Genomic DNA, 1,040,674 nt, shown 5'->3' with positions numbered 1-1,040,674 from the left:
AAATGAGGCTGCTGTGAATTCCCTCTTCAGGGTGGCTTTTATTACCAGGAAGGAAACCAGGAGTAAATTCCCTCTCTGTGGGAATTTTATGGCCAAGAAGATGGAAAGACCCCTTGCGCCTTAATTTGCAATTATTATCACATACTTTTTTTTTTTTTTTTTTTTTTTGCCGTACGCGGGCCTCTCACTGTTGTGGCCTCTCCCGCTGCGGAGCACAGGCTCCGGAAGCGCAGGCTCAGCGGCCATGGCTCACGGGCCCAGCTGCTCCGCGGCATGTGGGATCTTCCCGGACCGGGGCACGAACCCGTGTCCCGTGCATCGGCAGGCGGACTCTCAACCACTGCGCCACCAGGGAAGCCCATCACAGACTTTCTTATCTCCCATTTGCTCTTCTAGAAACCCATTTGCTTTTCCCTAACAGCCATTTCTACCCCCTTTCTTTTCCCTGCTAAATTAGGTGTATAAATCTCTAACTTTAACCACTTACCTAGCTGCTTCTTTTATAAACTACAATATGTATATGAATAATTTCTTCTGTTAATCTGTCTTTTGTCAGTTTAATTCACAGGGCCCTAGGGACTCAACCTAAGAGGGTAGAGGAAAAGGTTTTCCTCTCCAACAGCAGAAAGTATAGATGACTCTTTCAAGAGGTTTAGCAGTGAAGGAGAACAGACAGGTAGGGCAGAACTAAAGGGGGAAGTGGGGTTAAGAGTATTGTTATTTAACAAATTGTTGGAGAGGGTGTGGAGAGAAGGGAACCCTCCTACACTGTTGGTGGGAATGTAAGTTGGTGTAACCATTATGGAAAACAGTGTGGAGGTTCCTTAAAAAACTAGAGTTACGGGAATTCCTTGGTGGTCCAGTGGTTAGGACTCCGCATTTCCACTGCAGGGGGCCCAGGTTTGATCCCTGGTCTGGGAACTAAGATCCTGCATGCCCCGCAACATGGTCAAAAATCCCATAAGCTGCATGGGGCAGCCAAAAAAAATCAAAAAACAAACCCCCAAAAACAAAAAACAAACTAAATATTGGAACTTCCCTAGTGGCGCAGTGGTTAAGAATCTGCCTGCCAATGCAGGGGACATGGGTTCAAGCCCTGGTCCAGGAAGATCTCACATGCCACAGAGCAACTAAGCCTGTGCGCCACAACTACTGAGCCTGAGCTCTAGAGCCTGCGAGCCACAACTACTGAGCTCACGTGCCACAGCTACTGAAGCCCACATGCCTAGAGCCCATGCTCTGCAACAAGAGAAGCCACTGCAATGAGAAGCCCATGCACCACAATGAAGAGTAGCCCCCGCTCGACACAACTAAAGAAAGCCTGTGCGCAGCAACGAGGACCCAATGCAGCCAAAAATAAATAAATAAATAAATTTATAAAAAATGAAAAACTAGAATTACCATATGATCCAGCAATCCCACTCCTAGGTGTATATCCAGAGAAAACCATAATTTGAAAAGATACATGCACCCCAACGTTCACAACAGCCAAGATATGGAAACAACCTAACAATCCATTGATGGATGAATGGATAAAGAAGATGTGGTACATATATACAATGGAATACTACTCAGCCATAAAAAAGAATGAAATAATGCCATTTGCAGCAACATGGATGGGTCTAGAGATTATCATACTAAGTGAAGTTAAGTCAGAAAGACAAATACTGTATGATATCACTTATATGTAGAATCTAAAATGTGGCACAAATGAACTTATCTAAGAAACAGAAACAGACCCACAGATATAGAGAACAGACTTGTGGTTGCCTAGTTGGAGATGGGTGGGGGAGGGAAGGACTGGGGATGTGCGATTAGCAGATACAAACTACTATATATAGGACGGATATATAACAAGGTCCTACTCTATAGCACAGGGAACTATAGTCAATATCCTGTGATAAACCATAATAGAAAAGCATATAAAAAAAGAATGTCTATATGTGTATAACTGGGTCACTTTGCTGTACAGCAGAGATTGGCACAGCATTGGAAATCAACTATACTTCAATAAAAAAATAAAATAGAATAGAAGAAAAGAAAAGAGAATACCAAAGACAGGAGTGGAGGGGTGTAGGGAGGCAGAGAGAGAGTGTGGTCTGGAAGGGGCAATGAGCAGCAAGGGCATCTAATCCATCCACCTCCAGGCCAAATGAAGACTGGGGGAAAAACAAAACAGAAAACTGTCACCATTTGAAAAAGCTGCTGAAGAAGCCATGTCCTCGGGGGGAAAAAAAAGACAGGGAGTATTACCAGAGAAAGAGATCATTTTATAAAGTTAAAAGGGTCAGTCATGAGGAAGACATAAAAATCATAAATCGTTGTTTCTAATAACAGGGCTTCAAAATACAGGAAGCAAAAACTGACACATCAAAGGAATAGACAAATGCACAATCATAGAGATTTTAATATCTTTCTCTAATTGGTAGAATTAGACCCCCCTTCCCCCCCAAAAGTAAGGATATAGAATAACTGAACAGAACTATCAAAGCTCTGGACTCATTGAAATACAGAGCTCTATGTGTACCTGTAGAGCACATATTTTTTCCTTTTCCCAGTGGTATAAGTTTAATAATTCTGAAACTGCTTCTTATATCATCTAGAAGCAAATGAATAAATATACTGAAGACAATGGGAGTAAGATTTCTTACTGTTGGAAAAGGTGTTACAAGTACGGAAAGAATGAAACTAGAATATAATGTGCTGTGGTACTGGATTAGAATTGGAGGTATTGATATGAACCCATGCATGAAATACATCACACACACACACACAGACACACACACACAGTTTCCCGGCTCTGTCTTTTAATTGGACCTAGTAGCAACAGTAGCAGTGAGCATACCTAACACCTAGACCTTTTGTTTCAAAATACCATTCTCCACTAAGAGGAGCCAGGGTTCCTTGGAAAAATGGCCAAATCCAGGAAAAGTACAGGATAAAGCCTGGGATGTTTTGTAGCACCACAAAGGAAGGAAGTGCTCAAAGAATGATGGGGACCTATCATGACCCAGGAATCACCTTGAAGGGCCTTCCACTGTAAAGTCAGGGACAACTGGAACATCAAAAGTGATAAGAAAGGATTATAAACATTAAATAATATAGAAACCTGAGTCTATACTGATATAAATAAATGAGAAGAGAAAGTTCTTCCTTGCAGTAGAATGTCAATAGATACAGAAGAAATGATGGGAGTTAGAAAATCATCAGTGGACACTCAAATTTGTGAGTGAAAGTTTGGTGAGAAGCAGGGTATTTACAGTATCTCCATCAGTGGACACTCAAATTTGTGAGTGAAAGTTTGGTGAGGAGCAGGGTATTTACAGTATCTCCACTATAAATTACTAATTATTAAAAAGAAAAGATAACTTTATAGTGGGAAAGCCTGACATCACTTTAACAAACTAATCATTTTCCTCACCAGCTTCACTGGGACAAATGGATATCAAACCTCTGTTGATGAGATACTACAGACACATCACTGCTATGGTTTTCTTGCCAAAAATGCTAACCTGAATCTAATCATCAGAAAACAGACAAATCCAATTTTGAGGGACATTCTATAAAATAACTGGCCTGTATACTTGAAAAATGTTACAGTTAAGAAAGACAAAGGCTCAGGAACTGTTCCAGATTACTAGAAGCTAGAGATGTAACAACTAAATACGAGTGACCTTGGAATGACCCTGCACTGGGGAAAAGCACTATAAAGGATGTTATTGGGACAACTGACAAATTTGAATATGGACGGTGGATTGGATAACTGCACTGTGTCAATGTTAAATTTCCTGATTTTGGTGATTATACTGTGGTTATATATAAGTGATTATTCTTATTCTTAGGAAATACATAATGATGTATTTAGAGGTAAAGGTCCATGATGTCTTCAACTTACTCTCAAACTGTTCAGAAAAAGAAAGAATAATAAAGCCAATGGGGCTAAATTTATTGGAATTTTCCTGGAACTTTAAAATATCAAAATTTAAAGCTAATTAAGGGACTTCCCTGGTGGCACAGTGGTTAAGAATCTGCTTGACAATGCAGGGGACATGGGTTTGAGCCCAGGTCCAGGAAGATCCCACATGCTGCGGAGCAGCTAAGCCTGTGCGCCACAACTACTGAGCCTGTGCTCTAGAGCCCGCAAGCCACAACTACTGAGCCTGCAAGTCGTAACTACTGAAGCCCACACTCCTAGAGCCCGTGCTTCACAACAAGAGAAGCTACGGCAATGAGAAGCCCACACACCGCAACGAAGAGTAGCCCCTGCTTGCCGCAGCTAGAGAAAGCCCGCACACAGCAACGAAGACCCAACGCAGCCAAAAAAATTAATTAAAAGCTAATTAAAAACGATACAGAAAATAAACACATACCAAAATGCTCAATCCCATTAGTAGAGAAACATAAATTAAAACCACACAGATTCATCGTATTATTCCTACCAGAAAAGCAAAAAAATTTTTAATTACCCCCAAGTGCTGACAAAGATATGATTAAGCGCAAATTTGTACGACTTTGAGAAACAATGCCACGTTATCTTTTGGACTTCCTAGCCAGCAATTCTAAAGTACCTTAGAGGCTAGAGCTTACACTAGCACTGTGATGTTCAAATGGGATTATTCATAATAGTGTAAAACTGGAAACAAATGTCTTCAAGAGAATGGTTAAATAAAACTGTAGTATGTTCATACAATACTATGCAGCAGTGAAAATGAATGAATAGGATTATGGATAAATTTGAGGGATGTCAACAGAGAAAAAGCAACCTATCGATATAATATTCTATTTTCATAAAATTCACATATTAGGAAAATTAAACAATGCATTGACTATGGATATGTGACTATATGGTAAAATACAACAAATGCAAAGGAATGATAAATGTGAAATTCAGAACTGTGGTAATTCTTTACCTCTTTACACAGACGAGTGAAGCAGACAGTGCATTGTTTTGTTTTTAGGTAAAAGGTGATTTCACAGATGTTCTATTGTGCTTCTAATTTATATAGAAAATGAAATGTATGTAAATATTCTACCAGAATACACACTTCATAAAGTTAGGAACTGTTATCTGTTTCGTTCAGTTATAACCCTGGTACCTACAATAGTGTCTGGCACAAATCAAATATTTAGAATGAATATAATCTTTATATCAAATGTGATATTAAAGCAGCAAATGGATTGATATATCTCACCCAGATGTGGGGGGAAAATGTGGAGATAAGTGACTTTACTCTGCAAGTATCAAACTTGGACAGATAAAAATGAATCATCGCTCCAGGATCAACATCTGATCCTGACAGATTATCATAAACAAATAATCATTACGAGTTTGGGATTAAAATATACACACTACTATATATAAAACAGATAACTAACAAGGACCTACTCTATAGCACAGGGAACTATACTCAGTATTTTGTAATAACCTATAATGGAAGAGAGTGTAAAAATATATATATATATATATATATATATATACACACACACACATATACGTAACTGAATCACTTTGCTGTACATCTGAAACCAACACAACACTGTAAATGAACTATATTCCAAGAAGTTAAAAAAATAATAATCAAGGGAAAGAGAACTAAGCTAGCCATGAGTGGGAACTGGAAAACTGTTTTTTGTTTTGTTTTGTTTAAATATTTATTTATTTATATGGCTGCATCAGGTCTTAGTTGTGGCACGCGGGATCTTCGGCTGCAGCATGTGGGATCTAGTTCCCTGACTGGGATCAAACCCGGGTCCCCTGTAGGGAGCGCGGAGTCTTAGCCACTGGACCACCAGGGAAGTCCCCAAACTGTTTTTAGGAAGAAAATACCAACTCCTAGGGTCACTCCAATCACCACTAAAAATCCTGACACTTTCACTAAGGCTAGAGGGAGACCAGGTGGTTACTCCAACTGTTTTGTTTAGAAGACAAAGGCACAGTAGGGGAGAGAACTGTGTCCTGAATAAGACCTGAAACAAATGACAGTTCAGTACTGACTGGGGCACCCTGAGGGGCCAGCTTCTTTGTCAGCAGGACCGCAGATCACAAACCTCCAGGCTCCTGACGACTGTGACTGTCCCTTCGTTATTGCTTCAGCTTCAGCTTTGTTCTCATCCTCTACCCACATAAGGCTTAAGACATTTCTACCAAGAGCATAACGTGAGGGCTTCCCTGGTGGTGCAGTGGTTGAGAACCCGCCTGCCAGTGCAGGGGACACGGGTTCGATCCCTGGTCCGGGAAGATCCCACATGCCATGGAGCAACTAAGCCCTTGCGCCACAACTACTGAGCCTGCACTCTAGAGCCCATGAGCCACAACTACTGAGCCCATGAGCCACAACTACTGAGCCCACGTGCCACAACTACTGAAGCCTGCACGCCTAGAGCCCGTGCTCCACAAGAGAAGCCACAATGAGAAGCCTGTGCACCGCAACAAAGAGTAGCCCCCGCTCGCCACAACCAGAGAAAAAGCCTGTGCACAGCAACAAAGACCCAACGCCGCCAGAAACAATAAATAAATAAAATAAAATAATAAAATAAAATTTTTAAAAAAGCATAATGTGAGACCCTGTCAGACAAAAGGTGGTCTTCCCTGGGTGGGAGGTTGAGACAGGGAGCACCCGGTGGTCGTGGAAGGCTCCAAGGACCGCCAGTCTGTCCTCCCAGCAAGCTCACCTCCTCTCACGGCCGAATCACCCCCATCCTCCTGCATCTGACGGGGACAAGACTCCCCGGCCTCCGCGAGCCTCTGCTCACATGACATGAGATCACTTCCTAAGGGGAAGAATGTAAGACACACGCATGGAAATCCCACTGTTCTGTGAAAGGATGACAGGGCAGTGGGAGAAGAAAATCAAGGCCTCTTGAAGACACGTGAGGACCTCTGCTGTGGACAGCTGGCTGTGATGGGGTTTCCAGCATGCAGGCCCGCCCCCTCACCAGCTGGGCCTGGGGTGGGCACACCGTGGGGAGGGTCTGGGAAGAGAGGTCCCGCCACATACCCAGATGAAGGTTTGCTCTTCTCAAACATCTCCATCCATGCAAAGAAAAGTTCTCAAAAATTTTATTACAAAAAAGAACAATGACAGAATATAAGCTTACATGTTACTATTTACATTATATGCAAAATCTATTACAGCTTTAATTTATGAACAGAAATATACTGTTTTTTCTCCTTTTTCTTCTCTGTTCTCTTTGCATCATTTATTTGCATTTTTACTTGATCTTGTAATTTAGAAAAGAATGCTTGTGATGATTTTAAGGCTTTGTCTTTACCTTCATCCTGCAATTAAAAAAATACAAGTTCACGTTGTAAGATGTGCTTAAAGATGAAAAAAACCAAATGATTAGAACAGGGCATCAAAGTATAAATATGAAAAAGAACTAGACAAGAACATGAAAACTTACATCAGTTAGTGCAGAGATATTATATACATTTTACGCTGCAACAATGGTCTCACAATGTCAGGTGACCGTGAGGACCCTGCATTAGAAAGCCGGCCAGTCCCCACGGCCTCTCCCGTCCCCTTCCCTCCGCAGGTGGGCAGCGGTGGCTGGCTCGGCTACTCCGCCACCCGGATCACCTAAAGCTTGCCATCCGCTCCCCTTCCCCCTCCAGCAGCTTTCCTGCCCCATCCTCACCTTTAACAGTGAAGCTCTGCCTGTCTTGGTTAGCTGCTTTAACTTCTCGGAAGCTACTGCTTTGGTGTATTTCCCTGCTCGGTCTGGGTTGCTCTTTTCAAGAAGTCTTCTCCGCTTTTCTTTCTCCTTTATTTTCAAATGCTTTTGATATTTCTTTTTCCTCCTTTCTCGTTTCTTGTCTGTAGCTGTTTTCTCAGCAGCTGTTTTTGTATCTCCAGCTTTATTTTTCTCCTATTGAAAAACAACCACAAACACACTCATTCATCTAAACTAACAACTCAGGAAATTAGAAGAGAAGCAACTCTATGGAATGTGGCTGATGGGCTGTACACCGATGGCCAAGCGAGAAGCAGAGCATCCCTGCCTACACTCTGAAGGGCTCTGGTCACTCAGCTCTCTAAGACCCAGGATGCGTTCTCTGACAGCGACAGTTCAGTCCCAACACTCCTTCACAAAGGCAGCCTGGAGAGCAGGGGTGTCAGGCTGTCCCTCCTGGAGAAGCATGGAGACCCCAGCCGGGGCTGCAGTCACCTGCCCGCAGCAGCCCAGCTCTGAGCTGCTGGCAGCCATGGGGGGCTGACGGCAGGAAACCTAGCTGGTGAGGGTCCATTTCCTCCCTTTTCTCTTCTGCTGCCAGCCCAGCCTAGCAGAGGTGGCAGAGGCTCTGAAGGGGTGAGTGTGGGTGGAGCAAAGCAAATGAGCACAAAAAAGGAGGGCCGTGCTGCCAGGTACCAGGAGGCCGAGGCCTCGGCAGAAGCCACCATTACTGTGCAAGGCGAGAGCTCCCACGCTCACAAGGCAGGGACAGCCTGCATGTGGTATGTCCAACTCCTCCCAAGATCCAAATGCTATTACTGATAAGCATTACATGGATACAACACAAAGGGGGAAATGCTGATTAATATCAAAGGATTGCTAAATATATGCAGTTTGTTTTAAACCTAACACCTAAGCTAACAACCTCAAACTTCTAATATTCAAACTGAATTATAACAATATACTGATGTTGGATATTTACAATTAGCTTTTACAATATTTCTCAATCTGTATCTCACAATAATACCTGATTACAGAAGACTTGTATTTGAATATTCTATATTATTCATGTGATTACACTTGGAAACTGCTGAGCTATGTTAGAATAAAGACTACAAGCTCAAGGAAAACGAGCTTAAATGGAGATCTGACTAGAAACGACCAACTTATAGACAGAGATTTGAAGCTTCAACACTGGCTTCTCACCTTGACTTCCTCTGGGGCCAGGAGGGCTGCATCGCTGACACTCACTGGGGCGACCTCCTCCATGGTGACGGCTGGCAGATTCGACACAACTTTAATCTCTGGGACAGGCTAGAAAAGAGACAACACACTTAACAGGAAGTCAGAAGTGGTCCTCACATAAAATATTTAAATTGTGAACCTACTGAAATACATAATACATACAATACTTCATGGAGATTATTTCTATACTTTTTCAGGACCTGTCTGCCATATTCAAACACACGTTCTTTCATCTGTTAGTAAATCATTTCCACCTGCCATGTAGGTGTATATTCTCAAACAATCCTATCCACCGTTTAACAGAATCTATTGGTGTCTGTAAGTGTTATCTTGCCTTTGGGTATAGGAAAAAAGCTCACTATAAGAAATACAGGGAAAACGCTGCAAGGAAAGGTGCTTATTGGAACAACATGTTCCAGCAACTAAAAACAGATGTTATAAAGAGAAATATGAAATGATACTAAGTTGTTTTGGAAAATGAAGACAGTACTGAAATAAACACAACCTACAAATTATAAAAACAAGAGGAAAGAATGCAACACTAACTGAAGGGCCATTTGTTTGTCCTTTAGTTTTTTTTTTTATTCTTGAAAGAACTGCTCAAGGGATTCAGAAGTTACAATGGTTGCACCCCACTCACGGTAGTAAAAGGGCAATGGTCATGGAAGACTTACACTACTGCTCTGTACACTAGTCCTGCCCATCTTGACGCAGGGATAACGGGGTCCGCAGTGGAGTAAAGGATGAAGTGGGAAAGAGTAGGTGTCCTGAGCGAACACGAGACTGAGCCCCAGGAGACAGGGCTCTGTCCCAAAGCACAGTGCTGTCCACCTCACCAGCTCATTTCCTATCACAGTCCTGCCCACGTTCCAGTTAACTAGGCAGATATGCACCCCAGGATCCTTCATAAGGAACAAAAACAAGCCCTGAAGACAACAGGGTCCTGGACTCTAAATAAGAGAAGAATGTCAGAGTGTGAAAGAAATCATCTCTTCCCCTGGACCGCTGTTCATTTATTTATTGGGAGCACTGTATTCCATTCTACAATTTAAAGAGAAATATACAGAAAATGGAGACAACCCAAAAAATAACAGAAACTGATGACTGGTTAACAGTCATGGAGATGACTTGTGAAATACCAACCTGAATATGAAAAAAGCAATATCAAGAGGAAGCTAGACCAGAAATGACATTTCTGACAAGGAAAAAAATAAGAAAGGCTTTTATACTGTGGCCCAAGATTCCAAGGGATGTCTGAGGACTTCCCCATAGCCGGCTCCAGGCTGGTGTGAAAACACAGCCGCAAAAAAAAAAAACACAACTATGGGCTTCCCTGGTGGTGCAGTGGTTGAGAGTCCACCTGCCGATGCAGGGGACATGCGTTCGAGCCCCGTTCCGGGAGGATCCCACGTGCCGCGGAGCGGCTGGGCCCGTGAGCCATGGCCGCTGAGCCTGCGCATCCGGAGCCTGTGCTCCACAACGGGAGAGGCCACAGCAGTGAGAGGTCCGCGTACCAGAAAAAAAAAAACAAAAAAACCCCACACAACTGTGGGGCTTGAAGATGAGTAGTGAGCAATGAACCATCCACCAATGAGTGCACCTGTGCCATGGGGCTATGAGGGAGAAGGGCAGAGACAGACGCGGGAAGAGGAGGTGTCAAACCTGAGACCCTACAGATGGAAGAGCCCGGAGGGAAGGAAGGAGACCAGGGTGGCTGGGGAGCAAACCACGGGGACCAGAGGGATGGGAAGGAGTCATGTCCCGCGGGGCCTTGTAAGCAGGGAAGGGATCGCATTCTCCACATGAGTAAGACCTTTCCACAGCAGGACCTGCTGGCCAAGAAGGTGGAGACATCCCTCTCCTCTCTTCACCTGCTCACTATACACGGTCAGACCAAGCACTCTGAGACTCTCAAGATGGGCCCCACCACCAAAAACGTACCATCATGTAAAGGACACCAAGATTAAACAAAAACAAAGAAGCAGGTGATGACCAAATACTCACATAGGAAAAGTTCCGATCAAAGGATCGGAAAGGACCTCGGAGGTCAGCACCTCCTCTGTACAGACAGAACGTTAGGCAATTTGCCTACATCACGAAGCCACTGAGGGGCAGACAGACTCAGGTCTGACTCTGGACTAGCCCTTGATGCTCGACATCCCACTTCCAGACAACACAAGTGACCCCCGGGGGCACCAGGCGAGCAAGTACCAGGAGGCTGGTGCAGCATGTTCTGCAGGCTCACAGAAGTTGGTGAGCAGGAGGGAGCTGCGGAGCAGATGGGCACTGAGCTGTCCGGGCGGGAGTCGCAGAGGCAGAGGAGGAACAGCACGCAGTGCGGAGAGCAAGGGCCCAGGAGTTAGGGCTCACCTCCCGCCCCGAAGCCTTGCTGTCCTCATCTGCAAAGTGGAAGGAGTAGTATCTGCCTCAGGTTCTGTGGGTTAAGAGTTAGTGGACATGACGGACCTAATCTGACAGGTGGCAGATGCTCAATAACCGCCAGGTACAGACACCACACACGCTCCCAAGACCATCACACAAGCAACCAGAGACCAGACAAGGAAGAAGGGTGGGAACTGAGGAGACCCTGTGGCTAAGGTCAAGGGTCTGGCAGGGACCAGCAGGGTAGAGCCAGAACTGTCATGGGACCAGACACGAGCCTTCCTCATGGGAGGCCCTGCCTGTAATTTATGGGGAATTCCCGCAGGTTTGTATCCTGAAACCAAATAAAGCACGAGTCTCACAAAAGCTCAAAGAGGAATTACAATCACATCTGCTCTGTCTGTTCACTGAGATGTAAACACACTTACCGGCTTAGGGATGAAATGGAAGTTGGAGAGGGCATCCAATTTTAAGAAGAGGGAATCCATCATCTTCTGAATTTCTACGTGCTCTGGATTTTCTTCCTCTGCTGATTTTTGCTTAGGAAATAAGTTCAATGTTATCAGACTAAGCAGCGTCACAGGCATCATAGGACAAAACACTCAAGGCCGATAAGGGTATCACCAGTTTCTCGTCGCCAGGCTTCAGCTCCAAAGAAACATTCCAAGGCAAGATCGAAGTCACCAATACCAGGGCGGCACTAGCAGCCACCCGAGAAGAAACATGACGTGCACTTGAGAAGCTGTCGCAACTGTATCACTAACATTTAGAACGTACAGTTTAGTTCCCTTGATGTTTACTTCTGTCAGTAACTAAACTACTCCCACTAGGATGGCTATTTAAAAAGAAACAAAACAGAAAATAAAAAGTATTGGCCAGGTTGTGGAAGGACCGGAACCCTTAGGCAGTGTGGTGGGAACGTAAGATGGTGCAGGCACGGTGGAAACGAGTCTGGCAGTGCCTCCAAACGTTACACAGAGAATCGCCACAGGAGCAGCAATTCCACTTTTAGGTACATGCCCAGGGGAATTAAAGCAGGTACTCAAACAAGTACATGCACACACATGTGCATAGCTGCATTATTCACGAAAGGCAGAAACAGCCCAAATGCTCATCAACCGGTGACTGGATCAGTAAATCGTGGTACACACACAACAGAATACTATTCAGCTATAAAAAAGGGGACAAATTACAGACACGTCACAATCCTGAAACATTAAGCTAAATAAAAGGCATCAGACACAAAAGGTCACAGGTTGTATGACTCCATTTACATGAAATATCTAGAGTAAGTAAATCCACAGGGAATGAATGCAGATTGGTGGCTGTCAGGGGAGGGGTGACGAAAATGTTTTTGAATTAGATACAGGTAGTGGTTGCACGACACCATGAATGCCCCTGAACTGCTCTCTTTAAAATGGTTAATTTGTTATGTGAATCTCAACTCAATTAAAAACAAGAAACAAAGCAAAAAACAAAACTAAGGAGTTAATGAAGATTTTGTAAAATTATCCAAATATTCATTTGGATTGCAGGGACAAACGTATATGTAATTTGTTAAAGATTTTTCTGATTAAATCACATTGGAAAAAATTGACAGCAGTTTTCATTCCACTAAGAAAAGGTAAATTTCACACTTCTCTTTCCCCATGCCCCAAATGCTATTCTAAGAAGCCAAAAGTTTTTGTTTGGTTACTTATTGATGAACCCATGAAAAACCACTATCACCACTACCACTCATCACTGGGAAGCAACTGGCTCTTTACCCCGGTTGCCCTAATGCCACAGCACACCCAGGTCTGTGTGTCCAGTGTCTGTCAGTGCCCCCTTCCAGCCATGCCCAAGCACATACTACTGCTTTTTACTCCTTAAACTTAACACCTGTTTTAAAATCCTAACCACGTCCTTTGCCCTCATCCCAGGTTGTATCTGTGAAACAATGCATCTGACATCCAGCATCTTCCTGACACACACAGATCTAAGGGTTAAGGTTCATTCACATGCTGTTTATCAGCACTCTGCTTATTACCTCCAGGGTAGCTGCTAAACTTCAGGAAATTCAGATCATCCTTCCTTGCCAGACTAACTCTTAATGGAATGAATGAGGCTAGGATTAGCCTAAATTGAGTCCACACTCAAAAACTTGTGAACTGGCTGCTGATGTCCAAGACAGAAATAAAATTAACATTTAAAGACCTGATACGAGCTACATAATTTCATTTTTACCTCTCATGGTTACCAAATACTTTCTGTATTTACTGAATCTCCTCATAGTAGCTGGATTTTCACTAAGCATTGACTGAGGTTGTACACATCTCCCTTCAACTACCACCTTGGGCGGCAAGGCAGCCGGGAAAAATTTTAATTCAAATCCTTCCAGTTCTTCAGCTTCACAGTGGCATTAGGGCCCTATCTGCTGTTGCTGCCTAAGTGGCATTAATTAACACAATCTGGATGGAATCTTAAATGCTCTTGCAGGATAAAAATGCCACTTCATCCCCAGGCACATACTGACCACATTCCCAGCAAATCAAATGTGAAGGAATAATTCAATTTGTCATATTGGGAATACAACATTTTTGGAAATATGACTTTGTCCTATTTAACTAAAAGTATTTTTTTAACACTCTAAGTAAAAAGAAACAACAACCAAAAACTCACCAGACCTAAATACATGAAGGAATTCACAAATAATCTTATAAAATTTAACAACTTCTAAAGTACAAATGAGAAATGGTTTCTAAATTGTAGCATAATTGCTGAAAAGTTAATAATTAGCTGTGAAAGTATCAGGTGACCAATGAGTAACTGCAAAACAAATCCCCTCTGCCCCTGACACTCAGTGGGAACACTGCAGCCCCTCTATTCCTAGCATGCTCTGTCTCACACTAAACAAGGTGACCCCAAAGTTCAAGACTTCGGTATTTCACACATTTCAACGAGCAGGTAGAACCTGCAGAGGTGGCTCTCCACCTCTCCTCCCTGAATGACAACGGCTTCGCCTTAGCAGTGTCCTTACCTGGTTGAGTTTGATGTACTCCTGTTCATAAATTTCAGCAAGGCTCAACTTACTCTTCTCATGGTCCAGTGTTAAACGCTTTTTATACTCATATGCATCCTCTTTAGGTTTTTCTTTACGTACGACATCATCCCAAGCCTAAAATATGAAAGACACACAGAACACAAACTGACAGATAAAATCGGTAACTTCTTTCTAGGCTCCCTTAAGAATCTTCCTCTGGAGGGACTTCCCTGGTGGTGCAGTGGTTAAGAATCCGCCTGCCAGGACACAGGTTCGACCCCTGGTCAGGGAAGATCCCATATGCTGCGGATCAACTAAGCCCGTGTGCCACAACTACTGAGCCCACACTCTAGAGCCCGCAAGCCACAACTACTGAGCCCATGCGCCCAAACTACTGAAGCCCGCGGGCTTAGAGCCTGTGCTCCACAACAAGAGAAGCCACCGCAATGAAGAGTAGCCCCAGCTGGCCGCAACTAGAGAAAACCTGCGTGCAGCAACGAAGACCCAACACAGCCAAAAATAAATAAATAAATAATAAAATAAAATAAATTTAAAAAAAAAGAATCCGCCTGCCAATACAGGGGACATGGGTTCGATCCCTGGTCTGGGAAGAACCCACATGCCACAGAGCAACTAAGCCCGTGCGCCACAAGTACTGAAGCCCACACGCCTAGAGCCTGTGCTCCACAACAAGAGAAGCCACCACAGTGAGAAGCCCGTGCGCTGCAACAAAGACCCAACGCAGCCAAAAATAAATAAATAATTTTTTTTTAAAAAAAGAATCCTCCGCTGGAATATTATCTTTCCAGAGTAAGCAAAAGCAAACTGCAGCAAAAAGGAAATCATTTTCACCATTTGAAATGACTACTCAAGTCACAGGAGGTATTATGCAGAAAGGGCATCACTCAAGTACCCTTTTTTGTTTTAAACACGTCTCTCTCCTGGTAACCAACTTGAACTCCACAATTCCTTATCGTGGTTTGCTCAACAGTTAAGACAAGAGTTTGCTTCATTTCAACTTTAAAGATTTTCTGCATATAGTACCCATCTTTCAAACCCTTCCTATTTTAAACAAACAAACACATGTTATAAAGCCATCTCGGGACTTCCGTTGTGGTCCAGTGGTTAAGACCCCTTGCTCCCAGTGCAGGGGGCCCGGGTTCGATCCCTGTTTAGGGAACTAGATCCTGCATGCCACAACTAAGACCCAATGCAGCCAAATAAATAAATAAATAGTAAAAAAAAAAAAAAAAAAAAGCCATCTCTTGGTGCACGTGTCACGTACCCAAGTTTTACTCTAAGTTTACAAAATAAGATCAAGTTTTAAACAAAAACTGTTTGGTCACCCCATTCTCCTCAGGCACGACACCCGTCTTTGTTGTGTGTCGGCAGTGCCTCACACAACAAAGGGCAAGGACACTTCTGGTGTAGACTTAGGGCTTTTAAATGAAGAACTGATAGAACAAATATTCTATGAAAATAAAGTGTTATTCCTACTCCCAAAATATTCTTACATATTTCTAAACATTTCAGTGAATTTTGAATTAAGTTAAATTTCATTGTTACTGACCTGATCTTTTATCCTCTGCTTAATGATATCTTCTAGTTGAACAGTGGTTTCCTCTGTGATCACAGGTGCTAAAGGAAACAGGACATGTGCTCATTAGGTATATAGAAACTAAGCAGTGGTTCGAAAAGGGTGGTCCTTGAACCGCAGCATCACCCCCATCTGGGAACGTGTTAGAAATGCGAATTCTTGGGCCCACCCCACACCTCCTAAATCAGAAAGTGAGGAAGAAAAAGGGATACCTCTGTGTGTTTTAACTAGCCTTTCTGATGCTCCCTGCAATTTGAGAACCACAAAACTACAAAATACATACGGTAGCAAATGCTAACACTTTTAACCCATGCACCTGGGGACTTGCCCCCTCTTTTCCATTCTCTAGCACTAAATAAAATAGAAATTCATCATGACTTAACGGGTACAAGAAAGAATTCAATGAGGTAATCAGGGTTCTGGCTGGAATCACAATTTAATCACTGGACAATGACAGCAGGTACTGTAAGCAGATCACTAGCAGGACTGATTATGGACTATACATTAGGCATCGCTAGGATATTAGTAATTCTTGGGTGGATTAATGGTATTGTGGCTGTACAGGGGAATGTCTTAGTTCTTAGAAAAAAATAAAAGTACTCAGGACTAAAGTGTCATGATATTGGCTACTTACTTTCAAATGACTCGGGAAAAAAAGTGCACACACACAGTCACACACATAAATGGGGGGAGAAAGCCAAATATAGCCAAAACTTAACAACTGTTGAATCCAGCTGAATGGCATACATATGTCCACTGTACTGTTTTTTCAACTTTTCTATATGTTTACAAGTTTTTAAAATAAAAAGTTTGGGGAAAAGAAATATTACTCCAAATCTATGAGAACCATAGAAAAGGCACAGACACGAACAGTTGCAGGAGCCCGGTGGCCACACGCACCCATACGGATGGCGTGGTCAAAGTGCAGGGTCTCTTCTAGGAGGCTGTTCTCAGGCCGCTTCTGTGCTGTCACTTCCCCTTGAAGTTGCCAAGGTTTCTTTTCCAACAACTGTTTTTCCAAAGATGCAATTTTTTCATTCATCTAAGAGACAAAAAGAGTTACTACGTGTTTAGGGAAGAAAACTAGACTTACAGTTGAGTAAAAGCAACTAATATTTTTAATAGTGGGAGAGCAAGAAATGTACTGTTCCTGAACACAATTCTGTTTTGTCCTTGCCATCTTTTAATGATGCCAGTAGTGACCTCCTATTCCCGTCCCCTGCGGTGGGATGAGGAGAGGTGGATGACCTCTTTCCCCCACTGATTTGGAATGCCATGTTTATAATTTACTTACTTCTCCCAGCAGCATTTGGGTATATTTCTGGGCTCTGTTCTAGTCAAACGACCTATGTATTCACAAGCCACTATCAATTTTAATTATTAGAGCATTCCAAGACTAAGTAATTTTTTATTAGAACATCAATATTTGATGGAGCCTGACCCTCCTGACTCCACACCCACAATCCAAATTATGTCTTACTTCTGAAAAGGCAGCCATCTATAATGACTTCACAGTGTATAAAATGCCAGCCTTTTCAGCTACCTTACTGAATTATTGTTCCTAATAGCTTTTCAATTCATCTGCTTGGTTTTTCTAGTATTCTCTGCAAATATTAATGCTTTCACTTCAGTTTTTCTCACCTCTTATCATTTTCTTTTGTAGCTGTCCTGGCTAAATAACACTCCTACAAGAATCTTAAGTAACAGTGGAAATAGTTATAGTGGTAGTGGGAATAGTCTTATTCTTGATTTTAAAGGGATGTTTCTAGAATTCTACCATTAAGCATGATGGCATCTTTTGGCTAGATGTGTTTGTATTTCACTAGAAGTTAAAAAAAAAAATTAGGAATGGATATTGAATTTTATTAAATGTCATTTTTGACATATACGGAGGTGACCATATGGTTTTTCTCCTTAACCTATTATAACAAGTATTAAATTAATAGATTCCCTAATCCTGAATCAAGAGGATGAGGCCCACTTGGTTGTGGCAGCATTGCTCTTTCATTGAGCTATTTTGGATTTTTGCATGAATATTCATAAGTGAGACTGTGTGTGTTTTAATGTTACCTTTATCAGGTTTGGGTATTCATGTTACAATAGCTTCACAAGAAAAGTTTGGAAGCTTTACTCTTTATACATAGGAACTGATCAAACAGCACTAAATTATCTACTTCTTGAAGGTTTGATATAATTCCCCAGTAAAACTAAACCTGCTTCTCTTTTTTTTTTTTTTTGCAGGGGTGTGGGGAGGGAAGGACACTAACCCAAGAACAAAGTTCATATCTTCTTTCCATTTTTTTTTTTCTTCTGGGAACAATCTGACCATCATGTGTTTAACTCAGATTCTCTTTTTTTCTTGGCTGCACCATGCAGCATGTGGGATCTTAGTTCCCCAAGCAGGGATCAAACCCGCAACCCCTGCAGTGGAACTGTGGAGTCTTAACTGCTGGACCACCACGGAAGTCCCCCTAGATTCTCTTTTTAAAATGATTCTTTTGATATCCTTGGTATCTTTGGTTATTTGCCTAGTCTCACTTCGAACTGTGTAATCTAATTTTAAGATAGTTAAATGATAAAAGCCAAATATTTGGAGTCAGGCTGTACCTATTATTTTCAAATAACACTTTGTTCGCCTGAAATTGTCACAAGGAAATAATTTTTATCGACTTTGGAAGATGTGTTTGAGATGGTATTAGTTAAAATTCTGGCTACCTGGCAACTCGCAGAAGCCATCTGAGATAGGCAGTATCCTTAAAAGCAGGTGAAACAGTTACCAGGAGAGGCTCACAGGACAGCTAGTTAGGAAAAACATGCCCCAGGTATAAAGACAGCACGGAGAAAGAAAAGAAACAAGTTTTACAGACGGGCCCCAGATTGAAAGCCACAGCTTGGGAAATGCAGCATTGATTTTTGCAAATTAGTTGCTTCCCACATGGTTATCTCTATACAGGGTGCTACAGAAAGCGGCTGCAAGTTTTTTTTTTTTTTTTAAGGACAGTTAAGTGTTCCACCAAAAAAACACAAAAAACAAAACAGGGTAGATTAGTTAGTAGTCTGTGATTTCCAGTCATGTCAAGCATATGAAAAAATCCCTTAAAATTCCTAATTATTACCTTTTCCTGTCTTATTTCAAAAGAGGATTTGACTTCATCAGAGTCTTTCTGTACATTTAAGACATTTGTATCTTCAGTTTCCTCATCATCTGGCAAAGCAAAGGTCACTCTTTTCAAGGTTTCTTTGTGTTGTTTACTGTCTCCACTTTCTTCAAGGTCATTATCTTCATCCCTGTAATACCAAAACACTTATGAAAGGAAACACACCACTTTCTGTTAGAAAAACAAAAAGAAACAAACTTAGTAATTTAAGTTCTTCTTTTGTAGACTTAATGCAATTAAATATTCAGAACTTCTATAGTCATTCAGTTACTAAGGAACAGAAGGAATTATTTAGGTGAAACAGAACGAAGTGTCCAATATATAGAAAACAAATTTTTCATCAATCTATAATACAAACTTATCTCACCAAAGTAACAACAGGGTATTTTTACTGACACAAAAAAACAAATCAGAGCTCCTGGTAAGAAGGGTTTGCGTGCTAGTGCCAGTGACACTTAACTGCACTAGATCATCTCTGACGTCCCTTCAAATTTGGAGACTTTCCTCTGGCTATCCTGAGGTTCTCTGATCTTAGAGAATCTACTCTCTGATCTTAGAGAATCCCAATTCTTAGGACAATCACAGCTGACAACCAGGAGTACACAAATAGGATGGGGTACCTCCAGCTTACAGTGTAAAGGATTCAAAATACTCACATCTCAGAAAAGCTTTCTTCTCCTTCTTCAGCAATTTCTTCCTCTTCACTTGAAGCCAGTTCATCACCATCATCATGGACACTTGCTATGTCTTCATCACTTTCAACTGGATCAAAGAAATCTTTGTATTTCAGGTTTCTGGAACTTTTACCTGACTAAAACATAAATACTTTTAAGACCTTAAATCAAGGATAGAAAAATACATTAAATCATGCATAAATGTGTATGCATACTATACAGGGGAAATTGGCAACTAAAAACACTACCATAAACCGTAAGAACTATTAGACCACAACAAACTGAACGGCAGTATAGATTGATTTATGACTGATTAGATAGAGCACGATATTCTTTTCTCTAAATCTTCTAACTACAATTATTTCCAAAATATCCCTGCCTAAATAAAATATACAAATGCCTTCCTTTCACTCTTATTTCTAGTGTTTCATGAAAATCCATGTTTGAGGGAAAATTCTGAATCTAACATGTGTGACTGTGATTCTGAAGCTACAAAACAAGTGTTCTGTGATAAGGAAACAATGGCTTTGGTTTAATTTTTCCAGTCTTTTTTTTTCAACTGATCTAAATATTTCACTTAAGCCCTGGTGAGTTTTGAAGTATTTTAAACCTCTTCTGGAGAAACAGAACCCCATCTAATTTGAGGAGGCAGAAAGAATGCTCTGTCCTCTCCCAAAACTTTACCTTAAGATCCTGACTTCCAAACAGTCCTCCGTCTTCATCGGAATCGACATCTTCAAAAAAATCAATATCCTCCTCCTCTTCATCACCTTTTTGTTCCTCTTCCTTTTCTATGTTTTCTAAAAAGCTCTCCATTTCAGAGAGTTTGAAGAATTTATCATCTACTATGGACTTTTCTGTTGGTTTCCTAGGCACTTTGTTTTGCACCTTGCTCTGCTGTTCCAATTTGCTGATATCAAAGTCAAGATCAGAGTTCTCATCACTGAAATCTGGGCTTTTCCTCAGATCCAATTTGCTTGTGTTTATAGCTCTCTCATCCTCTTCAGGATCATCACCACTCAGGTCTGACACTTTCTCTTCCTCCTCTTCCAAATCTTGCTCTAGGTCCTCCTCACCACCGGCCTCCATCTCTGAGGCATCCTCTTCACACTCCTGCATCTCATTCTCTGAGAGAAGACTGATGTCTTCATCTTTAATGGCTTCACTGACTGCATTCTGGAAGTACTGTAAAATTGGTTCATTCTGCAATTCCAGTTGTTGCCAAATCTGCTCATCATCAAAATTATTTATCATCAGTCTTTGTAAAGGACTTCCACGTTTCCTGTCATTCTCTAGTATTTTATTAAAGTCATAAAGTACTTTTGTTAAAGAAGTAAACTTTGATGCCAGTTCATCTTGAATGCTATTAAGGGGACAGGGAGGAGTTAAATTAGATTTATAATTATAGGTAACAATTTCACAGCACTCAGAATTTTAAAAAAAAGCCCAACTCTTGGGCAAAATCAAATTTTAAAAAAACTGAAGTATGGCTGATTTACAATATTATATTAGTTTCAGTGATTCAGTATTTTTACTGATTATACTCCATTAAAAGTTATTTCAAGATAATGGCCAAGACAATTCCATTGCTATACAATATATTCTTGTTGCTTATCTATTTTATGCATAGTGGTTGGTATTTCTTAATCCCACACCCCTAACTTGCTCCCCCGCACAACTGGTAACTACCATTTTGTTTTCTATATCTGTAAGTCTGTTTCTGTTCTGCTATATAAATTCATTTGTATTACTTTTTAGATCCCACATGTAAGTGATAACACACAGTATTTGTCTTCCTCTGTCTGTCTGACTGACTTCACCAAGCATAATATTCTCTAGGTCCATCCAGGTTGCTGCACATGAAATGTCAATTTTAAGTATGTATAGATTCTGGCCCCCAACAGTGTATTATCTTGCCAAAGAACCACATTAGTATATAAAAGGTGTCAACCAAGTATCTGTGAATCTGCTATCTGGATTTCAGACGGGGAAACCGTGACAGATCTATTTGCCTAAAGATAGAGAGTGAATCTTAACCTTAAATTCTCAACTCTGCTAGATTACAGGCCACTCCATTCAGTCAGCCCATAGTCAACACTTGCTTTGGTAAGAGGGGTCAGAGAATACCTCTCTGAGGATGTGACATCTGAGATGATACCTATTTATAAGGAGACAGTCTTACAAAGCTGTGAAAACATGTACTCCAGGCAGAAGAAACAGCAAGAGCAAATTTCCTAAGAGAAACGCACTAGTTGAGTTTGAGGAGCAGAAAAATGATTTAAATTTATGCTTTGGAAAGAAGCCTGTCGAGGAAAAGGAATGAAATTAGCGTAATCAGGAGGCTGATGCAGGCATCCGGGCAAAGGATGCAGAGCTGCGCTGGGATTACAACTGTGAATACGGTGAGAAATAATCAAATTCAGAATAGTATAGTTCGGAGAACTAACTGACAGGATTTGCTAATAACTGGATGTAGAATTGAGAAAAAGGGAGACATCAAGGAAGTAGCTTAGTTTCGTGTCTGGACTGGAAAGACAGAGGTGCTGCTCACTGTGATAGGGAAGGCAGGTGGTGAGCATGGGGAAAGGATCTCAGGGAGGGCAGAGGACAGGGAGCAAACAGAACCAACAGTTCATTTTGGATATACTAAATCTGCGATGCTTAGAGTGTATGGCTGTAGTTTCTGTGAACCTCAAGGTCGGGTTTCAAATATAAATCTGAGAGCCATAATTTCCTAGATCTTTTCACAGTCTTTGAACAAAATACCACGAGCTCGTGCTGGGAAGGGAGATGAAAGACAGCCTTAACTCTCGAGAAGCTCAAGTCGTGAGGCAGATAGATAAGCGAAAAGTTAATACTTTCAATTAAGTCTGATGAGTAAGTAAGCACTGGGTGCTCTGGGAGCACATGGAGAAAAGAGCAATCCACCCGGTGCGTCTGGCGGGGGCGGGGGGCGGTGCGGCAACTGAGGCCTCGAAACAGTAATAACCCAGTTAGTTTGATTTCAACAGCACACGACTGGGAGATCCACACTCCACAGCTCTTAACCATCTAACAAAGTGTGATAGGCTAGGGGAGCGTAAACTACCTGAAATCTGAGGAAAAGGGAGCTCCCCTTCCCTTTGCCTTCCCCCTACTCTGGAACTTGCCGGGGGTCCGCAGCCCGCGTCCATGCGAGTCCTGAGCTGCACCAGAGCCCGGGCTCCGAGCACTTACGTGAGGAAGCATTCCGGGCGGTCGGTGGCTTTACCGACCTCCCTCAGGCACCGCTCCAGGGTCCGCCGACGCCACACCCGCGGGGCCATGGCTGACTGCCGCTACGAACACAGCGCCGCATGCAGAGGAGGAGAGCCGCCCGGAAACCACGCCACAAAGACGCGCCCCGCCCAACTACAGCCGCTAGCCGAAGGTTCCGCGGCAAACAGGTTCCGGATCCACCCCCAGCCACAGCCAATGGCAGCCCGAGAACTTTCACCAATGGGTGCGGGGGGCGGCCGAAGGGGGCGGGGCAGGAAACCGAAAATCGCCATTGGTCAGCTTGATGAACTTTCTCCAAACTTTTTGTTTTATATTTCTGAGGGGCCCACAGGAGGTGTCGCGTCCTCCTTTTAAGTTTCTGCTTTAGATGCACTCGGTGACTTCAATACGTTGTGTAGTAAAAGAGAGGACCCGCTCCCAACACCCACGGGAACGCAGCACCACTTGTCACGTCCCCTAGCCTCGTCTGCCCCGCCCCCAGGATCTCGCCCCGCCCCCTAGTGTTGTCTGCCCCGCCCCTTCGGGCTCTTGTCCCGCCCCCCGCCGCGCCTTCGCCCTTCCGACGCATGTGTACGTCAGGAATTAGCTAACGCTTTCCAAGATGGCGCGTGTGCTGAAGGCGGTGATTTCGAGCGCCGTAGGTGAATACTCCGCGCTCGGGGCTGTCCGAGGGTGGGGTGTGCGGGACGGGACGCCAGGGCCAGAGGAGGCCGCTCCGTGGCCAGCGCTCCTGGGTCTGCTGCGCTCTGCCCTCGAGATGCGTTCCTTGGCCGCTGTCAGCACCTTTAGACAGAGCCAGCCTTCCAGGCACGACTGGGTTAGCGTGGGGTTTTCCTTGTGTGTTTGCGTGTCACAGTCACCACTTCTCTGAGTGACCGCGGAGGCGAGGGCACCCGGCTAAGGGGCAGCAAGGCTGGACCAGAAGTAAATGCAGTAAATGGCAGAGGGACAGTGAGGTTGTGTTTACCGCACCCCGTGAGAGACGGGGGAGAAACCAGAGGAAGGACACGCCTTGTGAAAACGCAGGCTGAACTCTGGGCTCGGCCAGCATCCTGCTGAGAACTCTGGAAGGTCAGTTGTGTAAAGAATACGGAAGGAGCGTTTTTTCCCACATGGCCTAAGATATTCCTTATTTTGTATAAAATCAGGGAAAAAAGCAGTAGACTGATTGGAAGGTTCCTTGAGTTTTCTACACCACCATTAAAAAAAGTAGCCTCAGGCTTCCCTGGTGGCGCAGTGGTTGAGAGTCCGCCTGCCGATGCAGGGGACACGGGTTCGTGCCCAGGCCCAGGAAGATCCCACATGCTGCGGAGCGGCTGGGTCCGTGAGCCATGGCCACTGAGCCTGCGCGTCCGGAGCCTGTGCTCCGCAACGGGATAGGCCACAACAGTGAGAGACCCGCGTACCGCAAAAAAGCAAAAACCAAACCAAACCAAAACAAACAAACAAAAAAGTAGCCTCAAGTTTTCTGTCACCCCAGTCCATCTACTTTCTTCTCTTTCTCTTTTTCTTTTCTTCATCCTTCATCAGAGGGGCAACTATTTCCCTTAATCTGAAATTCCCTGTTAGGAAAGAAGTGCCGAGTGGTGACGTCTCTGAGTTACTCCTGAACGTCCGTGACAAATCCTTCAGCCGAGCACCTTAAGAAAGTGTTTAAGGGGATGAACTTTCAATAATGTTAGGTTTCTCTCCTAGAAAGAGCTGTATGTTCCCCCTATTCAAACTGACAGTTCAAGTCGTCTTTCGAAGTCCCGTCTCAAACGGAACATGTTCTTTATCAATCTCTTTAATCTTTCTTACCAGGCACAAAATGTCTTATGCATCTATCATTGCAAGTCACCAGGACTAAGTGATGAGAACCACGCAAAATGTGCCGTAATAGTTGTAGCTGTCTCAGCTGTGGATCCGTTTAGAGAGGTGATATGTATACAGGAAAAAATATAACAATAGGCTGAGCACAACTTATTAAAAATTAATCTCTAATTAATAGGTGATACTCAAGGTTTGATAATAACATGCCCTCCTGGCCCCTCTTTCCTCTCCTTGGTAAAATACAAGGCATCATCTGAGCTCACATACCGTTGCAATAGCCCTTTTCAAAAGAACTCATAAAACAGTCATCTCATCTCTTAGAAAGCTGTCTCTTAGAAAATAGACATTGCTCATAGAACATACACTGAAGATATTAAAAACTGAGAACCAAAGAATGGTAAAGAATGTCAGAGGGATGAGAAAATTAAATATCATGGTTGCACAACATCAACTTTGTTGTCAGACAGACCTAGGCTTAAGGCCCAGCTTTGCCACTCAGTGTGACCTGCAAGGAAATTAATCAGGTCTATTTTTTTTCTCTAAGTGGGAAAAATCTGAAGTACTCACTGAACTTTTACTATGCTCTCTAATTTATGGCCATTGAGACTAATAGGCAGAGCTGGGCCACCCCATGATACACTCCTGCTTCAGAATTTGTGATCACAGTTTGTATAGGCAAGATTGTGTGGTAGCATTGTTGCGTAAAAGTAATGACAAAATTAACCTGTGCGTCTTTATTGGGAGAGGTCAGATCAGCGAGGTGTTATGCCATGGGATCTGTCCTACACCGATGAAAGATCCCAGCAGTATGGAGAATGCCTAGAGACTGGGCCATATCTGCATTGGGGGTAATAGGTTCTATAAGATATTAAAAAGAGTTTCCAAGATGAAACAACAGTCATGAGCAGTGTGGGCGAATTAGAGGGTTACTAAAGCAACTGATTTCAACTTAGAAAAATTGTAAATCAGTATTCCTGTATCAAAAAGTGAAAAGAATACTATGCTTATAATAGCTTCCAGCAGCATTATTCCATGAGGATGTCAGTAGTCACTAAATATTGAAATACTGTCAACAATGTTCTAAAATCAGAGCCCACACGAGTAGATTTTCAAGAGTGAAAGAAGAGTAATCTCCTTGTCATAAAAAGTAGTAAGTTATGGATTGATGAAATGAAACAGTGACTATAGGAGCACTATGTGTGCCAAAACATTCTCCAAATACAAACAATTCTTTAGTTATTAAATAAGAGTTTGAACGTAAGAGCAGTACTGTGTATAGGGTAGGTGCACAATCAACTTTTTCCTTTAAAAACATAAAATGCATTAGAAGTCAGAGATGCTTACATTTATAAGCAAGTTATTGATATAACCTTTTTAAAAGTGACAGTAATGATAATCCTTGGAACTTATAATGTACTTTGTGCCGGGCACTTTTCTAAACCTTTTGTGTGTAATATTCGTTTTAGTCTCATGACAATATTATGAGGTAGGTATTATCTTCCTATATGAGAAACAGAGGCACTGAGAGGGTAAGTAACTAGCCCAAGGTACACACCAATGGTAGCGTCAAGATCTGAACCAGAGCAGTCTAGCACAAGAGCCCACATTCTTAACCATAAGGCGTGCTACCTCTTATACTTACACACAAAACCTGAAGGTGAACATATAAATAATAATTTGAATATTAGAGAAGAGGCATTTTTACATGTGTATTTTTAGAAATACTTTTCTTCAGTAGTTGTTGGGGGGAAATTAAGGGGAAGGGAATATAACTTCCAAGTCATATATTTATTGCAAGAACTGAATACTAATAAAGATGCATGTTTCTTTTGTAACTTTTATGCACATCTTTGCATAAAGGAAAAGCAAAATGAAAATAGTGTATTCCAAAGGCTGGCTTTGATCTATCCTATTTTAGAGGCTTGAACCTTAGATGACTCCACTTTTTATTTCATTGTGGTTGAATATATCTAACTTAAAATTTACAGTTTTAACCATATTTAGGTATACAGGTCAGTGGCATTAAGTACCTTCATATTGTGCAACCATCATCATCTCCAGAACTTTTTCATCATTCCAAGTTGAACCTCTCTGTACCCATTCAACAATAACTCTCCCATTATCCCAAACCCTAGCCCCTGGTAACCACTATTCTACTTTCTCTCTCAGAGTGTGACTACCCTAGGTGCCTGTTATAGGTGGAATGTGTATACAATTTATATACAATGTGTATCCTTTTGTGACTGGCTTGTTTCCCTTAGCTTAATGTTTTCAAGGTTCACCCATGTTGTGTTATATGTCAGAACTTCATTCCTTTTTAAGATTGACTAATATTCCATTGTATGCGTAGACCATATTTTAGTTATCTTTTCATCTGTTGATGGATACGGGTTATTTCCACCTTTTGGCTTTTGTGAATATGCACTTAGGAAATGGGTATATAAATATCTCTTCAAATTCCTGCTTTCAGTTCTTTTGGGTATATATCCAGAGGTGGGTTGCTGGGTCAAATGGTAATTTTATGTTATGACCCCACTTTTAAGGAACATGAAACTAGCAGAAAAACAGGAGAAGCTCAGAAAAAGAAATCAGGTTAAACACACACAATTCGTTCCAGTTTGGCTTGCAAAGGATTGGCTTTGTGAAAAAAGTTAGTTTTGAAAATGTAAACTGAACCTGTTAAAGACAAGAGTGGCCAAGTTACATGACTGTGAGGATAGATCTATGATGGAGTCATATGGAAGTGGGGTAACAGAACTGTTGTCTATTTAGTAACTGCAATGAGTAAAAAATTATTCCTAATCATAGTTTTAAACAGGATGAAAATACGTGTATGGTGCCTCTGGTTGAATGCTGAAAATGAATGGGTTTCTTACCAAACTAACTTGAAGGCACTTGTGATGAACGACTTTCGAAGTATGTCTGTCTCCTCAAACCAGATGTGCAAAAATTCAAACTTAAAAACTTATTACAGGGGCCTCCCTGGTGGCGCAGTGGTTAAGAATCCGCCTGCCGACGTAGGGGACACGGGTTTGAGCCCTGGTCCGGGAAGATCCCACATGCCGCGGAGCAGGTAAGCCCGTGCGCCACAACTACTGAGCCTGCGCTCTAGAGTCCGTGAGCCACAGCTACTGAAGCCCGTGCGCCTAGAGCCCATGCTCCGCGACAAGAGAAGCCACCGTCATGAGAAGCCCGCGCACCCCCCACCCGCTGCAACTAGAGAAGCCCACGTGTAGCAAGGAAGACCCCACGCAGCGATAAATAAATAAATAAATTCATTAAAAAAACCCACTTATTACATGTTCTAAAATTAGATTATGTGAAGTCTGTACAACTTAGCAAATATACAAAAAAAAGAATTGGACACTTCAATTGGGTAAACTTTATAGTATATAAATTATATCTCAATATAATATCTCAATATTTATGTTAAGAAAACCTCATTACAAATGATTATTCACATTCTATGACACTTTATGTACAAATTTAACATATAATTTCTTTAAACAGTAAGTACCCTTAATGTGTTTGAGTATAGACCCTTGCAGCTAAACCTTTTCTTACTTGGAGTCGATGTCGAGAAAGCCTGGTCTGAAATAAAAACAATCTGAATGGAAAGGAATGCAATGTTATTTTTAAGTCAAGGCACTAAAAGTATTTAGCAAGAAACAATATTGAAAGAAAGTTGAAATTAGAGTTAATCTACATCCAGATTTGGTAACATATCCATTTCTTGTACATCAGATTCCTGATGTGAGTGAAAGTCACTGTTGTTCATCTTTACAATCCTGTTGTTTGGTTTTTTTAACACTCCTATTTTTAAGTATCTCATACCTTTATTCACACCTATGTATACATTGTAGTTTATTCATGGGAAGTAATTCTTTTTGGAATAGTCACGAATTACACATTATGGAGTTCAAAGTAATGTAGTTCTATTGTACTTTCTGAGAGAAACCTAAAACTAAGAAGCTGTGGATTCCTATAGTTGGGGTGCAATCTGAAATAAAAATATCTTTTAAAAGTTGGCAAAAGTCAAAGGAGAAACTAATTTTTTTTTTTTTATAAATTTATTTATTCATTTATTTATTTTTGGCTGTGTTGGGTCTTCGTTTCTGTGCGAGGGCTTTCTCTAGTTGTGGCAAGCGGGGGCCACTCTTCATCGCGGTGCGCGGGCCTCTCACTGTCGCGGCCTCTCTTGCTGCGGAGCACAGGCTCCAGACGCACAGAGCTCAGTATTTGCGGCTCACGGGCCCAGTTGCTCCGTGGCACGTGGGATCTTCCCAGACCAGGGCTCGAACCCGTGTCCCCTGCATTGGCAGGCAGACTCTCAACCACTGCGCCACCAGGGAAGCCCCGAAACTAATATTTTTAAAGTTCAGTTCACAACAAATTCTTCAGCAACACAATTTTTAAAGTATCTGTAAGGATCTATATCACTGTAACCCCTTTATTCTGTTTCTTACCCCAATTTGCTTGGTCTGTAGGATTTCACATTTCACTCATAGACTCCTCACTAACACTTTTTTTTGTGGGTGTAAAATAATATCTAATTGTTGTTTTGATTTGCTTTTCACTAATGGCAAATGATGTTGAATATCTTATGTGCTTTTTGGCCATTTTTATATCCTTTACCCTTCATTTTATAATTTATTTTATTTATTTATTTTTGGCTGTGTTGGGTCTTCGTTGGTGTGTGCGGGCTTTCTCTAGTTGCGGTGCGGGGGGGCTACTCTTCGTTGCAGTGCGCGGGCTTCTGATCGCAGTGGCTTCTCTTGTTATGGAGCACGGGCTCTAAGCCTGCGGGCTTCAGCAGTTGTGGCTCGCGGGCTCTAGAGCACAGGCTCAGTAGTTGTGGCTTAGTTGCTCCACGGCATGTGGGGTCTTCCCGGACCAGGGCTCAAACCTGTGTCCCCTGCATTGGCAGGAGGATTCTTAACCACTGTGCCACCAGCGAAGTCCCCTACCCTTCATTTTAAAGAAGTGGAATTATTGAATTCTCACCAGTATCACCATATTTATTTTGTCCTATTCCTAGAATATATGCTTTAGGGACCAAATAAAACCAATAAAGTGATGTTTCCTTTCACAAACTAGTTTACACTTCTAGAAGTAAGATCAACTAAAATATGGCCATAAAATCTTGATTTTTACATTATATAAAGATGTTATTATCTTTCTATTTTCCTAACATACAAAGAAGATTTTGTGTTCTGTTAAAAGGAAAAAGTATCAGTCATTCTTGTAAACTGTTCCCTCCTCTCATTTCCAAATGATAAGGAAGTTATGGAGAAAGACTGTAGTGAGGCTTCTAATAGCATGAGTTGCTTGAGCTTCCTTTTCAGTGCCAGAGTTTTTGGAATGTTCCGAAAGCAAACCGGCATAGGGTATAAAGCTTCACCTTCACTTGGACGTATTGTAATCTACTCCTTGACAATTGCCATATGTTCCATTGCTGGCAATAGAATGCCTGCCAGAGAACCTCCCGCTGCCCCATCTCTTGTAAAGTTATCACTGGTAAGGAGAATTCAGAAATACCCAGATTCACTGTTTGATATACTCTTAAAGTTTCACAGAGCAAACAACACTAGCGTATGTATTACTCTACAGCTCGTTGACTGTATCTCCAGTTTTTTTTTTTACTACAGATATGTTCTGTATTGAACTTTCATTGCAAATTGCACACAGAGATGCAAGGAAGGAAGGGAAGAGCAGTCTGACTGATGGTTTTGTTGGTTGTTAGCATTTTTAAAATTCACTGCCACCATGCCCTTCAAATGGTTTCTTGGTCTGCACAGAACCCTGCATACCACTCAACCAGCAAACAGTCCCTGTGTGTCATTAACAATAAGAATGGCTGAATTTACTGTACACCTGTTACAAATGTCTTGCACTGTAGTATTATATTTTTTACATCAAATGTCTAATTTTCACAACAAACCAGCAAGGTAGATATTTAGTGGGTAGTACCAGTATTTTTTAAAAAGCTAAAATAAAATACAATAGAACAGAAAATATTAGAGCACATCACATCTAGTAAGGATTAGGTATTCTTTTTATAAAATTTGATTTCAATGGTACCTTTATGTATGTGTGTACTGGTTTGGAGTACACTTGAATTTCATGATGACACAATGAGTCCAAAGAACTGGAGTCACCAAGGAGAACACAAGACCAGGTGGGACAGTGCGTAGAGAAGAGACAGAGCTGGATGACCTTAGTGTTGGGTGTCAGCCCCCGCCAGCCAGCGGGCCTCTCCCAGTGGCCAGAGCAGGACAATTGGCCTGTACACGCTCCCCTTTGCCACAGTCCAAGGAACCCTGTCCCCTCCCTGTGGAGGACAGGTGTGACAATGGAGTTGGCCTTGTGACAGTCATGCTCTAAGCAGAGACAAAGGAGCATTTATTGATTCTGAAAGAGGGAGAGTCCCCACAAGGTGATAAGAGCCACTCAGGCTGTGGGCTCTTTATCTCTTGGTAAGGAAGCATTCCAGGCCCGAGGCCCATCTTCCTGCGGCTGAGGAGACTGCCCTCCCGACAAGGTATATGGTCTTAAATCAGATCGAATAGTGCCACTTTAATTTCCCTGTTAACAAAAATTTTAGTAAAGGGGAATTAATTTTATGTTAGCTGAAGCTCTGTAATACTAGGTACTATTTAAAGTGTTATTTCATTAAGAGCTAATAACCCTTTGTTTAAAATATGTATTCTTCAATTTGCTGTTTCATACTTTTTTATTAAGTGATGTAGTTTTGCAGGATTATATTTAGACCTCGTACACATATATAGTTTTCATTCTGGGGAGAACCTGGCTCTTAAAGTCCAGTATTTTGGGGACTGAAGAAATAGTAGTACATGGGGAGAACACATTGCAGGCTGCGTCAGTTTCCAAATGAAAGGTTTCTTCACGTTAGAAGCAGTTCTGCTTCTAATCCTTCAAAATTATAAAAACAATTTAAAAAAATCGCTCAGAGGAAACTCTCATAAGTTTAAGTACCCTCTTGATCTTTGCTTGTTTTTCCCCCAATAATGAGATATTTTCCTTAGTTGGTAATCATCCAAATAAAGTACACATTAAAAGGTATTTATAGGGCTTCCCTGGTGGCTCAGTGGTTGAGAGTCTGCCTGCCGATGCAGGGGACACGGGTTCGTGCCCTGGTCCGGGAAGATCCCACATGCCGCGGAGCGGCTGGGCCCGTGAGCCATGGCCGCTGAGCCTGCGCGTCCGGAGCCTGTGCTCCCCAACGGGAGAGGCCACAACAGTGAGAGGCCCGCGTACCGCAAAAAAAAAATAAAAACAAAAAAAAGGTATTTATGGTTCTAACTTCAATGAACTTACTGCAGAACGTAAGACAAAAAATTGGTTCTAGGTAGAGAAAAAAATTGCTTGCTATCATCATTAAATGTATGTCGTTTCACCATCACATTCAAACTTACCCTTTATAAAATGCAGAGAATAGCAAATAATCCTTAATGATATGCAGCTATCCTTTAAGTGTTATTGGTAAATATAAGTTATTATGAAAAATGTCATCCTTTGTCCTGAATTTAGAAAGCTCAGAATTAGTTTTTTAATTCCAGACAGTTATTTCAGAGCAGAGTGAGTAATTCTGACATAAGTTTTTTCATTTATGTACTCCGATTTAATTTCACTAATTAAAAAGAAAAGGTATGGAAATAATTTTTACATATATGATTATATTTTGTTTTTTCAAAAATTAATTTTAGAAGGGCATCAATTCTCAGAAGAAGGATCTCAATGCCTGCTCCATTTTTCAGGGCTTTTTCCCAGACTTCAAACTCCAGTTCCAACAGTAAGAACTTTTTCCATGTCCCTGTCGTCGCATCGAGCGGCTGGTCCTGTATGGAACCTCGGTCGACTCAATCATGTCGCAGTAGCAGTGCCAGACTTGGAAAAGGCCAAGGCATTTTATAAGAATGTTCTCAGGGCCCAGGTGGGTGAGACGGTCCCTCTTCCTGAGCATGGAGTATCCGTTGTTTTTGTCAACCTGGGAAATACCAAGATGGAGCTGCTTCATCCGCTGGGAAATGACAGTCCAGTTGCAGGTTTTCTGCAGAAAAACAAGGCTGGAGGAATGCATCACATCTGCATTGAGGTATTTTAATTAGTTTAATCCTTGGTATTGTAAATATCTCTTTTAAAATGTCTTTTACTTTTGAAGGCTACATATTGCCGCTGTCATCAGAAACTTCCATTAAGTTCTTTCAGGGAAATGGTAAAATTGGTTCTCTTCGAGGATGGATCTATAGATATATTCTCTTTCCCTCTAGAAAACTACAAATAATAATGAAAATATGTTTTATTGAAGTCTGGGTTCAACTATACAAAGGCCACTGAAGTTGGCCAAAACAGATTTGCGTCTTTGCTGTAGTATTTATTGACCACGTATGACCTTCCATGCAATAGGAACACACTGCTTTCGCTGTCACAAGGCAATTAGAAGAAACAAGTGACAAGACTTTATAAAGTAAGAATTTCCATATACATGCCTATTATTATAATTATTTTCTATCTTTAAAATTCTAATAACTTGTTCCTTATTACAAAGGCAATACATTTTCAATTGCTGACTGTGATTTCTCAGATCTTCTCAGTTGCATCTGCTAACAATTCCTGAAGAAAACCACGAAGTGTTAGACAAGAACATTCTCATTAGAGAGCCTTTATCTGTAGATGTTCATGTTCAGATAACTGCTTTTGGAATATCAGCATTACCAATTATGCTTCAATTTAAATTATTTTGGTAGGACAAATCTCTTGATAGAAGGAATGACATAATTCATAGTTAGGCCTCATTCCCAATCCAGGAGAGAGGGGGGGTTTGGTTCCAGCATGAACCCAAGGATTTATTCAGTTTACATTGCAAATATATTTGAGAACCTACCGCGTGTACTCCACTGAGGGCTTGGATTCAGCAGTGAGTAAGAAAGGCATGGCCGTGCCCACCGTCAGGAGGGGCAGCTGCTTACAGTGCACTGGGATAAGCAGAATTAACGTGTCTTTTTAGTTGTGCAATGAAGGAAAGATTGATTGCTTCTGGCAGGCCAAGGAGGTGGTAAGGTATCGCAGGGCATGAGTTACAATGAATGTGAAGGAATCCCCAGGTGGACAAGGGGAGGAAGGTATTCTAGGCAGAAGGAAAGCACATAGAAAGGCATCAGGTTATCATAACTACCAGCATTGTGTCCTCTGGCAGGAGACGAAATACTAGACGTGCCTTATTTAATTCTCGTAGCTACCCTTGAGGGCTATATTAACCCCATTTGACAGGTGAGTAGTTAGAATAGTTAACTTGCCTGCAGTCACATGTGTAGGACATGGCAAAGGTGGGGTTCAAACCCAGGTTTGTTCTGATTCCAGGGTCTGCACTGTTAGCCATGGCGCCAGATTGCCTTCATTGGATTAGCTGAGATTAAAATTTCAGGTGGGGAAGCCATAAGGTAGTAGACAAAGGAGCTAAACAAGGCCTAATATTTAACCTTTATCCCTTTTTTAGGAGGTTAATTTTGGCTGCAAGTCTTTGTTTCAGTGGACTTGAGGGCTTGTCTAAGTCTCCCCAGGATGAGAAGCAGGATCCTCAGCCCTTGCATGCACTCATCTCTCTCCCACACTGTACTGTCTGTGTTCTACATCAGAGAACCCAGGCCTTCAAAGGAAGCCACTGTGAGTTAGAAGTTCAGTTAAGTAAAAAATAGTGGAAGTTGAGTAATGTAAAAGTGAATTCAAAAGTCCAGATTAAAGGGGGGAAATGAAAATGTTTGTCAGTATAAAATGAAGGTAGGTGATAGGAGGAGTTGTGCCGAGTGGTTAGTTAGCTGCTGCATTAGTATGCCACACACCCCATCATTAGTCTCTGCTCTCTGTAAAAAATAACATGTCTTGACTGGGTAGATTTTATTTTTCTATTCTCGGTCTAAGATGAGCTGTCCCAGGCTGATGGCTGCTGTCAGTAACATACGACTTACAGGGTAGCTCCAGGCCTCACCAAAGGCAGAGAGAGAATACAGGGCAGGTATCTTCAGGGGGTGATCTCGAAACCAAACATATCACTCCTGTTCCTGTCGTTGGTTTGGTCACATGGCACACTCGACCTCAAGTGTCGTCTGTATTCAGGCACTTACATGCCTTGCTAAAACCTGGGGCCTGGTATAATTAAAAGGAGGAAATGGAAAGTGGGTACTGGAGGCCACCAGTTTATGCTAGTTGGTAATTTTTAAAAGTGGTATTGCAGGGATAGCATGACACTTTTTTCTGAATGAAGATATGCTTTAAGGTGGAGTCATTTGAGAATCATTGTCACCTGCTGTGGAAACCTGTGAAATGAAGTTGTTACCACACGCAGGGGCTTGGTTCCCGAACTCACCAGAGAGAGCAGAATTCCTCACCGATCCTTGAACAGGAAAAACATTTTTGTTGAATGAACCTGCAGAGATTTCAGAGTTAATTATTTTACCATAGTGTGACCTAGTCTCTCCTGCTGATACAGCTGAGGTCTGAAATTGTCTTCCACTGGCAGTACAAAGGTGATAGAACTCGTCAGAAAATATTTCCTTGGTCATTCCAGGTTCTGTGGCCACGTAATACATTATCCCTACACTTCAGGGTGTGATGACAACTATTGTATCTTGCTGGGGATTTTGTGGGTTGGGAGTTTGGGGGAGGGTTCTGCTGGGCAGTTCTTGCTTGGGGTCTGTCCTGCGGCTGTGGTCAAACACGGAAGTGAGGCTCCGCCGGGCCGGGTGTCCCACTCACGTGCTGGTGGCTGCTGCTGGCTGGGCACCGGGTGCAGCTGGGCCTCCCAGCAGAGCACATGTGTGTGATCCCTGCAGCTCCACAAGCTGAGGGCGCTTCTCAGGACAGTCGGACTTCTTACCAGGCAGTGGCCTTGCGACTCCTTACCGGCCAGAGTGAATGTCCAAGAAGGCCAGGTGGGACTGTGTGGCATTTCCGTCCTGGCCTCGGAAGTCCCACAGCAGCACTTCCGCTGTCTGTTGGTCATAAACAAGTCCTCGAGGCTGACCAGATGCAGGGGGAGAGGAGAAGCTGAGAGGCTATGGCCGCGTCTTACAAGTGCTACAGCCATCCATGTAGTGATGTGTTCTAAACAGAAGGAATGTGTGTGAAACTTCTAGAAGGTCTAGAACGATTTTATTTTCAAATAGCCAGAAGTGGGAACCAGGACCATTCCCTCTGCAAGAGGAGGCAACCTGTCTAGCCTTTGTGAATAGACGGAGACTCAAGAGAGGGGTACTTGAAAGGTGGAAGGTGATAAATACACGCGTGTTTGGCTTTCCCTAGAGGAAGTTTGTTCCGTCTTTTTCTTGCTGACGTGCGCACCGAGCAGCCTCAGTTGTCTGGCACAGCTGTGCTGACGTGCATGTGTGCTTCTGACCTTTCGCAGGCCTCTCCCTGAGGAGAAGTTTCTGGTATCGAATAGAACTACCCCTGCTTTCGCTAAATAACTTAGACAGCAAGGTATGTCACAGTGAAAACCTTAAAGGCCACTGAAAATATTTACTTATTCAACAAATTAGTACTGTTGTAAAAATATTTAAGTGCTTCTGTGCTGGTTGGTAAATAGCTGCTGCTCTAAACCTTCTGAGTAACATCCTCCTTCCAGAAGGACCCTTCTCTAAGACCCCTCAGACATCTCCCCCTGCCACACACACACAATTCAGCAACTGAAGGCTTACTACTCAGCACAGCGGAGGTCCTCCAGGACCCTGGATAAGGTGCCTTCTGTTCTGTTTGGTTGCTGTCTTTGTTATGTTCCTGGTCGTTAAGCATTTTCAGAGTCACTGTGACTTTCACTGCATTAGGTGCCGGGATGTGTAGCTACACAAAAAAGTCCCGGTCCTCTCAGGATGGCCCGCTGCTTCACGTTTTTATGTGTGCCCTGCACTTCCCACAGAGGATTAGAGGTGACTGGCCAAAACACAGCCTATGAGATACCAAAGGATAAACCTAAGTAACAGTGCGAGTTAGAACAAAGAGGAAAATGAATCAAGAGAAAACTCAAGGTAAGGTTAGTGTACCCACTCGTTCTGTCAAATATTTCCTTCTAGTTGCCAAAACAAAAGGGAAAATAAATACTATTAAAAACAGTCGTGGCCCCTTCCCCTTCTTCCCCGCCCTTCGTGCCATCCTGGAGACTTTAGGTAGAGCAGAGGCAAACACTAGTGCACGCTGCTGGGGAGAGCGGGGGAGCCCAGAGCGGGGTGCGGGGCCATGTGGGTTGAGGGGCCCCCGCGAGCAGAGCTGCCTGCTGTGGGAAAGCTGGAGGCCGAGTAGGGTACCCACGCGTAGGGAGCTTCCAGCTCAGGGTGTCCGAGTCTGAGCAGAGGATGCCGCCAGGTTTGGGGCGTCAGAGTGAGAAGGGCAGCAGTGCTGGGGGCCAGCCCGATGCAGGGAGTGGGGTCCCAAGCATGTTGGGAGCATAGAGTGTGAGAGCCTCAGCAGAACGTGTGCGCGTGTGCATGCACGTGCAGGGGGCACCTGGCGTGGGGAGGCGGGGCCTGAGCTGTGTGTGGAGTGTGTCAATGCCGGGGGAGACGATGACTCATGGGGAGGTGAAGCCAAGCGGGCTTGCGGATGGGGTGACCGCCATGGGCAGTCAGGGCCTGAGCAGGGTGAGGAAGGTGTACACACGTTGGGGCCACTCTGTGCAGGAGGGGGGCACCCAAGCAAGGTGGCGAGGACTTGAGTACGGGGAGTGGGGTGGGAGGCCCTGATGCAGGGGGCCAGGCCCAGCGAATGGGAGCTTAGGTGGGGTGAGGAAGCAACCAGATGGGGTAGGGGGAGGACACGTGGGGTGAAGCGAGCGTTGCTGAGGGAGGGGCAGCAACAGGGTAAGGACTGGTTACGGGGGAGGTGTATCAGGTGAGCGGGTATAGCTCCCCAGTGTCGGAGATGGTGGTACAAATACACAAAGGATGTTAGATTATGAAAGAAAAAAACTTTAAGGTGAGAGACTAGCAAGGTAACTTATTTCCTGCGTGCTGGGAAATGTCTGTTCTCCAATGAAGAAGAGAGAAAATTCTACTTTTTGAAAAACTCCATTCTCATTTCGGCTTTACAAGTAAACCCTAGGGAATTGCTAAGCTCTACAAGTGATCTGTGTATCACGGGTTCCCAGACGTGGGGCTTTTGTAGAATGATAACATTTCCAGAGAACAAAAGAAGTGGGCAGTTTGATCAGGTTTTTTAACTTTCTCTGTTATTTAATAAGGAAAAATTTTAAAAATTCTGTCTCTTGCTTACATCATTTTGGAAAAGAAAGGGCATTTTATTACCAAGAAAAAACAGAGGAGAAGAAAAAGGAGAAATCCTCTTGGAATAAAAGAGTTCTGTCAATTAAGATATTTAGTTTTTTTAATGTTTTATTATCAACTGGTGAAAATTGCAGAGCAGCATTTGGGAAACTTTCTATATAGCCACCACCAGACCACATAGCAAGTATGGAAGCTAATGTGTGCCCTTCTACAATAATCCCCAGGACTACTCAGGAACCTTCTGAACACGATACAAAGTGAGAACAGTGTTAGGTTTGCATAATTCACTTAGTTTTTTGTTTTTTGGGAAAAGACAGTTGAAACAGAAATGTTTTATTCAGACTTTTAATTTTAACTTCCATGGATTTATATCAATTTGAAGATTAAATTCATTCATTATTGGTATCAATAAGCACTATAATAATTTTATATAAAATAAAAAGCCTATATTTTTAAGATTAATCAAAATATGCACCATTAAAAGTAGCACATTATTACTTATTCATAAATTTCGGTCACTGTGAATTACATACCTTAAGGTTTTTAAAAAGATGTTATTTAGTCCAACTTCTTGTCTTTCAACAAACAAGATTGCATTGCCAGTTTCAGATGAGGCAGCTGAGGACCAAAGAGAGTATAAGATTTACCTGAAGGTTCTGAATTCTGATTGTGACAATCCAAACATTTTTTTATGTGGAGTACTGTCACTCTTAATTTCCAAATTACAGGAGAAAATCAAAATAAATTCCCAGACACAGATACAATACCCCCTGCTGCCTGTCCCCACCCTACCATACCCCCCAAAACTGATAAGAAGTTGAAATGAATAGCCCGGATATTCACTAGTGACATTTAAGGTCTTACAGAGCTATATGATACACAATTGTAATTGTACAAAGGACTATAAAAGCAGATTTTTTTAGATGCGTTATTATTGACTATGTTATTTATATTACTTAGGGGGACAGACTTAATTTCCCAAATCAAATTACTTCGCATTTTTTCTAAGCATTCTTTATACCCTTAGAGTAGATAATGCATCTACTTTCAATTCAGAAAAATTAAAACGTTTTTATTTCATTCTTTTTGTTATTGCCAAACAGCACATTAGGAGCACTCTTAGAAAATTGTTAATTTTATGGCAGTACTCTAAACAGAAGGATGGACATGATACAAGATCTTTAAAATCAAAGTCAATGATAGAAAGAGTAACAGAAATAGAAATAAATGCTAGTACAATGTCAATTAGGCATTTCCTCCAAAATCTAAGTTATTAAATCTTAGAAGTATTTCTTGGACTAAGGGATACTGAAGAAGCAGTATACTAAAAATTAAGATGCGATATCAGGGGACTTTCCTGGTGGCGCAGTGGTTAAGAATTGCCTGACCAATGCAGGGGACACGGGTTCGATCCCTGGTCCGGGAAGATCCCACATGCCACAGAGCAATTAAGCCCATGCACCACAACTACTGAGCCTGTGCTCTAGAGCCCACGAGCCACAACTACTGAGCCCGTGTGCTGCAACTACTGAAGCCCGTGCGTGCCTAGAGCTCATGCTCCACAACAAAAGAAGCCACCACAATGAGAAGCCCATGCACTGCAACGAAGAGTAGCCCCTGTTCGCCGTAACTAGAGAAAGCCCACGTGCAGCAATGAAGACCCAATGCAGCCAAAAAAATATATGTATATAAGACGCAATATCAGAAATGTGGATATTTATAATTGAGTAGAATGTTCTATAATGAAAATATCCATGATCATATGTAGAGTAGAAGTTATCAAAAGGGCACTGTGAAAACAGTCATGATTCTATTATGAAAAATTTCAAACATACAAGAAGTAGAAAAAAATGTAGTGAACTCCCATAATCCCATCACCCAGATTCAACAGTTTTCAAGATCTTGTCACACTTTATCGTTTCTTCCTTTGTTAAACTGTTTAAAAGTAATTCACAGGTCATTTTACCTTTATGTAGTTTGTGTCTCTAAAAAATAAATAACCACAATGACGTTATCATATTGATCAAAATTGACAAAAATACATCTTTTGTCACCATCATATACACAGTTATAAATCACATTTACTAGATTGATTCATGAATGTCCTTATAGTTGATGTGTTCTAATCAGGACCCAAACAAGGTCCACTTATTACAAATGTTGTTAATCTCTTTAGGTTCTTTTTAAAAAAAATATTATTAACATCTTACTAGTGCAGTACATTTGTCACAATTAATGAGCCAAATCGATACATTATTATTAACTAAAATGTATACTTCATTCAGATTTCCTTAGTTTTTACCCAGTGTCCTCCAGTGTCCTTTTTCTGTTCCAGGATCCCATCCAGGTACCACATTACGTTTAGTTATCATGTCTTTTTAGGCTCCTCGTGCCTGTGACGTTTTCTCAGACATTACTTGTTCTGGATGGCCTAGATATGTTTGAGGATTACTGGTTGGTTTTTTTTATAGAATGTCCCTCAGTTGAGATTTGTCTGATGTTTTTCTCATGATTAGACTAGGGTTATTGATTTTGGGGAGGAAGACCACAAAGGTAAAGCGCCATTCTCATTACATCATGTCAGGGGTACATACTGTCCACATGACTTATCACTGCTGATGTCGGCCTCAAGCTCCCGGCTGAAGAAGTGTCATCATGTTTCTCCACTGTAAAGATATGATTTTTTTTCTTTTTCTCCGTATTATAATCTTTAGGAGGAAGTCACAGTGTGAAGCCAACACTGAAGGAATGGACAGTTATGCTCCTTGAGCATTCCGTAAATCATTTGGAATTTTTCTGTATGGAAGATTTCTCTGTTTTCCCCCATTTATTTATTCAGTCATTTATTCTTCAATCACTTATTTATTCAGTCATTTATTTTATATTAGTAATGAGTTATACACATTTATTTTATACTTTAGACTATAATCCAATACTACTTTATTTTGTTGCTCAAATTGTTCCAGCTTTGCCAGTAGGGCATTTTGGTTGACTCCTGTGTCCCTTTGACATACCCTATCTTTTTTATTTTTCCTCCCATGCTTCCTTATTTTCTGGCACTGCAAGATGCTCCAGACACATCATCTGTGTTCCCTCTGCTAATCTTGAACTGGCCATCTCCCCAAGAAGCCCTGGCTTCTTTCACTAGAGAATGGTATTAGAAACCAAGATCTGGGCTCAAGATGTGCTTGTTGCTACTGGGGTGTCATTGCTTCTAGGCCTTCTCAGCTAACAGAGCAATGACCTATGTGTGTGTATGCTGTATATATACATATATCTGTAAGCATGCCTGTATTCAACCATAACTCATAAGATGTCTGTTTGACATGCTCATGAACTCATGAGTTCATACTGATGTCTCTGACCTTAATCCATTACTACATGGACCACTCTAGCCTTCTCCCTTGCTTGTCTATAACCCCTCATTCCAATAGGGAGAAACTTGGCTCCTACCATGTGCCATCCCTTTACTTAATTGTTCAATTTCCGTATGGATATATAGTGATTGTATTAATTTCCTAGGGCTGCCGTAATAAGTTACCACAAACTTGGTGGCTTAAAACAATAGAAATTTGTCCTCAAGTTCCAGAGGCCAGAGTCTAAAATCAAGAGGAAAAAATACAGAAGGAACAAAAAGACAGAATAGAGCATAAGAGAGATGTAGAACATGGTCAAAAGTTTTAGCAGAGTATACTTGGAGCCCCAGAAAGAGAGAAGAGAGAAAATAGAACAGAAGCAATCATTGAAGAAATAGTCGACAAGGACATTACCAATCAGAGGTAAGACATCAACCCACAGATTCAAGCCCAGCAACCCAAAGCAGGGCAAATACAAATGACACCACCTGAGCGCCCCACAGTCATGCTGAAAAGCAAAGATAAAAAGAAAATCTTAAAAGCAGTCAGAGAAAAACAAGACAACAGAAGTTATGAAATGACACAATATGTAGTGACATTTTTTAGGTACTGAAAAGAAACTGCCAATTTAGAATTCTGTCAATAAATCCAGCCAAGATGGTGTAACAGAGACCAGATTTATCCTTTAGCCTCAAAGAAAAAAATTTAGACAAAATATATGAAATAACAATTTTTGGCATTGGACATCTGGCAGCACAACACATTGATTTCTCAGAGAAAGAAAACAACCAAGGTAACCCTACAATTGCCCAGCTTACTGGCTGGAGAGAGTGTTTCCAGGCTGCAGTGCAGGAAGGGAGGATCCAAGCGAAGTTCAGCAGTCTCCCTGCGTTGAGGAGGTGGGAGCAGAAAGGATGGGGAGGCTGTGGTGGTCTCAGTTTGCCGTATAAAGGACTGGAAAGGAGAGAGCTGCATGGAGAGTATTCTCCAGAGGTCAGCAATGCCTCTCACCTCTTCATCTGAATAGTGAACAGTGCATGCGTGTGAGGATGCTGCCTGAAGCTGGGAATAGAACTCCTTGAAAGGATTAGAGGGGACAATCCTTACACAGAGGTTGAAAAAGCCATGTTCTTACCAACCATAGTGGAGAGACCTTGTAATTCATGAGACATTGGGTAGAGTATTCAGAAGAGCTTTGCATTAGTTGTGAGGAAAATTAGTCCTAGACTTTGGGCTGCTCTGATCCTTCAGTAGGTGAGTGGATAAATAAGCTGGTACATCCAGACAGTGGAATATTCTTAGCACTAAAGAGAAATGAGCTATCAAGCCATGAAAGGACATGGAGGGATCTTAAATGCATATATTACTGAGTAAAAAAAGCCAATCTGTAAAGACTGTATATTGTATGATTCCAACTATATGGCATTCTGGAAAAGGCAAAACTATGGAGACAGTGAAAAGATCAGGGGTTGTGAGGGTGGGGAGAAATGATGACTAGGCAGAGCAGAGAGGATTTTTAGGGCCGTGAAAGTACTCTGTATGATACCAAAATAATGGATACATGTCATTATACATTTGTCCAAACCCGTAGAATGTACAACACCAATAGTGATCCCTAAGGTAGACTGTGCACTTTCGGTGATAACGCTGTGTCAGTGTAGGTTCATCAGTTGTAGCAAATGTACCATCTGGTGGGGGATGCTGATAATGATGGAGGCTGTGCATGCTCTTGGGGCAGGGACTGTGTGGGAACTCTCTACTTCTCAATTCTGCTGTGAACTTAAAATTGCTCGAAAAAAATAGTCTTTGGGACTTCCCTGGCGGTCCAGTGGTAAGGATTCTGTGCTTTCACTGCCAAGGGCATGGGTTCGATCCCTGGTCGGGGAACTAAGATCCTGCAAGCCACGTGGCGTGGCCAAAAAAAAAAAATACTCTTTTAAAAAATAACATAACCCCCTGTCACCCTAGAATTCTAACCTTGATGAAAATATCCTTTAAAAATGAAAGTGAACTGAAAACATTTTTAATTAAACAAAAATGAGAAGATTATGCCCAGCAGACCTGTGCTACAAGAAATACCAAAGAAGTTCTTCAGGATGAAGGGAAATGATACTAGGTAAAAACTCAGATCTTTAGAAGAAATGAGGGGCACCAGAAATGGTAAATATGTAGGTTAAAATAATAACGTTTTTATTACCTTAAATTATGTATGAGACAACTGACAATTGAAAATTTTTAAATGCATTGTAGGGTTTATAACATAGAAGTAAAATTTATGACAGTAGTATAAAGGATGGGAGTTGGGCAAATGGAAGTATACTATTGTAAGTTTCATATATTATACATGCAATGGTAGACTCAGATAAGATCAAAATATACATTGTAAACTCTAGAGCAATCAATAAGAAAATTAAGAGATAACTAAAATATAATTAAGGAGATAAAATCAAACACTATGAAAATACATGTTTAAACAAGAGGTCAGGAGAGGAGGCACAAAGTATTAATGAGACAGAAAAAAAGTAAGATGATAGACTTCAATTTAACTATATGAGTATTACATTAAGTTTCATTGGATTAAACAGTAATTAAAATGCAAATATTATGTATCTGGATTAATAAAACAAGACACATCTGAAAATGAAATTAAAGCAATTTCATTTACAATAGCATCAAAAAGAACAAAATACTAAGGAATAAATTTAACAAGAGAACAGTCAAAATTGCACTCTGAAGACTATGAAACCTTGTTGAAAGAAATTAAAGAAGGCCTGAATAAATGGAAAGATATTCTGTGTTCGTGGATCAGAGGACTGAGTATTGTTAAGACGTCAATATTCCCTAAATTAATCTACGGTTTCAGTGCAGTTGCTATCAGATTCTCAGCTGGCATCTTTGCAGAAACGGACAAACTACTTGTAGAATTCACATGGAAATGCAAGGGATCCCAAATAGCCAAAGCAATCTTGAAAGAGAAAAACAAAGTTGGAGGATTCACACTTATTGACTTTAAAACTTACTACCATCAAAGGTAATCAAAATGGTGTGGTACCAGCATAAGGATAGAAACAGAGATCAATGGATTACTCTAGAATTAAGAGTCAGACATAAACCCTCATACTTGATTTGCAGTGAGCGTACCAACACCCTCCAGTGGGGGAAGAATAGTCTTTTCAACAAATGGCATTGGGACAACTGGATATCCACATGCAAAAGAATGTATTGGAACCCTTACCTCACACCATATGAAGATTCTTTTTATAGCTGGACACAACACAGTGACACTTGGATAGGTGAAAGGCAGAACTCTTTGTTACAGCTCCAAAAGAGAGAAGGCTACCAGGTAGGGCACGTGGGGTTGTACTGGGGACAGGGTAACAGCAACTGGAGCTGTAGAAGGTAGCTGAGTGGGACAAGTGGAGGGGGGTTAGCTAGGTTTCATGGGCTCCCTGTAGATTAGCTAATTTGAGTAATTCTGTGGGCTCTGGGGCATGGGGACTGTACCCAGTTGTCTGGTACCTGTCTCTGCAGCAACTAAGGTGGGCACATACTGGCCCCAGGATATGAGAGCCTGATAAGGGAGGTGATTGGCATGCGGGGTTAACCAGTTGCTCCAGAATGAGAACTGACCAGCCTCTACCAGGGCCTCAAAACTGGGTTAAGACAGCATTTCAAAAAAAATCCCCCAAAGTTATATAATACCATATAAAAATTAACCAAAAATGGATCAAAGACCTAAACGTAAGAGCTAAAACTATAAAACTCAGAAAAAAACATAGGTGTACATTTTCATGACCTTGGATTAGGCAATGGTTTCTTAGATATGACACCAAAAGCTCATGATAAACAAGAAGGTTGATAAGTTTGGCTTCATCCAAATTAAAAACCTTTGTGTAACGACAACTCATAGAATGGGGGAGAATATTTGCAAATCATATATCTGATAAAGGACATATCCAGAATATTCAAAGAACTATTACAACTTGTCTTTACCCTTAATAATCTTTATCTGCTTGATGTGTCAGATACTGAGAGGTATGCATGCTTAGTTTGTTTTTTATTTTTCAAGGCAATACTGTTAGGTACATGAAGATTCAAGATTGTTTTATCATCTTGGTCGATTGTTTTTAGGTTGTATATGTTTTTACTTCTGTTAGTATGTTTCATTTTAAGTTCTGTTTTATCTGATATTAGTGTTGCTATATCAACTTTCTTGTGGTTAATATTTATCTGATACATCTTTTATCCATCCCTTTACTCTTTTCTTGTGTGTGTGGTTTTCTTTAGGTCTATTTCTAGAAGACATTTATATTCTAAAAAGGAGCATATAGCTAATTTTTTTTTGTTGTTTTAGTATATTTCTCTCAATCAACAAATATATTTAAATATTTTTATATTCGTATAATCTCATTTTATAATTCATAAATTTAACCTGTCTCCATTTATAATAACTACTAATGTACTTGAACTTTTTAACTTTTTTTGGTTTTTATTTCTTTTCTCCTTTTTGCCTTCTATTGAATTGAGAAACTTTTTTTTTTTAATTCTTTCTTCCTCTGCTATTTTAGAGATTACAAATTCTAGTTTGATTTGTTTAGTAGTTAGCCTTAATTCTTTTAACTTACAGAAAACTTCAAACACAAAAAATGACAGTAATATAATGAACTCTCATGTACCTAAACCCAATTTCAACAGTTATCAATTCATGGATAATCTTATTCCATTTTTACTCCCTCCATCACATTATCACACTTCCCTTTTCTTATGGTAATGTGAAGACATTTCTAGACGTTATGTAATTTCATCCATAAATATTTTAGTTGTGTGTATGTGTTTATTGCATTTTTATGTATTTATACAAATTCATAATGGCACCTAAAACAAAATTAATGGTAATCCTCTAATATCATGAAATACCTAGTAGGTATTCAAATTTGTTCTTCTATAACTTTTTATAGTGTGATTGAATTAAAATCCCAATAATGGGCACACAATTGCTGCTGGTTGGTATATCTCCTTTGAGCCTTTTTGTTGTCATTTAGTTGTGTGTGTGTGTGTGTGTGTGTGTGTGTGCGCGTGTGTGTGTAAGCAGGGGTCTTGAATGATAACTTAGCTAGTTTAAAATTCTAGATTGACATAATTTTACCTCAGTACTTTGACATCACTCCCGTATCTTCTGGTCTCTGTTCCTACTAGTAAGAATTTGTTCAGTTCAATTGTAGGGAGTTGTTGTTTTTCCCTGAGAGCTCTTCAGATATTCTCTGTATCACTGATGTTATTCAGTTTCTCTATTATATGTATAGGTATTGGTTTGTCTTTATTTATCCTGCTTTATTCTCAGGTGTACTTTTAATTTGAGGACTCAAGTCTTTCTTCAGTTATGGAAAATTATCAGTTATCTATTCAAATATTGCTGTTGTCACTCCATCTGGTCTCTCTTTCTTTAGCTCAGTTTTACTAGAATATCTGAATCTGTCTTCCATATCTTTTAATATTGCTTTAACATATTTTTATCTATCTTCACCAGTCCCTGCTATGTGCATATGCCTTCAAATGCCAGTGCAATCTTGTCCATGAACTGTCACCAAACTCTTTTGTTCAATAGGCAACACTAGAGAAGGACAAGTTATCGTCTAACCATTAAGAAGAGTCCAGATTTCCCTTCTTATAACCTAAATGTTTATTAGTAGGGGAATGATTAGGTCACCTTTCGTATTTCTATAAAGTAATTAGTTAGGACACTATGTAGTAGGTTAAAAGTTGTTGACCTATATGTACTAACATGAAAAAATTGCTAAGATATATTACATAAAAAAGCAAATACACCAATAAAGATGTTAAAAAAAAAAAAGCAAATACAAATAATGCATACAGAAAGCATCATGTACCCCTGTACACACGTGCACACACACACAATGTATGTGTGTATGTGTGTGTGTGTATATATATAAACTTTAATTGATATACATGTTAGTTAGTCAGACTGCAAAGTTCAGAGCCAACTATCAAGTTTAGAGGACACACGGTCCTCCAGAAGACCGCCCTTACTCGGTATCATCTGCAAACTTAGGGTTTTCCAAAACCACCCTCATGCTCAATAACATCCTAGAAATGCTCACAGAGCTCCCCAAAAGCTATTACGCTCATTCTTATGGTTGATTACAGAGAAATGATACAGACCAAAACAGCCAAAGGAAGAAACACAGAGGGCAGCGTCTGGGAGGGCTCTAAATGCAAAGCTCCCATTTTCGTCAGGACACGTGACCGTTCTGGCATTGATGTGTGACAGTATGCCTTGACTATTGCCAACCAGGGGAGCTCACACAAACTGAAATGTTGAATTTTTCTTGGGGCTTTACTACTTAGGCATGGTCGATAGATTGATTGCCCACACGGTTCAACTCAGTCTCCAGATCAGCTGATATCGTGTGACCCATAGCTCCTACCTTAAATCACATGGTTTCTGGCATGGCCAGCCCCTACCCTAAGACTATGATGGCCAGCTCTACTTTAAGATCCAGATTGGTCAGCTTCTACCCTAAACAGAGACTCTCCTATCAGGTTATATAGGTTATCTCCCACAAGTCAAGGGCAAAGACACTCCTATCAAGGTTACAAAAATTATCTCCCAGAAGTCAAGGCCAGATCCCTCGTAGACAAAACCAGATTCTTCACTACTTCATACATATGTAAGGATTATAAATATATTTTAAGATTTGGAAGAGCATACATCAAACTGAGGACAGTAGTTACCTCTGGAGCGGGAAGTATTATTAGTGGTAGTCAAGGGGTTCTTAGCTCTACCTGTATGTTTAAATTTTCATGTACTGTATAATTTTTAAATTATCTTTAAATGGAAAGACTGAATTTAGACTAACTTTGGGAAAATGGAAAAAAGTCAAATTCAGTAGAATGAAATTCATTATATGCAGATACAAAAAGGGAAGCTATCAGGAATCCTACTGTTCTGAGAAAGATGAGACTACACCAGCTATTTCAAAATAGCATGAAATGACCATCATAGTCTGGGCATGACTTTGAAATAGCTATCAGGTTTAAAAAGAAACATTGTCAGGAATGTACAAGTAGAATGTACTCTGAAGAAATTATAGTTTATTTATAGTAACATTTAGTATCCTTATCAGTGGTTTGACCAGTTTTAGAATCCAGTATGTAATCCTGGGCTCTTTGAAAGTAAGATTGTACAAATATGAACATTTGTTAAATCTATATTTGGGTACATGGGTGTTATTCTCTGGATTTTTTAAATTATTGTTTGTAATGCTATTAGATCATTAAACTCCAGGGTGATGTATGACTGCCTAGGAATACAGGGATTCTTACTATCCCTTTCTATCCACTTACTGGGCTCCAAGTCTAGGAGGATGATTTTCCAAGACAGGAGAATTACTCTTCCATCAGGTATTTAGAAACAGATTTGCTCCTTTCCTAGACTGCTAATAAGGATGAAGAAAATAGAAATGTTTTAGAAAAGACTTGCAAAATTATAAATGTTTGCATTTTTTTAGAATGGAGAAAAACATTTTGGTGACAGTTTAATAGTGATTTTCATGTATATGAAGTTCTAATCTCAAAAGTAATAACCAGACAGTTTGTCAGGTGAGAGGTTTGGAGATCAGGGAAGCACTCATATTTGCTGAGTACCTTCTATAAACTGTGCTCAAAGCTTCTTATCTGTTATTTTAGTCTCTTGGCCATTTATATGGCAGGCCTCATGTCCCTCTTATAAATGAAGAACCCAAAGCTCTTAGGAAAAACAATTTATGCAGTATCGTCAACAATACTGCTAGACGAACATGCTATGAAGTGTAGCATACATTATTTAGGTTGTAAGAAATGTTTACTAATGGTGAAAACTCTTAAGCATTGTGCTTGCTTACCTAGGAAAATTTAGCAACTTCTTTTCCGTCTCTAGAAGTATTAAGCTTATTTCTGTGCTGGTTTAAGAATGGTTCTGCCCAAAGGCAGAGAGCTCGCAGTTTCTTCTAAGCCTTACGGTATTATAATTTGGTATTTTTATGATCTCAAATGTGTTCTTATTTATTTCCTTTTCTCAAGGTGGATAATATAAATGCAGCTGTGATGGATTTGAAAGAAAAGAAGATTCGTATTCTAAGTGAAGAGGCCAAAATAGGAGCACACGGAAAACCAGTGATTTTTCTCCATCCTAAAGACTGTGGTGGAGTCCTTGTGGAACTGGAGCAAGTGTGACTTTTATTCTCAAGAAACTAAATTAATTGCCCTGAAAAAGCCTTATCAAAATGTGCTTTGGCATTGAGTTCTTCACTGCTTCCATCACTTAAAAGTTAAATCTAATCACAGAAAGAGATTTTTAAAAATTATATGTGTGTATATATATATATACACACACATAAAATATTTGCTAATTACTTTGTTTTTTTTCCTGATTTGGAGAAAACTTTGATTACTAAGTACTTATGGAATATTATTAAAATCATATTCATAGAAATAAATTATTCCTGTTCTAAAACGGGGTAATTGAGTACTGTGTGTGTGTGTGTGTGTGTGTGTGTGTGTGTGTAAGAATGGATGCACAGAGGACACCTGATGGCTGTGCATGGCTACATATCTGGGACAAAGTGATTTCTAAGGATGTTACAGAGAGTTTTTTAGAGCAAACTGTTTAAGGTTAAGGAGTTTTTACCTCAGAATTTTTGCTCTTCTGGAGCAGCTCAAGTTCCTTATGGGCCAGTATTTTGGGTGCTAGTGCTAGATGTATGAACAAGAAGTTCTGTGGAAAATTGGTGCCTGATCTAGTGGATGCATAGATAGATGAATTTTTTTTTAAATCAGTAAACATGGAAAGGGCAGTGAATTTGTAGTTATCTGTCAAGTACTAGGATACCACAGCAGGTCCTAGAAGAATATACAAAATGAATAGAAACCCACTGCTATGAAATTTATGGTCCAGTTGGGAAAAATACTTCATGAACTAAATGTACTTATAAAACAACATGAATGAGTTGAAAAGGAAAGGGAAAGGAATATAGATCTCAGAGATTGTGCTAAGTTAGAGGCATATCAGGTTTTTGGTCAGACTCCCAAAGAGAAACAAGTATCAGATGAATTTCAGGGATCACAGATGTATGTATGGAATGCACAATGTATGGGAAAGTGGTTGGTCTTAAATTCATGGATGATTAGATGTTGAGTGATGAGTAGTGTGCGCACGTTGAGCTTGTGGTTATGGAAGACAGGTATAACATCTAGTTATACTTGTTTAGAAGTTACAATAAAAAATTATAGCATTATCTGACATTCTCAATGCTTGTAGAGGTAATATTTAAGATAACTGTATCATGGGGAGACGGGGATAAAGGGACTTAAATGGCGGTTAAGTTTCAACATTCCACCTGAAGAGATAAATGCTAATACTAGTAGACTGTAATAAACGTCATATGTATATTGCAATCCCTAGAGTTACCATTGAAAATATTAAACAAAGAGATATACTCATAAATATAGATAATTCAGAATGGAATATTGAAGAATGTCCAAATAACCCACTTGAAGACAGATAAGGGGAAACAGGAAAAAACAATAAAATGACAGACTTACATCCTAACATATCAATAATTACATTAAATGTAAGTAGCATTAACATTTAAAACAAGTAAGACCAGGGAATTCCCTGGTGATCCAGTGGTTAGGACTCTGCGCTTCCACTGCAAGGGACCCGGGTTCAATCTCTGGTCAGGGAACTAAGATCCCACAAGCCATGTGGCGCGGCCAAAAAAATGAAATAAAAAATAAAAAGACCATGTAAAATATGCTTTGCGATCATAACTGAATCAAACTAGAAATCGATAACCGATAACAGGAAAATCTCCAAAAACTTGTAAATTAAGCAACATGCTTCTAAATAACCCATGGGTCAAAGAGGGAGTTTCAGGGAAATAACAAACATTGAGCTGAATGACAATATGTAATCTGTTTTATAAAGTTCACTTTGTGAATTTAATTCATAAATTGACAATAAAATTATCTCATAAGCAGAATAAAATTTGGTAGCAATGTTTGCAAAATATGACGTGTAGTAGATTCTATCGATAGCCTCCTAGCCTCTATTCACCATTTTCTCCCTAATAGAGTCCTGACTTTGTTAGATAGCAGTGCTTAGTCCCTCTCCACACACAGATAAGGCCTCAGGTAAAGTCCCCAAGTTGGACTTACATTCCATCACCCTTCCAGTGACGGGTTCACAGTGTGTGATCTGTATCTGCACAAAGAGTGTGAATAAAGGTTTCTAGAGGCTTCTGGGAATGTTCTTTCCCACTTTTCAGTGAGAGTCATGAGAGATCAGTCTGTCCAGATGTGAACAAGCAAACAGGAACCAGAACTATGGAAAAAACACTTAGGTCAGGATGACTCTGGTTGGCAGAGCAGAGAAACAAAAAAAACCTTTTCAATGACATTTTCAAAGAAATTATTATTGAGTAACAAGTTGAATCTATTATAATGGTGGGGGGGGTTTTAGTTAAGAAAAAACTATTTTCATGGAAAAGTTATTTCTGAAAACTAAAAATATTTATCCACTACATCTACATAATTTTAAAACCTTTATATGGCTTTTACAAACATTAAAAACAAAATAAGCAAACTAATTACTCTTATTACAATACTTATTCAGATATTTTAATAAATGCCTTAGCCATATCTATCTGCAAGACCTCATTACTGTATTTTTCTGAAAAATTCAATTTTTTTCAGTATGATAATATTTTAAAATACATGATTGCCTTAAGTTTTCATCAAAATTATAATTTAGAGTTTATATATTAGAAATTGTTGACATATCCAATTGACCCTTCTGTGTAGAACATTTATGTTTTTTCCTTTTAAATAGTCTTTATTATTTTTTAGAGCAGCTTTAAGTTCACAGCAATATTGAGCAGAAAGCACAGAGTTCCCATATAACCCCTGCCCCACAAATGCATATGTAGCCTCCCCCACTATCAACACCCACACAAGCATGGTACATTTGTTACAGTTGATGAACTTAGACTGACATCATTATCATCCAACATTCATAGTTTACCTTAGGGTTCACTCTTGGTGTTATACATTCTCTGGGTTTTGGCAAATGTAAAATGACATGTATCCATCATTACATATTATACAGAATAGCTTTGTTACCCCACAAATCCTCTGTTCTCTCTATATTCACCTTTCCCAGCAACCACTGATCTTTCTACTGTCTCCATAGTTCTGCCTTTTCCAAAATGTCATATAATTGGAATTATGTAGTATTTAGCCTTCTTAGATTGGCTTCATTTCACTTGAGAGCTCATTTCTTTTTAGTGCTGAGTAATATTCCATCATTTGGATGTACCACAGTTTATCCATTCACCTACTGAAGGACACCTTGGTTGCTTCCACTTTTTGGCAATTATAAGTAAAACTACTGTAAATACAGTGTGCAGTTTTTTTGTGTGGACATATTTTTCAGCTCATTTGGGTAAATATCAAGGATTTGTTTCATTTTGTAAGAAATTACCAAACTGTCTTCCAAAGTGGCTGCACCATTTTGCATTCCCAACAGCAACGAAAGAGAGTTCCTATTACTCTACATCCTTGCCAGTATTTGGTGTTGTCCGTGTTCTGGATGTTGGCCATTTTAATAGGTATGTAGTGATGTCTTGCTGTTTTAGTTTGCATTGCCCTGAGGACATAGGATGTGGAGCATCTTTTCATATGCTAATTTCCCATCTGTATGTATGTATGTATGTGTATATATATATATATATATATATATGTATATATGTTCTTTGGTGAGGGACCAGCCATGCCTTTTTCCCATTTTTTAAATTGAGTTTTTGTCGTTGTTGAGTTTTAAATGTTCTTTGTATATTTTGAACAACAATCCTTTATGTTTATCCTTTTTGTCTTTTGCTAATATTTCAGTCTGTGGCTTGTCTTCTCATTTTCTTGACATTCTCTTTCACAGAGCAGACGTTTTTAAGTTTCATAAAGTCAAACTTATCAATTCTTTCTTCAGCTTAGCAGTTCTTTTTTTTTTTTTTCCCATGGATCATGCCTTTGGTGTTGTATTTTAAAAATCACCACCATGACCAGTGTCACCTAGGTGTTCTCTTCTAGGAATTTTATAGTTTTACATTTAGGTCTATAGTCTATTTTGAGTTAATTTTTGTGAAGGGTACAAAATCTGTGTCTGGATTAATTTTTTTGCATGTAAATGTCCAGTTGTTCCAGCATCCTTTGTTGAAAAGATTATCTTTGCTCCATTGTATTGCCTTTCCTCTTTTGTCAAAAATCAGTTGACTGTCTTTATGTGGGTCTATTTCTAGGCTTTCTATTCTGTTTCATTGATTTGTCTGTTCTTTCACCAGTATCACACTGTCTTGAGTACTATAGTTTTATAGTAAGTCTTAAAGTCAGGTAGTGTCAGTCCTCTGATTTTGTTCTCCTTCAATATTGAGTTCTCTATTCTGAGTCTTTTGCCTCAGCACATAAACTTTAAAATCCCTTTGTTGATTTCCACAAAATAACTTTCTTGAATTTTGATTGGGATTGTATTGAATGTATAGATTAAGTTGGGAAGAACTGACATCTTGACAATATTTTTTCCTCTCCATGAATATGGAATATCTCTCTGTTTATTTAGGTCATCTTTGATTTCTTTCACTAGAGTTTTGTAGTTTTCTTCATATCCATCTTGTACATATTATGCTAGGTTTATACCTAAGTATTTCATTTTGGGAGGTGCTAATGTAAATGTTAATGTGTTTTTATTTTCAAATTCTACTTGTTTATTACTGCTATAGTAAAGCAATTGACTTTTGAATATTAACCTTGTGTACGGCAGCCTTGCTATAATCATTTAGTAGTTCCAGGAGGGTTTTTTGGTCAATTCTTTTGGATTTTCTACATAGATGATTATATCATCTGTGAACAAAGACAGTTGTATTTCTTCCTTCCCAATCCGTATACCTTTTATTTCCTTTTCTTGTATAATGGCATAATTGGAATTTCCAATACAATGTTTAAAAGAAGTGGTGAGAGGGGACATCCTTGTCTCCTTCCTGATCTTAGTAGGAAAGCTTTGAGTTTCTAACCATTAAGTATGAGGTTAGTGGTAAATTTTTTTTATCAAGTTGAGGAACTTATGCTTTATACTTTGCTTGCTAAGATGTTTTTTAAATCATGGATAAGTGAATTAATTAGTCAGGGTTCTCCAGAACCCATATATATATATATATATGTATATACATGTTTATGGAGGCCAAGAAGTACCAAGATATTCTGTCTGCAAGGTGGAGAACCAGGAAAGACTGGTATAATTCAGCCTAAGTCCAAAGGCCTGAGAATTGGGAGGCTAGTGTTATAAGTCCCGATCTGAGTGTAAAAGTTCAAGAAGCAGGAGTGTGGATATCTGAGGGCAGGAGAAGACGGATGTCTCAGCTCAAGCAGAGAGAGTGAATTTTTCCTCCCTCCACCTTTTTGTTCTATTTGGGCCCTCAAAGGATTTGATAACGCCCACCCACACTGGGGAGGGTCATCTTCTTTCCTCAGTTCACCAATGCAAATATTAAGCTCTTCCAGAAACACCCTCACAGACACACTCAGAAATAATGTTTTACCAGCCAACTTAATTTGTAGTACTTATGATAAACTCTCTCTCTATTACTCTTTCATTAAAGTCTATTTTGATATTAATATAGTTACACTTGTTTTCATTTAGTTAGTCTTTGCTTGGTCAGTCCTTTTACTATCAATTTTTTTGTTTCCAAGCAGTTTGGTTTTTTGTTTGCTTATTATTGAAGTATAGTTGATTTACAATATTGTGTTAGTTTCAGACGTACAGCAAAGTGATTCAGTTATACATATATATTCTTTTTCATTTTAGGTTATTACAAGGTATTGAATATAGTTCCCTGTGCTATACAGTAGGACCTTGTTGTTTACCTATTTTATATATAGTGTATTCAAGCATTTTGAGCATGTGTCTTTTACAAGCAGAATATAACTAAATTTGTTTTTTTTTCTTTGTGTCCAATTTGAAAATAATTTTCAGTTGGAAAAGGACATGTGCACACACACAGACACACACACATACACACACACATGTTTATGTATCTTCCCATACTGTGGCTGAGGATCAGAGAAGTCTCCTTTACTTGAAATAGATTTCATATTTCTGTTTCCTGACGTTTTACTTTTGCAGGGTGATTTATAATAGGAGGAGGCAAATAAATCTGAACTCCATCCTCTTAATACCGGCAATGCATCTCTTACGTATTATGATTTTTAAAAGTATCTTGTGTATATAGTCATAATCTCTCATCCCTTTTTGTCCCTAATGTTGATCTTTCTTATCATAATTGCAAAAGGTTTATTTTCCTTTCAAATAATTAGTGTTGATAAACTCTTTTCAAATTACCCAGTTTGAGTGGGTCATCAACTTCCTAACAGATATATAATCGTTGTATAAATGTATTTTATCATTGAATAAATGATAAATGTTTTTCTTTTTAAACTTTATTTTCCCGCCCATAGCAGAACATTTTCATCTTTTGGGAGGGGCTACTCTTCTTAACACCTTTCCTAAGTTCCTAAGTTTGGAGGAACTTCTTATCTTTTGAGCTCATGTCTCCCCAAGGCAGAAACCAGAAACTCACATTCTCAGCCTCCCTTGCATCCAGGGCACATGCGTGTGATCAGTCAGACCCCATAAGATTTTATTCAAGGAAGGGAGCTCAAGAAGTAAGCACCATGAAACCCCTTCCAGCCGCAGTAGTGGTAGACATCCAGCTTGAAATACAGAGAGCTGACATGCCAGTGACTAACAGAGGTGGCAACAGGCATCACAGGAATTCTCCTGTGTGGGGTCCTGCAGTGTTGTCTGTGCACTGCTTCTGCCATATAGCCTCAAGCACGAGCCTCTGGCCCACCTGCAGTTTCTGCGATTTATCCTATGTCATTTAATAGATTCCTTTTCTACTTCAAGTAGCCAGAAGAGGTTCTGTTGTTCCTCTCCCAGAGGATTTTACTCCCAGCTTGCTGTTCAGAGACACTCTCCCAACTCCACAAAATCAAAGCTTATTTAAATTTACCAAAGTTTTTTTTCTTTATAAATTTATTTATTTTTGGCTGCGTTGGGTCTTCGTTCCTGCGCGCGGGCTTTCTATGGTTGCGGTGAGCAGGGGTTACTCTTGGTTGCAGTGTGCGGGCTTCTCACTGTGGTGGCTTCTCTTGTTGCGGAGCACGGGCTCTAGGTGTGCGGGCTTCAGTAGTTGTGGCTCGTGGGCTTAGTTGCTCTACAGCATGTGGGATCTTCGCAGACTAGGGCTCAAACCCGTGTTCCCTGCATTGGCAGGTGGATTCTTAACCACTGCACCACCAAGGAAGTCCCTACTAAAGTGTTTTATTGACTTATCTTCATTAATGTTTCTGGCATTTTATTACTTCCTCCTGGATTCACTTTTCTCCTTATATTATCCTTTAGTAATTCTTTCTGCAAAGGTGGAAAATTCTCTAAGTGTGTCTGAAAATTTCTTTGTTCCATTCTCTCTCTCAAAAGATAATTTTCCTGGGTATGGAATTCAGTGCTTAAATTACACAGGTATTTTCCTTCAGCACATTAAAGCTCTTATTCATTATCTTTGTGTACCAAAGGCTGCTAACAAGAAATCCGACGTAGTCTAATTTTTATTTATGTATAAGTAATTTGTGATGTATCTGTTTTCTCTGGCAGCTTGTCCTGTTCTTCTTTTTCTTTCTTTCTTTCTTTTTTATTTTATTTTATTTTACTTATTTTTTTGGTAGCACAGCATGTGGGATCTTAGTTCCCCAACCAGGGATCAAAGCCATGCCCCCTGCAGTGGAAGCACGGAGTCTTAACCACTGGACCGCCATGGAAGTCCCACTTGTCTCTTTTTTCTTTATCCTTGATGTGCTGAAGTTTCACTCTTTGTGTGTGTGTGTGTGAGAGAGAGAGAGATGAACGTGCATGCATGCACACACATCACTCTTTGCAATTTCTGTTCAACACCTTGTATATTCAGCCCATGTATTGAATTGTTAATTTCGGTAATTACTTTTTTTTATTTCCAAGTATTGAAATTGTTCTTGTAACAATTCCTTCTTTATTTCTCTGAGGTATATGTGTTTTAAAGTAATTTTCAGATGCTCTATTATCACTGTTCCCTTGGTTCTTCCATTAATTGTATTGTCTTACATTCGTGGTATAAAATTTCCTCAGGTATATGCTAATTTCTGGTTCTGCACTGACCTTCCATGAGAGAATTCTCCCCAGTGTGTTCTGAGTTGTAAACTACTCCCTGCAGGCAGACAGCGAGCTGGAGGCAACACTGTGCAGCCAACATCAGACCTGGGCCTCAGCCTCCAAATGGCAACAGCCCCTCCTGCTTCTCCTGTGCATTTTCTTTCCTTTTCTTTTTAAAGAAAAGATTTACCATTTCAAGTCCAAGGAGTTTCTCTTTTTTGACTCCAGTCTTAGCTATGAATGGATTACTTTGCTTTAACAATATTTTCTACACAGATGTTACATAGAAGGGAAAGATTTCAGCACGTGGTCAAGCTGCTCTCTTGACAGTAGCTTTTTGTCTGTTGAAACCACTAAATAGTGAGACTTCAGAGGCCAGGAGCCAAACCTGGCTGCAGACTGCCGTGGGGATGGCAGTGTGGGAGCAGCATCGGGGCCTCATTTGGGCGGGGCGGTCCTCTGTCTCAGGCTGGCAGCACCGTGAGGGTCTCCTCTCCTGCCTGCTCAGCCCTCCCTGCTGGCATCTGCTGAGGTGCCTGTGATTCCTGGATCTCTGGTCAACCTCCAGGTCTCAGCTCAGTTTGTCCTGGGCCGGGGCCCCTAGCTGGGGGCGCCGTCTGCCTTCCCCAGCCCTGCTCCCTGGGAGCTCTGCGAGGCTGCCGCCCCAGGCCCCTCCGCCCAGGAAGCCCCTGGCCTGTCCTTCCTCCACTGCTGCACATTGAGGCCTGGGGAGCCCCTCAGCTGGTGGTTCTCAAACTTCCACGTGCAGCAGAATCACCTGTAGGGTGTTAAAATATAGGTTTCTGGGCTCTGCCCCCAAGAAACTCCAATTCTGGAGGTCTGGGGTGAGGTCTGAGAATTTCCACTTCTAACCAGGTCAGACTGGTGAGGAACCACAATTTGAGAGTCACAGCCCCAGACAGACAGCAGGGACTGTGCTCCCCTTTCTCTCCTAGCCCCAGATCTTGCCTTTGAAGTATCAAAGCCAGGAATGTGGCCGACCTCTTCTCTGATTTTCCTGGCTTGGGGACAATACTCACAGCTAGGAATCACAGCTGGAGGGCTGAGGGAAGTCTGGGGTCACGGAATGAAAACAGCATGGATCGGCACGAAATCATCCGTCCAGTTTAGTTAGTATTTTAAAGTGCTGGTCTTTTTCTCTTCAAGAAGCCATGTACATACATAACTTTAAAAATCACACTTTTTTTCTTTTTCAGTTATTCCCTCCTCCACTTGGAATAAGAGACTCTGAGAACCGGATGGGACCACAGCCACCTGGAGAACATTCATATTACACAAATCGGGGGCTTATCTTGTTAATCACTGATGCTGTACCTGCTCCTCAGCAGGAAGCTGTCCTAAGCCATCCCTTGCCGAGGGGGTTCAGATCCCTTCCAAATGCTCTCCTTGACACACACGGTGAGCTTTCAAGACAGGTCCAGACAGCCCTCCTGGCTCCGCTGTGATGGAGTTCCACAGTGGGCTCTGCCCCCTGCCTGCCCACCGGTTCCCAAACACACCCTCTCTGGCCGTGCCCAAAGCAGACCCCTCTGGAATTCTCAGGTTGGGTCCTGCAGTCCTGCCTAGATGCCTCCTTCCCCTGGGGAATTGTTATGTCCCCAGCCCCTCTGTGCTCCTGCCCCTCCAGGCTTTGATCTTGTTCATCCGGGTCCCCACGAGTCTGCCTTCATGTTGTGTCTTGGAGAACAGCATTTGGAGTCTTGGCCCGTCCCTCCCAAGAAGTCTGACCTCCGTGTGAAGAATGACCCACCTCCAACACCCTCCCCACTTGACCCAAGTTACATAATAAGGGGTGTCGAGGAGTAGCCTCACACCTGTCACAATCTGCCCACACTCTGTCCCCCACTCACATTGGTGGTGATGCCACGTCCCACTCCTTGTCATCAGACTTGCTCAAGGTACTGTCCTATGACGTCAACCCAGCTGTCTCCACCATGTCATCTACTTACCATCCATCCCTCACATACGAGCTACATCCTCACCTTACGGCCTGTACTACTTCCCCTCTATCATCTACACAACAGAGTCTCTAGAATAAAGGAGGTCTGCCCTGCGGTGAAATTTTTGTCCCCACCTTTATCAAAATGCAGTGGGTAACTTCTCTCACAAGAACAACAAACCTCTGCTTTTTCTAGACATGCCAGCACCTGCGTGGTGGACCCCTCTTCAGAGGCCCACCCGAGGGTGAGGCCCTTGCTCCACGTTGCTCCGCAGATACCTGTGTCCTGCAGCCCATTCTGTGTGGTCACTGAAGGTCTGAATCTGGAGGGTCAGGAGCCAGAAGATTCATAGTTATAATCATCCACCTATTGCTATAAAGCCTGAATTTGGGGGCAGAATCTACGTCCTGAAGTTGGTCAAAAAAATCAACAGTATTTACTTTGGGGGAAGGTCCTTTGCTTCCGTGGTTGGCAAAGGCATTTCCATACTACCTCCCTCTGTGTCTGCTAAAGTAAAGGAAAAACCTGTTAGAATGGGATATAAGTCTAACAGGTTAGAGTTCACTCAAATTCACTCTAGTGAATTTCCCCAGTGACTTAAGTCCTGAGGGTAAAAGAATCAAAGACCTCCATGGGGGTGGTTCCATCCTGGACCTTGGGGATTTTCGAGGTCAACTCGCTCACCTGAACAGAGGAGGAAACCATACGAAGGAAGCCCCAGGTGACCTACTTGGAGCCCTGTCCTGGCTGGTGTCTTAGCTGGGGCTGGAATACAGGACCCCTGGCTCCTGGTTCAAGGCACTTCGACTGCACAGGATGAAGGGGTAAGGAAGATGAGCACAAGTGCTTGGTGTTGACGAGAGGTGAGACCCAATGAGGCTTGTGCCGAGGGGTGACTTATGGAGAGCGGTTCTGCTGACCCCACAGAGAGAGGGCATGTGTGTGTCAATCAAATCCACTAACATACTCAGGGGGGGAATGAAAGAAAAATTAACCTTCTGCCTTTTGGGAATGTCCTCCCCAGCCTATGAGGCAGAGCATTAGTCTTCTGCCCTATATGGGGAAGGTGTGCATTATTTGTAAAACCTAAGTTATGCCAAGTGCTGAGGAATTGACAGGTTTTTGGCTCCACTTTCCTGCCTTGTGGGAATTCTTGCCTAGCTGGGGAGCTTCTCTTGGCTGAAGGGGACGGGCACCAAGCCTGCAATTCAAGAATACTGCCACTAGGTGGCGACAGGGAGCAAGACCAGTGGTTCAACCCTACAGCCAGGGAGGTATCTATTGGGTTGGACAAAAAGTTTGTTTGGATTAAGATGCTATGGAAGATACCACTTTAGTGGCATCAGATGGGGTCTATTTCCTTCCCTTGGGGAAAGGACCAGGGATTTCAGATGTCTGTTATTCTCCAAAGGGTTAAGAACCAGGGTTTTGAATGATAATTTAAAAATTTTGCTTTGGGATAGATAATAATATTATATACTTCAAAAATAGAAGAGGTAATCAGTGAAAAGTCTTCCTGTGACTCCTGCCCTAGCCACCAGTTTCCTTCCCACAGGCGACCAATATTTATGAGTTTCTTGTGATCCTTCCAGAGAGGCTGTATGATGGCACACAAGCAGGTGTATGCTCGCTCTTTTTTCCCTTTTCTGTTTTTACACACGTTGGTACATTGATCACATCTTCTGCTCTTTGTGCTTTCACTTAACAAACTATCTTGAAACTTCCATGTTAATTCATCATATGGTTCCTTGTTCTCTCCTTGTATTTCAGGGTTTGAATGTGCCCTCACGTTTTTAACAGTCCCCCAGTCAAGAATACTGAGGCTGTTTGCAGTTATTTGTGACACAATAATGCAGTGAATAACTCTGAAAAATAATATGGCTAGCTTGCACATGTGTGGTATACATGTTTAAAAACTCCTAGATGGGCTTCCCTGGTGGCACAGTGGTTAAGAATCTGCCTGTCAATGCAGGGGACACGGGTTCGAGCCCTGGTCCTGGAAGATCCCTCATGCTATGGAGCAACTAAGCCTGTGCACCACAACTACTGAGCCTGTGCTCTACAGCCCGTGAGCCACAACTACTGAGCCCGCATGCCACAACTACTGAAGCCCTCGCTCCTAGAGCCTATGCTCCGCAACAAGAGAAGCCACTGCAATGAGAGGCCCGCACACCACAATGAGGAGTAGCCCCCGGTTGCCGCAACTAGAGGAAACCCATGCACAGCAATGAACACCCAATACAGCCAAAAAAAAAAAAAAACCTCCTAGAAATAGAGTTCTTAGGTCAAAGGGCTTGTACATTTGTAATTTTGATAGAAGTGATCTAATATTCCTCCATAGAAGTTGTGCTGATTTACACTTCCCAGAAGTGCTGAAGTTCGTGTTTCCCCTTGCCCTCTGGAACATATTGTGTTATTGCACTTCTGGGTCTCTAACAGGCAAAAACCATGGCATTCTAGGTATAGTGTTACTTTGCATTTATTATTCTGAATAAGGAGGACATCTTTTCAGATGTATAAAAGTCATCTGTATTTCCTTTCCTGTGAACTCTCTGCTCCTTACCTTTGTCTATTTTTTCTTTTGAGTTGTCCTTTTTTCTATTTTTAGATGCTATCGACATATTAGGGAAGTTGACTGTTGGTGAAATGAGTTGCAAATATTTTGCTTCCGGTTTGTTGTTGACTTTGCTTATGGTGGTGATTGCCAGGCAGGGATTTTTATGAAGTCAAATTTAACAATCTTTTATGTTACAGCTTTTCAGTTTCGTGGAATACGGAGAAGAGCCTTCCCTACTCCAAAATTCTCTAAAAATCCTCTGAAAAGAGATGGTTGGCTGGAGCCCGGCAGACTCAGGAGTCCTGAGTGAGGCTGGGGCGGGCCTGTGCCTTTGACCCCGTGGACTGTGAACATCAGCCACTGGGGCTCCTGTGTGCAGCGCTGGGGTCTCACCCTGTTGGTTGGCCCAGAGCTTGCCCATGGGAAGAGGGGACCACAAACAGCAAAGACAGCTTACCTCAGGGGCCAGAGGGATGGGTCAGGAACCTGCCCTTGGCCTGCTTCTGGGCTCTGCCTTTGTGGCCTTCTTTTGGCACTTGAGCTGCAAAGCTGCCCTACCTGGACACACCTCTGCCCCCCTCCCACCCAACTGGAGGCCCAGGCCCTCTGGGTCACTGTGAGCTGCTGGGGCTGCCAGAGGGAGCTGGGGAGCAGGGAGGGAGACAGGCCCACAGGGCCCATTCACAGCAAGTCCACACCAAGTCTGCGCTGGTCCGGCTGGGGACTCAGCCTGTCCCAGGCCTTCTGCTCAGGGCAGCAGGATGAGGCCCACGCAGGTCTCCTCTTCCCTCTTCAGAATTGCCCCCACCGCAGTGGCACCCCAATCCAGCCAAAAGAAGAGACAACAGAAGGCAAATAATCAGGATTTGAGCGAGGGAGTCACCAGAGCCCGGCTCGGACCGACAAGGCACCCTGCGCACTACTCCAGGTGGAGCCCTCAGGTTACACGACTGTGTGGGACCGAATGAATGGCCAGAGGGGTCAAAGGTGACACCAGCGTCTCCAACATATCCTTCAGGGGGTTCCAGGGGGATTATTCCCACTGTGGGGTGGATCACCTCCTCTCCTTGGGATGTGTGTGGGGAGCTGGAAGTGGACAGGGTTTGGGTCCTCCCCGTTCAGGACTGCAAGGAGGGAAAGGGCTGGGGCGAGGCCCTGGGGGAGCGGAGGCCAGTGGTCGAGGCCAAGGCAGCACAGGACATTGGAAACGGGGTGATGGGATGGTTCCCAGGGATCTGGCATGCAACCAGCGACTGGGGGATCTGCGGCAGGTAGGCAGCAGGGGTCCTCCAGTCCGGAAGGGGCTCTCCGTGGCCGAGATCCCCCCAGGGCTTCTGGCCTAGGGCTCCCTCTCGCCACGCCTCCGCGCGGGGCCGAGCGCTCGGGCGCGGTCGCCGGGGCCCCTCCGCCGAACGCGCTCGGGAGCTCGCCAGGGGGCAGCGCGGCGCCCAGGGCAGGTGCGGGCGCAAGAAAGCCTCGCTGTCACCTGTTCCACCCGCCGGAGGATCAGACCCCAACGGCTCCCTATCCCGCAGGTCCTGGGCGCGCCCGAGAATTTGTGTGCTCCCCAGGACCCGGGGCGGTTGGGGGGCCGCGGCTTCCAGAGCTGGGCTCGGGCCCCCAGCCCCGAAGCCGGCCCCGCAGCATCCGGACCCCAGGTGCGCGCTCCTGCCCTCTGACTGTCCCGGCGCAGGCTCAGGGGAAGGGGCTGGGCACGCACGCATCTTTGTCCTCCTCCCTGTCTTCCCGCCGCGCGCTCTCGCCGGGCTGGGGGCGCGGGCGAGGCCGGGGCGGGGCGGGGCGGGGCGGGGCGGGGCGCGGGCTGCCAGCCGCAGGCCGGTGCGGGGTGCACCCGCGGGCCGCGCCGCGTGCGCCGGGCAGGGGCGGCCCTGCGTGCCGTACGCCGCGTCCGGGGCGCGCCCGCTGCTATCCAGCTTCCCGGGCTCCGCAGCATCTCGGTGCGCGGCTCACAAAGAGCTGCGGCGGCGGCCCGGCGCTCGGCCTCGCTGACGGAGCGGCGGCGGCCGGCCGGGGCGGCAGTGCACCCGGGCGGCCCCGCGCCCGCACCAGGTAAGCGGGAGTCCGGGCCGCCCGACCCGCCCACGGCCGCAGTCTGAGGGCGCCCGGGCGGGAGCGGGGGGCTGGGGCGCGGGGGGCGCCGGGGGGTCGGGGGGAGCAGACTGGCGTCCCCTGGACCGGCGGGCGGGCGCGGCGGCGCCGAGCCGGCGGCTCGCGCATCCCGGGCTGGGGGTGCCGCGGCGAGGGGCGACCCGGCGCGGAGCCGGGGCGCGGGCCGGCGGTGGCTGCCCGCTTGGGTCCCGCCGGGCTGGCCGGGCCGTTGGAGCGTTCCGCGGCCCCGCTGGGCGCTGGCACAGAGTCCCCGTGCCAGGCGGCAACTCCCCAGTTTAGGGTCGTTTCTGGGTTCCCTGCCTCCTGGGAAGCCGAGCTCCGGTCTTCCAGCCCTCCCCGTTTTCCCTTTATAACGAGGCCCAGCTGGAGAAACTCCTCAATTAAAAATTCCACGGCCAGGTTCCCCTGGGCGGCCGGCGCGGGGCTGGGGGCGAGGCGCGGACCTGCCCCACCGTCCTAGCCCCTTCACTTCCCACCCCTCCACCACCCCGGCCAGGCTGCTGCTGGGAGGTTGGGCTTCTGATGGTCAAGGCGAACGGCGAGCCCCCCCCGCCCCCGAGCTGGGCTGTGCGCCGGGCGGGCCTCGGTGTGCCAAAGCCGGGGACGTACTTGCCCTGGAGCCGGTGCCGGTGCCGAGGGAGGGTCTCGAGGGGCCCACCCAGCCGGGGCCTCGCGGAGCGAGGAGGCTGAGATTAGCATGTTGGTCTCAACTTAGTATTTACTTGCAAAAGGAAGACTTGATTTTTTTCAAAGCTATTCGGATACGGCCAGGCAGGGGCCAGCCTCAGATCTGGTTAAGCGAACTCACAAATGGCCGTGGGGACGGTCAGGTACCCCAAACCGGGCATCTCCTTTGTTCCCTTCATCCTGTGGGCTGAGCTGTCCCTGACCTCTTCAGGCTCTGTCCCCTTTCTGAGAATTCCACCCCCTACTGCCTTTGAGATAAACAGTGGGTTTAGAAATAATGACCTGAAAGCTTCGAGGGTGGGAACAGGACAGCTTTTCCTGGGGTTCACATTTGATGTGCTCTGTGGGTACCCAGCACCTGCTGGGCAGCTCCTTCCTTAGGCCTCTGGGTTAGTGGTCTTTCTGGTGAGGTGAGGTGGGGCGTCTCTCGCCTTCTTGTGGGTGGTGTCCATCCTGCAGGGGACACGGGGATTTCCCAGTCCACAGCTGCCAGGACCCCCTGCCCTGTGCCCTCACTCCTGGGGGGCTGTCCATACTGCCTCCACTTGCACTCAGGAGGGGGGCCTCCTGAGCGGAGAATGACCGCGGCTTGTAGCCTCCTGGGACTCTGGGTGGTGTCCAGGGCGAGTTGGAGCTGGCTGGGGGTCAACTTGCTGAGCGGCAGCCTCCCTGGTGGGCACCACAGGACTGGCAGAGAGACCCTTGGAGTGGTCTCCAGGCTGGGCCAGGTCTGCATGGTGGCACAAGTTGTGGGGTGCCCTGTCTCTCCAGACCTCTGCTCATGGGTTGGGGAGCAGGGTGGTGTCCCTCCCCCAGTGCCTGCCTTTCTGTCTCCAGGGTACTGGGCTTCTTTGCCTGGGAGAAGTGTGGGCTGAACCAGATGGGGTGTGTGTGTGAGTGTGTGTGTGTGTGTGTGTGTGTGTGTGTGTGTGTGTGCGCGCGCGCGCATGGGAGCCGGGGTGGGCTCTGGCAGGCTGGTCAGTTTCTTACTCTTTTGCACCTTGCTTGCTTTCTCGAGCACCCCGGGCTCAAGCTGTGGCTTGTTAACTTGTCTGCATGACTCTCTCTTGATTACTTCTAACCCTTTTTTTTAAAAAAAAAAAAAAAATTCGTTTCACAGGAATAATTGGTGGGGATGGATTGTGAAATGGAGGCGCATAAATAATCCAATTTGCCAACTGAGCTAAGAAATGCTGGATAAAAATAAAAGATAATTGTCAAAGACACCAGTCGCACCCCTGAAACTGAGAGGGAGTGCTAAAACACCTTGATGTTTCCTAGACACAGCTGAGGAATTCAGAGGAGAAGCACGTGTGGTGGTAGCCAGGCTTTGTTGATTGGGTGTCCCCTGCGGCCTGTTGGGGGAGGGTGGGGGCAGAGCCTGGAGGCACAAGCCCCCTCCAGGCCTCAGCGCCTCCAGGGCGCCCCGCCTTCCCATCCTTGACCCCCCCCACACCTGACCCAGAGCCTCAACAGGTCAGCGCCTCTGCTAACACTAGGGTCTGAAGTCGTGGAGAATCCTTTATTGTCAGGGGAGTCAGGAGGGCTAGGAGCAGGTGGGCACAGAGGCCCTGAGCTCGCCTCAAGGCCTTGCGGAACAAGTGGCAGAGAGCAGCATGCCTGCCTTGCAGCCTGGCCTTGAGAGAGTGGGCGAGAGCCTGGGCTCACGTAGCCCTGACCTTGCTGGGGTGGGGAGTGGCGTGGGCACTGACCGCCATGCGGCTCCATCCCCAGCATAGGTCATGTTTGAGATGACTGCCTGCCAAGTGGGGGCTCTGGTGCCCGGTTGATGGTCGGTGGTCGGGCGTGTGCCCACAGAGGGGATTCTCTGGCCCCTTCCTCTCCCGGGACCCCGCCCACCCCCTGGGTCGGGTCCAGCAGAGCACAGGCTGAGTCAGCCGTTGTGGGCGCCGTCTTCGCTGCCTCTCCAGCAGCCAGTCCTCCGCTCTCCCTGTCCTCCTGGATGACAAGGGAGCCCGGGGAGGGCAGTGACCTCAGTGTCACGCAGCTGGGCTCTCTCTGTGGGGCTCGAGGTTCCTGAGTCTGCTTGGGAACCCCCTCCGTTTTGGCGGGTGCTGTTGCTGCGTGACTTGTGATTTCCGTGCCAGCTGCAGGGCGTCCCAGGGTGGGCTGGGCTGGTGTTTGTCACTCAAGCCCGCGGTGGCTGCCCAGTGCCCACTCCATACCCACATTCCTCAGCCTGATTGTTTTTCAAGTTCCCTTCCTCACTCCCTACCATACTGTCCAGGCTCTGGTCAGGCAGACTCACTGCCCAGGCTTGCTTTGCGTTGTCCCCACTCCATCCCCACCTGCCACCTTAGCCTGGGGCCCTGTGTCCATCCTTGATCATCCCAGATGAATATGGGCTCTTTCCCTCTTATCCCTTGGTCACCAAGTTTGCCAAGCTCCTGCCTACCTCAGGGCCTTTGCACCTGCCCTTCCCCTCCCTGGCACATGCCTCCTCCAGATGTCCACCTGGCTTGCTGTCTCACTTCCTTCTCTGTCTGTACTTCAGCTCCCAGACCACCCTACATAAATTAGCATCACTTCCCCCTTTCATGTTAACCTTGCTTTGTGTTTCTTCTGAGTACCAAATACAGTTTGTTATTTATATACTTTGTTTATTCTGTCTCTTACTGCTCCAACACAGAGACTTTGTTGGCCTCTGTATCCCCGGAGGAAAAATAGTGCCTGGCACCTCGTACATCCTCAGTGGTACTTGTTGGATGAATGAGTGAACAAATGAATGAAATCCCAGGAGCATCATGCTTCCTTCCAGCACAAGCCTGGCACCCTGCTGCTCCCTTCCCAAGACCCAGCACCGGAACCAAGCTGGATTCACTGCCAGAGCCTAGAACAGAGCCTTGCCCACAGTGGACAGGCAGGAGAGAGCCGTGGAATGGTGGGGGGCAGGTCAGATGTCGCAAAGGTCAGAAAACAGCGTGGCCAGGAAGGCCATCCAGCCCCGGGAGTGCGCATTCTGATCCTTCACAGAAACTCCCTTTAGGATTTTTCGGTTGTCTGGATGTTCTGCACTCGGGCTGTCCCTGCAGTCAGCTGGGTTATGGATGTGCTGGGAATGATGCCCCCTCTTTTTTTTTTAAATATTTTATTTTCTTTTTATTTATTTGTTTGGCAGCGTTGGGTCTTTGTTGCTGCATGCGGGCTTTCTCTAATTGTGTCAAGTGGGGGCTACTGTTCGTTGCAGTGCGTGGGCTTCTCATTGCGGTGGCTTCTCTTTGTTGCGGAGCACAGGCCCTAGGTGTGCGGGCTTCAGTAGTTGTGGCTCTTGGGCTCAGTAGTTGTGGCTCGCGGGCTCTAGAGTGCGGGCTCAGTAGTTGTGGTGCACGGGCTTAGTTGCTTTGCGGCACGTGGGATCTTCCCGGACCAGGGCTTAAACCCATATCCCCTACATTGGCAGGCGGATTCTTAACCACTGTGCCACCAGGGAAGTCTGATGCCCCACTTGGCCAGGTTCCCTTTCTCCTCCATCTGGAGGTTTCTAAACTGGTCTTTTCCCTTATGTCAGACCCGACGTCTCCAGGCTTCCGGCCGCTCTGCCTGACCCTTTTTGCCAGTCTTCCCCCACCTGATTCTCCCTGCCTGTGTTCTGGCCCTGCTGGGGAAGGCGCTCTGGTTTTATAAAGAGAAAGGCTCTGCCACTAATCCCGGAGGGCCTTGGGCGAGTCACTGGCTTCGGGAGCCTTTCTCAGCATCTGTCACATGTGCATGACAGCTCTCGCCGAGATAGTTTTGAGGTCCAGACGAGATCCAGCATTGAACTGATTTGAGATACTGGTACGTGATGACCAGAGCTTTGTGGGGTGCTGGTGGCCCTAGGCCTGCTGTGGCTTCTCCTATTCTACTGAGAGTTTGAAGGGTCAGCTCTGCTAGCTTCATGCACAACCTAGTGAGAGCATGTAGTGCTTTCTGGAGTGTAAAGTGCCATTCTGGTGTAAGGGGCTACACCTGTGCTTTTGCATCTAAAGGATCAAAATTAAGAAAGAAAAAATACGGGGTTGAGATGCCGGCGTCTCCTGACCACAGAGATGTTTGCATCTTGTGGTTTTTCTGAAAACGGAAGCATGCTGGCATTCGAAGGTGGTTTTGGATGGAGAAACCAACTGGAATTAAACACACGTCATTGGGCACTTCTGTTGCCTTCTCTCCCTCTGCATGAGCTGTTTTAAATAGTTTCCCGCCAAGCCCGAGAGACAGGTCTTCACCTGGCAGTGAGGAGGCTGAGAACCAGGCAGCTGTGACTTGCCCGAGGGGGCTGCTGTTTCAGGGCAGCGCTGGTATTGGATGGAGAGCACAAAGCCCCATGACCACCCCCCGCCCGACTCCCCCATCTCCTCCATCCTCCCTACCCCCCCCCCCGTGTCCCACTGGGGCCCAGTTTGCATCAGATTTGGTTTTTTTTAATTAATTAATTAATTTTTGGCTGCCTTGGGTCTTCGTTGCTGCGCGTGGGCTTTTCTCGAGTTGCAGCGAGCGGGGCCTGCTCTTTGTTGTGGTGCGCGGGCTTCTCATTGCGGTGGCTTCTCTTGTCGCGGAGCACAGACTCTAGGTGAGTGGGCTTCAGTAGTTGTGGCTCACGGGCTCTAGAGCACAGGCTCAGTAGTTGTGGCACACGGGCTTAGTTGCCCTGCGGCACGTGGGATCTTCCCGGACCAGGGCTCGAACCCGTGTTCCCTGCATTGGCAGGCGGACTGTCAACCACTGCACCACCAGGGAAGGCCCCTCAGATTTGTTTTTAAACTGGGTGGGCGTGACTAGGACTTGTGACGACTTATATCATGGGTACAGGGGTTCATTTTCAACCTGTGCCTAGAAAATCTGATGGTGGTGACCTGTTGCCCTGAGCTCTGGTTGGCGGTTGGAGAATAATGGACATGTCGCAGGTGACCCAGAGCTCTTCCTGGGGACAGCGAGAGGGCTTGGGAGCTTGCCACCCAGGGCAATAGCTAACATTGTTGGTGGATTGGTAGGTGTTTTCCTTTTTTCACTCGGAGGTACCATGGATTCTTTGCACTTCCTGCCCCTGAAATCAACTCTGAAATGTTCAGGCACTTGTTCTGGACAAATTTTAATTAGCCAACAGTCAGTGAGTAGGAGCATACTATTGGCATTTAGAATTTTCAGTTGGGAGATATACACATATATATGTATAATTGTATTTAAAAAATATATATATATATTTATTTCTCATTGGATTGGTTTTACATTCGCAGAATGGATTCTCAAGCAAGGCAGCTCTAAATATGTGTTTCTCTGGGCTTCCCTGGTGGCGCAGTGGTTGAGAGTCCTCCTGCTGATGCAGGGCACATGGGTTCGTGCCCCGGTCTGGGAAGATCCCACATGCCGCGGAGCGGCTGGGCCCGTGAGCCATGGCCGCTGAGCCTGCGCGTCCGGAGCCTGTGCTCCGCAACGGGAGAGGCCACAACAGTGAGAGGCCCACATACTGCAAAAAAAAAAAAACAACAAAAAAAAACCACACAAAAAATAAATATGTGTTTCTCTGAACTGTTGTGGGCCCCGCTAATTTTCATTTAAAAATGGAGTGTATAGTTTTTCCCAGTTTGTCTATCAGTTGACTTGGAAAAATCCATTGTTTCGAAACTAGGAGACCCGTTTGCTGAGTGAGTGCCTACATTAAGGATGATGGATTTCTCAGGCCCCTCTGGCAGCCAGCGTGCACGTTGCTTAAATAAAACACGGTTTACGTTCCTCAGTCTTTTGGTGTTATGAGCGGGCCATGTGCTCTGACATATGTCCATGTTATCCAGAGCTGGTGACAGCTGTCAGGGGTGGGGAATCGGAAGTTCCAGAAAGCCTCCAGCAGCTGGCCAGCCAGCCAGCGTGGCTGTTGGGAGTTCAAATGACTCCTTCTAAGACGGGCACCCGGAGGCCTGCGCTTCCTTCCTTGCCAGCCACCAGCTGTGGTGAGGATGGAGCGCGACCAGATGTGTGTGTGTGAGCGTTTGTTATAGTAGAGTGCCTGGGTGGTGCCAGTCACCAGGCTTGGTGTGTGTGTGTGTGTGTGTGTCCCCAACTCGCCTGCCAGGCCTCAGACACCAGGTGCTACCTTGGGTCTCTGGCTGGTCCCCACTGGTCGCAGTGAGAGCTGGTGGCTGACTGCTGGACAGTGGGTCTTGGCCCCGGGTCCCAGCCCTGCCTGCCTGGCCTTGACCGCTAGATCGTGAATCCCTGAGGCAGGCCTGACCTACGGCCCCTCCTGGACATGCCTTTATCCGTGTACGTGTGCTGTGAAGATTCTGCCTGTGACCTTTCCCTGCCCTTCGGGTGGCGGACAGGAGCGAGCCAGTGTGTGGTAGGGTGGACGTGCCGTCTGCTTCCTGCTCTTGGGGGGATATCTCTGTGCTGTTTCTTGGGTTGGAAACTCTGACAGCAAAAGCCCCTCCAGACCAAGAACTCTTGATTGTGTCTCTCCTTCGGGCTTTAAGAGATTTCAGCTTTTCAGTTAATTGCATTTCATTAAATAACGGTTTTCTTCGTGATCACAGGCTGGTTTGTGCTTAATCAGCAGTGAGGACTGTGTGGCTTCAGTGGCTGTGACCGCGCCCAGAGGCAGAGGCGCCTCTCGCTTGCATCAACTTCATGGGGGAGCTGCTGTGGGGGCCCCTGCATGTGGCATCGTGCTCCCCACTCCTCGCTTTGGGAACCCTTGCCTTCACTCTGCGTGTGTTGCTACTTTCATGCGTCATATAAGATGACTTGTCTAATAATGGAAATAAAGGGGCGCCAGGCACTTAAATGGCAACCCCTTCCCCACCCCCGGCATTCACCTCCCGGCCCTCTGATCTCTTGGGTCACTGCAATGCTAGCCCCCGAGCCCCTTTGCTGGGAGCTCCATCTGTCCGTCCATCCAACAGGTATTTCCTGAGCGCCCGCTCTGTTCCATCACTCCCAGTCCCTGTCAAGAGCTGACTGGAGTAAGGAGAGAAGAGCCGAGAGGGGGGCTGCCGTAGAATGCGGGCGGGCATCGGAGCCCAAGGCTGCCTCTGGCTCTAAAGTGCTCCCGGAGCAGCCCAGGCTGGAAGGTTTGAGTGCCCGGCATGGGGGGTGCGGGTCAGGAACCCCATCCTGGAAGAGTGAGTGGGTTTGCCCGTCCAGAGCTCAGGCCAGAAGAGCCTCCAGGCAGAAGGGCCAGCCTGGAGTGGGGGACCCGGTATGGGGGTGGAGCTGAGTGTCTGGCAGCAGGATAATGTGGTTTGGGCAGGTCAGCAGGAGATGGCGGGTCCTGACCGTCAGGGGCTTGAGCTGCCTTGGAGGCCTGGGGGAGTCTTGCTGTGGTTGGGGGCAGAGCAGGTGGGGTGACACGCACTCTACCCGCCCTTGTCCAGCTGAATCTAGGAGGTGTTTGCATCACCCAGCTTCAGGACCAGTTGGGCCGCCGGAGGGGTGGTGAAGGATGAGAAGGAGGCTGTGATGAGAACGGGGGGAGGGCGTGGGGACTGGGCGGGGGAGGTACATGGAGGGGTGCCTTGAGGCTCGAGGGGGGCTCTAGGAGGGGTGCTGCCAGGAGGCGTGGGGAGGGAGGAAGGATGGAGCCCGACACCTTCTGTGGGAGGAGGCTGCTGCCGCCACGTCCCGGCCTTGCTAGCTCGGATGTTTAATTTTACCCTTTAGAGATTTACAGGCTTTCTAGATTAAATTGCCACTATTCCTCTGTAAGAGCGACAAAGTCCATGACAGACCATAAATCACATTATTAATTTGCTTACATGGAGTTAACCTCTGTGGCCCCACTGACTTACTCGGAAGGATGCAGGACGCCTGGGAGACAGGGAGGCCTCTGTCCAGTTGTCAGCGAGCGTGAAAGGCTAGAGGGACCCAGGTCGCGGTGGCCGGGCCGCCCTGCCCACCAGGTGGCCGCCCTCATCCCGTTGCCAGGGCTCCTGGTGGCTTCCTGGCCTCTGTAGGGAGGGGGACCGACTTCTGCACCAGCCGTGCAGAGGGCAGGGGGCGTGGGGAAGCCGGGCTGCAGGTCAGGAGGCTGGGCTCCAGTGGCCTCTGCAGGGGTTCTTGGAGGGCTCCTCTCAGGAGCCCCGAAAGCCTGGGCACGGAGATCCTGCCCAGTCTTCCCCTTTCAGGCTCTGGTGGGCTGTTCATCCTCCGAGTAATGATGGGTCAGAAAACATGTCTTACAGTTGCTCCCCTTTCCGGACCTATGGACAGCCTGCTCTTTGCGTTGGCACAGGTGGGGGTGGGCACCATTCCCTCTCCGTGGCCCGAGGCTCGGCCTCTGCGGGGAGCTGGCTAGGACGCTGGTGATTGCGTCTTTCACAGCTTACTGCCGTGCGCTGGAGCTGGAAACTGCCTGCTAATTGTGGGGCAGTTAGAAGTCATGATTTGTTGGGAGAAAGATGCATTTGTTGGGGTGGGGGACTCTCCCTGTGTGTTGACCTCTCTGCCTCCAAGGGCCAAGTGGCTGCTCCAGGTGGGGACGGGTGGGGATTGCGTGCTGCAGGGGGGCAGGCCTGGGGCTCGCTCCCCTGACGGTTTTCATCAAACCCCTAATATTACGCTGCAGTTCGTGTTGACTGGTAGCCCAAACCGGCTTTCTTCCTTTACAGTGAAGTAGAGAAGCCAGATTTGGTGTATTTAATATCCGATATTTCATGGCAGAAAGCCAGTGGTCACGCTGGTGGCGTGGCTGCCTCTCTGTGCTCACGTGTGTTACCCACAGCCGTAGGTGGGCCGTCCCGTGCAGCCTTGATTAGCAGCTGCTGCCGACTGACTCAGGAGATTCTGTAAAATCCACATGTATTTGTAGAAATACAAATAGAGTTTAATGTCCCAATGTAATGGTCACTTCCTTGAAGTGAAATTAGCTCTGGTTTCAAGGAAGAAAATGGAAGCATAACACATTAATTTCGGGCTGAATTGTGTCTCGCTCACCTGAGTTTCCAACTACAAAAAAGTTGTGCATTTTCCTTATGGAAACCGTCTGGGCTGACAGAGTCCTGGAGGCTGTGGTGGGTGTTCATCATCCAGAATTCACGGCAACGCATCACTCACATCCATCTGGACCTCACATCTCAGGCCCTGACACCAAAAACACATGTTCCCCTCCACACTGTGTGCTTCGTGGAAGATGTTCTAACAAATTACTCATCTTAAAATAAAGCACTGTCCAAGAAAAAGGCAAACAACTGAGTAGAAAAAGGGACCAAAGACATTTCACCAAAAAGAAGGCCCAGTAGCCGTATGGAAAGGTCCTCAACTCCATTAGTCATCAGGGAGGGAAATGAAAAATAAATTGTAAATGTTTTAGGGTTCTCCATAGAAACAGACCATAGTGTGTGAGTGTGTGTGTGTGTGTGTGTGTGTGTGTGTGTGTGTGTGTGTGTGTTATATTTTTTTGTTCTTTTTGGCTGCACTATACGTGGCTTGTGGGATCTTAGTTCCCCGACTGGGAATTAAACCCGGGCCATGGCAGTGAAAGCACCGAGTCCTAACCACTGGACCGCCAGGGAATTCCCTAATGTGGAGATTTATTATGAGGACTCACATGATTATGGAGGCTGAGAAGTCCACAGATCTGTGGTCAGCAGCTGGAGGCCAAGAAAGCTGGTGTGTAGTTCCGTTTGAGACTTGAAGGCCTGAGGACCCAGGGGGCCCATGATGTGAATCCCAGCCCAAGGGCAGAAGATGAGGTGAGAGGTCCCAGCTCAACAGTGAGGCAGAAAAAGGGGCAAATCCCTCCTTCCTCCATCTGTTGTTCTGTTCACGCCCTTAGTGGGTTGGGTGCCCACCCACATTGGGGAGAGTGTCTGCTTTACCGAGTCCACTGATGCAAACGCTCACCTCATCCAGAGACACACAGACACGCCCAGAAATAATGTTTAATCTGGGCGCCCTGTGGCCAGTCAAGTTGACACATAAAATTACCCACCCCAATTTGATACCGTTACACACCACCAGAAGGGCTAAACTTGAAAAGAGCAGAAACTAGGCATTGAAGAGGTTGTGGAGCGGCTAGAACTCTGATGGTTGATCGGGGTGTAAGTTTATACAGCTGCTTTAGGAAGCGGTTTTGCAGTGTCGCCTAAAGTTAAAAATGCACGTACTCTGTGACCAGCAGTCCCGCTCTGAGTGAAACTGGGTGCAGGGTGCATACGGCCACTGTCGTGGGCTGCATGGTGGCCCCTAAAGATGGCAGGTCCCCATCCCTGGAACCTGTGAATGTGACCTTACATGGTGAAGCCTTTGCAGACGTGAGTTGGGACACTGAGATGAGGAGATGATCCTGGCTTATCTGGGTGGGCCTTGCATGCCATCACAAGGGTCCTTTTTTCTTTTTTCGGCGCGCCCCAACCAGGGATCGAACCCGGGGCCCAGTCCTAACCAGTGGACCGCCAGGGAAGTCCCCACAAAGGTCCTTCTAAGAGAGAGGCAGAGGGAATGTAGACACAGAGGAGAAGACAGTGACCACGGAGGCAGAGATCGGAGTGATGTGGCTACAAGGCAGGGAATGCCGGCAGCATCGGCAACTGGAAGAGATGATTCTCCCCTGGAGCCTCCAGAGGGAGGGGGGTCCTGCGAACACCTAGATTTCAGCCACTGAAACTGCTTTCAGGTTCCCGGTCTCCTGAACTTGAGTTGGTCAAAGGCACGTGTTTGTGGTGATTTGCTCCAGGGGCCACAGGAAACTAACAGAGCCCTCCAGACGCATGCACCAGAGCATCTGTAGAAGCGTGGTTGTCAAACTACAGATGACCCAAGGTCCACCAGCCGTAGACTGCTCTGTACACTGGGACTTATCGCACATGGAAACCATCCAGCAGGCACTGCAAGTGTGTGCAGTGGCCTGGATGAGTCCTGCCATGTGCTGTTGAACCCAAAACCCAAACCCTAGAGTCCCTAGTCCCTACCGCATGGCTCCACTGATGGGAAGGGCAACAGGCAACTCTCCCATGTAGGGTGGGAAGTCAGGGTGCCCTTGGGAGATGGTGATTAGAGGGGGCACCAGGAGGGCACCGGGCTTCTGGAGGAACTGACAATGTCCCATTTATTTCTTTTGTTCTTTTTAAAGATTTTATTGATGTAAATTAAAACAATGTTGTTTTAATTTCTGCTGTTCAGCAAAGTGACTCAGTTATACATACATATTCTTTTTCATATTATTTTCCATTATGGTTTGTCACGGGGATATTGAATATAGTTCCCTGTGCAATACAGTAGGACCTTGTTGTTTATCCATTCTATATGTAATAGTTTGCATCTGCTAATCCCAAACTCTCAATCCTTCCCTCTCCCACCTCCCTCCCCCTTGGCAACCACAAGTCTGTTCTCTATGTCTGTGAGTCTGTTTCTGTTTTGTAGATATGTTCATTTGTGTTGTATTTTAGATTCCACATATAAGTGATATCATGATATTTGTCTTTCTTTGATTTACTTCACTCAGTATGATAATCTCTAGGTCCATCCATGTTGCTGCAAAGACAATGTCACATTTTTTTAAAATTAATTAATTTAATTTTATTTTATTTTTGGCTACGTTGGGTCTTTGTTGCTGCACGCGGGCTTTCTGTAGTTGCGGTGAGCAGGGGCTACTCTTCGTTGTGGTGCGTGGGCTTCTCATTGCAGTGGCTTCTCTTGTTGCGGAGCACGGGCTCTAGGCACGCGGGCTTCAGTAGTTGTGGCACGTGGGCTCAGTAGTGTGGCTCTCGGGCTCTAGAATGCAGGCTCAGTAGTTGTGGCGCATGGGCCTAGGTGCTTCGCAGCATGTGGGAGCTTCCTGGACCAGGGCTCGAACCCATGTCCCCTGCATTGGCAGGCGGATTCTTAACCACTGCACCACCAGGGAAGTCCCAATGTCCCATTCTTGATCTGTGTGAGGTTTGCCTGGGTGGGTTCCACTTTATGATAAGGAACTTTTCAGTGTCTATATTAAACTTCAATAAAAACTGAAAAAGAAAAAAAAAAGAGCAGTACAGCATCTTGGAATCTTCAGGGAGAACTTCCAATTGACTGACTCATGGCTTATTTTCCTGCTGGAACAATAATATCAAAATCAAGATTACATTTAATTTAATGTGAGATGATTAAATGTGGCCATTCCACCAAGTGCTTATTAATATTCAGAGGCACATTGTATTTTCTAAATGAAATCAGAGTCCATAAACCCAAGTAGGATGCTGAGATCTATACACAGGTAATTGATATGGATAAGTTCTCTCCATGAGAGTTTTTCTTCCTGCACAAGGGCAGAGCTGTGCACTTAAGGAAAACCAGACACAAACAGCCCGAGCCCTTGAGGGTCACAGGCTCTGTGGTTTCAGGTGAGTGGGAAGCCAGAGAGCTGTAAGAAGAGATAACGGAGCGAGATGATGTGTATGAACAGCTCCTTTGGGGCGGCCCAGAAACTGGGTGGGGATTCCGAGGGGCCCCCTGTCCGGCGCTCTCCAGGCCACCCTGCCCATCACACTGAGATCCTAGAGGTCCCTGCTGTCTGTGTCCACAGCGCCCCCTGGCAGCCTTCCCGGCCCCTCCCACCCCTCCAGTTGTGCTGGGAGACTGTCCATCAGCCGTCCAGCTTTGGGCTGGGTCCCACGTGTGGTCATTGCATCCAAGCTTGCGCACACGTGGTCTGTGTCCTGCGCCGTCTGAAATAGACAAGACCCACAGCATAGTCGTCCCCTCTGAGGTGGTCCACAGAGATGCGAGGGAGACCGGGAGGTGACACCTGGCCTCAGTGGTCCTAGGCATGCTCCTGGCTCCACTCTGCTGGACTCCTGGCCCAGTCCTGGTGCTGGGATAGCACGGAGGCTTCAGAACGGGGGTCTGAGGATCTGAGGTCTGAGGATCAGAACGGGGGTCTGAGGGCTGTGCCTGGACAGGCGGAGGCTGGGGCCTGGGTGGCGCTGCACCCACCCTCCGGGGCCCATGGGGAGCCAGCCTGGAGCAGCGGGCCCTGCAGCTCTGCTCAGCCTCTCCCCAGGGTCCTGTGGCTGCTGTTTGTGATATGGAGAGCACCTCTGCTTGAGTGTGTGGGGTCCCAGTACGTTGTCCGTGGTTGGGATTTTAGGAGGGGGTCATATCTGTGGGTGGTGTGGTTCAGAAGTCTAGAAACGCAAATTCGCTGAGCCCGGTGAGTACCCTCCAGCTGCACCTCCTGCAGCCTCCCTGGCCGCACCGTCTGCAGTGCATCTCCCCGGCTCCCCTCTTACGTGGCCAGTGGGTGGAGGAGGGTGTGGGCCTGGGCCAGGAGCAGCTTTGCCCTGGATGGTTAGCTAGGGAGCTGGACTTCCGCCAGGGACCTGCCCGCCTCTTGCTGGCCTGAGGGCTGCTCCTGGCAGCCTGGCCACCCCGGGGACATTGGGACAGCTCAGAAGGAGACATTTCAGCGCGTGCAGAGGGAAAAGCACCACGCTGGGTTCTTGTACACAGGAAACGGGGCGGAGGAGATTGGACCCTCAGGGAGCTTTTGATTTGTGTGAGTTAAGAAGAAAGGGCCAGTTACCGGAAAGGGATTGAAGCCGGGTCACCTTTAAGGAGCTTGGAAGGAAGTGTTTGGCCTTGGTAACGGTGTCGCGATGTGGTTCGAGATTCTCCCCAGGATCGCCATCATGGCCGCGTGCTTATTCATTCCGGGAATGGCCACTGCACGCATCCACAGGTTCACTAACGGGGGCAAGGCAAAAAGGGTTGCCCATTATTCATATCAGTGGAATTTGATGGAAAGAGATAGGCGCATCTCTGGAGTTAATCGTTACTATGTGTCAAAGGGTTTGGAGAACATTGATTAAGGAAGCATTTTCTTGATTGATGAAAAATAACTCAGTTATGCTTGTCTACCCCTGCTAGAAGGTTATGCAGTGTATTTTGTAGTGTGTAATAAAAATAAAACAAAAAAGTAAAATAAAAAAAAAAAGAAGAAAGGGCCAAGTGGGGCTTCTGTGGGGTGTGGCCACAAAGGGAGATTCGGGTCTGCAGGAGGTGGTCCCTGCTGGTGTTGACTAACAGAAATGAGGGGGGACGGAACTCCCCCCTCTTCAAGTGTGGGCTGTACCTGGTAACGTCCTTCCAAAGAGCACAGCTTGGAAAAGGGGAAACAGAGGAACTTGACAGTGGAGGAACCTGATAACCCTGCCTCGGCCACGGGATCCAGGTCCACCAGCAGTGATGCGTCACCTTGATGGTGTGCCCCTGCATGGGATGTGATGGGGATGGCCCTTCAGCTCTGTGGCCTTTCTGCCCAAACCCCAAAACTTCTATCTAATCACAAGGAAAACAGCAGTTCAATGCCAGCAGAGGGGCGTTCTATCAAATACCTGAGCAGCACTCCTTAGAACAGATGAAACCGTAGTTTCACCAAACTCTGAGAATCTGTCACAGCCAGGAGAAGCCGAAGGAGACAGGATGTTTAAATAGAATGGGTGGGATCCTGGAGCAGATAAAGGACACTGGGTTAAAACCAGGGAAACGTCAGTAGAACGTAACCTTGGTTAGCAGTAACACACTGATATTGGTTCATTAACTGTAACAAATGTGCGACTTGGATGTAAGATTTAATGGCTGGGTAAATCAGATGTGAGGGTATTCTATGGGAACTCTGTACTATCTGCACAATTTGTTTGTAGGTCTACAACTATTTAGGAAAAAAATGTCTTTTGAAAGAAATTGGAGGGCAGTTTGAGTCCCGTCACCCCGGGGTTCCTGGCGGTGGGACCTGGGCTCGGAGCCTTGCTGTCCATCCCCCTGCCCCCGTCCAGCTCCAGACCCTTGGCTTTGTCGTCCCTGTTGGTCTTCCTTCTTTCCTCTCCACCTGGAACCTGAGGGAAAGTTCAGTCCAGTATTTAGAATAGATTTTTTTAATGCCCCAGATTTCTGGGTGCTTGGAAAGAACCAGCTTCTCAGATGCAGTCTGGTGGGTGCTGGGGGCCATCCCCAGGTGAGATAAGCTCCCCGGTAAGCTTGCGGGCACCCTGCCCAGGTTTCCTCTGTCTGACAACTCCAGAAAGCAGCGCCCTGGGCCTCTGCCTCCTTCTTTTTTTAAAAAAAAATTTTTTTTAAATAAAAATTGAAGTATAGTTGAGTTACAGTGTTGTGTTAATTTCTGCTGTACAGCTCAGTGCTTTGTGACCACCTAGAGGGGTGGGATAGGGAGGGTGGGACGGAGGGAGACGCAAGAGGGAAGAGATATGGGAACATATGTATATGTATAACTGATTCACTTTGTTATGAAGCAGAAACTAACACACCATTGTAAAGCAATTATACTCTGATAAAGATGTTAAAAAAATTTCTGCTGTACAACACAGTGATTCATATATATATATATATATATATATATATACACGTTCTTTTCTTTATATTCTTTTCCATTATGGTTTATCACTGGGTACTGAATATAGTTCTCTGTGCTGTTCAGTAGGACCCTGTTGTTTATCCATATGTAATAGTTTGCCTCTGCTAATCCCAAACTCCCACTCCACCCATCCCCCAACTCCCTCCCCCTTGTCAACCACAAGTCTGTTCTCTATGTCCATGAGTCTGTTTCTGTTTCATAGATAAGTTCATCTGTGTCATGTTATAGATTCCAAGTATAAGTGACATCATATGGTAATTGTCTTTCTGACTTATTTTGCTTAGTATGATCATCTCTAGTTGCATTCATGTTGCTGCAAATGGTATTATTCCTTTCTTTTTTATGGTATTCCTTTGTATATATGTACCACGTCTTCATTATCCATTCATCTGTCGACAGACATTTAAGTTGTTTCCATGTCTTGACTATTGTAAATAGTGCTGCTATGAACATAGGGGTGCATGTATCTTTTCGAATCAGAGTTTTCTCTGGATATATGCCCAGGAATGGGATCACTGGATCATGTGGCAACTCTATTTTTATTTTTTTGAGGAACCTCCATACTGTTCTCCATAGGGGCTGTATCAATTGACATTCCCACCAACAGTGCAGGAGGGTTCCCTTTTCTCCACACCCTCTCCAGCATTTATTGTTTGTAAATTTTGGGGCGATGGCCATTCTGACCTGTGTGAGGTGATACCTCATTGTAGTTTTGCTTTGCATTTCTCTCATGATTTCTGCTCCCTTCTTATGTGTTGAGGTCCTGAGATGGCTGCCCTCCCCTGATCAGCCCTGGGTCACTTCTGTGAGTGACCAGTGACCATTTTTTTGGGGGTGACATTGCTCACAGCCGACATCATGGACACCGCTGATGTGTGTGTGGTTGGCAGTTCAGCCAGGAGGCAAAAGGGAGCTGAGCATCTGTGTTTCTGGGCCGGCTGGGGCTTCATGGCCAGCGCTGAGTAGGTGGTCGGGACAGCTGTGTTTCCACAGGAAGGGTGGCCTGGTGGGGACACGGGAAAACAGGTCCAGCCGGCAGCTGGAACCCTGGTTTGGGGTAATTACATCTTCTTTAACTTTTGTAATGGTCACTTCCAGTATTTTTGGAGGAGGTGCAGGATTCAGAGGAAGGAGTGGGCCCCGCAGGGGAGGAGAAGCCCAGTCAGGACCCCGTTTTGTAAATGAGCCCAAACAGTGAGGATGGAGGGTGGGAAGGGCTTGTCTGGACCCGGCCTGCCTCCCGAAGCCCCCCGCACGCTTTGCAAGATGACGTGAGTTACAGATGAGATGATCCTCGCACAGGGTTACGGTGGCATTGGGCACGTGGGAGGCGCTCGGCGTGGTGGGGCTGGTGTCTCCTGGGGGAACGGGGGACCTGCACCGAGAGGGTCAGTCAGTCACGGCTCCTCACAAGTCCCTGAGAGGAAATGATTCCTGTGGGTCTCACGGCTCATCTGGATTTTAGGACAAGATCATGTTGAACCCTATGAAACGGCTGTTTTTGTTAAGTCAGAAGTGGTCAAATATAAGCAGCGTCATACGGCTTAATGCAGTTGTTTAGTATTAAAGCAGTTTTGGGCAAGAGAGAACACTTTTTCTTTTAACAACTTTAGTTATCGCAAGCCTCCCAGTTCATTGTATTAGAAAATAGAGATCAGCAAACAGGAACCTTAGACATCCTGGATTTTTCCTGCAGTGGGGGGTGGGGGGAGGCATTGTTCACGCGGGTTCTTCTGTGTGCTTGGCACGTGCACAGCTGCCCACACGCCTCCCTCTCCGCTGCGCCGGGGGCCTCTTTCTTCGACCCGCAGCGATGGGAGTTTGTCCGTCGTGCACTGACCCATGCCCCTTGCTTGGACATTGGGCTTGTTTAGAATGTTTTTCTGCCCTGAACGATGCTGTCATAAACACCCGGTAGCTCTGTTTTTCTTTTTTCTAAAGTTTATTTATTTATTTTTGGCTGTGTTGAGTCTTAGTTGCTGCGTGCCGGCTTTCTCTAGCTGCGGCGAGCGGGGGCTATTCTTTGTTTCGGTGCACGGGCTTCTCATTGCCGTGGCTTCTCTTGTTGCGGAGCACAGGCTCTAGGCACGCGGGCTTCAGTAGTTGTGGCACGTGGGCTCAGTAGTTGTGGCTGGCGGGCTCTAGGAGTGCAGGCTCAGTAGTTGTGGCCCACGGGCTTAGTTGCTCCGCGGCATGTGGGATCTTCCTGGACCAGGGCTTGAACCAGTGTCCCCTGCCTTGGCAGGCGGATTCTTAACCACTGTGCCACCAGGGAAGCCTTTTTCTTTTTCAGCAGATCCCCATGATTCTTTCCTTAAGGTATATTTCCAGAAGTAGAATGGCAGGGCCTAATGTGAAGGCTGCAGATTGACCTCCAGAAAGGCTCCATCGCCCACAGACCCTGTGTGAGGGGGAGGGCCTGCCTTGCTTCTCTCCCTTCCCCTTTCCTGTCCTCTGCCTCCTCCCTCCCCTCTCTCCCCAGCCCTCCCTTCTCTCTCCCTCTCTTGTCCTCCGCAGGAACATTCTCTCTCTCCTCCTCCCCTCCCTCTCCCCCTCCCCTCCCCCTGCTCCTCCCCCTCCCTCCCTGCTCCCCCATCCCCTCCCCTCCCCCATTCCTCCCCTCCCCTTCCTTTCCCTCCCTCTCCCCCCCTCCCCCGCCCCTCCCCCTCCCTCTCCCTCCTTTGATGCTGCACCACTGAGCAGGGGTCCAGCAAATAGCATTCCAGCTGACCACCCTGGGGGGCCTCCCAGCACACAGGCTCCCTAGGGCCCCTGGTCTGGGGTTTGCTTTTGGGGTTTTGAGGGGAAACCAAGAACCCATGGGGGAGCCTGCGGGGAGCTTCAAGGCTTCCCTGTGACACACAGGCTGATCCTGAGGTGTGATAACATTCTTCTAGGGAGACATCCCTTCCCTGAGAGCACCCCACCCCCATGCTGGGGGTGCTGGGGCGCTGACCCCATGGGCGGGGACCCGAACCCTGGGCTCACAAGCCATTATTTATTTTAAAAATACCTTATTTCCCTGACGATTTGGCAAATGGATTGACGCCAGGCCCTCTTCCTGAACCACCTGGGACCACCCGGTGCATGAGTCAGGCTGGTCGCCACCATGGGGCCCTTGGCCTGGTGTCCTGTTCCCCCGACGCCGTTGGCTGCCCTGAGAATCCAGGGAGAAGCTGCTGCCAGATCCGGCGGCCCCAGGAGGGTCTTTGTCCTCCTTTCACAGAAGCAGTAGATTCGTGGATTCGCTCTGTTGAGCTGGAAGGAAGAATTTTTAAATTTCCTCCGGTTGAAAAACCCAAAATGGAACAATCTGCATCAATTCCCCCAAATTGGACTTGTAGGCAAGTACTTGGAGAAATGGACTATTTCCTATGCATGGAAGCAAAGTCTGTGGGAACCTCCTGGTAATGAATTTTAAAGTGCTTGTCTACTCAGTCTCATTCCCAAATCCTGAGAGTCTTAAAAACCAGAAGCTGGAGGCCTGAGGGGTGGGGGGAAGGGCTCCCCACTCTGAATGGTGGGGAGGGGGCAGCTGGGGAGGCCCACCCTTCTCTGCTGCGGTTCCCTTCCTCCAGGTCAGCAGCACTGTTTGTCAACAAGCGAGACCGTCTCTTCTACCCGAAGATTCTGAAATTTAGGAGTGGTTTTGAGCCCTCTTTACGTAGATGCCGTGTTCTGACATGCAGAGTTTCCACGTATTATTTCATTACCAAACAGTGAAAGAGCTCATAATTAACATGGAGATATGCCATCTCTGTGTTTAAATATGGCCTTCTAATAGTGATCTCGTGTCTGTAGAGGAGAGAGCCATCTTCTGGCCGCAGAGCGTGGGGTCGAGGGACCCTGGCCTCGTGGGTGGGATCTGCAGCCTGTGGGTTGGGGGAGCCTGCCCCGGGCTGTGGGCTGCAGATGGGGTGTTTTGATTATTGCCGCCCCATCTTCCAGGAACCCCTTCCCCTCTGAGGTTCCCTGACACCCCATTTCTGGCCTCGTTCAGGCTCACTTTCTCCACTCACACGAGGGTGCCCAGCGGGAGGAAGCGGCAGGGCTTTCTGTGCCATCTTCAGAGCTGATGGAAGTGGAACGAGACCAGCCGTGTCAGAGTTTCGTGGGGGAGCAACTGGCAAGAAAACCCACTCTTTCCCTGTGGCACCAGCACCTCTGGGTAGAGGGATGGCCAAGAGTAGGGACGGGACGTCCACCGTGGACAGGAAGTGGCTCCCAGCATGCGGGAGATGGAGGCCAAGTCCAAGGGCCCCGGACGGGAGACCAGGATGAGTGAGGTCTGATGCCAGGGGGCGGGTGGGGCTCGGTTATTTGAGAAGAGTGTATTTCCCTGATCAGCGGGACGGGAGTTCCATTTCATTGGGGTCCTTCCTTCCAGTTTGGGATGGGTTCTGGAATGGTGGTGGTTGTTTTTTTCTTTTTTTGGCCATGCTACACGGCTTGCAGGATCTTAGTTCCCCCGGCTGGGGATTGAACCCGGGCCCCCTGCATTGAAAGCGCAGAGTCCTAACCACTGCACCGCCAGGGAAGTCCCTGGAATTTGTATTCTAAGTGATAAAAAGGGGCAGGCGACTTTTCATGGCGGTGGCGTTAGCTTTGTCAGGTCCCCCTGACCTGGAGAGGTAGTGTCATTAAAAGCCGGTAACTCAAGCAGTGCAGTATGATTAAGGACTTATTTATGTCATTGTGTTTTACTCGGAAGTTTGAAATCTGTTAAGGTGACTTTTAGGATTCTTGGTGTGGGTTGGGGACAAGTCTTTCTGTGGGTGGGTTTAATACTTTCTGTGTGCCCCTCGTTTCCTGGGAATCACTGAGGAACCGCTCTTTGATTTTCAATTTTAAACCCTTATCTTCCGACAGTCGGCCTCATCCGGAGCAGAATGGGCTGCAATTACAGTCGTCCTAATGGGATGGGTTTTATTTCGAGTGAGTGGACTGCGACAGCATTTCACTTCGTTCGTATGACTGCTCACCATCGCCCATTTTTCTTTCGTTTAATGGAAAATGTGTCGCTGAAGCTGCTTCACAGTCCTGGCCCCATGGTGGCCTGGGCGGATCCTGGCTCAGATCTGAGGCCACCTGTGTGCATCATCGGACGGGCCAGCCGTGGCCCAGGGAGGGAGGGCGAAGGAGGGGCCTATGTGGCTTTTATTTTGCTGCATTTTGTCCAGAAACATTTCGTATGCTGGGCCGAGTGGTTTTGATTTGGCCTTCAGCGGGAGCAAGGCATAGCAGGATTTCACGGGCTTCTGTGATGGCCAGAGATGCTGGCCAGGATGCAGAGGCAGGCGGGTGCCAGGTGGGATGGAGGTGCAGGTCCCAGAGAGCCTGGCAGGGCCTGGCCATTCTCTGCAACAAAACTGTTTGCTTTCACTGACATTGGAGCGCTGGGATCAGGGTCCCACCGTCGACACGACCACTCACCGCCTCTCCCCATAGCTGGCTCGTGAAACGTTCCAGAGTCAGAGAGTATCTGAGCTGTTTGTTGTACTGTCTCAACTTGGGAGAGCTCGGTCACCCTTTCAGCGTTAAAGTCTGCCTTTCCCCAGAGGAGTAGATGCCAGAGAAGGTGTGTTTTCTATTTGAATCAACCCTGATGCAGCCTCGGAAGTACCAGAAAGGGGATCTCGCCTTGACACATACAGCTGGGAACCCTTTCATTTCCAAAGTCTTAAAAAATCTTAATGCTTGTTAAAAAAAAATCCACTTTACCATTGGTAAAAATATCCTCTTGTGTGTTTGCAAATGATACCTCTGCCTCTGTCAGGTGCCCCGTGAGTGTGGGGTGGTGCTCCTGAACGAGGCTGGAGCCCCTGGATTTTCCGGAGCCCCCGGCCTGGCGCCTCCTGTGAGCTGCTTGTGCCGTAGAAAGGGCACCTCTCCCCGATTTTGATAAGAAGGGCCTCTGGGCTCCTCACCATTCGGAGAAGCAGTGGAGTATCTTCTCTGTCTCCCACCTCATCCTCCCGGAGTGAGTCTTGCTCCTTGTCCCTTGACAGTCATTCCACCAAAGTTATTTTTTATTAATTTTTAAAATTTAAAAAAATTTTTTTTTTTTTTCTGGTACGCGGGCCTCTCACTGTTGTGGCCTCTTCCGTTGCGGAGCACAGGCTCCGGACGCGCAGGCTCAGCGGCCATGGCTCACGGGCCCAGCCGCTCCGCGGCATGTGGGATCTTCCCGGACTGGGGCACGAACCCGTGTCCCCTGAATCGGTGGGCGGACTCTCAACCACTGCGCCACCAGGGAAGCCCTACCAAAGTTATTTTTTAGACAGAGGCTTCTCTTTCGGTTGCCCCAGGCCCGGGGCCCCTCCACGGGGAGAGGAAACATCTGGGAACATCAGCTGATGAGACGGCTGTTGCACCCCCCACTCTGTCTTCTGGCTCAAGGATGTCTTAATTTTTTTAAGTTTTTAAAATTGTGGTAAAATATACATAGCATGAAATGTACCACTTTAATCATTTTTATGTGTACAGTTCAGTGGTATTAAGTACAGTCACTTTGTGGTGCAACCGTTACCACCATCCACCTCCAAAACTTTTTCATCTTCCCAAACTGAAACTCTGTCCGCATAAACACAAACTCCCCATTTCCCCCTCCCCCAGCCCCTGGAAACCACAGTTCCACGTCTGAGTGAGATCACGTGTGTATTTGTCTGTCTCTGTCTTATTTCACTTAGCATAATGCCTTCCAGGTTCATCCACAACATCACAAATGATAGGATTTCCTTCTTCTTTTATCTATCTATCTATCTATCTATCTATCCATCTGCCTATCTTGTTTGGCCACGGCTTGCGGCCTGTAGGATCTTAGTTCCCCAACCAGGGATCGAACCCATGTCCCCTGCAGTGGAAGCACAGAGTCCTAATCACTGGACTGCCAGGGAATTCCCTCCTTTTTTAATACTATATAGTAATCCACTGTGTGTACGTGTGCGTGTATACATATATGTATATATATATGTGATATATTCTTTATCCATTCATCTGTCTATGGACCCATATTGCTTCCATATCTTTTGCGGCGAGCGGGGGCTACTCTTCGTTGCTGTGCTCGGGCTTCTCATTGCGGTGGCTTCTCTTGTTGCGGAGCACGGGCTCTAGGTGCACGGGCTTTAGTAGTTGTGGCTCGCGGGCTCTAGAGCGCAGGCTCAGTAGTTGTGGCGCACCGGCTTAGTAGCTCCGCGGCATGTGGGATCTTCCTGGACCAGGGCTCGAACCCGTGTCCCCTGCATTGGCAGGCGGATTCTTAACCACTGCATCACTAGGGAAGTCCCCTGCTTCCATATCTTGGCTATTGTAAATAATGCTGTAATGAACATTTTAGTGCAGATACCTCTTTGAGATAGTGATTTCATGTTTTTTTGGATATATACCCAGAAGCAGAATTGCTGGATCATATGGTAGTTGTATTTAAAATTTTTTGAGGAACCTCCACACTGTTTTCCATAGTGGCTGCACCAATTTACATTCCCGCCAACAGAGCCCGAGGGCTCCCTTTTCTCCACGTGCTCATCAGCGCTTGTTATTTGTTGTCTTTTTGGTGATGGCCATCCTAACAGGTGTGAGGTGATACTTCACTGTGGTTTTGATTGGCGTTTCCCTGATGATCGGTGATGTTGAGCACCTTTTCATGTGCCCGTGGCTATTTGTATGTCTTTGGAAAAATCTGTTTAGGTCCTTTGCCCATGAAAAAAATTGTTTTTTTCAGAGTTGTATGAGTTCCTTACGTATTTAGGGGTTCCTTCTTTTTTAAGGCCGAGTCGCATTCCGTTGTATGTACATGCCACATTTTGTTTATCCGTTCATCCGTTGCACATGAAGAATACGTTGTGTAGTAGAAAGAACAAAGCGGTGAGACCTCGGTCTCTGCGGTTCACAGCCTCTGTGCGTTGGCAGGTGGGGGCTGACCACACTGGTGCTCGCTCGCTTCTGCTCTCAGCAGGCACACACGTAGTCTCCACGGGCGCCTGGGCCTGCTGCTGGGACTGGAGGGTGCAGATGGGTGTGGGAGCCAGTCCCTACCCCCAAAGAGCAGCGGGGACAGGCCAAGTGAATGACACCTCCTATCTAGGGCTTTAACAAGTTCAAAAAGAGAAAAGAGCTTGTATTCATCCTGAGGGCTACATGGTCACAGGCCACCCAAAGGATGTGCCTCTGTTCCCAGAATTGGTGGGAGATTCTCTGGCAGATGTGTTTCTCCCAGAGCCCTTCGTCAGGGTGGGAGCACCTGCCATGGCTACTGTGATCACAGTCAGCGGCACAAGAGCCCAGGAGGTCCTGCAACGTGTCGCCTCTCGTATAAGGATGTCAGTACATTTTATCTGAAGTTGATAATATATCCAGAAATAGAGGTGTAAAAATATTATTTAGAGAGATGGAAATAGCCACCAGAAGAATTAAAATCTGAACTAAGGAAGAGGATTGGCAGTGGCGTGGGGAAGTTGGGGTCAGGGAATATGGCTTTTCATTAGAAGCCCCTCCAGTATGGGATTATTCAGCCTGAGTGAAAGAATCGTCTCGTTTCTTCAGGTCTTTGTGGTAGCCAATGACTGATCTGTGTAGTTACGTGGTAGATGGGGTCAGAGGTGTCTGTCCTCAGGTATGATGGCAGTCACAGTGTAAGGTGTCCAGTAGCACCAGGCAGGAAATGGGAAGAGCTCAGGGACTGGTGGGTTAACAGTGTCTGGCCCAGTAATTCCTGCTGAAACCTTAAGGGTGGGCAATAAATGAAAGAGCTGCCCCGGCAGATGTGACTTGCATCCTAACAGCAGTCTTCGATGTCTTCTGTCAGAGGCATGACGGTTGGGCCATTTCTCATCCGTGGAGACGGCTGATGAAGGAGGTTTCAATCCAGGGCACCTGGACAATGCTTCAGTCCTCTACAGCACACCACCCGCGTTGGTTGAGAAAGACAGTTAACAGTTTTTGGTTTTTTTTTTGGTTCTGGCTTTTAAAAAAATATAATTTTATTTTTTTAGTTGAAGTATCGTTGTTTTACAGTGCTGTGTTAGTTTCAGGTATACAGCACAGTGATTCAGTTATATATATAGGAGAATATATGTATATTGGATTGGCCAAAAAGTTCGTTCGGGAACGTACGGAAAAACCGAACGAACTTTTCGGCCAACCCAATATACATAAATAGGAGAAATGTTTCTGCTATATTCTGTTCTCCCACGGTTATTTTCTTATAGCCCTTGTCCCAGTGCACCACAGTGATTTGTTTTCATAGATGTCAAAACCATGGCTGGTTTCCAGAACATCATCTTTGGAAATCCTATATAGCAATGAAGCAGGTTTTCTCTTGCCATTTTTATATAGCTGCGTCTATTTGAAATTTTAGTTTCATATCACATTTATCTAACAGTGTGTCCGCTCGAGACAGTTTGCATTCTATTGAATGGGCTTGATAGGAAATTATTAAAAAATTCAAATATTAGAGTTTCAAGGATCATAAGTGTTGATTTTTAGAGAATGTACCAATTTTCATCTAAGTGATTCTTTTCCAAAAGGGAGGGTCACGAAATGGATAACTATATTTTCTGGTTTTTCAGTAAGAAGCACTGATTGTGTTTTTTAAAGAAAGAACCATAAGAATATGTGATTTTAATTTTGACTTCATATTAATACCTTCGGAAACAGGAAGTTCTCTGTGCCTGGGTTGTGCATCTTTGAGTTTCCAGGAGTTAGTGCACTGAGGCCTGATCCAGGGAGCTGGACGGTTTAGGTTCTGCTGGCTGCCTTCCCGCTCTGTCCAGGGAGACCAGATCCCAGAGGAGGACAGCAGCAATTAGGCCTTGTTGGGAAGAAAGAACACAGCCACCAGCACTGGACCGTTTTGCTTCCCCTGAACAAATAAGATAGTGCATTGCTGGCATCTGTAGCTCCCGTAGGGCCGTGTGGCAGGGGTTGGCCTGCGGGCTTGCTTGGCAGAGACAAGATGCCCACACCCAGGGCTGCTCTGCATGGTCAGGGAAGGAGTTTAATTCATTGACAGTTTAGGGGCTAATGATATTCACTTGTTCTGTATGGAGCTGGGGATGGATTCTTTCTCTTTCTTCAATTTAATAGAGCTTTACAAATCAAAATACATCCTGCTTAAGCCATTCAGAACTGTTTCCCATTAAAAAAAAAAACCCAAAAGGTAGCCCCTGTGATGATCCCCTCGCCCACCCCACACCATGGTGGCTTTGTGGGCAGTCTGCTCGCTGCCCCGAGCCCATCTGGACACGTTTCTGCTTCTCATCAGAAAGGGAGCTGTCACCAGTGCAGATGGGAGACTCACGTTAGCTTTAGTGATGGAAAGACGGAAATAGAAGTTTCCTTGATACCACCATGCCAAGTGAGATAATGAGGCTGCATCTTTGCTGCTAGCCGCTGAAGGCAGACATCGCTAGAGTAATTTGGATTAGTGGGAAGTTGGAACATATTGTTTTCAAAGAGATTTCAAGAGCATCATCTTTGGAAATCCTCTACAGCTATGAAGTGATATTTCCCCCTCAATTCTACTTATATAGTAGTATCTGTTTGAATTTTTCATTGGTTATCTGTTCCCTCTAATAGTGTATTTGCCTGAGCTGTCTCGAATTCTATTAAATGGCCTTGGCATTAAATTGTCTTAAGTAGTTTTTATCGCTATTTGGAAGACCCGGAAGTATTTCCAGTGTTCGTATTTGGGTCACGGAGATGCCACTTTGCATCATTTTATCCTATGTAAGGGCCAGGCTATTTCAAGGAAGGTCCAGAGAAGAGACTTGCTATTTCTGAGAATATCCGATGGATTAGGAAGCATGGATTATGCAAAGATCTGTCCTTTGCGCTTTGAAATCTGAAATGGAAAAGCTGTGCTCAGGGGCAGGGGGATTTGGAACCTGGGAGGGAGCGGGTCAGGCTCCCGGCTTCATTCAGAACCCACATCCTGCCCTACCTGGCCCAGCATCACAGCATCATGGAAGTGAAGATGCATAAAAAGCCCGAGTTCCAGCTGCCGGATCCTAACTTGGGCGGGCGTGGGTGAGGAGGCTGGGTGGCTGGTGGGTGGGGTGCTCCATCCAGCCTGGCACCCTCTGGAGGCTGATTCTCTTTATTCTGCAGATTTCCCTGGGGACTGTGGGGATGGCCTCGTTTCACCGGGGCGCCCTCATACGGTTATGGGACAGTCCCACCAGGCTGCAGGGTTGTGAGAGGATGTGCCCCTGGCCCCAGTGTCACCTGATTTTTATCCTTTGCTCCCTGGGCCTTTTGCTTGAAGGTACCTTGAGTATCTTGTGTGTGCATTTACTTCTAAAATGTGCATTAGGGACATCCCTGGTGGTCCAGTGGGTAAGACTCTGCGCTCCCAATGCAAGGGGCCCGGGTTCGATCCCTGGTCTGGGAACTAGATCCCGCGTGCACGCTGCAACTAAGAAGTCCGCATGCCGCAACTAAGAAGCCCTTATGCTGCAACTGAAAGATCCCGCATGTCGCAACGAAGATCCCATGTGACTCAACTAAGACCCGGTGCAGCGAAAATAAATAAATAAATAAATAAATATTAAAAAAAATAAAATAAAATGTGCATTAAGCGTTTTGTAAGATTTCAGAGACATAACATCCATCAGTGTATCCATTCACTCATCATTCAGCAAGTGCTTGTGGAACACCTACTGTGCACCGTGCTGCGTGGTGGCCTGGCCATGGGCTGCCACGCCCTGGGGAGATCATGTTCTGGTACTGAGCACATCCGCACTGTCCAGGGCAGGGACCACTGAGTTTTGTCCCGTGTAAATCGGATGCCTCGCACCGTGGTTTGCTGTGTTACAGGCAAGGGCAGAAGGCAAGAACTTCCAGACAGATGTGGCGGGCTCGGCCTACCTGCCCAGTGGCCGAGCTTAAAGCCCATGGGTCCACACCTCCCAAGACAACATCCCTGCCATTTGTGGGGGACGCCGAGGGGCGGGCAGGGTGGCAGGGTGATGGGCCCCGTGTGTGCAGGGTGCTGGGTCAGGTGATGGACTTACTGCAGCCGAGGAGACATCAGCCCCCACCTCGTGGGGCTTCGGTTTGCAGAATTTTAGCCGTTATCAATATTTAAAAAAATTTCTCCTGGTTGTAGCATAAAATCCCTTAGCTTCTTGCAGCGTGTTCTGAGGCTTTAATGCCATTCCGCAGATGTCCTTTCGTGATGCAAGAGGGCTTCCTGAGAAGGGGCTGGAAAGTGGTTTTCATCCAGCACTTTTGGCAGCACTGTCTGGCAGGTTAGGGTGGAAAAAGGGTGGGAGGTGGCAGGGGGGCGCTCACACCTGCTGTTTCGTGGTTTCAGATCCTGGGAAAGCTGCTCACTCCCAAGCATGGTTTATAGGAGAATCTAAATTTCCTCAAGCGACTTCTGAAAGGAAGCAGGCTTTATTTTCATTCATTAATTAATTTGTTTTTTTATTTAATTTTTTATTGAAGTGTAGTTGATTTACAATGTTGTGTTAGTTTTTGGTGTACAGTAAAGTGATTCAGTTATACATACATGTACATATTCTTTTTCAGATCCTTTTCCATTATGGTTTATTACAGGATATTGAATATAGTTCCCTGTGCTATACAGTAGGACCTTGTTGTTGATCTATTTTATATATAATAGTTTGTATCTTTTAATCCCAAACTCCTAATGTATACCTCCCCCACTTTCCACGTTGGTAACCATAAGGTTGTTTTCTTTTTTAAAAAAATAGCATACAGATATTGCTACTTCTTTTTTTAAAAATTAATTAATTTTTGGCTGCATTGGGTCTTTGTTGCTGCGCGACCTTTCTCTAGTTGCTGGGAGTGGGGGCTACTCTTCGCTGTGGTGCACGGGCTTCTCATTGTGGTGGCTTCTCTTGTTGCGGAGCACGGACTCTAGGCCCATGGGCTCTGTGGGCTCCAGAGCGCACGGGCTTCAGTAGTTGCGGCGCACGGGCTTAGTTGCTCCGTGGCATGTGGGATCTTCCTGGACCAGGGCTCGAACCCGTGTCCCCTGCACTGGCAGGCGGATTCTTAACCACTGCACCACCAGGGAATTCCCATAAGTTTGTTTTCTATGTTTGTGGGTCTGTTTCTGTTTCATAAATAAGTTCGTTTGTGCCATATTTTAGATTCCACAAAAAAGAAGATATGAAAATGCTGTCTGCTTGATTTTTTGTCTGTGAAGGGTTTTCTGGTTTATTTTAACGTCTTTATTGGAGTATAATTGCTTTACAATGGTGTGTTAGTTTCTGCTTTATAACAAAGTGAATCAGTTATACATATACATATGTTCCCGTATCCCTTCCCTCTTGCGTCTCTCTCCCTCCCACCCTCCCTATCCCACCCCTCTAGGTGGTCACATAGCACTGAGCTGATCTCCCTGTGCTATGCGGCTGCTTCCCACTAGCTATCTATTTTACGTTTGGTAGTGTATATATGTCCATGCCACTCTCTCACTTTGTCCCAGCTTACCCTTCCCCCTCCCCGTGTCCTCAAGTCCATGTTCTAGTAGGTCTGTGTCTTTATTCCAGTCTTACCCCTAGGTTCTTCATGACCTTTTTTTTTTCTTAGATTCCATATATATGTGTTAGCATATGGTGTTTGTTTTTTTCTTTCTGACTTACTTCACTCTGTATGACAGACTTTAGGTCCATCCACCTCACTACAAATAACTCAATTTCGTTTCTTTTTATGGCTGAGTAATATTCCATTGTATATATGTGCCACATCTTCTTTATCCATTCATCCGAAGGGGTTGACATTGCAGTGGAATATTTAAGCGGGGTTGGGGCTTGGGCCATTTCGCGGTAGGATCTCCTTTTGGAGGCCCATCATTCTTCTGAGGATGCCCCTGGCCGGCCCCTGGGATTTGATGTCCCCCAGATTTCAGGAGGGGGCTGTTGTCACCAGCTGCTTCTCTTCCTGGGTGGGCACTCACGGGGCCTATGCCACCTGTGCTCCCTGCACCCCTCAGCACAACCCCCTGCTGGAGTGACCCCACTGCCCCCAGAGAGGGGTCAGGGAACGCGTCCCGCCCTGACCCTGACCACCCTCTGTGGGTGCTGCTCCAGGGGAGGATGTGCGTCTCACCCTCTTCGTCCAGGCGCTCCTGGGCCTGAGTGTGGCTTCTGCCTGCTGCTCCTGCTGTTCGTCCTCAGCAGCCGGCGCCGTCCTCCCTGGGGCGTGTGTGTGCGCACGCACACACTCGCCACACACACACACACCCACCCCATACACACACATACACACACACACCATACACCCCCCCACACAGACACCCCATACACACACTTGCCATACACACACACACACACACACACACACACACACCATACATACCCACCCCACAGACACCCCATACACACACACACACACCCCATACACACACACACCCCATGCACACACACACACACACCATACACCCCATACACACACACCATACACCCCCCCCCACAGACACCCCATATACACACTCGCCATACACACACACACCATACACACACCCCACACACAGACACCCCATGCACACACACACACCCACCATACACCCCATACACACACACACCACACACACACACACACCATACACACACACACCCCATGCACACACACACTCATACCATACACCCCCACACACAGACACCCCATACACACACACACCATACACCCCATACACACACACACCACACACACACACCATACACACACCCCATACACACATACACACCTCATACACACATCGTACACATACATCACATACATACATGCATGCACATGCATCACACTTACATGTATCACATACCACACCATGCACCACACACACACACACACACACATATACCCATACCATACACATACATCATGCACACACCACACACACATACACACATGTGAACCCCTCAGTGAGTGAAACTAAATTCTCAGTTTCCCCCAGATCAACACAGCACCGCCTCCCCTCCCCTGGTCCAGTGCAGCCCTGGGCCCAGGTTCTGGCCCCCATCACCTCCTTGTTTCTGGTCCCCGCCTGCCTGCGTGTTTCCGTTTCCCCAGCCACCCTATGCTGTGTGTGTTCTGATCCCCTCTGCCAGGGGTGACCTTCCTTCCCGAGGGGCCTTGGGCCCCTGTACTCTCCACACACGCCCCCTCCCTCCTGACCGCCGTTCCCCACTGTGGGTTTTCTCAGTGCTGACACCTCCCAGCTAGAATGTGACACCCTCAAAGGCACAGACTATGGGTTTCAGCTTAATACTGCTGAATAAGAAACACATTTTGGTAAAAGACCCAACCAGTACGCGCGTATTTAATAGAGTCAAAGTGATGCCCCCTTGGCCTCCTCTCTCATCTGCGTGCCGTCCACAGAGGAAGCACTGGCGGGCATTGGTGGGAGCTCTTCCGGTCTGTTCTGTTTGCCTTTGCATTCATACATGGACTTGCACATGTGTATACATTGTCTAGCTGGCTTGCCGTGTCTGTAACTGGGATCTACAGACACACACTCACAGACATGCACACATGCACATACTTCAGCTAACTTGCCGTTTTCACTCAGTCCCAGGCTTGTAAGATTTCTGTCAGTACATATTGGCCTACCTCTTTAAAAAAAGTCTCAGAGTATTCCAGCCTGTGGACTCTGCCCTAATTTATTTAACCATTGTCCTATTGATGGGCACTTAGGTTGCTTCCAGTTTTTAAAAAGATTGCTGCAGTGAAAATCCCTATACTCACATCATTTCATATACATGTGACTCCTGGAAATGCAGTTGCTGGGTAAAAGGATATGCGTGTTTAAATTTTTGATAGAGAAGGTGGACTTGCTTTTCTGAAAGGCGTCACTGGGACTCCTTCTAAAGAAATAAATTTTTTTTAAAAGGAGAAAACCAAAGAAGTTATTCACCACCAATAGCTAAATAAAGAGAGAGTGGTTCTCCCTCAGGCCATGAACTGTGAAATGCCACAGCCAGGGAGAGGCAGAGGATCTAGGCAAAGGTTGACATAGTTCCTAAGGTTTTCTGTGCTGTCCCCCTCACCCCGCAAAGCAGTCCTGGGGAAAGATGTGATGAACAACCAAAAGCCTGAGAATCTACTAATGCCCCACAGTTTGGAGAGAGGAACACTGTGTGTGTGGTGGGGTTGGGGATGGATGCTCTCGGAGCCCAGTGACTCTCATTAAAGTCAGGAAAAACCTGTCCTCCAGGGGTGCTGCCCAAGGTCCGTTTGCACTGCATTCTGGGAGAATCCCTTAGTTCCATCTATCAGTTTACCCATCAGCTCCTCAATTATACCATTCTTACATTCAGCCTTCTGAATATCAACCACCATATTTTTTTTGGGGGGTGTGGTTTATCCCAGAAAGGCAAGGTTTATTCAACATTTGAAAATCAATCAACGCAATTTACCGTGTTAGTAGAATAAAGGTGAAAAAAACCCGATCTTCACAATAAATGCAGATAAAGCATTGGTCAAATTCAGCACCAAGTTTTTTTACTATTATGAATAAAGCTGCTATAAACACACATGTACAAGTTTTATGTGACCGTAAGTTTTCGTCTCATTTAGGTAAATATGAGAAATGGGATGGCTGGGTCTTATGATAAGTGTTTGTACAACTTTGTAGGAAGCTGCCAACATGTTTCCTAAAGTGGCTGCATCATTTTGCACCCTCATCAGCAAGGTATGAGTTATAGCTGTCGCATTTCCTCATCAGGATTTGGTTTTGTCAATGGTTTTTTTTGTTTGTTTGTTTTTTGTTTTGTTTTGTTTTTTTAAGCCCTTCTAGTAGAGGAATGTTGTTATGATTCTTTTTTTTTTAAACATCTTTATTGGAGTATAATTGCTTTACAGTGTTATGTTAGTTTCTGCTGTATAACAAAGTGAATCAGCTATATGCATACGTATATCCCCATATCTCCTCCCTCTTGCGTCTCCCTCCCACCCTCCTTATCCCACCTCTCTAGGTGGTCCCAAAGCACAGAGCTGATCTCCCTGTGCTATGCGGCTGCTTCCCACTAGCCATCTATTTTACATTTGGTAGTGTATATATGTCCATGCCACTCTCTCACTTCGTCCCAGCTTACCCTTCCCCCTCCCTGTGTCCTCAAGTCCATTCTGTGTGTCTGTGTCTTTATTCCTGTCCTACCCCTAGGTTCATTAGAACCATTTTTTTAATAGATTCCATATATACATGTTAGCATACGGTATTTGTTTTTCTCTTTCTGACTTATTTCACTCTTATGACAGACTCTAGGTCCATCCACCTCAGTACAAATAACTCAATTTCATTTCCTTTTATGGCTGAGTAATATTCCATTGTATATATGTGCCACATCTTCTTTATCCATTCATCTGTCAAACCACCATATTTTTTAAAATTTGGAAGCATAATTATTTCAGCAGTTTTAGGTTTACAGAAAAGTTGAGCAGAAAGTTCCCATATGGCCTGTAACCCCCATACCCCCTAATTTCCCCTGTTATTAACATCTTGTGTTAGTATGGTACATTAGTTACCACTGATGAGCCAATATTGATACACAACCGTGGGGATTTATGAGCTGCTGCAAACCCTTTTTCAGGGCACACCATGTGAGTGGCTGGGCACAGGGAGGGAGGCACTGTGTCACCTGAGTCCTGCCGGACGTCACAGCAGATGGAGCCGAGGGCCTGAGCCTGACATGCACTGGGGTGGCCCCACTGGTGGCTGTTGAACGGAGGGTGGGTGGACCATTGACGGAAGACGTCCTGGTTCCCAGGCAGCCACCCCTACCCACTGTGGCTGGCCTGTGGAGCAGGAGCGTGGCTGAGAAGCTGGCGGCATTTTTAGCCTCAGGGACACGTTGCGCGTGGCAGCCTGCAGCCCGTGGCAGGTGACGGGGTGGGTGGGTTCAAGGCGGTTTTGCAGCATGGGGAGCGTGCAGCTTCAGGGGCTGGCAGGCACTCAGTGTGATCTCAGCGCTCTCAGTGGCGTGCTCCATTGCTTCCCGTCCGCTGTAGCTGGTGCCTTTGACCCCAGCCTGATGCTCCATCCTCGTCTCTCGGAGTCGCTTCCCCATCTTTGCTGCTTTTTGCATTTATCCTCCCCTTTCCTTAAGGCTGGGATTGAGGCCCATGTCCTCGGCTTGCTGGCTGCAGTGGCATGTGAAGTCTCTGGAAAGCTGTGCCTTTGGCAGGCCGGGAGCCTAGAGGGAGCAAGGAGATGTGGCTGGGAATGATTGTGAAACCTGCAGAGACAAGACAGGCTGAGAAGATTGTGGTTACAGCTGGAGTTCAGGGACGCCTCTCCCAGTTGGGTTTTGAAGGATGAATAGTAGTTTGTCAGTAAGATTCTAGAGGCGTGAAAAGGGAATGGTTGAAACACTGGCCTGGAAGGTGTGAGACCCCGACAGCACTGGGTCTTGGGGGTGTGACGGGGGTGAGGCTGCAGGGATGGGCAGAACACAGACCCGGGAGCTCATGGTCCAGAGCTGATCACCGCGTGGTGCAGCACCGTGCTTCCAGACCCCACTAGCGTCCCTGGCTGTAGGTGGGGGCAGGCACGGTGTGACTTGGGCCGGGTGTCATCTGCATGGAGGGTGGAGGGGGTCCGTGATTGGATTTAGGAGGCCCCCAGCTGGGTAGCCTGCTCTGTGGGCAGGAAGCGTGGCAGGAGCCCTGCACGTCAGAGCTCAAGGACTCTCGTAAGTTAATGCGGGTCTGTGCCCTCACTGGACAGGCAGGGAGACCAGGCTGCCGGAGCTGGAGTGGGGCCTGATCTCCACATCTCAGCGCCCCTGGCATCCTCCGAGATGAGGAAACGGAGCCCCAGGAGGTTCTGGAGCCTTCACAGGCTGTAAGGGCAGAGCTAGGTCTGAGCCAAGGTCTCTCTGTGGCCCAGCTGTACGCAGAGATGCAGGTGCCGCCCCTGCCAGGGTGGCTCCCCCACGTGTCAGGGAGCAGACGGTGGCCCTTGCACACGGGGTGGCTTGTGCTGCACACCCGCACATGCACACACTCACCCATTCTTTGACGAGACTTTGTTTAGTGCATTTTGTAAAATTCCTACCCCCACTGCGCCGTGTGCAATGCACACAATTTTAAGATAACCCAGACATCACCAGGCTCTATCTTGTGTAGCATTTTGGTTTTTTTGGGAAAACAAGTTGGGGACAGAACCTTGAAGAATATGCTTCCTTTCCTGTCAGAGCAAAAGGAACCTGTAGTCTTAAGGCCACGGGGTTTCCTGCATCTTCCTCCAAAAGGGTTAGAGAAATGCGTCCCCAGGAGACCGGGGCCAGTGGCTGCGTCCTGAGTGCCCGCTGGCCTTTGGGAGTAGAGGGAGGGCTCCCCTGAAAACTTGGGGAGACTCATGATCACCTTGCCACTCTTTGATTTTCAAACTGTTGGGTGGCTCTGTGGACCCCGGGAGCTCTGCTCACAGAGTCCTGAGCTGCTTTGACGTCAGGCACAGGGAGCTTTATGGAGCCTGTGGTCCGGCACTGCATCGGAGAACTTCCTTCTGCTCGTCCAGGAGCAGCCTGTGTGCTCAGCCCGCTGACGCCAACCTGTGTCCTCTTTCATTTCAGCCTCTGGAGCATCCGAGCGTCGCTGCATCTCGTCTGCATCTCGTCGGGGGAGCCGACGGCCGGGCCAGGACCGATCTGCGGATGGCCCAGGGTCCCCAGGCGCCTGCAGCTTCCCGGTGAGTAGGACCTGCGGGGTCACCACGCTGTCCGCCCTGCGTGCCTGGTCATCTGAGCATCTGCACTCACAGGCTGCCCGGGGGCTGGGGGACAACTGGGCTCGCCCCCCTCATCTTTCTCCAGCAGAAGCTCCAATGCAGCTACACTCACGTGTTTCGCCGTTTTCTGTTTTGACAAATTGATAAGGAGAAAGACGAGTTTGGGGCGTCCCCAGAGGACAAGCCACGCAGAGCAGACGTGGTTTCCTGTCACCCTTCTTCTCTCCTTTCAGACCCACCTTGTCCCCTTCTGCCGCTGGGGATGCTCCAATCTGAGTGGCGCCGTTGCCCGCTTCCCGCTAGGGTGCTGTTAGGCCAGATTGTGATATTAGGGGAATGCTGGCCTCATAGAATGTGTTAGGAAGTGTTCCTTCCTCTTCTAATTTCTGAAATAGATTATAGAGAATCGGTATCATTTCTTCCTTAAATGTTTGGTACAATTCAGCAGAGAAACCATCTGGGCCTGGTGATTTCTTTTGGGAAAGTTATTAATTATTGATTCAATTTTTAAGATACATATAGTTATTCTGTTTGTCTATTTCTCCTTGTGTGAGTGAGTTTTGGTAGTACATGTCTTTTAAGGAGTTGGTCTGTTTTATCCAAATTATCAAATTTGGGGGCATGGAATTCTTTGTAGTACTCCTTTATTATTATCCTTTTAATGGGCTATTATTATCTTTTTCTATGGGATCGGTGTTGATGACTCCTCTCTCTCTTTTGGTGTTGGTAGTTTGTGTCTTCTTTTTCTTGGCTAGCCTGGTCAGCAAAACAGATTTTGGGTTCATTGATTTTCTGTATTTCCTCTTCGTTTTCAATTTAATTGATTTATGCTCTAATTTTTATTATATTTCTTCTGCTTGTTTTAGGCTTCAGTTTCTCTTCATTTTATTTCCCAAGGTACACGCTTAGGTTATTGATTGGATATCTTTCTTCTTTTCTAATGTATACATTTAATGCTATATATTTCTAAGCACTGCTTTTGTTAAATACATTGTAGAAATTCTGACAAGTGGTATTTTTGTTTTCATTTAGTTAAAAAAACTTTTCTTTTGATAGTTCCTCATTGACCCATGTGTTGTTTAGAATTATGTTGTTTAATTTCCAGATATTTGGGGATTTCACCCATTTTCCTTTATTGATTTTTAGTTTAATTCCATTCTGGTCTGAGAATGTACTTTGAGTGATTTCAACTTTTAAAAAACTTGTTCATGTGTGCTTTATGGCCCAAAATGTGTTCTGCCTTGGTGCTATGGTCTGAATGTTTGTGTCCCCCCCCAAACCCCGCCCCAAATGCATATGTTGAAATCGTAACTCCCAAGGTGATGGTATTAGGAGGTGGGGCCTTTGGAGGGTGACTAGGTCATGAGGGTGGCATGCTCATGAATGGGATTAGTGCCATTATGAAAGGGACCCTGAAGAGCTCCTCACGCCTTCTGCCATGTGAGGACACAACAGGAAGTCTGAGATCCAGAAAGGGGCCCTCATCTGACCAGGCTGGCCCCTGATCTCGGACTTCCAGCCTCCCGAACTGTGAGAAATAAAGTTTTGTTGTTTGTATGGCACTGTAGTATTAATATTTCGTTATAGCAACCCATACGGATTAAGGCACTTGGTAACTGTTCCATGCAAGCTTGAGAAGAATGTGTATTTTGCCATTGTCGGATGGAATATTGCATGCATGTCAGTGAGACCCAGGTGATGGATAGTGCTGTCCAGGTGAACCATCCTTCTGATTTTCTGCCTGCTTGTTCTATCAGTTACTGACGGGATGTTAACGTTGTCAGTTATAATAGTGGATTTGTCCTTCTCTCTTCGCAGTTCTATCAGTTTTGCCTCATATATTTTGATGCTCTGTTAGGTACATAGCCATTTACGATTGCGATCTCCTGTTGGAGAATTGAATTACGTATCATGCGGTAATGCCCCCTCTTTATCCCTGACAGTTTTCCTTATTCTAAAGTGTGCTTTGTCTGAAATGAGTATTGGTACCCCAGTTTTCTTTTCTTTTTTTTTTTTTTTTGAGGTAGGCGGGCCTCTGACTGCTGTGGCCTTTCCCATTGCGGAGCACAGGCTCCGGACGTGCAGGCTCAGTGGCCATGGCTCTCGGGCCCAGCCGCTCCGCGGCATGTGGGATCTTCCCGGACCGGGGCACGAACCCGTGTCTTCTGCATCGGCAGGCGGATTCTCAACCACTACGCCACCAGGGAAGCCCTTTTTTTTTTTTTAATTTTGAAATGAGATTATTGTTTGTTTATTTTTTATTGGAGTATAATTGCTTTACAATGTTATGTTAGTTTCTGCTGTACAATGAAGTGAATCAGCTATATGCATACATATATCCCCTCCCTCTTGGACCTCCTTCCCCCTCATCCCACCCATCTAGGTCATCACAGAGCACCAAGCTGAGCTCCCTGTGCTTCAGGTTCCCACTAGCTACCTATTTTATACATGGTAATGTATTTATGTCAAACCTAATCTCCCAGTTCATCCCACCCTCCCCTTCCCCCACTGTGTCCACATGTCCATTCTCTACGTCTGCGTCTCTATTCCTGCCCTGCAAATAGGTTCATCTGTTGGTACTACAGTTTTCTTTTGGAATTAGCACGGTATATCTTTCTCCATACCTTTACTTTCAACCTAAAAGTGTCTTTATATTTTAAATGGGCTTCTTGTAGACAGCATGTGGTTGGGTCTTGTGTTTTTATCCACTCTGACAAACTCTGTCTTTTAATTGGTGCATTTAGACCATTTACATTTTAAATGATTATTGATGTATTTAGATTGATGTCAAACTTTTCTTTTTTTAAATTAATTTTTATCGGAGTATAGTTGATTTACAATGTTGTGTTAGTTTCTGCTGTACAGCAAAGTGAATCAGTTATACATATACATATATCCACTCTTTTTTAGAGTCTATTCCCATGTAGGTCATTACAGAGTATTGAGTAGAGTTCCCTGTGCTATACAGTAGCTTCTTATTAGTTGTATATAGTAGTGTGTCAATTCCAATCTCCCAATTTATCCCTCCCCCCACTTCCCCCTTGGTAACCATAAGTTTGTTTTCTGCATCTGTGACTCTATTTCTGTTTTGTAAATAAGTTCATTTGTACCATTTTTTAGATTCCACATATAAGTGGATAGCAAACTTTTCATTCACTGTCTTCTGTTCTTGCCACTTCCTTTTCTCACTTCTCTGGTTTTCATTGACCATTTTATAGGAATCAACTATATCTCTCTTAGCTTATCATTTTTAATTCTTTGAAAATTTTTTATTGTTTGACTCAGAGTTTACAATATACATTTTTAAGTAATCTAAAGTCCATCTTCAAATAACACAATACTTCTTCAGATTTAGTGCAAGTACCTTAAAACAGACTATTCCCAGTTCCTCCTTCCCGTCCGTTGGGACACTGCTGTCATTCATTTCCCTTACCCATAGCTAGAATCATCACAATACATTGTTACTATTAGAGTTTTAAATAAACAGTCATCTTTTAGATCAAATAAGAGTCAGAAAAGTATAAGATTTTATTTTACCTTCATTTATTCCTCCTCACACACTCTTTCTTCATATAGATTCAGGTTTCCAACGTATATAGTTTTCCTTCCATTTGAAGAAGAATCTTTTAATATTTCTTTCAGGGTATGTCTGCTGGTGACAGATTCCTTTAGTATTTGTCTGTCTGAGAAAGTATTTATTTCTCCTTCACTTTTGATAGCTAGTTTTGCTGGATGTAGAAGTACAGGTTAGTGGAGTTTTTTTTTCTTTTTCTTTTAAAGCTTTGAAGATTTTCACCTATTCCCTTCTTGATTGTGTAGTTTCTCACAAGAAGTCTGATGTAATTCTTATCTTTGTTCCTTTATAGATAAAATGTTTCCCCACCTGCCTCTAGCTTATTTCTTGATTTTCTCTTTGTCTTCAGTTTGCTACAGTTTGAGTATGATATGCCCAGGTGTAGTTTTTGTTGTTGTTTTTTGTTATTGCAGTATAGGATTTACAGCATTGTGTTAATTTCTACTGTACAGCAAGGTGATTCAGCTAAACATATGTATACATTCTTTTTCATATTCTTTTCCATTATGGTTTATCACAGGATATTGAGTCTAGTTCCTCGTGCTATACAGTAGGACCTTGTTGTTTATCCATCCTATATATAATAGTTTGCATCTGCTAATCCCATGTTGTTGTTTTTTAAAGTATTTATTCTGCTTGGTGTTCCTTGAGATTCCTGGATCTGTGGTTTGATGGTGTCTGTTGTTAATTTTAGAATAAATGTTGGCCATTATTAGCTCGAATATGTTTTCTTCCTCATTATCTCTTTTGTTTCCTTTGGGTCTTCAGTTATACGTATGCTGTATCTTTCAATATTGTCCCATGGTCCTTGGATGCTCTGTTCTATCTCTGCTTTCCCCCCCCACACTGGCCTTCTTTTTTATTTTGCATTTCAGTTTGGGAAGTTTCTATTGGCCTATCTTCCAGCTCCCTGATTTTCCCCTCAGCCGTGTTGAGTCTACTGATGAGCCCATCAAAGGCATTCTTCCTTTCTATTACCAGTTTTTAAAAAATTTCTAGCATCTCTTTTGGATTCTTTCTTAGACTTTCCATCGCTCTGCTCATGTTACCCTTCTGTTCTTGTATGCTGTCTACTTTTCCCATTAGGGCCCTTAGCATATGAATCATAGTTCCTTTAAATTCCCAGTCTGATAATTCCAAAGTCTGTGTCATATCTGAGTCCAGTTAGGATGCTTGCTTTATTATCTCTTTAGAATATGGGTTTTAAAAAAATTGTTTATTTTTTTGCCTTTGATATGCTTTCTAATTTGTTGTTCAAAGTCAGATATGTTATATTGTGAAATAGGAACCGAGGTAACATGCCTTCTTGTGGGAATTTGTGTAAATCCCATTAGGAGCTGGGCTGTGTGTCGTGTCTGCTGAAGCTGTAGGTTCCAGAGGCCTCAGACTCCTCCAGTGGCCTTGGTTTGGCCTCCCCTCTGGACACTGGGCTTCCCTCAGTCCTGCTCCTCAGAGAGGGTCTGGTCTTGGAGCTCCTTCAGCTGGAATCCACTGTTATCAGACAGGAGCCCTGTTGGTGTGGTGGGAAGGTGTGGGGGAGGGCATGTGTTACCTGAAAACTGGGTTCGCCTCTTGGTGGGTTTCGAGCCAAGAGACACAACTAAGCGGAGATCCGGAGAAAGAAGGATTTATTAGTTGCAGCAAGTAAGGAGAACACCAGGGATCTTTCCCAAAGCAGCGTCTCCCCAGCAGCAAAATTGGGGAAGTTTTAAGCTTAAGGGTACATGCATATTCATGAGGGGGCTTGAGAAGAGCAGAATTCAGCATAGAACTTCAATCAACAGAGTCCAAGCTTTAGTTGATTGAAGTCATGACGGCCAGCATCATCATTCCATCCTCCACCTGGGTGGGGGCCTTAGTTTCTGCAGAACTCAAAGGCATGTTATTATGTGTATCCCCTGAGGACCCAGGACCCTGCCCCAAGGCTGCACTATTGTTTCTTGACTGTTCCTCCCTTGTCTCTGGATCCCCTCCCTTCCCTGATTAGCAACTGTTTGAACCTGCCCGTTGGAACTCAGGGAAGGTCATGGGGGCTGAATGAAGCCTATTTCCTGTAATCAAGAAATGGGGGACACAGAAAGGCTTTTGTGCCCAGGAGCCCCACAGGGTCCTGTTCCCTTTCAGCAGGTTCTGAATGAATAAACTAAAAGTGATAAATAAAGAAGCCAAGCCACTTGGTCACGGTGACAGCTAGTTTGTAGGATTTCTCTTGTGCGTTGTGGTTTTGGTGAATTTGAAGCACAGATGAGGGAGCCGGTATCCGGGAGGCTCCGGAAGTCCGCAGTGAATGGAGGAAGTGGCCCACAGCTGCCACGGGAAATGCAGGATGATGATGGTGCTGGCGGTGGTGCTGGGGCCGTGGCCACACCAGGCAGCTGGGCGGGCCCAGCCACACAGAGGCAGGTGGGCTCTCCTGCTGTCACTTCTAAATTACTAGCTGTTTTGCCCTCTCACTGTGGATGAACCTTCCATCCCACCCCTTTCCCTATGCCTGCAGTACTTTGTTTTGGGGATCGCAATAGCGGGCCTTCCGCGCGTCAAGAAAAACAGAATCGCCCCCGTCCTCCATGTCTTGTCAGCGATCCCTCCGCCAGCATCGAGTCTCATGAACAGATTTTTACACCATTGCCATCTGTTCTGCTCTTAATTGCAAGTGTAAAAAATATTATTTTCCCAATTGCATCAGGGGAAGGGGAAAAATATGTATTCCTAAAGACCAGAGTTCTTGAATGAGGCAGCCTGGCTCTGCTGCCCACTCGCTAAAGATGATGTTGCTTCTTTGCTCAGATGGAAGCATTTTATAGCGGTGGTTTACTTACAGGGTAGTATTGGCCCACTTACATCTATAGAACAAGAAGTCAGGAGAAGGGAGAAAGTGGCCGATTTGCCATGGAGGCGCAAAGATCCTGTCCCCCCACCTCTCAGAGGGCCCAGCCCCCTGCTCTACCAGCAGTGTGCTGTCAGGGGTACGTCCTTGTGACCCCTCCTGCTGCTGGGGGTGTTTCCAGATGCAGGCCAAGTGTCAGGGCTGTTTTCACCCTCAGAAGCTGGTAAATTCGGTCTGGGCTGGTGCTGGGCTAGTAGTGCTAACGCCAACCTCGGGGCCGGTGTCCGAGCCGTGCATCCTACCCAGAGGACGGACATGGCAGCATTTTCTGTGGTTCTGAACTGGGTTTGGGGTGACAGAGAACAGAGTGCACGTGTGCACGGCACTTGTGTGCGGAGTCTTGCGGCCGGAGGACACCAGGTCCAGCCTATTGGAGGAGGGCGTGTCCTGGCTCGGACCCCCTGTGGAGCTGACGCTGGTGTCCCCCAGAGACTTCAGAGCCTGAGGCCGCTGTCCCCACTACATCCAGTCACCTGGACTGCCAAGAAACGAGTGAGGCATAGCTTTAACTTTGCCCCCACTGTCCCTCCGAACCTGCTCCAGGGGCTACTTCTTTCCTGGCCCAAATGACCCTTCAGGGAGGCCCTGGAACTTTCTGTTGTTCTAAGTCAATAACATGTTCTCTGGTGACTTTCAATCCCAGGAAGAGTCTCATTTCAGGAATACAGGTGAGCCATCGTGGACCCTCTGGAGCTTCTCCTGTCTGGCTGGAGCCTCACCCGTCTTGGGAGTGGGCAGTGGAGGGAGGGCTGTGTGTGTGCTCTTTTCCCGTTGCTGTAGGAAGGGGGACCCCTTCCAGGGTCCGAGAGTGGGGTCTTGTCAAACACTCAGAAGTGAATTGTTGGGACTTCCCTGGTGGCACAGTGGTTAAGAATCCGCCTGCCAATGCAGGGGACACAGGTTCAAGCCCTGGTCCGGGAAGATCCCACATGCCGTGGAGCAACTGAGCCCGTGCACCACAGCTACTGAAGCCCACGTGCCTAGAGCCCGTGCTCCACAGCAAGAGGAGCCGCTGCAGTGAGAAGCCCGCTCACCGCAACGAAAAGCAGACGCCACTGGCCACAGCTAGAGAAAGCCCGGGCACAGGAACGAAGACCTAACGCAGCCATAAATAAATAAATTAATGAATTGTCTGAAGAGACACATGTGCTGACAAAGCAAGAGACTTATTGGGAAGGGGCGCCCGGGCGGAGAGCAGTAGGGTAAGGGAACCCAGGAGGACTGCTCTCCACGTGGCTTGAAATCTCGGGTTTTATGGTGACGCGGTTAGTTTCTGGGTTGTCTCTGGCCAGTCATCTTGCCTGGCCCATATTTGGTGACTCAGGGTCCTTCCCGGTGGTGGGTGCATCTCTCAGCCAAGATGGATTCCAGTGCAAAGGACTCTGGGAGGTTGTCAGGGCATATTATGGGCTGGCATCTCTTCGCTCCTTTCAGCCCCTCCTGAATTCCCCCGGTTAGTTTTCGGTGGCAGCACCATGTTCCTTATTGGGACATCGTGCTGTGAGACAGCTCAGGCAAGCGCTCATCATTGTTCCTGGCCAAGGCGGGTGGTTTTGGTCAGTGGTTCCCTAACACCATCTCTTGCCTCTGGTGGCCAGAGTTGGGCCACGAGGGTCAGAGCATCTGGGTAAAGGGTGGTCTTACCCCTCAAGGGGCTGGGTGGCACTCTCAGGGGCCAGCAGATGTTACTTCTGCATTGTCCTCTCCAGGGGCACTTCTGTCAGAATGTCCTTCTTCTTCTTATTATTATTTTTTTGGCGGTACGTGGGCCTCTCACTGTTGTGGCCTCTCCCGTTGCAGAGCACAGGCTCCAGACGTGCAGGCTCAGCGGCCATGGCTCACGGGCCCAGCCGCTCCGCGGCATGTGGGATCTTCCCGGACCAGGGCACGAACCCGTGTCCCCTGCGTTGGCAGACGGACTGTCAACCACTGCGCCACCAGGGAAGCCCTGTCCTTCCTTTTTAAGACTGAATAATATTCCCTTGTATGTATAGACCACATCTTCTTTCTTTATTCATCTGTTGATGGACACTTGGGTTGTTTCCACCTTCTGGCTATTGTGAATTGTGCTGCTATAAACGTGGGAATGCAGATGTCTCGTTGAGTCCCCGCTTTCAGTTCTTTTAGGTGTATACTCAGTGGAATTTCTGGATCAGATGGTAGTTCTGTGTTTATTTTTTTGAGGAACCTCCATACTGTTCTCCATAGTGGCCGCACCATTTTACATTCCCACCGACAGTGCAGAAATGTTCCAATTTCTCATATCCTCAACAACACGTGTTATTTTCTGAGGGTCATTATTATTATTCTTTTTGCTTTGTTTCTTTGTGTCAGCCATGCTAATGGGTGAATGGGTATAAGGTGGTAGGTACTTGCTTTGTATGGCGGCATTCGCTGGCTTCACGAGATGTCTTGGAGCGGATGCAGTGTGATCTAATGCTGAAGCCATGAGTCAGCTCAAGGCAGTGGTGCATGAGTGTGGGCAGAGGCTGAGCTCTGCTGCATCTCCCTAGGAAATCTGGGCTCTCTTGTGATGCCCTGCAGGTGCAGCCAGGGTCCTGGGGTGCTGCGGGGTGCAGTTTGGAAACCACTGTCCTCGAAAATGAGCTTCAAACAAGTGAAGGATGGGAGAGAGTGACATAAAGAGTGGGGGAGGGACTTCCTTGGTGGTCCAGTGGGTAAGACTCTGTGCTCCCAATGCAGGGGGCACGGGTTCGATCCCTCGTCTGGGAACTAGATCCCACGTGCATGCCGCAACTAAGAGTCCACGTGCCCCAACTAAGACTTGGAGCAGCCAAAGTAAATAAATAAATATTTAAAAAAAAGAGTGGGGGAAACGTAAAACACGTAGTTATGTGTGGAATTAAGATGAACTGAGGGGACTAAGTGTGGTGTAAATGGCTCCATGCTCCATCCCTGTATTTACAGCCCTAAAAAGTGAGGAGAGACTTCGACAGAATGTAGGTAAACATTTTGGGTGGTTTTCTGGAATCATTTTAGTGGTACTGTTAGCACTGCTATTCTGAGCAGGTTTTGTGTGTCATGTGAGATGAAGCAAATGCATAATCATGTGATCTCAGTTTGAGGACTCTGAGGACCAGTTTTCAGTGGGGAGGAGAAAGGAGTTACAGAGGAAAAATAGTGAGGAAAAGGAAACCCTTGTAATCCTGAACTTGAATGAACTTGAATGACAAGGTCAATGTGAACTCTTGAACCCACTGTGTTCCCCAGAGAGGCCTGGAAATGGTGGCCTCACCAACAGCAAGAAGATAGCCAGGCCCCTGATGGTGGTCTTGAAATACAGTTTTCTACTAAAAGAAACTAGGACTCCTTGGACAAACAGCAGATTCTGTGTTGAGAATAGGAACTGTACAAGTTGTACCTGGAACATTTTGTCAGAGCAGAGAGGAGAGGAACCATCAGACCCACTAGAATGGTATTAAAAGGACCTGGGACTTGAAGAGGCCAAAGATGGGACAATTTGAACATCAGTAAGAGGAAAAACTGCAATGTATTGAAATGCATCTAATATGCTTAAATCCATGAGTTCTTTCTTTTTTTTTTAAATTGGAGTATAGTTGATTTACAATGTTGTGTTAGTTTCAGGTGTACAGCAAAGTGATTCAGTTTTATATATATATATATATATATATATACACACACACACACATAAGAATATATATATTCTTTTTCAGATTCTTTTCCATTATGGTTTATTACAATATATTGAATATAGTTTCCTGTGTTATACAATAGGTCCTTGTTGTTTATCTATTTTATAAATAGTAGTGTGTATCTGCTAATCCCAAAGTCCTAATTTATCCCTCTACCCTGCTTTTCCCCTTTGGTAGCCATAAATTTGTTTTCTATGTCTGAGTCTGTTTCTGTTTTGTAAATAAGTTCATTTGTATCATTTTTTTAGATTCCACATATAAGTGATATCATATGGTATTTGTCTTTCTCTTTCTGACTTACTTCACTTAGTATGATAATCTCTAGGTCCATCCATGTTGCTGCAAATGGCATTATTTCATTCTTTTTTATGGCTGAGTAATATTCCACTGTATATATGTACCACATCTTCTTTATCCATTCATCTGTGGAGGGACATTTAGGTGGTTTCCATGTCTTGGCTATTGTAAATAGTGTTGCTATGAACATTGGGGTGCATGGATCTTTTCTAATTAGAGTTTTCTCCAGTAAATCCATGAGTTCTGAATGATACCAAGGAAGACAAAATGAAACAAAAAAGCCTAATTGGTCACCTCATCTTGTTTCCCTATGCACGTGGCACCAGTGGGCAGCCTAGTGGCAGGTGATGGGGTTTCTGTGTATAGAAGGGGTCCAGCACGTGGATGCATGAATGGACACCCTGGGTTGTGCTGATGCCAGCTGACATTGCAGAGAGGGAGGCATCCGGACCTCACGGCCTCTGGAGGAGGAAGGACGCCACGTTGCCCTGGAAGTTGTTTGCCTCCAAATTCTAATCTGAAACACATTCAGCCTCCAGATCTCACCACCAATTTGCTGGTACACAGAGGACAGGGGACGGTATTCTGCTAGGCTGTGGGGACAGTCATCAAAATCCCAGCCAAGGGAAGTGCTCTCCGACAAATGATTCGGTGTCTTCAGTGGATTGAAGGAGATGTGTAGGGCTGGGCACTCGGTGGGAAATGGTTAAGGAAAGGTGAGATGGTGATACCCCCAGAATTGGGGGTGGTCATGGGGCACATGGCAGGGGCTTTGTCTCAGAGCGGCGCGGGGGATGCCTCTGGGGCGGCCGGCACGGTCTGTCTCCTTATCTGGTTGAGGTTCCAGGGTATTTAATAGTCATTTATTAGGCTAAATATTTGCCTTATGCTGTTGCTGTTGTTTTGTATGTGGGTTGTTTTTTAATTGAAATACAGTTAATCTACAATGTTGTGTAAGTTTCAGGTGTACAGCACAGCGATTCAGTTATGTATGTGTGTTTTGTTTTTTAAAAAAATTAATTTATTTTTGGCTTGTTGGGTCTTCGTTGCTGTGTGGGCTTTTCTCTGGTTGTGGCGAGCGAGGACTACTCTCTGTTGCTGTGCACAGGCTTCTCACTGCGGTGGCTTCTCTTGTTGCGGAACACGGGCTCTAGGTGCACGGGCTTTAGTAGTTGTGGCTCACGGGCTTAGACGCTCCACAGCATGTGGGATCTTCCCGGACCAGGGCTCAAACTTGTGTCCCCTGCATTGGCAGGTGGATTCCTAACCTCTGCGCCACCAGGGAAGCCCTGTATGTGGGTTATTTTGACAATAAAAACATTAAAAGAAGACATTTAGGAAACCGGATCACGAGGGTGAACATCCAGCCTGGTCCTGGGAGTGTGACGTATCCAGTCACTCTGACCTTCTCCCCTTCCTGCAACACACGGCTGACTGCGTTATTTCTCATATTTTCTACCTTAGACCTTTTATTGTAAACTTACCCATAAATATACTTGTGTCTTTGGTTCTGAGATTTCCAAAGGGTGTATGGAGTTGTGTTTTCATTTTTTCTGTGATTCTTATTCCATTTTCTTTCCTGTAAGGAGCTGTGTTAGGTCAGGTCCTCTGAGAAGCAGGATTAGATACGTGTGGATTTTGTTGGGGGAGCAGCCTGCGAGGAAGCTGGGGAAGGGGTGTCAGACAGGAGGCGGGGGGGTGGGAGGAGGCTTCAGGTGCAGCCCAAGGAAGGCAGAGCTGCCTGGAGGCACCTACGCAGGGTCCATGTCTCCCAGGGAGGGTGGGGTCTGCGTCAGGGCCTCCGCTGCGCTCAGCCCGTGGGACCTGCTGTGGCGTCTCAACCTTGTGGAGTGAGTCCCCCAACATTGATTTGGGTGGATCGCCTTTTGCTTGCAGTCAGGTTTTTCAGGAAACGCCCATGAGTGGTGGGTAGTATGGGTGGCCGTGTTGGGATCCTGGCCAACACGGCTGGCTGGGTGCCCCGGGGCACGTCAGGTGGCCGCGCTGGGCCTCGGTGGGCTCACCTGTAGCGCAGGAATGCTGATGGACCGGTCCAGAGCACAGGGAGCAACACGGGCCCATCACATGGGGCTGGTGCTGGAGCATCTCTGTGGTGTTCTTAGCTCTCAAATGTAAATACTGCGACCCACCCAGAATTACAGGGCAAAGCTGATGGAATCAAGAACGTAAAAATTCCCTGCTCCCTCATGCAGCTCCTCGAGTTTTGGGATGTTTCAGTTCAAAGGAGACGGGCCTCCCTGACTGCTGGCAGCATCGCCAGGTGAGCTCTTGGAGGCTGTAACACGAAAGCCTTATCTCCTGCCCCTGGTCTTGGTTCCGGTTCAGGCGCCTCTCCATCTCCTGGGTGGTCCCAGTGTCTTCCAGGGAGCGCTGGTCCTGCAAACCCTCCAGATGAGCCCTTTTTGGGTGGCACTGTTGATCTCGTCTGATGGATTAGGAAACTGGAGCTCAGAGGGGGACTGTCGGGGCCACAGCTGGGAGGTGAGTGTTCAGGGCTGCAAACAGCCCACTGCATCCTGGGTGGAGGGAAGCTGGTCGCCGGTCACACGTGTGAGGCCCCCGCCATCGTGAGTCAGGGGCTTTTCCGGGGGCGCTCATCTGCTGCCCTGCCTCCTTCACCCCCCCCGGGCGTGGCTGCACGCCTCGCTCCATCCGTCTCTCGCTTTCCACTCCAGACCCGAAGGCCCCGCTTGGCAGGGCTCTTTATGGATCCGTCGGCCCCCTTCTGCTGGCCTCACTTGCCTGCTTGGGGGCTGTAGTGGCCCTCACGATGGGACATCGCAGCCTGCAGCCGGCTCCCTCTGCAGGAGCTCCCCTGGACCCCGGGACAGCCTCCCAACTAACCCTCGAATCCTGCTGCCTCCAGTCCCTCTCCACTGCGCCGCTGACTGGTCTGTCCGAGGAGTGTGTCTGACCGGGTGTTGGTACCGGCTGCCACTGCTCTCGGGATCCAGGGAAAACCTCTTGTCTTGGGGAGCACAAGCCTGGCTCCTTGTCTCACCCACCCCTGTCACCCTCCACGCTCTAGGCTTCAGTCCCCCAGAACTTTGTTTTCTGGTCCTTGAGTTTACCTCCAAACCATCGGCCATACTTACTGTGCCTTCTCCCGGGGACGCCTCCAGGTCCCGATGTCCTAACTCTTCCTTCTCCTCTGCACGTGGTGTCTACTTACAGAAACAGGACCCCGTGGCGCCCTTCCTGGTGCGAAGCCTTTCCATGTTCTCCACTTCTTGTTTGTAAGGAATAGGCTTCACTCAGCCTCCTTGACCTTCCCTGAGTTCCCAAGGGCAGCTTCAACCAGTTTCGAATCAGGGAAGGGAGGAGAGGCAGAGATAAGGGAGGAGCAGTCAAGAAACAATAGTGCAGCCTTGGAGCAGGGTCCTCGGTCCTCCTCGAGGAATATACATAACAATGTATCTTTGAGTTCTTCTGCAGGACCCAAGGCCCCCACCCAGATGGCAGATGGTAACTTCAGGCTGAGCACAAGATGCCTGGAGCACTGCCCTGTTACCTTGCTACCAACCAATCAGAAGAAAGTCACACACCCTGCGGCCCTCACCCCAAATTTTGCCTATAAAAACTTCTCCTGGAAAACCCTCAGGGAGTTCGGGGTTTTTGAGCACAAGCCACCCTTTCTCCTTGCTTGGCCCTGCAGTAAACCTTTCTCGGCTCCAACTCTAACGTTTTGATTTATTTGGCCTCACTGTGCGTTGGGCTCACAGACTTGCATCAGCAATGTTAACTCCTCCCCAGGAGGGCTTCCTGGGGCTAGGGGTGCCCCGTGTACCACCCCTCATAGGACAGGTCACACATCTGTTCCTTGGATGTGATGTCCCCTAGGGTGTAAGCTCTTGGCGGGCAGGACCTGTGCATTTTGTAACGTCACGTCGAGCTTCCTGTTTGAGGAGTGAATGGAAGGGCTTTAAAGTGTGTAGATCTGTGCAGGGAAGGGGCAGGAAGGAGCCTCTGCTTCACACTTAAGTTGTGAAAAAGAGATGCTAGAGAGGAACATGAGAGGGGGTTGCCGGGAGCCCCCTCCTGCAGGGGGGATGGCGCGTGGAGAAAGGTCTAGGCATTGTAGCCCTGCCATGTTGCTTGCCTCCAGTAGGTTTTGGAGTTTTGTGGAGCCTGGAAGAGCGGCCAGAAGGGAGGCTGGCAGGAAGGTTGGGGTGTAAGGCCCCCGGGCTGGGGTGGAGGACCCTCCCCGCCTCTCCAGGCAAATGGTGGGCTTCCTCCTTCACTCAGACGTTGCCCTGGAGAATGGAGCCCTGTCTTAGGGCCATCTTGGGGAGCACCAAAGCCGTGCAGGAAAAACGTATGGATCCACAGGGTACCTGGTAACCTCGCCATCCTGTGATTATTGGAACTTGAGGAAAAGTGAAGTTTTGTTTGGAGTGGAGAGGGCCTGCAGTAAGGAGACTAGTAGAGCATGAATATTTATCTCAGTAATCAGAAGTTTAAAGCAGGAAGCAATATAAGTAATACCTCAGAGTGTCTCGGGGTAATCCTGGCCGCTGACGGTTGTTAAAGTTTATAGTCGCATGGATCCTTGGAGCTTTCCCGAAGTATCCATGCTGGGTGATGTTGTCAGGATTGTTTTGTTGGCATTAAGGATATGGGGGCTTGATGTGAAACTTTCACACTGCAGAAAGAGGGAGAAGTGACGTTTTCAGTGTGTTGGCCAGAAATCTTAAAGTAATGACCTACACTCATTGTTTTTTTGTTGTTTCGCTTTCCCCAGGAAGACTGATGGAGAAAGAGCGCTAGCTCAGAAGGTTGGTACTTTATTTACAGAGCATGTTAAATTTAACATAAGAGTCACAATGAAGAGAAGGACTCTGGGTCTACAGTGTATAAGAAGTCTTCACCTAACAAGTCTGCGTGGCTCTCTGTGTCCACACTTGGTGTGACTTGTTGTGGTAGATGGATAACAAGCTTATTACTGTTATGTGCATGGGGAGACATAGCTTCACTCTCCGTGCGTGTGTTTCTGCCTCATGAGTTTTGCTTTTTTTTAATCCACTTAATTAAGATCTTGGTTTTGTTACAGATAGGATTCTAATGTAAATAGAGTTGAATGGTTCCCCCAAGATGTCCACACCGTGGTCCTTGGAGCCTGTCAGTCTGTTTCTTTACATGGCAAAAGGGACTTTGCAGATATGACTGAGTTAAGGGGATTGAGATGGGGAGATACCATGGATTATCCCGGTGTCATCCAGGCCTGATGTAATCATGGGGTCCTTGTAAGAGGGAGGCAGGAAGAGTCAGAGGAGGTGCTACGATGATGTGCCTTTGGAAGCAGAGGTTGGAGGGATGCACTTTGCAGATGGAGGAAGGGACCACAAGCCACGCAATGGGGTGGCTTCTAGAAGCTGGAAAAGACAAGGAAACAGATTCTCCCCTAGACCCTCCAGAAGGAACCAGCCTAGTCAACACCTCATCTTTGACCCAGTGAGACACATGTAAGATGGTAAATTTATGTTGTTTTAAGTCACTGAATTTACAGTAAGTTTTTGCAGCAGCCGTAGGAGAAAGTACAACAGAGACCTACTGACTGACTGAGCTTTAAAAGGGTGTCAAGGTCAGCCAGTTGTTCTCTCCCTTCACCGCGCTTTTTTTGCTATCGTCTGTGTAGCATTCCCCTGCCTTTCGTGAAAAATGGGAGAATGTCTTGGGCACCAAATCTTCTTTTCCCTGCCTCAGTGCACTGGCAGCTTTTGGGAGGTGAACATTCTGCCTGCTGCTCTTCTGGAATGATCCACATGGGGCCATTAGTGGGAAACATCTGCTGAAATGTGTGGCAGCTCCCCGGGGAGTGATGAATAGGCACAGAAGTGTGCTCGCCCCGCTGGGGATGTGACTGCCCATCCGTCCTTGTGGGCGTGGCCAGGTGTGTGTGTGCAGGGAGCAGAGAGGATCCAGCTGTTCTTGAGGGGCGGTGCCTTCTCCCCAGAGCCATCAGGGGGTGGTCATCCTCCCATCTTTCCTGCCACCAGCCCCAGGTCCCTGGAGCTGCCACTCAGCCTCCAGGGGTGAGAAGGTGAGCTGGTTGCCCCTAGCCCGGGCTCCGCAGGCTTCTCTGCTTCTTCTGACCGGTTCTACTTCCATGGTGGGCAGCAAGGGGCCTGGTAGCCTGGCCCCATCACCACGGATGGAACGGCTCAGCTGCACAGCCACCGTGGGACCAGACCTCCCAAGGTCTGGGATGGCTCCGGATGGCTCTGTGTCATCATAAAATCTGTCTTAAAATCAGCACTGCTTTAGCCTCAAAAAATGCACCTCCAGAGGTTAGGAAAGCTCAGTTGTAAATATCGCTGGGAGCTAATGATGGATTTATTATTCAGTATTGGGATTATACTCTAGTCTGTTTATGGGTTTTTCCTCTAAATTGCTGATGTTTTTTTTTTTAATTTATTTATTCATTTATTTATTTTTGGCTGTGTTGGGTCTTCGTTTCTGTGTGAGGGCTTTCTCTAGTTGTGGCAAGCGGGGGCTGCTCTTCATCGTGGTGCGCGGGCCTCTCACTGTCGCGGCCTCTCTTGCTGCGGAGCACAGGCTCCAGATGCACAGAGCTCAGTATTTGTGGCTCACGGGCCCAGTTGCTCCGTGGCACGTGGGATCTTCCCAGACCAGGGCTCGAACCCATGTCCCCTGCATTAGCAGGCAGACTCTCAACCACTGCGCCACCAGGGAAGCCCTAAATTGCTGATGTTTGAAGTGGAAGCTTTCGACGCTGACTAATGCTTCTACTCCAAGATTGGCTTTCGGGCAACTTATTTATAAATAAAGCAGCTTTTTAAGGAACACCCGCGAATTTAAACAATAATTAGTATAATGAGTCGCACAGCCAAATGAGGTGGTGGGGAGCACAGTTCTCCAGATGGGGGCATGGGAATCTGGGTCCCTGTACCCTGGGGAGAGAGACGATAGCATGGTTATTTCCACATGTAGAGTTGTCCTGGGTTCAGGGGGCATTTGTGTATGTGGATCCATTCGATTTTCAGAATAGCCCAGGGTTGGTTTGTGTAGAACAGAAGCCTGAGGCAGGACTTTGCCTAGTGACCCCACTCATCAGAGGGGCCGCTCACGTTTGCCCCGACCCCGGTGCTCTGTGTTTCGAGCTCTTCTGGTACTTACGTTTCTTTCTTTGCCTTAGTGGCCATTTCCCCTCCTCCGTCCCCCAGTATCCTTGTTCTCTTTGACTAGTGGGGAGATCCGATTATTTTTGAGAAAAGCATTACAGTTCTTGGAGAAGTCTGCTCTCTGTTTGGAGATGGTTGGCGTAACTCTTAAGAGGGCTTCCTGCGCTGGATAACTTCAGAACCGGGCAGATGCGGGGGTGGGGGGAGTGGTCTGCCTGAGAGCACTGGGTCCCCAGTTCTGTCCCTCCAGCCCCCCAGCCGTCAGGAGCTTGTTTCTGTTTTCCAGCAGCCGCCTCTGTTCTCTTATTAGAGGCGTACGTTATAAACGCGGACACGAGCTGTACCACGTGGGCTGGGGGTCCCAGGGGGCTGCTGCAGGTTGATGATATTCATTCCGCTCGGGCGGAGGACTGAGCAGTGTGGGAATGAGACACATCACGGGGGACAGCTTGAGTCCCTCATGCCCCGTGCAGTGCTCTGAAACCTTCAGGAAAGCTGCCACACCTACAGAGGGGCGTGGGCCTGGCGTGTGTGTGTGTGTGTGTGTGTGTGTGCGCGCGCATGTGTGCAGAGAGAAGAGAGGAAGGCATGTTTGCAAGGAGGAGAGTGTCTAAAAGATCAACATTCAGTAGAGGCAGCAGGTCACAGCCCAAAGAGCTTCAGGGGAATCAGCGGACGTCTTGAGGGGTTTCTCGCGGTGCGTGGAAAGGTGTGCACCAGCCAGACCACGAGGCTTGTGAGGACAGGTGCCTGCCTTCCTTGGAGCCGTGCCTTTCTGTTGCTTTTCGTTGGTAGAAATGTAAATTGGTTCAGCCACTGAGGGAAACAGTATGGAGGTTCCTCAAAAAACTAAAAGGAGAATTACCATATGACCCAGCAATTCCACTCCTGGGTATTTATCCAAAGGAAATGAAAACAATAATTCATAAAGACATATGCACCCCAGTGTTCATAGAAGCATTATTTACAGTAGTCAAGATGAACACAGCCTAAGCACCCATCAGTAGATGAATGGATAAAGAAGATATGGTATATACGTGTGTGTGTGTGTGTGTGTGTGTGTGTGTGTGTGTGTGTGTGTGTGTAGTAGAGTATTACTCTGCCATAAAAAAGAATGAAATTTTGCCATTTGCAGCAACGTGGATGGGCCTGGAGGGCATTATGCTTAGTGAAATAAGTCAGACAGAGAAAGACAAATACTTATATGTGGAATCTGAAAAATAAAACAAACTAATGAATATAACAAAAAAGAAACAGACTCACAGATACAGAGAAACTAGCGGTTACCAGTGGGGAAAGGGAAGGGAGGAGGGGCAAGATAGGGGTAGGGGGTTGAAAGGTACAAATTACTACGTGTAAAACAACCTACAAGGATATATTGTACAGTTAAGGGAAATATAGGCATTATTTTGTAGTAACTTTAAGCAAAGTAAAATCTATAAAAATATTGAATCACTATGTTGTACACCTGAAACTTATATAATATTGTATATTAACTATACCTAAATTTAAAAAAAAACTTTGAACTTTAGGATGGTTTTAGATTTATGGAAAAGTTTCACAGATTGTACAGAGAGCCCCCATGTACCCCTCACCCAGCTTCCATATCATTATTATTATTATTATTTTTGCGGTACGCGGGCCTCTTACTGCCGTGGCCTCTCCCATTGTGGAGCATAGGCTCCGGATGCGCAGGCTCAGCGGCCATGGCTCACGGGCCCAGCCGCTCCGCGACATGTGGGATCTTCCCGGACCGGGGCACGAACCCGTGTCCCCCGCATCGGCAGGCGGACTCTCAACCACTGCGCCACCAGGGAAGCCCTGTGGTCTTTTTTTTGATGTAGATGTTGAGGTTCATTGGGGAAGGGGAGGTAAAACTGGTCTCCTTGGTCACTTCATGACCCTGTTGCTTCCTCTGGCCTGGACGACCTGACATCTCCGTCAGCCTGGAATCCCAGCCTCCATTCGGGTTTTGTAGGCTCCAGAATTTCTGAAGAAATGAGGATTCGTATGGTTGGTTCAGACTCCCACCCCCTCATCACATCACTCCCTGCCAGCATCTGTGCCTGCATCCTTTGAGCTCCTCCTGAGACTGGAAAAAATGTATCCGGCTCCAAGCCACCCCCTCCTTATTTTAGCACCAGGTGCTACCCCTGGAGCTTCCCCTGCCCTCCAGCGCCGTTTCCTCCTCTCTACTGGATCCTTGGCTGCACGCACATAACGGCTTTTATCTCCCATCTGAGAAAAGAGAAAAGTCTCTTGGTCCCACTTCCTCCTCCTGCTTCTGTCCTATTTTTCTGCTTTGTTTTGCTGTAGAACTTCTGGGAGGAGTTGTCTCTACTGGCTTTTTCCAGTTCCTCCCCGCCCTTTCTCTCTGAAACCCGCTCCAGTCAGACGTTCCCCCTTCCTACTGAGGCGTCTACCGACTCTGCTGAAACTGCCCATCGAGGTCGCCAAGGACCTGCAAGTCCTCCTCTCCCTTGACTTGTAATTTGTCCTCTCCCTCCCCCCGAACTGCTTCTTCCCTTGGCTCCCAGGGCTCCATATGCCTGGGATTTTCTTCCCACTTTGGTCAGTCCCCCTACTGACCTCTGAGGGTCGGAGGGCCCCTGCCTCAACCTGTGGACCTCTCCTCTGCTTCATCCACACTCACACCCTGTTGACCTCACCCAGTCTCATGGCACTAAACCCATCACATGCTGAAACTTATGTTTTCACTCTGACTTCTCTCCTGAATGCTAGACTTGTGTATCCAACTGCCCATGAAACATCTCCTCTTGAAGTCTAAGAGACCCCAACTCGACAGGTGCCAAGCTATCCCCCACCATCCCTCCTAACCCCCGTCTCTCGTTGTAATACATGGCAGCTCCATCCTTCCTGATGCCTGCATCATAGGCTTGGAGTCAACTTTGTTTCTTGTCTTCCTCTCAGATCCTACATCTCATCAGTCCTAGAATCCCATCCCTGGTCACCACCTGCACCGCCCCATCATCTCTCCACTGGGCTGTTGCCCTCGCCTCCAGCCTTCCCATTTCTACCCTGACCCACAGCTTTCCACCCAGGTGTATCTCTATATGGCAGCCAGGTTACTGCTTTTGTTTTTTTTTTTTTTAGTTTTATGGAGTATGGTTGATGTACAATGTTGTATTAATTTCAGGTGTACAGCAAAGTGATTCAGTTATACATATACATGTATTCATTTTTTTTTCAGATTCTTTTCTCATAAAGGTACAACATCTACAGAATATTGAGTAGAGTTCCCTGTGCTATACAGGAGGTCCTTATTAGTTATCTATTTTATGTATAGTAGTGTGTGTGTTAATCCCAAGCTCCTGATTTATCCCTCCCTCCCCTTTCTCCTTTGGTAACCATAAGTTTGTTTACTATGTCTGTAACTCTGTTTCTATTTTGTAAATAAGTCCACTTACATCATTTTTTAAAAATTAGATTCCACATATAAGTGATATCATATGATATTTGTCTTTCTCTGTCTGACTTACTTCACTTACTATGATAATCTCTAGGTCCATCCTTTTATTTTATTTTTAAAAAATTTAATAGAGTATAGTTGATTTACAATGACTGCTTTAAAACTTAAATCAGATCATGTCACTTTTCATTCCAGAACCCTCCAGCCTGCCCCCATCCCCCTCTCACTGAGTAAAAACCAGAGGCCCCTCCTTGACTGTTTCTTCTCTGACTTCACTTCCTAAAACTCTGCTGCAGAAACCCACATGGTCAGCAGCGTCACCTTCTTCCCATGTTGGTCCACACGTTCCCCTGTCCACGAGGCCTCTGCAGACGGCCCCCTTAGTACTGGCTCTAGTCCCAGCCCCACCAGGAGCAAAGTCAGGCAACTTCCTGCCCCCCCTGCTCCCCACGTCCTCAGGACCCCGGGACCTTTCTAAGTCTAGATTGCTTGGCCTCTGTGGGTTTCTACGTGGGGAGGGTCCCCGACTCTGGCCATCAGGGTTGCGTGCATGTAGACACTGACTGCTGGGCTTGGTTTTCTCCAGACATTTTACATCACCACCCAAGATATATATCAATTATAGGTCTCAAACAGAAGTTTCAGGAAACGATTTTTACACTCATTTGAGGTGCTGCATCCTGTACAGTATTGTACTTCATTTTTTTTTTTTTTTTTGTGGTACGCGGGCCTCTCACTGTTGTGGCTTCTCCCGTTGCGGAGCACAGGCTCCGGACGCGCAGGCTCAGCGGCCATGGCTCACGGGCTCAGTCGCTCCGCGGCATGTGGGATCTTCCCGGACTGGGGCACGAACCCGTGTCCCCTGCATCGGCAGGCGGACTCTCAACCACTGTGCCACCAGGGAAGCCCTGTACTTCATTTTTAAAATTCTGGTTGCTGCTCAACCAGTGGACCTCATGGTCTGCCCGTGGGTCCCCGCAGTGTGTAAGCCACAGCTCTTTCCAACACACTCATCATCTTACAGGTGAGAAGCCTGGGCCGCAGAGAGTTACAGGTTTAGCCAAAGTCACATCAGTTAACTCACCGAAGAGCCAGGACTAGCACCTGGTCCTCTGATTCCTGTCCTGGCTCATTTTTTGGATCTTGTAATTAATTTTAATGATTGTCCCATTACGGCTTATTTAAATTACCCCAGGGAGGAGCATCAGCTCTATTAGAGAAGTTTTATTGTAGCTGCCCACCTGCTCTATTCAAGGAAGTGCATCTTTTGTGGAATTTCTTCTGGGTAATTAAGAGGGTCTAAGAAGCCAGTCTTATAGTCATTGATTTAACTGTAGATAACAATGAAGTTAAATTTAAAAGCTGGTTCCATCTGCAGGGGCATATGAGCGATTTAAATTAGAAAAGGTGTTCACCAAAGCACTACCTAGGTGCCTGGGGAGGCATGCCTGCCCTTGTGTGACTCTGGACCAGCTCCCATGTGGCACCCCGAGGGCAGGGCTATGGTGGGGGGCAGGGGTCACCATCCCATTCCACTGGGCGTGCTTAGGACAGAGCCTTGCGGGTTCTGGTTCTGTCTCTTGGCTACTTGTGTGTTGATAGGGATTCTGTGCCCATCAGGGTTGGAGCAGCTCTGATCTGAGGATGATTGGTTTTTGGTTTATAGTTTTTATCATTAAGTTGGTCATCCTCAGCGACCAAGGGTTCATAGCATTTGGTTGCCTGTTTAGGGCACCATGCTAGGTTCTAGTATAATACAGTTATGGCAGCGCTCTCTGGGGATTTGCTGTCTGGTGGGAGGGAGGGGTGAGGCACACAGCATTAATCATGGTTTTAGAAAGTGGAGGTGCTGCGGGCACCCCGAGGCAGGCAGGATTTAGATGCATGAAGGGGGAGGGGGAACTGGTAGGGAGGGCGTCATCAGCAGGAGGAACTGCGTGAAGAAAGGTGTAGAGGCAGGAGGATGCTGGATATAGTTGGGGACACCTTGCACCTGAATGGAGGCAGGTGACAGCCAGATTTTGGAAGGCCTTAAATCACATTGTAAGCTATTTGGACTTTATCCAGTGGGTCATGGGAGCCATTGTAAACTTAAAAAAAATACTTGTTTTTACAAAGTTTTATAAATTGTGGCATGTTTAGTCCATTTGAGCTACTGTAACAAAATACCATAGACTAGGTACTTAGAAACGACAGACATTTATTTCCCATGCTTCTGGAGGCTGGGAAATCCAGGATCCTGGCACCAGCAGATTCGGTGTTTAGTGAGAGCTTCCTGATTTATAGATGATGTCATCTTATGGTGGAAGGGGTGAGCTAGCTCTCTGGACACAAATCTTTATGAGGGTCAGAGCCCTCATGACCTATCACCTTCCAAATGTCCCACCTCCTAATACTGTCACCATTGGGGATTAGGTTATCAACATAGAAAATTTGGGGGGGACACAAACATTCAGACCATAGCCTGGTAAAAGACACAAAACATAAAATTTACCATTTTAACCATTTTTAAGGGTATAGTTCAGCAGCATTAAGTACATTCACATTGCTGGGCTATCATCGCCACCATCTCTCTCCAGAATTCTTTTCCTCTCGCAAAACTGAAACTCTGTCCCCACTGAAAACTAACTCCCCATCCCCCAGCCCCACCCCTACCACTATTCTGCGTTCTCTGATTTTGACTCTCTTAGGTGCCTCATATAAATGGAATCACACAGTTGTCCTTCTGCACTGGCTTACTTCACTTGGCATAATGTCCTCAAGGTTCATCCACGTTGTAACAGGTGTCAGAATGTCCTTCCTTTTTGAGGCTGAATAGCATTCCCTTTTATGCATGTACCACATTTTGTTTATCTGTTCATCTATCAATGGACATGTGAGATGCTTCCACCTTTTGGCTATTGTGAATAATGTTGCTAAAAACATGAGTGTATGCATACCTCTTCTAGTTCCTGCTTTCATTTATTTTGGGTATATACTCAGAAGTGGAATTGCTGGATCATAGGGTAGTTCTAGTTTCAGTTTTTTGAGGAACCTTCGTACTGTTTTCCATTGCTTGCACCATTTTCCATTCCCACCACCAGTGCACAGGGTTCCAGTTTCTCCACATCCTCGCCAACACTTGTTTTCTGTTTTTTGGATAGTAACCGTCCTAGTGGGAGTGAGGTGATATCCCCCTGTGGCTTTGATGTGCATTTCCCTGATGGTCGGGTATGTGGCATGTCTTCTCACCTGTGGGAGCACTGTGCCCTCTGAGCGGGAGTTCTGTGGTGGGGAGGTTTGGGGTGGGGGTGACGTTGTCCCTGGTACTGCAGATCAAGCCCCCAGCTCACGGCTTTGGTGGCCTCTGTGGGAACGTGGGGGGTCCAGGATGCCCCCCCCCCAAGCCCAGAGGGAGCACTGTTGGGTTTGGCCACATGCCTGTCTGCACCAAGCCCACGCCCTTTGCCCTGGGACTGTGTTCCCGCTACTTTGGGTTGCAGTCAGAGGAGCAGGGCAGGCTAGGGGAGTATTGAAGCCGGTGCCTCTGCAGGACTGTTGATCATTAGTGAGGCTCCTCCTCCTGGGCACATGGGAGGACTGTGCTCCTCCACTTCCTGTGGGGTAGCGGTGACCACATGACTGCTTTGGCCAATGAAACATGAGCAGAAGTAGCAGATGCTTTAAGAGCAGGTCCTTGCTCTCTCCCCAGTCACATCCATCTGAGAAGCACATGTTGAGATAGAAGTGGCTGACCTGCCCTGGAGAGTAAACCAGAGCCACAGCAGACATTGAGTCAGCAAGGTAGAAACTCTTATTAGAATAGGGCACTGTGATTTAGGAGCTATTTGTTACCGCAACACAACCTAGCCTGTTCTGACTGACGTAGGAGGAACCTGAAAACTGTTTTCAGTGCAAAGATAGGTTAAGATAAAAATGTTTCATTTAGAGGTAACTCCCTATGCTCCTTGATACCTCGAAGTATGGAACCCCTCAGATGCAGCAGAACAGTTTCCCAACAGGTAGTGGGCTGCATTTTCCTGTAGGTGAGTCCCAGACGTCAATTATCAGACGTTAATGGTTTCATTTGCCAGCAACACGGAGCTCTGGCCTGACTGCCCACAGCCCTCCCTGTGTGGGGCTGGGAGCTGGTGAGAACTCACAGAATGACTTCTGTATTTTCCAGTGTTTTGCAAATCCAGATTTAGCCAATTTAGATTTTAGGAGACAATGCCAAACTCCGTGGACCTCATTACACTTCCAAAGCAGGAGGGTCATTCTCGTTAGTAGTTATTCTCCAGTGTTTTTGAAAACAGAAATGCCTTTTTAATAACAGAACATTTTCCACACCTTCCCTACTTGGCTGTAGTCATGTTTTTAGTACGATTTTGGTCATTCAGTAACTATTCCTCTAACAGATCTTTTTGTTTTAAGTTTAACTTTCTGTTTTAGAACTTCTCAGATACTTACAAAAGAAGAGAATTGTATCATTGGTCTTTGTCATGGGATTGTGTCCCTCCAAAATACATAGGTTGAAGTCCTAACCCCTGGTACCTCAGAATGTGACCGTATTTGGAGATAGAGTCTTTAGAGAGGTAGTTAGGTTATAATGAAGTCATTAGGGTGGGTCCTGATCCAATATGACTGGTATCCTTATAAGAAGAGTTTAGGACACAGACATGCACAGAGGGAAGATCATATGAAGACACAGGGAGAAGACAGCCACCTAAAAGATAAGCACAGAAACCTCAAGAGAGAGCAGCCCTGCCCACACCTAGATCTTGGACTTCTAGCCTCCAGAATTATGAAAAAATGAAATTTCCAGGCAGTGGTCCTTTGGTGTGGCAGCCCTAGCAGACTGATACAGTCCCATGTACTCTTCTCCACCTTCAGTATTTAAACAGTCTTCATGACTGCCTCTGATGTGCCAGGAGTGTGGGGCAGACAGCTGAGAATTAGAGACGGCGCCTGCCCTTGTGAAACCTACCGTCTGTGGAAATTGGAAAAGTTCACAAGGAAAAGCTGTAATTGACTATAAATACACGACATCTGTAAACCTTAGAAATCATCGCTGGAACACATAACGCAGTTGGTCTCCCAGCAGCGCCAGGCAGGTGGATGAATTCTCCGAGCCCTTGGAGCCCTATTGTGTGCTCCTGGGACCAAGGCTTCAGGCAGGAGATGGGTTTGTGGTGTAAGTGGAGGAAGATAGAGTGAGCAGTATGGCCTCAGTCAAGCCAAACCCGTTATGTGGATGGGATTCAGGCCACTTCGGAGCAAGCCCGGCCGGCGAGGACCAAGAGGCAAACACCATTCTTACAAGATAAAGAAGTGAGGGGATGAGCAGTCACGATGAGAAGTGATTCATTTGCTTATGGATGGATTCATCCAGCATTCCTTTAAATACCAAATCCCCATGTACGTTTAAAAATACCCATTTGGCTCAGAAACAGTCGGCTGAGTGAAAGATGCCAGATACAGAAGAACACATATTGTACGGTTCCATTTATATGCTGCTTCCAGAAAACGCCTAATTATAGGGAGAGAAAGCAGCTTCGTGGTTGCCTAGGGTTGGGGATGTAAGCAGGGATGGGCCAGGAGGGAGTGTTGGCTGGGGATGGTGGAGATGTTCTAAGACTGCGTTGTGGCCAGGGCTGAGCATCTGAATACATTCCCTGAAAATCGTCACCGCTTATAATAGGCAAGTTGTGTGGTATGTAAATTATACCTCGATGAAGCTGTAAAAAACACTCATTTTAGCCCTGTGGAAAATCATGGGAGTCCTCTCAGAGGAAGTAGGCTCTGAGCTGGATGTGAAGGACAGAGTGCCTTCGGGTAAGGAGAGACCACCGGAGGGAATTTCAGCTGGAGGGACACCATCCTGGGGGAGGGGGCTGGCCGGTGGCTGAGATGGAGGGAAGAAGATTGTCACAGGTGAGAGCATCAGGTCACAGAAGGGATACGCAGCAATTCTCAAACCTGGTTGCACATTCCCACCTCCTGGAGAGCGTTTCTAAAGCACAGATGCCTGGGACCCATCCCTGAGGATTTGGATATAATTGGTCTTGGGCGGATCCCAGATGTAAATTAAAAAAAATTTTTTTTAATGAAATGATAATTCGTTTCTAATTCTGTCATTTCTTTTCTCACTTCCCAGCTGGAGTGCTTCTATAGATGCCTCCTTCATCTGCTATATATATGGTTTACCAGGGGGACATTTCATAGAGAAAAGGCAGGGCAAACACGTCATTCTTTTACTTCATTTACCACTTTCAAAGATGAATGTGTTTCCCATGATCCTCCAGTACGCTTTTTAAAATTTAAACTATCATTGTGAACTCATGGGCTTGGACATATTTGATAGGTTTCAAACCCTTGCAGTCATTATCCTTATTGAAGTTCAAATTGTCCTACCTTTGGCCAGTGGGAGTGTTTTCAACTTGGTCCTTGAGACCTTTGGACACACCCCTACTCAGCTTTTTTTTTTTTGGCCGTGCTGTGCGGCATGCGGGATCTTATTTCCCCAACTGGGGATCGAACCTGTGCCCCTTGCCGTGGAAGTGTGGAGTCTTAACCACTGGACTGCCAGGGAAGTCCCCCTACTCATCTTTGATAGCTTCCTTGCCTTTTGCTAATGAAGTAGTTTTATTTTTTCATCCCTCTCTCACAAGCTTGTGAGGTATGCCTTCCTTTTTCATTCTTTCAGTGGTTGTCCTAGAGGTTATGATATGCAGCCTTGACTCATAGACTCTAGTGATTATAGAGTCATCTTTAAATCGGTACTTGAACCACTTCCTGGACAATACAGAGTCTTTACATCCAGACATCAGTATTTTTTGAAAGCTGCGCAGGAGCTCTTTGTCTCATCCAGGATTGAAAAGTCTGGATGGATGGATGAGGATGTATTGAGGACATTGACAGCTTGTAGGGGTAGAGCAAAGGCCAGACCTGAAGTCTTCAGTGAATAAGGAACAGTGTGAGTTTCTTAGTTGGTTATCAGGTTCATACTTTAAGGAACAGTTTTCTAATTCTGTTTTTGTTTGTTTGTCTGGCCTGATGTGGCTGTAGTGACATTTTCAATTTATGGATCCTTTTAGAGCTGGGAAAGAGGGATGCCCTTTTGCAGAGATGCTTACGTCAGTCAGGTGCTATAGGAATTGAAATTAACATTACTCAGCCCAGGCCTGACAGGGGGATGCCTTTAAGATTCTCAGCATGAGAGTTTGAATGTTCACAGGCCCCAACTCCTCCCCAGATGAGGGGTCTCCCCTCCGCGAGGCGCATCGTTGAGGGCCTTGGTGATGAGATGAGATGTCGTCTGGGTCTTCCATTACCATCTGACAGGTGAGGGGGTGGAGGATTGATGAGAGCCTTCCAGACATATGCTCAGAGCCGCATGGCTGGTGTCCTTGCACAGTATCTGTTGAAGATGCTGGGATGTCTGACCTGTGGCATGTCTCAGTCTTTAGATGGTTCCACTCATGGTGCACTTCAGCGGGTCCTTTGGTCCTCTGTCTCCCGCACGTTGGCAGTTGTACCACTGGACCGTCAGATTCAGGTTGCAGCTCCTCTGCCGAGATTAGAGGAGGCGCACCATGTCTGTGTGTTCCTCTTTCTGCGAGTTTGAGGCACCCTGTGTGGTCCTCTGTTACGGCCCCCCTGGCAGACTAACAGCCACCAATGCTTATGTTAGTGCCTTGCTGGTCATTTCAGTCCTGGGATAGATTCCTCAGGAAGACCTCGTGAGACCAAGATCCTTAAGTCCTTGCATTTTGGTGTCAGGTTGCTCATGCCCTTCATACGTGAAAGTCAGTTTTCCCGGATAGTAAATCCTTGAATGTCTTAAATATGCTAGTACACTTTCTTCTGGAGGTAATCATTGTTGTCAGAACGTCTGATGACTGTCTCATTTTCTTATGAATGATGTGCTCTTTTGCTCTTGGAAATTCAATGGATACTCCCCCCCTCCTCTTTTTTCTTGGTGTTTGTAGTTATTTTACAGATGTGTCTTTTTTAACTTGAAGTGTAGTTGACTTACATTAACTTGACACTACATTACATTGACTTATGTTACTTATGTTAATTTCAGGTGTAGAACATAGTAATTCTGTATTTTTATAGATTACACTCCATATGAAGTTATTATAAAATATTGACCATATTCCTTGTTCTGTACATTACATCCTTATAACTTATTTATTTTATACCTAGTAGTTTGTACGTCTTAAATTCCTTCACCTATTTTGCCCCTCTCCCCAACCCAACCCACTCCCCTCTGGTAACCTCTAGTTTGTTCTCTGTATCTGTGAGTCTGTTTCTGTTTTGTTGTATTTGTTCATCAGTTTTATTTTTAGATTCCACGTATAATCGAAAACATGCAGTATTTATCTTTCTCTGCCTGACTTATTTCACTAAGTATATACTCTCCTGGTCCGTCTACATTTTTGCAAATGGGAAAATTTCATTCTTTTTTATGACTATTTGTGTGTGTATATATATATATATTTTTTTTTTGATGACTATTGTAAATAATGCTTCTGTGAACATTGAGATACATATGTCTTTATGAATTAGTGTGTTTATTTTCTTTGGATAAATACCGAGGAGTGGAATTGCTGGATGGTATGGTAGTTCTATTTTTTATTTTTGAGGAACCTACATACTGTTTTCCATAGTGACTTCACGAATTTACATTCCCACCAACAGTGCACGAGGGTTGCCTTTTCTCCATATCCTTGCCAACATTTGTTATTTGTGGGTTTTTTTTTTTTTGCAGTACGTGGGCCTCTCACTGTTGTGGTCTCTCCTGTTGCGGAGCCCAGGCTCCGGATATGCAGGTTCAGTGGCCATGGCTCACGGGCCCACCCTCTCTGCGGCATGTGGGATCTTCCCAGACCGGGGCACAAACCCGTGTCCCCTGCATCGGCAGGCGGACTCTCAACCACTGCGCCACCAGGGAAGCCCTGTGGTCTTTTTGATGATAGCCATTCTGATGGGTGTGAGGTGATATCTCATTGTGGTTTTGATTTGCATTTCTTTGATGATTAGTAATGTTGAGCGTCTTTTCATGTGCCTGTTGGTCATCTGTATGTCTTCTTTGGAAAAATGTCTACTTAGGTCTTCTGCCCATTTTTTGATCGGGTTTTTTCACTGTTGAGTTGTATAAGCTGTTTATATATTTTGGATATTAAACCTTATTGGTCATATCATTTGCAGATATTTTTTCCCATTCATTAGGTTGTCTTTTTGTATTGTCAATGGTTTTCTTTTCTGTGCAAAACCTTTTAATTTTAATTAGGTCCCATTTGTTTATTTTTGCTTTTGTTTCCTTTGCCTTAAGAGAGAGATCCCCCCCAAAATATTGCTACGATTTAGTCAGAGTATTCTGCCTGTGTTTTCTTCTATGAGCTTCATGGTTACCATTCTATTCTTTCATTTCTAATTTTATTTATTTGGGCCCCCTCTCTTTTTTTCTTGATGATATGGCTAAGTGTTTATCAATTTTATTTATCTTTTCAAAAAACTGGCTCTTAGTTTCATTGATCTTTTCTGTTTCTTTTCTATTTCTGCTCTGATCTTTATTATTTGTTTCTTTTTGCTGACTTTGGACTTTGTTTAGTTTTCTTCTAACTCCTTTAGGTGGAAAGTTAGGGTGTTTATTTGAGATTTTTGTTGTTTCTTAAGAAAGGTATGTATTGCTATAAACGCCCCTCTTAGAACTACTTTTGCTCTGTCCAGTAGATTTTGGAAAGTTGTGTTTCTGTTTTCATTTATCTCAAGGTATTTTTAAATTTTGTCTTTGACTTCTTTGTTGACTCATTAGTTTTTTATTAGGCTGTTGTTTTGTCTCCATGTGTTAGTGTTTTTCTAGTTTTCTTCCTGTAATTGATTTCTATCTTCAAAATGTGATTGGAAAAGGTGCTTGATATACTTTTAATTTTCTTATAGTTATTGAAAGTTGTTTTGTGGCCTAGCATGTGATCTATCCTGGAGAAAGGTCTGTGTACTCTTGAAAAGAATGTGTATTCTTCTATTTGGGGATGGAATGTACTGTATATATCTATTCAGTTCATCTGATCTAATGCTCATTTAAACCCACTGTTTCCTTATTGATTTTCTGTCTAGATGTTTTATCCATGGATGTAAGTGGGGTATTAAAGTCTCCTACTATTATTGTATTACTCTCAATTTCTCCCTTTATGTCTATTAATATTTGGTTTATATATTTATGTGCTCCTATATTATGTGCATATGTATTTAGGAATGTTACATCCTCTTCTCTGACTAACCCCTATATCATTACATAGTGCTCTTCTTTGTCTCTCATTATAGACTTTGTTTTAAAGTCTGTTTCATCTGATATGAGTATTGCTACCCCAGGTTTCTTTTCATTTCCATTTGTATGGAATATCTGTTTCCATCCCTTCACTTTCATTCTGTGTGTGTCTTTTGCTCTGAAGTGAGTCTCTTGTAGGCAGCATATAGATGGGTCTTTTTATTCATTCAGCCTCCCTATGTCTTTTGATTGAAAAATTTAGTCATTGACATTTAAAGTGATTATTGATAGGTATGTACTTAGTGCCATTTTGTTACTTGTTTTCTGGTTGTTTTTGTAGTTTTTCTCTTCTTTTCTTCTTTTTTTAGTCTCTTTCCTTTTGGTTTGATGATTTTCTTTAGTTTTGTGTTCGGGTTCCTTTCTCTTTGTTCTTTGTGTCTCAGTTGGAAGGTTTTGATTTGTGGTGATCATGAGCTACATCTATATCTACTTGTACTTATATCTACTTGTTTAACCTGATAGTCATTTAAGTTCAAACACATACTAAAAGCTGTCCATTTTTTACTACTTAACCCCCTATGTTTTATATTTTGGTGTCCTGTTTTACATCTGTCTATGTATCCCTTAACCGTTTATTGTAATTAGGCCAGTTTAGTGGTGATGTTTAGTTTTTAGTTTTAGTTTTAGTTTTTGCTTATTGAGGCAACTCTCTCTCTCTTTCAGTTCTGAATAATAACTTTGCTGGGTAGACTATCCTTGGTTGTAGGTTTTTTCCTCTAAGTACTTTAAACATGTCACAGCACTCGCTTCTGGCTGGCAAAGTTTCTGTTGAAAAATCAGCTGATAGCCTTAGGGGAGTTTCCTTGTATGTGACCCTTTGTTTTTCTCTCTTTTTCTTTAACTTTTGCCATTTTAATTATGATATGTCTTGGTGTAGGTCTCTTTGGGTTCATCTATTTTAAGCCTCTCTGTGCTTCTTGGATGTGTGTTTCCTTCTTCAAGATAGGGACATTTTCATTCATAATTTCATCAAATACATTTTCTGCCCCCTTCTCTCTTCTCTTTCTAGAACCCTTATCACATTATACAAGTGTATGTTTGTACACTTGATATTGTCCCAGAGGTCCCTTAAACTATCCTCATTAAAGCAATTTTTTTTCTTTTTGCCGTTCTGATTGGGTGATTTCCATTAATCTGTCTTCCAGGTCACTTAGACATTCTTCTCTGATACCTACTCTGCTGTTAATTCCTTCTAATATATTTTTCATTTCACTTATTGTATTCTTCAGCTATGGTATCTGATTGGTTCTTTTTTTATATTTTCTAGTTCTTAATTGAACTTCTCACTGTGTTCCTCTGTTCTTCTCCTGAGCTCAGTGAGCAGTTTTATGACCACTGCTTTGAATTCTTTATTAGGTAAATTACTTATCTTTGTTTCATTAGGGTTTTTCTCTGAGGTTTTATCTTATTCTTTCACCTGGAACATATTCCTCTGTCTTCTCATTTTGTTTGTCTTTATCAGTTTGTCTCTATTAAATCAGGTGAAACAGTTGTCTGTCTCAGTCTTGAAGGCGTGTTATTATGGTGGACCATCCCTGTGTAGTCTGCATGTGTCCAGTGGCTTGGCAGAAGAGCTGGCACGAGTCATGTCTGTTACTGGGGTGCACTGGCGGCCATCACCCCAGAGTGGGTAGGCGTGGGTAGAGGCGGAGGGGCCAGATCCTGAGCCTGGTGTGAGCCAAGGCTTTTCACCCCATGCAATGGAGGTCACCCCCTTGGTGGGGGATGGGGTTGGAGCCAGAGCAGTTGGAGCCAAAGGCTGGCACCAGCTGTGTCTCCTCATGTGGCATGGTGGTGGTTGCTGCCTTGGTGGTGAGTGGGGACGGGGTCAGAGGGGTTGGAGCCTAAGCCCTTCCTGAGCTGCTGCTTTTCTACAGTGGTGGTGGTTGCTGCCTTGTTGGGGGATGTGGTCAGGCTATGAGAGGCTGGAGTTGCAGTCCAGAGCGAGCCCTGGATTTTTTCTGGTGCAATTGCCTTGGTCCCTTGGAGTGGGACCAGAGCAGGAGGGGCTGGAACCAGAACCTGCTGCAGGCTGGGGGTGGTCCTTACAGGCTGGCCAGAGCCTCAGGCAGTTTTCAGCCTGCTGCCTATGCCCTGGGACTGGGAGCAAGCAGGTCTCTCCATGCGCCCTTGAGCAGAGTCTCGGTTTCCTGTGGCTCTCTGGAAGGACCTATGGGTTTTTAAACCAGTCAGAGAGGCTCGTCTTCCTGATGCCAGACCCCAGGGCTGGGATGCCGAATGTGGGGTGTGACCCCTCACTCCCCAGGAAGGGTTCCCAGCCTGTGATATCCCCTCCTCTTCTTGGTTGCCCACCAGGGATATAGGTCCTGAAGAGATCACTTCTTCTCCCTCCATGCAGATTCTGTGTGTCTCTTTCTTCATATCCTTGGTTGTAGAAGATCTGTTCTGTAAATCTTCAGAGAGAGTTGCTCTCTATATAGCTGTATTTTTAAAAAATATTTATTTATTTATTTGGCTGCATCGGGTCTTAGTTGTGGCGTGCGGGACCTTCGTTGTGGCATGCAGGGTCTTTAGTTGCGGCATGTGGGCTCTTTAAGTTGCGGCACGCATGCGGGATCTAGTTCCCTGACCAGGGATCAAACCTGGGCCCTCTGCATTGGGAGCATAGAGTCTTAACCACTGGACCACCAGGGAAGTCCCTGTAGATATGGTTTTGATGTGTTCATGGTGGGGGGGCAAGCTCAGATCTTCCTACTCTGCCATCTTGATCCTGCCTCTAAAATATGTCTTAATGCTGGTCATTCTGGGTCAGTATTCTCAGGTACATGGTGGGCTCTTTCAATAGGTAACTTAAAGTTTCTTAAGTTAAAGTTTTTGTTATTTGTTCTTACCCTTTGCTTTGGTTTTCTTCTTTATGAACTCATCAATGTCCTGGATCTTCTTTGCTTACCTTCAGTAACTGTCACTTTCTCTAGACTTCTCTTTTACCTCTTTATTTATTTTTGGCTTTCAACACTTTCCTCTTCTTCATCATCTTTTTTTTTTTTTTTTCGATACGCGGGCCTCTCACTGTTGTGGCCTCTCTCGTTGTGGAGCACAGGCTCTGGACACGCAACTTCAGCGGCCATGGCTTACGGGCCCAGCCGCTCCACGGCATGTGGGATCTTCCCGGACCGGGGTATGAACCCGTGTCCCCTGCATCGGCAGGCAGACTCTCAACCACTGCGCCACCTGGGAAGCCCCGATCATCTATTTTTTTATGGTATTATCTGTTCTTTTTATTTGCTCTTGGGTTCCTTCTAGTTTAATCTTAATCTCTGAAATAATTGTCTTCATTTCTGATGAAAACATCTCTAATTCTTTCCTGAGTTCTATCGTCTAATTTCTGAGTATGTCTAATTTTGTGTCATGGTGTTATTTCATGCCTTTTCTTAATTTCTTTTAGTTCAATTTGGAACAAAGATTACATTTTTATCTTCTCTGTGAGCATACATTTTTGACATGCTTTCATTGTCTGGAGGAATGTTATTTTGCTCCTTGCTCTCTCTCTCTCTCTCTCTCTCTCTTTTTTTCTTACAATAGTCTCTTATAATGGTATTTGATGTTAGTGTTTTTCTGTTGATCTTTTTGGTGTGAAATTAGTTTTCCTGAACTTTTGGAAGGAGACATGGTTCAGGACAGCTCTTCTATGTGCACAGAGCTTTCTCTTCTGTTATTTATGTGTAGTGCTACAAAAAAATATGACCTTCTGAGATTTCCTGAGCCCTGTTCCCTTCCCCACTTGTACTTGGCCTTCCCCTCTCCTTCATCTCTGTAATCTCTGTCCTGCTAAATTTTGATGCCACTCCCAGTGGTTTTCCTCACCATGGAAGGGAGCCCTTGTTCCAATTCAGAGAGGTCACAGCACCTTGGTCCCCACTGTAGACGATTTATCCCACTATTGCTGCAGAGAAAGCCCATCCTGCTCTCCGCACCTGGCTTTCCCGCAAACATCAGTCGTGGCTCTTCCGGGCTCTCCTGTTGTCAGGTTTCCTGGTCACCCCGCTACTTCCCGTTTCTTTTGCAGATGTCAAGACCACACAGGTCTTGAGACTGTTAGTACTCGATTCCTACCTGCTTGTGTTTTCAGGTTTGTGGGGAAACATTGTCACCTAGTTTTGTTGTAAATGTTGTCTGTGGGTTTGGGGTTTTAATCTATAGTTGCTATGTTTGTTTTAGGTGGGCATTCAGGGAGGTTTCAAAACCCTGCTGCTGACCATGCTTCCCTCCCCACGCTCTGCCTTGAGGCTTGCTTACCGCCTGTTTTTTTTGGTACCATGCTGCCGATCACCTGACCCCTCGGAGCACATCTGTTCTTTTCTGTGGTTCTGCCAAGTTGCTAGTTCAGATCCAAACAAGCACCAGAAGGTGGATTTGGAAGGGAAGAGATGCTGTCTATGAGTTCCCGGCGGGAGTGCGTCCTGGGGGAGGCAGTATCCTCCCCAGTAGGGGAGGCAGTATCATTCCCCTACTTCTATCACAGAGGAGTGTGGTTTGGGCAAAAAAGGGAGAAAGGGAAGCAGCATGTGACAGTATGAAGTGCTGCTCTGATCCAAGTGGCTGCTCTCGACACCACAGCAAAGAAGAGGCCGTATTGGATCTGGGGGCACAGGCGCTGGGGACCCATCCACCCTGGTTCTAGCTGACGCCACTGGCTAAAGGAGTGGGTGGCCGTGTGGACACCCTGTCCCCAGGCAGTGCTGTGGGGGCTTCCTTCCCACCTGCATGCTCACTCACTCTCCCAGTCTGCCTGATGGGTAGATTTCCCATGCGACCAGAAGGAAAAGACTAAACATGGCTGAAGATTGAAAGGACCAAAAGCTTACAACATTCCAAGTGAGGGCAGGATGAGGAGCTCAGGTCTGAATCATCCCGTAGTTCCTGGAATGTTCCCACTTGGGTGTCTCAGCCAGAGTTGGGGAGAGCACAGCGCTTCCTCCCCTGGCCCATCTGGGGTGTGGTGACTGCCCAGGAAATGCCAGCATCTCTCAAGCGGGGTGAGATCAGAGGAAGCTCCTAGCGGCTCGCCTGGCTTTGTCAATCCTGAGTCTCAGAAACACAGCAGCGCTCTTCACTGCTTGTTCAAGCTGAATTGTTTTTTCAGAGCAGGCAGCTTCACTTCCCGTTTCTTCCTATGTTTCCCTTTATGTGGCAGAATAATATTAAACCCTCCCCATTATTCTGTAAAACCCAAATAATACAACACACCCTACACAGCCTGGCGTAAAACAACTACAAACTCATGTGCCGATGGTTTTGAAAGCGATACACAGATACATGTATTTTCCGATCTCCATTATGGCGACGGCTACTACATCTTGGGAACACGCTTTGCTTTTTCTGTGTCCTAAAGTCCAGGACTACATCCTGTCACGTTTAGAGGAGCCTGCAAAACCATCCTAATGTCTTATGGTTCTAAGTCATCAGGAAGGCTGCTTTCAGAAAACTTCATACGATATGGGGGGTAGGGGGGTGGCGCCCCGCCCTCAGTGGGGAAATGCTGAGAACAGGTCTGAGATATAGTAACTCAAGTATTGGCTATTGAGGGAGTTAAAAAGAGGGGCTTGGAAAGCGTGTGGGATCAGAGGTTCTGCTTCTGGGAGAGCAGAATGTTCCCTGGAGGCCTGGTGTGAAAGGGAGGAGGGATTAGCTGGAGGAAGGGTCTCAGTGAAAGGACAGAGCATCACGGGGTAAGAATGAGAAAGACCAGAGAAGGGGGGAGGGGTGGAGGAGGAACATCTCTATTACTTAGCGAAGAAGTTAGTCTTCAGAGCAGAATGGGAAGAGGGCAGGGCTGAGCTAGGACCCTGAGCAAAGCCACACAAATCCCACCCTATGTACTGCACCCCCTGCCCCAGTCTCCTGCTGTTGCTGGTCCAGGCAAACCAGAGAGTCTAACTGAAATAAGTATAAATTCAAGCCAACCTAGACTCCATACAAGGTAAGGAAAATAGAAGTGAGTCACAAAATGTGCAGGCCTGTGAAAACAGTCAAGAAATAAAGGGCCACGAGTAACATATCAGTAACAAGCCATTGCAACTGTGAAAAAAGCACCACGAGTGCCTCCAAACTGGACCACTTGATGCAAGTGGACACGGGCCAGGAGGGATGCAGTTAGCCCACCTGGCCAGGGCGTGGTCCTCCCAGCATCATTCAGTTCATCCACTGAAGTGCTGTGCTTCCCGCCCCTGAGGGGCTTACAGGAGTCAGCTTTGAAGGACCACCAGCCATTCCTTCTCAGGGCAGCCTGGCTTCTCTGGGGATGTGGGGGGGAAGCTGTGAGGACTCTGACCTTGAGCTGGAACCCCGTTTCTCTCTCTCAAGTCCCCTGGGACCCCCCACCCCGGGTGTCGTCAGGCGTGTGTCCTTCATAGGCTGCCACTTGGCAGTCTCAGGCGTGACCCCCCTCGCTACCCTGGGTCAGTTCTTGGAGCAGGTCCTGTGTCGTTGGTCTGTCCATTTGTCCATCAGATATGAGTGGGCGGGCATGAGCTCTGCTGGGGTGGCCCGCCCATCCCGCCCCCAGCTGGGCCTCTGAGGGCGCTGGGCCACCCAAGGGCTCTGCCGGGCTGCGGTGTGACGCAGCCTCGGCATCCGGGGTCCCGGCTGGCGCAAGGTACCCTGCAGGCAGGAGGGGGCAGGGCAGACCTCACCCTCGCTCCTGGGGGTCTTGGGGGTCCCGGGGGTGGTAAGATATTTGCTCTTCACTCGGGAGACCACCTCTGCTCCCCAGCAGCCGCGTCGCCTTCCGACGCAGCCAAGTAAGAAAGCGAGGGGCCTTTTCCTGTTAGAAACAGGGTGAACGTCTTTCCGAGGCCTCGCCTGGGAGAAGCTAGGACACGGTGTGGGGGGGCACCCTGTCCTTGTGCCACTCACGGCAGGGTTTGGAGGAATCGTACACAGCGCTGCAGGGCCCTGGGAGGAGGGGCACTGTGCTGGGTGACCCAGGAGGACCTGGCGTGCAGGCGGGGGAGGGGTGGGCTTGGGTGGCGGGGTGGGCAGGGATGCGGCCGGAGCTGGGCCGGGCCCCACCTGCCAGTTTGGACACGTGGGGCAGACGGGGTGGGGGCAGGTCTGAGACAGAGTGTAGGCGGGATGCTCTGCGATGGGGGACACAGCTCCCCGAGGCCCGGGTGACTCTTGTTGGTTTCCGGAGTGTTCAGCATTGCTGCTGGTGGGCTTCTCCTCTTGGGCAGTTGTAAAGCAGAAAACCCGTCCGGAGCCAGCCTCCCCCTGCCCAGCACTACGTGTGTCCCAAGTATGGACTCCTCTCGGTGTGGGTGCTGCCCTGCCGTGGCCTGTGGGGGGCCGGGGGCAGCTGGACGCCTCACTTCCCTGATGTCCCCCAGGTCCCGGGGGGGAGTCTGGAATTGCTGGTATCACCAGGCCTGTGTGAGTAGGTAGTGCCCTGCGAGGTACAGTCTCTCGGGGGAGGGAGGGGGGAGGGGGGCTTAGCGCGTGGTAAAGTGAACCCGGGGCCTCTGACCCTGCAGGTTTGGCCCCGACTGTGACTTGAGCTGGTCACCTACCTCTGGGTCCTCAGATCCTCGGGCGTAAGACAGGTGGACAGCGGAGTTCAGAACTGATTTGCTGAGCCTTCCTTGGGTCTTCGTATCCGTCATAGAAAGAAAGGAAAGGAAGGGAGGGAGGGAGGGAGGGGGGAAGAGGGGGCGGGCAGGGGATGGAGGGAGAGGGCAAGCCAACACAACTGTAGCCTGCTAGTCATAGCAGTGCCTATGTATGAGGCTAATGAAGAGAACATTTCATTGTAAAGCAACTACTATTTTAAAAACATCAAATTCAAAAAAAAAAAAAGAGTACATTTCTGTCTGAAAGCCGCCTTGAGGTTTTCCGTAAACACGGAAACGTGAGCCGGGGTCAGAGCTATCTTTCAGAGGGAGGGAGGTGGTGCAGACATGTTTGATGTAAATTGTGCCCTTTAGCCCTCACATTGGGTAGCATCTCCACGGACCACTTAGGCTTGCCCTGTTGCTTTTGGAGAAGTTAAAAAAAAAAAATCTGATTGAGTTAAATCTAATTCCTGCTAGATTATGATTGTCGTAAGGCTTGAATGGTGGGCCTGCCTCCATACTGTAAAGAATTCAGGATTTTGTGTAAAAACCACAATGAGCACAGCCTAGGATTTTGACACAAGGCAGGATTTAGTGCAACATAATAGAGCTTTCATTCTGTTGCTCTCCGGGCTGACAAAGTCATGGTATCTCCTTGGGCCTCAGTTTCCTCATTTATTAAGACACCTGAGGTAACAGAAAACCCGTGCCATGTTGACATAAACTTTTCTTGTGTAATTGAAAAGTCCGGATGGATGGTTTCAGGCAAGGCTTGATCTAGTAGCTTGACCTCTTTTTCCTGGGTTCAATTTCCTTATCTCAGTCCTGTCTTCTATTATATCAGCTTCATCCTAAGGCTGGTTTAGTAAGAATATTCTGACTGTGTATATTTCTGCTTTGGCAGTAGAGGGTTTGTATTTGGTCCCAAAGTATTTGTGTCTTATTTAAAGTCTAGTCATTGGAAAAGATATTGATAAGGATGGACCCAAACAAAGTTAAACAAAACAGCAGATTGTCATGATAAAGCAAGACTGGAAAGAGGCCTTTGACAACCATGACCACCTGAAGGACACACTGATGATGTCCTGAGAGCAGCTGCCTCCCTGGGCCTAGCGGGAGCATCGCATGCCTGCCTGCGGGGCTGGCATCCAGCCTGCTCTGGCATCCGGAAGTGTAATTAGAGACCTCAGTAATCGGCCAGCTTTGGTGATGAGGCCAGGTTGGAATAACCTCTGTGGAAAAGTGAAAGCTCTCATGAGATACATCTTTAAAACCAAAGGCAGCCTGGCACTTGGGTTAAGGTCCTGGCACGTACAAAGTCACAGGTGTATCAGGGAGGGGAGTACCTTGGGGAAACAGGAAGTCATCGCAGGCCGGCTGTGGGATTCGCTGGAGAGCAGACCCTGCAGCAACAACAACGTCCCCCTCTTTTGGGGGGCTTGGATTACCCCAAGAAGCCTGAGGTTTGGCAGGTGTAAGCACTTCGGCTTACAACTCCAGCCCTGCTACCCTCTCCCTGTGTGTTTCACAGGCATGTGTGGGGAGGGATACGCAGGGTGACCCTTGCCTGAGTCCAGCCCTACTTTGAGAGTGAAATTCATTTCCTTGTCCTCCTTTTCCAGATGAGATGCTGCGTATTGGTGGTGTGTGTGGTGAGTCACTGGCCTGGATGACGCTGCTAGGATCCTGTTCTTAACATACAGTTTGGGGGCCTGACGTGGCAATTTAGTTTCTTGTCAGCTTTTGCCAGTACGTTATCTTCTAGCATCTCTGTTAGTGTGCTTTAAAAAACCCAAACCTGGCTTTCACTTTTCTCCTGGAGGCTGGTGTGGGATGTGGAAGCCCCCAACTTGTGTGGTGTAGTAAACAGGTGGCCTCCAGGAGGGGTGTCACCTCCCTGACCCATCCCCCCGCAGCCTGTGAGGGGGTGTCAATGAAAAATCCGATAACAGTCATGCTAAGACAAAAGAAAAGAGAATTTTATTCAAGCCAAATTGAGGATTATAAACCGGGAAAAAGACTCTCAGAAGCTCTGAGAACACCAATGATCAGGAGTTAGAGACACAGTTTTATATACATTTTTGAGACAAAGAAATTATGTATCATATTGACAGGTTAGCACTGTGCACATAATTCAACAAAGTTGTTTTATTTTTCAATTATGCATGTACAGACAAGCCTTTGGTCAATGTGACCCCTTGTACCCTTGTATGAGATGAAAAAGAAGTATATTAATCGTACAGTTACAATATTACAATGCTGGCATCTAAAGGAAGAGGCCAACTTTTCTCAAAGGTTGATTTCATCCTCCTGCTTTGAGGAGGTCTGCATACTGTTTCATGTACGGATAGATGCACGTTGCACGTTGGGAAAGGCCTGCCACAAAGGGGGCATGTCGTTTGTTTTTTTATTTTCTTTCTGTCTTAGTTTGACTGTCCTGCCCTAGAATATTTACGATTTTCCTCATCAGGAACCACCACACACCACATCGCTCCCAGGATGGGCTGGAGAGGCCCGGGGACAGCTCTGCACAGCTCAGCCCCTTTATCCACCAGGTGGAGGTGCCCCTGCATGACCCTCAAGGTAGAATCCTTCTTGGAAGGATTGGTAGAATCTTGGTAGAATCTTCTCCTGGAACACTCATGATTCGGGAGAGAGTGGGCCTGGGGAATGTGTAGGAAGGGGTTTCAGAGTAGTTTAATGGGGTATAAGTGGTGCTGGGTGGCCCCTGACTTGCCCCAGGAACCTGCCTCCCTCTGTGCTTACAATCTTCCTCTTGAACATGCAGCATCCTCGAAGGGCATCCAGACCCTCATGATGAGGTGAGGAAGCTCCCGGTGGACTAGGGCTGGCTGCTGTGGGTACAAAGGGGACAAGCCAGGGGATTCTGGAATCTGGGAGTAAGAACCCTTCCTGTGAGCCAGGTGCTGTCGATGAGGCCCTGGGTGTGGAGTCGCCCTCTGAGGGGCTCCCAGAGGCTGACGAACAAGCACTTCTTGGGGCGATGAGTGCTGGGGAGAGGTAGCTGCAGGGCAGCAGGCTCTGGTGGCTTTATAACAAGAGCCATGTGTGTCTCCCTTAGTACCCGTGGACACCTCACTGAAGCCACAGGGCCATCCTGTTACCGACCAGGGTTCTTGGCTTCCTTACTCAATAGAAATTGATAAGAGACCAGACGAGAAATTCAGGCAAGGCTTTATTGGGGCCCCTGCTGCAGCAGCGGGGAGCGGGAACAAACAACAGGTTCCCTTGCTTGTTCCTTATATGGGGTGAGGGTAGGGGTGTGTCCAGGGGTCAGGCCAGAGGGGCAGCTTAGGTGTTCTGTCTGCTCCTTAGACGGTGGTGTGTGCAGGGGGCATGCGCAGTACCTGGCTTTTGCTCCCAACACCCTAGTTTTGCTCCAGCCCTTCAAGAGTGGCAGTTGGGATTTTTGGTCTCTTTGTATCTTTTTGTCCAGAATTTGCCCCAACTGCGCATGCACGTAGTTATTTTCAGTCCCATATAGTTTCTTTGTATTTCGTTGCTTGCGGAGAGGTGTGTCCAGGTGCAAGCACTGCAGCAGAGGGTCCCAAGTCCCAGCCTGTCTCAATCCCATGACATCAGTTTACAGGAGAATGGTATTATCCCCATTTCACATCTGAGGAAACAGAGCTGCTGAGTCCTGAGCTAGCATCCACCCTCAGCCCCCCGACTTGGCCCCTCTGCCTTGATTTCCTCCAAAGGAGGGTCCACCATTGTCCTGAAAGCTGTGGAGGGACTGGGGGACCCCCAGAATCCCGGGGGTCTCCTCTGTTTCTGAGGCAGAGCCCGAGGTTCAGGGTGTTGGAGGAATGGTTGTGGTCACAGCTCATGGGCAGAGAGGTGGGAGCTGAAGTCCAGCCTTGGTCTCACTGCCTTCCGCCGTCTCTGGGTCTGGGCGAGCTGCTGGGGGTGCCGTCCAGCTCCATGCTGCCTGCTGCCCTGGCTCTCCAGGACCTGTCTCGGGCTGAGCTCGAGGTGGCCACTGCAGGCAAGTTTGGGGACATCATGCCCTTTGGGCTCTTGTCTGAGCCGGGTCCTGACTGGCTGGGAGATGAGGAGACAGTCAGGCATCCTGGTCCCCAGCAGCTGAGCATGGCTGTCTGGGCCCCGCCCTTCAAGGTGAGGGCAGAGCATCACTGGGGGCGGGACTTCTTCCTCACCTGCACCACCTTTGGTGCTGTCAGAGCGCCCTGATAACACACACGGTCCCCTCCACCATTTGCATTTCTCACCACATCTTTTTCCTCCTCTTGTCCTCGGGGTGCCAGCCGGAGAGCGTGAATAATGAGAACAAACACAAATGATCCAAATTCTCAGTGGTCATTTTCCCGACAAGTCGGGGTCAAAAAGACACTAAAGGAGTGGCTTAACCTCCTCTGTCACCTCGTCTGAGTGCTTTTCTACAAAAGGAAAGCAAGCTCGGAATATCTGAGGCATTACTGTTGCTTCAGCTGTCGCTTTATGGCAAGGAAAGTGGTTGTTTCACTTAAAATGGATTTGGACGTAGTTCTTGGAACGAGTAAATTGAGGAAAAGAGCCCGTGTGAGATTTTGGATTTAAGCCCTTAAGTATGAGGATTTAAAGTAAGTGGTCTTGCGTCGTGCTGTGGTGGTCCTTCAGGACTGGCAGAATGGGTCTGCTGGGTGTGACTGGTGTGGCTGCTTTAACTGGACCAGTTGACTCTGACCAGCCCAACTGCTTCTCAGGAGTGAAGTGTCCTTCTGCTCTCTGGGACCTGCAGGAGAGGGAGGGGCGTGTTGATGACCAGATCCCGGCTTCTGGGCAGCCCTGCCGCGAGGCTAGGGAGAACAGGTAAGGGGGTGGGCCACGCTGAGTGCTGCCACCCCTCCTCACCCGCACAAGACCCACCCGGGGATCTGCTGCCTGCCTCTTGGGCTCAGGCACATACTCTCTTAGCCTGAAAAAGTCTCCCTATTTTTTTTTTTTTTCTTTTGGCCACACGGAGTGGCATGCAGGATCTTAGTTCCCCAACCAGGGATCGAACCCGTGCCCTCTGCAGTGGAAGTGCAGAGTCTTAACCACTGGACCACCAGGGAAGTCCCAAAGTCTCCCTATTTTAATATGTTAACAGAGCACATCCTTCGGCCCCCTCCTGCCCTACCCAGTCACAACTTCCCATGACTCTCCACCCCTTTGTTGGGGCTTTTCTAAGTTCTTTATGTCCCCAGGAGGGAGGTCATTCCTCAGTCACCCAAAAGGATGAAGTGCGTGCCTATCGCGGCTTCCTGCCTTTTACGATCCACCATTTGCGATTATTAATCAGTGTGAGTTAATTCAAGTCTTTTGCATTAAATTTTTGTCATAAGATATTCAGCATACAAAAAGGTAAAAAGAATCGTGATGAACACCTGTGTACCCACCACCTGCTTAAGGTGGAGAGTATTACTGTGTTGGTTATCTATTTCTGTGAAACCATTTATGCCAAAGTGTAAGTGGTGTAAAACAATAAACATTTATTATCTTCTACATAGAGTCTGTGGGTCAGGGATCTGGGAGCAGCTCAGACCCCAGGGTCAGCTCCCTGGGCTCAGGGTCAAGATGTGGGGCTGGGGCTGCAGTCATCGGGGGCTTGGAGGATCCACATGGCTGTTGGCAGGAGGCCTCAGTTCTCAGCCGTGTGGACCTCTCCATGGTACTGCTTGGGTGTCCTCACGGCATGGTGGCCAGCTTTCCTCAGAGTGAGTGATCTAAGAATAGCATATGCCTTTCGTGGTCTGTTCACTAGAGGCAAGTTACTAAGTCCAGCCCACACTTAGAGAAAGGAGAGGTAGGCTCCACCTTTTGAGGGGAATATCCAAGAGTCTGTGGACATGTTTGAAACCATCACAATGACTAACACAGCTAGAGCCTCTCCCTGCCGGCACCCCCTTGTCTCCCACACAGAGGTCCCTGCTGTGAGAGTTCGATGTTCACACTCACTACGTTTGTCAGCATACCTGCTGCGCCTGTGATTTTTGCATGTCTTGAAGCGTGATGTAAATGATATCTAATTGTGTGTTTTTTCTGTAGCTTGCCTTTTTTGCTTCACCTTATGTTTGTGAGATTCATCCATAGGCAAATGTGTAGCTGTCATTCAGACCTTTTCCCTGCTGTGGGGTTCATTGTAGGAATGTGATGTAATCTGTCTGTTTAGGGGCTCCCCAGTTTCTTGCTGTTAAGACAAGGCTGTTAGGAATATGCAGTGCGTCTCTGTGTGACCATGAGCCAGATTTGTCTAGAATATTTAGCAAGGATGGGAATTGTTGCAGGAGAGAGTACACGAGTCTTCAAATTTTCTCAAAGCAGCTAAATTTGTTTTCCAAAGTGGGTCTCCTGATGAGCACTCCTGCCAGCTGCGTGTGTGAGTCCCCCTTGTCCTATGCAGTGACAACACTTGGTATTGTCAGATTTTTTTTTTAAGATATATATATTTTTAGTGCTTTTCTTTTTAAAAAAAATTTATTTATTTTTGGCTGCATTGGATCTTCGTTGCTGTGCGTGGCCTTTCTCTAGTTGTGGAGGGCGGGGGCTACTCTTCGTTGCCATGCGCGGGTTTCTCATTGCGGTGGCTTCTCTTGTTGCGGAGCAGGGGCTCTAGAGCGCAGGCTCAGTAGTTGTGGGGCACGGGCTTAGTTGCTCCACGGCATGTGGGATCTTCCTGGACCAGGGCTCGAACTCATGTCCCCTGCATTGGCAGGCGGATTCTTAACCACTGAGTCACCAGGGAAGCCCTTGTCAGATGTTTTTAATGTTTGGTGGGGGAAGCGTGTCTATAAGGGGTCTTAGTTTGCATTTCTCTGTCTGCCAGGGAGGTTGAACATCTTTTCATATATATATATATTTATTTTATGTATTTATTATTCTGTGAATTACTAGTTCATGCCTTTTGCTCAATTTTTGATTTTCTTATTGATTTCTTAATGATCCTTCATTTGGTTTACATATTACAAATATCTTTCCCCATTTCTTCCTACCAGCATAATGTGGGAGCTAAGAGCATGGACTCGGGGGCAAGTGCCAGGATTAAATCTCAGCCCTAGCACTTCCTGTGTGGCCTCAATACCTTATATGAGCCTGTTTCCCCATCTGTAAAATTGGGATGATGACCACCCTCACTACCTCGCAGTGGTGCCGGGAGGATTAAAAGTTCCCACCTGTGAAGCATGAGTGCCTGTCGTGGCGAGCACAGGATGGACTGAATAACCTTTACTGCACCAGGCCCTGAGTGGCCCCCCAGACTGCGTGCCTGCCCTGTCATTTTGCCCAGAGCTGTCCAGAGCGCTGCGTCCTCTTTTGATACGATTGGCAGGCAGTGCTTCTCTCTGGCTCCCAGTCTCCTGGATGACCCTCCCTTCAGCATCCCTGAGCTGCCTGAATAGAAAATGAAATCCCAGCCTCTCTCCAGGAGATGGCAGGGGGATTGGAAGGCATCCGGCGCCTTGCAGCAAAAATAGAAGCCTCACTTGCTTAGGAAGGAATAATAATGAGGAGAACCAGACAGACCCAGGCTGGGAGGGTTCATCTCGACCCCCGCTTCCCTCCTGGCGTCTTTGCAGACCTGGTGGATCGCTTTCAGCCTTGGCACTGAGTTCTGGTTTTTTATACCTTAGTGTCGCACTGTCCTTTCCTTCCACAAAGCCAGGGAAGGAGTCCAGAACACAAGACTGGTTTAATATCAAGAACCACTGGAGAAACGTGTCAGGATTGCACTGTAAACACCCCTGCCACAAAGAGCAGGGGGAACCGTGCTTCTGTCCTCAGGTCACCATCTGCTGCTCAAGGTCAAGTTTATGGAGGATTAAGGCCCGGTTGAGTCAGGACACCTTTCATTGATTCAGCCCCAATGTTAATTAGCTCAACACTGTGTAAGGAGCTCCCAGGTTTATTTAGTAGAACCCCAGAGGATTTTACATAAAAGCAAAACATGGAGGGACTTCCCTGGTGGTCCAGTGGTTAAGAACACACCTTCCAATGCAGGGGACGCCGGTTCAATCCCTGGTTGGGGAGCTAGGATCCCACATGCCATGGGGCAACTAAGCCCGTGCACCACAACTACTGATCCCTGGTGCCTCAAATAGAGAGAAGCCCAGGCACCACAATGAAAGATCCCTTAACTAAGACCCGATGCAGCCCCCAAAATAAATAAAAATAAAAACAAACATGGAAAAAGTAAATTAGAGATATTGCACATTATAGCTGGTTTGGGTTATAGCAAATTTCTGGGCTTTGAAACAGATGGAGCTACCCCACATCTCTGTTGCCAGCTGTGCCTTCAGGGTGGCCTCACAGGCCCCATGAGGGGAGCAAAGACCCCCTTGAAAGAGGAGTCCCTACTCAGTAAACTAATCACAGAGAACGTCTCCCTATTGGAATCTGGAGCAGGAAGTGAGGAATCTGGGGGCAGAAGGTTAGCATCCCCAGTGGCCCGTCGCCTCCAGACTTGGAAAGCTAAACTTCCAAGAATGGAGGGTTTTGACCATTTTAATGGTAGCGATTTGTATGTTATCCTTAATTCAATATTTTAAGAGCGTGTTTAGAAGCCACCTTCTCAAACAAAACAACTGCTTTTTGAGACCTTTGAAGTTGGATTTGAAAGCCAGTCTGTGCCCCAAACATTTGCACAAATGAGATTCTCAAGGTTTGAACTTTTGATTCTAAAGACACAACTTCTAAAACTAAAACAAAAACAAAACACAACTTCTTGCCCAGAAGGAGCGAAATAATACAGGCAGGTGTTTATAAGTGGAGTTATTAGCATTTGAAGGCTTTCCTTGCTAGGGGACTCCGTTATTTAGAATTTAAGATTTTTACTTATAAACAGCCCATTGGTGCCCATCAGTGGAGCATCTCAACTTTACCATCACTGTCTCCCAACACCGAGCCCCTTTCTTACCATGATCTGGGCTGCGTCGTCCACGTCCATCGGGCTCTGAGGACCTGGAGCCCCTCCCTGAGTTCAGCCCCTGTTTCCCCATGGTCACTGGTCTGTGGCCGGTTCTTGGGGCCCCAGTTCTTTCCCCGCCCTGTTATGACCCTGCTATACCCATCTGACATTGTCCCTGTGTGTCCCCTCAGGAAGCAGCAGACCCCCTGCCCCACAATAAACCACATATATCCCAACCTGGGGGAGCATCCGCGCCACCTCCGCAGTTCCACCCTGTGGTCCCAGCCACACCTGAGGGGACACTGGGCCACCTCACTGCATCCCCTGGGGCAGCTTGGCTGAGCTGCAGAGCCAGGTCCCACAAGCCACCTCGAGTAGCGGCTTACCTGCCAGATGCTGACCTTTGCCAACTGACTGTCCCCTCTGCGAGGCAGCCTGTGCAGGCGAGTCCCGTGTCACCCGGGCTGGGCTGAGAAGACCGTGCAAGCATGAACCCTCGTTCCAAGCTTTCCCTTGCGATAGTCCCACAGATGCCTGGCTCTCAGTGCTGGCTGCGGCCACCAGGCTAGGACTAGCAGGAGCCACATCTGAGCTGGCTGTGATGTGCTGATGATGTCTGCCTTTGATGCGCCCTGACCATGGCCGTGGTGCTCTGCACACACCCCGCCCAGCCCCCGCTGAGGGCTTCTGCTCAGTGGGGCCCCATCTTCCATCAGGAAGTGCTTCATGGAACCTGGGATATTGCTGCTCATCAGATCATACCTGTTCTACACCACAGCTTCCCAGGTATCCCCACACCTGTGTGCCCAGGGGCCAGCCCCTTACAAAGGCCAGCATTGCCCATTTAACTCAAGGAGATTCAGCCGTAGCTCTCGGGTCAGCTGGAGGAAGAAATCTGATTTTGGACAGTGGGGTGGTGGTTCTGCTGGGTGTGCCCCCGGCCGCTCTGTAAGACCGGGAGGTCAGCGCACCATCTGCAGGCAGACTTTCCGCCTCTGCTGTGGACAAGTGACCTCTGTCCCCTGCTCCTTGAACCCAGGTGCCCCTCAGGACAGCTCCCAGGACTGGGAGTCCTTGAAGCTGTGGATGTTGCCTTAACTTTGCGAGAAAATGCTTATGAAGATTGGTTCTGAGCCCTCTCCCACCAGCACTGCCCCTTCCTGGGCTCCCTGGGCAACATCTCCTGCTCTGGGTGAGGGGCCCTGTGATCTGGCCTGTCTGGGGCCATTGCCATTTTCCTGGTCCCCTTTCCCAAACCCCCTGGGCCACCGTGGAGCCTCAAGGATCTTTCTGAATCTGGGACTTCCCACTGATTCCCCTGCCATAACATCAAAGGCGCTGAGTACCTTCATCAGCAAAGCTGTAAACCACCAACTCTAAGGAATATTTGGAATCTCTGTTTATTTCCCGAGTGTCTGGAAACATGGCACTTCAAAGGCTCTATTTGATCATAGATCCAATTTATTGCCAGAAATGTGCATGTGGGGCTTCCCTGGTGGCGCAGTGGTTGAGAGTCCGCCTGCCGATGCAGGGGATGCGGGTTCATGGCCCGGTCCGGGAAGATCCCACATGCCGTGGAGCGGCTGGGCCCGTGAGCCATGGCCGCTGAGCCTGTGCGTCCGGAGCCTGTGCTCCGCAACGGGAGAGGCCACAACAGTGAGAGGCCCGCGTACCGCAAAAAAAAAAAAAAAAAAGAAATGTGCATGTGGAATAACGGGAACCCTCCAGTGGCAGTGGAGGTGGCATCCTGTGAGAAAATGAATTTCTCCCGGGACCGAACGCCAGCTGCCTCAGCAACAGTATTCGCAGGAGAACCGAACCTGGTGGTGTTTGAAGTCAGGCAGCTGAAAGGCTCTTCGTGGAAGTGTTCTCTGTGCCTGGATTCAGCTGTGGGGTCAGCGCCCAGGGCCAGGGCCTGCCTTTCGTTCTGCACTCGTTCTGAGGGCTGGGGGCCCTGGACCCTGGAGAATCCAGTTGTCAGCATGTGGGGCAGACGCAGTCTCCTGGGCTCCTGGGACTTCCTGTTTCCTGTCTCACCAGGGAAGTTGGGCTGCAGGGTAGCCTAAAAACCAACCAACCTACCTGTGAATGGACCAACAACTTAGACAGTGGCTTGTTCTAATCTTGTGGGGAGAGACCTGTGTGCTTAATTTCCAGCCTGGAGGTTGATGAGGGATTATTCAAGGAGTGGCTGTGAGTTACCAGAAGATCAGGCTCTTGGATTTCTGTCTAGTCACAAGTGGCCGAGAGGGACAGAGGAGGTGACCTGGCCATGGCTGCCCCCAGAGGGGGTAGGAAGAGACCCGGGACGTGTGTTTGGTACAAAGAGGAGTGACTGGGCCACACATGGCTGAGAAGAGCCTGAATGTTCCAAACCGTATTTGAATCTCCAGGTTCATCCTGGCCTCTTGACGGCGTGGGCCTCCCGGCTGTGCCTGGCCAGGTGGCGGGTGGACTCAGAGCCAACCAGGGAGGCGACAGCGGACCCCCAAGGACTTCCTGGATCTCCCCACTCACGACTTCGTTGGACTTGTCTTTGAGATGAACCATCTATCTGGAGTTGCAGGTCATCAAAAAACACAGCCCTGCTGTAGACAGTGCAAGCCAGGGGTCCCCAGAGCGGGGGAGAGGGCACCGCTGAGGGAAAAGAAAATTCATATTTTTCTTTAGAGAAAATGAAAAGTGGCACTGGGTCCAAGTGGTAGGTGACCTTGCTGTTGAGCTAAAATGCTGCTGGGAAAATGAGAGAAGACAGACATGAAAAAAATGCTAATGAATAGCGGTGGACGGGAGCCCGGAGCCCTGACTCCCCGCCATCCACAACGGGTGCTCGCGTGTAGCCTATTAATAGACACTTAAAAACCAATTCTAAATTGAGCTAAGATGTGGGCCTGTTTTCTGCTGGTGGAAGAGCCTTACGTAAGGCGCCGGGTGCCGCTGGTTGTCCTTCCAGAGTGCTTTGATGGTTGCACACCTTGGTTGGGAACCCGCGGGGAGCAGGCGGGATGTTCAGGCTCCAGGTGGACGACACTGTCCTTTTGAGCGGCTCGAAGACAGTGGGGTGGCAGGGAAGCCTGCAGACCAGCTCCGGGGTCCCCCAGGTGCTTCTGGGCCTGGAGGGGTGGGAGGTGCTGGACTTCTGAGTGGATGGGCCCCTCCACGGCCCACGGTGTTGGGGGTGGTGGTGGCTGGAGGGCCAGGAGGGAGGGAGGGACAAGTGCGGAGGACTCCAGCCTGTGCTGGAGGCTTCCAGGCCTCTCCCTGCTGTCCTTCTTGGTCACTACTGGTCAGAGCTGGGGTGGGGGATGCCCAGGCAGGACAGTGACCTTTCTGAGCAACCTGCTTGAGGCCACAGAGCGAATCTGGGACAGAGTGAGGAATTGAGCCCGCCCTCCCAACGCCCCGCTGCCCAGGGAAGGGTTCTTGCCACTGGATGTGACATTTAGTATGAGCGCCAGCCTCCTGGAGGCGCTGTGGTGGTGGGGTTTGGCGGAAGAAGGGGCAGGCTGTAGATTCTGGTGACCCCAGGCAGTGTTCTAGAGGTGAGGTTTCACCTTCCCATCCTCCTTTAAGGTGGTTCCCACTGTCCACATTTTACACATGATGGAGCCGAGGCGGACGCCATGAAGGGATTTGAGAGGCAGCAGAAGCACGTACCCGTGGAAAGAAATTGAACAGCGATGCAAACATCCAGCTCCCCCTGAGTAGAGCCAAGCAGGTTACGGTGCTGTGGCTTGATCAGAATGGAAGCGTCTGCAGCCTTCTAAGGGTTAGAGCATCATTTTCCCCTTATATATGGACCTGAGGCATCTGCACCGGGCCAGTTTTGGGTGGCTCCCAAATTTCCTCATTAAACCCCACTGCTAGGAATGTCTGTCCAGGGAAATGAGAGCGGCTGTCGGGCTCCCTTAGAAAAGTGACAACACTGAGTCTAGAGTGGACCTTTGTGATGAAGTTGAAGCCGTTGGCTGCCAGTGCCGCTAGCAAGACCCTGTTGTCTTCCCCGAAGAATGACGCCATCCCCTATGACTTCAGACCCCAGGGCCAGATTGAAGGTGGACTTCCCGACCCGACCAGCACAGCTGTTCATGAAATGCTCCCAGTTCTTCCATTCCCAGCAGATGGGATGACGGTGGGGTTGGGGGGGGGGGACGCGGCCATTGCCATGGTTTTGAAAGGAACCAAGAAATTCCTTTATCACTTATCCTGTCTTCAGCCATATTGGAGGGAGGAAAGGAATTTGGATGTGATATTTCAGACCCAGAAACCCCGTCCTCTTGCACTACCCTGGGCTCCCTGTCCCTGCAGAGGGACGGGCTGGGGCTTCTCCTGCCCCGCCATGAATTCCTGATCCAACCCATGGCTCTTGCCATCCTGATGCCCTTGACTCTGGCTTTCCTCTCCAGCCCGAGTTTGCAAAGCATCCTCTGTTCAAGGGGACTGTGAAACCCAATGTCCTCTTTTCTGTTCTCTTTATAAAACTGCACCCCCCAGGAGGAAGGGTGGGCTGGGAACCTGGGCAGAGGAAACGAGAGGTGGTCTGCCTCCTCTCTGTCTCCTTTAATCTCTTTTCATCCCCCTGCAGTCCCCACACGCACACCCACCTCTTCTGAAAGTGTCCCAGAATACCGGTTCTGCCAACTAGCGGGGTCAAGCTTTGTTGTGGGAAAATACATATTCATGAGGGCTTTGAGGCGCTTCATTGAAATGCTGAGAGTCTCTGCAGCCAGAGTGATACATAAGCCATCGCTTTATTTGTCCAACACAATGTGAAGGCAATAATCGTGTGATGAATGGCTAAAGAAACATTTTAAGTATTTGTTTCGGCGTGATTTCTGATCATCTCATTAGAATTACAATCGGTTCACTTTCCCAGGTATTCAAAGCCTCTCACTCATTTAAATCTCTATGCTCTATAGGAGCACCCTTATCATTCCTGAAACCAAAGTAAATTCCTCTCTCTTCTTCTGTTTTATTCCAGAAAGATTTCATCATCAGGAGGGTTTTCGGGACCTTACCAAACGGCTAGTTTTCGGTAAGAAATAAGAGGTAACCTTGCATGGCGTGAGGTTTTGCTTCTGACGTGTGTGAAACGGGGCTGTTTTACTGGAGGGACGCTGCCCTGCGGGTGGGGCTGGGCAGCTGTCCTAGTTCTTTACCTCCTGGGGAGCTGGGTCTGTATAATCAGTACTAATCTGAGCACAGAGCATCTGAAGCTGGGGTCTGATTCACAGTCCAGGGCCGTTGAGCCCTGGGCCCACTGCTGGGCACTTATGTTGTGTCCACGAAAAAATTAATCAGTCATTCTAAGAAAGAAATGGAAAATTTTATTCAAGCCCAATTTGAGGATTATAACCCAGGAAGCGCATCTCAGAAAGCGCTGAGAACTGTTCTGTCCATTGCAAGTCAAGGCATAGTTATATAAGTTTCTTGAGACGGAGGGCTACACATCAAATGACTTCTTATTGACAGTTTACATGATCCAGATCTAAGCGTCATTGTGACCCCTTACGAGATCAAGAAGAGTGTTATCTTTTAAGGCCTTGTCCCATTGATGCTCGGGGAGTGTTGCCTTTCATGCTTGAGCAGGTATTTCTGTGATGGGGGAGGTTTGGTCGATGCACAGTGCAGACACACAGTGCACAGTGAGGGGAGAGAGGAGGCCACAGGGCAGAGAAAATGTTTTGTGTAGATTTTTCTGGTCTTGCCATAAATATGTATTTTCTTTCTCAGTTGCCCGGAAGTGATGCCTCCCCCAGGCTCCCCAGTGCACACACGACATCCCCTCCTCATTATACTATGCTTCTGTAAACCACAGTCCTCATGGTGTTACCAAACTCCGGTTCGGGTGCTCACCACTCAAAAGCCAGTCATTCGGGAGGCAAGTGTCAGTAGAAAGGAAAGGTGCAATCTGAGGAGATCGTGGACTCATGTCCAGAGACCAACTCCGAAGATTCTAATCAGCCAGGACAATTTTTAAAGGGAAAAATGGGGGAAAGAATCTTAGTGAATCATCGAGGCAAGAGGTTGCGTTCTGCATCATTCTCCATTATGTGTGGTCTGGCGACTCTTCAGATGTTGCCTTGCCCACGTGATCTGCCTGCAGGGCTACTGCGGGGGTAGAGGGCTAGTTATTCTTTTTTTTTTAAAAGATCTTTTTAATGTGGACCATTTTTAAAGTCTTCATTGAATTTGTTACAATATTGCTTCTGTTTTATGTTTTGTTTTTTTGGCTGTGAGGCATGTGGGATCTTAGCTGCCTGACCAGGGACGAAACCTGCACCCCCTGCATTGGAAGGGGAAGTCTTAACCACTGGCCTGCAAGGGAGGTCCCAGCTAGTCATTCTTTAACTACTTCATTCTTCATTCTTACTTCTTTCTATCTAGGAAAAAATCGACAGGTTAGGCAAGGCATGGTACGCATTCAGGAGAGCCTAAGTCAGGAGTTAATTTCAATTGCTTCGTGATCTCATTCCTATAATTAGGTTTTTAAGGTTTGAGGGGGACAGAAATGGGTAAACAGGAAAGGGGCAAAGTGCTGCTTTCAATGGATTCCATCATTTATTTGTGTAACTCCCACCAGATTCCTGTTCAGATTGAAAGTAGATACACATCACCAACAGTGCATACTGTTTGAAACCTTCCTCTATTACTGGTCTACGAGAAGTCCACCATTTTGAAATGCCAGGATGCCGAGTAGAAGACTTTAACTCTGATTACAAAGAGCACTCTTTTTTTAAAATAATTAATTAATTAATTAACTTATTTTTGGCTGCATTGGGTCTTCATTGCTGCGCACGGGCTTTTCTCTAGTTGCGGTGAGCGGGGTCTACTCTTTGTTGTGGTGCGCAGGCTTCTCATTGCGGTGGCTTTTCTTGTTGCGGAGCATGGGCTCTAGGCGCATGGGCTTAGTAGTTGTGGCACACAGGCTCTGTAGTTGTGGCTCGTGAGCTCTAGAGCACAGGCTCAGTAGTTGTGGCACATGGGCTTAGTTGCTCTGTGGCACGTGGGATCTTCCCAGACCCGGGCTTGAACCCATGTCTCCTGCATTGGCAGGTGGCTTCTTAACCACTGCGCCACCAGAGAAGCCCACAAAGAGCCCTCTTAAGCTTACCAGGGGTGAGGGGCGGCCCCGAGTCGCTGCCACCCTGTGGGTGAAGCTGTCCTGTGGCCCTCATCCCACTGACCCACGGTGGGCTCTTGCCTTCCTCTTGCCCTGGAGGGCCTGTACGAGCAGATTTGCACAGGTCTGTAGGCCAGGTGCCAGGCAAGCACCTGGTACAGGGGAGGTTTATAGGATATGGGTTCTGGGCTGAAGGTGCTGGCCTCTTCTTCTGGGGCCAAAGACACGCCGGTGGCTGGGTAGCAGGGAAGCTGGTGTATGGTTTGGAGTATGTCTGAAGAAGAGAACATCATTAGGGGTTAGGAGGCCGAGCCAGGCGTGGTGAGCATGATGACTAGAGCAGGTCCCAGGTTCTGGTGGATTCCATGGGTTCTTATGCATTCATGGTGTTGACTGAAAAAAAAAAAAGCACAACCTAAAGGTTAAGAATTATGTTTCATTTGGTGGACTTTCTGAGGACTTCAAGCCCAGGCACAGCATCTCAGGTAGCTCTAAGTGACTGCCCTGAAGAGGCAAGGGAGGGGGAGCCAGGACATATAGAAGTTTTTGCAACAAAATCATGTAGTCGGAACATCAAAAGATTACTCTTAACCAAAGAAAACCAGATATGTCAAGTTAAGGAATTCAGTGCTTTTCTATGTGAGAAGATGCAAGAGTCTGGGCTCACTGAAATCCTTCCTTTGATGTGCACCTCAGCTCTCTGGGGCCAGTATCCTGTGTTTTCTCATCCTGAGTTCCCTCAGGGCTGACAGTTGGGGCTATGGTAATGGCCGATGGCTTGATGGCTGCAGCATCCTTTGTTTGCTCATACTGCAGGCAACATTTTTCATCCACAGTGGGAAGGAGCATTTGCTAGTCGCATGGAGCAGCGCTGGGCAGCCGTCCAGAGTGTCGTGTGTAGGGTGGCTTTGGGACAACCAAAGGAGAGGGAAACTGCATTCCCCAACGGGGAAGCTCTGTGTGAATTCTGAGGATGACGACGACCACCAGTGGAGATGGGATACTGGAGTGTCTAGACAGTGGTTCAAAGCCATCGTTTTGCCCCTGGGGTAGCAGAAGAACACAGGCCTCCGCTACTTGGAGCTGCTGAGAGATCATTGTTTTGTAAAGCAAGGCAGCTTCATTTATTCCACTCGCTAATCCAGCATCTACCCTGCATCTGCGGTGCTAATCACCGTGTTGTGCTTGGGCAGGAATTCCCTCACGTCAAATTGGGGAGCATTCTTGTCCCAAATGTCCTAGATGGATTCCATGGTGGCTTTGAAACCTCACACCTCAGATTGGGACTTGAACCCAGTCACACCTCGGGTGGGTCTTGAACCCACAATTTCCCAGCTGAAACTGCACACCTGGTCTCAGGACTTAAGGAGGCTCAGGTTCTTTATGTCTCGATGCAGAAAGACTTCAGCAAGAGGCAAAGTGATAGGTAAGAAGTATACTTATTAATGTAGGACGCTTGTGAAGGCTACAAGCAGACAGGCAAGAGGGCTCTGCCCTGGGAACTAAGTGGGAAAGCGGGTTTATTTAGAGAGATACACACCCCATAGACAGAGTGTGGTTCATCTCAGAAGGTGAGAGGCCCTGAAATATGGGGTGATTCGTTTTTATGGGCTGGGTAATTTCATAGCTAACGAGTGGGAAAAGAAGGGGCAGTGATTTCCAGGAATCAGACCACCACCCACTTTTCGGCCTTTTATGGTCGGCCTCAGAACTTTCATGGCACCTGTGGATGTGTCATTTAACTAGTGTATTACAGTGAGCATGTAACGAGGCCCAAGGTCCACCAGAAGTCGAACCTTCTGCCATCTTGGGCCTAGTCGGTTCTAACTGGTTTATGTCATGTCCTCCACGGCGCTGTCATTCTTTTAATGGTTGTGCCCTGCCCCCTCCCCCATCTCAGCTTTGAGAGTGTGCGAGTGGGGCACAGCCACAAGGCATTTAAGGGACATAGAACAATCAGCCCCCCTCCAAGGCAGCGGAGGGTGAAACCTCAGAGGAGTTGTATGATTTTTAATGGGTTTGGGCATAGGAATCAATGAGTATTTTTCTGAACATTTCCTCAGCTGTCAGTCTTCAAAGCGTGTGAATTTACTTTTGTGCTCTCAGCAAAGCCTTTTCCTTCCGGTTTGATTTTCCACTTAGAGTTGTAAACATGCTTCAGCCTTAAATAGAGTAGATGCGTCAACCGCCCTCCGCTGCGAAAATGCTAAAGAATTTTGGGGGATTCTGGAAGGGGAGGAGATTTTTATTATAATTGACAGTAGGGATAGCTTGTGAAGGTGTTGCAGGAAGGGTGACCCCTTCCGGGGCCCAAGAGTGGGCTCTTGTCTAACACTCGCAGATGAACTGTCCGAGGAGACACACGTGCTGACAAAGCAGGAGACTTTATTGGGAAGGGGCGCCCGGGCAGAGAGCAGAGGGTAAGGGAACCCAGGAGGACTGCTCTCCACGTGGCTCGCAGTCTCAGGTTTATGGTGATGGGGTTAGTTTCCGGCTTGTCTCTGGCCAATCACTCTGACTCAGGGTCCTTCCTGGTGGTGCGTGCATCTCTCAGCCAAGATGGATTCCAGCGCGAGGGTTTCTGGGAGGTTGTCAGGACATATTATGGGCTGGCGTCTCCTGCTTCCTTTCAGCCACTCCCGAATTCTCCCTTTAGTTTTCCGTGGCAGCACCGTGTTCTTTATCGGCACCTCCTGTTGTGAGACAACTCAGGCAAGCGGTTATCATCGTTCCTGGCCAAGGTGGGAGGCTTTGGTCATCGGTTCCCTAACAGAGGTGTTACTGATGGAGAAGTAGTCTCACAAATGGCAGTGAAATTCTGGCCTCCTGGGAGCCCAGGGTCTAGCAGCCACCACACTCCATCTGCTTTCTAGGGACTTTCCACCATGAAATTGGCTTCTTGAGGATTTTCTTAACGAAATTGGAATTGTCATTGCATTCTGATGGATACCATGGGGCAGTTCTGTTTGTGCCTCTAGGGTATAAGGTATTTCCTTCTTCTGAGCCCAAAAAAGACCTAGTGGAATATTTATGCATCCCAAAATATCATTAGAGTATCAAAATCAGCTGCAAATGATGAGAGGCCAAGCTCTCTTGCCAGTTGCACTCACCCATCTGCAGTGTGGCGGGACCGTCATTTAAGTGAATATACTCATCAGGGTTCTCTGCAGAAAAGCATATTTCTTCTGTGAGAGAAAAGTGGCAATGAGATGGATATTTTTAACTGACAGTTTTGCCAGAATGAATCTCTGGGAGGAGAGATCTTCGGAGAGAAGAGACCTGGGTATATTTATTTTTCTACCACGAGGGAACCGTTCTGTAACTTCAGAATACTAATCCTCGGAGTGTGCCGGCTGTCCTTCCACAGGATAACTTTGTGAATATGCTTCCACTCATAGTAAAATTTGGGGGCTGTGTTCTAGTTTTTTCCCCCTGGGAGAATTAAATTCTAGGCCTCACTATTGCTATGATATCTATCCACCAGGCCCTTGATCTGTAAAATGCGTGAGTCATAATTATAGAAATTCAGTGATCATCCTGAAGGAATGTTGGAAAGATTAATAAGCTGTGTTTAAATCATGGGCAAGTCTCAGAAAATACATGAAGTTAGAAGATGTTGCATTTGTGAAAATGGCTGGCTCTCAGGATGGCAGCATGCCCTTGCCCAGGTACAAACACATGCCAGTGCTGTGTAAAATCTGGCCAAGAATGGTCCTAAAACATAAGATCCTAAGAAAGACAGAGATATTCCCAGTCACCAGACAGTAAAATAAAACACGAAGTGGAGCTGCTGTAAGAGTGGGGGAGTGAGGTTCCTGATGGAAAGTGACGGTTCAGGTTTGTGATATCTTAGTAGGAGAGACAGAATCGGATGGGTGGACAGGGTAGTGAGCCTTGTAAAAGATGCTTCCCTGTCTGGGAACCCAGGTGATGGCAGAGGTGTGTTATTGACCAGGTGGGAAAGGATGCAGGACAGCGGTTGTCCACATGGGAAAAGAGCAAATGAGATCCCTACCTCACAGCATACACACAGGTCAATGCCAATAGGACTCAAGAGGTAAATGAAGGGCATGATGTTAAAATACATAGAAGAGATTTTCTGTATGCCCTTGAGGTAGGAAAAGGTAAGACATACACTTGCGCGCAGACACATCATAAAAGACCATTAATATTGGCAACTTCCTTAAGAGAAGGGGCACTAAAGTTTAAAGCAAACTACTAGCTGGAATAAATATCTGTGATGCATTCTCTGTAAGAGAGTGGTATTCTGTCTGTATAAAGAACTCTTTCAGGGCTTCCCTGGTGGCGCAGTGGTTGAGAGTCCCCCTGCCGATGCAGGGGACACGGGTTCGTGTCCCGGTCTGGGAAGATCCCACGTGTTGCGGAGCGGTTGGGCCCGTGAGCCATGGCCGTTGAGCCTGCACGTCCAGAGCCTGTGCTCCGCAACAGGAGAGGCCACAACAGTGAGAGGCCCACGTAACGCAAAAAAAAAAAAAAAAAAAAAAAGGACTCTTTCAGATCAATAAGGAAAAAACAACATAATTGAAAAAAGTGGGCCAATAAGAAGAAGAAGAAGGTGTTAAGGTTTTCAAGCCTGAACAGTGTGTTCATGGCTGTTGGTGAGCTTGCTCTCTACCCCTGCTTCTCTTGTGTTTGAAAAGTTGATAAAAGAAGAGGTTCTGTTGAACACCTCAGTGTAATTGAATGGGGTCCTACTGCTCTCCGCTTACAAAATCAGACTCACAAATGTTGGTAGAAAAAAAAAGTTGTCTTTAATCAGAATGCCGGCAATCTGGGGAGATGGTGGACTCAGTGTCCCCCAGAAACCACCTCCGAAGATTCTGCTTGGCCACGAAAGTTTTTAAAGAGGAAAAAGGGGAAGTAATCTCGGTTAATCATGGAGATGGGAGGGTCAGACTTGTCGCCCTCCCCGCCATGTGCAGGCTTGTCAGTCCTCGTGATCTTTCTTTAGATGCCAACTTGTTCGCGTGATTACTGAAGGGGAAGCTAGGGAAGAGATCTGGTCATCTGTTAATTCCTTATTCTTCATTTCTACGTCTTTGATCTACAGAAAGAACTGACAAGTTAGGCAAGGTATTGTGTGATCAAAAGATTTGAAAGCTGTGCTTGGGCTGGAGATGAGTAGAGCCTGGGGGTGCCTGGTTTAAGGTTAGTGACAGTGTAGCTCTGCTAAAGTGACAAGGAAAGGGGCTTCCTGCTAAAGGTGGTTTCCTGCAAAGAACTGCTTACATCACGTGTGTGCTCCACACAGCCTCACTGCTCCCGTGTCCCTCTGGCAGGGCTGTCTTGCTCCTTTGCATTGGCTAATAATCCTCTAACACACTGTAATTGCTGACTTCCTGGGCTGACCATTTTACAGGCAGTTCTGCATTCCTCTCTTCATTGAAATGCTCAGGACTTCTTTTTTCTCCCCCAGCTTTATCGAGGTATAACTGGTCTACCAAAAACCTGCACGTCATTCATGTATACATCTTGCTGAGTTTGGACAGATGTATCCACTTGTGTGACCTTCACCACAATCTAGGCAATAAACATACCCATTGTGTCCGAAGGTTTCCTTGTATCCCTTTGTTTTTTTGTTTGTTTTGTAGTAAAAACACTTCGCATGAGATCTACCTTCTTAAAATTTTTTTTAGAAACATAGCATCCCTTACTGTTAACTAGGCGCTGTGCTGTGTGGCATCTCTCTAGAACTGATTCATCTCGCAAACTTGACACTTTATACCCCCCTGCACTCCCCCCCATTTTATTGTCTACCTCTGTCCCATTGACTGTTTCAGATGCCCCACATAAGAGGAATAATGCAGGCTCCATCCTTCTCTGACTGATGTATTTCACTTAGCATAATGTCTTCCAGATCCCTCCATGTTGCTGCAAATGGTAAGGTCTCCTTCGTTTTAAAGGCTGGGTCCTGTTCCATTGTCTGTGTAGACTGCATTGTCTCTATCCCATCATCTGTCGGTGGACATGGGTTGTTTCCATGTCTCAGCTGAGTGAGCCAGGCTTTGCACAGTGGTCTGACTGGGTTCCTTCAACAGCAGCGTCCGTGCAGGTGGTCTTTTCGGCGCTCTTTCTGGCTCTCTTTTCTACGTGCTTCTCTCCATCTCGATGGACAGGGCTCACAGGCTCCCTTTTCAGAAGCTTTAGTTGGGCATTTAAGCCACATTTAAGCCTGCCCTGTGCTCTCCTGCCTGAACGCTGATCTCTTTGTGGGCTTGTTCACCCACTTGTTCTGACCCTTCACCGTGTCCACCATGGATCGTCGGTGCTCAGGGAACCTGTGATCGCTGTGTAGCTCTGACTTCTCACACTTTCAGAAGCTCATTTTCCTCATCTGTCAAGTGGGGACTCATGGTTTGGGGGCGTGGTCGTGAGAACGAACCACATCACAGATGGGGAGGGAGTAGCACATAAAAGCTCCCCACTGCTGTCATTTCCTTCCTTGGAGGAAGCAGAGAGCAGCCATTGCGATCTGCTTTCCAGCCTTTGTGTGTATGTTCTCAAGTACTTGGAAACGTCTGCTCTGACACCATTTTTTTTTTTTTTAAGTTGCATGTTAGGAGAGAAAAATTTCATCAACACCTTTTTTAAAAAATGAAAAATGTGTCAAGAAAATAGCACTCCGAGCTGCCACTCTGTTGAGCCCAACATAATTTGTGTGATTAAATGAAAGGAAGTTAGCCATTTCTGTATGTAATTTTTTATTAATGATATTCAGATCCAGTTAATTATATCCAGTTCTAATTAATTACATGAGTGTGTACATTGGTCTTCTCCAACTGTGCTCTGTGGAGTCCCAGGAGATGTTTCCGAAAATAGCAGCCCACATTCAGGTCGGGCTGGGACACACTGTGTGTACTGCCCCCACTTGGGTCCCAGAGTGCCGTATTAAAGGCCTTGACAAGTCCTGCAAGAAAGCAACTCATTTAATTCACTTAACACATCATTTTCCAAACTTATTTTTACCATACGTGCTTCTAGATCCACCAGGAAATGCTACTTGAAGTCAGAGCAGTTCTTATACCCTAGCTTGGTCTTGGACTGCTTGATAAACAGCGTTTATGTTTATGGAGACATTCCTGAAGTCTCCCCCCCGAGCAACACAGCTGGGGTCTCCCCCATTGTGACAGATTGTCCTGCAAAGAGTTGTGTTTTCATACAGTCTGTGGTTACTGCAGACTCATCTTGGACCAGTCACGTGATCTCCTTCAGTCAGTTTACACATCTGTAGGGAAAAATGGGGATGGCATGCCAGCCCTTCAGGGGGGCTGTCAAGGTGAAGGTTAGTCCTTGGAAGTGCCCCCGCCACTCCTGCCTGTGCCCGTCTGTGGCAGAGACCCTCATTCACAAGAAAGGCCAAATCGTCGACCGTGTCCTGGCCTCAGGGCTCAGATCTGAGACTCAGCTCCTGGCAAGGTCCTCCTAGGAGGTGTGAAAGGCAGCACCTGACCTCTGCTTTGGTGATCAGCCTCCAGGGGATGTGTCCAGTGCTTCGGCGGCCGTGCACCCTGAGTGTTAAGGGAGGTGACGAGTGGACCCTGGGGGAAGGTGGCCCGTCAGTGTAGTTGGTTGTGCAGAAGGAGGTGACACTTGACCGCACATCTCGAAAGGTGAGTGTGCTTTCCTGGGAGAGAGAAGGACGGAGGCGGGGCAGGACCGGGGTGGGGGGCCTGATGCAGGAGCCAGAGGATGAGGTAGCAGGGGCCAGACTGTCCTGTTTTTTTTGTTGTTGTTGTTTTTTGTTTTGTTTTGTTTTTTGCGGTACGCGGGCCCCTCACGGCTGTGGCCTCTCCCGTTGCGGAGCACAGGCTCCGGATGTGCAGGCTCAGCGGCCATGGCTCACGGGCCCAGCCACTCCGCGGCATGTGGGATCTTCCCGGACCGGGGCACGAACCCATGTCCCCTGCATTGGCAGGCGGACTCTCAACTACTGCGCCACCAGGGAAGCCCCAGACTGTCCTGTTTAGGCGGACACGCAGAACGTCAGGCAGGGCTTCACCAGGGGGCTGATGCCAGAGATGAATGTGGAAGTGGGGTGCAGGGGTGAAGCCCTGAGCCCTGGTGACACCTCGTGTGGCACTGGGGAGAGATGATGCATTGAAGGCTGTGGGGTGGAGGAGGGCCCCAAGGAGAGACCCTGGGGGAAGAGTGTGGGGAGGGTCCCTCCTGGAGAGGGAGTGGTTGGCGGGGGGCAGGAGGTGGGAACTCAGGAGAGAGAAGAACTTCTTTGAGGTGGGGAAGAATTGTTGGATCCCCGCTTCAGGAGGGGTGGAGGCGCTTTTGAGGGGTGGGTAGAAGCAGGGAGTCAGGCCGTGGTTGGGGGTGGACTCGGTGAGGAGCTGCAGGGGCCTGAAAGTGGGCAGAAACCAGGGCAGGCAGACTCGGGACTCTCAGTGACCATGGCCGGGTGGTGGCAGGTGGGAGACAGAGAAGGATTTTACAAATTTATTTATTTATTTTTGGCCACGTTGGGTCTTCGTTGCTGGGCGCGGGCTTTCTCTAGTTGCGGCGAGCGGGGGCTGCTCTTCCTTGTGGTGCGCGGGCTTCTCACAGCAGTGGCTTGTCTTGTTGCGGAGCACGGGCTCTAGGCGCACGGGCTTCAGTAGTTGTGGCTCTTGGGCTCAGTAGTTGTGGCTCACGGGCTCTAGAGCACAGGCTCAGTAGTTGTGATGCACAGGCTTAGTTGCTCCGCGGCATGTGGAATCTTCCCAGACCAGGACTCGAACCCATGTCCCCTGAACTGGCAGGCGGATTCTTAACCACTGCGCCACCAGGAAAGTCCCAAGAGGAGGATTTTAAAAGACAAAGTGTATGTAGTCTTTTTCTTTTGCATGAAAACTGTCCAAGCAGGGCTGGGGGCGGGGGAGAGGAGAAAGGGTGTGAACAGAGGGAACAAGGTATTTTTCGGTGAGGATGGAAAATGGATGTTGGGTGTGGGTCAGGGATGTGGGGAGAAGCGGTAGGTGTGAGGTTGCAGCGAGGAGGGAGAGGGGCTTGGGTGCTGGTGGAGAGAGCTTCTGATTTTCTGGAGGGAGAAGATGAATCCAGAAGATGAATCGGATGAATCCAGGCATTTCCAGCTGTGACTCTCTTCTCTCTGGGAGGCAGCGTTAAGCTTGTGATAGCAGAAAGGAATCCCCGTGATGGAAATACATCTGGCACCTGCATTAATCTTTTGAACGAATATCTCCAGTCGTGGCCACTGTGCTTTGGGACGGTGGATATGGTTCATCTTAGGTCGATTCTGAGAGTCGTCCCCAAGGACGACCCCCAACATTGTTTTCAGCCATGACGGTGCTGGCGTATCTGTGTGGCTTCCCCAAGTCCTGGCTGAGGAAAAGCGGTGCTCCTTGGGATGTGTGTCTGGTTTTTTTGTCGCTACTCTGTCTTGCCAGCCCTGCTTTGGGTCCTGCAGCCCAGAGTGTGGTGGGAGAGCTCGGGAGCTGTTCCAGGCTGAGACCTGGCAGTTGCCAAAGAAAATTTACTCTCTCCTCTGATGCCGTGAGATTTCACATCAGAAAAATCAAACAGCTTTGGGGACCGATTAGCTTAGAGATAAATCCTAACTTCCTCCCCTTCCCTCAAGCCTCTGGGGGGTTGGAGTGGGTATGCAAGCCGGGCTGGAGTTTGCAGCATCCTGGCTGTGCCCAAGTTCATTGCAAGGACTCTGTCGGGCTCTGGAAGCCCCGCTGGCCTCTGTTCCTCCGTGAGGTTCTGTGTGGGCACAGGGCAGCCTGGGAGGCAGGCCCCCTTTGCCTGTGATTTCCCTTCTCTCTGCCAGCTCATTCCTCCCTCCCCTCCCCCTCCCCAGCTGATCCAGAAGCAGCAGTAGCATCCCTCTTCTGCCCTGTGCCAGACAGCCGTAGAAGCAGGCTGAATCAGAGCTCCTTCAACTCTGAAGATAGATGTCCTGATTCCTGCTTTCCAGAGAGGAAGATAGATGTCCTGATTCCTGCTTTCCAGAGAGGAAGATAGGCTCGTGGACATGAGGTCTTAGACACGCAGAGCTGAGCTGGGCTCTGCCGGGCACAGTGTAGTGAGGGGAGCATGCATCATGCCTCCCCGGTGGACCCGGAGGCATCCCACCTCCTGCAGCTGTGGTTGCCCAAGGTCATTATTACTCCTCCAAGGCAGGAAGATACCCAGAGAGCCCCTGAGGCCCAGCCCTGCTTTGATGGAAGATTGCTTTGTGATGTGAAGCTTCTTTGTTCTCTCATCCAATAAAGGACTTGGGGTGGGGGGCAATGGGGAGTACTTAAGGAGTACAGGGTTCAGTTTTGCAAGATGGGGGATGGATGGGGGTGATGGTAGCATAGCAGTGTGAATGTACTTAATGAAGTATATGCGTAACAGTGGTCTAGATGGTAAGTTTTATGTAGTGTTTATTTGACCACAATTAAAAAACAAAAGAGAAAGAAACACAGCACCTATCTGGTAAACACTGACTCTTACTATGGGGACAACCAAGGAGACACTGAGCGCATATAGGTTCTCCCTATAGGGTTATTCTCCACGCTCTGAGTTTCCGCCTTCCCACCATTCTGGGACTTGGTTTCCAGGCTCTCCTGTTTATCTCCCCCAAATGTCATTGTCACTGTCTCTGTCCTTCTTCCAGTCTCGCCCAGGTGGGAGGCTGCTCTCTAGGGTGGTTTTACCAGGATGGGGTGTGTTTTGTGTACGTGTGTATGTCTCTGTGTGTATGTGTATGTGTGTGTGTATTTGTGTGTATGCGTGTGTGTATGTCTCTGTGTGTACGTGTGTATGCACGTGTGTGTGTATGTATGTGTGTATGTGTGTTGTGTGTGTCTCTGTGTGTATGTCTCTGTGTATGCATGTGCGTGCGTGTGTTGGGAAAGCTGGCTGATCCTCCTCCCAGATGCTGGGCTACCTAAAGTGACCCAGCCTGGGGACCCTCCCCAAGTGCCCTTCACCCCGCAGTGCACCAGGGGCTCTAGAGCAGGCACTGGGAAGCCTGACCCACAGAAGTTAGGGCAGCAGGCAGAGCCCCAGGTGGAAAGAAAAACCTTGAAAGACCTGCCCCTGCCCATAATATGGTGCCTTCTCTAGTCTCATCCCGATTGTGTCCCCTCCTTCACTATGACGGTCCACACCCTGTAACGACCAACTGGACTTATTAACAGAAATGACTGAAAGTGGGGAGGGGGAGGCTTTGGAGATTCACCTTTTTAAAGCGTTTGTTTTGAATTGCGTAGTGTGCATGTTATAGGCCATAACATATTTTAAAAAGTAGGCACTAGTAGATTTTATTCCATTTGCAATTTCAGGACAAAAAAAGCTGTATTACAATATGGTACAGTTTCTGTGAAGAGATTGTTCCCTAGTGTCTGTCATACTGGAGGCTAGTTTTCTGCCCTTCAGAACATGTTTTTGTTTTTTTATTTTTTAAATTTATGTATTGAAATATAGTTGATTTACAGTGTTGTGTTAGTTTCAGGTGTACAGCAAAGTGATTCAGCCATATATAAATATATATATATTCTTTTTCATATTCCTTTTCATTATAGGTTATTCCAAGATATCGACTGTAGTTCCCTGTGCTATACAGTAGGTCCTTGTGTTTTATCTGTTTTATATATAAAACATTTTTTTTTAAATAAGCTCTTTAGTTGAAATAAAACAGACAGAAAAGTACAAACATTCTAAGTGTTTATTGCCATGAATTTTCTCAAACTGAACACATCTGGGTAACTACCACCCAGACAAAGAGGTAAAGCGTCACCAGAACTCAAGAGCCGCCCCCACCCCAGTGTCCCCTTCCAGCCACAACCTCCAACACCCAAAGGGAACTGACTCCTATCACCAAATATTTTTGCTAATTTTTTTAGTTTTCATAAATGAATTTCTACCACACGTACTCCTTTGTGGTAGCTTCTTTCACTCAACGACAATCATTCATAGTTGTTGCATGTGCAGTAGTTCCTTGATTGTCACTGTCAGATAGTTTTACATTGTATAAATATATAAAAATGTATCCATTCTGCTTTTGCTGACATTTGGATCTTTCCCACGTTTTGGTCATCGTTGTTGCTGAGAACATTCTTACACGTTTGGTGTGCATCTGGTTGCATTTCTGTTGCGTATCTACCCGGGCTGGAATTGGTGGATCAGAGGACGTGGATTATGTTTATATTTTAGTGAGCACTACCAGTCAGATTTCCCAAGTGGTTGGAACAAATACACTCACACCAGCAAGGCTAAGAGTTTCATTTGTTCCACATCCTTGCTAATCACTGGGTTGTCAGTCATCTTAATTTTAATTCTGGTGGATGTAGAGTGGTTTTCTTTGGTTTTCATTTGCATTTGACTGAAGACTAATTTCAGTACCCTTTTTTGAATATTTTTATTGTTCTTTTGGATGTCTTCTTTTGCGAAGCTCCTGTCTTTTGCTCGTTTTCCTGTTGGGTTTTCTTTATCTTTGTGCTGTGTAGGATTCTTTATGTGTTCGATACTTGAGACCTTTGTTGGATGTATGTATGAAATGCAAATGTTTTCTCACACTGTTTCTCACCTTCAGAGGTATCTTTCGATAAAGAGGAGTAGCTTATGAATCTTTGCCTTTAAGATAATTGCTTTTTGTGCTCTGTTTATGGAATCTATTTGTACCCCCAAAGCATGAAGACATTCTCCTGTTAGCTTCTAGAAGCTTTATTGTTTGAACTTTCCCTTTTAGGTCTGCAGTCCACCTGGAGTCCATTTTTTATGGTGTGAGGTAGATGTCCCGATTCATTTTCCTCCTAATGGGTACCTGGTTAATCTGGCACCATTAATTACCTCACTGCTCTCTCTAATAAAGGTCTGATTCCATTTCTGGTGTTTGCCTACTGACAGCTCTCAAACCCCATCTCCTCCCTTTCCTTCTGCCCTACATCTGGGCAAGCTGATAACGAAGCTTGCCCACAGCCTTGTGTGCTGCTGGTGGGAGGTTCAAACCACAGAAGCCTCAGCCCCTGTGTGCAGACTCTTCATGGCCTCGCTCCCTAACCACCAGGGCACTCCATCCCACTTTCTGTCAAGCCACTCACGCCATTTTTGGACAGGCTTGTTCCTGCCACGTTCTCCCCAGAAAGACCAGTATGTAAGTAATTAATCTCTTCATACCTTCTTTTCTGTAAAAATTGAAGTACAGTTGATTTACAGTGTCATGTTAGTTTCAGGTGTACAGCACAGTGATTCAGTTTTATATATATATTCTTTTTCAGATTCTTTTCCCTTATAGGTTATTACAAAATATTGAGTGTAGTTCCCTGTGCTATATAGTAGGTCCTTGTTGGTTATCTGTTTTATATATAGCAGTGTGTATATGTTAATCCCAAATTCCTAATTGATCCCCTGCCCCTGTTTCCTCTTTGGTAACAATAAGTTTGTTTTCTATGTCTGTGGGTCTGTTTTGTATCATTTGTATCATTTTTTTTGAGATTCCACATATAAGTATATCATATCTTATTTGTCTTTCTCTGTCTGACTTGCTTCACTTAATATGACAATCTCTGTGTCTATCCATGTTGCTGCAGATGGCATTATTTCATTCTTTTTCATGGCTGAGTAATATTCTATAATATATATAATATAGAATAGAATAGAATATATATGTCTCACATCTTCTTTATCCATTCATCTGTCAATGGACATTTAGGTTCCTTCCATGTCTTGGCTATTGTAAATAATGCTGCTGTGAACATTGGGGTGCATGTATCTTGTTAAATTTGAGTATTCTCTGGATGTATGTCCTGGAATGGGATTGTAGGATCATATGGTAACTCTGTTTTTAGTTCATATGTTGATATGTGTGTGGTGTCAACAGTCTCTACATCTGAACCAATTTTAGGTGGGGAGATAGATTCCACCTTCCATGGCATGATCACAGCACACTTCAGTGTCACTTTTTTTTTTTTTAATTTTTATTTATTTATTTATTTATTATTTTTGGCTGTATTGGGTCTTCGTTTCTGTGCGAGGGCTTTCTCTAGTTGTGGCAAGTGTGGGCCACTCTTCATTGCGGTGCGTGGGCCTCTCACTGTCGCGGCCTCTCTTGTTGCGGACCACAGGCTCCAGTCGCGCAGGCTCAGTAGTTGTGGCTCACGGGTCCAGTTGCTTCGCGGCATGTGGGATCTTCCCAGACCAGGGCTCGAACCCGTGTCCCCTGCATTGGCAGGCAGATTCTCAACCACTGCGCCACCAGGGAAGCCCCTCAGTGTCACTTTTTTGTAAATGAAATTACTGTATGTATGTGAGTTTCTATTCAATTCCACTGTTTGTCTGTCCTGGTACCAATACCACAATACTTGAATTACTGTGCTTTTATAATAAGTGTTACTTCTGCTGATTTTAAGTTCTTCAGTTTTGTTATTCAAGATTCTCCTGCTTTGTTTGGTTCTTTGCATTTCCGTATAAAATTTGGAATCTTTCTGTCAATTTCCGTGTAGACATTTGCACATAGAACCCTGTTGAGATTTTGATGTGAGTCCTTTGAATCATAGATCTATTGAGAGGGAGGTGAAATCTTTATAATATTAGGTCTTCCCATACATGAACATGTAACTTCCCTCTCTTTTGGTCTATTTTAATTTCTCTTGATACATTTTGTAGTTTTGAATATACATCTTTTGTTAGATTTCTTCCAGGGTATTTGAGTATTGTTTTGGTATTTCCTGTTGTTGCTATTATAAGTGGAATTTAAACTTTTTTTTCTGTTGTAATTGCTTTTCATGGGTGTGTATAAACATGATTGTTTCTTATATATTTTCCTTGGATCCAGCAACTTTGTTAAATTCAGTTATTCTAATAATTAATTTGCAGTTTCTTTTACATTTTTCAGATGCATAATCATGTTGACTATGAATAATGAGAGTGTATTTTTCCCTCTTTGCACTGATTGCAAACCCCACTTCAGTGATTCCCCACTTTGGGGCAGATCTTTCAGTATCTTACTTTAAGTTATGCTAATTTCTGTCAGCTTTTTGGTGAATACTCTATATGAGTCAGAACATTCCCTTTTATTTTTAGTTTGCTGCAAGTTTTTATCATGAGTGGGTATTGAATTTATCAAATACTTTTTCTGCATCTTATTAAATAATCATAGAATATTTTCCTTTTATTTCAGTAATATGTTCAGTTATATGGTGGGTTTTTTTAATGTTAAACCATCCTTGCATTCTGGACTAAATTCAACTGAATTGTCATACGACTTAATTTTTATATATAACTTGTTTGATTTGATAATTTTTTATAGCTTCTTTGCAACTGTGTTTAAAAGTGATTTGCCTTTAATTTTATTTTCATATAAAACCTGACCATATTTCAAGGTCAGGTTTTGATATCAAGGTATCTGGTGGCCATTTAAAGTGTCCTCTTTTTATGTTCCCTGGAAGATTTTGGGTAATACTGGTGTTTTGTTGTTGCTGTTTGTTTTCGTTTTTGGTTTTGCTTCTGTATTTGGAAGAATTCAGTTGGGAAGCCACTGGGGTCTGAAGTTATTTGAGAAGAGGAAAGAGAATTTTAAATTACAGATTCAATTTCTTTAGTAGATACATGACAACTTGGACATTTTCTTTCTTCTAGTGTCAGTTTTGCTAAATTGTGTTTCAGTAATTTGTTCATTTTGTAAAAATTGTCACAATTATTAGTGTTAAGTTGTTCATAATATCCATTATTATATTTTACAAGTGATATCCACCTTTTCATTTCTGATACTGTAATCTGTGTACTTTCCCTCTCCCTCACCTTTTATCAGTATTTATTTATTTATTTATTTGATTTTTGGCTCTGTCAGGTCTTAATTGTGGCACGCGGCATCTTCATTGCAGTACTTGGGCTCTTTGTTGCAGCACGTGGGCTTCTCTCTCTAGTTGTGGTACATGGGCTCAGTAGTTGCGGCATGCAGGCTTAGTTGCCCTGCGACATGTGCGATCTTAGTTCCCTGACCAAGGGTCAAACCCACGTCCCCTGCATTGGAAGGCGTATTCTTTTTTTTTTTAACTTATTTTTTATTTTTATTTTTGGCTGCTTTGGGTGTTTGTTGCTGTGCGTGGGCTTTCTCTGGTTGTGGCGAGCAAGGTCTACTCTTTGTTGCGGTGCACGGGCTCCTCATTGCTGTGGCTTCTCTTGTTGCAGAGCATGGGCTCTAGACGCACGGACTTCAGTAGTTGTGGCAGGCGGGCTCAGTAGTTGTGGCACGTGAGCTCTAGGGTGCAGGCTCAGTAGAGGTGCACAGGCTTAGTTGCTGTGCAGCGTGTGGGATCTTTCCGGACCAGGGCTCGAACTCATGTCCCCTGCATTGGCAGGCGGATTCTTAACCACTGCGCCACCAGGGAAACCCCAGAAGCTGAATTCTTAACCACTGGACCACCAGGAAAGTCCCATCACCTTTTGTCAGTCTTGCTAGTGATTTACATATTTAATCCCCCCACTCAATAATCAACAATTGGGTTTGTTGATTTTTCTCTACTGTACATTTGTTTTCTGTTGTTTTTTTCCCTGCCCTTATATTTCTTATTTCCTTGCTTTATCTTTATTTGGGTTTAATTTGCTGTTGTTTTCAAAGTACTTGAGAGTAAATGGATATCTAGATTATTTATTTGTCCAGCATTTCTTGTTTGCTAGTAAAGGAATTTAAGATTGTAAATTTCCTTGTAAGCCTGCTTTAACAGTAATCTACTTTTAAAAAAAATTGTGGTAAAAAACACATAACACTAAAATTTACCATCTTAACCATTTATAAGTGTACAGTTCAACAGTATAAACTGTCTTCACATGTTGGGAAACTTATCTCTAGGACTTTTTCATCTTGCAGACCTGAAACTCTATACCCATTAAAAACTAGCTCCCCTTTTCCCCCTTATCCCAGCCACCGGCAACCACCATTCTTTCTGTTTCTATGAATTTGACTGTTTTAGATGCCCCATATGAGTGGAATTGTACAGTATTTGTTCTTTAGTGATTAACTTATCTCACTTAGCATGATGTCCTCAAAGTTCATCCATATTGTAGCTTGGGTTAGAATTTCCTTCCTTTTTAAGGCTGAATAATATTCCGTTGTAAGGATATGACACATTTTCTTTATCCATTTATCCATCGATGGACGTTTGGGTTGTTTCCCTTTTGGATATTGTGAATAGTCCAGCTATGAATATGAATGTGTAACACTATTTTTTGACATGTTGTATTTCCATTATTAACCAGTACAAAATGTTTTTGTTTTGTTTGGTTTCTTTTGCGGTACGCGGGCCTCCCACTGCCACTGCCTCTCCCGTTGCGGAGCACAGGCTCCGGACGCACAGGCCCAGCGGCCATGGCCCACGGGCCCAGCCGCTCTGTGGCACGCGGGATCCTCCCGGACCGGGGTATGAACCCGCGCCCCCAGCATCGGCAGGCAGACTCTCAACCGCTGCGCCACCAGGGAAGCCCAGTACAGAATGCTTTTAATTTTTGTATTTATGTTATTTTGTGTTCTATCTATTATGTTGTATATGTGGGTTATTTTGAAGTGGTTCATTTCCAAACGTCTGCATATTTTCTAATTATATTTTTGTTATTTATTTCTAGCGTAATTACACTGTAGTCAGAAACATATTCTTCATGATTTTAACATTTTGAAATTTGTTTAGATTTGTTTTGGACTTGTCTACCATATGATTAATTTTGACAAAGTTTTCTATGTGCACTTGTGTGTAGTTCCTCAGTGCGGTAATTTTTCTCTGTTAATGAGGAAATTTTTGGTAACTATGGTGTTCAGACCTTCTAATTCCATTCTGAGTTTTGTCTGCTTGTTATAAATCATTCACTGAGAGAAGTGTGTTAAAAAAGTATTGCAGTGTGATTTCAGTTGTCTTTTTGCGATTCGGTTTTTTTCTCCCCTTATAAAGTTTGAGAGTATATAACTAAGTACATATACACTTAGAATTTAAATTTACAATTTATTCCTAGCAGGTTGCCCTTTTTTATCATGAGTTTTTTCTTTTTTCCTTTAATAATGCCCCTTTTCCTAAAGCCTACTTTGTCTAAATAGTAATATAACTACACCAACTTTCTTTTTTTAAGTAAATTTTTTACTTTAGAATAGTTTTAGATTTACAGAGAAGTTGAAAAGATAGTAGGGAGAGTGCCCATATATCCTGCACTGACTTTGCCCTGTTGCTAACATCTTACATTCACGTGGTACATTTGTAGCAAGTAATGAAACAGTATCAATACATTATTATTAACCACAGTCCAAATTTCATTCAAATTTTCTTAGTTTTTACTTAATGTCCTTTTTCTGTCCCAGGATTCCATTTAAGATACCACATTAAACTTAATCTTCACATCTCTTTAGGTGCTTTTAGAGTGTGGTAGCTTCTTAGACTTACCTTGTTTTTGATGACGTTGACAGTTGAGGAGTACCGATCAGGTGTTTTATAGACTGTTGTTCAATTTAGGTTTGTCTGATATTTTTCTCCTGGTTAGACAGGGCTTATGGGCTTTTGGTCAGGAGACTGCATGGGGAAGACTGCCATTCTCGTCATATTAAATCAGGGTGCAACTGACCACTGTTGATATTAACCTTGATCACCTGGGAGTTATGCCCCATCTCCATGAGGCAGTGTCTGCACAAAGTATTAATATATGGAGGAATTCTGCATGGGAGATTTTCCTCTTCTCCCTAGTTTATTGTTTACATCATACGAACTCAGCGATATTTATTTTATACTTCGGGTTATGCAGTACTATTTTATTTATTGTTCAGATTGTTTCAACTTTCACCCTTTTTTTTTTTTTTTTCTGTACGTGGGCCTCTCACCGCGGCGGCCTCTCCCGTCGCGGAGCACAGGCTCTGGACACACAGGCCCAGCGGCCATGGCTCACGGGCCCAGCCACTCCGCGGCACGTGGGATCCTCCCGGACCGGGGCACAAACCCGCGTCCCCAGCATCGGCCGGCGGACTCCCAACCACTGCGCCACCAGGGAAGCCCCACCCTTCTTTAATATATCCAAATTCAGACTCTGTTTCCCTTCTCTCCAGAAATTTGGCACCTCAAGTTCTCACTGCTTTAGTAGCTCTAAACTATAATTTCTTGTTTTCCCAGTCTCCTAAGATTGGGGGGAAAGTTCTGCTTAGTCCTGTTGCCTGGTAACCACCACTTTCTGCTTGTTTTCAACCTCTTGGCCGACCGTTTTGGCTTCCAAGGAGATTGCATTAAAATACAGAATGGATAAACAACAAGGTCCTACTGTATAGCACAGGGAACTATATTCAGTATCCTGGGATAAACCATAATGGAAAAGAATCTGAAAAAGAATGTATAAATATATGAATAAGTGAGTCACTTTGCTGTACAGCAGCCATTCACACAACATTGTAAATCAACTATACTTCAATTAAAAAAATGAAACTAAGCCACGTTTGGTGTTCAAGGATTCATGACTGAAGAACAGCCCTGTCTGTCTCACTGATGTTTATGTGACTGTTATTACTGTTAAGGGAAAAGAAGGCCAAGGATGTCTGTTTCCAAGCGCGATTAGAGAGAGATGAGAGTTGTGCTGTCGAAGAATCAGCTGTCACGTTGTCTTACTCCTTAACTGGATGCCATAAGCCAATTACAGTGAGCGAGACCCTGGAAGATGAGTGAGGTCCCTCACTTGTGTCTTTTACAGCCTCTTTAGTAGATGAGATTTTCCCATTTTAAAAGACAGACTGTCCCCAGATCTCCTGGGGTGACGACCCCAACTGCTAGTGGGTGGCGCCCCTCCTGTCTTGTGCCTGGCTGCCACCCTGGGATCTGCACTCACCAGTTTGGTTTGCTGGTGGATCATAAGGGGAGGAGGGGCAGATGGAAATATCTTAGGACCCAGACCCTGGACAGCATTATCAGTGGGAGAGCTTATCATGCCAGGAATACATTTTGTAAGAAAAGGACTCATGGTACCTCCCTGGTGGTCCGTGGATAAGACTCCGAGCTCCCAATGCAGGGGGCCTGGGTTCAATCCCTGGTCAGGGAACTAGATTCTGCATGCCGCTACTAAAGAGTTCGCATGCTGCAACAAAGACCCGACACAGCCACGTAAATAAATATATTTTTTAAAAGGGCTCATCAGGAACTTGGGATATTATGCTAATGGGAGTTCTTTTTAAATTAATTAATTAATTTGACTGTGCAGCACTCAGTTGCAGCACTCGGGATCTTCCTTGCGTCATGCATGGGGAATCTAGTTCCCTGACCAGGGATTGAACCCGGGCCCCCTGCATTGGGAGTGCAGAGTCTCACCCACTGAACCATCAGGGAGGTCCCATCACTTATACATACATACATATATATATATATATATATATATATATATATATATGTTCTTTTTCATATTCTTTTCCATTATGGTTTATCACAAGATTTTTTTTTTTTTTTTTTTTTTTTTTGCGGCACGCGGGCCTCTCACTGTTGTGGTCTCTCCCGTTGCGGAGCACAGGCTCCGGACGTGCAGGCTCAGCGGCCATGGCTCACGGGCCCAGCCAGTCTGCGGCACGTGGGATCTTCCTGGACCGGGGCACGAACCCGTGTCCCCTGCATCGGCAGGCAACTCTCAACCACTGTGCCACCAGGGAAGCCCCTGTATTTTTTTAAATTAATTAATTTATGGCTGCACTGGATCTTCGTTGCTGCACACGGGTTTTCTCTTTTTGCTGCGAAGGGGGGCTACTCTTCGTTGTGGTGCGTGGGTTTCTCATTGTCGTGGCTTCTCTTGTTGTGGAGCATGGGTTATAGGTGTGCGGGCTTCAGTAGTTGTGGCTCACGGGCTCTAGAACACAGGCTCAGTAGTTGCGGCGTACAGGCTTAGTTGCTCCGTGGCATGTGGGATCTTCCCAGCCTAGGGATTGAACCCATGTCTCCTGCATTGGTAGGTGAATTCTTAACTACTGTGCCACCAGGGAAGTCCCCAGGCTGTTGTATTTTTGTTACATCAGCACAAATAGACTAAGACATCATGGTTGAAATTTCTAACAGAATCTGAAAATCTATGTTTTTCAAACAGATGGACTAAAAAGAGTATGAAGAGCATGGTATATCAGTAGGCTCAGGCTGCCATACAAAATACCACAGCCTACGTGGCTTAGACAAATGAAATTTATTCTGCACAGGTCTGGAGGCTGGACATCCAAGATCAGAGTGTCAGCAGGGTTGGTTTCTTCTGAGGTCTCTCTCGACTTGCAGACGCCCACCCTCTCGCTCCCTCATTACATGGTCATACCTCTGTGTATTTGCACGTCTGGGGTCTCTCTGTCTGTCCAGATTTATCTTCTTATGAGTACAGCTGTCAGATTGAATTAGGGCCCACATTAACAGCCTCATTTTGATTGAATTACCTCTTTAAAGGCCCTGTCTCCAAAGAGAGTCATATTCTGAGATACTGGGGGTTAGGATTTAAAGATATGAATTTGGGGGGTATACAATTCAACCCAAAACAAGCACAGGACTGAATTTTGTTTTTGTAGTCTAATCTGAAAATCTATTTGATTAGGTATATTTAATCCAGTGATGCTGATATGTTTGGGCTATTTTTGAGATATTTGTTGGTTAATATTTTCTTATTGCTTCTGTTTTGTTGTGTGGATTGCGTTTTCTGTGTTCCTTTTGTTTTCCTCTAGTGATTTAGAAATTATGCATCCTATTCCTTTTATAGAGATAACTCAGAGATAAACTTGTATTTTTCTGTTGCCACCTGGACTTGATGAATGTGCCCTCCTTCCTTAGAAAACAAAAATATTGGCATGATCTTACTTCCCTCTGCTTGCTGCCTCAACCTCTCCGCCCACATTGATGGTATCATTTCTAATTTTAGTCCTAGAATTCCAGATTGTTGAAATATTTTACAGTCATTAGTAATAAATTTTACTTTTTTCCTCCTCCTCATCACTGTTCCTTTTGTATTTGTGATTCCTCCTTGTAACAGTACATTCATCATTTACTTATATTCTACTTGAATGTCTGAAAGTGTTGACATCTTGACTTCTCACGTGAAGGACAGTTTGGCTGGGTATAAATTCTGACCAATGTCTTTTCCTTGGAACTTTGGAGATACTCTCCCATTGTCTTCCTGCGTCCAGTGTTGCCCATGAGAAGTGTGACGTCAATCCAATAATCTGGTTCTCGTTGCTTTGTGTGTAACCCCCACCCCTGCCTTCTGAAGCATGGAGGATTTTCTCTATCCTTGTTCTGAACGTTCACTGTGATGCGTGCAGCAGAACTGTTGGCTAGTCTCTAACAGGCATCCTCCCTACCTTCTCTTTTCCTTGCTGACAAGACCCCCAGTGCTGTGTGACTGCCTGGCCCTAGAGATGGAGGATGGGTGGTGTGCACCTGCCAGCTGATCCTACTCTCAGACTCCTCCAGTCACCCTTGCTTGCTTGGGGCCCTTCCATCCTGGAATCTGTCATTTTGGAACAACCTTGGAGTCTCACCCACTTTCCCCAGCTGTCCTTCCACCTGGGGCTGTGGTTTCATTCTTCCGTCTGAGTCTATCTGCCTTCCTGTTCAGTGATTTGTAAAGTTTCTGACCCACCAGAGTCACCCTTCTTTTCTTATCCAGCACAGTTTTATGATTACTGTTGAGGGGGCTCACCATATCTAAAAGGGATCCTTAGGGAAGTCATTTTTAAACTCTTGGGCACATAATGATCCGAGGTGCTTCATACAAAGATAGATTTCCAGGCCCACCTCTCAGCAGGTTCTGATCCAGGAATCTGTTTGAACCGTATTTTGAGAAATAGTGGTTTCATCATTACCTTGGGTTTCTGTCTATTTCTGAGTCATTTTCAGAAAAAGTGGCTTTAGTTGCTCTGGGAAGGTGGGGAACTCCAGAGGGCTTGAGATAGATGGAAAAGGCCTTGAGGTTTATACCCAAAAGCCAATAAATGGTTTTATTTTTATAATTGCGAGACCCATCCCCTAAATTACACAGTATGTGCTCCTTTAGATGCTCTGGTGAACTAGTCTTAGCATATGGGTGGCAAGAATTTCTGAGTACAGAAGATAGGGTGAGTACATGAATGTCTGAGGAAGATCCCAAGGCTGGTGTGAGGAAGGTCTGTCACTTGTAAGAAATATCTGAATGAGACCCTACTCCTTAGTTAGCAGGTATGAAGGACAGCTGAGCTTGGGACAGCATAGCTGCACAGAATTCTGCCATGCAGACTACATTATACCTAAATTCTGAATCCCAGGATGGCCAGGGGATCACCAGGGAAGGCTGTAGGCTGTACGTAGAATGGTATTTTTTTTTTTTTTTTTTTTGGCCGGTACGCGGGCTTCTCACTGCTGGGGCCCCTCCCGTCGTGGAGCACAGGCTCCGGACGTGCAGGCTCAGCGGCCATGGCTCACAGACCCAGCCACTCCGCGGCATGTGGGATCTTCCCAGAACGGGGCATGAACCCGTGTCCCCTGCATCGGCAGGCGGACTCTCAACCACTGCGCCACCAGGGAAGCCCCAGAACGCTATCTTAATACCGAGGAAAGGAAGTGGTGTTAGCAGGAGGAGACTGTGGGTAGAGGCCAAAGGTATGTGGTAAAGGGGACTTCTTTGAGAAGGGCCATTGAGAGTAAGAATGCCCAACTCTTGGCAGCAGGGGAATAGGTATCATCTCCGTGAGAGCAGGAACTTTGTCTTGTTTGCCTCTGCCTCCCCAGTACCCGTGGTTGGTGTGTGTTGAAGGACCGGAGTAATATCTGTGCAGCTGTGATGGGTACATTTATGTGTCAACTTGGCTATCGTGTCCAGTCGCTCGGTCGAACACCAGTCTAGATGTTGCTGTGAAGTTGTGTTTTACACACGATTAACATTTAAATCACATGTAAGGCAGATGACCCTCCATGATGTGGGTGGGCCTCATCCAATGGCTTGAAGGTGTTTTGAGAAAAGACTGAAGTCGCCAGAGAGGAAGCAATTCTGCCTTCAGATCCAAGGCTGCCACATCAGCTCCTGCCATAAGTCCCAGGCTGCCCTGCAAATTTCAGGCTTACCAGAATCCTGTGAACCAATCCCTTGAAATAAATCTCTCCGTCTACCTCCTGGTTCTCATTTTCTGAAGAAGGCTGACTAAGGCAAAGTTTCCTCATCTGATCTGGTCACCGTCCACCTGGCTGTCTCACTGACTTCTGACGTGGGACAACCTCAGATTCAGGGACGAGCCATCTGTCTCTTCATCTCTTCATCCCCAAAGTCATCCCTCACTGTCCAGACCAAATCTGCCATCGCATTAGTGGCACCGACTGGTCCTGTTCTGTCCTCCGTGCTCTGGCTTCAGATCCCGAGCCCCGAGGTCAGGGGCCCTGGGGTGGTAGCCTGCTCCACCCCGAGGTGGGCCTCGCGGAGAGGGTGGGCAACACCCACAGAGAGATGCCTGGCCACAGCATGGGCAGCGGGAACTCCGCAGCTGCCAGGACGAGGTGGGGCCGTGAGGAGGTCCCACTCTCCTGATCACAGTGGGAGGGGAGCATTTCCATCTTTATCCAAGCTGTCCTGCCCAGATATGGCCTTGAAATCCTCTTTTCTCTTTCATGTTCAGGAAGGACATGTGACTGGGGGCAGGGACCAGGGGGGCCTCGGCACAGCTGTGATGACTGCATTTAGCTTCTCAAATCTGAAACCTGCGAATCTGTTTTCCCGAGAAGTCCTGGCATTTTTATCCTTGATTCCAAAGATATGACCACTGGAGGGTGGGCAGGTGGCCTGGCGTCCCATCCAATGTGGTGTTAGACGAGTGGCATCAGCCCCACCTGGGCACCTGTTAGAAAAGCACACCCTCAGCTCCACCCAGATCTCCTGACTCAGAAGCTCCGAGGGCGGGGCCCAGTGTTCTGAGCTTTAACAAGCCCTTGGGTGACTCCCGGTCTCTAAAGTGTGGGGACCACTGGGTGAAGGAGCTGTCGGATGCAAAGCTGGCCAGAGATGGCACGAGGGGACAAAAGAGCCAGGGCCTTGGGACTGAACACGGACAGACAGGGCCCTGAGTGGGACTCTAGAGCCCCCCGACCCAGGACAGCTCTGGGGTCTTTGTCCCCAGTTGGAGGCTGAGCCCAGAGGCTGCTGGCGACAACATCTCCCCCCACCTCCCCCCACCCCAAAACTGGCGCTGGCTGCACCCTCTGCGGCAGGTGATGGACCAGGCGGCTGGAGAAGTGTCCGGGGTCCTCGCCAGAGCCGGCTCCGCCCCTCATCCCTGACTCACTCTGCACAGGGGGAGCCCCGCCCCCCGACTTCTCCATCACCTGGCAGCCCTGTCACCTGCCAGCCACACATTCTGCTTTGCCTCCCCCTCACAACCGCCAGCAGACAGCCTAGGTATCTTTTTGAATATTTATCTTGAAAAGCCACAGGCAGGGACCTAATTTGTAACTACCCACAGCCTCTCCCCTCCCCAGACTTTTCTAGGGTCACAAGGTGTTACTTAGGAGACAGGGCAGCCCAGGTCTCCTGTGGGGAGGATCAGAATCATTGTGCAGACATCAGCCAAGAGTGGGGATGACACAGCTGAGCCCAAAGGTCGTGGGAGGCAGCTCTGGAGAAGCCTGGGGAGCTGCCCGTCAGTAGACCCCCAAAACTGGGGTATGGGTGGAGCTGGCTCTTCCCCAGCAAAGGACGAGGGCCCGCCCCACTTAGGGCTAGGGAGCCTGTGTGTGGGGAGTTTGGGGGTGCAGATACCCCAGGTGCCCTCCAGAGGGGAGGCGGCCCGGCAGGTGACTCCTGCATCTTCTTCTCTTTTGCAAACTCCCCCCACTGCCCACCCCACTCAATACCCCAGAGTTCCCTGCTTCCCACAGAGGAAACGTGTAAGAAAGTTACACATAAGTAGAGTTAAATTATTTAAAATGAGCCAGGAGAAGCTGGCTATTTAAAGAAATCCCGAGGGAGATCTTTTATTCAGAAGATCATCATGTGATGGAGTATCCTGCCGTCCTGCCGTTTTTCTCCACCCTGGGAGTTTTGTTTCAGCATTTTGCGTTTCCTTTACACCCTTCCAGCAGCCATTGCTGGTGGATGTGCTGGCCCCCACCTCTGCAGAAAGTTACAGAATGTTCCGGGGGGCCGGCAGACAGCCTGGGAGAATTGCGGGAAGGATGGCGTGAATGAATGATTGTGTGACATTCAGGTTGGCCATCGCCTGGGTGGTGCTTCCAGGGCGTTTGTTGGGATGGGGTGGGGGGCTCGCAGGAGAGGAGGGTCTACAGGTGTCCGTGTGTTCCACGAGGCGGGCAGGGAGAGACAGCTCTCCGGCCTGGCTATTTCCGGCCAGAGTTTCCTGGGACCGGGGACAAATCAGTGCCAGAGTGAGGCGGACGCTTGACTGTTCTTGTTAGAGGGGCCATTCCCCTCCCCACCCCCATGGACCCTGCCTCCTGCATCCTGAGCCAGGTCCACACTCCAGCTGCCACCTCTGGGTGAGCTGCTGGGGCTCTGCGCTCTGACGGTGCTGCTGGCATGGTGACAGCTGGCTCTTGCTTTGGTAACAACCTCTGCCCCCCCACCCTTGCCCTCCACTGTCTGAGTGAAGCACCCGCTCTCTGTTCTGGAGTTGGTGAACCGTGGCTTCTCAAAGAGCTGTTCCCTGGGCACGTCCCTCCCCAGCCCTCCCGGGAAACTCCCTTTTCTGGCCCCAAGTGGCCTCAGCCTCAGAGGGATACTTGAGAACTAATGGGATCCTGGCTGTGGAGGGGCCGAGGCCTGACACATTTGTTGCTACGGCAAAGCATGTGGTGACACCAAGTGGCCCCTCCATGAGGATGTAACACGACAAAGAGAGCCTGGTAGGGAAGTAGGAGAACTGGTCCCAGCCCTCATGCTGAATGGACACTTCTGAAATGAGCTGAGAGACAGAAATTCTCAGAAGAGAAATATAAACTAAAAAAAGAATACTGTAGAAAATTTAGACCTGAAAATATAATATCTGAAATAAAAATTTCCCTAGATGGGGTCAGAAGCAAAATGACTATGACACAGGAGAGAATCAGTGAAATTTAAGCAGATCGATAGAAATTATCCTGAATAACAAAGAGAAATAATGACTCTAAGAAATGAGCAAAGCTTTGGGGACTTATAGAACATTATAAAATACTCCAACATTTATACCATTAGAATCCTTTAATGAAAGAAGAAAGAGCTAGTTACACAAAAATATGCGACAGTATCGTGCCTGAAAACATCCCATTTTGGTGAAAGACATAAATTTACAGATTTAAGAACCTCAAAACTGCCAACAGGATAGACCAAAAGAAAATCACACCTAGATATACCATAATCAAACTGCTGAAAACCAAAGATAAGGGAAGAGTCTTGAAAGGAGCTAAATTAAAAATGACACATTGAATATAGGAGAACAATGAGTTGAGTAGCTGTGGATTTCTCATTGGTAACCATGGAGGCCAGAGACAATGGAACATCTTTAACATTCTAAAAACAAAACTATCAACCATAAATTCTGAATTCAGTGAATAAATCCTTCAGGAATGAAGGTGAAATAAAGACATTCTCAGATGAAGGAAAACTAAAAGGATTTGTTGTCAGCAAACCTGTTTACATGAGTTGCTAAAGAAAGTTCTTTAGGATGAAGGGAAATGATACCAAAGGGACTGGGGAGTTCAGGAATGGAGGAAGAGCAACAGAAATGAAAAAGTATCTGAGTAATTATAATAGACTATTTTTCACCTCTAAAGTTCTTTAAAATACTTATGAGGGTTTTAAGCAAACATTATGACACTGAGGGTATGTGTGTGTTAATGTATATAGATATAATACATATGACAACTATATCATAAATCCTGTGGATAAAGGGACCTATATGGTTGTAAGACTCCTCCATTTTACTTGAAGTGGCAAAATGTTAACTCAAAGTAGAACATGAAAAGATATATATGTATTATATATATATATGTATATATATACATATATGCACAATATAATATATATATTAATCAATAGAGCAAGCATTAAAAAAGATACAAAGAATTATAGCCAAAAAGATAATAGATAAATGAAATACTAAAAAAAATTTAAACAATCCAAAAGTAGGCAGGAAGTGGGAAACAGAAAAACAAGAAACAAAGGAAACAAACAGAAAAATAATAAAAGAGTGGACCAAATCCAACCATATCAATAAATACATTAAATATAAATGGCCTAAACACACCATTTAAAAATACACATTAATAGATTAGATTAAGAAACAAGACCTATCAGTATATGCTTTCTACAAGGAATCCACTTTAAGTATGATGACACAGAGATATTACAAATAAAAGGATGGAAAAAAGATACACCATTCAAACACTAAAGAAAGCTGGAGTGGTTATTTTAACACTGGAGAAATTCTACCTTAGAACAAGGAAATTTGCCAGGGATAAAGAGGACCACTACACATGATAAAAGGTTTTGTTCATCAAGAAGACATAAAAACCCTAAACCTGTATGCTGCTAGCAATAGAACTCCTCAGTACATAAAGCAGAAACTGATAGAACTAAATGGAGAAAAATGGTTAAATCCATAATTAGAGACTTCAACATTACCATCTCTATAGCTGATAGAACAAGTAGATAAAAAAGCAACAAAGATACAGAAAATCTGAGTAACAGTATCAATGAATATGTCCTAGTGGGCAGTTATGGAACACTCTACCTCACAACAGCAAAATACACATTCTTTTTCAAGTGCACATGGGGCCTTCACCAAGATAGACCATATTCTAGGCCAAAAACCAAACCTTAACAAATTTAAAATAAGCAAAATCCTGCAAAGTATGTTCTTTGACCATAATGTAATTAAACTAGAAATTGCTGATAAGAAGATATTGGGGGACATCCCCAACCATTTAGAAATTAAACAACATATTTCTGAACAATCCATGGGTCAAAGAAGAAGTCGCAAGGGAAATTAAATATTTTTAACTGAATGAAAATGAAAATATATTAATTTGTGGGATGCAGCCAAAGCAGTGCTTACAGAAAAGTATATAGCATTAAATGCTCATATTAGGAAAGAAGAAAGGTCTCATCAATCTGGGCTTCCATCTTAAGAAATGGACCAATTTCTCGAAATAATTCCCAGAACTCATTCAAGAAGAATTGGAGAACCTGAATTTTTCTATTTCTATTACAGATGTGAAATTTGTGGTTAAAAAACCTTCCAAAAAAGAAAATCACAGGCCCAGATGGTTTCACTGCTGAATTCTCCAAAACATTTAAGAGAAAAATAATACCAATTCTGCACAGTCTTTTTCAGAAAATAGAATAGGCAAGAATAATTCCATATTCACTTAATGAGGCCAGCGTTGCTCTCATATGAGGAGATAAAGATATTGCAAGTTAATTACAGGCCATATCCCTTATGAACATAGATGTAAACAAATTCTTAACAGTGTATTAGCAAAGTTAATCCAGCATTGCCTAAGGACAGTACATTATGGCCAGGTGAGGATTTCCCAGGAATGCAAGGCTGCTTCAAAATTCAAGCTTCAGTCAACACGTTCCACCATGTTAACAGGGTAAAGAAGGAAAACCATGCAAGCCTCTTAACACGGGTGGAAGAAGCATTTGACAAAGTGCAATCCATTCATGATTTAAAAAAAAACCAAAAACCTCTTAGCACACAGGAATGGAAACATCTTCAACCTGAAAGAGGGCGTCTACAAAAAATTTACAGCTAAGATCATAGTAGTGGTAAAAGATTGTTTTCCACCCAAGATCAAGGACAAGGTAAGGTCTTGTGGCTCTCATCACTCCTGTTCAACACCATCCAGGACGTCCTAGCCAGTGTGCTAAGGCAAAGAAAAGAAATAAATGGCGTGTGGATTGCAAAGAAATACATAAAACCAACTCTTAATTGCAGACTACATCATCGTCTGCAAAATCCCTTGGCATCTACAAAAAGCTCCTAGAATTAATAAATGAATTTAGCAAGGTCACTATACAACAATCAGTTATATTTCTGTATTATATCAATAACGCAATTTTAAGAAAACATGAACATTTACAATACACCAAAAAAAGAGAAAAGGAATATGTTTATATTTAACAAAACATGTGTAAGATTTGTATGCTGAAAACTACAAATACCGATGAGAGAAATCAAAGAACACCTAAGGAAATGGAAAGATAGATCATGTTTCTGCTTTGGAAGGTTCAGTATCATTAAGATGTTAATTCTCCCCAAATTGATGTATAGATTTGATGCACTCCCAATCAAATTCCCAGCAGGCTTAAAAAAAAAAAAAGAAAAAAGGATATCAACCAGATGATTCTAGAATTTATATGGAAAGCCAAGGAAACTTGAATAGCTTAAACAATGGTTAGAGCCAGGGTGCAAACACACCCTGATTACATGCTGGAGAATTCTCCAGAAGATGAAAAACAAGGGAACTCCTTTGAGTGGTGTACTTTGAATCCTTAGGGATTGTATCAGTTTGCTAGGGCTGCTGTAACAAAGTACCACAAACTGGGTGGCATAAACTACAGGAATGCATCGTTTCACAGCTCTGGAGGCCAGAAGTCTGAGATAAGGTGTCATCAGGGTTGGTTCCTTCTCGGGGTTGTGAGGGAGGGTCTGTCCTGTGTCTCTTCCCCAGCTTCTGGCATTGCCCATCTTTCCCTACCCTGTAGATTTCTGCCTTCCTCGTCACATGCGTTCTTTCTCCCTGTGTCTGTCTTCAAAATTCCCCTTTTTATAAGAACATCAGTCATATTGCATTAGAGCCCAACCTAATGATCTTATCTTTGCTAGGTCTTCAATGACCCTATTTCCTCACAAGATCACATTCTGAGGTCCTGGGGGTTAAGGGATTCAACATATGAATTTGTGGGAGACACAAATCAGCCCATAAATAAAATGAGATTTATTTGAAATCTTCACAGTGATGTTTGCACTTGCAAGTGACTAGAAAAATATGAAAATAGCAGGACAGCCAGCAGAAATAAATCCACTTTTCCCTGGAGTCTTGTCTGCCTTCCCTGGAGGCTGTCTGTTTCCTTGTACCAGGATGGAGCTGGCAAAGGGCACTTGGCAGTGTCCCTCTTAGCACAAGGCCTTGGCATGTGCAAAAGTTGGGCCCCTTCTCAAGCATGTTGAGAAAAAGGTCAGTGATGGTAATGTTTTGTTTAATTGCCTTCTTGTCTGGACCCTTGCTTTTTTCCTAAAGGCGACTGGGAACAGGGGCTGACTTTGGTTAAGTCACCACTATCTCCAGCTGTTCTCATGGGAGAGAATTAACTTATTACTATTAGGAGTAACTAATGAGAACAGCAAATGTCTGCCATCCCAGAAGTTCCTTGGGTGCCAAATTGCTATACGTTACAGCATGAACATGGGTGACAGGTGTAGATTACATTGTGGGATGTTGAAAATACCAGCTCCTGGAGACTTGCTATTGGTAAAGGGCTGACCTATATACACTACCAAACGTAAGGTAGATAGCTAGTGGGAAGCAGCCGCATAGCACAGGGAGATCAGCTCGGTGCTTTGTGACCGCCTGGAGGGGTGGGATAGGGAGGGTGGGAGGGAGGGAGATGCAAGAGGGAGGAGATATGGGAATATATGTATGTATATAACTGATTCATTTTGTTGTGAAGCTGAAGCTAACATACCATTGTAAAGCAATTATACTCCAATAAAGATGTTAAAAATAAATATATAAAAAAAAAAAGAGATCCAGAAAAAAAAAATTGTATTTAAGGGACGGATCATTCCATTTTGCTCATTCTGAGAGTAGGACATGGTGGGACAGATAGCCTGGCATATCGAAAGCCCAGATGGAACAAATCATGCCCACCCATGCCCTGGGACTCTTTCAAGGGATGCTAAGACCCCCATCCTTCCTCTGAAGAAAAGCCCGCTGACAGGTGTGGCTGCAGAGGGCTCACACTCCACGGCACTTGTCTTTTTATTTATTATTTGTCTGTAGAAATAACACACTCAGAAATGAAGAAAGGAGGGAAGTGAATAACAGTGTCCCATCACTCAAAGGCACCCCTTTGCTGGGATTTTAATGTATTTCTTCACAGTTTGTTCTGTGTTTATTTGGTTGTGAATAAATTATAACAGCACATTTTATACAATACACTCTTTGTAAATATTTTAATCACTGCATAATTGTCTTACGGATGTGCTAATAACATTGGCTTAGCTGGGATCCGGCTCCTGGAGATTTGGTGTGTGCTCAACATTTTTGCCATTCTTACTGACATTTTGCAAAAAAGAAGCACACCCCTCTGTGACCCCAAGCTAGGTGGTATGGTCTTGTGTGACAGTGTTGGATATCAGCCTGGTTTCTGAAGATTAATTCATTAACTCTTGTAGAATTCTGAAGATTAGTTAATTTCAGAGCTCGTGGTTGTCTGTGACCTTGCAGCAAGATCCTTATTCAAGGTCTCCTGTCTGGGATGTTTGAGCTGATTGTACAGGTGTACTCCAGGACTGTTTAAACCCATATTGTGTGTAGTCCAAGCAACTGTGTTATATTTGGAAGGAAAAAAAGAATATTATCTTTACAACATGGGAGACCCAACTGGGAACAAGATTGGGGGCAGCGACGGTTTGGCCGAGTCCATAGCTCATTTGTAAGATAGCGTTTTAACGCAGCCTGTGTTGTGGCCCCTGCATCACTATGTTTCACCTTGGTCTGCTGTCTTTCAGCTCTTCTAAGAGCTGGCTAATGCTGTTTCCTCTTACAGAAGAAAAATGTGGCTTAGAATAAGGACAGTGGAACCCTTTATTGTTGACAATGAGCCTTTATTTCCCACATCTCATGAGGATGTTCCAGGAGGAGAGTGGTGAGCACCGAGGCAGGGGCTGCATTTTTATTGATTCATGAGCCGTTCTAGAATTGAGTGTGGACACAGGGCCTCATTTCTTTGGATGCATAGCAGATAATCATGCTTCTCCTGAACATTTGAATTGCTTTCCAGGTGGTCTTTTCTGAAGGATTTATCTTTAATATGATTAATCAGAAGCAGAGGACCTCCTGGGAATGTAAATTGGTGCAGCCACTATGGAAAACAGTATGGAGAGTCCTCAAAAAATTAAAAGTAGAGTTGCCGTATGATCCTGCAATCCCAATACTGCATATATATCCAGAGAAAACTCTAATTCGAAAAGGTACGTGCACCCCAATGTTCATAGCAGCACTGTTTACAACAGCCAAGACATGGAAGCAACCTAAGTGTCCATCAACAGAGGAATGGATAAAGAAGATGTGGTGGATATATACAGTGGAATATTACTCAGCCATAAAAAGGAATGAAATAGTGCCATTTGCAGCAACATGGTTGGACCTAGAGATGATCATACTAAGTGAAGTAAATAAATCAGACAGAGAAAGGCAAATATCATATGACATCACTTATATGTGGAATCTAAAATATGACACAAATGAACTTATCCACAAAACAGAAACAGACTCACAGACGTAGAGAACAGACTTGTGGTTGCCAAGAGAGAGGGGGCGTGGGGGAGAGATGGATTGGGAGTTTGGGATTAACAGAGGTAAACCATTATATATAGGATGGATAAACAACAAGGTCCTACAGTATAGCACAGGGAACTATATTCAATATCCTGTGATAAACCATAATGGAAAAGAATATAAAAAAGAATGTATATATGTGTATAATGAGTCACTTTGCTGTACACCAGAAATTAACACATTATAAATCAAATAGACTTCAATAAAATTTAAAAAGAAGTATATATAAAGAAGCAGAGTTCCTCAATATGTTTGCCGACACCCCCCCCCCCCCCACTGTCGGGGTGGTGAATGCTCTGATGGCCACACCCCTCCTGGGCCTTTTCTGAGGACCTGGACGTTGGATTGAAAAAAAAGTTTTAAAGGGTCCTGGGTAAAAGGCCTGGAGTGAGGAAAATGGTGTAGAGCATATCCTTAGGGAAACATCAAGACATTATTTATTATACAGAAATAAAACACAGTTTGTGTGTTCAATAGGGGAAGAGTTAGATAATGTCCATTGGGCCAGGAAATATCATGTAGCCATTAAATAATACTTCATAGAGAGTTTCTACTGCATTCTCTCCCTTCAAATGTCATTTAAAATGTTCCTCAACTCCCTGTATGTAGTAGGAAAAAAAAGTGTTCATGGAAGTGAGGCCAGTGTGGGTTACTCTCTTATTTAACCCGCTTCAAGCCCCGCAGGCAGGGCCATCATTTCCAGTTTCCCAGGAGGGGAAGGCCATTCATCCATTAAATATCTTGCCAAAGGCCTGACAGTAAGTGGAGGTCTGAATTTAAACAAGGACTTTCTGTCTTCATCTTTAATAGGAGGCTCTTTCTCTTACACCAGAAGTGCCCCTGTAGGTTTGATGTAATTCTGCAGACCCTTCAAAGATGCGGCTGCCCTCCTGGGAGGCCACCGCAGGTCCTTCCATTTGTATCCACGGAAGACAGAACTGTTTGCACCATCAAACTCTGGAAAAGCCAACAACAGCATTGTATTTAATGGGGAAAACTTTTCAAAAACTAGATCATTCACAGGGACCTGCTAAGCCCTATTGGAGGCTGAGGCAAAAAGAAAAAAGTCAGTCATACCGATCTTTATTTAAAATTTTGATATTTTGTTCATTGTGGATTTTTTTCCATTAAATTTTGATTTTTTTTTAAGTATTCCGTTAAAGTCGTATCTGTTTTGATTCCTGAGTTTTTTTGGCGCCCTGTTAAATTTTGCACCCGAGGTGAGTGCCATGACTGCCTTACCCTGGACCAGCCCTGGTTAAAAAGTAAAGGCATTTTCATTACAATTGGGAATAAGTCAGGGGTGCCTCAGCCCCACTGTCATGTAACTGTGGAAGGGCAGTACAGCCAGACAAAATGCTGGAAAAGAATAAAATTATCAACTAAAACTATTGGAATTTAAAAATGGACTTACAATACAAAAGCAGTAGGGATTTTTTTTGTATGTACCAACAATAGTCAGATATATATGATAGGAGAGAATATCCATTCCCCATGGCTACAAAAACTAATATGTCTTAGAATCAGCTTCCTCTGACATGTCTACAGCTATGAAGAAACCCACAGTGCTGTTGACATTTAAGACTTGAATAAATGGGGAGATATTTCTTGAGTGAAAGGACTCAGTGTTGTGTGTATAAAATTTCATCATTGTTGGGCAGTAGAAAATAGAGTGGGAGATGATTTTGCAGCGAGCTGGCAGCAGTGACTTGGCCACCTGGATTTTTTTGTTGAGGCGAGAAAAGGAAGGATCCTCTATTTTTTAAGAGTGGACAGAGGTGGGTTGTCCTCGGCCAAATCTGCTTGCTTCAAGGGACAACGTGCATGCCACCTGGAGCCAGAGGAAATGTGTTCTCTCTGACATTGCCTGGGCCTGTGAGCTGCACCCCATCCCCAGCTGCAAGGAGTGCAGATTTCCCATGAGGGGGGCCAAACATCTCGCCTTGAAGCAGGCAAATCTGGCCACTATCTGGAACCCTTTATTATCTTGAAATATTTAGCCCATATGAAAAGCATACATGCGGAAGGTAGGGAGCAGCTTAGTTTCCTCCCAAACGATCGCCCCAGTGGTTTTCAAATTTTGTACACATGAAAAACCTGGATGCCGGATCATGGCTCTACCAATGAACTTGGAATGTCAGGCATGAGTACCCGTAAAATTCCCCAGGTGGTTCCAGTGTGCAGCCCAAGTATCCCAATACCCCTCCCCAAATAGACTATTCTTTTCCACACGCCTTAGGGTGACCAGCCATCCTGGTTTTAGCACTGAAAGTGCTGTGTCCTCGGAAACTGTGTTCAGTCCCAGAAAACCGGGATGGCTGATCACCCTACATGGCAGAGACTACATTCCTACGTGAACATATGTCTGTTTCTGGACTTTCTCATCTATACCATTTCTGTCTGTCCAGCAACATTACCATGCCATTTTAATTACCATGACTTTAGAGTATAGTTAAATGCTTGATAAGGCAAATTCTCCTCACAGTCTCATTTTTTAGATCTTTCCCAGCTATTTTCACAAGTTTGTTCTTCTAAATGAACATAAGAATTACTAGGTCAAGGTTTCCCCAGTATTCCACTGAGATTTTGGCTGGGACAGCCTTAAATTATAGATTACTTTGGACAAAACTCTAATTCGAAAAGATACATGCACCCCTATGTTCATAGCAGCACTGTGCACAATAGCCAAGACATGGAAACAACCTAAATGTCCATTGACAGAGGAATAGATAAAGAAGGTGTGGTACATATATACAATGGAATATTACTCAGCCATAAAAAAACAATGAAATAATGCCATTTGCAGCAACATGGATGGACATAGATATTATACTAAGTGAAGTAAGTCAGAAAGAGAGAGACAAATGCCATATGATATCACATATGTGGAATCTAAAATATGACACAAATGAACTTACCTATGAAACAAAAACAGACTCACGGACATAGAGAACAGACTTGTGGTTGCCAAGGGGGAGAGGGGGTGGGGGAGGGATGGATTGGGAGTTTGGGATTAACAGATGCAAACCATTATATATAGAATGGATAAACAAGGTCCTGCTGTTGAATATAGCACAGGGAACTATAGTTGATATCCTGTGATGAACCATAATGGAAAAGAAAATGATAAAGAATGTGTGTGCATGTGTGTGTGTGTGCATATATATATATGTATATATATATGCATGTGTATATATATACACATATATATATACACACACATATACATATATATGTATAAAACTGAGTCACTTTGCTGTATAACAAAGATTAACACAACATTGTAACTCAACTATACTTCAATAAAATAAATTTTAAAATTATAGATTACTTGGGTAACATTAATAGGATCAGGATCTGCTCTATGTTACCATATACTTTAGTCCTTGAGTCTTACATTGGCCAGTAGGGTGTTGTATATAGGTGTGGGCATACACATCTAGGTGTGCGTAAGATGTTGTCCCCCCCAGATGACATAGAATTCAAAGTTAAGATAGTAAGAGATACTGTGTACCTTGGTTTATCCTTTGACAAGGATGTGAATACCTGCAGTGTGCATGGCCTGGTGTCAGACCCTGGGGAGCTACAGAGACGCTACAGAGATGGTGCCCTGCCCTCTGCAAAGAAAAGGGACCCGTGTGCTCCTGTGCAAGTAACCACTAGCCCCATTGGCCCTCCACCATCCTGGTTTCCAAGGCATAGGGATCTGGTCACACCTTAGCCATCACATTCCATACACACTTTAGGGACCATTTTGAGGAAGGCTTTTCCTGGAGATTGTGTCCAAAAGAGTGTTTGCCAAGTGCCTTGTATCATTCCTACAGCAGGTGGCACATCTGTTGCGGTTGGCTGTACTTTGTGGGAAATCTGCTGTACAGCAATGCTTGGTACTCCTGATGCCTCCTCTCTGATCAGCTGTATTTTAGGGACCACTGGACACCTTGCTCTCTACCAGGAACAGATCTCTGGAATGGGCCCGTCAGTTTCAGGGTTTGGGGATGGGGTGACTCGGGAGGACGCTCAGACCCTGCAGGGTCCATCTCAGTGACGGTTTTCCTGGTGTGGGACCACTTTCAGGAGTGTGGGCTGCTCTGGGGAAGTGATGTGGATCTTTTAGTGTCTAGCGATGCTGTGGAGACACGGCCACGTGTGAGCCTCTCACTTCCCTAGAGGACGGGAAGGGTGTTTCCATTGGTCTCCATTCCTCCAGCCGCCTGTCCCCCAGTGTCTCCCGAAGGGGCTGAAAGAGAAATCTTGTGTCACGTGCCTGCTGAAAATTGCCCAATGATGCTGCATGGTTTGTGGGATAAAATGCAGGGTCCTGGGTGGTGGGGTACAGGACCCTCCCAGTTTGGGCTTTGCGGTGCCTGGTGGTGCCGTGACCCACATCCCGTAAGCAGCAGCCACGTCCTTTGCATCGCGTCCTGGGTGTCCCCCTTCTCCTGGTGGTCCTCCCTCTGGAGTCCCCCTTCCTGGGCCCCCACCCCATCGAGCCGTGAGGCTCAGGCTCACGTCCCGTGTCTCTCTGTGGCACTCGGCCTGGATGGCTCCTGGCAAATCTGGTCAGTGCTGTCGTTTGGAGTAAGGAGGAAGCAGAGGCTTGTGTGTGCCGGGGAGGGGGGCGGACTTGAGATGGGCTTCGAGGGGCAGCCGATTTCAACTTGAAAGGGGTAGGGCACCTCCTCATTGGCTTCATCATGTCTTTGGAATGAAAGCTTCTCTTTTTCTTTTTGAGAGCAACTAACCTGATCTTATGACCATTTGTCTTGGTCTCTTGGGCTTCTCAATCAGTGAGCATCTTCACAAAGTCATGAGTGAGACGGCCGACAGGCACACGAAAAGATGCTCAACATCGCTAATTATTAGAGAAATGCAAACCAAAACCACAGTGAGGTACCACCTGGCACCAGTCAGAATGGCCATCATTAAAAAGTCTACAAACAGTAAATGCTGGAAAGGGTGTGGAGAAAAGGGAACCGTGTTTCACTCTTGGTGGGAATGTAAATTGGTGCAGCCACAATGGAGAACAGTATGGAGGTTCCTTAAAAAACTAAAAATAGAATTACCATATGACTCAGCAATCCCACTACTGGGCATATACCCTGAGAAAACCATAATTCAAAAAGACACATGCACCCCAGTGTTCATTGCAGCACTATTTACAATAGCCAGGTCACGGAAGCAACCCAAATGCCCATCGACAGACGAATGGATAAAGAAGATGTGGTACATATATACAATGGAACATTACTCAGCCATAAGAAAGAATGAAATAATGCAATTTGCAGCAACATGGATGGCCCTAGAGATAATCATACCAAGTGAAGTAAGTCAGAGAAAGACAAATATCATATGATATCACTTATATGTGGAATCTAAAAAAAATGGTATAAATGAACTTATTTACAAAACGAAAACATACAGACAGACATAGAAAAGAAACTAATGATTATCAAAGGGGAAAGGGTGGGGGAGGGATAAATTAGGAGTTTGGGATTAAAAGATACACACTAGGGCTTCCCTGGTGGCGCGGTGGTTGAGAGTCCGCCTGCTGATGCAGGGGACACGGGTTCATGCCCCGGTCCGGGAAGATTCCACATGCCGCAGGGCGGCTGGGCCCGTGGGCCGTGGCCGCTGAGCCTGCGCTCCGCAACGGGAGAGGCCATGGCGATGAGAGGCCCGCGTACCGCAAAGAAAAAAAAAAAGATACATACTACTTTATATAAAATAGGTAAACAACAAGGATCTAATCTATAGTTCAGGAGACTATATTCAATATCTTATAATAACCTGTTGTGGAAAAGACTCTGAAAAAGAATATATATATAAAACTGAATCGGGCTTCCCTAGTGGCGCAGTGGTTGAGAGTCCGCCTGCCGATGCAGGGGACACGGGTTCGTGCCCCGGTCTGGGAGGATCCCACATGCCGCGGAGCGGCTGGGCCCGTGAGCCATGGCCGCTGAGCCTGCGGTCCGGAGCCTGTGCTCTGCAACAGGAGAGGCCACAGCAGTGAGAGGCCCGCGTACAGCAAAAAAAAAAAAAAAAAAAAAAAAAACTGACTCACTGTGCTGTACACCTAAAAGTAACACAATGTTGTAAATCCACTATACTTCAAATAAAAAGAAAACAAAAAAGAGGGAAGTCTCGAAAGAGCGGGGAGTTGGGGGGAAAGCAGCAGGCGTCCTGGGGGTCGTTGGGGCCTCCTCCTCTAGCCCCAGTGTCCTCCTCTCTCTTTGGCAGGTGTGTGCGCCGGTCCTGACACACCAGTCAGCTGGGGTGGGGGCGTCACGTCATTTGAACAGACTCGCGTTACATCGCTCTGGTGTAAACCATGCTGGCGGGGCGTGCTTCTCGGGCTCTGACTGTCCTGTCCCCTCTTCCTCCCCACAGTGGCTGCCCGTTGGTGACAATGGCCGCGTGACTGCCCGCCATGGCCCACCGGAAGCGTCCGAACACGGCGAGCAGCATGCTGGACCACAGGGCGAGGCTGGGCCCGGAGCCCGAGAGCGAGGATGCTGAGCTGCCCCTGGAGGAGTACGTGCCCAAGGGCCTGGAGCTGGCGGCCCTGCGGCCCGAGAGCCCTGTGCCCGCCGAGCAGGGCGGCCACGACCACAGCCCCGACGGGGACTCCAGCTCCGACTACGTGAACAACACCTCCGAGGAGGAGGACTATGACGAGGGCCTCCCCGAGGAAGAGGAGGGCATCACCTACTATATCCGCTACTGCCCCGAGGACGACAGCTACCTGCAGGGCATGGACTGCAACGGGGACGGCTACCTGGCCCACGACGCGCACCACCTGGAGACGGACGAGTGCCAGGAGGCGGTGGAGGAGTGGACGGATCCGGCAGGCCCGCAACCGCACGGCCACGGGGACCAGGACAGCCCCGGCTACCGGGACGGCCACCTCCCTACCCCAGAGGTTGAGGCCTCTATGCTGGAGGCCCAGGACCAGGAAGAGGGCGTCCACTACTGTCCCGGCGAAGAGGCCTACCAGGACTACTACCCCACTGAGGCCAACGGGAACGAGGGCAGCGCATCCCCCTACCGCCCGAGGCGCGGGGACGGGGACCTGGAGGACCAGGAAGAGGACATCGACCAGATCGTGGCCGAGATCAAGATGAGCTTGAGCACGAGCAGCATCGCCGGTGCCGGCGAGGCCAGCCCTGAGCACGCGCCGCTGCGGGCACCCGAGCTGGGGCCCGGGGGCCCCTCGGAGGCCTGCCCGCCTGCCGAGGCCCGCCGCGGCCCCAGCAGACACGAGGGCCGGCCCAAGTCCCTGAACCTGCCTCCTGAGGCCAAGCACCCCGCAGACCCCCAGAGAAGCTTCAAGACCAAGACCAGGACCCCCGAGGAGAGGCCCAAGTGGCCCCAAGAGCAGGTAGGACGCTGGCTGTCCCCAGGGAAGGGGATGGAGGGGCCCGGAGAGCAAAGGTGCTGCTGTAACCTGTAGATCAGAATGTGGGCCTAGCTCTCCATTCCCTCAGTTATGTGTGGATGGCCCAGCCGCTCCTGTTCACCCATCAGGTGCCTTAGTTAAATGTCAAGAAAATCTGGTGGAAGGCAGACTGGCAACCAGGGCTCCCAGGAGACACCCAGCCCACCCAGAAGAGGTTGGGTCTTAGTGTGCCTGCCCTGGATCTGCTCACGTGGGGGTGGTCCCTGTGACGGTTGCCCCTCACCAGGGGGTTTCTTCAGGCTGGCCGGACTTCGGCAAGGATGCGGGGCTACTGGCGAGCGCAGGCAGCTGCGGCCGGTGGTTGGGGGTAGCCTAGCGTCGAGGGGCAGCGACCTGAGTGCATTTCACTGGGGATGGTTTTATTGGGTGACACTTCTCTGAAAGCCTGGGGGCCTTGGCATGATGGCCGATTAGCTGTAAAAAACCGTTTTGCAAATGATTATTTGAAGGTTTGACGAAGTCTTGGAGAAGAGATGTATGCTAATGAGGCCAGTGGGTTTAAGCGTAACTATTTTCTTTTAATTATAGCAAAGTGAGTGTGTATTCTAATGAACACTCTTGACAAGCTGCCTTTCAAAAAAAACTTACGTATATATAAAAAGAAGATGTGAATATTAGACGCATGTAAAGGAACTTGTGTTTAGCTAAATCTGTGGACAAATGAGAACGAACTGCTTTCATATTTTTTAAAGGCTTCATTAATATTATTTTTTTCCCAGAAGAGTTCATGCATTTGAGAAGTATAGATAGTGAGAGCTCGTGTTTGGGCAACAAGTCCTATCGACTCACTGTAGGTTTCTGGAACTTCCCTTTGATGCTTTTTTTTTTTTAAAGATCGTTAAGCATAAATTGACTTCACTTTCGGGGTGTTCCTGTCATTTGAGGCCGTTCTGTGTGTGCTGGGGGCTCTGGGGTATAAAGAAACTGCTGTGCGCTAGCAGATGTGGAGGGGCCCCCCAACAATAGCGGCGGCTCTGGGGTCAAGGTCTGGACTTTAGGGAACAGTACTGCTGTCCTTCTGCAGTCCTGGCAGGGCTGGACTCACCACCCCGCAGCGGCGATGGTGCCGCAGGTCAATGTGGACCACGCGAGGCAGATGACGTGCTGAGCCTCGCCAGGACAAGTGATGCCTGGACAAAGTTCTAGTCAAGAGAAATGATCTCTAGGGCATATGGTGGGGAGTGCACGAGACCTGATGTTGGCCTTTACTTAAACCACATGCCAGTTTGAGTGAAAATGCAGCCCTTTGGGTTGGAGGGCTGGAGGTGGATGAGGGTGGAGGTGGGGGCCCAGAGGAGGTCTGTTCTTCAGACGTGGCATTGGTTGGAAGGGCAGGTACCTTTTCTCCCCAAATAGAGTGTTTCCTTGAAACAAATGCTCTCTTCCAAGACCCCGGAAAGGCTCATTTATGCTGGTTTATTATTGCCTAGCTTTTCTGGCTTTATTCACTCATTCATTCACAAGTTAATTCCATCAAGGGGAGAGGCTGGCGATTCCCAGCTCGGGGCGGACAAGGGCCCTCGAAGAAACTGGCCTCCTCTTGAGGGCTCTGCCCTGGCTGGGTCGTCATGTCTTGTAGACCCGAATGGCCCATCCAGATGAAGAACACTTTGAAATTTGATCAAGTTGAGCCGCTGGTGACAGGAACCGTCTTGAAAGCAAGATGTGTGTGTGTGTGTGTGTGTGTGTCTGTGTGTGTGTGTGTGTCTGTGTGTAAAGAAGGAAGTTCCCTGGGAAGTTTGGCAATTCCTTGCTTCAGACCACAGCCTGCCTTTCTAAAAGGAACCCCCTTCTACCCTGGGAATATCCAGGCCGTGTGGCCAGCAAAGTCCTGGCCCCCAACAGGTGCACAGGGTGCTCCTGGGTCCCACGCCAGCACCCCCAGTACTGTGCACACAGTGAAGGCTGTGGTGGAAATCACCTGAGGGAGAAATGGACAGCATCAGCCATCTAGGTGCTTAGACTGTTGGTTTGTAAAGCATGGTCCACGGCCCAGCACCACCGGCGGCGAGGACTGCCAGTGCCAAGCCTGCATTTTGTTTTGTTTTTTTAATTAGTTTTTACTGGAGTATAGTTGGTTTACAATGTTGTGTTAGTTTCTGATGTACAGCCAAGTGACTCAGTTATACGTATACATATATCCACTGATTTTTACATTATTTTCCCATATCGGTCATTACAGAGTATTGAGTAGAGTTCCTTGTGCTATACAGTAGGTCCTTATTAGTTAAGGCTGCATTTTAGCAAGATGCCACATGCAGTTTGAGAAGCAATTCTTGGAGGGCTCCTGTTGGAGGAGAAGTACATAGATAGCATCCCTCCTTTCTTCCCCTCATTTCAAAGCTCGAAAAGTTATGTCGTGGGTGCTTCTAAGAGTGCTGAATAGCACTTCACTCAGTCGCTGTACGGACAACAATATTACAATAGAATTAGAAAGGGGACTGTGGTTCCCACCTTCTCAGAGTCTGGCACTGAGCATAAACAATGTCTCTAGCTGCCATCGTGGTCCCACGTGTGATTCTGCCATCCTGCTTTTAAAATCTGACATGTTGTAAATGTCGCTCTGTGTTGTCATATCATTTTCATGATCCTTTTTGCCAACCTTTGAAGTTCAGGCAATGGGCCATCTAATTGATTTGTCCATACATATCCTGCCCTGGAGTGTGCAGGTTGCGGGTGGCATTTTCTTTTATATGCGAGACTATACAGACCTCTTTGTATGAGGGAGGCAGGTTTTCCTCCTTTGGATTTATTACTTGAGGATGAATTCCCAGGCTATGCATGAATGCTGACCCCATGATCCTCTTGTCTGATACTTTATTTTTCTTCTATGAATGGTTGGTGCCTTTTATCTTTTGGGGTCTTGATGCTTTTCCATTTCCTAGCAGCACTTTATGCGTGCACCACAGATGTTACTTTTTGCTGCAGATGTTTTTCTTTAGCCTCTTTTCTTTTTTTTTTTTTTTTTTTTTTTGCGGTACGCGGGCCTCTCACTGTTGTGGCCTCTCCCGTTGCAGAGCACAGGCTCCGGACGCGCAGGCTCAGCGGCCATGGTTCACGGGCCCAGCCGCTCTGCGGCATGTGGGATCTTCCCGGACCGGGGCGCGAACCCGTGTCCTCTGCACCGGCAGGCGGACTCGCAACCACAGCGCCACCAGGGAAGCCCTAGCCTCTTTTCTTTTGAAAAGGCTCCAGTTTGCAGTTAGAGCTGCCCGCATGCAGCTCTGAGGAGACTGAGAGGTCTGCACAGGGGCACGCAGGTCTGGAGAACCTGAAGGAGGTGTACTTGGCGTTGTGGGAAGCTAGAGTGTGATCGTGGGGAAAAGAGGAGACCCACGTGTGAGTATTTTTATAGGAAAAAAGTTTTTTCAAATCAGTGAAAGTTTATTGAGGACATTTTGGAAAATAGAGGCAAAAAATATTTTGCCCTGTGACATTGTAGAATTCCAGCATCGAGTTTTCATTTTGTAGTAGCCTACATGGGGAAAGAATCTGAAAAGGAATATATCTATAACTCAGGTGACTTTGCTGTACACCTGAAATAACACAACATGGTAAATCAACTATACTTCAATAAAAAATAAATTAATGAAAAAACAAAACAGGGCTTCCCTGGTGGCGCAGTGGTTGAGAGTCCGCCTGCCGATGCAGGGGACACGGGTTCGTGCCCCGGTCCGGGAAGATCCCACATGCCGCGGAGCGGCTGGGCCCGTGAGCCATGGCCGCTGAGCTTCCGCGTCCGGAGCCTGTGCTCCGCAATGGGAGAGGCCACAACAGTGAGAGGTCCGCGTACCGAAAAAAAAAAAAAAAAAAGTTTTCAAATCAAAGACACAAATTGCCTCTCAGGATTTCCCCGAAGCATCCGCTTAGAGGTGTTCTGTAAACAAGGTGTGCCTCATCCTTATTTTTCATGGATTCGGTATTTGTGAATTTGCCTACTCACTAGAGTTTATCTGTAACCTTAAAAATCTATACCCATGGCACTTATGCAGTCCTTTTCGGACATGCACAGACAGGCAAAAAAATTGAGTCATTCAACACGCCCGTTCCCAGATAAGTTTGAACAAGGAGACGCCCTGCCCTCTTTCAGCTCATACTATGAAAAAGTGTCCTTTTTGTGGTCCTTTTAGTGCCGTGTCTTCTGCATTTGTGTGCTTGTTACTGGTGATAGAATGACCCCCAAGTGCAGTGCTGAAGTGCTGTCTAGTGTTCCTAAGCGCAAGAAGGCTGAGACGTGCCTTTTGGAGAAAAACATGTGTGTTGGGTGTTTCATTCAGGTGTGAATGACAGAGCTGTTGGCCGTGAGTTCAGTGTTCACAAGTAACAACATGGTACATTCAGAAAAAGGAAGAAGAATTTGCCGATCTGTACCTGGGGCTGCTCCACGGAGTGCTGGAGTAACATCTACAGTGTGTGAGGGAGTGATGGAAAAGTGGCTAACTTGTGGATTTGTGAGATGACCACCCATTCAAAAACATCTTGTTATAAGGCTGAAACCCTAACTCTGACCCTAGCCAATGAAATTGACAGTCTTGTTATCCCGGGTCAGGAAAATGGGAAACTCTTCTCAGCTAGTGTTTTATTATATATACTGGATATAATTAATTATTTGTGAGTAATACATGGTAAATAAGGTGTCTTTAAATAGAAACATACATAGAACAAGGTCATGTATGGATCGGTTGATGAAATGTGGGGACCAGAGGCTCAGGGGAAGCTCACCCTGTATTTCCTCTGGGAACGGTGGTCCAGGATCCCCTCATTCAGGGTTCACGGCAACTTTATTGAACATAACAGCCACGAACAAGGAGAGCTGACCGTATCGGGTTGGCAGATGACTTTGAGAAACGCTGCTGCAAAGCCTTCCCCTTCCTAGAGATCCCCTCCGTGCTCACATGGGTGCTGCCTGCATCCCAGACTCCCAGCGACGAGGACTCCGCAGCCCTGCTCCGCCCGCCCCTCCCGAACACTCTGGAGCCTCGAGCCCTTTTCTCTGCCCACAGGAATACACCAACCGAAGATGCACAACCTTGGGGCAGAGGGCCAGACCATGGGACATCCCAAGACCTGTCCCCGTATGGCTCAGTCCCAGGATGGTCACCGTCAACCCACAGTGGTGGGAAAGCTGTCACCTCTGTCACCTGTGGGACCCGTGGCTTCTGAGGATTTAATGTTTCTTGTTTTGCCATTTGTGGAGAATCCCTGGGTGACGGTGGAGGTGACGCCGGTGTGGGTAGTGACGGCCAGCACCGTGCTGGGGCTTTATGTATATGATCTCAGTGAGTCTTAGAGCAACTGGAAGAGGTAGGGACTGGGTTATTCCCATTTTACAGACGGCCTTTGAGACCTGTGTGGCGTCAGTACCGCATTCATGGTTACACAGTATGAGGCCTGAACAGTTTGTTAGGGCAAGGCTCGTACCTGTGGCCCTGGGCAGCTCTAGAAGAGGTGATGCCGAGCTCAGCGAGGGGGTGAGTGTGGGTGAGTTTCCTCTGCCCTGTCATCTGTTTACTCGTTATCCGTTATCACGAGACCTGACGGGCTCTACCGTTCGCGGCGAGTGTGTCCCGGCACCAGCAAGGTGACCGGCAGACACCAGACCTCCGGCCTGTAAAACTGTCGCAACGTCCTGACTTCATGAGGGCTCAGGCCATAGATGAAATCAATCAAGTAGAGGTTTTTCATGGGGCATTTTTCTTAATTTTGTTGAGCTTTGGTGATATGAAATATTGATTTTTTTTTTACATACAGCAATTAAAGGATGCATGAGTTGGGTCCAGCCAGATGCATATTGAATATCCAGATAGAATGGCCGTTTCTGCATCTGCCAGGGTGGTCCTCTGCCCTTTGGCAGCGAGGCCGGGAGTGTGGAGGGAGGACCCCACCCGGGCTGGTGTCACAGCTTAGGAGGACCGGGCAAGTCCTCAGTGCACCTCCTGTGAAGAGGGGTGCCCCCCATGCTCCTGGGGGCACGGTAAGAGCATGTTTGTCCCGCACCAGAGATCGTGGTTCCGTGGGTCTTTGGGGTGCCTGGGGTGACAGGCTCTTGTGGTCCCTGCTGTGCGTCTGTGTTTGGCAAGGACTCGCTTGTGACAGCTGTTGTGAGATCAGGTCCTCCAGAAACACCTGCTCTGTGCCCGAACTTCTTTCAGAGACTCTCCATCCTCTGCGCCTTGTAGATTCCTAGGGTTGCAGCCTTCCCTGGCCCTCCGTGCCCCTGTGGGCTGGGTACACATCAGGGCTTCAGTGATCGTAGAGATGGAGGCTTCAGATTCATGTGACCACCACGTGGAACAGCTCCGCACGTCTGGAGGGCAAACCAAAGGCGTGTTTTGATTCTTTGGGGTTTTCATGATTTCTGTTTATTATCAGCCCAGCCAGTGCTTTCTAGAAAGAGCCCTCTGACAATAGAAAAAAAGAAAGACCAATACATCGTAGTCAACTTAGTACAGCAGTTAGAGGGAGGTGTGATCCAGGGCCCCGAGGCCACATCACACACACGAGTGTTCAGCGTTGCTCCCTGTGCGGGCGCCTTTGCTGTGATTGGCGTTCAGTCAAGACTTGCTTCATGCAGGACCTTTGGAGATGGTGGCAGGAATGCTGACACCAAATAGGGAGGGGGAATATTAGGGGCAGGGGCAACCTTGGTCTGCCCTGTGTAGGGGGTGATGCTCCCACTGGGCTCACATGTGCCTTGTTCAGCGACGTATGAAGCAAGTATGAGCACCTGCTTTTTGTAGAGGACCCCCTGGCCCTGAGAGGCCAAGAGAAGAGCATCCTGGGGTCGCTGGTGCCCAGGTGGAAGCAGGTGTGCCAGGGACCCTGGTGCTTGCAACAGTGCCCAGGTGGGAACAGTCTGCCCAGACCTGGCCCCCAGGCCGGACCAAGCTGGATAAAGAGCCCTCGGGCAGGTGCTGAGGACAGGGATTGCGGGGGGGGGGGTGTCCAGGAGCATGGCGGGACAGCGGAAGGTCGTCAACACCCCCGAGGCCTCCGTGGAGCGCAGCTGGCCTCTTCCTTCCTGCAGCCCTGCTCCAGTTCTGCAGCCATCCCCACACCTCTGCCTGCCTGCCCGGGCATCAGTCCTGGACGTCCCTTTGCTCATGGGGAGGGTGCATGGAAGGGTCCCCGGGCTCCTGTGCTCCTCCCCAGCCTCGTCCCCGCCCGGTATGCCTGCTGTCACTAATTCCCGGGACCGCCCTGGAAAACGAAATCCAGGCCTCGGCATCCTCAGCCCCTCGCTTGATCTGCCCGAGCTCCCAAACTTGACTTCTTGGAGCCCATTTGCCGAGTCAGCGCAATGCCCTGATGTGATTTTTATGAAGCCTCTTGAGGACCTGTGACTAGAGGTGGCTGTTACTTTCATGGAACAGTTCATCTGGCAGGAATCTGGGCTTGCGTCAGGGCTTTTAAAATCTAGTTAAAGCGGGGCTTCTAAAACACTGTCTTTATTGTTTGGGAAAATCACGTGAAGCCCCTCCCCTAACAGTAATCTAGAAAGTTCCTTCCCTGCCCCCCTCCTCCACCCTCGAGAGAGTTGGGGCTAGTGGTTAAGAGCACAGATGGCAGAGCCAGGAAGCCTGGACCTCCCTCCGCTGCACCAGCTCCTGGTTCGGGAATGTTCTGGACATGCCACCTGGGGCTGTGGGAGCAGAGCTGATTGGGTCAGTATCTGGCAACGGATGGTGAGGGGCATGGAGCGCTTGCCGTCAGGATGAGGGTGCGGGTCTTACATCCGTGGGAATCTCAGGAGGTGGGGGAGGCAGTCAGGTGAGGCTCTGCACGCAGCCTGGACCGTGCTGGGCCAGGCAGGGAGCAAGACGATGTCCCCATTTTCTGGGGTGACATCAAGGGAGGGACGAAGCCAGCAGGGTGAGGCAGGATGAGAGGAGGCATGGGACTGGCCAGGGACACCGTGGAGACGGGTGGGACCTGATGGGCGGGGCTGACAGGTGGGGTGGGAGCAGCTCCCCAGGTGCCCTCAGGCTCTCCCCTCTCTGCAGGCCCTCTTCAGGTGCCCCCTCTCCCCACAGGGATTTCTTGGGGGGCGGTCCTCACATCCTCCTGGTGGCATGCTCAGCCCCTTTCTGCTCTGGATTCCCTGATCTGGGGGGCCGTGTGGCAGCCACATATCTCCAAGGGTGCCCTGATTTTCTCACACTCGATTCTGAATTGAAAGTTAACTGAGATCCCCGCTTTCCAGGCAGATGAGCTGGGCTCCAGACCACCGGTCTCTCTCTAATTCCAAACGCCATCCCTCCTTTACCCGGGGTTTCTGAATGTAATTCCCACTCCCCACCTCCTGGGCTGGCTGGCGTCTGCGAGCCCTCCCACGCAGTCCGTGCGAACTGCACTTACGATGTGCCAGGCCCTGGGGATACAGAGATGAAAGAGACTTAAGCCTGCATCGAGAAGCTCGTTCTAGAGGGAGGGAGACAGGCAGAGACTCACCATCCATCCGGGTGGGGCTGGGTGATCAGCAGAGACCCCGCTGCCCAGCCCATGAGTCCCTTGCCGGCTTCCTGGGGACGGGCTCCCACGTGGGTGATAAGCAGAGAGGTCTCGGGACTTTGAGGGGGGGCTTTGGGAAGTCAGCTGACCAGGCGGGCTGAACGTGGAGGTCACGGGTGTCCTTAGCATGCAGTGGGGTTGGGGATTGTGACGGGGGCCAGAGCCCTGGAGGAGGACAGGTGGAAGGTGAAGGACTGGATTGAGGATTCTGACGAGAGAGGGACAGAGCAGGGCCATCAGGGGGATGGGGAAGTGGGAGGACCCTGAGCATCTCTGGTGGATGGCCAGGGCAGAGGCTCCCATGTGGGAGCACAGGGGATGGGTGGGGAGCGTCTGTAAGGGCAGGCAGGGAGGGATCTGAGGGGATGCCAGCAGGGAGAGGGTGCCCACCACGTGTGGAGCTGGGATTGCGTTGCTTTGACTCGAATTGCACTGCTCGGCCAGTGGTGTGTGTCCAGGGCAGGTTTCGGGGAAGGAGAGAGGTGGGTGGGGGACTGAGGCAGGGCGCTGCCCCACCTGCATCTCCCGTCCTCGGGCCCCTGCAGCACCGCCACCATCCCCCACATGTGCCAGGGGCTCAAGATACATCCCACAGTATCAGTCACATGACGTTCCCCAGGAAGTGCAGGGCTCCATGGGAGAATATATAGTAACAACTTCTGTTCGGGGAGAAAGACCACATTGCTGAGCACGAGATTCGGAGATGAAACAGCATGGCGATGGCAGTCACGGGGTTTGCACCCCAAAGCGCTCAGATAGCGGTCAATGCTAATCAGTTACTAAAAAAGACACGGCACTGTGTCTTTAATAGGAGGCTAACCAAGAATAGCTCCCAACCCTACATCAGATAATACCATGGACAGCTCAGGAAAACTGAGCACAGCTCAGAAAGGCTGAGAAGGGGGTGAGGCACAGGATGGCACCCCGGGGCCTAGCGTGGACTCCAGACCCTGCCAAGACCACAGTCAGCCTTCGCGGAAGAAAAGCTGGTCTCTCCACCTGAGACCAAGCCAAGGCCCAGACTACTGGAGCTGAAGGATGCTTGGATCTGGGCTTGCGGAACCTCATTGCCCGGCTGCTCAGGTTGGTTTCAACAGCCAGCAGATGGTCGGTCCTCTTAAGAGCTGGCGGTGTGCTGTCCTTGGTGCTGAGGCACTGCCGGGTCTGCCCCACGGTTGGCCACCCTGCCGCGCTCTGGGTGCAGTCAGGCCAGCAGGTCAGCGAGCCTGCGCTAGACTTTGGCCGAGGGATTACTTCTCAGGCCAGTGCTCGGGGCACCATGTCAGGTAGGAGGGAGGTTGTTGTTCGGGGCGTTGCCTGTTTGCCCTCCTTGGTCAGTCCTCCTCTTCATTGGCCCTGACACTTGCAAATGGCCTCTGATTCTGCCTCTGGGACCCATTGGCCCACTCTGACCTCTGGTGCAGCCCTATCCCTCCCCTCACCCTTCCCACTTCGACTTTGGATCTCACGCTTCCCCTCAGAGCAGCCCTTGGTGCCGGCTGGGAGACCTCTGTTCCTGACCTTCACTTCCAGAGCTCCTGGGTCTCTGGCTGTGGAGGGGTATGCACTGACACAGACTCACCCACCCAAGTGTCCTTCTCAGAAGGGCTCAGACCCAGAGCACCCCACACCCAAGCCAGGTCTCTGGGTACTTCTGCTGCTTTCTTCTCTAGTCATTGAAAATAGATGCTCTCCCTTGCTGTCATCTATTCCCTTCTACATTCATTCATTCGTTTATTCATTCACGGGGACCCAAGTATATAAAAGATAGCATACTGGTCACTTTTAGAAACATGAATGTTAATTTCAAGAAAGGAGGGATAGTCTAGCCATTCACCAGTCCTCAAAACCTGCTCCAGACACAAGAGTAGTGGCGGGTCAGGGTGCTTCTTGCTACATTGGATTTGCAAATCACAGGAGATGTCATGAAGTGGAATTGCTGCCCGAGGTTTTTCTTGCCTAATATCTTATTAATATTTCATCTCCAACCCTCTTTTAAATGCCAAGAAAAATGAAATCGGATGAATTAAGCCAAAGGTTTCCAAGTCACCTAAAATATGGGCCATTTGGCCCATACTCAGAGATCATGGCCTGGTAATTTTTACAGTATTTGTGGGAAGATTGATCTCTCTTCTGCGCCACAGTTATAAGGATCAAGTTCCAAAAAAAGACTTTTACATACAAAGCACTATTGTTCAGCCCTTAACGAAAAGGAAATTCTGACACCTGCTACAACGGGGATATACCTTGAGGCCACTATGCTGAGTGAAATTAGCCAGTCACAAAAGGACAAATCCTGTATGATTCCACCCAAGTGAGGTACCTACATTAATTAAATCCATAGAGGCGGAAGTGGGCTGATGGTTGACAGGATAGGGGTGGGGGGAACGGGGGTTAGTGTTTAAAGGGGACGGAGCTTCCATTGGGGGTGATGAAAAGTTCTGTGGCCGGATGGTGGTGATGATGGTACATCAGTGTGAATGAACTTAATGCCACTTAATTGTCCACTTAAAATTGGTTAAAACGATACATTTTATCATATGTATATTTGCCACAATAAAAAAAAAGAAGAAAGAAAAGGCTCTTGTCTCATTAACTGGCCTGAGCCAATTTGAATCATCTAAAACTAAGTCGAGCCAGTCTGAGCCCATGAAGGGGCAGAGGAGGGGTGGACGCCAGATTATGAATCCTGCTGGGCCTTCACATGGCTCATGCAGACCACTGGGGTATGTAAAATGGTTGAGCTCATACCATGTTAGTATCATCAAAAGAAGAATATGGGGCTTCCCTGGTGGCGCAGTGGTTGAGAGTCCGCCTGCCGATGCAGGGGACACGGGTTCGTGCCCCGGTCCGGGAAGATCCCACATGCCGCGGAGCGGCTGGGGCCGTGAGCCATGGCCGCTGAGCCTGCGCGTCCGGAGCCTGTGCTCCGCAACGGGAGAGGCCACAACAGTGAGAGGCCTGCGTACTGCAACAACAACAACAAAAGATGCGATCATCCCCAGAGGGATAACTATGATAAGAATAAAGACTTTATCCAAGCTCTCCTCCTCCTGCAGATAAATATCACAGAGTGGCCTGAATCGTAAGAGGAATGGGAGCAAAAGAACAAAATCGTCATTTTCCGGAGCCACCTATTTGTCAGGGGATGGATTGGAGGGCCTTTGAGAGGAGACCTGGAGGGCGCTGATCAGACCGTCAGTGGCCCCGTGGGTTATGCTCTCAGCTTGGCCCCACGGGAGCATCCTCAGTGTCGCTGCCCCAGCTGCCCCTCCTGAGCTGGAATGTCCGCTGAGTCGGGCTGACCGATGCCTTGGAGAACAGAGCAAGAAACGACTCCTGGAGAAGACTCCCGCAGCACTTGGGGTTTCTCTGACTCGGAGTTGTGTCTGGGGGCAGATAGGACAGTCCAGCGGCTTCCTTGGCTTTGCTGTCTGTCCCTCACTGAGCTCCCTTCCATGTCACTCACGTGCTTGTCATTCAGGACAGCGCTCGGAAACACGCAGCTTTTGTTCCAGATGGTGTGAGCGGGCGTGCGCTTGTTTGCTGTTATTCCATCTGAAGCCATGTGGGGTATATTGCCAGATTTTCAGTTTAATCCAGCAGACACAATCAGAATTGACACGTTAAAAAATCCTAGCTTTAGTTTCCCTAACTAGAGCCAAGATATTTATTCGAACAGTTTATTCAAATTAGTGTATTTTTCTTACAAGCAAGTCATCTCTGCCCTGAACAGCCGTCCCTGGTCCTGGCATTATTGTGACCAGCCTGTGCCATCACATCGTGCTCTGGTCTCCGGGCTCCATGGAGTGGGGTTTGGGGGGGTCCCCACTGCATTAGCATATTTCAGGTCACATCTTTCACTCACCCCTCCCCCCCAGCAATGGCTGATGGGGGTTCCAGTGGGTGGCACTGAGAACGCCCCACTACAGGTACTTGATGAGGGATGTGGCTCTCCCATCCCTGTTGGCATCTTATTTTGAGGTGTACCTGGCTGCTGTACCATGGGGAGGGCACAGAAGGATTTAAACAGCAACTCCCTCTGAGATCCATATGGGCCTCTAACCATGTTCATTTCAGATCCTGTGTCCCCTGCTGCCAAGCCCCCCACCCTGGCCCCTGAGATGAAAATTTGAGCACCAGATGGGCTCTCCCAAGGAGAAGCAGTGCAAGCCGTCCTCCTGCCTCTCTGGAAACAACCCCGGCTGTTTATTATGAGATGCAGTTGTCATGGTGATGAGTGGTCGGAGGGAGTTAGAGAAAATGTTGGCCTGGAGGGAAGGGTCGAGCCTGTGGAAGCTTTGGGGAGAAGCTGCCCTTGTACGTGGACCTGAGACCTTGTGTTGCCTGTGGTCACCACGTGCTGTGGCCCCACACTGAGTTGTCTGGGAGATGGTGTAGGGCACTGACTTCCAGCCTGGATTCCCCTGGCCAAGCCCGAACTGTGTCCCCCAGAAGGGATACCTCTTCCATTTGCCAGGGACACCCAACACAAGGCCAGTGGCGGTCCTGGTGTTGCCGTTTCCCACTATGTATTCAGCACCTTGATGACAGTCTGTTGCCCCATATGATGGTCCTCTTTCTGCCAGAAAAATTAGGTCCTAGCCCCATCTGTAACATTTGTAGAAGGAGTGTTATCTTAGTACTTTTGGGCTGCTAAAACAGAATACCATAAACTGGGGGACTTAGAAACAACAGACATTTACTTCTTAGTTCTGGAGGCTGGAAGTCCAAGATCAAGGCACTGGCAGATTTGGTGTCTGGTGAGAACCCACTTCCCTAAACAGCCATCTTCTTTTACATCCTCACGTGGCAGGGGGGGCGAGGGAGCTCTCTGAGATCCCCTTTATAAGGGCACTAATCCCATTCATGAGGACCCCACCCTCATGAGCTCATCTAATCCTAATCACCTCCTAACAGCCCACCTCATAATACCATTGCCCTGGGGGTTAGGTTTCAACATATGAATTTTGGCGGTGGAGGGTGGGGGACACAAATACTCAGTGTGTACTAGGTGTGGTTGACCCTGTTTTCATTTTTCAGTTGATTGGTTGGTTTCTTTGGGGTTTTTGGAGATTCCTGGTGCCTGTTCGGCTCCTTGTAAGGCAGTGCAGGCCTTCAGGAAATGAAGTTTGTGAACTCAGCCTAGGGACGGTCACCAGGTTAGAAATTTCGCAAACAAGAAGGTAAAATACTGATGTGCTGTAAGTGGATCTTGAAATTGGGAGGGGTACAGGACAGCAGAGGGTTGTCTGGGGCATGTCCCACATTAGAGCCTTACTTAAGGCAGACGGGAGCACCCTTTGAGGTGAGAGACCCCTTTGGACATTACAGGAGGTTTCTCCTTGTGTGTCTTGTCCACAGCGGGAGGTGCAGAGCCAGTAGGGCTGTGGCAGGAGCCCATTAGGAGTTCGGGAAGAAGCCTGGCTCCAGTGGGACCCTGGCAGGAGTGACCCCTTCAGGCTCAGCCCTGCAGGAAGGGGCGCTGTCTGCTCAGCTCGGGTAGCATGGATCCATGGGGGATAGATGACACCTGATAGGAGAAGGATGGGGCCAGACCTGAAAGGAGGGCTGTGATGGGTGGAGCAGGGGGCCCCAGAGCCCTGCCTCGGGACAGACCAGAACAGCGGGGCCAGGTCAGGGCCCACCGGCGCCATCTGGGGGCTCACGGGGCTTTGGGGTAGGGGCAGTCCTTTGGGCTTCCAGCAAAGAAGAGGGGACAAAGCAGACATCTGACCCTCCTGGCCCCAGCTGTGCCCTGCACCCCCTCTGCTCCGGGAAGGCCTCATTTCTTCCTGTGGGTTGAGCGAGCCCAGATTGCTCTCGGGATGTGGCACAAATCTGCCCGGTCCTTAATACCCAGCCAGCTTTGTCCACCTCCTGTCTGAGCCTCCCCTCCATGCCCGTGGCCTCTGAAGCCCAGTGGTACCTGCAGTCATGGAGAGGATGCTCAGCTAGAATCCCTGGTCTGCCTGGTGCACAACCCCCCTGTTCCCTTCAGGGCTAGGACGGTGGGCCTGGGTCTTTTCATTTTTCTCTAACCCCCGCATGGAGATCTAATGAAGTCACAGGCCATGACAGTGACAGTCTAGGGCAGGGAAGACTCGACACATGGCTGTGCTGCCTGAGCCTATGGGTACCTGGCCATTCCTGTCCACACCTGGAGCCTCAGTCCTCTTACCTGTAAAGCAGGAATGGGCACATCCATCTCATATGGGAAAGGATGCGATCAATAATGTTACTTATTTATAAATAAACATAATGTAAATTTAAGTATAATGTATAATACGTATGTTCATAATTTATTTATTTGTAAATAAAACTTATTAATGTCATTGGCATCATCATATTGTTACTGCTTGATGATTTATTTCCAGAAAGTTCTGGAACTTGACTTAAGATGCTGGCTCACCAGAGCCTCCTTTGGGGTTTGGACAGTGATTTCAGTGCTTGGATCTGGAGAGATCTTCTGTATAGTACAGGGCACTAAGTAGAGAAAATATACCTAAACTTTAAATTTTGTTCATTGAAGTAAGAAGAATTTTGGGTTGATGTCTTCCTTAAGAGAAGACTTATGATATGTCCTTGGGGCATTTTTCCTCTAGTAGTAGACTGACTAATTTGCATTAACTAAGGAATTTAGATTTTTGAATTTGCATTGAACTGAGAATTTAAGTTTGTTAGAAATATAATTTTAACCCTTGGACACTGTTGTTGGGAATGTAAAATGGCTTAGCTGCTGTGGAAAACAGTATGGTGGTTCCTCAAAAGATAAAAAATAAAATGACCATAGGATCCTGCAGTCCTACTCCTGGGTATATATATATATATATATATATATGTATATATACCCCAAGAATTGAAAGCAGGAACTCTGAGAGATATTTGTACACCGGTGTTTGTAGCAGCATTATTCACAACAGCCAAAAGGTGGACGCAACCCAGGTGTGCGTGGACTGATGAATGGATAAACAAAAGAGTGGTCTGTATATATGGTGGAATATTATTCAGCCTTAAAATGGAAAGACATTCTGACACCTGCTACAACAGGGATGAACCTTGAGGACATTATGCTCAGTGAAGTAAGCCAGTCACAAAAAGACAAATCTTGTATGACCCCACTTGTACGCACTCCTTAGAGTAAATTGATAGCGGGAACTGGTGGTTGCCGGGGGCTGGCGGTGGGGTGGGAATAGGGAGTTAGTGTTTGATGGGGACAGAGTTTCCGTTTTGTAAGATGAACAGAGCTCTGGAGATGGATGGTGATCGTTGCATAATAATGTGAGCGTACTTAATGCCACTGAACTGTACACTTACGAATGGGTAAGATGGCAAACTTTCTGTTATATGTATTTTACCACAATTAAAAATAATAATAAACAAGAAATTAGAAAATATGATTCAAGTAACTTTTTAGAAGTATAAAAGTATACATATTATTGGCAGAAAAGTTAAATTATATCTGTATGCACACACACATACCTATATACACATGCATTTTACAAAATTGTATCATATTGTATCTCCAGTTTTGTGTCTCGGTTTATTTTTCTTTTTTTAAATTTAAATTTTTATTTATTTTTGTATTTTTATTTATTCTCACGTGTGAAAACACCATCTTTGTCTTTAACTTCCCGGTTTCCAGGTTTGCAATGGTTTGGAGCAGCCGAGGAAGCAGCAGCGCTCTGATCTCAATGGCCCTGTTGACAATAACAACATTCTAGAGGTAATTTTTCCAAGGAAGAGAGTTCTGGCCCAGGGCCCTGATGTGGGAGCTGCCCACCCTGTCTTCATGGGCTCACCCTCTCCACCATGTTCTTGTCCCACCCAGTGCCTGGGGGAGGGGGGGGTCCCATCAAGCAAAGCCCGGTGGCCCTGCAGGACGAGGAAGGGAAGACCCTTTCCTGTTGACTCAGACCCACACCACAGTGTGCCCATGTGTTGCCTTTGGTGCGTGGGGGTCATTGGTGCTCCCTGATTTGACAGAAACTCATTCTATCCCATTATCTGACAGTCATGTTCTAAAACAGGATTACTCAGGGGTGGCACCATTGACATTCGGGGCCAGATCCTTCTTTGTTGTGAAGGGCTGTTCTTTGCACTGCAGGGTGTTTAGACACATCCCTGGCCTCTACCCACTAGATGCTAGTAGCAGCCCTCCTCCCCCAGTTGTGACAACCAAAAATGTCTACAGAAATTGCCGTATGTCCCCTTGGGGACAAAAATCACTTGGGTTGAGAACCACAGTTCTAAACCAACAATGTGGTTTTAAAAAACAATCCCATGTAAACTTTCACTGCCATGATGGGGAGGTTATTAGAATGAGGCCTTAAGCAAGTTATTTCCCTTTTCTGGATAACATGGTTTGGATGAGATTTTCTAACTTGGATGAAATAACTGTGGCCACCCATGCAGTGGCGTCTGGTCTCCTTCCTTGCTTTTAAAGATGTGCCTGGAAATTCTCATGCCCACCAGTTAGGGAACCACTGGGTATATTCCTTCTAGCAGTGACATGCTAATCTGGGTTTAGCTGATGGCCTTTTGTACCCCAGGTTTTCCATGAGAATTGGTTACATGTACCCCATCCAAACATCATGGCGCCAGAAAGACACTGGTTTGCTGTAAGGAGCTGACTTCTTGGGAAGACCAGTCATGATTAATTAATTACCATAATTAATTACCACCATTAATTATGGTAATTAATCATCTTAACCTAGATCTTATGGGCCAACTACTTAAACCTATTGTGTGTGTGTTTTCATATTTCCTAACAGACGAAGAAGGTGGCATCATTTCCAAGTTTTGTGGCTGGTAAGTGACTGAATTTTCTCTCTTAGGGGGCAGCTGACATATTTTTATGTCAAAGCAAATGGGACTTTGACTTTTGGTTTTCTCCCACAAAGCTTGTGTAGAAAACACACCTTCAAGGGGAAGGCAGTTCTACAATAAGGCAAGGTGCTCGGCCCCACGTCTTCAATGGGAGGGGAGAAGATCCAATTGATTAGGGAACAGGAGACCATCCCATTTAATTATACTTTCAGTAATGGCCTCACACATGACACGATGATTGAATTAATAGATTGAAATGTCTCTGTATAAGCTGCTAATTATGATCTAACACTTTTGATTGGGGTGGATATAATTGCATCCAAATTTAGACTGCTAGTTTTTTTTTTTTAAGACTCTTCATTTCCTTCCACTCTCCTGTCTCTTTTGAGGAGGTTAATATTGTATTTTAACACTCAATTAAAAAAAAAAACAACCCAGGGCTTCCCAGGCGGCGCAGTGGTTGAAAGTCCGCCTGCCGATGCAGGGGACACGGGTTCGTGCCCCGGTCTGGGAAGATCCCACATGCCGTGGAGCGGCTGGGCCCGTGAGCCATGGCCGCTGAGTCTGTGCGTCTGGAGCCTGTGCTCCGCAACGGGAGAGGCCACAACAGTGAGAGGCCCGCGTACCGCAAAAAAAAAACACAAAAAAACCCAGCTGATCTGTTCTGTGTCACTTTTGGTGTGGGGAGCACTCCTGCTTGGCTGTTGTCTGAAGGGCATCAGGGAACCCCCGGCAACTCCTTTAGGATGCCCTCCAACCACACGGTAAAGAGCCTCTTAAAAGTAGAATCTTTGCTTTGCCAGGAGGCTGATTCCTGCTCTTGCTAGTGGGTCACAATAAACAATGTGAAGTTTATTAATTCTTTCAATAAGCTGGTAATTGATTTTTATGAATATTTATGCGAGCAAGGTAAATTAATCTTCGGAAGTAAATGACTTCAGACTTTCGCTACCCTGGTTTTCTTTTTCAGTAAAGAACTAAAAAAACCCGGGAAACTGAAGCCCTCAAATCCCCTTTCAAGGGACTGACTGGTTTAAATCAGGCTAGCCCAACTCAAACTGGTTAAAAGTGAATTCACTGGCTCAACCCGGTTGCAACTGGTTCCACGTTATACTGGCTCGGTGTTGTTCCAGCTGGATAAAAACCAGTTTTGAACTGTCGGAACCAACATTACACAATTCCAATAGCCTTGACCCCACTTTGACCGATTCCAGTAGGCTCAGATGGATTTCGCTCAGCAGTTTACATGTGGTTTGGGGTACATTTTAGCTGGTTCAGACTGGATCACACTGGTTTTCATCAGGTCACAGTAGATGATGATGATCCCAGTCCAGCCTGCTAGTGTGGTTGTTCCAGGACCCGGGGACTGGCAGGACCCAGCATCTCCTTCATAGGGGAGGATGTGGTACATCCCAGCTCCAGTCTCCTTGGTGATCAGGATGCCAGGATGGGGCTGTCCCAGTCCACTGGTCTGGCGATGGAGGCTCTTGTGGATCCAAGAAGCTCACTTGTCTTTTGTTTTGTTTGCCTGCTCCGCGCGGCTTGTGGGATCTTAGTTCCCCGATCAGGGATTGAACCCGGGCCCCCCACAGTGAAAGTGCCGCGCTCTAACCACTGGACCTCCAGGGAAGTCCCGAAGCTCACTTTTCGATGTATTTCATGGCGCCATTTGGGCAGGACTCCCTCAAACTGTCTGGGGGGATGGTTTGCACATGAAGCTCCCCTGGCTTCAATCGGCCTCACACCTGCAGGGAGGGGCGGGGGAGGGACCGGGAAGCAGAGCGTGTGCCTGGGTGCCCCGAGTCGGACTTCCAGAAGACTCCCCGCTCTGTACCAGCTGACTGTTCTAGACCAAATCAAAACAGCTGCCTCCAACCAACCCAGACTGGCTAAGGCTGCTTGTGACCAGCTCAAACCAGTGTGGACCGCCTTACTTGAGAGTGTCCTATAGAAGAGAAGCCCTTCGACTGTTACGAAAACGTAGCGATCTTAAAGCAAACACACACCCCTTCATAGCAGAGGATTCATATTCAACAAAGACTTGAAGGACCAAAAGGCTGACTCAGGAACAGGAAGAGATAATGATGAAACACCCTAGGATGGAATGAATGTGGGGAAACCACCCCCAAATTAGACACCTTGATCAGTTAAGAAGGCATTTCCGTGCACCTACTGGGAGCTTGTCCAAACAGGGAAGCTTGTTGTGTACTGAGGTCCAGAGACGAGTGGCTCCTGGCTCCATGGGTTTGTGACCTGTTGAAGGGGATCGGCCTTCTCCTCGGGTGGGTCAGCTCAGCCCCAGCCGGTGTCCGTATCCTTCCGGACACCACTTCCTGTTCCGGGCAGGAAGCAGAGAGAAAAGGGCAAAAGTCCACACCAGCCATGGTAGAGATGGGAGAGATGGTGACTGCGTCTCGATGGAAGATGCATCTTTGCGGGGTACAAAGCTTTGGACTTCCCATGGAGGGTACCTTGTAACCGGGTGTATCCCTCGAGGGGCCCCTGGAAGCTGTACCCATGGAGTGAGTGTAAGAGGTGTTGTCTCCTGGGACACTGGGACGGCTCCACACACCCTCCCTGATGGGCGTTTCTTACCCTCGTGCTCGAGGCGAGCGCTTGGGCGGCTGTGTGGACGCCGTGTGGACTCTCGGAAGAATCCAGCCGACAGACTGTGCTTCCTGCCTTATTCCCTCTGAGGAAGCAGCCCCACGTCTGGTTGAACTTAGGAGCCCTCATGACTCTGAGTGTTTAGTTGAACCTTAAAGTCCCTGATGACCTCTTTGTCTCCCATCGGCCAGAGATGTGCCGGTGACTGCACCCTGAACCTCAGGCTTGCCTGGACCACTGGGCCTCCAGGAAGGAGGGGAGCAGGTCTGGAGAGGGGGCTGGAGGGGATGTGCCCTCGGTGTCGGCCACACCCCGTCTGGCAGGCGAGCATTCCAAGTGCGGGGGAGTCTTCAGGCATGTTGGGCCTTGAGGCCCGAGGTCTCAAGGGCTGAGAAGACCCACTGTGACCTTGAGGAGGAGTGGGCCTTCTGCCAGCTCTTCACTGCGGGAAACCTTCCTGGAGCCTTGATGAGGGCGAGCCTTCAGTCCCAACTCATGCCTTACTTCGCATCCTGTGTTGTTAATAATAATGAAAGATGATCGTTGACAGTTCCAGTGATGCCGTCTTCACGTGTCTCAGGCGCTGGGTGTGTGGCAGTCCCTGTGCTGGGCCCTGTGCATCTCATTCACGTCAGCCTAACTCACAGGTTAGGAAGCAGTGAGGCTCCTCCGAGCCCCCATGGCTGCCGAAGGGCGGAGCCTGGCCTTGGACGCACGTCTGGGTACTTGACAGCCCGCCTTCCTTGCCGAGCTGGTTTCCTGACTCCCTGATACGCCTTCATTCAACACCGTCAGTAACGGGCCAGATAGTCCTTGTCAGCGCTACTCGGGCCCGGCACGGCACTGATGCCTTAACCATGCTGACTCGGTGGCCTCCTAACAACCCCCAGGGACGGTGCTGCCACAGATGAGTAAACCGAGGCTCAGAGAGGGCGCATGGCCAGGTGGTCCCTGCACAGCCGGGATGGGAACCGGGCTGGGGTCTGAACTCGCCGCGCCCTGCTGTACTGTCCGAGCAGCCCGCCGGGTGCAGCAGGAGTGGGGCTGCCTTCACCTGGTGCAGATGCACAGCTCCAGTTCTGGGGAGCCCACTGAGGATAACCTTCCAGATATCAGAGCTGCTGGCCCCCCTCAGGCTCGGAGTCACCAAGTCATTGAGGGAAGAGCCCCCCCGGTGACCACCGTCTGTGGGAAGACGCTGGCCCTTCGGACCCTCTTGGTTTGGAAGGTTGACACTGCAGGGTACCTGTGGAGGGTGGACCCCTGCACAGAGCTCTCCCACCGTCCCGTGGGGAGGCATCCCAGGCGGCAAGGAGTAGCAGGAACGCCAGGATGTTCCCTTCCGCGGGCCGTGGAGGTGGCAGCGTGCGTCCACGTGGGCCAGAGGGTCACCTGCTTCTGAACGAGTATATGTGAAAGTCTAGCTTTTCTATCAAACCAGACATGTGCTTATTAAAACCCAAAGTCTGGTGCTGGTCTCGGGCAATGGAGCCCCACAGCAGCAGCTTCAGCACCAAACAAAGGCTGATAGATGGTGTTCTGTTCCTCACACTGCTCTCCCCCGGTCCAGCAGCCAAGGCTCCCGTGAGGTGTCCTGGACCACCCACACCCCACCAAGACCCTGGGCTTGTGCTCAGATGCCGCTGGTCCTCCAGTCCGGGGCCCCTTAAAGGGGTCCTTACACCCTGTTGTCTGAACCTGTCAATGTCCCACCGTGGGTGCTGGGAGATCACGGGGGCCTCATTCCCCGACTTCCAGACCTTGGGATGCGCTCACCTCACACCTTCCCTCTCTAAGGGGTCCTCACAGTGGTGATGAAGCCACTTGGCTATATTCATACACTGGGCACTTCAGACCTGAGCCTTGGTTTGCTCTTAAAGTAAGCAATTGGGGTGAACCTGTCCACATAAGACTCCTGAGTTGAAGGCAGCTCTCACCTCCTCCTTGTCAGCCCGTGACAGGGGCAGGGCTCCGGAGCCCAGAGCAGGCCTGGGTGGACACGTGGGCCCCCTGGGTCCAGGGTGCTATTGGCCGGAGGGTGGGAGTCAGAAGAGAGCGGAGCGTTCCATAGATGGCTTAGGAAAACCAAAAAGACTCCTCCTTGTTAGAAACAAACAAAACCATGTGAGATCTTGTCTCCAGTATTCTATTTGCTCAGCATGAATAGGGCTTGGACCTGTTTTTAAATGGGAACATTTATTCACCAATAGAGGTTTGTTAAACTTTCTGTGAATAGTGCTTGGATCAATCCAAGAGCCATAAGATTGAAAAATGATCTCTACCCTGGAAATCCCTGTGGTACCTTCCTCTTTTCTGTCTGCACATCCCAGACCCCTAATCCCTCTCTGCAGTAGGAGCCGTTGTTAAATTTCCTGTGAATCCTGCCAGAAATTTCCTGGACATATATAAGACTATACATAGAGCTTTTTATTTATTTTTTAATATTTTATTGAAGTATAGTTGATTGTAGACCTTTTTCTTAAAATAGATACGGGCCACATGGGTCTGCACGTAGTTCTCTCACTTCTTGGTAGATTCCACTTCTTGATAGATTTCTTGGTAGAGACAACAACTATAAATTCACCTAATTATTCAAGTGCTAACACAGGAGTCAGTGACGTGGCCCTAGGATGCCCTACGATGGGGTATTATTAATCAGCCCCCTCTGGACTGATGGTTACATGGTTTCCACTCTGTGTAGCGCTGAGCAGCCTCGTGGGTGCTTGTGATCAGGTGTGAGTTGAGTTCTTTTCTTTTCTTTCTTCCTTTTTTTTTTTGGTTGCATTGGGTCTTTGTTGCTGTGTGCAGACTTTCTCTAGTTGTGTCGGGCTAGTCTTCGTTGCGGTGCACGGGCTTCTCATTGCGGTGGCTTCTCTTGTTGTGGAGCACGGGCTCTAGGGGCGCGGGCTTCAGTAGTTGTGGCGCATGGGCTCAGTAGTTGTGGCTCGCAGGCTCTAGAGCGCAGGCTCAGTAGTTGTGGCACATGGGCATAGTTGCTCCACGGCATGTGGGATCTTCCCGGACCAGGGCTCGAACCCGTGTCCCCTGCATTGGCAGGCAGATTCTTAACCACTGCTCCACCAGGAAAGTCCCATGGTGTGAGTTGTTTTGGATAGAGCGGGGATACAGGTTCCTGGATACTTCCTGGATAGAGCGGGGTTACAGGTTAGCATCACGCCTGCTTGGATAAAGATGACCAGATTGCTTTCCCAAGAGGCAGAGAGAGGTCACATGGCTCTCCGTCATGTGTGAGCATGTGGGTCACCTGTACTGTGTGCCATCCCCCTGTTTGCTCTTAGCCCCAGGCTGATGGGTGGAAAGAGGTATCTTGGTAGTTTCACGTGCATATTTTCCATCAGAAGTGAATCCCAGATACCATTTTCCTATGCTTATAAGCTGTTTGTGTTTCTTTCCCTGTGCATTGCATGTTTATTTCCCTTGCCCATCCCTCTATCAGATTTTTGGTATTTCTTATTTATTTGTGCTGTTCTTTACATATAAAGGAAATTAGCCCTTTGATTTATATTGCAAAAGTTTCCCCCAGGTTACAGTTGTCTTTTGAATTTCTTTTTGTACATTTTAAAATTTGCTGAACATTTTATGTAGTCAAGTGTATTCATCTTTTTCCTTTGAGGTTACTGAGTTTTTGAGATTAGTATGACCTTCACAGTCCTAAGATATTTTGAAGATAAAGTTTTCTTCTAGAGCTCTTATGATTTTATTTTGAATTAATTAAATATTTGATTTATTTGGAATTTACTTTTGTATATGGATCCAGGAAAAGTTACATTGCAAATGAGACAACTAACCAGTTGTGCCAAAGCTATTCAATGAATCTTTTTTTCCACTGGTTTGAAATGCAGCCTTCATCATACATGAAATTTGCCACGTACGTGTAGGGCTGTTTCTGAATCTGTTACACTGATTTGCCCACTCAGGTTCCCGAACCAGGCTGCTTGCTTTCCTGGATTTATACTGCATTTTATTCCCTGGTACAGCTAGTTCTTCCCCTTGCCACCATCATTCCTGATCACAAATTCCCTGGATCCTCTCGCGTATTTATTTTTCCATAGGAACTTTAGAATCAGTTTATCTAGGTATGCAATAAAAATTCCTATTGTTTTTTTACTTTGGCATGCCATGCATTAAATTTATCTATATAGGGGAAGTGTCAGCTTTACAATATAGAATCTTAGCCAGAAAAGGACTTATCTTTCCATTTATTCAAGCTTGTTTATCTTCATCAATACAATTTTTTTTCGTAAAAATCCAACACACATGTTGTTAGTTTATTCCTTGGTGTTTTATCCCTTTTATTGCTTTTGTAAATCTTAGCTCTTGTTTCGTTATTTTTTCTAACCTATTACTATTTGTAGCTACAAAGAAAGCTATTGATTTTTTAATATATTAAATTTGGAACAGCTGCCTTAATGAATTCTTTTCTTTTTTGAGTAGATGTTTAGTTGTTTTCTTGGATTTTTCTTGGTACACAGTCATGCCGTCTGCAAATAAGAATGATTTTTGCTGCTTCCACTCTTGTTTTCTGTTACTTTTTCCTCTTGTCTAATTTATTGGGTAGAATACAAGGAACAATGCTCTAGAATAGTGATTCCTTTTAAAATGATGCCTTTTGGGGAGATACATCCTTTTAATTTTTTATCATAAAAAGTTTCAAACGTATACAAAAGAAGAGAGAATACTATGATGAGCTTCCTGTGTCCTCAGCTTCAGTCTCGACCTGCTCACGGCCAGTCTTGCTTCCTCTACATCCCCACCCTCTCCTAGATTATTCTAAAGCAAACCTCAGATCTCACTATCCTCTTTAAATGTTTCGAATATGTATCTCTAAAAGATAGGAAGTTTGTGTTTAAAGATACTGCAATACTATTACCACAACTAAAATCAAATAATCATTTCTTTGTATCATTAAATCCCCAGGCCGTGTTTGCCTTCCCCCAGATTACAGTGTGCTTATCTGTATGAGGTTCAGACAAGGGCCATGCATTGAGATCAGCTACGTGTCCCATTCTCTTATGCGTCTTATTTTATAGGTTCTCTATCCATCTCTCTTTTTTCTCATTTACAATATTTTTGTTGCTGCTCTTGTAGAAGAATCTGTATCATTTGTTTCATGGAGCGCCCTGCAGCCTGGATTTTGCTGATTGCATCCTCCTGGGGTTATTGCTGTAAAATGTTGGGTGTTTAGATAAAGAGGCTTGATCAGATTTAGTCTGGTTGTTTTGGGCAAAAAACCCCAACCGTCATAGGTATTGTGTTTTTCCATCAGGCGGCACAGGCTGGTTCTTTGTTTCTCTCTTTGTAATATTAGCAACCATTAATGATCATTGTCTGGATCCAGTAATTGATTAGAGGTTGCAAAATGATGGTGTTCTAGTTCCATCCTTTCTCATTTCTTCTTGATTATCTGGAGTTTTCCTCTGCAGAGAAACTTGCCCTCGTCAAATATTCAGTTACCCAGAGTACAGTTCATATAGGAAAAGCTAGTTAACTACTTGATTCCTTCTCTTTATTTAAACAATTTTAAATTAATAAGTTTCCCTAACAGCCTCTACAGATCAGCACCATCAGGCACTCTGGGGTCGAAGCACGGTTGGCGTGTCACACTGCGTCGTGGATGTTATCCTTATTGGCGTTGAGGTTGTCCTGTCTTTGGCCAGTGGGAGCCTCCCGAGGTTGCTTCCCGAGTCCTGTCAACATGACCCCTGTCGTCTTTGGTAGCTTCCTGGCTTTCTGGTTTGACTAGATATTCCAGGCTCATCTTAAACACCTCTCGATTGAGGACTAGGACAAGTTGTTTCTAACAGGAGCCCTGGGAACTCGTACTAAGAGACTATAATCTGCTCACTGTGGGTGCTCATTGCGACTGATTTGGTCAGAAGGGTAAGAAATGTATCTGTGGTGGGATGGCTCCCAGCCCCACCTGCTGGTATTTGTGGCCTTGGGTAACCTCTCCCCTTGAGAGCAGGTTGGACTTATTGACTCACTTCTAGTGGACAGAATATGACAGAAGGGATGTCCTTCCCAAGATTAGGTTACCGAAAGCCTGTGACTTCTTTTCTGCTCTCTCTTGCTTGCCTACTCTGCCACGTCGTGAGTGGCTCTGTCAGATAGATGCCCACGTGGGGTCTCTGGCCAGCAGCCCTATAAGTGAACTTGGAAGTGGATCCTCTCCTATTAAGATGGCTACAGCCCTGATTGTCATGGTGACTCCAGCCTTGAGAGCGACCTTGACCAGAGGCACCCAGTTAAGCCACACCCAGATTCCCCACCCACAGAAACTGAGATAATAAATGTGTATCATTTTAGCTGCTAACTTTGGGGATAATTAATTACCCATATGTATATATAAGTAACTAATATTCTGTATATTTTTAAGATAAAATACATCATGATTCATACTGATGCTTTGCTAGCACTATAGGGTTTTTTACATTTGTATCTTCCTTTTCCTAGGTCCCAAATCCCCAGTCTCAAGGTCACCAACATAATTCCGCATTTGTTTTATTCCACTAATCATACAGCAGTCACAGAATAGCAATACCAGTGTCACCGAGGACACTGGATTACAGTATAGATACAGTAAAGATTTGTTTGCACTGACTTTTGTCTTTAGAGTATAGCTCACAAGGGATGTACCAGCAAATCACTGCATTTGACAATCATTGGGAATGGTTCTTCTCTTTGTGATTAGGTCATAACTGGATACACATTTAGATTCATTTTTCTTTTACATCTTAGGAATTTACTTTTTAAAATTTAATCTCGTTTTGTAATTATATAAAGTACTTACATGGTTCAAAAATCAAACATACAGGGCTTCCCTGGTGGCGCAGTGGTTGAGAGTCCGCCTGCCGATGCAGGGGACACGGGTTCGTGCCCCAGTCCGGGAAGATTCCACATGCCGCGGAGCGGCTGGGCCCGTGAGCCATGGCCGCTGAGCCTGTGCATCCGGAGCCTGTGCTCCGCAACGGGGGAGAGGCCACAACAGTGAGAGGCCCGCTTACCGCAAAAAAAAAAAAAATCAAACATACATAACAGCGTATATGCACAGATATTCAGTTCCTTTCCCTATTACCCCTCTCCCCTCAGTCCTTTCCTCCCACTGCAGATGAGCATTTTTGACATTTCACATACTTTTCTTATAAGCATATCTTCCCCTTTCTTGGATAATGAGTTGGGTAACCCCCGTCTCTCCATCCTGCTTTTTTAACTTAATCCTGAATCCTGGATGTGATGAGTTCCACGCTACGCAGGGCAGGGCAGTGTGTGGAGGACTCTGCTGCTCCAGAGACCCGCCCGACCCCCGTGCAGTTGGATGTTCCCTCTGCAGGAACATTGGGGTGGTTTCCAGTTTTTTTGCTGTTACAAATAGGGCTGCAGGAAACGACCTCATGCATACGCCTTTTCCTATTTTTGCCAGTTTTTGTATTCATCCTGCTTTTTCTGGGAAGGAGTTCTCGTGGGCAGATTTATGCACTGTATCAGGTTTGGCTTTGACTTTGGCTTTTTTTCCCTTGACTCCCTGTTTTTGAGTCGCTTCCTCCCAGTGGTCAGTGACTTTATCTCCAGCCAGTGTCTAATGCTCCGCCCTGTGCATCCCTCAGCCCTTTCCTCAGTGATGCTGCCCCCTGCCTGCAGACCCAGGCGTGGCCTCTCCCCGGGAGTGTCCCATGGTCTGGCTTTCAGACAGCGTCTTCTCTTTTACATCAGCCTTACAGGATCACCTTTACCCTTGCACGGCTTCTCAGAGGCACCGCCCTGGCTGTGTTGGGGCGTCTGGCTCTGGAACAGGCTGATGTGGTGGGCAAGGTATTGGGGGCAGGCAGAGCCCACTCGGGGCCAGACACCACCCCCGGGTCTGCCCAGTCTCATGTTCCTCCCTCTTGCCTCCTCTCCCTGTTCCAGGCCCTTCCCAGGCCGGCTCTTCTATGATCTGGGTGCTTCCTGGACATGGTCTCCGTGCCCCGCCTGCTCCCTGTCTGTCCTTCCCGCCCTGTCCAGTCAGGGCTATGCCCCTCCTCCCAGTGCAGTCAGGTCCCCCTCTGCCTTTTGGATCCCCAGCCCATCTGACATCTTTCCTCCCCTGTATCTTCCACGCTCCTGGCCACTGGCTTCTGAACACAGTATCCTTCCCTGCGTCTGCCCACACCTCCATGCTCACTTCCTCTGCTTCTTAACTGGGACTTGGGACTGGCTGCCTCCTTCTCTGTTCCTCCCTCACACCCCTCAACCCATATGCAAGGTCACTGCCCCATAAGCACTGGGGCACCTTTCTCCTCCCACCAGTGCTGCACAGCTGGGCATGCCTCCCTGACTAAGGCCCTTCTTTTCCTGGCTGCCCTCCACCTTCTCTGTCTGTGTGCCCTTCTTTGTCTGTTTTGCCGGTCACCTTCCACCACCTGGACAGAGAGCGTCGGAGCTCAGCAGAGCCCTGCCCCCACCCGGCTCCCTCCTCCCCTTGGTGATTCTCCCATGCCTGCAGCTTTACTTGGCACCGACATGCAGTTCCCTGGGACTCCTGAGTCCAGCTGCCCCCTGAGCTTCTTTTGGGGGACTCCAGGCTCCTGCCACTAAACTTGCTCAGAATCTTCCCCACCCCCTAAGCTCAGAACTCTCCCAGGGTCCTCTTCTCAGTGAGTAGCAGCTGTATCCATCCAGCCCTGCAGTGAGCTCTCTAGCTCTCCATCCTTCCTCCTCCAAGCCCCCTCCAGGTCCTACTGATTGAACCTGCAGGGTGAATCAGTCTGTCGCTGTCTGTTCATCACCCTGTTCCACATCATCATCATCATCATGACCATCACCATCATCGTCATCACCATCATCATCATCATCATCACCATCACCATCACCATCATGATCATCATCACCACCATCATCACCACCATCACCACCATCACCATCATCACCATCATCACCATCATCACCATGATCACCATGATCATCACAATCATTATCACCACCACCATCGTCATTACCGTTGTCACCATCATCATCACCACCATCATCACCATCATCACCATGATCATCACAATCATTATCACCACCACCATCGTCATCATCACCGTCATCACCATAATCATCACCAGCACCATCATCATCACCACCATCATCACCATCACCATCATCACCATCACCAGGACCATCATCATCACCATCACCATCACCGTCACCATCAGCATCATCACCGTCATCATCATCATCATCACCATCATTATCACCACCATCATTATCACCATTATCAGCATGACCATCACCACCACCATCATCATCACCATCATCACCATCACCATCACCATCATTACCACCATCATCACCATGACCACCATCATCCTCACCATCACTTGCTTGCTAGGACTCCTTCAGTAGCCTCCCAGCTTTTTTCCCTCCCTCCCCTATGTTGTTCGCCTGTCTGCAGCCTGAGTTACTTTCTAAAGGCAGAGAGCTTGGGCTCCTTCCCTGACTGATACCCTGGAGCGACAGTCCTGGATGTGGCCCCAGGATCCTCACATCTGGCTGGCACTTGCTCTGCAACCTCAGTTTATCCTAACTGCTGGCCCACCCCCTGCATCCAGCAGTTTGCACATCTCCCTGCCACACCAGGGTCTTTGCACCTGTTCTTGCCTCAGCCTGAGAAGCTCTCTCCTCCTCTCCCTCTGTGGCTTGTTGATTCCCTTTCACCCTCCAGAGCTCAGCTCAGAGGGCAGCCGCCCCAGATCCCTCCCAAGGGCGGGCTTCCCTGCTGCTCCTCCCCGGCCACTGTGTTCTGTCTGTGCCACTCACCATGGGCCATCCTGATGCATCTACTTTGTGACTGTGGGCTCCGTGTCTTTGGTCACACAGGGCCTCGTGGAAAGAACTTAGAAATGCTTTGTGCCTGAGTCGGTGACTGATCTTGGGCAAAATTATTTGACTCCACGTAGACCGTGCTTCTTTGTAAAATGAGGACACTGAGGTCTGCTTCATCAGCTTGTTGCAGGCCGGATGGAATGGAGGTTGCCCAGGAGTCTGGTGTGTTGGGGTGGGGCTGCACTTGGAGGCTTTCTGGACTCACACCCACAGTTCCATCCAAGGCTGTGCCCTGGCTCCACCTTGCCACCCCGTCCAAGACCCCAGGGAGCAGCAGGCACAGCTGAATTCCACTGGCTGGAAGCCTTGTCCACCCCCCACCTTCAGGATAATCCCCCCAAAGGTGGCAGGGCCGGGGGCTCCAAGGCATGGCCCTGGGGACCTCCCACCCCTTCCCTGTTCAGAGAAGCCAATGGGGCATCCGGTTCTCCAACGGGTGTTTCAGACGAAGGCTTCCTCCAGCGGGGAACACACTGAGCGCCTTACTTTTTCTTATCCAGGCTGTGCAGGGACATTCTGATACATGCACGTACAGGTATTGTCATGCAAAGATAGTTAATGGAGAAATCAGCCTCTGGGGAGACCGAATCTCTTTCAAACCTCTCTCTCTTCTTTTGTTGTTCTGTCTCAGCTTAGGGTTCTTTCAGGAGTTGAGCAAAATAAGGACAGTTTATACCCAAACATGCAGGGCCAGCTGCTTTAGTCTTAGAATGAAGCCGTTTGATCCTTGGTTCTGCATTTGGTGATTGGAGTTGAGAGCTGTGTCTGTGGAGCTGAAGTACCCCCTCCGCTCCCCGCCGCCCGTGCTGGCCACTACTCTCTGCGTCCTGATGCGAGTGGGGCTGGGTGGGAGTCTGAGGGGCAGGAAGGTGCTGGAGGCACTGTCATGTGTATTGTTTCCTCTTTGAAGAAAGATCAAAGCAGGAGTGAGAAGACCCCCCTGCCCCATGGAGGGCGGCCTCTGCGGGAGTTGTAACAAAGCCCCCAGTCCCTCCCTGGCCTCTTCCCTAGGAGCAGGTGTCCACGGGTGCGCGTGGTGGACCCCACTGCCCGGGATGGGGCGCCCTTCACAACAGGAGTCTGTGCCTCCAGGTGAGCCCCAGATCTGGTGGGGACATGGGGCCAGCCTTTAGTAAGGCTACTCTGGGGCGTGGAGTGAGACAGAATGGTCCAGGGAGCTGACCAAGGCCCCCCTGGGGAATTGGCAAGGGAAGCATTAGAAGACAGAGGCCTCAGAAGGTCTACCCTCACCCCTAGGGATGGGGGGGCACGGAGCGTCATGTGACCCCCCACCCCACAGACAGGGGATGGGGACACTTGCTGAGGACCAGGCCCTGGGTGCTGGCTAGGGGTGTGCAGCGGGCGGTGACCCCAGGGCTCCTGGGACCACCTGGACTTTCCCCCAGAACAGAGTGACGCCATCTACTGGTCAGTAATGGTCACTGCAGGGAGGGCGGGTGACTCGAGAGGGTCGGGCAGGTGACCCTCTGCCAGAGATGGACCCTGGGACCATATTCACCAGGGGAGCAGATGGCATGAGATGGTAGAGACGCAAGTACCCTGCTCAGGAGCCCTGAGGGGCAGGGTGGAGGCTGCTGCCTTGTGCTAGACGCCCTGTTCCCTCTGTTGGGCGTGGCTTCTGCCTCTCCCTGGCTGGTGACAGTCCCCGATGCGTCCACGTGTGGACCACAGCTGCTGATGGACTGACAGGGAGGGGTCCCCTCCCGGTGCCTCCCCTCTCCCATTATCCCCTCCCCTCCTCTGGCACCCCTAGCCCTGCCCACCTGGGAGAAGGTTGCTCATCTGCTGAGCAACGACCAAGGTGCCTGAGATGGAAGGGACAGCCTGATTTGACCCTGGCCGTGGAGCCCCTCTAGGGTCAGCCAGCTTTCTCTCCCTTGTCGGGAGCAGAGTCCCTGGACAGCCGCCTGTCAGCCCCTGAGTGCGAAGCGGGTGCTGGCCTGTGCCTGGCAGAGGGGTTGCTCCTGAGATGAACGTGGGAGGGGAGCTCTTGTCCGCTGGAGGTCAGGTGCTTCCAAACAGGCTGCCCGGAGTGGGACCCAGTATGCGGGCATCAAGTTCAGATTCCAGGTCCCCCCCTCCGGCTTCCCTGAAGGGGCATCTCCGAGGCAGGGGAGGGACTCTGCAGGCTCCTGGGGCTCTGCAGGTGATTCTGGGCTCGGTGGGGGCTGCCTGGGGTCTTCCCCTCTCCCTCCTTCCCTCCTCAAATGACTTCAGCTTCAGCTGTTTTTAAATGACCTGCCACCTCCCACCACCCCATCAGGTACGGGAGGTTCTGGGTGTTGGGTGATGGTGGAGGCTGTCACCCAGCATGTGGCTGCTTTGGGTCTGGTCTCGGCTCTGTCACTTACATCTGCGTGACCCCCCCCATCCCTTTGCCCTCTGAGCCTTTTGAGCTGGATGCAAATGAAAGCTAGAATTCATCAATTAAGGCTTTGCATTTTATATGCTTTTAGCATTTAGGAAACTCAGACTTTTAATCTTATCTTTGCAAAAACCCTGTCAAGATAGAAATCAGGAATGCTCTCCCTCCACCCATTTTGCTGGCGAGGAAATTGAGAGAAAAACAATTAGACGGCTGTCCCCAGGGCACAAAGCCTGGTCCATGGTCCAGCAGGGCTGGTGGGGGAGCCCAGACTCAGCCGGGTCTCTGGACCCCCAGCCCAGCTCCGTGTGTCCCCTTAGAGCTGACCCTGCTCCCCTGCAGACATCTGGGACCTGCGAGGATGTCACTTGATCATAACACCCAGAAAACACATCCCTTGTCACTGTCCCCCATCCCATCATTTGGGTCTCGCTTACCTGTTGCTCCTAAGATGAGCCTTTTCCATCATCAGATCCAGACAGTGTCAGTGTCTCTTCACCCTGGGTTTGGCTTCCTGCACACTGGTTCTCAGCCTCTGAAAAGACCTTGCTTCTGAGTTTGCTTTGTTCACGAGACTCTAGGTGTTCAGAGACAGGGCACCTCCCTGCCTGGCCCCCCTTGCTGTCCCAGCACCCAGGACATGGCCTGGCCCTCAGCGCGGATGGGCGGCAGGGGGCGGGGGTGCCTTCCCTGTGCTGCAGAGTTGGGGGGGGCGGGTCCCGTGCCCCACCCCCCCGGCACAGTCCCCGTGCTGCTTTCATTACTAAAGTACTTGGGCAGCCCTTCTCTGTGCCCGGCCCACTGCTAAGCCCTGGCCCTGCCTCCCTGCGCCCTGGGCCCTGGGGCGAGCTGGTGCCCAGGCCAGAGGCCTGGGGAGTCACTGGTTCTGTATCGGCGCCCCGTCCCGGGTGGCTCTTCCTGTCTTGGGTTGTCCGAGAGGCTGAGCACAGCCGCAGGCTCCCCTGTTGCTCTCCCAGCAGGGGGGTCTAGAAGCGGGCACAGAGCAGGGCTGCCTTGCAGCTGCCCGCAGCCAGGATCACACCCTCTTGGCCTCAATGCTGCCTTGAAGCGTGACTCTCTCCAGTCCGGGTTGGGCTTGTGGTGATGACGGTGCTTTGTGACCTTGATAATTTGAAGTACCTGCCCCACAGAAATCATTTCTTCCTGCTCTGCCCCAGAAAGGGCATGTTGTATCTGCGAGCCCAGCTACAGAAAAATAGGATGGGAAACCCTCGATTTGAACATTCATCGGGGGACATTGTGACTTTCTTGGGTTGCCTTTTTAAACACTGAAAGGGTGAGATTATAAACCTGCCAGGAGCTAGGTCCCCACCAGGCCCTCCAGCTCTCTCCCCACACTCCCCACCCCTCCCCCTCCCCCCCTGGAGCCCAAAGCCCACTGCCCCAAGGCTGCGGAGCGCTTTGACCTCCTCCAGATGCAGCCAGGTCAGCTGCTTGCGAAGAACCTTCCCACAGAGACGGATGTGGTGGGGAGACCACGCTGAGGGGGCTGTGAGCTCAGCGGGGACCCCCCTGAGCAGGTTGTCACCTGAGAACGAAGGTGCGGCTTCACTGACGCGACCCCAGGCCGACACTGGATCTGGGGCAGGTGTCTACACTTACTCTCTGAAATGTTCCTTCTCTTGAAACCTCAGGAGAAGATATGTATCTGGGGTGCCTGCAGGAAACCTGTACGTTATGCTTTCACTCGAACAAACCAGCTCCGTGGGCTGGAGGTGGGGGAGAGGAAGGGTCCTGGAGGGGAGGGATGGGGTGGCAGGTGATCCTCAGGCCCCAGGTGGGGACCCCACTGCTGCACAGGAAGGTGGAAGGAGGGCTGGTCGGATGCCCACCGCACAGGACGTGGGTGTGTCTGGGAGCAGAGGTGATGCTCTGTCCAGGACACACAGGAGGGGCAGCAGGAAGTGCAGGAGGATGGAGAAAGGTATGAAATAGCCGTGCACAGATGGGGAGGGAGCGCTTCCTAGAGGAGCCCGTTAAGGTTGCCAAGGAGTTCTGAGGGCATCCAGGGCCATGAATTTGTAATGGAACCACTTTGGCTTGCTGGGGACTTTTTCCAGCCAGAGGAAGCCTGGGTAGAGTTTTGCTAAATCTCCAGGGCAGGCAGACAGGATGTAAGTGAGGAAGCTGAGGGCTCGGGGCAGGTGGTTTTGAACTGGTGAATGGTGCCGTCCACTCTGGGTGAGTGGGTGGTGTCAGAAACAGTGGTTGAAGGTGAGACTGCAGAACACTGGTGGAGGGAAGGGTCAGGAGGGGACTGCTGGCCCTGAGGGCTTGGGGATGCAGCATAGCCAGCCCTGTGGACACTGGCATGGCTTTGGGTGGCCTAGCTCAGGAAGGAGGGGAGCTGAGAGCCAGGGCCATGGTCCCCAAAAGAAGGGCTCTGGCTGGAGGTGGGCAGTGAGAGGGAAGAGGCAGGGAAGTGAAAAACGTGGTCGTGGGCCCGCGAGCAGGGCTGAGCAATGGCCTCCAGGTTGGCAGACTGTGGACTCAGGGCCACATCCTTTGGCCACCAGTTGCGTGTGTGAAGCTTGGCGGGGGTGCAGCAGGCTTGCTCACACACACGCTGCCTGGGCCTGCTTTGGTGCTCCAGATGCTGAGGTGACTAGTTGCAAAGAGATAGCAAAGCCTAAGATCTTTGTCGTCTGGCCTTTTACAGAAAAGGTTTACTGGCTCCTACCTAGAGGGGCCTGTCCAGGAGACAGGAGCCACTAGCCACGTGTGGCTGTTGACATGTCAGCTAATTAGGATTGCGTACAAATTTTAAATTCAGTTCCTCTGTTGCACTAGCCGACATGTTCAAATTCTCAAAAGCCACATGAGGCCAGTGGTTCTCGTATTAAACAGCTCAGAGATGGAATGTTCCGGATCATGCTGTTGGCACCTCCGGTCTCAAGACAGCTGATGGAACAGGGACCACGTCACCCAGCCTGGACCTGGGGTGCATGGCATGGGAGGAGCCGGACAGGCCTTGTGAGGGGTCTGCAGGCTCGCGGGAGCCCCAGGGCACAGAACTGGAGCGCGGTGGGCAGTTCCCATCACCGTCCGGAGTCGCCGAGGGCTCTGGGGCAGGCATGGAAATGTTGGGGAAAGGGCGCCTCTGGGGTTGCAGCACACGGTTGTCCCCTCGGAGGCCCAGGTGCCTTCAGTGACAGCTGCCTGGCTCCGGAATTATCCTCCTGACACCATGGGTGCAGGGTTTCCTGGCCGGGTGTTGATCTGTGCAGTTACTTGTACGGTGCGCCGTTGGTAACGGGGGCAGGAGCCCCGCTCCCCCTACTGCCTGCAGACGGGACAACCGTTCGGCCTCCTCCTGTGGCCCCCGGCCCCGCTGCCTGGCCTTTGTCGTCCAGGGCTGAGAACTGTGCCCCCTTCAGTTCCAGGGCCCTGTGAGCCAGAAGACCTCATCGACGGGATCATCTTTGCTGCCAACTACCTGGGCTCCACCCAGCTGCTCTCGGAGCGGAACCCATCCAAAAACATCAGAATGATGCAGGCACAGGAGGCCGTCAGCCGGGTCAAGGTAGGGGCGGCCCAGGAGCGCCCGGGTTCCCTGCAGGGAGCACTGGAGCGGGATGGGTGACACGGCCCGCTGTCCAGCGCTGACCCCACAGCCCTGTGCACGAGAGTGGGAATGTCTGAGGTGCCTGTCGGGGCCGAGGGAGAGTTTGCCTCGGATGAGAGGACGCAGGCTGGGGACAGAGAGGCTCCATAATGAGGAACTGCCACTGGGCCCCCAGGACACGTGATTTTTAAAATGTAATGTTCCGAAGCATTCTAGTCATGTGTTTGTATAGAGCCTCTCATCCCATTTTGACTGTCTCTGTATCTTTACTGCCAAAGGACTTGCAGAAAGGGAAGCAAAAAAAATCATACGTTTTATTTAAATCTATGACCTCAAGAAAAACTCTGACGCACTTGCAGCTCTCGGTGCCCGTCATTCGGATCACCTGGGTTTGAAGGGTGGGTGCAGCCGGGCAGGGGGAGGATAGGACCAAGTCAGCAAAGCTGATGGGGTCAGGAGGGAGGGACGGTGGTCTGAGGAGGTGCCCCTCTGGGCAGTCGGGGGTCTCCCTGCGGGGTGAGGAAGGATGTCAGCCCTCCCTCCCCCATCCTCACTGTACTCTGACCTCCTCGACGGAGGGGGAGGGGCTCCAGGCATGAGCCCCGCGCGGTAGTCGGGAGAGGGCAAAGCAACCTGTCCTTCCTTCGCTTTGCGTCCACCTGTTTTTCTTTTCTCTTTCACGCTGCTCAGAGGATGCAAAAGGCTGCTAAAATCAAGAAGAAAGCGGTGTGTAGGATGTGGGGTTTGCTTGTGTTTCTGTGGCATGTCCTGTGCAGGGGGAGGGGGCTGGGGGAAGCCCCAGGAACAGAGACGCTGTGGCAGATGGGTTTTTCTCTTCCTTTGGTAGGTCAATGCTAGACTGTTGAATGAAATCACAGACACTTTTTTTCTTTAAGCCGCCCACTTACGGAAGCATTTAATCGTTGCCCTTTTTTTCATTTTTCTTTTTTAGAGTCTCCATGAGCTAGAGCATGGTTACTGCCGTGATGTGGCCGTTTTGTGTAGACGTTTTTAAATGTGGCATTTGATGCGACCATGTGATGCGTTCAGTGCCTAGGGCCCCTGTACAGAATTAATTAAATCGCTCTGACATTTAGACTCATTAAGTTTAATTTACTGAATCGGGATGATGAGAAATGCAGTCTGCCCAAGGGATGCTTTCTCTATTGAGAAGTTTCTGGAGCATGGGCAGACTTTTAAAAATCTCGGGTCGACCTTCAGTTGTTTGCTCATCAACCTGGTCGTTTAGTAAATGCTGGGCACGTTTTAACTGGAAGTATCCAGTGCTCTGTGTCCGAGGGGCTGTCCTGGCACTGGATTTTGCTTGGGCAGAAGGAGAGCTAGTCCTCTGTGCCCGCCTGGAACACCAGGTTCCGGCAGTGCGGCCAGAGGACCCTGCCCGGGGTCTCCCCTCCCGCTGCAGTGAGGCCTCCCTCCCTGTGATGCTTGCTCTTTGCCCAGCGGCCTCTCCTGGGATGCCTTCAGCTGCGGGCAAGGAAGGGACTCACGCATCTCCCTCTGCCCAAGCCACCTTGTGCTGGGTGTCTCCAGGCACAATGGAACGAGCCTGGCTTTGCAGACCTGCAGTGGGGTGTGCTTCCCCCAAGGCGATGGACCCCACCCACAGTCACCCCGTGCCCCCCTGACAGCTGGAGCAGGACAGTGCGGACCACGGCCTGCTCCTTGGGTCTGTAGTCCGGAGAGCTCAGAGGGGTCGGTGTAGGCAGACCAGACCTTGGTGCCAGCCAGGGCCAGCGGTTACCTCCATGAAGAATTGTTCTTTCTCTCGGCCAGGAAGATGCTCAGGGTCATTGCCAAGGGCCCCTTCACTGATCTGCCCGCAGCTGGCCAGGCAAACAATGATAAGAGGATCTCCGTGAGGGACCAGCGTTCCCGGCATAGAGTCCCCACCCCAGGGATTTGCTGGTGACCGTAGGGCTATGGACCCCCATCCACAAGTGACTACAAAGTGACCAGAAAGGAGTATTTATCTCGGTGGAGAAACCCAAGAACTCGCATGTCACTGCCACTGCACAGTAGTATTTAGGATCCCCTGTGACAGGCTGTCCCAGTTTAGGGCAGACCCCGAGCAGTGCATTCAGCTTCCAGAACATTCTTTTGCACATTGCTCCAGCCGTATGATGGGTGTACCCGGGAGATGACAAAACGGGCATCTGTGGGATGGCTTCTCCAGTGTCCTGTGAGGGCAGCGCCCCGTCTGGTTGAGGTCTTGCTTCCCTAGGGTTTTTGGAAGCTGGACCGATGCTGCTGGGAGTTGACATGACTGTGGCTTTAAACTAGAAGAAAATGCAGATATGCTAATCCACCTTCTTGGAAAAATTCCTTCCCCTTTACCTGGGGCTACTTGGAATCCCAAATCCAAGAAATGTAGCTCTAATCCACAGACCCTGTGTAGCCGCCGTGTTCCGGAGGGTGGGCAGGCGGCTGCAGTCTGGATGCTGCGACACGAGCCCCCAGCGTCCAGCCCCCTCCGGGCTCAGCCTCCTGGAAGCAGTCCCCCCTCCCACTCCTGTGCCAAGTGCCCTGAGCGAGCTCACTCAGCTGGGATGTGCTGGGGAGGCCTGTGTTTAGACTCCCATGGCTGCTTCTGCTAGGAGCTTCTTCCTCTAGGGGCGCTCAGGGTCCTTCGTGAGATTGTCAGGCCTTTGTTTGAGTTAGTTTTTTTAAAGGTTTGTAACAGTCTCCACCATCCTTTCTTAGAATTCTGAGGGGGATGCTCAGACGCTCACTGAAGTGGACCTCTTCATCTCCACCCAGAGGATCAAGGTGTTAAACGCAGACACACAGGTGAGCTTTGGAAGACGGCGCTTTAAAATCGTGCGCAGGAGCTCCCAGGAGAGCCAGGTTGAGCTGCAGACCCCCTCTGCGGGGGTGACATGGCGTCCCCGGGACAGTCCCCCCCCGGCCCCTGCTGTGAAACGTAGAGTAAGCTGGGGGTGGGCAGCAGCCTCGGGCCTAGTGGGGTGAAGCTGGCGATCAGGTGTGCACAGCAGCAGGGATGAAATAGAGACACCATGAAGGGGAGCCGGGTAGCGGGGGGAGGGCGTGTGCTCACCATCGGGATTCTGGAACGGCCCTCTCGAGGCCTATGCGTGCGTGCGGGGCTGGGAGATGGAGCTGGAGGGTGGAGATCCCCGTGGCCCTCCGCAACCCACCCCCGCCCCGCCCTGCCCCAGCCCCAGCGGCGGCGCTCCAGAGGGGAGGGTCCTACGATTTCCTGCCTGTAAACCACGTGCCTAGCTCGTGTCTGACCTCAGTTCTTCTTGTCTTCCTGTGCCTGGATCCGTGCACAAGCCTGCCATTGTGGGGAGACAGGCAAGCAGACACAGGAGCCAGGTGGAGGGGGCTGGGAGCTGGGTGTGGGCAGGGGCACGGGTGGATGAGCTTTGCAGTACAGGAGGGAGGGAGGTGGCCGAGGACAGAGATGGGGAAGGGCCCCACTCGTTCTGGGGATGCGTGAGGCCGGCCAGACGCTGGGGTGACGGCCCCTTACTTCTTGCTGTTGGCAAGTGGTCCATATCGCGACGCTGAGTATGTGGGCAGCCAGTTCCCCAGGACCCTCTGCCCGATGGTGTCACGTCCAGCAGTGACCTTGTCAGACTCAGTTACAACGTCAGAAATGCAAACTGGTGATTTTCTCTTCTGTTCTGCTTCCAAGTTTTACTGTCTAAAGTGCTTCTGTGCAGAAGAGCTTCTTTTTTTTCTTTTCTCCTCTTTTTTTCTCTCCCTTTTCACTGTGGACTCCCAGATTTTTTCTTTTTAAACTTGTGTTATAATCCCTTACCATCGTTATTCTCTTGGGTGCTCAAATCACCCAGATCTGGCCAGGGCCTTCCCACTGGGCCCTGTGCCGTCCTGGCAGTCTGCCCGTGGTCTCGGAACACGTTCCTGAGACAATGAGATGTTCTCCGCCCTCCTTGCACTCCCTGCCCGACACCTGGAACCGGCCATTCTTCAAGGAGCCGTGGTACAGAAGCAGAGACCTGGGTTGCTGGCTCTGCCCATCGTTGCTGGGGGGCCGTGGATCCTGGGCCCTAAAGATGAACCGAGCTGGACAGTATCTGTTTTTAAAAGCCAGGAGTTCATACACGTGCCTCCTATTTGAGACCAGCTCCAGAGGGTCCTGCTCACCTGCCCCCTACTCCGTACGCACCCTGGTCCCACAGTGTAGATCGTGGCTCCTGACTCCCTCAGTGTGTTTTCTCGCTTGGTCTCTCCTGGGGTGGACCATGCCCATCGCTGGGCTGCTGGGAGGAGCACAGCTTGGCTCTCAGGTAGTGGATGAGCTGGCTGTCACCCCTCAGGACCCCGTGGGTGGGAAGACCTGACATGTGGGGACAGAGGAGGCTGCAGGGCGTGTCTTGGAGTCGGAGTGGCGCCGTGACGTGGCTCCCTCCCAGCCCCGTGCCCTGCTGTCCGGCCACCGTCTTGGCCCTCTGATCTTTGTGTCCAGCTGCCCTGTCCCCCGTGGGGCCTTGAACTTGGCGAGAACTGAGGGAGCCGCCCAACCAGGCCAGGCGTAGGACACTTCACAGCCTCGGGCTTTGTTTCCCGATCTTTCGTGGGCAAACTGTCTGGATTAGATCCTCCCTCCCGCGCCCCCAGCCCTCATCCACCCACCTGTCAGGGTCCCCGAGGCCACCCCAGGTTCCATAAGTGGATAAGAGGCCTCAAGGGATTCAGCATATAGTTGTACTCAAGGCTGTGATTTACTACGGCACCAGGATACAGAGCAAAACCAGCGAAGGAGAAGATGCCTGGGGCTGAGCCCAGGGAAACCCAGGGTCCTCGCCTGATGGGGTCACGCAGGATGAGCTGAACTTCCCAGCCGCGAGCTGCGACGGCACGTGTGAGACGTGGGCCATTGGTAAGCTCGAGAGCGTCAGCGCCCAAGGTCTTTACTGGGGGCTGGTCACATAGGCACCTGTGCTGTCTGCCATGCGTCAAAGTCCCAGGCTCCTGAAAGCAAGCGGGGCTCAGGCTGGAGCACGCTGCTTGCCCAAATGCCTCAGGCAAGGTGAGCCAGTCTTATCATGTCGGGTGGCATGTCGGGAACCCTCCTGAAATCCAGGTTCCCAGACGGGCCGAAGGCCACCTGCGGGCAGGCTTTCTGCGGACAGTGTCAGGCCTGTTCTGTCAGCCCTTCTCTGATGCTCCTGCATCAGCGGAGACTGGAAACCGGGCCCATCCCTGTGAACTTGAGGACTTGGACAAGTTTCCGGACATCTCGGAGCCCTGTTGATTCTCAGAGGAGAGTCCGGCGCCGGGCCTCTTGAAGGACAGATGAGGCGACTCAGAGCAGGGCTCACATATGCCAGCCCCTTCCCCTCACTCCTCCCTTCCCTCCTCTGGGTCTTTGGTGTCTGAACAGGGCCCGGGGACAGGGCGTCCGTTCCCAAGAGTGGGCAGAGCCAGAAGCCACAATTTCCTTTGCTTTGCTCGTTCAAGGTCGGTCCTTAACACACGTGGGCTTTCCATCCCGCCAGCCGCAGCATCGTGGCCAAGTCACGCATAGCCGCTGCCCAGACCAGCATCTGTTGGCCGGTGCTCACCTCCCGGCTACAGAGCAGGGCTGTGCTGTGGTTTTGACCATCTGTCTGTGCTGGCTCTTGGCCCTGTTGTGTTCTTCCTGAAGCTTTGCTTTCTCCACGTCGCTTCTTGGGTTCTCTCCAAGAGTCCTGACTGCCACCGTAGACCTCCTGGCATCTTCTCCTTCTCCCACATGCTGTTCCCTGCCCACATCCTCTGCGGAGGGCTGGCTGAGCCCCCGTAGTCACAGCTCCTGCCCTGGGGAGCCTCTGGTGGCTGCTGGAGGTGCCCGTGGCTCCCCGGGTCTCTGTGGACAGGAATGTTTCAGAACCACAGAGCAGGAGACCTCGGAGTTTTCAGCCTATGCGGGCTGCCCCAGGGACGTGCTACTGATGACTGGGATCTGGTGTGGAGGAGGATGTGCCCCTGATCTCCAGCGGGTCAGGTGTCCTGGGGAAGCCAGAGGCTCCCTAGGGCTCAGGTTCATGGCCACTGGGTTGGCCGAGCTGTGCCAGGCCAGGGGAAGGGCAAAGTGAGGACGGCATCCAGGACCACCAGGACAGGGTCCTCGACGGGCAGCATCTCGCTAGAGGTTCCGGGCAGGAGGCAGGCTGGTCATGGTCCTTCTTACTGCCCCTCCAGTGGTCTTTGAAGTTCAACTTTAAGAGTCCTCCCCCTTCTCTGGTTGAGCTTCACCTCTGCTCGTCGGAGGTATTTAAAGAGTGTTTTCATTTCCCGTTTTCCAGCGGAAAGCCCCCGTCGCTCTGTCCCATCAGGCTCTCCTCACTGTGGCAGTTTGCGGTGTGGTCGGTGCCCGGCATCTTGCTCTCTCATTGTTCATCTCCTCCTCCCGGCGTTCCTGTGCATCCTCACAGCCGGGTCTCCCCACGTGGGGAGTCCTCGTTCTTCAGGGGAAGCAGCTCCCTCCTGGGTCTGCTCCCCACCAGCAGGGAGAGTCTGCTCCCCCGTCCGTGCCCACCCACCTCCTCTGCGGAGCCTGGTGGGGAGTGAGGACTGGTGGCCTCATCCTGCATCTGCTTTGCAGGGAGCAGGTCTCCTGTGGGTTGGTAAGCAAAGCCCTACCATTGATGGGGCCCTGTCCCCCTCACATGAAGAGGCCCTGGGGGAGAGAGAGAACTCGGGGTATTTGCACACACGGTTGAGAACTAGATCTGGTGGGATTGCTCTCTGTTCTCTTCCATGATGGAGACGTCAATGACTTTTCTTGCTGGAGTACAGCGGGTGTCTGGGTCATTGCTCGTAGCGTTCTTGCCTGGGAGGTCAGGGCTGGTGGCAGAAGCAGAGGTGCCCGGCTCCCGAGGAGCCCCCATCTCACTGGGAAGACGGGACACACCTGGTTCCCTGTGTGCTCAGGAGAAAATGCTGGCCGCCCTGAATAAGACAGGCCGGGTTCCCTGTCTACACACCCTGGAACCTTGGAACTGGCCTTGGGGAGAGGGAAGGTCATGCAGGGTTAGCTGGGGGTGGGGGGTGGACGGTGCTTCCTAAAGATGAACTAACTGAGCACTGGCCCCTGCAGGCTTTGGGGTCACCGAGAGCGAGGAGAACAGGAGCTGGGAAGGTGGGTCAGAAAGGTTCCATGAGCCGTGGCCTGGCTGCCTGGCCGAGGTGTTTGGGGTAGCCTGGCCAGTCGTGGGCACCGTGGATCGTTTGAGAGTTTGCTCCGAGGTCGCTGAGGAGGAACTGGAAGTGTGGTGGTAGGAAACTGGTTTGACTATAAAATAAGAAATGTTAGCAGAGAAGCTGGGAGGCAGGAACAGATGCAGAGACTGTGGGAACTCGAGTGGCCGGTTGGGGCAGGAAGGGGACGAGGCCACGTGGCGGGCGGCCTTGTCTGGGAGGAAGCGGGCTCTGCCACTGACAGGTGCTCGGAGATGGGGAGAAGCTCATTTCTGACACCTGGGGGTTGAGTCAGGTGTTTCTGAAAGTGGCTGGAGATCATGAGATGCTGAAGAGCCACCTCCACTGTCCCCTTTCCAGCGGCCCCTCCTGGAAGGGGCTCCTTGTGGTTATAAACCGCACCCCCCCACCCCGAGCTGGCCAGAAAACACAGCAGCTCCAGGAAGTGTGCAGAAGTGGCTTCTGTGACGAAGACAGGGGCTGCAGAGGTTGCAGAAATGCCCCATTTTCTTTTCTGGAAAGAGGACAAAGGCCTAAAGGACCAGCTGATTAGTTTCTCAGAGCCTCTGTGTGCAGCCTTGTTAGGTAGGGGCCCCGGGAATGATGCTTGGTAGAGATTTCTGCCAGATGACAAAAGCCATCGAGAGGGATGGGCCCGCCAGGGCCCTGGGGGGATTGAAAGACTGCGGAGACCCATCCGTCAGAGTCAGGCGGCTGCCTCGGGACCCCCTGCCCAGGCCCATGCTGCTTGAGCTCCTGGGATGAGCTCATCCCTGGGAAACACTGGCTCTGGAGCCTTCCTCCTCTGCTTGGCAGGAAGTCTGAGCCAGGCGCCCTCCTTGCAGGGAGAGGCGCCTTCTCCACAGCCACAGATGGCCTCCGATCGGGTGGGGACGGGCCTCAGCTGCTGCCCCTCCCCCACAGGACCGGGAGCCCCACCCAGCATCATGCCCCCACGAGCATCATTTTGGAAGCTGCAGGGCTAAGGTGAAGGCACATCACCTTGACTGGGAATCACCGCCCTAAAATGCTCTTTTCGCTGGGGCAGTGGCTGTCTACCCAGGAGACTCTGTCCCTCAGGGCAGATCTGGCCACAGCTGGAGATCTTTGTGGTCGTCACAACTTGGGACAGAGGAGGTGCCACTGGCGTCTAGTGGGTGGAGGCTAGGGATGCTGCTAAACGTCCTACTGTGCCCAGGACACCCTCACAGTATGGAATGGTCCAGCCCCAAACGTCAGGAGTGTCGAGACTGAGAGCCCCCAAACTTGGGTGTTTTTTAGGGCTTGTTCCCTGTAACGCAGGCCCTCTCATGCCTCTCCCGCCAGGAGACCATGATGGACCACGCCCTTCGCACCATCTCCTACATCGCGGACATTGGGAACATCGTGGTGCTGATGGCCAGGCGCCGCATGCCGCGCTCAGCCTCCCAGGACTGCATCGAGACCACCCCCGGGGCCCAGGAGGGGAAGAAGCAGTATAAGATGATCTGCCACGTGTTTGAGTCCGAGGATGTAAGTAAACGCTCGGGCGTGATGTTCCCCTCCTGACGGCCCAGGCCCCATGGGCTCTGTGGTCCCAGGAAAGCACATATAGGATGGGGATTCTGTGCTCCATCATGGACGCTTCCAGTGGAAGTGGTGATTTTTCTAACATTCTGAGTTTGCAGAGACCATGAACACAGCTCTGTTTCGCTTCATGAAATCAGTTTTTCAGGAGCTGTTTGTAAATGGAACCGTACTTAAATATGCCGAGGAGCTCTTTGACAAGGTCCTTTAACAAAACCTTGTTCTCCCCAAATAAAGTAGCCCTTGACTAACTTTTCTGTTGAGATGCACGCCCCACACTCCAGGGTTGCAAATGGGGAAGCGCCTCTGCTTCTGCTCATGGCCATTTCAGGCCATAAGAAGTTGGAAAATCCAGTGCACCCTTGGACAACATGGGTTTGAACTTCGAGGGCCCACTTACCCATGGACCTTTGTCAGTAGTAGATGCTACAGCGCTACACCATCCGCCTTGGTTGACTCCGCGATCATGAACCGCGGACACGGAGGAATTGCGGGTACGGAGGGCTGACTGTAAGTTAGACACAGATTTTTTATAGACTGTACAGAGGGTCACAGCCCCTAATCCCCATTTTGTTCACGGGTCAACTGTAATTCTGACGTTTAAAATACCGCAGACTCGCTAAGAGACCATAAGCCCTTTGACTCCTTCCTTGGATGGGATGAGAGCATCTTTCTGAGCCTGGAAGAGGGAGAAAGGGACCGGGGAAGGGAGCTGCAGGGCAGGAGGTGAGCGGGGTCTCTGGGCTGCCCCCCCAGGGCAGGTCTGATTCAGGATCACCCAGGGGGCAGCAGCTGAGCTGTTCTTGGGGCTGTTGCCAGAGCAGGATTTTAAAACATTCTCTCTCCTCCACGGATGCTTGGAAAGGGCATTCTCGGTTACCAAGGGCCTTGAGGGCGTGTCAGGGACCCGGAGCAGTGGGGAAGGGTCCCAGTGTTTTCATGTTTGAATGCAGGGTGGGTGGAGGCAGTGACCTTTTTGCTGAGAAATTGAAGTCACCTACAAGTGCTCTGAAGCAATGACACATTTATAGGAGAGGAAGTTTACCTACAGACTCACCAGTGCACACACGTGTTCCTCTCACCATTATGCAGATGTCTGTGGACACCTGCATGGGAATTTTTGTTTGGCTCATGGCTCGAGGAATCTCTGAGACCCGGCCTGGGGGCATGTGATGGGCCCTGGAGAAGGGCTGTGGTGATGGGCAGGGGAGGCAAGAAACAGGCCAAGTGGCAGGGGGTGAACAGTCTGCTGGCTCGGGGAGCAGGAAGGGGCTCCGAGGTGCCCACCGTGCCCCGGGTGCTGCTGCGGCCTGGGTTTCTCTATTCCGTGGGAGAGAAGGCTGAGAGCACAGGTGGGGGCGGGGCTCCAGGTGGTCCTTGAAGGCATATGGGAAGGATGGGCTGGGAGGGGCGTGAGGGGGTGCAGCAGCCATCCTGAGAGTCGGGCCCTGATGGTGGCCCCATGCAGGTCCGACTGCTGCTGGGGTGAGTGGAGGATCCAAGGGTCCAGTGAGAACAGAGGGGGACACCTGGAGAAAATGGAAGGTGGCCCTAAGGACCCTGGTGGCCCTCTCAGAGTTTCCGTTTCCCTTCTGTAAAGTGGAGGGCAGTGCAGGTGAGCCGAAGAAGTGAAAGGGCTGGGGGGGCAGGGCAGCCTCCCTCGCTATTCGCCCACCTGCAGGAGGCCCCCTCTGGGTCCCAGCCTCCAATGCCAGCCCCTCGGGGAGGCCCCCGTGACGCTCCCTACCTTTCTGGGCTCACAGCCTTGGCTGTGACCTGGGGGCAGGGGCGATTCTCCATGACTGGCCCCAGCTCAGGTGGCAGGGATGCCAGGACGCAGGGCAGATGGGGGATGGGACACTGCAGCCAGCCGCTGGTGGGAAGACGCCGAGGTTCCCGGAGTGTGCCCCATGGAGCCCAGGCATGGACCACCTTGCCCTCCCAGGTGCTCCCCCAGGTGATGGGCGCCTACCAGGCAGAGCTCAGAGGGGAGGCTCAGGGCAGTGGGCAGGGGGAACGAAGTGATGCTCTCACACCCCATTCCCAGCCAGGGGACCCCAGTCAGAGGAAGATGGACCCAGAGGCCTGGGGGCAGCTGGTGTCAGCAAGCCTGAGACCCCGGGGGGGCAGGGCACATCCAGGCCTCCGGGTGGCCCTCGGCCCTCCACCCTCCATCCTGGGACCAGCCTCCTCCTGGAGGCCCCATTGGATCCTCAGCTTGGCCTGAGCCTCGGGCCAGGCGCCCTCCAGGACCTGCCACCGCGGGGCTCCCTCCACCGTCTCCATACACGTCTGGGCCAGTGGCGCCACCTGGTGGTCCCGGGGCTCCGTGCCTGTGGCTGGTTCTCCCTCTGAGCAGAGCCGCCAGACTGCCAGGACACTGCTCCTGGGGGCGGGCAGGGCTTGGTCCTGCCTAGTGGACCCGGGCTTCGCTCCTGCAGACCGTTCGGGGCCCAATTTGGGAGGGCCGTCTGGTCTAGAATCTAAGGGCTCCGAGCTCTCCCTCTGTTATGCAGCCCAGCCCGCTTTCTTCAAAGGCTTATTCATTTGCAGCCCGAGAATCATGCAGCGTGTAGAGCAAGAATGGGATTCAGGCCGAACCCCTCAATTCCACGTGTTTTCAGGCCCTGTTGACCCGAGGTTTGCTGAGGGGTCCCACTGCTCTCCCCCGGCTGCCTGGCTGCCAGGGTGCTTGACGTGGCCCAGGAACTGGGTCCTTAGCCCTCACTTCCCATGGTCCTTTATCTGCACACCGGCAGGTGGCATGTAAGCTTTGACAGTGACTGTTCAGAGTCCAGGCTTCTGCAGTATCAGATACAGTCCAGTCCATAGAAGTGGTCCTGCTGAAGTAGAAAGAAGTGATTTGCTCCACGATTTGCCCTGTGCTGGTGTCCCCAGGGCCGCATGCTTCTCGTTGGCCTCAGCCTGACACGTCCACACGCCCCACGAGAGCAGCTGGGCACCCATCCTGCCCGCACCACCCCCCCGTGGCTGGACTGGGTCCTGTTGCTCCAGAGAAGTAAATACTGGGTGGGTGACTGACAGTCTCTGTGACGTTCCCCAGAGGATGCACCGCCCAGTCAGTGTTTGGAATAGGATGGGTGGGGGACTGCCCTGGCGGTCCAGTGGTTAGGAGTCCACGCTTCCACTGCACAGGGCAAGGAACTAAGATCCCGCATGGGCCAAGTAAATATATTTATTTAATAAATATTAATTTAATTTTAAATAAATTAATTTAAATTTCATTAAATTAATTTAATAACAATTAACAAATATTTAAATAAAACACACTTGTTAAAAAACTATGGGTGAAAAGAAAATATAGTACAGTCGCCAGTGAAAACAATGAAACTATGATCATTAGCAAATAATTCATAATTTCCCCAGACGTTATTGGAAACTGTGCTTTGTCTTAGGATGTCTGGGATGTAAGGGAGCTCGGGTGGGGGCAGGCAGGGCACCAGCAGCAGAAGGGCTCCCCCGACAGAGACCCGGGCCACGGTCTCTCTGTGGCTCCTCAGAGCCCAGGCAGGGGCCCCCGTGCAGGCTGTGCCGTGGTCACCCCTCGGGGCCCGTGCGCCTGCCCGTCTCCATTGGGCGCCCCTCCCCACAGGCTCAGCTCATTGCCCAGTCCATTGGCCAGGCCTTCAGCGTGGCCTACCAGGAGTTCCTGCGGGCCAACGGCATCAATCCCGAGGACCTGAGCCAGAAGGAGTACAGCGACATCATCAACACCCAGGAGATGTACAACGACGACCTCATCCACTTCTCCAACTCGGAGAACTGCAAAGAGGTGGGTGCCCGGGGCGGGGGGCACAGCTGGCAGGCGGGGCGGGGTCGAGCCTTCCTGGTGTGTGGCCCCTGCCTTCGCAGCGAGCACTTGTGTGGGAAACGCGGTGCTGTTGTAGGGAAGAAGCTGACGGTCAGTCTTAAAATGACCTTGAAAATGTGCCTTTTAATGCTGCTATTAGATGTGGGCTCAGCCCCTCGAGGTGTTTCTGGAAAGCGTGCGGGAGGCATCTTGAAAACGGGGAACTTGGGGCTCTGCCCAGGGTGCTGGGAAGCCGCCCGTAGTGAAGCCTTGGCAGGTTCCGGTGGGTTTGCTCAGGGGTCTCTAGAAAGTTCTTCAGAGAAGAGGAGCAAATCCCTGGGGGTGGCCTGTACCCTAACTGCTTGGGAATGAGTGAATGATCCTGGCTTGTTGCTGAATGGATGAATGACAGGCAGCTTTCTGTGAGTGACCCGTGAGGCAGAGAGGAAATAGAAGGACTTTTCCAGACAAGAGCGCCGGCCGGGCTGGGTGTGCATCTGGACTCTGAGAACACGTCCCTCTAGCCTCCGTGTGTTTGGGGGGAGGGGTGGGTGCGGGAGCCGGGACACTGGGGCCGAGCTTGGGGCTAGAGGAGGGGGTCTGTGCTCCTGGTCCCCAGGATGGTTGGGTGGGTCCCAGGAGGCCTTGGGAGCCAGAGCTGGACGAGGCCAGGGAGACAGCAGGCTGGCCGCGAGGAGGTGGCCTCGGTTCTGAAGGCAGGACAGGCACCTGGCCCGGGTCGGCTGGTCCTTCCGGGATGCTGGGCAGAGGCCCAGCCCCCAGCCCCCAGCCCCCAGCCCCCATCTCAGGTGGGCCTCTCTTACCCTACCCATTTCCTTGCAGCTGCAGCTGGAGAAGCACAAGGGTGAGATCCTGGGTGTGGTGGTGGTGGAGTCGGGCTGGGGCTCCATCCTGCCCACCGTGATCCTGGCCAACATGATGAATGGAGGTCCAGCTGCCCGCTCGGGGAAGCTGAGCATCGGTGACCAGATCATGTCCATCAACGGCACCAGCCTGGTGGGGCTGCCGCTCGCCACCTGTCAGGGCATCATCAAGGTGGGTGCGGGGCCCCACCTCGCTATATCCTCGCTGCTTTGTAATCCCCCCTCACCCGCCAGAATGCTGAGCCCAGAGAGACCCACCCAGTGACTTTGAACCCAAGACTGTACCACGGCCCTGACATCAGAGAGGGACCTGGGCTGCCCCAGGTGAGGGCCAAGGACCTGTAGATGTCGGGTGACCAGCTTGTCTTAGTTTGCCTGGGACTTTTCACCTGCTGGGTAAACAGGGAGGTTGGTTCCCCTGCCTGGATCTGAGCTGGGAGGCTGCTCTCACCGTCTGACCCGTGAGCCTGCAGGTTCGGGAGATGCAGACCCTCCCTAGAGAGAGTCACGCTGAGGGGACACAAACAGGTGGCCCCTGCTTGTCTGTGAGAGCCCCCCGGGCTGAAGCGTCAGGCAGCCATCCAAGGGGACCTCGGCATGGCGGTGCCTTTGCTCTGTTCAAGGGTCCAGACAGTGGCTCAGCCTACGGGGGGCCATCTGTCCCGCGGCTCATTCCCTCCAGCCCTGCTGTGGTCTCGGGGCTGGAGGATGGGCCTCTGTTCTCCCTTGTCACTCAGAGATGAAGGCCCTGTGAGGGGGCTCCTGGACCTGGGGACCCAGTCCCAGTGGGTACTGTGTAGCCAGACAGACAGACAGGCACAGAAGAGGCCTTCATCAGAGGTGCCAGAGGCTTGGCCAGCCGGGACCCTCGCTCTGAGGCTGCAGCTCCTGGGGCAGTGTCTAACCTGGGCTGTGATGGGGGTGGGGGTGTGTGTGGGGGGGTGGGGGTGTGGGTGTGTGTGTGGGTGTGGGTGTGTGTGTACGTGCGCACGCGCATACGCACACGTGCACAGGAGCTCCCTGCTGCTGCAGCCACGTTCAGGCCGGGCCCCTTCCCCTCCCCCCACCCAACCCCAGGACCACGGCCGCAGCATCCACTGTCCTCTGGGGCCTGGGGCCTCCCTTGGCCTGTCTCGGCACAGACACCAGAGCCTCCTGCTGACAGGTTTCTGCTCTGCCGGCCGCACCCTGTCCTCGCCCCACCCCCAGCATGAGAGTCCATCACTGGAGGATGCTTTGTTTTGAGGAAGGCGCCCCCACCTTCCCAAACAGGAAGTCCTCCTGCACTCAGCATGGCCAGGGCCCCTCCTGGGCACCACCAAGGGTGACCTAGTGCACAACCCGCCTCTTGGTTGTGCACAGGGGTGCTCGGAGCCTGGCCTTGCCCCCAGGGCAGCTTTTTTTCTCCCAGGTCAAAGGGCACACCAGAGCACAGGGGCCACGGCACGCACTGCCACCTGGGATGCAGTACCCCTGCATCCGGTCAGGGTGATGCCTGCATCCACGCACAGAGGGACACCAGGGCTGAGAGGGGCCTGCCTGACTCGGTCCCCCAGCTCCCGGGGCTCTGCCCTGCCACTGGCTCACCCTCCCAGGCCCCTGAGGTTGTCCTCCCAGTGGCATCTGATACCCACTGGGCCTCCCGTTCCTGCTCCGCAGGGTCTGAAGAACCAGACACAGGTGAAGCTGAACATCGTCAGCTGCCCGCCGGTCACCACCGTCCTCATCAAGCGGCCGGACCTCAAGTACCAGCTGGGCTTCAGCGTGCAGAACGGCATCGTGAGTCCGCTTGGCAGCCTCCACCGTGCACGTGGACGGCCTGGTGCAGGGAGCTGGGGGGCAGCTCTCCGTCCCTCCAGAACCGCTCCTGTCTGAGGGGGCAGGTCCAGGCAGGGCGGGCGGGCCAGCGTGTGGTCACGGCATGGGTCCCTCCAGCCCTGCCCTCGGCACCCTCGTCCCAGTGGTGGCTGTTCTCTGCAGACCCCAGCTCTAGAGTGGAGGGAGGAGTCCTCCCACCCCTGCAGTTGGGACCCGCAGCCGATGGCAGTGTCAGAGTCACTGTGTGCAAGACACCCACCCACTCATTCATTTGTTCATTCATTCATTCGCTCATTCACTCACCCATTCCGAGCCGTGTGTGAGGTTCCTGAGCTGTGTCGGGCGGGGCCCCAGCCACTGAGGAGGCAGGAGGGCCTCCAGGAGGAGGTGATGCTGGGCTTGAATGAGTGCTGGTCTGGCCAAAAGTCTGTGCCTGTTCCTCAGGCTGGAGTTCTTCCCTCCAGAGTTCCCACCTCCTCTCTGACCCGCGTGAGCTCTGTTTCCTGGGTCGTTTCTCCTGCAAAGGTCCCAGTGGGCAGGGAGGGATGTGGCCACAGATGGAGGACAGAAGAGGGAAGGCCGGTCACTTCCAGATTGCTTACGCTAGCGCAGAGTGCTAAAAAGCCAAGGAAGAGATTGTGCGGTGGATGGGGGTGGTGTCAGGTTGAGGGGGAGGACGTGTGTGTCCCTCCATGGTCACAGAGGGGGCACATCGGGAGAACGTTCTAGAAACAGGACTACAAATGAGACAGAATTTCCCCCGTCACTACCTGGCACAGGAGTGTGGAGAGTTTACACGGGGCCGGGGAGAGTCACAGGACATCTCCGTCCCCTCTGGGTTAGGGCGCACTTGCTGCTGTAACAGGTGTTCCGCGGATCTCAGCGGACTGAGAGCTGATCTGTTGTTTGGGTCACAGTCCAGCGTGGGAGGGGCTTCGCGCCACAGGGTCGCTCAGGGGCCCAGGCTCACCCCCCCCCAGGGCGCTCTTTGTCTGACGGGCGCAGATGTGGCTCTGGCCATTTCTGTCTACATCCATCTGGCCAGACAGGGCTCAGTCACATGCCCCACAAACACAGGGCTGGCCGGGAAGGTGGTTCAGCTGGTGCCCAAGACGTAGAAGGAAAGGGTGTGGGTGCATCTGAAGCTGACATTGGCCGTACCTTCCCAGCTGTGTGACACTGGGCAAGTCACTGAAGCTTTCTGGGCAGATTGAGAAAATCCATGAAGTACCGAGACCTCCAAGGAGGGCCCACTGGGCCCAAACTCTGCAGAGAAGGAAGGCCCCTTGGCACCATACCCAAGCATGGGGGCCCAGCCAGGCTGTCTGCACCCCCTGAGAATTTCTTTCCGGAACATGGCATCTGCCCCGGGAGTTGGCCAGTTGGTGGTCCAGCTAGCGCCACCCTGCCTGGCTGCTCTGCACACACATGTGTCCGGGGCCGTGCAGGAGGTTGCCCAGGGTCCCTGCCTGCAGCTTCTATGCGCACCGTGTGGATGGGCCTGGGAGCAGCTGGGCGGGCCTTAGACCTGCCCCTGACACCCTGAGCCACCATGCAGGGCCTGCCTGGGTGCCGTCCGCAGGACCTCTCTCCCTGGGGTGGGGGCAGGTGGGTGGTAGGGAGGACTGTCAGTGACCGGCAGCCCCTGAGATGGCCCTGCTTGTGTGACCCTGAGGGCTGCCCCTGCCCTGCTGGGCAGCCTTGTGGGGCCCAGGCTGTCCCTCCTGCATGGCCCCGGGGAGCTCGCCATCTAGGTGGGCCTGGTTCATGGTCTTTGTAAGATGCAGCCCCTGTCCTGCTGCAAGCCTTGCAGGGGGATGGCGTGATGCATCAGGGCCGGATTTCCCCTCAAGGCCAGGCTCCTGGGGGGTGGCCAAGGGCTTTGCCTGTTCTTGGGGCCCTATGCGCCCCCCCAACCACCAAAAAGCAAAATCCTTCCCCTGCAAATACTCCCTCCAGCCAGTTCATTTTAATCCTCACTACAGCCTAATAAGGAGCATGGGGACTGGTCAGGAAGCTGGGGCACAGAGAGGTTTAGTAACTTGCCCTGGGTCACACAGCTGGGGAGGCCGTAGGGACCGAGGTGGGGAAGGGGGACGAGGAGACACAAGAAAGGGGGCTCTGCCTAGAGTTTTGTGGGGGCTGAATTGAAGCGAGTGGGAGAGGAAGGGGAGGCAGTGGAGAGGACAGGTGTGGGGTGGCCTGAGTGTGGCCTGGCCCTGAGCCTTCCCTCTCAGAGATGGGGGAGGGGAGGCTGGCGGGGGTGCATCCCTGGGGAGTTACAGGAGGGGTCTCTGCGGCGGGGGTGTGTGGGGATGTTCCCAGGTTGGTATGAGTCGCTGGGAGGCTGAGGCCAGGGGGGCTTCCCACAAGGTTTGGGGGTGTCGGGTTCAGGGTCACAGCAGATCTGGGGTCTGGAACTGGGGAAGTATTACCCGCTGATTCTGAAGGCAGCGTTGCCAGGCTGCCCTTCCCGGGTCACAGGTGTGCACACAGGGGTCCTGGTGCTGGCCACTGCTCGGTGCCTCTGCTGCTGGTCCAGGGTCCGAATCCCACGGTGTGTGCGCTTGGGGCCAGCTGTGGACGAGGAGCTGCGTGGCCCCCAGCGCCACCCACCCACCAGCTGGCATCCTGCCTCTGTGAATGGGGGTGCGCGTGCTAGGGGCCAGGAGGCAGGGGCCGTGGTGGCTCCCGGGGGCTTTCCCCGGGGAGGTGGTGGCTGGAGAGCAGGTGGCGGAATGCCAGGCCGGAGGCGGTGTTTGTCGGCCCCAATGCAAACCCGCTGCTGTTTTCTGCCTGATGCCTCCAGAAACGTTGCCTGTGGCAGGTGCCTGTTTCAATGTCTGGGGTGAGCAGTTAGGTGAAGTATGTCCCAGCGCTGGGGCGTCAGGTACGTCTGGGTGTTGTCAGGTGAGAGGTGAGGGGGAGGGGCCCTCTGCATGGCTGTCAGTGTGCACACACCGGTGCGTGTGCGTGCGTGTGTGTGTGCGTGCGCGCGCGCACTCGGGTGTGTGTGTTTGGGGGCTGCCAGCCTGAGCACTGGCCCCGAGGATGTCAGTGTAGCTTGTGTTTTCTTTAAAGCAAGAGGCCCTGTGGCTGAGAAGCTGGATTACCTTGTGAAATCTGCCCCTCTCTCCCCCTTTTCTTTTGGCCCCGACTCTCTCCTAGAACTTCTGCTTTTCCTGGTTTTTTGTTTTCAATTGTGGTAAAATACAATTAACGTGAAATTTACCATCTCAACCATTTTCCAGCGTGCGGTTCAGCAGCGTTAAGAACGTTGACATTGTTGTAGAACCAATCTCGAGAACTGTTTCCATCAGCAAAACTGAAAGTCTGTTCCCGCGAACACTGACTCCCCACCTCCCGCTCCCCCAGCTCCTGGTGACCAGCGTGCTACTTCCCGTCCCTGTGAAGTTGAATATGACATACTTAGGTACCTTATATGAGTAGAATCATACGGTTTTTGTCCATCTGTGACTAGCCTGTTTCACTCAGCAAAATGTCCTCAAGGTTCATCCACGTCGTAGCATGTGTAGCAGGATTTCCTTCCTTTTTAAGGCTGAATCGTGTTCCATTGTGTGGAAACGCCCCATTTTGGTTGTCCGTTCCTCCACTGATGGACGCTTGGGTTGCTTCTATCTCTTGGTTACTGTGAACCGAGCTGCCGTGAACATGGGCGTGCAGGACTTCTGGTTCTCCAGTCTGTCTAGTTCCATTGCTGCAAGACTTGTAGGCCTGCTGGGGCATCTGTCTGGGGTATCAGTCCATCTGTCTGTCAGTTCTAGGAACCGGGAAAGGCCACCATCTGGCCAGCTCTCCCTGCAAACCTGGGGCTTCCCTCTAGAGCCCGTGTCTGTGCGTTGGTCTGGTTAGGGAGGGCATCCCCTGTCCCCGTGCACAGATGAGGACGCAGGAACAGGTAGCTGAAGCGACCTGCCCCAGGCTCCCTTCTGGGCAGTGGCGGGGCAGGCGTTGGCCTGCACGGCTGTCGTGGGGAGCTTGCCCTCTGCCCGTATCAGATGCTGGAGTGTGTGGTCGGCGTCAGTGGGCGAGCGCACGCGTGGACCTGAGCCATCTGTGAGCTGTGCAGGGGCTGTCCTGTTTGCATCTAGGGTCCCGGGTGTCAATAACCAAGTCACAGAGGTGCCTACAAGGCCCTGTCGTGGCCAGCCAGCCGCCTTTCCTCCCACTGGGACTGCAGGGCTCGCAGAGCCCACGGATCACGTGGGCCCCGCAGATAAGTTCCCTGCGTCCCTGGAAAAGTCTGCTGACCCCTGAGTTAGTCCTGCACAAGTGCTTTTCCCATTTTCAGCTTCATTACGTCCAAAGTACAAGGCATTCGTTTGCAGACAGGCCCCAACTGAGCCAGTTAACGCTCCTTCTAAATGGATCCCTCCTCTCTGTTCCCACAACACCATGGAAGAGATCAGGATGTCCGCAGCTGGGAGACACCAGCGTTCCTCCTGAGAGGTGCACCCTGAGAAATTAGAGCAGCCCAAGGCCCTGGGTTCTGGGGGCACGCCTCGTTTCGGAAGGCCTGCCGCCCGCACGCGTGTGTACGTGCATGTGTGTTTGTGTGTGCATGTGTACAGGCGTGTGCCCACATGGCCCTCTCCTCAGCACTTTCTGCTCCCCTCCTGCCCCCTCTGCCAGCCTGGCCCCCCAGGTTCCAGCCGAGGTCCCCTGCCAGGGTCTGAGTCCATTGTCCTGGCAACCCCCTCTTAAGGTGCAAAGCTATTTTCTCCCTCTCCCTGTCCCCTTCCCCTCTTTACCTTCTGTCCCCAAATCTCCACCACGAGGGAAGATGCTACCACTAGGGACTTAGGGAAACAGCGCCTGCTACGGGGTGTCCCAGCTCCCATCAGGAGCACCTGGGCCCTGCCTGACACCTGCCAGGTCTTCCTGAAGCCTGGATCTTCGAAGAGCCAGTTACACTGGGCACAAAATGCCCTTAAATCATCTGGGTGGGGAGCGGAGGGGATAAAAGTTAATCCTTGATACTGACAGGTAGGCAGAGCCTTCACAGCACAGGATGGCTGCTCCCCTTACTGGAAAATGGGTGGTGGGGTCAGCCCGCTTCTCTTTCTCCACCCTGAGTCCGGTCTGGCCCAGGTGCTGCTGTAGGAGTGGCCTTGGGCTGTGACATCAGCCTGCATCTGTGTCTCCTTCTAGAAGAGAGGGGTCCTGAGGACTGGGAGGGACCTCGAGGGCTTCAGGCACCGCACTGGGATTTACACACACCTACGCACAAAGCGGATCTGGAAAGACCACAAAACAGATGACAGGTGGGAGTCCTGCAGGGGTGCCAGGGCCAGCCTGGGGTCAGTGGCCTTTCAGCCTATCTCAGCCTTCAGAAGATGCCAGGCCAGTGCCGAGGGAGAGCACGGGCAGCTGGGCTGGAGGGGTCCTGTCTGGGGGTGGAGAGTCAGCCTCTAGCCGGTGGAGCAGCCCGGCCAGGGCCGGGATGGGCCTGGTAGGGGCCAGGTAGGGGCCCCAGGCGGCGTTCGTCACAGGGCATGGAGGAGGCCTCGCAGCGTTGAGCCTCGCGGTGGGAAGGGAAGAACACCAAGCCTGGGGGAGGCTGGCCGTCCTGCCTGCACCTGCGCCTCCTGCGGGCAGGCCAACCTTGACCTTGTAGGAGGCTGGCCAGAATCATACGAGGACCCCTCAAAAGCCCTAAAAAGCTCCTGGTGGCATTTTTGGGTTGAGGAAACCGTACAGACCAAGGCCTCCGTGGGTACATCGAGGCTGTCAGGTGATGCGGGGTGTCCCCCGGGGCACTCGGGGGACAGGGTCCCACCAGCCTGGGCCTCTCCTCCCACCAGACTCTGGGCTCGGCCTTCCTCATTCTCAAACACGTCTGGTACAGGGCAGCCTTCAGGCAGGACGGCTGGGATACTGCTGCAAGGGCCCAGGGTAGAGGTGCCTGGCGGAGGTGGACAGGGGAGACCTCCAGTGCGGGTGTGGCTGTTCTCGGGCAGCCTTGGCCCCAGGGACGTCGCCGTCTGCCCTCGGCTGGGGGTGGATGAGAGGTCTGGCGCCCTGCCTGTTCCCTCCCGCCCCAGCCTCTCTTGCTGCAGTGCTTTCATCCCACCCCCCTCCCGTGGCTCCCACAGGGCCCCGGGGACCCCCCGGGCGCAGCTGCCCCCCGCTCCACTCTCCATGGGCCCTGGGGCTGCTCGCCCTCCCTGCTGTCTGCGTGGACCCACCTTCTGACACCCAATGTTTAGTGGATCTCACACACATGGGCGCTGCATCATCTCTTTCCATTTGTCGGCTGGTGAAATCACCACCTCCCCGTGCCGGGGGAGCAGTGACCGTCTTCACTGGAAAGAGGAGCAGAGTGGCTGCTGGCGAACCTGCCAGATCGGCTTTACCTGCACACCTCCCGGCCTCCACACCCCTGACCCAGGAACAGAGGCTCCGGGTGGCTGGGGCGGGGTGGGGGGCAGATTCCAACCAGCGAGGGCGGTGGCGGGGGGCGGTGGGGGGACAGGCATTCCAAACCGTAACCTCCCAGTTGGTGAGTCGGCAGACGGCATGTAGGAGCGTCTGCCCTGGGGCTTCATCCTGCGTGTGATGAATTCTCCTCCCCGTCGTTGGGGGCTGGAGGCGACTGGCGAGCGTGGCGGGGACCCTGTGCTGACCCGACCACCCTCCGCCCCCGTGTCGCTTAGATCTGCAGCCTCATGCGCGGGGGCATCGCGGAGCGGGGCGGCGTCCGCGTGGGCCACCGCATCATCGAGATCAACGGGCAGAGCGTGGTGGCCACGGCCCACGAGAAGATCGTCCAGGCGCTGTCCAACTCGGTGGGAGAGGTGAGAGGTCACTGCCCGAAGCCAGAACCGGGCTCTCGGAGCCCAGATGTTTCCATGGCCGACATCTAATCCCCCAGGGCGTGTATAAGGTGCTGGGGAAGCACCCCAGAGCAAAGCCTCCCTTCTGGGCAGAGCCTGTCCCTGCGGGGACCTGGGCACATCTGCTGGCTGGCGTGCCCCCACCCGGACCTTCGTGAGCCTCCTCCGGGGCTGCATCAGCTGAGCACGGCTGTGTCTCCCACGGGGGAGCCTTCTGCAGGCGGGCTCTGGCACCCCCTCCTCACCCCGGGTAACTGTGGCTGATGGGACGGGGGTGGGCATTCGCAGGCCGGCCCTGCTGTGCTCCCCTCTCCCACCCTGCTGGCTGTACCCCGCCTCCTTTTCTGCTTCTTTCTGGCATCAGTGTGATGCCATGCCAGCGTGAGGGTGGACGGGGTACAGAGCGGGGAGCTCAGGAGGGAGCAGGGTACCTCAGCGGGGGACGTAAGATGCTGGGAGTGGGGGTACCAGCCCAGTGCTGGGAAGGAGGCCTCCCCGGTGCGGGTGTGTGTGTGTGTAGGTGTGTGGGAAGCGGGGAGTCAGGGTGAATGGGTGAGTATCTCCCTGGGTGAAGCCTGGGTGACAGCAGCGCAGAAGGGGCAGACAGCGCTGAGTGGCACGTGACACGGGACAGCTGTGGAGGCAGGTGCTGGGCGGGGAGTTTAGGTTTGATTCTGAGGGCGGTGGGGACCCAGGGGCTGTGTGGGGAGAGGGCACGGCTTCCTCTTTGGAGGCTGGTGGGGGGAGCATGGTGCTGTTTCCTGAGGGGCCTTCAGATCATGTCCGGTCAGGACACCTTTCCTGGGGCCACGGTAACCCACTCAGTATTTTGTGAAAGTCCCAAGGCTGGGGGAGGCGGCCTGTTTCCCTGCATGGATGGTGGCAGACAGCAGCTCTCAGGAAGGAGGGGGCCAGGTAGGCGCCGTTAGCCTTCTCTTACAAATGGCTTCAAAGAAAGGAAAATCCAATTGTCCTAAGTAGACGCCTCGAGACAGCCGCCCCGCTGGGGCCATCAGTCGGGCGGGGGAGCTGGGCTGGGAGCGGGAGAAATGCGTCCGACTGTCTGGACCTGAGGTGAATGGGTATCAGTCAGGCTGGGCCTCAGGCCCAGGGTGTTGGAAGCCGGTCCTGGCTGGTCCTGAGAGATGAGCTTGTCTGCCTGTGTTTTCCATCATCCCTGAGCACATTCGGAAAATGGGTCACCGATCACTAGACCTGGTGTTTTGCTGGGCCTTGGGGGTGGGTTTCAGATTGAGGAATTAGAATGAATCTGCTGATGGGAAAAGGCATCGCAGGCTGATGAAGGAGCAAATATCTAAGTGGATCAGACAGATCCTGGTGTTGGGGGCCAGGGGGGGAGCCTGGGTGACAAGAAAACGCTTCGGCCAGACTGGCCATCTGGGTTGGTCAGATAAGGCCCGAGAACGGCTTGCCCGAGGAAGGGCAGGCCTGGGGGGTTGGCTGCACGCCCCTGGGGGTGGCTGCACCTGCGGCCGCCTCTCCCTGGGCGCTGGAGGTCTGCCAGCCCACCCCCTAGAGCCACGGTCACCCACAGGGGCCTGAGCACGGCTGGGTCCCGGGCTAGCCTGCGGAGCAGAGTGCTTAAAGGAAGCAGAAGCAGAGCCCGGGGCCCAGGCGGGATTTAGGGTATGTGCCCCCCACGGTTGGCCTCTCCGGGCAGCCGTCTCTGTGCCTTGCTGGCGTACCCAGCCTCTGTGGTGCCAGGGACTGAGGTCAGGCCCCAAAGGCTCATTTGCTAACTGACCCCCAGGGGCTGGGGGGCTCCAGGCCTCCACCCGCCGCACACGCACTTTGTGTGTGAGCCTCTCGGTCTCATGCCGAGGCAAAGCTTGCCCCTTGCAGTTTCCAAGGAGGCCTGGGCGCCCCAGCCTGCCTTCAGCTCGGTGCACAGTCAAAAGTCCAACTTTTTATGCACCTGGTGTCAGCTTGAGCTGAAGGGAAAACGGCCCTTGACCGCGTGTAAAACCCTCTGAAGACCTGGACGGGGCGCCCAGGTCACAGTCCGCGCAGTCAGGGTACGCTTTCTAAGCCGCCATCGGGGTGGTGACCACGGTGTCGACTTGAACAAATGCACAACGTGAGAGTTGTGAGTTGTTTTATTTGGGGCAAAATGAGGACTGTAGCCCAGGAGACAGCATTTCATATAGTTCTGGTAAACTGCTCCAAAGAGGCAGGGGGGAAGGTCACTATGCATGTGATTTTGGTGAAGGGGAAGGACATGCAATGGAGCACGTATTTTTTGCAGGAGGTTCTGCAAGTCTCCTGAGGGTTACAGCTAGTCATGAGCAGCAGACGTCACCAGGAAGGATCTCGGTGTTTTTCTAGATATGAGGAGATGTAAGAATTGGGCTCATAAAATGGGCTCCTGAAAATATCTCACTATCTGAAGACCTGTTCTCCCAGTTTTCCCCAGAGCACAGAGGGCCTCACTCCTGGTCTCCACCCTGAACTTCTTTCAGGGGGTGTTGAAGGTCAGCAGCTGCAGTGGCACCTGCTTCAATCCTTGTAGAGGTAGATGGCAAGTGCCCAAGACAAGTGCCAATTTGTAGCTGACAGCCCACAGGTCATTCTTCCTCCCCTCTGGACGCTGGTACTTTACACAGGACACGCTCAGGGGACTTGGGCATCGCTGGCCTCGCATGCGGGGGGCGGGGGCGGGAGGCGGAGGCAGGGAGGGCTGGGTCAGCCCCTCTCTCTCATTGGCAGATCCATATGAAGACCATGCCTGCCGCCATGTTCAGGCTCCTCACAGGCCAGGAGACCCCGTTGTACATCTAGGCTGCCCGCCTGCACCCCAAGGAGTGGGAGCCGGACCCAGGACCCGACCCCTGAACCCACAGCCCACCTGATGACACTGGCTCCTCCGAAGGGCATGCCCTCACCACCCACTTTTTTTTTTTTTTGGACCAAAAGGGGTCTTTATCCAAGGAGAGTCACAGGAACCAGTCTTTGTAGAACAGTCAAGTATTTTGCCACATTCTGAATTTTCTCATTGCGACGGACAAGGGTTTGTCTGTACGTCCGTGTGGTGTGGAGCCGTGGAGGGCGAACGTGGGTGCCCCCGGGTGCGGCTGTGCAGGGAGCCCCTCGAGGACAGCGCGCTCCAGGGGGCAGCAGCAGCGTGCCCCCGCCCTCGGCTGGGGCTCGGGTTCCTGCGGGGAGGGCGCCCGACTGCCCGGATGGCTGAGTGTGGGCAGCCAGCTCTCAGGATGGGACTGGTCACTGAAGTTGGGGGACACGTGGTTGTATTTCCCGAGAAAGGAGACATCCCTGAGTTACATAAATGGTGAGATCCACAACCTCAAAACTCCACGCCTATTGAGACAACACCACCATTTTGACTTTCGACAACAAACTGCTCTTCAGACGTTAGGATCTTCCGACGACCCGTGACCACGTCTGCCGCCCGTGCCCGCCTGTCCGCTGGCCCCTGGACGCCCCCGGGCAGCCTCCCACACAGGCCGGCGGCCTCGTTACAATCTCTGTCTACACACACGCATCCACACGTGAGCTCCCCCCTCGGAAACCAGACCCTCCCCGGACACCTGGAGCCTGCTATCCCCGGGGGCCTGCGCGTCCGGGTGCCGTCACCGTGAGCAGTGTTCCAGTGCGTGTAGGTCAAGTGCAGCATAGTCTAGATCCGCCCCGCAGAGCTCAGTGTTCATGATGTCATTTTGTCCGGAAGTCTCTCTCTTTGGCCCAGGCCTTGAAGATACACTGTGACTTAAGAAGCCTTACCATGCAGTAACTAAGCTCTAGGACCACTGGATGAGGGTGACCTGTGTGTTGCATGCAGCTGACCTTGGGAAGACTCGCTAATACCACTAATAAACCTGAGGTCATGATGGAAAGCTGTCCGTGTGGCTGGTTTGTTGACGGAGAAGTGGCCGCCCAGCTTTCCTCTAACTCCTCCCCTCACAGCCCGGCTCCGGGTGGGGGCCTCCCTGCCAGGTCTGAGGGCTCCAGGCACCATCCCCGCAGGAGACAAGCTCCTGACTAATTGGATGAGGGAGAGTGGGAGGCTCGGGCTTCTCCTGGTTCAGATGGGAATCATCTCTGGGAGAGGTGTGTGCGTGTACAGAGCAGAAAGCGGCCCACCTATAGCCTGGCTCCTTCCCGGGGGCCGCCCTGCAGCCCGTCTCACCTGATAGCAGGACTTGGCAGTGCTCCCGTCACTGACTGCATTCTGTGGTCACTGTCCTGGTCCCGGTGTCCCCTGGCATGGGGATCTGGGGTGAGCATGGGCTCTGGTCAGAAGCCCTGGGCGGTGTTCCAGCATGTCATCAAGGGGCACTGGGCAAGCCGGGCCCCTTCTCTGGCTGGGATCTTAGTTCCATGCTGTGAGCCACTAGGCAGGGATGGCCCACACCCTGGGGTGAGAGCTGGAGGGAAGGGGCCTCGGCTCAGGGGGGCCCAGGGGTATGGCCCTGCAGCGCCCAGAATGAGGCAGGTGAAGGGGCTCCGGAGAGGAAACCCACGGCTAGCAGATGACGGGGGGCAGGCGTCCCTTCATGTGCTACACATTTAAAAAAAAAAGAGAGCTTTAAGTCAAGGGCCTGCATTCCTCCCAGAAGCTGGGGACATGTCCCACAGAGGGACAGCTGTGGGCCGGGCGCCTGCCCGCTCCCCTCACACCCCCAGGGTCTGTCTCCAGAAGGATGTTAGGGAACACAGGTGCCAGGGGTGGGTCGTGCTCCGTGGTCGGTCGTCCGGCCTGAGCCCTCGCTTGGCACCTGGTCACCAGCAGTACACACGGCTCTCGGCATCTGTCCCGATCAGACCTCAGAGACAGAGGCCAGAAATAGTTTTTATTAAAACACTGATCATTATGAAAACACCTTGAGGTACATTAAATAAATACAGCCTGCCAGTTGTACAAACAGGCTTGAAAACAATTTCCTATAAATTCTGCCTTAATAGCAGCATCTGTGGATCAATACAGCTGTGGGGGAGAAAACATCCATTCGAAATAAGCTTTCTTTTATGTGGTTTGTTACACGCATTTAATTTGTGTCATTGTCACCAGCTGAAGAAGCCCTTAAGTCCTTGAGAAGGATAAGCGCCCCCGTTTGCCATAGAGTAGGGGTCTGGAGTTCCTCCAGCCCAGCATCCTTGTGGTCCCTGGGTGGGGTCTAATGGCAGTGCCAGACAGGCACTGGCCCTGTGCTGGCCCTCTTTTTGGTGGGGGAGGTCCAGGAGAGCACAGGCCCCGGGCCCCGTGCAGGGGGCATCCTGGGCCTTGGCTTCCAGCGCAGCCCGTGGGGACCTGCCTGCTGACGTGTTAACGAGAGCGGGGAGACCAGGGCCGAGCGGACGAGGACGCACCAGTGACGGGGGGACACTGCCTTTCCCCTTGGCCGTGAGCCGACACAGCCTGGGGCTCAGGGCGCTCGATGCCGGGGCTGCTGGTTCCCAGGTGCCGCCGAGCAGAGCGGGGTTGAAGGCACCCGGGCTGGGGAGTCAGACCCCGGCCCGTTGCCAGGCACCTCTCTCTTCCCGGGACCTTTCCCGGGAGCCAGGTGCCTGGGCCCTGCAGGAGCCGACGTGGGCCCTCAGAAGGTGTCAGCCCAGTGCTGTACAACTGGGTACAGTGTACTCACCCGCAAGATAGAGATGCTGTGAGGACACGTGTGAGGGCCGAGCACTTGAGAACGGCCGGCCGGTGGGCTTCAGGCCAGAGCACCTACCTGCACCCAGGTGGAGGCACAGGCTGTGGCAGGTGCTCGGAGGCAGGAGACATGGCGCCCTGCAGGGAGGGGAAGCAAAAGACACAGAGCAGCAGGCCAGGCCCCCTGGAGGTCACCCAGCCCGCGGCGGGGTAACAATTCTGATGCCCGTGAGGTGGGGGGTGGACGCAAGGGCTGGCCTCACTCGAGAGGCAGCCTGTCTGAGACCTGCAGGCTTGGCCCAGGGCCCTGCCGTGTGAGCCCCCCAAACCTGACGTGAGCCCCCCACCCAGGTGAGACCCCTGCAGCCTGCTAAGCTCTGGTTGCCACCCCAGAGATGCCTTGATGCCGAGGCCGGGGCGCTGGGGCCATCCATGCTTTGCTGGGAGGCTTAGGGGAGGCCCCTTGGAAAAACCATCAATTTACTTTACCTGCAGAGAGATTTACTTTTGGGGACTTCAAAAGCCCTCAGTTGAGAAAAATTAGAGATTTCCCGTTTTATAGTCTGGATAAAGTGCTCATAAGTTCTCCTGTGTGATGTCTCGAGCGGAGAAGTTCCGGCTATCATCACAAGGCCTGATTTATATATTGGTCCAGCTCTCACCTCCGGACGGCAGTGACCGATGATAACATTAGGAAGCAAAGCGTTGGCAGCTGACGAGGGGCTCCTCGGGGTGTCTGGCAGCCACACTCCAGGATGGCACAGGTATCCCCGTGGCTGCAGAAAGTCCTTGAGGACAGCGCTGCTCCACGACCCTGGTTGGGAAGCAGCTGCTGCTGAGGTCGCCAGAACAGGGCGGCCCAGGGGTCCAAGAAGGTCCAGGGCACCCAAGCTGCTGTGGCCGAGGCTTCTGCGCACCCAGCTCGAGGTGGGGGTGGTTCACGGAAAGGAGTGCTCGACAGGTGGCATCTTCCAAAGCAGACGTGGCGGCTGCCGCCCGGCTGGGGAAGGGGCTGCTGTGAGTCATCAGAGACCCCTTGAGGCCAGTCTGGCGAGGGCAGATGTGGGAGAACCCCGGGGGCTCGCCATGGGGCTTATTGTTACGGGGCAAATAACTACTCAAAGTGCTCTGTGCTGAGCTGGCTAAAGAGACAGTGGAGAGACAGCCAGAGAGGAAGCTGGGAAAATGCCCTGGGGCAGGGAGAGGCAGGGAGGGGTTGCCCGGGAGACAAGGTGCGGGGGGGGGGGGGGGGGTGCGGGGTGGGGGTGCGGGGGGGGTGCGGGGTGGGGGTGCGGGGGGGGGTGGGGGTGGGGGGGTGCAGGTCCCTCAAAGCCCCTTGCCACAGGGTGGCCGGGCCCCCCTGGGGAGTCCCTCATCGTATGTTTGTTCACAGGGTGGCCCTGTTGCCCTGCGGGCATAAGGCTGGACCCCCGCTGCCATCTGGGCTAGAATGACTTACTTTCTTAAAAATCAGCCTCTAAGAAAGGGTTGATCATTGATTCAAACTGCAAGGGGAAATGGGCTCATTGCCTGATGGACTCCTCTACCCCTTTAAACACTAAACTAAATCGGGGGGTGGGGGTGGGGACTGGGGTGCAGGAGAATCCTGCTCTTCCACGGCCCCGATTGTGAAGATACTTCAGTTTCTTTAGCTACATGCGTGTCCCCTGCCACTGGATCGCTGTCATGTGGCTAGTTCAAGGTGCTGCCTGCCTGACAACAGGGAAGAATTCACGATGGACACGAGAGAGTCATCCACTGTATCACCGGGACAGGTAGAAGCGTCAGCCCCCAGAAAACAGCCAATGGGGTCCCCCTGGAGGAGGGAAGGGCCTCCGCCGCTTGATCCACCCGGGGAAGCAGCCTCTCCCCACAGGCCCGGCGTCCCCGGCAGGGACTCTGGCACCAGGTCTGTCCATGTCCACATCCAGACGGAGGCGCCTTCACAGCTGGTCCAGGACACGGGCGCTGAGGACGGCCTCCTCCATGTGGCACTCCTCGGAGGGGATGGCCGAGCGAGCGGAGCCCACCACGTGCCTCACCTCCACGGGAAGGGAGCAGCTCGAGTGTTCCAAGAACTTAGCCACCAAAACCCTGGCGTCCGCGTAGGCCTTGCTGTCCACTAAGGAGTGCGGCCGCTCTTTGGAGACTGTCTGTAAGGCCTCTGGCTTTAACCGCTGGTCCGTTTTCCAGGCATCTGGTTCCCTGGGGGGTGAAAGCTGGGGCCGACAGGCACAGGCAACCACGACAGAGTGAGACAAGGAAGCTGAAAACCAAGGGAAAATGCACCATCTGAAAACACCTGACACAAAACAGAAGGCAGCCGTCCACTAACTTCTCTGAAAAGCAAACACGGGGATGCTTGGGACAAGCTTTCCGCTGGGATTTCTGTGTTCCCCAGCTGGCCCTCACTTCGCATGTCCCCTGGCATGGCCTGGCCCCTCGCAGCCCTGAGTTCAGCCTGCAGTAACCTAGAGGGGCCGCAGCCTCCTGGAGCCGAAGGCTGGAGATGGGAGGGCAAGATTCGAAGCCGGCCAGCGAGGGAAGTGCAGGGCGGTGCAGGGGTCTCCATTCCGTGTGCCTCCCTGCTGGAATTCCCGAGCTCGCAGGGGGGCTGCCCCTTCTCAGCCTTCCCCAGCTCAGTGACCTCCGCCCTTGTGGGCTGGGTGGCATTTGGAGACACGTCTGCCTTAAGAGCAGAGCTGGGGGTGGCAGAGGGGCAATGAGAGCGCCCTCCCCACGTCAAGGGCAGAGACAGCAGCCACCTCTCACGAGGCAGCAGAGTCGCCCGAAGCCCAGGGCCTTGTGCTCAATGCTCCCCAGGCCGAGGGCAGGGAGACGGAACCAGCTACCAGCGGGCCCCCGCCACTCCAGATGACCCTCCAGAGAGAGAAGCTCCGGGCGGTCAGCTGTGACCAGCTCGCCAAGCACCAGATTAAGACCCGGTTGCTCAATCTACGTTTCAAGTCACACAAGGAAACACGTTCTGGGTGGCCTGGGGTATTTCTGGTGGCAGCGAGCAAGCCTGGCAATTAAGCATGTGAAACTGTGTAAGATTCACACGGGGCCCGTCTGCCCTCCAAAGAGAATCTCATAACTACAGTGACACAGGCAGCCGTGTGGTGTTAAATCATCTGTGGCCTCCATCTGCCAAGAGAGCAGGGGAGGCAGGGCAGGCCCATCTTCCAAAGCCCAGAGATCTGGGGCATCGCGTGCCTGGGTGACCCTGGGAGGGGCTGTGTTTAGACACAAGGCAGCCGAGGACCTCTGGTCACCCCTGCCCCCCACACTGTGGTTATCAAAGGGTTTCAGAAAAAGAGCGTCTCACCGGTTCCCCGTGCAGCCCGGGACAGTCCTGCTTCAAGGTCCTGGCTGCAGGATGGGGTGTGTGACGAGGCATCACCTTAACCAGAAAGAGAATTCAGTTAACACACAGCCGGGGAAAAGGAATTCCCGATAACACCGTAGTAACCCTCCTGAGGATAAGAAATGGATTTCAGATGCAAGAGCAGCAGAGGAAAACTCCTGAATTTAAGCCAGCCGGCGCCCAGGTGGCTCCCACCCGGGGCAGGTGGCGTCCCCAGGGCCCGTCACTTCCTCACCGTGGCCCCGGGCACAGGTAGCAGGCCAGTGCCACTGACAAACCTAGTGTCCCTCATCCCAATCCCCCTCTGCATCTGGGGGTCCGGGCCCCCAGGAGGCATGTGCACAACACTAACTGTCACGCAGCCGAGAGGAGGCTGAGGCGACAGGGCGGTGAGTAGGATGCAGGGGGACGACTTGTGATCAAGCCACCGCAGCAAGCCTGGTGGGAGCACAGCAGGGGCCCCAGACTGTCCGCCCCCCTTACAGGCTCTGGACATCGAGACCACATTCCCCGTGTGGCCCTGAGGCAGGGCCCAGGGCTGGACTCCACTCCCAGGGGGCACCGAGGCCTGCAGTGTCCGGGCAGAGCCAGGCACGCCCTGGGGACACGGGGCTGGGCCAGCTGTACCTGACGCCCTGGAGGGGCCCCACGAGGTGGGGTCGCTGGCAGAGCGGGCCACGCGCCTGGGACCTGGCCGCGCCCGCGTGCCCTGGGGGGGGCCCTCAGGGGATGTGCGGCGCGGGTGTGCGGCGGGCAGCAGGGTGCCCGTGGGGCCGTCAGAGGGTGGGCGGCTCAGGCCCGGCGTGGCAGTGCCCTCGGGGGCCAGCAGGCTGGAGCTGTCGGCCGGCGCTGCAAGGCAAAGGACAGGGCGTTAGCGCTGGTGCTGGGCAACTACCAAGCCGCCCTCACACGGGACAGCGCCGCCCATGCGCCCGTCCGCCACCCAGGGTCCTCCCAGGGGGTGGGGGCAGCCCAGCCTCCAAACTCCAACCCTGGACAAACCCTGTCATCTTGCGGGCGTGGAAATCCTGCCCAGGCTGATAGTGCTCTGTGTAGAAAGTATGGGGGGACCAGACGATCCCCCAGGAATCATTCCAGGAGGGGTATGGGTCTCCACGAGAGACTCCAAGTCAGAAACCAGCCGCGTCTCCCATCCAGGGCATCCCCTGGGGGGTCTGAAGTACAGGAAGGTGGGGGTCACGTGCTCAATGGGCAGGGCCCATGCAGAGAGAGGTCGGGACCCCAGGGCACCCTAGCCAGGCACCGGTGCCCACCCCACGCAGGGGGTGCAGCTTGGGCCCAGAGTGCAGCCCCTCGTCAGGCAGGTGGGGTAGCCCAGCCCTCTGAGAACAAACCCCCCCCACCCCGCTGCAACTGTGCCAAAGTGCACATCCCCAGTCCAGCCCTGCCCGGCTCCGCGGGTGGGCCCGGCCATCAGGGTGTGAACAAGCCCCAGGGGATTCTGATGCCCGAGTGTGAGAACCGCTGCTCTGGACCGGTCATGTCATGCCGCTTACGCTGGGCTTTACCCCTTGCTTCTCCGCAGGTGGCCCCTGGGGTGGAGGCTGGACCAGAATCTGTCTAAACAGGGTCCCCAGTGGACCTGTATACACATCAGGGCTTGAGGAGCGCTGCCCTCTACCCTCTTCTCTCCCATCACCAGACCACCCCCGGGCGCCCCTCCCTAAGGCTCCTCACTGCCCCCCTCCCCCCACTGAAGTAGACGTTCAAGGCGAGTGGCCCTCGTGGGGAACATATGCTAAGAACCACAGCAGCCTGAACTCTTACAGTGGGGGAGGCTTTGAGATCTGTTCCTTCCTCCCCTTCCTGTGGGTCCTGGGGGAACTTCTCTGCTCCCAGGGGCCCTGCGAGCCCCACATCTGTGCACATGTCCTGTGCCCAGGGCCCACCCAGTCACCCCCAGCCCACAGCCGAGGAAACTCTGCTGAGAGAGGGCGGGGAAGAAGGTGGCAGGCCACCGAGTGGGAGCTGGCGGAAAGCGGACCCATTCCGGAGCACACGGGTTCGGCGCCCCCCATCCCCCACTGTCTGCCGCTGCCCTCCTGAGAGATGCTTTGAGACCATCAGTCCCATGAGTCCACCTGGAACAACAAAGATGAGACAGACCTCACATCTCACATGCAAAACAACAACAACAACAAAAAATTCTTCAGGACGATTAATCCTTTTCTTCTTTAAGATACCATAAGAGTAGAAGAAAATATGGGAGAATAAATCTACTGCCTTGAGGGGGTGAAAGACTTTGTAAACATGATAGAAACCATACAGGAAAAGCTTGATAAATTTGACGAAAACATGGTAAACTTGTGTACGGCAAAGGCCTCATTAACAGGCTTCAAGAAGCAAAGCCTGAACTGGGGAAGCAAACCTGCCATAAATAGAGTCACTCTTACACATTTTCTCACTTCTCTATTTAACAAATATTTTTCTTATAAACCAAAAAAACAAAACAAAAAACAAAAACAACCAGAAATAAATAAATGCAACAGAAATAAATGGACCCAAAACAGACCTACAAGTTGATGATAGATATGTAAAAATGTGCAGAAACTCAATCCTATGTGTGTGTCAAGTTCACCTACAAGGACGGTAAAGGTCCCCAGGAGTGACAATGTCTTGGGGTGTCACAAACACTCTTGGTGGGAACATAAACTCGTCATAAAACCCTTCCAGGACACAGTGTAGTCAATACATCCAAGTCTAAAATACACATTCCCCTGGACTCAGCAATTTCCCTCACTGGAATTTATCCCAAGGAAGTAATTGGTCAAGTGCTCAAGACCAAATGTATAAATGTAGAAAAGAAAATATACTTCCCTGTCTCCTTAGAAAACTTCAAACCTAGACATTGTCATTACTAACACTCTCAAAATCTTTTCAAAAATCACCCAGCAAGTATATTAAAAGTCTTTTGAATAATATTCATTCCTTCACATTCTTTTTGATCCCAATTCCCTCTCTCTCTCTTCCACAGATTTACTGAGGTATAACTGATGTGCAAAACACCTGTGCCTATTTACTGTATATAATTAGATGAGACTGCACATATGTACACACCCTTGATCCCAAGTTTCTTTTTTTTTTTTTAATTTAATTTTTTTTGTGTGGCTGCATTGGGTCTTCATTGCTGTGTGCGGGCTTTCTCTAGTTACGGAGAGTGGGGGCTACTCTTCACTGCGGTGCACGGGCTTCTCATTGGTGGCTTCTCTTGTTGCAGAGCACCGGCTCTAGGTGCATGGGCTTCAGTAGTTGTGGTGCGTGGGCTCAGTTGTTGTGGCTTGTGGGCTCTAGAGCACAGGCTCAGTAGTTGTGGCGCACGGGCTTAGTTGCTGCGTGGCATGTGGGATCTTCCCGGACCAGGGCTGGAACCCATGTACCCTGCATTGGCAGGTGGATTCTTAACCACTGCTCCACCAGGGAAGTCCCCCAGGTTTCTTAATGTCAGTGAAAATCCAGTGGTTGAGTTCCTCAAGGAAATGCAAAGAGTCATGAGTGACAAATGTGACCTAGCTCTGAATATAAGTAATTAATAGAAAACTTATAAAATTAGGACAGCATTACAGGAAAAGCTTATGGCCCAAGGCTGGTCACTCTCATTTCTGCACACCCTCCCCTCCAGGGTTGTGTCATGTGCCTACATTTTTATAGAAGTCATAATCGTGGTGGACCTCCAGGGTTCCACTTAACGGATCGAAAACATTTTTCCTAATAATGTGTAGTGACATATTCAGCTTGTGTAACACACTTTCCTGAACTCTTATTAAAGGACTTCATTGTCCCCCTCAGTTTTTACTGTTATGGAAAAGGCAACAACTTATCTGCATGCTTACTTTTCCTTTTTCTGCATTACTCCCCGGGGGTGATTCTAGAAGTATGAGCACATCTAATGGCATAAATATTTTCATGGCTCTGCATCCCAAACGCTTTGCCAAAGCAGTGGGCTGACTTACAAGCCACCAGTTAGGGCCCCCATGTCCTCATCACTATTTTGTTATTTTATCAAATAGCAAAACAATATTGTTTAAAAAAACAATAACAGAATCTCCAAAAAAACAAAAAAAAAAATTCTAGAGCTAATAAGTGCACTCATCAAGGCTGCAGGATTCAAGGGGAATACATGAGTGAATCCCCTCCTATTGATTCAGAGTCAGTCCCACGTACTGACGATGAACACGCAGAAACCAAAGGTGTAAACCCAGTGCCATCAACAGCTGCTCCAGAGAAAAATGAAACACGAAACACACACACTAAGGAAAGCTGCCCAGGATCTATATGCTGAAAATGATACCGTGAAACCAAAGCTCGAAAACCATGGAGACAGACTGTGTTCACGCCTCGGAAGACTCAGCTTTAGAAAGATGGCGATTCTCTAAAATACGGCACAAATGAACTTATCTATGAAACAGAAACAGACTCACAGACATAGAGGACAGACTTGTGGTTGCCAAGGGGGAGGGGGAAGGGAGAGGGATGGACTGGGAGTTTGGGATTAGCAGACGCAAACTAGTACATATAGGATGGATAAACAACAAGGACCTACTGTATAGCACAGGGAACTATAGTCAATATCCTGTGATAAACCATAATGGAAAAGGATATATATGTATAACTGAGTCACTTTGCTGTACAGCAGCAATCAACATGGCATTGTAACTCAACTCTACTTCAATAAAAAGAGAAAGATGGTGATTCTATCCAAATAGCTGTACAGGTTTAATGCCTGTCAAGATCCCAGCAAGGGAGACTTCCGTGGCAGTCCAGTGGTTAAGACTCCATGTTTCCAACGCGGGGACCATGGGTTCGATCCCTGGTCAGGGAACTAAGATCCCACCGGCCGTATGGCCAAAACAATGATAAAAAAATAAATTAAAAAAATGAAACACAAATACATGGAGGCTAAACAGTGTGCTACTAAGTAACCAAGAGATCCCTGAAGAAATTTAAAAAATACATAGAAACAAATGACAACAAAAACACAATGACCCAAAACCTATGGGATGCAGCAAAAGCAATTCTAAGAGGGAAGTTTATAGCAATTCAATCTCACCTCAAGAAACAAGAAAAATCTTAAATAAACAATCTAACCCTACACCTAAAGCAACTAAAGAAAGAAGAACAAAGAAAACCCAAAGTCAGTAGAAAGAAAGAAATCATAAAGATCAGAGCAGAAATAAATGAAATAGAAACAAATAAAACAATAGCAAAGATCAATAAAACTAAAAGCTGGTTCTTTGAGAAGATAAACAAAATTGATAAACCATTAGCCAGAATCATCAAGAAAAAAAGGGAGAGGATGCAAATCAATAAAATTACAAATGAAAAAGGAGAAATCATAACTGACACTGCAGAAATACAAAGGATTATAAGAGACTACTACAAACAACTATATGCCAATAAAATGGACAACCTGGAAGAAATGGACAAATTCTTGGAAAGATACAATTTTCCAAGACTGAACCAGGAAGAATTAGAAAATATAAACACACCTCTCACAAGTAATGAAGTTGAAACTGTGATTAAAAATCTTCCAACAAACAAAAGCCCAGGACCAGATGGCTTCACCGGTGAATTCTAGCAAACATTTAGAGAAAAGCTAACACCCATCCTTTTTAAACTCTTCCAAAAAATTGCAGAGGGAGGAACACTCCCAAATTTGTTCTACAAAGCCACCATCACCCTGATACCAAACGAGAAAAAGATATCACAAAAAAAGAAAATTACAGACCAATATCACTGATGAACATAGATGCAAAATTCCTGAACAAAATACTAGCAAACAGAATCCAACAACATATTAAAAGGATTATACACCACAATCAAGTGGGATTTATGCCAGGAATGCAGGGATTCTTCAATATAGGCAAATCAATCAATATGATACACTGTATTAACAAATTAAGGAATAAAAACCATATGATCATCTCAATAGATGCAGAAAAAACTTTTGACAAAATTCAACACCCATTTATCTCCAGAAAATGGGCATAGAGGGAACCTACCTCAACATAATAAAGGCCATATATGACAAATCCACAGCAAACATCATACTCAATGATGAAAACCTAAAAGCATTTCCACTAAGATCAGGAACAAGACAAGGACATCCACTCTCACCACTCTTATTCAACATAGTTTTGGAAGTCCTAGCCATGGCAATTAGAGAAGAAAAAGAAATAAAAGGGATACAAATTGGAAAAGAAGAAGTAAAACTGTCACTGTTTGCAGATGACATGATACTATACATAGAAAATCCTAAAGATGCCACTGCAAAACTATTAGAACTAATCAATGAATTTGGTAAGGTTGCAGGATACAAAATTAATGCACAGAAATCTCTGGCATTCCTATACACTAGCAACGAAAAATCAGAAAGAGAAATTAAGGAAACAATCCCATTTACCACTGCAAAAAAAAGAATAAAATACCTAGGAATAAACCTACCTAAGGAGGTGAAAGACTTGTACTTAGAAAACTATAAAACACTGATGAAAGAAATCAAAGATGACATAAACAGATGGAGAAATATACCCTGTTCTTGGATTGGAAAATACAATATTGTGAAAATGACTATACTACCCAAAGCAATCTACAGATTCAATGCAATCCCTATCAAACTACCAATGGCATTCTTCACAGAACGGGAACAAAAAACTTTACAATTTGTATGGAAACACAAAAGACCCCGAATAGCCAAAGCAATCTTGAGAAAGAAAAATGGAGCTGGAGGAATCAGGCTCCCCAACTTCAAACTATACTACAAACTACAGTAATCAAGACAGTATAGGGCCTCCCTGGTGGCACAGTGGTTGAGAGTCCACCTGCCGATGCAGGGGACACGGGTTCGTGCCCCGGTCTGGGAAGATCCCACATGCCGCAGAGCGGCTGGGCCCATGAGCCATGGCCGCTGAGCCTGCGCGTCCGGAGCCTGTGCTCCGCAGCGGGAGAGGCCACGACAGTGAGAGGCCCACGTACCGCAAAACAAAAACAAAAACAAAAAAGACAGTACAGTACTGGCACAAAAATAGAAATATAGATCAACGGTACAGGAGAGAAAGCCCAGAGGTAAACCCACGCACATATGGTCACCTAATTTACAACAAAGGGGGCAAGAACATATAATGGAGAAAAGACAGCCTCTTCAATAAGTGGTGCTGGGAAAACTGAACAGCTACATGCAAAAGAATGAAATTAGAACACTCCCTAACACCATACACAAAAATAAACTCAAAATGGATTAAAGACCTAAATGTAAAATCAGATACTATAAACCTAGGGGAAAACATAGGCAGAACACTCTTTGACATAAATCACAGCAAGATCCTTTTTGACCCATCTCCTAGAGTAATGAAAACAAAAACAAAAATAAACAAATAGGACGTAATTAAACTTAAAAGCTTTTGCACAGCGAAGGAAACCATAAACAAGACGAAAAGACAACCCTCAGAATGGGAGAAAGTATTTGCAAATGAAACAACAGACAAAGGATTAATCTCCAAAATATACAAACAGCTCATGGAGCTCAATATCAAAAAAACAACCCAATTAAAAAATGGGCAGAAGACCTAAATAGACATTTCTCCAAAGAAGACATACAGGTGGCCAAGAGGCACATGAAAAGATGCTCAACGTTACTAATTACTAGAGAAATGCAAATCAAAACTACAATGAGGTATCGCCTCACACTGGTCAGAATGGCCATTATCAAAAAATCTACAAACAGGGGCTTCCCTGGTGGCGCAGTGGTTGGGAGTCCGCCTGCCAATGCAGGGGACGGGTTCGTGCCCCGATCCGGGAGGATCCCACATGCCGCGGAGCGGCTGGGCCCGTGGGCCATGGCCGCTGGGCCTGCGCGTCCGGAGCCTGTGCTCCGTGGCGGGGGAGGCCACGGCGGTGAGAGGCCCACGTACTGCCAAAAAAAAAAAAAAAATCTACAAACAACAAATGCTGGAGAGGGTGTGGTGAAAAGGAAACCCTCCTGCACTGTTGGTGGGAACGTAAATTGATACAGCCACTATGGAGAACAGTATGGAGATTCCTTAAAAAACTAAAAATAGAACTACACATGATCCAGCAATTCCACTACTGGGCATATACCCTGAGAAAACCATAATTCATAGAGTCATGTACCACAATGTTCATTGCAGCTCTATTTACAATAGCCAGGACATGGAAGCAACCTAAGTGTCCATCGACAGATGAATGGATAAGGAAGATGCGGCACATATATACAATGGAATATTACTCAGCCATAAAAAGAAACAAAATTGAGTTATTTGTAGTGAGGTGGATGGACCTGGAGTCTGTGATACAGAGTGAAGTAAGTCAGAAAGAGGAAAACAAATACTGTATGCTAACACATATATATGGAATCTGAAAAAAATGGTACTGATGAACCTAGAGGCAGGGCAGGAATAAAGACGCAGACATAGAGGATGGACTTGAGGTCACAGAGCGGGGAGGGGGAAGCTGGGACAAAGTGAGAGAAGCATCAACATATATACATCACCAAATGTGAAATAGTTAGCTAGTGGGAAGCAGCTGCATAGCACAGGGAGATCAGCTTGGTGCTTTGCGACCACCTAGAGGGGTGGGACAGGGAGGGTGGGAAGGAGGCTCAAAAGGGAGGGGATATGGGGACATATGTATGCATATGGCTGATTCACTTTGTTGTACAACAGAAACTAACACAGCATTGTGAAGCAATTATACTCCAATAAAGATGTATTAAAAAATTGAAAAAAAGATGTATCTTAAAAAAAAAAAAAAGCTTCCAGCAAGGTATTTTGTAGATACAGGTGAGCTGATTCAAAAATGGATATGGAAAGGCACAGGCCCTACAGTAGCTGCAACCTTGACAAAGAAGAATGAAGTGGGAGGCATTCCTTTCCTGATACTGAGGCTTATTACAGAGCGACAGCCATGAAGACAGGGTGGAATTGGCAGAGGGGCTGACACACAGATCAATGGGACAGAACAGAACAGGGACCCAGAAGCAGACCCATGCAACTATGCTTGACTGATTTTTGACAAAGGTACAAAAGCAAGAAACAGCCTGGAACAATTGGACCTATACGGGCAAAAAGAATGACCTTGACCTCAACCCCACACAGAAATTCCGTTACTACCTGCTTGGCCTGCAAGCCCCCTGCCAGAGCTTCTTGTGTGTTCCTGCCTACCCTCAGGGCTGGCCCCTCAGAATCTCTTGGTGGAGCCCAGCTAGCTGCCCAGGGTCGTGAGACAGTGAGGAGGGCCCAGCCCTGCTGAACGCCTCCAGAGGGGCATCTCAGACACCCTGTCCATCTCCACCTGCCCCGAGGCCACAGATAGAAACGGGCCCTGGAGCCGCCATGCTGCCTGGCCTTTCTAACCATGCTTTCCTGGAGAACTGGTGGTTTGTGGGAATCACGTGGCTGGAATGGGGGCCCCGGCTGCAGGCCCTCCCCCTACCCCAAGCTTTAGAAGCCGCTGCGCCCTGGAGTAGCCTCTGGAAAGGTGGTCACTGGATGCCACCTCTTAGACAAGCTCCTGACGGCTGCCTGGACTCACCAAGGGAAGGGCAAGGTCACTTCCACATTCAACTGTAGCGACCCGGGGCCCCTGCCGCTCAGAGGTGGCCTCGTGAAGGATGGCCCCTCCTTATTTCTTAGACGTTACTTGAAGTGGGGACGGCAGCAGCACAGAGGGCCACCACGGTCACGGTCCTTTCTGGGACGCTTAGTCATCTCCCAAGGTGGCTGACTTTGGTCTCCAAATAAATGCACCCACACGAGCCTGCTGGGGACCTCAAGATGAAAGCTCCCCAGGGACGCCCCCCCCCCCCATCTGTTCCCCCTGCTGCCAAGCTTGTCTGCTTGCCTGTCACCTCGGACCGCCTTCCCCACCCCGAGGTTTGTCCTGTGGCTCCCACCCCATATTTGGGATCTCACTTCTCACACTTTTCCTGCCATGCCCTCCAGGACACAACCTCAGGCCCCTGCCCTCCAGCCTCCCCCTCCGCAGCCAGTGGGCAGGGAGCCCCCAGCTCTGGATCCCCCCTGGCCCAGCCCAGCCTGGTATGATTTTGCTCTGCAAAGGGTCCATCGCAGACCGCGTCGCACTCTTCTTCAAATCCATACTCCTCGAGTGAGAGAGAAAGGGCGCTGGGGGAGGCGGACAAAGCCCCCCAGGGAAAGCAGGAGGCCTCCCAGCTCTGACCACTGGGCGCAGGGAAGGAGGACAAGTGGAACCTTCCATGTACTTAGCAGGAGAGGCTGCAGCAAATTCCCCCCCTTACAGAGGAAGAGAAGGAAAAGGGAGGAGACACAGCCTGGAAAACTACCAACTTAGTGTTTCAAAGACTGAAAAGCACGATTACCTTGCGTGCTGAAGCCCGCGGTGGCGTCTGGGTCCCCGGAGCCGGGCTCGGTCACTTGCGGGTCCCCACTTGGAATCTACAGGAAGAAAGAGGAGGCCGCGCGTGGGTACTCTGCTGTCTGTGGGGCACATCACGGCAGCCTCCAGAACGGCAGGCTGACCCTAGAGCTTGTCTTCTAGAGACAGGTGCTCAGGTTGCAATCTTCTCCCCTAAATGTGTGGAGTGGGGGGTGGGAGGGTGAAGACGCCATTGCCAAGGCCAAAGCCCCTTCCTCCGACCTTCTGCAATCAGAACCGTGTGTCCCCCGAGGGCCCACCCTGAGCCCACTCACCTTCCGCTTACGGGCACCATTTGGGGCTGGCGGACGCCACACAGGGTCCCCCCTGTCACCAGAGGAGGTGGGACAGCCCCTGCCCTCACTTCCCACCCCCTCCTCTCTTCCCTGAAGAGTAAACCCACGACACCAGCACTCATGACACCCCAATGCTTTGGGCCGGCAGTTTGGACACAAGTGGGCACTGAACGAGCTCTGGACGACGCCCCAGAGCTGCATGTGCTCTGCCCTCCCTTCTGCCTTCCGCACGTGGGATCAAGAGGCTGCTCCCAAGGCCGCCCTCCCTGCCTAAGCTCTGCCGGGGTCCCAGCCGCACAGGGGGCCTATGCCGGGTAGAATGCGGGGCCCCGAGCCCAGTCACATGCCATCCCTTCCTGGTGGAGGCTGGCCGTGAAGCTCGAATGGGGTTGGACCATCATCACACTTTTGCAGCTTTCTTCTTGAATGAGAAGAAAGGCCTCGGGAATGTGAGGGGAGAGACCAGCCTCCTCTGCTGGTCAGGGATGGGGCACGTCTGCTCCCCGCTTGCCGGGCTTGCATCTGCCCCACGCGAGCGCGTCTGTCCCATTGCTGCTTTAGGGCACAGCGGCCCCTCCCAGGCCGTGCGCCTGAAGGCCATGAACCCTGTATGCACGTGCCCCTGTGCCATCTCAAAACACGATTTCTGGCCCCTTGTGGTATTTCAGAACTGCTTGCCAGTAATGAGCTGGGGGAGGCCAGGGAAGGTGAGGCGGGCCCCTGCAGCCTGGTCTGGTTCCAGCTCAGTAATTATATTTCTGCCTCCCTGGACTCCTGCCCCTTCAATCGGGTAGCTGATGGCGCCCACCTCTCCTCTGTCAAGCGGGCTGGCGTTGCAGCAGGTGCCGGGCTGCCGCTGAGCAGCAGAGAGCTGCTCAGATGGTCCCTTGGATCCCACGTGTATGTGATACCGTCCTGCACTCAACGCGTCCTCTCTGCCAGGGAGGGGAAAGGATGGGAGAATTCACACCGCCCCACACCAATACCCTGTGTGGAAAATCTCTGTCAAGAATCTCCTGCCAAATCAAAAAAAAGGGACCATGCCCCGGAGGTTCGTTTCCTTTCATACCTCTCTTCCTGTATCTAACCCTCAACTGGACTCTTTTTTTCTTTTTTGTAGGGGTGGGTGGCAACTTCAGTCCTGAAAAAAAAGCTTCTGGTAATAAAGAAATATACATAAAACAAGAGAAATAAAACACACAGCGAGACAAGGTCAGGAGGAAATTGGATGCGTGTCATACTTTGCAGAAGCATCGCTGGCTTCCCTCTGGCGCCCGGTCAAATTTGGTTTCAAGAGGAGACAGCTCCTGGGAGCAGGAAATTGATCACCTCCGGCGAGCAGGGTGTCAAGCACTGAATTAGAATGTGGCCTCCCCTGATGTCCAAGGCCACCTTGCCGCAGCAAGGCCGCTCACTTCACAGGGCATTGTCCATGAAACACAAAGGCAGTGGAAGAGATGCATTTGCTGCATAGAATTGAAGTTGAAATCCGAGTTTAGCAATAAAGGTTCGTAACACAGCTCCCGCAGGGCTGTGAGAGGAGAAGCCTCATGTATAACGGAACGTGGACGCTCCAACGCCTGCATTTATTATTCCCAGATGCACTATTTTGACCACTTATCGTAATTGAAAACTCAATCGGCATTTAGGCAAATAAGCCAAGTTCCCCTCACCTCCCTTTCTCCTAGGAACTTGGGGGCGAAGACGTCCTATATGGAAATTCTGCGCTGTTTCTGTAATGAGTTTCCCACTCCTGGGTGAGGTCAGCTGGCTATGTCCCAGGTTTACAAAAAGCTGTTATCAGCCATCACGGAAAAGGTGCACTAAGGTTTTCGGCTCGTGTCCCAAGGCAATCTTCGAAGCTACTTCACTTACAGACTTTCAAATGTAAAGGTCATTTCATTCGAAAATATAAATAATAACTTCGAGGACTTGGGGTTGGACACACCTCTGTCACGTCCATTGCCTTTCTCACCACTTCTCGTCCCACCTGCCATATTGCCACCGAAATTCCTAAAGCACTGCTGGGCCACGTCGACCCCAAACGCCCAACTGTTCAAAGGCAGCTCTATAGTGTGGCATCCCAGGTCATGGAATCTGCACCCAAATGATTTCTGTGAACCCCCTTCCTGCCCTTCAAGCCCCCATGAGCCTCCTTGGTTCACACGCCTGGTCCCACGCAAGGTGGCCCAGCTGGTCCTTGCTCTGAAGCCCCAGAGAAGCCCATTCTCTGGTCCCTGTCCTGTGACCACAAGGAAGCGAATCCCATTGGTCTCCCGATCCTATAGCCCGTGGACTGGCGCACAGCTTCACGGGGCCCCCAGAACACACGCTGTCATTCACATAGGGGCATCAACTAGGCAAATTCTCAGCCACTTCCCTGCTGTAGAAAGAAACTCCCTCCCTGCAATCTGGCCCCAAAGCCACAATCTCAGGCCACGGGAAAGAGAACGCATCGCAACCCAAGTCAGAACGGAACCTGAATGTGGCTGAAACACGCGGGTCAAAACGAACGTGCTGGCTCAAGGGGGGGCTTTTCTTCCCAAATGAAAAATCTGTCCAGATGAATGGTCTCTGCCGCGCACAGACCTGCACAGCCTCTGCTTGCTTTCCAAGGGGGCGGGCGTCCAAACAAGTGCAAATAGGCCATTCATATGCGTTTGTCCTAACAAGGGAGTAATTACCTCCTCCTGGCCCAGGGAGGGGGGTGGGGTGGGTCCTGCTGTAAGATGGCTGCTCGTGGCTGTCCCGTCGGGGGACTGGGGGAGGGGGGAGCTGGCAGGTGCAGCCTCCCCTCCGTAGGCGGGATGGGATCCTGGACTCCCAGACTCCCCTGGGGGGTGTCTGTGGAATTGAAAAGTGCTGTCAGCCCACGGGGTCGGAGAGAATCAGCTGACGAGGTGCACCTGCCTCCTCGGTGCTGGCGGCGGCGGGGGGTGGGGGGGGTGCCTGTGGCGGCCCATTAATCACAAGTGCTACCAGCCAGGTGGGCAGCCCAGGAAAGGGCGGGGGCCACGTCCTCCCGGGGATAACATTCATGCAGGGGCTTGTAAGCTGGCGGTTTCTGAGCCAACGCAAGCTAATGTGAGACAGGCCTTTGCCCTTCAAAAGTTCCTCCCCAAAATCTTTTGAAAGAAATCTCCATTTAGAGAATTCCCCCATTCTTTTGGAAAATGAGGTCACGTGGGTCTTAGAACCAGTATTATCATCCTCTGATATAGTCTATTCTTCAGAAAAAAAGAGTAAAATAGTGATAAACACTAGGCGCAAGTGTCGGGGGTGCATCAGATGTCACACCCAAACCAGAGGCTGCTTCCCAGCACGCCGGGTCCTTGGAGGCCCGGCGAGGCCGGGAGCATCATGGGGGATCTCGCCGGCTCCAGCTCCGCCACTCGCCACAGGGTGGCGCACACAGACCCGTGAATCACGCACGGTTCCTCTCTCCTGGACACAGAGTAACAGCTCACAGGGACGAAGGAGAGGCAGGCTGGAGCCTGCAGCTCTGTGAGGGCAAAAGGCAGGGTCGCCGTGCAGAGGGGGAGGCAGCAGGGCTCCTCCCGCCCCCAAGGTGGCCGAGGAGAGTCACACAGCCTTGTGGGCTTCCTGGGGTTTCCAGGCCCCTGGCCGCCCTGCTCGGTGTCCCTGCTGGTTACAGGGCGAGCTGCCCGTCTGCACCTGGTTCAGTCCCCTCCTGCCTTCCAGGGACCTCTCTCCCCTGGCCCTGGGGAGCCGGCTCCGCCCTCCAGCCCTGGCATATCCCCATGGTAACCCCTCCCACTCTATTCCCACCCACCCCCTCTAACTACCTCCTATCCAGCCTCTTCATCGATTTACTCCAGGCCCCAAAGGTGTCCTTGGAGCAGCCGCAGTGGGGACTTTGGTAGCCATGCAGATTCTCAGCAGCCCCCTGACCCTGAACTCCGGAGCCCTGGAGGTGTGCCCGGCCATCTGCATTTGATTGACAAGCCCTCCAGGGAGTCGGGATGCCCACTGGAGGCTAGAAACAGTGGTCCGCACCCTTGCTTCCCCTCCTCACATCCCATCCCCTCCGCTCCCTGACGCCATCTGATCCTACCATGCCCCCCCCACCCCGCCCCACCCCACCCATCCCCAGCAGCTGCTCCTGCCAAAGTCACTGGCAGCCCCTCAAAAGGTGAGCCAGGTGGACAGGGCTCAGTCCTTCACAGCCTCCGGGCAGCATTTGGCCCATGCCTTCCTCCCTGACCACTGGTTTCTGAGTCCAGGCTTTCCAGGACCCCACCCCATGCCCTCTCCTAGGGCCTCAACCTGTCCGGGTTTCCAGGGCTTCCATGACCATCTTTGCAGCGAACCACGATCTCTCTAAGGCCCCGACCTCAGATCCTAGCAGCCGTGGACACTTGCTTGGATGTTCTGATGACCCTGGCACCCAGTGAGGCCCAGCGGGTGGGTCGGCCCCCCACCTCATGCTCACCCCTCCCTCAGAGCCTCTGCAGGAGCTGCTCCCTCCCCAGCAGCATCCCTGCCTCTCCTCCCTGACCTGCGTCCTGCCGCCCACAAGCCGAGGCTTCATCTCCCAGGGTCCCTGGACACACGCAGGGACCAGCATCCCTGCCCAGGGCCCTGCAGCACCCGGGTCTCCACTCAGGGCTCTGACCGTTACCACAACAAGCGGTTTCCATTGACAATATTGATTTGAACTGTTTTTATCATGAAGAGAAAAATAAACCCACTCCAGGAAGGCAGAATGCTTTGCTCCGCTTTAAAGGGAAAAATTCCAGAGAATTTCAGTTATTCTAAGCCTAGAGATGACAGTCATGGTCACACCACTGCCTCCTTCCTCACAGCCCCATGCCTCTGTTTCTCCCGTGGACAGGAAAACAGCCAGGAGTCCCAGCCGAGTCCCTCTGCCGTGGGGGCCTGGAGAGCCTCAGGACCTCTCGGTGGGAGCAGGCCTGGAGGGAGGCCCCGGGGTGTCAGGAGCCTCTGCCTGGGCCAGGGCAGAGAGCCTCTGCCTGGGCCAGGAGAGTCTGTCGAGCCTCGTCCCTTCCCGTCACACAGCCACTGGCCTGCAGGACTCGATCGCCTTGTGGACGGCACTGTCTCTGGTCGCATCCCCTGAACGCTGAGCCCAGCACAGGGGACCCTAGGGCTGATACTCAGGGGGTGGCGGGAACGGATGGGCCCTGCCGCCCGGCCAGCTCACCGCGGGCACCTTCTCACAGGGCGACAGTGCGAGGTTGGGGCCTGCACCGCCTCCAGGCGAGGGGCTCCCGGTGGGGACACGTGTCAGGGCAGCTCCGTGGCCGCTGAGACATCACAGCGTGCCCCTGGTGCTCCGGGTCTGTCTGTGTCTCCTTTGACAGATGCGCAGGGCCCAGGAGTGGCTGCAGCCCTGTCCTGGTGCCCCTGCCCCCTTGATGGCTGCCCACCACGCCCCAACCCCTATGGTGCCCTGGGGGACACCCGCATGGCCCTACCACTCCGTCTGCACTTGGGTACCATATGGCCTTTCCCGGTGCTCACATCTCTCTGCCCTGGCTGGTGCCCCTCGATATTCAGCAATGACAATGATGAGGGCGAGGATAATAATACCAAGAAAGGGCACGTGGCTTTTGCTGAGTCAGACCCTGCCACGTGCCCAGTCCTGTCCATTACAAACATCCTGTTCCATCCGATGTGCTTGGTACTATCATGGCCCCATTTCACAGATGAGGAAACTGAGGCCACACGTCCCGAATGCCTGCCCGCTGGGATCAGGCACCTCCCTGGCTGTAGCTGCCAGGCCTCTGACAAGACCAGGAATCCAGACGAGCTCTCTCAGGTGTCCGGATGACTTTGACAGTGGCCTGTAGCTGAAACAGCCCAGAGACCCCTGCATACTCAGACCACGGCCCAACCCCACCCCAGGGGGCCTCTGCCCACGGGTCAGGGCCTGGGCCCACTCTTTCTGCACTGTGTCCCCAGCACATCTGAGGGGAGGCAAGGAAAGTCAGCACAGACGTAGGGTTGGAATCCCCGCCTGGCTGCCATCTCCGCAGGATCTGCTCGCTGCACCTGCTGCCTCTGCTCCCCCACGACCGGGCTAAGACGACCAGCGTCCCACAGCTTTGCTGAAAGGCTGAGGGAGATGCCAGCGCAGGCAGCAGGACCGGGAACGGGGAACTGGCCTGTCGGGGTCGGGCCTCACCTGGCTGGTGGGGGTCGGGCCCACCACGGCCTCGTAGGGCGGCGGGAGCTCGGCGGGGTAGAGCAGGCCGGGGCTGTTGATGGTGACGCGGTACAAAGTGCCGAATGGGGAGGAAGCAAAGTCCAGGTGGAGGCCCCTGGAAAGGCAGAACCGCGGAACATCACTCCTTGGGTAAGGAGCCCGGACCCGTCCCGTTTCCCGCAAAGCGATCAGACCGATTCCCCGCCTGGAATTCTCGTGTTCGTGAAATAAAAGCCTCATTCATTAGGCAGTCCTCACTGTTGTTTTTTGCTGGAAACTGACACTTTCAATAAACTCTATGGCCTTTTCCATGACAATTAAAACCATCGTAAAGCTGATTCAATCTTTAACTAAATGTGACATGTTCTATTAAATGACCATAAACCGACAGCAGTATTGTGTTTTGTGAACAGTGGAACAGGGCTGCTCCTGCCTGGCTGGGTTTCTTCTCTGATGCCCTGCAGTGAGGCCAGCGGAAACGCACGGGGCTCTGAGCCCTCCCACCTCCCCGGGCTCTGCTGTCTGATCCAACAGGCCTTCATTCGCCTCCCCCTCTGCTCACCTTCCCTGACAAGGAGCACCTCCCCTCCCCCAGTGACGGCCTCCCATCCTTGGGCCCCAGCATAGCTCAGGGAGGTGTCCCCAGGGAAGACCCACCTGTGGGCCTCAGTGGTGGGCGTGCAGGTGTACTCCGGGGGATAATAGGGCGGAGGGGGCAGTGGAGGCACAAACTCATCAAAATCCAGGGTCTGGTGGAGGACAGTGCCATGCGGGGTCATGCAGGCCGGGCTGACGGAAGGCGCCCTTTGTGGAAGGAACTGCAAAACAGAGAGGTTCCGAGATCAGGACGGCTGCTGTGGCTCTAACGTTATGACATACGTCTTCGTTATGTCTAACGAAGGGAACTGTGCAGAAGCTTTAATGATGCACTTGGAACTCAGGTACTTAAACCCGTCAGTCAAACCGTGACGGCTAAACACACATTTAAAACGGCAGCTCCGGGAGGATCACACCCCCTGCTCCGGAGCCTCAGCACGTTTGGCTCCCACGCTGCTACGCAGATGCCTGTCTTCTGAGGCAAAGCACAGTCCGGGAAGTTAGGTTCTGTTCCTGCCACTAAACCTGTCTCCTCTGATGAAGAGCTTGTGGTCAGAGGGGTGCCTGCCGCCCAGGGCTGAAGACAGCACTTCCTGGAGTGAGTTCCTGAGAAAACAACAGACTCTCAGGTTGTCCCTCCCACGCCCTCCCCAACCCCTACAGTGAAATAAACTTGGGCAAAGCCACTTTGGTACTCCCTCCTTGGGGCCCTGTCATGTGCATTATGAGTGTGTTCAAGGCCCTGAGAAGGCCTGCACCAAAAAAATCCGTTAAACTGTTTAGCCCATTCATGGAACATTCCTCAAATATTTTGTGATGGGCCCCTTTGGACACACAGTATCCATCAATATTTGGCAGTTCTAGGGAATTCACACACTCTGGAAAAACACTGCTCTGAGGGAAAAGAATCCTTCATGAGCTCTAGAACATTCTGGGGGGCAACCTCAAAACAGAGAGGCTGCTTGAGCAATGTGAGGTCACATCACTTAAAATGAAGCTGTCTCTGCCTCATTTTCCATTTTTGTTCTTGGGAGGCACCACCCAATACCTGCTGCTCCTTCCATGGGCCACTGCTCTCCAGAGATGACCTGTGGGGTGGAGGTAGCCGAGGCAGGCTCCAGGTCCAGGGGACACCTCCCCAAGAGTGCCTCCAGCTGTGGACAGACCCCAGGCTACTGAACACTATGCTCTGGGACCTCCCACTGCATGGGGGGCGGCAAGGGGTGGGTGAGAGCAAGGACCCAGAGTCAACTGTCCATGGCCAAGCAAGGACAGTTCCATGAGGAAACAGTGAACTCTCCAAGCTCTGCAGGAACCTGCAGAGATCCACAAAGGGTTAATGTAAAAGATGATATTTGAATGGGCCTGAAAGAGGAAGAGGATTTCGATGAGTGGGCTCACAGAAGGGGCTCCGAGCTCAAGAAGAACAGGTGAGCCAGTGGAAGATGTGTTTACGGAGAGCAAATTTCGGTAAGGCTCTAGAAGTTACTTCCTAATTCTGGGGGCACTGGGGAGCCCGCGAGGGTGCTGGAGCTGGGCAGCAGCTCTACTGAAGCCGTGTGGTAGGAAGTGCCTCGTGGCAGCAGCGGGTGCGGTGGTGGAACATTTCTGGACAAGTACGGGTGAGGTCGCGATTCTGAATACAGTCCAGTGCTATGAAATCAGCAAGCTCTAGACTAATGCAGAAAGAAGTGGGGGTGGGTGGGGGGCATGTCTAAATGTGTGACACATCAGACTGCACACGTCTAAACGTGTGACACCTGCCTCCTCCACACACAGAGCACGGTCCTTGCCCCTCCAGCTGGTGTGACCCACGGTTTGTATGTTTAGCCGTCTGAGATAGGGGTACATCCATGGCCAAGGGCGGGGTGGACATGTCTGCCAGCCTTGACTTTGGAAAGCTGCTCGCCCTGCGGCTACTGCAGGAAGCTGAGCAGCCAGCATGAAGCCAAAGGTCCTGGAGGTCTCATGGGGGAAGATTTTGAATTAGCCTTATCAGAAATTAGAAAAATCAATAACATACTCAAGTGTGAAATGCAACAGCCAAAGCGCTTTTCTGTGGAAGATCCAATCCCACCAGGAACGCGAGAGGTGAGGAGGTCCAGGCAATCCTATTAGCAGGTTTAAATGAGTCAATGCAGTCGCACAAGGGAGGCTTTTTAAAGTCTAAACGACCGTCTCCGTTTCTGCCCTGAACTCCAATGGCCTTTCGGGGGGGTGGGGCATCGGCCTATCTTCGTGGAAGCGTGTCAGACTCAGCAGCATTTACCCCGGCTCCTTGGCTTCCACAGCCGGAGGCCCGCGAGTCACACCGACATCTCCCTTGACACCCCTCAATATCTGTCTGACGAGGCAGCGTCTGTATGGGAGCCCAGGGTCGCCAGCTCTGGACTCTGCTCTGAGACAGGGGTGTTGAAGGTCTGCACTCTGCGGTCCCAGGCTCCCTTGCAGCTGGCATCCTGTTAGATTCTGCCAACGGGGACGCGAGGGGGAACCCGGTGAAGAGGCGGCAGGGAGGGGGCTTCCTGTCACTGCTCCTGCCCCTATGTCCTCCAGCTCTAAGGGTGGCAGAGCTTCTGCTGTTGTCTCTGTGTAACCTCCAGGCCCTCCTTGCTCCTCTGCCTTTCACCCCCGGCTAACCAGCTCCCTGCATGAGCTATGTCGAGCTCCTTTTCTCTCCTGGGCCCCGGCCATGGGGTCCATCATGGGGTCTGGCGCCGAGGGCCCAGCAGGTGCTCTATAAGCATCCGTTCCACAGGTGAACACCCGCCTCCTCACTGCCACCTCCTGGCAGCCCCCAGGTTATCTCCTCCTTGCGGAAGCATCTAAATCATCTCTCTGCCTTGGTCTTCTTCCTCCTGTTCTGCTTTAAAAAGCTTTGTTTAGGGGCTTCCCTGGTGGCGCAGTGGTTAAGATTCCATGTTCCCAGTGCAGGGGGCCCAGGTTTGATCCCTGCTCAGGGAACTAGATCCCACATGCATGCCGCAACTAAGAGTTCGCATGACACAACTAAGGAGCCCACGAGCCGCAACTAAGACCCAGCACAACCAAGCAAATAAATAAATTAATTAAATAATAATATTTTTAAAAAGCTACGTTTAATCCAATGTGATGAGGTCACTCCCTTTAAAAACTCTTTTACGAGACCTCTGCTCCCTGAATCCCACCTAGTTTCCAGCTTCTTCACCCACTAACCTGCTGATGCCCCAAATTCCTCCATCTGCCATTGGAACCAACCCCAAGTACCAAACTCAGGCTGTTCTCTCTCCCCAGATCCCGCCTCCTCTCACCCAGCAACCTCCTGGTCATCCTTCAGGACCCACAGAAATGCTTGCTGCCCACCCGCACCCTCCTCAGCCCCTCATCTGCAGGGTGATGGCCAGGCACAGAGCCAAGCCTGCATCTGGGTGCGCTGGGGAGGAAACGCGCCCTGAAGCATCCCTTCTTTCCCAGGGGGTTGTGCTTGCCCTGGGCCACCTGTAAGAGCCCTGGTTGGTCCGTGTGGTGACAAAGGTACACCTGTGCCTGGTGAGCGAAGTGAGGTTGGTACCTGGTTGCGGTGTTCACACACCTGGCATGGGCATCATCGCCCAACCCTCATCTTCCATAAAAGAGGAGTCTGCATTTTAGACCCTGCCGGGGAGAAGCCCATCCTCAGGGGTTTGTTCCGGGAGGTAGGACCCATCTTAGGCACGTGCTATCCTTGGGAGAAAGAGCAGGATTATTGCCACAGTAAAAGTTTTCTGAATGGACCTCTTGCTGGTGAGCTGGAGCTCTCCCCCTGTGCTCCGGACCCTGGAGTGATGCCCGTCCCGGTCACCCTGCTGCTCTCTGGTCCTGCCACCCTTGGAGGAGCACGGCTGCCTCCTCAAACAGGTTCAGACCAGTTTTAGTTACTACTGTAATTTGCAATGAACTTATGAATGCAGATGGGAAAACTTGCTTGTTCCGTGAAAACCGAGTTGAAGGCTTTGGAAAGACTCGATAGCTAAGCAGGAATTGCTGCTAAGGTAGGTCCCGGCCAGGCAGTCACAACAGGGTGGAGGAGAATCGTAAAATATCCAATCCAAAGGAACTAAATTTGGAAATCATGGAGGCTGCGAGTTCCATGAACTTGATGCAGTAAACACAACCTGATACACCAAAGAGACCCATAATCAAAGAGAAGATCATGGCCCCAAACCAAGACTGGGGGACAAATGCTCATTTGCATGTTTAAAGCCAAAATAAAATGTTCATGGTATGTATCATTTTTATGATTGTCTGCTGTGGCTGGCTTTTTAGGTCAAGCAGACACCCATTACTGGTCCTGATCTGAGAGGGTGAAGTAGCACCTATGACTCAGAGACCTTCCTGCTGAACCCAGACCTCAAGGAAGGTCACTGTGGGTCAGAGGAGGGCCGGCCTCAGTGGGGAGAACTGGAGAGGGGAAGATACAGGTGAACTTGAGTGATCTGCGGGTTCCCAGGGGGCACTACATCCCTCCCTGTCCGGCCAGCACCCATTCCGAGCTCCGTGGGCAAGCCCACAGTAGCGTGTCTGTGACGGCCACGGTACCCTGCCTGCAGCTTCTGCAGCAGCTCTACTCTACAAGGTGTAGGATGAGTGGAAAACATAGATGACTGTAATAAAAGATGAAGTTAACCAGTGTGTGCGAAATGGAGATGCAGGTAATAGCAGACCACGTCCCCGAGGCTAGGTGGTTGGCAAGAAAGTAAGTGGGGAGGAAAATAGTTTCATGGAAAACTGAGATTACACTTAGGAAATAAAACTAAAAATACGAGATTATAGACACTTGGGAGGTAAATGCTTTCTCCACTAAACTGTATCAATAAACTGAATTTTATCATCAGATGGTCTTTTGCCACTACTTCCAAACACATTAGAGGAATTCAGCTTGATAAAGTCTGACAACAGACATAACAATTTGCATCTCACGTAGATACGCATTCATTATATGAATTCCCCCCAAACTCTTAATCATCCCAAAATGCTGGTCCACAAAAATAAGAATAAAATTATGGGTTCCTTCCACGTGGGCTAAGGCCTTTGCTGTGAGTCACAGTCTGCTGATGGGTGCCCCGTGGTTCTTCCTGCATAAACTACACCCGTAAGACATCCTCTGACTTTCCAGTTCTGTGTTTTTACAGCAGAGCCTGAACTTCAAGGTACTTGGGAAGCAATGTGTATGCAGACACCCCTTCGATTTTTTTCAGGTTTTATCCCAGCCCCTTAGAGTTGTCTGACCCACACTGACGGCAATATATTTAGTGACCCTCTTTCACTGACTCTTTCCAGAGCACTCAATTTTGTTGTAATAGACATAACTCTCTTTTTGCACTCATATTTCACTGCCTCACGTAGTACTAGGATACGCACTTAGAGTCCACATACCACTGGCCTAAACTGGTCTGGGGATAGATACAACTGTCCCTTGGAAAGCTGATGACCCAACTGCTGGGAGCATAAATGGCCCATGGGTGAACCGCAGAGGCTGTGGGGAGTGGCGGTGTGCTGTGGGCAGCAGGAAGCGCATCTCCCAGGTGGGATGGAGAACCACAGCTGGCTGGCCAGTCACGTCAGCACAGGTTGGTCAAGAGAGTTATACTGGGGCTTCCCCGGTGGCGCAGTGGTTGAGAGTCCGCCTGCCAATGCAGGGGACGCGGGTTCGTGCCCCGGTCTGGGAAGATCCCACATGCCGTGGAGAGGCTGGGCCCATGAGCCATGGCCGCTGAGCCTGCGCGTCCGGAGCCTGGGTTCTGCAACGGGAGAGGCCACAACAGTGAGAGGCCCGCGTACCGCAAAAAAAAAAAAAAAAAAAAAAAAAAAAAAGAGAGTTATAACTGTATGTACAAGGAGAACCATTTGCAGAGGCAGAAACAGAACCCAAATCAAAAACAAGCAGCAACTCAGATAGAGAAATGGCCAAATAACTGACGTGACTTCCATCTCATGGACCACTGCAGATATTCAAACATCTCTCTTTCTGTTGACTTAGCTGGATGGCCATGATTGTTTCAGGTTATAAGATTAAGTTGTAGAGTAACATACGTGGTGTGATCCCATTTTGGCAAAAAGAGAAGGAATAAATGAAGGAAGAAAGGGAAGGAATGAGAGAAAGATAGAGAAAAGGAGGGAGGGAGGAAAAAAGGAAGATAGACTATGTTCATATGTTTCTATAAGTCCTAAGAAATCAAGAAACAAAGGGAAGATTCACTGCAAATTGTTCTCAGGAGAATGCAGTGGGGGAGGGGAGATGATCAACTTTTTCTTTATATACCTCTATATTTTATTTGTTTCAATGATCCTATGTTACTTTTTTTTTTTTTTCTTGCAGCACGCGGGCCTCTCACTGTTGTGGCCTCTCCCGCTGCGGAGCACAGGCTCCGGATGCGCAGGCTCAGCGGCCATGGCTCACGGGACTTGCCGCTCCGTGGCATGTGGGATCCTCCCAGACCGGGGCACGAACCCGCGTCCCCTGCATCAGCAGGCAGACTCTCAACCACTGCACCACCAGGGAAGCCCCCTATGTTACTTCTTTAATTAAAGAGTTTAACAATATGAAGTAAGAAAACTAAAGTCAACTATATCTCAGTAAAGCTGGGGGAGAAAAAGACTTGTAAAAAAATTAAAAAGAGCTTCTGAGCCATCCTCAGGGATAACGTAGCTCCCAGCCCCATCCGTCAGGGCGTAACCATGACCCCCTTGGGCTGTCCCATTTCTCCAAGGACACAGCACGTGTGGGCAGGCTGGCCCAGCCCCTGACCCATGTGGTAACAGCCAACCTCCATGTGGCCACCATGCTTTTTCAAAGCCCATTGACACATTATCTAAGTCATCCTCTCAGTGGCCCTATGAGGACAGTAGGATGTAAACAGTCTTACTTAGAGCAGAGGAAACTGGGACAAATGGGTGGTGATGTGCCCAAGGTCAGGTGCTGGTCCCACGGGCGCCACAGTCATGGGCTCCCCGGTGGCTCTGCAGGTCAGTGGGGTAACCGGCCTTCTGAGGAGAGTAAAGCTTGGTCTGTTCCACAGTCCGTGGTCACAAAAGGAGAAGAAAACACACCAGCAGCAAACTCATCGATTTCTATTTCCAAGCCAAGGGTCTGAAGTAAACTTACTCACCAAGTATAATACTTAGCCATGAAACAGCCAGGGGTTCTAACGGCAGCTGCTGTAATTGCAGCTATACTTTACATCTGGTTGACAAAGTACATCGAGGACCACTGCCTTTACGGTCACAGCTGCGATGTCCCGATCACAAACCGGGACGTATTCCCTCCACGTATTTAAGAATCAAAATAGTTCACATCTGAGTTCTCACCAGATATTTAAACAGGGCCCCTCCTGAGTGAGAAAAACGAGGTTCAGGGAGGTTCGTAGGTAAAAGCTGTGGGACCCCGACCCAGATGTAGCTGACCTCAGGCCCAGGATGCCAGGCCGCTCACTTTCTACACGGAGGACTGACAATGACCTGCACGTTACGTTTCACCACATACGCTATCTTAGCTACGACACGCTTTCTTCTTACTTAGTTGGTAATTTGCATTTAAATTCTGAAAACCTAGGGAATAACAAACCTTCAGCATTTCCAGCCCCGCGGTTCTGTTAGTTTGGCCAAATTGGTGTGATATTTCCAGATCGAGAGTAAAATCTGCTGAGGCGACTGGAGCCCCACAGTACTTAACCTTCCATTACACGACACGCTGGAGAGAATCGCCAGCATGAGGCCTCAGCGAGCAAGGCCTGAGGTTCATCGCTGCTGAAGAACCGCTTAATTAGGTATCTTTCAGAAGACTGCCGCCTCTCGGAAAGGTCGGCCCGGTTGTGACAGCTGTGTGGATGTACACAGGGAGAACGAGGCTGCACACGATTAGAGCCGATGAATTTTTAACGCCTGGGTAATGATGCTCTCTGGCCCTGCCCCTTGAGGCACTGATGCACTGCCACGGGGTGGGTGAGAAACAACAAATCAAACAGGCTCCTATAAGAAAGACTTGCCTTTTTTTTTCATGAGATGCTTAAAACATTGGGGAGGGGAGGCAGGGCAGGTCTTGGAGGGGCCACGGGGAAGAGGGAGGGCAGGGTTCCTACCCTTAGCATGAACAGCAATGTCTTCCCATCACTTTCCCTTTGTTTGCTGACTTCAGTGGTAACGTAGTGAGCAGTGGGCTGTGTTCCACTCACACAAATAATGAAGAGCCGTCATTATTTATTGAGCATGTATTAATAAGTGTGTGACCTCTGCTCTTGGCCTCATCACTCCCATGGGGACCAGCGCTTCCTCTTCTCTAAGACCCTGGCCAGAGGTTCTAATGATGGCTGGCCAGTGACCTGTCGCTGGATTTTGAGCTCAGGGTTAATTAGCAAATCTGCAAAGCACAGAGGAGCAGTTTTTCAGTTTGAGAAGAACTCACCTTCTAAACAATCTTCCTTTATTTTTTTTTAATTTTTTGCGGTACGCGGGCCTCTCACTGTTGTGGCCTCTCCCATTGCAGAGCACAGGCTCCGGACGCGCAGGCTCAGCGGCCATGGCTCACGGGCCCAGCCGCTCCGCGGCATGTGGGATCTTCCCGGACCGGGGCACGAACCCGTGTCCCCTGCATCGGCAGACGGACTCTCAACCACTGCGCCACCAGGGAAGCCCCGAATCTTCCTTTATTAAAAGTGAATTCTGAATAGAGCCTTGCTCTGGAGGTGCCGGGCCTAGAGGACATCTCAGACTACAGGACTGTTGCTAAAATTACTCAGGGACACAAACCAGGGGCTATCTAGAGGCACGTGATGGTAGCTGGACCCTGTCAACAAGGAGCTCCAACAACACCTCAAATAAATACATCAGTGGCAACAAATGTGTGAGTTTTGTCTTCCAGAGGGCAGAATGGAGTGACCTCCAAGGATCTCCAAGCCCCACGCGCTGTCGGGGCTTATCGTCCTTGGGGCTTCTGGATGGAAGCCAGCGGTGCCCATGATACATTGGTCTCAAACTGGCTGAGGAGGAGGGGCTGGAGCCTGCCATTTTGAGCGTGCTGGGGAGGAAGGGGGACCACTCACCATCTGCAGGACGTCAGCGGAGACCATCTGCATGCAGCACATGGCTGTGGCCAGCGCACACACGATGGTGGACAGGACGTTGAGGGCACACACGCTGAAGAGCAGTTCCTGTGGGAAAAGATGCGGGAGGACGTCAGCGTCATCTTGGCAACGCAGACGGCAGGCTCCTCGGCATTGCCGTCAAGGTCCAGGATGAGGATGTTCAATTGTGGGTTTCTTTTTTCATCATCAAAACTGGCCTTTTATAGACACATTTGTTTATTCTTGGTTTCTACATGGTTGATCAAATTACTCTTAGATACTAAGTGATGTAGTTTACAATTTTGATAATTATTAGGTAGTCACTGTCTAAGAAAATCTTCAAATTGCCAACATTTGAGTAGGTGGGCAATCTTTGTCAATTATAAAGTGTAACTGAAAAATTTGATAAGAATTCCAAGTTTTTTAAACTTCTTTTCTTGAGATAACTGTACATTCACTTGCAGTTGTAAGAAATCATAGAGAGATCCTGGATACCCTTCCCTCAGTTTCCCCCATGGTAGCATCTTATAAAACTATAGCATGATATCATAACCATGATTGACAATGATACAGTCAAGACAGAGAACGTTTCCATCACCACAAGGATCCACCCTCCCTGCCCGTGTTGCCCTTTTATAGACACACTCACCTCTCTCTCCCTGTTCCCCACTCAATCTCCCTTTCCAGACCCCTGTCAACCACTAGTCTGGTCTCCATTTTTATAATTTTGTCATTTCAAGACTGGTATACAACTGGAATCATAAAGCATGTAACTTTTCAGAACTGGCTATTTTCACTCAGCATAATTCCCTCAAGATTCATCCAAGTTGCTGCATGTATCAATCGTTCATCCCTTTTTATTGCTGAGTTCCATGTTTGTTCATTCTCCAGCTGATAAATAACTGGGTTGTTTTCAGTCTGGGGCTATTACAAATAAAGCCCAGGAGCATTTGTGCACAGGTCTGTGGGTGAACATGAGTTTTTATTTCGCTGGGATAAATGTCCAAAAGTACAATTGCTGGGTCATATGGTAACTGAATGTTTAGTTTCATAAGAAACTTCCTAATTGTTTTCCAGAGCGGCTGAAACATTTTACATTCCTACCAGCAATGTATGAACGATCCAGTTTCTCTGCCTCCATGCCAGAATTTGATATCACTATTTTATTTTAGCGATTCTGATAGGTGTGTAATGATATCGCATTGTGGTTTTAATTTTCATTTCCCTCACAGCTAATGATCTTTTCAAGTGCTCATGTGCTATCTGCTTATCCTCGTTGGTAAAGTCTCTGCTCATAACTTTTCCCATTTTCTAGCTGGACTGTTTGCCTTTTTCTCTTTTTTAACTGAGTGTTGAGAGCTCTTTGTGCATTCTAGATTCTAGTCCGTTGTCAGATATGTGGTTTGCAAATATTTTCTCCCAGTCTACAACTTATCTTTATCTAGCCCTAGATCGTGGTGATTTTCTCTTTTTTTTTCTAAAAGCTTTTATAGTTTTACGTTTTACATTTAAATCTGTGATTCATTTTGAGTTAATTTTTGAATAAGGTGTGAGGTTTAGATTAAGGTTTATTTTTATGTTTTTCATTTTGATCTCTACATATTCATTGCTAGAATACAGAAATGTGGTTTGTATCAATATTTGTATTTATCTAGTATCCTGTAACCTCGGGATTTTCTTCCATGCTTAATTTCTTCCTTCCCAATTTGTATGCCTTTCATTTCCTTTTCTTGCCTATTAGCACTAGCTAGAATTTCAAGTATCATGAATAAGAATAAGATGAATAAGACGCCGAGATGAGATATCTTTGTCTTATGCTCTCAGAGGGTTCACTCATAGCATTTTAACTATCCAAATACAATTCATTCTTCTTTAGATAATTTACTGTCAAATCCATGCCAGAAATAGAAAAAAAAAATAACCACGATTCACAAAAATGACCAAACATTTAGAATAATTATATGTCCTTCAATATACATACTCATACGCTACTCACACGATAAATGCAGAAAATACTGTAAATACTCCAAAAATTATTAGGAAAAATGGATCTTTCACCAGAAAGACCATGGTATTAATGAGGTTAGTTTCAATTTTCTAATCAAGGGGTTGACAAATCCTCAAGACGAGGTGGGACATACTCATTGTATTTCCTCGTTAACATGAATTGTACATGCACTGTGAATGTTTCAAATGATGGTCTAGTCTGGGAGCATGCACAGGTCGTGCTCATGGATACTTGAACCCATGTGTTCTAATCAACAGCACCCTTTAAGAAAGTTCCCCAATCTTCTGTAGGCTGCTGTGACTACAGAAGGCTTTGCCCAACCCCCTTCCTCAGAACCTGCTCATTTGTTCTCAAGACTGCCTGTAAGATAGCCAGAAAGGGTGTGATTATGATTATATTACAGAGGACAAAGTCAACCTACCATGCAAATGTGAATACAGAGAACAGAGTCATGTTTTGGAGATTTGTTAGGTGGAACTGAAGCAAGTCTCAGCTTAGGGCTAATTATTCTCCACTCCTGAGGTCAGAGTGTTCTGAGAACCCTGAACAAATGTGGGATGAGTTGCTACTCCCAAATCTGAGTACTGGACACTGTAACCTCTAATCCTTTTCTCAGATTCAAATAGTTTCTTCATGTGCGTCGGCTAATCAGCATTCAACTGAATACTCCAGGGGGCCCCTCTGAAGATCCCAGGGTTCTCTCCCCTCCAGTATTCTGTCCTCGGTCTCCCTCAGACCCTCAGCTCTGTCAGCTCAACTCAGGGAGTCTGCAGGGATCCCCCTGAGTTCCCCATCCTGCACTGTCCCCTGGAGACTCTCCCCTCATCGGCTGACCATATTTCAAGGATCACTGTCCTTCACTGTCTGATGTTCAATGTCTTCGTATTTTGTCAGGTTTTTGTTGCTGTTCTTGTTTCAGGTGGGCGTTTAAATCCAGTCCCTGTAACTCTGTCTTGACCAGAAGCTCCTGGTGGTTCTCAGGCTCATCTAAGTATCCTCTGTAACATTCTTAGGGCCACCTCAAGTGTCCTCTATGAAGTTGCTAAAGACGGAGTAGGATGGGAGCTCAACTGTGGGAAATGGCAGGCACAGATGGGGTTGGGAAGAGGCTACGCTGTTTGGATTTTATTTTGTAGGCAATGGGATACTTCTGAAGATGTTTGATGTTGGGAAAGAGATAACGCAACCTGTTTTCACAAATGATAGAGAGACCTTTTGCAGAACCTGGGACATAGTTGGTGCTGACCGTTGAAGTGAATGCCCTTCTGAAAGTAACATTAATTTTGAATATAGTCTCATTTGCAACCAAGTAAAACTACTAACAAAAAATAAGCACAAATCATAACCTTTTGTTTGAATAAGTGTCATGAGGCAAACACTGCTTTATGTCTCACGGAGCATATTCACTGGAATCACACACCAAAAAGACTTCTTTTCTTCTTCTTCTAGCTGTTTAAATGCATGGCTTTTTGCTAGATGACTACACACCTGGAATTGTGTCTATGTGTTTCTTCAGAATTCTCTTTCTGGCTTAAATAATGCCTTTACCTCTGCCCTTGGATGGGCAAGCACTGAAATCCAAGTTCTATAAAATCTCTTTACAAGGTCATTCAAAATGGCAAGCGTGAGGACAAGGTGGGTCTTGCATAGTGTATCCTGAGTTTTGCTGCTGGTCACTCTGCATACTTCTTCGAATACAATTAAGGAAATCATGTCTATAACGAATCAAGTATAAAACAAAAACAAAAGGAGATACTTAGGGAAACCTACGAATGATAAATTCTTTAAAAATTCTCTCCAAGACAAGTAAATTCCGAATATTAACAACACAACAGAGAAAGGTGACAGCCAGGAGAAATTACGCATTAAGAAACATACAAAATTTAGGATTTTGATTCCCCTGTTTGTTGAAAATATTATTGTCCAGAGGACAAAGGGTCTTATATTCATTACTATTAGCTAATTCACCAGTTTTTTTTTAACATGTTTTTGTTTCTTTGAATAAAAAAGAGATTCCAGAGGAGACTGTTATCAGGCAAGGTATAATGAAGGAAGATGAGGAAAGGCTCATAGCGTAAAAAATAAGCGATGAAACCCATGGCTAACAATAACCGTACATGTGTTATAATTACAAGGGATGGGGTTGGGCTTTATCAGAATTATCCTCTGGAAGCTTCCCAATTACTTGACACAGTAATCACTATCTTAGGGAGTCTTTCATGGCAACAACTGGAGTTCAGTATGGAAAAACAGGATGTTAGGAAAGGTCAGTGGACGTGGTGCAGAGCCTGACGAAAGAAACCACGCCTGTCATTATCTTCTCTGTCCAAGGTGGGAAAGGCCAAGTCAAGAACTTGGGTATGCCCTGATCACTCTTCACCCAGACCACTTCCTCGGGTTGAGTTTGCAACAGGCATCCTGGAGGAAGGAGGTAACATGTCCACTGGACAAAGTGGAGGCTCACTACAAAGGCAGCAGATTCTCCAGGCTCAGTGTTCCCTTTCTGTAATGCCCACCACATGTGCGGGCATCCATGAGGGGCCTTTGTATCTTTCCCTGAGACTTGAGGGGCATGAAGAACTGACACAGCATGAAGCTCTGGCCACTGCTTTTGCCATGAATGAGAAAGTCCTTTGTCTCTGAACCGGGAGTCTCATGTCTTCTGCCGGAGAAGTAGCAGCAAATTCTAACAGGTGCAGCAAATTCTAACAGGTGCAGCAGGCTAGTTTGTTAGCTTGAAAGCAAGTAAAATCTCAGACCCTGCACAATTCCTGACAGCATGTTTCCCTCTTCCACAAGAGCAGAGACCAGTCTTCTGCTATTCTTTATAGTAGACGATCTCATCAAAATAGGGGTCTGGTAAATATATGTTTGAAAAACGTATGGGATATTTCATCATTCTTTTCTAAATTTTCAGTTTAGACTAGAAGGAAATAACAGGCTTAATTTCCAAATTTCCAACCACATGCCAGAAAAATTTACCATCACCTTGAAATAATGTTTTTTTTCAGAGCCTTACATCAAGATTCTGCAAAAACTCTTGGTCATATGATCAGTGTGTGTGTGTGTGTGTGTGTGTGTGTGTGTGTGTGTGTGTGTGTGTGTGTGTGTGTGTGTGTAAAATCTGTGACTTCCATTTTTCATAAAATTTCTCAAGGGATGAGCCCATCCTGGAACAGATCACATGCCATTTGGCATTTAATTTGTCTCTAGAAAGCAGTTCTTTGTGGGGCTGGCTGGAATACTGATCCTACAAAAGGAGCTAAAATTAGGCTGTCACATGGAGAAGGTAAGTGATTCATGGGGGAATCTGTGGAAGTTGTAATTTCAAGACACAAACATTCTACCTGGAATCCCTATAAGTTTAAGAATTTTTAGCCTTGCTCTGGCCTCTCATGTACCATCAACAACACAAATGCTACTACAAGAGGCCAGGTTTGCTCCTCACACAATATGTGCTATTTGTTCAAAGGCACTTTTAACTTTGAGCAAAGATCCATGAGGAAATTTACACACTCCACAATGGTGCACAACTGCACCTTATTTGGGAATTCAAAACCTGTCCTCTGCCCTCTGAAGTAATAGCTTTTAGCCTTTAGCTGAAGAATGCAGATTGCCTAATTATAATATGTATAAACAACTATAACTCATAGACTATTTTCTTACAGCTCTACCAAGTTTGAAGATCAAGGAAACTATTTGCCACTTTTCCAGTATTCAAGGATGAGTATTCAGGCAAAAAATATGTTTCTTTGGTGTGTGTGCAGGAGTGGAGGGGATGTACACACACACATATATTTTAATCTTTTTAAAATTCCCTTTAGATTTATTTTTTGATCCAGTGGTTGTTCAAGAGTATGTTATTCAGTTTCCATATATTTGTGAATTTTTCCAGTTTTTTGCTGTCATTGATTTCTAGTTTCATTTCATTGTGGTCAGAAAAGACACTTAGGGGCTTCCCTGGTGGTGCAGTGGTTGAGAGTCCGCCTGCCAATGCAGGGGACACGGGTTTGTGCCCCGGTCTGGGAAGACCCCACATGCCGCGGAGCGGCTGGGCCCGTGAGCCATGGCCGCTAAGCCTGCGCGTCCGGAGCCTGTGCTCCACAACAGGAGAGGCCACAACAGTGAGAGGCCCACGTACCAAAAAAAAAAAAAGAAAAGACACTTAGTAGATTTCAATCACCTTAAATTTGTTAACACTTGTTTTGTGACCTAACATGTGATCTATTCTGGAGAATGCTCTGTGTGCACTTGAGAAGAATGTGTATTCTTCTGCTGTTGGGTGAAAAGTTCTGCATGTCTAAGTCTGCTGGGCTCATTTTGTTCTAGTCCACTATTTCTGTATTGATTTTCTGTCTGGATATTCTATTCATTATTGAAAGTGGATTATTGGAGTCTCTTACTATTACTGTATTACTAATTTATCCTTTCAAACCTGTCAATATTTGTTTTATACTCTTAGGTGCTCTGATGTTGAGTGCATATATATTTACAATTGCTTTATCTTTCTGTTGAATTGACCCTTTTATCATTATGTCATTACCATCTTTGTCTGTAGAGACAATTTCTGACTTAAAGTCTACTTTGTCTGATATAAATATGGCCACTCCTGCTCTCTTTTGGTTTCCATCTGCATGAAATATCTTTTCCATCCCTTCACTTGCAGCCTATGTGTGTCCTTGAATCTGAGTGTTTTTGTAGACAGTACACAATTGGATCTTGGTTTTTGGTTTAATACCCATTCAGCCACTCTGTATCTTTTTATTGAGGATTTTGTCTTTTTACATTAATTACTGATATGGTAGGATTTACTATCGCCATTTTAACTGTTTTCTGTTTGTCTTGTAGTACTATTTTCTCTCTTTTGATCTCTTCCTGTCTTCCTTTGTGTTGCATCCTTTCTTTTTTCTTGTTTCTGTATTGATAGGTCTTGATTCCTTTCTCTTTTTCTTTTGTTTAATTTTATAGTATTTTCTTTCTGGTTACCACGGGTATTCCATAAAATATAGTTATAACAGTTTTTTATATATATACACATATTAATATACATATTTCCTCTAAATTCTAGATTTCTAAAAACTCACTGTGATCCTAATTAGCCTCTAGCTTTAAAATAAGATCAAACAAAGAATTACCCTATATTTATGTGAATTTTAAAAATAAGTTTTGTCAAGAGATTTTTGGAAGAGAAGGGTCCTGCACACATCAAAATGTATTATAAATCTACAATAACAGAATAGTATGACATTGATAAGGAACAGAAGAGAGTCCAGATATAGATCCTTAAAATAATGAAAAAAGTGGCACATTACATAACTTGTGTTGGGATAACTATTTTTAAAAAACAAAAAGACAAATCTATATGTGAAAAATAGAAGAGAGGAAAATTCTTCCTTGTGAACATAAATGCAAAAATCCTGAGCAAAATACTGGCAAAGTTAAATTCGATAGCGTATTAGAAACACATTATGACCGAGTTTGGTTTATTCCTGTGTTACAAGAATGTTCTAACATAAAATAATCTAATGGAATTCATCACATTAAATGAGAAAAACCATATGATAATCTATTAAGATTAGATGTCAAAACAGCAGTTGATATGTCAACACTAGTTTAAAAGCTCCTAATAAACTAGAAATAGGAGAACTCCCTTAACTTAAAAAACTCTACAGAAAATACCAGGAAGGAGATGGGGATGGTGGCCATTATCACTTCTATCCAACACTGTACAGCAGGTCACGGCCGTTAAACTGAGAAGACATTAAACAGAAGTAAACTGGAGGAGAGATCAAGATGGCGGAACAGAAGGATGTGGTGCTCACCTCCTCCCACAGATATGTCAAAAGTACATCTACACGTGGAACGATCCTCACAGAAAACCTACTGAACGCTGGCAGAAGGTCTCATACGTTGTTCGTGAATTCCATATTTGCAAATTCACCTACTTGCTAAAATTTATTTCTAACCCCCCAAATCAAAACCCGTGGCACTTCTGGGGTCATTCGAGGTCATGTGTGGAGCAGCAAAAAATTTGAGCTGCCTGATGGCCATATTCTCAGCTGAAGTTGAACCAGGCAACCTCTGCCTTCTCATGTAACTCATACTATAAACAAGTGTCCTTTTCCAGGTCTATTTACATGTGTCAGATAAGCTTTGCAGAAGCATGAGTTACAGTGCTGTTGGCCTCAAGTCAACAATAAGCACACATAAAGCAAGGTCTGTACTGACTAGTTGATAAAAATGTTGTGACCAGAGGCTCGCAGGCTCCTCACCTTGTATTTCCCCTGGGAGCAATGATCCTGTATTCACTAATCCAGTGTTGCTGCAGCTTCATAGAAATAACTACTTCAAATAAAGAGAATCAAGTGTATTTGTTAAACAAGATCTAAAAGGCACAAACCGTAAAGGAAAAGATTGATAAAATCAGCTATACTGAAATGTTAAAACTTCTATATGAAAAAAGACACCATAAAAAAAGAAAAAAAGGTCTACAGACTGAGGAAATATTTGTAATATGCACAGTCAAGAAAGGATTAGTATTTGGAATATATAAGAAATCTCTAAAAATAAAAAATAAAAAGACAAGCCAATATGCAAATAGCAAAAGATATGAACAGGTAACCCAAGGATGAAGTAACACGATGGCTCTTAACATGAGACTGTGTTTCTCCTCCCTGTGGTCAGGGGATGCGTGTAACTCACTTAATGAGGTACCATGTTCCTCCCCTCACAATGGCAGAAGGAGAAAGCTTGGTGAGGACCTGGGAAATGCAAATCCTGATGGAGAGCCGGTGGCGAGCACGTTAGCACAACCTCTTTGCAGAACAACTTGGCGATTCACAATAAAGTAGAAGATGCCTAAGGCCCGGGACCCAGCAATTCCACTCCTAGGAATGTCTCCTGGAGAAATGCTCACACAGGTGCCCAGGGAGACATATACAAGGATATGCAGAGCAACGCTGCTGGTGATACAAATGTCTTTGAAGGCATCCAGATCTCCATCCACAGGGGAAAGGGAAAATAAATGCTGGTCCATCCACACAATGGAAGACTGTGTAGCAGGGGAAACAGACCAGAGACCTGCCACCAAACAGACGACTGTCACCAAATGTCCCCTGAAAGGAGGGAGTTAAAGGTGAATCCGTACAAAAAGAATAAACACCATCTGCGTGAATCTGAGACCAGGCAAAAACTAACCTCACTGTTTAGGGACACAAATATATGATGAACAGCAAAGGTGCAGGGGACATGAGATGCAGCGGGGGAGGGGGAGGGGAGAGGCACTTCCACTGAGCTGATGATGCTTTCTTGTCTAACTCACATGATTGACACGCGGGGGTTCACTGTGTCACTTTTCAGACCATTCTGTGTATCTTAAATATTGCCTAGAAAGAAATGTTCACAATAAGTCCAGACAGTGCATCTGCTATAAAGAAAGAGCCCCATCTGTACACACATCAACGCACGCACCACCACCTCTGTCAGCTGGTCCCTGCAGTACACAGCAGGGACACTCAGTGGCTGAAGAAAAGGTAATGAGTCATCTCTGTGCAGGGAAAAGCAAACCCACAATGAACACCCCAAACCAGCAGCAGCAGGGAGCGGCTAGCACCCCAGGTACAAAGGAGGGAGCCAGGTTCCTAGGACCCAGCAGAAATAGAGCCCAGAGAGGGGTCCCTCCACCAGAGCAGGTAAAAACTCACAGCCTGCGAGAGGAGGAGGCTGGAAACAGATGGCCTGACCTCTCTTTCCATCCTCCCATCTCCTGCTGGTGCCTCTCACTGGGCGAACCCAACCAGATGCAGAGAGAAGGGAGTCTGGGTGATGCAGAATGCAGAGACCAGCTTGAGGGGCCAAAGCGAGGCCAGACAAAGGAGGACAGGAAAAGGAGGGGGGATGGGGCAAAGAGAAAGAACCAATTATCAATACCTAGCATAGCTATCTATCAACTATCTCTATGATTAATTGAATAAAGCAAAGTTGCTAATACAGTATTAATAAAGCTCCTGGTTTAGGTTAACTTTTTTACATATATAAATGCATTTTTTGTAGAAAAAAAGTCTAGAAGAGAATGTATTCGTTGCAGGATTATCTATCTATATACCTGTCTATCTATGTATCTATCTACTTATCTATGATCCATCAATTATCTATCGATTTCGTTTTCAAAACTTTCGCAATGGTCAGTTATTGCTTTTATAATGGAAAATATTCAGTAAGCTTCTTTTTCAGTCCATGGAGTGTTGAGGAAAAGCCCTAAGGTTTACTGTATAAAATTCTCAGAATAACTGTGGGAATCTGTCATAAGTCTCGACATTCAGGATCAGTCTTAATGCTACAAGTTTTCTCAAATAAATGCCAAGTAACATAAAAATAGGTGACGGCGGGGGGTGGGGAACCCAGATGACAAAATTTTAAACCAATCTTCCAGGCAAGAGACCTTTTCTCGGCTATGATCAGTTTCGGTTGTTTTATCCACCAATATAGCAACTCTACAACAAATGCTTTGAAAAAAAATAAAATGCCAGGGGAGGGATAGATTGGGAGTATGGGACTGACCTATACACACTGCTGTATATAAAACAGATAACCAACAAGGACCTGTTGTATAGCACAGGGAACTCTGCTCAATACTTTGTAATAACCTAAATGGGAAAAGAACTTGAAAAAGAATAAATACGTGTATACGTATAACTGAATCACTTTGCTGTACACCTGAAATTTACATAACATTGTTAATCAACTATACTCCAATATAAAATAAAAATTAAAAAAACAAAACAAAACAAAAAAACAGAGAAAAACCAGAGACCAGTGGTTTGTTACTGGCTCCTGGAGCTGGCGCTGAAGTTGGGACGAGAAAACCAAGGCAGCGGGAAGCTGCCAACCGTGGACACGGCCTCAGACACAGCCAAGGGTTATGAAATGAGCGTCTGTCAAATCCACGTGATGGGGGTGGAAGTTTGGCCTGTTCCCGACATCATACCTAGTTCTGAAAAGGTTCCATTGGCAACATCAACATGCTAGGCCAGCGGCCAGGGGCAGGTACATTCCTCCACCCAGGGCAGGGGTGCAGCCCCTGGGGTCAGGAGCTGCCCACTCTGGTGCGTCCTGGGCAGGCCCTGCAGGAGGCGCTGGGCAGGGAGCACCGCCTCCACGTGGTCACACAGGGGACCGGGATGCCCAGGAGGGCGGGGCTTAACATCCACACGGTTCCTGGAGAGCCCCAGAGCGGGGGCCGTCCGTGAAGGGTGCTGACTGCTGTCAAGACGAGAGGGGCAGGGGGGACCCTCTGAATAAGGGGAAGGACAGGGCGGAGCTGACCGCACAGGAAACCAACCACACGTCTACATGGAGACCAGCACACCGCCTACACGGAGACCATCGCAGGGCAGACCCATGCCCGACAGAAGAGGCTGCTTCCCTCATCCCTTCACCTGCCAATGCCCAGAGGGACAGGACCTGAGAGGGACAGGATGGACATGTCCCAGACCTCGGCCCACAGGTGCTGGGGTAGAAGAGGAAAAAGGGGCCAGGCCCCCCTCACAGGAATGGGGCATCCAAACTGCATGTGGAGGGAAGCTCTGAATGAGACCAAATTCTGTGTCCGGACCTGGACGCGACCAGAAAGTCAGAGGGGCAGCCCGAGCTGCATCATTTAAGGAAGGAGATTCTGCCGGCACCTCGGAGGCAGTGACGCCTAAGGACTCAGTCACCGGAAGGAGCTCTGCGAGGCAGGGGACCCAGCACCCCCGGGGGCAGAGCGGGTGATCAGGTACTGCTAGAGTGACTGAAGTGCTCCTACTTCAAATAACAAAGCCCCAAGAGGTGCTCTGTTTCCCTGTGGAATGATTTAGAACCTACTGCAGAGCACAGGCAACTCTCCTCACTACTCTGTAACGAAGAATCTAAAAACAAAGCGGATGCATGTATATGTACAACTGAATCACTTCGCTGTACAGCAGAAACTAACACAACACTGTAAATCAACTATATGCCAATAAAAACTCATTTTAAAAAAATTAAAAGAAAAAACCAACAACTTTCGACACTATGTTGTATGCTTATCGGAAAGCCATTTAGAATCTTTTTTTGTGTTAAAACACTCCTGTCATCTATAAGTCTGAATGCTAAGGTCTAGAAACCAGTACTGACCACGGTGGACAAGGTCCTCGAGGGTGCCTGTGGGGCACATTTCCGTGAACCTCAGTTGACTTCAATTACTGGGCTTCATGTCCTACTGCAAAATAAATTCCCCAGGACATAAAGAGCAGAAACAACCCCTAATGTACCTCTTTTGCCTAGGAATTGAGGGCCAGTTAGATTTGAGCCTGCTTAAAGGAAAATCTCAGCCTTGAAGGAATCAGTTAGTTGACAGGATAAATCCACACAGTCACAAGGCTATCAATTTAGCTTTGATTATGCAAGACAGTCACCGTTAGAGTCCTCTGTCTGGGTAAGCGCCGTATTAATCCAGCATCCACTTGGCACCACTGTCCTTTAAGGCCAGGAGGGACAGCTACACGGTCATCAGGGCATCTGGAGGGGGTGCATCTGAACAGAGGGAGGTCAGCCAGTGAGGACGCTGTGGGAAAGGAGGACCCAGACTGCAGGAACTGTCCAGGGGTCCAGACCCCTGAGGAGGGGCACTGGGGTCTCATCCGGCACAGGCCAGCAGGGATGGATGCAGAGATACATCCGTCTCTGGAGTAGGAGCCCCATTCCTGAGGCTTGGCGAGCAGAGCCTGGGGCGACGGGAGGATGGGGCGGGGAGGGCGGGGGAGGACCAGAGAGCATCACAGGAACACAGACTCCTATTCTTGCTCCTCGGCGATACCATGCATGCCGTTGGTGAAGCCAAAATCCTAGCGTCATCCTTGGTTCCACAGGTTCTGCACACCCCACGTCCAAGCCCTCCGTGGCGTCTGTCAGTACAGCTGCCAAGCTCACCTGGAATCTGTCCTCTGCCCTGGCCGCGCCTGTCTGCCCTGGACTGGGCGGTGGCCTCCCCAGTCCCCAGTGGCCACTCCTGCCCGTTGGCAGTGCACGCTCCAAGAGCTGCAGGGTCCCTTCTTCCTCCCAGCTTATTGGGATGTCCACGCAGCTGATGAGATCTCCGCTCCTTCCCTGGCCTTCCGCCCCCTCCCGCCCCGTTCCTGCCTCGCCACCAGGGCAGTGCTCTCCCGTTCTCTCTAAGCACCAGCTCCACCTCTTCCAGCTCTGGCCCTGGGGACACTGGCCTGCCTCTCTAACTTCCAGCTCCCAGGCTTGGGCAAGTGGCCGGGAAGGTGGCAGAGCAGGAGGGTCCAGGAGAATGCTGGATGCCGGGACTGCTGTAGACCGAGTTCGTCAGCAGGCACCAACCCTGTTCAGTCCCTCAGCCTCTACATGACCATGATAGAAGATGGCACTGAAGCCCCCCGCCCCCAAATCTCCCTGATCTTCTTTCCATCACTTCCTGTTCACACCACACAAAAGATCCATGGACTGGAAGCCTCCAGCCCCGCTCTCTTCCTGCTGGGTGTGTGGCTTTGAGAGTCTTCTCATTGTTCCGTGGCCTGACTGTTACATCTGTGAGGTGTGGACTGGCCCAGATTTGAAACTGAAGTAGGTCAACTCCTAGGGGTTGGCAAAGGGAACCCGCCTGGGAGAGCTTCTGCCAGGCGTGTGCAAAGCTGAATGTAAAGTTCAATTAGCTCACTATGGGGGGTTCTGGAATGCAGAGGAGGAAGTTACCAGCCTCAGAGAAGGTTGGGTACCATTCATTTTGCTGTCTTCTGTGACTGGTTATCACGTTTGCCTTTATTTCAGTCAATTCAGAAATGCACCCATAATGTTCATTTCTGGGGACAAACACGACCAAAATGAGTAAGTTATTTATCTATAAACATTATGAAGCATTTTCAGGTATTTAACAGTTGTAATAACTACCTGTATTTATATTAATTACTTTCAAATGTTAACTACATTTTTAATTGCTTTAAAATAGGTCTTAGAATCTCTTCTTAGCAAGTACACAATTGATTATAGCTACTTATAAGTGAAAACTCTACAGTTAAAATTACTCTCTTGGGGGCTTCCCTGGTGACGCAGTGGTTAAGAATCCACCTGCCAATGCAGGGGACACGGGTTCGAGCCCTGATCCAGGAAGATCCCACATGCCTCGGAGCAACTAAGCCTCTGTGCCACAACTACTGAGTCTGCGCTCTACAGCCCGGGATCCACAACTACTCAAGCCCACGAGCCTAGAGCCTGTGCTGCGCAGCAAGAGAAGCCACCACAATGAGAAGCCCTCGCACTGCAACGAAGAGCAGCCCCCGCTCGCCTCAACCAGAGAAAAGCCTGCGTGCAGCAACAAAGAGCCAATGCAGCCAAAATAAAATAATAAAATAAATACATTTATAAAAAAAGTAAAAACAAAGTAACTTTAATAATATATTTTTAAAAATTACTCTCTTGATAGTCAAAAAAAAAGAAAAGAAAATCCTGCTCTTTCATTTTGATGAATGTGGGAATATTTAAGATTCAAGAAAATGTCGTAGACCTTATTTCAAGCATTATTTTGAAAGATAAGACAATATCAACCCTGGAAGAAAAATGTGCAAATGAGGGGCTTGTTCAGATTGCTATTTCCTAAATGAAAGACACCTGCAGGTCTGACTGGCTTACAGGCACTGGCCCTGAGTTTCAGGACGCGCCCTCATCACTAGGTGATGCCCCTGGGTCACATCACTTGCAGGTCAGTGTTGATTTCGTACCATCTTTTTCCATGTATCAAAGGACAGTTTACTCCTTGCGTGACAGAATGGAACTGAAGGGAACTGCACTGGTGTTTTACTCAGCTGGCAAAAAAGGGACAAATTCCCCTTTCCCGAGAGTCTGTCAAAACTAGAAACACCTAACACAGGAGCCACAAAACTTCATCACCACCTTGTAAAGCAAGACCTTCCTTTCACAGACTGGTTCACAGGCAGAACACACACCATGCTGCAGCCCTTCACCTGGCCTGCTGATAAAGGGAATGTATGCCTCCTAAAAGTTCTATTCAAGGAACTAATTCCTCCTCACATATGTAATACATGAATTTGTGGTTCATCGATTTTTCTAAGAATTTTTTTAAAAGACAGTGAACATAGTTTAATTTTGGTGATTCAGAAGGTAACCGTTTTCTCGCTGGGCTTAAGCTTGTTCCGAGCATGTGTGTCCACTGCCCTGTGGCTAAGCCGTGGTCCTGGGAAGCATGCCTACGTGTCCACTGCAGATGGCAGTGGGAGCCGGGCCATGAAGCCCGCTCCACCATTATGACCTGCGTGACCTTGGGAAGCGGTCTCATTTCACGGTGCCTCAGTGTCCTCATCTGTAAAATGGGAATGATGGTATCTACCTCTCACAGGGTTGTGAAGGTGAAATTAGTTCCCAGACGTGAAGGGCTCAGAGCAATGCTCAGCACACAGCGAGGTTCGATAAACATCACCTATGGTCATGATGTATGGCCAGTCACCTGGGGACCTCCATCTGCTCAAAAACACCAGAGAACGAATTCAGCAGAGGACTTTTAGGCCTTATCCACGAATGCTTAAGGAAAATAACCCCAGGAATGATTAGATGACCAGAATGCCCTTTTGTGGTCTAAACAAATTTTATATCGTTGTTCCCACCGTTCAATTAATGAGAGAAAAGAATTCTGACGTCCGCCCTCCTTTTCCTATCCTGCTGTTTTTCTGCTTCCTGAAGGTTCTGTCCACCGCTGCTTGTTTTAACACCCCCTCCCCGCCAGAGGTTAAATGTGAGTGAAAGTGGTTTGATTAAAACCCAGGCAGAGGGCTTCCCTGGTGGCGCTGTGGTTGAGAGTTCGCCTGCTGATGCAGGGGACACGGGTTCGTGCCCCGGTCCGGGAAGATCCCACATGTCACGGAGCGGCTGGGCCCGTGAGCCATGGCCGCTGAGCCTGCACGTCTGGAGCCTGTGCTCCACAACGGGAGAGGCCACAACAGTGAGGGGCCCGCGTACCACAGAAAAAAAAAAACCCAGGCAGATTAAGAATGAAGTCAAAAAGAATGAAGAGACACTCGTGGGAAATACCCATAGAAGTAATTTAAACAATCTTATTAGTCTTTCACCTCTGCGGGACTTGGATACTATTTACAGTAAGAAGTAACATTTCCAATCTGTAGTTAACTGATAATGGAACATTTCCTCATGCGGTCCAGACTAGGCAATTTTCCTTCAATGCCCTCTAGGATCTGTTAAAAGAGAGGTGGAGGCACATTGAAGTTTTCAAGAATTCTGAACATACAAATGTTTTTTTTTGTTGTTGTTATAAATTCATTTTATTTATTTAGCTGCGTTGGGTCTCCGTTGCTGTGTGAGGGCTTTCTCTGGTTGCAACGAGCAGGGGCCACTCTTCATCGTGTGCACGGGCCTCTCACTGTCTCGGCCTCTCCTGCTGCGGAGCACAGGCTCCAGATGCGCAGGCTCAGTAGTTGTGGCTCACGGGCCCAGTTGCTCCACGGCATATGGGATCTTCCCAGACCAGGGCTCGAACCCGTGTCCCCTGCATCAGCAGGCAGATTCTCAACCACTGCGCCACCAGGGAAGCCCCATACAAATGTTTGAATTGGGCAAAGCCACAGGTGGCTTCCACAGTAAGGACAGGTAAGGACAAAGAGCAGAGGTGACTATGACAGATAGTTAGGAGACCTGGTGATTAACGGGTGGCTGTAAAGGAGAAAAGACAGTCACTCTGTGGTCTGAGTAGGGGCCAGCTGTTCCTGAAAAGGGCGGGCTGCAGGGGGTGTGGAATTGCTGGGAGCAGAGGGGCAGCGAGAAAGAGCTCACTATGGATCCACTGAGTCTGAGGGGGCCGAGGCCCTCTGCATGGAGGCAGCTGCATGGTTCTGGACTGGTATTTTGGGCTTGGGGGTGGCCAGCATGGAGGTGGGGGGGAACAGTTCCAAGGAGGCAGCTGAACTTGCCCAGGGAGGGTGTGCTTGGCCAGGAGAGATGAGGATCTGGATTAGAACTCAGAACCAGGCCCTAATTCTGGAGGAGGAAGATGAGTCAACAAAGAGGATCAAGATGAGGATGACGAGAGAGAAGGGAAACCCAAAGCAGCGGGTGTATGAGTGGACAGATGCACCACCGCGGCAGAGGTTTCCACACACCTGTCCCAACACGTCCAGCAGACAGTCAGTGAGGATAGGGGTGAGCCAAACCCCACGCCAAGTCATGTACCAGAAGCTGTACTCACAAGATATGCGGGACTTTTACCAAAACTTGATTACAAACAAATGCAAAGCAAGGGTCAGCAAACTAACACCAAGATGCAGGCACATCAGGTTACCTGACCACAGTGCAGTTATGTTTGCTATAAACGACAGAAAGACAACCAAGCAAACCCTCCCTACATCTGCAAATTCACAGTACACTGAGAAATAACTCAGGGATGGAAAGAGAAATCATAATGAAGATGAGAGAATCCTTGGAACCAAATAAAACATGACCAGACATCAAAAGCATGCAGTTAGGGCTTCCCTGGTGGCGCAGTGGTTGACAGTCCGCCTGCCGATGCAGGGGACACGGGTTCGTGCCCCGGTCCGGGAGGATCCCACATGCCGCGGAGCGGCTGGGCCCGTGAGCCATGGCCGCTGAGCCTGCGAGCCCGGAGCCTGTGCTCCGCAACGGGAGAGGCCATAACAGTGAGAGGCCCGTGTACCATAAAAAAAAAAAAAAAAAAAGATGATCAAGTCTGTATACCAAAAATTATAAGTTTTCTTGAAAAATGCCACAGAATGCTAAATAAATAGAAAGATACACCAAAAATTATCATTCTCAGCAAACTAACCTAAAAATGCAATGCAGTTACAATGAATGGCTCTGTGTGTGTGTGTGGTGGGGGGAAGGGAGATGGGGAAGGGGTGGGGGTGGGGGAGAGGGTCCACAAAGGGCCAAGAATAGCCAAGACAATTTTGAAGAAGAACAAAGTGGAGGCTTATCCTACCAAAAACAAGACTAACAAAGAAATAGTATTTAATATAACGTGCTATTGACCATGAGTCAAGCCATATACCAAAGCAAAAGAAAAGAGACCCCAGAAATAGATGCCTTCAGACATAGAAACTGGACATATGGCCATAAAACTAAATGAACACAGACCTGTGCTGTAATAACTGAGGTTTATCTATCTGTGGAAAACAAAATAAAATTAGATCTGTATCTCATACCACATGCACAATTAAGCCTCAGGTAGATTAATGAACTACCTGTGAAAAGCAAAGTTTTAAAACTTCTGGGGAAAAAATCCAGGATATTTGTATAACCTCAGGATGGGAAAATATTTCCCTTTTTTTAAAGGTTCTTGGGGATCCCCAGGGGATCACATTAAAAAATATATATTTATTTACTTGGCTACGCTGCTTCATCATTGCGGCACACGGGATCTTCGCTGAGTCATGCAGGATCTTTAGTTGTGGCATGCGGGATCTAGTTCCCCAACCAGGAATGGAACCCAGGACCCCTGCATTGGGAGTGTGGAGTCTTAACCACTAGACCACCAGGGAAGTCCTGGAAAATATTTCTTAAACACAACACAGAAAGGGCACATCAGACAGGAAATGAATTTGCATCAAAACTGAAAACTTCTCTCTGACAAATGACACCCCAAACAAAACTAAACGACAAGTCACAGAGTGCATGAGATTTTTATGACAAAGGTCATCATTCAGAATCAAGAACAAAGAACGCAACAGGAAAACAGACAAAATAGGCAATTCACTGATGAGAAACGTAAATAGCCAAGATATTGACAATACGTGACAAGTCGAGAAGAATCTATGTCAAGAAGTCTTGGCAAGGATGTGGCCGGAGCAAGGGCACCTCTTCCACTGGCAGTGAGAATGTGAGTCTGCATTACCCCTTCGTAGAGAAATGGGAAATGTTTTGCAAAAGGGCAGATGCACTTTCCTTTCATCCTGGCAAGTATGCCCGCTGAGAAGATGGAGCACAAGAGCCCATGCTGAGGAGGGCGTGACGGTTCTTTCTAGTACTGTTGCAACAGTAAAAAAATTGGAAACAACTTATATCCATTAACATGAGACAGATAAGCAAGTTGTGGAAAAGCTACATACATTCAAGCTACATACATATCCATGCGGATCAACATCAAAGAGCATGATGGTGGGTGAAAATAGAAAACTGCTTATGGTACCGATTATGTTAAATTTTATGTAAAATTTTAGTGAATTATGCAAGCATGCAGGGGAAAGGCAAAATCAACCTCAGGATCGTGGCTGTGCCTGGACACCCTCTAATTTCAGACATAGAGAGGGAGCCATGGCTGGGGTCTCAGTGGGATCTGTAAAAATATATAAAATTGCAATAATATGGTTCTTGTTTTTTAAAAAGATAGAAGCAAACGTTGTAAACACGATGAAACTGGACAAATATGGGTGGCATTTGCTACATTACTCTCAGACTTTCCAGTCTGTTGACCTGGTTCCTCTTGCAGGGTGGATACGCCAGGAGGTGAACGGGGCCAGGCCTGCCAAAGGCATCGCTGTTTGCACAGAAACGACCCTGAGCCTGTGGCCGCACCGTCCCGTGTCCTCCTACGCGGATCCCATTGGTGGTGGAGAAAGCACCAGATCTGGCATTCAAGACGGAAATCTGGGTCCACCACCAGTTACGAGACTGTAGCTCTGACACTGCATGTCCTGGAGTCATGCTCTCGCCTCTAAAGTGTCAATGATAAAGTCTGCCTCGCAGACCTCGCTGGGGCTGGGGTCATGGTGGGGAAAACAGCATGATGGATCTAAAAGGCCCTGCACTTGGGGACCTAGAGATGATCCTTCTAAGTGAAGTAAGCCAGACAGAGGAAGACGAATATCATATGATATCACTTACATGTGGAATCTAAAAATATGATACAAATGAACTTATTTACAAAACAGAAACAGACACACAGACACAGAAAACAAATTTATGGTCACCAAAGGGGAAAGGTGGGGGGGGGGATAGATTAGGAGTATAGCATTAGCATATACACACTACTGTATATAAAACAGATAACAAGGACCTACTGCATAGCACAGGGAGTTATACTCAGTATCTTGTAATAACCTATAAGGGAAAAGAATCTGAAAAGGAATACAGATATATGTTTACATACTGAGTCACTGTGTTGTACACCTGAAACTTACACAACATTGTCAATCAACTATACTTTGATTAAAAAATAAAAATGTAAATAAATAAATAAAAAGGCTGTGCAAAGCGGGTCACAAAGGATGGCTCCCAGAAAAGCCAAACTGGGGCCAAATGTAAAAGAACACTTAGGTATCACTCCTCTGCTAAGTCGTTTATCTCGCAATAATTCTGCTCCCTCAGCCGAAGGCTCTGTCCTGTGGTCCCTCTCATCTTGGGCATCTCCGTGAAGGCCTGGGGATATTAAGCCACTCCAAACGATTTTGCTCAGCTCTGCTATGATTATCTTATGCCTTCCTCAAGTTTCCATAACCAGTGCTTATTGATTTTTGAATCAAGTCAAATCCCTAAACGGATCTTTGAATTCCTGCACTGGCCCATCTCCATCTTTCTGGTCTTTGCTTTTATCCCTTTTTTTAACTGTCACTCATCTGTCACAAAGACGGTTAACAGCTTGAGGTATAATTGACATATGACAAAATGCACATACTTTAAGCACAGAATTTGATGAGTTTTGACACACGTATACACCTGGGTAGCCATCACCACAATCAAGCGAGTGAATCTATCCACGGCCCCCAGTTGCCTCTGGCTCCTTTGTTACAAGTAGTTCTGTGCTCTCACTTTCTCTTCCGCCGGTTTTATGCATTCTCTCAAATGGCCTCATCATTCAATTATTACTGAAAAATTTTCCATCCCACGTATTTTCCTCCTAATACCCTCCTCCTCCCAGCATCCTGGTGCTAATTTAGAGCCCGGAAAATAACTACATGCTTTAGAAATAACCTCTAATCTCCAGGAGTGGGCTCTGTGCTGTCTCTCCAGTCTGTATATGGAAATCAACAGCCTGCTATCTGCCTCCCCCTACCAAAAAGGCAATGGGACTCCTCCTGAAGGCCCTGGCTTTGTTTGGGGACTAGAGTGAAAATCAGTTCTATTATTACTCGTCCTGGGACCATCCCAGACCACACAATGTGTTGCTGGCCCTCATCATAACCCTCCTCTCAGACCCTGACATCGAGACTGTGCTAGCCTCGTGGAGATCCTGCAGCCGAGGGGGGAGGGCCGTGGACCACCTCCTTGTGGGTCCTTATCTGAATGTGCCGAAGACCGCGGGTCCTCGTGTGAGGGGGGTCCGCCCGTGTGGCCCAGCACCAGGCCCTGCAGGCCCCCCAGGAAGCTGCCTTTCACTGGCTACATCACAGCACGTCCCCTGGTGACGGCTTTAGGGTGTCCACTTGGGGAGGGTCCAGGGCAGCAGTCTGGGAGGAAGCTGTGTTTGCACAGCGTGTTGCCTTAGACCTTAAAAATGTCCGCTGTCCATTTCAAATAATGAGAGGGTTCCTGCCTATGCGATGACGGGGGTCTGTAGCACTCCTTTCCCAACTGGAATCCCCTTGGCACCATAATCAATCCCACAGCTGCCCCACCCGCCACCTTGACCCCCCCAGTCCCCAGGGCACACTCTCAAGGTAGAGGATGGCTGCCAGTGACTTCCTAGAAGGCCTCATGCAGCTCACTCGGAAGCTGGGCCCCTCTTTCTTTACTCTGGTCCTACATGCAACATATATGGCAGAAGTTACAGAGGGTTCCAGAAAGGACTGGTTGGTACTCTTCCTTGACGTCCAGCGTGATACAGGCTTTCCCCTACTGTGACTTGACTGGATTAAGGGAGGCCCACAGAGCTGGTAAAACATCACTTCTGGGTGCACCTGTGAGGGTGTCCTGGAAGGGACCAGCAGTTCAATCAGTAGACGGAGTAAAGGAGACACCCAGTGTGGGTGGACATCACCCAATCTGCTGAGGGTCCTCGTAGAGCAAACACGCAGAGGAAGGGAAAATTTGTTCTCTCTGCTTGAGCTGGAAAGTCCTTCTCCTCCTGTCCTTGGACATTGTCACTACTGGTTCCTGAGCTTTCAGACTCAGAACAGGACTTACATCCTATGTCCTCCCCATTCTCAGGCCTTGGGACTTGGACTGAGTTATAAAACCCGCTTTCCTGGTTCTCCAGCTCACGGACAGCAGATCCTGGGGCTTCTGGGCCGCCATAACCACATGAGCCAATTCCCATAATGAATCTCTCTCTCTCTCTGTATATATACACATTTTCCTTTTTGCAAGAGATAGTTTATTAACGCATGCCATGCACATCGCATGCGACAAGCCTAAACCAGGAGTAACTAAAGATGGTGGCTCAGAATCCCAGCTTCTGTAGCATCTTCAGCGAAGGACAATGAAGTCGTAGAGAAATGATAGGACGAAGGAGGGCAGTTTTAAGCTTCCAAAGTTGGCAAACTGTGTTGGGAAATATACGGAAGGAAAGTGATGGAGTAAGGTTTTTTAAAAAGAGGAGTCTATTTCATGCAAGTTCTTTAGAGAAAGATACACTGAAAAGTCGAAAAACAATGACTTTTTGCTGAATACATTATTATGATGGCTTTTTACTAGGTGAAATGCTGAGAAGAAAACTGACTAATTCAATGGGAATTTATAGAAATATGTCATCCAACTGGTTATGCTGTCTTAGGCAAGATACGCAGCCTCTAAGACTCATTTCCCTAATAGCAAAATGAATGGTGAATTTCTTGCTAAATATTCCACAAACCAATTTTTATCTTTGGAGCACAAAGATTTTATGAAAAGGGGTGATGTTACCGTCTGAAATCACCAATCATACCCTTCGTGCTTTTCCACTGGAATCTAGAATAGATTGTGTTTTCCCATTGGAATCTGGAATAGGAGATGCATAGAGATATTTTCTGTTGGTTCTTTTTCCCTGGAAAACCCCAACTAAGACAGCTTTTTTAGAGGTCTTCAGACATTTCAGTTAGAATCAGAGGTATGTATATGGCCAAGCACTGTGTCATGTCACCACTGTACCCAGAGCTGTGCGTGTGTTTGGTATCGTTCGGCAAGAGAATCCAAATGTGTTTTCCTATCTTCCCACTTCCTCGGTTTCTTAGATGTCACCAATTCTTTTCTTATAGCTAACCCACCCCATCACCTCTGCATATAAACATTTTATTCATCACTCCACTCAGCAAAATAATGACTCTCCCTTAGGATGGAGCAGAGGATTGAAAAATGCTTTTATAATTTAACACTTTAATTTCCTGTCACAGTGGAAATAGTGCACTACCCTGTAATTGTCTGTTTCACTTGTGACTTTCCTCCGCCAGACCTGGAGGGCAGACTCTACATCTTTTATCTCTGGACACCCAATGTCCAACCCAGGCACAGAAGAGGTGCCTAAAACAGTGACTGACTGAATGAATTAAAAACCCTTATTGAGGGACTTCCCTGGTGGCAGCAGTGGTTAAGAATCTGCCTGCCAATGCAGGGGACATGGGTTCGAGCCCTGATCCAGGAAGATCCCACATGCCTCGGAGCAACTAAGCCCACGCGCCACAATTACTGAGCCTGCGCTCTAGAGCCCGTGAGCTACAACTACCGAGCCCATGTGCCACAACTACTGAGCCCACAGGCCACAACTACTGAAAGCCGCATGCCTAGAGCCTGTGCTCTGCAGCAAGAGAAGCCACTGCAACGAGAAGCCTGTGCACCACAATGAAAGTGTAGCCCCTGCTCTCCGCAACTAGAGAAAAGCCCGCGCTCAGCCACGAAGACCCAACGCAGCCAAAAATAAATATTAATTAATTAATTACTTTTAATAAAAAGAACAGAAAACTATCAAAAACTTAAAAAAAAAAACCCTCACTGATTTCAGAGACGGTTCCAGAGTGTCGCCCGGGGCCCGACCCCTCTCTGTGAGACACTGTGAGCCAAAGAGATTTGGTTCCTGCCTCCGTGGGGCTTACGGTCTGGATAGGGCATGCTTACAATCCGTGGTCACTGTCATGTGAAGATAAAGTACAAGGAGCTGTGAGAACTTAGGATGAGGGTGCTGGTCTAGCCTGAGGGCTGGAGAAACGCTGACGGCCGGAGGATGAGGAAAAATGAGCCCATCGCAGTGGAGAGGAAGAGCCTTCCAGACACGGAAGTGTGTCCTGGAGGCTGAGGAGGCCAGGGCGGCTGTGGGAAGGGGACAGGCAAGAGTGTCACAAACTTAGGCCAGACAGACTCTGTGAGACATGCTCCGAGATGTAGGTCTTTGCCCTGAAAGCAAGTGTGACCTCATGGGATGTGCAGTGTTAATGTCAGCGTGAGGTGATGGGACAGCGGCCAGGGAGGGTGGCGGGAGGGAGAGGGAGGTTGGGACCCCTCCGTGGTCCCACTGCAGGGGTGCTGGGATGACTAATTTTGTGTGTCAATTTGGCTGCCCTGTGGTGCCCAGGGATGTGGTCAAACATCATTCTGGATGTTTCTGTGAGAGTGTTTTGGGGTGAGCTTCACATTCATAGCAGTGACCCTGAGTAAAACAGAGTGTCTTCCAAATGGGGGTAGGGGTCATCCAACCAGGTGAAGGCCTGACCTCCCCCGAGGAGGAGGGATCCTGCCGCAGACAGAGATAGCCTTTGGACTTGAACTCAGTTCTTCCCTGATGTTCATCCTGCTGCCCACCCTGCATATTCTGGACTTGTCAGCCTTGTAATCATGTCAGTCAATTCTTTAAATATATCTCTCTCTCATATGTACGCACAGACGCACGCATGCGCACACACGCGCGCGCGCGCACGCACACACACACACACACACACACACACACATCTTATTGGTTCTCTTTCTCTGGAGAACCTGACTAATACAGGGGAGAAGATCTGAAATCGTCATTTTGGAGAGTTGAGGAGAGAGATGGGCAGGGGAAGACAGCGCAGGTGCTGCACAGAGTGGAGCGCCAGGTGAGGCAGGTGCCAGGTGAGGCAGGTGCTCACGGTGTAAGGTGCTCAGCCACAGGCCTCACGACGCGGCCCACTGGTCTTGCTGGGTGCAGATGAGGAGGGAATGTGGGCAGTTTGGTTCATCCAGGGAGTGGGCGCCAGCAGAGAGGGGCTAGGAACAGAGTGGCGGGGCTTTTGGACACTGGTCCATGTGTCCTTGAAGGCATGGATCTGGCCCCTGGGCAGGGAGAAGGATGGACTCGCATGGTGGAGTCCGGCTGAGGCTGGGGAGAAGGCCTGGGGGAGAGGAGGCCGGACAAGAAGGCTGCAGGAGCCCCGGCTGGGGCCATGAGCTGGGGCGTCCCACCAGGCCATCCTGGAGGTGGCAGGGCTCAGGGAAACGATCTTGGAGTGTGTGGTGGTGCTCGTGTGGAGGACATGGGATCTGGAGACTTGGGGTTAAGAGAGGGAGATGCCAGAGCTCTGCAGGGACCAGCGCCCGGAATGCTGTGGCTCTTCCCTGCAAAGAGGAGGAGACGGGGATAAAACCGCCCGGCGGAGGGACAAAGGCGAGGTGCTGGCCTCACAGGAAGTGCCCTTATCCCGAGCAGAGCAGTGAGTGGCCCGTCCTGGGCCTGCCTGCTCCACACCTGGCCCTTCGTGTACAGACGGCAGCCCACGCACCCATCCTGGGGGGCGGGCAGTGCTGAGGGACTGCGAGAGGCAACCAGCCCAACGAGGCTGCCCGCACAGGGACTGCTACAAATACATCCCTAGAAATACTTCTGTGTCAACATCTGAGTCTCCCGGACCTGGTTTTAACTGAGCAGGTACAGATAAGTCGCAGGCCTCTTGGGTGGAACCTCTGTTCTGTAGGATTATTCTAAACATGCCATACAGACTTGGGGCTGCAGACATCCCACAAGACTCAGTATCACAACCACACAGGGGAGAGCGATGCCACCAAAATCAGAGGGCGGGCAGGCAGGCTTCCCGGTGGCTTTGGGAACCAAGGGCAGAGATGCCATTCAGGAATGTGGTCGGCATCCCCACCCTATCACGGGGGCGAGGTGGGGGGAAGCCTTGCCGGAGATAAATTGTGCTCGATCTCTCTGCACATTCCCTTACAGGGACCCCATGCTGCTAAGTGGGAGATCGGGAATTTCACATCCTTCTCATCTCTGTCTGGATTCCACTTGGCCGGAGGGACCCGTCAGCCGCCCCCTTGGGGATCCAGGGGTGAGAAGAAAGCTGTATAGAGATATGACCGTCTGTCTTGCTCTGTGTGGCTGCCCACTTCAGAAAATGGGAAGGTCCCTTCTAGCAGGGTGTGTGTGTGTGTGTGTGTGTGTGTGTGTGTGTGTGTGTGTGTGTGTGTGTGTGTGTGTGTGTGTGTGTGTGTGTGTGTGTGAACCATTTTTATTTCTTCAGCATGGTTAAAAACTTACTCAAGATTAAATGATTTTTTTTCAGGTCCCTAGGTATTTAGGAAATTGTCTTGCTGGGATTTTTTTCCCTTTAACTCCCTTAGAGACAAAGAAAAGGATCTTCAAGAGAAGATAAGGAAGCATATAAACTCAATAACTGATTGATTTCTTGGGAAGCTTTTATCTCCTTGTCCATTGATAAAGTTTCTTTAGGTAATTTGCTTTACTACGGCTCAATAAATTAAACCAGGTACTTGAAGCAAACAACCAAACGAAAAAAGATCTTTAACTCTGTTTTGAATTAGAATTACATCATTATAATAAAACCATAATGATATTCTGGGATATAGCAAAGAATGAAAGTTGGGATGGATATAATATCAACACATGACGAAGCATATTCCATCAACTAACAATTCCAATTTGTGTAATCTTTTAAAAATTCTATTAATACTGATCAGAAAATATGTCACAATCTTGTGCTGGGTTTGACTTGGCAGAGACAACCATTAAATTACCAAAACATCTTTTTATCATTTATTTTGTCAATCTTCCAAAAGCCTAGACATTATCTTATCAGGAAAGGGGACCTCCTTTGGTCGCAATTCCCACCACTGTCCAGTGCTTTGGGAAAGCGGATGCTGAAATCCTAATTTTGAGGCCACCCTCTTTATGGACTTCATAATGGGATGCCCTCCAGCCAGGTTCCATCATCAGGGAGCAGGCACTTGAGTCTTGGAGAACTGAGACTCTCCAAGGAGACCTGCCCGTCAGCAGACTCGCTCAGGGACCCAGGAGGAGCCATCTGACCCCCTCTGGGCTGCTGCCTGCTCAGCCACATGGTAGGCATCAGGATGCCCCATCCGTCCAGTTCTACAGTTCTGAGGATCCCTGCACTGCACGATGGGGTTCTGGGTCCCCTCTATGCCCTTTGCCCTTTCCCCTGCCCTCACCCTGTCAGGGTGGAGCAGCAAACCTGGGCACGGCAGGAGGCATTATGTTTGAGAGGTGCTGGTCTGCCCCCAGGATCCAGGATTCGATGCAGCTGGGGAAAGCTGAAAAGAGATCCAGGGAAGAGGGCTCAGAGCCCCCAAACACCCAAAAATAATCTGAGGGACAAGGGAGGCAGCATCCCCACCATCTTCTGGGTTCCAGTTAGACTCCTCATCAGCCAGGAAGAAGACCAGTTTCTGCTTGTTTTCCCTGACGGTGGATTATGCCTGCACAACCTTCCAGATATCGGGAGCGGTGGGGGGGAGGGTGGTGTGAAGGTCAGGAAGAAATCAGACCAATCTCACTAAGTCACCATCAGTTAATTCAAACACACCTCAAATCAACAGAGTGTTGATTCCCAAACCAATTATACGGGATTTCCTGGGCACAAACTGAGTTCATTAGATACAAAGTATGAATAATCCATCATCTAATATGGAAATTTAGGCAGGGAACGTCACTAATCAGATAACTAGAGCCTCAAGTCAGACATTAAAGGACCAACAAACCCACTCTAATTGCTGATCAAAACAGCAGGCAAGGGAAACTAATCAAAGTGACATGCCCGTTCGTGCCTTTCCTCTGGCTCCCAAGGAAATGTGCTCTGCAGAGGAGCAGGCCTGCCCTTCCCCACGTGCCTCCTGCCACCCCCATGAGTTCCGAGAGTTTCAACATGGAGAAGCCACCCCAGGTCCCTTCACAGCGGGTGAGTCACCGAGCACAAGCTGGCTTGCATGACTTTAAGCATAATGAGCATATTAAAAATGACTGCACAGTGCACACTACTGTGTATAAAATAGATAAACAACACGCTCTACTGTATAGCACAGGGAACTATATTCAATATCCTGTAATAAACCATAATGGAAAAGAATATGAAGAAGAAGATATATATATGTACAACTGAATCACTTTGCTGTACAGCAGAAATTAACATAACATTGTAAACCAAGTATACATCAATTAAAAAAAAAAGAGTGCACGACTAATTACAAGAAAACTAGAGAATGTGGTACCTGGATCTACATGAATCTCAGAGGAAGAAGTACCTATATTTATGAAAAGGAAGTACAAAACCTTAATTACGCTAAAGCCTATTTAAATAGAGCATGATGCTTGATAGGGGTTAGGACTTGCCTCTAGTGCTTTGAAGTATCCATGGACCTCAGAAAAGATCTAAGAAAGGGATAAAACACATGGAAACTCCCCCCCCCCCACCCCCGTGTAATTAACTAGCTACAGACATCCTTGGGGGAAGGCTGGGACCAAACTGGGAAGGTGGCGGCTCAGTCTAAGATCTAAAAGTAGAGACACAAAGGCTCAAAAGTAGAGACGACAAAGAAACAGACTGAGAGGTGAGCTGCCCAAACCCGAGATCACGTCAGAAGCAGAGCACAAAGATAACAGTCACTGCAGAGAACAAGGCGAGGAGGAGAGGCTTTAGGAAAATGGAGCAAAGTGAGGTGGAAAAGAAAGAGTTGTAAAAACTAGAGAAAAAAATGATAGTGATAAAAGGTCAGAGTGGTCCAAGGAAGGCACAGTTACCCTCAAACTAAGAGAACAGAAAAAAAAATTCAAATGCATAGTTCAAGAAAGTTTTTCTGAAATAAAGCAAGATGCAAACTCACAGGCTGAAAGGTGCGCTGTGGACCATGGAAATTTGAGAAGGACTGATCAGTGTCAAGACATATCATAGTGAAATTAATGGACTTGATCATTTAAAAACACCATTGACATAGGACCAAAACCATGTTGCCTTGTATCGGACAGGCTGGGCTAGGTTATGCTGTGGTAACAAACATCCCCCAAGTCTCAGTGGGTTAAGACAACAGAGGTTTATTTCTCATTCATGCCATGTGTCCATTGTGGGTACTTGTGGGTGAGTTATGGGGTCTCTGCCCATGGTAGGGACCCAGGCTGATGGTGCAGCCAACACTTATGATTTGCCAGTTACTGTGCCAGAGGGAAAGAGAGCCCCGGAGAATCTCACACCACAGGTACACACTCGGCCTCGGAAAAGGGATCCAGGTATGTTCCACTCACGTGGCTCCAGGCACCCAAAAGGGCACTAGGACTAGGTCTAGGGGAACTTGGAGAGTTAAAAATATTTTTAAACAACACTGATGACTACCACATACCAAAAAAGGAGAGAGCATTATGCTGATATAAGATCTTTCTCTACAGCGATATTCGATGTCAAAAGAGAATGGCACACCATCTATAAACCCCTAGGGGGTAAATGTGCTCCTCAAAAATTCTATACCAGGGAGGTCATTATGGATAATACCTCCCAGTTCTGCTTAGGATGCAGACAGCTAAAAGAGCATTCACCCTACCATTACAAAAAAAATAAGACCCTGGACACTCTGCAAATTCACATCTTAAGTTGATCCCATCTGACAGCTAAGGTCGCAGGGCAACCAGCTAATCCAAATGCCAAGGAAAGACAGACACCTCTACGGAGAGATAGGAGGACAGGCTTACCTGGGGCCGATGCTGTCAAACAAGTTCTAGTGGAAAAGGTGGACCAGAGCATATAGGGAACTTAGCAGAGAGATGGAAGCTACATGTAAGAATCAAAAGGAAATGCTAGAAATGAAAAGCACAGTCACAGAAACCACAGGGTCACCAGAAGACTCGACAGAGCTGAGGAAAGACTTACCATGTGGGGTTGATTTTGGGGAATGCAAGGCTGGTTCACCATTCAAAGAAAGACAAATATCATATGATATTGCTTATATGTGGAATCTAAAAAAAACGATACAGATAAACTCATATGCAAAAGAGAAATAAACTCACAGACATAGAAAGCAAACTTATAATTACCAAAAGGGAAGAGGGGGAGGGATAAATTAGGAGTTTGGGATTAACATATACACACTACTCTATATAAAATAGATAACCTACAAGGTCCTACTGTATAGCACAGGGGGCTACACTTAATATCTTGTAATAACCTATAATGGAAAATAATCTGAAAAAGAATAGATATAGATATATATGTATGTATAAGTAAATCACTTTGCTGTACACCTGAAACTAACATAACATTGTAAATCAACTATACTTCAATAAAAAAAAAAAAGCGTGATTCACCACATTAGCAGAATAAAGAAGACAAAGTATACGAACATCTAAGTAGATGCAGAAGGTACTTTGACAAAACCAACATCCACCATGATAAAAACTCTCAGAAAACTAGGAATAGTAGGCAACTTCCACAACCAGATAGTGTACGTCTATAAAAAACTCAGAGCTAACAACACATGTAATCCCTAGAATCAGGAACAAGGCAAGCATGTACGCTCTCACTACTTCTATCTGACACTGCTGGAGATTCTAGTCAGTGCAATAGGCAAGGAAGAAGAATCAGAGGCAACCAGATGGGAAAAGAAGACGTAAGATGGCATCTTTCTGGTAATCAATAGCACATGATTGCCTCCATAGAAAATCCAAAAGAATCTATAAAAGAGCTACTAGAACTAGTAGGTAAGTTTAGCAAATCACAGGATACAAGCTCAGTCACAAAAATCAAATTTCTATATATAAATGAACAAAAGACAATTTAAAAAAAATTAAGTACCATTAAAAGAGCACCTGTACACATTAAATACTCTAAGCATACATATTATAAAATACGTTATGCTCTATATACTAAAAACTACACAACACTGATGGAAAAAAAGAAACACTGATGAAATCAAAGAAGACCTAAATAAGTGGAGAGCTAAACCATGAATATATCCGTTCTCTCCAAGTTGATGTATACATTCAGTGCAATCTCAATCAAAATTCCAGCAGGATCTCTGTAGAAATTGAAATGTTGATTCCACAATTTATACGGAAATACAAAGGAACGAGGATAACCAAGACAATTTTGGAAAACAAAAACAAAGTTAGAGGACAGCAGTAAACAAACTCTTACTTCTAAGAGTCCCTTGTCTTCCTGATCTTGGATGAATCTCAGCTCCCCCCAGAGCCATTGCTCCCTTTCCAGGCCCTCGGCTGGGGGGCAGGGGCAGGCTGGTCACTGCTGCTCTTTTTTTAAATTTAATTTTTTATTTTATGCTGGAGTATAGTTGATTTATAATGCTGTGTTCATTTCAGGTGTACAGCAAAGTGCTTCAGTTATACATATACATATATCCATTTGTTTTCAGATTCTTTTCCCATATAGGTTATTACAGAATATTGCGTAGGGTTCCCTGTGCTATACAGTAGGTCCTTGTTGATTATCTATTTCATCTATTTTATGATTATTTTATATATATAATGTTTATATGTTAATCCCAAAGTCCTAATTTATACCCCCCATCCCACATTTCCCCTTTGCTAACCATAGGTTTGTTTTCTATGTCTGTGAGTCTGTTTCTGTTTTGTAAAGAAGTTCATTTGTATCATATTTTTAAAGATTCCACATATAAGTGATATCATATTATACTTGTCTTTGTCTGACTTACTCCACTCAGTATGATAATCTCTAGGTCTATCCATGTTGCTGCAAATGGCATTATTTCAGTCTTTTTTTATGGCTGAGTAATATTCCGTTGTATATATGTACCACATCTTCTTTATTCATTCATGTATCAATGGACATTTAGGTTGCTTCCATGTCTTGGCTATTGTAAATAGTGCTGCTATGAACATAGGGGTGCATGTATCTTTTCAAATTATGGTTTTCTCCAGATATATGCCCTAGGAGTGGGATTGCTGGGTCATATGGTAGTTCTATTTTTAGTTATTTAAGGAACCTCCATACTGTTCTCCATAGTGGCTGCACCAATTTACATTCCCCCCAGCAGTGTAGGTTCCCTTTTCTCCACACACTCTCCAGCACTTATTATGTATAGACTTTTTGATGATGGCCATTCTGACTGATATGAGGTGATACCTCATTGTAGTTTTGATTTGCATTTCTCTAATGATTAGTGATGTTGAGCATCTTTTCATGTGCTTTTTGGCCACCTGTATGTCTTCTTTGGAGAAATGTGTATTTAGATCTTCTGCCCAGTTTTTGATGGGGTTGTTTGTTTTTTGATATTGAGCTGCATGAGCTGTGTGTATATTTTGGAAATTAATCCCTTGTTGGTCGCTTCGTTTGCAAACTGCTGCTCTTTCCACCTCAGTCATAAATCCCACCTCCTCTGGGCCTCACGCCACCAGCACTACCTCTACTTACATTTTGGAAACAAATTCATTGAGAAGTTTGGTGCAGTCTTTCTTTTCCTTCAACTCTTACCATTGTCCCAGGCAACGCGAACGTCCATGGGGATGAGCCATTCAACGAGGCTCCCAGCTTGGCTGGAACATCTTCAGTGTCCTTCACTCCATTCCATTCAAGCCGCCCTATCCCTCATGGCCTTCTCGTCAGGGCACCAGAACAGTGGACGAGGGTGGACAGCAAGCTCCCCCAGGCCCGGCTGCGTTCTTGGAGGGAGCGTTGTTGACCCCACACCATCCTCACTGTTCAAGCCAAGGTCACCTCCTCAGGGGCTGGAGGGGGCCCCTGAGTGCAGCGTTAGGAACTCCAGGCCTTGGGGGAGCAGGCCAGAGGTCTCCAATCCATCCACCGGGGAGAGGGGTGTGACCCGATCACTGCACCGCATCTGCACACCCAGGCAGTCTGCAGCACTGTAAGATGCCCTGGGGGCATGCCAGCGTCTTCGGGGTGGGGGGGATCGCACTGTCATTATAATGACCTATTGTCTTATGACGTTTTTTAAATATGGAAAGAAACAGTGCCCGGGCTGAGCAGAAGACTTAGGAGTAGGCAGAATGAGATCAGGGTGAGCATGGCCGACGCTGGTGGGATGACGCTGAGCATCTCCAGGAGCTATTGAGGTAGAAGCCGTGGCCATACTCAACGGGAGACAGCAAGGATCACCTTGTGACCAAGAGGATGGGCCCTTGACTGCTGCCTTCCGGCTTCCTCCAACCCCCTGGATCTGTCGCTCTGGTGGGCTGCTGGGACCAATGAGCAGGGACCATCCTCCCTGTAAAACAGGGAGGTGCTGGGGGCCTCAGGCACAACCTCTATCTCTGTGGCCACTGCTCGTTTGCCAGCCAGCTTCCCAGGGCACTGGAGTTCACAGGGAGTTCCCCAGACCTGCTGGTTCACCATTGCCAGTATTTGAAATGACACCCATGGAGGACGAACCACAGGCCCCCGTTCCAGACAGCGACACAGCTCTCCATTCTCCCAGGTGCCAGCGTGGCTCTCTGGAGCCTCCAGATCCCCGCACACTGCAACCCTTGCACACGTATGTACTACAGGGCTCCCTGTATACCGTAAATACCATTTTACCACCCACCAAGAGCTGCTTGGACCGTAGCTGCATCTTTCAAAAAATGTTTAGCAGTTTAGTTTCAGGGAAAAGAGAAGAATTGGGTTCACTGTTCATACACGTTTTTAAGAGGCCAATGTTAATTTTCAGGAGTAGGAAAAACTTGTAGGAAGAAAAAGAAAGAAGTGATATAAACAATTTTCCATGTCATTAAAGAGAAATCAGCTGCTGTACGTAAGAATAGATTGCCATGGGAGACTATAAAATTTCTTGCTCCAAATATCTTTAAAAAGGCGAAGTAAGTACCCATCTGTTCCCTGATGATGGAATAGCAAAAATGTTGGCTCAGCCATAAAAAAGAACAAAATAATGCCATTTGCAGCAACATGGATGGACCTGGAGATTATCATACTAAGTGAAATAAGTCAGAAAGACAAATATCGTATGATCTCACTTATATGTGGAATCTAAAATATGACACAGATGAACCTATCTACAAAACAGACTCACAGGCATAGAGAACAGACTGGTGGTTGCCTAGGGGGAGGAGGGTGGAAGAGGGAAGGATTGGGAGTTTGGGGTTATCAGAGGTGAACCCTAAACTCCCAATCCTTATATATAGGATGGATAAACAACAAGGTCCTACTGTATAGCACAGAGAACTATATCCAATTTCCTGGGATAAACCATAATGGAAAAGAATATAGTAAAAGAATGTATGTATAACTGAGTCACTTTGCTGTACAGCAGTAATTAACACATTGTAAATCAACTATACTTCAGTTAAAAAAATGTTGGAGGGACTTCCCTGGTGGCACAGTGGTCAAGCATCCACCTGCCAGTGCAGGGGACACAGGTTCGAGCCCTGGTCCGGGAAGATCCCAGATGCCACGGAGCAACTAAGCCCATGTGGCACAACTAATGAGCCTGAGCTCTAGAGCCCACACACCACAGCTACTGAGCCCGCGAGCCACAACTACTGAGCCCACGAGCCACAACTACTGAAGCCCGTGTGCCTAGAGCCCGAGCTCCGCAACAAGAGAAGCCACCACAGTGAGAAGCTCAAGCACCGCCACAAAGAGGAGCTCCCACTCGCAGCAACTAGAGAAAGCCTGCATGCAGCAACAAAGACCCGGAGCAGCCAAAAATAAATAAATTAAAAAAAAAATGTTGGAAAAGCAGTGGCACGCCTCACATCCACATCTGCAACAACCTCTTTTAACACATTCAGCCCTGCTTCACAGATGTGGGAGTCAGAGAGTGAAATGGTGGAAATGGAAAACCCAGAAAGTGAAACCTTTAAAGTGGAAATCTCTAATGGTTTAAAACGCTCTCTGGAAAGATACTGCCTGCTGCATGTGACCCAACTGGATGAACTAAGAACTGAAAGGAACGCAGTTAATAAAACCTTCCTATGAGATGTTGAGACGTCGCAAGGATGGGATGGGAGGTGGAAGTAGTGGAGCCTGGGTCACCTTTAAGGTCAGCCGCACGGTGTTGCAGTCCTCCCTCAGCGGGTTCAGCTTCAATGTCTCTCCAAGGTTGCTGCAGCCCGACGACTGATGCTGCATCTCACAGCAGACACACACCTCGACGCTGTCGAACTTAATCTAGACAGGAGTACACAGAGCTCACGGTTAAAACCGGGCACGTGCTTGAGCTACACACACGCTTAAGAACACCATGTGACAAGCATCTCATCTCGTTTTCTTTAAACAATAAAGCCAAGACGATTTTTTTAATAGAAAAAAGACATCAGAAACACTATTAGGAATTATTTAAAATTTCTATTTTAAAAGCAATTAATAAAAAAATAAATTTGAAGAAACCTAAGCTATGAAGTTACAGAAAATTACATGAAGTTGAGCATGGAGACGTTATCACATGTCTGTGATAACATACACTCTGTTCCCACGGTCAGCAGCTCCTGTCTCCCTTCATGGCCTAGCAAACTCCTACTCATCCGTCAAGACCCAACTCCAGCGCCATCCCTGAGGCCTTGTCTGGTTTCCCTCTCGGGAGCTGCTTGCTTCTCCCCTGCTGAAGACTCACTTTTTCAGCAGCAGAGACTCGTGTCTGTGTGCCCCCAAGGGCACCTGCCACATCTTAACCATTACAATGTTCACAATGCCCAGGAGGTGTGGGCCTTCAATAAGAGCTGAATGAATAAAAACACCTGGGAAAATGAAAGACTATGGAAAGAAAAAATGCAGTTCAAGTGTTTTTAAAAGCCTGGACCCCAGGAGGAGAGCCACAGAGCACACCTGAGCCGGACCTGCAGCTTGAAGTGGACCTGCCCTGACCTGGCTGCAGGAATGAGAGAGAAATCACTACACTGCACACGCACACAGTTGTCCCCACCCATCTCCAGTCCTGGTCGGGTTGTCACACACGCACCCAACTGTTCACAGCCTTGGGCTTCTGGAAAAGTGAACTAAAAGAGGGACAGCCATAGATCAAGGGCATCGTCCATGGCCAAATTTTCATCTATTTTAAACCTCTAGATAGTTTATCCTTTACCTATTTTATGCCTCATCTTTGCTCTTTTCATTCAGTCTTCTCAAATAATTTATAAATCACTACACGTTTGAGTGAGTGGGGGGGACCTCGTGTGTCCAGGACTGCTCGTTAGCGATTCTCCAAATCTGCGCGCAGGCCTCGGGGGCAGGACGGGAGGCACGGGGAGGAGGGCGGTGTCCGCACAAACCACTGTCCGCCGCCACAGCCACCCACCTACGGCAGGAGGGGCTGCGAAAACTGCCTTTAGAGATGCTCATGCTTTTAGAGATGTCTCCAGGCTCCAGGGCTGAAGCCCGGCTAAAGGAGCCGTACGACACTCCGGGAAATAGTGCAGCCCACACCTGACCCCGCACCCAACCCTGGAGGTCCACAGGGCCCGCTGCCCACCAGTGTCAGGGCCACCGTTGGTAGAGAGGCATGGGCCAGACCAAGGTGAACGGCCGTGGCTCTCTGGCCACTGAAATCTCCACGGTCATGTCATTGGCAATGTTTATTTCTGGTCTCAAAAAACTGGAAAAGAAGGGTTATGATTCTCGAGGCCAAGTTTTAAAAGGTAACGAGGGAAAAGGTAAAACTGTTAAAAGGTAAAACAGAGGTTAAAAAAAAAGGTCAAAGTTCACCCCAGGTGCCCCTGCCCATTGGGGGTTCTGAGGTCCCCAGCCTTGGGTGCCGGGTGGACCCTGGCCATCAGAGCTGGGCATGTGCTCAGGGAGAAGACCACTCTGCCTCAGAGCATCCTGGACGTGAGGTGCATGGGAGGGGAGCTGGGGCGGCACCACCCAGAACGGAGGCCGGAGGGAGGCTGGTGGACAGGCTCTCTCCTGGTCAAACTCTGCCCAGGCTCCCCTGAGCCCTCTTCCCCACAAGGCCTCAACCATGGCCTATAAAGGCCTGAAAACACAAACAAGCTCTAACAGCTCAAGGCAACATCCCTACAGGACTTGACCCCCCCAGAAGTGCCTGCCTGAGAAAGCCCAAGGCTGCCAGGAGAACCGGCTGCTTTTTCCAGCCTCGGGAGAGGGCCCATGTCCCAGCCTGGGTGGGAGGGGAGCCTGTCTCTGGTGACTGCCAGCAGCTGGCACAGACAGCGGGCATCTTCGCATGGACCCTGCTAACCCGTTGTCATTTTCCACTTCCCTGACTCTACTGAGGCCCCACTCCCCCCCACCCCCACTCCCTCATCCTTCCTTTAACATGCCTGGTCGCCTCTGTGCAAACTGAAGTCGAGTTCAAGCACACACTCGACTCTCCTCCCAACTGCCACATTCTACTTCTGATGAAAACCTGTCCTCACCACTTTGAGGTAGAGCTCTGTCCATCTTTGACAAGGCCCAGCTCTGGGGAGCTGAGGCTACTGATTTCCCCCTGAGGCAGCCCGGGGCAGGGGCCTCTTCTTGGCCTTCTCCCGAGGTGTCTTACACACCCGCCCTCAGCCCACTGTTTAAGGCACTGAGATTTACAACAAGAGTGAACAGGAAACAAAATTGCTGAAATCCCTGTATGGAACTTTATTTCTGGTTCTCTTTGCTAGAAAATATTTATTCTGGAATTGGAGGCCTAACTACATAAAATTTCTAGGGGTTGATTTATTTCTTGTCTGAAGCAGGATTAAGACAGTATGGGAAGGGGCTGGCTATGGGGACAGAGATGGTATTGGAGTGACAGGGAACCATGGGCTCCCAGTGGCCTGCAGAGCCTGGCGACAGCTGTGAGATGGATGAGAACATTTCAGAGGCCAGGTTGTATGCACGACTTTCACTCCCTCCTGTATAATGTCAGTGTGCTCTATACAGGCAATGATGTGGTTTCCAGTACCCACATGTTTACCCAAACTACCTTTGCCTGAACAATAGAGAGATGGAGGCAGAAAACCATACAAATAGATGGAGAGATATACCCTGTTCTTGGATTGGAAGAATCAACATTGTGAAAATGCCTATACTACCCAAGACAATCTACAGATTCAATGCAATCCCTATCAAATTACCAATGGCAGTTTTCACAGAACTAGAACAAAAAAATTTTTTAATTTGTATGGAAACACAAATGACCTCAAATAGCAAGAACAATTTTGAGAATGAAAAATGGTGGTGGAAGAATCAGGCTCCCTGACTTCAGACTATACTACAAAGCTACAGTCATCAAAACAGTATGGTACTGGCACAAAAGCAGAAATACAGATCAATGAAATAGCATAGAAAGCCCAGAAATAAACCCACGCACCTATGGTCAACTAATCTACGACAAAGGAGGCAAGAATATACAATGGAGAAAAGACAGCCTCTTCAATAAGTGGTGCTGGGAAAACTGGACAGCTACATGTAAAAGAATGAAATTAGAACATTCTCTAACACCATACACAAAAATAAACTCAAAATGGATTAAAGACCTAAATGTAAAATCAGATACTATAAACCTCCTAGAGGAAAACATAGGCAGAACACTCTTTGACATAAATTGTAGCAATATTTTTTTGGATCCATCTCCTAGAGTAATGGAAATAAAAACAAAAATAAACAAATAGGACCTAATTAAACATATGTGTTCTTTAAAGCATTTTTATCATGGATTATAAATGAATACATGAAGGTCCAAACAATAAAACTGTGAGAAGGTAAGATAGGAGAATATCCTCATGACCCTGGGATAGGGAAACACTTCTTAAACATGGCTCAAAATGTGTTAAGAATAAACAAATGACTCATGTGCTTGACTATTTGTAATTAAAATTTTTTCATCGAACAATACCCATAAGAGAGTAAAAATAGGAGATTTTGCATCACATGTAAGTGACAGATGACTTATATCCAAAACAAACAAAAAGCTCTGTCTTAAATATTCAGAAAAAGACAAACAACCCCTATGAAACATGCGATATTGAGCCCCACCACAATAGTACTCTGAGAAACAGAAATCAAAATAAAGTGAGATGTCATTACATCCCCATCAGAAGTGCTAAAACTGAAGAATAATGACAATAGACAATACCAAGTGAGGATAAGGATGTGAAGCAACAGGAATGCATACACTTCTGTGGGGTGTGAACTGAGACAGAAATGTTGGAAAACAGCTTGGCATTATCTACTTAAGTTAAAGATTGCGCCTCAATCTAACATAATACCCAACAGATATTTCCATCCTAGGACTATATCCAACAGATATGCATGCAATGGTTACAAAAAACATGTACTGGAAAGTTCATAGCAACATTACTTAAAACAGCTTCACACAGGAAAGAGCTCAATGTCCATCAAATGCAGAATGGATGAATAAACTGTTTTATATTCATACCATGCAATATTATAAAGCAATGAACATAAATACAGCAACATGCCACACGAGTATACCGCACAGCATGTTGAGCACAGGAAGCCAGATACAAAAGAAATACTTCTACTGCAATGAAGTTCAAAAAACCAGACAAGGGCTTCCCTGGTGGCGCAGTGGTTGAGAGTCCTCCTGCCGATGCAGGGGGACATGGGTTCGTGCCCCAGTCCGGGAAGATCCCACATGCCGCGGAGCGGCTGGGCCCGTGAGCCATGGCCGCTGAGCCTGCGCGTCCGGAGCCTGTGCTCCGCAACGGGAGAGGCCACAACAGTGAGAGGCCCGCCTACCGCAAAAAACAGAAAACAAAAACAAAAACACAAAATTAAACTATAGTGTTCAGAGGTGCATGCATAGCTGGTACAATTGTTTAGAAAATTAAAGATGTGAATATCATAAAGATTAGCATAGTGATTATCTTTGGGGGGGTGGAGAGGCAGTGAACTGGGAGTACATAAGGAGGGCTTTGGGATGCTGGGGACACTTTATTTCTAGGCTTCAGTGGAGGTCACATGGTTATTTGACTCTTGATGAATTGCTAAGCTACATATTTTTGTTTTGCGCACTTTCCTATATGTGTTTTGTGTTTCTCAATAGAAAAAGTTAAAAACGGATGGGCTTGCTTGAAAGTAAATGAAATGTAAAACTTAAATTAGGAAAAGAATGAAAACAAAATAATAGAAAACAGAAAAAAAGAAATTTAACAAACATAAAAAGTGAAACTAATGGAATAGAAATAAAGGTATTAGGACGAATAAAGCCTAATGATGATTCTTGAACAGACCAAAAAAAAAATAATAATAATGCAAATCCTTGGTAGGATTGATTTTTGAAAAAGAAAGCCAAAGTAAACAACACTAGGAATGAGAAAGGAGATTTAACTATAAATATAGTAGAGATTAAAAGAATATGGGCAGCTCTACAGCCATAAATTTGAAAATCTAGAGGACATGGATAATTTCCTAGCAAAATAAAACTATGATACTGAGTCCATAAGATGCAGTAAACATAAAGATCAATAACCATAAGAGACTGGAAAGTCCAATATGGCATTTCAGGCTGAGTGCACTCTGACCTTTAATGAAAAGATAATTCCTATGTTTTAAAACAATTTCAGACCAAGAGACAAGGAAGAAAACACCACAGTTACCTTATAAAGCTAGCAAAGCCTTACCAGCAATTCTGAAAAGAAAAAACAAAAGCTCCCCACCCCCACTAACAAACCAAAAGGCCAATTTCTCCTTTCAATTAAAAAAAAAAAAACCCACAAATATTCTAAGCAAAAAACTGGCTAATTGAATCCAATGCTATATTAAAGGAATTCTATTCCATGGCTGTATTAAAAAGGAATCTTGAATGAGAACTATACAACCCAAGTCAAAATGCCTTAAACAAGAAAGGGAATTTGTAGATTCATAAAACCAAAACCAGAGTCCAAGGTTTGGAACTCAGGTATGGTGGCAGCCAGGTACTGAAATGGTCTCAGTGCTGTCTTTCTCAGTCTCTGGCTACTCTTTCCTTAGGGTTGGCTCTGTACTCAGAAAGCATCTCCTGAAAACACGTCCAGAACCTGGAAGCTTAGCAGCCTCACTGGTCAATGTGTGCACCGATTGCTGCAGCCCCAGGCCTGGCTGGCCACATAGCAAAGGGAGAAGTAAAACTTTGTTCTGTTAAACATTTTGTATTTACTTGTTTCCAAAGCCTAGGTTACCCTGAAAAATACCCAAGGTTCATTTTAGAAACAGAATTCTAGAACAGTGGTAAATCTATTAAGAAAATTTGTTCCATCAACAAATCAAAAGAGAAAAATCATGCGATCCTATAAATAAATATCATAAGACCACTGCATAAAATCTAGCAGGCGTTCATAATAAAAACTGTAAGTCAATTAAGAATATGAGAAAACAACTTAAGTTTGACAAGGCTTTTATCAAGCAAATGTCAAAAGCAAACATCATTTGAACTGGAGAAATACTGGAGGCAATGCCACTAAGATCAGGAATGAGACAGTTATCCACACCCATGACCACAATTCTACACAATTGTTTTAGAAACTCTAGCTAATTTAATAAAATAAGAAAATACTGTAAGCTGTGTAAATATTGGAGTAGATGGAATTATCTTTCTTCTCAAATGTGGTTGAATATCTAAAAGAATCTAAGAGACTATACTAAAAATGACGGGAATTAAAGAGTATTTGTTACATTGGTTATAATAAATATGATACTAGTAACAACCAATTTAAAAAAATGCTAGTAACAACCAATTAAAAATTTTTAAAAACAATTAAAAAATATGATACTAGTAACAACCAATTAAAAAAAGAAAAAAATATTCTATTCAAAGTAATAATATAAGATACTTAGAAATTAAACACGACAATTTAATGACCTATGTGAAGCTATGTATAAAATGCTATTAAATGGCAAAAACTCAGGTACAGGAGATGTGGGTCATTTTATCTGGCTGCCCGCTACCACTGAGCCTTCCTCCCAGTTTGAGGAATCTCTTCGTTACGAGTCTTCCACTTTTACCAGAAAGGCTTCCCCAGGAGGCCTTGCAGCGAGAGAGCAGGCAGACGCCCCAGGCTCCCCCCCATGGGACATGACAAGCCTGCAGGAGACTCTAGGTGGGAGCTTGGGATGCAAAGAGGCTTGCACTGAACCGGCTCCACTCTGGCCCTGCAAGTAGCAGACATGTGCTCCTTCCAGAGGGCAGGATCTGGGGTTCTGGGGGCAGCGTCCAGAGCCCACAGTCAGCGGGGTCAGCCACAAGCCCAGGGGTGATGACAGGGTCCCCCTCACAGCAAGCAGTTCCTTGGTGTGATTTTGGACATCACTCCTTTCCTGGCGTTGTAGTCCCCAAACTTGATTTCTGGCCATTCTGGAGACTCTGAGCTATTGAGGGTCCTATAATAATTCCTTCAGGAGGAAAATAGCTCCAGTTGGTTTCTTCACAACTTAGAACCCGGACTGATACATATGGCCTGAATCCGTGGAGGGCACAATCGGCTCCCAAGTAGAAATCTGTGACATCCTGAAAATGCTGGTCCTTCCCAGGGACGCACAGGTGCGCGGGTACCCAAGCAGAGTCCCAGTGGAGTGGATAGAACTGGGCAAAAGTATTTTAAAGACTATTTGGAAAAATAGATGTGCAAGAATTATCCCCCCCAAACTGGAAAAGAATGATAGGAGGAGTGGATGCCTTAACAGACATTAAATTAATTATCCAGATGCTATTATCAAAACACTAAGGTAACAGCTTAAAAATAGACTAAGAGTTTGATAGGATAGAATAGTTTCAGAAATTAGACTCATAATCTACAGGAATCCAGTATATGAGAAGCATTTCAATGCAGTAGGAAAAAGATAGTTTGCTAATAAAGGGTGCTGGCATAAGAGGTTGTTCATCTACAGTTGTCTCAAAAACATAAAAAGATAATTTTTTTTTGTTTTTATTGATGTAGAGTTGATTTAGGTTACGTTAATTTCTGTTGTACAGCAAAGTGGCTCAGCTACACATATATATTCTTTTTCATATTCTTTTCCATTATGGTTTATCACAGGATATTGACTATAGCTCCAGTGCTATACAGTAGGACCTTGTTGTTTATCCATCCTATATATAAGAGCTTGCATCTGCTAACCCCAAACTCCCAATCCATTCCTCCCCTGGCCCCCTCCCACCTGGCAACCACCAGTCTGTTATCTATGAGTCTGTTTTGTTGATATGCTCATTTGTGCTCTATTTTAGATTCCACATATAAGTGGTATCATATGATATTGTCTTTCTCCTTCTGACTTATTTCACTTAGTAAGATAATCTCTAGGTCCATCCATATTGCTGCAAATGGCATTATTTCATTCTTTTTTATGGCTAATATTCCGTTGTATACATGTACCACTGGATATATATATATATATATCTTCTTTATCCATTCATCTGTCGATGGACATTTAGGTTGTTTCCATGTCTTGGCTATTGTAAACAGTGCTGCTATGAATACTGGGGTACATATATCTCTTCGAATTATAGTTAGTCTGGGTATATGCCCAGGAGTGGGATTGCTGGATCATATGGCAACTCTATTTTTAGTTTTTTGAGGACCCTCCATACTGTTCTCCATAGTGGCTGCACCAATTTACATTCCCACCAACCGTGTGGGAGGGTTCCCTTTTCTCCACACACTCTCCAGCATTTATTATTTGTAGACTTTTTGATGATAGCTATTCTGCCCGGTGTTAGATGATACCTCATTGTAGTTTTGATTAGCATTTCTCTAACAATTACTTACATTGAGAATCTTTTCATGTGCCTGTTGGCCATCTGTATGTCTTTAAAGATAAAATATATTTGACTGATCATCTAAATTAAAACAATAAAAATACAGGAATATATAAAAGAATGGTTGCAGAAACATGGATGTGTGGAGTCCTTTGAAAAGCAAATCAAGAGTCTCAGAATCTGTGAAGTCTCAAAACAAAAGACAGACCCGGACAAAGCATGGGGCACAACTGGCCAATGAGGCCTGGGGCCAAACAGAACACACACGTTTCCCACTGAGGCCCCCAAGCTTCTAGGCTGTGGGTCTGGAGCTCCTGGATATATTTTCAGGAGATGGGCAAAGAGCTAATATCCCTAACAGCATTAGGAATGAGAAAGGTGACATAAACACAAGAGCAGGGGGGATTAAAAATGAGAAGAAAATGCTGGGACTAACCGTGCCAGTAAATCTGAATATCTAGAAAAAATACAGGTGACCCTTGAACAATGCGGGGGTTTGGGGTGATGACCTCTGTGCAGCCCCAAATCCGTGTATAACTTTATGGTCGTCACCCCCGATTCTGGGCAGCCTTCTCTGCCACTCCGGAGGGACTGAACCCCCCTGAAACTCAAGTTTCCTGCTCCCCATGCACATTTCTCCCAGAGCACTGGTCCTCCTGCAGGGCACTTTACTCAACTGCCACCCCATCAAAGTGACAGGGCACAGTCCCAGGACGAGGGCTGCCTTTTCCCTCTGCATCCCCCGGGGCTATGCAGGGCCTGCATGGGGTGGCTGCTCCCAGCCAGCTCGGAAATAAACCGATAGATGAAGAATGATACGAAGGAAGATGGATGCAGAAGCGTCACTTTGGTTAATCCCATTGGCTCTTAAAGGCTTCAAGGAGGTTTTGTAATCATTATGTTTTCTATTTTCTGTGTTTTGTGATGCTTTGACATCTTGGAGCCTTGTTCATCCTGGAGGGAGTGCCTTTCCAGGGCTGGCTAGTTCCTGGATAGGGAACAGCTGGCCTAGGAGCCTGCCTTTCATGTGAACTGCAAATCCAGCACCCACACCCCAGCCACCTCCTTTCTCTCTCACACTCCAAGCCAGTAGTCCCCCACCCTAAACACCCCAGGGCCAGGGACCTAACAACTAGGGACAACCCTCAGGCCCGAGTCTGCTGGCTCTATTCAAACCAGCCGATCCTAAGCTTGCTCTGAGCACCTACCCTGCCTCCCCCATTCCTTCCATGAAAACCACAATAAAGGCTCATGCCCATACCTTCCCTTTGCTCCGTCTGCCTCCTGACTGGCCCTGGTGCTTCCCCGTGTGGCCCTGCCTGGCCTGGGCTGCCCCCTCTTCTTAGAAACTGTGAATAACACACTCTTCTTTCAAGGCAGCTGTTTCCATGTCTGTCATCCGGCCGTACCTGGTTAAAACAAATCCTGGGTATATTCCAAAACAGGCTTGCAACTTAAAGCATGATAAATCCTTCTCCAACCACCTGCTACCCTAATTCATCTCATCCTTAAGTATATTTTCAATAAACACCTGTACTTCAAACGTATTAATGCATATCCTAGAGTGAATCTCGGGGGTATGGAATACGTATCAAGCATTACTCCTAACACTCAAGATCACAGGATGTAATAGAAAATGTTCTTCTGTAAAATATGCAGTTATTCAAATTTCTCCATCACAATGGGAAGAGTAAAAACCAAAATATTTCTCCAGTCTTTCCCTCAGATGACTTCTGCATTTCGCTTTTATCACTATAGTTTGTTCTGTAGTAAAATGGCAGACATACACACACCATCTGCAGGAGAGTAAAGCTAACGCAGGGGTGTGCTGGGTGCAGATGCACCCGGCCGGATGCAGACCTCTGGGCGTGTGCTGTGACCGGAAACTCCAGCCAGGACGGGAGCAGGACAGGCAGCCCAGCTGCAAGCCTCCGTGTGATGGGAAGGCCACTCCTCGGCCCCAGCACCCTGGACTCTTCTGGTGTGCTGCCCGCCACCCCTCTGAACCCCCCCAACCCCCCGACTCGGGGCGAGTGCTGGGCATCTTGGGAGCGGAAGGCCAGGCTGATAAGTGCTAATCACTGGGCAGGGAGGCTGTCCCCAGACCTCTCAGCAGCCAGGCCCCAGCCCTTGGTCCACTGACTTTGAAGCTGTGTCTCACTTCGCCTCGGAACCCTTTATTCTGAGAAAAGGGGAAACAGAGCTTTGGTTACATAGAGACTGGACACCAGGTAGCCGGGCGGTCAGCCTGACTCCTGCACGTACTGGGTGTTGTGGGCTGGGTGCTGGCACAGGGGCCCGGGTGTGTGATGCTCCAGCACTGCCCAGCCTGACACTAGGCGAGGAGGGTCCCAAGGCCAGGTTTGACCAGCTTTCCTCTCTGTGGCTTCAGGGAGGCCAGGGCCCCAAAAGTTCCCATTAGGCTTGTTCTTCGGAGTCTTTCCAAACTCATTACAATTTAAATTTCCACCTCTAAACTGACGTTGTTTTTGTCCCTACGTTGCTTTCATTATGCTATTTCACTCTGTCAAGGAAGCCTGACGGTGATGACTGACCAATGTTTCTGAATTCCACTCTCTACATCACTAAAGTGCGTTAGGATATGGGCACGCTGCTGATGAAAGCAAAGAGCTGCTCCATTCTCTTTCACTGCACTTTGGAACGTGTATCACAGGGTCAATGCGAACATCCATTAACAAAATTCCCTTAAAACCCCAAATCCGTTGAGAATCTAGGGTTTTGTGTGTTTTTTTTTAATTGTGTGTGTGTATAAAACATTTAAGGAAAAAAGATATCTAATTCCAGAGATACAACTTTTATTATAGAAATCATAAAATTAAGCTTTTAAATCTTCCCTGACCTTTTAGGGAAAAAAACAGTACCTGCTTTTTATTTATATCATCAGATATTTTACCTTTATTTTGGTCTTCATTTTGTCAGTCTGTTTGCTAATTTAGCTGTTGCCTCTGCAACAGATGCTCAAATTATTTGTAGAATAATAAATGTAACAGAGGCATAGACTTTTAATGTTTCATCATGTGAGTGCCACTGCGAGAGAGACAGAGAGAGACAAAGACAAACAGAGACAGACAGAGAGACAGAGACACAGAGAGAGACAGAGATAGAGAGACAGAGAGAATCAGTCTAAAGAGTGTAGAATCTGAAGGTTGCCATTGTAACATTCCTGCCAGGGAGCCAGCGGTTATCTTCATAGGACACAGCAACAATTTCTACAGACTTGGGAGTTTTTACAAGACCTTTTTGTTCAAATGACACTCTCAAGGACGGCAGAAGTTGGTAAATTATGACTGTTCACATCAGCCTCCCTGTTGATCAGGGAAACGAGACTGCTATTCTTGAGATGTCCCAGTCACAGGAGAGGCGTGGAACTGGTTGGATGCAGATGCCTCTTCTGGACCAGCGGGGCTGGGGCCTTCACTTCCTCCCTGCCTTTCGTTAATGATATAGAGTCATGTTTTTTTAGGCCAGACTCTGAAACGTCATTAGTTAGCACTGTAATCAAAGCAGAGCCCGACTTGGCTGGCGGAAATGGAGAAAGGGCTGATTAACAGGAAAACTAGATGCATTTAGCATTTTTCTTCCAGAGAGACCCAAGCAGGGATGTGTTGCAGCAGCATTGTTTGGAATAACAGAAACATCGCCAAGGACCTAAATGAGGTTCTGGGGTCAAGTTAACTTGGGAAATAGTGTCTTAGAAAATGAAATGGCCCCTCTCCTGCGTGGTTTCTCAGCCTATAATCTTCCCCTGCCTGTCGCCACCCTCACGGGAGGGGACTAAGTTGCCCGCATCCCTCCCCTCCTCCTCCCTCCTTTCTCCCCCTCCTTCTTTTTTTTTTTTTTTTTTTTGCGGTACGCGGGCCTCTCACTGTTGTGGTCTCTCCCGCCGCGGAGCACAGGCTCCGGACGCACAGGCTCAGCGGCCATGGCCCACGGGCCCAGCCGCTCCGCGGCATGTGGGATCTTCCCGGACTGGGGCACGAACCCATGTCCCCTGCATCGGCAGGCGAACTCTCAACCACTGCGCCACCAGGGAAGCCCTCCCCCTCCTTCTTTTTAAAATAACATCCATCATGTCTTCCACGCCGAACACTCCAAAGAGCCCACCGGGAGAACTGGGGAAGGAGGAATTGTGGGGGGCTGCTTCCCCTCCAGGCCCCCAGCTTTGGGGGGCGACTGCAGGGCTGCCGGTCCCTCAGGCTCAGCAACCCCCCACCAAATCACTCTGTTTCCAGACACAAATGCCTGTCCACTAGTATTTGTTCATCCTAAAACATAACAAAACCATCCACCAAGAAAGAATGTTTTTACTAGTTTACTAGTAAAAACTAGTAAACTGGTAAACCAGTTTACTAGTTTTCTCCTTTCCGAGAGGGGAGGTGCTCTACCCACCCCACCTTGCCCCGCCCTCCATCTTCTACAGCCGGACTCCTAGCTCGGCATCTCGGCGCCCACGCCTTTCTTCCTGGTGAGCCTGCTGCTCTGACAATGGGCATCTAGGGGACGCAGACACCAGTGTGACTGGTGCTCCCGTCAGCTGAGCCACTAACACCCTCAAGAACGGCCAGTTTCAATCACCACTTTTTCTTCTGGAGACGACACTTCCGGCGGATACTAGAGGCCCGCTAACTGTGACACTGGCCCAGTCAGCCCGGCTCAGCAGGTGCCTCTGGGGCCAGGGTGAGGGCTAGGGGACAGAGGGTCACCTGAGAGGCTGGCCTTGGACCCCCAGCTCCCTCCCCAGGCCTCCCCCACTTCGGCATCTCTGCAAGAGAAAGGCGGGTGCTCTGGGGAGGTTGGAGAAGAGGATTCATCACGTCTGACACCGGCGCACTCCCAGCTCCCACCCTGCTCTGTCTCCCCGGACACACGCAGCCCCACTCAGAAGGCAAGAGAAAAACCCTATGTGTGTGGATACCTGGGGAGGGGGGTCTCTCGAGGAGTGCCAGGTGATGTATGGGGGTCCACGTTGTCGGGAGAGATGACGTTAACCTCCCAGTTCTTGCTACATTTCCGTGAGCAGTCATGAGAGGCAGGGCAGCGAATTGACCCTGCCCACGACTTTCACCCAAATTTACGTACACGGACGAGGCAACATTATACAGCGGGTAGCTGGAGACCGGAGGGATGCGAAGAGGTCCCGAAGTGGCCCAGCCATGAAGTCACATGGATGAAACCACCAGAGGACTTCCCGAGGCAGGTGTCAGGTCCAGCGGAGAGAAATCCCAGGGTCTGAGTCCTTTCAAGTCCCGGGAGACCAGAGGGACACTCAGCCTGGGCTGAGGCCGCCAGCTCTGCGCCCTGCATGCCCCTGGGCTTCCATCTCTCAAACTCCGGTTACCCTCGGACCTGAAGCACCCCCTCCCCAGGGAGCTTCCCTGCATCACTCAGGCCCCAGCCCACCTGTCACCTGCTCAGAGAAGACTGGGCCACCTCGGCACATCTCCTTGCTCCTTTCCTTGTAGCCCTTCCTGTCACCTGACTCTCCTGTTGGCTCGTCTGTCACCCACCTCTCTGCCTAGAACATGAGCCACACACGGAATGCAGAGCCAGCATTTGTCTGACTTGTCATTGCCACATCCCTGGCACCCGGAACATTCCAGACGTGTGGCTCTGCCTCTGTGTGAAAATGTATCACCAATGAATGCAAGTACACAGAACAGATAAGTATTTGTATGCAACCACCATTGGCTTACTGTAAACATATCAATTTTTATTTTGCTGAGAATGTCTTCTTTGCTAGGGAACTTTGTGGTCTGGAGTCAGGCTGCTGCGTTAGCCATGAAATCTGTTTACTGATGATAATGGCAAATTCACATGCAGGTGAATTAAAAAAGAATTGTGTTACTACAAAGGGAACAGTTCTGTGTCATCACAACAAACGACAAAGAACAGTCAGACGCTAACTTCCTTGTGAAGCCCAGAGAGGCCGACTATTCTTAACCCACGATTAGTAGAATAAAACCTACACCTTTCAGCAACAATGGAAACCTGGAAGGAGAGGGTGGCCGAGGAGACCCCGAGTGGGCCTGTGTACTTTCAGCTAAGTTTCCTTTCATCTTTAAAGCCAGGCGTTCCCAACAGCCCCAGCCAAAGGCTGTGTCCTCTCCTAATTTATTATTCATCACAGTGAAGCTAAATCAGGGTTGCCCTGGTTACGGTGGGGCTCCTCTGAGGGCTGTGGCTTCCTAATTAGTGTTGGCTTGGTTACTGGATGCTTTCCATTTGGAGATTAGAGGGCCGGTAATAAATGCAGCTGTAAGTATCAAGAAAAAATTCTAACAGGCTCTGGAAAGAATGAGACAGTCATAAAATCAAGGCCCTCCTCCAAAATACACCATTGAGGATCTCCACCTGAGGTCCTGATGAACTCAGCAATAAGAAATAAAATAACTGGCTCATAAAAATAGTAGATGACTTTTAAAAAACAATAACTGAATTGCGAAACTATTAATTAGATGACTTTGGCTAACCGAATTGGGCTGTCACACACAGAATGTTCAATTTGCAATAAAGACCCTGCTCAGACCAGCATTCAGCAAATGTTCTCTGAGTTCCTGCCATGGCCTTGTTCTGGATCCTGGGAGGAGGAGGAGTCCTGGGGCGCTTGGAGGACTTGCGGGAGGGAAGATGACAAGGAATGTGACCTAAGAACAGAGTTTCCAGAAAGAAAGAGACAGTGGGTGCCTTGAGTGGGCAGGAAGCAGACTTGGAGGGTCAGAATTCAGCCTGGGTCTCTTCTCAGAAGCCCAGCACCTCACCCCTCTGACATCAGGCTGAGATAAGGGTTACTTGGCTGCAGGAATCCGAAACGTGTTTGTGAGCATCTGGGGATGCGTGCCCTGTGTCTGGAGCCTGGTCTTCTAGTTGCCTGGAGTTCAGGTGGGGCCGCTACAAGGCAGTGAAAGTGACAAAGGGCACATTTAGGGTGAGGGGTCTGAGATGCTTCCCCCATATCTACACTCAAAAGGGACATGTGGGGCATGAGGGGCCCTAGAATTCATTTGTACCCCAAGAAGTCCCTAGAAGAGATAGGAGAACCCCAAGCAGCTAGATCTGGAGGTGAGGCCCTGGAGAGGACCTCAGATGTCAGCAGCTGATGCCAGTGCAGGCCAGAGAGGGCTCGGAGGACAGCACAGAGCAAGCGCCACCCCGCCCACCCTCATTGCTGTGATGCTCAGTCTGGCCCCCCAGACCCAGATGCCACCAGGGACAGAAAAGGAGAAGACGGAGAGGGGAGAAGTGCTAAAGGGCTGAATGCCTCCTGGAACGAGATAATGTTAACCTTGGACAGACTGTTTGCAGCTGATAAGAGACTAAATCACTGTGTAGTGATAAGGGTCAAGGTTATTTTCCCTAAATCAGTAGAGACAGGCCAAGTCAAGGGGAGTATAAACAATGAAGAATGCATTTCTGCAGTTCTAAGGCACCCTGTAAAAATTTAAACACACCATATAAAATACAAGTCAATAGGACTGAGACCAAACATCTCTCACAAGCATAAATATAAATAGGCTAAACTTACCAATTGAAGGAAAAAAGAAACTTTTAAAATATGAAGTTAAGTGAAATCAGCCAGACACAAAAAGACAAATATTGTATGATTTCACTCCTGTGAGATCCCTAGAGTAGTCAAAAATCATAGAGACAGAAAGTAGATGGTGGTTTCCAGGGGCTGGGGGAGGGGAGAATGGGAAGTTATTGTTTAACGGGACAGAGTTTCTGTTTGGGAAGATGAAAAAGTTCTGGAAATGGATGGTGGTGATGGCTGTACAACACCAACAATGTGAATATATTTGATGCCACTGAATTATACAATTAAAAATAGTTAAAATGGAAAATTTCATGTTATGTGTATGTATTTTACCACAATAGGAAAAAGACTCCTACCTTTGCAAGCTAATTAATATGCTGTTTAATTATTAACTCATGAGTATAATCAAGAAAAAAATTCAAGATATATAAATTACCATTGATATAATAGATAAAACCTTGCTTACAGAGGAACGTAAGTTATAAAAATATTACAAAATATTTATGAAAGAATACTATGAAGTATTTATACTCATGACTTTAAAAATGATTCAAAGTCCAAAGAGATCATAAATATGAAAAAATGCAAAACCTGCCAAATAACTAAATATCCTTCAAACATCACCAGTCTCGCATAATTTGACTGATGAAACTTTTCAAAGGGTCACGGAACAGATGGTTCTGTTCTCATAGTCTTTATACCATTACAGAACAAAAAAAAGGAAAGAATGCTTCTCTGTCTTCCAAACCCACTACTATAGTGATTGATCCTGTTTACGGGCTATGGTTTTTTATTCCCTCCTTCCTCTCCCTTTTCTTTTGGTAGGATACTTGTGTGGTTGCCATATATTGTCTTTTCATCTTGCTCATCCTTAACATGGAAGTTCTGGCCATACTGTAGCTTTTCTTTGCTATTATAAGAAAAATCTCTAAACGTGGAAATTAAACAACTCACTTCTAAATAATCTATGGATCACAGAGGAAGATTCAAAAAAACTTTAAAAACACATAGAACTGAATGAAAATAAAACATATCAAAATATGTGGGACATAGCTAAAGCAATAGTAGGAGGAAAATTTATAGCACTCTATACTACATAAGAAACTAGGAAAGATCTCAAATCAATAACCTAATTTCTACCTCAAGAAACTAGAAAAAGAAGAGCAAAATCAACCCAAAGCAAGCAGAAGGAAGGAAGTCATAATGAGCAGAAATAAATGAAGTTGAAAACAGAAATATAATTGAGAAAATTGATGGAAAAGGAACTAGTTCTTTGACAAGAAAAAATTGACAAACCTCTAGCAAGAAAAAAGATAAAGGACACATATTACCAATATCAGAAAAAACAGGAGATATCTCTATGGACTCTGCAGACATTAAAATTGTGGTAAGGGAATAATATGAACTCTACACATATAAACTTGAAATTTAAATGAAATGAATCAGCTTCTTGAAAATCACAACTACCACAACTCACCCACAGGAAACAGATAATTTGAATAGCCTTATAACTATTAAGGGAGTTAAGTTTATAATTTTAAATCTTCCCCAAAAGAAATCTCCAAGCCTAGATGGTCTCACTGGAAAATTCTATCAAATGCTTAAAGAAGGGCTTCCCTGGTGGCACAGTGGTTGAGAGTCCGCCTGCCGATGCAGGGGACACGGGTTCGTGCCCTGGTCCGGGAAGATCCCATGTGCTGCAGAGCGGCTGGGCCCGTGAGCCATGGCCGCTGAACCTGCGCGTCGGGAGCCTGTGCTCCGCAACGGGAGAGGCCACAGCAGTGAGAGGCCTGCGTACCGCAAAAAAAAAACCCAAACCAAACCAAACAAACAAACAAAAACAACAAATGCTTAAAGAAGAATTAGCACCAATTCTACACAATTTCTTCCAAAAAGAAGAAAAATTTTCCAATTCATTTTATTAAGCTATTATTACCTTGATGCAAAAAGCAGACAAAGACAATTCATAAAAGAAAACAACAGACTGATATCTCTCACAAACTTAGATGCAAAATATCCCCAACAAAATATTAGGAAACTGAATCCAAGAATGTGCAAAAATGATTGTAAACCATGCTCAAGAAATATCTATTCTAGGTATGTAAAACTGGTTAGCATTAGAAAATCAATCAATGTAATCTACCATATCAACAAGGTAAAGAAGAAAAATCTTGTGATCATATCAGTTGACAAGGAAAAAACATTTGACAGAATCCAAAACCTATTAATTTAAAAACTTCTCAGAATGTTAGGAATAGAAGGGAATGATCTCATTTTGAAAAAAAATATATATATATACACACACACAAAAGAGAAGGAAAATATATACAAAAATCCTATGGCTGATGTCACATTCACTGTGGAAGGCTAAATGCTTTCCCTTTAAGACTGGGAACAAGCAAACATGTCCACTCTCACCACATTCATTCATCATAGTACTAAATGTTCTAGCTAGTGAAATAAGGCAAGAAAGTGAAATAAAATGCACATAAATTGGAAGCAAATTCCAAGGAATTTATCCAAAAACTAGAACAAATAAGTGAATTCAGCAAGGTCACAGGATACAAAATCAACATACAGAAATCAATCACATTTCCATATGGTAACAATAAACATGCAGAAACTGAAATTAAAAACAAATGTCATTTACAATCACTGCAAAGACAACAAAATATTTAAGTACACATTTAACAAAACATGCACAGGATCTGTATGCAGAAAATTATGAAATGCTGATGAAAAAAATCAAAGAAGATCTAAATAAATAGAGATATACCATGTTCATGGATTGGAAGACTCAACATAGAAAGATGTTAATTCTCTCCAAATTGCTATAGAGAATTAATGTAATTCCTAGTAAAACCTCAGCAAGGTTTTTTTGGAGCCGGAGACAACATATTTTAAAATTTACATGGAAAGGTACAACCTGTAGAACAGCTAAAACAAATTTGACTAAAAAAAATAATAAAGTGGGATGAATCACTCTACCCAACATTAAAGCTTACTATATAGATACAGTAACCAAGACAGAGGTATTGGCAGGCAGTGTGCCCACTAACACACAGATCAATGGAACAGAACAGAAAACACAGAAATAAACCCACACAAATATCCTCAACTGAATTTTTCACATATGTGCAAAAACAATTCAATGGAGGAAGGAATGTCCAGAGCAGACAATCATTGGCAAAATAAGGAACCATGACTTAAACCCCATACTTAATATAAAAATTGACCCAAATGGGACTTAAACATAAGATGTAAAACTATAAAACTTTTAGGAAAAAAATATGGGAGAAAAATGTTCAAGATCTAGTGCTAGGCAAATAGTTCTTAGTCTTGACACCAAAATCATCATTTATGAAAGGAAAAAAATGATAAATTGAACCTCACTGAAGTTAAAAACTTATATTCTTTGAAGAGGTTGACAAGACAAATCACAGACAGGGAGAAAATACTTGCAAGTCACATATCTGAAAAAGGACTAGTATCTAGAGTATATGAAGAAATCTCAACACACAGCAAAGAAGTCAATTAGAAGACAGGTAAAACACATGAACATTTATTTCTCCAAAATGTGTATTCAGATAGCAATGAAGCACATGAAAAGATGTTCAACATCATTAGCCATCAGGGAAATGCAAAATGAAACCATGACATATGACTACATATCTCTTAGAATGACTAAAAAAATATATATTGACAACACCAAATGCTGATGAAGATGTAGAGAAACTGGATCACTTATACATTGTTTTGGGTTTTTTTTAAGTTTTTATCATATACCTTTTATTCTTTGCATTTTTATTCCTTTTTTTAAACATCTTTATTGGAGTATAATTTGTTTTTTACATCTTTATTGGAGTATAATTGCTTTACAATGGTGTGTTAGTTTCTGCTTTATAACAAAGTGAATCAGCTATACATATACATATATCTGCATTTCTCCTCCCTCTTGTGTCTCCCTCCCACCTTCCCTATCCCACCCCTCTAGGTGGTCACAAAGCACTGAGCTGATCTCCCTGTGCTATGCAGCTGCTTCCCACTAGCTATCTATTTTACATTTGGTAGTGTATATATGCCCATGCCACTCTCTCACTTCGTCCCAGCTTACCCTTCCCCCTCCCTGTGTCCTCAAGTCCATTCACTATGTCTGCGTCTTTATTCCTCTCCTGCCCCTAGGTTCATCATAACCTTTTTTTTTTTTTTTAGATTCCATAAATATGTGTTAGCATACACTATTTGTTTTTCTGTTTCTGACTTCACTCTGTATGACAGACTCTAGGTACATCCACCTCACTACAAATAATTGGTTTACAATGGTGTGTTACTTTCTGCTGTATAACAAAGTAAATCAGCTATACATATACATATATCCCCATATCTCCTCCCTCTTGTGTCTCCCTCCCACCCTCCATATCCCACCCCTCTAGGTGGTCACAAAGCACCAAGCTGATCTCCCTGTGCTATGTGGCTGCTTCCCACTAGCTATCTATTTTACATTTGGTTGTGTATATATGTCCATGCCACTCTCTCACTTTGTCCCAGCTTACCCTTCCCCCTCCTCGTGTCCTCAAGTCCATTCTCTATGTTTGCATCTTTGTTCCTATCCTGCGCCTAGGTTCTTCAGAACCTTTTTTTTTTTTTTAGATTTCATATATATGTGTTAGCATATAGTATTTTTCTCTTTCTTACTTCACTCTGTATGATAGACTCTAGGTCCATCCACCTCACTACAAAAAATTGCTTTACATTGTGTTAGTTTCTGTTGTATAACAAAGTGAATCAGCTATATATCCCCGTGTCTCCTCCCTCTTGCACCTCCCTCCCACCTCCCTATCCCACCCCTCTAGGTGATCACAAAGCACCGAGCTGATCTCCCTGTGCTATGCAGCTGCTTCCCATTAGCTATCTGTTTTACACTTGGTAGTGTATGTATGTCCATGCCAATCTCTCACTTCGTCCCAGCTCCCCCTTCCCCTCCCCGTGGATCACTCATACACTGTTGATAAAAATGTAAAATATATGGGAGTGTGGCTGTTGCCATCCTGGAAAAGTCTCTCATAAAACTAAACATATAGTTATAATATGGCAATTGCATTCTTGGATATTCATCCCAGAGAAATGAAAACTTATGTTCACATAAAAACATGTACATGAATGTTCATAGCAGCCTTATCCATAATAGACAAAACCAGAGTTCGCCCAGGTGTCCTTTAAAAGGTAAATGGTTAGACATGCTGTAATCTGTGTGGACCATGGAATACTACCCAGCAATGAAAAGGAACAGACCACTGATGTACACAGCGCCTTGGATGAACCTCCATGGAATTAGGCTGAATGAAAACAGCCAATTCCAAATGGTAACACACTGGATGATTCCATTTATATAACAGTTTGGAAGTGACACTTTTTTAAAGAAATAGTGGGCAGATTAGGGGTCACCAGGAGTTAAGAATGCGGCAAAAGGGAAGTGGGTGTGGTTATAAAAAGGTCAGCATGAGGGATCCTTGCGGTGTTGAAATACTCCAGGTCCTGACTGTGCTGGTGGATACGCAAACCTACACAGGTGACAAAACTGCATAAAACTCAATACATCCACTCACACCCATACAGACAAATGAATATAAGTAAAAATGGGGAAACAGAAATGAGATGGGTTAATTTATGGTTACCAAGGGGGAAAGGAGGGAGGGATAAATTGGGAGATTGGAATTGACATATACACACTACTATGTATAAAATAGATAACTAATAAGAACCTACTGCATAGCACAGGGAACTCTACTCAACACTCTGTAATGACCTATAAGGGAATAGAATCTAAAAAAGAGTGGATATATGTATATGCATAGCTGATTCACTTTGCTGCACAGCAGAAATGAACACAACATTGTAAATCAACTATATTCCAATAAAAATTTATTAAAAAAACAAAAGCAAGCATTCAGAGAACAAAAATAAATAAATAAGATGGGCTGATTGTATCAATGTTAATATTGTGGTTGTGATATGTTACCATTGGGGGAAATTCGACAAAGCATACAGCAGATCTCTATTATTTCTTTTTTTCTTTTTTTAAAGGTTTCTTTATTATTTATTTATTTATGGCTGCATTGGGTCTTCGTTGCTGTGCGAGGGCTTCTCACTGCGGTGGCCTCTCCCACTGCAGAGCATGGGCTCTAGGCGTGCGGGCCTCAGTAGCTGTGCCTCGTGGGACCTAGAGCGCAGGCTCAGCAGCTGTGGCGCACGGGCCTAGCTGTTCCATGGCATGTGGGATCTCCCTGGACCCGGGCTCGAACCCGTGTCCCCTGCATTGGCAGGCGGACTCCCAACCACTGCGCCTCCAGGGAAGTCCCTCCCTGTATTATTTCTAACAACTTAATGTGATCCACAAATTTCTCCATAAAAATTTTCTGATTAAAAACATTTTAAAACTCTATATTAATGCTCTCTTCTGTTTCTATTCTAGAAACAAAGAATTTGTGAGTGACATTTCTATAGGTGATCATTGTGGAGTAGCATTAAATACAAAACAAGTCTTTGTATCCATTTTAAGAGGGTTTTGAGAAGAGATTTTTTCAGATGCAATATGTAGAATGTAAAAGCAAGGGATCTGTGGGATTCTGGTTTATATAAATTATCTGGTTGATACAGACAGACTTTCACTCTGCCCATTTCTAAAATAAAAGGATTAACCATGGACAAATTGTAAATGGCACTTTTTTTTTTTTTTTGGCTGTTGGGTCTTTGTTGCTGCGTGCGGGCTTTCTCTAGTTGCGGAGAGCAGGGGCTACTCTTCGTTGTGGTGCATGGGCTTCTGAATGCGGTGGCTTCCCTTGTTGTGGAGCACAGGCTCTAGGCGCGCAGGTTTCACTGGCTGTGGCAGGTGGGCTCAGTAGTTGTGGCTTGTGGGCTTAGTAGTTGTGGCTTGGGGGCTCTAGAGTGCAGGCTCAGTAGTTGTGGCGCACTGGCTTCGTTGCTCTGTGGCATGTAGGATCTTCTTGGATGAGGGCTCAAACCTGTGTCCCCTGCATTGGCAGGCGGATTCTTAACTACTGGACCACCAGGAATTCTATGTGGTTCATTCCACTGTAATCTTCGATTTACTCATTTATTATCCACCATGAAAAGTGTTAATGTAGAAAAAGAAACAAGTGGAAGTTGATATATAATTTGCTCCTTTCTCTAGCCTCTCATGTATTCTTTTGGTCTAAATTGGAAGGCATTTGTGAATTTCCTCTTAACAACCAGGTTTAGCCATACTTTAAACCAAAACATTTAATTTTCTTTCCTTTGTAACAACTTGAGAGGTGACTGGGGTTGGGGATGGAATGAAAATGTGGATAACTGCATAACCCTTTTTGAATGACAAATTCCTACAAAAACACTGGATGCCCGACTCAATTATAAACTGTAAAAATGATTTACTATCCAAAGTAAGTAAATTTGGGACTGACCTATTGTTTTGAATCAACTCCATCACTGTTCCCTGAAGTTAACCATGAGTAATCAAGAGCTGGGAGAATCACTCTAAACAGTTTAAATAAAGGTCGAGATGATTTTTCCAAGTGCCTTAAATTACATGAGAAGTAACAACACAGAGGCAGGTGCACACACACAGAAAGGCATAAGCCCTGTGATGATGCCCACTGTCGAGTAGCATCAAATACAAAACAAGTGTATGACCAGCATCCTGGGGCTGGTGGATTATGAGACTCTTGCTAATACTTTTGTCCTGACTCCAAGGATAACATGTGAGTAAGGGTGCAGTACACTTTTGGTATTTACATATGGGAGAAAAGATCTGCCTTTCTTTCATCACTCATTCAGCAACTATTTTTTCCTCCTTTCTCCCTCTCTCCTTCCTTCCTCCATCCCTCCCTCCCTCCCTCCTTTCTCCCTCCCTTCTTCTTTCCTCCCTTTTCCCTTCCTTCTTCCCTTTCTTCCTCCCTCCCTTCCTTCCATCCATCCTTCCTCCCTCCCTCCCTCCCACCCTCTCTCTCTCTCTCTCTCTCTCTCACACACACACACACACACACACACACACACACACACACACACACACACACACACACACACACACTCACACACACAAAGGAACATGAGCAAAGGGGACAATGAAATAGCCTGGCTGGGGTGGGATGGAGTATGCAGGATGGGGGAAGTCACAAAAGATGAGGGTGTACAGGTAAAGAAAAAATGGTATGTTAATGGATGGACAAGAGGAAAATACATCAAATGAGAAAACTCCAGTACAGAGGTGTGCTGGTAAAAGTTTAACAACTGACTCTTCAGAACAAAACTGCATACATATATGTACATATATAAACTAATTATAAATGTTAATAACACAAAGGATGTGTATCAAGTAATTAACAGTAACAAAAATACAAAAATCTACATCCTACACATCATTATAAGTATACTCTACATACTTACACAACTACATGTTATTCATCTAGAACTTCAGTGACTTGCTATTTCTTTTTTAAAAACAGCTTTATTGAGATATGTCACATATCATACAATTTACCCATTGAAAGTGTACAATTAAATGGTGTTTAGTATATTCACAGATATGTGCAACCATCATCAGGGTCAATTTGACATATTCATCACCTCAAAGAGAAACCCCACACCCTTTAACTATCATTCCCCTTCTCCCTTCCTCCAGCCCAAGACAATCATTAATATACTTTCTGTCTCTATAGAGTTTCTGGTTCTGAACTTTCATATGAAGAAAATCATACAAGATGTAACCTTTTAAGTCTGGGTACTTTCACGTAGCATAATATTTTCAAGGTTCACACGTATTATAGCATGTATCAGTATTTCATTCTTTTTTTATGTCTGAAAATATTCTGTAGTATGGATAGACCACATTTTGCTCATCCATTCATCTGCTGATGGACATCTGGGTTGTTTCCACCTTTTGAGTATTATGAACAATGTGCAATAAACATTTACGTATTTATCCACATTTTTGTGTGGATATATGTTTTCATTTCTCTTAGGTATTTACCTAGGAATGGAACTGCTAGGTCATACAGTAACTCTATGTGCAATCACTGAGGAACTGCCAGACTCTTCCAAAGCAGCTGCACCATTTTACATTCCCGCCAAGCAATGCACGAGGGTTCTAATTTATCCACATCCTTCCAACATTTGCTGTTATCTCTTTGATCTTAGCCATCCTAGTGGGTGTGAAGCAGTTTTGTGGTTTTGATTTGCTTTTCCCAGATGACTAATGATGTCAAGCATCTTTTCATGGGCTTGTTGGCCATTTGTATACTTCCTTGGAGAAAGGTCCGTTAGATCCTTTGCCCATTTTTTTAAAAAATAAATTTATTTTATTTATTTTTTGCTGTGTTTGGGTCTTCGTTTCTGTGCGATGGCTTTCTCCAGTTGTGGCGAGTGGGGGCCACTCTTCATCGCGGTGCGCGGGCCTCTCACTGTCGCGGCCTCTCGTTGAGGAGCACAGGCTCCAGAGGCACAGGCTCAGTAATTGTGGCTCATGGGCCCAGTTGCTCCGCGGCATGTGGGATCCTCCCAGACCGGGGCTCGAACCCATGTCCCCTGCACTGTCAGGCAGACTCTCAACCACTGCGCCACCAGGGAAGCCCCTCCTTTGCCCACTTTAAAATTGTTTTTTTTTTAAATTATTGAACGATAAAAGTTCTTTATATATTCTAAAAACATGTCCCTTATCAGGTACATGATTTGCAAATATTTTACCCCATTTTGTGGACTTTCTTTTCACTTTCTTGATAGTGTTCTTTGAAACACAAAATATTTAATTTTAGTGAAGTGTAACTCATCTATTTTTTTTTCCTGATGCTTATAAGGTCACATCTAAGGGTTCTCTGTAATCCAATGTTATGAAGATTTACCCTTATGTTTACCTCTAAGAGTTTTAAAGTTTTAGCTCTTACATTTTAGGTCTTTGATCTAATTTAGTAAATTTTTGTATATGGTGTGTGGTAAGGGTCCAATTTCACTCTCTTGCGTATATCTATCCAGTCTTCCCAGCACCATATGTTGAAAAGACTATGTTCCCCACTGAATGCTCTTGGCACCCTTATTAAAAGTCAGACCATAAATGTTTGGGTTTATTTCTAGATCTCAATTCTATTCCATTCATCTATATGTCTATCCTTAGGCCAGTACCACACTGTCTTGATTCCCATCGCTTTGCAGTGAGTTTTGAAGTCTAAAAGTGTGAGTCCTCCTATTTCTTCTTTTTCATGACTGTTTTGGCTATTCTGGGTCCCTTGCAATCCCATATGAATTTCAGAATTAGCTTGTCAATTTCTACAAAGACATCAACTTAGATTCTGATGGGGATACCTTTGAATCAGCAGATCAGTTTGGGGAGTATTGTGATATAGACTGAATGTTTGTGTCCCCTCAAAATTCATATGCTGAAATCTAACCCCCAATGTGATGGTATTAGGAGGTTGGGCCCTTGGGAGGTGATTAGGTCATGAGGGTGGAGCCCTCATGAATGGGATTAGTGTCCTTATAAAAGAGACCCCAGAGAACTCCCTTATCCTTTCCACCACATGAGGACAAAGCAAGAAGATGGCCATCTATGAACAAGAAAGCAAGCTCTCACAAGACACCAAATCTGCCAGCATCTTCATCTTGGAATGCCCAGCCTCCTGAACTGTGAGAAATAAATTTCTACTATTTATAAGCAACCCAGTCTATGGTATTCTGTTTTAGCAGCCCCAAAGGACTAAGGCAGTTAACAATGTTAAGCCTTCCAATCCATGAGCATGGGATACTTCCCCAATTATTTAGATATTCTTTCAACAATACTTTCATTGTTTTCAGAGTATATGTTTTGCATTTCTTTTGTTAAATTTATTACTAAATATTTTATTCTTTCTGATGCTATTGAAACTGAAATTTTCTTATTTTCGTTTTCAGATTATTCATTGTTTGGCCTTAGAAATGTAATAGATTTTTTGTGTTTTGATCTTGGCCCTGCAACCTTGCTAGCTTTATTAGTTCTAATGATGTTTTAGCAGATTCCTTAGGATTTTCTATATACAAGATCATCTCATCTGTGAATTGGGGTAGTTTTACCTCTTCCTTTCCAATCTGGATGTCTTTGATTTCTTTTTCTTGCCTGGCCAGAACCTCCAGTACCATGTGAATAGAAATGGCAGGAATGGACCATCTTCTCTTGTTCCCAGTCTTAGACAGAAAGCATCCAGTCTTTCACCATTAAATATAATGTTAGCTGGGGTTTGTTCAGATATCTTTTGTCAGGTTAAGGGAGTTATCCTATATTGCTAGTCTGTTGAGTGTTTTCGTCATGAAAGAGTATTAGATTTTGAAATTCCTTTTTCTGCATCTATTGGGATGATCATGTGATTTTTTTGCTTATATTCTATTGATAGAACATATTACATTAATTGATTTTGGGATGTTAAGTCAACCTTGCATCCCTGGCATAAATCCCACTTGGTTATGATGTATAACTCTTTTTATATGTTGCCTGACTCAGCTTGCTAGTATTTGGTTGAGAATTTATACATCCATATTCATAAGAGGTAGTGGTCTGTAGTTTTCTTTTCTTGTGGTGTCTTAGTCTGGTTTTAGTACAGAGTAGTACTGGCCTCACAAAATAAATTGGGAAGTGTTCCTTCCTCTTCTACATTTTTGGAAAAGATTGTGAATAATTGGTATTAATTATTCTGTAAATTTTTGGTAGAATTCATCTGTGAAACCATCTGGGCCTGTGCTACTCTTGGTGGGCAGTTTTTTCTCTTCACTTGTTATAGATCTATTCAGATTGTCTATTTCTTCTTGAGTCAATTTCAGTAGTTTGTGTTTTTCTAGAATTTGTCTATTTCATCTAAGTTACCTAATTTGTTGGTTTAACTGCTTATAGTATTTTCTTATAATTTTTTATATCTATAAGGTTGGTAGCCCCCCTTTAATTTCTGATTTTATTAATTTAAATCTTTCCTATTTTTTCTCAGTCAAGCTATCTAAAGTTTTGTCAGTTTTGTTGATCTTTTCAAAGAACAAGCATTTGGTTTCATTGATTTTCACTATTGATTTTCTATTCCCTATTTCATTAATTTCTGCTCAATCTTTATAATTTCCTTACTTCAACTTGCTTTAGGTTTAGTTTGCCCTTCTTTTTCCAGTGCTTTAAGTTGGAAGGTTATGTAGTGTTTTGATATCTCTCTTCTTTTTTAGCATAGGTATTTAGTTATAAATTTCCCTCTAAGCACTGTGTTAGAGTGCATCCCATAAGTTTTGGTATATTATGCCTTAATTTTCATTTATATACAGGTATTTTCTGATTCCCTATTAGTTTCTTCCTTGACCTGATTATTAAGGAGTGTTACTTAATTTCTACATCTTTGTGAGTTTTCCAACTTTTTTTGCTATTGGTTTTTAATTTCATTCCATTATAGTCAGAGAATATATTTTGCATTACTTCTGTCTTTTAAAATTTTATTTAGGTCTGTTTTACAGCCAAGCATAGGTTCTGTCCTGGAGAATGTTTCATATGTGCTTGAGAAGAATACAGTCTGTTGTTGTTGGGTGGAGTGTCCTATGGATGTCTGTTAGGTCTGTAGTGTTGCTCAAGTCTTCTACTTTCTGGTTGATTTGATCTTCTGTCTATTTGTTCTATCCATTACTGAAGGTGTGGTATCGAAGTCTCCAGTTACTACTGTTGAATTGCATACTTCTCCCTTCACTGATGTCAATTTTTGCTTCATGTATTTTGGTGCTGTGTTATTTTGGCACTTATATGTTTAAAACCATTATATCCTCCTGATGGGAAGAACTTTTAAAAAAATCATTTTAAAATGTACATCTTTATCTGTAGCAAAATTTTGACTTATTTCTTCAAAAATCATTATCTATTTTTATTATTCAAACAAATCAGCCCACAAATAAATGCCTGATAGGAATTTTTGTATACGTTAACCAGTAAAGTGAAAGTAAAAAAACAAAGCTCTATCTTGGAACCTGACTCAAAATGAGCAACTTCTTTGCTTTTAGATAGTGGAAGAATATGTCTTCAATTTTTTTGTGCTATGTACAGTGTCATGGCTATGGCCCTCCTGGGTTCTTCGAAAAGCCCTTTGCTAATTCCTATATGAAAAAGGGCTGCACTCTGGCTCCCCCTGCCGGAAATCCCACATCAGACTTGAGAGGCACACAGGGAGCTGAGATCAAGCTCTTCAATCAGAAATGTAAACAGACAAGGAAGAAGGAGGTGGTGATGTGCTTTCCATCAAAACACCCGCCCAGGTGTCAGATCTCCTGAGGCCACCCTCATTTTGGGGAGCTACATACCCCCAGGAAGCCTAGGCAGAGACTAGAAGGATGTCCAATTAGTGGTCAGGTCACACTCACAGCAAGATAGCCCGGCTTTCCAGAAAACAAGAATAAATCACACTGTCCCTGCGATGTGACACATCTATTTACAAAGGATTTAAGGTCAGGAAAACACGGGTGTGATCGTTAGCAAGCACAACACAATAAATCACATGATTGTTTGCTTACAGGGAAAGATACCTCTCCCAGTTACATGCTTGATGTGGCTGGAGAGGAAGAGCTCACATGTCCTACAAAACTGGACGCTGTTTTCACACCCCTTTGTTGTGACACATAAGCTATGGTTTAGGTTCCTTGAGATTCTTCTCTACACAGGAAAGTGTTCCCCATGTAGCCAAAGACTGATTTTGACCAAGAAGAAACAAGACATATTCTTTTTTTTTTTTTTAAGACATATTCTTTACCTCCATCGTCCAGTGCTTCTCATCCTTTCCTCTTTTAACCATTAATTCTAAAGTGCTACGAAAAACAGAAATTTAATGATATCCTAATGGTTAAGAGCAAGGTTAGAATCTGATGCCAGCACCTGCCAGGGGCATGACTTTGGAAAAGTTCCTTAACTCTCAAGGCCTCAGTTTCCTTACCTGTTAGTGGGGATAAAATAGTACCTGTCTCTCAGTCATGGCTGTCAGGAGTAAATGAACGAACGCATGTGATGTGCTCAGAACAGTGCCTTGTACACAGCAAGTGCTCAAAGAAGTTTGCAATCTTCACCATCATCATCATCACGCAGCAGTTAGTATTAGTTTGGCATAAAAATATTAAAGAGCACATTTCCATCTCATGTTTGAACATATATCAAAATGAACTAAATATATAACTTTTATGAAATTTTCCACCTAAATTTCTAATTCTTGGCAATACGAAGTAGGACAAATATTTTAATTCACTCCATACTGAAACACAGCAGAACCCTATGGGGCCTGTCCAGGACCACCTCCCCCTCTGCCCAAATACCCTCCGCCTGCCTTTTGTCTGCAGAAGAACTTTGGTCAAAGAATAAATTTAATCAGAGAAGTGAGAAAATGCAGGAGCAAAGGAAAACAGTCAAACAAGACCAAATAATAATAGTTTAGTCATTAAGCAAAGTCAAGGACCTTTAGTTCCTCCTTAAGGGATATAGATAATATTCTGAGCCATATCCTGTGAGCTGTCTTGTAGGTACTGAAACCCACACCAGGTGGAAGAAGTTAACTACATGAGGACCAGACTGTAGCCATGACATAAGTTGCCACAATTCTGAGAACTGTCCTCAGGGAAATGGGAATAATCTGACCCTGGAACTGAAGATTAACTGTACTGAAAACAATCAAGATGACGCTGGTCAGACCACTGATGACCAATTTCAAGACGACTGTCAGAGCTGACTGTGCTGTTTCTGCATGTGGCCCCCTCCCTCCCTCAGCCTATAAAAGCTCTTGTCCCCTGATCAGTAGGGTTGAATTGGCCTTTGGACATGAGTCCCCTTCTCCCCCAGTTGCCAGCCTCCAAAATAAAGCAAACTTTCCTTTCCACCAACCTTGCCTCTCAAGTATTGGCTTTTGAGTGGTGAGCAGCCAGACCCAACTTTCGGTAACAATACTACGGTGAAGGAGGATATATTTGTTTCCTTTATAATAAAATTATTACCCAACTATATTAAAATTAAAAACAAGGACAAGAATGCATGTTCACTGTGGCCGTGCCTGTAACAACAAAACAATGGAGATGGCCAGACCGCCTCTCGGTGCAGGTAAATACAGTGACTATGGGGAAATACACACAGCCGCCAGAAGAATGAGGGGCTCCCTGAATATACTTCCATGGTAATGTCTCAAGATAATATCACTGAGCAGGGAAAACGCCACAGAAAAAAGTATACGGTATAAGCGTGTTTAAAAATAAAACTGTATGTTTGTGAATGTACAACACGCACACCCACATGTACGTAAACATATACGCATATACGAGGGTCTGAACACATCTCATCCTAAAGGGATCACAGGTGTGATGGGGAGTGGCAGGCAGACAGTGAGAGGGGAGAGGTCCAGTTTTATTCCAATTCATGTATCACCTGCATCTTTTCCAATGAGAATCTATTATTTCATATTAAAAAAAAAGGAAACAACAACAAAAAAGCGCCTTTTCCGTTAAGACAATGTACTTATCAACACACGATGCATTATATTATATTGATCTGCATCTGAAAAGCATTCTGTTAGGCTTTCATTTTAAAAACACTGTAAAATGTGAAAGTAAATCCCAAACTTCTGCAGGATGAATTGAAAGAATTAGGTCATAACTGAAAACAGATTTTTAAACAAATTTTTGATGCTGTGCAATATTTCTCACTGTACCAGCAGTCGTAAATTAAACAAAACATGATGAGGCATTTAAAAAGACATTTGAAAACCCATAATGGTTTTAATTGTCATTAACCTAAAACGGCATGTTTACTTAAAACCCCCAGATAATGTTTTACCTTCCTCTAGGGCTCTTAGGAAAAGAACGGCTGGGATACACTCGCTGATTCACTCACAGGCCAGGATAGCACCCAGCCCTGGATGTGGCCTTGTTCCTTGCGGGGTTCTGCCAAGTAGGGAATGATGGGAAATGCCAGTACTCGGAGAAAAACTGACGGGATGCCAAGAGAACAACAGCAGCTGGGAGCCTCTCTGATAAGGGGATGGGGGGAGGCCCTTCCTTGGAGGTACTGACACCAGCTGAGACTTGGGATCCTTTGCTACAGTGATTGCACCTGGACAAACGTCTCTTTGAGCAACAAAATATAAAGAAACTATATGGGACTAAAAACAACTGCGTGCATGTGCAGCTGGGGCAAATTCTGGACAACAAGATACAAAGAGACCAAGAAGCACAATTGTCACTTCTGAAGGGACAGGCACAAAAGCCCATGTAAGGAGCCAGTTCACCAGCCTCTCAGGGAGCGAGTTAGCAATGGAACTTATTATTTGTTCTCCCTTCCCCTGCTGCAGCAGGGGCCCCAATAAAGCTTGCCTGAATTCCTTGTCTGGCCTCTGATCGATTTTGATTAAGGAGGCCAAGAACCCTGGTCAATAACTGTACCACCTACTCTGGAATCCCACAGCAGGAGCAAAAGCCACTCAGTATTTGTTGAGTTATGAATGTGCACAAAGGGTCATCTTCTCTGCCATGTTTATTTTAGCAAAAGACTAGAAACATCCCTAACTGATCCTTCATTAAGTGGTGGTTAAACAAATTATCATCCATCCATCCATCCATCTGTCTGTCCATCTATCCATCCATCCATTTATCCATCCATCCCTCCATCCAACCGTCCATCCGTCCATCTACCCAGGGCTCTCTATTTAACAGCTGGAAAGGGCTCCAAGGGCTGATGTACAAATGTCACCAAGCCACAGGGTTGGCTGACAAAAGGGATGTGAATAACGGTAGGCAGAAGAGACATGTGTGTAAGAATGGTAACACAACACTAATATGCACAGAAAATATCTGGCTACCAAAAGCTTTCTGAAGGGGATGCTAGGAGTGTGGAATTGAAAAGAGACCTCATGATAATAATTTATATATAATAAATTATTATGTATAATAAAAATTAGTTAACTTTTAATTATGCAGAGGAAAAAGACACACAGATATGGAAATGTACTAGATACACTAAAGAAAAACAAAAACTGCACTGAAGGATTTATAAAAATAATTTGGATAAAACCAAAGCATGCACAATGTGCCTGAAAGGGAAAACAGGATGCTGTCAACGTGTCCATTCTCCACCAAATTAATCTACAATTTTAATATGATTCCCATTGAAATTTCAAATTGATTCCTTTGAGTCTTGAAAAAAAAAATTTCAAAACTCATCTGGAAGACTAAACTTCTAAAAACAGGCAAGAACTTTTTTAAGAAGTAGATTCAGGTCTGGGATGGGGGTGGGGTAGGGCTTGCCCTACCAGTTATAAAAATATAGAGTTAAGGTAATACAAGTGGTGCTGTTATGTGTATAGCACAGGGGATATAGCCAACATTTTATAATAACTGCAAATGGAGTATAATCTGTAAAAACATTGAATCATTATGTTGTATAGCTGAAACTAATATAATACTGTAAGTCAACTACACTTCAATTTCTTAAAAAAAGGTAGTATTGTTCTGGAATATGAATAAACAGACATGGGAATGGGACAGAATGAAAAGTCCAGAGACAGGCAAATAGTCACATCTGTATGTGTGTGTGCATACCTATGATAATGCGGTCAGAGTAGATACCGGCTCTCTTATTTTATTTTTTTGCGGTACGCGGGTCTCTCACTGCTGTGGCCTCTCCCGTTGCGGAGCACAGGCTCCGGACGCACAGGCTCAGCGGCCATGGCTCACGGGCCCAGCCGCTCTGCGGCATGTGGGATCTTCCCGGACCGGAGCACGAACCCGCGTCCCCTGCATCGGCAGGCGGACTCCCAACCACTGCGCCACCAGGGAAGCCCCCGGCTCTCTTTTTGACTATCCAGCATACATTCCTGCCTTCCTTCCCTCAACCCTTCCTAACACTACCTTAGTTTGGAGGATTATCTCTTGGATTCCACTGGTGGGACAGCTAAGCAGATTTTTTCTTACCCTGGCCAATCAAAATGCTCCCGCCCTGGACTCTGACTCTAGGACCAACGGACAAAGAGGTTAAGAACCACGGGAACTGTTCACTCCTGCAGAACTGCATCCTGAGGAATTCAGGGTTCCCACTGCAGACCCCCACTCTGGGTCAGGCTTTTGCAACCACAGAAGCTCTTTTGGAACCAGCCAGTTTCCAGGCTTAATCTCTAACCCCTTGGATATTCAATAGGTCCCACCATCTCTCTAATAAATGGCCTTTGGCTTTGTCAGTTTTTGTAACTTGCTACCAAAGGACTCAATGTTCAGGTGGCATTCCATATCATCAGGGAAATATTAGGTTACTCAGGTAATAGTTTTAGGAAAGCTAGCTACCCATTTTAGAGGAAAAGGTTAAATTCATCAAATAAATTCAAGGATATTAAAGAGTTAATTATTTTAAAAAAAAGCACACCAGGGGAAATTATTGGGGTAACATGACCTTAGGAAGGAAAAGGTCTTTTTATTGGTGCCAAGGTAAGACCACGAAGGAAAACTTTAACAGCTTTGAATACACAAAAATTAAAAATTTTTCTATGTGAAAAATAAAGGGCAAATAACAATCCAGAAATATATCTGACCATATAAGTTGCAGGATTCAAAACCATAATATACAAAGAGCTCTTGCAAATAAATAACTGTTAAATCTAAAAATGGGTAAAGGTCCCAGTCAAATCACAGAAGAAAAAGAAATATAAATGGTGCATATATAAATATATAAAATATATGTAATATGTAAATTAAAAATTGCATATAATTATATATAATTACATCTTTCCCACCCTTTCATGCAGCATACGGTATAGGGAAACAGGGTCTGAGATTAATACCAGGAGAAGTCAACCTTTCAAGACTGGGCATTTGCCTTTCTTTTGGATCTGGACCTCCAGGCACTTTCACTTCTTGCACCCCAGTCACTCTGTCTTGGAAAATTGGAATCCGAGAAAAAAATGGCTAATCCTGTGCAGGTTGCCAGATTTTACCATATTCACCACATTTAGTACTTAGGAAAAGAGAGGCTACCAAGTTACGAACAGAAGTTAGCAAGTCGCCCTTTCTGTTGGTGATGGGGCTCCAGGTTGTGTCAGTTCTTGGTAGTCCTGGGGAAATACTGCACTACAGCGAGGATACTCTGTGTATATCATATTGGGATGAAATATGATCAGTGTGAGCTCGCCCACACTGAACAGAAAATAACAAGACTAAGCTCTCAGTTTTGGGGACTCAGTAGGTGTTTCAGCACTCATCTTACACTAGACTTGCTGGCCTTGGTAGATGAGGAATGTAAAGGGCAGCAGCTCCCCTTTGAACCCGATGGCATGGCTACAAGAAACGTAGGCACTGCCCTGCTACAGAAAAGCTTCAGGTAGTTCAGCATAGCCCCTGACCTCTCAGAAATCATGGCCACAGGTTGGCAAGTACATGGGCAGCTATGAGGGGCATGGCTCTAAAGGTAGCCTTGTGCCTTCTCTAAGTTAAAGAAACAAACACCAGCACCCCCATACCCAGCAGCCAGGGTCACATCAGGGGTCACACTGCACCTGTACTGAACATCATGGGACACACTCTGATTTCTGCACCAGCCACACGCATATGTTACCGAAGCAGGAGCCAAGTTATGATAAGGAATGATGGTTACATTCAACAAACCAAAATGACCCCCTACCATGTCCATAGCACACCATCTACGGTTTTCCTAGACTGAAAAGACAGTTCTCTTTTTTAACTGAAAAATAAGAACTAAATTGTTTGGATGCATTCATTATCAAGCTTATATATATCTCGGCACTTAAAATCGACTTAGAAAACTGATTTTTAAAAATTCAGTGGAGACAAAAATCAATGCAACAAATATTAAAATAAAATCGTTACTAAAGACATTTATTTTAAAATAGCATTACACTAATATACTATTAGTAACTGACTTATGAGTAGAACCAGTTTTAATTTGGGAGAATTTTAAAAAGTGAATCAACGTTAATTCCTTAACACTAAAACATCAGAATACATCCAAGGATACAATAAAATTATTTTTGAAATCACTTTCATTCAAAATCAAAGCCTATGCCCTTTATCAAAAGGTCTGCATTTCATTACTCACCAACTGACAGCCTTCTAGGGAGTTGACTAGCTGAGCGTTCTGACAGGAGAGAATTGAACCAGCCAAATTCAGCATTACACATACTGCAGAGAGCAGCATGAAAAAGGTAATCTGGAAACAAACCAAACAAGAAATTGATTATTCACTTGGAGAGACTCGAAGGAAAAATTATTTGGCTTTCAAAAAGCTTTCAGATGATCCAGTAATTATATGAATAACATTTCTATGTTTTCAAGGAAAGTATTATTAAAATTTCAAATTCATATTACCTTAAATCAAATAAAAAAGGTAAAGTCTCTGAAAAGCCATAGCCAGCAACCATGATTTTATTTGAAATATACTGTAAAATATTTTAGAAGCTAAACTTGAAAATACTATGCATTCTACAGTCTCAAAATAGTGTTACATAGTCTCAGAAATAACAAGTAATAAATTACTAAAAAGAAATCAAATGAAAGATGTTTATTTATTAGAATGTCTTTAAGTTTATTTCTTTTAATTTTTGTTATGCAAAATTTTATACATATGCAAAACCAGAGAAAACAGTATAACAACGCCCCGCATACCCATCTCCCAGCCTGTAAATGTACTCCATATTTATTGAAAAAAATCTTCATGTAAGTGGACCATGCAGTTCAAACCTGTGTTGTTCAAGGGTCAACTGTATATATTATTCATATATTAAACATTATATTGTATTAACTAGACAACGGCACAATAGCCACAAACTCTTGACACCTCTGGGAAGGGTGAAAAGATACAAGGGCTTGATCTGGTCTGTAATGTTTTCTACTTTAAAATTTGAAACGAAATGGAAATCTACTGATGGTAAATTATTAACATCTCTACAAGAAAAGTGTGGGGAAAACATGTGCCTCAGATATAACTGACACTGCATAGTGCATAATGATATTTTCTGCCCCATACAGATGAAAACCCCAGCATTAGAACACCCCAGAGGGGAAAGCGGTCATTGAGTAAGCAGAATGCTTAGCCAGGAGGTAATTCATACACTGAAATAAATGCAAACCAAGAAATGCCTTTAAGGACCAACTATATTCACTGATAAAATAAATGCAAATTCCAGTTCAACAGAATAAAGTAAAACCCAGTCATCTAACCCATTGCTCCACACCACCACATACCCACCAGATTCTTCTAGATGACTCTAGTCCAGGGTTGATCAATCCACATTTTTCTTTTTTTAAGTATTTACCTCATTTCATGATTAATTTGCAGTACCTTCCCCCCAAACAATCATACTTATTCACCTGCTGAATAATTAACAGTTGAACTTCTGTATATAAACAGCATTTTGCCAGAGGCTATGGAGAAATACAATGAAAGGCCACTATACCAGCTTTTCTTCAGGCTCATTTAATCCATACAACTAACTATGATATAATTATTGTTTTTCCCATTTTACACATAAAGAAATTGAGATTAAGGGAGCTTAAAACCTATGCCAAATCACCATGTTGCCATAGCATGAGCCGTAATTTGAATTCAGTCTATCAGACAACCTCGAAACCCCATATGCTATTCACTACACTACAGAGACCTCTCCAACCTGGGGTAGATCTTACTTTCTGCTCTTCCTGTTTACATGGGCTCTACTCACCATAAACCATGAGTTATGTTTTTCCATAAAACCATACAACAGAGTCAGACTAGAATAGTCATATTTTTGAACCAGTAATTCCAATTTGAGGAATGATTTAGAACAAGATAATGAAAGAAAACCTTAAAAAATTTTTTTTAACTGCTCCAGACCAAGAATAAACAAATTTAAGCAAATTTTAAGGAACAAAGTAACAACTAAAATCCCCCACAGCCCTGGACTGTGCCAAGATCTCTAGGTATACTTCCCTATCTAATTATCACACTACCACACACAACAACATGCATCATCAACCCATTTTACAGGTGAGGAAAGGTCTGTATACAACCTAACCTGCTTAAATTCCTACAGCCAGTTATGCAGAGGGAGGCTCTGATCCCACGTAGTGATTCTCAAGTAGGTATGGTTAATCATTAACACTTTTCTGTGACCCACAGAAATATATTTTACATCATAATCCAATATGCACACACACATAAAACTAGAGCAACTTCCACAAAACACTATTTACCTGAATGATACGTGGTAAAAATTTTCTTTTTTTGTTAAGATGCTGTTTTTCAGTAATGAAATCTTCTCATGACTTACGGTTAAAATAAGTGCACAATGCTTACTTGCTTGAAAAATACAGTGTTTATTATAACTATAGTAAAAAAACCAAAAAAAACAACCCCCCCCCCAAAAAAAAACCCAGAAAAAAAAAGGAACTAAATGGTCAGCCACACAAAAACTTATCTGGAAAAAATACAATGCATACATTGCTTAGAATGACTCATAACACTTATACACATGGGAAATATGTTTTTAAAATGGCTATGCTAAGATAAATAGAGATATAGGCAGTTACATTTTAGTTTTCAATTTATAGACTTTTATTTTTCCTTACAGAGTTGAGTAGTCCAGAGGCCAGACAAGAGCCACTTCGTTTTATTTCCCTGGTATGAAAGCAACTTACTGACGTGTTCTTTCTTTTAAATGTCTATTTCCATAACATGGTACAAAACTTTCCAATTCGCTTTATAAAGCTAGCAAGATTTTTATACCAATAAAAAAAATAGACAGTAAGACAAACCAAAACAAATCATCCCCTAATATTTTTATAAATGAAAATTCGGAACCAAAGTGACTTATAACATCACAAGAAGAAAAGATTGCAAACACATCCTAAAACTATTACACACATTTAAGGGTTACAGCAAGATGCTCCCTCCCACCCCCAGCCCTTCCCCAGGGTCTCTCCGAGTCTGTCTCAGGTTTCAAGAGGAAGGGGCTGGGGTTGGGGCCGTGCCCCCGGTCTGGGGTCTGGCCCTGGCCTCCTCCTCCGCCAAAGCCTCACAGTACTGCGCCGGCCAGTCCTTGGGATCCTGATTGTGGACTTTGGCCACGAACTTGAGCACCTTCATCTTGCTGGTCTCCAGGTTGGTGCGCGGGCCCCACTGGAGCTCGTAGTCCACGGGGTCCGTGTGCGGGATGCGCCGGTACTCCAAGTACCGCTGCCGCACGAAGTCCTCGGTGATGAGCTTCTTCGGGTCCCCGAAGATGAGGTGCTTCTTGGTGGGGTGCACCCCGAGGCGCCGCAGGAAGTCCCAGACCTCGGTCTCCTTGATGCTGTTGCCCTTCATGAAGATAAGCCCCAGCACGATCATGAGCAGCCCGGTGGTGGGAGTGCCCTGGTCGCCGCGCATCTCCGCGTCCTCCTCCACCGGCTCCAGTGTGTTGACCAGGATGTAGGTGTTACTCCGGGGCTCCAGCTCCACCAGCCGGTACCCGAACACGTACTCCAGGCGCTCGGCCGCCCGCCGCAGCAGCTCTGGGAGCACGTCCTTGTAGTCCCCGACCACGTGCCGCAGGATGTCGGTGCGACGGATCGGGATCTTCCTCTGGTCCTTGATCAGCAGGAACTGCACCAGCTCCGCCACCTTCAGCTCCAGCTGCTTCTGCGACCGCGGCCCCGGCGCGGGGGGAGCCTCGGCCCGCCGGCCGCCCTGCGACGCGGCGCCGCCCGGCCCGCGGGACGTGCTCGGGGCCTCCTCGCCGCCGCTGCCCTGCTCGGCCTGGGTGCCGGCGCGGCCCCGGCTCTTCGCCTTTTGCGACATGTCGCGGCGGCGGGTCCCGCGCTACGCGGACACCCCGTACCTAGCGGCTGAGGGGATGAGGGTCTGCGCGCAGCTCCTCCCGGCGGCCCTGGACGGGGCCGGAGAGGGCGCGGTTGCGTCACAGAGGCTGCGCGCTGCATCGAGGGGCTGCGCGGTTGCGTCACGGAGGCTGCGCGCTACGTCATCGAGGCCGCGCCGTGTCTGGGGGTCGGTCTGGTTCGGCTGGCGGTTGCGCGGTGGCGGCGTCTCCGCGCAGCCCTGCGGGTCCCAGCCCTGTGTTTTATTAGAATTAAGTGTCGTCCTTACGAAACCCTGAAGATAGAACAGGAAGCAAAGGTCCTGAGCGAGTGTGCGGCTCAGCTCAGGACCGCACAGCTCAGGCCAGATCCGTAGAAAGTGAGTATCGAGAGCTCTGAAATCGGGACTGTTTGTAGGTGGAGGAGACTCCCAGGAAGAACGTGGGAGAAAAATAAGGCTAAGAGCGTGGAAGGGAAGTAAAAGCATTTCTTTCCCCACAAAACTGGGCATAAAAAGGATAAAAGACCCTGAGGACTAGTTTGCCGTCGCCAGCCGCCCCCCCCCTCAACCATTTCCTACCAGTAACTTTCTCTAAAGCCCCTGAGTCTGTTTAGAAAGAATGGTAAAGGCAGCCTTGCCTCGCAAGCAGGGCTTTCCCCATCTTTTCACCATTTTAGCATTGATACTCTGTGCATAATAAACTCCAGCCGGACAGCTGCGTCAAAGCCATCCCAGAAAGCACATTTTAGTTAGGTCCGGTGAGTTTATCTTTTGGAAAGCACATGCTCATGGAAATTGCCTGGGCCCACACCACAATTTTTGCAGAAATGGCTAAGACAACGCTACCAACAGAGAAACGTGCTCTCTCAAGAGATTACCGTTTAATTTTGGGCATCCCTGATCAAGAATTGCAATCATGTGAATCTCTTAAATGTCTTAATATATCAGCCTTAGGACTCAATGAGAAAGAAATGAGAAAGAAAAGAGAACCCAAGGGTATCATCCCTCATAATCTGTGACGTGCACTTTATATAAATATATACATTTTTAAATTGTGCAACTCTAATAGCCAATGTGAGTCATTCCATTAACTCATACCATTTGCAGTCTGCTGCCATTACTTCCACAGAGCTCAGCAAATGTGTTCCTTTTGTATTAACTTACTTGTAAAGAAGAAACTGAATTTACCTCTTTTTTAAAAAAATATATTTTATTTACTTATTTTTGGCTACATTGGGTCTTCGATGTGGTGAGCGGGCTTTCTCTAGTTGCGGTGAGAGGAGGCCACTCTTCATTGTGGTGTGCAGGCTTCTCACTGCGGTGGCTTCTCGTTGCACAGCACGGGCTCTAGGCATGTGGGCTCCAGTAGTTGTGGCACGTGGGCTCATTAGTTGTGGTGCACGGGCTTAGTTGCTCCACGGCATGTGGGATCTTCCCGAACCAGGGCTCAAACCCGTGTCCCCTGCATTGGCAGGCGGATTCTTAACCACTGCGCCACCAGGGAAGCCCCCTCATTGTAGTTCTGATTTGCATTTCTCTGGTAATTAGTGATGTTAAGCATCTTTTCATGTGCCTCTTGGCCATCTGTATGTCCTCTTTGGAGAAATGTCTATTTAGGTCTTCTGTCCATTTTTTGATTGGGTTGTTTGTTTGTTTTTTTATACTGAGCTGCATGAGCTGTTTGCATATTTTGGAGATTAATCCTTTGTCCATTGATTCGTTTGCAATTATTTTCTCCCATTCTGAGGGTTGCCTTTTCGTCTTATTTATGGTTTCTTTTGCTGTGCAGAACTTTTAAGTTTCATTAGGTACCATTTGTTTGTTTTTATTTCCATTACTCTAGAAGGTGGATCAAAAAAGATCTTGCTGTGATTTACATCAAGGAGTGTTTTTCCTATGTTTTCCTCTAAGAGTTTTATAGTGTCCGGTCTTACATTTAGGTCTTTTAGTCCATATTTAGTTTATTTTTGTGTATGGTGTTAGGGAGTGTTCTAATTTCATTCTTTCACATGTAGCTGTCCAGTTTTCCCAGCACCACTTATGATGAGACTCTCTTTTCTCCATTGTATATTCTTGTCTCCTTTGTCATAGATTAGTTGACCATAGGTGCATGGGTTTATCTCTGGGCTTTCCATCCTATTCCATTGATCTATGTGTCTTTTTGTGCCAGTTCCATACTGTCTTGACTACTGTAGCTTTGTAGTATAGTCTGAAGTCAGGGAGCCTGATTCCTCCAGCTCCATTTTTTTTCTCAAGATCGCTTTGGCTATTTGGGGTCTTTTTCTCCATACAAATTTACACATCCAACATATTAGGACAGCAAAACAAACAAAACTGAGCTAAACTAAGCAAGTGCTGGGGAGGATACAGAACAACTGCTAGTGGGATGTAAACATCACTCAGATAAACAGTTTGGCAACATCTTACAAAGTTAAAGTTACATTTACATCTGACCCAGCAACCCTACTCCAAGGTATTTCACTGAAAAAAATAAAAATTTACATCCATACAAAAACATACACACAAGTGTCTATAGGAGCTTTATTCATAATCACCAAAAGTGGAAATAAAGCAGTATTTTAATGGGTTAAGAGATAAAGCAGCTGTGTTACATCCATACAAATGAATAGCACCCAGCAATAAAAAGGAACACAATTACTTATAGGTAATTGTGGCTGAGTCAATTACTGAGTCAAATGCATCATGCTAAACTCATGAAGCCAGTCTCAAGAGAGTACGTTTTGCATGAGTCCATGTAGATGACCTTCTGGAAGAGGAAAAACTACAAGAATGGAGAACAGATCATTTGTTTCCAAGGATTAGCAGTGGGGTCAAAGACTTGACCATTGCAATGTGATGATCACGGGGCCCAGGAACAAGTGTCAGGACTGCCAGGCAGTGTGGCAGGTACGCTGTGGGCTGCTGTCACAACCAGAGCCAGTGATGCTTTGGGATGGGAAGTGGTACCCAGCCTGGGGCAAGTGGGGTGGGTACAGGCCAATCGTGGGAGGCCCAGTGCTCAGGGAGCCTACACATTCAGTGGAGGGAGTAAACTGGAGTCGGGGTGACCCGGAAAATCTCCAGGACTACAGCAATCCTTGGTGATGGAAGCTGGGGACAGAGCACGTGGTGCTTTCCAAATACAGGGGCTTAGGGCATGAGCTTGCTCACTTGAATATTAAAGGAAATGGTGATCCTGTATGGCTGGAAGACTTAAGACACCAAGATAGTCACATTTACCGAGAAGAAAGAGGTATCTTATTTCAAGGGAAAAGCTAAATATAACCAGTGTAGAAGACCATGTGACAATGTCTTCTTAATTAACTTTTAGAATTCAGCACATTTTTAAAAAGATAGACTTTTCTTTCTGATCACACTAAGCCAATTTTTAATACTTGTCTGATATTTTTTTCCCAAGAGGAAGTTCTATCAAAGGACCTGAGACCGACAGAAAAGAAATTGGCAAATATTCTTTTTTAAGTTCATTTGCCAAGAACCCAGCTGTTTAAAGTAGTAGTTCTCTCTAGCTTTCTGTAACTAAATGAGAACATTAAATTTCAAATGTATCTCTCTCCTAAAGCCATACAGGGTACCCTATCCTTTCTTTTATACAAAAAATATAGGATGATTACTTGCTCAGATAGAATGAAAATTTGAACAGCCACCTTGTAAAAATTAATAATATATGATTTTCAGCTAACATATAAAAATACTCAAAGTTGAATAAAATAAAAGTCAAGGGACTTCCCCGGTGGTCCAGTGGGTAAGACTCCATGCTCCCAATGCAGGGGGGCCCAGGTTCGATCCCTGGTCGGGGAATTAAATCTCACACGCATGCTACAACTAAGACCTGGTGCAGCCTAAATAAATAAATACTTAAATAAATACATAAAATTTTTTTTAAAAAGAAAATACTTATAAAAACAAGTCAAATAAAATACTTGAATATTTAAATAATCTGAACATACTGATCACTCCCATTACCTTTATCATAAATATCACTTGACAGTGAAAAATTAATATTAATAAGCTGGGTGGTTTGTAGATGAGACATTTAGACACAGATTCTTCCCACTGGTGTTTATAATCCAGCTTTGGTTGAAATATAAATATAGCAAAAAAACATAAAAGGAAGAAATCATATTCAGGGAGAAAACAACTTCCCTATTGCTATAGACTGAACTGTGTCCTCCCAAAATTTTTATGTTGAAGTTCTAACCCCCAATGTGACTGCATCTGAAGATAGGGCTTTCAGGAGGTAAATTAAGGGTAGATGAGTCATAGGGTGAGGTCCTAACCTGGTAGGATTTGTGGCCTTTACACAGAGGGGAAAAGCAAGAGAGTATGGCCTCTCCACGGGCACCCAAGGACAGTCCATGTGGTGACTCGGCCAGAAAGCAGCAAGTCAGGAAGCGGGCTCTCACCAGAACCTGACCAGAACTTTGAGACAATCCACATCTGTTGTTAAGCCACCCCGTGTGTGGTGTTTTGCCATGGTCGCCCCAGCTGACCAAGACATCTACTAAGGAGTTTTTATTTATCCTATTTTAGAATAATACGTTTGGTTAAATGTCAACTAATGAGTGATAATGTTTTTACATATTTCTGTGACTTTTCTGGGAGACAAACAGTTGAAAATTATGTAGGTTTCTTTCCCCAAGATCCCTGTCTACAGATCACTTCTTTTATATACACTGTAAGCTCAACAATTACCACCACCACCCCGAACAAAAATTTGGACCCTCTGATGCTTGTTTAAACATGGGGTGACTTGTTTTGACACTTTTTCTAAACTCACTCCTGGTAAAGGCTGGTCACAGACAAAGCAGAGAACTCTTCAAGTCTCAGCCTCAAAAGCTCAGTGACATTACCTCAGGCAGGTCAGTGTCACTCAGAAAGCATGGTCTGGGGCCCAGCTGTCACCCCTCGCCCACTGGCTGACCCAGTGGGATCACCTCCTTTCTCTCTGACCCCGTGTCCTCTTCAATAACATGGGGATCAGAGCTTTCCTGGGGTCAGTGGGAAGGTGAAAGACACAAACATAAAGCGCCTGGGGCAGTTCCTGGCACAGAGTAGGAAGCGATTTCTAGAATGATTGACAGTGTTACAATAGCAGAAAATGCACTCGGAGAGTAGTCATGGATTCGAGCCTGGTTCCCAGAGTAATTTCTTTAAAGAATGTCTTCAGCTCTTGTCTCCCAAAGCCTGCTCACATGTTGTGGGACTGTCAACACCGTCACGGTAATTGCCGCCACGGCCCGAGGTCCCCTCCCGCCCTTCCTCACATAGGTAGCATCACACAAAGAGCACAGGCTCCAGACCAGGACTCTCTGGGTCCAAACCTCTGTGCCTCAGTTGACTCACCAATAAAAGCTGTTTGATAGGAATGCCTATCACACAGGATAACGTGAAGAGTTTAAAATGGTACCCATTGAGCCCTCTGTATAGCCTGGTACAGGTGGTCCTCTGTGGATGTCCACCTGGCCTCTGCCGGTGACCGAGGTGCAAGGCCCCCCCGACCCCGCTCGGGTTCCCTCCCAGGTCTGCTCCGTGGAATGCAGGCCCACAAGCCCCAGCTCCTCGTGAAACCTACAGGGCAGACGGCTCAAGAGATCAACCAAAAAAGGAAGACAGAGGCACAGCGTTCTCTCTGAACTGAGAGGGGCCTTGGGGACAGAAATAAATGGCAAAACAGGAGGTCCCAAAGGCTCCTGACTCCTGCCCTGCCCTCATCTTCCAAGGTAGCCGTGAGACAGAAGGCAAGCTGGCAGCGTCCTGAGAATTCTCACCTGCAAGTCACTCTAGGGAAATCCCTTTGGAATAGAGGCTCATATCGTGCATGTATGAGCTCCACAAAGGAAGAAGGGCCAGGATGGAGGGCCGGGCCAGTGCTTGTGGGGTGGGACCTGCCCGGCTTGGCCAAGGGGACAGTGCTTGAGTTTCTGGGAGGAAAATAAGACCCCGGGGCCTTCGCAGCGGCGGCCTCGGTGTTTTGGTCTCCCCACCCTCTCCTGGGGGTAGAAACCAGGCTGGTGGAGGGCCACAAACTTGTCAGCATGCAGGAGCCCAGGAGCACAGGCCAGAGCATTGTGACAGAGTGCTGCCAGGTGCGCCTGCAACAGATACGCTCCCGCGACAGCACAGGTAAACACACAGGACCAGAAAAACTGCGAAACAGCCTGACAACTGACCAGAAAACAGACACCAAGAAACGTAAGCTCCCAGAGCACCACACGGAACCCCAGATCCTAATCAGAACATCAATCCAACACCGGGAGGACTGGAGCTGATACACGGGGAGACAAGAGTCAGTACTGAGGAAGCCAATTACAGGGTGAGAATTAGACCTGCACCGTCATCACACAGCTAATAAACAACTTGGAAAGTGAGGAACCGAGCAGATGTGAGTGACAATCTCAGTAACACCGGGGGTAAAGTGTGAGATCGCCACCTTAACTGTGTGGAGGAAGAAAGAGAGAGGTGATAAAACAACGAACAGGGTCTGGGGGGCACTGGCAGTGTTCTCCCTTCGCTCTAGAAACTAGCGTGTCTTCTTGGGAAGGAGAACCAACCTCAAGTTTAGAAGTAACTTTGGTCTCACATCAGTGCTGCTTCTGTTAATTTCAAATAAAAACAACTGTTTAAAACCTAGACAGTGTCATTCCCTAGTAGCTTCTGTCTTTTACCAGCATATGCATCCAGGGATTTCTCAATTTATAGACACTGAATAGGAAAGACTGACCATTTCTGGGTGGTATCAATACAACTCTATTGCTTTTGCTGTTGTCATTTTCTGTTGTGCTTATTAGTTTATTAGAAATGTGCATGGGTTTAATATTTTTTAATGTCATCATTAATGTAAAAGGAAGACAATCCACTCAACGTTCCTTCGATAAACATATCTGTTGAACACTGTAAAGCTGTGAGCCAGACGAAGAGCTCGCCCAGCTGCAGGTAAGATCAGGGAAGCTGGCAGATTCGGGAAGACAGAGGCTAATCCAAACGCAATTCATTCTGGAAATGCAAGCGCGATTTAACATTAGGAAATACAGTCCATCACGTGCGTAGAGCTGAGGAGAAAAATAACACGAGCATCTCAGGGATGCAGAAAAGGTATGCGATTCGGCATCTGTTCATATGAAAAACACTCAATAAAATAGGAATTGAGGGAAAGGATGAGTCTATCCCAACATGATAGAAGATATATGTACATTTACAACATAAACCTCAGCTCGAAAACCAGCATCTTAATGAACACAGGAGAACGTGAGGCTTTTCTGCTCAAGTCTGCAGCAAGACAAAGGCACCCTCCATGTCCATGACTCTTCAGCACCGAGTTCGAGGGATTCACCCATTATTTAGACAAGAGAAATAAACTGAAGGCATAAAGATTGAGAAAGAAGAGGTTAAATTACCCTTATTTGTAGCTCATGTGCTTATACATGTGGGAAGTCACGAGTCCTTGTGCCAAACAAGCGCGCACACACACACACACACACACACAGAACAGGAAGAAAACTTAGTTTTAAAAAACAGGTTGTAAAATAAATACACAAAATCAATAATGTTCATTCACACCAAAGACAGCAGCTGGAACACATAGCTGAAGACCATATTCACAATAGCAAAATAGGTAAATAAGTACTATCACTGGAGACTTGACAAGAAATGTCTAAAGCCTGTATAAACAAAACTGTGAAACACTCAGGAAGAAAAAGGAAGTTTGAATAAGTGGAAAGATATGCCATGTTCCTGCACAAGAAGATTCAACATCACATAGATGTCGATTCTCTCAAAGTTAATCTACAAATTCAATATCGTATCAATTTAAAAATCACATCATTGTTTCCTAAAGCCAGGCAAATTGATTATACAGTTCATTTAGCAGAACAACCAAGCCAGAATTGCTAATGAAACCTTAGCAAAGCAGAACAAGGAAGGCTAACCATACCAGATACTATAGTGTATTATAAAACCTCTATTATCAAAACAGCATAGTGATGGTGTATGGATTCACAGACCAATGGAAGAGAATCTAAATATCCAGAAATAGACCCTTTGTCTATGGAAATCTAGTATATGATAAAGTTGCCATTTAAAATCACTGGGGGAGGACTTCGCTGGTGGCTCAGTGGTTAAGAATCCGCCTGCCAATGCAGGGGACACAGGTTTGAGCCTGGGTCTGGGAAGATCCCACATGCCGCAGAGCAACTAAGCCTGTGCGCCACAACTACTAAGCCTAAGTGCCACAACTACTGAAGCCCGCGTGCCTAGAGCCCAGGCTCCCCAACAAGAGAAGCCACCACAATGAGAAGCCCGCACACCGCAAGAAGAGTAGACCCTGTTCGCCCCAATTAGAGAAAGCCCATGAGCAGCAACGCAGACCCAGCACAGCCAAAAATAAATAAATAAATATTTTTTAAAAATAAAAAGAATTGTTTAAAAAAAGTCACTGGGGGAAAAACGGACTTTTTAATAAGTGGTATTGATATAACCAGGTAGCCACATAGAAAAAGAAAAATATACATCTGTTTTGCACAAATTATATCAGGATTAATTCCAAATAGATCAGAAACTTGAGAGAGGGAGAGATCCCATTTAATATTAGAAGAGAACAAAGAGTTCTTCCCTCTATGACCTACAAATTGAGAAACTGCACTATTACTCACACTCCAAAGCAATAGAGAAAAGACTGATACATTTAACTACATAAAATAAAAATCTTTACATGTCAAAACCCCACCAGAAGTAAATAAAAAAGACAAATGATACATTAGGGAGTAGGGTATAACTTGCATCACAGACAAAAGCATAACAGCCCTCCGTATAAAGAGGACAATGCAGCTGTAAGAAGGATAGGAAATATCTCTGTACAGAGACCAACCCCCAGGATATACCTTAAGTTACAAACCGAGGACCAGGACAGTAGGACAGTGCGTGTAGCACGCACATATACAGGCAGTGTGCGGAGAGTGCACATACTCGCTTATCATTTTTAAATGAAAGCATAGGGACTTCCCTGGTGCTGCAATGGTTAAGACTCTGAGTTCCCAATGCAGGGGGCCCAGTTCAATCCCTGGTCAGGAAACTAGATCCCACATGCATGCTGCAACTAAGAGTTCACATGCCACAATTAAGGAGCCGGCGAGCCACAACTAAAGGAGCCCACGAAGCCGCAACTAAGGAGCCCACTTGCTGCAACTAAGAAGCCCACTTGCTCCAACTAAGACCCAGTGCAACCAAATAAATAACATAAATAAATAAATATTTAAAAAAACAACAAAAAAGCGGAAGCATAAAGCCAAAACCTACGAGTGGTTGCTCTGGGGTGGGGGTGAGGGTGGCAGTGGCGGGGGGCAGGGGCATGGAGACATAGAAACAGAATAAACGGGACAGCGATGACAACTAGAATCCTCCAAAAATCCTTTGTTGTACAGATTTGACTCTGTAACAGTAAATCATAAAATGAAATTCAATCAAAACATCTCTAAAATCAGAACAAAATGAAACAAACCAGTATACTGGGTTGGCAGCTTAACTACAGAGAATGGTTTTAAAAAGACCGTAAAATAAGTAATTTCACTGTATCTCTCTAGGAGTGTACATCCTGAGAGATAATCAAGGGATATGTGGGTGCTACAGCCCATCTGGTCCAGCAAGAAAAGATAAGAGAGAGAGATTTAAGTGACATAACAACCAAATACAAAAAGACAGAGGGACACGGACAGATACAGTTAGAGAAATCGGAACATTGCATAGTTTATGATAAAACAAATCACTGGTATTTATTGGGTGTGTTATGGGCATTGCGGCTATTTAATTTTCTTTCAGAGATACATACATACTTCAGTGTTTTGAATGAAATAATATGATGCTCAGGATTGCTTGAATAATCCAAGGGAGAAATGGTAGGGGATAGTGGGGAAAGAATGGCCAGGAGTTGTTGTAGCTGAGTGATGGGTGCACAAAGGTTCAATGCATATTATATTCTTCACCCATGCATATGTTTGTGCATATTATTAATTATGCCTGTGTCTGTGCATAATTATCCACAATTAAACATTTTTTAAAAAACATGAAAAATGAAGGTTCAGATCTCAGTTCTGCTAGTTAGTCATGTAGCCAAGTTTTTACAATGGCCTATGTTTTGGGAACCACAGTTCCTTCATTTTTAAAAGAGGGCCCTTAAATTGAAGTCAGAAGGCAAATTAACAACATAACCAAGGCCCATCATGGAGAAGAACTGAACTAAGGCTAGTTATTTTTTATATTTATATGAACAAAAAACAAATAAATACGTAAGTATAATTCTGCCAAATTACTAAGAACATTTTACTTAACACAAAACCAAAGTAAGATTGCAAATGATGCTTTCAAGGGGAAATAAAGAATTGAGCATTTCGGTTTCATAATTACACAAAATAGCAATGCTATAATAGGACTAAATTGATGCCCAAATGTATCTCTCAATTATTGCCAAACTCAAATACCAGATGCAATGCACTAATTCTGAGTAACATCCATAGAACTACATATAGCTATTACCATAAATAATATTAAATTTGTGGGACCACAGATGCTATGCTAAGTCTGATGTGCCTAAAACTTTGCTGACATATTCTGCCCTATTGTTTCATAAAAAACCACAGTAATCAGATTAGGTTAATTATCAAGCCACAGACAAAAGATTCTTCCTTTTAAAATACCCGGGTAAACAGAATAATTTAAAATGAAGAAATATTTTAATAAAAATAGTCAGGGACAGACCTCAAAGCATTAAGGAACTAGATCTGTACACTCTTGGGGTTTACATTCAAAGACTCAATCAAATTTAAACTCATCACTTATGCAAAACGGAACACGAATCTCCCATTAAAATTATCATAACTGCTGGCTTGTTAAAACACTCAAGGGTATTACACATACCAGAGGAAAATTCAATATTATATCATTCCAATCATGTTTCTCTTTTAATGCAGAAAACATGGGGTTCGACCATAAAGCAATGGGAGATGCTACAGATTCATGCAAAATTTCCTTTCCTGCTTTCGAGGGCAACCACTCAAGGAGGCAGCAGGTGTCATAGCAGCAAAGCCCAGAACTGCCACACCTGTGACAGGTATGGGATGGCGAGAAGGAGGAGTCCAGCCTGATCCACAGAAAAGACCCGAGGTTGATGTCTGGTGAATAAAGGGGACCAGGCCAGGCGTCCTCCTGTGATGCTGCTGTGGGTGTGGCTTTTTCACCGTGGGAGGGCAAGTAATTTTAAAGTCATGTGAACTCACCTCCCAGCTGCCTTCTTTTGAAAACAGGCTCTCGCTGGGTTTATCAATCGCCCACCCAAACCTGGCTCTCACAGTTAGCACATAACTCCTGATTTCAGGTGTAGATTTTCATAGTTTCCAGACAGCTGTTCACACATTGATGGCAAGTTCTCCACACACTTGGAGTAATGATGCCTTCCTGTCAGTTGGCTCAGTGTGAGAGATGCAAACCAGCAAAGATTAGGGGGAAACCAGTGTCTGGATGCTCGCTCCACACCTCTACTGTCACACAGCCCTTCCCTCTGCAAAACTGATACCAAGAGAAGCCAATTTGCTAAGAATCACAGGTAAAATTAAAACCTAAAATTTAACCATATGCCCCCTAAAATACCTATTCTATTTTTTGTTAAAGCTATGAAAAATAATTATTCCTCACTTCTACATTCGAGCTGCATCCTCAAACTGAGGGAGAATCCTGCAGGAAGGTGCTAGAGTGTAAGCAGCTTTGGGCAAGAAAGAGCTCTCTGCAGGAGGCCCCTTTGTCTTGTCACCAGCCTTAAACCAGGCACCCCCAGGCTCTACTCATCTCCGGCCCAAGCACACCTTTCAAATCTTGGTAACCTGTCGGTTCTTCCCGTAGATCAAAGACGTAGAAATGAAGAATAAGTAATTAACCGATGACCAGATCTCTTCCCTAGCTTCCCCTTCAGTAATCACGTGAACAGAACAAACTGTGTGAACAGGATAGCATCACGAGGATTGACAAGCCTGCACACGGTGGGGAGGGTGATGGGTCTGACACCACCCCCCATGTCTACGATTAACTGAGATTACTTCCTTTTTTCCCTTTAAAACTTTCATGGCCGAGCAGAATCTTCGGAGGTGGTTTTGGGGGACACTGAGTCCACCATCTCCCCAGATTGCCAGCATTCTGATTAAAGACAACTTTCCGTTCTACCAACACCCGCCCCTCTTGAGTATTGACTTTTGAGTGGTGAGCAGCTGGACCTTATTCAGTAACAAGAAAGCTTCTCATTGCTCCCATGGTCACTGAACATATCTGAAAACAGTAACAGCAGCCTCCTTGCTTTTCCTTTCACATGAATGGAAAGAGGAGGTTGTGTGGGGGTTTTCCACACCCGCAACCAGTTCTCCAACTCTCAGACGCCAACTGGGTGTCCAACAATTCCAGTCAATTCTGACACTAACGAACCAGAGTTCGTGCAAGCTCCAGGGTTCAGGGCTCAGCCCCACACCACTGCCTCCACCTCGGAAGTTAGTCCTGAGACCTGGGGCCACCTGTACTTCTGGCTCCAAATCAGGGGTTCCCATAACCCCTGCTGAGGTTCAGTAATTTGCTAGAATGGCTCACAAAACCAGGAAAACAATGCCTACTGCTTTATTATAAAGGATACAACTCAGAACAGTGAAATGGAAGAAACACGTGACAAGGTGTGGAGGGCCTTGGTGGGTGGCACAGAGCTTCCATGCCCTCTGTGGGTGCGCCACCCTCCCAACACTGCCACGTGTTGACCAACCCCATTATTTAGGTATTTTTAATGGAGGCATGATTGATTAAATCACTGGCCACTGGTGACTGAACTCAATCTCCAACCCCTCTGCTGTCCCAGGAGGCTGGGGTCTGGGGCTGAAAGTTCCAATCCTCTAATAATAGCTTGGTCTTTCTCGGACAGCCCCCATCCTGAAGCTGTTTAGAGGACCCCAGCCAAGAGTCATCTCATTAGCAGACAGAAGTCACTCATCACTCAGGAGACTGGAAAGGTTTTACTCAGTGCCAGGCACAGTGAACAAAGAACAAATGCATATATTTATTATACTGCACAGGTCTCCCAAGCTGTTTCAACCCTCAGGTTTCTCCTTGGAGAGAGACTAGTAGAAAATCTGGGCCAAACCCTCCTTCAAAGCACTAACTAGTTTTTTTAAACAAGAAGCTCAGACAGCTCTAGTCTCCTGTGCAGTAAGACAAGGATATTTAGGTTGAGTGAATTACAAGATCACCAACTGTTGAAAAACTTTCTGAATTCCCAGCTATCCAAACTAATTCCTGCCATGCATTTGACAGGGGAGCATGGGAAGGGCACTTCCTGACCCCGTGCCCCTCTGGCCTTCCTGTTATACCTAAGGAGAGGATTAAAAGGCTAAGACACATGTATGAAAGCACAGGGCCACGGCCCATAGGAGCCTGAAATCACAGAATGCCTTCCCCCAGCCCCACAAACCTCCCCACGACATTAACATGGCTCCAGTACACTTACGGTGGATTTTAGCTGAAAGAGCTTGCAAGACACAAGGAGCGGTCCTTAGGGAAGTCCAAGCCCAAGGGAAACAGATGACTCTGAAGCCTCTGGCACCTCCAGCAAGAACAAACATCAAACAGAAACCAAATCCCAGCCCTGTAAACATAAAATCTCACATTTACGGCCTACTGACCTCAGCTCTTATTACCCAATACACTATGTTAGTTTTTCAACAGAAAATTACACGGCAAGAAAAAAGTCTAAAGAGACAGAGCAAACAACAGAACCAGATTCAGAAATGGAAGTGATTTTGGAATTATTAGATGGGATATTTAAAATAACTATGATTCATATGCTAAGGGCTGTGATGGGAAAAGTGAACAACAAGCAAGAACAGATGGGTAATGTAAGAAGAGGATGGAAACTCTGAGAAGGAATCCAAGGAAATACTAAAAATCAAAAACACTAACAGAAATGAAGCATGTTTTTGATGGGCTCATTAATAGTCTGGACACAGCAAGGAAGGAATTAGTGAGCTTGAAGACAGATCAATAGCAACGTCCCAAACTGAAATGCAAAAAAAAAAAAAAAAGAAGAAGAAAGAAAAACAGAAAACAGAAGATCCAAGACCTGTGGGACAATTAGAAAGGTGTAATATATACATCACACCAAAAGGAGAAGAGAGAATGGAATGGAACAGAAGAAATATCTAAAGTGATAATGACTGAGAACTTTCAAATTTAATGACAGACCTCAAACCACAAATCAAGAAAGCTGAGAGAACACAGAGCAGGAAAAGTACCCCCAAATCTGCACTTAGATATATCATATTCAAACTGCAGAAAACCAAAAACCAGGAACAAATCTCGCAAGAAGCCAGATAAAAAAATTACACCTGCCTTGTAGAGCAACAAAGGTAAGAATTACAGTGGACTTTTTGTCAGGAAAGCAAGTAGGAAGAGATGGAGTGACCATTTAAAGGGGTAAAAGAAAAATCCCACCAACCTAGAATTCTGTATCTGGCAAAATTATCCTTCAAAAGTGAAGGAGAAGACTTCCCTGGTGGCGCAGTGGTTAAGAATCCACCTGCCAATGCAGGAGACACGGGTTCAAGCCCTGGTCCGGGAAGATCCCACATGCCGCCGAGCAACTAAGCCCGTGCGCCACAACTACTGAGCCTGCGCTCTAGAGCCCACGAGCCACAGCTACTGAGCTCGCATACTACAACTACTGAAGCCTGCACGCCTAGAGCCCACGCTCCACAACAAGAGAAGCCACCGCAATGAGAAGCCTGCACAGTACAGGAAGAGTGGCCCCTGCTCGCCGCAACTAGAGAAAGCCCGCGTGCAGCAACGAAGACCCAACACAGCCAAAAATAAATAAATAAATTTATTTTAAAAAAACGTGAAGTAAAGGCTTTTTTGGTGTTTGTTTCTCCAAGAAATAAAAATGGAGGGGATTTATCTCCAGCAGACCCGACCTGAAAAAAATGTTAAAAGAAATTCTTTGGGGAGAAGGAAAATGAAATAGGTCAGAAACTCAGATTTACATGAAGAAAGGAAGAGCACTGAAGGAGAAATAAGGGAAAGCAAAATAAATTCTTTTACTTTTCATATGTTTAATTCACCAAAAGGATAACTCTCTCTTTAAATAACAGTAACAATGTGTTGGGTGATTATAGCTTATGTATAAATGCAATGATTGATAGCAGTGTCACAAGGGAGAAAAGAAATTGGCAACACTGTTATAAGGCCCCTGTAGTAGGTGTGAATCAGTATAATGTTATTTGAAGGTGAATACAGATCAGTTTAAAATGCATGTTGGAAACTCTAATCAACTATACGCCAATTTTAAAAAATAACAAAAAAATTAAAAAATAAAATGTATATTGGAAACTCTAGAGCAACCACTGAAAAAACCTGTAAGAGAAGTATAATTCTTATGCTAAAAGAGGAGATAAAATGGAATCATGCTCAGTTAAAACCAGAGAAGGCAGGAAAAGATACGGGAAAAAAAAAAGAATAAATGAAAATAATAGAAAAATGTTACAAACATGGTAGATATGGATCATGTTAGTTAGATATGTATCTAACTGTGTCAATTCAACTATATCAATAATCACATTTAAATGAGAATGACCCAAATACCCCAATTAAAAGACAGAGACTGTCAGAGTGGATACAAAAGCAGAGTCAACTATATGTGGTCTACAAGAAACCCACTTTAAATATAGAGACTCAGGTAGATTAAAAGAAACAGGACGGAGAAAGTTATATCATGCTATGGTAATCAAATGAAAGCTGGAAGATCAAGAATTAGCTTCAGACAAAACAGACTTCAGAACAAGGAAGATTATCAGGGAAAAAGAGGAGCATTACTTAATGATATAAAGGTCATTCTCCAAGAAGACAGCACAGTCTTTAGTGTGTTTGCATCTAACAACAGAGGGTCAGAATAAACGAGGCAAAACCTGATAGAATTGAGAGGAAAAATACACAAACCAACTATGATAGCTGAAGACTTCAACATCCTCTTTCAGTAACTGACAAACCAAGCCAGCAGAAAGTCAGTAAGGATAGAGTTCAACCGGACAGCACGAACAGTCTATTTGACCTAACTGATCTACAGACGACTTCATCCAAAACAGTAGAACCCAGGTTCTTCTCAAGCTCACATGGAACATCCACCGAGACAGACCACATTCTGGGCTAAAGAACACACATGGACACATTTAAAGGTGTAGAAATCATCAAAGTATGATCTTGGATCATAGTGGAATTAAATGAGAAATCAGTAACAGAAAAACAGCTGGAAAATGCTCAAATATTTGTATATTTAAGAACACAATTCTAAATATTATATGGTTTAAAGAAGTCTCAATTAAAATTAAAATATATTTTGAACTAAATGAAAATGAAAATACAGCTTGTCAAAATTTGTCATGTGCAGCTAAAACAGTGTTTATGGGGAATTTATAGCATTAAATGCATATAATAGAAAAGATGAAAGATCTAAGTATCAATAATCTAAGTTTGCACCGTAGGAAACTGGAGAAACAAGAGCAATTTAAGCCTAAAGCGAACAGAAGAAAGGAAACAATAAAAATTGGGGCATAAATCAATGAAATTGAAAATAGGAAAACAGAGACTTGAAGACGATATTGTTAAGAGAAGGAAAATGACAAGCCACAGACTATAAGAAAATATGTGTCAAACACGTCTCATAAAGGACTTGTATCTGAAATGTATGAAGAAATTTAAAACTCGACAATAAGAAAACAAAAAACCCGATTTCAAAAATGAGCAAAAATCTGAACAAACCTATCATCAAAGAAGATACATGGAAGGCTTACAAGTAAGCATATGAAATAATGCTAAACATTACTGGTCATTACGGAATTGCAAATTAAAACAATCATAAGATACCACGGCACACCTATAACAATGGTTAAGATCCAAAAACTGACAGTGCAAATTGCTGCAGACCAACAGGAACTCTCATGTGTTGCTGGTGGGGATGCCAAATGGTACAGCCACTTGGGAAGACAGTTTCGATGTTTCTTACAAAACTAGACAAAGTCTTACAATATGATCCAGCAACCACACTCCTAGGAATCTACCCAACTGATTTGAAAATGTCTGCACATGAATGTTTAAGCCAGCTTTATTCATAATTGCTAAAAGCTGAAAGCAACCAAGATATCTATCAATAGGTGAATGGATAAACAGAAACTGTGACACATCTACACAATGGAACATTATTTGGCAGGAAAACGAACAATCAAGCCACAAAACATATGAATGAATCCTAAATGCACATTGTTAAGTGAAAGAAGCATGAAAAAATACATACTGTGTACTATGGTCTGAATGTTTCTCTTGCCCAAATTCATATGTTGACATCCTAACTCCCAAAGGTGAGGATACTAGTGGGTGGGGCCTTTGGGAGGTACTTAAATTATGAGGTGGAGTCCTCATGAGCGGGGTCAGCCTCATAAAAGAGGCTCCAGAGAGACTCCTCACCCTTTGGCCACGTTAGGACACAAGAAGTCTGTGTCCTGAAGCAGAGCCTTCACTCAACCACACTGGATCCTGGATCTCTGACTTTCAGCCTCCAGAGTGTGAGAAATACATTTCTGTTGTTTATAAGCCACCCGGTCTGTGGTATTTTGTGAGAGCAGCCTGAACAGACTAAGACACTGATTCCAATTACATGACATTCTGGAAAAGACAGAGAACTTTAGCAACAGTGAAAGAATGAGTAATTACCATGAGTTTGCAGGGAGCGGGGGTGGGAGTGTGTTGAGTAGGTTAATGAGCACGAGGGATTCTTAGGGAAGGTGAAACTATTCTCTGGATACTGTAATTGTGGATACAGGACACTACACGTTTGTCACACTCCACTAAACGGTACAGCACAAAGCACGGACCTTAATGTATGCAAAATTTTTAAAGTTTTTAGGAAGTAAGAGGATTCCAGGATGCAACGCAGAATATGGCAAAACAATCTGTTTTATAAAAATAAGAAGCAACCTCACTGAAAGGGATGGGAGGGAGGGGAGCTGCCCTGAGTAACCCTAGAGACGAGTGAAGTCTGTAAAACTAGAGGCAAAGGAAACGGCATGTCATCTGAGTTCTAGTTCACAGAGTTGCTTCCCAGGGGGTATGGTCCACAGTCCTGATACCACTGCACATGTGTCCTGGAACCGACAAATCAGTAAACAGATGGTGGGCGGTGAGAGCCTGGCTTCTCACTGCTGGGGTGGAGGCGAGGGGTGCGGAAACTAAGATGACCCCCGTGGTCATGGATTAGAGTTGGGGAATCACTGTGGACTCATGTTTAGCTTAATATAGATACCAAGGGGTACATATTGCAAGATAATAGATATCTGGACTTCACCCCAGTTCCTGGCACAGAGCTCCTAAAACACCTGTAATTTCCTAAGTGATAAGAATGACAGGATCATCTTCTGTTATATTTGATTTCTGTCCCCACTTCCTGAAACAAATCCAGAGCATAAAGGTGAAAGGAGTGACTTTTGCTATTTCATAACAAGCCCCTTTCCATCACACCTGAGTTGATGTTAAAGCGATGACTTCTGGAAAGTCCCTAAGGATGGGGGCTGGTTGCCAGAGGAGGTTTGGGATTTTCAGCCCCATCCCGTGACCTCCAGGGAAGGGAGAGGGGCTGGAGGTCAAATCACCAATGACCAGTGATTTGGTCAATCATGCCTTCGTAATGAGGCCTCCAAAAACCCCTCAGCAAAGGTTGTGGAGAGCTCCGGGTTGGTGCACCCATGGAGGTGCCGGCAGGGAGGTGCAGAAGACAGCACGCAAGTTCTATGCCTTTCCCCCACACCTTGCCCTCTGCATCTCTCCCATCCGGCTGTTCCTGAGTTGTATCCTTTTATGATACACTGGTAATCCAGTAATTAAACGGTTTTCCTGAGTTCTCTGAGCCTTTCTGGCAAATTATTAAACCCGAAGAGGGGTCGTGGGAACCCCCAATTTGTAGCCAGTTGGGCAGAAGTTGCAGGTAACCCACGGACCCACCCTTGCCATTGGCATCGGAAGTGAGGGGCAGTCTTGTGGGACCGAGTCCTTAACCTGTGGGATCTGATGCTAACCCCAGGCAGTTAGTGTCAGAATCGGACTTAATCATAGGACACCCCGTGGTGTCAGGACAGCTGGAGAATTGGTTGGTGTGGGGTAAACCCCACACATTTGGTGACCAGAAGTGAAGTATTGAGAGCAAAGAGAAAAGAGTTTTCCTTTCACAATCAGAAATGTTTATAGGTCTGTATATATACATGTAAGGGTATGCATATGTATATTTCCATGCTCTTGTAACAGGGAAGAACAAATCTGACCCCATATTAGATCTGTTTCTTTTACTTTAACCTTTGTATTCTATAGCTTTTGCTTCCTTAAGAATGTTGCCTATAGCCTGAAATATACAGGAGAGCCTATTCTCAGGGCTCTGACCTTTAAGAGTCCATTCATATAGAGATAAAAAGGTGCAGAACAGAGAATAGCATTTGTCTTGTTGGAGGTTTACAGGAACATCGTGACCTGACCTACGTGGAAAGCTGCAAGAAAAAATGGATCCCGACACCCAAAAGTTTGCAGCAACCAACCACGCCCCTCCCTCACCTGGCCTTTAAAAATGCTTTGCTGAAACCCTTTGAGGAGTCTGGGGTGTTTTGGGCAAGAGCCACCTGTCTCCTTGCAGGTCCCTGCAATAAACCCTTCTCTGTTCCAAACTCCGACTGCTTAGTTTGTTTGGCCTCACTGTGCAACAGGCACGCAAACTTGTATTCCGTAACATTCTGTCAGCTGAGAGGACCCAGAGGCAAAGTCTCTGAGAAGCAACTGACACGTCTCATACCTGGATTTTGGTTTCTAATACTATTCTCCAATCACCAGAACCACGGCTCCTTAGAGAAACTGCTGATTCTAGGACTGGGGCAAGAAACACGTAAGATGAGCCTGGGGTATTTTGTAGTGACAGAAATAAGAAAGTCACACACACACAAATAACCTCACATGGGTGTGGGTGTGACAAAGGGACACAGGAGCCAACTGGAACAATTTTAGCAACATGATAAAATAGTATTGGTCCATAACCCAAAGTGTAAAATAAATGTCCATGAGTTCATACCCATATAAATGAACAACTGAACAGGTAAATAGCTGGAAGAGAAGAGACAAATCCCCCATGCAGAAGAATTCCAAATAATTCATGTAGATAATTCATGAATAGAGCTCCTCCCTCCCTAAGTGAGGGCTGTGTGCAGTAATGTCCTTCCAAAGAGGACAGGACAAAAATGGAGAAGGAAACGGGGAATTTCATGGTGCAGAAACCTGCCGATCGCTCCCCCAGCCGGGGGTCAAGGTCAATATCAACAGTCATAAGTCAGGCTGACAGTGTGTGTCCTTGATAGGATGGGATGAGAATGGCATTTTCCCTCTGTTTCTTTCTCTCCAAAACCCATAACCCCAGTCTAATCATGAGAAAGACATCAGACTCCTCCCAGGAGAGATCACCCTACCTGACCAGAATGCCTCAAAACTGTTAAGGTCATTAGAAACCGGGCAAGACTGAGGTCACAGTCAAGGTTGCCTAAGGAGACGCCATGACTAACATAATGTGGGGTCCCGACTGGAAGAGGAAGGACATTAGGGAAAAACCCGGCAAATCTGAATAAGCTATGGACTTTAATGAATTATGTGTCAATATTGGCTCATTAATAATAAAAAATGTACAGTGCTAATGTAAGATGTTACCAACAGGGGAACTACAGGAATTCTTTATACTGTCTTTGCAACTTTTCAGCAAATCTAAAACTGTTCTGAAAGATGAAGTTTATCTTAATAATCCAAACAGCAGTCATGAAGCATGAATATCTCAGACAGTCACACCCTGCCTTGTTGCCAGTTGCTTTTATGAACAAACAGATGCCGGTCACTCCAGGACCCCGGGGCTGGCCCAGGGGCTGTGCCCTCACGACACACAGGGTGCAAAGGTGAGCCGCCTGCCCTGGATTCAGTCCCTGAGTGAAATTAACTTACAGGTGGTATGAGTTTCAGGCTGTGGGGATGGGGGCTTAACACTTGCTTGCTGACGTGGGGAGGAAGAATCTTAGAGCACGATTCTCAGAAGGGCCGGGAGGGCTTCCCACGGGCCGCAGGCAGCAGGCTGATCACTGGCCGCCAGCACCCCAGGTGGTGGGAAAGCACTCGGACACCCATGAGGGACCCGAGAGGACGGCCAGGTGCGCTGGCATCACCCCTCACGGCCTTGTCGTGGAGGCCACAGTGCAATACAGACGGGGCTGGGAATTGGAGTCGGAAAAGCTGTCTGGGTTCTTCTGGAAGTACCGGTGAGTCACTGGTGCAGGTGCTACAGCGTGGAGCTCCGGCTCCACTCCCTGCACACTTCTGGGGGCCAGCTTTCCAGTGCGGTTTACAAGAGAGGGTCTCACCTCCCTGCACCAGAGGCTCCCTTGGGAGGTCTCAACATGTCCCTACAACTGGGCACACCTGGCATCAATGCCCACACTCACCAGTGATGGGACGGCCACTCGCCTTGAGGACTCCATTCACCCACACTAACTCCACTCAGCCAGAGAAAAGAGCACCAAAGCTTAGAGACCCCCAGGGCTGATAGTCCAGGCTTCTTGGGAGAATGGAAGGGGTCTGATAGACCAAGAGTCCGGTTTTCCCAGGCACCACACCTGTGGCATTCACTTACCTGTGTAACTGGGATGTCGGCATCACCCCCAAACCATAATCAAATGTTCTCTATGAAATTCTCCAACACCGTAATAGCTGTCTTCTTCTACTGTAATTAGGTGAATATACAAAGCTAAATGGCATGTTGGAAAAACCAACTAGGAAAATAAATAGATATCGTTCATATCTGAACACTAAAGCATAAATAATAAATGTTAATAATTTAGACATACAATAAGATAAAGTGCACTGCTGATTCGGGCAAAAATGCTGACAATTAAAACAAAATGTAGAGCTTCCCTGGTGGCACAGTGGATGAGAATCCGCCTGCCAATACAGGGGACATGGGTCTGATCCCTGGTCCGGGAAGATTCCCACATGCCGCGGAGCAACTAAGCCCGTGCACCACAACTACTGAGCCTGCACTCTAGGGCCCGCGAGCCACAACTATTGAGCCCACGTGCCACAACTCCTGAAGCTCACACGCCTACAGCCCGTGCTTTGCAACAAGAGAAGCCACCGCAATGAGTAGCCCCCCGTTCATCGCAACTAGAGAAAGCCCGTGTGCAGCAATGAAGACCCAACGCAGCCAAAAATTAAAAAAATACCTTAATAAAATTTACACCAATACCAGCTAATGTAAGAGGTCAGAGAAAATCATTGGATTTCTCATCCCGTCTTCAAAGAAATAACTGAAAACAAGAAATTTCAAAAGGGAAGATGGAACAAAATGATGAAATTATGACTCCAATGTAATTCTATAGCCATAATCTTGCATGTAAATAATGAATTTAAATGCAAAATCTGTGGTTTACCTCTAGATCACTGACACTAGGTGATTTATACTGGCTAGTTACAGGTAGCTTCTAATGGATGTCAACACTGACTATTTTTAAATAGGAGAAAAAAAAAAAAAAAAAGAGTAAATGCTCATTTGGCCGAAGAGCTTTGAGATGGTTTTTCCTGAAGGGAGGATGAGGAGTTGTGTGGCTTCTCAAGCCCTTTTGGCCTGTGATGCTGTGATAAGCAGACAGCCGCGGCGAGAGGCAGGGCTGCTCGTGGCCAGACCACACACAACAATGCTGCTCTTTCTGCCGTCTTTAGGAAACCAAGCTGCCACATTTTCTAAAAACGTAATACTTGGATTTTGAGTCTTTTCGAAATGCATTCTACTTAGTGCACAGGGTGCGAGGTAGGGTTCACTGCTAGAAGATGGGAGAAGGTCTAAAAATGTGCCTCTCAGGAAACTGACCCTAAGAAGCAGTAAGAGCCTGATGAGACCAGGGGCAGGGGTGGGGGGGTGACAAGATATAATGCCGGTCACCGGAGGCCCCAGAAACCAGAAGAGGCCAGGACAGTGGTCACAGTCTGTCTTCAGAACAGAACTAGAATGGATATCAGGAAAGCCACCAGAAGCAGGAAAAAGAAGTCTAACCTCTGAGCTGAGAGTAGGGGGTCCATGCTGGGGCCCGTGAGGACCCTTAGAAGAGGTTCCTGCAAATTGAGCCCTGGGCCTGGGAGGCAGCCTGGCTGACAGTACAGAGGCGTCCAGCCCCTGACCTGAAACAAGGCACGTGGGGGTGGCCTGCCTCCTTCGGGGACACCTCACTCCCTCTGCTGACTCCCCTGTGGATGGCCAGGGCGCCTGGCCTCTGGGGTGGGGGGCAGTGGGGAGCCTACAGGCACCAGTATCCATTTCCCTCTAGCAGTGATGACCCTCTTTCCTGATTTGTATGACTTTTTAGTAATAACATTTTCCCCACAGCTTTGCCCATTTTCTCTTATTCCCCAAGAAAAAAACAAGAAAAATATTGGTTTTCAGAGGTTATCTTATGCTATGGGTTGAATTATGTCACCCTAAAATTCTCAGGTGGACGTCCTAACCCCCAGTTCCTCTGACCTTGTTTGGAAATAGGGTCTTTGCAGACGTTGTTAATTAAGCTGAGGTCACACTGGAGGAGGGTGGGGCCTAAGCCCATACGATTGGTGTCCTTACGAAAAGGGGACATTTGGACACAGACAGACCTGCACACAGAGAGGCTGCCATGAGAAGATGGAGGCAGGGATGGGGGGATGCATCTAAAGGCCAAGAATGCCAACGATGCCAGCAAACCCCCAGAAGCTGGGGAGGGGCCTGGACCAGATTCTCCCTCAGGACCCTCAGAAGGAATCAAGCCTCCCGATACCTTGATATTGGACTTCTAGCTTCCAGAACCCTGAGGTTCTAAATTTCTGCTACTTAAGCCCCACAGTTTGTGGCTTTGTTATGGGAGCCCCGCCCAGCAAGCTAACACAGCCTGTAATGTTACCTTTAGGTTTACACAGATGTTCCAACAACTTCCCTGGGGCGCGATAAACAAGTGAGAAAACAAGTGAGAAGGCCCTGGGGGCCCCGTCACTGTCACACTTCAAGGCACCTGTGCAGTACTCACAGGGCCCCCAGGCCGCCTACTAGAGCTACATGACTGTTGCTGGTAAGCCCAGAGCTGAACATGGTCCACTGCAGACAATGCTTCTCTCAAGACGGTAAGACTTTTATAGCAGCTTCCCTTCTCATAGCAATCAATTCTGAAAGGCATGATTTTGTACTTAGAGGATGCTAAGGGCTGGTTATACAGTCTGTGCTATTATGTTCAGCATTTGAACAAAATATTAAATATTAAAATAGAGATTTAAGTTGAATTTCGATTGAGTTTATTAAGAGACTTTCATGTTGACATTCTGTACTAAATTAGAGATGGCTTCTTCTCCCACTGAGAAGTGGAGACTCATTCCCATCCTCCTGCACAGGGGCTGGCCTTTGTGATTTGCTTGATCAAAATGGGACCTAATGAAACTTAAAAGCTTTTGCACAGCAAAGGAAACCATAAACAAAACAAAAAGACAACCCACAGAATGGGAGAAAATATTTGCAAACAAAGCAACCGACAACAGATTAATCTCCAAAATATACAAACAGCTCATGCGGCTCAATATCAAAAAACAAACAACCCAATCAAAAAATGGGCAGAAGATCTAAATAGACGTTTCTCCAAAGAAGACATACAGATGGCCAAAAATCACATGAAAAGATATTCAACATTGCTAATTATTAGAGAAATGCAAATCATAACTACAATAAGGTATCACCTCACACCAGTCAGAATGGCCAACATGAAAAAGTCTACAAACAATAAATGCTGGAGAGGGTGTGGAGAAAAGGGAACCCTCCTACACTGTTGGTGGGAATGTAAATTGCTACAGCCACTACGGAGAACAGTATGGAGGTTCCCTAAAAAACTAAAAGTAGAGGTGCGGTATGATCCTACAATTCCACTCCTGGGCATATAGGCAGAGAAAACCATAATTCGAAAAGACACATGCACCCCAGTGTTCACAGCAGCACTATTTACAACAACCAAGACATGAAAGCAACCTAAATGTCCACTGACAGATGGATAAGGAAGATGTGTATATATACAGTGGAATATTACTCAGCCATAAAAAAGAATTAAATAATACCATTTGCAGCAACATGGTTGGACCTACAGATGATCATACGAAGTGAAGTCAGACAAAGACAAATATCATATGGTATCACTTATATGTGGAATTTAAAAAGTTGATACAAATGAACTTATTTACAAAACAGAAACAGACTCACAGACATAGAAAACAAACCTATGGTTACCAAAGGGGAAAGGTGGGGGCAGAGGGATAAATTAGGAGGTTGGGATTAACATGTACAAACTACTATGTATAAAATAGATAATCCACAAGGACCTACTGTAGAGCACAGGGAACTTTACTCAATATTCTGTAATAACCTATATGGGAGAAGAATCTGAAAAAGAATGGATACATGCATATGTATAACTGAATCACTTTGCTGTACTCCTGAAACAAACACGATATTGTAAATAACTATACCCCAATATAAAATAAAAATTAAGTTAAAAAAAAAAAGAGACTGTGACACAGTGACACTCCGGGACACAGCTGGCAGCTTCTTCCTGAGTCTCCCAGGATGCCCGCTCAGGGGGAAGCCAGCCTCTGTAAAAAGAGCCATTGCCATGAGCTCGCCATGCTCTGAGGAGGCAGCCACATGGAAAGGCCGTGGGAAGAGAGAAAAGGGTCAGCCCCTAGCTGTGCCCCCAACCCCAGCCTGGCCACCGCACACCTGTCAGCGCAGGAAACTTTCGGATATTCCAGCCCCAACAGACAGGACATGAAAAGGAACCAGGGAACCAGCCGATAGCCAGAACCCAGTCCCCAGACATAGGGCCCCGTCCAGACATCCCAGAGCACCCAGCCGCCTGGCATGGCTCCAGCTCTGATGAGACATCTCCGCTGTGCCCCGCCTAAATCCTTCACTTCCAAAATCATGAATAGCATAAATGGGTGGTTGCTTAATGCCACTCCATTTCAAGGTGGCTTACAGGGCAGCAGCAGATACCCGGAACACCCTTTCTGTGAAGTAGGTTTTCTTTCCAGACGCTCATGGATTTAGGTGGATTTATCCGGAGGCTCAAGTGTAACTGCGATTCCATTAAAAATGCTTTTTAACAAACAAGTGCGACGAATCTATCTCCCCACAACACAGGACTGCACTGTCTCTGTCAGAGCACATCTTAGATGGTGAGGTGGCCCAGGAAAATATGCATCTCATATTCATACTCTCTAACAGCCACCCAACTGAAACAGGGACTAAGACAGGGGAGAAGTAGCAAAGTGCACTCCACCTCCAATGCAGTGCTCAGAAATTTCAACAAAAACGAAGTCAGCTCTGATTTCAAGAAGGCGTCAGACGTGCCAATGAGAATGTGGCCAAAGATCACGGAAACATGGGTTCTTGTGGCTGAGCGGGGCCCCAGGTCACCCACCCCGGCCAGAGGTCCCCTCACAGCCCCACCTGACCCGAGAGGTGTCCCCATCGTGTCTCTTGGAGAAACTGCCCGCCCCAGCTGCCCGCCTGCCAGGCTTCAGAGGCCAAACATCTTCCTCTCCTACAAATCTTCCTCGCTGGACTGGAAACCCATTCCCACTGTCACACTTGTGCAAACTGTGACTTCACAAGCAATGATATTTGGATGTGTGGTCTGTGCTTTGTAGATAACCTGCACTAAATAGTTTTCAAATGAACAAGGAAACCACCATTAACATGCTTTAAAATTAAAAAGCAAACGATTAAGCACTAAGAGCAACCTGAGCCTGGGTGCCCTTGGAGGGGCCCTTGCTCCCGAGCACGGCTGCACCGTCTGCTTGGGCCTCGTGTCGAGCCTGTGTCATTCCCGTTTCCACAAAGATATCCCACAGCTGGTTCCCGGCAGGACGTTATTCAGAGTTAGGTCTGCAGATGCCAAAGCCTGTGAGAAAAATGTCTGGATGGTGCCAACCCAGTGCCAGACCAGCCCCATCCCCAGCAGCACCCACATCCCCCCACAGATGATAAACTGAGGCACAGACAGAGCGGTGAGCTCCCTGAGACTCCTGGTGATCAGTGAGAGAGTGGCGATTCTGACCAGGCAGCCTGCAGACTGTTCACACGCGGGACGCTGTGACGCCTAATAGTTGTGTTGACTTTGAGCAAATCATTCAGCCTCTTGGAAGGCATTCCCCTGCATGGACTCCCTGAGCGGTCAGGCACACACGTGGGAAGCATCTCCCGGTGCTTGTGCAAAGGGAGTGCCAGAGGATCGGGCATGCCGACACTGCCCCGTCTACTGCTCTTACTGTGCCCAGCGCTGCCTGGACCCCGCAGGGACGGGGCCAGCACTGCTGGGTGCGGGCAAGGTGGCACCAAAGCCACTGGCCCAGGGCTGTTTAGAGAGATCAGAGAGCGATGCCACAGCCCCTCTGGAGATAAGGAGTGCGGGGAAGGGTGGTCTGATATGGGACGGGGCTTAGAACGGGAGACAGACCAGGAAACCTGGCTGGCAGAGACTGAGCAGGTGGAGGGCACTGGCCCCCAGCTCGGGGCGACGAGCACAAACGTGGGGCCCAGAGGTGGGGGCGGTGAGCAGCTTCTGCAAGAAACTGGTCCCCATCTCATCGGTTATCCCCGAGGCTCAGCCCACGCCCCCAACCACTCGGCTCACGCCCTTTATTTTATGTTTTTAAAATTTATTTTATTGAACTGTAGTTGATTTGTGTTAATTTCTGCTCTACAGCAAAGTGACTCAGTTATATATATATTATATATATGTGATATATATAATATATATGTATAAAACATATACATAACACTCTTTTTCATATTCTTCTCCATTATGGTTTATCACAGGATATTGAATACAGTTCCCTGTGCTATACAGCAGGACCTTGTTGTTCATCCATTCTATATATACTAGTTTGCATCTGCTAATCGCAAACTCCCGATCCTTCCCTCTCCCACCCCCCTCCCCCCTGGCAACTACAAGTCTGCTCTTTATGTCTGTGAGTCTGTTTCGTAGATAAGTTCATCGGAAGTCACGCCCTTTAAATACCTGCTCACCACATGTGCTAAGCAACAAGAGTACATGCCTTTTCTTTCCATAAAAATGTTATGCTGGCTTCTTTAATTGCAGTATAAGGGTTTTCTTTTCTAAATACCATTTTCCAAACAAAACAATTGTGAGAGGCGGAGTCAGTGTTTAAAACTGAGTTGGTAGAATGACTGATTGATTCCGAACACACAAATTTTCAGGTGACCAGCTGGGCCCCGCAGCCTGGGCCGCCCTGTCTTCCACATCTGGGACCAAAGGAGCACCTGGCCCACAGAGGTCTTTATGTCAGTGTTTTCAAGGCCTTTGAAGGTGCTGCCAACCTCAGCAGGAATGGGCCTATTCCTAATTCACCGGCTCCATCATGTGTAAGCCTCAGTAACTGGGGCTGCATCTCTGATTTATTACAATGATGCTCAGGTGCCTGACACTAGATGAGGCTCCCGGCGGCCGCCCAGAGTGCCCACCCCTCAACCCAGCTCCCATGTGGACAGGAAGGGGCTGGTGCGTATCAACATCCGGGAGACCTGGCCTTCCGAGAGGTTATTGGCACAGGGCAAAGAAGAAAATTAAAGCGAAAACCAGGAGGAAACATAAGAACAGGTTCTGATGTCTTGGGGGGTGGAGTGGAACAAGTAAATAGGACTTCACGGGACAGACCGAATGTGTTGGGAGAGCCCCTCCGAGGACAGGGGATGCCCCAGGATGGGCCTGTGGCTGTGACCTGGGGGCGATCTCGGAGGTGAAGGCATAAAGGGAATCATGCCCTGTAACATGCACAGCCCTTCCTCTGCCGTATGTCCTCATAATATTTCAATCATTAGATCTGAACTAAATTCAGATTTAATTTACCAAATAATGTTATAATGAGAACGGCAGCGGCGCCCAGCAGCACTCCAATTTATGCATAACTTCAAGTTAAATAACATCTTTTGACTTGCAGAGAAAGATGTCTAATTAGGAAGATTTTCAGATATAAAGAACTGTCACTGTCAAGCATGTACTGTCATCATGATAAAGTCACACATTCACACAGGGAAACATTAGCCTGTAATAAACGGGCCGTGTACAATGAGGTCCCGGATCCCCCAAAAATGGAACGTGGCAGCGAAGGTGTTGGCACAGGGACCAGCTCAGTCCTCCCTTGATGTCATTGGCTGTGGCCATCCCTTTGCCTTTAGATGTAGCCACAAGATGAATATTTTTGCCGTAAAAGATTTTTTTTATTGCATTTTATTGTGTAGTAGTTTTCTAGCTGGGTATAGTCTGAATGAGAATTTATATTAGGATAAGATATTTAAGATTCTTTTTAAGCACTGGTGTTTAACAGTCTCTCTTAAGGGTGGCTTCAAGGTTACTCAAGAGAAAATTATTAAGAAGTAAGTCTGTCAATCAGATACAATCACGGTGACCAGAGGAAGACAGTACAATAACCATAATTCTGCAACCCTACCCAAAATGAGAGTAAAATCACCCTATATGAAAACCAATACACATACTAGGTTTTGTGGTAGCATGAAGAAATGCCTCATGAAGTCAGCCTGGAGGGTCAGGGAAGAGGTCTCAGTGGGTTCTGTGGGATGAATAGGAGTTCAAATACATGCACTGCAGGTGTGGGCCTCTTGTCCAGCTGAGCCGAGCAGGACAAGGCTGTCTGGCACCGCGTGGCTAGAACGTGGGCGCTGGGGGTGCACCTGCCAGGGAGAGCAGAACAAGTCTGGGGGGGCTTGGCAAAGGCTTTGCAAAAGTGGCCTGGCCAGAGCTGGAGAACGAGCTGCTGTCACTTCCGCAATGTACCACAGAGGCTGACATGTGCCGGGTGCTACCCAGACACCGTGCCTGCCCTCTTAGGAGTCCAAGGCAGTGGGCAGAGAGGTGAGGAAGCAAAGACACTGCCCCCTGTGACAGGCGCTATGGAGGAGACAAACAGGGGACTTGATGGGGAGTCGTGGCGGCCTTACATGGAGGAGCAGATGGCACCTGGGCCTGCAGCCTGCATGAAAGGAGCCAGGAAGAACATTCCAAGCATAAAAGGAGATCTTGGAAAGTTCCAGAAATTGTCAGGAGGCCCAAGGGGCTGTTGCACAGGGCATCACTGGATGAAGTCATTAGCTTAGGCAAAGCACTGCAGGCCAAGGAGAGAAGTGGGACTTTCTTCCACAATATGATGAGAAACCAGTGAAAGGTTTCAGAAGACATAATGATAGGAGCCCATTTTCATCCTTAAAGAAGCACACTGGTCAGGCGCCCAAGCTCATAGGAAGGTTTAGCAAGTAGAAGAGGTCTCCTCTTCCTCTAGACCATGCAGCGGACTCCGGCCTTCACCCCTCGGCCAGGGCCCTCCTGCAGGACAGGAGGTTCCTGCTTATGCCTGCTGTGGAAATTAGGATGGCGGCTGGAACAAAAGAGGCAGAGAAGAGAGGATGCTGATAACTTGTAAAGAAAGACCTGGTGAGACTGGATGTGCATGTGTGGGGGGGTGAGGGAAAGGGATTGTTATGTGTTCCCTGCACCTTAGTTACATCATCTTTAAGGCCCTAACAATGTAAGCTTTCAGTTCTATGGAAGCACTTCACACAGCAGGTTTTCCATCGTGTTTGTGCCACATTTTCCAACCCAATCCTCTATGGATGGACTCTGGGTTGTTTTTGGTCTTTTGCATCACATATAATATTGCAATGAGGCATCATTTCAGCCCGCCTGCAGGATCAGCCCCAGAACTGGGATTCCTGGGGCAAAGAGTAGATTAACCTATAGTTGGTTTAATACCGCCAAACCATCCTCCTGGGAACTGTGCCATTTCACACTCCTATCAGCAAAGTCTGAAATGGCCTGTTTCCCCACAGCCTCATCAAAAGTTATGTTGTCCGACTTGTGGATTTTTGCCCAGTCCGATAGGTGAAACGTGGTATCTCAGTGTTGTTTTAACCACATTTCTGTTATCACCGGTGAGGTTCACAATGTTTTCATGCAGTTAAGGCCATTTGATTCTCTTTCTCTGTGAATTCTGTCCATATCCGTTTTTCTTTCGGATACGTCTGGTTCTTTCCTTATCAATGTCTATGAAGTAGAAACATTTGTGGTCTGAGTTAGAAATATTTTCCAAGTTTGATGTTTTGCTTTTCAGTGGGCTTGCTTTTTAAAATGATTTACTTAGCGGCACAAAAGATTTTTACTTTTATGTTGTCACATTAAAAAACAAGATTTTTTTATAGCTGCACAGAATACCATTTGAATTGGTGAAAAGGAATTTGGCCCAGATTTAGAAAGATCTCTAAATGTATTGTTAAGTGCGAAAGGCAAAGGGGAAAAATAAGCATGCTCCTTTTTGTGTAAGAAAGAAGAGAAAATGGGAATCTATGATCTATTTGCTTTTATTTTCATAAAGAAACTGTGGTGGTTCATTTTATGTGTCAACTTGGCTAGGCGATAGCACCCAGTTGTTTGGCCAAACACCAGTCTAGATGTTGCTGTGAAGGTATTATTTAGATGTGATTAACAGTAAACTCAGTGCACTCTGAGTAGAGCAGATGACCCTCCAAATGTGGGTGGGCCCTCACCCAATCCGTTGAAGTCCATAAGCGGAAAGACCCAGGTTCCCCAAAGTAGAAGCCATGTTCCCGAGACTGTAACATAGAAACCATGACGGAGTGTCTAGCCTGCTGCTCTGCGGAATTTGGTCTCAAAACTCATCATCAACTCTTTCTACGGATTTTGGCCTTGCCAGGCCCCACAATCGCAAAAGCCAATTTCTCAAAATAAATCTGAGTATACCTATGTACGCCTACAGATAGACAGATATAGATGCACTCATACATACTTACGCACATACACATACATTCGTATATGTATATACACACATGATTGGTTCTATTTCTCTGGACCCGACTCACACGGGAATACTAGGAGGGTTCCACAAGAAATGAATAAAGTAACTGCATGTAGGAGGGGCAGGGAAGGGCCAGCTAGGACAAGGTGCAAGTGGGAGTTCTCAGTTTAGACCTTGTTTTCCTCAGAAATTCTAAACCATGTAAATATGTTACCTACTCAAAACAGAAAATAAAATTGAGGGCAAAGCCCACTTTTAGATATAAACTAAATTCAATGCTACATAAATTGAGGAATAAAGGTTATTTGTTTTATATAAATGTAAGATACAAAAAAGGAATTAACCAGGTTTATTCAAAAGATGAATTCCTGAAGAAGACAATTTTTTAAAGCACTGAGACAAAATTCTTTCAAACGTGACACTATATACTGTATTTTAAAATACACAATATCCTAAGACTCAGAGGAACCCGAGGTTGGAGAAGAGTGGCAGCCAGGATGGGGTGGAATGGTTGCCGAGGCCTAGAGGACCCACGTTGCGGGGGGAAGGCAGGCGCGTGCCTCCTTTTCTGCACCAGGGTCCCACCTACCGCGGAGGCACACTGGCCTCCTCAAGCGCAGGAGAGCCCAGGCCCCAGGAACACTCAGTGGGGTCATCTCTGGACCACCAAGGCCCATGAAGCCCCCTCACCCAGAGTGACACCCTTGTGACACCCCCTCAGGTTTCCACCTCCTGTCCTGGTCACCCTCCCAGCCCCGCACACCTGCTTCCTTGTCTTGGACTCTGCTTTTGAGGTAACCTGAAAATCAGGACCAAGCAAGGAGATGGGTAACTCATGCTCCCCGTAAAAAACCAAATTCCCTGAAGAGTTTCAGCAAAGCATTTTTAAAGACCAGGTGAGGGGCGGGGCATGGTTGGGTGTTACAAACGAATTGGTTACAAACTAATTGGTGTCGGAATCCTTTGTCCTTGCAGCTGTCCACACAGGTTAGGTCACAGTGTTCCTGTAAACCTCCAACGAGACAAACGTTATTCTTTGTTCTGCAACTTTTAATCCCTATATGAATAGACTCTTAAAGGTCAGAGCCTTGAGAATGCACTATTATGTATATTTCAGGGTACAGGCAACATTCTTTTATAAAAGGTGCAAAGTCAGCATGACTAAGCACAGGAAAAGGAGCAGATCTAATATGGAGTCAGGTTTGTTCTTCCCTATTACACTCTGGAATGAAGCAGATACTAAGGAATTGAGGCCCCTACTCACTCATACCCCAGGCGTACAAGCTGGTTGTGTCCACCTCCTGCCATTGAGGCCACATCCTTCAGTTGAGGCCACTGCCCAAGAAACATCCCCTAGTGAGGCAGAATAGCAATAATAACAGTAGCAGACCTTTATTACTTGCCAGATGTTGATGTAAGCACCTTACCATTAACAATTTTAATTCTCACCACAACCCTGTGAATTATTATTATTGTTCTTGTTTTCCAAAGAGAAAAGCTGAGGCACAGAGGAAGCAACTACATTTCGAAGGTTTGCCAGCAAACAGCAGAGGCAAGGTTCACATGCGAGCCGGCAAGCCCCAGAGTTTGTGTTCCTAAGGCAGACGCCGTCCCACACAAGGAATGCCAAGATGAGGGCTTCAGAGGACCTGGGCACCAGAAATCAAGGAGGAAAACAGGAGCCAGCAAAGGCAGGGGAGAAGCCGACTGCAAAGAACAGAACCAGGCAGAAGCCTGCGACAGAAGCTGAGGAAAGAGGCCAGCAAGACACAGAGAATGGTCACCAGCTCCTAATGAAACACTCCAAGCGGGAGAGTCTGGGAAACGTCTCTGCCACTGCCCTGCCCCCAGCCCCCCAAGGGCCTGGACTGAAATCCAGTCTGCGCTCTGCTCCCTAAGCCAGGGACCTGTTGTTTCTTCCCAGGGCTCCTTGGAGAGACGACAGATGTAGGGACAGAATCAGTGGGTGGGGCCTTTGGTTCCCATTTTCTCCATAACTTAATCCTACAGAAAGGTTCCATGAAAGGCATCTTCATTTAGCTTCACACAGACCTTTCTGTGACTTCCAAACTCATTATTTCACTTTCCTCTCATCCTCTGTGAAACCAAGAAGACTGATGGTGATATTACTTAGTTTTTCCTTAAGAGAAGATGCAAACTTCAGAAAATGCTCCAAGTTAGAAGTCATTCATTTCAGAGATTCTCAGCCATACACAAAAGCTAAAGCCAAACTCCAAAAGGGACAAGTCGCACCTTCAGTGAAAATTCTGGTCAAACCTTGTCTCTCCCAGCTTATCTGGGCATAAACTGGAATTTTAAGCCACAGGCCAAGCATTAAAACTAGAGCTTCTGATTTACTTCTAATTTGATCTGTACCTAGTTATTTATTAAAATAAATTCACAGAAAAGTATGAATTCACTTCAGAATGGCCTCACACACCCCACCATCTCAAATGCCCTTGAAATGCCCCCAGTTAAATATAATCTGAAACTGATCTTCCTTGTTCTTGGACTTTTAAAACAAGGAATAATTTCTCATCTTATACATGATTTCTTAATTTTTCAGTTTAGGTCACTTTTCTCCTTTTTTCTATATGAGGGTGTTATTTCATTTTACACACACACACACACACACACACACACACACACACACGCACAGAAAAAGGACTTCTTAAAGTGAATCAAAAATAAGATGTCCTGCTACAATAAAGTAATTCTTACCTAAAAAATCATGGACAAAGGAGAGTACTAGGAAGTGGACAAATGGTGTCGTCATTGAAAAAGATAAGAGTGAACCGGAACTAGGCGTCCCTGTGATTGGTCAGAACCTAGAGGGGCTTGGTAGGGGTCACCCCTGGCTGGTGAAGATAAGCGTGGGCTGAGTGACGCACAGTCCTCGCACCCACAGGACCGAGGCAGTGTAGACGCAGTACACCTGGTGGCAAAGGCCCACTAGCAAATTTCTCTCTTGCACTAGAGCCTTGACAAGAGAATTCTCCCTGGAGACCAAGCTTCCTGGTCACCATCACTGATGTCTGGCGGGAGGCATGGAGTCAGGCTGAACAACTGACAGGGGACACAGTCCGAGGCTGTAACAAGGAAGAACAAACCTGATTCCATACTGGATTTGTTCTACTGCTTGTGCTTAGTCATGCAGGCTCTGAACCTTTGTAAAAGAATGTTGCCTGTAGCCTGAAATATACAGGAGAGCCTATTCTCAGGGCTCTGACCTTTAAGAGTCCATTCACATAGGGATAAAAAGTTGCAGAACAGGAAAGAACATTTGTCTTGTTGGAGGTTTACAGGAACATCATGACATGGCCTATGTGGACAGCTGCAAGAACAAAGGATTCTGACAGGAAGAAGTTCTCAACACAACCTCGCCCCTCCCTCACCGAGCCTTTAAAAGTGCTTTGCTGAAACCCTGTGAGAGTTCAGGCTTTTTGGGACACAAGCCACAAATCCTCTTACTCGGCCCTGCAATAAATCTTTCTCTGCTCCAAATTCTGACATTTCCGTATTGTTTGGCCTCACTGTGCGTCAGGCACGTGAACTTGCATTCAGTAAGAAGACAAATGGGAAATATTGTTATATTACTGAATCAGGGTCCAAGAGGTTGGGGGGTTTAACTGAGAGAGAGGAAATTTATAGGGGATAAATGTACAATCTTGCACTTGAGTTCCCAAAAGAATCAGCTTTAAATTCCTAAATACATTTATTTGGTCCAAAATATTTTAGCATGTCTTCAAGGATGCAGCAATAAATAAAACCAGTAAGTGACCTTCGTGGGGTGAGAGGGCAAGAGGCTACATAAACCATGTAGGGTATTAAAAGGTGGTCCGGGGGAAAGTGAAACAGGGGAGGGGTCTGGGAGGCAGAGCAGCAATTTTAAGCAGGATTGGCCTCACTGAAATATTGACATTTGTGCAAAGAACTGAAGATGAGGGGGCAGCGCTGCAGCTACCTGGGGAAGAATCTTCCAGACTTAGGGAATGCTGAGGGGCTCAGGGGTGAAGGAGGAAAGTACACAGACTTGGGGATCTCTGGCTTTATTCTAGGGGAATGGGGAATCTTTGGTGAGTTTCCAATATGGGGGTAACAAATTTGACATCAGCTTTGAAAGATCCTTGTGGTCTAAAGCAGCTCAGTGGAAATGGTGTTCCGTGGCTTCTGTAATAGACCTGTGACTTTGCAGCACCTTGATAAAAACCCAGCCCGACAGGAAGATGGGAAAGGCAGTGTGTGAGGGAGGGGCCTGCAGGGTGTGTGATCAGCTCGTGCACAAGTGCACAGTTCTCGGATTGATTGGCATCAAGGTGAAGCTACAATCAGCACCCGTCTTCCGGTTTCAACCAGTCTAGGGTCCATGTGCTCGGGGTCAGCAGTTTTCATCGGGTGGGGGTCTGCTTCCTGTAACAACAGCTTAGGAATGCGTGTCAGGCTTTTGTCTGTATCTTTCAGGGAACTGGGAGTTCGGGGACTCTGCTGTGTGGCTGGTTTATAGACTAAATGGTTCCCAGTTTCCCGGCCCAAAAGCTACTCTTTGTTTCTCCATCCTCACGTGTCCTAATCAGTCCCTCTGGAGCAGCCCTTTGAGACTCAGGGGAGGCCTGGGAGACTAAAGCAAAGACTTTTACTTCAAGGACAGGGTCTCAAGGCTTGTACTCGGCTTCAAATCCCCTTGTCTTTGATACTCCTCAGTCTCGACAGGGGCAGGTTCAGGAGAAGAAAGGGAATAACATTTTGCATAAGAGAGGTTAATCCTATAGTAGGCAGAGGAACTTGGTTTTAGGGGGATTCAGTTTCAAATTCACATAAGAAGTGCTTTCAGCCACAGGGTGTCACATGAGTAAAATAGCATAGCTCGAGTCTGGCACGAGGTAGGTAGGTACCTAAGTAAAAAAAAAAAGAATGAAATAATGCCATTTGCAGCAACATGGATGGACCTAGAGATTATCATACTAAGCGAAGTAAGTCAGAAAGAGAAAGACAAACACCGTATGATATCACTTACATGTGGAATCTAAAATACAATACAAATCAACACATCTACGAAACAGAAAGAGACTCACAGACATAGAGAACAGACTTGTGGTTGCCAAGTGGGGGGCGGGGGAGGGAAGGATTGGGAGTTTGGGGTTAGCAGATGCAAACTATTATATAAAGAATGGATAAACAACAAGGTCCTACTGTAGAGAACAGGGAACTGAGATAAACCATAATGAAAAAGAAACTGAAGAAGAGTATATATATATATGTATAACTGATTCACTTTGCTACACAGAAGAAATTAATACAACATTGTAAATCGACTATATTTCTATAAATTTTTTAAAATGTAATTTTAACTAAAAAAAAAAAAGAAAAGTGAGGGGCAGGGAAGCATGGGGAAGGGAAGAAGGCTGGTGGATACTGAACACGGGAAAAGCTTCTGTACTGGTGGTGGGATTGTGTCCCCGCAAAAGGTATGTCCACGTCTTAAGCTCCCAGACCTATAAATGCCACCTCAATTGGAAATAGGATCTTTGTAGATAAAACCAAGTTAAGGACCTTGAGATGAGAGGCTCCTGGATTCAGGTGGCACCTAAACCCACAGACTGGCTTCCCTATAAGAGAAAGGATCAGCAGACTGCACACACAGACACAGAGATGACGCAGAGGGCAAGGCCACGTGGAGACAGAGGCTGAGACTGAAGGAATGCGTCTCCAAGCCAAGGGATGCCAAAGACTGCCCATCCCTGCACCAGAACTAGGGCAAGGAAGCGTCCGTCCCCAGAGCCTCTAGAAAGACCCAACCCCGATCTTGGACTTCCGGCCTCTAGAACCGTGAGAAAAGACATTTCTGCTGTTTTATCACGTCTGTGGTCATTTGTGATAGCAGCCCTAGGAAACAAACACAGCTTTTGTGTGGAAATAGCAGCCTCCTGAGTTACGGTTTCCTTCCCATAAATCCGATTTTAGGCCCTGCTTCCCAACCCAATCACGCAGCTGGGAGGTCTCAGGCACCCCAAGCTCCCACTCCCCTCAGCTACCAGAGGCCCATCTACCTGAAAAGAGGAAAATTCTGTTTTGAAAAAATTTCCTTGAGGATTACATATGAAAAGGTAGTCAGAATGAGAGAAAACAGATAAACTCCCTAAGGGCCCACACACCAGCTTCCTGAGGGAGGGAGAACCTTCCGTCCTAGAGAGTGAGGCACTGGGTGAAGACAGGTATAAGGAAGACAATCAAAGAGCCGGGGTGGTGAGACAGGTGCAGAGGTGAGATGCAGGGAGAGATTTTGTAACAGGAAGGAGCAAATCTGACTCCACACTGGATGGTTTCTTTTACTTTAACCTCTGTATTGTATTGCTTTTGCTTCCAGTTAAGGATGTTGCCTATAGCCTGAAATAGGAGAGCCCATTCTCAAGGCTCTGACCTTTAAGTGTTTAACAGTTTTCCATTCATATGGAGACAAAAAGTTGCAGAATAGAGAATAACATTTGTCTTGTTGGAGGAAGGTGGTAACCTGACCTATGTGGGCAGCTGCAAGAACAAAGGATTCCACGCCAAGAAGCCTGCAGCAACCAACCCCGCCCCTCCCTCACCTTGCCTTTAAAAGTGCTTTGCTGAAACCCTTTGGGGAGCTGGAGGCTTTTTAGAGCAGGAGCCACCCATTCTCCTTGCATAGCCCTGCAATAAACCTTTCTCTGCTCTAAACTCTGATGTTTTGGCTCGTTCGGCCTCACAGTGCATCAGGTACATGAACTTGCATTTGGTAAGAAGACGACCTAAAAATTCATGCTGCAAAAAAGTGACAGTCCCTCAGACACAAGCCATCCTGGTTCTTGTAATAAAATTGCAAACTTAAAGAGACATCATGGGAAACATATCAATTTTGCAACTGCTTTTAGGATTTTTCAAGTGGATAAAGAGATTTTCATGGCACTCTATGAGAACAATTAGTTGAGGAGGTCTACAAAGTTCCTCATGAAGTTTCAAACCAGGGTTATTTTTATACTGTCCTACACAGAAACCCATTTTGTTTGTAATTTATGACTTCTGATTAGAATTATACTTGTTTGTCTCTCTGATCCTTCCTAATAGACTATGAGCTGCTTGATGCTGAGATTTGACTTAGCTGATCTTTGAACCCAAGCAATAAGTAACATGGACCCTCCAAGGGCTGGGATAGCAACATGTATCTGCTGAGAGGTAGTTGCCAATCAGTAGATTAAGGTAGGTTACGGGACAGGAATAGAAATAGAAGAATTTGCATTGGGGGTTAGAGTAATAGAAAACCAGGTCTGAAACCCAGAAAATCAGAAAGAGGTGGTATTAACAAAGGGATCCCAGAGTCAGGGAACAGAGCCAAGATCTGGGGGCTGGGGAGGGAGGATGGGCTGGGGATGGAGGATGACACTAAGTTCTAACTATTTCCTGTAATAGCTCAGGCCAGAGAGCAGCTGGAAAACACCCAAGTTCCTGGATGCGGCTCCTTCTAATTCTTTAAAACGCATCAAGCTGTTATCATTTCCAGGCTTCTGTGCCTCTGCCCCTTGGCATTCTGTGGCTGCCTCTGAGCACGCTTCACGCCTGGAATTATTTGTTGGTTGATATACTTGTCTTCTGTCTGGCCTCCCCAGCTGCCCATCCCAGTGTGATCTGACCCTTCTTGTTCATCCTTGCATTTTAACACCTACGTCTTGCCCAGAGGCGCCTCCAGTGAAAATACCGGTGTGCCAAACAAATAAACGTGGTCCGTTTCACAGGCAAACCCCTGCATGCTTACCCTGACTAACGTCTCACCCGATACAAAAACCCACTTCTTAATCATATTGAATTAGGGAGGGAAAATAATACAATTATATATAACTCTAAAGACAAGACGGGAAAAATGCCTCCTGTAAGTTAAATGGGGTAAATAAAAGTGTAATCGTCAGGTTTTATTCTTTCCATATAATTGTTAACTAACAATTCTGATCAACTACTTCAACATTAGCTACCGAGATCATTCAGAACCTTAGACAGCACCCCTCCTGAGCCAGGTGGACTGGCTGGGGCTGCTCTCCTCCAGCAGCGGCTGCTTTCCCGGGGCCTTCCCAGAAGTTCATCAGGCTCGAATTGGTCAGCACAATTCCCTCTGCCCTGCAAAACCTGCTCCCACCAGGAAACGCCAGAAGCGTGTGCTCTTTCCCTCATGGTTCACAAAAAACAAAATCCTACCATACATTCCCATATTAAAGTAAAATAAGGAGATTTGGTTTTATACCCACACAACTGCAAATACAAAACATGAGTCATACTGTGAGATCCAGATTAACATACCTACTGAAATACACAGAACAGTTTAATCAGGAAAGTTACAAGCTCTATGGCATACAAATTGGCATCCATCATGAATACATGAGTTTTTGACTTTTTATATTATGCGCACGGGGCTTATTTGCATAGCAAACTGGCAAACAGGAATGTAAACTGATGATACAAATAATAACAAATTGGAAACATCCCAAGCTGCCAGATACAGGAAGAAGGCACTGTTTTAACTTCCCAGAGTATGAAAAACTTACAGTGATAACAATTAGTTCACAGCAAGGCAAGAGGGGAGGAAATAGCACACCAACGCAGAATAAATTAATATGAACTGTTTTCCATTTTCTGCAGACACTGACGACCATCTTATCTCTGACGAGAGACATCTCTGTTTATGGCTTCCCCACATTTGGAAATACAAACACTACCAACCAAGCTATAAATTATTTATTAATTCACACAACTTTACAAATTGAGGCTAAACTAATTTATTCATTTTACAAAATCAGGTGTGAAGATATACTGTCCATAGTTGATGGATTAAGAAATTAATATTTAAGTATATTATTTTATGTTATGGATGTAACCAACAGCGAAAGTAAAGATAGCATACAGCAGCATTAAAAGATAGTTATCTACCAAATAAAGCATCAATGAGCAAAGAGGATAAATCAAGAAATGATAACACAGTCATATATTACGTGGTGACATGGTAATACCCACCAGAAAAATTAATATCAAATTATTAAAATTTCAGCCCCCGAGGAGCAGAGGAAGCAGAGGCAGAGAAGGAGAAGAGGAAAGTGACCTCACTGTTAGCGCTTCTGGACCAGATTCTCCACCCTTTTTCTTACTGAGTTATCTGCCTTTGACTTATTAACCTGTCGTTATTAGAAATATTCTGCCCACTCATCTTTTCTTGACATACATCTTCACCCCATCTGTGGCTCACTTTTTACCTTTACGGTATTTTTCTGAAGCACAGAACTTTGTCAGTTTTAATATTTTCCTTCATGGTATAGCTTTTCTTTATGCTTTTGGTCTTGTTTTACTTTTTAAATTTAGGTCTTTAATTCATATGGAATTTACTCTCAAGTTTTGTGCGAGGCAGGGTCTCCCATCGTTCTGTATCATTTTTTTGCATGGATATCCAGCAGGACACATGGCTTTTACTGAATGGTCATCCAGCCTTGTCCAGCCAATGTAAATAACATCATTTCTGAGATACGTCAGATCCAATATTCATGGGTGTGTGTCTGGGCTCTTTATTCTGTTCCACTGATCTATTTGATTTTCCCTATACTAAAACCATACCGTTTTAATTACAGTGGCTTTATAATAAATCTCAATATCTGGTAGAGTGAGTCCTACTTGCTAGATCTACTTCAAAAATAGACTGGCTATTCATGGATCTTTTCCTGTCCTGTATGAATTTTGGGAGCAGCTAATTAAGTTTCATAAAAAATCCCTCCGAGATTTTGATAAGAATTGCTCTTATATCATAGGTTAATTTAGAAGGACTTCCATCTCTATGACATCAGCTGTCCCTGGCTAGAATATGCTCTTTTCATTTCAACAGGATTTGTATGTCCCTCAATAAAGGTTTTATTAAATTTAGTCATAGCTTTGAATTAAATTTTTGAATTACAATTTTCAAATGGTTTACGCTATTATACCTGGATGCCTTTTGTTTTGTAATTTGATGATATCTTCTTGTTGGTTCTAATAGTCTGGAAGTTTTCATAGATTTGCTATGTAGATAACCAAACAGTAAATAAATAGAGATAATTATGTTTTTTCCTTTCTAATTCCTCTGCTTCTAATTTGTTTCTTTTGTTTTTTTTTCTGGTACGCGGGCCTCTCCCTGCTGCGGCCTCTCCCGTTGGGGAGCACAGGCTCCGGACACGCAGGCCCAGCAGCCATGGCCCACGGGCCCAGCCGCTCCGCGGCATGTGGGATCTTCCCGGACCGGGGCACGAACCCGTGTCCCCTGCATCGGCAGGCGGACCCTCAACCACTGAGCCACCAGGAAAGACCCCTCTGCTTGTAATTTATGCTTTTCTTGTCTAATTTCATTGGCTAGAGTCACCAGGACAAAATGAATAGGAGTGATGACAGCAGTCATTCCTGTATTGTTCCCTATTTAATTTCAAACATTTAAAAAATTTAATTTACCACATGCTATAGGTTTCTGGTAGATGATGCTTTAACAGGTAAAAGGAGTTCCTTTCTATACGAGTTTTTATATTATGAATTTGAATAAATGCTTTTGTAGCATTTATTGAGAAAAATCATATGGCTTGCCATCTTTAATTTTTTAATGTTGGAAATTGATAGATTTTAAAAGTTAATCCAATCTTTCTTTCTGACATAAACTATATTTAAGTGATAATGCATTTTAATATAAATTCCTACAATTTGCTATAATTTTTTTGGCCATCTGTGCTCATCAGTGAAATTGGCTTATAATTTTTTTCCTCTACTTTCCTTCTCTAGTTTAGCTATTATGTTCAACCAGATTAATAAAATAACTTGAGTAGTTTCCCCCTCTATTTTTTTTTAACCATCTTTATTGGAGTATAACTGCTTTAAAATGGTGTGTTAGTTTCTGCTGTATAACAAAGCTATACATATACATATATCCCCATATCTCCTTCCTCTTGTCTCTCTCTCCCACCCTCCCTATCCCACCCCTCTAGGTGGACACAAAGCACCGAGCTGATCTCCCTGTCTTATGCAGCTGCTTCCCACTAGCTATCTATTTTACGTTTGGTAGTGTATGTATGTCCATGCCGTTCTCTCACTTCGTCCCAGCTTACCCTTCCCCCTCCCCATGTCCTCAAGTTCATTCTATACGTCTGGGTCTTTATTCCTGTCCTGCCCCTAGGTTGTTCAGAACCATTTTTTTTTTTTTTTTAGATTCCATATGTATGTGTTAGCATATGGCATTTTTCTCTTTCTGACTTACTTCACTCTGTATGACAGTCTCTAGGGTCCATCTATCTCACTACAAATAACTCAACTTCATTTCTTTTTATGGCTGAGTAATATTCCATTGTATATATGTGCCACATCTTCTTTATCCATTCATCTGTCAATGGGCATTTAGCTTGCTTCCATGAACTGGCTATTGTAAACAGTGCTGCAATGAACATTGGGGTGCATGTGTCTTTTTGAATTATGGTTTTAAAATATGGTACATGCCCAGGAGTGGGATTGCTGGGTCATATGGTAGTTCTATTTTTAGTTTATTGAGGAACCTCCATAATGTTCTCCATAGTGGCTGTATCAATGTACATTGCCACCAACAGTCCAAGAGGGCTCCCTTTTCTCCACACCCTCTCCAGCATTTGTTGTTTGTAGATTTTCTGATGATGCCCATTCTAACTGGTGTGAAGTGATACGTCATTGTAGTTTTGATTTGCATTTCTCTAATAATTAGTGATGTCGAGAAGCTTTTCATGTGCCTCTTGGCCATCTGTATGTCTTCTTTGAAGAAATGTCTATTTAGGTCTTCTGCCCATTTTTGGATTGGGTTGTTTGTTTTTTTAGTATTGAGCTGCATGAGCTGTTTATATATTTTGGAGATTAATCCTTTGTTCATTGATTCGTTTGCAAATATTTTCTCCCATCCTGAGGGCTGTCTTTTTGTCTTGTTTGTAGTTTCCTTTGCTGTGCAAAAGCTTTTAAGTTTCATTAGGTCCCATTTGTTTATTTAATTATTTTTATTTCCATTACTCTAGGAGGTGGGTCAAAAAAGATCTTGCTGTGATTTATATCAAAGAGTGTCCTTCCTATGTTTTCCTCTAACAGTTTTACAGTGTCCAGTCTTACATTTAGGTCTTTAATCCATTTTGAGTGTTTTTTTGTGTACGGTGTTAGGGAGTGTTCTAATTTCATTCTTTTACATGTACCTGTCCAGTTTTCCCAGCACCACTTACTGAAGAGACTGTCTTTTCTCCACTGTATATCCTTGCCTCCCTTGTCATAGATTAGTTGACCATAGGTGCGTGGGTTTATCTCTGGACTTTCTATCCTGCTCCATTGATCTATATTTCTGTTTTTGTGCCAGTACCATATTGTCTTGATTACTGTAGTTTTGTAGTATAGTCTGAAGTCAGGGAGTCTGATTCCTCCAGCTCCATTTTTTTCCCTCAAGACTACTTTGGCTATTCAGGGTCTTTTGTATCTCCATACAAACTTAAAATTTTTTTTGTTCTAGTTCTGTAAAAAATGTCACTGGTAATTTGATAGGGATTGCATAGAATGTAGATTGCTTTGGGTAGTATAGTTATTTTCACAATATTGATTCTTCCAATCCGAGAAAATGGTATATCTCTCCATCTGTTTGTGTCCTCTATGATTTCTATCATCAGTGTCTTATAGTTTTCTGAGTACAGGTCTTTCACCTCCTTAGGTAGGTTTATTCCTAGGTATTTTATTCTTTTTGTTGCAGTGGTAAATAGGAGTGTTGCCTTAATTTCTCTTGCAGATTTTTCATTAGTGTATAGGAATGCAAGAGGTTTCTGTGCATTAATTTTGTATCCTGGTACTTTACCAAATTCATTGATTAGCTCTAGTAGTTTTCTGGTATCATCTTTAGGATTCTCTATGTATATAGTATCATGTCATCTGCAAACAGTGACAGTTTTACTTCTTTCCAATTTGGATTCCTTTTATTTCTTTTCCTTCTCTGATTGCTGTGGCTAAAACTTCCAAAACTATGTTGAATAACAGCAGTTAGAGTGGGCAGACTTGTATTGTTCCTCATCTTAGAGGATATGGTTTCAGTTTTTAACCATTGAGAACGATGTTGGCTGTGGGTCTGTTATATATGGCCTTTATTATGTTGAGGTAGGTTCGCTCTATGCCCACTTTCTGGAGACTTTTTATCATAAATGGGTGTTGAATTTTGTCAAAAGCTTTTTCTGCATCTATTGAGATAATCATATGGTTTTTATTATTCAATTTGTTAATATGGCGTATCACATTGATTGATTTGCGTATATTGAAGAATCCTTACATTCCTGGGATAAACCCCACTTGATCATGGTGTATGATCCTTTTAATGTGCTGTTGGATTTTGTTTGCTAGTATTTTGTTGAGGACTTTTGTATGTATGTTCATCAGTGATATTGGCCTGTAGTTTTCTTTTTTTGTGACATCTTTGTCTGGGTTTGGTATCAGGTTGATGGTGGCCTCGTAGAATGAGTTTGGGAGTGTTCCTCCCTCTTCTATATTTTGGAAGAGTTTGAGAAGGATAGGTGTTAGCTCTTCTCTAAATGTTTGATAGAATTCGCCTGTGAAGCCATCTGGTCCTGGGCTTGTTGTTTTCAGATGGAATGTCCTATAAATATCAATTAAGTCTATCTTGTTTAATGTGTCATTTAAAGCCTGTGTTTCCTTATTTATTTTCATTTTGGATATCTGTCCATTGGTGAAAGTGGGGTGTTAAAGTCCCCCACTATGATTGTGTTACTGTCGATTTCCCCTTTTATATAAAGGCTGTTAGCATTTGCCTTATGTATTGATGTGCTCCTATGATGGGTACATAAGTATTTACAATTGTTATATCTTCTTCTTGGATTGGGTCCTTCATCATTATGTAGTGTCCTTCTTTGTCTCTTGTAATAGTCTTTATTTTAAAGTCTATTTTGTCTGATATGAGAATTGCTACTCCAGCTTTCTTTTGATTTCCATTGGCATGGAACATCTTTTTGCATCCCCTCACTTTCATTCTGTACGTGTCTCTAGGTCTGAAGTGGGTCTCTTGTAGACAGCATATATACGGGTCTTGTTTTTGTATCCATTCAGCCAGTCTATGTCTTTTGGTTGGAGCTTTTAATCCATTTACATTTGAGGTAATTATTGATATGTATGTTCTTATTACCATTTTCTTAATTGTTTTGGGTTTGTTATTGTAGGTCTTTTCCTTCTCTTGTGTTTCCTGCCTAGAGAAGTTCCTTTAGCATTTGTTGTAAAGCTGGTTTGGTGATGCTGAATTCTCTTAACTTTTGCTTGTCTGTAAAGGTTTTAATTTCTCCGTCAAATCTGAGTAAGATCCTTGCTGGGTACAGTAATCTTGGTTGTAGTTTTTTCCCTTTCATCACTATAACTATGTCCTGCCACTTCCTTCTGGCTTGCAGAGTTTCTTCTGAAAGATCAGCTTTTTTTTTTTTTTTTTTTTACGTGGGCCTCTCACTGTTGTGGCCTCTCCCGCTGCGGAGCACAGGCTCCGGACACGCAGGCCCAGCGGCCATGGCTCACGGGCCCAGCCACTCCGCGGCATGCGGGATCCTCCCGGACCCGGGCACGAACCCGCGTCCCCTGCATCGGCAGGCGGACTCCCAACCACTGCGCCACCAGGGAAGCCCGAAAGATCAGCTTTTAACCTTATGGGGATTCCCTTGTATGTTATTTGTTGCTTTTCCCTTGCTGCTTTTAATATGTTTACTTTGCATTTAACTTTTGATAGTTTGATTAATATGTGTCTTGGCGTGTTTCTCCTTGGATTTATCCTGAATGGCACTCTCTGTGCTTCCTGGACTTGATTGACTATTTCCTTTCCCATGTTAGGGAATTTTTCAACTATAGTCTCTTCAAATATTTTCTCAGTCCCTTTCTTTTTCTCTTCTTCTTTTGAAACCCCTATAATTCAAATGTTGGTGCATTTAATGTTGTCCCAGAGGTCTCTGAGACTGTTCTCAAGTCTTTTCTTTCTTTTTTCTTTATTCTGCTCTGAGGTAGTTATTTCCACTATTTTATCTTCCAGGTCATTTACCTGTTCTTCTGCCTCAGTTATTCTATTGATCCCATCTAGAGAATTTTTAATTTCATTTATTGTGTTGTTCTTCATTGTTTGCTTGCTCTTCAGTTCTTCTAGGTCCTTGTTAAAGGTTTCTTGTATTTTCTCCATTCTATTTCCAAGATTTTGGATCATCTTTACTGTCATTACTCTGAATTTCTGTTCAGGTAGACTGCCTATTTCCTCTTCACTTGTTTGGTCTGTTGGGTTTTTACCTTGCTCCTTCATCTGCTGTTTATTTCTCTGTCTTCTCATTCTGCTTAACTTACTGTGTTTGGGGTCTCCTTTTTGCAGGCTACAGGTTCGTAGTTCCTGTTGTTTTTGGTGTCTGCCCCCAGTGGGTGAGGTTGGTTCAGTGGGCTGTGTAGGCTTCCTGGTGGAGAGGACTGGTGCCTGTGTTCTGGTGGGTGGGGCTGGATCTTGTCTTTCTGGTGGGCAGGGCCACATCCAGTGGTGTGTTTTGGGGTGTCTGTGGACTTAGTATGATTTTAGGCAGCCTCTCTGCTAATGGGTGGGTTGTGTTCCTGTCTTGCTAGTTGTTTGGCATGGGGTGTCCAGCACTGGAGCTTGCTGGCTGTGGGGTGGAGCTGGGTTGAGACAGAGACTGAGACAGAGATCTCTGGGAGAGCTCTCCCAACTGATATTCTGTGGGGTTGGGCAGTCTCTGGTGGTCCAATGTCCTGAAGTTGGCTCTCCCACCTCAGAGGCTCAGGCCTGACACCAGGCCAGAGCACCAAGACCCTGTCAGCCACACGGCTCAGAAGAAAAAGGAGAAAAGAAAGAAAGAAAGTAAAAACTATTAAAATTTTAAAAATAAAAATAATAATTAAAAAAGAAGAGAGCAACCAAACCAATAAACAAATCCACCAATGATAAGAAGTGCTAAAAACTATACTAAGATAAACATAAAAATCAAAAACAAATCAGTTGCAGACAGCAAATCCCAAGTCTACAGTTGCTCCCAAAGTCCACTGCCTCAATTTGGGGATGATTCGTTGTCTATTCAGGTATCCCACAGATGAAGGGAGCATCAAGTTATTTGTGGGGATTTAATCCGCTGCTCCTGAGGCTGCATGGAGAAATTTCCCTTTCTTTTCTTTGTTCGCACAGCTCCTGGGGTTCAGCTTTGGTTTTGGTCCCACCTCTGCATGTAGGTCACCCTCAGGCAACTGTTCCCGCCCAGACAGGACGGGGTTAAAGCAGCTGCTGATTGGGGGCTCTTACTCATTCAGGCTGGGTGGAGGAAGGGGTACAGTAGTTATAACTGGAATGCAGGGCGAGCCTGCATGACCTTGCAACAGCCTGAGGTGCGCTATGTGTTCTCCCAGGGAGCTTGTCTCTGGATCATGGGACCCTGGCGGTGGCGGGCTGCACAGGCTCCTGGGGGTGTGCGGATAGTGACCTGTGCTCACACACAGGATTCTTGGTGGCTGCAGCATAGCGTTAGCATTTCATGCCCGTCTCTGGGGTCTGAGCTGATAGCTGCGGCTTGCGCCCGTATCTGTAGCTTGTTTAGGCGGTGCTTTGAATCCCCTCTCCTTGCGCACCCCAAAACAATGGTCTCTTGCCTCTTAGGCAGTTCCAGAATTCTTCCCGGACTTCCTCCCAGCTAGCTGTGGCGCACTAGCCCCCTTCAGGCTGTGTTCAAGCAGCCAACCCTCTCCCTGGGATCTGACCTCCGAAGCCAGAGCCTCAGCTCCCAGTCCTCTCCCGCCCCCGCAGGTGAGCAGACAAGCCTCTCGGGCTGGTGAGTGCTGGTCAGCAGCGATCCTCTGTGCAGGAATCTCTCCGCTTTGCCCTCTGCACACAGGTTGCTGCGCTCTCCTCTGTGGTTCTGACGCCCCCCCCCACTCCCCATCTCTGCCAGTGAAGGGGCTTCCTAGTGTGTGGAAACTTTTCCTTCTTCACAGCTCCCTCCCAGCGGTGCAGGTCCGGTCCCTATTCTTTTGTCTCTGATTTTTCTTTTTTCTTTTGCTCTACCCAGGTACATGGGGAGTTTCTTGCCTTTTGGGAAGTCTGAGGTCTTCTGCCGGCGTTCAGTAGGTGTTCTGTAGGAGCTGCTCCACATGTAGATGTATTTTTGATGTATCTGTGGGAAAGGTGATCTCCACGTCTTACTCCTCGGCCGTCTTGAAGCCCCCCCCCCCCGCAGTTTTATATATCTATTCTTTTTCAGATTCTTTTCCCTTATAGGTTGTTACAGAATATTGAGTATAGTTCCCTGTGCTATACAGTAGGTCCTTGTTGGTTATCCATTTTGTATATAGTAGTGTGTATTTGTTAATCCCATAGCATTTTTTAAGTATTAAAAATATATCATTTAGTTCCCTCATTTACAAAAACGGCAAAAAGAAAAAAAAAGAAAGTCTCCTGCGGATTGATGCATTTGCTGGTGTGAGTACTTCAGAAAAAAAGATGAGACGAAACACTGCACCCAAAAGAGAACAGGTCACAAAGAGCACAGGCACACCGGCCATGAGCTCCCGGTACCTGCCAGGTGCTGAGAGGTGCCCCGGAAGGGTCCTGTTTGCAGAGGCTATTTGTCTGTACGTGTCTGTGTGTAAGCACACGTGTGTGTATGTGTGTGCTTATGCACTGTGCATGCATGTGTATATATCAGTATGTATGGGAATGTGTGTGTTGTGTGTATGTATGTACGGTTCTGCACGTGACGGTGTATAGATGTAAACAAGTGAATGCCCACAGCACTGAACATTATATGCTCCCCAGAGCCAGTACCTCGTTTAGTTGTTACAACGACCCCCTGTAATCTAAATACCATGGCCACAGTGCAGTCACTGGTCTTTGAGGCAGGTTCTGTCATTTTCCGTACCACACAGGTGAGTGAACTGAGCCTCATGGGGATGGAGTCACTCATCCAAGGCAGGAGCTCTTAGGATCCTGATGTTATGGTGGGGAGACTCGGGTGTAGAGGTTCAGAGATTTGCTGAAGGTCATACAGTGAATAAGAAACGGAGCCTGTGCTCTTAACCACATTATTATGCTTCCCAGTAAGTAAAGCTCACCTTCCTTTCAGGAACGTGATAAAAAGACACACATACGTGTATTATATACACACATAACTTCAAATAAGACCTTTCTATTGTAAGGGAATGGGGGTGTGTTGAGGACATCAGGGGAAAAAGGGTTAACTTTAAAATAAATATTATGATGAAATCAGAAGAAAATCTTGGGAATTTTCTATATGTATTTCCCAGTGATAAAGGGACATTGCTTCTATGAAACAGGAGCAGACTGCAATGATAGGAAAGGAAGGGATGAGAATAGCTGATGACCAGAAGGAAACACACCAAGATAAGAGGCTGCACAGAAAAAGAGACATACCAAGTGAAAATCTGCACTGAAAATAGTAAAGAGCAGGCTTGGATACGAAAAAGAAAAACCAAAATCGTTAAAAATATTTAAAACATTTGCTGTAGAGTAGCATTTAAGTTTCTTTCCAATTTTGCTAGATTTTTCTGCTTGTGCTCCAGACCCACTGTGCACCCTTTACTGCTGCCTGGGGACTGGGCTCCCCTGTTCTCCAGGGGGTTCAGACAGAGAGGCACTGAGGGGAGGGGGGGTGGGGAGGGGAGGGGGGTGGGGAGGGGAGACAGGTGAGATGCTTATTCCCTCTGCTGGACCACGTGACCTGGCAGCGCCCGCCTTCTACCCAAGGCCACGCCTCTCCTCAGGGGGTCCTTTCCTAGGAACTCCCTGCTCTCTCCAGGCCCCAGTGCCTGCCCTCCCTCTACCCTACAGGCCTAGGGGCTGGTGCTGGCCCTAAGGTCTCTGCTTCCCCTGCTGGCTTCTTTCAGCCATGCCCTCCCCTTTGTAAACAGTCTCCTTTTTAAACTTTACCTACTCTGATTACGGGCAGATGCCCTTTTATTGTACTTCGCAGATACTGCGTTTTGTACAAACTGAAGGTCTGAGGCAACCCTGTGTCGAGCAAGTCCACTGGCACCATTTTTCTAACAGTATTTGCTCACTTCATGTCTCTGTGTCACATTTTGGTAATTCTCACAATAGTTCAAACCTTTTCACTCTTATTATACTTGTTCTGGTGGTCTGTGATCGGTGATCTTTGATTCTACTATTGCAAAAAGATGACGACTCACTGAAGGGTCAGATGATTGTATTTTTTAATTAAGGTATGTACATTGTTTTCTTTAGACATAATGCTATTGCACACTTAGACTACGGTATAATGTAAACATAACTTTTATATGCACTGGGAAACAAAAAAAATTGTGTGATTTGCTTTACTGCAATTTTTGATTTATTACAGTGGTCTGGAACCAAACCCACACTATCTCCTAGGCCTGCCTGTATGTGATCTGTTTCCTGCTGGACCCGCAAGGATGCAGAGGATGTAGAGCTCCAGGCATCCCCAGGAGAGAGTCCCTTATCTGTTTTATAAACTGTGGTTCTGGATAATAATTTGAGTTTTTTAAGAGTTCTACTTGCTTAAAAACTAAAGTTTAAAAACAACGGATGAAGCTAAACTTGAGAAAGCCAAAAAAATTAAAAAGGGATAGACATGAAAAGAAAAAGAAAAAAATGACCAATAATACGTTTCCAGAGAAGACCTGAAAACAAATAAACAAATAATCCTGTTCTCATTACAGAATGAAAATCACATTGGCTTCAGAACTTTCCTCAAATTACTAATGCCAGAAAAAATGGTTACTCGGGAATTCTGCATCAAGTCCAACCGCTCTTGTGTGGGAAGGAACAGATGGCTACTTTGGCTGACACATGGTCTGAGGAATATATATCCCCGTGTACCCAACCGAAAAAGATGGACAAAAATTCGGAGGACAGGCTGAAGTCAGTCCTTAGACGATCAACAGGGGAGTGAAACCATCAGGGAAATAAATAAGGGAAGGTTACACAGCCCGAGCTCTAAATATAAAATGGAAATGTGAAGAGGGTCTTAGATGCACAGAATCAAAAATGCTAACATTCATCTTCTGCAAGGAGAAAATTTGATAATCCACTTCTTTGGTAGGTATAACTTACCTACACTGAAATATTCTCTAGTTCTCCAGTGGTGGTGTGTGGAGTGCTAGGGGTGCCCTGGGCCAGGTGCGGGGTCTGCAGGCCAGGCATCTGCAGAGGCTCGTGGGCAGGCCTAATGATGGCGTGCCCCTGATGCCCTCTGAGAGCCCTGGCTCTGTTCTCCCAGCCCCCGCCCCCTCCCAGGTTGTGCAGGACCCCTCAGTATCCTGCCTGGGCCAGAATGAAGGGGGCCTCTTTGGCAGCATCCCCCATGGCTGGGGAAGCTGGTGGCTCACCCGCACGCTCCACTTTCCCTTGGGGGAGACATCGTGGGCTGAGCCGGTTCTCTGGGCCCTGAGCCGTGCTGCCTTGGGGGAGGGGTGGAGCAGGTAAAGGGAACCTGGTCCTCTTATGGTCTTCAGTGCATCCCATCTCAGATAGCGTTTGCTCCAACAGTGTCCTAGGACTTCTCTGCTGGAGTCCCAGAACACAAAGGTACTCTCTTCTGTGGACGGCTGTCAAAAATTGGCGTTCTTTAGGGGGAAGATGGTAGAAAACCCCTATTCTGCCCTACTGATGACGTCACCCCAGGAAGGACTTCTTAATGAAAGATACCCACACCCATGCACAAAAATTAACCATAATGAAAGGGATTGATAAGGAAAGATGACCGTAAAAAAAGTGAGATGGTAAGTCAAAACCTGGAAGGGGATATTTTTACATTTTTACACATTTTTCACATTTTCATATTTTTCACATTTTTAAAAAAGAAACAACCTCCAAAAGATGTAATATAAAGAACTTCTATGAATAGTAAGAAAAAGATTAAACAATAAAAATGGGTAAAACAGATAAACTCACATACTATGGAACAGGAACCACAATGGCCAGTAAAGACTAAAAGTTGGCCTGTTTCATCAGGAATAAGATAAATGCAAACTGAGACCATGAAGACTCTGTTACACCCACCAGATCAGCAAACTGAACATCAGGCCCTATGAAGTTCTAGAACAAATGTGGAACACTGCTGGACATCGACATTATACAAATGCTTTGGGAAAACCATTTGACGTTATTCCATAAAAATGAAAATATTCATCCTGGTGACCACTGATTCTAGGCTCTTACACCAGTGGAACCCTCACCCACGTACGCAAGGAGACTGGTATTAAAACATTCACAGAAGCTCTGTTCATAATAGCAGAAAAGTTATATAAATGCCCACTTGTCCACTAAAGGAGAACAGGCAAATACACTGTGATATATCATATATTCACATGATGGAATACTGTGCCATTAATTATAAAGATAATTCATCTAGATCTACATGCACAAACATGGATGAACCCACAACCGCATGAATGAAAAAAAGCGAGTCATAGAGGAATACAGGTTGTGATTCTATCTATGTAAAGTTCAAAAACAAATAAAAATAATGCGTTATTTAGGGACACGCTCATCTGTGGCAAAAGAATGATGAACGGGAAATCCCTGCTCTGAAGAGAAACAGGAGATGAGATGGGGAAGAGTCCAGAGGGAGGCCCCAGCCTGGGTGACTCACATTTCTTATGTTGGTTTCAAAGTTATGCTTCACAACTTTACACACATTCCACTGTATCTGTCATATATTCATGTTTAATAACATTTTATTTTAATAAATATTTCATTATTTAAAATTGAACAAAGAGCTATATTTTAAATGCAACTATATCAAATAAAAAAGTAAAGTAAAGCACACTGAAAGCAGCGTTTTTAGAAAAAACACAGCATAAAAATCGGAAGTGCCAATAAAAATGTAAAAACAGAAAGATAAAAAGAATAACAAATACTTCACAAATAAATAAAAGATTTCACAATAAGTAATTACCCTAGTTTAAGCAGACTGATTTGCATGAGAGTCATACCTACAAAAATAGAGAAATTAAAGTAAAAATGATAGGCAAAGATTCAGGCAAATTTGAACAAAAGGAAAAGAAGGTTGGTGCTTTAATTTTAGATGAAGCAGAATTCACAACAATAAAACATTAAATTGGGACAAGACCACTTTATATTAGTAAATGCTGTGATCCACGAATAATGAACACTAGTATATTTAAGAATATAAAATCCAAACGGAGCAAAAAGTGATAGAAATAGGAGGCTGAGAGAAACAGAGCTGTAGTGGAAGATATTCATGCGGATCATGAAGCAAAAAGCCGTTTGTAGAAAAAGATGAGATGAACCTGACAGTGGCTGGGTGGGGTGGGGGCAGAGCCCTGCGGTGTTTCTCAGTCCTGTCCCTGCATTTTCCAGTTTTCTATAGCAGGGCGGGGGCAGGGGGCACTGCCTCGACCTGTGTTTGGAGAGGACACCACACATATAAGAAAGGCAGATAATTTCTTCCTTCCTCCTAAAGTCAATCTGCAAATAATCAATGCAACTGATTTTTAAAAACCTAAGTGTCCATCATCGGATGAATGGATAAAGAAGATGTGGCACCTATATACAATGGAATATTACTCAGCCATAAAAAGAAATGAAATTGAGCTATTTGTAATGAGGTGGATGGACCTAGAGTCTGTCATACAGAGTGAAGTAAGTCAGAAAGAAAGACAAATACGGTATGCTAACACATATATATGGAATTTAAGGAAAAAAATATCATGAAGAACCTAGGGGAAAGACAGGAATAAAGACACAGACCTACTAGAGAATGAACTTGAGGATATGAGGAGGGGGAAGGGTAAGCTGTGACAAAGCGAGAGAGTGGCATGGACATATATACACTACCAAATGTAAGGCAGATAGCTAGTGGGAAGCAGCCGCATAGCACAGGGAGATCAGCTTGGTGCTTTGTGACCGCCTGGAGGGGTGGGATAGGGAGGGTGGGAGGGAGGGAGACGCAAGAGGGAGGAGATATGGGAACATGTGTATATGTATAACTGATTCACTTTGTTATAAAGCAGAAACTAACACACCATTGTAAAGCAATTATACTCCAATAAAGATGTAAAAACAAAAACAAAAAACTTCTGAGAGTCATTAGCTAACACTGCCTATATAGTGCTATTTGAAATCAACTTCAATCCATTTTTCCACCAATTGTTGAACCACACAAAGTGAAGAGCAAAACAAATTAGAAACCTCTGAGTTTTCTTTTCATTCCCAATCAGAATCTTTGTATTTTGATACAAATTGAAACCTACAGTGATTTGATTCAATGTACATAAAAATCAGGGTAAAACATGGATGTTCCAGTATTACCATCACTTACTCTACAGAATAAAATTATTCAGGGATCAGAGATAAAGCCCATGAGTAATATTCTTCATTAAAAGAGGTTGGACATTTGAAAGAAAATCTGATAACTAATAGCCTATAAGTAACAATTTTTTAAAGCTGGGTAGGTAGAGACAGTTCCTCAGAATTGCATACTAAATTCACTTTCAATTAGTATGGTTCAGCATTTTATTCTTATGATTTATATGCTTGGTAATACTTTTAAAATTAACTGTGCTGCACACAGACACACCACATACGTCTCAGCCATAATAATTTTTCTAATGCTATATCTTTATAACAGTAATTGCCTTCTTTCTGAAAGAATATGCATTTGGAATCTAGTGACACTTCATTTATTACTTTTCTTATATTAGAGCTACCTCAGCGTATTAGACTTTTTTTCTTCCCTTAACGACTTTTTTCTATTAGGAGACCGTGAAGACCCCAGGGAAAAGGAAGTCCATTAGGGGAAGGAGGCACTTTAGAGGCGCAGGAATATCTAACGTGGACATCAGACAGTTCTTGTCAAGAAGGGACTGGAGAGGACATCCTCCATTTCCTGTGAGTTACAGATGCTTTCGACACACCTCTATAAACAGAAGTCTCATCACTAATACAGTGAGTTAAATCACCAACACAGCAATTAAGCACAGGAAGGACGTTGCCAGCCACTGCACCTGCCCCTCTCAGTTGGGGAGTCACCCTGTCCCGCAGACCACCCTGCTTAAACCACTTGGACCAGGAGACAGAAGGTCCTCCTAACACCAGACTCTCTTTTCCAGACCATAAGCATCAGACGATGAGGCCAGCACTGGGGCAAAGTGAGCGTCCAGGAGTCCTTTACTTAAGTACCAGCAGGAAGCACTCTAAGAAGCTGCCCCAAGGACCCGCAGGGCTGCTCGGGGAAGTCACCATCTCCTGATGCCGGAAGTGTTTCCGCACAGGCCAGGGACAATGTGAACGCGAGAGAGAAGTGCCGTCCCTTTCTCCCCAAAGCTTCTATGGTGGAATTGACTCCAGGACCCTTAGACCTTGTACTTTTCTAGCTTCTTGGATTTTGTTTACGTTATTCCGCTGGCCGGCAAGGACCCCACTCTCTGATCCACCTGCCCAAACTCCACCCGTTCGACACCTACGCTGAGTTGCACCCTTACTGTAAGATGAATCAGTCTTTCCCCACCTCAGCCCTTGTGGAAGTAGCAGGACATGAGGAAAAGAGCCGACCCTTTGAAAGCAAACAGACCTGGATTTCTCTATCCCAGCTTCTGAGAGGACTACCCCTGTGACTGCGGCCAAGCACACATCGCTGTGGAAGGGATGCTCTGTTCGTCGCTGGTAACAGTGAGCACCCATTCTGCACGGCTGCCATGCCTGGATGCACAGAAAGGGCTGGGAGCACCATCTTCCTTTCATCTTTCTAAACAAACTTCATATACAATCATTCCTTAACTTACTAAGTTCTAACTTGCAACTCTTCCCTATTACATCAATATTTTATTGCTATTTCTATTTTTCCAATTCCTATCAAGTCCTCATCTACACTAAACTTGTTTTTGATTAACGTTTTTTTACTGGAAAATAGTTGATTTACAATGTTGTGTTAGTTTCAGGTGTACAGCAAAGTGAGTCAGTTATACATACACATGTATCCACTCTTTTTTAGATTCTATTCCCATAGAGGTCATTACACAGTATGGAATAGAGTTCCCTGTGCTATTCAGTAGGTCCTTATTAGTTATCTATTCTGTATATAGAAGGCAAGACCATTACCTTGTGCTTCTTTGTGTCCAACTCCTCACACAGTCTCCATGTCTTGCATGATGTATTTTAGTGCAACCACAGGCTCTAAGCCTCATTGCTTGATGGTTCTGAAACCTACTGTGTGCTGACCATGTCCTTTATGTGTCCAGGCAGACACAATAAGGAACTGGCTACAAGTCAGAATCAGCCCAAGGTTACACATATAAAGGTCATCTACTTAAGGGCACCAGGAGACACGTAACCAAGCCTCAGCAGTGAAGCAAACTCTGCTCTTCTGGAAACATCTATAAAGGTGCCCACAACTGGAGCTACTAAGGGGTTTATCATAATCAAGACATTGACCATGGACTGAGGGTCCAGCTTTCTACAGCTCCCCTCACGGCACATTAACCAATGGACATGGGTACAAGTACACCATCCAAGCCGTAGGTAAAGATACACATAGAAAGTGTCTAGGACTCCATCCAAGGCAGGCACGGGGACACCTGCCGATGGTGGCCCACCCTCCACGAGGTCCTGAGCTCCCCAAGACGGCCCGTGTCCTCAGCGCCCTTCCAACAGACCTCGCCGCTCTCTGGTCTCTGCCCTCTTGGGAGAGAGTAACATTCCCCAGGCTGGACTACAGAACAATTCACTCTTTCTGAGAAGATTCTCAACAGTCATTCAGAGGTAACAACCAGGGAAAAGCCTATTTAAATTGTTTACAGGTGCAATTCAATGCATTTAATTCATTATGCTTTCAAGCACACAACTACCTTACCAGGTATCTCTGTCTACCTTGTTTTTAATCTTCCTGTCCAAGCTCATGATCTCTTGCAAAAAGCAAGTTTTATTACATTTTCATTTAAGAATGTGTCTGATGCATTTCTCCAAAGAAGACATACAGATGGCCAAGAGGCACGTGAAAAGATGCTCATAATCGCTGATTTCTAGAGAAATGCAAATCAAACTACACACTGGTCAGAATGGCCATCATTAAAAAGTCTACAAATAAAAAATGCTGGAGAGGGTGTGGAGAAAAGGGAATCCTCCTATACTGTTGGTGGGAATGTAAGTTGGTGCAGCCAGCTGAAAAAAATGGAAAAAATTATGGCTGTTCCTTAAAAAAACAAAAAATAGAGCTACCATATGATCCAGCAATCCCACTCCTGGGCATATATCTGGACAAAACTATAATTTGAAAAGATACACATACCCAAATGTTCATAGCAGCACTATTCACAATAGCCAAGACATGGAAGCAACCTAAGTGTCCATCCACATATGAATGAATAAAGAAGATGTGGTATATATACACAATGGAATACTACTAAGCCATAAAAAAGAATGCCATTTGCAGCTACATGGATGGACCTAGAGATTATCATACTAAGCAAAGTAAGTCAGAAAGAGAAAGACAAATACCATATGATATCAGTTGTATGTGGAATCTAAAATATGACACAAATGAATCTATCTACAAAACAGAAACAGACTCACAGACATACAGAACAGACTTGTGCTTGCCAAGGGGAAGGGGGTGGGGAGAGAAGGATTGGGAGTTTGGGATTAGCAGATGCAAACTATTATGTACAGGATGGATAAACAACAAGGTCCTACTGTATAACACAGAGAACTATATTCAATATCCTGTAATAAACCATAATGGAAAAGAAAAAAAGAATGAGATGGATCAAAATTAAGGAATTTATACTGAAAAGTGATTTAAGTAAATATCAACAAATGTCATGTTGTAATAAAAATGAGTATTTTTTTCAATGACCACTTCTAATTTCACTTGGCCTTGAGTGGTTTCATTATGCTATAATTTAATTAGTCCATTTCAGTCTCAATTTTCTGGTTAGACATGTTCCCCTGATTAAATTTAATACTATTAGTAAATTTAAAGACAAGTGTATTAGTCTATTTTCATAATTAAGATAGGGGGCTTTAGATACTTCAGCTGCTGTATTAGCAGCGTAAAATATTGCCTTATAAATACGGGTATACCCTAATTCCTTCTCGTCCTCAGCACTAACAAATGAAGCCTTCATCTTTAATGTGATCAAGCAAAATACATTCTTTTGAATGTATTCAAGAGGTCATGAGCTTGACTGTGAGAAACCCCCATAGTGGATTTATAACGAATTTTCTGAATAAATAATGACTGCCAATACATTTACATTAAACATATTAACCTTTAACTTACCTAAAATTTTAAATCGCGTATTAAAGTTATATTTGTGCTCAATTCAACGGGCTTGAAAGAAAGCCCTACAGGTTTCCTACATCTCATATTAAAGGTTAAAGTGATTCATACATTTTTTTCCACAAAATATGGCCAAACATACAAACCTGAAGGGAGACCAGGACTGAATTTCTGATGTGCACATCAGGAAACATTTTTGCTAGTACAAAAATTCAAAAATACGTAAAAAAAGAAGCTGATATATGCAGTGTAAGATTTTAAGCTTCCTTACATTGGACAATGATCGCCATAGCAATGAAGAGAGAGAAAAACCCTCATCCAGGCGGAAGTTCGTTCATCATTCCCTTCCAATTCCTTGGCTTTGCATGTGTCATTAAATATTGCAGTTGAAAAAAACAAAAAACCAGAATCCAAGCAGAATGGAAAGGCAATCAAAAAAGGCAATTTTTCTTTTTCATTAGTTGCCTGAGGGCATCCAACAAAACAGACACTATGGTAAGAATCAGTGATTTACACCTGAGTATAAATATGTAGGAACCAATTATCAGACCCCTATTACTATCACTTCTGGTCTGGCTCCAGTGAATTAGGTTCCAATGGACAGGAGATGTTCTGGCCAGTGCACAGCAGAGTCGGGAGCTCAGTAAGCCTCCTGGCGCCACACACCGGACTCACCAGGGCTAGAAGCCTCCCTGCAGCTGAAGAAGCTCCCAAATACCTGCTGGAATGAATGCAAAACTAGGGAAGCCCCCATCTGGAGAAAACAAAATATGAAAGAACAAAAAAGTCCTCCATTTGGCAGCTTCTAATGGAAGGGAAACCATGAAATAATTAACTGGACGTGAGAGTGTTTTATTTGGTCTGATCGCAAGCGCAGTGAGTCTCCATCTGAGGCGTTAATAAGGAAGCTGGACGACGCCTCAGTCAGTAAAGAAGGTTTGTTGTTGTTGAATTTAAAGGACTTGAGGAAGGCGGCAGCCCAGCGAGGAGGGCAGAGCCCACGGGCCAGGCGGCTTGAGCTGGTGTCACCCACTGTGGATGCCCCACACTGTCCCAGGTCCCATCCCTCCTCCTGGTGTAAGGCGGGATGACAACAGAGGTGCCCCCGGCATCAGGAGAACGTCGGGGCAAGAACACTTGGAAAAGGCCAGGCACATGGTGTGTTCTACATCCGCGCATGTCAGTACGGAAGCCAAACGGAGATGATGCAATGGCCCTGGAGCAATGGTTTTCCACGTGCCTCGGGGGGTTCAGCAGGATGGAGAAGCTCCAGAAGCTAGAAACACATCACCTGGGGGACAGCTGAGCGCTGCCACCGACCAGCTGCACGACCCTGAGCGTGACTAACCCTGGCAGCCCTCACATCATAGAGCGGCACTTAGGAGAGCGTCTGGACCACAGAGGGTGATGGATGGGTGTCAGCAATCGTGGCTGTGACCATCATCAGCATCACCATCTGTCCGGGACACGCACGGCCTGAGACACTGCTGACCTTCACCATGGACACTGCAGACGGAGACCGAGGGAGGGAAGGCAGCTTCACCTGGGGAAATAAAGTCAGGTGCGCCTTCCCCAGCTGCTCACCTCCCCAGCAGCCTGCACCAGATCCTGCCCGTCCACCTGGAGCTCCCCTTTCACAGATCCCAAAGACGGCCTTGGCCTTGGGGGGCAGGCCCAGCCGGGCGGGGGAGTAGGAACTGCTGCCCACCCCAAACAAGAAGACAGGAGACACCCAGCAACCAGCCACCAACTACCTCCGCTCGTCCACATGGTCCTTCTTCTGTAAGTACGAACAGGAAACCAAAGATGCCACACGTCTGAGGAACACTAATATCATGAATAAGGACCTAAAGGAGTCAAGAGCAACTGGCCAGTAGGGGGAGCTGAGAACACGGGGAGGCAGGAAATCTGATGAACAAAATTCGAATTACTATTAGGAGGCGACGGCGCCCCTACAGCGCATGCTTCCTAAACTGCGAACACAGTGCTGAGAAAAAGCAGCAATTAGAGAACAACAGAGGATTCTTTGAAAGCAACACAGGTGTCGTCAAAATGAAAAATTCAGCAGGCGGGTCAAGCAGTAGCATGGATGTGGCTGAGGCCCAAACTAGTCATCTAGAAAATAAAACAAGAAATATCCCAGCAAGTACAGAAAAAGAACATGTTAGAAAATGTTAAGAATTCTATGGCATCAGTTTATCTGCCTGCAGCAGGGAGTATATCCTTTTACCTACTCTGAGTAGCATAAACTCGAGAAGGCTGAGAAATACACGGGAGAGATATAATCAATAATTAATGAAAGAAATTCCCCTGGAAAACTTTTCTTGAAATATCCAACAGACAAACAATTAGCTCTATTACAACACTTCACTACCGTGTGTTGTAACCAGATATAAAATCAACACACAATTGTCTTTCCAGAAATTATAAGAGAAAACATATTCCCATCTCTCAACATTATAGATGTAATTTTCCTAGAATGCAATCACAATCAAACTCAAATCATTATCAGCTGAGAACTTTACAAACTGATTTTTAAAATTTACTGAAGAGGCACAGAAGTAGCCAAGAAAATTATGAAAAAAATCAAAGAGCAATTTATTATAAAGCTAGACTAATTAAAACATTGTAGTATTGGCTTAGAAATGGACCAAAAGATTCATGAAATAGGGATTAATAAACACACCCATGTCCATAGCAGTGGGGAGGGGACACTTCAAATGCAAGGAGAAATATTGAACATTCAAAAAATGGTGTTGGGGCTTCCCTGGTGGCGCAGTGGTTGGGAGTCTGCCTGCCGATGCAGGGGACACGGGTTCGTGCCCCCGTCTGGGAAGATCCCACATGCCATGGAGCGGCTGGGCCCGTGAGCCATGGCCGCTGAGCCTGCGCGTCCGGAGCCTGTGCTCCGCAACGGGAGAGGCCACAACAGTGAGAGGCCCGTGTACCGCAAAAAAAAAAAAAAAAGCTAACAATTCTGTATTTTTTTTTAAAAAGGCATTTCATCAAAAATTCAAAGACAAAGACAAACAACAGACTGGGATAAAATATTAGTCACCTGAAATGGAAAATAACTGCTATATTAAGAAATCCCACAAATTAATGACAGTCTTACAGAAAAATAGAAGATGTAAACAAGCACATCACAGAAAAATTCAAACGGGCAATGAAATCTTGTTATTTGTTTCCTTTCTGTCTCATCTATTCATCGTCTAAGTTTTCCTTTATTTTCTGTCTTCTTCTGAATGAACTGGGTATTTTTTACGACTCCATTTTATTTCCTTTGTTAGCTCATTAGCCAAGTCTTTAAAAAATTTTTTTTTAATGTTGGTGGTTGTGTTTGGGCTTATAGTATATATATTCACCTTATCACAGCTCACCACAGAGCTTAAGAGCCTTACACTGTATACTTCTATCTTCCTGCATTTACACATTTTTTCCATATATATGTTATAAATTCCATAATATCTTGGTGTGCTTTTCTTCATACTTCCTGTTCTTTGTGCACATTGAGCTTCTCAGATCTGTGGGCTCATAGTTTTATCCAATTTTGAAAAAACATTTCAGTATTATTTCCTCAAATAGTTTTCTCCTGTCCATCCCCACTATTTAGGTATATGAGGCTTCTTGAAATTTCCCCACACAGCTCACTAATGATTTTTCCATTTTCCACAAAATTCTTTTTTCTCTGTGTCCTACATTTTGGAATAATTTCTAGTGCAATGCCTTCGAGTTCACGAACCCTTTCTTATCTCTGATCTAATCTGTTGTTCATCTTGTCCAATGAATTTTTTCTCCCACTGTAGTTCACTGGAAGTTCAACTGGTCTTCTTTATACTGTCTCTACTTTTAAACATCTGCAATACAGTTATAACAACTGTTTTAATATCTCTGTCAGCTATTTCTAACATCCAGGTCAGTTTTGTATCGGTTTCAATTGGTTAATTTGTCTCATATGTCAGGTTGCATCTTCCTGTTTCTCTGCGTGCCTAGTATTCCGATTATGCGTGCTGTCTTGGGCGGATAATTTTGTATTCCTATGAACATTCTTGAACTTTGCTCTGGGACGTGTATACATTACTTGGAAATGGTTTGATTCTTTTGGATCTAGCTCTCAAGATGTGTCAGACAGGACTGGAGCAGCATTGAGCCCGGAGCTTATTATTCCCCATAACGGAAGCAAGATTCTGCTGAGTATTCTACCTGCTGTCCCAATGAATCATGAGGTTTTCCAGCCTGGGCGGTGCCTGGTGCGGCTCCTTCTAAGCCTCTCATTGGTTCTTTCCTGGCCTCAGCTGCAAGAGCTGATCAGTAACAGCCGAATACTGGGAAGGGATCATCTGTGGGTCTCCAGGACTTTTGTAAGCTCTCAGGCACTTGTACTGAAAGCTCTACCCACCCTGAAGTCCCGGCCCCTCAGCTTGTTCTCCTTAACTCAGCTAGTGTGCCAGGCTCTGCCCAGACTCCCCCTACCTGTGCTGCAGCCTGGGGACCCTTCTCACAGCTGGACACGGGCAATCTTAGGACTTACCATGGATGGTGGGGCATCAAGGTAGAAGGAATACACTGTTGAATCGGGCCAAGGTTAGTGACATGGGCCCACCAAGCAGAGATTCTGGCATTCAACGTCTTAGCTGGAGGAATTAGGAAGGATTCTTGCTGTTTGTTTGGCTCAAATACGAACCCCAAGGTGGGCTGCACTAAGTGAAGTTGACATGCCAGACCTTCTAGGTATATCCTCGAGGGAGGAACTTAAAGGCTGGGGGAGACTGGAATGACAGAGTGCACTCTTCACGTAAGACCTGCTCACCCGTCCCGGAGGATCCCGGGAACACGGCTTCCACCACGGCGCTGAGAATACATCTGTGAGGGGAGCCCCGGCACACTTGAGGAGCCCTGAGGGACTCTCCTCTGTAGATCAGAAACTGCAGTAGACATGCCTGTGCTGCCAGCAAACTAGGATCCCCAAGTGCATGAGGATTCTGGGATCCCAGGGCGGCAGGGGCCGAGTGGCGGTACTTCATCACCAAAGACCAGGTGGGTGTGGTTAGGGTGATGGGCAGTGGGGCCAGAGCAGCGGTTCGAAGAGTCTGACTCAGAGACGCTTGGTGTTGACTCATAGAGGTTCTGCCTCTCAGACTGAACCCTAACCGATATACGTTCCCATCGGGGTTGATAAAATTTAGCAATAAAAGTAAACCACTATCTGAATAAACCAAAAAGTCAGACTCCTCAACCACTATAACATAAAACACAAACAGTACTAAACACATCGCTCTATAGGGCACTCTGATTCCTACAGATTAGTACTTTTCAAAATATGTCTACTTTGCTCTTAAAAAACTATACTAAATAAACTGTAATTTGTTACATATAAAAATAAATTCTAAACATGTTTTCAACCCCGTGGTTATTAGTTTCTCAATAGTATTAGTTATCACAAATAATCTAGTGGCCAGGTCAGTACTACCCATTCAAGTTTTTTTTTAAGTGTACAGTAGTCCCCCCTTATCTGCAGGGAATACATTCCAAGGCCCCCAGTGGATGCCTGAAATGGCAGAGAGTACGGAACCCTGTATATATCAATATGTACCCGTGATAAAGCTTAATTCGTAAGTTAGGCCCAGTAAGAGATTAACAATAATAATAATAAAACAGAATAATTATAAAAATAGACTGTAATAAAATTTATGTGAATGTGGTCTCTCTCTCTCAAATATCTTATTGTACAAATGTAATGCCTTTTCCATCTTAACTAAGTGCTTATAGTGTACTATGGCCATACCTTTTGCAGTTGAGGAGTGACAGCAAAACTAGCATAAATTTCTTTTTCCTTCTTCACAATTTCACAGATAGAAGGTTTGTTCTCACTGTAGATCTTGGCACACTCAGCGTACGAGTTTTCTTTCCTTATTAAGTCTAGCACTTTTACAGCTTCTCTCTGGTGTATCCAGATTGCCAGCATAACTACCCTTGAGCTTTGGGGCCTTTATTAAGTAAAATAAGGGTCACTTGATTACAGCACCGAGATACTGCGACAGTCGCTCCGATAACCCAGATGGCTACTGAGTGACTAACAGGTGGGACCCACTGGACAAAGGGACGATTCACATTCCAGGGGGCTTGGAGTGGGATGGCATGGGTTTCACCACAATACTCAGAACAGAAAGAAATTGAAAACCTATGAATTGTGTTTTTTTTTAATTAAAAAAAAATTTATTTTACTTATTTATTTTTGGCTGCGTTGAGTTTTCGTTGCTGTGTGCTGGCTTTCTTTAGCTACGGCAAGTGGGGACTACTCTTCACTGGGGTGAGCGGGCTTCTCACTGCGGTGGCTTCTCTTATTGCAGATCACGGGCTCTAGGCACGCAGGCTTCAGCAGTTGTGGCTCGCGGGCTCTAGAGTGCAGGCTCAGTAGTTGTGGCGCACAGGCTGAGTTGATCCATGGCACGTGGGACCTTCCTGGACCAGGGATCAAACCCGTGCCCCCTGCGTTGGCAGGCGGATTCTTAACCATTGCGCCACCAGGGAAGCCCTTAGGAATTGTTTATTTCTGGAATTTTCAATTTAATATCTTCAGACTGCAGCTGAGGGTGGGTAACTGAAACCGTGTAAAGTGGGACCGTGGATGGTGGGAGGGGCTCCTGTACGACCTGTGACTATGTGTGAGACTGTTTCCAATACTGATATATGTATAAGCAATCACAAGATGTGCCCCTGAATCTTTCAAAAACATGAGCTAATCAGAGCTATACAATCTGAATCTTAATTGGCATCTAGCGTAATGTAGAACCTTTTATAGTTTGATGTAAGGAAGACAATTATCTCAATCATAGGAGACACTTAGCACATGGAAAAAAATGAATGAAAAAAAAATGTGAACATACGTATTCTCTACTGGCGTAGCGCCTGCCTTGTTTCAGAATTTGGAAAGGCTCTTAGAAAATACGATGGTGAGAATGTCACAGTATCTCCCTCCTCCTCCCCTCACATCACAGGCCCCAGCTGGAAAGGGCGGCCTCCTTCCTGCCCCCATCAGCCAGCCTGCTGCCCCCACCTTGTCCTCTTTCCCAACGCAAGTCCTTCCACCACCCACAACACATCAAGTCGCTCTGGCCTGAAGCTTACACCCCCTCCCTCACCTCACTCTGTCTGACGGGCTCAGAGTGAGGAAGAGAAAGGAGGCCCAGCAGGGCTGTGACGGGCCCACACTCACCAGCCCGTCGGAGGAGAGATATGGTCAACCGACAGAGGGCAGCCCCCACAGCCCCACATCAGCGTCACTCCTGGCCTCCCCCAGCCAGCCTGCGAGGCTCTTCCAACACCTCGAGGGGCAGACACCTCCCTTCAGAGAGGGCAACTTGCTCTGGTGGTCATTCGCAGGGGTGGGGCGTGTCATGTCCCCCTGGAAATGAACCAGAACTCACAGTGGCCTCTTCAGTTTTATGCCTCAGGAAGATGGAAACGTACCATTAGAGTAAAGGATAAAACTGGAGCTTGATATAAAATAACTATTTATCAGAGAAACACACATCAAAACTGCAATGAGATTATTACTTCATGCCCATTGGACTGGCTATTGTCAAAAAGGCAAGAAATAATAAATGCTGGAGAGGATGTGGAGAAAAGGGAGCCCTCCTACACTGTTGGTGGGAATGTAAATTGGTGCAGCCACTATGGAGAACAGTATGGAGGTTCCTCAAAAGATTAATAATAGAACTACCATACGACCCAGCAATCCCACTGCTGCGCATATATCTGAAGAAAAAGAAAACACTAATTTGAAAAGACACATGCACCCCAATGTTCACTGCAGCACTATTTACAATAGCCAAGACATGGAAACAACCTAAGTGTCCATCAACAGAGGAATGGATAAAGAAGATGTGGTACATATATACAATAGACTATTACTCAGCCATAAAAAAGGTAAAATCTTGCCAATTGTGACAACATGGATGGACCTTGAGGGTTTTATGCTAAGTGAAGTAAGTCAGACAGGGAAAGACAAATACTGTATCATTTCACTTGTATGTAGAATCTTAAAATCAAACAAAACACAAAATAAACGAACATACCAAAGCAACCAAAAACAAACACGTAGATAACAGAGAACAGAATAGTGGTTGCCAGAGGGGAAAGGGGCTCAGTGGAGGAGTGATGGATAGAAACTGGATATTTGGTGATGAGCACAGTGCAGCGTACACAGACGTAGAAATATAAGGCTGTACACATGAAACTTATATGATGTTATAAACCAATGTCACCTCAATAAAAAATAATTCTTAAAAAAAAGGAATTATTTAAATCAAGACTTCAAGCCATTCTAGCTGTGAGACCCTAGGCAAGATATTTACCTTTCTAAGTCTTCCTTTTCTTCTGGAAAATGGGGATAAAAACAGTAGCTTACTCACAAGGATACTGTGTGGATAAGCTCAGCGGATCCCGTGCAGGGCTCAGCACGAAGGAAACGCCCAGCACGTGGTTCCTGTTAACAGTAGTTTGTAGGTGGGCCCTACATGTTGTGGAACAGGATGAGGGGCTTGGATGCAGACGCTCGGAGGAGCCTGGGGGGAAGGAGGCTTCCAGGAAGCAGCGAGAAGCGAGCCCTAATGAGTGGAAGGGCAGGGCAGAGGCCAGAGGGGTCGGGGAGGACCTGTCAGTCGGGGCCCACACCACACGCCGTTAGTCCAGAGGGTCCAGGTGTCAGGGTGAGGCTGGGAAGAGAGGAAAACTAAGGCCACATCAACGCTCACAGTTCAGAGAGTGAGTTTTCTGCTAATGAATCAGAAGTTGTATCATCCTGGTCAACAGACAGAAGAGTGTCCTTACAGCAGAGACAACCAGCTCTCCGCCAAGACTCTGTCCCCACTCCACAATGTGGGCCGTCTCTGGGAGGGACCCGTCCAGGGAGGGACCACCTTTTTCAGCTTCCTTCCCAACCAGACACGCTTCGGGCCCCGTGACGAGCCCTCCCCACTGGTGTGACGTGCAAGCATGAGTGTCCCTTTCAGGCCAAGGAAGTCAAGGAGCACGTGTTTCTCCTTCCTCTCCCCCCTTCACTGAAATGCAGGGGACCCCACGGGCCTGGGGGGTGCAGGGCCACTGGTGGAAGCAAGCGGGGTCTTTGAATCTGGTGTGGGGGGAGCGGCCGCTGCCTGGAAGGCCCGCCTGGATGGGAGCAGGAAGCAGATGTTCACGGCGTTAAGACGCGAAGTCTGGGGTCTGACAGCAGCTGGTGTCACCCTAGCCGACCCCTTACCTCCCTGACTCAGCAAAGCAGCCAGCTGAGCTGGGGGAGCCCTTCCTCCTCGTCTACCTGGAGAGCTGCTGGGCTGCGCAGAGCTGGGGGGTGAGCCCCTGGAAAGCTCGGCTGCAGGGGCTCCCGCTGGGGCCACCCTCCTTGGGCGAGGCCCCGAGACCCACCCTACTGCTGCGGGCACCCCCCCACCCCAAGGACACACCTGCGCCACCTGCACAAGGAGTCCTGACCCCTCAGCAGGCATGAGCACGTGCATCCTTCACGGTAAGATGCCCAGTCCCGAGAAGCTCCGTCCCAGGGTAGGGCTGGGGCAGGCGTGCGGTGGGGGGGACGGGTGCCCTTTCTCCCATCCCACGCACCCACCCGAAGGAGGGCGGCTTCCCTCTGTTCAGACGCCAGGCTGAGGGCCTACTCTCTCTGCCCTGCAGGGTGGGGGTAGGTCAGGAGGGATGGACAGGTTGTCCCCGTTTCCCTGAAGGGGACCCACAGCCCAGTGTCTGCCGCCACTTGCCCCTGCACAGAAGAGTCAGTGTCTCAATACACAAGCCGTGATTTACTTTAAAATAATCCAGCAAGGGGCTTAGATGAAACAGGACCAGTCAATGTTGATACCATTGAGGACGGATAGGGGTACACGGGGTTCACTATACTAGTCTCTCTACCCTGGTGAATATTTGAAAATGTCAATATAAAAAAATTTTAAGGAAATTTCTCAGTATTTTGTACAAGAGGAGGCCCCCTGAATTAAACTACCCCTCCCTCCCAGTGCCTTTTCAGGATGTCATGATTCCCCTCACGAAGGAGGAGGTGTTTACAACAGACAAGATTTGTGGGTTTTTTCCTATTTCCATTAATATTTAGTATGTCATTATCTCCAAGTCTAATCACTTAAAGAAGAGATTTTAAATAATTGATTACTACCTAAGAGGAAAAAATCCATGCCGTCTTTTTCATTATCCATCAAAACCCAGAAAACCTCCCCGTATAGTCCTGACGTGGACACATAAATATATTAATGCACATGCTGAGAAGAACACACATACAAATCAATAGACATAAATTCACCCCGGGTACTTTCAGATGGAAAAACCATCATCCTCTTTCCACCCCCCGTGTGGCGTCTTCCTCCCCAGCATGAGGCCTGACCCCATAAGAGAGGGCTCCAGGGGCACCCCTTTCTTCCTTCTTCCAAAGAAACATCTATGCAAAGAAATACCAATACCTCATAGAGTTTCACAGTCTCCAAAACACACAGAAAGCTAACATTTCTCGAACTCGGATGAGCTGCGTCCTATTGTGTGATCACCCGTAAGCCTATGCATGTGCACGATCGTGTTTATCAGTCTAGAGAAAACGCTTGCATCTGCACTTATTAAAATGCCTTTGTTGGTGGCATGTCCTCCAAGAGGGCACAACACCGAAAAACAGAAAGAGGATGGCCCGTGAGCGCCCGTGGAGGGGGCAGCAGGACGCCCATGGTCAAGACGAACGCGCCTTGAAAGCACTCACACCTCCACGGGCAGAACCCTGCTCCATGGTCGCATGGGGACCCGGGTGCCACTTACCACGAGGGACAGGGGCCTCTTCCAGGAGACGACGCCGATAAGTCCCGACAGCAGCACCTGGAACAGAGGGAGCAGGGGGTGAGGAGCCTCCCAGGACTTTTCTAGAGCACAGCACGCAGGCAGGAGTGGGTCATGGTGGTGGGTCTGTCCCTCCCGACAGTCACACCCGCAGCCACCACGCAGGGCCAGAGTGACCAGCTCGCAGGGATGCCGAGAGCAGATGCGCTTTCTGAACGAGCCTCCCACCCACCCCCGGGCCCTCAGCCTTATCCCCCCAGGTCCTGAGAGACACTTGCTGTGTGATTTAACATCACAGACAGCACTGAACACACTACTTTGGGGAAGGCGGTGCTGTCCCCACTCACAGGTCACACGCAACCTGCCCAGCGGCCTGAAGGCTCCCTCTGTTCTCCCACACCTGGGACCCCCCCCCCAGCCCCTACAGGGGTCTCCCCTTCACTCTCACCCCACCCAGGAGGCTCCCTCGCTGTCCACACTGGCTCTAAGCTGCCCGCCCCGGCCCAGGCCAGCCCTGCCCGACCCCTGGCCCCTGCCCTGCCGAGCGTGTCCCCCCAGAACCTCCCCAGCAGTGCCCCCTCCGCCCTGGCTCCCCTGTCGCCCTTTGTCTGCCAACTCCCAGGAGAACCACCCTCGGCTCCTGGCACACCCTTCTTCCGGGCTGCCCCCCAAGCCCACGTCAGACCCATGTTTGCTGATCCCCATATTCCCAGTCTCCTTGTGTCCAGGCAGGGCCACTGGACCACAGAGACACAGCTGCACCCCACGCCCACTGCCCACCGCAATCTGCCTTCAGAGGGGTAGCTGGATGCAACAGACAAGGGCCGTTACCACCTTGACTTTCCACAGTGGGCCTGGGCCAGGCAGTCCGGGACCAGGCTGGAGGGGCCGGGCTGCACTTCCCCGGGATTCCAAAAGGACCGACCCCAGACCCAGAGCAGAACGCGCAACTGAACAGACCCACAAGGTCCCGATGGTGACAGAGCCCAGTTCACCCTCCAGCACCTCTGCACTGAGCAGGACCGAGTCTTAGACCCTGCAGCCTCCACCCACCCAGTGCCGTGCTGGTCTCAGATGTCCAACAACACCCGGACCAGTTGTCTTTATATGAAAGGCTTTAAACCTTATTCACACACGCACGCGCGCGCGCACACACACACACACACACACTTAACAGAAAAGAATGAATGGAAAAGCTTCCGCATGCTCTGCTCCCCAGCCTGTCACATCTACCTTCTCTCTTCAGGGCACGTACCTCTTCCGAACGCAGCCAGTGCTGCAAATGTTAGACAACCGTTTTCCCACCTCCCGAGTCTCCTCTCTCCGTGATGCTGCCCAGCTCCAGCTGCAGCCGTCACAGAAACCCTGGGCTGCTGTTCCCCACCCCCCTGCCCCACGGTCTCCGAGGCCAAGTCTCCATCATTCTTCTCCACGTGTCTCTAAAGCCGCTCTCTGCCCTTCCGCACCCAACACTCCACCCATCAGAATACCCTCTCTGGTGTCGAATTCTTCCTCCTCAATGGACACACGACTTCCCCCTAGTCATTTTCCGTTGGACTGAGCTGCCATTTCTCCTAAGGATAGGCTGTCGGGACTCTCACCATCACCTCATGCTGGAGAGCGCACACCCTGACCTCTTCTCTCCACCTCCAAACCTTCCTGTGGAGAATCCAAAACTTCTGCCAACTCCGCCATCAACATCTGAGCTCCTGGCGCGTTCAGGAGCCGCAGTCGTGAAGTTGGGTTGGCTCTTCCTCTCAACACCTTTCCTCCCCCTCTGCTTGCCCTCGCTCTCATGATTTACCTGCCTGGACGGGGTGCTCTGCCACTCACTCACCTCTGCCCCTCCACTGGAACTGCGCTGGATGCCTGTCAGGTGAATGTCACCTCCCTGGACGGGCAACCAGACCCACACAAATCCGGTCCCTGCTTTCCCACCAGCACCGCCCTAAGTGACCCTCCACTCATGTCCTGGCCACTTTGGGCACCAAAGCCACTGCATTTCTCAAACACGAGCCCTGGAACGGAACCCCTGCAGGCTGTCTTCCCTCCATACTCAGCACTCCCCTCCTGTCACCGCCCACCTCCTGGCCCCCTGCCTCAGCCCCACCTCTTTCTCTTCCTTCAGATGATGGCCAAGCTCTGGGGGCTGAGCTCTGACCCCACCATCCGCCTAGGATGGGGCTTCCACAGTGTCCTCTGTCTGCCCTTCACACCAACACTGGCCACGCCCAGACTGAGGCTGGAGAGAGGATGAGAATTCTCAGACTATCTCCCAGAAGATGTCCACTTACGCTCTGCTTTCTCCTTCTCATTTCTACCAGATGAAATTTCACCCATCCTTCCAGACGTGGCCCAACGCCTCCTCACCCAAGAAGGGCCTAGGAATTCGAGAGAACATGGGGCCCCACTGAACTCCCAAACCACCCCAGACCTCTCAAGTCCTCTCTGATACACACAGACAGAACTCCTTCATCTTCTAAGCAGAAGCTGCTAAAACTATCAAGTCTCTACAATGACCAGGCCACTTACAACAGGGATTTTACTGGACCTCCGAAGAGCAGGGGTTTCTAAACACAAAGGAAGTTAACAGCACTTATCTGAGGCCACAGTAAAAATTCTTGACATTTCCCATCTTCATCATGAAGTTATAATTCCACAAATCCCCTCAAATAATTTTACTTCCAACAAACATGGACTATTTGCTTCTTGAAAATAATTTACATTTCTAAATATCAATAATAACTATAATTGGGAATGGATCCAAGTCCCCTATACGAAGGCAAAGAATAAAACCATCAAACGCAATGAGGCATGGAGATCCCGACCTTGTATAATGCCTTCCCCTTGAGTGTGAGTAGGATGTGCTATTCCGTGACCCTCCCCAGGGACGGCATCTTGAAATGATGTTGCCCTGGCAACACCTTGACTGCAGCCTGTGGGACCCTGGCCAGTTGACCCTACTAAGCCATGTCCAGACTCATGACCCAAGAAATCTGTGAGATGGTAAATGGGTGTTGTGTTAAGCTGCAAAGTTTGCAGAAATCTGCTCTGCAGAAATAGAAAACAAATTGTCAGGGACTGAACGTCTGTGTCCCCCCCAAACCCATATGGTGAAGCCCCAACCCTCAATGTGGTGGTATTTGGAGGCAGGACCTTCAGGAGGTGATTAGGGTTAGATTAGGTTGTGAAGGTGGGGCCCCCATGATGGGATGGTGACCTTATAGGAAGAGAAGGAGAGAGAGATCTCTCTCTCCACATGTACACACCATGGAAAGGCCACATGAGGACACAGAGAAGTGAGCTGTCTACAAGCCAAGAAGAGGGCCCTCCCCAAAACCTGACCATGGCAGCATCCTGATTGCAGACTTTCAGCCTCTAGAACTTCAAGGAAACACATTTCTGTTTAATCGGCCCAGTCTATGTTAATTTTTTAAATTTAATATTTATTTTATATTGGAGTATAGTTGATTTACAATGTTGTGTTAGTTCCAGGTATACAGCAAAGTGATTCAGTTATACATATACACGTCCATTCTTTTTCAGATTTTTTTCCCATATACGTTATTATAGAATATCGATAGCGCTCCCTGTGCTTTGCAGTAGGTCCTTGTTGATTATCTATTTTATATATAGTAGTATGTGTATATTAATTACAAACTCCTAATTTATACCTCTCCCACCTTTCCCCTTTGGCAACCATAAGTTTGTTTTCAATATCTATAAGTCTCTTTCTGTTTTGTAAATAAGTTCATTTGTATCGTTTTTTTTAGATTCCACATATAAGTGATATCATACGATATCTGTCTTTCTCTGTCAGACTTATTTCACTCAGTAGGACAATCTCCAGGTCCACCCATGTTTCTGCAAATGGCATTATTTCTACGATATTTTGTTACTGCAGCCTAAGCTTACTAATACACTAACATTTCCAGAGTGGGATGCTGGATTTTTGTTCCGAAATATCCCCTCTCCCTCCACGTCTGCTCTCAGGTAGAGCTGACTTCTCTGCCTCTGGTACAGAAACACCAGCACCAGCTCTAACAAGGGTGACTACGTTAGAGTGGAGGAGACTTTCAAAAACCAGATGCTGGGCTCCTCCTCCCTGAGGGTGCCTGCTCCCATCCCCATGGCAACCAAGGGAGGGGACCATATCCCTGCTCTGAAAAGACAGGGACTTAGGTTGAACTGCTGTTTGCTCCATCCTAGCAACAAGGCAGGACGATGTTGCATGTTCTGCCATATTGGTAATTCTGCAGGCTTACTTTGTACCACTCCTGTGAGAAACGGCTCCTGCATCTAGCTGGCCAGTGAAATTATATCTCAAGTACCCTCTGTCCTGTTTAATTTGCCAGGATTGTTATTCAAAGTCTGCAGTTTACAAAGACACTGAAGTGGGTCAGAGAAGAGGAACAGACAATTCAGTAGTTGTGAAAGAAAAGCCAAAAAGAACAGGAAAGGCATGATGCTGCCCAGAGAGGAGGGTTAACTTTCCCAGCACCTGTGAGTTGCTGTGAGGACGCCAAGTGGCTCTTTTCTCCACTTCCCCACCCAGCCTACAGAGATGCAAGAGATAAAATTAGAAACGAGAAAGAGCTTCCTGCTGTTGGGAGCAATGAGAGGGGATAAGAGACTGCGGGGAAGTAACAGCAGCTTTACAGCAGAAGTCCTTGCCTTTGATTGGTGCTGCCCCTGTACTCCGAGGCCCGGAATAAATCAGTCCTTTAAATCTTGTCTCTGAGACTGAAAAGTTATTTCACTGACTAAAATCAGGAACTTTCTTCAGATCTTCCAATCTGGTTCAAAGGCAAACAGTAATGCAACATTTCGGGTAGTGAAGCAACTGCTTCCAGAATGCAGACTTGAAAACCAACTAAATTGTTTCACAAAATATATGGCCGGCTGCCCCATAGCTACAGTGGTACCAGTTTACCACTAAAAAGCCAGCATGCACGTGTCTGGAGAAAGACCTGCTGTTGCAATAAGGGCACAGATAGTACTCTGAGCTGCTCAGAATGAAAGACGTCTGTGGGTCCCCACCTTCCAAACCTTCCGGATTGCAGGCCTGCGCTACGGGGGCCTCATGGAGTAGGTGATCCTCCTACTTTATCCCACCTCCATTTTCTTCTCTTTCAGCCTGGTTTTCTTTGTCTGGGTCTCCCCGGGGCCACATGGCCAGGTTCCATCAGGTGTGAAGGCCCTCAGCCTCCTGAGTCCATCTCGGCTCCCGTCTGGGAAAGAGACACCTCTGCAGCCTTCCCATCCCACCCATGCCTGTGCCTCCTTCCCTCAGCACATTTCCTGCTCCCAACCATTCGCTTTCTCTGCATATCAGTGCATCAAACTCAGAACATCCACAAGGAAAGCCACTCTCCTCAAAGGACCTTCTCCACAATAGAAAAAGAACTCTGCAGCTTTCATTTGCTTTTCATATAGTAGCAAAGCTATAAATCGATGACAAAGTTGCCCCATGAAAGAAAAAAAAGTAAAATCATATAAATGTTATAAATAACTCAGAGCTGAGATACACGCCACCTGTTCTACTGCAATGTGTGTTTCCTTGATGCAAATTAGCTCACGTACGCTGGGTACCAAACTCATGTGCCCTGGCTCTGCCCTGTAATATGTAGGCTTCTCCAGAGCTGTTTACTCTGAAATTAGGGTAGTTTCTAGACCTGACACTGGATTTTGTTATTTGATGAGTAATGTCACACATATATTATTATACTTTTAAAAATAAGTTGATTTTAAAATGTTTTAAAATAATTAGTTTCCTTTGTAATCCTGTATATTTTATTTCATGCACTTAAAAACCTCATTCTGAGAGGGACCCCAAAGACCTCACCAGACTGCTCTACCAGAAGTTAGGAACCCTTGATTTAGAAATCCTTGATTCAGTGCAGATCTTTTAATGGCAAATTCCCCTTTTTTGTTTATCTGTAAATTTCTTACTTCACCTCATGCTTGAAGAGTAGTTTTGCTGGATACACAATCCTAAGTGGACAGTTTCTTCTCTCAAGAGCTTGAAGATATTATTCTACTTTCTGGTTTCCACTGTTGCCATCAAGAAGTTGGCTGTCGTTAAACTGCTGTTCCTTGAGGGGTGTTGCTCACTCTTTAAAGACTTTTAAGATTGTCTCCTTGCTCTTGGTGTTCTGAAGTTTCTGCATGATATGTCTATGTGTGCATTTCTTTTTCTTTATCCTCTTTGAGATGGACTGTGCTTCTGAATCTGTAAATTTATATTTTTCATTAGTTCTGGAAATTTTTAGCCAGTACTTCTTCAAATATTTTCTCTCCTACATCCTCTCTGTCGGGGACCCCAATAGCCACATGCTGATCCTTCCTACTTCATCCTCCAAATCCCTTAGTTCTTCTTTCACATCGGCCACACCCGTGCCGCTCAGTATTTCATTCTGAATATTTTCTCCAGGTGTATTTTCCAGATGACTAATTTTCCCTATTAATCAGCTGTTGAACATTTGCATTTGTTTAGAAAAATTCAATTGTTATATTTTAGGTATTTAGAAGTTCTATTTTTACCTTTCCCCAAATACAGCTATTTGCTTCAGATAGTTTCTTGTTGCATGCTCATCTTTAGGGTTCTGCCCATAATTACTTTAACTGTTTCACGTTCAGAGGTTCTAGAGTCCAAGGGGGTAGTGAAAGGAAGGTGTCTAAGTCTGTCCTTCATGGTTTCTGTTGACCCCCACTCACTGCAGCTGGCTTTCTTTGATGCCTGCATTCTTGGAAGTCTTTTGTTGTGAATACAGCACTTGATCTTCATCAGTGAGTTTCTATGGACCCCAAATGGAGGAATTTTTCCCAATAGAGTTCTGCCAGTAACCAGGGAGCACCCAGGATTCGTTAACACTATGGTCTCCAGGGACCTCATGGCACAGCATGGAGACCTCAGGATGAGCCCTCCTGGCCAACCTCGCTGTGCAGGGGGCAACCAGGCTCAGGGCAACCTCCCTGCAGCCATGCACTGCTCTGACCACTCCCTGCTCCCTGGACTCCAGCCACCTGCGTGTGTGTGTGTGTGTGTGTGTGTGTGTGTGTGTGTGTGTGTGTGTGTGTGTGTGTGTGTGTGTGTGTGTGTGTGTGTGTGTGTGTGTGTGTGTGTGTGTGTGTGTTTGCAGATGAGGTGGGGGGCCTCAGAGACCTGCAGTGCCTCAAGAAGCATGTCCTTTGTCCAAAACCAAGGCATAGGCAGATCGGTGTCTGGTGAGGCCCACTTCCTGGTCCATAGACAGTGGTCCTTCCACTGTGTCCTCACTTGTGGAAAGGGTGAGGGAGCTCCTGGAGTCTCTCCTATAAGGGCACTAATCCCATTCATGTGGACTCCACCCTCATGACCTAATCCCCTCGCAAAGGCTCTACTCAAAATACCATCACACTGGGGACTAGGATTTGACGTGTGAATTTTAGGGGGACACAAACGTTCAATCTACAGCATCCAGGATGTCACAGGTGATTTTCTAATGTATAATATAAGTTACAAATATTAGTATATTTTTATATTGGTTTATATTACTTTAATTTTTTTTTTTTTTTTTTTGCAGTACGCAGGCCTCTCACTATTGTGGCCTCTCCCGTTGCGGAGCACAGGCGCCAGACGCGCAGGCTCAGCGGCCATGGCTCACGGGCCCAGCCGCTCCACGGCATGTGGGATCTTCCCGGACCGGGGCACGAACCCGTGTCCCCTGCATCAGCAGGCGGACTCTCAACTACTGCGCCACCAGGGAAGCCCTATTACTTTAATTTTATATTAATTTATACTAGTAATATAAATTACTAATGTGGTATGCAAAATATAAATTACTACAGTTGATTCCCTCTCAAATCCAAAAGCTAAATGTACCTATTAACACTAAGAAATTGGGAAAGTGGCCAACAGCTACAGGCAAATTCTTCACAAACTTCAAAGCACAGAGATTTCCGACACTATTTAATTTTTCTCTGAGCACAGAGGGCGAAAACAGGAAACTTTCCAAATTTTTTTTACAAATGTCAGCATAACAATTACAAACCTGTAAAATATCAAAAGAGTAGAAAATAGACCAATTTTACTTATAAACAGAGGAACATCAATTTTTAAATAAAATGGTAGAAAATAGAATTTAGCAGTACATTTAGAAGGATAAAGAACAAGACAAGGGGTTCATGTCAGGAATGAAAAGATGGTTCACTAAGAGGAAATGTAGTAATAAAATTAATCATTAATATGATAAAAGTGAAAAACATGGTAATTCAGTAGATGTAGAAAAGGCATTTGATAAAATTCAATCTCCATTTTTTACAAAAAAAAAAAGTTCTTCATTTAATAAGATAAAGATGCCCACAATCACCACTTATATTTAAAATTCTTCTGAAAATACTAGTGTGGTGTGCAGACCAGTGAGAGGGTCCCAACGACCTCCACCTCTGGTGTACGCCTTCTACAGAATCCCCTCCCCTTGAGGATGGGAGGGGCTGTGAACCTGATGGATTTCGATCTCCTTGGGCTGAGGTTACACTATGTGACAAGGGTGAAAGGATTTTGCAGCCATACTTGGGTTCCAAATCAGTTTGAGTTAACTCCCTTAAGTCAATCCAAGGGAGTTTCTCCTGGGTGGGCCTGACCTCATCAAGCAAGCCCTCTGGGTCTCGGCCCTTCCTGAGTCAAAGATTTGAAGCACGTGGGAGATTCTGCACTGGCCTTGCAGGGTGCGCTGCCCTGTCGTGTTGTGGGTGGGCTTCTCCATCCCACAGCTTGCAAGAAAACCACGAGAACGAGTTCTGCCCACACCCTAGGGAGTGTGGAAGCGGATCTTTCCCTGGTCAGGTCACCAGACGAGGCTGCATGGAGCCTCACCTTGATTTTAGCCTTCAGACCCCGAGTGGGGACCCAGCCCAAATGCTCCAGACTCCTGACCCATGGAAACTGTGACATAATAAATCTGTGCTGTTTTAAGCTTCTATGCTTGTGGTAATTTGCTCTGTAGCAACAGAAAACGAATATGAGTACTGGAAAGGGGGGCAAAATTACTACTACTTGAAAACGATATACTTATCAAACTAGAAAACCCAAGGGAATTGATAGAAAAGAAAAGAAAAAGAAACCATAAGAGGATTCAGTAAACCATCTGGTTAGAAAAGTAACATATGAAGAAAGTATATTACTATCAATACTCACATTTATTGAGCACTGACTGTATACCAGACACTTACCAAGGTTTTATACTTTACCTCTTTGGATCCTGACAACCCTGAAAGGCATGTGTGATCTTTGTGCCCTACTGCACAGATGAGAAAAGTAAAGTACCGAGAGGTTAAGTGACTCACCCCATTCTAATGTCAGGATATAAACTCATGAACTACAGAAAAAATAGCTTTCACATAGGCATGTAAGAAAAGCCCGGTTAGAAAAGAGGATAAAATTAAGGAAAGATTATTCCATTTGTAACAGCAAGCAAAAAGGCAGACTGTCTTAGAATAAACAGACTAATGTGAAATGAATGAAAGCACTATCAAGAAAATCTCAAACATCTACTGAAATCATAAAATACTTCACTATTAGATGGAAAAAGATTCATTTCTTTAAATAGAAGGACGAAGCAATACCTAAATCCCATGCAATTCTCATTCACATACTAAAAAGGGGAAAAGAAAACCTATCCAATCAAAAGTGTTGGGACAACTGATTAGACACTTGGAAAGAAATAAAGCTTAATCTTTACCTCACTTTTTATACCAAAAAAAATTCCAGAGGAACCAAGAAGTAAATCAAAACATGAACACCCTAGAAGAACATGGCAGGATCTTGAAAGAATCTTTAGAAAAGAAGTCAGCCTTTTGAGCCACGACACAGAATCAAGGGTCCTAATAGAAAAGATGAATGAATTAAATATTTATTTTTAAAAAGCACCTGCATGTGATGAACAGAATCTTGGTTCTCAGTCCTAGGGCCTCCCTGTATAAGAAGTACGAGGCTCTGACATGTGACGTGGTAGCCTCTGGACAGAGTGGGCACAGTGCCATCCCCACCCAATGTTGGCCTTGGCCATGGGAGGTGGGCGTGGCCGCCAACCCAAGGCACCCCGGGGGTATCACGTGTTGCCCCTCGCCCTCTGCGCTCCTGCCTCCCAGCCCACAGAAAGACACAGCCCCATCAGCCTGGGCCCCAGAATGGACACATGGCACAGACCTAAACCCAACCAGGAGCCTCCAGCCCAAAGTGCGGGCCCCAGTGGCCTGCAAACCCAGAGGAGAAAATAAAGGTAGGCTACTGGCAACTATTGACCTTTGGGTGCTTCTTTATGTAGTCATGGCAAGAGCCAATGAACATATATTTATGTTTAAAAAGAACATAAAACCAGAGACCAACTGCACGTGGGAATAATATTTATAATACACTCAATAAACAAAGGGGTGATTGTCTCAGTTCACAAAGAATTCATATACATTCATAAGAAAAAGGAACCACTCAATAGAAAAAAGTGACTAAGGATTCGGAATAGGAAGTTCACATTTTTAATGGACAGTAAGCATATAAAGGGATGCTTAAACCTACTCCGATTTTTTAAAAGCAAGACAAAAGAAGAATATTTTTATCAATCAGACTGTAAATGTGTTTTGGTGGAGTTTGATAAAAACCCAGTGGTGGCAAGGGGCGGGGGGAAGGTTCCTCTCGAACATTATGGGTGTTGGTATAAATTGAGGCAGACTGCCTTGGGGGCAAGTTCATAAACCTCCCAAATTAGAAACTGCACATACTCATACTCAGTGATGGGAGTTTAGCCTACGATGTGCTACCAGAGGTACACCACACTGTTTACTGCAAAAAGCTGTAACCAGTGGGTAATAATAAAGGGCTAGTTAAATAAACTTTGATATTTACATATAACGTGAATATACGCATTATGACATTTGAGGTAGATCTGTTTGTGCTGTTGTGGAACGGTCTCAAAGATAAATAACTGACAAGACACAGCCTGGTGTGCAGAAAATGAATCCCATTTGTGTAAACAGAAAGGAACGGGTGCTGGTGCACACAGAAATGTTTCTCTGGAAGGAAATACAAGAAACTTAATGATGGGAAACTAGATTGGGGAGGGGGCAAAAGGATGCTCGCTTTTATGTGTGTAACCTTCAGTAATACTAATCTTTAATCCCTGTGTGTATTATGTGATGAATATTTTAAACTAAGCATACAGTTTGACCCTGTAATTCCTCTTCTAAGAATTCCAGATATTAATCAAAGTGTTATTTATCATTTTGAAAATGGGGAACAACCTGGATTTTCGGCAAGAGGGAACTGCTTATCTTTCAGATCCTTCCCAATTGCTGCCGTGGAGTCTCGTTATGGAAAAATATTTAGGGCCATTTGGAAAAGTTCACACTACATAAAAGGAAAAGAAGAAAAGGAAAAGCAGGCTACAACATGGTTGGGAGGGGGGATAATTTCCCTTCTATAAGTAGATAGATACAAATGCCGACACGCAAAAACACAAAGAAACTAGCACGGAACCCCAAGACGCTTCTGATTACCTCCCGAGAGTGGGATTTTAACACCCTCCGTGAAACCTTCTATTTCCCATGTTTTATACAGAAGACAGAAAGCACTTTATTGAGACTCAGGCTAACATGGCTGGTTCTGCCTTCTCAGGGGGCGGGGGCATACCTGAGAAACTGGGAGATCACCCCCTGCCATGCCCCCTTTCCCAGGTGGGAGTCCAGCGCTTGCATTGTTGGGCCCTTTGCTTCACAACAGACATCAACGGACTCTGCAGACTTACAGCTGCAAAGCTGAATAAAGGGGGCAAGAAACCAGAACCCCAGCTCTTGGCTGGGGGTCCGACACTGACCCACAAGTGTGTGTGGGGAGCAGGAAGGCCTGGTCTCCCCAGAGATGCGCCAGCCAGGTGGCCATGGGCAGTTCCATGTGGGTTGCCCCTCTGTGATGAACAATGATAAAAAGTTTAAGACATACACGTGACTCTCAAAGATGGATCCCAACCAGCACCCAAATGTATGCGGGACCCTCCTGACCCCCTTCTTTCTCTCAGTCCAAGTGGGAAAGAAAGCACAACACGAAGTGGGCAGTTACATTGCCCAGTCTGGAAAAGAATATTCTATAAACCATTTACAAATCATGTTGATTCCCTTCTTTTAGGAGTCTCCTCTTTGCACAACAATAAAAACTATGTATTTGTTGATACAGAACATTAATTCCATTAAAATCGCATTACGTGTAATGAAAAGCTATCAGAGTATAATTATGCAAGCGAATTCACAGATCCACATCAACTTTTAAATCCACTGGAACGACAACAGGAAGTGAGCCCGTCTGGTAGACAAATTGCTCCTTCATTTCCAGATGATTATGAATAAAGACCACTGCACTAATGTTAGAAACCACACGCTGTTTATGCAAACTCCAAAATCTAGGACTGTGCCTTCAAGGTGCCTTTGCCTGGGTTTCCCAGGGCTGTTCTGCTCTCAGTGCCTGAGGCTGTGCTCCTGAAACCTGAGTCTTCTGAGTCAGTCCCACCCCAAAGCACGCTTCCTTCTTGGAATTCCTGCCCCTGGAGCCAGGGGGCTGGGCCCTGAAGGACCCCCCGAATTCCTGGACATTCACGGTTGCCCCTCGGAGGGCCCTCTGTCGCCCAGACCCGCAGGCTGCCGGCCCATTCGCCCCACCAGGGCCGGATGTCCCCCCCAGGTGCCCCCCTCTCCGGCCCTCTGCCCTCACACCAGCCCTGGCCTTCCTCGCTGCCCAGGCCACACCAGAGACCTGGGTGCCAAAAGAGTCTCCTGTCCTGGAACTTGGTGAGGTCCTGGGAGGAGGTCAGGGGAGGAAGGGGCATGGGGACTTGATTTCCTGCAAGAGGCCACCAGGAGTGCTCCTTATGCCGCTCCCATGGGTGTGTGAGGACCACCCCCGCTGACGACCGTCCAGCTGAAGTCACTCTCACTGGGCCCCTGGGATCCCAGTGAGGCCCCTGGCCCTCATTCACGGCCCGTGTCCACCCGCAGGTTAGACGCTTCTAGGACCCCACACAGAAGCTGGGGGACTGGACAGCTGTCCTATGCTGATGCCATGTAGGGAAGGCGCCGGACAGACACAGTGACCTCCCCAAGAGCGGGCAGTAGGGCTGGCACCCCATAAGAGCCATTTCCATCCCCACTGCTACTGCCCCTTCCTGCGACTGGCCCTGAGTCCCCCTCCAGAACTCTCACGTCTGGTCAGCAGTGGCCTTGGGGTCGCCAAGTCCAGGGAGTCTCCTTCAATTCTCATGGTCCCACTCCCGCCTTTCCAGAACACCCTCCTGCCTTGGCTGCCCCCATCAGACCCTCGCAGCCACCCCTTAATAGGGGCTCCCTCACCCCCTCCCCTCCCCTCCTCCCCCTTGCACACACCATCTTTCCTGGGAGAGCTCGCTTTCTCCCGCCCTTTGCATCTAAATCCCTTCTCCCGGCCTCTCTTCCTTGAGGGCCTCCTGGAAAGTGCTGGAGCGGGTCTGACTCAGTGTGGCCCATGGCCCTATTGCACCCCCGCAGCCAATGGAGACATCCCTGCCCCGCCAGAGGTCCGCCGTGCACACAGGTGTGCAGGTCAGAAACCCAGACTTACCCGCTTCCCTCCATCCCCCACCTCACTCTCAAATCCCATCCAAGGCACGTGCATCCTACTGTCCAACCCACACTGGACCCCGCTCCCAGCTCCACCCACACCTGCTATCTGGTTGTCTCTTCTCACCTTGAAACCATACCCTTTACCTCGCACACTTGAGGCCCATGAGGGAGAAACAAAACGATTCACCCAGACCTCCAAGCTTGTTTGGCAGCAACCTTAGATACGGGAACAACCCGACTGAGCATCGCGCAGGCGCACTGAGGGACCAGAGTGATCGGCAGCGAACATTAGAGTCAGAGGCTGAACCACAGCCCCGCCCCCGCCATGTAACACAGAGAACCCCTGGAATTCACCACTGCGACCCATGAAGAGGCATGAAGGACAGTCGTGCATGTGCAGGGCGCTCTCCAAACTTCCCCTCACCTTCCACCCATGGTTTCCGAGTTCCTCCCCGCCCCCTCCCCAGATCAACGTCAACAATCAGTGTCACCCTAGGAAGCTCATGGGGACACAGAGCTGCTCATCACCTCCTGTCTCCCTGCAGGGCCGCCTGCAATAAAGCCTGTTCTCTCTGCAGAAGACGCCTGCCTGGTATCTGGCCTTCCCTGGACAACGAGCCCACCTGTGGTTCCAACTGGACCCACGGCGACAGCCCTCCAGTGGGTCTCCCTGCCCCACTCCTGGCGGCACCTCTAACCTTTGTTCCACGGGGAAGAATCATCTTAAATGCAAATCCAACCAAGCCACTCTCCCCAACTCTTCCTGTCGGTGGCTTTCTTCTGCCCTCAGGGTAAGTCCCCAAGCTTCAGGCTCAGAGGGTCCCTGCCCACCTGTCCTGCCTCCTCCAGGCCGCTCCACCACGGTGAGTCCCTCTGTCTCCCCCTCCCCTGCACAGCTGATCACCCGGAATGCGGAGCCCCCTGGGGACCCCGGCACTGGGACATCAGCACCCACACTCCCATCGATGGGCTGGCCTTCCTGCTGCAGCAGGTGCTGGGGACAAAGGGCACGTCTTCCATAAATGGTCACGCTGACCGGGGGCCTGGTCTCCCAGTGTGCATACAAGCGGTGTGTCCTGAAGGCTCTCACTCTCCAGACCGTCAGCCCCGCCCACCTCAAGGTACCCTTCTCACCTGGGCCCCTCCGGTCCTGCAGCCAGCTGAGGGAGCATGGCCCTGGGGAGCAGTGTTCTCACTTCTCCCCTTTATTTTATTGTACAACAAAAGCAATGCAAGTTCAATGTATAAAAAATTAGGAAAGTCAGACAAACGAAAGGAGGAACATGAAACCATGGATCTCTCGTTACTTCTACAACTTCTGTTAGATTGAATTCTATTGGATTCTATTGAAATAGATTTTGATAAAAATAGAGTCAGAGTGTTGTCAATAATCTCCCCTCATTATAATATATAATATATCATGATCATGACATGACACCTGGTAAGTATTTATTTACAACACTTTAATGGCTGAATGGTATTCCATTGTATGAAAATACCACCATGGACTTAAAGAGTCATTTATTGCCTTATAAATATTTGGAATCACAAACATTACGAGTAAAGTTTTTTGAACAGGCATGTAAATATATGAATACTTAATTTTTTCTGATCTAAGTGATTCTTTTTTTGAAATTATGCAGAAATGGCCAATATCTCTTATTGACCTATTCTTTTGCAAACTGTCATGCACTATAAATTGTGTACAGTTAACTTATATCTGTATGTTTATATATATTCTAAGTGATTCTTTTACATGATTTGAAAAGCCAACTTGCTTCCTAGAGAGGCCACCACTTACAGTTGTTTTGGTTGTTTCTTCTAGTATTTACTTTCAAATTTCTCAGCTTGATGCTGTGACTGACATCTGACTGTGAAAGTTGAGGATTTTCACCTCCCCGGCAATCCACGCACACACCAGACACAGCCAAATCCACACACATCTTGCTCTTTCCCGATTCCAATGCACTAACAGCCCAACACAGTATTTGGTGTTTACGTTATAATGGCTTTGTAAATATTATCCATAACTGAGCCACTAGGAGTACTATAATTACAGTGCCTTTAAAAAATCATATTACAGGGGCTTCCCTGGTGGCGCAGTGGTTGAGAGTCCGCCTGCCGATTCAGGCGACACGGGTTCGTGCCCCGGTCCGGGAAGATCCCACATGCCACGGAGCGGCTGGGCCCGTGAGCCATGGCCGCTGGGCCTGCGTGTCCGGAGCCTGTGCTCCGCAACGGGAGAGGCCACAACGGTGAGAGGCCCACGTACCACAACAACAACAACAGAAATCATATTACAATATTTAATTGGGGCTAACCACCTCATTTTTCATTTCATCTTCTATACATCCATCATAAATCATCCGAAGCCTAGGGAGGGTGGGAGGGAGGGAGACGCAAGAGTGAAGAGATATGGGAACATATGTATATGTATAAATGATTCACTTTGTTATAAAGTAGAAACTAACACACCATTGTAAAGCAATTATACCCCAATAAAGATGTTAAAAAAATAATAAAATAAAATAAAAGTACTAAGCCATAGCCAACTAAAAAAAAAAAAAAAAAAAATCATCCCAAGCCCTCTGCAGACCTGAGTGTCTTCTTGCTGTGTCTGAGCATATCGAGTGCTCCATCCACTCGGGTTTCCTTGGGTGTGTCCCTTGTGGGGCCCTCCAGCCCTGCTCCCCTGTATCTGGCCATCCTACTGGCCTGGTGCACCCAGCTCCCGGGGACTTGCCTTCATCTGGGACTCCCCTCTGCCTCTCTCCTGGGCTGCAGCCACTGTTTCCTTGATCCCGTGTTTTCCTTTCTCTCATTTTTCTCCCCATTTTTTTGGACAGACCATATCTTCCAATAATTCTCAGAGAAAGGATCCAGAGCAGGTAAAACTTCTGAGCCCCTGCATGTCTGATACGTAGAGACAGAAAGTCTAAGTTGTAGATGACCTTCCCTCAGCACTTTTTAGGCAGTGATTTAACACGTTTTGACTTCGTGTGGCTGCTGAGGAGTCTGAGTCATTCATCAGCAAATATTTACCAGGCACTGTTCTAGGCCCAGGGAGGTCGGCTGTGAAAGAAGGGGACCCTCAGTGCCTCCCTCACAGAGCTGGCACCCTAGGGAGCAGGGGAAGGGGAGACAAAGGATGAGTGAAACCATGTGGTTGTGTTAGACAGGGACACAGAAGATGAAAGACAAGACCAGGAGAGGGGGAACCCAGGAGATGGAAAATCCTGGGGTGATGGATCCCAACAGGAAGGACGGACATGGAGGGCAGGAGGGAACATAGGAAACTACCCAGAGGCGGGAGGGTCTTTGTTTTCATTCACCAGGTGAAGTACTGGGTCCTTAGTCTGAATCTGGAACCTCATACCTTTCCCTTCTGGAAATATTTCTGGTATTATTATTTTGTAAGGATTCTCTCCCCTTCATTTCCTTTGGTCTTCACTATTCCTATGTCTCTTCTCTGGCTCACCCTCGCATGCCTTTTCATCCCCGTTTCCAAGTTCCTGGTCTTTTTTGTCCAGTTTTATGAGAGATGTCCTCAACTTTATCTTTCAACCCTTCAGATGATTTTCTTAACTTCTTTAATTTTGAAACTTTTCCAATAGTTACAGAAGCAGAAACGATAAGAAAATCCAATCCACCTCCTTAACCCATCACTTAGATGAACGACTTTGCCATATTTGCTTCATCTCTTTTTCTTTGCTTTTTAAAATAAATTACATACATTGTGATATTCCACCCCTAAATCTTCTAATAGGCATATCTAAAAAATAAGGATATTTTTCTATATTACCACAAAGCCATCAATACATCTACAAATTACTAATAATTAATAAAATATCTTGATATTATCAGTAAAGCTCAATCCTTCTTCAAATTTCCCAGATTGCCTCCAGAATAACTTCTTACAGTTGATTTCTTCAACCTTGGTTCTAATAGCTAGTAATTAGGAAGGTATACATATATGGTTTTCATTTCTGCTGGGTAGCTTTAAATTTTCAGTTTGTTCTTTAACCCACATGGCTCTGGTTTTCAGTCAAGAGTAAACAGTATTGACATGATACTATACACAAAGAATCCTAAAGATGCTACCACAAAACTACTAGAGCTAATCAATGAATTCGGTAAAGTAGCAGGATACAAAATTAATGCACAGAAATCTCTGGCATTCCTATATACTAATGATGAAAAATATGAAAGTGAAATCAAGAAAATACTCCCATTTACCATTGCAACAAAAAGAATAAAATATCTAGGAATAAACCTACCTAAGGAGACAAAAGACCTGTATGCAGAAAATTATAAGACACTGAGGAAAGAAATTAAAGATGAAACAAATAGATGGAGAGATATAACATGTTCGTGGATTGAAAGAATCAACATTGTGAAAATGGCTCTACTACCCAAAGCAATCTATTGATTCAATGCAATCCCTATCAAACTACCAATGGCATTTTTCACAGAGCTAGAACAAAAAATTTCACAATTTGTATGGAAACACAAAAGACCCCGAATAGCCAAAGCAATCTTGAGAACGAAAAACGGAGCTGGAGGAATCAGGCTCCCTGACTTCAGACTATACTACAAAGCTACAGTAATCAAGACAGTATGGTACTGGCACAAAAACAGAAAGATAGATCAATGGAACAGGATAGAAAGCCCAGAGATAAACCCACGCACATATGTACACCTTATCTTTGATAAAGGAGGCAGGAATGTACAGTGGAGAAAGGACAGCCTCTTCAATAAGTGGTGCTGGGAAAACTGGACAGGTACATGTAAAAGTATGAGATTAGATCATTCCCTAACACCATACACAAAAATAAGCTCAAAATGGATTAAAGACCTAAATGTAAGGCCAGACACTATCAAACTCTTAGAGAAAAAAACATAGGCAGAACACTCTATGACATAAATCACAGCAAGATCCTTTTTGACCCACCTCCTAGAGAAATGGAAATAAAAACAAAAATAAACAAATAGGACCTAATGAAACTTAAAAGCTTTTGCACAGCAAAGGAAACCATAAACAAGACCAAAAGACAACCCTCAGAATGGCAGAAAATATTTGCAAATGAAGCAACTGACAAAGGATTAATCTCCAAAATTTATAAGCAGCTCATGCAGCTCAACAACAAAAATACAAACAACCCAATCCAAAAATGGGCAGAAGACCTAAATAGACATTTCTCCAAAGAAGATATACAGACTGCCAACAAACACATGAAAGAATGCTCAACATCATTAATCATTAGAGAAATGCAAATCAAAACTACAATGAGATAATCATCTCACACCAGTCAGAATGGCCATCATTAAAAAATCTAGAAACAATAAATGCTGGAGAGGGTGTGGAGAAAAGGGAACACTCTTGCACTGCTGGTGGGAATGTGAATTGGTACAGCCACTATGGAGAACAGTATGGAGGTTCCTTAAAAAACTACAAATGGAACTACCATATGACCCAGCAATCCCACTACTGGGCATATACCCTGAGAAAACCATAATTCAAAAAGAGTCATGTACCAAAATGTTCATTGCAGCTCTATTTACAATAGCCCGGAGATGGAAACAACCTAAGTGCTCATCATCGGATGAATGGATAAAGAAGATGTGGCACATATATACAATGGAATATTACTCAGCCATAAAAAGAAACGAAATTGAGCTATTTGTAATGAGGTGGATAGACCTAGAGTCTGTCATACAGAATGAAGTAAGTCAGAAAGAAAAAGACAAATACCGTATGCTAACACATATATATGGAATTTAAGGGAAAAAAATGTCATAAAGAACCTAGAGGTGGGCTTCCCTGGTGGCGCAGTGGTTGGGAGTCTACCTGCCGATGCAGGGGACGCGGGTTCGTGCCCCGGTCTGGGGGGGGTCCCACGTGCCGCGGAGCGGCTGGGCCCGTGAGCCATGGCCGCTGAGCCTGCGCGTCCGGAGCCTGCGCGTCCGGAGCCTGTGCTCCGCAGCGGGAGAGGCCACAGCAGTGAGGGGCCCACGTACTGCAAAAAAAAAAAAAAAAAAAAAAAAAAAGAACCTAGAGGTAAGACAGGAATAAAGACACAGACCTACTGGAGAACGCACTTGAGGATATGGGGAGGGGGAATGATGAGCTGTGACAGGGCGAGAGAGAGGCATGGACATATATACACAACCAAACGTAAGGTAGATAGCTAGTGGGAAGCAGCCGCATGGCACAGGGATATCGGCTCGGTGCTTTGTGACTGCCTGGTGGGGTGGGATAGGGAGGGTGGGAGGGAGGGAGACGCAAGAGGGAGGAGATATGGGTACATATGTATATGTATAACTGATTCACTTTGTTATAAAGCAGAAACTAACACACCATTGTAAAGCAATTATACCCCAATAAAGATGTTAAAAATAAATAAATAAAAAGAGTAAACAGTATTTGTTAAAGCCTCTACAGAGTAGGTAAGTTTTCTGTTTTTTGCCTTCTTCATCATTTTTAATTGTAGAAGTCAGTGGCATTAATTAGAATTGTGATGTTGTACAACCGTCATTACTACTTTTTCCAAAATTTTTCATCATCTCAAACAGAAACTCTGAAACATTACATTTGGTGAATTTTCACATAATATACAATGTGTAGCCAAAATCCAGATTGGGATATAAAATGTTTCCAGCTTCCAACCGGCTCCCTTATGCTCTTCTCTGGTTAATGCCTTCCCAGAGGTAACACCAGTCTGACCTCTATCACTGTGGATTAATTTTGCCTGAAAGTTAATTAATATAAGTGGAACCAAACTATGTATTAGGCTTCTTTCACTCAACACTGCCCATATGATTCATCCATATCGTTGCATGAATCAGTAGTTTGTTCTTTTTTTATTGCTACATAGTATTCCATTATATGAACATATCACAATTTATTTTTCTTCTCCATTCATTCTCCTATGAATGGACATTTGGGTTTTTTCCAGTTTGGGGTTATCAGAAATAAAGCCTCAGACTCATGGTCATAGAGAACAGACTTGTGGTTGCCAAGGGGAAGGGGGTTGGGGGGAGGGATGGAGTGGGAGGTTATAAGCAGATGTAGCAGATGTAAGCTATTATATACGGAATGGATAAGCAACAAGGTCTTACTGTGTAGCACAGGAAACTATATTCAATATCCTATGATAAACCATAATGGAAAAAAATATTAAAAAGAATGTATAATATATATATGTATAACTGAATCACTCTGACGCACAGCAGAAATCAACACAACACTGTAAATCAAATATATTTCAACAAAAAATTTAAAAATAAGAAATAAAACCACTGTGAACATGACTATGTAAGTCTTTTAGAGAAAATGGATTCTCCTTTTCCTTGGCCATTGTATTAGTCTTCTAGGGCTACTGTAACAAAGTACACAGACTTAAGCAACAGAAATTTATCTTCTCGCAGTTCTGGAGGCTGGAAGTCCCAGATCAAGGTGTCGGCAGGGTTGGTCCCTTCTAAGGCCTCTCTACTGAGCTTGTAGAGACACGCCAACTTCTCTCTGTGTCTTCACAGGCTCTGTGTCCTAATCTCCTCTTCTTATAAAAACACCAGTTATGTTGGATTAGAGTCCACCCTAATGACCTCATTTAACCTTAAATCCCTCTTCAAAAACCCTGTCTCCAAATACAGTCACATCCTGAGGTACTGGGAGTGAGGTCTTTAATATATGAACTTGGGGGAACACAATTCAGCCCACAACAGGCACGTACGTGGGACTGACATCACTTGGTCACAGGATGAGCATGTGTTTACTTTTTGTTTTTAATAGATCTTTATTGGAGTATAATTGCTTCACAATACCGTGTTAGTTTCTGCTGTATAACAAAGTGAATCAGCCATATGTATATGTATATCCCCATATCCCCTCCCTCTTGCGTCTCCCTCCCACCCTCCCTATCCCACCCCTCCAGGTGGTCACAAAGCACCAAGCTGATCTCCCTGTGCTATGCTGCTGCTTCCCACTAGCTGTCTATTTTACATTTGGTAGTGTATATATGTCGATGCTATTCTCACACTTCAGCTGAGCTTCTCCCTCCCAGGCCGTGTCCTCAAGTCCATTCTCTATGTCTGCGTCTTTATTCCTGCCCTGCAACTAGGTTCATCAGTACCATTTTTCTTTTTTTTTTTAGATTCCATATATATGTGTTAGCATACGGTATTTGTTTTTCTCTTTCTGACTTACTTCACTCTGCATGACAGACTCTAGGTCCATCCACCTCACTACAAATAACTCAATTTCGTTTCTTTTTATGGCTGAGTAATAGCCCATGGTATATATATGCCACATCTTCTTTATCCATTCATCTGTCAATGGACATTTAGGTTGCTTCTGTGTCTTGGCTATTGTAAGTAGTGCTGCAATGAACACTGTGGTACATGTCTCTTTTTGAATTATGGTTTTCTCAAAGTAGATAAGGTTTTAACACAATTATATGGTTTTCTCAAAGTAGATAAGGTTTTAACACAATTATGCTATCTGTCCATCACTCTATCATACTTCTCATTCTTTGTTAACATAATTTGGGATTTTAGATCCAAACTGTAATTATATTTTTATGTTATATTCAATGTCTTTTGATAATAACTTTTTTCACAGGTTCAGTGATAACGAGTTTCAGTCTCCACGTTAGCCCCACGGTCACCAACCCCAGCTGCTGACACTCTAGTTCAAATTGTTGAAACCATTTTTCTCCCAGGGAGGTTTGACGACCCGGAGGCCACCAAGGCATCACGCTGCCTGGAGAATCTTTTCACATGCTTACTGAACACACGCAAGTCCACTTCTGTGAAATGCCTGCTGAAGCATTTTGTCCATTTTTTATTGAGTTTTGTGGCTTTTTTCTACTGATTTGTGGGAGTTCATTATACAAAGTCACAATCAGTTACGTGTACTGCAAATATCTTCTGCCACTTGTCTTTTTACTTTCTTTATGTCTTTCAATTTTAAAAAAACCCTTTAATTTAAAGGTAGTTATATCTTTCAAACATTTTTTCGGTTTTGGTATTTTTGTGTCTTGTTTGAAAAAAAAAGTCTCCTAATTCTGTGATGGAAAAGCATTGTCTTGCAGTTTTCATATTACTCTAAAAGTTTTAACGTCTAGCCTTTTAAACTACCTGAAACTGATTATCCCATATAGATAACCAGTCGTTCCAGCACCATTAATGGTGGACTGCCTCCCCTCTGTGCCTGATTGGCTAGAGCGATCTCCACCAGACAGCACAGTCTCACATCTGTTCCAAGGTTAGGTTTTACCTACTGATGGGTCTACTCCTGTACCTAAGCTTAATTTCTCTAACTTTAGAATGAGTCTTGCTTGATACCTGCTATCATAAATCCCCCAAACTTCTTCAGGAATCTCCTGACTTCTATTGGCCAATAGTTCTTTCATATAATTTTATAATTAGGTTGTTAAATCCCAGCTCCCCCCCCACCCCTCCACACAAAACAAGATCCTGTTGGGAATTGTAATGGGCTAAATTGCATTATAAATTGAATCTAATTTGGGAAAAAAAAATCATCTTCACATACTGAGTCTGCCTAGCTCTATAAATATGGTATATTTCTCCATTTATTTAGGTCTTCTTTAACGTCCATCAATAAAGTTTTATAACTTTCTGCATACAAGTTTCAGACATCTTTTGTTAGGTGTATTTCTAAGGTTCCTTATTTTTGTGCTATTGTAAATGATACCCTTCTAAAAACTACATTTGTCTGTTGCTGAAGTATAAAGACAGAATTGGATTTTGGTATATTAATCTTCTAGCTAACTGCCTTGCTAAACTCTTTTTCTAATACTATAGTTTATAAATGTTCTGACTTTAAAGGGAGTACCTAGGAATTTGTCCATTGTATCTGAGCTGTCAAATGGACATGCTTTTGTCAACTTTTTGATCTCTTCTGTATCTGTAATTACATCCTCCTTTTCATTCACAGTAGTGGTTATTTGTGTCTTATTTTTGACCTTGCCCATTCATACCCTATTTGTCTATTTTGTTAAGACTTTTTACAGAACCACCTTTTGGCCTTGTAGATTCTCTTTGTGGTAGCTTTGTTTTCTATTTCATTAATTTCTGTTCTGAACTTCGCTTTTTTGAATTTATTTATTCTCTAAGTTAACTTGAGCACTCAGTTCATCCGTTTCCAGCCTCTATTCTTTCTAAGTACTTAAGGCTATTAATTTTCATTATAATTTCTTCTTTGACTAATGAGTTATTAAAATGTTTTTTAAATTTCCAAATACGTTGGCACCACTTATCTTTTAATTATTGATTTCTAACTTTATTATGGTCAGAAAATGTGATCTCTTTGGATCTATCAATAATTGTTATGTGTTGAAATTTCCTTCCTTTCATGGCAAGATTGGTCAATTTCTCTCTCCAGTTTGATATCTTTTTCTTTATATACTCTGAAGTTATTTTATTAAAGTATATAAGCATAGAATTGTATCTGCCTGGTATATATGTAATGGCCCTCTCCCTAACAATGCTTTTTAACTTAAAGTCTATTTTGTCTGATATTAAAATAGCTCTGCTGGGTTAATATCAGGAGAGCTTATTTTTTTATATCCTTTTACTTTCAACCTTTCCACTTCTGTGTGTTGAAGGTATGTCTCTTGAAGGCGCATGTAACTGAGTTTTGAACTTCAATCTGATCTGACAATGTATGTCTTTTAACAAGTAAGTTTACTCCGTTTACATGTATTGAGATTATTGAAATATTTGGATTTGTTTCTGTCTTTTAAAAATATTATTTGCCTCACTTTTTGTATATTTTTCATCTCCTCTCTTGCCTTTTATTTTGGGTTGAAATTTTTCTTATTTCATTTATTTATTTCTACCAATTTAGAATTTAGAGTCTATTATTTTTTCTTTTAATGATTTTACCACCCATATTTAACAAGGTCTAAAATTAAACAACAAATGAACTATCCTTTCCAGTTTCTGGAAGCCATGTTTTCTTCCAGGTTAGTGAGGACTGAATTCCTGAAATTCTCATCTGAATACTACGACTCTGTTTTGATTCTTCTAGATTCTGCTCTTTTCCCTGTTCTGCAATATATTCACAGACCACACTGTTGGATCTTTTCTCTTTACTTATTTATTAACAAGATGAAAGATAAATGAACTCGTTATGAGCACACTGACTTGGTCCTGCTTTTTGTTTACTCATCTGGTAGCATAGCCCCTTCTTGGATCTATTATCTCAATGTAGGTTTATGTCCATAACGCCTAGCGAATTATGAGCTTATGAAAGGCATTTACCTGATGGAGCAGATTATTTTTCAAGTGATAGTTTCAAGAAACTGTTTCTCTGGATTTTTGATCCAAAGCCCTACACAAGAATCAACAACTTCCAAAATATTAATACACTGTGACCAGGGTTCACCAATCACAGCCCCTCACACAGTACTTTGCTTACATACTATCTCTTACCCTCTTCCTGCCAAACTCAGTCACAGCTTTTAAAACTCTGCCTACACTTCCTAAAACAATGAAGGCCCCAGGACATGTGGAAGCGGGAGAGAGAGCACTTGGCTGGCTTCACAGCGTAGAACCATAAGGACAACAGATTTTCACAATGATTATCTCACCAAGCATCAAGTGTGAGGTGCACATTGTTCCCCTTCTTACAGACAGAGAAACCAAGTCTCCAAGATGTGAAATAACCTGTTCAAGGAAACAGATCTAGCAAACTGTAAAGTCAGCCCTGAGAAGCCTAACCAATTTCATGAAAGAGTCAACAGTGAGGAGCCACAAAGCTGTACCAAAGAAGTGATTCCACACTGAAGTAAGACTGCTTTAAGTTTCCAGGCCTACCTGCAATCATCTGAGTAAAGAAAAGAAACTTTCATGTAGGTAAAATATATAAGTAGTATATATTCTCTAGCAGATATAACTCATGGCTATTTTCCATATAAATCGTCTCAAATCAAGATTTGATTCTAACAGCTCTAATTCTAAAAAGAAGAGTCATGAACAGGAGTAAAAAGACCCCTGCATTCACTGCTTCTGCAACCGCATTTTCTGCAAAACTCTGCAGTTCTATTTTTAACATTTGATTACAGCATCAACAGAGCTATATTCCATAAAAGCAATTATATTTTGCTCAGCAAAAAATCAGAACAGAATAACATGTGGCATACTAACAACTGTCAGAATAGAAGCAATTTAGAACATTTTGGGATAATGATTGGGATCATTTTTCAGGATTTACAGCGAACACATTTTAACGGCGTGCTACCATGAGGCCTACTGCAATGCTTAAGTTATGCACTACACAAACCAAAAATGCACAGAGAGCCCAGTATTTTATCAAAACATTAATAACAGCACTCGAGAAACCTAAGCTTTTATCACACACTTCCTACTCACCAGCTCTCTCCATGTATAAAAAGCAGCATTTAACTTAAAGTACTTTCCTTTTCTTTAAGGGCTTTCTCTAAAGGTCTGTGAAGTGGAATTGCTCAACTAACACAGGAAAGGCAAACAGGTGGCAACCCCCTCCCATGTCTAAGTGAGACCATGCTTATCTGTCGCAGCACCGCTCCTGGCTGAGGGTACACGCGACCTCAGGATCCTCCCCGACACAGTATTCCAGGCACCGTAACTCAGAGCTCGTGTTGGTAGGTCACATCTCCCCTACATGAAGGTCCTAGACAAACAGGCTAGGGCAGTTAGGGGGATGCAATTATGTTTGATTCATGCTTCTAAGCGCAGGTCATGGTTGCACAGGTCTTCCAGGTAGAATGGAGTGGTTAGTAGCACATCAGTGTTCTCATCAAGAACAACCAGAAAAGTGAGACAAAATATGGGAATCAACTCCTTGGAAGCAGCTGAGAGCAATGAAATTCAGAGAAGCTAAAGGAAGGAGAGACCCTCCCTCCTGGAGGGGAGCCAGCCTCTGTAGCTTCCTTTATCCTAGAGACTTTGCGCAATTCCAGGCACAAGCAGGAGCCCGAGAACCCTGGCATGGCTTCAGGTGGAGACTTGGGGTCCAAACACAGAGCTGGCTTTCCCCTCGGGACATTTTTCAAATTCTGAGGGCAAAATATATAAATCTTAACAAAAAGCCACTGAAAGCACAGGGAAGACAAAGATTGTAATTTGGAAACCCGAGAGAGAAGGGCTGTAAAGAATACAAAAGACTCTCCTCTGGAAACCCTAAAAGGCCAGAGCTCAGAAGAACAAGACGCAGCTCACCTGGGCTGTAGACCAGCTCTGACACAGCAGATCCTGGCTGGGTGAAGGCGATGGCCACCAGGTAATGAAATCAGCCGACCGACTTCGAAACAATTACTATGTCCAGGAAAACAGGGAAAAATACGAACAAAATAAATGAGAAGAAGAATTCGCCAGATAATTACAGTCTTTAAAAATATCGGGGACTTCCCTGGTGGTCCAGTGGTTAGGGCTCCATGCTTCCACTGAAGGGGGCATGGGTTCGATCCTTGGTCAGGGAACTAAGATCCCACATGCCATGTGGCATGGCCAAAAAATAATTAAAAAAAAAAATTTTTAATCAAAGAGGAAAATACAGAACTAAAAAACCAATATCCAAAATCAGTAACTCAAAAGAAGGGTTTGACAGCAAATTAGACACAACAGGAGACAGGACTAGTTAACTAGAAGACAGGTCAATTAAAACAAATACCCAAACTAAAACAGAAAGAGAAAATTAATTAAAAAGAGTATCAGATAGAAGTAGGACATAATGCAAGGGCCTAACGTGTGTGATTCAAGTCCCAGAAAGAGAAAAAGAGAATAGGGTGGAAGAGAGAATGGCCGAGAATTTTCCAAAACAATTAAAATATCAAATCACAAATTATTCAAGAAGCTTTTCAAAGCCAAGCTGCCTTATTACAGAGAGAGAGAGAGAGAGAGAGAGAGAGAGAGAGAGAGAGAGAGAGGTTACATAAAGAGAACATCTGAAAAGCAGTAAAGGGTGGATTTAGACCACACACACGCTACTTTCAAAGAAGTAACAAAAAGACTGAAAGTCAATTTCTAACAGAAATGATGAAACCACCTTTAAAGTCCTGAAATAAAATAACTGCCAACCTGGAATTCTATAACCAAGGAAACATCATTCAAAAATTGAAGATGAAGTTAAGACTTCTTCAGACAATCAAAGCAGACTTTGTCACCAGCAAACCTGCACTAGGAAAAGCAAAAGGAAAATGATCCAGAGGGAAGCCCAGATACGCAGGAAGGAATAAAGACTGATGAAAGGGATGAATGAATACTGACTGCAACCAAACTTTGGAAGCTCTGAAAGAGACAGAGAGGTGGTACCGATTTAGCAGAACTGAGAACAAGGGATCCCAGAGCAGCAGCAGCGGAGAAAACAGAACAACCTGTGTACATCTCAGAACCCCCAGAAGGTTCAGGCACAGGCCTCACAGAGGACCTCTGGAACTGGGGCTGAACTGATGCAGACAGTTCCAGGGGTCTAGGGGCTGGTCGAGGAAATAGATAGACTAAAAGAAGCAGTAACATACAACAAGCTTTACTTTATCAGGTGGCCCCTGGCTGCATGAGACGCGAAGTCCCTCAGCATGACCCCATTCAGGGGCTTAAGGCCAGGGGACACCATCCAGAAGGGAGGAGAGTGAGGCTGGAGGTAGAGGAGTGTTGGAGAGGGGCTTGCACCTTCAGACGGGGTCACTCAGCAGCACAGTGGGGAGTCTCTGGGTCAGAGAGGTCCGAAGGGCAGCTGCGGCTTGGGGTCTTATAACCATAAGGCCTGATCTTATCAATGGGCAGCAGAAGCTGGGGGAGGTTTTGCAGAGTATGCAAAGCAGGAAGGTTCTAAATGCTAAAAAAAAAAAAAAAAGAAAAAAGAAAAAGAAAACAAATTCTGCTTATTCAGGCCATTGTGTAAAATAACTGAACGTGGGGACTTCCCTGGTGGTGCAGTGGTTAAGAATCTACCTGCCAATGCAGGGGACACAGGTTCGAGCCCTGGTCCGGGAAGATACCACATGCTGCGGAGCAACTAAGCCCGTACGCCACAGCTACTGAGCCTGCGTTCTAGAGCCCGCGAGCCACAATTACTGAAGCCCGTGAGCCTAGAGCCTGTGCTCCGCAACAAGAGAAGCCACTGCAATGAGAAGCCCTCGCACCACAATGAAGAGTAGCCCCCACTTGCCACAACTAGAGAAAGCCTGTGTGCAGCGACGAAGACCCAACGTAGCCAAAAATAAATAAAGAAATTTATTTTAAAAAAGAAATAACTGGATGTGTAAAAATTTGAGTTTGGAACCAGCAAGCTTTCGACTGAACAGGTCTCAACCCACGGTGAAGAAATAAATAACCTAGGGCCCAATGCACAGAGGCCATCTTTGGCCATTTATATAACAATTGAGAAGGGGGGTTGCTGAAATAAGAAAGGAAAATTGGGCAAACCACTTGAAAAAATTTAAATCCCTAGATTCCCCTCCCTTTACTCCACCAGAATTCTAGAGGTTTCTTCCCTGAAAAGGCTAAAACAAAAGATCTGTGGTGTGGGGACTGAGCACCTCCAATTCACATGGTAGCAGAGTGAGCCATGAGAAGGCATGGTGAGGCCATGCCCTCTGCCACTGCAGCATCTTATTAGATGAAACACAGGATGTGCTCCATGACAATGAGGATTCAGAGCCAGAATGAGGAAGACTTGAGATCCAGAAAAATGGGCGAATAGGATTCCAAATATCACAGCAAAGGGAGTGTCCAGGATGACCACTGTGCAGCAGGCTTAGAGAGTCATCAACCCAAGAGAAAAGAGTGAGGAATCTGAGAAGAGAAACGGAACAGAGAGATTATCTGCTGGAACTGACTTTGTGCAAAACTGTACTGAGAGGCTACGGCAAGAGAATGATTAAGAAAATGAAAAAGCAAGGCAAGTATCAACTTCAGGAAAACAAAAAGTTAGCTAGGCAACAAGCGTAATGCACTACACAGCTTTGCTGTGAATAATATTTGCATATGCATGGTAATGTAAACCCAAACACTGACTAAACTAAATTTGTAATATACCCACTCTGGAGGGTGAGGAAAGGGAAGCAGAGGGGACAGTGAGGTAAAAAGCTAAAAATCTTCACTGCCATAATGATGCCTAAACTGATGAATCGAAGAGCGCAGGATCTGCATCCCATGTAGAAATGTGGAGATGTGATGTCCAGAATAAAACCTAAAAAATCAAGAGTAATTGCCTCAGGGCAGGTTAGGGCAAGGAACTGCTGGGCTTTCCTATTGTTATTTGACTTTTAAAACTATGTCCTTATTTTATTAGGCAACATAAAGATTAATTTTAAAAAGAGACATGAATATTTTTCTTTTTAGCAATATAAAACTTGAATTATTAATTTCAAACCACAAGTAATACCAGCATCTCTAATGTCTGTGAGAAGACAGCTGATCCTTTTACTTTTTTTTTAAATTTGAAAGCGTTTAAACTATCCTGTTATGCCAAAACTCCAAAATCTCCCCATTTTTCATGGTACCATGGGGAAATACAATCTGATGTTTCTACCCACAAAACACCAAAGAGATTAAGATCAGTTAATTTCTTCAATGATTATTTCATGATCAATGAACTCTAAGTACTTACTGGACAGCAGCCAACATCATTCCAGATGCTGATGGTGGAGCCCCAGAAAATAACTCAAAACGAGGACCCGCCAGCTGAATGGCTCTGAGCAAGTGACTGCTCACCCAGGGTAAGGACCCCACGGACCTTCTCTCCTGCCTCTCAAGGGGTTTTAACCACCCTGAGAGGGGATGCTGGGGCCGAGCTAAAGTCCCTGAATTATAGAGAGAAAAGAAGTGTTAAATTCTTGGATCTGAAATGAGGGGAAAGCAGAGTATAATCCAGGAGTTTAGGGTGGATAAAGCTGGCAAGTTTGTATACTAAATGAGGGAAGAATAAGAAAGATCTCTGGTGGCCATAAGGCCGAAGAACTCTAGAGGGCAATCATGTTGAGAGCTGCAGGCTCTTGGCTGTGCAAGGAAAATCCCCCACCCACCACCGTCTCCCGTACAAAGTCATTAGTACATTTGTTTTTGGATGCTTCAGAAAAGATGCTTTTGTAGGGCTAGACTGGGGTGAAGGGAAGGTGACAAGGACTCATAAAGGTTTTGAGTGTCAGATTTGGATAAGACAGGGCAGTGCCGAGACAGCCCCTGAGGGTAGGGATTTGGGACAATGGAGCCCGTAACCTGCAGAAATTAGAAGAAAGTTTGGGGAGGGCTTGGGACATCTTGGCCAAAAGAACTGATACAGGTGCCAGCCAATTATACCAGATCTTGCGGGCAGGGGGAGCTGGAAGGAATCTGAGATACATAATCAAATGAAAAATTCTGTGGTAGATGAGAGGGTTTCAGACTGTTTTCCACAGAAGACTATCAATAGTTTCTCAAGGCACACATATAAATCAATGAGGTCTGAAAACATGACATAGTATATATATCCCTCTCACAAAGAGTCACAGGGTACATCAGCACAACAAATACATAATATACACAATAATACATAGCGCATAATAATACATAGTTCAACCCTGAATAACTGGGCCTTCTCCAAATGTGACCTTGGAATCTTTTTTTAATTCAAAATACACATTTAACATCGTGCATAACCAGTCTTGCACTGCACACACTATATAGGGAATGCTGGCATAGGAAATTATAGTGGGAATTCAGAGAGAGATAAGGTGAAGTGTTTTTTCTTTTCAAAATTGAATACCCTTTCTCTGACTATATAAATAATATACACTCAAGTTGCTAAATTTAGATAATACGAAATAGCATACAGAGGAAAAAAGAGAATTTACCCATACTACCGCACACAGAGCGCAACATGTAAAGCATATTTATACCTCGACTTGTTTCGATTCACAAAGTTCATTTGATTTTTTTTTTTTATAAAGACTTCGCTCAGAGTACATAGTTTTTCATTTAGAAATATATTGCGGACATCTATGGACACCAATCCTCCAATGATGGGCTGTCTCACTCTTCTCATTCTACTGCACATTCTATTTCTACCATCAAAACCCACCAGATAACATATTTCCAAATATCTCTGATGATGACTACACCTTTATTAATAGTTTTAAATCCTCTTTATTCTGTTTAGAATTATTTTTGTACTGCATTCGGTTTGATCTTATAATGATAGCCCTACTTTCTTTTTCCTGGCCCTTGTGAGATAATAGCTCTTCGCAGATGCTTTGGTCTGTTATTTTAAGCATGTTTTTGGTCAACAGCATCTATCTGAATTTTGCTTTTTGTCCCAATCCAAAGCACTGTCTTTTACTAGGGGAATTTAAGCAACTTGCATTTATTGGGATAGCTGACAATCTGATGTTTCCCCCTGCTATCTTATTTTTATGCTTGTTTATTATTTTTTTATCTTCTGTTTTTCTAACTTTCCTGTCTTTTGCTATTTTGGCCAACTTTTCTATTTGTTTATTTCCTTGTTCCAATCATTTGAAAATTACACATTTCTTTTCTATTCAAAATTTTAAATACCTACTTGAAAATACATACCTAGAACATGTATATCAATGGCACATATACTTACAGGCTCTATGCAAGATGGCAAGATTTTCTACTCCACCTGACCTCCCAGATTTTATTAAACAACCACAACTACTCAAACTTAATTTTATATTTTATTTGTTTAATTGCTTACTGCTGCATTATTCATACCAATGTTTCTCATCTTTTGACATCTTTTATTGATAACTTCTTTTTTCATTTGGCTTACGCATGTCAAGTAATTTCTTCTTTCAGAAATGGAAAGCAGAGACTATGAATCTATTGTATTTCCAAAGATAACTATTATTTGCCCATTTATGTGAATAAGCTTAGAAATTTTGCGTATAGAAAGCCTACAGCAACCTAGCTTAATAGTCTTATTCCTTCTAAAACATATAAATGTTGCTGCATCACCTCCTAGCATTGGGTTTTTGGTTTTTTAAATTATTATTTATTTTATTTATTGAACTATAGTTGATTTACAATGCTGTGTTAATTACTGCTGTACTGGGTTTTGAGGGTTAGAACCTAGTATCAGTGTGATTCTCTTTCCTGTGAAAGTGGATGGTTTTTTCTTATCTCATGCTTATCTTTTGTTTTTTTAATCACTGATTCAGAAAAAATCAACACTGAAATACCTACTATCTGCCCACCCAGTGTCTGGCATCTACTCTCCATGTCCCTTAGCTTTTCTCTCCCAACTGCCCCATCTTTATCCCAAAGGGATCCTCCTCTGGTCTAACTCACTCATCCAGGTCTGCTCATGGGAACATTTTCATGTCCTGTCTGCAGATACTGCATTTCACGCCCTTCTTCTGCAATGTGACTTCCTTTTAGATCTCGCTAAGGTCATGAGTCAGAGCTGGTATGAAGTTTCCTTCCACATCTCTATTTCACTGTGTGCCACTGAGCCCAGAGGCTTCCTGACATTAGTACATGATATGCCCTAAATACTAATACTTGCTTCAAAACGCCCTGTGTCTGAGCACCAAGCACTCGGGGTGATTCCAGGAGGAGAGGCCACGCCTGTCACACAGAGGCACAGGAGAACCATGGCGTCAGGACCAGCCCCAGGGCTCTGGCGGCTGCTGCCCTGGGAGTGAGCAGCCTGGGAGGCTGAAGAAACCTGTGGACGTGCAGTGCCCAGGAGGGACGGCAGGATGGACCCTCACACTGCAGCGGGGCTTTGTTTCTTGTTCTTTGACCCTGTGTGATTCATTTGGTTACACTGAAAGCAAACTCGGCTTTTCTGCTGTACTATTCCAAGTATCTCTATGTCTCTATAAGCACTCTGTGTGATATTAACTGTGGTTCTTCCCATGTTTCCATTCTTTTCAGGCCTAAATCATTATCCCGCAGCTACTTTGAAATAAATGTGAGCAAAGCACTTTCCCTACCCCCCAGTCATGAGACTCCCAGGGTCGGGGGCTGGGGACGGAAAGGCAGACCACCTGAGCCCTGACCTTCAGACTGTCTAACTGGGGGTTCCTGAGATGGGGCCCAATCGATCTGTTTCTCCGGCTGCTGTAACCAATCACCACAAACCTAGAGGCTGAAAACACACAAGCGAATCACCGCACCATTCTGGAGGCGTGAAGTCCAAAACGAGGCTGCAGGGGAGAATCCGCACTCGGCTCATCCAGCTTCAGGGGCCACCCGCTCCCACCTCTGCTCCCATCCTCACCCCCCTCCCTCTTTCCCCTCTAAGGACCCTTGTGATGACACTGCCCGCCCCGCCGATACTCCAGGATAAACCTCCCCGTTTCAAAATCCATAACTTACTCGCGTCTGCAGAGCTTCTTCTGCCGTGTCAGGTAACATTCTCACAGGTTCTAGGGATCAGGACAGGACACCATGGGGGGTAGGGGCGTCACTCTGCCCACACACCCAGGGATCTGAACGCTTCACAAGAACAAATAGAACACAGAGCGAGAAGCACCACACCGTCATTGGAACCTGTTCTTTCAGGACACTCTCTGAGCCCTCTTCACCTTAGAAGTGCAAAACTGACACCATGATGAACAAACGGATTGTAATATAAGCAGAATACTCCCTGGCTGTTTATTAAGGTAAAATACTGCAATATGCACCTAACCTACTTATTATAAGAATTAACTTTCAAGTGAGATATCAAATGAGAAAAAAGACATGTTTAAGAGTCAGTGGAAGATGCAAACTCTTACATATAGGATGGATAAACAACAAGGTCCTACTGTATAGCACAGGGGACTATATTTCAAGATCCTGGAATAAACTATAATGGAAAAAAATATTATATATGTGTGTATATATGTGTATAACTGAGTCACTTTGCTGTACAGCAGAAAATATACTTCAATTTTAAAAATTAAAAAAAAAAGAGTCAGTGGAGTAAAATAATAATCAAACCAAAAACCTGGGCTGTGTGTGATGTTTGTAGGGTCACTAGAAGTCCTTTCCACAACGAAATCAAGATGAGCCCCCGTGGTGAGCCCTGCGCATTCCTTCTCAGGGCTTTCACACTAAACTTTAGACAGCTGGCCTCTCGTACGCTCAGAAAATATACTTCCATTTTCACTTTTTCATTTCTCTTAAGCTTTTTTACCAAAAGGAAAAAAGTGAAATTTCTGAACGGCTGAACATGTTATTAGGAAACAGAATTTTCAATAGCCAGGTTCTCAGTCCATGCCCGTATTCCAAATGTGTCAGTATTTATTATAAACAGCACACAGAATTGAGAGATTTTATAACGTGGGAGTTTCCTGGGCTGCCATTCGTCAGCTGATATAAAAGTTAGTGTAATGAAAATGTCAAGAAACAGCATCACATTTAGAAACCATGAAACACAAAAATGGAGCTGTCAGTCATCCTGAACGCTCGCCAAATAAAAAGTTTTAAAGAGAGTCATGGGTCATCAGAACCACATGCCACAACTTCCACTGCACAGAGATGCACCAGGATTATGAAAAGAATCTAAGATCTGCCAGGTGGCTGGTCACACCAGCTCACACCAAATTTGCTCTCAACGGGCACGCCCGGATCTATTTTCACGTTAACTGCCAAAACAATCGTCTCCTCTCCCCTGTGCTTGCTCTGTTAAGGTTTACTTTTTGGATGTGGGTTCCTATGTGAAATCTGGGATTTTATATTTGTATGTAGATTCTATATCACATTTAACCCATTAAAAATGTCACCTTCTTTGGTTTCAGCCCTTCCTCCCCTCTGTCCCGATTCTGACAAGAACTGGTGGGAGGGAAGGAGTTTGTGGTTGAAACTGACAGACAGCAATGATCTGAAACTGTATTTCCTGAGAAGTAAGCAAGGAATCAGCTACAGAATGCCAACAGGCCTCAGCGATACCCAAGCCCAGCCCAGGTGAGGGCACCTCCATGACTGCAGCTGAGGGGTGAGGGAAGGAGACCCAATGAAAAGAGCCAGAATGAGGGGGTCACGCAAATCAGCCAGGCTGCATGAGGCGCTCATGCCTGACGTAAGGCCAGAACACCCACCTGCACAGACTCTCAAGTCCTACTTAGCCCATACTTCCTCTGGCTCATGGACCCCAACCACCATGGACACACTGTCTCTGAGGAGAAATGGATTCCGAGGGAAAAGGCTGGGAAAGGAAGAGGTGGGAAAGTGTTGACCACTCCAACAGGGCCCCAAGCTGGCTCAGGAGTTGGCAAGGAAGCCATAGAGATTCACAGAGATGGATGTGGCTCCCCAGGCCAAGGATGGGGCAGACGAAGGTCAGGGCCAGCAACATGGTCCCTCAGGTCCCTAGATCAAGTGATGGTGAGGCCAACCAACTAGACCTCCAGATGACCTCGACAACACAGAACAGAGGGAGAAGCAGAGGGTGAGTCAGAGATCCTGACTCCATCTCCCCATTGACAGAAGGCTCCGTCCACCATGCACATCTCCATTCATATGTCACCTGCTCAGGGAGAGGTCTTCACTGAGCCCCAGTCCAAAGCACAGCCCTGGCCCTTACCTACTGCACTGCAATTTCATCTCCTTCTCAACACCTGTCACCATATGAAATGGTTTGCTTATTTATCACCTGTCTCCCTTCTCCAGAATGTAAGCCCACCAGGCAAAGACCTGGTCTGTCTTGTCCAACACTGCATCTCCAGCTCCCAGCACAGGGCCTGGCTCACAGAGCAGGCACTCAGATCATTGTGGATGCATGGATGCATGGATGCATGGATGGACGGATGGAAGGGTGGATGGATGGATAGATGGATGGATGGATAGATGGATGAGTGGATGGATGGAAGGGTGGATGGGTGGTTAGATGGATGGAAGTGTGGATGGATGAAAGGGTGGATGGGTGGGTGGGTGGGTGAATGGATGGATGGATGGATGGGTGAATGGATGGATGGATGGATGGATGGGTGGGTGGATGGATGGGTGGATGGATGGATGGATGGATGGATGGATGGATGGATGGATGGATGGATGGGTGGGTGGGTGGGTGGTGGATGGATGGATGGATGGATGGATGGGTGGGTGGGTGGGTGGATGGATGGAAGGGTGGATGGATGGATGGAAGGGTGGATGGATGGAAGGGTGGATGGATGGATGGATGGATGGAAGGGTGGATGGATGGATGGAAGGGTGGATGGATGGATGGATGAGTGGATGGGTGGAAGGGTGGATGGGTGGAAGGGTGGATGGGTGGAAGGGTGGATGGATGGAAGGGTGGATGGATGGACGGGTGGATGGATGGATGGAAGGGTGGATGGATGGATGAGTGGATGGATGGAAGGGTGGATGGGTGGGTAGATGGATGGAAGGGTAGATGGATGGATGGGTAGATGGGTAGATGGATGGATGGGTAGATGGGTAGATGGATGGAAGGGTGGATGCGTAGATGGATAGATGGACGGATGGATGAAAGGGTGGATGGGTGAGTAGATGGATGGAAGGGTGATGGATGGATGGACGTGTGTGTGAGTAGATGTATGGGTGGATGAGGGAGTGAGGGAGGAAGGAAGGATCACTCTGCACAACCGGGCCTGATCTGACCAGGCTTTAATGATCCTGGAGGTCAGCACCTCCTGCAAAATAGCCAAGGACCCACTCTGAGTCTTGGGAAACGAAACGGGCAGTGTCTGATGACTCTGTGCTAGGGGACGCCAGGGCTGCTGCCCTGTTCCTGGTCTTATTGGCACTGCTCCTAGGAGCTCCCACCCTCCCCAAGTCCTTCCAGTAACTCCCTTTTTGCTTGAACCAGGCAGAGTTGGCTTCTTCTGTCCCCGAATATGCCCCGTTCCAGAAGCGCAAATTACAGCTGAGAGTTATGGGTGCTTATGCTGTGCCCGAACTGTGCTTGTTTAATCTCCACAGGGATCTGAGGGGGGAGGGACTGTTATGATCTCAGGAGAAAAACACAGAGGTCTGAGTGGCCAGGAGACTTACACTATGGCCACATGGCTGGTAGCAGGGGAGCCAGCATGTGAACCCAGGCCGTCAGCTCCAGCATCCGTGTTCCGGACCAGCACACAACTCTCCCTCCTGTTCAGCCACTCTGACCCCTGCCGGCATGGCTTTATTGTGATGAAGCAGTCTTTCATAAGTAAAGAATCCCAAATAGCTCATCTTTTTAATGAATCTAAATGTTTACAAATCAGGTCTACTTGTGGGGGCACCTACGGGTCATCCTGAATCTTTTACAACGGCTGGATGCAGCCTGGAATCATTCTCCTAACAGCATATTTCCATAACTCGCCCCAGAAAGATTGTACAGACACACCTTTAACAAAAATGTAACCCGCAAAGTAAAAGTTACTCTGTGGAACCCTTCCCCCAAATTTACATAATCTATACATAACCATTTTTGTTAAAACTATTTTTAGGCCTAAGCAACAGTAAACTCATCAGTTTGATCATAATTTTATAATCCCTGGCATCTCCAGGAGCAGTGTATATGGAGCACAGCCTGGGGAAAATCAGTAAATAAATTAAAAAGCAAAATAAATCATATAAGCTTATTTTCACAGGAAAAAAAATTATATTGCAATTTTTATCAGGGCAAGGAGTGGGAGGTAGAAGCAGAGATCAATCCATTTTCCTCTCACTCCAGGTCTGAGAATCCTCATTTTCTATTCGTCAAATTAATGAAATGAACACAGACCAGTCTGATTAGGAGGTCTGAAATAATGGGAGTACCGACGCATTTGCATTTTCTTTCAGTGTGAACAGGCTATTCTGATAGTTAGAAAAACAATGACAAATTGCAGGAGACTTCATCCTTTGTTGCTTGGAAATGGCTCTCTGGCCATAATATACCATATCATTGCCAAATGCACCTAGCTTCAAGTTAGGAGCAGAGTGGATGGTGTTAAATATGAAATCAGTGACATGTTTTCTCAATGCGTCAACTCTCATTCTAAATTAAAGACTTCTGTCAACTCGAAATAATTCCTGTACATTCATTGCTGTTTATAACCGACATGGGAATTTTTTGCAATGAGAATAAAACCCACCTCCAGCCCTGAGCCCTGGCCCTCCCCCTGCACTTGACCAGCCAACCCATTCCTCCGTCTGTCCCCCGAGCACAACAACTGTGCCACGGCTCTCGCACGGGTTTCCATTTTGAATTTCAGTTGCTCACCTGTCCTGCCTGGGATGCTCCGCCCCCGGGTCTCCTCTCCCCTCACGCCTCTTCACCACCCCTAGGAGGTTCTCCCGAAAAACTGCTCTAGTGTCATCGTCCTCATCTGTACTTCCTTACACCTGGGTGAGGGGTCTCTGCCTGACCCTCGCCCCCTCAAACGTAAACTCCACTAGAGCCAGGACCCCTAGTCCCTGGCACAAACAGCAGGCCTCGGGGACAGCTGCTGACCAAGGCTGCAGGAATCACCACAGCAAGGCCCCGTGCAAATGGGCTGGAAAGAGCACAGGGGGCCTGCTCCATCCCGGCCTCGCCCTCCCCGTCTCCTGCACTCCCAGCTGCCAGCCGGAGCACCCGCAGGCCCTCATCCACACTGCTGGGAGGAGCCCCCAGGCATCCCTGCGGGCCTGGACTCAGGCCACTCCACTGCTGGTCCAGCACTGACCTCCTGCCTCCCACCCCCCACCCCTCCTATAAACCAGGCTCAGTCACACCCCCAGCTCCCCAGGCCAGGTCCCCTGGGTGGTGGCACCTCCAGCCCCCCAACTGTTGGAACCCCCCGGCCCCAGCACTGGTGGCTGTGTCCTCCCCAACATCATCCTGGTGCGTGTCTCTCTCCCCCTCAGAACTGGGCCTTTGGGTGCATCTGCATGGCAGTGAGTGACCAGAATCTGATCATGAAATTAATTCCTGCCTCGGAAGGATCACAGCTGCCCCTTTCCCCTTTGATGTTCATTTCTTCTTTGAACTAATGATCAAAGATCTCCTTTGCCCTTAGAAGTCCTAAATGCCAGTGATCATGGACCCATGCTTCTCTCTTCAGGCTGCTCACATTCATTCACATATCCACAGAGGCCAATTTATTTAATGCTATAAATCTTCTTCCCTGTCACATAGTTAAAAACGCATTCTTCCAATCAAGAGGAAATAATTCCCAGAAGCCTCCTTTTCTGACAATGCGGCTCCTGGTAAGTCGAGAGAGGGGTCCCCCATCACGTGTTGGAAGGCAGACCCCCAAGCCCAATCCCAGGAGGAGAAGCCTCCCTCAGTTTTCCTTTTCTTCCTTCTCTTCCACTGCTTGTCCCCCAGGGGGAGACCCCCGTGACACGCAAGGAAGTCTTCCACTGGAAAATCTGGGGACCCCTACACTGAAGGACGTACCGCTCCCTTCTGGCCCTGAGGCCTGTACATCCTCCTTCCCTAAACAGAACCCCTTCACTTTTCATAAAGAATCAAAAAAGGTGATCCATTTACCTAACGACTCAGAGCCACCAGTCCTGTCACTGAAGCCCCACACCCGGCTGTATCTGTCATCGTAAGACTTATCACTACCAGGCATTATACTGTAGATAGCTTCGCTGGTCGGTTTACTCTCTGCCTGTACTAGAGAATGCGAGCAACGGCCCCTGGAAAGAGATGCCTAGAGGACCTGCTGAAGGAACTGATGAACACGTGGCTGCCATGCTCTGCGAGCACAGCACTTCTCGTGTCTTGGTTTTAGGGATTCAAGAATCCCCTGCCGTCTTTGACGTCCATGGGCTTCCGTGACTGCAGAACCCAGCAACCCATGGGCAAATGTCCATGTACTTCATTGTTTCTGCTTCAAAAGAGACTGGTGATCTGGGACGGGCCTGGTATTATCATGAAAGCTTTTAGAAAGACCCGTTTCCCCGACACAGAGGTCTCTGTGGTCAATTGTTCCCTGGTTCTTCCCTAACAGGGCTCACATGAGACGCTGTACAATCACTGGGCATTTGTGTGATGAGAACCACATTCTGGCCTTTTATCCACATGCCCCCACCTGTTCAGTGCCCCATGTGAACCCAAAGCTGTGCCACGGATCATAAGTCAGGTTCAACGTCCCTGAGAGGACCCCAGGCTGTCAGTTACAGGCACCCAGATGCACAGAGACACATCCACACGCTGCGAGCAAACAGCTAAGAAGACAAGAGTCCTGCTTCAGTGGGCTCGACCTGAAGCATCAGTGACCGAATTACTTCCATAGCATTGCAAGGCCTCAAGTGGGACGAACCGTGTCTCACACCACAAAAAAGGCTTGTGTTGCTGATGAACTTTTCACAGTGGCATTCTGGTATAAGATCAACACGACAGCACGGCAGACATGGGCCAGCTGTCACGAGACTCCAAGACTGGGTTTCTCAAAGTGGGAGTTCATGGCGTCCAGGGAATCTCAGATGTGACTAAGGTTGAGAAACTGCTCTCAACTCGGGGACACTTTTGTTTCCTGCCGCCACACTTTAGATGTGGCCTGCGGCGTCTAGGGGACTGAACGGCTGGTTTTATTTTACTCTTCCCTACTTTCTCCCTATTTGCTCCTCCCTGCTTGACAAACCTGTGTTTTCTCCTTTCAGCGACTTCCCCCCATTTTCCTTTTGAGGGGAGATGGTCTTTGACATTTGCGGGGATTACTTTACTCATTTGTTTAACATATCCTGACCAGCAAGCCCACTCCTGAATATGTACCCTAGAGAAATGGACACGTGTTCACAGAAAAACTTGTACACTAATGTTTATAGCAACTCTATTCCTGATTGTCAAAAAAAAAAAAAAAAAAGGACTGGAAACAACCCAAATGTCTTTCCATAGATGAGTGGACGAACAGGTACATTCATACAATGGGATACTACTCAGTAAACAAAGAAAGGAACTATTTATACAGTAACAATCTGGATAGACCTCCAAGGCTCTATGCTGAGCAAATGAATCCAATCTCAAAAGCTTACATGCTGTATGAGTCCATTTACATGACTGTCTGTGAAAGACAAAACTACAGGGATAAAGAGCAGATCAGTGGTTGCCAGCACCTAGCGGTTGGGGGAGGTTCGTCTATACAGGATAAGCATGAGGGTGTTTTCTGGGGTGATGGAACGATTCTGTATTCCAGCACATGTAAGACATGCATGTGTCAAAATTCAGGGAACTGTAAGCCCCATGTGTTAAAATTCATTGAACTATACAGTCAATTTTACTGTATAGTAATTTAAGAATTAAAACTATTTTAAAAATCAAAGATACTTCTTCACGGAAAAAAAAAGATCACTGAACACAATCTTTTAAAAATAGTCTATGGAATCTAATTAAGCCAGGAGCCATAATCCACTAGTGTTGTATCTTCAAGCCAGCAAAACCGTGAACTCAGAGATCTGTAGCCCGTCTGCTCACCCGAAAGTTCCAGGGTGGGGGTGAACTTGCCAATTCCAAGTCCTCGAAGAGAGAGAAATAATGCAAATTTCAAGGGAGGACACCCCAGCTCCTCAAAAACCCACAGATGCAGCCAGACCCAGATTTGGGTACATCAACTTGGCACTCCCAGGAAAAAGCAAAAAGCACGGTGTCCCAAGGTAGCGCATCCTGGATGGTGCTTGGGGCAAGTTTCCAGTACTGCCTGTTTAACTTTTATGTTGGCAATATCATCGTTTTCTTTCTTTCTTTTTTTTCAGATGATAAAAATTACCCAAGCCTTCAGAGCATCTTTATAGGATAGTTTTAGAAATTGTCCTTTGGTTCTGATCAAGCTACCTTACAGGAGGAGAGGAAGGGCAGACATAAAAATAAGGCGCTCACTCAGCTTCTTTCAAGATAATGTGGTTTTTAAAAAATATATATGTGTTATAAAACACTTTGTTATCGATGAGGCAACCAATGTAGTAGACAGGACAATGGTGACAAAGCTAGATCCAGGCCCTGGGCTAAGAACACTCAGGTCCATGGAACCGGTCCAGCTGGTCATCTCACTCAGAGTGAGAGCATGTGAATTTCCCACCATTCCATGGGACAGGAGTTCAGATGCTGCAGGTCTCGCCATCTGTCATTTTCTGTTCATGCACAGGAATCACACTGTAAAACACCTGACCTTCACGTGGAGAAGAAACAGGTCCCTGTTTGATTCATGTGTCACATGCTCAAATCATCTTTTCTATGTCAGCAGTATCCCACGGGTCTTGTCTATGTGCATCTGCATAGGCAGAGAACCACCGCGGTCATCGCGAGGAAGTGCGGGCAGATAGCCTCCAGGGGACAAGGACTTGGGGTCAGCAGCTTTTAAACTTTAAGAGAATTTTATTCTCCAGAGAAACTCCATTGAGGAATCCAATATTTAAAACAGGTGTTTTGTTAGCAGAGATTTATTTTATAAGTTCAAATTTTAAATATTTATTATAGATTCAATCAAGAGAACACTGAGATTGGAAAATGGGATTATACAGGACAACCAAAGTCACATCAGCCCAGGAAGATAATTGACTTCTAAGTTTAATTTTGGTTGCCCAGTATAGAGGAAATTTTGAAAACAGATTGGTTTTACTTGACAATATTAGGATGCTCTTAAATTAAATGAATCCAGAAGTTAGAGTCAAAATACAAGGAAACAATGATTTCAATGCTGAATTCTTAAACTGAACCAGTGCATGGCTTATCCACTAGTTTAAGTAATAATTACTTGGTAGAAAATATTTTTCAAACATATTTGTAACATTATGAGATGGATTTCCCATAATGTTATATTCTAAAACATACTACTTCAGTACATACCGAATCTTGAGACAAAATTTCAGTCAAATTTACCTTGTTTTCCCTGCTGACTGTAAAGCTTTCCAAGGACTCAGAAGGCTGGAAGGGAGTAAACTGACAGGATCTGGGGGCCAGGCATATAAAAAAAAATCACTAAAACCTTGTTTTAATCTTGAGTTGTCTTTCATATTCTGCTTCATTAACTGTCCCAAACTGAAGCCGAGGAAGATATCCCTGGCTTGTCCTGCAAGTTCTCAGCATCTCCAATCCATGCAAGGGGTCAGTGGGAAATCAGCTCATTGAAAGAAACTGGGGGCTCTTTCCAGTCCATGGTGAGTTCTCAAAGCCTGACATCTGTGGGGGACTGTCAAACTTTCTTTCCTGAGCATGTGAGCCAAAGGCCCAGGTTTAAGAAAGAAACCACAATTGCAGTGTTTTTGCAACTCACTGTAAAATATAAAAATTAAATAAGTAAATGTTAAAATTACTAAAATAAACTGATTATTTGGATTCTAAGAGGAGATGAGTAACCAGTTCTAAACACAAAAATAAATAAATGTTGAAGGATGTCCTACAGACACAGTCTTCTGTATCAGGTGGCCTGTTTTGAGTAACTGAGCACTTTACATAACATTCCAGCTCTAATTTCTTTTATTATTCAAAATTCTGGAGCTAGATTTAGAATTTGGATAATTAATAAGCTCACCCCTTCCTCTTGCTCCTGATTATCACTCATCAGGGTCCTGTTTGCACTTCTCTTGCCGACTGTAATCATTTATTTGAACCAGTGGCTCATCAGCTCTTCATTAGTGCCTGTAGGTTAGATAAAATGTGCTTGGATTTCCAAAATAACTGCAAATCACATTGGTGCTGACAGCAAAGAGGTGAATTCCCAGAATATTTTCAAATAAGACAGTTCCCCGCAAGACCGTGGCTCTTGAGTGAGAAAAGTGGTGTCCTCCTGAGTGACCGAGAACTCACCCCGCCTCCAGCCCTGAACATCTACCCTAAAAACACTCCCGTGGCCACAGCTCCTGGGCGTCATCTTAGCCCCAGCCTCAGCATGCGGGAACATGTCAGTTACTCAAGTAGGAACAAGGAGTGAAAGTCAACAAGAATTCAATACAAAATTTAAAAGCCAGAGTCCCTAGCTAGCAAGTCGAAAATACAGCTGCCAAGGCCCCGTCCTGGAGAGTCAAACTCAGAAGCTCTAAGAGCAGAGCTGGACACCGGGATCAGTACAGCCTTGAACACAGCAGACCTGGATCCAAACCCTGATCTGGCCTTGAGCATCTGTGTAGATGTACACATAACAAGCTGAACTTGGTGTTTTCATCTTTGAAAAGGGAGATGACAGGAATTCCCTGGCGGTGCAGTGGTTAAGAATCCACCTGCCAATGCAGGGGACATGGATTTGATCTCTGGTCTGGGAAGATCCCACATGCTGCAGAGCAACTAAGCCCATGTGCCACAACTACTGAGCCTGCGCTCTAGAGCCCACGAGCCACGACTACTGAGCCCACGTGCCGCGACTACTGAGCCCATGTGCCGCAACTACTGAGCCCACACACTCTAGGGCCCACGGGCTGCAACTGCTGAGCCCGCGTGTTGCAGCTACTGAAGCCTGTGCACCTAGAGCCCATGCTCCGCAACAAGAGAAGCCACCACAGTAGAAGTCTGTGCACCACAATGAAGAGTAGCCCCCCTTGCTGCAACTAGAGAAAGTCCACATGCAGCAACAAAGACCCAATGCAGCCAAAAAATACATAAATAATAAAGGGAAATAGCCCACAGCCCCATGGGCAGCAGTGAGATTACAGACGTAATGAAGGGGAGAGCCTCACAGTCCCACCCCTACGACGGCCCCCCTTATAAAGATCACAGAGGCAACCCGCCTACAGGGGAGAACGGACTTGGAAGATTCAAATGCATTTCATGAGACAGAGGAACACGCCAAACAGCACCATGAGGAGGCAACCAGACACACCCAGAATGTGTGTCTACAGGTCAACTGACCTCTTCAATGAATTGCTGTCACCAAAATAAAAAATGCGGGACTTTATTCGAGGAAAGGGATTTAATGAGCCAGAGAAATAAGATACAAATAAGTTAAGGGGGGGACTGAAACCTAGATTGAACGTTGTGAGGCTGGGCTACAGTTGGAAATATCAGTATGAACAAACTCAGTTTGGCTTAAGAGAGACAGACACAGACTGATAGACATAGATAAACACAGAAATACAGAAATGTTACATCTGGGTTAATATACGCACAGTCATCCCTCATCGTTTGCGGATTCCATATCTGCAAATTCACTCACCCCCTAAACTTTATTTGTAACCCCCAAATCAAGACTCAAGGTGCTTTCATAGCCACTTGCAGCCCCACATGTGCACAGAGCATCAGATAATTTGAATTGCCCGATGCACAAGGTCCCAGCTGAGGTTCCCAGCTGAGGTCAAACAAGGCTCTGCCTTTGTGTTTCAGCTCACGCTGTAAACAAGTGTCCTTTTCACCATCTACTCAGTGCCATGGTTTTTGCATTCTTTGTGTTTTTTGTTGGTGATTTCACTGTTCAAAATGGCCCCCAAGCATAGTTCGGAAGGGCCATCTAGTGTCCTAAGTGCAAGAAGGCTGTGATGGGGGCTTCCCTGGAGGCGCAGTGGTTGAGAGTCCGCCTGCCGATGCAGGGGACACGGGTTCGTGCCCCGGTCCAGGAAGATCCTACATGCCGCGGAGCGGCTGGGCCCGTGAGCCATGGCCGCTGAGCCTGTGCTCCGCAATGGGAGAGGCCACAACAGTGAGAGGCCCGCGTACCGAAAACAAAAAAAAAAGAAGGCTGTGATGTGCCTTACAGAGAAAATGCGTGTGTCCTTTAGGCCTGGGTCACAGTGCTGTGGGCTGTGAGTTCAATGTCAATTCTCCAGGTGCAACCCCATTGAACTAAATTTTATCTTCACCTTGCACACTTGAGAGCTAAAAAGACCATTAACGTGGGAGTAATAATGGGTCAAAATTTACAAAATAAAGTACTGCTTTGATGTGGGAGTTGATAAAAAATGAATCAACAATACACGTTAAATAAGATGCCTTTAAACAGAAACACACATAACACATGGTTATGTATTGATCGGTTGACAAAAATGTTGTGGCCATGGTCTCAGGAACCTAACCCTGAATTTCCCCCAGAAGCAACGGTTCAGAGTTTACCAATCCAGTGTTCAGGGCAGCTTTATAAAACAAAACTATCCCAAATACTGAGAACTGACTATACATTTATTTCCTAGTTCTGTCCCCTAAGATGGTCTAGAAGCAATGATACCTCATTAGTAACTAGCACCCAGACTGTGGTTTCTAATGCCCCTCTCCAGAAAAAGGATAAATGGCTGATAACAGGGCTGGGGCAGGGAAAATGTAAGATGCGCCTGAAGCATCTTGTAGTGGTAGAAAATAAGGAAATGCTAAAAATAAGGGCGGGGGGGGAGTTGATGGGAAAACACTGTGTTAGAGAGACACAGGAGCCAAGTGGCTAAAGAAAGAACAATTTGAGCAACAAAGTAAACAACCACAGTATTGAATTATAACATAAGAAGTAAGATAAATATCCAAGTCCATATTGATATCTCAAATGACTGAATAAATACATTTACACAATGAATACATAAGTTTAATAAGTAAATATATTTATTCAGAAGTGACAAATCTTCCTTAAAGAAGAATTCCAAATAAAAATTGTAAAAGAAAGACGGGAACTAGGAAGTCACCACCAGAACTGCACAGTGATGATTGCCGAGGCCAAGATCCGCTCAAGAATGCTCGTCAGTGGTCGAAACTTTAAGGAGAAACAGGATACTTACAGTGCCTCAGAGTATCTCCCCCAGAATATTTATTCATTACTGTGGTTTTAACATATGTCCACAAATTTCTTCACCAGGTCCTCCTGGAAGGACCTCTAGGAGGTGGAGCTTAACCCTCCCCCATCGAGTGTAGCCTGGATTTGGTTACTGGCTCCTAATGACTAGAGTTCGGGGAGGGGAAGGATGGTGACTCTGCAGTGGAGAAAACTGCACCACCTTGACCAGGGGATCAAGAGAGACGGACACAGACTGATAACATCACCAGCAATAAGTCAGACGTCGATAGCATCATATGAGGCAATGAGAAGAGTACCTCACCTCTGTGGTATTTTTCCCTCCACCCATAACCCCATCCTGATAATGAGAAAACATCAGACAAACCCACATTGAGGGACGTTCTACAAAATGCCTGACCAGTATTCTTCAAAAGTGTCAAGGTCATGAGAAACAAGGAAAGGCTGAGGAAATATCCTAGATTAGAGGGGTCAAAAGAGACATGATGATTAAATGATGCATGTACCCAGGACTGGATCCTGGAACAAAAATGGTCCTCAGTGGGAAAACTAGTGAAATCCAAATAAAGTCTGTAGATTAGCTGATAGCAATGTTAATGTTTACTTTTCACCAATTTATCATGGTTTCGTGAGATGGTAACCTTGGGGGCAGCTGGGTGAAGTGTTTGGGAACTCTGCCCTGATATATGAACAATTCTCCTTAGGGCAGCAAAGGTACGGTCCACCTTGGAGTTTGGTTCTATGGTGAATAACAAGCACACAATCATTTGCCAAAAATGAGGTCAGCTGGTTTTCAAATTTTAGAATCTATTTATAGACAAGCACGAGAGCTGAAATACCGTTCAAAGCAAAGGCCCGGGTGACAGCAGTTGGGAGGTAAAGGGACAGGTGAGGGAGGCCGGACTTCCTCTCTCACCCAAGAGATCCTGTCCTAAGACAGTGCACCACGTTAGAGAAGTTTAAATTCACGATTTAAAGTCATAAAATCATCACGAGAAGAAATATAAATTATAAACAAGAGAAAACATGAGGTCAGAGCAGGGGACCCATAGAGAGAGTCGAGGTCCATACATCCCTGTGGCCACCAGACACGTGAACAGGTAGTGAAAGTCAGAGTGACCAGAGAAACACAGGTCAAGGATCATTTTACACTCATCTCACTGGGAACAATCTTTGAACTCTGACAATGCTCAGGGCTGGAGAGAGCAAGGATCTGTAAGATCAAGACACAGGAGGATTGAGTGGGGAGGGAGGGAGAATGTAAACAGAGGGATTGCTCTGAAAAAGAGTTGAGCGTTACCTGCTAGCATTGACCATCCACGCATCTTATGCCCAGGGTCTGACTCTTGGGTTTATAACCCAGAAAAAAACTCTTGAACATGTGCACCAGAAATGAGAATGAGAATGTTCACAACAGCAACAACCTGCAAACGGCTCAAATGTCCATCCATGGGGAGCAGGTGATGTTGTCATAGCACAGTCAAAATGTGTAATTACAGCACTCACACAACACGAAGGAACTTTAACAAAATACTATTAAGTGGAAAAAGGTTAGTCCAAAAAGATGAAATACAGAGTGGTACTCTTTTTAAAAAGGTAAAAACAACCAAAGTAAAAACATACTTTTCAGCATATATAGATACAATAAGATTATAGAAAAAGGAAAGTGAGGGAATTAGATAAGATTCAGGCAGTGCGTTAACCTGAGTGGGGAGAAGCAGGGGGTTAAATGGGTCCTATTGTGAAGGACCCATTTTGACTGCAGTGGTGGGTTTTATAAGTACTTCTTATGTTTCTAAAAATAATAACGAATTTAATAAGGTTGGCCATGCATGCAATGGTGAGAGAGTGTGTATGAATAAAAGGATTAGGGTTGGACCCATTTTGTATGCTTGAAGTCCACTTTAATTTTAAAAATAATATATCAAAAAGAGCAATGTAAGCATATGATTTACATTCATGCAGGCAACAAGCAAAGGAACTAAAACCTGACCCTGAGAACCAGAAATAGGACTGGGGCTGCAAGAATAAGGCGAGAAACTTTGACTTTCCATTTTATGCTCTTCAGTATTTAGGATGCCACCGTAGTGCTTTTCAATCATAGTAAATATATCTAATCCCTTACACGTGGAAGACTCTAAGGGCTGTGTGTGGCGTGGCTATGCCCTTGGTGGCAGAGTCCTTGGACCAGTCAGTGCCCAGAGGAGGATGCGATTTCCCCAGGCTTCACACACTGCTGCTCTAACACCGCAAAACCCAAGGAGCACGAGATAAAGGCCAACTGTTGATAAGAATTAAAAACAGAAATAAAATTCATGAATGTTGATCTGGCACCTAGGTCTGTCTTGAGCCGCAAGAACCTCAGTGCACATATCCTTTCAAATTTCCGGATATTACAAAACGTCCTGAGTGAGATGTCAACCGGAAGTAGCTACCCTGCCCTGTGAGAGGGTCAACGGGAGTTGGTGCAAAATGACCAAAGTGAGCTCTGCCAACTAATTCTACCTGAGGCCTCAGTTACCATCTGCCCTGCCTTCCCCATGGGATGTTACGAACAGGGGCAAAGGAGACAAAGATGCTGACAGCCATGTGGATAGCAGAGCAGCACAGGCTGGGGGCTGGAGGTCTGACATCACGGGGTCAGCAGGCTGGTGTCTCCTGAGGCCTCTCCCCTTGCCTTGCAGACGGCTGTCCTCTACATGTCCTCCGATGGTCTCCCTCTGTATGTGTGTCCTACTCTCTTCTTCTCTTAAGGACACCAGTCAGATTACATTAAGGCTGACTCTGATGATCTCGTTCTTCCTTAATTATCTCCTTAAAGACCCTATCTGGAAATTCAGTCCTGTTCTGAATGTATGGGGTGTTATGCTTTCAAGATATGAACTTTTACAGGGATACAACTCAGCCCATAACACTGTATAAATGCTGTATGACTGTGATTTTTATAATTTCACGTGTGGTAACTAAACCAGCAGGTTGAGACACATATACGTTCGTGTGTGTGTGTATCTATGTCTGCACACACACATAAAACATTCTCTTCCTACCTCCCCACAGAAATTAATTTCTAAGGTCCTGTTTCATGCCACATAATACTGACCTTGAACTCAATAGATTTCCAAGGAATTTTTACCTTGCAGACAGTTTGGATTTGTGGCTATAACACCCCTTAAAAGCCATTGTTCTCATTTCTGTTGGTGTGTCTAATTCCCTGAGAAGGTATCATAACACTATGGGATTATTTTATGCCACAATTTTTTTTATTGTGGTAAAATTTACACACAGTGAAATTCACAGACCACAAGAATACAAGTATGTATAAGGTTTGACAAATACATACACCCTGTAACTAACATTCCGATCGAGACAGGAGCGTTTCCGCCACCCCGGGAAGTCCTCCTGTGCCCTTCCCAGTTTTACCCTCATAGGCAACCACTGTTGCTGGGATTTCTACCACCATTGATGAGCTGTGCCTGTTTTTGAACTTCCTACAATGAAATCATAAAACACTCTAGTTCTGGGCTTCCCTGGGGGCGCAGTGGTGGAGAGTCTGCCTGCCGATGCAGGGAACACGGGTTCGTGTCCCGGTCCGGGAAGATCCCACATGCCACAGAGCGGCTGGGCCCGTGAGCCATGGCCGCTGAGCCTGTGCGTCCGGAGCTTGTGCTCCACAACGGGAGAGGCCACAACAGTGAGAGGCCCGCGTACCGCAAAAAAAAAAACCAAAAAAAACACTCTAGTTCTTAAAAACTGATTTCTGAACACATCTTCCCCCACCGCATTAAATAATTGTTATAGCTGTGACATAATTTCCTTTTCTTGTTTTAACACCTGGTGCAGCTAACATACATGTCACTTTGCACAGAGTACTATATGTACTGAGAACACTTTTACCCTGCCTACAACAGAATATTATGCATTAATCATAAAATTTTCTGAAGTAACCGCAAGTTAACGTTTCATCTATATAATCATACCACCACTTTTGAACATTAACATGTTGAAAAAGATCACCCCCAAGTTTCCAAGTCTGACTGGAGAAAAGTACAAAACTGGGACGAGTGGTGTCACCATAAATATCCAGTTTCCAAAAAATAACTCAGCTGCCATTTTTCACATCCCTGTTCCCCAGCCACACCAAGTCACCCAGGCCTGTCACTATGGGGCAGGGCGGCCCTGGACACAAGGGCTCTCCCTGCCTGTTCCCCTCCACCATCCTCAGAGCCCCCATCACTGCTCCCTACCCCCTGTCTTCCTGAACCCCACACCCCTCTCCTCCAGGGTCGGCTCCATCCCTTCCCACGTCTCTCAGCCTCTCTGCTGCGCCCTTCCACCCATCAGCACACAGACCGTCTCCCCATCCAAAAAACTAACCTTCCCCTGGTTCCTCAAATAATTAAACACAGGATTACCATATGACCCAGGAACTCCACTCCTAGGTATATACCCAAGGGCAGTGGAAGCAGGGTCTTGAAAAGGTATTCGTCCACCCATGTCTCTTGCAGCATTATCCATCGCAGCTAAACTGTGGATGCATCCCAAGTGTCCATCGACGGACAAATGGATAAACAAAATGTGGTCTATCCATACAACAGAATATTATTCAGCCTTAAAAAGGAAGGGAACACTGACACCTGCTACAGCGTGGATGAATCTTAAGGACATTATCCCCAGTGAAATAAGCGAGACACAAAAGGACAAACATTAAATGAGTCCACTTAGATGAGGTCCCTAGAACAGTCAAATTCCAAGAGACAGAAAGTAAAACGGTAGTTGCCAGGGGCTGGGGGGAGGGGAGAATGGAGAGTTAGTGTTTAACAGGTGTAGAGTGTCTGTTTGGGACGATGAAAAGAGTGCTGTGGGTGCATGCTGGTGGCCCACACTAAGTGACTCATGACCCAACTGCCCAAGCCAACGGACCACTCTCAGAAATCAGTAGAATCTGATGCTGTTTAGCCAGTTCCACAGCTGCAAACCCACTGCTGCCTTGGCTCTTCCCCGCGATCCCTGAGAGACAGCTGTGTGTGGCTGTGTGGGTGTGAACACACTTTATAAATAAGGCACGCATTTATGAATACACACATGTGTATCTCATGCTCGCACAGCTGTTTGTGGGCCATCTGCTCCCACTGCCAGGCACCGTGCCGGTCAGTGTTCACGAGAGACCATCTCATCGAGTCCCCCAAATCATCCTATGTTGCTTCCTGACTCTCCCACCATCCCCAGTGATTCTTCTTTGCTTTCTTGTCTGGCAGTGTCACATGATGGTCCCTCGGGGTTCTGTCCCTCGCTATCTTCCCAGGAGAGCAGGGGAGCTCAGGCACCCTCTTGGCCCCCTGCTCTTTCTGTGGCAATGGCTCCGAGGCTCCCTCTCCAGCCTGGGCCTCTGCTGAGCTCCGGACACTCCCACCATGTGCTCATCCCACTTACACATGGATCCCCCCCAGACTTTCAAACTCGACACAGACAACACCAACACCATTCCCTCTCCAACATCTGTGTTCCTCGTTCTAAAAACCTCTCTTGTCTCACAGTTGTTCATTTGACTCAAAATCTCAGTGGTTTATAGGAATAACAATCCATTTCCCACCTCCCGATCAGTCCCCGGGGATTGCAGTGGCTCAGGTTCACGCTGTCCTCCCTCCAGGACGAGGCTGGGGGAGTGGCCACTCCCGCCATGTGGTTCATCACTAAACGAGGACAAGACAGGGCGAGCCAGGCGCTGGCTCCCGGGGCTCCCGCTCAGAAATGATGCAGCCTCATCCTCGGGGACCGGCACCCTTACCCCTCTGGGAAGAGCCCTCGGCTCCCTCAGGCACAAGATGCTCTGCATTTTCTCCACAGTGAAGCCTCCAGCACATCTATGGGAAGACAGGACCCAGCCAGAAGTCCCTGGGTCAGATCATTTTTGCCTCAAGTTCCATTCATTCACTCGTATTTATTGAGAACCAAGCAGCACTGTTGAAGGGGCCAGGGACACACCAAGGAAAAAGACAAAGATCCCTGCCCTCAGGGAGCGCACATCTGGGCAGGAAGCGACAGAGCAATGGACCTGATAAATAAGTTATACGGTTATGTCAGGAGCTACAGGGAAAGCAGGGAAGAGCTGAGTGAGCTGAGAGGAATCAGGACACCCACGGCGCAGGGGACGGGGCACACAGAGCTCAGTAGACAGTGAATGTCACACTGTAGAGATTGTTGTCCATGGAAATACATTAGACTTACAAACAGCTACTGACACACAGGTCATCAAGATACAGATTTTATCTTTTCATCTCAACCTTGACAACCTGTGATAATGGAAGCGCTCACGGCAAGAAAAAACTCCCCGTCTGGGTCCTGATGGAAGAGTTTGCACCTGGTGATCACCCCATCTCCCCAGTGCGGATCCACTGTCAAGAAAGGGGCAGGGGGCTTCCCTGGTGGCGCAGTGGTTGAGAGTCCGCCTACCGATGCAAGGAACGCGGGTTCGTGCCCCGGTCCGGGAAGATCCCACATGCCGCGGAGCGGCTGGGCCCGTGAGCCATGGCCGCTGAGCCTGCGCGTCCGGAGCCTGTGCTCCACAATGGGAGAGGCCACAGCAGTGAGAGGCCCGCGTACCACAAAAAAAAAAAACAGAAGAAAGGGGCAGGATGCATTCAGAATAGGATGCATCCATGTCTCCAGGTAAACTTTATATAAATCAGATAAACCCTGTGAACGTAGGCGTGGGGAGATGACTGTCCAAACCAGGTACGCGGGGCCCCCCTGGGGCATTGGGTAAAGGGCAGTAGCTGCCCCAACAAGCCCCCCACTAACCTGGAAGGCTGTGCTCTACCAGCTGTGAAAAACAACCCCTGGAACCCAGCCCTGATTAGAATGTTTCTTCTTGAAAAAATCATATTTCATTTGTAATATCAAAGACAGGGAACTCTGGGCCACGGTCAGCAGCAGGTTCTTCTCGAGAGAACTGGTTCTTCTCAGCAGTTTGTCCTGATTTTCAGCAAAACAGGCCCCGGTGGCCACACAGGTGTGCACTCACAGGACGGCACAGTCAGGGCAGCAGCCTGGGTCCAGGCCAGACAGAAACCACGGGTGGTGACCAACCCCCTCTCCCCAGCAGCCCTTTCAAACCAGGGCAGCATCTGGGAGGAGACACACCTCGCGTTCTCATCCACTTAGGAACAGAGTGTAGACATAGGTCCTGGCAACTGGGAGGCCCCACCGCACTTCTGGGCCTAACGGGGGCAGAGGTTCTGGTGGCCTTTACAGCTGTCGCTGTTTCCACGGTCATCCCTCAGGGGCGGCTGTTCACCAGCCCCCCTGTGCTACCCAGGTCAGAGCAAAGGGGTCCCCGGCAGCCACTGTCGTGGGCAGCCTGCAGACACGGCCGAGGCCACCAGTGCACAGAGGGGAGCCGAGGTTCTGACCAGCTCTCCCCCGGACCAAGACCTTCTCCCTGTGGTGGGGTCTCAGGCATGCCCACCGCATTCCCAAACACCAGAAACGCAGGGAAGAAGCTCTGCCCTGGGAATGAGTGAGTTAGGAAGAATCAAGGAGCAGGACCAAGTCGACATCGGTTAGACCCTCAAAACAGCCTCGGGGGGCTTCCCTGGTGGCGCAGTGGTTGAGGGTCTGCCTGCCGATGCAGGGGACACGGGTTCGGGCCCTGGTCTGGGAGGATCCCACATGCCGTGGAGCAACTGGGCCCATGAGCCACAATTACTGAGCCTGCACGTCTGGAGCCTGTGCTCCGCAGAGAACAGGAGAGGCAGCGATAGTGAGAGGCCCGCGCACCGCGATGAAGAGTGGCCCCCACTTGCCGCAACTAGAGAAGGCCCTCGCACAGAAGCGAGGACCCAACACAGCCATAAATAAATTAATTAATTAAAAAAAAAAAAACAGCCTCGGGGCAAGGTCACGGCTCTGATGGGTGTTCCTCACTCAACGACAGCTGGATGACCAGGTGTGGAATGCATGACCTAACGCCAACCCTTGAGTGAAGACGACTAGAGAGGCAACACATCTCTGAAAAGAGGACACGTGGTCCTGTACTGACCACTCCTAGGCCGAGACCTTGACTCTAGAGAAGGGAGGGACCGTAGCACCAACAAGGTTGAAGTACGGATGTGCTGGACCTCTAAGACCATGGAAGACAAAGCTGTGGACCGATGCTGACCCCCCCCGCCTCCATCCTCACAGAGGACCCATCTGCTTGGGAGCCAATGCGTCCAACAAGCACTGCTTTCCCAGCCCACCAGCCCACCTTCGCCTGGGGTGGCTGTGTGACCCCGTTCTGGCTAAAGAGATGCATGTGGAAGTCTGCTATGGGGTGCTTTGAAGACTTTTTCTTCCCTGAAACAGGTGCTTTCTGTTTCCAGGTCTCGCTGCCCAGCAGACAGACATATGATGGGGATAGGAGGTCACGCTGCTGTAACCCTGAGACCAGAAGCGTGGGGCAGAGCCCAATGCTGAAAGTGGCAGGCAGAGAGAGGAAGAGCCTGGGTCCCCAGTGGCTCCATGAGATGGGGAGAGGGTAGGATCAGCCTTTTCTTTACAGTTCATATTGTTTCACTTCCGTCCTCCTTCTCTATGGCTGCTGTGACAAATTACCGCCAAGTCAGCAGCTCAAAGCTACACAAATTTGTCATCTTACAGTTCTGTAGGTTAGAAGCCAGACACGGGTCTCACTAGGCCGAAATCAAGGTGCCAGTAGGGCTGCGTCCTTTTTGGAGGCTCTGGGATGAATCCATTTCCTGGCCTTTTCCAGCTTCTTCCCACACTCCTTGGCTCACAGCCCCTTCCTCCATCCGCAGCCAGCTGTGTGGTCTCTCTCTGACCCCTCACCGTAGCCACATCTCCTTCCAGCTCTCCTCTTCTGTCTCCCTCTTCCACTTAGAAGGACGCTGGGCTCAGCCAGATAAGGGCGGGCAATCTGTCTTCTCAAGGTCAGCTGATTAGCAACTTTAACTCCATCCACACCCCCTTTGCCGCGTAACCTGAAAGGTCCCCAGGATTAAGATGTGCACGCCTGTCGGGGGTGGTGGTGGTGGTGGCTATTATTCTGCCAACCACAAATTCTTACAATAAGCATAAACTCCTTCTGTAACTGGAAACACAAGTCAAATAATTTAAAATTATTTTTTAGGTTCCACATATCAGTGGAAACATACAGAATTTGCCTGACTTATTTCACTTAGCACAATACCCTCCATGTCCATCCATGTTGTTACAAATGGCAAAACTTCATTCTTTTTTATGGCTGAGTAGTATTCCATTGTAGGTACACACCACATCTTCTTTATCCATTCCTCTGTCTTTGGATATTTAGGTTGCTTCCATGTCCTGGCTACTGTAAATAGTGCTGCAATGAACATTGGGGTGAATATGTCCTTTCGAATTATGGGTTTTCTTTGGATACATGTCCCGGAGTGGGACTGCTGGATCATATGGCAACTCTATTTTTAGTTTTTCAAGGAACCTCCATACTGTTTTCCATCGTGGCTGCACCAATTTACATTCCCACCAACGGTGCACGAGGGTTCCCTTTTCTCCACATCCTTGTCAACACTGGTTATTTCTTGCCTTTTTGACAATAGCCGTTCTGTTAGGTGTGAGGTGATATCTCATTGTTGGGACCATGATCCAACAAATTAGAAAAGTAATCCAACTTCTGAAGCACATTGAATCAAGTAAGCCATCGAAGATTTCCACGGAGAAAAGAAGCCGTTCTGTGGCTGGATGAGGCTAAAACACATCTAAGCACCTGTGCTACCCAGCAGACGTGCCTCCCCCTCGCCAGACGCGTGGTGAGGGGAGTTCTGAGCAGCACACGGCTTCATGATCTACCAGGCTGAGGTCCCCTCACTACCACCCACTTCCCATTCCATCCAAAAAGTATCCAGGGGGCTTTCCTGGTGGCTCAGTGGTTAAGAACCCACCTGCCAACGCAGGGGAGACGGGTTCGAGCCCTGGTCCCAGAAGATCTGACATGCCGTGGAGCAACTAAGCCCGGGCGCCACAGCTACTGAGCATGTGCCCTAGAGCCTGCGAGCCACAACTACTGAAGCCCGCGCGCCTAAAGCCCGTGCTCGGCAACAAGACAAGCCACCACAATGAGAAGCCCGCGCACAGCAACAAAGAGTAGCCCCCGCTCGCCACAACTAGAGAAAGCCCACATGCAGCAACGAAGACCCAATGCGGCCAAAAAATAAATTAAAAAAAAAAAAAAAAAAACTTATCCAGGTTCTTGAATAACTTTTTAGTTTCTTAAAAATAAGGCTAATGTAACTTCCAATTATTTAATTTTTCCATTTAATAAATATAGTAACAAGGTCCTTTCCTTTCTTTCTTTTATTGAGTTATAGTTGACCTACAATATTATACGTTTCAGGTGTACAAAAATACGGAACACTTCACGAATTTTCATCTCATCCTTGCACAGAAGCCATGCTAATAATCTCAGTATCGTTCCAATTTTGGTACAGGTGCTGCTGAAGTGATCACAAGACGCTTTTCTTTCTAATTTTAAGCTACCAGGTGTGCTTGTAAAAACACTGGCCTGCAGGTGGATCGTTCTTCTGTCTGGACACAAGCCCTCCTTAAAACAACACAAAGGGAGGAAAAGACATCCCTCGTGAACAGCGGGGGCTTGCAGACGTGAAGTGAAGATACACAGTGGACATTCAGGAGTCCCTGTGGCTGGCAACCGTCAGCCCTTCAGCCCTGACGTAGGGATGCTCCTGATACGGAATTCACCTCCTTCAGGGACCTCAGAATCGGTACCTGGGCACCAAGCAGGGCAGCTCTGACTGCCTGCTGTGGAAAGTCGGCCTGGGTCACAAAGTCCACTCTGTACTGTACCCTAAATGGCATTAGTGACTCTTTCCACCAGTGCCCTGGCATTGAGCATTGATACAACCAACGTAATCGTATGCGTGATGCTCACGGGTAGGCAGAGAAACCATCAACAAATGAAAGTGTTCATCTCAAGAACCAAAAGAATGCAGAGCTCTATCTTTTCGAATCAGTGATGAAACAGTTCACATGCAAGCTGCTGAAAACTCTTTCCCATGATAAATTTTACGTTGCCTCAGTAAAGCTGAAAATGAGACGGCTCAACCAGGTGGATCAGATTTAATCTCGCTTTCTCCATCTGCTTCTCTAGGTAACTCACACTATTTGAAATTAGCTTTGGAAAAAGTAATCTGAAAACATCTTTGAAAATAGAAGATACACAAATACAACGTGGGTTTTCCAGAGATGATGACCTAGGGACACTTAACTCCAAGAACACCATCCCCTTGTCCTCCCCCACCCCCAAGGCCCCTGAGGCCAGCTGCAGACTGCACCCTCCCTGCTGGTCAGTAAAGGAGAGCCTGGCCTCAAGGAGCTCAAGGCAGCAGACCCTCCGAGCCGCCCCCAAACGCGTGCACCTGGTCTCTGATTCTGAGGCTCCCTAGATAGAACAACACATCTGCTGGAAATTTTGCGGAAACACTCCTTCATTTAAAAACAAACACTGTTCATTTAGGAAATGGCTCAAAAGAGATGAGAGGATGTTATTACGGTCACTGCAGGATGGGCCAGATGAGAACGAGAACCGGACATTAAAGCGTAGTTGCCGAACTGGGCTTTTCCTTTCATCTAGGAAACTGATCTACCCCAACCAGAGGGGTCTGACTGAAGATGAGAAAGGAAAACACTGAGGTCCGGGGAAGCAGGGCAGCCTTCGCACAGGTCTGGAGTCCCTTGTGACATCTGAACGAGGATCAGAGGGGCAGGCAGCAGGTTGCACCGGCCTCCACGAAGGGACACATGTGAGCAGAGGCCCTGGGGAGGCCCGAGAGGGTGGCCCACCTCTGGGGACATGGAAGACTGCAGCGCTGGCTGGACATGGGAGAAGCGGGGGAAGGAGACTGACCAGTGAGATGCACACAAACACCGACAGCTCTCTACGTTCATGACATGCTGAACGTGGGTAATGACCCCTTATTTATTCTATAGAACAGACACTCAGCAGCATAAGTTACCAGTATGTCACTCATCCTCAAGGACCACTAAAGCACAGAAGATGAAAAATGACGAAAACTTTACTATTAGAGAAGAAAACAGATCTCATGCCCATAGCTACACTTTGAACCCATTACCAAAATGATGTGCTGACTTCAGACGCAAGACCTTTATTTACTATTTTTACCATCCTCAAAGATTCTGTATCACTTTATGGTTTAAGTAGCCAAACACTTTGTAGATTATTACACATAAGGAGGAGAGTTCTTCATCTTTTTTTTTTTTTTTTTTTTTGCAGTACACGGGCATCCCCCTGTTGTGGCCTGTCCCGTTGCGGAGCACAGGCTCCAGACGCGCAGGCTCAGCGGTCATGGCTCAGGGGCCCAGCCGCTCCGCAGCACGTGGGATCTTCCCGGACCGGGGCACGAACCCACGTCCCCTGCATCGGCAGGCGGACTCTCAACCACCACGCCACCAGGGAAGCCCTAAAAAGCGTTTCTTGAAAAAAACAGATAAGTTCTAGAATGTGAAATGCCTGTTTTTTTATATTGTTACCTTGGCTCCTTTGAAATGCGTATTTTCTAGCTTCATCTTGTAGACTTTCCGGCAGAGACAACTCTCAAATAACTCCCTGAACCCAGACTGGAAGGGTTTAATACAGATTTCATTTACACCAACTCACACACATGTAGTGGCTTAAGGCTGTCGCTGGCTGTTTGCTTTTCAGCAGCCCTGAGTCAGGAGCTGATGGACCCACACTGCCCCAATGCCCACTTCCACGCAGGCAATATGGGCATGCGGGTGGCGGGAAACCCCAGGCGGCAGGGATTTTGAGCAACAAGTAACCAGAAAAGGTAACCCAAGACCCTCAGCTGCCAGGAGCCTTGGAAACCCCAGGGAGGGGCCCTCCTGCCACCCTGTGACACAACCAACTTTGGCTAAGACGACGCTGAACCTGGAACACAGATGACCTTTGTGCTCTAACATTTCATTTTTCTAAGTGGACTCTGACATCAGGGTCCCTCACGCTGCACCAAACAATAGTCCTACCTGCCTCGGCTTCAGAAAGCAGATCCTAAGAAGGGAGGAGATCCTGCTGCTGCTCGGAGGGCGTCTGTCCGTCCTCCAGACGTGGGCGTCACTCCCCAAGCTCCCCACCTCCTCTTCTTTCCTTAAACACTTCACTACCGGGAGCTATCACCTCTCAACTATAGAACCATTTCGTTCATCTAAAGGAATGTATTTAAGGGGTGCCTCACATAACAGTCAAAGACAAACCCCCAAAGCAAGCAGGGGGTAAGACGACGGGGCAGTCATGCCCCATGAGAAGTGGAGGCAGCTGGAAGTGGGAGTGGCAGGAAGGGCGGGGCGGGGGGCGGCAGGAAGGGTACGAAGGACCTAAAGCCAGGGGCCGGGTCAGGCTGGAGGAGCAGCAGGAAAAGTGAGCAGAATGGGTGGAACAGCCGAGAGAGGCCAAAAGGAAATTAACTGGACGACAAAGACCCAAACAATGAGCCGACAGGAAAGGAACCAGGCCCCACCCCCCTTCCTCCCACCCTTGTGACAGTCAGCAGGGGTACTGCCCACACACAACAGAAGGATGGGATCAGAAATATCCCGGGGTTTTTTGTTTGTTTGTTTTTGTTTTTATTTTTTGCGGTACGCAGGCCTCTCACTGTTGTGGCCTCTCCCGTTGTGGAGCACAGGCTCCGGACGCGCAGGCTCAGCGGCCATGGCTCACGGGCCCAGCCGCTCCACGGCATGTGGGATCTTCCCGGACCGGGCCATGAACCCGCATCCCCTGCATCGGCAGGCGGACTCTCAACCACTGCGCCACCAGGGAAGCCCTATCCCGGGTTTTAAATGCCAGGTCAATGCTACACCAAGGGACCCCTGAGAAGACAGCCACGGTCACCAGCTGTCACCAGACAGGACAGTGCAGGGACAGAAAACTTAGCAACGTCCCCAAAGGCAGAGGTCACAGTGCTTTCATGTCCAGCCGACACTCTCATAACTGTGTCCTCAGAGTGGGGGTGGGCATGGAGGGGTCACTGCAGTTCAAGTCTATTCACAAACCTCCTCTGTCTTCGGAGGGACTAAAAACACACATTGACCTAACTGAGAGGTTAACCATGGGTGTCTGGCCCTGACTTCAAAACACAGGGAACACTCAGTCCTGCTGAGTGGAATCTTTGCAAGGGTCCATGGACTCCACCTCTGGGAAGCAGACACCCAGGGAGGGGACTCGTGGCTCTGTCCCAGGGCCACACAGAAGGGACAGGCCTTGGCCGATGCTCCAGGCCGACTTTGTGTCCAGTTTTGACAGTAATACATCCTCCAGGAAGGACGTGCCGAAAGCACAGAAAAGAATAAAGGAAATAATATCCATCACCCCCTGGAGATAACCACTGCTCACATTTTGACCTGGTTGCATTCAGGCGTTTTTTTTTCCTGCACACATACATTGTGCAAAATTGGAATTCTACTGTAGCAGGAATCTTGTTGTGTTTGTTTAACATAACATGAGGATTCCCCCAGGCCACTGAATGTTCTTTGAAAATACGCTTTTAATGGCCATATAATTTAGAAATGACTACTGTAACCATTCTGCTATTGCTAGAGATTCAGGTGGCTTCCAATTTCCAACTCAGATAAAGCCACAGTGAGTATCTTCACACATACATTTTATTGATATCCCTGATTTTAGTATAAACCCTTCAAAAGGGGATGACTGAGTCAAAGGGTATAAACATTTGTTTCCCACAAGATTACACCCGTTGACATTGCCTCCAGTGGGTATGAGAGTATCTATCCTCCTATATGCTGGCCCACACTGAGGATAAATATTTGAAAGACCTTTCACCAGTTTGGTGGAAAAGAAAAGAAGGAAGGAAGGAAGGAAGGAAGGGAGGGAGGAAGGGAAGAAGAAGTGTTTTAATTTGCATTTCTCTGATTACTTATGGGGGTCATCACTTTTCTGTTTATTTACCTTTCATATTTCTTCAGTGACATGCCGACTAGAGTTTGTTGCAGACTTTTTCCATCTGATGGTAATGGGTTCCTATTGATTTATGACTGCTTTTAGTATAATAAGGATGGATTGGCAGGTAGACAGTGTTATGTCCTGACTTGCCGATTCTGGTGATGTACACAGGATGCTAATGCACTTGTGGTCAGCTGTTTCAATCTTTCCCTTATTATGTCTTCCACGCAAGTAGAGTGTCATGGTCCTTCAGCTGGGAATCCAACCCCAGCTCCCCCACTGTGTGTCCTGCTCTTTGCCTCAATTTCCTTGATTGCAAAAGGAAGATAATGAGAGTGCATTCACTACATGAGGTCAGTACGTGGCAGACAATCTGGTAGCTGGCCCTGAACGACCCGCCTCCTGGTGTTCACATGGAACCCCTTCAGGTCCAGCCTGAGGAGTGCCCAGGGGCCTGCCCACAGCCGCCGAGTGAGCTCGGAACCCAGGTCCCCCTGCCCTCCCCGGGCAGCACCTCGAGATGACGCAGCCCCGGCTGACACCTTCACTGCACCCTGGGAGACCCTGACCCGAGGACCCGGACAAGCCGTGCCCGGATTCTGACCCACAGAAACTGTGATGTACGAGCGTTGGTTGTTTTCAGCTGCTAAGTCTAGGGGTGGTTTTTTATGCAGCAGGAGATAACTAACACATGATACACGGAAAGTACTCAGAAGAGTGCCTGTGGCAGATTGCAAAAGAGTCTAGCGCACGGCCACTCCTCCCATGAAAAGATGGAGTCCTTCTCCCCGCCCGGAGCTGGGCTTGACTGTTAACTTGCTTGGACCAAGAAAGCAGAGGCACAGGTGAGGCAGAGACCTGAAAGGCACCTGCATACCAGGGCTTGCCCTCTTGCTACTCTCAGAACCTACCACCACCCTGCGAAGGAGCCCCCCCTGCAGGGCTGAGACCACATGGCCAAGTGACCCCCGATGTGCCCCCAGCTGACAACCAGCCCCACTAGACGTGCAGGAGGCCATCCCTGCAGACCCCTGAGTGGGCCCAACCAGACAGCCACCCGGCTACACCCAGCACACATTCCCAACCCAACTCACGGGCTGAATGAGTTGCTACTGGGAAGTTCCGGGGTGGTCTGTCATGCAGCACTCGCTGACTGACAGAGCTGCCATTCTCATTACCACTACTGTTATTCTCTTGGGATCAATTATGCGGCCACTCATATTTCTTAGCAGTGCATTTACGCTTTTACTTTTTACGTTATCCACTGGAAACTTACTGTGGTATATGATGCTAGGTTTCATATATTAGAATCTAGAGGATTGTAGGATATCATTTCCATTCATCACTTCTATTTGTATACTAGCAAACCTTGAACCAATACCATATGAGCTCTGTTTTAATTTGGGCCAGCATATTATTATATGCTCTTCTGCTGGGGCACGCCAGGACAAACTCTCATTAATCCAACTGCAGGGAAGGTGTCAGAGAAGAACAGGGATATGAATCTAGGACCAGCAGGTGGAAGAGGTGCAGACAGTTGCCGTTACCTGAGGGAGGACCCCAAGGCACTGTCCTCTGAAATCAACACTACACCCATTCCAAGTCTCTCCATCAGTCAGTGGTCAAACCCCACAAGCTCTCTCCACGGGCAGCACCAGGCACTGTAGGGGGATGGGCAGGGTGCAGGCAGAGATGGCACAAGGCCTGCTCTCCATGCTCACAACCTTATGGGGGGACAGTCCCACACAAAACCTCTGCAGATCGTATTTCAAATACACACAAACACAAACTAACACAATACAAGCAACGTAATGGCTAAGGGGAGCTTAGGAGTCCCTGAGATCAATCATGGAAGACTTCCTGGAGGAGGGTTTTCAGATTTTGAGGCACAGGATTTAGCAAAGAGAGGGTGTGTGCAAAGGCAGCAAGCAGGAAGGAAGAACTCATGTACAGTGAGCAGATTTCTATGGTTAGAGCAGAAAGTCTGAACAGATACACTAAGAAGTGAGTTTGATGAAGAGATAAGAATCAATCTGATTGGGGGATCATTCAACGTTACGTCTTCAAAACAAGTAAGCAAACAATGTTTTGTTAGGTAACATGGGAAGAGACTATAGGTGGAGCGCTGACCCCTCTGCTATTGAAACAGTCTGTCATGGACACAGCATCCCCAAACCACTCCAAGACCTGCCTTCTCCAGAACTCTTAGGAAGTGGCAAGAGAGGGATCTCAAAGGGCAGAAGGGTCATAGTGCAACTTCCAGAAGCAGAGATGCAAGAGGCCAGCATGCCTGGCTGTCCATGTCCAGTCACTGATTCTTAGCGGAGGGCAGCTGTGGGTAGGCTAAGAAACTGACTTCTTGGCTTCTTTACATTGTGGTGAATATCAGCTCTGATCCTAAAAGTTTAGAAATTAAAACGTGAAAATGAGTGGAGCCCTGATCTACAGGACCTGCTCACGGCCCTGAGGTCAGTAAGGGCACAAACCCTTCCCCGGTCTTTCATCCCTGGCAGACCTCCCACCCTGGGAAGCAGCTGTACCATTCAAGACAGTGGCCCCGGCCCCGAGGCTTTGCGGGAAATCTGCACCAGAACTGACTCAGGCACTCGGGGCAGAGGCGCCAAAGGGGTCAGAGCGAGCCCTGAGCCCTGATTAACGCCCGTCCTGTGGGTGCTGACACCAGGGCCCAATTCTGCTGCCGTGTGCTTCACTGCACCTGCTCTTATGTATCCCTGTGACTGTACTCAGGGGTTAGGAGCAGAGGTTGTTCTGGCCAAGCTCCCCTCCTCTCTTCGTGTCCCCACGGACCCTTGTCCCCTCCCCACCAATCAGCAAGAGGCTGTTGGGCGTCGCCCACACAGGTACACCTGAGAGATGCCCCAGGGGCTCCTCAGAACCCAGATCTGCAGTCTGACCTTGTTTCCCACCAACGTGGACCACACAAACCCTGAACTCCATGCAGCAAGTCGGCGGCCAGACGGGAACCTCTCGCCCGTAACCTGTGGGTGGAGTGGTGGCTTCCCCACACCTGAAGGAAGCGGGTGTCTGGTCTCAGCCCCAAAGTGTAGGCCCTGAGCCCGGAGTCGGAGCCGCGGGCACCACAGAGCAGGACAGCAATCCGAGCCCACCCAAGCCTCTGCCCAGCCTTGGAGGCGTCCCCAGGAGTGAGCCAAGGTCATGGTCACCCCTCCTCTGGACCCCAGGTCTGCCCAACTTCTCCCAGTGCCGTAATGTTTAAACGATCAGAGCTAGGAATACACTTTCATATAAAAAGGGCAAACTCCCTACTGAGGGTGACAACTATGTAATACAATGTTTCCTCTGCCTCATATTCTTGTTCACTTTGTCTTGATTCTTAAGGAAGACACCCCTTTTCTTTCATGCAGCAGTATGTTTTTTTCTTAGACGCCACAGTACTTCTTCTCAGTTTGCTCTTCCTCAAACAAAGAGCCTCGTCCAGACCCGCGCTTACTATACCCAGAGTTGTGGATTTTCAAAGATGTCTGCACTTACACTTTCCCAGGTGCAGGGCCAGGGCACCCATGGCCTCTGTCTCTGGTACATTCGATCGACAGGGGTCCCAAGAAACTGCCGTCTCCACAACTCGCTGTGCGGTGCACAGCCAGCCTCCACCCACAGCTGTTCTTCTGGCCAACCCAGCCCTGGTTCTTCTGGCCAACCCAGGAGTTTGCTCAGCATGTAAGCTCGAAACAAACTAGAATGATGGGGAGGGAGGGACATGCTACGCTGGGGTGACAGCCCCATAAAATTGTTGCTGCAACATTCCCTAGGCGAGAACAGTGAGCCCCCATCATCCTCCCGGAGGCCAGGCGTGCTGTGCCAGGGGGTGAAGGGAGCTGGGCAGGACCGCCGGCCTCATTAGGTACTCTTCACTGTTACTATAAGCAACAGACATTTCTTAAGTTTTCATAGGTACCGTATGTTAATCAAACTAGAAGTCATACATTAGGGTATGTGAGGATTATCATGATGACCAAGGACTTATCACCCCGAAAAGAATGGCGTTCAGACCGGTTAAGGGAGGTGGGTGGAGTGGCGAGGCCAGGAGGTGGTGAAGCCAGGGTCCCACGGAGACTTAGCTTTCCCGAGTGACTCACCCCCGCACCTGTGCAGCAAGGCTCTCGGCCCAGGAAGGTGACGGGCCCCCTGCCCTCGCTCTGTGCTGCGGTGTCTTCTGTTAACACAATTCTCAATTCAGTCCCTGGATTGGCACAAATGCCATCAGAGCCACGTTAATATGTGACCAGCCTTCATCAAAAGTTGTAAGTGATCTACTTTCCAATCTTAAGTATAAATACCTAAAGACAATGGCTTCAGACTAACCGTTCAATTCCAAAAAATAGGAAACCATCCACGTGTCAGTTGCAATTCTTAAATTAGCATGTCTAACTAGAGTCAAGTCATTGACATATTTGAGATATTTAGCAATTACCAAAAGACTGTCAGGCTTCTTCTAAGCTAAAACCTCTACACACTCACTGGAAAACTACAGACGCTGGCTGACCACCAGGTGAGGAGCGAACGTCCAAGCCACCAGCCTCACTTTCTCAATTAATAAGCACTTGGTGGTGAATAACACCTAGAAGTTAAGTCTTCTTAGGAGCCCTAAACTGACAAGAAATAAAGCTACTCAGCTTTTCAATTATTTTCTGATCTCCTTCTAGCTTTCATTTAATGGAAAAACTTGTCAAGTTACAACTTTATGTGCCTCGCTCTACAGCATTTATTTTCTACAAATGGGATTTTCTCAAGACAATAACTATACTGACAACACTACGCTGATTGCAAGAAATGTGTTTTTACCTATTTTCATGAATGTTGGACATGCCTGATGCTGTCCTATTTTGTAAATTTACTGCCTTGTATTGTCACAGAAAACCCCGCTGACTATCCTTTATTTCCCATTTTATAAATGCCAACTTTTATTTAATTCAACTGTCACATAAGCTTGTTAGCCAAATATAGTAGTTGAGACTGTGCTCCAAGTCAAGGCTTATACCAGTATCAAAAAACTCAGAAAACATGAGTTGGTTCCCCACCACCAATTTTTTTAAAATTAATTTATTTATTTTTGGCTGCGTTGGGTCTTCGTTGCTGCGTGCGGGCTTTCTCTAGTTGCGGTGAGTGGGGGCTACTCTTTGTTGCAGTGCGCGGGCTTCTCAGTGCAGTGGCTTCTCTTGTTGCGGAGCACGGTTTCTAGGCATGCGGGCTTCAGTAGTTGTGGCACACGGTCTCAGTAGCTGTGGCTTGTGGGCTCTAGAGCGCAGGCTCAGTAGTTGTGGTGCACGGGCTTACTTGCTCCTCAGCATGTGGGATCTTCCCAGACCAGGGCTCAAACCCATGTCCTCTGTGTTGGCAGGAGGATTCCTAACCACTGCACCTCCAGGGAAGTCCCCCCCGCCCAAAATTTTTGATGATCCAAAAGAATACCAATATTTTACCCCAAATGAACTAACTATTCATTTGCCGGGGTTTTTTTTAATTGTAGTAAAGTACATAGAACACAAAATGTACCATCTTAATCATTTTTAGGTTACGGTTCAGGGGCGTTAAGTCCATTCACATTACAATCTCCAGAATGCTTTTCATCTTGTAAAACTGAAACACTGTCTCCTTTAAAGAACAACTTCCCATCCCCTCCCCCCCCCCGCAGCCCCTGGCAGCCACCAGTGTGGCTTTCTGTGTCTGAATTCGACTCCTCTAGGTACTTCGTGTAAATGGAATTGTACAGTATTTACCCATTTGTGATTGGTTTATTTCAGTTAGCACAACGTCCTCAAGGTTCATCCAAGCTGGAACATGTGCCAGAATTCCCTTCCTTTTTAAAGGCTGAATAACATTCCATTGTTTGTAAAGACCGCACTTTGTTTACCCATTCATCTGCTGATGGACACTTGGGTTGCTTCCACCGTTTGTTATTGTGAATAATGCTGCTATGAACATGGGTGTGCAAATAAATATCTCTTCGAGTCTCTGCTTTCAATTCTTTTGGGTGTATACTCAGAATTGGAATCGCCGGCTCATATGGTAATTCTGTAATATTTTAAGGCGCCCATGCTGTTTTTCATTTGGTATTCTTAATAATACAACCGGATAGAGGGCAAGTGATGGCCAAGTGACTAGTGTACTCAGCGAGTTCTTGGGACCACTAAGAGTTCCATCACTACCTTTTTAGCAAAGCAACCCTTTTCTTTGGGGTGTGACCCCTTGTGTCCCAAATGCAGGCAGGCATTGGGCAAATGGTGGCTGCAGGCTATCATGGTAAAAAAGAAATTCCAACCAATTAGAACCCTTCATAATAAAACAGATAAAGGATTCTAATAGATATATAGTTTCTAATCTTCTTTGATAGTTTTTTAAAATAATGAAGCGTAGAAAATTCTGGTTAAAAGTGATAACTTGACCTTCTCCACCTCTATTCTGCCCCAAAACCTCACAGGCACAGAGCCCCAGGGACAGGAGATGGGGAAGTGTGACCCTGGGTAAGAGGATCCAACACATGTTTAAAGCCTAAACACAGACACGAGAGGGTGAGCTGGCAGCTGTGGGGGGGTGGGAGGGGTAGCTGGAGGCATGGGCTGACCCCTTGCAGAGTTCAGGAGGCTGTGGGGTCTGAGTCACCAGGAATCTGGAAGGCAGGCTTCAGGGTGCCCACCGGGCTGAGGGCATGTGTAGAAACAGGGATGTGTCCTTGAGCGCCCAGGGCTGAGAGGAAGGCTGGGCGCAGGGACTGACCTTCAGCAGGCTGGAGGAGGCTGCTTGGGGGATGGGAGTGTTCCAAAACAGGGTTGTGGTGCTGGTCACCCACCTGCATTATTTACGAAAAATCACTGAGATGGACACTTACAATGAATCAATGGTGTAGCCTGTAAATCGTATCTGAATCAAACTTTAAAATAGATCGATAACCACAAAGATATACATGATCAAAACACTGAGACACCACCAACTGACAAATTTTAGATTTTTTTTCCTGCTACCCAGTGAACAATGAGTCAGAGAACAAGACAAAGTCAGTTATAAAGATGAAGAAATGATAACTGTACATGATCTAGCAATCCCACTTCTGGGTATACACCCCAAGGAATTGAAAGCAGGGACTTGAAAAGATATTTGAACACCCACGTTTATAGCAGCATTTTATTCACAACAGCTGAAGGCCAGAAACAACCCAAGTGTCCATCAACAGATGAATGGATAAGCCAAGTATGGTCTATGCATACAACGGAATATTTTTCAGCCTTAAAGAGGAAGGAAGTGCTGACGTGTGCTACAGCGTGGATGAACCTGCGGGACACCACGTTGAGTGAAACACACCAGTCACAAAAGAACTAATACTGTTTGATCCCATTTCTTTGAGGTCTCCGGAGCAATCGAATTCATAGAGGTGGAAAGTCCAATGGTGGTTCCCAGGGACTGGAGGGAGGGGAGAATGGGATGTGAGTGTTTAATGGGTGCAGGGTGTCAGTTCTGCAAGATGAGAAAGGCCTGGAAAGATAATGGCTGCACAGCAATGTGAATGTGGTGTTTTTTAATTGTTATTATTTTTATTGGCGTATGGTTGCTTTACCATGTTGTGTTAGCCTCCACTGCACAACAAAATGAATCAGCCATATACATACAGGTATTCCCTCCCATTTAGGTCACCACAGTGCATTACATAGAGTTCCCTGTGCTATATAGTAGGTTCCCATCAGTTGTCTATTTTATGCAGATGGAGAGATATACCAATTTCTTGGATTGGAAGAATCAATATTGTGAAAATGACTATACTACCCAAAGCAATCTACAGATTCAGTGCATTCCCTATCAAATTACCAATGGCATTTTTCACAGAACTAGAACAAAAATTTTACGATTTGTATGGAAACACAAAAGACCCCGAATAGCCAAAGCAGTCTTGAGAAAGAAAAACGGAGCTGGAGGAGTCAGGGCCCCTGACTTCAGACTGTACTACAAAGCTACAGTAATCAAGACAGTATGGGATTGGCATAAAAACAGAAATATAGATCAGTGAATGTAGTTTTTAAAAAAATTTTTCTTGAGGTATAGCTGATTTACAAAGTTGTGTTAACTTCTGCTGTACAGCAAAGTGATTGTTTTATATATTATGTATATAGATATATATATAGATATATATATACTTTTTCATATTGTTTTCCATTATGGTTTATCACAGGATATTGAATATAGTTCCCCGTGCTATACAGTAGGACCTTGTTGTTCATCCATCCTATATGTAATACTTTGCATCTGCTAATTCCAAACTCCCAGTCCTTCCCTCCCCTACTTCCCTCCCCCTTGGCAACCAGAAGTCTGTCCTCTCAGACTTCCTCTGTCCTCTCAGACTGTCCTCACAGAAGTCTGTGAGTCTGTTTCTGTTTCGTAGATAAGTTCCTTTGTGTAGTGTTTTAGATTCCACATATAAGTGATATCATATGGTATTTGTCTTACTCTGTCTGACTTACTTCACTTAGTATAATCATATCTAGGCCCATCCAACAATGTGAATGTACTTAACGCCACTGAGCTGTGCGCTTAAAAATGGTTAAGATGGTGAATTTCATGTTAAAGATACTTTACCACAGTAAAAAATAATAACAAATGTCATTTTTTCCCATAAAACTGGAATAAAAGCAAACGAGGAAAAGACCTGAAGCGGTTCGCAGGGGCTGGGGTGTGCATGCCCAGGGTGGGAGGGGCAGCTGTTTTCATTATCAGCCTGTCAACACTGTTTGACTTGAACTCTGTTGTGCACTAGACGGATTTTTTAATATTAATTTAAAAACATAACGGGGAGCAGCGGAAATGAAAAGAAAAGCAAACTGAGGAAGCTGCACGCCAGTAAGCCCGGTGTCAATCACGGGCGGACGAGAGGGGATTATCCAAGCAGAAGGCTCCTGTGTACTCAGGAAGAAGCGCCAGGCCAGACCCATCTTGCTTTGCCTTTTAATAAGGTCAAGAGATCGGGGGATCAGAGGAATGCTACGGAGATAAGGGTCTTTATTTCAGCAAGATGTTAACACATGGCCGGAGCAGCCCCCCACTGCACGGCCTTGGAGAGATGTAGGCGGGGGTCCCGGGCCCCGAGTAAAGCCCTGGCCTGGCCTGGATAGTGGACAGGAACAGGTTCAAGAACGTGGGGGATACGACATCAGCCTACGCTCTGAAGGGCCGCACCCCAAACCAAGATGAGATCATCTCAACAGTCTAGAATGCTAACTTTTAAAGCGAACAGAGGAACTCAGCAGTGTTGCAAATGCTCCGCATTTTGACACCAAAATTCGTAAAATGCCACGAGCAGCAGACCACCGACAAAGGAAGAAAGCGTGGGGTTCTGGGTGGCCACCAGCTCCCCCGAAGGCAGCGGGCTAGGCAGCTGGCAGCTGCCCATACCACAGCGGAAACAGTCACCGGCTGTCACCCCGCCCTGCCGTGTCCAGGAGGATAAGACATCCAGAAAGCGCCAGACGAAAAGCGGGTGACAAGCCTCTGGATGTGCAAGGAGAACAAAAAGCCTTGCAGGGAACGGGGTGCAGAAGTGCTTTCTCCACTTGAAGGATTTGACGTGGAAAGGGGAGTAAGGAGTGTTCCCAGCTGTGCAGGAAGAAGCAGGAAAGGAGAGTCACTGCAAAGTCAGATTTGGGTCAGTTATCTCTGCCTGACCACAGGGCTCCCCATCACTGGCTCCAGGAGACGAGGTACTCCCAAATCAGAAATATCCCGGATGGTACCCTGCGTGCTGCAGACGGGTGATTTAACTGAGCTATAAAAACCTAATAGCCCACAACGTAAGAATAACGGCAGCAATAAAAGGAAACACTGACATTTATTCGGTTTTTACCACAGCCAGGCAATGCTGAGTACACGCTCGTTGCATCCTCACTCTGTAATTCTCTGATATCTCAATTTTATGATCCATTATAAATATCATCAACAAACTAAAAAGAAATGAAGATATTTGGTATAATCATGAGTGCTTCAGGATGACAGTCATATCTAAATGATTTTTAAATTCTTTAAATTTAAAAGGAAAATTTTATCCGTTTAAAACAAAAACGAATTGCCTAATACTAACATCTAATTAGTATTAACACCAAACAGCCTTCCCCTTTTAGAGACATCAGTGGTACACCTAACAATTTTCAGAGTCAGAAAGTTCTCATGGAAGTAGGTGTTTCCTTTGTTTGTTTGTTTGTTTGTGACGTGGGATCTGAGATCATTGACACTAGATTAGGCCAGGCCTGGATGTGCCCGATGTTGATGAAACGCTAGGTCCATCCATTTATCCAACAAATATTTACCGAGTGTCAGGTGCTGTTCTACGTGCTGGAGAGTCGGCTGTAAATGAGACAGATGCGGGTGGTCACCAAGAAACTAGGAGAAACAGGTACTAAAGATGCAGGAGGAAACAGACAAGACAGCTCACAGAGTGAAGAATGCAATGCAGGGGACAGGGCAGCAGCTGAGGGCTCCTTTAGGCTGGGTGCTGGGGAAGGGGAGCTCTGAGAAGGAGGTGGGGGATTGGTGACACCACTGGAGGGATGCACGGGTCGGCTGTATAGGTTCCGGAGCTACTGAGGGGGGAGAGGGAGATTCTTCCGACAAGTGGGAAGAATCTGGCTTGAGGGTCAGGAAAATCAACGTGAGCTGAGTGGGGAAAAGTCTCCCAGGACCACGGGGCACGCTGAGAGTTTATGCAGGGTAGTGAGGAGGCTGGTTTATGTCTCTGCTGCTGGGCGTAGAAGTGTGCAGAAGGGCAGGAAATACAGTGAAAGGAATAGCAAGGAAGGTGCAAAGGATGGAGAGGGGCGGGGGCAGCAGGGTGTGTCTGGCAGGCAGAGCCGAGGGGCGGAGTGAAGGAAAAGGAGGAATCAAGATGCCTCATAGGACACTGATTGATTTGCATATATTGAAGAATCCTCCCATTCCTGGGATAAACCCCACTTGATCATGATGTATGACCCTTGAATGTGCTGTTGGATTCTGTTGCTAGTGTTTTGTTGAGGATTTTTGCATCTATGTTCATCAGTGATGTTGGCCTGTAGTTTTCCTTTTTTGTGACATCTTTCTCTGGTTTTGGTATCAGGGTGATGGTGGGTGTGATACACCATATTAACAAACTGAAGGAGAAAAACCATATGATAATCTCAATAGATGCAGAGAAAGCTTTCGACAAAATTCAACACCCATTTATAAAAACTCTCCAGAAAGTAGGCATAGAGGGAACCTACCTCAACATAATTAAGGCCATATATGACAAACCCACAGCCAACATTGATCTCAATGGTGAAAAACTGAAACCGTTTCCTCTAAGATCAGGAACCAGACAAGGTTGCCTGCTCTCACCACTATTATTCAACATAGTTTTGGCAGTTGTAGCCATGGCAATCAGAGAAGAAAAAGAAATAAAAGGAATCCAAATCAGAAAAGAAGAAGTAAAACTGTCATGTTTGCAGATGACATGATACTATACATAGAGAATCCTAAAGATGCTACCAGAAAACCACTAGAGCTAATCAATGAATTTGGTAAAGTAGCAGGATACAAAATTAATGCACAGAAATCTCTGGCATTCCTATACACTAACGTTGAAAAACCTGAAAGAGATTAAGGAAACACTTCCATTTACCACTGCAACAAAAAGAATAAAATACCTAGGGATAAACCTACCTAAGGAGACAAAAGACCTGTATGCAGAAAACTATAACACACTGATGAAAGAAATTAAAGACGGTACAAACACAGATGGAGAGATATACCATGTTCTTGGATTGGTAGAATCAACATTGTAAAAATGACTCTACTACCCAAAGCAATCTACAGATTCAATGCAATCCCTATCAAACTACCAATGGCATTTTTCACAGAACTAGAACAAAAAAATTTCACAACTTGTATGGAAATACAAAAGACTCAGAATAGTCCAAGCAATCTTGAGAAAGAAAAACAAAGCTGGAGGAATTAGGCTCCTGGACTTCAGACTATACTACAAAGCTACAGTAGTCAAGACAGTATGGTACTGGCACAAAAACAGAAACATAGATCAATGGAACAGGATAGAAAGCCCAGAGATAAACCCACACACATATGGTCACCTTATCTTTGATAAAGGAGGCAGGAATATACAATGGAGAAAAGACAGCCTCTTCAACAAATGGTGCTGGGAAAACTGGACAGCTGCATGTAAAAGAATGAAATTAGAATACTCCCTAACACCATACACAAAACTAAACTCAAAATGGATTAAAGACCTAAATGTAAGGCCAGACACTATCAAACTCTTAGAGAAAAAAACATAGGCAGAACACTCTATGACATAAATCACAGCAAGATCCTTTTTGACCCACCTCCTAGAGAAATGGAAATAAAAACAAAAATAAACAAATGGGACCTAATGAAACTTCAAAGCTTTTGCACAGCAAGGGAAACCATAAACAATACGAAAAGACAACCCTCAGAATGGGAGAAAATATTTGCAAACGAAGCAACTGACAAAGGATTAATCTCCAAAATTTACAAGCAGCTCATGCAGCTCAATGTCAAAAAACAAACAACCCAATGCAAAAATGGGCAGAAGACCTAAATAAATATTTCTCCAAAGAAGATATACATATTGCCAACTAACACATGAAAGGATGCTCAACATCACTAATCATTAGAGAAATGCAAATCAAAACTACAATGAGGGATCACCTCACACAGGTCAGAATGGCCATCATCAAAAAATCTACAAACAATAAGTGCTGGAGAGAGTGTGGAGAAAAGGGAACCCTCTTGCACTGTTGGTGGGAATGTAAATTGATACAGCCACTATGGAGAACTGTATGGAGGTTCCTTAAAAAACTAAAAATAGAACTACCACATGAGCTAGCAATCCCACTACTGGACGTATACCCTGAGAAAACCATAATTCAAAAAGAGTCATGTACCACAATGTTCACTGCAGCACTACTTACAATAGCGAGGACACGGAAGCAACCTAAGTGTCTGTCGACGGATGAAAGGATAAAGAAGATGTGGCACATATATACAATGGACTATTACTCAGCCATAAAAAGAAACGCAATTGAGTTATCTGTAGTGAGGTGGATGGACCTAGAGTCTGTCATACAGAGTGAAGTTAAGTCAGAAAGTGAAAAACAAATACCGTATGTTAACACATATATATGGAATCCAAAAAATAAAAAGTTCTGATGAACCTAGGGGCAGGACAGGAATAAAGACGCAGATGTAGAGAACGGACTTGAGGACATGGTGAGGGGGAAGCGTAAGCTGGGACGAAATGAGAGAGTGGCATGGACATATATACACTACCAAATGTAAAATAGATAGCTAGTGGGAAGCAGCTGCATAGCAAAGGGAGATCAGCTCCATGCTTTGTGACCACCTAGAGGGGTGGGATAGGGAGGGTGGGAGGGAGACACAACAGGGAGGGGATATGGGGATATATGTATACATATAGCTGACTCACTTTGTTATACAGCAGAAACTAACACAACATTGTAAAGCAACTATACTCCAATAAAAATGTTAAAAAAATAATAAAATAAAATAAAATAAAATAAAATGGATAACCAACAAAGACCTCTGCTCAATATTATGTAACAACCTAAATGGGAAAAGAATTTTAAAAAGAACAGATATGTGTATATGCATAACTGAATCACTTTGCTGTACACCTGAAACTAACTCAACATTGTAAATCAACTGTATTGTACTCCATTATGAAATAAAAAGTAAATAAATAAATACACTGTGGGGTGGAAGATGCCTCACAGGTTTCTGACATGAGCCACAGACAGGTGTAAAAGCCATTCTTTGGAGATGTGCCCAGGGAGCTTCCCACCCAACGTTCAAATCCAAGCGGTTGCCAAAACGGTAACTGCCAGATTCGTGGCCGGTGCATCTCTCGCTACACAGGGACAGGTTGTGGCAAAACATCACTGTCGCCCTCAGAGATCAGAACAAAGTATGATCATGCTTGCAGGGAGGCGGCTTGGCTAAAACGCTAAGGAAAGGACCACCGAGTCTTCCTGTCCCAGTTACAGGCCCTCCCTGAGGCTGGGTCAGAGGGATTAAACGCAGGGTTCGCAGCGTGAAACAATCACATCATCCCGCTTTCATCATGTCGTTCCTTATAGGACCAGGATCATTACCCTTAAGATTTAAAGTTGAACTGCCAGGCACAGAACCGTCCGGCTCTGCTCCCTCCCAGAGGCCCATTCTGCAGTGACTCACTTGCTTTTAAATGCACTGTTTCTTCCTCCCTTACACCCCACATTCAGGACACCCACGCCCCACTGCCCTTCTCCACTCTCCACTGGACAAACCCCATCCATCTACCACACTCGGCTCAAGCACGCCTCCTCCTTGAAGCCTCTTCCGATTGCTCCTGCTTACAGCCATTCACCGGCATCCGGATGTTGAACCACTGCCTCGAGACCCCACACTGCTCTAGACCCCCATCACTCCTTCTCCTGAGGACAGATGGCGTGTGCTGCTCCAAATGCAAAGATCATCACTGCCTTGCTTTTATCCCCCAAAGGACCTAGAATAGTGTTTCCAGCACCAGGAGCAAAACCCCTTCCAACTACTGATGGATTGGTGAGTTTACAAAATTGTGAAGCCATGAATATTTCTAAATGTATAGTGAACATATTATCATTGAGAAACTCCAACCTGGCAAACATTCGTTTCACAAGCTGATCCTTGAGGTGGGGTCTGATGTGCAGTGCTGGACCACCAATCACGCTCAAAAGTGAGTGATTAATAGAAGGGAAGACAGATAAACAATCCGACTGGATATCTGCAGAGTTGATTATATTAATTAGCAAAGCTTCAACTGTGTCTGAAGTTTTTTTCTCTATTATTTGGAATGCATTTTTATTAAACTTTGAACATTATTTTAGAATACAGTCCTAATCATTAACCAACAAATAGATCATTTGCTTACAGTCAGATGACGATTAACTCTGTTTTGAAACTGTTGAATATGTAAAGATTTTCTTATATAACCCTAGTTCAGGACTCCAGCAACTGTGAGGCTATACCAAAAAAAAGTACAAATATCAATTTTTTAAAAATTTCTTCTAGTTTAAGGTCATACCTCTCATAGGACCTGCACAAAGGCCATTTCAGCAACCCTGCTTGGCCGAAGGCTGGGAGACACTTTTTCCCCCAGGCTCAAGCCAGGATGGGGCTGACACCGGAGCTGGGTAAGGGCGGGGGGGTGGTCCAGGGTGGCCACCCTCCCATCCTGACAGTCTCCTTCCCAGAAATTCTGACACCTGCCACAACATGGACAAACCTTGAGGACATCATGCTAAGTGAAACAAGCCAGTCACAGAAGAGCAAATACTGTATGATTCTACTTATACGAGGTCCCTAGAGGAGTCAAATTCCTAAAGACAGAAAGTCGATGCTGGGTGCCAGGGGCTGAGGGAGAGGCGGGTAGGGAGTTAGTGATACATGGGGACAGAGTTGCAGTTTTGCAAGATGAAAAGAGTTCGGTGGACGGATGGTGGTGACGGCTGCAGAGCAATGTGAATGTACTTAATGCCACTGAACTGTAAACTTAGATGGTCAATTTTTCTTATGTGTATTTTACCAAAATTAAAAGTAAAAACAAAGTCTTCTTCCAGCCCCAAAGGCTGGCTTCGATTCAAACCTCCCAGGAGGAACCCAGCAGGGCCCCTCCTTAGACCCCAGCTGCAGTGAGGAATGCTCGTGGAAACATTGCCACCTCTGTATTTCTGTCCACGCTTGAATTCTCTTTACCACCACGGGAGTACTTTGCTCTCCTTTTCCAAAATCAACGCCCATGGGTACTCAGAAGGAAGAGCTAAAACCACTGATTTTCTACAAGCAAGCAGCAGGGGGGTGGTATTACGTATGTTCAACACAGCTTTAGAAAGTGTAGAATGGATTTCTTTAAATCGCCAGGAGCCTAAGAGCAAAGAACTGATGCTGAATTAAATAACGCTTCACAAACACACCGTAGAAAATCACAACATGCTCGTAATACTGGCAGAATAGGGCAAAGCTGACTGAGGAGGGGGAGCCCGCGTCCCCCACGTTTGCTGCGTTTCTGGTACCCAATTCGCCGTAAGTGCAGCCTCCCTGGGCCCGTGTGTCCTGTTCCCAGGATACACGCTGCCTGTGAGCAGGGCGGGCATGTTCTCAGGCCTCACCCCAGGGCAAACTTCCCCTCAACTCACCACCTCCCTCTCTCACACACAGCCCCATCCCTGCAGGCCAACCCAGGGGTGGTACATCCCTGTCACTGTCCCCTCCCCTCATCACGGCTGACACTGCCAGTCAATCATGTCACAGCCCAGATGCACCTCAAAAATCCTTCTCAATCCTTCCAGAAACTGCCGGAAGCCACAATCAACTGATGGGCATTGGCAGGTGATGGAGGCACCTGAACAGTCCTGAGAGTGGCCAGCCAGCCAAAGAGAGTGCCTTCCAGGTGTCTGAGATGAGACAACCCCTCAGAGATGCTGAACAATTCCTTCCTTTGACCCTCTTCCTAGATTAGCTCATTGCTTAATTGCTAATTAATGCTCATTTCTTGATACCAAGTCACCATTACAAATTGCTCTGGTTCATCCAGTCATTTGACAAACATGTTTTGTTCTACATCAGCAACCACTGCTAGGTATGGCCTTACAGGGTCCTAAAAGACTGGCTACGGGTCTTTGGTTCCACACGGGGCACGCGGGCAGACATAGGTGATCCCAGGACTGCGTGGCTCCCCAAACCAGCCACGTGGACCCACTGGACAGTGTGTCCGCACTTTGTCCTCCAGCGCCTTCTTCTGAAAAAGCGAGCGTCTGCCCCAGCCACCCGAGGCTCAGCATCGCAGGGAGGGCAGGGCGCCCGGGGGCCAGATGTGAGTTCGGGGACCCTCTCCATCCCTCGAGCTGAGCGCCCCGGGAGGCACTTCCAGGCAGGGACGGAAGTGGACACGGCGCACAGGGGGGACAGGCGCCCCCGTGGAAGCCCCGAAGGGCAGGGCCGGGAGGATGAAGAGACGGAGGCGCGTGCAGCCGGGAGGAGATCCCAACCCAGGAGCGAGGGGAGGGTGAGCCGCAGTCACTTAATGCCGCGCATCCCCCCCCAGGAGCTTGGAACCCCGCTATTAACACTTCAGAGAACAAGGTTCTCCTTACAGCACTGCTGGCCTAGTCTCCCTCTCCGGGGAGCGCTTAACTGCTGAAGCCCTGGCCCTAACCTCGTTGTCTAATGTCAGTGGTAACAATTCAGCAGAGGATAGAAGAGGAGGAAGATGCCAAACCCACCTTAAAAATGCTTTAGACTAGGCAGCTCTGCCTTCAGAGTGTGTCTATGTGTGCATACAGCCATGTACACACGCATGCACACTTACACACATACACAGACATACACAAATACACACATGCACATTAGATGCACGCTTACACATACACACACCGATATACACTTACACACAAATATATATACACACAAATACACAAATATACACTTACACACATATACCCAAAATGCACTTACACACACTTACACACATATCCAACATATACAGACACATGTACAGACATATAAAATACACATATACATACACGTGCACACATGTACACAAATACACACATATACGCATGCACACATACATATCAGACTCCTCTTTTCTCTAGCTTTTAAAGATTTCAGGGTTAAGCTTACAAGCACCTACATTTGATGACTAGAGAGGGAATGAAAATGCATTATAAATATCTGTTGAAGGAGGACAGGTAGCAACTGGCGGGTGGGTACCCTTGGTCCCTGATTTGGGTGGGGGGGGAAGGAGGGCAGGGGTGAGGGCTGGGGGCAGGAGGAGGAGGGAGCAGGACAGCCCACCAGCACCCACCCCCGCCTTCTATGCCCAGCACTGCTGCTGGTGTCCCCGTTGGACAGGACAGGCTTTGCTCCCCACTTCCACCTGGGCAACAAGCATCCCCACAGGTGTGTGCGGCCCCTCCCCGTAACCCCTCCCCACCACCTGCGGTGTGACTGAGTCAGGGGAGCCTCCCTGGGCAGCTGGAACATGCCCTCTTCTGCAGCTGAACAGCAGCATCTCTTTCCCTGGGAAATCCATAAAACGTGAAACAGAATAAGTGAACATCATCAAACGGGGAAGCATTCCTTTCGGTGAACTTCCAGAGCTGCTGCAAGTCTGCACTGCTGGGCACACTCCCCTCCTGCCCCCGCCACCTGCCCGAGAAGGACAAATGAGCCACAAATGAGCCAGGTCCTGTGCGTGCAGAGTACCGGGCGCAGACAGGGAGGGCCACTGCACTCAGGAAGGCGTCCCCTCTCCGCCTCAAGGTTCCAAAGCCCTCGCTCAGGGGGGCAAGGAAGTGTCCTTCAAAGATAAGGTCACCGAGGGGGCCCGTGGCAGCCAGTGAGCATCCCCAGTAGAAGGGGCCCAGCTGCCTTTCCCTTAGCTGTTCTGTGAGAATCCAGACCCCGTGCAGCCAGATCTTCCAATTTTTTTTTGGTTTTTTTGTGGTACGCGGGCCTCTCACTGCTGTGGCCTCTCCCGCTGCGGAGCACAGGCTCCAGACGCGCAGGCTCAGCGGCCATGGCTCAGGGGCCCAGCCGCTCCGCGGCATGTGGGATCTTCCCGGACCAGGGCACGAACCCATGTCCCCTGCATCGGCAGGCGGACTCCCAACCACTGCGCCACCAGGGAAGCCCCAGATCTTCCAATTTTGCCAAAGGGTTTGTGATCCATATTTTACTGTGAACTCTCCCAAGTTTTAAATGTTAGCAAACAAACATTTGGAAACACTGCATGAGCTAAATAAAACATATCTGGGGGCGGGCAGCCACCTGCGGGCCTTGGTTTCCTGTGACCTCTGAACTAAAGGACATCCTTCAGGGTTCAGGGTGAACATGAAAATATGAGTTAAAAAAAAAGAAATACTGAATTGTCAGAAAAGACGTCTATCCTGATTTATGCTCTGTCAGTACTCAGCAAGAAAGCCAGGGTCACAGGCACCACTGGCTTCAGTTCACAGCAGGAACGGAAATTCCCACCTGAGGCTCACAGCAGATGGACCTCAAGGCCAGAGCCCAGCCCCCAGCTCTGTCCCCCTGGCTGAGCCTGGTGACCTAGCTCTCACTCATGACAATCAGAAAAGGTCAAGGCCAGGAGGCCCAACAGGCTCTGGGAGGCTCCATGCAGCCCTAAGAATGGTGAGCATGTCTGTGACGGGTCCACAGCCTCATCAGATTCTCAAAGGGGCCCCAGACCCTGGAAAGGGCTCCTGCCCTCGCCATCCCCTCCTCTAACAGATGAGGAAACTGAGGTCTGAGTCGTTCTAGGCAGCACAGTCAGGACCAAACGCAGGGCTCCCCTCCCATGCCAAGACTGGGTCTCGGGAATTTCCCTGGCGGTCCAGTGGTTAAGACTTCGCCTTCTAATGCAGGGGGTTCGATCTCTGGTTGGGGAGCTAAGATCCCACATGGCTTTCAGCCAAAAAACCAAGACATAAAACAGTAGCAATATTGTAGAAATTCAATAAAGACTTAAAAAAAAAAAAAAGGTCCACATCAAAAAAGAAAAAAAATCTTAAAAAAAAAAAGACTGGGTCTCGGATGAAACACGGACAACCTTTAAACATCCACCAGGGGCCTGGGTATCATTTGGGCCGTAAAGAACAATGCTGAAGTCCATGAACGCTCATTCCTGTCTCATTCGCCCTAGTCACGGGTATGCCGTGGGCTATGACAGACATTGAAGCAAAGGCCCACGTCCCAGCACCCACCCCAGGGCCTCACCCAAACTTACAGGGAAAGTCCAAACCACCAAGCTTGGAGCTGGCAGGTGAGCAGAGAGGCTACAGATGATTCTGGGAAACCGGCAAGGATAAACCATCTAAGCTGCTTCTGTTCCCTTGATGTTGGGCCTTGGGTCACGATCACCTGGATCCTCAAGCAGCAGAGCCTAGGCCATGTACGGTGGGAGCTCCCACTCCCCTCCCAGTGCCCTAAGGCTCAGATGCAAAGGGCTGGCTGTGCATGGCCACCAGCACTACGGCCAGCCCTGTCCTCACAGCCCCCAGATGGTTGGGAGTCTCGTGACCAGCAGTCCTAGGATCATGCCGGCTGCAAGCACTGTGCCCGCCCTGAGACAGATGGCCCAGGTCCAGCCCGCCAGAGACTCACCCACTGCAGAGGCACCACCCTCAAAGGCCGGTCAGTGCCAAGGTTGGCCACCCTAGTGAACTCAGGCAGGCTGGGGCCACCCCCCGCTCTATCTCCTTGCAATGGGTTCCTTCCTTCCTTCCCTGCAACCTGGCCACCAAGACTCCCCTCCTGAAGGGATGTCCCCTTGTCCTGAAGCATCCACCCCTTCCCATCCAGTCCTCACGTCCTGCGGGATCTTTCTTTAATTCCATGAGAGGTCAATGCAGCAGCCAGAGCACCGACGGACTGGTTACCAGGAGAGGAGAGCTGCACGGCGGCCAGGTTGCCCAGCATCTTTATGACTTGCCCGCCAGGAAGAGATACGTGGGAAGGTACAAGGCAACCAGGAAGCTGCCCAGAAAGCACAGGAATCAGCACCACGACAGGCTGGGCAGCCTGATGCTGCCACTGCTAGCCCAGCATGGCTGGTGCTCCATCGTCCAGAAAGGCTACGTCTGGCTGGTCGGGGTAGTCCCCCTAGGCCAGGGCTCCAGAGACAACAGCCCACAGAGATTAGTCCCCCGGAAGAAACAAACGTTCATCTCAAGTTAAAAGACAAATGATTACATTTCAGCTCCGTGGTTCTGTCCAATCTTTCTGGTCATCTCTCCCTGACAATCTAGACATCCTGACCGCCGTGGGTGGGCGTGGGTAACCTTAAACCTCCTCCGCCACACGGTTCAAGGCCGTCTCTCAGAGGGTCATCTCTGTGGACACCTCGCCTCATTCATTCCATGTCAATTCTTCCTCGTTTCACCCTGAGAAGGAAACCCCATGTTCCCGTTGCGGAGGCATGTCCTCATTATTATCCTGCAGAAACCTGTGTGCCCCACGTTGTACAATCCAAACAGAGTCTGGCCCTCCACCAAGGGCACGGGTTCACACCAAAACACACGCAGCATGGAACAGACAGGCACAAGCCAAGGAAGCCACAGACAGAATGAAGAGGCACCCTACCAAATGGGAGAAAGTACTGGCAAACCATGTATCTGAAAGGGGCTAGTATCCAAAATATATAAAGAATGCCTACAACTCAATACCAAAACCCCCCAAACAATCCAATTTTTAAAATGGGCAGAAGATCTGAATAGACATTTTCCTGGAGGAAATGCAGGTGGCCAAACAGACACATGAACAGATGCTCAACATCGCTATTCATCAGGGAATTGCAAATCAAAAGCACAATGAGATATCACCTCACACCTGTCAGAATGGCTGCCATCAAAAAGACAAGAGATAACAAGTATTGGTGACGATATGGAGAAAAGGGAACTGTTGGTGGGAATGTGGACTGGTGAAGCCACTATGGAAAACAGTAGGGAGGTTCCTCAAAAAATTAAAAATAGAACTATCATACGATCCAGCAATTCCACTTTAGTGTATATACCCAAAGAAAACAGAAACACTAACCTGAAAAGATATATGCAGCCCCATGTTCACTGCAGCATTATTTACAACAGCCGAAACAACCTACATGTCCATTAATGCAGAGGTCCCTAACCCCCAGGCCTCGGAAGGTACCGCACAGTAGGAGGTGAGCAGCAGGCAACCTAGCGAAGCTTCATCTGTATTTATAGCTGCTTCCCATCGCTCGCATTACCGCCTGAGCTCTGCCTCCTGTCAGATCAGCGGTGGCATTAGATTCTCATAGGAGCTCGAACACTTCTGTGAACTGTGCATGCGAGGGATTTAGGTTGCACACTCCTTATGAGAATCTAATGCCTGATGATCTGAGGGGGAGCTGAGGCAGTGATGGTGGCACAGGGAAGCGGCTGCAAATACAGATTATCATTAGCAGAGAGGTTTGACTGCACAGAGACCATAATAGATCAATTGCTTGCAGACTCATATCAAAACCCTATTAGTGAGATGCAAGTGAAAACAAGCTCGGGGCTCCCATTGAGTCTGCATTATGGTGAGTTGTATAATTATTTCATTATATATTACAATGCAATAATAATAGAAATAAAGTGCACAATAAATGTAATGCAGTTGAATCATCCCAAAACCGTTCCCCATGCCGGTCCGTGGAAAAATTCTCTTCCACGAAACCAGTCCCTGGTGCCAAAAATGTTGGGGACCACTACATTAATGGATGAATGGATAAAGAAACACACACACACACACACACACACACACATATATACACATATATATATAAAACACACACACACATACAATAGAATATTATTCAATATTACTCAGCCTTAAAAAAGAAAGAAAGCTTGCCATTTGTGACAGCACCGATAGACCTTGAGGGTATTATACTAAATTAAGTAAGTCAGACAGAGAAAGATAAATTATACGTGGAATTTAAAATAAAAAAACAAAACAAAACGAGTTTATAGATACAGAGAACAGATTGGTGGTTGCCAGAGGTGAGGGCTGAGGAAGTTTGGTGAGATGAGTGAAGAGGGTAAAAATGTTCAACTTCCAGTTATAAAATAAGTAAGTGATGTACAGCATGGTGACTACAGTTAATAATGCTGTATTGTGTATATGAAAATAGCTAAGAGAGTAGATCATAAAAGTTCTCTTCACAAGAAAAAAATCTGTGACGATGTGCGGTGATGGATGTTAACTATGGGTTGGTCACTGTATTTCGCAATAAATACAAATATCGAGTCATCATGTTGTTCACCTGAAACTAATATAATGTTACCTGTCAATTACACCACAATAAATATAATTAATTATTTTAAAGAAACAACAGAGAGGCAGAGTGGGGTGGGGGCAACAGGCATGGTCTGGGGCCCTGTGTCACCTGCACGATGTTGACAGTAACTCCGTTCCTGAGGACTTGCTGGGGACAGACAAGCCTCCTGGGCCAGCGCAGGTTACAGCAGGCACAGGACCTTGTAAGCTCTGCGTTTTACTGTGATCACCACCAAGCTGAGCAGGAGAGCCACACACCAGGCTCTTCCTTCCACACAGGCTGGGCTCTGTGATGACAGCGCTGCTGGAAGATGCTCCCCTCAGCTCCCGTGACAACCTCCTGCAACCCCAGACATGGACTGGGATGCAGAGGGACTATCCACCCCCAGCTCTGCGGACAGCAGTCAACTCTGAACCGAGGCAGCCAGCAAAACAAGACCTGGTGGCAAGAGAGACACCACCAGGACAGAGAGAGGGGACCCCTCTGTTCCCCAGAGTGGACACGAGACCATCACAGGAGTCCTGAGAGAGAAGATGTTACTGTGGCTGCTGGTCCTGGTGTCCACTCCCCCTAGTCAACCATTCAACCTGGGCAGGCATGTCTTCTGTCTCCAGGGAAACCGGACCCAGTGGGGAAAGATGACTGGTCCATGGCAACAGGCATCTGATTTCATTTCTCAGTGATGCCCCTGCCAAGGGTGGCATCTGTATCCTGATCACATTGATATCTATCCATGAGATAATAGTCTATTAAGGAATACTCACAGACAAGATAATCATATTTGGGGAAAATGTGACAGATGGGCAAATGAAAACAAATGCAAACTTACAAAGTGTCAAGGGGCAACAGTCTGAAATCTAGAGACATGATACATACATAGAAATTTGAGAAAGCAGATTACACTGTTCAAGATGCAACTTTAGCTCTGTAATTTTTATAACTACAATTGGAAATTCTTTTTGTCCTCAGAATAATGAAACTGGTTATTTACATAATAGGTATGAGAGTTTGAAAAAGCGTATTGTATATTTTATTATAGGCTTAGTTTCAGAAACCACTGTAAAGTTGACCTCCCACCAAAAGAAAAAAAGTCTATGTTCACATTTGTTAGGATTCATGGGGAGGGGGGTGGTTAGCTGACTCCTTCTTATTTTCAGAAGGCATCCTGGGCTAAAACATCAGAAGGAAATGTCACGACAACAATAAATAGGTCAGACATTGGCCCTACTCTCCGAGAGCACATCCAGGCAAAGGGCGGTATGTGAGAGCTCGTTTCTTCACACCTTCACCAGCAATGGGTTTTACCATCCTTTAACTCTTTTTTGATTCAATAGACAAAATATATCAATACTAACATAACACTAGCAGCTGATACTTATTCATAATGATCCAGGCATAGCATTAAACAAAATTCTGCATAAATTTTCTCATTTAACCCTCACAACAGTCCAAAGAGTCAGGAATTATTATGCTTATTTTACGGGTGAGAAAACTGAAGCTTGGAAAATTAAAGCAACATGCCCCAAACCACATGCTGAAGATTGCCAGGGATGACATGAACTTAAGTATCTAATTCCAAAGTCCAGGCTACCTGAACAACAAAAAAGTCATCTTGTCATCAATTTCTCTGACTTAATTACTAGTGAGGTTTTTTAACAGGACTCAAACCATGTTTCTTATGTTTATCGGCCTTTTATATTTGTTCTTTTTTGAAACTGCACATTCATTATCTTTTTACTGATTTTTCTACTGGAATATTCTCTTTTTTTCTTATTGATTTGTTAAACTCAACACTTATCAAATACTTTAATACATTTCCTACCAGGGGCAAATTTTTTTCTGAGCTTTCTGTCTCTAGTTTTAGTGAAGGGCCAGTAATGCATTTTAATAGCTAGCTGGAAACATCTCCCCTCATTCCTTTTCCTTTATAAAAACTTCCTCGAATACAGCTTTTCTATTTCTTCCTTGGATACTAGTCCGTTTTGGATTTTACTTCTTAAGAAAATGTGATGGCATCTTTTCATAGAAAAACATCTGTTTCAATATGATGTTCAAATATATTAGAGGTGCACAAACATTTCTTATTTTAAATGCTTACCTCTGCATTACCTATCCCTCTTGTTCAATATAATTTTCTTTGTTTTTCTGCTTTGGGGGAAGAAGATTATTCTTATCACATGATTCTTTATCTTATTGGTCTTTTCCAAGAATGAGCTCTTAGGTTTCTTCATCAGTTCTACTTTTTATGTTTCCTAATTTTTCATCTCCAATTTTATCTTTATTCCCTCCGATTTTTATTTGGACGTGGATTATTGCTTTTTTTTCTAGTTTACTTGAGTGGAATGTCCAGTTCATCTAAAAAATTTTTTCCTGCTTAACAATAAAAGTACCAAAACTATACATTTTCCTATGATCATGCATATTTGATAGAGAGTATTACCGTTATGTCCTTTTTGAAATTTTTCAGTCAATATTTGGTTCTTCTTATTTCTGTGCATTTTTATACTTAGGCTACAAATGAAGGCTTCCTAAAACAGTATTACTGTTTTGTGCACTTTATATATAAGATATCAAGCTATATTTTAAGAGTTTTGATTTCCCCCCTTATCCGAGGGTTATTTGGCCTAGTAGATGTTTTTATTTATTCATTTTTATTTGTTTCTTTGCCGTTTTTAAAAATGACGATTTTTTAACCTATCCCTTTATTAAATTCTAGCTTTACAGAATGGTGGTCATAGATCCATCATTTCTACATTTTAGAATAAGCTGATGTTTTCCTTAAGACCTAGAATATAATCAATGTTTTAAATGATTCATCAATACTTGAAATAAATAGTATTTTCTGGTGGAACAGAATATCGGTTATAAAACTATTAAAGTGTCCTTTTATATCATTAAATTATTTCATATCTTTATTCATTTTGCCTTACTCTCAAAAACAGAAATGAGCAACTCTGAGACGACAACTGTGATTTTTGTCAATTTCTCACTGTATTTTTCTCAGTTTTTATTTTATGTATTTTGAGGTTGTATTTTTAGTAAATGATCAGGGCAATTTTATCTTCATTGTAGCACTTTCCTTTCGTTACCATAAGATGACCTTACTCATTCTTTTTGATGCCTTCTGCCTTGATTTAATATTGTTTCTTTTCATCTGGACCTGTCCTGTACATCTTTGTCCATTTTTTAACCTTTCCTGGTCCCTTTGTTTTACCCATGCTGTTTTTTAAAAGTTTATGACACAGTTGTATTCTCTGAGTAAATCTTTGTTAATGGGGGCGTTTCAGCTGTTTACTGTAGGAAGATCCACTACATCTGATCTAGCTATCTTCCTTCCGTCATCCTGAGTACCTGACTTTTGAACTTCCCTCGACTTGTGGTTTGTAACACACCCCGCCCTTCCTGTTCACCTCTCCCCAGCTCCCGGGAGCCTGGGAGCATCCTGGCTACTGTGCTGAGAGCTGGTGCTTCATTCCCCCTCCACGCGGCAGCCCAAGCCCAGCCCGCAACACAAGCTTGGCCACAAAGATGCTCTCGGGACCTCCATTCTGGAGCAGAGTGGATCTGGGTGCTTGTTACGCAGAGATGTTCATTTTATAAAAAACACATTGAGCTTGTGCACCTAACAATTTGTGTAATATGTTAGACTTCAATAAAAAGTTCAAAAAAATAAGGCCTGGGGACAGAATCTGTTGCTAGGAGACAAAGAAACCAGGATTCTGGCTTTGGTTATTAGCTCTCAGAGCTCAGAGGATGGGTATACACTGAAACCTATGAAATGTTTCTGGGAATTTTAGTACTAGAGAAACACCAAGCCTGGTCAACAATGATCTCAGATGACCCTACACCTGCCAACCAACCCCAGGGCCACAGGATGGGGCTGTGACAGTCGCTGCCCTGCAGGGACATCCTGCCCATCTCTGATGTGGGAGGTGGCAGTGGTCCAGAAGGTCTCCTTGCAGATCAGACCCAGGTGCCTGCAAACCACGTCCAGACCCTGAGCTGGGGGAGACACAAGCCTGTGCCCTCTTGGGGAGGACAGGATTAGGGTTCAAGTCATGCAGGCATGGGCATTCCTAAAGTCTCCCTGGGAAGGACAGGGTATGTGGACCTGAACAGCGGAAAGGTGGGACCTGCTTTAAACACTTGCTTCTGCCACGCTGGACAATTACTGTTCTGTGGGTCACATTCTGCTTCCCTCCAGGGAGCACTGCCCAAGAGAAAGGCAAGCATCAGGTGTAATTTAAAATTTCTTAGAAACCACATTAAAAACAAATTAATCATATGTCTCCCCAACTCAAGCCATCCAAAATATTATTTCAACATGTAAACAAGATAGAAAATTATTAACAAACTATTATACACTGTTTGATGGACACCACGTCTTTGAAATCCAGTGGGTGTTTCACAAACACAACATAGTTCAATCTGCACCTGCTACAACATCACTTTTAGGGGTTCATCCCAAGGAAATAACCAGACAAGTATCGAAAAAGGTATATACAAGAATGGCCATGATTGGAAAAGCAAAAAGCTGTGAGATCTTCTGAGTACCACTCACACCCCTCGGGAAGCCCAAGTGGCCTGGTAAATGCAACACTCAGTGCCTCCTCCCCCTCCCCTCTTCGTTTGCTCTGCTGAGTCCAGGCCAGTTGGGTGCTCTGCTCCATGGCCCCCTCCCCTCTGCTAGGAGATGGGAGACCAGGACCCACACCCATTTACCAAGTTCCCCCTCCTTCCACCAAGCCCCCTTCCTCTGCCCATCAAGCCTCATGGCCTCCCTGCCCTGGCTGAGGACCTGCCCACTCTGAGAGGGAAGAATCCCCTTAGGGCTGCACACCTGCTGACTTCTTGGTGTGTGTTGTGTTTCCATCCTTTTACTCTAGCTGCGTGGGGCCCCAAATCCTGTGTTTCTGGAATGCTCCTGTGAGATGCAGACACCCCCAGTCTATGGACCACGCTTCCAGGGCCCTAAGCACCTAAGGGCTCTGTCTGAATTAAACAGAATTAATTAATCTAAAAACACTCGTAAAGCATAAAGATTAAAAATATTCAACTGTATGCTTAACATGCCCCAACTTTCAAGCAGATGCAAGATTCATGCATAAGATGGACTAGTTACACACAAAAATAAGGAAACCACATGTTCCCTCCACAGCTGAGCCTAGAGTGAATTAGTCCTGAAATCACCACACCCACTTATAATCTGATGAAAATTCTGGAACATTGCTAAGGCATAAAGATTAAAAATAACAATTTTTTAATTATTAAAAATTATAAAATTATTAAAATATTAAATTATATGCCTAACAGGTCCTGGACACTCTGGGGTTGAAGGCGAGGAGAAGGCCACAGATAAAAGGGCAGCACCTGAATCTCCCCTTAAAATCACAGAACTTAGTCCTTGACAGCCCTGTCCTTGTTAGGACGGCTACCGTTCTCCTCTGACTTGATGAATGAGCAGGTCCCGCACCTTCTGCCCCCACATACAGCTGAACATTGCATTTTTAAATTCTATTTAACTAATAGACTTAGAGTAGTTTGGAATTCACAGCAAAAATCAAGCAAAAATACAGAGAGTTCCCACATACCCCTCCCCCTACACACCCAGTCTCCCCCGTCATCAGCATCTCCCACCCGAGGGGCACATGGGTACACTGGATGACCCTGCACTGACACATCATCACTCCAGGTCCACAGTTTACATTAGGGTTCCCTCTTGGTACATTCTATGGAATTCAACAAATAAATACTGACATTTTAGTATCCACCATTATAGTATCATACAGAAGAGTTTCACTGCTCTAAAAAACCCCCATACCCCACCTATTCATCCCGCCCTCCCTCCCTCCCTCCCTTCAAATCCCTGGGCAACCACCGATCTTACTGTTTCCATAGTTTCGCTTTCTCTGGAATGTCATATGTTTAGAATCATACCGTATGTACCTTTTCAGATTGCCTTCATTTAGTAATTTGCATCAAAGATTGCATTTAAGGTTCCAAGTCTTTTCATGGCTTAACACTTATTTCTCTTTACTGCTAAATAATATTCCATTGTCAGGATGGAAGCAACCAAGGCCATCTTGGTTGCTTCCAGGTTTGGGTAATTATGAGTACAGTTGCTATCAGCATTTGCGTGCAGGTTTTTGCTTGGAAATAAGTTTTCAGTTCATTTGGGTAAATACCAAGGAGCACGACTGCAGGATCATGTGGTAAGTGTATGCAAGGTTTTGTAAGAGACTGCCAAACTGCCTTCCACAGTGCTGCACCACTTTGCATTTCCATCACCAATGAACAAGAGTCCTGTTGCTTCCGCATCCTCGTCAGCATTTGGTGTTAGCAGTATTTTGGATTTTGGCCGTAACAGATGTGTAGTGGTATCTCATTGTTGTTTTCATTTGTAATTCCTTAATGAAATATGAAATTTTTACTAACGCTTACTTTCCATCTGTGTATCTTCTTTGGCAAGGTGTCTGTTCAGGTACTCTGCCCATTTTTCAATCAGGTTGTTCATTTTCTAATTGTCGAGTTTTAAGAGTTCTTTGTCTACTCTGGATAACAGTCCTTTACCAGATATAACTTCTGCAAATATTTTCTGTCTGTGGCTTGTCTTCTCATCCACTTGACAGTGCCTTTCGCAGAGCAGAAGTTTTCAATTTTAATGAAGTCCAGCTTATCATTTCTCTCACATATCATGCCTTTGGTGTTCTATTTAAAGAGTCATTTCCAAACCAAAGGTCATTTAGATTTTCTCCTCTATGTTATCCACTATAAATGTTATCTTTATGTTTTATATTTAGGTTCATGATCCATTTTTAATTTTTGTGAAGAGTTTGCACGTGGCTGTCCAGTTGTTACAGCACCATTTGTTGAAAGCACTATCTGTTCTCCACTGAGTCAGCTTTGCTTTGCTGTCAGTTGATTACGTTTGTATGAGTCTGTTTCTAGGCTATCCATTCTGTTCCAATGATCTGTGTGTCTATTATTTTGCCAATAGTACACCGTCTTGATTATCATAGCTTTATAGTGAGCCTTGAAGTCAGGTAGTGTCAGTCTTCTAACTTGGTTTTACTCCTTCATTATTATGTTGGCTTCTCTGGGTATTTGTCTTTCTATGTAAGCTTTAGAGGAAGTTTGTTGATATATACAAAATACCTTGGGTGCACAGCAAAGTGATTCAGGGGTGTGTATGTGTGTGTGTGTGGGGGGGGGGTGTGTGTGTGTGGGGGTGTGTGTGTGTGTGTGTGTGTGTGTGTGTGTGTGTGTGTGTGTTTATATATATATATTTACATAGGGTTGGCCAAAAAGTTCCTTTGGTTTTTAAGTAAAAATAAAAGACACATTTTTCAAAAAGACTTTTGTGTCCAGGAGTCCCACTGGGTCCTGCTTGATTTCAGTAGGTCAGATCCAGGCATTTTACATGCACTTATTCTCCCAGCAAAACCGAGTGCTAACCCTGACACTGTTCTACAGGCAGGGAACAGGTTCAGAGAGCCATGTGGCTGACAGGATAATGGTGCTCCAGCTGGGTGTCAGGCCTGAGCCTCTGAGGTGGGAGAGCCGAGATCAGGATATTGGACCACCAGAGACCTCCTGGCTCCACGTAATATCAAATGGCGAAAGATCTCCCAGAGATCTCCCTCTCAATGCTAAGACCCAGCTCCACTCAACAACCAGCAAGCTCCAGTGCTGGACACCCCATGCCAAACAAGTAGCAAGACAGGAACACAACCCCACCCATTAGGAGAGAGGCTGCCTAAAATCATAATAAGATCACAGACACCCCAAAACACACCATTGGACACAGTCCTGCCCACCAGAAAGACAAGATCCAGCCTCATCCACCAGAACACAGGCACTAGTCCCCTCCACCAGGAAGCCTACACAACCCACTGAACCAACCTTACCCACTGGGGGCAGACACCAAAAACAAGGGGAACTATGAACCTGCAGCCTGTGAAAAGGAGACCCCAAACATAGTAAGTTAAGCAAAATGAGAAGACAGAGAAATACGCAGCAGATGAAGGAGCAAGGTAAAAACCCACCAGACCTAACAAATGAAGAGGAAATAGGCAGTCTACCTGAAAAAGAATTCAGAATAATGATGATAAATATGATCCAAAATCTTGGAAAGAGAATGGAGAAAATACAAGAAACCTTTAACAAGGACCTAGAAGAACTAAAGAGCAAACAAACTGAACAACACAATAAATGAAATTAAAAATTCTCTAGAAGGAATCAATAGTAGAATAACTGAGGCAGAAGAACAGATAAGTGAGTTGGAAGATAAAATAGTGGAAATAACTAAATGAGAGCAGAATAAAGAAAAAAGAATGCAAAGAACTGAGGACAGTCTCAGAGACCTCTGGGACAACATTAAACGCACCAACATTCGAATTATAGGGGTCTCAGAAGAAGAGAAAAAGAAACGGACTGAGGAAATATTTGAAGAGATTATAGTTGAAAACTTCCCTAACATGGGAAAGGAAATAGTCAATCAAGTTGAGGAAGCGCAGAGAGTCCCATACAGGATAAATCCAAGGAGAAGCACGCCAAGACACATATTAATCAAACTATCAAAAATTAAATGCAAAGAAAAAATATTAAAAGCAGCAAGGGAAAAATAACATACAAGGGAATCCCCATAAGGTTAACAGCTGATCTTTCAGAAGAAAAACTGTCACTGCAAGCCTCAGAATGGAAGAAAATATTTGCAAATGAAGCAACAAAGGATTAATCTCCAAAATTTACAAGCAGCTCATGCAGCTCAATATCAAAAATACAAACAACCCAATCCAAAAATGGGCAGAAGACCTAAATAGACATTTCTCCAAAGAAGATATACAGATTGCCAACAAACACATGAAAGGATGCCCAACATCACTAATCATTAGAGAAATGCAAATCAAAACTACAATGAGGGATCACCTCACATCGGTCAGAATAGCCATCATCAAAAAATCTACAAACAATAAATGCTGTAGAGGGTGTGGAGAAAAGGTAACCCTCTTGCACTCTTGGTGGGAATGTAAATTGATACAGCCACTATAGAGAACAGTATGGAGGTTCCTTAAAAAACTAAAAATAGGACTCTTATACAACCTAGCAATTCCACTACTGGGCATATACCCTGAGAAAACCATAATTCAAAAAGAGTCATGTACCACAATGTTCATTGCAGCTCTATTTACAATAGCCAGAACATGGAAGCAACCTAAGTGTCCATTGACAGATGAATGGATAAAGAAGATGTGACACATATATACAATGGAGTATTACTCAGTCATAAAAAAACGAAATTGAGTTATCTGTAGTGAGGTGGATGGACCTAGAGTCTGTCATACGAGTGAAGTAAGTCAGAAAGAGAAAAACCAAATACTGGATGCTAACACATATGTATGGAATCTAAAAAAACAAAACAAAACAAAAGGTTCTGAAGAACCTAGGGGCAGGTTTAACATGTTAAATGGGTATTCTTCTGATGGAACTAAACATATCAACTTCCTCTTTCAACTGGAAAAAAAATTAGTTACATCATCTAGTACCCTCTTGTACTATTTCATCAAAGCTCAGTATTTCAAACTTAAATTTTTTACAATCAAAGAGCAAGGCCAAAGCTGTTAAAGCACCCTATTCATCTGGTACAATACTTTTATTTCTACTGTTGGTTTGAATTTTGTTTGTTTGTGGGTTTCTGGGTGGGCAGGGGCTGCTAAAATTCTCAGGCAGGGAAAAGAATCTCACGCAAGCTACACCAGACTCACATTTATCACATGTAATGTATTTAATTCTCAAACCTTTCATTCAATTGTACCAGAATACATTAAAATGTATTCTTGAATAAATATCTATGGATGCAAATGCTTAATACTAAAATTAGGTTGGGGGAGGGATAAATTAGTAGTTTGGGCTTAAAATATACATACTACCATATATAAAATAAACAACATACTACCACATATAAAATAAACAAACATAAGTTCTCTTTCATAGAACTGCAGTCATGGATGGAGAGGTACCATTCAGGTGTGTAGCATAGGGAACTGTACTCAATATCTTGTAATAACCTATGATGGAAAAGAATCTAAAAAGGAATACATATATAGATATATCTATATATCTATATCTCTATATAACTGAATCACTCTGCTGTACAATGGAAACTAACACAGCATTATAAGTCAACTATATTTCAATAAAAAAATTTTAAGAGACAAAAATAAAATAAAATGATGTCAATTCTCCTCTAATACATCTATAAATAAAACACAAATCCAATCAAAGATCCTAACAGTTTCTCACAGAACCCGACACACTGATTAAAAAAGTTCATGGGTGGACTTCCCTGGCGGTCCAGTGGTTAAGACGCCGCACTTTCATTGCAGGGGGCACGGGTTTGATCCCTGATCAGGAACTAAGATCCCACATGCCACGTGGCGTGGCCAGAAAAAAAAATTCATGGGTAAAATATTTAAGAATAAAATTTTTTAATTAAAGAAATACAAGAAAATTGCCCTAAGAAAAACCTCAACTTATTATAAGGCTACCAGTGTCAGAACTCACAAAGAGACCAAAGCCAAAATAGAAATTCCATAAACAGATCGACATACACAGTCCCAAAATCCTGGGGTAACTGGCCATCGGTTAAAAAACAATAACTAAAACAATTCTACTTCATACTACACATAAAAGTAAACATGTAGATTATAGATGAGTATGTAAAAACTTTTTTAACTTTTAGAAGAAATTATAAGAAAATTTCTCTATAATATTAGCATATGGAAATACTTCTTAAATAAGACAAAAATCACTTAAGAAAATTTTTACATATTTACATCAAAATTTAAACTTCTTATGGCAAGTGACAGTCTAGAGTCTAGGATAAGGTATTTCTAACATATTATTTGAAAAGTATCCACAATCTATAGAGATCCTGTAAATTGGTAGGAAAAAGCAAACACACTAACAGGAAAATTAACAAGGGACAGGAATAGGTAATTTAATGAAGAAGAAATCCCCATAGCAAATAACATAAAAATAAACACAAACTCATTAAACTCAGGAAATACAAGCTAAAACAGTGATACATACCCTGAGGCAGATTTACTACAAAGCTAACGAAGCGTAAGCTTCATGACCCCCTCACTCATGTGGGCCCTTTACAAGGCCCTGGCTTCCCATGGTATTCACACAGTCATACGCTTTTGCAAACTTTGTAAAAGTAATTGTTCATGGATGTTTTGGAATCTAATAAAGAGGAAGTTAAACTGGTTTGGGATACACTGATGTGATTCGAAGTCCTGTTGGTATAATTAGATTGTCACTACCCTTCCCCAGGAGGACTGGTGAACAGTGACACTTCTGCTGCCCTGTGCCAGTTCACCCCACGCAGTGAAATGCATCCTGGGAGCAGAGGTCCAGCCACTGTAAAACGTGCTACAAAGCACTTACCGCAGATGGACAAGGAAGCATCTTAAAATTAATCTCTGGACAAGTAACCTTGAAATGATCTCAAATTTTACCATTCCTACATGAAAGAAACTTCATGGACGTTTCTAAACTACAGTAATCTAAATATGCTGAAATAAACTTTTCTAGATTATTGGGGGGAAAAAACACTGTAAGGAATGATGTCAGCAAAAATATCAAACTGAGGAGATGCAAAATTCTACCTCTCAATAAAAGCAATGGAAAAACTGTCATAATCAACTTTTTTAGGAATTCTGAAAATTATCAAAGGTTTACAGCAACACAGGAAGTGTTTATTCAAAGAAAAATGGCTAAATCTCAGTAAGAACAGTGAGTTCTGTGTGGTTTTTTTACTACAGCCCCATCCCCCATTCCCCAGCAGTACCCTTGAAAATAACAGCCCACAGTCATAGTATCAGAGGGAGCAGAATGGGCCTCTTTCACAAAGAAATGTCATTATTTCTTTTAACCCGTCTGGTGGCTCCCTGGAAGACCAGATCAAAAGGCTTATTTTTATTTTATCTGACTACGAATTCTCCCAGTGCTGAAGTTACTACTCAGGGATATTTGTTGAAAACATTTCCAGGCAAATGTTTTATTCACTATTGCCTGGGGTAATACATAACAGTCTGGGCAAACAATACCCTAATCAGAAAGCTGAGGATGAAAGACTGGGGAATGAGAGGCCCAGAAGAGCTTTGAAAAGTTCTGAAGTATTCTTGGGAACCTAAAAGTCCATGCACGTGCAGAGCTGCGCCCATGCTCCAGAAAGGCCCGAGAAGGCACTAAGCTCTCACCTCTGGCTGACCTTGAGCTCTACACAAGCCACCTGGCTGATTATGAACAGGCCCCGACATGCACACACAGCCTCCTGGCAAAGACAGGGACATTTTTGTGTTGCAGACGTTTAAGGAAACGTCTAATCATTAGCAGACCACCAAGCTCTCAGAACAGAGACTGCAGCGGCCACAAACAACAAAGAATACAGACTTCACAAAATTAGCTCAGAAAAGTTACCAACAAAGAACAACTCCAAGGAACAGAAACAACAAAGCCTGGAGTGAGGGGAGAACATGGTTTCCAGAGTTATGACATAATAATATGCAATATGTCCACTTTTCAATGAACAAAATAAGGCATACAAAGAAACAGGAAAATATGGCCCAACACAGGAAGAAACAGCAATCGAAAGACACTGTCTCTGAGGAAGCATAGACACTTGGACTTACTGGACAAAGATATCATTTTTTTTTTAAGATTTTTTTCTTTTTTGATGTGGACCATTTTTAAAGTCTTTATTGACTTTACATAGTAAAGTCATAGTATTTGTTACAATACTGCTTCTTTTTCATGTTTTTTGGGTTTTTTGGCCTCAAGGTATGTGGGATCTTAGCTCCCCGACCAGAGATCAAACCTGCACCCCATGCCTTGGAAGGCAAAGTCTTAACCAAAGGACCACGAAGGAAGTCCCTGGACAAAGACTTTAAATAAGCTTTTAAGTGTTAAAGAACTAAAGGAAACCATGACTAAAGAACTACAGGAGAGCAGCAGAATAATGTTTCACCAAATAGAGAATACAATAAAGAGACAGAAATTAAAGTAGAAAAAATAATAGAAACTTTGGAACTGAAAAGCATACTAACTAAAATTAACAATTCTCTATAGGGGCTCAACAACAAATTTTAGCAGGAAGAGGAAAGAATCAGTGAACCTGAAGATAGATCGATTAAGATTGTCCAGGCTTGGGGGAAAAAAAAAAAAAGAAGAAGAAGAAAAATGAACAGAGCCTCAGAGACCTGTGGGTGCCACCACAGTGCTCCACATACACATTTTGGGGATCTCAGAAGCACAGGAGAGAGAAGGGGCACAGAGAATATTTGAAGAAACAATGGCCTAAAACATTTCATATCTAATGAAAAGCATTGATCTACATATCCAAGAAGCTCAGGTAGGATAAACTCAAACACTCACCTAGATACGTCATAATCAAAGTGGCAAAAGCCAAAGAGGGAATCATGAACACAGCAAAAGAGGAGCAACTCATCACGTGGAATCAACCCTCAGTAAGATGAAAGGCCCATATCTCATCAGAAACCATGGAGACCAGCAAGGCAATGGGATGACATTCAAATTGCTGACAAAAAGCTGTCAATGGAAAATTCTATCCACCAAAACTGTAGTTCAAAAATGAGGGAGACATTGAGACATCCCCAGATCAACAAAAACTCGAAGTTCATAGCTGCCCTACAAGAAATGCCAAAGGGAGTCCTTCAGGCAGAAGTGACAGGACACTAAGTAGTAACTTGAGTCTATGTGAAGAAGTAGTGTCCATCACTAGGGGTAATTACACAGGTAAATACAAAACACAATATTAATGCATTTTTGTTTGTCACTTCTTTTTTTCTATCTTATGTAAACCACGTCTACATGAAGCAATGATTACAGGTCTATGTTGATGAGCACACAATGTATAAAGATACAATTTGTGACAACAGCAGAAAGAGAGAGAAGAATGGAGCAAGGTTTCTGTACACAATTAAGCTGGTATTAATAATAACTGTTTTGTTATAACTTAAAATGCTAACTGTAATCTCCAGGGCAACCACTAAGTAAACAACTCAAAATATATAGTAAAAGAAATGATAATAAGGGAATGAAAATGGTACACTATTAAATAGTTATTTACCCACAAGAGAAGACAGTAACTGAGGAGCAAAAAAGACTTAAAACATAGAAAACAAACAGTAAATGGCAGAAGTGAATTTTTTCTTATCAGTAATTACATATTATGTAAATGGATTAACTGCTCCCCCCAAAAAGCAAGGATCTGGCATAACAAACTAGAAAACATGATCAAACTACACCTACATGGAGCCCTGCAAGAGACCTACTTTAGATTTAGATTTAGGTTGAAAGTAAAAGGGCAGAAAAAGATATTCCATATAAATAGGAACCAAAGGAGACCTAGAGTGTATATACTGACATCAGACCAAATAGACTTTAAGACAAAAATGCTATGATAGACAAAGAAGAACATTATACAATACTATGAAGGTCAACCCATCAAGAAGATATAAGAATTATAAATATACGTAACAACAGAGACCTTAAAATACACGAAGCAAAAACTGACAGAATCCAAGGAAGAAAAAGACAATTCAACAATAATAGATGGAGACTTCAATATCTCAGTTTCAATAATGGATAGAAAAACTAGACAGAATATCAAGCAAGGAAAGAGAATATCTAAACAAGACTATAAACCAACTTGACTTCATAGATACAACAGTAGAATACACCTTCAAGTTCATACAGAACATTCATCAGGATTGAACCTATGTTGGGCCATAAAACAAGTCTGTACACATTTTTTAATTGTATATTATATTTTTGATGTTGACCATTTTTTCAAAGTCTTTACTGAATTTTTTACAATATTGCTTCTGTTTTATTTTTTGGTTTTTTTTGGCCGTAAGCCATGTGGGATCTTAGCTCTCTGACCAGGGGTCAAACTCACACCCCCTACATCAGAAGGCGAAGTCTTAACCACTGGACTACCCATGGAAGTCCCCAAGTCTCTACACCTTTTTAAAGATTCAAATCATGCGAGATATGTTCTCTGACCATAATAATTTTTTTAAAAAAAAGGGAAATTTAGAAAACTTCCAAATATGTGCAAATTAAACAACACACTCCAACCTAAGGCAAATAAAGGCATTAGACAGGTCAATATACCTTGTGAATATAGAGGTAAAACTCCTCAACAAAATATTAGCAAATCTAATCCAAGAGCATATGAAAAGGATTATTCACCATAACCAAGTGGGATTCACTACAGAAACATAAGGTTGCCTTAACATGAAAATCAATCAATATAATACACCATATTAATAGAATAAAACACAAAACCTACATGATGAACAGATGTACAAAAAGCATTTGACGGATTTCAACATTCTTTCAAGATAAAAACACTCAATAAACTAAAAATAGAAAGGAACTTCCTCAAGCTGATACAGGGCATCTATGAAAAACCAACCACTCATATATACACTAACAAACGTAAGGTAGATAGCTAGTGGGAAGCAGCTGCATAGCACAGGGAGATCAGCTCGGTGCTTTGTGACCTCCTGGAGGGGTGGGATAGGGAGGGTGGGAGGGAGGGAGACGCAAGCGGGAAGAGATATGGGAACATATGTATATGTATAACTGGTTGACTTTGTTATAAAGCAGAAACTAACACACCACTGTAAAGCAATTATACCCCAATAAAGATGTTTAAAAAAAAAAAAACCAGCTAACATCATACTTAATGGGGAAAGACTGAAAGCTTCCCCCTAAGATCAGGAATAGACAAGGATGTCCACTGTCACCACTTACACTAAACATTGTATTGGAGGTTCTAGCCAGGGCAAGGAAGTTCTAAATAAAAAAATTATATAAAATACATCCAGTGTAGAAAAGAAGTAAAATTACCACTGGAGTCAAATGATATGATCATATATATAGAAAACCCTAAAGAATCCACTCACACACACACACAAACCAAACGTATTACTGCTTATAATAAACAAGTTCAGCAAGGTTAGAGGAAAAACTTCAAAAAACAAAAATCAGTTGTTCTTCTATACACTAACAATGAACAATATGAAAATGAAATTAAGAAAACAATTGCATTTACAATAGTAGCAAAAGAATAAATTTAACCGAAGATGTGTAAGACTTGTACACTGAAAACCATAAGACATCGTTGAAAGAAATTAAAGATGACAAACGTAAAGACAGCCATGTACACAAATTCAATGCAATCCATATCAAAATCCTAATTAAATACTTTGCAAAAATTGACAAACTAATCCTACAATTCATATGGAAATTCTAAGGACCCAAACTAGCCAAACTATCTCAAAAAGGAACTACAAAGTTGGAGGACTCACACTTTCTGATTTCAAAACTTACTATAATTCTACAGTAATCAAGACAGTGCAGTACTGGCATAAAGGTAACTAAACAGATCAATGGAATAGAACTGAGAGTCCAGAAATAAACTTATACAATTTGTGGGTGATACTGATTTTCAGCAAGGGTGCCAGGACCATTCAATGGGGAAAGAACAATATTTTCCAAAAACTGTGCTAGGACAACTAGATATCCACAAGAAAGGAATGAAGATGGACCCTGCCTTATGCCATAAACAAAAATTAACTCTAAATGTTTCAAAGGCCTATATTTAAGAGATACAACTACCACAACTAAGACCCAACGGAGCCAATAAGTAAATAAATAAATATATTTTTTAAAAAAAGAGCTACAACTACAAAACTCCTAGAAGAAAACATAAGTATAAATCTGCATGACTATGGAATAAGCAACAGTTTCTTGGATAGGACACCAAACGCACATATGACCTAAGAAAAATCAGATAAACTGGACCTCATCAAAAGTTAAAACTTTTGTGCATCAAAGGATACTATTTTTGTTAATGAAGTATAGTTCGTTTACAATATCATGTAAGTTTCAGGTATACAGCACAGCGATTCAGTTCTATTTATATACTCATATATATATATATACACACACACATTCTTTTCCCTTATAGGTTATTACATAATATTGTTTCCTGAGCTATACAGTAGGTCCTTGTTGTTTACCTATTTTATCCATAGTAGTGTGTGTATGTTAATCCCAGTCTCCTAATGTATCCCTCCCCCTACCCACCAAAGGATACTATTTAGAAAATAAAAAGACAACCCACAGAATTAGAGAAGATATTTACAATATTTACAAATCATATTGGGTCTGATAAGGGTCTAGTATCCAGAATATATAAAGGACTCGTACAGGTCAACAATAAGAAGAGAAATAACCCAATTAGAAAATGGGCGAAGAATCTGAATAGAGGGGGCTTCCCTGGTGGCGCAGTGGTTGAGAGTCCGCCTGCCGATGCAGGGGACACGGGTTCGTGCCCCGGTCCAGGAGGATCCCACATGCCACGGAGCGGCTGGGCCCGTGAGCCATTGCCGCTGAGCCTGCGCGTCCGGAGCCTGTGCTCCGCAACGGGAGAGGCCACAACAGTGAGAGGCCCGCGTACCGCAAAAAAAAAAAAGGAATCTGAATAGAAATTTCTCCAAAGAAGATATTCAAGTGGCCAATAAGCACATGAAAAGAGGCTCAACATCATTAATCATTGGAGAATTACAAATCAAAGCCACAAGATACCAATTCACACAAAACAAACAAACGAAAAAGGAAAACAAGTGTTCGAGAGGCCATGGAGAAATTGGAACCCTCATCCCTTCCTGGTGGGAATGTAAAATGGGGCAGCTGCTTTAAAAAGCAGCCTGGCAGTTTCTAAAAATGTTAAACATAGAATTAAACTCAGCAATTCTACTCCTTGGTATGTTAGATAGATAGAGAACTGAAAAGGTATGTTTTATGTTCACACAAAATCTAGTACACTAATGTTCATAGCAGCATTATTCATAATAGCAAAAAAGTGGAAACAACCCAAATGTCCATCAACTGGTAAATGGTTAAACAAAATGTGATAGAGCCACATAACAGAATACCATTTGTCATTAAAAGGATGGAAGTACTGTTTCACGCTGTAACGTGGATAAACCTTGAAAACATGATGCTAAGTAACAGAAGCCAAACACAGAAGGCACATATTGTATGATTCTAGTTAAATGAAATGTCCAGAACAGGCAAACCCATCGGGACAGAAAGCAGGTTATTGGTTGTTAGTGGCTGAGGGGAGGGGGAAATTGGAGGCGACTGCTAATAGGTTCGGGATTTCTTTGGGGGGTTATGGAAATGTTCTGGAATTAGTGTGATGGTTGCACAACACTGAAATATACTGAAAACCACTGAATTGTACACTTTAAAAATGGTGAATTTTAGGTTATGTGAATAATATGTCTATAATAAAAATAATAAAATCATTTTAATCAGCAATGCCAAAGGAAAAAAACCTAAGTATCTTTTGAGAATCTAGGGAAAATGAAATGACAAAATCATTGTCAGGAATAGGCAGTCAAGGAGTATGCGGCAACATAACGTAGAAAAAGAGTATTACAGAGGTGTGTCAGGCAAGTCTTTAATTTTTAAAATGTGCTTTCTCTAGATTGTATGATCTATCTGGTACATTTTAAAGCATTTGTGGTGACTTGTTTTCTCATTCTAAATAAATATCTACTTTCATGTCTAAATTTGTATTTGCAATTTTGTATTCTTTCTGTTAAAAGAACTGTAAAAGTTGGGTCCCACGAAACCTGGAGAGGAAGTGAGAAAATAATAACTCTTCTTGGCCCCAAATAGGAGTTCAAACTGACCTAAACAACTGGAAAAGCAATTTGGGAACTTTAGTGGCATTAAGGTGCCCATTCCCTGACCCGAGAATTCTTCTGGGTGTGGGCTGTGCCGACACGTTTGCACCTGAGCACAGGGACACGAGGGGACATTCCAGTCCCTGCCGCCGCGGGGTAAAGGCGGGTCATCAGAAACATGCTGCATGGTCATCACAGCACAGCACAGACAACTGGGATCTATTCTCCAAGGGAATCACAAACAGGCAGTAAATGAACCTGCACCACCGGAAGGATGTGAGAAACCACACAAGATGCTCCAAGCGCGTTTCAGAATGACACACAGTTAATACCACTTGTGTGATTTTTTTAAAAAAACACACGTGCAAGCTTTGTATGTTTATTCTGCAGATACAGAAATGAAGTAAAAAGGAAGGTTTTCTTTGGTTATGAAAGGAACAAGATAGGCTGGGGGAAGATACAAGAGAGACTATAACTGTATCTATGATGTTTTCGTTCTTTAAAAACATTGTGAAGAACTGATGCAAATACTTCAAAGCTTAGGCGTCTAATTCTGCATTGTGCAAATACACATATTCTTTGGCTCACTCTCTGACCTTTTCTGTCTGAAGCTCGGTTGAGAACACTGACCTGAGTGGAAGAAATACTTGAATCTTAACATATTTGTCAACCAAGAGCGGGAAAAACAGGTAACAGCAATTCAGGAAATGCTAAGTAAAATAATGATACGTTAACAGTTTTCATCTATCAAACTGGAAGCGTTGGCGGCTCCCCTCCCCCACCCCACGGTGGTACCCCAGGCTGGCAGAGACCTTGAACACACACATCTCCCTTGGCTGGAGCAGTTCGAATTTGTCAGTTTATCATAATGTACGTTTCTCCTGATGTTGTGCGAAGATTACGCTACAAGGATGTACACTGCCAAGTCACCTTGTAGAGAAAACAGGGGAACAACCAAAATGCCCAACACTTGTTGGGTAAATTGGAATTTGTAAAATAAACCATGAATATACAGTGGTTGTGTAGGCAGACAGTGAAAATGACATGTAGGTGAATATTTAAGTAGTTAGAAAACACGTTCACGCGTGTCAGGCGGGCTTCCTGCGGACGCGCGGAGATGGGCTGCCCTTGTCTCAGGGACCCCGAAGCAGCCTCCTTATGCCCTGAGTGTCAGAGATTTTTCGAACTTCTCCCAAGTCTCCCAGCTGCAGCCCGGAACCTTCCAGGCCTCTTCTGCATGATCAGCAGAACTGACCAGTCAGTCAATGGCCAAGCATACGCATGCGGCTAGTGTCTCGCAGTTTTTTTTTTTTTTAATTGGGGTACAGTTGTTTTACAATGTTGTGTTACTTTCTACTGTACAGCGAAGTGAATCAGCTATATGTAGCTGACCTGAGCGGAAGAAATACTTGAATCTTAACATATTTGTCAACCAAGAGTGGGAAAAACAGGCAAGAGCAATTCAGGAAATGCTGAGTAAAATAATGATACGTTAACAGTTTTCATCTATCAAACTGGAAGCGTTGGCGGCTCCAGTTTGATAGATGGCCACGGGAGAGGCCACGACAGTGAGAGGCCCGCGTACCGCAAAAAAAAAATAAAATAAAAAAGTCACCCTCTTTTCATCCGCACTGAGATTTTCTTTTTAAATCCCTCTTTAAACACTTCCTTTTGTGTGATATCTTAACCTTAAGTACAGAACCTTAAAGAAAAGCTGTTTTCCACTCAGTGCTTTTAGATTCACTCTCCCTGACCTTTGAAAATGGCAAAAGAAAGAAATGGGGTCACATGCTTTAAACGCCCAAGCAGCAAAGGGACCAAGTGACAAATCCAGTTAGAATACCCAGCCCCAAGAACCCTAAAGCCATATGCCACAGACCCCTCAGCCTAATGAACCACTATGTTGAACATCAAAATGTAACAACACTAAAAGTTCAAGTGCTCTCTTTGAAAAGGAGTAGGAAAACCCTAAAACTCCACAGAACCTAGTTTGCAAAACCGCGGACCTGCATTCCCATCAAGAAGAAGCAAACAGATGCAGGATCTTTCCCTCTACAAAAGCCAGGCCTCCTCTACCTTGTCCACAGAGGAGGGGGACATACACCGGGTGTGATGCACATATGCTGCAATACTACTGGAGAGATGGGTGACACAGCTCAAGGCCTGGGGGGGGGGGTGAACAGGAGGTTCTCACTGCAGCAAGACTTTTACAGTATTTGCTCAGAAATGGTGAGTATTTGCTCCAGCTTAGAGGTACTCCCTCTGGACGCTGCCTGTCTGTCCACATCCCACAAGAGCATCCCAACCCGAATGCAAACCCTCAGCTTAACGGACAACACCCATCAGCAGGAGCATCTCCAAGTCCACGTCCTGGTCTCTGAGGTCTGGAGGCACAGAGATTTGGGGCACATTCATGTAATCAATAGATATTAATGAAGGGCCTGATTGGTGGCCAGCACCGGTCCAGACCATGGGTGGACAAAACAAACAACAATCTTCCCTTGTGGGGCTGACAGTCTATACGAGAGACGTCCTAAGTAAGCACCTAAGGAGGTGATGAGTGCTCCAGGGGAAAAGCAGAGACCAAATAAGGGGACCAGGGGTGATGGGGGGAGGCCTAGGTTTCCGTTTTCATTTTTTCTATTGTGCTAAAAGAACACATAATGTAAAATTTACCATCTTAACCATTTTTAAGTGTATAGTTCAGTAGTTAAGCACATTGACACTGTTGTGCTATGAATCTCTAGAACTTTCTCATCTTGTGAAACTGAAACCCTGGACCCACTTCCCCACCCCTGCCCTGGCAACCGACACTCCACCTTCTGTCTTTATGAATCTGACTGCTCTGGGCGCTTCGCGTAAGTGGCATCATACAGCGTTTGTCTTTCTGTGCCTGGCTTATTTCATGTAGCAAAATGTCCCCAATCTGTGTTGCAGAATATGTCAGAATGTCCTTCCTTTTGAAGGCTGTGTACTATTCCACTCTACGGACAGATCACAGTTTCTTCATCCATTCGTTCTATCCGTCCATGGACACTTAGGTGGCTTCCACTGAGCACTGTAAACAGTGTTGCCATGAACGTGGGTGTGTGGGTGTCTCTTCGAGATCCTGTTTTCAGGGAAGGCCTAGTTTTAAACAGGGCAGTCAAGGTGGTTCTCATTGAGAAGGTGGCATCTGAGGAAAGACGAAGGTGATGAGAGAGAGGGGGCCATGCACTGTCTGGGGGCAGGGGGAGTGGACAGGTCGTGACCAAGGCTCTCAGCTGGGAGCATCCTGGTGCAGTGGGAGGACCAATAAGAGGGCTGAGAGGTTACACGGGTAGGGGTGGGGGATGGGGGAGAGAGATGGAGACAGAGATAGAGATAGAGAGAGACAGAGAGGGGGAAGAGGAGACTCGAGGTCAGAGCGGGCTGACCACGCAGAGGGAAAGGGGGACAGACTGATGTCCACGTTGAAAGAGGTTGCAGGCGGGGTGGAGAGGTACTGCAGTCATCAGACAAAGATGACCATGGCTCAGACCTGCAGGGGCAGCAGAAGAAAGAGGCAGACAGTCACCTTCAGGTGGACTTTACATTCCCATTAACAGAGGGATGTGGGGTCAGGGTCAGGTCCCAGGTGCGCGGCCTGGAAAGAGTGGAGCTGCCCGCAGCTGGGGTAGGAAGCCTTCCCAGGGGGCGGGGCGGGTAGACACCCAGCCCGGGCTGCCCACCGATGTCCCTGTCACTGACCCGCCTCCCCTCCTGCCCCCTCCCCAGGCCCTTCCCCCTTCTCTCCTTGCACGGCCTCTGTGGCTCCGTGCCACCTTCAGTGGAGGTGACAGTCCCCACTGTTAAACTATTTCCAGCCACTCTCTCATCAGTAGCTCTGCACCCGCACCCACATTTTCAGAGCAGCTCCCACAGATGTCCGTGAGCGCAAAATCACCTACTTTCTAAAGACGGATGTCTTCAAAGCCCAGGGCTGTTCGGGCCAGAGTGCATTAAGAGAGTAAGGAATGGAGACTGAGAAAATTAGTTATGGACACAGCAGACGGCTAAAGTTCTTCACAGGCAATGTCAGTCCCCACCCCCCGCAAGACATCCCCTTGTACTTTCCCTGTCCAGGTAAAGGGACAGGATGCCACCATCTCAGCAAGGCCCCACTGTCCTCATTTCCCATGAAAGAACAACCTTCAGTAGAATCGCAAGGTCAGCATGAAAAGCCAGGTTAAAGGCTTACTTCAGAATTTTGGAAAGAAAAGTTGTGACACCCATTCAAGGAATTCTAGGAATTCACAATTAAAGGATTTCTTAAAGTTCTGAGTAATCACGATGCAACCTACTCAGCCATCCTACAAATCCTGACTAAGGGGCAGGACACGAGGCGGACAGTGCAGGGGCCAGGATGGGTGGCACCTGAGTCCTGAGCTTCAGCCCACACCTCCTGGTGGGAGACAGGAGACTCCACAAGCTCACAGTAAACCTGGCTGTGGGGTACGTTTATACTGAGCTTCAACGGTGATGCTTAAAATCGTTTACAGTATTACATGCAACAGTGATAAAGGAGACAGTCACCGAACCGTGACCCTGAGACATGGCAGACAACAGCGACCCAGTGGAGGAATCGGAACACAGCAGGTCAAGACTGACTCTGAGCTGAGGATGCTCCGGTCAGGGCCCAAGAAGGGCACGGAGCCAAGAAAGGCCGCACGCGGGACTCGCCCTTCAGGCCAGCACGCACAGGTGAGGGCACAGGCGATACCGCAGGGCCACCCACCCTCCTCGCTCTGCCAACCGACGACTTACAAAGTCAACTACGAAGGAGGAGGTCTTGGAGACGGAAAGGCTGGGCCCGCTCCTTACGCAGCACAGGAAAGAGTGTGAAAATAACACACTCGCATCCTCATCCTGACGCTGATGCTGCCACTGATGACGTAGTGACGTCCACTATGAGTCTCAGTCTCAGAAACAAGCCCCCAATGAGTCAGTTGCCTGGTCTGTGATGGTGGCTGGGTAAAGCCTGGGCTGCGTTAACCTGATGAGGGTTTCACATTCCAGAAGACCTCCTTCCCAAGAGCTCTCATTTCATATATAAATATATACACATACATATATATATGTATTGTTTTGACTCTAACATTAAAATTTACCTTGAAGGCGACCTGCTTGGAGAAGGAGCTCATCAACAGAGTCTGACTTCCCTCCCCAACTCCCCTCCACCTCTCCCTGTGCAGGGGGTGGGAGGGGACAAGGAGGGGGCCCTGCAGCTGCCCCTGGAGCCGCCCCGGGATGGCCCCGTCCCTGACAGAGGTTTGGGGGCAGGGAAGTGAGTAATTTGAGGGGCGAGAAATGGTTAAAAACTCAGGGTGACAGGCTACCAGGTCCAGAACTCTTAGCCTCATAGTCAGTATTTCTAGTGATTGCCATTCAGCTATCCATATATGTTAAACTTGCAATCTGAGAAGAAAAACAACAAAATACCTTGTTTGACTTTGTGGATATATTAATTGGAGAAATGTGATTGTTCTTAATTACTGAATCTATGTTGTAATACCATGTTTTTCATTAAACACATCAGACTGAATCTCATGGGTTTTCATTTCAGCTCTAAACCCCAGTTCACGTCCTTTCTTCACAGCCTTGCTTTCTTCACCATCGATTTACTGGACACCTACTATGTGCCAGCCACTGTTCCAGGCACTGCAGATACAGCAGAAAACAAAACAGACAGAATCCCTGCCTTTGCAGAAGAGGAGCAAACAAAAAATAGTAACCAAAAATAATAAACAATACCCCCAAACAGTAAACAACCACAGCAACACATGGGTTCTGTAGCGCCTTAAACCACTGAAGCTGACAGTCTCACAGTCCTGGAGGCTGAAGACTGAGATCAAGGCGTCTCCAGGGTTGGTTCCTTCTGAGGGCTGGGAGGGAGCGTCTGCTCCAGGCTTCTCTCCATGACTTACAGGTGGCTATATCCTCCCTCTGCCTTCCCATCATCTTCCCCGTGTGGGTCTGTATCCAAATTTCCCGTTTATAAGGACACCAGTCAGACTGGATTAGGGCCATCTCAAGGATCTCATTCTACCTTGATTACTTCTGCGAAGACTCTACCTCCAAATAATGGCATATTCTGAGGTGCTGGGGGTTAGGACTTTAACATATGAATTGGCGGGACACAATTCAACCATAACAACAGGAAACAAAAGTCACCCTAAGAAAAAGAGAGGCATTCAGACAACCATGGACGTTGTGGTCCCCTCTCAGCATCCATTCCTTCCCCCACCACCCACAAAAATGAAACAGCCGTACTGAGGACAGACCCACCCAGCTCCAGGAGCTCCCTCACAGGTGCAAGCCAATCACCATAAACTCTTCCCCCGGCCAGAGCATCGGACGTGGGATGGACATACTCTAGGGCCTGAGCAAAGGTGGATTCAGGGCAGTCCTTGACCACTGTGACGGTCAGGGAGTAGGCCACGGCCTAAGTTGGCCCACTTAACAGAAAGTCTAAAACGCTTGCTCAGACAGGGCGGTGTGAAGGTGTGAGGCCTGGAACTGTTGCAGCCATTTTGCCACTGCGAGGCCAAAGCTGAGCCTCAGAGGAGGACAGAACCAAGAGAACAGCAGAGAAAAAGAATCTAATCTCTGATTAATAAACCCACTTGAAACTCATCCTGCCTGCAGAGATCCACAAAGCCAGGAAAATCTGATATAAAACTATCAACACAAAGCTTTTACTGGTGAACTTAATCACATTTAAAATAGAGAACTCACCACTCTCACTAGTATTCAGGGGATAGCTCTGTCCACTAGCACTGGCAAAAAAGTGAAAGAGTAATAATACTAAGTGCTCATGAGCATGTGGATAAAAAGTAACTCTCAGATGCAGGCATGGATGTGTAAATCAGCATGGACCGTACAAAAATGACCCCCTTCTGCCTCCCTCCCTCCTGCTTCATCAGAAGATGCCTACACCCTAATGCCCTGCGACTATGCAAAAGAGACCCTGAAAAGGTGATAAAGGTGAGGGATCTTGAGATGGGCCGACCACCTTGGACTATCTGGGTGAGAGGATCCGTCTAACCCCGTAAGCCACGAGAGCCCTCAGGAGCAGAGAACTTTTCCCGTTGGACTCAAGGTTGAGGCAGGAGAGATGTGAGAAGCCACTGCTGCTGGCTGTGCAGACAGAGTTGGAGGCCACTAGCCAATGAATGTGGTGGCCTCCAGAGGCTGGGAATGACTTCGGCTGACAGCCAGCAGGGAGAAAAGGATCTCAGTCCTACAAACACCAGAAACGGAATTCTGCCAGCAATCGGAACTGCTGGAGTAAGGAAATGGATTCCCCCCAGGGGTCTCCAGGAAGGAGCACAGCCTGCCCAGGCCTTGACCGTAACCCGATGAGACATGCCACGGGATTGCTACGGAACAGTGAGACCATAAACCTGAGTTGTTTTAAGCCACTAAATGTGGCAATTGCTGCAGCGGCCCGAGAAAACACAGACAGCTGCCTGGAAAAGCAGCACATCCGAAGCCAGCACAGCCAAGGAGGGGCATCCCCTGCAGCAAGTGCCCACCCAGGTGTACACCATACAGCAAGTGCTCCCGCCACCGCTGGTGGGACTGTCCTACACCTGTGGAGGCACCAGCCACTGAGGGCTCTTAGGCACTTGAAAGGCAGTTAGCACAACTGAGGAACTGCAGTCTTTCTTTTTTTTTTGGTACGCTGGCCTCTCACTGTTGTAGCCTCTCCCGTCGTGGAGCACAGGCTCCGGATGCACAGGCCCAGCGGCCATGGCTCACGGGCCCGGCCGCTCCATGGCATGTGGGATCTTCCTGGACCGGGGCACGAACCCGTGTCCCCTGCATCGGCAGGCGGACTCTCAACCACTGCGCCACCAGGGAAGCTCCTGCAGTCTTAATATAGTTAGTCTAAATTAACTTAGACTGTAACCATCACAGGTGATACGTGGTTCCTCCATTGGATGGAGGTGCCCACAGCAGAGACTCTCTAACACTGCTGCACATTAAAATTTCCTGGGGAGATTTTTAAACGCTGATGCCCAGGCTGTGTGCCAGACCAACGACACAGAATAGCTGGGGGTGGGAGCGAGACACATCAGCATTTTTTTAACTCTCTGGGGATTCCAATATACAGGCAAGTCTGAGACCCAGTGCCCCAGGGAGACACCCCACAGGAGCACACGTGGTCAGATACAAGGATGGTGGCTGAATCCCCCCCCCCGCCCCCGCCTTGTAATAAATATTAAACGGAAAACTGTAAGGTTCCCATTCATGCAATGGAATATTAAGTACACGGCATTCAAAGTAAACGATGAGATCTACACGTATCACCATGGGTAAGTCTAGAAAGCAGCGTTGACTAAAACGAAGTAGAGGGAACACCACTGACAATAAAATACCATTTATGTGAATTTTAAAAATACACCAAACAATGATACATGTTGATTAAAGACACGTACACAGAACTGATACCAAGTTCAAGATGGCAGCACCTGCTAAGGAAGGAGAAAGCGGGGGCTGGGGACCATGTACAAAGGGAGCTTCAGTTGCATGTGAACTTACTTCATTTTAAAAGATTTGAAGCAATTACAGCAAAATATTATTTGTTACAACTGGATGTTAGGACCCAAGTGCATATTATATATTTTTTCTCTACACTCTTCTGGTGCATTAAATTTTCCATCATCACAAAAAAGAGGACGGAGGAGTAGATCCCATGGTGGGCAGCACAGGGGATGGTGTTTCTTTGGCGGGGGAGGGTGGGGGCGGGGCGGTTGGCTGGACTATATTATCTAGAGGGAAAGAAACTAATTCCTAGTGTTCCTTCAAGTGGAGAGCCAATTCTCTTCAAGAATTTAAGGACTAAAGCAATTATGAGCCCTTCTTAGAGAAAAAAAACTACTGGATAACAAAATCTGGCCATGCACATGTCAACCAAAATAAGGGAGCTAGGGATGCCCTTGGTAAAGGAAGCAACTTCGGAGGATAGAGGCTGTGGTGCGGGGCTGCTGGGGAGCACCAAATGCCCTCAAATATGGGATGATGGTGAAATGCTGCAGCCAGTGGGGGTGCAGAGGAGAATACAAACGTTACTAGTCCTGCCCTAAAAACGCAAAGATCTAACTAGCAAAGAACAAGCTGAGAAAGGGGAAATAACAGTGTTAATATGTATCAGATACAGCCTATAAATTATAATACTAACTCCACCTTCAAAATAACTCTGTGACAAAGATACTGTTACTACTTCCATCTTACCAAGGAGGGAAATGAGTCACAGTGAGGCTTCACGATCTGCCCAAGGTCAAGCAGGCAGTGCACTTGGGCAAGTGCCCGAGGGACTTGCACCCAAGCTGTCTGGGTGCAAGTGTTAACCCCTGTGCTACACTGTTCCCTGAAATTCAGTGTGCGTCTGCTGATTCCCTCTGCAGTGGTATTCAAGAGACAGTGTGCAAATCTGAACTTCTAGTTTTGAACTTCTAGTTAGAAAAAGAATGACTGGATAAACAACAAGGTCCTACTGCGTAGCGCAGGGAACTATATTCAATATCCTGTAATAAACCATAATGGAAAAGAATATGAAAAAATATATATATGTATTGGGTTGACCAAAAAGTTCGTTTGGGTTTTTCGTAACATCTTACGGAAAAACCCGAACGAACTTTTTGGCCAGCCCAATATAATGGCATCACTTTGAAGCAGAAATTAACACAACACTGTAGGTCAACTATACTTCAATAAAATAATTTTTAAAAAAAATATTTAACTGATATAGTGTTAAAATTTTTTAATATAAAGAGATAAAAAAAATAACCCCAACCACTAAAGATTTCTCATAACCTTTTCTACTGGACTGTAAAGCATATTCATATTCTATTTCCTGTTAAATTAAAGCAAAACCAAATTTACATTTTAATATTCATCCTTAAAGTAAAACATACAATACAGAACTCTCTATACACATCCCCTCTGCTTACATCCATGAACAGAGGGACGCCTGAAACGCTGCTCCCCAGGCATCATGGGTAGGCTTGTTCCTGACGGCGGCATTTTGCATGTGTGGGTCTTTTTCCTTTATTTTCTTATACCTTTCTGTATGGCTTGAATGTTTGATAATGGGTATTTATCATTTTTCACAACAAAGTTATTCTCAATACAATTTCCACTTAATGATACTTTGAAAAGACCAAGTAAAAAACACCAGTCAACGTGCCTCCTGTAGAAACAGAAGGAAAAGGAGGAGCATATGGACATTAAGAGGAAGAACATTCCTCCAAAAATAATCACAGGATCAGAAAGGTCTTTCAAAGACTGGCATCCTGCATGCACTGCAGGCACACAGCACCCTGTGAGCCCAGGGCTCCTTCGAAGGAGATGGCAGACTGTGCTCAGAAGGCACCGGATAAAAGGGCAGGCATGCCACGGAGACTACAAATATAAGTTCAGGAGAAGAGTCCACAAAGAAGGAAATACAGATCAGAACTTACACCCTGTAAAACCAAACCACTGGTAGAGGGAAAAGCTTTGGAAATTCTGTCAGACTGCAAAAACAAAAAGAACGCCACTTGACAAAAGACTCCTGTAGTGAGACAAAACAGGAGATGTCACAGAATATGAGAACAAAATGTGTAGAAAAAAGGTGTTTCACGATGAGCTGCTATTTTCCAAAAAAATACAACTGTGTTACAAAAGCAGACAATTATTTTATGGAAGAAAATCTCTCTCCACAAGCATGTATTATAGATACTGCCTGAAATGCTCTCTAGGCTGTATAAAGGGACCCGTTAGTCTTACCATGTCAAGAAAACATGTCGGTACATTTACTTAGAGCATCACATTTCTTGGTATCTAAAATAATAGACACCATTGCAACAAAAAGAATAAAATATCTAGGAATAAACCTACATAAGGAGACAAAAGACCTCTATGCAGAAAATTATAAGACACTGATGAAAGAAATTAAAGATGATACAAATAGATGGAGAGATATACCATGTTCTTGAATTGGAAGAATCAACATTGTTGATGACTCTACAACATTGAAAATGACTCTACTACCCAAAGCAATCTACAGATTCAATGCAATCCCTATCAAACTACCAATGGCATTTTTCACCAAACTAGAACAAAAAATTTCACAATTTGTATGGAAACACAAAAGACCCTGAATAACCAAAGCAATCTTGAGAACGAAAAATGGAGCTGGAGGAATCAGGCTCCCTGACTTCAGACTACACTATAAAGCTACAGTAATCAACACAGTATGGTACTGGCACAAAAACAGAAATATAGAGCAACGGAACAGGATAGAAAGCCCAGAGATAAAACCACGCACATATGGTCACCTTATCTTTGATAAAGGAGGCAGGGATGTACAGTGGAGAAAGGACAGTCTCTTCAATAAGTGGTGCTGGGAAAACTGGACAGGTACATGTAAAAGTATGAGATTAGATCACTCCCTTACACCATACACAAAAATAAGCTCAAAATGGATTAAAGACCTAAACGTAAGGCCAGAAACTATCAAACTCTTAGAGGCAAACATAGGCAGAACACTCTATGACATAAATCACAGCAAGATCCTTTTTGACCCACCTCCTAGAGAAATGGAAATAAAAATAAACAAATGGGACCTAATGAAACTTCAAAGCTTTTGCACAGCAAAGGAAACCATAAACAAGATCAAAAGACAACCCTCAGAATGGGAGAAAATATTTGCAAATGAAGCAACTGACAAAGGATTAATCTCCAAAATTTATAAGCAGCTCATGCAGCTCAGTAACAGAAAAACAAACAACCCAATCCAAAAATGGGCAGAAGACCTAAATAGACATTTCTCCAAAGAAGATATACAGACTGCCAACAAACACATGAAAGAGTGCTCAACATCATTAATCATTAGAGAAATGCAAATCAAAACTACAATGAGATATCATCTCACACCAGTCAGAATGGCCATCATCAAAAAATCTAGAAACAATAAGTGCTGGAGAGGGTGTGGAGAAAAGAGAACACTCTTGCACTGCTGGTGGGAATGTGAATTGGTACAGCCACTATGGAGAACAGTATGGAGGTTCCTTAAAAAACTACAAATAGAACTACCATATGACCCAGCAATCCCACTACTGAGCATATACCCTGAGAAAACCATAATTCAAAAACAGTCATGTACCAAAATGTTCATTGCAGCTCTATTTACAATAGCTCAGAGATGGAAACAACCTAAGTGTCCATCATCGGATGAATGGATAAAGAAGATGTGGCACATATACACAATGGAATATTACTCAGCCATAAAAAGAAACGAAACTGAGCTATTTGTAATGTGGTGGATGGACCTAGAGTCTGTCATACAGAGTGAAGTAAGTCAGAAAGAGAAAGACAAATACCATATGCTAAAACATATATATGGAATTTAAGAAAAAAAATGTCATGAAGAACCTAGGGGTAAGACAGGAATAAAGACACAGACCTACTAGAGAATGGACTTGAGGATATGGGGAGGGGGAAGGGTAATCTGTGACAAAGTGAGAGAGTGACATGGACATATATACACTACCAAACGTAAAATAGATAGCTAGTGGGAAGCAGCCACATAGCACAGGGATATCAGCTCGGTGCTCTGTGACCACCTAAAGTGGTGGAATAGGGAGGGTGGGAGGGAGGGAAACGCAAGAGGGAAGAGATATGGGAACATATGTATATGTATAACTGATTCACTTTGTTATAAAGCAGAAACTAACACACCATTGTAAAGCAATTATACTCCAATAAAGATGTAAAAAAAAAGAAATAAAAATATTGAATCATAAAAAATAAATAAATAAAATAAGACACTATTCCCTCCCTCCCTCCCTCCCTCTCTCTCTCTCTCACACACACACACACACACACACACACACACACACACTCACACTCGAGATAAGAAGGTCCCTTTAAGCTAAACAGGAGCTCAAATATAACTTGAGGATTGTCAATAAACATAACTCCATCACATGAATAAAAATGAATAGCTTAAAAAAAAACAGTGGTGATGTGATGGCAGCAAGATGGTGGAATGGTTGTCTATAATCATTCCACACAGAACATCGATTTTGACCCACCACCCACGGACAAGAGTACCTTTGTGGGAGTCCAGGAGTCCAAAAGTTCCAACACAGCATTGAAGCAAAAAATCCAAGAGCAGAGGCACTGAAGAGAGTAATAGGAACAGTTTCACTTTGCCCGTGTCACCCTCCCACAAGGTGGCAGTGCTCAGTGCCAATGAAGGCCCCTCAGCCTGCAATGTCTTCAGGAGGGAAAATTAGAGTTTGAGAGGGCTCCTGGCTTCCCCAGCTCTGCAGGACACAGCCCTAGAGGCCCACTCCTTTCTTGCCCTGCCCAGAATACTGAGGTCATCTGCTCTTAGTACCTGCCCTGGCTTTGCGGGACTGAGAGATGGCAGACAATCTTAAAAACTCCCCGCCAAGGGGCTTCCCTGGTGGCGCAGTGGTTGAGAGTCCGCCTGCCGATGCAGGGGACGTGGATTCTTCCCCTGGTCCGGGAGGATCCCACATGCTGCAGAACGGCTGGGCCCGTGAGCCATGGCCGCTGAGCCTGTGTGTCCGGAGCCTGTGCTCCGCAGCAGGAGAGGCCACAGCAGTGAGAAGCCCGCGTACCGCAAAAAAAAAAACCAAAAAACAACTCCCCGCCAAGAAGGAACAAAAAGTATGGAGGAGGCATACCCATAGAAAAGGTCTGAGAAAGCCTCAGAATCCCTAGCTGGACTGACTGGTGAAGCTATTTCTCCCCCAAAGTCAGTCAGTAAAGACCAGAGGAGGTGACTGCTTCTTCAAATGCAGGAACAGGACAAGGATACCCACTCTCACCACTTCTATTCAACACAGTACTGGAAGTCCTAGCCACAGTAATCAGACAAGAGAAAGAAATAAAAGGCATCCAAATCAGAAAGGAAGAAGTAAAACTGTCTGTTTGCAGATGATATGATCTTACAAATTAAAAATTCTAAAAACTCCACCAAAAAAAACTGTTAGAACTAATAAATTCAGTAAAGCTGCAGGATACAAAATCAATATACAGAAATCAGTTTTGTTTCTGTACACTTAACAATGAATTATCTAAAGAAGAAATTAAGAAAACAATCCCATTTAAAAGAGCATATATATATATATATATATATATATATGAGTAAATTTAACAAAGGAGGCAAAAGACCTGTACAATGAAAATGATAAGACACTGATGAAAGAAACTGAAGAAGGAACACATAAACTAAAAGATATTTCACGTTCATGGATTGAAAGAATCAATACTGTTAAAATGTCCAAACTACCCAAAGTGATGTACAAATTTAATGCAAATTCCCAATCAAATGCCCTGTCAAATTCCCAATGGGATTTATCATAAAAATGGAAATAACAATCCTAAAATTTTTGTGGAATCATAAAAGACCCTGAATAACTAAAGTAAACCTGAGAAAAAAGACAAAACTGGGGCATCACACTTCCTAATTTCAAACTCTATTACAAAGCTACAGTAATCAAAACAGTATGGCACTGGCATTAAAACAGACACACAGACAAATGGAACAGAATAGAGAGCCCATAAATAAACCCACACATATATGGCCAACTAATCTTAGACAAGGATGCCAAGAACACACAACAGGGAAGGGACAGTCTCTTCAAAAAGTGATGCTAGGTAAACTTGATATCCACATGCAAAAGAATAAAACTGTTCCCCTATCTTACACCACTCACAAAAACTTACTACATATAAACTAAAGACTTAAATGTAAGACCTGAAACTAAGAAAATTTTAGAAGAAAACATAAGGAAAAAGCTCTTTGAGATTGGTCCTGGCAATAATTTTTTGGAAATGACACTAAAAGCACTGGCAACAAAAGCAATAACAAAGAAGTGAGACTACATCAAACTAAAAAGCTCCTATACAGAAAAAGAAACAATCAACAAAATTAAAAAGCAAACTGCGAAATAGGAGAAAACATTTGCAAACCATATACCGGATAAGGGATTAATATCTAAAATATACAAGGAACTCACACAACTCAATAGCAAAACAACAACAAATAATCCAATTTAAAAATGAGCAAAGGACTGAATAGACATCTTCCCAAAGAAGAGATACAAATGGCCAACAAGTACATGAAAAGGTGCTCAACACCACTCATCATCAGGGAAATTCAAACCCAAACCACAATGAGATATCACCTTATGCTTGTTAAAATGGCTTCATGAAAAAGACAAGAGATAACAAGTGTTGGTGAGGATGTGGAGAAAAGGGCACCCTTGTGCACTGCTGGTGGGAATGTAAATTGGAACAACCATCATGGGAATGATTGTGGAGGCTCCTCAAAACATTAAAAATACAACTACCATATGATCCAGGAATCCCACTTCTGGTTATTTATCTGAAGGAAACAAAATCAATGTCGAAGAGGTATTTGTACTCCCATGTTCACTGCAGCATTACTCACAATAGCCACAACATGGAAACAACCTATATGTTCAGCAACAGAGGAACTGATAAAGAAAATGTGTGTGTGTACCCACACACCACACAATGGAATATTATTCAGCCATAAAAGAAGGAAACCCTGCCATTGCGACAACATGGATAAACCTAGAAGACATTATGCTAAGTGCAATAAACCAGATAGAGAAAGAAAAATACTGTATATGATCTCACTCATACGTGGAATCTTAAAAACAGATTTTTTTTTAAATTTCAACTGATAGAAACAGAGAATGGTGATTTCCAAGATGTAAAAACATCTTCCCATTTCCCCTAGAGGGTAGGGGAAATGGGAAGATGTTGGTCAAAGTGTGCAAACTTTCAGTTATAAGATGAATAAGTTCTGGGCATGGTGACTATAGTTAATAATATTGTACTGTACACTTTAAATTCACTAAAGAAGTATATCTTAAGCATTCTCACCACAAAATTTAAAAAGGCAACCCTGTGAGGTGATGGATGTGCTATTTAATTGTGGTAGCCATTTCACAATGTATACATATATCAAGTCTTCACATCGTACACTTTAAATATATACAACTTTATTTGTCAATTATACCCTAACAAAGGCGGAAAAAACAACGGCAAAGTCCAAAATATATAAAGAAGATAATTCTGGTTTTATCTGAAATATTAAATATTATAAATAAAATAATATAGAATAGAAATAATCTCAAAAAAGATGACAAACAGATGTATACTTTACAAGTATTAGCTAAAGCTGACAAAAGTAAATAATCTTTTATTTGGATAATTAGAGAGCAAAATGACATCAAACAGCCATTCAACTCTGTGATGTAGGACCTATGAACTCACTTCCCACTTTCATCCTTCCAGAATTATTTACATTACTATTAATACTATAATGGCCAACAAAAAAACAATGCAATTCCAAGCCTGGCAAGTTGACCCTGTATTAAATTTACCCATCAATTCTACACAAACCTCCCATGTTTCCTATGAAAAAAGATTTTTCATAAAAAAATAAGAGTCATCCACATACAACTTAAACCTAAAAAACAGCACTGAAATATTTTAAATTTGAAAAGCCTATTGTAGAAATCTACAAGAACTAATAAGTGAGTTCAGCAGGGTTGCAGAATACAAGATCAATACACAAGATGCAGCTGAATTTCTATATATTAATAACAAGTACTCAGAAACTTAAATTTAAAAACAACATTATTCAAAAATTGTGAAATAAACAGGGGTAAGTCTGACATAAGATGTGTAAGACCTGTACACTAAAAACTAAAGAACACCTTTGAAAGAAATTTAAGACCTCAGTTAAAGACCTAAATAAATGAAGGGGTATAATGTGTTCATAAGACATAAAACTCCATATTGTTACAACATCAGTTCTCCCCAAATTGATCAGTACAAGTGATTTTTCAACACGGGGTGACTTTGTCCCTCCAGGAGATATCTGCAACATCTGGAGACATTAGTAGTTGTTGTAACTTGTGAGCAGGGGATAGTTCTGCTATCTAGTGAGCAAAGGCCAGGGATGCTGCTAAACAACCTGCAATGCAGAGGACAGCTCTCATAACAAAGCATTATCCCAGCCCCAAATGTCACCAGTGCCCATGCCAAGATTGAGAAAATACTGATCTATAGATTTAATGCAATTCCAAAATCCCAGCAGGCTTCATTATAAAACTGAAACACTGAATCTGAAATTCACATGAAAATCCAAAGGATATAGAACAGCTAAGACAGCTCTGAAAAATAAGATCAAAGTTGGAAAATTAATACATCCTGATTTCAAGGTTTGATATAAAAGTTACCGTATGTTGAGAGAGAATTCTCCATGTATTTCTACAGTCTGGGCTTTCTGAGCAATCAGCATGGGAATAACACAGTGAGAGGGTGATGTGAATGTCTTGAAAGCCAGAGAGAGATTTAGAGAGATTTAGAGACACATCTCCCCTGTAGCCATTTGCTTATATTCCAGTGTAATAAACCTGGGAGAGAAAGAACAGAGATGCCAGCCACCCTACATGAATCCACAGCTCCTCTCCTAGGGTGCAGCTCCCCCATACTTATGGGGAACAGCTGGGACTCACCATGCCGCCCCCCAGGGGAACTGACACAAGATGCACTATGAGTAATAAAACGTTTGTTCTTGGCTCCAGAGACCTCATTTCCACACACACACACACACACACACACACACACACGCACACGCACACGCGCGCGCGCGTGCACACACACACACACACACACACGGGTTTTCGGGAATTTTTTAACACAATAATCAAGGCAGTGCGGTGTTAGCATCAAGATAGACAAATAGACCAATGGAGCATTGCAAAACTAGACCCACAAATACAGGGGCAAAAAATGTTGACAAACATACGAAAGCAATTCTGTTGAGAAAAGCCAGTCTTTTCAACAAATGGTGCTTGAAAATTGGATCTCCTTATGGAAAAAAATGAAATAAACTTCAGTGTTTATCTCATACTACAAAAAAAAGAGTTAATTTCAAATGACTCACAGACTTCAATGTACTATAAAATTTGCATCAAAAGAACAAGAGAAAATCTTTGTGACCTTGGATCTGGCAAAGATTTCTTAGATACAATACCAAAGCATGAATCATAAAAGAAAAAATTGAAAAACTGGACTTCGTAAATATGTTTAATGTTTTGTTTTTTAAAAGTCTTAGTGTCCAAGACACTGTTAAGAGAATGAAAAGAGAAGCCATACAGTAGAAGAAAATAATTGCAAAGCATATATACTGCACAGGATTTGTTCCCAAAATATATAAAGAACTCAGAAAATTTAATAAAAAGAGGTATGACAGCAAAAGCAGCAGAGTAAGGACCAATGAAAAGTCTCTCCACCATAAAAGCAATGAAAAACTTGCTTTTTCATGGCCAAAAAAAGTCAGAATCAACTTTTCCAGAACTTTAGAAATAAATAAGAGGCTTGCAGCAATCTAGTGAGTATTTATTAAAGAAAAACAGCTATATCTCAGTAAAAACAATGAGCATTTACGGCATTTTAGCTTGCCCTATTCCCATCCTACCTCCCAAGCTCCACTGTAGCCTTGAAACTAACAGCCCACAATCATGGTGCATACCAGCAGTCAGGCAAAGCACAGCAGAAGCTGCCTCAAAGCCCCATTCCCAGAGAACTGTCACAACGTGACCTGTCTGCCCGTTCTCTGGAAGAACCCACTCAGAAGGCTGTCTTTATTTGACCTGATTCAGAGCCCACTCAGCATGAAAAGTCTTTTCCCTGGGAATATTTGTGGGAAACAATGAAGAAAACTTAATAATCACAGCTACTAGAAGCAATGGATAACAAAGGGGCACAAAATAGGCTGACCAAAAAGCTTAAAGGAAAAAGCCATGGAACGAGATGTCCGTTAGGCCTTGGAAAAGCTCCAACATACTCCTGAAAATCTAGAAAGCCACAGCATGAAAAGGGTTATGCACGAGCCAGGGACTGTGCACGTGCTCAGGAAAGGCCTGAGAAAGCCCTAAGCACTTGTCTCTGACTGACCTTGAGGTTCTGTGCAAGCAGGAAGCGAATGGAGCTGTAAGCTAACTGGTTGCGTGTAGAAAGTATGGCTCAATATCTACACACAGCCCTTCTGTAAAGACCTCTACGACTCTAACTCATTCCAGGTATTTAGGAAATTTCTGTCTGATCATTGGTTGACCCCTAAGCTAACTGAGCAGAGAATTCAGTAGTGACACATGACAAAGAATACTAACTTTACAGAATCAGTTTAAATCACTGAACAAGCAACAATAACAAATAAACCAGGAAGGGGGAATGACCAAATATCCAGAGTTGCCACATTGTATTATTTAGAATGTCAAATTTTCAACAAAAGATTATGAGGCATACAAGTAAACAAGAAAACATAATCCACATACAGCGGAGAAATACAGTAATCAATAGAAACTTCCTGAGGAAGCCTAGATGTTGGACATACTAAATAAAGACTTTAAATAAGCTATTTTAAACATGTTCAAAGAATGTTGTCGCACCAAATAGAGGATATCAATGAAGACATAAAAATAACAGAAAGAATGAAATGGAAATTCTGTAGTTAAAAAAGTACAATAATTTAAAAACTTCCTAGAGGAAATCAACTGCAGATTTGAAAAGGCAGAAAAAAAAATGAGTGAACTTACAGATAGGTCAATTAAAATCATGCAGTCTGAGGAAGAGAAGAAAAAAGAATGAAGGAAAAGGAACACAGCCTCAGCCTCAGAAATCTATAAGACATCATCAAACATACCAAGACACATATAATGGGAGTCTCAGAAGGAAAGGAGAGACAAAAAATGGCAGAATGGATATCTGAAGAAATAATGGCTCAAAGTTTTTATGAAAAACATTAAATAGGAGGTACAGCATCCAAGAAGTTCAACAAATGCCAAATAATATGAACTCAAAGACAAGCACACCTAGACAAAGCATAAAAAAGTTGTTGAAGGACAAAGACAATGAGAATATGAAAAGCAGCAAGTGAGAAGCAACTGATCATGGACAAGAAAGCCTCAATAAGACTAGCAGTTAATTTCTTATCAGAAGGCAATGAGATGAAATATTCAAAGTGCTGAAAGAAAAACTCTCAGCCAAGAATTTTACATACAAAAAAAATTATCATCCAATAAGGCGAAATTAAGAAGTTCCCAGGTGAACTAAAACTGAGGTAGTCTGTCACTAGCACACTTGCCCTACAAGATATACTCAAAGGAATCCATTAGGCAGAAATGAAAGAACACTAGATAGGTAACTAAAATCCACATGAAGAAAAAAAAGCACCAGTAAGGTAACTACATAGGTAAATATTAAAAATGGTATAAATTTTTGTTTGTAACTCTTTTCAACAATCTGATATAAAAGACATCTACATAAAGCAACACTTAAATATCTCTGTTGATGTAGTTCACAACAGATAAAGATGTAATTACATAACAGGAACAGAAAAAATGATGGGTAAGGAATAGGGACACATAAAAGCAAAAATTCTGTAAGCTATTGTAATTAAATTTACTTGAACTAGATTCCTATAAATTGTTCATTTCAATCTCCAGTGCAACCACTATAAAATAACTCGAAAATGTAGTAAAAGACAAGGGAATAAAATGACACACCGGAAAATATGCATTTAATGCAAAAGGCGGCAGTAATGGATGAACCAAGAAAAAAAGAAGACATAAGACATATAGAAAACAAACAGCAAAATAACAGATATAAATACTACCTTACTAGTAATTACATTAAATGTAAATGGATTAAACACTCAAATTTTAAAAGGCAGACATTGATAGAACAGATTTTTTTAAAATAATGCAATCCAACTATAAGCTATCTCTAAGGGAAACACTTTAGATTCAAATACACATATTGATTGAAAGTAAAAGGATGGAAAAAGATATACCATGCAAACAGTAACCAAAAGGGATCTGAAGTGGCAACACTAATATCAGACAAAATAGCCTTTGAGAGAAAAGATATTACTGGAGACCCCCCAAAATTTAATAATGATAAAACTATCACTCTAACTAGAAGATATAACAATTGTAAATATATGTGCACCTAAAAACAGAGCCCCAAGATATATAAAGCAAAAGGTGGAAGAATTTAACATAGAAATAGATAATTTGACAATAACAGTTCCAGCGTTTCCACCTTGAAAATGGATAGAATATCTAGACAAAATATCCACAAGAAGATAGCAAACTTGAACAACTCTGTGAACCAGCTCAACCTAACGGACACCTATAGAACACCCCACTCAACAAAAGCAGAATATATTCTTCTGAAGGGCATATGGGACATTCTCCAGTATAGACCACATGTTATGCCCTAAAACAAATCTGTGTAAATTTGAAAGGACTGAAATCATATAGAGTATGCTCTCTGACCACAATGAAATGAAATTAGAAATCAATAATGGAAGGAAAACTAGAAAATTCACAAATATGTAAAAATAAAACAACCCACTACTAAATAATCAATAGGTCAAAGAAAAAAATCTCAAGAGAAATTGGGGGAGGGGGGGCCCAAGATGATGGCTTAGGAAGATCCTGAACTTACCTCCTCCCACAGACACACCAAATCTACAGCTACACATGGATCACTTCTTTCTGAAAAAGATCTGAAAACTAGATGAACTGCTTCTCCACAACAGATAAAAGGGCCAAACTGAGACAAGTAGGAAAGGCAGAGACATGGTCTTGCAAAAATCCCACCCCTGGTGCAGCAGTGTACAATAGGGAGGGGTCTCACCACTCCAGCACTTCTCCCGGAAAATCGAGGGGTTTGTGCCCCACATCAGGCACCCGAACCCCTGGGATCTGCATGAGAGAGACAAGCACCCCAGATGTCTGCTCAGTAAACCAACAAGGGACCCAAGTGCTATAGAAAACAGAGATTCCCCCTTTAAAGGGCGTGCATGCAATCTCACTCACCCCAAGACCTAGCAAAAAAAAGCAGTTTGAAAAGCGCTTAGACTATACGTGAAGAACACTAATTCTGCTAATCTAAAAGCATACACTGGAAGGGCAGGAGTCGGCTGAAATTCTTCTTGGAGACAGAGGTGCTGATGGACACTGTTATTCCACTTTCCACCTACCCTGCCAGTACAGGCGGGCAAGATTGAAGGCAGCACCACCTCTCTACCTCACTAAGACAGGCAGGGGTGAGTGTTGGTAGCACTATCCCACTGCCTTGCTAAAGCCCGAGAGTGTGGGCAGGTGCAGAATTCCCCCACTCCTCGGTTGGGGAAGGTGAGCACAAGTGGCCATGGCATTCTCTGTTCCCAACCTAAAGCCAACATGTGCACAATGGCAAGGCACTGTCCCAATGCACTGCTGAAACCCGGGGGCACGTGTAGTCAAGATGTTTTCTCGTTGCCTTGCTGAAGCCGGGGAACATGTCCTGCCCTCTGCACTCTTAGGCTGCCTTGCTAAAGCCAGTGGGCCCATGCAATCCACACAGGGGGCACCCCTTGACCACCTGGCTCTGGTGGCCAAGGGGACTGGCGTTACTGGGCTCCAGGGGGCTGTAACAATCAGAAAGACAGTTCTCGACAGGCCACCCCCACCACAAGGCACTGCAAAGGCAGCGGACTGAAACACAACCCCTGTCTTCTTATGAAAGGCCTGTTTAGTCAGCCTGGAGGTTTCCCCTGAGGCTTCAGATTTCCCACACATCTGGAGGCTAAGGAGGCACTCCCAGGGCACATAAGTAGGGAGACATCACTCTTGCACATACCTCTGGCCTCACTACAGATCAACAAAACCACCCAGAAAGGAATTATTGCACTCATCTGGAGACCGGATTTTCGCAACTGTCACCGAGGGGACACTTCCAGATCTCCTAGACTGGAGGCCAGAAGGGATTATGATCATGGCCCCACAGGGGCTGCGTATGTATTTTCATACTTTAAAAGCTGCTGCCTGAGGGTGTGACTCCCAGTCAGCCTGAAACTAGGTGACAAATAAGATTCCTCCCCTTGGAACACTGACAAATCTTGGCACACCCTCAACACAGGGAATATCAAGAACAAACCAGGCAATTTAGACAATCAAAAAGGTACTAGAGACAACCAAAAGCTAGGACAAGGTGGAACAAGAAGGTTCATCATCTAAGCAAGGCCACTCCTTCAAGGCTGAGAGAGGTAGCTGTTTCCTTTAATACAAAGACACAAACACAGGAGGAGACAGAGAAACATGTTCCAAATGAAAAAACAAGATAAAACCTCAGGAAGAGACCTAATGATATGGAGATAAGTAATCTACCTGATAAAGAATGGAAACTAGTGGCCATAAAGATGCTCAACAAACTCAGGAGAAGAATGGATGAAACAGCGAGAACTTCAAAAGAGATTGAGGGCTTCCCTGGTGGCGCAGTGGTTGGGAGTCCGCCTGCCGATGCAGGGGACACGGGTTCGTGCCCCGGTCCAGGAAGATCCCACATGCCGCGGAGCGGCTGCGCCCGTGAGCCATGGCCACTGAGTCTGCACGTCCGGAGCCTGTTGCCCCGCAATGGGAGAGGCCACAACAGTGAGAGGCCCGTGTACCGCAAAAAAAAAAAAAAAAAAAAGATTGAAAATATAAGAAAGTACCAAACAGACGTCACGGAGCTGAAGAATACAATAGCTGAACTGAGAAATATAAGAGCAGCCTGGATAAAGGACAGCTCAGCAAGCTGGAAGACAAAGCAATGGAACTCACCCAGAAAGAGCAGCAAAAAGAAAAAAAGAATTAAAAAGGAAAAAAAAGAAAATTTAAGGGACCTGTAGGGCATCAAGCAGAATAACATTTGCATTATAGGGAGTCCCAGAAGGAGAAGAGAGAGAGAAAGGGCCACAAGATTTATTTTAAGAAATAACAGCTCAATCGTTTCCTAACCTAGGAAGGAAACAGACATCCAGGTCCAGGTAGCCCAGAGAGTTCCACGATGAACCCAAAGAGAGCCACACCAGGACACATTATAAAAAATGTCAAAGTTAGAATCTTAAAAGCAGCAAGAGAAAAACAAACTGTTACATACAAGGGCACCTCCATAAGACTATCAGCAGATTTCTCAGCAGAAACTCTGCAGGCCAGAAAAGAATAGCATGATATATTCAGATCTGAAAGGGAAAAAGCTTCCAATAAAGAATACTCTTCTTGGCAAGGTTATAATTCAGGATTGAAGAACAGATAAAGAGCTTTCCAGACAAGCAAGAGTTTAAGGAGTTCAATACCAAACAAAAAACAATACCAATACAAAAACATTGGTTCAATACAAAAAGCATTGACAAGATTTCCTTAAGCTAAAAAGAAATGGCACTAATTAATAACAATAAATGAAACCTCATTACAAAAGGTAAATATATAGTAAAGGCGTGAGATTAATCTTAGCTATTATGAAGGTTGTGAAAGGACAAAAGTAGTAAAACTAAAACTAAAATAATTCGTTATGGGGTACAAAAAATAGATATAAAATGTGACATCTGTGAAAATGAATAACAGAAACCCTCATTCAAAATGGAGTCAGGAAGTCCTGAAGCGGGAGATCTCCCACACACATCACTCATCACAGTGTACTTTACATGCCCCAGTAGGAAGAAGCTTACTTTACACACCCCAGCAGGAAGAAGGAAGATTATCTCCTTGTCTAGCAACAACCCAGCCAATAAGAAACTGCCACAACCCCAAACTCTGCTCTCCTCCAATGAACCTTCTTTCAGAACAGCCCCTCCCAACTGCCCCCTTTCCTCTCCTTTGTTCTCCAGACTTACCTATGGTTTGCCATAGTTTGCATATCCTGAATTGCAATTCCTCTGCTATTCCCAAATAAACTCGATTTTGCTGGCCAACTGCTTACCTTTTTGTTTTAAAGGCTGACACATCAAAAACATAAAATATGAAGGGGAGGAGTAAAAATATAGAATTTTGGAATGCGTTCAAATTTAAGTTCCTATCAACTTAGACTATTATATACATAGGATGATACATATGTGAACCCCACGTTAACAACAAAGCAAAAACTTATAGTAAATACACAAAAGAAAATTATAAGACTAAACATAAAAGCCATCAATCCACACGGCAAGAGCAAAAGAGAAGAAGAATGGAACAGAGAGGAACTACAAAAACAGCCAGAAAACAAGAGACTGCCTACAAGAGACTCACCCAGAAGTAAGGACACACACAGACTGAAAGTGAAGAGATAACAAAGGATATTTCATGCAAATGGCAACAAAAAGAAAGCTGGCATGGCTTTATTCATATCAGACAAATAAAACTTTAAAAAAAAAGACTAATAAAAGACAAAGAGGGAAACTATACAATGACAAAGGGGTCAACCCAGCAAGAAATATGACATTTACAAATATATGTACCCAACATCAGAGCACCTAAATATATGAAGTGAATAGTAACAGACCTAAAAGGAAAAACTGACAGCAAACAATAATAGGAGGGGACTTTAACGCTCCATTTATATCAATGAATAGATCATCTAGATAGAAAATCATTAAGAAAGCATAGACCATAAACAACACATTAGACCAGATAGACTTAATAGATACCTACAGAACATTAAATGCAAAAGTAGCAGAATAAAAATTCTCCTCAAGTTCACATGGAACATTCTTCAGGATAGATCACATGTTAGACCACAAAACAAGACTCAATAAATTCAAGAAGATGGAAATCATATTAAGTATCTCTATTGGCCACAATGGTATGAAATTAGAAATCAATTACAAGAAGAAAACTGGAAAAACTACAAATACATGGAGATTAAACAACACGTTACTGAACAACTACTAGGTCAAAGGAGAAATCAAAAACTACCTAGAGACAAATGAAAACAGAAACATGACATACAAAAATCTATGGGATGCAGCAAAAATGGTTCTAAGAGGGAAGTTCATACCCATACAGGCCTACCTCAGAAAACAAGAAAAGTATCAAATAAACAACTTTACATTTTAAAGAACTAGAAAAAGAAGAACAAATGAAGCCTGAAATTAGTAGCAGGAAGTAAATAATAAAGATTGGAGCAAAAATAAAGTAGAACTAAAAAAACAATAGGAAGAAGAAACACTTCCAAATTCATTTTACAGGGCTAGCATTACCATGGCAACAAAACCAGAAAAGGACAACACACACAAAAAAGAAAATTACAGGTCAATATCTCTGATGAACACAGATGTAAAAATCATCAACAAAATAACTAGCAAACCAAATTCATTAAAAATTCAAACCAAATTCATTAAAAATAACTAGCAAACCAAATTCATTAAAAGAATCATACACCATAATCAAGTGGGATTTACTCCAGGGAGGTAAGAATGGTTCAACGCCCTCAAATCAATCAATGTGACACACAACATTAACAAAATGAAGAATAAAAATCATATGATTATCTCAATAGGTACAGAAAAAGAATCTGACAATATTCAACATCCATTTATTATAAAAACTCTAAACAAAGTGGATATAGAGGAAATGTACCTTAACATAATGAGGGCCTGTATGACAAACTCACAGCTGATATCATACCCAATGGTGAAAAGCTGAAAGCCTTCCGTTAAGATCAGGACCAAGACAAGGATGTCCACTCTCCCCACTTTTATTCAACATAGTATCAGAAGTCCTAGACTCAGCAATTAGGCAAGAAAAATAAATAAATGGTAAACAAATTGAAAAGGAGGAAGTAAAGCTGTCACTATTTGCAGATGACATGATAATATATATAAAAAACCTTAAAGGGCTTCCCTGGTGGCGCAGTGGTTGAGAGTCCGCCTGCCGATGCAGGGGACACAGGTTCATGCCCCAGTCCGGGAGGATCCCACATGCCGCGGAGCAGCTGGGCCCGTGAGCCATGGCCGCTGGGCCTGCGCGTCCAGAGCCTGTGCTCCACAACAGGAGAGGCCACAACAGTGAGAGGCCTGCGTACCACAAAAAAAAAAAAAATGTATGGACCTAGACTGTATTATGCTAAATGAAATACGTCAGACAGAGAAAGACAAATACCACATGATTCCACTTATGTGTGTAATCTGAAAAACAAAACAAAACCCAGACTCATAGATACAGAGAACACATAATGGTTGCCGGAGGTGAGGACGTTGGAGGAGAGGGGTTGGAATGGGTGAAGAGGATCAGGAAGTACAAACTTCCAGTAATAAAATAAATAAGTCATGGGGATATAACGTGCAGCATGGGGAATATATAATAACATTGTATTAACTTTGTATGCATGTATGCATAGTAACTAAACTTATAGAGTGGATTATTTCACAACATACAAATACTGAATCACTAATATTGTATGTCAATTATATGTATGTATGTTATATATATATATGTGGAAATTGGAAAATGCTTTCATATGGATGAAAACAAAACCATAGCATACCAAAATTTATGGAATGTAGCAAAAACAGTGCTTAGTGGTAAATTTAGAGCTATAAGTGCTTATATTAAAAAAGGAGAAAAATCTCAAGTCAACCTAACCGTCTACTTTAAGAAACTAGGAAAAGATCCAACTAAAGCAAACAAAGGAAAGAAAAAGTAAGCCTTAGAGTGGAAATAAACAGAAAATTTTTTTAAGTAGAGAAAATCAATGAAACCAGAATTTGGTTCTTTTAAAAGATCACATTTTAAAATTGAAAAACCTTTAGATACACTGACCAAATAGAGAGGACGAGGGAGGGATAAAGAGAAAGAGAAAGAGGGCTCAAATTACTAATGTCAAAAATTAAAAGTGAGCATATTACTACTGATCTTACAGAAATAAAAGAATTACAAACAACTGTATGCCAATCTTACAGAAATAAAAGAATTACAAGGGAATACTACAAACAACTGTATGCCAAAAAGTTAGACAACACTGATGAAATGGATAAATTCCTACAAAGTTACAAACTACAGAAAGTGATTAAAAAGAATAGAAATTTTGAATACACTTATAATAAGAAAAGAGATTGAGTTAACAATCAAAAACCTTCGTTTAAAAAAGGCCCAGAATCAGATGGCTTCACTGGAGACTTCTACAAAACATTAAAGAAGAATTAACATCAATCTTTGACAAAGTCTTCCAAAAATTAAAGAGGGAATAGTTTTCAACTCATTCTGTGAGACTAATATCAGTCTGATACCAAAATCCACAGACATCACAAGAAAACTACATAACAATATTCCCTATAAATAAGACTGAAAACACTCTCAACAATGTATCAGCATATCAAATCCAGCAACATACAGCAGGATTATGCACCATGACCAACTAGAATATATCTCAGGAATGAAAAGTTGATTTAACATACAAAAATCAGTCAATATAACACAAAATAATAATTAAAAACAGGGGAAGGAAATGGTATGGTTATCTCAATATACACAGTAAAAGCCTTTGTAAAAAAACAACTTTTCATGATTTAAAAGGAAAAACAAAACAAAACCTCAACTACTAAGAAACAGAAAGGAATTTCATCAACCTGATAAAGGGCATCTACAAAGAACCTACAGGCTACTTTAGACTGAAAGCTTCCCCATTAAGATCAAGACCAAGACAAGGATATCTGTTCTTACCACTTACTCTTTTCTATTCAACATTATACTGGTGGTGCCAGCCAGCGTAATTAGGCAAGAAAGTGAAATAAAAGGCAACCCAATTGGAAAAGAAGAATTAAAACTATATTTTCAGATGACATGATCTTCTAGATATAAAGATCTTCAGGAATCCACAAAAATATTACTAGAGCTAATAAATGAGTACAGCAAGGTTGTGAGATACAGAAATCAATAAACAAAAATCAATTGTATCTCTGTACATGTGCAACGAACAATCCAAAAATAAATTTCAGAAAATAATTCTGTTTACAACACCATAAAAAATAAAAAAGGAATAAATCTTTAGCAAAAGAAGTACAAGATGTGTACACTAAAAACTACAAAATATCACTGAAGTAAATTAAAGAGTATTTAAATAAAAGGAAAGACAGCCTTTATTCCTGGACTAGAGAACTTAATATTGTTTAGGTCAGTGGTCTCCAACTTTTTTGGCACCAGGGACTGGTTTCACGGAAAACAATTTTTCCACGGACTGGGCTAGGGCGGAGGGATGGTTCACGTGGTAACACAAGTGATGGGGAGCGGCAGATGAAGCTTCGCTCACTCAACTGCCACTCACCTCCTGCTGTGCAGTCCACTTCCTAACAGGCCACGGACCGGTACCGGTCTGTGGCCCAGGGGTTGGGGACCCCTGGTTTAGATGGTGATACTCCCCAAATTGATCTAAAAATTCAATACAATCCCAGCTAGACTTTTTGCAGAATTGGATAATATGGATCCTACAATTAATATGGAAATGCTAGGGATAAGAATAGCAGGATTCACATTTCCTGATTTTAAAACTCACTACAAAGCTACAGTAATCAACACAGTGTCATACTGGTATAACGATAGATAAATCAATGGAAAAGACCTGGGAGTCCAGAACTAAACCTATACATTTATTGTCAATTGATTTTCAACAATAGTGCCAAGAAAATTCAATATGGAAAAAAACAGCCTTTTCCACAAACAGTGGAATAGCTCCATGCAAAAGAATAAAACTGAAACCCTATTTCACACTATATATAAAACCTAAGTCAAAATGGATCAAAGACCTACATATAAGAGCGGAAACTATAAAAGTCTTAGAAGAAAACATGGATAAAAACCTTCATGATGTTGGATTAATGGTTTCTTAGATGGACACCAAATACAAGCAACCAAAGAAAAAAAAAGATATTTAACCTCATCAAAATTAAAACTTTTCTTGTTCAACGGACACTATAAGAAAGTATAAAGACAATGCACAGAATTAGAGAAAATATTTGCAAAGCATATATCTGATAAGGGTTTAGTATCCAGAATATATAAAGAACTCTTATAACTCAATAATACAAGACAAGAATACATGGTGTGTTCTTCCCCGGGAGAACACACGGTGCGCCTCAGGCTGGTGCAACATCACTCCAGCCTCTGCAGCCGCAGGATCACCCTGCATCCGTACCCCTCCCTCCCCCCAGCCTGAGTGAGCCAGAGCCCCTGAATCAGCTGCTCTTTTAACCCTGTCCTGTCTGAGTGAAAAACAGACGCCCTCAGGCAACCTACACACAGAGGCGGGTCCAAATACAAAGTTGAACCCCAGGAGCTGTGCGAACAAAGAAGAGAAAGGGAAATTTCTCCCAGCAGCCTCAGGAGCAGAGGATTAAATCTCCACAGTCAACCCCATGTACCTTGCATCTGTGGAATACCTGAATACACAACGAATCATCCCAAATTGAGGAGGTGAACTTTGGGAGCAAAGGTATATTCTTATCACTTTTTCTCTTTTTGTGAGTGTGTATGTGTATGCTTCTGTGTGTGATTTTGTCTGTAGAGCTTTGCTTTTACCATTTGTCCTAGGGTTCTGCCTGTCCATTTTTTTGTTGTTTTATTACTTTAAAAAAATATTTTCTTATAATTATTTTTTATTTTAATAACTTTATTTTATTTTACTTCATTTTATTTTATCTTCCTTCTATTTTTTCTACCTTTTATTCTGAGCCACGTGGATGAAAGGCTCTTGGTACTCCAGCCAGGTGTCAGGGCTGTGCCTCTGAGGTGGGAGAGCCAAGTTCAAGACACTGGTCCACAAGAGACCTCCCAGCTCCACATAATATCAAATGGCGAAAATCTCCCAGAGATCTCCTTCTCAACACCAAGACCCAGCTTCACTCAACGACCAGCAAGCAACTGTGCTGGACACCCTATGCCAAACAAATAGCATGACAGGAACACAACCCCACCCATTAGGAGAGAGGCTGCCTAAAATAATAATAAGGCCACAGACACACCAAACACACTACCAGACGTGGATCTGCCCACCAGAAAGACAAGATCCAGCCTCATCCACCAGAACACAGGCACTAGTCCCCTCCACCAGGAAGCCTACACAACCCACTGAACCAATCTTAGCCACTGGGGACAGACACCAAAAACAAGGGGAACTATGAACCTGCAGCCTGTGAAAAGGAGACTCCAAACACAGTAAGTTAAGCAAAATGGGAAGACAAAAAAACACACAGCAGATGAAGGAGCAAGGCAAAAACCCACCAGACCTAACAAATGAAGAGGAAATAGGCAGTCTACCTGAAAAAGAATTCAGAATAATGATAGTAAAGATGATCCAAAATCTTGGAAATAGAATAGAGAAAATACAAGAAACGTTTAACAAGGACCTAGAAGAACTGAAGACCAAACAACCAGTGATGAACAACACAATAAATGAAATTAAAAATTCTCCAGAAGGGATCAAGAGCAGAATAACTGAGGCAGAAGAATGGATAAGTGACCTGGAAGATAAAATAGTGAAAATAACTACTGCAGAGCAGAATAAAGAAAAAAGAATGAAAAGACCTGAGGACAGTCTCAGAGACCTCTGGGATAACATTCAACGCACCAACATTCGAATTATAGGGGTCCCAGAAGAAGAGAAAAAGAAAGGGACTGAGAAAATATTTGAAGAGATTATAGTTGAAAACTTCCCTAATATGGGAAAGGAAATAGTTAATCAATTCCAGGTAGCACAGAGAGTCCCATTCAGGATAAATCCAAGGAGAAACATGCCAAGACATATATTAATCAAACTATCAAAAATTAAATACAAAGAAAAAATATTAAACGCAGCAAGGGAAAAACAACGAATAACACACAAGGGAATCCCCATAAGGTTAACAGCTGATCTTTCAGCAGAAACTCTGCAAGCCAGAAGGGAGTGGCAGGACATACATAAAGTGATGAAGGAGAAAAACCTACAACCAAGATTACTCTACCCAGCAAGGATCTCATTGACGTTTGATGGAGAAATTTAAACCTTTACAGACAAGCAAAAGCTAAGAGAGTTCAGCACCACCAAATGAGCTATACAACAAGTGCTAAAGGAACTTCTCTAGGCAGGAAACACAAGAGAGGGAAAAGACCTACAATAACAAACCCAAAACAATTAAGAAAATGGTAATAGGAACATATATATTGATAATTACCTTAAATGTAAATGAATTAAATGCCCCAACCAAAAGACATAGACTGGATGAATGGATAAAAAAACAAGACCCATATATATGATGTCTACAAGGGACCCACTTCAGACCCAGGGACACATACAGACAGAAAGTGAGGGTATGGAAAAAGATATTCCATGCAAATGGAAACCAAAAGAAAGCTGAAGGGCTTCCCTGGTGGCGCAGTGGTTTAGAATCCGCCTGCCAATGCCAGGGACACGGGTTCGTGCCCAGGTCCGGGAAGATCCCACATGCCGCGGAGCAGCTGGGCCCGTGAGCCATGGCCGCTGAGCCTGTGCATCCAAAGCCTGTGCTCTGCAACGGGAGAGGCCACAGCAGTGAGAGGCCTGCATACCGCAAAAAAAAAAAAAAGAAAGCTGGAGTAGCAATTCTCATATCAGACAAAATAGACTTTAAAATAAAGACTGTTACAAGAGACAAAGAAGGACACTACACAATGAACAAGGGATTGATCCAAGAAGAAGATATAACAATTGTAAATATTTATGCACCCAACATAGAAGCACATCAATACATAAGGCAAATACTAACAGCCATAAAAGGGGAAATCGACAGTAACACAATCATAGTAGGGGACTTTAACACCCCACTTTCACCAATGGACAGATCATCCAAAATGAAAATAAATAAGGAAACACAAGCTTTAAATGATACATTAATCAAGATGGACTTAGTTGATATTTATAGGACATTCCATCCAAAAACAACAGAACACACATTCTTCTCAAGTGCTCATGGAACATTCTCCAAGATAGATCATATCTTGGGTCACAAATCAAGCCTTGGTAAAGTTAACAAAATTGAAATTGTATCAAGTATCTTTTCCAACCACAATGCTATGAGACTAGATATCAATTACAGGAAAAGATCTGTAAAAAATATGAACATATGGTGGCTAAACAATACACTACTTAATAACCAAGAAATCACTGAAGAAATCAAAGAGGAAATCAAAAAAATACATAGAAACAAATGACAACCAAAAAACTATGGGATGCAGCAAAAGCAGTTCTAAGAGAGAAGTTTATAGCAATACAATCCTACCTTAACAAGAAACATCTCGAATAAACAACCTAACCTTACACCTAAAGCAATTAGAGAAAGAAGAACAAAAAATCCCCAAAGTTAGCAGAAGGAAAGAAATCATAAAGATCAGATCAGAAATAAATGAAAAAGAGATGAAGGAAACGATAGCAAAGATTAATAAAACTAAAAGCTGCTTCTTTGAGAAGATAATCAAAATTGATAAACCATTAGCCAGACTCATCAAGAAAAAAAGGGAGAACACTCAAATCAATAGAATTAGAAATGAAAACGGAGAAGTAACAACTGACAGTGCAGAAATACAAAGGATCATGAGAGATTACTACAAGCAACTATATGCCAATAAAATGGACAACCTGAAAGAAATGGACAAATTCTTAGAAATGCACAACCTTCCGAGACTGAACCAGGAAGAAATAGAAAATATGAACAGACCAATTACAAGCACTGAAATTGAAACTGTGATTAAAAATCTTCCAACAAACAAAAGCCCAGGACCAGACAGCTTCACAGGAGAATTCTATCAAACATTTAGAGAAGAGCTAACACCTACCCTTCTCAAACTCTTCCAAAATATAGCACAGGGAGGATAACTCCCAAACTCATTCTACGAGGCCACCATTACCCTGATACCAAAACCAGACAAAGATGTCACAAAGAAAGAAAACTACACACCAACATCCCTGATGAACATAGATGCAAAAATCCTCAACAAAATACTAGCAAACAGAATCCAACAGCACATTAAAAAAGATCGTACACTATGATGAAGTGGGGTTTATCCCAGGAATGCAAGGATTCTTCAATATACACAAATCAATCAACGTGATACACCATATTAACAAATTGAAGGAGAAAAACCATATGATCCTCTCAATAGATACAGAGAAAGCGTTCAACAAAATTCAACACCCATTTATGATAAAAACCCTGCAGAAAGTAGGCATAGAGGGAACTTTCCTCAACATAATAAAGGCCATATACGACAAACCCACAGCCAATATCGTCCTCAATGGTGAAAATCTGAAACCATTTCCACTAAGATCAGGAGCAAGACAAGGTTGCCCACTCTCACCACTCTTATTCAACACAGTTTTGGAAGTTTTAGCCACAGTAATCAGAGAAGAAAAGGAAAAAAATGAATCCAAATCAGAAAAGAAGAAGTAAAACTGTCACTGTTTGCAGATGACATGATACTATACTTATAGAATCCAAAGATGCTACCAGAAAACTACTAGAGCTAATCAATGAATCTGGTAAAGTAGCAGGATACAAAATTAATGCACAGAAATCTCTGGCATTCCTATACACTAATGATGCAAAATCTGAAAGAGAAACTAAGGAAACACTCCCATTTACCATCACAACAAAAAGAATAAAATACCCAGGAATAAACCTACCTAAGGAGACAAAAGACCTGTATACAGAAAATTATAAAACACTGATGAAAGAAATTAAAGATGGTACAAACAGATGGAGAGATATACCATGTTCTTGGTTTGGAAGAATCAACATTATGAAAATGACTCTACTACCCAAAGGAAGCTACAGATTCAATGCAATCCCTATCAAACTACCAATGGCATTTTTCACAGAACTAGAACAAAAAATTTCACAATTTGTATGGAAACACAAAAGACCCCAAATAGCCAAAGCAATCTTAAGAAAGAAAAATGGAGCTGGAGGAATCAGGCTCCCTGACTTTAGACTATACTACAAAGCTACAGTAATCAAGACAGTAAGGTACTGGCACAAAAACAGAAATATAGATCAATGGAATAGGATAGAAAGCCCAGAGATAAACCCACGCACATATGGTCACCATATTTTTGATAAAGGAGGCAAGAATATATAGTGGAGAAAAGACAGCCTCTTCAATAAGTGTTGCTGGGAAAACTGGACAGCTACATGTAAAAGTATGAGATTAGAACACTCCCTAACACCATACACAAAAATAAACTCAAAATGGATTAAAGACCTAAATGTAAGGCCAGACACTATCAAACTCTTAGAGGAAAACATAGGCAGAACACTCTATGACATAAATCACAGCAAGATCCTTTTTGACTCACCTCCTACAGAAATGGAAATAAAAACAAAAATAAACAAATGGGACCTAATGAAACTTCAAAGCTTTTGCACAGCAAGGGAAACCATAATCAAGACGAAAAGACAACCCTCAGAATAGGAGAAAATATTTGCAAATGAAGCAACTGACAGAGGATTAATCTCCAAAATTTACAAGCAGCTCATGCAGCTCAATTTCAAAAAGACGAACAACCCAATCTAAAAATGGGCAGAAGACCTAAATAGACATTTCTCCAAAGAAGATATACAGATTGCCAACAAACATGTGAAAGAATGCTCAACATCCATTAAAGAAATGCAAATCAAAACTACAATGAGATATCATCTCACACCGGCCAGAATGGCCATCATCACAAAGTCTACAAACAATAAGTGCTGGAGAGGGTGTGGAGAAAAGGGAACCCTCTTGCACTGTTGGTGGGAATGTAAATTGATACAGCCACTATGGAGAACAGTATGGAGGTTCCTTAAAAAACTAAAAATAGAACTACCATATGACCCAGCAATCCCACTACTGGGTATATACCCTGAGAAAAACATAATTCAAAAAGAGTCATGTACCAAAATGTTCATTTCAGCTCTATTTACAATAGCCAGGACATGGAACAAACCTAAGTGTCCATCAACAGATGAATGGATAAAGAAGATGTGGTACATATATACAATGGAATATTACTCAGCTATAAAAAGAAACGAAATTGAGTTATCTGTAGTGAGGTGGATGGACCTAGATTCTGTCATAAAGAGTGAAATAAGTCAGAAAGAGAAAAACAAATACCGTATGCTAACACATATATATGGAATCTAAGGAAAAAAAAAAAAAGGTCATGAAGAACCTAGGGGCAAGATAGGAATAAAGACACATACCTTGGCTTCCCTGGTGGTGCAGTGGTTGAGAGTCCGCCTGCCAATGCAGCGGACATGGGTTCGTGCCCCGGTCCGGGAAGATCACACAGGCCACGGAGCGGCTGGGCCCATGAGCCATGGTTGCTGAGTCTGCATGTCTGGAGCCTGTGCTCCGCAACGGGAGAGGCCACAACAGTGAGAGGCCCACGTACCGCAAAAAAAAAAACAAAGACACATACCTTCTAGAGAATGGACCTGAGGATATGAAGAGGGGGAAGGGTAAGCTGTGACAAAGTGAGAGAGTGGCATGGACATATATACACTACCAAACATAGAATAGATAGCTAGTGGGAAGCAGCCACATAGTACGGGGAGATCAGCTCGGTGCTTTGTGACCACCTAGAGGGGTGGGATAGGGAGGGTGGGAGGGAGGGAGACGCAAGCGGGAAGAGATATGGGAACATATGTATATGTATAACTGGTTGACTTTGTTATAAAGCAGAAACTAACACACCATTGTAAAGCAATTATACTCCAATAAAGATGTTAAAAAAAAAAGACAACCCAATTGAAAAATGAGCAAAGTACCTGAATAGATATGTCTCCAAAGAAGATATTCAAATGATCAATAAGCGCAGAAAAAGATTCTCAAAATCTTTAGTCATTAGGGAAAAGCAAATCAAAACCACAATGAGATACTATTTCACAACCACTGGGAGAGCTAAAATCAAGAAACTGCAAAATACAAGTGTTGGTGAAGATGTGGAGAAACTGGAGCCCAAAACAGTGCTGGTGGACATGTAAAATCATGCAGCCACTTTGGAAAACAGTTTGGCAGTTCCTCAAAATGTTCAACACAGAATTACCTATGACCCAGTAATTCCACTCCTAGGTAAACATCCAAGAGAACTGAAAACATATGTTCACTCAAAAACTTATACATAAATATTCATAGCAGCATTAGTCATGGTGGCCAAACAATGGAAGCAGCCCAAATGCCCATCACCTGATGGATGGATAAACAAATGTGGTATATCACTACAATGCAATCTGTTACATGCTACAACTTGGGTGAACCTTGAAAACATTTTGCTAAGTGTAAGAAACCAGACACAAGAGGCCACAACGAAGATGTCCTTTAATAGGTAAAGATAAACTGTGCTGTATCCATCCAACAGAATACTACTAGGCAATTGAAATGGATAAGCTACTGCCACATGCAACAACATGGATGAATCTCAGAGGCATTATTATACTGAGTATAAGAGGCCAGTCTCAAAAGGTTACATACTGCGTGACTCCATTTAAGTGACATTCTCAAAAAGACAAAACTGTCGTGATGGAGAACACATCTGTGGTTAGCAGGAGTTGGAGTGGGGGAGAGGGTGTGAATATAAAGGAGCCACATGAGATAAGGGCGCTTTTTCAGGTAATGGAACTGTTCACTATCTGATTTTGATGGTGGTTATAGGAATCTATACATGCGTTGAAGTTCATTGAACTGTACACTCAGCCAGGAAATAAAAATGAAAACGTAACCACAAACAGAAAATAAAGAAACAGGAATAAGTCTCTAACATGCACATTCTTTTTTTTGTTTGTTTTTTTTGGCCGCACTGTGACATGTGGGATCTTAGTTCCCTGACCAGGGATGGAACCCACGCCCCATGGAATGTAAGTGCAGAGTCTTAGCAACTGGATCACCAGGGAATTCCACCATGCACATTCTTTAGTATTTAATTGGAAGAAATGTTCGCAACTCAAAAAAGAACAGGTTTGAGACTTATTTCAAAAATGAGCTAATCCATTAAGTATGTATTAAATCCAAACGTTTCCAATGGGTAGATGTAATACGCTATAGCAGGCAAAAGGTGCAGGCTATATATTGAAGTACAAGAATTAACTGTTGAAGTGTGGGTGAAAAAAGTAAAATTAAAATTCCATGTATATGACATAATGCTAAGCTTGAGGAAAAAAGCCTTCCTATATAGATTGAACTGAAAAGCCCTTGCAAACATTTCAGTCACCTGATAAAAGAAAACTAAAAAAGAAAAACTAGGGTCACAACTCTGCACTATGATAGTGAAAATGTCCCTCTTCCTAAAGTCAAGCACTCCCCTCAAGCTTCTAGAAGATGGTGTTTCTCTTAGGTAGCCTCTGTCTGTCCAAATCACCCTGCCCAACCCCACTGACAAATTCCTGGCTTCAAGACAAGCCCTCTCCCCCAGACGGCTACCTCTAACTGCCTCCTGAGCAGACACTTGAGAGCAGCCAGGTAGCAAGCCCCTCCCCTCTCCCAATGTCCCAGCATGTCACCCCACACCCATCGTGTGCCACCCCATTTTTCTAACGTTGCCAGAGGACCACGTCTGCTCCCGCGCTCCCATCCTCTCGTCCATCATTCCCATCTGGCTGTATCACCTCATCTTCCTCAAAACCTGTCCTGCAATAGTCACCAACCATCTCCACGCTGTGGGACCCAAGGGATGCATTTCTGTTCTCTTTGCCCAACTTCTCAAATGTCATCAACCCAGCTGAACGCACATTCCCATTTTCTGCTCTCAGCCTCTTTTACACCCCATTCTCCTGGTGTCTCCTGCTCTGGCCACTCTGTTGGCCGCTTTTGCTGACTCAGCCTGCTCCCCTGGGCTTCTCAATATTACAGTGTTTCAGGTTCCAGGCAAAGCCCCTCATTTCTCTGCACTCTCCCCTTTGTGGCCCACCTCTCCTGCTCCCAGTGCCACCTTTATGCCCCTGCTCAGTTTGTTTCAGGATGTTTTCTAATCAGTCTGAGATCTGAGTAAATGTTGCAATAAAATGAGGGTTGCATTAAAAAGAGGGAAGACGAGCTTGAGAAGTACTGCTTCACCGTGACCCTCTCCTCAACGAAACGAGTAGAAAAACAAATACGTCTAAAACATTCTTAGAAAAATAAACCAGTCAGCCAGTTCTCTGCCCTCTTTCACCCAGGTATTTGGCAAAACTTGCAACCTTCTTCTCATCCGCTCTTACTGAAATTTAGTCCTCTGTGAAATGAAAGACAGAACTTACTATGGTCATCCCTCAGTATCTGCGGGGGGTTAGTTCCAGGATGCTGTTCGGCCACCAAAGCCTGCGGATGCTCAAGTCCCTTATATAAAAGAGCACAGTACAGCTGGCCCTCCGTGTCCATAGATGGGGAACACCTCCCTCGCTTCCTCACCAGGGTGCAGAATCAGAGGAGTGCCGACAAGAGGGCTCTGCAGACCCACCAGTTTTACCACCTGAGTTCTTTGTGGGCCGTGGAAAAGCTGACGAAAGCTGTGATGCTCTCCTCAGAAAAATGAACACACACACAAGACACAAGCTTCTGTGCACAACTTCAAGGGTCCATGCGCTCAAGCTCGTTCCCTGACCCACAGACTCAAGCTCAACACCCTGGACTGTGGATTCTTGGAAGCTCCCCTAGACTCACACAGACCTCCACCCTATCAAGTTCACCGCTAAGACTGCAAGAAACGAGGCCCAATGAGAACGATCGTGCACAACGTAACCAAGACCTCTCTGACACGTCCTGCAGAGACCACGCCGTCCATTCACTGAGTCCAGGTTTACTGAGCTCATCTTACATCCCAGGTGCTCTTCTAGTTGAAGAAGACAGACTCCAGGACACCTGTCCTCAGGGAGCAGACATCCTAGTGAAGGAGTATTCTTGATCTTGGGTGGTTAGTGGTATCACTTGACAGCCTTTGAGATTCCATTCCATAAAAAATCCCGTCAAGATGTGTAAAGCATCTCTAAATCCTTCAAAATAAGAAGCTATAGTCTCAATGTTAAGGGTTGACTGAGAAGAAGAAATAAAAAAAAAAAAAAGATGAGCTGGCAGAGCAGCTGCATATCCTTCTAAACTAATGAAGGGATGCTCATCCTCCCAGATGCCCACTCCCAGCAGAAATCTAGCCTCCATCACCAAGCGAGAGTCACACATTTCTGCCACAGTCACAGGCATCTGGTACGATGGCCTCGTGCCACTGCAAAGACAATGAGCCAGTTCCAAATGGTAAAGGAACCCAAAACTAAAGACGTAAAATCAGGGACCCTAAAATGAGCCAAGTGATACTTCCTCAGCAAACATCTCCTGATGGCAAATCTAGCACAAAGGTCTCATTAACAAAGAACTGTAATTCTAGACAGTGGGAGAATTAGTTCCACAATGAAAGGCTATATGCCAAAGCTCTTGTTTAATTCATTTAATTATAGGTCTCTGCATTTGAAAATTATATTCTTGTGTTTCAGATAGCCCCCAAAAATGAAATGCCTAAAGTCCATCAGTAAGAGAAAGGTTACATAGATGATGTTTTATAAAACAGAGTAATATGCAACCATTAAAAATAACTGGGTACACACTACTATATAAAATAGATAACTAATAAGGACCTATTGTATAGCACAGGGAACTCTACTCACTACTCTGTAATGACCTATATGGGAAAAGAATCTAAAAAAGAGTGGCTATACGTCTATGTATAACTGATTCACCTTGCTGTACAGCAGAAAGTAACACAACATTATAAATCAACTATACTCCAATTTAAAAGAAAACTGGGTAAACCCCTATTACAGTTGACCCTTGAACAACGTGGCAGTTAGGGGCACTGACCCTTCATGGAAGTCCTTGTATAACTTTATAGTCAGCCCTCCGTATCTGCTGGTCCGCATCCTCGGGTTCAGACACCCATGGATCGTGTAGTGCTGTATCACTGAAAAGAATCCACCTATAAGTAGACACACAGTTCAAACCCATAGTGTTCAAGGGTCAGCTGTATATTACTCAAGTGACGTGTATTGTTTTATTTGCCTAAAACTTTATTCTTCTCATAAACTCTCCTTCATCCCTTGTGATTCTACCTGGAACTTGCAAATCATACGGCCGCTGTGACTCATCCTGGGATAGGAATCACAGAATGAAAAAACAATCTATTAGTCTCCCTTAGGACTTTCCCACCTGGAAAACAATTATGGGGCTGTGAGCACATGAGCTTACAAGAGCTTCGAGTGGCAGAAATCCACATAAAGGGTGTGTGCACGTGTGTGCGTGTGTGTGTGTGCGTGTGTGCGCCATCCCAGTATAAACATAGGATGACTGCCCTTACACAGGTTTTAATAGTGTGGGAGGCAAACACAGAGGAAATGCTCCTTCTTTATGAAATTCAAAAGAAATTTTAGGATTATCAGTGATATTTTTCTTCCTCTTTAATATGTTTCAAATTAAAGGAAAGGCACCAGTGTACCACTGTCAAGACCCCAAGCTGCATTCCGTAACTCCACTTAGGCGTCGGTTATTTGGAACTGAAAACATTTTTCCAGAGAAACCCTGCTACAAACAGCTGAGGTTAGAGCCCAAGCCAAATCCATAAATGCTTACTTAAACCATCATTTACTTTGGGAAAACTACATTTGTTAAAGTCCTTCCTATGTGCCAGACATTACGTCTTCCAAAAAAATTAACTCATGTATTTCTCGAAACAATCATGGATGGGGTTTTACTTCCTAAAATGAGCATCTGCGAAGCATGAGGTAACAGGCCCCCTGGAGCTCCAGGTGATGGGTCTTCACTTCATTTCCGCCATAAACTCACCCACAACTGGGACGCTCCCCGGGGTGGGGGGCACGGTAGATAGAGCAGAGCTCCCCTCCGGTGGAGACCAGGCTCCCAACATGCATCCTGGATCCTGGGCCTCCGCTGGTTTCCTATGACCCTCCTCTCTACTATCTGTACAAACGCACACCACCATTAAGCCCTGCCCTGCCTCCCCCTCCAGCCACCCTCCACTCCCTCCTTCCTGTCTCCCCAATCCCACCCCTCTCCGCATCCTAGCCTCTCTCGTGCCATCCAGCTTCTGCCCCAGCTGCTCGGGCCCTCAGTCCTTTCCTTGCCAAACCCAGTGGATGGATGCATTGTGGTCCTCAGACGCTCTGGCCTGTCTGCAGCATGGACACTGCCGTCACACCTCCCCTGCCTCCTGCAACACCTCTCTCCTCTTCTCCCAGTCCTGGGACCACTCCCCCATCTCCTGCTCTCATTTCTCTCCTAGTTCTCCTTAGGACACCGCTGGTTCCTGGAGTCCCGTCCTCGGCCATGAGTTCCCATCACACATGCTCTTCTTGGGTAACTGCATCTATTTCCAGAGCCTGAGCCCCCCGGCACGGAGACAAAGAATCCCAGATCTTTATCTAGGGACCTGCCAAGAAAGATCCATCAGGATCAGGAGTCAGTTGCCTCAGCCCTAAAGACCCCAGGCTGAAACCAAGATCCCTTTTCCACCTGCCTCCCGGCTCTGATCCTGCCCCACTTTAGGAAGGCCACACATCATCGGCATCTCAGTCTTCAGGCTTGCAAGTACTATCATGCACATTCTCCCATTCAATCCCCATGAAAACCTGTGGACAGGCAGGACAGGCATCGTGTTCCAAGGGTTCCCGGGATTTGTTTTTATCAGGCCCGGTTAGACATGCAGACGCAAAATGCCTCTCACAAGGAAAGAGCTTTGAACTCAGTTTTCTAGAAACAGGAGGCACAACAGACCACACAGGGCCACACAGGGAGGCACCAGTGTCGGTCAGGAGGCAGAGGGATGGGAAGCAAGGCCTTTATTGTGGACTCTGCAGGACGGAAAGGGCGAGGCAGGGTGAGGGGATTAGCCTGGGCTGATTTCGATAATTGCAGAGTGCTCCAGGGGGTAGAGGCTGTCCCGAGTTGTCTAGTACCCGGCCCTGGGGTGGATACAGCAGCTGGACAGGCAGACAGGGGTCCAGAATGTCAGAGCCCCGTAGAGGAGGGGGTTGGGAACATGCACTCTGGACTGGCTGGTCTGGCTTTAAAAGCCTTGCTCGCAGAGGAGTTATTTGCTATCTCTAGGAACTAGCTAGTCCTGGGAGGGGCCGTCTCTCCAAGGTCGCAAGATGTCAAAGCATCAAAATATAGAAAGTAAAAAGGCATGATTAAGACACACTGAAACCCCGTCTTACAGGGAACATCCTAAAAAGTGGTTCACTTTTTCTTATGTCATTTATTTTTCTTAATTAATTTTTATGGGAGTAGAGTTGCTTGAGGTTCACTGATTTGACCAAGTTCAAATGGGCTAATAAAAATTCTGCCTTAGAGTTTATACAGCATTTACATACATTAGATACATTCATTTTTTTAATTGAAGTATAGTTGATTTACAATGCTGTGTTAATCTCTGCTGTATAGCAAAGTGATTCAGTTATCCATGTATATATATTCTTTTTTATATTCTTTTCCATTATGGTTTATCACAGGATACTGAATATAGTTCCCTGTGCTATACGGTAGGACCTTGTTGTTTATCCATATAAAATACTTTGCATCTGCTAATCCCAAACTCCCAGTCCATCCCTCCCCCATCCCCTCTCCCTTGGCAACCACAAGTCTGTTCTCTATGTCCATGAGTCTGTTTCTGTTTCACAGACAAATTCACTTGTGTCATATTTTAGATTCCACACATAAGTGATATCATATGGTATTTGTCTTTCTCTTTCTGACTTAATTCAGTTAGTAGGATCATCTCTAGGTCTATCAATGTTGCTACAAATGCATTATTTCATTCTTTTTTATGGCTGAGTAATATTCCATTGTATATATGTACCACATCTTCTTTATCCATTCCTCTGCTGATGGACACTTAGGTTGTTTCCATGTTTTGGACATTAGCTCTGTTTAGATCTCACAAGAACTCGAGAGCATGGCAGCTTTATGACCCTTCTGCTTCTGAGGGGAACGGAGCTCAGAGGTTGACGCAGTTTTCCCTATGTCCCCGATTAAGGAAAGGCGGGACTGAACCTAAGCCAGGCCTTCCCTTCCAGCCTTTGCACGAGGGCCTTGCCACACAGCCTCCCAGACCCCAGGCCCCATCGGAAGCCCCGGGGTGTATTAGGCATCTCTCAGTTATGACAGTGTCAGCAGGGGTTGCCTTTCCCGCTGTCATCTCCCACACTCAGATATGCTGAAGACACCTCTGTGGGGATAATATGCTTCAGATCATGCATTTTTATTCCAGAACAAGGCTTCAGATTCAGTGTGGAGCTGTGTTCTCATCCAGGGAACAGGACTGAACAACACACAACTCCCTGAGCCCAGCCCCACAGCAGTGGTTTCTGGGGGGTAGGGGTGGGGGACTGTGGGGACCCAGAGGGGTCTTCATATGACCATGCTGTTCCTGGCATTTGGGAAACAGTGTCCAGGCCAGAATGGTGACCATCCTTCAATACAAGAGGTACTAACCTTTAAATATTAATGTGGGTGAAAACATCAGTTTATATAACAATCTCAACCCAAAACTCGCTTCCACAATTAAACCCAAGGTGTTTTCCATTGTTCTACACACTGGAGTTGCCCAGGAACGCAACCCCTACCAGGTCAGTCGAGGGAACTGTAGTGTTACCAAGAGCTGGGCACCCTTTTGGCAAATCCTATCATTGGCGACAGCACCTCATCCTGGCTGCAGGGGCAGCTGTCACATCCATGGTGACCGTAGGCATAGGTGCAAGGACATGGTCATTCATTATGTGTCTTAGTGGGGGCTGTCCTAAGCAGCAAATATGTATTATTTTATTGAAATGGACCTTCATTTATTTTTAGACTACATTTAGGGCTTTATCATGCTTTTTGGAAATCATAAGTGAGACTATATTAGGCTTTCTACGACTCCCATTTGGGGAGATAACAGAAATATTGTAACAATGGGCAGTGGAGTTGGATGGGGTTTGGACCACCTGCAGCCTTTCCTCTGGGTCCCACCCTGGATCCTGTTAGCATTTCAGAGCTCAAATGCAGATCCATCTCCAAAATGGCTCTCCACATAGGTCTGGGATCAGCGACAGAGAAAGAAAAGAGAAGAGAGAACTGCATTCCTTTATTCCTCCTCTCTGTATCCTGAGCACACTTGTCCCTGTGCACATTCTCTGCCCCCAACTGGCTGCATCTTATCATCCTCTAAGTTTTCTTACTTCCTGCAATGGCTCTTTATCACTCCTGCCTTTGCAGATTCTTTGCTTATGCCTGACTCTCCTTGAGGAGTTGGGGACACAGTACGGAGGGGAGCAGGCAGGTTTTTTTATTTTTATTTTATATAGGAGTATATAGTTGATGAACAGTGTTGTTATTAGTCTCAGGTGTACAGCAAAGTGATTCAGTTATACATATACCTATAATCATTCTTTTGCAAATTCTTTTCCCATTTAGGCTATTACAGAGTATTAAGTAGAGTTCCCTGTGCTATACAGTAGGTCCTTATTAGTTATGTATTTTATATATAGTAGTGTATATATATCGATCACAATCTCCCCATTTGTCCCTCCACCTCACCTTTCCCCTTTGGTAACCATAAGTTTGTTTTCTAAGTCTGTGAGTCTGTTTCTGTTTTGTAAATAAGTTCATTTGTACCATTTTTTTTGATTCTGCATATAAATGATATCTCACTTCACTTAGTATGATAATCTCCAGGTCCATCCATGTTGCTGCAAATGGCATTATTTCATTCTTTTTAATGGCTGAGTAATATTCCATTGTGTGTATATACCACATCTTCTTTGTCCATTCATCTGTCAATGTTCATTTAGGTTGCTTCCATGTCCTGGCTATTGTAAATAGTGCTCCAGTGAAAACTGGGGTGCATGTATCTTTTCAAATTATGGTTTTCTCCGGATATATGCCCAGGACTGAGATGGCTGGATCATATGGCAATTCTAGTTTTAGTTTTTTAAGGAACCTCCATACTGTTCTCCATAGTAGTTGCACCAATTTACATTCCCACCAACAGTGTAGGAGGGTTCCCTTTTCCAGGAACAGGCAGTTTTATCCACCCATGCAGGAAACATTTTAAATGCCTAGTATCTTTTTCACCAGAACTCCTCACAGACATTCCAGACTCTGAAATTGACCATGAAATGTAAAATAATTCAGATTTTCACATTAAAAGCATTTAATACTTGGAAAATGGGCAGGTGTGGATTAACAGCCATCTTCCACCTTGAGGAGGGCCTGCGAGGTCAGGCAGACTCCTGGCTCAGAGCTCAAGAAACTTGAAAGAAAAAAAGCAAAGCTGACTTGGGAAGAGCCAAATCCAGGGGAAGGATGGTTGAGGGATCAAAAGCTTGCCTGAAACCTTCCGTTTTTAATGTTTATCCTATATTATGGACAGCAGTTTTGAACTTCTGTCGCTACCCTGTGACTTAAACATTTTATTCAGAAAACATCACTGGTAAACAAAAAGCTCAAGAAGTGAACTTGGTTTACTAAAACTGGCGAGTACATTTTAAATATGTTCCGCAAGGATAAAATGCAGTTAACACAAGAAGGAGAGGGTGTTTCTAACATGGGGTATTCACCACTGAGACGCACGATAAAAAAAAAACCTGCTTGATGATTTAGGCATCTCTTCAGAATCACAGGCATAAAACACGCCCATACCTTCCCACTGGCAGACACACAAAACCAGAGCCTCCCAAACACTTGCTGTAGCAGCTCAAACACCAGCTGTTCCAGCAAGTTCTGCAAGAAGCTGCAGTCACAGACAGCCCTGGTCACTCATGTGCCAAACAGCAACCTCTTCCAACCCAAAGCTAACGTCTCACGTTAACAAGTGGGCTGAGCAAATTAAGTGAGCTAAACCAGTGCTTAGCCTGAGTTTCAACTTTTACAACTTTCTGTACATGCTGTACAGTTGTCCCTTGGTATCCACAGGGGGTTGGTTCCAGGACCCCCACGGATACCAAGTCTCTCATATAAAATGGCACAGTATTTGCACAGAACCTACACCCATCCTCCCACACTCTTTACTTGTTTTGAACTTGATGAACTGAACTTTATTTTTTTACTGAAGTACAGTTGATTTACAATGTTGTGTTAATTACTGCCGTATAGCAATGTGACTCAGCTATACATATATATATTCTTTTTCATATTCTTTTCCATCATGATTTATGACAAGATACTGAATATAGTTCCCTGTACTATACAGTAGGACCTTGTTGTTTATCCATCCTATATATACCAGTTTGCATCTGCTAATTCCAAACTCCCAATCCATCCCTCTCCCACCCCCATCCCCCTTGGCAACCACCAATCTATTCTCTATGTCTGTTTCTGCTTCATAGGTAAGTTCATTTGTGTCATATCTTAGATTCCACATATAAGTGATACCATATGGTATTTGTCTTTCTCTTTCTGACTTACTTAGCTTAGTATGATCATCTCTAGGTCCATCCATGTCTCTGCAAATTGCACAATTTCATTCCTTTTTATGGCTGAGTAATATTCCATTGTATATATGTACCACATCTTCTTTATCCATTCCTCTGTTAATGGACATTTAAGCTGTTTCCATGTCCTGGCTACTGTAAATAGAGCTGCAATGAACATTGGGGTGCATGTATCTTTTTGAATTATGGTTTTCTCCAGGTATATGCCCAGAAGTGAGATTGCTGGGTCATATGGTAGTTCTATTTTTAGTTTTTTAAGGAACCTCCATACTGTTCTCCCTAGTGGCTGTATCAATTTACATTCCCACCAACAGTGAAAGAGGGTTCCCTTTTCTCCACACCCTCTCCAGCATTTATTGTTAATGGATTTTTTTTTTTCCTGCGGTACACGGGCCTCTCACTGTTGTGGCCTCTCCCGTTGCGGAGCACAGGCTCCAAACACACAGGCTCAGCGGCCATGGCTCATGGGCCCAGCCGCTCTGAGGCATGTGGGATCTTCCCAGACCAGGGCACGAACCCGTGTCCCCTGCATCAGCAGGCGGACTCTCAACCACTGCGCCACCAGTGTAGCCCCTGTTAGTGGATTTTTTGATGATGGCCATTCTGACTAGTGTGAGGTGATACCTCGTTGTAGTTTTGATTTGCATTTCTCTAATACAGATTTACATCATTTTAACAAAAAAGTAGAGACTGGAATTTATCCCTACTAGATTTCAAAACCTACAAAATCCAAGATCTTCCCAAGAATTAAAAGCAATTCTCAGATTAACATACTTATCAAATAAATAAATTCCATTGGTATTTCAAAGAAAATGAAGAAAAGACATTAAACAGAAGGACAGAGATTACAGCCAAGATTCTCAACTATCCCCCTGAAAATGGGTGGCATATTCACCATGCAAAGACAGCAGACCCCTCCATGCTACTCTGGTCTCTGCTGGAGCAAAAGGAGGGGAGCATGCACTGAGCACCTGTTCTGTGCCCTGTAGACAGACTATTTCACTGAATTCTCCAACTTGGGGTTTCCCACAGGGCAGGCTCCTCATCACCACTCTGCAGGGGCAGAAACTGAGGCTGGGCAACTCGCCCACGGCTGCCCAGGCAGGAAGCGCCAGGCGGGTCTAGTGAGGCCTCCATCCTCTTCTGGGGCACCATGTCCATCTGCCCCTAAATCCACAGCATATCAAACTTCAACTCCAGAAGAATTCCAACCAACCTATGTTTTTCTCCTACCATAAAAAGTATGCATTTTGGTTATAGTAAGTAAGTATACACTTTAAATATAACAGATGCTGTGACCCTAAAGAAGGGCTCTGGGCTGCAGATGTACTTGTAACCAGTGGGAAGAGAGAAGCAGTAGCCAGAGATGTGACCACAAAATGGTTGCTGGACCAGAGTCAGGGACAAGAGATACCTCTTTAATGTTTTCCAAATGAAATACTTCTCAGCCTACGCCTGTCAATCTGGTGGGAAACTCAATTTCCCCATGTCGTGTAAGAATCCCAGGGTGGATTACGCAGCCCAGAAAAATGTGGGGAAAGGTCCATGACAGTCATCACTGAGCCTCTCATATTCCAGATCCATATGGTCCATCCCAAAGGCACTGATGGTGGCAAGGATTCTGTCTCCAGACATCTACAGCCATCCACACTGTGGAATTTATACCCCAGTAAATAAGAAGAGTCTGGCATTTCTCCCTGAGAGAAAGGGAACTTCCCACTCTGGCTGACCAAGGCTCAATGCTCTCCTTGAGGGGCAGGAGAAGGGAAAGACCACCCCTGCCTCAGGAATGCGCCAGGAGCAGGCGTGGCCCAAGCAAAGAAAGCAGGTCCACATTTGGGTCTGTTTTAAATTGTGCTTTGCCAGGACCCCAGGAGGCCCCAGGACTCAGGCACTAGAGAAGATGCATCAGGCTGAACTGCACACCGCTGCCCATACTGGACCACATGTGACCCACAAAAAGGGCAACTTCTTAGATTCAGCCCAAGACCACACAGCACAGGTGGCCCTGGGCTGGTGTGGTCTTTTCCAATAAGGAACACGTGGGGATGTTTGAGCCAACCCAGCTCTGACTCCAATCTTCCTCTCACAATCCTAAATACTGAGAATCGACTCCTCGCTGGGGCCTTTGAGAGGATGGATAGGCCCATAACTAAAAAGGGTTCTGTGGCAACATTGGGTTAGACTTTATAAATGTGGCTCAAATTCCCGGGCAGCCCAATGGTTAGGACTCTGCGCTTCCACTGCAGGGAGCACGGGTTCGATCCCTGGTGTGGGAACTAAGATCCCACATGCTGCGGGGCTTGGCCAAAAAAACACAAAAGTTATATAAATGTGGCTCACGCATCCCAAAACCCGTAAATAGAAGACTGAGCTGCCAGGATATTATGATGACTGTTTTGTACTTAACTCTTTTATTCACATGCCTTCTTGTCCTGAAAAATATTTCAGGGGTTTTATTTCACCGTGACAAAAGGGTTGCTTTAGCCACAGTACAGAAGGAAAGGATAAAGAAGTATACTTCTTTTTTTTTTTTCTGTGGGACGCGGGCCTCTCACTGTTGTGGCCTCTCCCGTTGCGGAGCACAGGCTCTGGACGCGCAGGCTCAGCGGCCGTGGCTCACGGGCTCAGCCGCTCCGCGGCATGTGGGATCTTCCCAGACCGGGGCACGAACCCGCGTCCCCTGCATCGGCAGGCGGACTCTCAACCAGTGCGCCACCAGGGAAGCCCTAACAGTCACTTTTTATTAAGGTTTTTAAATTGTGGTAAAATATAGTACATAACATAAAATCTATCATCTTAACAATTCTTTTTTAAAAATTTATTTTATTGAAGTAGAGTTGATTTACAATGACGTGTTAATTTCTGCTGTACAGCAAAGTGACTCAGTTATACGTATATGTATTCTTTTTCATATTCTTTTCCATTATGGTTTACCACAAGATATTGAATACAGTTCCCTGTGCTATACAGTAGGACCTTGTTTATCTATCCTGTATATAAATAGTTTGCATCTGCTTAACAACTCTTAAGTATTCAGATCTGTGGCATTAAGTATATTCATATTGTTTGTAGCCATCACCACTATCCAGTCACAGAACTCTCTTCATCCTACAAAACTGAAACTCTGAACCCATCAGACACTAGCACCCCACGCCCCCTCCTCCCAGCCCCTGCCACCCATTGTCCTACTCTCTGTCTCTATGGATTTGACTAGTCTAGGGCCCTCCACCATATAAATGAAGTCATACAGTATTTGTCTTTTTGTCTCTGGCTTATTTCACTTTACATAATGTCCTCAGAGGTCATCTACGTTGTAGCAGACTTCTGCATTTCCTTCCATTTCTTTAAGGCTGAATACTATGCCATTGTATGTATAGACCACAGTTTGTTAGCCATTCATCCATCGATGGACACTTGGGCTGCCTCCACTTTTTGGCTACTGTGAATCATCCTACTTTGAACGTGGATGGGCAAATATCTCTTCGAGTCCCTGTTTTCACTTCTTTCGGGCGTATACACACCCAGAGTAACTTCTTACTTTTAAAGATACCCTCTACACTGAGTCAGTCATATGTGGTTTACGATAGGAATCCGGCACAAGCTGAACGAAAAACGACTGTGTCAACTAAAGCAGCACGTACACCAGGGGGCTCCCACCGTGCCTGTGAACCAGACGTTGACCCCTGCTCCCGGGACACACCTCCGGGGCTCACACCTCCTGGGACACACCTCCGGGGGCTCTCACACCTCCTGGGACAAACCACCGGGGGCTCACACCGCAGCTGACACAGGTCATGACCTCAGTTCTAACATGCGACATAATTTGGTCTTAGGAACTTGGTGAGATAGTTTCCATTTTTCCCTTCAAAGTTACCTAGTGGGGAAAAAAATGCTGTCTTTGACTTTTTATTGCAGAATTTAAAATTTAGCTACCAATTTAAAATTTAGAAGCCAATGACACATTTCAGGCTTAGAAAAGACACCAAAAATTTCCCCCAAAGAACTTTGCTCAAACCTGCAATCTCTCTATAAATTTCATAATGAAGGTGACCAACAAGGTTGGCTTGATTCTACTACCAAAAGAGTCTCAAATTTTCTATCCTCTTTGTTCTTTTTTTTAAATTAAATTATTATTCATATTTTCTGTAAATAAGTGTTTATTTTTAAAACATTTTTTATTTTTTTAATTATTTATTTTATTTTTTATCTTTTTGGCTGTGTTGGATCTTTGTTGCTGCATGTGGGCTTTCTCTAGTTGTGGAAGTGGGGACTACTCTTCATTGCAGTGCATGGGCTTCTCATTATTGTGCCTTGTCTTTGTTGTGGAGCACGGGCTCTAGGTGTGCGGTCTTCAGTAGTTGTGGCATAAGGGCTCAGTAGTTTTGGCTCACGGGCTCTAGAGCGCAGGCTCCGTAGTTGTGGTGCACGGGTTTAGCTGCTCCGCAGCATGTGGGACCTTCCCAGACCAGGGCTCAAACCCGTATCCCCTGCATTGGCAGGTGGATTCTTAACCACTGCGCCACCAGGGAAGTCCCAATAAGTGTTAACTTTAACTAGAGGTGTTTACAAAACACATTCTCTTAAATATAACTTTTAAATATTTTTATTTTATTATATATTTATTTTGTATAAATTTACTTTATTAAAATATTTCTACTCTGCATAATTTTATTCTACACACTTAAATGTGAAAAATTGATCCAGGGCCCTTTAAGGAACTCATTAATTTTATAAAATACAGTAATACTGCAGAAGGATGACTCAGAACATTCTCCAAGCCAGATAAATAGATACTAGAGTAAGGATATTTGCACATTCAGTATTAAATGGCACACAGGACAAAATAATCCATGGCTAGTTCAAATTCAAATTCATAGAGACAGAATGTAGAATGGTGGTTGCCAGGGGCTGGGGGGAGGGGAGGGTAAGGAGTTGTTGTTTAGCAGATATGGAGTTTCAGTTTTGCAAGATGAAAAGTGTTCTGGAGGTTGGCTGTACAACAATGTGAATGTGATTAACACTACTGGACTGTGCACTTAAAGGTTAAGATGGTAAATTTTATGTTATGTGTATTTTACCACAATTTTAAATTTTTTTAATTTTTTCAAATTAAAAAAAAAATCATAGTTTTTGCATAACTAATGCTAGGCAGGACTGGCCACTGGTCAGCAGGAGAAGACTGCTCACAATTACTCATAACTCCACAGGCAAGAAGCAGAGATCCTGGTTAGAGTAAGGTGTTAACGTCCACTTCAGAGAAGAAGGGGTGCAGCTCTGAATTCGGTCCTGGATTTCCTTAAGTGTAACAGTGACATTTCCTTACACTTAACAGTCCTGATGCTAAGGTGCCTCACGCAATCAACGTCAAATAAATCTGCTACCTGCTAAGCAGATGTGTAGACTGAGAAAGAGCTGTGGCTGGCTGTGTATGCATAAACGTAACCAGGCATGAAAGGTACTGGTTCCTAGTGACACGTGTCTGCACTGGTGGTACCAGGTGGTTGAATGTGAGCTTAAATTTGAATACCTAACTGGCCCTTCGAATTTCTTCAAAAACAGTCCCTATGATATATAACTAAAGCTAAATATTATCCTGTGGACAGAAGGTTGCCTTTCACACATCTAAGATGTACAACTAAAATAAGCAACAGCTGCCCAATCTTGTGGGTAGATCATAAAATGTTCAAAGTTGGGACCGGTTGATGAAATTGACGGATGCACTGGGACACTTCTCTGTCCAAAGTTCCAGCTGACTTTCCAGAGCAGCTGTTTAATTTCCACAGATACATAATGCAATTATGGAAAAAGGCGAATTCAGAGATTAACCAAAGAGGGAATGCAGGCATCTCATAATTTTCAGTATGCCTTGAAATTATGCTGTCAATCCTAAAACTGTGCAAGAGGTCAAGAACAAGAGTATGGAATATAAAAAGTATCCTGATAAAGGCTGCCAACACAACCATCGTGGGCCAAAAGAGATAACAGAAAAAATTATACTATGAATGATAGGAGAGTTTAAGACTCAAACTTTGTGACAGTGAAGAAGAAAACAGAATGAAGTGAGGGGATAAATGCAGCTACCATTGGTTAGCTATTTTATGGAAGCGACATTTATTATAGTGTTTCTTTTCTCCAAAAAGATGCTGCTTAACAGAGGGTGGGCTTTATAAGAGAAGGTATGTCATTGGTTTTACGCTATGGTCATTTACTATGTGGTGAGCCCAGTCACTTTTGCCATAATGAAGAACAGTTTGTTGCTGAAGGCCACACTGTCTCTCACTTTTTTATTATTAATGTGATGCAAACTCTTCTGATGAAGCGAGAATACAGACTTTTTTTTAAAATCAGTCAAATATGGACACTGTAAAGTCAACCTCTAGTACTACTAATAAACAACTGTTTAACTGAAAACTGTTACTCCTAAGCAGATCCTAAGCATTGTTTAACATGTTTAAGATTGGTGTCATTGACCACGCTTACCTGAGAAGAAAACACGTGATCAATTTAGGAAAACACTGAAAGTACACGTAATAACTCTACATCACTACTAGACATTTAAATTTCACCAAGACAAAAGAACTGGGAGTAGGAACCAAATCTGGAGTAAAGATAACAGAGGCAAAGGAAGGTGAAGGACCAGATATAAGTGGCAGACTGGTGAAGAGGAGGTAGATCTCACCAAATACATGGCCAAGGGTGCTGTCACTTCATGAAAACAGCAGAAGAAGGTGTGATGGAGCTATGAAACTATGATTAACCTATCTAGAAACACAGATAATAATAAAACTAGAAGATAGAAAAGAGGAAATTTTTAATAATAAAAAGCAATGGAGCAAGAGATAAAGAGCATTCAAGAGAAAGTCATTCGGAAGACAGGTAAAGAGGGTCCAACATATATATAACTGGAGTTCTCAGCAAAAAGAAACACTAAAAATTATAATTCCTGGGTTCACTAAAAACTATAATTCCTGAAGTTAAAAAAAAAAGATTTAAAACTAGGTATCAACTCAATTTTTTAAATGGGTAAAGTACTTGATTAGACATTTCTCCAACGAAGATATACAAATGGCCAACAACATGAAAAGAGAGTCAACATCATTAACCATCAGGGAAATGCAAATTGAAGCCACAATGAGGTATCACCTCAAGCCCATTAGAATGACTACAATAAATAAATAAATAAATAAGTAAATAACAAGTGTTGGCAAGGATGGGGAGACCTGGAATCCTGTGCACTGCACATGGGAATGTGACATGGTGCAGCCACTGTGGAAGTTGCATGGCTGTTCCTCAAAAAATTGAAAACAGAATTACCATATTACCCAGCAATTCCACTTGTGGGTATACACCCAAAAGAACTGAAAGGAGGAACTCAAAGATATACCTGTACATCCATGTTCACAGCAGTATTATTCTCAACAGCCAAAAGGTAGAAACAACCCAAGTGTCCACTGATTGATGAACAGATAAACAAAATGTGATCTATGCATACAATGGAATATTATTCAGCCTTAAAGAGGAAGGAAATTCTGACACCTGCTACAACGTGGATGAACCTTGAGAACATGATGCTAAGTGAAATAAGCCAGTAACAAAAATACAAATACTGTATGATTCCATTTATATGAGGTCCCTAGGAGAGTTAAATTCATAGAGACACAAAGCAGAATGGTGGTTGCCAGAGGCTGAGGGGAAGGAAGGAACAGGAAGTTGTATAGAACTTCAGGTTTGTAAAATGAAAAAGTCCTGGAGATTGGTTGCACAGCCATGTGAATATACTTAACAAGACTGAAATGTACACTTAGAAATGGTTAGGATGATACATTTTATATTATGTATATTTAACCACAATTTTTAAAAACTAAATTAAACTACATATCAAAAGAGCACATCATGTAGCTAAACACAGACACACAGACACACACACACAAACACACACACACAAACATACATGCAGCAGACTAGCCACACTAAGACATATTCCAGCAAAATCATTAAGGAAGAAAGGATAATGGTACTACAGAAGCACAAAAAGTTACCTCCAACACTTTTATACTTTCTTTGGGAAAAAAAACTGTACCTTGATGCAAGTAAGAAAAGAGTTGTATTTTTCATTGTAGGAGGTACATAAATGGGGATCTATTATATTACCCTCTATGCTCATCTGCATGCTTGAAATATTTGATCACACATTCACACCTATTGGCTCCCATAACTGAAAAGGTCAGAGATTAATGCTGTCTTCAGGACAAGTTTGAACCAGGAACTCAATGTCACCAGAGTCCCAATTTTTTCTCTACCTTCTGCTTTGAAGTCTCATCCTGGGCCCCACAAAGAAATCCTCAAGCTTTTCTTTTATGGTGACTAAGTATCTGTGGTGGTTCCCAGTCTCAAACCACCGTTCCATAGCAAACCAGAGCATTTCTTCTAGAAATTCCATTTAGGTCCTGGAATTCACTCTCTCACATTGACTGAAGTTGGGTTCCTGAAGCAATTGCTATGACAAGACAGTGGGTACAATGATGAGTTTAAACTTACTAGGACCCACTCAAGGAGTCAGAAGTGGGGTCAACCCTAAGAATGGAAAAGGGAAACGGAGATGAACAAAGGAGAAACGGATTCCGTGAGGCACCTGCAGCATCCCTGACAGGGACCGTTGTCCTTGTGGTAGCTTCTCAGCTTCACAGACACTAGCCCTCTGCTGACCCCTCTGGGACCCCCAGACATGATCAGACACACCTGTGTTTGCTGTGAGGCCATACGAGGCCCCTGCTTTGCTACACATATATAGTAGGATTCATATAAAAAGCACAAGGTCCTTTAGAGATAGGACAACTTTTATAATACTCACCTGAGGAAGACAAAACAAATTAGAAATAATTTTCCCTCACTTCCTCCTAATCCTGACCAAGAAAAAAAATGAAGGGAAAGCCAGCACATAATTAAAATAGAGTTGATAGTCAATGAACAAGTCCTACTCAAAGATGAGAGAGGCTGAAAACTTCCCCTGGGTACTCACTCCATGAATACTCATTCATCTACTGCAAAAGCAACTCATCAATAATTTAACTCACTTAAGAAAGGATCTTTCCCATTATTTTATCTGGATGCTATCTTATCGTGATGTTTGGAAGTCTGACAGTTACCAAAGCAGATAAAAATACTAATGCTCTAAATGCTAAGATGATCATTAATAATACATTTGGACTGAAGCTTTCTTGATGACTTTTGCTTCCTTGTTCTTGCCATAAATTAGCTTTTTTTAAAAAAGCTAAAATCTAAAGCATTTGCAGGACTCTAAAACCACCAGAAGGTAAGTGAACTAAGTCAGAGAAAGACAAATACATGATATCACTTGTATGTGGAATCTAAAAAATGATACAAATGAACTTATTTACAAAACAGAAATAGACACACAGACATAGAAAAACAAACTTACGGTTACCAAAGGGGAAAGAGGGGGAGGAAAATACTAGGAGTTTGGGATTAGCAGATACACACTACTATACATAAATAGATAACCAACAAGGACCTACTGTATAGCACAGGGAACTATAGTCAATATCTTATAATAACCTATAATGGAAAAGAATTTGCAAAAGAACGGATTTATGCACATGTATAACTGAATTACTTCTGTACACCTGAAACTAACACAACATTGTAAATCAACTATACTTCAATAAAAATAAAAATAGTAATAATAAAAACCCCCTAGAATGTAAGCACACTCTTTATTTTTTTATTGGTAATATTATTTTTATTTATTTATTTATTTTAGGCTGTGCTGCGCAGTTTGGGGACTCCCAGCATTGCTTGATCACCCCTCCTACATCTGGACAATGTCCCCAAGGTAGAAGCAAGATCCTGCTGTGCAGGATCTAGTTCCCCGACCAGGGATCAAACCTGGCCCCCCTGCACTGGGAGCACAGGGTCTTAACCACTGGACCTCCAGAGAAGTCCCAGCACACTCTAATTTAAAACAAACTTCATCACCAAAAGTTAACCCCCCTAATAGTGATGTTCTTCGTGCTCATTTATCTTTCTCCAAGGCCCGACTGACAACAGACTCATTCATTCATGCAGGCGGCAAACATTTACTAAGTGTCTTACACATTCTGGAAGGGATCTGAAACACCACACTTCCTGAGCCCTTTTTCACAGATGAGGAAAATCAGGTCAAAGAGTGTAAGTGATCTGCCCACAGGCACGGAGCTAATAAACACGAGAAGTCACAGAAGCAATCATGCGTCCTCAACTCCGCCTGATGCCCTGGCCGTCCTGGCACGCCTCCTCCCTTGTGCCTCCAACTCGGTCCTCCTCCCGACAGACAACACTACTATAGGAGGCGTTACTATAGGAGGCATCTGTCTCCAGTTTGGGGACTCCCAGCATTGCTTGATCACCCCTCCTACATCTGGACAATGTCCCCAAGGTAGAAGCAAGACCTCATCCAGCCCCCTTGCAGTTGGGCCTCAGGCTTGTGACTCAGCTTTGCCATCGGTGGGCACAGCGGGGAGGCAGCAGTGGCTGGTGGAGCTGCTGGCACTCGATCCCCAGCAAGCACGGTGTCTGTGCTGAGTGGTGGTCACAGAGCTGTCTTCACTTGTCACAGCCCAGCGCAGTGCTCCTGGCACTGGTCCTGGCTACATGGAGTTTTGCGAAATTGGCTACAAAAACGGACTCTGTTTTTTGCAACTAAGAACCCTGACTGCTATTCCACCTATGTACTCAATTATCCAAATGCTCAGCAGATATGCCTCAGAGCTATATTCAAAGTAAAGGGAGCCTCTGCTCGGAACTTCACTATGCATCCCCAGTTCTCATCTACCTACCCAAGTCACAAACTTTAAAAAATATAAATGCTTCTTGTCTATAAAAAAGACAATGATGGAAAGAGAGAATGGGCTTGTGCCAAAATGTTCCTGTAGGCATATTTGGGGAACCTGTACTTCTTTGCTTTATTGAACAACCTTTATTCATCCTTTTATAAACAAAATGTCCCATTCATAATTGCAAAAACATTTTCCTTCGGTGCAAAAAGAGTTTTTTTGTTCACATTTTCAATAAACTTATATAGATCAAAAACAGACAGAGGGGGACTTCCCTGGTGGTCCCGTGGTTAAGATTTCACCTTCCAATGCAGGGGGTGTGGGTCCAATACCTGGTCGGGGAGCTAAGATCCCACATGTCTCATGGTCATAAAAACAAAAAATAAACCAGAAGCAATACTGTAACAAATTCAATACAGAGGGCTTCCCTGGTGGCGCAGTGGTTGAGAGTCTGCCTGCCGATGCAGGGGACACAGGTTCGTGCCCTGGTCTGGGAAGATCCCACATGCCGCGGAGCAGCTGGGCCCGTGAGCCATGGCCACTGAGGCTGTGCGTCCGGAGCCTGTGCTCCGCAACGGGAGAGGCCACAGCAGTGAGAGGCCCGCATACAGCAAAAAAAAAAAAAAAAAAAAAATTCAATACAGACTTTAAAAATGGTCCACATAAAAAAAATCTTAAAAAACAAAACAGTACATGTACTTTTAGCAATATGTACTGAATTGTCAAATGCCTCCTTACTTTAAAGAAAAAACATTCAGAAGATGGCACAGTGAAAACCAATACCAAATATCTTTCCCCCCAAATTTAACAACACAGCAAAGCTGGGCCCAAGCCGCCATCCGAGCTGCACAGCAAGTCCCCACAGCTCCGGCGCTGCCCTCCTTGGAAGCAGGAAGCAAGCGAGAAGCAAGTTAATAAAATCCTGAACAACCTCACTAACAGCCACCAACTTCAGAGAGTAGCGGAAGGGAAACGGCTGATGCAACCTCCAGAGAATAAGGAGAATTTCCCCCAACACTTCTGTGTCATCCCAGAAATAGAAAAAAAATACTGCGACTCCTGCAGAGAGGAAAGCAAGACACTCTTTCCAAGGGTTACAGCAGGGAAATGTTTAAAAATGACATTGCAAAAGGAATCGTCTTCTCAACTGGACAGGATGGAGGGGGGAAGGCAAAGATGTCTAAAGGCCTTCATTTCCTCGTCTAAGATAGGGCCTAAAACTGGTAAACCCAGAAAGAGTCTTCAACTTGGTATTTAAAGTTAAAATGTAACAACAATAACAACAACACCACAAAAACTAAAGATAAGAATATAAGAAACAAAACTCAGGAAATAGAAAATGTGATAATTTTTTCATTTTCATAGCAAGCAAACAACAGATATAATTTAAGAATTGCTAAACCATGAAGGAGAAGGTTATATCTAATAAATACACAGATTTAGACCAGTAACCACTGTAAAAACTAAAAGGAGACTAATGCACCAGGAGAAACACCACAAATATACACTCAGGTAACAAACAAGGAGGAAAAATGCAATTAAAAAATGAACAATATGGCAGCCAGGGTGATAGCATTCGGACCCAATGTATCTGTTTTATCCCCAAATGCGAGTGACACAGAATTAGGGTAACTGGCAAATGATAGGTTGCATCTGGTAAGCACAAGAGAAAAGAGAAAGAGAAAGAAAATGAGAAAGAAAAAAAAAAAAAGAAAGAACCAAGGGGGAAGGAGCACCATCACATTTTAACACATAGTGAATCGAAGTCCATCCATTAATTCATTGAACAAATGCACATCAACTGTGTACAGGTTCTCACAGGCCAGGCTTTACAGGCAGAGTAGTGTACAGAACCTTCGTCTTTATGGGGTTTCAATTTTAGTGAGACAGACAAACAAACAGAAATTAACAAAAATTAATTTCAGGTAATATTAAGTGCTCTGAAGGAAAATAAAAATCGGGATAAGAGAGTGGAAAGAGGATGGTCAGGGCAGGCCTCTAGGAGGAGGTGATGACAGAGCAGACCCCAGTGAAGGGTTTGGGGCTTTCCCACTTACTTGCTAGGTTTATGAACCATGCAGCCTGTTCCTGGGGCAATTTGCAAAATCTGCCTCAATCTAAAACGCATGGACCCCTCCACCTAGAAATCTGCTGGCTAGGAAATTCCCTATGAAGGTGCTTACCCAAGTCAGCATACACTTTCAAAGTAAGTTTTAACAGGAATGGAAATCACCAAAGTGTCAGATCAACAGGCGTTTATTAAATAAATGATGTTCTAGTTATTCAATAGAGCACCACGAAGATTTAACAAGAAGTACGCTGAAAACCACAGAGCCACATCGTTCAGTGACAGTAGAAGGCTGAGAACAGGGCACAGGGTATCTCCCCTTCTGACTCACCCAGGGACCAAAAGACGTCCTCTTCCTTGGAACACCTCTGGGGAAGGGAAGGAGACTTCAACCTCTCATTCTGTACCTTTCTGAGTCCCTTGAATTTTCTAACAAGATGCTGTACGCTTCCCGTTTGTCCTGTAAACACCCACAGCAGTTATCTGGGCTGTGGATACAACACATGTGACAGCTGGGGCTGTGTGACAGCTTCTCCCCAGGGAAAGAACTGAGGTTGCCATAGAGGCGTGTTTCCTCTTCTGGGAGTCTTTATATTCTCAAAAACTAACAGAATGATAGTTTTTAAGTAGAAAAGATTTAAGGAGAAAAGCACTCTAACAACAAAAGACGAAATGGTGCTAAAATACTCCCATTCTCTTGACTATATGAAAGCCTGCAAAATCCTACCGCAGAGCCCAGGCAGTGAACACTGCTCTACGTAAAGGCAGCCCTTCCCCACTGTTCAGAGGACCCCTACCCCAGTGATCCGGCCCCCGACGTTCAGATCCCCCACCCAGCCCCGTTGGCACGTGCCAACCAGTTCAGACCTGGGAGAGAAGAGCTGTGGGCCAGGCCCTCCCGATGACCCTCCGAGGGCAGCCACTTCTTCCCCCGCCCTCCGCCCCCCGCCCCCTTTCCAGAGCTCAGCAGGACCTGGGTCTCCCTGAGCAAATCAGACACACCTCTGGTGATACACGGAACGATTCTTTATCCACCACCGCTCTACCCACACCCTCCGCTGCAGCCCCCAAATCTTCTGCACGTGTGCGATAGCTTCTCCCCAAAGAAAGAATCAAAATTCCCCAAGAACAGAGACAATAAGTATTTCCCAACTCATGGGTTTATTCAGTATTTTCATCACCAGAAAACGTCAGGAACCAGTTTTTCCACGACTGGTGAAAACAAAACCTTACACTGAGCCTTGCCTGCAAGATCAGTCGGGGTAACCCCCCAACCCCCCGGCTGACTCGTTCGTGCAGGTGTCTGGCGCCATGACCTCCTCAGATTTTCCTGTCTCCATCATGATCTCCTCCTCCATTCAAGGGTTTCTCCCCTGAAGGGTTCTCTCCCCTGGCTTCAGCCCTACGCGGTCTCTACATACACAGACACCTGTAGCACCGAGAACGGTCGGAAGTTCACCACTCCAAGTGTGACTCGGGGGGCCGGGCTGTCGTAGGGCGAGGAGTGGAGCAGCCATCTCAGGCCCAGAGCCTCTGTCCCATGACCAAAGGGATGGACACTCTGTCCCTGGACACCTGGCTGTGCATGATACACCGTGTGGCCTTTCAAATGTGTCCACATGCAAATAACCCATGAAGAGCTAGCTTCACTCACTCACAAAGAACACAAAAGTACAAGACGAGTCTTTCTACTGCTTGCGTGATGTGAGTTCTAGGCGGCTCCTCAGGTCCAAACCTGGCAGCCCCTCCCCTCCCCCCCCATGCCCCACCCTTGCGTTGAGGGAGGGTCCCCAGCCAGGCTCCCTGCATCCTGTATGGTGCCTCCACTGGGCTCCCGAGGGCTCTTTCAGGCCAACAGACTCAGATCAACACCACCTTCGGTGACCCTGACTTTGACTCGCAGGGAGCTGGGGTGGGGTTTTGGTTTCTTGCTCTGAAAGCTCAGAGCCAGATGCAAACGGATCTATCCCATTCCTGGCCACTGGCTTCGCAGAAGGGGTGGCAAAGGGTAGAGCAAGAGTGAGACCCGCTCCCATCCCCGGCCCCTCTCCCCACCTCCAAGCCCTCCCTGCATCGATGCAATGAAGGGACCCGTTCCAGACTCTAGCCAGGATAAAGCAGCTGCCCCGGAGCGACCCAGGTCTCCATGTGACACAGGGGAGGAGGGGCTGGCAGGACTTCTGGACGCCCACACCCACTCGACAGTCCACTCGACAGGCGGTGTGCAGTGCTCACTTGGGACCGAGGGGGAATACATCACTCCTTGTTGAAGGGTCTGCAACGTGAGCCCACCTCAGTGACCCTGCTCCGCTGCCAGGACCCTGGGGCAGGAGCCGGGCCCTCCGCAAGCTGCCCTGGGCGGCCGGGTTCCCACGCTACCCCCTTGCCAGAGCACCGGGGTCACAGACCTGCCCCGATGCCCAGAAACCTGTGCCCACTGCTCTCATTTACCTTAGAAGGTTACGCTGTTTACATTCTCCGGTAAGCTTAATGAGTAAAATGACCATTTTCTATGTATTTACCAACCTATAGCAGAGTCTGGCTTGGAAACAGACTCAGATCCAGTCCCCACTGTCCACAAATGAGAAAAGCGACGCTCAGAGGTGAAGAATTAGCCAAGTCTTTCTTCAGTCAGTCCACAGACTTTTTCTTAATTATTTTTAAAAAATTTTAATTGAAGTATAGTTGATTTATAATGTGTTAGTCTCTGGTGTACAGCACAGTGATTCTGTTTATATATATATATATATATATATATATAAGTCATATTTTTCGGATTCTCTTCCATTGTAGGTTATTTTAAGATACTGAGTAGAGCTCCCTGTGCTATACAGAAGCTCCTGTTGTTTACCTAATTTATACACAGTAGTGTGTATCCACTAAACCCAAACTCCTAATTTATCTAGTTCTTAAAGGCTGGGTTGGTCCAAACTGCTGGGTCCACCACCCCGGAACTCATGTGACCTTTCACATATGCATTTTCCAAGATGACTCTGGACAATGTGTGAAGGGCAGACGGGGGGACAAGAGTGGAAGTGAGAAGCCAGGTAGGGGCCATGGGAATGATCTGGAAAAGAGACACACATGGGGGACAGGCATAGATACTTGAGAGGAAGAGTCAACAGGACTCGGGGACCGACAAGACGTGGGTTAGCTGCTTTGAGGAGGGTGGGTGTTGAGTGGGGAGCGGTGAAAGCACCCCCGAGACCCAGGAAAAGACACCTGCATGGAGGGAGGATGAGGAACGTGGGTGGGGACTCCTGAATTTGGTGCTGAAACTCATCCAAGTGGAGATGGGAAGGGGGCAGTGCGTGTCTCAGAGGAGGGAGAGAACGGTCTCAAGTGCGAAGAACTCTGTGAGTGAACCAGGCGCCCACTGGTGCAGGGAGAGAGGAGCCCCCCTGGGAGGTGTAGCCCACCCGGGCGCATCCCCATCCTGCAGGGTCAGCCCCGCCCTCGGCGAGTCTGTGGCAGAGGTGGACCTCAGGGGACAAGGCAATGTCACCAACCCCGGCGAGCGTACCACTGGCCCTGCTGCCTCTGCCCCAACCTCACCGCATCTTGGGGGGTGGTCCTGAGGACCCTGAGCCTGGGCCATGGTCTGCACAGCGCCCACTGCGGATGCTCTGACCTATCATCTCATCTAGGGGCGTCTCTCTGCCTCCACTGAGGGGCCCTCACTCCAAGCTTCCTTTGACATGCCTCACATGTACACAGAAACCTCCAGACGTCTTTATCCCACACACGGGCCACAGGAAATCTCGGGCCCAATCATTTAGATGAGAGGTCAGCAAACAGTGGTCCGTGGGTCAAACCTGGCCTGCTGTGTTTTTGTGAACAAAGTGTTGTTGGGACACAACTACACCCATTCACTTACGAAGTGGGTAGGGCTGCTTTCACACTGCAGTGGCAGAGTGGAGTCCTTGCCATGGAGATCACCCCGCCCACAAGGCCTGAAATACCTACTGCCCTGGACAGAAAGGTTTCCTACCCTGGTCTAGACACTTCCTTCCCCAGCGATGCCTTGTGGCTCCTGCATCAGACTGGAAAGCATGAAGGGTGAAAGGGCTCCAGCAGCCCTCCGAGAGGGGGGTCTCATCCACCCACCTGGAGTCCGCCATGTGCAGTGGCGTGAGACGCCAATGTACCGTGTCCCTTCTCGGGGACCCTTTCTCTTTAATTTCAAAAAGAGTCTTTTAATTGTTCAAAACTGCACGAAACAACATCACACCATGGTAATACTGAGTCACTGGGGTTACTCTACAATAGATGCACGGCATACCGTTTCCAGAAACGAGAAGTCAAAGGGCGCTCGGGTAAAGGGACGGGGTGGGGGTGGGGGAACAATGGGACCAGGTGATGGGCTCCAAAGTAACTAAACGTGATGTTTCCACAGCAAAATACACTACAAAACAACAAACCAGAGGCCAGAGGGAGCCAGCAGGGGGCAGGGGTTGCAGAGGCTGGGGTCTCCGCAGCCACAGCTGCGTCTCCAGGGCAGAGAAAGGGGCTTTGAAAAGATTGGCCGCTCAGGGAGCTCCAGCTTCTCAGGGTTCTTCTCTTACCCCCAGAGGGCTTTCTGCCTCCCCTTCCTGACGGCGTCCTGCTAGATGGAAAAACCCTTCCATCCTCCGTTTACCAACACAGTACTTAAGACTAAAACAATCTTCAGGCCTTTAAGCTTTGCTCTCAGTAGATAAAGGAGAGCTCCCGGCACTGAAAGATTCCTTTTCTCTCGTAAAAAAGCCTGGTTTTCATGACTGTTGTCTCTCCAGAGACTCAAGGAAGTCAGTGTTGGGACTCAGAGCTGAGGAATGAGTTCTCTGTTCTCTTACCCTAAAGCCATGAATGTCCTCGAATGAATGGGTGAAAGAGCTGCAGGGTAATATGATTTACAGGAAGTTTAAAAATGGGTCCCTTTAAATTCTCAGAAATATTGTTCTTGCAATAACTAGAGTGAGGGCCAGAAAGTTGACACCAGGCAGTGGAAAGAGGGGTGCAATGCAACTTGGGGAGCTAGCCCAGGATGCAAGGGAGGCAGCTCTGCCATCCAGTCCCAGACCGTGTGAGCTGCTCCCCCTGAAGTTCTCCGCCAAGGCAGCTAATCTGGGTGCCAGAGAAGAAAAACAAGATCACTGAAAGATGTGAAAAAAATTTAAGCTCAGTTAACGGTGAAGGAACCAGAGGGAAGATTCTGGATCAGTGTATATGTGAGAGAAGGTTTTGGAGATGAGACCCCAGACCACAGGTCCCAAGGGCAAAAGCAAGACATGGGACCCAAAGAGCAAGTGACTACAGTCTGTCTGCAGAACTACAGATGGGCCTCAGACCCCCAGACCGCCTGCTCTCAACCCAGACTTACAGCACTGGTGTCTGCTCTCAGGCAGAAACCAAAAGAATGCTGTACGCACCAAAGAAACGAGCTTTCTGCCTCGTCTGCTTCCAAAGCGAGAATTCACACCCCAGAGCAGATGCTCTCTCAAGCACATGGGAGGAGAGTTCCCACCCAACATCCAAAGGCGAAGCTGCCAGGTGACCTGCTTTGCCCACACCTAGACAGAGCGAGGTCAAGCCCCTGTTCAATGGGTAGGACAGGAAAGCAAGGAAAACATGCCAAGCACTGCTATGAATCAACTAGTCCCTCAATGATAAACCCCAAAGGACACCAAGAACAGCCAGACCATTAGGAATAATCAAAACCACGGAAGAGGCAGATTCAGAAGAAAAAAATAGAAAAACGCTAGAGCAAACAATTCGAGAATAAGAAGAAACCTTCTTGACTTAATTAGTACCCTCAGGCAGAAATGGAAAATAATGCAAACAGAAAATAAGAGGAATATTAAGAAAAATTAGCAGAAAAGATGAAAGACAGCATCACAATCTTAATTATGGTTACTGTATCAATACAGGGTTCATCTCCCCCGGGTGGTTACCAAGCTGTGCTGGTGTCCAGAGAGGCTTGGAACAAGGGTGCAGACAGTTAGCCAAATCAGAATGAAATGCAGAAACTTGCAACTGATGTTGACCCATGCTGGAGTCCCAAACAGAGCAGGGGAGACCTACACCACTTTGTCAGATGGTTTATAGAAAGTGTTTGCACCTGTTCTCTAGGTTTTTGTTTTTGAACCTGGTAGCCTCGTTTTGGCTCTGTAATCAGAAGGATAGAAAAGACCCTGCCTCAGATGAGACAGTTGGTCTCAAACACCTTGGGCTTCACAATTCAAAGTGCATCCTGTGTGGCAGAGGAAGGCCCCTGGGTGGGGGCGGGGGGGGGGGGAATCCAACTTCTGTGATATCTGCTTCCCTTGCCCTTCAGCAAAGCCTTGGGATTGACATGTACACATTACTACACTTAAAATGGATAACCAACAAGGACCTACTATAGCACAGGGGACTCTGCTCAATATTATATAACAACCTAAATGGGAAAAGAATTTGAAAAAGAAGAGATATGTGTGTTTGTATAACTAAATCACTTTGCTGTACACCTGGAACTAATACAACATTGTTAATCAACTATGTTCCAATATAAAAAAATTAAAAGAAAAGGAAAGGCTTACTCAAGTGCAGCCTGCAGACCCCCAGGGAGTCCTTTCCATTGGCCAACCCTGTCTCTGCTGCAATTATTTTTTAAAATTTCAACACCTGATCCAGAAGCTGAAGCTGAAACTGAAGAAATCTCTCAGAGGATAAAGTAAAAAGTAGTGGCATGGCAAATAGGAGAGAAAAGTTAAGATGCCCAGAAGATCAACCCAGGAGGTCAAACAGCCAAAAAACAAAAGTTCCGAGAAAATAGAAATAAGGAAATAATCAAAGAAAAATATTTCCAGTATCAAAGAAGGGACACACTGAGTGCCTAAGTCCCTTCACGAAATACTGTGAAATAATCAGGACACCAAGAATCAAGAGTAGACCCTAGAAGCTTCCAGAAAGGAAAAACAGGCTAGGTCACCAACGGAAGAAGATGAATCAACACAGGATCAGACCTCTCGTCAGTGACATCTGATATAAAGACAATGGCGCACCTGCCACCAAAGAAGTAACAACAGGGGACTTCCCTGGCGGTCCAGTGGTTAAGACTTCGCCTTCCAATGCAGAGGGTGCAGGTTCAATCCCTGGTCAGGGAGCTAAGAGCCCACATGCCTCCCAGCCAAAAAACCAAAACATAAAACAGAAGCAATATTGTAGCAAATTCAATAAAGACTCTAAAAATGGTCCACATCCAAAAAAAAAAATCTTATAAAAAAAAGTAACAACAGAAAGGTTGAAAATATTTAACTCCAAGGAATGGGGAAGGCGGGAGCTAAGGGTTCGATTTAGCACTTCGATTTGCACCATTCCATGCTGTTTTAATTTCCATGAAATTAAGTCAATAATGCTTTTATCATCATCATCACAATCACCATCAAAAAACAGAGAGAGATACATTGCGTGCTTTCACCAGAATATGTGATATCACGGCTCTTTCTCTTAAACTCTGATTTTATGCGTCTCACCTGAGAGGCACACCATCTGGACCACAGGTGTAATTCTTGAAGTCAACGGGCAGGTGCCTTGCTCAGGGGCTTTCTGACTTTTTGTTTCATTTTCTTTTGGTTTTTGTTATTCTTTATACAGAAAAAAGATAAAGCATCATATATATATACACACACATACATATATATGTATTATATTTACACATTCTCTTTTTTCGAAGAGAAAGTCAATCTTCAGAAGCTATTTACCACTAGTTATGACAGACTCCAGCTCTCTTAATCCACTCACACCTCTTGGGTGTTACTTCCTCATCTTGAAAAGGGTCAGCTCTGAGCCTCACAAGCTGCCTCGGCACCAAAAGGCAATGACAAGCATGGAGAGAGGCCCCGGGGACACCAACGCTGAATTTAATGAATTGGCAGGTGAAAAGCAGATGCTTTGACTTTTTCTGAGACTGGGTCAAACGTTAGTTTCTACAAAGGCAGTGTCCCTTAGTGAACAGTTGTAAAGAGCTCTGGGGGGTATAATTGAAAAAAAAAAGATGTATTCTTTTTAAATCACAAGATTCTGATGAGTATATGCTCTTTATTATACGTATTATACTTAATATACATATATAGTATATGCTGCTTATTAACACGTTAAACAGGGACCATTCTCAGAGTCCTTTCAAATTCTGAGGGTTCCAAAAATGTATTTCAAAATCGCTATTTGTATCACTAGCTACAATTTAGCTACAATTTCTCATTACAGATGAGAAACAATACTCATCATTACGTCGCATCAATGTTTTTCAAAGAAAAATTTGCTTTTTCATGAAGTCCTAAATTCTCTATACTTTTTCTGTAAAAGGATGAGCTGAAATTTTAAGGGTTTATCTTCGAACAATTAAGTTGCTTGTCTCTGTGACAGATAATTACGTAATAGGCTCTGGTAGCTGCTGATGCAAAAGAAGTAGTTTGTTTACATTTATCATGTACTTGACTGAAGGCATCCCCCTCCCCACAAAATGCCAGTATCCCCAATTCCTGTGGTCTCCACCTCACTGTACCGCACCCTTTAAGTGAAATAGCACACTTTCATCATCACTTGGATGCAAAGGCGGTAAGAGCAGGCCATAATGATCAACTGAAGCTATCAAGGTTAGATGGGTAAAGTGCCTAAATGCAGAAACAGAATTCAGGCAGGCCTGAGCCTGGGCACGTCTCGGACAGCGGGCCCGGAAATCTCACCTTCCCTAGGAATTGTACCTGGTCGCTGGAAAGGAAGGTCTCAGGGCTGCACTTGGTCAGCACACAGGCAGGCGTGCCTCCAGAAAAGAGAACAGGAGCCACTACACGTATGGCCCCTGTGGGGCAGGTAAAAGGAGTCCTCCCAGGACCAGAGGGTCCTCACTTCATCAGGCAAACTTCTCAGCAGAGGGTGTGGTCCTGCAGGCTGGAAGGCAGCCCTGTCACAGCCGCCTCTGCATCTTCCCTGCGGCCCACCATCTCTCCTTCCATCACTGTCACCCCAATGCCAGCTCTGCAAGAGCAAAGTGCTCGCATGTGGTTTGAACTCATCAACAAATATGGAAATAATACAGAGTCGTCTTAAGAACCCATCACCAGCTTTATTATATTTTCCTGACTCTGCAATAAGACCCTAGGATACACTACTTTTTGAACTTTTCAAGATTCAAATTCAAACTTATCCAATAAAAGACTGAAATCTGAAGCAAAAAAAAGTTCTCCCTCACATACTCAAATTATGTAGACTATATAATGTTCAAAGTCTGTTTTCTTTTGAACTCATCTTTCAGAATGAATCAGGGACACAGAAAAGTTCCAAAGGTTTCATCCTGTGGGGTTTGCAGGATAGGAGGTGAGGGGGTGGCCAAACTAAGGGATGAGAAATTACAAAGAAACCATTTGGCTTGAAGGAGAAGGTTAGCAATGATATCTATCATTCAATTGGGTGTGCTAACAGAAAATTCAGATTTCAATCGATTGTCAAAGATGAAAATATAACTATTAGGAGAATGGAGACGCACAGGAGAAGGGGTTTGGGGAATGGAATAAAAATCAAAATGGGCAGAAGATCTAAATATTTCTTCAAAGAAGACATACAGATGGCCAAAAAGCACATGAAAAGATGCTCAACATCACTAATTATTAGAGAAATAAAAATCAAAACCACAATGAGGTACCACCTCACACCGCTCAGAATGGCCATCATTAAAAAGTCTACAAATAACAAATGCTGAAGAGGGTGTGGAGAAAAGGGAACCCTCTTGCACTGTTGGTGGGAATGTAAACTGCTACAGCCACTACGGAGAACAGTATGGAGGTTTTTTAAAAAACTAAAAATAGAATTACCATATGATCCAGCAATCCCACTCCTGCACATATACCCAGAGGAAACTATAATTCGAAAAGATACATGCACCCCAATGGTCATTGCAGCACTATTTACAGTAGCTAGGACACGGAAGCAACCTATATGTCCATCACCAGAGGAAAGGATAAAGAAGATGTGGTACATATATACAATGGAATATCACTCAGCCATAAAAAAGAATAAAATAATGCCATTTGCAGCAACATGTATGGACCTAGAGATTATCATACTAAGTGAAGTGACACAGACACTCAGACACAGAAAGGCAAATATACAATATCGCTTATATGTGGAATCTAAAAAAAGGGTACAAATGAACTTATTTACAAAACAGAAGCAAAGCCATGGATGTAGAAAACAAACTTATGGTTACCAGGGGATAAGGAGGGGAAGGATAAATTAGGAGATTGGGATTGACATATACACACTACTACATATAAAACAGGTAATAAGAACCTGCTGTATAGCACAGGGAACTCTACTCAATACACTGTAATGGCCTATATGGGGAAAGAATCTAAAAAAAAAAAGAGTGCATATATGTATATGTATAACTGATGCACTTTGCTGTATACCTGAAACTAACACATCATTGTAAATCAACTATACTCCAATAAAAAAATTTTTTAAAAAGCAGCTTGAAAAGAGATATGTGTACACCCGTGTTCATAGCAGCATTATTCACAATAAGCCAAAAGGTGGAAGCAACTGAAGTGTCCATCAACAGAAGAATGGAAAAACAAAATATGGTCTATCCATACAACAGAATATTATTCAGCCTTCAAAAGGAAGAAAATCCTGATGCGTGCTATCACATGGATGAATCTTGAACATATTATGCAAAGTGAAATAAGCCAATCACAAAGGAAATACAACTGTATGATTCCATTACACGAGTTGCCTGAAATAGCCAAATTCACACAGACAGGAAGTAGAAAGGTGGCTGCCAGGGGCTGGAGGTGGGGAAATGAGGAGTCATTGTTTAATGGGGACAGAGGTTCAGTTTTACAAAAGTTCTGGAGAGGATGGTGGTGACGGTTGCACAATCGTATCAATGTTCTTAATGCCACAGACCTGTATGCTTAAAATGGTTAAAATCATAAATTTTATGTATGTGTATTTTACCACAATTTTAAAAATACATATTTTTTAAAAAAATTAATTATATCAATCCAGCAAAAAGAAAACAGAAAACAGTAAAGTATAATAATAAAGTCAAAAGGAATGACTAAATCTATCACACATCTTAATAAATGGGAATGGCCTAAATTCCTTGAGCTCTCTAACTTAGAACAAATCTTTCCTATGCTAGTCCGCAGAAAAATACGGAGAGCTCACCAATTTATGTTACAAAGCCAGTACAACATAACAAGGTTTAATAGAGATAGTGTATGCTTGTGTACATGTGTGAACGCACAAACTCCAGACCAATTTTGTATGTGGCTATGGAAGCAAACATCTTAATATTACAGCACATGGATTCTAACAATATGTTAAAAGAATAAGTGATAAGGATGATTCCAGAAAGCCAAGGATAATTCAACATTAGGAAATCAATCAACATCCTTCAGTACGTCAATTACTGAAAGAGAAAAACCAAGGGATTACATAAATAGATGACACCTGAAAATTTCAGCAGTCATTCCTCGTAAGAATTCTAAACAGGAAACTACATAAGTTTGACTTTTAAATTCCTAATTTGAATACTGGACTAGAGAGCAGGTGAGGGAAATATTTATAAAGAACATTCTGGGGACAACTGGCAAAATTTGAATATGGACTGTGGATAGTGTTGTATCAATGTTAATTTCCTCACTTTTACGGTGGCTTCATGTTTATGTAATGCCTATTTAGGAAATATACACTGGAGTATTTAGGGGCAAAGGGGCATGCAACGTACTCTCCAGTGATTCAGAAAATATATGGAGATGGAGGTATCAATCAGTCGACCAATTGATTGTTCAGGGGGTTTGGGGGTCTGGAAACAACAAAATGAAAGGGGCAAAATGTTAATAACTGGTGAATCTGGGTTAAGGATATATGGCATTCTTTGTACTTTTTTGCAACTTTTCTCCAAGTTTGAAATTACAGCAAAATTTAAGTCATCAAAATTACCTACCTAATAATAAAAGCAATGAAACTAAAGCTTTTCCCAGTAAATTCAAGAGCAAGACATGAATGCTTCCTTTCACAGTACCATTAAAACTGAAGATTCCGATTAATGCAATAAGGACAGGAGTAAGCAGCATATGACAAATATTGAGATATGAAAACACTGAATATAAAGAAAATTATTTATCGATGATATGGATGTAGAAATGGAAAGCACAAGACATTTACTTTAAAAAGTAGAATAAATAATTTCAAAATAAGAGAGAAAAGTCAACAGTTTCTCTGTATAGGAGCAGTAAGTCCTGGAGAAGGGGAAATTTCAAAGACAAACACCACAAAAGCTTGGAGCACATTTGACAAGAAAGGTACAGCAGCCATAGGACAGAGGGTTAGAACACTTCACCTGCTCAAATATTTAACATTCATATTAAAAACATTAATCACTGAAGCAAACTACAAAGATACAACATTACACTGTATCACGAATAAGCAAGAATATATGAATCCTACCTTGCCTGGTACCAAGAGTGAGGCCTCAGACATAAGAGAACAGACCTGTGGTTGCCAACGGGGAGGGGGATAGGGGAGGGAAGGATTGGGAGTTTGGGGTTAGCAGATGCAAACTACTATACATAGGATGGATAAACAACAAGGTCCTACTGTATATATAGCACAGGGAACTATATTCAATATTCTGTAATAAACCAAAATGAAAAAGAATGTGTATATGTGGAAAACTGAATCACTTTGCTGTACAGCAGAAATTAACACAACACTGTAAGTCAGCTACACTTCAATTTAAAAAGAGAGAGAGAGAGAGGCCTGCTTTCTTTTTATTTGAATTTGCCCGGTATATCTTTTCCAGTCCTTTTATTTTTGGCCTTTCTAAATCTCTTCATTTTAACTCTATCTCCAGATCTTGCTTTGTTAAGTCAACCTGAAAAACTTTTTAAACTAGGTGAATTAAGCCCATTTATATAATGTTAGTACAGTCTGTGTGGCATCAGCTTTGCAGATTTTTAGCCTTATATTTATAACACTGACGCACAAACTCAGTCTTTTTGTCCGTGGGCTGCAGTCTACTTGCTTCTCTCTCTGTGTTTCTGTAGGTACGTAGGAAGGATTTGGTTCTAGTTGCTCCTTTTATATTACTACCTTATATAACTCCCTTAGCACCCTCCACTTTTAGATATTATTACCTCCCTCCTATGAGCAATAATGTAATTAGCTAGTAATTGCTTCTTCATCTCCCCCCGCCCCCCGTCTCCCCACCCCCGCCCCCGCCACCTGCTCTTCCTAAAGCATCCATTTTAGTCACCAGTATTCAATCTGCTGTTAATCTGTATGGTCTTCAATAAACTTAACCTTCCACTTCTTGCTTTGTCAGTTTCCAGAGACATTTTTCCATCCCAGCTCACCCCACTGTGCCAATTAAGCAGCTGATTCTACTTCTCCCTCATCTCCTTCCATTTATTTTTCTAGCTGTACGGTTCCACATAACCCAAACGTCTAATGCTATGTATTAGTCTGCCTCCCTTATTGCTACCTTTGAGTTTTAATTCTACAGTGAAACCTAGTCATTGTTCATCACTAGACCTTATGAAAAGCTTCACCATCATTGAACAGTTTTCTGAAGCTCACTCTCTAGTAAACAACTATGAAAGGGCTCACTAGGGGGAACAGTCCCAGAGTTCTTGCAAATTCATAACCCTCTCTCTGTTTCTGCTTTGTAAATAAGTTCATTTGTATCATTTTTTTTGATTCCTAGAAGTGATATCATGATATTTGTCTTTCTCTGACTTCACTTAAAGAATCTGAAAAAGAATGGATACATGTGTATGTATAACTGAATCACTTTGTTATATATCTGAAACTCACACAACATTGTAAATCAACTCTACTCCAATAAAAAATTAAATTTAATGAAACAAAACTCTATGTCTCTGGCCTTTATATTTAAAGGACAATTCTCTGAAGACAGGATGCTTGGCTCACAAAGGAAGCAGATTAAAAGCACTGAGGTTTTATCCCAGGTGGAGGAAGCACACACCACCCTGTGTCTCCCACTGATTGCAGCCGTGGACCTGATGGGATGCAGAGAATAGACCACTGGGAAACTCAGAGCAAAACAACAGGCAGATGGGTGGAGAGCGATGGAACTCCAGTTACTACCACAGTGGCAGAGGGTTGTCATTGCTCCCTCTTGAGCATGCATCCCCCAGCCAAAATGCAACACAGCCCAAAACCCACAATTGAGCATGCGGGCAGACAGACAGGGCCCAGGAGAAGCCCCCGAGCTCTGGCTCAAGGATTTGGAAATCGGCTCCCTAGTGCCCAAAGAGAGTGAGCAAATCCCCAGTGTTTTTGCTTCTGGGTTTCTCTCTCTTCTCTCTGCAGCACTCTCACACCCCAGCACCCAAGCAACACCACAGCAGAAACAGGAGCTGGCAACGCACAGAAGACCCTTCCCCTTTGCCTGCTCCAGAGGAGGGGCTTGGTCCCAAGAGGGCGGGACAAAGCCTTGTTGCTGGTTCTCTCGCTTTGTCCCCCCACTGCACGGCCCCTAAGCAAGACAAGGTAAAGCCCTAGCATTCTTTTGTTTATTTTTATTTTTATTTCCATTATTCTAGAATGGGGGTCAAAAAATATCTTGCTGTGATTTACGTCAAAGAGTGTTCTTCCTATGTTTTCCTCTAAGTTTTATAGTGTCCGGTCTTACAAAAGGGACCTAATGAAACTTAAAAGCTTTTACACAGCAAAGAAAACCATAAACAAGACAAAAATACAACCCTCAGAATGGGAGAAAATATTTGCAAATGAAGCAACAGACAAAGGGTTAATCTCCAAAATATAAAAACAGCTCATGCAGCTCAATAACCAAAAAAAAAACAACCCAATCAAAAAATGGAAGACCGAAACAGACATTTCTCCAAAGAAGACATACAGATGGCCAAGAGGCACATGAAGAGATGCTCAACATCACTAATAATTAGAGAAATGCAAATCAAAACTACAATGAGGTACCACCTCACACCAGTCAGAATGGCAATCATCAAAAAATCTACAAACAATAAATGCTGGAGAGGGTGTGGAGAAAAGGGAACCCTCTTGCACTGTTGGTGGGAATGTAAACTGATACAGCCACTGTGGAGAACAGTATGGAAGTTCCTTAAAAAACTAAAAATAGAATTACCATATGACCCAGCAATCCCACTCCTAAGCATATACCCAGAGAAAACCATTAATCAAAGAGACACATGCACCCCAATGTTCATTGCAGCACTGTTTACAACAGCCAGGATATGGAAGCACCTAAATGCCCATCAACAGACTAATGGATAAAGAAGATGTGGTACATATATACGATGGAATATTACTCAGCCATAAAAAGGAACGAAATTGGGTCATTTGTAGAGATGCGGATGGACCTAGAGACTGTCAAACAGAGTGAAGTAAGTCAGAAAGAGAAAAACAAATATCGTATATTAACGTATCTATGTGGAATCTAGAAAAATCATACAGGTGAACCCATTTGCAAGGCAGAAAGAGACACAGATGTAGAGAACAAATGTATGGACACCAAGGGGGGGAAGGAGGGGGTGGAATGAATTGGGAGATTGGGATTGACATATATACACTAATACATATAAAATAGATAACTAATGAGAAGCTGTATAGCACAGGGAACTCCACTTCACTGCACAGCAGGAGCTAACACAACATTGTAAAACAACTACACCCCAATAAAAAAAAAAGTCACGCATTACTCCTAAAAAAAAAATCTTTTTAAATAAACTTAATATTTACTTGAAAAAAAAAAAACAAGCCCTAGCATTCTTGGAGGACTGGATAAGAGAAGCCCCAGGGAAACAGAAAACATCAGGAAGATCACAGAGGGAAGAACTGCGGGAGGTGATCCCTGAAATTTGTTTATGAACTAGTGGGCTCATCCCTGAGGTGAAGACACGACCCTAAACAGAATCCTTTCTTGTTTTTTTAATTTTTATTGGAGTAGGGTTGATTTACAGTGTTGTGTTAGTTTCAGGTGTACCGCAAAGTGAATCAGTTATACATAGACATATATCCACTCTTTTCTAGATTCTTTTCCCACATAGGCCATTACAGAATATTGAGTAGAGTTCCCTGTGCTATACAGAACTACAGGATAGATCACCATCCCAGAACCAGACTGGCCACTGGGCGTTGTATGTGCAGGACAGGCTGAAAAATACTACAAGGACTTTGAAAACTGGACTGACATCAGAATGACAATCCACAGAAGGCTGGGCTCCACATGGTCTAAATCGGAGAGAATGGATACCCTGTTAACACAAAAAGAGCAACATTCTTTTTTTAAAAATTTTATTGAAATATAGTTGATTTACAATGTTGTGTTAATTTCTACTGTACAGCAAAGTGATTCAGTTATACATATATAAATATATATTATTTTTCAGATTCTTTTCCATTATGGTTTATCACAGGATATTGAATACAGTTCCCTGTGCTATACAGTATGACCTTGTTGTTTATCTATTCTATATATAATAGTTTGCATCTGCTAATCCCAAACTCCCACTCCATCCCTCCCCCGCCCCCTCTCCCTTGGCAACCACAAGTCTGTCCTCTATGTCTGTGAGTCTATTTCATAGATAAGTTCATTTGTGTCATAAAAAATAGCAACATTCTTAATTGCATTTAAACAATGTACAGAGACTCACAACATAATATTCAAAATGTCCAGGATATAATCCAAAGTTACTCAGCCTACAAAGAATTAGGACTGTCAACTCCCAGGGGAAAACACAATCATTGATAGATCTTGGAATGATCAAAGACTTTAAAGCAGTGAAGATAAAAATGTTCCAGTAAGTAAGAGTGAACGTTTTGGGAATGAATGAAAAGCTACAAAAACTAAAAAGAAAAAAAAAATGAGTTGATATGAAAGGAAACCCAAGGAAAGTTTTAAAACTGAAAAACAGAATAACCAAAGTAAAAATTTCACTGGGTGAGTTTAATAGCAGAATGGAGATGAAAGGAGAAAAAGTCAGTCAACTCACATGGGAACAACAATTTAAATTACCATGGACTGCTCATCAGAGAATACGGAAGACAGAAGGAATTGAAAGAACATCTTGCACCTCCATTCTGCTTTTCACTCATTTCCAAGAACGCATAACCCAAGAGTGGCCATGAGGATAAACCGGATGGACACAGGTTCAGGGTCATCCTATAGAATAATAAGGCTTATACTCTTTAAGACCATGGAAAACACAAAGGAAGACTGAAGAGCGCAAAGAGAAATGAGACACGCATATTCCTGGATAGGATCCTGGGCCAGAAAGGGGAAAGGAACACTATTTGGACAGTTGGTGAAATTGCAATGGAGTCTATGAATCGGGTGACAGTGTTCTTTCAATGTTGATTTCCTAGTCTGGAGGAGTTTGTGCTGGTAATACAGAACAGTATCCTCGAGTGGCGGTGATATACTCTGAAATTATTAGGGGTGATGGGGCATCACGTCTGCAGCCTGCTCCCAAAAAGGTCAAGAAAAAAACTAATGATAATGGATTTTTTTTCCCCCACTGGGGAAGAGAGACAGGGTACACAAGTGCAAGCCATGGGGCAAATACAGTAAAACGGTTACAATCAGGGAACTTAACTGAAGGGATACAGCACAGGAGTTCTCAGTTCTGTTCTAAAACTTTTCTACAAGTTGGAAATTTCAACTTTTTCCCCCCAAAATTTACTTTTTTAAAATATTGCTTTGGGCTTCCCTGGTGGCGCAGTGGTTGAGAATCTGCCTGCTAATGCAGGGGACACGGGTTCAAGCCCTGGTCTGGGAGGATCCCACATGTCGCGGAGCAACTAGGCCCGTGAGCCACAACTACTGAGCCTGCGCGTCTGGAGCCTGTGCTCCGCAACGAGAGGCCGCGATAGTGAGAGGCCCGCGCACCGCGATGAAGAGTGGCCCCCGCTTGCCACAACTAGAGAAAGCCCTAGCACAGAAACGAAGACCCAACACAGCAAAAATAAATAAATTAATTAATAAACTCCTACCCCCAACATCTTAAAAAAAATAATAATAAAATATTGCTTCACCTTTTCTAGCAAAGAATTTATTTGGCTATGAGAATTCCAATGCACAATACAAATGACTAGGACTTTTTATCTGGATGCCCAAAGGATTTTTTCCTTATCTTTAACATTCATTATTTAAAAGGGATATATCTCAATGTTGATTATTCTGCATTGATTTCCCGCCCCCCCCTCCCCAAGTTACATGGTAGACACTTTCAGGTCTTCTTTTATTTTTAGGAGCGTTTTCTTGCATTATAGTTCTAAATATTTATTTTATTCCATTGCTTTATTCTTCCTGTCTTAGACACTCTAATTGTATATATACATATATCAGATGTCTTTTGCCTGTCTCCTATACTTTCTAATTCACTCTATTGGCTATTGTTTTTATTGGCTATTGTTTATTGGCTATTCTTTTCTTTATTGGCTATTGTTTTCATTTTTCTCCTTTTCATCCTGTATTTTTACTCCTGTGCTGTCTATGGAAACCATTTGCTCTTGTGTTCCTTCTGGACACAATTTAGCCTTCCTTCCTAAAATTCATTTTTTCCTAATTCTTTCCTGACATCAATCTGTTCTCATTTCATAATTTTCTGTTACCTAGCCATATCCTTTGTCGTTTCTAAATTTCTGCTGGATGTTACTCTTTCAAATTGTTTTTTCTTTTAGCTTATCTTGAAATATTAGTTTATGATTTTTCTGGTGTGCTCTCATTTTCTGTAGCACCATTATGTTCATTTTCATCATTTTCCTTTGAATCAATTTTGCATAAAGTTACCTAATGTTCCATTTTTTGTTCCCCATGTATGAATGAGGTGGATTTTCCCGATGTGAGAAGAGAAAGCTCCTAAAGAAGGGAGGATGGGCTAGGACAGCTTTCCCAGCCGGGCTCTATGGATCTGTAAAGAACTGAAGTGTGAGATCTCTATGTATTCACTTATTTGTTTCTCAGAGTTAAATCCAGAACCCTCATAAAGCTCACTCCCACCCTGGCCCTTTGCTCCAGCTCTAGACCCCCGAAGTCCTTAATTTCCAAGACCACACTCTCTGCTCGGGGTCTTCTCTTTTGCTGCTGGAGCAGTTTCTGAGATCTCTTTCCCCCGACCTGCACCGTCTGAACCTCCCCTGCCTTGCCGTCTGTGTACCCATCCTGCTCAGTTTGGTTTATGTTTCCAGTCATTCAGCTCAGGGTAAGGCTCTGACCTTCTAGGAGAAAAGACTCACTGTGCATTTGTCGGATGCTCCCAGGCTTGTGCTCCATGTCCCTGCACGGCTACTGTTCTCACCCACAACCAGAAGCCCCAGAGCACCTCTCCGGCGCCCACCCACTTTGCCGCTTGAGTAACTTGTGGTGATTTTGGTTCCCACAGCCTGTCAACAGCTCCCGTTCACTGCCCACCACCCACGCCCCGCCTCCCCTGCTGTTCATCTGCAGCTCTGGCTGCTGCTGGTAGACTGGCTACACCGTCTATGTCCTGACCTGTGGGCGTCTCCCATCTTTCATCAACCTGTCCTTGCTCAGCTTTTTCTAGGATGATCTTAGAAACTGGTTTACTTTTCAAAAGCAGTTTAGGGGAGACTGAAAATCTGTCCCCATGAACGCATCCCCATAAAAGATTTTTCTGAAAGGTATAAAGACAAAGGACAAAGAAATGAAGATGCAAACCATGTTCCTGAATTGGAAGTTTTCATATGATAAAACTGTCAGTACTTCCAAAATTGATCCATCAATGTAATGCAATTGCAATCCAAATCCTAAGAGGGTTGGGCTTCCCTGGTGGCGCAGTGGTTAAGAATCCGCCTGCTAATGCAGGGGACACGGGTTCAAGCCCTGATCCGGGAAGATCCCACATGCCGCGGAGCAACTAAGCCCGTGTGCCACAACTACTAAGCCTGTTCTCTAGAGCCCGCAAGCCACAACTACTGAGCCCACGCACCACAACTACTGAGCCTGCGCTCTAGAGCCCACAAGCCACAACTACTGAGCCTGCGCTGTAGAGCCCGCGCGCCAAAACTACTGAGCCCACACTCCTAGAGCCTGTGCTCCACAACAAGAGAAGCCACTGTAATAAGAAGCCCGTGCACCCTGCTTGCCACAACTAGAGAAAGCCCGTGCACAACAACGGAGACCCAATGCAGCCAAAAAATAAAATAAATTTTAAAAAAAATCCTAAGAGGGTATTACTGGAAACTACTAATTTATGAGTAATAAACACAGATATTTTAAAGTTAATACAGAAGAAGAGCCAAGGCACTTTTGAAAAAGAAAACAGTATGGAGGGACCTGCCTGACCAAATAGCAAAACTCACCAGGATGTTGCCTTAATCAGAAGTATGCGGTATTGACCCTAAAACAATGAAGAGAGTAAAGTTGTCACGGGATGTGACGTACAGCATGGCGACTATAGTTAACAACAACCCTGTACTGCATGTTTCGAAGCTGCTAAGAGACTAAATCCTAAAAGTTCTCATCCCAAGAAAAAAGAATTTTGTCAACTACGATATATATGGTGATGAATATGTAAGTAGACTTATTGCATAAGTAGACTTATTGTGATCATTTTGCAATACATACAAGTATCAGATCATTATGTTGCACGCTTGAAACTAGTATAATATTGTGTCAATTACATCTCCATGAAAAAAAATAAAAGAGAGTAAAACTGAATAGAATCCAAAACGTAAGCATAGGTACATAGGAACTTTGCAAGCAAATAAAGTTAGGCCCTTTTTCCATACCATATGCAAAACAAATTCTGGATGATGTAAAATTTGAATGTAAAAAATAAAATAAAAACATTAGAAGGAAATGTAAAGGAATGTTTGTGTGACCTCTGTAATGACAACCATCTTAACTAAGAAAACAGCCCTCACACTGCAGAAGAGAAAACTAACAGATTTGACTACATAAAAAGTTTTAAAATTTTATATATGGTAAAAGACACCAAAAATTAAGCCACATGAGAAACGAAAAACTGCAAGAAAACATTTGCAACATATGAGAGAAATAACCATGGAAAGTCAGATCAAGTGAAAACAATGAAATATGTTTTTCTTCATCAGAGGAATAAAATGTTAAGGAATGCTAACAGCCTGGGCTGGTAAGAGGGTGGCAAAAGGGCAGCCTGGTGTCATGCTTCTGTGGGCAGGGATGACTGCAACCTTTTGTGGAATTAATCTGGCAATATCTAATGAAATTCCAAATTTGAATACCCTCCGACAAGCCATTCCACTTTGGGGAATTTATGCTCAGAAAACAAGCACTGGTCTCTAAGGCTAGATAAGCAGCATTGTTTATAGAGACACAGAACTGACACAGAGTATTCTCAGCAGGAAAAGAACTGAATAAATTATAAAAATTCATACTATGGACCCTTATGCAGTCATTAAAAATAATGGGAATAATAAGAATAATAAATTATGGCTGGGAATATTTATTATACACGAAATAAAAGAAAAAAAAGAAGCCACGGAGTAAGGTGTGTAGTATGACCTCTTGTAAAGATTATTTAAAAGAAAAGAGACATATTCCACACATATACATAAATCCTAATATTTTTGTGATTGTAAAGGAAAGTATGGAAAGGTCACATGAAACGACACCATCAATGCAGGTTACCTGTGGGTACAGAATTGGGATGGAAGAAGGCACTGTCGCCATTTTCTTTATACCCTTCTGTGTTTTCAGTTATTGCAACAAGCATCTGTTGCTTTTGGAGTACAGTGTTGCTTTTAAAGGGAAAAAAATACATACACACACGTGCATAAACAGTCAGCTCCTAAGGGCTATGTCTGGCTATGTCTTTATCAACACGGGTAACTGGCAATGTGGATAATTCACAGGGTACTTATTTGTCGCTGATGTCCTGGGCATGAAGAGAACTTCAAAGAAAAAGAATGAGGCTGGTCTATCAAAGGATACCTACTCAAGACCTCCACTAGTGCCAGAGGCAGCACTGCAGATTTCCTTCCCCTCCCCTTTAATTCCATTTTTAATATTTTTTATTACATATACTAACCTGTTTAGTCTATTCTATGATATAAGGTTCACTTTTTTAAAAAAAACTGAATTCGATGATCATTTAAAAAAACACACACAGCCCTGGTAGTCTTCTAAACTGTCCATATAGATCATCATCTCTCAAAATGGGCCAAGCATTTATCCCCTGGGGAAGTCAGCCCACCCCTAATTTCCAACTGGATGGCAGGGACCCAGAACAGGACCACCATTTGCAGGTGGTTCTCAAGTCACTGAAACAGCAGCTGCTCCCTGGCCAGACCTGCCGCCCCTTCCCGTTTCCAACCTTGCCAAGGACCCCCCCAGCCCTGTCCCCGATCCTCAGACTTCCTCAATTTCCCTAATTTCATGCCTCCCCAAAGTGCTCTTGAATCATCACCTTTCTACACATATTTTGTGCTTTTCCTAAGAAACAGGTGTGTCCTGCCTGTGGCGGCTCTACCTTTGACCCTTTACACCTGCTCTATTGCACCACCCCACCCCCCATCAGCCTCTGCCTGGGGGGCAATTAAGTCTAATGGCTAGGACAGTGGCCTCACAAGTCAGAGCAACTAAGTGCAAACCTGCGTCTTTATTGCTGTCCTGCTCCTAGGTTCATCAGAACCATTTTTTTTTTAGATTCCATATATATATGTGTTAGCATACAGTATTTGTTTTTCTCTTTCCAACTTACTTCACTCTGTATGACAGACTCTAGGTCCCTCCACCTCAGGGAGATCAGCTCGGTGCTTTTTAACCCCCAGAGGGGTGGGACAGGGAGGGTGGGAGGGAGGCGCAAGAGGGAGGGGATATGGGGATATATGTATACAGACAGCTGATTCACTTTGTTGTACAGCACAAACTAACACAACATTGTAAAGCAATTATACTGGAAAAAAGATGTTAAAAAAAAAGTGCAAACCTGACATTGGCCAGGTGTGACCTTGGGCAGGCATGAAGGTTAATTTGATGTATCCACTTGACTAGATGAAGGGGTGCCCAGATAGACAGGAAAACATCATTTGGGGGTGTGTCTGAGAGGGTGTCTCTAGAAGAGATTAGCACTGAAATCAGCAGACTGAGTAAAGAAGGTCACCTTTATCCACGCAGATGGGCCTCATCCAAGCCAGTGAGGGCCTGAGTAGGACAAAAAGGCGGAACAAGGGCAGATTCACTCTCTCTGAGCTGGGACATCCATCTGCTCCTGCCCTCGGCCATCAGCACCCCGGGTCCTCAGGCTTTGGGGCCAGGCTGGGAATTACACCACGGGCCCTCCAGTTCCTGGGCCTTTGGACTTGGACTGAATTATACCAGCAGCGTGCCTGGGTCACCAGCTTGCTCATATGTATTTATTGGTTCTCTTTTTCTGGAGAACCCTGACTAATACAGCAAGTTCCTTAATCCCTCTTCACCTCAGTGGACTCTGCAGAAGTTGCCAGGACATCTCAGGGCTTAGGCCTAGCCCTGGAGACAGCCTTAGTTCTGCTGCATCCCACTGGCTAAGGCCAGTCAGAGGTCCAGTCCAAGTTCAAGTGCAGGGAACTGTGCAAGAGCAGGGGCGCCAGGGGCCACAGACGAAATGTGCTATCGCAGCACAAAAAACACCCAGCTTAACGCCTGGCACACAGTATGTGCTCAATAATTGCAAGCCATTTTCTTGGGTATTGTTTTTTCTTCAATAAAGGAAAATTATTTTTACAATGGTTCTTCACCATGGACACACCACAGAGAAGGCCTAGCAACCTAGAGAGTGCTAAAGAGCCCACACCTCTTATTTCAGGAAATGCAGAGGAAACACAGGGCAGCCCTAAACCACGCAGAACAGATTTTGGTGTAAAGCCGGCCATCTTAGTCACCATTCGTAAAAGAAAACTATCCTTGCAAAGTGGCTTCCAGGTCCAGGCAGGCAGGCACATCCATGGCAAGGGGCCAGCGTTAGCACCGAAAGCCACGCCAACATGCAGACCTGTCCCAACATCACTGGAACCAACCACCATGTCTGCAAAGGGCAGAGGTCATATGTAAAAAATGGTATATACTGTTTGGAAAGAAGTGTAAAGGTGCATGTGGTAGATTCAGTTTCAAGAAAGACAACTAGTACATGAAACAGTGGGTGTAAAGAGGCGGGGAGCGGGACGTGGACGGAGAGCAGAATCACAACCTCTAAAACGTAAGCAGAGAATGTTGTTCACTGTTGTCCCCAGAGCCTAGAGGCACGTCTGCACACAGCAGACACGTGTGGAATTATTCTGAATCGCAGGAAGTTAGGACTAATAGGTTATAGCTGTGGAAAGGAATAACCATGAATCACCCAAACTGAATCCATGGATTACATATTTATTTAACTCTTTAGACTAAAATGCAGTGAATGTACATTTTTCACATAAACAGCTTTTCTACCGTTTTTGACGAGTGTTTTCCCTTTTAAGTTTATTATTAAAAGGCAGCTCTTTTTCCATGCCCTTTGAAAGTGCCAAAGCCACATAGCTAGGACTAGGTGGAGAAGCAGAGGCCCAGGGAGAAGCCAGGAAGAGAAGCTCATTTACCAGTCTGCCACCTGTAGGCCGCTCCAGCAGACACAAACTCGCGCCCACTAGACAGACCACATGGAAACAATGCATACTAAATCATGCTAAAAACTGAGCTACAGAGGTAGGAAGACTATACAGGGGCCCGTTTTAATCATGATTTCTGAGTCTTGCTTCCAAACCCCTGTCTTTGATTAGAACACTGCGAGCTATGGCCTAATTAGCCATAGCTGATGTCCTAATCAGCTCTCAAAGACTCACCCCTGGTCTGAAAGAAGCTTTGAAAATTAATACCCCCATTAGGATGAACCACCATACCTGTATCGATCAGGGTGTCACAGAGTCAGTTCTGCTCAGATCTCATTTTACCAGCCGGGCATCGGACTTAGAGAACAAAGGCCATTACAGAAGAACAACAACAACAAAAAGCGAAGCTGGACAGAATTTTTAAATTTCAAAACTCAACAACAAATAGCAAACATTCGTTACAAAGGCTTGGTTTGGATTTCTGGAGATGGAACTTAAACACACTGGGTTTACAGTTTAAACCTATAAGATGTACTCCAGCACCAGAAACCAAATGTAGTTACAGATGTCAAGAGTTCGCAGAACAAGTGCCTCTCTTTATAAAGACTATCTGCTCTGCATCGATTATTACCGTTTCCATATGTCCGTTCTTTACTAATACAGGAAAAAACAACTTCAATCAAAAAATACCCCCCAAAATTAACTCTTGGAGACAATCATTTCCTTTAATGGGATTTCCTGGTGGCTTTGCTCCTATGGAGGTTTGTCAGCCACTGGATTCTCTAATTTGGGGGTCAAAATCCTGAAAATCGGTCACCCTCGCGGCGACGAAGCTCACTAAACACGCCCCCCGACGCCGCCAGCATTCGCTCGCCCAGGCCCGCCGCCCGCTGAGCTCGCCGGCCCGTTCCCGCCAAACGCGGGACGCGCCAAGTCCTGGACGCCAAGCGGGTGGGCGGCCAAAGCGGGTCCGGCCGGTTCCCGCCGCCTCGACTGACCCGCGACCCGACGCGACGCGCCCTGCTCCCCAGTGCCCGGCCAGAGCCGCCGCGGAGGCCCCGCGCACGGAGCCGCGGCCCGGCACCAGGCTCGCACCCCTGCTCCCGCCTCGCTCAGGGCCGCCCAGCCCGCCCGGCGGGTCTCCGGCCCCCGGGAAGCAGGGGGCCCCAGGGCGCAGCCGCCCGCCTCGGAGCGCGCCCGCCGCCCACCCTCACCCGAAGGCCCCTCGGGTGGTCGCGGGCGCCTGGCTCCTGCTTCCTCGAAGAAAAGTTACTCAGGGACCAGCGCGATGGGAAAGGGAAAGCCACGCTCCCAGGGCGGCGAGCGGTGAGTCGGGTCCCCGGAGTTATCCTGCCCGAGTTTTGAACCGCACCCCGGGCTGCGGCAGCTCGCCCGGGCGCTTGAGCCCCGAACCTGGCGCCCGCGGGTTGGTGGGCTCGCCCCCCCCTGTAGCCCCGTGCGCGCCCGACGCCGACACTCACCGAGAAGCCGGCCCAGAAGGGGCAGGAGTGGCGGACGCGGGCCGAGGTGGTGAGCGCCAGCGCAGCGAAGCTGACGGCCACGATGAGGCATCCGAGCGCCATCTGCGTGGCCCCGAGCGCCAGCACGATGCGAGAGCGGCCCGGGCACTCGCGCAGGCGGGACAGGCTGCGGGGCAGCGCGGCGGGGCGCGGCGCGCGGAGACCGCCGGCCGGAGGCATAGCGCCCGCACGCCTCTCCTGCTCCCGTCCGGCCCCGCGCGCCGCCCCTCCTCACCGAGGGTCCGAGGCAAGTTGCTTCAGCTGCGGGGTTGGCCTCCCCGCGAGCCGCGGGGGCTGCGACGGCAGCGCGCTGGGAGCGGGCCGGGCCGGGCGGGGAGCCGGGCACCCGCAGCCCCCGCCGGTGCCCGCGCCCATGCCGCCGCCGCCGCTCAGCAGGGCCGCCCGCCGGCCGCGCCGCGCCGCGCTGCGCCCTCTCCCGCCCGCCCGGCGCGCTCCCCAGCTCAGGCGCGGGAGCGAGCCGCCGCCGCCGCCTCTGTCCCCGGGCGCGAGCCCCGCCGCCGCGCGCGGGGCCGGGGCCGGGCCCGGAGCTCCAGCCGGGCCCGAGCGGGGCGGGAACGGGCTGGCGCAGGTGTGGTCCCAGCGGCTGGGCCTCGGCGCTCGCGCCCCTCGCCGCGGAGGGGAGTGGGGATCGCGGGCGCTTCAAGGGCGAGGGCGGCAGGCGGAGCCCCGGGCCAGCGGCGGGTAAGGGGCCTGGGAGCCGGGCCCGTGGCCCGGCCGCGCCACAGGGGGCGAGACGCCGCCTAGCCTGGGGCAGGCCCGGGGCGCCGGAGAGGCGTGCGTGGCGGGGCGGGGGTCGGGAGGATGTGAATTCCGAGCGCTCTGTCCCAGGTGTGGCGAGCAGGAGCCGCTCTCGAATGCGGAATTCCAAGATCCAGAATTTCTGTAGTTCCAGAATTTCTCAAGGCACCACTGAGAACTCGGCCCTGGAGGGCTCGGCATTTAGAATATTCTCAGCTCACGAACGGATGTCTCTTGCCCACCTTCCATTTGCAGGGCTTTTGATACAAGTAAAAAGTTGGGGCTGAAAACAAATTGCACAAAACGAATTTAACAGTATCATGAAGGACCTACGAAATCGTCTCTACTCCCTTTTGCCCGTATTAGGTTTTAAACACCTGACTGTTGGCTTCCTTAGGGTACCAAGAAAGCTTGGAAGTTTTGTCACAATTCACCTTGTGGCCCTGTTGATGTGACCACTTTAAGACTGCCAGTGTTGAAAAGGCTTGTGTTGACATGAGAGGCCCACGAGTGTCAGGCGACCTAAGGAGGTTAGACACAAAGAGGCAACGTTCACAGTAATAATAGTGGGAAATGGTGGGTCAGTCTTACACAGCCTCAAGGCGGGACTGAGGGAGTCCGCCTCTTGATCGGCGACACTGCAGCGTCTCGCCCCAAAATATTTCAGTTGCTGTGATGGAAAATTACATCTTTAGAAGAGATACTGATTCCTTTGGGGCTGATGAGCCTCTATTAAAATGCAAATTCCTCTTGAAGGGGCAGTAGCTCAAGCCTTTATCAATCAACACCTGAGCAGGGATGGGATTTATTTTCCAATTCAAAGGGATGGCCCAAGGATGAACAGGTGTGGGAATTCCACAGGTGAAGTGGCTGACCTCAGAACGCTGGCCTGTGGCCAAAGCTACTCCTCCTGCAGTTCTTACCTGTAACAGGACTGAGCCTCTGACTGGCATGGTTCTGAGCACTGGAGTACAAATTGAAATTTCCTGGAGACATTCTCTATCTAGAAATGTGCAGGCCAGCACTTTTTAAGGGCTTGGAATTATACCAAACAAGATCCTGGACTGCCAGGAAGTTAGGTTCTCACTGTAGTCAACTCACTCATTCATTCATTTATTCATTCCTCCAACAAAAGATCACAAAGGGCCCTCTAAGCACTGGGCCCCCTTTTAGGCTGTCAGAGAACATGGGTGAACAGAACAGCCAACCCCCTGCCTTCCAGGGGCAAGGTGAGAAACAGATAACAAGCATAACAAATAAGTAAGTTACATAGAGTTTATTGACATTATGTAGTATTTTAAAAAATATGTCAAACACTCACCGTGTACCAGACACTGAGGGTGTAAGGATGAGCAGAAGCAGACCAGCTTCCTGTACTCAGAGACCTTTCAGTGTAGTGGGGAGACCAGCAGCATATGGATAATTGCTCCAAGGCCAATTGCAAATGGGTTCAGTGTTACGGAGAATTCTACACGGTGCCAAAAAACAGATGATAAGGAGCTTTGGAAAGAGCTTTCTGACCACAGTATAGAAAATGGATTAAGGGATCCCCAAGGGCATGTAGAGAGATGAGATGCTGTTGCTGTCATGGAGGCAAGAGGTGACAGTGTTTTGGATTAAGGTGGAGAATTGGATGGATTTGAGGCTGTATGGCAGGTGTCAGTGGTGAATTAAACATGGACTAAAAATATAGGGGGCTGCCAGTTGACACACCATGGGAAGAGTGACCAAGTGTTGGAAACCTCCAGTGAACTCCCATTTACGTATTAGATGTGCTTCCAAAATATATGTGAATCAATTCCTTCTATTTATAAATGACATGGAAAAAGCTCCAGGCAGCGCAGCAAGGGATTTTGGTGTAGGTGGGTTAGGATAGGGATCTACCTCCTTGGTGAAATTTGATTCGGGGGCTGAGGGAGAGACTGATCTAGAAATTTAAATTACTTTGCTCTTTTAAAAATCAATTCTGTATTTTAGAAAATCTTAAAATTCTGTCGTATTAAATGCAATAAATAATTAAGGTGAGTCAATTTCCTAGAAGTGAATCATAAAGAAAGGAAGGAGGGAGGAGGGGAAAGGGGAGGAGAAAAATAGGGAGGGTAGGAGCTGGCAACTCCTTGGCCCTCTTTGCTCCTCAGTGCTTTTCTCTTGTGAAAGGTTGTAGTAATACATGTCCTAGTGTTATGGGGGATTCCTGGAGACCCCTGGAACCACCTTATAGCAACTTTTTCTTCTCCCTAAATCAGATAAGACTAATAGACCATTGTTCTTTTTTTAAAAATTTTATTGAAATATAGTTGATTTACAATGTTGTGTTAATTTTTGCTGTACAGCAAAGTGACTCAGTTATACATATATATGTATATATTTTTCATATTCTTTTCCATTATTGTTTATCACAGGATATTGAATATAGTTCCCTGTGCTATATAGTGGGACCTTGTTATTTATCCATTCTGTATGTAATAGTTTGCATCTGCTAATCCCAAACTCCCAATTCATCCCTCCCCCACCCCCCTTCCCCTTGGCAACCACAAGTCTGTTCTCTATGTCTGTGAGTCTGTTTCTGTTTCATAGATATGTTGATTTGTGTGGTATTTTAGATTCCACCTGTAAGTGATATTACATGGTATTTGTCTTTCTCTTCCTGACTTACTTCTCTTAGTATGATAATCTCTAGGTCCATCCATGTTGCTGCAAATGGCATTATTTTATCCTTTTTAATGGCTGAGTAATATTCTATTTTATATATATATATATGTATATGTGTGTGTGTGTGTATATATATATATATATATATATATATACCACATCTTCTTTATCCATTCATCTGTCAATGGACATTTAGGTTGTTTCCATGTCTTGGCTATTGTAAACAGTGCTGCTATGAACATCGGGCTGCACGTATCTTTTCGAATTGTAGTTTTGTCTGGGTATTTGCCCAGGAGTGGGATTACAGGATCATATGGTAGCTCTCTTTTTAGTTTTTTGAGGAAACTCCATACTGTTTTCCATAGTGGCACCCACCAACAGTGTAGGAGGGCTCCCTTTTCTCCACACCCTCTCCAGCATTTATTATTTGTAGACTTTTTTTTTTTTTGGCGGTACGCAGGCCTCTCACTGTTGTGGCCTCTCCCGCTGCAGAGCAACAGGCTCTGGACGCGCAGGCTCAGCGGCAATGGGTCACGGGCCCAGCCACTCTGCGGCATGTGGGATCTTCCCGGACCGGGGCATGAACCCGTGTCCCCTGCATCGGCAGGCGGACTCTCAACCACTGCACCACCCAGGAAGCCCTATTTGTAGACTTTTTAATTATGGCCATTCTGTCCAGTGTGAGGTGGTGCCTCATTGTAGTTTTGATTTGTATTTCGCCAATAATTAGTGATGATTAATGGGGAGTAGCTTTTCATGTGCCTGTTGGCCATCTGTATGTCCTCTTTGGAGAAATATCTGTTTAGGTCTTCTGCCCATTTGTCGATTGGGTTGTTTGGTTTTTTAACTATTGAATTGTATGAGCTGTTTGTATATTTTGGAAATTAAGCCCTTATCGGTCGTATCATTTGCAAATATTTTCTCCCAGTCCGTAGGTTGTCTCATTATTTTGTTTATGGTTTCCTTTGCTCTGCAAAAGCTTATAAATTTGACTGGGTCCCATTTGTTTATTTTTGCTTTTATTTCTATTGCCTTGGGAGACTGACGTAAGAAAACATTTATGTCAGAGACTGTTTTGCCTATGTTCTCTTCTAGGAGTTTTCTGGTATCTTGTCTTATGTTTAAATCTTTAAACCATTTTGAGTTTATTTTTGTGTACAGTGTAGGGGAGCATTCTAACTTCATTGATTTACATGCAGCTGTCCAATTTTCCCAGCACCACTTGCTGAAGAGACTGTCTTTTCCCCATTGCATATTCTTGCCTCCTTTGTCGAAGATAAATTGTCCATAGGTGTGTGGGTTTATTTCTGGGCTCTCCTTTCTGTTCCATTGATCCATATTTCTGTTTTTGTGCCAATACCATGCTGTTTTGATTACTGTAGCTTTGTAGTATTGTGAGACCATTGTTCTTAAGCAAAGAAGGTGGCTGAGCTTTTTGTGAAAGGCAAGCCTCACGCCTTCTTGCACAAAGGGGAGATAAGTAATTCTGATGCCTCCCTTACAGGCCCCTTGTTCCAGATTCCTGCTCTTTTCAACATATACCTCTCCATAAATGGATAAGAAATGAACTTGTCCCTTTGTGTCTCCTATAAGACAGAAGAAATTTGTACTTGGATCTCACAATCCCTACCTCTGGAAAAGTAATAATCAGCAGAGAACTCCTCTTCCAGGAACAGCAGGCTAGCGGATTCTCCTGCTGAAGACAACTAAGAAGCCAAATGAAATATTTTTTAAATATGTTTTTTTAAAGCATCAAAGAATTATGGGGATAATGAGAGAATACCAGGCCAAGATCTAGGAGGAATCCAGAGAGCAGCACTTGGACAGCTTCTGCCCTGAGCACTTGCATTCTGGCTCTGGCAACCACACAGGGTTAGAAAGATGAGTTTTGAGTCCAGGTCCCTCCAAGGGTGGGAACCCAGGAAGCCAGTCCCCTGCTTTGTGATGGGCCCCCAGATGGCTGTGCCTGGGGATTAAGGGAGTAAGCCAGCCTTCTCTCTGGTTGCAGGTGCCCAGAAATCCCAAACTCGAAATTTGAATTAAAGTAATTCTGCATTGCTGAAGCCTCTAGGAGCTGACAAAAGCAACTGAAAATCGTCTCTGGAGAAAAATAACACCAAAATAACATCATCCTAGGCCTCAAATTATTTCTAAAAATAACATTTTAAAGAGTCACTTTCCTTTAACTTCTTCACTATGATAAAGGACATTTATGAAAAACCCACACCTAGCATCATACTCAGGGTGAAAGACTGACAGCTTTTCCACAAAATCAGGAATGAGATAAGGGTGTTCATATTCACCACTGCTATTCAGCATTATACTAGAAATTCTGACTAGAGCAATCAGGCAAGAAAAAGAAGAGGCATACAAACTGGAAAGGAAGAACTAAAATTGTCTCTGTTCACAGATGATATTATCCTATATTTATAGAAAATCCTCAAAGAATCCACAAGAAAGCTACTAGAGGTGATAAATTCAGCCAAGTTGCAGGATACAAGATCAACGCACAGAAGTTAGTCATTTGTTTATATACCAGCAAAAAACAACCTGAGGAGAACATTAATAAAGCAATTCCATTTACAATACATGTAAAAGAATAACATACCTGGGAATAAATTTACCCAAGGAGGTGAAAGATTTGTATACCAAAAATTATAGAACATTGCTGAAAGAAATTAAAGAAGACCTAAATAAATGGAAAGACACCATGTTCATGGATAGGAGGACTTAATATCAAGACATCAATACCCAAAACACTCTACAGATTCAATGTAATCCCTGTCAAAACTTAGATTTTTTTTTTTTGCAGAAATGGAAAAGCCAATCCTCAAATTCTTCTGGAATTGCAGTGGGCCCCAAATAGCCAAACAGTCTTGAAAAAGAAGAATAGAGTTGGAAGACTCACACTTCTGGATTTCAAAACTTACTATAAAGCTACAGTAATCAAAGCAGTGTGGTAGAGGCATAAGGATAGACAGACCATTAGAATAGAATTGAGGGTCCAGAAATAAATCCATCCATTGAACACCAGTTGAGTTTTGACAAGGCTGCCATTCAATGGAGAAAGAATAGTCTCTTCAACAGATGGAGCTGAGACAACTGGATTTTCATAGGCAAAAGAAGGAAGTTGGACCCCAACCTCACACCATGTACGAAAATTAACTCAAAATGGATCAAAGACCTAAATATAAGAGTGGAAACCATAAAGCTCTTAGAAGAAAAAATAGGTATAAATATTCATGATCTTGGATATGACTGTGGATTCTTAGCTATGACACCAAAACCATGAGCAACTAAAGAAAAACTAGATAAATTGTACTTCATCAAAATTAAAAATTTTTGTTCATCAAAGAATACTATCAAGAAAGCAAAGGGACTTCCCTGGTGGTGCAGTGGTTAAGAACCTGCCTGTCAATGCAGGGGACCCAGGTTCGATCCCTGGTCTGGGAAGATCCCACATGCCGCGGAGCAACTAAGCCCGTGCTCCACAAGTACTGAGCCTGCATGCTAGAGCCCACAAGCCACAACTACTGAGCCCACATGCCTAGAGCCCATGCTCCACAACAAGAGAAGCCACTGCAATGAGAAGCCTGCACACTGCAGCAAAGAGTAGCCCCCACTCACTGCAACTAGAGGAAGCCCATGCACAGCAATGAGGACACAACACAGCCAGAAAAAAAAAAAAAAGAAAGCAATAGACAAACTATAGAATGGGAGGAAATATTTGCAAATTATATAGCTGATAAGGATTTAATATCCAGAATGTATAAATAACTCCCACAACTCAAAAACAAAAAGACAAACAACCCAATTTTTAAATTGACAAATATCCGAAATAGACATTTCTCCAAAGAAAATATGTAAGTGGCCAATAATCACATGAAAAGATGTTCAACACCACTAATTAGAGAAATGCAAATCAAAACCACAATGTAATACCACTTGGCATCCATTAGGATGGCTATTAACCAAAACAAAACAAACAGAAAATAGCCAAGTGTCATTGAGAATATGGAGAAATTGAAACCCTTGTGTACTGCTGATGGGAATGTCAAATGGTGCAGCCACTGTGGAAAACAGTATGGAAGTGCCTCAAGAAAATTAAACATAAAATTACTATACCCAGCAAACCCACTTGTAAGTATATACCACAAAGAATTGAAAGCAGGGACTCAGAGAGATATCTGTACTACTATCTCCTGAACCTTGAGGACATCATGCTGAGTAAAATAAGCCAGTCAACAAAGAGACAAATATTCTATGACTCCAATTATATGAGGTGCCTGGTGTAGTCAAATTTATAGAGACAGAAAGTAGAATGGTGGTTGCCAGGGGGTGGGGGGAGGACAGATGAGGAGTTAGTATTTAATGGGTGCAGGGTTTCAATTAGGGAAGGTGAAAAAGTTCTGCAGATGGATGGCAGTGATGGTTGTACAGCAATGCGAATGTGTTAGGTATATTATACCACAATATGAAAAAACACAATGAAATACCACTTCACATCACTAGGATGACTATAATAAAAAATTAAAAATGAAAAAACCCTGCAAATCACAAGAGTTGGCAAGGACATGGAGAATTTGGAACCCTTGTTCATTGCTAGTGGGAATATAAATTTATCACATGACCCAGTAATTCCACTTTTGGTGTAGAATTGAAAAACAGTGACTTGAACTTGTTCCCCAGTACCCTCTGTTCATCACCAACAGCTCTGGTGCACGTTTGTTCAGATAACTGTAACTGGAGGGGTGAAAACATTACAGGCGTCTCTGGGCTTTGATAAGAGAATAACTCATGTATGAAAACTTTGACTTGTCTCTGTTCATTGGGTTATAAAATGTCTATCTCATTATCACCTGGGAATAAATTTAACCAGGGAAGTGAAAGATTTATTCACTGAAAATTACAAAACATGGCTGAAAGAAATTAAAGAAAACATAAATGGTTGGAAAGACACTGTGTTCATGGATAGGAAGACTTAATATTAACATGTTAATACCTAAAATGTTCCACACTTAAATAAAATAATTAAAGTACAATTTAGTACAGAGAAGGAAGAAATCTAATTTTGACAGGCCTTGAAGCACTCATAAAACCTCATAGTTTCTGTGATGAGATTTAAATTAGATCGCAAATAGATAAAAGTATTTTGCAAACATAAAAGCACTTTGTGAATGCTGGGTGATGTTATTCCATCAGTAATGAGTTCCTTATAAACAGGAACACAGTTTCATTCATGCTTTCAATCCCTTAATGTACCTGGCATAGTCCTTAGCAGATTGTAGTATTTAATTACTATTTATTTCAATTGAATTCTCTATCCTAAACTCTATGTTAAAGTTAAATTTTTTATATATAGAAAGGATAAAAAACAAGGTCCTACTGTATACCACAGGGAACTATATAGTCAATATCCTGTGATAAACCATAATGGAAAAGAATATAAAAATGTATATATGTATAACTGACTTTGCTCTACAGCAGAGATTAACACAACATTGTAAATCATCTATACTTCAATTAAAAAATGAAAAAAATGTAAAGATAAAATAAGTAGATCCAAAGTTAAGTCTTTAAGACTTCTGAGCTACTGACTAGAATTTTGTGAGAAGCCCCTGAGAAATAAACGATGTTGGATTACTCAGGAAAGGCAATGAGGCTAAGAAGTAGGTTCCACTTAAATTAACTCAACCAGCACCATTAAGTCAGGTTATTAGAAACATATATTGTAATGATTTCGTTAGAATAAGCAGTTATTCATATTCACACACACTGACTCAAACAAAATTATGCATGAAAGAAATGTTTTGCCTTCAGGGAAAATGTATCAAAATTACAAGTCAAGCCACATGAGATTTGGTAATTCTCAACCATCAACTGAACAGAAAATAATGGAGTAAAATTTGTCATTTGGTTTTGAAGGATGAGAGTCACCTTCAACGAGAACTCCTTGAATAGCTTCTTTATTGTTTAAGTATGAAACAAAAGTAAAGCACTTCGCTCACGGATAAATGGGAAGTCCCTGGAAAAATAAACATCAGGACTCACTGCTCTTCAGTGTCAATTACGTCATTGGCCCCACTTTTCACAGTGCAGATATAATTCTCAGGGGATAGTTGGCCTTTCTCATGCAAGTAAGCTGTATGCTCAGTGACAGCTCAGACCATCCAGCAACCCCCACTTCTCTCTCTGCTCTCCCAGACATGTTCCCCAGCCCTCCGCTCCAGCAAGGCACTGGCCTCTGCTTTTTTAGCTTCTGGACATTAGTGGGCCATTCCTGCTGAGAATGACCTACTTTATCACCTATGCAAACTGTATCTCTAAATGCTTTCTCACATCTAAAAGGCAGGCAGGCCAGCAGAGTAGTTAGGGCATTGGTGCCTTAAATGCTGGTGTCATACGGCCTTGGTCCAAACCCCAGCTCCATCACTTCCTACGTGATGTAATAATAGTACCTGGCATATAAGCTTCTTGTGAGGATTCCATGAGTTAATTCATCTAGAGTACTTAGAACAGCACTACCATACAGCATACACTAAGTGCCCATTACTCTTCTGTGATCGTGACACCATCCTGTATGAAAGCAGTCCTGTTGGGTTCAGCTGATCCTGGCCCAAATCAGCAGAACAAGTTAGGTCAGAAAAGACCAAAACGTAAGTTAGATGCATAGGATATGAAACCAGAAGGTGAAGTTAGGTTAGGACCCAAATGCCAAACCAAACCAAAATAGGAGGAAGGGTAAGCTTTAACACCATTGGTAGACAGAGCAGAGTACAGATGTCCAGCAGAGGTGACTTGGTATCTGGAAACCACCTTCCAGGACACTGTAGGGAAAAACAAACTAAGCTGTTTCCTCAAATACTGTATAGTAACTTTAAGGAGAGAATTCACAGTATTTCTTTGGATTTCCCACAGTTCTCAGAATAGTGCCTTATTAGAATAAAGCTATAGTAAGTATCTTTTGTTTGATATTGATACAGCTTTCTTAAAATAATTTATATTTTTCCTGATGTCATCCATCTATTCTAAAATATTATTAGTGGTATATGTGCAAAGCATTGTCCTAAACATGTAAAGATCAATAAGACTCAGTGCCAGACCTCATATTTATTTTTTTTAGTTTTTTTTGCGGTACGCAGGCCTCTCACTGTTGTGGCCTCTCCCGTTGCGGAGCACAGGCTCCGGACGTGCAGGCTCAGCGGCCATGGCTCACGGGCCCAGCCGCTCCGCGACATGTGGGATCTTCCCAGACCGGGGCACTAACCCGTGTCCCCTGCATCAGTAGGTGGACTCTCAACCACTGCGCCACCAGGGAAGCCCTCATATCTCTTATGGATTAATTTCTATCTAGAATTCAAAAGGCATTATTGTAAGGCCTTTATTAGTTCTACTCTTCCAACTATACAATATTCCGATAACTTTAGGATAAATGGACAAAGTAATGAAACTTCAGAAATCATTGAGTGATTTAAATGTGGGATCCAGACCAAAACCTCTTCCTAGGAAGTTCCAGACTTGATTATAATGATCCCCCTAACCTGGAAAGGTGGTAGAAGTCCCTTTTCTACTCTTGCAGAATTCCTTCTTGTTCGGGGCAGTGGGGGGGGGGGACATTCTTTGTTCTAGTAAGGCCTTCAACTGATTGGATGAGGGCCAGCTGCCTTATGGAGGAGAATCTGTTTTGCTCAAAGTCCACTGATTTAAATGTTAATATCTTTCAAAAAATACCTTCAAAGAAACATACAAAATGATTTTTTATCACATATCTGGGCACTATGGCCCAGCCAAGGTGACCAGAAAATTAACCATCACAATGATGAAGTCAAAAAATACCTAAACAGGGACTTCCCTGGTGGTCCAGTGGTTAAGACTCTGTGCTTCCCATGTAGGGGGTGTAGATTTAATCCCTGGTCAGGGAACTAAGATCTCACATGCCACATGGCAAAAAGAAAAAAAAAAGAACTAAACAAATGGAGAGACACACTGTGTTCGTGGATTGGAAGATGCAACATAGTAAAGATGTCAGTTCTTTCTGAATTTCCCTATAGGTTTAATGAAATTCATGTCAAAATCCCAGCAAGGCTTTTTTTAGACTTAATTTTAGATTTGTGTGAAAAAGCACAGGCCCTAGAATAGCTAAAATAATCTTGAAAAAAAAGAGTAAAGTGGGAAGGATCACTGTACTCAATACTGAAACTTACTATAGAGATATAATAGTCAAGATATTGTGGTTAGGGCAGAGGGATAAACACATTGAACAGTGGAACTGAATAGAGAACTCAGAATAGACCCAAAACGATATGTCCAATTGATTGTTAAGATAGATGTACAAGCAATTCAATGAAGAAGGAGGGATAGGCTTTTCAACACAGGTGTTGGAGCAATTATCTATAAGCAAAAAAAGTGAACTCCATGGGCTTCCCTGGTGGCGCAGTGGTTGAGAGTCTGCCTGCCGATGCAGGGGACGCAGGTTCGTGCCCTGGTCCGGGAAGATCCCACATGCTGCGGAGTGGCTGGGCCCGTGAGCCATTGCCGCTGGGCCTGCGCGTCTGGAGCCTGTGCTCCGCGACGGGAGAGGCCACAGCAGTGAGAGGCCCGCGTACCGCAAACAAACAAACAAACAAAAAAAAGTGAACTCCAGCTTAACTTCACACTTTATACAAAAGTTAACTAAAAATGGATCACGGGATTAAATGTAAAACAGAAAAAGAATAAAAAGATTTCAGAAATAAAGGCTATGCTAGAAAAAGTTACAAGAGTGAGTAAATACAATTGCTAATAACCTGAGAGAAATAAAAGGTAAAAAGGAAGATGAAATTTAAATCATTGGGACTTCCCTGGAAGTCCAGTGGTTAAGATTCTGGGCTTCCAATGCAAGGGGCACGGGTTTGATCCCTGGTCGGGGAGCTAAGATCCCACATGCCACGTGGTGTGGCCAAGAAAATAATAATAATTAAATCATAAATAAAATAGGTAAGAAAAGATTTGTGAGAAAGCATATACTGAACAGTATTAAAGAAGATCGAACATATGGCTGAAAGGAGCTCCTGAAAAAGGAAACTAAAGCAAGGGAACAACACAAATATTAAAAACTATAATTCAAGAAAATAATACTTAAAAAAAAGACTTGAAATTGCATATGGAAAGAGTACACTCTGTGCAAGAGACTATCAAACCAGTATGGTCATTACCAAGACATATTGTAGTAAAATTACTGAACTCTAAAGAAAAAGGAGATATCCTTTGGGTATTGAGGCAAAAAGAGCAAGTGGCTCTTAAAGGAAATAATATATTTAACAATAATGCATTATGCCAGAAAATCAATGAAGAAGCATTTCTAAGATAGTCAAAAGTAAAGAAAATGTCACCCAAAGATTTTATATCCAGAAACTGAACTTCAAGTATAAAGCTCACATATAAACTATGATCAGTGTGCAAGAACTCATGGAATATTGTCCCATGAGCCCTTGATGAAGAATCTTATTCGTTCATGAACCTCGAACAAACAAAATAACTAGAGAAACTTTAACATAAGTACAGGCTGAAGAGCAATAAATATAAATTTCCTTTTAGAACTAAGACTAAATGAGGACCCTACCTCATAACATATATAAAAATTAACTCAAAAATGCATCAAAGGGCTAAATATTAAAACTATGAAACTCTTTGAAGAAAACATAGCTATAAATCTACGTGACCTTGATTTAGGCAATGGTTTCTTAGCAATGACAAGCACGAGCACCAAAGAAAGAACAGATAAACTGGATTTTATCAAAATTAAAAATTGTCTTCAAAAGACATTATCAAGAAAATGAAAAGACATTCTATGGAAAGGTAGAAAATATTTACAAATCACATATCTTATAAGAGTCTAGTATTCCAGAATACATATTCTTTTAAACTCTTGCAATTCAACAAAACAAATAACCCTATTAAAAATGGGCAAAGGGGGCTTCCCTGGTGGCACAGTGGTTGAGAGTCCGCCTGCCAATGCAGGGGACACGGGTTCGTGCCCTGGTCCAGGAAGATCCCACATGCCGCGGAGCGGCTGGGCCCGTAAGCCATGGCTGCTGAGCCTGCGCGTCTGGAGCCTGTGCTCTGCAACGGGAGAGGCCACCACAGTGACAGACCCGCCTACAGCAAAAAAAAAAAAAAAAAAAAAAAATGGGCAAAGAATCTGAATTGACAATTCTGCAAAGAACATATAGAAATGGCCAATAAGCATGTAAAAAGATGTTCCACATCACCAGTTGTTAGGGAAATGCAAATCAAAACCACAATGAGATACCACTTCACAGCCACTAAAAGGGCTGTTATTACAACTATGACGAGAGCAGGTATTGGCGGGATGTGGAGAAAATGGACACTTTGGATGTGCTGGTGGGAATATAAATGGTGCATCCACTTTGGAAAACCATTTGGCAGTTTCTCAGCTTAAGTGCCCAGCTTAAGTTACCACAGGACTCAGAGATTCCACTCATAGGTAAATACCCAAGAGAATTGAGAACATATTTTCACACAAAAACTTGTACATGAGCGTTGATAGCAGTATTATTCATAGTCACCCAAAAATGATAACAGCCTGTGTATCTCCAACTGATGAACAGGCAAAATATGGTGCATCCAAACAATGAAATGTTTTCAGCCATAAAGAGGAATGAAGTAGTGAAAAATGCTATAAGATAGATGAACTTTGAAAACATTATATGAAAGAAGCCAATCACAGAGGACCACATAATTGTATCATTCCATTGATATGAAATGTCCAGAAGAGGCAAATCCATGGAGACAGAAAATAGATTAGTGGTTTCCAGGGGCCTGGGGAAGGAGGAATAGGAGTTTCTCCTAATGGGGACAGGTTTCTTTTTCAGGTGATGAAATATACTAAAATTAGGTCGTGGTAATGGTTGCATTCTGCTGTGAACACACTAAAAACTACTGAATTGCACATTTTAAAAGGGTGAATTTTGTGCTATGTGAATTATATTTTAATAAAGCTGTTCTATTTCAAAAGACCAAATGAGTGTTAAAAGAAAAAGTGTAGTATGTACTGGTTATGTGCTCCACTATAAACTGAATGTTGTGAACCTCCAAAATTCATATGCTGAAACCTAATCCCCAATATGATGATATTTGGAGGTGAGCCTTTGGGAGGTGATTAAGTCATGAGGGTGGAGTCCTCATGAATGGGATTAGTGCCCTAATAACAGAGACCCCAGAGAGCTCCCTCGCCTCTTCTGCCACGTGAGGACACAGGAGGAAGATGGTCATCTATGAACTAGGTAGCAAGCCCTCACCAGACACTGAGTCTTCTGGCACCTTGATCTTGGAATTCCCAGCCTCTGGAACTGTGAGGAATAAGTGTCTGTGTTTATAAGCCACCCAGTCTGTAGTCTTCTGTCATAGCAGCCTGAATAGACTAAGACATGCTCTGACAATGTAGCTATAATACGACTATTTTTTAAAACTGGGGTTGAATGGGAAGAGCAAATGCAAAAGCTTTAACTGTGTCCAGTAATTAATTGGTTGCAGTAGGATTTGCATTATTATTATGAGACTCTTTGCACATAATACCAGATTAAGCAAATGAGGAATTATGGGACATTCTAATTCTATCATTTTTTGTGTCCTTGAGAACTAGGATTCTCAGTGTAGAGAAAAGCAGTTAGAGATGCAATATAGATGTTAGATAAAATTCCTGCAGTCCAGAATTTGAATTGGAAATAACAGTATGAATTTATGAACTATTTTGTCTATCTGTGTAGCTTACTCTGTGTGTGTGTGTGTTTCTCTTCATTCTGTCCCCTGAAAAAGCCTAGAAACAGTGACCAACCCAGTTGCAATGAATATCCCTAGTGCACTGATTATGGTCTTAAAATACCAGTTCTCAATAAAAGAATTGGCTGATCCCAGGTTTGGGATCATACCAGATAGCAAAAAGCCATGAGAGATTATTAGAGTAATGGCAAAAGGAATCAGAGCTGACTTCAGAAGTTTTTACTTGCTAACAATGGGAAATTTTGAGTGTCAATTAGGATGCTCATTGCAATGCATTGGAACTTATCAAATATGTTTAAATCCATAGGTTCATGATGATATTTTTTAAAAACTCATTGGTTGCTCTCAGAGGATGATAGGGAAATAACTCATAATCTTAAAAACTGGCAAATAACAAGAAAATTATCAGGCATTTATCCTGTCTTTCTTATATAAAATGTACCCTTGGGTAATCAGATAGTAGGTGAGAGGAAGTATCATTGTATAATAATATCAATTATTACTGACAAGTGATCATTGAAAAAAATATTGAATTAAGATATTGCCACTTTGCATCCCACAATGAATTAATAGATACAGGAATTGAGCACCAACAGCTGCTGACATCAAAAAAAGAGTGAGGGCTTCCCTGGTGGCGCAGTGGTTGAGAGTCCGCCTGCCGATGCAGGGGACACGGGTTCATGCCCCGGTCCGGGAAGATACCACATGCCGCAGAGCGGCTGGGCCCGTGAGCCATGGCTGCTGAGCCTGCGCGTCCGGAGCCTGTAACGGGAGAGGCCACAAGAGTGAGAGGCCCGCATACCGTAAAAAAAAAAAAAAAAAAAAGAGTGAAAACCAGACATGATGGTCCTCCTGATGGAAGGACACATCATTTGTATCTTGTGAAAGGGATTGAGCCTGACTCCAATCCAGTCTTTGGATCCAGCTGCCAATTGACAGGACACCCAGAAGGCAGAGTAACATATTGAATTGTACCATGAGAATGCAGTCAGCAAAAGCCAGACTGTCAGATAGTCCAGGTTCCTCCACAGATAAATTGTAGGGAAAAGAGAAGGATGGTGGGAAACCTGGAGATTGAGACTTGAAAGACATTACAAAATTTTTAATGGGCAAGACTAGCCTGTAGTGTCTAGGGAGAGATGCTCGAATGTTAAAACTACAAAGAAGTGAAAGGAAGTGATGACTACAAGTCAGAAAGTGGTTACTTTGGAGGAGGAGGAAGGGGTTATCATCAGGATGGGGCAGGTGGGGGGAACTCTGGTGTCGTTTGTGGTTAATTTCTTCACCTGGGGGCATGGTTACAAGGCCACTCACCTTATAATAACTTACCCAGCTCTACACTTGATGTGTGTGGATTTATGTATCTGTTTTCCCTTCCCTTCCCTCCCCCACCCAAAGCATGTTTATTTACATGAGATGGAAAACCTCACATTCTTGGCTTGTCAAGTTCGTCATGACCTTCCTGTACCATGACTTTTGTGCCTGTATCGGAGAGAGGGTGTGAATTTTTAAACAACTCCATTTTGTGTCTGACATCCTTGAACAAAGATGTATGTGCTGCTCTCCTGCGACGTGCCTCTGTGTGTCTTCATTCATCCTGGAAAAGGGGCTGCGTGTCATCTGCCAGATGCTTCTTGACAAGCAAACCCTTCATAGAACGAAAGGAAGCCACGGCTGGGAACACCTCCTTCAGCCCCGCCCCCCGCCGCCCTGCCCCACTTCTGCAGTCTTGTAGATGCTAACGTACACTGTGTGCTGTGCCGCGGATTTATAGCTATTTGGATGTCGACTCTTTTTTTTAAATTTTATTGAAGTGAGTTGATTTACAATGTTGTGTTAATTTCTGCTGTGCAGCAAAGTGACTCAGTTATACACACATGTATATATATTCTTTTCATATTCTTTTCCATTATGGTTTATCACAGGATATTGAATGTAGTTCCCTGTGCCATACAGTAGGACCTTGCTGTTTATCCATCCTATATATAGTATTTTGCATCCGCTAATCCCAAACTCCCACTCCATCCCTCCCCCATATTCCCTCCCCCTTGGTGACCACAAGTCTCTTCTCTATATCTGTGATCTGGATATCAACCCTTTATTCCTCCCAGACTTAATCTGCAGCAGATTTGTCAAAACAGGCAGCTGTGAAGCAGAGTGGGAAAAAGCAATAAGTTTGGAATCCAAACACATGGCCCAGCCGGCCACCCCTCCCTGCCCTATGACCAGGGCCAGGCCACGTGCCATTCCTGCCTCCATCACCTCATCTGGAAGGTGGGGGTGACTCATGGGGTTTGAGGCTTCAGTGAAGAGACGAACATAAAAGCAACTTGTAACCTCAGCCGTGGAATGTCTGCCTCACTCTTCCACACTTTCAATGAATTTCTTTCTCTGTCAGTACCTATGACTCTACAATGGGTCGCATTATAACTCTGCCCATCAAACACAAAAAAATGGCCCAAAGAGCTTGACACCCTCGCAGCAAGACCACTGGGAAACCGAGGATCGAGAGGAAGAGCCTTGGGATGTGAAGACTCAGAGCCATCCGGCCCAGATTGTCAGGCGGGTCCCTCCTGAGGAGCCTGGGGTTCACGGCCAGCGGCCACAGCTGCCTCAGGGCCAGGAAGAGGAAGCCAGCCTCTGACCCCACCCACTTCTTCCGGAGCTGTTCTGCGTCATCCAATCTATTTCTTGGTGCCCTGTGTACGGGTTCATTCTACAGGTTTTGAAAAGAACACAAAACAGAACAGAAACATAGCCATTCTAATTCTCATTTTACAGATGAGTATAAAGACCTAGGAAAGCTTAGAGACTTCTCCGGCATCTTCCAATGAGTGACAGGCACAACTGTGGCCAGAATGTAGTTCTTCCAAATTCCAGGCCAGCATCCTTCCCACCAGGTCCCTCTCCGTGGTGCCTCAAGGCTCTGTCTTGCCCTCATGGACAAGAAATTGAATGGGCAGCTGGGCCACCAGGGGTGGCTGTTCCCTGCACAAGGACACCCTGCCCAAGGACGCCCCGTCAAGGGGGCTCGGTGAACCGAGTGGGTCTAATTCACCCCCACTCACCAGGCCAGGCACCCTGGCCTGGCGCTTGTCCCTTTCTCATTTTCTGCTTGGCACCAAGGTGCTGTGCATACTGGCCTCAGCCCTGGCCACCAGTGTGACCAGCTCTGTGTGCCACAGCCCTCCTGCTTTGCTCCTTGGACCACTTTCAAGGTGTCCTTCCATCCAGCCTGCGGCTGATGTGTGGCCATGCAGACAGGTGAGTTTTGGATGAAACACATCAATAGAATTGTGAAGCGAGGTCACTTTTCCAACAGGCAGTGTCCTTGAAATACTGGTAGGACTGGAAACTGTAATAGCATGTCCCGGCCACTAGGGTACCATTTAGGAAATTACATCCTCAGTAAAATTTAGTAAATTACGGTTGTAGTTTAGTAAAAGTAGGCTACTCTTTGGTAAATTAGTGTTTCAGGGCAGTGGAATCATTTACTGTACAGCATAGTATCCAAGTGACCTAAAATCCTTAATGCTCCTTCCAGATGAGCCTGTACAAAGGAGAAAGCTTCCATGTCGGAAAAAAATACTCAGTTTAATTATAATTCATGGAGAAGGGAGAAACCAAGGGTCCTTGGAGGTCAGAGGGTCCCCCTGTGTTCTTTAAGGAAGACAGCTCAAAGCACAGTAACTGTACGTGTAAATGTCTCCAGAATGGATCCAAGATGCTAAGCCTTCCACAGCCTCACAACTTCCAGGAAAAATTAATTTGGGGGGAGGAAAGAAGGAAGGAAGGGAAATTTTTCATGATTGATGTAATGGGATATTTAAAGATATAACACAAAAGGCTTTTAAGGGATCCAAATATTCATAAACATGCTGATAGGATGACTGTGCTTTACAAACGCTCTAACATAAATTATTGTTAATATGCAAATAACACCCCAGAGGACCTATAATTTGATTCTCCTCAGAATTTTAACAAACTGCTGTGTCAATTAGCTATGAATACTGTCTCCATTAATCTTATACATTAATTAAACCTTCAAACGTTACTGTCATTTATCTTTTGCCAGTCTCCCGTCAGTCATTATTAAATACAACTTCTCATTTCTTTCTTCTTAAAAAACATCACTTTTGAGCTTCCCTCGTGGCGCAGTGGTTGAGAGTCCGCCTGCTGATGCAGGGGGCACGGGTTCGTGCCCCAGTCTGGGAAGACCCCACATGCCGCAAAGCGGCTGGGCCCATGAGCCATGGCCGCTGAGCCTGCACGTCCGGAGCCTGTGCTCTGCAATGGGAGAGGCCACAATGGTGAGAGGCCCACGTACCGCAAAAAAAAAAAAAAAAAATCGCTTTTTTTCTTAAATCTTTCCAAAACGGTGTACCATACTAAAAGAGTTGAGAAAAATCTGTCTTTGCTAAAAGATGCCCATTGCAAGTCGATTCCTTCGAAAATAATTAATTTTCTTGAAATCAATGCCTAACTCATTTTTCAGTCTTCTTTTAAAAGATTCACTTAATTTTAGAAGACTCTTGTAAGGAGAACTTCTTTCCTGTCTTCATGCCCCCAAAAGGGCTGTATGGCATGCACAGTTCAGGTTTGTCTACTTCTTTGCTCCTCCCCATAAGAGAGGAGTGAGTTACTAGGTTAGTGATTGGACCACATTACCTGTAGGACAGTGATGCCCATCTCACCTGCTATGCATTGAATTGTGTCTCCGAAGAGGGTATGTTGATGTCCTAAACCCTGGTACCTGTGAATGTGACCTTATTTTCAAATAGGGCCTTTGCAGAGGTAGTCAAGTTAAGATGAGGTCATTAGGGTAGACCCTGATCCAATGTGACTGGTGTCCTTATAAGACCAAGAGAAGAAACACAGATGCACCTACAAGCCAAGTGGTGCCCAGGACTGCTGGCAAACACCAGCAGCTGGAAGAGGCAAAGAAGGATCTTCCCCTACAGGTTGCATAGGGAGCAGAGTCCTGCCAACACTTTGACCTTGGACTCTTGCCTCCAGAACTGTGAGAGCATAAATGTCTGTTGTTTCCAGCCACCCGGTTTGCAGTACTTTGTTACAGTGACCCTAGGAGACCAACATGCCACCCTTGTTCCCTCTGCCTCTTGGATCTGTTTGCACCCAGCATGGTGACGGCCTGCTCCAGCCACATCTGATCTTTCTGATACAGCTCTCACCTGTTGCAAAACTAGGAAAATCAGGGTCATGAAGTGCTAAAAGTCTAGGTTGTGGGAGAAGGGTCCCTGCCCTCTCTCTAATCCACACCTGTCACTTACCAGAGGTGCTCCAAAACTTTGCTTCACTTTGTTCCTTGTGTCCATTTGCAGATGCTTATAACGGGGAGGCAGCTGCTGCTAGGCTGTGACATGCTCCCCATTTGTGTCTCCCTGCACACCCTGTGCTGGTTCACAAGTTTGTGTCAGCCCCAAATCCACCCGCTAGGCTCTGCTCTACATGGTGGGTACGTTCCAGGGTTTCCTGCCTTCTTCATCCAAGTCCTGCCATCTCTCGAGTAACTTCAACATCCTCATGACAGCCCACCCAGCAGCCTTGACCTCTCACCTCCTGCAAAGCCTCACCTCCGTGTTCTGCTCCACTGCATCTCAGCCGCCCCCCTCCTGGAAGCACACCCAGATTTTGCCTTCACCAGAAGCAGCTCTCCACCAAGATAATGACCATGAAACCCATCCCCTCCCTGAAGTTTCCAGCTTGATCACTCAACCGTGACCACCCTTGGACCACTGTTTCTCCTGTGGATTCTCTCCCATCTGTCCAGGCCCCTCCACTCTGCACAGTAGCAAACATGTCATATTTGGTCAGGTCACTCTGAGTATGTCAATCTTCTTCTTAAAAAGTAAATCATAAAAAAGTATATAGAGATGGAGAGCAGAACAATGGTCACCAGGTTAGGGAGGGGATGATGGTGGGTGTGGCTACAAAGAGGTACCACAAGGAAGCCTTGTGGTGATGGGACATTCTCTTGATTGAGGTGATTACATGAGTTTCCCTCAAGTGATTTTTTTTATTTCTTTAATGATTAGACTGGGGCAATATGTTTTTGGGGAGAAAGACCACAGAGGTAAAGCATCATTCTCAGCACATCTTACCAAGGGAACATACTATCAATAAGACCCATCACTGTTGATGTTGACCTTGATGACCTGGCTGAGGGAGTGTTTGTCAGATTTCTTTCCTGTGAAGTGACTGTTTCCCTCTCCCATGCTGTGCTCTTCGGAAGGAAGCCACCACACACAGCCCACAATTAGGAGTGAGAAGTTATGTCCCTCTCCTTAAGGGCTGGGTATCTACATAAATTACTTGGAATTCTGCCCGGGAGATTTGTATCTTCTCTGCTATTTACTTATTTATTCAATCATTTATATAAATGTGGACTCATGAATATTCATTTTGTGGTCTGTATACTACTTAATTTTCTTGCTCAGATTGTTCCAACTTGAGCCACTGGGGGCTCTTCTGTTGGCTCCTGTGTCCCTAGGACAGACCTTCATCACGGTGGGTGCTTGGGTTTTTTGAGCACTTCCTTACTTTCTGGACCACAAGATGCTCCTAGCTCATCTCATATATTTCAAGCCTGAGTCCTGGATTTAGCCATTCTCTGGGGAGCCCAGGTCCCTTCTATTGAAGAATGGTATTAGAAACCAAGGTCCAGACAGTAGGCATGCTCATTGCTGCTGCGGAGTCACTGCTTATAGGCCCTCAGCTCACAGAGCGAGGAAATGCGTGTGTGTATACTAACCTGTGTACATACACATATCTGTAAGTATTTCTATATGTAACCATCTCTAACTGTATTAAGATAAACATGAGGTCTCCAATTCTAATCCATTACCACGTGGATCCCTCTAGCTACTGCCCTTGCTTATCTGTAACCTCTCACTCCTACAGTGAGAAACCTAACTTCTACCATGTACTTCATTAATCATTTAATTCCAGGAAACCTGTACAGTGGTTTCAGAATTGTTCACTCATACCCACACGGGGAACAACTCTGTTAGCTAGAGTACAGCACTTGTGCATGGTTCTTTGTGCCTTTAGTCTTAGAGACTCCATTCATTTCCAAAGTTACTTAGGTCAGCACTTTATTCCCTACCCTCTTCTGTGAACTCGTTTCATACATTTGTTTTATATTTAGATTCTTTTGACACATTATGCATTTCATCCTAGGACCCCTAACCTCCTAAATTTTTTTTTTAATTTGCGTAATTAAGGTTTACTCTGTGCTGTAAAGTTCTTGGGTTTTACCAATGTTTGTCTTCATCATTATAGTATTATACAGAGTAGTTTCACCACTCCAAAAAAATCCCCTGTGCCTCACCTGTTCAATCGTCCCTCAGACTCCTAAATTTCTGGCAACCACTAACTGTATAGTTTTGCTTCTTACAGAATGTCATATAATTGGAATCATACAGAATGTAGCTTCTTTCACTTAACACTATGCATTTAAGATTCATCCATATCTTTTTGTGGCTTGACTCCTTCTAATTGCTGAAGATACTCCATTGTCTGGTTGTACTACAGTCTGTTCATCCACTCTCCCACTGAAGGACATCTAGGTTGCTTCCAGTTATTGGCTATTATGAATAAAGGTGCTCTAAACATTTGCGTGCAGGTTTTTGTGTGGACATAAGTTTCCAGATTAGTTGGGTGATACCTGGGAGTGTGATTGCTGGATCCTATGGTAAGACTATGTTTCATTTTGTAATAACCTGTCAAACTGTCTTCCAAAGTGGCTGTATTTGGGTGTTGCATTCCAACCCAGCATGGAATGAGAGTTCTTGTTGCTCCACATCCTCTCTAGGAATTGGTGGTGTCAGTTCTTTGGATTTTAGCTGTTCTAGTAGGTATTGTATGTAGTGGTATCTCGTTGTTTTGATTTTCAGTTCCCTGATAACAAATGATATGCTACAGGTTAATTATTCTAAAATCATCCCTGTGGGCAGATACCCCCCCATTATTTAAGTGACTTACAACTAATAACCATATTGATTCAAATATTGATTCAGCCAGTTACTGAAGGGAACGTTTTGCAGCTACTTTTGCTTGGACTGTTCAACAGTTTATTACATGGTTTAAAGTTGGTATTCTATATTTTTTTATTGAAGGATAGTTGATTTACAATATTGCGTTAATTTCTGCTATACAGCAGTGATCCAGTTTTATATATATATATATATATATATATATAAATTATGGCTTATCACAGGATATTGAATATAGTTCCCTGTGCTATACAGTAGGACCTTGTTGTTTATCCATCCTATATATATGAGTTTGCATCTGCTAATCACAAACTCCCAATCCATCCCTCCCTCACTCCCCCTCCCCCTTGGCAACCACAAATATGTTCTCTATGTCTGAGTCTGTTTCATAGATAGGTTCATTTGTGTCATATTTTAGATTCCACATATAAGTGATATCAGATGGTATTTGTCTTTTTCTGACTTCACTTAGTAGGATAATCTCTAGTTACATCCATGTTGCTGCAAATGGCATTATTTCATTCTTTTTAATGGCTGAGTAACAGTCCATTATATATATATATATACCACATTTCTTTATCCATTCATCAGTCCATGGACATTTAGGTTGTTTCCATGTCTTGGCTATTGTGAATAGCACTGCTATGAACATAGGGGTGCATGTATCTTTTTGAATTACAGTTTTGTCTGTATGTATGCCCAGGAGTGGGAATGCAGGATCATATGGTAGCTCTATTTTTAGTTTTTTGAGAAACGTCCATACTGTTTTTCATCATGGATGCACCAGTAAAGTTGGTATTCTGTAACTGCATTACAGAGATATTTTTATCACCAAGATTATATGTGTTTTAAAATTTTCAAACCAAAATGACTGAATGTATGGTAAAAATTTGAGGCTTCAATGATCTATTCATCCATTGCTGAAGTGACTAAAATCTTAACTCTGCAAAGTTACTCCCCGTCCCATCTCCATACACGAATGTTCCTCCTTTCAGAACCCGCTGATAGCAAGTCCATCATTTTTCATAAGTGGATTTTGAACCACCTACTCATTAAATTATGCAACCCTGAACATAATCAGCAACATGCTTCCCAAGACTCGTCAGGGAGGACACCCTCAAAGGCACTGCTTGCTGGACATGCAGGAAACTTAGGTAAGAGAAACAGTAGTAATGCGGCATTACTTGAAGGCTACATTGACCATCCACTCATTTAGACACATGAGGACAGAAATGGATTAGAATTGATTGTCACAATGACAATGCCCTAAAAAACAGACCATGAGGTCGTGCTTCCCAGATCCTCAGAGCTTTCCTGGTCCATCCAGGCTCCTTTGGAGCCCTGGTGGTTGAGATTTTCATTTGGTTCTTACAGCTGATAGAGCAAACTTCAGGAAGCAGAAGTAGAGGAGGAAAGATCATGAAATTAGGTACTGGATGACTGGGCCCAGCACCTAATACCAGAGCTTCCTTGGGCAAGTCACTCACGCTCTAGAAGCCTGTTTCTGAGTGTGAAAATCAGAAAGTAACTGCGTTATAACCTCTGCTTTGTCAGGATTCAGTGAATACTACATACAAAAAACAGCACCATCGTCTGACAGTCTCGCAGCCTGAGGGAGCAGAGATGTGCTTTGTTTGCCCTGCTCCGTGATACATTGTTTGAAAGCTGGAGTCAACCTTTTCAAATTGGGAAATTTCATGTATAGCTGAGATTGCTGGCTTCTTTTAAAATCGTTAATGGACCTCATAACTCCTGGGCCTACATTTCCCAGAGCTGAGTAGCAGCCTTGCCCTTTAGACAGAGCGTAAGCCCTCCAGAGCACCTGTACAATTATAAGTTGTTGTTGTTATTATTCTTGGAGAGAACTTAGGGCAGACTTCCTAAAACCTAAGAGGCCACTGGACCTACATCTTGCTCAGAGTAAAGCTGAGAGTGGTCTCTCCAATGAGAGAAGGCGCAGTTCAGTTGGTTGAGCGGAATCATTTTGTGCTCCACTATTCCACATCTCTGCTCTGAGCATGCTCGGCGTGAACACCACTTTTTAGGCAACACACTCTGACGTCAGGCAAGATGCTTGAACAAATTCCACAGCCAAGCAACCCACCTTGTTAACATTGTTCCTAAGGCAATGGTATTGCATGGGCTGCTATGTTGTTCTGCTCATACCTTTCCATGCTCCTGCCACCTTTCTTTCTCTGGGTTTGTCCAAATTGGAACTGTTGGCAGTGTCCACATTCCCATGGTCAGCTCTGTCTTCTGTGAGTCCCTGATTTGTTCTAGAATGCCATTCACGTCCAGCTCAAATTTCACTTCCATCTTTATTGCTTTGTGTTTCTTTGTTGCGCTTTCATCTTCGTTGGCCAATTCTTTCTTCTGATTATCCACTTTCATAAAGTGCCGATGATGAGTGGGCTGATCACTGAGAAGCAAGGAGGCACCACAACTGCACACTTTGCTGCCAGTACATGAGCTTAATGATCTGCTGGAATCAGGAGGTTCGCCCAGCAGTTGGGGTTTTCACAGCTCTCTGGGGGATTCTGACTCTCGGTCAAGTGTGAGATCCACTGGAATAGGTGATAGAACAGAGAGAAGAAACTCCAAAGGCAACTTCTGAACGAGGGAGGCTCCAGCTGAGAGCCTGGGTGGTAGCTATTCTCTGCCCAGGGCTGGCTTAAAAAAGCAAAAACAAAAACAACTCTGTCAAACACAAAGCAAAAAGACCACAAAAGCCCTTCTTAAACTCTGATTAACGTGCAACTCCGATTTTTTTTTTCCGCAGGACCCAATTGACAACCTAAAAATTAAATATTTCTATATGGCAAGATTTCTCACCAAAAATTAAGATGAGCAACAGGAGAGAAGATACTTGTAGTTACAATAGGGGGAAAAGATCACTATCCTGAATACGCAAAGAACTCACAGAGAAAACTTAATAGAAAACTAGATAAAGGATGTGAGTGGGCATTTCACAGAAAGAAGAAATACTGGCTAATTCTGAATGGAGAGGTAAGCAGTTGTGTTAGTAACGAAGTAATGCAGTCATGGCAACAGGATAGGCTTCTTGCCTGTCAGAAGGCAAAATAATTTTTTAGGGCTGATAACATCCAGTATTAGAGTTTCAGAAAATTGGGTGAATGGGCCACATTCTGACACTGTTGGTGAGAATATAAATTGGTACAATTTTTGGTTCTGTCAATTTGATAATCTTTTAAAACTTAAAAATGCACATTCTTTGTGAACCAGAAAAAAAAAATTTCCACAAGACATGCACCACAATATATTTTAAAGAAATCAGCTATTACACAGTTTAATTTCAATAAGATATCTTCTTATTCATAACATATTATATCAAGTAATTCTCAATTTACTTTCAGAGTAATTGTGTCATAAATCCCTGAGGTCATGGTGCCTCTCACCCAGGGAATTATTATATCTAGCAATAACAAAAAGCATTGAAAAGGAGTAACCTACTCAGAACATTTCAAATATTTTGAAATTCAATGTGGAATTTAAGCTGAGTGTTTTTATTGCTTTTGGTGTCGTAACAGAGAGCTATTTTCCCAGGGGAAAAAAAGAAAAGCTTTGGTCCCCTATTACATCCAGTCCATTCTAAAGAAGCCAATTAGAGGAGAGAAAGGAGTGTGGTGAGTGGGGTAGAGGGGGTCCTGGAGCAGAGAAGGAGACAGTCCCTACTAGTGGGTAAGAAAGGTGGGCAGTGGCCATGCCCTGTGCACTCTGGGCTCACTACACAGGGGACACGCGCCGTGGTGTTTATAGGGAAATTCAAAGGCAGGCGAACCCCAACCACTCCCAGAAACGTGCAGAGAATGTTTTGGGGTTTTTTAACATTATTTATTTATTTGGCTGCACCGGGTCTTAGTTGTGGCACACGGGATCTTTAGTTGCGGCATGCAGGATCTTAGTTGTGGCATGCGGGATCTTAGTTGCTGTGAGTGAAGTCTTAGTTGCAGTAGCGGGATCTAGTTCCCCAACCAGGGATCAACCCCAGGCCCCCTGCATTGGGAGCGTGGAGGCTTAACCACTGGAACGCCAGGGAAGTCCCCTGGCTTTTTTATAGACTCACTTTCTGTAAGCTGCTACCTGGTTATCCAGTGGTATAGCTCATATAGGAAAGACAGGAAAATGTTGGATTCTTTCCTTTGATTTCCCAGTTTTCAAGATAAAAGACTTGGTGCCCTAACATCTGAAGGTGATCAATTCTTTTTGTCTTAATATTACTATTAATTCATGGATTTAACATATTTGATGGATTTCAATCCGTTTCAATGATTATCCTTTTTAAAGCTTAAATGGCTCAATCTTGGGCCAATCTTTGCCTCTTCAAGTTGGCGCCTAGGTCCCTATGATCTGACTCTCCTGGTGCTGGACAGCTTCTCTGCCGTCTGGTGTCACAAGATGTTCCAGCCTCATCTTGTATGTTTCCTGCTCCAGCCCTCAAATCAATTATTTTGAAGCCCTTGTTTCTTTTGCTAAGAAGTAGTATTTCAATGCCATAGAATGGGTCATTATTTCTGGGCTGTTTTGGCAGACAGGGTTAGAAAAACAAAGTAAATAAATAAAATACCTCTTGAGTTTATATTTATATTAGTCAGGGTTCTCCAGAGAAACAGAACGAATTGGAGAGATATAGATAGATATGTTTGTGTGTGTGTGTGTGTGTGTGTGTGTGTGTGTGTGGTGTGTAGATAAAGATAGATAGATAGATAGATAGATAGATAGATAGATGGATAGGCAGATAGGAAGGAAAGAAATTGGCTCACAAGATCACATGATTCTGAAGGCTGAGAAGTCTCTATCTCCAGCCAGCTGGAGACCCAGGAGAACTGATGGTATAAGTTCCACCCTGTGATTTATGTTATAGACTCCACACATGGGAGGAAGGGAGCTCAGGGTCTTCTACTCCACCATCTTGTCTTCTGCCTCTAAGAAGGAAATTGTTAAAGATGATATTTATGAGTCCCACCACACACCTGCAGATTCATAACTTCTTAGAATGGGGAGCTGATCACAAAGGGATTTGTATTCACTTTAAAGCTTCAGAAAAACATGTTTAGGTAAGTAGTTACCTTCCAGTTTCCCCTCAGGATCAGATGAGCCGTATTAAGAAATAACATCACCTGTTCCCTGCCCACAGAGTCTGTTTATTCCTCCTGTGAGAGAATCAGTGTTGTACTAATTAAGTGCTCCAGGTGATTCTAAGGTGAGGCCAGGGTTAAATACGTGAGCTCTTGGTATATTTGTGAGAGTTAAGCCCAAGCTTTAGTCCAAGGAGAAGCAACAGTGTCTGTTCTGAGTTTGGAAGAGTGTCAGTGCATCCCACATACTTCATTGTAGTGGAGTTTTTGGACATCTATGAGGAAAGAATGTGTGTAGACAACAAAGGGAAACCTCAGTGTGGTCTCCATGTAAGACCTGATTATTCCTGAATCTCTCCTGAGACCAAGCGTGGGAGAGGTTGGCCTTTTCAGCATTTCAAGGTCCTTCTCCCTGTGGGTGCAGTGGGAGCAGGTGAGGAAGCTGTGCTGACACCTTTGAAGGTATTCAGTATATTCTCAAGATGCTGTTGTGATTCCTCCACATAATACTGGTGAGAAAACAACCCAGAGCAGGAGGAAGAAGAGGAGGAAATGGCGGCTTCTCAGGTAACTGTCCTGTCCTGGGTCAGAGGCTCTGTTTGCTTTTCCTCCTGATATGTCTTGGATTGAGAACCTGCAAAATTTTAATTATCTCCTTTTGATCTTTCTGCCTCATGAGGTTGTTTTCAAGTACTTATTTTTTCTTTTATTCTTATGACCCTCAGGATCAGCCTTTTAGAATAATTCTCTGTTGTTTCCCAGAGCCTTATTTTGGTAGTCGACCTCCTTGTTTCCTATAGAGTCTGAAGAATTCTCACCATGATTTAATGACATCCAAGTATTGAAAATATTCCCTTTGTGAGCGATTAACACAGAAATTCATTGACATCCAAGATTCCCATAGGGGTGTGGTTGGGTTTTGGGCTCCTAGGGTAGAATGAGAAAATGTAGTTATTCTCTCACATCCGGATGCAGGGTCAGCTTTTTGGATAGGATTAAGAAAAGGCATGTATAATTAGGATGACCTTAGTGATCTTGAAGTTCTCAGACTTCTGGAAAAAATTAAGAAAGTAGCAGAGTCTTTTCCCTATATTGATAAGAATGCTTTACTTTTTTTTTTTTTTTTTTTTTTTTTTTTTGTGGTACGCGGGCCTCTCACTGTTGTGGCCTCTCCCGTTGCGGAGCACAGGCTCTGGACGCACAGGCTCAGCGGCCATGGCTCACTGGCCCAGCCGCGCCATGGCATGTGGGATCTTCCCAGACCGGGTCACGAACCCACGTCCCCTGCATCGGCAGGCAGACTCTCAACCACTGCGCCACCAGGGAGGCCCTGTCTTACTATTTAAATGCACTATTTGGAATACAGAACATGGAAGGAATATAAGGATTAAAATTTTCATAAAACTGGCCTTTAAAAAAAACTTTATTGATGTATAGTTGATTTACAATGTTGTGTTAGTTTCTGGTGTACAGCGAAGTGATTCAGCTATATGTATATACACATTCTTTTTATTTTTAATATTCTTTTCCATATGGTTTATCATAGGGTATTGAATATAGCTCCCTGTCCTATACAGTAGGACCTTGTTGTTTATCCATTCCATGTATAACAGTTTGCATCTGCTAATCCCAAACTTCTAATCCACCCCTCCTCCAAGCCCCTCCCCCTTGGCAACCACAAGTATGTTCTCTATGTCTGTGAGTCTGTTTCTGTTTCATAGATAAGTTTATTTGGGTCATATTTTAGATTCCACATATAAGTGGTATCATGGTATTTGTCTTTCTCTTTCTGATTTACTGCACTTAGTATGTAATCTCTAGTTGCATCCATGTTACTGCGAAGGGCATTATTTCATTATTTTTATGGCTGAGTAATATTCCATTCTATATATGTACCACGTCTCTTTATCCATTCATCTGTCAATGGACATTTAAGTTGTTTGCATGTCTTGGCTATTGTAAATAGTGCTGTTATGACCATAGGGGTACATGTATCAGTGTCTTTTGGATTATAGTTTTGTCTGGATATATGCCCAGGAGTGGGATTACAGGGTTATATGGTAGCTCTATTTTTAGTTTTTTTAAGGAACCTCCATACTGTTCTCCATAGTGACTGTACCAACTTACATTCTCACCAACAGTATAGGAGGGTTCCTTCTTTTCCACACCCTCTCCAGCATTTGTTATTTGTAGACTTTTTAATGATGGCCATTCTGATTCGTTAGTGTGAGGTGGTACCTCACTGTAGTTTTGATTTGCATTTCTCTAATAATTAGTGATGGGGAGCATCTTTTCAAGTGCCTTTTGGCCATCTTTATTTCTCCTTTGGAAAAATGTTTATTTAGGTCTTCTGCCCATTTTCTGATTGGGTTGCTTTTTTGTTGTTGAGTTGTATAAGCTGTTTGTATATTTTGGAAGTTAAGCCCTTGTCGGTCTCATCATTTGCAAATATGTTCTCCCACTCCTTAGGTTGTCTTTTCGTTTTGTTTATGGTTTCCTTTGCTGTGCAAAAGCTTATAAGTTAGATTAGGTCCCTTTTGTTTATTTTTGTTTTTATTTCCATGCTTTCTTTTTTATGATGTGTTTCCCCCCCAAATTAGTTAATTTCACTTTTTTTTAAGCTATATTTCATGACTGTAAATGATAATTTTCAACTCAGTACACTTAAGACAATGTGGTATTGAATTCAAATCTGACTTTTCCATATGCCTATTGCCAGTAAAATATGTGATTGTTTATTACCCCTACTGTGTACCTGATTTATCAATATTATTTGTCTTCTTGGTTAATGATCAGTGTTTGTTTTATTCTGACTTGGTGAGTAGTTATTTATTATTTTTATGAGAAAATTTTGAATTAAAAGTATTTTTTTAAGTTTTTTACACTTCTATTTGGGGTATTTAATTTTTAATTATGAGAAACGTATCACAATATGTATCATCTTCACCATTTTTAACTGTACAGTTCAGTGCATTAATTATATTCACGTGATTGTGTCATCCATCTCTGGATAGTTTCACCTTGAAAAATTGACTGAATACTCGTTAAACAAACACTTCCCCATTTGCCTCTACTCCAAGCCTCTGTCAACTAACATTCCACTTTTTAAAATGAGGTTAACTACATTAAGTTGCTCACATAAGGGAAATACTATACTTTCTGTCCCTTTGTGACTATTACGTATCACAACATAATGTCTTCAAGATTTATTCATGTTGTATCATGTGACAAGATCTGTTTCTTTTTCAAACTTGAATAATAATACACTGTATGTATATGCTACATTTTTCTTTAACCATTCTTTTATGCATGAATATTGGGCTGTTTCCTCTGTTACTGATTTTGTGAGTAATGCTCCAGTGTAGCTGAGTGTGAAAATGTCTCTAACAGATCCTCCTTTGAAGTTCCTTATATACATACCCAGAAGTGGGAGAACTGGATCATATCATAATTTTATGTTTAATATTTTGAGAAAACTCCATATTGTTTTTTATGCTTGTTATATACTTTTTATGTTTCCTTGAACAGTAAATAAGGATCCTAATTTCTCCATATCCTTGCCAACATTTGCCATATAAATATATCATAGATATATACATAGATACATAGATACATATATAGATACATACATAGATACATAGATATATAATATAATACACAGATACATAGATAATATAATATAGATAGAATAAAGATAGAATATAATATATAAAATATATGTGTAGTGGTCATCCTAATCACTATGAGGTGATACCTCATTGTGGGTTTTTTATTTCTCTAATAATAACTTATTGTGAGCATCTTTCACATTTCTGTTTTTATTTGCATATCTTATTTGAATTAATGTCTGTTTAATTCTCAGCCCATACATTATGGTACTTGTTTTTTGAAGTTGTTGTGTTCTAGGAGTTATGTATGTATTCTTCACTTTGCTTCCTTATCAGATATTTGCTTTGCAGAATTTTCTATTCTTCCACAGGTTGCCTTCTCACCCCATTGATTGTTTCCTCTAATGTGTACAAGTTTTTCATGTGATGTGATCCTTTTCAATGCCACCGCTTTTGTTGCTTGAGCTTTAATTTCATATCCAAAAAATCACTGCCAAATCAAATGGCATAAAACTTTTCCCCTATGTTTTCTTCTAGGAGATTTATAGTTATATGTTCATATTTCAATCTTCAATCCTTTTTGAGTTAACATTTGTATGTAGTATTAGTTAAGGGTCCAACATCAGTCTGTCACATGTAAACATCCAATTTTTCCAGCTCCATTTCTGTATGAGACTATCCATTTCCATTTGCTTGTGATAGGCACCCTAGTTGATGATGATTTGACCATAAACATAAGAGCTTCTATCTGTGCTCTCTATGTTGATCCATTATTTTGTTTCTGTCTGAGGCTTTGTACTACCCTTTTTTTTGACAACTGTTGCTTTGTAGTATGTTTTAAAATCAGGACATGTCATGCCTCCAACTTTCTACTTTCTTTACCAGGTTATTCAGTATTTTATGATATTCCACATACATTTTAAAAGGAACTTTTCTATTTTTGCCTAAATTGTCATTGGAATTTTTTTTTTCAGTACACGGGCCTCTGACTGTTGTGGCCTGTCCCGTTGTGGAACACAGGCTCCGGACGCGCAGGCTCAGCGGCCATGGCTCATGGGCCCAGCCACTCTGTGGCATGTGGGATCCTCCCGGACCATGAACCCGTGTCCCCTGCATTGGCAGGCAGACTCTCAACTACTGCACCACCAGGGAAGCCCTGTCATTGGAATTTTGAAAGAGAATATTCTGATTCTATAGATCCCTTGAATAGTATTGACAGTTAACGATATAAGTATTCCTATCCTAGAGCATGGAATGCGTGTCTGTTTATTTACATCTTCTCGAGTTATTTCCAGAAATATTTATAATTTTCACCATACAAGTCTCCATTTCCTTCATTACATTAGCTCCTAATATATTATTCTGTTTTAAGCTAGTGTAAATGAAAATATACTCTTAATATCTTTCTTGGATTATTTTTTGTTACTGTATAGAAACAACTAATTTTTGTTTAATTTTGAATTTTGCTAAATTTGTTTATGATGTCTATGTTTATTTGCTTTTTAACATAGATGCTTTAAGTTTTTCTATGTAAGATTTTGTCATCTGTAAACAGAAGTATTTTACTCTTTCCTTTCTGGTTTGGATGCCTTTTTTTCTTTGCATGATCATTTTGATTAGGCAATCCAGTACTGTGTTGAATCCAAGTGATGAAAGTATGAATTCTTACCATTTTCTGAAATATAGAAAAAAAGCTTTGTCTTCTACTATTGAGTATACTGATAACTGTGGCCTTTTTGTATGATTTTTATTACATTCTGATAGTTTTCATTAATTCCTATTTTTAGTGTTTTTAACATGAAAAAGTCCTGAATTGTCTATTTATCTGCATCATTTGATATGTAGTGTGACCTTAATTCTTTGTATGTGCTCTTAGTATATTTTTTAAATTTCCATTTGTTGAAATACTTTTGAATTCTACAAATAATTCTGAATTTTATTGGTGTACAATCCTTAAACGTGCTTCTGAATTCATTTTTCTAGTATTTTATTGAGGACTTTTGTGTCAGTATTCAGCACAGTTATTGGCTTGTAGTTTTTTTCTTTTCTTTTTAAATTTGTAGTATCTTTGTCTTTGATATTGGGTAATGTTGGCCTCATAGAAAGTGTGATAATTTCTCTCCTCTTCACACTTTGGAAATATTTGTTGAGAATTGGTGCTAATTTTTCTCGAAATGTTGCTGGAATTATCCAGTTAATTCATCTGGTTCATAGATTTTCTTTGTTGGGAATTCTTTAAAATTAGTATTTTGTCTACTTAATAGTTGTAGGTTTGTTGTGATTTTTTAAATTCCTTCCTGCTAAATTCTAAGTAGGCTGTATCTTTCTAGAAGTCCAATTTGTTGTTGTGTAATTATTCATAGTAGCCTCCTTTAATTTCTTTTATTTCTATAGTATCATTTTTTTATCTCTGCTTTCACTTCTGATTTTAGTTGACTCTTTTCTGTTTTATCCTTAATCTAGCTAAGGGCTTATCAATTATACATAAAATTGTATGTATCTTCACCGAGATTACTAAGTGGGATAATTTATTATTTGGTATCTTTCAGCTATATCTTCTCATGATATCCAGGGTTTGATGCCAAAAAAGCCAGGCATAGAGGATTTATTCCAAACCATGCTGGTCAGAAAATATGAAAGCTATTGCCTTGGAAATTTAAACTTAATGAAAGACTGGGAAAGTAAGGGGTCATGTGAAGGGCTGAAAGTATGTTATTATGGAAATAATCATATTGGGACAGTTTCCCATAATAAAAGCATTACTGCCAAAGCAAACCAAGGGTATAAATGAAAGTGGGAGAAACTATACTTTACGTCAATATCTTTGGCAGAAAATTATGTTTTTGTAAGCAAAGACCCACATCATTTTTTTTAACATACACATTCTCTGAATGGAAATTTGGAAAACCTGTAAAGTCATCTAGTCTATACTGCAAATAGTCATTCAGGCAATTATGAATATAGGCTTGGATTAAACATTCATTTAAACTTGTCTGAAGACAAGGGATTTTATTTTATTTTATTTTATTTATTTATTTATTTTACGTTACTTCCATTTATTCCCTGGGCCCCATGCAAATTTGTTTTCAAGACAAAAATCAATTTATTGTTTTGTTCTCATCTCCTCAAATTTAGTTCATTTTCACTTACATTCAGTGTCCAATATTTTACAGCGCTTGATTAAAAGGTACACACTCCTACATATAAAATAGATAAAGACAAGAGATTTTAAAATGAAGAAAACCATCCCAATGTGACCAATTTGAGAGATCCTTTTGCAAGTGTTCTTAATTCCTTAACCAAGAAATATTTTCTCCATGTTCCAAAACCTGTAATGCTGATAATAATGGCAGAGTCGTTATTCAGCCAGCATTGTCCAACAGGTATCATAGTGTAGGTAATATGAAACAACTCTTCTTGGGTAATAAAATGAGTAAGGCCTTAAGCAAGGGTTCTATTTTCAACAATCACAAGGGTGTTTATAATGGTGCAAGAAGTTATCCATGCATTGAAACTTGGAAAAACTTTGACCAAGACTCAAATCTTATGAGACGTCAGAATTCAACTTTCAGAGAACCATCTTAAAAGTAATAAATGTAGAAATGTCTTTTATCAAAGCTGAAATCTTACTGTGTATAAGAGTGTTCATATTGGAGACAAGGCTTACAGATGTAGTGAATACGGTAAAGTTTTTAACCAGTCTTCAAAACTTACTCAACATCAGAGAATAGAGAGGAGCATTACAAGTGCAATAAATGTGGGAAGGGCTTTAAGCAGTCATTAAATCTAAGAAGACATAAGAAAATCCATACTGAAGGGGAATCTTACAAATGAAAGAATGTGGTAAAGACTGTAAATTGTGTTCAAACCTTAGTCAACATCAGATAATTCATCCTGGGGAGAAACCATACAAATGTAAAGAACATGGCGAAGCCTTTACCCAGGGCTCAAATCTTAAGCAGCATCAGAGATCTTATATTGGAGAGAAACCTTACAAATGCACAGAATGTGGCAAGGCTTTTAAAAGGCATTCAAAACTTTCTGAACATCAGAGAATTTATATTGGGGAGAAACCACAGGACTGTAAAGATTGTGGCAAAGCATTTACCCAGGGCACAAATCTTAAGCAGCATCAGATGCAGCAGAAAAGCCTTACAAATGTACAGAATGTAGCAAAGCCTTTAAAAGGCATGCACAGTTTACTCAGCATCACAGATTTCACACTGGGGAAAAACCATACAAATGTAAAAAATGTGGCAGACCTTTCTTTAATCAGCGTTCATGTCTTACTCAGCATCAGAGATCTCATACTGGAGAGAAACCTCCCAAATGTAGCCAATATAACAAAGCCTTTAACTGGCTCTCGAAACTTTCTAGACATCAGAAAATAGGTACTAGGGAAAATCGTACAAATGTGGAGAATGGGACAAAGCCTTTAACCAGAGTTGTCACCTTGCTCGACATCAGAGTCCATGGTGGAGAGAAACCCTGCAAATGTAATAAGTGATGAAAGATGTTTGTCTTAAATACATACTTTAGAAAACACCTGAGAGTTCATAATGGAAAGAAATTTGAATGACAAAAAAAAATTAAGTAATCAAAAATAAATACTAATCCAATGCCAGAATACATAGTAGAAGCATTCAATCAATACCGCTTTTCTGGCATTACTCTAAATCAGAATATTGTAGAAAATAATCTAAAGACAAAACACTTATAGAATTTATTTGTTGGTATTGATTACAGGATAAAGGGGATGGATGTTTGGACAAGTAAATCATTATCAATACCTTTATTTATATCAGCACTACTTGAGATTATTTGAAAACAAAAATTAATACAATTCAACTCTCAAATGACTACATGTTATGCTTTTCTTTCTAGTGTGAATGTACACTCATGTTTTTCTTTTGTTTTTGTTTTTGTTTTTTTTTGCTGTACGCGGGCCTCTCACTGTTGTGGCCTCCCCCGTTGTGGAGCTCAGGCTCCGGACGCGCAGGCTCAGCGGCCATGGCTCACGGGCCCAGCCGCTTCTCGGCATGTGGGATCCTCCCGGACCGGGGCACGAACCCGTATACCCCGCATCGGCAGGCGGACTCTCAACCACTGCGCCACCAGGGAAGCCCTTTTTTAATAGATCTTTATTGGAGTACAGTTGCTTCACAATACTGTGTTAGTTTCTGTTTTACACCAAAGTGAACCAGCCATATACATACATATGTCCCTATATCCCCTCCCTCCTGAGCCTCTCTCCCATCCTACCTATCCCACCCCTCTAGGTCATCACAAAGCACCAAGCTGATCTCCCTGTGCTATGCTGCTGCTTCCCACTAGCTAACTATTACGTTCGGTAGTGTATATATGTCGACGCTACTCTCACTTCGCCCCAGCTTCCCCCTTTCACCCCGTGTCCTCAAGTCCATTCTCTATGTCTACATCTCTATTCCTGCCCTGCAACTAGGTTCATCAGTACCTTTTTTTTTTTTTTTTTTTTTGCAGTACGCGGGCCTTTCACTGTTGTGGCCTCTCCTGTTGTGGAGCACAGGCTCTGGACGCACAGGCTCAGTGGACATTGCTCATGGGCCCAGCCGCTCTGCAGCATATGGGATCTTCCTGGACCAGGACACGAACCCGTGTCCCCTGCATCGGCAGGCGGACACTCAACCACTGCGCCACCAGGGAAGCTCTGTTTCTAGGTTTTTTGATAATAGCCATCCGGACCGGTGTGAGGTGATAACCTCATTGTAGTTTTGATTTGCATTTCTCTAATAATTAGTGATGTTGAGCATCTTATCATGTGCCTCTTGACCATCTGTATGTCTTCCTTGGTGAAATGTCTATTTAGGTCTTCTGCCCTTTTTTTTTTTTTTTTTTTTGCGGTACGCGGGCCACTCACGCGGGCCACTCACTGTTTGCGGTACGCGGGCCACAGTGAATGGCCACACAGGCTCCGAATGCGCAGGCTCAGAGGCCATGGCTCACGGGCCCAGCCGCTCTGCGGCACATGGGATCCTCCCAGACCGGGCCACGAACCCGTGTTCCCTGCATCAGCAGGCGGACTCTCAACCACTGCGCCACCAGGGAAGCCCTTCTGCCCATTTTTTAATTGGATTGTTTGTTTTTTTGATATTGAGCTCCATGAGCTGTTTGTATATTTTGGAGATTGATCCTTTGTCTGTTGTTTCATTTGCAAATATTTTCTCCCATTCGGAGGGTTGTCTTTTTGTCTTGTTTATGGTTTCCTTTGCTGTGCAAAAGCTTTTAAGTTTAATTAAGTCCCATTTGTTTATTTTTGTTTTTATTTCTGTTACTCTAGGAGGTGAGTCAAAAAAAAGATCTTGCTGTGGTTTATGTCAGTGTTTTTCCTATGTTTTCCTCTAAGAGTTTTATAGTATCTGGTCTTACATTTAGGTCTTTAATCCATTTGGAGTTTATTTTTGTGTATGGTGTTAGGTGGTGTTCTAATTTCATTCTTTTACATGTAGCTGTCCCGTTTTCCCAGGACCACTTATTGAAGAAGCTGTCCTTTCTCCATTGTATGTTCTTGCCTCCCTTGTCGTAAATTAGGTGGCCATTTGTGTGTGGGCTTATCTCTGGGCATTCTATCCTGTACCATTGATCTATATTTCTGTTTTTGTACCAGTACCATATTATCTTGATTACTGTAGCTTTGTGGTATAGTTTGTAGTCAGGGAGCCTGATTCCTCCAACTCCTTTTGCCTTTCTCAAGATTGCTTTGGCTATTCGGGGTCTTTTATGTTTCCATACGAATTGTAAAATTTTTTTGTTCTAATTCCGTGAAAAATGCCATTGGTAGTTTGATAGGGATTGCATTGAATCTGTAGATTGCTTTGGGTAGTATAGTCATTTTCACAATATTGATTCTTCCAATCCAAGAACATGGTATATTTCTCCAACTGTTTATGTCATCTTTGATTTCTTTCATCAGTGTTTTATAGGTTTCTGAGTACAGGTCTCTCACCTCCTTAGGCAGGTTTATTCCTAGGTATTTTATTCTTTTTATTGTGATGGTAAATGGGATTGTTTCCTTAATTTCTCTTTCTGATTTTTTGTTATTGATGTATAGGAATGCCAGAGATTTCTGTGCATTAATTTTGTATCCTGAAACCTTACCATATTCATTGATTAGTTCCAGTAGTTTTCAGGTGGCATCTTTAGGATTTTCTATGTATAGTATTATGTCATCTGCCAACAGTGACAGTTTTACTTCTTCTTTTCAAATTTGTATTCCCTTTATTTTTTTTTCTTCTCTGATTGCTGTGGCTAGGACTTCCAAAACTATTTTGAATAAGAGTGGTGAGAGTGGACATCCTTGTCTTATTCCTGACCTAAGTGGAAATGCTTTCAGTTTTTCACCATTGAGTATGATACCTGCTGTGTTTTTGTCGTATATGGCCTTTATTATGTTGAGGTTGTTTCCCTCTATGCCCATTTTCTGGAGAGGTTTTATCATAAATGGGTGTTGAATTTTGTCAAAAGCTTTTTCTGCATCTATTGAGAGGATCATATGGTTTTTATTCCTTAATTTGTTAATGTGGTGTATCACATTGATTGATTTACATATATTGAAGAATCCTTGCATACCTGGGATGAATCCCACTTGATCATGGTTTATGATCCTTTAATGTGTTGTTGGATTCTATTTGCTCGTATTCTGTTCAGGAATTTTGCATCTATGTTCATCAGTGATATTGGTCTATAATTTTCTTTTTTTGTGATATCTTTTTCTGGTTTTGGTATCAGGGTGATGGTGGCTTCGTAGAATGAATTTGGGAGTGTTTCTCCCTATGCAATTTTTGGAAGAGTTTGAGAAGGATAGGTGTTAGCTCTTCTCTAAATGTTTGATGGAATTCTCCTGTGAAACCCTCTGGTCCTGGACTGTTGTTTGTTGGAAGATTTTTGTCTTTTTTATAAATTTATTTTATTTTTGGCTGCATTGGGTCTTTGTTGCTCTCTGCGGGCTTTCTCTATTTGCAGTGAGTGGGGGCTACTCTTCATTGCAGTGCACGGGCTTCTCATTGCAGTGGCTTCTCTTATTGTGAAGCACGGGCTCTAGGCATGCAGGCTTCAGTAGTTGTGGTGCACAGCCTCGGTATTTGTGGCTCACGGGCTCTAGAGTGTGGGCTCAGTGCACAGGCTTAGTTGTTCTGTGGCATGTGGGATCTTCCCAGACCAGGGCTTGAACCCGTGTCCCCTGCATTGGCAGGCAGATTCTTAACCACTGCACCACCAGGAAAGTCTGGAAGATTTTTAATTCCAGTTTCAATTTCATTGCTTGTGATAGGTCTGTTTATATTTCCTAATTCTTCCTGTTTCAGTCTTGGAAAATTGTACTTTCGAAGAATTTGTCCACTTCCTTGTGGTTGTCCGTTTTACTGGATATAGTTTTTTGTAGTAGTCTCATAATCCTTTGTATATCTGCGGTGTCAGTTGTGATTTCTCCTTTTTCATTTCTAATTTTATTGATTTGCATCCTCTCCCTGTTTTTCTTGATGAGTCTGGCTAAGGGTTTATCAATTTAGTTTATCTTCTCAAAGAACCATCTTTTAGTTTTATTGATCTTTACTATTGTTTTCTTCATTTCTATTTCATTTATTTCTGCTCTGTTCTTTATGATTTCTTTTACTGACTTCTTTGGGTTTTCTTTGTTCTTCTTTCTCTAGTTGTTTTAAGTGTAGGGTTAGATTGTTTATTTGAGATTTTTCTTGTTTCTTGAGGTGAGATTGAATTGCTATAAACTTCCCTCTTAGAACTGCTCTTGCTGTGTCCCATAGGTTTGGGGTCGTTATGTTTTCATTGTCATTTGTTTCTATGTATTTTTTTTATTTCTTCTTTGATTTCTTCAGTGATCTCTGCGTTATTTAGTAGTGCACTGTTTAGCCTCCATGTATTTGTGTTTTTTTACAGTTTTTTTCCTGTAATTGATTTCCAATCTCATAGCATTGTGTTCAGAAATGATGCTTGATACGATTTCAATTTTCTTAAATTTTCCACAGCTTGATTTGTGACCCAAGATGTGGTCTATCCTGGAGAATGTTCTGTGTGCACTTGAGAAGAAAGTGTATTCTACCACTTTTGGGTGGAATATTCTATAAATATCAATTAAATCTATCTGGTCTATTGTGTCACTTAAAGCTTATGTTTCCTTATTTATTTTCTGTTTGGATGATCTGTCCATTGATGTAAGTGGCATGTTAAAGTCCCCTACTATTGTTGTGTTACTGTCGATTTTTCCTTTCATGGTTAGCATTTGCCTTATGTATTGAGGTGCTCCTATGTTGGGTGCATAAACATTTATAATTGTTAAATCTTCTTCTTGGATTGACCCTTTGATCATTACATAGTGTCCTTTGTCTCTTGTAATAATCTTTATTTTAAAGTCTATTTTACTGGATACGAATATTGCTACTCCAGCTTTCTTTTGATTTCCATTTGCATGGAATATCTTTTTCCATCCCCTCACCTTCAGTCTGTATGTGCCTCTAGGTCTGAAGTGGGTCTCTTGTAGAAAGCATATATATGGGTCTTGTTTTTGTATCCATTCAGCCAGTCTGTGTCTTTTGGTTGATGCATTTAATCCATTTACATTCAAGGTTATTATCGATATGTATGTTCCTATTACCATTTTCTTACTTGTTTTGGGTTTGTTTTTGTAGGTCTTTTTCTTCTCTTGTGTTTCCCACCTGGAGAAGTTTCTTTAGCATTTGTTGTAAAGCTGGTTTGGTGGTGCTGAATTTTCTTAGCTTTTGCTTGCCTGAAAAGCTTTTGATTTCTCCATCAAATCTGAATGAGATCCTTGCTGGGTAGAGTAATCTTGTTTGTAGGTTTTCCCCTTTCATCACTTTTAATATATCCTGCCACTCCCTTCTGGCCTGCAGAGTTACTGCTGAAAAATCAGCTGATAACCTTATGGGCATTCCCTTGTATGTTATTTTTTGTTTTTCCCTTGCTGCTTTTAATATTTTTTCTTTGAATTTAATTTTTGTTAGTTTTATTAATATATGTCTTGTTGTATTTTTCCTCGGGTTTATCCTATATGGGACTCTCTGTGTTTCCTAGACTTGGGTGACTATTTCCTTTCCCATGTTAGGGAAGTTTTCGAGTATAATCTCTTCAAATATTTTCTCAGACCCTTTCTTTTTCTCTTCTTCCTCTGGGACCCCTATAATTTGAATGTTGGTGCGTTTAGTCTTGTCCCAGAGGTCTCTGAGATTGTCTTCAATTCTTTTCATTCTTTTTTCTTTTTTTTTTTTTTTTTTTGCGGTACGCGGGCCTCTCACTGTTGTGGCCTCTCCTATTGCGGAGCACAGGCTCCGGACACTCAGGCTCAGCAGCCATGGCTCACAGGCCCAGCCGCTCCCCGGCATGTGGGATCTTCCCGGACTGGGGCACGAACCTGTGTCCCCTGCATCAGCAGGCGGACTCTCAACCACTGCGCCACCAGGGAAGCCCTCATTCTTTTTTTTTTTTTTTCTTTATTCTGCTCCTCAGCAGTTATTTCCACCATTTTGTCTCCCAGCTCATTTTTCATTCTTCTGGCTCAGTTATTCTGTTATTGATTCCTTCTAGTGTATTTTTCATTTCAGTTATTGTGTTGTTCATCTCCATTTGTTTGTTCTTTAGTTCTAGATCTTTGTTAAAAAATTCTTGTGTTTTCTCAATCCGTGCCTCCATTGTATTTCTGAGATTCTGGATCATCTTTATTATCATTACTCTGAATTCTTTTTCAGGTAGATTGCCTGTTTCCTCTTAATTTATTTGGTCTTGTAGGTTTTTACCTTGCTCCTTCACCTGTAACATATTTCTTTGTTATCTGATTTTTTTTTTTTTTTTTATGAGTGGCATTGTGTTCCTGTCTTACTGGTTTTTTGGCCTGAGGCTTCCAACACTGGAGTTTGTAGGCTGTTGGGTAGAGCTGGGCCTTGGTCCTGAGATGAGGACCTCTGTGAGACCTCACTCTGATGAATATTCCCTGGCGTCTGAGTTTCTCTGTTAGTCCAGTGGTTCTGACACAGAGCTCCCACAACAGGAGCTTTGGCCCAACCCCCAGCTCGTGAACCAATATCCCACAAGCTGCGTGGGGTGGCAAAAAAAAAAAGAGAGAGAGAGAACAATAACAAAATAAAAAATAAAATTAGACTAGGAAACTAACAGATATGTTAGAAAAAATACAAAAATTAAAATATAGATGAATCAACATCCGCAAGGTACAACAGTTCCACAATAGCAAGAAAGAGGAGGGAAAAGAAAAAAAAAATGGGGGGCTTCCCTGGTGGCGCAGTCGTTGAGAGTCTGCCTGCCGATGTAGGGGACACGGGTTCATGCCCTGGTCCGCGAAGATCCCACATGCCGCGGAGCGGCTGGGCCCGTGAGCCATGGCCGCGGAGCCTGCGTGTCCGGAGCCTGTGCTCTGCAACGGGAGAGGCCACAGCAGTGAGAGGCCCGCATACCGCAAAAAAAAAAAAAAGGGGGGGTGGGGAATGGGCCGTGAAGGGTGGGGCCTAAGCAAGGGCGAGGTTTGGGCAGTGGGCAAGGCCTATGCTTAGTACCCACAGGGCTGGAAAAGGCTTTGGGGGCTGTGAGGGGTGAGGCTTAGGCTCAAGGAACAGAAGGGGTGCAGGCGTGCCCCCCACCTCTGGTCTCACGGGTGGGGGATCTCAACCGGGAGCCCAGCAGGCTTCCTGGGCTCGAGCGGGTCAGGCAAATGCCCTCCTCTCCTCTCCTGCTCCTCCTGTCCCGGAGGGCCCCTCCCACCTGCCTCTCCGGATCTCCCTGGCCTCCCTCCTATGCCCCCAGGACCCACACGGCCTGGAGGGTCTTTGGAGAGCAGGGGACCGGCCTGGGAGCTCAGCAGGCTCTCCAGGCCAAGTGGGCCAGGTGATCTCCCTTTTCTCCTCTCCTGCTCCTCCCAGAGGGCCCCTCCTGCCTACCTCTCCTAATCTTCCCAGCCTCAGGGCCGCTGATCCTGTCTGGCCTCCACTTCTTCTCCCCTCTCTGTCCCCCTACATCCTACCGGTTCACTTGGGGGTTCCTCCCATCTCCTTGGGCGTCAGGGTCCCCCAGCAGCAGCCTGCAGGTGCCCCAGTTGTGGGGAGACGCTAACTCGGTGTCTTCCCACACCACCATCTTGACTCCACCCTCTACACTCACGTTTCTGATTGTTGATGCCTCCGAGGTAAGAGAAGTCCTTCTATATTAGGTGGCAATCGTTTATTTTTAGTACCATGGGTGTTTAAAGACCCTGTAATGTAAAATGTACAGTGAAAATCTAAATGGACATGATGTTTGTCATTGATTTAAATCATTCCTGTAGATCCCCGTTAGTTAAGTGTTCGGGGAATCATTCTTTGTATTAAAGACAGACCACTCTAAGTTTTAAATAGTTTTGCCAATTGCTTTTTGGGATAAAAAGATGGCAGTTCATTAAAATCCTGATAAACATTCACTGAATCAATAGATAGAAGTCATGAATATTAGTTGGCATGGTTTTTTTTTTTGGTTTTGGGGTTTTTTTTTGCGGTACGCGGGCCTCTCACTGTTGTGGCCTCTCCCGTTGCGGAGCACAGGCTCCTGACGCGCAGGCTCAGCGGCCATGGCTCACGGGCCCAGCCGCTCCGCGGCGTGTGGGATCTTCCCGGACCGGGGCACGAACCCGTGTCCCTGCATCGGCAGGCGGACTCTCAACCACTGCGCCACCAGGGAAGCCCTAGTTGGCATGTTTGAAATAAACACATCTTCATCCATATCCAGAAAAGCATAGGTAAACCTTGTCTTAGAGATGATAAAATTCATGTACATCCATGTTTACTAAATAATTAGCCTCCCTTTTGTAAACCATCCAAATCATAATTCTCAGATCATTCTACCAGAAGAAGAAAAATGCTTCTGAATGTCTGTAATCTGTATTTTGATAGAGAATCATAGGTGGATTGTTAAAGGTTTATTTAGGCTCTATGTGAACTTGTATGTTAATTAACAAAACTGAATGGTTTTTAGTATGTTAAACTTGATGTGTAATGAATGAAAATCAACTTCTCCCACATTATTTAAGCATTATTTTGAGTAACAAATAACCACAAAAGACTATCTGAGAACAGACTGGGGTGACATCTGTAGTAATCCCTTTCCTATTGGCCTTAAAGCTCAAATAATTTGAGATTGTATTTTTCATAATTTCTATATTGTATTTTTCCTCCTTTTTGTAACTACTGGCACATTGTGGTGGTTATAATAAGGATAATACAGGAGGATTGTTGAGAGCTGCCGAAGCTGCTGCCTAATACTGCTTCCCCAGCAATTTTGTGTAGCCAGGCAGCCTCCAGGTGCCTTGAACTGACACCAGCCATTCGTATGAGCACGTGCACTAGAAAGCAGGATGCAAATGCAAGTTCTTGCTGTGTCCTCCCCAGTAGCCCTTGTGATCAGCAGTCTTCCAGAAACCCTGGTCTGTCCTCTCAAGTATCCTTTCAGTAAGACCCTCAGCGCTTATGAAAATCCTGCTCAATTGGTTTTAATACAACAATACACACTTAACCCTGGAAACCGTAAGAAGTTCACCCATTGTCATAATAAAGGCATGAGCCCAACTACTGTGACGCTCTCTGCCTGCATCTTGCCTTGGCCTCCATGAGTGAGCCTTCAAGGTTTGCTATTAATTATTACAGGACCTGTGAGTAATAAACTCATTTGCTTCAATTTCCCTTCTGGTCTTTTACTAAACCTGGATTCACCGCACATTACTGAGAGCCTTATTTTTTTAAGTGTTAATTTAGCAAAGTCACAAGTATAATGAAAATCCATACTTTGAGCCAATATTTTAAATTTTGACACTATATTTTTCTTTGCACACGTTTCTTTGCTCAGCAGATGGAACACAAACTTTTTCATGATTTTGATATACAGGGAATGCAATATGTAAATATATGGAGATATATTTAGGAGTAAGAAAACGAAGAAGGAAGAGTGTGTGTGTACACATAGTATTAGAAAGAATTTAGAAATAATGGATCATAACTGGTAATTTCAAAATTGTGGATGAATTACAAACTCGACACAGATATGTAATATAAATCTATTTTGTCTACTTTACATTGAATTCATTTATTTCCATATGTCACAAGTCATGATTGAGATGCTCTCAGACCATCTTGTTTACTTGCCTGTTTATCATGAAAAATCTAGTTTATGATTTTATTATCAAAAATTCATAAACAATTGCTTTCATGATATGCTGAGACATTTTAAGGATGGCTTTCATTAAATTTAATGGTGTTCAGAAATTAATTTAAAGATGAGAATAACTCCCCAATGAGCATATTAAGTTGATTTTGTTTAATTAATACATTATTACTTCTTAACTGGAGAGGAACACTAAAATGACTTTTCTTCAGTTATTGTTTCTTCCACTTCTTATAAGTAACATTATCAAAGTTATTCATTTTAGTGTGACAGTTAGATCAGGTGAAAACCTGGAGACTTCATGAGTTATGGGATTGTTTAGGCATGTGCGTGAGGTGAACAAACACACATGATGGTGATGGGTGTTTAATAGATATTGTAAAATTAGAAAAATATTCTAATTTGAGTGAGACAGAAAATGTGCAAAAGAAAGAACTGCATGAATCCTGCATGTGGAGAGAGGAGACCTGTTCTCTTGTTGCACAACTGACCCTCAGAGTTTAGGAGAAAAATCTACTTGTTTCGTTTCCTGATTATTTCCAGGTTTTTAAAAAATTTAACCTTGTTGTCATCCTTGCTAACCATGAGTCCCAGTCATTGTCCTTCCTTGCCTTCATTATGGACACAGAGTTCTCACTGCTTTCCTCACCCCCAGTCATCCGTGCAGGGCCTGGTAGTTTCTGATGTGTACTTTCAATTTTTTCTAAAGCAATGAGAAACTTAAGTGATGAATTTGAGGTCACTTATAAGATTCAAGTGCAACGTTGCGATCACTTAATTGTGGTAAGAGTGGAGCAGCTTCAGTGGACCAGGAAGACCTGGTCCTGGACCTGGACCTGGAAGCTTCCAGGACTCAGAAAGTTAGCTCTAGGAGACGTGTGAAGACTGAGCTCTGCTCAGTACTCTGTAACAACCTAAACGGGAAAAGAATCTGAAAAAGAATAGATACATGTATATGTTATAACTGAATCACTTTGCTGTATACCCAAAACGAACACATTGTTAATCAATTATACTCCAATATAAAATAAAAATTAGAAAATAAAAAATAGACACATAAGACTTGCTGAAAGTACATATGGGGAGTTCTTTCAAAATGTAGGGAGGCAAGCACAAGGGGGCTCTCTTTAATTCTCCAAGGTCCTAGGCAACTGGTGGTGGTGTGCAAATGACAGAGATGGAGACTTGCCAAATGTGCTGGATTCCTGAGAATACAGGAAATCAGATACTGTCCTCTTTATTTAAAATATTTCCTGGAAAGTACTGAGGACTGGATGCTGTTAGTAGAGATTATTACATTTTCCCAGGCTCAGATCAGTGGCAGTTGGATGGAGAGGGGTGTGGAGTGAAAAACTTTGTTAACATAGCTTTAAAATGTCCTGTGGCAGACTAGATGTGGAGATGAGGAAGGATTCTGGACACTGTGATAGGCAGGTCAGCACGGCATGTGCTGTGGTTTTACAGAAACCTAGGTGCCAGGTATATACCTGCAACATAAATTATATCTCCTTTAAATGAGTGACCTTCCAGGGAAGCTGACCTGCAGATGTCAGGGACCCTTCTCACTTCCTCTCAACAGAGTGATGGTCTTATGATGAGTTCTGGGTTCTGTACCAAGCGTCACTTAGTTGGGTGAGAAGTTCACCATAAGAGGCAGTGAGCATTTCTTTTTCAAACAGTTTATTTAGTTTTTAAGCTAGAAGTTCTCAAGGTTTTCACAGCCCATTTTTTCTTTTAACGCATCTTGATTGGAGCGGAAGGACAATATTTTCAGTTGTGGTAGTTGATACGATGGAGTTGGTATCAGGTTATGCTCATGTTTAACATTGGTATAAATGAAATATAAGAATCTGTGTTTTTCTGTAACTGGTAGTTTGTTTTCAGTTATACCAAGAACAGACTAATGCATATGTATAGAAAAGAAGATGTATATTTGGTGCTGTGTACACAGGGAATAGGTAGATGTTCAATGGCTGCGAAAACAAAAGGGACCTTTTCTTCACTTCTTCTCTCTGACATGGTTTACATGCAGTGTTGTGCATGTTTTTGTTCTCTCATAACCCCAATATGTATGGTTGCCACACTGTCAAGCATCAAACCATGTTCCATGCAACAAGAAGGAAGCTGTGTGAATCTGATAGGACATAGGGGTTTTGATTTGAAGCCACTCCTTTTTGATTTGGGGAACAACATCCCCCCCTGCCCTTCTCACCCCGTATCATTGTTCAGAATTCTATCAAGTGACCACTCTAAGGAAATACATGTTCTGTAGCACAGGGAACACATGAGAAGATATTTGGAATGGCTGATGTTACTTGCACTCTTTCACAGAGCCTGACACAAAGGATATTACAGATGGTTAAATGTTTGAATTCAGGATTGTGTGGCCAGTGCAAAAAGGAGTGGTGTGTAGGGGACTTTGGCTTCATTTGGGCCAATTACCTTTCTCTGTTGTGAGTTCTGATGTCACCCCTTGAAGGACCATCAACTGTCAGGAGAGGTTATGGTGATATTGATGATGATGACAATGATTTGTATGTCTTTGAACTTAAGAATAAAATAGTTTCTAATATAATTGTCCCAGAAAATTGTGTTTATGTTAAATTGCTTTTATTTCACTATATAAAATAGGCAGGGAAGTGACTAAATGGGTTCAAATAGTGTGACTCTGGAGGTTAAGTTTCTGTTGGTCAGGCTTAGGGAAGGACGGTGAGGGAATGCCCCGGAGAGCCGGCGAGAGCAGTTCAGGGAGCCAGCTTCTTCCTCAGCCCCGCCCAGATCTGCCCCCTCGGGAGGCTGCATCCAGGTCTATCCTCACCCTGGGTCCTCCCCTCGCTGCACAGGTTACAGGAGATCAGAGTTTGGTTGGCTGTTCCTCCCACACTTCAGTGGCAGATGCTCGCATTTTGCTGAAACCCAAAAGCGGATATGTGAGAGCAAAGACCTGTATGTTTTGGAGTCTTAATTTCTCATTAAATCCTGCATTTCAAGAGCCATCCCATCCAGTACCCTGCTTTCCATTCCTGCAAGTTCAAAAATGTAAATAAACATGTATGTTGTGAAATGATTTCCACATTCAAGCTAATTAACCTGTCATCTCACTTATTTGCATTTTTTTCCGAGAGCACTTCAAATACACTCTCTTAGCAAAAGTATAATATACCCCATAACTAACTGTTTCACCAGGCCGTACTTAGATCTCTACAATTCATTCACCCTGCCTAAACAAATTTTTATACCATGTGACCAACATCCCCTGTCTCCCCACAGCAAGTTCCTGACAATCAAATTTCTGCTGTTTTATGAGTTGCACTTTAGTAGTTTCCACATATAATTGAGGTAATACAGTATTTTCCTTTCTGTGTTGCCTTATTCCACTTAGCATCATGTCCTTCAGGTTCATTCATGTTGTCCCAAATGGAAGGATGTTCTTTTTTTAAAGCTGACCATATATCACATTTTCTTTATGTAATTATGCTAGTCACCAGGGAAACAATAGTGAGATGCCACCTCAAATTTCTAGATGCCTAAAATTAATTAATTTAAAAAAAACAAAAACAGGGCTTCCCTGGTGGCGCAGTGGTTGAGGGTCCGCCTGCCGATGCGGGGGACACGGGTTCGTGCCCTGGTCTGGGAAGATCCCACATGCCGCAGAGCGGCTGGGCCCGTGAGCCATGGCCGCTGAGCCTGCGCGTCTGGAGCCTGTGCTCCGCAACGGGAGAGGCCACAACAGTGAGAGGGCCGCGTACAGCAAAAAAAAAAGAAACAAAAAAAAAACTGGTTACATCAAATTTTAGTGAGAACAAAGAGGAACTAAAATTACCCTGTATAGGGGCTTCCCTGGTGGCGCAGTGGTTGAGAATCTGCCTGTCAGTGTAGGGTATGCGCGTTCGAGCCCTGGTCTGGGAAGATCCCACATGCCGCGGAGCAACTAGGCCCGTGAGCCACGGCTACTGAGCCTGCGCGTCTGGAGCTTGTACTGTGCAACACGAGAGGCCGCGATAGTGAGAGGCCCGCGCACCGCGATGAAGAGAGGCCCCTGCTCGCTGCAACTAGAGAAAGCCCTAGCACAGAAACGAAGACCCAACACAGCCAAAAATAAAATAAATAAATTAAAATTACCCTGTATTGCTGATGGGGGTATAAAAAAATACATCCAGTTAGGAAAACTGATTGGCTTTTACTTATAAACGTAAAACTATACGTAAAACTTTATCTACCCTATCAGAAAAAAAAGTAAACAGGACACAATGAAAACTCTCTGAACTTCTAAGATACCCTTCCTTTCTGTATTCCTCCAGCCATCTATAGAGATCTTCTGTTGTATGCAAATACTTTAAAAAATCAACGATAGGGAAACAGAAGAAGAGACAGAAATGTGAATCCCAGTATCTGCATCGTCATGGTTACTATGAGACTCCTAGTGCCCAAATCCCAGGGTATTATGAGGGTTAACTCCAGTAATACCTGTGAGGTCCCCAAAACAGTGCACCATAATCTACTTGTAAACACATAGTAGATGCTCAATAGTCGTTGCACTAATGACTATATACATGTTGTCGTTTTCCAGATAGAGACTTACTCAGAGGTTACAGCCTTTATCGGCCTTGTGTGAACTTTAAAGTGCCAGCAAAACTTGTGGTCCTTCAAGATGGTGATGGTGGTCGTTAGTGGAACCAACAGTAGTCGTGTTGAGATAAGCTGGTTGGTACAAGGGGCTGAGGTGTGGTGTGCCTGCTTTCTCTAGTGTAAGGACACTAAAAATGGGTCTCGGAGAGTAGCATCAGCGCAAGGAAGAAACCTGATGAAGATGCAATCCATGGGCCGCACTCCAAACCTGCAGAATCACAATTTCTTCAATGGGTGCTGGAAAGCTTTGTATCATAGGAAAGTTTGAGAGGCAAGATTTACATACGTGCTTATCACTCTAGGCTTACAATAAAGATGACATGGTGAGTTTTAATAAGTACTATCACCTGTGACCTCCCTCACAGATTCTGGGTGGGGGTGGTTTTTTAAATGAAGTAGAGTTAGTTGAGAGTCCGCCTGCCGATGCAGGGGACACAGGTTCGTGCCCCGGTCAGGGAAGATCCCACATGCTGCGGAGCAGCTGGGCCCGTGAGCCATGGCCACTGAGCCAGTGCGTCCGGAGCCTGTGCTCCGCAACGGGAGAGGCCACGACAGTGAGAGGCCCGCGTACCGCAAAAAATAAATAAATAAATAAATAAAATATTGTGTTTGATTCAGGTGTGCAACATAGTTTCAGGTGAACATAATTTATATAGATTACAAATAACTTTGTTTTGATTAGGTGCTCCAGGCAATTACAGGGTGAAACCAGGGTTAATCAAGGTGGCTGTCAGGTGTATTTGTGGTGTGAGAGTTGAGTCCAGCCTTTGGTTCAAGGAAAGGTAATAGAATCTGTGTGGGCACATCAGGTCCTTGCAACCCACGTGCGCCATTGCTATAGTAGAATTAGTTGTTGACTGTGGGACAGGCGGGCCTGTGAAAACAGGGCAGGAGAAAACACGTTTTGCTTTCCCTGGAGGAGCTCATTTTTTTCTGAATCTGTCACGTGACCTTTTCTGCATTTCAAGATCCTTCCACCTCTGACTGGGGGCGTAGCATGTGAAGGGGCTGGGCTGATGCCTTCAAAGAGGTACAGGTGTGATTTCTCTCCACAGTATCGCCTGAGAAAGAAACCTCAAAATGGAGGGGGAAGAGGAAGCAATGGCAGGTTCTCAAGTAAGTATTGTGACCCAGGTCAGCGGCTGTGTCACCTTTTTTTGCTGAAATACCAAGTATTTAGAACTTGCAAACATTTACTTCTGTAGCTCTGGTAGTCCTAACAAATTTGTCTTTGATATTTTTCTGTCTTTCCTAATGACAGCCATGGGTAAGTCTTCCGGATATTCCTCTCTTATATCCCAGAGACTTCTTTCTGTTTTCTCCATCCAAACTCGCTTTACAGCATAAAGAATGCCTACCGTGAATTGCTGACTTGTAAATGTTGAAAATGTTCTCTTTTTGTCAAATCAGCTTGGGGGATGTGTTGATACACAAGATTCCCACTGAATATGGGGTTGGGTCCTGAGATATCAGTGAGGAAGGAGAATGTGTAATATTTAGGTCCTGTCTGGATCCAGCATCCGTATATGTAGACTAGGATTATGAAAATGCACCAATAATGCAGATTGATATATGGTCCAGGGTAACTCAAAGTTCTGAAAAAAAACAAAAACAAAAAAAACCCAGAGCTGTCAATTGCCTCAAGGAAAGACTTACTTATTTAAAATACACAAGAATACAGGATATCAGAATTATATGTGGCTTTAAATGTGCTTCACCCTGTTCTCATAATTAGATTAATTTTTTTTGTTTGTTTGCTTATTTGCAAAACTATCATAGCAATGATGAGTCCTGCGTGCATGGGGCAGCTGCTATCAATTTGTCCCATTATAGTTGATGCTAATTTTGTTCACTTGGCTCAGGGCCTGTCTGCCGTATTCCTTGACTGAGAAGCTAACAATTTTCCAATTATCATTAATAGGGTCTTGGAGGGATTTACTGAGAGATGTGCATAAACCATTGCATTTAATCTGAAAACTCCCCCTGTCTAGTTCATTTCCCTTTACTTGTAGATTGCTTTGGAATGGTTCTCACCTTTGTTCAGCCTTTTGTTAGTAAATGTTCTGTAAATTCCCTTTTTTTTTTTTTCTTTTTGCGGTACACGGGCCTCTCACTGTTGCGGCCTCTCCACTTGTGGAGCACAGGCTCCGGCCGCGCAGGCTCAGCGGCCATGGCTCACGGGCCCAGCCGCTCCCCGGCATGTGGGATCTTCCCGGACCGGGGCACGAATCCGTGTCCCCTGCATCGGCAGGGGGACGCTCAACTACTGCGCCACCAGGGAAGCCCTATATGCCTTATTTTGAATAGAGTAGTATTTGGAGGTAGATTTGAGCATCTGCAGTTTAGAAATACTTCCTAAGTGTCTTAAAGGGGCTGTCAGGAAGTAGTATTTGGTGAAGTAACTTTCTATGACTTACAATGTCCTCTCTTCTCTGTTGAACACAGTATTGGATTGAAAATTGTAGAATTCCCAGGATGAGTCATGTTCCTTTTTTTAATAAAAAAGGTCTTGCTGTCTCGAAGGGGAACCTGGCCACTTTTTTGAACAGAGAAAAGAACCCCGGGATGTGAGGAAAAGGAGACAACAGTCATACACCCAGGTATGTGGGAATGAATGAAGCAGATAGCACAGGTATGATGTCCAAAGGTGAAGGAGGAAGCTGGGCTTTAAAATGTGGGTTGGGAAGCTCTGCTTCAATGGAAATTATTTAGAGAAGCCCAGGTTTATGTCTCTTGCTGTCACAGAGGTACATCTCCATCTCCTGTGTGAAGGTTTGGGCTAAAGAAAAGGCAAAAAAGCGAAAGGTTGTCAAAAACCCTAGGGGTAACAACATGGGTCAGAGGGAGAACTGGTCTGTGCTACAGATTGTGGTACCAGCTTCCAGCTTGCCTAAACTGTGAACTCTAGGGTGTGGGGCTCGTTGAAATGGGATTCAAGACTGGTGAGCTGGAGCCCCGCCCTGGGGAAGGGAGGAGACTGTGAGTGGAGGTTCTGGCCCTGGGCAGGGCTGGTGTGTGCTACAAGTCCTCTGTGCGCTGCTCAGCATGAGGTGGGAGACTCAGTGCGGGCGTTGTGGTGTTATTATCAAGGGTGGAGTCTGGTCAGGTGAGGGCATAGCGGTGCTGTTGTGTTGCTGGCGTGAGAGAGTGGGGGCAGGGAGAAGTGGGCAAAGACATCACACTGAGTCCTCAGGCCACGCCGCACCTGGGTGAGGTGTTCAGGGACTACGTGAGGAAAAAGCGCAAAAGGAGGTGTGGCTCTATGTGGTGTTAAAGATAAAATGACGTACATTCACATTTTCAAGAGTTAATTTGAGCATCCTTCTGCTCAGTTCCAGTAGCCTCAAATCAAAGGTGGTTAGGAGCACTTTATCTGCAAAAGCTAGGGGAGAGGTTTTTCCAGAGAAGACACCACATCAAAGCAAGGATAGTATTTGACTGTATCTTTACCAGTCACCTTGTGTTTGGAAAGCCTAGTTGGCTGTGTGTGATTGGTTGTTCTTAATTTATTTTCTCAGATTAAAGTGCCTTGACTCTGGATTAAGTTTTGTTTGCTTATTATAGGCTACCAAAGCATGAAAGTCACCTCAACCTAATGGCCTCCTTGTTTAATTACTTTAACACTGGAAACGCAGTGTTATAATGGGACATTATACTTTTCACTCATTCGCACAGTAATTTAGCAATGCTCCACATAGTGTAGAAATGCACAGCCACGTTGGTGCAAAAATTTCATGTCCCAGAACCACCCAAGATAAGCCACATGTATACAAATCAAAGATCCACGTTCTGTGATCACAAGAGAAAAACACATGCAACTATGCAAATGCATAACCAGGGAGTGTTTCAATAAATTCATTTTATTCATAATTACCATGGAATATGATGTCGTGTGTTTGGGAATGCAGGAAACCCATTTCTACTGGTGCGACGATATCACCTTCATATGTCATTGGTTAAGGAATGTAATCTGATAGAAAGTTTGATTTGACAATATGTATGTAAATATTCAACCATGTACGTAATATTTTAGTGTTTGTCTATGTGTGGATGCATATTATACAAATTCAAATATAATTTCAGTTACACATAGAAATGCATAGCAAGGAGGATATACTTGGAACTGATGATGTTATATCTGGAGATAAAACTTATTGCCTTTGGGAATGGTTAATTAATGGGCACTGTTACTTGACTTTTACTGTTTAAATATTTTACAATGTTTATTATTTTATAATTAAATTCATTCCTATGCATAGTACTTTCTTATCACTGCCATAACATATGACCACACATTTAGCAGTTTAAAAAACATTCTACAGTTCATAAGTTAGAAATCCAGTTGTTTTTGCTGGGCTTTCTGTTTAGGGTCTTCCAAGGTCAAAAATCAGGGTTTCATGAGGCATAGGTTCTTATCTGCAATTTCCAGGGTAAAATCCACTTCCAGGACCATTCAGGTACTAGGCAGAATCCATTTCAATCTGTGAGCCCTCTGTGGTGACACTTTGCACCTGGTGTCCCTAAAGGAGAGAAGAAATATTGTATCATTGTTTAATTTTTTTTTTTCTCTAATCCTTTACTGTGTATTCAGTTGAAGGAATCATCACGAGTATTTTATATAAATAAGGTTATTACCTCAAGGTCTCAAATTAGAAACTATTCACAATTAAGTTATGATTTGAATGCAAATCATGGAATTAATGAATAGGAGAAAAAATGAGTGACCTTCAGTCTACCCACTGCAACTACCATCACCCCACCTCCACCCCTCTACTCCATCTTTCTCTATTCCTCTGTGACCTTTATCTCCAGAACTAATTCTTCCCCTTCTAGGCATCTTTGTTGCTCTCCCATGTCCATTCTGTGCATTTTAGACCTCCATTCCCATGAAACTTCTATCCCCTGGATTCCAGAGCTCTCAGCCCAACCCAACTCCCCCTTCTATTGCTCCCAAACCTTTTATCCTTCATATCTTCCTTCTCCCTTGCCCTTTATCCTGCCCTCATTCCAATGACTTCAGCCCATTTCTCATGTCCTGTATGTCCAGTGCCCTCAAATGTTCCAGGCATCAGTATTCACATGTCCTTGGTTTCCTCATGATCCTGCACCCATTTCCTCCAACGCTATAATTCCTGACCCTGCAATTTCCTCTGCAATTTTTTGGAATAGTTCGAGAGAAATAGGTGTTAACTCTTCTCTAAATGTTTGGTAGAATTCACTTGTGAAGCACTCTGCTCCTGGACTTCTGTTTGTTGGAAGTTTTTTATTTTTTAATTTTTATTTTACATTGGAGTATAGTTGATTTACAATGTTGTGTTAGTTTCAGGTGTACATCAAAGTGCTTCAGATTAATATATACATATATCTATTCTTTTTTAGATTCTTTTCCTATATAGATTATTACAGAATATTGCATAGAGTTCCCTGTGCTATACAGTAGGTCTTTGTTGATTATCTATTTTACATATAGTAGTGTGTAAATGTTAATCCCAACCTCCTAATTTATCCCTCTCCCCGACCTTTCTCCTTTGGTAACCATAAGTTTGTTTTTGAAGTCTGTGAATCTGTTTCTGTTTTGTAAATAAGTTCATTCATATCATTAGATTCCACATATAAGTGATATCATATGGTATTTGTCTTTCTCTGTCCAGGACCATTTTATTGAAGTATGTCTGACATACGTCACTTAGTATGACAATTTCTAGGTCCATCTGTGTTGCTGCAAATGGTATGATTTCATTCTTTTTTATGGCTGAGTAATATTCCATTGTATATATATATTCCACATCTTCTTTATTCATTCATCTGTCGATGGACACTTAGGTTGCTTCCATGTCTTGACTGTTGTAATAGTGCTTCAGTGGACATTGGGGTGCAGGTATCTTTTCAAATTACAGTTTTCTCTGGATATATGCCCAGGAATGGGATTTCTGGATCATATGGTAGCTCTATTTTTAGTTTTCTAAGGAACCTCCATACTGTTCTCCATAGTGGCTGCACCAATTAACATTCCCACCAGCAGTGTAGGAGGGTTCCTTTTGCTCCACACACTCTCTAGCATTTATTGTTTGTAGAGTTTTTGATGATAGCCATGCTGACCAGTGTGAGGTGCTATCTCATTGTACTTTTGATTTGCATTTCTCTAATTAGCAATGTTGAGCATCTTTTCACGACCTTTTTGGCCATCTGTATGTCTTCTTTGGAGAAGTGTCTATTTATATCTCCTGCCCATTTATTGATTGGGTTTTTGTTTTTTTGATATTGAGGTGGATGAGCTGATTGTATATTTTGGAGATTAATCCCTTGTCAGTCGCATCATTTGCAAATATTTTCTCCCATTCTGTGTGTTGTCTTTTTGTGTTACTTATGTTTTCCTTTGCTGTACAGAAGCTTTTAAGTTTAATTAGGTCAAATTTGTTTATTTTTGTTTTTATTTTCTTTAGGAGGTGAACTGAAAAAGATATTGCTGCGATTTATGTCAGAGAATATTCTCCCTGTTTTCTTCTAGGAGTTTTATTGTATTTGGTCTTACATTTAGGTCTTTAATCCATTTTGAGTTTATTTTTGTGTATGGTGTTAGGAACTGTTCTAATTTCATTCTTTTACATGTAGCTGTCCAGTTTTCCCAACCCCACTTATTGAAGAGACTGTCTTTTCTCCATTGTATATTCTTGCCTTCTTTGTCATAGATTCATTGACCATAGGTATGTGGGTTGATTTCTGGGCCTTCTATCCTGTTCCATTGATCTATAAGTCTGTCTTTGTGTCCGTACCATATTGTTTTGATTAATGTAGCTTTATTGTATACTCTGAAGTCAGGGAGCCTGATTCCGCCAGCTCCATTTTTCTTTCTCAGGATTGCTTTATCTGTTCTGGATCTTTTGTATTTCCATACAAATTCAAGATTTTTTGTTCTAGATCTGCAAAAAATGCCATTGGTAATTTGATAGGGCTTGCAATGAGTCTGTAGATTGCCTTGGGCAGTATAGTCATTTTGACAGTATTGATTCTTCCAATCCAAGAACATGGTATCTTTCCATCTGTTTGTGTAATCTTCCATTTCTTTCCTCAGCATCTTATAGTTTTCAGAATACAGGTCTTTTGCCTCCTTAGGTAAGTTTATTCCTAGGTATTTTTTTTTTGATGCAATGGTAAAAGGGATTTTTTCCTTAATTTCTCTTTCCAACCTTCTGTTGTTAGTGTATAGAAATGGCAACAGATATCTATGTATTAATTCTGTATTCTCCAACTTTACCGAATTCATTAATGAACTCTAGTAGTTTTCTGGTAGCATCTTTAGGGTTTTCTATGTATAGTTCATGTCATCTTCAAACACTGAAAGTTTTACTTCTTCTTTTCCAGTTGGGATTCCTTTTATTTCTTTTTCTTCTCTGATTGCTGTGGCTAGGACTTCCAAAACTATGTTGAATAAAAGTGTCAAGAGTGGACATCCTTGTCTTGTTCCTGATCTTAGAAGAAATGCCTTCAGCTTTTCACCATTGAGTATGATGTTAGCTGTGGGTTTGTCATATAAGACCTTTATAACGTTGAGATATGTTCCCTCTATCCCCACTTTCTAGAGTTTTTTATATTTTATTTATTTTTGGCTGTGTTGGGTCTTCGTTGCTGCATGCAGGCTTTCTCTAGTTGCAGCGAGCAGGGGCTACTCTTCATTGTGGTGTGCGGGCTTCTCATTGCGGTGGCTTCTCTTGTTGCGGAGCACGGCCTCTAGGCATGTGGGCTTCAATAGTTGTGGCACGTGGGCTTCAATAGTTGTGGCACATGGGCTCAGCAGTTATGGTGCATGGGCTTAGTTGCTCCATGGCATGTGGGATCTTCCCGGACCAGAGCTCTAACCCATGTCCCCTGCATTGGCAGGCAGATTCTTAACAACTGCACCACCAGGGAAGTACCCTCTAGAGAGTTTTTGTCATAAATGGATGTTGAATTTTATCAACAAAAAGCTATATCTGCATCTTTTGAGATTATCATATGATTTTTATTCAATTTGTTAGTGTGGTGTATCACACTGATTGATTTGATATATTGACAAATCTTTGCATCCCTGGGGTAAATCCCACTTGATCATGGTATATGATACTTTTCATGCATTGTTGGATTTGGTTTGCTAGTATTTTGTTGAGGATTTTTGCATCTATGTTTGTCAGTGATATTGGCCTGTAATTTTCTTTATTGGGGTATCTTTGTTTGGTTTTAGTATCAGGGTGATGGTGGCCTTGTAGAATGACTTTGGAAGGCTTCCTTCCTCTGCAATTTTTTCAAATAGTTTCAGAAGGATAGGTGTTATCTCTTCTCTAAATGTTTGATAGAATTTGCCCACGAAGCCATCTGATCCTGGACTTCTGTTGTTAGGAGTTTTTTTAATCACACTTTCAATTTCAGTACTTGTAATTAGTCTTCTTTTCAAAGAATCAGCTTTTAGTTTTATTGTTCTTTTCTATTGTTTTCTTCATCTCTATTTCACTGCTTTCTGCTCTGATCTTTATCATTTCTTTCCCTCTACTAGCTTTGGGTTTTGTTTGTTCCTGTTTCTCTAGTTGCTTTAGGTGTAAGGTTAGGTTGTTTATTTGAGATTTTTCTTGTTTCCTGAGGCAAGATTGTATCGCTATAAACGTCCATCTTAGAACTGCTTTTGTTACATCCCATAGGCTTTGGATCGTTTTGTTTTCGTTTTCATGTGTCTCTAGGTATTGTTTGATTTCCCCTCTGATTTCTTCAGTGATCCATTGGTTTGTTGGTAGTATATTGTTTAGCTTCCATGTGTTTGTGTTTTTTGCAGTCTTTTTTCTTTGTAATTGATTTCTAGTTTCATAACGTTGTGGTTGGAAAAGATGCTTGATAAGATTTCAATTTTTTAAAATTTATCGAGGCTCGCTTTGTGGCCCAACATGTGATCTTTCCTGGAGAATGTTCCTCATGTACTTGAAAAGAAAGTGTAGTCTGCTACTTTCAGGTGGAATGTCCTATAAATATCAATTAAGTCTATCTGGTCTTAATTGTGTTCCTTGTTTATTTTCTGTCTGGATGATCTATCCATTGGGGTAAGTGGGGTGTTAAAATCTCCCACTATTATCATGTTACTGTTGATTTCTCCTTTTATGTCTGTTAGTATTTGTCTTATATATTGAGATGCTCCTATGTTAGATGCATATATATTTACAATTGTTATATCTTCTTCTTGGATTGATCCCTTGATCATTATGTAGTGTCCTTCTTTGTGTCTGGTAACAGTCTTTAATTTCTATTTTGTCTTAAATGAGTATTGCTATGCCAGCTTTTTTTTATTTCCATTTGCCTGGAATACCTTTTTTCATCCCCTCCCTTTCAGTCTGTATGTAGCCCTAGATCTGAAGTGGGTCTCTTCTAGACAGCATATATATGGGTCTTGTTTTTGTATCCATTCAGCCAGTCTATGTCTTTCGGTTGGAGCATTTAATCCATTTACATTTAAGGTAATTATCACTATGTATGTTCGTATTGTCATTTTGTTAATTGTTTTGGATTTGTTTTTCTTGATTTTTTTTCTTCCCTTCCTCTTTTCTTCTCTTCTTTTGTGAACTGATGACTAACTTTAGTATTGCGTTTGGATTCCTTTTTCTTTTTTGTGTATCTATTGTCGATTTTCAGTTTGCAGTTACCATGAGGTTTTGATATAGCAGTCTGTCTATGAACAAGATTGTTTTGAGCTTCTGGTCTTTTAATTTCAAACATATTGCCAGTATCCTGCGTTTGTACTCTCCTCTTGTCACATTTGTTGGTTTTGATATCATATTTATGTGTGAATGATTTCCTACTATTACTGTATGTTTGCCTTTACCAGAGAGCTATCCCATTTTATAGTTTTCTAGTTTCTAGTTTCTTTTCCACCTAGAGGAGTTCCTTTAGCATTTGTTGTAAAGCTGGTTTGGTGGTGCTAAATTCTCTTAGCTTTTACTTGTCTGTAAGCTTTTGATTTCTCCATCAAATCTGAATAAGAGCCTTGATGGGTAGAGTATTCTTGGTTGTAGGTTTTTCCCTTTAATCACTTTAAATATATCGTGCCACTCCCTTCTGGCCTGTAGTTTCTGCTGAATAATCAGCTGATAAAATTATGGGAATTCCTTTGTATGTTATTTGTTGCTTTTTCCCTTGTTGCTTTTAATATTTTCTCTTCGTCTTCAGTTATTTTCAGCTTGATTAATACATGTCTTGGCATGTTCCTCCTTGGGTTTATCCTGTATGGGACTCTCTGCACTTCCTGGACTTGTATGACTGTTTCCTTTCCCATGTTAGGGAAGTTTTCAGCTATTATTTCTTCCAATATTTTCTCAGGCCCGTTCTCTCTCTTCTCCTTCTGGGACCCTAAAATGCAAATGTTGGTGCATTTAATGTCCCAAAAGTCTCTTAAACTGTCCTCACTTCTTTTCATTCTTTTTTCTTTATTCTGTTCTGCTTCAGTGATTTCCAACATTCTGTCTTCCAGCTCAGTCATCCATTCTTCTGCCTCATTTTTTCTACTATTGATTCCTTCCAGTGTGTTTTTCATTTCAGTTAATGTATGGTTCAACTTTGTTTGTTCTTAATATCTTCTTGCTCTTTTTTAAACATTTCTTTTACCTTCTTGGTCTGTGCCTCCATTCTTTTTATGAGATCTTTGATCATCTTTACTATCATTACTCTGAATTCTTTTGGACAGATTACCTATCTCCACTTCACTTAGTTCTTCTGGGGTTTTATCTTGTTCCTTCATCTGGAACATATTCCTCTTCTGTCTCATTTTGTCTAAGTTACTGTGTTTGTGGTCTCTGTTCCACAGGCTGCCAGATTGTAGTTCCTCTTGCTTCTTTTGTCTATCCCCTGGTGGGTGAGGTTGGTCCAGGGGCTTGTGCAGGCTTCCTGGTAGGAAGGACTGGTACCTGCCCACTGGTGGGTGGAGCTGGGTATTGTCCCTCTGGTGGGCAGGACCATGTCAAGTTGTGTGTTTAGAGGCAGCTGTAGGCTCAGGATGACTTTAAGCAGCCTGTTTGCTGATGAGTGGGGCTATGCCCCTGCCTTGTTGGTTTTTTGGCCTGAGGCCTCCCAGCACTGGAGTTTGCAGGCTGTTGGGTGGGTCCAGGTCTTGGTGTCAAAATTGTGACCTCCAGGAGAACTCACACCAATGAGTACTCCCTGGTACCTCCACCACTAGTGTCCTTGTCACCACAGTGAGCCACAGCTAGCCCCCACCTCCCCAGGCCACACTCCAAGACCAGCAAGTAGTTCTGGCCCAGGATCCTATGAAGTCACTGCTTTTGCCCTGAGTCCCAGTGTGCATGAGACCTTGTGTGTGCCCTCCAAGAGTGGAGTCTCTGTTTGCCTCAGGCCTGTGGAGTTCCTGCAGTCATGACCTGCTGGCCCTCAAAGCCAAATGCTTTGGGGGCTTCTCCTCCCGAGGCCAGACCCCCAGGCTGGGGAGCCTAGTGTGGGGCTGAGAACTCTCAGTCCTGTGGGAGAACCTCTGCGACTATTATTATTTTCCATTTTGTGGATTGCCCGTCTGGCCACTATGGCATTTGATTATCTCATGAATGCACCCCTCCTACCATCTCATTGTGGTTTCTCTGTCTTTGGATGTAGAATATCTTTTTTGGTAGGTTATAGTCTTTTTTTATCAATGATTGTTTAGCAGTTAGTTGTGATTTTGGTGTTTTCATTAGCAGAGGTGAGCTCAAGTACTTCTACTCCACCATCTTGTCTCCAGCCTATCCATTGTAGATCCTAGCATTGGCACTGAAGGTGGAAGTGTGTTGTGGGTACCAAGGGAGAAGATGGAGGAGCAGGCTTCAAGGCCCATGGAGAGGACTGGCTGGAAGAGGGCAGGCATAACCTGGAAGTTTTTTTTTTTTTTTGTAACTGATTCAATGTCATTACTGGTAATTCATCGGATTATATTTTCTGTTTCTTCTTTGTTCAGTCTTGGGAGATTGTGCATTTCTAGAAATTTGTCCATTTCTTCTAGGTTGTCGATTTTATTGGCATATAATTGGTCATAGTAGCCACTTTATGCTCACTGGTATTTCTGTGGTGTCAGTTGTTACTTCTCCTTTTTCATATCTGATTTTATTGATGTGGGCCCTCTTTTTTCTTAATGAATCTAGCTAAAGGTTTATCAATTTTGTTTATCTTTTCAAAGAACAAGATCTTAGTTTCATTGATCTTTTCTATTGATTTTTAGTCTATTGATTTCTGCTTCATCATTATGATTTTTTTTACATCTTCATTGGAGTATAATTGCTTTACAATGATGTGTTAGTTTCTGCTTTATAACAAAGTAAATCAGTTATACATATAAATATGTTCCCATATCTCTTCCCTCTTGCATCTCCGTCCCTCCCACCCTCCCTATCCCACCCCTCTAGGTGGTCACAAAGCACCAGGCTGATCTCCCTGTGCTATGCAGCTGCTTCCCATTAGCTATCTACCCTACGTTTGGTAGTGTATATATGTCCATGCCTCTCTCTTGCTTTGTCACAACTTACCTTTCCCCCTCCCCATATCCTCAAGTCCATTCCCTAGTAAGTCTGTGTCTTTATTCCTGTCTTACCCTTAGGTTCTTGATGACATTTTTTTTCTTAAATTCCATATATATGTGTTAGCATACGGTATTTGTCTTTCTCTTTCTGACTTACTTCACTCTGTATGACAGACTCTAGGTCTATCCACCTCATTACATATAGCTCAGTTTCGTTTCTTTTTATGGCTGAGTAATATTCCATTGTATATATGTGCCACATCTTCTTAATCCATTCATCCAATGAGGGACACTTAGGTTGTTTCCATCTCTGGGCTATTGTAAATAGAGCTGCCATGAACATTTTGGTACATGACTCTTTTTGAATTATGGTTTTCTCAGGGTATATGCCCAGTAGTGGGATTGCTGGGTCATATGGTAGTTCTATTTGTAGTTTTTGAAGGAACCTCCATACTGTTCTCCACAGTGGCTGTATCAATTTACATTCCCACCAACAGTGCAAGAGGGTTCCCTTTTCTCCACACCCTCTCCAGCATTTATTGTTTCTAGATTTTTTGATGATGACCATTCTGACTGGTGTGAGATGATATCTCATTGTAGTTTTGATTTGTATTTCTCTAATGATTAACGATGTTGAGCATTCTTTCATATGTTTGTTGGCAATCTGTATATCTTCTTTGGAGAAATGTCTATTTAGGTCTTCTGCCCATTTTTGGATTGGGTTGTTTGTTTTTTTGTTATTGACCTGCATGAGCTGCTTATAAATTTTGGAGATTAATCCTTTGTCAGTTGCTTCATTTGCAAATATTTTCTCCCATTCTGAGGGTTGTCTTTTGGTCTTGTTTATGGTTTCCTTTACTGTGCAAAAGCTTTGAAGTTTCATTAGGTCCCATCTGTTTATTTTTGTTTTTATTTCCATTTCTCTAGGAGGTGGGTCAAAAAGGATCTTGCTGTGATTTATGTCATAGAGTGTTCTGCCTATGTTTGCCTCTAAGAGTTTGATAGTTTCTGGCCTTACATTTAGGTCTTTCATCCATTTTCAGCTTATTTTTGTGTATGGTGTTAGGGAGTGATCTAATCTCATACTTTTACATGTACCTGTCCAGTTTTCCCAGCACCACTTATTGAAGAGGCTGTCCTTTCTCCACTGTACATTCCTGCCTCCTTTATCAAAGATAAGGTGACCATATGTGCGTGGGTTGATCTCTGGGCTTTCTATCCTGTTCCATTGATCTATCATCCTGTTTTTGTGCCAGTACCATACTGTCTTGATTACTGTAGCTTTGTACTATAGTCTGAAGTCAGGGAACCTGATTGCTCTAGCTCCGTTTTTCGTTCTCAAGATTGCTTTGGCTATTTGGGGTCTTCTGTGTTTCCATACAAATTGTGAATTTTTTTGTTCTAGCTCTGTGAAAAATGCCATTGGTAGTTTGATAGGGATTGCATTGAATCTGTAGATTCCTTTGGGGAGTATATTCATTTTCACAGTGTTGATTCTTCAAATCCAAGAACATGGTATATCTCTCCATCTATTTGTATCATCTTTAATTTCTTTCATCAGTGTCTTATCATTTTCTGCATATAGGTCTTTTGTCTCCTTAGGTAGGTTTATTCCTAGATATTTTATTCTTTTTGTTGCAATGGTAAATGGGAGTGTTTCCTTGATTTTACTTTCAGGTTTTTCATCATTAGTGTATAGGAATGCCAGAGATTTCTGTGCATTAATTTTGTATCCTGCTACTTTACCAAATTCATTGATTAGCTCTAGTAGTTTTCTGGTAGCATCTGTAGGATTCTCTATGTATAGTATCATGTCATCTGCAAACAGTGGCAACTTTACTTCTTCTTTTCCGATTTGGATTCCTTTTATTTCTTTTTCTTCTCTGATTGCTGTGGCTAAAACTTCCAAAACTATGTTGAATAAGAGTGGTGAGAGTGGGCAACCATGTCTTGTTCCTGATCTTAGTGGAAATGCTTTCAGTTTTTCACCATTGAGGATGATGTTGGCTGTGGGTTTGTCATATATGGCCTTTATTATGTTGAGGAAAGTTCCCTCTATGCCTACTTTCTGCAGGCTTTTTATCATAAATGGGTGTTGAATTTTGTCGAAAGCTTTCTCTGAATCTATTGAGATGATCATATGGTTTTTCTCCTTCAATTTGTTAATATGGTGTATCACGTTGATTGATTTGCGTATATTGAAGAATCCTTGCATTCCTGGAATAAACCCCAGTTGATCATGGTGTATGATCCTTTTAATGTGCTTTTGGATTCTGTTTGCTAGTATTTTGTTGAGGATTTTTGCATCTGTGTTCATCAGTGATATTGGCCTGTAGTTTTCTTTCTTTGTGACATCCTTGTCTGGTTTTGTTATCAAGGTGATGGTGGCCTCGTAGAATGAGTTTGGGAGTATTCCCCCCTCTGCTATATTTTGGAAACGTTTGAGAAGGATAGGTGTTAGCTCTTCTCTAAATGTTTGATAAAATTCGCCTGTGAAGCCATCTGGTCCTGGGCTTTTGTTTGTTGGAAGTTTTTTAATCACAGTTTCAATTTCAGTGCTTGTGATTGGTGTGTTCATATTTTCTATTTCTTCCTGATTCAGACTTGGCAGGTTGTGCATTTCTAAGAATTTTTCCATTATTTCCAGGTTGTCCATTTTATTGTCATAGAGTTGCTTGTAGTAATCTCTCATGATCTTTTGTATTTCTGCAGTGTCAGTTGTTACTTCTCCGTTTTCATTTCTAATTCTATTGATTTGAGTCTTCTCCCTTTTTTTCTTGATGAGTCTGGCTAATGGTTTATCAATTTTGATTATCTTCTCAAAGAACCAGCTTTTAGTTTTATTGATCTTTGCTATCGTTTCCTTCATTTCTTTTTCATTTATTTCTGATCTGATCTTTATGATTTCTTTCCTTCTGCTAACTTTGGGGATTTTTTGTTCTTCTTTCTCTAATTGCTTTAGGTACAAGGTTAGGTTGTTTATTCGAGATGTTTCTTGTTTCTTAAGGTTGGATTGTATTGCTGTTAACTTCCCTCCTAGAACTACTTTTGCTGCATCCCATAGGTATTGGGTCGTCGTGTCTCCATTTTCATTTATTTCTAGGTATTTTTTATTTCCTCTTTGATTTATTCAGTGATCACTTCATTATTAAGTAGTGTATTGTTTAGCCTCCATGTGTTTGTATTTTTTTACAGATCTTTTCCTGTAATTGATATCTAATCTCATAGCGTTGTGGTCAGAAAAGATACTTGATACAATTTCAATTTTCTTAAATTTACTAAGGCTTGATTTGTGACCCAAGATATGATCTATCCTGGAGAATGTTCCATGAGCACTTGAGAAAAATGTGTATTCTGCTGTTTTTGGATGGAATGTCCTATAAATATCAATTAAGTCCATCTTGTTTAATGTATCATTTAAAGCTTGTGTTTCCTTATTTATTTTCATTTTGGATGATCTGTCCATTGGTGAAAGTGGGGTGTTAAACTCCCCTACTATGAATGTGTTACTGTCGATTTCCCCTTTTATGGCTGTTAGTATTTGCCTTATGTATTGAGGTGCTCCTGTGTTGGGTGCATAAATATTTACAATTGTTATATCTTCTTCTTGGATTGATCCCTTAATCATTATGTAGTGTCCTTCTTTGTCTCTTCTTATAGTCTTTATTTTAAAGTCTATTTTGTCTGATATGAGAATTGCTACTCCAGCTTTCTTTTGGTTTCCATTTGCATGAAATATCTTTTTCCATCCCCTTATTTTCAGTCTGTATGTGTCTGTAGGTCTGAAGTGGGTCTCTTGTAGACAGCAAATATATGGGTCTTATTTTTGTATCCTTTCAGCTAACCTGTGTCTTTTGGTGGGACCAGTTAGTCCATTTACATTTAAGGTAATTATCGATAGGTATGTTCCTATTCCCATTTTCTAAATTGTTTTGGGTTCGTTATTTTAGGTCTTTTCCTTCTCTTGTGTTTCTTGCCTAGAGAAGTTCCTTTAGCAGTTGTTGTAAAGTCTGTTTGGTGGTGCTGAACTCTCTCAGGTTTTTCTTGTCTGTAAAGGTTTTAATTTCTCCATCAAATCTGAATGAGATCCTTGCTGGGTAGAGTAATCTTGGTTGTAGGTTTTTCTCCTTCATCACTTTAAATATGTCCTGCCACTCCCTTCTGGCTTGCAGAGTTTCTGCTGAAAGATCAGCTGTTAACCTTATGGGGTTCCCCTTGTGTGTTATTTGTTGTTTTTCCCTTGCTGCTTTTAATATGTTTTCTTTGTATTTAGTTTTTGACAGTTTGATTAATATGTGTCTTGGTGTATTTCTCTTTGGATTTATCCTGTATGGGACTCTCTGTGGTTCCTGGACTTTATTAACTATTTCCTTTCCCATATTAGGGAAGTTTTCAACTATAATCTCTTCAAATATTTTCTCAGTCCCTTTTTCTCTTCTTCTTCTGGAACCTCTGTAATTCGAATGTTGGTGTGTTTAATGTTGTCCCAGAGAGCTCTGAGACTGTCCTCCATTCTTTTCATTCTTTTTTCTTTATTCTGCTCTGCAGTAGTTATTTCCACTATTTTAACTTCCAGGTCACTTATCCGTTCTTCTGCCTCAGTTATTCTGCTCTTGATCCCATCTAGAGTATTTTTAATTTCATTTATTGTGTTGTTCATCATTGTTTGTTTCATCTTTAGTTCTTCTAGGTCCTTGTTAAATGTTTCTTGCATTTTGTCCATTCTGTTTCCAAGATTTTGGATCATCTTTACTATCATTATTCTGAATTCTTTTTCAGGTAGACTGCCTATTTCCTCTTCATTTGTTAGGTCTGGTGGGTTTTTGCCTTGCTCCCTCATCTGCTGTGTGTTTTTCTGTCTTCTCATTTTGCTTAGCTTACTGTGTTTGGGGTCTCCTTTTTGCAGGCTGCAGGTTCGTAGTTTCCGTTGTTTTTGGTGTCTGTCCCCAGTGGTTAAGGTTGGTTCAGTGGGTTGTGTAGGCTTTCTGGTTGAGGCGACTAGTGCCTGTGTTCTGGTGGATGAGGCTGGATCTTGTCTTTCTGGTGGGTGGGTCCACATCTGGTGGTGTGTTTTGGGGTGTCTGTGGCCTTATTATGATTTTAGGCAGCCTCTCTGCTAATGGGTGGGGTTGTGTTCCTGTCTTGCTACTTGTTTGGCATAGTATGTCCAGCACTGTAGCTTGCTGGTCGTTGAGTGAAGCTGGGTGCTGGTGTTGAGACGGAGATCTCTGGGAGATTTTTGCCGCTTGTTATTGTGTGGAGCTGGGAGGTCTCTTGTGGGCTAGTGTCCTGAAGTTGGCTCTCCGACCTCAGAGGCACAGCAGTGACTCCTGGCTGCAGCACCGAGAGCCTTTCATCCACATGGCTCAGAGTAAAAGGGAGAAAAATTGGAAAGAAAGAATTAGTAGAAGAAGAAAGAAAGAAAAAAAGAAAGAAAAGGAGGAAGAAAGAAAGAAAGGAGGGAGGGAGGAAGGAAGGGAGGAAGGAGGGAAGGAAGGAAAAAAAAGAAAAGATAAAGTAAAATAAAATAAAGTAAGATAAAATATAATAAAGTTATTAAAATTTAAAAAATTAAGAAAAAAAGGTCGGATAGAACCCTAGGACAAATGGTGGAAGCAAAGCTATACAGACAAATACTCACAGAGAAGCATACACATACACACTCACAAAAAGAGGAAAAGGGGAAAAAATCATAAATCTTGCTCTCAAAGTCCACCTCCTCAATTTGGGATGATTCGTTGTCTAAAGGAGGGAAGGAAGGAAAGAAAGAAGATAAAGTAAAATATAATAAAGTTATTAAAATAAAAAATAATTATTAAGAAAAAAAATTAAAAACAAAAAACGGACGGATAGAACCCTAGGGCAAATGGTGGAAGCAAAGCTATACAGACAAAATCTCACACAGAACCATACACATTCACAAAAAGAGGAAAAGGGGAAAAAATCGTAAATCTTGCTCTCAAAGTCCACTTCCTCAATTTGGGATGATTCGTTGTCTATTCATGTATTCCACAGATGCAGAGTACATCAGGTTGATTGTGGAGCTTTAATCCGCTGCTTCTGAGGCTGCAAGGGGAGATTTCCCTTTCTTTTCTTTGTTCTCACAGCTCCCAGGGGCTCCGCTTTGGGTTTGGCCCCGCCTCTGCGTGTAGGTCGCCGGAGGGCGTCTGTTTTCGCTCACACAGGACGGGGTTAAGGAGCCGCTGATTCGGGGGCTCTTGCTTCACTCAGGCCGGGGGGAAGGGAGGGGCACGGAGTGCGGGGTGAGCCTGTGGCGGCAGAATCCGGCGTGACGTACCAGCCTGATGTGCGCTGTGCGTTCTCCCGGGGGAGTTGTCCCTGGATCCCGGGACCCTGGCAGTGGCGGGCTGCCCAGGCTCCCCGGAAGGGGGGTGTGGATAGTGACCTGTGCTCGCACACAGGCTTGTTGGTGGCGGCAGCAGCAGCCTTAGCGTCTCATGCCCGTCTCTGGTGTCCGCGCTTTTAGCCGCGGCTCGCGCCTGTCTCTGGAGCTTCTTTAAGCAGCGCTCTTAATCCCCTCTCCTCGCGCACCAGGAAACAAAGAGGGAAGAAAAAGTCTCTTGCCTCTTTGGCAGGTTCAGACTTTTCCCCAGACTCCCTCCCGGCCAAATGTGGCGCACTAACGCCCTGCAGGCTGTATTCACGCCACCAACCCCATTCCTCTCCCGGAGCTCCGACCGAAGCCCCAGCCTCAACTCCCAGCCCCACCTGCCCCGGCAAGTGAGCAGACAAGCCTCTCGGGCTGGTGAATGCTGGTCGGCACCGATCCTCTGTGCGGGAATCTCCCGGCTTTGCCCACCGCACCCCTGTTGCTGTGCTCTTATCCGCGGCTCCGAAGTGCCCCGCTCTGCCACCTGCAGTCTCCGCCCACGAAGGGGCTTCCTAGTGTGTGGAAACCTTTCCTCCTTCTCGGCTCCCTCCCACTGGTGCAGGTGCCGTCCGTAACCTTTTGTCTCTGTTTATTCTTTTTTCTTTTGCCCTACCCAGGTACGTGGGGGGTTTCTTGCCTTTTGGGAGGTCTGAGGTCTTCTGCCAGCGTTCAGTAGGTGTTCTGTAGGAGTTGTTCCACGTGTAGATGTATTTCTGGAGTATCTGTGGGGAGGAAGGTGATCTCCGCTGCTTTTTTTTTTTACTAACTTTGAGCTGTGTTCTTCTTTTTCTAAGTCCTTTGTGTGTATGGTTGCATTGTTCATTGAGATTTTTATTGTTTCCTGTGGTAAGCTTGTATCACTGTAAACTTTTAGAACTGCTTTGGCTGTGTCCATAGATTTTGGATTGTTGTGTTTTCATTTTCATTTGTCTCTAGGTATTTTTTTATTTCCTCTTTGATATCTTCAGTGATCCACTGTTTGTTTAGTAGCATATTGCTTAGCCTCCACGTTTGTGTTTTTGCAGTTTTTTTTCTTATAGTTGATTTGTAGTCTCATAGCATTGTGTTTGTAAATGATACTTTATATGATTTCAGTTTTCTTAAGTTTACTGTGGATTGTTTTGAGGCCTAGCATGTGATCTCTCCTGGAGAAAGTTCCATGTGCACTTCAGAAGGAAGTGTATTTGGTTACTTTTGGATGGAATGTTTTTTATATATATATATATATACACACACACACACACACACACACACACACACACACACACACACACATAAAATCCATCTGGTATAATATGTCATTTAAGGCCATTGTTTCCTTATTGATTTTGGCTGAATGACCTGTCCATTGATATAAATGGGGTTTTAAATTTCCCTACTATTATTGTGTTACTGTCAATTTCTCCCTCTATGTCAGTTAATACTTGCTTTATGTATTTAGTTGCTCCTATTTTGGGTGGATATATATTTACAATTGTTATATCTTTTTGGATTGACCCCTTGATCATTATGTAATGTACTTCTTCGTCTCTTTTTAACAGTCCTTATTTTAAAGTCTAATTTGTCTAATATAAGTATTGCTACCCTGGTCCTCTTTTTTTTTTTCTTTTTTAATCTTTTTTTTTTTTTTTTTTGCGGTACGAGGGCCTCTCACTGTTGTGGCCTCTCCCGTTGCGGAGCACAGGCTCCGGACACGCAGGCTCAGTGGCCATGGTTCACGGGCCCAGCCGCTCCGCGGCATGTGGGATCTTCCCGGACCGGGGCACGAACCCGTGTCCCCTGCATCGGCAGGCGGACTCTCAACCACTGCGCCACCAGGGAAGCCCCCCTGGTCCTCTTTTGATATCCATTTGTATGGACTACATTTTTCCATCTCTCTACTTTCAGTTTGTGTCTTTAGATCTGAAACGTGTCTCTTGTAGGCAACATTTTATACAGATATTGTTTTTGTATCCATTCAGCCACTCTATGTCTTTTGCTTGGAGCATTTAGTCCATTTACATTTAATATAATTATTGATATGTATGTTCTTATTGCCATTTTGTTAATTGTTTGGGGGTTGTTTTTTAGGTCTTTCTTGTTCCTTTCTTCTTTTTGTTCTCTTCACTTGTGATTTGATGGATATCTTTAGTGTTATGTTTGGAGTCCTTTTACTTTTGTGTCCATGTGTGTCTCTATTACAGATTTTTAGTTTGTGGTTACCATCAGTCTTATACATACCCATATATATATATATATATATATACCCATGTATATATATATATATATACCCATATATATATATATATAGTTATTTTATGTTGCTGATCTCTTCATTTCAGTGCATTTTCACAACCTGCATTTATACTACCCACCCCTCATGATTACTGCCTTGATACCATATTTTATACATAACTGTTTTGTGTGACCCTTAACTGCTTATTATCTATAGATGATTTTACTACATTTCTCTTTTAACCTTCCTACTAGATTTGTGCATGGATGATTTCCTACCTTTACTATATGTTCACCTTTACCAATCAGTTTTTTTCCTCTTATAATTTTCATGTTTTTTGCTTAGAGAATTTCCTTTAACATTTCTTATAAAGGTGGTTTGGTGGTTCTGAACTCTTTTAGCTTCTGCTTGTTTGTGAAGCTTGTGATCTCTCCATCAAATCTGAAAAAGAACCTTGCTGTTTAGAGTATTCTTGGTTGTAAGTTTTTTTTTTTTTATCACTTTCATCACTTTGAATATATCCTGCCACTCCCTGCTGGCCTGCAGAGTTTATGCTGAAAAGTCAGCTGTTAGCCAAATGGGAGTTCCCTTGTGCTGCTTTTCTCTTGCTACTTTTAACATTCTTACTTTAATTTTTGCCATTTTTATTACAATGTGTCTTCATGCTTTCCTCTGTGGGTAATCCTGTATGGGACATTCTGTGCTTCCCAAACTTGGGTGTCTCTTTCCTATCCCAGGTTAGGGAACTTATCACCTATTATGTCTTCAGTTATATTCACAGCCCCTTTTTCTCTCTCTCCTTCTTCTGGGTCCCCTATGATGCAAATATTAGTGCACTTGTTGTTGTCCCAGAGGTCTATTAAGCTGTCCTCATTTCTTTTCCTTCTTTTTTCTCTTCAGCATCAGTGGTTTCCACTACTCTGCCTTCCAGCTCACTGCTTCATTCCTCTATATCATTTAGTCTACTGTTGCTTTCTTCTAGTTTGTTTTTCATTTCAGTTATTTTATTCTTCATCTTTGATTGATTGTTCTTTATAGTCTCTAAATTTTTGTTGAAAATTTCTGGCTTCTTTTTGCATCCATTCTTCTCCCGAGTTTTTGATCATCTTTATGATCACTACTCTGAATTCTTTCTTGGGTAGATTGCCTATCTCCACTTCACTAACTTCTTCTTTTGGGGTTTTATCTTGTTCCTGTTTTTGGAACATGTTCCTCTGTCACCTAGTTTTCCCTAATTTGCTGTTTATATTTTTATGTATCTCACAGGTTGGCTATGTTTTTTTCCCAGTGTTGGAGAACTGGCTTTTTGCAGGAGACCTCCTATATGTCCCAGCAGTGCACTTTCCTCTCAACACCGGAGCTTTATGCTCTAGAGGTTTCCCCTGTGAGGGCTCCATGGGTCTTTCTGTTGTGGTGGGCTCATTATGTGGGTGGTCTGGTAGGCTTGGTTGGCCCCTGGTCTGGTTGGTTGCTGGGTCCTGCCTTGTGTAGAGGCTTGTGGCTAGCTACTCTGTTAGGACTGTATCAGGAGGTGGCTTACTGCAGAACCATGGGGGTACCCAGGGCTAGTGCTGCATTACTGGTGGGTGGAGTCAGTGTCCAGGAAACCCCAGGGCTGTTGCTCGACTTCTGTGGGTGAGACCACATCCTGGAGTCTGGTTACAGGTCCCAGGGGTCCCAGAACTTGTGTTGGATCATTGGTGGGTGGGGCTGCTTTCTGACACAGTTGGCTGAAGGGCCTGGGGTATCTTGAACCTTCTGTTGAAATGCTGGTGCTTGGCACCAGGGCCCAGGTGGTCCCAAGGAAGGATCTGGCCTGCTAGTGGGTGAGCTATGTCTGGAGGTGTGGGGCTGCGGTTTTCTTATGGCTGGGGTCTGCCCACTGGTGGGTGAAGCTGGGCTTGAGGCTACAGCAAGCTTGCTGGTGGGTGGCCTAGGACCCAGCCAGTCCCGGGGCATGGTCTGCCCACCTGGTGGGTGGACCAGATCCACAGACTGCAGGACTGTGGTTTTCTTGTGGCTGGTGTCCACCCTCGATAGGGAAGCTGGTCCTGAGGCTAGAGCAAGCTCTGTAGAGGGTGTAGCTCGGACCCATGGAATTCTGGGGATGGTGCCTGCCCACTCGTGGTTGGAGCTGGGTCTCAGATTCTCCGGCTGGAGGGCCCTCAGAGTCTCAGGTTTAGTGCCTGTGCACTGGAGCATGGGAACATGTCTTGGGCCCTCTGATGGGCAGGACCATGTCTTGGGCCCTCTGATGGGCAGAACCATGTCCGGAGGTGATTGTGAGCTCACAGTCCTAAGGCAGTCTTTCTGCCAGTGGGTGGGGCTGTGTCTGTGCCGTATTAGTTGCTTGTCCTGAGGCGTACCAGCACCAGCTCTTATAGGCTCTTTGGTCTGGGCAGGGCTGGGTATTCGGGCTATAAGCTAGAGGGAGGGTTCCAGGTTGGCATTAGCCAGCACCACTGTCCACGTGGTAGAACGAGCTCCTCAAAAGGGCTGTTGCCAGTGTCTGTGTCCCCAGGGTGAGCTCCAGTTATCGCCTGCCTCTCCAGGAAGCTCTGCATAATCAACAAGTAGGTCTGACCCAGGCTCCTATCATATTACTGCTTCTTCCCTGGGTCCCACAGCATGTGCGATTTTTGTGTGTGCCCATTAAGAGTGAAGCCTCTATTTCCCCTAACCCTCTGGAACTCCTGAAATTAAGCCCCACTAGCCTTCAAAGCCAAATGCTCTGGGGGCTGGTTTTCTTGGTGCAGGACCCCATGCTGAGGAGCCCAATGTGGGGCTTGGACCTCTCTCTTTTTTTTTTTTTAATTTTTGAATTTTTTTTTTATACAGCAGTTTCTTATTAGTCATCAATTTTATACACATCAGTGTATACTTCTCAATCCCAATCGCCCAATTCATCACACCACCACCCCCACCCCCCGCCGCTTTTCCCCCTTGGTGTCCATACGTTTGTTCTCTACATCTGTGTCTCTGTTTCCACCCTGCAAACCAGTTCATCTGTACCATTTTTCTAGATTCCACATATATGCGTTAATATACGATGTTTTTCTCTTTCTGACTTACTTCACTCTGTATGACAGTCTCTAGATCCATCCACGTCTCAACAAATGACCCAATTTCGTTCCTTTTTATGGCTGAGTAATATTCCATTGTATATATGTACCACATCTTCTTTATCCATTCATCTTTCGGTGGACATTTAGGTTGCTTCCATGACCTGGCTATTGTAAATAGTGCTGCAATGAACATTGGGTGCATGTGTCTTTTTGAATTATGGTTTTTTCTGGGTATATGCCCAGGAGTGAGATTGCTGGATCATATGGTAATTCTATTTTTAGTTTTTTAAGGAACCTCCATACTGTTCTCCATAGTGGTTGTATCAATTTACATTCCCACCAACAGTGCAAGAGGGTTCCCTTTTCTCCACACCCTCTCCAGCAATTGTTGTTTGTAGATTTTATGATGATGCCCATTCTAACTGGTGTCAGGAGAGACCTCATTGTAGTTTTGATTTGCATTTCTCTAATAATTAGTGATGTTGAGCAGCTTTTCATGTGCTTCTTGCCCATCTGTATGTCTTCTTTGGAGAAATGTCTATTTAGGTCTTCTTCCCATTTTTCGATTGGGTTGTTTGTTTTTTTTAATATTGAGCTGCATGAGCTGTTTATATATTTTGGAGATTAATCCTTTATCCGGAGCTTCCCTGGTGGTGCAGTAGTTGAGAGTCCGCCTGCCGATGCAGGGGACACGAGTTCGTGCCCCTGTCCGGGAAGATCCCACATGCCGCGGAGCAGCTGGGCCCATGAGCTGCTGAGCCTGCATGTCCAGAGCCTGTGGTCCGCAATGGGAGGGGCCACAACAGTGAGAGGCCTGCTTACCGCAAAAAAAAAAAATCCTTTGTCCGTTGATTCATTTGCAAATATTTTCTCCCATTCTGAGGGTTGTCTTTTTGTCTTGTTTATGGTTCCTTTGCTGTGCAGAAGCTTTGAAGTTTCATTAGGTCCCATTTGTATATTTTTGTTTTTATTTCCATTACTCTAGGAGGTGGATCAAAAATGATCTTCCTGTGATTTATGTCAAAGAGTGTTCTTCCTGTGTTTTCCTCTGAGAGTTTTATAGTGTCTGGTCGTACATTTAGGTCTCGAATCCATTTTGAGTTTATTTTTGTGTATGATGTTAGGGACTGTTCTGATTTCATTCTCTTACATGTAGCTGTCCAGTTTTCCCAGCACCACTAATTGAAGAGACTGCCTTTTCTCCGTTGTATATCCTTGCCTCCTTTGTCATAGATTAGTTGACCAAAGGTGCGTGGGTATATCTCTGGGCTTTCAATCTTGTTCCATTGATCTATGTTTCTGTTTTTGTGCCAGTACCATATTGTCTTGATTACTGTAGCTTTGTAGTATAGTCTGAAGTCAGGGAGTCTGATTCCTCCAGCTCCTTTTTTTCCCCTCAAGACTGCTTTGGCTATTCGGGGTCTTTTGTGTCTCCATACAAATTTTAAGATTTTTTTGTTCTAGTTCTGTAAAAAATGCCATTGATAATTTGATAGGAATTGCATTGAATCTGTAGATTCCTTTGGGTAGTATAGTCATTTTCACAATATTGATTCTTCCAGTCCAAGAACGTAGTATATCTCTCCATCTGTTGGTATCATCTTTAATTTCTTTCATCAGTGTCTTATAGTTTTCTGCATGCAGGTCTTTTGTCTCCCTAGGTAGGTGTATTCCTAGGTATTTTATTCTTTTTGTTGCAGTGGTAAATGGGGGTGTTTCCTTAATTTCTCTTTCAGATTTTTCATCATAAGTGTATAGGAATGCAAGAGATTTCTGTGCATTAATTTTGTATCCTGCAACTTTACCAAATTCATTGATTAGCTCTAGTAGTTTTCTGGTGGCATCTTTAGGATTCTCTATCTATAGTATCATGTCATCTGCAAACGGTGACAGTTTTACTTCTTCTTTTCCAATTTGTATTCCTTTTATTTCTTTTTCTTCTCTGATTGCCGTGGCTAGGCCTTCCAAAACTATGTTGAATAATAGTGGTGAGAGTGGACATCCTTGTCTTGTTCCTGATCTTAGAGGAAATGCTTTCAGTTTTTCACCTTTGAGAATGATGTTTGCTGTGGGTTTGTCGTATATGGCCTTTATTATGTTGAAGTAGGTTCCCTCTATGCCCACTTCCTGGAGAGTTTTTATTATAAATCGATGTTGAATTTTGTCAAAAGCTTTCTCTGCATCTATTGAGATGATCATATGGTTTTTAATCTTCAGTTTGTTAATATGGTGTATCACATTGATTGATTTGCATATATTGAAGAATCCTTGCATCCCTGGGATAAATCCCACTTGATCATGGTATATGATCCTTTTAATGTGTTGTTGGATTCTGTTTGCTAGTATTTTGTTGAGGATTTTTGCATCTATGTTCATCAGTGATATTGGTCTGTAATTTTCTTTTTTTATAGTACCTTTGTCTGGTTTTGGTACCAGGGTGATGGTGGCCTCATAGAATGTGTTTGGGAGTGTTCCTTCCTCCACAATTTTTTGGAAGAGTTTGAGAAGGATGGGTGTTAGCTCTTCTCTAAATGTTTGATAGAATTCACCTGTGAAGCCATCTGCTCCTGGACTTTTGTTTCTTGGAAGATTTTTAATCACAGTTTCAATTTCATTACTTATAATTAGTCTTTTCATGTTTTCTATTTCCTCCTGGTTCAGTCTTGGATAGTTATACCTTTCGAAGAATTTGTCCATTTCTTCCAGGTTGTCCATGTTATTGGCATAGAGTTGCTTGTAGTAGTAGTCTTAGGGTGCTTTGTTTTTCTGTGGTGTCTCTTGTAGCTTCTCCTTTTTCATTTCTAATTTTATTGATTTGAGTCCTCTCCCTTGTTTTCTTGATGACTCTGGCTAATGGTTTATCAATTTTGTTTATCTTCTCGAAGAACCAGCTTCTAGTTTTATTGAGCTTTGCTCTTGTTTTCTTTGTTTCTATTTCATTTATTTTTGCTCTGATCTTTATGATTTCTTTCCACTAACTTTGGATTTTGTTTGTTCTTCTTTCTCTAATTCCTTTAGGTGTAAGGTTAGGTTGTTTATTTGAGATGTTTCTTGTTTCTTGAAGTAGGATTGTATTGCTATAAACTTCCCTCTTAGAACTGCTTTTGCTGCATCCCATAGGTTTTGGATCATCGTGTTTTCATTGTCATTTGTCTCTAGGTATTTTTTGATTTCCTCTTTGATTTCTTCAGTGATCTCTTGGTTATTTAGTAACGTATTGTTTAGCCTCCATGTGTTTGTGTTTTTTACGTTTTTTTCTCTGTAATTCATTTCTAATCTCATAGCGTGTGGTCAGAAAGGATGCTTGATATGATTTCAATTTTCTTAAATTTACTGAGGCTTGATTTGTGACTCAAGATGTGATCTATCCTGGAGAATGTTCTGTGCGCACTTGAGAAGAAAGTGTAATCTGCTGTTTTTGGATGGAATGTCCTATAAATATCAATTAAATCTCTCTGGTCTGTTATGTCATTTAAAGCTTCTGTTTCCTTATTTATTTTCATTTTAGATGATCTGTCCATTGGTGTAAGTGAGGTGTTAAAATCGCCCACTCTTACTGTGTTACTGTCGATTTCCTCTTTTATAGCTGTTAGCAGTTGCCTTATGTATTGAGGTGCTCCTATGTTGGGTGCATATATATTTATAATTGTTATATCTTCTTCTTGGATTGATCCCCTGATCATTATGTAGTGTCCTTCCTTGTCTCTGTAATATTCTTTATTTTAAAGTCTATTTTATCTGATATGAGTATTGCTATTCCAACATTCTTCTGAATTCCATTTGCATGGAATATCTTTTTCCATCCCCTCACTTTCATTCTCAAGGTGTCCCTAGGTCTGAAGTGGGTCTCTTACAGACAGCATATGTATGTGTTTTGTTTCTGTATCCATTACGCAATCCTGTGTCTTTTGGTTGGAGCATTTAATCCATTCACGTTTAGGGTAATTATTGATATGTATGTTCCTATGACCATTTATTGTTTTGGGTTTGTTTTTGTAGGTCCTTTTTTCTCTTGTGTTTCCCATTTAGAGAAGTTGCTTTAGCATTTGTTGTAGAAATGGTTTGGTGGTGCTGAATTCTCTTAGCTTTTGCTTGTGTGTAAAGCTTTTGATTTCCCCATTGAATCTGAATAAGATCCTTGCCAGGTAGAGTAATCTTGGTTGTAGATTCTTCCCTTTCATCACTTTAAGTATTTTGTGCCACTCCCTTCTGGCTTGTAGAGTTTCTGCTGAGAAATCAGCTGTTAACCTTATGGTATTCCCTTTTATGTTATTTGTCATTTTTCCCTTGCTGCTTTTTTTTTTTTTTTTTGCGGTACATGGGCCTCTCACTGTTGTGGCGTCTCCCATTGCGGAGCACAGGCTCCAGACGTGCAGGCTCAGCGGCCATGGCTCATGGGCCTAGCTGCTCCGTGGCATGTGGGATCTTCCCAGACCGGGTCATGAACCCGTGTCCCCTGCATTGGCAGGCGGACTCCCAACCACTGCGCCACCAGGGAAGCCCCTGGTGTATGAACTTTTTAAATTGCTGTTGAATTTGGTTTGACTTTTTGCTGAGAATTTTTGCGTGTATATTCATCAGGCCTATCAGCCTATAGATTTATTTTCTTGTGGTGTTCCTTATCTGGCTTTGATGTCAGAGTAATGCTGTCCTCATAAAAAGAGCTTGGGAGTGTTCCCTCTTCCTCAATTTCTTGGGAAGAGTTTGAGAATGATTGGTGATAATTATTTTTTAATGTTTGGTAGAATTCACCAGTGAAACCATCTGGTTTGGGGCATTTCTTTGTCAGGAAGTTTGTGTTTATTGTTTCAAGCTCCTCATTTATTATTGGTCTGTTCAGACTTTCTCTTCAAGATTGAGTCTTGGTAGTCTTCATGCTTCTGGGAATTTAATTATTTATTATAACTTATCTAATTTGTTGGTATGTAATTGTTAATAATATACTCTTATGTTCCTTTGTATTTCTTTGATGTCTCCTCTTTCATTTATCAGAGTTTTTTGACTTCTCTTTTTTTCCCTTTGTTAATCTAGCTAAAAGTTTGTAAATTGGCTTCATTTTTTTTTCTTTTTCATTTTTTTTTATTTACTTATTTTTTGGGGGGCTGCGTTGGGTCTTTGTTGCTGCACACAGGCTTTCCCTAGTTTCAGTGAGTGGGGGCTTCTCGTTGTGGAGCATGGGCTTTAGAGCACAGGCTCAGTAGTTGTGGTGCATGGGCTTAGTTGCTCCACGGCATGTAGGATCTTCCCGGACCAGGGCTCGAACTTGTGTCCCCTGCACTGGCAGGTGGATTCTTAACCACTGTGCCACCAGGGAAGCCCAAGGCTTTATTTTTTAAAACACCAACTCTTGGCTTGATGTTTTTCTTTTTTTTTCTAGTCTTACTCCATTATTTATTCTCTAATCTTTGCTCTTTCCTTTCTTCTCCTAATTTTGTGTGGAATTCTTTTTTTATACTTCCTTAATGTATAAAGTTACGTGGCTTTTCTTTTGAAAACTTTCATTTTTTTTAATGTAGACACATAAGAACTACTTTTGGTGTACTCTCTAAATTGTGGTATTTTGTATTTTTATTTTTCTCAAGATACTAATTTCTTTTGATTTCTAATTTGACCCATTGGTTATTTGGAGTGTGTTGTTTAATTTCCATGTATTTGTGAATTTTTCAGGCTTTTCTCCTATTGAGTTCTACTTCCATATCATTTTGATTGGAAAGCTCTGAGGTATGATTTTAATGTTAAATGTGTTAAGGTTAGCTTTGTGTCCCAGGAGTGATGTATCCTGGAGAATGTTTTATTTGTCCTTGAGAAGAATGTGTTTTATGGTGTCCTTGAATGGAATGTTCTGTATATATCTGTTAGGTTTACTTTTCTAAAGTGTTAAGCAGGTCAATGTTTTCTCATTAATTTTCTGTCTGGATGCTGTATCCACGTTTATATGTGGGGTATTGCAGTACCCTACTATTATTTTATTGCTTTTTCTACATGTAGTATTTGTTAATGTTTGCTTTAAATATTTACATGCTCCAGTACTGGGTGCTTATATATTTATACTTATAATAGTCTCTTGATAATTTGACCCCTTGATCACTGTATAGTAATGTTCTTTGTCTCCTGTGACTGATTTTGATTGAAAATATGTATTATATCATATACGTATAGTTACTCCTGCTCTCTTTTGGTTGCCATTTGTATGAATTACCTTTTTACATCCTCTCACATCCTTTATATGTCCTTAAAGTTAAAGAGAGTCTCTTGTATACAGCATATTGTAGGTTCTATTTTTAAATTAATTCAACCACTTTCTGTCATTATTTTTAGAGAACTTAGTCCCTTAATGTTTAACTTAATTGTTGATAAGGGCTTACAATTACCCTTTCATTGCTTTCTCTGTTATTGTTGTTGTTCCTTTGTATTTTTTTGATGTGCTATGAATTAATTCTTTATCTGTTGTGCAATTACAATAGATTTTTCTTTGTAGTTCCCATGAAACTTAAATATCTTGTAAAATATATTTAAATTAATAATAACTAATCTTTAATTTCAGTAAAAACTCATTATTTTACATACATTATATCTATTCTCATTATTTTATGTAAAAAATAAATTATCTATCCCCAGAAAAACATTTTTATATATACAGACATATATATACACAAATATACATACATATATATACATATACACACATATATGTGTATTGGTATATTTTTTCTCTATATATAAGATTTATTATTATATTGAAGGAAATAGTTTGATTTTCCTTTTCTTCAACTCTATATTATCTTTGTAAGGAGTTCATGATAATTTTATTCATATAGGCTTTTCATGTGTTGTTAGATTTATTTTTATTTTATTTTATACTTTTAAAATTGCAGCCTACCTTTTAATATGCCTTGTAACTGCTTGGAATGTGTCTACATGAACTGTGTACTATATGCTTATGTTATAGTCTTTACGATATTTTATTGTCTTATTTTCTGAAACAATAATCCATTGATTCTTTGGGCTTACTAAATATATATCCATATGCTCTGCAAATCGAGATGATTTTAATCCTTCTTTTCCAAAGGTAATTTTTTGACTAATTCATCAAAGTGTTAAGTAAGTTAGGTATTCATATCTCCTGTTGATTTTTCAGACAGAGGAAATTAATCTGTTATTTCTCTATAGGTTACCTAGTGTTGGGGGTATGTGATATTTCTTTCAGTACATATGTATTAATATCTTCTTTACTTTTTAAATTATTACCTGTAGAATTCTACCATGCTACTTTCTTTGTATCTATCAAGTTGATCACATGCCTATCATAAATTTATAAGCTGAGTAGTTAATATATTTCCTAACAACCAAAACATTGGAGTCCTGGTGTAGGATTCACTTAATCTTGGTATAACTTTTTTTTTCTAAGTTAGGTTTATTAAGCTGTTATTCATCTTTTGCTTTAAGTTTTATTGAGATATAATTGACATACAGCACTGCATGTTTCAGGTGTACAGCATAATGATTTGACATACATACATCATGAAATGATTATCACCTAAAATGATTATCACAATCAGTTTAGTGAAAATTCATCATCTCACATAGGTAAAAAATTAAAGAAATAGCAAAAAAATGTGATAACTCTTAGGATATACTCTCTTAACAACTTTCATATAACATAAAGCAGTGTTAATTATGTTTATCATGTTGTACATTAAATCCCTAGTACCTATTATCTTACAACTGGAAGTTTGTACCTTTTGACTACTTTCATCCAGTTCCCCCTCCACCCACACGCTGCCTCTGGTAACCTAAAATCTTTTTTTCTGTGACTTTATTTGTTTGTTCTTGAACTATAATTGACCTACAATACTGGTAGTTCCAGTTGTCCAACATAGTAATTTGATATTTCTGTACATTTAAAAATTATCAACACAGTAAAGTGTGTTTATGATATGTCACCGTACAAACATATTACTTAGTTATTGACTATATTTCCCAAATTATACCATCTCATACCTGAGACAGGTTTATTTTGCATCTGGAAGTTAGTACCTCTTAATCCCCCTCACCTATTTTTTCCTCCTCGCACTCCCCTCTCCTCTGGCAACCACCTGTTTTTCTCTGTATTTTCAAAACTGTTTCTGTTTTGTTACATGTTCATTTGTTTTGTTTTTTAGATTATTCAAATAATTGAAATCATACAGTACTTGTCTTTCTCTGTCTGACTTAGCATGGTATCTTCTATGTCTATTCATGTTCGCTCAAATGGCAAGATGTCATTCTTTTCTTTGGCTGAGTAATATTCCATTTTGTGTGTGTGTGTGTGTGTGTGTGTGTGTGTGTGTGTGTGTACGTAGATGCACAGACATCACTTCTTCTTTATCCATTAATTGATGGATACTTGGGTTGCTTCTATATCCTGGCTATAATAAATAATGCTGCAGTGAATATAGGGGTGCTTATATATTTTCTAATTAGTGTTTTCTTTTTCTTCAGATAAATACACAGAAGTGGAATTGCTGGAACATATAGTAGACCTGTTTTTAATTTTTTTGAGAAATAGCCATACTTTTATCCATAGTGGATACACCAATTTACTTTTCACAAACAGGGCACGATGGTTACCTTATCTCCACATTGTTGTCTATATTTGTTATTTGTTGTCTTTTTGATAATACAGTATTCTGGAAACTGTGACATGATGTCTGATTGTTGTTTTGATTTGCATTTCACTGATGATTAGTGATGTTGAGCATCTTTTCATGTGCCTGTTGATCCCCTGTATGTCTTTGGAAAATTGTCTCTTCAGATCCTCTGCTCATTTTTTAACTGGGTGCTTTGTTCTTTTACTCTTGAGTTTTATGAGTTCCTGGTATATTTGGGGTATTAACCCTTTATCAGATATACAGTTTACAAATGTATTCTCCCTTTCAGTAGATGGCATTTTCGTTTTGTTGATAACATCCTTCCCTATGCAGAGCTTTTTGGTTTAATGTAGTTCCATTTGTTTATTTTTGTTGTTGCTTCTCTTGCCATAGGAGATATATCCAAACAAATACTTTTTTTTTTTTTTTTTTTTGCGGTACGCGGGCCTCTCACTGTTGTGGCCTCTCCTGTTGCGGAGCACAGGCTCCAGATGTGCAGGCTCAGCGACCATGGCTCACGGGCCCAGCCGCTCCGCGGCATGTGGGATCTTCCCGGACCGGGGCACGAACCCGTGTCCCCTGCATCAGCAGGCAGACTCTCAACCACTGCGCCACCAGGGAAGCCCCAAACAAATATTACTAAGACTGATGGCAAAGAGTGTACCGCCTATGGTTTCTTCTAGAAAATTTATGGTTTCAGTTCTTACATCTAAGTCTTAATTCATTTTGAATTTATTTTTGTGCATGTTAAGGGAGACTAGTCCAGTTTGATTCTTTTGTAGGTAGCTTTCTAGTTTTCCCAGCACCATTTATTGAAGAGGCTGTCTTTTTCCCATCATATATTCTTGCCTCCTTTGATGTAGATAATTTATTGGTTCATTTCTGGAATCTTGATTCTGTTACATTGATCTATTTGTCCATTTTTGTGCCAGTACCATAGTGTTTTGATGACTGTAGCTTGGTAGTGTAATCTGATATCAGGAAACATTATGCCTCCAGCTTTGCTTTTCTTTTCAAAATTATTTTGGCTATTTGGGGTCTTTTGTGTGTTCATATAAATTTGAGAATTATTTGATCTAGTTCTGTGAAGCATGTCATAGATATTTTTATAAGGATTGTGTTGAATCTATAGATTGCTTTGGGTAGTGTGGAAATTTTAACATTAATTCTTCCAATCCGTGAACACAGTATATCCTTACATCTGTTTGTGTCTTCAATTTTTATAAGTCTGTTATAGTTTTCTTTTTTTAATTTTATTGAAATATTGTTGATTTACAAGTTGTGTTAATTTCTGCTGTACAGCAATGTGACTCAGTTATATATATATAATATATATAATATATATATATATTCTTTTCCATTATGGTTTATCACAGGATATTTAATATATTTCCCCATGCTATACAGTAGGAACTTGTTCATCTATCCTATATCTACTAGTTTGCATCTGCTAACTCCAAACTCCCAATCTTTCCCTCCCCAACCCTGACACCCCCTTGGCAACCACAGGTCTTTTCTCTATGTCTGTGAGTCTGTTTCTGTTTCGTGGATATTTTCATTTGTGTCGTATTTGAGATTCCACATATACGTGATATCATATGGTATTTGTCTGACTTACTTCATTTAGTATGATAATCTCTAGGTCCATCCATGTTGCTGCAAATGGCATTATTTTATACTTTTTAATGGCTGAGTAATATTCCACTGTATATATACACATCTTTATCCATTCCTCTGTCGATGGACATTTAGGTTGCTTCTATGTCTTGGCTATTGTAAATGGTGCTGCTGTGAACATAGGAGTGCAGGTATCTTTTCGAATTACAGATTTGTCTGGGTATTTGCCCAGGAGTGGGATTGCTGGGTAACATGGCACCTCTGTTTTTAGTTTTTTGAGGAACCTCCATACTGTTCTCCATAGTGGCTGCACCAGTTTGCATTCCCACCAGCAGTGTAGAAGGGTTCCCTTTTCTCCACACCCTTTCCAACATTTATTACTTGTAGACTTTTTAATGATGACCATTCTGACTGGTGTGTGGTGGTACCTCATTGTACTTTTGATTTGCATTTCTCTAATTAACAATGATGAGCATATTTTCACGTGCTTATTGGCCATGTGTACATCTCCTTTGGAGAAATGCCTTTAGGTCTTCTGCCCATTTTTCATTGGGTTGTTTGTTTTTTATTATTGAGTTATATGAGCTGTTTATATATTTTGAAAATTAAGTCCTTGCTGGTTGCATCATTTCCAAATATTTTCCCAGTATGTAGGTTGTCTTTTCATTTTGTTTATGATTTCCCTTGCTGTGCAAAAGCTTGCAAGTTTGATTAGGTCCCATTTGTTTATTTTTACTTTTATTTCTTTTACATTGGGAGACTGACCTAAGAAAACATTGTTATGATATATGTCAGAGAATGTTTTGCCTATGTTCTCTTTTAGGAGGTTTATGGTGTCTTATAGTTAAATCTTTAAGCTATTTTGAATTTATTTTTGTGTATGGTGTGAGGGTGTGTTTTAGCTTCATTGATTTACGTGCAGCTGTCCAACTTTTCCAACACTAATTGCTGAAGAGACTTTTTCCCCATTGTATATTCTTGACTCCTTTGGTGAAGATTAATTGTCCCTAGGTATGCAGGTTTATTTCTGGACTGTATTCTGTTCCATTGATCCATATGTCTGTAGGTTTGTAGTATTGTCTGAAGTCTGGGAGGGTTATGCCTCCTGCTTTGTTCTTTTTCCTCAGCATTACTTTGGCAATTCTGGGTCTTTTATGGATCCATATAAATTTTAGGATTATTTGTTCTAGTTCTATGAAAAATGCCATGGGTAATTTGATAGGAATCGCATTAAATCTGTAGATTGCTTTGGGTAGTATGGCCATTTTAGCAGTATTACTTCTTCCATTCCAAGAGTATGGGATATCTTTCCATTTATTTAAATCATCCTCGGTTTCCTTTGTTAATGTTTTGTAGTTCTCAGCATATAAGTCTTTCACCTTCTTAGTGAGGTTTATTCCTAAGTAGTTTTTTTTTTGATGCGATTTTAAAGGGAATTGTTTGTTTGTATTCCCTTTGTGATACTTCATTGTTAGTGTAAAGAAATGCAACTAATTTCTGTGTGTTAATCTTGTATCCTGCTACCTTGCTGAATTCGTCAATCAGTTCTAGTTGTTTTTTGTGTAGAGCCTTTAGGGTTTTCTATAAGTAGTATCATGTCATCTGTGTATGTGACAATTTTACCTCTTTCCTACCAATTTGAATAGCTTTTATTTCATTTTCTTGTCTGATTGCTGCAGCTAGGACTTCCAGTACTATGTTGAAGGGAACTGGTGAGAGTAGACATCCTTGTCTTTTTCCAGATTTTAGTGGGAAGGCTTTCAGTTTTTCAGTATTATTATAGTGGTAGTGGGTTTATCATAAATAGCTTTTATTATGTTGCAATATGTTCCCTGTATACCGACTCTTGTAAGGATTTTTGTCATGAATGGATATTGAATTTTATTGAATATTTTTCTGCATCTATTGAGATGATCATGTGTTTTTGTCTTTTCTTTTGTTGATGTCATGTATCACATTGATTGATTTGCATATGTTGAAACATCCTTGTGACTCTGGTATGAATCCAGCTTGGTCATGGTGTATGATCTTTTTTATGTGTTGTTGGATTCGGTTTGCTAATTTTTTGTTGAGAATTTTTGCCTCTATATTCATCAAAGATATTGGCCTGTAATTTTCTTCCTCGGTAGTGTCTTTTGTTTTGGTATCAGGGTGATGGTGCCTTCATAGAATGTCTTTGAGAGTGTTTCCTTCCTCTTCAGTCTTCTGGAAGAGTTGGAGTAGGATCACTACAAGTTATTCCTTGTATGTTTGGTAGAATTCACTTGTGAAACCATCTGGCCCTGAATTTTTTTATATAGGGAGGTTTTTTTAATAACAGATTCGATTTCACTTCTAGTGGATTGGTCTGTTCAAGCTATCTATTTCTTTTTGATTCAGTTTTGTTGGACTGTATGTTTCTAGAAAGTTGTCCATTTCTTCTAGGTTGTCGAACTTGTTGGCATATAATTGTTAATAGCATTTTTATGGGGTTTTTGTTTTTTTGTATTTCTGTGGTATCAGTTGTGATTTGTCCTCTTTCATTTCTTATTTTGTTTATTTGGATCTTCTCTCTTTCTTTCTTGGTGAGCCTGCCCAGAGGTATTTCAATTTTGTTTACCATTTCAAAGAACCAGCTCTTCATGTGTATTTTTGGGGTTTTATTTTTTTATTGTTTTCTAAATCTACATTTTATTTCCTCACTGATCTTTATTATCTCCTTCCTTCTGCTGACTTTAGGTTTTATTTGTTCTTCTTTCTAATTCTTTTAGGTGATGGATTAGGTTGTTTGAGATTTTTCTTGTTTCTTAAAGAAGACATGTGTTGCTATGAACTTTCGTCTAAGAACGGCTTTTGTTACATCCCACAGATTTTGTATAGTTGTGTTTTCATTGTCATTTGTCTCAAGGTATTTTTAAATTTCTTCTTTTATTTCATTGTTGACCCACTGGTTTTTTAGTAGCATGTTGTTTAGTTTCTGTGTAATTTTTTTTCTCGTTTCTTCTGTGGTTGATCTCTCATTTCATACTGTTGTGATCAGAAAAGATGCTTGAGATAACTTCTATAGTCTTAAATTTCTTGAGGCTTGTTTTGTGCCCTAGTATGTGGCCAATCCTTGAGCAAGTTCCATGTACACCTGAGAAGAATGCGTATTCTGCCTTTTTTGGATGTAAAGTCCTGAAAATATCAATTAAGTCTAACTGTTCTATTACATCATTTAGGATCTCTGTTGCCCTATTAATTTTCTGGCTGGAAGATCTGTCTGTTGATGAGAGTGGGGTATTTAAAGTCTCCTACTACTATCTCGTTGAACGCGGCAGCAGCTCTGTAGGTTGCTGTTTTCTCCTCCAGTGGACCTGGGCCTGCACTCCAGCAACCATGTCTAAGAGACCTGCAGTTGGCATTGATCTTGGCACCACCTATTCTTGTGTGGGTGTCTTCCAGCATGGAAAGGTGGAAATAATTGCCAATGATCAGGGGAACCAAACTACCCCAAGCTATGTCACCTTTACTGATATCAAACGATTGACTGGTGATGCTGCAAAGAACCAAGTTGCAATGAATCACACCAACACAGTTGTTGATGCCAAACGCCTCACTAGACGATTTGATGATGCTGTTTTCCAGTCTGATATGAAGCATTGGCCTTTCATGATGGTGAAGGATGCAGGCAGGCCTAAGGTTCAAGTAGAATACAAGGGAGAGACAAAAAGGTTTTATCCAGAGGAGGTGTCATCCATGGTTTTGACAAAGGTGAAGGAAATAGCAGAAGCTTGCCTTGGGAAGACTGTTACCAATGCTGTTGTCACAGTACCCGCTTACTTTAATGATTCTCAGCGTCAGGCTACCAAAGATGCTGGAACTATTGCTGGGCTCAATGTACTTCGAATCATCAACGAGCCAACTGCTGCTGCTATTGCCTATGGCTTAGACAAAAAGGTTGGAGCAGAAAGAAATGTGCTGATCTTTGATTTAGGTGGTGGCACTTTTGATGTGTCAATCCTCACTATTGAGGATGGAATCTTTGAGGTCAAATCTACAGCTGGAGATACCCACTTAGGTGGAGAAGACTTTGACAACCGGGTGGTCAACCATTTTATTGCAGAATTCAAGCTCAAACACAAGAAGGACATCACTGAGAACAAGAGGGCTGTCCGTTGCCTTTGTACTGCTTGTGCTAAGTGCACTCTCTCTTCCAGCACCCAGGCCAGTAGTGAGATTGATTCCCTCTATGAAGGAATTGACTTCTATACCTCAATTACCTGTGCCTGATTTGAAGAACTGAATGCTGACCTGTTCCGTGGCACACTGGACCCTGTGGAGAAAGCCCTTCGGGATGCCAAGCTAGACAAGTCTCAGATCCATGATATTGTCCTGGTGGGTGGTTCAACCCGCATCCCCAAGATTCAGAAACTTCTACAGGACTTCTTCAACGGGAAAGAACTGAATAAGAGCATCAACCCTGATGAGGCTGTTGCTTATGGTGCAGCTGTCCAGGCAGCCATTCTATCTGGAGACAAATCTGAAAATGTTCAAGACTTCCTGCTGTTGGATGTCACTCGTCTTTCCCTTGGAAATGAAGCTGCTGGTGGAGTCGTGACTGTCCTCATCAAGCACAACACCACCATTCCCAGCAAGCAGACGCAGACCTTCACAACCTACTCGGACAACCAGCCCAGTGTACTCTTTCAGGTTTATGAAGGTGAGTGTGTCATGACCAAGGATAACAACCTGCTTGGCAAGTTTGAACTCACAGGCATACCTCCTGCCTCCTGTGGTGTTCCTCAGATAGAAGTCACTTTTGATATTGATGCCAATGGCATCCTCAATGTCTCTGCTGTGGATAAGAGCACAGGAAAAGAGAACAAGATTACCATCACTAACGACAAGGGCCGTTTGAGCAAGGAAGACATTGAACACATGGTTCAGGAAGCAGAGGAGTATAAAGCTGAAGATGAGAAGCAGCGGGATAAGGTGTCTTTAAAGAATTCTCTTGAATCCTGTGCTTTCAACATGAAAGCTACTGTTGAGGATGAGAAACTTCAAGGCAAGATTAATGATGAGGACAAACAGAAGATTCTTGATAAGTGTAATGAAATAATCAACTGGCTTGATAAGAACCAGACTGCAGGGAAGGAAGAATTTGAACATCAGCAGAAGGAGCTGGAAAAAGTCTGCAGTGCCATCATTACCAAGCTATACCAGAGCGCAGGAGGCATGCCAGGAGGCATGCCAGGAGGAGTGCCCAGGGGCTTCCCTGGTGGTGGAGCTCCTCCGTCTGGTGGTGCCCCCTCTGGGCCCACCATTGAAGAGGTTGATTAAGCCAGCCTAACATAGGTTTAGCATTGTTCCACACAACATTGAAGGATTTCTCCCTCTGTGTCTGTTAGTATTTGTTTTATATATTTGGGTGCTCCTATATTGGGTGCATATATGTTGACAAGTGTAATATTCTCTTCTTGTATTGATCCTTTTATCATTTTAGAGTGTCCTTTTTTATCTCTCTTTGTAGTCTTTGTTTCAAAGTCTATTTTGTATATATAAATATTGTGATCCTGACTTTCTTGTCATTTCCGTCTGCATGAAATATCTTCTTCCGTGTCCTCACTTTCAATCTATGTGTGCCCTTTGCCCTAAAGTGGGCCTCTTGTAGTCGGCATGTTTTAGGCTCTTGTATTTTAATCCAATCTGCCACTCAGTGTCTTTTGATTGGAGCATTTAGTCCATTGACACATAAGGTAATTATTGACAGACATGTATTTATTGCCATTTTAAACCCTGTTTTCCTGTTGATTTTATATTTTATTTGTCCTTTTGTTTTTCCTTTTGTGTTTTCTTTTGTATTATATTTTCTTCTTTTTGGGTTTTGTGACTCTATATTTTTGATTTCTGGTTACCCTGTTTTTCACGTGTGTTAACCCCTTCTTATATTTACTTGCCTTAGACTGGAGTCATATAGGTTCAAACATTTTCTAGGGAAAAAAATCTACATTTCCTTCCTCTCCTTCCCCACATTTTGTGATTTAGATGTCCTCTTTTACATCTTCGTGTTTATCCTTTTACTGTTCCTTGTGGTTATCATCACTTTCACAGAAAATTTTTCTTTTGTTTTTTTTAAATGTGTGTACTGGCTTATTTAAGTGATTTATTTTCCAATTGTAATTTTCTCTTTCATATAGATTCTTACTACTTTTCTATTTAGAGAAGGCCTTTCAATATTTCCTTTAGGATAGGTTTAGTATTGCTGTATTCTTTTAGTTTTTGCTTGTCTGAGAAGTTCTTTATCTCCTATTTGAAATGATAATCTTGCTGGGTAGAGTATCCTAGGTTGCAGATTTTTCCCTTTCAGGACTTTGATTATGAATATATCTTGCCACTCCCTCCCTGCCTGCAACGTTTCTGTAGAGAAATCAGGCTGATAGCCTTATGGGGGTTCCCCTGCAATTAACTCTTTGTCTTGCTGCCTTGAGAATCCTCTCTTTAATTTTGCCATTTTTATTATAATATGTCTTGGTGCAGGTCTGTTTGCGTTCATCTTGTTAGGGTGCTTCCTGTACCTAGATATCTGTTCCCTTTTTTAGGTTAGGGAAATTTTCAGCCATAATTTCTTCAAATGCATTTTCAATCCCTTTTTCTCTGTCTTCTCCTTCTGGGATCCCTATTATGCATAGATTGGCACACTTTATATTATCCCATAGGTCTCTTTTATTGCTTTCAATTTTTTTCTTTAGGCTTTCTGTCTGATGTCCTGATTGGGTGATTTCCATTATTCTATCTTGCAGATCACTTATTTGTTCTTCTGCATTATTCATTCTGTTATTCATTGCCTTTAGCTCAGCTTTTGTTTCAGCGAATGAATTTTCTAATTTTTCCTGGTGGCTCCTTATAGTTTCTAGTTCCTTTTGACAGTGATATGCATTTCTGTCCCTAGCCTTTCTTAATTCCATCAGTATTTTCATCATCTCCTTTTTGAACTCAGTGTCTGTTAGATTGAAGAGGTTGTTTTCATTCTGTGTTCTTTCAGGAGAATTCTCTTGATCTTTTAACTGGGAGTGGTTCCTCTGCTTCTTCATTTTACTTAGATTTCTCTTGCTCTGTGAGTTTAGGAGAAACAGTTATCTACTGTGGTCTTGGAGGGGTGTTTTTATGTGGGAACATCCCTGCATAGCTTGTGTGGATTTAATGTTTTTTGGTGCGAGGGCTGTTTTCAGTGTGGATACCTGCCATGTCTTTCCCTAGCGTATGGTGGCCATTGATAGGAGATGTGACTGCTGTTGTGGTGACCAGAGCCTGCACTGTGTATTGAGTGAGGCCTCCTCTTTGCTCTGTGGTTGTTACCGCCCTGTCAGGGGCAGGGTCTGCTCCCTAGTTGTTGGAGTAAAGGCCACCAGATCTGTTTCTGAGCTACGTTTCTGGGCTGCAGTGTGAGGTAGATGGGATTGGAGTGCTGCTGCTGGGAGACGAGCCACTGCCTATTCCTCTGCCAGAGCTGTTCACTGGTGAGCATGCTCTGTTGTGTCACCTGTCATCTGTTGTGCAGGTTCACAAAGTACACTGTTGTTGGCACTGCCCTCGGTCCTGTCTCAACCTTGGAAACGCTAGCAATTGGCCCTGGTGTCCCTCAGGCATTGTTTTCACATGGCCACCAGCACAGATCCACTGAAGTCAGGTACCGGGACCACATTGGTCACACATCCAGACCCACTGTGGGATCTATGGGGCAGCTCAGACCCTGGCCCAGCCCAGCACCCATGTGCAGGCACCCACGTTCATGCATCCACGTTCGTGCACCCACAAAGCCCACAGCTGCTTAGGCCAGACCCGTCCCAGCCACAGGAGCACCCGTTGTCCACTCGGATGTCCTGCAGGCGCTGAATTTACAAATCCAACAGCGGAGGTTTAAATCTGCAGCGGGTGCAGCTGCAGGGAGAGATTTCAGCCCTGCTTCCTAAGTCACATGGCCCCTGGGGCTCAGCTGTGGTTTCAGCCCTGCCTCTGGGAGTGGCAACCCACTGGCACCTACTCCCAGAGCCTGCTGAGGTGGCGGCTGGGTGCGAGATCCCGTGGAGGCCTGAGCCCCCGGTAGTGGCTGGGGCACGCTCTCCCAGAGCCTGAAGAGGTGGGAGCCAGTGCGTGGAGAAAGGCTGTAATGGCAGCCCCGCCCCTCCCTTCATGCACCTCCTAACAATGGCACTTTACTTCCATGGAAGGTCCGGGCTTTTTCTGGGAACAGCCCCCTTTGGGGCTGTACCACACTCCAGCCCCTTCACACTGTTTCCACAGCCAACCTCAGTCCTCTCCCTGGGTCTGTCCTCTAGACCCCGAGATCCAGCACCCAGCCCCCTCCCCTGCCAGTGGATGCGTGTCTCAGACTGGGATGTGCAGGGCAGTGGCAGGGACTGTCTGTGTAGGTCTGTCTCTGTTGTGCCTGCCACAAACCAGTTGCATTCTCCTCTGAGCCTCTTCTGCTCCCTTTCTGTCCCAGGTGATCTCCCCACAGCTGAGAGGGTTTTCCAGGGTGCAAAAACATTTCCTCTCTTTCAACTCCCTACCAGGGGCACAGGTCCTGTCCCAGTACCTCTTTTTTTTTTTTTTTTCTTTCATCCTACCCTATTTCGTGGAGATGTTTCTTGGCCTTTCAGGTATTTGAGGTCTTCCGCTAGTGTTCAGTAGGTGTTCTGTGAGAATTGTTCCATTTGTCGAAGTATTTTGGATGTATTTGTGGGAGGACGTGAGTGCTACTTTTCTTCTACTCCACCATCTTGATTTGATTCCCTAGTCTGTTATTTTTTTCTGAGTACAAGTCTTTTACCTCCTTAGTTAGTCTTATTCCCAGGTATTTTATTATTTTTGATGCTAATATAAATGAGATTGTTTTCTTTGTTTCAATTTCTGAAAGTTTGTTTTTAGTATGTAGAATTGCAACAGACTTCTGTTTAGTAATTTTGTATCCTGCAACTTAAGCAAATTCATTTATGAGTTCTAGAAGTATTTTGGTGGAATCTTAAAGATTTTTTTTTTTGTATAGTATCATGCCATCTTCCACACAGTGACATTTTTAGGTCTTTTGTTCCAATTTGGGTTTCTTTTATTTTTATTTCTTGCCTACTTGGTGTGGCTAGGATTACCAATACTATGTTGATAAAACTGGCAAGTGTAGGCATCCTTCTCTTTTCCTGATCTTGGAGGAAAATGCTTTCAGCTTTTCACTGTTGAGTATGATGTTACCTGTGTGGGCTTATCATATATGGCCATTATTAAGATGATGTATGTTGCCTCTGTACCCACTTCATTGAGAACTTTTTTTTTTTCATTGAGAACTTTTATCATAAATTGATGTTGAGTTTTTTCAAAAGCTTTTTCTGCATCTACTGAGATGAGCACATTATTTTTACTCAAGTCATTAATATGGTGTATCATATAAATTGATTTTCCCTGAGATAAATCACACTTGATTATGGTATATGATCCTTTCATTGTATTCTTAAATTTGGTTGGAGTGAATTTACATCTCTGTTCATTAGTGATATTGGCCTGTAATTAATTTTTGTGATATCTTTGTCTTGTTTTGATATCAAGGTAATGGTAGCCTCATGGAATGATTTCAGAAGAATTCCTTCCTCTGCAACTTTTAGGATTAGTTTGAGAGGATAGGTTTAACCTTCTAAATGTTTGGTAGAATCCACCTATGAAACTGTTTGCTTCTAGATTTTTGCTTTGGGGTTTTCTTTAAAAAATTATTACTCGTTCAATTTCATTACTAGTTATTGTCTGTTCATATTTTCTGTTTCTTCCTGATTCAGTCTTAAGAGGTTGTATGTTTTTAGGAATTTGTGCGTTTCTCCTTGGTTGTCCATTTTATAGATGTATAAAGGTTCGTAGTACTCTCTTATACTCCTTCCTATTTTTGTGGCATTATTTGGAACTTTTCCTTTTCTAATTTTCTTTTAACTGGGTCCTCTCTATTCCTTTCTTTTTTTTTTCCCATTGCCTCTTTTTTTTTCTTTTACCTTCCTGTGCTTTTTACATTTTATTTTATTTTATTTTTTAACATCTTTATTCGACTATAATTGCTTTACAATGGTGTGTTAGTTTCTGCTTTATAACAAAGTGAATCAGCTATACATATACATATATCCCCATATCTCCTCCCTCTTGCGTCTCCCTCCCACCCTCCCTATCCCACCCCTCTAGGTGGTCACAAAGCACCAAGCTGATCTCCTTGTGCTATGGGGCTGCTTCCCACTAGCTATCTATTTTGCATTTGGTAGTATATATAAGTCCATGCCACTCTCTCACTTCGTCCCAGCCTACCCTTCCCCCTCCCCATGTCCTCAAGTCCATTCTGTACGTCTACATCTTTATTCCTCTCCTGCCCCTAGGTTCTTCAGAACCACTTTTTTTTTGATTCCATATATATATATATGTTAGCATACGGTATTTATTTTTCTCATTCTGACTTACTTCACTCTGTATGACAGTCTCTAGGTCCATCCACCTCACTACAAATAACTCAATTTCGTTTCTTTTTATGGCTGGGTAATATTCCATTGTATATAGGTGCCACATCTTATTTATCCATTCATCTGTCGATGGACACTTAGGTTGCTTTCATGTCCTGGCTATTGTAAATAGAGCTGCAATGAACATTGTGGTACATGACTGTTTTTGAATTATGGTTTTCTCAGGGTATATGCCCAGTAGTGGGATTTCTGGGTCATATGGTAGTTCTATTTTTAGTTTTTTAAGGAAACTCCATACAGTTCTCCATAGTGGCTGTATCAATTTACATTCCCACCAACAGTGCAAGAAGGTTCCCTTTTCTCCACACCCTCTCCAGCATTTATTGTTCGTAGATTTTTTTTTTAACATCTTTATTGGAGTATAATTGCTTTACAATGGTGTGTTAGTTTCTGCTTTATAACAAAGTGAATCAGTCATACATAAACATATGTTCCCATATGTCTTCCCTGTTGCGTCTCCCTCCCTCCCACCCTCCCTATCCCACCCCTCCAGGCTGTCACAAAGCACCGAGCCAATATCCCTGTGCCATGCAGCTGCTTCCCACCAGCTATCTACCTTACTACGTTTGTTAGTGTGTATATGCCCATGACTCTCTCTCGCCCTGTCACAACTCACCCTTCCCCCTCCCCATAACCTCAAGTCCGTTCTCTAGGAGGTCTGCGTCTTTATTCCTGCTTTACCCCTAGGTTCTTCATGACATTTTTTTTCTTAAATTCCATATATATGTGTTAGCATACGGTATTTGTCTTTTTCTTTCTGACTTACTTCACTCTGTATGACAGACTCTAGGTCGTAGATTTTTTTGATGATGGCCATTCTGACTGCTGTGAGGTGATACCTCATTGTAGTTTTGATTTGCATTTATCTAATGATTAGTGATGTTGAGCATCCTTTCATGTGTTTATTGGCAATCTGTGTATCTTCTTTGGAGAAATGTCTTATTTAGATCTTCTTCCTGTCTTTGCATTGGGTTGTTTCATTTTTTGATATTGAGCTGCATGAGCTGATTGTAAATTTTGGAGATTAATCCTTTGTCCGTTGATTCATTTGCAAATATTTTCTCCCATTCTGAGGGTTGTCTTTTTGTCTTGTTTATGGTTTCCTTTACTGTGCAAAATATTTTAAGTTTCATTAAGTCCCATTTGTTTATTTTTGTTTTTATTTCCATTTCTCTAGGAGATGGGTCAAAAAGGATCTTGCTGTGATTTTTCATAGAGTGTTCTGCCTATGTTTTCCTCTAAGAGTTTTATAGTGTCTGGCCTTACATTTAGACCTTTAATCCATTTGGAGTTTATTTTTGTGTACGGTGTTAGGGAGTGTTCTAATTTCATTCTTTTACGTGTAGCTGTCCAGTTTTCCCAGCACCACTTACTGAAGAGGCTGTCTTCTCTCCATTGTATATTCTTGCCTCCTTTATCAAAAATAAGGTGACCATATGTGCATGGGTTTATCTCTGGGCTTTCTATCCTGTTCTGTTGATCTATATTTCTATTTTTGTGCCAATACCATACTGTCTTGGTTACTGTAGCTTTGTAGTATGGTCTGAAGTCCGGGAGCCTGATTCCTCCAGCTCCGTTTTTCTTTATCAAGATTGCTTTTGCTATTCGGAGTCTTTTGTGTTTCCATACAAATTGTGAAATTTTTTGTTTTATTTCTGTGAAAAATGCCATTGGTAGTTTGATAGGGATTGCATTGCATCTGTAGGTTCCTTTGGGTAGTATAGTCATTTTCATAATGTTGATTCTTACAATTCAGAAACATGGTATATCTGTCCATCTGTTTGTATCATCTTTAATTTCTTTCATCAGTGTCTTATAGTTTTCTGCATGCAGGTCTTTTGCCTCCTTAGGTAGGTTTATTCCTAGGTATTTTATTCTTTTTGCTGCAGTGGTAAATGGGGGTGTTTCCTTAATTTCTCTTTCACATTTTCATCATTAGCGTATAGGAATGCAAGAGATTTCTGTGCATTAATTTTGTATTCTGCTACTTGATAAAATTCATTGATTAGCTCTAGTAGTTTTCTGGTAGCATCTTTAGGATTCTCTATGTATAGTATCATGTCATCTGCAAACAGTGACAGATTTACTTCTTTTCTGATTTGGATTCCTTTTATTTCTTTTTCTTTTCTGATTGCTGGGGCCAAAACTTCCAAAACAATGTTGAATAATAGTGGTGAGAGTGGACAACCTTGTCTTGTTCCTCATCTTAGAGGAGATGGTTTCAGTTTTTCACCATTGAAACGATGTTGGCTGTGCGTTTGTCATATATGTCCTTTATTATGTTGAGTTAAGTTCCCTCTATGCCTACTTTCTGGAGGGTTTTTATTATAAATGGGTGTTGAATTTAGTCGAAAGCTTTCTCTGCATCTATTGAGATGATCATATGATTTTTCTCCTTCTATTTGTTAGTATGGTTTATCACATTGATTGATTTGCGTATATTGAAGAATCCTTGCATTCCTGGGATAAACCACACTTGATCATGGTGTATGATCCTTTTAATGTGCTGTTGGATTCTGTTTGCTAGTGTTTTGTTGAGGATTTTTGCATCTATGTTCATCAGTGATATTGGCCTGTAGTATTCTTTCTTTGTGACATCTTTGTCTCATTTTGGTATCAGGGTGATAGTGGCCTCATAGAATGAGTTTGGGAGTGTTCCTCCCTCTTCTATATTTTTGGAAGAGTTTGAGAAGGATAGGTATTAGCTCTTCTCTAAATGTGTGATAGAATTCACCTGTGAAGCCATCTGGTCCTGGGCTTTTGTTTGTTGGGGGATTTTTAATCACAGTCTCAATTTCACTGCTTGTGATTGGTCTGTTTATATTCTCTATTTCTTCCTGGTTCAGTCTTGGAAGGTTGTGCTTTTCTGTGAATTTGTCCATTTCTTCCAGGTTGTCTATTTTATTGGGATATAGTTACTTGTAGTAATCTCTCATGCTCCTTTGTATTTCTGCAGTGTCAGTTGTTACTTCTCCTTTTTCATTTATAATTCTATTGATTTGAGTGTTCTCCCTTTTTTTCTTGATGATTCTGGCTAATGGTTTTATCAATTTTGTTTATCTTCTTAAAGAACCAGCTTTCAGTTTTTTTGATCTCTGCTATTGTCTTCTTCATTTCATTTATTTCTGATCTGATCTTTAGAATTTCTTTCCTTTTGCTTTGGGGGTTTTTTGTTCTTCTTTCTCTAATTGCTTTAGGTGTAAGGTTAAGTTGTTCATTTGAGATATTTCTTGTTTCTTGAGGTAGGAATGTATTGCTATGAACTTCCCTCTTAGCACTGCTTTTGCTGCATCCCATAGGTTTTGGGTCGTCATGTCTGCATTGTCATTTGTTTCTAGGTATTTTTTGATTTCCTCTTTGATTTCTTCAGTGATCTGTTGGTTATTAAGTAGTGTACTGTTTAGCCTCCAAGTATTTGTATTTTTTACAGATTTTTTCCTGTAATATCTAGTCTGATAGCATTGTGGTCAGAAAAGTTAGTTGATATGATTTCAATTTTCTTAGATTTACCAAGGCTTGATTTGTGATCCAAGATATGATCTATCCTTGGAATGTTCCATGAGCACTTGAGAAGAAAGTGTATTCTGTTGTTTTTGGATGGAATGTCCTATAAATATTGATTAAGTCCATGTTGTAAAATGTATCATTTAAAGCTTGTGTTTCCTTGTTTATTTTCATTTTGGATAATTTGTCCATTAGTGAAAGTGGGGTGTTAATGTCCCCTACTATTATTGTGTTACTGTCGATTTCCCCTTTTATGGCTGTTAGCATTTGCCTTATGTATTGAGTTGCTCCTGTGTTGGGTGCATAAATATTTACAATTGTTATATCTTCTTCTTGGATTGATCCCTTGATCATTATGTAGTGTCCTTCTTTGTCTCTTGTAATAGTCTTTATATTAACGTCTATTTTGTCTGATATAAGAATTGCTACTCCAACTTTGTTTTCATTTCCATTTGCATGGAATATCTTTTCCCATCCCCTTACTTTCAGTCTGTATGTGTCACTACGTCTGAAGTGGGACTCTTGTAGACAGCATATATATGGGTCTTCTTTTTCTATCCATTCAACCAGTCTATGTCTTTTGGTTGGAGCATTTAATCCATTTACTTTTAAGGTAATTATCGATATGTATGTTCCTATTACCATTTTATTGATTGTTTTGGGTTTGTTATTGTACGTCTTTTCCTTCTTTTGTGTTTCCTGCCTAGAGAAGTTCCTTTAGCATTTGTTGTAAAGCTGATTTGGTGGTGCTGAATTCTCTTAGCTTTTGATTGTCTGTAAAGGTTTTAATTTCTCCATGAAATCTGAATGAGATCCTTGCTGGGTAGAGTAATCTTGATTGTAGGTTTCTCCTTTTCATCACATTAAATCTGTCTTGCCACTCCCTTCTGGCTTGCAGAGTTTCTGCTGAAAGATCAACTGTTAACCTTATGGGCATTCCCTTGTATGTTATTTGTTGTTTTTCCCTTGCTGCTTTTAATTTTTTTTCTATTTATTTATTTATTTATTTGTTTATTTATTTATTTAGCGGTACACAGGCCTCACTGTTGTGGCCTCTCCCGTTGCAGAACACAGGCTCCGGACGTGCAGGCTCAGCGGCCATGCCTCATGGGCCCAGCCGCTCCACGGCATGTGGGATCTTCCTGGACCGGGGCACGAATCCGTGTCCCCTGCATCAGTAGGCAGACTCTGAACCACTGCTCCACCAGGGCAGCCCTGTATTTAATTTTTGATAGTTTGATAAATATGTCTTGGCATGTTTCTCCTTAGATTTATCCTGTATGGGACTGTCTGCGCTTCCTGGACTGGATTGACTATTTCCTTTCCCATATTAGGGAAGTTTTTAACTATAATCTCTTCAAATATTCTCTCAACCCGTTTTTCTCTTTTTCTAGAACCCCTATAATTCGAATTTTGGTGCGTTTAATGTTGTCCCAGATGCCTCTGAGACTGTCCTCAATTCTTTTCATTCTTCTTTCTTTATTCTGCTCTGCAGTAGTTATTTCCACTTATTATCTTCCAGGTCACTTACCCATTCTTCTGCCGCAGTTATTCTGCTATTGATTCTTTCTAGAGAATTTTTAATTTCATTTATTGAGTTGTTCATCATTGTTTGTGCTCTTTAGTTCTTCCAAGTCCTTGTTAAACATTTCTTGTGTTTTCTCCATTCTATTTCCAAGATTTTGGATCATCTTTACTATCATTACTCTGAATTATTTTTCAGGTAGACTGCCTATTTCCTCTTCATTTGTTTGGTCTGGTGGGTTTTTACCTTGCTCCTTCATCTACCGTGTGTTTGTCAGTCTTCTCATTTTGCTTAACTTACTGTGTTTGGGGTCTCCTTTTTTCCAGGCTGCAGGTTCATAGTTCCTGTTGTTTTTGGTGTCTGCCCCCAGTGGCTAAGGTTGGTTCAGTGGGTTGTGTGGGCTTCCTGGTGGAGGGGACTGGTGCTTGTGTTCTGGTGGATGAGGCCGGATCTTGTCCTTCTGGCAGACAGGACCGCGTCCAGTGGTGTGTTTTGGGGCGTTTGTGACCTTATTATGATTTTAGGCAGCCTCTCTGCTAATGGGTGGGTTTGTGTTCCTGTCTTGATAGTTTGGCATAGGGTGTCTAGCAGTGTAGCTTGCTGGTCGTTGAGTGTAGCTGGGTCTTAGCGTTGAGATGGGAGATCTCTGGGAGAGCTTTCACCATTTGATATTACATGGAGCCTGGAGGTCTCTGGTGGACCAATGTCCTGGACTTGGCTCTCCCACCTCAGAGACACAGGCCTGACACCCAGCCGGGGCACCAAGACCCTGTCAGCCACACGGCTCAGAAGAAAAGGGAGAAAAAAAGAAAGAAAGAAAATAAAAAGTAATAAAGTTATTAAAATAAATTTTTTTTAATTATTAAAAATTAAAATGTAATAAAAAAGAAAAGAGCAACCAAACCAAAAAACAAATCCACCAATGATAACAAGTGCTAAAAACTATATTTAAAAAAATAGAAAACAGACAGAACCCTAGGACAAATGGTAAAAGCAAAGTTATACAGACAAAATCACACAAGGAAGCATAAACATACACACTCACAAAAAGAGAAAAAGGAAATACATATATATTTTTTTTTAAAAAAGGAAGAGAGCAACCAAATCAATAAAGAAACCTACCAATGATAGTAAACTCTAAATACTAAACTAAGATAAACATAAAACTAGAAACCAGTCAGTCGCATACAGCAAACCCCAAGTCTACCATTGCTCCCAAAGTCCACTGCCTCAATTTTGGGATGATTCGTTGTCTATTCAGGTATTCCACAGATGCAGGGTACATCAAGTTGATTGTGGGGATTTAATCCGCTGCTCCTGAGGCTGCTGGGAGAGATTTCCCTTTCTCTTCTTTGTTTGCACAGCTCCTGGGGATCAGCTTTGAATTGGCCCTGCCTCTGCTTATAGGTTACCTGAGGGTGTCTGTTCTTGGCCCAGACAGGACGGGGTTAAAGGAGCAGCTGATTAGGGGGCTCTGTCTCACTCAGGCCGGGGGGAAGGAGGGGTATGGAATGCAGGGCAAGCCTGTGGCAGCAGAGGCCAGCGTGGTGTTGCAACAACGTGAGGCGCGCCGTGTGTTCTCCCAGGGAAGTTGTCCCTGGATCACGGTGCCCTGGCAGTGGCGGGCTGCACAGGCTCCCGGCAGGGGAGGTGTGGATAGTGACCTGTGCTCGCACACAGGCTTCTTGGCAGCTGCAGCAGCAGCCTTAGCGTCTCACGCCCGTCTCTGGAGCTCATTTAGGCGGTGCTCTGAATCCCCTCTCCTCGCGCACCCGGAAACAATGGTCTCTTGCCTCTTAGGCTGGTCGAGACTTTTTCCCAGACTCCCTCCCGGTTAGCTGTGGCGCACTAGCCCCCTTCAGGCTGTGTTCACACAGCCAACCCCAGTCCGCTCCCTGGGATCTGACCTCCGAAGCCGGCGCCTCAGCTCCCAGCCCCCTCCCGCCCCCGCAGGTGAGCAGACAAGCCTCTCGGGCTGGTGAGTGCTGGTGGGCACCGATCCTCTGTGCGGGAATCTCTCCCCTTTGCCCTCCGCCCCCCTGTTGCTGCATTCTCCTCTGTGGCTCAGAAACTCCCCCCTGCCCACCCCCTGTCTCCGACAGTGAAGTGGCTTCCTAGTGTATGGAAACGTTTCCTCCTTCACAGCTCACTCCCAGAGGTCCAGGTCCCGTCCCTATTCTTTTGTCTCTGGTTTTTCTTTTTTCTTTTGCTCTACCCAGGTACGTGGGGAGTTTCTTGCCTTTTGGGAATCTGAGGTCTTCTGCCAGCGTTCAGTAGGAGTTGTTCCACATGTAGATGTATTTCTGATGTATTTGTGGGGAGGAAGGTGATCTCCACGTCTTACTCCTCCGCCATCTTGAAGGTCTCCCTCTTTTCCTTTATGTGTAGCTAGAGGTTTATCAATTTTGTTTATCTTTTAAAGAAGCAGATCTTTATTTCATTGATATTTTCTATTATTCTCTTAGTCTCTATTTCATTTACTTCTGATCTGATCTTTATGATTTATTTCCTTCTACTAACTTTGTGCTTGTTTTTGTTATCCTCGTTACTTTGGTGTAAGGTTAGGTTGTTTGACATTTTTATTATTTCTTGAGGTAGACTGGTAATGGTATAAACTTCCCTCTTATAACTCCTTTTGCTGTATCCCATAGATTTTGGATCATTGTGATTTCGTTTTCCTTTGTCTCTAAATATTTTTAAGTTTCATCTTTGACTTTTTCAGTGATCATTAGTCGTTTAGTAGCATATTATTTAGTCTCTACATGTTTGTGTTTTTTGAAGTATTCTTCAAAATTCAACTTCAAAATAGCTGATTTTTACTCTCATGGATTTTTGGTGAGAAAAGATACTTGATATGATTTCATATTTCTAAAATTTACTGAGCATTCTTTTGTGGCCTAGCATGCAATCTATAATAGAATATTCCATGTGCACTTGAAGAATACATGTTCTGCTGGTTTAAATGGAATATTCTATGTGTCTAATAAGTCTACCTGGTCTAATGTGTCCTTCTATTCCACAGTTTTCTTACTGATATTTTTGCCAGGATGATCTGCCCCTTGAAGTAAGTGAAGTGTTTAAATCTCCTACTATTACTGTGATACAGTCCATTTCTCTATTTATATTTCTTAATATTTAATTATGAATTTAGGTGCTCAAGTGAGTATTTTGAAAACTTTGCTCTGAGAGAGAGAGTATCAGGGTCTATGTCTGGATGAAAAGGAATTTTTCTGGAGTGCCATAGTCACACATGAAGAGGGCATATTCCTAAGAAATGGGCTGAGGTTGTGGAGACAGACTAGAGGTGTGACATTCCACACCAATTTCTAATTGGTCCTAATATGTTTTAATATTATTCTTTTTTAAAAAAATTTATTTTATATTGGAGTATAGTTGGTTTACAATGTGGTATGTTTTTCAAGTGTACAAAAGTGTGATTCAGTTATAAATATACAAAGATATATTCATTTTCAGAGTCTTTTCCCATATAGGTTATTACAGAATATTGAGTAGAGTTCCCTGTACTATACAATAGATCCTTGTTGATTATTTTATATATAGTAGTGTGTATATGTTAATCCCAACCTCCTAATTTATCACTGCCCCCCACAACCATTCCCCTTTGGAATCCATGGGTTTTTTAAAAGTGGATTATAATTGCTTTACAATGTTGTGTTAGTTTCTGCTGTACAGTGAGGTGAATAGCTATATGTATACATATACCTGCTCCCTCTTGGACCTCTCTCCCCCCATCTCACCCATCTAGGTCATCACAGAGCACCGACTTGAGCTCTCTGTGCTCTACAGCAGGTTCCCACTAGCTATCTATTTTACACATGGTCGTGTATTTATGTCAAACCTAATCTCCCAATTCATTCCACCCTCCCCTTCCCACACTGTGTCCACACGTCCATTCTCTGCATCTGCATCTAATCGTGCTCTGCAAATAGGTTCATCTGTACCATTTTTCTAGATTCCACATAATGTGTCAATATACGATATTTGTTTTCTCTTTCTTAGTTCAGTCTGTATGACAGACTCTAGGTCCATCCACATCTCTACAAATGCCCCAATTTTTTTCCTTTTTATGGTTGAGTAATATTCCATTATATGTGTATGTACCACATCTTTATCCGTTTATCTGTTGAGGAACATTTAGGTTGTTTCCATGACCCGGCTATTGTAAATAGTGCTGCAATGAATATCGGGGTACATGTGACTTTCTGAATCATGGTTTTCTCAGGGTTTATGCCCAGTAGTGGGATTTCTGGGTCATATATTAGTTCTATTTTTAGTTTTTTAAGGAACCTCCATACTGTTCTCCACAGTGGTTGTATCAATTTACATTCCCACCAACAGTGCAAGAGGGTTCCTTTTTCTCCACACCCTCTCCAGCATTTATTGTTTGTACATTTTTTGATGATGGCCATTCTGACCGGTGTGAGGTGATACCTCATTGTAGTTTTGATTTGCATTTCTCTAATGATCAGTGATGTTGAGCATCTTTTCATGTGCTTCTTGGCCATCTGTATGTCTTCTTTGGAGAAGTGTCTATTTACATCTTCTGCCCATTCTTTGGGTTGTTTTTTTGGTATTGAACTGCATGAGCTGTTTGTTTTGGAGATTAATCCTTTGTCCTTTGCTTCATTTGCAAATATTTTCTCCCATTCTGAAGGTTGTCTTTTCGTCTTGTTTATGGTTTCCTTTGCTCTGCACTCTTTACTTAGGTCCCATTCACTTATTTTTTTAAATTTCATTACTCTAGGTGGTGGGTCAAAAAAGATCTTTCTGTGATTTATGTCAAAGAGTGTTTTTCCTATGTTTTCCTCTAAGGGTTTTATAGTGTCTGGTCTTACATTTAGGTCTTTAATCCATTTTGCGTTTATTTTTGTGTGTGGTGTTAGGGAGTGTTCTAATTTCATTCTTCTACGTGTAGCTGTCCATTTTTCCCAGCACCACTTATTGAACAGGCTATCTTTGCTCCATTGTAAATTCTTGCCTCCTTTGTCATAGATTAGATGACCATAGGTACGTGGGTTTATCTCTCGGCTTTCTATCCTGTACCACGGATCTATATTTCTGTTTTTGTGCCACTACCATACTGTCTTGATTACTGAAGCTTTGTAGTATAGTCTGAAGTCAGGGAGCCTGATTCCTCCAGCTCCGTTTTTCTTTCTCAAGATTGCTTTGGCTATTTGGAGTCTTTTGTGTTTCCATACAAATTGTAAAGTTTTTTGTTCTAATTCTGTGAAAAATGCCATGGGTAATTTGATAGACAATGCATTGAACCTGTAGATTGCTTTGGGTAGTAAAGTCATTTTCACAATATTGAGTTTTCCAATTCAAGAACACGGTATATCTCTCCATCTGTTTGTGTCATCTTTGATTTCTTTCATCAGTGTTTTATAGTTTTCTGAGTACAGGTCTTTTGCCTCCCTAGGTAGTTTCATTCCTAGGTATTTTATTCTTTTTGTTGCAGTGGTAAATGGGATTGTTTCCTTAATTTCTGTTTCTAATCCTTCATTGTTAGCTTATAGGAATGCCAGAGATTTATGTGCATTAATTTTGTATCCTGCAGCCTTACCAAATTCATTGATTAGTTTTAGTGGTTTCCTGGTGGCATCTTTAGGATTTTCTATGTATCGTATCATGTCATCTGCAAACAGTCAGAGTTTTACTTCTTCTTTTCCAATATGTACTTCTTTTATTTCTCTTTCTACTCTGATTGGCCATTGGTAGGACTTCCAAAATTTTGTTGAATAATAGTCGCCAGAGTGGGCATCCTTGTTTTGTTCCTCATCTTAGAGGAAATGCTTTCAGTATTTCACCACTGACGATGATGTTTGCTGTGGGTTTGTCATATATGGCCTTTATTACATTGAGGTAGTTTCCCTCTATGCCCACTCCAGAAGAATTTTTATCATAAATGGGTGTTGAATTTTGTCAAAAGCTTTTTCTGCCTCTATTGAGATAATCATATGATTTTTATTCTTTAATTTGTTAATATGGTGTATCATATTGACTTTGTGTATATTGAAGAATTCTTGCATTGCTGGGATAAATTCCACTTGATCTTGGTGTATGAGCCTTTCAATGTTTTGTTGGATTCTGTTTGGTAGTATTTTGTTGAGGATTACTGTATCTATGTTCATCAGTGTTATTGGTGTGTAATTTTCTTCTTTGTGATATCTTTGGTTTTGGTATGAGGGTGATGGTGGCCTCATAGAATGAGTTTGGGAGTGTTCCTCCCTCTGCAATTTTCTGGAAGAGTTTGAGAAGGATGGGTGTTAGCTCTTCTCTAAATGTTTGATAGAATTCACCTGTAAAGCCATCTGCCCCTGGACTTCTGTTTGTTGGAAGGTTTTTAATTACCATTTCAATTTCATTACTTGTGTTTGGTCTGTTTATATTTTCTAATTCATCCTGGTTCAGCCTTGGAAAGTTGTACCTTTCTAAGGATTTGTCCATTTCTTTCAGGTTGTCCGTTTTATTGGCATACAGTTGCTTGTAGTGGTCTCTTATGATCCTTTGTATTTCTGTGGTGTCATTTGTAATTTCTCCTTTTTAATTTCTAATTTTATTGGTTTGAGTCCTCTCCCTTTTAAAAATTTTATTTATTTATTTTTGGCTGCATTTGGCTTCATTGCTGCAGGCAGGCTTTCTCTAGTTGCAGAGAGCGGGGGCTACTCTTCGTTGCAGTGCATAGGCTTCTCATTGCGGTGGCTCCTCTTATTGCGGAGCACGAGCTCTAAATGCATGGGCTTCAGTAGTTGTGGCATATGCACTCAGTAGTTGTGGCTCACGGGCTCTAGAGCACAGGCTCAGTAGTTGTGATGCACAGACTTAGTTGCTCTGCGGCATGTGGGATCTTCCCAGACCAGGGCTTGAACCCATGTCCCCTGTACTGGTAGGCATATTCCTAACCACTGTGCTACCAAGGAAGTCCCCCTTTTCTTATATATAAATTTATTTATTTATTCATGTCTGCATTGTGTCTTCATTGCTGTGCGTGGCTTTCTCTACTTGCGGCTTGTGGGGACTACTCTTCATTATAGTCCACAGGTTTCTCATTGCGGGGGCTTCTCTTGTTGCGGAGAACGGGCTCTAGGCGTGTGGCCTTCAGTAGTTGCAGCACACAGGCTGAGTAGTTCTGCCTCATGGGTTCTAGAGTGCTGGCTCAGTAGTTCTGATGCACAGGCTTAGTTGATCCACAGCATGTGGGATCTTCCCAGACCAGGGCTTGAACCCATGTCCCCTGCATTGGCAGGCAGATTCTTAACCACCTAGCTACCAGGGAAGTCCCCTGTATCTTTTTTTTGTGATGACTCTGGCTAAAGGTTTATCAATTTGTTTATCTTCTCAAGGAACCAACTTTTAGTTTTATTGATCTTTGCTATTATTTTCTTCGTTTCTATTTCATTGTTCTGATCTTTATGATTTCTTTCCTTCTACTAACTTTGAGTTTTCTTTGTTCTTCTTTCTCTAGTTGCTTTAGGTGTAAAGTTAGTTCTTAATTTGAGATTCTTCTTGTTTCTTGAGGTGAGCTTGAATTGCTATAAACTTCCCTCTTAGAACTGCTTTTGCTGCGTCCCATAGGTTTTCGATCGTCATGGTTTAGTTGTCATTTGTTTCTAGGTAATTTTAAATTTCCTCTTTGATTACTTCAGTGATCTCTTGGTTATCTAGCAGCGCACTGTTTAGCTTCCATGTGTTTGTGTTTTTTTACAATTTTTTTCCCCTGTAATTGATTTCTAGTCTCATAGCATGTTGGTTGGAAAAGATGCTTGGTACGATTTCAATTTTCTTAAATTTTCCAAGGCTTGGCGTTTGAGCCAAGATGTGATCTATTGTGGACAATGTTCTGTGTGTCCTTGAGAAGAAAGTGTATTCTGTCACTTTCAGGTAGAATGTCCTATAAATATCAATTAAAAGTATCTGGTCTAGTGTGCCATTTAAAGCTTGTGTTTATTTTCTGTCTGGGTGATCTGTCCATTGGTGAAAGTGGGGTGTTGAAGTCCCCCACTATTATTGTGTGTTACTGTCAATTTCCCCTTTTATGGCTGTTAGCATTTGCCTTATGGATTGAGGTGCTCCTATATTGGGTGCATAAATATTTACAATTGTTACCTTTTCTTCTTGGATTGATCCCTTGATCATTATGTAGTGTCCTTCCTTATTTCTTGTAACAGTCTTTATTTTAAAGTCTGATATGAGTATTGCTACTCCAGCTTTCTTGTTATTTCCATTTGCATGGAATATCTTTTTGGTTCCCCTCACTTTCAGTATGTATGTGTCCCTAGGTCTGCAATGGGTCTCTTGTAGACAGCATATGTACAGGTCTTGTTTTTGTATCCATTCAGCCAGTCCGTGTCTTTTGGTTGGGGCATTTAATCCATTTACATTCAAGGTGATTATTTATATTTATGTTCCCATTACCATTTTCTTAATTGATTTAGGTTTGTTTTTGTGGGTCTTTTTCTTCTCTTGTGTTTCCCACCTAGAGAAGTTGCTTTAGCATTTGTTGTAAAGCTGATTTTGGTGGTGCTGAATTCTCTTAGCGTTTGCTTGTCTGTAAAGCTTTTGATTTCTCCATCAAATATGAATGAGCTCCTTGCTGGGTAGAGTAATCTTGGTTGTAGGTTTTCCCTCTTTCCTCCCTTTAAATATATCCTTCCACTCCCTTCTGGCCTGCAGCATTTCTGCTGAAAAATCAGCTGATAACCTTACGGGGATTCACTTGTATGTTATTTGTTGCTTTTCCCTTGCTGCTTTTAATATTTTTTCTTTGAATTTAATTTTTGTTTGATTAATATGTGTCTTGGTGTGTTTCTCCTAGGGTTTATCCTGTATGGGACTTTCTGGGCTTCCTGGACTTGGGTGACTATTTCCTTTCCCATGTTAGGGAAGTTTTTGACCATAATCTCTTCATATGTTCTCAGACCCTTGTCTTTCTCTTCTTCTTCTGGGACCCCTATTATGCGAATGTTGGTGCGTTTACTGTTGTCCCAGAGTCTCTGAGACTGTCCTCAAGTCTTTTCATCCTTTTTTCTTTATTCTGCTCTTTGGCAGTTATTTCCACCATTCTATCTTCCAGCTCACTTGTTCGTTCTTCTGCCTCAGTTATTCTGCTATCGATTCCTTCTAGTGTATTTTTCATTTATTATGTTGTTCATCACTGTGTTTGTTCTTTAGTTCTTCTAGGTCTTTGTTAAACATTTCATGTATTTTCTGAATCCGTGCCTCTATTCTGTTTCCGAGATTTTGGATCATCTTTACTATCATTACTCTGAATTCTTTTTCAGGTAGGTTGCCTATTTCCTCTTCATTTATTTGGTCTTGTAGGTTTTTACCTTGCTCCTTCGTCTGTAACATATTTTCTTGTCGTTTCATTTTTTTTGATGGGTGGGGCTGTGTTCCTGTTTTGCTCGTTGTTTAGCCTGAGATGTCCAGCGCTGGAGTTTGCAGGCAGCTGGACAAAAGCTGTGTCTTGTTTCTGAGATGAGGACCTTCGGGAGACCTCACTCTGATTAATATTCCCTGGGGTCTGAGGTTCTCTGTTAGTCCCGTGGTTTGGACTTGGTGCTCCCACCACAGGAGCTCAAGCCCAACCCGCTGTATGGGAACCAAGATCCTGTAAGCTGTATGGCGCAGCAAAAGAAAAAAGAAGGAAAAAAAAAGAGTACAATAACAAAAAATAAAAAATTAAATTTAAATTAGGGAAATAAAAAATATATTAGAAAAAATATAAGTGAAACAGTAACAAGTTAAAACAGAAGCACAAGAGCAAAAAACAAAAACAAAAACTGGAAAAGGCCTTAACTGTGGGGGTGGGGCTTAGGCGGGGGCAGGGACCTATGCTAAGGACTTGTGCCACTGGCAATGGCAGCATGGCTGGAGGGGTCGTTGGAGTGTGGAGTGTAGAAGTAAGGCCCTGGGTGGGGGTACGTGGACAGGGCTTAGGCTCAGCACACCTGGAGGGGCCCTCTGAGTACAGAGGATCAGGCCCGGGACCGCAGCAGGGTCCCAGGGCCCAAGTGGGCAGGGGAAATGCCAGCCGCATTCCCTTCCGATCCTCCCATGTCCCTAGGGTATCTCCCCGTACCCGTTGCTCCCCTCACCATGGGTGGGCCCCTCTGGGCATGGGAACCCCTCCTGTCCCCCAGCCGCCCCTCCAGGGCACTGGTCCCATCCTGCCTCCACTTCTCCTCCCCTGTCCGCCCCCCTCCCACGTCCTACCTGGTCGCTCAGGGGTTCATCCCGTCCCCTTAGGTGTTCGTTGTCCCCCACCAGTGCCTGGCAGGTGCCCAGTTATGTGCTTCAGTTATAAATATACAAATATTTATTCATTTTCAGATTCTTTTCCCATATAGGTTACTACACAATATTGAGTAGAGTTCCCTGCACTATACAGTAGATCCTTGTTGATTATTTTATATACAGTAGTGAGTATATGTTAATCCAGCCTCCTAATTCATCCCTCCCCTCCCCTTTCCCCTTTGGAAACCATAAGTTTGTTTTTTGTTTTTAATTCAGGTATATTTATTGAAGATAAAAAACTAGAAATTAATAAAAGAGTAAGTGGATTTCCACAAATGGCTAACACAAATGCCTGAGTTTGTTTTTGAGGTCTGTGACTGTTTCTTTTTTGTAAATAAGTTCATTTGTATCATTTTTTAGATTCCAAATATAAGTGGTATCATATGATATCTGTCATTTTCTAACTCACTTCAATTAGTATACTTATCTCTAGGTCCATTCATGTTGCTGCAAATGGCATTATTTCATTCTGTTATGGCTGAATAGTATTCCTTTGTGTATGTGCACTTCTTTATCCATTCATCTGTTGATGGGTACTTAGGTTTCTTCCATGTGTTTGCTATTTTAAATAGTGCTCAATGGACATTAGGGTGCATGCATCTTTTGGAATTAATGGTTTTCTCCTTATGTATGCCCAAGTGTGATTACTAGATCATATGGTAGCTGTATTTTTAGTTTTTTAAGGAGCTTCCATACTCTTCTCCATAGTGGCTGTACCAGTTTACATTCACACCAACAGTGTAGGAGGGTTTCCTTTACTCCACACCTTCTACACCATTTGTTTGTAGACTTTTTGATGATGGCCCTTCTGAACAGCGTGAGGTGATACCTCATTAGAGTACTGATTTGCATTTTTCTAATAATTAGGGATGTTGAGCATATTTTCATGTGTTTGTTGGCCTATATGTCTTCTTTGGAGAAATGTCAATTTAGGTTTTCTGCCCTTTTTTTTATTGGGTTGTTTGATATTGAGCTGCATGAGCTGTTTGTATATTTTGGAGATTAATCCTTTGTCCGTTGATTCATTTGCAAATATTTTCTCCCATTCCTAAGACTCTCTTTTCATCTTGTTTATGGTTTCCTTTGCTGCGCTAAAAGCTTTTCAGTTTAATTAGGTCTCATTTGTTTATTTTTGTTTTTCTCATTACTTTAGGAGGTGGGTCAAAAAAGATTTTGGTGTGATTTATGTCAGTGTTTTGCCTATGTTTTTTTATTTTCCTGTATGCGGGCCTCTCACTGTCGTGGCCTCTCGCGTTGCAGAGCGCAGGCTCCGGACGCACAGGCTCAGCGGCCATGGCTCACGGGCCCAACCGCTCCGCAGCATGTGGGATCTTCCCGGACCAGGGCACGAACCCGTGTCCCCTGCATCGGCAGGCGGACTCTCAACCACTGCGCCACCAGGGAAGCCCTGCCTATGTTTTCCTCTAAGAGTTTTATGGTGTCTGGCCTTACATTTAGGTCTTTAATCCATTTGGAGTTTATTTTTGTGTATGGTGTTAGGGAGTGTTCTAATTTCATTCTTTACACGTAGCTGTTCAGTTTTTCTAGCACCACTTATTGTAGAGGCTGTCTTTGCTTCATTGTATATCCTCGCCTTCTGTTATAGATTCGGTGACCACAGGTGTATGGGTTTATCTCTGGGCTTTCTATCCTGTTCCATTGATCTGTATTTGTTTTTGTACGAGTACCATAGTGTCTTGATTACTGTAGCTTTGTAGTAGTAGTATAGTGTGAAGTCAGGGACCCTGATACCTCCAGCTCCATTCCCCCACCCCCACCCACCCCACCAAGATTGCTTTGGCTACTCAAGGTGTTTCCATACAAATTGTAAAATTCTTTGTTCTAATTCTGTGAAAAATGCCACTGGTAATTTGATAGGGAGTACACTGAATCTGTAGATTGCTTTGGGTAGTACAGTCATTTTCACAACATTGGTTCTTCCAGTCCAAGAACATGGTATATCTCTCCATCTGTTTGTGTCATCTTTGATTTATTTCATCTGTATCTTATACTTTGCTGCATACAAGTCTTTTGCCTCCTTAGGTATGTTTATTCCTAGATATTTTATTCTTTCTGTTGCAGTGGTAAATGGGATTGTTTCCTTAATTTCTCTTTCTGATCTTTCATTGTTAGTGTACAGGAACGCAAGAGATTTCTGTTTGTTAATTTTGTATCTTGCGACTTTACTGAATTCATTGATTAGCTCTGGTAATTTTCTGGTGGCATCTGCACAAACTGCAGATTAAATCCCCATAATCGGCCCATGTTATGTTTTTCTAAAACTATAAGGAAGGAGACAAAACCATATACAAGTTGGCCCTAAGGAACACGAATAAACACATACATCCACATACACTTACAGACACAGTGGGAAGACTCTGCCTGCCCCCCCCTTCTCCTGCTCTGTCTTCTGCCAGGATGCACTGGCAACAGGGGCTCACTCCAAATCCCCCACCCCCACCAGGACCAACGTGGCAGCAGGCAACTGGGTGATGAGGATCAGTGTGCAGGATTTTAAACTAGGATTATGAAGTTAAACAATACTAGAAATAGTGGGCAAACAGACCAAACCAGCACTTTATTTTAAAAAGTTTTATTCTGCAGATTTAGAAATTTGAGATTTTTTAATAACTGCAAAAGAAATTCAGTCACACCTACTGATTAACAGAATGTAGTGGTGTATTATCTAAACAGAAACTGTGCTGATGTGCCACAATAAATTGTCTATTAGTAAAAAAATACACTTTAGGGCACAGCATCATATCACAAATTACAATAGGGATACTTTGCAAGAATTTATTCAAACTAGAGAATTCTGAGTAACTGTATCTTTTGAATGCAGCATTTAAAAATGTAACAACTCTGTGCATTCTTTTTCTTAAAAAACTGACCTTGTGTGTGTCATAGAAATGCTGCTTTATTGCTGCAGAGGTCAAAGTTCAAGGCTCAAGAGGTACAGGAGAGAATACAAAGGTAGCCTTAAGAAACTTGGTTTTGTTTATGTATAAAAAAGGTAAAGTTTATAAAAGTTAATTTACAAACCAAGAACAAAGTGGTATGCACGCCTTATGTACAAGCATCCTTAAAACATCAAAAGTTTTTAAATGCATAGCCTAAAAAAAAAAAAAAAGAGAGAGAAAACAACCACTGCCCCTTGCCAAACAAACAAAACAAAAAAAACCCACCCCAAATCACACCATTATTTTCTTCTGGGTGATTACACATTTCTGAAACCACCAAATCCACAATTCACTCAATCTTTTCATGATACAGTGTCTAGATGTGCACAAAAGCCGTAAAAACTTAGTAACACACAGAACGATCTAAAAATTAAAAACACAAGGGTAAGGCGTTCCTGCTGGTTAGTATGTCTATGGTGATATGGTTAACTTATAGATCCAAAGAGGCCACAGAACCAGTCTCACATGCTTTGGTGTCCTTCCCTAAGAAAAATGAGTTTTCATATACAGTAAGTAATTGTCTTCACTTGCCCCGCCCCGCCAAAAAAAAAAAAAAAAAGCTATAAATTCCTCTTGCTGTACATTTCTGTTAAATCCATTACACTGGTTATACATTTGAGGTGCTTTTTAAAAACGTGTGATTACCTCATGCATAATAAAAATGTGTATGCCAGGCCAGGGCCATAATAAAGTCTGAAACAGTGTACTTTGGAAAGAACAAAACTCAAATGCACCCCATTTACTGGCTGGTATTTTAACGGAAATCAATATGTGAAGTTAAGCAGTGACCATATAAAAGTACAAAACTCATTACAAAGCATCACATCGTGGAGCCTGTAGCCAACACCGACCCCCAACATGCAGCAGGCAGCATGTTTCCCAAACACGGTTCAGGGGATGTTCACTCAGCCTCTCCAGTTCAAACAAAGCGTGTGATACTAACACACTGCAGTGTCAATTATAGGAAAAGTATATAATACTTGATGGAGTGGTTCCATTTAGATTTAGTAAGTTTAACCCAGTTTCACATTATTTAATCAAGTTCCTATATTTTAAGAATTAAAAGTGGTCAATCAAGACAGAAACACAGTTTGCTCCAACAAGATAATTTGGATCTCCAGGAAGACACTTGTTTTGCCAGGTTTTAGGATCGCCTACGAGAGAAAAAAAAGTTCATGTCATTTCTGGTTGGTTAAACTGCTATCTGTAATGCTTTGCAATCATGGGACAAACACAAACGTATATATTTAGATACAATTTTCCTCTATTTCTTCAGCATACCGCACTTGTACCAAAACTCTTAGTGCTATATATGTACTTCATTGGAGACCCACTGGAATCTAATGATCCAAAAGCTGTTGCAGATTTCTCGTTTATTTTTTATGTTTTCAAGTTTGAGCCTTTTAAAAAATGAATAAAAGTTAGGGTGATCATGTGCCTGGGACAGTTCCAGTTTGCCCCTGAGTATTATTATTAAGAGTACCCTTCTTGGGCTTCCCTGGTGGCGCAGTGGTTGAGAGTCTGCCTGCCAATGCAGGGGACGCGGGTTCGTGCCCTGGTCTGGGAAGATCCCACATGCCGCGGAGCGGCTGGGCCCATGAGCCATGGCTGCTGAGCCTGCGCGTCCGGAGCCTGTGCTCCGCAACGGGAGAGGCCACAACAGTGAGAGGCCCACGTACCACAAAAAAAAAAAAAGAAAAAAAGAGTACCCTTCTTTCACTTTCAAAAGTTTAGACAATAATTATATGATTACCCCATTTGAGCTGAGTATGAGAACACATTTCTCACACTTGACAGACCAAATGAAACCCTCAACACTGCAGAATTCGGTTAAGGAGCCTCCTCCCCTTTACAAAAAAAAAAAAAAAAATCATTGAGACTGGGCCAGAGATTCTTAGCCCTGATCCTGCTGTACAACAAAACCATTCATGATGCTTCCAAAGTCATTGAACTGAGTAAGACTGAAGCAGGGCCTGGGCTTTGGAGTTTTTAACCAGCTTTTAACCAGGTGATTTGAGATTTGCAGCTACAGCTAAGGAGCCCTGGCAGTGGACTCAACGTAAAGAAGGCTGGGACAGCCATACACCTCTTGTGTCCATGGTAAGTGACAGTCAAAGCTGCTGCCTGTAAAGCAACAGTTCTCCACCAGGAGCAGTTCTGCCCCTCAGGGGACAATGTCTGGAGGCAATTTTGCTTGTCACAACTGGCATCTAGCGGGTGGAGGCCAGGGAGGCTGCTAAACACCCCACAGGGCCAAGGCTGAGAAGCACTGCAGACTGTAAGCTGTCCGTTACCTAAGCGACATCTGAGTCATGGTGGGCTCAGCAGTTTAAAACAGAGGGGTTTAACTTCACAGGTACATGTGGGCTTGTGCAATACTGCAGATAAATTGTTTAGGCAATGAGATAGTTACGACAACTCTTGGGAAAAACTTTATCTTTAGGTTCAAAATTCTTTCCAATATACTAATAAATGCTTCTTGGAATTAAGTCAGTAGCTATCAAAATCTACCTTGACTTTTTAAAACAGAAATTTATAGTAGCAAAAGCATTCCGAAGCCACACAGAATTACATAAAATTACATTTCTCTTCTAGGTGTACATACTCAAATTTAACACAGGAAAAAGTAAGTTGTTTCAATCTAACAAAATAACATGTTCTGTGGCACAAAACAAATTATACGAAGCATACTGATTTTTTTCGTATCTGGAAAAAAAATCGCTTATAAAACAAGTAACAACATAGTTACTTTAAGGACCCTCAACCTATTTTGGGTTAGAGGACGATCACAGCCCACACTAAAACCTGACTTTTGGAATATATGTTTTAAATGCAGTTTTATTAATTTTAATTCATTAGTTCAAACTAGGCTAATAAAATGTTTCTCAGTGGAGTTCCTGAAGAACTTTTCCCAGAAAATGGGGTAGTTGTGAATGAATATATGTAATATTTTATGTTGGGTAATATTAAAATATGTTCTTTACACCATAAAACTCTATTTCATACTGTACCAAACTAAAACTGTATAATGCTCATCTGATTTATCAAAAATTCAGAAGAACTTTAAATTCTTTTTTTCTACATCAGGTTCAATTAAAGTGTTCTGTGCCATAAATATAGAAAGTTCTGACTTTAGTCTAACTGACTTAGTCACCCAAGGAAGTGAGAAATGTGAAAATGCAATGGAAGCTTTGAAATTATGATCTTGACAGCAATAAGCCATTTTAAAAGTGTATTACAGAAGTTATTTTGAGTTTTACATGGAAAAACCATGGCCAAGTATGATCACAGTGTAAGGTCTTTTATCTTTCAAGTTTCTCTAGTGTGTGTGTATACACACACACACACACCCCTACAAAGTATATATATATATACTTTGTAGACTGAGAAATAGTAACCAAAAATAGAAATTATTACATAAAGGAATCAAATCATTTTAGTATAAAGATGAAAATGCATATATATGTAGGACAATATCAATTCTTCCACCTCATCTTAAAAATTTTGACAGAATAATTTTGTTGAACACCAAGAAACAGTCAACCTTTGGCCAAATCATCAATGTTTACAAGGCAGAAGCTTCTCTACCTTTCAGTTTTCATTTACAATATATGTACCACAAATAAACTCCAAAACACTGGTGATGCCTACAAGGCCACAGGAACAGAGGGAGGATCTGTGCACAGACAGCACGGGTAGCTCCGTCAGCCCACGGGTCAATCAACGACAGTACCCAAAGCCCCCAAAGGACAGAGTGAAGACAGCATACCCGACGAGGAGTCGGATGATTTTAGAGCAAAAGACCAACCGTCAGGAGTCATGGACGCACAGTGTGGTAAGCGCAGCTCCACGGGCTTCAGGAACTTGAGGCCATGGGGCCCGCACATCACTAAGGGGCTCAGCAGGGTCTCACCTGGGGCGGGGGGAGAGAGGTTAGACGGCTGGCTTCCTTCTAGACCCACACCCTCCTCACCCTCCTTCTAACCATATGCTTTAAAGCCAAAGAGGGTTAGTTCTCTGTAGTAGCACTGACCAAGAAAAATGTAACAGGAGCCACAGATGTAACTTAATATTTTCCAGTAGCCACATTAAAAAGGAACAGTTGAAGTCAATTTTAATATTTTATATAACCCAATATATCCAAAACATTATTTCAACATGTGAGCAATATACTGAATCTTTGAAGCTGGTGTGTATTTTACACTTCTAGCCCGTTTCAATTAAAACAGCCACAATTCAAGTGCTAAACAGCACAACGTTGCTGGTGGCTACTTCATTCAATCACAGCATTCTTATGGTATAAGACATACTCAAACATTTTACAAATGTTACTTATATCTTGTGTTTTTAATGTTGTATTTGCTACAGACTTGGTTTAAGAGATTCACGCAGGAGGGCCAACATGTTAGTATTCTGGCAAAATGTACGAAAATGAGCTAAAATAATGTATTTAAGGAAGCAAAGCACTGCTAAAATATTCTAAAAGACGTTGCAACATGGTTCATTATCATTTCATCCTGACAGATCTGGAAGACTGTGAAAAATAAGAGCATTCCTAGATTCCTGAAGCAGCTCAGAAACACACCGCGACAGCCGATGGGGATGCTTCCTCCTCTGCAGCGTGTTTACTTGTGCTAGGTCTGCGCAGTGAGGAAGATCTGACCCGAGAGCCTTGCATTCCACCAGCAGGTGGCAGCACAGAGCAAGGCCTTTGGAGTGGGTGTTACCTAATTCATCTCTAGAGCTGCAAGGCAGGAAGGAACGACTCAAAGACAAAAATCTGGTGAGGTCGGCTAAGACTGGCGACTGGCTGGCAGGTACAGGAGTACCCAATGACCCATCATCCCCTATTGTCACCGTCACAGTGAAGGTAGCACAGGCTCCCCTCTCCACAGTGCTCATTAGAGAGGCCCTCCCTTGTAGAAGGAACTTGAGGGCAGCCAGGGTGGGGGGAGAACAGAGGTCTAGGGTATCCTGTCTACTGAGCACAATAAGCTTTGAAAAGCACACAGGGCAACTTGAGTTATTGAAACTAAGCAGGAAATCACACACTCACCTTTCTCCTTATCCAAAGGCGGGAGGATGCTGTTGTCTCGGCAGACCTTGAAATAGATTTCCTGCTCGACTCCCTCAGGAATGGCTCCTTGTGGGATAATGATACTAACGCCTGTCTCTATGGAGCTCAGCACCCCGCCGTTGCTGTTAAATACGCCGCGGGCGGTGGCCACCACAGTGTGACCATCCTCATCTTCATCCTCTTCTACAGCTGAGGGACTGAGAGTTCAGAAATGGCCAATGAGTACATTCCTAGTCACATACAGGCACTTTCACTGCTAGTCTAGTCGGTGGTTTCATTCTCTTTCTCTCTCCATATAATCAAGCAGTTACTTACTTTAATAAGTTTTCAGTGACTGACAGACTTTACTCACAGGGATAACTAAGCATATTCTTCCTCGAGAAGTCAATGTCATTTTTAAAGGTAATAGTCACGTTTCCTTCATTACTGATTTTTTGCGATCAGAACATGTAAGGCCTGATACAGTGCTCACCCAATATTTTACAGCCATGAAACTGGTGTTTTAAAACTGATGGCACATCATGGTTTAATTGGTAGCATGTTTTTTCCTTCTTAGTGATACGTAAGACAGTGGTGCATCTCACAACTGATGGCATCTTAGACCTGATAAAATACACTAATTAGGCTCGCTCTCTCCTGAGGATTTCTGGTGTGCATACTATGGCCTTCCCTCCCCACTCCCTAAGCACAGACGCCCAATTCCATGAGGTAATAAAGACTCCGGTGTGGGCAATCGCTCATGGAGAGGAGATGGTCCATTCACGCGGTTCACACAAAGACGCCTGAGGCAGAGGGGATGTGGTACCAAATCTCCTTCAAAAGTGCAGGCTCTCAGGACTTCCTTTTTTTTTCCCCTCAGGACTTCTTGAAGCAAAATTTTGAGCCAGGACTAAAGGTGAGCAGAAAGATGGGCCAACAAAATGAAAGTGAGTGCAGGGAGCTGCGGCTTCACTCCTCCGTGGCCAGAACGGTGGGCATGGGCTCCCCGGGGCAATGGTACCGCGGGGCCCCTGTGAGGGGGCCGCTCCTCCACATCCCCTGGCCGGCCTGTCCTTCCGCTCGGGAGGCAGCCTGCCGGTGGCCCGCGAGTACTTTCTGCGTCAGTGGCTTAGGGAGGTTTCTGCATGGCCAGCACGGGTCTTGTCGGTCACTGTGCAGATGAGGGGAGGGGTGTAGGGAGTGTGGCTCCAGGCAGGCTGGGCTCATCTCATTTGCTCAGCCATCTGACCAAAACTATTAAGAAAGCTCTCTTTTAAACAACCATTTTGAGGTTATTACATCTTCTTTTCAAACTCACTGCTGAATAAACAGTGGATGAGGAATACAGATACTCTATTATTTTTGAGATATTCTCCAAACGTGCCGCCCCAGCTGGAGGTCAGAGGTCATGGGAAGCCAGGGCTGGTTAGGAGTCTGGCTCTGAGGTCAGAAGTCAGACCAGTGGCTGGGTCTAGGCTCCCTGAGCATGGCTGTGTGACCCTGAGTGAAATACAGTGCCTCTCAGCCTGGGTTCTTACACAATGGAGATAATGAGCACCAGCTTTAGTGCCTCTTGCAGAACCTTTAGTCATTCCAACATTTTGGACAGCACCATTCAGCTTAAAGTTTGAGGTGAAATCATCAGTCAGGTTCCCAAAACTACACCCAACTCATGTGAGAGACATCACCAGGCCAAGAAAAAGTCTTACCTCACGGGCACAGCTTTAGGCCCTGTGCTGATACTGTTTACTTGATATTTAGGCTTATTATCTGTGTGGACAGAGAACGTCTCAACTCCACTGTCAAACTCCGGAGGCTGCGTGGAACTGTGTGCTTTCACCAGAGTTTTCGGAGAAGTGGGGGCTTTGGAAGACAAGTCAGGTTTATGTGCAGTTTCGCTCGTCAGGAGATTGTGACTGAATTTAGGACTTTCAAACTTGCGTTCAAATGGCCGCGCAGAACTTGTATATGGTTTTGGTGTGAATCGATTGTATGCTGGAGTGATCGTTTTCTGAGTCTGTTCGGCCCCGTTAGCTGGGGCTTTATCTGGGAAACTTTTCTGGGGATAGAAAGCAGACTGGGCAGCGTCTTCTCGGTTGGCTGGTCTGTAAGCTGCTGGCTTATTCTGAGATGGAGGTGGGTCTGGTTTGGACACTAAAGAGCTCTGAAAATCCAATGACATGGAATTACCTGTAAAACACACACATATAAGTATTTCAAAAACTTCCTGAAAACAGCTACTGAATACTATGTTGTACATCAAAACTAATATTATAAGTCAACTATACTTCAATAAGAAAAACAATAAAGCACATTCGGTGGCTTGAACAAAAAAAGAATTACAAACCCATCTCTAACTGACTGTAATGGTTTGTGAGATGGAAAAGATGTTATAATGGGTCAAGAATAAAATCTATCCAGATGAGTAATTCATTCATGAAAGTTATCAACAAGTGATTCTGTGGGAGACCGTGGTGACCATGTTAAACTAAGTTTTTAGGAATAAACCTTGAAACAACTTTTCATCCATACAGAAAACAAAAACCAAAACGCCCTTCCTGACACAAGTTCTAACAGTCATCTGATGTCCCTCTCATCTTAACCTGTCCTGGTGTCAGAGTCAATGACTGACTGGGTCTGGGTCAGCAGTCTGAGGACACTCTTGACCCCTGGTGGCTGTGTGTGATGCTGAGGGGCCAGGAGGTAGCAGGGACACCTGGGACAGTGTTCATGTACCTGCTGCCTGGAGTCAGGGTCATGTGGCTGGGAGTCCTGGCCTCCAGAGACTGGCATCGGAGTGACCCCGCTCCAGTGTCCACAATAAATTAGAAACAGAATGACAAAACTGGCCATGTTAAAAAAAATCAGTACTACAAAACTCACCATAATTAAAGTTAAAAAAGAAAAGTCACAGATTGGCAGAAGCTATGTACAACACATACAACTGATTTTAAAAAAAATTAGGATCCAAAACCTATGAAGAATACCTATACATCCATAAGAAAGAATCAACCAATAGGAAAATAGGCAAAGACCTGAACAAGCAAAAACGCAAGTGAAGACTAGACTAACCAGTAATCATACAATAAGATACTCAACATCACTATTAATTAGGAAAATGCAAAACAAAAACAAAAAACATCATTTCACATCCATTAAATTGGCAAAACTTACAAGTCTGGTAATGCCAAGCATTGGCAAAGATGTGGAATAACAGAAATTTCCATGTACAGATCTTCCTCGACTTCCCAGGGGAGGTTCAAAGTAAAAAATGTGCTTAATACACGGGACCTACCAGAATCGTAGCTCAGCCCAGCCTCCCTGAACGTGCTCAGAATACTCTCACTAGCCTACAGTTGGGCAAGATCATCTAACACAAAATATTATAATAAAGTGTTAAATATCTCATGTGATCTATTGAATACTGTCCTGTAAGTAAAAAACAAGACTGGCTCTCTGGGTCCAGGACAGTTCAAAGTGTGTCAGTTATTCACCCCCGTGATGCAGCGTCTGACTGGGGGCTCTTCTCACAGCCGCTGCCCAGCTTCACGAGAGATTGTATTGCTTATTGCTAACCTGAGAAAAGATCGAAATTCGAAGTAGTTTCTAGTGAATGTGCATCGCTTCTGCACCATGTAAAGTCAAACCGTCATAAGTCAGGGACCCTCTGTACCGCTGGTGGCAGTGCAAAATAGCACCAACTGAATTCTATGAAATAATTAAGGAAAAAATCATATCAGTGCTATACAAACTCTTCCAGAAATGAGAGAAAGAGGGAACACGTCCCAGCTCTCTTTCATGACTCTAGCACAACTTTGATACCAAAACCAGACAAGGACATTATAAGGAAATTATAAACCAAAGCTCCTTGTGAACATAGTAAGATAACTTATTACAGAAACAGAATGAAGGAGACAAATCTTAGGATCGTCTTCGTGCGTTTGGCCCTCTGTATCTGTGGATGCAGAGCCCATGGACACAGAGGGTCGACTGTACTACACCAGTTACACAGGGGACGTGTGTATCCGCAGATTTCAGTGTGCGTGGTGGGATGGGGGTGAAGTGGTGGTGGTGGTGGGGTCCTGGGATCAGTCCCCTGCGGATACTGAGGGACAATGTACATACAAGAAAAAAACAGTTGACAAAATGCTTTCAGCAAACTAGGACTAGAAGGGAACATTCTACACATAATAAAAGGCACCTACAAAAACCCCTACAGCTAACATTGTAACGGTGAAACATTCAATCGTTTCTCCCCACAATGGGGAACTAGCAAAAGATGTCTGCCACCATCATTTCAACTCAACATTTTACTATGATGTCTCAGCCAGTGCAAAAATGGCATAAGGTTTGGAGAGTAAAAATTTAAACTTTATCGGCAGACATGATAGTGTGTAAAGAAAATCCTAACATAAAGTAATATCAAATTATACCCCTGGGATTGGACTCCTACATAAATACAGAGGAGCACTGTCTCTAGGAGCAAAACACCACCAGGAGATGGGTGAACTGTGGTGTATCCTTTGAAAGCACCAAATGAGAAGAGAGATGTTGGTTGGGAGGGTGGAGGCAACAGTCCCTTCCAGGACGTCTAATGGCTGTGGAGCTGGGAAGGTGGCATGAGGCAGTGGCACTTACTGGAAGGCAAAGGGAAGGATTATGGGGAAGGGGAGAGGAAGATGAAGGAAGCAGGAGAGCGGGGAGAGGAGCTGGGCCAGTGGCCCAGGAAGAGAGGCAGTTACTGCTCAGAGATGTGAAGGAGAAGACGTGGGTGCACACGCAGGGACGCCACCCTGAGGTGAGCGCTCTGGAGCTGATGGGATCTATCTTGATGAGCCTCCGCCACAGAACACAAATGCAAAGACGAGGTGCTCAGGGACACGTATTATGTGAAACTCTACGGCCGCCCTATATCCACATGCGAAGACGGACATCACCATAATTTTTACGAACCACCATTCAAACATTTAGTTTTGGGCATACTGGTAAACAAAAACTACTTTCAGAAATTAAGCTATGTTAAGGAGGCAGGTTAAAATCTATTTAGCTAAAAGGCTTGTCCGATATAACTGTCATTATCATAAAAAAGAAGAGGTACTTTTAACAAAGCCCCTTATTTTTCGCTGTTCTCAGCCCAGAGGTTTCTAGCACGTACTTTTCATCTTGTAAGTGTGAGTCTATTACAGTGGTCCTGCCAACCTCTGAGCCTCCTACCTTCGCCGAGTGTCCCCTTGGTGTGTGAGTGGAGGCTGAGGGTGGTGCTGGGGCCGGGCTGGGCGGCCTGGCTGTACTGGGTGGGCGGCGGCGGAGGGGGTGGTGTGGCCTGCAGTGGGTCATAGCGCTTCTCCCCAAACGGCCTGTCCACAGCTTCAGCCTCAGCAGACTTCCCCCTGTGGAAAAATGAGGAAATGCCAACACCTACAGACGGATCCACATTCACAAAGCAAGTTCCCCTTCTTCTAAGTATCCCTGAGGGGTTTTTTTTGAGAATTTCACAGTTTACCCTTATGAGTGTGGGTACTCTACCAAAACACACAAACAAGTCCAACCAGTCACCAGCACAAGAGGTGTAAAGGCAGCACAGGTTATTTTAAGAATATTAGTAAAGCATCCAAAAGACGGCAACCAAAAGGCAGATGGAATTCGGGGTATACTTGTACTATTCAACACTGTGGTCTACAAAAAATAGTAATGGCTGGTAGGTTTAATGAAGTCGTCCAAATATTCTGAAAAATATTTATTGGCCCAAATCCTCATTAGATTCCCTTCTGGTGTAGTGCCTAAGAAGGCATGAAGCACCAGCTTCTGGTGCAGGCTAGGCACCACAGAAGGTGACGTCACGGGCCAGGGGCTGGCAAGCCCTTAGTCAAGGGCTGACAAGAAATGCTATCAGCTTCTTGGCCATACGGCCTCTGTCACAGCTATTCAAACTCTGCCCCAAAGCAGCCAAAAACAGCTTGTAAATCAAAGGGTACTGCTGTGTTCCAGTAACACTGCACCTTTTTTTTACTTCAAAATTTATCCTGGATTTACCAGATCCATTTTTTGTTTAGCAATTGCTAGAGCAGCAAATACTGCTTGATTTTTAAGGCTCATTTAAATCAAACTGTGAATGTATGCTTATTTTTTCAGATTGCCAATTGTTAATATAGAACACGTAAAATTCACACAAAAGAAATCTTTAAAACAGGACCTATAATTGCAACACTGCCCTCTGAGCTCTGCAGAGCCAAAGCTGTACACTGGCTTTACGTGCACATGCAGTCACACAGACGCTTGGAATGTACTTTCACAGAAGACTACTGTCGCGGAGTCTAGTCATGATCAGCTTTAAAGCCGCTCCATTATCTCATTTTGGGTGTCTGGACTAAGCACTGAAGACGACGTTAACACCTGCAAGTGCGCGTAATGCCAGTGCCACAGCGAGGGACCCTCACGTCACAGCCTCACACCAGTGCCCCGTCTTACCACATGAAGCTCCTTTCCAAGTAGTCAGAGCTAGTATAAGAGCCAAGAAATCTGGGTGATGGCAAAGCAAGCGCAACAGAAAAATTAAACGATCAATCTAAGTTTGCAGCAAACAGAACTCAAATGTCATTTTAAAGCATCAACCAAAAAACACACATCCACCATTTCAGCATACTTCAGTCTATAAAGGAAACCACCACTGGCTCTCATTTAGCTCGGGACACCAGCAGCCGGTGGAGACGTGGAACGCAGCTAGGCCCCGCCCGCCCACCCTCCACACACATGGGGCTCTGGTGGGCAGCAGTGTGGCTAAGCTTCACTCCTTGGCCCGCTGCCCACTCCTGGTGCTGAACAAAGAAATGAAATAAAGCAGCGGGTTCTGAAGAAGTGGGGGTGAGTGCTCTGTTGAAAGAAAGGGGGCTAGGCACAGAAGTCAAGAGTGAAAACACAGAAGTGATGCAGCACCACAGCTAGCACGGTACGGATACACGATCAACACGTGCTCCTTCCGAGCCTGACGCTGAGCCCCGAGGTGGGCAGAGCTGCCACGCTGACTCCCTTGGTCTCCACCTCTCTCATCTAATAATGCTACATGCACACAAAACCACCTAACGCCAATCTTATGCTTAATTCTTGTAAGCTGAAAACCACCAACATTTATCTTGAGACCTGGAAGTCTCACGGTAGGCTGCGTCTTCAGAGGTAGATATTCCAGTGACAGAAATCACATTAGATGCCCTGAAGGAGACAACTCAATCTCTGAGCTGCAGCACGTGCACAGACCCAGATGGAGCCTGCTCTTCTAGCCCTGGCCTGGAATCCTGGCAACTCCTAACTTGCTTTGGAGGTGATGTCAGGGCTGCTGTCTCCTCACCTCTCCAGCATCAATGTGGCTCAACAGACTGTGAGACTGGGTGACAGCTACCTGCTTCTGGGGCACTTATCCTGTGCTATCAAAGACTTCTCCCTGCTCTAATTCCCTCCATTTTTAAGGTGTGCTTTTAAGTGGAACAAAAGCACGCATTATCTGGAAGACGGTAACTTTGTTATTTCTATGTTTTACTTTAGAGAATAAGGCCTGTAGGCAATCTATTGGTGACAAACAGTAAATAGTTTTGAAATGTAAGACAAAGAGGGCCCCATATTTTAAACTATTTTCCAATTATTAAAGTTGTATTAATTGGGCAAAAGAGTAAAACAGCATTAGAAAGGGAAGGCATAGAAACAACTTCCTGCTGAGTCATCTTCTAGGACACTCGAGTCTCCTTTCCAACTCTCTAACCATTAAAAACCTATATGGGAGGGCTTCCCTGGTGGTTCAGTGGTTAAGAATCCGCCTGCCAATGCAGGGGACATGGGTTCGAGCCCTGGCCCGGGAAGATCCCACATGCCGTGGAGCAACTAAGCCTGTGAGCCACAATGACTGAGCCTGTGCTCTAGAGCCCGCGAGCCAGAACCACTGAAGCCCACGCACCTGGAGCCCATGCTCTGCAACAAGACGGCAATGAGAAGCCCACGCACCGTAACAAAGAGTAGCCCCCACTCGCCGCAAATAGAGAAAGCCCGCATGCAGCAAGGAAGACCCAACACAGCCAAAAATTTTTTTTTTTAAAAAACCTTATTATATGGGAAAATGCAGCATTACTTTCATATACAAAGGAAGGAAAGGCATCCTAGTATCCATCTCAAGTTAGACTTTCTCACCCCATAACACTACCAACAGTAAACAGTAATATCAAACCGAGTCCGCAGTGAATCTACAGAGACAGACATGATCTCTTTCTCATGGGACCTCTGCCCAGCAAACACTGGTTCCTCCCAGGGCTGTGGACGTGAGGAGGAATGCGCCGGGGCTTGTGCTGAGCCTTGGTCACTCCACATGGAATGACTGAGCCCCTCCACCGCCAAATGCTCGGCAGTGTTCTAGACCATGTCTGAAAGCTATACGTCATAGATATATTACTGAGTCTTCTCTCCAGAGAACAAGATTCACACAAAACCAAAAAATACCTTGTCATCTGATTCCCTAGCAAAACTTTTAATTTACTTTTTAGACCTAAATGTATCCTGTTAAGGCTGTATTCTATTTACCAAGTATGTAAAAGGATAAATAAAATCTCTCTTTAAACTGGACTCCCTTCTGAGAGGAATGAATATGTTTAAACAGCTTCAGTAAAAGTGGTGACGCCCTTCCATCTCATGGAAAGTGAGCTTCTCAGGCTCCACGCCCAGCTCATCCTGGTCTGGACTCTCTCCAGATGCACTGGGCACCTCTCTAGGCTTGTGTTAGGGGAGGCTCACAACACTCGTGCAAGACTGTCTGCTTCAAACAGAGCCCGAACTGCACCACTCACAGTTCGCAGCTGTGTTTCTCATAAACTGCTTTCTTCCGTAGACAAAGATTTAAATGGATAACAGTGGAAAAGGTTTTAAATCTTCACTTTAAATGATGTCTTAGAAGGCAAGTGGTAGTTGAAAGTAGGTTTTTAGGGACTGCCCTGGTGGTGCAGTGGTTAAGAATCCGCCTGCAAATGCAGGGGACACGGGTCCGAGCCCTGGTCCGGGAAGAGCCCACATGCCACGGAGCAACTAAGCCCGTGCACCACAACTACTGAGTCTGTGCTCTAGACCCTGCAATCCACGACTACTGAGCCCGCGCACCTAGAGCCTGTGCTCCGCAACAAGAGAAGCCACCGCAATGAGAAGCCGACGCACTGCAATAAAGAGTAGCCCCCGCTCGCCGCAACTAGAGAGAGCTCGCGCGCAGCAACGATGACCCAATACAGCCATAAATAAATAATTTTATTTTAAGTAGGCTTTTAATATTAGAGGTTTTAAAGTATATTCTAAAAGAATTTTCACTGATCAGCAAGTGACAAATGATATGTTCAGACAGTCCGAAGCATCTAATTCAGTAAAAATCTTCATGATTTTAAACTTAGGCACAAAAGTGATTTGTGGTTGCTTTTTTTTTTTTTGCAGCACGCGGGCCTCTCACTGTTGTGGCCTCTCCCGTTGCGGAGCACACAGGCTCCGGACGCGCAGGCTCAGCGGCCGTGGCTCACGGGCCCAGCCGCTCTGCGGCATGTGGGATCTTCCCGGACCGGGGCATGAACCCGTGTCCCCTGCATTGGCAGGCAGACTCTCTACCACTGCGCCACCAGGGAAGCCCTGTGGTTGCTTTTTAATGTCTCATCTTGGCTACGCAGAACTACAGTCCCAGTTATTCACTCAAACACTAATACGGGTATCCCTAGGGAGATTATCTAGATGGGCCCTTCTCAAGAGGAGTTAACAGCTTCCCTGAGCTCCGAGACCACTAAGCATTTCCCTTCCTGCCCTGCAGACTTAGGACTTGCTCAGCCTGGCCCCACAACTGTGTAAACGAATCCCTTGTAATAAATCCACATCTACTTCCATTCTGTGGGACTGTTTTGCTCAAGTATGAACCCACCTGTGCCTGTGTTTATACTCCACTCTCAGAGCCAAATTCACCATTAGTCAGGGCTCAACCAGTGGCAGAACCAGAACGGGATACAAACTCACACGGGCACATGTGGGTTTGTAGTTTGTACCCCAACAAAACACACAAGAAAGAAAACCAAAAAACCCAGTAGACAAGCAAACAGAAGGGAGCAGCACAGACAGGAAAAAGACAGCAGGAACCTGGGGCTCACTCCTAGCTCTGCCCCTGTCACGGCCCCTCGCTGGAGCTTGGGTTCCTCATGTTTACAGCTAGACCAGAAATCTCTAAAGTCTCCTCAAGCTCAAACAATAATAAACGACAAGTTTTCTCTTGACTTGGAAAAAAAATTTTAAAAACTCTTTAGTATCGTCCCTCAATGTCACTCCCCAACACAACCCTACTTTTTTTTTTTTTTTTTCCGGTACGCAGGCCTCTCACTGTTGTGGCCTCTCCCATTGTGGAGCACAGGCTCCGGACACGCAGGCTCAGCGGCCATGGCTCAAGGGCCCAGCCGCTCCGTGGCATGTGGGATCCTCCCGGACCGGGGCACGAACCCGTGTCCCCTGCATCGGCAGGTGGACTCTCAACCACTGCGCCACCACGGAAGCCCTAACCCTACTTTTATTTTTAAAAAACAAACAGAAGAGAAGGATGAGAACGTGTGCTGCACAGAAGGGAGAGACTCTTAAAAATCAGGGTCTTAACCGTTTATCCTCTCTTACCTCAAAACGCTTTGATTTCAAAATCCTTTGATTTTAACATATTTTTAATGCAAAAAATTTACATAGCTGACGCTAGAGTTTAAGAACAAAAAACACACATCCCAGAGCTAGATAGAACACACACTGCTGAAATGCTAAGAGCCTACAGAAGTCATGTATTACATAGCTAACTATTTTCCTTCAAAATATACTGAACTTAGGACTTCCCTGGCAGTCCAGTGGTTAGGACTCTGCACTTCCACTGCAGGGGCAAGGGTTTGATCCCTGGTCAGGGAACTAAAATCTCGCATGCCAAGCAGCAAGGCCAAAAAACAAAACAATACACACACACGCGCGCGCGCGGGCGCACACACACACTGAACTTTGTGTGATTAACTGCACTTTATGTTTCATCTTATTTTTAAAAGGTAAGTCTTAAACAAAATAACTCACTTGGAAGAGTAACTAGAAAACTGTGGCTGACTCTGAGAATGAACCGGCTTGGCGGGCTCTGAGAGGTGGCTGGCAGGGACATGTGCAGAAGGCTTGCTCTCAAAACTTCTTCGATCAAAGTAGGAGAGCTGTTTTCGATAGTATTCTTCATCTTCCTCAGGATCATAATGATTTGACCGAACAATGTCTTCAAGCGGCTTCATTTGAGGTTTTTGCGGTTCGGGGATCCTGATAATGAATGATAAATGAAATAACTTTTGAGAAGTTAATTTGACAAATAAAATGGAATACGTAAGTTTCACCTTGACCTTCCACTGACTGCTGTGGTTACTCAGGATCTGGCTGAGCAGTGCAGCAGTCAAGGTGGACATTCCCAGTCCCGTGTCCTCATACATTATACTTGATGGCAACACTCTCCTGGCCCGTGAGTCCTAAACACAACCTATCTATTGAGCTTGATAGTGACCTCGTTAGAAGCAGCTCATCAGAAAAAGAAAAGTAAGCCGGACAGTGGAGGGCTTCCTCAAGTACATGCACCATCATCGTCAGCAACAATAAAAACCGAGAGCTGAAGAACTTTACAGCAGGATCAATAAATGATCCTCATATAAGGAAAGAGCTCGACATGTCCAAAGTTCCAGAGGACACAGGAAGCACGTGGCAAAGAAAGTACATTATCAGCAAATTAAGGCACTGTTACATAGGCCCTAGTTAGCAAATTTCAGAAACTCCGCATCAAAAATGGATAAACTTAAATACGTTTCACACCAAGAAGGGGGGGCTAAGCTTTCAGTTAGTACATGTTTACTCTGTGTAGAAGAGCTTATTTGCTAGTGATCCCAGCTAAAGGAGACATCACAGTAGTTTACATTTTCATGAAGAGCAACAGACATTAAAATCAGAGGAAAATGTACATGTTAGACAGTAGTTCCTCTTTATTACAAGCACAAATATAAGCGAATGAAACATATTAGGCCAAAGAACTGTATTCAAATGCAGCCCATCAACTTAGCAGCAGCCAAATCAGGCCACAGCTAAGAGCACAGCTGGCGGGTTCCTCTCCCAGCAACTCCTGTCAGCCTCAGCTTCATCCCTCCTGGCGCTTTCTAAAGGATTAAGTTTAGTTATCTCATAGCTATCTGAGTCTGTTTCCTCACCCCTAAAAACTAACAGTTTGCATGTCCAAAAGCACTATTAAACTAAAAAACACAGTCCAAAAGTTATTAGGGCTTTAAAAACTATACTTTAGCCATTTGCTAGAGAAATATGTGTTCGAAAGATTTGTTAACTGAAAGAATAATAAAGATGTGTTACAGAAGGTATAATACATAAAGCTGTTTACTTTTCCTTCTAGGACCACTGTTTTAACTGCAAAAGCTGGAGAGTTCACCTAAGGACAAGGGAGACCTCTGCCTTCCCTGCCTCCTCTCTAGTAAGAGGGCCACACTCTCAGTCAGTTGTAGGCCACAAGCCTGCAAAGCACCCACCTGTGCAGTGTTCTGTCGTGTTCAATGAGCTGATTCTGAGCAGGGGCTTTAGGACCTAGGACGGGAGCACCTGCAGGTTTAGACGTGACCTCTGGAGGCTGCAGAAAAATAAGACACACGAGCCTCAGGGAGAGATCATGAGAAAACAGGCTTCGTTTAAGGGGGAGGGAACATTATGAAGCGTTACGCACAACAGTCACTGAATGTGCTCTGAACGTGAGGCAGGAGACACAATCACGTATTTACCTTGAAACCAGAGTTATGGTTTTCATCCTTCTTGCTCTCCACTGATGCAGACCTTTTGTTTTCAAACATTTTCACTCTGGTGAGCACTGACTGTGGCTTCATCGCTGGGTCTTCCTCTTCCTCGACCAGAGCTGGGGGTGGAGGCAGTGGTTTGGTACTTGCGGGCGGCACTTCCGGCTTGTGCTGAGGCGGGACAAGGGCAGCACCGTGGAGAGGCTCGTAGTGGCCCGGGCCTGCTTTGGAGGTGAAGCCTTGGGGCGGGACCTGCTCATAACTCCGTGAGTACTGGTCAAAATACTGCTTAGGCTCGGACGCCTTGGGGCCTGTGGAGGAGTAGGGCTGCGCGTCTGGCCTGTACCTCCCATGCACGTCAAACCCAGGAGCGGGCTGCTCTTCGTGCCGCAGGGTGGAGGTCCTGAGTGGCGGGTCGTAGCGCGGTCGGCTTTCATAGGACAGAGGGGTTGGCTCCTCGAAACGTGGGAAATACCCTCGTTCTGAGGACTCCTCGGGATGCTGTCTGGAGTCCAGGTCTCGCGGGTGCTGATTATCAAAAGAAGGCCGGGGCTGGTACGGCTGTTTGTCATCATAATAGGACCACTGCTCCTCATACGCAGGGATGCGGTCGTCATAGCGCAGACGATGGTCGTAGTTTCGAGGAAACTGGTCCGTGTAGTTTGAGGAGTCATATCTGTAGGCAGGCTGCTCCAGGTCCCTGCTGGCCTGTCTCTCTGCGTATGGGGGCTGCGGCTCATAGCTCAGACTGGGCTCCTTGTCTAGCCTCTGCCCTGGGTGAGCAACAGCTGGCTGCTTCAAAACATGGTTCTGTCTCATCACTTCCTCAGGATAGGGATCCTTCCTATATACCTGTATAAAAAATCCACGCGTAAGGACACAGGCTTGTTTCAAATTCTAGTCTATTTTAAGACAAACTATGATTTAATATGTAAAAATGGCATGTTCTACCATTTATTACCAGGACAGAAACAGATTAGTGGAGAAAGCCAGTTTAAGTGAAGCTCAAACTTTACAATGCAAGTAGGGGCTTTTACTTTTCAGCATACTAAATGAAAAGTGAGTTAAAGATACTTTAACTTTTTAATTATTAAGTTTAGTAGAAAATTAATGCACTGAACTGTTGATTCCACTTGATTTGGACACTGAAAATAAAATCAAAAAGAAAATTTATGGACACCATAATTTATAAAACATAAAGAAGTTTAAAATGGGTCTGAACTATAGATTAAGAAATTTTGACAACCTAGAGGGGTGGGATAGGGAGGGTGGGAGGGAGACGCAAGAGGGAGGGGATATGGGGATATATATATATATATATATATATATATATATATATATATATATACATATAGCTGATTCACTTTGTTATACAGCAGAAACTAATACAACATTGTAAAGCAATTATACTCCAATAAAGATGTTTAAAAAAATAAAAAGAAAAAAGAAAGAAAGAAATTCTGGAAGATTCTGAAAGCCAAACATTAAAAAATAATAAAAATATTAAGTACCAATCCCAATTAAAAGGCCTATTTTAAAATAATCAGTATATCACTGGAAGCCATGCAAATTATAGAACCGAAATGATTTGTACTGATTTGAAAACAGTATGGTGCATAAGCCCACAGTAAAAAGCAAAAGGAACACGTAAAGGGCAAAGCAAACACAATCATGTGCTAGACTGATGGAGAGCAACAGATTAGCGCAACACTGCAGCACAGGTACCTTTGCTGGATCTACATGCGACGACAATGATGGCTCTTGACCTCTTAGCATTATGTGAGCTGCCTCAGTGCGTGGTGCTCTTAAAGAATCAGCTTGTGGTGAGTCAGAGGTGAAAGGAGCTGGGGTGGGCTCCTCCAGTCTGACATTAGTTAAGTTTACATTAGGATTAACAGCAGAGGTTGATGATGCTGGGTTTGTTTCAGGCGAAAGGTAAGGGCCTGGAGATGAGGCTTCTGCTTTCTGTGAAGTGTTTAAAATATTTTAAATATAGTGTTTCTGTTTACTGCTAACTTCCCACTTCCATTTATAGTGGTTGATAGACATACATTTTAAGTGTGCTGAATAACAAAACTATGACCTCATGTCCTGAATTTTTTAAATTTCAATATACTGCTGTCTAAGATAAACACACAAAGTTTAGAATTAAGTCCTTGGTATTCTCAAGTTGAAATTAAAGATTAATTCTTAATCTGGAGAAAGGACAATATATTTTTAATTCAATCACCATATCCTAGACTTTAACAATGCACCTCTAACTGCAAAACGTTGAATGCTTGCTGCTTACCTGTTGAGAGGCTGTCTTAAGTCCAGGGGAGTCTATTCTATGAACTGGCTGTGGCTGCGCTTGTGGTGAGTAAGTAGGATATGTCTGGTGGTCATGATGCATTCCAGAGGAATCCTCTCTGACAGGCTCAGAGGACCGTGTAATGGCAGACTCCGGGGGAGTCCCCACCTCATCATTAAGAGTCTCATCTAGTTCTTGATCAGTGTAGGCCCCGCCTTCTGTATCTGTATCTTCATAGTCAGAAGTATGTCTACTGTCCGTGCTATACATTGAGTATTCACTACCTGGGGCTGACAGGTAGGACAGACGATCATCATGCAAATCAAGGTCATCACTTGTAGCACCATCCGCCTGGGTCAAATAGAAGTAAATTAAAAATTTATTCAGTAGTTCTTTAAGAGATGGCCTTTATTTTACAAGGGAGACTGAAAAGGATACTTTTCTTTGCAGAAATCACATCTGTTTCTTGAAACTTCTGGTGAGGAAAGGTCAAGAAGATAGTACAAGCACACATGCAGACACACAGAGCATCCTTTGAGATCTGAAGGGCTTGGATGAGTGGAACGTCGGCTGGCCGGCCGTGATAAAGCCCCAGAAGACAGCGAAGGAGCCCTGGCCCCACTCTGATTTTGAAACCTAGTCAGTCACTAGCTTGTCAGCCCAGAGGAGGGTGAAGAGGGAGAGTGCTGCCAGACCAAGCTCACAGAAACAAAGACACAGTGACTGACAGAACAGCGCACGTGAGAATAACCAGGAAAATAAACGCCACAGTTCAAGCTGAACAAGAGTTTATGTATATATAAAATCTATATATTAAAGAAAACAGCTTCTTAAAAAACTTGGTATTTGGCCCTAGAGCTTTATAAAACACAACGGAAAAGCATCATCTAAGTGCTGGTTGCCTAATTAAACTAAGAACTTTTAAAAATTATTCTTCACAGATGGATGCAGAGAGGGAAGTGCAGTTATGACTCTCTTTTACAGACAATTAAGAGCTGAGTTAGCCTTCAGTCTGCACTGATTATCTTCTGAGCAGACCAGAAAGAACAGAAGTATTTGAGGGAAAGGGAAGTACAGTGCTGCAGTCAACAGGCTGTCATGGATACTAATTTGAAGCTAGTGCCCGTATTACACACAACAGTCCTGGAAGACCATGCCTGGACCCTGCGCCCAGAGAGGCACGAGAGCTGGAGGATCCAGAACCCAGAATTCTGACGGCATGGACTGAAGGATAAACAAGGCTCGAGCCGCCTGAATGGTGCTTCCCCCACAGTCCCAATCCTGGCTCTGCAACAGCCTGACCCTGAGCCCTCCCTTAATGGGAAAGACCAGCCTTCCGTGACTCTGGCTTTCAACAGATCACCTGCCTGGTTTGGAGAGTGAGCGCACTAGGGCTATGCTCTATGTTCCGGCAGAGTCTCTCCCACTGAAATCTCAATGGCTTGAAACCTTCTTGCTATCTACTTTGATCTCTGACTCGCGGGGTCTGGAAGACTATAACCCAGGAGCCAGCCAGGGAAGTATTTAAGGCCCTGGGGAAGAACAACTCAACTCACTAACCTGCTCAGCTTTTGCAGTGGTATGAAATGCAGCTTTTGCAGTGGTATGAAATGCAGAAGTGAGCAAGAACCAGGAGTGCTCTGAACCAGAAATGACATATGCTTACATGTTAAGAAAGCCTCCGGATGATTTTTCTTGGTTTAATAGGGAACATACAAGCCTGTCACAGAAATTGCAAAAAGGAACTCTTCCTAGCAATCAGATCAAAGTAGTTAGCTCAGGAGAGTCGATGTGAAATGAAGTGGTTTTAGTTTAAGAATCTATTTGGAGAAAATATACTTGAATGGAAGGGGGGCATAAATCAAACTTGATTTAAATTGTAACACTTTTTCTGATTTACAAAATGCATCAATCTATTCTAATAGTAAATGACCTATTAGACCTATTAATAAAGTTAATAAAATTAATTGAGATGACCTATTTTCCTCACACAAAAAGCTGGGAGAGCTAGACCTTCATTTTAAAATCCAAGCAAAGAAAGGAAGCACACAATAGTATCAAAGAAATCACAGAAAATTAAGATTTGTGGATTTAAAAAACCTCTCAGATAGGTAGACATGTATACCTTGTGCATTTATAAACTAATATTATTTCAAAAATCACCAGTGATACCGCAAAAAAAAAGAAAAGAAAAATCACCAGTGAAAGCTATTAACATTCTACCTGACCAAGGCTGCTGGCAGAACTGTGTTGTCATAGAAGATTAGTATGGAGAGGACGGTAATCCTTTTAATCAAATGCCACAAGAGTTAAGAATTAGTAACAGTGTGTCGTATAAAGTGGTGTAGTGAGTTTATTCTACCTGCCTCTGTCTATAAAGCGTCCCGGCTGATATGTCAGTTACTCAAAGTGGTCTCAGGTTCTCATGTGTACGGTCCACCGCCCAGAGTGGTACTGAGGAGAAAAGGCATGGTTCTGACACAGGACCACAGGTGGGAGCAGCAGACACTACCTCTAGATGTCAGCATTTCAACATCTCTTCTTGGCAGAGGTTGTGTTTTCTGGGTGAGGGGCACGGGGGTTCTAAGCATGCAGCATGCACGGCCACAGCACCTGGGGCCATAGCCAGGCAGAGGAAAGGAGGGGCCATGCAGGGGCAAAACAACAAAAACCAAGCCGACAAGGAAATACAAAAAACAAAATAAGAGAACAGATATTCTCAATCTTCCCTAGCAACTAAAATATATTAATATTGTGTTGATCTGAAGGTAAAAGACATTTAAAACAAAAGATTCTTTTAACTGTATACTTTGAGAAAATTATTATCTCTCCCAACAAAATAAACAGGACTTTCCCATCAAGAACTGCTAAAAGACCAGAAAGACTTAACAACAGTAGTTATTTTAATCTTTATAAAATCAAAATTCAAAGCCAAAAGGATGTATTGCTTTGTCTAACATTTTCAGTACGTTTTAAGAATGTTAACAGGTGCTGAGTGAAAAAAAAATTCCTTAGGTAAGGATTTAGGGAAATGCTTAAAGTAGCAAAGTAAGTCCTTTACTTCAGACCTCTCAGAGCCATCACCACGCTGGTGGGTACTGTGCTGCTCCAGGGCGCTTGGTTTGCAGCACGGTGGTCCCCAACCATTCCTTGCCTTCAGAGTGCCTCTTCTTCAGGGCGAGTCCTGGATCTCACATGCTGAGCACAGCACTTTGGGGACCACTCATCTAGCCCACCCATTCCCCTTGTTTCCAGAGGAAGAAACAGAAGCCAGGTTCAAAGTCATTCCTCAGTCAGACAGGGGCAGAGTCAGAACTCAACCCTGCTCTTTTAAGTTACCCTCTGAGAATTCTCTGAGAATACCACTGAACGGTAATTCAGTGGGGAGAGAAACTTCAGAATCTTCTACTATCAAAAACAACTTTCATAACCCTTACAAATTATAAAAACCTAAAAGCTAATGCCCCAAATTACTTTAATAAGTTGATCCAATTAGAAAACAATGGTGACTCAGAGGCTTCTCTGATTAGTTATATAATTTATCAAATGGGTTAAAAACAGGAAATTTCTTACCTTTCCCTCAGAAACCCACACCAACTGGTTCTGTTGTTGCTGAATTGCTTCTTTCAATGCACCATACCAACCGTCATTCATTGAATTTAAATTAATTGTAGCTGCAAATAGATAACATTGTTCTATGATTACAACACGGCAAAAGTCAGAATTCACTCAACCATTGCTTAGAGTTCAGTCACCACTACTGAGTTATCTGACAGATAGTATTGAGGACACACCTCTGGAAATGTCTATTTTGGCACTGAACCATTTCTTTCAATCAACAGCAGCCATTAACACAACAACAAGCATAACAGGCAAAGGTTATATGAGTTTTAATATTTGAACAACACAACATTTTTGCCCACATATTGTTCCATAGACACTGTAAGCTGAAAGAAGGCCTTTAATATACTCACTTGTAAAAAGATGGTGATTATTTTTACGAAGTTTATGAGACCGCTCATATAATTTCCTGGCGCTTTTCCTAGATTCTGGACATAACCTCATCCTCATTGTTTTCACACCTTGCTTAGAATCAGGGTTAAGGAACACTACAATTGGATACCACTGGGCATAATTCAGACGATCAACTGCATTTGGTGTTACATCCAATAAAGCATGTTTATCCTGAAGACACAAGAAAAAAATAAACAAGGACGCAAGACACGGTAACTAAGAAGCATCACCTTCAGAAAGTCACAGCTGAGACTACATTCCAATGGGAATGGACATTTAACTGTGCTCCAAAATGTCTCAGGAGCACACATTAGAAAAAGGTGTACTCAGAAGTTAATGCAATATAATTTCTAGTCCAATTTAAAAAAAAGTTTTAACTAGCTCACTTTTAAGATAGCCCAAATACTTGCAAGCAGAGAGTGAAAATAAGTGTAACAATTTAATGTTCCTGATATGGCCTTGTGAGTAGCAACACATTCCTAACATAAATATCAAAGTGCAACCTGAATTGTCCTGATGCGGTATCAAGTCTATCGACATATGTGAACACTGTATACTCTTTTGTGGTAATGAAAGCTCATCTTTTCAGGCACGTACTACCGTTCCATTGAAAGTGATTATTTTAATGTCTCGGTAATTTACTTACGGTATACCAGTAATAACTTTAGAAAAACTACCTTCTACTTTCAGTTTAACCAAACCCATCCCACTAAGAAACACAAAATTCACAGCTTACAATGAAACGGGTCAATTTCTAATAACTTACTTGATCTATTATTTGCTTTATTGTATGAAGGCGAATAATACCAGAGCTCCGTTGGTCAGTTCCAGCATCTCGAGGTTCACTTTCTAGTCGTGCAGTCAGGACAAAAACAAAACACCAAATTTCCACTGGTTAGGTCAGTTTCTCAACTGCTGGGCATAATGACACGCTGGGCTCCATGACGTGTAGTTGTGGGGGCTTCCCGTGCACCACGGCCTATTGAGCAGCATTTCTGGCCTCCACCCACTGGATGTCAGTAGCAGCCCCCCACCTCCCTTTTGCTCCCACGGCGACAAACAGAACTGCGGCCAAATGTCGTCTCTGGGACAGACCCACACTGGCTGAGAACCCCGGGTTACATCAATGCTTCCAACACTGCTGGGATCAGACGGCAAGGGGGAGAACTTCCCTGGTGGTCCAGTGGCTAAGACTCTGTGCTCTTGATGCAGGGGGCCCAGGTTCAATCCCTGGTCAGGGAACTAGATCCCACATGCATGACGCAACTAAGAGCCCACATGCCCCAACTAAAGATCCTACATGTCACAATGAAGATTCTGCATGCCACAACTAAGACCCAGCACAGCTAAATGAATAAGTAGGTAGGTAGGTAAGTAAGTAAATAAATAGTTTTTTGTTTTTTTTTTAAAAGCAAGTGGGCCACTCACCCCAGTGCAAAATTCAAGGGAGTGCCCCCAAACCTCAGAAGTCCAATAATATTTGGATGCAATATGTTCACAAAAGCAAAATAAATACTTCAAAATGAACATTTTAAATAGAATCAGTAAGTGGAGGGACTTCCCTGATGCTCCAGTGGTTAAGAATCCGCCCTGCAATGTAGGGGACGTGGGTTCAATCCCTGGTTGGGGAACTAAGATCCCACATGCCACGGGGCAACTAAGCCTGCGTGCTCTAGAGCCTGCATGCCCCAACTAGAGAGAAGCCGGCATGCCACAACGAAAAGCTCGCGTGATGCAACTAAAACCTGATGCAGCCTGACTAATTAATTAATTAATTAATTATTTAAAAGAAAAGAATCAGTAAGTGGAACGTGAGCAAAAATTATTTAGGACTGTCACTTGGTCAAGAGAAACAGCCAAATATGGCAATTCTCTCAATTGAAAATAAGCTTAAAAAAAATGTAGATTTACAAAATAATATTGATAAATTTGCTTCCATTAAAACCAGAAAGGTAAAATTATAAGTTATGTGTTTGGTCTAAATAAAATATTTAAATTTAAAATAATGTCAGTTTTAATACTCATGTCTTCAAAAATTTTCCAACTATTTTCATGTTCTGGAAAAAACAGCCATTAAAAAAAAATATATAATATATATATAAAAACATGTATATAGGGATTTCCCTTTTTCTTTTGCTCCAGTGTGGCCTGGCATGGCACTGTCTGCAAACCTTTTTCACATTGTGGCATGTGAGTGGCAATGGTTCTGTCTGTATGGCACACAGATACCCTGAGGAGGCCTCCCCACAGCAGGGCCCGCCCGGCCGCAGACGGCTGCTCAATACCCGGGCAGGCCCACACTCAGCAGCAACAACTACTGCAGACTGGCTGGGGAGTCCTGGGTTAGGGACCTCTTTTCACATCAGCAGAAGGGGACTTGGGAGCAGAGAAGGCTGTAACTTGTGACTATGACACAGCCTGTGCTTTCACACTGGCAACCTGTGCCTCCCTCCTGGCGCAGAACACGCCAAGGCAGCTTGGGCTGATTTCTAACCACGCGTCTCAGAGGTCCACTGACATGAAGGCTTTCACCGAAAAGGCACAGCGATGTCTGAGGCTCTGGTCACAGGAAAGCTCAGAAGTTAGAGCTCTGGTTGTTCAGATCAGACAAAGACAGAGACATGGAAGTTCAGAGGTCAGGCTGAGGGACAAGGGGATGATCTGGGAGAACAAGGCCATCGCGAGACAGCAGGGCCAATCTCCAATCTGGTGGACATGGGAGAACGACGCAGGGAGATCAACTGGGAGGTTCTGGGTGGAGAAAATGCTACTATAGTCTCTAAACTCAAAATACTCTCGTTAGATTCAAATAGGATACATAACTAAGCAATCTGAATCCCTTTCGTAAGAGTCTGGTTGTAGAGTAAACCCAATTAATCAACCAATTAGTCCTTAAGACAGAGCTTTCTAAGTCTTCACATTTGCTTTTCCTAAATTTAAAAGCCCTAAGTTTGGTTACAGGTGGTATCTATACGTATCAACTTCTTCAGGCAAAATGTTATCTATAAGCAATGACCAAAAAAAGATCTCTTCTGAAAAGACTAACAAACTGAGTGATGAATCAGAAATGAACATTTTCTAAATTGCCCAAATTTTACTATCATTTGTCTGCAAATCTTCTGAGTTTCAGAAAATATCCTCATTCAACTTCACCAGCAACCAAATGAAAAGCAATATATATAATATTAAATCAGCACTTGGGAGTTTATAGTGCCAGCAGGAACAACAGCTGCACAACCCTCTGGAAGCAGCCAAAGTTACACAGCAGCAGCCAGGAGTGCTCGTGTCTTGGGTCATTCCTTCCTATCTTTGGTAATTCTGTCTAAGAAATTCAGCATATATATGGAAAAAGCTATATTCTTGAGTATTTAAATCCTTTGCAGAACAAAAGCAAAGCATAATCTGGACAAAGCAAACAAAATATGGACAGATTTCTGCACCCTTTGTATTAGTAAAATATAAATTTGAAACGGACGATACAAATAACTTAAAGCAAGCCTAAGTGATAACTAAGTCTGTGTATTTAAACTACCATAATAGCTAAAATAATGAAACAATGAAAGAATCTGCAAGCAAAATCTGTAAGCATTTAAAGCACTACTTCCTCGATATTTATATTTAATACTAACCTACTATATCTGTCTGCAATAAGCAATAGCATGAATCATGCTTTTATTACTCTTCTGACATATCTGAGTATTTGTTTGCTTAATGACTGAAAGCACTGGGCTGGAGCCAGAAAGAGCTGGGTTCAGAGCCAAGTGTGTGACTCATTAGCTGGGTGTCATCATGACACCCCAACTAAAGAGGCGGGGCGGTGGTCTCCGTCACAACCACCCTACAGCTCAACTCGCCCAGCTTCAGCTGGACATTCTGACACCCGCCCCATGGGATACTGTCAGGATTAAACAAGACTGTGTGCTAAGAGATTCTCATAAATGGTGATTCTTTTTCTTATGAAAGGGAACTGGCAGAGCACAGACACAGTCACTCAGGTTTCCCTCATGGGGTCAATTGCAAATGTTCACTTACAAAAAGTGTTATTTCTATTAAGTGAATGGATCAGACCCACCCTTTAGAGAAGTAATTAGTAAAGAAACACGCTCAATCTCATCTGAAGTCCGTATGGAGACTACTTACTTGCAATCTGATAAATATCTGGTTCTTCTCTGGCCAGCTTTTCTCTGGCAACATCAGCTATTGGTCCAAAGATGGTTACAGGCCTCAGAAATCCAGCTGGGGAGATTCAAATGAAAAATAGCACAGTTTATACTTCTTCTTTCTTAGGCAAACTGACATTAAAAGGTATTAGGTTCATCTGTAGAAAACACACTACCTTCTCGAAGAACAACTCTCTCATATGCTGGGAACTTTGTCTGAACCGGCTGGGCTGACAAATCTTCTCTGCTCTTGCGCAGATTTCTCTTGGAGCTACGCAGACCTCGGAATCTCCAGAAGTCGGCGCGGTCTCCTCCTGCCGTCTTTGGAAGTGTGTACTGTACACTGGCTAACTGCTCAGCTCTGGACAAGAAAAGACAAAAATAAAAATAAGGGTATTTTAAAAACAAAATGGAGAAAGACTTATAGTGAAACAAAATGTCAAAACACTGGATAGAACTTCACATGCAGTTTAAATCTTAATGGTTAAACTAAAATAAAGGAGTTTATACAACTAAGTCAGTTTTAGATATGGTAAATACAGTGAAAATTAATTCTTTACGTTAGCAAAATTTCCCAGTGGGACTGAAATATTGTCATCATTTCCTTAATTTGTTCTGTAAGAAGTATCCAAACATTCATACCTGTTCTTATTAGGGATGATGCCTCGTTCTACCTCCTTATGATTTTTGCCAATTCGAATAGCAAGCCAAGAGCCCAGTTTTCCGTTGTACAAAGTATCCACAACACGGAACACCTCTCCTTTGTTAAAACTAAGTCCATAGGGAGATTCCTTTTCATATTCAAAATGAGTTCTAATATAGAAAGAATCTCCTACATCTGATTCTACGATGCGACGATAAACTAAAAGGAATCAAAACAAAAAATTATCAGTAACTAGTGGGAAAAGATATTAATCTGAAGAGAATACATTACGTGAAGATTCTATTGATAATATCAACAATAACAAAAACAACAGTTTCCAACAAACGGTGGCTCCTTACTAATTACTAAGTATTCTGTCTTGTGGACATCATCATTATCTCATGAAATGGGAACTCTTAGCACTTCCATTTCACAAATGAGGAAACTACTGCAGATACAGATCAAGCAACTTGTCCAAAGCCACACATGCTTTCTATTTAAATCATCTAACTTAATTTCGCTGCAGCCCCTGCAAACCTCATCTATGTCCCATTTTCTAAATGAGTGGTTCTCAAATGAGGGCAATTCTGTTCCCCCCAGGGAAGAGCTGGCATACATGGAGACATTTTTGATAGTTGCAATTGTGTGTTGAAAGGAGGTGTGTGTGCTACGGACACTTAGTGAGCAGAGGGAAGGATGCTTTTAAACAGCCTAAAACACACGGGATAGCCTTTACAACAAAGAATTATTTGGTTCAAAACATCAACAGTGACAAGCTTGAGAAACCCTGTTCTAAATGAAAATGTATCTGCTTAATCACAGAGAAAATCAGGCATTCCCTTGCATTAATGCTAACAAACATCAGAGTATATTGCTTAGAAAACATGAATACAAAATTCAGAAGCTACCCATATGCACTTTTGTGTGGAATACTATAGGATTTTTCCGTGCCGATGGCACTCTACTTCAATAGAACGCCAGAAAGGTTGGCTGGTCCTATTACTGTGCTGTGTTAACAAGCACACTGTAAGACTGTGTGCCCCTAAATGACAAAATAAACAAAATCTGTGAGATTAACAAATTCATTTATCACTTAACTTTGATTTATTAAAAACATTACAATTAAAATTCCTATTTAAGTCCTCAAACTTCTCCAGGTTTATTTTCTCAATATTCTGACAGTATCTCACCATCCTTCTTCTTCTGAGCCAATATGGTCACTTCTTCTCCTTTTGGGAGGTCAAGTAGAAAAAGGACAGCTTCTTCTCTTATGATATTTGTGAAGTCTACATTGTTTACCTGTTAAAATACATTTCACAAATTACTACTGGTCATATTTTAAGATTATAAAAACATTTATCTATGCAGGAAACAAATATATCCAGAGTTTATCTAATTTGAAAATATCACATCTTCAAAAGTGAAAATTTTCATTTTACTTTGGAGAAAAGAATATACCCTAATTTAAAACAAGCAGGAACCAAGTAAATAAAGTGAGTGAAGGTGTAAAGTCACTTAAAGAGTAGTCACAATGCATCCCGACATTAGAGATCATGCACTGCAAAATCCAACCAATTCAGACCAAAAAAGACAACTTCTAATTCCAACTGTTTATTATTATTGCAAAATCTCGGGATTTAAAATTTTAAATTATAAGTTCTATGAATGTATAATAGAGCTCTACTTTTTACTAGGCTCTGAAAAAGAAATCAAAAGGAAACAAGATTAAAAAGAAAGAGTGCATGCATTGTGCCATCTCTGTAAGAGCATCTGTAGGGTGTAAGCTCAGTGTCTGCCAAATCAATGTTTAATATTAGACGCTCCTAAGGACCAAAATGTAACTTATCAAAATGTCCCCAGTGACTATGTGCAGGATTACAGGTAGATTTTCTTCTACTCATCTTCTGGAAATTTTCCGCATTAAAAAAAATTTTTTTTCTACATGTACTACCTTTATGATATGAAACAACAAAAAAACTATTAAGAAATATTTTTTGAATGATGTATGATTAGTTCAAACAGGATATGGGGTAGATAAGAGAATAACAGGTCTGTTTAATTATCCATGTTGTATTTGAGAAAATGTAGACATCATCTGGAGGAATCATAACACAAAGTCAGGTGGAAACCAGTGAGTCAGGAGACAATGCCCTGACTTTCTGACATGTAAGTCTGAAGGGGGAGGAGGAGGACGGGAGTGGCCATAGGCAGCCAGCACAGTCTGAAGGGGCTTGCAGAGGGCTCAGAGGGCAGCTTCTGACCGCGGGCTGCTGCCAAAAGCGACCAAACCCAAGATAGAGATACGAAAGCAAGATAGAAGCAGGGGGCCGCTGACACATCCCAAGTTTTAGGAAGAATGATTAAAGAAGGTAGGAAAAGAACTGAAATGATTAGAGGAGCACCAGAAAAGCAGTGTTATGGAATCCAAGGAAGAAAGCACTTCAAAAAGGACTTGTTAAGAAGGTCAAAACACTAGCAAGAAATACAGGAAAATGAGGGCTGAAGATGACATTAGGTTGGCAATGCCTCATGAAAATTCACATTCAGTCGTGGTTAAGGTGGAAGGCAGACTACACAACTTTATGACACAAGGACTGAAAAGCAAGCAGGGAAGGGACTCAACCAAACCTTCAACAAGTTCAACAGCCAAAGGAGAAAAGACAGACAATGGAAGGCTGATGAAGAACCAAAGGATAGGGAAAGAGGAAAACATGAACAAAGCAGCCATATTCTGGGGCAGGAGGAGAACGAATGCAGGACATGGGCAGGAGGCAGCCTGAATGCAGGAAGAGACCAGAACAGAGGTGGCAACGACAATCTGAGGCAATCTCCTCTGGCAAGAGGAGTAGAGCAGATGTAGGAACTCCCACTTGAGAGATCTGATCTTCCGATTAAAACAGCACATAGTGCATCTGGCAGAAAGTTTGGATATTTTAAAAAGAGGAGAGAAATAAAGATGGTACTACGTTACTAGGCGGCATTGCTTATGGAAAAGAAACAAAAACATACACAAACAAAAAACAAAAGAAAAAGACCCGATTGGCACCCTGCATCTAAACTAGGCTTTCCTGGACTCTCCCCTCTTGTGGGGTATGAAGCTTCAGAGCCCAGGCAGCTTACACATGTGCCTGATGGAAACCCCATGTCTGCACACCTGAGCCATCACCTGTGGTGAAGAAGGTCCTACAGGGCTCTGTGGGCTGCTGCAAAGACTACTCCCACTGGAGAGGAACACCCGCCGCTGCCCTAGTGGCAAGTTGTGGCCCACGGCAGAGTCTAGCCAGCCTGAATGTTTAATTGAACTTAAAATAACTGGTGGATATTATGGGGCTCTAAGACTTACTTTTTTTAGGTTCTATGAACATGAGTGATTAACACGAGACCAAAGCACCACACTGTGTAGTAACAACACAGCAGTGAATAAGAGCAAAGGCAGGAATGAGAGACCTGATGGATTCTCAATCTGCATGCTAAATTGGTTCTAGACGCTACAACAGATTACAAGCTAACTGCGATAGTGAGTCTCCTGTGTCTGATGCCTTTTTCTAAAGATCTAAGTACTTTGAAACCACATAAGTTGACCACTGACATACCCTGAGAATCTGATCACCCTCTTCCAAGCCTTCTTTGGCAGCAGGGCTATCTTCAAGAACGCCAGCTACAAATATTCCAACATCATTTCCACCAGCCAGCCGCAAACCCACACTATCTCCTTTCCTGAATTTTACTAATTTCATGCTGGGCCTGTTAAGACAAATATTTCATTTGAAACAGTTAAGAGAAGCTTGAAGAGTTATAGCAAACTACTACAATAAAAACCATATTTAGAATAAAACAAAGGACCATCATCTCTAAAATTTGCCCTACACCTCTAATTTACTGAATAAAATTTATCATTAGAATACCAAACCAGATTTAATAGCACTTTCTTTTAATTTTTGATTAACAAAGTAAGTTTCGAAATATCCAAATTCAATATGTAAGTACTGTTTTACATAATAATTATAAAATTACTTCATAACAATGCTTTCCCAACTCTGAGTCTTGGATTTATGTGGTACATTAACAATGGCTAAAAAATCTTCCATTTCTCCCACCCCAATTCATACCATATCATCTCTACTGAATAACTAAGAAGCACTATTGTACGAAGGTAGAAACTGAGCATAAACTGACAAATTTCCCTAATGCCAGAGAGTCAAAAACAGGCTCTAAGCACTGTAATCTCTATACCCAACAGACAGCGGTTTTGAAACTTTGCAGTTAGGGGACTCCTTCAGTAGTTCACACAGATCACTTACTCTGCAGCCCCTTTGAATTTTAAACAAAAAGCTTATCATCATTCAGCCTTTTGGGATTAGCCCCATATTTAAGCTCTGCCCCCTTCTTGCTAGAGAGAATGGAAAGGAATTAATGCAGGCACATTTCTCTACTATCAGTGCAGTGTCAAAGCTCTGTGACACTCCTAAAACACCAAAGAATGCCTTAGAAGAATGGCTAGACAGAAACACATCGTAACTAAGCATTACCCTTTTGGGTAATTAATTACAAATTACATACATAATTACTAATTTCCCTTCTAGGTTTCTATAACCATCCCACATTCCAAGCCAAGAAGACACACAATTCTACCTATTCTGACACGATGTGTGGGAAAAAGTCCTTTTCCTCTTAATTTACTAAGTAACAATGAGCAAATAATTAGAAACTAGTAGTAACGAAAAAAACACAAATCAAACGAATGAATGAGTTGAGGGAAGAGAGATGCCTCATTCTTTAAAACCAACTAAAGACCACCTTAGCTTTCAGAACGTACAAGGTAGTCACATTTGACCTTGTTTCTTCATGTAGAACTAACATTAGCTAGATGGAAACCTGAGAGTCTGTAGGTCAGATGAGGTCACTTACTGCCAGGGCTGGTGGTACCCTCAGTGCCCCAAATCCATTTACTGGCTTTACCATGGAGGGTGTGAGTCCCTCAGCTGTGATGGATCCTACTTTTCCAACTGCATCAAGAGCCTTCTGACAGACTCCTCTCCCAAACCAACTGTACAGACAGCTCTTTTAAACATTTCCTTAAAGTCCTTAAGGCGCCAGGTCCCTCAAGTCCTCTCCTAACACTGACCCATCTAGTGCACCTCAAAAAGTAAAATAGCTGATTGTAGTCTGCATCCTTTAGTAAAACCTGGCTTTTTATTGATAAAACCACTGTTCAAGGACAGCTCTACGCCAAGGGTCATGTGCCCTACATGCCTAATATTTTATACTCTGCCCTGTGTTATGTCAACCACATGCAATAGCAAAAATCCTTCTGCCTCAAATCCAGTCACTGAATCTGAATGAATAACTAAACCTTTCCTGGCTAAGCTACAAATCCTGCCCACATTCTCAGTTCTCTTTGGTATCTGTCCTTCAGTGCTCCCTCAGGGAAACAGGTCTCTGGAATCTAGTTATTAAAGTTTTCGTAAAACTTACAGAGTTAGGAAAGCTCTCAGGCCATTCTCTCGTTTTTTTTTTTTTTTTTTTTTGGCTGCACTGGGTGTATGCTACTGCCCACGGGCTTTTTCTCTAGTTGTGGTGGGCAGGCCTCTCATTGCGGTGGCTTCTCTTGTTGCAGAGCATGGGCTCTAGGCACGCGGGCTCAGTAGTTGTGGCGCACGGGCTTAGTTCCTCCACGGCATGTGGGATCTTCCCGGACCAGGGCTCAAACCCGTGTCCCCTGCATTGGCAGGTGGATTCGTTTTGTTTTGTTTTGTTCTGCGGAACGTGGGCCTCTCACTGTTGTGGCCTCTCCCGTTGCGGAGCAACAGGCTCCGGACGCGCAGGCTCAGCGGCCATGGCTCACGGGCACAGCCGCTCCGCGGCATGTGGGATCTTCCCGGACCGGGGCACGAACCCGTGTCCCCTGCATCGGCAGGCGGACTCTCAACCACTGCGCCACCAGGGAAGCCCGGCAGGTGGATTCTTAACCACTGCTCCACCAGGGAAGTCCCCAAAATGTATAATTTTAAACTTGTGATACTTTCACCTATTTCAGGAGCCATTTCTCTCTACCAAGCTAGGTCTTATGGTAATAACCCAATTTTCTTTAGCAGAGAAAACAGATGAGAGCAGAGGTCTACATCTAATCTACTTTAGGAAATCTGGTAATTTTCCATTATTCATGTCATGTCTCTTTTACCAGAGAGGCAACAAAAACTAATCTGATGATCATGATAGTTTGAAATCTGGATATAAAATCTACATCTCAATCTCAATGTATAAAATATAAAGTAATAAAAGTTGTGAATATCAAAAACTTACTTTTGAGTTGCTAACTAATCTAGAACAGGTTTCTCAACCGGAGGTGATTTTGCCTGCAGGGAACATCTGTCAGAGCCTAGAGATATTTTTAGTTGTCACAACTGGGTGTGTATGTGTGTGCTACTAGCAGCCAGTGGCCAGGGACGCTACTAAGCATCCACCATGTAAAGGACAGTCCACCACAATAAACAATTATCTGGCCCCAAATGTCAACAGCGCTGAGATGGAGGAACACTGATTTGTTTTTAAAATGCTAGGGCTTTAGAATGCCTGTGAAAATTCTGATGTTTAAATAGAAAGCAATTTTCTAGTTTTGTAATTCCTAATCTAAAAACTAGGTAGAGAAAAAAACAGTGGTGAGAAAGAAGTAAACATCCTAAATGTTTCTTTGTTGTTCTCTAATCTCTAACTATTCTATCATATAAATAATTTTAAAAACCAAAACAAACACTAACCATAGCATTTAATAGTATACACTGTCTTTAAAAGCATATATAATATGGTTCGCAATTGAATTCTCAATTTAAATAATCCTTAGTAACGGGCAGAGGAGACAACACAAGTTTAAAACCACATTACCGAAGAATCCCATCTTCATGAGTTGCATTAGGCAGGATCCCATCAGATGGACTGACAGGTAAATCCACGTCTGGCTGTCCAACCTGAGCATACACAGGCTTTGGTTCTAAAAGAAAAGAAAATTTAAATTATGCAGGAATCACTTTACAAAATGGAATAACAAAGCAAGCAACCACTGAAATAACCAAACAATAAAAAGTCTGCAAAATACAGCAAAAATGTAAGTTCAGAGAACCTGATCAGGAACATATATACTACATATGCATATATCAGGGTACATTTTACACTTACAAATTCTGGGATCTTTATAGCATGTATGCACGTTACATGGTCACCTATGCTTTCTATAGCTCCAGCTGTTACAGTCTGAAAAATATACTTTTTAGGGAAGCATAACAGAGGAAGAATATAAGAAGAGAGAATCCCTACATTTCTGTTAAGACTGTCAAAGTAGCCTTCTTTCTTCACTCTGATACAGTTTATTTTTAAATTTCCACATTCCTGCCACTAAATAATCAGAGCAGAAACAGGTTTTGAGAGAAGGACCTGAGAGACAGTAGAACCAGGACCTCCAGGCCTGTCAAGCAACTGGATCTCAGAACCTTGCAGATTCTTATGTGTGGTCTTATATACAGGTCAGCAAGGTATACTTCATAAAGTGTTTCTGAAAACACTTTCAATAGACAAGAGAACTTTAAACAGTGTCTAAAGCCAATCTAATGTTTCCCTTAATGAGCAGTACTGGAAAACAACCTCACTCAGTGTGAACAGCTGTGAACCACAAATAACTTCTATCTGGAAAATCTGAAAAACATTCACGAACGTTTACTGATATACGGCAACCTCCCACTTACAAAGAAAATGCTGGAAGTACAGAAAAATTCACACATGGGTAGTGGGTAGCAGCAATAGTAGTAGTAATAATAATTGCATCTTTATATTTTCTGTAAATATAATTCTGTAAATTGTGAAACAATTTAGTCTGAATGCAAATGTTTCCTGCACTCTAGGCTAGGCTTACCTGGAAGATTGGGTGTTTGTTTCTCATTTCTTTCAACTGTAACTTCTTCCACTGTTTTAGGTGTGTGATCATCTGCATGCTTTACAGGAGTTGAGACAGCCCCGGGTTTAGAAATTCTCTCTTCCTCTCTGCTCCGGAGACTATACATCAGTAAAATAAAAACTTATGAGCATGCCAAGACAATGTCAAAAAAGGGTGACAAGAGACTTGCTCTAAAAGATAACAAAATATTGTAAAAACTTAGTAATTAAAACTAGACTGCTACTGCCACAGAAACAGATAAATAGATCCATGTAACAAAACAGAAAATGGAGAAATATATCCACAGTACCAAAGTTTATTACGGAAGCAGCAGCCCAAAACTGCTGGAAGAGAACACACTGTTTAATCAACAGTGTTTAGAACAACTGTCCACAAATTTAGAAAAATTAGATCTCTATGCATATCAATGACATAAGTATAAATTTCAGATAAAGTCTTAAACATAAAATATATTTTAAAAATCTTATCAAAAATAGAGGACTCTTAAAGTAAGATTCAGTGCACAAAATGAAGTGAATACATAAAAAGTTTAAAAAGGTGTGAAAATAATTTGAAAAAATATGTCTTAGGTTGAACCAAATGAATTTTTTTTAAGTTCAAACAACTGAACATTAGCAATTTGACCAAACAAATGTAACAGGAGTTCAATTTTAAGACTATATATTGATCTAACAATACATATAATAAGAATTTGATATTTAGAACATACGCAAACACACTTTTTAATTATTTTAGAATAAAAAGAGCCAATATGTGAACTCATGGACAAAAATGAAAAAGACCTTGGGCTTCCCTGGTGGCACAGTGGTTGAGAATCTGCCTGCTAATGCAGGGGACATGGGTTCGAGCCCTGGTCTGGGAGGATCCCACATGCCGCGGAGCAACTAGGCCCATGAGCCACAACTACTGAGCCTGCGCGTCTGGAGCCTGTGCTCCACAACAAGAGAGGCCGCGATAGTGAGAGGCCCGCGCACCGCGTTGAAGAGTGGCCCCCGCTCGCCACAACTAGAGAAAGCCGTCGCACAGAAACGAAGATCCAACACAGCAAAAATAAATTAATTAATTAATAAACTCCTACCCCCAACATCTAAAAAAAAAAATGAAAAAAACCTAGAAACAGACTTCCCATAATATGGAAAATTTCTCATCAAAGGAATAAGCTGGAAGGATGCTCACCTGTGTTAAGTGAAACAAACTACTATCTGAGGAATATGTGCAGAGCCTGATCTTTTCAAATTATTTTTAAAACACACAGAAACTCTATGATGCTAAAATGTTTGCATGAGTACGGAGGAAAGCTTAATTCAAGAAGGAGATCTGGGATGAGGTGGAGTTGGCAGATTTGGCCTATTTCACCTAGAACGTTCTAACGAGCATACAATGCTTTCATAATTGAAGATTAAAAATTAAAATATTAAAGTTACAATGAAATAGAGTTATATCTGGAGACATGAAAATAGCCCCAAAATAAAATGTGAAGAACAAACTGCAGAATATACGTGGTGTGACATCACTAAGGTATTAAAGAAAACGCTCCACAGCTACACAAACACATGTCGACGCCACATGCAGAAAGACCCAGACGGACAGAGGCGACAGAGGTTCTCGGAGTGGGGAGCAGACAAAACAGCAGCCCAGGGAAATCTGAGATTTATCTCCACTATTTCAGTTTTCCTAAGAAAATATTTACATAGTACTTATGAAGTAAAGACTGAAATGTTTTTAAATATTTTAAAATAATGTTCATTATTTAAAAATGGAATTAAGTCTAATTTTAAACAATGAATTTGATTCTATTACTGCATATTATTAGCAGTCTCGTACCAGGAAAAAATTTCTTCCCGTTATCCTCTTGAAAAAATAAAACATAAGCACTTTTCAGAGTTTCTATTTTCATGTTCATCTAACTACTCAGTGGGGGTGTATTCCAGTTTTAAATTATATGTATTAAATGAGCTGCATGTAAGTAGAACAGTCTTTCAGAAAGTAAAGCCAAGATATCTTCTAGCTCAAACCAGAATGAACTTTCTAAATCATAAAAGGTTAAAATTTTTAGCCACTGCTTATGTAATAAAATCTTACATACAATTAGTCTAAGTATAAATAAATACAGTTAAACTCTATCCCCAAACTGCTCTAGGCACCTCAGAATATAAAGGGAAATACAAAATAATAAATTCTCCTTGCATTCTTTGCACTGAAAAATGCAAATGATGCATTCTCATTGCATCTTTATAGATGCAATGAGATGCAAATCTCATTGAAGAGAATGAGATTAAAGAACTACATAATTTTAGTAGTTCTACAGATTTTGTTGCTCTGCAACAGACTTTAAAGACTATTTGCTTAAAAAAGATCAAAAAACAAACGTTTCCAATTGATTTTCTTGTTTCTTGTAACTTAAAAATTCTAAACTTAGAATGTGACCAAGTGACATTAATGATAACTAAGAATCAATGATAATATTTTAATCTGAACGTCCTCCCCAGTGATAACCAGGACTGTCGTGCAATAGGGCTCTTGCTCCGTACATCACACGGAATTCCCGCTAGTAGAGTTGGCTAATTTTCATACTCTATACCACCTTTCTTTAATATAATTATTATGACTTAACATTGCAGATGGGTGGAACGCACATCATTCTATTAAATTTTTCATACAATTAATATTTGGAAAAATCATTGTTCATTTTTAGTGTATTTCCATTATCTACCAAAAGATGGAAGCATTATTCAATACATGCAGATTTGGAGCCGTGCTGTTAATGGAATTGTGAAGCAAGTCATTTATGTAATTTAAAATTTTCTAGAATCCATATTAAATAAATGAGGTGAAATCAATTAATACATTTTATTTAACTCAGTATACCCACAATATTATTTAAGTAATCAATATAAATGATTAATGAGGTATTTTACACATTCTTTTTTGTGTACTCAGTCATCAAACTCCAGCGTGTAGGTTCACACTTACGTCTCTATTTAAACTGGCCACATTTCAAAGGCTCCACAGCCACATGTGGCTAGTGGCAATGGTGTTGGGCAATGAAGATCTAGAGTAACAGTATAGAACAAAATAATCAACTTTTCCAAACATTTAAAATGTTCTACTATGAGCATGTATGACCATTAAGTCTATTATAAGACAAAGAATAGAATTTAGACACACAGAATCAGCCTACAATCAGGGGCAGTTATTGAAAGTGAAGCCATAAAAAAGGAAAATATATTTTCCCCAAACCTTCCTTACATAGTTCTACCCTAATGGCTCCCATGTAATATTTAAGCTTTAGTAAAAAACAACTTTTGCTATTATGAGTCAAGCCAGCTTTATACAAAAACCATCTTTGTCCTAAGTTGGACTCATGTTTATCTACCACACTCTGGCTCCTAGTAGCCTAGAAAGAAACTCCAGGCATTCTAGGGGACCTTGAGACCCTCTGAAGGGTGTTTTTGTTTTTCCCCTGGAGGGTAAGCAGATAGGTTTTGTTTTTCAGATTTTTCACTTGTACATATTAATCTAACGGTAATGATCCATTAATCTAGAGACTTTGGGCTGGTTAAAAGCTCTGCGGAACAGCTGTTAAGACAAAGTCTCTGAAAGAGAGTTTTTACAGTCACATAAATGGGCTCATTGTAAACAGAGCCTTAAATTGTATCCAGTCAACTCTGTAAGTACAGTAGCAGATTAACACACATTCAACCAGATCAGCAAAGAGTAACAGATTAAGTGCAAAACTTCAGGTGTAAAGTCACAGCTGTTTGGGACCACTTAGTGCAGGCAGAGGGCAGGCAGCGAGGTCAGGAGAGGGACCTGGAGAGACACTGCAGGAGGAAGGGGCTCTCCTCCGTCCCCTCGGCAGCCCCTGCAGGACACAGGGGCCAGAAGCACTCAGTGGCCAGCAGCTTTCCCCAGACACTTCCTAGGTTGGTTTTACAGTGCGCGGTCTCTGACAAGACACCTCCTCAAGATTGGCTTTCCCAAGCCCCTTGGAGGGCAGATTTCCTGCAAGTTCATCCAGTGACACCACAGTGAATTCTCTGCCATGCAGTGGGCCTCAGGTGTTGTGAGGACAGGTGGGGAAGCTTCTTCCTTTGGCAAATCCATCTCAGCACCAGGGGAAGGACCTGCTCCTTACATCTGATTCTTATATTTTTCAGTTCTCTTTATTTATTACTGGCGAATCCCTTGTCACTCCACTCTCGTTATATTTAATCTCTTTGTATTAAATTCGCTCTGTTCACAAGAAACTGTGCTTTCTGTCTTTTAGACGCTGATGAAATATGTCAGACTGCCAATTCTTCAAGGAGTTTTCTGATTTCTAGTTCTCAAACACCTCCCCATCTGACTGGTTACATCTTATTTAAAACTAATCTTAATACAGGAAATAAACTGACGCTGAATGTTCACTGTAATAAAAAATCCTTTTATAAAGCTAATTTCCTCTTATATAATAAATGACTCATCCTACATAAGCCAATTTATAATTTCTTTTCAGAAACTCATTTATTGCATAAAGGTAGGCAAGATCTACACAGCTTAGGATGAACACAGCAACTAGGTACCCTTTAAAGGCCACTGGACTATCTCAGCCCCAATTATCAATAAAGATAGAAACTTAGAAAGTAACTTAACCAGACTCCAAAGTTCTTCTCCACTGGCAGGGACAGTTCGGCATGGAGGGCTCCTAATACATATGAGAAAGAAAAACTAAGGCACACTCAAGTCTGACTTCTCAGAATATTGCAGCCATTGCTAATCTTCTAAATTTCATATGGAAACAGATATTTACATACTGCGGTTCCTCCTCGACAGCAATTCAAAAATTACAGCATGGCACACAGACGATTATAGGGATGAAAAAGGCAGAGAGATGTGGAGATTCTGGGCTGGTACTTGGGCAGAGAAGTGAAGAGCTGCCCAGGGAGTATGCTGAGAAAGCAGGGGGAATAATTACCTTATATCTACTTGGCTACATTTGCAAGCAAAGTTCTCACAATTTAAATTTGTTCTTTATACATTGTAATCTATTTTCAAAAATATATATATGTGTGGTGTACGTTTTTGAAAAAATATGAGTGTCTGTATTGCTCACTTTGACAAATGGCTTTCTGGCAATAACCTAGCTACATATTTATATGAAGCCTATCAGCTTGTACAGAGATTCTCATCTTGCATGTTCCTTTATGATGATAATGACTAACCTAGTCCATCTGAATTAGAAAACAGATCTGTTGTTCAACAAGTGTAATTGAAAAAATGATCAATTTTTAGTAAGGAACAACTGGAGAAAGACTAAGAAGGACCCTTCTTTCACTTAAGGGACAACAGCATCATCAGGGCTTCACTGGTGGTATGATTATTACATACTTAGATTAATATTTAGAGTAAAACAAGCCTTGATTGTGCAGTATGTTTGGCTGATTTTATAACAAGAGACCAGTGTTACCATACTCTTCATTTTTTATTAACATTCTCTCAAAGGCAATAAAGAATTGTCCTACGTTATTTAAACTAGAAATAAGATTTTTCATATACTTACTACTTTTACACGTGAGTGGAAGTCTGTTTTTATAATATTTTATGTTTTATATTGTACAAGAAAATAGTTCTCAGCTGATGGAGTAAATAAAATGTACACTTTTACTTTAAAAAAGTGACTATAAAATATAATATTTAAGCGTGCCTTGCTGTCATTAGGTCCATGAACTCCTCTTAGGGGTTAAAATCCATCACCAATCACTGAGCACAACACTACTAGACCTTGGTCTATATTAACTAGAGAAATGTATCAGCTATGGTCCTCCCTCAGCCCTTCCCCTTACAAAGCATATGAAAACAAAACCTCAGTTTGGAGTTTTAATCCTGTAACCGAAAATTCCCAAGGATTGAAAGTAACAGTTGGCTCTTATCTGAATAACAGAAGTTCAGGATGGGTCTTTAATATTCCACTCACTTTCAAAGGTTAGACAAAGAATCTTATTTTAAAAAGATTTAGTAACAATTCAAGTGATAAACTTTGAAGTTTCACATTCTCCCTAACCAATTTTCCAAAACAGGAAAAAAAAAACGTTTAAGAACTCCAAATCCCTGGCTATGTTGCCCTTGTGGTCCAGCCACACCAGTCACCTTGCTGTTCTTCCAACAAGCTGAATGTATCTCCATCTCTGTCTTATTCTGGAATGATCTTCCTTTGGCTGGCTCCTTCTCACTCACTCATATCAAGATAAGTTGACCGTAGAGAAGCCTTCTTTCTGCCCAAGCATGTCTCTAATACTGCCCCCTCTTCCTGCACTGTCACATCACCCTGATTTTCTTTAACTGCTAATGCAAATTACTGTTTCATATTTCAAACACATTTATCAGTTTTATTCACTTGGATATAAGCTCTATGGTACAAGGGATCTTGCCTAGATTGTTGAGGGCATAATTTATAATCATACACTGACAACATGTGCATTATCAAAAAATACTTCATAGGGGTTTCCCTGGTGGTGCAGTGGCTGAGAGTCCACCTGCCGATGCAGGGGACACGGGTTCGTGCCCCAGTCCGGGAGGATCCCACATGCCGCGGAGCGGCTGGGCCCGTGAGCCATGGCCGCTGAGCCTGCGCGTCCGGAGCCTGTACTCCACAACGGGAGAGGCCACAACAGTGAGAGGCCCACGTACCGAAAAAAACAAAACAAAACTTCATAAAGGAAAAATGAGCGGGGTAATGTCAAAATTACTGGTGAAGGAAAAAATCTTTCAACCTTCACTGAAGAACACTCACTGTGCTGACTGCTGATCACTCACCATCAACTGTGCACGGCACAGGAGGCATAGAAAAGGAGGCATCAATTGTTGATTAAATTCACTGAGATTTAATAAACTGAATCTCTCTACCTGACTATCTCTGAGGTGAAAGCGGGAGGGAAAAAAGGATGCAGGACTCCACAGCATGTCTGAAAAAGAAAATGTAATAGTACCTGCACCAAATTAATTACCAACAGTATCACATATAAATCTTGTTTTGAATCAAGCATCTTTCAAATTGGAGGTAATAAAATCTTTTCTACCTAAGACAAAGGACTAAAACCAAGGATCAGGGGAAAAAACCCTGAAATTCACCAGTCAGAAGAAGGTTATACTTCTCTACATTTTGAAACAGTAAAAAGAAATGTTCAGCTTATGTATATGGATGTTTCCACAATAATTTTTAGCCTATTGGCAAAGTTCTATGTATGTTCCAGACAGAACTACACAATATCTAACAGAAACGATATATACTAGGGCAAAAGAATATTTACAGCTCTCTAAACTCAAAGAAAACAACTATGGAAGGTGACATATAAGGTGTGTAAATAAAAAAACTAGATCTTTAATTTAAAAGCCAAGGCTTCTCTAAGGTATTTAAGCAGAAACACCATATGCCCTACATGCATGTGTATGAGGACTCACCTGGCACTCTGAGAGAACAAAGGCATGAACCTGCATTCAACCCTGATGATATAGGTGGACTGTATAGTTAAAGGATTTTTGATCCCATTATTTAACTTGATTATTTAACTTGGCTCAATGCTCGGATTTAGGCTAGAAGTTCGCATTCATAAGAACAAATTTAATCATCATATATTTGTTACACCATAAGCAGTATCAATACTGACACCACTAACTTCAGAATTCTAGTGGAGACATTTCTCTCAAGAGAAACAAACAATGAAACAAGTATTTTAAACTTCTACAGTTTTAATCTCTAGACTGCTTTCAAGTACTTCAGAAGCAATCATTTTTATGAAATAGATATGCTAAATATAAATCAGACTTTTTCCTGTTTGTTAAAATATACAATTCCCTAAAAACCTTAAACAGCTTATTCTCAGATGCACCTTGTCAGTTTATGGAATGACTGAGTATAAGAAATACAAAATACAAACCTTTACAATGCAAATTTTCTACAGTTGAACCTTATCCTAACTGGTCTGAGCTTTTACTGTAATAGAATTTTTTCAACAATGCGACGGCTTATGATTAATCAGTAGCATGAGAGTCACTTTTATTAAAATAGTTTATAGAACAGAACCAAAAACGTAAACATATGTTGCTCCTCTAGGGAGAAAACGCATAAAATGGATCTGTTAAATTAACTGTAAATACTAGGGAGAGTACAATATAACCAAACAGAGGCTTAGAACACACTCTGCAAATCCAATACTCTCTAGTCATGCAGGGACTGCAGTGAAATCAGTGAAAGAGTCTTCTCATTGACAGCCCCTGACAATCGCCATGAGGCAGTGCCACCAGCCAAGGACTCTCAGTATGCCCAGCTCCCTCCTAGAGAGGGAGTCTCGGCCCAGAGTGGGCAGTGAAAAAACACCGAATAAAATATACAAAACAAACTTAGCAACAGCATCAAGCTATAACAAAATCACTGTAATAATTCTCTATACATATATTATTTTTCAATTTAAAAACAACTATTTTAACATCCTAGACCAGGGAAGGACTGGCAGACTTTTTCTGTAAATGGCTCTGTGGGCCATGCAGTCTCTGCCACAACTTAATTAGGATGAGTTCCAGTAAAACTTTATTTGCAAAACCAGGCAGCAGTCTGGATTTGGCCCACAGGCTGTAGTTTGCCAGCCCATGTTCAAGACAACAGTAAGGGTACACTGCTCATCCAATTATTATGAAGAAACACGCTCATGTGTTTTTCTCAGAACTCAGACCATATAACATTTGTTCTCCAAGAAAAGAACATCACACAGAGGAACATAAGTAGGTCATGACAACAATGGAACACAATGGAATGCTTTTATAGATTTCTGCTCCCTTAAGTAACATTCCACTTTTTTCTTTCTCTACACCCATAAGGTCAAACACTTAAGTCAAAAGGCCAAGAGCTTTAATCCTGGCTCTTATCTCTTGTCAACTACATAACCCTGGACTTTATCACAACCACTCAGCTTAAGCTGACTTGCCTACAAAACGAGCAAATCTTCTTAGAAATGGTTTAATATGAGCAGATGTGAAAGCACTTTTGGAAACTCTAACTGATGATACTATTACTACTACTACTAATCACCATACTAATGAGAGCAGCCAATATTTGCGCCAGGTGTTCTAATAACTAATTTAACTTTCACAACTTTGTAATGTATGATGCCTTTTTTTTTTACAGCAAATGAGAAAACTAAAGTGCAGAGAGGTTTCAAGGTTGCGCAAGTAACCAATGGCAGGGTGGGACTTAAACCCAGGAAAACTTGCTTCAAAGCCCAAAGAAATCACTATATTCTATTGCCTCTGACAAAATGAAAGTTACTATTCTCAACAGATAACTGCAGTCTTACAAACATACGAAAATACTCAGAAATCTAGGAAGAGAAAAAGGTGGGGCTAGTGTTTTACACACTAAACTGAAACTTTTCTCACCAGTCTTTTTTGTTTCACTTTTTAAACAAGAGCATTTAAAGAACATTTGTAAAACAAAGACATCTGTACAAAATTAAATAACAAAAAGAAAATGTCCCATGTGTTTTTTAATACTAGGATTTTACTCTCTTACTATATCTAAGTTGTTTCTCAAAATGCAAGGCACCTTCTATATTAAAACTCCCACAGTTATCTGGATTTTAATATTAACTTTAGGGGGGAAATGAAAATGAAACCTTTAAGCAACTGGTACTACTTTACATCCTGTCTTTTGACAGGCCACTTAATTTTCAGGAATTATATTCTCAGTACAAACATTTGGAAAAGAATCTGAAGACGTTTTGTCTTCTGTACTCAAAGTACTATCTTTTCCTTAGTATATGCTACATGTTCTAACCAGAAGTTCCCAAATCTGGTAATGTATAGAAGAGAATGCTATCAGGAACTTTAAAAAAGTATTCCCTGCCTCCACCTCAGATGAACTGAGAAGCAGGCCCAGGATTCTGTATTTTTAAAAGATCTCATATAACTGGTGTTACCCATAAAGAATACTTGAGGTTCCCAAGAGAGTAAAACAACCCAATATAATATGAAGATAGTTAAAAAATTTTTAAATCCTCTTCAACTTTTAAAGTTACAGATGTCAAGTGTTTAGGAAATCTAAATGGAAAAAAGTATCAGAAAGAACTTTCTAAGGTTTAGAATTTGATTACAATAAATACAAATGGCCAAAGTTTTGATGAGCATTTCTTTCTTTCTTTTTAAAGGAAAATCATGTCCAAATTGCTTGATGCCAGCCTAGCTTCTAGGTGAGAGAACTGTGTTACAATTACAGCCACTCCCCGTGACTCATCAGGGATGTTAGCTCTGTCACTGTGTACATGTTGCAGCAGCTGTCCTTTTCCAGATAAGGTCTGTACTGTGTCAGGGAGATTTTTAGAATTAATGTGTTAACCTGCAGCAGTTAAAACTAATAATCGACTATAAGTCCATTTTGCATGTGACATACTATAATATTCCTTAAAAAAATTATAACATTAATTACAAAGATCAGGGTTAATACAATTTATATGTCTAAAATCTGAAATTCAGAGAGAATCAGCCTCACAAATATCTAAACTCAGGGGTGCATAACAACTGTTATCTGTATGATTTCTGACAATCTTGAGGACAGCTCTCTCCCAGGGAGGGACTTCTCCCTTGCCTCCTCAGGGAACACTCCCTGTGGTCCACCTCTGGGCGTTCTATCTATATTGTTTCTCTTGGCACTTTTAGTGACTTCTATGGCTTCAGCTAACACCCTCATGCAGTAAGTCCCAAATCACCACCTTGAATCTTAAACTGGTCAGCTCTGGACCTGAAATTTCAAGTGTCTACAGAAGATCTCCATATGGATTGCTGTTAAACCCTAGGTCCACCCCTAGGTGGCCTACAGAGCCCCGGGGAATGTCCAGAATTCTTATGTAAAGTGCTACACGTATGTGTACATGTGCATTTTTCTGGAAAGAAGAGTCATAATTTTCCTCATATTCTCAAATGTATATGTGACCCCAGAGACTATAAACTCAGGTAAGTCATATACTACTAGCATAGCAGACCCTTTGGCATAAATACCAGACAGTGTACTTTAAAGCAGAAAATAAAGTCCAGGTTAATCTCTCCACTTAAGGACTTCTACTGTATACAGTTAACTTGTCCTAAAGCTTGCTAGCATCTTCTAATGCAGTGGGTCAGCAAATTGCAGCTGAAAGCCAATTTTTTAAAAATAAAGTTTTATTGGAAAACAGCCATGCCCATTTATTTACATACTGTCTACAGTTAGTTTTGTGCCACAAAGACAGAGCTGAGTAGTGACAAGACTTGGCTCACATGCCTAAAATACTTACTCTTTGGCCTTTTATGAAACAGTTTGACCTCTGTTATTCTAGATAAGAAATACCTAAATTGATAAAGAAACACGAACCTAATTTAAGTAATCCAAAGACAACCTATCTTCTAATTTTATTTCTAAGCAAAACCAGAAACATGTACCAAGCACACACACCTGTTTTATTTTAAACAACAGAGCATGATTACCTGCCATTGCTGGGCTGCTGTGGAGACTGTCTAGAATGGTCAGAAGGCTCTGACCGCTGGTCAGGAGATCGTGATCGGCTGTGACGGGGAGGCCGGTCGTGTGATCGACCAGAATGATCTGATGCCAGTGACTGAATTTCTGAAATGTCTGTTAAACAAAAGAGTGCTGTTTATTTTCCCATGAAATGACTACAGTAAAATATAAGGTACTCCAATAATAATGGAAATAAGTTACTAAATATAAATTCATATAAAATGGTTGATTTAAGCATTAACTTAATCAGCTACTATTCGATATTGGTGAGCTGTCAACAGAAAAAATTTTTTTTGAATTCTTATATTTTGAAGGTGTCTGGCTTATAGAAAATTATCATTTCATTCTAAAATGTCAAATCTTCCCACTTTAAGAAACAGGTCACTTAAAGGGTCTCTGCAAACAGAGCCACACTCACCATCTCTCTCAGAGGCATTAGCAGAGTGGATACTGTCAGAAAGATCAGGGACATTCAGCAGGGTAGCCCGCTCATCTCTCTGAACTACCATCTTTAACTTGCCTTTAGACCTCTCTATCAATGTCTTTGCATCTGTCAATGACATATTTTCCGTCACGGTACCATTTATCTGCAACAGAAAAGAAACTATAGGTTGAAGGTAAATGACAAAAATACAAACGTTAACTTAGTCTGACATGAACAGGAATATCTAGACTACTCCTGGGCTTGCTCTGAGAACCAAAATATTCCCTTTACACTTTTCCTAAACTATCAAAGTACTCCTCCTTACTGAAATAATAAAATCTGTACTACACTGCTGCTCTGCTAGAAAAGCCCAAATTAGCATCTTCTACCTCCTCCCCATCACTTTCTATTACTCATGGGCAAACTAACAAAACACATCAATAATATCCGGAGGAGTTATCAAAACCACTTAATGTGGAACAACAAACAAATCTATCTACAAAAGTAACTCCTATTAGTGAAAAATACACATTTGGCGCTATTAATTCTCTAGGATGACTCTATGCCCAAAGAAAAGCGTCAGTGTTGACATGTAATAATAGCCAGTGGCAAACTATCTAGTCCCCAAATACTGATTTTTAATTCTTTTTGGCAAAATCGCTTCAAGCATGAACAGGAGCTATGTGGTCACACTAGAACTTGTTTTCTACTGCAGTTCATCAAAATGTAAGAATATGACTATACCTTCAATACAACATCGCCTTCTTGAATATTGCCATCTCTTGCTGCCAAACTATCTTGTGAAATTTCCTTTACAAATATATGGCTGGCCAATCGAAGACCATATTCTGAAATAATATATTTAAATGTCTTTAGTGTAAAATCCCAAGACTCTTAAATAGAGTTTAAAAGTATGAAACTAATAATCACCGCATAGAGTTTTTAAGTACAATCAGTAATAAGAAATTATTCTTGGCCTCCCTGCAAAGAAGACATTTCCTCTAATCATCAGAAAGTTTTCACTGTCAGTGTGAAAGCAAAGGGAAAGTGCGTGGTTCAAACAAAAGATTGACACATCGTGCTCTCACTGTACTGAAAGAGAGAAAAATCCGAAGAGATAACCATTTCTCTCTGATGGTGTCATGCTGATGCACTAGCTTCTCAGAAGGTTTAAAGAATAAAATTCTGAAAAGGAAAACTCTGGAATCCTTTACGATTTTGTTGATGACTTTAACACCTCTCTGAGAGACATACACAGAGCATCAGTGTGCACCACTCAAACGAGGGCTTCAAACAAGCCAAGCAGATGTGGGGAGGAGTTAAAGATGCCAGTCCTTCCAACAACCGACAAAGTGCCCAAAGTGCCCAGGAGCATGGCAACATTAATTGCACCTGTGGGTGAGGGAGTGGTCAGAGTTAAAGAAGTTACCAGGAGAGTCCAGAAAACTGTCCAGGGGGCCTGCAAAGCTGTACAATGATTACAACTAACAGTATAATGTCAATAGAACAGGACTGCCCCGGTTGCGTTAGGAGAAAGAGTAGGACTGAGTCTTACTGGGAAAGAAAAACAAAACAAAAACCAGAAGGGAAACAAAACTGTTTTTAAGATGGGATAAGTTAGCAGACCTGCTACTCAAGCTTTTAAAAGTTACATCAGTTACAGTTCAACTTAAGGCAAATATACAAAGAGTCTTCACAAGCAGGAATAGAATCAGGGTTAAAAAAAAGAAAATGACCTTCTAGGGGATCTAGGCAGTCAACTATGTGTGCTTTAGAAATGGTGACTATATCTCACAGAAAGAAAGTATTGATTAAAAGACTGCCCTTATTTAAGACTTAAAAATTATAAATGACCAAAATACAGAGATGACTCTAAAATATTCCTTGTATATTAATGTATTCGTTTATTCTAAGTATTTCCTTAGTAAATATTAACTAGGTGGTAGGCACTAGAGATAAAAACCAGCAATTGAGACAGTCCCTGCACTCTGGCAGCTTCCCTAGTCAGTAGGGAAAAAGACGTTACCACAATTACCTGTGTGATGAAGAGTTCGGATGGAGCAATACATGATTCTGTGCCTAGTGGGGGTCAGAGAAGGCCTCCCTGAGAAGCAAATGCTAAAGCTGAAACTCTACCTAAGAAATACTAACGCTAAACCTGAGAAATGGACTTCCCTGGTGGCGCAGTGGTTGAGAATCCACCTGCCAATGCAGGGGACACAGGTTCGAGACCTGGTCTGGGAAGATCCCACATGCCGCGGAGCAACTAGGCACGTGAGCCACAACTACTGAGCCTGCGCGTCTGGAGCCTATGCTCCGCAACAAGAGAGGCTGTGATAATGAGAGGCCCGTGCACCGCGATGAAGAGTGGCCCCTGCTTGCCACAACTAGAGAAAGCCCTCGCACAGAAACGAAGACCCAACACAGCAAAAATAAATAAATAAACAAATGTGGGTTTAAAAAAAAAAAAAAAAGAATATATGAGGTTGGGTGGGGGTGGTGGTGTGTGTGTGTGTGTGCGCGCGCATGCGCGTGGGTGTGGGTGTGTGCGTGCGTGTGCACACTGGTCGAGACAGAATGGTTAAAAACAAGTGCACCAGAAGGTATGAAGGAAAGACAAGACAGGTTTGATGAAGTCATAAGTGTAGGGCAAGAGTCAGACAGAGAAGCAGCCCAGAGGACCCTGTAACCATGTGGAGCAGTCCACAGAATGGACCAGGGAGATCCAGAGACTGCATCATGAGGCTGGGTGAGTCACTTAATAGACAGTGGTGTGATGCTCCTCACCCGCCGTGCCCCACAACACAAAAAAGGAAAAAGTAACGATGTGTTGATTAACTTGATTGTGGTGATCGTTTCCTAGTGTATACATACCTCAAACCATCACACTGTACACACCTTAAATACATAACAACTTTACATATTAATATACAATGTCAATTACACCTCAATAAAGATGGAAGAAAAAAAAAGATGCTGGTAGCTTGGATGAGGGTGGTGGTGGTGGAGAAAGGAGGCGTAGGACAGTCAAGTGTGGTGTTTAGGAAGTTAGAAGGTGTTAACCGGGCATAGGAAAGCAGGGGAAAAAAGATGTCACGGAAAACTATACCATGCTGCCCCCGGCTGGCTTGAGAGACCGGGTAGACAGGAATATATGCAATGGGATATTTCATAAGAAACATTCCACGAGGGAGATGTGCTGTATCTGAGGGATGCAGACGAACACCTAAGTGTACATGCCTATGAGTCAGCTGGGGCACCAGGGTACACACACTGGACCTAGGGAAGGAGCTGTGCCATCATGAGCAGCCCACGACACTGAGAGACATGAGATTTCCTAAAGATGTTATATGAAGTAGAAAAGAGATTCTAGAACAGAAATCCACAGAACACTGAAAGGTAGAATGAGGACAAAGAGATTGCCAAGGATACAGAAAAGAAAGAGGGAGGAACCCCTGAAACCCACAGCATTACAGGAGCCAAGAGAAAACATTATTTCAAAAAACAGGGAGTGGTTAATTATTAGAGAAATGCAAATCAAAACTACAATGAGGTATCACCTCACACCAGTTAGAACGGGCATCATCAGAAAATCTACAAGCAACAAATGCTGGAGAGGGTGTGGAGAAAAGGGAACCCTCTTGAACTGTTGGTGGGAATGTAAATTGATACAGCCACTATGGAGAACAGTAGGGACGTTCCTTAAAAAACTAAAATAGAATTACAGTATGACCCAGCAATCCCACTACTGGGCATATACCCAGAGAAAACCATAATTCAAAAAGACACATGCACCCCAATGTTCACTGCAGCACTATTTACAATAGCCAGGTCATGGAAGCAACCTAAATGCCCATCAACAGATGAATGGATAAAGATGTGGTACATATATACAATGGAATATTACTTAGCCATAAAAAGAAATGAAACTGAGTCATTTGTAGAGACGTGGATGGACCTAGAGACTGTCATACAGAGTGAAGTAAGTCAGAAAGAGAAAAACAAATATGGTATATTAACATATATATGTGAAACCTAGAAAAATAGTATAGATGAACCGGTTTGCAGGGCAGAAATAGAGACACAGATGTAGAGAACAAACGTATGGACACCAAGGGGGGAAACTGGGGGGGGTGGGGGTGGGATGGGATGAACGGGGAGACTGGGATTGACATATATACACTAATATGTATAAAACAGATAACTAATAAGAACCTGCTGTATAAAAAATAAATAAAATTCAAAAAAAAACAGGGAGTGGTTAACTATGTGAAATGGTACTGAAAAGGCAAGTAAGATAAAGACTAGAAATTTCTACCGGATTTAGTATGACCAGTTCTAGGAGCAGATACCAGAGAGAGAGGGCTGAAGAGTGAGTGGTGAACAAGGAGAAACAGCTCTGAACACAGACAGTCTGACTGAGAAGTTGGTATGGATGAGGGCAGAGGGGAGCAATAACCAGGAGACATGTCAGGTTTCAGTAAAGCGGATCAGAGCCAGCCTTCAAATACTCTTACACCTTTTTATCAAAATGATCAGTCATCAACGCTTTCCTGCATGGGAGAGACACGCCCACGGCAGCAAGAAGCCACAATCAGACTCATTTGTATCAAATGTGATTACCTGAGGGGAGGCAGCTAGGCTTCAGCTTCAAAATTTTTTGACAAACAAGTCCTTTGCTTTTAGAGCAATATCCTGTGGCGGGTCCTCTCCCTCCGACTCTCCATTTAGAAAAGGCAGCCTGCCCTCCCTCCGAATCCAATGATTTCTACCCAGATGTAGGTACTACTGATCCTGACAGCTAAGTAAAACACTGAATTGCAACTTGGTGATGGCGTGACATTTCTTGTATTAGCCTATTCTACTCACAAGAAGTAATCCAAAATCCAACTACTGGACAATTTATGTGAAGTACTATCTGCTACAACAAAATGATTCAAGAAGAGGAAACAGATGACCCCTGAAGCCTGACATCACAGGATTTGATTTAAAGCAACAGGACACAAAAACGAAGATAACAGAAGACAACAAAGCAAAGATATAAAGTGATGGCAAACTTACTTCTCATTAAAATTAGTCTTAAAATTTTCATGTGAAAATGATAAACGAGTTGGTAGAAAATACCTTCGTTTTTCCGGGATTTCACCAGTGTGACTTTGGTGGGTCTGGCAGGTTGACTGGAAGCCACAGATCGCCTATCAGATCGCGGAGACAGACTCCTCTCTCGACTTGCACTTCTATCCCTGGCCCAGCTCTTCTCACTCCTCCTGTTAACCATGCCCCCACGGCCACTTCTCGGGTCGTGTACTTCCTCATCATAACTATCTTCTTCATTCTCAGATACTGGTTCAGGATCAGGACGACTTACTGGTATCTGAACTTTCTTTTTCCTTCGAATGGTCTACAAATAAGAAAGATTAGAATATGAGCTGATTTTCATATATGTACTTTCAGTTCTTAAGAGAGGAAGATCACATTTTTCTGGTCTCATACTCATTATAAATAAGAGATATAATACACAAATATAACAAATTAATAAGGAATACTTTTCTATATTGGTTATCTTTTCTGCTCTCCTGGTAAACAGATCTGGTTAAGAAGCAAATTTGGAATAGAGGGCCTAATAAAGTTCTTAATTAATTCAGAAGATCTTCTATGTGTAATCATTACAAGCTTACAGGAAAACTAATAATTACTGGTGGTTTGAATAAAGGAGGAAGCACTGTACTCTAATACAATCAAATATACTGTAGTTGTTACCAAACCAGAGCAAACTTGCAGGCCCAACTTGATTCCTTAAAAATTTCAGAATCCATGAGTATCAAGGCCCACAACTGTCCTACTGGAACTCTAAGAGAGAAATTTATTGTACTTCCACACTAACACTGAACTTAGTGTTGTGTTGGAACTAATAACTCCATGATACTCCACCAATACAAACTTTGTTTCTCGCTCTCCAAAATTTGTAATTTATGGTCTATGCATAAATTCCTTCTTCTGGCTTTCTTTACTCAATTGACTCTGATACTGGTTCAATTTTCCCTGTCCACTTATTTCCTTTACTTTCTGTAAGATCAAGATCTATTTGCGTTGCCTTCTGACTGAGTGGCCTCTTAATCCCTGGACTGCACTCTGTCTTCTCACACCAGTATACATTTGATCTCATCAGAGATCTGCAAGATCTTCTTGAGTAACACTCCTTGTCTTCTACTTCTGACACCCTGATCTACTGAAACTTCTCCATGTCCATCTTATGTCTGACTCCTCCATGCCCTCCTATTCTCCTAGTCCATCAATTCCCTCCTGGTTTCAACTGTCTTCCTCCCAAGTTTGATGAGTTGTCATGCTTCGATATTTAAATGATTTTCTCTAGCCCCGGGATACCACAGCCCTGTACCTGCTGAGTCAGGACCCAGCCCACCCCAGTAGGCTGGCACCAGCCCCTGGACCCCCAGGGCCCTGCAGCCAGAGACTCCATGACCAGCCTGCCTACGCTGGGCACTAGCCCTGGGACACATAGGACCCTGACCCTGTCCACCAGTAGGCCGATACTAGCTCTGAAACACCTTGGACCCATCAGCCAGCCACTCTGGGATCCAGCCCCACTCACCAGTAGGCTTACAAAGCTTTGGAACACCCCGAACCCTGCAGCCAGTGATGTCTGAAACCAGCCTGCTCACCAGCAAGCCTACACTAGGACCCCTGGTCGCACAACCAGCCACCCAGCTCTACCCACCAGTGGGCCAGCACTAGAGAGAGAGGGCCCAAATCAATAATATCAGAAATGAAAAAGCAGAAGTTACAACTGACAGCACCGAAATACAAAAGATCACAAGAGATTACTGTGAACAATTATACGCAAATAAAATGGACAACCTAGAAGAAATGGACAAATTCCTAGAAATGTACAACCTCCCAAGACTGAACCAGGAAGAAATAGAAAATATGAACAGACCAATTATCAGTAATGAAACTGAATCAATAATTTAAAAACTCCCAACAAACAGAAGTCCAAGACCATATGGCTTCACAAGTGAATTCTACCAAACATTTACAGAAGAGTTAACATGTATCCTTCTGAAACTCTTCCAAAACATTGCAGAGGAAGGAGTGCTTCTGAACTCATTCTATGAGGCCAGCATCACCCTGAGAGCAAAACCAGACAAAGAGAAGAGAAAAGAAAATTACAGGCCAATATCAATGATAAACATAGATGCAAAATTACTCAACAAAATATTAGCAAACTGAATTCAACAATACATTTAAAGGATCATACACCATGATCAAGTGGGATTTACCCCATGGATGTAAGGATGGTTCAATATCCACAAATCGATGTGATATATACCACATTAACAAACTGAGGAAGAAAAATTTTATGATCGTCTCAATAAATGTTGAAAAAGCTTTTAATAAAATTCAACATCTATGTATGATTAAAAAAACTCAACAAAGTGCATATAGAGGGAACATACCGCAACATAAAAAAGGTCATATATAAGCCCACAGCTAACATGGTGGGCTCAATGGTATAAAGCTGAGAGCATTTTCTCTAAGATCAGGAACAAGACAAGGATGCCCACTGTCGCTCTTTTATTGAACTTAGTGTTGGAAGTTCTAGCCCCAGCAATCAGACAAGAAAAAGAAAAGGAATCCAAATTGGAAAGGAAGAAGTACAACTGTTACTGTTTGAGGATGACATGATACTCTATAGAAAATCCTAAAGGCATCATGAATAAACTGCTAAGAGCTCATCAATAAATTCGGCAAAGTTGCAGGATACAAAATTAATACAAAGAAATCTGTTGTATTTCTATACACTAACAACGAACTATCAGAAAGAGAAATTAAGAAAACAATCCCATTTACAAATCGCATCAAAAAATAAAATCCCTGGGGGCTTCCCTGGTGGCGCAGTGATTGAGAGCCCGCCTGCTGATGCAGGGCACACAGGTTCGCGCTCCGGTCCGGGAAGATCCCACATGCCGTGGAGCGGATGGGCCCATGAGCCATGGCTGCTGAGCCTGCGCGTCCGGAGCCTGTGCTCCGCAACAGGAGAGGCCACAACAGTGAGAGGCCCACGTATCGCAAAAAATAAATAAATTAATTAATTAAAATCCCTGGGAATAAATCTAACTAAGGAGGTAAAACACCTATACTCGGAAATATAACGACACCAATGCAAGAAACTGAAGACAACGGGAACAGATGTAAAGATATACCAAGTTCATGGACTGGAAAACTTAATATTGCTAAAATGACCATACTATCCAAAGCCGTCTAAATATTCAATGCAATCCCTATCAAAATGCCAATGGCATTTTTCACAGAACTAGAACAAGTAATTCTAAAATTTATATGGAAACACAAAAGACCCCAAATAGCAAAAAACGAACAAACAAAAACAATCTTGAGAATGAAGAACAAAGCTGGAGGCATCATGCACCCAGATTTCAAACTATACTATATGGTTACAGTCATCAAAACAGCATGGTACTAGCACAAAACCAGACACATAAATCAATGGAACGGAACAGAAGGCCCAGAAGATGAATCCACACTTACATGGGCAATTAATCTATGACAAAGGAGGCAAGAATGTACAATGGGGAAAAAACAGCCTCTTCAATAAATTGTGCTGGGAAAACAGGACAATTACATACAGAAGAATCATACTGGACTACTCTCTCATATCATGCACAAAAATAAATTCAAAATGGATACAAGATTTAAATATAAGCCCTGAAACCATAAAACTCCTAGAAGAAAACATAGGCAGTACACTATTTGACATCAGTCTTAAAAATACTTTTTGGATATGCCTCCTCAGGCAAGGGAAACAAAAGCACAAACAGGACTACATTCAACTAAAAAAGCTTTTACACAGTGAAGTTAACTATCAACAAAACAAAAAGGCCGCAGACGCAATGGGAGAAGATATTTGCAAACAATATGACCCACAAGGGATTAATATCCAAAATATACAAAGAACTTACACAACTCAACGTCAAAAAATAAACAAACAACTCAATTAAAAACTGGGCAGAGGATCTGAATAGACATTTTTCCAAAGAAGACATACAGATGGCCAACGGGCACATGACAAGATGCTCAATATCACTAATCATCAGTGAAATGCAAATCAAAACCACAATGAGATATCACCTCCCACCTGTCAGAATGGCAATTATGAAAAAGAAAACAAATAACAAGCACTGACAAGGATGTGGAGAAAAGGGAACACTCATGCTCTGTTGGTGGGAATGTAAATTAGTCCAGCCACTACGCAAAACAGTATGGAAACTCCTCAAAAAATTAAAAATAGAACTACCATATGATCCAGCAAATTCCACTCCTATTCACCCAGAGAAAATAAAAACACTAATTAGAAAAGACATTTATGGGAATCCCCTGGTGGTCCAGTGGTTAGGACTCTGCACTTCCACTGCAAGGGGCATGGGTGCAATCCCTGGTCGGGGAACTAAGATCCTGCATGCCACGAGGCCAAAAAAAAAAAAAAAAAAAAAAAAAAGGAGGGGAGGGAAGAAAGGAAAAGGAAAAGACATTTGCATGTCTCTGTTCATTGCAGCATTATTTATGATATCCAAGATATGGAAGCAAAGCAAGTGCCCATCAACAGATGAACGGATAAAGAAGATTTGATACACACACACACACACACACACACGAATACTACTCAGCCATGAGAAAGAGTAACATCTTGCCATCTGCAACAACACAGATGGACCTGGAGGGTATTACACTAAGTGAAATAAGTCAGACAGAGAAAGACTACTGTATGATTTCACTTATATGTGGAATCTAAACAACAAATGAACGAACATAACAAAACAGAAATGGAGTTACAGATACAGAGAACAGGCGGCTGCCAGAGGGAAAGGAACAGGTGAGACAGATCAAACAAACTTCCAGTTGCAAAATAAATGAGTCATGGGTATGAAATGTACGGTGTAGGAAACACAGTAACTACCTAGTATCTTTGTATGGTGACATATCGTAACTAGATTTATCCTGGTGACCATTTTGAAATGTAGAGAAATATAGAATCACCATGTTGTGTAACAGGAACTAACAGTGTTGTAGGTCAATTATACTTCAAAAACAAACAAATTTATAGAAAAAGAGGTCAGATTTGTAGCTACAGAGGTGACGGGGGCTGGGGGGATTGGATGAGGGCAATCAAAAGTGCAAATTGGGGCTTCCCTGGTGGCACAGTGGTTGAGAATCCGCCTGCCAAGGCAGGGGACACAGGTTCGATCCCTAGTCCGGGAAGATCCCACATGCCGCAGCAACTAAGCCCGTGTGCCACAACTACTGAGCCTGCGCTCTAGAGCCCGCAAGCCACAACTACTGAAGCCGGCGTGCCTAGAGCCTGTGCTCCGCAACGAGTGATGCCACCGCAATGAGAAGCCTGCGCACCACAATGAAGAGTAGCCCCCGCAACCAGAGAAAGACCACGCACAGCAACAAAGACCCAATGCAGTCAAAAATAAAATTATTATTATTTTTTTTTTAAAGTGCAGACTTCCCTTCATAAGATAAATAAGTACTAAGGACATAATGTACAACATGGTAAATATAATTAAAGTTGCTAAGAGAGTAAATCCTAAGTTTTCTCATCACAAGGAAAAAATGTTTTTTTCTATTTCTTTAACTTTGTATCTATATGAGATGATGGATGTCATAATTTCATGAAGTCAAATCATCATGCTGCACACCTTAAACTTACACAGTGCCGTATGTCAACTGTATCTCAGTAAAGCTGGGGGGAAGTTACTTTCTCTTGACCCGTTGGTCCTGTGCCAGGTCAAACCCTGTCCTGTATTATCTTCCCCTTCAGATGGCTGCATCCCCACACCGGCTGGTTAGGTTCTCCTCTATAAATTCATTTTACTTGAAAGAATTCTTTCATTTATTCAGCAATCCTTTCATCTACCTCTTGTTGCCTCAAATTCCATGGAATGTGCTAACACAGGTATCCCGAAACCGTTCTCTGAGATGCCAGTCACTAGGCCTGATTTATAGAGATCAGTGCCACTTCACCTCCCCACTCCCACATGCTTTCAGTGTCTCATTTATTTAGTCTTCCTTCCTGGTCTCAGACAATTCGATCCTCTTCCTGCATGAACAACACCCTTTCAGAGGGGCTTATTCTCATCCCTCCCCACCTCCAAGACCTTTCCTCATCAATTACCACCCCCCCGCAAGCCAGGTACCAACAACTATAATCTCTCCCTATTTACCTCCAGTCTGTCCTCTGCCTACTAATCTGCAAACTCATCTTCGATTCCCATCTCGCTACTCATTTCCAAGCTATCATCTTTTCTCTTCCTTTTGTGACTCACTTTCTTCAAAGGGCTGCTCCACACTTAATACCGCAGCTTCTTACCACCAAGAGTGATCAGAGAAGGCCTCCCTGAGGACACATCGAAGCTAAAGGTCAACAAGCAGCAAGAGGCCAGCATGCGGAAAGGACAGGCAGCCAAGGCCCTGTTATGAATGAAGAAAAGGCTGCCTGCCTTGCTACTCTTGGTGCCTCATGGCTGAGGCCCTTCTCGGGCAACATTTACTGTAAAGCACCCCTCACTGCCTCCCTGAGTCTTACTCTCACCTCTATTTCCATCTCCAACATGTTGTATTAGAAGCAATTCTTTGTGTTAGCACTTCGATCTTCAATCGCTCCCTAGTAAGGTATAAACAAAATAACCAGTTGAGTCCTCAAAGCTTTCCCCGTCACTCCCCTAAGAGAGTGAGCACCACCTGTCTGAAATCTGCACCTGACGCACCCTCCATCTCAGATGATTTGCATGATGGCTGTGACTGTGTGTACCCATCAAGCCTACTGAAATTCAAGTTCCCTGAGGAGAAGGTCCTGGCCAGGTCATTTTAACTGTACCTGTAATGAAGTATTTGCACGTAGTAAGTGTTTAACTCATTGAAAAATATCCAATCCTGCTATGATTCCCCATTTATATTATGAGTTAAGTACTATAAACCCACTCAGGCTTGGTAATCATACTTGATTTTAACACTGAAAATTGTGAAACAAAAATTTTGGGAAAAAATGCCTACTTCAAAACAGGTCAGCTGAATTAAACATTCAAATATAAAACAAAACAATGAAATTATGTAAGTACTAGAATAAAATATAAGATATATGTTTTTATAACTCTCGTAAGGTAAAGACTTTTGTAAGCATGACACCAAAGGCAGAGCCAATCAAGTGAAAGTCTGACAGATATGACAGGATAAAAATGAAAACATTCCCATGATGATGAAATAAAATGATATAAAAGCAAACCAAAAAAACACTGTAAACAACGTACACACACTCACAAAGAAAATGGAAAAACAATATATGCAGTGTATATCACAAAAGGCTAATCATCTTAATACACACAACACTAGTGTGACAGTCATCAAGATAAGAATAGGAACAGGCAAAGAAACATAACGGGAAGTATACATACCAGGTGAAGATCAAACCCACTTGTAATTTGAAATACTATGTTTAGTCCATCAGTTTGGCAGAGATGTAAGCGTTGATGAAATTGTACTCTCTCAGTAGCTTATTGGTTTTCTAATGGGCAAATTGGCAATCCATGTATCAAAAGTCGTTCATGCCATCTGACTCTAAAAAGCTACTCCTAAGAAGTTATTCTTAAAAAGTAACTGAACAAGTAGATAGAAATACGATGATCTTTATTATTTTTAAAATAATAAAGATTATTTAAAAAATAATCTTATTAAAAATAATTTTAATAAGATTATTTTAAAATAATCTTAATTTTTAAAAAAATACTTGTGGAAACTGGACATTGAAATGCCCATCAGTGAATGCATTGAGGAAGTGTGCACACACACTGAAATGCTATGCAGCCATGTGGGTAAATACTAAAGTGTTCAGAGTTTATCTCTAGGAAGGTGTTTTCGCCCATTCGCTTCATAATGCTTTTTTAGTATGTTCAGAATTTTAGTAAAAACTACACATGTTCACTATGTTATAAACAATCTTTTACTATCTTCTCTTCACCTACTGTTAAACAAAATTAAGCACATTTATGGTAGTTATATTATCAAAGGAGTTCTAACATTTTAATTCAACGGAAAAGAAATTTATTGAGCCTAATGCCCAAGGGATCTTAGTTTATGGGAAGATATAAACTAAGAACCATCAAAATATAAGAGCCCAGGGCCGGGGAGGGAAGGAGCTAGCTACTCAGAACTGGGGGGAAAAAAAGCATATATAGTGACCTGAGGTTCTGGTTATGGCAGGAGATGAGTTAAGGAAGACATCCTACAATGAAAGGCCACATTTTAAAACACTACGGTTTTATTCCCAATGATGAAACCTTAGCGTATGTTGATGACGTAACCCACTCTCTTCAGACGCAGGAATGAACAGCTACCCTCTGCTGACTGAACATGCTTCCACCCAACCCTCCTACAGCTTCTCCCTGAAGAGCAAACTACTTGCCCAACCTTCCTGAGTTCCACCTTTCCAAATGATGTAGCGAAGCACAGTGAGAGGAAAACTCATCCTTCTTACATGTGCTATTTCAAATACATAACAGGTTTTGGACTGTTTCTTACAAAATCATTTCTATGGTTAGAAAAGTCTGAAGTGTAGGAGTACAACTTTCTTGGTTGTATTATTGATGTGGGGCATGTGTACTAAACATTTTGCATGGAAAAACACAACAGTTCAATATTCCAAAGAATGAAGCTGGAGCTATGGGTGAAGCTCACAACCTCAGACACAGGGAGAAAAATCCAATTTACCTATGGTGCTCACCTTGGAATATGCAGTGACTCATCTGAAGAAGACTTATTCAATTTATAAAAACCAACAAATATAAAAATTAGCAATTTGCTTCTGTAAATGCTACAATCTCATGTTATAAAAACTGTTTAAAAATTGTACCATCAACTAGCCAGTCTGTACACGAACTGCAATTTAAAACAACACTAGAGTTCCAAATGTAAAAATACAGTTACAACAAAAAGCTGTGAAAACACATGCACAGTAGAAGATGCCTGTCATCTGGAATGCAGTAACTAAACTCTGGGTCTACTGCCACATGAGAAAACTCACTTAACCAGCAAGGACACTGGTGTGGAGATGAGCCATACGGCACAGCAGCCTACACAAGGTGAGAGGGCCTCCAACTGTGGGTATACAGTCTCAGGAAATACCCCTTCTGGCTCTCACCATAGCTCCCAGAGGTCAAAACACCATGCAGGCCTCCTCACTCCAGCCCTCTCTTTTCTGTTGGGTCCACTGTGGCTCTGACTGTCTGCTGCAAAGTAGAAAGGTTCTCAGTGGACAAGGCAGGACAAACCATGTAGCCGCCAGCCTCTTCCTCCTACTCTATACACCTGAGCTAACGCCTCAAGCAGTACCTTAATTAGGCCTTTCAGAGTCTAGATAAGGCAGAAACAGGGGCAGCAAAGTGGTTAACGTGCTCCTCTATGCATTGATAGATATACATATATATATATTTTTTTTTTGGCCTTATGGCATGTGGGATCCTAGTTCCCCAACCAGGGATCAAACCTGTGATTCCTGCAGTGGAAGCACAGAGTACTAATCGCTGGACCGCCAGGGAAGTCCCTATGTAGATACAATTTTACGTAGGATTTTAACGTTAAATCCATTCTCTGCTACATGTGCCTAGTTTTAAATGAAACAGAAGAGTCTAGCAATACACTAAAAAACATATGAACCCTGAACAACTCTATAAAACAAAAAACAGAAAAAAAACAAAACACACAGAACAACCAAAAAAATAAACCCTTACCACTCTCTCTTTCCTCAAACTATATCACAGTAACAAAGTAGCAACAATATACGTGTTCAAGGGACAACATAAAATTTGTCCACTGAACAAAACCTATAACAGAAAATACTTTAAACTGATTATACGCCAAGATTCAGTCTAATGTAAGTATTTTTTTAAAGAGGAAGCATTAAGCCATAAAGAGGTAACCATTCAACCAGGAGCTCCTTCTTTTCTTTTTCAATCGAAAAAAAATCCTGGTATCTGAGCTTTGAGAAAATACACACCAGTGACAAAACATACCACCGGTATTAGAAGAAAGAAACATTCTTACTTGTAAACAACTAACTTTAGAACTACTGTTCCAGATTTTATTTTCTTAAATGGGAAGAATGAATTCAAACACCAAAAACATACCAACAGTAAAGTTGGTATCTTTATAAAATTAAAGGTAAAAAACACTTACAATTTTTGCATTTTTTCCACTTTTCCTTAGTTGCTGAACAGCAAAAGCATGTTCAACATTATCCATTGAAACGCCATTAACCATCGCGACTCGGTCATTTTCCCTAAGGAAAAAAAGTGACCAAAATAATAACAAGTTAGACGAAACCATACAAATAAGTTTATAAAGATATTTTTAAGATAGGATCTTTAAAAAAGATATTCTAATTATGGGCTAATTAACCTGTCTTCAGATCAAAGATAAAATAATGTCCAGCTATTTAATTTTCAAATCCCCCACAAAAAATGTTTAGCACTTGTAACTAACCACAGGTCATTAATTTTTTAACTATTAACACAATGTTTCCCAAAAGGACTGAACAGGTACCACAATACACATAATGACTTCTGGTGGTACAGTTACAGGCATTCAATGATACTAAGTCATAAGGCTGGAAAAAGTTATTCCTTCTTTAAAGATAAAGTCTTTCTCCTTCCAATTTTCTTTCAGTCCTCTACTCATACTCTCATTTTTTTGCTAGTGTACCTTTTGCCTCTCTTTTATCTTGCTAATCTTCTTGTTGAACAAAAACACTAAGACTCAGGGTGAGAGGCTCCTGAAGGCTAGATTCTACCCCAAACTGAGTAACAAGTTTTCTTTTCACTATCTTTATTTTTTACAGTGACCTTCTATTTAAGTTTAGATACTAGCTTTCCATATATGACAGAGATAAGCATAAACGTATATTAATTTAGAAAAATCACTAGCATGGCATGCCAATGGCTGAGGGTAGGAAACATGCTTACTGCAGCTGCCCTTCTGCGGGTCCTCCTTTAAGCACATCTGAAATCACAATCGAGGTTTCCCCACTCTGGAAATGAGGATTATCTCTTCCACCAGATATTGCAATTCCAAATCCAAATCCAGGAGCCTAAAGTAACAATTATAGTAAAATGTTATGATGTCATACTCTACAATCTAAAAAAGTTCAAATATAAAAATTACAATCCTATTACAAAATGCTCACTCACTTGTATGGAAACACATCAGAATGACCTATCCTGGTATGGGAATGCAGGCTTTAATAAATTTAATGCTGGGCATAACAGAATATCGAAAACTGTCAATTACATGAATGTTCTTTAAGAACTAAAACACATTTAAAAATTCTGAACACTGAAATCCTGAATTCATTTTTGCTTATCAGAAGGGTTCCTGAGGGAATTGGCAGTGCCCCCCAGCCCCCCAGCCGTGATCATCACAAACACTGGCAACTGATTTGCAGAATGACAGATTTAATGAGCATATAAACCGGGTGCCATTTTATATAATAGAATATCAACAGCTGTGAAAATCAACTTCCTTCACTTACCCTAAAAATCTCTACTGAAGTAATACACTATAATGTCTTATACACACTGCATACAATAGAAAGTATACATTAATCATATCAAGCATTTTTTAATTCCTTATATTGTTAATTAAACAAAATCGTAATTAATTATATACTTCTAAATGAGCTGAGAATCTTTACCATGGTGACTAAGGACAGCCCAGCACAGAAACAATCAAAATACTACCAAGTTATTTAAAAATTACCTAATCTCGCTTTTTTCACGAAGATGGCGCCAAAGGTGAAGAAGGAAGCCCCTGCCCCTCCCAAAGCCGAAGCCAAAGCAAAGGCTTTGAAGGCCAAGAAAGCAGTGCTGAAAGGTGTACACAGCCACAAAAAAGAAGATCTGGACGTCACCCACCTTCCGACGGCCCAAAACACTGCGGCTCAGGAGGCAGCCCACATATCCTCGGAAGAACGCCCCTAGGAGAAACAAGCTTGACCACTATGCCATCATCAAGTTCCCCCTCACCACCGAGTCAGCCATGAAGAAAATAGAAGACAACACCACACTGGTGTTCACTGTGGATGTCAAGGCCAACAAGCATCAAATTAAACAGGCCGTGAAGAAGCTCTATGACACTGACGTGGCTAAGGTCAACACCCTGATCAGGCCTGATGGAGAGAAGAAGGCATATGTTCGACTGGCTCCTGACTATGATGCTTTGGATGTTGCCAACAAAATTGGGATCACCTAAACTGAGTCCAGCTGGCTAATTCTAAATATAGAAGTTTTCACTCTAAAAAAATAATTAAATAAAAATAAATAAAAATAAAAATTACCTAATCTCAAAGAAATCCACACCATTCCCTAGAAAGGAAATGAAGTATTCAGAGTAGTCTGAAAGAAACAGCCAATATTCTCCTAGGGCTCCAGAATCAAAAAATCAGAGGCTATGTTTTCATATAACGTTGTACTACACTATGCTCTACAATCCAAACCACCTGAGGACAAAGGTAACAACTTCCTTCCACTACTGTCCCATCCACAAAGACCACGCCCACCATGGACAGGGGATACATCATGACCTCTCCTTCTACCCCAAAGTCTACTGAAATAGCCAAAGAAGAAGAAAAGAGAAAAACTCTTATTAAAAAAGAATAAACACCAGCAATTCCACGCCTAGGTATATACCAAAAAGAAATGAAAACGTGTGCAGAGATTTATACCCACACACAGCAGCATTTATTAATAGCCAAAAACTGCAAACAACCCAAATGTCTATCCACTGATGAATGGATAAATAAAATATGGTATATCCATTAAATGAATTATCTGCAATAGAAAGGAGTGAAGTACTGATACATGCTACAAAATGGGGAACACAGAAAACATGATGCTATCTAAAAGAAGCCAACCATAAAAGACCATACATATCATACCATTCCTCTTAGATGAAACGTTCAGAAAAGACCAATCTGTATGAAACAGAAAATAGACTGGTGATTGTCGACGGCCAGGGTGTGGAAAGGGATGGAGACATTGGGGAGGGATGGTTTATGACTAACATTATTTTTTTTAGGGTGATGGAATGCTTAAAAAGTGACTCTGGTGATGGTCTTACAGATCTGTGAATATACTAAAAATCACTAAATTGTACATTTAAATGGTGAATTGTATGGTATGTGAATTATACTGCAATAAAGCTAATACCCCCCAGAAAAGGTTAATGTGAAAAAACAAATAAACAGGAAAACATCTGGGTGGCAGAAGATAATGGCAACTGCCTGAATCTGTGTCTCCAAAATAATACAAAACAGATCACTACACAAAACCATAGCCTTAATATAGCTCAAAACCAGAGAATATGCAAATCTCAAAATAGCTAGAAGTAGGCCTAAAATTTCAAAAATAAAGAAATGATTAGAAAGAAAACTATTAGCACACAATTAGAAAACTTAAGAGACTACAGAACAAGTTCAAATAAATTTGAAAACTTAGATAAAACAGATAATTTTATAGGGAAATACAGATTATTGAAATTGACTCTATTAGAAATAAAGACTTAAGCAACCCCATCGCTGAAGAGGAAACAGAGATAGTTATGAGGGAATTATCCCACAAAAAACACCAGGCACAGATGATTTCACAGGGAATTCTACCAAAACATCAATATCCAGATAGCCTCAATGCTCCATAAATTGTTCCAGAGCATCCTAAAATGAAGGAAAGCTTCTAACTCTTTTCAAGAAGCAATTATAATATTGATATCTAAATCTGATCATGACTATCCACGATAAAGACAGGGCTTCCCTGGTGGCACAGTGGTTAAGAACCCACCTGCCAATGCAGGGGACACGGGTTCGAGCCCTGGTCTGGGAAGATCTCACGTGCCACGGAGCAACTAAGCCCGTGCACCACAACTACTGAGCCTGTGCTCTAGAGCCCACACACCATAACTACTGAAGACCGCACGCCTAGAGCCCATGCTCCGCAACAAGAGAAGCCACCACAATGAGAAGCCCAAGCACCGCAACAAGAGTAGCCCCTGCTTACTGCAACTAGAGAAAGCCCACAAGCAGCAACAAAGACCCATCACAGCCAAAAATTTAAAAAAACAAATTAATTAATTTTAAAAAGACAGAGCCCCCCTCCAAATACTAAAGCCTAACATCATTTATAAAGGCCAACACCATACAAATATTCCATGACAAGGTGATTTATTTCCAAAACTGTTGTATTAGGAAAGCCACTATATCGGAGACCCTATTAATAAACGTAGAGAAAAAAATTCAGAGATTATATCCATAGACCCTGGAAAGGCCTTTGACAAAATCCAACATTCACGACCAAGGGAAAGAAAAATTCAAGAAAATACTTTCAATCTGTTTTAATATTTCATTTTATGTTAAAGTACATGAAGAACCTTACCCACACACATAGTTGAAAAGGAGAAGAGTGATTTTAGTAAACCTTTTAGATGATTATGGATACTCCTGTTTGATTTTATATCGGTAAGTGATAGTTTCTTAATGGGTGGCTACAATGTGCAACCTAAAACCGTATCAGTGGACTTTTTGTACTTACTCTGTTACATGAATACCCATCCACTGGCCTATTTTGCACTTTGAATGGATTATTTTATCCAATGTGATTTTATAATACATTTCTTGGTCATTTGGAAAATATTTAGGTAAATCTTTCAAATGATGACACATTTCACTATACAATATTTTTTAAAAATCATACTTTAATATCACCACCAATGCAATCAAAGTCTTTAAGTAGTGAAAAGTACTGAGCTCATCTCATGGTGGCAGATAAATGTTTTCCAAATTTTAATTTCTGTTTTAAAATTCAGTGTTCTTCATTGGCAACAACTATTATCAGAGTTGTTTTCCTTGAAGCAACAGGTACTCATCACTTGAGAAAAATGTTTGTTAAATATTCCAGTCTAGATAACCATTCCTTCAAGTGAAAGTGGTGTTACACACACAAATACACAGCTGGTTGAGCTTCCAATTCAAACAATCATGCAAGTACTTCAGTATAAAGCAGAAATACCTTATGCATATTTCCCATTTCAATATACAGATTATTTGTTAAATGTCTATTCAAAAGCTGACATGAGGTAAAATTAGTAATTTTTACTGCTTTGAGTTATTCTGCAGCAAAACTGGGATTGTTCTTATAAACTCTGAGTAAGTCCAGGAACTATTAGGATGGTTTGGGGCTATGAGGCCAGTTTTACCTCATACCACTGCTTTTGTACCTTCACTACAACTATCAACACAGTGAAAAAGACAAATAACATTTCTGTGCTGTTATGAAAATAGTTCGTCCTAAGCATAAAAAGACTTCAGAGGTCTTTTGGGGTCCTCAGCCCATACATTGATATTAAAAACCACTGAAAAAAGAACAAAAAAAACCCCAAAACAAACAAAAAACCCAACGAAGCAATTTACAAAAGATATGAAAATGTTAAAACTCATAAGAAACGCAAATTAAAACCACACAACACCACATTTTCTTGAGGCGGCTGTAGAAAAATAGGCACCACTGCTAATGGGCATGCAAACTGCTACAATTCTTTAGGAGAGGAATTTGGCAATCCTAACAAAATTACAAAAGCATTTATGTATGTATGTATGTATGCATTTACTTATTTGTATTTTTGGCTGCGTCTTAGTTGTGGCACGCGGGCTCCAGAGCGTGGGCTCTGTTGTTGTGGCACACGGGCTCTCTAGTTGTGGCACAGGGGCTCAAGCAGTTGCGGCACAGCCTGTGGGATCTTAGTTCCCCGACTAGGGATGAAACCCAACCCATGTCCCGTGCGTTGGAAGGTGGCTACTTAACCAATGGGCCACCAGGGAAGTCCTCAAAAGCACTTTATCTTTCAACAGAGTGAACCAGTTTCTAGCAATGTACACTGAAGATTACATATACAGCTCCAAAAATAAGAAAATACATATGTACATAGTTATTCACTGCAGATTGTAACTGCAAATACTGGAAAAAACCTAAAACACCCAAGGGTTACCTCCAAGGCAGTTTGGGGAGGGGTGTGTTATTCTCTGGCTCTTTTTCCATCCTTGGAGGAGGCTAGCACTAATCTTTTATTCTGTATACTTTTAAACTGTGCATTTATATCTTGCTTGATAATTCTTTTATTTAAAAATTAAAAACATAATACAAAAATATTAAAGAGGGCTTCCCTGGTGGCGCAGTGGTTGGGAGTCTGCCTGCCGATGCAGGGGACACGGGTTCGTGCCCCGGTCCGGGAGGATCCCACGTGCCGTGGAGCGGCTGGGCCTGTGAGCCATAGCGGCTGGGCCCGTGAGCCATGGCCGCTGAGCCTGCGCGTCCGGAGCCTGGGCTCCACGGCGAGAGAGGCCACAACAGTGAGAGGCCCGCGTACCGCAAAAAAAAAAAAAAAAATATTAAAGAAATGCCAAAAACATAAGGACCTTTCAATAAGGAAGGCGGAGGTGAGTAGATACTTCCTAAGATTTGCTTGTGAACAAGTAAGTACAGTCTTGGCTGCATGAGCCAGGCATCAAACCCAGGCAGAACATACTGCTTCCATGCAGTGCCAGCACTCTGTGGGGCATGTCATCCTGCTGGATCAGCACTGGCTGCAGTTCATTTAATGACTACCCAGGAAGTCTGTGATTCCCAACCCTGTCTACAGATGAAAATCATTTGGGATCAGTCTCAAAACTGCTTGATGATTTCCAAACCCCCCACCCCACAACCATTAAATAAAACTGGAGGAGGGCAGATGGCAGGCGTTTAAAAAAAAAAATCTCCTAAGTGATTCTAATGGGCAGCCAGGGCTGAGAACCCTAGCCTTAAAAGCTTTGTGAATTTAAGACCAGGGTGATCATCAAAAACTATAAAAGGTTCGACTATCTCACACTTTCCCTTCCCTCTTAGGGAAGGTTTCTCTCCAAAACCTTTTTAGGCTTAGATCTCCACACGGTCCTATTTTTGGCCTTTTCAACAGATTTCTTACCTCCACTGCACTACAATTTACCCTCCATCGTGTTCAAAGGATTATTATTCTAAAACAAACCCAATTCTGTCATTCCATTGCCCAGCCAAGTTCCTTAACATGCAATATCCTGAAATGCAACGCCAACTTGCTTCCCAGCACCCCAGTCTTTACCCTAAACACACTTAACTACTGACCCCTGCTTAACCATGCCATGCATCATCAAGTTCCAAGCTTTCACATTTCTTCTCTGCCTAGGACTCCTTTAGCATCACACCCTTCAACATCCAGGTTCAACGACACCTCCTTCATAAAACCAACCTAGCTTTTCACAGGCACAAGTGGCCCATCCTGTAGGCTCTCCGGCCACATAGACACACTTCTGCTACTTAACACACAGCACTGTAAATAGCCTGGGTATCAGAGGTTCGTTTGGGAGGGGTTTACATATTCTTCTACATATCCCACCTGAGTACAACCCTGCAAGGGCCTAACACAAAGTGGCTCATCAATGTTAGGGCACTAAAACAAGTATCTAGCTAATTATTCAATTTAATTTTAACTCAATTTCCCTTTATAGAGTTGTCTTTTAAAACTCACACTAATTTGAGCACTAAAACCTCATTAGCAGCCAGAGTAGTAGCGTGGATTTGGAATTTCTTGAATTTCCAAATAAAAACAATCAGGGCAACTATACAGCAAACCAAAAACCGTATATACAGCAAAAAAAAAAAAAAAAAACCCACAGGCAACCAATGTACCCTCCTGAGGAAGCAGATAGGGATGAGCAACACCTATGAGACTTGTGTGTTCCCAAAACCTACCTGGAAAGAAAGCCACAAGGCATCTGACACACCTTAGACCTGAAGAACCTCCCAAATAACTAACAGGTATTTACTGGAAAGAACGGCAAGGCAATTTTAGAACAACAGCTGAAACTGGGAGGGATTTTGCCTCTCCAGTTGTCAGTGAGAGCAAGGAGCCTGCAGTAGGGCGTGAATGGGCTAGAGCAGTGTAACCCCTAGGAATTCTCAACACAGACCTGCCAGTGGATTCAGACTAGAGAGGGACAGAACAGCAAAAGATGAAAGGGTACAAAAGGCATGAGCCTAGGAAATGTCAGAAAGCAGCAGTTATGTTTCTTTAGTGCATGCACACATACAAGAAAACTAAGCCAATTTCTAGAAGCTCAAGAAAGGTAATTTCCCATAAAATTGAGCAAAAAAGGGATTATGATCAAATCCCTTAGAAAATTACTATAGAACACAATGAGTAGCAGAATATCCCTACGGAAAATGAAAGCATGCCAAAAAGAGTACTCAAAAAAAGAAAAATAAAGGATCAAAACTGTTACTATTATAAAACAAGTGAAAAGGCATTACAAAAATACACAGGACATGAAAGAATATAAATAAGAATTTTAGACAATCACAGAAAGCTAGACAAAATGAAAAGGCAGAGGACTTTGTACCAGATGAAGGAACAAGATAAAACACCATAAAAACAACTAAATGAAGTGGAGATAGGCAACCTTCCAGAAAAAGAATTCAGAATAATGACAGTGAAGATGATCCAGAACCTCAGAAAAAGACTGGTGGCAAAGATCGAGAAGATGCAAGAAATGTCTGACAAAGACCTAGAAGAATTAAAGAACAAACACCTGGAAGAATTAAAGAACAGAGATGAACAATACAATAACTGAAGTGAAAAAAAAAGAAAGCTGGAGTAGCAATACTCATATCAGATAAAACAGACTTTAAAATAAAGAATGTTACAAGAAACAAGAAGAGACACTACATAATGATCAAGGGATCAATCCAAGAAGAAGATATAACAATTAAAAATATATATGCACCCAACATAGGAGCACCTCAATACATAAGGCAACTGCTAACAGCTATAAAAGAGGAAATCGACAGTAACACAATAATAGTGGGGGACTTTAAGACCTCACACCAATGGACAGATCATCCAAAATGAAAATAAATAAGGAAACAGAAGCTTTAAATGACACAGTAGACCAAATAGATTTAATTGATATTTACAGGATATTCCATCCAAAAACAGCAGATTACACTTTCTTCTCAAGTGCGCACGGAACATTCTCCAGGATAGATCACATCTTGGATCAAAAATCAAGTCTCAGTAAATTTAAGAAAACTGAAATCATATCAAGCATCTTTTCTGACCACAACACTATGAGATTAGAAAAGAATTACAAGGGAAAAAAACCATAAAAAACACAAGCAAATGGAGGCTAAACAATACGTTATTAAATAACAAAGAGATCACTGAAGAAATCAAAGAGAAAATCAAAAAATACCTCGAGACAAATGACAATGAAAACACGACAATCCACAACCTATGGGATGCAGCAAAAGCAGTTCTAAGAGGGAAGTTTATAGCTCTACAAGCCTACCTCAAGAAACAAGAAACATCTCAAATAAACAACCTAACCCTACACTTCAAGGAACTAGAGAAAGAAAAACAAACAAAACCAAAAGTTACCAGAAGGAAAGAAATCATAAAGATCAGATCAGAAATAAATGAAATAGAAACAAAGAAAACAAGAGCAAAGATCAATAAAACTAAAAGCTGGTTCTTTGAGAAGATAAACAAAATTGATAAACCTTTAGCCAGACTCATCAAGAAAAAGAGGGAGAGGACTCAAATCAATAAAATTAGAAATGAAAAAGGAAAAGTTACAACAGATTCTGCAGAAATACAAAGCATCCCAAGAGAGTACTACAAGCAACTCTATGCCAATAAAATGGACAACCTGGAAGAAATAGACAAATTCTTAGAAAGGTATAACCTTCCAAGACTGAACCAGGACGAAATAGAAAATATGAACAGACCAATCACAAGTAATGAAATTGAAACCGTGATTAAAAATCTTCCAACAAACAAAAGTCCAGGACCAGACGTCTTCACAGATGAATTCTATCAAACATTTAGAGAAGAGCTAACACCCATTCTTCTCAAACTCTTCCAAAAAATTGCAGAGGAAGGAACACTCCCAAACTCATTCTATGAGGCCACCATCACCCTTATACCAAAACCAGACAAAGATACCACAAAAAAAGAAAATTATAGACAAATATCACTGATGAATATAGACGCAAAACTTCTCAACAAAATACTAGCAAACAGGATCATATACCATGATCAAGGTGGATTTATCCCAGGGATGCAAGGATTCTTCAATATATGCAAATCAATCAATGTGATACACCATATGAACAAACTGAAGAATAAAAACCATATGATCATCTCAATAGATGAAGAGAAAGCTTCTGACAAAATTCAACACCCATTTATAATAAAAAACACTCCAAAAAGTGGGTATAGAGGGAACTTACCTCAACATAATAAAGGCCATATACGACAAACTCACAGCAAACATCATTCTCAATGGTGAAAAACTGAAATCATTTCCTCTAGATCAGGAACAAGACAAGGATGTCCACTCTCGCCACTATTATTCAACAGTTTTGGAAGTCTTACCCATGGCAATCAGAGAAGAAAAAGAAAGAAAAGCAATACAAATTGGAAAAGAAGAAGTAAATCTGTCACTGTTTGCAGATGACATGATACTATACATAGAGAATCCTAAAGATGCCACCAGAAAACTACTAGAGCTAATCAATGAATTTGGTAAAGTTGCAGGATACAAAATTAATGTACAGAAATCTCTTACATTTCTATACACTAACAACAAAAGATTAGAAAGAGAAATTAAGGAAACAATCCCATTCACCACTGCAACAAAAAGAATAAAATACCTAGGAATAAACCTACCTAAGGAGGTAAAATACCTGTACTCAGAAAACTGTAACACACTGATGAAAGAAATCAAAGATGACACAAACAGATGTAGAGATATACCATGTTCTTGGACTGGAAAAATCAATATTGTGAAAATGACTATACTACTCAAAGCAATCCACAGATTCAATGCAATCCCTATCAAATTACCAGTGGCATTTTTTACAGAACTAGAACAAAAAATCTTAAAATTTGTATGTAGACACAAAAGACCCCAAAGAGCCAAAGCAGTCTTGAGGAAAAAAATCAGAGCTGGAGGAATCAGACTCCCTGACTTCAGACTATACTACAAAGCTACAGTAATCAAGACAATATGGGGGCTTCCCTGGTGGCACAGTGGTTAAGAATCCACCTGCCATTGCAGGGGACACGGGTTCGAGCCCTGGTCCAGGAAGATCCCACATGCTAAGGAGCAACTAAGCCGATGCGCGCCACAACTACAGAGCCTGCGCTCTAGAGCTCGCGAGCCACAGCTACTGAGCCCGCACACCTCGAGCCCATGCTCCACAACAAGAGAAGCCACCGCAACGAGAAGCCCGTGCACTGCAATGAAGAGTGGCCCCCACTCGCCACAACTAGAGAAAGCCCTCACGCGGCAATGAAGACCCAACGCAGCCATAAATAAATAAATTAAATAAAATTTAAAAATTAAAAAAAATACAATATGGTACTGGCAAAAAAACAGAAATATAGATCAGTGGAACAGGATAGAAAGCCCAGAGATAAACCCATGCACCTATGGTCAACTAATCTATGACAAAGGAGGCAAGGATATACAATGGAGAAAAGACAGCCTCTTCAATAAGTGGTGCTGGGAAAACTGGACAGCTACATGTAAAAGAATGAAATTAGGACACTCCCTAACACCATATACAAAAATAAACTAAAAATGGATTAGAGACCTAAATGTAAGACTGGACACTATAAAACTCTTAGAGGAAAACATAGGAAGAACTCTCTTTGACATAAATCACAGCAAGATCTTTTTTGATCCACCTCCTAGAGTAACAGAAATAAAAACAAAAATAAACAAATGGGACCTAATGAAACTTCAAAGCTTTTGCAAAGCAAAGGAAACTACAAACAAGATGAAAAGACAACCCTCAGAATGGGAGAAAATATTTGCAAACGAATCAACGGACAAAGGATTAATCTCCAAAATATATAAACAGCTAATGAATCTCAATATTAAAAAAACAAACAACCCAATCAAGAAATGGGGAGAAGACCTAAATAGACATTTCTCCAAAGAAGACATACAGACGGCCAAGAAGCATGTGAAAAGCTGCTCAACATCACTAATTATTAAGAAATGCAAGTCTAAACTACAATGAGGTATCACCTCACACCAGTTAGAACGGGCATCATAAGAAAATCTACAAACAACAAATGCTGGAGAGGGTGTGGAGAACAGGGAACCCTCTTGCACTGTTGGTGGGAATGTAAATTGATACAGCCACTATGGAGAACAGTATGGACATTCCTTAAAAAGCTAAAATAGAATTACCGTATGACCCAGCCATCCCACTACTGGGCATATACCCAGAGAAAACCAAAATTCAAAAAGACACATGCACCCCAATGTTCACTGCAGCACTATTTACAATAGCCAGGTCATGGAAACAACCTAAATGCCCATTAACAGACGAATGGATAAAGAAGATGTGGTACATATAGACAATGGAATATTACTCAGCCATAAAAAGGAATGAAATTGGGTCATTTGTAGAGACGTGGATGGATCTAGAGACTGTCATACAGAGTGAAGTAAGTCAGAAAGAGAAAAACAAATATCGTATATTAACGCATATATGTGGCATCTAATAAAATGGTACAGATAAACTGGTTTGCAGGGCAGAAATAGAGACACAGATGTAGAGAACAAACATATGGACAGCAAGGGGGGAAAGTGGTGGTGGTGGTGGTGGGATGAATTGGGAGATTGGGATTGACATGTATACACTAATATGTATAAACAGATAACTAATAACCTGATGTATAAAAAATAAAACTCAAAAACAAAAAATGAAAAAAAAGAATTTTAAGAATTCAGAAATGAGGCTGACAGAATTCAAGAGTTAATTAGAAATTTTAAAAAGCCATTTTAGACAGGAACACAAATAAACATAATACCATGAAAGAAACAGAAAGTAAAAAAGATAAATCTTTTATAAAACAAAAAAGAAATGTTTCAGGAGATTTTTAAAAAAGGATTTGAGAGAAAATTACAAATAATGAAGACAGGCAAGAGATACAACATACGGATAGTAGGAATACCTGAAGACTAAATTGAAGCAGGAGAAAAAAAATAGTAAAACTAAAATTAAATAAAGAACTTTCCTGATATATGTATTTTATATATCCTTCCATATATTTATATATATAATTGAAACTGTATACTCAAAGGACACAAATCACTGTAGATACCTGAGAATATCAATTCAGAGGAAATGCCAAAATATATTCAAATAAAATGAGTAGATTTTAAGGCAGAAGATTCTTTGGCATCTAGGCAAAAAGAGCTATAATTTTAAAAGAAATATAAATTAGATTATCATCACACTTGGGTAGCAACACATTATGCCAAAAATAACATCGTTAAGATACTTAAGGGAAACAATGAGCCATGGATTTTATATCCAGTAAAGCTAATCTTCAAGTATAAAAGGGCACAGAAAAGCTAATAAACATCTAAGAAAAACACAGGGAACACTGTTTTTCATGATCCTTTCCTAATAGAAAATAACTTTCTGACAATCAAAATGACAAGAAGCACATGGAAAGGACTGGTGATAAGCATTAAATATACACCTACTTACAGCATTAAATATACACCTACTTACAGGATTAAATGTGGATTAAAGGGAGAAAGGTTAAATTATATAATAGCTATATGGTCTACACAGAGTAAAACCATTTCTTTAAATGGGGAGAGGAACAGGATAGAATAGAGGAATAGTTAAAAAATTTTAACACTGTTTCCAGTAATCAAAATCGACAGTAGTAGAATTATTATTATTGAGGCAATCATATGCTCTGTACTGGATTTACAAAAGACTAACATGGTGCTTTTCAGAGGGATTTTCAAAAGAAATGGAAAATAATCCATTTTTCTCATATATCTTTACCATAAGAAAATTGTAGGTGTGTCAAAATATAGTTGATTTTTATATGTTTACATGAGAAAATGTCCAAGATAATGGTTTTTATTATGGTGATGGGAGAAGTAGTTTAAAGCAGTATATGATCTCATTGACCTGTATGTGCACACACACACGATTATAGCTTTTGGTGGAATTAAATGCATCAAAGAATTTTACTTTCATCATATTTTGTCCTTTCGACATCACAGGCAGCCATAAGCAACAATAATATGTATTTCTACCTGTGCCTGGTAGTGAAACTGAGTTTATGATAAACAAGAGGCCTGGAATCTGTTCAGTTATTTGCCCAGTTTCACTGGACACTAGCCATGCCCATTCCTTTACATTTCATTGTAACTGCTTTTGCACTGAGTACTTGCAACAGGGAACATATGGTTAACAAAGCTGAAACTATTTACTATCTGACCTTTTACAGAAAAGGTTTGCCCACTTATCTGTTATAGTATTTCTTGATTCCTTAAAAGATTTTTTACAAAGGGAAAAAAATTCCTGAAGGTTGACTGTTGATTCATTTGCAGAAATATAACTGCATAATATGAATAACCTCTCCTCCAAAGATTTTTCTGTTTCCTTCAAATATGCCCAATTCTCTAGTTAAAGATTCTCCCCGCTGCCTTTTTTTCTCCTGTTTCTCATGCCAAATTTCTACAACCAACTAACTTAATTCTAACTTTTCTCACCTTATACAGTTTTACTCCTATAGTTTTTGTAGTTTGACTCCTCTCCCCTTCTTCTCCCAATCTACCCTCAACATTCTATGGAAACTGTTCTAGTCATGTGTTTTCACAGTGAACACGGCGATCAAAATTTTTTTAAATGAATGGATCCAATTTTTTCAAATGGTTCCTCGGCAATCATTTGTTCAACTTCCTTTCTACAAATGAACTCAGAAGGCCTGGAATCCTATGTGCCACTCCACTACCTGCCAACTAGACCTTATGTAGGACTTCTCTGTGGACTTGGTCAGAGAGATTAGGATTTTATCACCTCTGGTAACATTTTAATTCTATGAGGTCCCAAGAGATCTGAAAGGCCTGTTCAAAATCAGTTAGTGGTAAGCCCAAACTAGTTCAGAAGTCACAAGACCTCTACAGTTTTTCCACTGTACCTTGGTAGTTATCAAAATGTTGTTTAAATGTCTACGACTGTTAGACTGGTTCTTTTTTACCTCTGCGTCCTTCATCAGCCCGTTGGTTACTCGCTCTTGTGGCTCTGTTTCCAAAATTATAGCTTTCATTTCTAATTCTTATTCCACTTTCCTATTCCCAGCTTCTTAAAGAACACCTCCAATTGCCCTTCTCCAAACTGTCATTTTCGCCAAAAAACTGACCTCACCACCAATGTTCTAAACTTAAAAAAAACAAACAGAAAAAAAACAGACAAAAAGCCAAAATTCTGGCTCCTTCCTTAACAAGGTCACTACTTTTTATTAATTTTATTACATATATATGTAGTTTATGTGGTAGAATTACGAGTTCTGAATTTCAGATATTATATTCCATTAAGTATTTCTAATATTTAAAATTAAATTTTACATGTAAGTGAAAAGAGCATTATATGATGAGTCCAGAGACCTGCGTTCAAGATGTACCTCTTTGGGACATTTCACTAGACCTTTCTGAGACTCAGTTTATTCCATGTGGTTATTAACCCCTATTTCACAGAGAATTAAATAAAATAAAGGATTTGAAACATTCATAATACACTCTATAAATGTACACAATGGCCTTCAACCAGATAAAACAAGCCTAGCTTAGCTTACACGCTTACCTTCTACCCACCATACACTTGCCTGGAGCTACAAAACAGATATGTAGGATTCCCCTTCCCTGGCCCCTTTTCTTACAATAGCTTTATTGACATGTAAATTACCTATCGTAAATTCACTCTTCAAAATGTACAATTCTATGTTTTTTGTGTGTTCAGAGTTGTGCAACCATCATCACAATCAACTGCATAAAATTTTCATCACCCTGAAATGAAATTCCCTACCCTTTAGCCATCATCCCTGAATTCCCGCATCCTAAAAACCACTAATCTTTCTGTCTATTCACCTGTTCTGACCATTTCATATAAATGGAATTATACAATAATGGTCCTTTGTGACTGCCTTCTTCGAGTTAGGGTAACGTTTTCAAGGTTCATCCATGTCACGGCATGTATCAGTACTTCATTTCTTTTCACTGTTGAACAATATTCCATTATATGGATATACCACATTTTGCTTATTCATCATTCATCAGTTAATGGGCATGTGGGTTCTTTACACTTTCAGGCTATCATGAGTCATGCTGCTATGAACAACCATGTTTAATAAGTTATTATGTCGGTATTTGTCTCCACTTCTCTTGGGTATATGGCTACGAGTGGAACTGCTGGGCCATGTGGTAATTCTACATATGTTTACCTTTTGAGAAATACCTTACTTAGTTTACCACAGTTGGCTCCACCAGCCAACATCCACATCCTCATCAACACCTATTATTGCCTGCTTTTGTGATTACAGCCATTCTAGAGGGTGTGACAGGGTATCTCACTGTCGTTTTTGACATATATTTCCCTGATGGTCAGTACTGTTGAGCATCTTTTCATACGTTTATTAAACAGTTCTGTATCATCTTTGGAGAAATGTTTTTCAAATCTTCAGTCCATTTAAAAAACTGAATTATTTGCTTTTTTACTACTAAATTTCTATATTCTGGATACAAGTCCCTTATCAGATATGTAACTTGCAAATACTTTCTCATTCTGTGGGTTATCCTTTCACTTTCTTGTTGAGAGTTTCTTGGTTTCCTTTGAAACACAAAAGTTTTAAATTTTGATGTGGTCCAATTTTACCTGTTTTCTCTTCTGTTGCTTTTATTTTCAAGATTGTATCTAAGAAACCACTGCCCAACCCAAGGTCATAAAGATTTATTCCTGTGTTTTCTTCTAAAAGTTTTACAGTTTTAGCACTTACATTTAGGTCTATGATCCATCTTAGGTTAATTTTTGTTCTTGGTGTGAAGTAGGAGTCAAAATTCATTACTTTCCACGCTGTTGACCAGTTGTCCCAGTACCATCGGTTAAGACTACTCTTTCCCTCACTGCATTGTCTTGGCACCCTTGTTCCAAGTTTACTTCCTATTGAATCCCCTCCCTATTTGAAACACTTAGCTGCTTGCCCTTAGATGATCTCTTAACTAGATTCCTTGCTTTCAACATACTTTCACCATTTGATTTTTTTTTTTTTTAGTTTTAGGTGTACAACATATTGTTTAGTATAGTTGATTTATAATACAATATTAGTTTCAGGTATACAACATAGTGATACAAGTTTTTATACATTATACTCCTTTTATAGTTACTATAAAATATTGGTTATATTCCCCTGTCCTATATAATATATCCCTGTAGCTTATTTATTTTATAAATAGTAGTTTGTATCTCTTAACCCCCTACCCCTATCCTGAACCTCCCCCCTTCCCTCTCCCCACTGGTAACTACTAGTTTGTTCTCTATATCTGTGAGTCTGTTTCTTTTTTGTTATATTCACTAGTTTATTTTTTTAGATTCTGCATATCCATGATAACATACATTGTCTTTTTCTGTCTAATAAGCATAATACCCTCTAGGTCCACCCATGTTGCTGCAAATGACCTTATTTTATTCTTCTATATGGCTGAGTAATATTCCATTATATATATATGTACCACATCTTCTTTTTTTTTTTTAACATCTTTATTGGGGTATAATTGCTTTACAATGGTGTGTTAGTCTCTGCTTTATAACAAAGTGAATCAGTTATACATATACATATGTTCCCATATCTCTTCCCTCTTGCGTCTCCCTCCCTCCCACCCTCCCTATCCCACCCCTCCAGGCTGTCACAAAGCACCGAGCCAATATCCCTGTGCCATGCGGCTGCTTCCCACTAGCTATCTACCTTACTACGTTTGTTAGTGTGTATATGTCCATGACTCTCTCTCGCCCCGTCACAGCTCACCCCTCCCCCTCCCCATAACCTCAAGTCCGTTCTCTAGGAGGTCTGCGTCTTTATTCCTGCCTTACCCCTAGGTTCTTCATGACATTTACCACATCTTCTTTATCCATTCATCTGTTGATCAACACTTAGGTTGCTTTCATATCTTGGTTATTGTAAATAATGCTGCTATGAACACTGGGGTGCATGTATCTTTACAAATTAGTGTTTTTGTTTTCTTCGAATATATACCCAGAAGTGGAACTGCTTGATCATATGGCAGTTCTATTTTTAGTTTTTTGAGGAACCTCCATACTCTTTTCCATAGTGCCTGCCCTAATTTACATTCTCACCAGTGTACTAGGGTTCCCAAATTTCTCCACATCCTCACCAACACTTGTTATTTGTAGACTTTTTGATGATAGCCATTCTGAGGGGTCCAAGGAGTCCTGGGGCTGGTGTCACACGGTGGGTGGGGATGGGGCCCAGGGGATCCCGGGGCTGATGCCCACCCACCAGTGAGTGAAGCCAGGTTCTAGGGCTAGTATTGGCCAACTGGTGGGCAAAGGCAGGTCCTGGGGTCTCTGGCTGCAGAGCCCAGGAGTCCCAGAGCTGGTGTGGAACCACTGGTGAATGGGGCTGAGGCCCAGGGGGTGCTGGGACTGGTGCATGCCCACTGGTGTGTGAAGCTGGCCCCAGGGCTAGTGCCAACTCACAAGTGGGTGAAGCCAGGTCCTAGGGTGTCTGACTGCAGGGCCCTGTGGGTCCTGGTGCTGATGAGCTAGAGGGAGGGTTCCACAATGACTCTTGCCAGCACCAGTGTCCATGTGGTAGAATGAGCTCCCCTAATGTCTGCTGCCAATGTCTACGTTCCTCGGGTGCACTCCAGTTGTCTCCTGCCTCTCTAGGAGGCTCTCCAAGATCAGATGATGGGTCTGATACAGGTTCCTTTCAAATTACTGCTTCTGCCTTGGGTCCCAGAGGATGTGAAATTTTATGTGCACCCTTTAAGAGTGGAGTGTCTATTTCTCATAGTCCTCTGGGTCTTCAGAAAGTGAGCCCTGCTGGCCTTCAAAGCCAAACATTCTGGGGACACGTCTTCCCGGTGCAGGACCCCTGGGCTGGGGAGCCTGATGTGGGGCTCAGACCCCTCACTCCTTGGGAAGAACCTCTGCAATTGTAATTATCCTCCCATTTGTGGGTCACCTACCTGGGGGTATGGGTCTTGACCATGACTCCACCCATCCTACCCATCTCACTGTGGTTCCTTCTTACTATCTTTAGCTGTAGATCTTTATGCCTCCAGTCTTGCTCATCAATAATTGCTCTGTAAACAGTTGTTAATTTTGGTGTACCCGTGAAAAGAGGTGAGCTCAGGGTCTTCCTACTCTGCCATCTTGGCCAAGCCTCTAACTTCTCTCAACCCTTTAATTCTTTAATACAGAAATATTCACTTAATCTTTCATGTAATTTTTTTCAGAAAATAGAAAAATAGAGATGACCAACTCATTCCTGAGTATTCATTTCTCAAAGAATTATAAAAATATGTGCATTTTCTAAGGGAGAACATCTGAAACTAAAGAAAGTTGTGGGTATGTAATGGGTGGGAGGGGTGGAACACAAGACCCTCTGGATGCAACTACCATCTCAAGCTGCAGACCTGCACTTGCCAATACTACAGCCACTATACACACAACTACTGAGCACTTAAAATGTGGCTAGTCTTACCTGAAAGGTGCTGAAATTACAAGATGTACATCAGTTTTTTAAGACTCAGTATGGGGAAAAAAAGCAAAGTATGGTATACCAATTTTTAAATATTACATGTTGAAAATGACAACATTTTGGATATACTGAGTTAAATGAGATCTATCACAAAATTCACCCATATTTTACGTTTTTCAATGTGAAGACTAGGAAAATTTTAATTACATTGTGGTTTGCATTATATTGCTACTAGACAATGCTGCTATTTGATCTCCTAAGACTTTGTTGAATAGATTGGCCTCCTGTGAAAATAAGTTTTACTGGGCATAACTAAGTACACTAAGCCCTTATCTGGCAAGACACAATATCTGTAACTCCAGGTTATTGCCAAAAGCATATAGTCTCAAATTATCTCGGTCACTTACTACTATTCCAAAAGCTCATTTGGCTCACCTCAAGGAGAATAACTTTCTCTCATTCCTTTGTCAGCGTTTCTTAAAAATGTGATGCCAGAGGACATGGCCCTCCATTTCAAACATGCATTTTTAAACATACATATTACGGGTCCCATCCCAGACCAAATGAATCAGAATCTCTGGTAGTTGGGCATGATCCAGTTGATTCCTCTTTACAATAAACCTTGAGAGCTACTACTCTAGATCAGCCGTCAGCAAACTATGGCCTGCAGGCTAAATCCAGCTAGCTGCCCATTGTTGTAAATAAAGTTTTCCTGGAATATAGCCACACCCATTTGTTAACCTACTCTCTACAGCTGCTTCTGCAATACAGCTACAGAGTTGAGAAGTTGTGACAGAGATTTATGGCCCGCAAGGCCTGAAGTATTTATTTATCATCTGGTTCTTTACAGCAAAAGTTTGCTGACAGTGCTCTAGACAGTCTAAATTTTATTCTGTAACAACTCAGAATACCAAAGGAAAGATACCTGAAGTATAGTTCTGCAGCCTCGGAAAATGAAGTCAACTGAATTATGCTTTGGCATAAGTTTCTGGGCTTACAATGACAGGTCTATTTTTAAAAACCTTCAAAAACGATTCCTGGAGGGATGGTTGTTGAGGACTTCCATTCTGTCATAGTCCCTCTCTGATGAGGCCCAGAGGCAACACAGCTCTGTGTTTCCAGCACAATAGTTAACATGTTTGAAAACCAAAGAATTATGAACTATATACTCATCTTATCTCCATGTATCTTTTGATGACATTTTTCTGGGCTAGTACCCCCCTCCCTCAGGGCAAAAGAAAACTGAAGCACAAGAAGAGCCCAGCTACAGAGTGGAGTTTACACTGACCTTCTTTCTAGACAGGAGTTCCAGACTTGCCTGAGTATTACAACTACCATGATGAGTTGGTGTGACACTTTTAACACATTCAAAAAATCAGATTCTGAGGCTCGCCTGGGCGTTCTCCCGGCTAGAGCTCCCGCTCCCCCTCCACTCGACCCTCTCGGGCCTCGGCTACTCGGGCTGCGGCGGAAGATGGCGGCTCCGGCGGGTCACCCGGCTCGGGAGGCTCGGTCCGAATGCTCTGAGGAGGCGCTGGCCGCTGCCTTAGCGGACGTGCCCGAACTAGCCCGACTTCTAGAAATAGACCCGTACCTGAAGCCCTTCGCTCCGGACTTCCAGCGCAGGTATAAGCTGTTTAGCAAGACTTTGAACAACATTGGAGAGAACGAAGGTGGTATTGATAAGTTTTCCAGAGGTTATGAATCATTTGGCGTCCACAGATGTGCTGATGGTGGTTTATACTGCAAAGAATGGGCCCCGGGAGCAGAGGGAGTTTTTCTTACTGGAGACTTCAATGATTGGAATCCATTTGCATACCCATATAAAAAACTGGATTTTGGAAAATGGGAGCTGTATATCCCACCAAAGCAGAATAGATCGGTCCTAGTACCTCATGGATCCAAATTAAAGGTTGTTATTAGGAGTAAAAGTGGAGAGATCTTGTATCGTATTTCACCGTGGGCGAAGTACGTGACTCGTGACAGTGATGATGTGAATTATGATTGGATACACTGGGATCCAGAACACCCATATAAATTTAAGCATTCCAAACCAAAGAAGCCAAGAGGTCTACGAATTTATTAATCTCATGTGGGAATTTCTTCCTATGAAGGAAAAATAGCTTCTTATAAACATTTTACATGCAATATACTACCAAGAATCAAAGACCTTGGATACAATTGCATTCAAATGATGGCGATCATAGAACATGCTTACTATGCCAGTTTTGGTTACCAAATCACAAGCTTCTTTGCAGCTTCAAGCCGTTTTGGAACGCCTGAAGAGCTGAAAGAACTGGTTGACACAGCTCACTCAATGGGTATTACAGTCCTCTTAGATGTGGTACACAGCCATGCCTCAAAAAATTCAGAAGATGGATTGAATATGTTTGATGGGACAGAGTCCTGTTACTTTCATTACGGACCTAGAGGGAATCATAATCTTTGGGATAGTCGATTGTTTGCCTACTCCAGCTGGGAAGTTTTAAGATTTCTTCTGTCAAACATAAGATGGTGGTTGGAAGAATATGGATTTGATGGATTTCGTTTTGATGGTGTTACATCCATGCTGTATCATCACCATGGAATAGGTCAGAATTTTTCCGGTGACTACCATGAGTATTTTGGACTAGAAGTAGATGAAGACGCTTTGACTTATATCATGTTGGCAAATCATTTGGTTCACACGCTGTATCCAGATTCTATAACAATAGCTGAGGATGTATCAGGAATGCCCACTCTGTGTTTTCCAATTTCCCTGGGAGGGGCTGGCTTTGATTATCGATTAGCCATGGCAGTTCCAGATAAATGGATCCAGTTACTTAAAGAATATAAAGATGAAGATTGGAATATGGGCAATATAGTGTATACACTCACAAACAGACGCTACCTTGAAAAGTGCATTGCTTATGCAGAGAGCCATGATCAGGCACTCGTTGGGGATAAGACGCTGGCATTTTGGTTGATGGATGCTGAAATGTATACCAACATGAGTGTTCTAACCCCGTTTACTCCAGTTATTGATCGTGGAATACAGCTTCATAAAATGATTCGACTCATTACTCATGCACTCGGCGGAGAAGGCTATCTCAATTTCATGGGTAATGAATTTGGGCATCCTGAATGGTTAGACTTCCCAAGGAAAGGAAATAATGAGAGCTACCATTATGCAAGAAGGCAGTTTCATTTAACTGATGATGACCTTCTCCGCTATAAGTTCCTAAATAACTTTGACAGGGACATGAATAAATTGGAAGAAAGATGTCATTGGCTTTCAGCTCCACAGGCTCATGTTAGTGAACAGCATGAAACCAATAAGATCATTGCTTTTGAGAGAGCAGGCCTTCTTTTCGTTTTCAACTTTCATCCAAGCAACAGCTACACTGATTACCGACTTGGAACGACAGTGCCAGGTAAGTACAAAATTGTGCTAGATTCAGATGCAGCGGAATATGGAGGACACCAGAGACTGGACCACAATACCGATTTCTTTTCTAAACCTTTTGAACATAACAACTGTCCCTATTCTCTTTTGGTGTACATTCCAAACCGAGTGGCCCTCGTCCTTCAGAATGTGGACCTGCCCAACTGAAGAGATCTGATTTCAGCTCCAGCAAAGAAAGATGTGCACTTTGTTTTCCCACGCTTGTTGTCCCAGAGCTTGTAATGTGTAAGCTTTTCAAAATATATTTGTCTAGCCTAAATGTCAGATCTCTGAAATTCAATACTGGTTTATGAAAATGAATGTCAAACTTTTCTTTAAGGAGGAGAGGGGAACATATTTGTTGGAATTTTGGAGATCCTAGACTATATTTTCCAGCCATCTGAACAGCTAGGATCCTCAAATGAAGTGTGATATATCATGTCTTCAAACAATTTTGCCTTACAGACCAGTTATTTAGTCCTTTTAAGTTCAGATTTGAATCATGTGTCATGTTTGATTATTTCTGTTGAATGTATACAGCATCTTTTTTAAGGCGATATCTGGTGACTTTATTTGTTCTGGTATCTCTTGATCTAAATTACAAAACACCAAGATTGTTACTCTCCTTTTTCAAATTGTGTTTAGAAATACTGTAATAAGTATATAATAATAATATAAAACTAAGAATTGTGTCAAAGATAAAAGTTGTTGCCTATGAACTCATCCATGCCTTATTTTGCATAAGTTTTATCTTGTGATCTCTTGTTCACTTAGTATCTTGGTAGATGCTAATATCTTCATTTCTGAAGGCCTGACTTGGTAATTGTAACATTTCAGAATCTATCTTTTACTTTTAGTCAATAAAAAAAAAAAATTGCAAAAAAAAAAAAAAATCAGATTCTGTTTTCTCAACATTCAGAATCTTTTCCTACTTTGCCTAAGTTCTGTAGTAAATAACCTAACATTTCCCCACAACTGACAAAACCAGGCAAAACTGTAGAAAGGAGAAACGTACTTTAGCTAATTTAAGTGTCTTATTTTATTTTCCTTATTTAAAAACTAAGAAGGTATTAGGAAAAAACAAGTGTAATGTGATACGGTCAAATTACACCTATGGTCCCAAATGATCTAGCTTCTACCTTAAGAAATCATAAAAAGAAGAGCAACTTAAACCCAATGTAAGCAGAAGAAACATTAAAATAAGAGCAGAAATCAGTGAAATACAAAGCAGAAAATAAAAAATATCAATGAAAAGAAAAGCTGGTATTTTGAAAAGGTCAATAAAATTGTTAAACCTCGGGCTTCCCTGGTGGCACACTGGTTGAGAGTCCACCTGCCGATGCAGAGGACACGGGTTCGTGCCCCAGTCCGGGAAGATCCCACATGCCGCGGAGCGACTAGGCCCGTGAGCCATGGCCGCTGAGCCTGCGCGTCCGGAGCCTGTGCTCCGCAACAGGAGAGGCCACAACACTGAGAGGCCCACGTACCGCAAAAAAAAAAAAAATTGTTAAACCTCTAGCCAGGTTGACCAAGAAATAAGAGAAGACACAAATTACCAATATTATAAATGAAAATGGGCCACCATTACAGATCCTAAAATATTAAGATAAGAGAATGACATGAACAATTTTATGTCTATAAATTTGACAACTTAGATAAAAGGAACTAATACTTTGAAAGATACAAACTACCAAAGTTACCAAATAAATCTCCAAAAGCTAACAAAGAAAAAATACATAACCTGAATAGTCCTATATAAAATTAAAGAAAATAAATTTATAGTTAAAAGCTTTCTCACAAAGAAAACTCCAGAACCAGATGGCTACACTGGTGAATTCTACCAAACATTTAAGGGAGAAATACCTTCAGTTGTACACAAACTCTACCACAGAACACAATAGGGAAGAATACTTCCCAGCTGCTTGTTTTGAGACTGGTAGCTTTCCTTACTCCAAAACCAATAAAAACACAAGGAAAAAGTACTAACCAATATTCCTCATGAACACAGAAACAAATATCTTCATAATACATTAGCAAATCAATCCGGCAATATATAAAATGAATAATACATCACAACTAGGTAGAATTTATCTTGGGAATGAAAGGCTCTTCAACATCCAAAAAGCAAGAAACTGACCATACCAACAAACTAAAAAGAAAACTCGTATGATAACCTCAATCAATACTTACCAAAAAAGCACTGGCAAAATCCAACATCTATTCATGATTTAAAAAAAAAAAAAAAAAGCCTCTTAGCAAACTTAAGTATAAAAGGAACTTCCTCAACCTAGTAAATAGCAAAACAGAAATACAAGGGAACTTCCTTAACCTCATAAAGGGCATCTACAAAAACCTTACTGCTAACATCATACATAATAGTGAAAGAATGCTTTCATTTAAAATTTGGAATAAGGCAAGGATGCCTGCTTACTGTCCCTATTCAACATCCTGGAAGTCCTAGCAAGTACAATAAGGCAAAAAAAAGAAATGAACAGCATATAGATCAAAAACGAAGAAATAAAACTGCCTCTCTTCACAGATGAGATGACTGCATAGAAAAAGGCCAAAGAATCTACCAAAGGAGTTCCTAGAAAACTTAAAGTTCACTATTTAAAAAAAAACAAAGGGCTTCCCTGGTGGCGCAGTGGTTGAAGGTCCGCCTGCCGGTGCAGGGGACGCGGGTTCGTGCCCCGGTCCGGGAAGATCCCACATGCCACGGAGCGGCTGGGCCCGTGAACCGTGGCTGCTGGGCCTGCGCGTCCGGAGCCTGTGCTCCATGACGGGAGAGGCCACAGCAGTGAGAGGCCTGCGTACCGCAAAAAAAAAAAAAAAAAAAAAAATCAATTGTATTTCTACATATTAATAGACAATCAAAAACTGAAATTTAAAAAAATACCGTTTACAATAGCATGAGGAAACATAAAAAATATACTTGAGTAGAAATCTAACGAAACATGTGTAGAATCTGTATGCCGAAAACTACAAAACCGTAATGAAGGGATACATCACATTCAGTTTGGAATACTCAATACCGTTAAAGTGTCAATTCTCCCCAAATTAATCTGTAGATTCAATGCAATCCCAATGAAAAATCCTGGCAGATTTTTTTTAATTTGACAAACTTATTCTAAAGTTTATATACAGAGACAAAGGAACTAGTCAAAATAATTAAAAATAATAATAGTAAGTTTGGAGGATTCACACTACCTGATTTCCAACTTAATATAAAGCTACAATAATCAAGGCAGAAGTAACTGGCAAAGGACAGACACACCGATCAATAGAAGAGACTAGGGAAAGGCCGACACACATATGGTCACTGATTTTTGACAAAGGGAGAAAGCAATTAAATGAAGAAAGGATAACCTTTTCATAAATGGTTGTTCAAAAAATTGGACATCCGTATTAAAAAAAAAATCCCCTAAAAAGAAATCTTAATACATACAAATTTTAATTAAAACAAAACAAAAACAAAACAAAACCTTCCAGAAGAAAACAACAGGAAAGATATTTGGGACCTTAGGTTTGGCAGACTTCTCAGATACAAAACCAAAAGCAAAATCAATAAAAGCAAAAACGACTTTATCAAAATTTGAAACTTATACTCTGCAAAAGACACTGTTAAGAGAAGGAAAAAGGCAAGCCACAGACTGGGAAAAATATTCGCAAAACAATACCTATTAAAGAACTTGTATCCAGAAGATATTCAAGACTCTCAAAACTTAGTAACAACTTCTGTGCAACAAGGGACACAATTAACAGAGTACAAAGGTAATCCATGGAATGGGAAAAAAAACATTTATGAGTCATATTATCTGATAAGGGGTTAATGACCAAAATATATAAAAACTCCTACAATTCAACAGATAAAACCCAATTTAAAAATGGACAAAGGAACTGGACAGATGGCAAATTTTGTTATGTGTATTTTACCACAGTTTAAAAAAACAGTAAGTATAAAAATTAATAAACAGAAACCTCAATTAAAATAGAGTTGGGGGCTTCCATGGTGGCGCAGTGGTTGAGTCCGCCTGCCGATGTGGGGGACGCAGGTTCGTGTCCCAGTCCGGGAGGATCCCACATGCCGTGGAGCGGCTGGGCCCGTGAGCCACGGCCCCTGAGCCTGCGCGTCCGGAGCCTGTGCTCCGCAACCGCAAAAAAAAGAAAAGTGAGGCCCGCGAACTGCAAAAAAAAAGAAAAGTGAAGAAAAAAAAAATAGAGTTGGGAGGCCAGAAGAGGGAGCACTCATGCACTGTGCTGTTAGCAGAGCCTAGCAAGAAGAAAGACTTCCTCTTCTTGCCTGCCAAGAACTCAGCCAATGACAGACTGTCACAATTCAGCCAATGAAAAACCACTACACTCTGGACTCTCAATTCCTCCAATGGACTCTGTTTACTACAGCCCTCCCAACTTCCTTTTCCCCTCTATAAAAGAGTTCTATTTTTGCTGGGGTCTTGCACTGTGTCTTGCAGTAGCTGCAGACTCTGAATTGCAATTCTTTGTTGATCCCAAGTAAACCCATTTTTAAGGTCAATATAAGAAAACAAAAAACCTAATTAAAAATGGGTAAAAGATTTGGACACATTTTACCAAAGAAAATAATGGATGACAAATAAGCGCATAAACAGATATTCAAAATCATTAGTCTTTAGAGAACTACAAACTAAGAACAATTCCATTCCTAGGAATTTACCCAAGAGAAATGAAAAGCTATGTTCATTCAAAAACCTGTACACTAGAGATTTATTCACAATCACCAAAAACTGGAAACCACCCCAGGGTACCAAGACTGGAGAATGAATAAGCAAATTATTCTACATTCATACAATGGAATACTATTCAGCCATAAGAACTACTGATATAAGTACATCACGGAGAAATCTCAAGTGCATTAGGCTAAGTGTAAGAAACCAGTCTCAAAAGGCTATGTATTGTATGAGTTCACCTACATGAGAGAAAAAGCAGGCATATAGGAACAGAAAACACATCAGTGGTTACTCAGTGCTCAGGGTAAGCAGACGGGGTTGACTACAAATGGCAGAAGGGAAAATTTCAGGGCGATGGAATTGTTCTATATTGTCTGTAGTGGTGGTTATATGACTTACATGACTAAATGCGTTTGTCAAACTCAGAACTGTACACTAAGGATGAATCTTACTGTGTGTAAATTATACCAATAAAAATAATAAAGGTATTAAGAAAATAAATGTAATGTGGTAAAACACCAAATTATTCTATAAAAACCAGCCAATTAAACATTTATAAGGTACGATGGCATATGTTTAATCTGATTTAAATATGCTATCAGCACATTTCAAATAAATTCAAGCCATACCTTAGCTTTATAAATTAAAAGTTAAGGTTAGTATTATTAATGAGTTCTTTCACCATTTAGGGAGACACAAAAAAGTCTTATCTGAAATCACTGTTTTTTAATAATTAATTTACCCACTGTCTATTATGTGTAGATTCAAAGATTCACGAGACAGTCAGGTGCAGGGTGGTTCAGGAACATGATTTTCCCCCTTTCCATTTTCCTAGTAATGGATATAGCTGGTAGAAATAGTAAGTGTAAAATATTTAAATATTCTCTAATCTCTTTCTGTACATTCTCTAAGGAGAAGGGTAATCAGTAGATTCAGCTCTCTTCAAAGGGAGGATAGGAGAGATTTATGGGAGGCACTACTTTATGTCAAGCATGAGGTGGCATAAGCCCCATTTTTAACACTGAAAACCAATGCTTTAAAGGCCGTTTGGTCACTTGCTCATTTCTAAAAGGAAGCAGGCAGCAGTAGGATTCAAATTCAGGGCAGTCTCATTTCAGACAAAGCTCTTTTTTTTTTTTTTAAGCTATTATTTATTTAATTCTTATTCCAGAATTTTCCATCTATTTCTAGTGCCATGTGGCATGCGGGATCTTAGTTTCCCAACCAGGGATCAAACCCACTCCCCCCTGCATTGGAAGCGCGGAGTCTTAACCACTGGATCGCCAGGGAAGTCCAAAAAAGCTCTTACTCTTACCCAGCTCACTGCGATTTGCTCTCTGCCCATCTGCAATTGCTTAAGCAAGAGCTTGGCTCTGCATGTTTCAAATCAAGGAGTATCTTTTAAGATTTTATTACTCGCATGACCCTGTTCAATTTTAAACCCCAAGCCTACAATACATACATATTACTCAGAAAAGCTGAAACAGTTTACAATTTACACGAAAATACGGTGACTTTTATCTGATCAAATTTTTAAAAATAAACCACTTAATTTCTTAAGTCATGATTAAAAACAGCAATATACAAATAACAACCAAAAGGATATATGAAAAAGTAATCATGTTCACTTTTGACCTTAATAAAGAATTTATTGCAACTCTAATTTTAAACAAAGGAATATAGAAAAGTTCTTCCCCTTTCTTCTGGCTTCCTGACATCTGGCTTTCCTCTATTGTTTTCAAAAGCTGCCAGTATCCTGACCTACACACAGATTATTTACTTCAACAGAACTCACCCTGTGAAGTGTCACCGTGTGTTGTTCCCATATAGCTGTTTCCTCCATTGCTGTGTTCTGATAAAGAAAAAGAAAAACAATAATTATCTTTTAAGAAAATGTCTAATAAAGTGAATGAGAACAGCCAGCAAACAATTTAGCACAGTAAAAAAACAAAATTCATACTTTCAATATTAGATACTCTAAAAAGAGCTTAATAATTATTGAAGGTTTTTTGCTTGCTTTTGTTTTTGTTGTAAGAGACAGGAAATTACACACAGGAACTTCCTTTGTTTTTAACTTAATTTGGACAGATGCCACTCTATATTCATTTCATGCCAGCTGAAATCAGTGTTCAAGCTAATTCTGCAACTTTATACTTAACATCAGATAGAAATGAACAGAAGTTGGAATAGTATTTTAAAATATCTAACGAACAACACATAAAACATTTAAAAGTATTCCTTAATGTTGTGCAAAGGAAGGAAACGTCAAATACCTCTGAACTCAGTAATTATAAATACACGTATCACAGGAAAACAGATAAGACCATTTGATAGGTTTGGTCAATGGCTGCTTCAGTATCAGTTAAAACATTACTGCTCTACCTAGTTTCAATTTTACTACAGAATTATCTTCAAGCTTTGTTTATAACCCTGAAGAAAAAAAAAAGGCTTTTCTAACATACATATCATGCACACATGCCCATGCCACACACAAAAGAAACAAAAAGGAAAAACAAATAAACAATTCCAAACTCCCTGCCCCAAAGAACTGCCTTAAAATAAAAGTGATGCAAGCTCCAATAGAGGTGCTCAAATGTCAGTGTAGTTCAGGTTCTTCTCCTGTCAAGAACTTTTTACTGAAGAGAGAAATAAATCACTATCTAACAGATAGACACTAAAGAATTCAAAGTAAATTTCTTATAAATTGGGTTAATTGCTCTTGGAGGCTTAAAGTAATTCAATCTCTTTTAATGTTACCATTTTCTGTAATTGGGGTTCCTGAACATATATATCTACAATTTGTTTAAAGGCTTTTTCAGAGGTATCACAAGGTAAGGTAGAAGTGAGAATGCTGAGCACGATGCTTCCAGGACATCACTTGTCACCCAGCCTTATCAATGTCTATTCCACAAATAAGGTTTGTTTTCTACTGCACTGCTGTCACTACCATCATGAGAACATGTCCACCAAGGGGCCCTGGACCCATTTCTCCTTTCCCACAGCAACTTTAATCGAACATTAATGCCACTTTAGAAAAGGAATCCCTATAAAGAAAGCCTGCTTCCCTAAATACAAAGCAACTAGATTAACTTTCCTGCCAGATGAATAAGAGAGGGAGAGAAAGGATCCCTCTGTTCACTCCCATAGATAAGAACTGTCAACCAGCGTTTTGTTTCAATCTTTCAGTCAAGTGCAGCAAAACCTCCTTTTAATGAGACCTCTGCTGGAAACAAAGCTGTTTTGTTTTTTAAAAAAATTGACCAGCATTTATGTATTTTAAAATATACCTCCATCAATGTGACACAGTGATGATATGAGTAATTCTGCTAAACATCAAGAGTCCTACTAAAATATACAGGATAAAAATATCTGCAATTGCCAGTTTGTCCAATCTTAGCTGACTTATTAAAAATGAGAACTGCTTGCATGGCTTTAAGCTTGTCTTGCCTTGATCTACTTCTTAAACCAGCAGCACTGCTTCACTACCCTTTTAATTCCTTTCCTATCAGTGCAAACTGAAAGTGATCTGATAACCAGAGAGGACCTCCATAACATATTCTTTGGAACGAAAATTTATCATCCTCCATATGGTTTTAATGGCCACACAATTTACCATTTAGTAAAAGAATATGAATCAAAATGAGAAAATTCATTTAATGCGAAGGGAGGAAAAGCAGATTATGAAATGGCTTGTATATTGTTATCCTTTGTTTAAACGTGAATATGAAAAGAAAGGCTAAAAGGATATACAAAATGTTAACACAAATCGTCCTCAAAGTGAAGGGATTATGGGTAATATTTTTTCATTAGGTTTTTTTTTTTTTGCTTTCCTTTCTCCATTCCCAGTCAGAATAAACTGCCAAAATATTTTAAGCCACATTCATCAAATCCCACTTGAAACTTCAAATATCTATTTTTAACTTTGCTTTTAGGAAAAATCAAGTAATATTTAAGATTCTTTTATGTTTTATTGTTAATTATAAAAAAGTATCCTGTTAGTAAGGGATTTATAGAATAAGGTCTTAATGTACAAGCTTCTAGGAGTACAATAAGAGAAATTTAGATTATTTTGTTTATAAGGGGAAAAATAAAAATACTAAAACAATTGTTCTCAGCATTCCAATCAAAGTTAATGTTTCTTCAGAAAAGTACACAACTCAACCAACTCAATGGCTTCCCCCAAATGGGTAATACAATAGCTCCCTTCTCTATTAAAGCCAAACACAGCCTTATTAGCTTGATTTATCACAAGGGAGACCAATGTGCAAGAAAGAAGCCGAGAGAACGAAACATCAAAAAGGGTGGTCAGTTAGGCTCTTAACCTGTGCTCTAAAGCAATTGAATCCATAATATAAATAAGTTGTTATGCCTTGATGATCCTAATCACTTAAAACACACACACAGAGAAAAAAGTGTTACTAGTTTAAACCATGGACCATTCCATCTCTCTCCACTCTCAGGCCTTTGGTTTCCTTCAGTGGCAAAAGCAGCAAAATTCTATCCATGGCTGTTTATATAACTAGGCAGACTTTATGAGGAGTTCTGAAGGAACTGAGAATACAAATACAGTAAAATATAATAGTAGAATCTTACTTGACGGGATTCAAGTACCCACTGTAATTCTTTCAACTTTGCTATGTTTGAAAGTGAACATAAAATGTTGGGAGGTGGTGAGAGGAGATTCTTATTAAATCACTCAGAAACTGAAGGCTACAATGGATATAAAAAACTTTTAGTACTACTAAATGTGATACTTTCGAAATTTGATACTTTAGATTTTAATGCTAAAATTTTGATATTTTAGAAAAAGGAGAAAGGGGATTTCCTTTGATAGAATACCTAAAAAAACAAGTGGCCTCTGGGGTGGAGAAAGAGAAATTGGGGCAGGGAGGTAGGGAATCTTACATTTTCACTGTGAGCCCTTTTGTAATGTTCTATTATGTTCATCTACTACTTACTCAAATAATTTTTGAAACATCATCCTTATTGTAAAATTGCTTACTTGTCATTTTTCTTACTGGTAAAAAAAAGCAGAATGCATAACTGGCAGAAGGATTTTCTGGTAAATGAATAGTCTCATTCCCAAAACATTTAGGCTTGTGGGGAGACCGCAAGTAAAAAAGTGTCACTCCTCTAAGAATGATTACAGCACTATCATTCCCTATAACTATGAAAGATGCTGTTAAACACAAAATGAACTAAGCCAGAAATATCAAGATCACAGCCCAAATCTGCCATTAACTAGGTAAGTAAACTTAGTGTTCCTCATTTAGGGAATGGTATGACATTATCTCAAGTAAAAAGTCCTGTCCAGCTCCAAAATTCTATTAGACTGTAATTTCAATTCCAAACAGGCTGCAAATTCAATAATTAGTGAAGCACTGTAGGCATCCAGAGGAACTGTAATCGTGGCCACTGGACTCTGAGTTCTACATACACTTCTAAGTCAGTGTCAACTGACCAGAATCACAATTTCTGAAAAAGCAAAAAGCTGCATTTCAGAGAGTGCCAAGAGTTTGTTTGGTTTCTTTGTTCTAAGCTCCAGCTGGCAAAGACACTACTCAGATCACCAACTCTGAAGGGCTTCCTGCCAAAACTTAAGATCCTAATTCTAGGCAGTTTCACTGTCCTTTAGGGCTGATTACACATCAAGTGGGGAAAAGACAGGAGAACACAAGAACGGACAAGAAGGGATGAACCTGTAACTGGGAGAAGACCAAATCCAAGACGGAATAAAGCCAGTGTTCTCCAAATGAAGGAAAATCTTAACTCCTCAATATTCACTGAGTATATAGCCAGTTAAAATTTACCATCCTTATGGCTGTAATTTTAAAAACAATCCATTCATTTATTCAATCCAGACATTTATGCTAAGTGCTGTAGAGGTCAAAAATAGGTCCTTCTTCCTCCTTAAGGACTCAAGGAGAGGCTTATAACACTAGATAAATGTGTATACAAGGTGCCACGGGGGATGGAGAAGACGCTGCTTGCTGAGAAGATGGGAGACTGAGTGCCCGAGAAAGAAACATCTGAGTTCAAGCTTGAAGGATGACCAGGAAAGAAAATGGGGAAAGATGTTTCCAGAGAAGAAACAGGGTATCAGCAAGGCTGTTGATGCTGCACATAAAGCTGGCTTTGAAGTGGCTGAACAGTACCATTTGTGGAATAGGGAAAGGGTAAAATAAAAAGAGAAGCTGCAGAAGTACATCCCAACAGGCCTTGTAACAAATCTAACGCTAAGGACTGTAAACTCAATGGGAAGACACTAAGGAACTTTAGGCTGTCATATTCCATAGTCAGGACTCATTCTGATGGCTGTGATGTGGAAGAGGGAGTTGAGGCAGGGAGACCAGTTAGAAAGTGGAAATAAAGAGGGGGAGGAGCTAAAGATGGCTGTTACAGGTTCTGAATTGACCATCTGCGTGAAAAAGCCAGCAGAGAAAGAGATTACAAATTCAGTTTTAGTCACCTTTAATTTAAGGTGCCTGTGGAAATACTGAAGCAGAGATATAGGCAGTAGGCAGGTGGATATAGGAGATCTGGCGCAGATAAGGATCTAGGAGTAATCAACAAAGTAGTATTGAATCCAAGAGAAAAGATCCAGTTACCAAAGGACTAAGATGACCCTGTGCACCACAAATATTCTGAGGGGAAAAAAGGAAGAACCTAAGGAACCTGAAAAGGCACAGCCAGTGAGGAACTAATATAAAAATGTCATTTATTGTCCAGAGAATACACCAAAACAAAATATAAAAATGGAAGATACCATAAAAGAATAAAATTTTCATGTTTTTTAAATTGTTGGACCCTTACATATCAAATATATACTTTAAATAGTTTATTCAGTACTATCTCTTAAATAAAGCACACTGAGCTCCTTCCTGATGACTTGTGGTCCTCCACTAGGAATATCAAGTAGCAAACACAGAGGTAACACTGGTGGCTCTGAGTTTTTCTTCTCTATGCAAAGTTGTTATGCTGAATTGTTTCTGAATTCTCCTGCCCTCCAAAGTGTTTTGTTTTTTGTTTTTTTGCTTTCCATCCAAAATAGAAAGCAAGATTACCTACTGAGATAATGTTGAGCCAGGAACTTAAGAAGTACAACCTAAGTTTTAGTGAATAAAACAAATGACCCCTGCCCCTCTTTGACCTTTCAGTTAAGCATTTAATTTCAAATGTGATCACTGCTATGCAAATAAAGTACAAAGAAAGAGACTAGTGTATGTGCTAAAAGGTGGGGAAAATATACATTTGGATTGATCTGAAGGGCTGTCAAGTAAACTCTCAAAATGGAGATGTCCTGTCCAAGACAGAATAAAAAAGATAAATCTGAAGTCAAATGAAGAGTGGTGTTGGAGACACTCAGGGAATTCAACAAATCTCACAAACAGGATAAGAACTCACTAAGCATAAGAACTAAAAATAATGATCAAAGTAACACTGCAGCAATTGTGGGATGACAGCCTCAACAGAAAGTAAGTAAATCGAGCATCTGACATCCCACTATTCTCATCACCAGTTAAATTTTTAAATACTTTACTGTGTGTTCACTACTTGGCTGACAATTCAGGAGACAGATGATGAGATGGATAGGATTAGAAAATATGAAGAGCTGGAAGAAGGACACAGGTGGGCCTAGAATTTTTTTTGGTTGATCAAAGCTAGAGATTTGCTTAAGTAACTTCACAGATAAATTGCTATATTTGCCAATGTCCTAAGATCAAAGTGAAAGTGTTACCAAGTCCAAGCTCGCTCCGCTCGCCACATGACAGGCCAATGAATCGGAGACGAGGTATTGAGGCAAAGGAATATTCGGAAAGCCGGCAGACCGAGAAGATGGCAGACTAGTGTCTCTGAAAAACCATCTTATCGGGGTCTGGATGCCAGTTTCTTTTATAGAATCAGAGAAGGAGAAGCAGTGAGGAAATAAAGTAAAAGGGCCATCAGTCTTGCAAAACATCTCCTGGAATGACCAGCCCCATTGAGGGGATGTGTTAGTTTCTTTTTTCTTGCAGCCAACTGACAGGTGGGCAGAGTTCCCTGAGGCAGGCCATTATGTGTGATTATAATAACAAAGGCAACAAAAAGCAAAGGTTAAAGTCCAAGAAACAGATCCTACGTGGAGTCCGATTTAGCTCTTCCCTGTTACAAAAGAATATCAGCTTAAATAAGTTACCATTAAACCTTGAGAAATTCTCATCAGGGACAGTTACAGATACCCTCGAAAACTTAGTGCTTTCCAGTTATCAAAAATAAAACTTTTTAGGTTGACATTTTCTAATGGCTGAAAGTGGATAAAAGACCTTTCAAATTTTTTTCCAGGTAGAAAGGGGAAAGGAAATGGGGTAGCATAGATGAGGAAGTGATATTTCTGAGTGTATCTTTTTGTGTAGCAGTATTGTTCCATGATATATTATCCTCCGTATATACAAAAGTCTTTCTCCAGGGGTGAGGGGAGAAATGGGTAAAAAATTTAAACTGTTTTATGCGTATACTAGAAGTGAAGAAATAATAGATAATGAGAGCTGGGTTTCTATTGCTGGAGAAAAAAACTATAAATAAGAAAAGGAGGGAGGCTAAACTGAACTCTATGATGTGAGATCGGAATCTGAGGTCAGTATAAACCCATGGTTTTCAATATACATGCAGATAGATACAGAAATAAGAGTCTTGTAGATATGCATATGCCTACAGGATTCCTAGCTCTGTCTGCTGAGAGCCTAGAAGAAAGAAAGACTGCAATGAGCACAGCTAGCATGGAGATCTTAATTTCTAAATACGAGTCTTTAATAAAACAAACCAGAATTTCTCAGAGAAGGGGTTGGTTGCAGGGCTGGGTCAGGAAAATGCAGCATGAACCTGGAATATCATGTGGCACTAGAAATGAAGGTACTGCTCAAAAAATTATGGGGGTTTGTCAAGAGAACACCAGCTTGAAAGAGCTTCTAAAGGCCAAAGCTGGAATAATGTGAGCAACAAAATAATATTAGACTTTAACCCACAGAATAATAACCCTTGAGTCCATACTGATGTAATCAAACAAATAAATGGGAAAGGGACAGCTCTTCATTAGAGTGGAATTTCAATTAAATGTGAAAGGAAATGGGAAAACAGAATTACCATCAGCCAAACTCCAGAAACTGTTCCAGATAAAGATCCACCCACAGATGATAAAACTAGTGGGTGAATGTTTGAGGACTAACAGTTAAATTAAGCACAGCCCCAAATTATCTCCTCCAAAATATTTATAAATTACAGAAACACAGTAACTTTACAGTGGAGAAATACCATCTTAACCAAGGTAAACATTACCAATAATAAGACAGATCAATATCATGAACCCCATGAGATGATGAACAACATGGTTTTTGTAGTATTCTTGCCAAAAATGCACAACCTCATTCCAATGATGAAAAAACATCAGACAAACCAAGTTGAAGGGCATTCTAAAAAATAACCAATCCTCTTCAAAAAGTTATAAAAGACAATGGGAAAACTGAGGATCTGTTACAGAGTCAGACACCAAAAAGAAGTAACAACTAAATGCAAAGTGGAATCCTGGAAGAGAAAAAGGAAGAACTAGCAAAATTCAAATGTGGTGGGTAATTTACTTATTATTGGATCATTGTTCATTTCTTATCCTTGATAACTGTTCTACAGTTGCAGTTATGTAAAACGTAAGGGGAGTGGAATGAAAGATATAAGAGAACTCTAATATTTTTGCAACTTTTCTCTAACATTAACTCAAAATTTAAAAGTTTTTCCAAACACAAAACAAAAAGACAACTTACAGACTAAGAGAAAGTATTTGCAAATGATGTAACCGATAAGGGCTTAATTTCTAAAATACACAGACAGCTCATAAACCTCAGTATCAAAAAAAAACCCAATCAAAAAATGGGCAGAAGACCTAAATAGATCTCTCTCCAAGGAGGACATACAGATAGCCAAGAGGCACACGAAAGGATGCTCAACATCACTAATTATTAGAGAAATGCAAATCGAAACTACAATGAGGTATCACCTCACGAACCTGTCGAATGGCTATCATCAGAAATTCTACAAATAATAAATGCTGGAGAGGGAGTGGAGAAAAGGAACTCCTGTACGTTGTTGGTGGGAATGAAAATTGGTGCAGCCACTATGGAAAACAGTATGGAGGTTCTTTAAAAAACTAAAAATAGAGCTACCATATGATCCTGCAATCCCATTCCTGGGTATATATCCAGGGATTAACAGATATATACCACTATATATAAAATAGATAAACAACAAGGATTTATTGTATAGTACAGGGAACTATATATTCAATAGCTTATAATAACCTATAATGGAAAAGAATCTGAAGCTGTACACTTGGAACACGACCTTGTAAATCACTACAGTTAAAATAAAAATAAATAAATATTCACAGAGCAAAACAAAAAAGGAATGGTAATGACAAGATTAATAAGGAGCTGAAAATTGCTAGGTACAAAAGAATGCCATCTTGACCACATTTGCCTTGGGCAGTAGAACATCTAAGTCATATTCTGAACTATCATATATGAGCAAATTCATCAAATTCTTATCAAAATCAAGAACATTCTTTCTTTAGCTGCTAAAATGAAGAATATAATTAACCTATTAAAGGAACCTGAATGGGTAGTTAACACGTCTGGTTTTGGAGTTTCTTTGGTTATTCCTCCTCCTTACTAAATCACTATCTGATTTTCAAAAAAAAAGAAAAAAAACTAAAAAGTTTTAGGAAGTCTTTTCAATTTCTAAATAATAAAATATAAGAAAAACCATGATACTTCTCTAACAAAGCACTCAATGGAAAACAGCAAATTTGTACACTCGACAGGCCACATTTCTTTAAAACCAGCCTCCTTACTTCACCTCAACCCTAAAACTATTTTAAACAAATCACAAAATGTCTAAGGTAAAGTAACAAGCTGTGTTTCAACTGCTAAGCCCCACTTGGGCACACTCCACCAGGCAGCTCCCTGGTTCCCAGACCAGGCACCTTGAGGCTGAAAACTTCACTATTACGGTGGAAGTTGCGATAGATCAAGGTTCGGTAAGAAGTAAATATACCAGTCTGAATGCAAGCTGTTTGGTTATTAAAACTTAGAACTTCTTCCATACAAACAAAGAAGCAGTATCACTTATTTTCATGTAAATCTGGGCTTTTAAAGTTAACCTGCTAATATCTATCTAACGAATCTAGTATTCACAGCCAGAAAATCAATAAAGACAAAGCACCTAACAGAAAAGATGGGCTGAGGGCTTGAGGAAGCGCTTCAAGCAAGAGGACAGTAAACACGTGGGAAAGTGCACAACTTCCTTATTCAACAGGGCAATACAAATTAAAAACACAAGTAAAGGCTACTACACAACCATACAATATGCTAAAAGAAAATAATAATGAACACTCTAATCAAAATGCACCACTAGTGGACTTCCCTGGTGGCGCAGTGGTTAAGAATCCACCTGCCAATGTAGGGGACACGGGTTGGAGCCCTGGTTCGGGAAGATGCCACGGAGCAACTAAGCCCGCGCACCACAACTACTGAGCCCAAGTGCCACAACTACTGAAGCCTGCACACCCATAGCCCGTGCTCCGCAACAAAGAGAAGCCACCTCAATGAGAAGCCACCTCAATGAGAAGCCCATGCACCGAAACAAAGAGCAGCCCCCGCTCGCTGCAACTAGAGAAAGCCCACACGTAGCAACGAAGATCCGACAGGGCCATAAATAAATAAATAAATAAATAAATTTATAAAAAGAAAAAAAACCTCACCACTAGTAGGAGTGTAAATTGGTATCACTGCTTTGGAAAGCTGGGTAAAATAAGCATACTGTATGATCAATCAACAGAAATGTAACATATATTTACAAGAATGTTCACAAAAGCACTATTCTTTTTTTTTTTTTTTTTGCGGTACGCGGGCCTCTCACTGTTGTGGCCTGTCCTGTTGCGGAGCACAGGCTCTGGACGCACAGGCTCAGCAGCCATGGCTCACGGGCCCAGCCGCTCCGCGGCATGTGGGATCTTCCCGGACTGGGGCATGAACCCGTGTTCCCTGCATCGGCAGACGGACTCTCAACCACTGCGCCACCAGGGAAGCCCAAAAGCGCTATTCTTAACAGCCAAAAACCAAAAACAATCTAGATGTCCACCAATCATAAAAGTGAAAACAATGCAACATTCACTCAATGGAAAATTACAGAGCCATGAAATGAATAAACTCTAACTACACAAATCAATATGGATGAACACTGATCAGTGTTGAACAAAAAAAGCCAGACATAAGAATATGTTTCCCTTTAAGTTTAATAACAGGTAAAACTGAAAAAAACACTGCAAAAGAAAAACTACTAGGGGGGAACTAGCCCTATCAAGTATGGCCTCTTAATTAAGACATACTATAAGGCATCTACAATTAAAAATGTGATACTGGGGCACGAGCAAATAGACCAGTGGAATAAAATGGGAAAATTCATAAACAGACCTTCAAATCACTGGAAAAATCAGTGTATGAGAAAGGTAACATCTCAAATTACTAAGGTAAAGATGCACTTTTTAATAAATGCGGCTAGAACATCTGGGCTGTCATTTGGAAAAAACATATATTAGATCTATATCTCACCACACACAAAAATAAACTCGAATGAATTTAGGAATCTAAATGTAAAAAACAAAACCATACGAGTACTAGAGAAAACCTGGGTGAATTCCTCTTTAATGCTGGTGTAGGGAAAGACTTTCTAAGCATAACTCAAAATCTAATGGAAATAAAACAAAGTATGTAAAAAATTTTAAATGTCTGCTTGACCAAAAAAAGAAACACAAATACAAAACACCATAAACAAAGTCTTAAGAAAAGTGCAAGATACACCATGAGAGCCAGTATCTCTAAAACATAAAGAAATCAAAAACTGCAGAAAAAATTCAGCAGAAAAATGGGGAAAAAAATACATCACAAAAAGGATATTAAGATTTGAAAAAATGTTCAAACTCAGTCATAATTAGAGAAATGCAAATTAATATAACACCAAGATGCCATTTCTCACCTGCCAAAGCAGTCTGAGGGCAAGACTGTGAGGCTATGTTCACTCACAAATATTTCCAGGGGAAATGCAAATTCATCCTGCCTTTCTGGAGGTATATCTGGCAATACTGGGGCTTCCCTGGTGGTGCAGTGGTTGAGAGTCCGCCTGCCGATGCAGGGGACACAAGTTCGTGCCCCAGTCCAGGAAGATCCCACATGCCGCGGAGTGGCTGGGCCCATGAGCCATGGCTGCTGAGCCTGCACGTCCGGAGCCTGTGCTCCGCAACGGGAGAGGCCACAACAGTGAGAGGCCCGTGTACCGCAAAAAAAAAGTAAATCTGGCAATACCTAACAAAACTGAATGTGTACCTAACCTTCTGACCCAGAGATCCCACTCTTAGGAAATCTGTCCTGAAGATAAACCTCCAAAAATGCGACTATACATATGTACCAGGTATTCATGGTAGCAATGTTGTAACTACAATACTGGGAACAACCTGTATGACCAAACTTGGGAGAACGGATGAATAAATTACAGCACATCACAGATCGGAGTACTATGCAGTCATGAAAAATGGAAGATCTCTATGAACCGACATGGAGCAATTTCAAAGACAGACCTTTAAAAGAATAAAGCAAAGTGCACACATATCAATAGTATTCCATCCTTCATGAAGGAAAGAAGGGAATATAAGATTATATACATGTATCTGCTCATTTGTGCAAAAGAAATATAGAAATGATAAACCAGAAACTAAAGAAATTGCTTACAGATTAAGTAGGAAAGGGGTGGAAGGGAGAGGGTGGTAGGACTTTGCAACACTGAACTACAGTAACGTACAGTAACGTACAGTAACGTATCACATACCCCAAAATAACAAATAAATAATTAAAATTAACCAGGATGAGGTGGTGGGAACCAAAATGGAATACAAACAGTAGCAGATAAACCTATCTATTACAAATGAATACCACAAGCGAAGAGGATTGGTAGAAAAACACTCAGCTAAGTAACTGTGGAAAACACTATTCTGACTGGATACTGTAATGTTAAAGACACAAAGAACTGTACACAAACACTGTACTCGAGTTAAGTCAATCTGTTTCTCAGAAGGATAGGATGGGTTAACAATCTGCTAACTACTGGACAGGTACATGAGGATTAAACAAATAACTGAATATACTGTAGACAATGAGCTGATTTCTCACTGTCAGAGAAAGAAGTTACAAGAAAGAGTGAAGGCTAGAATGAAGAGTGCTGGATAGGAATCATGGCGTCCATATAAACCCATGGTTTAAAACATACACATACAGATAACTAGATACATGAGGAAGAAGAGGCAGCTCTTCCTTACAAAGGAATGTGGAAGAAATGAGAGAAATACAAGATCACTATTTTAGGGAAAAAACATCGTAATAACTGCTGCAGGCAAGATCAAAGAGCATAACCAGTGGGCAAAAGTTTGAAGAGAAACAATCTCAAAGTATCTTGCCCAAGATATTTATCAATTACAAAGGGAAAAACAGTAAGTACCTCACCAAATGTTCAAGGTTATCACACCAGTAATAAAACATAAATATCACATACCCTTTCCTAATCTGATGCATAACCTCAATCCAATCATGAGACAACATCAGACAAACCCAAATGGAAACATTCTAAAAAATAACTGACCGGCGTTCACTGAAAGTGTCCAAGTCATAAAAGACAGGAGAAGACTGAGAAACCCGGAAGGGCTGTCAGAGTTAAAATGATAATATATTGGATATATGCACAAATAAAATATTAAAATTATTTTCACCTGTTAAACTTTTTGATGTGGTTAACAAAATTTAAATCATGTTATGTGGCTCATATGATATTTCTATTAGACAGAACTGCACTGGCTCTAATCACCAATTTTCAGGAAGTACAGAGAGCAAGAAACATTGTAACTATGACAGGGAAAATCCAGACCAAGAAATTGCATAGGACAAACAATTCTGTTCTTCACCAATAAAACTGCACCGTGGGTGGCGAGGCCAGGGCCAGAGCCAGATGGGAGAATCCTACAGTCTAAAAGACTTAGGATGGGCTTCCCTGGTGGTGCAGTGGTTGAGAGTCCGCCTGCTGATGCAGGGGACACGGGTTCGTGCCCCGGTCCGGGAGGATCCCACGTGCCGCGGAGCGGCTGGGCCCGTGAGCCATGGCCGCTGAGCCTGCGCGTCCAGAGCCTGTGCTCCACAACGGGAGAGGCCACAACAGTGAGAGGCCCGCGTAGCGCAAAAAAAAAAAAAAAAAATCTTAAAAAAAAAAAGACTTAGGAGACACACCAAACAAGCACAATGGGAGGACTTTATTTGGATCCTGTTTTTTCTTAAATATATTGAAAACAGAAGTTGATACTTAAGATAATTAGAAACTCCATTGACTAAATGGTGGATTTTTTAATTTACAATTTGTTTTTAAAGTGTGATAATAGTAATATAGTTATTTTTTTTAAAAGAGTTCTTATCTTTTAGAGATATATACTCAAATATTAGATGAAAAGACATGTCTGGTGTTTGCTTCAGAATAACGGGGGAGAAAGAATACAATGGGTAGAAGTATAGATGGAACAAGACTGGCCGTAAACTGACAACTGGAGCTGTGAGGCTAGCATGGGGATTCATTACACGCCTCGTATACTTCTGTATGGGCTCGAACTTTTTCCACTTAAAAAAAAGGAAGGCAATTGAGGGGACTACAAGTTAATTATTGAATCTAGAAAAGACCCAAACTAAGAATCCTACGACCAAGATGCCAGGCCATTATGCAAAGTTTCCATGGGCTGGCTCCTCAGCAGCTGCCTCCCCTTCCAGGAAAGATAAGTGCAGCAGGTCCTGGAGATGCACTAGGACCTTCTGGGAGTTTCTTGGCTGAATGTAACCTGGTCTATTACCAGTAAGTGAGCAACAGAGTGAAAACAGTGCCTCTGGTCCAGGAGGGACGTCAGATTTTAATCAAATAAGCAGCAGACAAATAAGTACAAGTTGTTGTACAGTGAAATACAGGTAAAGCACAGGGAGCTTAAAGCAGAGTTCTGAACTGTCTTCTGGGCTCAGGACAAGGTTCTCGAGGTTTAGTATTGGGACATGGCTATCTGAGGAAGACAGGTCCTCAGAGCTCTGCCTGCTCTGGCTGGGGAACAAGGCGGGCAGGTTGCAGCCGCAGCAAAATGCGGGAAGGACCTGTGGGAAGGACCTGTGGGACCAGACTTGGCAGTTCAGGGAATTACAATCATCTTCACCAGCCTCAACACTGACTTGACCAGAGGCACAAAGGAAAAGCATCTCAAAGTGAAAGGACCAGTTCAGATGTATATACCAAGACTCTGAGAATAGCTACAAGGAAAATTCCTGGTGGTGAAGGTTCTAAGACTTGGGATGGTTTTCAGAAGAGGCTCCACAGCGACTCACTGACTTGCACAGTCCTGAGATGGTTAAGCAGATTACCTCCATCAACACTGAGCCAGGAGTCAGGGCTGAAGTCACCACTGTAAATGCTGAAATCAACTTTTAATAAGTTGATAAGCACTTGTCAAAAAAAAAAAAATTGGCACAGATGCTGGGTGAATGAGGGACAGAAGTGGGGAAGCTTTCCAGGTAGAGAAAACAGCATGTGCAAGAGCCCTGGCGTAGGAAAGCACTTTCCACGTTAATTCAAACAATACTTGAGTTTATTATAAGCTAGACACTCTGTTAAGCTCTGCGATGACCCGACACACCAAGATGACCTTTGTTCTCATGGAGCTTACAGTCTAATGACAGAAATGGATGATCAAAAAATGTCACAACTGAATATATTACCACAGGCTTAAATAAATACTACAAAGAAAAGAATGAGTGCCGTGAGAGGAACTCAAAGACAAACCTGGCAGGAAGTTCAGTACCCGCTAGGAACTAAAATGAGGACAGCACAGGTTGAGAACAGAGACCAAGAGGGGGGAAAAGATGCAAGGTGAGGCTAGAGCAGTAGGTAGGGGTCAAATAATCCTGTAGCAGTTTACTGATCATATTATGGATTTTGGTCTTTTACTTCTGAAGTCAATTAAGAAGCCTAGGAGTTTTAGAATGAGCATGTGTACTGGGGCACAGGGAAAGAGGGGGTACTAATCAAACTTGAATTTTGAGACGATCGTTTCAAAAAGACAGACTGTAAGGGACAAGAAGGGGTATGATACTACTTAGGAGGCTATTACAGGAGTACAAAGAGAAGAACAGAATGTGTGTATGTGTGTATGTATCTGTTTTGGAGGGAGGGGGGATGTAAATGGTAGAAAGTACCCATGGAACGAGTGGAAAGATATGAGGTGCTCAGGAGTTAAGAACTGAACAGAATCTGCTAATCGGTCAGGTCATTCACCCTACCAGATATGTAGCCCAACTGAACCAGGTACACTGGAGTAGGAGTAGTCTTTAGTCTCTATTCCCTAATTCGTCAGACAAAAGAGTGCCTCTCTTACTTAATACTACCGTAATAAAATTTTCAAAAGTATCTCGGGAGCTCAAGGACTTTCTCTGACACCACAACACATCTTGCTGGTCTGGGACTCAACTAACCCTTTGTCCAGTATCAAATACATACATACATACCTAAATATGTAAAGTAAGTAAATGTTTTAAGAGTGCACATTCACAGAAATACCATAATTCCTATACACCTCTTCCCTGATATTAAGGTGGGCTTCACTTAAAATGTTTTTATTAAAAGATACAGCCAACATAACAGCTCACCCTGTTCTGGGCACTGTGCTGAGTGTACAACCACCCTGAGACGGGTCTCTGAGTGTACTGTGATCATCTGAGCTGTACAGATGACAACACAGTATTAACTGGTAGACTCAAGATGCAGATTCCAGAGCCTAAACTCACGTAATAAAGTAACAAAGACTTAGGGTTATTCAATGATAAAACTTTTCAGTTCTTATGTTGCTTGACCTCTCTCTGTGCAGGGTCTGGCCTACCAACAGGCAGGTCCCTCTCTGGAAACTCTCTATTCCCTTGCTGGCCTTTCTCTTGTGTCACTACACTCAGACCACATTCAAATGAAGAGCTTGTATTCATCAAAAGACCATTAAGAGAACTACCACATTGGAAAATATACCTACAATATATATAATCAACTAGCTTTTATCCAAAAAAAAAAAAATACAAAGCAAATCAATAAGAAGATAATCCCAAAGAAAAATAGACAATAGACTCAAACAGGGCATAAACATGCAAAGTTGCTCAACTTCATCTAGTCAAAAAATGCAAATTAAAATCTCCAATGAGATTCACTAAAGACCAATCAGAAAGGGCTAAAAGTATCTGCTAATACCAAGTATTGGTCAAAATGCAGAGCAACAGAAACCCTCATTCACTGATGATGACAAGTGTAACTTGGTATCATCTCTTTGCAGAAGACATCGTCTACTGAAAGTGAAGACACACTAAACAATCCAGCAGCAATTCCGTCCCCAAATACATCTTAGAGAAAAACGTGCACATGTTCACTGAGATGAACAAGTGTTCATCTTAATAGTGGAAGCATTATTCTTAATAGCGGAAGCATTATTCTTAATAGCCCAAAGTAGTAAACAACCCAAATGCCCATCAATGGTAAAATAAATAAACTGTAGTACATTCACACAATAAAATACTAAACAGCAATGAAGATGAATGAATTCATGATGCAACAACACACGAATTTTAAAAACATAAAGTCAGAATAGTGGCTGTCTTGGGGAAAGAATGGTGCTGGCAGGAAGATCCTAACGCATGGGCCTTACTGTCGGGACAGTGGCTCACTGGCAGGATAAGGTTATCAGGTAGAGGGCAATGAAGGAAGCTGAAGAGCTGCCAATATTCTACTCCTTGACCTGGGTGGTGTTTACATGGGTGTTCACTTTGTGATAATTCATTAATGTACATGTGCTTTCTGCTCTTTTACATAGGTGTTACGTTTCACAATAAAAAGGTATAAAAAATGAAGTCAGCTCCCAACAAGTAAATCAAGGTAATTTACATAAAATCTGGATTTACAACCAGTTCTGGAAAAAAACGGGAAGATCCAGCCTGCTGTCTTCACCCCCAGCAACAATCAGCTGGGGCGGGGCAATCTTGGCCTCCTTCAGAGGAGCTCGTGCTCTCTGACCCCACAGCACCCTCTCTTCCTGCTCTCAGGAGTCACGACTCGCCTAACACCTAACACCATTCCATACTCGGTCTCCTTGACACTCCTTACAGCACATGAACGTAAAAGCATGCGCATGTGTGAATTATAAAGCCTAGAAGCAAGTGTGTCATTAGCCAGAGCAGTAAATTTAACCTCAGATTCCTCACCTACGAAACAGAGGTCACCAGAGTACCTACCACAATTGTTAAGACCAGATGAGACAATGCACATAAAACAGCTAGCTTAGTATCGTCACAGAATCAGCACTCAGTATTAGGAGGCTATTGTTTATTATTAATACACATTTCTCATATTTACAACTAGGATGTAAATCTGCTTGCCATGGCCAGAGTCTTCTGACTTTACAGGAAATACAGCATCAAAATATGGGTTGGTATATGTTTAATTAAATACTCCAACATGTATCACTGTTTAAAAAAGAAAAACAATAGGGACTTGCTGGTGGTGCAGTGGTTAAGAATCTGCCTGCCAATGCAGGGAACACGGGTTCGAGCCCTGGTCTGGGAAGATCCCACATGTCTCAGAGCAACTAAGCCCATGCACCACAACTACTAAGCCTGCGCTCTAGAGCCCACGAGCCACAACTACTGAAGCCCATGCACCTAGAGCCCGTGCTCCGCAACAAGAGAAGCCACCGCAATGAGAAGCCCGCACCATAGTGAAGAGTAGCCCCCGCTCGCTACAACTCACGCAGCAACAAAGACCCAACACAGCCAAAAATAAATAAATAAATTTATTTTAAAAGAAAAACAGTAAATAAATCTTCCAAAGTTCCTTTACATGACACCACTGGGAAAGATTTCTTACAATTATACTTTGAAAAGTACACTTGTGTTTACTCGTTTTTGCCGAACCACAAATTTCTCCCTATCAGGGCTTTCACTGGTCTGATCAGCGTCAGGTAAATAGATACCTATGAAAATACACTTTAAGATAATGGATTTTAAGACCTCAGTCATAAAAAGCCCTCAAAATTAAAACTGACTTTTCAAGGTAAACATCATATGAACATCAAAAGCAGCTCCCTATTTTTCACATAGCTGTTAGTGTCCCAACGCCTAGCCAATACACTTATCTAATTCTTGCCCCTCAGACAAGTATACAACATTTTCCCCCCAAAACCCACAGAAGTCTAATTCAAACTACTTTTTCCAGAAGCCAATCTGACAGTAAGCCCTCCTAAAATGGAAGACTACGAATTTCACCCACGAATATAATGACAGCTAATGAACTAGTCACCCACGATGTCCATCGTCTCACAGACACAACACTGAGCAAGAGAAGCCATATACAAGAGTCCACACCAGAAGATCCTGTTTGTGTAAAGTTCACAGGCAAAACCAGTGTTACGGAATGCGTAAGTGGTAAAATTACACAGAAAAACTAGAAAATAAGTAATCTAGAAGACAAGATACTTATAATCTTTGGGGAAAGCAAGTTATGATCCAGAAATGGCCTGTTAGGGATTCTAGGTGCTCATCATCATTTTATTTACAGTATTTTATTTGTTGCTTTCTGCCCACACCATTAAAATGGTCCACAAGTACAGCATAGCGATATGTTCACTGCTCTATTTCTAGCACCTAGAACAGTGCCTGGTTCATACTAGGCCAGCAGTGAGTATCTGTTAAATATAGAATACAGCTTCAAAAATCCAAATTGTTACATATTTAACAACTGGCTAGACCCTAAGTATAATAGTAACAGCCAGCTTACTGTCCATTTTCCATGTCAGTATATTCAAGGAGTTATAAGTATGTAAATAAATTCTAATTACTTTACAATTCTTAACCTTCTTCTCTATTTAGACGTTTACCAAATGCGTGAATGTATCCAGATTCAACTGAAACTTTTTTTTTTAATTAACAAGGGAAAATGCAGAAACTCATGTGTTACAGTAAGCCCAGGCTCTAGATGGGATTCTACCACCTTCCCCAACCAAAAAAGCACAGCAGAGTGCTATGCTCTTATAAGATGACCTGAAGTGTGCTCATATTTAAGAATAAAAACTCAAATTCTTTGGATCTTAAAAATGAATTACACATTTCACAACAGATTATTACAATACAGGGTAGCTAAAACCTATAAGCCTTTAGAGGACAGGGATCCAAATCAAAGTGTGCTCAATAAATACTTGCTGAACTAACAAAAAGAAACTCATTACTGATAACCTCCTGAATTTTAGCATTAGGTACTGAATTAAGAGATCATAAATTAAGTTTAATTCAGTTATCAAAAACTGTGTACAAACCCAAAAGATTACTAGCAACAATTCGAAAGAGTGAAAATTCCTAAAATAACCAAGAAAAAAATGAACTTTCACTCTTTGGGAATGTACACTATTTTAAAAAAAAACAAAAAAAAATACTTCAGCAAATCAAAAAAAAATTTTTTAATCAAGCCAGGAATATGCTAATCTTATGTTCCTAATTAGCATCCCTGCAAAGTAATATTCATTCCAGTTTTCACCTCTCTTCTGGGCATGATAAACTAGAATGAGGTCACTCACCAATCAACTCACTTCCCAGCATTCTACCAGCATGAAAGAGTTAAGACTGTTCTAATATATACTGAAATGCACCTACAACACAAATTAAAACATACCTTTTGATCTATCCCAAAGTTAAGGGCTTTCTGTGATTCAGTATCAACACTACATATGTAACAGGGTATTTTGTGGTATGAATTTTGGAAACATTGGTTTCCTCATATTAAAACAGTACTCTGTGGGATAGTCGATCATTCAGAGTCCATTATTTTCACACATTTTTAGGATATAACATGAAATTCCCTACCCATGAACTCATCGCACACTTCTCATTATTAAGAATGTATCTGTTTAGGAAGGCACGGAAATCAAGCACCTGGCTAACCCATAAAGAAGCAACCTGAAGCCACTCTTCTCTGCAATAAATAAATTAGGAAGCACTCTAGGTCAGCAGTAGCAAAAGGCCTATTTTTATTGCTGGCTTATATTAGAAATACTATACTGAAACAGACCAATTTTAGATTAAATTCAAAACTTGGTAAACTGTTCTAACGTGTCTCTTTCTACAAGATTAAAAGTTAAGCTAAGGAGGTTTTTCAAGATTGTCTTTCAAAATTCAGAGATACAAAGCAAGTTCTAGTCAAATATTTCAGAAATATCATACTAGACATAAACTATCTTTTAATCTTATTTAACATTTGATCAAAAACTCTACAAATAAAAAATAACTCTGCTTGTCCCATGGCTGGTCTCCAGCCCTACCACGCTCCATCAGTGCTCGATCCTGAGTGCGTGATTGGCATGGAGCCTGCAGTGAGCTGTGGCTGGGCGGCCAGGGACCAGTGGCACCACACGTGGATTTACAGCCGGACTCGTGGTCTTTCATTAGATTGAATTTTTATCATGTCAGAACTATGTCAATAAACAGAATTACACTTCCAATTTTGTCACCAAAATTATTATTTTTAATGACACTTTCCTTAGCAGCTTCGTAATGTCTTGTTTATACTCAGTTTTATTCTTAGAACTGTACTGAGTTTACATTTGGTCTCTAAATAGAGAAAAGATTAAAGAGCAAGTAAAAGTCAAAGCCAGTACATTGTTACCAGGATTGGAAAAAAAAAAAAAAAAAGCAGTGAAACTACTGTAATCTTTCTCCTTCAAACCAAACAGGAAACAGTACTATATATACTACATTACAGCTCTCAAAGCCACAGATTGGTTTTAACCTCATTATTTGTTGGTGTGGATGGCTGACCTCCACTATCACTCACTAGTGGGTAAGCACTGTAGATCTGAAAAGTACCTGTCTAATGGAGCTGTCCTAAAATGAACTTAAGAGTTATAAATGCAGTCAGGATTATCAACCAAGCACATAAATGACAGGTTTAACCAGAAGCATCTACCATGTCAAACACACTAACATAAAAAATTAAGTCTTTACCTTAAATACTATAAAAATATTTCTAGTGAAAAACATTGTACAAATTTGGCAGGTAAAGAAAAATATTACTACAGTGAAGCCCAATAAACGTTGGCACACACAATTAGTGAATTCTCATAAAGCACAGTGAGTTTTTAATTTACCTTTAAAGCAGTATGAAGCGAATACCAATCACTAAGTACCAAAATTAAAACTACGTCATAACAGCCACTGAGGACACAATTCCTATCTATAAGGACTAATTTTGTAATTAGTTTTGTTCATTTAGCTTTATTCTACAGTTTTTAACTTTCAAATGTTAAGCTGTTAAGGAAAGTTCATTGTGCCTTATTTGATAACTATAAATCAATTCCTAAGAAGTGCTGTAAATAATTTCCATACTAAACTACATTATAATTTTAAAAATAATCAACCAGGTGAAAAAAATTCTGTTCCTGAGACAAAATGGAAACTTTTAAGCAGCAAAATCAAATAAGCATACAGTACAATGTTACATTTTATTGCTTCCTCTGAAGTGAAACAGCTTAAAAATCCAGAAGCCACTGTACTTGCTTCAGCCACTTTCTGTGATTCAACAAATGGAAATGTTCCCAATTATTCATATCATTTTCTTACATAACTAAACAATTCCTTGGTGAGACAGAGAACCGCCCTCAAATTCCTGTTTTCAACTTTTGAATCATTTCATATCAGGTACACTAGTTAATTCTGTTTGCAAATTCAGATGTACATCTGAACTTTTCCTTTATTACTTAAGTTAATATCATGCACTGAGAAGCCCTTTCCAATTTAAGTATTTATTTTTTAAAAGCATCCTATACTTTCTTCTAGTATTTTATGATTTATCTTCTTTGCACTTTTTCAAACATTTCATTTGGACTTTTTTTTTGGGGGGGGGGCCTAAAAATTTCTTTTTTTTTTTTAAGAGGATAACCAACAGTCCCAGCACTATTTATTGAATAATCCATCCTTTCTCCAGTAATCTTCCATGTTATTTTTATCATGCAGTCTCAATTCTCCCTCTTGCTGGCTAGGTGAATTTAGGCAAGTTACTTTATCTTTCTCTGTTTCAATCTCCTCATCCATAAACTGGGGAATAACAGTAGTACTCACTTCATATACTGAGAACTACATCAGTTAATTCATGTTAAGCACTTAGAACAATAGCTGACACACATTAAATGCTGACGATCATAATCACTAAAACCTCATAAACACACAGATGTTTCTGGACTCTGTGATTCCAATGTCTATTCTTGAGCTAAAAGACTGCCTCAAATTACTTTGAATTTATAACACATTAGGTTTTCTAATAAAGTATTCTTTTTCCAAAAATTTCATGGCTATCATCCATTTATTTTATCAGATAAACTTTCTCATCAGTATGTCAAGTTTTCTACAATACTGCACTGGAATTCTATTTGGAATTGTGTTAACATTTATACACCAACTCTAGGAAATTTGGTATATTCTACAAGAGTCACTCTTCCCCAGTCAGAGAGTATATTTTCTCATCTCATTTACTGAGGTTTTATGTCCTTTAAAATTAGGTAAGTTACCAACAATTGTTGTATTTATTCCTAGGTACAACCGTTTTGGAGAAAGATTTAGTGGCGTATATCAGAATTTTAAATGCACATACCCTTTGACCCAGAAATTCCACTTTTAAGAATATGACATACAGTAATACTATATAAATGCAGATATAAAAATATATGGCTACTTATTACAATAAAATCCTGGAAACAAATTAAATGTCTATCAGTAAGGCAATAATGACCTGCAACATATTCATGGGATGGAAGAATATTCAACCATTACAAAGAATATAGAATCAAAGGTACTGGTTTCGAGAAGAGTTCTACAAACTATTATGCTAAAAGCAATAAAAGCAAGCTGCAAAATTAATGTCTTCACTTTTTAACTGGGAAGTGGAGGAAACAAAAATATACATACAGCATTGAGTACACAGCCTGGTTCTTATTAAGCATTTTAATCACCTTACAAAATTAAACGTGACTTGGTTGGTTAAATACTATTTCATTTCATCTATCTTTTACAGCCTGCCTTGCTCTACATAAGATTTAATGGTGGCCCCATAACACAGCATTTCAGAAAAGTAAGCTTTCAACTGACATTCTACTCATAAATATTTAAGAATGCAAACGTCCCTAAAATGTAGTGTTTAACTAGGGATATTTTTCAATATGCCATAAAATCTCAACACCATGATTCAGGAGAAAATGTATGACTCCTTCTAAATCATCATTTTACCATGGCAATCTATTGAAAACTTACTTCTCTTCATACATGAAATAACCTTTTTAGAGTGTGTGGTCTTGTATATTAAGTGCCAGAGATCACAGTGCAGGAACACAGTGACATTCTCTGTAATACGGCAACAAAGCCTTTCCTCCCAAGAAAAGTAAATAATGAAAGCTTATTTTAAAATCATGCAAAATTCTGCCTTTTATTCTAAATCTTTAGATTGTGCTTAATCAGTGTATGGTCAAAAAGGTACACATGAAAGTTTTCTTGTACACATGCAAGTTTTCTTAAAGAGAGAACACTAAATTCCTTAGAAGAATTTATTCACTACTAAATGTATCCGCTAACTTCTGCCAGCCAGAAAACAAGGTCTTGAGATCAGAAACTCCAGGGCCTTATTATACCTGGTCCGAGATACTATGAATAAACATTTCAAACAGAAAAACAAACAAAAAAAATCAAACCAGTACCTGCGTAAGCACTTTGATACTGTTTGAAGTAATGAATTGATTTTTAAGGGAGAAGATTTTTACTCTTCACATTTCTGTATTCCCGCAATCGTTTAAAAGAGCAGGTACTATTTTATGGTGAAAAAGGTTAAAATGTACAAAAGGAGAGGAGAATATTAACTGATTTTTAAGAACTTCAGGGAACTTCCTTGGTGGTTCAGTGGTTAAGAATCTGCCTACCAATGCAGGGGACACGGGTTTGAGCCCTGGTCCGGGAAGATCCCGGGAAGATGCCGCGGAGCAACTAAGCCCGTGGGTCACAACTACTGAGCCTGCGCTCTAGAGCCTGCAAGCCACAACTACTGAGCCCACGTGCCTAGAGCCTGTGCTCCCTAACCAGAGAATCCACCGCAATGAGAAGCCCGCGCACCGCAACAAAGACCCAATGCAGTCAAAAATTTAAAAAAATAAATAAATGTATTTAAAAAAAAAGAACTTCAGCTTTTTGATGTCATATACGAATTGGTTTGAAAGCACTGAGAAAATGGCATAATACTTCAAAGCACATGGAAAAATTGATAGGAAAAAGTGTTACTTTTTTGAGGAAACCACACGTCTTTGCCAATTTTTATTGTTTAGAGTTCATCTAATTGTCCATTTTTAAGGTTATTTTGTGGTACTTCTGAAAGTTTAATTCAAACTAAACTATTAAAAACTGTTAAGAGATTAGTTTTTTCAATGTTTCCGTAAGTAAATAAAAGAGTTAAAACAACAAAAATCCAGCCTACTCCACACGGGCTGAGTGTTTGCCGTCCCAATGTCTTGTCGCGGGCGCGCGCATACCAGCGACAGTGACATCAGATCGAAACCACACGGTTTCGCCAGGGACCAACCACTCCCGCAAAGACAGCAGCCGCCGCCCACCGGGGTGGCTCCGGCCCGACCTCCGCTCCCCGCGCCCGGCTTCCCGGCGGGACCTGTTGCGCGTTCCCGCCCGCCCTGCTCCCTCCCCGAGCAGGCATGAGCCGGGGACTGCCAGCGACGCCGCCGCGATGCACCTGCCTGGGCCCCAGCCGTCCCCACCCCCAGCCAGCCGCCCGCTCCTCGGGCCCCGGCCCGGCAGCCAGCCCGCGGGAGGAGGGAGACGGGCCCCCGGCGGGACGGGCCCCCGAAGCGCTCACCTTGGCGGCCGCGGCCCTGGCGGACATCTTGTCTCTCCGGTGCCACAAGACGCTCCTCGGACCCGAGACTCCTCGCCGCCAGCCACCGGCTCCTCACGCAGCTGCCCAGATAAACATCTCCCGGGAGCGAGCGGGGCGGGGGCGCCGGAGAGGCCCGGCCCACGGGGAGGGGACTCAACTAGGACAAAAGTCCGCGCCGCGCCAGCCCCGCCCGGGGCTCCCCGCGGGGCGCGCCCGGCCGGCACCTCCCTCCGAGCGCGGCGGCCGCAGCCCCGCCACCGGCACGGGCCCGCCCGCTCAACGCGCGGCAGCACCGAGCCCTCCGCGGCCCGCCCGCCGTCTCCCTGCGAGCCGCTTCCGCATGTAACTTCCCAGGAACGAGCCGCAACGACGGGACGTGGCGTCGGCGGGCTGAGCCGGCGCCGGCAACCACGGACGGCCACGCAAACCTGCCAACCCGACCCGGCCCACTGAGCATGCCCGGCCGGGGGGCGGGGCCAGGGCAAGGGCAGGGCCAAGCGCGGGAGGCGGGGCCGAGGCGGGGGTGGGGCCACGAGGGCGAGGGCGAGGGGCGAGCGGCTGGTCAGCTTCCTGTCCGGACGCGACCCTTGTTGCGGAAGGAAAAGCCCAGTTTCCGAAGTAGCTTGGAGACGGAGTTTCCTGTTTGTTCGCATCACGGGTCCGGCGGAAAGCGGCCCCCAGGAGCGAGCCTCCGTGTATCCAGCCTTTGCGACTTGAACAGAGACACACCTGGCCGCGGCCCCCGCCGCTCGCCTGCCTAGGCCTCGCTGTGAAGTGCGTCCTGGCTGTCGTTGTGGACGGATCGACTGCCCCGCGGACACTGGTCACGGTCACCAGGGGGCTCACGCACACGAGGCCTCGATATAGACCCAACACCCCCTTCTCCAGCCAGTACAGAGAGGGATCCCAAAAGCATATTTTTGGCATAAAAAATGTTGAAATTCTTAGTGGCGAGAGAAGGGGAGGCGCCCAGCAGAAAAGGCTGCGAGGACGTTCGGTCCACGGTCCGGCTGATCAGCCCGCAGTGCAAACGCCCTCGCTAGACACCAAGGAGTATTTAAGAAACCTTTCCCGCCCTCATTATTCTACACTCTGTAAAATGTAAAGCTCTTCACAAATGTCAGGAATTCTTAGTAACATTAAATGGTAAGCTCCTTAAAAGTACCTAGTATAGTGCCATAAAAGGTACACGAGAAACAGAAAAAAGCAGAAACATCAGGTTTTAAACGATGATTTTCTCTAGAATTCAAACTGTATGAAAAGACCTAATTTACCGTAACCAAGAAATATCTGTATATCATACATAAATATCAATTAAAATTTCAAAGTAAAATACCATACATTTTGCAACCTGAAGCTATGGAACTAGAAAAAAACATTCTGCAAATCAAACCCTTATTCTTTCCTTTTTTTTCCCCATGCACAGAAATGGTTACAGTCTCTTTTGTTTTAAAGTCATGTTGGATGTAACTTTTGTTTTTGGACAAAGTATTATTTATTCTTTTAGGAACTGTAATTAAAATTTCCTTATGAACAAATGCTATTTTTTTTAAATTGTAGTGATATTTTTTTATTTGAAAAGGTGGCTGTGGAAGACCTTCCACATTATCTTTATTAGTCTTCCCATTTAATAAGATGTGCAATCAGCATGACCTGCCTAGAACTAGACATCGTACCTTTAACAGACCTAAACCTAGAAATGTTATCTACAAATGCACTGAGACCTTTCCTCTTTCCTCATTTGTCACTCTTCATCAAGCCTACCGTATATAAGTTAAATGCTAGATTACATAATGATCTGTCAAAGATCTAATACATCTGATGGCAATTTTAGTTTATTTTCCTTTTGGCATGGTTTTAAAAATAATGAAATCAAGCAAGAAATTTAACCTTGAGAATACTATGCTTTAAAAATTACGTTGATAAAAATATTTCAAAGAATAATAGTATACTTTAAATTTTTTTCAATGGTAGTTATAATATCTAAATTAAGCTGTACGAATGGGAGAAAATATCTGCAAATGAAGCAACTGACAAAGGATCAATCTCCAAAATTTACAAGCAGCTCATGCAGCTCAATATCAAAAAACCAAACAACCCAATCCAAAAATGGGCAGAAGACCTAAATAGACATTTCTCCAAAGAAGATATACAGAGTGCCAACAAACACATGAAAGGATGCTCAACATCACTAATCATCAGAGAAATGCAAATCCAAACTACAATGAGGTATCACCTCACACCAGTCAGAATGGCCATCATCAAAAAATCTGCAAACAATAAATGCTGGAGAGGGTGTGGAGAAAAAGGAACCCTCTTGCACTGTTGGTGGGAATGTAAATTAATACAGCCACTATGGAGAACAGTACGGAGGTTCTTTAAAAAACTAAAAATAAAACTACCATACGACCCAGAAATCCCACTACTGGGCATATACCCTGAGAAAACCATAATTCAAAGAGTCATGTACCGCAATGTTCATTGCAGCTCTATTTACAATAGCCAGGACATGGAAGCAACCTAAGTGTCCATCGACAGATGAATGGATAAATAAGATGTGGCACATATATACAATGGAATATTACTCAGCCATAAAAAGAAACAAAATTGAGTTATTTGTAGTGAGGTGGATGGACCTAGAGTCTGTCATACAGAGTGAAGTAAGTCAGAAAGAGAAAAACAAATACCGGATGCTAACACATATATATGGAATCTTAAAAAAAAAAAACGGTTCTGAAGAACCTAGGGGTAGGACAGGAATAAAGACGCAGATGTAGAGAATGGCCTTGGGAACACGGGAAGGGGGAAGGGTAAGCTGGGACGAAGTGAGAGAGTGGCATGGACATATATACACTACCAAATGTGGAATAGCTAGCTAGTGGGAAGCAGCCACAAAGTACAGAGAGATCAGCTCGGTGCTTTGTGACCACCTAGAGGGGTGGGATAGGGAGGATGGCAGGGAGATGCAAGAGGAAGGAGATAATGGGGATACATGTGTATGTATAGCTGACTCACTTTGTTATAAAGCAGAAACTAACACACCATTGTAAAGCAATTACTCCTATAAAGATGTTAAAAAATTAATTAAGCTGTACAATTTTTTTTAATGTATCTCCTTTTCTCTAAAGAATCAAGAGAAAGTTTTTGTCATTTGTAAAAATAAAGGTAAAAGTTAGTTGTCAAGAATTAAAAGCACATATCCATTCCTACAGTTTATTTCCGGGGAGATGGTTTGATAAGAAGTGGAAAGCATAAAGCATAATCTCAGATAGTTGCCCCTTTAACAATGAAGAGTTTATCCTTTCAACATCAAAAAAAGGTTCACATTATACCACAACTTTAATGCCTACATATGGATGTGATTATAGCTCCTCTAGATCAATTATATGGGAAGAAATACAAGCAAATTTGAGATTCTCATTTAGAATTACAATAAAGTTTAACCAAGAATCTCTTTCGATAGCACAGACTATTTCTAATCATCTAATGCAAACTGAACAGGAAACTAAAAAACCACAACACTTTCAAAGACAACTTCCTGTGGGACTTTTGGTGTCTGTGGCTCAGAATGAAAAAACAGCATGTATGCGAAATCTTTATAAATCTTAGAACCATTTATTAAAACAGCTTTGACCAAATGAACAACTATAACCACACCCACATTTTACATATGTATATTTATCTTTCTATTACCAAAAAAATCCTTAGAAAAACATAGCTATTTTTAGTATGAGCTGTGAATTTACACATGAACTATAAAGGGGAAGTATGGCACTGTGGCAGAAAGTGAGACAGTCTTGATAATGTCACAAAAGAGACATATATACAAAATACTGGAATTAGGAGAACTTTATCAGAGCACTGTAACAACAAAATAAAATAAGTAGTCCTAATCTCACTCTTATGCCATATTTTTAAACATTCTATAAACTGTTTCCAAGTTTTCCTCTGCCGATAAGAGTCATATAACACTGTTAAATAGGAAAAAGTTTTTTAAGGCTCATAAAGTTTCTAGATTTCAAAGACCAGTAAAATTTCACAAAAACAAAAGAAACAAAAAAACCCACTTTAGGGGTACAATACAGAATGACCAACTTTTAATCTTATTTTATTTTGCAAAGTAAAGAACATTTAAAAACAAACATTATGAACTGTACACACTTAAAGATGTTTAAAATGGTACATTTTATATAGATTTTTGCCAGAATAAAAAAAAATACCAAAAGAATGCTACTTATCACCAACATCATTTCGTTTTTTTAAAGAACGTAGAAACACTAAAAACAAGTCATTTTTTATTCAGTTCAAAATAAAGAACAGTCCTTCCTAAGAAGAGTTCCTCCTAAGGAAGAGTGGCGCCATCCTTCCTCTGACCATGGCAAGGTAGAGCTTTCTCTTTTTAGGGTCGTGAATGTCACACAACCAGGCTGACTAGAAAGTTCATAATTCCGTGGAATCCATGACTCCAGCTGGACTGGAAGGAGCAGTCTGCCCCTCCTTCACAGCTCCTGTTTCCCACTTCTACACTCTCCTAATGACCCCTCAAAGACCTCCTCCCCAGCCCAAGCAGATAATCCATAGAGAAAACAGAAATTGAGGAATGGAAACTCCCTTCCCTTCCTGCCAAATATGACACACCTATCCTAACATTGGCTTTTCTTCTCTTTCCCTCCCCCCTGGGCAGGGAATCCCATCTGGGGGCCTGGCCCTATCAGCCAAGTTCTCTGGCCATCATCTTTGTCCTCTCTCAGCTAAAGGATTCTACCTCTCAGAATTCAAGCTTCTCCTAGTTTCTCCCGTCTTAAAAACGGAGGGAAAAAACAAAAACAAAAGCCCCTGACTCCACCCAGGCTACCTTCAAAGGTGTGCCAGCAGTGCAGCTGTACAACCCGGCGCTCAGAAGCCCCTGCACTTGGGGTTTAATGCTCTGAATCTGAATGATTTTCGCTTTGGATTTGTATTTTGTAAGTGAAGGTGGATAGAGCGCACGCTGGGGTCCTGTGGTCTCAGCTCACACTGGTCCTGGCTCCTGTGGCCTCTGGGGCGGGGCTCCAGGCTGCCTGCTCCCAGGACTCCTGAAGACTGGCCTGTTCCTCCCTCCCTGACAGGGATGGGCGAGGGCTGGGTACCACAGCATCCTGGGTGGGGCAAGAGTCCAGACAGGCAGTGCTGTTTCCCACCTTGGTAGGGGGAGCCTCTCTCTCAGCTCCCACTCGGGTACCAAGCCTTCGCGGCCTGGAGGTTTAAGGATCCCTGGTGGTTGCCGTCTGCTGTGGGCTGCAGCAGCAGGCCAGGAGCTCAATCCCCCCAGACCCTGTGCCCAGCTAGGGCATCTTGGTCAGGCAGCTTGTGAGAAGGGGGTTCTGCTAGGCCCAGCAGGCAAGTGGGACCCCCAGGGCCTTGGAGGGTCTTCTGGTTGTGATTATCCCAGGCCCAGGGGTGCTCCCCCTGCCTGTGGGTCTCTGCTTGGGAGTGGGGTCCTCTCTCCTCCCAACCTTTCTGAGTTTGCTTGTGCTTGTCTCTTCTGGCTGGCTTGAGGGACAACTCCAGGGAAAAGCCATGAAATATCAATTGTATAATTCAACGAATTCCTCATACGAGTTAAATGTTCTGATCTTTGCATTTAAAACTAGCCTGAGGGCTTTCCTGGTGGCGCAGTGGTTGAGAGTCCGCCTGCGGATGCAGGGGACGTGGGTTCGTGCCCCAGTCCAGGAGGATCACACATGCCGTGGAGCGGCTGGGCCCGTGAGCCATGGCCGCTGAGCCTGCGCATCCGGAGCCTGTGCTCCGCAACGGTAGAGGCCACAGCAGTGAGAGGCCCGCGTACCGCAAAAAAAAAAAAAAAAAAACTAGCCTGATATAAAAACAAATGGAAAAATTATATGTACTGTTAATGACACTTTTTTCTGCTTTTTGAGCAAAGGGTTCCACATTTTCATTCTGCACTGGATCCCACAAGTGGCACAGGCAGCTTCGAGTCCAGCCCCTCTAGACAGTGTTCATGATGAGCTTCCCGAGAGTTCTCTCACCTCTGGGTCTCTCTGTTGTCAATGCCTGCCCTGGGCTCTTGGCATTCTTTCTTTTCCCCCTTAATTTCACAACTAATACAGGGGTACATTCCTTCTGTAAAAGACTCAAGCAATAGGTATTTTTTAAAAGTCCAACTGGCCTACATCCCCCATTTCCACTACCCAGGAATACGCGTATTTAAATCTAACTAGAGAGTGATATCCAAATGGCCTTTTTTTTTTTTTCGGTACGCGGGCCTCTCACTGTTGTGGCCTCTCCCATTGCGGAGCACAGGCTCCGGACGCGCAGGCTCAGCGGCCATGGCTCACGGGCCCAGCCGCTCCGCGGCATCTGGGATCTTCCCGGACCGGGGCCGAACCCGTGTCCCCTGCATCGGCAAGCGGACTCTCAACCACTGCGCCACCAGGAAAGTCCCAAATGGCTTTTTTTGATTGAAGTATATGCTTATTTAAAATAAAAATGCTAAGCTGATACTGTTGACTTGCCAACCAAGAATATTAGATCAACCTATCCTGTTTCCCCCACCCATATGAACGCTTGATATTAATCTTATACATTTTTGCCTGTCTGGCAGACAAAAACAGTATATTACTTGACATTTATTCATTTACCCCCTTTTTTCTGTTAGGTTATTTATCTTACTGCTTTGTTGAAGTTCTCTAAGGATCCCTTTGTATTTAATGCATTCTAAGACTTTTTAGTCTGCTGCCTGTGTGTGTGAGTGTGTATGTGTATACGAAATAAAATTTCTTTTGGAATAATTTTAGCTTTACAGAAGAGTTGAAAAGATAGTACAAAGACTTCCTTTATACTTTTCACCCAGGTTCCCCTAATGTCAACATTTTATATAACTATGGTAGATTTGTTAAAAACCAAAAAAATTAACAATGTTACAACATTATTAACAGAAGTACATCAAGTTCTGCCCGTTTTCTCTCTTTAATTTCTCTGATATTCTTCCAATTTTGCCAAGCCTCCTCCTTTCCAAATCTTATGAAAACTATTTTGGCCATGTCCATTTTGAGCCTCTAGAATTTCTTAAGTTCAAGTCTGTGAACATGACTATGAATGAGGCAGAGGGTAAATTAAAAAGTCACAGAGGGGCTTCCCTGGTGGCGCAGTGGTTGAGAGTCTGCTTGCCAATGCAGGGGGACACGGGTTCGTGCCCCGGTCCGGGAAGATCCCACATGCCACAGAGCGGCTGGGCCTGTGTGTCCGGAGCCTGTGCTCCGCAACGGGAGAGGCCACAACAGTGAGAGGCCTGCGTACCGCAAAAAAAAAAAAAAAAAAAAAAAAAATCACAAAGGACAACACTCAGGGCACACCTGGAGTTTCATGGTTCTTATTATACTCAAGGAACTTATTTTCTCAGACTCATCATTGTAAAAGAACTTCTGTGAGATATTTTCTCAGCCTCAAACAATAAATGGAGATCAGAAGAAATCTTTCTATCCCACTTTAGTTTGGCATCTGTCTTTCCCAGATGGCAGGGAGTACCAAACTCATTGGATTAAAAAAAAACAACCAGATATATTCCTTAACAGAAGCTAAACAGTCTGGTCTCCCAAAGTACAATGTTTGGATTTTGTTTACAGTTTATGCATGTGTAAAACCTTTATAATAGTAGTCTTTTAAAACAAATAATAAACATAAAATGTAGAAAAGTTAGTGGAACTCCACTGAAAAAGAGGTAAATATATTTTTATATTTAACATAATTTTAAAAGGGAGTAAAATATATACATATATTTGCAAAATAAACAAATAAAAGGAATTGCCTTTAGAGGAGGGAGAGACATCAATAATCTGAGACTTTTCTAGACAGACTCGATATTATAGTTTTGACTTTGGAAACAAAAATGTTTTGCATATTTTTAAAAAAATGAAATCAAGAAGAAAAAAGGCATCTGTAAATACTGGGGTGAGAAAATAAACACTACTTTCGTGCCCTAACCATACAAAGAAAAGAACTGTTCCCAATGACTTGTCCAAAGTGCTTTGACTGTATTCTCAGTGGAATATCTTCTAAGGAAAAGGGCACTGCAGAGAAATCTTAAATTTCATCCAGTAGTCTGTTAGTAATAATATCAACATTATTATTTTGAAACTTTTATCTACGTGTGTGTGCACATTAATATAAAACTGACATACTCATTAGTGTATTAACTAATATATAGTAATTAGCTGTTTTATGTATGTATTAATACATTAGTATATTTAATATTTATTAGTATTATTAACATACAATAATTTACAATATTAGCATTATCACATTATGTGTATAACAGTTTCAAAGTTAAATGTAAATATACAACAGTTTCAAAGTAATAATGTTAATATTATTAGCATTAGTATATGCTAGTAATGCTAAATTATAATATATGTTTTCACACTAGTTATATATTAGTTAATATATCAATATATATTAGTGTATGTTAACACAGTTAGGAACCAAAATTTTCCACTGAAAAGAGAAAAAAGCATAAAATTGAAGAAGTTAAATAAAAATTTTGCAATTCTAATTTAAGTTAAAAAATCAGTATAACAACTTTAAAAATATACTTAAGAGAAAAAGAAACATATATATGTATCTATATGTTCCAGGACCCTTGGAGATACCAAAATTCGAGGATGCTCAAGTCCCTTATGTAGTATTTGCATATAACCTATGCACATCTTCCCATACACTTGAAACCATCTCTAGATTACTTATAATACCTAATACAATGTAACTGCTATGTAAATAGTTGCCAGTGTGCAGCAAATTCAAATTTTGCTTTTTGGAAATTTCTGGAATTTTTTTTCCGAATATTTTCAATCTGCAGTTTGTTGAATCCATAGATGCAGAGTCCACAGATACAGAGGGCTGACTATATATATATATATACACACACATATATATATGTTTCCCAGCTCTTGCCATCGAAAGGACTAAAAATAATAAAAACTCAATAGCATTGAGCCCAACCAGTGCCCATACTGTAATCTCCAGCCAGGAATGGCTGATTACAGGTCTGGAGCAAGAAACATACAAGATAATCCTGGGATATACTGTGCCAGAAAGCAAGGAAATTCTCAAAGAATAATGGATCAAAAGGTGAGAGAAGCGACCAAGTAGCTTCCACTGGCCAAAGATGAAACAATTTGAGCCTCAAAAAAAAAAAAAAATGCGATTGAAACACACTGAATATTGAAAACCCATGAATTCATAATACAAGCATACCTCGTGTTATTATACTTTGCAGGTATTACATTTTTTTATAAATTGAAGGTCTGTGGCAACCCTGCATTGAAGGTCTGTGGCAACCCTCCATTGTCAGATGGTTAGCATTTTTTATCAATCAAGCATTTTTTAATTAAGGTATGCACATTCTTTTTTCAGACATAATGTTATTATTGCACATTAACAGACTACAGTATAGTGCAAACATAATTTTTATATGCATTGGGAAATCAAAAAAATTCATTTGACTTGCTCTAGTGTGATACTTGCTTTATTGCAGTGGTCTGGATTAGAACCTGCCATATCTCTGAGGTCTAGCTGTAATATCAAAAAAGAGAGTAAATAAGCAAGAGAGGCCCCCAAACAACTACGTATTGAGTAGCTCTAGCTATAACTCAGGTACCAACTCCTTATTCTCTAAGCTGTCAATTAAAAGGAAAGAATATATATTCTGTCTGAATATTATTGCAGATAACCAAATGACTCTAACTGATGAGGGAAAGTTCCTTATGAAAGAAACTCCACCTAATAAATCTGGAAGGAATGACGGAATTAGGAAATCATCGTCTTGTAACACTGAAATAACAGATTCGGGTACTGATCATCAAAGGATCAACCCACCCATCACTGTTATAGCATTATTGAAAGCAAGACAAGCCAACACTGATGCCTCTGTGTGATGCGACTGGAAGCACACAACCCTCTCTACAAAGGACACCTGCCCCAAGAGTGGCACCTGAATGAAATTCACCTATAGGGAGACTTCCACAAACAGAAATACAAGAGCTGGAGATGCACCTTAAATGACTCCACGAGGAAGCAGACAGACAAACGCAGAATGTGGGAGGTTCTATACACTATATAGAACTATACTATACTATTCCTATAGTATATAGGAAAACTCAGCCAGTTTTCAAAACAAATTAATAGGAAAAAAGAAAAGAAAAGCAAGTTGGGACTGCTATGGACCTTATGTGGATGGAATCCTTTTCAAATCTACCTATTGTAAAAAGACATTTTTGAGACAATTGGGGAAATTTAATTATGGACTAAGTGCTAGATGATACCAAGATATGATCATGGCATGTGGCCACATAAGTAAGGTATCCTTTTTGAGGAGATGCATATTGAAACATGCAGAGCTGAAACAGCACCATGTTTGGGACTTGCTTTAAAATACTTCAGCAAAGAGAAAAATTTAAAAATACAGGCAAAAAAAAAAGCAGCAAAATATTGAAAATTGTTGAATCCAGGTGATGGGCATATAAGAGGTTTAATGTATCATTCTTTTTACTTTAGGGTATGTTTGAATGTTGGTGTACATTTGAAATTTGTTATCATGGAAATCAATAAAAACAGAAATATTCCCATCAGCAAAGGTAGGGAGATGACAAATAATTGTCAGAAATTCTTGCCATCCCTGTTTGGATGCCCCATTGCAATGTGACAGAGCAGCTCTTCTCAACAAGAGGTAGAGTCTTTCTTTTCAACCTCCTGAATCTGGGTAGCAGCATGACTTGTTTTAAAGGGCAAACATGACACAAGCAGAAGACTGAAAAGCACTTGGGCATCAGGGCTTGCTGTCTCTTGCTGCTGAGGACCCTGCAACCTCCAGGGGAAGAAGCCCAGGTTAGCCTGCTGGAGAGGTCACATGGAAAGGAAACAAGATGCTCTGGCTGAAAGTCTGCCAACCTCCAGAGACATGAGCAAGGGAATTCTAGACCATCCAGTCCCAGCCAAGCCACAAACTGACGGCACCAACCTAAGTGAGCCCAGGCAAGTCTAGCAAAAGAACCGCTTAGCTGACCCGAGCCCAAACTGCCAGCCCATAGAACCATGATGATTTTTTTTTTTTTTTTTTGCGGTACGCGGGCCTCTCACTGCTGTGGCCTCTCCCGTTGCGGAGCACAGGCTCCGGACGCGCAGGCTCAGCAGCCACGGCTCACGGGCCCAGCCGCTCCGTGGCATGTGGGATCCTCCCGGACCGGGGCACGAACCTGTGTCCCCTGCATCGGCAGGCGGACTCTTCAACCACTGTGCCAGCAGGGAAGCCCTAGAACCATGATTATTTTTAAAGATGCTTAGTATTGGGGTGGTTTGTTACACTGCAAGGACAAACTGATATGTAAGGCTAAACCTATAGGAGGAGTACTACACAAACACATGCAAAAGATTAGCTTCTTAGCACCGTGGGGTACGTGGCATGTGCTCTGTAAGTGTATCTGAATGGGAATTCCACATCGCTAGAAAATGATATATATAGAAACTGCTCTAAAGGCAAGAAGGCTTAGGTAGACTGCCTCCTTTTGTATGTATAATAAGGGCTATAAAACCAAGTAGTCTCTCCACTGATAAAGGCAGGTATGACCGATAAACGTAGAACTTTCTTTTTTCTTCTAAGGACTAAAAAGGTCTGGCTCTGCCCCCTGGTCACCTATGATCAGACACTACACAATAGCCTTTGGGATTGCTGGCAGACGGCCCCGCCTGTCTCCTCTGACACAATTCTGCAACCCAAGTAGCCAGTACATAGAGAGAGCATACACTCTCCTGTCAGAGTCTGGCTCTGACAGAGCCAGGCCCTCCCCTAAGGGCCGCGCTGGGGCTACCCAGCACCCAGGAACACATCTGGGACGCTTTCCAACAGGGCATATTTCACCCTGTGGACCCTAAGGACAAACATGACCCTAAGGACCCTAAACAAATCATGTTTCCTCTTTTGACAGATGTTCGCCAGCAGATGCTGGATTCAGACATAAGGATTAATTAGAGAGTGTTTAGGGTGCCACAGACAAACTAAACCAAAGTCACTGAGGTGCACAGTGATGTTTTAGCTAAGGTATTTTTTCACTAAAACAAAATATTAAAGGATTTTAAATTGACTGATCAATTTAGCTGAATGACATAGCTTTAAAATAATCTTTGTAAGGATTCTGTAGCTCATCTTAGTATCATTAGCAAAATACTGTACTTGTAAAAGAAAAATTCAACATAGTTAAATATTTCTCCATAATACTAGCTATTTATTTGGAAATATTTGAAAGTTAATTTGATACTTTAACTTTTGATGAATATGGCTACTTTCAGTACATTAGAATTACTTTTCGCACAAATGCCACCCACATTTACATGCTAATTTATCCAGTCTCTTCATTTATATTTTTCAAGGTGCAGTATAATTTTTCATAAGTACATTTTTTAAAGCACAAGAATCTTATAAGTAAATGACCATATTTTATACTATTTTGAATTAGCAAACTATTATTTAGTAAATGTTGCAAAAGCCTTTTTGGACTATGGGCTTGGAATTAACATTATTCAACAAGGTTTAATGATACAAAAAGATGGTATTGGGGAAGAATGGACTTTAAAAACTAAAAAATAAATAAGTAAATAAATTGGTGGCAGCTTCATTATTTGTGGAACTAAACTTAAAGGGGACAAATGAAAACTTGAGGCTGAGCTGAAGGTACAACAGAAACTAAGGGCAGCAGGCTGATCCCTCACTTGAGGGAGCGCTTCTGAGCTCCTGCTCCTGGCAGTTCTACCTTCTCTTTTTGAAAGGACCACACACAGAGCTAGGAAAAGCCGTTAGATTCATTATCTTTCTACTGAAAACCAAAATAAATGTTCTCTTTGGTTAACAAAGTGTGGACACACATGGTGAAGGCATCAGAAAGAACACGATGGAAATATCTGGGAAAGGTCTTCTGGGACTAAAGTTTCCTCATCTACACAATAGTGGGGGAGGGACGTTAGGGGTGGGGTAACCCGGAGGGATTGATGTGTGGGTGGGGATGGGCTGGGTTAATTCTCAGACCCTTTCCAGCCATAACTTTCAGTGATCTGAAGAGTCAAAAGCTGAAGATCTTTTTCATCCCTGAAGCTATGAGGCCACTGTGGGATGTGGTTATTCGTAGGTCTTACAAGTTTTGGAAAGATACATATTATAAAACCATATAATTTGTTTCTATGAAAAGCTAACTTTAAACAAGTTTAATTTTAAATGTGATTAATATTTCCATGAGAGTACCTTTATGAAAATGAAAAGTTTTATAAAAGCTGGGCAAATTAAAAAACATGTAAAAATCCAGCTTAACTTAAATCTGTGTGGGAGAGTGTGTATGTTTTGAAAGGGTGTGGCTTCCTGACTGGATTGTTTGGAAACATTCTGACAAAGCCAAATTCACTTCTCTGATATCCTGAAGGCAGCAACGGAACTGGCACCTAAAATAGCACAAAAGACCATATTCCTATACACATAATCAATTTAAGTCAACTGAGAACTGTGATTTTAAAAAGATTTCTAATCTGTATTCTCCTAATTCCTTTTCAGAGATAGTCTACACCAGGGGTCCCCAACCCCTGAGCTGCAGACAGGTATGGGTCCTTGGCCTGTTAGGAACCCGGCTGCACAGCAGGAGGTGAGCGGCAGGCAAGCAAGGGAAGCTTCATCTGCCGCTCCCCATCAGTCGCATTACCCCTGAACCATCCCCCCACACCCCTTCCATGGAAAAATTACCTTCCACGAAACTGGTCCCTGGTGCCAAAAAGGTTGGGGACCTCTGGTCTACACAATAAACCGGATTGGAAAATTTAGCAACACTTTGCATGCTTTTCACTCATTCACTCATTCATTCATTAACTCACATCTATTCAACAAATATTTATACATCTCTTTATTTTTTACAAACATTTATACATCTCTTAGTATATGCCAGAAACAATGTCTTCTAATGTTTTTCCCAATTTTTCTTTTTCATACTCCTTTACTCTCACTCCTGCTTTTGTTAGGTATGATGCCATATTCAGATTACTCAAGAATACATTTAATGGGACTTCCCTGGTGGTCCACTGGTTAAGAATCCACCTTCCAATCAGGGGAAGCAGGTTCGATCCCTGGTCAGGGAACTAAGATGCCGAGGGGTAAATAAGCCCACACGCCACAACTAGAAAGTCCATGCACTGCAACTACTGAGACTGCATGCTCTGCAGCCCACGAGCCACAACTAGAGAGAAGCGCGTGCATCGCAAAGAAAGATCCGCATGCCTCACCCAAGACCCAACTCAGCCAATAAATAAATAAATAAATATACAAATAAATAAATATTTAAAAAAAAGAATACATTTACAATTGAAGTACGGTTGATTTACAATGTTGTGTTGATTGCTGTACAAACAAATAAATAAATATTTTTTTTAAAAAAGAAGACATTTAAAATGTGGTACTAAAATCACAATGCTCTCTTACTGAGGGAAAAACACACACCCCTGGGTCAGCCCCTCATGCTGCGGTATCAGGAGGATTCTTGAGTAGTTTGGTACACTCTACTATCCCCCCTCAAGGGAACTACAGTCCTGGCTGGACTTACTTATGCTTCTTCCACTATTGTTAAGAGAAGTTATTCTTGGGACGACCAACTTTTAGAGAGCCAACCCAGGACACAGCAATACAGACAAAAGACATAATAATATAATATATAATGAGTAACTATACACATGTTACTGCTTTAACATAAAAAATTAGGTGCTGATGGAAATTGTATTATTCTGCATTATTTCCCTTTCTATTACATAAATGTTATTATTTAAATAAAACAACACTAGAACTAGTTAATAGTGTTAATCAGTAGTAATTAATAGGACTAATTAAATAATGTGTGAGAAATATAACAATATTTTTTAATGTTTCTGTCCTCTGACACAGCACTGTAACTCTTTTTAAATTATTTATTAGATATTTAAATTTTGTAGGCTTTATACTGTGTATTTTTAAGATATACGAATGTAAGACTTCTTAAAAGGAAACTATAAATACAAGGCTAAACAGATATTACTTATATTTAACCACCACCACCACACACAGAAATATCCTGTTCCTTTCTGCTCCATGATACAGTAGGGTATTTTTACTCTTTCTGTTTCCTTTCCCCATAATACCTGTCTGAACTGCCTGCAGCTGCTGAGATACCCCTCTTCTCTTCCTGTGGTGGCAACAATGAACACAGTCACATGAAAAATTCACTCTGACTTGCCGCTCTGCCTTTGTCAGGCCCACAGGACAATGATGCCTGGTGTCAGTCCAGTGCGATGATATCAAGCTAAACATCCTCTCAACAAAAACATTTCAGCGCGGAGTAGTTACAATTTTATTTACTAGCAAGAGCAGGTTTTTAGACTTGTGGGAATTCATTTCAACCCTTCCAAAACCATCCATCCACTTTGTATCTACAGGCTGGTTTGTTAATCAGGTCGTCTGCACCTGTAACTTCATCAAATAAGCTACGTCTAAAAGATCCACTGTTTTATAAAACTCTTCATTTTGAAATAATTATAGATTCAAAAGAAGCTGCAAAGAAATGCACAGGGAAGCCCCGTGTTCCCTTCACCCAGCCTTCCCTGAGGTCAGCAATGAATACAACTCAGTATCACTCTGATACCAAATATGCACACTGGGACAATCCAAAGACTGTATTTACATTTCACGAGCTGTACGTACGCTCGTGCACGCGTGCCTGCACGCAGCTCTACACCACTTGTATAACCACACACAGCAGCCCCCACTCACACTCTGTCTTCCCCACAGGGCTCCCTCCTGTCAGCCCTTTATAGCCACACCCGTCCGGTCCCCCCATCCCCTAACCTGGCAACTACTAATCTGTTCTCCATCTCTATAATTACATTACTTCATGAATACTAGATAAATGGAATAACATAGTATGTAACCTTTTGGAATTGGCTTTTTTCACTCGGCACGATTTCCCTGAGGTTTCTACAAGCTATTGCATGTACCAAGGGCTCCTCCCTTCTTAGTGCTGAGCAGTGTCCCACTGTATGGATGGATCACAGTCTGTTCAACCATCACCCACTGAAGGACATATGAGGAATTTCCAATTCTTGGCTGTCATAGATAAAACTGCTATGAGTATCTGTGTACCAATCCCTGCATGAAAATAACTCTTCATTTCTCTGGGATAAATGCCCAAGAATTCAAATGCTGAGTCTCTATGGTGAATCCACTTTTAGTTTTGAAAGGAACTGCCCAACTATTTTCCAGAGAAGCTGTACCATGTTACATTCCTCCCAGCAATGAATGAGGGCTCCAGTGTCTCTTCATCCTTGATGTTATCACTATGTTTCATTTTAGCCATTCTGATAGGTGTGTGATGATATCTCATGTGGTTTTAATTTGCGTTTCCCTAATGGCTAATGATGCTGAACAGCTTTTCATGTGCTTTTTTAAATTTAAATTTTTATTTTTATTTACTCATTTGGCTGCATTCGGTCTTAGCTGCAGGATCTTCCTTGCAGCATGTGGGATCTTTCATTGTGGCATACAGGATCTTTCATTGCGGCACACGGGCTCCAGAGCGCACAGGCTCAGTAGTTGGGGCGCGCAGGCTCTAGAGCGCGCAGGCTTAGTTGCCCAGCAGCATGTGGGATCTTAGTTCCCTGACCAGGAATCGAACCTGCATCCCCTGCATGGAAGGAAGATTCTTAACCACTGGGCCACCAGGGAAGTCCCTCACGTGCCTTTTCCTTTTTTGGTCGCACCATGCAGCTTGTGGGATCTTAGTTCCTGACCAGGAGTTGAACCGGGCCCTCGGAAGTGAAAGCAAGGAGTCCTAACCACTGGACCTCCAGGAAATTCCCCCATTTTCTCATCAAATTGTTTTTTTACTGTTGTTTTGAGAGTTCCTCATATAGTCTAGATACAAACAGTTTGTTGGATGCATGGTTTGCAAATATTTTTTCCCAGTAAATAGCTTGTCTTTTCAGCCTTATGGATCACACTTTTGGTGTCCTCAGCCCTGTTCTAAGTCCTGAAGATTTTCTTTTATGTTGTTTTCTAGAAATTCTATAGTTTTACGTTTTACATTTAAGCTTGTCTATCATTTTTAAACCATCTGAATGGACAAGTTACACCTCTCTCTCAGAGAAAATAGTTTTAAAGCAAAGATGTAATTTGAACTTGTGAGATCAAAGTTTTAGTTTAGTTGAGAAAGTTGCCCTTTTCTGATGACTTATAAAAAAATTTTAAGCAATCATTTCGAAAAACGAGTCATTTTCTCACCATACGAGTTTTTGCCTCAACTAAACATAACAGCAAACAACTCAGGTACAGTCGCTCCATCCTAGGCTTCTTATACATCATCAAAGACCATTAAGCAGTTCTAAAGAAAGAACATACAAATGTCTGTTTTACTGTACCTCTTTTCTCCATTCTCATCTTCAATGTATTTCCAAATTAGAGAAGGACATTCTTTCTGTCCTGCACTTTGAAAATATGATTTTATGACAGGGCAATATTTTAACATCATTTGATGGCTGAGAACTACGATAGCCATTTTGTAGGCACATGTGCCAAGGAGGCTATCTCCTTCCATTTCTATAAATTCAAACATCTCATTAGGTGCTTCTAAACATTTTGAGGAAGCTGAAGAGCGACCAAACACTTGTATTATGAAAGTATCGCAGGTGAATCTTTTTTACCTCATACACAACACTCTTAAAAAGATTTACCTGCGATACTCTCATAATACAAGTGTTTGGTCGCTCTTCAGCTTCCTCAGAGTGCTGTGTATGAGGCGTGCAGGCATTTACTAGGTAAGATCATTTCAGTTTCTTTGGTAATAAGTTTATAGACTAACTGGGATTTCCAAAATTTACATTTGCACTGCCTGCTGAATAGGCAGATGGATAAGCAAAGTAGGACAAGATATCAACAATCTTGTACAGTCTGTTTACTGAGATCTCATTAAAACCCTCATAGAAATGAAGATGATCTGAAACTTCAATTTTCCAATCAAAACACCTAATAGCTGGGCAGAACATTTTTGCTGCCCTGATCTGATGCATCACTTGACACACTGTAGACGCAGGATGGTGGATGAGCCCTGACAGAATCAGCTCTACGCCATAAGGGCCCAACACATCTGGAATCAAGATTTCCTCTTTTTTTTTTGGCCCACATGGCACTTTATTGCAACCTCTGAATCAGGAAATATAACTTTACTCAGTTCCACAGAGTAACAGGGGAATAAAGCCGTGATGCATTCCTATGGCATGCCCAAGATTATTCCATGCCAGTTATTTTCATTTGAGTATTGGTGTCTTTGGGGGAGATGAAAAAACTTTTGACTGATTCAGAAATATATATATGTATATACTTGCCTATCTCAGCCCAAGTTCATGAGATCCGGCGTCCCTGTGTTCTCACCCTGCCCCTCCTGATGCCCTATTCCAATTCTGCTCTGTGTATTGCACATTACCTCTGATCATCCCACTCCCTGATCCAGTCCTCCTGATCCTGATGCATCCCTCCACCTGTCGTTAAAACATCACAGTCATTCAGCCTTCTTTTTCAGTGAGGTCTGGGCCAAACTGTCACTGCTATTGTAATCGTATTCATCTTAATTATCTGAATCCTTAGAAAACATGATCAGAATGTTCACAATGTTAACATTTTAACCATCCCTATCTTGACACAAAGCACAACAGTCAGACAACAGTCCGAGTCAAAGCCGTGGTTGCAATGGCCTTAATTACACACTTAAGTCTCCTTGCTCGGTGAGGAAACAATGGGTGATGCTTTACTGGGACCTGCAAATCATGGATGCCATCAGAGGTCAGGGTAAAAAGAGTGACAACAACCGCAGAAGGCAAATAATCCACGCAGGACCCAAGAGACACTAAAATGGCATTGTTTCCAGCCCATATTTGGGGGGCCACCTTATGGGCTTTGTACTTTTCCCCAACCTTCAGTACCCATCACCAGAAGCCGGGGTGTTTCGTGTCCCAGGGAGTCGTTTCGTGGGACACAGGATCTTCAGTGCTAGAATTAGGACACTCCTCGCTAAGGAAGTCAGTTAGTCCCCCCACCGATACTGTAGAAGAGCCTTCTAGAGGGCCCTAGACCAGGACGGCCCCGCTCACTGGCTCCAGTCAGACCTTTCCTGTGCTCATCGTAGAGGACCGGGGGAGAGGTTTCAGAGAGCAGATAAATGGGCATGTCTCCTTCTCTTCCTCCTTCTCAGCCACATCCCCACTTCATTCTTAGTCCAGAAGTTAAAACTGGTCCCAGAAAGGAAGAGGCAGAGATCAGAGGGGCAAACTATAAACTTGGAAGGTGCAGTGTGCAGACTCCTCCAGACATTTCTACTCAATGCACAGAGAAAAGTCGCACGCAGTAGCCCCATCGTGAATACAAAGCAGGCTTCTCCATCATCCACTAATGTTTCCTTATTAGGTGCCATTCACTACTCTACATGTTTGGGATACAAGAAAGAATCTACAGTCTAGAGAAGGAGACGCTATAAGAGATAAGAACCAGAGAGCGAGGGCTAAGAGCAGGTCGGGGCAAGGGAAGCAGAGAAGAGAAGGGAGGTTTGCTTGGGTGGGGGCTTCGGGGAAGGCATCCCTAGGAGATGGCTTGAGGGGGAGGGTAAACATGTGAAACAGAAAACCATGGACCCAAGAATAAGAGTTCCTGCATTTCAAAGTCCCTGAAGTACCCTTCAAAGGGTACCACCGGTTTGAGGGCTGCTCTTCCAAAAACAGGACACTGGCATTTCCCGTGAGCAGCAAGAAGAACCCACCAAGGGTAGATGTGACTACCTATGATTGACAAGAAGGGGAAGCAAGCCTGGCACCGACCCCACCAGCCTGGAAGGCTGGGTTTCCACCGTGATGGTCAGGGGCTGAGCCCCAGTCTGGGCTGAAGTTGAGTCTGGCGAGTCCATGACAAAAAGCTTACCAAGGAGAAGGGCAGAGGGAAAATATTTCAGCAAAACTATTTAACTCACTGAAAATAATTTATATCTGTGTACAAACAACCTGCTGATTAAAATTGATCCTTAACTGCTCATTAAAAGGAGGTCCACGCTTCAGGACCTATACTTTGCAACACTTAGTTACCATTAAATTGGAGTTACAGTATCAGCAAAATAGAAAAAGGCTGCATTTCTTTATATGCTATAATTTTACTTTTTTGACCAATTCCAACTTTCTCTGTGCTCAGTTAGTCTGACTTAGTGATGTTTTGTCACGTATAAGCTGTAAAGTCCTGACTTGTCTTTCAACTTTCCAGCCAGAAGTAGCAGGATTAGTAAATTCTTCAGATTTTTTAAAAAGGTCAAATTTTCTTTACTAATTTTAAATGACTGTAAGCTCTTGGGAAAATAATTATTTATCATCAAAAATACAATCTATATTCTTCTTGACCTCAACTTAGCTATGACTGAGAATCAAATTTGAGTTTGTGGTCTCTGACTTATAATGTCCAGAATGCACTGTACATAATAAAGTTGGGTTCATCTGGGGCTTCCAAAGCCCAGAGACCCATTAAGAGTTCCCATAAATAAGGACATTTCTAGAGGTGGAGGGTATAAAGCAAGGTTTTCTGATCTTCTGGTAAACTTTTAACTGGGAAGCCCAACTTTAGGTTATTTTATTTTGAGAGAGGGATGAAAATTTTAGCAAGTTGTAGCTTCCCAACATAAGTATAGAAGGGAGACTGAATGCATGATCACAAGTGCAAATCTCTGACAAGGAAGTTAGGAAGAACCACTCTGCTGTTCCCTTAACACCTGCTGCCCACAGCAAAAAGAATAATCAGTTTTCTTAAGTCACACATTTCTCTGCCATGTGTGAGAAGAAAATTTCACTTCTGAAATGCTAAATTAATGTGTGGTTTCCAGCGAGCAAAGTTGCATAACGGTCCTGGCTTTGCCAGACACATGCTGTGTATGTGTGGACAAATTGCCCAACTTCTCTAAGCCACAGTGTTCTTCTCAATAAAGGTGGTAATAGTCACTGCTTTTTATAAGCTGATGCCATGAGGAAGGATTAAATGAGCTCATGTATGAGAGAGTCCACAGGCACTCAATAAACATCTGCTCATTTTTTTAAGAATTATTCTTTGCTTTGTTCTTAATTTTGACATGCTACTTGCTATCTACTGATGTTCTTATTTTTCATTTTTGTATCAGTGTAAAGTTAGAAGAGTCAAGCAACCATTCTAAGGATGACACGAGTTATTTTCTAGACCCAGTTCAGTGATCAACCATCTGTTACGCTCTACATGCTGAGGACTCAGCCATGGACAGCAGACAAGAAGTCCTTCCCCCACATAGCTTCTACTGCAGTGGAGAAACAGAAACAGATAAATAAGAAAAATATGCAAAATGTTAGACATAGTAAGTGCAAGTGAAGAAGACTGGGGAATCCATGAGGAAGGCAGGGGACAGCTGGATCTGTGGATTCAGGAAGGTCTCATGAAGAAGGCGACACCTGAGCACGGGGAGTGAGCCCTGCGCACGCTGTGCAAGACCCTCCAGGTAGAAGGGGTGGCACTGCAAGGTCTCTGCGGAAGGACGGGAGGGGACTCAGTGTGTCAGAAGCAGCAGGAGACCAGTGGCTGGAGCAGAGGAGAGCAGACGGAGCCGACAGGGAAGTGAAGGGTGGGGCATGCTGGCCAGCAGGTTTTCCCTGTGTTGGATGCAGGCCTGCACAGGAATCTGATGGGGTGACAAAGGAGCCACTGTTTGACAGAAATGCTCTGCTGCTGTGCAGAGAACGAAGGGAGAGAGCAACAGGGGAGGCAGGGAAGCCAGCCAGGGGCACCCACAGGGGCCTGGACCCACATCAGTGGCGGTGCTGTCCGTGAATCCCATGTGGGGTCTGATGGTAGAGCCCATAGGGTGTGCTGAGAGAGGAGATGCAGGGCACACCGGAAGAGAGGAGTCTAAGATTTTTGATCTGAGCTACTGAAAGTGTGCAACTACCATAAAATAAGATCATAAACTGTGTGGAAAAAAGCAGGTTTTGGAGGCTGACATCAGGAGCTAGTTTTGGACGTGTTGAACATGAGACTTGTGTGGACATCCAAGGAGAAATGTTGGGTAGGCAGCGGGAAACGTGACAGGACTTGATGTCCAGCTGGATGCAGTGATCATCAATGTGAGATGGTCCCTGAAGCCACAGGTGGGTGAGCTCATAGAGGAGCGGGTGTACATGCAGAAAAGAGACCCAGGACCCAAGACCAAGCATGCCAGGGCCAGAGGTCAGGGAGAAGCAGCCCAGGTTACTAAGAATGAGAAACCAACAAGACAGAGGACAGTGTCTTAGAAGCCAAGTGAAGATGATGTTTGAAGGAGGAGGGGCTGATCAACTGTGAACCATGTCAAATGCTGTCACCAGGCTAAGAGCAGAGAACTGAGCAAAGGGATACCCCAAAATCCTCATAAAAAGGTATGTTAAACCAGTTTGTAATGTTTTAATAAGGTCTTACAATTAAACACAAGATTTACATATGAATTTATCTCTTTACTAAATCTCACTAAAATGACAGTAAGTTATAAACACATAAGGACAAAGAGACAACATAGGTCAGGAAGTGTCTCCTTCCTTGCCCTCTCCCCTAAAACTTTAAACAGATCCTGGAATCTATTCCAAACATTCCAACAATCTATACACCAAACAACAGAGTCTCAAAACGCCTGAAGCAGAAACTGATAAAGCTGAAAAGAGAAATGGATAAGTCCACATTTGTAGTTAGGAACTGCAGGCTCCCCTCAGCAACCGAGAACTACTAGACAGAAAATCAGTAAGAACAGAGAAGATCCACACAGGATCTTACTGACATATGTAGAACACTAACCCAACCTCAGCAGAATACAAATTATTTTCAAGCACTCTAGGAACATTCACTGACGGACCATATGTTGGGCCATAATCCATGCCCCCCAAAATTTAAAATAATTGCAATCATGCAAATGTGCTATCTGCCATAATGAAATCAAACTAGAAAATGATAATAGACAAGAAAATATCTAATCATGTGGAAATAAAACAACACTTATAAATAATCAATCTGTCAAAGAGGAAGTCACAAAGAAATTTTAAAAATACATAGAACTAAATGAAAATGAAAACACATTGTATCAAATATATGGGGTACAGCAATAGCAGTAACCAAGAGGAAAACTTATAGCACTAAATACTTAAATGAAAAATGCAGGGCTTCCCTGGTGGCGCAGTGGTTGAGAGTCTGCCTGCCTATGCAGGGGACACAAGTTCGTGCCCCGGTCCGGGAAGATCCCACATGCCGCAGAGCGGCTGGGCCCATGAGCCATGGCCGCTGAGCCTGCGCATCCAGAGCCTGTGCCGCAAAAAAAAAAAAAAAAAAAAAAATGCAGAAAGGTCTCAAATTAATAACCTAACTTCCTACCTCAAGAAACTAGGGGCGGGGTGGGGGGTGGGAAGAAGAGAGCAAAATCAGCCCAAAGTGAACAAAAGAAAGTAATAAAGAGCAAAAACTAGTAAAATTAAAAACGGAAAAACAAAAGAGAAAAGAGAGAAAACACAAAAAAACATTATCAGGAATGAAGTATGGGACATCACTACAGATCTCACAGTCAGCGATAAGATTACAAGGGAATGCTATGAACAACTTTATACTCAGAAATTTGAAAACTCAGAGGAAATGGACCAATACCTCAAAAACCACAAACTACCAAAACTAAACCAAGAGGAAATAGTCAATCTGAATAGTCTTATCACTTTTTAAAAAAACTGAATATCTAACTTTAAAGCTTCCAAAAGATAAATTTCCAGGGCCAGAAGGATTCACTAGGGATTTCTACCAAACATTTAAGTAAGAATTAACACCCATCAAAATCCCTGCAAGATATTTATAGATATAGGCAAGATTATTCCAAAGTATATATGGATATGAATTCAGATGTCTCTGACTCCAAAGTGCTTTTTCCTTGTACAGCATGTTAGGGTTTGTGTATAATCATTTGCCTAATTCTTAAAACCGTTTGTGATGTGAGAAGCCTAGTGTGCAAGAAATTAGACATCTTCCATTGTTTCACTGTGCATTTTAGAAAGAGTTGTTCCACTGTAAGCCAGTCCTCAACAAACCCATAAGTGGTTACATTCCTAAATGGGAAAAGAATTTGAAAAAGAATAGATACAGGTATATGTATAACTGAATCACTTTGCTGTACACCTGAAAGTAACACAACATTGTTAATCAACTATGCTCCAATATAAAATAAAATTTTTTTAAAGAGTGGTTAAAAAAATAGTATATATGGAAAGGCAAAGAAATTAGAATAGCTAAATTCATTTTGAAACAATAAATAAATAAAATGGGAGGAATCAAGTCTGTGAGATTTCAAGACTTATTATACATCTATAGTAATCAAAACTGTGTGGTATGGACAAAGATCAGTGCAATCCACACAAATATGTCTGACTCATTTTTAACAAAGGTGCAAAAGGCAATTCAATGGAAGGATAGCCTTTTGAACAAACAGTGCTGCCCCAATCAGACATTCATGAGCAAAAAATGAACCCGGACCTGAATCTCACATCTTACACAAAAACTAATTCAAAATCAATCAGATACTTAAATGTAAAACTGTAAAACCTTTAGGGAAAAAAAGAGAAAATCTTCAGGATCTAGGAGTAGGCAAAGATTTCCTAGACACAACACCAAAAGGACAATCCACAAAAGGAAATACTGAAGAATTGCACACTGTCAAACTTAAAAACTTTTCCTCTGCCAAAGACCCTGTTAAGGGGATGAAAAGACAAGCCACAGACTGGAAGAAAATATTTGCAAACCACGTATCTGACAGAAAGACTAAAATATATAAGGAAAAGACGTTTCATTGAAGGGGATATTCAGATGGTTATTAGCATGAAAAGATGTTCAACGTCCTTATCACTCAGGGAAATTATGCAATGAGGTATCACTGCCCATCTATCAGTTACAAACCTATTTGGTGACAACACCGAATGCCAGAGAGGACATGGAAAAACTGGGTCACTCATACATCGCTGGTGGGAACGCGGTATGGTCAAGCCACTCTAAAGTCACTCATACACCGCTGGTGGGAACGTGGTATGGTCAAGCCACTCTAAAAAACAGTTTGGCAGTTTCTTATAAAAGTAAACATGCAACTAGTATACCGAGAAATTGCACTCTTGGGCATTTATCTCAGCATAATGAAAATTTATTCTCACACAAAAACTTGTACATGAATGTTCATAGCAGCTTTACTTATAATAGCCCCAAACTAGAATCAGTCCAGATGTTCTTCAGCGGGTGAGTTAAATAAGTTGTGGTCTAGCTATACCACGGAATATTATTTCGTAATAAAAAGGAAAAAACAATTTACATATGCAACAACTTGGATGAATCGCCAGGAAATCATGTCAGTGAAATAAGCCAATCCCAAAAGGTTCAGTCTGTACTGAATGCTTGATTCCATTTATATAACATTTTGAAATGATAAAATTTTAGAAATAGAGAATAATTAGTTGTTGTCAGGGGTTAGGGACGTGCCAGGGGAAGGGAGAAAGTTGCGTGTGATTATAAAAAGGCAACATGAGAGATTCTGGTGGTGCTGGAAATATTCGGTATCTTGACTGTAGTCCCCTATTTAATTAGCCATTCTAAGTAGGTCACTGTGTGACCGACCATCCTACTCTCTGGCGGCTGCTCAGATGATGATTTAGGGGGGTGGGGGGGCCAGTGATGTTTACTCTCTAGAACTACCCAGGTCCCCAACCCCCAGACCCTGTCTTTGGTTTAAAAGACCAAAGATGGGAAGGGGACGCAGCAGCCTGGGCAACAGCAGGCTCCTACTGGGGCTTCAGGATTGGGGATAACCCTTGAGAAACGTCTCCTCTCTTCCCTGGCCTCCCTGCTCCTTGTGGGCATGGGTTCCCATCACTCACACATGTCTATGCACTGACAGGCTGGGATAGCCGGGGCGGTGGGCGGGACTATCTCCACAAGTCAGACGTACACAACTTTTTCAGCCTATGAGACAAGTTATGAAAGTTCAGTGACCTGTATTTAATACTGACCTACTGCTATACGGTATTCATTTTTTATATGACCTCAGAGACTCTTCTGGACTAGGACACTCTCCCTCCAGTGTCCGGCATCCAGTGCCAGCCCCAGAGCATGGGGCAGATTTGCATATTTATTTGTCTGTTTGGTAGGCTTACATGTCCAGGATGCTGTTTAAGATTTTAGGATGCCTTCAGTATACTAACTTTTTGAAATAAAAATATTTCCCGGGCTTCCCTGGTGGCACAGTGGTTGAGAGTCCGCCTGCCAATGCAGGGGACACGGGTTCGTGCCCCTGTCCAGGAAGATCCCACGTGCCGCGGAGCGGCTGGGCCCGTGAGCCGTGGCCGCTGAGCCTGCACGTCCGGAGCCTGTGCTCCGCAACGGGAGAGGCTACAGCAGTGAGGGGCCCGCGTACTGCAAAAAAAAAAAAAAAAAAAAAAGTAATATTTTATATACCATATAGAAAATATAGAAATACAAAAAAGATAGATAAGTACCAAAAAACTATAAACAAGAGACAGTCTATGTACTGGCAACTGCAGAATGGCTCCTGTAGTAGGGTAGATGGTGGCCGCAACCAGATAGGTCCATACCCTAGTCCCCAGAATCTGTAAAATGTGACCTTATTTAGAAAAAGGGTCTTTACAGATGTAAATTAAGGATTCTGAGACAGGAGCCCATCTAGATTATTATTGGGCCATAAATCCAGTAAGTGTCCTTACAAGAGGGAGGCAGAGGGAGATCTGACAGAAACAGGGGAGAAGGGATGTGAAGACAAGGCAGAGACTGGAGAGCAGGGGTCGCTAGCCCAGGAACACCCAGGGATGCTGGGCAGCCACCCAAACTGGAAGAGACAAGGGTCAGATTCTCTCCTGGTCTCCTGGAGGGAGTACAGCCCTGCCAGATTTTGGACTTCTAGCCTCCAAAACTGTGTGGTGATTTGTTACAGCAGCCACAGGAAACTAATACACTCCCTTTACCAGGGAATACAATCCACACACCTGCCAATCAAAGCAACACATGAAAATCACTATCTTTCAAATTCAGGATAAAATAGGTCTCAGGAATACCTTAGGACTCTAGCTCACAAAAGTGTGAAAATATGAAACAGAGTATCAAGGAGTAACTTCAACCAACTTTGCATGGACCTATATGAAAACAAAGAAACAAAAAAGTTTATTATTATTTTATTACTTATTATTTATACTTGTTTATTTCTTCAAGTCAAGAAGTGGGACACACCCAGCTGCTGAGTGGAGGACTAAACACTGTAAGATGCAAGTTAGTCTCAAGTTTGTTTGACACAATGCAAAAAAAGTCCCAAATATATTTTTCAAAGGAATTTAAATGACTCCAAAGTGCAAAGGGTGCAAAAATCTAGTGATAAAGAAAAGATCTATAAGGTAAACTAACAGGTATGATGATAACAAGATCTGCTAGGTATTAGACATAATATAAAGGTATAACTAACAAAACATAAGGATGAAGCTAAATGAAGCAGAACAGATAACAGAGAAATAAATCTTGTTATGTAAGAGAATTAATCTATGGTAAAGCCAGCAACAGGAAAGAAAATATCAAATCAATAAGCTTTATAAGGACACTGGGTTAGCAGCTGGGTGGAGTGGGGGTAGGGAAGGATTCATATCCTTGTATCATACTGTATATGACAATAAACTACAAATGAACTGAAGACTTAAATGTTAAAAATTGAACAACAAGCCAGAACGAAGAGAAAATGGACCAGATCTGGAGGCAATGGGGTGGGGGTGGGGGTGGGGAGGTTAAGAGATGAAAAGGGAAGGACTTTTAAATGCAGTGGGATAAGCCAAGAGGAAAAAGATTGATAACTCTTACAAAGCCAAACTTTTTAGACTGGAAAAAAAAAAAAAAAGACAAGCTGGAGCAAATATTTGCAATAAATAAGTCAGAAAAAGGATTAATATCCTCAATATCTAATAAGTTCACTCAGAGTAAAAAGTACATGAGAAAAAAAGAGAAAATGGAAGAAGAATATTAATAAACATATAAAAAAAGAGCATGAAGAAATCCTACAATCCAAATAAAAAGACAACCCAATTTTAAAATGGACAAAGGATGTGAATAGACGTTTCTCCCAAGAAGATATACAAATGGCCAATAAGCCCATAAAAAGATGTTCAACATTAGTAGTCATTAGGGAAATGCAAATGAAAACCATAACGAGACAACCCTTCACAACCACTAGGATGGCTATAATCAAAAAGACGGACAAAAACAAGTACAAGAGGATGCAGAGGAATTGAACTTCCATATATCACTAGTGGGGATGTAAAATGGTTCAGCTGCTTTAGAGAACAGTCTGGCAGTTCCTCAAAATGTTAAATACAGAGTTACCAGCAATTCCACACCCAAGAGAATTGAAAACATATATCCCTATAAAAATTTGTAAACAAACATTCATAGCAGCATTATGTCACAATAGCCAAAGAGTAGAAACAGCCCAAATGTCCGTCAACTGATGAATGAACAAAATGTGGTCTATCATGCAACAGAATATTGTTCAGCCATAAAAAGGAATGAACTATTGCTACAATATGAGTAAACTGTGAAAACATCATGTTAAGTGAAAGAAGCCAGACACTAAAGGCCATATATTGCAATATTCTATTTATATGAAATGTTCAGAATAGGCAAATCCACAGAGACAGAAAGTAGATTGGTGGTTGCCAGAGACTTGTAGGAGGGGAACTGGGGGGTGACTGCTAATTAGTATGAGGTTCTTTTGGGGATGATGAAAATGTTCTGGCATTATAAAGTTTTATTTTTACCTTGTACCACGTCATGAAATAAATTTCAGTTAGAATAAAGACTTAAAAATAAAAAATAGGTCTTCCCTGGTGGCGCAGTGGTTGAGAGTCCACCTGCTGATGCAGGGTACACGGGTGTGTGCCCCGGTCTGGGAAGATCCCACATGCCACAGAGCGGCTAGGCCCGTGAGCCATGGCCGCTGAGCCTGCAAGTCCAGAGCCTGTGCTCCGCAACAGGAGAGGCCAAAACAGTGAGAGGCCCGCGTACCACACAAAAAATAATAATAATTTTTAAAAAATAATAATATAAGAAGAATATTTCAATAATCTTTAATTGGGATGGGTCACTCTAAGCACAGCATGGATTAAAGAAATTATAAAGGATGGATAGACTTAAGTTTATAAAATTCACAAACTTTTACAACAAAAGAGACTTCCTGAATGGATACTGTTGGATTACAAAAAAAGGTGGTTTCTATTTACATTTTTTAAAAGGCCAGTATAGTCAACACCTGCTGGTCTGCCTCTTATATCACATGGATCCACCTTGGGCCTTGGTCATGTTTTTCTGCCACAAGGACAAGAAAAGTAGAGGAGGCCTTTCTGCAGACAAACAAGAAGAAGAAAAGATTCGTGTGGGAGGGAAGACACCAACTATGGGGAACTGAATGCTGATGGCGTTCAAGTTCCTGCTCCAGCCGTTCCCCAGCCAACATGCATCCTGCCTTCAGGAGCTGGGAGACACTAGGTAATCTCAAACGAGCCTGTATTTCCAGTCAGTGGCTCTTAACAAATGTTGCTTTGTTTCCAAGATTATTATTACTAGAAAGTGTTCTGTTAACAACGATGGCTTTATTTTTATAAAATCTTCAAGTGAACAGTGTTTACGCCTTTGTTTTTTTGCCCAGTGTTTCTGTATTAACATTCAAATTTTAACATTTCAGGTGGAAACAAATATACACAGATTATAATAAGTCCACTTAGTTTCCATAAGAGCTGTTCGAAAGATTCTGAGAGTGTGAAAAACAGCTTTAAAGGACAGGAAATACTCTCAAGGCCGAGATGCTCTGGCATTGTTTCTGCAATGACAAACCATGGTGGCCAATAAAAATTAAAAGTTTCAGAGCCAACAAGATTTTTCAATTTTCATGCTTAAGTTTTAGGATCCCTAAAACATCACAGTATCCCTAAAATCTGGAAGGAAAAACAAGTGAGGTACAGCCTGAGTGGCTGTGAGGTGGACTGTTTGATTTTTAAGATAAGAATGAGAAACGGTGTCATTTTCTTAAAGCCCAACCAGTAAGATCAGCTCTAACGTCACATCTGAAAGGATGTCAAATTGCTATTGGATGGTCTTGTTCATGGGTCTATCTTGTTTATAGGACCATCTAATTTAGAGAGCAAACTGTTTTGTGCCACACATTTCTCCCTATGTTGGAAATTAAATGAATTTTTTGGTTGGTTTTTATTTTTACATTTATGCTCAATGATTTTATGACTTTTTAAATGAAGTATAGTTGATTTACGTTTTGTTAGTTTCCACCGTATAGCAAAGTGATTTAGTTATGTGGGACTTCCCTGGTGGCACAGTGGTTAAGAATCCACCTGCCAATGCAGGGGACACAGATGTGAGCCCTGGTCTGGGAAGATCTCACGTGCCGCGGAGCAACTGAGCCTATGCGCCACAACTACTGAGCCTGCACTCTAGAGCCCACGTGCCACAACTACTGAGCCCATGTACTGCAACTACTGAAGCCTGTGCGCCTAGAGCCCGTGCTCCGCAACAAGAGAAGCCACCGCAATGAGAAGCCCGTGCACTGCAACCAAGAGCAGCCCCTGCTCGCTGCAACTAGAGAAAGCCCGCACACAGCAACGAAGACTCAAAGCAGCCAAAAATAAATAAATACATAAATTAATTTTTTAAAAATCCAAAGTGATTCAGTTATGTGTGTGTGTATGTATATATACATACACACACATATATATAATACATATATATTTATTCTTTTAAAGATTCTTTTCCCTTATAGGTTTTCACAAAATATTGAGTATAGTTCCCTGTGCTATAATGATTTTATAACTTGCCAAGAAAATATCTTACGGAGAAAAATTGATTGCAGGACATCTTCAAAGATACATTGTCCACCAACCAAGTGAAGCCACAGGCACACATGTCCCGCAGGCAGGCCCTGTCTCCCCTGCTCTGCTCCCCACAGAGCGCTGCCTCCACATCACTGTCAAGGGGATGACGATCTTAGACCTGCTGTCCACACCACATCCTTGCCCTGGGGACTACATCCCACGCTCTGGCCTCAGGAGGGCGGGCTCCTTGCCCTCACTCTTCCTGGGAGTCCTGTGTACCATTCTGCCTCCCTCCCTCCCTCCTGCTGCCTGGTTCCAGACAGCAGAATAGAATCACAGGACAGCTCTGCTTTCCACTCCCTCCTCAAGTCATCCAGGGCACCCTCAGATTTGCACAGTTATACTTACATACCTAGAAAACACTTCATGCTTGCTCTAAGGTAACCCAAGTCTGTGCATTGCTAGTCAGAACTCCTGGTTTATAACATCATCATGAGTATTGCAGATGGAGCCCTAGACGTGTTCCAGTCCTACTGAATCTGAACCAAGACAACAGGACAGAAGATGGTACGTGTATACTTTAGGAAAGCTCTCAAAGGGATTAAAAAAAAAAAATAACAGCTTTCTTGAGATATAATTCAAATACCAAAAAGTCACCTTCTTAAAGTGTACAAATTCAGTCACGTGAAAGTGTACAAATTCACAAAGCTGTACAACTATCACCAGTATCTAAATCCAGAACATTTTCAGGACCCCATTAAGAACCTCATTCCAAGTAGCAGTCACTCCCCAATCTGCTCCCCTCCCCAACCTCCTAGTCCCTGGCAACTATTAACCTATTTTCTGTCTCTATGAACTTGCTTACTCTGAACATTTCATATAAATGGAATGATATAATATGTGGCCCTTTGTGACTGCCTTCCTTCACTTGGCACAATGTTTTCAAGGTTCACCGATGTTGTAGCATGTGTCAGTACTTCTTTTATTTTTATGGCTGAACAAGATTCTATCATATGGATATACCACAACTTGTTTATCCATTTATCAGCTGATGGACATTGTGGTTATTATGAAATAATGCTGCTACGAATGTTTATATATGAGTTTTTGTGTGGACAAATGTTTTCAGTTCTTTTATGTATATACCCCTAGGAATGGAATTGCATATATGCTAATTATATGTTTAACATTTTTAGGAAATGCAAACTTTTTTCCTCAGCAGTGGCACCATTTTCCATTCACACCAGCATCCATGAGGGCTCCAATTTCTCCACTTTCTAGTTAACACTTGTTACTGTTCATCTTAATTATAGCCAACCTAGTGGGTATGAAGTGGTATCTCAATGTGATTTTGATTTGTGTTTCCCTGACAACCAATGATGCTGAGCATCTTTTCACATGCTTATTGGCCATTTGAATATTTTCTTTGGAGAACTGTCTATTCAAGTCCTTTGCCATTTAAAAAATTGAGTTGCCTTTTAATAGGTGACTTGTAAGAGTCCTTTATATATTCTGGATACTAGACCCTTATGAGATGTATGATTTGCAAGTATTTTCTCCCATTTTTTGAGTTGTCTTTTCACTTTACTAATGGTGTCCTTTGAAGCACAGAAGTTTATAATATTGATGAGGTCTAAGGTATCTATTTTTCCTTTGGTCACAAGTGACCAAAGAACCATTGCTTATTCCAATGTCATGAAGGTTTACTCCTGGGTTCTCTTCTTATGAGTTTTATAGTTTAGTTCTTATATTTAGGTCTATAATCCACTTTGAGTCAATTTCAGTGTTTGGAGTGAAACAGGGCCCCAACTTCATGACTCTGCATGGGATGTCCATCGTGTTGTCTAGCACCACGGGTTGGACTCCAGGTGACTATGATGTGCACCTGCAGTTAAGAACCACCAAATTCTAGCCCAACACTTCCAGTATCTTCATTTCATAGATAAGAAATTTTAGGCTTAGAGAGATTGAGGTAAAACTGCTCTGTATTTGGAATAAAGGAAGTTACAGAAAAAAAGAGAAGTTGGTTCCCACATTTTAGAATTTCAAAGTCTGGTGAGGAAGGCAAACATCACAATGTCGGAATATACACATCATAATTCAGGAATAAGCACAGAAATATACAAAGTGGCATGAGATCGCAGGGAAGGGTCTGATTAGGTAACTGTCTGGTGATTTAAGCTAAGATTCACTGGTGAGGGTCACTCCAGCAGAAGAAAGCTCACTTATGAAACCTTTAGGCTGAAGTGCTGCGGGAAGCACACACAGTCACCGGAGCAGTGGGGTCTTAAACCAGGGCCAACAGGACAGGGAGTGATAGCAGACGAGGCTCTGTGCTCCGGCTGAAGCCCGGGCAGCAGGGAGCACTGTGTTTCCGCAGGGAAGTGACTCCACCAGACATATGCTTCAGGAATCAGCGGCTGGCGACAGGGATGGCGGGTCCCAGGCAGCAGGGCCGGGAGGAAGGCTTCAGGAGATCCTGTAACAGCTCCTGACGAGGGCCCAAAGCACAGTCCTCAGCCCACAGCCAGTTTTCTGATACGGCCGGCAGATAAGCCTTGTTTGGCTAGAACAGCATCTTTAAAACATCTTGAACTCAAATGCCTGCTGGGGAGGAGGGGGTGCAAGATCTCCCTGGGGTGCTGGAACCCAGCACTCCCTCCTCAGGCCTGCCCAAGCAGGAGCAACCAGGGATGCAGCCAGCCCAGCCCTGTAGGCCTTTCAGTTCACAACCTGGGCCTAGACTAAGGTGGCGATGACGTGAGAGCAAGAAGCTACGGCAGAGTCCCAGGATAGCGAGAAAGCGGCTGCCGCCCTGTGCGGGTGAAGGACCGCAGGGTGAGGCTGACCTCTGGACTTGGGTGCGCCTCACGCACCCACCCACCCTGCTCCCGGGAGGATGGCAAAGCCTCTGCTGAACTCACCACTCTAAATCGTTTGCACTGCTGGCTCCTGGCCTCCCGTGTCAAGAATAAGAATACATGAAGTCTTTCAAAATGGCTTGTCAACTGTGGGGGTTTTTTCCTGCTGAAGTTTTATGACGGAAAGCTGTGGAAAGTTCCCACCTTCCAGTTCCCTGGGGACTACAGATTTCAAATTTCCAAGGCTGTCCGGAAATGCTGGTGCTGGCCAGTGATAGGGTATTTACTTTACTTTCATCTGTCTTCAATTGATATCTCTCAAAAGAGTTCTCTCTCTCAAGATGAAAGGGTGTATCCTAGTTTCGACAGAACGGTCTGTTCTCTTCTGAAGTCTGCTCATGCATGTCCTTCTTTTAGAGCGTAAGTTCCTTAAGGGGAGGGACCGTGCACCTCATTCAGGTCAGTAACCTGGGAGCTTAATGAGGTCCCAGAGCACAGGCGGTGGTTACTGTTGAGAACTGTACAAGACTCCTACTGTCAGGACAGTTATCTGCAAGCTCTTTTTGGCTCCATTCGCCTGCAGGCCTCTGGGCCAGGTTCAAGTCCACAGGGCTCTCATCCGAATGAGGGGAATAAAGGCTGTGGAGGAAGGAACCTGGCATCTGACCCTGAGGGTCTCCAGCTCTTTTCTGTGGGACTGTGTCTCTGAGTCCTGCTGCCTTATCACCATCCCCACCTTTCTCCTCAGTTGCCTCTGTGGGCACTTTCTCTCCAACAGACCCTTTACACCTGGCCCCTCTGGCCCCTCTGTCTCTGTCTTACTGGGTGCTGAGTGGTAAACATTTGTAGACTATTTATTAATCCTTTTAACTTTTTGCTTTACAAACACCTGTATTTTGTTTGTAAATCTCTTTTCTAAAATCAAAACAAAAGTTATATGCTAGAAAGCAAACATTACGCTAAATTTAGAAGGCTTAAAATAACCTTTTTATCTCCTTCTCCAGGAGCGACATAAGAGGGCTCTTCCAACTCTGTAATTTGAAGATTCAGGAAACCATGAAAGCTCATGTGAGCCAAGATCTTCATAGTTGGAGTGGGAATCTACAAGTGAATTTTAACAGGATAAGCAATATGTAACAAGACCAGGAAACTATTCAAGGACAAGATTAGATGGCTGTTCTTGGTTTTAGCTGCACAAGTCAACACCAATCCCTCTGATAGGATAAGAATTACTCTTTTAGCAGTTACTGACAGCAGCAAACGGTAAGATGTTAACAAAGAGCATCCTCAGTGCATGTGGAATGAAGCAGACGATTCTTACAAATGTTAACGTAAGCTCTGTAGTTCATTCCACTCCGTCTTGTTGAAAATTTTGCTCTGCCAGGTCTGGTGCAAACTCAAAATACAGTTTTCCACAAAGAATGGGGCTGCAACTTCCTTCAACTTCAGAGTGATTTTTATGTGGAAAGAAATCTGTGATATCCATAAGAACTTGGGGGATTTTCATAATATGATCATCTTCAGAAGTGCATTTTTTTATTTGTAAAAATTATCTTAAGAGATATTTGGCAAATACATGAATGAATGAAGGTGCATAAAGTGGTGAAACATCTGGAAGCCACTGGCACACACCCAGAGGAAGACTGATCCAGATACACAGGGCCTTGTCAGCAAAGAGGGCTGGTGAAGATGTTCACACACCTGGCAACATCTCTCATGAGGTCTGAGCCAGACATCATCACCAATGCCAAGCGGGAAATGGATCTGGCCCTCCAGAGCCTTAATAGCTGTTGGAGAATGTAGAAAAGAAGTGAGGGAGTGAATTAGAGAGACAAACAGAAAGCTAAAAAGGCAGAAGTGGAGTGTTGAAGAGAAACAGGGATCCAGTCTCGTCCAGGATGAATTCTCATCTCCAGGTTCTGCCTAGGAACTAGGGGATACAATGTCTCTACTGAGAGAAGCCTTCTGCCCTTGACCAGTAATGAGACAGAAAAAAATTTGCAGATAACAACTGCAAGAGCATACTTCCATCACAGGCCCTTGGAAGAAAGGAAACACAGAGAGCTGACATAAATTTCAATGTAAACACAGCTTTAAGCATTTTTTCTTTTTCTTTTGGTGATCTGACACCTTCTCCTTTTCAAAACTAGCAGCGTATTAATTCTCTGTTAAATCTTCTCTTTGAAATCTACGTTTCTGTCAGGCATGACTTTATCCCCATGTCACCTAGTCCTGCCCCCCACATTCCTGTTCCTTCTGGTAACATCCACCTAAATTTCAACACATTTTCCCTCACAAATGTAGCATTAGCTTAAGTCATTAACTATATTTAGAGCTTGCCTTCACCCTTACTGAGACATAAAGGCTAGCTGCGATAATGGTTTTGTTTGTTTATGAAGAAAATGTGTCCATTTTCAATCAGTACTTTTAAATACATCACTCTGTATTGGAACACAGCTTTGACAAATGTCCGGTGGGATAAAATCTCCACCCTGGTCAGAAAACAAACAGGCAGCATTCTTCATCTTATTATGTGAACTCCCCACAGAGCAGGCCATGTGGAATTTGTGTGGGATCTTATTTACTATATTACAAAAGCTGTCCTTAGTGTATGTTTTCTGCAGGACAAAAAAAAAAAAGGCTGCTTTTATAGAAGTCAAATGTCACATCAGAAAATAGTAGTCTGGAATGCTTGGAAAGCATTCTAATGCTTTGGATCCATTGAAAAATATAACGTGCTCTTCACAACAACAAATTAACTGAAGGGGAAAGGCATGTTTAATAAAAATAAAGACGTCTTCTGGTTGGGAGTGAGCTGTCAGGAGGCTGAGAAAGGAGGTGAGGCCTCCCGTGGGCCTCCTTCAGCAGCCACCCTCACCCCAGCTGGCCTGGGAGGCGGAGGGCCAGGGGCACAGAGACCGCAGGGAGCTGGCATCAGGAGCCCCCAGCCTCTCGAGGGGGAAGGGGAGGGGGAGGGGAGGAATGCTCAAACTGAGCCCAGACGCATGGTCACTCAGGTCCTGTCCTGTCCGTGTAGGGGCCCAGAGCTGCCTGTGCTTCTCGTTGCTTCTGTGCTCCCTAGGTCTTCCTGCAAGACCAAGCGAACTGGACTCAAGACATTTATTCAGAACAAATAAGATCAATCATGTACTATATAGACTGTAAGAAGTGAAAAGAGCAATTTCTGGCCAGCACCAGAGCTGCCCTGGACACAAGAAACTCCACCCCATCCAAGCTGACCAACGCCCGGATCAGATACACCGTCTGTTTGTGGCCAATATTAGAACTGTAAAAGCCACGGGCAATGGATAAACAAGAAATCAACTAAAAAAGATGAATGACCTACGTGATGGCCATCACAAGAGGTGACAGCAAAACTGTAAACCTGTTTGTTGGAGAGTCCAAGCAGGCATCCCTGTAGAAAGGGGACCCACCTTGCTGCCTCACACCCGACTCAGCCCACTTGCTCAGGGAAGGAGAAAAGCATTTCCTTCCCTTTCACGGCATGAGGGCTCCGAATGCAGCTCTCCACTCTTTCCAGGAGAAAGAGAGGGTGTGTGTATTCCCTTGTAAACTGTCTCAGTGAGTAAAAATTATATTTTGAAAACATTTCTAAGTAGAATTAGCTGAGGATTAGAGCAACAGCTCCTAACTCCTTCTCTGTAATTTTCCAGGCATTAAAAATCACTGGTCAGTTATAAGGTTGCTAGTCCTGCCTGTGGTTGTACAAAGGCTTAGGATAAGATGCAGGAACAGTTGCTGAGGAGGCTTCGTTCCCTTTTTTGCCTTTTCTGGTGATCCGGACTCTAAATGAGCTCTGAGACCGGGCCCTGTGTGTGGCCCAGGCCCAAGGACGAGCCCAAGCTCGAGGTGCTCTCCGTGAATCTGAGGCTGGTCCTCCTCTCCGTCCCCGGCCAAGTTCAGTGTCCACACAGAGCAACACGCAATAAACGCCGAGGGAGAGAAGGCAGGAAAAACAAATCAAGAGAATGAAACTGTGTCTGGCATTGGCAGACACTAGCTTCCCAATATTTGTTGAGAAAATGAACCCCCTAAGGAAAATAGCCCAAATTTAAGTTTTTTTCAAACTTCCTCTATAGACTGGTTCTGAGGACCTAAGCGAAAGATTTTGCTACTGTTAACAAACTTTGCAAAAAGAAAAGTTTTCACCATGGAAAGAAAATTTGAAGAAAAAAAAAAAAGGAATGAGTAGAAGCTAGCCCTAGCTAATAATAAAACATTTTATGAAGCTTCAATATCAATACAGTTTAGAAGAAATAAACAAGAAGAAATAAACAAGACAGATGACTGGATCACAAAAAAGATTAAAATATATAAGAGAATTTAATTTACTACAGAGGTATATTATATTACTATAACATAGCATTTCAAGAAAAGAGATCACTTAATCAATATGTTTAAATGTAACCAGGTAGCTATCTGGAAAAAGTAAAGCCAGATTCCTCTCATGCTTTATATCAAAATTAATTTCAGATGAATCAAAGTTTCTGATGTAAACATGAAGCCATAAGAAAAAGCCAGGGAGAACAGTGAATATGTGCATCATCTCAAGATGGGAAGGATGGTCTCTTTCCATGCAGGACATAACCTCAGAATCAAACAAATAGGGAAAACATTTGCAACACAGATACAAAGGGTAACTTCCTTAATCTAGAAAGTGCTCATATGGGGACTTCCCTGGTGGTCCAGTGGTAAAGGACCCGCCTTCCAATGCAGGGGACGCAGGTTCCATCCCTGGTCGGGGAACTAAGATCCCACATGCCGTGCGGCAACTAAGCCTGCAGGCCACAACTACTGAGTTCTCGCACCTCAACGAAAGATCCCACGTGCCTCAACAAAGTTCCCACATGCCGCAACTAAGACCCGACGCAGCCAAAAAAAATAAATAAAATTTAAAAAAAAGAAAGTGATCATACAAACAAAAAATAAATAAAACAACGGAATAATGGGGAAGACATCAGAAAATTCACAGGAAGAGAAAGACACATCTCAAAAACAAAACAAAAATCGTAAGAAGATGCTCAACTTCACACATATTTAAAGAGGTAAGATCAAATAAATAATGAGATACTGTTTATTTTACCCATCACACTGCAAAATGGTGGGGAGAGCCTGGAATAACGCACTGAGACACCCCTGAGGGGAGTATATATTAAATGTAATGTTTCTGGGGAATGTGGCAATGTTTATCCAAATTTAGAAAACACATATCTCAGCAATCCCTGGACCACAAAGAATTTACCCGACAAATATACTCCCCTGATCCAAGGTCCGTTCTAAGGTCAAGGTTGCAGAAGCAGCAGTGCTGTCTCCAGGTGAGGAACTGCGCTCAGGTTCAGCCCCACGTCCCTCAGACACGGCTCGGTACCCTCCCCGATGGTCCCAGGATGCCCTGGGCATACATCTCACCAGGCTCCAATATTAGTACACCTAATATTATATAGCCCATAGTAGGTGTGCAAAATAACATTTGTTGAATGAATGAACAAATGAATGAGTGAACGTGTCAATGAGGTAAGTTAGCTAATGAGAAATACCAGTGGGCAGATTAGAGACAGGACTGAAACACAGGTGAAAGGTTAAAAAGAGAGAGAAAATTTTAGAATAGTTCTCTAATGAATTTAACCTGAGTCTTGTGTGTAAAAACGACTTTTATATTGAGTATGCAAAATTACCTTACAATAACAGAGCAACATGAGTAGACAGTAATGATCTTACAAATGGAGCAAGCAGGTTGGGTTAGATGGGATGAAACCAAAGACCCTCAAGCTTTGGAGACGAGCTTGTTAAATAACCAAGCTCCTGTAAACAGGCAGCTAGATTTATCGTGCCCCCGGGAAACTCTCTGGAATGAGAACAGAAAATGCTGCTGTTGATTAGCCCTCCTAGCTGGCGGCGGAATGTTGACCTAAAAGGGAAAGGCTTGCCCTCCAGATTTTACATAACGTGTGCCCTTATCAACTCCCATCCGGGACTGTCCCTCGCAGGGACATGAGGAAGGCGAACCCTCCAGCCTCAGCAACAGCCTGTGCTCCCAAGAGCCTGCCACCCACCAGAAGCTGTCTACACCCGCTTGCGGACCGGCAAGAACAACTTTAAATTGAGGGCAAAAAGAGAAGGATAAGGAAGGATGAGGAAATTAACACAATGAACAAGTTTACTGACTGATGTATTCAGACAAAGAGAGGAAACCAGGGCCGTGAGTGTGTGACCACCTGCCCCAGGTCATAAGGGACCTCGGGGGCAGCAGGGCCGGTCCTCCCCCAGCCAGGCCTTCTCCGGCCACCTCGAAGGCAGGCTCAGCAGCAGGGAGGGGGCATGTCCACGAGGTACCTCTGAATACCTCGCAGTGTTTTCACTTGACAAAGCAAAGCAAAGAGGCTCCTCCAAAGAAGACACTGACCACTCACTCAGAGCTGGTAACTGACGTCTCTGGCTGCAACTCAAGGCTCACTTTAACCAACTTTGGGGTTACTTCCCAGACAGTTCTAAAAAAGTACGCAAAGCAGGAAATGGAGTCAAAGAGAGATACTTCAAATCTTGTGAGAGTGACAATAAAATGAGAAGACTTTAATGTCGTAGGAAGCATTGTAAAATGTGGAAATGTCTATTGTTGGTTTTCTGGCTATTGTAGCCAATCTCCAAGGATGACACCCAGCCCCAACCCCCACCATGCCCACAGGGAGAACCCCCTGTATTCACCTCCGTGTGGCCCCCTGCCCCTGAAGGCAGCGAGGCGGAGCTGTGTGCCTTCTGAGACTGGATTCCTAAGACATCTCACAGCTTCCATCTCTGGGGAGGCCTGCTGTGGGGCGAAGCGCGCTGCTCATGAGGGGGCACAGCCCGGAGAGGGAGGCCCTCAGCCCCCAGCAGGCACCCAAGAGGCCGCCCTGGACGCCCAGCCCACATCACAGGAGCCCAGTCCCCACCCCATCAGAGCGCCAGCCCAGGACAGACCCTGGTGAGAACCGAGACAGAGAACAAGAGACAAGCCACCGAGTTCTGGGGTGGTTTCCTATTCAACAACAGATAATAAAACATTAGCTAACCACAGTGTGGAAAGTACTGAAGTAGATTTCATGCTGTAAGGCGTGAGAAATGTAAACCAAAAAGGTTAATAAACGATGACTGCGCTCTTATGCTGCTTCTTTGAATGGAAGGCCTTAGAAATGCTTCTCTATTTTGGGGTCTTTTGAAGGGGCGCAGGTGTGAACACACAGCAGCGCCAGCAGGGGAAAGACAGCCAGGAGCTGACAGGACGTACTGTGGGGTAGGGAGAGAAGGATGGTGACCACAGGGGCACAGGCAGGAGGCTGGCAGCTGAAGGACTCAGGACAATCCTTGACTTTCAATCGGAAACAAATTCAGCCCTGCCGGTTATTTCTCTTACAAACTCTAGAATGGTCTAGGGTTGCAGAGGTATTTATACTGTGAGCATAAATGTGCTCGAACTGTCAAATTATGTGGCAAAATCTTTATTCTGTACTTTCTCCAGATTTATACCTCTTTTTTTAGACTTAAATCTTATTGTACTTCAAAGATGATTATGAAGTGCCTTGAACTCATGTTCAAGTTTAAAATATAAAACAAAGATGAAAGCACAGACTAGAACAGAAAATAAAAAAGCAAACAAAACACAATTCAAGGATAGTATAACCAAAACATGTTTCAGATCCTGGAGAAAGCTGGTACTTTGCGATAGGAGGTCAAGTTCCAGGGGTACCTCATCCTTAACAACCAGATGTGTCCACCAGTCACTTCGGCCAAGTCATTTCTGCGTCTCAGAGCGGCACTGAAACGGGCCTCACGGGACGAGTGGGATTTGGAAGAAAGCTGTGCAAGAGCAGGTGTTCATGTGAAAGGCACACACACCAGGGGCCTCAGGTGGTGACGGGCAAAGCTCCAAGCTCAGGAACTTCAAGCAGTTCTGAGCGTTTCTTTTGATGTCTGTTTGGCAAAAGAATTTCTTTTTAAACAGACCAACTCACCGTGTTTTGCCAAATATACTAAACACTTCTGAGACATTTTCCGGATCTTTCAGGTTTAAAAAATTAATTCTGGATATTAGTTGTTCCCAAATTCAAAGGTGACATCCCTTGCCGTTAAAACCTAATCCAGATGCGGGAAACACCTGGGGGAAGAGGAGTGACCAGGCGGACCCGCTCCCAGGGCCCAGGGGCTGCCACCCCTCCCGTGTAGGAGCAAACTGCTCCTCGGGATGAGCTGGTCCCTTTCTGAATCAAATCAGAAACGTAAAGAAAAGATAGAGGTCTATTCACGTAGGATCAAGGCAATTTTTGGCTATGCTTGATACTCTTTTTCAGTGTCATGCTTTCATGTTCTCATTGAGTAGCTGTCAAGCACGGCTCAGCGGGGGTGTGAAGGCAGCTCCACCTGCCCAGTGAGGCCCTGGGCTTTGTGGCCTGGTGATTTCCTAGGGGACGGACCACACAGGTATGCTGCTCCAGATAAACCTAGAAATCTTACGGTGTAAATGCAACTGCTGTTCATTAGTCCACATTTTGCTGAGGACAAAAGTGCATTCGATACTGCACAGAGCACAGCATTAGACAAGCTCCCGCCCCAGAGGCTCAAAGTCCACATTAAAACAAAACAAGGAACAGAAAAGAAAGCAGTTTTCTGTCGCCCACCTCCCCCTCTCCTACCTCCTCCTCTCCCCGCAAATGCACCACCCACCCTTGGGGGGTTTCCTGGTCACACACTTTAGTGCACAGAGATGACATGCCACGCTCTCCTCGGGTCCCAGTTTACAGCCGTCACCACCATCACAGCAGCAACAATGACAGGGTGCGGCCACATGAGTAAAACAAGAAGGGCCTGTTCTGAGGCCACGCGGCGGGGCCCGTGTCCTGGTTCCTCTCTCTCTGAGAAGGAAGGTGACAGGGTGAGAACGGCCCTCAGGGGGACGGTGGGGCACGTGTCACCGACGGGGCTGCAGAGCCCTGCGAAGTCCCCACTGTGCACTGTCGGAACCAATCAGGCGCTCAGCTTGTTAGAAGTTGGTTGCAGAGCAGTGGGTGGCGGGGTGCAGGGTAGGGAGGGCAACCTCACCCACACATCTCAGTCACGGGGCACAATCGGGACTGGCGTTGGCAGCCCTGAAACCAGCCTGCAGTGATGCAGCCAGAGACAATGCCCCGGGTAAAGCAGGAATGCACCCTATTATGAAAGAGGAGAAACCTCAGCAAATCGTTGTCTATGCTCTTTCTGAGCTGATAAAACGGCTTTACAATGAGCCAGGGGTGGCTAGTCCCTCAAAATCCACGTTAATGAAATTTCCTAAAACAAGTAAAAACTAGCAAAATCATCCTTTTAAACAAATTTAGAATTAAAAATTCTTATTTGTTTGCAAACACGGTCATGAGCTTTTGAGATGAAAAGTCTAATTCAGCTCCTTATTTAACAAGGAGTAGCTTTTAAATACAACTTAATGCGTTGCTGTGTCAATATTACAACTACTAATATACGTGCTGCTTCTAATGATGCCGATGCATATACACACACACAGATATCATGTAAATAGTGACACCTAATTGATTTTGACATGCATATGTATAAATTAGGACCATTTGGATAAAGATCGAGTTCATGATTACAAGAAGCAAATAACACCCATTAAAACGACTTTTAGGGCTTCCCTGGTGGCACAGGGGTTGAGAGTCCGCCTGTCGATGCAGGGGACACGGGTTCGTGCCCTGGTCCGGGAAGATCCCACATGCCGCAGAGCAGGTGGGCCCGTGAGCCATGGGCACTGAGCCTGCGCGTCCGGAACCTGTGCTCCGCAACGAGAGAGGTCACAGCAGTGAGAGGCCTGCGTACCGCAAAACACACACACACACACACACACACACACACACACACACACAAAACAAGAAAAACAAAAACGACTTTTAAAGGGTGTTAGATTTTCACTCTCTTCCTCAGTAGAAAGTAGCATTTACTGCTATCTACATGTTACTGGGGCTGTAGCAGCAAACACCTGAAATCCATTACATAAGGAACTCCTACTTTAAATGGAGGCCCCTCCCCAAGTCTAAGTCTGGCAGCCACTGCAGACTTGAAGGCAACCTTCCACTCTGTCCCAGTAAGTGTGCAGCCACAGGGGCACCATGACCATCTGCAGACCAAGCGTGAGGCAAGCCTCTAGTATGAACTTCTCAATCAATACCCGAGAGGCTTTTTTTTTTGCGGTACGCGGGCCTCTCACTGTTGTGGCCTCTCCCGCTGCGGAGCACAGGCTCCGGACGCACAGGCTCAGCGGCCGTGGCTCACGGGCCCAGCCGCTCCGTGGCATGTGGGATCCTCCCAGACCGGGGCACGAACCCGTGTCCCCCGCATCGGCAGGTGGACTCTCAACCACTGCGCCACCAGGGAAGCCCCCGAGAGGCTTTTTAAAGAGTGATTTCCACCTCGTTTTCATTGGTTTGATTTTATTCTACTCAAGTACCTTGTTGCAGTTGAAAACTACAGCTGACTTTATTATCGTCAACTTCGAGTCCTCTTTTCCACCTATAATTCTATATGAATTCCTAAAACAAATCATTTGTGCAAGTTATCTGAGGACTAACTTCTCCTGGAGATGCAGTGTTCAAGTCTATGAATAACCCCCAAGCACAGGTTGTAGGTTTGGGTCTCCCCGCAGGAGGAAAGTGTCACCTTCTTCCCTGCAGGCCACATCTTCAGTGACCAAATGTAGTTGTTACTTCAGCCAAAACTTGACACCTTTGCTGTCTAACGTGGTGACCTCCAGCCACATGTGGCTATTTAAAGTCATTCAAAGTACATAAAACTAGAAATTATGTTCCTCCTACACACTAAAGCCAGATTTCAAGTGACCCACAGTCATGTTCACCAGCACGGCCACACGGAGAGTGCCGGAAAGCCTCCTGGGCAGCACTGGTCTTCGTGCCGGGAGATGGCTGTGGACTTCTGGCTAATTAATACATGACACTGTCCACCAGGACACACACAACTAGACATACCCACGGCCTCCAGAGAATTTGGGGGCACCATGACCCCCAGCAGCCCGTGGATACAAACCTGAGGGACCAGCACACTCTGCTCAGAAGTCGGAAGTCCTCCCACACCTGCTCCTGAGGGGTCAGTACCACCCCTGAAGCACTCACCCCACACATTCATGAGAACACAGTGAGGCCTAAGGAGCGAGCATGCCCACAAAATGGAAGAGTTTCAGTTCATTCAAAGTTAAGGTTAATTTGGTTTTTCCTCACCTCTGTCAATTTTCTGTACAGCACATCAGTTTCCTTTCCTGCTTTAGTGTGGCACCCTCTACACCTAACCTTAACTAATTCAGGACCTTACATTAATTGAGGCTCACTGTTTTTATAATTTCTTGTAAAGCAATAATAGATGTAAAAGATTTTAGAAGATCTGACTTAACATTTGACTCTAGGACATAAAAATGGAAGATTATTTCTTTTAAAAACAAATACTTTGACTTTTTAAATTAAAATTTGTCTGTTTTCTCTAAAAGTAAAGTATAGTTTTTTAAGAGCTGGTTAATCAAGTGCAATGTAAACTGACTGGGTCTCCATGGGCAGCCTCTGGACTTCCCCAGAACCATGAATTCCTTCAAGGAGTCGATATATGCTCCAAAAAGTACTTCATTTTATGTCGGATCATTCTGACATACTCTCATTTTAGGAAACAGGCCATAGTTCAGTCTACAGCCACCATCTGTCCTTAGAATACAAATGAGCAATAAAAGGAAGTCTCTAGAAGCATCCTTTGAAAGGTGTCCCCACAATTCTAGAGCCCCACAGCTTTGTATAGTTTCTAATCACGCACGTAAGCAGCTGAAATGAAAAATAATTTCCCTTTTGTATGTGCCCATTTCCACATTTGCTTGTACAACATTCCCATTCTGCCTGGACCAGCAGGGAAGCTGGTGTGGGAGGCAGGGCTGGCCTGGGACACGTGCTCAGGAGAAAAGGTGACCTGCAAGTTAATTAATGTCCCCTCCCCCAGCACCCCTCCCCCCCCACATTCCTACACAAGGGGTTAAAGCAGGATAAAGAGAACAGCAAAGACAGCGTTAGTGGGGCAGCAACTCTCAGAAAGGCTGGAGGCTAAACCTCAGGTCGGTTTGCTGTCCCCTCCTGCTCTCCGCCCGCCCCGCCCCCCAGGCGTCTCCAGGACTCACTGCCTCCCCAGGGCCCACGCATTAGGCCAGATTCCCCACTGCCTTTTTTCCTCTCTTGAATATTTCCTTAGGTGTGTATTTTTAATGCTACATTTATGATTTCATCGGGTCAGTTTTAGTGGTTTAAAGCTAAGTCTCAGTTTCTAGGAAACGCCATCTTGTCATCAGCATCAACTCCAGTCCTCTGACCTCTGGTATGTGAGTAACAGGACCCTGATGTCAGACGCGCACTCTTCCACACGTGGTTTGGACCAAGTGATGGTGTTAACTCATGTATTAAAAATATCTTCATCTTGCTAGCTACTTTGAAATATGTTGAGCATTATTTTAAGAAAACAATTGCTTCTCATTAATATAGAGTTAATTTCAAAGTTACACAAGATTTTACTACATTTATTGCTTTCGTCTTCACCATATCCTCACTAATTTCTTTCCTGGTGCAATTTATTGCGACAATTGATTCAACCATTTATCTCTGTGTTAGGTACATGCAGGGATTTTTGTTTCTTTGTTATTTGTTTTGTCTCTAAAAACAAAGCAATAATAATAATAAAACATTAATGCCCTTGTGGTCTGTTGCATCCTTTGCAGGCAGGTAGTCCAGTGAAGTGGGTAAGGAGGTAAAGCTTATAGCTTCATTACCTGAGTGCAAATCCTTCCAGTATCACTGTTTAGCAGAGGGCAAGTAACTGACTCTTTCTGCCTGGTTTCCTTCTCCCCTAATCTGCGGTAACATTAACTGAGAGACACAGGATTGCATCTACAAAGACTTTATCCAATTAATGTTCATCTCCTGTTGTGACAGTAGATTCAAATTTGACCCACAATTGGGATACTTTTCACCCCTACTCAGGAAGCTTTGTGGATATTTAGTAGTAATTCCCAGATACTCAAGTCAATGAAATTTTAAAAAGTGTTTCTGGACAATAAAGTCTGATGTCCTTGCCTCATCCCAATCCGGCCTTAAACTGCCCCAGTGCACTGACCAGGGAGACCTAGCGAGCCCCTCATTAGCACAGTTTCCCCATCACCAAGCATCAGGCAGAATTCTTACCATACATATGTTTTACTTGTCTGTGTCTCAGTTTGGGGAAGGGGAAAAGAGGGGTCAGCGGGCTCAGTTATACCACGGAGCAGACCTTAAATATGAAAATGACTCTCATGCCCCCATCACCAGTATCAACGATAAAAGACTTCCTGATAACACTTGGAGATCTGAGAGACCTTTCTAAAATGACTTTGTGACTTTCACTCTAAATCGTTAGACAAACAACTCATTCAACAGACTGCAGAAAATGGGCCACAAAATGACCAGGAGGCACATGATATCACGCAGAGAAGAGGGAACAGGGACCACAGTTAAATCTGTAACTAGGTTTAAGTACAAAATCCCTAAGAGACTTAGGTGGCCGGATTACAAATGAAGAGTAACCGTCCCTGCATGAGCAACAAAGTCCCTCCCTAACAGCCTTCCCCAAATTCACAGTCATGGGTCCAATCCAGTGTGATCAATAATCGTTAAAACAACAAAAACACCACCACCACCACCTTTAGATCAATCTGGTGGAGGGTGATTTTGAGAGTCACTAGAAAAAGCGAAACAGACCCAAGATCTGACTAATGGGCTGCTTGCTCACTTGGTCTTGGTGGTGACTTCATCACTGTGGAATGCCGTCTCACTTTTGTCTGTGGCCTTCCTACTGCCCCTTCCGATTCTGCCACTCCCAGGACTTGGGAGGACTACAAACATGGCTAAAGCACTTAAAATTATTTTAAAATGGTTGTTTGAAAGAACTAATATAATTAATGAAAAAAAATATGCCTCAATTTGAGTTCCAGGACTATTACTTCTGCTGGAAAAGAAAGTCTAGTAAATCTTCTTTCTGTGCTAAAATGCAGAGACCCCTGTTTGGCTGTATACAGTTTGCAGCCCACTGGCAATCTATCCGCTTCCTGTGACTACAGTCAAAGAAATTTAACTTGGAATCTAATAAAAGAAAACATTTCTTTCAAGTTGTAGGCTTGCCTTGGGGCTTAGAGTTAACACTGGGTCCACTTCCTGCAGCCTTGGAAAGCCTGCGAGGGAGGCCTTTAGGGCAAGGCTCGGGGCTTCTGTGCACAATGCCCAGAGAATGCGGAGAATGCAGAATGTTCTGTGTTCTCTCTCACTCTGAATTGTTTATACTTGCTAAATAACCTATATTTACTCCTCAATTCAAGATGACTTGTGTATGTGACTGAGGCGTAAAATGATACAATCATCTCACACACTCAATGTAGCAACCATCTCCTTACTGCGCCACCCCCCAAGCCCTGCCCACAACTTTTCAGTGGTGAAATGATGTTTTTATTTCCCTTTTAATCCTGACATCATTTATTCTATCAATGCCATTTAATAAAATGACCAAATGATAAAGGAGAAAAAGAGGTATTTTGAGAAAGGGTTTCATTTCTGGCTTTAATTATAAGGATAGGGTTTTTTCTTTTTTTTTTTTTCAGAGAAAAAATTCTAGTGATAAAAGAACAGCATTTTAATGAATGCTAACTTTTAATAAATCTTTTATAATTTGTGGATATATTCTACTCATAAAATATTTACAACTCAATGAAATGAAGGAATAGACAAGCTATACACGGAGCTTGACAGCCTCATGTGCTTGGTGGTGAAATTATCACAACCATGGGCCACTACTATAATGTATTAATAAAGTGAACAAATGATAAATATGGAAACTCCTGAAAGGGAAAAATTCTTCAGAAAAAGTCTTTAGGCCGAAAGCTATACAGGGTATCCCTGCTAAAACAAGGCCATCCTACTGACCATGCAGTCCTTGTAGAGAATCTGAAGACACACCTTTTTCTACTAAATGATGAGGCACCTGCTCCTTATCTGTACTTGTGGCTGCACTGAACTCACAATAGGGAAAGGAAACTAAACATCTTCTGAAAGAAAGTAACTTTACAAAGAGATGTCCATCATGTCTAAGTGCTCTTTTAAAACAGAGCTGGAGAAACCAGAGATCACCCTGTTCAGCGGTTCTCCACAGATGCTGCATGGACCACGGAGGGGAGCGGGGCTGCTGTACTCACACGGCTCAGCCCTGCAGCTAGGCCTGGCAAATTTTGGAAGGTAGAGCCCAGACACCTACAATTTTAATAAGCACCTTATTTCATTCTTCTCTACAGTACCTCTGTTTTCCTAGTCCCTTTTCAAACACAGAAACTCTAATCCGGGTTGTCCAAGAAGGTAGAACAACTGTCTCACAGTGACATCGTGGGTTTTTCTCATTCATTCTTCTATTCCACAAACTTTACTGAATGCCCACACTACACAGGCATCACTGTCACAGCAGTAGGGGCTACAGAAGTGCCCTCAGGGAGCTTACAGTTGAGCAGAGATAAGACATTTACACAAAGAGGTAGGATTCAAGGCAGCCTGCAACAAACACAGCAGGAGTAGGCTAACTAAAGGGATCCAAGGCTTCTAAGTAACTAGCCCTCCTCCTGGTTCAGGTGATCAAGAAAGACTTCAGGGAATTCCTTGGCAGTCCAGTGGTTAGGACTCCGTGCTCTCACTGCTGGGGCTGGGTAAAGGCCAGACGGGCAGGAAGGATAGGCAAGCAAGGACAGGAGGGGCAGGGAGAACTCAGCTTACCGTCTCATGCGCTGCCCAGTGTGGACATCGTGGGCGGCTGCAGCCTTTATACAGAAGTGCTCCAACTGAACGGAACAGGATGGGGTGGGGAACAAGACCATCCCTGTACACGGGGGTGGCGTCTCCCCCAGGCTGCCAGGCTGCCCCGTGGGACAGCTCTCCCTGACTCCTCAGACTGTCCTCTTCTCAGACTCTGGGGAAGATCTGGACCCTGCCCTCCTCACATCCCCAGTTCTGTAGGGAACCCCCATATTCACCAGTGTCTTACATTCTTTTATGATGTGAACCCAGGCTCAGAGGGGACTGGCCCCTTCCCTGGGGCCCCGCTCCCTGCAGGAGCGGCCTGCAGGCTTGGGTTTAGATGTCCTGCCTCTCAAGCTGTGCTCCCCCAACCTCCCAGTTCTCTTTAAGATCTGGCTGTAAGGGGCTCCCTGAGACAGCATCCCTGAGGGGAAAGGGAAACCCAAGCAGCACTTCTGAAGGCCTTGGGGACGGGCTTCAGGTCTTGCGGCTGGGCTTCAGGTCTTGAGGCTTTGTTTCCTCTTCCTTCTCCTTGATCAGTAAACGCCCCCAGGCATGTACTGAGCACAGGCAGCTGAGGACTGCCCTTGTGTTTTTCAGCTTTAAAACAATAACAACAAAAACTGATAAACAAACAGATTTCTTTCCTGCTTTGGGCCAGTAAATTAAAAAAAGAAGTGAGCAGGGGACTTCCCTGGTGGGCAGTGCTTAAGAATCCACGTGCTGGGGCTTCCCAGGTGGCGCAGTGCTTGAGAGTCTGCCTGCCAATGCAGGGAACACGGGTTCGAGCCCTGGTCTGGGAGGATCCCACATGCGGAGCAACTGGGCCTGTGAGCCACAACAGCTGAGCCTGCGCGTGCGTCTGGAGCCTGTGCATCTGGAGTCTGTGTGTCTGGAGCCTGTGCTCCACAACAAGAGAGGCCAGGACAGTGAGAGGCCCGCGCGCTGCGATGAGGACTGGCCCCGACTCGCCGCAACTGGAGAAGGCCCTCGCACAGAAACGAAGACCTAGCACAGCCAAAAATGAATAAATAAATAAATTGGAAAAAAAAAAGAAAAACCTCACTCACTTAAAAAAAAAAAAAGAATCCAGCTGCCAATGCAGGAGACACAGGTTTAAGCCCTGGTCCGGGAAGATCCCACATGCCACGGAGCAACTAAGCCCGTGCGCCAAAACTACTGAGCCTGCACTCTAGAGCCCGCGAGTCACAACTACTGAGCCCGTGCACCTAGAGCCCGTGCTCCCCAACAAGAGAAGCCACCGCAATGAGAAGCCCGTGCACCGCAACGAAGAGAGGAGTCCCTGCTCGCCACAATTAGAGAAAGCCCGCACACAGCAACAAAGACCCAAAGCAGCCAAAAATAAATAAAATTTAAAAAAAAAAAAGTGAGGGGAGGAAAACAGAAAGCTGACCTAGAATTGTCAACCTTTTATTTTGCCATCTAAGAATATTTGGGGAAATATTTCCTATTTTATACAAATAGGAAAGTCACTATTTTAATAGAGAGCAACTCTTTAAGTAGAATAAATTCAGATTATGAAAAATATGTTTTACGTATTTTATTTTATTTATTTAGCCTTGGACTAGTGGCTAGTCCAGGTGGCCCCATCTGTAGTACTTAGAAATGAGTTCAGGCTGAGAAATGTAAACCACAGCTCAGAGATTCAAAGAGGGCGCGGAAGGGGGCTCACGAAGAGCAGGGAAAAGGGCAGAAGCATCGGAGCTTCTCAGGACAACAAGCACAAGTTCAGATCTGAAAACCCCTCATCAACTGTAATCCAGGCTACAAAACTGTTCCCTGAGCCAAGAGAACCAAGCTGGACGAGAGGCTGATTTTAAAATATAGTGTGCTGTAAATAAATTTAAACATCAGCAGTGTAGGAAAACCAGTTTATGTCAAAACATACTGTTTAATAAAGTTCTTATGGAGTGTCTCCACAAGACACAAATGTTGGCAAGGATGCAGAGAAAAGGGAACTCTTGTACACGGTTGGTGGGACTGTAAATAGGTGCAGCTACTGTGAAGAACAGTATGGAGGTTCCTCAAAAAACTAAAAATAGAGCTACCATATGATCCTGCAATCCCACTCTTGGGCATATATCAGGACAAAACTATAATTCAAAAAGATACATGCACCCCAATGTTCATAGCAGCATTATTTACAAGTGCCAAGACATGAAAGCAACCTAAGTGTCCATCAACAGATGAATGGATAAGGAAGATGTGGACTATATATATAATATTACTCAACCATAAAAATAATAAAATTTCGCCGTTTGCAACAACATGGATGGACCTAGAGATTACCATACTAAGTGAAATAAGCGAGACAGAGAAAGACACACACTGTATCATATCGCTTATATGTGGAATCTAAAAAAACAAACAAATAAAAATAAAAACAGAAACAAACTTACAGATACAGTACGGAGAGGGAAGGGAGGAGGCGAAGGGAGGAGGCGCAAGATAGGGGTAGGAGATTAAGAGGTACAAACTACTATGTATAAAATAAATAAGCTATAAGGATCTATTATATAGCACAGGGAATGTAGCCAACGTTTTTAAATAATTTTAAATGAAATATAAGCTATAAAAATATTGAATCACTATGCTATACACCTGAAACTAATAATATTGTAAATCAACTATACAATAAAAATAATAAAATTTTACTATTTGGCTTTTTAAAAAGTTCCTATTTTTTAAAATTTTTTCCGGAAATCAGGTCAATAGTAAGACATGAGAAAGAAACAAAAACTTAAATATTAAGAAAGAAGATAATTTTTGCATGTGTTTCTAGGAATCAAATGGGAAACTATTAGATTTAATTTAAAAGTGAGTGAATACAAGATACACAAAATTAAAATACCAAGTATCGGTCTGAAAATATAATGAAATGAGATTGAAACACAATCTAAAATAAATAATAATAAACATAATGAGAAATGAAAGGACCTATTTAAAGAAAATTGGAAATTTTGGTGGGAAATACAAAAAATAAGATTTGAGTTAAATGCACAGTCCATGCCATGTGCTTGATTAAGAAGACTAAACATTTTTAAGTGGCCAGTTTTCTCAAAATAATTTGTAAATTCAACATAAGTATTCCAAAGTTCCTCTGAAAAAACAAACAGGAAAGAATCACAAAGAAAATTTGCAGAAGAATCCTGAAGGGGGTTAGCCCTATCAGATACTAAATTATTTAAACAGTGTGGCACTGGCAGAAACACAGATAAGCAGAACAACTAGAGACAACGAAGAAATAAAACGTACTCATATTAAAATGATATCACATGGCTTCCCTGGTGGCGCAGTGGTTGAGAGTCCGCCTGCCGATGCAGGGGATGCGGGTTCGTGCCCCGGTGCGGGAGGATCCCACATGCTGCGGAGCGGTTGGGCGCATGAGCCATGGCCGCTGAGCCTGCTCGTCCGGAGCCTGTGCTCGGCAATGGGAGAGGCCATAACAGTGAGAGGCCCGCGTACCGCAAAAAAAAAAAAAAAAAGATATCACAAATCGATCAAATAAAACGGGGGAAAGATTGAGCCAACTTGGTAGCAATTCAAAAAGAAAAAAAGGCCCCTCATCCAATTCCATATACTGAAATAAATTCCACATGAATTAAAGAGTTTAATAAGAAAAAGCTTTAAGGTAGAAAAATATATTGGATATCTAAAACTTCTGGAAAAGAAACACCAAACGGCAAAAAATATTTGCAGTTAGAAATGATTATCAAGACTAATAGCTCTGCAATAAATAGAGTTATTACATTTGTATTAGATTTGCTAGTACCATGGTAAACTAGTATAAACTTTTGGGAAGGTAATTTGGCAACACATGTAATTGGAATCTTAAATATATTCGTATCCATGATCCAGTAATTCCACTTCTGGGAATCAAGCCTAAGGAAACAATCACATATAATAAATACTCTCTGTGCACAAAGATGCTCATCACATGGAAAAGAACTAGAGACAATCTAAAAAAGCATTAAAGAACAATTAACTGTGCAGCCTTTAAAAACGATGCTTAGGAACAATGTGCAATAATATTTAAGTTTTATAATGTTAAAGAAAAAGCCTAGGTACTAATTGCATATTCAATGAGGAACATAACTTTATTTTTTAAACCTAGATTTATGTATAAAATACTAAACTATTTCATTAAAATATTTTTTCAAACACTATATATACTCATTATATATGTGTACATATATAATGTACTATATATACATTTACATATTTTTATATGTTTATATTTTATATAAACATTATATATAATACACACACCCATCACCTGTTTAATGCCTTTAATTTGTTAAAAAACAAAGCATAAGGCCAAAAGTACATTAATGTAGTACCCTGACTTACCAGGCAGGGTTCAACTTAACGATTTTTCACCTTTACGACGGGGCAAAAGCAACACGCATTCAGCTGAACTGTACTTGGAATTTGAATTTTGGTCTTTTCCCAGGCCAGGGGTGTGCAGTGCGATCCTCTCCTGCGAAACTGGGCAGCAGCCCCCAGTCAGCCATGCGATCATGGGGGTAAACAGCTGATATACTTACAACCATCCTGGACTCACAGAACCATTCTGTTTTTCACTTTCAGTACAGTATTCAACAAACTATTCAAAACATAAGCTATTCAACACTTTAGTATAAAATAAATGGGCTCTGAGTTGGATGATTTTGCCCAACTACAGGCTAATGTGAGTGTTCTGAACATGTTCAAGGCAGGCTGGGCTGAGCTACGATGTCTGGTAGGTTAGTGTGTATTAAATGCATTTTCAACTTAGAATATTTTCAACTTAAGATGAGTTTATCAGGATGTAACCCCCACCTTAAGTCAAGGAAGATCTGTATTACCGTTCATTTTGAAGGGTAATATTATAATTAATCCCAGAGCATCCTTAAGTCCCAAATTTTTCACCAAAATAAAGTCATTAAAAAAATACCCCATTATGAATTAAATGTATTATTAAATAGTACTTATATTTAAAACAACAAATCATTTAAACCTTAAATACAATTCATTAGTCTCCTGAAATGGGTGAATAACACACAAACATTCTCATAAAAGTTCTTTTTTGTTTCTGCCTCCACTAGCGTACATCCTAAAACTACATTCCGTAAGGAACGGCTCTGGCCCAGTGTGCCCAGAACTACAAGGGCATCTCCACTCATTTTCACTCCTGTCACTACAGTGACACCCCAACAGAAGCACAAGAAGAATGCCGAATGCAGTGGGATGCTATTAAAAGGACTAAACATGGGGCTGAAAGCCTGGCAAGAAAATAGGAGAATGAGGAACCCAGGGAGGCAGCAGACAGACTGGATCTCACCAAACGCTCGAGCTGACAAATGCCCAGAAAATGTGCTCCACGGAACCCAAGGACTCCTGCTCCGCGGGACCAAGAGGTGGCAAATCCACTCCCCTGGCTGGGGGTAACCAATCCCGGGAAGGAAATGAGACGAGAGGCCTCAAAGTAAATCAGACTCGTAGAACAGATCCATGTATATGGTTTACAGTGTTAAGTGCAAGATAATCTTTGAGTGATTGTCATTTAAAGTGTTTAATATTTTAGAAGACCTGTCAGAATGGTCTTGTCATCTGTAAGCTGAAAGATGTACCAGAAATGTATTGTTTATAAATAATACTGTTATGTTTGAGATACCTTGATTACTGTACTAATAGTTTACTATATTTTGTTTGTTTGAGACTTTTTTTTCTATTGCGATTGTAAATTTGCCTCTCAAACATTTTAAAGGCTTAAAAATAGAATATACTAAACCCATAAATGTAGTTTAAAATGTTGGAGGAAAATCCAATTAACTAAAAATAATCAACAATTAGTCTAATTTTATGCAAAATAATTAGATTCATTAATAGAAAATAAGATTTGTAAACTGAAAAGGAAAAGGAAAATTAGCTTTTTAAAAGTAAAACCTCCACAAACTGAACACCATTTTTAAAAACAAGTAACTACAAATGTCCTTTGTAAGGACAGCAGTCCCTCTGGACATTGTGACCTATCACTTACTCCTCCCCAGCCTCTCCTGCAGCCACGGGAAGGCTAGCCAGGCCCCAGCCCCTCCGCAGCCTTCTCCCACTCTGAGGTCACACTAAGTCATTCATCTCACCCTCCAGGGGGACCCAACGCCAAAAGGCATTATCAAGTCATAGTCATTTTACTAAAGATTTCACGGGGAAAAGGTCAGCAAAATTAATACTTTTTCCACATACCAAAAAATTTTTAATTTTAATTTCTTCCATTAGATATCTCCTTTCTTCTGCTCAAAAATTCTCTTTCCTACCAGTTTCATGAACTCTTTTGGCCTCTCCCACACCTCTCTTCAGATACAGTTCTGACCCTCACCTGCATGCCCCACTCAGGAGAACAAAAGTTCCACGGTGGCCAGACAGTGGCCCTGCTCCCCTACCCACCCTGAGTCCACCACTCCAGTGTAAAAGCCCAACAAAACTGGGTAAGATAGGATCCCGCTGCCAAGGAAATGAGATTTTTCTTATATCTTAAAATAAAATCACTATGATAAGCCAGTTGAAACAAAACGAGAGTTAAGGGGATACAGGCCATCATAAGGGAATAGAAATACAGCCACTCCACTATTTTGCAACGCCATCAGTTAGATCTTTATGCTACCCAAGGCAATCTACAGATTCAATGCAATCCCTATCACATTACTAATGGCATTTCTCACAGAACTAGGACAAAATTTTTTTTAATTTTCATGGAAACACAAAAACCCCCAAATAGCCAAAACAGTCTTAAGAAAGAAGAACGGAGCTGCATAAACCAGGCTCCCTGACTTCAGAATATACTACAAAGCTACAGTCATCAAAACAGTTTGGTACTGGCACGAAAACAGACATATAGATCAATGGAACAGGACAGAAAGCCCAGAAATAAACCCATGCACCTACAGTCAATTAATCTAAGACAAAGGAGGCAAGAATATACAATGGAGAAAAGACAGTCCCTTCAATAAGTGGTGCTGGGAAAACTGGATAGCTACATGTAAAAGAATGAAATTAGAAGATTCTCTAACACCATATACAAAAATAAACTCAAAATGGATTAAAGTCCTAAATGTAAGACTGGATACTATAAAACTCCTAGAGGAAAACACAGGCAGAACACTCTTTGACATAAATCACAACAATATTTTTTTTTTGATCCGTCTCCTAGAGTAATGGCGAGAAAAGTAAAAATAAACAAGTGGGATCTAATTAAACTTACAAAAGAAACTATAAACAAAATGAAAAGACAACCTACGAACTGGGAGAAAATATTTGCAAATGAGGCAACCAACAAGGGCTTAATTTCCAAAATATACCAACATCTTATACAGCTCAATATCAAAAAAAAAACCCCAACAATCCAATCAAAAAATGGGCAGAAGACCTCAATAGACATTTCTCCAAAGAAGACATACAGATGGCCAACAGGCACATGAAAAGATGCTCAACTTGGCTAATCATGAGAGAAATGCAAATCAAAACTACAGTGAGGTACCACCTCACACTGGTCAGAAAGGCCATCATCAAAAAGTCTACAACCTGTAGACTTGTAATAACCTATAATGGAAAATAATGCTGGAAAGGGTGTGGAGAAAAGGGAACTCTTGTACACTGTTGGTGGGAATGGAAATTGGTACAACCATTATGGAGAACAGTATGGAGTTCCTTAAGAAAATAAATGAAGAACTACCATATGATCCTGTAATCCCACTCCTGGGCATATATTCAGAAAAGACTAAACTCTAATTTGAAAAGATACATGTACCCCAGTGTTCACCGCAGCACTATTCACAATACCCAAGATATGGAAACAACCTAAATGTCCATCAACAGATGAATGGATAAAGAAGATGTGGTACATATATACAACGGAATATTACTCAGCTATAAAAAAGAATGAAATATTGCCATTTGCAGCAATATGGATGGGCCTAGAGATTATCATACTAAGAGAAGTAAGTCAGACAGAGAAAGACAAATATATATCACTCTTTCGTGGAATCTAAAAAAGTGATACAATTGAACTTAGTTACAAAACAGAAACAGACTTAGAAAACAGACTTAGAAAACCAAATTTTGGTTACCAAAGGGGATAGCGGGGTGGGGGAGATAAATTAGGAGTTTGGGATTAACAGATACACACTACTATGTATAAAACAGATAAACAACAAGGACCTACTGTATAGCACAGGGAACTATATTCAATACCTTGTAATAATCTATAATGAAAAATAATCTGAAAAAGAATAGATATATATATGTAAAAATGAATTACTTTACTGTACATCTGAAACACAATAAATGAACTATACTTCAATAAAAATTTTAAAAAGACTAGAAAAGCTGGAAATGGGGATGGGCATTCTAAACAAGCTCAAAGCCCAGGTAAATCACTCCCACTGCAATGAAAAGCAATTACATATGTTACACCAACAGAGCCACTGTTGGTGTGGTTTCCTATTGGAAAAAATGGACAGCTGTCAAGAAATGGAAACCAGAGGAATATTTTCCCAGTTTTCAGAAAAGAGCAAAGAGTAAAAATACGGAAATTGCAAACTGGTAAATATGACATTGATCTCTAACAAAATTCTAGAACAGACAAACCAATGTTCTGCTGTGAAAGGAATAGTATATACAGTTATGTTCAATACAAAATGCATTAAAAAATTATTAGACACCCCCCCTCCACAGCCCTTCACAGAGAACTTGATGTGATAGTAAATCTCTACACAACTGCTAAAGGAGGAAAGAGAATCCTCCTCTACTATTCCCTCATCTACTGTCAAAAAAGCAGAATCCCTAGAAAACTGATACCACAGAAGAGTGCAAAGGCCATGAACGAGGAGAGACACTGCCAGGGGAAACGTCTGCCTGTTCCACTGCAGCCCTCCCTCTCAAGCCTGCAATCCAGGCCTCCATGCATGTGAGCCCTGCCTGGGGGCTGCAAGGGCGCGGCTCCCAGCCCAAGTTCACCCCCTCCCCTCTACACTGCCTGCCTCGGTGCAGGACCAACATCGTGCTGGGGCAGCATCCTGGGAAAGGATGCTTTCTGTGGCCGGATGCACATCTAGAGTCCGAAGCCTGGCGTTCACTCCTCAACTTGAAACCCTCCCTGGCTTCCGTCCTCCTATTAAGGGTGAGAGTAAGCCTTGCAGGTTGATGGTGAGGACCCAATGCCAACAGGTATGAGGTGAACTGGACAGAGTGCCAGGCGCCACCCTGAGAAAACCCCGAGGGTCTTAGACCAGACCTCTGTGGTCTGGAACTCTAAATCTGAGATCCTGTGACCAGAGTTTGGAATCAGAAACTCTTGACTCAGATCCTTTTGGGCTATAATCTTTTCATTACAGTTAAAATTTAAAATGTGAACAACTGGAAAAAAGAGGATTCTCTGAACACAAATTTGATTTTCTATTCTTCCCATTTCATAAAGCCAACTATAAAAACAAAAGCTTCTGAAATAACTGGTTTATTATACTTGTTCTCTGTGAAAACAGTCAAAGTCATCCTCTGCACCGTCCCTGCCCATTTTCCTCTCTGTTTTAATCAGATTCTATGAAGCCACATTTATGCAATAAGTAGATTTTTGTAAAAAAAAAAAAAAAGGGGAGGTCGGGGGGAGGACTCCTATGTGACCATGTCTTGAGAAGCAAGTTTTCCACGGATGGTCTCATTAACGATGTGTCTGGGGCCAGGTGGACAACAATGACGTCACCTGAGGGACACATATTGAAGGATGTGCTGTGTCCACACAACTGACAGGTGGTGGTTAGAAGAGACTCCAAGTGCATAAAAGTCTGTACATGAAGGAATCTGAACACAGGACACAGCTATACAGAATCTCTTCAGATATGTTCTGAAAGCAAAAGTTCTTTCGTTTCAATCAATAGTTCTATTTAATGAATATATTTCAGAATGTTTCAAATAAAATCTATCCAATAAAAGAAATACAGCACGTTTGTTACATAATGCTAATATAATAATTCTTAAACTGGAAGAATTATTCCCACCACGAATTCTCGCAGGGTATAGGAGGCCTTGTCCGATGGGGAGCCCAGGCCTGTCCGGCCAGACATGTGGTTCTGGAAACCGGCTAAGCCTCCGGGTACGATGGCCACTGCCACGTCTGCAGCAGCACAGGTCTGCCGGGGAGGTTTAAAGCCACTGGAAGGCACATAAGCAGTTCAATTATCATAATAAATTCATTGAAAAGGTGGGGTTTCTCTTTTCCTCCTGATCAAGGTACAGTCCTTGATGAAAATCATACAGCCAAGAGGATCCCATCCTCAAAGAAACCCACCAAATAATCATCTAATAGCAGGGAACTGGACCAGCGAATTCATTTCTTCACCAAATATGCCTTAAATATTTGTTCTGTGCCAGATGCTGTCACAGGTACTGAGGATACAGCAGGGAACAGGCACAAAGCCCAGCTCTCCTGCAGTTTATATCCCAGTAGGGAAAACACAACTGACAAAATAAATATGTAAGCACAGGGAACTCTAGTCAACATTCTTTAATGACCTATATGGGAAAAGAAACTAAAAAAGAGTGGATATATGTCTATGTATAACTGAATCACTTTGCTGTACAGCAGAAGCTAACACAACACTGTAAATCAACTATATTCCAATAAAAAAATATGTAAAACATACAGTATACTAAACAGTGCTGGGGGCTTTGAGGAAAAAAAATAAGGCGGGGGAAAGCGAGAGGGGACGGGAAGTGTGACTGTAACGGGGGTTCCGGCACAGGTGACACTAAAGCAAGACTGAAGCACTGAGCATCCCGGTCATGCAGCTATGCAGACAGGCCGAGCGGCTGCAAGGGCCTGGCACAGTGGTGCATGTCCAGACGGCCGGGGCAGCCGCAGCAGACACCAGGGCAAGGGAAGGTGGGCAGACAAGAAGGGACAGCCACGGGCTTTACCCAGCGTGAGACGGGAGCCCTGGCGGAGCTCTGTGCGGAGGAGTGACACCCACAGCTTCCCTTTTCACAGGATCCTGAGGTCCTCTGAAGAGTGTGCTAGGAAAACTGACTGCAGGAGGGCAGCATGAGAACCGGAAGTTGCCAATGAGCCACTGCACCAACCCAGGTGAAAGGTAGTGCCAGCTCAGGCGCGGGTGGCAAATGCAGGCGGGGAGAGGCAGTCACAGGGGCATCAACTCTGAGGTGTGGCCAGGAGAGCCCTGCTGATGGACTGAACACAGCCGAGCACGAGAGAAAGGGGGCAAGGATGAGCCCGGCGTCTCTGGCCTGAGCAAGAGCAAGGACGAGGTCACCACTAACTGAGATAGCAGGTAGGGGAGAAGTCAGATCTTGGTTTTGGACTCAGTTTGAAGCGAGGGCCTGTGTGATTCTGGAGTCCAGGAAAGAGGTCCCTATTAGCATTTGGATGTACTAGGTAAGCCATGAGGCCGGCTAAGGCCAGCAGGGGAACGAGTCCAGAGCGAAGGGGAAGCCCAGGAACCAGGCCCGGGGCCAACACTGAGATGTGGGGCAAAAGGAGAACCAGAGGCGTGTGGGTCCTGGGGACATGCTCCCAGGCAGAGAGGGTTTCATTTGTGCCGAGGACAGTCCAGGAGGTGGAGGCTGGCTGACCAACACGACTGTGACCTTGGCAGCACGAAGGTCTGCCAATAAGCCACTGGTGACTTCCCAGGAGAGCGGTTTCAGGGGAGCAGTGGAGACAAGCGCTTGATTCAAGTGGATAGGAAAGAGACTGGGACACAGCCGACTCTTCTAGGCTCCAGTGCTGACTCCTGTCCGAACTGTGGAGCCTCAGAACTCCAAAGCCTCCTTTGCTCTTAATTCTCACACAAGACTTCCTTGTTTCCAATTAAACATCTCCTGTTTTAGTTTTTAACACCATTTCCTTGTATTTGGTCCTCTATAAACTGGGAAAAAATATTCTGTGTCTCTCTAACATGGACAAAAATCTGTTAACGTTTTATATTCTTAAAAACAGTAGTCAAGGGACTTCCCTGGTGGTCCAATGGTTAGGAATCCGCCTTCCAGTGCAAGGGACACGGGTTTGATCCCTGGTCAGGGAACTAAGATCCCACATGCCATGGGGCAACTAAGCCTGCATGCCACAACTAGAGATCCCGCATGCTGCGACTATAGAGCCCACATGCTCTGGAGCCCACGCCCCACAACTCGAGAGCCTGTGAGCCACACAAAAGATCCCACGTGCCGCAGCTAAGACCCGACACAGCCAAAAATAAATGAATGAATTTTTTTTTTTAAAATAGTAGTCAGTAAGAAAATAATTCCATTTACAATAGCATCAAAAGGAGGGGTTTCCCTGGTGGCACAGTGGTTGAGAGTCCGCCTGCCGATGCAGGGGACACGGGTTCATGCCCCAGTCCAGGAAGATCCCACATGCCGCGGAGTGGCTGGGCCCGTGAGCCATGGCCGCTGAGCCTGCGCGTCCGGAGCCTGTGCTCCACAACGGGAGAGGCCACAACAGTGAGAGGCCCGCGTACCGCAAAAAAAACAAAAACAAAAAAAACCCAAAAGGAATACAATACTTAGGAATAAATTTAACAAAACAAGCACGAGATTTGTATACTAAAAATTACAAAACATCCTTGAAAGAAATTTAAAAAGACTGAACTAAAAGGAAAGACATCCAATGTTCAAGAACTGGAGGCCTTAATACTGTGGAGTTGGCAGCATCGTACCAATCGCTCTACAGACTTAGCGCCGCTCCATCTAACTCCCAGCTGTCGGACTTCCCTGGCGGTCCAGTGGTTAAGACTCTGCACTTCCACTGCTGAGTGTACGGGTTCCATCCTTGGTCAGGGAACTAAGTTCCCACATGCTGTGTGGCATGGCCAAAAAAAAAAAGTCCCAACTGCCTTTTTAAAAAAAAGAAATTGACAAGCTCATCCTAAAACCCATATGAACATACAGTGGACCCAGAATAGCTAAAACAATCTTGAAAAAGAAAAAAAAAGTGGGAGGATTGACATTTCCCAATTTCAAAACTTACTGCACAGAGTGGCTCTGGCCTAAAGAGGGACACACAAATGAATGGAATAGAAGCTAGAGTCCAAAAACAAGCTGTACAAACAAAAATGTATTTATTGTCAATGGATTTTCAACAAAGGTGCCAGGACAATTCAACAATTTCAACAACTGATGCAGAACAACTGGATAATAACATGCAAAAGTATGAATCTGGACTCCTACCTCACACCATCTACAAATTAACTCAAAGTGAGTCACCAACTTTAAATGTAAGAGCTAAAACTAGAAAACTCTTGGTAGAAAACAGAGGAGTGAATCTTTGTGACCTCAGATTTAGCAATGGTTTCTCAGATATGACACCAAAAGAACAATCAACAAAAGAAAAAGCAAATAAATTAGACCTCAAAAGGATTTTTAAAGTTTTGTGTTTCAAAGGACAGCATCAATCAAGTGAAAAGATATCCGATGCAGTGGGAGAGAAATATTTGCAAATAATATATCTGATAAGGGACTTCTATCCAAAGTATATAAAAAATGCCTATAACTCCATAATAAAAAAATAAATAACCCAACTGAAAAATTGGCAAAAGATGTGAATAAACATTTATCCAAAGAAGACATACAAATGGCCCAAAATCTCACAAAAAGATGCTCAACAAGATTAACCATTGGGGAGATACAAGTCAAAACCACAAGGGAATTCTAATTCTCAGCCACCAGACTGGCTATAATCAAAAGATGAACAGTAAGGAGCGCTGGTGAGGGCGTGGAGGACCTGAGCCCTCAGACATGGCTGGTAAAAATGGAAACAGTACAGCCGCCATTCAGCAAGGCACAGAACTGTCAGATGACTTAGCAATTCTCCTCCTAGGTTTATATCCAAGAGAAATGAAAACATATGCCTACACAGCCACAAAACATACATCCGTACACAAATGTTCACAACAACATTACTCAAAATAGCCACAAAAATAGAAACAGCCCAAATGTCGATCAATTGATACATGAATAAATAAAATGTGGCACATCCATATGATAAAATATTATTAGGCAACAAAAAGGAATGAAGTACTGATACATGCTACAATATGAACGAACCTTGAAAACATCACACTAAGTGAAAGAAGAATATATTATTCCATTAATATGAAATGCCCAGAACTGGCAAATCTACAGTAGAGACAGAAAATAGATTAGTGGTTCTCTAGGGCTGGTGGAGGGGATGAGGGAGGGAACGGGCAGTGACTAAGCCCAGGATTTCTTTGTGGTGATGAAAAAGTTTTAAAATTAGATTGTGGTGACAGCTACATAACTGTTAATATATTAAAAACCACTGAAATGCATACTTTAAATGGATGAATTGTATTTTATGTGAATATCTCAATAAAGCTGCTACATAAAAAACAGTAATCAAATCTCTAACCGACTCTATGTTAAATAATCCCGATTTTTAAAACTCTGAATAATTTTCATTATTTGTTAACTTTTCTATGATCCATTTTTCTGGCTTTTTTTCCCATAACCTTTAAGAGATGATAGCTTAATTAAAGTGCTCATTTAATCTAGAACAGGGGTCAGCAAACTACAACCTGAGAGCCAAACAGAGCTAAGAATGGTTTTTATTATTTTAAAGGGTTAACAAAAAAACAAAAAAAGAATATCCAACAGACACCATATTTGGTCCACAAAGCCTAAAATATTTGCTGTCTGGTCATTACAAAGGTTTGCTGACCCATGATCTAGAACAACAAAGTGAGTCTGCACAGTACACTCATCACAAAATATATTAGAAACATGTTCACTTTGATCCATATTCATACTGTGATTAGCTATGTTTAATGCATAGAGGAGGAATAAAGGGACTGTATTAAACAAACTCCCTTTCTACTAATATAATCTATTTTAAATGTCTATATTCCAGGCTGTGAGTAACCACAGGTAATTTGGAGAAACTGTAACTATATACACAACTGCCCCGTCCAGAAGACAAAAGAGATACTGACTCAGGCAGGTGCTACAGTCGGACCTTAGAGGTTATTGTGCAAAATCCGTCAGATTTTGGCCAAATCGCTTTGCGACGATAAAGTCAAGGATGTACTATCTTGACTGTGAACATGTGTGAAGGAAACCTGACTCAGAACTGGAGGCGGGAAGCTGGGAAGGAGGGTGCCGGCCCAGCCCGCAGGGCCCAGCAAGAAGGAGGAGGGTCTCCCGACGACACCACAAGCTGCAGGGTCCTTGCCTGCAGCCACGGGGAAGCCGCCACCATTCTGTGCTTTCGTTTTCCTCCAGTGACTTTTATTCCAAACATCTTCTGTCAGCCTCCTCCTTTCCTCCACAAAGAACGTTCTCCTCTGTTCACTGGACTAACCTAGGGGCCACCAGTTTGCTTGTCCCGAATGGCAATTCCTCTGCTATTCCCAAATAAATCTTTTCTGCTTAAATAAAATTGCTCTTTGCGCTGTTAGACGTTGACATGACCTGAACCCTGCGAGTTTTCAAGTGCATTATCATCTTACCATCCCCACTCTTTAGTAGGTGTAATGCTAGCAGAGTCAGGATTCAGGCTCTGCTTCCAAGCTGCACAGCCTGCACCTGTGATGTAATTTCTGACTCTGAGGATTAGATGAGTAATGAGCACAGGTCAGCACACAGCCTGATGCCGGGCACAGTGGGCCCTCAAGTTAGATTTGGGTTCAAATCAACGAAACCTACTGAATGTCTGCTCTGTGCCTGGTGCTGAGTCTGCTGGTCCAGAGATACAAACGGAGAAGATGTGGAATCCACCCTCCAGAAGTTCACAATCTAGTGAAAGAAAGAAACCTTCCTCAGTAGCACAAGGGTCAACATCTGTCACAGGAATGCGCATAAGATACCAAAGTCAGGCTGGGAAGGCGAGGATGTCTAGGAGGGCTTCCGAGAAGAGGTGTCAGCAGAGCAGTGAGCGGCCTTCACAGAGGAGAAGGGATGAGAACTGGCACACCTGGGGAAAGGCTGTAGAGAGGGACAGGACGCTGAGCGTCTACCACTGAGGACAGGCCATCTCCCCTTTATGTGTCACAGCGCAACAGTGCCGGTCACCCGTCCTGGAGATCACAACACAGACACAGGTCCCTCTGAACGATCCCTGACCGGCACATAGCTGCTGTTTGGTTTGACCACTCCTGCTTTCATAATCATAGCTGGGTTCAGCCAATGCTAGCCGGCAGCATAACTCTGCATTTCAGACCTCCAGAGCAAAACTGCAGAACTACAGCTGTCTGAGGAGGAGGTCCCTGATCCACACCACTTGGGCTTCCTCTTCCCATAGCTTCCAACAACCACAGAAGCCCCTTGTGCACTCTGATCCTCAGCCATGAACTAGTGTCACTTTTTTTTTTTTTTTTTTTTTTTTTTTTTGCGGTACGCGGGCCTCTCACTGTTGTGGCCTCTCCCGTTGCGGAGCACAGGCTCCGGACGCGCAGGCTCAGCAACCATGGCTCGCGGGCCCAGCCACTCCGCGGCGTGTGGGATCTTCCCGGACTGGGGCACGAACCCATGTCCCCTGCATCAGCAGGTGGACTCAACCACTGTGCCACCAGGGAAGTCCTAGTGTCACTTTTAATAACATTTCTCAATTGGTGATATGTTTGCTTCATGGTCAATCATAATTCAGATTTTTTTTTCCAGTTATACATATATACATTCATATTCTTTTCCATTATGGTTTGTTACAGGATATTGAATATAGTTTCCTGTGCTATACAGTAGGGCCTTGTTGTTTATCTATTTTATATATAATATAGTTTGTATCTGTTAATCCCATAGTCCTAATTTATCCCTCTCCTTCTCCTTTTCCTCCCCTTTGGTAACCATAAATTTCCTTGCTATGTCTGTGAGTCTGTTTCTGTTTTATAACTAAGTTCATTTGTATCATTTTTTTAGATTCCACATGTAAGTGATATCTAATGATATTGTCTTTCTCTGCCTGACTTACTTCACTTAGTAGGATAATCTCTAGGCCCATCCATGTTGCTGCAAATGGCATTACTTCATTCTTTTTTATGGCTGAGTAATATTCCATTGTATATATCTACCACATCTTCTTTATCCATTCATCTGTTGATGGACATTTAGGTTGCTGCCATGTCTTCTTGGCTATTGTAAATAGTCAGATCTTTTTATACTGTTCACATATTAAGTACCAGCTTATAATTCTGTACTTAATCTGATTTTTCTTAGTAACACAAAAGGACTACAAACATTTTAAATAATATGGAAAAATAAACCATGAATTTCTGTATTAACCCTCTAGTTCATGCCACCCACCCCCAAAACAACTCTATTTCCAAGGGCTGGAAGATAAATAGGAAAAAAAAATCCAGATAGTAAATGAAAATTTTAAAATGTCACATTTGGTTCTTTAATTAAACCATGGAGAGCTTTGAAATTTTATTTTGTGAGAAAATCGTAAAATGGGAAACAAACAAAAACAGACCATAAAGAGATGCAATTTTAAAAACCTTTTCACTGAAAGAAATGCAACATTATATTTTTTCCCTTGCTGGTTATTTGAAAGTTACAGGTTCAACTGCTTGAGAAATTAAGTTAATACTTCAGTGTCATTAGTTTGTATTTTGTTCTAACAGTACAAACAGTAGAAGAAATCATTAGTAAAGTGAGGGTAAAACAAACTCAGTTAATTACAGTTAAAAACAGCTAAAAACAAACAAACAAACAAACAAAACAGTTAAAAACAATCAAGGGTCAGGCTTAATTTTAAAAAGAACCTTTCCAGGGCTTCCCTGGTGGCGCAGTGGTTGAGAGTCTGCCTGCCGATGCGGGGGACACGGGTTCGGGCCCTGGTCTAGGAGGATTCCACATGCCGCGGAGCAACTGGGCCCGTGAGCCAAAACTACTGAGCCTGCGTGTCTGGAGCCTGTGCTCCGCAACGAGAGGCCGCGACAGTGAGAGGCCCGCGCACTGCGATGAAGAGCGGCCCCTGCTCGTCCCAACTGGAGAAAGCCCTCGCACAGAAATGAAGACCCAACACTGCCAAAAATAAATAAATTAATTAATTAATTTAAAAATATATATATATATTAAAATAAAAACCTTTCCAGAATGTTAAAAATCAATGTTACCTCAATTTAAAAAAAAGTTTTTAATAAAAAATAAATTTAAAAATAAAGTAAAGAAAAAGAAACTTTCTATCCAGTCACAATACTCATGTAGGTTTACGGGGGTAGATTCCTAGTCCCATATATAAACACCTTTTAAAAATGACCAGGAATATGGGAATCTTCTTCATTAATGCTCCTTTTTGACCACGAAGCAGTTCTGTTAAGACAGAACTTCTCTACTCAATAAATTGCTCTAAAGTACCATTTGCCCTGCCCTAAAGGAATTAGTTTGATCCAAAAGAAACTGATAAGAGCTAGAGAATGTGGAAACCAACAGTTCAGCAAGTTAACAACAGTTACATGCCATTCACTTCCAAGGAAAAAAACAACACAACTGCCAACCCTATTTAAGAAAAGTACGTTTTCTATCTCACAGGCCAGGTCTTGACCTGAGTGATTTACAGGCAAGCCAAGCCTCAGTGAACAAGGCCAGGCTTCTCACAAACGCACCTGCCCGGTCCCCTCCACCGCTCTCACACCCATCTCCCGTCTTCATACACTCAGAGGAGGGTGAGCCTGAATGAAGCAAAACTTTCCAACTCATCTATGTGTCATCTTCCCCAAGCTCTATATGAAGCTCGAGATGAATACAAAGGCACAACACGCATACCACAAATTTAATATTTAGTTTCCTTCCAGGATCAAATGTACTTATAATATTGTGTAATATTTACCTAGAAGGATCTCCTTAGCATTTGGTGAAACAGTAGATAAAGATTAAAGCCTTACTCATTGAGAAATTATTAAGTGTTCACTCTGACATGTTTAATCTTACCAAGTTTCAAAATACTAAAAAATCAGAAAATTTCCCTTTGCAGTCTTGGAGATATTTGTCCTTTCTTTCTCAGGAATCGGAGTAGAACTTTTGTGAAAAGCAGCAGTCTAAGCAGATCATAGCAATGGGAAATTCCTTTATGGGAATTTAACTTTTAAAACTCCAAATGAAGACATGTATTTGCAGTAGGCAACCTGAAGACAAAATACCACGCTCAAACAAAATGAGCTGCAGAGCCGGGGAACAGGCCTGCTCGGGAGCAGCTCCATTTGTTATCAATTCTTTGACCTCTCCGAGCTGGGTCTGAGGCCCAAAATACGCAGAGCAGATTTCAGCAGAGTTGCCTGAAGGCCTGTATCTGCAAACAGGAGGGAGGGCTGGGGCAGAGGGGCAGGAGAGGAGGGGGAGGAGGTTCAGACCCCAGGACCACAAGCGGGCCTCAGGCTTTTGTTCCAAATGTGAGCAGATCCATTGAAGGGCATTGAGCAGAAGAGCCACAGGGTCTGATTTACATTTGAAAAGGACTGTTCTGGCTGCTGGTTGAGATCAAACTGGGTGGAGAAACAAAAGGATGGCGTGGACCTCGCAGGCAGTAGAGGAGGGGTGAGAAGTGATCAGATGCAGGATATAATTAGAGGGGAAGATGCAAGATGTAAGAGGAAGACAAAGGTACATCTCTACCTCGTTTCATAAATAAAAATAAATTCCAGATTGTTCGATGAGTTAAGGTAAACCATTGAATTGAAAACTAGGTAAGGGCTACAAACAATTTACAAAACAAGAAATACATGCAAATAACCATACCAAAAGATTTCAACATCACTAGTAATACGAATTGCACTATATAAATACAAATTAGAAAAAAAAAAAGGATGCTTTCCCCCCTGCTCTGATTAGAAAAGAAATTTAAAGATAATCGTAGTGGTACGGATAGTATTCCCCAAATTCATGTCCACCAGGAACCTCAGAGAGTGACCTTACTTGGAACAGGGTCTTTGCGTATGTAATGACTTAAGATGAGATCATAGCAGATTAGGTGGGCCCTAAACTCAATGGCTGGGGTCCTTCTAGGAAGAGGAGAGGACACACAGAGATACAAAAGCATGGGAGAGGCCATGTGACAATGGAGGCTAGACTAGAGTGATGCAGCTGTAAGCCAATGACTACCCAGGACTGTCAGAGCATCAGAAGTAAGAAGCAGCAAGGGAGAATCCTTCCCCAGAGCCTTCAGAAGGAGCACAGGCCTGCTGACACCTTATTCTGACTTCTAGTCTCCAGAACTGTGAGAGAATAAATTTCTGTTGTTTAAAGCCCCCAAAATTGTGCTACTGCAGCCCTGGGAAACCAGTACAGTAATATATGATGTTACCGAGAGTGTGGGAGGCAGTCAAGTCTCGTTCCCCATTGGCAGAGCCTAAGTCAGGGGTACAACCTTTGGGAAAGACCGTGTCATAGTGCTTACACAGTTCTAAATGATCAGATCTCTTGGACCAGGAATCCAATTTGAGAGATTTATATTCAGCAAATAATTAGCAATGTGTGCAAAGATTTAAAAAGAAGAATGTTCATCCAAGGGTTACAATTGGAAAGAATATAAACGTTCAAAAATTTGGAATTAGTCAAGTAAACTATGGTGTAAACTTACAATGAAGTATCACGTTGCTATTGAAACGGACCTTGATTGGAAGACAGTTTGGTAGTTTCTTACAAAACTAAACATATTCTTACCATACAATCCAGCAATCACACTCCTTAGAATTTACCCAAATGAGCCGAAAACTTAGGTCCACACAAAAACCTGCACATGGATGTTTACAGCAGCTTTATTCATAATTGCCAAAACTTGGAAGCAACCAAGACGTCCTTCAGCAGGTGAACGGATAAGCTTTGGTACATCCAGACAATGGAATATTATTCAGCAAAAAAAAAAAAAGAAAAAGAAAAAGAAATGCACTATCAAGCCACAGAAAGACATGAAAGAAGCTTAAATGCATATTACTAAATGAAAGAAGCCAGTCCAAAAAAGGCTACATAGTATATGATTCCAACTATATGACATTCTAGAAAAGGCAAAACTACAGAGATAGTAAAAAGATCAGTGGTTACCAGGGGTAAGGGGGTTGGGGAGAGAGATTAAAAGGTGGAGTGGAGCACAGGACATTTTTAGAGTGGGGAACTGTTCTGTATGATACTGTAATGGTGGGTACATGTCATTACACCTTGTCCAAACCTACAGAATGAACAACACAAAGAGTGAATCCTGGGACTTCCCTCATGGCGCAGTGGTTAAGAATCCGCCTGCCAATGCAGGGCACACGGGTTCGAGCCCTGGCCCCGGAAGATCCCACATGCCATGGAGCAACTAAGCCTGTGCACCACAACTACTGAGCCTGCACTCTAGAGCCCGCGCGCCACAGCTACTGAAGCCCGCGTGCCTAGAGTCCAGGCTCCGCAACAAGAGAAGCCACCACAATGAGAAGCCCGCGCACCGCCGCGAAGAGTAGCCCCCACTCGCTGCAACTAGAGAAAATCTGCACACAGCAACGAAGACCCAATGCAGCCAAAAATAAATAAATAAATATATTTTTTAAAAACCCCGAAGTAAATACTAATGTAAACTATGGATCTGGGGTGATAATGAGTTATCAATGTCAGTTGATAGTACCCTGGTGTGGCTGTTGATAGTGGGGGCGTGAACACACGTGGGGACAGGGAGCATATAGGAAAACTCTGCACTTTCTGCTCAATTTTGCTGTGAACGTAAAGCTGCTCTAAAAAATAAAGTCTATTAATTTTTTTTTAATTTGAAAGAAAAAAATGATCTTGAAAAAATATTTAAAGCTAAGAATATTCAAAATATGAGATGCATTGTTAACTGGAAAAAGAATATAGAAGTGACCTACAGTCAGATTCTAATTTTGTTTTTAGAAGGAATATATATATTCATGTACTATTAGAGATAACACAGAGAACACTCAAATATTAATAATGGTTATCTCTGAGTGGTGGGATTCACACGATTTTTATGTTTTTCTTTGTGATTTCTTGTATTCTCCAAAATTTCTACAATAAACATGTATTACTTTCATAGTCAGGAATGTAGAGTTAATGTCATTTACAAGTAATAACCAATGCAGGGGTCTAAGAAACCTAAGAACATTAATCTGAGAAAAAACAAACGTCCTTTAAACTCCTTTTCTTCTACTAAGCAGCCTGCCTACCTCTTCAGGGATGCTGAAATCCATGGAGTATGAACAACCTCTGATTCCCTCGCTTGCACAACGAAGTTTCCTGGAATATTCACCCGCTCTATCTTCCATTCCTCTGTCACTTACTGCTCTTTAAAAATAGAACTGAGAACAAAAGTGCTCTTGAAAACTAAAAATATGGGAGAAGGGGAAAAGGAATCAATGGAAATTTGGAAGATAAAGTTGTGAAATTATCTCAGAAAGCAGAAAAAATAAAAGGATAAGGGAGGTGGGAAATAGAGATAAAAAGAGAGAGAAATTAAAAGATAGTCCAACAGTCCCAACAAGAGAGGAAGAAAACACCACTAAACAACTTCCCAAAGTCTGGAAGATATTTTCTGGTTTCAAGTTTCTACTTGGAAGTTTCAAGTGCCCATCACAATGAATAAAAAAAAGACCTACTTCACAGCACATCAGAATACTGGGGATAAAGAGAATTTCCTAAAAATTTCCACAAAAGGGGGAGGAACAGGAACACACAAAGGGTTGAAGATGAAAACTCCATTTAGGGACAAGACTGGAAACTGGAAGGCTGCAGAATGAGGGGGAAGTGACCTCTGCCCTGGAATGGTACCCCCAGCAACCATCCAGTGGGTGGGTGACAGGGACGTTCTCAAACATTCAGTTTACCAAATCCTTTGACACGACAGCAGCTGACGGCCTACTCAACAACCATCCTCCTCCGTTCTTGCTAACAAACCCTGACTTTATTCCTCTATTAAGTGGTCGTCCGTTTTGCAGGAAGCGGGGGCATCAGCCCCAGGAAGGCGAATTCTTCCTAGAAACCAGTTATGGCGATTCCATTCCCTGTGCTATGGCCTGAGATGTGAACTAAAGTTGGCGAAGAGGTTTTGAGAAAAGGATTTTCTGGCCTTTAAAAAGAGGCTCAGCAGAGAAAATGGTTCATTTTTCGCTTCTGGATATTGTCTACATATGACACTTGAAACATGGCAGGCACCTCGGAGCTGGTCCATGAGCCCAAATCCTCACACAGAAGCCCAAAGAGTTGAACGTTTGAAAGAATCTATGTTTGAAGATATCACTAAGCTGACCCTGCACCAGCCTAGCTCCTGACTTATCTGATATAGTAAATGTCCTTTCTGTTTAGTCACTTGCAGTTGGCTCCTACCTGTAGCTGAAAGCATCATAAACTGAGATGTCCCCATTCTGTCCCCAGAACGCCAATGGTGGTAGCCTCACTGGAGCCAGGAACAGGAGAGGTGAGGGAAACCCCTGGAATGACAGTGAAATGACGCCCAAGGAAAACAGCCGTGCAAAGGCCTAGGGATAATACATGTGACTGGAGCCAGAGGACGGGCTCCAAGCAGGGTCCCCAGGGAAAACCCACAGATGTGCAGTTTGTGACCACATGAAAAATAACATTAAGGAGGACTCCGTAATTTGCTTACCAGTTTAAAAAGACATAATAATAGCTGCATAGAAAATAAAGCAAATAAAAAGATGAGGGAATTTTTAAGTCCAAGGAAAACAAAAATTTGCACAAGAAAGGAGAAAATGGTCATAATACTCTACTTGGTCAGCAGTGAGTAATATTTATATAGTCACACTATATAGTGTCAGAATTCTGAGACGGAAGTTAGAAGAGGGAGGGGAGCACAGGGAGGGGGCTTCCCCCTCATCTTCCACAAGAGAACGGCAGCAGAGAATGTCTAACGTAGTCACACAAGAGACATGGCAACAAGCACGTTACCTAAAACGTGGAGGTAAGTTCCACAGAAAAGTTAAAGGTATTTAATCTTTGAATGTTTCTGAAAGTTGAAGATATTTAATCCTGTAGTACTCTGTAACGTATTAAACCATATGACTATATTACCGTAGTGTAATAAAGAACCTGTCTGGTCTTCGTCCCGGGTTTCTGGCATGGAGCGTGCACAACCCTTAGCATCTCCTGAATGACAGGAGTGTCTCTGTTACGCTCACGTGGTAACTCCCTGGATGGGGATGGCTTCCGGCTGAGGGCTGGGCACCAGGAAGACCAACTCTGTGATGAGAGGGCTGGCGGGACTTTCTGCTGCCTGACCTCCACGGAAGGAGGAGAGGGCTGAAGGCAGATTTCAATCACGTGGCCCATGATTCAGTCAATCGCGCTTCTGTAATGAAACCCCAGTAAAATATCTGGACCCTAAAACTCAGCAGAGCTTCCTGGTTGGTGAACACACAGATGTGCCGGGAGTGTGATGCTCGCTGACTCCATGAGGAATGGCGCAGAAGCTCTGCATTCCTTCCCAGACGCCAGCCTATGCATCTCTTCATTGGGCTGGTCCCCTTTTTAATAAGACTGCAATCATAACTACAGTGCTTTCCTGAGTTTTAAGCATTGTTCTGGTAAGTTATCTAGCCTGAAGGGATCATGGGAACCCCCTCACTTATAGCCACTTGGTCAGAAGTGCAGGTGGCATCTGAAGTATTGGAAATCTTTTTGGCTACCAGGCCCTGTAACTTGTGGGGTCTGTGCTAATTCTGGGTGGTTAATTCCTGAATGGAATGGCAGGAGACCCAGTTAGGCCTGGTACAGAATAGTTACTTTGCTAAATTAATTTTTTAAAGGAAAAAAGCGTAAACCTCATCAGCCTAATCATTGGAGGGTTCTGTGGCATGTGTATGAAGGCCCACCCAAGGGTGGAGGACCACAGCTGTGGCAACACTGCTGATGGCCAGTGAGCACTCACGGCAGGGAGCATGCCTGGGGTGGGTGGGGCAGGGAACGCAGGCCTCGCTTCTGAACGAGGATGCAGAAAAGGAGGCTTCTTGAGACTTTTCATTTAATTCCACATTCTTCAAAACAAATGTCCAGTAGTCCCCTTGTGGCTGCAGTTGGCCAAAGGTAAAGTAAAAAAAGCAGCTTGGGGCTTCCCTGGTGGTGGAGTGGTTGAGAGTCCGCCTGCCGATGCAGGGGACACGGGTTCGTGCCCCGATCCGGGAGGATCCCACATGCCGCAGAGCGGCTGGGCCCGTGAGCCATGGCCGCTGAGCCTGTGCGTCCGGAGCCTGTGCTCTGAAACGGGAGAGGCCACAACAGTGACAGGCCCGTGTACTGCAATAAAACAACAACAAAAAAAAACACAAAAAAAACAAAACAAAAAAAAGCAGCTTGTCCTTGGTATCCTGTGTTCTCCAGGCCTTCCTTCCTCTGCCTTCGGGGAACCTCAGCATCCATCTGAGCCAAGCCCGCTGGGCTGGGCCTCTCCAGGCCACTCTCCTTCTCCTCCAAAGTCTCCCTTCCCCTGCCATCCTCCTCCCCTTTAAACCTCAAAGACCTGGTTTTGGCTATCTGGTAGTGGGAAACTCATTTATTCATTCACAAATAAAAACAAGTGACTGCTTTATATAGGTGTTAACTTTTTAAAAGAAAAGACTAGGTAATTTAAAAGAGATATTTCAGAGCTTCCCTGGTGGCGCAGTGGTTAAGAATCCACTTGCCAATGCAGGGGACACGGGTTCGAGCCCTGGTCCAGGAAGATCCCACATGCCACGGAGAAACTAAGCCCGTGCACCACAACTACTGAGCCTCCGCTGTAGAGCCCATGCTCCGCAACAAGAGAAGCCACCACAATGAGAAGCCCTCGCACCGCAATGAAGAGCAGCCCCCATTTGCTGCAACTAGAGAAAGCCCGTGCACAGCAACAAAGACCCAACACAGCCAAAAATAAATAAATAAACAAAAACTTATAAAAAAAAAAAGGTGATATTTCAGAGGGAAGAGATTCTGATGCTCTTCAAACCAATTTAGGGACAAACTGGTTAGGAGTCAAAACCAAAATCATCCTTCCTGGTGCCGAGAATCTCAGCAGCTCTGGGTGTAAGACTGGCCTCCGCCGTACACGGGCTGCTGCTGCTCCCAGGACACTGGGCCCGGGTAACTCCCACTTGCACACCACGCACACATAACATTCTGAGGGGAGCTGGGCGCCCCTTCCCACCAAGCATAATGTCTCTGTGCACTGGCGCCAAGCTCGAGCCTGCAGATTAGAACCCAGGTCCCCAAGGGGTGCAGTGGCTGAACCCTTCCAGGGCTAGCCACGGCCGTCAGGGCCCGGGGAGGCCTGGGCTTCACAGGGAACCCATCCATGGGTTACGGTGTAGCAGGCAGAGGTGGGAAATTAAGTAAGCTCTTTAAGAGTTCTTTAAGTCTTCATCGTTTATGTCTGTCAAAGCAGAGTTTCTAGAAGGATCCAGATTCATGCTCCACAAAGGGCTGAGATATCTGCACTGAAATCGGAAAATGCTCTAAGAGCAACGTGATATTTGTTTGTTTGTACTACTAGAAACCAATGGAGAAAACGCCTTATCTGGAAACACAATCTGAACTTTTACTCACCTCCCCAAATCTAAATTGATATCTAATACCCACTTTCCTCGCAAAACAATAGCAGGCAGTGGGGACAGAGCCTTTCATAGTAAGAAATGTTATAATGTCATAGAAACCTGACACGATATAGATAATGGGACTTATTTTCTGTCCACTCACTTTCTCTTTAACATCAAAGCCTGCTTACATTGCTAAATACTGTAGTGGAAAGACTGACCTTACTATGTTCACTCCACCCAGGTTCATTGCTACAGTTACCTGAATGTGTGCCAAAGCGCCCGGCCTATCGCTTGGAAACCCTACATGCAGCCCTGTTTTTGAACACTTTTACCACTCCCTTAACCTTTCCACTTTAAAAATATTTTCTGATATTTTGTTTACTTTTATATTTTAACCACTGTTCGTATGAAAGCATTTTAATTAAATCAAGCAATGGAGCTCATGCTTACTACCTGCATGTAGATGTTCTATAATATTTTATTAAAGTCGAAAAGACATACATCGTAGTATACAGCTCTAACAACCCTGCTAGTAATGCTAGTGACACAAATGGACTTATGAGTCTGTTTTTAGAAGTCCTGATATGTATAATGACCAACATCAACCCCCATCCCAACGGCTCTGAAGACATGAGACTCATCAGCTCCTCTCCTGCAAACATAAGCAGGAGACACAGACACCACATCCTCAGTGATGTGTAACAGGTTGCACGAAAGGAGAGCAAGACATGCCCTGAGCCCGGATCGGTGGGAGGGACACCTGAGAGCAGGGGTGCCCAGGACTGGTCGCTGGCTGCCACCTGCAGCTCCAGGTGGCTCTGCTGCTCTCAGAGCCCATGGGGTAAGTAAGCCAGGCCATGAGGATCTCGAGGAGCACGGAGGCAGACAGAGTGAAGATGAGGGGACACTCTCTCTCTAATTCCTTCCCCTGCGGAGGTGTCTCCTGCAGTAGTTAAGAATCCGCCTGCCAATGCAGGGGACATGGGTTCAAGCCCTGGTCCGGGAAGATCCCACATGCCGCGTAGCAACTAGGCCCGTGCGCCACAACTACTGAGCCTGAGCTCTAGAGCCCATGAGCCACAACTACTGAGCCTGTGAACCACAACTACTGACGCTGTGTGCCAGAACTACTGAAGCCTGCGCACCTAGAGCCCGTGCTCCGCAATAAGAGAAGCCACCGCAATGAGAAGCCCACGCACCGCAATGAAGAGTAGCCCCCGCTCGCTGCAACTAGAGAAAGCGCACACACAGCAACGAAGACCCAACACAGCCAAATTAATTAATTAATTAATTTTTAAAAAGAACTCATTAAAAAAAAAAAAAAGACGATCTTGTGAGTGACAATCATGTCATCAGAGCTTTGAAAAAGTAGATGCTTTAGCACAGCAAAGGAAACCATAAAGAAGACCAAAAGACAACCCTCAGAATGGGAGAAAATATTTGCAAATGAAGCAACGGACAAAGGATTAATCTCCAAAATTTATAAGCAGCTCATGCAGCTTAATAACAAAAAAACAAACAACCCAATCCAAAAATGGGCAGAAGACCTAAATAGACATTTCTCCAAAGAAGATATACAGAGTGCCAACAAACACATGAAAGAATGCTCAACATCACTAATCATGAGAGAAATGCAAATCAAAACTACAATGAGATATCATCTCACACCAGTCAGAATGGCCATCATCAAAAAATCTAGAAACAATAAATGCTGGAGAGGGTGTGGAGAAAAGGGAACCCTCTTACACTGTTGGTGGGAATGTAAATTGATACAGCCACTGTGGAGAACAGTATGGAGGTTCCTTAAAAAGCTACAAATAGAACTACCATATGACCCAGCAATCCCACTACTGGGCATATACCCTGAGAAAACCATAATTCAAAAAGAGTCATGTACCAAAATGTTCATTGCAGCTCTATTTACAATAGCCCAGAGATGGAAACAACCTAAGTGTCCATCATCGGATGAATGGATAAAGAAGATGTGGCACATATATACAATGGAATATTACTCAGCCATAAAAAGAGACGAAATTGAGCTATTTGTAATGAGGTGGATAGACCTAGAGTCTGTCATACAGAGTGAAGTAAGTCAGAAAGAGAGAGACAAATACCGTATGCTAACACATATATATGGAATTTAAAAAAAAAATGTCATGAAAAACCTAGGGGTGAAACAGGAATAAAGACACAGACTTACTAGAGAATGGACTTGAGGCTATGGGGAGGGGGAAGGGTAAACGGTGACAAAGCGATAAAGAGGCATGGACATATATACACTACCAAAAGTAAGGTAGCTAGCTAGTGGGAAGCAGCCGCATAGCACAGGGAGATCAGCTCGGTGCTTTGTGACCGCCTGGAGGGGTGGGATAGGGAGGGTGGGAGGGAGGGAGACGCAAGCGGGAAGAGATATGGGAATATATGTATATATATAACTGATTCATTTTGTTGTGAAGCTGAAACTAACATACCATTGTAAAGCAATTATACTCCAATAAAGATGTTAAAAAAAAAAAAAAGTAGATGCTTTAAACAGACGGAGAAGGGGAGGGTAAGTAGATAAGCATTCTAGGTACAGGAACTTCAATGAGTTGGCAAAAAGCTATGCAAACTCACAGTATGTCAGGCAGGAGAAAGTTCGTGAAAGCAGGGAAGCCAAAAAAATGGGACAGAATTAGGTGATGGAGTTCCCTACAGACCATGAGGAAGAGACTAGAATTTATTCTACAAAGACAGTCAAGTTTTTAAGCAGGGGAGGGACATTATTACATCTACTTTGGAAAGATAGCCTTGGTGAAAATATGGAGGATTTATGTGTTGCAGGAGCTATCAGAGACAGGAAAATGGCCCTGATGAGGTTTTCTCAACCAGGGTCTGCGAATCTCTCGAGATGACTGAAAAATTGTGTGTGAGAGTGTGTTTGTATGTGTGTACACGCATGAGTATACGCGCTTTCTCAGGAAGAGGGTCTATGCTTTCATCAGATACTCAAGGGGTCACAACCTCAAAAAAGGTGAAGAACTAGAGTTAACACTCACGTGCACAGTGATGGGGAAGGAGCAGTATGTGTGCAGAGAACAGAGTAAATTCATGAGACTCTTTGTAAAGACTGCATTTCTGGACCTGCAATCAGCTAGTGGGTGAGAGTGAGAGGAGAATTTAATGATGACAGTAAAGATCCTAAAGATTCTAGCTCAGTGATTCGGAAAGCGTGAGGAGGAGAGGAACAGAGGGGGTGTCGTTACACTAAGAACAAAAATAATAACAATTTCACTTCAAAGAATCAAATACTTAATATTTTCACTTAGCTGGAGGTTTTGGCCCATTTTTATGGGCCAAAGTATTTCTGGCTAAAGACAGAGATAAGATGAACTGCAGAAGACTCTGTTTGCATATAAAAATAAAAAGCAGATGAGAAAACAATCTTCAAAGTCTTTTCCAGAGTGGTTTCTCTTTCCGTATTCTCATGGCATCAGGAAACCTCAGGGAGATGGCAACGAATTTAGCATACATAAGTAAAGTAAGCTAAAGACAGCAGTCCAGAGAGTTAATTTTTTTTCAAATGTAAAAACTTTTTGTATTACTTGAGGTTTTCACAAATTAGGGATTTGACTCTCCAGTGTGGATTACCCCTTGAATGAGTATAGGTTCACCCTTGTTTTTATACACATACCATGTATGATGAAACAAATTCACGTCTTTAGTAAACCTTTGTTAAGCATACCCTTAAGGCCCTTTTCGGTGTCCCCTTCTCTGTATCCCAACCTCCAAAGTTAAAATAGTCACTGACACACAGCAGGTGCTCAAAGTTGGGTCCAGAACAATGTAATTTCTCACCTCTAGCTTTTCAATTTCTAAGTAAAACAAAAATTTCTATGGATTTAGAAACCAATTTCAAAGCTATCTGCTTTTGTTACATAAGTAAGACATGGAAGAATTCCAACTGTAAAATAACCCCATACTGGCCTAATATGTGTTCCATTACAGGAGCCAGCAAAGTGGTCCAAGGACCATGGAGCCAAAAGGTCCAGGTGTGCTTGTTTAAAATGCAGATTCCTGGGCCCCCACCTAGACTCATAAGTCAGAATCCCTGCAGTGGGGTGGGGAGTCCAAATGGTACGGTCACCCCCACATGTTTCTTGCTCGCAGGAGTCTGAAAGCCACTGGTCTCAGAAATAGGTGGTAGGGAGAGAAAGAGCGGGGTGAGGACTAGCAGAAAAAACCAGTATATCTAGAAAGACAACAGAGAAAACCCGCCTGTGGGTCTGGCAGGAGGTGGTGGGGTTAGAGCACCACAAACTTTGATCTCTGGGACAGTCAAGGAAACTGGTCCCACAGATTTCCTTCCCGACTGTTCTTAAAGAAACGATTCTTCTGTGACTTTTTCTGATTCCACTACCTCTGAACTGGCTCTGCTGTTTGAAAACCTGTAAGTCAAGGGCTGTAAGAGAAGACGCAGCAGAAGAGGCAGGAGTAAGCACACTGTTTCCCTCACCCTCACTCCCCCCCACCCCACCACCCACCACGGAGACCTCGCCAGCGGGTCTCCCGCTGTCACAACGCCGCGCTCAGGGCCAGCACTGAAGCGCACCTCCTGCCACTGCACCCGCTGACCCAGGCCCCCACTTTCTCTCAAGGAGGCCCTCAGGGGCCACACAGTCTGGCTGCAAAGGAGTTTGAAGCCAAGTTTACAGAGAGCTTCACATGGCCTGGGAAACACTCATTAAAACTGGGGGAGTGGAGCCCGCGTTCACTCTATGAGCGGTTCTCAAACTTCAGCCGGAGTCAACGTCACCTGGAGGGGTGGGTTTCCGATACAGCAGGTGTGGGCGCATCCGAGATCCTGCATTGCTAACCAGCTCCCGGTGCTGCTGCTGCTGGTTCAGGGCTGGCCCTCTGAGAACCGCTGGGCTTCACTGTCACCTCTGCTGACGTCTCCTCTTTACCACCGAACAGCTTGTTTATCAGGCAGTTTTTTGGCACATGCCAGGGAAAATGTAGATCTAGAGCCAAAAAAACACTTTAGCCCTGAGTGCTAAAGGAGTAAGCAAGGGTCAGGCAGCCGTGTCCGGACACAAGGTTCCAGCAGAAGAGGAGGAGGGAGAGGGAGCAGGGCAAAGTGGGGTGGGCCGCGGAGGGATGAGAAAGGGACGGAGAACGGCTTTGGGAAGGGGTGCCTTCCCTTACCCTGGAGTCCTGGAAGGGCCTGAAACTGCGTGAAAAGGCTGCAGGTCTATGTGTATTTTTTCCTGCAAAGAGTCCATAGTTTCCTCATGGTCTGTGCCCCCAGAAAAGTTTGTGATCTTCTGCTCTGAGCCAGGCTTCCTCAGAACAGGGCAAATGCGAGTGACAGAGCCCACCATCTGGCCCATGTGCCACCCAGTCTGCTCCCGTTCTGGACAAATCAGACCATCCCCAGCCAGAAGAGGGAGGCCTTTCAGGTACCCAAGGCTGCAGGCCCCTCCGAGGCTCTGATTTAGCGTTCTGGCCATCCCTACATTTAAGAGCCTCCCCTGCCCTCAGAGGCTCCTGTGCCCGTAGGCTGGAAGAGGCTGCTTTATAGAGAACTGCCCAAACGGCTCTGTTTGCTCTGTCTGACCCACCTCCCAGGACCGAGGGTCCAGAAAGCGCAGCCTCGGGAAGCCTGGAGAAAGCTAAAAGGCGAAGGCCAGCGAGTCTGTGTTAAACAGACAGGCACGGATGGGCAGACACCCTGACAGTGTCAGAACGCACAACGGTGCCAGGGGCTCTCTGCTTGTGGATTCAGGCTCAGCCACGCAGGGCAGGCCCCGGAGGAAGAGCCTGCCTGGTTGGGAGGCCAGGGAAGGCTGCTCCTGGAAGGAGCCAGCTGCCACGTGGAGCTGAGAGGGGCCAAGAAAGGAGACCTCGGGGAGCGAGTGCGGCTCCCAAACGCTCACATCCACACTAGACAGCAGGGCCCTCCTACCCAGACTCCACGCAGCAGCTCAGCAGATCCACCACCGCCCTCACCTCCTCGGTGAAGAACCACACCCGCCCAGGACCGTGGCCCACAGCGCCCTCCCCCGCCGCCTGCAACACACATGCACACCAAGCATGCCTGCACACACACACACAGACACACGCAGGCACACACACTTCCACTCTTAGCAGCCGAGCTCTATGAATACAACCTTAGCCGACTTCACTGTTCCATTTGTACTTATTACTGTAACTGATGAACGGGTGCAAAAAGAATTGTTCAATGAATGCTTTGGAAGCACCTGATGAAGGCAAATTACTAAAAAAAAGAAAAAATGCTGTCAAATTTAGCGTGGAAGAGATTAACTGTAAAAAGGAGGAAGGGAAATTATTAAAAGTCATGAAGCCTATCAAGGTCTTTCCACTTTAAAGAAAACCCACCTGCACTATGGCTGTGCTTCACGGAAAAACAAAGAGGCAGAACTAAGCAAATCTATATTCAAACAAAAGGCCTGGGAGCTACATCCAAAAACTGGTAAATAAATGTGCATTTATAGGTACTTAATTAATATAAAATGTTTAAGGAGCATATGGAACATTTTTTTATGATTTTCTGCTTAACATTTTTTGCAATTTGCTGGCCAACTACCATAGGAATTAACCAAAAACCTAGCAATTCTCCAATTCCTCTTCCTTTTATTATTAATTAATTAATTAGGCTGCATCTGGTCTTAGTTGCAGCATGCAGGATCTAGTTCCCTGACCAGGATCAAACTTGGGCCCCCTGCATTGCGAGCATGGAGTCAGCCACTGGACCACCAGGGAGGCCCCTCCAATTCCTCTTCTGCAGGGATTCACCCCACCCCACATGACCAGCTGCTCTCCCTTTCAACTGGAAAATCCTTGGCCCTGTTACCAGACTGTACCAAAGATGATTTGCAAACCATACAATCTCATTTACTGTGCTCCGCGTTTAGCTTTACTTGATAAAAAGGATTTTAGGGCTTCCCTGGTGGCGCAGTGGTTGAGAGTCCGCCTGCCGATGCGGGGGACACGGGTTCGTGCCCCAGTCCGGGAGGATCCCACGTGGAGCCGCAGAGCGGCTGGGCCCGTGGGCCATGGACACTGGGCCTGCGTGTCCGGAGCCTGTGCTCCGCAGCGGGAGAGGCCACAGCAGTGAGAGGCCCGCGTACCGCAAAAAAAAAGAAAAAAAGAAAAAAAAAAAAAGGATTTTATATTAAAACTTAAACTTTAACCACTGCCAAACCTTTCTTAACCTTATCTAATAAGATTTCATAAAACTTAGAACAGGATTGATAAACTGAATAAATATATGAAGAAGTCTATCAAAGCAGTTTCTTACTGCTTATTATTATTTGTATTCCAGTTACAGAATTTTAAATATTGAAGATTATCTTTAAAAACCTTTTAAAATTAATTTGTCAATGCAAAAATTGTGATTACTTACTTTGTTTTGATATATTTCAATCTGAGATACTATACAGTAACAAAAACATTCAAGTTGCAACTACTGAAATGAAATCTGATAAGCAACCTGTCATTTTATTGAACAATTGCCTTGCTCATGTTTTTTGAAACATTTAGTTGGAGAAGCTGTCTTCCTTTAAAAACTGATGCTTTAAAATCCATGTTATTCAAATATCGTATATTAATGCATATATGTGGAATCTAGAAAAATGGTACAGATGAACGAGTTTGCAAGGCAGAAACAGAGACACAGATGTAGAGAACAAACATGAACACCAAGGGAGAAAAGGGGGGGTGCGGTGGTGGGATGAATTGGGAGATTGGGACTGACATATATACACTAATATGTATAAAATAGATAACTGATAAGAACCTGATGTATAGCACAGGGAACTCCACTTCACTGTGCAGTAGAAACTAACACAACATTGTAAAACAACTATACTGAAAAAAAAAAAAATCCATGTTATAAAAAGATTACTGGGGAATAGCAGCTATTCAGTAGCTCTTCATAATGTGTTTAAACACCAATTTAATTATTCAGTATACTTCTAGCATATGTGTAAGATCTCAAGAGCACTATGGAATGCTCTGGACTGTCTTAACACACAGGATTCAATGTAACAGAGCGACTTGAGAAGCTAGAACTGGATTTCCTGACTGGTTAATGGGATCTCTTAAATTTAATCCACTGGAGGCCAACGAACGTCATCCTTAATTAAAAAAGAAAAGAGTGGTATTATTAAAAAAACATTTACTTCAAGTGATAGGCAGCCCAAATGGAAACTACAGAGTCCTGTGAATTTTAAACCATACACAAATGCTGTTACACAAACTCATTTTTCTCCGGTCTTCAAAGTGCTGCCCAAGTTTTTTACACGTAAGCTCCTGCAGACCTGAGGGGTCTGCTTTACAATGGCTGTTGTCAATTCAAAGATGAGATTCCTTTTTAAGGATCACAATTAAAAGGGCAGATGTACCTAAAAAATGTTAATATACGGCCATCATAAGTTAGTTTTGAAACGACCTCACTACTTAATTTTAGTGTATCAGTCTACAGCATCTATTAAGCAACTGGTATAAAGCAGGGGTCTCCAACCCCCAGGCCACGGACCGGTACCAGTCCGTGGCCTGTTAGGAACCGGGCCACACAGCAGGAGGTAAGCAGCGGGCAGGCCAGAAAGCAAAGCTTCATCTGCCACTCCCCATCGCTTGCATTACTGCCTGAATCATCATCCCCCCCAACTGTGGAAAAATTGTCTTCCATGAAACTGGTCCCTGGTGCCAAAAAGGTTGGGGACCGCTGGTATAAAGTATTTTGAAACCAACAACAAACAGTGAGTGATGATGTCATGCACATGTTCCTTTTAAGCCCTTAGTCCACCTTTCCAACAGCTACTACACACACACACACAGCACACAAAGACATACACATCACACAGATCCCCCCCACCACCAATTTTTCATGGCAACACACACCAATCTTTTTTTTTTTTTTACACCAATCTTTCATGGATATATTTATGGCTTAAATTTAGCCAGATTTTAAAAAATTTTTTATTGAAGTGTAGTTGATTTACAATGTTGTGTTAATTTCTTCTGTACAGCAAATAAATTTAGCCAAATTAATGTTAATTTCTTCTGATAACCTTGGAAGTATTTTTCAACACTCTTTAGATAACTGACAAAAAGACATTTAGGACTCAGCTCTATAAAGGTATCATTGTTGTTACTGCTGTTTTCTGTCTCCTTTAAGGAACGTCCCATGCTTATCAGGACACAGAGCTGTCACTCAGCTGTGATGAACAGACGCTGCCTTGCGGGGCCTGTCACTCAGCAGAGCCTGGGTTTAGCAGGCTCCCAGGGGATGGCTGTGCTGATGTGGACAATAATATCAACTGAAGAGCTGGCTGAAATAAGCACTTTGAATTTTCATTTGTATGTGAGTAGATTAAAGAGATTAAAGTGGTATATCCATAATTATATCATTACAGCTATTAAAAAATAGCTATGCCGACTTCTAATTTAAAAGGTAGATAGTCCATGTATGTTATCTCTTCTCTCTCCTGAATCACTGCTCTCCGCCCCCCCCAGCCCCCCCCCCACCCCGCCGCAAGAAGAGATAAAGCCACAAGGAAAACAGATCCAAATGAGTGGGAGACAGCCACACATTGCGGAAGAACAAGAAAAAGCAGAGTCATCAGCCCTGGGCCTCCAGTCTGCCTTGAGACCCAGGAAAGGCTCCGGGGTCCGGGCACCCGGACCAAACACAGGGCAGGGGGACAGGCTGAAGACCAGGGAGTCCATGAAGGCCAAGATGTGAGGACTTGGATCCCCAGGTCCCCCCGCCCCCGCCCGGGCTGCTCAACGGCTTCAATCTGCTTGTTAGTGACTCACTCCTTCATATACACTTATAACTAAGGATTAGACAAGTTTCAGTAAAACTTTCCAACATTAAAGACAGAAACCAAAAGAAATGAGAAAAGAGTCTTGAACATTTAAAATAGTACAAATAAATAATTTTTAGCATGGTTGTATAAAAAGATCAAACGTTGCAGACAAAAGAGAGGAATCAATATTTTCCAACGTCAAATTAATAGAGAAGAAAGGTGTTTATCAAGAAAAAAAAGAAGACCTTTCTCAAAATTAGAAAATGCCAAAGGGCTTTCTAAGAGCCCGGCCAAGATGAAAATACACCGTTTGAGGCACATCACAATGAAATGCAGCAAGAATAAAGAGAAGATGCTAAAAGCTTTCACGGAAAATAGCATGTCACATCAAGGCTTAGGAAATGGAATAGCATCAGAGGTCTCAACACCACCACTCAAGCCAGACCAGAGTAGAACAATGATTTTCATGTTCAGAGGAAAACACTTTTCAAGCTAGAATTCCATAACTAAGCAAACCACCAACCAGGAAAGAGCAACGAAGGGCCTGGTTCACATCAGAGAGGCAGAGGAGCTGGCAACCCCAGAGCACAGTGGTCAGAGCAGGGTGTGGAGGCCTCCTACGTCCCTCGGTCACGTTCCTGAGGGTCTCCTCTGCCAGGGCTGTCTGTCGGGGGACAGAAAGAGCTCTCCTTCTCCCGGAACTTTCATTCCAAGGCGGAAGGGGCAACTAACAAACAAACATACCCCGTTAGGTAAAGAGCTGAGGTAAACGAGCAGGATGGGGGACAGAGTGTGACCCAGTGGACAGAGCTCTGGGGGTCGATGAGCAGTCAGTTAGGGGGATGCCAGGACCACCTGCTCCCACCAAGGACAAGGTTTCCCACTTGTCCCCAGCCATCTCAGCTCTTCCCGATTCTCTGGGAAGCTCTGCCTGGAGCCCAGGGACCAGGCTAAGTGACCCTAGTCACCACACATCTGGGCCCTGCCAGGCTGATCCTCTGTTCCCTCCCCATGCTGTGGGGACCTTGCAAGGGAGATGGAACCCCGGACAGAAGGACACGAGCAGTTAAGTCTAAAGCGGTAAGTCCAGGCCCAAACGGGTCTAGGCAACCTGCCACCCTCTACTTCCGTAGCCCTTTATGTGTGTTTCCACAAGCCAGGGAGGGCAGAGCAGGTACCACCATCTTCCTCTACAGACCAGAGACTGAGGCCCTGTCAGGCAAGGAACTCGCCCCAGCCCACAGAACACGGCTACAGAGCCCAGACGACAACATAAACCTGCATCAGAGACCAGTCCACACCGTCTTCCCATTACTCTTCATTTTCTCCACCCAGGTAAAAATGAAGCTGAAGCTGTAAGTGGCTCACGAGAACAAAAGAGCTCCCAGTTCAGCGTTTAATAAGCTGTAACTCTGCTCCTCCGGGAACTTCTCCTTGACTTGTCGTTTTCTCGCTACCCATGGTAAGAGACAGGTACCAGAACTAGGCTAGACTTACTCCACCTCAGATAAGAAATAACTACGATTCAGGAAAGAAAAAAAAAATGCTACAGTATGGAAAAAGGACAACCTGGAAGAAGAAAGATGTGTCAACGTTTGGATCACTAGCATCACCCAAGTCCCTCCTGCAGCCCAGCACCCTGGCCTTCCAAACTCCCCGCTCCCCCTCTCTCCCTGCCTGCGGGCTGCAGTCCCATCCTGGATCCTGAGAGCATTCGAGGGTGCAGGATGGGAGGGGCCGCCCAGGCCCACACGTGGAGTCAGCAGCTGGCCCTGCTGAGCAAGGAAAGTGGGGTGGCCTGTCTCCACCTGGGTCTGGCACAGCTCCCGGAGCTGACTCAAGAACTGAGTCGTCATTTGCAACCTGAAGTCAGGCAACTTCTTAGCCAGGTTTAAAACATCCTGTATTTCTACAGCATCTCACAGTTAAACAGTACTTTCACATTTAATCCTCAAAACTCCTGCCTGAGAGAAGCACAATGGTGTCTGCAATTTATCTGAAATAAGTCAAAAAAGTAAAATGGATGGATGGATGGGTGAATGGATGGATGGATGGATGGATGGAGGGATGGATGGATGGGTGAATGGATGGATGGATGGATGGAGGGATGGATATGTAACAAAACAAGTAAAATGATCAAGGTAGAAACCAGGTATCGGACGTATGAGTATTCACTGTAACATGCTTTCATCTTCAGTGTATTTTTGAGATTCTTCATGATAAAATCTTGGGGGTGGCTCGCCCTGAATAATTTCAACATCCATGTGAATGATTAACTCAACAACCTGGCGTCCAGCTTTGTGACCCTCAATACCTGGGGGGCTCCCTCAGCTCACAGACCTTACCCTCACGCAGAGCAGCGCTGCCTGTAAAGACGATGCTGCTTCTTCAGACCAAATTCCTCTCATTCCAGCTCACTGTCCTCACACGCGCTTCCGCCTCAGGAAGAGGCTGAGGGCCCCAACCCCGCCTTTCTCCACGATTTCTCTTTCTTCCATGCCCAGCAGAGACCCCGTGGATCACTAACCAGCCACGCACACTCTTATCAGCTCCCTCAGCAACTTCCCTGAAAACAAGCAGGGCCAGGCACTGTTAGGTACTAGGGATGCAGAGGCAGGAAAAAACCTAAACAGCTCTGCCTCTGGGGAGCTTCTCTGGAGCTGAGCAGCCAGACGTCCAGCAAGCTGTTCAAGCGGGGACGGGGCCGGGGGCGGGGGGGGGACACCCAGCTCCCACCCTCACCCTTGGCCCCCGGCAGGCCCCGGGGCACACTTGCCTCTCCTGTGGTGGACCTCCTCTTTTCCATGGTCCATATCTTCCAGGAGAGCTTACTTTACTCTCATTTTGATAGAGCATGCCTCTCAACTGCTTCAACACTTTTTATTATGAAATATTTAAAATATACTCAAAAGTAGAAAGAAATGTATGATTAAATGCATCCCTCAAACTCAGCAACATCAAGATTTTGACAGGGACTTCCCTGGTGCCGCAGTGGTTAAGAATCCACCTGCCAATGCAGGGGACATGGGTTCAAGCCCTGGTCTGGGAAGATCCCACATGCCACAGAGCAACTAAGCCCGTGTGCCACAACTACTGAGCCTGTGCTCTACAGCCCGCAAGCCACAACTACTGAGCCCACTTGGCACAACTGCTGAAGCCCATGCGCCTAGAGCCCGTGCTCTGCAACAAGAAAAGCCACCGCAGTGAGAAGCCCGCACACCACAATGAAGAGTAGCTCCCGCTCGCCACAACTAGGGAAAGCCCACGCACAGCAACGAAGACCCAATGCAGCCAAAAATAAATTAAAAAAAAAAAGATTTTGACATATTTGCTTCACTATCCCATTTTTCTTTTTCTTTTCATTCTTTGCTGAAGTACTTTAAAGGAACTCTCAGCTTTTCAATATGCCTCTAAAAATGTGGAATTTGAAAAACATACCACAATGTCACTATCACATATAACAAAATTAAACAACTTTTTGCTAGCATATAATACTTAGTCCACAATAAAAATATCCTGATTGTCTGAAAAATGTCTTTTTACCCAAACAGGTTTTAATCAGGATCCAAGCAGGGTCCCCGTATTTGTTCCCTGTAGCTGCAGGTCTCTTAGGTCTCTTAGGGCCTCTGTAACCCAGGAGTCACCCCCGCCCCCCGCCATCTTTGTTCATTTAATGCCATTAATTCATTGCATTTGTTCCAGCTGACCTGGACTTCTCTGCTTGTTTCCTCACCGTGTCATTTGTTTAATTTATTCCTTTCTCTCCATGTCTTCTGCAAATAGAATTTAGCTCTAGCAGCACGATTAAACTCAGGGTACAGTGTTCGGCATGTATGATTCTCGGGCAGCGCACTGCGCTTCCTCCTGCATCTGATCGGAAGGCCTGCAGTGTTGCAGGCACCTGTCCTAGGATCCAGCAGTGGACTGAGCTGGTGATGGCCTGGACTCTGCACCGTGAAGCCCCCTCAACCTTTCACCCAGTGCTTTCACTACCTCCATCTGTTACCTCACCAAGGGTCGTACAGTGACGATTTTCTAAGTCTACCATCCTTTCCACAGCTCAGAGCTGGAATTCTTCTACAAAGAACAACTTTCCCTTGTGAGTTACATTTATTTACCTGTATTACAGTTCATAACACAAAAGGCACAATTCTTTCCTTTTACTTACTAACTTTCAGAGTAAGACTACGACCCTAATTCTGAAATAATCCAATAGGGCCCAATGAGTTGTTTGACTTTCTCTCTTTTTTAAAGTATTCTTATAAACTCACAGGATTTTACATATTCTTTGTTTTAATTAATTGCATTTTTATGTGTGTGACTCCCAAACTGCCCCATCTTTGTCCGATGAGAGCTCCTTCATGTTGGGTCCTATGTCTCTTGACATGACCCCATTAGTCTTTAGTAACTTCTTGGCTTTCTGGCACAATAAAATGTTCCAGGCTCATCCTGAATATTTCCTGCCCAAACCAGAACTGGCCACTCCTCCAAGGAGCCCTGGCTAGATGCTACAGTCTGGGTGATGGATGTGTTCACTGCTACAGTTATCACCGCTTCTAGGACTGTTGTGTAAAGAGAGGTAGGAGAAATAATTTTAATTTAAAAAAATCAGTTCCGGGCTTCCCTGGTGGCGCAGTGGTTGAAAGTCCGCCTGCCGATGCAGGGGACACGGGTTCGTGCCCTGGTCCGGGAAGATCCCACATGCCGCGGAGCGGCTGGGCCCGTGAGCCATGGCCGCTGAGCCTGCGCGTCCGGAGCCTGTGCTCCGCAACTGGAGAGGCCACAACAGTGAGAGGTCCGCATACCACAAAAAAAAAAAAAAAAAAATCAGTTCACACTGATATTTCCAATTGAGATTTCACATCACAGGGGTTTTATTTAAGATCTGCCAAAACAGAAGATTTTTAACTCTTTCTTTCCAAGTTGTAGGCTTCTCACATTCCTGACTTTAAAAGGAAGGACTCTAGTTTTTCCCCACTAAGTAAGGTGCTGACTTTGGGGTGTGTGTGTATGCATGCACGTGAGAACGTTTAATCATGCCAGGCTACTACGCACTGAGTCCTATTTTAAAACTGAGCATTTTTTAAAGGATGAGTGTTGAATGTTGTTAAATGCTTTTTTGGCATCTATGAAGATGATCACATAATTAACTTTTTTCCTTAAATCTACTAATCTAATCTGATAAACTACATGAATGGATTAATAAATCACATTTGAATTCCTGGAATAAACTGTACTTGATCATGAGCTATCTTTTTTATGTACCATCAGATTATATTTGTTAGTATTTTACTTAACATTTTTAAAATCTCTATCAGACTTTAGTATTAATGTTATATTCACTTCATTAAAAGAATTTGGAAAGGAGAGGGGAGCGGCGATCTGAGCGGACGCTGAGCCTGTGACCTCTTTCTTTCTTTTATTTAACATAAAACCGGTGTGTCCACCCACAGGGCCCCGCGGCCGGGCAGACCCAGTGCAGACGGGCTAGCTCACCTGGCCCCTTGGAAGGCGAGGTGGAGCTGCACTAGGAGAACGAGTGAGCCCCTCCACTACTTCCTCTCCTGGAGTTTGGAACTGTCAAGCTCCAGCTCCCACCCTCTCTCCAGGTTCAAGACTCCTGCGCGGCCCATGCCATGGGCCCAGCGGCGCTCGGGGGCCGGGCTGGGCCTGCCTGGCCCGTGAGGATCTGCACCAGCAGGTCGGTGGCCAGCATGTGCGACGGCTCCTCGAAGCCGGTGGTCAGCAGCTGCTCGTAGTCCCCAGGAGGCTGCGTGGACAAAATCCTGGGGGATGGGGAGAGACAGGCCTGGATGTGAGTGCCCCCTGCTACTCGGGAGCCCCTCGCCTTGAGTGAGAGGCTGTGGCTGAGAGAGGCTTTGTTTCAGCTAGGGGTGGGAAAAACCCTGGGGGAAAGTGAGTTTGTTGTTGATGAGAAACATAGAGGGTAATGGCTCTGGGAGGCTGAACAACTCTAGCCCTGACCTGGCCAATTATCAGCTAGCTGTGTGTCCTTGGGCTGGTAATTTATCCTCTCTGAGCACCTGTTTCCTACTTTGTAAAATGGGGCTAGTAGTATAGACCTCAGTGGGTTGTTACACGAGTCTGCATAAAGCGCTTTTCAGGGCACAATAAAATGCTATCGTTATTTAAAAAAAAAAAGAATTTGGAAATTTTCCTTCTTTTTCTGTGCTCTGGAACAGTTTAAGTAGTATTGAGATTATCTGGGCTTTGAAGCTTTGAAAGAATTCCCCTGTGAGACCATCTGGGCATGGTACTTAAGTTCTACAGTTTTTCCTACTTCATGTATTGCTGGGCTCTTTAGATTCTCTGTTTCTACTGGGATAAGTTCTAGTAAATTATATCTTCATAAAACATTGTCCATTTCATCTAGGTTTTCAAATATATTTGAATGGAACTGTGCAAAGTAATCTCCTGTTTTAAATTTCTTCTGTTTTGATGGTTATTTCTCCCTTGTCATATCTTATTTGGATACACATTGTTTTCTACCCCCACTTTTTTTAGATTAGGGGGGCTAGTAGTTTTTATCATTTTTTTTTAAGTATTTATTTATTTATTTGGCTGTGTCGGGTCTTAGTTGCAGCATGTGGGCTCAGTAGTTGCAGTGCATGGGCTCTCTAGTTGTGGCACTCAGGCTCTAGAGCAAACTGGCTCAGCAGCTGTGGCACTCGGGCTTAGTTGCCCCATGGCATGTGGGAATCTGAGTTCCCCGACCAGGAATCGAACCTGCATCACCTGCATTGGAAGGCGGATTCTTAACCACTGGACCACAAGGGAAGTCCCAGTTTTTATCTTTTCTTGAGCTTCACCTTGAGAACCAGATTCTTGATTTAGTCATTCTTCTGTTTTTCTGTTTACTAATCAGTTAATTTCAATTTTTATATTTACTAATGCCTTCTTTCTGGTTTTTTTTTTTTACTTTGTTGTTTATTACACCAGAGTTTTGCTTACGTTCATTTTGTTCATTTTTTGTTTTGATTTTTGTTTATGTGGCTATTTATGCTATGAATCTTCCTAAACATTGTTTCATCCACATTGACTCTGATACAGCATGCTTTTAATATTGCTATTTTCTCAGAATTCTGTTCATGTTTCCCTTTTGATCCAAGAATTATTTAATAAAGTTTTAAATGTTCCAGATTGAAGAGTCTTCTTTTTTCAATAAATAAATGACTGTTATTTAAGACTGCACCTTGGAGCAAATGGACATTCTTACTCCAATCTAAAAATTTCCACGTAAAGGAAGTTTTGCTTTTATTTTTACTTGCTTTATCTTTTTCTTTGTGTGTGGTTATCCCTCTTCTTCTGGTCCTATTAGTTTTACTCCAAAGATGTGATGCTTCTGATGTATACTCCTGACACAAAACAAAGTCAAACCATGGCTCCATCACTAACCAGCTGTAAGACTTGTTAGTCTACAACTAACCTCTCTGGGCTTCAATATCATCCTCTGTTTAAGTAGGGCATCGACTCCAAGGTTTATTCTAGGTCTAAGTTCTATAGCTTCACTGGGAGTGATAATTACTTCCATTTTCTATTTGGAATAAATTGGCACTCCAGTAATATGCTACTCCTCACCTGTTCTTGAACTTTAAAGCAGAGGAATTTGGAGAGTCTTGTGACCACTTTTTGCATTTCCCTCTTGACAATCATGTTAGTATCTTCTTTGAAGACAGGCTTTAAAAAAAATTGTGGTAAAATACACATAACATGAAATTTACTATACCATTTTTAAGGTATAATTCAGTAGTGTCAAGTACATTCACATTGTGAAACTAGTCTTTTTTTTCTATTAATTTCTAATTTTATTCAGAATATGTTGATTTATTTCTTTTTTTCAAAATTATATGAAGTTTTTTAAAATCAACTAATATAAGGTCAACTGGTATCAATGATCCACGTGCATGTGAAATCAAGGTACAGTCCCCATCCCTGGGGTACATAGTTCAGCATGTGTCTACAGGTCTCCTAGCTGATCACCTACTTAGGCATCTACACCCTCACACACTTTTGCACTTGATCTGTGTAATCAGAGAGCACGTTAAACGCCCCTACTTATCAGCATGTGCTATTCCTCCTTGCAGCAAGAGCTCCTGCTTTAGGAACATTGTTTCTGTGTTATTAAAAGCATAGATATTAAAAACTGTCATTTTTTTCATTGGAAATCATAGCTTTTTGCATTATACAGTATCTCTGTCTCATGTGATCTTTTTTGGCCTAAATTCTACTTTGTCTGATATCAAGACTTTCTTTTTACATATATTGTCCTGGAACATCTTTCCCAATCCTTTATTTCTAACACTTCTCAGTCGCTTTAAGTGTGTCTCTGTACACAGCAAAGAGTTAGATTTTACTTTACCAATCGGAGACTCTTTAACTTTTAATAGCAACTTAGGTCTATATACATTTATCATTATGACAGATTTCCGTAATAATACTCAATATATATTGTGAGGTCTGTTTTCTTTGCTCTGTTTTTCCTTTTCTAGTATTTCTTTTGGTACTTAGAAAGTTTTGTATTTGTGTTCTACTAGCTTCTTTATACTAAACCTCTATGTAATATTCTTAGTCATCTCTTTATTCAGCTATTACCTATTGGCTTCACAACTGGAAAATTCCAGAATTATCATTCAGAGATGGAGATAGGCTATTTTCACCATGACTACTCATGATAAAGTAATGCGTGAAATAAAAAGGAAGATTTTCGGACTTTCCTGGTGGCGCAGTGGTTGAAAATCTGCCTGCCAATGCAGGGGACACAGGTTCAAGCCCTGTTCTGGGAAGATCCCACAGGCCGCAGAGCAACTAAGCCCATGCGCCACAACTACTGAGCCTGTGCTCTAGAGACCACGAGCCACAACTACTGAAGCCCGCACGCCTAGAGCCCGTGCTCCGCAACAACAGAAGCCACTGCAATGAGAAGCCCACGCACCACAACCAAGAGCAGCCCCCGCTCGCCATAACTAGAGAAAGCCTGCACACAGCAATGAAGGCCCAACACAGCCAAAAACTAAATTAAAAAAAAAATAATAATAACAAACCTCATTAATAAAGGAAGATTTTCTAGGGAGCATAAAAAGAATGCAACTTTTCCCTCATTCCAAAGAGGGGAAAGAGGGAAATTCAGAAAAATGAAGAGAGTAGTAGAGAAACTAAAAAAAGAAGCCATTCAGAAATATGGGAAATTAATGCAGAAGTCAGCAAAAGTTACAGTCTATTAAGTTGATATTTAGTAATTTTGGTTTGTAAACTAAGAGATTAACCCTGAGGCTATACATACACAGTGTATTTGTAAAGGGCCATGCTTTTAAGTTTCTAAGAAAATCTTCAGTTAGCAGTTTAGAGTCTTCTAAAATTAAAGTAAAAAGAATTAATTGGTGTGAAAATACAAGGGTTAGCCGTGTGGGAAAATGTCTAATTGAGGGTTGTAGGTTTCTTGTATCTTGAGAAGAATAAATATTTTGAAGAGTAACACTGAAGGTGGCATTTTAAAAGACATTAAATGCTTATTAAAAGCCACAGGAAAAGTAGTGGAAAGGAAATGGTAATAGAACAGTCAAAGAAAAGGATAATGGAATAATAAACAGGTTAACATTAGAAAAATGATAATTAACAGTAATAAAAAGATATCACTACAATTTCAATTAAACATAAAGCAGTGGAAGGAAATACTGAAATACTTGACTATATAAAAATTCTAAACTTTTACTTATAAACTTCCAACCTTATATATTTGAAATAAAAAAGCATAAATGGCCAAAATGTAAATTGGCCATATCCTTTCAACCACCAAATCTACTTCTAGAAATTTACCCATAGAAGACAATCACATAAATATTCAAAGATATATACGAAGCAGTGTTCAAAAGAGTGAAAACTAGGAAATACTCAAATATCCACAAACAATGGATAGGGTAAATAAACTATGGTACATCCATGAAAAGGACTACTGCTACAGCCATAAAAACATACAGATGTCGGAGAAAGTCACGTTAACAAAGAAACTTAGTGCCATAAATTCATGACCATTCCTCCCAAATGGGGCTCCTACACACTCCCTCTGACCACACAGACTTACAGGTCCTTCTCCTGAGCTGACCAAAGATCTCCTATCAGCAATAGAAAGGAATAAAGTACTAACACATACTACAACATGGAAAACCATTGCAAACATCACGCTAAGTGAAAAAAGCCAGACACAAAGGGCCACATAGTGTATGAAATGTCCCGGGCTGGGGCGGAGGGTTTGGAATGGGGGAATAGGGGAGTGATGGCTAAAGGGAGTGGGGACTGGGGGGGGAATGAAAATATTCTAAAGTTGATTGTGATGATGGATGCACAACTTTACAAATATACTACACGCTGCTGAATCATACATTTTAAATGGGTGACTTGTGTGACATGTATTATATCGCAATAAATGTATTAAAAAAAAACAAGTTCTCCCATATGCTGAATATCTTTGCAATGCCCGTTACCACCTCAGTACTCTTTTTTTGTTTGTTTTTTGTTTGTGGTACGCACGCCTCTCACTGTTGTGGCCTCTCCCGTTGCGGAGCACAGGCTCCGGACGTGCAGGCTCAGCGGCCATGGCCCACGGGCCCAGTTGCTCCGCAGCATGTGGGATCTTCCCGGACCGGGGCACGAACCCGTGCCCCTGCATCGGCAGGCAGACTGTCAACCACTGCGCCACCAGGGAAGCCCCCACCTCAGTACTCTTATCCTTACAGCTGAATATGCCTTATTTGTTTATTCTAGTATATCTGTGAGTTTCACCATCTGTATGCAACAAGCCAGCTCTATGCTCATCTGTTACTCCACCTTTCTAGAAAGCCCTCTGACAAGACATACCAAGAGCTAAAATAACACTTCTCATCCATTGATTCAAATATTCTCTTTTAGAAATCTATCTTAAGGAAATATAAATTTAGAGACTTATATTCAAAGAAGTAATTTTTTAATTTGGGAAAAAAATGCAAGCAATCTAAATGTTTAACAATCAAGGAATCAATAAACTGTAATACGCACATATAAGGAATAGCAAAAAGTCATTAAAATGTCTTCAAAGAATATCGAATATTAAAAAAAGTGGAAAACAAAGAGTATAGACAGTGTGCTCCCTGTTACGTACATTACACGTGCCTGCGACACGGATGTGGGGGACGTCCATGCTGTCTCTGGACACCAGCCCCCCAGCCCTAGCACCACCGTGCTTGTGTAGTGTGACCACACTGCCTTGCCACAGGGACAGGGGCTGATCTGGGGGCGCGATGGGCAGTCAGGGACCCTTCCCCGGAAATGTGCAACTGAGACCATGAGATTCAACCCGGCTGCTCCCCTGAACTGCAGAGGCCTGACCCATTGGCTGGGCCTGCAATTATCTGAGGAATGCTGCCAGGGTCTCCGCCTCTGCCCTGACACTTGCTACACTTGAATGTTGTGTTCTCAGCGTTCACTGGAAGGCAGGGCCAGGAGTCTCCCAGCACTAGACGGCTGGTTGGAAACAGCAAAGCTCACCCCCTGGGAGCATTGCTGGCTAGAATCCACCTGTGCCAGCAGCTCCCTGCAGCATCCTCTCGTTTAACCTGCTCCAACCACAGAAAATAATCCAAGAGCCAATTCTGCTACACCAACAACTAGAGTCCAGGCCAGCGAAGCTTTCTATCCACTGGTCTAAAGCGTGGGCCGTGGGTTCAGCCACACGTCCTGTGGGCTGAGCGGATTGTGCACTCTCGCCCAGGGTTGTGGTCGGACCCTCAGGCCCTGGACATCCCGGGCTGCGCGCGTCTCCCTTCAGCTTCCTCCTGTCCTGGGAAGAGAAGCAGCACAGCAGAAACAGCGAGAAGTGCCATGAACTGTGAAGGGGAATCTTCTCAGCCTCCCCAGCTAAGCACCCTTCTCCGAGAGCACTGGATCTTTGAGAACAGAGCAGACCTGCCGCTGGCACGTGGGGATGGAGAGAGGGAGGCCGTCCGGTCCCTGAAACCAGGCTGTGTCCTCTCCTGTCCTGGTCATTAAAGCCAGTCACTCAGCACCTCCAGAGACGCAACACGAGGACACAACGTGCGCCTCACTGAAGGCTCTCATCAAACAGCACTGCTCGTCCCTCTTCTGTGCTACCTCCTTTTCTATTAAAAAATACAACATTTAAAAACAGAGATACCCACTTGCTGCTGTGGACATAATAATTACAACCTGTAAACCATGGCATTCACCAACAGCCCAGGAAGTCATTCCTATAAACACACACACACACACACACACACACACACACACACACACACACACACACCTCTTCCTGCTTGTACGTATTGTACTTGGAAATAACTGTCACACTGAGTCTGGGCTTCTGGAATTCACGAGCAGGAGAGTCAGCAGTTTCTGATGCATTCTCCTTTATCTCTCTGACCGGCAGATCTTTCTCTTTTACAGCTTGATTGAGGTATATCTCACATATCATAAAATTCACCCATCGAAAGGGTGAAGTTCAGTGGTTTTTATTATTTACAGACAGATCCTGACCAGCATAGAGTGGAAGATAATAAAAGTGTGTTCTCAGCCGGCATCTTCGTCTTCCCCTCCTCTGCTCTGTTTTCCTGGGTGCTCCATCTAACCCCTTGCCATCTTCAGCCCATTGGGGGCCACAAGCCTGGGAGGGAGCCCTAAGCCAGGGCAGCAGGCTTGGCTCACTATGCCGTGACCCCAACACTCCCCACGAGGGAACAAACTCTAGGCTCAGAATACATGATCTTATTGAACACCAGAAAAACAAGGACAAAAAGCAAGTGAAAGAAATAAACACTTTTGTATACTTTTAAAGTATAGAGAGCAAGTTGAGAGTTTATAAGCAAAAGCTGAGTTTTTTAAAAAGAGCTTTTTGCATAATCTTTGCCCTTATTCCTACAAATAATTAAAATCTCACAAATGACCATAGGGACCCATCAAATAGTAAAGAATTATTTACTGTATAAGGAATGAGTTATTTACAGTATAAGGAATGAATTCACATGTGTGATGGACAATGAAAGGCCCAAAGAAATGAAAATCCCAGAAGAAGCAGGGTAAAAACAAAGCGTAGGGAAACACGATAGAACTATCTCTAAATACATCATAAATCACGGTAAGTATAAATAAATGAAATGGGTCTGTTAAAGTGGATAAAAATTTAGATTCTGTAAAAAGAAAAATAAACCCCACAAAATCCACAGAGACACATACAGAGACAGAGAGGTTAAGAATAAAAAGAGGAAAAAATACATCTATGGGAGGAATTGAGATTCTGGGAATGGTGGTCTGGGTAATTCAAATTAAGCCTCCCTCTGAACATAACTGGAAAAACATAAAGAACATTTTCTTGAAGGAATCACAGAACCAACCAGATAGCAAAGAATGGCCAAGCCAAATCCTGCGAGAATGGAGGTCTGGGAAGGTGAGCCAAGCACACGGGGGCCACTCTCCCCTGCAGGTGTCCTCTGATTCCGGGGTGTGGCTGAGCAGCTCTGTGACTCCATCCAGGAATCAAGGGACAGAAACTGGAGTCCATGGTCCACCAAGTCAGAGTGCCTGGGAAATCCTTAATTTGGGTTGGGATTCTGAAGGAGTGCTCCCTCCAAATAAAGAAACAACCAGGTCTTCACAGGCACTTTACAGGTTCAGTTCTGAACCACCTAAGTCCTTGGAATTGGACCCAGGAGTTGCAACAGATTCCAAGCGCCTGGCAGAAACACACACAAATGCATTGTGGAAGAAGACTAGACCTCAATTTATTTTTAATTTTTTAAATCTTTTTGGCACTCACTCAATAAAAAATAACCGGACATACAAAAAGACAAGACTCTATGGAAAAAACCTCACAAGCAATAGAATACTCACACAATCACTCTGAATATCAGAGAGTGAGACACAAAGTGTAAAATAACTTTGTTATTGTGTTCAACAAGATAAAAGACAAGACTGTTCAGACAGAGAGTTGGAAACTGCAAAGGAGAACCAAGAAACATATGAAAAGAGGCTCAATCTCATTAGTTATTACAGACACGCACACTAAAGCCACAATGTGCTACTATCACACCCCAACTACGATGGCTAAAATTAAAAACCTGACAACACCAAGTGCTGCTAAAAATAGTGTAACGGGAACTCTCATGTAGCACTCGTGAGATTAAAAACTGTTTAAACCACTTTAGGAAACTGTGTAGTGTCATCTCATAAAACTGAACACATGCACAAGCTAATATATAGTAATTCTACATCTAGGTTATACAACCAGCAGATACACACACACATATACACCAAGGAACTTACACAAGTAAACTTCTAACAGCAAAACTTGATCACTGGAAGGAAAAAATGGATAACCCCAACTACCACAGTAGCAGGAGTTAACACGCTTATTTCAGTAAATTAATTGATCAAGTAGAGAAAATCTGAATAGCAACTAATAAGCCTAATGTAAAGAGATTAGAGAACTCATTATTTTCAACCCACAGGCATTTTTTAAAAACTGACTTTATTAGGCAATAATGCACATTTCAACAATTATCATAGAATAATTATCACACAGACCACATTATCTTACAACAATGAAATCAGAAATCTGGGGCAAAAAGGTAACCAATTTGTGCCCTTCTTCTTGGAAATTTATGGACACAGCTCCAAATAATCATAGGTCAGAGAAGAAACCATAAAGGATATTAGAAAATACTTAAAACTTTAATGACAATGAAAGAACTAAATATTGAAATATATAGGACTCAGCTAAATCACTACTTAGAAATCTGGTGTTTTAAGTGTATATTAGAAAAGAAGACTGAAAACCACTGAGCTAAATGTGCAACTCAAACATGAGAGGAAGAATGAGCAGAGAGTAAGAGGGTATGAGCAGAATGACGAAACTAAAAACAAACCATAACAAGAAGCAACACAATCAAAAGCTGGCTCTTTGACTAAAGAAAAATATAGAAGGTATAAAGAAGCAATATCAGGAATGAAAAAAAGGGTCACAACTACACATACAGCTGACAGTAAAAAAAAAAGACAGAATACAGTAAACAACTTTTTGCAAATACAAGTGAAATTTTGAGGGAGAATGGATAGTTTTTAAGAAAAATATAACATCGCAATTAACTCAAGAAATTGAATCAGCAGTTCAATATCTACTCCTCAAAACATACTAGAAACAAACAAAAATCATCTCTCGATGATACTTCAGGCAAGTTATATCAAACATCCAAGATGCAGAAAAATCTCTACACAAACTACTCCAAAGAAGAAGAGAAGGAATCATTCCCAACTCATATAATGAAGATAGGAAAACCCAGAAACCAAACACGTAAGAACAGCACCAACATCTCAGTTTCTAACAGATGTAAAAATCTTTCTAAAAATGTTAGGAAACCCAATTTTGCAAAGTCTTCAATAACAACAACAACATTTTCAAATATAATTTATCCAAGTAACACAAAAACAGTTTCATACTAGAAATTACAATAGTAGAATTTTGTAATTCACCACATTGATATGAACATGTCAATTAAGATAGGGGAGAAACACTGCATTATCTTAATAGGTATAGAAAAAGTACTCTTTAAAATTTAACACTCATTCATGACACAAATTCTTAGAAAACTGAGATGAGGCGTTCTCTAATCTGATGAAGGTGATCTACAAAAATATACAGCAAATGCCACCCTTAAGGACAAAGCATTAGAAGCTAAGGGGCCATTATCATGGCCCCCATCCAGCCGTGCACTGGAATGCCCGGCACAGACGGAAGACGGCATGGTGGCATGAGGGCTGGGACCAGAAAAACCCGTCACAACACACAGGAAGCAGCAGAGTATACAGAGAATCACCCAGAAATCCAGACACTATTGGAATTAAAATGACAGGCTGCTGATTATAACGCGAAAATATACAAGTCGATTACACATCTATACATCAGCAAAGTTAGAAAGTGAAAATAAAATTTAAGCCATTTACAATGACCAAAAACTCTGTAACAAATCTAACAAGTCATACAAGATACAACTTTATTGAAAACCATTTTAGAATAGATAGATGTGCTCTATCCAAGTATAATAAGAGTCCAAACTATAAGAGATTAATTCTCCCCCATTCTAATTCTATATATTCAATGTAATTCCAATCAAACTCCCATGGGTGTTTTGTGTGGAATTTGACAGATTGATTATAAAATGTGTAAGGAAGGTCGAAGGGCCAAGCATAGCCAAAGCAACTTTAAATAACTAGGGTGAGGTGGGAAGGCACCTACCAATTTTCAAGATTAGTTGGTAAGTTATAGTAATTAACACAGTGTGGTTTTAACACACGACTAGGTAAACAGACCAATGGAAAAGGAAAGGGAGAAACAGATCCACACATACGTGGGAACTTTCTGTTTGACAGACAAGGTATTACAGATCAGTATGAAACGATGAAACATTCCATGTATAGTATCCATACTGAAAATAATAAGGCAATCTCTACCTTTCACCACACCCAAAAAGTAAATTTCAGGATTAAAGACTCAAATGTGAAAAGCAAACATTAAAACATTTTTAAAGATATAAGGGAGAACATCTTTATGGCTTGGAGAAAGAAAGGGGTTTTTAAACAAGACATTAAAAGAATAAAAATCATAAAGGAAAAGACCAATAAACATTCCTACATTAAAACTATGAACACGAAATAGAAAGGTAAACCACAGACAAGAAGATATTTGCAATGCATATTACCATTAGAGGACTAATAACTACAACATACAAGGAATTCCTACAAATCAATAATCAACCTTCTCTCCAAATAACTTAGCTATTTTTACAAGTGTGAAACGTCTCCATTTTTTTGCTTCCATTTTGAAAAATGAATATTTAGCTTCTCTGAGAGTATTCTTTTTCTCTTATTGTCATTTCCAACATAGAATTCTAAAACTGATTTGAATAGTATTAGAACCATTAAAAATATATTAAAACTAATGTATTTTAACTATTTTTATGATTATAAAATAACTCATAATTGTAGAAATTTTATAAAGGTATTAAAATATACATTTGAAATATTAAATAATTAAAATGTTAAAATTAAATGGAAAAGAAACAAATATAGAAAAACATAAAAATCATTAATAATCCTTCATGCACACACACATCCTTGTTAATATTCTGGAATTTTTTTCTAGACTTTGTTTGTATTAATATATACAGACATGTATCCATACATTACACTGTAATGTATACATTAACCTAACATGCATGACAAGTTGGGTCTGAAGTGAGGGCAGGTCATTTCAAGTGATGACACCCATCAATCAGCAGGAGATGCAAGCTGACCCAGGAGGTCTTCTTAGAGCAACAGGAGTTAAAACCACTCTTGGAGGAAGGAACTGTAACAGGAGTGAAGGCTTAACGCTGGGATAAGGACCACATTAACATGGTGGGTTAAAGAACTCCTGGACAAACAGAAGGCAAAATCGGAGAGGTTAGGACGAGAAGCAGGATATTGTGGAAGAATTTCAAGAGGATACTGCTCAAATGCCAGATCCTGCAAAGAAGTTCAGGAGAATGAGTGAAGAAAAGGCATCCAAGAGGGCCATGGTGAAAATATCAGATTACAAGGATGTGAAGAAAACAGGAGATAAAGACGTGTGTGTGGACTTCACAGTCAGCAAATCAGGCAGGAAGCGAAGGTGACAAATCAACAGAAGTTTAACCCAATCCACTGAGAGACTGCGGATGCAGGAAGAGAGAGAAAAGGAGGACCCAGAGGCCGGAGGGCAGCGGGAGAAAAGCATCGGTGTCACCACAGAGCTGTTCCCAAGCTGATGACAGACGGGAGGAGAGCCTCAAGCCAGGTAAACTTGGTCATTTTACCACTAAAATCTGGCATGGGACAAAAGTCTATTTGAATCAAGACGCATCCCCACCAAGTTGCTGTATCGGACAGAATACTAGAAATACAAAAGAAGAAAAACAAACCCTCATGTCTTTGCTTCAAGTCACTCATGGGAGGAGAACCAAGATTTGAGAGAAACTTCATAAATACTGATGCTAAGGGGGATTTTTAAAACTAGCTAACCACTGACACAAATGACTGACAGGCTCTTATTTCCTTAAAAGAAGGAAAGTCCTGATTTATTTAATATTATTTTTTGACAGTATCTATCCACACGACTGGAGAATGCTACACATAATGAATGTTTCTGTGCTACCTGGTCAACTGCATAATTGCTAGTTTAAGATACAAAATTAAAAGCAAAACAATTCAAGGTGGAATAACCCAACCCATGTTTTCCTAAACATCTGTGATTGTAGCAGGAATGTGATGACTCACGGTTCTCTGTAGGTAACAGGGACGCACGGCTGGGGCTGTGACCTTCCCAGCTCCCTCCACATCCTCTACATCCCTCCTCGCCTCGCCCCACCTTGAATGACACCAAGTTAAAACACTAATGAAGACACCCCCGTGCCATAAACCCAATGAACTGGAGAAACAAGAACGCTGACCTCTTTAATTACTCCTTAAAAAAAAAGATCTAAAATTTATGCATAATAAAATTTTAAAAAGAACATTTATCTTCTAAGTGTATATCTTCTAAGCTTATGACTGAAGTATCTTGAACTTCTAAAGTGGTTTTCAACTTCAAATACAAACATTTATTAGAGGCAAAAGCTAATTAGCTTTATTACAAGGAGGGTGTGAAGAGTTGACATGATCTGAGGAAGTAAATAAAGTTTGCACAGATTTTCATTTGACTGTGGGTTTACAAAATGTTCAATAATTCTAATTTCTGAAATAGCTGTCATCTTCCTATAGGATAAGATAAATTAGTCAGCTAAGGGTGGAGGTCTCTGAGGTAATATCAAATCCATGCCACTAGAGGGAAACTCTCAGAAGTGTCTGCAGAATGATCTTCGAAATGAAGTCACAAAGTACCCACATCCTCCCACCTTCCACACATGCTTCTTCTGTTTACCTACACGTGCCCCTCGCAACGCCTGTGCATCTCCTAACACTCAGCATTTAACTCTCCAGTTAGTTGATACCACTCCACAAACCATTTCTTCTCTCTTCCCTCAGAGGTTCCTTATCCTCAAATTTCTCAAATTTTGTTCAATTTTAAACTCTTTATATTTACCTTCTAAACATTTTAGTCACCTCCTCTGCTCCAATCAGAGGAGCAAGTACTCGACTCTCTAAGCCCCTATCGCTTTCAGCAATTACTGTCAGGCATTTTCTTAAAATTCTTGTGTCTCCAGTAAGGTGCTGGTGGCTTGACAAGAGTCGTCCAGAGCAGTGTCAACACGACCAGGGAAGGACAGTGGGGAATTGCCATTTCACCGCCCGTGGCCCCTCACTCCAAATGACTTGACCAGCTCTGGGAGGACCCTGACCCCCACTCCATTCCAACTGTCCACTCCCAAAGCCACACCTGGTCTCAGTCGCCACTACTCCCCTGACAACTTCTTAAACTTCTACGCGCAGAACTCAAGCCAAAGCTCTTGAATTCTGCACCAAGGCCCCAGCCGCCCAATCCCTTCTGATTTCACATCCTGGTCCCAGGGGCCATCATCTCCATCATCCTCTCACCTTTAATCTCAATTCCCCCCGGTCCTTCACTGCACACTCCCTTCTGAACCGGCCAGCCCTCTTTCCACTGCGCCCCCAGGCTTTGGAGCCCTTCTGGAGAGAATCACACAGGCTCGCCCCATGCGGTCATGGTCTCCGACCTCTGGGGTCCCTCAACCATGCCTGGCAGTCCCTACTCATGTTCCCAGTCATTTCCTCTCTCTTTGTCCCTCTGCAGAGGTGACATCATCACCTCTCTAGAAATCTTACCTACTCCTTCTCCCTCGACTGGCAATCTCAATGCCCTCTTAGAAAATGAAACTACCTCCCAGCCCCACCTTACCTCTATACACAACTATTCATTCAGTTCCTCCTCTCTGGGGGGGTGGGGTCCTTACTCTGTGCTGTGAATTCCATCCACCCCTGTCCCCCACACCCCGTCCCCACAGCAGCAGCCCTCCATCTCTGTCCCTGCTCCCTCTGGTATCTCTGAAGGTTCCACCAGGCATATAAAGATGCTCAATACTCTACCATTAAAAAAAAATAGCATCTATTGAAAATGACAAACTTCTATAGAGTATGTTTAACTCTCACTAAATACAGTGGTCTGCTCACTCTTCACTGTATTATTTTATCTGTGTTGTCAGTACCTGGCTCCCCTGGTCTTTACTGTAGACACTGATGCTTATCCCTGTTGCTTTGGCTCCAGCAAGTTCCTAAGCTGCTGACCAAGCGTCCAGCCTTCCTGTGGGATCTCGAGGGCCACCCACTGGCTCTCCAAATTGAGCGTTTCTTTCTCACACCTGCAACTCTGATCACTCAACTCCCGGCTTGGTTTCAGCTTGGACTCCAGGTACCTGCTGGGACTGCAGTATGACCCTGGACCCCCACTTACTGCACTCATTTCCAACCAATGTCCAGGCAAAGGATCAGCTTTTTTCTGTTGAGGGTCCTTATTTCCTCTTAAGCCCAGGAATTATTAGGGGTCCCTTCACTCTCAATTTCACATCACTACACTTAGCTGAAAAAAACCCTGGCCTTTAAACTGCTCTACCCTGGGTTGACAGTTAGACTCTGCATTCAGGACCCTGGCTGCGCTGCTGGAGTCCAGCTACATGGTTGCTGGTCTCCTCACCCCTGGCTCCCTTGCTTGCAATTTCCTCTCATTTTCTACTGATCTCCAACCCATCTCTCATCAAATCATGGGCAAACACCCATGCCACAACAGGTGGTCATTTCACTCACTACTTATTTTAAGTTGTGGTAAGTGTTATAAACAAATTCTGAAATCTACATTACTCTTTTAGCGGTCAGCAAACAACACTATTACAGACTCTGTTATATTTCATAATCATATATTATATATAACGTGAATGCTCTAGGATTTATGTCAGAGAAGATCATCATTTTAAGAGTACAGTATATGTGAAACTGTTCAGTCAGTCAAAAACAAAAAAGAAAAGGTTAATATCAGGTGGTCATATACTGGAAAATCAAATCTTGAACAAAGATTTAGGGATCCTTAGACTTACAAGTGTATTGGTTTCTACTGGATTATTTCTTGACTGTCTCATCTTATACCATCCAAACAAAGGAATTGATATTATGTTTTTAAAAAAATGATCCAAAATAAATCTGAGAAATCAGAAAAATTTTATGTATTGTATATTCTGAAATGAAAACGAAGAAAAAGCCAGCATGCTAAAACCCAGTGGCACTACCGTACTTCTTCATGATCACACCACAAAGCAGAATTTAATAGCTTCAAAAAGCAGTTATCGGGGACTTCCCTAGTAGTGCAGTGGTTAAGAATCTGCCTGCCAATGCAGGGGACATGGGTTCAAGCCCTGGTCCCGGAAGATCCCACATGCCGCGGAGCAACTAAGCCCGTGCGCCACAACTACTGAGCCTGCACTCTAGAGCTCTCGAGCCACAACTACTGAGCCTGTGTGCCACAACTATTGAAGCCTGCGCACCTAGAACCCATGCTCTGCAACAAGAGAAGCCACCGCGTGAGAAGCCCGTGCACCGCAACGAAGAGCAGCCCTCACTCACTGCAACTAGAGAAAGCCTGCATGCAGCAACAAAGACCCAACACAGCCAAAAACATTAAATAATTAATTAATTAATTTTTTTAAAAAGCAGTTATCAGATACCATCTGCACAGGACATACAAAGGAAATAACAAGTATACAACCTAAAACAGACAACACTGACGCTGTCCAAGACACAAAATGACATGCAAAGTCACACTGAACACACCATCTTCCTGAGAGTAAGTCAGGAAAGGCAATGGCATGACTCTGACACTTTCCTAAAGGATGGTCTTGATAACTCAGCAGTTTCAGTAAAGCTCTTCTTTTGCCCTGGTCAAAATGCACTTAAATATGAGAAAGTACAAGGAAAAGCATTTCTCTTCACTAGAAAGAAATCTAATTATCAGATGCTAAGTCCAAGTGTTACACGAAAACAAAATTTAGATGAAATAAAATATGGCCCTGCCTCAAAGCATTAGCAAGTCTTGCCAGTCTCAATGTACCTCACTAACAATTTCAAGGCGGAAAAAATAAACATTTGAATCATTTAAAATTACACAGTCCATTAAATATTCTGCTGTGCACACAGAACACACAGTGTGCTTATTTTACTTGACATGTAAAAAGAATAACATTTATGTGGAAGCCAAAGGTTAAACAGATTTTAAAAATATGAACAGTAGTAACAATATACTGAATTATATAATATCCAAAATGTTGAAAATGAATTTTCATGCCAAATAGTAGGAAAATGCCAGTGATTATGAGATACTGAAATAAAATGCAGTAACTCAAAGTATATAGTTGGATCAAAAGGGAAAAAGCTAGTTCATGATTTTCATTCTAATTATAATAAATCTTTCAAAATTGAATACACAATAGAGAAACAAAGTTAATAAATGCATACAAAGATGGTTCATGTTACATTAAAATATGGAAGTGACTATCAAAACATGATTTTTAAAACAATCAAAAGCTAAAGTCATGTTTGGAGTACCGGTATATAGCTAGTTTTAAAGAATTTCAACTGAGTTACTTTTTTAAAAAAATCAACAAAAAAGCTTGACTTCTTTCTGGCAGCACAGAGTGCTTAAAGAAGGGTGGAAGCACTTTCATTTTTCATTGCAAAGAGGAAAACAGTCACTGCTGTCATTCTGCTACCAGTTATCCTCCAATCATCAAAAGGCCCTGGCATTTAAATCACCTTCAGACAAGCTCAGGTGGCTCCAAATTCTACTCCGCCCTAAGCAGCACCTTCTAAATATCAACAGCTTCCAGAAATTCAAACAACCAAAACAACTTCAAATTGGAAAGGCCTTCCACTTTCATTCCACATTAAAGTCCAACAGTCACAAATTTAAGCAGAGATGTGACTGTGGAGAAATACGAAGAATGAAGCTGTTAGGCAGCCAGGCCCCAGCGGCTGTCCCCGCCTGGGCGGCAGGCCACTTGCTGGGGAGCCCTGCCCCCAAGTGGCCACCAGCTGCCCTGCCCAGGGATGAAGGGAGAAGGCCACCCGGGCTGTCCTCCTACGAAGACACTCTCCCTTCCCAGGCTCAGGCCCGGTTTCCTGGACCATGTGAACGTGCGCAGGTACCTGACCAGAAGGAAAACAGCCGCTGGACCTGCAGGTGCCTCACAGAGGGGCCCTCGAGGGGATTCAGCCAACCTGGACTTTCAAGTTCTGAGCCTGTTTGTTCTGGGAGTCAGAGTGGGACTCCCAGAACAAACAGGCCACACCGAGATCTGGGGAGGACTGGGTCTTGTGCCCGCACCCAGATCAGGCTCTGAAGAACAAGCCCTCCTACAAGCTACGATGTCACCACTGAAGCGAAATGACTATAGTATTACCCTCCCCCACTTGCCACAGGAAAGAACACAGTAAAGCACTGAGGACACCAAAGGCTTCCCTCCGCCTGGTGTCTTCTCTCAGGGCGCCCCAGCTCAGGCCAAGAGCTGGCACCCCGCTGAGCATGCCTGCACCCCCGTCTGCACCAGGCCCACAGCCAGCCCTCACCACTATCTGGTTACCACAAAATGTTGGGCTTCTCTAAGATAGAAGACAGCATAGAGATAAAAAACTACACATTCTGAATCTTCCATTTGTCATCCTAATGCTCAGAAGTCACAGAATAACCAAATAAAATGCTTTTACTTAGACTAGCAAGAACAGAATATCTGCTCCAAAGACAAATATAACTAATTTCTACATATCCTTGAAATTATAGTGTGTGTGCATACTGACACAGGTAAGTACATTATTTGTTATGTTCCCCAGAGATTATTTATTCTGTTCAGCAACAAATATGGAAATCAAACGATTCAGTTTCTTGAGTTAAAAGTAATGAAATAATATAAGATCACCTCTGAAAACCTGAAGCAGATCCATTTTAGATAAAAAACAATTATGTCCATAGACTTACTCATTCAGCACACAGGAAAATATTCTTTTTATTTCTGGAATTTCAACCTCCTTTGGCCTGCCTGCCTGTCACCCCACTGCCCTTGGCTAATGTCACCAGCCACCTCCAAAAGCCCCCCACCCCGCTCACCACTGTAAGCACAGCACCTGGAGGGTGAGTTACACTGCCATGTGCCCCCTTCATAGCCCTGGGGGAGGGGCTGTCAGAGAGGTGATGGAACTGTCAGAGCCCATGACATCAACTCTGTAGATTTGAAGCAGTGATGGCTCTCTTTGTTCTGTGACTGTATGAAAAATTACATTATTCCTCCTCTCAAGATAAAAAGTAAAAGAAAAGATAAACTCTAATTCCCACTCCTTAAGTGACCTTCTCTGACCGCTGGAAGGTCCAAGTCGCCTTTGCCCTCCCCCACTATCTGAGGCTGCACGTATCTGCTGGTCACTCACTCCCTTCTGGAAACTGCCCTCCTCAGCTGCTCCATCACCCACAAATGAACTCCCCTGCTCGCTCCCCTCCTGCTGCCCACCCCTGAACTGGCTATGTCCTCTGGTTCTAGCATTAGCCCTCTTAGTTCACAGAAGCATCATCACGGCGGAATCCTTCTTTGTAAGTGAAATAGTGCACATCCCCCTGCCCTCCTGCAGCGGAACAGATAAATGCAGAGCTCCAGACAGGAGGCGGGGTGGGGGCTCAAGACTGACCCTGCCCCTCTGGGTCAGAACAACCTGTGGTCCCTCCCATGGCCCTGGCAGCTCTCAGCTCATCCCCACTCCCTGCCCTGCTCCCTCAACCTGGGGACATCCTCCCCGCTCCCTCCCCCACAAAGTCAGATGCATCCTTCAGGTCCAGTGAAAGAGTCACCTTCTTCGTGACTCTCTTCTGCACCAGGGGGGCGATGAGCACCCGTATTTCCCAGGGGTACCCTGCACTGCCTCTACTACTGTCCATGGTGTGGTGTGTTTACATTTCTGCCTTCTCTATTAAACTGAGACCATTTTAGAGGCAGGCGAGACGGTGGTGGTGGTGGTGGTGGTGCGTGTGCATGAGAGAGAAAGGTGTGGGGAAGAGGGGTCCCAGGTGAACCGAACATGAGGCTCAGGCGTGTTCTGCTGTGGGCTGGTGTCCCGCATTAAGAGAAGTGAGGCCGTGGGGCGGGCAGTGACTGGGAGCTGGAGGGGAAAGCAGCCGCTGGTCTCCAGCCCAGACAACAAAAGGAATCGAAGCCCTAGAGAAAGAGATGGTCAGGCAAAATCCAGGCGCAGCCTTCCCAAGAGACTATGAGACACAAATTAAGGCAGAAAACCAAAGGCTTCTCGTTCTCTTCTTGGTAATCCTATTTTCAATATTCTTCTCCTTAAGACCTAAATTCTAAAAGCCCTGTGTTTTCTACTCAGTTCTGATGAATAAAATCCTGCCTAAAATCAGAGCCAACAAAGTTCCCAACTAGCAGTTGTTAGTGAAAAGAAACTCTAAAGAGATAAGCGATGTGAGCATAGGTCCAAGATGGAGACAAAATTCTGAGCTCCTGAAACAATACAAAAGACGGAGGCTGACAGTGTTCACAAGAAGAGTACTTGTAGCCGTTGTGTTTATTAACCATTTAAAAAAACAAATGTCCTTGTAAGGCTGTCTGTAAAAGTCCCTTAGAGATACCTGGACATTCACAGTTTAATGAAGAAGTAACCATTACGGGCAAAGCAGCTCCTACTAATTGGTTGTCAATTGGCAAACTGCATTCCAACTGGTCTCTGGATGCCCTAAAGTGACATAAATAGCCCGATTTTTTTGTTCTCCCTACCTGACTCTGCTCACTCTGGAAAACTGATGAGGGTGGTAATTCTGGCGGATCCCTGTACCCTCCAGCCATGCCTCTCCCCACAGAGGGTTGGGACTGGGCCACTCCGGTGTCCAGTGATGAGGCCAGACCTCAGTGAGACGGGACTAGTGAGGACAGCCCCTCAGCTACTGCTCGGAGCACATAACCTGAGTCTGGTCATGGGGAAACACAGAACAGCCCCAGGTTGAGGATTCTTTAAAACTGCCAAGGAGGAGATATGACACCTAGAAGCAATGCATGTTCCTGGGCGGGATCCTGTACCAGAAGGGAAACAAGACACTGCTGGGACAGCAGTGCAGTTCAGATGGGTTGTGTGGACTGGACAGAACTGCCGTGCCAATGTTGACTTCCTGCCTTGGTTACATGGGTTATATCAGGATTAAGTAGAAACTGCCCTTGTTTGGGGGAACAAAACCCAAAAAAGTTTAGGGGCTGTGGGACACCGTATCTACAGCTTGCTCTCAAGAGTTCAGCAAAAGACTAATAACAAAGGGTGTATTCACACATGCACATACACATCTCTACACAGAGAGAGTGGGCAGTGGAGTAAACACTATGAAATGTTAGCAGTTGGGAAATTTGGGAGAGTGGGGTTATGGCAGTTCTCTGTACTGTTCTTACAATTTTTCTTTAAGTTTAAAAATATTTCAAAATGACATTTTAAAATTCTCCCTATTGTTCATTCTAGTACTTTTTATCTTCTCCTTTCCTTACATCTGACAAAGCCCACCAGCCAAAGACCCCCAGACATGCCTGTAGTCAAACAGAGTGAGGTCGTGAACTTGCTGCAGCCAATAAGGAAGCTGTCCACACAGAACCGTAAGTATGTTTTGCAAGTTGTGGTTTCCATTGCCATTCACAGTGCCTCCTCCCGGTCTACCTGCCAGGGAGGGCATTGATTCACCTAATAAAATCTCTTCGTTCATTCAACAAATATTTATCCTGAGCTCCTCTAAGTCCTTAACGTGTTAGGCATTAGGAAGCTATGTAGTTTAATGACACATGATCCGTCTTTGAAACTGGTGAGGCAATGTATAGACATAAATGATGATATAAGAGATCCTTGTAAGGCTGTACTGAAAAAACAAAGACTTGATGGAATGAAGGAAAACCTGAGGAACAATTTGTTCGGATAGATAAGTTTTCATAGAATTAGCTGAAAGTACCACTTCAGGCACAAAATCTTTTTGTATTTTAACCATCAGGTTATATATATTTTTCTAAAATGTATTATAAACTTTCCTGCCTTAAACCAAACATAATTTGATATGTTAAGCAAATTTTAGTTGTACAAATCTCAATCATGCAACATAAAATATTAATGGTCCCATTTCATACACAAATCTGAAATTATGCAAATGCCCCAAATTAAGAGTGACCAGTGAGAATTGCATAACTTCAAACCAGCAGGCTGAGTGACCTATAGCCTATGAACTCTAACCAGACCACTTTATCTGGAAAACAGAAATAAGCCACCATATTTTGTCAGTCCTCTGGGAAAATGGGTCTTACAATTGAATGAATTTTGAATATGTAGAGGCCTCAGAAGCACACATCTTTTACTGGGGCACCCCACTGATGCTGGGGCAACATACATCTTTCATAAAATGCCATATCAATTGTAATTTAACCCATTTATGATTTGGCTTTTACTGGGGCATTAACTTTCTGGTCTGTACAGTGGCGAGATCCAGACCTGCTAGGGTATGTAAGTGGACTTTTCTAGTTACTGATGAAATGTCCATTTCCTTCTTCTTCCTCACCAGCAGAACCCCATTTTTATCCCCTGCAGCCCTGTGCTACCAAAATTTCCCATTTTCAACCTCCCTTAGAACTGGAGATGACAACATGACACAGTTCTTGCCAAAGAGATGTAGGAAGATGTCCCTAAGCGGGCACAATCTCCTCTGAAATAACCGGACAAAGCTTCCCTAGGACAAAGTCTGTGCCTTTACTCTGCCGCCTTCTCCTCGCTGGAGACCCAAAATATGAGGGCAGACCCACAGCAGACACGTAGAGACCACAGAAGACCAGCATGAGGACCCAGGCCTGCAAACTGAGGGCAGCCTGGAAAAGAGAAAACTAGGTCTCGTCACAGAGCTGCTGTACCAACGACTGTCTACCCTGAGACTCCCACTGAGAAAAAATTCCTGGCAGTTGATTTTAAATGACTATAATTCAATCAGCCAACTCTTACATTCATATAGGTGTTATTTATGGATTTGGGGGGGTTGGGGCACTTTTTTGGTCAAAGAACCCAGCTAAGCAAATCAATACACGTGATCCACCAGGCCAGATCCTGGTCCAGGAAAAGGCCCAGCGAGAGAAATGGGAAGGAGCAAAGGGGGCTTCAGGGAAGGGTTTCCATGCTTGTAAGAGAGAGACTCCCCTTCCTTCCTGACTTTATCCATGTGGATGTGAGGCCCAGAACTGCCACACTCACCACGTGACAAGTCTACTGATGACGTCTATGCAGAGAGGAGAGTAGACCTAAGATTCCCAGGAAAATGGAACTGGACCCATGGGATTAAATCAGGCATGAAGATCACCCTAGTAGACTTCTAGACCTCTAGGAATGTGACCTGATAAACATCCTTAATATTCAGGTCACTCTGAGTCAGCGTTTTGTAACATGCAATCAGGAACATTCTCACTACCTCAAAATGTGAAGGACCTGGCCACTGTGAGAACAGAAGCTGCCACAATCATCTCCTCCACCTCTACCTGCATCACCACCACCACCTCCACCATCATCACCTAAACCAGCATCACCTCCATCACCATTACCATCACCACCTCTATCACCACCACCATCACCACCACCCTCTCCATCACCACCACCATCACCACCCCAGCTACCATCTCCATCACCACCTCCATCACCACCGTCATCGCCATCACCTTCACCACCACCACTGCCATCACCACCATCACCACCTCTACCACAACCACCTCCATTAACACCACCATCACCACCACCACTGCCTCTACCACCACCTCCACTCTCACCAATACTACTCCACCGTCATCATCACCATCACCACCACCACCTTCACCTCCACCTCCAACACCACCAATACCACTACCTCTACCTCCTCCACCCCCACCACCAACATTACCTAAATCCCCTCCACGATGATCTCTACCTCCATCACCCCACCACCACCTCCACCTCCACCAGTTACCTCCACTACCTCCATCAGTACCACCACATCTACTCTGGCTATTCAAAAAAATGTCCCCCTTACTTCTTCATGCTCAGGCATGTTCACCATAAGAGAAGTCAATACATGAAGTTGCTTCCTTTTCCTGTGTGTCAAGTGAGTGACATGATTTTACATGTCCTCTTGCTTCTCAGCCCCACCACTTTAACATTTAATGGTCGCTTAGCTTTCTTCTACTCAGCTACCAAAGTTATTGGAGCAGTAAGTCAACCAACAATAAATCAGCAAATACTTAATGAGCATAGACCTGACATGCTTAGCACTGGGAAATACAAAAGACATGCTCCCTGCCTTTGAGGAGCTGAAACACATCATCAATGGAGAACAGAACACACACTAAGAGGCGAAGGTGCAGTGAGGAGATGTGTAGGTGGCCTGGGGTCAGCACCCACAATGACATGGAGATACCTAAAGTGAACGGAAAGATGCCAAGTCACTAGAGCTCAGGGTGAGAAGAGCAGAGGGCACCCACGATGCTCACTGCTGTTTCTTCTAAGCTCTCCTCCGGTGAGGTGGGTGGTGGTGATCAGAGAAGAGCAATGAGCAGGGAGTGGCTGGCCCTTCCCACCAAACCGGGAAGCAGGGTAAGCTGGTGTTCAGGGTCCTTCACGTCTTCTCCCTCTACTGACTCAGCACCTTCAGTGCCAGCTCCTTACTCATCAGTCAGGCACCAAGAAAGCAAACTTGACATATGGTCAAAGGGATATTTAGTTTTAAAACAGGCCTCTGGGGTCTTAGCATCCCACACATCTCATAGTAGGAGGTCTTGGGTAGAGAAAGAACGAGAAAATTTCGATCACTAATATCCCGACAGGGTTGCATAGATCCTCCAGTAGCCTACACAGATGCCTCTTTACCAGGAGAAAAAAGTTTCTTTTCAAATGTGAAAAACTGCTGATCATTAAAAAACCACAGAACTATTATTCAGGCAGCAGTGAAATGTGGCATATTAGCCCCAAAAGGTAACACTCCAAATAATATCTTCACATATTTTCCCTCCCATGACAAAAACTCCTGGAAGGGTTTTGAAAAATGTATCATTTTGCCTGATGGTTCTCAGTGATGACTGAATCCTTTTTACTCAAGGCTAAAGGAACAGAGACATAAATTATTAATTAGTTCATTGTTCCTATTTATTGTATATAGAACTTCTTTGTAGTATTTCTGTTGGCAGAAAGAGAAAACTGACAATCTAGGTTTACACCCACAAAGCAAGAAATAAATTACTTAAGTTCACGTTAAGGACAGCATTCCCAAACTGAAGGAATCCCACTCAACTGGCTCCATCCTCCTATTTTAGGTAGGAGGTATAATCAAGAGAAGCCGTAAAATTTCAAGCAATCTGCTGAATTTTTAAATTACCACTTAAAATTCTTTGATAACACATTTAGAATCTGAGAGAGAGGAAGGGACAGAAGTGAAAATGCAACCTGATGACTCTAAACCTGATGGCAATGACACCACAGTGATACGGAAGAGCTAAGAACGGAAACATCATTAGCTAAATCTAAAGACAAACGGTTGCTTTTCTTCTTCATACTGATTATCAATACATCCCTCCTTCACCCGAAGGAAGAAACAGAACTTGTCACATGGTTTATATAGCATTTTACTCATTAAAGTGTCGAAGAAAGGCTCAGGTTTTCTAGGCAAAACCCATCATCATAACAGACTTGTCCATTCCAGGCCTCGCCTAAGAAAACTGTACCAAGTATCCCTGGGACACTGTCTCAAGGACCTAGGGAGAGTGGATGGATTCCAGGCCCCCTCAGTAAACTAGGTTGTCAATCAATTACGCTGCAGTGTTTACAGAATGAACTAGAAAGCCCATCCCATTTAATCCCCACAGAGAAAGCTGAAACAATCAACTCTCCCCAGGGGTGAAATGGCATCGATCTGATGCTGGGACCAAAGCCAACAGTCTCAGCTGGAACCTGAGGCTTATCGGCCAGAAACTGGGACCTTGAAACCATGGCAAGTGGACCTCCTGCTCCACTTGCTAAGTTCTTCCAAAAGCAATGAAAATTGCATTTTTTTCTCAGGCAAAGTTAAAAGCAAAATGTAAAAATATAAATGTTACTCTGTTGGTCATGCAAATTTGATATATATGTACATGACAGGATACCATGAACTAAGTTTCAGTCTTTCTATTTTAAGGTTTTCTGTTTACTTTGGTGGTTAAAGGAAGCCATACATTTAATAAGAATTTTTACAATTTAAAAAAGTGTATAATATGACAAAATTTTCAGTCTTTTTGCACTAGAAGAACATTTATGAAGAGATACATACAATGGCTAAGCTATTTCCTGAAGAGAATAAGGGTTATGTATTCCTATACAATTAGAAGTCATTACAGACCCTTTCCCAAGGATCTTCTTCCCTTTAAACTTTGTGGCAAAGATTTTAAAATTTGGTTCTCCACGATTATATGGCATAGCCAACTGCATTAGAGAAACAAATCTGAACACTTTTTACCTCCCATGAAACCCTTTTCTAAACCACATTTTTAAAAAGCGGAGTACTCCCTTTTTTAAAAAAAAGAAGATAAAATTTTAGAAGTGGAGGGAAAGGGATTCCCTGGTGGCTCAGTGGTTAGGAACCCACCTGCCAATGCAGGGGACACGGGTTCGAGCCCTGGACCAGGAAGATCCCACATGCTGCAAAACAACTAAGCCCGTGCACCACAACTGCTGAGCCTGCACTGTGGAGTCCGTGAGCCACAACTACTGAAACAACGTTCCACAACTACTGAAGCCCGCGCGCCTAGAGCCCATGTTCCGCAACCAGAGAAGCCACCACAATGAGAAGCCCGCACACCGTCATGAAGAGTAGCCCCGGCTCGCCGCAACTAGAGAAAGCCCGCGCGCGGTAACGAAGACCCAATACAGCCAAAAATAAAAACAAATAAATAAATTTTTTAAAAAAGGTAGAGGGAAAAAGTCCTTTTTCAGCCCCATACCAAAGATACTCCATGTCCCTATACATTCTGAATATTATAGTATTATCTGACCATAGCTTATGGTAGAAAGTGGGAATAGCCAAGCTGGGAGAGTCTTCTTTCTATTAGTTTATTTTTCAGAAAATCAGTTTATTGCTTTGCTAAAAACGGAACATGTTCATTGTAAAAATTTCTGACAATCTAAAAATGTTCAAAGAACAAAACACTAAATTGCTGCCCCACCAACCATGACTATAAGAACCTGAGACAGAAAATGAACTCAAATTGCAAAAAACCCAAATTGATTGCAGTAATTACATTTTGTTAATACATTCCCATTACTGACAAGTAGATGAACTATCAGTACATGGCCTTTCAATGCACTCTGCAGAAAGTAGAACACCAAAGTCACACACAACACAGCTCATGCAGCTGAGCACACCCCACACCAGAACCCACAGCTCTTCCCAGGAATCCACATTCCCTACCTCAGCTTTACCTCTCTTTGAACCTCAATGGCAAAACCTCTTCCCTCCAGAGATGCTTAAACATTTCACTTTTGACATAAAGTCAAACAGGAAAGATCATCAAAAAGAAATAAATCAATTCTGCACCTGGCTAGTGTTATTTTTTTCCTTGCTTGTACTGTACACTAACTTCAGCCAAATCAACTCTAGCATGGAATGAGACAGGAAATTTACTATCAATAATTTTTAGACATGTTCATCACAATGAAAAGATAACTCTATGCACCAACTTTTCCTCACAGCTGAAATAATCTATTTCTATTTCTGAGAAACTGAAGGCAATCTTATGTGAAGTTAAGCTCTTCTTCTGTCATATTCTAGAAAAATTTTAATATCTTCCCCCTCCACAATAATTCTATTTAAGAAAGTAAACATATTTTATGACACGCAAATTAATTAGTTACCTGATTATGCTTCAGTAATGATAATATTTAACACCATATAAAATAACGTGATAAAATTTCAACTCCCATTTTTATGTTCTAACAAATAATTCAAATTTGTTTCTCAATTAATTCAGTGTTTCACTTTTGAAAAGCAATTTGCTTTATTTTAAGCCAGACTTATACTTTCTTCTGTCACTTTAAGTCTACTTAGCATGAATTTACTGTCTTTTAACCCCTTTTTTCAGTTATTGCTTAAATGTCTTCTGATAGGTCACGTTTCACCTTCTTGTCTTATATGGTCAAGCATAGTTTTAAGTGAAATAATTGGGTAAAATTATTTTAATAAAAATAATTACTAAAATTTTTGAAAACTAAAAATATAGAGTATTCACAATTACTGAACTTTTGTTTTCATCAATTATAGGCAAAAGATGCAGTAGGGCTTCCCTGGTGGCGCAGTGGTTGAAAGTCTGCCTGCCGATGCAGGGAGCACGGGTTCGTGCCCCGGTCCGGGAAGATCCCACATGCCGCGGAGCGGCTGGGCCCGTGAGCCATGGCCGCTGAGCCTGCGCGTCCGGAGGCTGTGCTCCACAACGGGAGAGGCCACAGCAGTGAGAGGCCCGCATACCGAAAAAAAAAAAAAAAAAGATGCAGCGGTCATATCTTCAAAAAAGATAGGCTTTACTTTCACACTGTTACCACCTTTTGAAACAATAATGGTCAATGGTACTTTTATAATTCTGAATTCTTCAGCGCTCAAGGGAGAAACGAACACATCTAGTCTAAGCATCCCGAACATCCATTAATCTGCCAATGAATGCTACAACACATACATGTGAATAAGACCTTCTTATAGCTAGGAAAATTCTAGTGTTTCCTTTATGGCATTACAGTAGCTCTTCCAGGACAACACAATTAATAGGAAAGGACCGTGGGGCCTGAAAGGGCCAGTGTTCCTCTAAAAACATGCATGAATTTATCATATACCCAAGTGAAAACCTGTCACTAGGCCTGGGGAAAAAAAGGTCACTAATGTTAATCACTTAGAATGAGAAGAAAACCCCAACATTAACTGATCTGGGATCTGTCCTAATAATAAGAGAGCACCTCTATTTTCTGGAACTACAAGGAAGTTGGGTGTTTGGGGTTCATCAAATACTTAGGTCTGTACTTACATTGATATGTGGATTTGTGATTTTTCTGAGAAATTTACATTATCCACTGAACTTAATTCAATTTTTTTTTTTTTTTTTTTTTTTTTTACAGTACGCGGGCCTCTCACCGTTGTGGCCTCTCCCATTGCGGAGCACAGGCTCCGGACGCGCAGGCTCAGTGGCCATGGCTCACAGGCCCAGCCGCTCCGTGGCATGTGGGATCTTCCCGGACCGAGGCATGAACCCGTGTCCCCTGCATCGGCAGGCGGACTCTCAACCACTGTGCCACCAGGGAAGCCCCTTAATTCAATTTTTGTTGTAGAGTTCAGGAAACATTTGTTCATTTTGGTCTTTGAACCAGAATCATCATTATGAACCGCTTATCATAAATGTATTTATGGATATCGGTTAAGAAAGTTATGCTGGTCGGTAACCTGTTGGATAAACCAGTTTTTACCAAAAAATGCTTACCACAAAATAAGCCTGTTGCATTTTTATGAAAATATTTAAAAATCAAATTTTTCATATTCTTTGAAAAGGAAGAAAAGCGTTAAACAATCCACTTACAGTGAGTTCACAGAAATCGATGCTATCGAGGCTTTTGCTTCTGTGTAGTCTCCCTTTAATTCGTCTTAGAGAAGGTTTTCCTTGGCTGACACTAGAAGTAGCACCATTAGGATTTTCAGAGGACGGTGTTACCCTGCAAGAAGAGGAAAATTCTTAAGAAGACAGGTTTACAGGTGAATACTTTTCTCAAGTATGAGGTAAGCATTTACTTGAGAATAGCTTTGGAGATGTCATACTCCTTTTTCAACCAAAAAGCTAAGAATCACAGTGGAGCTACATTCTACCAGATACCTTTCTAAATATTTCTTAGCAGCTTGCTAGTTTAGAAATCTTTCGTGACAGTTCAAATATTCCAACATTAAGATTCACTAAAAGTCAACTCTGTAACCATCAGAAAAGCAACCAAGACCAGACTGAAGTTTCCTAGGTAACTGAGAGGCACTGCTTCCCTCTGGGTGGTTATTTATCTAGTGCTCAGCCTGGTGCCTGGCACACCAGTGCACAGCAGCCATCACTGTCCCCAACCACAGAAACTGTTCAGGAGGATTCTATTAAGCATGAAAATAGCCTTTAAAAATTGAAGCATGAGACACAGCATGGACTTGAGGACACGGGGAGGCGGGGAAGGGTAAGCTGGGACGAAGTGAGAGAGTAGCACTGACATATATACACTACCAAATATAAAACAGATAGCTAGTGGGAAGCAGCTGCGTAGCACAGGGAGATCAGCTCAGTGCTTTGTGACCACCTAGAGGGGTGGGATAGAGATGGGTGGGATAGAGAGGGTGGGAGGGAGATGCAAGAGGGTGGGGATATGGGGATGTATGTATACATATAGCCGATTCACTCTGTTATACAACAGAAACTAACACAACATTGTAAAGCAATTATACTCCAATAAAGATGTTAAAAAAAAATTTAAGCATGACAGTCGACACTTAATTCAGTATTACTATGGAACCAAGAAAATTCAGATAAGAAACAGCACACAAACTAAGCCATCTACAGAACGCACCCTGGGCAACGTGTTCACACATACACACACACACTCCAGACTGCCATGTGTCCTCCCATTTTGTGCCACTGCTGGTGGCAGCCTTGGAACAAGGTGCCTTGGGAACCTGGGAGGACACTGCTCAGTGGATTATGGTTTTAGAGATAAAAAAGATTATAAAGTAATGAGGCTGATTTGTAAGTGTGGCTGTGTGGTTTGTGAAAAACGTAATCCTTATTTTATGATCAGATCTCCTATTTGTAATACATTCCATGTTCATATATTTATTAACCTTCATGACCTATTTAATTTTTGGTATTTAAAATGTTGTCTGAGGGACTTCCCTGGTGGTGCAGTGGTTAAGAATCCGCCTGCCAATGCAGGGGACACCAGTTCTATCTCTGCTCCTGGAAGATCCCACATGCCGCAGAACAACAAAGCCCATGCACCACAACTACTGAGCCTGTGCTCTAGAGCCCGCAAGCTACAACTACTGAGCCCACGAGCCATAACTACTGAGCCCGCATGCCACAATTACTGAAGCCCACACATCTAGAGCCGGTGCTATGCAACAAGAGAGGCCACTGCAGTGAGAAGCACGCGCACCGCAACGAAGAGTGGCCCCCGCTCACTGCAACGAGAGAAGGCCTGCGCACAGCAACGAAGACCCAACACAACCAAAAATAAATGAATAAAATAAATACATTTAAAAATAAATTAAAATGTCTCTTGTTGCTTGAAAAGGACACAAAGGATGGACTACTAGCAAAATTAATTTGATAACAAAAATAAGGTAGAAGTAAATACCATAAAATAGACTAGTTTAGGTACATCTACAGCTTAAAAGTACTCCATCCATATAGTCAGAATATTTGAAGAGTACAGAAAGATACAGAAACAACAAGTAAAAGCCTCCCCCCTCCCCCTCATCCCAAATCCCCATCCCTCTTCCTAAGGACAATCATTGACAACAGTTCTTTGTATAACCTTGAAGACAAATGCTCATGTTTATCTATGTATGTGTTAATCTCCTTTTGAAACTTTTAAGGCAAGGCACCAAATTGTTTATATTGTCCTGCATCTTATATTTTTCACTTAATTACCTATCTTGACTCTTTCCCCATAATAACCCATACAGATCTATTTCATTGTTTTTTTTTAACGGCTAATCACTATTCCATAGCATAGGTGTACGACAATTTATTCAATCATTCCCCTGTGATGGGCATTTAGTTTAGCTTTCAAACGTTTGCTATCAAACCACAGAGCAATGAACTCCTTTTTTTGGACAACATCTTTGGGTACAAATGCAGTATTTACTTAGGAAAAGTTACTAGAAGTTGCTAAGTATTGCCTTTCAAAAAGACCTTACCAACTTACGCTTCCATCAACAGTATAACAATGCCCATTTGGCGGTCCTTAAATACAAGGACAATTTTACCATTTTATCTTATTAGTTAAAACTCAACTTCTCTGTGTCCTTCATTGTATTTGTCTTGCTGAGTTGATTTCTATAAAAGAGACTAGTATCGGGGGCTTCCCTGGTGGTGCAGTGGTTAAGAGTCCGCCTGCCAATACAGGGGACGCGGGTTCGTGCCCTGGTCCAGAAGGATCCCACATGCCGCGGAGCGGCTGGGCCCGTGAACCATGGCCGCTGGGCCTGCGCATCCGGAGCCTGTGCTCCGCAACGGGAGAGACCACAACAGTGACAGAGGCCCGCGTACCGCAAAAAAAAAAAAAAAAAAAAAAAAGAGACTAGTATCGAGCTCCCCAGCGTGAATATGGATTTGTCAGTTGATCTTTGTATATCATTAGTTTTTCCTTTATATGTCTCAAATCTATTTTATTAGATGCCTTAATGTTTGTAACTCAGATCTTCTTAGGGATTTAACCCTTTAGCATATGAAAAGTCTCTGTGCCAATTCAAGATTTTACACTAAATGCTATTTTGTCTGATAATGTTTTCCATCTATATATTTACATTAAACTTTTCCTGGCTTATCTTTTTCTGTGCTTGTATTTTCCACCTTTCCAAGTGTCTATCTCTCTCTTTTTAGCTGTACCTTTAACTCCTGGTAAACAGCATGCAGCTGTATTCCTTTTCTTTTTTACCCAATCTGGAAATCAGTATTTTTTGAGAGAACCTTAATCCATTCAAAGTACTCTTTACTCATATGTTTAGATTTATTCCTATCATCTTTGTTTTATGGTTTGTGTGTGTGTTTTTAAATTTAAATACTTTGGGGTTTTTTTCTGCCTTTTCAGTATGATTGAGTTTTCTTTGCCCCGCCAGCCCACAGACTCTTCCGCCCTTCCAATTAGTTTGAAAGTTGTACATTTTATAAGGGCAACTCTAACTCTAGCTAACTAACTATATGCATATATTTATGTATTTATATGTATATACACACACATGTATATGTAAATATACATACATACATACATGTTTAAACTCATATTTTTCTATCAGCATCTCTGGTTCATTGGTTTTCTTACCTCCTCTTACACAAGAAATGACATTAATACATCTTCATTTTCCTTCTTTGCCAGCACCACCACATCCCTGCCAAAAGTCCAGCCCCCTCTTGGACATTTTTTTTTTTTTTGAATTTTATTTTATTTTTTTTATACAGCAGGTTCTTAGTACTTATCTACTTTATACATATTAGTGTATATATGTCGATCCCTATCTCCCAATTCATCCCACCACCACCACCCGCCCCCGCCCCCGCCCCCACCACTTTCCCCCCTCGGTGTCCATACGTTTGTTCTCTACACCTGTGTCTCTATTTCTGCCCTGCAAACTGGTTGATCGGTACCATTTTTCTAGGTTCCACTTATATGTGTTAATATACGATATTTGTTTTTCTCTTTCTGACTTACTTCACTCTGTATGACAGTCTCTAGATCCATCCACGTCTTTACAAATGACCCAATTTCGCTTTTTATAGCTGAGTAATATTCCACTGTATATATATATACCATATCTTCTTTATCCATTTGTCTGTCGATAGGCATTTAGGTTGCTTCCATGACCTGGCTATTGTAAATAGCGCTGCAATGAGCATTGGGGTACATGACTCTTTTTGAATTATGGTTTTCCCTGGGTATATGCCCAGTAGTGGGATTGCTGGGTCATGCGGTAATTCTATTTTTAGTTTATTTATTTATTTACTTTTTTAAGTAGAGGGAAGGATTATTTATTTATTTTTGGCTTCGTTGGGTCTTTGTTTCGTGTGAGGGCTTTCTCTAGGTGCAGCAAGCAGGGGCCACTCTTCATCGCGGTGCACAGGCCTTTCACTGTTGCAGCCTCTCTTGTTGCGGGGCACAGGCTCCAGACGTGCAGGCTCAGTAGTTGTGGCTCACGGGCCTAGTTGCTCCGCAGCATGTGGGATCTTCCCAGACCAGGGCTCGAACCCGTGTCCCCTGCATTTGCAGGCAGATTCTCAACCACTGCGCCACCAGGGAAGCCCTATTTGTAGTTTCTTAAGGAACCTCCATACTGTTCTCCATAGTGGCTGTATCAATTTACATTCCCACCAACAGTGCAAGAGGGTTCCCTTTTCTCCACACCCTCACTGGCATTTGTTGTTTGTAGATTTTCTGATGATGCCCATTCTAACTGGTGTGAGTTGTAGTTTTGTAGTTTGTAGTTTTGATTTTCATTTCTCTAATAATTAGTGATGTTGAGCAGCTTTTCATGTGCTTCTTGGCCATCTGTAAGTCTTCTTTGGAGAAATGTCTATTTAGGTCTTCTGCCCATTTTTGGATTCAGTTGTTTGTTTTTTTAATATTGAGCTTCATTAGCTGTTTATATATTTTGGAGATTAATCCTTTGTCGGCTGATTCGTTGGCAAATATTTTCTCCCACTCTGCGGGCTGTCTTTTTGTCTTGTTTGTCGTTTTCCTTGCTTTGCAAAAGCTTTTAAGTTTCATTAGGTCCCATCTGCTTATTTTAGTTTTTATTTCCATTTCTCTAGGAGGTGGAACAAAAAAGATCTTGCTGTGATCTATGTCAAAGAGTGTTCTTCCTATGTTTTCCTCTAAGAGTTTTATAGTGTCCAGTCTTACATTTAGGTCTCTAATCCATTTTGAGTTTATTTTTGTGTATGGTGTTAGAGAGTGTCCTAATTTCACACTTTTACATGTAGCTGTCCAGTTTTCCCAGCACCACTTATTGAAGAGACTGTCTTTTCTCCATTGTATATCCTTACCTCCTTTGTCATAGATTAGTTGACCATAGGTGCGTGGGTTTATCTCTGGGCTTTCTATCCTGTTCCATTGATCTATATTTCTGTTTTTTGCCAGTACCATATTGTCTTGATTACTGTAGCTTTGTAGTATAGTCTGAAGTCAGGGAGTCTGATTCCTCCAGCTACGTTTTTTTCCCTCAAGACTGCTTTGGCTATTCAGGGTCTTTTGTGTCTCCATACAAAGTTTAAGATTTTTTGTTCTAGTCCTGTAAAAAATGCCATTGATAATTTGATAGGAATTGCATTGAATCTGTAGATTGCTTTGGGTAATATAGTCATTTTCACAATGTTGATTCTTCCAATCCAAGAACATGGTATATCTCTCCATCTATATGTGTCATCTTTGATTTCTTTCGAGAGTTCCTAACTTCTCTTTCTTTTCATCCCTTTCTTTTGTGAGTCTTTAGCTTACTTCTCCAGATTACTAATTTGTTTTTCAATTTGTCAATTCAGCCATTCTTTTACTCCAATGAGTACATTTTAAATCTGTAAAGTGTCTAGTATGCTTTTTTATTAGTAGAATATTCTCTTGCATCTTTCTGAAAACCATGTTAATCCAAAGTTTTTCCTTTTTCTTGGAGATTAGTTCCTCTGTTTGTTGAATGTGGTATTCTCTTAATACTGGCTTTTTCCACTTGTTGTGTGATTTTTAAAGTCTATTTATATTTCTATTAGAGAACGTCTGTTTCCCCACAGTAGTGCTTAAGGTGGCCTGCCTTTGGCAGCTCTGGCAGAGACAGGACACACTGCCGGGAGGTCTGTGAGGCAGCTTCTCTTCTGCGTCAAGGGATGCAGTGGACATCTCAGGTTCAGCCCTGTCTCCCTGGCTCTAGTGCCCACATCACTGCCTCAGTGAGAAAGCAACACTGCTGTCCCCTCCGTGTCACACATCAGTGAGGATGAGGGAGTCGGATCTGATGAACCCCCCCCCACATCCCCTGCTCCTTCTATCCTTTGAAGCTGCTTCAAGCCTCCCACCCTTAACTTTGCAGGAATCTTCTGCACATTTTCCGGACAATGGTTTCTGCAAGGTATTTCTCTCAGTAGATCTGTCCCTATCTACTAACTACTTCTCAGACATTCCTCAAGAATGCTGGTCCATCGATGGTATTTTTTATTGTTTACTCAGACTGTTACTATTTTTGTTGTAGCTTTTTAAATTTATATTTTCGTTATTTCATTGGGTTCCAATGAGTCCACCTTTCAAGTCATCTCCAGAGTAAAATCTGGGTGATGCCACTTTCATTATTCTTAACACAAAGAGCAGCACCCTGTACAGTTTTGTTCTCCTCTCTGCAGGGTAAAAGATTCCATAAAAATAATGAAAAACTCTGTTCAAGAAGAGGGCATATGGTCACTAATTATTAGAGAAATGCAAATCAAAACTACAATGAGGTATCACCTCACACCGGTCAGAATGGCCATCATCTACAAACAATAAATGCTAGAGAGGGTGTGGAGGAAAGGAACCCTGCTACATCGTTGGGATCCCTCCTACACTCTACACTAAAAACAGAGCTACCATATGATCCAGCAATCCCTCTCCTGCACATATATCTGGAGAAAACCATAATTCGAAAGGATATATGCACCCCAATGTTCATAGCAGCACTATTTACAATAGCCAAGACATGGAAGCAACCTAAATGTCCATCAACAGAGGAATGAATAAAGAAAATGTGGCACAGGGACTTCCCTGGTGGGTGCAGTGGTTAAGAACCCGCCTGCCAATGCAGGGGACACGGGTTCGAGCCCTGGTCCAGGAAGATTCCACATGCCATGGAGCAACTAAGCCCATGCGCCACAACTACTGAGCCTGTGCTCTAGAGCCCGCGAGCCACAAATACTAGGCCCGCGTGCCACAACTACTGAAGCCCACCCGCCTACAGCCCATGCTCCACAACAAGAGAAGCCACTGCAGTGAGAAGCCTGCACAGCGCAATGAAGAGTAGCCCCTGCTCACCGCAACTAGAGAAAGCCCCCGCACAGCAACAAGGACCCAATGCAGCCAAAAAATAAATAAATAAATTTATTTTAAAAAAAAAAAGATGTGGTACACATACACAGTGGAATATTACTCATCTATAAAAAAGAACAAAATAATTCCATTTGCAGCGACATGGATGGACCTAGAGATTGTCATACTGAGTGAAGTAAGTCAGAGAAAGACAGATATCATATGATATCGCTTATTGGAATCTAAAGAAATGGTACAAATGAACCTATTTACAAAACAGAAGTCCAGTCACAGATGTAGAAAGCAAACTTGTGGTTACTGGAGGGAAACCAGGGGGAGGAATAAATTGGGAGATTGGGATTGACATATACACACTACTATGTATAAAACAGATAACTAATAAGAACCTACTGTATAGCACAGGTTAGCACAATACTCTATAATGACCTATATGGGAATAGAATCTAAAAGAGTGGATATATATGTATGTATAACTGGCTCACTTTGCTGTACAGCAAAAACTAACACAACATTGTAAATCAACTATACTCCAATTTAAGAAAAAAAAGAAGAGGGCACGTGGGAAAGAAAAACAGAATGCTAAAACAATATACAAGGCTTAAATTTTCTTTATTTCCTCTCTCTCATTTCATGTTGATAGCACTGCTTATATGGTTTGATCATTTATAAGAAATTAACACAAATGTAATATAAACTTTTCTCCACAAAGAAAATTTTCAAAAGATTTTCCTCTCATCTGACTTAGACAGGCATCACTATTTTCATTTTTTCCAAACCTAAAAGCCTAAAACCTAAAGACTGCAATAAGTATTTATATCCACCAAATTTTATAATTGACTAAAAGCCAAGAAATTTATCAGACTTAACACAATGTAATATTAAATCCAGTAACAAAGTAAAAGAGAAAAGAAAGATCCTAAATATAACTAGAAGAATGGACTCTCCCCCTCCCTACCAGGATCATAATAAAAACCTTTAATAACCAGGAGGGATGAGCTGGCATATACCAGGTGAATATCAGGTCGGTACCCGCCCTACCCACAAACTCAGAGGGAGGATGGTGTCTTGTCCAAGAACTGAACCAGCTCCTACAGAGTAATTTTAGTAACTTTAAAGCTCAGATCAGATCTCTGTGAAGCTAAGAGGTCAACTGTTAAAAAGCGTATGGCTCAGTCATGGTCCCCCTTTCTTTGATGGGAGATAAAGAAAAGGAATAAACAGGTCCAGATAATAATGGACCAGATTATTATGCAAAAGGAGTCGAGGTATAAGGGAATTTTAAATGTCACTTCTCTTTTGTTTTAATATTTCTCGAGAATTAGTATTTGTCCTGGGGTGGAAATGCGTGTGTTCAAATAGTTCTCTGCTAGACATGCACAAGAATACAGAGGTGCATCTACAACTCACGAGGGGAGTACTGCCTTTGCGTACTCGTGATGTGGAGTAAAAGGAGCCTCTGTCACCCCGAGGCACCGCTCTCCCCCAACCTGAGGTATTCCCCCACTGAATACCTCAGACTGTGGAGATCATTCCCCAAATATTTAGGAGAACAGCCTTTGATGACAGGGAAATAAAGTTAGGAAGTGAGCTGTAAGCAGCTTGGATGCTTTCCCTTGAACTCTGGAGAAATCAATACTTGGCCTACAATGAAGTTTTTCTTTTCCTAATTCTTAATTCCATTTAATCATCCCTAGCGGGTAACTGGGGAGAAAATGTCTGCCTCTCTCCACTCGCTTCATTAACTTCTCTAACAGCGTCGTGTTTTTATTTGCAGCCTTGGCTGACAGGCTTAAAAGGCAGAAACCCGGAGTCCATCCTCTCATTTTGTTATAACTCAGCAGATTTGGCTCACGACCAGTTTTGACCACAGTTCACTTGGGACAAACAGCTCCCAAGCTCATCTACCACACCCATTTCTAATTTCTAGCGGAAAAGAACTCAACAATAACAAAGAATTGGGCAAAAATAATGAAGATCGTAAAAACAAAGCAGTTATACAAGAACTATCAACAAAATATCTAATAATCCTTCTACAATATATTAATTATAAAATATAAGCAACTGACAGCTACAACCAAGTCAAGATAACACTTATGAGAGAGAGCAAAGCATCCTTCCCCCAAATGAGGGGAATTCCAAACAAGAGTGTGAGAACAGGAGCCTTGAGATACTGCTAAGTATAGCAGGGCAGCTGACTTTATAAGGATACTGAGTACTTCTGAAGGATTCTTCAGTAGTGCTAGCAAAATGCTAATTTTTGTTTACGAGTACCAGACTTCGGAAACCTTAATAGCTCACTGAAAAGGTTCATATTAATGGCCCTTAGTTGTACTTATAAATAATAATGTGTGTAACTGCCTACAGTTTGCTCATTAAAGAAACCAAGGAAGGACTTGGATATTGGTCCCATCCAATCAGGGAACTCTGTGAGCCGTGAATGGGCCACAGGTCACCCTGGGAGAAACAACATCCTATAAGGGACATTTCCGTCCTTTTGTTCCTGTCTTCAGTCCGTCTCTCTTTCTGGACTGGCACGTCCTCGCTCAAATACGTTTTTAACCCCAAGAACTGGCAAAAAATCTGAGGTGTGACTCTGGGCAAGCCAATGACCTCATCTGTAAAGTTGGGGAGATACAGCCCCCACCTCATAGAGGGATATAGGGCCAGCACGGAACAAGTTCAATGAACAGCAGCTCTTCTTATCTTATTTCTGGAATCTGACTATTAGATGACAACTTCAGTGGACGAATGGATACTGCATGGCCTTCAATACTTACTGACTCAACTGGGAGAAACAGACTTAGAAGCATGAAGAAAATGATATGACACTCTTTTCCCCTAAGATCCGTGTAAATGCTCCTGAAAGCACTCAATGCAAAAATCAAGGCTCTGGGGAGACATTCAAGATGGCGGAGGAGTAAGATGTGGAGATCACCTTCCTCCCCACAAACACATCAGAAATACATCTACGTGTGGAACAACTCCTCCAGAACACCTACTGAACGCTGGCAGAAGAGCTCAGACTTCCCAAAAGTCAAGAAACTCCCCACGTACCTGGGTAGGGAAAAAGAAAAAACAGAGACAAAAGAATAGGGACGGGACCTGCACCACTGGGAGGGAGCTCTGAAGGAGGAAAGGTTTCCACACACTAGGAAGCCCCTTCACTGGTGGAGACGGGGTTGGGGGCAAGCTTTGGAGCCACGGAGGAGAGCGCAGCAACAGGGGTGCAGAGGGCAAAGCGGAGAGATTCCCGCACAGAGGATCGGTGCCGACCAGCACTCACCAGCCCAAGAGGCTTGTCTGCTCACCCACCAGGGAGGGCGGGGGCTGGGAGCTGAGGCTCTGGCTTCAGAGTTCAGATCCCAGGGAGAGGACTGGGGTTGCCTGCGTGAACACAGCCTGAAGGGGGCTACTGCACCACAGCTAGCCAGGAGGGAGTCCGGGAAAAAGTCTGGACCTGCCGAAGAGGCAAGAGACCATTGTTTCAGGGTGCGCGAGGAGAGGGGATTCAGAGCACCGCCTAAATGAGCTCCAGAGACAGGCGCGAGCTACGGCTATCAGCGCGGACCCCAGAGACGGGCATGAGACGCTGAGGTTGCTGCTGCCGCCACCAAGAAGCCTGTGTGCAAGCACAGGTCACTATCCACACCTCCCCTGCCGTGAGACTGTGCAGCCCGCCACTGCCAGCGCACCGTGATCCAGGGACAACTTCCTGGGGAGAACACACGGCGTGCCTCAGGCTGTTGCAACGTCATGCCAGCCTCTGCCTCCACGAAGAACAGACGCCCTCAGGCGACCTACACGCAGAGGCGGGGTCAAATCCAAAGCTGAACCCCAGGAGCTGGGAGAACAAAAAGAAAGGGAAATTTCTCCCAGTAGCCTCAGGAGCAGCAGATTAAATCTCCACAATCAACTTGATGTACCCTGCACCTCTGGAATACCTGAATAGACAACGATTCATCCCAAAATTGAGGCAGTGGACTTTGTGTGATTTTGTCTGTAGAGCTTTGCTTTTAACATTTGTCCTAGGGGTCTGTCTGTCTGGTTTTTTTGTTTGTTTGGTTGGGAGATTTTTTAGTATAGTTTTTAACAATTGTTATGATTGATGGATTTGTTTTCTGGTTTGGTTGCTCTCTTCTTTCTTTCTTTTATTTTTATTACTTTTTCATTTTTAATAATTTTTTTATTTTTTAATAACTTTATTTTTTTCTTTCTTTCTTTCTTTTTTACTCCCTTTTCTTCTGAGCCATGTGGCTGACAGGGTCTTGGTGCCCTGGCCGGGTGTCAGGCCTGTGTCTCTGAGGTGGGAGAGCCGAGTTCAGGACACCGGTCTACCAGAGACCTCCCGGCTCCACGTAATATCAAATGGCGAAAGCTCTCCCAGAGATCTTGATCTCAACGCTAAGACCCAGCTCCACTGAACGACCAGCAAGCTACAGTGCTGGACACCCTATGCCAAACAGCTAGCAAGACAGGAACACAACCCCACCCATTAGCAGAGAGGTTGCCTAAAATCATAATAAGGTCACAGACACCCCAAAACAAACCAGCGGACGCAGTCCTGTCCACCAGAAAGACAAGATCCAGCCTGATCCACCAGAACACAGGCACCAGTCCCCTCCACCAAGAAGCCTACACAACCCACTGAACCAACCTTAGCCACTGGGGGCAGACACCAAAAACAACGGGAACTACGAACCCGCAGCCTGCTAAAAGGAGACCCCAAACACACTAAGTTAAGCAAAATGAGAAGACAGAGAAACACACGGTAGATGAAGGAGCAAGGTAAAACCCCACCAGACCAAACAAATGAAGAGGAAACAGGCAGTCTACCTGAAAAAGAATTCAGAGTAATGATAGTAAAGTGATCCAAAATCTTGGAAACAGAATGGAGAAAATACAAGAAACCTTTAAGAAGGACGTAGAAGAACTAAAGAGCAAACAAACAATGATGAAGAACACAATAAATGAAATATGTTCTACATGTGGAACAATCAATAATGAAAGGACATATTTAAAGTGATGAAAGGGAAAAACCTACCACCATGATTACTCTACCCACCAAGGATCTCATTCAGATTCGATGGGGAAATTAAAACCTTTACAGACAAGCAAAAGCTAAGAGAATTCAGCACCACCAAACAAGCTTTATAACAAATGCTAAAGGAATTTCTGTAAGCAGGAAACACAAGAGAAGGAAAAGACCTACAAAAACAAACCCAAAACACTTAAGAAAATTAAGGAACATACATATCGATAACTAACTTTAAATTAAATGGATTAAATGCTCCAACCAAAAGACAGAGACTGGCTGAATAGATACAAAAACAAGGCTCATATATGTGCTGTCTACAAGGGACCCACTTCAGACCTAGGGACACATACAGACTGAAAGTGAGGGGATGGAAAAAGATATTCCATGCAAATGGAAATCACAAGAATGCTGGAGTAGCAATACTCATGTCAGATAAAATAGACTTTATAATAAAGACTGTGGCAAGAAATAAGGAAGGACACTACATAATGATCAAGGGATCAAGCCAAGAAGAAAACATAACAATTATAAATATTTATGCACCCAAAATAGGAGCACCTCAATCCATAAGGCAAGTGCTAACAGCCATAAAAGGGGAAATCGACAGTAACACAATAATAGCGGGGGACTTTAACACCCCACTTACACCAATAGACAGATCATCCAGACAGAAAATAAATAAGGAAACACAAGCTTTAAATGACACAACAGACCAGATAGACTTAATTGATATTTATAGGACATTCCACCCGAAAGCGGAAGAATACACTTTCTTCTCAAGTGTACATGGAAAGTTCTCCAGAATAGATCACAACTTGGGTCACAAATAAAGCTTGGAAATTTAAGAAAACTGAAATTGTATTAAGCATCTTCTCTGATCACAATGCTATAAGACTAGATATCAATTACAGGAAAAAATCTGTAAAAAATGCAAACACATGGAGGCTAAACAATAAACTACTAAATAACCAAGAGATCACTGAAGAAATCAAAGAGGAAGTCAAAAAATACCTAGAAACAAGTGATAATGAAAACACGATGAAGCAAAACCTATGGGATACAGCGAAAGCAATTCTAAGAGGGACGTTTATAGCAATACAATCCTACCTAAAGAAACAAGAAACATCTCAAATAAACAACCTAACCTTACACCTAAAGCAATTAGAGAAAGAACAACAAAAAACCTCCAAATTAGCAGAAGGAAAGAAATCATAAAGATCAGATCAGAAATAAATGAAAAAGAAATGAAGGAAACAATAGCAAAGATCAATAAAACTAAATGCTGGTTCTTTGAGAAGATAAACAAAATTGATAAACCATTAGCCAGACTCATCAACAAAAACGGGGAAAAGACTCAAATCAATAGAATTAGAAATGAAAAAGGAGAAGTAACAACTGACACTGCAGAAATATAAAGGATCATGGGAGATTACTACAAGCAACTCTATGCCAATAAAATGGACAACCTGGAAGAAATGGACAAACTCATAGAAAAGCACAACCTTCCAAGACTGAACCAGGAAGAAACAGAAAATATAAACAGACCAATCACAAGCACTGAAATTGATACTGTGATTTAAAATCTTCCAACAAACAAAAGCCCAGGACCAGATGGCTTCACAGGCAAATTCTATCAAACATTTAGAGAAGAGCTAACACCTACCCTTCTCAAACTCTTCCAAAATACAGCAGAGGGAGGAACACTCCCAAACTCATTCTACGAGGCCACCATCACCCTGATACCAAAACCAGACAAAGATGTCACAAAAAACGAAAACTACAGGCCAATATCACTGATGAACATAGATGCAAAAATCCTCAACAAAATACTAGCAAACAGGGCTTTCCTGGTGGCGCAGTGGTTGAGAGTCCGCCTGCCGATGCAGGGGACACAGGTTCGTGCCCCGGTCCGGGAAGATCCCACATGCCGCGGAGCGGCTGGGCCCGTGAGCCATGGCTGCTGAGCCTGCACGTCCGGAGCCTGTGCTCCGCAACGGGAGAGGCCACAACAGTGAGAGGCCTGCGTACCGCCAAAAAAAAAAACTAGCAAACAGAATCCAGCAGCACATTAAAAGGATCACACACCATGATCAAGTGGGGTTTATTCCAGGAATGCAAGGATTCTTCAATATACCCAAATCAATCAATGTGATACACCATATTAACAAACTGAAGGAGAAAAACCATATGATCATCTCAGTAGATGCAGAAAAAACTTTTGACAAAATTCAACATCCATTTATGATAAAAACCCTCCAGAAAGTAGGCATAGAGGGAACTTACCTCAACATAATAAAGGCCATATATGACAAACCCACAGCCAACATCGTTCTCAAAGGTGAAAAACTGAAACCATTTCCTCTAAGATCAGGAACAAGACAAGGGTGTCCACTCTCACCACTGTTATTCAACATAGTTTTGGAAGTTTTAGCCACAGCAATCAGACAAGAAAAGGAAATAAAAGGAATCCAAATCGGAAAAGAAGAAGTAATGCTGTTACTGTTTGCAGATGACATGATACTATACATAGAGAATCCTAAATATGCTACCAGAAAACTACTAGAGCTAATCAATGAATTCGGTAAACTAACAGGATACAAAATTAATGCACAGAAATCTCTTGCATTCCTATACACTAACAATGAAAAATCTGAAAGAGAAGTTAAGGAAACACTCCCATTTACCACTGCAACAAAAAGAATAAAATACCTAGCTATAAACCTACATAAGGAGACAGAAGACCTGTATGCAGAAAACTATAAGATACTGATGAGAGAAATTAAAGGTGATATAAACAGATGGAGAGATATACCATGTTCTTGGATTGGAATAATTAACATTGTGAAAATGACTATACTACCCAAAGCAATCTACAGATTCAATGCAATCCCTGTGAAACTACCAATGACATTTTCCACAAAACTAGAACAAAAAAATCTTAAAATCTGTATGGAGACACAAAAGACTCCAAATAGCCAAAGCAGTCTTGAGGGAAAAAAACGTAGCTGGAGGAATCAGACTCCCTGACTTCAGACTATACTACAAAAGCTACAGTAATCAAGACAATATGGTACTGGCAAAAAACAGAAATATAGATCAATGGAACAGGATAGAAAGCCCAGAGATAAACCCACGCACCTATGGTCAACTTATCTATGACAAAGGAGGCAAGGATAGACAGTCCTTCAATAAGTCTCTTATTGAAGACAGCCTCTTCAATAAGAGAGACAGTCTCTTCAATAAGTGGTGCTGGGAAAACTGGACAGCTACATGTAAAAGAATGAAATTAGAACACTCCCTAACACCATACACAAAAATAAACTCAAAATGGATTAAAGAGCTAAATGTAAGGACAGACACTACAAAACTCTTAGAGGCAGAACACCCTATAACATAAATCACAGCAAGATCCTTTTTGACCCATTTCCTAGAGAAATGGAAATAAAAATAAACAAATGGGACTTAATGAAACTTAAATGCTTTTGCACAGCAAAGGAAAACATAAACAAGATGAAAAGACAACCCTCAGAATGCGAGAAAATATTTGCAAATGAAGCAACTGACAAAGGATTAATCTCCAAAATTTACAAGCAGCTCATGCAGCTCAATATCAAAAATACAAACAACCCAATACAAAAATGGGCAGAAGACCTAAATAGACATTTCTCCAAAGAAGATACACAGACCGCCAACAAACACATGAAAGGATGCTCAACATCACTAATCATTAGAGAAATGCAAACCAAAACTACAATGAGGTACCACCTCACAGCAGTCAGAATGGCCATCATCAAAAAATCTACAAACAGTAAATGCTGGAGAGGGTGTGGAGAAAAGGGAACCCTCTTGCACTGCTGGTGGGAATGAAAATTGATACTATGGAGAACAGTATGGAGGTTCCTTAAAAAACTAAAAATAGAACTACCATACAACCCAGCAATCCCACTACTGGGCATATACCCTGAGAAAACCATAATTCAAAGAGTCATGTACCACAACGTTCACTGCAGCTCTATTTACAATAGTCAGGACATGGAAGCAACCTAAGTGTCCATCGAGAGATGAATGGAAAAAGAAGATGTGGCACATATATACAATGGAATATTACTCGGCCATAAAAAGAAACGAAATTGAGTTATTTGTATTGAGGTGGATGGACCTAGAGTCTGTCATACAGTGTGAAGTAAGTCAGAAAGAGAAAAACAAATACCATATGCTAACACATGTATATGGAATGTTAAAAAAAAATGGTTCTGAAGAACCTAGGGGTGGGACAGGAATAGAGACACAGATGTAGAGAATGGACTTGAGGACACGGGAAGGGGGAAGGGTAAGCTGGGACGAAGTGAGAGTGTGGCATGGACATATATACACTACTAAATGTAAAACAGATAGCTAGTGGGAAGCAGCCGCATAGCACAGGGAGATTAGCTCGGTGCTTTATGATCACCTAGAGGGGTGGGATAGGGAGGGTGGGAGGGAGACACAAGAGGGAGGAGATACTGGGATGTATGTATATGTATAACTGATTCATTTTGTTATAAAGCAGAAATTAACACACCACTGTAAAGCAATTATACCCCAATAAGATGTTAAAAAAAAAATCAAGGCTCTGACAACAATAAACTTATTATGAAAATAATTTTTGCATTTCACCTAAAATAGACAGGAGTAACAGCTATTTGGGCCTCACACCCGCTGAACAGCAAGGAGCCGGCCATGGTTCCCACAATGGACTGAACTGTGCCCCTCCTCCCCCCACCTCCTAACAACCCAGTGGATGTGACCCTGTTTAGAGAAAGTGTCTTCACAGAGGTTACTATGGTGAGGATCTCGAGATGAGCTCACCCTGGATTACCCAGCTGGACCCTAACTCCGATGACAAGTGGTCTTATAAGTGGTCTTATAAGAGACACACAGACAAGACCACATCAGGGTGCTGAGAGAGACTGAAGAGGAACCCAAGGAACACTGGGGCCACAGACACTAGAGGAGGCAGGAAGGATTCTCTCCAGAGCTCTTGGGGGAGCGTGGCCCTGCCGATGCTTTTATTTCAGACTCTGGCCTCCAGAACTGGGGGAGAAGAAATTCCTGTTGCTTTCAGTGATCTGTTACAGCAGATCTAGGAAATACCGCGCTCTACTGCTTCTGTCCAGCAATGGTACTGGTTCTGTCCATCTGAACCATTATCTGAGGCCATCAGAGCAGGCAGCAGCCGCACAAACTCACATCTCCCTCGGGTAACAGGCCTGAGTTCCAGGTTCATGAACAGTAATGATTCAGAACCAAACACTGCAAACACTCCTACTTACTAAACTTCTTAGAGAAGGAGTCAAGGAGAAGAGGGCTCCTGCAGGCTCCACTGATGCAGGTCTGGCTGTGTGTCCGCTTCAGTTTCCATGTAAAATGGCCTGCAAGTGCTCTACTCCTTAAAGGATTTGTAGAGCCAGTTAGAAAGACAGAAAGATATTGCAAAGAGGAAAGCGGATGAGCACAAGTGGCCAAACTACATACGAGTGTGGGGCCAAAGCACTGGTCCATTCAACCGTAACCTTCACTTAGACAGGCATAAGCTTTGCAGGTATGCAGTCTTCCCATATAGACTGTAATAGTTAAAAGAGAGAGAAACACAGGGAGCCTACACATCTTCCTAAACGTCTTCACATAAACCTTTATATAAGCCATGAACAATGACTGTGGTATGTCCTCACATCTTGTAAATGGACATAAGCTGGTGCACCCCAAGGTCTGAATGCACTATTGATGTCGCCTGTGGGTTCCCACCAACCACTCTGGAGGCAGACCCCATCCTCTCATCTTCTAGCCAAATAATGGCCCCATCCATCTCAAATTCTCCACATGCAGTTGCTAGGGCACTGGCAAAATGAAATGTTATCTAGAAAATAAACTCCAGAGACGTAAGAGATAGATTTACCAGGCAGCACAATATTCTCCAACAACAACAAAAAAAGACTATACATCTATGTCCCAAAGTACCACCCAGTGCCGAGTTTTGTAGAGTGTGCTCTTCACTTTGCCACTGGAGAAAGTAGATGAACATTTGCAAATCCGCTTACCACTGAGTCCTGAAATGCTCATTTAAGATTGTGGGAAAGCTCAATGAAATCCCCCTCTTTCCAGGCTGTCTCTTCATAAGACGGTTCTTAATGCTGGTCCCAGGTCACTGCCTGCCTCAAACGTGAATCTCTAGAGTACAAATGTTACCGGGATTTTATTTCCTTGTGTTCTCTCTTCACAAACTATATACTCGGGAAACTAGTTTCAGAAGCAGCACTCCAATGATAAGAAAGAATAAACCAAGCTTCTTGACCTTGTGACCAATTGCTGCTAATATTCATGCCTAACAGCTCCTCAAACCTTATTTCCACATCTTGGTTTTTAAGTGTAACATGAAGAAAATTTCCTTGGGAATTCCTTGGCGGTCCAGTGGTTAGGACTCTGCGCTTTCACTGCCAAGCACGCAGGTTCAATCCCTGGTCAGGAAACTAAGATCCTGCAAGCCGTTCAGCGCAGCCAAAAAAAAAAAAAAAAAAAATTCCTTAACTTTCTTTTCCAATTATGCATTAAGAATTCATTTATTCAGCAGTTATCTTTTGCGAACCTATTTTGTACCAGACACTGCTTGAAGGGAATTTAGTAATCAACTAAACAGACTAAAGCCCCGGCCCCATGCTACTTAACATTCTAGGGCGGGGGGAGAAGCGATATATATGAAAATTAAGTAAAATAGGCAGTGTGTTCGATACTGATAAGCACTCAGGAGAAAATCTGGGTGGGGGGTAAGACTGTTGGTGCTGACCTCTCCTTTTTTTTTTTTTTTTTTTTTTCTGAAACCATCCATGTGAAAAGTCAACTTCAAATGTTACCGCTTCTTGCTTCAGAATAATGACATATTCTTGATGTATTTGCTAAAACTTTCTTCCATGGACATTTCTTAATTCAATCACTGTCAACTTTTACCAGCCTAGTCTTCCAGGTGTTGTCACTTGATGTTCATCAAATTAAAATAGTTTGCAGAATAAATTTATCTTTTTTTAACAACTGGGCGGGAGTGGGGGGTGGGGGGGGGTGGAGGAAGACAATAATATTTACTCAGCACCTACTATGCAGCGGGGGAGAGTGGCCAGCACTTTGTATTGACCATCAAAGTTGGTCTACACATGGCCCCATGAGGTAGAGAACATTGTTCCCATTTTACAGATGAAGAAACAGATTCTCCAGCAACTTGTCTATGGTCACACAATAAGTGGCACAGCTGAAATTTGGACTTTGCTGCTCATAATTTTTGGTCTTACCTCCAAAATTCTCCACTATTGACAGTTTCCTTTTAAGCTTTTTCCTGGCTGCTCAATCCTTATGTTCCTTAGATCGTTATTCCATTTTGCCTTACATAGCAGACATTACTCTTCCCAATGCTTAGATACAGCCTCACTTCCTCTCCCTATAACCTTAAAATTAAACTGAACTATGTTCAGTTGAATTGAATCAACCTCTATAAACTATATTAACCACGCATTTTTTAATTTAAATAACCACTGAATACCACAATCACCGGCACCTTTTTTCTACAGTCACCACCCCTTTACTGGACCATTCCTCTTGTGACAGAACCGCACACCTAAGTCCCAAGTGGATGGAACGCCTGGGTCGCCACTGGGATTCCCTGTGACATGTTTACATGCTAATAAAACGCGATACAATCCGATAGATGATCCGGTGTCCACACCGGTTCCAGGTGACCCTAGACACCTTTCTTTAGGGGCGTTCTTCCCGTTACCCCGAGAGCGGTTTCCAGGTGGGAGCACCAGACGGCCTACAGGTAAAGCCCAGTCACCGACCCCGCGAGGATGACCCCGCCGGCCGCGGACGTCCCGACCCGGATCGGCGGCCGATGGATCCGAGGCGCCGCAGGAAACGCACGGCGAGCCCGGCGGGACGTTCGGAGCCAGAACCTGCCGGCGCGGCGCCTCCCTCGGCCGCGGTCCCCGCCCCGCCCGGCCGCGCGCTCTCTGGTTACCGAGGGGGTTGATAGTGCCCACTGCCCGGCCCCCGGCCTCCGGCCCGTTGTCCCCCGCCGACCCCCGCCCCCGGGCCCCGCCCTCACCACAGCCTCCTCCTGAGCGGCAGAAGGCTGCCGCGGTTGGACGGCGTGACGCCGATGGCCATCTGCAGCACCGTCAGGTACTTCTGGTACTTCATCTTGTCCCCGCTCCGCTCGCGGCCCGGACCCCGCCGCCGCCGCCGCCGCCGCCGGCACAGCCCCTCCAGGCGCCGCATAGGTCAGCCCTGGGCCATCCGCCGCCGCCCGCACCTACCACCCCGCGCCCCTGCAGCCGCCGCCGCCGCCGCCACCGCCGCCGCCGTGCGTCCGGCCGTGCGTGCCGGGTCCCGCGCCCGCGTGCGTGCGTGCCCGCCGCTCCCGCCGCCGCCGCCGTGCGTGGCCCGCGCCCCGTCGTCCCCGCGCTGCGCACCGGCTGGCGGGGCTCTGGTCCGGAACGGCGGGCGAGGCCGGTACCGCCCGCATTGCCCCCCCCGCCCCGCCCATCCCGTCCTCCGCCCCGCCCCCGCGGCCTCGCTCCCCTCAGCGCTTGGCGGGAGCTCGCTTTCCAGCACCTCACTCCCACAGAATCCCAACCACAACCTTCCAGAAAGGGAAAAATTACTATTTTGTGTTTATAATTACCCCCGAATAGCTGTCACCGTCACTTACGCTCTACCCTGAAGTGTGTGGACGCGTGCTGTATATAAAATACACGCGTGTCTGTGTGCTGTACGTGTGGATACTGCGTGTGTACACGTGCGGGCCTCACTGGCGGGCAGGCAGGCGGTGGACAGGACCCTGAACCGTGCAAAACCATCTTCATCAAGGGGAAAATCAACATTGTTCCACGACCTTTAAAAATGTCCAAACATGCTGTTCATTCATGGTTATAAATGTGTAGGGAAACGAAAAAAAAAAGCAAACCAATCATTTGTTATGCTATAAAGCATTACAAACATGGAGACTTGAAGTGTTTTATTTCTGTGTAGGAAAAACTTAACAAGAGTGGCTTGAACAGTGCTTGTCTTTTCCTGAGAGTCGTTATATGCCGAGAGAGCACCTTTTCTGTGTCTTGGCAAAGCGTCCTGTTTGGGTCACTTTCAACGTTTTATCCTCTGGGCGTTCCCCATCGCGGAGTGAGTCCGAGTTCCTTCAATGCGATGTCCTCTGGGACGTCCCCATCCTTTTGTCACAGCCGCTTTCTTCATTCAAGTTTACATTCCGTGCGATTCCCCCAGCGGCGCATCTAAAGGCTCTGGAAAGGTGGCAACATCTGCATTCCCACAGTTGCCTATTTTTTTATAACTCCAATTACATTCCATTCATATTTCATGCCACTTCCATCTTTATCGTTTTTTGTTTCTTTGCTGCACTTCCATCTTTGCTGCCCAATTTCCTCTTTCAGTTACCCTTTTTCTGTTTTTGTTTTTTAACAAGGCTCTGTGAGTATATCACTGGGAGAAAAGGAGGCAACACAACGGCACACTTTGCTGTCAGTGGCTAAGCTAAAAAATGCTCAGAGACCAAATACTGACAACTGTGAAAGAACTGCTGTCACTGATCGTGATGCACATGTTATGTGGTGATTTCTGGACTAAAGAGCTGGCGTCAAGTTTGTACTGTATGTATTGGTACTGGATGTATTTACTCACAGTATGCCATGAGTACTGAAATTTCACCCATATTGTTGAGCAGCTGGTATTATTTAATTAAACCGTGGTAGCTGACATCAGGCATATCTGAACCTACAAAGCAAGGGCGGCCTGGAAGCAGGTGTATACTGTATGTGTATGTGAAGAGCACAGATAACAAGTGCCTATGCACCCACCAGGCAGAATGATCAAATGTCAACCCACTCCCACTACAATGCATCCCTCCTGTACATCTACTTAAACACTTCATTTTCAAATTAATTAGCACACAGGAGAATTAGAAAAAAACAGTCTCCTGCTGGTTTAGGCTCTCAACATGATTTCACAGTCACTTCGGTAGAAAAGCAGGTCTAAATCTATTTCACTTTTGTTTATTCAGAGGTTTTAGCTCTCACATAAAATGAGGAGTTGGCAGATCTTTCACACTGCAAATGTATATTCATAACTGGGAGAGGACCTTTTAAAAGGTACTAGGAGCAGTACTTTTAAAAGACATCAGGGTCTGTACTTATCTATTCACCATTTCTTAGATGTGCTCATCCTTTTGCATCACCTTGCTATACTGTTGTAAGGTATTTGATGAAAATACTGCACTGTACTCAAGGATTTAGATAACTGGAGGTTGAGGGGATCTATTCAGGATAACAAGGGATAAAAACAAATCTGGCAGAAGCACCATCCAGAATGGCAGAAAAATCTGCTTCTCCATAAAAAGAGAGTGCTGGCTTAAATTGTCAAATCAACCTTTTCAGAACCCCAGAAATCAACCAAAGGCTTGCAACAATCCCAAGATTGTTTTTCAAGAAAAATGACTGAATCTTGATAAGAACAGTGAGCCTTATGGGATTTTAACTTGCCCACTTCCCAACCCCTTCTACCCAGCCCTGTGGTAGCCTTGGAAACTAATAGCCTCATAACTACAATAGCTTTGAAACCCAGTAGACTAGCAGCCACTGGAAGGGAAGAATGGGTTTAGAGGTCCCCAAAAGCCTTATCTCCAGAGAACTGTCATTATTTGACCTGTTGGCAACTCCGCTCACAAGGCTTGTCTTTATTTGACCTGCCTCAGAATTCACTCTGTGCAACCAGCCCTATCCTTAGGGCATTTGTCAAAAACAATCAGCAGCAGTTGTTTAACATCACAGCTGCCTGAGGTGGTGAAACCAGTTGGGGCTAACAAGAGGTTAACCAAAAAAATGCAAAAATGGGGAATGAGAGTCCATAGTGTGCCTTGAAACCTCTGACATATTCCTGGGAATCCAGAATGCCATGCACGGTGCAGGACTGTGCACACACTCAGGAAACACCTGAGAAGGCCCTAATCTCTCACTTCTGGTTGACTTCGAGGTTCAGTGCAAGCAGAAAGTGAAGGCTAAAGAAGAGTCATAACTTACCTACCAGAATATTGAAGGCATGCCCCAACACACACACAGCCTCTCAGCAAAGGCTAGGAGATTTACTGGTTCAAAGCATTTAAGTAAACCTCTGTCCAATAATTAGCTGACCACTAAACTACCGGATCAGGGACGTCAGTGGCCACACGTGACAACGAATACAGACTTTACAGAATTAGTCTGGAAAAGTCACTAGACAAGCAACAACAATGAACCTTGGGGTAGGAGGAGGGATATTATTTCTAGAATGGCCACATTTTGTTATTCAAAATGTCCACACTCCAACAAAAAAAAATTACAGGACATGCAAAGCAACAGAAAAATACAGTCCATATATAGGGGAAAAAGTTGTTAATAGAAACTGTTCTTGAGGAAGCCCAGGCATTGGACTTACTGGACAAAGACTTTAAATCAGCTATTATAAATATGTTCACTAAAGGAAACTATGTGCTAAGAATCAAGGAAAGTATGATAAGAATATCTCACCAAATAGATAATATCAATAAACAGAAATTAAAAAAAAATAGAAACCTGGAGTTTTGAAAAACACAATAACTGAAATTAAAAATTCAGCAACATATTTGAACTGGCAGAGTAAGAGTCAGTGAACTCTAGTATAAATCAACTGAGTTTATCCAGTCTGATGAATAGAAAGGGAAAAGAATGAAGAAAAACAAACAGATTCAGAGACCTATGAAAAAACATTAAACATACCAATATATGCATAAAGTCCCAAAGGAAAGGAGAGAGAGAAAGGACCCAAAGAATATTTGAAGAAATAATAACTAAAAACTTCCCAAATGTTGTGAAATATATTAATCTGCATTCAAGGACATTCAAGGAGTACAAAGAATTCCAAGTAGAATATACTCAAAGCAGTCCAGGGACTTCCCTGGTGGTACAATGGGTAAGACTCCACACTCCCAATGCAGGGGGCCCAGGTCCAAACTCTGGTCAGGGAACTAGACCCCGCATGCATGCCGCAACTAAGAAGCACGCATGTGGCAATTAAAAAGTCCGCATGCTGCAACTAAAAGATCCTGTGTGCCGCAACCAAGAGCTGGTGCAGCCAAAACTAAATAAATAAAAATAAAATCTTTAAAAGAACAAAAAAAAAATACAGCAGTCCACACCTAGGCTAATAGTCAAACTGTTGAAAGCCAAAAACAATAAGAGAATCTTAAAGCAGCAAGAGAAAAGCAACTTATCACATATAAGGGATCCTCAATAAGATTAACATCTGACTTCTCATCAGAAATGGAGGTCAGAAGGCAGAATGAAGACATTTAAAGGGCTGAAAGAAAAAGACTATCATCTGAGAATTCTACATCCAGCAACAGTATACTTCAAAAATGAAGAAGAAATTAAGGCATTCCCAGATAAACTAAAACTGAGAAATCATGCCTAGCATATATGCACTTTAAGAAATACCAAAAGACTCCTTCAGGCTGAGATGAAGGATACTAAACAGTAACTTGAAGCCACATGAAGAAATATAGAACATTTATAAAAAATAACTATCAAATTGAATATAAAAGAGAGTATAAAATATTTTAAATTTTTTAATTTTTAAAATCTTTTAATTAAAAATATTTTTATTTGAAACTCTTTTATCTGATTTAAAAGACAAATACATAAAGCAACAATTATAAACTGTATTGATGGGCTTATAATGTGTGCAAGTACATATACATATTTATGTATTTATATGTAATTTGAATGATAATAACAGCACAAAGAAGAAGGGAGAGAATGGGGCACTATTGGGGCCTAGTTTTGGTGTCCTATAGAAATTAAATTAGTATTAATTTTACCTAGATTATTTTAAGTTAAGAAGTTAATTGTAATCCCCAAGACAACCATTAAAAAAGCAACTTTTTAAAATATAGTAAAAGAAACAACAAGGAAATTAAAATACTACACTAGAAAATATACAGCAAAAACAAAGGCAGTAATAGAGAAACAGAGGAACAAAAAGACATAAGATATGTAGAAAACAAATAGCAAAATGGCAGCCATAAATCCTTCCTTATCAGTAATTTCATTAAATGTAAATATACTAAATATTCCAATCAAAAGACAGAGATTGACAGAATAGACATAAAAACATGATCCAACTATAAGCTATCTACAAGAGACATACTTTAAAGTCACAAATGGGTTGAAAGTAAAAGGATGGAAAGACATGTACCATGTAAAAACAAAGATGAAGTGGCTATACTAATATCAGACAAAATAGACTTTCAGAGATTAATTGTTCCTAGAAACAAAGAAAAACATTTTATACTGACAAAAGCGTCAATCCATCAAGAAAACATAACATTTAAGAAACGCATTGCACATAACAGCAGAACCCCCAAATAGCAAAATCTGACGGAACTGAAGGGGAATAGCAGACAATTGAACAATAATAATCGGAGATTTCAATATCCCCACTTTTCATAATGGATAGAACAAGGCAGATGATCAACAAGGAAAAAGAAGTCTTGAACAATACCAAAGTCTTGAACAAAACCCAACTAGACCCAACACATCTGTGGATCATTTGCATCCAACACAGTAGAATACACATTCTTTTCAAGTGCACATGGAACATTCTTCAGGATAAATCATATATCAGACCACAAAACAAGCCCTCGATACATTTAAAAGTATTGAAACCATACAAAGTATGTTCTCCAACCACAATGGAATTAAATCAAAAACCAGTTACAGAAGGAAATTTGGGGAATTCAAAAACATGTGAAAATTAAACAAAACACCCCTAAACCTAAATAATCAATGGAACAAAGAAGAAATCATAAGAAAAATTAGAAAAAATTATGACTGAGACAAAAAGCATAACATAGGACTTGGATGCAGCTAAAGCAGTGCTATGAAGGAAATTTATAATTGTGATCCCAATATTTTAAAAGATGAAAGAGTTAAAATTTATAGCCTAACCTTCCACCTTAACAAATTAGAAAAGAAGAACACACTAAACCCAAAGCAAGCGGAAGGAAGGAAGTAATAAATATTAGAGTGGAAATAAACAAAATAGAGAATAGAAAAATAATAGAGAAAAATTAACAAAACCAAAAGTTGGTTCTTAGAAGAGATAATAAAATTGACAAACCTTTAGCTGGACACCAAGGAGAAAAGGGAGAAAACTCAAATTACTAAAATTTGGGATGAAAGAGAGGACATCACCACCAATCTTACAGGAATAAAAAGATTTTAAGGGACTACTATGAGTAGTTGTATGCCAACAAATTAAATAACCTAGATGAAATGGGGAAATTCCTAGAAAGACCAAACTGCTGAAACTGACTCAAGAACAAACAGAAAATGTGAATAGAACTATAACAACTAAAAAGATTGAATTAAAAAACTTCCCACCATGCAAAGCCCAGGTCCAGGGGAAAGGGTTGATGTCAGTGTTGTTCGCTGCTCTATCTCTAGTCCCGAGAACAGGGTCTGGTATACAGTAGGCACTCAATAAATATTTGTTGAACTTGAGTGAGGGCATGAATGCAAAATGAAAGATTCCATGACTTTTCATAAAATGTATCATTTTCCTAACAAATGAGACAAACTACCCGTAGAGTTTTGCATGCAGTGTAGGTAAACATTACAGCTGGAAAGCTGACATCGATTTACAAAGTCAAAGAAATAAAAATGCGCTATTAGTTCTCAGAGGATAGCCAATGCTTCAAAGGAAAATGAGGGGGCTGCTACAATGACACTGTGCAAGACCCACGGGAAATCTTCCAGCAAGCAAGTCGCTGGGGATTATAGCACCTATACCTGTTGCCCACCTTCCTCTCAGACAGGGTCCTTCAAGTTGTTTTGACTACCACCTCCAGTAAGAATCACATTTAAAAAATTCTTTTAATTTATTGAAGTATAGTTGATTTACAATGTTGTGTTGATTTCTGCTGTACAGCAAAGTGATTCAGTTATACATATATATTGGTTTGGCCAAAAGTTTCATTCTTTTTTTTCCGTAAGATGGCTCTAGTAGCACTTAGTTGTCTTTAACTTCATTCGAAACAATTTTGTTAGATTGTATGTGACAGCTGTCATATCAGCATGTATTTAAAAAAAGACTTATCAAATTTGATGAATTTTTGTGTAGTCATTTTAATATTGAAGATGGAAGAAAAAAGCAACATTGTGGGCATATTATGCTTTATTATTTCAAGAAAGATAAAAATGTAACCAAAACACAAAAAAAAATTTGTGCAGTGTATGGAGAAGGTGTGTGACTGATCAAATGTGTCAAAAGTGGTTTGCAAAGTTTTCTGCCAGAGATTTCTCGCTGGACGATGCTCCACAGTTGGATAGACCAGTTGAAGTTGATAGCAACCAAATCGAGACATCAACTGAGAACAATCAATGGCATACCACACGGGAGATAGACGACATACTCAAAATATCCAAATCAAGCGTTGAAAACATTTGCACCAGCTTGGTTATGTGAATCACTTTGATGTTTGGGTTCCACATAAGTTAAGTGAGAAAACCTTCTTGACCATATTTCCGCATGCGATTCTCTACTTAAACGTAACGAAAACGTTCCGGTTTTTAAAAAATTGTGACAGGCAATGAAAAGTGGATACTGTACAATAATGTGGAACGGAAAAGATCATGGAGCAACAGAAATGAACCACCACCAACCACACCAAAGGTTGGTCTTCATCCAAAGAAGGTGATGTTTTGTACATGGTGCGATTGGAAGGGAGTCCTCTATTATGAACTCCTTCCGGAAAACCAAACGATTAATTCCAACAAGTACTGCTCCCAATTAGACCAACTGAAAGCAGCACTCGACGAAAAGCGTCCAGAATTAGTCAACAGAAAATGTGTAATCTTCCATCAGGATAATGCAAGACTGCATGTTTCTTTGATGACCAGGCAAAAACTGTTATAGCTTGGCTGGGAGGTTCTGATTCATCTGCTGTATTCACCAGATTTCTGTTTATTTCTATTTATTATTACCTTGAGATTTCTATTTATCTCGGCTTTTACAAAATTCTCTTAATGGAAAAAATTTCAATTCCCTGGAAGACTATAAAAGGCACCTAGAACAGTTCTTTGCTCAAAAAGATAAAAAAATTTGGGGAAAATGAAATTATGAAGTTGCCTGAAAAATGGCAGAAGGTAGTGGAACAAAAGGGTGAATACATTGTCAATAAAGTTCTTGGTGAAAATGAAAAATGTGTCTTTTATTTTTAGTTAAAAACCAAAGGCACTTTTTGGCCAACCCAATATATTCTTTTTCATATTCTTTTCCATTATGGTTTATCTCAGGATATTGAATACAGCTCCCTGTGCTCTACAGTAGGACCTTTTTGTTGATCGATTCTATATGTAATAGTTTGCATCTGCTAATCCCAAACTCTCAATCCATCCTTCCCCCACCCTACCCCACTGGAAACCACAAGTCTGTTCTCTGTCTGTGAGTCTGTTTCTGTTTTGTAGATAAGTTTATTTGTGTCATATTTTAGATTCCACATATAAGTGATATCATACATTTGCCTTCCTCTGTCTGACTTACTTCACTTAGTATGACAGTCTCTAGGTCCATCCATATTGCTGTAAGCAGCATTATTTCATTCTTTTATGGCTGAGTAGTATTCCACTGTACATATATACCACATCTTCGTCATCCATTCATCTGTTGATGGACATTTAGGTTGCTTCCATGTCTTGACTATTGTGAATAGTGTTGCAATGAACATTGGGGTGCATGTATCTTTTCGAATTAGAATTTCTCCAGATACATGCCCAGGACTGGGATTGCAGGATCATATGGTAACTCTATTTTCAGTTTTATAAGGAACCTCCATACTGTTCTCCATAGTGGCTGCACCAATTTACATTCCCACCAACAGTGTACAAGGGTTCCCTTTTCTCCACACCCTCTCCAGCTTTTATTATTTGTAGACTTTTTGATGACAGCCATTCTGATTGGTGTGAAGTGGTACCTCATTGTAGTTTTGATTTGCATTTCTCTAATAGTTAGTGATGTGGAGCATCTTTTCTTGTGTCTGTTGGCCATCTGTATGTCTTCTTTGGTGAAATGTCTATTTAAGACTTCTGCCCAATTTTTGATTGGGTAGTTTTTTTGTTTTGTTTTTTTTGATATTGAGCTGCATGAGCATGAGTTTGGTTTTGGTTTTGGCAGGGTCCCCCGTGGAGGGGGGAATCCCTGCCCTGTTTCAATTTTTAATTTCTTGTTTTTACAAGTTTTATTTGGTTGTATTTCAAATACATCTTGTCATTTTTATTACTTTTATTGTCAAATTTGTTATCAAATTAAGAAATTTTATCAAATTGAGAAATCTGAACATTGATATGATACTATTATCTAATATATAGTTCATATGAAAATTTTGACAATTATCCCAATACTATCTTTCATAGTAACTTTATTTTTACTTCCTTTATCTCCTTTAATCTGGAGCAATTCTGTGGCCGTTCTTTGTTTTTTATAACACTGACAATTTTGAATAGTACAGGTCCATTGTTTTGTAGAATATCCTTCATGAATCATTTTCTGCATTTTTCCCCCAATTTTTAAATGCTGGTAAAGTACACATAACATAAAATTTACCATCTTAACCATTTTTAAATGTACAGTTCAGCGATGTTAAATACACTCATTATGCGCAGCCATCACCACCATCCATCTCCAGAACTCCTCTCATCTTGTAAAATTGAAACTCTATACCCATTAAACAATAACTCTGGCCTCCAGAACTGGCAACCACCATTCTACTTTCTGTCTCCATGATTTGACTACTCTAAGTGCTTCATATAAGTGGAATCATACAGTATTTGTCTTTTTGTGACTGGCTTATTTCACTTAGCATGATGTCCTCAAGATACATCCACCTCATAGCATATGTTAGTATCTCCTTCATTTTTTAAGGCTGAATAATTATTATAATTATTATATACATAATTATATTATATATATGTCATAGTTTGCTTATCCATTCATCCATTGATGGACATGGATTCCTTCCAAGTTTTAACTATTGTGTATAATGCTACTATGAATATAGGTAAACAAATATCTCTTTGAGACCCTGCTTTCCAGTCTTTTGGGTCTATACCCAGAAGTGGAATCACTGGATCATATGGTAATCCTATTTTTAACTTTATGAGGAACTGCAACACTGTTTTCCACAGCAAAGGAAACCATAAACAAAATGAAAGGACAACTTACGGACTGGGAGAAAATATTTGCAAATTATGCAACAGACAAAGTTTAATTTCCAAAATATACAAACAGCTCATACAACTCAATAACAAAAAAGCAAACAACCCAATTGAAAAATGGGCAGGAAATCTAAATAGACATTTCTCCAAAGAAGATGAAGTAAGAGTGAAGTAAGACAGAAAGCGAAAGAGGAATATCATATAATATCACTTATATGTGGAATCTAGGAAAACAATACAGATGAACTTACTTGCAAAGCAGAAATAGAGACACAGACATAGAGAACAAACTTACGGATACCAGTGGGGGAAGTGGGGGTGGGATGAACTGGGAGATTGGGATTGACATATATACACTACTATGTATAAAATAGATAACCAATAAGGGCTTCCCTGGTGGTGCAGTGGTTGAGAGTCCGCCTGCCCATGCAGGGGACACGGGCGTGCCCCGGTCCGGGAGGATCCCACATGCCGTGGAGCGGCTGGGCCCGTGAGCCACGGCCGCTGAGCCTGCGCGTCCGCAGCTGTGCTCCGCAACGGGAGAGGCCACAACAGTGAGAGGACCGCGTACCGCAAAAAAAAAAAAAAAAATATATATATATATAGATATATAGATATATATAGATAACCAATAAGACCCTACTGTATAGCACAGGGAACTCTACTCAGTGCTCTGTGGTGACCTAAATGGGAAGGAAATCCAAAAAAGAGGGGATATATGTATACATATAGCTGATTCACTTTGCTGTACAGCAGAAACCAACACAACATTGTAAAGCAACTATACGCCAATAAAAATTAATTAAAAAAAAAGACTCCCTTCCCAGGTGCCAAGGCCATACTGGCTCACTGTGTACGTGCTGGTCTGTTTTTTTTTGAAACCTTGAAGGAATGTGTTCCTGACTTGTTTGATGCTCTTTGTTTTGTGCTGAAAACTATGCTTCTCCAGAACAGTTCCTCAGAGTTACCTGAGAAGCTGTCTTCCCGCTTACAGTCCTCAGTTTGGCTCAAGTAAAACTTTTTTCTATTCCTATTTTTTTTAAAAAAATTGAAATAAAAAACAAATGGATGAGTTTAACAGAAGATCAGATGTAGCTAGAGAGTTAGTAAACTAGAAGTAGACACAGTGCTTACCAGAAGTAGGCACAGAGACAAAATGATGGAGAATATGAAACAGTGATTAAGAGACTTGAAAGTTGCAGTGAGATGTCCAACGTAAGTAGAGCAGCACTGAAGGTGGGGAAGGGGAGAAAGGGGGCAGGAAGCAGCATGCGGAGAGGTGTTCATGAGTATACTCTAGAACCAATGGAAGGCCCAGTTCACATTTCCGGAAGCCCAGTGAATCCCAGGCAGGATCAATAAACAGAAATCCCCACCAAAATACATCATAGTGAAATTGCAGAACTCTAAAGAAAAAGAAAATCTGAAAATAGCCCAGAAAATAAAGAATGCTTACATTAAAGGAAACAACAATTAAACTGAAGCTGGTCTCTCAACAGCGGTAACGGGAGCCGGGAGCCAGTGGGAGGAGAATCAATGAACTGAAAGAAAACAACAGTCAAAGTCGAGCTCTACAGCCACTGAAAATGCCTTTTAAGAATGATGGTGAAACAAAGACATTTTCAGTCAAACAAAAATGGAGGTCGTCCCCAGCAGACCCTCAATAGAGAAAATTGAAATGATACATGTTTGTCAGAACAAAAGTTTTCCTAGATGGAAGGTGTGAGAAACAAGGGATGAAGAGTAAAGAAAGTGGTGAAAATGTAGATGAATCTAAGCAAGTACTGATTAATAAAACAATAATAATAATGTCTTAAAGGGTTAAACAAGAATAGTTAAAATACATGGAAAAATGATTCGTAAGTTGGGAAGTGTTCTAAGTTTCTTTTATTAATGCAGGAGGAAGTTAAGGGATTAATTTAGACTTTATTAAGTAAGCATATTATAATTTCTAGGACAACTACTAAAAGAATTGAACATAATGCATAACTTTTAAACTACTTAGAGGAGACAACATTGGAATAACTAAAATAGTCGTAAATACAAAATAAAGTAAAAAAGGAGAAAAAATATGCAACAGGTATGACAAGTAGAAAGCACAAAACATGTTTGCAGATTTAAACCCAAATATATACAGAGTGTGAATTGTGCCTCTAAAATGGTGCAATGTCATGGCATTAATAATTAAATTATGTAAATGAACTAAATGCTCCAGTTAAAAGACAAAGATTTTCAGACTTGGTAAAGACAAATTCTCCCCCTATGCTTTTATGAGAAATAAAATGTCTTAGAAATACAACGATTAAGGACACAGAAAACTTGAAAGGGAAATGATTAAATAAGACTTACCAACACATTCTAAACCAAAGAAAACTAGTGTAGCTATAATAAGGAAAAAAATATCTTTAAGGAAAATAAAATTACAGGAGTAAAGAAGGTCGATTCATGTTGATGAAAGGTTCCATTTGCTGAACATGTGACAATTTTTAATTTGTATATTCCCAATATATACCCTCAAGATATGTAAGGCAAACACTGATAGAACTTCAAGGAGAAATAGACAAATCTATAAACAAGGAATGAGTGTTGTTTTTGGTACTACATCTCTCAGTTATTAACAGAAAAAACAAACAAAAAATGAGTAAAGACATGAAAAGATTTGAGCAAGATAATAAAATTGACATACTGAGATTACCACCTAACTACTGCAGAATACATATTTTTTCAAGCATACAGAACATTTACTAAATATAAATGAACCATAAAGCAAGTCTTAATATATTTCAATGGTTTAAAACCATAGAGCATGTGCTTGGACCATAAGACAAACTAGAAATCAGCAAAAATTCGAAAACGAAAAAATACCCCAGATGTTACAGACCTAAAACAATCATGCATCAAAACAAAATTATAAAAATATTTTAAAATATTTCAAACAGAACAATAACAAAATATTGCACATCAAAATTTATGAATTCCGTACAGAAAGGGAAATTCACAACCTCAAAGTGTGTATATTCAGAGAGTCTGAAACTTAATTAACTAAACATTCATTCGAAGAAGTTAGAGCTATACCAGCAAGAAGAAAATAAGATAAAAGGAGAAACTTTAAAAATAGAAAACAATTACATAATGGAGATGTTCAACAAAGCCAAAAGTTGCTTGTTGATTTTAACAAGTTACAATATCTCTGTCAGTAGTGATCAAGAAACTAAGGCACAAATAACTAATATCCAGAAACAAAAAGGAGACATACTTACAGATGTTACAAATTATTAAAAAGACAATACAAGATTAACATGATCCTCAATAAAGTTGGGGGGGGAGGAACATGTTAAATAAAAGAAAAAGAAGATTGACATGAAATCTTCATACCAATACACTTGAAAAATTTAGACAAAGTGGACAGGTTTTTAAAAATATATAACTTAAAAAATTTATTCAGGAAGAAATAGGAAATCTATAGTAAGAAATAGGAAATCTTACAACTGTAGTATCCATAAATTCCATTTTGCCCAGGACAGTCCCAGTTTATGCCCATTATAGATTAATATCCATTAATTATTTTAATGATGCTTTTAATTCTCAAAAGTGTTTCATTTTGGAGGGTAAGCCATATGTTCATCCTTCCTACTTACAATAATTAGAGAAACAAAATCCATAGTCCAAAATGTTCCTGCTGAAATAGTTCCAGGCTCAAATTCACCAGCAAATTCTACCAAACATTCATGAAAGAAATCATTTTAATCTTAGACTCTTTCAAAAAATAGAAAAAGAGGAAACACCAACTCCTGAGACTATTATAACCTTGATACTAAAATCTGGCAAAGACAGTGCATGAGAAGAAAATTACAGGCAATCTCATGCATGAACACAGATGCAAAAATCCTAACCAAATGTCTGCAAACTGAATCTAGCAGTATATGAAAGGATACTACCTCATGACCAAGTTGGTTATATCCCAGGAATTCAAGGTTGTTTTACATTTAGCAAATGAATTAATATAATCCACCATGTTACCATATTAAAGAAGAAAATCATAACATCTTCTCACTAAATGTAGAAAAAGCATTTGATAAAATTCAACATACATTCACGATTTTAAAAAATTATTCCCAAAGTGAGAATGAAAGGGAATGTCCTTGGTGAAAGTTATCTTCAAAAATCATATAGCAAATATTCTTTTTTTCATTGGTTTAATTTAATTTAATTTTTTTATACAGCAGGTTCTTGTTAGTTATCTATTTTATACATATTAGTATATATATGTCAATCCCAATCTCCCAATTCATCCCACCACTGCACCCTGCCCCTGCTTTCACCCCTTGGTGTCCATACATTTGTTCTCTACATCTGTCTCTTATTTCTGCCTTGCAAACCAGTTCATCTGCACCATTTTTCTAGATTCCACATATATGCGTTAATATACAATATTTGTTTTTCTCTTTCTGACTTACTTCAGTCTGTATGACAGTCTCTAGGTCCATCCACATCTCTAAAAATGACCCAATTTTGTTCCTTTTTATGGCTGAGTAATATTCCATTGTATATATGTACCACATATTCTTTATCCATTCATCTGTTGATGGGCATTTAGGTTGCTTCCATGACCTGGCTATTGTAAATAGTGCTTCAATGAACATTGGGGTACAGAAAATATTCTTAATGGTGATATTTTGAGATCAGGACAAGACAAGAATTTCTACTATCATCAAGTCTATTTGACATTGTAGTGGTGGTCCTAGCCAATAAAGTAAGAAAGTAAAAAGAAAAAAGTTATGCAAGAACTGGAAAGGAAAGAACAAAACTGTTATTATTAGAAAATAAAGTTTATATAATAATTCAAAATAAAACTAAATAATATTTTATTAGAATTAATAAGAGAGATGAACAAGTTTACTGGATACAAAAAAAGTCAACTGCATTTCTATACACCAGCATCAAAAAATTGCAAAATGAAATAAAAGATACTATTTACAACAGTACCAAAATATACAAAGTACCTAGGAAGGAAATCTAACAAAAGATGTTATAGAGAAAATTATAAAATTGTACTGAGAGATATCAAAGAAGATATAGAGAAATATAACAAACTTATGGATTGGAAGCTTGAATATTATAAATATATCAGTTTTCCCCAAATTAATATATGGATTCAATGTAATTGCAATAAAAACAGTAGTTTAGGGGACTTCCCTGGTGGCTCAGTGGTTAAGAATCCACCTGCCAATGCAGGGGACATGGGTTCAAGCTCTGGTTCGGGAAGATCCCACATGCCTCGGAGCAACTAAGCCCGTGTGCCACAACTACTGAGCCCACGTGATACAACTACTGAAGCCCGTGTGCCTAGAGCTCATGCTCTGCAACGAGAAGCCACCACAATGAGAAGCCTGTGCACCTCAACAAAGAGTAGCCCCTGCTCGCCGCAACTAGAGAAAGCCTGTGCGCAGCAACGAAGACCCAATGCAGCCCAAAATAACTAACTAACTAAATAAAGATTCTCTTTATAAAAAACAAAACAATAGTTTAAGTGGTTGTTAAAACTGACAAACATTCTAAAGTTTATATGGAACAGAAAAGGGCCTAGAAAGCTGAAACAAACAAGGTGGGAATATTTGCCCTGTAAGATGTCAAGACTTAAAACAACACTATAACAATTAAGAAGCTATTTATTGGCTCAGGGACAGACAATTAGATCAATGGCCCAGAGGAGCACACAGAAATAAACCTACACACATGTGGCCACTTGTTAGACGACAGAGCTGCCATTGCAAATAAGTGACAAAAGGATGGATTTTCATTAACTGGTCCCAGAACAACTGGGATTTCATAAGAGAAAAACCCTGAATATGGTCCTGTACCTTGCATTACACACAAAAATCAGTTAAAAGCAAATATATGTGAAAAGCAAAACTATAATCCTTTCAATAGATAATATAGGAGGTCTTTAAGACCTGGAAGGATTTCTTAAATAGTACATAAAAAGCATTTAACCATAAAAAAAAGATTAATAAATAAGACAACATTAAAATCAAGAACTTCATATCTCATCATCAGAAGGTATCTTCCACATCATCAAAAGACCCAAGACTAGAAAAAGATACTTGTAATGAATGAATATAATGGACAAAGGACTCATATCAAGAATATATAAATTTTTAAATGCCTACCAATGAGAAAAAGGCAGATAACAATAGAAAAATGCACAAAGGATCTGAACAGGCAGCTTTTCAAAAAGGAATTCCAAATGTGTAATAAACACATCAAAGGTGTTTAGCCTAATTTGTATTCATAGAAATGTACCTTAAAACCACAATGAGACCCCCTACAATCCCATCAGACTGGCCAAACTTATAAAATCTACAGTAAGTTTGGGAGAGGCTGTGGACTATTTTCGTACACAATAACAGGGGGAAAAAATGTCTCTGTATTATAAAAACAGCAACTGAGTGTAGGAGAAGAACCCAGGGATTCTGGGGAGTGGTCTGCTCACTTCTCACGTTGGTGGATTTGATGAGCGGCCAGGCAATCTATTCTGGCTCTTGTCAGTCCCAGGGCTAAATTGTTCAGCTACCACTTAGTGGAAGTAACAGCTGTCATATTGCTTTAATAGTTTCCTTCCACTGACATGAGATGAGGAATTTTTTCCATGGGAATACTCAAGAGTTGGCAAACCTCCTAATGGCATCCTTCAGTTTTGACCTCCAGTGGCTCTTATATTCAGCTGAATTATGTAGAAAACAGAAAGAAGGAGTTATTGATCATATTCCTCTCCCTCTCAAGGAAATGTACCATTTTCTTCTTCTCTTCTATAGTCTGTGTGGCATTTTTTTTTCCAAGCTTGCTTGGTTTAAAACCTGCACACCTCACCTTCTTCAGGAAGCTCTCCTAAACTGATGTCTTATTCCCAGCTGTCCTCTGATCCTTTTCCCTTTCTATCCTATATCACTACTGAAGGGGGACATGTCTTAGCTCTTTCAGTAGACAGTGACTTTGTGGCAGACAGGATCCTTGTCTGATCCATTCCTGAGCTCCCTACAGAGAAACTTTCCCAGTTTCTTACACATAGTAGGTGGTTGGTAAATGTTTGTCTTATGAGTGAATGGATCTTCAGATTATTAGATAATAAACGTGCAGAGTTTTAGAATGTATCAGTTAGGAATGGTGTTGGTACTAGTACCGAGAACCTGTTGTAGTGGCTTGAACAAAGGAAAATTTTTTTCCTCTCATGTAAGAAATGCCATTGGTCTGCCAGTCTGGAGTTGGTAAGGTGGTTCCACAAAGTCATGAGAGACGCAGGCACTTTTTAATTTCTGCTTTGCATTCTTTGGTATGTTGTTTCCATCTTCAAAGTCACAAGATGGCTGCCCAGAGCTTCAGCCAGTGCATCTGCATATTAGGAAAAATAGAAAGGGAAATACAGGGGGCAAACAGGCTCTTCTCTCATCCAAGTCAGGCCCCCTTTAAAGAGAGTTTCAGGAAACATTAACCCAAGACTTCTACTGAAATTTCAATGAATACTCCCTTAACTGCAAGGGAGGCTGGGAAGTAAAGTTTTTTAGCTTGGCACACTGACCCTCTGAACAAAATCTGAGTTATGTTACTAAGGAAAAAAGGGAGATAACATATTGGGTAAGCAGCCTGAAATCTGCTGCAGTGTTATCATTTTTTCCCCACAAGTGTTAATTGTTTCTTCAACATTTTTATGTTTCTCTTCAAAGTCTGTAGGTAAGTTATTGAAATTTACACAGACTCCAGCTTTCACATCCAGGGTTTTAATGTCATACAATCCATTTGATATTCTCCCCTCAACAAATGAACCTCATTTGTTTTTCCTGTATCTCTAAGTAGGTATGATACCATCTGGTGTTTTCCGCTTTTGACCCAAAACCACAGCTGGTTTCGTCTGAGTAATCAGGAGCTGGGAAGGGGCAGGTTCGGGAACGGGTTAGTGTCACAAATCACTTGGTAATTAAAAAACCCCTTGGTTATAACACTTGCTCCCTTCAATAAAATATCCACTGTAGGATTCTGATAAAACTGTGTTAAATTAAACATCAGTAGTTGGAAGGTCGGGGTGTGAGTTTTATTGATGCCATGGCTGATATGAAGTATTAAGTTTCAAAAAGACAACCAGAGAGGCAGTTAAAGAAACGTTTCTTGTATGCTCATTCTTTGCCTACCATTTCATACATGTTAACTTCCTCCTAAAAATAATCTGGATGCTGTGGTACAAGTGACTAAAGATAATAATTGATCTATTTATCATCCATTTCATTCAATCACTAATTGTTCAGTACGTACTATTTGCCAAGCATTGTGCTTGTTCTTACAGATTTAAATGAGAATTTTTAAATGTAGACATTCAGAGATAAAGATATATTGAAAGTCTGTAATGGGCAGCAGAAAACTGAGATGAGTAATCTGAATTCAACTTCCACAGACTAATAATCCTAGAAAGCCTACTGGAAAATTAATAGCAGAAACTGAGCTTGGACATTTTGTAATTCTCTTTTAGCCACACAAAATTAAATTAGAAATTCTCAGAAGACTCAGGCTTCTTCATTGTTAACATGAGATTTTGACACATACAAATTAGACTATCGTAATGAATAAAGAAAAGAAATACAAGTTCCTTATATGGCATAATATAGAAATAAGGTGTCCTAGATTGTCAACTATTCTGATTGAAAGATAAAAAGTTTTAATAGGTTACAGCTGAGTGAGTGGCTCAAAATTCCATTAGAATATTACAAGCTTTAGTGCAGAAGTTGACACAAGAGTTACAGAAAATGAAATTTAAAACCAAGACCTGGAGAGCACTCATTAATTTAAGGGCAGGTCATTTTTTTTTTTTTTTTTTTCTCTTCTGCGATACACGGGCCTCTCACCGTTGTGGCCTCTCCCATTGCGGAGCACAGGCTCCGGACGCGCAGGCTCAGCGGCCATGGCTCGCGGGCCCAGCCGCTCCGCGGCATGTGGGATCCTCCCGGACCGGGGTACGAACCCGCGTCCCCTGCATCGGCAGGCGGACTCCCAACCACTGCGCCACCAGGGAAAACTCGCAGGTCATTTTTTGAGAGGAAAAAAATCACTGGATTGTCAAAAATTGAAATAGGTTAATTTCAGCTGACTAATTGATACATTTGGTCAAATCTTTGAAAGTCATGAATTTAGAAGCTGCTGATGCTATGGTAGAGAAAATCTGCCTATAAGAAGGTGTTCAGTCCAGAGCTGCTGGGGGTCCTATGCCCCTTGGGTTTCCAGTATGTTTCACTTGGAGCTCAGGCCACTGTCCTGAGCTTTTGACCTTGGAACATCAGTTGGTATGACATGCTTGTTTCATCATTCATTAGTTGGATGAATAATTTATAATCTCTAACACTCAGTGTACTCTTATGTGTGTTTAAATATAACCATTATGATGTCCTGTACATATTCTGTTAATTTTCTTAATGATGTTTGAAAGGCTTAAAAGGATTTTATCTACAAAATTTATAAGGCTGATTTAGTAGATTGACAAGAGTGGCTTAAATGCTTAGGAAGATTTTGTTTCTTACATTTGTAATCCTCTCTTAGTGTATTTGAAATGTTTGAGAGAGTCAATTGTGTTAAAATTGGACTTTGAAATAGCCAAGGGAATTTGATTAAAGTTAAATATCTAAATATGTTACATGTAGGAATTAACTGAAAAAGCACAAGTGAAAATGATTGTTCTTATTTTTGATTAAAATTATAAAATTTGTAAATGAAATAAAAGCTGTAAATGTTTAAGGAAAACAAGATTTTTACCTTTGTAGCTATAATAATACAATATGAATTAAAGCATGTTAATTAGAAGGATTCCTTTCTGTGCACAAAAGCCCAATTAGGATAGTAAAAGCCCCAAACACAGAGTTAACCAATAACAGAAGTAAGAGTAAGCTGTGGGTCAACCATTAGGGTACTTGAAGAAAGATCCTCATTCCTAGCAGTAGGGTCAGTGGGGCTCCACACATAGGTTGCAAGTGAAAGGATGAAAAAAGGTATTCCATGCAAGTGGAAACTAAAAGAGATAAGGGGTAGCTATACTTATATCAGACAAAATAGATTTTTAACTAAAAACCTGTAACAAGAGACAAAGAAAGTCATTATATAATTATAAAGGATTCAATGCATCAAGAGGATATAATAATTGTAAATATGCATGACGTACCCAGCATTGGAGTACCTAAATATATTAAGCAAATATTAGCAGATCTGAAGGGAGAGATAGACAACAATACAATAATAATAGGTGACTTCAACACTCCACTCTGAACAATGGATAAAGCATTTAGACAGAAAATCAATAAGGAGACATTGGACTTGAACTATACTTTGATCAAATGAATCAACAGACAGCTACAGAATATTCCATCCAACAACAGCAGAATATACATTCTTCTCAAGTACATAAGGAATATTATCCAGGATAGATCACAGGAGAGGTCACAAAACAAGTCTTAGCAAATTTAAGAAGATTGAAATCATACCAAATATCTTTTCCAACCATGATGATGTGAAACTAGAAATCAATAACAAAAGGAAAATTGGAAAATTCGCAAGTATGTGGAAGTTAAACAATACACTCCTGAACAACCAGTAGGTCAAAGAAAAAATCAAAAAATACCTTGAGACAAATGAAAATGGAAACACAACATACTGAAACATGGGATCCAGCAAAAGTAGTTCTAAGAGGGAAATTTACATCAATAAAATTTACATTAAGCAAAGAGGATGATCTCAAATGAAATACCTAACTTTGCACCTCAAAGAACTAGAAAAATAGGAAAAACTAAGCCTAAAGTTAACATAAGGAAGGAAATAACAAAAATCAGAGCAGAAATAGAGACCAGAAAAATAATAGAAAAAAATCAAGGAAACCAAGAGCTGGGGTGTTTTTTGAAAAAAAAAAAAAAAATTGGTAAACCTTTAACTAGACTAAGAAAAAAGAGAATAACCCAGGTAAATAAAATCAGAAATGAAAGAGGAAACATTATAACCTGATACCACAAAAATACAAAAGATCAGAAGAGACTACTTGAACAATTATATACCAACAAATTGGATAACATAAAATAAATGGAATAATTCGCAGAAATATACAACCTACCAAGACTGAATCATGAGAAAATGGAAAACCTGAACAGACCAAAAATGAGTAAGGAGATTGAATCAGTTATTTAAAAAGTCCCAACAAAGGAAAGTCCAGGGTCAGATGGTTTCACTGGTGAATTTAACCAAATATTTAAAGCAGAATTAACTCCAGTTCTTTTCAAACTCATCCAAAACATTGAAGGGGAGGGAATGCTCCCAAATTTATTTTACGAGGCCTAGTACCCTGATACCAAATCTAGGTAAAGACACTACAAGAAAAAAATAGGCCAATATCCTTAATGAATATAGATGCAAAAATTTTCAACAAAGTACTAGCAAATTGAATTCAGCAGCACATTAAAAGGATCATACACCATGATCAAGTGGGAATTATCACTGGAATGCAAAGATGGCTCAATATATGCAAATCAATAAATGTGATACATCACTTAATAGAATTAAAGATAAAAATCATAAGATCATCTCAATAGATGAATAAAAAGCATTCTATAAAATTCAACATCCTTTCATGACAAAACTCTCGATAAATTGGGTATAGAAGGAACCTACCTCAACATGATAAAGGCCATACATGACAAGCCTACAGCTAACATCATATTCAATGTTGAAAGGTTGATCAGGAACAAGAAAAAGGTGCCCACTCCCACCACTTCCATTTGAAATAGTACTGTGACTCCTAGCCAGAGTAATTAGGCAAGAAAAAGAAGTAAAAGGCATTTGAGTTGGAAAGGAAGAATTTAAATTGTCTGTTTGTAGGTGACATGATTTTTTATATAGAAAATCCTAGAAACTCTAACAAAAAACCTGTTAGAACTAATCAACAAATTCAGTAAAGTTGTGGGATACAAAATTAGTGTACAAAAAGCCACAGCAAAAAAAAAAAAAAAAAAAAGCCACAGCAATTCTATAGATTCATGCAATTCCTGTCAAGATTCCAATGGCATTTTAAAATACAGAAAAGAAAAAGTAATCCTAAAATTCATTTGGAACCACAAGACCTCAAATAGCCAAAGCAATCCTTAGAAATAAAAACGAAGCTGGAGGCATAAAACTTCCTGATTTCAAACTATATTACAAAGCTATAGTAATTAAAACAATATAGTACTGGCATAGAAACAGACACATTAGACAAATGGAACAGAACTGAGAGCCCAGAAAAAAAACTTCACATTTATAGTCAACTAATATTTGATAAGGGAGCCAAGAATACTCAGTAGAGAAAAGACAGTCTCTTCAATAAATGGTGCTGGGGAAATTGGATATGCACATGTAAGAGAATGACTGGACCCTTATATTACACCTTTCACCAAAATTAACTCAAAATCAATTAAAGACTTAATGTAAGACCTGAAACCATAAAACTCCAATGATTTTTTGATATGTCAACTAAAGAACAAGCAACAAAAGCAAAAATAAACAAGTAGAACTACATCAAACTAAAAAGCTCTTCACAGCAAGAGAAACATTCAACAAAATGAAAAGGCAACCTATGGAATGGGAGAAAATCTGTTCAAATCATCTATCTGATAAGGGGTTAATATCTAAAATATATGCAACTCAATAGCAAAAAACAAATCATCCAATTAAAAAATGGGCAGAGGACTGGAATAGACATTTTTTTTCCCCAAAGAAGATATTCAAATGGACAGCAGGTATATGAAAAAGTGCTCAACATCACTAATCATCAGGGGAATGCAAATTCAAACCACAATGAATTATCACCTCACACCAAAAGAATGGTAATTATCAAGAAGACAAGAAACAAGTGTTGGTGAGGAGGTGGAGAAAAGGGAACACTTGTACATTGTTGGTGGGAATGTAAATTGGTGCAGCCACTACAGAAAACAGTGTGGACGTTCCTGAAGAAATTAGAAATAGACCTATAATATGATCCAGTAGTTCCACTTCTGGGTATATTCCTGAAGGAAATGAAATCATGATCTTGAAGAGAAATCTGCACTCCCATGTTCATTGCATCATTATTTATAATAGCCAAGACTTAGGAAACAACCTAAGTGTCCACTGATGGATGAACGGATAAAGATGTGTATATTTATATTTATACACACACACAAGGAAATTATTATTTCAGCCATGAGAAAGAAGGAAATTCTGCCATTTGTGACAATACGGATGGACCTGGAGGGCACTATGCTAAGTGAAATAAGTCAGACAAAGACAAATACTGTATAATCTTACTTATATGTGGAATCGAAAAAAACTAAACTCATAGAAACAGAGAGCATGGGACTTCCCTGGTGGTCCAGTGGTTAAGAATTTGCCTTCCAATGCAGGGGATGCAGGTCCGATCCCTGGTAGGGAAACTAAGATCCCACATGCCATGGGGCAACTAGGCCTGTGCGCCACAGCTACTGAGCATGAGAGCCACAACTAGAGAGCCCTCAGGCCACAACGAAAGATCCCACATGCCACAACGAAGATCCCGAGTGCCACAACTAAAACCCGACGCAGGCAAAAATAAAATAAATAAATAACTATTAAAAAAAGAAAGAAAGAAACAGAGAACAATTTGGTGGTTACCAGAAGTGGGAGCTGGTGGGGGGAGAATGAGTGAAGGTGGTCAAAAGGTAACACTTCCAGTTATGAGATAAATTAGTTCTTGGGATATAATGTGCAGTATGGTGACTATAGTTAACAATATATTTGAAAGTTGCTAAGAGAGTAGACCTTAAAAGTTCTCATCATGAGAAAAAAATTGTAACTATGTGAGGTGATGGATGTTAACTAAACTTATTGTAGTAATCATTTTGTAATATATACATATATCAAATCATTGTGTTGTACACCTTAAACTTATACAATGTTATATGTCAATTATATCTCAATAAAACTGGGAGAAAAAGACATGTTTTCATTCACTTAATCCATATTTTCCTCTACATTCTTTAATATGCTCGTACCAGTTATTTAACATCCTTTTTTTTTTTACCAACTCAAATAGCTAGGGTATTTGTGGGTCTGTTTTATTATCTATTTTTTCCCCTTGATTTATCACTCATGTTTCTCTGCTTTTTTTTTTTTTTTTTTTTTTGCGGTACGCGGGCCTCTCACTGTTGTGGCCTCTCCGTTGCGGAGCACAGGCTCCAGACGCACAGGCTCAGCGGCCGTGGCTCACGGGCCCAGCCGCTCCGCAGCATGTGGGATCTTCCCGGACCGGGGCACGAACCCGTGTCCCTTGCATCGGCAGGCGGACTCTCAACCACTACGCCACCAGGGAAGCCCTATATTTCTTCTTTATCCTGCCTAAAAACTAAATACTTCCTTCTTTAATCTCTTTCTTCTTGCATTTTATAAATGCAGCTAAAAGAAGCCAGTTGCACTTTCTTTTTTATAATATGTGCACTTATTTATTTTTTTTATTGAGGTATAATTGACATATAACATTAGCTTCAGATGTACAACATAATTTGATATTTGTATATAGATATTTATATATATTGTAAAATAATCGCCACAATAAGTCTAGTTAACACCCATTGCCATACATAGTTATATAATCTTTTTTCCTCATGATAAGAAATTTTAAGATCTTAGCAACTTTCAACTATACAGTACACTATTATTAACTATAGTGTCCATGCTGTACATTACACCCTCATGAAATCTGTACCTTTTTATCCACTTCACCCATTTCTCCCACCCCCACCTCCCACCCTCTGTCAACCGTCAATCTGTTCTCTGTATCCGTGAGCTTTTTTTTTTAGATTCCACATAAAAGTGAGATTACACAGCATTTGTCTTTCTCTGTCTGACTTATTTCACTCAGCATAACACCCTCTAGGTCCATCCATGTTGGTGCAAAAGGCAAGATCTCCTTCTTTTTCGGTGGCTGAATAATATTCCATTGTGTATACAGACCACATTTTTTTTTAAACATCTTTATTGGAGCATAATTGCTTTACAATGTTGTGTTAGTTTCTGCTGTATAACAAAGTGAGTCAGCTATATGTATACATGTATCCCCATATCTCCTCCCTCTTGCATCTCCCTCCCACCCTCCCTATCCCACCCCTCTAGGTGGTCACAAAGCACCGAGCTGATCTCCCTGTGTATAGACCACATTTTGAAGTCCATTCACCCATTGATGGACACTTAGGTTGTTTTCATATCTTGGCTATTGCAAATAATGATGCAATGAACATAGGGGTGCAGATATCTTTTCAAGTTAATGTTTTTGTTTTCTTCAGACAAATATCAAGAAATGGAATTGCTGGATCATACGGTAGTTCTAGTTTTAATTTTTTCCAGCACCTCCATAACTGTTTTCCATAGTGGCTGCACCAATTTACATTCCTACCAACAGTGCACAAGTGTTCCCTTTTCTTCACATTCTCACCAACGCTTGTTATTTCTTGTCTTTTTGATGATAGCCAGTCTAACAGGTGTGTGGTGATATCTCATTGTGATTTTCATTTGCAATCCCCTGATGATGAGTGATGTTGAATACCTTTTCATGTACTTTTTGGCCCATCTGTATGTCTTCTTTGTAAAAAATGTTTATTCAGATCCTCTGCCCACTTTTTAACCAGATTGTTTGTTTTTTTTGCTACTGAATTGTATGAGTTCCTTATATATTTTGGATATTAATCCCTTATCAGATAGATAATTTGAAAATACTTTTTCCCACTCCTTAGGTTGCCTGAACTTTCAGTATTTTGCCTGGAAATCTCCTTATCCAGATCAGCAAGTTCATTAGCTGCAGTTTTCTATCTTCCATGATACGGTGTGGCCAAAAATTCCACCAGGTGTAACACAGGTCACCCTTTTCTTGAGCTTCCAATAGCAATTTTCTCACTGCTATTCCAGGCTTCCCTGACAGTTGTCTTGCTCCTCCTTCGGCCTCTGTTCCCAGTGTCAAAACTAATGATGTTACTGAACAAAAGTCTGTGTGCCCAACGCACAGTGAGGCCAAACAACACCAAAATGTGGGAGTTTGGAGCAGAGAAAGGATTATTGCAGGGCCACGCAAGGAGACAGGTGGCTCATGCTTTAAAAACCCTGAACTCCCTGAAAGCTTTCAGCAAAGCCCTTTTATACAATAGGTGAGAGAGGGATGTGGTTAGTTGCTGCAAACTTCTTGGTGTCAGATCCGTTGTTCCTGAGGTCAGGTCATGGTCAGGTCACCATCTTCCTGTAAACCTCCACCAACACAAATGTTGTTATCTGTTCTGACAAGCAAGGCCAAGGTCCCAAGGCTCAACATTCGCCCTCCAAGGTCCAGGCCTGGCTAAGAGGAGGGGGTCCCTGCAGGGGCCGGGTACCCTGCCCCGGAGCGTTCTTCCGACACCCAATCTGGGTCCTCACACCAGTGCCCAGGCCTTGGCTGAAGAGGCAGATCTCAGCTGACAGCGCCCTCAGGGCCAGGTCCCCAGACCCTGCCCAGCGCCCAGGACACAGCCAGCCCTCAGGCTTCTCATTTAAACTGGAGAGAATCAGTTGTATAGGATCCATAGGAATAAATATGGTAGCAAATACCCATCACGTTAATTCCCAGCTCACAGCAATCGCCCTTCTTAGAGAAAAGCCCCAGCCACACAGGTGGACCTGAAGTAACGATGTACAGTGTTCTTGCAACTTAACCCTGACCTCTGGCCACCTCCTAGGGGTGGACAACCGATCCAAGCTGTACCAAGTTTTGAAACTTGAATGGAGAAACGAAAGCTGGTTGAGCTGTTACCTTTTTTTTTTTTTTTGTCTTTATTGAATTTGTTACAATATTTCTCCTGTTTTATGTTTATTGGCCGCGAGGCATATGGGATCTTAGCTCCCCGACCAGGGATCGAACCCACACCCCCTGCACTGGAAGGCGAAATCTTAACCACTAGTCCCTGAGCTGTTACCTTAATGGCCATGTCCATATGTTCCAGTTGCCGAGGCCTCCATGGACTGCGACCCATGGAGACCGTCACCTCCATTAGGTCTCGGAGGAAGGGATGGGGGAGAGGTTCGCCGCTGCTTCAAGGCCTGGCTGGGCCCAGCTGTTGGGTGGCCATGGCAAGGGCTCTGGAGCTCTGAAGGACACAAGCCCCCAGCCTGTCCCCGGGCCCCCAGCTCACCCACCAGCCCGAGGTCGGAGGGCCTGGAGGGCCCTGGGGAGAAGGCCATGGTCTGCCTCTCACCTCACTCTCTGCCACAAGGGACATGGCCACGCTGACCACTGGCGGAGCAGGACCTCTAACAGCCGGGCTGCAGATCTCGCACTTAGGGTCTGGCGGTAACAGTCTCGCAGTAAAGGCTGTGCACCTGCCCTGCCCCTATTACAGATATCTTCAGTTTTTATAATGGCAGCACCTTCCTCCCAGATACCAATTTCTGTTTCAGTTATCTGTTTCTGTGTAATAAACCAGCCCAGCATTTAGTAGCTTAAATCAATGTCACTTTTATTGCTCACAATTCTGTGGGCTAGGAACTTGGGCAAGGGTTGGTGGGAGCAGTTCTCCTCGGCTCTGGTGGGGTCAGCTGGGGCAGATGAGGCCGGAAGATCCCAGCTCCTGCCTGCTGGTGCTGGCTGTCAGCTTGGGTTCCTTGGTTCTCCTCTGTGGGGCCTCTTATTATCCAGGCCCTCTTTCTGTCTATGTGGCCTCTCCAAGAGGGTCGTCTAGATTTCTGTACCTGGCACTTAGCTTCCAAGAGGCAGAAACAGAATCTGCAAGGCCTCTAAAGGCCTAGGCCGAGAAGTCACACAGTGTAACTTGCACTGCATCCCACTGGTCCAGTTCAGATTCAAAGGAAGAAATTTCATTTCTTTGTTGGTAAAGTCCCATTGCAGAAGGGCATACAGGATGGGACAGATCGCTGTGACCATCTTTAGAAACAACCTATCCCACAGATAGAAGGAAAAAGATCATGAACCCAAATGCTCTCTGAGGCCATTTCTGTTCTGTATCCAGCAATAAACCTGATGTTCAAACTACCTCCTTAGCAAACTGGCTAATTAAGCCAAGGTAGGCAGAAGGAGGTTAAGACAAAACTAATCGATGCAAGACTGCTTTTACGGGACTTCCCTGGCGGTCCAGTGGCTAAGACTCCATGCTCCCAAAGCAGGGGCCCGGGTTCAATCCCTGGTCAGGAACTAGATCCCACGTGCCACAACTAAATATCCTGAATGCCGCAACGAAGATGCTGTCTGCCTGCAACTAAGACCTGGCACAGCCAAATATTAATAAATAAATACATATTTTTTAAAAATGCCTTTAAAAATAAAAGACTGTTTTTACAACATCCCTATCTGTATTTTCTTGGACATTTTGAGAGACAAGCCACCTCAGAGGGCGACCTGTCCCATTGTTGAGCAACTCTAAAATCTAGAGCAGTCTTTCATTTGTGAGGCCAACACTGCCTTTCTGTGAGTCCTCCCAGGCTCAGAGATCTGCTGTCTGGAGCCAACTCCCTTCCAAATATGGCTTTCTTTTCTTTCTTTCTTTTTTTTTTTTTGTAATTGTTCTTTGTTTTAATTTAATTTTTATTTTACATTGGGGCGGTATAGTTGATTTACAATGTTGTTAGTTTCCAGTATACAGCAAAGTGATTCACTTATATATACATGTATCTACTCTTTTCCAGATTATTTTCCCATCTAGGTTATTACAGAGTATTGAGTAGAGTTTCCTGTGCTATACAGTAGGTCCTTGTTGATTATCTATTTTATATATAGTAGTGTGTATATGTTAATCCCAAACTCCTACCAAATACGGCTTTCATTCAGATTTAGGTATTCTCAATTCAAGGCTCGACATCTCCCAACTTCTTTACTTGTCTGTCTGAAGTCATGATTTCCCAAACATGTGTTTGCCTGTATAATATATAACTCATAGAATGAATTTTGCCCAGTTAGTTTATTTAAGAACAGAGGAAAGTAACAGATTATTGAAAGCTTTAAAATATCTGACAATGCAAACAAATGGGCTGTTTACTGTTAAGTGTCTGACACACTGGCCTGGCTTAAACTTCGGTTTGATCTTGTGGAAATACAGTGCTTGAAATTTATCTTGTCCCCACTTTTTTTTTTTTCTTTTCTTGCGGTACGCGGGCCTCTCAGCGCCGTGGCCTCTCCCGTTGCAGAGCACAGGCTCCAGACGCGCAGGCCCAGCGGCCATGGCTCACGGGCCCAGCCGTTTCGCAGCACGTGGGATCCTCCCGGACCGGGGCACGAACCCACGTCCCCTGCATCGGCAGGCGGACTCCCAACCACTGCGCCACCAGGGAAGCCCCCAACTTTTTCATAAGTTATTCACTCTTAACCAAAACAATTATCTAACTGAACCATTTCTATGATTAGTATTCAGTGGATGATACAAGTGGGGACCATTAATACACAAATTCTGAGAAAAGCTGAAGGTAAAGTTTACTGTTCTGTTACAACTGATGAAAAAAAAAATTACCCAGATAAGACAAACTCTGCTTGATGCTTTTTGTGCCAAATGAAAAATAGGAGCCTGTATGACTGGTTGAAGAATCATTTCTCCCCATGGGTGGTGCTTATGTAAGATGCCTCAGACCCAAAATTAGGGTGAAGCTTTCACTAGTCAGGGAAGGTGGCTGTAAAAAGATAAGAATAATGAAAAGCTATGACCAATAAAAAGACAGAGAACTTAATCACAGCCTTATCAACCCCCAACCAGGGGTCACAAAAAGCCTTAATCACGTCCTATAGTATTAAGACAACAACCCTACATTTTCTTGACAACAATTTTTTGGTGCTAATATTTTGGTCTTTTGCCTCCAAGTACTAGCCTCCTAATAAAGTCAGAAAGCTTTAAAAATGTATGTGTGTATGTGTGTTTGTTTTATAAATAGAAATACATTTGAGGATATATGAAAGGAGCAAAGTATTTATCTCACCACACAGTTAAGGACTTTAAAAAACATTCATTGTTGTAGGATGTCTTTTAAAACATTAAAATAAGCGGGACAGTTGCTTTGAATTTATGAAGAATAACACATATATAATTAATGACTTTCCTCTTCTGTCTGTATCATACTTGCTTAGTTTTTTTCAGGCTTAGTGAAAAGGCTATATATAGGAAAAATAATGTGTATATGTAATAATAAAGAAATAATGTGGACTATCAATGAAATGAAAAATAGTCATTTACATACATTTTGTTTGAAGATATTTTCAGATATTTCCCTACATTCACCTTTCATATTTAGTGCATCAATGGCATGAGAAGATCTTCAAAATTAGGTAACTCAAATGTGTTCTAGTTGAACACAAAAAAGTGAGAAAAAATTAATTTTCCTAAATATATAATAGAGGGTAGAAGATTGTTGGAATTGCAGAAATCTTTTTCAAAATTGATTCTGAAACTAGTTAGTGGCGATGGTTGTACAACAATGTGAATGGACTAAATGTCTCTAAATCGTATACTTTAAAATGACTAAAATAGTAAATTTTGCTATATGGATTTTACCATAATAAAAAAATGGTCTTTGCAAAAAAAGCCCAATAATTCATCTAAATAGGCAAAGTAGATTTCTAGGAAGCTAAAATCTGAGATTTGAAGGAAAAAAGAATAAACCTGGGTTGAATTTGCTGGGATTGCCCATCATTGTCTTTGTTAGCAACCTGCTAAATATTTACAAACTTCTGGACAAGTCTGAGGTCAGTCGGTATAATCAGCAAAGAAGTGAAGTGCACTTGGTCCCAGGCAGACTGGTATCCAGGGTGTCTCTGGACGTTTAATTGGTCTGAGTTCCCTGCTGAGCCTGTTGCAGACAGGAGCAGGCAGGTTCAAGAGCTACTGTTGCTCAGAGTGTACAGCGGAGTCAGCTGATTGTGAACGGGGCTGGTACAAGTGGCCTTTTATGCTAGAGCCCTGCTGGCCGCCCAGAGGACAATCCCCCATTCATTTGTCTCCTTTGGATGCTCGTGGTCTTGGGGCCTTTTGGATTTTTATTGCTGCAGATAACAGAAAACAGGCGTGGTGTATGTTATAGTAGTGTCTTCTCTACACTTGCAAAAATTCCTGGCTAGAAATAAAATAACAACAACAACAAATGGGAAAGGTGGACAACATCAGGCAGCGTAGCTCCTGAGAAAATGACTTTATCCAGAATTCATCCTAAAATATAAGCTGGCTCAGCACGACTCCGGGCCTGGCCATGGACTATATTAAAGTGTCATACATACAGGTGGCCAACAGGCACATGAAAAAATGCTCAACATCGCTAATTATTACAAAACTGCAAATCAAAACTACAATGAGGTATCACATCACACTGGTCAGAATGGCCATCCTCAAAAAGTCTACAAACAATAAATGTTGGAGAGGGTGTGGAGAAAATGGAACCCTCCTGCACTGTTGGTGGGAATGTAAATTGATACAGCCACTATGGAGAACAGTATGGAGGTTCCTTAAGAAACTAAAAATAGAACTACCACATGACCCAGCAATCCCACTCCTGGACATATACCCAGAGAAAAGCATGGTTCAAAAAAACAGATGCACCCCAGTGTTCATAGGAGCACTATTTACAGTAGCCAAGACATGGAAGCAACCTAAATGTCTATCAACAGAGGAATGGATAAAGAAGATGTGGTACATATATAAAATGGAATACTACTCAGCCATAAAAAAGAATGAAATAATGCCATTTACAGCAACATGGATGGACCTGCAGATTACCATACTAAGTGAAGTAAGTCAGACTGACAGAGAAAAGAAAAAAAAAGAAAATGAAGATCTTTCCTGGAGGGCCTGGCAAACTTCTCAGCTTTCTCGTTGACCTGAATTGGGTCTCATGCCCATTTCTGAACTGACTTAGGGCAATGAGTATGGGTCATCCTCTGACCAACCACCTCCAAGGTCTGGAGGTGGAATCTACTTCCACTAAGGCACATGGGGTGGGGGTGGGGGTGGGGTCCCATGGTCGGGGTTGGGGGAAGAGAACTGCACAAAATCAGAGCTCTGTTAGGAAGGAGGAAGCGGTGAATGGGTGCTATGTATGCACAGAAGGTGCAGAAGGAGGAAGGTGTAGAACAGCATGTCCAGCATGTTGCCAGTTTTTGTTAAAAAAAAGATGTGGGGGCTCCTAGAGAAATGGAAATAAAAACAAAAATAAACAAATGGGACCTAATGAAACTTCAAAGCTTTTGCACAGCAAAGGAAACCATAAACAAGACGAAAAGACAACCCTCAGAATGGGAGAAAATATTTGCAAATGAAGCAACGGACAAAGGATTAATCTCCAAAATTTACAAGCAGCTCATGCAGCTCAATAACAAAAAAACAAACAACCCAATCCAAAAATGGGCAGAAGACCTAAATAGACATTTCTCCAAAGAAGATATACAGACTGCCAACAAACACATGAAAGAATGCTCAACATCATTAATCATTAGAGAAATGCAAATCAAAACTACAATGAGATATCATCTCACACCGGTCAGAATGGCCATCATCAAAAAATCTAGAAACAATAAATGCTGGAGAGTGTGGAGAAAAGGGAACACTCTTGCACTGCTGGTGGGAATGTGAATTAGTACAGCCACTATGGAGAACAGTATGGAGGTTCCTTAAAAAACTAAAAATAGAACTACCATACGACCCAGCAACCCCACTACTGGGCATATACCCTGAGAAAACCATAATTCAAAAAGAGTCATGTACCAAAATGTTCATTGCAGCTCTATTTACTATAGCCCGGAGATGGAAACAACCTAAGTGTCCATCATCAGATGAATGGATAAAGAAGATGTGGCACATATATACAATGGAATATTACTCAGCCATAAAAAGAAACGAAATTGAGCTATTTGTAATGAGATGGATAGACCTAGAGTCCGTCATACAGAGTGAAGTAAGTCAGAAAGAGAAAGACAAATACCGTATGCTAACACATATATATGGAATCTAAGAAAAAAAAATGTCATGAAGAACCTAGGGGTAAGATGGGAATAAAGACACAGACCTACTAGAGAATGGACTTGAGGATATGGGGAGGGGGAAGGGTAAGATGTGACAAAGTGAGAGAGTGACATGGACATATATACACTACCAAATGTAAGGTATATAGTTAGTGGGAAGCAGCCGCATAGCACAGGGAGATCAGCTCGGTGCTTTGTGACCACCTAGATGGGTGGGATAGGGAGGGTGGGAGGGGGGGAGACGCAAGAGGGAAGAGATATGGGAACATATGTATATGTATAACTGATTCACTTTGTTATAAAGCAGAAACTAACACACCATTGTAAAGCAATTATACTCCAATAAAGATGTAAAAACAAAACAAAACAAAAACATGAATAGGCAAAAGAAAACAAAATAGAGATGGGGGAAAGAGAGAGAGAAATATATTCATGTATGCATAAAATATATTTGGAAGTGTAAATAAGAAACCGTTCATGTGGCTGCCTCATGGGAAATAACCAGGTGTCTGGAGACAAGTTTACAAGAAGTAAAATTTTCACTCTACACTTATTTATACCTTTAAAATTTTGAACCACGTGAATATATTGCTGATTCAAAGAAAAATTAATGAAATAAAAATAAAAATGGACTTTCAGACTTCCCTGGCGGTCCAGTGGTTAAGACTCTGCGCTCCCAATGCAGGGGGCATGGGTTCGATCCCTGGTCGGGGAAGATCCCACATGCTGTGTGGCATGGTCCCCCCAAAAAAAACCTGTTAAAAATAAAAATGGACTTTCAGAAGCAAGTGGGACTTGGGGACTCCAAATCTAGACTCTTTCAAGGACTTTGCTCCAGATTAAATGGACACTATGCTTACTTATTCACCCAAGGGCCCAATGGATAACTGGGCATGTATTGTTTGTGTCAAATAATATCACACACACACACACCACACACACACACACACACACACTCACCAAACATTAATTTCCCTAAGTTCTTCTGATGGGAGGATTGTTTTCGTGACTAGGCAGAGAGCCGACAGGCCCCTTCTTCCACTGCCAGCCTCTGAAGCACTGATCCTAACCAAGGGTGGTTTCACAGCCCTCACAAAGGGACCTTTGACAATATCTAGGGGACTCTTTGGTTGTCAGATCTTGGGGGTGCTACAGGTATAGAGTGGGGAGAAGACAAGGATATTGCTAAACATGCTAAAATGAACAGCACAGCCCCCCAACAAAAAATGATGGCCCCCAAAATGTCAATGGTGCCACTGTTGAGAAGCCCAGCTCCAAGGCAGAAAGCACAAGAAAAGAGCCAACTCTCAATGGCCACGGTGTAAGAAAATACCTGTCTTTGTAATTGCCATTTGTCTTACTCCCAGATAAGAATTCTTACTAGAATGCTGCCACAATAAATGAAGCGATGTGGAAAGTTGTGATATCCAGGATTTAACGGAGTGGAGACACTAGTCTGCTAGTCAAAGACGTTGGCTCCATCCCGTGAATGGAACATGGTGTCCACTGAGCTTCTGTACTGTGTTTTCCTTCAACAGCTCGCTGCTGAGAAGCAGTTGGAGGTTTTCTTTATACTAATGTTGCAATGATTGCTACCTACGTGCTAAGCATTCTTCTAGTCTGTATAAATATACCTAACCTTCACAACAGTTCCATGAGCTGACTACATCATCTCCGCCTCACAGATGAGGCTCAGGTGGGTAAGGTAACTTGTCACAGTCACACGGCTAGAAAGTTGCTGAGGTGACATCTGATCCCTGGCAGGCTGATTCCAGAGCCTGAGTGCCTAACTCACTGCTCTCCTGCTTTGGCACACTCAAACTATCCTACACCTCTGTGTACTCTTGTGAGAAGGAAAATTGTCCTCCAGGAAGATTATTCTGACATATTGTCCAATGAATTATACATAGGAGTGACTGTTTCCCCTCATCCTCACCAACAGCGGGTATAATGCATTTTTAAAAACCTGTCATCTACCATTATTATTTCTATTTTTCATCTCCTACCTTAGAATGAAATTATGCATCTTTTCATGTGTTTATATTTGTACTTTGTTTTTCTGTGAGATGCTTGCCTCTTTTTCTATTGGGATGTTTATTCTTTTCTTTTCAGATTTAAAACACTTCTTTGTTTATTAGGAACATGTAACCATTGATCATCATTGGCCACTTGGGCCAATATTTTGCCCAAATTTATCTTTTGTAGCTTTTATTGTACTTTTCTTTTTCTGTGCAAAGGAGCTTAATTTTTATGTCCTTGGATTTATCAATCTTTTCCTACTTGGCTTCTTGAGTCTGATGTCATCCTTGGAAACTTCTTACCTATAAAGTATTATTTAAAATATTTACCCCTGTTTCCTTCTTATAGATTCTCATTGTAGAACTCTCACCTTTAATCCATCTGAAATTAGTACACTAAATTTGCATATGAATGCGTATTTTGACACAGTAAGAATCACAAATAGATCATGTATATTCTTAACATAATGCAGATTTCAGTTGAGGCCACTCTGTATTTTGAGATTTACAAAAAAATTGACCCAAATCCCCATTGCACACCTGGAGGGAAGCCCAAACCCCTTTCCAAGATTTCTGTGGGCCCCACAGTTTAGTCTGATTCTCTGCTCTGGCTGAATCATTGAGCTCCTTTGTTTCCCTCAATCCTCACCGTATTCTGCTCTCTGTTCCCTCAGCCAGATGAGAAACTCAACCTACACTTTTTCTTTGGTAGAAAGCCCCTCACATGCAGATCTCTCTATAGGGTCGGGGTGGGAGGTGGAGCTTCCCTGCTGCCACATCAATTGAATAGTAAAGTTCTTTGGTCAACTCACACAGTTGGGAATTTCTAACTGGCATATTCCTCCAGGAGTCTCAGGCTTCTACCCAGTTTGCTCAAACATATATACTATATTCTGCTTCCCTCCCATCTTTTTTCACCCTTCCCTGAACTTCTGCTTAGTTTTTGTGCCAAATAGTGTTACTATTTTCTTGTTGGGCATTCCAGGGCAAGCCACTCCCTCAGGGCTTTGCCTTCCAATCAAAATATTTTTGAAAACAGAGAGACTATTCCATCATTAAACATACCTTGGTACTATGTATTTAAAAATAAATTAGTCTTTCTGCTACAGTATTTGAAAGTCTTTTCAAATAATGCAAATTTTTCAAATGGCTTCGTAGAATTAAGGTAATTGTAAGGCTTTCATTCTTATTAATGAATGGAGTTCCTAAATCAAAGGATTTTTTCATTCTTAAATTAAGCCTTGCTTAGTAATACTGTGTGTTTCTTGAGATACATTTTCTTTAAGTATATGTTGGAGACTTGTAACTAAGTTCATAAGTAAGACTTTAAAATAGGGATGCTTTGTGAGTGTGCATATCTGTGTGAGAGCCACCTGCATCAGCTTTTAGAAGCCATAATACCGTAACTTAGGAAATAAATTAGCAAGGCTCCCTTCCTCCTCTGTGCTTTAGAACAGTTTGAACGCCATTGGAGTCATCTTTTCCTAGAGTGGCTTTATTTATATAAAACAAAGTATACTTCAGAAGAAAGAAAATTACCAGAGACAAGGAGGAAAAACACTTTTAACTATAGAGGAGCAAAGATGAGAATTACATCTAACTTCATCTCAGAAACCATGTAAGCAAGAAGATAGTGGAATGAAATATTTAAAGTACAGAAAGAAAAACAATACCAATCTAGAATTTCATATCCAGAAAAATTATCCTTCAAAAATGAAGGAGGAAGAAAGACTTTCTCAGAAGAAAAAAAAATTGAGGTAATTTGTTGCCAGTAGACATGCTTTGCAAGAAATGTTAAAAAATAGATCTTCAGAGATAAAGAAATTGATAGGTCAGAAACTTTGATCTACATAAAGAAAGAAAGGGCATTATATATGTAAGCAAGCTCCTAGATACACAGAAATAAAAACAGCAAGTTAGGTAAAATGAGGCTGTTAGATTGCTGACTCAGTGCTCTGGAAGTTACAATATGTCCTAGAACGCAACAAGGGAGCATGTTCCAAATGAAGGAACAAGATAAAATCCCAGAAGAACTAAGTGAAATGGAGACAGGCAGTCTACCTGAGAAAGAGTTCAAGGTAATGATCATAAAGATAATCAAAGAACTCAAGAAAAAAACTCATGAACAGAGGGAGAAGTTAGAGGGTTTTAACAAAGAGTTAGAAAATATAAAGAGAGACAGCTCAGTCATTGCCCGGGGTTTGGGGGAAGAGGAGAGAGATTAATAGGTGGAGTACTGGACTTTTTGGGGTGGTGGACTATTCTGTGTGATGCTGTAATGGTGCATACACAATATGAGTTTGTCAGAACACACAGAACTGTACAAAACACAGAGAGTGAATGCTAATGTAAACTATGGACATTAGTTTTTTTAAAATGTTAAGTCCCTCCCCATTTAATAACTTTTTTTTCTTCCAGTATATTTTGTCTTGTATTAATATGCCACTCTGGCCCTCTTACAGTCGCTGTTTGCACGATATATCTTTCCCAACCTTTTACTTTCAACCTCTTTGAATCTAAAGTGGATCATAGTTGTTTTGTTTTTTTTTAAATCCAGCCTGACAATCTCTGACTTTTGATTGGAGTGTTTAATCCATTCACATTTAATGTTTTTATTTATCTAGTTGGAACTATCTCTGCCATCTGGACATTTGTTTTCTATACAACTCTATGTTTTGTTCCTCTATTCCTCCTCTACTGCCTTTTTTGTAGTAAGTAGATATTTCCTTGTGTATCATTTTCATTCTTTTGTCGACTTTTGGACTATTTTTGGTTTTAGTGATCTTCTTAGTAGTTGCTTTACATCTGAAGCAATTACTACTGAGGGGATTAGAATTGGTGTCAGGAGACCCATCAGAGTTACCACGTGAATGCAAACTGCCGTCCACGCTCTCCTGCCTGCTGGAGCCACCGGCTTCCGGAAGCTGATCTGGATCACTCTTCCTCTCTGGGGATTGGTTTGCCTTTCAGTCCCAATTTGGCCTGTTGCCCAAGTCCTGGACTTCAGGCTGAGCCTGATGGAATCAGACCTTTTGACCTGGCTCTTCTTGCAGTCACTGACTGTGATTCCAAGGCTTTCTGAGTTTTGAGCAGCTCTACTCGCCTGCCAGAAATCAGTAAGGAAGCTCCTTTATAGGTGCTGAAGTGGGGGTCTGAATCAGACAATACTGAAAGGTTCTTTCTAATTCTTTTATTCCCCGATTGCCTTAAAATAGTATTTGAAATATTTCTCACCTTCTGCTGTTCCCACGCATCAACTCTTTGAATCTGGTACGAAACAAGGTATCTGTTGTGTGCTTTTAACACCTTTTTGCCTGAGTTCAGCTAAACTATTACTGAAGTCGTAACCCTTTTATGATATAATTATTTAGTGTTAGATTTTTGTGTTATGAAACTACAGAATATCTTAAATATGTTTCCTGATAGATCTAGGGCAGCAAATCTCTTCTGGATACTTTTCTCTGAAATTACACTGAAAGAAAGAAACAGCTGTCAGGAGGTTGCAGGCTAAACTGTTAGATTGCTGACTCAGTGCTCTGGAAGTTACAATACATCCTAGAATGCAAGTCACTTGGCCTGACATTCAAGTACTCATTTTCTTTTTTTGAAGGTTAACGTAAATTCATTGTGGGAGGTTGAGAAGAGGACACGGGAATAACTGGAAAATGCAAATGCATGGGCCAGTAACAACCAGTATTCTAGCTGTACAGGCATGGTCAAACACACAGGTCATATGCAAAATATGATTCATGTCTAATTTATGATGCAGAAAGCTTTGTGTTAATAATGGTTCTCTTTACCCATTAAAGCTACTGAATTACATATTTCTTTGTTGCTTGGTCTTGTTTTCCCCTGAAAAACCCTATCAAACAGTTGTAATGAAAGCAGTATTTTACAAATACAAAACCAGTGCATTTTGTCCTTAAGCCATATTTCATTTCAACCTCTGTCATCTCATCTTGATGTAGAGTCAAGAGGCTTACTGCCCGGGGTAGAGAGCGTGTATGCGCCCTCTTTCGCACGATGCTAGGCTTGAAATCCAGGCTTTGTGCATTTGGCCGATTCACTGAATGGCCATTCAAACAGGCCTAGACCTGACTTGGAGCTTAAACCATCTCCTAAAGTGAAAAGAGAAGAGGGTCCTTTTATCTATCTCTGCTGGGCCTCAGGGCTTTCTTCAACCTGGTACAAGGAAACTCTCGCAGAAGAGATGTAAAGGGAAGCCCAGCTCCTCCCCTCTGAGAGATGGGGGTAGGAGAGAGCAAGAAGGGTCCAGCTACGGGTCAGTCTGATGTCGGTGCCGAGATGTAAAGGGAAGCCCAGCTCCTCCCCTCTGAGAGATGGGGGTAGGAGAGAGCAAGAAGGGTCCAGCTACGGGTCAGTCTGATGTCGGTGCCGAGATGTAAAGGGAAGCCCAGCTCCTCCCCTCTGAGAGATGGGGGTAGGAGAGAGCAAGAAGGGTCCAGCTACGGGTCAGTCTGATGTCGGTGCCGAGTGGTCCTCACGAAGCTCCAGCAGGAAGGGGTGTAGAACGCACGGGCTCCGCAAGAGGCTGCTGGGTGGGGTCCCCTGAGCTGACATGAGCGGGCCCAGCCTCCTGAAGAGCACAGAGCCCAGAGCTCAGTGAGAGAGTTTTCCAATCCCCACCAGCAAGGCCCTGAGCTGAGAGCCACCGGGCCACCCTGAGTCCTGGTGGTGGGGCGAGGCCAGGCTGCAGGGGCCCCGAAGGAGCTGCAGGGAAGACGATGCAAGCTCTTGGAGGGGCTCAGCCAGTGAGATGGAAGAGAAGCTGGGTCCATCGGGGGCCATGCCACCCAGGTGGGAACCTGCAGGTCCCCCCCAGGAATGAGCAGCCGCAGCCCTCAGCTCGGAAGCCAGCAGGGAGCCCGGTGCCCACACAGCCAGGAGTATCACCAGGACCCGGAGGAGGACCATCTCGCAAGTGGACACTCGAACAGATGGAAACAGGGGAGGCTGGCCAGTGACCAAGCAACCGATTAAAGAATCATTTGCCTCTAAACCTTAAACCTCATGGGCCACTTAGTTGGGTTCTGTTGGTTTGTTTGCTCTGCTTCCCTGCAAACAGGTACTTGAGGAAGGCAGGAAATTTGTGTAAACACAATGAGAAACATTTTCTCCGCACATTCCAGCTGTGGCAAGTGTCGCTGCAGGTAGGTTATAGGTTGAAGGAAGCACATGTGAGTGCACATGCACTCACACTTGCTGTAACTCAGGAACGGAGCTTAAGGGAGTGAGTGTGAGGGGCTCATAGCTGCCTTCCGGCAGGAGGAGCCCTGGACATCCTTGCTCAGTCTTTTATACCGGGGCTTGCGGCACCTTTTCAGAAGAACGTCCACACACCATGTTTTTTCTTCTTTTTAAAACCACTTTACTGATGTATGACTGATTTACAAAAAGCTCTATATTTAATATATGCAAACTGATGAGTTTGGAGATAGGTATGCATCTGTGAAAACATCACCACAACCAAGTCCTTAACTCCTCCTTGTTCTTTTTTGAAAATTTTTTCATTTTATACTGGACTGTAGTTGATTTACAATGTTGTAACTTCAGGTGTACAGCAAAGTGATTCACTTATATATATATATATACATGTATCTATTCTTTTTCAAGTTCTTTTCCCATTTAGGTTATTACAGAATATTGAGCAGAGTTCCCCATACACCATTTTAAGAGAGGATTTACCAACACAGGAAGCTCCTGGTCCTTGAAGCCAAGTCAGCATCAGCCAGTTCTCCTCCAGAGGAAGAAAGCCCTGCTGTGCTCAAGGCCCTGAACCACTGCCCACTTCCAGCATTCCAGGAACCCTGTGTCTGGGAGCTGGTCAGCCGCTCGAGAATCAGCATCTTCAAACACATGATTATGGGTGTTACACACACATGATTTTACTTCTGTAACTAATTTTTGTCAGATTAAGTGTTTACCCATCTTAGAGTTGTCAGAGCATAGCAGTGGGTGACAGACTGTCTCCTTCAGGGCATCGCAATGCGGTGAGGGGGTCTTGGGGGTCTCAGCACAGTGAAATTGCTCCCCTGGGGAGCTGAAGATGTTTCCCATCTTCCTATCTTCCCTCAGACCACGCCAGGATGAACACTGAATCACACTGACCCTCCCAAACACTTTCTGAAGTTTCCCAACTCTTGAACTTAAAAAGGAAGTTTGAAAAGCTACACATTATTTTCCCTTTATTGTATTGAATATACTTATCTCTGTATCCAGTGTTTCACCTTTTTTTTTTTTACTAGTCTCTGAAACAACAGCTGTGAAGG

General features: G+C 43.9%; 10 protein-coding genes, 1 long non-coding RNA gene, 3 other non-coding genes and 1 pseudogene across 22 annotated transcripts; 9 read left to right on the top strand and 6 right to left on the bottom strand.

Moving 5' to 3' along the window:
* Positions 1-7,044: 7,044 nt before the first annotated feature.
* On the bottom strand, positions 7,045-23,122 carry MPHOSPH10 (M-phase phosphoprotein 10). The gene is made up of 11 exons (XM_060156961.1): positions 22,969-23,122; positions 20,437-21,115; positions 19,735-19,889; positions 19,037-19,208; positions 16,821-16,962; positions 15,894-15,961; positions 14,321-14,458; positions 11,730-11,840; positions 8,881-8,988; positions 7,639-7,869; positions 7,045-7,279 (listed from the first exon to the last, which is right to left on the bottom strand). Exons 1-11 carry the CDS (start codon positions 23,055-23,057, stop codon positions 7,130-7,132), a joined length of 2,043 nt encoding a protein of 680 aa, XP_060012944.1. The 5' UTR covers positions 23,058-23,122; the 3' UTR covers positions 7,045-7,129.
* Positions 23,123-23,577: 455 nt separating this feature from the next.
* MCEE (methylmalonyl-CoA epimerase) lies at positions 23,578-51,470 on the top strand. Its single transcript, XM_060170790.1, has 3 exons — positions 23,578-23,651; positions 32,601-32,938; positions 49,550-51,470. The coding sequence occupies exons 1-3, from the start codon at positions 23,612-23,614 to the stop codon at positions 49,700-49,702; spliced, it is 531 nt and encodes a 176-aa protein (XP_060026773.1). The 5' UTR covers positions 23,578-23,611; the 3' UTR covers positions 49,703-51,470.
* A 27,127-nt stretch (positions 51,471-78,597) lies between these two features.
* On the top strand, positions 78,598-78,947 carry LOC132532360 (NADH dehydrogenase [ubiquinone] 1 alpha subcomplex subunit 1-like). Its single transcript, XM_060170784.1, has one exon. It carries the CDS (start codon positions 78,659-78,661, stop codon positions 78,869-78,871), a length of 213 nt encoding a protein of 70 aa, XP_060026767.1. The 5' UTR covers positions 78,598-78,658; the 3' UTR covers positions 78,872-78,947.
* A 74,007-nt stretch (positions 78,948-152,954) lies between these two features.
* APBA2 (amyloid beta precursor protein binding family A member 2) lies at positions 152,955-256,944 on the top strand. Its single transcript, XM_060156904.1, has 13 exons — positions 152,955-152,983; positions 194,974-195,964; positions 212,199-212,279; positions 213,328-213,364; positions 231,641-231,786; positions 232,519-232,554; positions 234,550-234,636; positions 240,346-240,531; positions 244,199-244,378; positions 245,240-245,452; positions 246,940-247,059; positions 253,776-253,916; positions 256,683-256,944. The coding sequence occupies exons 2-13, from the start codon at positions 195,014-195,016 to the stop codon at positions 256,752-256,754; spliced, it is 2,250 nt and encodes a 749-aa protein (XP_060012887.1). The 5' UTR covers positions 152,955-152,983; positions 194,974-195,013; the 3' UTR covers positions 256,755-256,944.
* Positions 256,086-260,826, bottom strand: LOC132524677 (uncharacterized). The gene is made up of 3 exons (XR_009541970.1): positions 260,074-260,826; positions 259,577-259,768; positions 256,086-258,492 (listed from the first exon to the last, which is right to left on the bottom strand). It is a non-coding gene; the product is annotated as an uncharacterized LOC132524677 (long non-coding RNA).
* A 77-nt stretch (positions 260,827-260,903) lies between these two features.
* ENTREP2 (endosomal transmembrane epsin interactor 2) lies at positions 260,904-625,340 on the bottom strand. 4 transcript variants are annotated; one of them, XM_060156927.1, is made up of 12 exons: positions 625,122-625,217; positions 461,796-461,891; positions 434,934-434,990; positions 361,012-361,122; positions 324,709-324,843; positions 289,522-289,629; positions 280,526-280,686; positions 279,848-279,983; positions 273,327-273,402; positions 263,579-263,800; positions 262,913-262,987; positions 260,904-261,850 (listed from the first exon to the last, which is right to left on the bottom strand). In XM_060156927.1, exons 4-12 carry the CDS (start codon positions 361,108-361,110, stop codon positions 261,528-261,530), a joined length of 1,335 nt encoding a protein of 444 aa, XP_060012910.1. In that variant the 5' UTR covers positions 361,111-361,122; positions 434,934-434,990; positions 461,796-461,891; positions 625,122-625,217; the 3' UTR covers positions 260,904-261,527. The 4 variants fall into 4 exon arrangements, with proteins under 4 accessions (XP_060012910.1, XP_060012901.1, XP_060012916.1 ...); XM_060156918.1 differs by lacking the exon at positions 461,796-461,891 and having other exon boundaries at positions 625,122-625,340; XM_060156933.1 differs by lacking the exons at positions 461,796-461,891; positions 625,122-625,217 and adding an exon at positions 440,909-441,117.
* On the bottom strand, positions 363,243-364,821 carry NSMCE3 (NSE3 homolog, SMC5-SMC6 complex component). The gene has a single exon (XM_060170770.1). The coding sequence runs from the start codon at positions 364,726-364,728 to the stop codon at positions 363,889-363,891; it is 840 nt and encodes a 279-aa protein (XP_060026753.1). The 5' UTR covers positions 364,729-364,821; the 3' UTR covers positions 363,243-363,888.
* Positions 368,492-368,565, top strand: TRNAW-CCA (transfer RNA tryptophan (anticodon CCA)). The gene has a single exon. It is a non-coding gene; the product is annotated as a tRNA-Trp (tRNA).
* LOC132504573 (U6 spliceosomal RNA) lies at positions 492,495-492,601 on the bottom strand. The gene has a single exon (XR_009534964.1). It is a non-coding gene; the product is annotated as a U6 spliceosomal RNA (small nuclear RNA).
* An 88,284-nt stretch (positions 625,341-713,624) lies between the features above and the next one.
* LOC132524651 (heat shock cognate 71 kDa protein-like) lies at positions 713,625-715,669 on the top strand. Its single transcript, XM_060156890.1, is given in 1 exon segment — positions 713,625-715,669. A coding segment is annotated over 1 exon segment (1,944 nt). The 5' UTR covers positions 713,625-713,685; the 3' UTR covers positions 715,630-715,669.
* Positions 715,670-738,753: 23,084 nt separating this feature from the next.
* TJP1 (tight junction protein 1) lies at positions 738,754-858,167 on the bottom strand. 6 transcript variants are annotated; one of them, XM_060156818.1, is made up of 28 exons: positions 857,971-858,156; positions 832,700-832,756; positions 804,075-804,199; positions 803,290-803,392; positions 793,147-793,423; positions 788,767-788,870; positions 788,017-788,185; positions 787,565-787,712; positions 776,036-776,175; positions 775,015-775,120; positions 771,726-771,876; positions 769,323-769,431; positions 768,132-768,351; positions 767,666-767,850; positions 767,470-767,565; positions 764,096-764,178; positions 763,290-763,500; positions 762,889-762,989; positions 759,316-759,666; positions 758,751-758,990; positions 757,014-757,877; positions 756,768-756,865; positions 755,281-755,508; positions 749,407-749,582; positions 745,902-746,382; positions 744,193-744,410; positions 742,945-743,049; positions 738,754-740,290 (listed from the first exon to the last, which is right to left on the bottom strand). In XM_060156818.1, the coding sequence occupies exons 1-28, from the start codon at positions 857,995-857,997 to the stop codon at positions 740,196-740,198; spliced, it is 5,268 nt and encodes a 1,755-aa protein (XP_060012801.1). In that variant the 5' UTR covers positions 857,998-858,156; the 3' UTR covers positions 738,754-740,195. The 6 variants fall into 6 exon arrangements, 5 of the variants coding, with proteins under 5 accessions (XP_060012801.1, XP_060012808.1, XP_060012793.1 ...); XM_060156825.1 differs by having other exon boundaries at positions 742,966-743,049; XM_060156810.1 differs by having other exon boundaries at positions 742,906-743,049; positions 857,971-858,155.
* TRNAK-CUU (transfer RNA lysine (anticodon CUU)) lies at positions 764,499-764,571 on the top strand. The gene has a single exon. It is a non-coding gene; the product is annotated as a tRNA-Lys (tRNA).
* On the top strand, positions 804,891-805,404 carry LOC132532349 (large ribosomal subunit protein uL23-like; annotated as a pseudogene).
* On the top strand, positions 824,249-824,860 carry LOC132532340 (1,4-alpha-glucan-branching enzyme-like). The gene has a single exon (XM_060170750.1). It carries the CDS (start codon positions 824,249-824,251, stop codon positions 824,858-824,860), a length of 612 nt encoding a protein of 203 aa, XP_060026733.1.
* On the top strand, positions 824,964-827,030 carry LOC132532332 (1,4-alpha-glucan-branching enzyme). Its single transcript, XM_060170739.1, has one exon. It carries the CDS (start codon positions 824,966-824,968, stop codon positions 826,364-826,366), a length of 1,401 nt encoding a protein of 466 aa, XP_060026722.1. The 5' UTR covers positions 824,964-824,965; the 3' UTR covers positions 826,367-827,030.
* Positions 858,168-1,040,674: the final 182,507 nt, after the last annotated feature.

Source organism: Lagenorhynchus albirostris, chromosome 1 (assembly GCF_949774975.1).
Source record: "Lagenorhynchus albirostris chromosome 1, mLagAlb1.1, whole genome shotgun sequence".
NCBI lineage: Eukaryota > Metazoa > Chordata > Mammalia > Artiodactyla > Delphinidae > Lagenorhynchus > Lagenorhynchus albirostris.
This window is presented reverse-complemented; position numbering and strand designations above follow the sequence as displayed.

What these genes read in the sequence shown, in the direction of transcription:
- MPHOSPH10 (XM_060156961.1), bottom strand. Translation starts at nt 23,057, where the DNA reads ATGGCCCCGCGGGTGTGGCGTCGGCGGACCCTGGAGCGGTGCCTGAGG. An exon ending in AGCAGAGGATAAAAGATCAG is followed by an intron (nt 14,459 to 15,893) that starts GTCAGTAACAAT and finishes TTCATATTTTAG; the next exon opens with GCTTGGGATGATGTCGTACG. An exon ending in TCCATTTCATCCCTAAGCCG is followed by an intron (nt 8,989 to 11,729) that starts GTAAGTGTGTTT and finishes TCTCTTTTCTAG; the next exon opens with CCTGTCCCAGAGATTAAAGT.
- MCEE (XM_060170790.1), top strand. Translation starts at nt 23,612, where the DNA reads ATGGCGCGTGTGCTGAAGGCGGTGATTTCGAGCGCCGTAG. An exon ending in GGTGATTTCGAGCGCCGTAG is followed by an intron (nt 23,652 to 32,600) that starts GTGAATACTCCG and finishes TCCATTTTTCAG; the next exon opens with GGCTTTTTCCCAGACTTCAA. An exon ending in TGCATCACATCTGCATTGAG is followed by an intron (nt 32,939 to 49,549) that starts GTATTTTAATTA and finishes CCTTTTCTCAAG; the next exon opens with GTGGATAATATAAATGCAGC.
- LOC132532360 (XM_060170784.1), top strand. Translation starts at nt 78,659, where the DNA reads ATGTGGTTCGAGATTCTCCCCAGGATCGCCATCATGGCCGCGTGCTTA.
- APBA2 (XM_060156904.1), top strand. Translation starts at nt 195,014, where the DNA reads ATGGCCCACCGGAAGCGTCCGAACACGGCGAGCAGCATGCTGGACCAC. An exon ending in TGTTAAACGCAGACACACAG is followed by an intron (nt 234,637 to 240,345) that starts GTGAGCTTTGGA and finishes CTCTCCCGCCAG; the next exon opens with GAGACCATGATGGACCACGC. An exon ending in ACGTGTTTGAGTCCGAGGAT is followed by an intron (nt 240,532 to 244,198) that starts GTAAGTAAACGC and finishes CCCTCCCCACAG; the next exon opens with GCTCAGCTCATTGCCCAGTC.
- NSMCE3 (XM_060170770.1), bottom strand. Translation starts at nt 364,728, where the DNA reads ATGTCGCAAAAGGCGAAGAGCCGGGGCCGCGCCGGCACCCAGGCCGAG.
- ENTREP2 (XM_060156918.1), bottom strand. Translation starts at nt 625,340, where the DNA reads ATGCCTCCGGCCGGCGGTCTCCGCGCGCCGCGCCCCGCCGCGCTGCCC. An exon ending in CCCACCACTGAGGCCCACAG is followed by an intron (nt 279,984 to 280,525) that starts GTGGGTCTTCCC and finishes CTGCCTTTCCAG; the next exon opens with GGGCCTCCACCTGGACTTTG. An exon ending in GCCCGACCCCCACCAGCCAG is followed by an intron (nt 273,403 to 279,847) that starts GTGAGGCCCGAC and finishes TTCTTCCTGTAG; the next exon opens with ATTCCAAGTGGGGACCCGCA.
- LOC132532340 (XM_060170750.1), top strand. Translation starts at nt 824,249, where the DNA reads ATGGCGGCTCCGGCGGGTCACCCGGCTCGGGAGGCTCGGTCCGAATGC.
- LOC132532332 (XM_060170739.1), top strand. Translation starts at nt 824,966, where the DNA reads ATGATGGCGATCATAGAACATGCTTACTATGCCAGTTTTGGTTACCAA.
- TJP1 (XM_060156810.1), bottom strand. Translation starts at nt 857,997, where the DNA reads ATGTCCGCCAGGGCCGCGGCCGCCAAG. An exon ending in ACACGGTGACACTTCACAGG is followed by an intron (nt 804,200 to 832,699) that starts GTGAGTTCTGTT and finishes TTGTTACTTTAG; the next exon opens with GCTCCTGGATTTGGATTTGG. An exon ending in CACGACAGAACACTGCACAG is followed by an intron (nt 755,509 to 756,767) that starts GTGGGTGCTTTG and finishes ATTCATTATCAG; the next exon opens with GATCCCCGAACCGCAAAAAC.